This window comes from Symphalangus syndactylus, chromosome 7 (genome assembly GCF_028878055.3).
Source record: "Symphalangus syndactylus isolate Jambi chromosome 7, NHGRI_mSymSyn1-v2.1_pri, whole genome shotgun sequence".
Classification (NCBI taxonomy): Eukaryota; Metazoa; Chordata; class Mammalia; order Primates; family Hylobatidae; genus Symphalangus; species Symphalangus syndactylus.
This window is the reverse complement of record NC_072429.2, coordinates 22468809-23622241: the sequence shown is the minus strand read 5'-3', so window position 1 is coordinate 23622241 and position 1153433 is coordinate 22468809. Positions and strand designations below refer to the sequence as shown.

Here is a 1153433-nt window from a genome sequence, read left to right as displayed (position 1 = left end):
TTGTCACTTGCAAATATTATACATTGAAATTACATCCAGTAAGCTAAAACAAATGCTATGATTCCTTGATATTCCTTATAGTATGGGACAGTTCAGTCAATCCTCTACCAATTTCAACTCATGAGCTGAAGATTTGGGAACTGAGCTGAATAAAAGAGACAAGTGAGGCAAGAGTCTTTAAAGATAAACTAAAAACATAAGTCCCAATATATGGTATATAATAATAAGATCAAGATGACACACAGATACTATATTTTATATTATTTCATATAAATAATGTGTAAGGTAGATGATACTTAGATTAAATCATACATGTTGATGTCTCGTCATCATCTATATTACCATGAGAGATACCTAATAACCAAAAATAATCTTAAAAAACAGTTCTAAGGGCAGAAAAATTAAATATGCACACTATGTATTTTTCTTTCAGTCATAACCAAGAGACTGATAAACTGTGAAGTTTTTGAAATCATTGTTTTCCCACATCAAGTGCTACAAAAATCCTTTTCCCACAATCACAATAACTTTACCTTTGTTTTTTTTAAGATGAGTAAGTTTTTTTTCTTCTTTCTGAAGATTGGCTAACACTGAAGAAAGTATGTTTTTCTTATACCCTACATGCATTCAAAGAAAATTATATTTTTTTAAATTTATTGATACTGGTGTAACAACCACAAAACTTAAAATATTATTATAGTAGACACTGGGGAGTCTAGAATGCTTGGAAACTACAGCCTAACTGGCAGGGTTGTAGATCACAGAGTTTCAATAAGAGCAAAGGTTCCCTAAAAATCACAGAGTGTCAATAAGAAAAAGGTTCCCAAACATCAAAAAGCTAGTGAAAACTGTCTCCTCATTAGTAACTTCAGTTGCTTATGGGATATGGGTTGTTACGGAAACTGGAGTAAGAATGAGAAAAAAATTGGGAGACAGAAAAATATTGTCATAATGGGCAGGGGCTCATCTATAAACTCTTTTTTTTTTTTTTTTTCTGAGACAGAGTCTGACTCTTGCCCAGGCTGGAGTGCAGTGGCAGGATCCCAGCTCACTGCAACCTCCATCTCCCGGGTTCAAGCGATTCTCCTGCCTCAGCCCCCCAAGTAGCTATATTACAGGCATGAGCCATCACAGCCCAGCTAATTTTTGTATTTTCAGTAGAGACAGGGTTTCACCATGTTGGACAGAATTGGCTTGAACTTTGGACCTCAAGCGATCTGCCCGCTGCGCCTCCCAAAGTACTGAGATTACAGGTGTGAGCCACCGCACCTGGGCTTCTATAAACTCTTTATAAAATCTTTCTTCTTTGAGTTATCAAGGTGCCATGTTATCTCATGTTATCATCAAATTCAAAATGTCTTTCAAGGTTGTAGGAGTGAGTCCGATCTCTAGCTTTACCTTTGTCTCTCCAGAATTCTTAAGAGCCTGAGTTACAGGGTATTGGGGCAAGTTTTATGGTATTAGTAACAGATTGATCTTATTTAACAAGTTTAGGGGATTACAAAGATCTTGCTGTACATGCTAGTACATACATCGCGTGTCTCATAAGCCTCTTAATTCTCTACCCAAGGGTGTCTTTTACTATTATAATGAGCATAAGTCAGCCCAAAGACACTAATCATGGGTTTCTGCACTTGCATGAATTTAGGGATTCTCCCTTCTGCTCTTTTACCTCCTTGCTGCAAAGTGTTCAACCATGAGCCCAGAATGCAGTTCATACACTGCAGAGCGGATTGTTATCTCCATTTATTTGGCAGGTTTGCTCCCCTTTAAGAGACACCGTGACCACCTTATCTAACCTACTTTAAGAGGAGGCATCTCTCACAGAAACCTTGTATCTCTCAATAAGCGTGTCTCCTCTCATTAAAGGTAAAGAAGTGCAAGCCTCTGTGTTCACTGAGTGTTCATCTAAATTACATCTAGTCTGCATTTTCATGACATCAAAAATGACTTACTTGTTTTTCACTACCGCATATTACCTCCTGGTGTTTTCAGATGTCACTGTTACTGTTATTGTCATTTTTGAGTGGCTGTTTTTCAAATCATGAAGGTAGTTGTAAGATAACTACCTTATAAGCCATAAAGCATTTGCATTTATTTCAATCTTTTTGGCTACCTAGGAAAAACAATACTTTAGTCCAAAAAGCTTTGAAGTCGATAGACTTAAATAGGAATCTAGACGTTGTCACTAACCAGCTATGAACGAACATTGGGCAATTTCCTTAACCTGAGACTTTACCCTGAGACTGTTAACTACAAAATCTTTGACAAAAATTCTGGAAGAAAAAAAAAACTCCATAGATTATAAATAAAATTAAGGCCAAGTATTTAAAAAAATAAAAGAAAATTCTGGAAGAACATAGCGTAGTTGTGGCCCCATGACATTTCTTAGAAATCTTACATTTTGAGTAGTGGGAAGATGAAAGTAAAAATAAGCCTTTTTTAACAGATTTGCCCCTGAAGTTATCAATAGTCAGGTAATTTGTAGAACAAGTTTATTACTAAGTGGACTTGTTACTTGAGTGACATTCAGGTATCAAAAAGTCACAGAAATGTTATCTCATGGGCACTAAGAGTCATTTTTCATGTGTGTCTGTTTTTAAAGTTTAAACAATTAACAGTACTCAAGTGACAGAGACTCATGAAAGATGACAGTCTATCAGCACTTCTCAACAAGGATTCCAGGAGAGCATTAAGCCCTGATGGCCCAAGACATCCATCATATTTAATGAATTAACCTATCTCCTGTGTATATAGAATATTACTAGCATACCATACTTGGGAAAACTGAGAAAAGAATAGCCCAGTCATGGCTTAATTTCCTCACAGAACACCAGTAAATGAAAGCTGATAGCTACGGGGTTGAAGGACCTAGGATTTAGTCACATTTTCCTGACAAGGCCTATTATAAGTGCTCTACTCTCTCTCTCAAGGATCATCTTGATGTCTACGATAGATAATAAACAAGGTCATACATACCTTACTAGTCAATTTTGGCTTTTCACGAACATTTTATTCTTTAAAAGATTTAGACTAACAGAGTTATTTAGCGTTTCGAGTTGTGTGTTTTATTTAGCAAGTGAGTAAAAATATTGGAGTATTGAAGTATTTGCATAAAAAAGGAAATGGTATTGTTTTGTAATCTGTTTTATTTCCTATTAAAGTTTTATATGTAAAAAAAAGTCTATGGAGTGTGAATTAGAGACAGACTAGGACGAGGCTATAAGGAAACCACAGAATCGTCACAGCTCTAGAGTCAGACACCTACTAGCTATGAAATTTGGGACAACGATTTAATTTTCTGAGTTTTAGTTTATGTGTAAAATGAGTATAAGTAATAACTTCTTCGTAAGGCTGATGAAAGGATTAAATGCAAAAACCCTGGTTAAGTTTTTAAATTTAAAAGAAACTCTAAATTAAACAACAGTAGATATGATTTCTTCTTACTATTACATATAATTCTCAAAGTCTTCCAGAAGAAAGAACTATCCTGCTTTAAATGCAGCATACCTACCAATCAGAGCCCCAGTAAGTAGGATATCTAGAAGATAGGAATTGGCTTGCAAATGGAGAAAGTAATTGGGAATATCTTTTGGCTTTTCAGTAAGCCACAGAATCAAATAATTCAAAGATTTAAAATGATTAAGAGTCACTGCTCTTATCATCCCTTGCTGGAAAAATAATGTGATTTAATAATGCATGAATTTCTAAAATAATGATTCAAATCTAAGTACAAAAACTGGAGGATATGGGTTTCCAGAGAATAAAGAATTGGATGTTCAAGAAAATTGCATTGGTAATTAGGGAAATGCAAATAAAGTAACATTAAGATATGATTTTTTACACATCAGTTGGTAAAAAGTAAAAATAAGTAATAAATGTCTATATTCGACAATGGTATGGAGAACAAAACTGTCACGTTGGTGGAAGTAGAAATTGGTGCAGCCTTTTTTGAGGGTAATTTGGCATCTATTCTATATGTGCATGTATTTTTACTCAGAATTCCACTTCTATGAATCTACACTAAGGATTCTGACATGTTCAAAGATAAACATTCTAAAATATTGTTGTTTCTTTTTGTAATTAAAATGAAACAAAAATTTTACCAATAGGAAAATATGTATATTAATCATGATTATGCTATGCTACAGATGCAATGCAACCATTTTAAATCATGAAACAATTTCTATATGCTGATTTGGATAGTCATCCCAGATATATCACTAATTGAAAAAGAAAAGAAAAAAAGCAAGTTCCAGAACAATCTTCAGAGTATGATATTATTTATTTATATACATATATGTATATATAGCATTGGGAATCATGTGTGTGCACATGTGTGTACAAATGCACCCTATCCACATGAATGATTTACACACCCTATCCACATGAATGATTTAAATATGTGAAATAGTAGAATGTAAAAATTATTAACTCCCCTTTTATGACCTTCTCTCAATCCTTTCCCTTCTCCAAAGAGAATCACTATCATCTGTTTGGCATATATCTTGCTCTTTCTCTCTCTCCCTCTGTGTGTGTGTGTGTGTGTGTGTGTGTGTGTGTGTGTGTGTGTGTGGTGTGTGTGTGTGTATATATATACATATATATGGCATTCCCAATGCTATATATATATACGTAAGTGTGTGTGTGTGTGTATATATATATATATATATATATATGGCATTCCCAATGCTATATCTATAGCATATGTATATGCTATATTATAATATATAATATGTATATGCTCTACATAAATTGCTTCCACTAAACTGAGAACTCCTTGAGGCCAGAGGCTATACGTATTTTAATATTCTCTCAATACCAGGCAACTCACACTGATTTACACACTGATAGTATTAAGTCTGTTTGTTCATGATTTAAATTTGTTGAATTTAAACTGAGGACATTCATTTTGTATATATAAATATTATATATATGCTAGATTCCCAATGCTATTAATAATTTTTACACTCTAGTATTTCACATATTTAAATTTCCCATCAAACGCACATTACTGTTGTGATTACAAGTATTTTAAATCGCCAAACATGGTGGCTGTTGCCTGTCATCCCAACGTTTTAGGATGCTGAGGTGGGAAGATTGCTTGAGCCCAGGAGTTCAAGACCAACCTGGGTAACATAGAGAGACTCCATCTCTACAAAAAAATAAAATTTTATCCAGGCAGGTTGGTGCATGCCTGTAGCTACTGGGAAGGCTGAGGCAGAAGGATCGCTATAGCCTGGGAAGCCAAAGCTGCAGCAAGCCATGATTACACCACTGCACTCCAGCCTGGGCAATAAAGAGAGATTTTATCTGTCTCCAAAAAAACAAAAAGAAGTATTTTAAACAATTGCTAAGGAATTTAATATCTGTCTTTCTCATCTGGTCCAGGAACAGCCCTGGAAGTTTGATCTAATAATCAAAACTTCTTCTTGATTAATCCTCTACTATAATCAGGTAGCAAAAATAGAGCTAAAGCAAAAAACAATAGAAATGTTAGGAGAGTTATAAAAACTACAAAATGAATGTCCTTAATTTAAAATCAACACATTTAAATCGTGAACAAACAGACTTAATACTAGCAGTGTGTAAATCAGTGTGAGTTGCCTGGCACTGAGAGAATATTGAAATACGGATAGCCTCTAGCCTCAAGGAGTTCTCAGTTTAGTGGAAGCAATTTCTGTATAGGCAGATCATTTCAATATCCTGACATAAATTCAGTGCTTAAGGGTACTCTCCTAAGTTTTAAAAACAATAAGAAGGAGTCCCAGAAAGGAAGTCTGGATAATGTTTGCTCCTAGACTCTAAGGATTATTCTTTAAGAACTGAGGCTCTTATCCATCTGACTGCAAATAAGTCAAATTGAAATAAGTAAATAAATAGGCAATGACTCCTTAATAACTGTCCTATATATTTCAATTTATTGTTTTCCTTAAGAAGTTAAAAAATTAGGTATCTATGCAAATACTATATTATATTTTAGCTATGAACAAATTAGAAGATTTCGGATTGCATCATTTATTTATTTATTGCTGGATTCCCACCAACAATAGCCACAGACAATTATTTAGTCATGTATAGTATACAGAGTACCTATGTGTACATCATTTCATCTTTACAACTTTAGTGTTAGGCAGGAAGAATTTTCCCCATTGTACACATTAGGAAATAGAGATTCAGAGATATTAAAATAGACTGTTCTTAGCCAGTGCAATTATGCCATAAATGGGGCATTTTTCTCTATCCTGAAGAAGATTCCAGATTTACAAATACCATATTTAACAATTAGGCAAAATATAACAAAGTGTTCCTGTTTTCTCCGCTATTAACTGCAGGACCTTTTTAGACCATACTGATATGATTACAGTAATTATCATGGTAACAAGAATAGAATATATTGTAAGATAAGGGGAAAATATCGACCTAAACTTTACTTAGAACTCCTAGAAGTGCTAGGCCGGGCGCGGTGGCTCACGCTTGTAATCCTAGCACTTTGGGAGGCCGAGGCGGGCGGATCACGAGGTCAGGAGATCGAGACCACGGTGAAACCCCGTCTCTACTAAAAATACAAAAAAATTAGCCGGGCGTGGTGGTGGGCACCTGTAGTCCCAGCTACTCGGAGAGGCTGAGGCAGGAGAATGGCGTGAACCCGGGAGGGGGAGCTTGCAGTGAGCCGAGATTGCGCCACTGCACTCCAGCCTGGGCGACAGAGCGAGACTCCGTCTCAAAAAAAAAAAAAAAAAGAACTCCTAGAAGTGCTCAAAATGGCACCTTAGACTTTTCAGATCAGAGTTCTCTTCATGTAGTTGCTTTCTCCATCCAAAGCACTTTTAGTAATTTAATTTTTCATGTCCATGACTTAGTTCAGTAAGATACTGCTTCAGCAATGAAACTTTCAGGAAATTCAGCACAAACAGCTTATTTTTAAAAAGGAACTTATTGAAATCATACAATTGAAACTCCAAGAATATGTTTGCTTCAGGTATGTCTTGATCCAGGAGTTCAATAATGACATAAAGACCTAGACTCCCTTCATCTACTGGTTCCACTCTCCCAGAGTGCAAAATGGTTACCAGCAGTTCCAGACCACAGGCTTGCACGTTCAAATCCAGAAGGCAAAGTCCACGTATCTCTTTCCTTAGCTGCTTGCATAAGTTTTGTTGCTTTATTGGCTCTTATTGAGTGACATACTTATTTCTGAACTTTGGAAGAGTTCAGGAGAAAAGCGATACTTTGAGTGGTTAGGTCTAAATCTCAAGTCAATCTTTAGAGCTGGGAATAAGTATATGTCATGCAAAGCACACAAAATAAGGGAAAAAGGAGTGGATCGCAGAGGAAAATTAGTATACCCTTACCAGAGAAAGCTTAATAAATTCTGGATGACTAAAACAAGTCATTTATGACAATTTCTTATAGATCTGATATTAATACTCCAAGTACAATTTTATATTGACTGAAGGCTGAGAATTTGTTTTGTGGCATAAAATTATATAAGGGTAAGGAAAGGTTCTATTTATTAAGTTTCCTGGAGAACAGACTCTGAAATGGAAATTTGCAGGCATGAAGTTCATTAGGAAGTGATTTCAGTATCAACATTTGTAAGAGAGTGAAAGAAGAATAAGTGAGCAGTGGGAAAAGTTGAACTCTGAGAAAGTTGGCCGCAGCCAGTCCCCTGGAGGTCTCTGAAACCAGCCTACTCTTCTAATCTTCTAGTCTTCTACATTGTCCTGAATTGAGGCAAGGGGAACAGGCCCTTACACTCTTGCTTTGTAATTGGATGTAGGTTACTCTTGAAGAGCAAATGTAAACTTGGGTGAGGCAAAGGCCTCTTGCTGAGGGCATTTTGGGGGAGGGACTCAGCGGTGCCCTCTCAGCAGTTAACGCTTCCAGAGCTGGGGGAATGAGTGCCTTGATACTGATGTGAGTGATCAGGGCAGCACTCCACCACATTCATGGGTCTACCCCTTGTTCCACCCAGATCCATCAGTAGTAATTAAGTCCACCTCATCTGGGAATACTTCCTCCAGGATTTGGTCATTCTCTTCCTGGGGACACATACAAGTGAAAGGTTAGTGAGATAAATGACAATCCCTCCACCACTGCAGCTCTTCTGAGTGTCTCAACTGATATTCATCATCTCTTTCCTCTGTCACTAATTCTAGATTTCCCCCACACTCAGCACCTCTGCCAGTCTAAGCCCCAGGATGTAAGCCCCTGCCTACCACAACTTTTTTATACTATAGTTACTGCACTTGTCGATTGATGATCACAAGTGGGCGGAGGTGTACCAAGAAACACCTAGTGGATCCTCTGGTGTTCACTGGAGGACAGCAGTCCTACCCTCTTCTGATGATGAGGGTCAATTGTCACTGCTATGTGCCTCCTTTACTTGCCTTCTGACTTCTTGGCAAAAAGATTCTAATGTGTTTAAAACCTCAGCCACAAAATTTAATAGGATCTTTTCTGTGTCTCCTGGTGAAAGAACTCTCCCTCTGGGAGCCATAATCTCTAGACCCATACAGCCCAAAGTTGTGGGGATAAGAAAGACAAATTCTGTAACAGAATCATTGAAAGTGATAGTAAACTGGTCAATTCCTTCTATCACTTCTTTGGTTCCCAGACTTATGTAGTCTAGAATATTTATTAGGGATATAGCACATTATAATGGTTATTGATTAGGAACATATAAAATGTTCTATGCCCTTACTAAGCTGCTCATTTATCACTCTGCCACTCTGGTAGGCCAGTATTTTCTGGATGGTGTGGTATAAGATAGAACAGTGGATATCATAGCTACGTGCTCAAAGTTACACTTTGTTTGCTGTAAAGTGGATTCCTTTTTCTGATGATGCATTATGTTAAATTCTATATCCAGGGACCAAACACTTCTAACCCCATGGATAGTGGAGCTAGCCTCAGTCCTATGAACAGGAAAACCTATATCATACCCAAAATCAATTCCAATCCAGTCTACATGAATCTCTTCTCATTCCAGGGTGAGAGGTGTCCAATATAATCAAATGGCTAGTTAGCCTTGAGGAATGGTGTCATATTAAGAGCTCAGCATTTGTCTATTGCTGGCAGGTTACACCTAAATAGTATCATACCTGGATTAGCATAGGTGAGTTGAAGCCCAAGCTGTGGGCTCATGAATAGCCTTCATCTTTGCCAACATGGCTATTTCCAGCACCAGAGTGGCTAATTTGACATCAGCTATTCAAAGTACAATTGTCTATTTAGTTGTTTAGTGCCACTGCTGCACAGGCTCTTTCTGGTGTATATTCATATATAAAACAAAGGACTTCTAATTTCAGTCAAGATAAAGTCTGAGACTGAATTTCTACTCCCACCTGAAACAACCAAAAAAAAAAAAATGGAACAGAAAAATAGGAGAACACTACAGTAAGGCTTTTACACTATTTTCACTATAAATAGAATGGTATAAAAGCACTTAAGTGTTAACCATGATAACTTAAAACATTTGTATTTTAAATTCTAAATCAATCCCTAAAATAGCAAAGAATTACAGAATCATAAAAAATACAATTAATCCAAATGAAAGCAGAAAAAGGGGAAAATGAAACAAAGAACACATGGGCACATAGAAGATAAACAGCAAGAGAAAAGATTTAAATCTAAGCATATCAATAATCACATCAAATGTAAATGATCTAAAGTCTTCATTAAATGGTAGAGATTGTAAATTAGAGAAAAAAGGAAGATGTAACTATTTGCACCTTACAAGAAATTCACTTTAAATATATAAACAAAAATTGGTTAAAAAGTAAATGGATGAAAAAAGATATGTCTTGCCAACACTAACCAAAAGAAAGTTGATTAGGTATTTTAATTTTGGCATCATCTTTGAGTAATGTGTTTTGCTAGCTTTTAATGGGATGGAATGAGCTACTTCTTTTTTTTTTTTTTTTTTTGAGATGGAGTTTTGCTCTTGTTGCCCAGGCTGGAGTGTAATGGCACAATCTCCACTCACTGCAACCTCTGCCTCCTGGGTTCAAGGGATTCTCCCGTATGAGCCTCCACAGTAGCTGGGATTATAGGCATGCACCACCATGCTCAGCTAGTTTTTGTATTATTAGTAGAGACGGGGTTTTACCAAGTTGGCCAGGCCGGTCTCGAACTTCCGACCTCAGGTGAACCACCTGCCTCGGCCTCCCAAAGTGCTGCTGGGATTACAGGTGTGAGCCACCATGCACAGCCAGAAATCAGAAGTTTTAAGTTGCAGGTACCTTGACTCAAATGTCCCCAGCCCAAATTCAGCATTCCATTCCTTCTCAACCAAGATTCTTACCTTGAATGGCAGAATTGCTGGCCTTGAGAACTCAAATTCTCAGCTGTCAGGAAGCCCACTTCAGGTCCTGATATTCAGCACTTCTTTTTCTCTCGCTTTGAGAAATTAGAATTTCTTTATATCTTACTACTGAGGTCCTTTGGCTTTCACAGATAAGTCACTGATCAATCACCCTCAGCCTTTTGTTGTCTTTCTCCACTGTATCAAGGCCACTCAGCAAGAGACATTCAATTCCACAGACCTTATGATTACTATTTCCCCAAAAGCTGTTAAATACCAGAAATATTGAATCTTCTAGCTTATTTCCTTCCACCAGCATCTGATCTTGGTTTACTACCAATAGAAGTTTGAATAACTAGACTGCTACATCATGCCACAGGCTATTTATATTCCACATACCACCAGCAATGGTGTCCTTATTGCCAGCTGCCTTGCACGTAACCATCTCCAAGATCTCATTTAAGAGTACAACTGTCATTTAGAATTTGCTGATACCAACTGTCCTAGGTCAGGTTTCCTAGTAAACAGACTCTAAGATTAAGGTTTTCAGGTGGTTTATTAAGAAATACTTTCAAAATAAAATCCAAGAGCAGTGATGGGAAAGATAGAGTACTGGACAAAATGAGAACTTCAACTGTGATGCAGTTGTGACAGAGACCTCGGCTGATACCACGATACTATCGCAAGGACAAAAAACCAAACACCGCATGTTCTCACTCATAGGTGGGAATTGAACAATGAGAACTCATGGACACAGGAAGGGGAACATCACACACTGGGGACTGTTGTGGGGTTGGGGGGGTGGGGAGGATAGCATTAGGAGATATACCTAACGCTAAATGACGGGTTAATGGGTGCAGCACACCAGCATGGCACATGGATACATATGTAACAAACCTGCACATTGTGCACATGTACCCTAAAACTTAAAGTATAATAATAATAATAATAAAAAGCTTATGCACCAAAGTAAGTTTTAACAAAGTACATGCTATGAAACCCACATCAACGGAGTACCACATTTTGAAAAAGACTAAAAACAGAAACAATACCTGCCTTTATAATCCAAATAAATAGTGTAGAACTCTGATTCTTGGGTTCCTAACATCAGAGTGGTGAGATAACTAAAACACTCGTAGATGAAAGATTATGTACCCTCTTGGCCAATATTTCAAGGCTGTTTTCAGTATAGCAAATGAATGCATTTTCTGCCTTATTTTACAAGAAATAAAATTGGTGACAAAAATATATTTAGCAACTACTTTTAAACATATTTTAGTGACAATAAGAAACTAGTTACATAACACTTTGTGTGCTACAGTCTAAAATTTCATTTTGTATTTTAATTGGATACTTTATCAGCTAATCTAAATATTTTGCACTATGCAGAAAGCTAAAACATTGAGAAACTGTGGTTAATTAAATTATCTGATTAGCTAAATATTAAGGCAGATGATCTTTTAATTCAACAATTTCTGAATACACTCAATAGATAGCATAATTTAATTTTTCTTAGTGGCTCAGGATCTTACAAGGCTTCAAGAAGACTTTGCTCAGCAATAATATTACACTATAAATGTAGATGGTCCACATTAAGTTGTTTTATTGATATAAAGGAGTAGGCTTATGTATTGTTCATCTTCTAAAAAGAAGACAGAGGAATGATTTTGAGTCCTCCATTAAATGTATATAATACATATTGATAAAGAACATGTAGAAGCCCAGCCAATCAAGGGCTTTAAAATTACCAAGAGAAGCACCCATCTGTTACCTAAAATGACAAGAGCTTGTCACAAATATTCATAATATCATAAAGTAGAAGATGAAATTACTTGCAATAGCATAGTCATGCTGCTTCTATTTTTCCCAGCTACAGAATATCTGTAGACTGTGGTAATAACTGTAAACAGCTGTTTGGTCTCTAAAAAAACAACAACAAATCTGAACTAAAAAGTCTACATTATCTTTCTCTTCCCAGCACTTATACTTTCCAAAAGTGTGGCCATTTAGTATAAGAAGTTTGTATTAAACCACCCACCTCTCAACTCATTTTTAATCCAGAACTAGCTAGGAAATGTCAGATTCCCTTCATATTTATCCTATATATAGTTCTTAGTTCCTTGCCCCATTTATGTCTCCTAGTCCCTTGTCTAGCCATCTGTGTTAATCTAACAACTGTTTCTATCTCCCTAACATAGCATTCATTAAAGATGGCAGGGACTAAGATAGAAAAGTAAACTGTTGGGGTGAATTTCTCAAAAGATGGCTCTGTGTGACGTGGGAATGAGAATATATGCAATTGTTCACAGAAATATTTTGTAAAATTCTAAAATTTGTGTGGAAGCACAAAAGACCCCAAATAGCCAAAGCAATCTTCAACAAAAAGGACAAAACTGGAGGCATCATTTCAAAATCTACTACAAATCTATAGTAACCAAAATAGCCTGGTATTTGCATACAAACAGACACACAAACCAATGGAATAAAATAGCCCAGAAATAAATCCAAATGTGAAGGAACAATTGATTTTCAACAAAGATGTCAAGAACACACAATGGGAAAAGAACAGTCTCTTCAATAAATGGTACTGGGTAAACTGCATATACACATGAAAAAGAATGAAATTAGACTTTCTTCTCACACCACACACAAAAATTGACTCAAAATGATTAAAGAATTAAATGTGAGATCCGAAACTGTAAAACTGCTAGAAGAAAACATAGGGGAAAAAAGCTCCATGGCACTGGCTGGGGCATGATTTTTGTATACGATCTCAAAGGCACAGGCAACAAAAGCAAAAATAGACAAATGAGATTATATTGAACTAACAAGCTTCTGCACAGGCAATGAAACAATCAACAAAGTGAAGAGCTCACATATAGAGTGGGAGACTACATTTGCAAACCATAGATACCATAAGGAGTTAATATCCAAAATATATAAGGATCTCAAACAACTCAATAGTGAGAAAACAATCTGATTTTTTTAATGAGCAAAAGACATGAATACACATTTCTCAAAAGAAGACAAATAAATAGCCAACAAGTATATAAAAAAATGTTCAACATCACTAATTGTCAGGGAAAAAGCAAATTAAAACCACATGAGATACCACCTCACACCTGTTAGAATGGCTGTTATCAAAAAGACAAAAGATAACAAGAATAGGCAAAAATGTGGAAAAAAGCAAATCTTTGTACACTGTTGGTGGGAATGTAAATTAGTATAGCCATTGTAAAAAACACTATGGAGATTCCAGAAAAAATTAGAAATAAAACTACCAAACACATGATCCATAAATCCCACTACTGGGTATATATCCAAAGAATATAAAATCAGAATGTCAAAATGACATCTGCACTACCATGTTCATTGCAGCACTATTCACAATAGCCAAGATATGGAATCAACCTAAGTGTCCATCAACAGATGAATGGAAAAATGTAGTGTGTATACACAATGTAATACTATTCAGCCCTTTAAAAAATGAAGAAATTCCTTCCATTTGCAACAGCCTGAAGGAACCTAGAGGACATTACATTACATTAAATAAGCCAGGACCAAAAAGACAAATACCACATGATCTCATTTACATATGAAATCTAAAACCATGGAACTCATAAAAGCAGAGAGTAAAGTGATGGTTATCAGAGGCTGGTGGAGTGGCAGCCTGGGTTGGGGTCAGGCAGAGTTGGCCACAGGACATCAAATTTCAATTAGACAGGAGGAATAAGTTTGAGGGATCCATTGTACATCATGACAACCATAGCTAATAATATATTTTATACTTAGAAATTGCTAAGAGATATATTTTAAGTATCCTCACTGTAAAAAAAAAAGTATGTGAGATAATGCATATGGTAAATAGCTGCATTTAGCCATTCTTCAATGTATGCATATATCAAAAAATCATGTTTTCCATCATAACTATATACAATTTAACTTGTGAATTAAATGAGTGAATTGTTAAAATAATTGATGTGGTAACATATGACAAATGTTGCTATTAGTAAAATATTAAAAATTTTTTAAAGAATATATGAAGTCTAATAAGTCAGGTTTGGATGTAATGAAGTTAACTCACAGGAATTGACTTGACTGGGTTTCTTAAGTATGAAACCCACAAGAACAACACCCTCTTCCAAAGACCTTTTCCACTAACTCCACTAAACAAAATAGACATAGTCTTTCTCTTTTCCAGAGTCCATTTCTTATGCAGCAGCCAGATTTCTCCCTACACTATTTACAACTCTCCCACCCCAATTTTATTTGATCATCTTATTCTCTGAGCCGGTAATTAGAAAGATTCTAATTACCTTTCATCCTTTTTTGAGGCACGCATTCATCCATTAATCTTCAGTAATAACGTCACTTAGAAAAGTCCTTTTATATTTTATACATCCTAGAGTTCATTTTGAAATTCTTGGCTATTTGCATATATGATTCTTGAGCTGGCTGCTAAAATGTTGGGAGACACAGTGGACAAGATAGAGAAGTACATATTCATATCTGATCCCACTTTCCCCCACTCTGGGATAAGCAGTAGGCTTACAAATTGTTCACTGAAACTGATAGATAAAGACTGTATCAGTAGTATGTGCCCAAAATAATTTCACACACACACACACACACACACACAAATTGATTAACAGTTGTAGTTGGTTGATATTTGTATTAGTTTGGTTTAACTTCAAATGTATGAAATAAATATATTATATATATATATATATATCCTTCCCCAAAGCAAGATGAAGTACAATAGGCAATTAAAGCATGGTCTTAGTTTGGGGGCACTCAACTTTGAATTTTCACACTCTTGTAAATTTGCTGTGCTGAGAACCTTTTTATTCCATTTAACATTCAGCACAAAAGCAATGTACATGTCTATAGGCCTATTTGTCAAGAAATAAAAGTAATAAATGAGAGACACATTTGAATAACAAGAGTGAACTAGACATGAGAAAATAGAACAGGCCTGGGCAGCTTCAATTCTCCATCTTAAAATTACTCACTATTGTTGAGAATAATAGAATATCAAAAGAAGAAATTCAAAACTCAAATTAATTCATCTCCTCCCAGGAGAAGCTGCCTGCCTGATTCTGATCTGTCTTTCATGCGTTGTTCTCACTCAAACTTACAATTTCAAGGGCTAGAGTGTCATTCCAATATGCAAAGAGGCATTGGCATTAATAAGAGTTATATTTAGAAATCCTTCTACTGTGAGATAGAATATAATATTAAACTTGCGAATTTTAAGGTCATGACAAGGACACATTGACTAGCTAAAGTTTCAAAATTATGTAAATTAGCTCCTTTGGTAATCACAGGCTCTACAAATGTTCTGTCCAAATTAAAAGGAAAAGTTTGTTCATTCTTCCTGCAAATAAGGACCATCAGGATGGGCATGTTATATTCTGGTAACAAACCATCCCAAAATCTCAAAGAGACTTTTAAAAACAAAGGTCTATTTCTTTCTCATCCCACATGGCCATGATTTTACTCTTGGTATCAGCTGACAGAGCAGCAACCATCCTAAATATTGCTGATCATTATGACAATGGGAAAAAATATTCTTACAGTGCATTGCATGAGTAATTAACTACTTCTGTCTAGAAGTGACTGTCACTTCTCTCACAACTCATTGGCTGAAACAAACCATGTGACCCCACACAATCGTAATGGGACAAGGAAGTATAATCTCTCTAGGTATCCAAAGGAAAATAAGATGACAACCAGAGCAGTAAACACAACAACAACGGGCTCCTTTTCTCTCTAGCTTCCAGTTAGCATCCACCACTGAGAAACACAGGGGGAAATCAGAGGGAGGCAGAAGAGTGGAGGCCCCACTCCCTTTAGGATGGTGTTGCTGCTGGCTGGCTGTATGCCCCAGCCAGGGTTCAAAGTCCTGTCAGGTAGCCCACACCACATCCATTTCCTGTCTTTCCAGAGTAGTGGTCAAACCCTCTCTAGTTCCTTCAGGTCTAAGAATAACTCCCTAATGTTTCTAGTCCCAGAGTACTGAAGTATCCCCTGTGGTTTTCCTAATTGTTGTGGATTGAATTGTGTCCTCTTAGCATTCCTGTGTTGAAGCCCTACCCCCACAGTGTGATGGTATCAGGAAATGGGGCCTTTGGGGGATAATTAGGTTTAGAAAAGGTCTTGAGGGTAGGATCTTCATTATGGAATTAGTACCCTTAAAAGAAGAAACACCAAGGCCGGGCGCGGTGGCTCACGCCTGTAATCCTAGCACTTTGGGAGGCCGAGGCGGGCGGATTATGAGGTCAGGAGATGGAGACCACGGTGAAACCCCGTCTCTACTAAAAATACAAAAAAAAACTAGCCGGGCGTGGTGGCGGGCGCCTGTAGTCCCAGCTACTTGGGAGGCTGAGGCAGGAGAATGGCGTGAACCCGGGAGGTGGAGCTTGCAGTGAGCCTAGATCGCACCACTGCACTCCAGCCTGGGCGACAGAGCAAGACTCCATCTCAAAAAAAAAATAGAAGAAGAAGAAGAAACACCAGAGCTCTCTCTGTCTCTCTCTCTTCTCTATTCTTTCTCCTCTCTTCTCTTTCACTCTCTCTCCCTTTTTTTCTCTCTCTCTCAACTCTCTGACTCTTGACTCTTTCTCTCATTCTCCTCCTCTCACTTTCTCTCATTCTCTCTCTCTGCCCCCATTTCTCTTCTTGCTGTTTGAGAATATAGTAAGAAGGCAGCCATCTGCAAGTCAGAAGATGGCCCTCATTAAGAATCCAGCCATCCTGGCACCCTGACCTCAGAGTTCCAACTTGCAGAACTGTGAGAAATAAATTTCTTTTGTTTAAGCCATCCAGTCTTTGGCATTTTCTTATGGCAGCCCAGCAGACTAAGACATTGATCCCACCTATACTCTTATAATAATCCCTTTATTAAACTCTTCTCAAATTACCTAATATGAATATGCCATCCATTTGCTGCTGAGATCCTTACTAAAGCAATATGTATTTTTAATTCTCCATTGTTTGCACCTATAATTTATCTCAAACTTGTAATTTCCTATATACATGACAGCTTAATTATGCCTTAGAAAATTAGAACAAACTTCTGTTTAAAAGGGAGAAATGTTTAAGTAAATGTACCATTTATGTTTTATTCAAGGCATTGTAAAGAGGAAGGCACAATACAGCATAATCATTCAGAGAACAGGACTTGGGTTTAGGCAGACCTGGGGTTTAGTCGCATCTCTACACATTGTAGCAAAGTTATTTGGCCACCTTACTTAGCTTCTCTAATGCTCTTATTCCTTACCTGTCAAATAAGAACTACCATTTGCCTTATAACCAAGTTACAGAGTTGTAATGGCCCAAAACCTGGAGCAAAGAAAGCTATTACTATTACTCACTTACCAAAAATGCTTTTTTGGTATTGCTATTTTTTGCGATATTGCTATTACTGGATATTTCTATTACTATTGCTTCTCAAAACCTGAGCATATCTATGGGTGCCAATTCTCACAACCATCACAGCCTATGGGACTTTTACATTAGGGGGAATAGATAAGTACTCATCAACAAGATCCAAAAGCAACATGAGCTAAGGCCAGGAGGCATCCTGCATTTGCCTACAGAACATTATCTTCCATAGCAAAGCTAATCGAAGCTTTATTATCTTTAATGAAGTTCTCATATTAAATACAGGACACTTGATATCATTTATCTTAATCAATTTTTAATGCTTAGAGGAAGTTGTTTGACAAATTATTTGTTCTGCCTGCATTCTCTCTTTATCATTTTTCTTGCCTGCCACTACATTAAACATAGACATGACCTACAGAGCGGAGTGAAAAAAACTAACAAGCATTAAGCTCCTACTTCAGTAACTGACAGGAGACTTATTCACACAAGACATCACGTAATTTTTCTTTAGCAACACAGAGTTTTCCATGGCTCAGTCAATAAGCATCTCACAGGAAAGTCAAACTGGGCTCTGGAGTCTCCATGTATTAATAGCCTTTGCAATGGGAAAAAGAACCTCTCGGCAGGCACATTAAATTGTGAAAGGTCTGAAAACCAACAATTGTGGTCAGGCAACCAGAAATTTTTGCTTCCTAAATCCCATGCCCAAAAATAATTTCTAATAAATTACTACTTACAAATGACCTTGAAAGTACCTAATCAACCCATAATTGCAAGATGAAAGTGTTAGGAAAATGAGTTATATAACCTTAATCAACTTCCTTAACCTCTTTAGTTTTAGACTCCTCATTAAGATGGGGGAAATAATAGTACAAAGGGCAAGGGCTGCTGAAAAGAATGAAATAAAAGAAGGCATGCAAAGTATAGCACCTGATATAGAAGAAAATAAGAACAATTAGGTATTTTATTATTGTAATATCTGATATCCATTCTAGCTATGAAATATTGATCCACTGCCATTTAGAAAATTTGGCCCATCTTGCAATAGAAAGGTTATTCTTTTTTTTTTTTTGAGACAGAGTCTCGCTCTTTCGCCCAGGCCGGAGTGCAGTGGCGCAATCTCGGCTCACTGCAAGCTCCGCCTCCCGGGTTCACGCCATTCTCCTGCCTCAGCCCCCCGAGTAGCTGGGACTACAGGCGCCTGCCACCGCGCCCGGCTAATTTTTTGTATTTTTAGTAGAGACGGGGTTTCACCGTGTTAATCAGGATGATCTCGATCTCCTGACCTCATGATCCGCCCGCCTCGGCCTCCCAAAGTGCTGGGATTACAGGCGTGAGCCCCCGGCCCGACCAGAAAGGTTATTCTTGTTATATAACTACTCTTAGGGTTTAAGGCTTCCCTCTAATCGTATGCATCCCAAAAAGATTTGACAGTTTTCAGTTGTCAAGGCCATCCCATGGGGGTGAAGATAACTAGCTTGTTAAATAATTCCATATCAACAGGCCAAACAGCTTTTTCTGATTTCCAGTTCATTGCACTATGGAATATAATAGAAATAAGATGTGGTTAATACTAGGTGTCAATTTGGTTGGATGGAAGGATGCCTAGATAGCTGGTAAAGTATTGTTTCTGGGTGTGCACCATCCAATTGGCTGCCAGTGTGGCTAGAACAAAGCATGCAGAAGGTGGAAGAAGCTGGCTTGCTGAGTCTCCTGGCTTTCATCTTCCTTCCATGTACATGCTTCTTGTCCATTCCTCCTGCCCTTAGACATCAGACTCCAGGTTCTTTGGCCTTTGGGCTCTTGGACTTACACCAGTGGTTTGCCAGAGGCTCTTGGGCCTTCTGCCAACAGACTGAAGGCTGCACTGTCGGCTTCCCTACTTTTGAGGCTTTTGGACTCAGACCAAGACACTACTGGCTTCTTTCTTCCTTGGCTTACAGATGGTCTATCATGGGACTTCACCTTGTGATCACGTAAGTCAATTCTCCTTAATAAACTCCCTTTCACATATGTCCTGTTAGTTCTGTCCCTCTAGAGAACCCTGACTAATACATAAGGTGACCTTTACCCTAGGTGGCCTTGAGAGCACCACGAGACCAGGTTTTAAATATTAAACTTCAAATATCTACTAATTTGTTTCAAGGGTTCACTTTAACTGTGAATTTATAATCTTAAGAAAAGAAAAAGAAAAAAGGAAACAAGAAAAGAAGTTCTTATTCATGTTTTAAGGTTTCTTAGTTTTCTGATAGGTATCTTTTATAACTCCTTTTATGACTCAAAGTATGCTTTTAAAATGGGGAGGGAGTATTATCTCAAATGTCCTTATTATCATTATCAATTCATCTAGAAATATCTGACCATACAAGGCAATATTCCTAAATGGCATCCGTGCCAGATGGCTGATCATCGTTACTGGGTGAACTAGTCAAAAGGAAGGTATGTTCATGGAGTCAAACATTTCACAATCCGTTGTTTTTTCCCAGTCAGGGCCCAAAATGTAAGAAATTAAGCAAATGGAACTCTACCCCTTTGAAATACTTTTCTGTTTAGTCAATTTCCTTGGAAAGAAGAGAGAGGTCTTACAGCAGGAATAGCCATTTTTACTCAGAAATTGTTGCCATATTAGCTTAAGGGAGTGAAGCCTATCATATAAAAGTGCAATTCAACCAAATTTGGCATGCCACTCCAGATACTCCACTTCTATACTAAAGTCCAAAGCTGGGTAAAATTTGAGCTTTCTTTTTTTTTTTTTTTTTTTTGAGACGACTCACTGCACCTCCGACTCCCTGGTTCAAGTGATTCTCCTGCCTCAGCCTACCGAGTAGCTGGGATTACAGGCACGCACCACCACGCCCAGCTAATTTTTGTATTTTTAGTAGAGACGGGGTTTCACCATGTTGGCCAGGCTGGTCTCAATTTCCTGACCTTGTGATCCGCCCGCCTCGGCCTCCCAAAGTACTGGGATTACAGGCATGAGCCACCACGCACAGCCAATTTGAGCTTTCCTATAGGATTAGAATTTTTTTATTTTAAGATTTTTTTTTTCCAGGATACTGATTTTTTTTTCCAGAATAAATTTTCATAAGACAATCCCACTATTATGGCATGGGCAGATGCCTCCTGCCTTGTATCCATCTCATTTGGAGTTGACAATCAGAGAATCCACAAAGTGACTGCCTACCAAAGACTACAAAATAAAGGGGCCCAATAAAGTGTCTTTTAAAACACCTTCAAAACCTCCTGAATACACGTTGTTCTACAAGGTGACTTTCTTGCACTCTTCGAAAGTGAATGTCATGAAAACCAAAAACAGACATACACCAAAAAAATAAAGCAAGCAAGACAGCAAGAAAGTAAGGAAGAAAAAAAGAAAGAAGAAAGATTGAGGCACAGCCATTATAATGGCTAAATTTTTTAAAAAACATACTTTATCAAGTATGTTGGCAAGAAGGAACTGGAACTCTCTCGCACTGCTGGTGAAAATGTAAAATGCTACAACCACTTTGGAAAACAGCTTTGCAGTTTCTTAAAATGTTAAACATATACCTACTATATGATTCAGCCATTCCAATCTAGAAATACACTCAAGACAAAAAAAGCAAATGTCTATACAAAGACTTGCCCACAAATAGTCACAGCAACTTTCTTTGGAAAAGCCAAATCATGGAAACAACCCAGATGGGCATCAACAGGTAAATCCATAAACACATTGTGATATATCCACAAGATGAAATGCTGTGCAGCAACAAAAGGATGAACTATTGACACATGCAAAAACATGGAGGAATCTCAAAATAGTTACACAGAGGAAATGAAGCCAGACACAAATTAGTACATACTGTATGATTCCCTTTACATGAAAATCCACAAAATTCAAATTATCTCTAGTGACAGAAAGATCAGTGGTTGCCAGAGGATGAAGGAGGAAAGTAGAGTGAGGGCAACAGAGAAAGTTTACAAAGGGGAACCAAGAAGCTTTGGGGGTGACATATACATTCATTGCCTTGATTGTGATGATAGTTTCACGAAGTATACATGTCTAAACTTACCAAATTATACACTTTAAATATATGCAGTTTTATGTCAACTATATCTCACCTTAACATGTAAAAAAAAAGATGGAGGGACTTCTCTAGATTAAAAGAGGTTAAAATTCATCCAAACGTGAACAGTGGACCCTTCTTTTAGAAAAATCACATAAGATAATTGCAGGACAATTGAGGAAACTTACATATGAATTGCATAAGTAATATGGTACTTGGGTTATTTCTTCTAAGATAAAACAACAGTATCGTAGGGAAGTTTTTTCTTTTTCATTCTGTTATAGCAGCCCAAAGTGACTAAGACATCATTCCTATTTTGCAGGCAAAAAATAACACAAAGATTAACTAGCTTGCCCAGAGTTATATAGGATAACTGGAGGAGCAGGTACTTATACCAGGGCAGTCTGAGTCTAGAGTTGGTACTCAAGTCTGAGCTCCCAGTGCCTCTGAAGTCCAGGCAAGAAACATAATGAGCAGGTGGGGCCTGTGACAAACTGGTACATTCAATTCCTGTTCCTCGGCCAACTCCTCACGTGTTTGGACTATTCAAAAAAAAAAAAGCCAGAAATTTGAATTTAAAGGCAAAATTTCTTGGTTGCTTTTGTTTGATTATTTGTTTACACTGGAGAAATTTCATTTTTTAAATATAATACTGATAAGAAGTAGACATTTTGAAAGAGAAATTCTGCCCATAAGCCATCAATTTACAATCTATATCAAAACTATTAAAGCCCTTTGGCACTGCCACATTAAGAAATATATTGAGAATTTCCAAGAAATTCTATCTTTATGGAATCCATGATCCAAGCCAAAAGTTAAAATATCTACCCCTATCCATGAGGCCCTGTTCAATGATTTCTGAAACTAGAAATTTCTATTATGCCAAAACACCAGATGGGTAACAGGTTTTGTGGAATGCACAAGCAGTACACACAGAACTTTGAGCATTCTTTCTCTCTTCACCATTTCACCAGGTCTCTGTGTCTATAGTACACACAGGGGACATAGAACACAGAGAAGACAATGTTAGCAAGGGAATCCTTCTCTAACTTCTGTCCCCAACCAACCTCACCTTGTCAACTTTCAAGAAGAAAAGGCAGATATGACAAAGATAATAGCATCTACTTCCTCTACTCAGTGCCACCAACAGATGCTACAAATGCTGACAGCACCATACTTCATTTAGTTCCCTGTGCAGGATTGGGGGTTTCTGAGAATCTCATTGCCAGCATACTCTTGCTCTGCTGTTTTCTCTTGAGGACCACTTGCCTTTCTTCACCTTATCACTGGGCTCAGGTCCTCACTGATGGGCTTTCATTCTAAGCCTATGGAAAAGGGAAAGAGGGGAGTAAAAGAGCAGAAAAATTCCCCTAGTGTGTGCACAACACACGTAGTCCTCTACAAGCTAACATTTATGTGTTGGCAACCCCAGAGGCAGGTGCAACAAGTTAGTGCCAAGGAGAAATCAAGGTCATAATAATAGTATTATTTAAGCACTTATCATGTACTAGGTATTGGATAAGATACTCTCTAAGCATCATCACTAGAGCTCTGAGGAAGACTCTTAGGGCCATCTCAAAGATGGAGAAACTGAGACTCAGAATAAGTTTACCTGTCTCAGTCTAGGGTTCATGTTTTATAAATGCCACACCAGGGACTCCAATCCAGACCTCATGCTGGTCCCAGAGCTTTTTCCATCATAACATTCTGTCTCTAGGAGCAAAGATTTATGATAAGAAGAAAGAATGGGGTTAGAAAAAAAACGAAAACAACTTCCAAAACAGAAGGGCACACCTCCCTATTGTAAGCTTCAGCCACCAGCTCTCCAAGGCTAGAGCTTTGTTTCTCACCTTCTCACCAACAGAATTACATGGGGGAGTTCACTTAAAATACCAATTCCTGGGTCCTACTCTAGACTTAATGAATCCACATCTCTAGGGTGGGGAATCAGGAATGTGCATTTTTAATTGCAACCCCACAGTGGATTTTAATCAGTGGTTCTTCAACTGAACCACTGAATTTGATGATTCAGAAAAGGAGGAAGGCAGAGTCTAACAATCTCTACCAGATATTCAAAGATGAAAAAACTTTAAAGTAATAACTGAGGAAGGAGCTTTTGCTGCCAGACATACAATTTTTAATTTTTTTGAGGCAAACAATTATTATCAACAAACATCTCAAGGAAATCTAGTCCATTTATTTTACTTGTTTTGACATCTGCAGATAATGAAAAGCTACAGGGAAAAGCAGGTTTCAGGATTGCAGCAATTAATTTGTGGCTGATTATTAAAAAATAATATATGCAGCTCCGTGTTTCTCCAGAGGTGAGAGTTACAGATTACTATGCTTGTTCCTGTTGCCACTGCCACTGTTGATGTTATTGTTTTTAAAGAATTGCAGCCTGCATATGTTTGTGAATATTAATAGTTTGAGGTTTTTCAGGTTGCCATAGCCACCTCAGCTCCCTTCCGCCGACAGGACATGGTGCACTGGCAGTCAGTATTGTGAAGGAATCCACGTATGTAAATGTAACCTGGGAAGCTGCTCAAGCTGGAAACAGCCTCTTTCCTTCCCACAATTCCCAGTTTTAATCGTTAGTAACCAAAATGCACATGCTTCCAGCCCACTAGCCATCTCAAACCCAGCACAGTTATCCTCATACATCCATCCTCCATAGCCCTGGTAACCGATCCTTCACTGTGCTTTTTTGAACCTTTATACACACATTCTGACTCGGTCCTTCCGGCAATACTTCCTCCACCTTCTCTCCTAAACTGAAACATGGCTCTTCCCTGATTATGATGATACTGAACTCTCAAGTATATGCAGATCCTGGTGATCATTTTCTTTTCTAACCCATCCCTCAGCCTACTATCCCATTATCTCAAAAACTACAGGCAGGTGGGTACCAGCCTCAATGTTTCTGATTCCTCCACTGTTTGACCATTCCCTTTCAGGGAATCCTCCTTTTATTAACCTCCCCCATCTAATTTTGCCATGCCTTTCTGATCTCAATCTTTGTCTTCTAACCTCTGTGGGACCCCCAAGCTTTCCTATGGGTCCCATCTCCTATCACCCCCCTTAAGGAACTACACAGAGATTAGACGCCAGCCTTAGCTACTTTACCTCCTCTACTCTAAAGCTGTTGCTTCAGCTCCATCTCTTCTTGATTTAAGTTCTACCTACAGGCCAGATCAAATGCTTCCACCATAGTGATGAGTTTTCCCTCACAGGTACAAGGAGCTTCTTCATCCAAAGCAAAGGAATGAACAAAATGATAACTTCAAAAAGTTCTCCCAAAATAGTGAGAGAACTCTTCCAGCCATTCTCAGAAAACCTCTCATGGCCTGTAGTCCAGATGTGAATAGCTCTTCCCATTCACATGAGAAATGGCTCTTCCCATTCACATTCACAAAGTCCCATTCTTGAACGATTGCCTGGGGCAAGGGAATTCCTTGCACTACTTGGCTCAGACCTGCTCATTCTAGCACAGAGAAAGGGATTACAAATCCTGGAAAGCATCTTTCCATCTATAAACTGCACAGTAGGTATAAGATAAGGAAGAGGAGGCAGTTGGATGTTGGGAGGATGACATAATATTCACAATGGATGGTCAAGTCCTTCACTAATGATGGGAAATTAGTAAACACTCTGCTAAAATCAGCAGCGATTACTACATCATTTTTACCATTGATGACTACTTCTCATTCTTCTTTATATTATCATTTACTGTCAAACACTGCATGTTCTCACTCATTAGTGGTAGCTGAACAATGAGAACACATGGACACAGGAAAGGGAACATCACACACCGGGGCCTGTCACGGGGTGGGGGAGCTAGGGGAAGGATAGTATTAGGAGAAATACCTAATGTAGATGACGGGTTGATGGTTGCAGCAAACCACCATGGCATGTGTATACCTCTGTAACAAATCTGCACATTATGCACATAGATCCCAGAACTTAAAGTATAATGAAAAAAAAAAGTTAAAAAAAAGATTGCTCTCCATACCCTGTGCAAAGATTACTAATCTTTTCACCACTAACATACACTAACATGAACTTTTTACCACTAACGTACACACCCCAAATTCTGTACCTAGCAGTGTCCATATAAGCAACCTACCTTTGATACATGCTTATTGGATAAATGAATAGATTGTAAAAGTGATCCTATCCAATGTGAAAGTTTCTTTCTGGCAAGAATTACAGATCACTTTCGATTATTTTATGCTTTTCAGTACAGAAAAATGTAATACATTTTAAAAAGTCTTTTTTATACCAAATAATATTACTAACCCATCACCATTACACAGGCACAGAGAGCAAGTATGTCTTTGCTATTTTCTGTCTAATCAGTAAACGCTTATCCTTTACTACAATTACATGCAATTTCTTCTTTTATAGCTTTCTTTCACTATTATTTCAGAGGTACATTACTCCATTTGACCAGACTAGATGCATTACGAAGAATAACATGAGACATATAATTTGTTTTGGTCAGTGTACCCTCCTAATAAAAGCTAAAAGATCTTCAAATGAATAAATTCTAAGACCCTATAGTTTTCAAAACCACAAATTATCAGAAAATCTCCAATATTATACAGTGTAAAGAGATCAAATACTTACATAGGAAAAGACTTCCATGTTAAGATTATTCTTTGAAACGTCTCATTTTCCATAAAAAATATTTAATCATCTTATACCAATATAAAGACATATATTCTTTATTCTGCCCAATTTTTTTAATAAATGACATTACTTCTAAACAATTTTATTTTAATGCTTTTGAAAAGTAGATGATATTAGCAATTCTGCAATAATTTAACTAGCAAAGGCATTGCTGTGATTTTTAGATAGATTTGGTAAATGGCTCTATATGGGAGTTGTTTCTTGTTTTTAATTCCTGGTATTTCTTTTAAAGCCTGCGTGATTCCAGACTTTTTTAAAATATAATATTAAACTTGGAAATGTCTTTGAGAGAAGAAAAGTGTGTGTGGGAGACTGCAAAACAGACTGGCCGTCTCAGAGTAAAATGAGAGAAAATGTGGACGCTCTGTCTTTTAACAGAAAGCTGTAGCAGTGCAGAACCTTTGCTTCTTGTCTGTAGAGACCATGCAGTGAATTTTTAAGAGTAGAAACTGATGAAAGAGTAAAACAAGAAATGTTTAGAGAATATAAACTAGTCAGACCATCTGAACTTCATGAAAAAAGCAATACATTTTAAAAGCATAATAATAGCACATGAGCCGAATCTAGGTAACACTACATATAGAAAGCTATATTATACATTATACATCTAATAATCCATATGCATGACCAGTCACATTTTTATTTCTCATGTCTCCTAAAATTGCCACTTTGGTTTATCTCTAGCCACAAGTTTTCACTATCCAATATAAAGCAAAGTCTCAGAAAATAATGAAACAAGATGAAGGAGAGCTCATGCAGTGGACAACAATATATCCCCACAGAATTTGATGCCTGATCCAACTCAATTAAGTAGATATTGTTACCTGAGGCCAAGATGTTAAATAATTTTGTTCTAGGCTTCTGAGTATTGGGAATCGGGTTCCAAAGACACTGACGGTATTGTAATGTGAGATCTAACCAATAAATCTCTTTCCCAAAGCAAAATCCAGCAGAGAAGGTGGGCACCATTGATCTCACACAGCCAACTAAATAGCCAAAAGGTTGAGCAATGTAAGTTATTCTATTACCTCTGTTGAATTTGGGTGATGAGTCACTCGGGGGAAGCTTTTGATATTTCCTCAGTGATCAGACTGCTTGACAGTACAGCCAAAATTCATTTAAATCCATATTCTCTGCAGCCTCCATTCTGGCTTCTTTGGTGACCCTAAGTACAAAAACAGAGATACAACCAGTACAATGGAAGGGCCTTCTTGATAATGATTATAAAACCACTTATTTCCAGGAGATGCACATGCAAATAGGCTTACGAAGAGATGCTCAATCTCACTCATTATTCAAGAATAATAAATTAAGGCAAAAATTAAATGCTATTTTTACCCCAAAATTTAAACAATATGAGAATTTGGGAAAAAATTTCTCACCTATGGGAGGATATATTGATGCACTCTTGTTGTTGAATCTAAATTTTAAACATGCACACATTTTGAAACAGTAATTCCCATTTTTATAAATTTAAACCTAGATAAGTGTTCAGAGATGCATACAGATGATATTACAGTGTTGAATAAGGAAGTAGCTAAATTAATTATAGTAAATCCATGCAGTAGAATGTCGTGAGGATCTAGCAAGAATGAGGTAAATCTATATATACCGATATGGAAATTATCCCAATGATATTGCAAAGTGAAGAAAAGTAGTTTGAATAGCAATAGCTATCACATGATTTCCATTTCCATGCTATGATTCTCATTTGTGAAAACAGCATATACATATTTTTTTCCCTGTGTACATAGAAATTTCTGGAAGTATAAAATACCAATAAGTCTGTGGAGGGGAACACTAAGGTAGCAGGGGCAGGGGTGAAGTCAGTGTGGATACAATAGGACCTTAACTTCCCACCTATTCTTTCTTTATTTGACAAAAATGTTTATATGAGAGGGGCACGAGATTCTCTTCTCTCTTATCTTGCCTGTGTGAAGGCGAAATTGGATGGTTAAGTGTACAGTATAAAGAGCCTGTCAGACACCAGTGAATATTGGGTCCCCTATTAAAACATGACTGAGTGTGCACAAACACACACACACATACACAACCCACTCCCTTCCACCAGCTTCTAAAACCTGATATCCTAGTATGCCTTCCATCAGGGAATGTGTTCATTTCTTCAAGGTATTCTTATTTCACAGGAGGATTGGAGAGAGGGATTAGGACAAGAGTTAATTTGGCCATTGTTGTCACTTGATAGCTAGTTTATATTTTTCAAAAGAGAAAGAATCTCATGTTTTATTTTATGTTTCTAAAACAGAAATAAAATCTTCCCAGGTGCTATCTGCGACTTAGGCAAATGCCGCATCCTGCTCCCCACTTCAATCAACCTTGAGAGAACAACTGGGGTGGGAACATTTAAAATATACCTCTGCTGTGATTGAAAACTGCAAGAATAATGAAACTTTAAGCATAATAATGTTGAAACAACACACAGTGAACTGTGGGGATTCTGACAGTCAGTGAGATTTCCAACGCCTTGTCTCTCTCTCAAATCACAAGTTAAAAAAAAAAAAAAAAACTACCTTCAGTCAGTGGTCTCCAAAACAGATGTTGCTCTCACACACCAGCAATAAAGAAATTTTGAGCAAGCAGTCACAAAGTCACATACATCCCACCATTTTACTAATATTACCAAATATAAACATAAAAATTAAAGCAGATGACATTTAAAATATAAAGAAAATCAAATTTCTAGTATTTTTTCCCACATCCAATGGCCTTCTGTTCCAAATAACTCACTAAGAAGTAACTATCATGCTCTCTCTTACACAATTATAAAAGTTACACCCCTAAAATATTACAACTTCATCTACTCAACCAGCGAAATCTTTTGAGACAACTTTTACTGCTAAAATGCCTCCTTAGATAGCGTAGCAACATAAAATTAATTTGAGGAAATGTATTATTGTTCTTTCAATTTGGAGGGGGTAGATACTATCATGAGTGCTCTGTAGGTGCCAAGCATTGTCAAGAGTCTTAAAACATTTGACTTTTAATTTTTCCAACCACTCTGGATAGTAAACTTTATTCCCATCTTACAGTTACAGAAACTGAGGATTAAAGCAGCCAAGATTAACTAGTTAGAAACTGGTAAGATATCATATCAGAATCTTACTTTGACTGATTCCAAATCCAAACACTTAATCAGTCTATTTACTGCTTAGAAAAGGAAAACACTGGGTGTAAAAAAAATGTGTAATGTGGTTACAGAATCTGAAATGATGAAATAATTATGTAGTCAAAAAGATAAGAAGCAGTTTGAGAGCTGGGTCTTCTCTGGGTCTATATCTGTGAGCTTTATCACTTAAAGCTCACAGATATAGCTACACAGAAAGACTTTTCTGTAGCTAACAATAAAACAGGACCCCACCTGTATTTATCACCAGATACACTACACCTTAAGAACTTTGGTAGGAAAGGTTTGCAAGCTTGTTCAACCCACAGCCTGTGGGCTGCATGTGGCACAGGACAGCTTTGAATGCAACCCAATACAAATTGGTAAAGTTTCTTAAAACATTATAAGATTGTTTGTGATTGTTAATGTTAGTGTATTTTATGTGTGGCCAAAGACAATTCTTCTTCCAATGTGGCCCAGGGAAGCAAAAGATTGGACACACTTGGTTTAGGAAAAACATTTTCCACAAATTTAAAGTTGTCTCTTTATAACTTTCTATTACTTTATTTAAAGTGAAAATAAAACCCACATAGATTTTTTTAAATTAAATCTGTGCATATGATTTGTGTGAGAAATTCTTTTTTAAATAATTTACTCTGTGGCAGTGGTTCTCAATGGGGGAAGATTTTGGCTTCCAAGGACATTTGGCAATGTCTTGAGACAGTTTTGGCTGTCACCACCAGGGTAGGGATGCTTCTGGCATCTAGTGGGTAGAGGCCAGGAATGTTGCTAAACGCTCTACAGTGCACAAGACGATCCCCTACAACAAATAATTATCCTTCCCCAAATGCCAATAGTGCCAGGTTGAGAAACATCACTCTAAGGAAATAGTCAATGATATTGTCAAAAATAACTATCCAAATGTGTTCCTCACAGCACTATTTGTGATTGTTTAATAATGAGATGTTAAATTACAGTACATTTATTCGTTAGAACACTGTAGCCATTTAAAATGATGTTGGCCGGGCACGGTGGCTCATCCCTGTAATCCCAGCACTTTGTGATGCCTAGGCAGGCAGATCACGAGGGCAAGAGATCGAGACTATCCTGGCCAACATGGTGAAACCCCGTGTCTACTAAAAGTATCAAAAATTAGCTGGGGATGATGGCACGCACTGAGGCAGGAGAATCACTTGAACCCAGGAGGTGGAGGTTGCAGTGACCTAAAGTAATGCCACTGCAATCCAGCCTTGGTGACAGGGTGAGACATCATCTCAATAAAAATAAAAATAAAAATAAAATAAAATAAAATGATGTTGCAGGAGAATATTTAACAACATGAATAAGTGTACATCAATTTACATGTCCTAAATTAGTATGTTTGGTGTGGTTTCAGTATTATAAAAGTATATATATACTTACATACAGCATGGAAAATATTTTGAAAGAGTATTGACCAAAATATTAATAACATCTGTTGCTGAAAGGAGATCCTTTAAAATAATATCCATGACCAACGTCATTAAAAATATTGACACACTTATCCTGAGGAGGAAAAGCACAGTTGATCTAAGCTATCATCTCAAAATCAAAGCCTTCTCAACATAGAACATTTTGCAACCTCTCTTTTCGGAACATGTCAGTGGAAGAGTTTTATTTCCTGACATCAAGTTCCTTAATGATAGAAAAGGGGAGCAGCAGGTGTTTCTCACCAGGTGCCTTCATGATGGAAGCAGATAGAGTTCACTGGAATATTTTTGTTCAGAGCCAAAATAGCACCTACTATTCTCGTGCCTTGTCTTTAAAAGCCTTCTTTGTTACACTATGATTCAAAAGTAAAATTACCCTCTTGCACCCACTCCAAGAACAGTATGATCATGACACTCTGCAAACTGAATAAATGTTTGAAACATCATGAACATCACATATCCCCATATCAGAATGTTGTATGAGTAGGAGGCATTATGATATCATCTGCTGTGCAGCCTCTTAACTTCCTATTGCAATCCAGAAATATCATTGGTGTCCCTCCAGAAACACATCCTTTATTTTAGTGACCAGTAGCCTCATTGTGAATAAGCCAAAAAATAAAATAAAATGAAATGGCAATAAGTCTCCACAAATACTACAATGTTTATATAAACCAGAAAAAAAACTGATAAGAGAAAGTTTGCTCACCAATATACTTGAACTTCTTATCTGCACCAGCCAGAGAAAGGAAACAGGAAGAGGTGAAGGAGAAAGGGAGAGAGGAAAAGAGGACTATCTATTATTTACAAAGGAGCAAAGATTATATAAAATAAAATGTCCTTGCTTATATTCATCTAAAAGAGGTCCAAATAGCTTACAGTTACCCATGGTACAAAGACCATTTCTTCTATTCTGAAATATTAAGTAAGAACAATATTTTCTTAATGGCTCCAGAAAAGAGAAAGTACTTTTGTTATTGTTGTTCATCCATTACATTACATATCATGTAAAATCGTTGAAAGCACATTAACTCTCTGACTCAAGATCATAAAATAATCACATGTACATGCCTTTATTTCCTTCTTAAAATCTTAGGGAAATACCAAAAAACACATATTTTTTTAAACACTGACAAACTCTGGAAAATAGAAAATCATTTCATCAGTGAGCCAAACTTTGAAGAAATTTCTGAAAAGCAGAGAGCAAATAGAATAAGATTGACAGAAGAGTGCAAGTAAGAGAGACAACCAAAGAGAAACAAAAGAGAGGGGCACTACAGAGCCACTTTTCCCAGTGGTGATACAACAAAACTCCAAGTTTAGAGTCAACAAGAACTGGACGGAGCAGCAGGACATGGAACAGCCCTCAGGGTAATTAACAAGTGGGCCAGTTTCCAGCCAACATCCGTATGTACAGACAGGCTGATTGCAACATGCATCCCAGATAGAGCACAGTGAAAAACAGTTCTCTAAACCTATGCTGTCCAATATGGTAACACACGAGTGGATAGTGGCTTCAGTATTGGACAGAACAGCCACAGAACATTTCTATTATAGCAGAAAATTTGATTACATGCCACTACTCTAAACAAAGTGGGAGGTCTGATGGTAGTAGCAAGAGTAGAGAAGGACATACAGGAAAGGAATTGAAAAAGGAATTTTCCTGTCATAAGCGCAGGGCCTAGAAATGAAGCAGAAATGAGCTAAGATAAGTGCAGACATACAGAGAGGAAAAGGCAGCTCTGTGCAAAACTGAAATGAATTTTTTTTTCCTCTTCAAGTAAAAGGCAGCAAGAATTACAGTGGTTAAGAAGATGGTCTCTGGAGCCTGAATGACTAGTGTTGTTCATATTTATAGCTATACAGCCTTAACATATTAAATGCATAAGGTAGAATAAGTGAATTAAAGCCCTTGGTACATATTTTCTCATCTGTTATATCAAATAATACAATAGTGTCTACCTCACAGAATTATGGGAGTATTAGTTAATTTATATAAAACTCTCAACAAGTGTTTGCTCTTGCAATTGTTATATTATTACCACAATAAATTATTCTATGCTCAGAGCAAAGCCATCCTTAATTTGACAGAAGTAGAGAGTGTGAGATTTGTACCCACCCTCCATGCATCCTAAGAAGACAACCTATCCCCTGTACACATTATTTACGAAGAGTCAGCTGGTAGTTAGTCCTCCCGATCCTGTGACAGTCCTGTTTCTTAAACAAGCAAACAAAACTGTGGAGGACTCACGTGCCATCTATTCTTTTAATCAACTTTGTCTTTTATGTATAAATTTGAAAAAAAAAATCAAACTCCAGACATCTGAGGACAACAAGAACATGAAAGAGAAAGATGAAAACAAACATTAAAACTGACTTCAGAGGAAATAGACATTATATAAGCAACATTAGATAATTTTTTTAGAAAAACAGACTTTGACACTTAAGATATTTTATAAGTAAAACAAGAAAGTACTATCTTAAAAGGTAATCAATATTGTACTGGAAATTGAAAAAACATGATTAAAAAAAAAGAAAAAAATGCAGAATGCCAAGAGAAGAAAAGTAGCAGAATACTTATATCTTGTTTTTAGAAAGATATAAGTATTAATCACTTTCAGTTTTTTTAGAAAACTAGGTTAAAATGTATTCATTAAAATTTAAGAGGAATTACTAAAATTAATGTGATCTAAAACAATAAAATAACAAGAAAATAAAGAAAAAATTTACTTAAGAAAATATAAGACAAAGGAAATATAGGTAAACAGAAACATTAAATATGAAGGAAATAATAACCCTATTTGTGTCAGCAATCGCTATATATGTAACCAAATTATATTCTTCTAATGAGAAAATATATATATAATTAAGTTTTATATAGCTATATGCTATATAAAAGAAAAAAAAAGGTTGACTACAAGGTATGAACAAAGGTATACCTGTAAGTGCAAACAAAATGAAAGCAAGTATGGTAAAACAAATATTAGATATAGAATTCAAGGCAGACGGTATTAAATGAACTAGAGCAAGCTGTTTCATTTTAGTAGAAATTACATTACACCCAAAAGCGAACAAACAGGAAAAAGAAAATTTATGCTCCTAATAACACAAAGTAAAGATATATAAATGAATAACCACTAAAAATGTAAGAACTCATAAACATTATAATAATGTTGCGATTTTACATACTTAATTAAAATGACATATCAAGTAATCAAATATTGCAAAGGGTCATAAAATACTTGAGTAACAATAAGTTTCTTACATCTAAGAAATAGAGCATGTGTAATCTTTTTGAATGTCCTTAAAACATTTACAAAAATTAATTGTAGTTTTGAACCCCTACTGAAGCCATAATTTGCAAGAAGTAGAGATCATTTTGCCATTACCTTATAATAGAATAGAAATTAATAATTTTTTAATATTTGGTAAAGGAAAAATAAATTTTCCATAAAAGAACTAGATCTCCCATACAGAATTTCAAATAACTTATGCAGACCTTGCCCCATTAAGGAGCTTAACTCTCCACCATTTAAGTGTAGGCTGCACTTAGTGACTTACTTATAAAGAATAGAGTATGGAAAGGAAGAAGAGGTAAATTTACACTGGAGACTCTGACAAGCACTACCTCAGCCAGATCTTAATATGATATAACAAGAATGGCACTTCATCTCTGTGATCTTCTTTCCTTCTTTAATGTTAATCATGGAAAAAAATACTTCAAACCCAAAATAAGGGATATGCTACAAACAACAACAACAAAAACTGACCTCAAAGCTATTGAAGTTATTAAAAACTAAGAGACTGAGAAATGCTCACAAACCAGACGGAGCCAAAGAGACATATAAAGTAGTATCTTGGATGGGATCCTGGAACAGACAAAGGACGTTATTTTTAAAAACTATCAAAATTCAAATAAAGTATAGAAATTTGTTAACAGTAATGTACTGATGTTGGTTCCTTAGTTGTAACAAATGTACCACAGTAATGTAAAATGTTAACAATAGAAAAAACTAGGTGAAGTGTATATGAGAACTCTCTGTATTATCTTTGCAATATTTCTGTAAATCTAAAAGTATTTTGAAATAAAAAGTTTATTTAAATAAAAATTAATTTTAAAATACAGCAAAAAAATCAGTTCAAGAAAGAAACACCTATTTGATTTCATTCATATGAAATTCTAGCAGATGCAAAGCTATAGAGCTAAAAAATCAGAACAATGCTTGCCTCTGGAAATGTAAAGGATTGAGTGGGACAGGGCATGAGGAAACGTTAGGGGATCATGATAATATTCCATATCTTGATTTGGATTTGGATTACACAGCAATACGCATTTGTCAAAATTCAGTGAAGATACACTTAAGACTTGGGCATTTCATTGTATATAATTTTTAAATCGTGGCCAAGCATGGTGGCTCATGCCTATAATCCCAGCACTTTGGAAGGCTGAGATAGGTGGATCACTTGAGGTCAGGAGTTCAAGACCAGCCTGGCCTACATGGCAAAACCCCATTTCTACTAAAAGTAAAAAAATTAACTGGGCATGGTAGCATACACCTGTAATCCCAGCTACTAGGGAGGCTGAGGCCAAAGAATTGCTTGAACCCAGCGGGCAGAGGTTGCAGTGAGTCGAAATCATGCCACTGCACTCTGGCCTGGGCCACAGAGAGAGATTCCATCTCAAAAAATAAATAAACATGTAAATGAATATTGAACTGTAGTTAATGATATGCATTATGAAATACGTAGAAAGAAATATACTGAAATAGGCAATTTACTTTGACATTTATCCAAAAAAGAATATGATGGCTTAATGCATAGAGCGAGCAATGGGTAGGCAAATAGCTATGTGGTAAGCAAGTAGAATAAAATGTTAATGGTAGAATTTAGGTGATGGGAATATGTGCATTTATTCGCAAATATTTTCAAAATCATAGTGTATTCATAATAAAATATAAAAACACAAATTAAGGAAATTTTAGAATTAAACTATGCTAACCTTCAAAAACTATGCTGGTAAATAAAGGAAAAAGATCATTAAAAGTTCAAGGAATTAACAGACCAGATGTTGAAGGATAGCAACTGGATTTGCCAAGCATGATAATAGGCATTGAAATCATAAGAAAGACAATGCAATAAGGTAGGGACATTATGGGGAAAAAGAGATTATGCATTTCCAGAAGGAGCAGGGGTTTTTATAAGACAGGGTTCTGGTCTAGAAGAGGTAATAGAGAATGAGTATATAAATCCTAGCCTCTACTTGAGGTACATGGAGCAGGAGGGAAGAGGAAAATACAGCCTTTTTTAAAGAGGATTGAACCCACAGAATACACAGATTTTGATCACAATAAGAAAAGAACATGATGCAAAGAGGAGAGGAGACACAGGACACTTTACTGATCAACAGCGCAGGTCCCAGAGGATACAGGAAGCTGTGGGATTCTAACAACGAGGGGTTGGCGATGTACAGATTGCTGTACAGATGACAAAAATGGGGGTGATAATGAAAGTCCAGGAAGATTTTGCCTTCTAGAGATTACTAAAGTAAATACAGATGTGTGGCATCGTGAAATTAATCCTCAGTCTCGTAGAAGAAAGAGAGTGATCAGATACAGTACTATGGACTGAAATTCTCAAGGAAAAAATTCAAAACTCACTCCTGTCTCAGACAGCATCTAGGGATACAGCTAAAAAGAAGCTGAAGAGGCTGGGCGCGGTGGCTCACGCCTGTAATCCCAGCATTTTGGGAGGCCGAGGTGGGCGAATCATGAGGTCAGGAGTTCGAGACCAGCCTGGCCAATATGATGAAACCCTGTCTCTACTAAAAATACAAAAATGAGCCGGGCATGGTGGCAGGCGCCTGTAGTCCCAGCTACTCGGGAGGCTGAGGCAGGAGAATGGCTTGAACCCAGGAGGTAGAGGTTGCAGTGAGCCAAGATCACACCACTGCGCTCCAGCCTGGGCAACAGTGAGACTCCCTCTCAAATAAATAAATAAATAAATAAATAAATAAATAAATAAATAGAAGCTGAAGAAAGGAGAATGGGATGCATGGGATGCATTTTTTAAAATCAGAAAATAATAGAAAACTAATCAAATTTTGAAAATGTAGACTAACAAAACAGAAGCCTGGTTCTCTGTAAAAATTAATAAAACAGACTTATTTACTTCTGGAAAGCATTATCAAAAAATGAAAAAAGAAAACATCAAATAGCCAATATTAATCATTAAAAAGAAAACATAACTGGAAATTCAAAGTATTTCTGGTTTTCATTTGTGAAAAATGTCAAATACGTACAAAGATAGAAAGAATAGAACAATCAAACTTAATGTACCCATTAACCAGCTTCAGTAATTACTATGGCTTATTTTGTTTCATTGCTATCCACCATCCACTCCCTGCAGCCTATATTATTTTGAAGCATATGTCAGATATCAAACCATTTCAACTGTAAATATTCAGTGTGTATCACTAAAAAGTAGTATCTCTCTTTAAAAACAGCACTATATCATCATCACAGATTCCGTGTTCATATTTAAGTTTTCATATTTTTTAGTTCTTATAATTTTCTTGGTTGGTTTGTTTAAACCAGAATCCAAATAACATCCATACATTACAATTGGTTGATATTCTTCTAGGTCTCTTCTAATGTATAGGTTTCCCTTCTCTCTTTAGCTTTTGCTTTTCCCCTATAAATGTTGTTGTTGTTGTTGTTGTTGTTGTTGTTGTTGTTGTTGTTGTTGAAGAAATGGTGTCTTTTATCCTGTGGTTTGCTTACAGTCTGGATTTTGTTGATTATATCCTGCAGTGCTCTTTAATATATTCTTATATATTCTTCATTTGCTGAATATTGGCAGTTAAATCTAGATGCTTCATAAGATTCAAATTCCATTATTTGATAAGACAACTTCATAGATGACATTGTGAACCTCCATCAAGATCTGACCGTTTCTGTTTTTGTGATGTAGCAGCCACTGGTAATCATTGCCTAGCCAATTAATTCATTGGGGCGAAAAAATGATATTTTATTTATATTATCAAAAAAATTATCAGAAAACATTCTGTACAGCCTCATGCCAATAAATCAAAAACTCTAAATAAAATAAAAACTTCTCTTGGAACATGTTTTAGGAATATTGAATCTGTAATCAGTAAGAAACTTTAACAAACTACTTACCATACAAAGAATTAAAAAGATAATTATGAAACACTCATGCTTTAGAGACACATTTTCCCAAACCTTCAAGGAACAGATAATTCCTTTGTTATAAACTGTTTCAGACCATAGAAAAAGATGAAAAACTTCACAGTTCATTTTATGAAGCAATACTAATTTTGATATGAAACCCAATAAGAGTACAATAAAAAGGAAGTTATAAATCAGTCTCATTTGTGAAGATTTAAAAAATCGTTAGCAAAATGAATCCAGAAATATATTAAAATAATTTAACATAATAACCAACTGGAGTAGAACCAGAAGTGCAGACATGGTTGAACATTAGAAAACAATTTCTATAAAACAAAAACAGACGACAATTCTCCCTCATTTCAATTATTTGACATTGTTCCAGAGGTTCCAATTAGCACAAATAAAGATGTAAAGTTGTTTAGTATTTGAAGATGATATGATTGTATGTAAGAAAAATCCAAGATTCCAAGTGAAAAACTTGTTACCAAAAAAAGCAAATACAACCAAGTAGGCCGGATATAAAATTAATATACAAAAATTGATGGTTTTAATATCTAAAAACAATAACTACTTCTAATGAATAATGGAATAAAGTACCAAAAAATCAATAGCAATAAAAAACAAATCTCCAAGAATAAATATTGTAAGTAAATAATTGACAAGATCTAAATAACAACCAGATTTAAATGCTCTTGAGGGATCTAAAATGATAAAAAAATCAAAGTATAACATATTCTTAGATAGGAAGACTCAACATTAATAGAAATGTTATTTCTCCTTAATCTATAAATGTAGGGAAATCTCAACTATGAGATTTAAATGACATAATAAACAAATGAGAGTAGCTAGGAAAAAAAACATCTGGGTAAAAAAAATTCAGAGTATAATAGGGATGAGCCCAAAGAGGAATTAAACATTATAAAGCCAAATTAACTAAAGCAGTGTGGCAACAGCACATGAAGAGATAATCAATGGACTATAATAGAAAATGCAAGAATGAACCCAAAAGCACACAGAAATTTATATTATGGGCACCTCAAAGCAGCAAGGAAAAGGTGACTGATGCAATAAGGAGGGCTGGCACAACTGGATAGCCATTTGGAAAATTGCTTCTGTCTTACACCTAGATAAATTCCAAAAAGATTAAAGATTTCCTGAAATATAAACGTGTTTGAAAAAGCCATTTGCAAATCTTTTCAAAATTTCAAACTGGGAAAGATGTGTTCATGAAACATTACCTAAAAGAAAAACCAGATAAAAAACAATCTAGGTGAAGATGTTTGCAACTAATGATACACATAATGCTTAAATATCTCTCAAATGTGTGAAATGTATAGATCCCATGCATACTCAGCATGACAGTACCTCTTCTGCAGCGCCTTTGTCAAAACAATGTGTTAATTATTTTCACTACGCTCATAAGTCAAAACTAATATTTCAACGTTGTTTAAATTCATGCTATTTACTTTTAATTAAGACTGCTTTCACTTCGGGGAAAAAAAAGACTATTTTCCATATTTTATGTTGCAAGTGTACACAAAGCTTTGATTACAGTAGCAATACTCCCCAAAATGGAGTTAGACTAAGCTGGGTCCAGAACCCAGCCCTATCGCTTCTTCAATATGTGTCTTTGCAGAAATTAATGTCACTGACCTCGGGCATCTTTATCTATAAAAGAGTACTAGTAATATCTACTTCACAGGGTTTTTGTTGGAAAGAAAATGAGACAGCAATTGCGAAGTTCTGGGCACACAGAGCAGGGACTTCATGTGTGTTAATGTTTTTTACCTCTTTTCTTCCCTTGCCCTCATACCTGGAGCATGGACGGTTCCATTCTTTCAAAGAGCAAGCTTATCTGGATAGCTAAGAGAACCCACTCATTTTACAAATGGTGAAACTGAGGCAATGCAGAGACATTTCCAGAGAAACATCCCAAACAGACATGGACAATGACAGTTTCCTCTCGTCCCCCCGAAGTAGCCAAAACCACGAGTCACTGGAAAAACCTCCAACTCCAAACCTCAACAGGGTTTTTGGTTGATTTCCCATGTCCTGTGAAATCCCATCTATCCACAAGATATCCAAGGTGATAATACAAGAGTTAAAAAACAGCCACCATTTTTTTTTTTTTTTTCTGGACTATGTCCTTTTGAGAACTGCAGAACATAAAACAAACTGTATAAGCAAGTTTGGAAGAGTTAATGCTGAGAATGTCTCTTGGACACAGCACAAGGGCTCCACCTTCAGCTTTAGAGTGAAGAGGAATTTTTCAAAAATTCCACTGTCAGAGTCCTAAGAAAGCAGACCTGAAATATAATCTCTTCTCATAAAATTTAAACTACACAACCTTTCACTTTAAAATATTTCAGTCCTGAATATTTATCTACTGCCCACAGGTGAAATGAAGAGTCTTATAATGTGCAATATTGATATTATAGTGACAAAATTTAAAAATGTATTACATTTTCTTTAAATTCTTCAGAACGTACATTTTCACGTCATTTTCTTTATAGTTGCAGCAAAGCCTGATTAGCTCTTTCATTCTAATTCTCCTATGGTTTCACTCAATTGGACTTAAGTTCTTCTAATAAAGAAAAAGGTTAATTCTTGCCCAGTAGATTTATTTATAAATTACCAGTAGGTTTTGAATATTCCAGTAAATACACTGCAGTTTTTGGAAGAGCATTTTTATATTGACAAAGGGAAGCAAAATTCAGTTCTATTCAAGGATGTTGATTGGACCTTGAACATTAAAATCTACCAGTGGGCAGTGGTAAGGAATACCGCATCTAAAAATAAACTTCCAAGAGAGTCCCATAATCTCACAGAATGAAACTCACAAATCTAAGTTGAATTCTAAAGCGATTTATATAATTGCATTACAGAGTGGAAGATAACCTTTTTTAAGCTACATATTTTACAGTAATATATTTTTTAAAGGGTGACAAAGTGCCAATTGCTGTACAAACTGTGGCATATAGGAGGGAAATTAGTCATTTTTCTACATTAAAATCAGTAGATATGGATTATAAGCAAATGTAAATACAGACAGACACAGATTGAATCTTTCAAATCCTTATCGTAAGTGTAAATAAACTTTTTGCTAATTTTCTCCATCTTTTTTCCTCTATCATGCTCTCAGATTTCTAAGTCTTAGTGAAAGGTCATAAATATTCAGGTTATAGAACTGTGTCTCAGTAAAGAAAATTGGAAAATTAAACTTACGTCTTAAACCTCAGAAAGTTTGTACATGCCTTCTGATGGTTTCTTGAATTCTTATGTTTTTTTTTCCCATTGGACTGCTTACAAAACTGGAGTCAGAAGTTGCCACAGAGAAACGTGATTTTTTGGTGTCCCAAAGACACTGAAATGAGATTACTGCCTCACCAAAGCAAGGATTGAAACCAAGCCCCAACTTCTGTTTTTTTCAACACTCAGATTTCAAAGTCTTTGCCCATCTAAAGTTTCTTTTATAATGGTGGGGAGTTAAAATGTGTAGTGTAATTTCTATCCACTTAGCACCATGATAAGTATTCTTAAAATGTATTCTAATCCTCATAATGACCCAATGCCAGTTGTTTTAAGATTTCTCATTTTATCATTAAGTAACCAAAGCACAAAGAAAGTAAATAAGCCCGAAGTTGTGTTGGTGCACCAGTAGGCCCAAACTCTTACTCCACATCCTCTCTACGTATATCAACCACCACAACCCGCACATTAACCCCGTATGTAGGTGATTATCAAAACAAATACTTTTTGAGGCCAGCTGTGGTGGCTTAGCACTTAGGGAGGCCAAGGTGGGTGGATCACCTGAGATCAGGAGTTCCAGACCAGCCTGGCCAACATGGTGAAACCCCATCTTTACTAAAAATACAAAAATTAGCTGGGCATGCTGGTGTGTGCCTATAATTCCAGCTACTAGGGAGGCTGAGGCAGGAGAATCACTTGAACCCGGGAGGTGGAGGTTGCAGTGAGCCGAGATCATGCCACTGCACTTCAGCCTGAGTGACAGAGCAAGACTCCATCTCAAAAAAAAAGAAAAGAAAAAAGCAAATACTTTTTGAGCAATTTCTATTTGATAGACATTATGCCTTATGAAAATGAAGCACAGAAATGTTAAGCTGCCTAAGATATCAGAGCAACTTCACAAAAGTTGGAACTAGAAGTCATCTGCTGAATATCGACCCTAAAGAGCAAGCAGAGAGATTCAAAGTGAACAGGCTCTGGAATCAGAAATGTCTGCATTCAAATCCCAGCTCCACCACAGCCAGCTGTGTTACCTAGGTCGAGTTACCCAACATTACTATTCCTCAATTTTCTCTTCAGTTAGTTGAAAAGAATAATAGCATGCCAAATTTTTATGAGTATTCGAGCTACCATATAAAAAGAATCTAGTACAAAGTATGGATGCACACAAGTTCTTTATCATTTCAGAAGAACTAGGATCTCTTAGGCATTTTCCTCACGGTGAACAATTATTATAGGCATCTCAACTTTATTGACCTTGGCTTTTCCACTTGCCCAAACATAACAAATGTATTACCCTAAAAGAATTAGCTTTGACCATGCCTGTCCCCAAGTATCTAATGAAAATATTGGTGTAGGTACAAAATAAATGCTCTTGTTCTTTTCTCTCTTCCACCTCCTCTCTCTCACTCTGTCTCTCTCTCTCTCCCTCTCTCACACACATACACACACACACACACACACATACACACACACAGTGTCTTAGTGCAAGTAGAACCATCAATAAGATTAAAATGTTCACTTGATGGAAACAAAAGAAAAAATACAAACTCTAAAGAAAGATGCTGAATTGCTATCTTTCTAATGATAGAAGAATACCTCATAATGACAAATTGTTATGCTAATTATTTTAATTTTTAAAAACTGAAAAATCATGATATTAATGCCTTTTAAAGCTTTCTCCTCTCTAACTTCATGCCTAATGTGAAATACAGCCACATCATACATAGGCCTTTTTTAAAAATAAGAAAAGAAGTCCAGAAGTTATTAGTAAGATATTCATTACTGAACTAATATAAAGGAAAGGTTATTCACCTCCTGAAATACCTTATCAAGACCATTCTTTAGGAGAAAAGTCCTAAACTATGTAAACAATTGAATTTTCCCCTACATCACGGCTCATCCAATTAATGCAGGATCCTTCTTCTCAGTCATGTTGCAAGCCGGGGACCCCCTAGACAGCAACACCCCATCTGGGCCTCACTCAGCCACACTGGCATGCCCCAGCTCACCTGTGTTATAGCTTGTACCCATGCTCAGCAGTTCCTGAGCTCTTGTACCATGCCCAAGAAGAATGAGGATACATGGGACATTGAAGGGAGAAGAGGGAAGAGAAGAATTTTATTGAGTAATGAAAATGGCTTTCAGCAGAGAGGGAATGCAGGGGTGCGGGGGTATGGTTCCCCTGTGTGGCTGGCTCTGGGGCCCTTTATGGACTCAGAATCTGGAGTGCATGCTGATTTGTCTGTGAGTATGCAAAAAAGTTTAAAGCAAAGACACCATCCAAAGGTGAGCACAACTGTGTAGAAAACCATTTAGGAAAGGGTAGGTATATGTAAAATAGTTGAAAGGTGGGGACCAATCAGAGGAAAGCACACCAAAGAGGAAGACGAGTTCTCAATCTGGTCTGAGGAATTAACTTGTAGCTTGGCTTTCAGGCTTTAAACTCTTTGGCTTGGGGGTCCTCTCAAGGCTCTCTTTTGCCTTGACCTTAGATCTAACAACCATGTCATTTGTTACTTAATTCAAAGACGTGGACCTTGATACAAAACCGCTACTCTCTGCTAAGGTGCTCAGTCCAGCAAGTGGGAATCAGTTGCACGTAAACCCTTCCCTTGATTTCCACAGAGTACGTGGGACCACTCACTCTAGCCTTTGTTGCTCTATAACCAAACCTTCAAATATACCCTGAGGCAAGCTTGGAGGCATGAATTTGTGATCCCTGTCTCACAGTCAGTGTCCCCCTGGCCTCCCTCATGTCACACTATGCTTTTCCTTACCAGTAAATACTAATTCTTTCTAGATGGTTATCCAGAAGGTTTTCTTCATTACCATTTAGAGTAGTACCATGAAATTCCCAGGAGGGCCACGTGAAGCTAAGTCCTATCTCTGCCATCATGACATCTGCCCGAGGTTTAGCAGGGATTAATTATGAACTGTAGAGAAAATAAACATCTGAATTTCTCAGAGAGCTTGAAGTCCTTTCTAGGAATATTTTTAAATTTTTTTCATTTAAAAAAATTTATACAAATATTTATTAGTCTTCCAAACCTTCAAGCAATAAAGACAATGAAAAGCATCCTTGTTCCCATAACAGCCCAATCTCCAATCTCCTTAGAGGATTACTTTCAGAAGAAAAATTAAGACTATAAAAAAATCAAATGAAAATTTGAAAACTGAAAAATACACTATTTTAAATCAGAAAAATTTAGTGGATAGGCTTAATAGCAGAATGGAGATGAAAGAAGAAAAAGACAGGGAAACTGAAAATGCAGCAATAGAACTTTATGTGTCTTGCTATATAGTGATTCTGTGCATTATTTATTAACAAATAAATAAACATAAAGGGAATTTTCTATAGGTATAATGTTCCGTAACCCACTTGTTACTCAGACATAAATTGTAGATACTATCTTTTTCTCTGAGTAGACATAGGTGTCATGTTCTTTTTAATGGCTATATATAAGTTTATTGTATGGAACTATGGTAGTATGTTAAACTATCACCATGTTGATGAGTTTCTTTCCAATTTTCACATAATGATGCAACAATTAACCTATATACACTTACTTGATGCATTGGTGTGTTTCCATAGAATATATTCCTGAAATTTGAACTTTTAGGTCAAAGGAAATGCACACATTTTAAATTTATCAAGATCTCCATATTGATTGTGAAAAAGTCCACTATCTAAGTGGAGACTGCCTATTTTCCCATATATGCACCCAAATTGGTTATCATTTTCATGTTTGAATATCTGATCACTGAAAAATGATTACATCATTATAATGTTTACTGAAAAATCATGGTATTTCTCACAATACTTATTCATTTTAAAATTAAAAAATACATTAATTTGCTCAGCAGCAATAGAAAAACATTAATTAAAAAAATTTTTAAACTTCATATTTACCCCTGCATGTAGCTTACATTAATGGAAGAAGATTAAGAAAATAAACACTTCAGGAAAAATGGAATATCAGGGTACATGTGGTGCCAGCCAAATGGAGAACTTGATACAGGTTATTTCTCTACTGTTACAACTAAAATCTCTGAACAGATTGCAAAATGCACTATTTGTGAACTCTGAAAAGTAAATAATAGCAAATGAATTGAGGACTAAAGTCAAAATTTAAATGTTGGCCAGCAAAGTAAGACTCTAGTCACTAGGAAATTCATAATGACAGTGAAAGCTAAAAGTCTGAGAGAAATACATCTTTCTGGCCAAGGGTATAAGGAAAACTAACCACTGGAAGCTCAAGAGTATGAAAGAAATCCCAAAGAGGAAAGAACCGGAGAAGGGGATCCTGTGTATGAAGTGACATAAGTCCTGGGCTTACCTCCAAGCTGTGCATGTACAGAACAGACTCAAAGAAATCAACAAAGGCTTTAAGAAGTGAATTGCCATATAAACCACTGGTCCAGTTGAAGACAAACCCCTAAGATGCACATGTGCCAAGCAGACTCAAAAAGCATAAGACAGGCCTGGAAAACTGAAATGACATTGGAACCATCACCCTAAGAAGGAGAATCAGAACTTGTGGTCTGAACCTACCTAGCCAATTACATGCTTAAACAATAAAGAAATAAATAACATTCTGCAGAGGATTTAATAGGACCTAGAATCTATCAACATGATATTAAAAATATTCTGGATACAAACCAAAAGCATTCAACATACAAAGAACCAAAGTTATCTAACCAATATCTAAGAAAATAGATACTCAGCAGATACCAAGCCTGAGATAACCCAGACGTTGGGATTATCAAAGACCTTAAAGTAGCTATTATAAGAATCATCCATTAGATAAAGATAAACAAATTGAAATGAATGGATATATAAAAGTTTTCAGAAGCAAAATTAAAACTATAAAAAAGAATCAAATGGAAATTTGAGAACTGAAAAGGCAGAAAAATTTACTGGATGGGCAAAATAGCATAATGGAGATGAAAGAGAAAAGAGCCAGTGAAATTGAAGATGGAGCAATAGAAATTATGCAATTTAAAGAACAGAGAGGAAAAGACCGCAAAAACTAAAAAAGCCTCCAACCTGTGCAACCATATCTAAGGATCTAACATGTTACTGGAGTCGAAGAAAGAATAAATTGGTGTAGAAAAATGTTGAGGAAGAGCATCAGGATAAATAGCTAATGCATGCAGAGCTTACTACCTAAGTGATGGGTTGATAGGTGCAGCAAACCACCATGGCACACATTTACCTAAGTAAGAAATCTGCATGTCCTGCACATGTATCCTGGAACTTAAAATTAAATTAAAAACAACAAAAAGAAAAAAAAGTTATCAAGAATCCTGTCATCCAGAGATAATCAATTTTAGTATTTGATATAAACATTTCAAGGCTTTTCTTCATATACATAAGTGCACGTGCAAGCACGCGCACACACACACACACACACACACTCATATATCCTGGGATACTAGAATATCTGCCACTGGTAAATTGCTTTTTTCTTTAATAATATATTGTGAATGCTTTTCTATGTTAATAAATGTGCATCTTGTACAGTAATTTTAATGGCTGGTCAGTAGCTCATTGTATAATGTAGCCATAGTATTTTATTTATTTATTTATTTATTTATTTATTTATTTATTTATTTGAGAAGGAGTCTTGCTGTGTCACCCAGGCTGGAGTGCAGTGGCATGATCTCAGCTCATTGCAACCTCCTCTCCTGGGTTCAAACGATTCTCCTGCCTCAGCATCCTGATAGCCATAATATTTTAAATTCAATAACCTACCTTTGCTTAGCTCCCTTCCCTTTTTCTAGCCATTATAAAAATTCTGCACTCAGTCTCATTCCTAAATCATTTCACATTTCACACCATTATTATTTTCTTCAATCATATTCCTAAAAATAAAATTGCTGTGTGATACGATTTGGATATTTGTTCCCTCCAAATCTCCTGTTAAAATGTAATGCCCAATGTTGGAGGTGGGAGATGGGAGGTGTTGGATCATAGGGGCAGATCTCTCACAGATGGTATTGCACCATTCTTGCAGTAATGAGCAAGTCCTTACTCTGAATTCATGAGATCTGGTTGTTTAAAAGAGTGTGGCACCTCCACCTGCTTTCTCTTGCTCCCACTCTCCCCATGTGATATGCCAGCTCCCCCTTCACCTTCCACTATAATTGAAAACTTCCTGAGACCTCACCAGAAGCAAGGTAGATGCCAGCGCCATGCTTCCTATACTGCTTGCAGAACCGTGAGTGAATTAAATCTCTTGTCTTTATTACTTACCCAGTCTCAGGTCAAAGATTTACTCTGTGTAAGAGAGTATTCATTTAACCAGTATTTATCCAACAAATATTTATTTAGCATTTAATATAAATTTTATTTACTTAAATAATGGAAGTGTCTTTTAGCAGCTACAAGATTGGCTCATATCAGAACTACTCATTTTTCTCTCAGTCAGCACAAAGGTGACCTATATACACTGACAGCCCCAATGGTCAGATCAGTGCTACAATCATCTCTGTATAATTGGCTATAATTATTGAATCATTTCTACCAAATAACCACTTTTACAAATTTTAAGATTGCTTTCTGAATATTTTATTAAAGGTTATTGACTATATATTATGATTGCCTGAATGCTGATTCCCAAGAAGTTAATCCATTATTCCATATCCTTTTAAGAATTAATCTTTGTGAAGATAAACTGGGCATGGCAGAAAAGCATGGAATACATTATCAGTGTAAGATATTCTTATTTCCTAATTGGAAAAGCAATCCTCAATTATTTTGTGGTCACTCCCTCCTGTGTGACCTTACTTTTTCATGAATATACTACTAGTATAGTATGTTAAACAATTGTAGAATTATACTCTTTGAAGTCTGTCTTCCCTGGTATACATTGAAATGCCTTTGAGGGCATGAAATTGAGTCATACTCATTTTATTCTGTTAGTTAACTCAGAAAAATGCTAGATACAGGTATGCTGTTTTTTGTTTTGGTTTGTTTTAACATATTTTGGTATTCTTCTTCACTATGAATGCAGAAGATATCCCACTTAAAAACAAAGCAAATTCGGCCAGGCGCGGTGGCTCACGCCTATAATCCTGGCACTTTGGGAGGCCGAGGTGGGCGGATCACGAGGTCAGGAGATCCAGACCATCCTGGCTAACATGATGAAACCCCATCTCTACTAAAAATACAAAATATTAGCCAGGCGTGGTGGCGGGCGCCTGTAGTCCCAGCTACTCAGGAGGCTAAGGCAGGAGAATGGCGTGAATTCAGGAGGCGGAGCTTGCAGTGAGCCGAGATAGTGCCACTGCACTCCAGCCTGGGCCACAGAGCAAGACTCCGTCTCAAAAAAAAAAAAAGAAAGAAAAAAGCAAATTAAAACAACCTCTAGTTGTTGCCAGATAAAATACAGAACACCCAGTTAAATTTGAATTTCAGAAAACAAATTTTTTTAGTATAGGTATGTCCCAAATATCACGTTTATCTGAAATTCAAATTTAACAGGGCATTCATATTTTTATTTGCTAAATCTGGCAACCCAAAAATGAATGTACTAGAAATAACTAGAGATTTCCTAGAATATCCCTAAAACCAGAACAAAAGTTTCTCCCCGGCCTAGGAAGTAAGACACCCCAAAATCTTCGTAAAATGGAATGTGGGAATTCTGAGCTAAGAACTCACTAGAGAGATGTAAAGTGGGGCTAGATAGCCACTTTATCAGAAATGCTGTACAATAAGTGCCTGCATTGCTTAAAATATTGGACAATATCACTTTTAAGTCTTGATCTTTTTGTGTATTTTACTTTTGCTTTAATTTCAGGAGTCCTTTTTGCTATCAGAGTTAGAAAATCTTGAACTTTTTAATTGATTTGTCTCCACTAGTGAACTTGGAACCATGCATCTGTCTTTCATGAGTCAGGTTCCATCCATTGCTCTGGAACACCACCCTAGTGGGTATTCCCAGAAAAGCACCTTTGCGAGAAAGACCAGGTGTGGAGGTCACAGTATTTACATCAGTGTACAACAGCCAGACTCCATTTCAGATGCTATTTTGTGAACACAGATTTATTCACCACCAGATCATTCTTACTCAATTACTTTTCCCAAACTCTCAACTGCTGCCAAGGTTAATGCAGGCTCTGACTCTGCCTGTTGATTCATATTAATTAAGCCAATCTATGATCTTGTATCATACAGTGTCTGTTTTTAATATAACCTATTTGATGAGGCTGTATTAATTTAGGAGAAATGTGCACTGGCATTCTGGCCTGCACTCTTCCTAATTATCTTACAGCCCCCATTCAGCAGCATTGAAATTAGACTGTGGTTATCATAGTTAATGGAAGCCCTTAGCTCCTAGCTAAGTGATCTCCATCAGTCACCCGATCTTTTCTTGCTCTCAGCTGCATAAACATGATTGTGCTATCTATGCAGTCCCTGATGAACGCATAATTTGAGCCAGGGTGTGAATGTTTTAACAAAATCTGCTGCTTAGATCCTCAGGGCAATAAGATGGCACTCCATTCTGGTACCTTTCTCTAAGTGGTAGGATAACAAGATTGGAATGACAAGCCTATGAAAAGAAAAGTTACACAATAACAGGGGCTAGGTAAGGTGAAGCTGGCTCTGAGAATATGCAGAAAACTTGAAACGTGACCTTGCAATTGTGCGTTAAAGATCAGATGGGGCCGGCTGCGGTGGCTCATGCCTGTAATCCCAGCACTTTGGGAGGCTGAGGAGGGCGGATCACGAGGTCAGGAGATCGAGACCATCCTGGCTACGGTGAAACCCCATCTCTACTAAACAAAATACAAAAAAACTAGCCGGGCGTAGTGGGGGGCACCTGTAGTCCTAGCTACTGGGGAGGCTGAGGCAGGAGAATGGCGTGAACCCAGGAGGCGGAGCTTGCAGTGAGCCAAGATCGCACCACTGCACTCCAGCCTGGGCGACAGAGCGAGACTCCGTCTGAAAAAATAAAAAATAAAAGATCAAATGGTAGATTCTCCACAGAAGGCAGATAAGGGCATCAAAATCCTCCATGTGTTTCCTCATGCTGCTTTTGAGCGCCACGAATTCAATTCCACATTGTCCACCTTTCTCTTAAAAACTTGATGGAAGGCTGGGTGCGGTGCCTCATGCCTATAATCCCAGCACTTTGGGGAGGCCGAGGCGGGTGGATTAGTTGAGCTCAGGAGTTAGAGACTAGCCTGGGTAACATGGCTAAACCTTGTTCCTACAAAAAATACAAAAATTACCTGGTTGTGGTGGCACACCCCTGTAGTTCCAGCTACTTGGGAGGCTGAGGTGGGAGGATTACTTGCGACTAGGAGGTTGAGGTTGAATGAGCCGAGATCATGCCACTGCACTCCAGCCTGGGTGACAGAGTGAGACCCTGTCTCAAAAATAAAATAAAATAAACAATAATAATAAATAAAATTATAATTTAAGAAACTTGGAGTTTCTAGTCAAAACTACTAATTCCTGCTCTGTTTCCATTCAGTATGTTCATTCATTCATTCATTCATTCATTCATTCAATAAATACCTACTAGATCTCAGACACTGTGAAATGCACTGGGGAAAAACCTGTGAATAAAACAGAAATAGTCACTTTCTTCATGGAACTTCAGTCTAGTCAATGAGACAGGTAATTAAACAAGTTAATTAAAATCAATAATTATAAATTGTGAAAATGCTGAGAATAATACAATAGGGTGCTCTTACAGATAATGACAACGAGGAACCAATTTTTGAAAGGGTGTTTTGGGAAGGCCTCCCCAAGGAGATGACATCTCAGGTGAGACCTGACTGACCAGAAGGAACCAGCATATAAGAACTGAGACAGCACAATCCAGCAAAGAAATAGCATACGTAAAGGTCCTGAGGCAGGAATAAGCTTGGTGTTTCTGAAACCAAATGTAGGCTAGAGTATCTGGAGTTAAAGCTAGAAGAGAAGACGAGCTGAGAATGTGACCCTCTATAAAGCCCTTCTACCACTGGAATCTGGGATGTTAGTGGTTGTCTGCATCTCTTTCCTCTTTTTCCACCGAATAATACCCAATTTAAGAGCAGAAATGATGTAATGTTCATTTTTAATTACCAACAGTGTCTGTTATGACGCCTTGTGTAACATAGGTGACCAAGAAATGGTGGTTAAACTTGTATTGATTTAAATGTACTATGAATTCCAATTGTATCTGTAAAAAGAGAAAGCTGCTTAGTCTCTGAAAAACTTGCTAATTATAATAGTTAATATTTAATAAACCATTATTATTTACTGGGTGTTATTCTAAGCTACTTATACATATTCATTTCCTTATCATGTGCAAAAACTCTATGAGTAAATATTATGTTTGCTTTCATTGCAAAGGTGAGAAACTCAGGAGCTGAGAGGTCAATCAACTAAAAAAGTGAGAGTATAATTAGTGTCTGAGCCAGGATATGAATCCAGAGAGTTAGTCTCCACAATACATGTCCCTAAACATGACGGTAATGCTCCTAGCAGCCTGAATATGAAAACTAAGCCATTGAGGTACATCAGTACTTAATGCTCTGGGATTTATGTCAGGTTCATGACATGTTATGGAAGGTACATACTTAACCTGAATATATATTACTCAGGTTATATGAAATATACCTTTAATACATTTCCATCTCTCTGTATTTTTGGTTATAAGAAAGGATTATCTATTCACGCTTCAAAAGGTTTGAGTGTTGCTATAGAAACTGCTTTTCCTTACATTTTCGAGATGGCTCTCAGTTCGTAAGACACTCAGCTATAGAAATAGTAGAACATTTCTCAGTCCTACCAACCATACCAGCCCCAAGGGGAATTGTCAATTTTTCTCAATATTCTCCATCTTCTTTTTTCCCTCTTTCCCCAAACTAACTCAAATATAGAATCTAAATAAAATTAGTGTGCCTGCTGTGCAATATAGTTTTAGGACAAATTTTCTAGTCCCCTCCCCAGCTACCGGCTTGCTTCCCCTGAAATGCTTTTAAATGAAGCTCTGGTGCATCCCCTGCCCGTTGATGATGTGGGAGAGACCCATTGCTGAGAAGACTCCTGTTCTTTGATTATTGCCTTCTTTGGGGACTTTTGCATAGGATATAAGGTGAGGGCAAATGGAAAACATATGAATGGTATTTAGAAAAGTAAGAATGTCAAGTTTTCTGGAAAGGAATGAGAAGAATGTACTGATGTTTTGATAAAGCAATTCATCTGTCCTAGAAACTCAAGCCTCCATCATTCCTTTATTCATAGCACTTAGCACAGCTCCTGGTAACCACTAAGTGCCCAGTAAATGCTGGATAAATGTATGACATCTCTGGTCCTTTGAGAGGTAAATGTATGAGAGTAAGATGGTAGAAAATGTATAGAAATGTCATAAGACTATTTCCCCAATGACTCCCAAACACAGCTATCTCTAAATCCTTTTGTATATTCTACTAAATCAACCCAATCAGCATCCAAGATTATCTTTGCAGTTGTTTTGAAATTGTCTAATTTTGTGATCAAGCCTGTTAACCATGCACTGATATATATGTGTGTATATTTATACACACACACACACATATATATACATATATACATATATATATATATAAAATTTCGATTTATGTACCGTCTCCCCAAGTAGATTTTAAATCATTGTGGTATTATTTCTCTTTTCATTGCCTGTTACATACATATCCTTTTACGAATACAGTATTGGGCAGAGTGAAGAGGCTCAATAATACTCACGTGTTAGGATAGAATCTGAAATGATGGAGAGCTCCCTGAGCAGTCTTTTTCTTGGAGTGTATACCATTTTGTCACTCAAATTGGGAGAGTTCCACAGAAATCTCCCATTTAGGCCAGGCACAGTAGCTCATCCCTTTAATCCCAGCACTTTGGGAGGCCGAGGCGGTTGGATCACGAGGTCAGGAGTTCAAGACCAGCCTGGCCACCATGGTGAAACCCCATCTCTACTAAAAATACAAAAATTAACTGGGCATGGTGGCGAATGCCTGTAGTCCCAGCTACTTGGGAGGATGAGGCAGGAGAATTGCTTGAATCTGGGAGGCAGAGGTTGTAGTGAGGCGAGATCACACCACTGCACTCCTGCCTGGGTGACACAGCGAGACTCTGTCTCAAAAAAAAAAAAAAAAATCTTCCATTTAATCTCACTCAATAAATATTTAAAAGGAAGGAAGAAAAAAGGAAAGGGAGGAAGGGATAAAGGGAGGTGGAAGTGGGGAGAGGAAGGGAGAAAGAATTTGGAAGAAGCTTTTAGTTTGAGAGAAAGAATTTAGAAAGAGCTTTCAGTTTAGTGGGACTGAAAGAACATGGGTTTTGGAGTACGATCATCTGAGATCTAATAATGTGAGAACTTTGGCAAATAATTGAGCTGTGTCTCTTTCCCTAAATTATGAACATTAATATGTTTCTTAGAAAATGTATATAATGCTGTGAATTTTAAAGAAATAGAACTCTTTTAGTTTCAAGTGGGAGGAATACATCCAGAACTAGCTGAAGCTTAAAGAGGAATACTGGGGTGCTCACAGAATGCAAGGGGCTGGCTGAAGGATCAGGGATGGTACAGAGCCCTCAGAGTCTTCTAAAGGTTGAGAATGGTGAAGACAGAAAAACCACAGACTCAACATTTTAAAACAATGATTAATATTATCCATGCAGGGATAAAAGGAAAGAGGGCAACAAAGACCACAGGTGGACAGTTTCATTGTAATTTGAAGTAGAACTAGGCTAATTACCTAAAGAAGTCATTATGTGTGTTTTTCCAAGAGCCACCTTTTTCTATAGTTAGAATGTTCTTATAAAACAGGGCAGTAGTGGGCAAGCCAACCTTGTGACACAGGGAAGACCGAATGGGTCCAAGTGAATCTTCTCTGATGTCTTGCTAACCCTTGGCCAACGACCACCCTAGGGCCACCCAGATGTCATCCTCAGATCCCTGCTGTGTGGGCCTTTCTGCAACATGACAGTTGGCTTCTTCAAGGAAAGCAGAAGAATTTCTTTCATTCTTCAAATTTCTCCTTTTAGAAAAATCATGCTTATTTCTCCATCTATCTTTTGGCCTCTGCCCCCACAGTTACCTGAATATTCATACAAGGCTTGAATCTAAACTCTAAAAGAAAAGATCTGATTAATCTCATGACTTGTCAGTGGGCAAGACTTTTCCATTAGGATAATACTACTTGGTCTACAGGCCCCTTGGAACTACCACATAGAAAACAGGTTATCTTGTGAATTGCTAAGAATCAGGTGTTCATTTCAAATCCAATTTCTTATGGTCAGGGTGGTTGGGTGATAGAGATTTGTGTAAAAGAAACCACTTTGGAAATGGAATGTAACAAGCTTGGATTAATGAGTACACTGCTCTAACCAAAGGATAATTTCATAATGTGGTACTTAGTGTTTTTCTTATACAAAAGGTTTTGCATTTATTGTTTCATTTTATTTTAATATTTACAAAATTCTCATATTTGTATAAAGAAGGTATTCTAATCTTCATTTTTAAGTAGGGAAACTTAAGTCCAGCAAAACTAAATCATTAACCCAAAGTATAGTTAGAAAGCCTAGTCCATATTCTGTGACTCAGAATTATTAGATTTTTGCTTTTTTTTACTACATTGCATGGTTATCGTTGTCCTCCATTGCCTTCTTTATGTATTGTACTTAAAAAACAAACCTTTTGCTTTTATCATCTCAAAGAGAACATTGGCCAGAGAAGATAAAGATAGCAAAAAAGGAAGAGAGAATGCTGCTGCTGTCTCAAGGCCTGTGGAAGGAAGGAGAATCTTATAATCAGGTCATAAGCCAATTAGGATCAATTGGTAGGGGATTCCTGAAGCTCCATGTTGAGAATTTCAAAAGCATATCTGGGCTGGGCGCAGTGGCTCACGCCTGTAATCCTAGCACTTTGGGAGGCTGAGGCGGGCAGATCACAAGGTCAGGAGTTCGAGACCTGCCTGACAAACATGGTGAAACCCCATCTCTACTAAAAATACAAAAATTAGCCAGGCGTGCTGGCAGGTGCCTGTAGTCCCAGCTACTTAGGAGGCTGAGGCAGGAGAATCGCTTTAACCTGGTGAAGAGAGGTTGCAGTGAGCCGAGATCATGCTACTGCACTCCAGCCTGGGCGACAGAGCGAGACTCCATCTCAAAAGAAAAAAAAAAGTACATCTGGGTTCTCCTGGGTGGAGGGAAAGCTTTCTGGTTAGATTAATGATATCTAGGTGGAGAAGATGTTTTATGATTGCTTGATGATGTCCTCTATGGCCTCTAGAAATATCAGCGGAAAAGAAAGAAAGATTATTTAGCATGCCAGGCTTCAGCTTTATTATGTCAACATTGCCCACCTGAAATTATGGCACCAAATATATTATTCTGCTGCTTCTAGTGAAATGAGGGGAAACAGCTGTTGAGAATGGATCTGTCTGGGAGCTAAATGTATTTAGGGTGCTTTCTTTTTTTGTTTTTTGTTTGTTTTTAGTTTTTATTTTAAGTTCAGGGGTATATGTGCCAGTTTGTTATATAGGTAAACTCATGTCACAGGAGTTTGTTGTACAGATTATTTTGTCACTCAGGTACTAAGCCTAATACCCAATAGTTTTCATCATTTAGCTCCCACTTATACGTGAGAACATACAGTATTTGGTTTTCTGTTCCTGCATTAGTTCACTTAGGATAACGGTCTCCAGCTCCATCCATGTTCCCACAAAAGACATGATCTCATTATTGTTTATGGCTGCATAGTATTCTACGGTACATATGTACCACATTTTCTTTATGCAGTCTGTCATTGATGGGCATTTAGGTTGATTCCCTGTCTTTGCTGTTGTGAGTAGTGCTGCAATGAAAATTCGCATGCATGTGTCTTCATGGTAAGATGATTTATATTCCTTTGGGCATATATCCATAAATGGGATTGCTGGATCAATTGGTAACTCTGTTTTTAACTCTTTCTGTATGTTCAAATTAAGTTAAAGAATGGAACTTTACTTTTCTTGTAAAGAGAAATTATGTATTGAGAATTTAGGGATGATAATCCTTAACAATGGCTGGCTTTGGTTAAAAGTATAATACTGATGACAATGATGATGATGGTAATAAAGACAGCAACAATATTAACATCACAATACCTAAATATAAACTCTCTACAGAGAAGGAAGTGGATGAGGGAGAACTGACCTGAAAGATTCGCACACAGGCTGTCCAATATATAAAATATTTTCAAACTTATGAAAAAATAATACTTTGCAACTTGTTTTTACCTCTGTAGAAGTGTTGAAGGGCCATAGGGAAATTAAAACATCATCCAATTTTCTTTAATTGAAAAATCCTTAACCAAGATAAATAACTGTCCTTGCACAGAAAGAGCATTGCAGATGCAAACATTTTTTCATTGTTTTAAATTATGATTTCTAATTTGGGAAGGCGTTTGCTATTTTTGTCTTATTTTGTGGCTGTTTATTAATATTATTATTATTATTATTATCCAGCATCATCTCTGAATGTTTCTGCTTTGGGAAACAAATTGAAATAAAACCTCATTTCAAATTATCAGTTTGAAAGTCATAGAAAAAACAAGGAAGTATAACCAGTGATTTAGAAAGCTTTTCCTGCACCCAGATCACCATGAGCCCAGACATAAGACAGGGTTAAGAAAGTCTGGAAAAGCAGACAGCAATGTTCTGAACACTCCATGGCAGAAAACGAACCTGAAGACCACATAGCAAAGACAACTATTTTGCCTGTGAAAGGAAAAAAAATAGGTACGCTTATTTTTAATTTCAGATAAACTGGAAAACTATTTCAAAAAACATTAAAATGCAGAAAAATAAACTGACAGTAAATCAAACTTGTGCATCATGGAAGAATTCCATGGGGATCGACTCAAGACACTTAACATCTCATATTAAAAAACTTTATACACATACACACACAGACACACTCACAGTCACATTAAGAATATATATATTCTGGGATATACATAGATACATTCTGGGATATATATATTCTAGGATATATATATAAATTCATATAAATGTAAATATATACATATATATTTTAAGAAGACTCTATGTAAAATGGAAGCACGAGCAGGCACGTATACTCATATGTCTTATTAAAACAACATGGGACATTTAAAATTGGGCTTGCCATTTTTCTGGCAGGAAAAGAAATTTAGCCAATTTAAGACTGAAAATTAAATGGCACTACACATATATATCAAGCAGAAAGTAAAAGAGAAACGAAGTAACTGAGTCCAGGAATTTCAAATGGTGCTCACTTAAAAAAGAAAGGGAGAAAAGAGAGGCCAGAAGCAAGAGTCTAAGCACACGAGTGGTAACAAATGTGTAATAAGTGCAGAATAATAGCCTCTGTCCGGAGGTTAGGTCTGACTCTGGGTTGGAGGCAGAGTGGGTGAGGGTGGTCTACAAGGCACAATATGTGTCAGACAGACCACAGACACACATTCTTGTCAATGCCTATGCTTCAGGCCCTTTTTCTAGATCACAACCCTGAGATTCTAACAACCTCTGGATCTCTCTGAACAGAACCTCTAACAGATCCCTATTCCACTGGATCCTGGTCTCCTGGCCTAGGCTTTGTGTCTCATTCACCCAATGCACTAGACCCTGTATTTCATCTCTGTAGATTCAGGGCAAAGTGTGTTTCTCCTTGTCTTAGCAGGCTTTTCCAGTCTCAACATTCTTCTTACTCATTCAGGGTTATCATGCCTGCTTGATCCTCCCCCAGCCATTGGTTACCGCTCTATAACTCACTAGCTGTCTGCTGTGGCCACAATATCTATCAATGAAATGCTATGAAATGTGTGACAAGGTGGAAGGAAGTTTTAGAGTCAGATCTGGGTCCATGCCTGCTTCTCCACAGACTGTAGTGTGAGCCTTCTCAAGGTCCTTTGCCTCCGTGAGTTTCAAGTTTATCCTTGCAGAGTTATCGTCTGGATTTACAATAATTTTTAAAACCTGACTCACTGGTACATCACATACGTTCCAAATTGTAGTTACTATTACCCAATTACTAGTTTGACATTTCATTCCATCCTATTATTTTCTCCTTTCTGATCCTTTGCAAAACTAAACTAAAACACCTGTCTTACTTTTCATTGATTCATTCACTCCAACATTATTTTGCTGTATGCCTACCAGAATAATGAGGCTCTGTAGTAGGCGCTGGAGACTCATCAAGAAGCAACAGAGAGATACAAACACAGTGTCTACCCTCATCGATCTTTTAGTCAAGTCAAAAAGAAAAACAACAAAAGCATAATTATATGTGTTGCTAATTGCTACGGTAATAAGTGCATGAAGAAAACCTACAGAGGATCCTAACCTACTCTAGGAAAGGGGTGGTCTGAGACAATCCTAAGAAAAACTCCTCTTCTTAGGACCTAAACTACGAGTAAACTGAGTTACTCAAAACAAAGAGAGCAGAAAGCATGCTCAAGTGTAGAGGACAATGTATGTGAAGCCCAGCAGTGGGAGGGATTTGGCACATTCAAAGAACAGGAACCAGTGTGACAAAAGTTCAGTATTTGGGTGACAAAGATGGTCACTATTAAATATATAAATAGCAAATGGGTCAAACCTGAGCCATAGAAGGAGTGTAAAAAGAAACAATTCTCAAGCCTTTGAATTACCCGATGAGCCAACGAAAAAAAGCATCACGGAATCTCTGAGATGCCTCAGTAGTAACAGGTTCCTTGCATAGAATTGAGCTGTAGGTGGTAAATGTCACAGCAACACTGGGAACACAATTGTGTCCCAGAGAGTCCCCGCCTTGTAAATATATCTCAACTAATTTTAGGGATGTTTTAAGCTAGCAATTGACAACTAAATAACTCTTAGCTACCAAGTGTCAGGCAATATCATAATGTTCTAGCTACAAATCCTTCCCACTGCGTGCCCCCATAGAAACATCTTTCTAACATTTCACAAACTTGACTGTAAATAACCACTCATTTATGTGTGTTCTTATGTAAACTGAAACTGTGTTATCTCCAGTGCCTAGAACACAGGGGCACAAATTATATGCTCAATAAAAAATATATTCATATGTTTTCTCCCATGCTTGGAATATCCTTTCCCTCTCACTTCCTTTTATGACGAATAACTTATCTTTTGCAAATACAGATGGCCTTTCTGTATTTTCATAAAACTTCACTCATCACTGCACCTACCCACCTGTACTGTCATTCTCTCTTTGTTTTCTCTCTACCCTACCAGATAGAAACCTTCATAAAAGCTGACATCTATTCTATTGTAGTCACTATGGCCCTAGGACCAGTATAAGATGCTTAATAAATACGGGTTGAATTAACGTGTTGAATTCATGAAAAATGAACTTGCTCACAAGGCTTATTAGTATAATATGTTCATTTTATAGACAACAAGATCTGCCCAGTCAGCAAATTCAGGGCAGCACTAGATTCAGAACACACCAATCCTGAGTTATTACTATGGAACTCATCCTGTTGAATTTGGCTAACTTCCTATGACAGACATTAAGGATTGGCATTTAGATTTTGTTTGTTTGTGTTGTTTTGTTGTGTGGAAGGAAATGTTTTGGTATTAGTATCAGCTATTTCAAAAAAAGGAAAGGAAAGGAAAAACATAAAGGCATAGTATCCTAAGCACTTAGAAAAAGGTCATCAAGCAAGAGACAGAGCAAGACCTATTCACGGAGAACAGAAAACAGCAAATTAATTCTAAGGCTCTCTGGAGGCTCAACATAAGTGAATGAAGGTTAGCAATGCTACAACATATTCAATGGCCATGAGTGTGAATTTGTTCTTCTAACAGAAAGATTCATATAATACTATCTGAGCAGCATTCACCTAAGTGCCCTCCATGGAACATTATCTGTGACAATGCTATGGTCAAGTAGGTTTAGGCTCCATCAGCAGTTAACACATGTAATGGTGAAAAACTGGTTACACATTGTTTAATCTCATGCTTTCCAAATGAAATTAACTTGAAAAACCTTTTTACTCCACCCTTCAACACTAATTAATACTTAGAGAAAGCAATATTTCACAAAACACCCTTTGGAAAACACTCGCATATGTAGTAGAAGACCGGAAATGGACAGAAGGGAAAATCGCTCCCAAGAGTATGTACATACCAGTAGGTCTCTAACGGCATGTAAATACAACAGCTTTTGTGATGGAGCATTCTCTCATTACTATCTTCAGTTCTTCTACTTGAAATAGTTCTGTGCCTCCTAAAATCAAGACAAATTCAACCAAAAGGAGGACTTTAGGAGCTGATAGTCCCCCAAAACTGAAATAAAGCTTGTTTGATTAAAAAAAAAAAAATTAGAAGTTCCAACTTTAAAATATGTTTCCATTGTTAATCACAACTTTTAATAGATGCATAGCCTTCAGCAACCTCATAGTCTATTTTTTGAATGCTTTGTACAAAATGTGCTGAGAATTTATTTTTCTCCCTCACTGCTCTAACTTGCTGTGGCATTGCCTTGTCAAACACACAGCAAATGACATTTCTGGGGATTTAGAGGTAGGACATACAGAAAGGTCTACAGGAAAACTGACAGTCATCAAGTCCAGAGGACATGAACTGTGTAGGTAACAGACATGGTTTCCCATGATTGCACTGCAACTTTAAAAACTTAGTAAAGTAATCCAAAAATGTATGAACAGGGAAGAAAAAAGGAGTTGTAAAACATCATTTTTGAGATGACTTTTAGCATTTTCAAAAAAGTTTTGAATTTATAATGCATCAGTAATAGAGTTCTTTTAATGGCAAGTTTCAGGAATTTTTTCAAGATATACTGAATATTTATTAAGCATTTTTGATGTCACAAAATATGCTACAGATGCAAAAATGCAAGGAACTGTTCTATGGAAGTTCACAGTCAAACGGTGGAAATAAACTTAGAGTCAAATAACTGAAATACCATGTAATGCATGTCCTAATAAGATAAGCTCACAAAGATTAGCATAAGCGGACAAAGCGATTTACAAAGCTTGGCACAATAGGGTAAGGCTATGGTCACAGAGAAGATGCTGGAGTTAGGTTCTGAAGGCTTAACAGGAGTTTGCTGGGTGCACATATTGGAGAAGGGCTTTTTTTTTTTTCTTTTTTTTTTTTTTTTTTTTGAGATGGAGTCTTGCTCTGTCGCCCAGGCTGGATGGAGTGCAGTGGTGCGATCTTGGCTCACTGCAAGCTCCACCTCCCCGGTTCGCGCCATTCTCCTGCCTCAGCCTCCCAAGTAGCTGGGACTACAGCCACCTGCCACCACGCCCAGCTAATTTTTTGTATTTTTAGTAAAGACAGCGTTTCACCGTGTTAACCAGGATGGTCTCAATCTCCTGACCTCATGATCCACCTGCCTTGGCCTCCCAAAGTGCTGGGATGACAGGCGTGAGCCACCGCACCCGGCAGGAGAAGGGCATTTTAAGCAAGGGAAATCACATGAGATACATGAAAAAACCCAGCCAATTCAAGAAACAGAGGCAATGAATGTTGCTTATTACTTTATTTTTTTCTTTTTTTGAGACAGGGTATTGCTGTGTTGCTCAGGCTGGAGTGCAGTGGCATGATCTCAGCTCACTGCAACCTCCACCTCTTGGGCTCAGGTGATCCTCCTGCCTCAGCCTCCGGAGTAGCTGGGACTACAGGCCCCTGCCACCAGGCCTGGCTAATTTTTGTATTTTTAGTAAAGAAAGGGTTTCGCCATGTTGTCCAGGCTGGTCTCAAACTCCTGATTTTAAGTGATTTCTCCGCCTTGGCTTCTCAAAGTGCTGGGATTACAAGCATAAGCCACAACTCCTGGCAAAATGTTGCTTATTATTAAGAGGCAAGTATGGAGAAAGAAGGAAGCAGGGGATGATATAGGTCTACTTGTGCTCTCCAAAGATGTAATAATAGTTTTAACCATTCTAGAAAATATTTGCAAACCTTGCATCTGACAAAGGACTAATATCTAGATTCTACAAGGAACTCAAACAAATCAGCAAGAAAAAAATAAAATAATCCCATTAAAAAGTGGCCAAAAGACATGAGTAGACATTTCTCAAAAGAAGACACACAAATGGCCAACAAACATATGTAAAAAAGTTCACCAGGCACGGTGGCTCACATCTGTAATCCCAGCACTTTGGGAGGCCGAGGTGGGCAGATCGCTTGAGGTCAGGGTTTGAAACCAGCCTGGCCAACAAAGTGAAACCCCATCTCTACTAAAAATACAAAAATTAGCTGGACGTGGCACACACCTATAATTCTAGCTACTGGGGAGGCTGAGGCACAAGAATCGCTTGAACCCGGGAGGCAGAGGTTGCAGTGAGCCGAGATCCTGCCACTGCACTCCAGCCTGGGCAACAGAGTGAGACTCCATCTCAAAAAAAAAGCTCAATATCGCTAATCATCAGGGAAATGCAAATTAAAACCACAATGAGATACCAGAATGGCCGTTATAAAAAAGTGGAATAATAATACATGTTGATACTGATATAGTAAAAAGGGAATGCTTATACACTGCTGGTGGGAAAGTAAATTATTACAACCTCTACAGAAAACAATATAGAGATTCCTTATAAAACTAAAAGCAGATCTACCATTCGATACAGCAATTGCACTACTGGGTATTTATCCAAAGGAAAAGAAGTTATTATATAAAAAAGACACCTGCACACTTATGTTTATCACAGCGCAATTCAAAATTGTGAGGAGGGTGGGAGGAACGTGAGGGATGGAAAACTACATTTTGGAAACAATGTACACTACTTGGGTGACCAGTACACTAAAATCCTAGACTTCATCACCATACAATTCATCCATGTAACCAAAAGCCATGCTACCGCTAAAGTTATTGAGATTAAAAAAAATTTAAATAATAATTTTAGCCAGTTTATATATCTGTATATAAACTGGTATATATGTCATATCATATAAATATATATATCTTATATATAGTATCATGTATATCTTACATATATATATATATATATATATGTCTGTCAAGTAAGACATTTTGTTGGTTTTTTTGAGATAGAGTTCTGCTCTTGTTGCCCAGGCTGGAGTGCAATGGCGCTATCTCAGCTCACTGCAACCTCCACCTCCTGGGTTCAAGCAATTCTCCTGCCTCAGCCTCCCGAGTAGCTGGGATTACAGGCGTCCACCACCATACCTGGCTAATTTTGTATTTTTAGTAGAGACGGAGTTTCACTATGTTGGTAAGGCTGGTCTCGAACTCCTGACCTAAGGTGATCCACCCACCTCAGCCTCCCAAAGAGCTGGGATTACAGGCATGAGCCACCATGTCTGTCCTCAAGTAAGACTATTTTTTTTTTTATTTGAAAGATAAATGTGTTAAGCAGAGCCTAACAGAGTTTTTATAATAGCGAGCTAATACCAGAACCTGACTCTTTTGTGTTTTGCCTGTTTCTCACTACTGGACACCATGAGCTTCTGAGTGAAACCAGAATTCATTTCTACCAAAAATTCATCTCTACCGAAAAAAATTTACTTTTTTGACACAAAGTGGCAGATGCATGCATGGAAGAAAAAGAAAGCAACAGGCCCAAAACTCTGTTACACCTTTCCCGCAAGCTGTGAACCCTAGTCATGGTGTTACAAGCTCAACTGTTGGAGGCTCCCAACACCACTAAGCCAGTCTCATGAAAAAGGAACAGTTGTCAGTAATTCTGTTAAAGTTCTTTGGTTGCAAGGAAAATAAATAGAATCTGGTTCTCTTAAGGCAGAAAGGAATGCATGGGAGGAACAAGGGAGAGCCTACAGAAAAGCCAACACCCCAGGCTTATGAGAAGGCCCAAGAAGAGCAGTTTCAGTAATCACGGTTCATTGCAAAAACCGTCAGTCTCCACCAGACACTTCTATCAGGATAAAAAAACCCTGCAACTATTTTAGATCTTTATCATCCCCCTCAAGATTCAAACTCCAGGAACAGAGCATGTGATCAGGCTGGCTTCTGTCTCATATCTACCCATTCGCCAAGGAAATGCAGAGCACCAAGACAAACATGATGAGGGAAGGATAGTTTCCCCAAGCAAAATTGGGATGTGGATACCAAAATAAGAGAGAGGAGATGCTGAACACACAAAATCAATACACGCCCACCACAGTCCACACAGCATCACACATCTGGAAACTTATAAATAATCAGCCAACTCATTCACTGAACTTTACATCTTCTACACTTCTCCATCAGATCTGAGATGGAGGAGGTGTTACAAGAAGCATAGAGAGAGTTGTTAAGAATAAGGTCTAGGGAGGCAGTTCGAAGAGTTGAAGCTCAGGTCCACCATTCACTAGTGGTGAGAACCCCAGCCAAGTTTCTTAACTTCTCTGTGCCTCAAGTTTTTCTTTTCTTTTTAAGAGATAAGGTCTCACTCTGATGCCTAGGCTGGGGTACAGTGGCGCCATCATTGCTCACTGCAGACTCCAACTCCTAGGCTCGAGTGATCCTCCCACCTCAGCCCCCCAAGTAGCTGGGATTACAGGCATGTGCTGCCATGCCTGGCTTATTTACTTATTTATTTAGAGATAGGATCTTGCTATGTTGCCCAGACTGGTCTCAAACTCTTAACTTCAAGCGATCCTCCCACCTCGACCTCCTAAAGTGCTGGGAGTTTTTTCATCTGTAAAACTGGTATGATAATATTAGGTGGGGGTCCTACAAGGATGAGAGACTGGGAGGAAACAGAGGTGAAGCATGGAATGCATTTATTTAGTGCTCTTCTGGCTTCTGATAAGCACTCAAGAAACATTAGTTACTGTCATCTAGCTGTCTGGCACTGTGACTTGCATAGATAATTCTCTTCCCCCTTTTAAAGTGTCTTGTTTTGATTATTGAGTTTCCTCTAGATGCTCCTATATAACATCACAATATCACAATAGAAATTCAGAGTGAGAAGCATCTTTGTTTTTCTTCCCTGCCTTGTTTCTCTCCTACCTGAAAAGAATAGTCAAGACTTCATTTAGATTTCAAACTGATGTTCTGTGACAATTGTTCAGCATGAGTAGCATTCAAAATATAATTCCAGTGATTATTGTTCTTCTTTTCCAAAAGGCATACAGCTAAGGTTAATAGAGGTGCCACTTTCAAAATATATCTGCCCTGAGCAACATAAAAGGATTATTTAAAAGGGCACAGTGCATAGGACACACCCTGGTATTAAAGGCCTAGCAACTAAAATTAATTTTACAAGCTCCTACACACACCAATTTTCATTAACTCTGAATCTTCTAAATTATACTTTCCCATTGTTTAGGGAGGTCTATGAAAATAAGTAAAAAGAAGAAAAATCTTTTCATTTGCAAGCCAATGCAGAAACAGCACCTGCACCTTTTGAACATTTAAAGATAAATGATTTTGTCCTTTTGTTGTTTCTTTCTTCTTTGTTTTTCTCTGCAGAGTTGATTGACAGCAGTAACATTACAAAAATAAAACACTGATTTCCCCTCATCAAGTCTCACAGCTTTTTAAATTATCTTGGATAGTCTTCATTTGTAAATACCTTATCTTTGAGAACAGATGCCTTTAAATTTCCTCTAGTATAGCTTTTACTGCATTTTAATCAAAAAACGTATCTTCAACATAAGTAAAATAAAGAAAGACTTCTGATTTTTTTTTTAAAGAAAACCCTTTTGTTATGGACCTAACAGGATTCTTTTTTAACTTGTTCAAAGTTTAAAATAGAGCATAAAGGTCTAAATTAGACTAACCATTTTTCCTTCAATTACACTCCTGGGATAGACATTTTAAATAAATTTCAAGCTAACTAATTATTGCTCAAGATGCTCTCAAAAAGTATTTCAAAGTCCAAGATTATGTCTTCATTCTCTTACACTTGTTTAGAAGCTTACCTCCATTAAATCCTTTGAATTATTATTCAAAAGCAGCCACATTCGTTTACTCTTAATTCTGTTGGCTTAGTACTTCAGTGCATAGTTTTACTTTTAAAGTTCTTTAAAGTGACTTCATGCTATTTACATATTACATAATTCAAGGACTAACAAATCAAGATATTACAAAAGGGAAAATGTTCAGTTCTATAACTTGTTAATTAAGACTGCAGTACCTATGTAAAGACAGCTCTAGATAATCTAGATGTCTCTAGAAATAGGAAAATTGTCCCATATTATAGGGGAAAGGGAGAAGAAAGCTGACAGATTTTTAGAGTAAATCCCAATATGACCTGATGTCTAACTTGGTGCCCATTTTGCCCTTATTCCCTAAACCTCCTTCACTTATACCTACAATTTAAAAGATAGAAAAAAAATAGGGGAATTTAAAGAGGTATCTTTGGTGCAGATCCTCCTAACTTCTAACAAAAAGTCTCATGAATATTCACACATAATAACAACTGAAAAAGAGCTTAAAATAAAGTTGAACAGATACACTATTGCCAAAATCTGGGAGGAATTTCTCACAACTCTATGGCTTATGAAACTGGATAAAGAAAAAAAAAATTCCTTACCCATGCATGGGTTCATCAAAAGGAACAACCCAGAGAGAAGGTAGGAAGACATTTTATTCCTCTTTCACTCTAGTCTCATGCCTGAGAGATCCAGGATCTGTACCAATAAGAAAACTAGGTGAGCAGTCATCTAGTTCGAGAGTACCACTTTGGGATGTGCGGTGAATAATGTCTCCTTATACACTCTCCCAACTGGACCTTGGGATTTCTACAGTTGTCCATCATTACCCACCTCCTTTGCAATTTCAAAGGAATCCCCAATTGTGTATCATATTCATTTCTTAGGGCTGCAATAATATATGAAAACAAACCAAATGGCTTAGAACAACAGAAATTTATTTTCTCGAAGTATTGGAGGCTAGAAGTCTGAAGTGAAGGTGTCAGCAGGGCCATGGTCCTTCAGAGGGCTTTAGGGGAAGATCCTTCCTTGGCTCTTCCCAGCTTTTGATGGTTGGCGGCAATCCTTCATGTTCTGTTCCTTGGCTTGCAGCTGCAGCCCCCGAGTCTCTACCTCCGTCATGTTTTGGTCTTCTCCCCTTGTATGCCAGTGTCCAAATTTCCTCCTTCTCATAAAGACATCAGGCATTGAATTAGGGCCTACCCTAATGATCTCATCTTAACGTGATTATATCTGACCCCATTTTTAAATAAGGTCATCTTTCCAGGTATTTGGGGTTAGGACTTCAACATTTCTTTTTGGAGGACACAACTGGACCCACAATTTGAGTATTCTGGTGTGAGATAACACCCTTCTGCCCTGTTTTTCAGAGAAAGGAGTCCTGTTGTCCCACTTTCCAACCCAGGCACATGACCTAATTCCAGCCCACTTGATGCGTCCACTCCATATATTAATAAAGTTAGATTAAGTGACACAAAGGTAAAAGACTTACATTTCATTCCCAACTGCAGTGGTAATGCCCCCTCTACCATCTCAATACTTGTACAATGTCCTCACTTCTTGCAAAGTATTAAATCCTTTCTGGCTTAAGACAACCAGAGACAGTACTTGGTATTTGGGAATGACAACTTTCAAAAATATATAAATGGGTGACACAGAATGAGGGGCTGCAGAGGTGCATCTCTCCTAGAAAAGAATGTATTCTTAGAAAAGCTAAAAAAGAAAGAGCCTGAAAGAAGTATATGCAAGGGTTATAATTTTTATATTTAAAATCTGCTCGAATGTGAAGTTTCCAGGCAGGAGGATTTAAGAACCTCAGTATTGAAATTTGTAAGGCATTGGGAAATGAGCTACTTTTTTGTGATTGATTTGATACAAGAATTTAGTAAACAGTGAGAAGCACCATAAGAAAAACACACAACCCTGCTGGTAAACATTATCTGAAAAAAGATCTCCTAATTTGAGGATGGATAGAGATAAAGAAAGGCAGAGATTTCCTCAAAGAATGATATATGCAAAACATTAAGAAGAGAATATCACACTGAAGAATTAAAAGAGCATTACTCTGACAGTCATATACTCATAGAAATAGAGGAAAAATCATTACTAATTTTATAACACCCCTGAAAAGGATGTCAGAATACCTAACTTCTATGAAATAAGAGCAGAAAATCAAATGTAAACTAAGAAAGGAAAAACAGCATAATGATGTGGAGATACAATTTATTAAAATTTTAAAAATGGGCCGGGCACGAGGGCTCATGCCTGTAATCCCAGCACTTTGGTAGGCTGAGGTAGGTGGATCACCTGAGGTCGGGAGTTCGAGACCAGCCTGGCCAACATGGCAAAACCCTGTCTCTATTAAAAATACAAAAATTAGCCGGGCATGGTGGTGCATGCCTGTAATCCCAGATACTTGGGAGGCTGAAGCAGGAGAACCACTTGAACCTGAGAGGCGGAGGTTGCAGTGAGCTGAAATTGTGCCATTGCACTCCAGCCTGGGCAACAAGAGCAAAACTCCATCTCAAAAAATAAAATAAAATAAAACAAAATAAAAAGTAAAATTTAAAAATGAAATTTAAAGATTAAAAGAATCAATGGAGACATTAAAAATAGGATTGACGATATTGTGAAAGTTAGGCAGAGAGTTATTTTAGATTTTGTTTTGTTTGGCTTGTTTTTCCATCCAACTAAAGGGAAACACCTACCTGACAAAACACAAATAAAACAAAACAAGGATGGAATAGTGAGTAGAGTTGGTGACTCTTAAATCCTGTATTTACCATGCACCTCTTCATAGACTTATACAAGTAAGGTAAGAATCGTCAGAAATAAAATTTCTTTCTTTCCTGAAACACTAAAAACTGTTGTATAAACTGCCAGTTTGTTTGCCATATTTGTCTGATACTTTAAATAGCATAGAGCGTTAGATCTAAATGGTTCAACAGATCAATTTGGAGAGATGAGCCTAGCTTAACGCATATTTCCATGGAAATAGATAAACTACACTTCAGCATACTGTGAAAAGATACAACACACTAAAGGTATCCTGGAAACCTCTTCTTCTTACACCACCCCTCTACCCCTAATGCATTCTCACCTTGTCCCATAAAATAGAAACTTTAATCAAAACTTCTACTCTCACTAGGAAGAACTTGACAAAAAAAAACTTCCACACTTCTCTTCACCCCTTATTGGAGTCTTTCCACAACAAGAGAGGCTATAAACGATTGAGGAGTTTTGTGATAGTCTGAAATCCATACACCTACTTTCCCGTATTGAAGTTTTCAACTAGGGGCAATTTTGACTGCCAGGGGCATTTGGAAACGTCTCAAGAAATGTTTTACTCTCGTGTTTCAGGATAGGTAAGAGCCAAGGATGCTGCTAAGCACCCTATAACACAGAGGACAGTCTGCCACAACAAGGAATTATCTAGTTGTCCAGGCATGGTGGCTCCTGTCTGTAATCCCAGCACTTTGGGAGGCCAAGGCAAGTGGAACACTTGAGGTCAAGAGTTCGAGACCAGCCTGGACAACATGGTGAAATCCCATCTCCACTAAAAATACAAAAATTAGCCGGCCGTGGTGGCAGGTGCCTGTAATCCCAGCTGCTTGGGAAGCTGAGGCAGGAGAATCACTTGAACCCAGGAGGCAGGGGTTGCAGTGAGCTGAGATCATGCCACTGTACTCCAGCTCCAGCCTGGGCACCAGAGCAAGACTCAGTCTCAAAAAAAAAGAAAAGGAAGAATCCTCTAGTTCAAAATGTCCATAGTGTGGAGGTTGCTACACCAGATGGAGTTCTCTGCTTCTGCCTGACCCAGTTTCATGTTCTTTCTTCTTATATTGCCTACTTCTACTTTCCATCTCATGAAATTTACAAAATAAAAATAATTTAAATTAAAAAAAAAAAAACAAGCAGGATCTTCTTAAATTGTTCACCTTCACCTGGCTTGGTAAGTTCATCTGCCTGAGAAGCAGAAGACTCTGCTTGCATGAGTCTTCAGGTTTGGGAAACAATCTCTCTTTTGCTTTAGCTAGTTTGAGTTGAGTCTCTATCCATCTACTCACTTCAAGGTCTGGCCATACTCTCTAAAACTGACTTCTCTGTGATTCTCCTCAATTTTTCACCACAAATTCCTGACGTACATTTGAATAGATCTGTTTTCCTTGCAATTAAGCATGCCCTAAGACACATACACACTACATGTAGTTTAAAATAGCTCACACCTGTAATCCTAGCACTCTGAGAGGCTGAGATGGTAAGATTGCTTGAGCTCAGGGGTTGGAGGCTGCAGTGAGCTATGATGGCACCACTGCACTCCAGCCTGGCCTACAGAGTGAGATCTTGTCTCTAAAATAAAATAAATCAAAATATTAAAAAATCAAAAAATTATACTTTTTTGTGTGAACAACCTCAACATTTCACATCACCACACATAATTTGATCTTTCCTGAATGACTTGGAAGGCCCTTCAGAATAATGCAATGCCTCAGAAATATATTCTCCAACACCAAGTATCATTAGAAGTTAGATATTTTCCATTTGGCATACTATGAGTGGGGAGAATTTTAATGGCATTAGTCAAAAACAAAACAAAACAAAACAAAACATGACACTCTTCCCTTAGGAATCTAAACTGTGCTTATACTCTGGTTTTCTCTGGTCTTTTGCCTGATTTAACTTCGGTAAAATACTATAAGAAAACACACATTACTAATATAGGTGTTATAAAACGCTAGTTAGAAATTACTTGTGTCCTCTACTAAACTATTGTTCACAAAACACTTATTAAAGTGTTGCTAATATACACTGATCCAGCACAAATCTAGGGAATAAATATATTATAACTGACCTTGTTAAAAATCTGACATTTTCATTTAAAACCTTACTGACATCTGTGTATATGTCTTTCTAAATTATGGTTCCAACATGCTGCAGTTGATCTTTGACCTCTAAAAGGTCATTTCTTTCATAAAGATTTCAACCCCATTCAGTTATAACAGAGACTGAATCCTGAGTCCCCTGCCCACGTCTCCTCTGTCACACACATTCATGGGTGTTTGGGACATTAAACTATTGCTGGAACTACAATAGTTTCACTTCTTAAAGAGAAATCAATGTGAACAAATGGATCATGAAGAATTCTGGGTATTTAGTGTAAAAAAATTATACGAACTATTCAGAATAATACTGATATGTGTCAATTAGATAGATAATGTACAATGAGATAAAAGGCTACTGGGAAAACTGTGATGATGGATAGGTTTTGTGCTTGATTTTTTTAATACGACATCACACACTGACAGGAGTCCTTGTCTCTTCGCATTTTGTAGCTAGAGAAGAATCTTCAGAGGAAATGAATTTTTTTTTTTCCACCTCCCCACAATCCTCTGAGCTTCTGGAGAAGCAATGTCAATTATACCATCATTAATGCAAATGACATTTTAAAGGGTTTGTAAGGCAAACGGAGAATGTTAGTGCCACTCAGAAGTGCCAATGTGCACTGCAAATTTCCCCCTAAAGTCTACAGCCCATCACATGTCTTTATTCACTCAGATCTAATCCTATCAACTGAGGGCACAGGCCACTGGCCTGCTCTCTGCCTTTGTCACTCAAACTCACCCATTAAAAACAATCCATTTTCTAAAGCTGGACAGTGTGGAATACAGGTTTGGCAGCCAAAAGACAAAAATTCCTATATGCAGAGCATGATAATAAGGAGCCTGCTGTCTTTTTTGCTCCATGAGTTATTCTTATTAAGATGAAATGTGTTCCAAAGTGACTCAGAAACATGAAAATCAGCTAGTTCATAAAAAGTTATATGGGAGCTTAGGCTTTCAAATTAAGAAAACAAACATGATAAACATAATCCAAAACTCAGTATAAAAGTGTCTGCTGCCACTAGAATGTCCTTCTATTGTATTTTCTCGTGTTTTAATATTACAAAGAACCTTCTAATTGCGCTATCATGAGATTTTAGACGGCTTCACAGTTGAATCTTATCCATTAATCTTTTGTGTAACAAAACCTGAATTTGTAGCAACAAAGCTTAGAAGTCAATAATTTACCTTCTGATGATGAAGTATCTACCAGGTAGAGGGCACTGTGCTAGGTAATGAAGGACATCAAAAAAGGGAAGATGGAACATGGAACACCCAGGTCTTACTCACAAGAAGTAATGGTGTATTAGAGAAGATACAATAAATAGAATGCAAGAAAAGATGTAAAAGCTGAAATGTCACAACAAAGCAATTCTGTATACATAGTCATTTTATAAAACTCAAAAAGCATTACAGACTCAAAAACAGCCCATATTGAGGCTAGTTGAGATCAGCTGATGAACCTTAAATCTTAGGATATTTACTTTATTCTCTAGGCAATGAAGGTCTAAAGAAACTTTGAGAAGAGGGGTAACATGGTGGAGCAACAAAGGAAGATAATACTGTCAATGGTACACCTATTGCACTGATGGCACATGAATGTGGGTGGTGTGTGAACATGAGGTTGTATAATGTTGAATTGCACAGTGAAAAATATATTCTATTTTAACTTTCTTTTTAAAAAAAATACTTAAAGGAAAAAGTCTTTGATTTGGTACTAATATGATATTAACATCTCTCCAATACTTGTTACTATTCAACAAAGAGAGCAGGCAATCACATCCACTTTGAATTCAATAATATTGTTTTTATTAAATTTGCACTTACTTTTACAGTTACCATCTATTTATGGTGATACTTATTTCCTCTTTATATACATATTGAACAAATAAAAGCTTCTATAAAATAAAATTAAAATTAGCCAATTTAATGGAAAAATCATTCAGTATGTGCAACTGAGTTAAATTTAGAAAACACATACCTAGGCTAGGAACCACTAAGCATTTTGTTTTTTTCTTTCAGAGACAAAGCCCTGCTCTGTTGCCCAGTTTGCAGTGCAGTGGTGAGATCATTGCTCCCAGCAGCCTAGAACTCCTGGGCTCAAGGGATACTTCTTCCTTAACCTTCTGACTAGCCAGGTATGATTGCAGGCTCTCGCCACCACACCCAGCTCTGTGTGTGTGTGTGTGTGTGTGTGTGTGTGTGTGTGTAGATATGGCCTTGCTATGTTGCCCAGGCTGATCTCAAATTTCTGGCCTCAAGCAATCTTCATGCCTTGGCTTCCCAAAGCACAGGGATTACACGCACAAACCACTACAGCCAGCCAATATTTTCTTAAAGAAATACTTGTATATGTGCAAAAGAATGTTCAAATATGTTCACCACAGCATTGTTATAATAGAGCAGGGGGTCGCCAACCTTTTTGGCACCAGGGACTAGTTTAATAGAAGACATGTTTTTTCATGGACTAGGGGTGGGAGATGGTTTCAGGATGATTCAAGCATAATACATTTATTGTGCACTTTATTTCTATTATTAGTACATTGTAACATATAATGAAATAATTATACAGCTCACCATAACGTAGAATCAGTGGGAGCCCTGAGCTTGTTTTCCCGCAACTTGACAGTCCCATCTGGGAGTGATGGGAGATGGTGACAGGTCACCAGGCATTAGATTCTCATAAGGAGCATGCAACCTGGATCCCTCACATGTGCAGTTCACAATAGAGTTGACACTCCTATGAAAGTCTAATGCTGCACTGATATGACAGGAGGTGGAGCTCAGGTGATAATGCAAGCAATGGGGAGAGGCTATATATACAGATGAAGCTTCATTCAATTGCCCTCTGCTCACCTCCTCCTATGCAGCCCTGTTCCTAAAAGGCCACAGACCATGGTCCTGGGGTTGGGGACCCCTGTAATAGAGGAAACATGAAAACAAATTGAATGTTCCTAAATAGAGAAAAGGACAAATAAAGCATAGTACCAATATTCTAGAATACTAGACAGCTGTTCAAAGGCTGGGAAGTATCTACATGTATTTATATGGAAAGATTACCAATCTAAAAAACGAGCAAACAGAAACAAACAACTCATAAAGCCATATATTTGGCATGATCCCAATTATTTTTTGAAATGTATACATATATAAGCAAGTGTGTGCAAATGCACAGGAAAAGTAGTGGAAAAATAATTATCAAATAGTTAAAATTGTTCATCTCAGAAGAGGTAAAATATGGAATTGAAGGGGAGGGGAAAGACAGTCACATTTTCTTTCCTATAATGATAAATTGCTTGAATCTTAAATTCATGTCATGTCATATATTGTCATGTATTTTTGAATGACTGGTGTAATTTTTAAAATAATTAGGAAAACAAGAGAGACCTTCAGGTAAATTTCTATTTAGTTTACTCTTTCCCAAAACTACACTAAAACATCAGAAAAGAACTTTTTAAAGGGCATAGAATCATAAGGACAAACAAAAAAGAGACAACGGCAGCAAAATTTTGAAAGCTGGATGAGTGGTAACTGACTAAGGGGTTCAAAGAAAGCTCAATCCTAAACCAGCAGTGGAAGAAGCCAAGAAAAAAACAAATATGCTTTGCAGAATCTACAAAGTAAGTAAAATTAAAAAGAGAATTGTTTGAAAGACCGTTAAAGAAGTAGTAAGAGAATTCTGAGAAACAGTTACATCCCTGATTCCTTTCCTATTTCATTCAGCCAGTCTGTGCATCTTACCTGCCCCAACAGGACAGAGGAGGCTAATCCTCTAGAGCAAATAAGAAAAGCTTACTTTTTTGTTAAGGAAAATAAAAGGCATAGGTAAGGGTAGAGACAATATATGGAAAAGAGGGATTCTCCATCAGGAATTCCCTCAATGAAAAGACTCTTTGAGATCAGTCCAGAAACTCTACACATACCCTCAGGAGATTCCTGTCTGCTGTTTATTGCCCCACTTTTGAGGGATCACCAACGTCCAAAAAAAAAAAAAAAAAAAAATGCTGGAACATGAAAGACAGGGTTTGAAAGGAATAAAAGTGACTTGGAGGCAACAGTCTTTACAGAGAGAATAAAACCTTAAATAAACTATCCTTGCTATATATTTTAAAGATTAGACAAGCTATAATATACGTAAATACAACAGTGTACTATTAATAAAAGAAGAAAGAGGGAGAAGTAAGAAGAAAAAAGAACACAACAAAAAAGAACTACTGAGAACAATTACATATATATATACACACACATTTATGTTTATAGATGTATACGGATGTGTGCATGTGTGTGTGTGTGTGTGTGTATAACTCGTTGGAATAGTTGAATCATTAAGGTGAGAAAATCTCCCAGAAACTGAACAAAAAGACCTCAGAGAATAGTTGTGCCTGTATCTATCACGTACATGTGCTTTTTCCCAGAGTGGTCTGCTTGCAGCTTAGTGCAGTATATCCCATTTGTTCATCTTGATATTCCAGTTTCGCAGTTTCCTCTAACACTTGGCTTTCCACTATCACCTCAAGGGCTGATTCCTTCCATAGAGAAGTTCCAGTTTGGGTTCCTCATTTTGGTTTTAAGTCCAATTTCCCAATCTAACAAATGTTAAAATGTAAATATCTTACTTCCCTGCTTTTGGCCCCAGAAGAGGGGGAAGTCAACTCCTATTAAAGGAAGAAAAGAAAGAAACTAGTGTTATTTCTGTCAGTCTCTTCCTCTTGAGTGTAAGCTGCATGACTCAAGGACTCTGCCTAGAATAGTACTGAAGGCAATAGAAGAGTATAAAAAAATATTTTGGAATGAATGAATGAACAAACAAATATAAGCAAGAAACATACGGCTTTTAGAAGTGCCATTGTAACCTAGAAAAAGAATGGAAAAAGTAATTTGAAAAACAAAACAAAACAGGAAGGCTCTGATAAGCACAGATTTTCTCTTTACACTTATTTGGAAAAAATTTCAAGGAAGGTGTCTGTAGAGTTAACTCCATTTCCCCAAGTCTAGCTCTAATCAGTCAATCTCTGTGAAGGCTTTCTTTACATGCATACCTGTGGACCTGGGATTCCCATCTATTATGTTATACCCTTGGAAATGTCCCCTACATGATCTTAGATCCCCGACTCTTGCCTCATTGTAAGCATTTTATTTCCTTCTTGCTAGAAGCAGATGGTTTAACAGGCTGTGAGTTATTCTTTTTTATTTAATGTTTTCTTAATTTTAGTAAAGTAATACATCCATGTAACTTTAAAGTCACAATCAGATGGTGGGGTAGGGACTGGGCCATTTGGTTGGGGAGCACCCAACTGTCAGCGTGTGTGGGTCCCTCCTCCTGGGCATAAAAGGCCTGGCTGTCAGTATTCTGAAAGCATGTCAGAAGAATAGGAATGAGGTATCTCACCATCCAAGTTACAGATATTCAGCATCTCACCAGTACCCTAGCTGTACAAACCTCTCCAATGTGAAGCTCCCATTATCTACCAGGATGGACAAGGGGCAGGTTCCAGGCTAGGAGGATTGAGAGAGATGATCTGGGAGTCTAAATGCTCATTACACGAAGGTTTAATAAATCCCTTGATTTTTACTTCTTTTCATGCCCCATTTTTAAAGGTGCCTGGTATCTCCAATTGCTGAGCCTTTCTTGATTCTAGAACATCCTTTTTTTCTCTTATTGGCTTCATTCACTGCAGACTTTAGTTTCAGATTTTTCAAATTGGTTAACTCAGCTTCCATCTGCTTTCAATTTCCAAAATGTTGTTAACTTCTTTCCTGTGTTGTCATCTTTTCTTCTGTTTCATTTTTTTAAATGAGTACATACTTTTTATTTATTTTGGGAGGTTTAGGAGAGTACAAAGATAAATGCATGCGTTCAGTCCTCCATATTTAACTGAAAGTTCTTATTCAATTTCCTTAAGCCAGTGGCTATGTGCCTTTCTAAGAGACAAGTTGTATGTCTGTACTGAAAAAAGAAAATTTATACTATCCTTAAATCTCTTCTTAAAGGACTTTTTATTTAGAAATCGTGTGTCTGCTTCTTAGGATTTTATAAAACAACAGTGATACAAATGAGGAAAAGGAATGTGATGAGTGAGTGTCACCAAAGGCCCAAAATTTCTCTTTTAAGGAAAATAATGAAGGAAATGGAAAATTCCCTCCTCATAACATACACACATGCCTCCAAGATAGCCCTCTTTCCAAAACTGTAGCAGATTTGGTGTAGTGCTGGAAATCCATCATCCTTTGTTTATTGATGTACATGACTTGGTGCCACATCAGCTAAGGGGCAGAGACTTTTCAAAAAGTTGAAGAATCCCATATTTAGCAACTTGCAGATGGCATGCGGGTAATATCTGGGAGGTGACTTGGTACTGTTGCAGACAGGAAGTAGATAGAAAATGAAGCCATCTGACAAGTCTCTGTCTCTTACAAATGCAAATGTCCTTCAATTTGCATTTCACTCAGGAACAAAGGATCCAAGTAAGACCTTCCCCACTGAAACAACAGCCTTGACCCCACATAAGGGACAGATTGGAGGGGCTTGCTGAATGTCAGTTTTGGTGCATTGATCCTGATCCTATCACATTTCTTGAAGTTAATTACTATGATATTCTACTAAGGACACTGACCACTTCGTCTAGCATCCTGGTTCCTGGTTCTTATTTCTGATATCGCAGGTGGTAATGGTTAATATTGGGTGCCAACTTGATTGGATAAAGGATGCTAAGTATTCTTTCTGGGTGTGTCTGTGAAGGTGTCACCAAAAGAGATCAACATTTGAGCCAGTGAACTGGGAGATGCAGACCTACCCTCAATCTGGGTAGGCACAATCTAATCAGCTCCCAGCATGGCTAGAATAAAAGCAGGCAGAAGAACATGGAAAGACTAGACTGGCTAAGTCTTCTGTTTCATTTTACTCCACCTGTTTTCTTCCTCCTGGCTGGATGCTTTTTATCTTTCTCCTGTGCTGGATGCTTCCTGCCCTGGAACATCAGACTCTAAGTTCTTCAGCTTTTGGATCCATGGACTTACACCAGTAATTTGCCAGGAGCTCTCGGGCCTTTGGCCACAGACTGAAGGCTGCACTATCAGCTTCCCTACTTTTGAGGTTTGGGGTTTCAGACTGGCTTCCTGGCTCCTCAGCTTATAAATGGCCTATTGTGGGGTTTCACCTTGTGATCGCGTAAGTCAATTCTCCTAATAAACTCTCCTTCATACATATATAATCTATCCTATTAGTTCTGTCCCTCTAGAAAACCCTGACTAATATCCAGGTCTCCCTATTTCTACCTTGACTTCCTGACGTAAAGACCTCAGGACGTTTCTGCGCACTGATATATCTGATGGCTCACCCTGCCCTCGCTGGCTTTCTTTCCTCTCCTTTTTCTGATTCATACCTAAGAAGTGTTCGCCTGCTGCCAGCCATATGTGTGACAGTATCACTCATGCTCCTACTTGAGTCCCTTAGTAATCATAGTTAAAATTCATTTTTATGTTCCCACCGCCCTAAAAAATTTAAAAATCTCATTGTACTCAGCATGCAACATAAAGCCACTCACAAACTATCTTTACCTAAAAAGTACCCAAATGATGGTACTGTAGCAGGATGAGCTGCAGACAAAACCTCTCAGACACCGAGTTGTAGAAGGAAGGGCTTTATTCAGCTGGGAGCATCGGCAAGCTACTGTCTCAAAATCTGAGCTCCGCAAATGCACAATTTCTGTCCCTTTTAAGGGCTCACAACACTAAAGATTTCACATGAAAGGGTCGTGATTGATTTGAGCAAGCAGGTGGTACATGACAGGGGCTGCATGCACTGGTGGTCAGAGAGAAACAGAACAGGGCAGGGAGTTACATAATGTTCTTCTATACGATGTCTGGAATGTATGAATAACATCAGTTTCTAAGTTATGAGTTGATTTTTAACTACTGGGTTTAGGCCAGGCAGGCCCAGGCCTGGTTTCGGGCCTGGCACCGGGCTGCCTGTCTTTGGTTTTACTTCCTTGTTGTTTTTTCTTAAAACAGGTACTGAGTATAAAACAATATAAAACAATATGAGAGGGTCTCTCTCTTCCCTCAGTACCACTCCTTAACCAGCACCTTTTCTAACAGGTGTCTTCTCTAGGCCTGGTTAGTCCTCTGCATCCATAAAGGGCTCGATCACATGTTACCCTTTCTAAAAGTCTCACCTCATATTTTGAGTTTACTTTCATCTTTCCTTTCCACTTCTCTCAGCTTTAATGAGATAGTGCCTCACATTGTGATCAACTGTTGCTGATTAAGTAAAAAAAAAAACAAGAAGATGAGTTTGATGAGAGAGAAAATGATAGATATAGAGAAAAGAAAACAGTGAGCCAAGCGAGGAATTAGAAATATTCCCAAGCAACAAAACAGAGCAATTGGGACAAACACAATTATCAATGTATATTTCTACAGTGATATAAGCTTGTGATACTATGCAGTGAAGTAATGTTTATAATTCTTTCCAGCTTATTTACAGTGAAAGATATGGACACTATGAAATCATAATAGTTTAAAATCTAGATTTCCTTTTACTCTTTCTGTTGATTTTAAATATTGCTAACCAATTCTTTTACCCACACACCCATAATTTTTTTGGCCCTAGCAACCTAGATTTCCTTCTTGCATTAAGGTTATACCACTTGGATGTTTTGAAGTAAGAGACCTATCTGGGATTACAAAATTGTGAGCAAAGCACTCAGGTACTGTTCGCCATGTAGACAACAAAAACTAGGAGCCAAAAACAAAAATAGCCGCTTCTTACCGCTGAAGTAAAGGTGTTTTTATAATCCATACAGACTTGGTTTAAAAGTACTATTTTCGGCCGGGCGCGGTGGCTCACGCCTGTAATCCCAGCACTTTGGGAGGCCGAGGCGGGCAGATCACGAGGTCAGGAGATCGAGACCATCTTGGATAACACGGTGAAACCCCGTCTCTACTAAAAATACAAAAAATTAGCCAGGCGCGGTGGCGGGCGCTTGTAGTCCCAGCTACTCAGGAGGCTGAGGCAGGAGCATGTCATGAACCCGGGAGGTGGAGCTTGCAGTGAGCCGAGATAGCACCACTGCAGTCCGGCCTGGGCAAAACAGCGAGACTCTGACTCAAAAAAAAAAAAAAAAAAAAGTACTATTTTCAAGCATCACATTGTCTCATGATACGGACAATAGAATATCCTTGGGTTACAAAGAATTAATTTACCGTCTTTTTTAGGTAAACTTAGTACCTATAAAAGACCACAAGGGAAAATTTCTGATGCTAAAACATAACGAATTAAAGAAATAATCCAAAAAAAAAATTTCCTTGTTAAAAAAAAAATTGTAATAAAGCCTGAGAATGAAGTCTGAATGCATTCACCACATTCCATGAGAAACCAATAGAGGCCCATATCAAAGTACACCATGATGAATATTTGGTTTACTGGGATAAAGAAAACATTTTAAAAGCACCAGGAGGAGCAAGAAAACAGGCTACCTACAAATAATAAAAACTGGACTGGCCCAATATTTAACAACCAATTGTATTCTGAAAGGAAAATTCAGTGAGCTAATAATTTGGCATCCTAATCACTTGTCTCTCATGCATAAAGGCAACATAAAGATATGCTCAGATTCATAAAACCGAAGAGTCTTACCTGAGGATACATCAAGCCAATTGAAAGAAAAATCAAAGTGAGGAACTAAATTGAGAAAGACATGAAATAAAATTGATTTCCACACTTAATTTGTATCCAACTTTTGGAATCCAGTTTGATTAAGGACTACATTAAAGAATGAAACGTCACCTTACAGTGCCTCCCTCAAATGTTTCTCTTCTGTTTTTCTCTCTTCATTCCAGAAAATATGTTTATTCAGCCTTCTCAAAAATGCAGGGAAAAAGGCCGGAAATTATAAATCATCTTCCCCAAAATTGTACAGCAATTCACAGCAAAGAGAACAACATTAAACACTTAAATAATTTGCTAACCTAATGAACTTATTATCCTCCAAAAGGAAATAGAAACCACAATTCTAGCACCAAGAATTTTTTTAAAAATATAAATAATGTAAAAGTTAGAAATGTAATGGAAAATCACTAATTATTATCCAAAGCAGAAATTATAGGGCCTGGAAGAAATGTGTTATATCCCTTGAAACCTCTAATATTCATTTACATATCCATTTAAGCAGGAAAAAGATCTATTACCAAAATTATTGAACTTCGGATGCTGGCCACAAGCACTCAATTTGGGAACTTCTGTTGTTATTCAACATGAAGCTACCCAATATAATTGGAAAGCATTGTAGTATAGAAAATACTTCTCATTTGTGGGGAAAAATAGAATTTATTTGCAATTATACTGTTCTTTTCATTAATTTTAAGGAGGGAAAACACAATTTGGATTAACCAGACAGATGGGGTCACATCACTCCTCAAGCTATTTATCAAAGTTTTGTGGCAGGAAAAATTTGTATTTAAGAAGCAAATTATTTGTAAATGAGTGTTTTCTTTTCTTTTTTCTTATATTTTAGGTTTTAGGGTACATGTGCACAATGTGCAGGTTTGTTACATATGTATCCATGTGCCATGTTGGTGTGCTGCACCCATTAACTCGTCTTTTGTTTTGTTTTTGCACATGCCAAAGCCATATATGTAACTCTTGAGAAGAGCCCTTTTTCTTCTTCTAAAAGATTACTCTCTATCTATGACTCTCTCTTGCCTTTTTTTTTTTTTTTTTGAGACAGAGTCTCACTCTGTCGCCCAGGCTGGAGCGCAGCGGTGCGATCTTGGCTCACTGCAAGCTCCGCCTCCTGGGTTCACGCTATCTCCTCCCTCACCCTCCCGAGTAGCTGGGACTACAGGCTCCCGCCACCACGCCCGGCTAATTTTTTCTATTTTTTAGTAGAGACGGGGTTTCACAGTGTTAGCCAGGATGGTCTCGATCTCCTGACCTCGTGATCCGCCTGCCTTAGCCTCCCAAAGTGCTGGAATTACAGGCGTGAGCCACCGCGCCCGGCCTCTCTTGCCCTTTTAAGAAAGGTACTGCCTGGTACAATAATGCCCATGATGAGAAGAGTAAGAAGATTGAATTATCTTGAAACCCCCTCAACAAGGGAGAGGAATCCAAGCACCTCCTTGCACTGCTCACAGGGACCAAGAATCATATAGAAAGGACCAACAAAAGAGGCTGTAGCTGTCCCAATGAATAGACAACTACAACAACGAAGAGTACTTACAGAGAAAATCTGTTCTGCTCCAGAGCCAAGACTTTAAAGCCTAACTACACTTTTATCAAAAACTTAATGGAAAAATTCACATAATATGGCAAAATGTAAGCTTTAGAATTAGAAAGACCTGAATTTAAATCCTCAATATCTATGCCTGGTATATAATTTGGGCAAATTATCTTTTACCTATTACCCTGTTTGCTCATTGGCAAAATGAAGATAATAATACCTGCCTTATAGAGTGCTTGTAAAGCTTTGAGTAAATACAGGTAAACCATGTGGTTATTCTATGAATAATATTAATGATGTCCTCAGATTCACTTAGAAAGAAGAAGAAATTAAGGGGCTTATTATCTGAAGTACATAATAATATAAACCAGTAAACATTTATTAAAGACCTGCTACATGTCCTTCAAGATTTTGGATGCCACAGAGTATGTGAATGTTATATTTGCCACATTAATCAAATAATACATTTCTTTTTTTTTTTTTTTTGAGACAGACTCTCACTCCATCACCCAGGCTGGAATGCAGTGGTGTGATCTCAGCTCGCTGCAGCCTCCACCTCCCAGGTTCAACTGATTCTCATGCCTCAGTCTCCCAAGTAGCTGGGATTACAGGCCTGCGCCACCATGCCTGGCTAATTTTTGTATTTTTAGTAGAGACTGGGTTTCACCATGTTGGCCAGGCTGGTCTCAAACTCCTGGGCTCAAGCAATCCGCCTCCCTCAGCCTCCTAAAGTGCTAGGATTAATGGCATGAGCCACCATACCCAGCCAAATAAAACATTTCTGAGGATGATAAACTAAACTACAAGCACTAGAAAAAGTGAAAAGGTGAGATCTCTATAGAAGGCAGGGGCAAGATGTAAAAAATGGGAGCCGAGCCTTAACGAATGAGCAGATGGGAGAAAAAGGCAAGAGAGGATAGAGCAATACACAGAGGGAATCAGGAGTGTAGGGTGTGTATGGATGTGAGAGATACAGAGAGAGAAAAAGGATCATATCTTGGGTTCCCAATGAGTGCCAGTACTGAATTAATTGCTTCACATAGTAATCTCATTTAATCATCAGAATAACTGCAAGGTATTATTCCATTTTACAGAGAAGGAAACTAAAGATCGGAGAAGTTAGAATGCAGAGCTTTTAGTGACATAGTCGGGATTTGAAAGGAGGTCTGCCTAATCCGATACTTTAATTCTTTTCAATACCGTGTTTGTCAAAGTGAAGATAAACATGATCAGACTGGAGTGCAGTGATTCTGTTGAGGAAGAAGTGCTTTTATGTTCAGAAGCCTCTGAATGTCCATTTTGTGACAAGATTGTGAAATTTCTTTAATTCCAAAATTGAGGTAAATGTCCCATTGCCCACTCTCTTTAATGTGTAGGAATTTAGCTCTTTTCCCTATAGGCAAAACTTGCAAAACTTTCAGGAACCCCTGGAAAGCCTACAATTCCTGTCACATACAAAATTCCCTTCCCACCTACCTCCAAACCCCAGTAAATGCTATTTCTCACTCCAGGAGGAATTGATTTTCATTGGTATTCATTTGAAGTAGGGAAGGTCATGATTTAGAATACTGAAAATGTGTTGTCTGAAGAGCACAGTTTGTATCTTGCTTCAGAGAGGAGATCTTTAAAGATGCCTTGGCTTAGCTGACTTTTCTTACCCTCCTGGTCCAAGAAACATCCTCCAGGGAGAAAGTCAGTTTCAAATCTGCACACTGCAGAGGCTATGGGGCAGTCAATTGCAGAATGCAGATCAGCCTGTGTCTTCTCTTTTGAGATAAACAGAATCTGGGAAGAGTGTTGAAGTAAAAGTTTTTGAGCAATCCTCATAGCAAGGGTGTCAGGTTTTAGAGAGATTTCTTTATTGTGTGGCAAATACAGAATTTACTAACTTGACTGTACCATTCTATTATGCAACCAGGAAACAAGGCTCCATGCGAGTCTAAAAAACCAGCATGTTTCCACTTGAAAGCCAGCCTGACTGTAGCCTAGATCCCCACTAACAGAATGTATTTTTTAGTTCCCAGGTGCTCCCCAAGCTTTGAATGTGATATGTAAACATTCTCAATTAGTCTATTCATTAAACAGTTTTTTATTGCAAAAGTGTGTCCATGACAGGAGGTTTGTTTTTTAAATGATGTGTATGGAGAAATTAATTATTCTGCAGTTTCCTGAGAAAGAATTCAGTAGAATCTGGACGTGTTTAAAGTATACTTAATTACTCAGACACAGATATTATCAAAGCACACAATGGCTCCATATATCCCCTCCTAACATCTCAAAAAGCATCAACTCTAACTTTCCATTTTATAATGTAATTTTTTTATATTTTACTTATTTATTTATTTTTATTTTTATTTTATTTTATTATTTTGTTGAGAAGAGTCTCACTCTGCCACCCAGGCTGGAGTGCAGTGGCGCTATCTCAGCTCACTGCAACCCCCGCCTCCCAAGTTCAAGTGATTCTCCAGCCTCGGCCTCCCCAGTAGCTGGGATTACTAATTTTTGTATTTTTAGTAGAGATGGGGTTTCGCCATGTTGGCCAGGCTGATCTTGAACTCCTGACCTCAGGTGATCCACCCGCCTCAGCCTCCCAAAGTGCTGGGATTACAGGTATGAGCCACCGTGCCCGGCCCTATAATATAAATATTTTTATATAAAATTGTCTGAAGATAAAAAAGACGATACTCGAGGGAGCAAATGTTAGGCCAACCTTTGCTGTCACTAATGCTGGCCAGGACCATGAATATTCATGCAGAATACTTTTCCAAAAATCACATGGAGTGAATAGCACTTCTTTTTCCTTTCCCCAACATTTTCCCACTCTGACTAGAATAATTCAAAACTTTGAGCTGGGCATCAACAAGATTACAGACATTTGTATGTTTCTATTGAAATAAGTGGCCAAGTTTGAAGCTTACAGGACCTCCTTTCTAAGTAAAGGTGCTGGAGAAGGAAGAAGCTTTCCTGACCTGAGCTCCACTCAAGTGGTGAACAAATAAAGGTGATCCAAGAAGTGAAAGACCAAAAGCCATAGATCAAAGACACTAAAAGAAGAATAAACCTCTATCCTTGGAAAAACAGTGCTATTTATTAAACACATGTACCAGGCATATTTGTTTTGCAAACATTAGTTTAATCTTCACAACTACATGAGGGTAGCATCATTATCATCCATCTTTCATAATTGAGGAAAATGAGGCACAGTTAGTAAGTAGTAGAGCCAGGGTTTGCACCAGGCAGTCTTGACTCCAGAGACTGCATTCTTAGCCACTATGCAAGCTGTGTTACTCATGGTTCTCCAGAAACACAACCAATCGGTTATATACTGGTATATGAAATACATTTACTATGAGGGATTGGTGATTATGGATGATTATGATTATGTGATTATGGATTTACATGACTATGGAGACTGAGAAATCCCATGATCTGCAAGCTGGAGGCCCAGGAAAGCCAGTGGTACAGTTTCAGTTCAAGCCCAAAGTCCTGCAAGCCAGTAGAGGCAATGGCATAAGTCCTGGTCCAAGTCCAAAGGCTTGAGAACCAGGTGTGCTAATGTCCAAGGGCAGGAAAATAGGGAGGGCCCAGCTAAGCGTTCACCCTTCTTCTGTCTTTTTGTTCTTTTCAGCTCCTCAACAGGTCAAATGATACCCAACCACACTGGTGAGAGTACTCTTTACTCAGTCCAATGATTGAAATGCTAATCTCTTCCAGAAACACCCTCACAGACACACCCAGAAATAATGTTTTGCGAACTATCTGGCATCACTTAGCCCAGCCAAGTTGAAACATAAAATGAACTTTCACTCGAGCTCATCTCTTTCTATTGCTTTCTAGACTCTAGGCCCCATGAGATCAAAGACTTTATGCCTTTTCTTCATTTGTGTGTCTCCAAAATCCTAGAACAGTGTCTGGCAAATATTAGGTGCCCAATGAATGTTTCATTATTTAATTATAAAAGTATGTGATGAAAACATGAATAAATGGAATTCCCAGTCTAGCTTTTCCCCCTTGATCTTCAAATATATTGGGTATAGAAAACAGGCCATTTTTAGGTGCATGAAAGGCACTATCAAGTGAAAAATCCCTGCCCTAGCTGTTTCTCTGATGTGGACCCAGACAATGGACATATACAATAGAAATGCCCTCCTCAACTCACCCTCATGGACATTTTTTTCTGTTTTATATATAACCCTGACTAGCCTCTAATGTGTAATTTCCTGACATCATTTTTTTCTAGCATTTAACTAAATTGAATTTTAGGGCAATGAAAAGATAATAATTTTGCCTCTTCACATTTATCCATTGTCTCTCAGTGCGAGGTCCATGGAAATTCTGCTTCAGAACCAACTGAGGTGCCTGCTGGAGATGGTATTTCAGGATCCTATTTCAGACCTTCTGCATCAGAATCTCAGAGCTTGGGGCCCAGGAATATGAATGTTTAACCAGCTTTCTTTTTTTTTTCCTTTTTTCAGACAAAGTCTCACAAAGTCACCCAAGCTGGAGTGCAGTGGCGTGATCACAGCTCACGGCAGCCTCAATCTCCCAAGTTCAAGCAATCCTCCCACTGCAGCCTCCCAAGTAGCTGGGACTAAAGGCATGCAGGCACCACCATTCTCAGTGAAGTTTTTTAATTTTTTTGGCAGAGATGAGGTGTCATTATGTTGCCCAGGCTGATCTCGAACTCCTGAGCTCAAGCAATCCTCTTACTTCAGCCTCCCAAAGCATTAAGATTACAGGCATGAGCCAATGCACCCAGCCTTAACCAGCTTTCTATGTGATTATTATACAGACTTGGTTTTGGCAAACACAAGAAGAGATTATCAAATCTCTTCCTCCACAGAAGAGGTTATAAACTCCTTTTTTAAAGAGCCCCTAACACTGGGCACCAGTATTTCAGAGATTAGCCTGTTTCCCCTGATGCTGAACCTGTTTACTCTCTCCCAACGTCTGATGTCTCCAGTTTCTACCCTGCTGCCCCCCACTTGTTTTCAAATTCTGCCCAACTCCCTTAGGGTAATTCTTTGGTTGAACTGTGTGTCTGACTTGACTTCAGCTTCTCTCCTAGATGCTTGCTGTGTGGCCTTCACTGGTGGTCCTTGAGCAGTACTGTCCCATACCGTACCTGGCTTTGGCTCATGGAACCACAGGCCTATCCAACTCCTGGCCCCCACTTCTAGGGTAAGAATTTGAACATCAGTGAACTAATCCATATCACTTGGGAAGCATCCCTTCTCCTAAATATTGTTATTCAAAAGAAAGATATCACAGGGCTTAAGAATACAGATTCTAAAGTCAGAATCTACATCTCAGCTTGACTGCTTAGTAGCTGTGACATTGAGCAAGTTATTTTTCTTCTCTGCTCCCAGTTTCTCCATTCACAATAGTATCTCCTTCATTGGGTGGTTGTAAGGATCAAATACACACTTGTAGAGCACTGCAACAGTGTCTGGCCCACAGTAAATGCTCAATAGGGGTTAGTTGCTGCTGCTTCTGTTGCTGTTATTTATGTGAAATATGATTCCAGGAGCATCCAAGGACAGACTTAGAGTTGGGAAACATATACCATGAATATGAACTCTAAGGGGAAATCAATGAAAAAAGAGTTCTATCTCCCTGCCTTGCTGCATGTGCTATGTGAATAAGGGCAGATTTATACATATAAAAATGATCTTCTTTTCTCCCAAAGATGTTAGCAGCAGAATTTTCTTCCTCTTTAACTCCTTATATACAAAAGCTACATCCTAAAGACTTTATATCCCCCTTTAAGACGTGAAGGGGTCCAGAATAAGTTTCTATGGCATCAAAATTACTTTGAACTGAAGGCATTTGAGTTCCTGAAATCCTTTATCTGCCTAAAAGCGGATCTTCTCAAAAGAACTACAAAGAACTTTATTGTCGTAAGTCCCCTCCCTGGAACCCTAATCTCCTCTTCTTGGAGAGATATGTCAGCACCACACCCAGACATTGTCAGAAGTTATTACATCTTCCTTTCTCTCTCTCTCTCTATTGCTTATACACACACACACACACACACACACACACGCATACACACACACACACGCACGCATACACACACACACACACATATATTTTTAAATGCATGCAATATTCATAAACAAATGCAGCCGGGCGCAGTGGCTCGTGCCTGTAATCCTAGCACTTTGTGAGGCCGAGGTGGGCGGATCACTTGAGGTCAGTAGTTCTAAACCAGCCTGCCCAACATGGTGAAACCCCATCTCTACTAAATATACAAAAAAAAAAAAAAAAAATGCATAAGAACACAGCAAGAGTGCTGTCTCCTAGGAAGGAAAGGAAGATGGGGTGGGGAGAGAAAGACTTACCTTTTATGGATATCCTTCTGAATCTTTTTAATTTTGAAGCAGGTACCCATTCAAAAGGTATATAAATATTAAAGCAAAATGTTTAATTCATAGTAATTCCCATAATAGAAACAATAAATATAACATTATAATATGTAAGAACACAATGAATATGTTTTGTACATTTAACATACATAAAGCAAGCAACTGCAATTCTGATGAGATTAAAGCAAAAAAGCTTCATTACTATGATAACTGAGAATTTCTTCAAAATCATACAGGAAGAGGAGAAATGGTAACTAAAAAAGCCATTGGTAATTGTTGAAGCTGGTGATGGGAACATAGCGTTCCTTATACTTCATAAGGTACATAAGGGTTCTGTCTACTTTTGAAAATAACTAAAATTTTCCATAAGAAAAAGGTTTTTTTTTAAGTTTCATTAAGAGTCTATAATTAAGTAGTCAGGTTATTTATAGGGCTCTAAAGTAGATCAAATTGATCCCAGGATATGAAGCTTGTGAGGGCAGAGTAAAGGGGAAAAAAGCACTTCATTAGTATTTGGTACAAGAAGCAATGGCTTACAGGCAGCCACAGGATTTAGACTAGGCTGGAGGTGGAGGCCTCACCGAGACAGAAGGCAGGTAGCACTGTCAGAAGTAACCGTCTCACATCTTTCTAAACAAAGACCACCATTCCAGTAAGGTTATCAAGCTTCAGCAACAGTAAATAAGCCTCTTATTTTTAATTGGATCTTTCTCAGAACTTCTACGTTGATGTTCGCCTCCTGCATATTTTCAAAGACTAAGAAAAAGCTGTAGAATGATTTTCAATTGATCTCAACATTTTCATATCTTGAACTAATCTAGATATTCTAATATTGTAACTGCCCAACAGATTCTTCCTGCCTGTCACACAAAGACCATGACATTGCAGTAAAGAAAGAGTTTAATTGATGTGAGGTTGGCCACACCATGCAGGGGAAAGAGTTATTACTCAAATTAGTCTCATGAAAGGCCCAGAGGCTAGGGGATTTTCAAAGATAGTCTCAGGGAATGGGTGGGGTGGCTAGGCAATGGGCGCTTGCTACTGATTGGTTGGCAGTACAATCATCGGGGTGTGTGAAATGATTCTCCTGCACTGAGTGGCTTCTGGGTGGGGCCACAGGAGAAGTTGGTAGGTCCAGATAGAGTCATCACTGGTGTCAGACATACAAAAAAATCTAAAAAGATATCACAAAAGCTCACTCCTGTAATCCCAGCACTGTGGGAGAATGAGGTGGGTGGATCACCTGAGGTCAGGGGTTCGAGACCAGTCTGGCCAACATGGTAAAACCCCATCTCTACTACAAATACAAAAAATGTTCCAGGCATGGTCATGGGCACCTGTAATCTCAGCTACTTGGGAGGCTGAGGCAAGAGAATCGCTTGAACCCAGGAGGCAGAGGTCGCAGTGAGCCAAGATTGCACCATTGCACTCCAGCCTGGGCAACAAGAGTGAAACTCTGTCTCAAAAAAAAAGGTATCTCACAAGGTCAATCTTAGGTTCCGCAATAGTGATGTTATCTGCAGGAGTAACTGAAGAAGTTGCATATCCTGTGACCTCTGGAATAATGGCTGGCAGAATTCAGGCTCCTCCATCCTCCTAGGCTCCTGGCCTCTCATTAGCTTTTCAAAGGCAGTTGAGTTTGGGGGAAGGGCTATTATCATTTAAACTATAAACTAAATGTCTTCCAAAGTCAGCTTGGCTTCAGCCCAGTAATAATTAAGGCAGCTTGAAGGATAAGGACAAGAGGGAGGGTTAGTCAGATCAGATCTCTCCCACTGCCATAATTCTCTCACTGACATAATTTTTGCACAGGTGGTGTTAGGAATAACGCTCAAAATCCTAAGGAAATTGAACACTCGAACAAAGGATTCTTAGCAAAGCAATTTTACTTCTGCGCAGAGGCGTGCCTCCCTGGCCAGTTGCCATGAGAACACACCTGAACAAAGGGGCACGAGAGCCTTTATTCCTGATGCAAGTCCTGCCCCTGTACCCTTTCCCCATTGGGCGGGGGCAGGTCGTACAATCTAAACTAATCCCAGTTGGCTAAATATTTGATGTTTTTAGATAGGGTGGGCACATAAAAGAAAGTGGAAGGAAAGGGGAAGGGGTGTCTCTAATGAGCCAGAAAGTTAGTCCTCTTTCCAAATAAGGAAAGGAATGTGAGCTGGTACTGATAACGATTGGTACTGTCATGTGTCTGGGCATTTAACAAAGGCAAGAAGGAAAGAAGGAGAAAAATGGGGGATACTATGAATTAAAGAATAAAAGATTGATCAGATTATTTGAAGAGAAATCTCATCATATCCCACAGTGGTTTCAAAAATTTTAAAGAATATAACATAAAAATACTATTTCTATTTTAAATTCAAGGTGCTCAAGAGTTCAACACATCCATTTCCTATAACCAACTCACTCAGTTTCTCATTATGTTGCAGTTGGATTTCTGAGATACCAGGATGAACCAGGTAAGCCTATACAAAGCTTATTTGACACTGATACTTCCAGGACCTAGAACCTCTTATTAGCATAGTTGAAGCAACAGAGAGGACTTCAGATGTTGCCGCTAAGTTTTTAAAATTATCCTTCATTGCTTATTGCTCTCTAAATTGTGGTTCCTTTAAAAACATAGCATTTTCAGATATAGCATTTCCTCTGGAAAGAATTAGGCATACTCCACCATTTCATTTACATGCAAAAAGTTAAAACCAAGTATAGGCCCAGTTAGAGAGAGGAGGTTAGATAAATGTGTATTGGATGTTTTGTTCTTCTGTTACTTCTTCCTCCCCCTTTTATGTGTTTCAGATGAAAGAGCACTGGCTTGGGTTCTGCAGACCTCATTTCAAGCCCTGGCTTCTGTGACTCCATATTTCTGTGCCTTGAAATGTTGAGTAATGAACTGACTTTCTATTTCCTTATCAATAAAATGGGGATAAAAGATCTATCCCACTAACTTTATACAGGTCTTGGAAATAAAAATAAAAACTCTTGCAAAATGATCGTGTGTTACATGCTGCCACATGCTGGTTCCATGCTGCTTAGGAGATACTTGGTGCCTCCTTCACCTTCTATACCTACTCCTTCTACACCTACTTCCTTCATACCTTTCTCCCCATTAAGATTTTCCTCACTTTTCTCACCTCTCAAACCACTGAGCACAGACCAGCCTCCATCTTCAGGCTATGCTAAAACTGTCCAGGCCAAGGTCACCAGTGACCTCCATGCTGTAACAATCTATTGGACATTTTCAGTCATTATCTTTTTAGACATCTCAACATAACTGACCTCTTTCATTAAAGTCTCTTCATTACAGTCTGCTCTTCATGCTCCCCGTTTTTTTTACCAGCCTTTCTGGCAGCTTCTTCTCAACCCTCTTTGCTGGCTTCTCTGTCTGTTAATTTATATGTTTTTAAGTGTCTCAAATGTTCTGTTTAAAAAAGAAATTAGTAAAGATATAAAGTTTTTTTAATGTAACCTTCCTTCATGCAGAAGAAGGTTCCTTTTTTTGTTTACCAGAGAAAATTCACAAGTATTTATACTTTTTAAAAAAGCAAAAATGTACATTTAAATATTATTTCCAAGACAACACATTATTATGCAAAACTAATGAGATTTGCAGAGATTCTAGAGGTTAAAGGTTATTTTCATAGGACTTAACAATATGTGAAGTCCTAGTGTGTCTTATAAGAAGTTCTGATGTAAAATAGAATCTGCTTTTCTGTAGCTACAAGAAAAGGTGGGAAATTTTCTACTTGTGTCACTAAGATTTCTTGCACCAGCAATTACAGGCACCTATGGGTTGAAGACTGATGCTGGAATTCTGTCAGTTAGCTCAATAAACAAAAGAAGCATGACTAAAAATGTGGAACTTAAAATGTGAGGGATAGGGGAGAAGAGAACGGAATAAAATTTTTAACAAATGAAATTTTTTTTGTTGTTTTTTTTTTTGAGACGGAGTCTCGCTTTGTCGCCCAGGCTGGAGTGCAGTGGCGCGATCTCGGCTCACTGCAAGCTCTGCCTCCCAGGTTCATGCCATTCTCCTGCCTCAGCCTCCCGAGTAGCTGGGACTACAGGCGCCTGCCACCACGCCCGGCTAATTTTTTTGTATTTTTAGTAGAGACGGGGTTTCACTGTGTTAGCCAGGATGTTCTCGATCTCCTGACCTCGTGATCCACCTGCCTTGGCCTCCCAAAGTGCTGGGATTACAGGCGTGAGCCACCGCACCTGGCCAACAAATGAAATGTTATCATTCAATGCACTGTATTTCTTTGGGCCAGATCTCTAAATATTTCAGTCACTCTGTGCTCAGTACCAGACCCCCTATAGACTGTTCTTTCTCTGTACCCCTTCTCAGATGATTCCATCAATTCCCATGACCTTAATTAACTTTTCTTTGCAAGTTACTTCCAGATTACACCTGTAACCTGACTTTTCTGGACTTCTGACAGGTATTCTACAACTGATTGCTTGGAATCTCCTATTAGAAGACTCACAAGCACCTCAAAATTACTATATCTGAAACAGAACTCTTTCATTTTTGTGCCCTGTCTCCTTTCTCTTTCCTTGTCATTGACATCTAACTATGGCACCCTCATTCATCTACCAAGTCTTTCAAAGCAGAAATCTAAGAGTCACCTTTGATATTTCTCTTTCCTTCATGTTCCTCCAAATTTACCCACTTCACGTTTTATCGATTATCCATCTAACTTATGTCTCCCCTAGATCATCTTTTCTTCAGCTCTGCAGCCATTACCCAAGTCCAGGCCATAATCATCTCTTGCATGGGCTATTGCAATAACCTTCAAACTGGCCTCTTGCTTTTGCTCTTGCCCTCATTCAATTCCTTTTTCCTATATCAGTCAACATGATCTCTTTTAAAAGCATAAATAAGAACGTGTCCCCTACTGAAATCCTTTCAATGATATTGCCTTACATTTACAAAACCATCCAGGTTTGTTCCCACACTTCCAAGAACTCACATGCTCTGGTGGCTGCCTATCTCTTTTATCTCTTTAACTTCATTCCACCTTTCTCTCCCTTTCACTGACAACACTCCAGTCACAATAGATTTTTTTAAGTTCCTCTGACACAGCAAGTTCTTTCGCATCTTGGAGCTTGTAAACACATTAGAACATCTTGCTACTCATGTTTTAAAACGCTAGCACCAACTCACCCCTTAAAGTCTCAACAACCCCTTAAAGTCTCAACACAACAGTCACCTCTTCAGAGAGGCTTCCTTGAGCATTGTCTCCAAGGAGAATCTCCCTGTTAACCTCCCTTTGTGGCTCCCTGTTGTTTTACCTCATGACATTTAAGTTGTAATGTATATTTCCTCTTGTATTTTTATGTCACTGTTTGACTCATCCACAAGACTGAACGGTGTGAAGAAAAAGACTATACCTAATTGGTTCTTCAACACATACCAGCACTGAGCACTGAGCCTGGAATGGAAAAGGACATCCATAATTCACTCATAAAAATCCTGTTTCCAAACAAGTTTACAAATCTTAGGAGTATGTAAAGCAGAGAACACAGGTAGATATTTTCTCTAATTTTTTAATGGTAAAAGGAGGAAAATCTTCAATTAATTTTATGGTCATAATAATTCTTTGACATAGAAGAAGGGCTGGGTCAGGTTGGGGACCATCTTGTGCATTGTAAGATGTTTAGCTTCCTTTTTGGCCTTTATCCACCAGATGCCAGTTACATCACCTCCCTTTGTTTGTGACAACCCAAAATGTCTCCAGACATTGCCAAATGTCTGCGGGAAGGGGGTGGGGGCGGGGGGAGAACCAGTTGAAAACCATTTATCTACAGAGTAAACATCTTTTTTTTTTTGAGACAGAGTCTCGCTGTGTCACCCAGGTTGGAGTGCAGTGGCACAATCTCAGCTCACTGCAACCCCTGCCTCCAGGGTTCAAGCAATTCTCCTGTCTTAGCCTCCCGAGTAGCTGCGACTACCCACGCACGCTACCACGCTATCAGGCCTCTGAGCCCAAGCCTGCACGTATACATCCAGATGGTCTGAGGCAACTGAAGAATCACAAAAGAAGTGACAATGGCTGGTTTCTGCCTTAACTGATGACATTATCTCATGAAATTCCTTCTCCTGGAAAATGAGTATTAGAAGCTTCCTGCCGAGCACCTTGTGACCCCTGCCCCTGCCCGCCACAGAACAACCCCTTTGACTGTAATTTTCCACTACCTACACAAATCCTATAAAATTGCCCCACCCCTATCTCCCTTCACTGACTTTCTTTTCAGACTAAGCCCGCCTGCGCCCAGGTGATTAAAAAGCTTTACTGCTCACACAAAGCCTGTTTGGTGGTCTCTTCACATGGATGCATGTGACATTTGGTGCCATGACTCGGATCGGGGGACCTCCCTTGGGAGATCAATCCCCTGTCCTCCTGCTCTTTGTTCCATGAGAAAGATCCACCTACGACCTCAGATCCTCAGACCAACCAGCCCAAGGAACATCTCACCATTTTTAAACTGGGTAAGCAGCCTCTTTTTACTCTCTTCTCCAACCTCTCTCACTGTCCCTCAACCTGATTCTCCTGAATTTCGGCACCACCCTTCAATATCTCCCGTCCCTTAATTTCAGTTCCTTTCCTTTTCTGGTAGAGACGGAGGACACACATTTGATCCATGAACCCAAAAGTCCGGCACCAGTCATGGACTCGGGAAGACAGTCTTCCCTTGGTGTTTAATCACTGCAGGGATGCCCGCCTGATGATTCACCCACATTTCAGAGGTGTCTGATCACTGCAGGGATGCCTGCCTTGATTCTTCACCTTGGTGGCAAGCACTACCTCCCCTGGGGGCAAGTACCCACCCCCTCCCGTGTCTCCACCCTCTCTTTTCTCTGGGCTTGCCTCTTCACTATGGGCAATCTTCCACCCTCCATTCCTCCTTCTTCTCCCTTAGCCTGTGTTCTCAAGAACTTAAAACCTCTTCAACTCATACCTGCCCTAAAACCTAAATGCCTTATTTTCTTCTGTATTACCACTTGACCCCAATACAAACTTGACAATGGTTTCAAATAGCCAGAAAATGGCACTTTCAATTTCTCCATCCTACAAGATCTAGATCATTCTGGTCGTAAAATGGACAAATGGTCTGAGGTGCCTGACATCCAGGTATTCTTTTACACATTGGTCCCTCCCTAGTCTCTGCTCCCAATGCAACTCGTCCCAGATATTTCTTCTTTCTCTCCTGTCTGTTCCTTCAGTCTCCACCCCAAGCTGTGAGTCCTTTGAATCCTCCTTTTCTACAGACCCATCTGACCTCTCCCCTCCTCCCCAGGCTGCTTCTTGCCAGGCCGAGCCAGGTCCTAATTCTTCCTCAGCCTCCACTCCCCCACCCTATAATCCTTCTATCACTCCCTTCCTCACACCCAGTCCAGCTTACAGTTTCATTCCGCAACTAGTCCTCCCCCACCTGCCCAACAATTTCCTCTTAAAGAGGTGGCTGGAGCTGAAGGCATAGTCAAGGTTAATGCTCCTTTTTCTTTATCCTACCTCTCCCAAATCAGTTAGTGTTTAGGCTCTTTTTCACCAAATATAAAAGCCCAGTCCAGTTCATGGCCCATTTGGCAACAACCCTTAGACGCTTTACCGCCCTAGACCCAGAGAGGCCAGAAGGCCATCTTATTCTCAATATACATTTTATTGCCCAATCTGCTCCCGACATTACAAAAAGCTCCAAAAATCAGATTCCGGCCCTCAAACCCCACAACAGGACTTAATTAACCTCGCCTTCAAGGTGTACAATAATAGAGAAGAGTTGCAATTACTTGTCTCCGCTGTGAGACAAACCCCAGCCACATCTCCAGCATACAAGAACTTCAAAACGCCTAAACCACAGTGGTCAGGCATTCCTCCAGGACCTCCTCCCCCAGGATCTTGCTTCAAGTGTGGAAAATCTGGCCACTGGGCCAAGGAATCCCCACAGCCCAGGATTCCTCCTAAGCCATGTCCCATCTGTGTGGGACCCCAATGGAAATCAGACTGTCTAACTTGCCCAGCAGCCACTCCCAGAGCCCCTGGAACTCTGGCCCAAGGCTCTCTGACTGACTCCTTCCGAGATCTCCTCGGCTTAGCGGCTGAAAACGGACACTGACCAATCGCCTTGGAAGCCTCCTGGACCATCACAGATGCTTTGGGTAACTCTTACAGTGAAGGGTAAGTCCGTCCTCTTCTTAATCAATATGGAGGCCACCCACTCCACATTATCTTCTTTTCAAGGGCCTGTTTCCCTTGCCTCCATAACTGTTGTGGGTATTGATGGCCAGGCTTCTAAACCTCTTAAAACTCCCCCACTCTGGTGCCAACTTGGACAACATTCTTTTATGCACTCTGTTTTAGTTATCCCCACCTGCCCAGTTCCCTTATTAGGCCGATATATTTTAACCAAATTATCTGCTTCCCTGACTATTCCTGGACTACAGCCACATCTCATCGCCACCTTTCTTCCCAACCCAAAGCCTCCTTCACGTCTTCCTCTTGTACCTCCCACCTTAACCCACATGTATGGGACACCTCTACTCCCTCCCTGGCAACTGATCACATGCCCATTACTATCCCATTAAAACCTAATCACCCTTACCCAGCTCAATGCCAGTATCCCATCCCACAACAGGCTATAAGGGGATTGAAGGCCTGTTATCACTTGCCTGCTACAGCATGGCCTTTTAAAGCCTATAAACTCTCCTTACAATTCCCCCACTTTACCTGTCCAAAAGCCGGACAAGTCTTACAGGTTAGTTCAAGATCTGTGCCTTATCAACAAAATTGTCTTGCCTATCCACCCCACGGTGCCAAACCCATATACTCTCCTGTCCTCGATACCTCCCTCTACAACCCACTATTCTGTTCTGGATCTCAGAGACACTTTCTTTACTATTCCTTTACACCCTTCATCCCAGCCTCTCTTCACTTTCACTTGGACTGACCCTGACACCCATCAGTCTCAGCAGCTTACCTGGGCTTACTATCACAAGGCTTCATGGACATCCCCCATTACTTCAGTCAAACCCTTTTTCATGATTTACTTTCTTTCCATCCATCTACTTCTCATCTTAGTGAATATTTTGATGACCTTCTACTTTATAGCCCCTCCTACAAATCTTCCCAACAGGACACCCTCCTGCTCCTCCAACACCTATTCGCGCATCCCCCTCCAAAGCCCAAATTTCTTCCTCATCCGTTACCTATCTCGACATAATTCTTCATGAAAACACATGTGCTCTCCCTGCTGATCATGTATGGCTAATCTCACAAACCCCAACCCCTTCTACAAAGCAACAACTCCTTTCCTTCCTAGGCATGGTTAGATACTTTCGCCTTTGGATACCTGGTATTGCCATCCTAACTAAACCATTCATTCTCCCCATTTCCCCATATTTCCCTCTTTCCTGTTCCCCACCCAGACCACACTTAGTTTATTGATGATAGTTCTTCCAGGCCCAATCACCAATCACTGGCAAAGGCAGGCTATGCTATAGTATCTTCCACATCTATCATTGAGGCTACCACTCTGCCCCACTCCACTGCCTCTCAGAAAGCCAAACTCATTGCCTTAACTCGAGCCCTCACTGTTGCAAAAAGACTGCATGTCAATATTTATACTGATTCTAAATATGCCTTCCATATCCTGCACCACCATGCTGTTATATAGACTAAAAGAGGTTTCCTCACTACACAAGGGTCCTCCATCATTAATGCCTCCTTAATAAAAAACTCTTCTTAAAGCTGCGCTACTCCCAAAAAAGCTAAGGTCATTCACTGCAAAGGCCATCAAAAGGCATCAGACCCCACTGCTCAAGGCAACAATTATGCTGGTAAGACAGCTAAACAAGCAGCCAATATTCCTACTTCTGTCCCTCATGGCCAGTTTTTCTCCTACTCATCAGTCACTCCTATTTACTCTCCCACTGAAGTTTCCACCTATCAATCCCTCCCCACTCAAGGGACATGGTTATTAGACCAAAAAAAATCTCCTTCCAGCCTCATAGGTCCATTATATTCTGTTGTCATTTCATAACCTCTTCCATGTAAGTTACAAGCCGCTAGCCTGCCTCTTAAAACCTCTCATTTCCTTTCCATGGTAAAAATCTATCCTCAAAAAATCACTTCTCAGTGTTCCATCTGCTATTCTACTTCTCCTCAGGGATTTCTCAGGCCTCCTCCCTTCTCTACACATTAAGCTTGAGGATTTGCCCCTGCCCAGGACTGGCAAATTGATTTTACTCACATGCCCCGAGTCAGCAAACTAAAATACTTCTTGGTCTGGAAAGACACTTTCACTGGATAGGTAGAGGCCTTTCCCACAGGGTCTGAGAAGGCCACCATGGTCATTTCTTTCCTTCTGTCAGACATAATTCACTTTCTTGCCCCAACCTCGTCCCAGACACCAGCCCTCTAAGTGACTCTCTTCTAGTCCTCCAGCAGGCTAGACAGGAAATTTGCCAAGCTGCTAATCTTCTCTTGCCTACTCCAGATTCCCAGCCATATGAAGACATCCTAGCTGGACGATCAGTTCTTGTTAAGAATCTGACCCCTCAAACTCTACAGCCTCAATGGACCAGATGCTACTTAGTCATCTATAGTACCCCAACAGCCATCCACCTGCAGGACCCGCCCCATTAGGTTCACAATTCAAGAATAAAGCTGTATCCATCAGCCAGCCAGCCTGATCTCTCCTCTTCCTCCTGGAAGTCGCAGATACTCTCCCCTACTTTCCTTAAACTCACTGGCATTTCTGAAGAGCAGTAATAACCCTTATGAGCCTAATACATCCCTTCATTCTATTAGGTCTATTAGTCCTTACCCTACTTTTTGCAACAGGGCTTTACGCAGTCACCCCCACTACTTGGACTGCACACCAAATACTTGTCATCCCTACTATCTTCTGTCTAGTCATACTCCTATTCACCATTCTCAACTACCCTGCCCCTGTTTACATTGCTGGTTTACACGTTTCCTCCAAACCATCGTAGAGGATATCTCCTGATACTATCCCCAATCCACCACTCTTGACTCCCTCTTGGAGTGGATAGATGATCTTTGCTGACAGGGCATCCTCCAATACTTTGACCCTGATGAAGTTCTATTCTTTTCTTTTATACTCACTCTTATTCTCCACCCTTTACCTCTCCCCGGCTACCTCCACCACACTATCAATCTCACTCACTACCCTAGCCGTTTCTAATCCTTCTTTAACAAACAGTTGCTGGCTTTGCATTTCTCTTTCCTCCAAAACCGCTGAGGCCTCGACTTACTCAATGCTGAAAAAGAAAGACTCTGTATATTTTTAAATGAAGAGTGTTGTTTTTACCTAAATCAACCTGGCCTGGTATAAGTCAACATAAAAAAACAAAAACAAAACAAAACAAAAAACCCAAGGATAGAGCCCAAAAAGTCACCAACCAAGCAAGTAATTACGCTGAACCCCTTTGGGCACTCTCTAATTGAATGTCCTGGGTCCTCCCAATTCTTTGTCCTTTAATACCTGTTTTTCTCCTTCTCTTATTCGGACCTTGTGTCTTCCGTTTAGTTTCTCAATTGATACAAAACTGCATCCAGGCGATCACCAATCATTCTATGACAAATGCTGCTTCTAACAACCCCACAATATCACCCCTTACCCAAAAATATTTCTTCAGTTTAATCTCTCCCACTTTAGGTTCCCAGGCCACCCCTAATCCCGCTCGAAGCAGCCCTGAGAAACATCACCCATCATCTCTTCATACCACCCCCAGAAATTTTTGCCGCCCCAACACTTCACCACTATTTTGTTTTATTTTTCTTGTTAATATAAGAAGACAGGGATGTCAGGCCTCTGAGCCCAACCCTGCACGTACACATCCAGATGGCCTAAGGCAACTGAAGAATCACAAAAGAAGTGAAAATGGCCAATTCCTGCCTTAACTGATGACATTATCCTGTCAAATTCCTTCTCCTGGACATTGAGTATCAGAAGCTCCTCTCCAAGCACCTTGTGAACTCCGCCCCTGCCCGCCAGAGAACAACCCCTTTGACCGTAGTTTTCCACTACCACACAAATCCTATAAAAGTACCCCACCCCTATCTCCCTTCGCTGCCTCTCTTTTCAGACTCAGCCCACCAGCACCCAGGTGAATAAAAAGTTAAATCATGCTGCTATAAAGACACATGCACACGTATGTTTATTGCGGCACTATTCACAATAGCAAAGACTTGGAACCAACCCAAATGTCCAATAGTGATAGACTGGATTAAGAAAATGTGGCACATATACACCATGGAATACTATGCAGCCATAAAAAATGATGAGTTCATGTCCTTTGTAGGGACATGGATGAAACTGGAAACCATCATTCTCAGCAAACTATCACAAGGACAAAAAACCAAACACTGCATGTTCTCACTCATAGGTGGGAATTGAACAATGAGAACACATGGACGCAGGAAGGGGAACATCACACACCGGGGCCTGTTGTGGGGTGGGGAGAGTGGGGAGGGATAGCATTAGGAGATATACCTAATGCTAAATGATGAGTTAATGGATGCAGCACACCAACATGGCACATGTATACATATGTAACAAACCTGCACTTTGTGCACATGTACCCTAAAACTTAAAGTATAATAATAATAAAATTTTTAAAAAAGCTTTATTGCTCACGCAAAGCCTGTTTGGTGGTCTCTTCACCTGGACGCACATGACACATGCCCAGCTGATTTTTGTATTTTTAGTAGAGATGGGATTTCACCATATTGGTCAGGCTGGTCTTGAACTTCTGACCTCAGGTGATCCACCCAAGGTGATGGTATTGCAGGCATTAGCCACCATGTCCAGCCCAGAGTAAACATTTAATATGTCATTTTATCTTTCTGCCATCCCCCCAAAATAAAAGTAATAAATGAGAAAGTTATACATAAGAGCACAAGTGACCTGTTTAAGACTGCAGATAATTAGGAGCGGAAAGGAGAGCAAAACCCACTAGCAGACCTCCCATTTAATGCTGAAGCAAACTCATGGTTCATAAACACCTGGTTGATCTGCTTTTCTGGAAATGAATATATTCACTTAGGTAGATAACAGTAATCATATTCCCATCAAAGTTAACATTAATTATTGTCAATAAATTGGAAAGACAGTTACAATGAATTTATATAAATTCTTTGAGGCATGAAATTATTCTTCCTATCTTCAGGAAACCTTATGTAAATGATTTTTACATAAAGCAGAAAGACAGCTGGCATTAAGGGAAATTTGGTAGCTGGGAGAGATGTAACATATCAATAGACAAGTTTTATATAAGGTACATTTTTATATGAGGTACCATACTGGTACATCTTTTAGGAAAAAAAGATTTTAAATTATAAGTTTATATTTTATAGTTATCTTTTTTCAGTAAAAGTATACTAATCACAAACATTCCAGATTTGAGTTGCTTTTTAATAATTCATACAATGTACAACCCTATCAGACTTCAACGGGTGCATAAAACACTCTAAATTTGAGTCATTTTCTCATATTTTATGTACTAGCTTGTCTTAATCAAATTCATTTGTTTTCTGGACCATGTACACCTTTGGGTTGTCCTCAAATATAGAGTTGTGTTTAGAAAATATTAAGGTATTATCATTAAGCCCACATAAGCAGATGGGAAAGCTTTATCATAGGATAGTATCTATCTATCATTAATTGGTCTTCTGCTATGAAGCTGGTGCTGTACTGAGTGCTTTACACTTAGGTATTAAGAATATAAAGCACTTAGTACTTAGGCTTTATAATAGCCCTTTGATGTAGGGACTATTACGCCCATTTCACAGATGAAGTAACAGAGAAATAAGTAACTCACCTAATCTATTATGTGAACTCGGGTGCAAACCCAGGTCTCTTTGACCCCAAAGACCAAATTATTAACAACCAAATGATATGTTCTCTGTTGGGCCAAGAATCAATACATATTGCATGTCTCCCATGGCCATTTTGATCATGATACCTGGACACCGATTGGTTTTTCTGAAGCAACTTGAGGCTTAAGAGAAGCCTCACCTCTCATCCCAGAGAAGCCACAAAGTAGAGGCGATCTAAATCGGTTCCACACTTGTCCATATACCTTGAATTGAACCAGATATGGCATGTAGGAAGTTGAGAAGGGATGCTGTTTACTCTTACTGTCCTCTCTGAATTCATCCACATGGGCTAGGGTGACCAACTACGCTGTTACACCTAGGATCATCTCAGTTTTACCACTGAAAGTCCTGAATCCAAGGAAACCTGCCTATTGATGTGTTACCTCTCTCCCAGCTACCAAATTTCCTTCATGCCAGCTGCCCTTCTGCATCTCTAAATGTCACTTTTTTTTTTAAGGAAACATTAAGACTTTACTATATGATAAGCACTATACTAGGTACAAAGGATATCAAGGCAAAAAACAAAAAAAAAATCCAAATTTTCCCACAGGTACTATCTGCCTGCCTGCTATAACATTCTTTCAAACAAATACCCATCCTTTCAAAAACTAGCCAAGATTAAGACCTGCCCCCTGCCACTATACTCACTATATAAATACGAGGTCCCATCTGCCTGGTTCTTCCTCTGGTTGCTCCAGCGACTGCCTTAGGTCCAACTGCCATCCCCACATAGTCTAGTCTAGTCACCCACTGGTCAAACATCCTACACTGACCATGGTTTCAGTACCCCTTTTTGGGATATATTCATCATTTCTTATTTCAGCATGAAATGTTTTGGATGACTTTAGGTTATGTAATCATTTTCTTTATAATGCTGATGGGTCCTTGATCCTCATTATTCTGAGGTGAATTAAATTTTAAAATGGTTTCCCACAAATTGATATAGGCACTGCTTATGAAAGAGAGCAAGAATGTTTGAAAAGAAAAAAACAAAGGAAAATGGATTCAAAAAAAGAAGCCACGTGTCTAACTAGCCCACCTCGGTAAGCGAGAAGCTGGAAGTGGCTAAAGGCAAAGAACATGCCTCAGGGCTGTTGAGTTAATGGTGTCAGTGATTTCCCAAACTCTAGACTATGGATCCTCAAGTAAAACACCAGAACAATAGTTGTCAGAAGATCTCCCTTCTAAAAGACAACTGTGCTTTCTAGAAATCTGGTTTTGCAGCCAAGTGCGGTGTCTCACACTTGTAATCCCAGCACCTTGGGAGGCGAAAGCAGGAGGATCACTTGAGCCCAGGAGTTCAAAACCAGCCTGGGGAATGTGGTGAAATACTGTCTCTACAAAGAAAAAGAAAGCAAAAATTGGCCAGGCGTGGTGGCATGCTCCTGTAATCCCAGCTACTCTAGAGGCTGGAATGGGAGGATGGATTGAGCCCAGGAGGTCAAGGCTGCAGTCAGCTATGGTCACACCACCGCATTCTAGCCTGTGTGACAGAACAAGACCCAGTCTCAAAAAATAAAAAAGCAATATCATTTTTCCTTTCTCAGTATTTTTGTCTATGCTTGTGCATTTTCTCCTACTTAATGCCACATCCAGGTTGAACATTGAGGCCCTTCTACATACTTCCCACATCTTCTTTTCATAAAAATATATTGATGGGTCAGGCACGGTGGCTCATGCCTGCAATCCCAGCACTTTGGGAGGCCAAGGCAGGTGGATCACCTAAGGTCAGGAGTTCGAGAACAGCCTGGCCAACATGGTGAAACCTCGTCTCTACTAAAAACACAAAAAAAGAAAAAAAATTAGCTGGGCATGGTGGTGCACACCTGTAGTCCCAGCTACTCTGGAGGCTGAGGCAGGAGAATCGCTTGAACCCAGGAGGTGGAGGTTGCAGTGAGCCAAGATGGTGAAACTGTGCTCCAGCCTGGACGACAGAGTGAGACTCCATCTCAAAAAAATAACAATAATAACAATATATTGATGAATATATTAGTACCAATTTGGCCACTTATTACCTCAGGTACCTTGATGAAGTCACAGCATCTTTTGGACCCCACTTTCTATAAAATGAATGGATGGATAATATCCTAATATAATGAGTAACAATTATTGACTGATGTGTCACGAATAGCTAACGGTTTTACCTACTCAATATCCCTTTATCTTCTTTCTAGTAACAGAACCCATCTTATAAATAAGAAAACCATTACGAGTCATCTGCACTGAGTCTGTGCTAGCACAATACCGTTCTCCCCAGCATTTGCTTCCCTTTCCCCCACCAAATAATTCTGATTTTCTTTCTTGAGTACTCATCTCCCTGTTCTTAGTCATGTTCCAAGGTGAATGAATGAATTACATTTGGCTTAATACAGTTTCTGTATCCCATCCTCCAGACCCCAGAGATGGGTTCAAGGGGAGGCATGTGACCCAATGCCAGCCAGTCAAAGAGAGAGAGAGTGAAATGCCAGAAATGATGTGGAGCACTCAAAGAGAGCTCCTCTGTTAATAGAGATCATATGGTGTAAGATGTGAAATCATTCTGACCCTGTCAAGGGAGAACCTCAGTAGCCAGGGCCATGTATGGAACCTAACAACGAGGCAATGACACAGGACAAAGAGTGAAGAGACAGGAAGAAATCCGATGCTTGATGACACAGTTTGTAGACTCATCTTCATTCGAAATCCAATCTATCATGAGGATATATATTTTCTTTCTTGTTTCAAACAGTCTGAATTTGTTTTTTCTGTTCCTTGCAAGCAAAAGAAATTCAAACCAATGTGAGATGGAGGCCTGGCCAAGCACAACACATTTATCCTTCAACTTACTTTCTATGGTTCACGATCATGGAGGGGCCAAGTCAGGGCCTCCTTAGCCCTCTTCAGCCAGCGTTCTTAGAGGAAAAGGTTTATTTCCTTTCCCAGGATTGCTAAGCAATCTTTCCTTGCCCCCTGCAGGGAGATAACCTGTCCAGAAATGAATGTGTCTCTCTAATCATATTCTTTAAATTATGGAACTTAGAAGTACTAAACCTAGGTCTAGTCTTTGATGTTTAGTTTCATTCCTTTTACTTAACTAGTTTGGATTGTGTTTCTGCTATTTGTAACTGAAAAGGTCTTGATGGGCCCCTATGTGCTAGATACCGAGGTAAGATTTTTGTGTACGTGAGAAACTATAATTATCTTCATTTTATAGATGGAGAAAGTGTGGCTCAGAGAAGTTCAGTGATTTATCCAAGGTCATACAACAAATAATTGAGAGTTCCTGAACAAAACTTTGGTCCTAATCATTGTGTGAGACAGCTTCTAGATGATTTCCAGAGGTTGTTCACAATTCTCCGATTCTGATTTGGCAGCTAAGCTCTACGGGAGAAAACGGAATGGAGCAGCCCTGATGGATGACCTCACTGGCATGTCCTCCGAAAAGATTTCATCAAAGGTTTAGCTTGCTAACTCCTCAACAAAGCTCCTAACAGCTGTGGGTTCTGTTTGTCATTGTCAAACTCAAGTGGTTCAGCATTATTCCTTGTCCTCCAAAACCAAGCATGCCTCCAGGTGGATATTTATCACCTACTTTAAAAGAATGCATAATATTGGTGCCCAAAAGCAGGGTCAGCAACTCTCTATCTTCCGCGGCTCACAAACAAAATGAAAAGTAGGCAGCTTAAGGATGACAGACGGCCACAGCATCTTGTGCTAAAATCGGGGGTCTGGGTGGTAGTATCTTGAAAACAGACATTTAAATCCAAACAAAAAGAATTATACTGTCGTAGGCCATTTGTAGTGCTATAAGGAAACACCTGAGGCTGGGTAATTTATTTAACAAAAAAAAAAGATTTAATTAACTCACTGTTCTGCAAACAGTACAAGAAGTGTGGTGCCCACATCTGCTTCTGTTGAGGGCTTCTGAGAAAACTTACCATCGTGGCAGAAGGTGAAGGGGGAGCAGGCGTCTCATCTGGTGAGAGTGGAGCGAGAGAGAGAAGAGGAGGTGCTACACGTTTTTTTTTTTTCCTTGAGACGGAGTCTCGCTCCGTCCCCCAGGCTGGAGTGCAGTGGCGCTATCTCGGCTCACTGCAAGCTCCGCCTCCCGGGTTCGCGCCATTAGAAGCCTCAGCCTCCCCAGTAGCTGGGACTACAGGCGCACGCTACCGCGCCCAGGTAATTTTGTTTTTGTATTTTTAGTAGAGACGGGATTTCACCGTGTTAGCCAGGATGGTCTCGATCTCCTGACCTCGTGATCCGCCCGCCTCAGCCTCCCAAAGTGCTGGGATTACAGGCGTCAGCCACCGCGCCCGGCCAGTACTACACATTTTTTAAACAGCCAGGTCTCTGGAGAACTCACTCACTATCACAAGGACAGCACCAAGCCTTTCGTGAGGGATCCACTCCCATGCCCCAAACACCTCCCATCCCGCCCTACCTCCAACACTGGGGATTACATTTCAACATGAGATTTAGGGGAACAAAATACCCAAACTACATCATCTACTAAGGGTCGAAAACAGACACAACAAAATAAAGAACTACCTTCATTAAAGCCCTCAAACAGTAAGCCCATCTCATTCCATGGTACATTATGAATCACATCTTGTCCCATCAGCTTTCCCCCACTTTGTCAAAATAAAAAAAAAACTTCAGTGGATTGAGGGTATGATTGCAGTTTTCTCCTGTACTGCCCACTTATTACTGCCTAGACACTAGACAGCATTTAGAGGTGGCTCTAGTTTCTTCACTCCTTTCAGATGGATTCATCCCTTGTAGCTCCAAAAGGCAAGAGTAAGGGTTTAGTATAAGCAATCTGACCCAGTCCTGCTCCTCAGGCCATGAAAGTGTGTATATCCAACAGAACTCTTAGAGTACTAGTTACCTATTGCTGTTATTTAAAAAAAAATTACAAACTCAGCAGCTTAAAATAACACAAATTTATTCTCTTATACTTTGGAGACCAGAGGTCAACATGTGTTTTAAGGGGCTAAAATCAAGATGTTGGCAAGGCTATCCTTCCAAACGCTCCAGAGGCACATCTGTTTACTGCCTCTTCCAGCTTGTAACAGCTGAAGCATTCCTGAACTCCTGGCAGCATCGCTTCAATATCCACTTCCATGATCACACAGCCTTCTCCTGTCTTTGACCTTCTTGCCTGCCTTTTATAAGGGCCATTAGGGTTATCTTCAAGGTCCACTGAATGATGTAGGATAATTCCATCTTATGACTCTTAACCACATTCTGCAAACTTTCTGCAACATCTGCAACATTTGTGATACTCATGGTTTCCGGGGACTAGGATGTAGGCATCCTTGGAGAACCCTAATTCTGTCTACCATCATGAGGAAGGCCAAATTCCCACTGGACACTTGGCTGGAGAAGAGTATTTAAAATATAGATTTAAAAATAATAAGCTAGACAGTTTTTTAGGTGGACGGGAACAGGTATGTTTGAAAAACAGACATGCATTGTCATTTGTAGCAACAAGCAAATTTGCAACACGGTGCAATTAAGCCAAACACAAGAAAACAAGGCCTGAAATCAGAAAAAAAAAAAAAAAAAAAAAAATAGGCTATAGTCCTCATTCTGCCACTAATCAGCTCTGTGAGAGCTTATATGAATTATTCAACCTTTCTAAACCTGCTATACTGTCTATAAAGTGGGAGACTTGCTCTCCTGACAGTGCTATTTTGAATACAGAAATAAAATTCATGTAAAACAATTAAGCCCAATGCTTGGAATATAATAACCTATAAATGTTAACCATTTATATGATAGTAATGATAATAACAATAATAATTTCTGATTGTTAAACTTGTGAAATAAGTAACAATATTGGCCAGGGAGGTTTGAAATTTCTTAGGTTTTTGTTGTTTTGTTTTTAGTTTTGTTTTTAAAGCAAGACTAGAAAACTATTTTTCTCAGAGACTGCCATAATTTTTGGACGTAGAAGAGATCATTTTTGCCTGAGGTCTATCTCTAGCAAACAAGAAGAAATTATTGATCCCCAACTTGTTATGCAACCCTGCACTCTTCATAGCAGGAGCTTAAAAAGACTAAGATGTGTTTTCCATCCTCAGGAGCCTTGCACTATGGTTAACGCTGACGAAGGCAACATTTAAAACACAGAGCAAAATGAGAGACAAGATTGAGTTGAGTCTAAATTATATAGAATGTTTTATAAGTAAAATAAAATTCCAGGAGTAAAACAGATTCATATGGGCTAGAGGAGTCAGGCAAGAGCACGGGCATAAACTAGGACTTGAAGAATGAATAATATTTAGATATACAAGAAGAGGGTAGTAGAAGACTTAGAAACCGGGATGGGCAGAGGCAAAGGCTAGTGGGCAAAGACAGTAACCATATTAGCCTGGAACCACGCATGGGTATGTCAGAGACCAAAGAAGGAGACAAGTGCTAGAATTTAAAAGAAAAAAAATAGCATAGCAAAGGTTAAGCATAGAGACTTCTGGAGTCAGAATATTTGGATCTAGGTCAAGTCCTCGCCCTTTGCTAGCTTTGTGACCTTGGACAATTCATTAAACTTCTCTGATCCTCAGCTTTGTAGCCTATAAAATCAGGTTGATAATGTCTACCTCACTGTATTGCTGTAAAAACTGAAGGACATAATGAATGGGAAGCATTCATTAATATCCCTTGCAGATATTAATAGTGTAATAAATGTCATTTACAGTAGCAGTAGTATTAGTACTAATAGTAGTAGAATAATAATTCCAGATTTTGGAATCATAGATATTCCAATATTAAAAGGGTCACAGAGATTCTTATTCATTCCCCTCAGTTAATAAAGAAGACAGCTGATGTCCACGCAGACTTTCACCAACAGACTCAGAAGCCGCTGTTGCTTCCACCACACCTGTCAGATTCAGCAGTTCTACTCCAAAATATCTAGTTGTTGGTGCACTTGAATATGCTGAATTCGTGCTGATTTAGGAATCCTTTTTAAAGGACTGCTGAGTTTTAGTTGCCTCTAGTCAGAGAAAGGATATGAGAAAGCCAAATTCTACAAATAGTTTTCACTCTGCATTAACCATTCCACCAAGAGCAGATGAAACGGGACAAAGGTCAGTATGGGCTTAAATTCATGTGCCTGGTCTTCCTCCAGCCTACCTTTCGTCCAAACTTTCAGCTTAAAAAAAAAAAAAAAAAAAAAAAATCCACTTTGGTCTTCAGGAGTACAAACCAAGTCCATTAAAAAACTCTCATATATGTTGGGTCTTTTTTTTTTTCAGAGTGCTCGGAAATTTCTCAGCCCTGGAAATATATGTAAAAATAATTTCACAAAACACTTGGTGTGATTCCTAATATAAACACTCTGAAATGCAGATTCTTAAATGAGTTGGTGCAGTAAGGGATGAGCAAACCATGTTCTTATACTGCCCCCTTCCGGCAAACAGCTGAAAGAGACAGCCTGCATATTTTGTGTTGAAGAAACTAGTTCAATTTCATTTAAAATAAAACTTCTTTTGTAATCTCTTTGCCCCAGCCCTGCTGATAGGCAGCTGTAGGTAATTTATTTTGTTGCTTGAAAATGTTGCAAAAGATGAAAAAAATAATAATGTTAAAGTAAAGACATCTTTGGTGCTGTAGAAGGGCAAGAAGTAGGGAAAAATTACTCAGCTGTATTTGTATCAAGCAGGCACATGGAAGCTGGGAAAAAAAAAAACAGAACTCCCTCCTTGGTTTATGAGAATTGATGGTGTGAAATTTCCTCAGATCCCAAATTTAGCTAAAGCACAGGAGGACCATTAAATATAAGGTAAACAGAAGGAATACCCATCCTAGCTTTCTTTCTTAGAAAGACAGAAAGAAAGGCCAATTTCTACAATATTGTTGCTAAATAGTGATCAATTTGTGAAATGAATCCTGGCCTCTGAAAGCTTTTCCTTCCTGAAGCATGAAAAAACAAGGCTTAAGAGATTACTTAGGCCGGCATAATCCCTCTTCATCCAGATAAAGCCTGTTAGCTATGATAAGATAGGCTATACTGTAGCAACAAGCAGCCATAAAATCTCAGTGGCTTACACCAAGAAAAGTTTATTTCTCACACACATAAAATCACATGACCAGCCGGCGTGGTGGCTCACGCCTGTAATCCTAGCACTTTGGGAGGCCGAGGCAGGCGGATCATGAGGTCAGGAGATCGAGACCATCCTGGCTAACACGGTGAAAACCCGTCTCTACTAAAAATACAAAAAAATTAGCCAGGCGTGGTGGTGGGCACCTGTAGTCCCAGCTGCTCGGGAGCCTGAGACAGGAGAATGGCATGAACCCAGGAGGCGGAGCTTGCAGTGAGCCGAGATCGCACCACTGCACTCCAGCCTGGGTGACACAGCGAGACTCTGTCTCAAAAAAAACAAAATAAAAAGAAAATCACATGACCAAGGCTCATGATCCTCATCACGCTGTATTCTAATTGCCTACCTATTTGTTTTCACAGCAGAAACCATGATATTCTTTGGGTAGGAACTACATCTGTTCGGTTCTCTGTTGTGTCCCCAATACTTAGCACAACACCAGGCAAATAGAAGCTCAAAGAATATTTGTTCGATAAATGAAATAATAAAGGATAGATAAAGAAGTGAAGCAAACTAAATACCTCTGGGCATCATTTCCAGGAGCTCTGACTTCTCCCTTTCTAAATTTTAGGTGCGGTCCGCCTAGCAAATGTCCATTTTACACTGGGGTTCATCCATCTGTTCCCCTAGGCCTCTGGCCATGGTGTCATGTCCATGTAACTTGTGTGATCTCTTTAAAGCTCTTCTTAGTGAGCCCTCGAAAAACCAATGATGTGAATCAACAATGGTTGTAGGTAAATATTCTTAGCCACCAGGCTTTGTGGTGCTTGCATTAGGGAGAGGATGATAGATGTAGAATACTGCCCACTGGGGCACTTAGGGATGGCTCCTCGGAGAACCACTTCACAAAATGGTACCAGTGCCAAGCACCAGAAATCAAAATGGAAATGCAAGACCCAGTGAGATCACAGGGGAGAAAGAAAAAGGGAAAACTTTTCCAGTTAGGGTTTAAAAAGAAAAAGAAATTTTGGCTCTTTGTAGTCCTGAATCCTACATGCAATTATCAAAGGGCTTATGGATTATTACTTTTCACCTAAAGCAGATGAGGAGATGTGCTGTGGCATCGCAAATGCTAGGACATAAACATTCTGAACCCTAAACCTTGCAGTTTAACATTTATTGTACCAAGTACAATACCGAGTTTATCTATGTATAAGGTTTCAGAAAAGGAGCAATTCTATGTACTTGGAGATTAAAGATTGGTTTACAATTTGTATTAAAACAAAGAGCTGCTGGTCCCAAATCCTTTCTCCTTCCTGGCCCCAATAAATCTGATTCTTGCCTCCAACAGAGGATTGCCTTCCCTGCCCCTACCCTGTGGTTAGAGAGAGAACTGCACTGTCACGGGGCTTATATTTGCCTGATCTTTTGCATACTCACATTAGGCAATGATGACTATTTCAGGACTGCAGAATACTAAGTGAAGAACAGATAGATTATATAGTGTGCCTCCTAAGTGGCCTGTTGCTATGGTTTCCCACTGAAAGAACAGAATTCTTGCCATTAGGTTATCTGAAATCTGCAGGACTGCACCAAAATGTTTCTGCAGAGAAGAGGACTGTCCGTTAAACACAGCTCCATCTGATCAAATCCAGTCTCAGATCAGCAGGGAGCATAATAAGTTTTTGGAAGCATGACTTCAGCAGTAGGATTTGCAGGACATTTGTGGGACTGAAACTGAGGCATTGCCCTCTGTTGATGAGTGACCTTTCCTATATTTGTTATCTATGTCCTCTATGCCAAAAAGTTATTGAATCTGAACCACCTGGGCATGAAAATGGGAACACAGTGCTCCTGTACTTAAAACCCTCCAAAGGCTTTCCATTGCTCTTAAGATAAAAATCCAAATCCTCTTGAGTGCCTTGCAGTTCTTTGCATGGTCAGACCCCAACTGCTTCTTTATCCTCATCTCACCCCACTCCATTTACGCCTTCTGACAGACTCTCCATTTTCGTTTTATAGCACTTATCGACATTTGAAATTAACTGTAGGATTTTGTGCTTCTTTAATGTATATCTACCCCATTAAAATAGAACTTTAAAGTCATGGGCTATGTCTTTGTTATCTTTGCTATATCCCCAACACCTACTATAAAACTTGGCACATTCTATGCTCATTTAATTAGCAATTAGAGGACTGAATGTCTACTTATTCATTGAACAAGTAATAAACTGAAAAAAAATTTAAAAGAAGCCTTGCCCTCAGATAGCTTATGAATACAGTACAAGGAAATATGTCTGGGCAAACAAATAGCTATATACCAATGAAACAGCAATTTCTTGTTATCTCCTGGAGACCCTGTGCTGACCATGATGGGTAAGTAATGCCCATGCATTTAACACAGGTGTGCTAGACACATGTCTGAAGGACATGCTAAAAGGTAACTCAACCAGTCTAGTAGTAACTCTTAGCTCATTAAAAACCTTCAACCACAATAAAAGAAGCCCAGAGATTCTATAAGGAAGACAGAAAATACTTTTGAAGGGTATTTATAGGGATAGAGTGACATTTATCCCCTCTCTCTCCTCAAGTCACCTGAAAGGTTGGCAAGAGAATTCCTTAGGGAGATGGGAGGAGAGAAACGCGGAGTGTGTGGAGAAAAGAGGAGGTAGGTACTCACATAGAAAGGTAGCTGGACCAGAGTCCTCTTAAAAAGACTCTTGCTCTAGGATGAAGGGAAGCCAGCAGTGTACTGCCAATAGGCAGGAGCTAAGGGAAAGTCAAGAGCCTAAGAGGGCAGAATGTGCTACTTATTGGGTACTTAAAGAGTTCTTATAAGTGCCCTATGTCAGGAAGAGCCAAAAGGTTGCCTTGTCATGAAAGAAACCACTGGCAATCAAATAAACCAGCATCAGGCAAATAATACTTGCCCTTTCTTTGTAAATTTAGCACACATACTTCATATACACATATACATGCTCTCTCGTGCACGCTCTTTCTCATTCTCTCTCTCTTTCTGTCTCTCTCTCACACACACATGCTCAATGTTTTACTCTAGAGGAGCCAGAGCACAGATGAATTGGGGAGAAGAGGCGGAGAAGGCAGAGCAGAGAATGAGTCCGTGGCCCTTCCCCACTGGTGGACTGAGGAATCGGTGGCAGGCCTAGGAGGAAGGTTGGCCAGACAGAAACGTTGACTTGAATGAGAGATTAGAGTTTTGATCAAGGTTGAACTGAAATCCTTAACACTTGAATGATGAGACTGTACTAATACCTGAAGGCATAGAAGATTTGCCTAAGAAATCTTTTGCCACAGGGAAGGAGAACCCAGAGAATGTAGGTGAAGGTAGTGCTTAGAAAATAATGAAGCTAGAGACAGAAACTAGATAAGTGATTGCCTGGAGCCAGAGTGTAGGAGAGAGGATGGGGGGAGGACAGAAATGAGAAACGACTACTCATGGTTATTGAGTTCCTTTTCTAGCTAATGAAAGTGTTCTAAAATCGATTGTGCTGATAGTTGTACAATTCTGTGAACATACTAAGCACCACAGAATTGCACACTTTAAATGGGTGAATTGTATGATACCTGACTTGTATTTCAATAAAGCTGTTTTAAAAAAATAACAATGAAGCTGACTCCTGATTGCACCTTCTCACATCCAGTCTGTACAATAAACTAACTTCATAAAATAGAAAATAATAAGTTTAATGAGAAGAGTAAAAGTAAAGTACAATAGGATTTCCAAGTTGAAGTAATCAGCTAAAAACCTCTGCTTAGGAAATTACTTGATTTACCAACCAATGTTCTAGGAATATTTGGAATAATAGAATCATGCTTGTACTTATTAAATATGCAAGATGCATTCCTATTTTTCTCCTCCTTTAGCAAAAATTATTCATGAAAAAGATAAATTTCTCATCAACTCCCAGGAGAATTGTGTATCCTGCAACCGTAGATAATTCAGTAAGTCTTGTGACTATAAAAGGATGATATCTTATATCTGAATATATTATTGCATGCAAAGAACTTTTCAAGGACAAGTGTTTCTCATTCAATCATAACCACACTGAAGGATTGGTAGAGGAATTATATCTGCATTTTACACACAAGGAATGGAAGACTAAAACAGGAGTCTGCAAATTATGGCCCACTGGCCAAATTCACTCTGTCACCTGTATTTGCATAGCCCATGAGATAAGAATAATTTTTACATGTTTAAGTCATTGAAAAAAAAATCAAAAGAAACATAGTATCTCATGAATACTGAAAATAATATGAAATTCAAATTTCAGTATTCATAAACTTTTATCAAAACACAGCAAATGCTCATTTATTCATATATTGTGTCATGCTTTCATGCTGCAATGACAAAGATGAGTTTTTGTATGACAGAGATTGTATAGCTGGCAATGCCTAAAATATTTAGTATTTGTCTTTTAAGAAAAAGTTTGCTGACTTCTTCTCTAAAAGGTTGAATGACCTCTCATTTCACATGCTTAGTTAGCTGTAGAAAGAGGCATAAGATCACTAATTAAGGTCATAAATCATAGTATACTATTCCCTATACAATAACAATAATATTTGTAGTATTTATATGTTCATTTCCCTCTTCTGTTGGGCCACCAAACTTTCTTTTGGAAATGAAATCTTACAAAACTATTATCATCATCATCATTATTATTAATACTATTATTATTATTAAGACAGAGTCTCACTCTGTCACCCAGGCTGGAGTGCAGTGGCGCAATCTTGGCTCACTGCAACTTCCATCTCCCAGGTTCAAGAGATTCTCCTGCCACAGCCTCCCGAGTAGCTGGGATTACAGGCACCTGTCACCATGCCTGGCCAATTTTTGTATTTTTAGTAGAGATGGGGTTTCACCATGTTGGCCAGGCTGGTCTCAAGCTCCTGGCCTCAAGTGATCCGCCTGCCTCAGTCTCCCACAGTGCTGGGATTACAGACATGAGCCACCGCACCTGGCCTGAAAGGCCCTTCCCCCACTTCTGACTTTCTTAACTCTTAAAAATCCCCTATGTCTCAAATTACAATACCACATCTTCAGATATCCATCATGTTAATCTAAAATAAGTTCTGTAGTCATCCAACAGTTTTTTTCTGCCTGCTGCACAGGCAAAAACCAATTCGCTGAGACCACAATATTGTAGTAAAGAAAAAAATTAATGTGAGGCCAGCCACTTGGGAGTTCTGGAGTTTTCATGCAAATCAGTCTCATGGAGGCTCAGAGGTTAGGGTTTTTCAAGAATAGTTTGCTGGGCAGGGTGCTAGGGAATGGGAAATGTTGATTAGTTGGGGATGAAATCATAGGGATATGTAAAACAGTTCTTGTGCTCTGAGCCAGCCTCTGGGTGGGAACCACAAGACTGGTTGAGTCATGAGTTGTGGGTCTGAGTAGAGTCAGTTGGTCATCAGAAAGGCAAAAGTCTGAAAACCATCTCAAATGGCCATTCTTAGGTTCTTTAATACTGATGTTATCTATATGAACAATTATAAATTTTGTGACCCTGGAACAATGGCCAGTTATCACTTAACCATGCCCACGTCTTAGCAGAAGTCAGCCCCCTCTCATATTCCTAACCTTGTGGGCTTTCATTAGTTTTTACAAAAGGGGTTTAGTTTGGGGAAGGGTTATTATCATTCTTGCCTTAAGGGTAAATTGTAAACTAAATTCTTCCCCAAGTTAGCGTGGCCTATAGCCAGGAATGACCAAGGACAGCTTGGAGGTTAGAAGCAAGATACAGTCAACTATGTCAGATTCTCTTACTGTCATAATTTTGCAAAGGCAGTTTCAGTTCCATTTTATACTCTCTGACAGGACCCTGCAGTCAACTATAGAGTGCTATGAACCAGGAAGAACCTTAATAACCATATAATTCAGGAGTCGGCGAACTTTTTCTGTAAGGGCCAAATTGTGAATATTTTAGCTTTGCAGGCCATACTGTCTCCGCAATAACCATTCAATTCTGTCATCATAGCACAAAAGCAACTATAGATAATACCTAAATGAATGTCATTCCAATAAACCCTTATTTAGAAAAACAGACAGATGGCTGGATTTGGCCCATGAACTGTAGTTTGCCAACCCCTGATGTAGCCTATACCCTTATCTTACATGTTGTGAAACTGAGTATTAAGAGAGTACAATAGCATGAATGTTTATGTCCCCTCAAATTCATATGTTAAAATCCTAACCCCCAATGTAATGATATTAGGATGTGGAGCCTTGGAAGGTAATTAGGTCATGTGTGTGGAATCTTCATGATTGGGATTAGTACCCTTATAAAAGGGACCATAGAGAGATCCCCACATACCTTTCCACCATGTGACCTCACTGTGAAAGGACAGCTATCTATGAGGAAGCAGGTCCTCACCAGACACTGAATCTGCTGGCTCCTTGGTCTGGAACTTCCCAATCTCCAGAATTGTAAAAAATAAGTTTTTGTTGTTGATAAACCACTCAGTCTATGGTATTTTGCTATACAGACCAAATAGACTAAGACAGAAGGAAAGTGACTTGAAAATTAGAATCCATCTTCCTGACCCACAGCCTAGTACAATGTGTTGCTATTGAGAGGTGACAGCGTGCTGGCAGCCCTCGCAGCCCTCGCTTGCTCTTGGCGCCTCCACTGCCTGGGCACCCACTCTGGCCACACTTGAGGAGCCCTTCAGCCTGCCGTTGCACTGTGGGAGCCCCTTCCTGGGCTGGCTGAGGCCAGAGCCAGCTCCCTCAGCTTGCGGGGAGGTGTGGAGAGTTGCTGGCGGGAACCGGGGCTGCACACAGTGCTTGCGGGCCAGCATGAGTTCTGGGTGGGTGTGGGCTCGGCAGGCCCCACACTTGGAGTGGCCAGCCGGCTCCGCTGGCCCTGGGCAGTGAGGGGCTTAGCACCTGGGCCAGCAGCTGCTGTGCTCAACTTCTCACCGTGCCTTAGCTGCCTCTCCACGGGGCAGGGCTCAGGACCGCTGCCTGTGGGCTCCTGCGCGGCCCGAGCCTCCATGATGAGGACCGCCCCCTGCTCCACGGCGCCCAGTCCTATCGACCACCCAAGGGCTGAGGAGTGCGGGCGCATGGCACAGGACTGGCAGGCAGCTCCACCTGCGGCCCCTGTGCAGGATCCACTGGGTGAAGCCAGCTGGGCTCCTGAGTCTGGTGAGGACTTGGAGAATCTTTATGTCTAGCTAAGGGATTGTAAATACACCAATCAGCACTCTGTATCTAGCTCAAGGTTTGTAAACACACCAATCAGCACCCTGTGTCTAGCTCAGGGTTTGTGAATGCACCAATCCACACTCTGCATCTAGCTACTCTGGTGGGGACTTGGAGAACCTTTGTATCGACACTCTGTATCTACCTAATCTAGTGGGGACGTGGAGAACTTTTGTGTCTAGCTCAGGGATTGTAAATGCACCAATCAGCACCCTGTCAAAATGGACCAATCAGCTCTCTGTAAAACAGACCAATTGGCTCTCTGTAAAATGGACCAATCAGCAGGATGTGGGTGGGGCCAGATAAGGGAATAAAAGCAGGCTGCCCGAGCTAGCAGTGGCAACCTGCTCAGGTCCCCTTCCACACCATGGAAGCTTTGTTCTTTCACTCCTTGCAAAAAATCTTGCTGCTGGTCACTCTTTGGGTCCACATTGCCTTTATGAGCTGTAACACTCACCACGAAGGTCTGCAGCTTCACTCCTGAAGCCAGCGAGACCATGAACCCACCGGGAGGAATGAACAACTCCAAACGCACTGCCTTAAGAGCTGTAACACTCACCGCGACGGTCTGCAGCTTCACTCCTGAGCCAGTGAGACCACGAACCCACCAGAAGGAAGAAACTCCAAACACATCCAAACATCAGAAGGAACAAACTCCGGACATGCCTCCTTTAAGAACTGTAACCCTCACCATGAGGGTCTGCGGCTTCATTCTTAAAGTCAGTGAGACCAAGAACCCACCAATTCTGGACACACTACAACCTGACATTGTCCTAAAAAAGGCTTAGACTGACGAATCTAAGATACTCAAAAACCCAAAGAAATTAATGGAGCCTCTAAATCTTTGGAAATTAGAAGGGGACATAATTTCATTTCTTTTTTGAAACATGCAGGAATAGGTAAGAATAAATACTGCTTTTGCAAAGCCAACCTTCCTTGCAAATAGCACAAATGTTACTATCTTGAGCATAGCTTTCCTATGAAACTGAACACCAGGATAAATATTGAAAAGAGCTTGTCTTCTCCAAGAAATTTTTGTGGTACACATGATTTTGAAGACAAATGTATTTTAAAATACCAGATCAATTAAAAATGCAATCAATTGCATTTGTTGAGCACCCACCATGTCAAAACACAATGCCTGAAACTTCTTCATACCTAAAAAGACTGCCCCTCAACAAGTAAAATTCACCACTTGTTCCTGCAATTCCATTCCCTTTTCATCACATTAAAGATAACTTTATTGCAAGGTGTTATAGGTTGAATTGTGTCCCCCTAAAATTAAAATGTTGAGGTTCTAAACTCCAGTCCTTGAGAATGTGACCTTTCTTGGAAATAGAATAGTTGTGTATGTAATTAGTTAAGATAGTCATTAGGGCAGGTCCTAACGCAATATTACTAGTCTCTTTTGAAAGGAGGGCATTTAGACAGAGACATACACAGAGAAAGAATACCACGTGAAGATGAAGTTTGAGATACAGGTGATGCTTCTCCAACCAAAGAATACCAAAGATGGCCAGAAAACCACAAGAAGCTAGGAAACACAAATTAAATGGATTCTATTTCAGAGCCCTCAGAAAGAACCAACCCTGACAACATCCTGATCTCAGACTTCTAGTTTCAAAACTGTGAGACAATACATTTTTGTTGGCTAAGACACCCAGTTTTCAGTACCTTGTTACAACAGCCCTAGAAAATGGATACAAAAAGGTTTACACGTCTATATCTAGCCCATACATTAGAGGTCCCCAACCCCCAGGTCATGGCCTGTTAGGAACCTGGCCGCACAGCAGGAGGTGAGTGGTGGGTGAGCGAGCAAAGCTTCATCTGTATTTATAGCCACTGCCCATTGCTTACATTACCACCTGAGCGCCACTTCTTTTCAGATCAGCGGTGGCATCAGAGTCTGATAGGAGCGTGAACCCTATTGTGAACTGCACATGCAAGGGATCTATGTTGCATGCTCCTTATAATAATCTAATCCCTGATGATCTGTCACTGCCTCCTGTCACCTCTAAATGGGAATGTCCAGTTGCAAGAAAATAAGCTTAGGGCTCCCACTGATTCTACATTATGGTGAGTTGTGTAATTATTTCATTATATATTACAATGTAATAATAATAGAGAAAAAGTGCACGATAAACACAATGTGCTTGAATTATCCCGAAAATATCCCCCACTGTCACCTTGTCCATGGAAAAATTATCTTCCATGAAACCAGTCCCTGGAGCCAAAAAGGCTAGAGACCGCTGCCCTAGAATATAAGCGCTTTAGAACAGATATGTTCTTTTTATTTATTCATCCATTTGTTCCAAAACACTTTTTACTAAATGCCAGATTCTGTGATTATTCATTGTTTTTATGTCCCAGAACTTATCACAAAATCTGACTTACTGCAGACATTTGATAAATGTTTGATGGATAAATGAATAAAGGTAGATGATAAGGTTTGGCTGTGTCTCCACCCAAATCTCATCTTGAATTGTAGTTCCCACAATCCCCATGTGTTCTGGGAGCGACCTGGTGGAAGGTAATTGAATCATAGGGGCAGGTACCTTCATACTGTTCTTGTGATAGAGAGTTCTCACGAGCTCTGATGGTTTTATAAGTGCCTTCCCCCCTCCCCCACTTTTGCTTGACACTTCTTCTTGCTACCACCATATCAAGAAGGACATGTTTGCTTCTCCTTCTGCCATAATTGGAAGTTTCCTGAGGCCTTCCCAACAATGCTGAACTGTGAGTCAATTAAATAGCTTTCCTTTATAAATTACCTGGTCCTTGTCCTTTTAGCAGCATAAGAGCAAAGTAATACAGTATACCGGTACCAGGAGTGGGGCACTGCTGTAAAGATACCTGAAAATGTGTAAGTGACTTAGGAACTGGGTAATAGGCAGAGGCTGGAACAGTTTGGAAGGCTCAGAAGAAGAAAGGAAAATGTGGGAAAGTTTGCAACTTCCTAGAGATTTGGAGGGCTCAGAAAACAGGAAAATGTGGGAAAGTTTGGAACTTCCTAAAGACTTGTTTAACGGCTTTGACCAAAATGCTGATAGTCATAATGGACAATGACATCCAGGCTAAGGTAGTCTCAGATGGAGATGAGGAACTTGTTGGGAACTGGAGTGAAGGTTACTCTTTCTATGCAAAAAGACTGGCAGCATATTGCCCCTGCCCCAGAGATCTGTGGAACTTTGAACTTAAGAGAGATGATTTAGGTTATCTGATGGCAGAAATTTCTAAGTGGAAAGCATTAAAGAGGAAGCAGAGCATAAAAGTTTGGAAAATTTCGAGCCTGATGATGCAAAAGAAAAGAAAAGCCTATTTTCTGGGGAGAAATTCAGGCTTGTTGCAGAAATTTCGATAAGTAACAAGGAGCTGAATGTTAATAACCAAGAAAATGGGGAACATGTCTCCAGGACATGTAACAGACCTTCATGACAGCTCCTCCCATCACAGACCTGGAGGCCTAGGAAGGATAGTGGTCTCCTGGGCTGAGTTCAGGGCCCTCCTTGCTGTGTGCAGCCTTGCAACCTGGTGCCCTACAACCTAGCCACTCCAGCCATGGCTAAAAGGAGCCAAAGTATAGCTCAGGCCATTGCTTCAGAGGGTGCAAGCCCCAAGCCTTGGCAGCTTCCACGTGGTGTTGGGCCTGAAGGTGTGCAGAAGTCAAGAAGTGAGGTTTGAGAACCTCTGCCTAGGTTTCAGAGGATGTATGGAAACACCTGGATGTCCAGGCAAAAGATTGCTGCAGGGGTGGAGCCTCATGGAGAACCTCTGCTAGAGCAGTGCAGAAAGAAAATGTGGAGTTGAGATCCCACACAGAGTCCCTACTGGGACACTGCCTAGTGGAGCTATGAGAAGAGGACTGCCATCCTCTAGACCCCAGAATGCTACATTCACCAAAAGTTTGCACCATGTGCCTGGAAAAGCCACAGACAACACCACCCCATGAAAGCAGCCAGGATGGGGGCTATGCCCTGCAAAGCCAAAGGGCAGAGCTGCCGAAGGCCATGGGAGGCTAGCTCATGCATCAGCGTGACCTGGATGTGAGACATAGAGTCAAAAGAGATCATTTTGGAACTTTAAGGCATAATGACTGCCATAGTAGATTTCATACTTGCATGGGGCTTGTAGCACCTTTGTTTTCGCCAATTTCTCCCATTTGGAACAGGTGTATTTACCCAACGTCTGCACCCCCATTGTATCTAGGAAGTAACTAACTTGCTTTTGATTTTACAGACTCATAGGTGGAAGGGACTTGCCTTGTCTCAGATGAGACTTCGGACTTGGACATTTGAGTTAATGCTGGAATGAGTTAAGACTTTGGGGCACTGTTGGGTAGGCATGACTGTGTTTTGAAATTTTTGAAATTTTGGAGGGGCCAGGGGGTAGAACGATATGGTTTGACTGTGTCTCCACCCAAATCTCATCTTGTAATTCCCATAATCTCCACATGTCATAGGAGGGACCTGGTGAGAGGTAATTGAATCATGGGGACAGTTACCTCCATGCTGTTCTCATAAGATCTGATAGTGAGTGAGTTCTCACAAGATCTGATGGTTTTATAAGGGACTTTTTCCCCTTTTGCTCAGCACTTCTCCTTGCTGCTGCTTGGCACAGAAGGACATGTTTTCTTCCCTTTCTGCAATGATTGTAAGTTTCCTGAGTTCTCCCCAGCCATACTGAACTGTGAGTCAATTAAACCTGTTTCCTTTATAAATCACCCAGTCTCATGTATGTCCTTATAGCAGCATAAAAAGGAACTAATACAGCAGACAAAAAGGAAGGGAGAAATGGAAAAAGGAAAAAATACAAGTGAATGTACTCAAAGTTCTTTTCTTGAAAGTGCTCAAAGTAGTGTTAGGGAGACAAACCTTAGACATGTGAAGATGTCTTATATTACAAAGCAGTATAGAATAAATGGCCCAGATATTGAGTACTATCTGAACTCAGGAGACATCATAGGTAAAGTCAGATGTGAGGTGTGTATTAAAGTTTTTTGTTTGTTTCTGTTTTGGGGTGTTTTATTTAGCAGCATTAATCAAATTTGAATTTGATGAAGAGACTCATCACATATGCATAAAAATCACTGTTTTTTAAAAAGCACATTGATCTTCTTATAAAACAAGAAATGCTTAAGTAATGCATATAACCATTATCTAGTCATTGTTACTTCTAGGATTTTTTAATGTTAGGTTTTCTTAATTCATGGCATATTTTTATTTGAAGCAACAAAATTCCAAAGTAGGATTTTGCTTAGGCCAGTGGTTTTCAAATTTTAGAGTGCCCAAGAATTACATGGAGAAATATGAAGCATGATGGAAGTCCTGGGCCCCACACTAGTCCATCTCAACTAGCATCTCTAGGGCAGAACCAGAGAATTTGCCTCTTAAATATTCATCCCTCATGTAATTTCTCTACAAGTGGTGTGTGGAGAACATGGCCTTAGGCCTTTGTTGTCATGAAAACTGAACTTCTGTTTAATGGTAAAGACATTATAATTTTATTTAAAAATACTTTGCCAGGAGCAGTGGCTCACGACTGTAAACCCAGCACTTTGGGAGGCCCACGTGGGCAGATGGCCTGAGCTCAGGAGTTTGAGAGCACCCTGGACAATGGTAAAACCCTGTCTCTACAAAAAATACAAAAACTAGCTTGGCATGGTGGCAGTCACCCGTACTCCCAGCTACTTGCAGGGATGAGGTAGGAGGATTGCTTGGGCCTAAGAGGTTGAGGCTGCAGTGAGTCAAGGTTGCACCACTGCACTCCAGCCTGGGCAACAGAGTGAGACCCTGTATCCACAAAACAAACAAATCTCTATAGTAGAGAGTAAATAAATGTAAATATCTCAAAAACCATTGATTGTGGCTTGGGATGTTTTGTTTTTGTTTTCATTCTGAGTTTGGGTTCATTGTTTTGGGGGGTTTTTTGCCGATTTTTCCAAGTCTGTATTTTTTCCAGTATCTTCCAGATACTAATCACCTTCCAAGATTGCAAGATTTTGTCTTCAACTGACAATTAATTCATTAATTTAAGGGAGAACTATGGCTTGGTTAGTATCATCTGCCTTTTTTTTTTATTTCTCAATGCATTAACTATGCCTCTAAAAATTAGAAAGCTTAAACATACACCAAATTCTATGAAGTTGCAGAAAGGTTGAATGTTTTGTTTTGAAGCCAATTTTATAATCTTGAAAAAATCAAACTACTTCTTAAATACACATAGTATCATAAATTCAAAACGTCTCCCTGATCTGTATTTGGTACCCCAAGTTGATGACAGGGTCCACTGACCATTATTATCAATGAGTGTGTGCCAGCCATCAATAGACAGCACAGTATTTAAAACCTTAAAAATTTTCATTCTTCCTACTCTCTGAGAAAATGTTTCCTATAGAAGGACATTTACAATCATCAGGCTAGCAAGTCTTGATCACTGGACTGAACTATTAGCATATATAAAGTCAAATATGCCTTTGCAGATGCTTATAACAAAATATCTATTCCTTTGCCCTCCCCCCTAAAAAAACACCATTTTTATATTCTTATGTGAAAAGATTTGGAGCCATGCTGATAAAAGCTAATTAACTGAGCACTTACTATTTACCAGGCACTATGATAAGCACATCAAATTCAAATATCAATTTATCAACATGACAGCCTGTGATAGAAGTTTCATTATCATTCTCATTTTACAATTTAGAAAACTGGTGATTAACTGGCTGAGATCTAACAGTTATTAAGTAACAGAGATGAGGTTTGAATTTGTGGTCATCTGACTTCAACTCCTGTGCTACAAGTTTTCCTCCAAATTATCAGATTTTGGTGAAGTAGAATGAGAACTGGGCTGAGATCCAAGAGATAAAAATGTTCTTCTCTCAGCTGTGATACAAAGTAACTGGGTAGTTTTGACCATGATATTTACCCTCTTTGGGTTTCCGTTTCCTCTTCTATAAAGAGTGGTAATTGGACTACTAGATGAATAATAAAATTGCTTCCAACACTAATATACCATGATTTAAGAGCAGCCACTTTGCACAAAATGAGGAATAGAAAGACAATGGGAGCCATCTGGATGTGAAAATGATGAATGGCAAAAGCTTTTGGAGGGGATAGTCTCGGATTAGCATTCAGTGCCTTGGGGCCCACACACCACATTGCCAGTCTCCTGCAAATTGCCTGCAGCTGCACTAACCTAGCCTCTTAGACTGCAGAACCCTTGACAAATTTTTCAAGGTATTTAGCCTTGGGTTTCCCTAAGAACTCATCTAACCCATAAAAATTAGAGGTCTTGTAATTTTGCCAATTTTGCTGTTAGAAGTGTAACAAAGCTTTTTTGTCAGAATTAAATTATCCCTTCATTCCAGATAGCAAGAATGCCTTTGCAAGTTCTTTCTTGAGTAGCTGATAGTAGAGGATTTTCACATCAGTAAAAAAATGAAAACCATCTAAAAAAACAATCATAATGATATCATGATGGAAGAAAAGCTGTGTTAATCTCAGGAGCTGTGTGTCTGTATCCACTTTTATAGGGCCATGCCTCAAAAATTCACAACCTCAATCCATAATGCCCAAGATTTCTACAGAATTTTAGGGATTTATATTCTCATTATTACTACTTACTCTTATTTAGAAATCCTTCTTAAGTTTCAGTCTCACTCATGCTAGCCTCCCATTATTTTCTTTCTACCCTACATGAACCCAAATGTCTTCCAAATTATGATTCCCACAAGGCAGTGCTGGTGATGACAAAAGAGGATCTCTTCACAGCATACAGAGCAAACAGTCCTAAATCTAATATTACAAATCCCTGTTCCTACAAATTTCAAAGCCATCTTTGCCATTGGGAATTTTTAAATGGCTATATTTTGTCTTGAAGTCCTGGCATCTCTCATCAGGTTGCTTGGCCCTCTCTTCATCTCCCTGGACCCTTGGGATACTCTCTCAAAGTCATATGTCCAAAATGTTTTTATGCAGAAATGCTGGCTACTTCTCTTGCATTATGCTTCCAGACCATGTCTAGTGCCTATTTATTCATACCCAAAAAGTATTCTACTACTGGCATGCCAATTTACAGTAAATTACTTTTAACTACATTGTCTGCTACCCAATCTTTGTACAATTATGTTATTGGAATATAAGTGGGATCTTTATGGCCCAGTCTCACCACAGTGTATTATTCAAACAAACAAAAAGGAATTCTGATTCTGACTCTTCAAGATAACTAAGATTTGATTTAAAACAAAATAATACTTCACTGCTTCACACTGATAGTGGCAGGAGGCAGACAAATGCCTAGGCAGATAGGGGTGGGTCCTCGGTGAAACCCCACCTTCAAACCAAAGACAGTTTAAAGCCTGAAAGCCAAGCTACAAGTCTTGAATAAATCCGTGGACCAGATTAAGAGCCTCTCTTCCCATCTTGCATGCTTTCCTGTCATTGATCCCTACCCCTTCATCTATTTACATATACTTACCCTTCCCTAATTGTTTTTTAACACTGTTGTATCCATCTTTGAGTGGTGCCTTTGTTTTAGCCTTTTTTTTGCATACTCACAAACCAATCAGCATGCACTCACCCATTCTGAGCCAATAAAAGCCCTGGGCTCAGCCACACTTAGAGACTGCTCACCTTTGGGTACCCGACTTCAGAGAGGAGGCTGCCCTCTTGGATCCCCTCCCCACTGAGAGCTGTCACTCATTAAAACTCCCTTCACACTTCAGTTGTCAGTGTACCCTCATTATTCTTGGATGTGGGACAAGAACTCGGGACCTGCTGAATGTGGGTACAAAGGAAGACTGGAACACTGTAGCCCTCTGCCCTTCACTGGCAGAGGGCAGCTGCCCCACATGATGGGAAGCAGTGGTGAGGTGGAAGCAGTAGCAGGGCCAGTCCCCAGAGCCACAAGCCTGAGTGGGACAATGGGACTAAAAGAGCTATTGGCATGCTGTAACAGCCCCATAGGGATTTGGGGTCACTGGCATCCCTGTTCAGGTGCCACTGTGTTCTCCTCATCCAGACACCACTGCCCAAGGCAAAAACAGGTCATGTACACCCAGCCCAACTGCAGGTTGAGTGCAGATCCTGCAGCAAGCATTAGATACGGGCAGGAGCGCAAGTCAAGTGCTTCCTGCTGGGCCAAATAGGTGGGATACCTCCTGCGGCAAGCCTGGGCCAGAGCAAGGCCTGGGCAGGGGTGTCACCAGCCACAGAGGTCTCCAGCTGGAAAAGCAGCTCTGAAAGAAATCCTGTGCCAACACCTTAAAATTCTTCTTCTCCCATTTCTCTCCACTGCCAACTTTCATGTTAACTGCCCAAAATTGTTCTCCCCATTCTTCACTCTTCATTTTTGAAAAAAAAAAATTACCCAATATGCTTATCTTCACAGACACTCCTATTTTCTCATTCCCCTCTAGAACCCCCTTTTGTAGTGGCATAACACTTTTTGTTAATTTTTTTGCATTTTTAAATTTTGCAATACCTCTCAGCCCATTTTGAAATAAACCACTCCTCATTCTTAGTTCATTCACTGATCTAATCAACATAACAGGTAAACGGAGAGATAGCATGGGTAGGAACAACATTTTCATCAAGTAGTGGAAAAGAAAAGGGCAGTGTGAGTACTTATGCATTTTTATTTTTGTCCCTTTTACAAATAAATTAACATTTTTGAATGAATGGAAAAACCAAAACAAATGAATTGCAGTAGACTCATGCAGTGACAATTGTCATGTCTGGAGTTCTTAGGATTTACAGAGATAACATGGCAGAAATAAATTAAAGTTCTTTTTGACATAATAAAAGGCACCTTGAAAAGAGGTTTAACTTGAGAACTGTACCTGGAAAATGACAGCTGTGAATTAATTTGAATGCAGCAACATATATTAAAGGAAACCAAAAACAACTATTTACTACACATACAAAAGAATCTTCTGTAGATCTAGGCAACATTCAGGCAACAGAACAAAACAGAACCCAGTATAAAGAAGTCCAGCCCAACAGAGTATTGACATCAAAATCCATATGCAAGAGGCCAGGCGTGGTGGCTCATGCCTGTAATCCCAGCACTTTGGGAGGCTGAGGCGGGCGGATCACAAGGTCAAGAGATCGAGATTGTCCTGGCTAACATGGTGAAACCCCGTCTCTATTAAAAATACAAAAAATTAGCCGGGCGTTTTGCAGGCACCTGTAGTCCCAGCTACTAGGGAGGCTGAGGCAGAAGAATGGTCTGAACCTGGGAGGCGGAGCTTGCAGTGAGCCGAGATCATGCCACTGCACTCCAGCCTAGGCAACAGAGCAAGACTGCATCTCAAAAAAAAAAAAAAAAAAAAATCCATTTGCAAGAAAGCTCCTTAACCTGTTAAAGTTTATTGATTGCAAACAAAATAAATGATCCTGACTAATTTAAACAGAATAGAATATCATTATAAAAAATATGAAGGAATGCAAAGAATAGAGAGAAAGGTTTAAATCTGGCTATCTCCCCTGGTGGAAATGCTTAAATAAATTTCCTCTAACTGTAATTAAGATCAAGACCAAACCATCAACACTGCCTACAAATTGTGGATGACCTGGCTCCTTCTTCCCACTCCAGCAGTTTATTCTACCTCTCTCTCCATGTTGCACTCACACTGGCCACTTTGTGGTTCCTTATCTATCATTGTCCCCTAGCCACAGGGCCTTTGCACATGTCCTTCCCTCTCTCTAGATGCTCTTCCCTCCCACCTCCCCCACTTCAACTAGTTCTCATCTACTCATCCTACAGGCAAAAGATAAAGCTGCACTTCTCAGGTTAATGAGTTTGGATGTTGATATCTACATAAAAGTCTAAATAAAACAACAAAACAAAATTATTAACTCCAACAGGGAACAAAAAGTGTAATAAAAGAAAAACAATTATTGTATACCACATGCCTAAGGCATGAATAGTGTTTACAGACATCAGTCATATTGCTGAACACTGAATTTTCTGACCAAAATTATGATATAACTCTATTGGGTGTGAAGTGTTGGTGCAGGAGAACAGGACAGTAATTACAAGTATTATTGGACTACTAGATGAATAATAAAATTGCTTTTATTTTAGGGGGAAACAGGGAGGGGGTGGTCAGGAAGTGGAGGGGGAGAAAGCTAAATCTCTTCTTCTACAATGGAAAGGTCTCAAAAGTGTGCCCTAAACTGAAAAAATAGCTGTAAGAGTTCAGTCTTTGCAGCTGGAGGATCACAGACGGGGGAAAGTAGAAAATAGAGTATAAAGATGCTGCTGTCTTTAAAATAAATCTTAAGAAATTATTGATTCTTAAAGCCAGGTATATATATACTTTTATTTTTAAAATGATACTATTTTCTAAAAGCTAAAGGGAAATTTAAATAGGAAAGAAACAAGAAAGGTAGGTGAGAGACTAATGCATGTTGTCATGCTAGAGATGGGCCAACAATTTGTCTAATAATGTATTTTCTGAGAAAACTTTTAGGCAAAACTTATTATCAAAGAAATAGAAATCTTGGCTGTGCGTGGTGGCTCATGCCTGTACCAGCACTTTGGGAGGCCAATGAGGGCAGATCACTTGAGGCCAGGAGTTCGAGACCAGCCTGGCCAACATGGTGAGACTCTATCTCTAATAAAATACAAAAATTAGCAAGGCATGGTGGTTCATGCCTGTAATCCACGCCACTCTGGAGCCTGAGGTAGGAGGATTGCTTGAGCTCAGGAGGCGGAGGTTGCAGTGAGCCAAGATCGCACCACTCTACTCCAGTCTGGGTGACAGAGCCAGACCCTGTCTGGAAAAAAAAAAAAGAAAAGAAAAGAAATATAAATCTCTATGATTGCAATTAGCACCTTGTGTCCAATAATGTGTTCTCATTTGAAATTGTTTATTGACAAACTACTGGTAGAGTTTCCACAAGTGGTAGGTCTCCGGGGAAGGCTTACCTAGAAGAATTTCTTCCCCTAAATGCATCAGGACCACAAGTGACATTTTTTTCAAGATGAAAAATTATGTTTAATGGCCCACATATGTTGTAAGACAATTATTTCTGATATGGAAAATAACAAGAAAGTCATGTGAGAAGCAAAGAAACCATATGCTCAGGAATTAGGAGAATTGAACTTTGGATTTTTCTATAGTTTGGATGTTTGACCCCTCCAAACCTCATATTAAAACTTGATCTCCAATGTTGGAGGTGGATCCTCATGGGAAGTATTTAGGTCAACACTCATGTGTTGACACCCTCCCATGGGGGTGAGTGAGTTCTCTCTCCATTAGTTCCCCCAGAGCTGGTTGTTAAAAAGAGCCTGGCACCTCTCCTCTCTCTTGCTTCTTCTCTTGTCATGTGACCTCTGTGATCTTTGCACACACGGGCTCCCTTTCAGCTTCTACCATGAGTGGAAGCAGACTGAGGCCCTCAACAGAAGCAGATGTCTGCGCCATGCTTCTTGTATAGCCTGAAGAACTGTAAGCCAAATAAACCTCTTTTCTTTATCAATTGCCCAGCCCCAGATATTCCTTTATAGCAACATTATATGACCAAAATAGACCTGTATTGTCCAAAACAGTAGTCATTTGTCACATGTGGCTATTGAGTATCTGCAATGTTGTTAGTCCAAATTAAAATGTGCTGTAAACATGAAATATACAAAGGGTTACTAGAAAATTTAAAATCACATCTGTGGTTTGTATATTTCTGTTGGACAATACTGCTTATTCTGAGTTCTGTCATTAGTGGTTGCATGGTAGTGATATGAATGTGAGTCATTTAACTTCATTGGCCCTTGATTTTCTTAAATAGAAAATTGGTTGGGGGAGGTGGTTAGAAAGATGGCCTCCAAAGCCCCTTTTCATTCAGAAATGTTACAAAGAATCCCAAGGCGTGACACAAATTAATGACTTGAAAAGCCAGCAGATCGTTCCTTCAAATGGCTCAACTCCACCATGGTGAGCTTCCCTCCCTGCCCCTGTCAACCCCAGCCAGACATCTTTACCAAATGCTGTTCTCAACAGTCACTACTCTATGTCCTGTGCTGAATGCTTTACAAGTATTTCATCACATACTTATCCCTGCACTATGAAATCAGTAGTATTACACTGTTTCACAGATGAGGAAACTGAAACCTGAAAATGTTAGCTGACTTTGAAAGGCTTCAGAGCCAGGATTTGGAGGAGTCAGGATCCCTATTCCTCTGAATCCAAAACCTGAGCTCCTTATCAGTGTGCTCTGCTTTTCTTTACAGAAGCCAAATTGGTTTTCCTCTGGAACCTAAACTATATTACCAACTTTTTGAGTCAGTACAACTTTTTTGTCTTGTTTTTCATCCCTGGATCCTCAGCACATAAAAAGGATGATTAATAAGCAGTACAGTATGATTAATACAGGATGATTAATAAATAGGACCATAATATTCTGAATTTCTGTGTCAGTTGGTTTAGAATTAAGATTACATTTAAGGTATGCCTGTAAAATAATGTGACATTGTTGGGTTCTTAAGAATATATATACAGGCTGGGCGCGGTGGCTCACGCTTGTAATCCCAGCACTTTGGGAGGCCGAGGCGGGCGGATCACAAGGTCAGGAGATCGAGACCACGGTGAAACCCCGTCTCCACTAAAAATACAAAAAATTAGCCGGGCGTGGTGGCGGGCACCTGTAGTCCCAGCTACTCAGAGAGGCTGAGGCAGGAGAATGGCGTGAACCCGGGAGGCAGAGCTTGCAGTGAGCCGAGATCGCGCCACTGCACTCCAGCCTGGGAAAAAGAGCGAGACTCCGTCTCAAAAAAAAAAAAAAAAAAAAAAAAGAATGTATATACATATCAGCCATATCTAGAATGTAGTACATAAATGACCATCATCTACTTCACAAGAGAAACTTTGAACAGTTATTTCAACATTGTTTACTTAGTGTTTTTTAATCCTTTTTATACATTGTCTTCAGAGCCCAGAATATATTTTCTTTGAATGTCTGAGGCACAAATTTTCTCTCTTCTTTCATGTATTATTTATGTTAGGCCAGAGAACAAGATATCAAAAGTACTTGAGAGCCAACTTGGAAAGTCTCCTAATGGCCTACGATGGGACAAATTTGAGCATCAAAAAACAATAATAATAGTATCTGATTGAAATATAGCAGATAATTTTTAAAACATTTTTAAAAACCTATTGGTTGTCACCAGAATTTGCTGTGTCATCAACCCATTATTATAAAAAATGACAAATATATTGAATGTATTGAGCATTTAATTCCACTTTTCTGCATAGGTTATATTTCAGTATAACCAATTGTTGCTGAGGAAAAGGTCTTATGCAGAACATTTCTAGCAAATAAATGCAAAAACAATGATAAAATAAGAAAATCACCATTTGCAACCCCTAATAAAATAATGGGTCAAGGCAATAATCATCACAGATGCTAAAACCATTAGTTAAAATTTGATGAGAAACTTTAAAAGGAAGAAATCATTCTGACTGCATTTGAAAGTGGAACATCCAAAATTATGCTTCACCTCATGTGATGCAATAAAAAGTACAAAGCATTTGCTTTTTAAAAAAGAAAGAAAGCTGAATCTAATCAAGACTTCAGAGTTCTAACTTCCCATTTACAAGAAGTATAAAGGCTAGAAAAAAAGTTAAAACAACACAACACTAGAAGAAACCAATCAGCCATATCTAGGATGCAGCACATCCTGCAGGACAATAAGCTTGGTGTATTCAATAAATGGATGATGTTCTTTAAGAAAAATTTTAAAAGGGTGAGAGTGGCATCAGCAAGATAGCAGAAAGGAGTTCTCTGGCTCCACTCCCTCCTCCACAGATGCCCAACTTGCAACTATCCAAGGGCAAAAATACCTTCATGAATATCCCAGAACTCCAGAGTGAAGCTGAGACATCCCCTTCAACTGCACAACTGAGAAAACCCAAGATAAAAGGTCCTCCCCAAGTCAGGAGGCAACTATAGGTTAGCATTTACCTGCAGAAGGAGCATCTGGTCCCTCTGAACCCCAGCAGCTAAGAGGTGATCCAACTAAGACCAGGACAGGAGGCAAATGCAGGTTAGTGAGTACCCACTTGGCCTTGCCCAACTTCAAATGCAAGTCTCAGTGCTCTGCTAAAGCCTGTCCTAGGCCAGGAGGCAAGCCTACATATATGTATATCTGTGGAGCATAGCCTCTGGCCCTACCCAACTCAAGTGGCCAAGCAGCAGCCTCAGAGACCTCAACCAGCCTGGGAACCCAGCATCTAAACCTGCCCAACTAGATTCAAAACAACAATACTGTCCAACCAGGGAAGAAACCTGTAATCCTGCCTGACCAGAGATGATTGCAAAGCTCTGCCTGATGGCAGCATCCATCCAGTGGTCTCACCAGACCATGGAGCACAGCCAGCACTACCCATCTGGCCACAGAGAGCAGGAAGGCACCTAGCCCATCTAGACAGCCTGATACCAAAACCTGCCTTTCCGGGTTTGCTACCAGCTTGCCCATCCAGGATTCTAGGCCAGACTAAATAGTAAAGATCTACCACCATCAAAGTATGCCTGCAAAGGCTGGAAGAAGTAGCTATCTCCTCAAATGTATACGCATCAATGTAAGAACACAAAGATTATTATAAATCAAGGAAATATGATACCACCAAAAGAAACTAATAAACTTCAATAATTGACCCAGAAGAAAAGGAAAGCTATATCATGATTGACAAAGAATTTAGAATAATCCTTTTAAAGTTCAGAGAACTCCAAAAATATTAATAGAAAATTAAATGAAATTTGGAAAATTCAATACATAAAAAATGAGTCTGACAAAGAACTATAATAAAAAATAGAAAACCTAGAGATAAAAAATACAATAACTAAATGGAAAATTTTCAGTAGAAACCTTCAACAGCAGAGTGATCAAATGGAAGAAACAATCAGTGAACTAAAAAATAGGACATCTGAAATCATTCAACTAGAAGAGCAAAAAGAAAAAAGAATGAAAAAAATAAAGAGGGCCCATGGTAATCAGGAGACACCATTAAGGGAACTAACTTTCACATAATAGAAATTGAGGATAAGAAGAGAGAGAGAGAAAAAAAAACCTACAAACCATATTTAAGTAAATAATGGCTGAAATTTTCCCAAATCTGGGGCAAGACAGCAACATCCAGGTACAGGGAGCTCAGAATCACCAACCAAATTCAAACTTAAGAGGAGTTCACCAAAGCACATTGTAATCAAATTATTAAAAATTTAAGACAAAGAATACAGAAAGCAGCAAAAGATAAGAAGCACATCATATTCAAAAAGCTCTAATACACCTTTCAGCAGATTTCTCAGCAGAAACTTTGCAGGCCAGAGAAGAATGGAATGATATATTCAAAGTGCTGGGGAAAACAACTGCCAATCAAGGATATTTTAACCAGCAAAACTGTCCTTCAGAAATGAGTGAGAAATAAAAACTTTCCCAGGAAAACAAAACCTAAAAGAGTTCATCATCATCAGGCCTATGCTATAGGAATTGCTATAATACATTTTTAGACTGAAATAAAAGCTAATTAATAACAAAAAGACACACAAAAGTGAAAAACTTAATAATACAAGTAATACATAGTCATGCCCAGCATTCTCAAATACTGTTACAGTGATGTGGAAAGCATTTGTATCACTACTATGTGAGTTAAAAGACAAAACTATTAAAAACAACTGTATCTACAATAAATTATTAAATTATAATTATATATAAAATTATATATATAATTATAAATTATTAAAGAATACAAACTACCAAACAAAGGTAAATCTTGACATCAAAATTATAAAAAGTGGGAGGGGAGCGTGTAAGTGTAGAGTTTCTGTATGTGAGTAAAGTTAAGTTGTTATCAGCCTAAAGTAGCATGTTATAAAGATAAGATGTTTTATGTAAACATAAACATGGTAGCCACAAAGCAAAAACCTATAGTATTTGTGCAATATACAAAAAGAAAGGATTGAAAGCATACCAACGCAGAAAACCATAAAACTGTTCCTGAACCAAACTGAGGGTCAGGCTTCTATTCTCATGGCCCAATAATGAGATACAGATGAACTGGGGAGGAAGATAGCTTTTATTTCTGTAACTGGTTATAGGGACAAGGCCTGGAAAACATCACCAGACCAACTCAAAATTACAAAGTCTTCCAGAGCTTATATAACTTCTAAGCTATATGTCGACATGTAAGTGTGCATTCATCTAAAGACATAAGTGATTAACTTCTTTTAATGTATAACTAAGATCTGAGTCCTGAACACCTTCCTCTGGAACCTCAGTAAATTACCTGATGGGTAAGTTTACTCAGTATATTTACTAAATGGGTCCGAGTGCTGAAGTGATTACCCTTATCTTGTCTCCTGCTAAATCATGGAGGTTTGGGGAGTTTCTACAGACCCCCAATAAAACTTGTTTAATCTTAAACAGATCCTGTTAAGAATTGCTTTATTTTTTCATCCTTTAAGACCCAGAAAAGACCTAGGCAAAACTCTTAGTGAGCTTTTATTACATTCCAGCCTTTGTATAAGGGCACTGTCCCTTTCAGCTTTTAATATTTAACTTAAGCACTCAGTCAGTACTGAAACAGTTGTTACAGAGTTCTGTGTTATAGTGAGACCCCGCCTGTCACAAAACCACAAAGAAAGACAGCAAGAGAGGAAGAAAGAAACAAAAGACATGCAAAACTGTCAAACACATTACTCACAATAGCCAAGACAGGGAATCAACCTAAGTGTCCATTAACAAATGAATGGATACAGCAAATCTGGTATATGTACACAATGGAATACTGTTCGGCCTTAAAAAAAGAAAATTCTGTTATCTGTGACAACATGAATGAATCCAGGGGACATTAAGCTAAGTGAAATAAACTAGGCACAGAAAACAGGTATCACATGATCAACTTAGATGGGGAATCTTAAAAAGCTGAACTCATAGAAGCACAGAGTAGAATGATGCTTACCAAAGGCTGGCAGAGGGTGAAAGGGGGCAAGGGAAGGGGGGGCAACAAGTCAGTGAGGGAGCAAATGGAGAATTGTTGATCAAAGGGTACAAACTTTTAGATAGGGAGGAGAAATAGGTTGCGAGATCTGTTGCACAGCAGAGTAACTATAGTCAATAATAACGTATTATATATTTCAAAATTACTAAGAGTACATTTCAAATGTCTCACCATAAAAAAGATAGGTAAACAAGGTGATGAATATGTTGATTAGCTTGATTTAATCATGCCACATTGCATACAGATATCATAACATCACACTGCACCTTATAAATGTATACAATAGATTTGTCAATCAATAATATTGACAAAATAAATGAGAAAAGGTAACAAAATTAAAAGAGACTATTATAGATTAAAAGGTTAAGAATATAAATGCCAAATGCAATGTGAACACCTTGTTTGGACACTGATTCAAACAAACTAACTTTAAAAAAGTGTTTTTGAAGTAATCAAGGAAATGGAATATGAACTGGGTATAAAATAATGTTAAGAAAGTATTGTTCATTTCGTTAGTATGATAACGGTAGTGTGATTGTTTTTTTTTAAATGTCCTTCTACGTCACGGATGCATAATAAACTAGTAACATAAGTTAGATGACATGATATTAGGGACTCTAAAATATAAAATATACCAGCAAAATTTAATACTACCACCAGCAATAGTAGCAATGGTAGTTGTAGTGGAGATGAAAAATAAAGTGAACAAAATATTTATAATGTGGAAACTGTAAAATATGTATATCAAGGTTCACTTTCTTTTTCTCTCTACTTCTGTAGTGTTTGAAAATTTCCATAATAACAAATAATTTAAGCCTCAAATAATTTGGAAGCATGTCTCATGAATTAGGTGGTGATTAAAATGTGTTATTCTATTTTGGTCAAAAACAATGCCTGTCTCTACTATAATAAGCAGTTTTCCTGTGTGTTATTGAAGGCAATTTCAGAAGAGAACTGGGTTTGAATTAGCATTCTGGGTGATCTTGTGTGCAGAGATCTGTGTCTCTGCATACCTTGTTTTCCTTATAGGTTAACTAAGGAAGTTAAATTATTGGATCACCAAAGTCTTTTCCAGCACATTTCTAGAGCTGTTTTACTTAGTGACAGATTATTAAATAAGGGAATAGCTTTTTACGGCCATAATAATCCTTTGAATATGTAAGTATTCATTTTCAAAATAATTTTTAAAAACAGCTTCATTGCCTGTAATAATGACTATTTAATATTTGACCACAGCAATTGTACAAGGTCAGAAATATTCAAAACCAATTAATTCCATGAACAATAGCATACGAGAAAACTGCTTCAATTTATTGTATTCCAGTCAGAGTGAACCTATAATCCCTGGAAATTCTTACCTGCTAATAGTTATCTAATTCTGATTGTCTGCATGGCTCAGGTCACCAGAAAACAGCTTAATTTACTATACTGAATAGACTGCTTACCCTGTTACATCTCAAAGATTCTCCAAAACAAATATCTGGTACTGAATAAATTAAAAGAAACAATTTGGAGGTTTTCTACTCTTCAAACAGTTATACTGATGATGTATAGTGTACTTAACCTTGTGAATCAGATATTTGACAGTAAATTAAACTAGCCATTATACCCCACTTTCTAAACACACAGAGGTGAAGTGAAGCTATCGGGATAATCCATTATTGGGTTTGGTTTTTTATATGGTTTGGCTGTGTCCCCATTCAAATCTCATCTTGAATTGTAGTTCCCATAATTCCCACATGTTGTGGGAGGGACTTGGTGGGAGGCAGTTGAATCATGGGGGCAGTTTCTTCCATATTGTTCTCCTGGTAGTAAATAAATCTCACGAGATCTGATGGTTTTATAAGGGGAAACCCCTTTCACTTGGTTCTCATTCTGTTCTGCCTGCTGCCATGTAAGACGTACCTTGCACCTTCCACCATGATTGTGAGGCCTCCCCAGCCATGTGGAACTGTGAGTCCATTAAACCTCTTTTTCCTTATACATTACCAAGTCTCAGGTATGTCTTTAACAGCAAACAAACTAATGTAGTTTTTTTGTTTTGTTTTGTTGTTTGTTTTGTTTTTCATTCTTTGCCACCCTTTTTTCCACAATTCCATTCTATACTTCATCAGTTCCTAGGAACTTTTCCAATGTAGTCAAACAAATCACTCCTTAAGAGTAATGTTTCTATACCCTTTCTTTGATAATTTTACTTAATTCAATTGCTAAAATACCACTGGCATAATTTTATTCTTAAACTATTTTTATAATGCACAGCTATTGTTAGTATCTGGTGTTGTCCCTTTTCACTTAAGCTGATTATAAAACTAGAAGTCACTGTTTTTTAACATGGGAGGAAATATAACTTGCAAACACTAAAGTAATTAAATATTTGTATTGGGACGCGGCAGATGTAATTAACCTCAACTCTAAATAGATTTAAACCTAAAATATTTGTGTAATGACTAATTACCTTAAAAAATAAAATTGCAATTATCTGACTCAATTACTCAATATGAGTACTTTTCCCGCTTAATTGCAAGTAATGAACTAACCTGTCAATAATTGTATGTATTAAAAGATGTCAGATCTGGAGGAGAGTAGAATTTGATACTGAAACTTTTAACTTTTTAGAAGTATCTCTGTTTTCTTGCTCCAACTTAGGAAGAACATAATCACATTCAGATTTAGAATTTTGAGAAAGTTTAGGCAATTGCCTTTTGTTTAAGCCTTTTCAAGGTAAAACTATTTATTGCGTTGAGGAAATTAGAGGTCTGATGAATTTGAAACAAAGCATTGCTTTTGAATTCCTTCATGAATTTCATATCAGAGTATAAAATTCCTACTAGATAATCCTGCATTTAAACGTGTAAACTTTCCTTGAAATAAACTTCCCAATACAAGCTATTGTTATCACTTTCAAAAGCCCTTTAGGACACAGCTTGAAATTTTTGTATGCTTGAATTGCTCAACCAAAAAAATATATACTTCAGCCTCCAGCGGGCCACCATATTGCCTATCTTCAAGCAACATCATGGCATTCAGCACCTAGAAATGATGTTCCTAGGGCTGTGCTGCATGGCTGTGTGCAGTGCCCCTCACTTCAGGCAAACGCATGCTCCATTTAATCAGAATGCTCTACCAAGAAGCAACACTCAACAGATATTTGTTAATTCACTAGTAGTGCCTATAGCAGTAGGTTATTTGAATATTGGTGGAATATTAGAAGACTTAGATACCAGAATTTCTTAACAATAAAGTATGAAGTGAGTAGATACTTGACAATCTTTGAATTCATTTCTTAGGGAAAGATTACCAAACGAGATTTGTAATTCAAATCCACAGTGTGATAGTAGGCATTGATCACGCAAATACAATAAATACCAAAATTCTGTTTTGCTCTTGGAGAAAGACCTAATTAATAACCACTTCAATGCCTAGCACAAAAGAAAGCTTTCTGCAAGTGCCTTCCTCTTAACGAAATATTGTCATAGACATCTTAATCTTTTCTTTCTCCTTTTACAATAATTTGGTATTATTATCAATTATTGTTATTTTTATGATGATTATACATTGGATTTGGAGACATCCAATAGCTTGACCAGGTCACAGCAAGTGGTAGCCCCAAAACTGATATCCATGCCTTCTAATTCCAAGACGAGCACATTCTATCCCAAACCTCAAATTCCATTTGAGTCAGCCTTTAATTCTATAACCTGATTTCTAGTCACTTGAAAGTAAGAGCAGAATGAAAAGAGAACTAGGTTACTTAAAACAATTGTGATAAAGAAAACTGCCAAAAAGAAAGATATGCAAGTCTTTTTTCCCACCTACTGATTTGAAATTTTATAAAACGAAGGGCATGAAACAAGGAACCTACAGGTTGGCCTTTCTCATTAACAAACTTTTTCCCCTTCAGTGACTGGCAACAGTTTGTGGAGAAATAGAATAGTAGAACTGGAAGCATTCTTTAGAGTTGAAACTTATTCCAAAAACCTGAGTTCTCACCTCTGGGTCCCCCTTAAACTCCTCTACCCTTCACCTTCTCAGATCTCCTCCTGGGCCGAGATTCCCATGCCACAGCCTTCCCTAAGGAGGGGCTGTAGCACGTGAGAGCTCAGAGACACTGCGGGCAGGAAGAAGGCACAGGGCTGTGGCCGGATGTGCCAGCAGGTTGGTGTTTAGGAAAAGAGGAGGCTGAGGGAAAGCACTGTTTTCCCAGGGAGCAGGCGCCAGCCCTGCTTCCTAGATTCCTCTTCCCTAAGTCCCTCCTGGCAACCCTTCAGTTTAGCACCCTCTTTATTCTCAGATCCTCCCACGCTCTAGATTTCATCCCTTCCATCCCTGGGCCCAAACTCTTTTTCAAAAGAAGTGCCAGAAAGCCCAGCTCTGTCTGCCTCTCCCCTGTTCCCACAAACTCTTTCCCTCTATTTTCCTGAACCCCCAGCCTGAGAACCGCATCCTCTGCCCTGCCCTCTCCACAGGCAGCACCTTATTCTCTCCTGGCCATTGCCTTCACCACTGACATGCATTCCTCATATACTTACCTCAGTTAAAAGGAAAGAGAGAGAGAGCCTTTTAAAAAAATATTAGCTTAGAAATAAACAAATATTATGCCACATCTATAATAATGGGATATGACCAAACAATGAAAGATATGCACATAACTGAAGTCAGGAAACATTGAACTAATCTGTCTTCTTTGGAAATGAGAAAACTTAAAATCTAGTGATGCTACAGGAATTGCTCAAAGTCACAAAAGGGATTAGTACCAGAGGCTAAGCTATCCTTAGCATTTTTGCAGTGTGTCTCTGAAAGCAGGGATGCATTCAGAATAGCTGTGTTTATTCAACACAAAAAGACACAGCATGCCTATTATAAAGAGGCCCAGTTTCCCACTCATTTGGACATAATTTAATGTCCTTTGTTTAAAGACTTCCTAGCTTCTTCTATTCCCCCATTTTCAATCGCAGCTTCAAACTGTAGAAAAGCTATTTGTTAAAATTTGGGGAAAGACCCCAGGGACACAGGCAGGTGAACAACACATACTAGGGCCTGTCACGGGGTGCAGTGAGAGAGAGAGCATCAGGAAAAATAGCTAATGCATGCTGGGCTTAATACCTAGGTGATCAGTTGACAGATGCAGCAAACCTCTGTGGCACACGTTTACCTATGTAACTAACTTGCACGTCATGTACATGTACCCCAGAATTTAAAATAAAATTAAATTAAATTTTAAAAAAGGATTTGGGGAAAGAAATGTGGCTAGCAAAATATTACCTTCAGTAGGCCCTATTAGTATCTTTTGAATTTATTGGTATAAACACACACAACACACATACACAATAGCACACACACACAACTCACACACACACACACGACTCAGAGAGTTACCTCATTGATAGATTTAAGTAAGAAAAGAAAACTGCGTCTTTTTTCTTGTGGTGAGAAAGAATTGAAATGGGGACTAAATCATAATGGGGCTCTTCAAAAATGCCGAACAACAATATTTGAAATTTTTATGCAGACCTCCAAATGCTGCAATCATTCCACTGTAAAAACTTAGTCAATTTTTTTTTTTTTTAAGAAAGAAAGTAAAGATAATAAAGACCTGTTACCTAATTCTGAGCTGAGGCTGAGTCACTGTGTAAACACACTTCAACTACCGGCCTGCTTTCTCAAGGGTGAATCAATTGCTTTGAACAATGAATGTACTGAGTTCTTTCCAATTTGATCCTGCAGAATAGTACCACTCATCATTGTTCTGTGAAAGCATGAATATAAAGAGTCAATATCTTCTGGGTTTGTTGGCTATCTTCTGTTTTGGAATTTGAATTTGTCCAGGAGGCCTACAAAAATGAGCAACAAAGAGAAAAGGAGAGTTCACATGGTGGCATGAATCCACAAACGACAAAAGACTCGGAGACCTGGATTCCTTCTGTGGCCAAAACCACATAAAATCCCAAAGGCCATGGAAAAAGAAAATTTACCAACTTATTCACATACACAAAAAAGCAAAGAACTGGCCGGGCATGGTGGCTCATGCCTGTAATCCCAGCACTTTGGGAGGCCAAGGCAGGGGGATCACCTGAGGTCAGGAGTTCGAGACAAGCCTGGCCAACATGGTGAAACCCCGTCCCTACTAAAAATACAAAAATTCGCTGGGCATGGTGGCAAGCGCCTATAATCTCAGCTACTCAGGAGGCTGAGGCAGGAGGATCGCTTGAACCCAGGAGGCGAAGTTTGAAGTGAGCCAAGATGGTGTCATTGCTCTCCAGCCTTGGTGACAGAGCGAGACCCCATCCATCAGGACATAGGCATGGGCAAGAACTTCATGTCTAAAACCACCAAAAGCAATGGCAACAAAAGCCAAAATTGACAAATGGGATCTAATTAAACTAAAGAGCTTCTGCACAGCAAAAGAAACTACCATCAGAGTGAACAGGCAACCTACAGAATGGGAGAACATTTTTGCAATCTACTCATCTGACAAAGGGCTAATATCCAGAATCCACAATGAACTCCAACAAATTTACAAGAAAAAAACAAACAACCCCATCAACAAGTGGGCAAAGGATATGAACAGACACTTCTCAAAAGAAGACATTTATGCAGCCAAAACACACATGAAAAAATGCTCATCATCACTGGCCATCAGAGAAATGCAAATCAAAACCACAATGAGATACCATCTCACACCAGTTAGGGTGGCAATCATTAAAAAGTCAGGAAACAACAGGTGCTGAAGAGGATGTGGAGAAATAGGAACACTTTTACACTGTTGGTGGGACTGTAAACTAGTTCAACCATTGTGGAAGTCAGTGTGGCGATTCCTCAAGGATCCAGAACTAGAAATACCATTTGACCCAGCCATCCCATTACTGGGTATATACCCAAAGGATTATAAATCATGCTGCTATAAAGACACATGCACACGTATGTTTATTGCGGCACTATTCACAATAGCAAAGACTTGGAACCGACCCAAATGTCCAACAACGATAGACTGGATTAAGAAAATGTGGCACATATACACCACGGAATACTATGGCCATAAAAAATGATGAGTTCATGTCCTTTGTAGGGACATGGATGAAGCTGGAAACCATCATTCTCAGCAAACTATCGCAAGGACAAAAAACCAAACACCACATGTTCTCACTCATAGGTGGGAACTGAACAATGAGAACACATGGACACAGGAAGGGGAACATCACACACTGGGGCCTGTTGTGTGGTGGGGGGAGGAGGGAGGGATAGCATTTGGAGATATACCTAATGTTAAATGACGAGTTACTGGGTGCAGCACACCAACATGGCACATGTATACATATGTAACTAACCTGCACGTTGTGCACATGTACCCTAAAACTTAAAGTATAATAAAAAAAAAAGCAATGTACTAATTTCACAGCCTTTCTTTTTCAACAAAACTCTGCTTTCAGGAAAAAACTAGAGCACTACTGTTCCACTGTCCCATCAATCACTTAGTAACCAGCCTTAGGCAACTCATTTAAGCTTTATCAACTGCATCTTCCACCCATGCACCTGTAAAATAAGATTGTGCTACTCTTACCTACTGTTCATATGAGAATTAGATGAGATAATACACCTAAAGCATTTAGCAATATGCCTGGCATGAAGTAAGAGCTCAAAAAATGACATCTATTATTTTGAGTATATGACAATGATGTGTTGCTGAAAGATAGCTTGAAAATTAAATCACCTTATGTGTGGTGAAGCATAAAGGGAAAGGTAAAAGGCTTTTAAAAAAAAAAAAAAAAAAAAAAACAGGGAACAACATTCCCCTTTCTTTAGGATTTTGCTGAAGAATGATTCCAGGTTTAGAAATAGTCCGTAGCTAAGGCCAAAGGGTGTTTTCTTAACTATTTTCATAAAACTCAATCATTCCTCATACTCATGAACCCTTTATTGAACTAAGTAGACTAGAGTTACCAACTTTGGCAAATAAATATTCTGGAGGCCCAATTAAATTTGAATTTCAGGTAAACAATTTTTTTTAGTACAAGTACAGTATTCCATTAAATAGCTGAAACATATCTTTACTAAAAAATTATTAGTTATATGTCTGAAAATGCAAATAAAATTGGGAATCTTGTATTTTATCTGAGAATCCCAATGAACACCTGGACTCCAAAAACCAGGAAAATCTACCCTCAAAGACTACACGCGTGAGCCTGGGGGCTGATGAGAATATTTTTTTCAATTAGAATATCACATATACCTGCACTGGCTTGAGTGAGTTTTTTTCTTTGGAATCGAAAGGCTTGACCGCCAAAACACGTGTCTGTTTCAGTTTTTCTGTCTTAAAAGATGGAGGCGTAATACTCACCAGGCTCTTGTAAAGAGAAAATAGAAACTAAATATGAAAGTACTTTATAAACTAGGTTTTGGGGACTTCCGGGTAAAAATACTAGATTGAACACATGCTCCCTCCAGAAACCTTGCTAAAATAACAGGATAGAAATTGTTTAAGGCATGAACCCAAAAGGAAAGAGAACAAAACCCAAAAGGACAGAGAGGATACACCAGCAACAGCACTCCTCCCAAGGAGCCAGGCAGGTGAGTGAAGCTGTCTTGGACCTTTTAGACCAGACCAGCTAAATACCACTGAGTGACCATAAAACAACAGGTGAAGAGGAGCAAGCCCCCAGCTAAGTTCTATTCAAACCTTTAACCAAGAAGATGATGAAATAATAAAATAGTACTTGTCTTAATCCATTAATTGTGGGTGAATTATTACACAACACTGGAACACACAATAGAAGGCAGAATGGAATTGATGTCATTAAGACATCAGGACACAGGTGGAGACCCTTTGTTAACTAAACAAATTAGAGAAGAGTTCACAAAGATAGTGGTATCTCAGCTGGTCTTAAAGGATAAATAGGCCAGGCGCAGTGGTTCACGCCTGTAATCCCAACACTTTTGGAGGCCGAGGCGGGAGGATCACTTGAGGTCAGGAGTTCGGGACCAGCCTGATCAATATAGTGAAACCCCATCTCTACTAAAAAGTACAAAAATTATCTGGGTGTGGTGGTGGGCACCTGTAGTCCCAGCTACTCAGGAGGCTAAGACAGGAGAATTGCTTGAACCCAGGAGGCAAAGGTTGCAGTGAGCCGAGATTGCACCACTGCACTCCAGCCTGGGCAATAAGAGCAAAACTCTGTCTCAAAAAAAAAAAAAAAAGAAGAAAAGAAAAGTGAAAGTTTTGCCAGGTGCAGTGGCTCACGCCTATAATTCCAGTACTTTGAGAGGCCAAATTGGGCAGATCACCCGAGGTCAGGAGTTCAAGACAAGCTTGGCCAACATGGCGAAACCCCGTCTCTACTAAAAATACAGAAATTAGCTAGATGCGGTGGCGTGCGCCTATAGTCCCAGCTACTTGGGAGGCTGAGACTGGAGAATCACTTGAACCCGGGAGGTGGAGGTTGCAGTGAGCCGAGATCACACCACTGCACTCCAGCCTGGGCAACAAGAGTGAGACTCCATCTAAAAACAGAAAGAAAGAAAAGAAAAGGAAGGAAGGAGGGAAGGAAGGAAGGAAGGAAGGGAGGGAGGGAGGGGGGGGGAGGGAGGGGAGGGAGGAGAGGGAGGAAGGGAGGGAGAAGGAAGGAAGGAAGGAAGGAAGGAAGGAAGGAAGGAAGGAAGGAAGGAAGGAAGTTAGGAAGGGAGAAAGTTTCTTTCCCCCATCCCTCCTTATTAGTATTTAAAATTCCAGGGAAAGCCTCTGACTGGCTAACTTGTCCATGTCCCCTCCCTTAGACCAATCATTGTTACCAGCTGATAGAGTAATATTATTGGCCAGTGCCCAAAAACTGAGTTAATATAATCTACAGTCCCAACAGAATCACTTGTTATGAAGGAATGACAGTTCCTACTAACGATGAAGGAACAGTGCTGTAAATCAGAATCAGGATAAAGTATTATAGGGCCAATTAAAAATAAAACGAAACAGGCCAGGCGCAGTGACTCCTGCCTGTAACCTCAACACTCTGGGAAGCCAGGGCAGGAGGACTGCTTGAGGCCAGAAGTTCACGACCAGCCTGCTCAAGATAGCAAGACCCCTCTCTACAAAAAATGAAAAATTAGCCGGGCATGGTGGTGCACATCTGTAGTCCTAGCTACTTGGGTGGCTGAGGTGGGAGGATCACTTGATCCCAGAAGTTCAAGGTTGTAGTGAGCTATGACTGTGCCACAGCTCTCTAGCCTGGGCAACAGAGCTACAATCTGCCTTAAAAAAAAAAAAAAAAAATGTCCAGCATATGGATATAATGACTGACTTTGTTTGCAGATTTACAGTGTGTACAATGGACCCTCACACTTTTAAGGGCTGCATAAGTATTCATTCCTCATGCCCTCCTTTCCCCATTCTATCCCAGTTGAGGCCAATGGACTCTAAACTTAAGAAATCATAATCCTGAAGGAGTTAAACAACTTTCCTATCATGTAAAGGTCAATGAATAGAACTTGCAACAGAATTCACCAATTCTGCATTCCTGACATGTGCAGCAAAGGCAAAACATTCAAGCACGGATACATACTTCTTGAGAATGCAAAATAAAAATATAGGCAACAAAAATAATGTGGAAAGTGGATAAATTTTCCACTCCTGCACAGCAGATTTTATTTCCAAACATCTCATTCCCTCCCAAAAAACTGCAGTGCAGATTTTGCAAACACGATGGGTTACATAAGTAGGATTATGTACTCTTCATGCAAACTCTGAAGCCAGCTGTCCATCCAGTTCTATTTCCCAGATAGGAAAAAGCATTACAACCCAGTTTCAACACAAAGCTGGACAGATATTGATAAATTCTGACTCTCTCAATTCGAGTTAGAAAAAGGAAAATATATTTTAAAAACTTACCCACATAGACTCTTTTAATGAAGTCAATGGCATTTAGACTATAGGACTATGGTTTTATAATTATATATTCAGTATGAATATCAGGAATCCATACAATACATTCAAGTGTTATACGTTTGTTTCCTAAAAAATTCATATGTTCAAGTCTTAACCCCCTGTACTGCAGGACATGACCTTATTTGGAGAAAGGGCCCTTACAGAGGTAATCAAGTTAAGATAAAGTCATTACGGTAGGCTCTAATCTAATATGACTGATGTTCTTATAAAAAGTGTAAATTTTGAGACAGCAAGACACAGAGCGAATGCTACATGAAAATTCAGGCAGAGAGCAATGTGATGATTCTACAAGTCAAGGAACAGCAAACATTGCCAACAAACCACCAGAAGCCAGGTGAGAGTCTCCCTCTCAAGCCTCAGAGGGAATCAACTCTGCCAAAAATGTGATCGTGGATTTCCAACCTCCGGAACTGTGAGACAATACATGTCTGTTGCATAAGCCACTCAGTGTACAGTACTTTGCTATGGCAGCCCAAGGAAACTAATGCATTAAGCAAGAAACATCAGGTAAGAAATGAAAGAGGGAATACATTCCCTCTGAAAACAACTTTAATCTTTTATTCCTACATTTACTCTAACAAAGAGTTTAGTCTATTCTCTCCAGACCAAATAATCAGAAATTGAAGGTACTGTCTTCACAACACAGGCCCAAAATTCCACTATGTTTTATAAGTAAAGTTAGATTCCTTCCTGGTCCCTAAATTTGCAGTCTCGACCCTCAGTTTTGGCTAGTCATTGGGAAGTAAGCCTGAGTTCAAGTAGAGGAGTTTAGACCACCTTTCACCAAAAAAGACTACACTTCCATTTCATTCTGTTTGCTGGTCCACAGAGAAGAGACCAGAAAAAGCCTAGGTTTTCCCCTGCTAACCTGTGACTGCCTGCTAATCAAATCAGCCCGAGATTTATTGTCTGCCCTAATCCTCCTGCTCAGTTCTATGAGGGTTCATGTTCCTTCTTATGCAAGTGCTGGGGGGTAGGGAAGGGAAGATCGTGTTGGAAATGCAAGAGCAGCAATCCTTACTATCTGTAATAGTATATATATCAGGTAGGGTTGGGATCCAGTACCTGCCTAGGAGACTAAGGTTTTTCAACTTTTCTGTTTCAGATGCATTAGCCTCCCACCTAGCCAAGAAAATAAATCAGAACTTTAGTGAAGAGTTATAAATCTGATATCCCTGACACTATGACTCCAATCAGCTTTTTCCATAGGTCAGTATACAGTTTTGGCAGAATTATATGGTCCCTAGCTACTTATTCATTGGCCAATCTGATCATGAAATTCAATTGTTTCTCCAATAGGTAGCAAGAAAGCAGGATGCAGTGAAGGCAGTTATCTATTGGCCCTCAGCCTGGAAAGTCTAGACTTTGTTGCCATTCCAACCTCCTTGGGAGTCACTAACAGGCACAGAAATAAAACTGGGTTCAGGGTTATTGCATCATTCAAAAAACAAGGGTTCTAGGAGAAGCCTATGGTCCTGTTCTTGTCTCTGTTATCTTTTTGTTACAAAATGACAAAATGTGGCTGTTAGTCAATTGCAGAAGCTCACTGAAGAATGCAAAGAGCATGGTACATGTGCCAACCTATGCATTCAAAATGGCAAATGCCAAATTGTATTGTATAGGTAGATGGTATGGAGAGCATTTGGAAAAGGCATTGAGGTGCATGTGTTCTCAGCAGAAATAAAAGTTCAAAGCTTCCAGGAATCTTTTATATTTCAGCCCCTCTACTCTCCCAAATCTGCCCAATCCATCTGGCTGACATTCCTTTCACTTCAGGTTTCACTATTGCCTCTTTGCATGCCCCCCATTCCTTTGAGATTTGACTCTTCACACATATCCCTTTTTTTTTTTTTTTTTTGGTTTGGTTTGGTTTGTTCTTGGGTCCAATCCTTTATTTTACATGTAGAAGCTGAGACCAAAAAGAAACTTTGGGTAGTCTGCTCCAGGTCAAACATCCATGTCAGGAATTCTGATTCCCATGACAACGACCTGTCAACAACATACTTTTGAGCCACTGGAATTTTATTTAACTAATTGTGCTGCATTTAATTGTGTTTGTTATTTAAGGTATTCACAGTTACATTAGTTTAGATGTCAGTTTGAACTCAACAATTGTAGACACACTTTAATAGTCCATATATGTTAAAACAAACGAACACTTGAGCTAACAGCAAAATAGTGTCCAGTGGAAATTATATGAACTTTAAGGAGTCAAGTGTCCTCCTTACTTTAAGGAGTAAAGTTTCATTTACAACTACAAATATATTGCATCGAGTGATATTACATTTAAACGTCACAGGAGAGCCAGGCACCGTGGCATGTACCTGTGGTCCCAGCTACTTGGGAGGGTGAGGCAGGGGTATCAGTTGAGCCCAGGAGTTCAAGTACAGCTTGGGCAACAAAGGGAGACCCTGTCTCAAAGAAGAATGGCAGTCATCCAACATTTTTAATTTTTTATTTTCCTTTATATTCCTGAGATCACATTAAAGTAATACATTCTGAAATAATTTGCTTTATGGTCCTGAGAGTCACATAGAAGTAAAACATTCTTACTTATTGATTTTGAAATCACTTCCACTAACTTTCTCTATTCATACTACCTCCCCACTCCTACTTCAGCTCTACTCCTGTAGCTGAGAATCTTGTGTCTCATTCCTACAGCACAGCACCAGGTCACCAGCCAGGTCAGTCAAAGCCTTGATTTATTGTTTTTGAGGAGTGGGGGTACGGGGACTTAAAACAACAGGAATTATTCTCTCACAATTCTGGAGGCTAGAAGTCCAAATTCAAGGTTAGTAGGGACCATAAGCTCTAGGAAAGAAACATTTCCATGATTTGTTCAGCTTTTAAATCCCCAAGTTTTCCTTGCGGCATCTTAACTCCAATTCTGCCTTTATCTTGACATGGTGTATTAGTCCCTTCTCATGCTGCTAATAAAGACATACCCAAGACTGGGCAATTTATAAAGGAAGGCAGTTTAATTGACTCATAGTTCAGCATGGCTGGGGGAGGCCTCAGGGGACTTAGGAGACTTATAATCATGGTGAAAGGGGAAGCAAACATGTCCTTCTTGACATGGTAGCAGTAAGGAGAAGTGCCCAGCAAAAAAGGGGAAAAGCTACTTATGAAACCACCAGATGTTGTGAGAACTCACTCACTATCACGGGCACAGCATGAGGGTAACCACCCCCATGATTCAATTACCTTGCACTAGGTCTCTCCCACAACATGCGGAGATTATGGGAACTACAATTCAAGATGGGATTTGAGTGGGGACACAGCCAAACCTTATCTTTCCGCCCTTGACTCCTCCCAAATCTCATGTCCTCACATTTCAAAACACAATCATGCCTTTCCTACAGTCCCCCAAAGTCTTAACTCATTCCAGCATTAACTCAAAAGTCCAAGTCCAAAGTCTCATCTGAGACAAGGCAAGTCTCTTCTGCCTATGAGCCTGCAAAATCGAAAGCAAGTTACTTACTTCCTAGACACAATGGGGGTACAGGCATTGGCTAAATGCTCCCATTCCAAATGGGAGAAATTGGCCAAAACAAAGGGGTTACAGGCCCCATGCAAGTCCAAAATACAATAGGGCAGTCATTAAACCTTAAAGTTCCAAAATGATCTTCTTTGACTCCATGTCTCACATCCAGGTCATGCTCACTGATGCCAGAAGTGGGCTTCTACAGCCTTGGCCACATGGCCTTCTTCCTCCTTACGTGTCTGTGTCCTCTACCTCATCCTCTTCTTTTTTCTAATTATTACATAATGAGTGTAAATAATTCTGCTACTCATGTGATATTTTGATACATATATAAAATATATAATAATCACAGCAAGATATTTAGGATATCCTTCAACTCCAACATTTATCATTTATTTGTGTTGGGAACATTTCAAATCTTTTCTTGCTATTTTGAAATTCGAAAAATTATTGTTAAAACTATAGTCATCCTACTGAGATATTAAATACGAGAACGTATTCCTTCTATCTAACTGTATATTTATACCCATTAACCAACCTATCTTTCCACCATGCTTTGCAGTCTGTGGTAATTACCACTCTATTCTCTGCTCCATGACAGTCACTTTTATAGCTTCCACACGAGTAAGAACGTGCAATATTTGTCTTCCTGTGCCTGGCTTATTTCACTTAGCATAATGACCTCTAGTTCGATCCATGTGGCTGCAAATGAGATGATTTTATTACTTTTGATGGCCAAATAATATTACATTTTGTATATATACCACATTTTCTTTATCCATTGAATTGCGGATGGAACTGTTGATTCCACATCTTGGCTACTGTGAATAGTGCTGCAATAAATATAGGAATATATGTACCCCTTTAATATATTGGCTTCTTCTCCTTTGGATAAATACTCAATAGTGGGATTGCTAGATCCTGTAGTGGTTCTATTTTTAGTTTTTTAAGAACTCACCATACTGTTTTCCATAATGACTGTACTAATTGACATTCCCACCAACAGTGTGTAAGCATTTCCTTTTCTTCACATCTTGGCCAGCATTTGGTATTTTTTGTCTTTTTCGTAATAGCCAATCTGACTGGGGTAAGATGGTTTCTCCATGTGGTTTTGATTTGCATTTCTCTGATAATTAGTGATGTTGAGCAATTTTTTTATATGCCTGTTGGTCATTTATATGTCTTCTTTGGAGAAATGTCTATTTAGATTTTTTGCCCACTTTTTAATGGGATTATCTGTATTTTTGCTGTTCAGTTGTTTGAGTTCCTCATACATTCTGGATATGATTCTTTTGTTGATAAATAGTTTGCAAGTATTTCGTCTCATTTTGTAAGTTGTCTCTTTACTCTGTTGATTGATTCCTTTGCTATGTAGAAGCTTTTTAATTTAATATAGTCCCATTTGTCTATTTTTCGTTTTGCTGTCTGTGCTTTTGAGGTCTTGCCTCAAAATCTTTACCTAGACCAACATCCTGGAGTATTTTCCTGTTTTCTTCTAGTAATTTTATAAATTTAGGTTTTATATTTCTTTCATACATTTTGAGGATTTGTTTAATATCATGAGAAATAGAAGTCTAGTTTCTTTTTTTATAGATACTCTATGTATACTCTACATATTTTTACATATATACTATATATATAACATATACTTTATATATACTTTTTAATATATATAATATAAAAGTATTTTATACTTTTACTTTAAATTCAGGGGTACATGTGCAGGTTTGTTACTTAAATAAGCATGTTTCATGGGGGTTTGTTGTATAGGTTATTTTATCACCTAGGTATTAAACCTACTACCTATTAGTTATTTTTTCCTGATCCTCTTCCTCCACATATCCTCCAAACTCTGATAGGAAGTCTAGTTTCATTCTTCTGTAAATGGATATTCAGTTTTCCTGGCACCACTTATTGAAGAGAGTGTCCTTTTCCTGTAGCATGCCCTTGGTGCCTTTGTTGAAACTCATTTGGCTGTAAATAAGTGGATTTATTTCCAGGTTCTCTGTTTTTGTTCCATTGGTCTATGTGTCTGTTTTTATATCAATACCATGCTGTTTTGGTTATGATACCTTTGTAGTATATTTTGAAGTCAGATAGGGTGATGCCTTCAGCTTTGTTCTTTTTACTCAGTATTTTTTGGTGCCTTTTTTTTAACATATTCACATTTTATTGCAGTTTTCTTTTAAAATTCAAAAATAAGAACATTATTTTTTCAAAGCCAAGTAAACAGAAGAGTATATAAAAAAGTCAATTTTGTACATATATTTTTACATTTCTTTCTATGCTCATATAAAACATACATGGCTTATGCAATTATACACATATGCTACTGATCTCATCTGTATTAAATTTTTTTTAATTATACTTTAAGTTCTGGGACACAGGTGCAAAACATGCAGGTATGCTGCATAGTTATACATGTGCCATGGTGGTTTACCGCACACATCAACTTGTCATTTACATTAGATATTTCTCCTAATGCTATTCCTCCCTAGCCCCCCATCCCCCGACATGCCCCAGTGTGTGATGTTCCCCTCCCTGTGTCCACATGTTCCATTGTTCAACTCCCACTTGTGAGTGAGAACATGCAATGTTTGATTTTCTGTTCCTGTGTTAGTTTGCTGAGAATGATGGTTTCAAGCTTCATCCATGTCCCTGCAAAGGACATGAACTCATCCTTTTGTATGGCTGCATAGTATTCCATGGTGCATATGTGCCACATTTTCTTTATCCAGTCTATCATTGGTGGACATTTGGGTTGGTTCCAAGACTTTGCTATTGTGAACAGTGCTGCAATAAACATACATGTGCATGTGTCTTTATAGCAGAATGATTTATAACCCTTTGGGTAAATACCCAGTAATGGGATTGCTGGGTCAAATAGTACTTCTAGTTCTAGATCCTCAAGGATTCGCCACACTGTCTTTCACAACGGTTGAACTAATTTACATTCCAACCCACAGTGTAAAAGCATTCCTATTTCTCCACATCCTCTCCACCATCTGTTGTTTCCTCACTTTTTAATGATCACCATTCTACCTGGCATGAGATGGTATCTCATTCCTTTGACAAACTTGACAAAAACAAGCAATGGGGAAAAGATTCCCTATTTAATAAATGGTGTTGGGAAAAGTGGCTAGCCATATGCAGAAAACTGAAACTGGACCCCTTCCTTACACCTTATACAAAAATTAACTCAAGATGGATTAAAGACTTAACATAAGACCTAAAACCATAAAAACCCCAGAAGAAAACCTAGGCAATACCATTCAGGACACATGCATGGGTAAAGACTTCATGACTAAAACACCAAAAGCAATGGCAACAAAAGCCAAAATTGACAAATGGGATCTAATTAAACTAAAGAAACCTAGGTAATACTATTCAGGACACAGGCATGGGTAAAGACTTCATGACTAAAACACCAAAAGCAATGGCAACAAAAGCCAAAATTGACAAATGGGATCTAATTAAACTAAAGAACTTCTGCACAGCAAAGGAAACTATCATCAGAGTGAACAGACAACCTACAGAATGGGAGAAAATGTTTGCAATCTATTTATCTGACAAAGGGCTAACATCCAGAATCTACAAAGAACTTAAACAAATTTACAAGAAAAAAAACAACAACCCCATCAAAAAGTGGGCAAAAAATATGAACAGACAAAAGAAGACATTTATAAGGCCAATAAACATATGAAAAAGGCCTCATCATCACTGATCATTAGAGAAATGCAAATTACTCAGTATTGTTTTGGCTATTCTTTTTTTTTCGTGATTTCATATAAATTGAAGGATTTTTTTTCTATTTTTGTATTTTAAAAACAGCATTGGTACTTTGATAGGAATTGCATTGAATCTATAGACAGTGTTGGGTAGTGTGGTCATCTTAACTATATTAATTCTGATCCAAAAGCATGGGAGGTGTTTCCATTTGTGTCCTCCTCAATTTCTTTCATCAGTGTTTTATACAGTTTTTCTTGTAGAGTTCTTTCACCTTCTTAGTTAAATTCATTCCTAGGTTTATTTTATTTTCTTTTATTTGTTTGTTTGTTTGTTTTGGTAGCAATTGTCAATGGGATTGCTTTCTTGGTTTCTTTTTCAGCTAATTCATTATCAGTGTATAGACATGCTACCAATCATTTCTATATACCAATAACATTGAAGGTGAAAGCCAAATCAACAACACAATCCCATTTACAATAGCCACAGACACACATGAAAAAAGTACCTAGGAAATACATCTAATCAAAGAGATGAAAGATCTCTACAAGGAGAACTACAAAACACTGCTAAAAGAAATCAGACATGACCCAATCAAATCGAAAAATATTCCATGTTCATAGATTAGAAGAGTTAATATTGTAAAGATGGCCAACCTGCCCAAAGCAATCTATACATTCAGTGCTATTCCTATCAAACTGCCAACATCATTTTTAACAGAATTAGAAAAAAGTCTTCTAAGATTCATATGGAACCAAAAATGGGCCAAAATAGCCAAAGCAATCCTAAACAAAACACACACACACACACAAATACACATACACAAAGCCGGAGGCATCACATTACCCAATTTTAAAACTATACTACAAGGCTACAATAACAAAAACAGCATGATACTTGCACAAAAACAGACACATAGATTAACAGAACAGAACAGAGAACCCAGAAATAAAGCTGCACACTTGCAGCCATCTAATCTTTGACAAAGTTGACAAAAATAAGGAATTGAGAAAGGACTTCCTATTTAATAAAAGGAAAAACTGAATATCTATATGCAGAAGAATAAAACTAAACCCCTACCTTTCACTGGATACAAAAATTAACTCAAGACGGATTAAAGATTTAAATGTCTAACACCTCAAACTATAAAAATCCCAGAATAAAATCTAGGAAATGCCATTCTCGACACTGGCCTCAGCAAAGAATTTATTACCAAGTCCTGAAAAGCAATTGCAGCAAAAAGAAAAATTGCCAAGTGGGACCTAATTAAACAATAGAGTTTTTGAAAATAAAATACTTAGGAATATACTTATGCAAGCAGGTGAAAGACTTCTGCAAGAAGAACTGCAAAACACTGCTGAAATAACTCATAGGCAACACAAACAAATGGAAACACATCCCATGCTCATGGGTAGGTAGAATCAATATTGTCAAAATGGCCATACTACCAAGAGGGATCTACAAATTTAATGCAATTTCCATCAAAATACCATCATCATTTTTCTCAGAACTAGAAAAAAAAATTTTTTAATTCATATGAAACCAAAAAAGACCCTGCATAGCCAAAGCAAGACTAAGCAAAAAGAACAAATCTAGAGGCATCACATTACCTGAATTCAAACTATAGTATAAGGCTATAGTCACTAAAACAGCATGGTACTGGTATAAGAATAGGCACATATACCAATGGATCAGAATAGAGAACCCAGAAATAAAGCCAAAAACTTACAGCCAACTTATCGTCAACAAAGCAAACAAAAACATAAAATGGGAAAAGAACACCCTATTCAACAAATGGTGCTGGGATAATTGGCAAGCCACACGTAGAAGAATGAAACTGGATCTTCATCTCTTACCTTATACAAAAATCAACTCAAGATGGATCAAAGACTTAAATCTAAGACCTGAAACCATAAAAAATCTAGAAGATAACATCAGAAAAACCCTTCTAGACATTGGCTTAGGCAAAGACTTCATGACCAAGAACCCAAAAGCAAATGCAACCAAGACAAAGATAAATAGACGGGACTTAATTATACTAAAAAGCTTCTGCACTGCAAAAGAAATAATCAGCAGAGTTAACAGAAAACCCACATAGTGGGAAAAAATTTTGCAAACTATGCATCCAACAAAGAACTAATATCCAGAATCTATGAGGAATTCAAACAAATCAGCGAGAAAAAAAACAAATAATCCTATTAAAAAGTGGGCTAAGGACATGAATACACAATTCTCAAAAGATATATAAATGGCCAACAAACATATGAAAAATGCTTAACATTACTAATTATCAGGGAAATGCAAATCAAAACCACAATGTGATACCACCTTACTCCTGCAAGAATAGCCACAATTTAACAATAAAAAATAATAGATGTTGGTGTGGGTGTGGTGAAAAGGGAATACTTTTACACTATTGGTGGGAATGCAAACTAGTGCAACTACTGTGGAAAACAGTATGGAGATTCCTTAAAAAACTAAAAGTAGATCTACCATGTGACGTAGCAATCCCATTACTGTGGATCTACCCAAAGGAAAATAAGTCACAATATGAAAAAGACACTTGCACCCGCACAATTCACACTGGCAAAATATGGAAACAAAATAATGGCATTTGCAGCAACCTGGATGGAGTTGCAGACCATTATTCTAAGTTAAGTAACCCAGGAATGGAAAACCAAACATCGTATTTCTCACTTTTAAGTGAGAGCTAAGCTATGAAGACACAAAGGCATAAGAATGATACAATGGACTTTGGGAACTAGGCGGAAGGGGTGGGAAGAGGGTGAAGGATAAAAGATTACACAGTGGGTACAGTATACACTGCTCAGGTGATGAGTGCACCAAAATCTCAGAAATCACCACTAAGGAACTTATCCATGTAACCAAACACCACCTGTTCCCCAAAAACCTATTGAAATAAAAAAGAAAGAGTTTTGTACAGCAAAAGAAACTATCAACAGAGTAAACAGACAACCTACAGAATGAAAGAAAATACTTGCAAACTATGCATCTGACAAAGGTCTAATATCCAGAACCTTTAAGGAACTTAAACAACTGAATGAACAAAAAACAAATATCCCCATTAAAAATGGGCAAAATACATGAACAGATGCCTGTCAAAAGAAGACATACAAGCAGCCAATAAACATATGAAAAAATACTCAACATTACTAATAATCAGAGAAATACAAATTAAAACCACAATTCCATAGCATCTCACACCAGTCAGAATGACTATTATTAAAAAGACAAAAAATAACAGATCCTGACAAGACTACAGAGAAAAGGGAACACTGAAATGTTATTGGTGGGAATATAAATTAGTTCAGCACTGTGGAAAGCAGTTTGGAAATCTCTCAAGGAACTAAAAACAGAGCTACCACTCAATCCAGCAATCCCATTACTAGGTATACACGCAAAGGAAACATAAATCATTCTACCAAAAAGAACATGCACACGTATGTACAGCACAGCAGTATTTGCAATAGAAAACACATGAAATCAGCCTAGGTGCCCATAAATAGTGGATTCGATACAGAAAATGTGGTACATATACACTATGGAATAGCGTGCAGCCGTAATAAGGAATAAAATGGTGACTTTTGCAGCAACATTGATGGAGCTGAAGGACATCATTCTACGTAAATTAATGCAGAACAGAAAATCAAATGCCACATGTTCTCACTTACAAGTGGGAGTTAAACACTGGGCCCTTATAGATATAAAGGTGGGAACTATAGACAAAGGGGACTACCAGAGGGTAGACAAGGGGCAAGCAGCAAGGGTTAAAAAAGTACCCTTTGTGTACTGTGCTCACTACCTGGGTAACAAGATCATTCATTCCCCAAACCTCAGCATCACACAATATGCCCATATAGCAAACCTCCACATGTACCACCACTGAATCTAAAATAAAAATTGAAATTATTTCTTTAAAAAGAAGAAGAAAATGCTACTAATTACTCCCAGCCCAACTGATTTCTCCTGAGGAAGCTACTGATGTTTTTTATGTTGATTTTATACGCTGCGACTTTACTGAATTTATCAGTTCTAAGAGATTTTTGGTGAAGTCTTTGGTAGAAATCTTTTCTTTTCTTTCTTTCTTTTTTTTTTTTTGTTTGTTTGTTTGTTTTGAGATGGAGTCTCACTATGTTGCCCAGGCTGGAGTGCAGTGGCGCCATCTCATCTCACCATAACCTCTGCCTCCCAGGTCCAAGCAATTCTCCTGCCTCAGCCTCCTGACTAGGTGGAACTATGGGTGTGCACCACCATGCCCACCTAATTTTTGTATTTTTAGTAGAGACAGGGTTCCACTATGTTGGCCAGGCTGGTCTCGAACGCCTGACCTTGTGATCCACCTGCCTCGGCCTCCCAAAGTGCTGGAATTACAGCCATGAGCCACCATGCCCAGCTGGTAGAAATCTTCAGGTTTTTCTATATATTAAGATCATGTCATCTGAAAAGAGGAACAATTGGACTTCCTTTTTTCTAGTTTGTATGCCTTTTCTTTCTTCCTCTTGCCTGATTGATCTGGCTAGGACTTCCAATACTATGTTGAGAAAGAGTGGCGAAAGTAAGCATCCTTGTTTTATTCCATTGTTGTTGTTGTTTTAAGCTTGCTCTATATTAAGAAGAATATGTGATTTTGTCCCCATTGCCATTCATTATTAACTGATAGATGCTGTTCAGGTCTTAACGTTAATAATTATTCTGAGATCTTAGTGGAAAAGGGTATCACAGAAATCTCAGCCATAGTAACTGAAAAGAGGAATGGAAAAACAACTGATACACATTTGCCAACCATCCTCTGTATTACTAAACCCTATGCTTTGGTTTAATTATTTCCTCAAATACACACATACACCTCCTTTTAAAAGAGTTATTACAGTCATGTGTTCCTACCTCTGATAGTTGCCATGTGATCCAGGCAATTCTATCCATGTGGTAGCCACCTGGCGTTGCAAGCTCAGACATTCAAAAATGGGGTTTGCAAATTTAATTCGTAAAAAGAAAATGGTAAGCTGAAAAAGTATAAATATTAACACACACACATACACACACTTGTTTATTAACCACATTGCTTCAAAAGATTCTGAATAAACAGAGTACCAAATAAATCATCTCGATAAACCAAAAGTGGGGAGAGATAAGATCTAAAACATGAAGGTAGGGTCTGGAAGTTTAAGCCTAGTAGAATGGAAGGTCTTTGACAGACCAGGCTTAAGAACATGGAAGAGACTCTGAAAACAACAGAAAAAGGAAAAAACACCAAAATCAAGCCTCTTTCTTTCAGGATTTCTGAAGGTAGAAGCTGACTCTAAGGAACATCTTGTGAATGAGATGGTGTTAGACTCTGTCCCAAAATGAATAACCCTGAAACTGAAATCCACAAAGAGAAAAATCACATGAATTAGAGCTTCCGTAGTCTATCTTTAAACAGAATTTTTGGGGGAAAATCTATTTAAAACAAGCATTTAGAAAAACATCCTTTTCCTGGCATGATTATTATGTGCTTCATGTTGGCAGGAAGACTTCATTTCCAGTGATATTTTCCAATTGTTAAAATAAAAAAGTTCCTGCTGCTTTCTTTGCAATCCATAATTTTGTATTTTTAATTTAGATAACTCAAGTGTCTCAAAGCAGAAATAAGCTGCATATTCATGAGCCCTGATTTGCTGTAATCATTATTTCTGAAGCTCTGCATCAGTGAAGACTCCAAGTATTTGAGTCCTTGTTCTTAAGCAATTATAACAGATTGGCCTGGAATTGAGGGAGTTGGGAGACCCCACTTCTTCATTTTTCTCTTTGACGGGCTCTATTGGTCTATCTGAGGTCAACTTTCTCTGCTCCCAAACAGGGCTGATAATTAGTTGCTTCAACATTGGCAGGAGTGATAAAAGTCTATTTAATATGTTAATTAGAGAATTGTTAACCTTTCATCAATCAGCCTTTGGTCATAAACAGCAAACGGAAAACCAGAGGAAAAGACGGATATATTAAAATGATCTAAGCAAAAAGTAAAGGAAATTTGGAAATATATGCCAATACACAGATAGGCAAACAATGTATGATCTCAGTTAAAAACAGAAAGTAGAACGTTGGTTATCAGAGTCTGCTGGAAAAAGCGAGGAAGGGGGAAAGGGAAGATGTTGATCAAAGAGGACAAAGTTTCAGCTAGACAGGAGGAATATGTTTTAGTGATCTATTGTACTGCGCAGCTTAAAATAATGTATTGTGTATTTCAAAATTACTAAAAAATAGATTTTTAACATTCTCTTCACCACAAAGTGATAAGTTGGTGAGTTGATGGATATGTTAATTAACTTGATTGAACCTTTTTATATCGTATACATAGATCAACGCATCACATTATACCCCATAAACATACACAGTTATTATTTGTTAATTAAAAATAAAAGAGGCCAGGTGCGGTGGCTCATGCCTGTAATTCCAGTACTTTGGGAGGCTGAGGCAGGTGGATCACCTGAGGTCAGGAGTTCAAGACCAGACTGGCCAACATGGTGAAACCCCATCTCTACTAAAAAAAAAAAAACAAAAATGAAACAGGCATGGTGGCACACACCTGTAATCCCAGCTACTTGGGAGGCTGAGGCAGGGAGAATTGCTTGAACCCAGAAGGCAGAGGTTGCAGTGAGCCGAGATTGTGCCACTGCACTACAGCCTGGGTGACAGAGTGAGACTCCATCTCAAATAAATAAAAAAATAAATAATAACAAATAAAAATAAATGAAAAAATAAAAAGGATTTTTAACTTCAAAAGAAGCAAACACACCAATAATGTTTCGTATATGTGAAAAATGTGGATGTAGGGATAAAAAAATTAAAACATGGCCAAAGAGTAAAGCCAAAAATAGTAGGAATTACAAAAACATCTAGAAATCATCTATCTTCCCATCTAAAACTTGGTTTCTCTTCATGGAAATAGCCCACATTTGTGATTCTAAGAAATGGGAGTTTCAATGTCACCTGTGCTACTTACCAGCTATCTGCCTAAGGACAAGTTCCTTAACCTCCTTATGTTTTGCTTTCTTCATCAGAACTGATACCTTCATCTGTGAAAGGGAATGATCACACTTTCCTCTTAAAGCTTGTTGGGAAAATTGAATGAGATGTAAGTAAAGAATACAGTATTGGGTCAGGCATAGTGGCCCACACCTGTTAATCCCAGCAATTTGGGAGGCTGAGGCAGGCAGATCGCTTGAGCCCAGGAGTTCAAGACTAGCCTGGGTAACATGGCAAAACCCCATTTCTACAAAAAATACAAAAATTAGCTGGGCATGGTGGTGTGTGCCTGTAGTCCCAGCTACGTGGGAGGCTGAGGCACAAGAATCGCTTGAACCCGGGAGGCAGAGGTTGCAATAAGCCAAGATCCTACCACCTCACTCCAGCCTGAGGGACAGAGCAAAACGTTATCTCAAAAACAAAGAATATAGCGTTGAATCAGCAGAAAGTACACACTCAATTAATGTTAGTATCTTGCCTTGCTTGATTTCTCCTTTTTACCCTCTGGCTAAATAGCTTTTGTGTTTTAAAGGCCTCAGAGCTCCCCTTATCAGCAATTCCAGACTATAAGTATCCCACTTAGGTTTTTCTTCAAAAAGATAGTACCAGAAGAAATCTCTAGTAAACCGTATAAAGCGCTTACCCCAGTAGGTGGACAAAGTAGTAGATCAACAAATTTTTATTACTGTATGTCTATTCATCTATTCTAATCTTTCCATTTTCCCCAAGAAAATGTCAGCAAGAAGAAACAGAGTACATTTGGAAACTGTGTCCTTTTTTTTTTTTTTTGGTAATTATTTGGCAACAGTTACGTGGACACATCATTCAGTTCCCGAATCAATTTGAATCAACAGCTAGGTTCCACACAAAACCTTCATTTTTCAGATGATGTATTTGAAGCACAGAAATGTAAAAGCTCCCTTCCAGAGGTTACAAAACAGTGGAAATCTGAGATTTTTAAGACCATGAGATCAAAAAGAATTACGGATTTTAGGGCAACTGCTCAGCTTCTTCATATGGCTATATCTTATCTTTAAAAAACTGTATCTTTAAAAATCTAATCATTTCTGTCTTAAAAACGATTTTTTTCTGTTTATTAGGCAAATTTAATTTGAGATATATGGCCAGGTGCGGTGGCTCATGCCTGTAATCCTAGCAGTTTGGGAAGCCGAGATGGGTGGACCACCTGAGGTCAAAATTTCCAGACTAGCCTGGCCAACATGGCGAAACCCCATCTCCACTAAAAATACAATAATTAGGCCTTGTTGCTCATGCCTGTAATCCCAGCTACTCGGGAAGCTGAGGCAGGAGAATCGCGTGAACCCAGGAGGCAGAGGTTGCATGAGCTGAGATCCTATCACTGCATTCCAGCCTGGGTGACAGGGTGAGACTCCGTCTTAAAAAAAAGAAAAAAATGAGATATATGTTATCCGCATACATAATGCTACAGTATATCCATTGATTTATAGAATTAATCTATACTAATGAAATAATAATCTTTTTCTGTTATTGAGGGCAAGGATTACATCTTAATCTTCTTTCTATCCCTGAAAGTGCTTAATACAATGCCTCCTAAAAAGTATTTGCAAAATAAATAAATAGAGAATTGTGTTTTTTTGTTTGTTTCCCTACTCTTCCTGACTCTTTACTTACTGTACCATTCATCAAAGACAGAGCTGCTCTTTCCTACTCAATATTTGCACCTGCTGTTCCCCTCCCTGGAATGCTCTTCCTCATTTCTTCAATTGACTGGCTTATTCTCATCCTTCAGCTATCGGCTTATGAGTCACTTCCTCAGCAGGGGCATCCTGGATCATCCACCGTGAACCCAAGCAACTTATTATCTTACACTCTGGTGGCTCATTTACTTGTGCCCATCACAGTGTGAATGACTAGTGCTGTGTTCTACATAAGCTAAATAAGACAAGGAAGCTTAACTAACTGATTCACTGCTATGCCAAGCATTGTGCCAGCAACTTAAAAAAGGCTTAACAAATATTTATTGAAAAAACGAGCAAAAGAGGCTAAAGCAGAGACCCAGAAAGAATTTTTTACCTAGTATTAGAAATAAAGGAGCTGACTCTTACTTGTCTTATGTTAGAATTAGAAAATATGGACTCAGTGCACTTGATTTGCTTTCTTCGTTATTACAAAATGAATCAATTAATTAAATTCATTGCAGTGTGCAAGTTTAGTACATTGGTGGCTTCTAAAATCTTCGCTCCCCAATCTGAAGCATTGGCTTGATTCTAGGCAACTATTAGATCCTCTAAAATTAAAACTGGTTATTACATTGGAGATTTTGTGTTTCCTTTGATAATTGAGCTCCACTGGCTATTCAAGAAATCAGCACTTATGCTTCAGTTTTTTCTGGTTTGGTTACAGAGAAACAGCATGTCGATTCTCAGGACAATGATTAAAACGGCATTTCCCCCTCACCTCTACTATCTTTCTATGTAAGTGGATCAGAGCTGACAGGCCATTATAGCAGTACAGTACCCAGCTGACATTATTGACCGAAAAGCAACTATCTTGCTTATTTTCTGTTGACTTAATGATGGGACAGGCACAAATAGAGCTTGGTGTCTTTGCTTTTAGCCCTTAATCCCATCGTGGTGCTCAACCACTACCATATTGGTCACGTAGAAAGAAATATCCAGCTAAACATAAAAACCAGCCCAGGGATTTTTTGAGATGATCACAATCACTCTTACATCTACAGTTTTCCCCCTTTCATCATATCAATCATAGGAAAATGCATCTCAAATCCCTCATTAAAGATAATTTTGGCTGTAATAACATAGTCCCAGCTACTCGGAGGCTGAGGCAGGAGAATGGCGTGAACCCGGGAGGCGGAGCTTGCAGTGAGCCGAGATTGCGCCACTGCACTCCAGCCCGGGCGACAGAGCGAGACTCTGCCTCAAAAAAAAAAAAAAAAAAATTTATAATTTTTATTTGTTAAATTATTTGACTCTTAAGTAATATATTATACTTCATTTATACAAGCAATCATCCCAAATACTTAGAAATGCTTAGAAGGAAAGAAAATTAATCTAAAAAAGATTTTAAATTGAATAGAATTCTTATGACTAATATATTAAAGAATCATTATAAATGACAAAATATGTTTTATGAGTATTTGATTTAATATTCATTTTTTTGTGTGCGTTTTTCTTGTATTTTTAAGCCACTTAAAACAATTTTTTTTCAGGTCTCAAACACAATTCTTATAAAGCTTCTAAAACCCTAATCTGTCTGCCAGTAGTGCCTAAGCAGAAAAATCAGCCTTACACTTGACTAATTCCTGCAAAAGTCAGAGTTAGAACTGATCACTTTCAATAATCATTCTCTATATGAAAACTGCTGGTATATTATCCTGAAAACTTGTAGTAAAGTAAAATAAATAATTTTCATCAAGTAGAGAAATGAATAGGCTCTTAATCTCTTTCAGAAATATTTTTGACAGCCATAAATATGAGGTCTATAAAATAGTAAGCCCTCAAATATTTTTACTCATATGAGTTTCATTAGAATGGCTCAGAAATATCATCAGTTTTTCCCCCTAAATCAAATACCTACATGTCTTCACCTGGTGGTAGAAGTGATTATATTAAAATATTTTACCCTGAACTTGTATTTCTTTGTGTTTAACTGTTTAGAAACTTCTGAGATGCTTGAATCTCTCTGCAAAAGTTGTCGTAATCAGTTTCAAAGAGATAGTTTACATACAAAACATTTTTTCCCATATCACGAAAAGAACTTCTAGTCACCAATATTTTTTAAGAAAGTGTATGTGGGGTGCAAATGAGAAGATAAAATAATCCAGGGCATGACATATTCATATTCTTATTCCCTAACCATTCAGTTTTAGCACTTGGTGTAATTTGAAGCAACCTTTCAGATTGTATTGTTGATTAGGTAATTTTCCTCTGCAGCTATCCAATTTTTCTGAAGCTCATCTTGAATTGAGTGCATTAATATTAAAGTCTGCAAAATAGCAACCTTGGAAAAAATGTGCACTCTGACTTTTCCCCATACAGAAGTGACTTCATCAGTGGCTCTAGCTCTCTGATGCCCAATCAGCTGCATAATGATGATGATAATTACTATTTATTGAGCACTTGCAATACGCCAGCGCTGCCAAGCACTCTACATGCATTACTTCATTTAATTTCTACAACAATATGAGACAGATATTATTATCTCCATTCTATAGATGAGGGAGCTGAGGCTCAGAAAATTTAAGTAAACTACAAAATCTCAAGAAAATGTGGCACATATACACCATGGAATACTATGCAGCCATAAAAAAGGATGAGTTCGTGTCCTTTGTAGGGACATGGATGAAACTGGAAAACATCATTCTCAGTAAACTATCGCAAGGACAAAAAACCAAACACCGCATGTTCTCACTCATAGGTGGGAATTGAACAATGAGAACTCATGGACACAGGAAGGGGAACATCACACTCCGGGGACTGTTGTGGGGTGGGGGGAGGGGGGAGGGACAGCATTAGGAGATATACCTAATGCTAAATGACGAGTTACTGGGTGCAGGAAATCAACATGGCACATGGATACATATGTAACAAACCTGCACATTGTGCACATGTACCCTAAAACCTGAAGTATAATAAAAAAAAAAAAAGTAAAAAAAAAAAATCTCACCAATGAGACACAGTATAACTGGAATTCAAAGCCATGCTGTGTGACCCAAAAGTTCACACTCCTAACTAGTTTTTTATTAAGTGGATGGTTTAATCCAACTAGTTGTTTAATAAGGACAAGCAAAATTCTAAAAGATGATTTTTTTTTTAACTAGTCCAACAATTTTGACATTGTGATGACAAAAACACTACAGCCCGATCTCCCAACAACTGAGCTGATTATTTCTTATCATCAATTATTGAAAACGATTTAACTGGCAGTAAATACAGATAAAAGCTTTCTGAATGTGGTGTGGAGGGCTCAGGTATTCTCATTTCAGTGGCATCAGCCTAAAATATGTACTCGAAGAAAGTTAGAGCTTTTCATCTTCAAAGTAAATATTGATTGACCTGTTTTTTTTTCCTCTAACTTTTGAGAAAGATGTGGAAAGAGAATAAAAGGGTAAGCTCAGCTAAGAACATGATCAAGGAGAGGATCAAAAAATATAAATCCAATGTTCTGTGCTCTTTGGCTTTTAATTTTTCCAACGAACTAATAATCTATTCTGATATCTATTTGAATAACTCCACTGGACTTGAGTGATTTGTCAGAGCAATTGATAGCCATAGAACTACGAATATCCTTTTCCACTTGTGAAAATCTGCATTGTCTTTTTGAAGCTTCCTTCTGTGTGATCTTTATTAATCATAGGCAAGGGAAGCACAAAATTCACCAGAATTCAATGAAGCTTCTCATTTACTTTCTTATGTTATCCCTCTTTCTCTCCCTCCCTCTCTCCCCCCTCCCTCCTTACACACACACACACACACGCGCGCGCGCGCACGCACACACACACACAAAACGAAATGACCTTTACTTACTTCACCGTTGCGTGCACACCTCAGCTACTTATGGGCTTTTATGACTCTAATGTTATTTATTTCTGTATGCTTTCATCAAAGATTTATTGAGTACTGCTATGTCCCAGGCACTATGAACAACATCAAGTACAGAAGATGAATGATCTATAACTGCCACTGAATTTTGAAAGATCTTTAGTTTAAAAGAGTCATTTTAGAAAAAAAAAGAGCTAACATTTTTCCAAGCATTTATATGCCAAGCCAAGTGATCTTCATTTATTCTCTGCCTTAGTCATCACAAGAGCCTCAGGAGGTAGGTACAATTATTTTCTTTCATTTGTCAACTGAGATAACTGAAGCTTACATAAGCCAAGTAATTTACAGAGGATCACAGAGTTAGTGACAGAACTATTGCTGCCGTTACTATAATAGTAGAATCTCACTTATATTAAGCATCTACTATGTACCATGAATTGTTCTAAGCACCTGATACAGTTTAGCTTACTACTTCTATTACCCACCATTACTGATGAAACAGTAGTACAGAGATGTTAAATAAGTTCTCCAAAGTTACCAGTAGAACTGGGATACCAGTTGTCCTTTTATTTATTTATTTTTTATTTTTTCATTTTTTTTTTTTTTTGATGGAGTCTCCCTCTGTTGCCCAGGCTGGAGTGCAGTGCAGTGGCGCAATCTCGGCTCACTGCAACCTCCACCTCCCAGGTTCAAGGGATTCTTCTGCCTCAGCCTCCTGAGTAGCTGGGATTACAGGCACGTGCCACCATGCCCGCCTAATTATTTTTGGATTTTTAGTAGAGACAGGGTTTCACTGTTAGCCAAGATGGTCTTGATCTCCTGACCTCGTGATCCACCCACGTCGGCCTCCCAAAGTGCTGGAAATACAGGCGTGAGCCACCACACCAGGCCCCAGTTGTTCTTAATAACTCACAGACTCAAGTCTGGCTGGGCCAAAACTCATGCTTGTAATCACTATGAAACTGAAAGATAATGTATGGTCTTCAGGATTAGGACAATACTCCAATCTGCCTGGTCAAAGGATACTAATGAAAGAGAAGATCTTGAAGAACATGGTTTATTCAACAGATCAAACATAAGACTTTGTGATCTCAATCTACAAATTGTTTTCTGAAGTTACAAAATTCAGCAGAGACATGGGGGCCATGAAAGTCCAATTCCATGGCTCAAGTTTGCCATATTTTCCTTATCTACAACAAAGGAGTAAGTGACTAAGGGTCATCTATTACCTAAACTTTCCAGCTAAGAGTTATCTATTATATAATAATACTTTCCAGCTTTGAGCAGGGTGTTCCACAAGTATCAGGAAAGCAGAAATCAGGTACATTTTAACTTCATGTTTTGTTTCAAAGCCCGATCATAGTGACTGGTGCACAGTAGCCACTCAATAAATTGTTGTTAGATAAATGTTGGAAAAAAGCTTTCTGAACAAGCACTTTGTAGTATTTGCAGGGCCGGGCCTAGGGCGAAGCAAATGAGGCTCCTGTCTTGGCACAGAATTTAAGGGGCATCAAAAAATTCCTTTGGCTTCGGGCTCCAATATGGTTCAGCACAGCGTTATTACTGATCCTGTTCTTATGAAAATTGTAGATGTTTCACTCATCATAAATTATTTTGCACCAGTTTTGCCCCAGCCCTGATTACACACACTCTTCCTGATAACTTCCTGCCACTTACTAGCTGTTTTATCACATGTAAGTTACTGAAAGTTTTCTGAGACTCAGTTTCCTCATTGGTCAAATGGGAATAAGAATTTTTAATTTATCATACTGTTGTAAGGAGCGAATCAGGTGGCATGTGTGCAATCTCTGACTCAGTGCACAGCATAAAATTGGAGCTCAATAAACATTACTTCCCTTGCCTGACAAGAGAAGTGTCTGTTAAATCTTTTCTTTGCATGGTTAATTATTTTATTTAATTTTTCTTCCCCAAGAAGATCAACCAATTCTTACAGGATCTCTCATTCAAACGGGTTATTTCTCCCAACAAGTTGCCTCTCGGGCAGATTGTCTGAGCTCAGGGGTTCGAGACCAGCCTGGGCAATGTGGCAAAACCCTGTCTCTACTAAAAATACAAAAAATTAGCCGGGCGTGGTGGCACACTCCTGTAATCCCAGCTACTCAGGAGACTGAGGCAGGAGAATCACTTAAGCCTGGGAGGAGGAGGTTGCAGTGAGTCAAGTTCGTGCTACTGCACTCCAGCCTGGGCAACACAGCAAAACTCTGTCTCAAAAAAAAAAAAAAAAAAAACAAAAAACAAAAACACTCACACACACAAAGGTGCCTCTATATGATGCCGAGATATCAGTTGATTCAGAAAAGTCAGATAGATAAAACGGCAGCCAAATGTTGCTTTATTATTGTGATGGACTAATACCATTCATGGTTTCCACCTTGTGGCTTTGTCATCCTATCTGATAGACACAATCCAGATACAGTAGAAACTCTCTTACTAGACTCAGTAGATTAATGCAAATTCTTGATCACCTCTGCAAAACCTACTGACTAGTGGCCAGGGCAGGCTGAATGTTTGAGGCTTGTACATGACTTCCTGGAATGCCCACACACTTCTGCTGCCTCCAGCTGTGTTGCACGCTTACTAAGAGTGTGTTTGTAATTAGTAAAATTTAATACATAAGGCAAAGAAAACTTAGTGCAAAAAGGGAGAAAAATTGCTATTTCTATGAGAACTAAGTTGAATGCTTTGGGGAAACAATCAATAAAGGCAACATAAGCCAACAATATTAAAAAATGACTCAGGCAAGGAGCCTGTCTTCCTGGATTCACAAGGAAGTACAGGATTTTAGGTACTGATGCAATTTTAATACAAAGTAGAAAATGATGCCTGCTATAAGAAAATCACACCTAAATTTCTATGCAAATAGATTACAGTTTGGAGCTTAGGGGTTAAAATTCTAACATTCAGTTAGAATCAGAGATTTAATTTCAAAATCCTAATTAAACCTGATTTATTTCCAGCCGAGAACGGTGGCTCACACCTGTAATCCCAGCACTCTGGGAGACCGAGGCGGGGGGGATCACTTGAGGTCAGGAGTTCAAGACCTGCCTAGTTAACATGGCAAAACCCTGTCTCTACTAAAAATACAAAAATTAGCCAGGCGTGCTGGTGGGTGCCTGTAATCCCAGCTACTCGGGAGGCTGAGGCAGGAGAATCGCTTGCACCGGGAGGCGGGAGTTGCTGTGCGCCGAAATCGCGCCTCTGCACCACTCCAGCCTGGGCGACATCATGAGAATCTGTCTCAAAAAACATAAAAATAAACTGACTTATTTTCTTTAATAAATCTAGAAAAGGCTAACATGACATCCTGCAAATAAAACCAGTGGAACTTATAATGTTGCAATACTGAGAATATATTTTTCTAAAAAAAACTTGTGTATAATTCTTATTTCATCATAAAACCTGGAATTGAATCTAGCTGTACTTTCCTAAGATTGCGATAAATCTACTAATTGCAATGACGATTCCTCAAGAATTTAATGAGCGTGGTTTACTGGCAAATACATTTCTACCTTTCAGCTGGGTGGTCTTGGGCTCTTGCTAAGCCTCTCTGACCGTCAGTTTTCTCCTATGTAAAACTGTGGATAACAACACTTATTTCATGAGGATGCTGTCAGAATGAAATGAAACAATTTATGTAAGCGCTGGCACATGGTAGTTACCCTTCTCTGCCGCAAGGCAGTGCCCCCACGGGTTTAATTAAAGCTTTGGCTCTTTGCCTCTCAGTGAACAAAAAACTTTGAGTGTCATAATTAATGGATGAAGTCCAAAAAAATAGAATGTTAAAACCACGCGCAGGATAAAAACGAATGAGCTGGCATCCTTTTCAAATTCCTAGGCTCATTTCCCCCCCTAAATTTAGACAGGGCTGGCTGCTTGAAAAATGGCGTGAGACTGCCATCTAGTGGCTACATGCAGGAACACCAAACCCCTTGTGTTCAGGAACCAGAGCTAGAGAATCTTTGCAAAAGGCACCTCTAATTTTAAAAACACCCCCTCAACACAAGACTTGATTGGCAGCAACGTGCCAACTTCCTTAATCACAGCAATGAAACTACTAACACATTCTTCGAGTTCTCCTCCACTGTGTGCCCCACATTCCCAGCCAAGGCCTTGCTGTTCTGTGGTCTCACAGGCTTTCACCCTGTCAAAACCAGCTGTCAGCCAGCTGTTACGTTAAAAAGAATCTGATTCATTTACATTGTAATCTTCTTAAAAATAATTCCCACTGCAAAGTATCCCCATGGGGATTTGCATTTTAATTTGATTTCATTTAGATACATTTGACTTTGCATTGGGTTTTACTACGTATTTAGCTAAGGATGCAATTGGCTAAGGCAGTAGAAGTCTCTCCAGCTGCATCAAAGTGCGTCAGAATATTCTGGAGGGCTTTTTAAAGCTCAGAATATGGGGGCCCCATCACTACACTTTCTGAAAGTGTGACTTTCTAATGAGTTCCCAGATACTATTGAAGGAAATCAAAATATTTTACCCCAAAGTATATTTACTTGACGTATTTTGGGAGATGGTTGTCAAGAGCCCACACACAGAAATGGCCCTGCAAGGCTGTCTTTTGTGGGGAAGATTTGCATCTGTAGAGAATCTGCATTAATGCAGCTAGGTCCTCCCTTGTCCAGACGTAGGAAAGATTACCTGAGAGTCTGACACCTTTAAACATCAGAAAGAAACATTTACCACCTATCTCTGTGAAGGTTGCTACTTTGTTACCTAACAAGACCGCCTTTCCTAAACAAGCCTCTTCTTCTCCCCGTCCCATAACCTGTCTTGCCACTATAACCTGACTGACCCCCATAACCTGGTTTCGGCCATGCAGTGAGCCTTCATGATTTCTGTAAGCTCAAGATGCATTCCATTACGGGGTTGGGCAGTCACACTGGAGTCCTTCCCACGTACACGTTAATAAATTTTGTATGCCTTTTCTCTAATTAATCTGCCTTTTGTGAGTTCATTTTTCAGCAAACCTTCAGAGGGCAAAGAGGAAGTTTTTCCCTTGACCCCTAGAATATGATATTGTTTATCTGGGGACCACTGTTTGGGAATGATGGACCAGCTTCTAATGACACAATTTCATAATGAGACACAGCTAATGAGCAAGACCATTTTTAAAAGGCATTTCTGCAGGCTGAGACAAGAAATTAACATGTGAACAATACAAATTATTTTAAATTACCAGGCCCAGAGAGACATTAAAATGAGACCAGCATCATGCCCTTTGAACTATGTATTCATCTCTTGAAACTGCTTACTGTTGCTATAAGTAGCTATAAGTTATCTAACAATGCAACAATGGACACCATAATCCACACTCTATAACTTAACAATGTGTAGCCAATCATTAATCAACGTTATTTCTATAAACCAATGAGAATTCCTGACAATTTTATATCAGCCGCTCCCTGTCCCCCTTTCTTTGCCTTTAAAAACCTCCCTGCAGCTGGGCGCTGTGGGTCACGCCTGTAATCCCAGCACTTTGGGAGGCCAAGGCGGTGGATCACCTGAGGTCAGGAGTTCGAGACCAGCCTGACCAACACAACAAAACCCTGTCTCTACTAAAAATACAAAAATTAGCTGGGCATGATGGCACGCGCCTGTAGTTCCAGCTACTCGGAAGGCTGAGGCAGGAGAATCGCTTGAACCCAGGAGGCAGATGTTCAGTGAGCCAAGATCACACACTGCACTCCAGCCTGGGTGACAGAGCGAGACTCTGTCTTAAAAAAAACAAAAACAAAAACAAACAAAAAAACAACCTTTCCTATGTTACCACCTACATTTCTGAAATTCTCCACTACCACCACTGCACTTGAGGTGACCACCCCCTCTCTCCAAGTCTCCGTATTTATGTCACTTCCTCCAGGATAATCTCCCTGACCACTAGTCTAGGTTCGGGGCCTGTCTGAGGACTTTCACAGCACCCTACACTTCCTTCCACACTCAGGCCATGGCCACGATAAATGTAAATTGAGTGTTCACTTGTTCCAATCCCAGCCCAGATGCAGAGGGTTTTGCCATACACACATTGTATCTCAAATGCCTGGGGCAGGGCCTGGCTCAGAATAGGTGTTCAGCGTTTCTTAAACGGATGAACAAACGAATGAATAAAAATGAGTACATGAGTAGCTGCTCTCTCCACTTGGACCCTTCTATAAGACATAAAAAAGATGGGTGGCTCTGAGTAAAGTGTTTTCCAGTTCAGGGATGTCTGCCTTGGTAGGAGCGTGCTGACTTCCCAGAGCATCCTGAGTGGCTGTGATCGGAATAATATAGCACTGCTGAGTGTGAGCCAGGCTTACACCCAGGACATGACGCAAGCGATGCTTTGCTTAAGTTCAACAAACACATTGAAGCCTTATGGTACATCAGGCATTGTGCTAGAGACACCGAGTATAAAGATCTGCTGATCACTCCTGTGAGACAGGCGCACAAACAGAATAGTACTGCAGGATCCCAGAGGAGGGAGAAGCAGTGTGGGCCAATCAGGAAAAATGAATTAGGCCTTTGTAATGAGTTGCATAGTGGCCCCTGAAAGATGTATCCAGGCCCCAGCCTCAGTATCTGCGAACATGACGTTATTTGGAGAAAATGGCTTTGCAGATGTAATTAAGTAAAGAATCTTGTGATGAGATCATCCAGATTTAGGAAGGCCCTGTGTTCAATGACTAGCATCCTTCTAAGAGAAAAGAGAGGGAGATTTGAGAAAAGGAGAAATATGGAGATGGCTATGGGAAGCTGGAGGTAGAGACTGGAGTGACAGGCCAAGGAATGCCAAAGATTGCCTCGTAGGTATTTATTATTTCCCACTCACTACAGGATTTTTTTCCTTTACTTTTTCCTTTTACCTAAAATCAGCCACTTTATAACTAGAACACACTGTGTATCCATACGGTTGAATTCCAGCAGTTGGAACGCCTTTTGTTGTTGGTAAGAGACTCCCTGTCTTCTTCCACAGATCCTGTAAACTACTTAACTGTGCAATGCTGTTTACTCAAAGCACTTTTTTTTAAAATGGAGTTTCACTCCTGTCACCCAGGCTGGAGTGCAATGGTGCAATCTCAGCTCACTGCAACCTCCGCCTCCCAGGTTCAAGCAATTCTCCTGCCTCAGCTTCCCGAGTAGCTGAGATTACAGGCATGCACACCACGCCTGGCTAATTTTTGTATTTTTAGTACACGGGGATTCACCATGTTGGTCAGACTGTTCTCAAACTCCTGACCTCAGGCGATCCACCCACCTTGGCCTCCCAAAGTGCTGGGATTACAGGCAGAAGCCACCACGCCCAGCCACTCATAGCATCTCTTAACAGAGAACCCTGTAAAATAAGATATTGAAAATGAAAATAAGATAAATACGTATTTTTAACCCAAACAACATCTTGTCAAGCTACTAACTTTGAAACACATGATCTTCTTCAGCACTTGCCCCTAATGGCAGTAGTCTTAGTAAAGATTTAATTTTATAGGAAACATGTTCCTTCTCAGCCCCCAAGCCAAATGTCCTCATCATCCTACCCTCAGAAACTCTATCCACACTTTGCCCAAGCCCCCAGAACTCACCAGTCTGGATTTGATCCATCTCCAAGACCAAGCAGGGTGATGCTCACACACCCCTGATCCTCCATCTGTGAGGGCAGAGACCAGAGAAGCACTTGATCTACCTAAGACATCAGAGGCGAGTTCAGTGGGCGCTCTCTGAGCCAGTTCCTAAAAGTAGAGCCTGGGCTTCTGGTCCAATCTAGGGAGAGAGTACATGGTCCTCCAGACTTTGCTGACCTTATACTGGTCTATACGATCTCGGTTCATCAAAGTGTTGCTTTTGCCCCCTCTTCCAGTTGTGCTGTTTAAACTTCTATTTCCCCATCTTCATCACTATCATGTCTCCTTGGGTTTGGAATCTCAAGGAGCCAACATATTGAAACGTTCATAGCAATAAATGGTCTCCATAATCTTTGCAGTGAATAAATCAACTCTATTTTGCATCCCAATAAGCTTTTAAATATCCTAGTTTCGTATGAATTTACATCAGGCCATAATGAGGCAATGGGACAACATTTAAACCACATATAGACTAAGTGGCGTTTAACTCACCAACTCAAGTGTGGAGGAAATTTCACATTATTTCCTTTAAACCTACTTTTCTCATTATGTCCTTCTGCAGAGTTCCATGGGAATCTGGGGAGCTTATAAATACTTGAAAAAGTCAACAAAAGTTATTTAATCTTCAGCCCATTGTGATTGCTGCCACTATCCTCATTGTCTGATTCTGCAGGGCCCCTTGAAGTGGGGGGCTCCACCGCAGCCAGGACACTGGGGTGCAGGGCACGTTGCCAAGCCGCCATAGGTTTCAGGCTCCTGGAGTTGAGCACTCCATTGGCAGTTTCTTCTGCAGCTTTGCCATTCTCCAGGTAAGGGCTACGGCTGCTGCCAAGATTCCATCACGTCATGTTGCTATTGTATCATGGCCTCTTACCACTCTAGGAGAGGGGCTGGAGCGTCCCTAATTACGCAGCTGAAAGTCCCTCTCAGGCAGTCTGAAGTCTGGCTTTGCTAGAACTCTGCGCTGGCCTAGAATAAACAGGCCAAAGGTGCCCACGTGCCTGCTGCCCCTACAGTCTGAATTTTCTCCAGTGAACACTGCTGTTTCAGGCCTGATTATGTGTGCCCCCTGGTCATTGGCCCTTATTTGTACATCAGATGCCCTATCCCAGAAAAGGAGATGATGAATCTCTGGAATATGAATCACTTCATTATTTTATATCATTTTTTAAAAATTATCTGATACTCTAAAGCCACGCAAAAAGATTAAGGGCATATTTGAACTACCTTTTAACAAGGCATGCTGAATATATGGTTGATTGTCACACAGTTCAATAAAAATTCACTAAAGCAATAGTGAAATAAATGTAAAAAGTCTAAATTCAAAATGTAAATAGAATGGGAGAGGAGACAATGAAGAAGAAATTAACATGTTTTTTTGAGATTGAAAGTTGATATAGGAATGGTAACTGATTTACCAGAGCTGAGAAAGCTTAAAACATGACTTCAGGAAACAGGTTTCCAAAAAAGAAATTCTATTCAGGAAAGAAAGAAAAAAAGGAAGGGAGGAAGGAAGGGAGGGAGGAAGGAAGGGAGGAAGGAAGGAACGAAGGGAGGGAGGAAGGGAGGGAGGGAGGAAGGAAGGGAGGGAGGAAGGGAGGAAGGGAGGGAGGAAGGGAGGAAGGGAGGGAGGAAGGGAGGAAGGGAGGGAGGAAGGGAGGAAGGGAGGGAGGAAGGGAGGGAGAAAGGGAGGGAGGGAGGGAGGGAGGAAGGGAGGAAGGAAGGGAGGGAGGAAGGGAGGAAGGAAGGGAGGAAGGAGGGGAGGAAGGAAGGGAGGAAGGGAGGGAGGGAGGGAGGAAGGGAGGGAGGAAGGGAGGAAAGAAGGGAGGAAGGAGGGGAGGAAGGAAGGGAGGAAGGGAGGGAGGAAGGGAGGAAGGGAGGGAGGAATGGAGGAAGGAAGGGAGGGAGGAAGGAAGGGAGGAAGGAAGGGAGAGAGGAAGGAAGGGAGGAAGGAAGGGAGGAATGGAAGAAGGAAGGGAGGAAGGAAGGGAGGAAGGAAGGGAGGAATGGAGGAAGGGAGGGAGGAAGGGAGGAAGGAAGGGAGGAAGGAAGGGAGGAAGGGAGGAAGGAAGGGAGGAAGGGAGGAAGAAAGGGAGGATGGGAGGAAGAGGAAGGGAGGAAGGAAGGGAGAAAGGGAGGGAGGAAGGGAGGAAGGAAACAAGGGAGGAAGGGAAGGAGGGAGGGAAGGAGAGTGAGGGAAGGAAGGAAGGTTGGAAGGGAGGAAGGAAGGAAGGGAGGGAGGGAGGGAGGAAGGGAGGAAGGAAGGGAGGAAGGGAGGAAGAGGAAGGGAGGAAGGGAGGGAGGAAGGAAGGGAGGAAGGAAGGGAGGAAGAGGAAGGGAGGAAGGAAGGGAGGAAGGGAGGGAGGAAGGGAGGAAGGAAACAAGGGAGGAAGGGAAGGAGGGAGGGAAGGAGGGTGAGGGAAGGAAGGAAGGTTGGAAGGGAGGAAGGAAGGGAGGGAGGGAGGGAGGGAGGGAGGGAGGGATAACTTTGGGTTTCCCTAACCTTTAACCTACAACTCATGGGAGTAAACAGGGAGTGACAACAACAGACTGTAACAGCCATCAAAACCCCGCCTCTAGTAAATATACAAAAATTAGCTGGGCGTGGTGGTGCCTCCCTGTAATCCCAGCTACTCGGGAGGCTGAGGCAGGAGAATCACTTGAACCAGGGAGTCAGAAGTTGCATTGAGCCGAGATCCTGCCACTGCACTCCAGCCTGGCGACAGAGAGAGACTCCGTCTTAAAAAAAAAAAAAAAAAAAAAAAAAAAAAGAGTATGAAGAAACAATCTCTTTCTTTCTTCTCAAATCAGAATCATAACTAACTCTCACAACCCAATATTCACTTAGTGCTCTATTCCAGTAATTTTCAGTATTCGGTGCCAGTAATTAGACTGGTATTTGCATAAAAGTGTAAAATGTGCCCATTTCTAGAACTTTCTGATTGGCAAAGGGACAAATAAAAAAACTTTTGGAGTAGTTCTTTTCTCCACCAGCTATGGAACTTTTTCAATGGACACGTATTGACCATGGAAATTATCAGGACTGGCTATAGAAATGTCAATCACTTTTAGCCTTTAAGTTCAAAAACAGCATGAAGAAGGCACTGCTGATATTCTTGGCACTCAGTTGCAACAGAATCATTCTTTCTTTGTAGAATTTTAGATGACTTTCAAGTCCATTTCCTTTTCCGACTTTCCTTGAGACATTACTTTTTTTGACATTCATCTTACAAACTGTCTAATCTTTATTAATTTTATAATTAGGTGGTTTCAGAGTTTTGAAAGAGAACCTACGCTGATAATATTTTGATCATTTTGGATGGCAATATTTCTGTACAAGTTGAAGCAGCAGTGACAACAGGCTTCTTAGAACACTCTCTTCATATATTGAAATTAGTAAATTTACAAAAATAAATCCTACTTTGTATGGAAAGCTGGGCTCACTTGGTCCTTAGAAAAGTTGATTGTTTCAGCCAGGCGCAGTGGCTCAAGCCTGTAATCCCAGCACTTTGGGAGGCCAAGGTGAGCAGATCACGAGGTCAAGAGATCAAGACCGTCCTGGCCAACACGGTGAAACCCTGTCTCTACCAAAAATACAAAAAAATAGCCGGGTGTGGTGGCGGGCACCTGTAGTCCCAGCTACTCGGGAGGCTGAGGCAGGAGAATGATGTGAGCCCGGGAGGCGGAGCTTGCAGTAAGCTGAGATCACTGCACTCCAGCCTGGGAGACAGAGTGAGACTCTGTCTCAAAAAAATAAAAAGAAAAAGAAAAGAAAAGCTGATTGTTTCTTTACAGAACTGGCCCATCTATTGTAGAATATGCAGTTGCCTCCATAGTATTTGAAAGTTATTGAACATGCTGCCTAAATATCTCCCCGGGAGGTATGTTTTATTGTCTAAAATTCCCACTTTGACATTCATTCCTTTAGGTCCCAATGTTGCCTAATCAAAATGTGTATACTACCGTTGAGAAATGTGGTAGATTGTATTTCCCAAAAATAGCCACAGCAATATTTCTGCTTTCACACACTCTACCAGATCGTTAGCACTCCCCATCAAGATTTGGAGCCTCTTTTCATTTTCCTTGAATTGAGGTAGGCTGTTTGGACGGCCTTGACCAACGAGAAAACAAAAGAACAGATGCTGCATGACTTTTGTGACTAGTTCATAAAAGACAACACAACTTCTGCCTGGCATGCTCTCTCTCTCTGTCTCTCTCTTTCTCTATCTTTATCTCTCTATCTCTGTGCTCATCCTTGGAACCCAGATACCATGCAAGGAAGCCAAGTAGCCACACTGAAAGGCCACATGTAAGTATTCTGGCCATACCAAAGTTGAAGTTCCAGCTCACAGCCAGCATTAAAGCCACATAGGTAAGCAAGTGAAGCCTTCAGAAGATTCTGGTACCCAGCCTCCAAGCCACTTGAGCTGCCTCTGGCTGAGTGTAGCAGAAATGAGCTGTCCACATGTCTTCCCAAATTACAGAATTGATGATAAGGCAAATGACATCATATCTTTAAGTCACTTCATTTTGGAGCTTCTTTTTTTTCTATTTTTGGTGTTTTGTTTTGTTTTTATGTAGCCATAGATAATCAAAACAGGACTAACACATTAATATTGGTACAAGTTAGTTTTTTAGATTAGCTATTTTGTAGCAGTTACAAAAACCATGGGGATGATAGCATGGTACAGACAAGACAATGAAGAGAAAAGGGAAGAAGGGAACTACTATATCTAAAGCAAGCCTTTTTCTACTTATGGTGAGTCAACCTGGCAGGGATGGGAAGCGGGGGAGAGAAGAGAGATGGCAGGATGGCAGAAGGAGAATGTAAGTAAGAATTTCCAAAAACAAGTTATTTGGATGGGGAGTATATATTAGCATTTCATATTTTAGAGCAATAAGACTTTTTAAAAATAAACATGCAATGCATAGTTATACTTACCATTATCAGTAATTTTCAAGATGAATTTTTCATTCCCTGTTTTATGAGGTAGCCAAGACTCCAAACTATCTACAGCAGAGTTTTCTATACCACTTCCACACATAACAAGCATTTCAGAGGAAAACAACCTTCTACAACCCCTTTCCTCTACACCAGGAAAGCTCAAGTTATCCACAGACTTCGACACATATGACTTACTGTTCTCAGGAAACTGTTGTGACTTCTTTCTATGTAATACACATACACACACACACACACACTTTGGTATATAACTATATATATAAAAATAATCCCATACACACATATTTTTAACCTCAGTGATGATAGAATACAATAAAGTGTTGCAAAATAATAAACAAATGGATATAGCAAATGATTTACCTTACTAATTGCAATTTAGTTTAATACTGTCATTATGGCATAATTTCCCTGGAGATAAATCAGTTATAAAATGCAGGGGTTTCGAAATCCATCCAAAAAAAATCATAACAAGAAAAAAAAATGCGTGAAAAGTTACTATAGAGAAATTTAAAATGATCTAAAAAATACATGAAGCAAAAACTCACGGAATTGAAAGGTAAAATAGACAATTCCACAATAAAAGCTGGATACTTTATACTTTGCTTTCAATGATGAATAAAACAATTATGCAGAAGATTTAGCAGGAAACCGAAGACTTGAACAACACCATAAGTGAATTAGACCTACCATACATCTATAGAATACTCCACCCAACAACAGCAAAATACACATTCTTCTTCTTATTATTATTATTATTATATTTTTTTAATAGAGATGTGGTCTTGCTATGCTGCTCAGCTGGTCTTGAACTCTTGTCCTCAAGTGATTCTCTGCCATGGCCTCTCAAAATGCTAGGATTATAAGTGTGACCCACTGTACCCGGCCAGTGCACATTCTTCTAAGGCACAAATAGAACATTTTTCAGAATAAACCATAGACTAGGTCATAAGCCAGGTCTCAGTAAATGTAAAGGAATTAAGATCATACAAAATATATTCTCCAACTACAAAGAAATAAAATTAGAAAATAACAATGAAAGAAAGTTTGAGACATCTACAAAATAATTGAAAATTAAACAAGAGACTCTCAACCAATGGGACAGAGAAAAAATTTAAATTTGAAAATACCATGTGATGAATGAAAATAAAAACAACATACTAAAGCTTATAGATGCAACTAAAGAAGTGCTCAGAGGGAAAGTTATAGCTTTAAATGCTTTTTTTAAAAAAACTCCACTCAACAATGTCAACTTCCACTTAAAAAACTAGAAAAAGAAGAGCAAACTAAAATCAAAGCGAGACCAAGGATGGAAATAATAAGGTTAAAATGAAAATAAATAAAGTAGAGAAGAGAAAAACACTGAGCAAACTTTTTTAAAAACACAAAAATTGTTTGCAAAGATGAACTAAAATGACAAACCTTGGCTGGGAACGGTGGCTCACACCTGTAATCCCAGCACTTTGGGAAGCCAAGGCAGTAGGATCACCTGAGGTCAGGAGTTTGAAATCAGTCTGCCCAACATGGTGAAACCCCATTTCTACTAAAAAATACAAAAATTAGCTTGTCATGGTGGTGCACACCTGTAATCCCAGCTACTTGGGAGGCTGAGGCACAAGAATCGCTTGAACCTGGGAGGTGGAGGTTGCAGTGAGCCGAGATCATGCCACTGCACTCCAGCATGGGCAACAGAGTGAGACTCCATCAAAAAAAAAAAAACCCACAAACTTAACTAAATAGGTCAGAAAAAAATGAAATTCAAATTACAAAAATCAGGAATGAAAGAGGGATATCACAACCAACCTCAATAAAATAAAAAGAATTACAAAGAAATAATATTCACAACTATACACTAACAAGTTATATAACTTGGATGAAATAGAAAAATTTCTAGAAATATACAAACTTTCAAAACTAACTCAAAAAGAAATATAAAATCTGAATAACCTTACAATAATTACATACAATAAGTTTAGTAATTTTAAAACTTTCCACAAGAAAAGTCCATGTCGAGATGGCATCACTGGTGAATTTTATCAAGCATTTAAAAAAGAATCAATACCAAGGTGGTTCATTATGCAAAAATCAGTGTAATACACCACATTAACAGAATGAAGGGGAAAAAATTGTATGATCATCTCAATTGAGGCAGAAAGAGCATTTGACAAATCTGAACACTCATGATGAAATCACTCAACAAACTAGGAATTAAAAAAATTACTTTCCCATAACAAACCATAAATGAAAAGCCCACAGCTGACATCATATTCAGTGGTTGAAAGACTAAAAGTTTATCCTCTAATATCAGGAAAAATTGCCTGCTTTCAATATTCCACATAGTCCTAGCAAGAACAATTAGACAAGAAAAATAAATAAAAGGCATTTGTGATGGTCAATTTAATGTGTCGACTTGACTGAGCGAAGGAATACAAAGATAGCTGATAAAATATTATTTCTGGTATGTCTGTGAGGGTGTTTCTGGAAGAGATTAGCATTTGAATCGGTAGACTTAGTAAAGAAGATCTGCCCTTACCAGTGTAGGTAGGCATCATCTAAACTGTTGAGGGACTGAACTGAACAAAAAGGCAGAAGGGGCAATTCTCTCTTTCTTCTTGAGGTGGGACATCCATTTTGCTCTTGCCCTCAAATATCAAAGCTCCTGGTTCTCAGGTCTTTGGATGGTAGCCTTACACCAGTTTTCCTCCCATCTTTGGTTCTCAGGCCTTCAGACTCAGATGGAGATACACCATTAACTTCCCTCTTTCTCAGACCTTCAGATATGAACTGAATTACAACACTGGCTTTCCTGTATCTCCAGCTTGCAGACTGCTTATCTGCAAGATCATGGGACTTTTCAGCCTCCATAATCATATGAACCAATTCTCATTTTACATATATATATATATATATATATATATATATATATATATATATATATATAATTAGTACTGTTTCTCTAAAGAACCCTGATTAACACAGCATTCAAATCAGAAATAAAGGCCAGGTGCAGTGGCTCATGCCTGTAATCCCAGCACTTTGGGAGGCCAAGGTGGGCGGGTCACCTGAGGTCGGGAATTTGAGACCAGCCTGGCCAACATGGCAAAACCCCATCTCTACTAAAAATACAAAAATTAGCCAGGCGTGGTGGTGCATGTCTGTAATCCCAGCTACTCAGGAGGCTGAGGCGGAGGCTGCAGTGAGTTGAAATCGCACCACTGCACTCCAGCCTGGGCAACACTCAGTCTCAAAAACAAACAAACAAATAAACAAACTGGAAATTAATAAGTAAAATTATCTTAGTTTTATGATTTTATACATAGAAAACTCTAAAGATGCCATGAAAATATTATAATTAAGGGGCTTGGCACAGTGGCTCATGCCTGTAATCCCAGCAGTTTGGGAAGCCGAGGCAGGCAGATCACTTGAGGACAGGAGTTGAAGACCAGCCTGGCCAACATGGTGAAACCCTATCTCTACTAAAAATACAAAAATTTAGCCAGGCATGGTGGCACATACCTGTAGTCCCCGCCACTCGGGAGGCTGAGGCAGGAGAATCACTTGAACCAGGTAGGCAGAGGTTGCAGTGAGCTGATATCATACCACTGTACTCCAGCCTGGGCGACAGAGTGAGACCCTATCTCAAAAAATTAATAAATAAAATAAGATAAGATAAAAAGAACATATGCAAGTCAATAAATGTGATACACCACATAAACAGAATGAAAAACAAAAATTACATGATCATCTCAATAGATGCAGAAAAAGCATATGACAAAATCCAGCATCCCTTCATGATTAAAACTCTCAGCAAAATCAGTATACAAGGGACATACTTCAATGTAATAAAAGCCATTTATGACAAACCCACAGATAACATAATACTGTAATACTGAATGGGGAGAAGTTGAAAGCATTCCTTCTGAGACTGGGAACAAGACAAGGACGCCCACTCTCACCACTCCTCTTCAACATAGTACTGGAAGTCCTAGCCAGGACATTCAGACAACAGAAAGAAATAAAGGGCATCCAAATCAGTAAAGAGGAAGTCAAACTGTCACTGTTTCCTGACGATATGACTGTTTACTTTGAAAACCCTAAAGACTACTCCAGAAAGCTGCTAGAACTGATAAAAGAATTCAGCAAAGTTTCCAGATACAAGATTAATGTACACAAATTAGTAGCTCTTCTATACACCAACAGCTACCAAGCTGAGAATCAAATCAAGAACTCAACCCCTTTTACAATAGCTGCAAAAAAAATTAAATACTTAGGAATATACCTAACCAAAGAGTCAAAAAACCTCTACAAGGAAAACTACACAACACTGCTGAAAGAAATCATAGACGACACAAACAAATGGAAACTCATCCCATGCTCCTGGATGGGTAGAATCAATATTGTGAAAATGACCATACTGCCAAAAGCAATCTATAAATTCAATGCAATCCCCATCAAAATACCACCATAATTCTTCACAGAATTAGAAAAAACAATTCTAAAATTAAAATGGAAACAAAAAAAGAGCATGCATAGCCAAAGCAAGACTAAGCAAAAAGAACAAATCTGAAGGCATCACACTACCTGATTTCAAACTACATCATAAGGCCATAGTCACCAAAACAGTGTGGTACTGGTATAAAATAGGCACATATACCAATGGAACAGAATAGAGAACCCAGAAACCCAAATACAGCCAACTGATCATTGACAAAGCAGACAAAAACATAAAGTGGGGAAAGGACACCCTTTTCAACAAATGATGCTGCGATAACTGGCTAGCCACATGTAAGAGAATGAAACTGGATCCTCATCTCTCACCTCATACAAAAATCAACTCAAGATGGATCAAAGACTTAAACCTAAGACCTGAAGCTATAAAAATTCTGAAGATAACATTGGAAAAATCCTTCTAGACTTTGGCTTAGGCAAGGATTTCATGACCAAGAACCCAAGCACAAATGCAATAAAAACAATGATAAATAGCTGGGACCTAATTAAACTAAAGAGCTTTTGCACGGCAAAAGGAACAGTCAGCAGAGTAAACAGACAACCCACAGAGTGGGAGAAAATCTTCACAATCTACACATCTGACAAACGACAAATATCCAGAATCTACAATGAACTCAAACAAATCAGTAAGAAAAAAACAATCTCATCAAAAAGTGGGCTAAGGACATGAATAGACAATTCTCAAAATAAGATATACAAATGGCCAACAAACACATGAAAAAGAAAAAATGCATAACATCACTAATGATCAGGGAAATGCAAATCAAAACCACAATGCAATACCACCTTACTCCTGCAAGAATGACCATAATCAAAAAATCAAAAAACAGTAGATGTTGGCATGGATGTGGTTATCAGGGAACGCTTCTACAGTGTTGGTGGGAATGTAAACTAGTATAGCCACTATGGAAAACAGTGTGGAGATTCCTTAAAGAACTAAAGGTAGAACTACCATTTGATCCAGCAATCCCACTACTGGGTATCTACCCAGAGGAAAAGAAGTCCTTATTCGAAAAAGGTACTTGCACACACGTTTATGGCAGCAAAATTCACAACTGCAAAACCGTGGAACCAACCCAAATGGCCAAAAGTCAATGAGTGGATAAAGAAACTGTGATATATACATGTATTTACACAATGGAATACTACTCAGCCATAAAAAGGAATGAATTAACAGCATTTGCAGTGACCTGGATGAGACTGCAGATTATTATTCCAAGTGAGGTAACTCAGGAATGGAAAACCAAATATTGTATGTCTTCACTGATATGTGGGAGCTAAGCTATCAGGACACAAAGGCATAAGAATGATACAATGATAGAATGGACTCTGGGGACTTGGGGGGAAGAGTGTGAGATGGGTGAGGGATAAAAGACTACAAATATGGTGCAGTGTATACTGCTTAGGTGATGGGTGCACCAAAATCTCACAAATCACCATGAAAGAATGAAAGAACTTACTCATGTAATCAAATACCACCTGTACCCCAATAACTTATGGAAAAACAAAAAATAAAAATAAAATTTTGGTTTTGTTTTTGGATAGCGAAAAAAAAATTTTATGAGTTTTACTGATGGAGACTTCATACTCTCTGCTCATTTTAACTGTCATTACCACGCTGTATATTAGATTCCCTGAACAATAGAAAGGTGATTGTTAGGGCTGGGAGTGGGGGAAATGGGGAGATATTAATCAAAGCATACAAACTTTCAGTGATAAGATGAATAATGCAACATTTTTGAGCCTTGAGGGAGAGAGATGAATTAGAGGGCTGCTCCTCATGAACTGGGGGTTGGTGGAGGGCAGAGAAACTGAGACTGTCTGTTCCACAGTAGACATTTTATTTGTTCTGATATTTACAAGATGTCCTTAGGAGTTCCACTGTTTTTTAAAAAAAAAAAAGAAAGAAATTTTGAAACTGCAGCAATAGTTAATTATTGGCCCAAGAGGGCTTTTTAATATCATATCCTTCACCAGAAACTTCATAATAGGCCCTTTTCCTTTTTAAAATGCTTATTGTTAAGGGACTTACATGCTAGTGAGTATTTGAACAAGTTAGCCCTTAATTACTCAAAATAGTTCAAAATTTATTGTGAAATGATTGTATAAAAATTAATAGTTGTCAGGCATGGTGGCTCATACCTGTAATCCCAGTGCTTTGAGAGGCCGAAGTGGGAGGATCACTTGAGCCCAAGAGTTCAAGACCAGCCTGGGCAACACAGTGAGACCCTGTATCTACAAAATAAAATAAAACAAAAATTAGCCAGGCATGATGGTGCATGCCTGTAGTCCTAGCTACTGAGGAGGCTGAGGCAGAAGGATCACAAGGAGTATGAGGTTACAGTGAGTTAATGATTGTTCTACTGTACTCCAGCCTGGATGACAGAGCAAGACCCTGTCTCAAAAAGAGTATATATTATATATACATACATATATAATATATATATATACACACATACATATATAATATATATATACACATACATATATTTTATATATATATATATATATCAATAGTGAAGTCTAAGAGTGAATTCAGTTGAACAGAGCAAAGTGCAACTAAGCAATAAAATTCCGAGCTTAGTTTTCATAGGTAGATAAAATAGCATTTCTTTGTTCATGAACTTGAAATCATTTCATAAACACATGCCATTAAGAAAACATTTCTGGAGAAGTAATTCCAGAAGGGAATGTGAGACGTGCAATGGGAAACAATAGGAGAATGAAAAGTCTTGAGCTTAGTCCTAACTCATGATCCACAAGCCAAGTGACCTTGAGTAAATTATTGAACCTCTTTGGCTTTATTGTTCTCTCCCAAAAAAATATGGATCACAATCTGTTATAGACTGAATTGTATCCCCCTAAAATTCATATGTTGAAGCCCTGACTTCCAATGTGACTCTATTTGAAACTAGGGCCTTTAAACACATAATTGAGATAAATCCCATATAACTGGCATCCTTACAAGAAGAGACACCCACAGACCATGTGAAGACAGAGTAAGAAGGTGGCCATCTGCAAGCCACTTAATGACACCTTGGTCTTGGTCTTCCTGCCTCCAGATCTGCAACAAAATAAATTTCTGTTGCTTAAGCCACTCAGTCTATGGAATTTTGTTTGGCAACCCTAGCAAACTAATACATAAACCCTGTCCTGAAAATCTGGTGAGGATTCTGGAAAGATTGCATGACAAAATAAAGGTGAAAGTCCTTCGTAAAGTATGAAATTTACCAAAAAGAGAAGGTACCATTATCTCTCATGGGGTCATCATTTGCCTTCACGTATAAGGGACAATCCACTTAAGGAAAACAGAAGACCAAAGAAAAAACAAAAATATTGGCTTATGTTTATTAGCTGATTTGTATTAGGTCAACTTCTCCCAGTTTATGTGGTCTTAGGAGATGAAGTCCAATTTATGGTCAGAACAAGGGGAAGACTAATGTTATTGTAAGGACAAAGACCCTGATAAAATTGCCCAGTTATTGATGTCAGCAGTGCCATGGGTTGTAATTTATTTGTCTCTTGGAAGATGACTTATTTCTACAGAAAATAATAATATCTAACATTTGTTGAGCACTTACATCTACTTTTTTCCATCTATTAGCTCAATTAATCCTTACAACAATATTTTGGGTAGTATTGTTATTCAAAATATGAAGATCTTGAGGCTGAAAGCTTATAAGTAGAGAAGCTGGGACCCAGACTGTAGTCGGTCCCTTAGCGCCTCAGCCAAATCACTGCTATTAGTTATTAAAAGTTCTTCTATAAGGCCAGGAATTACAGAAAATTTCATACAAAAATCTACACCAATGTGATTTGGCACTATTATCACCTCCAAGTATTTTCGCACCCACACATACTGTGTTTATCATTACATGATGTAAATATATATTTCCATTAAAAATAGAAACATTCATAATGTACCTAAAGATTTTATTCTATTTGACCTAAATCTATGCATGGGTGACTTCCAACAAAAGCTAGATATTTTAAGAAGGCTTGCACAAACTGATGTGCTGTTCCATCATATTTTCACTACATAAGGGTACATAAAATTCATGTTTTTATTTATTACTCTTACTTCAATACTGATGTAAAGCTCCTAAACTTGACAAGTGAGAATATTTTAAATCAGGAAGAGATCTTTGAATAATTTGAAACTAAAAATCAGGCATATAAAATCGCTACAGAAGACACAAACATTTATAAAACATTCTGTGATCATTCTCAACATCTACCCAGAGAATTTTAAGCATGCTAAATACATAGAATTTCTACTCTTTTGTGTTGTTTGCTTCCATCGTAGTCTGTATTTGAATAGAAGCGTCTATAACAATACAGCTGACTGAGTGTAAATTGACTAGTGTCAATTAAATTGACCAGTGTCATATGAGGCTTCAGATTGTTCCAGCAGTCAGATACATCTTTACCCTGCTGGTTCCTTCCTGACATCATTTAAACAGGCACATATCTAGCTCATCTTTGAAAAGCAAACTGTCTTTCTCATCACCATGTCCACCCTCTGGCCATTGCCTCTACCCCTTACAGTCAAGTTTATTGCAAGAATGGTTTATATACTCATTGGTTTCATATTATCTCCTTCTTGTTCATACTATGTTTTATCCTCTCTGCAGCATCAGATACTGGTGCTCACTCTCTCCTTGAAACACTTTCTCCTGATTCCTGTAACACCCTCTCTTCTTATTTCCCTCTTCCCTCTCTCTCTTCTCTTAGATTCCCTTTGGAGACACCTTTTCCCTAGATTCTCTCTTCAGATTTATCATCTTCAACTCTCCTGAACTGATCTATTTCCATGACTCAAATCACTCCCTATTTCTGATGAGTCCCAAAGATACCTGCAGCAACAAATGTTTCTCTAGCTGCCTTTTCAACACCTCCCCCTGGAAGTCCCTCAGACATCTTGAACTTAAAGTTTTCCTCCAGCAAACCTGGCCTTTTTTCTGTATTATCTGGTAAATACATGAATAGAACCCCAATTCAAACTTTTGCTAAAGTTCAGTGCAACCTTCTGTTTTTTCCTAGGTTAAGGCAATGACCTTTAAACTGTTCTTCCTGCCTCCAGTCTTGGCCCGTCTCTCCAATCTTCACCCTGATGCCAAGTGATCATCACAAATCACATACCCAATTGTGGTGTTCTTTTTAAATTCCATGGTTGGTTCCCCAAAGTCTGCAAAGTCCAACATTTCAAGAATGGTATACATGGTATACATGGCCCCTCAACATGAGCAACTGCTTCTCTCCCCAGTTTCACTGCTAAACCACCTCCCTCCACAGCCTCTGTACTTTAGCCAGAGTAATCTCTATTTCATTTGCAGAAATCAGTTTATTCTCTCTTTCTACTGTGCCTTTCTTTGCACATACTGTTGATTTTGTCTGCAATGCCCTTTGCACCAGCCTCTTCACTTGGCTAAATCCCTAAAAAACTCAGATCAGGAGTCACAGTATCTTGGAAGACTTCTACAAAGATCCCTTCCCTTCGCTCCTTCTCTGACCCCCCTGATTTTGTTTAAGTCTTCTTGTGTGTTCCCCTCATACCCTATGCATGGCTCTGTCATAGCACTTATTTTTATGGTTATTCATACATTTCCCTGGAAAGTTTTTTATTTGTTTTGCTTTGTTTTGTTTGATTTGAAGACAAACTGTAATGTGGAATATATTATCCTAACTTGGGTGTTTTTCCTCCACACTCACCCACCAACCTTGGAATGCCAAGGGAGGGCTCCTCACTGCCCTCTACCAGGCAGAGAACCTGACAGCCACGGAGAGTCTCTGACCCTACCAACAGTAGAGGCAGTGAAAAACAACCTTGGGATGTACTAATTATTAGAAAACTGAGGTCTGGGGAGAGGAAAGAGAAAAGGGTTGGCAAAATCAGAGAGGGGGATAAAAGAATTCAACGGCTAGAAAGGTAAGGAAAGTAGTAACCTGAAAAAGGAAGGTTACTGAAGTCCAATTCTCAACTCCGCCAAAACGTTTTGTGTACATGGTGTGTGTGTGTGTGTGTGTGTGTGTGTGTGTGTTTCTGCTTTTGGGGGAGGAAGGTTAGCAACCTAGGCAGAAATCTGGATAAGAAAGGAAGTTGTTCTCCCCTTCCCATTCCTTCTCCTTCCAAAGCAGGAGACAACAGAGACACCTGCAGTGCTGGCTTCTGACTGGAGGACAATGACCCAGCTGATCCTTCTGACCTCTTACGTTCACAGAGAACAGCAGCCAACACATCCTGTGGCTCAAAAGCTGTAGCAGCATTTTTTATCTGGGATTACAAAATACAATGGTCTGGCACTTACAAAGCTCTCAAGAAATACTTGTTGATGGACAAACAAACTAAACAGTCAACATGGGCAAAATGTTGATTACTGAAGCTTGGTAATGAGTTTGAAATGTTCTGAAATAGAAACATTTTTAAAAACTGCAGAAAAATCCAAATTCAAGTTTTGTGCATATTTAGTAAATAGTAAACAGTTACTAAACATGAGATATATACAATATCCCACATTTCTGAAGAGAATAAAAATATCAGAGTTGTCAAAGGCAAGTGTGTTTAAATTCAGCACGATGACCTGGCACATGAGAAATATATAATAAATGCAAACCCTATATAGTATGTTTTTGGCTGGTCTTGGCTTTGAGCTTTGTGCCCAAAAGAGTCTAAAGCCATTAGAGAACAGAGGATCCCCCTCTAATGTGACCCAGTGCCTTTATATAGCAGTGGTTACTTGATAAGTCAAAAATTTAGTTTTTCATGAAATATATAGTAAAACCTCAATTAATTGGAAGGGGTTACTTTATCTGAGTATGGAAGTGGTAGCTAGAACCTCTGAGTAGAAGGATATTCATGGAATTATTAATCTATGTTTTTTATGTATCCTTCTCTCTCTCTCTCCTCCCAACCATATTTAATTTCACTGGTGTCCCAGGAACTAAAAAAGAATCAAAGAAGCCACTGACAAGCAAGTTATCTTCAAATGAATAAGATAGACTAGATGCACTAGAGAACAGCTAGAGAAGTGGAGGAGGCTGTAATGCGTAGTTACAAGAAGGATCAGAAAGCAGAAGGGAACTCAGCTGAGATCTTTTTGACCCTCACTTCCTTGGCCCTTACCACAGTTGGACAAGGCTACACACAAAAGTACCAGACATTTATCAGGGAGCCTGAAAAGAGGGTAAGGTGATTGGACATTGTGTGCAGGAGGGAAGGCACAGACTCCCACATCTCCAAGATGGAAACAAACAAAGCCAACTGGGAATTTCCCTGTGAGTCAGGGCAGTATTTGACACACCGCCACTGTTTTATACCTGCTTGTTATAATCTTTGTTGTTGAAAGGCACGTCTACAGCCTACCATGCGGAGAATATGATTAAATCTTCCCGTTACTGCCTGGATTCTTGCCCAGCCTCAAGGCCATTATTCGGACCATTAGTTCTTGTTGTACTTAATTGTTAACAGAGAAGAAAGTATGAGGATAGGAATTGAATACATCATTGAGCCTAGAATATACCCCCAGAAGTCAGTCATTTAACGAATTTTTAATAGGAATTCATGATTAAATCCACACTTCTTTAAAAATAAAATCATAGTTAATGAAGGGCTCATTATCTTTATTTTACAAGAGTGGATAATTGAGTACTACATTTCCACATTTTGCTAATTAGGTCTTTTCAGTTATTTAAATGATGGTCTATATTCTAACATTTTGAAATGAAAATGGCAGAGGGGTTAAGGGAGGAAGAAAAGTAAAGAATATCAATTTGACTTGATTTATATTTAATTAATGTCTCTCCAGTACTAGTGAAATATTTTTATGTGAGAGATTTTAATAAAAAGTAAAAATATTCTAATGTACGAGAAAATATTTTATTATATGAACAATGATATATTACCTAAAAGCCCTCAAGTGAAATTTTCAAGTATAAAAATGTATAGAAATTAATACATGCAATTTAGATATTTTTCTGTATTAAATAAACAATTCTAATGCTCTGATTATCCTTCTAGGCTGAAAACAGAGGACTAGTCTGATAACAGAGAAAACACATCAAAGTGTGTTTAAGCAAGACATTTAAAAAGAAATAGTAGTTTAATACTAAGGGCTACCATTTATCAAGAAATCTACTGTGATCTGGGAATAGTGACTACCACTTTATGTACTTTCTATTATTTAATCCTCTTCATAACCCCATGAATAATGTATTTTTTACTTCTTATTGTTGAGAAAAGAAAATGTGATTAAATAACTTGCTGAAAGTCACATAACAAGTTATGAGCTATTCCTGGATATGAATATAAGTTTATTTTATTCTAAAGTCTATGTGTTTATATTGCCCACAGGTTACCTGTTCTACAAGGAAGGGTACCAGTCTAATTTGTTCTCCACTGGCCTATGCTATGTGTTCAATAAATATTAGTTAATTTATTCATGCTTTTGATTGCTATAAAGAATTTTTTTTTTTTTTTTTTTTAGACCAAGTCTTGCTCTGTTGCCCAGGCTGAAGTTAAATGGCACGATCTCGGCTCACTGCAACCTCTGCCTCCCAGGTTCAAGCGATTCTCCTGCCTCAGCCTCCCGAGTAGCTGGGATTACAGGCACGTGCCACCATGCCCGGCTAATTTTTGTATTTTCAGTAGAGACGGGGTTTCACCATGTTGGCCAGGTTGGTCTCAAACTCCTGACCTCAGGTAATCCACCTGCCTCGGCCTCCCAAAGTGCTGGGATCATAGGTGTGGGCCACCGTGCCCAGCCTGCCATAAAGATTTTATGATTTTTTAGCCATTTTTTTAAAATTGTGCATATACATTCCTAATTTTAGGAATTAGGAATAATAGGAACTAAAAGCCAAAAGGAGAAACTACATTTATAAACTCACACATTACAGCAAAAAGTATTTTTAAATAAAATCACTTGTTAAAGGTTATAAACTGCTAATTTATATTCACTAGGTAAGCTTTTATTTTCAAAAGGAACAAAGGCCTCTTCCCCATTTGAGCCCCAGTTTCTTAAACTGACCTGATTATGTGGCTAAGGTATTATTGTGAGGCATTAACGTTTTCTCTTGTTTTTCCTTCCCCTTCCTCCCCACCCTTTTTCCGCCTTTCCAGAGTTTTGTTCTGTGGCATTGCCTTAGCTAAGTACACGGCAGGGCAAATAGCAGAGTGACAGCAAATCTTCCAGATTTTCATTTTTTCAAAGTAAGAGAGACTGAACTGGGGCCATGAGAACAGAGACATCCAACTACTGTGTAATTCATAAGAGTTTAGAACTGACTCCTTGTGCACCCTTTTTCAGGCCCTTTTACTAATGGACTTTTCTCACTTGTGATGATCTGGGAGAGTGAGAGTGAGAGTGAGGAGAGTCTAAGAAGAGTTCAGGCTAATTATTTTCCCACTAATCTAGCATAGGAGAGGCTCATAGAGATTAAATTCATTATGGTAAATAAAAAGAGTAATACTGCTTTACACTCGGGTCTGTAGACTGAGATTCACATTCACCACAATTATTCCTGTTAACAGTCTGCCACATACCTTTCATTTTAAGCGACTGAAAAATTGTACCAACTTTTCTCTTTAAACTTGCTTTAAAAGCAAATTCAGAAAATTGGTAGAGGGTCAAGAAATTACACAGTCCAACTCCATTATTTGATAAATTGTACGAAAAGCAAACTAAGGCAAGAATCAACTGACTTCCAAAGTTCACGAAGAGAGCACTCTGGAAGTTGATAAACCACCACACCATATAAATTCCACCACCTCTTTATCTGTAATTAAAAATCAAAGGTTGACTTTTTTTTTTTTTAACTACTCACTGTATTTTTAGAAAGATGGGGCAGAACCACTGTAGAACTCCTAAACCCCACAGAACACACAGTACATTCTGGAATGATACGCTGGCCAATCTGGCTGGCAGCCGAATGACCTGACCCAGGCAAGGGTTGGTGCACAGAGTATTTAGTTCGGCCCCCCACTGAATGAAGACACTTTGTTAGATTCTCCAATGAAAGACGCTTAGAGGTAGGGGCGTGGAAGGGGGCCGGGGAATTTGACGCCAGATAACGGGAAGTGTGAGCCGATTGGCCGGGCTTCTCACTCCACGGCCCAGCCGTTTACGGATCGCGGAGGCCATCCATCAAAAGAATTACACCAATCAGCGGCGAAAATGCCCCCTTCTCGCGAGAAAGCCCCGCCCTCCAATATATTCCTCCGTAGGGCAGGCGCGGCCCCTTCGGCTCCGAGCTGATCCTGCTCAGGGCCGGGTCGTCTCGGCGGCGCTGCCAAGACCTCCACCCAGGACAGCCCCCACCTCCCCGGGCCTCCCTCCTCTTGCCTACGAGTCCCCTCTCCTCGTAGGCCTCTTGGATCTGATATCGTGGAGTGAGGTGAGCAGGCCCGGGGAGGGTGGTTACCGCTGAGGAGCTGCAGTCGCTGTCAAGGTGAGTGGGACTGCGCGGGAGTTGACCGCCAGGTGCGGGTGGGGAGCGGCGTTGGGGGCGCGGGGCGAGGAGTAGGTCTGACCCGCGCCCTTTTCCTCACTAAACTCTACGGCTGCTGTGAGCACAAGCCCAGGCTAGTCCGAGGCTGGAGGGGCGGAGCCGGATCCGGCCTCCTGAGGTGCCTTAGTGTCTGGCGGCCGGGTCCCAGGGACTAGCCTGGGGAGGAAGAATGGAACCCCTGCAGTTAGAGGTTCCTCCCATGACCAGCTCTGAAGACCTCCTGCCTTCCTGTCTTTAGGTTGGTGTGGGAGGGACCTTCCATGTATCCAGGGCTTAGCTTGTGCCCGGGACATGGTTGTGTTATGCACACTTAAATCAATGGAATTCCCAGGTTCATCTTTCAGACTAGGTGAGCAACAACGCACCCCACCCCCCCGCCCCAATACGTGCTCCTAATGTCACCTTTTAAGTTTCCCTTCCTAACGACAATAAAAGTTAACTAATATTGAGTATTGTGTGCCAAGCATTGTGCTATACTCTTTAAGTGGTGAATCATCTTGTTCAGTCTTCACATTCAGCGACAGATATTGTTACCCTCATTTTATAAATCTAGAAATAAGCTCAAGCTCATTATTATTGTTCAGTGTTTTTTAAGCGTCTACTATATGTGCTAAGCTCTACGTGATTTCATTTAACTCACACAAATCTGTGAGGTAGGTCATAAACCTTATCCCTACTTTATAAATGAGGAACTAAGTACAATTAAGTAACTTGAACAGTTCATGTTGTTAATATGTGGCAGAATACTTAACTACCATCTGCTTTTCACTTTCGGTGTCCTGTCTTACGGTGTTTATTCGTGGTTGTCTATTGACAATGAATAACTTGAACAAGTATTTCTTGAAGATTTGCATTTTATTTTTCTAAAAAGCACGGTTCCGGCCTTGCCTGGTGGCTTATGCCTGTAATCCCGGCACTTTGGGAGGCCGAGGCGGGCAGATCACAAGGCCAGGAGATCGAGACCATCCTGGCCAACATGGTGAAACCTCGTCTCTACTAAGAATACAAAAATTAGCTGGGCGTGGTGGCGCGTGCCTGTAATCCCAGCTACTCGGGAGGCTGAGGCAGGAGAATCTCTTGAACCAGGGAGTCGGAGGTTGCAGTGAGCCAAGATCGTGCCCCACTGCACTCCAGCCTGGCAACAGAGCGAGACTCCGTCTCAAAAAAAAAAAAAAAAAAAAAAGCATGGTTCCTTCCCTCTAGGAACTCAATTTAGGATGTGACCAACTTGTAGAAGGGAAATAAATAACAGATGGCACTTTGCAATGACTTAGATGCACTAGCCGCATTGGGGGATGGGAGACTTATAAATCATTTCTTGGCCCAGTGCAAAGATGGCCAAGGAAAGCAGGAAGGACTACTCTTACACTCCTTTCTGGTCTTTTTTTCTATATATAGATGATAGAGGTACTGACAACAACTGACTCTCAGAAACTGCTACACCAGCTGAATGCCCTGTTGGAACAGGAGTCTAGATGTCAGCCAAAGGTCTGTGGTTTGAGACTAATTGAGTCTGCACACGATAATGGCCTCAGAATGACTGCAAGACTAAGGGACTTTGAAGTAAAAGATCTTCTTAGTCTAACTCAGTTCTTTGGCTTCGACACAGAGACATTTTCTCTAGCTGTGAATTTACTGGACAGATTCCTGTCTAAAATGAAGGTATGTTTGAAGCTAGATTCTCGTAATTTTGCTCAGTGTGTTTTGGAGATGGAATTGTTACCTTTTGGCTAGTATTCATAAACTTGACCTTTTTTATTTTCAGCACGTAGCCAAAACATTAATTTTGTCTACTACGGCATTAATATGTCTTATCATAATCAAGAGTAATACATCAGATATTAGACTTAAATTCTGAAATGAAAAATAGTGTAATACCAAGTAACTAATTGCAGTTTCCTAGTAAGAAAATTGGCTATTTTTAAAAAACCCTTCTTGATAGGTTGGATTTGTCCATTTATTTACTATTTTTAGATATAAACAAATTTATTAGTGGCAGAAATTTATTAGAGGCTACATTGTGGCTAAGAATTGAGATATATTTGTTAATCACTACCCATATATAAAGTTGTAAATGTTTTAGCCTTAGACCTAGTCAAGACTTGCTTATGCTTGGCATTTCCAGTTTCAGTGTACATGCAGTAGGGAGGAGAGTGTATCTGAAGGAGGATCAACTATTTTCCTATACTAGATAAACAAGACTGTCACTTTCAGAGCTTAACTGTTACAAATGCATCTGCCTTTCCTGTACACCCATGGTCACTGGAGGAAAATAAGATGATGTGACAATTGGAAGGAAACTCATATTTTAGTCCTCGGTATCTAACACAGTGCATCATAAAAAAGGACTTCAATATTTGTTGAAGATTCAAGAAATTTGCTTCAATAGACTAAACTCTTTAGACATTTCACGTATAGTCACTACCTTTGAATCTGTAAATGTTGCACAAATGAATAATATACAGCTGTCCCTCAGGTATAATTCAGTCTTATGTGAGAATAAGATCGTTGCTCTTATGTATAAGTCATAATAAGAAAAATAACTACATTATGCCTTTAAAGAGGCATAAGTGTACTGCTGAAGAGGTAACAAGAAGAAAGAGAGCACAGAGATATTAATACTGGTAAAAGCTTAGTTTCATGTGAGCTGGAAGTAAACAACTGGATAAAGTTTTGACTCTGCCTCATACGGCAGACATTCAGAAAATTAAATGATAAAGATTAGTAGTGGATAGAACTCTTAGAGGCAGAGTAAACAGTATATGCCATAGTATTTTAAAACTGTTTTATATGTGTTCCCACAAAGACAAGAGCCTGGAAAAAATACAACATCCTGGAAAGAAATGGCTTATTTTGTAAATAAGCCATAAAGAATTTCAGTCCTCATATATCTTTGACTAGTTAACTTATTTGATCAAACTAGAACAATGTTTACTTATAGGTCTACAGTGATTAATAAAAACACAATTTTTCTATGCTGAGCCAAACATTATACTGAAACTCAGTCCAGTTACTCAAAAATTGGTTCTAAGTGGGGTCCATAGTGTTGACAGGCTATAGTTTAGGTATGAGTGGATCGTGTTAAGTCCATCATAAATAAACCTCAAATATACATTTTCAAAATGTTGGGTCTGAGTTCTAGATTATCCTTTGTGTTTTAATTGAAATAAGGTAGAGTCATGGGCTTACTGGTTTTGTTTTTGATTTTTTAGGTACAGCCGAAGCACCTTGGGTGTGTTGGACTGAGCTGCTTCTATTTGGCTGTAAAATCAATAGAAGAGGAAAGGAATGTCCCTTTGGCAACTGACTTGATCCGAATAAGTCAATATAGATTTACGGTTTCCGACTTGATGAGAATGGAAAAGATTGTATTGGAGAAGGTGTGTTGGAAAGTCAAAGCTACTACTGCCTTTCAATTTCTGCAGCTGTATTATTCACTCCTTCAAGAGAACTTGCCACTTGAAAGGTAAGTGACTTTTGTTTTGAACAAGAGAGATTTGGAAATCAGAATGGTATTGTATGGATATTGCATAAAATCAGTATCCTCATAGAATTCTAATAAAAATAAGTAAAATGACAGCTGTGGCTCCTTGAACTTCAATGTCCATCATAAGTGAGAAAATGTTCCATTGTCAATAGCTTCATTGAAGCTAATTCTTGGGATTAAAGTATATTTTGACTTTGTAGAACCTAGTGGGAAAGCATCTCACACAAATTTATGGAAAAAAAGGACCTTCAGTAGATGTTGAAATATTTATTAAAACTAAAAGAAAATAAATCTTGATATTTGTGGCATAGTACTATTCATTTTAATTTTTTGGCCCAAATCATCTAAAACTCCCATATGGTGCCTTTAGAAGTTAGTATCTCTGATGGAAGGGGAATTCCTTTCAATAGTTCACTTGCTATGATAAATGTGCATAAGCTTCACTTTAAAAATTGACTTCAATGTTTTTCTAAAAACATCTTTTGACTAGATGTAGTATTACCTAATAAAAGTAATACCATTTTCTTTTTAAAGGAGAAATAGCATTAATTTTGAAAGACTAGAAGCTCAACTTAAGGCATGTCATTGCAGGATCATATTTTCTAAAGCAAAGGTAAATATTTTATAAAGATTACGCCTATTTATATGATCTGTTTTTATATTTGGCATTTACTTTACATTTATCTTTTTCAGCCTTCTGTGTTGGCATTGTCTATCATCGCATTAGAGATCCAAGCACAGAAGTGTGTAGAGTTAACAGAAGGAATAGAATGTCTTCAGAAACATTCCAAGGTATGTCAAGGACATAGCCTAAATCCTATTAACAGCTGTAAAAGAAACTAAACCCCTTCTATCTCCTGAAGTAAAATGAGATGTCATATGTTTATCTGAAACTTAAGTAGCTATCCTCAAATGTTTTTAATGAGCAAAGACACATGTTCATAGGATTGCATTTATTAATGTAGTTAAATAAGGTGGGACTTACTTTGAGTAATAATTTTTTAAAATTTATGTACAGATAAATGGCAGAGATTTGACCTTCTGGCAAGAGCTTGTATCCAAGTGTTTAACTGAATATTCATCAAATAAGTGTTCCAAACCAAATGTTCAGAAGTTGAAATGGATTGTTTCCGGGCGTACTGCACGGCAATTGAAGCATAGCTACTACAGAATAACTCACCTTCCAACAATTCCTGAAATGGTCCCTTAACTGGTAAATTTGGTCCATTATTATTCTCCAGATAGAGAACGTTTTCCAATGCCATAATTTTCAACTAAAGAAGAGTAATTATCTTCAAAATAAACAAAATGGAGTTGGAATAGTAAAGGGGGAGATGACATCACTGATCTAGTCAGCTAATATTTGAAGGCCTTTACTATATACAAGGTACAACATCTTAGGAGTAAGGAATTATCCAACCTCTGATACATACGTTAGCCATTTCATTAAATTTTCAGCTTAGAGAACAGCATCCTCCTTGTAGCACTAAAATCATGCTTTTTTTTAATTGCACATGATCTTGCTGTATGTATCTGACTCATTTAAAATTACGTAAGCTGGGCAGGACAACAGCACCAGAAGTCTGAACCAAGTATGAACTAATTTGAGACTGTTAGCTTATAAGTAAAATCAATATGAACTTCGATATTGTACTTAAAAGAAAAAAGTAGGCCAGGCGCGGTGGCTCACGCCTGTAATCCCAGCACTTTGGGAGGCCAAGGCGGGCGGATCACGAAGTCAGGAAATCGAGACCATCCTGGCTAACACGATGAAACCCCATCTCTACTAAAAAATACAAAAAAAGTTAGCCAGGCTCTGTGGCAGGCACCTGTAGTCCCAGCTACTCGGGAGGCTGAGGCAGCAGAATGGCGGGAACCCGGGAGGTGGAGTTTGCAGTGAGCCAAGATTGCGCCACTGCACTCCAGCCTGGGCAACAGAGCAAGACTCTGCCACAAAAAAAAAAAAAAAAAAAGAAAGTAGGATATGATAGATGGTCTCTGCATTGGGTATCTGGAAACTGCCAGAGTGTGTCAACACTATAGTAACCTATCATTGCTATAGCAGCTGGACTACTGAAAAGTAGTTATATGCATAAAAAATGTAAACTTGCTTTCTGCATATGTGATATACATTCTTGCCATCTAAATTTCCTAACTCAGTGATGATTTATTCTACTCAAAACTAAATGTTAACATTTAATACATCTACATATGATTATGAATATTAGACACGAACATTTCAATTTTCTTAGTAGTATTTAGGCAGACTGGCTTCTGTTAAGTTGGATTTTGTTTTCTTTATTTAAATAGGATTATTACAGCACCAAAAAACTTCTCTGAAGCCTTTCTCCACAACCTTGTTCTATGGATTCCATAATGTTACAATGGATTTAAGCTATGAAGCCTCAAAACATCACGAGATAAGCATGATGGTCTCAGACTTGAGAAAACTGCCTAATATTATGCTGTAGTGGAATTGTGTTTAGATTTGAATTCATCTGTGAAGCATTCAAATCAAAGCTAAAAGCCTAAATGTGAAATGCTAATGACAAGCCTGAGAAGGTAAACTGTGAATCTTCATTTCTATCATTGATCTAACTTTAGATATTGGATCAATATATTTAGGTGGTATTGAAAATGCTATTGGAGGAGTCACACTATTACTATCAACTATCAGTCTTCCCACAGCTTCAATCACTCTCATTATTCTAATCCTACTCCTACTTAAATATTAAATTTTAAGTTATGAGGTTTATATCAAAAGCAACATGTCACAAATGTACTTTTAAGGCATAATAAGGGTTAACATCCTAGGCAGTATAAACACACCCCATAATGCAGGTAATAGGTAATCTAGAGATGTGGACTTTATTGCTATATGGGAATTACATTTAAATTTGAGGGCATTTTATATGAAGACATACAGACCTATAAAGTTTGGCATATTCATTAAGTTATCTTTTAATATTTTTTTCTAGAAAACAGGTGACATTTGTATCTACGATAAAAATTTTTATACAGAACCTACTGCCTCAAACTGAATCCCATCAAGAAAACTAGTTTCTATTGTATTAGTAACTCAAAATAAATTATCACTTCGAAAACTTGCTTTCCCACACTAAGGTAAGTTCAGGCTAGATTCAACACTCCAGAAGTTTTTTTTTACTAAAGACTGTTTTTAAGTTAGAAGTGATGGCAATTTTATAAATAGAGAATATACTTCCACTGATGCCCTTACTGTGCCAAAACAAAAATCTTAAGAAAAGCAAGTAGACACCTTCATAACTATGAATGAAGCTGCTGAGGTGTAGTCTTTAGGATCCTCCATGTCAGTTAGTGAGTTAGTGAATGTAAGAAGTACAGTTACTCGGTGCAATGTATAGCCTGAGTCCATCCATGATGGCTATAACCAATTTGACATCACGTTATGGATCAATACGCAATGAAAAACCAAAGAACCACAGTATATCTTATTCTTAACTTTTGTAAACCATGTTTTATGGGTAACTTTTTAGTTTTCCCAAAAGGCTGATAAATTTCAATATTTTGAATACATCATTGTTAATTCTGAGTTGGCAGAGGTAAAGTAACCAACTACATTATGTTTTAGTACTAAGGGATATACCTTTCAATAAAGTTAATGAAATTCAATCCTTTGCTGGGTGGCTTTTTTCTCCTCTGATTTAATTAACTCTTTTAGCAATGTGGTAACAACATTATAAAAAGCTATCTCTACTGAGTATATTTAAATTTAGTACTAAAGTTAGATGAGTAGTACCAGAAACAATAAAATCCCTATTAATAGTATGACTATTAGCTGACATTTTGTTTTTTCTGAGACACTATAAAAAGCTATCTCTACTCAGTATATTTAAATTTAGTACTAAAGTTAGATGCATAGTACCAGAAACAATAAAATCCCTATTAATAGTATGACTATTAGCTGACACTTTACTTTTTGTTTTTTCTGAGACAGGGTCACTCTTGTCACCCAGGCTGGAGTGCTGTGGCACGATCTCGGCTCATTGCAGCCTTGGCAGCCCAGGCTCAAGAGATCCTCCCACCTTAGCTTCCAAAATAGCTAGGATTATAGGCACATGCCACCACACCCAGCTAATTTTTTTTTTTTTTTTTTTGTAGAGACAGTGTTGTCACTGTGTTGCCCAGGCTGATCTCAAACTCTTGGGCTCAAGTGATCTGCCCACCTCGTTCTCGCAAAGTGCTGAGATTACAGGCATAAGCCACCGCGCCTAGCCTCTAATGTTTTTTTAATAGACATAGAATGATGACAAATAATTGTTTAATGTGCATTAAAAGTTGCTGTTTATGCATTATTAATCCCTTTTATCACTTAGATTCATCACTGCTATGGATGCTATCCTTAATACATATTTACTCTTAGTTTCAGCCCACTTGAAGTTTTGTGCCAGCCTTCTTACCTAATTAAACAGCACTTCAGCAGCGTGGTTGCTAATGCCAGGTAACCACCATGTGTTATGTTAGCCTGCTTGGATCAATTGTAATTATTACTGGAATTGAAGCAATTAATATGATTTTGAACTGTTCGTGTTCAAACTAACATCCTGTAAAGTAGACACGGCAAGGAGTTACTGATGAAAGAAAAGTTGTTCATAAAAGCAGCCTCCTTTTATAATTGACTTGCCTTAGACTTATTTAATAATTTTTCATAGTATTTTTTAAAAAGGTATCTGAACCTCGTACATATTTACAATTATGAGACATCCTATCTAAAAATATATATTTTCGATTTAACATTTGTGGCTGGCAGCAATAATTTTTACTGTCTAGTACTATGAATCATCTCATTAAAATCCTCTCAACTGAATGACATTATCCCAATGTGCAAATGAAAGAGAGACAGAGAACCTAATGATTTGCCCCTGGTCTATACCTGGTACTTGGAAGTAGGATTCAAAGCCAAGCAGTTCTGACTCCAGAGGCTGTGCTCTTAACCACTCTATACATTACCTCTCAAAATAGAAGATTAATTGGACTCAAGTGAAATTGCTTGTATAATTTTTAATCAAAACTATATTCTGGCCACATTAACTTCTGTGCTGTCATCATGATCATAGAACAATAACAACACTTAATTTATTTCTCTATACTAATAGAATAACTTTGATAAAATGTTATTTATTAAACCTATTTTTCAGAAACCAAAAAACAGTAAACATGAGTCAAGATGAATTAAAAGATAAGCCAATTTTTAAGGCCGAGTGCAGTGGCTCACACCTGTAATCCCAGCATTTTGGGAGGCCAAGGTGGACGGATCACTTGAGGCCAGGAGTTCAAGACCAGCATGGCCAACATGGTGAAACTCCCATCTCTACTAAAAATACAAAAATCAGCTGGGTGTGGTGGCGCATGCCTGTAGTCCCAGTTACTCCAGAGGCTGAGGCAGGAGAATTGCTTGAACCTGTGAGGCAGTGAGACAAGATCACACCACTGCTCTCCAACCTGGGCAACAGAGTGAGGCTCTTGTCTCAAAAAATAAATTAAAAAGCCACTTTTATATTCATCAAAGTAGAGTTAGGAACAACCAAAATTGCCAAGGATAATTAGGGACATTATATAATGATAAAATTCACCAAGACAGTGCTAAAAGTGTAAGCACTTATTATCAGATCTTAAAAATACATGAAGAGACCAGGTGCAGAGGCTCATTCATGCCTGTAATTCCAGTGCTTTGGGAAGCCAAGGTGGGAGGATTGCTTGAGGCCAAGAGTTTAAGACCAGCCTGCTCAACATAGGGAGACCGTATCTCTACAAAATTAAAAATTAGCTAGGCATAGTGATGTACACCTGTAGTCCTAGGTACTGAGGAGCCTGAGGTGGGAAGACTGTCTGAGCCCAGGAGTTTGAGGCTGCAGTGAAGCATGACAGTCACTATGCTCCAGCCTGAGTGACAGGGTAAGACTCAAAAAAAAAAAAAAAGAAAAGAAAACATGAAGCAAAAAGTAGCATTAAAAGGAGGACTGGACAAATCTTCATTTACAGTTGGAAACTTAAACATTCCTCTCTCAGTAGTCCATAGAATACAAAATTAGCAAAGATGTAGAAAAATGGAATAATACTAATAACCAGCTAGATTTAATTGACATAAAACCCTTCTACCTAAAACAGCAGAATAAGCATTCTTTTCAAGTACACATGGAACACTCACCAAGATAAACCACATCATGGGTTTTAAACCTTAACAAATTTAAAAGAGATGAAATCATATAAAGTATGTTTTTTGACCATAATCTAGAAATCAGTAACAGCAAGAAAATCTCCAAACACTTGGAAATTAAACAACACATTTCTAAATAATTCATGATTCTACAGGGAAGTCTTAAAACATATTTTAAAGTAAATGAAAATATCACCATGCTTGGAATGCAGCCATGCTGGTGCTGCAATTTATAACAATTGACTGCTTTTTACTAAACAAGAAAAAGTTCTCAAATTAATACTCTAAGCTCCCACTTTAAGAAAGCAGGAAAATCTAACTGGGTGTGGTGGCACACCACTATAGTCCCAGCCACTCAGAAGGCTGAGGTAGGAGGATCATGACCCCACGAGTCTGAGGCTGCAGTGAACTATGATCATAACACTACTCCAGTCTGGGTGATGAAGTGAGACCTGTCTACAAAAAAAAAGAAGCCCAAACTAAACCTAAAGCAAGCAGAAAGAAGAAAAAAAAAAGGCAGAAAATAAATGCAATTGTAAACAAATTAATAGAAAACAATCAAAACAAAAAACTAATTTTTGAAAAGAGCAGTAAAATTGATAAACCTCTGGCAAGACTGACAAAAAAAAGAGAAGCTGCCAATCTTAGGAATCAAAGAAAAGATAACAGTATAGATCCTCATTAGAACGACACAAAGAAAATACCATGAACAACTCTATGCACATAGGATTAGATGAAATGAACCAATTCCTTGAAAGGCATACAGTATCAAAACTTAACTAAAATAAACCTCAATAAGTTCTCTATTTTTAAAAATTGAACCATTGTTTAAAACCTTACTAGCAAATTCATAAAACATTTAAAGCTGTAACAAATTCTACAAATCTCTTCCAGAAAGAATAATCACTTTGCAATTCATTTTACAAGACCAGAATTAACATGATACCATACCAAGATAAAGATAATACAAGGAAAAAACAAAAACAATTGCACAATATCCAAAATGAACACAGAGATAAAAATCCTCAAAAAATAAAAATCTAGATACATAAGCTGAATAATGTACCATGACCAAGTTTGGGGTTGGGAGGAAATATAAGCTGTTTCAAAATTCTGGAATCAATAAAATCCATGATTTTAACAGTCTAAAGAAAAAAATGACCAAACTAATACAGAAAGAGCATAGAAAATTCAACGTCCACTCATGAAACTCTGCTAACAACAAATTAATAGATGGGAGCTTGCTCAACATGACAAAAGGAATTTATGAAAAGCCTACAGCTTGCATACATAATGGTCAAAAACAATGCTTTCAAAATCCTAAGATCCAGAACAAGACTGAGATGGCCGCTTTCTCCACGTTACTGTTCTGGCCACTGCAATCAGGCAAGAAAAATCAAAGGCCCATAGACAAAAGGATAAAATAAAACTTCCTATTTGTAGTTTATGTAGAAAACTTAACAAGTTAACAACAAAATAACTCCCAAAACTAATGAAGTTTAGCAAGGTCACAGGATACAAGGTCAACAAACAAAAATCAAACACATTTGTACATACTAGCAATGTGCAATTGGAAACCCATGTTTCAAAAATAATACAACTTACAATAGTTCCCCCAAAATGAACACTGTGGAATATATGCTGAAAAATGACATAAAATGCTGATAACTGAAATCAAAGAGGTCCTAAATAGATACCTCATGTTCATGGATTGGAAGACACAAAACTGCATTCAAAACCCCAGTAGGATTTTTTTGTAGATACAGAGTAGCTAATTCTAAAATTCATATGGAAGGCAAAGAAACTAAATTAGCCAAAACAATTTTGAAAAAGAATAAAGTTGAAGGAATCATGCTGCCCAGTTTTAAGACTTACTATAAAGCTATGATAATCAAGGCAATCTGGTATTTATGAAAGGATAAACACATAGATCAATGGAATAAAGTCCAAAACCAGACTCACATAAATAGCAATTGATTTCTGACAAAGGTGAAAAAACTCAATGGGGAATGGACAGTTTTTCAACAGATGATTTTAAAACAACTGAACATCCATATGCAAAAAAATAAACCTACCTAAATTTCACAGCTTATACAAAAATTAACCTAAAATGGATCACGGATCTAAATGTAGAACTAAATTTATAAAATTTTTAGAAGAAAAAAATCCATAGGCCAGGCACGGTGGCTCATGCCTGTAATCCCAGCACTTTGGAGGCTGAGGCGGGCAGATCCCTTGAGGTCAGGAGTTCAAGACCAGCCTACCCTATATGGCGAAATCCCATCTCTACTAAAAATATTTAAAAAAAAAGGGGGGGGGGCTGGGAGTGGTGGTGCACACCTGTAGTCCCAGCTACTTGGGAGGCTGAAGCACAAGAATCACTTGAACCCAGCAGGCAGAGGTTGCAGTGAGTGGAGATTGTGCCACTGCACTCCAGCCTGGGCAACAGAGTGAAAATCTGAGTCAAAAAAAAAAAAAAAAAAAAGAAAAATTCTTCATGACCTAGGGTTAAGGTTCCTAGACATGACACCAAAACTATGATCCACCAATTGCATGATGGATAAGACTTCATCAAAATTAAGTCTGTGCTTCAAAAGACACTCTCAACAAAGTAAAAGGAGAGTAGGAGAAATTACAAATCATATACCTGGTAAGGGACTTGTACCCAGAATATATAAAGACTTACTACCCAATAAGACAACTAAAAAATGGGTAAAGAATTTGAATAAACACTGCTTTAAGGAAGATACACAGATAGCCAATAAGCACAAGAAAGAACGCTCAACATAGTCATCAGAGAATAGCAAACCAAAACAGATAGAGATCCCATTTCATATCCACTAGAATGACTAAAATCAAAATGTCAGGTAAACAAGTATTGGCAAGGACGCAGAGAAATTGGAAGCTGTGTACACTGCTGGTGGGAAAGTAAAAAGATGTAGCTGCTTTGGGAAACAATGACAGCTCCTCAAATGATTAACATAGTTATCATATAACCTAAAAATTCTACTCCTAGGCAAGAAATGAAAACACATGCATATACAGACTTGTACACGTTTATAGCAGCTTTAGTCAGGACAGCCAAAGGGTGGAAATACCCAAAATGTCCAACTTACAAATGTATAAACAAAGTGATACAGCCATACAATGAAGTATTATTCAGACATACTAATGAATGTGCTGATACATGCTAGAATATAGATGAACCTCTTAAGACATGTTAAGTGAAAGAAGCCAGTAATCAAAGACCACATATTATGATTCCACGTACATGAAATTCCAGAATAAGGAAATCTGTGAGATGAAAAGAGGTAGTATGGATGGGGGGGATGACAGGAGAAGGATAAAAGCTAAATTATACAAGGTTTCTATCTGAGATGATGAAAACATTCTAAAATTGATTATTGGAATGGTTGCATTTATCTGTGTATATACTAAAAGCTACTGAATTACACACTTTAAATGGGTGAAATGTATGTTGTTACAATAAAGCATTTTTCTTAATTATATATGATCCCATTTATAACATGCTTGAAGACAAAAATATGGAGACGGGGATTAGATCAGTGGTTTCCAAGGTTTAGGGGCTGGGAGTAGGGTGTGACTATAAAGAGAGCACGAGAGTTTTTACGGTGATTGAACTCTTCAATACTCTGACTGTGGAGGTGTTTACACATATCTATACTTAAAATTCACCAAACTATACACCAAAAAAGTTAATTTTACTTTACTCAAAATAAAAAATTGTTAAATGTCAAAAAGAATAAAATTAAAAGAAAAATAGCCTCTTCCCCGACAATTCATTCCTAAAATGAGCAAGATAGGAATCATAGGGTGAACGGACTGCCATGGCCTGAAGTGAGGTATTAGGGCCCAGGCAGGGTAAGGAGGACATTCCTGCTCAGCACAGGATGCGAAGTGTAAGCAGGGTGAGGAAGACATTCATGTGGAGAGATGACCTACAATAGAGAATCAGGCCAGGTGCAGTGGCTCACGCCTGTAATCCCAGCAATTTGGGAGGCCCAGGCGGGCGGATCACCTGATGTCGGGAGTTCGAGACCAGCCTGACCAACATGGAGAAACCCCATCTCTACTAAAAATTAAAAATTAGCCAGGTGTGGCAGCACATGCCTGTAATCCCAGCTACTTGGGAGGCTGAGGCAGGAGAAACGCTTGAACCCAGGAGGCAGAGGTTGCAGTAAGCCGAGATCGCGCGACTGCACTCCAGTCTGGGCAACAAGAGCAAAACTCCATCTCAAAAAAAAAAAAAACCCACAAATAATCAAATAGGAATCAGGTTTCTCACTGGTACTGAAAAGGGTTATAAAAATGGAGAAGGAAAAAATGAAAACAAAGCCCATGGGATTAGAATTTATATGTGAATTCATGGTTTTCAATATACATAGATGCAGAAATATAGATGTAAAGACATGCATTATATATACACACCAACAGCAATTGCACACTAGCATAGATCTTGGCTTTTAAATATTACCCACTAAAGAGAACCCAGGCTCTACGGAAAAATGGCTGATTCTTGGGTTAGGTCAAGGACAGCATGAGAAGCCTGGTATATCTTATGCCAGAGAGTAATTGATTGAATAATGATGGGAACATGTCAGAAGGACACAGAAGCCACCCAGAATGGACTTCTACCAGCCAAATGTACAATAATTTTGAGCATCAATGTAATGATAATAGGTTTTTTAACCCGCTGAATAGAAAATAATGAGTTTATAGAGATACAATAAATTTAAAGTCTGATGAGAAACAAGGTAGTATTTTGCAACTATCTTCTCAAAAAATAATTATAAAAGTAACTACAGTGGAGAAGTCTGGCAGACACTACCTTAATCAGTCATCTAAGAAACACCATCAGAAATGAGACAAACTAAAATTATTAAACCATGACAGGATGCACTTCTATCACATTCCTGCCAAAGATGAATAACCTCAATCTAATCATGAAGTATCAGACGGAACTCAAAATAAGGGATGTTTTACAAAACTAGCCCATAATTGTCAAAAGTACTAAGTTGTAAAAGGAAACAAATGAGAATTTGTTCCAGAATGAAGTAAACTAAAGACAGCTGACATCTAAATGAAAGGCATGATTCTGACTGGATCCTCTTGCTATATGATATTGGGACATTCTGTTTTTGGGACAATCAGTTCAATTTGAATGAAGTGAAGATCTGAGGATTAGAGGGTAGTAATGTGTCAACGTAAATTTCCTGATTCTAATAGTTGCATTGTAGTCATGTAAGATAATTCGAAGCAAATAGTAATCACTAATGAGGAATCATGTCTTCAACTAAATCATAAATGGTTCAGAAAGAAAAAAATTATCTGTAACTTTTCTATGCATGAGATTTAAATTTTTTTCAAGAGTCAAAAAGGGCAAAAAATAAAAAGGACATAAATAGGATATTGAATAAAATGTCTACAGACAATTACTACCTATATGCCTAAATCACTTACGATCAAAACGATGCCACTGATACACAATTAGTGACCTTACTTCACTTTCTGCCACAAAGGACTCACCTAATTACCATGATCACACTTCTCTTCTGTGTTAATCCACTTCTACTGTTAGGCTTTTAACTATTTTTAAACTTCTTGACAAAGTAATCCCTCAAGTAATAATATTCTAATTAAGAAATTTTCATTAACTCTTAATTTACTTAAAATACATTTATGGACTTTTTCCTTTATTAAAATTGTTTTCAGTACTATAATTTTATGTGAATTGTTATACTTAGACAAAGGGGTACACAATTCCTATTTAGAAAACTTTATTGAATATCATACTTATCAAAAGAAAAAGTTAATTTTCCCCAAAGGCACCCTTCATTTCACATGATCTATACTCTAATGTTCTTTTCTATTAAAAATATGGTTAAATATGGAATTAGTAAAATGCAGCATATAAAACTTCATGCTGAGCAAAACAAGTCCAAAACAACTTTACCATATATCCATAGACTAGTTCCCACAGTACATTTCCTATGTAAATTATGTATGAATGCAATTCTTAGAACCATTTTAAAATACATTTTGCAATCTGCTAACTGTAGGCTTCCACATTTTTCTTCCATTACATAATCTGTTTATCTGATTAAGTTGGCAATATCTGCTAGGATCCACAGAATGCAGGAAAAAAAGCAGTTATTTCTCAAGGTTTGAGAAATCTGGTCCACCTTTAGTGTAGTTTCCTGAGATTTCTGCTCCACTGAAGTCAAAACCAGGATTCTAAAAGATATAAAAATATATATAATGAAATAAAACTTAAAAGGAAAAATACAAGTACAAACTGGCAATTGATAAAAAAGGATATATAAATGACCAATAAATACATGAAAATATAACAGACTTCACTGTTATCACCAAAGTAATATTTAAAATTATGAGGCATTTTTCAACTCTCCCAGTTACAAATATTTAGACATCATATGTATACTACAATGTTGGCAAGTGTATGGGGAAACATATACTTCAATAAAAGTCTGTAGTTAGATTTAATAGCTAGCATTTTTATTTTATTTATTTTTTTATTTTTTGAGACGGAGTTTCACTCTTGTTGCCCAGGCGGGAGTGCAATGGTGTGACCTCAGCTCACCATAATCTCTGCCTCCCAGGTTCAAGCGATTCTCCTGCCTCAGCCTCCCAAGTAGCTGGGATTACAGGCATGCACCACCACGCCCGGCTAATTTTGTATTTTTGGTAGACATGGGGTTTCTCCATGTTGGTCAGGCTCGTCTTGAACTCCCAACCTCAGGTGATCCGCCTGCCTCAGCCTCCCAAAGTGCTGGGATTACAGGCGTGAGCCATGGCGCCTGGCCTATAGCTAGCATTTTTTGAGAGCTTTCTATATGCCACACAAATTTCTAAGAGCTATACATATATAAGATATTTAACCCTCACAACAATCCTGTGCAGTACTATGTCAAGCCTTAGTCTTTTTGGTGGGCTATTTCATTTATCCAACAAACATTTGTTGAGCTCCTACTGTTTGGAAGACCATTAGAGGTATGTAGAATTCAAGAGCGAAAAAAAACAAAAATCCCTGCTCTAGGGGAACTTAACATTCTAGCAGGAGGAGACAAACTATAAATCAACCAGTACAGGGGCTGGCAGACTTTTTAAAGAACTAGGTAGTAAATATGTTAGGCTTTGCAGTCCACATAGTCTCTGTCACAAATACTCAACTGTCTGAAAGACAATATACAAACAAATGAGCATATATGTATTCTAGAAAAGCTATAAAACAGGTAGTGGGCCAAATTTGGCCCAAGGGCTGTAGTTTGCCAACCCCTGATCTAGTGTTAAAAGTTGGTAAGTGACACAGAAAAAAAAAAAAAACAGGATAAGGGAAATAAAATTATATTTAAATGTGATGATCAAAGTATGCTTCATTGAGCAATGATATGAAAACAAAAGTTAGCCAAACTGTGGTAAAAGAGCACTGCAGTCAGAAGGATAGCAAACGGACGGGCTGACATGTTCTTTAAGGAACAGCAAACAGGCCAGTATGGCAAAAGCAGAATCACTAAGAGGGATAGCGGTAAGGGAGGAGGTAATCAGGGAGATAATGGAATAACTGATCATATACGGCCCTTTAAGAGATAGAGAAATGACTTGCAGAGTTCTGAGAAGTGGCATGATGTGACTTGTATTTTAAAAGAACTGCTCTAACTGGCCGGGCGCAGTGGTTCACATCTGTAATCCCAGCACTTTGGGAGGCCAAGATGGGTGGATCACGAGGTCAAGAGATCGAGACCATCCTGGCCAACACGGTGAAACCCCACCTCTACTAAAAATACAAAAAAATTAGCCGTGCGTGGTGGCGGGAGCCTACAGTCCCAGCTACTCGGGAGGCTGAGGCAGGAGACTGGCGGGAACCCGGGAGGCGGAGCTTGCAGTGAGCAGAGATCGCACCACGGTGCTCCAGCCAGTGAGACTCTGTCTCAGAAAAAAAAAAAGAACTGCTCTAACTGCTATTTTGAGAAGACTATGGCAAGGGTGAAAGTGAGAAGACCAATTAGAACGTTATTAGAGTAATCCAGGCAAGACATTAGAAGTGGTCCAGATCAGAATGGTGGTAGAGTTGGTGGTGAGAAGTGGCCAAATTCTAAATATATTTGGAAGGTAGCATCAGTAAGATTTCCTAATACACTGGATAGGGTATGAGAAAGATGTAAGAATCAAAGATGAGTCCCAATTTTTTTTGACCTGAACTACTAGTTTTCATCAACTGAGATGAGAAGGCTACAGGTAAAAACAAATATGGAAGGATGTTAGGGTATTCAACTTGGACATGTTGAGCTTAATATACATTAGATAGCCAGGTGGAGATGTTGAATAGGCAACCAGGTATGTAGGTCCTAAATTCAGAAAAAAAGTCTAGGCTAGAGATATACATTATCATAAAGACGTACATTATCAAGTGCTGCAATCTAGTAATTCCTCTCCTAGATATTTATCTTAAAGATATCTTGGAACACTTGAGTAGTTTCACAGAGATGAAAGCACAGCTTTGTTTAAAATAGAGAAAAATGAAGAAATCTAAATCATATCAAAGGCAAACAGCTAAATAATGATGACACATCCAAACTACAGAATCCTCTGAAGCAGTTAAAAAGAATGAGTTTTATACCTACGTATTAGTAGGGAAAGAGACCCACAGCATATTATTAAATAAAAAAGCAACAAGAAGAAGAATACACATAGTGTGATCCTCCATTTATGCTAAAAAACAAAACAAAACAAGCAATAGCCAACATATGACATGAAAATGAGATAGATGCATGGAATGGGGAGAATGGTGGTGAAGGGGCCTTTCACTTTTTACACTAGGTAAGTCTATATTGATTCAACTATAGTAAGAGTTTATTCATGCATTACTGATGTACATAAAAGTAAGCTTGAACTCACAAATCACAGCAATACAAATAAATTCCTCTCAAGAAAATCTTTCGAAAAATCAAATCCATACAAGAAAGGCCATTTTTCTAACAATTCACTTTAAAAATTCTTCTAGAAAATGTTTGTAACTTTTCATAATGACATTTGAGTTTTAATTTCAAATAATATTTATTTGATGATTTTTATATATTTAATTACACATACTCATACACTTCATCTGACTTACTTCTTTTTGGAATCTCTCTAATGTAAGCTTTCTCTGCATTTGGTCTTGCACCCAAGGATCCGCTGCATATTCAGATTCTAGTAGAGAAGTCCAACAATTTGCTGCATCTCTCTTTGTCTTTGTAAGAACAATACGAACCATTTTTCTATCCTCTAAAAAAAAAAAACACACACACACACAAATAAATTGGAGTTCTTCATCAAGTTGTGTTTTTGTTTTTTTTTTTTTTTTTTGAGACAGTATCACTCTCACCCAGGCTGGAGCGCGGCGGCGCGATCTCGGCTCACTGCAACCTCCACCCCCTGGGTTCAAGTGATTCTCCTGCCTTAGCCTCCCGACTAGCTGGGAATACAGGCATGTGCCACCATGCCAGGCTAACTTTTGTATTTTTAGTAGAAACGGGGTTTTGCCATGTTGGCCAGGGTGGTCTCAAGAAGTTCTTCATTAAATTTTATATTTCCAAAAACAACTAACTAATCTTTTCTCCCCGCACTAGGTAACTTTGACATACAACGGTTTTCAACACATTTCTATTGCTTTATCTTTCAAAGCTGCAAAGACAAAAAAGACCTAATACAAAAGGGGAAAAGATATCAAGACAAAATTAATTTTAACTTGATGAATTAGTAATTACCCTTACCCAAAGTCCATGTTCCTTCATCAGCTATTGTAGAATCAAAGAGTTTGCCCTGAAAAATAAACATATAACATGCTAAAAATACAGAATTTAATTTTTATAAAGTTTTCATGATTAAGATTTACCTACTTTCCTACCTAATCCACATCTTATACCACCACTTCACCATGACATTTATAGGTGCACAACCCTAAATTTTCTCCCAGCAGGTAAAATGGAAACTAGTTTACACTGCAAGGGATATGTACTATGGCAAAGAACACACAGCTCTCTAAAGAAAGATCAGGGCTCCTTAATTTTTAGAAGATACAGTAATACTGACCACTGGCCAAATGTGAAATTAGTATCTGAAATGCTTTAATTCTACCAATTTAAATTAACCATAAGAAAGGATCTCCTGCTAAAATTAAATTTTTTTTTTTTTTTTTTGAGACAGAGTTTTGCTCTGTCGCCCAGGCTGGAGTGCAGTGGCGTGATCTGGCTTACTGCAACCTCCACCTCCAGGGTTCAAGCGATTCTCCTGCCTCAACCTCCCGAGTAGCTAGGACTACAGGTGCCCGCCACCACGCCCAGCTAATTTTTGTATTTTTAGTAGAGATGGGGGTCCCCGTGTTAGCCAGGCTGGTCTTGAACTCCCGACCTTGTGATCCGCCCGCCTAGACCTTCCAAAGTGCCAGGATTACAGGCATGAGCTACTGCACCCGGCAAAATGTTGTTTTTAAAGTAGACTTTTAAAAACGTTTTAATCTTTTTGTTGGGCAATCGGCATTTAAAAAACTTTAAAGTATGTATTCCAGATTTGATAGATTAGTTGTGACTAACTGTTCACAAACTCATGTTTTTTAAAAAAATAAACAAAATATAAATTTAAGAGACTGCACCAGGCCCAGTGGCTCAGGCCTGTAATCCCAGCACTTTGGAGGCCAATGTGGACTGCTTGACCCCATGGGTTCGAGGCTGCTGTGAGCTACAATCTCACCCCTGCACTCCAGCATCGGACACAGGGACCCTGTCTCAATAAATAAATAAATATATTTTTTTAAAAAAGAGAGAATGCCTAGGCTCAAATCCATTTTAATTTGTTGCCAAATTTAATTTATAGAAAGTGAAATTAAATGTCACTAGGAAAAGCCCACATTTTAAAATACGTCAAAATTAGTGGGAAAAAAATCCCACTGGTCTATATGTACATCAGAAATCCCAAATTCAGCACTTACTGCTAAATTCCGAAAGTTACTGGATTTACTAAAGTAAATTTAAATCATAATCTAAAACCATTGTTGAGGAAACTATGAATTGTACAATTCAAAAAGTAACTGCGATCCAAGCTGACATAAATTAATGTCCTTCACACTAATCTTGAGGCACTCGAAGCACCTCCATATACTGTATTATATATAATAGCTAACATATTGTATGAACTTATTACATACCAGTGAATACTCCAAGCTCTTCAAACACATGAATACCATGTTATGCTCAAAACAATCCTATGAGAAGGGTACTGTAACTACCTTATCTTGTGGATAAGGAAGGTATAGAGACACTGAACAATCTCTTGCCCAAGTTTACAAAACTAGGAAACAAGTAGTCTCTCTTCACCCCATTACACTGCCATCAAACATCTTGGGCATCTACCCTGAGAACAAAATCTGATTTCAACCTGTTAATTTAACTATACACTTAACAAAGAAAAAGCGGGTCCAGATCCAAAGAGTATGGTGTAGAGAAATAAAAGGAGTACTAATTTTATGCACACACCTCTTCACCAACTGCTTGACCACTCCACAAACATGCAGGATTTTCAAGCTTTTAGATGAGAAAACTAATCACCTGACATCATCTCTAAATTCTCTGCCCGTTATTCTATCCCTGTTTTCTTTGTTGTCCTTTCCTATATTTTTATCTGTTTATTACGCCTCCATAGAGGAGCTCAACCTCCCCACTGCAGGGACATTATCTGTTGTTTTCCTGCCTGTCTTCGGTGAACGGAAGAAATGTTTGTTCCTTTAGCAACCTAGTTAATCTGTTCCCAGCTGAAGCCCCTCAGAGAAGCAGAAGCAGCAGTCTGACTTGGTTTGAAAACTACACAGGAAAATGGGCTCCTCAAATTTCCACAACTCATCACCTGCCCTGAGGACTGGGGGACTCTGACCAGACCCAAACCTGGTCAATGTTATCCTCTTTCTCCTTCTGCCAGCCACAGGAGCCGTCGGGACACCCAACAGTCGTTCAGGGAAACGGGGCTGGGGGCAGCTGGGAAGATGAAACTGAACACAAGCCCCGAGCTGCCGCTACCTTGAGGATCTCGCGGCCGCCCACCGACAGCGCCACATGCCGGCTCTGGAGGCCGCACTGGATATCCTGGGCGCGCGTGCCTGGCGGCACCTGAACTTCAATGAACACCTCCTCCAGGGTCTGGTACCACTGGCCCCACGGGGTCCCGCACGGTACCACCCCACTCCGCTCCTCAAACGGGGCCGACATAGTCCAGTCGCCTCCCGGCCGCAGCCGCACCAGGCGGAGCCGAGCGCACGCGCGGAATCCCACGCTTAGGCTACGTCACGGCCCCTCCGCTCGGGTCACTGCACATGCGCAGGAACGCAAGCTGGCGTCTTCGTGCGCGTGTTCGTTTTTCCCTTTGGCCATTTACGGCACCGACAGGACCCGGATGAAAGAAATGAAATCCAGAAAAGTTCACATGCAACGAACAATGGGACAGAATTGGAACCAGTGAAGCCGGAACTCACTACACCGTCACCTAAGTGATGCCAAAATGCACTTTCTAACGTCTCCGGAGTGAAGTGCGCTTGCGCAAATGCTAGGTTACAATTGAGTAACTCCGGGAATGACTGAGTGGGTGGGTGGGGCGGGGAACAGTAACGGTCTCCTATTGGCTGGCAGCCTAAACTCACAGGCCAGCTAATTGGACGCAATCAGAACCCAGCATTCTTTCTTCGTGTTCCTGTGCGGGATTGGTGTGCCCCGGGGTTTGGCTTTCCAATTGGCTAACGCCGGGGTGGGTGGGGAATGTGGGGAGATTTGAATTTGAAGCCGGTAGGCAGTGATAATCCGCATTCAGTTGTGGAGGAGTGCCAGTCACCTTCAGTTTCTGGAGCTGGCCGTCAACATGTCCTTTCCTAAGGCGCCCCTGAAACGATTCAATGACCCTTCTGGTGCGTAAGGGGGAAGGAGCTGGGGGACGGGGGACGCCCTAACGCCCTTTGCCTCTTTCGGCTCCCTTCTTGGGAGGCAAGCAGGAGGCGATTTTAGGGTCGGGCTGGGGCTCATTCAATTGATTGATTTTTCTCAAATATGCTCTAAGCATCTGTTACATGCCAAGCACTAATCAGGATGCTAAGGATGCCGCAGTGAGTGAAACAGTCCCCGCCCCGTGGCGCTTACATTCAGGCGGGGAATACTGTCAATAAACAGCGGTAATGGAGAAACCACAGCAGGGCAAAGGGAATGGAGCCGAGGCGTTGGTAGCTATTTGATTTTCAAGTCCGAGAGGGCCTCAGTGATAAGAACACTGGAGTATTACTTTTAGTGTGAACTTGTGCATTTCTTTTGTGTATTCCATTTGGGCATAAAAGAAGGAAGATGAGTAAAGGCAGTTTATGGGTGTAAAATTAGAGCAGTAGCACTTATTGAAAACATAAACATTGAAGTTATCATGGCTGATATCGACCACTTATACCTCAAGCACCATACTAAGGCTTTACATCGATTATTAGTTATATTAATTTCCCAGCAACTCTAAGGGGTAATCCTATTACTATTTTATTGATAAAAAGACTGAGACTTAAATTTGCTCACTGCTACACTACCAAAGTGGCCGGACTGGAATATGAACCCAGCCCCCATCGTGTGCTCTTAACACCGCAATGCATAGCACAGTAACCAGGAAGCCTTAGATGGGTTTGGTAGGCACTCATCATTTAAGATGCTGTATGCTGGGACTCTGCTACTAGATCTTGTTTATTCCTTCCAAAAGCCAAGTGAGGAAGGTACTGATATTGACCTCATTTTACAGATGAGAAAACAGAGGTTTTGTGACTTGCATAATCAGTAAGTGGTAGAGCTAAATATTAAAGCTCATGATTTATTCACTATCATACACTATTTCATGGTTACTCATTACATCTCTAATTTCTGTCAGCCAACGTGTGAATGAAAATATTCACAACAACTCACAAAGGAAGGCCAAATGAGCAAGTGAATCAGCACAAACTTATTTTCTTAGTTAAAAGATTCAAGGACCGTATAATTTCCCGAGTAATCAAAGGACCTACTCTTAAGTTTTGTCAGCAGTGTGGCTTCAAGGTTTTTTTGTTTTTGTTGTTGTTTGCATTATAGTAGGTTAAACTGGCTTTATCAAAGATATAGTATTTCAGGCTTACAGTTACAGGAATAATACCAATTATTCATTTGATGCTTAATTGTGTATGAGGCACTGTGGTGATTTTTCATATTCCAGTCCTCCCGCCTGGGCGACAGAGTGAGACTCTGTCTCAAAAAAAAAAAAAAAAAAAAAGCCAAAAAAAACGCCAAAATTTATATTTCAACCTAAGATGTATTTTTATATCTCTACACATACATATGAAAGAAAAGTTTCACAAAACAATGCTTAACTTTGCAGCATATGAGTCATGCTGACTTTTTGTATTGTTTTTACTTTTTAAAAAATGCTAATCAAGATCTACTCATGGGGCTGGGCCTGGTGGTTCACACCTGTAATCCCAGCACTTTGGGAGGCCGAGGCAGACAGATCAACTGAGGTCAGGAGTTCAAGACCAGCCTGGACAACATGGTGAAACCCTGTCTCTACTAAAAATAGAAAAAACTAGCTGGGCGTGGTAGTGGGAGCCTGTAATCCCAACTACTCGGGAGGCTGAGGCAGGAGAATCGCTTGAACCCAGGAGGCAAAGGTTGCAGTGAGCCAAGATGGCGCCACTACACTCCAGCCTAGACAACAGAGCAAGACTCCGTCTCAAAAAAAAAAAGTAAAAAAAATAATGAGTCCCTGTCTACCATTTGACAAAGGTTTAGGGGACAGCAGTAGTTGCCTGGGAATGGTCCAAGCTCCTTGCTCTTCCTATTTATTTGCATGAGACTCTAGACTGAAGTAAATAGCTTTTCAGAGAATAGTATTAATCTATTTGTTCCCAATCAGCTAAAGCTTTAGGCTAATAGTATTTTAATTATTTTAAGTCCTAAAGGCCCCATCTCAAGTCTGCTGTGTGTATTTACTCAGAAATGCCTTCAAATTTGGGACTTTAGTTAAGTGAAATTATGCAATATAAACTTCTGGAACATACAAATATAGTCTAGTACAATTTTTACTTTGCATAACGTTGGTTTTTTGGATTTCCTAAGCCTCACATTCTTTATCTATAAATTATCACATAGGATTCTTGTGAGGATTAAATAAAATAACATCTATAAAATGCTTAGCATAATGCCTGGCATTTAGTAAGTGTTCAAAAAATTCTAGTTGCTCTAGTGTGGTTGCTTTTCTTCCGTGTGTTTTAATTGCAGTTGACATCTTCAATAGGTCTGATGTATTGATATTAGCCAGAGATGGATTATCACTATAAATTTTTATTCTAGGCTAAACATTGGGGGATAGACAGTTTTAATTACTTTATTTCTAGAAACCGATAGTAGTTACCTTTGTGACTCTCTTTGAGTAGAGTTGACACCAAGTAACTTATTTGCTATATTCAATCCTTAGAAAGCCATATATTACCTGTAATACATGATGTTCATCTCAAAACTGTCGTTTGCTCAGTTGCCTGTGTTCCTTTGACCCAGTTGATATAAAGGGCAAGATGATATTGTTCTTCATAGAGAGGCCTTTATAATATCAAATGGATGCAGTTTTTTACATTTAAAAAAAAGAAGCAGTTTGTTAATGACATTTTTACATTTATATTCACTTTATTATGACATGTTTTAACTTAAGATCATAAGTAACGTTAGATAATATATTAATGTTTTCTATTTCCTCTAGGTTGTGCACCATCTCCAGGTGCTTATGATGTTAAAACTTTAGAAGTATTGAAAGGACCAGTATCCTTTCAGAAATCACAAAGATTTAAACAACAAAAAGGTAATACATCACCAAAGAACAATGGTTATGTGATCTTATAAGTTTTAAAGTTATGAATAACAATATTTAAAGATGTTATAGCATTTTTTAAAATGTGAAGCTAGAGCTATATTTAAATTTTATTTAATGAATTTATGAAAGGGTCAAGTACGGAATAATGCTGTCATTACATTGTTATATAACCAGGAAAATTAAGCAAGATACTCATATTGATATGTAGCTTCCCTTTTGGTAGTTACCTTGACCTGTCAGGGAATATTAAGAAAATCAGAAAGGTGTTAGATGTGTAAAAAAATTGTATGAGTAATTATTTGAAAATGTACAACTAAGGAAAGAATATATCGTTTCATCAAAAGTTGTAATTAGAAATTTGGGGCCAGGCAAGGTGGCTCGTGCTCGTAATCCTGGCACTCTGTGAGGACAAGGTGGGTGGATCACGTGAGTTCAGGAGTTCGAGACAAGCCTGGCCAACATGGTGAAACTGCATCTCTCCTAAAAATACAGAAATTAGCCGGGTGTGATGGAGTGCGCCTGTGGTTCCAGCTACTAGGGAGGGAAGTGAGAGAATTGCTTGAAACTGGAAGGCAGAGGTTGCAGTGGGCTGAGATCACAGCACTGCAGTCCAGGCTGGGTGACAGTGAGACTGTCTCAAAAAACAAAAGCAAAAAGAGAAAAAAAAAATTTGGAAATTGTGTTTTGTGTGTAGTTAAACACATTAACATCAACCGTGATCTGTACAATTCATTTTTCTGCAGAATCTAAACAAAATCTTAATGTTGACAAAGATACTACCTTGCCTGCTTCAGCTAGAAAAGTTAAGTCTTCCGAATCAAAGGTGAGGAGCTTTTATATGCCAGCTCATTTATCAACTGTATCATCAAAAACATCTGAAAGTATTGTATTTTATTAGAATGGGTTAAGTGTATGAATCAATGTTATAAGTAAATCTGTAAATTAATGAAATGAGTTATCATTAGAACTCTAGCAAGTTTTACATTTCTGCGTAGGTCATTATGTTTAAATGTGCCCTTAGTTCACAATTATAATGGTCTTCAATTCTCAGTCACTTCTACGTTTAAATTGTTTATTACCTAGTAAACATTTCAAAATTATGTGATGCTTTGATATATTAAGTACCACCATTTGAGTTGTTTTGTCTTTGTGTATTTGTTTGTGGGGAAGGGTGAGTGTTTTTGAAGAAAAGGGGGAAAAATGCCAATATTTAAGAGAGGTTTGCTACTGAGAAACTGTTAAGGAGTGGTGAGAGATTAAATTCTTATTAGTCTTGTGGCTTGTGCAAGAGCTATTACTATTTTCATAAGTTTATAATCAGGCAAGCTGCATAATACTTTTTCTTTTTTTTTTTTTTTTTTGAGATGGAGTCTCACTCTGTCACCCACACTGGAGTGCAGTGGCACCATCTCAGCTTACAGCAGCCCCTGTCCCCACAGGCTCAAGCAATTCTCCTGCCTCAGCCTCCCCAGTAGCTGGAATTACAGGCATGCCCCACCACGCCCGGTTAATTTTTGTATTTTTACTAAAGACGAGGCTTAACTATATTGGCCAGTTGGCCAGGCTGGTCTCGAATTCCTGACCACAGGTGATCAGCCCACCTTCGCCTCCCAAAGTGCAGGGATTACAGGTGTTGGCCACCACACCCAGCCGCCATATAAGACTTTTTAAAAGACAGCTGTGGGGGGCTCAATGGTTCACGCTTGTAATCCCAGCACTTTGGGAGGCGAGGCAGGCGGATCACTTGACCTCACTCAAGTGAGGTCAGGAGTTCGAGACCAGCCTGGCTAACATATAGTGAAACCCCATCTCTACTAAAAAATACAAAAATTTGCTGGATGTGGTGTCACGCGCCTGTAGTCCCACCTACTTGGGAAGCTGAGGAAGGAGAATTGCTTGAACCTGGGAGGCAGAGGTTGTAGTGAGCCAAGATGGCGCCACCGTACTCCAGCCTGGGCAAGAGAGCGAGACTGAGTCTCTCCAAAAAAAAAAAAAAAGACAGCTGGGCACAGTGGCTTACACCTGTAATCCCAGCACTTTGGGAGGCTGAAGCAGGTGGATTGCTTGAGGTCAAGAGTTTGAGACCAGCCTAACCCACATGGTGAAACCCTGTCTCTACTAAAAATACAAGAAAATTAGCCGTGTGTGGTGGCACGTGCCTGTAATCCCACCTACTCGGGAGGCTGAGGCAGAAGAATTGCTTGAACCTAGGGAGGCAGAGGTTGCAGTGAGCCAAGATTGCACCACTGCACTCCATCCTGGGCAGCAGAGCGAAACCTACCTCAAAGATAAAAATAAAGTAAAAAAGTTGTACAAATTAATAGGTTTTTTGATGTGAAAAATATCCAGAGTTGGAAAAAGGCTTAGGTTGTTCATTCATTTGGCAGTTGCCTAAGCCTCATATTCTGTAATATGGAGCTGTGTTGTTCAGTATGGAAGCATAGCCACATATGTCTGTTGAGCAACTGAAATGTGGCTAGTGCTATTAAAGAACAAAATGTTTAATATTTAATTTTAATTAATACTTATTTAAAGACATACTTGATTTTGTTAGTGGAACACTTTTAAATATTTTTGGAACAACTTGAGTATGTGAATTTACTTTCTCCTCTCTTATGTTTTGTGAAATTAAATATACGTAAATGTTTCTGACGAAAATTTAGCATTGAATTAAGATGGGCTGTAAGTGTAGAATACAAAGAAAACTTTAAAGACTTAGTACAAAAATATAAAACATCTCATTGATAATTTTATACTAATGACATGCTGTAAAAATATATTTGATATATTGGGTTAAGTAAAATATATTAAGATTTTTACTTTTTAAATACACTACTAGAAAAATTTAAATGCATAGGTGGCTTACATTATTTTTATTGGGCAGGACTGTTATAGACACTCTTTTCTTAGAAATTGATGTAAGTGGTTTGACTTAAATTTCTCGAAGAAAGTGTTCTGTAATTTTGTAATTTATAAAGCCCCTTAGAAAACTAAATTACATACAAGTTTGTATGGAGCCCCAAAATAATAGTCCTTCCCCATAAAAAATTTCATGGAGTGTGAAATTAATAAACATGACACTGATGTCACCCCCACCTCCTGCCCCACTTAGAAACATCTAAAACAGATTTCATTCAAGATGTTGATGCCTTTCTTCCATTTTTAGATGGAAAAGATATTCTTTTTCTAGCCATTGTGTCAGAAAGTCTGTTGGATATAAAAAGATATAGTGTGAAAATTATATGTCTTATTTAGAATAAAGCCAATGAGAAAATTAGAATCAGAGCTTATGCTATTTCAGTTTTTATTTCTTTGCATCTGTATATTTTCCCCTTTGGGTATCAAAGTTTAAGTTGATTTCTCTTTGTAAGATTCTTTCTGAGATAGCATAATTAAATATTCAAGATGTGTTGCTGTTTAACATTAGAGGGAGGCAGGCAGTAGCTTTATTCATAAAGTTCCACCTGTTCTTTTCACTGGGCTGATTAGGAAAATCCTGATTTATTGGGTTGAAAACTTTTAAACCTAAAATGTCTCGAGATTTTTAGAATCTTTTATTTGTCAGATGAGTGACCTACAAAATTTTTAACAGACTCAGTGTAATGTTTAAAATAGAAACTAACTGTTTGGATCCCTTCATCTTTTCTGGTAACTGAAAAACAAATCTGGCTGTGATATTTGTGACATCTAAATTTGCTTATAAGTTTTCTTTGGCTTTTAAACAGAAGGAATCTCAAAAGAATGATAAAGATTTGAAGATATTAGAGAAAGAGGTAAGCAGTGCTTTCAACTTATTGAAAAGTACATATGATAGGAAGAGAGTTACACAGATTTAAGAGATAAGAATTCTGTTGCAGTGTGAGAAGTCCTGTAGTGAGGCAAACATGCCATCCAGAACACTGCCTACAGGAAAACAGTTCTTACAATATTTCACAGATATATCCAGGCTATGTTAATGTGATATGCTGGCAACGCCAAGATTAAAGATAGCCCACTTAATGAAAAACTGATAACTGAAAATCATTATGTCAGTTGATTACAATTATACATGTGGATCAAATATTTATATCCATCATTCACACTCTTCCTCTATTCTAACTTATGTTAAGACAACATAGCTAGAGGATTTCTTAGTGAGCATGCAATCCTAGCTGGTTAGACTGTGATGAAGGTAGGCTAACTCGATGCATTGCTCTGCACAGTGGGTATAGGCCTTCCTCCTGGGTGAAATAACATAGAGCTATGCTGTTCGATATGGTAGCTACTCACCACATGTGACGAGCTGAATTAAATAAGATAAAATTAAGAACTGAGTTCCTCAGTTGCAATAATCACATTTCAGGTGCTCTTAGCCACATGTGATTAGCAGCTACCATACTGGACAGGGCATTTCCACCATGACAGAAATTTCTATTGAACAGTACTAACCTAAAGAACCCATTTACTTTCCTAGCAATGCTAAGCAGCTCACTGTGAACTTTGCTTCTCTGCGGTCTTTTTTTTCTGTTTCCATTGCTGACCAACGCTTTTTCTCATGGATATTTTCTTTCGATATATTAAAATCTTTCATTTGATTACAGTCGAATGTTGGCTTTTGACCCAGAGTATGTCAGAGTAACTGTAAATGTCTGCTCAGTTGCTCTGATTCTTTTGTATTTATTCTAATAATTTTAGCTATCATTTTATTGAGGATACATGTAGGAGTTGATACTTACAGGAACAATCACTGAATGTCAGTGAGATACCTGGTAAGTGAGTGGTAGAGCCAGGATTAGAACTATTAATTTATACCAGTGACTTCATTGGGTATAGAATTTTAGGGTGGCAGGTTCCCCCCCATTATATTAAAAATATCATTTCATTGCCTTTGGCTTCCACATTTTCTGTTGACAAATATTGGTTTGGGTTTTTTTTTTTTTAATCTGGTAATAGCAGCAAGAATGATGGCTTGCCAATGCCTAATACATTCTCCTCAGAAGCCCAGCTCTGCCTTCTTGAAATAAAAAACATTTATCATTTTAATCTAATTTGAATTTGTGTAATTGAAGCTAGAGAAAATAACTATTATAGGTGGAAATACCTTAAAAGTGAATAAATAGCAGCTGGGTGTGGTGGCTCACGCCTGTAATCCCAGCACTTTGGGAGGCTGAGGCAGGTGGATCACGAGGTCAGGAGATCAAGACCATCCTCGCTAACATGGTGAAACCCCGTCTCTATTAAAAATACAAAAAATTAGCCAGGTGTGGTGGCCCATGCCTGTAGTCCCAGCTACTCGGGAGGCTGAGGCAGGAGAATCGCTTGAACCCAGGAGGCGGAGCTTGCAGTGAGCCGAGATCGCGCCACTGCACTCCAGCCTGGGCAACAGAGCACAGAGCAAGACTCCATCTCAAAAAAAAAAAAAAGTGAATAGATAGTTTAATTGTACTTGGAATTTATGGCAACTAAAGCTCTTCTGTTCTTAAAATGCATTAAGACTTTTATGCATTAAGACTTTTAAGATGTATCATAAGTAAATATGATTATTCAAATAGTAACATTAGAATATCTACAAGCATAATGTCAAAATCAGAGATTTTTCCAGAAACTTTAGGGGTGATTATTGTTAGCATCTCCTTATGTTGGCATTCTGTCAGTGAATCATTTATTATCACCTTGTTTTTGTCCAGATTCGTGTTCTTCTACAGGAACGTGGTGCCCAGGACAGGCAGATCCAGGATCTGGAAACTGAGTTGGAAAAGATGGAAGCAAGGCTAAATGCTGCACTCAGGGAAAAAACGTCTCTCTCTGCAAATAATGCTACACTGGAAAAACAACTTATTGAATTGACCAGGACTAATGAACTACTAAAATCTAAGGTATCTGAGCCTTATGATAACGTTTACAATTGAATAAATATAAACATGTTTTTTCAGGCCGGGCACGGTGGCTCACGCCTGTAATCCCAGCATTTTGGGAGGCCAAGGCGGGCGGATCACCTGAGGTCGGGAGTTCGAGACCAGCCTGACCAACATGGAGAAACCCTGTCTCTACTAAAAATACAAAAATTAGCTAGGCGTATTGGCGGGCGCCTGTAATCTCAGCTACTTGGGAGGCTGAGGCAGAAGAATCGCTTGAACCCAGGAGGTGGAGTTTGCAGTGAGCTGAGATGGTGCCATTGCACTCCAGCCTAGGCAAGAGAGTGAGACTCCGTCTCAAAAAAAAAAAAAAGATTAATACATTTATAATTTTAAAGTCAGCTTGCCTAGTATCTATTATGGTAGAGTAGGCACATCAAATAGCTTTTGCAAACCAAAAATAATTTTTTGATTTATTTTTTATAAAAATAAACCAGCAAGTCACATTAAGGAAAAGAGGGATAAGAACAGTGGACTGGTGCAGTGGCTCATGCCTGTATTTCCAGCATTTTGGAAGGCAGAGGGCTGGAGAATTGCTTGAGGCCAGGAGTTTGAGACCAGCCTGGGCAACATATCAAGACCCCATCTCTATAAACAAATTGAAAAATTAGCTAGGCATGGTGGTGGTGCACACCGGTAATCCCAGCTACTCAGGAAGATGAGGCAGGAGGATTGATTGAGCCCAGGAGTTTGAGATTATAGTGAGTTGTGATCATGCCACTCTACTCTAGCCTGGACAGTGGAATGAGACTTGATCTCTTGAAAAGAAAAAAAAATTAAATCAATCAGTAATTATGGTGTAGGTCAAAGACTGTTCTCTCTACCAAAGTATATTAAAGTCAAAAACATAGCCCCCAGTGATAGGTAGAAAAATCAATATTTGTGTATTTTAAATATGTCTTAGCGGAAAATATTTCTGCATTTTTTACGTGTTTGTTGTATTTAGTTTTCTGAAAATGGTAACCAGAAGAATTTGAGAATTCTAAGCTTGGAGTTGATGAAACTTAGAAACAAAAGAGAAACAAAGATGAGGGTGAGTGCTGCCTTTGGCAGGTTTGCTGTGTCTGGATCTGGGGATCAGTACAATTTTCTCATTTCCTAAAACAGGTATCTTTGTTGTGTAGGGTATGATGGCTAAGCAAGAAGGCATGGAGATGAAGCTGCAGGTCACCCAAAGGAGTCTCGAAGAGTCTCAGGGGAAAATAGCCCAACTGGAGGGAAAACTGTAAGTGACTGAATGTGAAGAGAAATTGTTAAGTGGAAGCAGTTCTTGATTTGACTCTCTTTACAAATTATTGTTTACTGAGACTTCAACCTTCTCTTAGTACTTATCTCATTGCCTCCCTCCAGTTGCCCTATTTCTCTTTTTAAACTAGAATGAGCCCTAATCATTCTCAAACATGTTATGCTAGGAAGTTGTATGAGTGCATTACTTTTGTACATCTTCTGTATTAATGATGAGGAAAGGTTTCATGATCTTATGAAAGTGGTCATTAGATTGAAATTGAGAAACACTGGTATAGGAAGTTGTGATTTATGCACAATCCTAGCCTTTGATTTGAGCTTTAATTTACATATAATAAAATGTGTGGATAGTAAGTATTCAGTTTGGTGACTTTAGCAATTGTATACACCTATGTAACCATTACCAAACAAGATAGAGAACATTTTCATCCCTTCAGAAAGTTCCTTCATACCCCTTCTTGTCCCCCTGCTACTGCCTATGTCAGGTCCCCATCCCCACAACTACTTTCTCACTTACATCATCATAAATTAGCTTTGCCTTTTTTAATTTATTATTATCTTTTTTTTTTTTTTTTTTTTAGAGATGGGGCATTGCTATGTTACTCAGGCTGGTCTCAAACTCCTGGACTCAAGTGATACCACCCTGACCTTACTGAGTGCTGGAGTTATAGACATGGGCCCCTATACCTGGCCAGTTTTGCCTTTTTTTAAGACATGCAAGAGAGAAAGAGCATGTGTGTGTGTTGCTTCTTTTGTTTGATGTAATTTTTCAAGATTCATCCAAACCGTTCTGTGTACTGTAATTTTTCCCATTTTATTTCTGAGTAGTGGTTCACCTTATGAATATACCTCCATCTCTTCACTCTTCTCCTTTTGATCATTATTTGGGCTGTTGCCAGTTTCTGCCATTAAAAAGACTGCTGTGAACATGTTTTATGTTTTTTTATGGACACGTTTTTATTTCTCAGAGAAATTTCTAGGAGTAGAATTCTTGGGTAATAGGGTAGTGTATATATAACATTTTTTTAAAACTCAAAAGTGTTTTTGCCATTTTTATACACCCCCTGGCAATGTATGATAGTTTCAGTTGTTCCAAATTCTCACCAACATTTAATGTTGTCAGTCTGTTTGACTTTAGCCTTTCTACTAGGTAGGAAGTGGTATCTCCTTTGTGATTTTAATTTGTTACCATGAATGTTGACCATATTTTTATGTGCTTATTGACCATTTTATGTGCGTGTCACCTTTTGCAAGGTGTCTCTTGAAGTCTTTTGTCCATTTCTTGCATTGGACAGTTTGGTGGAGGTAAACAGATAAGTAATTGAATACCAGGTAGTCTGGGACAAAAGCTTTATGGGCACACAAAATGCTATTTAGTTTGTTGGGTAGGTGGGGAAACCAGGAAGACCACAAAAAAATATTATTTCTAACACTTGGGATACTGTAATGATGGTTCTCGTCATCATAGGTTTTTTGTCAGTATATATTGAGAAAACTTCCTCACTTAAATAAAAATTTTAGTCTTCTATTTTGATATAAATTGTGAATTTGAGAAATCACACAAAATAATAGTTGAGAGTTAGGACTCTGGAGTCAGCCTGCCTGATAAAGCAGTATCTGGTACATAAGCATTATGTATGATTATTAAATAACGAAACTAGAATGTATTAACATATGCAATTTTTGTTTTAGTGTTTCAATAGAGAAAGAAAAGATTGATGAAAAATCTGAAACAGAAAAACTCTTAGAATACATCGAAGAAATTAGGTAATATGAGCAGTAGCTTTAAATTGAACCTTATTTTTTTAATACTGAGTCATTTTCATCATTTTTCTGTTATTTTTCCCTGTGCCTAAATAGATGTGCTTTTTAAGATAATTTGTTTTAACGCAGTTGTGCTTCGGATCAAGTGGAAAAATACAAGCTAGATATTGCTCAGTTAGAAGAAAATTTGAAAGAGAAGAATGATGAAATTTTAAGCCTTAAGCAGTCTCTTGAAGAGAATATTATTATATTATCTAAACAAGTAGAAGATCTAAATGCAAAATGTCAGCTGCTTGAAAAAGAAAAAGGTATTACAGTGTTTTATAGTTACTTTCTTTAGATAAGTGTGACATACAACATTGAGGAAAAATACTGCTATGCTAAAACAACCTTTTAAATATAATTAGCTATACTAACATTTTAAATATAATTAGCTATATAGCTATATAACAGCAAAAACCTGTACTGCATTTTAGAATATTTTACTTTTATAATGTTTGTTTTGTGTTTATTTCAATACAGCATATTACCTGTCTTGATTGAAATATATACAGTCACATAATTCTTGACTTTTGCACTAGATGGCTATTTAAAAATCAGTAGATATACAGAACAAGATTTATGGATTTTATTATTTAGTACATAATATATATTATATGGAGTAATGATACAAAGTTCACAGTTTTGTTTTTTTCTCTGGAAATACCATGCTAAAAGCAGTATAATGGAATATTATGGGAGTCCAGGTTTCTCAATGTTAATGTTCTTATCTAATTCCAGTATTCTTGATGTTTTGCACTTTCTAGAAGACCATGTCAACAGGAATAGAGAACACAATGAAAATCTAAATGCTGAGATGCAAAACTTAAAACAGAAGTTTATTCTTGAACAACAGGAACGTGAAAAGCTTCAACAAAAAGAACTACAGGTTGATTCACTTCTGCAACAAGAGAAAGTAATTTACTACCATATTTTTTTAAACTTTATTTTGTGTCATAATTTCCCTATGTCTCTGAACACCTTTAAATTGTGTATATCCTTTAATCTAACAATTCTATCTTTAGTCTTATCCTGAGGACATAATCATGGATATGCTGAGGATTTAGCTACGTATTTTCACTACATGTTCACCCTAGGGTTATGAATAATGTGGGTTAAAATGACAACAGATACAGCAACATAGGGAAATAATTTTTTAAAAATTTTCTGGCTCATTCTTGTGTTATTTAGGCTATATAAACATTTATAGAACATTTTACATATCAGTGAGAAGAAAGAAAGTCCACTGAAAAATTATGGGCATAGGATAGAAACAGAGAAGGAGAAGTTCTGATGGCCTGTAAATATAGAAAGATACTCCACCTTAGTAGTAACCAAGGAAGTAGAAATAATATTTTTTTCACTTACAAAATTGGCACAAATTAAAACATTTGATAATATAAAATACTGGTGAAAGTTAAGCCAACAGGCACTTACATGCACTGATGTGAAATATTATAGTGTTGGACAACCTACAACAGCTAAAGGAATTGAGTAGATCTATATACACTGACCTGGAAAGATTTCAGCAACAGAGTACATATCATTTATATCCCTCCCCAAATGTATATGTATCTATAAGTGTAAAGAAAAATACCAAAAGGCATATATATTCCAAACTAGTAGCTATCTCTGCAATGGGAAAACTAAAATTGGGGGGGAAGTTGTCAAAGATAATATTAACATCATTTGTAATGTTAGAATTATTTCACAATGGTGATGTATTTGTATATTGTATAGCGTAAAAAATAATTTTATATAATATGGAAATCACCACACACTTTTTACATATGTGAAAAATATTAATATCAAAGCCAGTTGTAAAGCAGATATATATGTATAAAATATAATTTTAATTTAAGAAGTTTGTGCATGTGCATTGCATAGAAAAAAGCCTAAGATGATATTTGCCACAATGTTAACAAGGTATAGGAAATAATCTATGAAAACAAATGTGCTATTTCTATATTGTTTTAAGTTTCCTTGAGTCTCTTGAATTTAGATTTCATCCTTCTTTATCTGTACTTTTTTTTGTCTCCTAGTACAACCTCACGATGCCATTCCAAATTATTTTGGTGGTTTTCTGTTTGAATATAGGAATTATCTTCTAGTCTTCATCAGAAGCTCTGTTCTTTTCAAGAGGAAATGGTTAAAGAGAAGAATCTCTTTGAGGAAGAATTAAAGCAAGCACTGGATGAGCTTGATAAATTACAGCAAAAGGAGGAGCAAGCTGAAAGGCTGGTCAAGCAATTGGAAGAGGAGGCAAAATCTAGAGCTGAAGAATTAAAACTCCTAGAAGAAAAGCTGAAAGGGTTTGTATTAATAGGATCTCATGTTTATATATAACTTTAGATGTATTTATTTTATGTACTTTTTTTTAGTATTCTCATATCAATCATTTGAGCATGTGAGGTTGGAATTATTTTACAATTAAGTAGTAATTATTAATTATTTTACAAGTAAGTAGTAGACACAGAATGTGTACACAAAACATACATGCAAACAAGTAAGACAGCCCCCTTTTTTAAGTTAAAAGTTAAAGGTATTACCCCCTTTTTTTTAAGGCCAAAGAGAGTTTTAATAAACAAATGACAAAAGTTTTGCACTTCTTTACTACTCTGATAATTTCTGAAATTTATTGGATATCAGCATTAGAACAATAATGAACTCGGGGCTGGATGTGGTGGCTCATGCCTGCAATTCCCGTACTTTGGGATGCCAAGGTGGGAGGATTGCTTGAGCTCAGGAGTATGAGAGCAGCCTGTGCAATATAGTGAGACCTCGTCTCTACTAAAAATTAAAACAAAAACTAGCTGGGCACGGTGGTGTGTGCCTGTAGTCCCAGCTACTTAGAAAGTTGTGGGAGGAGAATCACTTGAGCCCAGGAGATCAAGGCTGCAGTGAGCTGTGATCATGTCACTGCACTCCAGCCTGAGCAACAGAGCGAGACTCTGTCTCAAAAACAAACAAAACACAATAATGAACTTGGGGGAAAAATAAAGAATCCCTCCCATTAATAAATAGCATTCCCATTTTTGCCTATGCATTTACATGGTGTAAGTTATACCTTTAATTATATTTTTCAGGAAGCACAAACACTTCAGAAATAGCAATCGAAATGCAAAGCAGGCTGGCACAATGGCACATGCCTAAAGTCCCAGCTACTCAGGAGGCTGAGATGGGAGGATCTTTAGAGCCCAGGATTTTGAGGCTGTAATGCTCAATGATTGTGCCTATTAATAGCCATGGCACTCTAGCCTGGGCAACAAGATGCCACCTCAATCAATAACTGATAAAAAGCAAATGAGAAAAAATAATTATAACTGGGAAACATTCAAAAGTAAGAAATCTCGTATTTACAGTAGAAAGACTGAAATCTTGGCTGGATGCGGTGGCTCACACCTGTAATCCCACCACTTTGGGAGGCCGAGGTGGGCAGATCACAAGGTCAGGAGTTCGAGACCAGCCTGGCCAATATGGTAAAACCCCATCTCTACTAAAAATACATAGTAAATTATCTGGGCGTGGTGGCACACGCCTGTAATCCCAGCTATTCAGGAGGCTGAGGCAGGCTGACATCGGCCATTGCACTCCAGCCTGGGCAACAGAAGGAGACTCCATCTCAAAAACAGAAGAAAGACTGAAATCTCACTTTTTTCCTGATCTCTATTTCCTTACAATTTCTGCCACATTGTGTTTCCTTCTCCCATACATTTATTTATTTCATTTTGTTTTGTTTTGTTTTGTCCATAGTAATTGCTAATTTTTTATTTATTAAGAGAAACTATTCCTTAGCCTACATATTCATATTTCATAGTTCAGGAACACAGGTCAATGACAAACACTACTACATTTATTTAAATTAAAAAGTCTGGTTTGATTCTTGAGTTCAAATTGCAGATATTTAAATCCTTGGGATCTCATCATTAAAACAGTTGTCAAAGGACTATGGGCTAGATATGAGTTTGTGTTATTGTAATATATCTCACACCTGTGTATCTGTCTCAGTGGATACTTCTGTTATTAACCTTTTCTGTTTTCTTATGATTAGTGATGCAAATGACCAGCAAGGTTTTTCATATCCCTGCTTTTGGGGGAACAATACACAATTGTAATTAGGGGTGGTGTTCTATACTACAGCCAATTTCAGGGAACAGGAATCTTGGGAAAATAAGATAATGTCATTTTCAGAGAGGAAAGAAAATTGAGATAATTTTTTATTCCAACTCAAAAAACTGTGGTCCAGTGGTCAAGAGATAAGGATTTTTATTACTAATTCTGTTAGCTAGCTGGTTGATTCTGAGCAAAACAATCTTAGTTTCTCTCATTTTCTACTTCATTAGATATAAAAGAGTTTTATGAGATGATCTCTAAGATCCCTTCTAGCCTGGAAATTTCAAGCTTAAGAGACAAACCAACTAAGAATTGAAAATAATTCCTCTAGAGGACAGGGAAGAAAATATTTTTATTATAAACTCTTTAGTCATATTTAATTGCTCTTGCTGTGGTGTGTATATTTTTGAAATCCCACACTTGTTACAGAATGAATTTGATCAGCTGTTATTCTTATCTCAGTGTCCAACTTAGTCTATAAGTACACAATGCTTATTTACAATTTTCAATTCTGTATATTCTTTAAAAGATCTCTCATAAGCTCATATGCATATGAAAAATTTTATCACCACTTTGGAAATATATTATTTCCAAAATATCCCTGAGATTTAATAGCATATGTTTATAAAGATAAAACCCATTCTGTCTATGCAAAATAATCCATTAAAGAACTTATTGAATCTTTCAGTAATAGAGTATTATGTGGTTATTCATATAATCAAAATAAATCCACAGAGTCTTGTAACTCTTTCTGTAATTTAAAATGAAGTGGCTTTAATTGTTCGTAGTATTTCTCAAGTATCTAAATGGAGAGAATGAAACTTTATTCAATCCAGATGGTTTTTTTTTTTTGAGACGGAGTCTCGTTGTTGCCCAGGCTGGAGTGCAGTGGCGCGATTTCGGCTCACTGCAGGCTCTGCGCCCTGGGGTTCACGCCATTCTCCTGCCTCAGCCTCCCGAGTAGCTGGGACTACAGGCGCCCACCACCTCGCCCGGCTAATTTTTTGTATTTTTAGTAGAGACGGGGTTTCACCGTGTTAGCCAGGATGGTCCCGATCTCCTGACCTTGTGATCCGCCCACCTTGGCCTCCCAGATGTTTTTTAACTGCTAATCTTTTGCAGTCTTTAGTCCTGGCTAATATCTTAAGATTTTGTTTTATAGTCTTTTATATCCTACCACCTTCTTCACCCAAATTTTTAAAGTAAAATAAGCAGGAAAGATAAGTTGAAGCTAGTAGAAAAATGCATGAAAAACATGCTTTTCGAGGTAAGTCATAAATTAGGATCTGAGCTATTTAGCAGGTAATGCAGTGGTGAAGATATGAGCTATATGATTCATAGTTTCAAAGGTAAATACTATTTTCTTTCTTAGGGTAATAATTTTAGGTGGCATTTTATCTTTTAATTATTTCTTTTTCTTAGGAAGGAGGCTGAACTGGAGAAAAGTAATGCTGCTCATACCCAGGCCACCCTGCTTTTGCAGGAAAAGTGTAACAGTACAGTGCAAAGGCTTGAAGATGTTACTGCTCAATTTGAAAGGTATTTTTCTTGGGAGCCTGCACTCTTAAATATAATGTGAGCAGAAAGGGGTGTCTACCCAGGGAAATATGTGAACAAAGTAGTCACACAAAGGATGATTCGTATTAGTTTAAATTCCATAATCACCAAGCATAAATGGGCATTTAGCATTATCTGGTAATCTTATTATATTTATATAATTCCCCTTTATAATTTATAGAAATCCCCTTTCTCACCATCCACTTCAACTTTTATGCACTGAGCCAGGTGCGGCAGCATATGCCTGTAGTCGTAGCCACTACATAAGCTGAGGTGGGAGGATCAAGCCATGCACTTAGAAGCATTTGGTGCATCTGCCCTACTCTCTTGATGTTATCATTTTCATAAGGAATTCAGAAGTTTTTATCTCCTTGCTAAACCTATAAAGAGACCCACATTTATACTCATCCTATCTTCCCACCTATTACAGATTAAATGTCCTAGTCTTTTAATCTTCAGTGACCTCATTCTATCATTTTGTTATCTCATAATTTGAAACCTTTTTACTGGAATTTTTCCAATCAATATTAAAACATGTTAATGTACATCTATCTCTAAAATATATTAATTAGCTGGCCACTGTGGCTCATACCAGTAATCCCAGTGCTTTGGGAGGCCAAGGCAGGAGGATTGCTTGAGGCCAGGAGTTTGAGACCAGCCTGAGCAATAGAGTAAGACCTTGTTTCCACAAAAAAAAAATTATAAGAATTAGCCAGGCATTGTGGCACATGCTACTTGGGAGGCTGCAGGCAGGAGGATCACCTGAGCCCAGGAGTTCCAGGCTGCACTAAGCTAAGATCACACCACTGCACTCCAGCCTGGGTGACAGAGCAAGACTGTCTCAAAAACAAATGAAAAATAAATAAAATACATAAATTGTTTTAAATACTCCTCTGACCTTAACTTCCTTTTGCAGCTGTCTAACACCACCAGTCATTCCCTTCTTAACCCCAAATTCTACTCCTTTTCAGTCATTTTCCTTCTCCTTTTTCTTCTCTTGACAGAGAAGATTGTCTCTGTATCCACTTCCTCACCTCCCATGCCTTCTACTTATTTTCTCCTTAAACAAAAACTTTATTTTGGGTGGAACTACAAATTACAAAGGCCAATATAATGAATACCTATATATTAATGTTAACATTGTTATTTATCACATTTACTTTAGCTCATTTTGGGGGAGAGTTTCCTTTTATTTAGTAAATACAAAAGAATGCATAACATGTACATAAACTATAGAGCTTGAAGATAAAACTGACATGCATGAACCTATAAAAGACAACTAGTAAGCCAAAAGATTTTCAACAACTTAGTATCCATATGTAAGTTCCTCTACCATCCCAAGTAAATGGGACAGATAACACTGTCCCGGTCTACATTAATTATTTCCTTGCTTTTTTTCCCCCTGTGTATTATAATTTTATGACACGTATATCCATACAAATAATGCATTATGTAATTTTCCTTCTCCTTGAACTTTACCAAAAAATGTCATCATAGTATATGCCGTTTCCTGGGACTTATTATTTCATTCTGCATTATGTGTGTTTTCAGGATTGAATCATGTTGTCTGAGGCTATGGTTTGTTGATAGTCACTGCTATGAGTATTTTATTGTATGAATATACCACAACTTATTTATTCATTCTTTGGACTTTGGGTTGTTTCCCATTTGGTTAGTTATTATTAGTTATTTGGTGACTATAAGTATACATGTATGTAAGAATTTCTCTAAAGCCAAAGGTATATGAATGTTCAACTCTAAAACTTAATACCAAATCACTTTCCAATGTGGGAGTAAGAATCTACACTCCCACTAGTGTTGTTTAAGTTTCCATTTATCTTCTTTGCCAAAGCTTGTTAGACTTCTTAAACTTTGCCAGTGTACTTAGTGTAAAATGGCTTCTTATTGTGGATAATTCATCTTTCCTTTTCCATAAAAGGCTTGTTTATGACTTGTTTATTTGTCTATAAGGTTATCATCTTTTCCTCATTGATTTGTAGAGGTTTTCTTTATCAGCCATATGGGTTACAGGTATCTTCTGCCAGTTTAGCTTATTTTTTTATTTTCTTTTTGGTTTCTTCTGATGAGTGAAAATTCTTGATTTCAATATGGTTAAAATATTTATCTGTATGTGGGTACTTTTGCTTCTCATTTAAGAACTTCTTTCTATCTCAAGGTGTAAAGGTATTCAACTAGTTTTCTTCTAAAAGTCTTAAAATTTCACTTTACGTTTTTCCACCTAGAACTGATTTCTGTGTGTGTAGCAATATAGGGATCAAATTCATTTTTTGTTTTCCCTATGGACAACCGATTGCCTAGTTTAATTTAATTCATTAAATTGTACCTTGTTTCCCCAGTGATCTGTTTCCACATGTGATACATTATGACAGATACATAGATAAATAATTTGTATGTGTATATGTTTTATTTATAATTTTTATTGTATCAGAACATATAAATTATATAAATATATGTAAATTATATATATATATTTATTGCTAATATCAATCCCGTAAAGGAATTTCCCTTCTCGTTAGTTTGAAGAATAGTGCTTCAGGAGGTTTTTATCTATTCTGTGATTTCACTCACTATCCATATAGTCGTGGCATTAAAATTTATTTCATCAAACCAGACCTTTCTTTACAGCTCCATATTCACATATCCAGTTACCCACTTGACATCTTCAAGTAGATATCGCAATGTCTTTTAATATTAACCTGTCCAAACCAACTCTTGATCTTTCCATTGCTTTCTACCCCAGTCTCTCGTTGTTTTTTATTGTAATCAGTGACATCATCTTCCCAGCTTTTCATTCTATAAATCTTAGAGTCATCCTTCATCATCCTCTCTTCCTTACCCCCAACATTCAATCTATCTGTTGAATTTTTCTACTCTGCTTCCAAAAGAGATCTTGTGTCTTTGCCAGCTCCTTAGTCTAAGCCTCCTTTATCACTCACCTGGTCTGATAAATAATTGTTTTCAAGTTGATCCTTCAATATTCCATTCTTTCCCCTGCCCTAATCCGTCCTCCTCATAGCTCTAGAGTGAGCTACACATTTAATTACACACCTATTTATTTATTTATTTATTTTGAGTCGGAGTTTCGCTCTTGTTGCCCAGGCTGGAGTGCAGTGGCACTATCTCAGGTCACTGCAACCTCCCCCTCCCAGATTCAAGTGATTCTCCTGCCTCAGCCTCCCGAGTAGCTGAGATTACAGGCGTCTGCCACCACGCTCGGCTATTTTTTTTGTTTTTAATAGTGACGGGGTTTCACCATGTTGGTCATGCTGGTCTCGAACTCCTGACCTCAGGTGATCCACCCATCTGGGCCTCCCAGAGTGCTGGGATTACAGGCATGAGCCACCATGCCTGGCCTACTTGGACACCTTTAATGGTTCCCATCTATCCCCTAGGTAAGCCCACTGTGCCCTGCGGTGATGACCCTCATGCCACCAGCTTCTGCTCCAGCCTTTCTTACTCATTAGGCTCTAGTCTCACTTCTTATTTTTTGATAGTAATGTTTGGTATTTGATTTCTTTTCCATCTTTGTATGCATACTTCCTGCACCTAGTAGGCACTTGATTTTTTTTTTCTTTGAATACACAGCAGATGCCATGTAAACTCATTAGTACTTACCTCGGAACACTGAATTCCTACGTGTGTTAAATGCATGAATACATTAAAAACTTCAGTTTTACTTAGAAGTATATAAAGTGTAAACTGATCAGTTACGATTGTCATACGCAATAGTTAGAAAACTACTTTGACTTTTTTTTCTTTTTAATAAGCTATAAAGCATTAACAGCCCGTGAGATAGAAGATCTTAAGCTGGAGAACTCATCATTACAGGAAAAAGTGGCCAAGGCTGGAAAAAATGCAGAAGATGTTCAGCATCAGATTTTGGCAACCGAGAGCTCAAATCAAGAATATGTCAGGTATATAGAGCAAATAATGGCCTTAGAACCATGAAGACAATTGAATGTTGAAAGCCAGCTAGTAACTGTCCTTGGCTTGCTTTTGGCCATCTTATATTGCAAATTAAGAATTTACTCAGTTAAAAAAATTACACTTCTTGAAGAGTTCCTTGAGGTTTAAGAAAAAAAAAAGGAAAAATTAATGAAAGTGGCTATAAAATGTTTAGTGACCTCTTCTCTCTCAAACCAAAGGATGCTTCTAGATCTGCAGAGCAAGTCAGCACTAAAAGAAACAGAAATTAAAGAAATCACAGTTTCTTTTCTTCAAAAAATAACTGATTTGCAGAACCAACTCAAGCAACAAGAGGAAGACTTTAGAAAACAGCTGGAAGATGAAGAAGGAAGGTAATCTATGATTAGAACCTGAGTGCCTTGTTAACTCAGTTAAGATGTTATTTTTTAAATAGCTATGTTTTTCTCAATTTAATTTTTCCATGCAGAAAAGCTGGAAAAGAAAATACAACAGCAGAATTAACTGAAGAAATTAACAAGTGGCGTCTCCTCTATGAAGAAATATATAATAAAACAAAACCTTTTCAGGTTTGTCAGTTAGAAGTAAACTTACTTGTGTTTATTTTAGGGATTCACTTTGTTCCCTATTATAGTGAGGACAGTGACTCAGGTTTTCTGCAAGATCATTTTGCTCTGCACTTACAGTGCCAATTTAGCTCACTTTTAAAGGTTTATACATTTTATTAAATTATTATGCATAATTTTTTCCCACATTATTGAAGTATAATTGACAAATTTAATTGACATAATTTTTTCAATGGACCCTTTGTGGTTTAAAAAAAAAACTTTGTAATGAGGAACTTAAAAGTTTGGCTCAGAGGGCTTGCCTGGTATGAGCTTTTGATAATTAACCTATTTTAATTTGTGATATGACTTATTGCAAATACTCATTGTTTCTCAATATACTGATCTTTTAAAAAAGAATAAATGCTGATTTTGGAACTTAGATAGAAGTACAGTATTGGTTATAATGTGATCTAACTGATACAGATAAAACTGGCCAGCTGGCTTTTTTACCTTGTTTCTTTTCCTCTGTTTTAATGATATTTAAAATGAAAAATACAAAGTTTAAAAGATTTTCGTAGAGAATCTATGGAGAGCCCTGAGAATACGTAAACATATCTTGTTTTTATTTGTGTTTTTAATTTTCTTTAGTGTTTATGGTTTATATGAAACTAGTAAGATCAAACTGTTTTAAGTCTTAACTTTATTTAAAAAATCTTTTTCAGCTACAACTAGATGCTTTTGAAGCAGAAAAACAGGCATTGTTGAATGAACATGGTGCAGCTCAGGAACAGCTAAATAAAATAAGAGATTCATATGCTAAATTATTGGGTCATCAGAATTTGAAACAAAAAATCAAGCATGTTGTGAAGTTGAAAGATGAAAATAGCCAACTCAAATCGGTTTGTAAAATGACTTTTCATTTTATTAAAGATATTGGAGTGGGGGTTATTCTACCTATAATACTTAAATAAAATGAAAATCTTTGGTATCAGAAAAAAATAACAGTTTATAGAGGAAAATTGAGCGTAAGTGATTTAGTGGATTTATATTAGAGTATTGACCAGATGGGCATTCAATGTTCTAAAGTTTTCTAGCTACCTTCTTAATATATTGAAAATTACTAGAGTAATTGGATGAATTCATTAAACTTTACATATCTATTTCCATTTGCAAAACTGCAAACTCCTTGATGTAAAACCATAAAGAGAAGCAGTGTTAAAAAATATGTGGGCATTTAAATTTTTTAACATATGTATTGAGATATAATTGACATCCCATACAATCCACCCATTGAAAGTGGACAATTCAGTGTTTTTTAGTATACTCACAGATATGTGCAACCATCACCATAGTCAATTTTAGGACATTTTCATCACCTCAAAATGAAACCCTGTTATCCTTTTCCTAACACTCTCCTATCTCCTCACTCCACCCCACCCTTCAGCCCTAAGCAACCACTAATATACTTTCTGTCTCTGTTGATTTCCCTGTTGTAGACCTGACGTATTCATGGATTCAAATAATATGTGGCCTTTTGTTACTGGCTTCTTTCAGTCAATTAGCATAATATTTTCAAGATTCACTTGTGTTGTAGCATGGAGAGTACTTTATTTTTTTAATAGCCTAATAATTCATTATGTGGGTATACCACATTTTATTTATTCGTTTGTCAGTTGATAAACACTTGTTTGCACATTTTTGGCTATTATGAATAATTATACCATAAACATTCATGTACAAGTTTTTGTATGGACATTTGTTTTTATTTCCCTGGGAAATAATAGGAGAGAAATTGCCAGATCATTTGATAACTCTACTTTTAATCATTTCAGGAAGTATCAGACTATATTCAGATGAAATCGGGTGCGTTCAGGGTGGTATGCCATAGAAAGGTCAGACTGTATTCAAAAGTGGCTCATACCAATCTATATTCTACAGGCAGTGTACGAGGGTTCCAATTTCTCCACATCCTTACCAAGGATGTTATTATCTGACGACTTCTTTATCCTAGCCATTGTAGTGGGTATGAGGTGGTATCTCATTGTGGCTTAACTTGCATTTTCTTAATTGGTAATGATGTTGGTCATCTTTTCATGTGCTTACTGGCCATTTGTATATCTTCATGAAAGAAATGTCTGTTCATACTCTGCTCGTTGTTAAATTGGATTATTAGTCTTTTTATTATTGTGAGAATTCTTCATCTATTCTGGACACAAGTCTCTTATGTATTATTTGCAAATATCTTCTCCCATTCTGTGCATTGCCTTTTCACTTTCTTGATGATGTCCTTTGACCCAAAAAACTTTTATGAAGTCCAGTGTGTCTATTTTTTTGTTTGTTTGTTCCTTGGTATCTATCTCTTCTGCCAAATTCAAGGTCAGGAAGATTTACCCCTCTGTTTTCTTCTAAGAGGTTTATAGTTTTAGCTCTTACATTTAGATTATTGATTGATTTTGAGTTAATTTTTGTATGTGGTGTGAGGGAAGGGTCCAGCTTCATTCTTTAGCATGTAGACATGCAATAGTCCCCACACCATTTTTTAAAGAGAATATTCTTGCCTCCAGTTAATGGAGTTAGCATCCAATTAAAAAATCATTTAGACTGTACATGTATGGATTTATTTATAGACTCTCAACTGTCTTCCATTGATGTATACATCTATCCTTGTGCCACCACACTGTCTTGATTACTGTTGTTTTGTAGTAAGTTTTGAAATCAGGAACCATGAGTCCTCTTTGTATTTTTCAATATGGTTTTGTCTATTCTGGACCTCTTGCAATTCTATATTAATTTTGGAATCAGTTTTTCTACAAACAAACCAGCGGGATTCTGATGGGAATTGCATTGAATCTATAGATCAATTTGGGACATATTATTATTATCTTCACTAGGTTAAGTCTTCTAATATATGAATGTGGGATATTTTTCCAATTATTTAGATCTCATTTAATTTCTTTCAACAATCTTTTATAGTTTTCAGAGTGTAAGTTTTCCACTTCTTTTGTTAAATTTATTACTATTTTATTCTTTTTGATGTTTTGTAAATGAAATTGTTAATTTCATTTTTGGATTGTTCATTGCAAGTGTATAGAAATGCAATTGATTTTAATATATTTATCTTGTATCCTGCACCCTTGCCAAACTCATTTTAGTTCTAATAGTTTTTTAGTGGATTCCTTAGGATGTTCTTATGGATCATGTCTTTTGCAAATAGAGATAGTTTTACTTATTTTCCAGTCTGGAGGCCTTTTATTTCTTTTTCTTGTCTAATATCTCTGGCTAAAACCTGTAGTATAATACAATGTTGAATTTAGAAGTAATGAAAGTGGATGGACAGCCTTGCTTTGTTCCTGATCTAGGGGGAAAGTATTCAGTCTTTCTCCATGATATATGATGTTAGCTATATGATGTATGTAGTGTGACATTATTAGATGTTGATTTGTCGACCAGCCATGGTGGCTTACGCCTGTAATCCCCACACTCTGGGAGGCCAAGGCAGGTAGATCACCTGAGGTCAGGAGTTTGAGACCAGCCTGGCCAACATGGTGAAACCTCATCTCTACTAAAAATACAAAAGTTAGCTAGGTGTGGTGGTGGGCGCCTGTAATCCCAGCTACTTGGGTAGGAGAATCGCTTGAACCTAGAAGACAGAGGTTGCAGTGAACCGAGATGGAGCCATTGAGCCTGGGAGACAACAGCAAAACTCCATCTCAAAAAAACAAAGATGTTGATTTGTCATAGATGCTCTTTATCAAGTTGAGGAAGTTCCCTTCTGTTTCCTAGTTTTTTGAGCATTTTTATATGAAAGGGTGATGAATTATATCAAGTGCTTCTTCTATTTCTATTGAGATTATCATGTAATTTGTTTTTTATTCTGTTGATATGATGTATTTTATTAATTGATTTTTCAATGTTAATCTAACCTTCTGAGATAAATCCCACTTGGTTATGGCATATAATTATTTTTATATGTTGCTGAGGGGGTTTTTTTCGGTCATATTCCTAAGAGATACTGGTCTATAGGTTTTCTTTGCTTTGTTTTTGTTTTTTTAATGTCTCTGTCTCATTTTGGTATCAGGATAATGGTAACATCATAAAATGAGTTGAGAAATGTTCCCTCTTTTCTATATAGAATGGTTTTTGAATAATTGGTATTAATTCTTCATTGAATGTGTGGTAGAATTTATTGGTGAAGCCATCCGGACCTTGGCTTTTCTTGTGAATATTTTTTGATTACTAATTCAATATCATTACTTGATATAGGCTTATTCAGATTATCTCTTCTTGAGTCGATTTTCTTCTTGAGTAGTTTGTCTTTCTATAAATGTGTCTAATTTGTTGGTATATAATTGTTCATAGTATTCTTTTATAATCTTTTTTTTTTATTTCTGTAAGGTCAATAGTAATGGCTCCTCTTTATTTCTGATTCTAGTAATTTGAGTCTGTTTTTTGTAAGTTTCTTTCTTTTTTTAAATTTTTAGTAGAGAAAGAACTTCATTTTTTTGTTTGGTTTTTGGATTTTTTAGGGACAGGATCTCACTCTGTCACCAGGCTGGAGTGCAGTGATGCAATCACGGCTCACTGCAGCCTCAACCTCCGTGGGCTCAGGTGATCCTCCCACCTCAGCCTCCCAAGTAGCTGGGACTACAGTCATGCACCACCACACCTGGCTAATTTTTCTACTTTTTGTAGAGACGGAGTTTTGCCACATTGCCCAGGCTTGTCTGGAGCTCCTGGATTCAAGGAATCTACCAGCTTTGACCTCTCAAAGTGCTGGGATTATAGGCTTGAGCCACTGCACCTGGCCAAGAACTTTTCTTTTTTGTAATTTCATCTTCTATTTTAGATGTGGGGGTACATATGCAGATTTGTTATATGGGTGCATTGCATGATACTGAGGTTTAGGGTATGACAGGTCCCATCACCCACGTAGTAAGGATAGTACTCAATAGGTGGTTTTTCATACCTTGTTTAATGGCTGAAAAATCCAACATCCGATTACTCTCAGACATTTTTTCTCCTTTTGTCCAAATGTATAGGTTATACTTTTCTGTTTATTGGCATACCTTGTAATTTTTCACTGGAAAGTAAATTTTTAGATCATATATTGTAGCATTTCTAGGTACAGCTCCCCCTCCTTTTGGGGTTTTTTATTTGCTTGTTTGCTTAATGAGTGGCTCAATTATTTTAGTGAAACCTGTCCCACTACCTCCCCAAATCCCAACAGTGTTGTGCCTCTGATGTTGCTGTTCAGGGAGGTACAGTTTTAGTATGCCCACAATTACCCTGGGATGACACTTGCTTTGGTAGGGCTGACTTCCCCTCTTTCCGTGAACATAGTGGCTGTAAACTCCAGTAGATGCTGGCTCCTTGGTTTATTATTTGCAACAGTGCCTTAGAGCATAAATTGCTCTATAAACTAATCCAATCAAATTCTGGCTCCTTTGTAGGGATTGCATCTGAGAGCAGTGCTGGGTATTTATTCTGACTACAGAAGGGCTCGTCCCAGCTGTCTTATTCCCTAGTTTTCTCCTGCAAATGAACTAGTCTACTGTTCAGCCTATATCTTAAATCTCCTCCCAATTCTCTCTCACTATAACCACCACTGTTCTTTAGTGGTTCCCCAACCTTTTTGGCACCAGAGACCAATTTTGTGGAAGGCAGTTTTTCCACAGACTGGATCACCCAGCTCGTGATGGGTTGATGTGGATGGTTTCAGGATTAAAGTGTTCCACTTCAGATCATGAGGCATTAGATTCCTATAAGGAGCATGCAACCTAGATCCCTCACATGTGCAGTTCACAATAGGGTTCACACTGCTGTAAGAATCTAATGCCACAGCTGATCTGACAAGACGGGGAGCTCAGTGGGTAATGCTTATGCTTCCTGGCTCACCATTTACCTCCTGCTCTGCAGCCGGGTTCCTAACAGGCCATGGATGGGTATCGGTCTGTAGCCCGGAGGTTGGGGACCCCTGCTTTAGAGCACCCTTAGGCTTCAGCTTCTCCAAGCTCTGTTGCAGGTGAAGTCAGTTCCTTTGAAAAGAAATGAGGAGCTACCTGTTCTATGGCCTTCTTGTCTTTTCCACCCTCCTTTCCCCCTCCTCCGTCAATATCCCTGAGCCAGGACTAGAGCTGAAATTGGGGACAATGGCAGTTTTCTCTCTGAGTGACATCCTCTGCCCTAGGAGCTGAGTTTTCAGTGGACTTTTGGGGAGGAGATGAGGAATAGCCTCAGGCCCTCTTGACTCACCTCCTGGTGTACAACCATCCCCCTCATGAGCCAGAGAAAGAGTAATCGGGGCCCAGCATTTTCAACACACTGTGCCCAAGGTGAGCCCCTGTCCCATGAATGGGGCTGAGTGGAGGAAGGGATCCCCCACCTCACAGTTCCATTTGTCCAGGATATAACGGCAGCCACAGGGAGCTGGGGACAAGATGAGAAACTGATGTCCTGGTGCTCCTGGGAGGGAAGCTTCTGACTTGAAGTTGGGGGAAAAGAGGGCCCTGTGCTTTTGGCTGTAGCCGTCTGGCATGGGCTTTGCCTTGCTAAGCTGGGAGTGGGAAGAGGGGAAGGAGTTTTGGCTTAAATACTGCAGACTCTCATCTTTTTCACCAAATTTTTGCAGATTTTCTTGAATAGATGTTTCTTCATTTGCTGTTTTTCCCTTAGGTCAATTTTCAGAGGCTTTAACTGGTTAACATTTTATAACTTTTAGTTTCACTAGGGAGCAGGTCAGCAGAGCTTTCATGCTGTCATGCCAGAAGTCCATCTCAGCAATTACTTTTGAGTTGAACTTTTATCAGAAAAATAGCTTTGTAGCTGTAGAGGGGCAAGGACATTTAAAAGACTGTATCTCCTTTGTCACAGCTGTTTCAAGTCATTTTGTAATTCAGTCTTAAAGCCTGTCTAGTAGTGATTTTTGCCGTTGAGTGTGATAATACAAAAACAACTTTGGAATTTGCCCACAACATTGGTAACACATTTCACTGACATAATCTTTAATAATTGTTTATTACCTATTATTATTTTTTTTACCTAGGAAGTATCAAAACTCCGCTGTCAGCTTGCTAAAAAAAAACAAAGTGAGACAAAACTTCAAGAGGAATTGAATAAAGTCCTAGGTATCAAACACTTTGATCCTTCAAAGGCTTTTCATCATGAAAGTAAAGAAAATTTTGCCCTGAAAACCCCATTAAAAGAAGGTAAGACATGAATAAATGTATAAAAGTGTCCTCTTCCTTTGGATTTGCTTTTACAGCATTTAGCAAGTCATCCATTTTATGAACTGTGAAAATTTGTTGACACCTTCTGATAAAAGCAATTCTTACTGAGATTGTTGTGTACAATGACTGTTTTTTTCCTCCTCCTGTACTTTCTTTTCTGTATACCTGGATTCTGCCTGTTCTTCAAGGCTGGATCAAATTATATCTTCCTTGAAGCTTTGCATGACTATTTTGTCCCTGTCCAAACACCCCAAATTACTCCCTCTATGATACCCTTAGCATTTTAACCTAAATGTCTCTTAGGTCCTTAATCATTTTCTAATTTGTAGTTTTAGAGAAGTAAATTTCTTATTTCTTGACTGTGAATGTTTGTCTTTCACAATAAATTAAAATTGGTTGAAATGATACATCTAAAAATTATCTTACAGAATATATTGCTTCATCTGCCTTAGAGAAGATACGAGGCCTGTTTTTAGTTTATAATGATTGATAAATTCGTTTTAATCTAGATTACTAATACTTCTTTTCAATAATTCTTCTAGGCAATACAAACTGTTACCGAACTCCTATGGAGTGTCAAGAATCATGGAAGTAAACATCCGAAAAACCTGTTGAAGATTATTTCATTGGTATTGTTGTTATTGATGTTGTTGTTACTATGTTTGACATGGGTATTTTATAATGTTATATTTCATTTTAACTGCCAATCCTTAAATATGTGAAAGGAACATTTGTTACCAAAGTGTCTTTTGACGTTTTATTTTTTCTTGCAAATACCTCCTCCCTAATGCTCACCTTTATCACCTCATTCTGAACCCTTTCGCTAGCTTTCCATCCTACAATGCATCTCATCAACTCAATCTTCCTTTAAAAGTCAGTATCATATTATTATCCTCCTGTTCTGAAACCTTAGTTTCAATAGTCTAATCCCCAGATTTTTCAGCTTGATCCTGGAGGTCTTTTCTAGTCTGAGCTTCTTTAGCTAGGCTAAAACACCTTGGCTTATTATTGCCTCTACTTTGATTCTGATAATGCTCACTTGGTCCTACCTATTATCCTTCTACTTGTCCAGTTCAAATAAGAAATAAGGACAAGCCTAACTTCATAGAAACCTCTCTATTTTTAATCAGTTGTTTAATAATTTACAGGTTCTTAGGCTTCATCCTATTTGTATGAAATTATAATCTGTGGATTGGCCTTTAAGCCTGCATTCTTAACAAACCCTTCAGTTAATTCTTAGATACACTAAAAATCTGAGAAACTCTGCATGCAACTATTTCTTTAGAGTTTGTCATATACTGCTTGTCATCTGCATGTCTACTCAGCATTTGATTAACATTTGTGTAATATGAAATAAAATTACACAGTAAGTCATTTAACCAATTAATTTTTCAGCTTGTATTTTATGAAGTTATATTCATGCTTCTATGTAAGATGTATTTATCATCTCTACCCTACCCACACCACCTTGTCCCCAGAATCACAAAAGATACTGTTTAGAAAGTGGTAAATCTCTCTCTAAAATGCCTGTTTTGCACATATCATTTGTAAGATATTTATAAGCTACCTTTTTTATAATGTGTTCTCACTGATGGCCCAACAGGGACTATCAGTCAGAATTGATTTTTATAATTATTTTATTAGATCTTAATACATGCTTGATTTTAAAATACAGTTTTTTAAATTAAGTTCAGAAGAAATGTAGAAATTAGAAAAATTATCTAATAAAATAAAATGGTTTAATGGGCTGGGACCAGTGGCTCGTGCCTGTAATCCCAACACTTTGGGAGGCTGAGGCGGGAGGAATTCAAGACCAGCCTGAGCAACATAGTGATACCTCATCTCTAAAACATATATAAATAAATAATAAAATGCTTCAGGACTTCTACTTTTAGCCAAGATGGGGTAAGAAGATGAACAACCAGGTGCACTGCCCGAAGTTCTGCCCACTGGGAGGATTTCTCTTTACCACTATCCTTCAGGGATGTCCCAGAGAAGGGCTGGCGTACTGTAGCTATCCACTTTCAGGTGATGCCTACATATCACACTGAACCATCTATAAACTAGGCCCATGTTGTTTCTTCCTGTCAACTCATCATAGGGAACTCTCCATGAGCTTGGGAGAAAAAAGGCAAGGTAGCAGGAACAGGGACCATGGGCATTTGGGTCACTTCTTCATGTAACTTGCTTTTGCCTTCAGGTACTGCCTGGGCCCAGTCACACACATAACTTGTTCTTTGATGATGTACTCCTGCTGTCCACACCCAGCGGCGTTATGGCTTGTGGGTCAGATAACACCCAGCTCATGATGGGCAGCTCAGGTTGCATGGTAACTTAATTGACCATGGTAAGCATTCAGTCCCTTACTGAAGCCCAGCAGTAGGCCCAGAGCTGTTTCTCAAAAGAGTAGTTATCTGCATGGGATAACAGGTCTTTCTTCAAAATATTAAGGATCTGCACTGAGATTCATCTATATGGGCCTGCCAAAGGTTCCAACAGCATCTCTATCTGCCACTGACACTTCAAATACCATTGGATCTGCAAGTTCATATGTCCCAAGCAACAAAGCAGCTTACATAATAGCCTGGACCTATTGTAGAACCTTTTCCTATTCTGAGTCCTACTCCAACCTAGCAGTCCTACTCCAAACTAGCAGCTTTTCAAGTCACTCAGTAAATGGGCTGGAGTAACAAACTCAAATGAGGAAACGTCTCCAAAATCCAGAGGCCTGCCACATGTCATGCATCTTCTGGCTGTAGGAGGGGGCAGATGCAAAAACTTACCTTAGAAGAGGTATCTCAACATGCCTCATACCACTGGACCCCTAGAAATTTTACTGAGACATGAGAAAGCCTTTGAATTTTTGTTGGATTTACTTCCCACTTCTGACATGCAAATGTCTTACCAATAGGTCTGGAGTAGTTGCTACGTCTCACTCATTAGGTCCAGTGAGCATAATGTCATCAATGTAATGGGCCAATGTGATGTGGAAAGAAAAGGCAATCAAGATTCCTGTGAACAAAATTAGGACAGGGCTGGTGAGTTGATATACCCTGAGGTAGGACATGAAGGTGCATTTCTAGCCTTGCCAGCTAAAAGCAAACAGCTACTGGTTGGCCTTATAGACAGGGATGGAGAAAAAGGCATTTGCCAGATCATACCAGGTAGCTGCATACCAGGAACCAGAGGTTGTGTTAATTTGCTCAAGCAATACATCTGGTACAGCAGCTGCAATTGGAGTCACCACCTAGTTCAGTGTGTGATAATCCACTGTTTTTCTCCAAGATCCATCTGTCTTCTGCTCAGGCTAAACAGGCGAGTTGAATGGAGATCTGGTAGGAATCACCACCCTGCCTTCCTTCAAGTACTTATGGTGGCACTAATCTCTTCAGTCCCTATAGGAATTGAGCATTACTTTTGGTTTACTATTTTCCTAAGTACAGATAGTTCTAGTGGCTTCTACTTGGCCTTTTCCACCATAATAGCCCTCACTCCATAGGTAAGGAAACCAATGTGTGGATTCTGTCAGCTGCTGACTGTATTCTAATTATACATTCTAGAACTGGGGGATAACCACAGGATAGGTTCAGGAATTCACTGGGCCCATTGTGAGTTGGAACTAAGCTAAAACTCTGTTGATCACCTGACCTCCATAAGCTGCTACCCTGACAGTAGCACTTTGGATCTCCTGAAATTAGTGTCACTTCAGAGAGCCAGTGTCTACTAGTTCACAAAAGATCTGATTATTCCCTTTTTTTAATGCACAGATACGTTGGTAAAAGGCTGTACGTCCCTTTGCGGAGGACTAGGAGAAAGACTAACAGTATAAACATTTGGTTATGAACCAGGGTCCCCTTGAGGTCCTCCCCTTTAATCGAAGGGTTTTGGGCTCTATAAAGTGGCTCAAGTCTGGGAATTAAGGGACCACAATTCTGTTTTTATGATTCAAGTTCAACTTTTGTCACTTGACTTAGAAGTTTTCTGCTTATACAGGTCAAGTAAGACTTTAGTAGTTTCCTATCTATTTCACTTCTAGGAAAACCATGATCAACTAGCCAAAGCATAGGTCTACACAAGTCAGATTATTCTGATTGTTCCTTTGGCTCTGTCATTATGATAACCACTTCACCTTGCCTTTGGTGGTTGAGTCCCATTACTTGACCCTTGCCACCCTGGGATCCTTTACTTCCATTATATTTAGGTTTTCCAGTTCAGTGACTGCAGTGAGCTCTGGCCTACAGAGAAGAGCCACTAGAGTTCTGAAAAACATGCTGGAGCTCTCCTCGCAAATTTATTTCTCATAGTATTGGTGAAAGGTATGCTTTCTTGACCTTCCCAGTGTGGATGAGTAGTTCTTGAGTGAAAAATCTACTCTAATTTCCCAATATTCCTAAACCTTTTAATCCCATCCTTTAGATGAAACCAAGGCATGTCCAGCACTTCCAATTCATCTTTTCCATGTTTCAGTAAGCCAATCAAACTGTGAGCACCCTTTCTAACTCCCCAAGCTGCAATGTTAAATGCAGAATCTTTGCTTAGTGAGCCCATGTCAATAAATTTGACCTGATCCAACTTTATGTTCCTTCCATCATTTTCCGACACCTTTATTATCCATTCCGACATATGTTCCCAGATTTTTGTCTGTATAAATTAGAGACTTTCAGTGACTCTTTGGAGTATAGCACATCTCTTCATGGGTAACACTTTGTTCTTGTCTAGTTTCAGGTCTAGAAGCAAAGAAGGGTGGTGCAAGTGGGTCTGAAGGAGAATCGACATTGCCTTGCATATCAACTGCCTCAAAGGAGGCCATTACAATTTCCTCAGGCAATGCGGTGTTAATCATCACAGACAGGTTGGAGGATGCTATCACGGGAAATAGAGAAGCTGCTTCCACTGGGGTTGAGAAGCCTCTTCACTAGCAAAGAAGACTCATCAGAATTTAGGGGCTTAGTGTCCCCAGCTTCATCAAAGTCTTCCCCTATGTCCCAATCCTAATTTACAGAATCCCATTTTTTTTCAGTAAGTGCCCTCATTTTAACAATAGTCACTGCAATGCTGGAATTCTAATTTGTGTTGTAATTCAGCCAGTTACAGGATGAGGTGCTGTGTTTCATTTTCAACAGTCTCAGCTCTGGGGCTACAGGAGATAGGGATTTCTTCAGGGTGCACATAGAAGCTTTCAGATTATTTATGGAGCACTTGAGCTAGGAATAAAAATCCCTACACTCACCTTTTTTTGCACCACTTTATCCAGTGACATTAGAAATAGCCAACTGTCCTCATTATACTCATTATGAAGCAGAATAGGTAGTCAAGGAAGTAAACATGCCCTTGGTATGCAGCAACTGTGGCTTACTGCACCACACACTTCAACAAAATAAGCCCCAGCATTCACACTGTAGTCAAGCTAATTCAAGCAAAGCTATCTTCAGTAGGAAATTTCCCCATAGACAGCATATACATTTTGATTTTACCTATCCTCAGCCTGACCCTTTGCTCATTACAATAGTAAAAAACCCACCACTGGGTGGAGATTTAAGATGCTAATGAGACATGCGATATATGAACAAGCATGTACAGCCACTGCTCTTGTGCACCCAGAGGACCACCCAGAACATGCTTACTAGTAACACCTCTTCCCACCCCCTTATGATTAATCACGTAAGACTCCCAGAAAGGGAGTCTCCCTAGTGCCAGTCTTTGTGATGTCATCCTTACCAGCGGCCTGTACTGAAGCCTCTCTCTAAGGATGTACTATCTATTGTGCATTTAACTTTCAAAATATTCTTTCTCCTTTGCAATGAATTGCTTAATGCTGCAACGTCTTCACTCTGCCTCTTAAGTTCTTTTAGACTAAGAAGACAAGAACAAAGGTTTCATAACAGCCATCAACAATTAGTTTTCCAAAAATCCAAAAAAAAAAAACAAATCATATACATAGTTAGCCAGCTCCTTGCCTCTTATAACTGGTTGATTAGAAGGGGCCAATGCAATTATTTTGTGTATTTCTATTGCCAGATCATGCTATGCACTCAGTGCTCACTTTACTAACTGGAAAGAATCATTAACATATTTAATAAGATCAGAGTACCAATTCCAAAAACGCTGGAACCATCAGGAAACTCATCCTTAACATTCTGTCCCTCTAGAACAACTCTTGGTACCAAAATCTGTATTAGTCACAGTTCTCCAGAGAAACAGAACCAGTAAGAGATACATAGGAAAGTTGATTTACTATGAGGAATTGGCTGACATGATTATGAAGGCTGAGAAGGCTTGCATCCTGCCATCTGCAGGCTGGAGACCCAGGAAAGCAGGTGTTGTTCAGTACAAGCTTGAAAGCCTGAGAACCATCATAGCAGAGGGTGTAAGTCTCAGTCCAAAGTCAGCAAAAGACTGATGTTCCAGCTCAAACAGTCAGGAAGAAGGGATTAATTCTCCCTTCCTTTGTTTTTTGTTCTACTCAGCCCTCAATGGACCCCCAATCAGCTTTAGCGCATCCACTAATTCAAATATTAACCTCATTCAGAAACACCCTCACAGACAGCCCCTGAAGCAGTGCCCATGGTCAACCTATGATCTAGTCAAGTTGACGTATAAAATTAAACATCACAATTAAACATCACTGGGTTTGGGAACTGAACACCCTGTCTAGTCTAACTCATGCCCTATTTATCTACAATAACTTTTAACCTTGAATGCTTGTTTGTGTTTCACACTGTTGACAAGAGAGGACAGAGGTCAGGATGCCCTGCCTCCTTCCTCAGTATCATTCTTTCAGATTCTCTGCTTGCTGCTTTTCATGACTTCTATGTGAACACCCCCTAAAACAGGATGAGAAGGATGACAGAGGTGGTGAAAATATGAAACTAGGCCCCAGAACCTATTTGTGGGTGAAGCTGGACCCCAAGACATCTATCCTTATGAAGGTTTTACTTGAGACTCCAACTCTAGCTTATTCATTAGTCCTTTAAATTAGGAGTCATCTAAGCTCCCATCACAAGGCAAATTTTGACAAATAGATTTTCCAGAAACTGTTACAACAAAGAGGGTGGGGTCAATACCTTGTCTCTTCATCTCTAGCCACAGTAACATTCATCCATTTTCCAATCTGTTGTCTCTTCATCCATTAGGACTTTCTAGTTTTCAAGAAAAAGAGTGAAAGCCAACCTAATTGTCTTTAACAAGTGAATAATTATATATACATAGCCCACTGATTTGAATTGTTTAAAATCAATTCTCTTTTCTGGGAGAAACAATTTTAAAAAGTATTATCTTCATGTATTTACACACTTAAGAATTTAGTGGTCTGAGGATAAAATAAATTCACCTATAAGTCATGCTTTTGATATTGATTATACTGCATTTCATTTATTCATTCATTTATATATTCAAAAATATTTATGAAATATCCTGTGCCAGGGACTGAATTTGGTGCTGATACACAGAGGAGAACCAGACTTTGCCCCTTACGTTTTTAAGTGAAAGGTGATAGATGTGAAGTAAATAATGGTCACACACACTTTTTTAATGCTAAAAAATAAAGGTATAGGATACTGTGAGAGAGGAAAACATGAGGGTCTAATTAAGATTGGGGTGTATACTATTTGAGGAGAAGGGCGGACAAGGAAGGTAGAGTCAAAGATGCAGCAGAGATCCTGCAGGGCCTTGTAGATGGGAAGTTACTGAAAGGTTGTAAGCAAGTGGTAAAATAACCTGATCTGTCTTTAAAGGATTATTCAGCCTGTGGTAGTGCAGGCAGATGTCTGGATATGCCCAAAGTGAAAGCCAAAGTAAGTCTTTCCAGTGGCCCTAATGGTCCTAACAGATCTACAATCTCACACTTCCACTCACTTCCCTCTTTGGCTTTTTTCCTTCTCCTTCTCCTTTTATTTATTATTTATTTATTTATTTATTTGAGACAGGGTCTTGCTCTGTCACCCAGACTGAAGTGCAGTGGTACACTTCTCGGCTCACTGCAGCCTCAATATCCCAAGCTCAAGTGATCCTCCCACTTCAGCCTCCCAAGCAGCTGGGACTACAGCTATGTGCCACTATGCTCGGCTAATTTTTTTGCATTTTTTTTTTTTATAAAAATGGGGTTTCATCATGTTGCCCAGGCTGGTCTCAATCTCCCGGGCTCAAGCAATCTACATGCCTCAGCCTCCCAAAGTGTTGGGATTACAGGTGTGAGCCACCTGGCCCAGCTTTCCCTATTTTATTCTTTTTAGCCACACTGGACTCCTTGCAGATGCTTGAGCACATCAGGCTGAGTAGGCCTATCTTCTGTGCACTTGATTCATCTGCCTGTAATGTTCTCTTATCATATATTCTTGAAACCACTGAAGGGAGGAAGCTCCTTGGACCTGCTCTCTGGGAAACTGTGTGATGCAGAGATCTGGCTGACTTCTCTGATGTATAGCCTGAGTGGGAAGTAAAAACTTTCTAAGGTTGATCACGGTCTTGGATTTGTTACCTTAGTGTAAAACTAGCCTATCTTGACTAATAAATACCATAGTTAACAAATACTGATTTTTAATAAAATATTAATTTTTAATAAAAAGCTTTAGTCTTTAGATATTTTTGAATCTGTTAATTTAAAATATTGTCAAGTTTAATTTTCATTTTCTTGACTACTGGTAAGTTCCAGCATGCTGTCCTATGTGTTTTTGCCTTTTGACTTTTATTAACAATGAACTGCTTTTTACATTTGATCTTATTTTCCTTCAGTTTGTCTTTTGGCTTTGTTAATTATCATTATTGCTGTTGTGCAGCTTTTTACAAAAATCTATGCAGTTTAATTTATTGATATTTTCCCTTTTGGTTTCTAAATGGCATAATATGGTTATAAAAGATTTCCTCACGTCAAGATTATTTTATACTCTTCTAATGCTTTTGTTCCACTTTTTTAGTTCAACTTTTTTTAACCATGATAAATGAAACAATAATAGTTCAACTTTTTAAATTTGTAAATTACTTATTCTAGTATGAGTGAATTAGAATCCAGCCTTATTTTTTTTCAGTTTCCACAGAAAGCATTGACAGCCTTATTTTTTTAATAATCCGTTTTAAATTTACTACCTTTAAGCCCTAATAAATTTTCATATGCATATTTGAATCTAGCTGAGTTAATTAGTGTAATAGTATCTTTCAGACAAACCTGGGAGGTTAAGAGGAAGATTAGGTTTGGGAGACAAGATGACGATAAATTAATTTAATCTATTTTAGAATTTCACATCAGTAAAATCATACTCTTTTGTATCTAGTTTCTTTTACTCATCATAATGACTTTGAGATTCATTTACATAGTTCATTTCTTTGTATAGCTAAGTAATATTCCACAGTATAGATACACTACTATTTGTTTACCCATTCATCTGCTGATGGATGTTTATGTTTCCAGTTTTTATCTGTTTTGAATTAAGCTGCTATGAATATTCTTATGTGAGTCTTTATAAATATATGTTTTATTTCTCTTGGGTAAGCATCTAGAAGTAGAATTACTGGGTCATGGAATAATGGAATAGGTGTTTTTTTTTTTTTTTTTTTGAGATGGAGTCTCTCTCTGTCACCCAGGCTCGATTGCAGTGGCACGATCTCGGCTCACTGCAACCTACGCCTCCCGGGTTCAAGTGATTCTCCTGCCTCAGCCTCCTGAGATTACAGGCGCACGCCACCACACCCACTAATTTTTGTATTTTTTTCAGTAGAGACGGGGTTTCTCCATGTTGGTCAGGCTGGTCTCGCACTCCTGACCTCGTGATCCACCTGTCCCGGCCTCCCTCGTGATCCACCTGTCCCGGCCTCCCAAAGTGCCGGGATTACAGGCGTGAGCCACTGCGCCTGGCCAGAATAGGTGTATGTTTAACTTTATTTTATTTTATTTTCTTCCTTCTTTTTTCTTATTGTTCTTATTTCACTGAGGCATACATATAACTTTATAAAAACTGCCAAACAGTTTTCTAAAGTGGTTGTATCATTTTATACTCCCTCTAGCAATAAAAGAGCATTCTAGTTATTCAAAATGCTTGTTAGTGAAGGAGTTGAGAATATACTCCCCCAAAATATGCCACACTGGCATTTTGACTATTTTAAGTTAAAGACACTTAAAAAACAGCAGGCACAAGAAGATCACTGTGACCTTTCTTCTGTTTCTTAAAAGCAGATGAAATTCCCACATGAATGATGCCCTCCTATACTAAAAGTAAAGTAACATTCCTATCACCAAAGACAAGAAGTTAATGCCAAGATAATTCTGTACCAACCTTATTAAAATAACTGATCTTCTAGCCTCAAAAATTTACTTTTTCACTATTTAGGATTTTGTCTAATTTGGTATTTAATTGCAACTCTAACTCCATCTTTGGGTCTTCACTTCTTTGGAAGGGCCCATGCCACATAAAGTTTGTATAAAATAAACTTGTATGTTGATCTACCTTAATTTAATTCTTAAGTCTAGCCAGAAAACCCTGAAAAGATAGAAGTAAAATTTGCCTCCCTTATATTATCATTTGATGCTTTCAGTCTTTAACTTTGGCCATTCTGTTAGGTATGTAATGGTATCTTGCTGTGGTTTTAATTTGCTTTTCTAATGTTGAGCATCTTTTTATGTGCTTATCGGCTATTCTTATATCTTCCTTTTTAAAGTGTTGTCTCAGCTGGGCGCTGTGGCTCATGCCTATAATCCCAGCACCTTGGGAGGCTGAGGCAGGCGGATCACTTGAGGTCAGGAGTTCGAGACCAGCCTGACCAACATGGTGAAACCCCGTCTCTACTAAAAATACGAAAATTAGCCAGGCGTGATGGCATACACTTGTAATCCTAGCTACTCAGGAGGCTGAGGCAGGAGAATGGCTTGAACCTGGGAGGCGGAGGTTGCAGTGAGCCGAGATCATGTCACTGCATTCCAGCCTGGGCAGCAGAGTGAGAGTCCGTCTTAAAAATAATCAATCAATCAATCAGTCAAACAATAGTGTTGTATGGCAGATGCACCTGGCAGCAATAACTTTAAGCATACCCCGAGAATACCCTGTGGTCTAAGAAGAATGTGTGCTTGGAGCTAAGGAATCCGGGAATGGCCAAGGCAAATATTCACTTCTATCTATGGAGGACATCTAAAGAATGTGTGCTTGGAGTCTGGAGCTAAGGAATCCAGGAATGGCCAAGGCGAGTATTAACTCCTTATCTATGGAGCTGCTGGGGAGGCTGAGGCTGTAGAATTAGGTGCGGCCCAGGAGTTCGAGGCTGCAATGAGCTGTGATGGCACCACTGCTCTCCAACCTGGGTGACAGAGGGAGACCCTGTCTTGAAATAATAAAAATAAATAAATTACGCCCAGTTAGCCACTTGGGATCCATCTTGAAGGACTGGCTTTTTCAGGTTCACATTTGTTCACAAATGCAAACACACACACAATTCTTCATAATTTATATTAAGAGATTTCTCTGAATGCCTCTTAGAGTTTACCATGCGCTGTGTGCTCTAAATGAATATAACATTAAAAGTTAGATGATTTTTTTAGTTCAATTCGAATGGCAATTTTTGATGTTCTTAAATTGGTACAGAGCCATTAATTCAGAATAGCGGTGCAAAGCTCACTGAGCACATTCATCACCCTGGAAAGTCTTCGAAAACAGATTACTGGGCTTCGCTCCCAGAGAATGATTTTGTTCCTTAGGTTCTGTGGTGCAGGCAGGTTTGGAAATCACTTATCTAGAAGTCCTTAATGCTTTGTGAAACTTAAGGCCACTCACTCCATCTACCATTTTCTCAGAGGGCAGCATAATATTAATGGAAATGACCCGTTGCATTTTACTTCTTGCGTGCTGTTACCACCACTGCCTTTTACTCTCCTTTGAAATAATTAAAAGCACTGGGAAGGGAAAGCACTGGAGAATTTTACTAAACATAATCTGTTGTAATAAGGTGTAACTAAATAAAATGATAGAAAACTGTGCCTTTTAGAACAGGAATCAACTGCACGATCTGTGTGCTTTCCAAAAGTGTGGCTCACTCTTCTGCAAGAGAAAACTATAAGGAGTCTTGACAGGAAGTTGTTGGGTTTTTGTTTTTGTTTTTGTTAAGTAGTTAGTTCTACCAAATAGTTTTGCAAATAGACCCAGGCTTGACTGGCAATTAAACATGAAACTTCTCATTGGGTATTTTCGAGACTACCACGGGGAATCAGCTACCAGCTTACTGCCATGTGGAAAACTGCACGAGATTCCGGGATTGGAATCAAAATGCTAATTTAAAAGGTCAAGTGAAGCTGCGCCTCACGTTTTGGCGTGCCTGCGCTCTCTGCAGGCAGAAGCGAACAAAGACCCAGCAAGAGAAGGCAGAGGCTAAGACCCATCCCGTATCTGCTCTCCTGAAATAATTCTGGAGTCATGCCTGAAATGCCAGAGGACATGGAGCAGGTAAGAACTAGCAATTCAAGAAATGAAGAATTCTAGAGTAAGAGATGCTTTAAAAGCATTCCAGTGAACGCCTGCTAAAAACAGAATTGTTGTGTAAAGAAAATAGAAACGGGTGTCATTCATTTCCTTAAAACATAACCTCGGGACATGGAAGAATAAGCCAACTTTAGTTACTGACCTGGAGAACCAGGTTATGAAGGGCTCAGCTCAGTCTCATTAGCTGACAATAAAATGCAAGACAGAATTGCAGTTTCATTTACCATTTTAAATGCAATTATGTATATAAAGTTTCTACATAAATAAGGATTTTATCTGTAGTTGTGTGTTCCAGATGTTCTTTGTCTTTGTGTGAATTGAATCTGCTAACATAACTTTTAGTTTCAGGCTGCTCTCTTTAAATGTATAGACTTAGCCACCACACCAAGTTGTATATTGTCTATGTTAAGAATGGCGTTTGATTCGCATAGACCCTACCATCATTAAAGAAAATGATCAAAAATCATATCCAAACATATGCCCCTAGAACTGTACCCAACTTTTACGGGTAAGTATCAAGTCAGATTCTCAAAAGTAGCCGAGTTAAACTCTTTCTGTTCCTCAAGACCAGGCTGCTCTGAGAATCAGAATGCTAATTGCATATGCTTGCCCTTAAACCTTCTTCACGTTGAAGAATGAAGAATTAATTTTCTTTTCTCCCACAGAAAGCTAAGATTACGTCACGTGTTGCGACTAGAAACTTTAAACCGAATTCCCAGTTTTTAAGAGAGGAGTAGTAACATGATCTTGGCTGCTCCCCCGGCCCTCTTCCCGCCCTCTGCTTTGTTGTCCCGATTGTTTGTTTAGCGCTGGGGCAGTCCTCAAGGATTCCCTAAATGATGCCAAACTGATGAACAGTAATAGCCTGTGTTTAAAAAAAAAAAATCAACATAAGAAACCTCAGGCTGTCTTCGATTACTGTTCTAGAGAAACTTTATGTTTACACGAATAAGGAAATGAGTTTTTGTTGGAGGTTGGGGAGGAAGGAAGGTCACGGTGTTCTGACGTGGAAAACTTCTTTAAAAGGCTGCTTAGTCTTTAGTTTGAAAATAAACCAAAAAGGATTAGGAGTTGGGGAAAGGCCCTAGGAAAAACCAAGCAGTGGTCACGTTTGTGGGCGACGTTTAGAGCTTGCTATCCTGGGCACACAAGAACCCTTGGAATGTTCGGTGCAAAGTTGGCAAATCCTACACGGCCTGTGCCAGGGTTTACTTTCTGCATAAATTTCACAGGCGTCCGGCCCGGCTGAGGACTTTTTGCGGTTTTTAACTGGAAGGGAAATAAGTCGGCATCAGCACTTAGGGCTGATTAACTTTTAAAAGGTGGTAGAACGCCCAGCCTTACATGCTGCTGCTTAAATTCTCGGTGCTTACCAAGGCTGGGCTCGTGTGGCCCAATCCTGCAATCCCCGAGGCGGTGTTTCTTAAAGGGTGGGCTTGATTCTGGTTAAACCCATTAAGTAGTCGGACCCCGGGCTTGTTTCTTGTTCTGTAATTATGGGTAAAGTCCAAGGATCTGCGTTTTGAAGAGGTACCTAAGTAGTTCATCTTCCTTCCCGCCACAACTTTTTATTTTTAATTAGTTAAAAATAGTTTTACATTTTTGAAATCTCACACATAGGTTTTTTCTTTTTTTAAGCATCCCAGGAAGACAAATGGCTCAGACGCCAACCCTTTTATTTTTATTCCTTGTCTTTTTCTAAATCCTTCAAAACCCCCACCTAGGGCTCTAGAGATGTGTCCATTATGCTCTACACACCTCCGCCCCTGCCCCCCATGACTTTAAAATGCTTTTTATTCTACTTTTTATATTGCTCAGTCGATCTTCATGCACTGCGCAGTCTGCAAACTTGAAACTCAAGGCGATCCAGTTCAATCTTTTCCCGAGTCAAGAAAAAAAGTAGAATAAAAAGCACACAAATAAAACCTCCGAAACAAAACCTGAATTCACTGCCTAAGGTCAGGGCCTTTCTTTTGTGTGTCGCTTTAAGCATCGGCGCGTGGGCTGGGGGCGGACCGCGCGCACCCGCCCTCTTTCTGGGGCGTCGGCGGAGCGTGGCCAATCAACGGGCGCGGCTATGGCAGCGGAAGCCGGAAGCGGCGAGCGGGGTCGATCTGGGCCTAGGGGAGGCGGGCCGAGGGCGTTAGAGCTGAGGCCCGCGTCGATCCTGGGTTGGAGGCGGTGGCGGCCGCTGAGGCTGCGGCGTGAAGACGGCGGGCATGGTGGGGCGGGAGAAAGAGCTCTCTATACACTTTGTTCCCGGGAGCTGCCGGCTGGTGGAGGTGAGGGAGTCGGCCTGGGCGTCTCCGGTGGGAGCGGGGGCGCCGAGGGGGACGAGCCGCCGGGGCTCGGGCGGCTTTCTATGCGTATTCCGCCCGGGTCAGAGCCTCCGGCCGGGAGTGGTCTCACCGCCACCCTCCCAGCCCCGGATCCGAGGGGGGCGCCACCGAGTTTGTTTATCTCAGCGCACACGGGTCAGTGTTTTTTTCTTCCAGCCACTGCGGCAGGAAGCAAGTAGGTGGAGGTTTTACTTTCGAGTTCTGTCTCTGCTTCTGAGGACGAAGAGGTTTTTCAGAATTGTTTGTTTTGATTTTGTTTTTCCCCGTGTATTCATCTTTGGTTCGTATTCCTCGATCTTACAAGTTCGTAGGTTTGAGAAAGAACAGGAAAAGGTGACTTCTCACAAATAACAGTGCTGGAAATGACAACTTATCGAACTCTTAAGTTCTCAGCACTATGTTATGCACTTGACGGGCATTACTTTAATCCTCCACTGTGAGATACTGTTATTGCCTCATTTTGTAGATGAGAAAACAGGCATAGAGGGTGAGACATTGGCCCACGTTCTTTCCGTAAGGTTGGAGCCTGGAATTCAGATACGGGTTTGTGTGACTGTCTCGGGCTTTGAACCACTACGGAGTTTCCCTGAAGGAAGATTATGATGATGACTGGAAAATCCATCTCTGGTGCCCCTCGCACCCCCGCCCTATCCTGCTCCGTTCCACTTAAGGGCCTCCAGCCTTAATCTGTCCACAGAACATATCCAACCCTGGGGATAAGAACACTGCTAATGCCCAGACCATGTCTTTTGAAGAGAAGAGAGAATATAGGAGATGGCTGTCTCTGTTAATGCAAAGTTTTCATGCTTCCAAATTTACTTAGGGTTTTCGAATCACTTTGGTTCTTTGAGGGTAAAGTTAGGATAAATGGTCTATTAACCTCTGTGTTCCTTGGTCCTCCAGACGGTGCTGAGTGCATGTTACATATTGTACGTTTACATTTATATGTATGCATTTGTATGTGTACATGTGCATATAAAGCTTAATCTACTTTCACAAAAAGTTCTGTATAAAAATGAAAATAGCTTTTCGTGTTTTCCTTAATTAAAAATGAAACAACGAAGAGCCTGGCACAGACTTACTGCTGTCAAAACCTGTAGAATTAAAGCTTACTGACTCATGAGAACGAGAACTGTCTCATAGTTAATGTTAGAGAAGCAGCCTGGAGTGGTTCTTGTTAGTAATACTGTCTGTGGAGCACAGTAGCGTCGCAGTAGGAGTTAGACCAATCCCACCTAAGTAATCAGAGAATCTTAAAAAGTAAAGCCCAGTCATGTTTACTTAAAGGTCTGTTTCTGGGGAATTAAAAAATAAACATGAAACCGTGCCAAGTTTTAAAGTTTCTAAAAACGACAAGGTATTTACCACTGAAATTTAGGAAAACCACATACTAGTAATTTTCCATTATTTACTTTTCTAGAACATTTTTAGTAGACATTAACGCAGGTGTGCTAAAGTAGAGATCACTGTCCCAGAGTACTGTGTTGGACCATTTGGAAAGAGCCATATATCTCCCATTACCTATACAATTTGGTATCATTCGATTAGATAGGATAATAAGAACATTTATTTATATGTACTTAACTTTTCAAGAAATGTTTTTTTGGTGTCCATAAATCTGGTCCCTTGGAGTGATTGAATTCCGTACTTCAAAGTTTAGACAATAAGAGGCAGATACGTTTAGAGTAACTTAAACTGATATTAGATCTACTTTCCCCCATATAATAAAAATTGAGAAAGTAGACTTCAGGCAAAGTATTATCAACTCCTTATTGTGCCTTGAGTGAACTAGAGAGCATTTTATTCTTTCATTCTGATTTTCTTAAAGTGTTTAGACATTTTTTCCTTGTGCACAACTAAAATAATTTATGGAGTGCAGGTCCAAAGTAGTTTTTAGAGAGATATTTCTTTTTCTAAAGAACGAACCAAAAATCCCCAACAAAACAGTGTAAAAGGCAGAAGAGTACTGTTTATATAGAAGCTCAAAAATAGAGATATTTGTTTGGCATATTTTAAATTTCGGAGTAATGCATATTCAGAGGAAAAGTTACCTTATTTAAGTAAACGAAATATTCGGACTCCTTGTGGTAGGGATAATATGGAAAATGTTAGAAATGTAGAACTTTAAAGCTGAAAGAGCCTTAGGCATTTTGTCTAAATGCCTCCCCCATTTACCAATGAGGAATTAGATCAGTAGAGATAGAATAACTTATAAACACAACACCAATTTGTGGCAGAACAGATAAAACTTTAATCATTCATGAAACCAAATATTAGTTCACAGGATTGAGACAAAATGCAGTGTATTTGACTTGACCAGAGAAGCAAGAAGACTCAGGTTCTGGTTCCAGCTTTTTCTCTTTTACTGTAGACAAAACCTTTAACACTGGACTTCTTGTTACTCGCTTTGGAAATAGTATCTCTTCTAACCAGCTGCTGGTTTTGTTTTTTTTTTTTTTTCGTTTTTTTTCTTCTTGCCCTTTCACCAGTCTGAAGTGCAGTGGCTCAAACTCTTTTCACTGCAACCTCTGCCTCCAGGGTTCAAGCGATTCTCCTGCCTCAGCTTCCCAATAGCTGAGATTATAGGCGCCCACCGCCATGCCCGACTAGTTTTTCTATTTTTGGTAGAGACAGCGTTTTACCATGTTGGCCAGGCTGGTTTTGAACCCCTGACCTCAGGTGGTCGGTCCACCTTGGCCTCCCAAAGTGCTGGGATTACAGGCGTGAGCCATGGCACTCGGCCTCAAACTGCTGTTATTAAAAAAACAAAAACAACTATGATTATATACTTATATAACATGTTTTCTTCTTTTTGATTTTTTGTTTGTTTGTTTTTTTGAGATGAAGTCTAGCTTTTGTCCCCCAGGCTGGAGTGCAATTGCGCGATCTCAGCTCACTGCAACCTCCGCCTCCTGGGTTCGAACGATTCTCCTGCCTCAGCCTTCCGAGTAGCTGAGATCACCTAAAATTACCTGGAAAAAAATATGAAACAGTGTACAGAACCCAGCGGTCAGATGTCAGTACTCAAGATTTTTGTTAAGAGTGAGGATCTGAAGTGCAAGCATTTATTGAAATGGAAGTGATACTGCACAACATTCTGTTTGAAAATTAACATGTTATAGGCCGGGGCGTACTGGAGGCCTTACATAGTAACCCAGGGGTATAAGGATATAAAGTTGCTTTTTCTCATACAACCCCACTTCCTTTTTTACGTTAAGCCTATTATATTCCCTAAAGAGCCTTGTTCTTCTCTATACTTAATACTGCATCAACTCCAAGAAGCTCTTAATTATAAGAAGATCATCTGGGCTCTTATTTAAGTTGCACTAAGTTAGCAAAAAATACTGCTAAACTGTGACAATTCATAAGATTTTTTTTTTTATTCATTTAACATGTTAAAATGAAGAAACAAGTGTACTTCACAGAATCAGTGAAGTACACAGATCTTAATTCACTGTTTAGTAACTTTTGTGGATTGTATAATGCTTTGGCTTCTATTTCAAGTTTTCTTTTTTAAGGGGGAAAGATACTGTTGTCATTTTGAGAAAGGTAGATGGCACTTTTTGTTTTGCTTGTGTAAGAGAAACGGATTTTTATGAAAGCTTTGAACTTTCCTGGAGTGCGAGAGTACACTGGTCCTCACAAGTGCAGTCTCCAAATCACGATGATCAGCATCACTTGTTGGAACTTGTTCGGAATGCAAATTATCAAGTCCCACCCCAGACCTTTGTGATCTAAAAGCCCTCCAGGTGATTCTGATCCACACTGAAGCATGAGAACCACTGACCTTAGGAACTGTTACCTGTTCCTTTGCTTCCCTAGAGTGAAGTAAAAAGTGAGAAACTTGGAAGAAACCAAATTATCTCTTTTAGGGTATTTTTTCAGGAATCTTTACCGTATTTATCCTGTGTAAATTGTTTTCTCTGATTGTACTAGACTTGGCATGTTTTCTCCTCTTTACAGTTCAATCTTTGTAGAGCTGTTTTCTTGCCAAATTTCAGAGAAAATATTTTGTTGGCTGAAATCCTTGTTTTCATAGATCAATTGGTTTAGAGCCAAGTTTTGCAACACAGCCTGAATGAAATTGCTTTCAACTTTTAAAATGTCTTGAAATTGGTTGAACTAAGGAAAAATAATCCTAAGAATTTACCTTTATACTATCTTTCCCTGTTAGTCTTTTCATTTTAGGTTTTTGATTGCTAGAAATACTTGCTTTTGGTGTCTTTTTTTTTAAAAAATGTATGTATTCAGCTGAATAATTGAGCTAAGGGCTTTAAAAGGTCTTTGGTTATTGTATATGTATTTAAAGTTTTTGACAGCTCAGAATTAGGTGACTATAACAACTCGAGATAAAATAACTGGTTTGTTTTTAATAGTAAAAGTTGACTTTATTCAAGATCCTGGTTGGAAACTTGGCGTTACCCATCTTGGGAAGAAGGGACATTTTTGGAACTATGCTTGGAAACAGAATTTAAATTGTTTCCCAAATAGTGGTTCTTTTTCATTTCTGTGTGTAAGAATTTGTTTCACAGTAGCAACACAGATCAGGTTAAAATGTTTTTTCTTATCCTTTGTGTTTATTTTAGCTTTTTTTTTTTTTTTTTTTTTTTTGAGATGGAGTCTCGCTCTTGTTACCCAGGCTGGAGTGCAGTGGTGCCATCTTGGCCCATTGCAGCCTCCACCTCCTGGGTTCAAGCAATTCTCCTGCCTCAGCCTCCCGAGTAGCTGGGATTACAGGCGCCCGCAACCACGCCTGGCTAATTTTTTTGTATTTTTAGAAGAGATGGGGTTTCACCATGTTGGCCAGGCTGGTCTTGAACTCCTGACCTCAGGTGATCTGCCCAGCTCGGGCTCCCAAAGTGCTACGATTACAGGCATGAGCCACTGCGCCAGGCCAATTTTAACTATTCTATGTAGGTAAATTTTTGGTTAACTAAGGAACATTTACCAACTTGGTTAAACTTAGAAAGCATTTAAGTGTTGTAAGGACCAAGTTTTTTTTCCTCCTCATATATTCCTTTGAAATGTTGATTAATTCTCTACATTGGGTCCATCAAAATATGATAAATCATTGAGACTTGAAACAACATTTGGGATTAAAATCTGAAGACCAGAAACATCAGCTTGTAAATATATTGGCAGATTTGACCCAAATACTAATCAGGCCTTAAAATAGGTAAACTTAAAACACATTTCTCTCTAGAGACTCAAAGAGCACCTTCAGTCGTATCTATAGGAGCAAGACAAATTGTAAAGTCTTATAAACTGAAGAATGTAATGTTGTTATTTACTATTTAGGTACTTGGAGCAAAAGTATAAAAAAAGTTGCTGTTTACTAACTCATTTGGGTATTATCAATCATAAAAATAGGATTTTCTGTTAACATAGGAAATATAAATCTACATAATTCCTTGCATATCATCTTGTGTTCTTTTCCTTGGGTAAGATTATTATAACTTTTTTAATTAAAAAAAATTTTTTTTTTGAGACAGGGTCTCACTCTGTCCCCCAGACTGGAGTTCATGTCATGATCTCTGCTTATTACAGCCTTGACCTCCCAGGCTCAAGCGATCCTCCCACCCCAGCCTCCCAAGTAGCTAGGACTACAGGCATGCACCACCTGTAGCTCAGCTAATTTTTGCTTTTTTTATTTTTTTTTATTTTTTTGTAAGGACGGGGTTTCACCATGTTGCCTAGGCTGGTCTCGAACTCCTGGGCTCAAGTGATCCACCTGCCTTGCCCTCCCATAGTGCTGGGATTAAAGGCATGAGCCACCATGCCTGGCAAAAGCTTTTTCTTAAGTGATACAGTTTTTTATATGGTTTGATTAATCATTGTTCTAACTTTATTTATTACATTTTTAAGTTGTGTTTTCTGCTTTTTTATTTTAAAAATTTATTTATTTTTATAAATACAAAGTATATGTTTACTTTTTTATTTTTTGTATTGAGATGGGTCTCACTGTGTTACCCAGGCTGGTCTCAAACTCCTGGGCTCAGCGGATCTGCCTGCCTCGCATTCCCAAAGTGTTGGAATTACAGGCGTGAGCCTGGTGCCCGGCCCTAACTTAACTTCAGAATTGGCTTGCAGATATGGGACATGAGTCAAAATACATAGAATTAAGACAGTTAGGGAACAACTATGGTGACTAATTTATTTGAGAGAACTCTTTTCAAAGTTAGTAACTCTTTCTTTCCACCTTCACCTTCTAGGAGGAAGTTAACATCCCTAATAGGAGGGTTCTGGTTACTGGTGCCACTGGGCTTCTTGGCAGAGCTGTACACAAAGAATTTCAGCAGAATAATTGGCATGCTGTTGGCTGTGGTTTTAGAAGAGCAAGACCAAAATTTGAACAGGTTAATCTATTGGATTCTAATGCAGTTCATCACGTCATTCATGATTTTCAGGTATGATTTAGGTTATTTTAACATATACATGAACAATATTAAGAATTGTCCGGATGATACTGAAACTATCCTTGCTCTCAAGGAAATTACTATGCTTGAAAGCTCTGAAGCTGTATTATGCAGTAGCATTTTTTTCATTTGGCATGACATGGTATATGTAAACCTTACATTTTGACACGTTGACAAAGACAAATATGAAGCATTTTATAAAATGCTTATGTTTATAAAGTGCCTTCTAAGTAATACTTTCTCTGCAAATGGTTTTCAAATGTTACTGTAAACCTCACCACACTGCAAAATAGTTATTTTCATCTTAGAGCTGAGGAAGCAGGCTCAGAGAGGTTTTTGGTATCATTGATACTATTCTCCCTTTGACATGGATATATTAGATATTTAAATCATGTTAATTGCATAAATGATAGCTCTTTCCTCTTGTCCAAATTCGGGGATAAAACTTGTTTTGATTTAGAAACACTTCTGTTTTGTTCTTGTTTTTGAGACGTGATCTTGCTTTGTTGCCCAGACTGGAGTGCGGTGGTGCAGTTGAGTTCACTGCAGCCTCCACCCCCCAGGGTTCAAGCAATTCTCCTGCCTCAGCTTCTCGAGTACCTGAGATTACAGGCGTGCGCAACCGCACCTAACTAATTGTTGTATTTCTAGTAGAGATGGGGTTTCACCATGTTGGCCAGGCTGGTCTTGAACTCCTGACCTCAAGTGATCCGCCCACCTCAGCCTTCCCAAGTGCTAGGATTACAGATTTGAGCCACCGCGCCCAGCCTAAAAACATGGTTGTTTTATTTTCAGACAGGGTCTCACTCTGTAGCCCAGGGTGAAGTACGGTAGATTGATCACAGCCCACTGTAGCCTTGAGTTCGTTGGCTCAAGTGATCCTTCTGCCTCGGCCTCCACAACAGTTAGAACTACAGGCTCATGCCACCACGACTGGCTAATTTTTAAATTTTTTTGTAGAGATTGAGTACCACTATGTTTCCCAGTCTTATCTTGAACTCCTGGCCTCAAGCAGTCTCTCACCTCAGCCTCCCAAAGTGTTGGGATTACATGCATGAACCATCACACCAGAATAGGAATACAGTTGACAGTTTTTTTCCTGGTTTGTGTCTACATATTATGAAATACTCTTTTCAGTGCCTATAAATATTTTAAGTCTGAACCTTGCGGGGAAAAGCAGCAGCATGACAAAACTACATTAGAAATTACAATGATTTATTCTTAGTTGAAAGAATGTTGACTTACTGCACATTTTCTCTGAATTAACTTTAAGAAGGCTGTAATACCTCTTTCATTTTATTTTGAGTTAAAAATACGTCAATGCTTAACTTCCAGCCCCATGTTATAGTACATTGTGCAGCAGAGAGAAGACCAGATGTTGTAGAAAATCAGCCAGATGCTGCCTCTCAACTTAATGTGGATGCTTCTGGGAATTTAGCAAAGGAAGCAGGTAATGATGACTTTATAAAATTTTCATAAAATATTAAGTGATCGCTGAGTTTTTAGAAATTAAGGTTTTGTAGATGGTTGTTTTTATTTATCATGAAAAACCATTCTAAATTCCATGAAAGAGTAATGTCATGTAAAAATTTAGTAGATTTGTCTTCTTTTTTTGTAGCTGCTGTTGGAGCATTTCTCATCTACATTAGCTCAGATTATGTATTTGATGGAACAAATCCACCTTACAGAGAGGAAGACATACCAGCTCCCCTAAATTTGTATGGCAAAACAAAATTAGATGGAGAAAAGGCTGTCCTGGAGAACAATCTAGGTAAGACATAATCTCTTTAGCCCTTGATTGTTTTTGAAGACTTTAAAAATCATTTATACATATACATATACATGTTTTTAAATTTAAAAAGTCAATGAATATGAATCAGAGAAAAATTAGAATATAGTTAATAAAGAAAATAAAAAATTCTAAGAGATAACTGCTTTGTGAATCCTTCAAGACAGTTTCCACTATCAGTGTTTACATATTCATCTTTACACATAGAAAACAAGTCAGGTAATGCAAGCTTTTGTAACTTATTTTCAAAAAAACAGGGCAGTATAATTTCTCTTAGAGTGAGATACTCTGTTTATGTATTCTGTTATATGTATTTTGTTTTTGTGTATTCTGTTATATGTATGTTGTATATATTAACATTCTATGTATGGTGTTTCTTTTTTCCTATATGTGAGTTTGTGTATAATACACATCTCCATATATAAAAAGCATACACTCCTTAGAAAAAATGTAAAATTACTAAGAACAAAAGTTCTCATAAATGCTGCCTCAGGGAGATAAACACCAAATGTGGTTAAGTGTGGAAGCATTTTTATGTATTTTCAAAAAATGTATGCATGTTGTTTCATAACCTGGTTTTTTTTCCCTCAACATCTTTTCATTTCAGTACAAGTGGAACCTGCTCTGGGATATCTTACTCCTATCAGTGGCTGCATAGTGCTTAATTTAATGGTCCCCTGCACTAAAACTACTGCCTTAGACTATACTATGGCAGCCCTAGTATAGAATACTTTACTAATGGACATTTAGGTTTTTAAAAAGTTTTCTCGTATTGTGTATTATACTGTTGAAATCATCCTTGAATAAATTTGTCTTAGTTTATTTCGTGCTGCTATAACAGAATACCAACAACTCAGTAATTTATAAAGAACAGAAATTTATTTCACACAGTTCTAGAGGCTGAGAAGTCCAAGATCAAGGTGAGGGTCTTTCTGGTCCTCTAGAGGGGAGGAATGCTGTGTTCTCACATGGCAGAAGAGCAGAAAGGGATGTGCTCCTTCCTTCAAGCCCTTTTATAGTGGCATTAATCCATTCATAAGAGCAGAGTGCTGATGACCACCTAAACACCTGCCAAAATGCCCCACCTCCCAATACTGTTGCTTCGTGGATTAAGTTTCAACATGATTTTTGGAGAGGACAAAAACATTCAAACCTTAGCAGTATCTAAGTTCTCTTGTCATATGATTTAAAAGAAAATGTTTGATTTGCAGTTACTGTATACCATCAGCAGGGACCATTATAAAATCTAAATATTAATGAGTGGTTGTAAAACTAATGCGAACACTCATACACCCTTCACATAGATTCACAAATTGTTAATGTTTTGTCACATTTGTTTTACACGTTTGCTTTTGCCAGACCCATTGATAATTAGTTGAATTTCATCTCCAAATACTTCACTTTTTATCTTCTAACAACAAGAATGTTCTTCACATAATTACAATGCAGTTATCATACATTGGAAACTTAACATTAATATGGTACTGTAATCAAATACAAATCTATTTAGGAATTTTCTCATTTATGCCAAAAATGTCCTTTATTGCTCTTATTTTTTAATCTAGCATCCAGTCAAAGACTATTCATTGCATTTAGTTGTCATGATAGGTTTTATTTTTAATGATCATATTAATGTAGGATTTATATATATAAAAAAACTAGTCCAAATGACAGAAGATACTTAACAAATGTGGTTTTGCCTTTTTTTTTTTTTTTTTTGAGACAGGGTCTCAGTCGCCTGGGCTGGAGTGCAGTGGGGTGAACACAGCTCACTGTAGCCTTGACCTCCTTGGCTTAAGCGATCCTCCCACCACGAACAGCTAATTTTTTTACATTTTGTAGAGACGAGATCTCACTGTGTTGCCCACACTGGTCTCGAACTCCTGGGCTCAAGTAGTCCTCCTGCCTTGGCCTCCCAAGTGCTGGAATTACAGGCATGAGCCCCACCACACTCAGCCTTTGACTGTTTTTAATTTTATTTTTGAGGCAGGGTCTCACTCTGTTGCCCAGGCTGGAGTACAGTGGTGCAGTCATAGCTCATTGCAACCTCAAACTTCCAGGCTCAAGAGATCCTTTTGCCTTACTCAGCCTCCCAAGTAGCTGGGACTACAGGCATGTGCCACCATGCCCAGCTAATTTTCATTTTAATTTTTTGTAGAGACGGAGTTTTGCTATGATGCCCAGGCTGATCTTGAACTCCTGGCTTCAAGCGATCCTTCTGCCTTGGCCTCCCAAAGTGCTAGCATTATAGGCATGAGCCACTGTGCCTGGCCTTGACTGTTTTTACATTGCATTGTCACAAGTGAGCTGTGTCATTTTGGTATATTTTAATTAAAAGGCAAGGTTTCTACTTTGATATTATTTAAATCCACACCCTTGTATCTTACATCAAAATTTAAGAACCAGTCAGCTTTAAATTATTTGCTTTTATTCTTCTCTAGGAGCTGCTGTTTTGAGGATTCCTATTTTGTATGGGGAAGTTGAAAAGCTCGAAGAAAGTGCTGTGACTGTTATGTTTGATAAAGTGCAGTTCAGCAACAAGTCAGCAAACATGGATCACTGGCAGCAGAGGTTCCCCACACATGTCAAAGATGTGGCCACCGTGTGCCGGCAGCTAGCAGAGAAGAGAATGCTGGTAAGAAGGATTCCTGAGTCCTATCTTAGCGAAGGTCCGCTTTGTTTTCTCCATGCTTGAACTTTGATAGCTATACTTGGAGTGTTACTGAGTGAAAGCCAAAAGTGCTTTTTTAAAACTAGGCTACCAAACAAAAGTAGTTTACATATAGACTATATTCATGAAGAATAAAAATATGCTCTTCTGTTTGAATTTATTTCTTATGTACTATAGATCCCATCATTTCTTTTATTGCAAAGTGTTAGGAAACTTCAAAATAATCATCTAAGGTCTTTTAAGAAGGTACTCTTTGGGGGCTGGGCATGGTGGCTAACACCTGTAATCCCAGCACATTTGAAAAAGTTGGTATTAAATATAATATCCATACAAAGAAAGATGAGACTGATTTAGTTTAGAATATTAATAGGATGACTATAGTTTTTTAATATATGGGAATTATATTTTGTAATATATAACATGACAATATTTAAGAAAGTTTATCTCAACTTGAAAAATGGTTCTATTAAGTTTTTGTTTTAGCTTAGGATAATTAAAAATGCTCATTAAATTGGACTGTTTTCATAAAAATGTGTAATGATTTTTTATATTCCTGCTAACTAAGTAAAATTGGAGCCTTTTTTTGATTTTAAAAATTCTTAAGGTTTAATTTCTAGAAATTGCTCTTTTGTGTTTTGCTAAGAGTATTAGTAAGAATTTGATTTTAGATATCTTGTGGAGAGCTTTCCAGAAAAAGAGGATTGCCTTTTAGTTCCTGGACCTTATTTTAAGTAAGCTTTTTTGTCAAACCTATTATTCTACTCAGCTCAAAAAGTGGAAACTATTGAATTTATTGTGTCATCGTTCTTAGGATCCATCAATTAAGGGAACCTTTCACTGGTCTGGCAATGAACAGATGACTAAGTATGAAATGGCATGTGCAATTGCAGATGCCTTCAACCTCCCCAGCAGTCACTTAAGACCTGTAAGTACATGGCTGTAAAAACCTTCTTTAGATCCATTGCTATGGTATATATTATTGCTGTGTTGGGTAACTTCATTTCTCAGTACTAATCAAAGTGAACTTTGCTTGTATGCTGGCTGTTCATAGTTCTACTTTTCTCTAAATTATCATCTGTAGAGAAGATCATGAGTATTGAAGTTTGTAGAAAATGTATTATGGTCTTGATCGTGACAGGCATTTGGTTTATTTTTCCAGGGATGATCAAATCAGATTTCTTACACTAAGAGCAAAAATAAGTAGCAAATATAAAACCTCAAAATGGCCAGGCACAATGGCTCATGCCTGTAATCCCAACACTTTGGGAGGCTGAGGCAGGAGGATCCCTTGAGCCCGGGAATTTGAGACTAGCCTGGGCAGTGGAAGGAGATCTCATCTCCGTTTAAAAATATATACATATAAAAAAAAAAAAGGTCAGGGTGAACAAAGCCCTCAAAATATAGCCTTTCACTTACTTTTGATTTTTTTGTGTTTATCTTTCTTTAAAGATTACTGACAGCCCTGTCCTAGGAGCACAACGTCCAAGAAATGCTCAGCTTGACTGCTCCAAATTGGAGACCTTGGGCATTGGCCAACGAACACCATTTCGAATTGGAATCAAAGAATCCCTTTGGCCTTTCCTCATTGACAAGAGATGGAGACAAACGGTCTTTCATTAGTTTATTTGTGTTGGGTTGTTTTTTTTTTTTTTTTAATGAAAAGTATAGTATGTGGCACTTTTTAAAGAACAAAGGAAATAGTTTTGTATGAGTACTTTAATTGTGACTCTTAGGATCTTTCAGGTAAATGATGCTCTTGCACTAGCAAAATTGTCTAAAGAAACTAAAGGGCAGTCATGCCCTGTTTGCAGTAATTTTTCTTTTTATCATTTTGTTTGTCCTGGCTAAACTTGGAGTTTGAGTATAGTAAATTATGATCCTTAAATATTTGAGAGTCAGGATGAAGCAGATCTGCTGTAGACTTTTCAGATGAAATTGTTCATTCTCGTAACCTCCATATTTTCAGGATTTTTGAAGCTGTTGACCTTTTCATGTTGATTATTTTAAATTGTGTGAAATTGTATAAAAATCATTGGTGTTCATTATTTGCTTTGCCTGAGCTCAGATCAAAATGTTTGAAGAAAGGAACTTTATTTTTGCAAGTTACGTACAGTTTTTATGCTTGAGATATTTCAACATGTTATGTATATTGGAACTTCTACAGCTTGATGCCTCCTGCTTTTATAGCAGTTTATGGGGAGCACTTGAAAGAGCGTGTGTGTACATGTATTTTTTTTCTAGGCAAACATTGAATGCAAACGTGTATTTTTTTAATATAAATATATAACTGTCCTTTTCATCCCATGTTGCCGCTAAGTGATATTTCATATGTATGGTTATACTCATAATAATGGGCCTTGTAAGTCTTTTCACCATTCATGAATAATAATAAATATGTACTGCTGGCATGTAATGCTTAGTTTTCTTGTATTCTCTTTTTAAATGTAAGGACCAAACTTCTAAACTAATTGTTCTTTTGTTGCTTTAATTTTTAAAAATTACATTCTTCTGATGTAACATCTGATACATACAAAAGAATATAGTTTAATATGTATTGAAATAAAACACAATAAAATTAATACTTGATCCAGAATGTGAACTTACCACCCCATCCTAGAATGTTACAGATACTGTATCTATTTGTGCGAACTGATTTGTTTTTAACTAAAAATTAATAGCTATATAATCTTGTTACATTATACAGTTGACCCTTGAACAGCGTGGGTTTGGGGTATCAACCTTGCACAGTCTAAAATCCACTATAACTCTTGACTCCCCAAATACTTAATTAGTAAAAACCTACTGTTGACCAGAAGCCCTACTGATAAACAGTCATTTAACATATTTCCATCTTCTGTGTATTATATATACTGTATTCTTAAAGTAACCTAGAGAAAATAAAATGTTGTTAAGAAAATCTCAAGGAAGGGAAAATATATTTACTATTCATTAAGTGGAAGTAGATTATCATAAAGTTCTTTTTTTTTTTTTTTTTAAGACAAGGTCTTGCTCTGTCGCATAGGCTGGAATACAGTGGTGCATTCTCAGCTCACTGCAACCTCCACCTCCTGGGTTCAAGCAATTCTCCCTCAGCCACTCGCGTAGCTGGGATTACAGGCACCCACCAACACGCCCAGCTGAGTTTTGTACTTTTAGTAGAGATGAGATTTTGCCATGTTGGCTAGGCTGATCTCGAAGTCCTGCCCTCAAGCAGTCCACCCTCCTCGGCCTCCCAAAGTGCTGGCACTACAGGCGTGAGCCACCTCACCTGGCCTGGATCATAATAGAGTTCTTTATTCTTATCTTCATGTTGAGTAGGCTGAGGAAATTAACTGGGGAAATTTTACTGATACCCGAGTCCTACCCTGGGCTTACTGAAATAAATTTTGGGAATTGAGGCCTATTAATTTATTTTTAAATGTTTCCCAGGTGGTTCTAAGGTTGTCAGTCTGGCATTGCATTTGGCAACCACTAAATTGAAGCATTTTGTTTTATATTTTAAGTTACTACATTTCATATAGTGGAGAATTAAGTTTCAGAGAGTAAAAAGTGTTATTCTCTAGCCACCCATTTTTCAACTGTGGAAGAAATTGATGTAGATCAGTTCCTTGCATATGTTTCTAGAGGCATTCCGCATATAGAAGAATATAATCACAAAACACACGTGTCCATACTCTGACCATCCGCCCTCACAAAGAATAACATACAATTCTCTGAACTTCTTTTTTTCATTTGGAATTTGGTATATAAAGAATGTCGTCGTTTTTTTTTTTTTTTTTGAGAGGGACTCTTGCTCTCTGTCGCCAGGCTGGAGTGCAGTGGTGCGATCTCAGCTCACTGCAACCTCCGACTCCCTGGTTCAAGCGATTCTCCTGCCTCAGCCTCCCAAGTAGCTAGGATTACAGGCACGCACCACTACACCCAGCTAATTTTTGTATGTTTAGTAGAGATGGGGTTTCACCATGTTGGCCAGGATGGTCTCAATCTCCTGACCTTGTGAGCCACCCACCTTGGTCTCCCAAAGTGCTGGGATTACAGGCATGAGCCACCGTGCCCAGCCAAAAATGTCCTTTTTTAAAAACTTCATTTAAAAATTTCAATATTTGCCATGATAGCATAAAGAATGTATTTCCCTTTCTAGATTACCCAGTTGTCAGCGTTTAGCACATTTACCCTATCTTTTTTTTTTTTTTTTTTTTGAGACGGAGTCTTGCTCTGTCACCCAGGCTGGAGTGCAGTGGCGCAATCTCGGCTCACTGCAAGCTCCGCCTCCCGGGTTCATGCCATTCTCCTGCCTCAGCCTCTCCGAGTAGCTGGGACTACAGGCGCCCACCACCATGCCTGGCTAATTTTTTGTATTTTTAGTAGAGACGGGGTTTCACCGTGGTCTCGATCTCCTGACCTCGTGATCCGCCCGCCTCGGCCTCCCAAAGTGCTGGGATTACAAGCATGAGCCACCGCGCCCGGCCTTACCCTATCATTTTCATGCACACTACGTATGTATACTATTTTTATTTCCTGAACTATTGAAGAGTAGGTTGAAGATACCGTGCTTCATCACCCACTTAGTATATAAACCTCAGTGTATATTTTCTAAAAATAAGGATACATGTCTACATACCCTGTAATGTAATCATAATCAAGAAATTACCATTCAATTTCATAAGATCCCATTCAGATTTCATCAGTTGTTCCAGTTGTCCTTTATAGGTCTATGCAGTCCAAGATTACTCGTGTGTGTCGCCATGTTGCTTTAGCTTCAATATGGAACAGTTCCTCAGTGTTTCTCTTTCATGAGCTTGACATTTTTGACGTTTCTCTGCATAAGAAACCATAAGTTGACATCGATAGCTCCAGTTACAGTCTTGTTCCACAGGGTTTATTTTGGCTCTTCCCATGTTTGTGGCACCTTTCTCTGACAGCAACCTAGTTCTCAATTCTTTTTTTTTGAGACAGGGTGTCACTCTCACCCAGGCTGGAGTGCAGTGGCACAATCTCAGCTCACTGCAGCCTCCACCTCCCGGGTTCAAGTGATTCTCCCACCTCAGCCTCCTGAGTAGCTGGGACTACAGGCATGTGCCACCATACCCAGCTAATTTTTGTGTTTTTAGTTTCGTTATGTTGCCCAGGCTGCTCTCAAACTCTTGAGCTCAAGCGATCCACTCACCTTGGTCTCCCAAAGTGCTGGGACTACAGACGTGAGCCACAGTGCTCAGCCCTCATTATTCTTTTTTTTTTTTTTTTTTTTTTTTTTTTTTGAGATGGAGTCTCGCTCTGTCACCCAGGCTGGAGGTGCAGTGGCGTGATAGCGGCTCACTGCAAGCTCCGCCTCCCAGGTTCATATTCTCCTGCCTCAGCCTCCCAAGTAGCTGGGACCACAGGTGCCCGCCACCCCGCCCTGCTAACTTTTTTTTTTTTTTTTTGTATTTTTAGTAGAGATGAGGTTTCACCGTGCTAGCCAGGATGATCTCGATCTCCTGACCTCGTGATCAGTCTGCCTCGGCCTCCCAAAGTGCTGGGATTACAGGCGTGAGCCACTACGCCTGGCCTCGGCCCTCGTTGTTCTTAATATTTATTCCTTTGCTTCATTCATCCATAAGAATCATTCTGATGAGACTAGCCAAGCCCTCCTCTGCTCCCCACTTTACATAGGCCTCCAAGCCAGATGAGCATTCCCAGACCCACTGATGCCAGTGATTGCAGGGACCACTGTACCTGATCAAGGATCCTCCCGACCCATGGAGCTCTGCACCAAGAATCACAGGTGCCACTATGCACCAGCAGAGCACCAAAGAGAAGGAACTAGTTCTTTTTTTGGCTGCACTTATTCCATTGTATCAATGAGGGAATCACAATTTATTGGTGTATAGATGGTCCTGTCTTAAAACGGTTCAGCAGGATTTTTTGACTGCAGTGGTGTGAAAGTAATCACATTCAATAGAAACCATACTTCAAGTACCCATACAACCATTCCATTTTTCACTTTCAGTATAGTATTTCATAAATTACATGAGATATTTAACACTTTGCTATAAGATAGGCTTTGTGTTAGATGTTGCCCAACTGTAGGCTAATGTAAGTGTTCTGAGCATATTTAAGGTAGGCTAGGCTAAGCTGTGATATTCAGTAGGTTTATGTGTATTAAATGCATTTTTGACTTAGGATATTTTAAATTTACGAAGGATTCATCAGGAGGTAACCCCATTGTAAGTTAGGTATCTGTATTGGAATATAAGCTAATTATACCCCTTTGGCAGCCAAATCATCTCATCAACGTTAAATATAGCAGTAGGATTTTTTGTAATGTTTTTTGTGCAGTAGGTTTTAATTCAAGGGTAGGCTAGTCAAGACAATTTTTTTACTTGAAGGAAGTATTATGTATAGTGCAAAGAAACAACTCTAGATTCAAATGTGATTTTTCCACATGCTAGTAGCAAGTTGCTTTTCCTTTCGGAGCTTGAAGTAGTTTTTAGGGTTAAATGAAAGGAATACCACCTATTTCACAGGTCTGTAGTGGAAATACTTGGAACAGAAATACTAGCACATGTAGCTGTGGACTTAACAAATGCCTACGGGTTGGGGTATGGGGGAGAAATGGTGGTCTTGTAATATTACCTTCACTTTCAGCTGTAAGATATTAGGAGTTTTCTCTCATAAATAGATTAACAGTGGTTTTTCTTTGTGATTTTTAAGTATTTTCTAGACTTATTTTTAGTATTTTGTAAATGCATTTTAAAATATTTCAAAGAAAATTATTTTTGTAACTTGTTTTACCTAAGGACTTCTGAAAGTTCTTTTCTGTATTTTGCTACAGAAATAGCCAGAATACTTGAATTTGTATACATATAACTGTATCTCTGGAAATTGAATACATTCACTCCATATATTTACTTGCAAGTGATTTACATTGAAAGATGGCCATGAAATTTCCCAGCTGTGTCTACAGTTACTTTGTTTTCCATAGTCCCCATTTCAATTCTAATTTTTGACATATATACATGCTACATATTATTGAACAATTTCAATTTCCCCCCAGTTTGTTGTAGATTTAAAAAATGTTCCCTTTGAAATGAAAAATTGATATAGAGGCTTTAAAATGTTTTAATGTGAGATGCTAAAAATTATTCAGGGTAAGTCAAACACTTTGGCATATAGGAGGGCTGGAAATAATTTTTTATTTTCCTTATACAGTGTCACCCCCAGGCTTTATGTGCTTAGAACACATAAGGTCCTTGGAAAGTTGAAAGAGGGATGATGGTTCTGGCCTTCAACAGTGTTCGTCTATAGTTAGAATTCACCCTGAAACTAGAGGTCAAGAAAGGAGGAGGAAAAAATAGATGCCATATGATATGACACCAAATAAGATGACACCAGTATCTATGTAGTTGGATAACATTTCTCTCAGCAGCATGAGGGACAGTCATCTTTCATAATGTTAACCCCAAAACATTTCTGAATTTTTCTTAATGACCCATTACAGATCTATGATCTATGAGCCACTTAAGTCTGCCAAACCAATTTAACACACTGTCTGCCTACAGACACTGTTATCAGACCCAGATTATTTATTTTATTTAAAATCTTGAAGACTTGTGAAAAAGATGTGAACTTTGGTGAATAGACTGGTTGCATCCCAACCTTAGATTTTTTAAAAAATGTTTTTGTGAAAAGAATAACGCATACAACAAAGTACATTAAATGTATGTACAGTTTAAAGAATAATGATAAACTCCTGTGTACCTGCCACTCAGGTTAAGAACATTGCAAGTATATTAGAAGCGCTGCAAATGCTTTCCCCCATTGTTTCTGTATTAGGCATAATTTTTTCTCTAGAGAAAAGAAACAATAGGATGTGTGTGTGTGTGTGTGTGTGTGTGTGTCTGTTATATTTTTCTTTTTTAAGAGATGGGGGTCTTGGTATGTTGCCCAGGCTCAAGTGCAGTGGCTATTCACAGGTGCAGTCATAGCCACTACATCCTGGAACACCTAGCCTCAAGCAACCTTCTCATCTCAACCTCTTAAGTAGATAGGACTACAGGCATCCACCACTGTGCTCAGCAGCTTGTGGCCGTCAGACTGAAGACCCAGGAGAGCCAATGTTCCAGTTTGAGTTGAAAGGCAATCTGCTGCAGAACCAGGAAGAGTTGATGTTGCAGGTGAAGTCTGAAGACTGCTAGAGAATTCTCTCTTGCTTGGGGAAGATCAATCTTTTTATTCTACTCAGGCATTCAACTGATTAGATGAGGCCCACTGACATTATGGAAGATGTATTAGTCCATTCTAATGGACTCATACCCAGTCTTGGGTAATTTATAAAGAAAAGAGGTTTAATTGACTCATAGTTCAGCATGGCAGGGGAGGTCTCAGGAAACTTACAATCATGGCAGAAGGGGAAGCAAATATGTTCTTCTTCACATGGTGGCAGGAAGGAGAAACGGTGAGCAAAGGGGAAAAGCCCCTTATAAAACCATCAGATGTCATGAGAACTCACTATCATGAAAACAGCATGAGGGTAACCACCCCCAAGATTCAATTACCTCCTACTGGGTCACTCCAATGACACATGGAGATTATGGGAACTACAAGATGAGATGTGGGTGGGGACACAAACCATATCAGAGGGCAATATGCTTTACGCAAAATTCACCAATTTAAGTATGAATCATATCCAAAACATCTTCACAGACACCCAGAATAATTGACCAAATATCTCGGCAGCCCATGGCCCAGCCAAGTTAATACATAACATTAACCATCATAGTATCAGTTTTTCCCCAGAGGTAACCATTATCCTGACTTTTTTTTACTTTAAAAAAATTGTAGTAAAATATACATATCATAAACTTTACCACCTTAACCACGTCGAAGCATACGGTTCAGTAGCATTAAGTACATTCACATTATTATGCATCCCATTTCCAGAACTCTTCATCTTGCAAAATTAAAACTTTGTAGCCATTAACAACTGCCCCTTTTCTCTCCCCCTGCACCTGCTAACTAGCATTCTTCTCTGTGAATTTGACTACTCTGCATAACTCATTCGAGTGGAATCATACAGTATTTCATACAGTATTTGACTTGTGACTGGTTTATTTCAATTAGCAGTAACGTTCTTAAGGTTCATCTATATTGTAGCATATGTCGGATTTTTTTTAAGGCTAAACAGTATTCCATTGTGTGTAGATACCACATTTTGCTTATCCATTCATCTGTAGATGGACATTTGGTTTGCTTTCACCTCTTGGCTATTGTGAATAATGCTGCAATGAACATGGGTGGCAAATCTCTCTTCGAGAGATTCTGCTTTTAGTGCTTTTGGATATATACCCAGAAGTGGAATTGTTGGATCACATGGTAATTCTATTTTTGATCTATTTTTCTGATAGTAGCCATCCTAATGGGTGTGATGTGGTTTTTTTTTTTTTGAGATGGAGGCTCACCCAGGCTGAAGTGCAGTGGCATTATCTTGGCTCACTGCAACCTCCGCCTCATGGGTTCAAGCAATTCTCCTGCCTCAGCCTTCTGAGTAGCCGAGACTACAGGTGTGCACCACCACGCCTGGCTAATTTTTGTATTTTTAGTAGAGAAGGGGTTTCACCATGTTGGCCAGGCTGGTCTTGAACTCCTGACCTCAGGTGATCCACCCATCTCAGCCTCTCAAAGTGCTGGCATTACAGGCGTAAGCCACCGCCCCTGGCCGGTATCCTAACTTTTGTTATCAGATTCTTTTTTTTTATTTTTTATTTTTATTTTTATTTTTTATTTTTTTATTTATTTATTTTTTTTTTGAGACGGAGTCTCGCTCTGTCGCCCAGGCTGGAGTGCAGTGGCGCAGTCTCGGCTCACTGCAAGCTCCGCCTCCCGGGTTCACGCCATTCTCCCGTCTCAGCCTCTCCGAGTAGCTGGGACTACAGGCGCCCACCACCACGCCCGGCTAATTTTTTGTAGTTTTAGTAGAGACGGGGTTTCACCGTGGTCTCGATCTCCTGACCTCGTGATCCGCCCGCCTCGGCCTCCTGTTATCAGATTCTTAATTATCCTTATGGTTATTTACAATCTGTGCATGTACCTCCTATACATTATTTAGTCTGAAGAATAGGTACAAGCACACATCTATCTAGGGGAAAAGCACACTATTTCTACTGCTAAGTGACAATTCCCAGGAGATGATTAACTGAATGTCTTTGGCTTCAGTTTTCCAGAGAGTTTACAGACCTCCTTAGGATCCAGTGGGCAAAGGCATGAGTAAGTCTTGGGAAAATTAGATCTACCACAGATGGTACTTTGAGCCAGGGACGGGGTGGTCAGTAAGAAAGTGGTAAGGGGAACGCAGTTACCCAGTATTTTTGGTTTCTGAGCTAATCATCCCCACGTTTGACTCTCAGGCTTATGCTTGGAAGGTAAAATAAGGATGTATTCCTCATGTATTCCAGTCATCACAGCATGGAGAGCAGAGAAGGAAAAAATAAGAAGCTGGTCCAGGCTCATCCTGGCATTCTAAGACTTAAGGAAAAAGGCTGGTACAATTGCAGAAGCCCACTTAGTGATAACAGCCCTTAACTTACTCTTGTAAGTCATTTTGCCTTTCTGAACCTCTTGCCTTATATTTCCCATCTCTCTTCACTATTGTTCCAGAATTTCCTTTGTCTCTTCTGTGTTGGGTCTCCTGTTACCTGTGTTTCATTTCTTTCACTTTGTTGTGCTTTCTAGTTTTGGCTGCACATCTTTCAGTAGCTTCCTGAGAAAGGTTCCATAACAGATACAAATGTGAAGGCTCGATTGTGAGTGCCTGGTTATATCATTTTAGCTGGGAAATCATTTTTCCCTGGAATTTTGAATGCATTGTTCCATTGTGTTTGTGCTTCCACTGTTGATTTTGTGAAGTCCAAAGACATTATGATTCCTTGTGCTTTGTATGTTTTCCTCTCTTCTCTGGAAGCTTGTCAGATCTTCTCTGTGTCTCTAGTATTCTGAAATTTTACAGTGGTGTCCCTTGTTGTAGTTCTCTTTTCATTCATTTTGCCTTGTACTTGGTAGGTTCCTTCAATCTTTAAACTTAAATCCTTCACTATTTCACTGCTATTTTTCTCCTATTTTCTTTCTCATTCTACTTTATAGATATCACATCTCCTATTCTGACTGTAGTAGGCTGAATAATGACCCCCTTCCCTTCCCCAAGATGTCCATGTCCAAATCCCTAGAACCTGTGACTCTTACGGCATGTGATTAAATTTAAAAATCTTGAGATGAGGAGGTTATCTTGGTGTGTCCAATGTAACAACAGTCCTTTTAAGAGGGAGGCAGGAATTCAAAGAAGTAGGAAATGTGATGATGGAAGCAAGAGGTCAGAGTGATGCAAGGTAGCAGTCACAAGCCAAGGAATTTGGGCCTCTTCTAGAAGCTAGAAAGGCAAGAAAACGGATTCACCCCTAGATCCTCTGGAGAGGGCATGACCCCAGCAACACCTTGAGTTTGGCCCAGTGAAACCCATTTCAGGCTAATGACCTCCAGAACAGTAAGACAGTAAACTCATGTTATTTACACAATATGTGATAGCATCAATAAGAAACAAATACAAGGATTCTTTGATTTTCATATTTTCTTCCCAATTTTTCAGCTCTTTGTCTTTTTATATTCTGAGAGGTTGCTTTGACTTTTTTTTTTCTTTGAGATGGAGTCTCGCTTGGTCGCCCAGGATGGAGTGCGGTGGCACGATCTCAGTTCACTGCAACCTCCGCTTCCCAGGTTCAAGCAATTCTCTTGCCTCAGCCTCCCGAGCAGCTGGGACTATAGGCGCGTGCCACCATGCCCAGCTAATTTTTGTATTTTTAGTAGAGACGGGGTTTCATGATATTGGCCAGGCTGGTCTTGAAGTCCTGACCTCGTGATCCACCTGCCTTGGCCTCCCAAAGTGCTGGGATTACAGGAGTGAGCCACCCCGCCCGGCTGCTTTGACTTTTTAATACCCCTACAAATTCTTCTACTAAATTCTTTTTTGCTACCATCTTCTTAATTCCTAATAGCTTTTCTTTGTTCTCTGTATGCTTCCTTTTTTAAAAAAAAAAATTGCATCATTATCATGTTTCATAGATGTATGGGTTCTCATGTATCTCAGAAATATCAGTGGTAATTTTGTTTTTGTTATGTGAAGTTTTTGTTGTTTTTTATTTTTGTCTTCAGGGTGTCTGTTTCCTCCATACTGCTTTGTTTTTGGTCTGTTTTTTCACCCCAGTGGAAAACCACTATTCTGGTACTAATGTAAGTGGTTTCCTTTAGTTGGGAAACCCCTATTGTCATTATTTTTAGGTTTTTCCTCCTGGGAAATTAGACTTCTCCGGCTTCTTCCAGTCTCCTGAGTGGAGGGCAAAGGTCTGGCTGCCCATAGCCTGGTAAGTGCATGGAAGAAGCAGCCTGAGATCCCTACTGTTAAGCTATTAAATGAGAGTGCATCAGGGTGAACTTTTTTTTTTTTTTGAGATGAAGTTTCACTTGGTCACTTAGGCTGGAGTGCAATGGCACGATCTCAGCTCACCACAACCTCCGCCTTCTGGGTTCAATCAATTCTCCTGCTTCAGCCTCCGAAGTAGCTGAGATTACAGGTGCCTGCCACCATGCCCAGCTAATTTTTGTATTTTTAAGTAGAGATGAGGTTTTACCATATTGGCCAGGCTGGTCTCAAACTCCTGACCTCAGATGATCCACCTGCCTCGGCATCCCAAAGTGCTGGGGCTACAGGCATGAGCCACCACCCCCAGATATGTGAAAGTTTTATCACATAGAAGTGATGCTTGGGGAAAGAGAGAAATCACACATCACTATCATGTCTTTAAGCCACCTGAGCTAGCACCCAGTGCTCCTCTCATGCCATCCACTTCTTACTTAGGGTGATCACATAATTAGTAATGTAGAGGCTCATGGTTAGAATCAAGCTTACCTGTTACAAAACAGGCTTTCTTAACAGTGTGATATTCATCCAGTAGAGGCCTAGTCCCATGATAACAGGGCAAACAATTTTGAACTCCTTGCTAGATTATATTAGAGTTCGCACACAGTTTGAAGTTGCTGCAATTAGCATTCAGCCTTCATATGTTCACTTAATCCTCCTATTTTCAGCATAGTACCTGCCCATTTACTCCCCAACACACACAGTCTAGAACCCACCTCTCTCCAGGCTCAGTGGCTCACATCTGTAATCTGAGCATTTTTGGAGGCTGAGGCAGGAGGATCACTTGAGCCCAGGAGATTGAAACTAACCTAGGCAACATAGTGAGATGCTGTCTCTACAAAAAAATTAAAAATTAGCCAAGCGCGGTGGTGCTATGTAGTCCCAGCTACTCAGGAAGCTGAAGTGGGGAGGATCGCCTGAGCCTGGGAGGTCAAGGTCGAGGCTGCAGTGAGCGAAGATGGCAGCACTGCATTCCAGCCTGGGCAACAGACCAAGACCCTGTCTGGGAAAAAAAAAAAAGAGGGGCAGGGAGGGGAGAAAGTAGAACCTATCTGTGTTGGTCTCTCCAGGGAATAGATGTCCAGTCATCAGGAGCTGTTGGGGAGGGTGTCTGGGAATCTAACTTCACTTTTTCTTCTTTACTCTGTCCCTTCCCCTTTACCCAAGATTTCAGAGGTATCTGATCCCAAGCCTTTGAGGATTTTCAGAGTAAGTTAGTTTAGTTGTCAATCCACTTCTAGCCAAAATTCAGCTCTTTTGGGTAGGTTAAATCTCTTACCATTAGCTCCCTTGCTTTTCAGCTTCCAAAATTTTGTTCTGTTGTCTCCTTTCTTGTTCTCTCTGTCCTTGTTGTGTTAGGTCTTTTTTAAAAAAGATTTTTTCCTTGGGATTTTGAGAGGAAAACAAAATTTGATACATGTATTCAATGCCGTATCGTATTACGGAACACCATACCATTATTGATTTTACAGGCTTGGATCTGGAACCTCCTAACCCACTTTATGAGCTGACACTCTCAGTTTTCTTTAGTTTGACACCTTACCTAGAAGTGTGTGATCCTCTGGCTCATTTGAATTGCTGCTCTTTGCCATTATGTCTTTGGGAAAGTTAATTAACTACAACTGGAACACAAGTATCTTAGATACGGTCATCATTTAACACAAATGAAGCACTAAACTAGCCATTTCATTTTTGGCTACTAATACTGTCTGCCTTCACCTGAAAAAAATGATGCTGTTATTAGTAATAATTCCTATCATTTTTGGAGTAGCTTTTAGTTGAAAAGATCTAAATATTCTTTGAACTCCTGTGGACTTCTTATTACAGACTCTCAAGGCTAAGCTTTAAAATTGAGAAAAATCAATTTTCTGATTCCTGCCAAAAGCAATTCTTGGGAGATGATTAAGGGTCAGCATGGCATATTAACATTGTTGATCTAAAACAAAGCTAATAATTTTCATCCTTTACCCAATGTTCCAATCAGCGTTCTTAAGTTAATAATGTTAGCTTCCTGAAGTGAGCCTACAGTCTTTATATTTTCCATTTGTAAGATATAGTTTAATTGGATTTTAGCAAGCAGTATTTGAATTTCCATTCCGTAAGGTAGTGCTGACTAAATGCTAAGTGTAGTAAAATTGGTATTAAATCTCTTGTATTTGGGCACTTTAAGGATGATCTGGGCATGAAAATAGGACATTATGATGTAGACAGTGTATTAATTTTTTATGTGGCTTTAATAAATTGCCACAAATGGAGTGGTTTAAACAACTCAAATATCTTACAGTTCTGTAGGTCAGTAAGTGTAAGGGGGTAGATGCAGTTAATATTTACAAAAGGGTTAAAGTACAATCTTTATTAATTTGTAAATAAAGATTGAAATCTGACACAGGTCTTAGTGGGCTAAAATCAAGGTATCTGTAGGCTGCACTTCTTTCTAGAGCATCTAGGGGAGCCTAAGTTTTCAGCTCATTTGGATTGTTGGTGGAATTCAGTTCCTTGAGTCTGTGGGACTGAGGTCATTGTTTTCGTGCAGATTATAAACTGAAGGCTCTTCCCACCTTTTGGAGGTAATCACCTTCCTTGGCTTGTGGCCCTGTCCTCAACCTTAAAAGCCAGCAGCAGCAGGTCGGATCCTTACATCAAATCTCTCCAACTCTTCTATCCCACACCGCTCTGGAAACAGCGTGGATATAGTCTGTAATCTTAAGGATGCTTGTGATTAGATTGGGTACTTCCTGATAATCCAGAACAATCTCCCTATTTCAAGGTCCATTACCTTAATCACATCTACAAAGTCCATTTTGCCATGAAAGGTTCTGGGGATTAGAGTATGAACATCTGTGGGGGAACATCATCCTGCCTACATGTGCAGTAAATGCAGTTTGTTCTGTAACTAAAAAATGAAGTTATTTAGAATTGGCAGCTTGAAAATTCAAGGTAAAAGCATTCTCCCAAAATGAATACGTATTATTTGCTTAAATCTGTTAAAGGAAGATAGCAGAAACACAACTGGCTTTTTATAGTACACCTTCTCCTCCAAAAATTGGGTTATTTTAGCTTTGGCTTTATCTTTACTTACTTAATCTTTGGTTAAGATTATTCAAAATAATAAAGATTATACTTTAATCCTTTTGTAAATATTGACTGCATCTACCCCCAAGGTGACAGCCATTACAATAGGGCAGATAAAAATGGAGCAACTTCTTTTTGCTATTCGTAGACACTGACAAAGTCGTTCAAATGAAAAGCAAATTAAAATGGAGCTACTGAATAGTTTAAAAGGCAAATGTTGCCTTTCTTTGCTATCTCTTCCCCAAAAACTTCAGCGTATGATCCGAAGACAGACTGGCAATATTGTCTACTGTCTTTTATAATGCTCCAAAAAGCAGTTGATTATCTTGGAAGGGCTTCAAAAGCAATTAAGAAAATCCCTTATGTCAAGTTACATTTCAGACAGGACAAATTAGATGTATGGGAAAATGTCCTGATAAAGTACTCAAGAAATAATGAATCTGTGTACAATTTGTAATTGCTCCTGCAAAAAATTTACAACATAAAAGGGCCTGTTAACCTGAGACTGGAAGCTCACTGATGGATTTTTTTTTTTCATTACAAATGCAAATGCCTTTTGAAATTGAGCCCAGAGCATTTTTAACTGTCCGAAATGTAATTCAAAACATTGTTTATTACATTTCTGTCTGGGCTCTTCACTACATCACAAGCTGCTTTGTAAATGCTGATTTTTCAGCCAGCAGGTCTGCAATGAAAAATGGCCGATTTGGCTGGCTGATGTAGAGTGTGTCCTAAAGGGCATCTCTGCGCCAGGATGAAGGGTAAGGGTTAGCACAAATGCCACAAAAAGATGGTGATGGATGGTAATTGGAAAGACATTCTAGTTGTTAACTGTCACTGAGAGTGTTGCGTTTGTTTCTACTTTATGCATTAAAGATAGACAGATAACCTTCTATCTGCATAACCCCATCCCTGTAACTGCAGAACAATGCAGGCTCCATGGATCACAGATAATAAGTTTCTCAGGGCAGGGGTTGGTGGATTGGGTGCTGGAGGCTAGAGATACTTAGTCAGAACGAGGTATCATCTAGATAGAGTACTTTTATTACATTGCTGGAAAGTTCAAATGCAATTTCCTTCCCTTATGAACTACTATTCCCCTGTGAGTAAACTGATTTCAACTCTTCTAAACTACTTGGATTTTTTTCCTCAATTTCCTAATTTTTGAAGTATGGATGTGCTCATTGCTAATTTTCTCCCCCATGATAAACATTAGCAAGTGGGAAGTTATTATAGGGTTATTATACAATATTTATAGACCACTTTTTATTTGTGAAGTGTTTGAAGGTCTCTTCAATATGAACTGTTTCCAAATAACCTTGGGCTCATTTTTTATCTTGATCCAAATCCCATGGAAGCAAACCAATCATGAAGCTCTCTTAAAAGTCACTGGGAGCCCCAGGCTCAGAACCCAGCTGTGCAGCATGAACTATTAGGCCCAGTGCTGCAGGAAGCTTTGAGTAACTGAACCACCGGGACTGATGCTCATTTAGGAATCAAAGCTGGTGCTTTGTTTCCTGAAGCCTTTGCCTGAGCTGAGGAAGGTGGAATAAATCCCTCACAGGAGTTCAAATTGTATAGACTTTACTTTAAACACAAATTCTCAAAACAATTCCTTTTGAGACAGTTTAACAAAGTGATGTCTTTTCTGTTTAAAGACTAGGGAACAACAACAACAACAAAGCCAATAAACAAGCAAACTTGGGAGTATTCCTATCCACAGGATGACTCCGATTATTTATTCATTTTTTTTGCAGTTTGCAAGATTTAATAGAGTGAAATAGAGCGAAAACGGAGCGCCCACACAAAGGGAGAGGGCCCAAAGGGGGTTGCTGTTGCCGGCTCGAATGCCTGGGTTTATATCCTGATCCTTGTCCCTCCCGCTGTGCTCTCAGGCAATAGATGATTGGCTATTTCTTTACCTCCTGTTTTTGCCTAATTAGCATTTTAGTGAGCGCTCTGATTGGTCGGGTGTGAGCTAAGTTGCAAGCCCCGTGTTTAAAGGTGGAAGCGGTCACCTTCCCAGCTAGGTTTAGGGATTTTTAGTTGGCCTAGGAAATCCGGCTAGTCCTGTCTCTCAGTCCCCGCTCTCAACAGGAAAACCCAAATGCTGTTGGGGAGGTTGGCCAACGACTGCTCTCACTGCTTCCTGCTGAGTTGGGGTGTAGTAGGGGTTGTGCAGTTGTGATTTCCTCAGGAGGGGTGCCTTCGATGGATGACTCCGATTTCTAAGCTTGTCTTCATTAATGTTGTCTTCCACTTTCATCAGTCCGTGTTCTCTCTTGGCCAGCTATTTCCAATTTCCATCCACAAATATCATCACAGGTACATGCCCTGAAACTTCCCGATTATTTCTGTTATGTCCATCTACCTTCCTCTGCTTTATAACTTGATCACATTCCTTTTTATCTCTCACCAAAGTATGTTTTTCTTGGTTTGCTCACTTATCATTTGACATAATAATAATGGTGCCTACTAAGTACATTTCTAAGTGCTTTACTTGTATAAATTGTGATACATTTGTGATAAAAATAACCCTATTGCATATTATTACTGTGCCCATTTCACAGGTGGAAGACATGAGACAGTGATGATAAGTGTTTGGCTTCTTGCTGTCAGGTGGTGGAGTCAGGTTTCATGCCCAGGTGACCTGGCTCCAGAGTTCACACTGCTTACCCGAGTTTTTCACTGGCTCTTGTAATTGGGAGAGTATCAGCTTTAAGGTCCGAGAGACCTGAGTTTGAATGCAAATCCTGACATTTACATATAAACACCCTGGGAGTTTGACCTTGGGCAAGTTTAGCAACTTGACTAAACTTTAGTTTCCTCAACAGTAAAACAGAGATATTTGTGTGAAGAAAACTGAGATAACTCCTGTCAAAGTCCATGACCATGGTAGGTGCTTGACAAAATTTAAAATGTCAGCTAAGGCAGGGTGTGGTAACTTACACCTGTAATCCCAGCACTTTTGGAGGCTAAGTTTGACACCAGCCTTGGCAACAAAGCGAGACTCGGTCTCTACAAAATAATTGGCCTGCCAACTGTCATTGTACTCTAGCCTGTCTCTAAAAGAAGAAAAAAGTGTCAGGTAATTCTTTCTCTCCCTCAATGTTCTCAGCTTCATAATTTGCAAATGAAATTAATTTTTGTGTGTTGAAGAAGAAGAGATTTAATATGTTGCTTCTAAGGTAACCTCAGATATCGTGACTTTTCAGGTTGGTGGAGTTTTCAATACTACAGTCCACCTAGGAAGAGTTACAGCTCTGAAATTGGACCAAGTCACATGTTCTTGGGTGTACTTATTTTTGATCTGAATCTTTTATATTTCACTTACATATTCTTGTAAGTGAAATGATCTTCAGGAAATGTTTTGAATGAAGAAATGAAGTGGAGCAGCAACCACCTGCTTGTGGGTTTGTATCATATCACGAAGAGCTGATAGGGCAGTCTGGTGCTCCAAGAATGGCAATGACCCATGGCAAATGCCTCGGCAGTGGCAGCAGTAGAATCCTCCCTGGCCATGGGGCCAGCTGTTTCTGACTGCACACCATGTAGTGAGAAGTTCCCTTTCCAACCTGGACCTTTTCTAGTAACCACACGGGCTGTTAATTTTACAATGGCAAATATAACTGCAGATGGCTGTGTGCAAGATTGGGCTGCAGGATAAATATGATGAGGTACCCACTTTCTGGGGACAAAATGGAAAGCTTTATCTTTTCTGTTACACTTATCTCAACAGCAATTAGAATCACAAGCTATTGCCAAGTTTCAGGTACACTTACTGGTATGTGATGAGAAGGATATGAAAAGTTTGTTGTATTCAGCAAATGAGCCCTTCCTCGAATAAGCCCTCACACCATTTTTATCATCAGCTTGGACTAATATTTTGCTCTACACCCCCTACTTGACTTTTCCCCATGTAAATTTGGGCATGTTAATCCACAGGCATTTATTTATTATCTATTCTGTGTGCTTTCCTGTGCATTTGGAAATATCAAGAAAAAATCAAGTCCGATCTTCATCCTTAAGGATCTTGAAATCGAATAAGGGCTAAGAATAAAACATATACAAATGCTATACAAACATATTAATATTTTTGGAATGGCTATTTGCAAACTACCAGTCATTTAGTTTTTTTATAGATATAGTCTATGCATAAATTAAGCATATATTTATGTACATACTCCATTTAAAAAATACAGTTGAAAGGATGTTGTACATACTGTTGTATTCCTTGCCTTTTTCATTGAATAGTATGTTTTGTAGGTCATTTTATAGCTGTACATATGTATCTGCTCCATTATTATTTTAGCTCTGGGATACATGTGCAGGATGTGCAGGTTTGTTACATATGTATCTGCTCCATTATTATTTTATTTTAGCTCTGGGATACATGTACAGGATGTGCAAGTTTGTTACATAGGTAAACATGTGTCATGGTGGTTTGCTGCACCTATCAACCCATCACCCAAGTATTAAGCCCAGCATGCATTAGCTCTTTATCCTGACGCTCTCCCTCCCCCTGCCACACCTCCCCCACCCCCCATAGGCCCTAGTATGTGTTGTTCGTCTTCCTGTGTCCATATATTCTCATTGTTCAGCTCCTACTTATAAGTGGAAACATGGTATTTGGTTTTCTGTTCCTGTGTTAGTTTGTTGAGGGTAATGGCTCCAGCTCCATCTATGTTCCTGCAAAGGACATGATCTTGTTCCTTTTTATGGCTGCATAGTATTCCATGGTGTATATGTACCACATTTGTCTTTATCCAGTCTATCATTGATGGACATTTGGGTTGATTCTATGTCTTTGCTATTGTGAAGAGTGTTATGATGAACGTACATGTGCATGTATCTTTATAGTAGAATATTTATATTCCTTTGAGTATATACCCAATAATGGGATTGCTGGGTCAAATGATATTTCTGTTTCTAGGTCTTTGAGAAATCGCCACACTGTCTTCGACCATGGTTGAGCTAATTTACATTCCCACCAACAACGTAAAAACATTTCTATTTCTCCAAAGTCTTGCCAGCCATCTGTTGTTTCTTGACTTTTTGATAATCACCATTCTGACTGGTGTGAGGTGTTACCTCATTGTGGTTTTGATTTGCATTTCTGATCAGTGATGAGCTTTTTTTTTTATATGTCTGTTGGCTGCATAAATGTCTTTTTTTGAGGAGTGTATGATCATGTCCTTTGCTCACTATTTAATGGTTTTTTTTTCTTGTAAATTATCTCCCATTCTGTAGGTTGTCTGTTCGCTCCGATGATAGTTTCTTTTGCTGTGCAGAAGCTCTTTAGTTTAGTTAGATCCCATTTGTCAATTTTGGCTTTTGTTGCAATTGCTTTTGGTGTTTTAGTCATGAAATCTTTGCCCGTGCCTATGTCCTGAATGGTATTACCTAGATTTCTTCCCAGGTTTTTTTTTTTTTTTTTTTTTTTTTTTTTTTTTTTTTTTTTTTGAGACAGAGTTGCTCTGTTGCCCAGGCTGGAGTGCCGCAGTGCGATCTTGGCTCACTGAAACCTCTGCCTCCTGGGTTCAAGTGATTCTCCTGCCTCAAGTAGCTAGAACTACAGATGTGTGTCACCTCAGCCAGCTAATTTTTGTATTTTTGTAGAGAAGGGGTTTTGCCACGTTGCTCTGGCTGGTCTCGAACTCCTGACCTCAAATGATCTGCCTGCCTCAGCCTCCCCAAGTGATGGGATTATAGGTGTGAGCCACTGCACCCAACCTTTAATCCATGAGTTAATTTTTGTATAAGGTGTAAGGAAGGAGTCCAGTTTCAATTTTCTGCATATAGCTAGTCAGTCCTCCCAGCACCATTTATTAAATAAGAAATCCTTTCCTCATTGCTTGTTTTTGTCAGCTTTGTCAAAGATCAGATGGATGTAGATGTGCAGTTTTATTTCCGAGTTCTCTACTCTGTTCCATTTGTCTATGTGTCTGTTTTTGTTCCAGTACCATGCTGTTTTGGTTACTGTAGCCTTGTAGTATAGAGTGAAGTTGGGTAGTGTGTTGCCTAAAGCTTTGTTCTTTTTGCTTAGGATTGTCTTGGCTATACGGGCTCTTTTTTGGTTCCATATGAATTTTAAAGTAGTTTTTATCTAATTCTGTGAAGAATGTCAATGGTAGTTTAATGGGAATAGCATTGAATCTATAAATTGCTTTGGGCAGTATGGCCATTTTCACAATATTGATTCTTCCTATCCAAGAGCATGGAATGTTTTTGCTCCATTATTTTTAATAGCCTCATAGTATGTCATGTGAAAATCAGTTATTTTCTTTTATTATTACCTTATTGTTGTCACCCCAAACAGGTACATTGAATCTGATCATTCACCTTCTCAATCTTGACTTAAATGAATTTTAATTGATTAAAAAAATTGCTCTTAAGGGAGAAAGTGTTAGTAACTTTCTCTAGATGTTTGGGATATCATTGAAACAAATATAGGTCTTTTCTCTGTGACTATTTTGAAGGAGATGACATTTAGTTGGATTTATATTCTGGCTTATTTATTTTAAAAAGCAGCCTTATGAAGTCACAGTCATAACAACATAAACAAGTGCTAAGAAAGCACTGAAAGTGTTCTGAGTATGGAGCAATCGTGGGAGTGATTTTTAATAAAGTGGTGCCCTTTCGTGTCATGGCTGCCATAACAGTAGATATAATCCCTGCCCCACTGCTCCCTTCACATGTGAAACTGGGGCTTTGGCTTCGTTAGTCTACTTGCTGATTTTGTTTTATTTTATTGTGGTAAGAATACTTGGCACGAAGTCTAACCTCTTCATAAATTCTGAGTGTACAATTCAGTATTATTAATTATAGGGATAACGTACAGCAGATATCTAGAACTTATTCATCCTGTATAACAGACTTTATGGCCATTGATAAGCAACTCCTATTTCCCCTTCCTTCTAGCCACTGGCAGCTGTCATTCTACTCTCTCTTATATGAGTTTCACTATTTGAGATTGCTCTTATAAATGGAATCATGCAGATTTGTTTTTCTGTGACTGGCTTATTTCACTTAGCATAATGTCCTCAGGATCTATCCATGTTATCTCATATTGCAGGATTTCTTCTTTTTTACGCTGAATAATAATTGACTGTATGTATATACCACATTTTCTTTATCCATTCTTCTGTTGATGGACAGTTAGATCATTTCCATGGCTTGACTATTGTGAATAGTGCTGCAATGAACATGGGAGTGCTAATATCTATTTGAGATCCTGATTTCAATTCTTTTGGATAAATATCCAAAGTTGAATTGCTGGATCATATGGTAGTTTTATTTTTAATTCTTTGAGGAATCTCTATTCTGTTTTTCATGGTGATTGCATCATTTTGCTTTCTTGCTAATAACGTACAAGGGTTCCAATTTTTCCACATCTTATCCAACATTAGTTGTCTTTTGTTTTTTGAGCCTAGCTATTCTAATAGGTGTGAGGTGATAGCTCATGATGGGTTTCCTTTGTATTTCCCTGATGATTAGTGATCTTGAGCATCTTTTCATATACCTACTGGCCATTTGCATGTCTTATATGGAGAACTATCTATTCAAGTTTTAAACCCATCTAAAAACCATGACTAGTTTTTCTTTCTTTTTTTTTTTTTTGCTGTCAACTTAACAATAATTCTTTGTATTATTAATTTTGGAAATTAACCCCTTATCTGATATATGCTTTACAAATATTTTCTCCCATTCTGTAATTTCCTTTTCAGTCTGTTGGTTTTTTCCTTTTCTTCACTCTTGTTTTTACTGTTGTTATTGTTTCTTTGCTTGTAAGTTTAAAAGCATCATAAAAAAGAAAATAACATGCTCAGCAAATTTTAACTGGTAATTTCCATTTTTAATACCATAAGAGCTGATGCTTATAATGCTGTTTTAGAAATTCTGAGATGCCTGAATTATTGTTGAAGAAAAACAAAATCCATGCTAGTTTAGGTACCTGTATTTTATTCTAAAAATTTTTAATGCATTTAACTATGGTGCCAAGTGCTATCTATGCATTATGTCATTGAATCCTCATGTACGTGAGGTAGATATTCTATATTTCACTAGTGAAACAAACTCAGGGAAACTAAATAACACTCTAGTTACACAGTAAGTAGCAAAGATGGAACTGAGATCTGGTTGTATCCAAAGCCGATATTATTTTTGTTCTGCCACACTACCTCTAAGTCTTTGAAAACTGTGGATCTGAATGTTATACATATGCATGCACACATATACGTGCACATCCACCCACATACAATTACTAGAATAGTAGTTCTGGGACATTTGAGGTAAACTTTTGTTGTAGATAGGGGTTTAGACACCCACACTATAATGCTATACTGGTCTTTTTACTTCAGAAACCTTTTGGCAGCATTGCCAACAAGTAACCAATTTCACTTATATGAATTTTATTTCACCCTTGTATTGTCTGCCTTGGGTTGGTGGCGATGTGATGAGTAGGTGGAAAAGTCATTGCTTAGTGTTCACTATGTGCTATACTAAGCAAAGAACTTTGTAAGATATACATGTGGAAGCCCACCTATATCATATCAAAGCCCACTTTTCTTGAGGAAAACCTGTGCCATGTGGTTCCTATAGACTGAACTCCTCTTCCGTGCCCTGTCCAAGGGTGGTCATATTATACTCACCTAGGGGCAGAATACCCAAGTTTCCTGGCCAAAATAATTGGATCAGGACAGGCATATGACCCAAGTAGTGTAAATTTGACTTTTCCATGAGACTTTTGCAAAAGGAAAGGCATTTTCTCTTTATTTGCTTAGGAAAAATAGTAGTAAGGGCAACGATTAGCTGCCATCTTAGCCACCATATGCAGGCTTTTGCCTAAGAATGAAGCTGAGACAAGCAGAGTCAAGAGTTTGAGAAAAAGATTTGAACTCTTAATGAAATCACTTGATCCCTTTGATTCACTGCCTTGAACTTTCCAATCACATGAGTCTTCTTGGAGAAAGGGCTCATTCCAGGGCTGGAGTTACAAGATGAGCATAGGTGCCAGAGAATGAGGAAGTATTCAAAAAATAATGGGGGCGTGTCAAAGGGACACAGGAATTAACTTGAAGGATCTCCCAATGGCCAAATCTGGAACAAGTTTAGTAAAAAATAGATAATGATAATAATGGATTATAGTACATAGAATAAATATGTGTGAGTCCATAGTGATATAGACACATAATTGAACAAATCAGAGAGATGGGACAGCTCTTCCTTATGGTAGAATTCCAGTAAATACATGTAGGATGCATGGTGGAAATAGAAACTCACCATTTGCTAAACACCACAGTAATAATTATTGCAGGCAATAATTATTGATAGACGCTACAATTAGTGGGTGGAAGTATGATGAGAAATAGCATATTTGCATGGTTTCAATATATCACCCCACAAAATACTATTTACAAAGGAAAAGTAATTCTTCAGTGGAGAAACCTTGTAAATATCACCTTGACTGAGTGATCAAAGCTAACGTCCCAAGCAATGAGACATATTGACATGTGTCTATTGATATAATGCACTGAGAATGCAACATAACTTCCATGGTATTCTTCCTAAAAATGAATAACCTCAATCTTTATCATGAGAAAATGTCAGACAAACTCAAATTGAGATACTTCTACACAATAGCTGGTTAGTATTCTTCAAGCATCTCAAGGTTAAGAAACATAAAGACTGAGGAACTTTTCCAGATTGAAAAAGACTAAAGAGATACTAAGCCTAAATGCAATGTAGAATTCTGCACTAGAAAAAAAGACACTGTTGGCTGGGCACAGTGGCTCATGCCTATAATCCTAGCACTTTGGGAGGCTGAGGCAGGTGGATCGCTTGAGTCTGGGAGTTCAAGACCAGCCTGGGCAATATGGCAGAACCCCATCCCTACAGAAAATACAAACATTAGCCAAGCATGGTGGCACATGTCTGTAGTCCCAGCTACTTGGGATTCTGAGGCAGGAGGATCATTTGAGCCCGGGATGTGGAGGTTGCAGTAAGCTGAGATTGCATCATTGCACTCCAGCCTGGGCAACAGAGGGAGACCCTGTATCAAAAAAATAAATAAACAAAATAAATAAATAAAAGTAAAAAGACATTATTAGGACAATTGCCAAAATCTGAATCAGGTCTGTAGATTAAGAGTATTTTATCAATGTTAATTCCTTGGCTTTAATCATTTTATGACACTTACCAAGTTGATTATATTTGGGAAATCTGGATGAAGGGTATTAAAATTCTGTATGATATTTTTGCAGTTTTTCTGAGATCTAAAATTATTCCAAATATAAAGTTATTTCCCTGTCTTGTCATTTTTAGTTATTTTAGGTTGGATTTCTCTCATCTGACACAAAAAAAAGCCCTAATTTAATAAACACACTTACCTTGTTATTTTACAACAATGCTATAGTGTCAGGCATGAAACTAAGTCTTAGGTAGCTTAAATAACTTTTCCAAGATCACACAATCAATAAAAGAGCAAGGATTTGAACGAATATCTGCATGACTTCAAAATCTTATGCATACTGTAAAAATAAACAACTGGATAAGTAATCCTTATTTTGAAATTTACCATATTTTCAAATCTTTACCTTGTTCTGGAGAAGACTTGAGGCAGAATACTCGAAAGCTGGGTCCAGACTAGGAGAAATAATGGCACAATATTAGGAAATGTTTCAGTATTTGTGTTTTATAAGCATACAAGTAGGACTCAGTAATTATATGATACAGCAGGGCACGCCAATTAGCCTCAATATGCACTTCCTGTAAAAATAATTAACATTTGACAGACAGTATGATCAAATAAACCAGATAACAGAGGCATTTTTCCAAGGGGATATATACTTGGTTTAAATCTTTGATGAACTGTTTTTCTATATTGAAGTAGTTTAAATTTAAGGAAAAGCAAACAGTAGGGCATGTTAAAATATCCATTAACTAAACATCATGAAATAGTATAAAATGCCTCCAGCTGCAAAAAACCAATTAGGCTGCAAATATGCCTTTGGTTACCTAACCACACATTCCCTAAACATTTAGTTCTAATTAATTTTCTTCATTACACAACAATGCCTCTCCTAATTACACTAGAGAAATTCTATAAACCTACTAGCTATTCGAAGTCTTTATTGCACAAATTATTCTGGCAGGTCCCTATTCTAAGCAAATCCTCACTCTCTAATTTATATGTACCTCATCTCAGCAGACATGGTCTACTTAGTAAACCCTTGACAACCAGGCAAACTAATCCTGTATGTGACCGTATTTCAAATTAGTAATTTTAGTGAGATGTACCATCAATGATGAATAATTGAAAACATACCAAGGTAAAGGTGAAAAGTACAAGCTCAGAAACCATGTAGCATCTGAATTCATACACATGTTGTCAAGGCTGGTGATCCCTGGACTTGCAATTGAGGCTGATTCAAAGAAACAAAATGGTTCTTTTACTGAACTCACAAAGGGTAAGCAGTCTTAAGGCACCAGAAGCAATACAGCAAATATAATAATGGAAAGGACTGAATGGGTCCTAGAACCACAGACTTTTAGGGAGAGGCACAAACCATCACTCAATAAATAAGGAAATCAAACCCAGTGAACTGATATGATGTGAGATGCTCAAGGTTTGACATTCCAGTTGGCAGAGCTGTGAGTACAAGTAGGACTCCCTAATTCCCGACCAGAGCTGTCTACACAAGACAGTGCCACTCTAGAGACAGTTTAGTTCAATTTATCAGAGCCTGGTAGCTGGCTGGTAACAATGTTTCTAAGTTGGGCAAAAGACAGAGATCAATCCCTGCTAAGCCATTTTTTATTTCCTTTCCCAGCCACATAAAAGTTTGTGATCTTAGTTATCAGAGTTTTGGAGGATGGCACGTGAGACAATCAGTACAAATGCGTCCTTAGTATTCAAAGCTCAAAGCCAATGGCTGGTATTTTAGCAGCTTCACTTTCTATGCCTAGAGCATGCTGATTAGCCAACTATTTTGGCCCAGGCTGGCGGATTGGCTTTGTCGCCTTCTTGTTTTAAAAATATGAATATTTGCTCATAGCATTAGGTAAAAAATAACCTAGAGTTTTGGTACTTAAAGTGTGGTCTGTGAATCAGCAGCATCAATATCACTTGGGAGATATTTGCTCCCCAAACCTATAGGAACAGAATTTGCATTTAAACAAGATCCCCAGGTAATTCATATGTGCACAGAAGTTTGAGCAGCATGGGTCTTAAGCAGTGGTCCTTGGTCCTCAAATTTTAGTATGCGTCCTTGAATTCATCTGGCGGGTACCTCATCCCCAGAGTTTCTGGTTCTGTAGGTCTGAGCTGGGGTCGAGAATTTGCATGTCTACAAGTATCTCCAGAGGCTTCCGAAACAAAATCTTCAATGCTTCTGGCATTGGCTCTGCTTTATCTAGGATTTTGGGGGTGTTGGAAATTCAATTGCTGGAAGTTTTGGTAGCTAAGGACTCTACCAGACTTGTTGTTCACAGAGTGTGGACTTGTGCAGTTTCTAAAGATGATTCTGGAAATTCTGCGTATTTGAGGATAGCGATAAGTCAGTAGTTCCCAGTTTTAGAGAGAGGTTGTTAACACTACAGATTCCTAGTTAGTATCACCACTGAAAAAGAGAGAAAGAAAAGAAAGAAAGGAAAGAAAGGAGGGAGGGAGGGAAGGAAGAAAGGGAGGGAGGGAAGGAAGAAGTAAGGGAGGAAGGAAGGGAGGAAAGAAAAAGGAAAGAAAGAAAGAGAGAGATAAAGAAAATAAAGACCCACTAACCTCAAGTTAGTGGGGTCCTGAATGAGGTCCAGAAATCTGCATTTTTAATAAACATGCAGATGATTCTGAGACAGGTGGTCAATAGACACACTCTGAGAAACTTGATTCAGGTGATGGACATCATAGGCAAAGAGCAGCATCTGAGCCCTCTCAGCAGCTGAGTGCCAACATTCTCCCAATGCTGTGGCAAGTGCTTTTCATAATTTAGCAACTGAAGCAGTTCTAAGACATCAGTCGACCGGGCCTGTTCCTCACTGATGTCCCAATAGAACTTGTTCACTCCCCTTTCTTAATTATGTTTGGCCAGCAGTGGAGCACTAAGGCCGCCTGCTCTTTAATCTATTTATCCATCTTAGAACTCCAATTAACCAGGTGCAGCCATCCATCTGGTTAATATGAGGACAAGCTGTTAATCTGTGAATGAAAAAAGAGATACGCAGACAACAAGCAAACTAGCAAGGGCCTCTGTAAGACAACATTGACTCCAATCTTTGCAAAGCAAGGTGGGGGAACAGGGAAAATTATTTTAATGAAAGAAGGAATTGCTGTTTGTTAGAGGGAGGGGCTACAGAATTGAGGCAGCTCTTGGTACTCACATGATTTGCCCTAGGTCATCTCAGAATTTAGTAACTTTAGCTGTGAAATAGAAAGATAACAGTAATTAATCTTCATCTCAGGGAAGTTAGGAGATGCCATGACATCAAATGAGACAAAACACCTTGTAAAAGGCAACATATGGTCAGTTGTGGTGGCTCACGCCTGTAATTCCAGCACTTTGGGAGGCTGAGGCAGGCAGAGCATTTGAGGTCCGGAGTTCGAGACCAGCCTGGCCAACATGGTGAAACCCTGTCTCTATTAAAAATACAAAAATTAGCTGGGCATGGTGGCATGTGCCTGTAATCCCAGCTACTCGGGAAGCTGAGGCAGAAGAATCGCTTGAACCTGGGAGGTGGAGGTTGTAGTGAGCCGAGATCTCGCCACTGCACTCCAGCCTGGGCAACAGAGGGAGACTGTCTCAAAAAAATAAAAATAAAAAAAAAAAATAAGGCAACATACATATTTTTGTTAGTTTTTGGGCAGCATTTCTATTTTATGCAAATATATAGGGGAACCTGTTTATGTTTCATGCATACTTGACATTTTACAATAAGTATTTTCTAGCAAGCAGGTTGGACACTTTACTGCTTGATAGTTTTCAAGTATGTTTTTTTCCAGATTCTAAAATCCATACTAGAACAGATTCCCCTGTGGCCTCAATCCATTCTTAAACTTTAGTGTGCAATGGAGTCACCTGGAACTTGTTAAAACCCTTCTCGCTGGCCTCTTCCTCAGAGTTCCTCATGCAATAGGTCCAAGAGAGGCCTGAGAATTTGCATTTTTGACAAGGTGACTTTCTTAATTATGCTGGTTGTGGACCACACGTTGAGAACTACTGCATTAAAACAACACTTCCCCTGATAATAAAATATAAGCTTCCTTACTTGAAAAGTTCATATCCTCCAGCTGAAATTCCTACTCCTGGCGACCAATGTAGGAAGAGTCATATTCTAGGTTTAGAGCTGAGTGAGGCAGTAGAAAATATTCACCTGTGACCTTGGATGCACTTGTATAAAAAAACACTGTGCTAAGCACAATTCTTTCCATGTGTTTGAAAAAATATTTAAAGCCTTCCAACTACCCCAGGAGTTTATGATCAAGCTGCTGAGACCAAATAGACCCTATAAAACACTTTGTGAATAATTACTGAGCAAAATAAACTATAAATGCAAAACAGCATTGCCTAAAGTTCCCAGGTGGGAATGCAGTCACATTCCTAAAAGAAGAAATCGGGATTTAAATTCCAAGTGCTCAGAAAATCTACTTTATCCCTTCATTTTTTTTTTTTTTTAACAGCCAGCTAGAGGCAAACCTCCTGACTTCAGTTCAACCAGAGATGGGGTGAAGCTTAGACCTCAGTGTCTGCACTGTGTAATTAGATAAAGTTTGAAAACTGTATTCTCAGGGTGTGATCTGTGAACCATCTGCAGCAGAATTGCCTTAGAAATCTATTCAATGAGCATATTAAAAATGGCCTACTGAAATAGAAACTTGGGAGCAAGGTCTTGGAAACTTCTCATTCAGCCAGCTCTGCAGATAAATCTTATGTTTGTTTAGTTTGAGAGGACATGCTCCAGAAGCTTCTCCCCAACCCCACCCAGCACATCAAAGTTTGAGATGACCACACTGTCCTTGAGGTAACCCTGTGTATCATGCATTAATAAGTGGCAGCTGTCCAGAGATGTTTAATTTTCAGTTTGAGCCTCAGTTTCTGGGTAGCTCCAAGGTCCTAACAGGGACTTTATCCTACCCGTGATAGGAGCCTTCCTTTTGCAGCTGCGAGGAGCACAGAGCTCCATGCTGGACGGATGGGAGCCAGGGAAGAAAGACTCTGCTACATGCAAAAGAGGAGAGGAATCCAAAGGGAGAGAAAATGATCAGGGTCTGAGGATGAAAAGCCAGGCTGCTTTTGGTTGGTTCCTAGGGAGCTTGACAGTCTATGTTAAGAGGTAAACTTGCTTTTTGTTCTGTGTGTGTGACACAGAGTCTCGCTCTGTCGCCCAGGCTGGAGTGCAGTGGCACTATCTCTGCTCACTGCAACCTCTACATCTACCTCCTAGGTTCAAGCGATTCTCCTGCCTCAGCCTCCCTAGTGACTGGGATTACAGTCGCCCGCCACCATACCTGGCTAATTTTTGTATTTTTAGTAGACCCAGGGTTTCACCGTGTTGACCAGGTTGGTCTTGAACTCCTGACCTCAGGTGATCCACCCACCTCGGCCTCCCAAAGTGCTGGGATTACAGGCATGAGCCACTGCACCCGGCCTGAATTAATCTCTCTTTTTCTTCTTGTTGTTGTTGTTTTTAGATGGAGTCTCGCTCTGTTGCCCAGGCTGGAGTGCAGTGGTATGATCTCCGCTCACTGCAACCTCTGCTTCCTGGGTTCAAGTAATTATCTTGCTTCAGCCTCCGGAGTAGCTGGGATTACAGGAATGCGCTATCACACCCAGCTAATTTTTTTAGTTTTAGTAGAGATGGGGTTTCACCATGTTGGTCAGGCTGGTCTCGAACTCCTGACCTCAAGTGATCCGCCCACCTTGGCCTCCCAAAGTGCTGGGATTATAAGTGTGAGCCACCTTGCCCAGACGTTTGTTTTTTTTTTTTTTTGGATGGCGTCTCGCTCTGTCACCAGGCTGGAGTGTGGTGGTGCAGTCTCGGCTCACTGCAACCTCTGCCTCCCAGGTTCAAGCGATTCTCCTGCCTCAGCCTCCCAAGTAGCTGGGACTACCTGTGTGTGCCACCACACCCAGTTAATTTTTGTATTTTTAGTAGAGGCAGGGTTTCACCTCGTTGGCCAGGATGGTCTTGATCTCTTGACCTCGTGATCTGCCTGCCTTAGCCTCCCAAAGTGTTGGGATTACAGGCGTGAGCCACTGTGCCCGGCCAGACTTGTTTTTTTAAAGAATCTGTTTTCTAAAAATAATTACTCTTATATTTACTCTTACTGTATCTAAAGGGTAGGTGACACAAATATGGGCAGTAAATGTAGTCCTGTGGCCCAATTGTGAGCTTCAGGGTGGGGCAGTCTTTTTTCTAGAACTTCATTGAGCTTCTTTCTAGTTATGAAATTAATACATATCTAATGCAGACACCTCTAAAATCACCACTAAGTGCAAAGACATGTAATCACACCAAATTAATCTGATGATAGTTACTGAGTATATATCAGTGTGGGATTTCAGATTATTAAATAAATAGAACCAAACTCCGCATTTTCTACCTGCCATGTTCACCTAATACACAGTCACTATTTTTCTACCTTAAACTATATTCTGTGATCTCATTTTTTAAAATGACAATAGCTTCTTATTATATTGATGTTATGCTTTATATCTGTGGTCACTGATGATAGAATGTAGTATCCTTTGATGGTTTCCAACAAGATTTCTTTATCTTATACCAGATGGCATTTCCTAGCTCTTGCCTGACAATTAAGGGATAATGTTCTGATTATAGTAGTTGTTACATTTTCCTCCCTCCAGACCAATTAAGTTCTCATTTCATATTTAGGGGCTCGCTGAAAGCAAATACAGCAATCCCAACCCCTTGTATTCTATTCGTTAATTCTTGTCTTTGGCAAATATTGAAGAAATGGAGGTGATTGAGACACAAACCTTTTCTTCCATGGGTTTTATTCTGATGGAGCCCATGGGCAATATACAACTAAAAATGAATATATAACACAATAGCAAGTGGAAATAAGAGTCAGTTAAATAGGTCTAGACTTATTACTATTAACTGGAAGGATATTTGTTATATTACAAACGTTGTTATAATTGTCAGCAAAGTCTGGGTCACAGGCTGAGGTCACTCATGGTAGACCAAGGGGAGGAGCTTGAGGGCCCCTCTTCACCTTCAGTATCTACACGCATCTTGATCAGTCACTGATGGTCTTTCTGGTTTCCTCTTTTATCTACCACATAAAAAGACTATCTGATTATAACTTGATGCCTGATAATTTCTAAGTTAGGTGGAGAACATCCGGCTTCCTTTCTAAAGGAGTCATTTTGTTTGCAGTGGCCCTGCCTTTGACTTGGTGCTGACCGTTTTTGTGGTTTTTCTTTTGTTGTAATCTTATCCTTTTCCTTTCCTTTTTTTTTTTTTTAATCGATGAAGGGTTTATATCGGGATGGGCAGTGTTGAGTATGTAGTTTCTTTTTTCGAATTGAGCACAATGGTTTTTATTACGCATTTCTGGGGTCAAGCAAATCAATAAAGGAGGCCAGCAAAAGCCCGCCCTTCCAGAGGCTCGGGTTCACTGAATGTGTGTGGCAAAAGCTGGGATTTTATCTCTTAAGAAAAACGGATGGATCCCAGTGCTATCTGACTGCTCTGTCAGAAAACAGATGAAGAGAAACCCCTCCAAAAAGTTGTTATGGTTTCTCAATGGACTTTCAGATGTGTCTTCATAGATGAGCTTCTAATTAGCCAGAAATCTGTCTCCCACGAGGTCAATAAAAATCTGACACTTTTTCAGAAGTACATTTTGGAGTGACTTTCTGGTCATTTTAGAGAGCATTGAAACATAAAAGCATTTCGCTTTCCAATGGAAGTTCTTTTCTGTTAGTGCCAAAGATGAAATCTCCATGATCCTTTATATGTTTCTAAGCAGCATAGCTAAACATCTCAAAGAATTTTCTCATTATTTTTCTGTAATTCAAACCTATGCAAGCTTAAAGGGAACAATAATGATACCTAGGATTGGCTTGTGTAGACCCAGATGGCTTTTGCATATTTTCTTTTTTTGAGGCGGAGTCTCGCTCTGTCGCCCAGGCTGGAGTGCAGTGGCGCAATCTCAGCTCACTGCAAGCTCCGCCTCCCGGGTTCACGCCATTCTCCTGCCTCAGCCTCTCCCAGTAGCTGGGACTACAGGCGCCCGCCACCACGCCCGGCTAATTTTTTTTGTATTTTTAGTAGAGACGGGGTTTCACCGTGGTCTCGATCTCCTGACCTCGTGATCCGCCCGCCTCGGCCTCCCAAAGTGCTGGGATTACAAGCGTGAGCCACCGCGCCCGGCCTGCATATTTTCATTACACATTTATTTAGTAATCTGAAGAAGTTATTTTGATTCTTATATAACCAGTTCCTCAGCCAAAGTCAGAATAAAGTGAACTATCAGGTGTTATGAATATACCCATATTAGAGGAAAATATCCTTTCAGCCCTATCTTTATGGAAAAGGACTTAGAAAGTGCAAGTTCAAAACTTGGTAAGTCTGACCACTGTAGAATTTATTTCCTTAATGTGGCATGTTTAAATTTTTTGTGGGTTAAAAAAAAAAGATTGGATCAATTCTGAGGGATTTTGTGTGTGGAGTCTTTCCGGAAGAGGTCTTTGCAAGTATAAAAATCTTTCCAGGTAATGTCCTTGAAATGGGTAAGGAGGGAAATGATAAACTGAGATGAGACCTTTCAGAAGTGCCAACAGAGCCTCAGACCTGACCATCCATATTAAAACAGGACCGTGGTCTCCACTCAGGAGCTTTTTGATACTTTTCGATCTAGATATGTGAGATGTCTGGAGTCAAACCTGGAGGCTTTCCACAGGATAGTGTGGCTGTTTGGGTTCCCAGAAGCTTCCTTTAGCAGGTTAAGCAAAAGTATATTCTTTAACAACCAAACCTCCTTTTCCTCAGCGTTAATCCCCAGCCATGTTAAACACGTGTTTCCGAACTTTGTGTTTAATGCATATCTAAAGACCAGTTTTGTCAAGGATTTACTCTGTCTTCCTTGTGCGCTTTGAGAAACTTAGGCAAGTCCACACATATTTTTTATAACCTGCCTCACTCTTTACTATATATGTCAAGCGTTTCAGCCTTCAGAAGGGAACAACCGTGCTCTCTCTGGATATAAATGTTACTGCTGTCAGTGAACTCAAGTCTATTTGTTCAGTTACAGAATTTTCTCTGAGGTTGCTCACACCTGTAATGCCAACACTTTGGGAAGCTGAGGCAGGAGGATCACTTGAGCCCAGGAGTTCGAGATCAGCCTGGCTGATATAGGGAGACCTTTTCTCTACAAAAATTAAAAGAATTAGTTGGATATGGTGGCAGGAGGATCCCCTGAGCCAAGGCCAAGGAGGTTGAGGCTGCAGTGAGCTATGATTGTGCCACTGTGCTTTAGCCTGGGCGACAGAGACCTTGTCTCAAAAATAGAAAAAAAAGAAAAAAAAGAAAAAAGAAAAAAAAAAAGAAGGAAAAGAAAGAACTCTCTCTGGATGCCTAGAATGTAATATTTGTGTCCAGTCACTTATTGTTCCTTTAGCTTCCAGGTGAAACTAATAGGGGCAGGAGATAAAAATTTAGTTTTTCCTAATAATAATAATAATCTCATGGATACTCACTGTAGAAAACAGGAAAAAAATTAAAAAGCAAATCACACACACATCTCACACACACACACACACACAAACTCATGATGTTATCATGCAGAAATAGTCTTTATTAACATTTTGGCTTACTTTCCTCTGGTCTTTGTTTTAGGAATGGTATCGATAGAGCATCTGCCGTGTACTGAGTACTTTGCATCCATTGAGAGATAGGTATTGTTATCCTAAGTTCCTGGAAACCACTATGTCACATACAGACTAGAGGGCAATATACATTACGTTCTTGCACATCTACACACCATAACCAATAGACACATCTACAAACGTGCATGCATATTGTGTTCCTGTGTATTGGTCTCTCTGTAACTTCTTTTACTCAACATGCTGTCATAAACATTTAACCATGAAAATAGATAATCTTTGAACACACCTTTTGTTAAGGCATACTGTTTCAAGCTGTGGATATATCACAATGTACTTAGTCACTTCCCAGTTGTTTGCTTTTTGGATTGTTGCTGCTGTTTTCAACACACTTGTTTATTCTACCAAATCAGAACCAAAATCTCTATTTTCTGAGGCTTGACTATTTCCAATAAGGGTTAAGCCCATTTCTTTGACTGCCTGCAAACTGCCTCTTATATGAGGTTACAAACAGTTTATAAATAAACAGACTTTGAATATGAACACTTCTAGAAAGAGGAAAGGGGGATTAGAACAACTCTAACGGGTTGAAAGCCCATCTTAGAATCCAGAACCAAGTCACACCACAACCCTTTCTTGCTCTTGACACCTCCATTAATTCCATACACAAGTTTTTTCAGGCGTGGGTAACTTTATTTTGATAAAATTATAAGCTTTGAAAATACTTGCAGGATATTGCACTGTATTTATTTGTCATGTATCTTTATTCTTTAATCTGATCAGCTACTTTTCTATATCTTTCTTGGTATCAACATGAAGAGCATAGGCCATTATTTTGTAGAATGTCCTTCAGTTTGGGTTTCTCCAGTGCTTCCTCAAAATTAGATTCAGGTTATTCATTTTTGGCAGGAATACCAGTTGGTGTTTGCCCTTTATGTGTATCGTATCTGGAGACCCATGCTATCCATTGGTTCCATTACTGATGATGTTAACTTTGATCCCTTAGTTAAAGTTGAGGGTGTGTCTGCCAAGTTTCTCTACTGTAAAGTTATTATTTTGCCCTTTGTAATTGATGATTTGTCAGGCAGTGTTTGAGAATACGTATCTATCCTATTCCTCCTTGACCTCCTACCCACTAGTTTTAGCATCTCCTATTGCTTGGACAGCTGCAGAATGGTGATTTTCTAACTTCATAATTCATACCCATTTATTAGCTGGCATTCTACTATAAGAAAAAGCTTTTCATTTTCCTTTATTTAACAAAATTCTGGCACCAAAGCCCTCATTCCTGGGACCTTCATTTAATCACTCACCTATAAGCATTTATTAATATTGGTATACGCTCATGGATTCTTATTTTATTTGCTGGTTTATAATCCATTACTATCACTTTTTTTTTTTTTTGATGCTCAAATTGTGCCCAGATTTGGCCAGTAGGAATCCACCAGGCTGGCTGCTGTGTTTTCTTGGCAGGTCGCCAACATGTTGTAAGTACTTCTACATGTTGTAAGTTCTTGTGGAGTTTACATTTTGGTAGAAAGTCAGAGGGGCCTTTGGTATAGTTCTATTTTTATTCATCGTGCTTGGTATTTCATGAGCTCTTCCATCTGGAAACTGAAGTCCTTTTGTTCTGAAAAATATTAAAATAATTTTCAGTTTTCACTTGAATGGGCTTTCTAATTTTCTTATCTTCACTTTATTTTCATTTCTTTGTCTTTTTTCTCTGATTTCTGAGAGATTGCCTCAACTCTTTCAGTTCTACTGTTTAGATTTTTATTTCTCCTGTCATGTTCTTAACAGCCTTATCTATTAACTTTAAATTAAAAACGATGTCCTGCTTGTGCTTCATTCCCATTAGCTTGCTGAAGATATTAATGAAACTGTTTCATTTGAAATTTTCATTTTCAATGTCGTCTTTTTCATGTTGCATATGTGTGTGTGCACATTGTGAGTGTGTTTTGTTTGTCTGCTTATTTTCTTCTTGTTAGATTTCCTCAAATATCTGGTGATCCTTGGCTTTCTGTTCATTTTTAAAAAATAGATTATTTTTTAGAGCAGTTCCAAGTTCATAGCAAAATGGAGCAGAAAGTACAAGGATATCCACCCCCTCCATTCACACACAGCCTCCCCTACTATTGACAGGCAGCAGGGTGGTACATTTGTTACAGCTGATGAACTTACATTGAAACATCAGTGTCACACAAAGTTTACATTAGGATTCACTCTTGATATTGTACAATTTTGTAAAATGCATAATGACATACATCCACTATCATAGTATCATAAAGAATTGCCAGGTGCGGTGGCTCATGCCTGTAATCCCAGCACTTTGGGAGGTTGAGGTGGGCAGATCACTTGAGGTCAGGAGTTCAAGACCAGTCGACCCAACATGGTGAAACCCCATCTCTACTAAAAACACAAAAATTAGCTGGGCATGGTGGTGGGTGCCTGTAATCCCAGCAACTCAGGAGGCTGAGGTAGGAGAATTGCTTGAACCTGGGACGCGGAGGTTGCAGCGAGCCAAGATTGCACCACTGCACTCCAGCCTGGGTGACAGAGTGAGACCCCTGTCTCAAAAACAACAGCAAGAAAAAAGAATGGGTTCCCTGCTCTCAAACTCCTCCATGCTCCATGCGTTATCCATCCCTTCTCCCGGCCCCCGGTGACCATTGATCTTTTTACTGTCTGTCTGTATGATTTTGCCTTTTCCAGAATGTTACATGGCTGGAATCATACAAGTCTGCTCATTTTCAAGTACACGGCATAAAAGATTAGAAACAGAGAGAGAGAGGGTATTGTCAAGTGTGAGTATCACTCCAGGGTGACTTCATCAGCAATCTTATTAGGGTACCTCAAATATCAGTATTGTTGGGTTTTTCAGCTTTGGCTAGTCAGAGAAGTCTTTTGCCATGTTCTACCCAGAGGATATAATTTGGGGTGTCAACATTCTGGGGTCAGGCAGGGAAGAAAGGCTGGGTATCTTAAGTTTTGGTATGTAAGCTTTCTCTGAATTCCCCTGTTTTTGGTTGAGGATCACTGCCTTAGACTATGTTTTGTCTTCTCTAGCCCTCTGTGCAGAGTGGAGAAGGGAATCTGTATATCTACTTATGAAATAGGCTCTATCACTTTTCTAGTTTTCTCTTTTCTTTTCTTTTTTTTTTTTTTTTTTTGAGACAGGGTCTTGCACTGTTGCCTAGGCTGGAGTGCAGTGGTGCAATCTTGGCTCACTGTAACCTTCGCCTCCTGGGTTGAAATGATTCTCATATCTCAGCCTCCCTAGTAGCTGGGACTAAAGGTGTGCGCCACCACACCTGGCTAATTTACTTTTCTAGTTTTTTAGTCTCATTATTACTCTATGTTCCATGAGGTATCAAATGCCACAGGCTCCTGTGCATTTTGGCTTCTGATGTGTCAATGCATTTCTTCTTTAATTTCACTACTGCCAGTTTAGAAAATTCTGTTTTCTAGGTCTGCTAAATCAATTTCCACTTAATCTGTTTTCCAGATCCCAAAATTTTATTTTCATTTTCTCTTCTGTTCTTTTTCCTGATGAGTTTATACCTTTTTCTTTTTCAATTCCTTTACTATTGATATATGAGATTTTAGGAGAGGAGATAATGTGTGGGTTCTATGTGCTGAATTTTATTGAAAGTTTCCTGACACTTTTTTAGTGTTATGTTTTTATTCTTATGATAATGAAGCACACTCTTGACCAAGAAACCCTCTAGTTCATCTTCCTGCATCATTCATGCAATTATAGGGTCAGAAGGGACACAGATTTCTGTTCAAACAACTGCTCAGCCAGTACTACCTTTGTGAACCTGGTCAAGTCACTTCATCCTTCAAGCTTTAATTTCCTCTCTTGTAAAATGAAGATTAAACTGGTACTTGTGTCATATGAATGTTTTAAGAATTATCTGAGACAACAGGTGCTAATGTGCCATCATGGTGGCTGCCATAAAGCAGGTTCTTGGGAAATGGCTGCCCTTCACCTCCTGCTCATCCTCCAGCCAGTTTAAGATGTGGACACAAAATGGTCAAATAGTTGTGACATTTTCAGGAATTGAGCCTGTTTCTGAAATGCTGATTTTTGTGAGATGGAATCTATAGGTGTCACCTGGACATGGCCTTTTGACATTCAAAGTAGAGTGATCCAATCCACAGGTGAGGGGCATAGCAGTCTTGGTGCATTTATTCTCTCATTCATTCACTCATGCAGTAATGAGTGCCCATTGTATGGGGTATTTCAAAGTAAATATTATATATCCTGTCAGCAAATAACTGAATACTTCAGGATCTCAAAAAGGGACATTCTTTCATAGCAAGACTTTGTAGAATTGACATGTTCTAGCCAGGCGTGGTGGCTCATGCCTGTAATCTCAGCAGTTTGGGAGGCTGAGGTGGGTGGATCACCTGACATCAGGAGTTCAAGGAGTACCAGCAGGGCCAACATGGTGAAACCTCGTCTCTACTAAAAATGCAAAAAGTTAGTTGGGCTTGGTGATGTGTGCCTGTAATCCCAGCTACTCGGGAGGCTGAGGCAGGAGAATCGCTTGAACCTGGAGGGCAGAGGTTGCAGTGAGCCTAGGTCGTGCCATTGCACTCCAGCCTGGGCAGCAAGAGCAAGACTCCATCTCAAAAAAGAAAAAAAAGAATTAACATGTTCTTCGTATTATCTAATATTCAATGTATATTGAAATTGTTTTCATTATTACACATTTTTTTCTAAATAATTCCTCTGTTTATTGACTTGGTTTCCAGATGTGATCTATTTATTGTTTTTTGATTCTGAAATCTCAATTTTCTTTTAGTTTTTTTTACCCCTAGATCACTCCCTCTTCCTTTTTTTCCTCTGTGTATTTGCTTATTGAAGAAACAAGGTAATTATCCCATAGAAAAGTCTTACGTTCTAAACTTGGTCAGTGCTTCCTCAAGGTGAGGATTGACTTGTTCTTTTAGTTCCAGTAGTCTTTGCAAGCAAGAAGGTAGAACTAAAGGCACATTAGTTTCTGCGTCATTTCATTTTTTGTTTTTAGAGAAAATATAGTGTGCCATGTAGTTTATGTTTCATCACATCATGTAATATGGAATGTTTCACTGTTAAGCTTTTTGTAATCGTAATATCAATCAGGATTCAGGTGGTGATGTTCTTATCCTTTCAGTGTAAAGTTTCCCATCAACATTTTATTTATTTATTTTTATCATCTCTTGATGACTGGATGATTGTTATGAGTTGAATTGTGTCCCCTCTAAATAGATAGGTTGAAATTCTAAACCCTGGTAACTGAGAATGTAATTTTACTTAGAGATAAGATTGTTGCATATATAATCAAGTTAAGATGAAGTCATTATGGTGGGCCTAAATCTAATATAACTTCCTTATAAGAAGAGGGAAACACCAGGTGGAGATGGAAACACATGGGGAGAGGATCACATGATGACAGAGGCAGGGCTAGGATGACACAGACAAAAGCCAAGGAATACCAAGGATTGATGGGACCATTGACAGCGGCGAGAGAGACAAGACGGGATTCTATCTAGAGTCTCAGAAGGAGCACAGCCCTGCTGACACCTTGATTTTGGACATCCAGCCTCCAGAGCTGTGACAGAATGCATCTGTGTTGTTTTAAGCCACCCAGTTTGTGTTGGTTTGTTATAGCAGTCCCAGGAAACAAATACAGTGGCCATTGCCTGGTTTGGTTATTTTATTAAAGGTTGAGAAATAGTGATTTTTGTATTCTATCAATTTTTTTCCTCCATTTATTAGCTGGAATTCCTCTGAATGTAAATGTTTCTATCCTTCACTAAGGTTATTTTCATTGCCTTGAAGTTTATTTACCCTAGATAGGCATAGTATATGCTGACTGTTTTTTTTCTTTTTATTATAAAATTTCAGAGTAATAAGTTGGTGCTGTAGCAACCTTCAGGGATGTCCACTGAATTTATTTGTTTTTCCTGTCTTTCCTTTCTTTCCCTTTTGAATATATGATGGACTTACAAAGGAAATAAGATATTTCCTTATTTAAAGGAAATGTCATCAATAAATTATTCTGGGCCCCTGGGCACAGTTGTAAATGAAATGTAGGGTTTATATATTTCCCTTGAGTAAAATATATGCAAGGAAAATGACGTTGTTAGGATGTCTAAGAAAATGCCTTCTGGTGCCTCAGTGAGTGTCTATCTAAGTTCCAATAAGGTCAAAGTTGAGTTCGGTTGAGGTAATTCTCTGAATACCAGTATAATATTGGGTATAATTATTTTACTATTTATTCTTCAGTTGGATAAATTTTATATCTCCTTGGAACTGTGACCATTTTACCTGGAAGAGAATTAAACTTAGATGTATTGTCAGAAATTCTTCCTATCTCAAAACCGTTATGAACTCTGAATAGAATCCTTCTTTTCATGGGGCCAATGAGCAGCAGGATAAAGAATTGCGTAGTAGCAACTGGATGGAGATTTGTGATTATTGCAAGTTTGTCTTCAAAAACAAAAACTTGGGTATGAGAATTAGTGTATCTGAGGGAAAAGGACAGATTACTTAAAATTGTAACTATCTTGGAAAATCCAGTTGTATCCTCTTAGCTATGTTTCATCTCTCCTCACTAAATTCAATCTCCTCTAGAACAAGGCGGTGTCTAACTTATCATTATATCCCCCAAACACTCAGTTTAATGTTTTCACAGAGTAGGTGCTCAATAAATAAATGAATTTAATTGGAATTCAATGCAGTTAAAGTTCCTCAAAAGACCAATATACTTTAGACAAATTTAGAGCAATGAACATCATGTGAGAAGATAGAACGGATCCAATTACCATAAAAAGGATATAATAACTGCATTCAAAATTATGTGGAAGTACAATGATAAAGATGCTTACAATATAAAAAGGTTATGTTATAACATAGTATCCCATTAGATAAAGAAAAATGGTAGGTAATATTTCAATATGAATTTAAAAAGAAGAATGTTTTGCGTGAGGGAGTGTGTGTGTGTGTGTGTGTGTATGTGTGATGGGCTTTATCAGTCAGGATGCAATTAAGCAAAAAGAAACCGTATAAAAATCTCAATGTGAGGAATCTAACATGGAGAAATGCTTACAAGGTTAGATTGCTGAAAAAGCAAGAAGGGAATACTGAGGTATCACAGAGACAGTAACTATGGGACACAGCTACTTTGCCTAAGAACTAGAAGCAAAGGATGTGGCCAGGGGTCATCAGTGCCTCAGAGGAGGGCTCAGCCCTTTGAGGAGAGAGCATTGCCTAGTTTTGGCTGGTACCTCTCGAAGGAGCTCCACAGAAATGGTTCTGCGAGTCCTTAAAAAACCTGGAGGCTGGAAGTGAAAGTAACTGCACTTCTCAGGCTCAGTGCCATTGCTGGGGTGATACTGACAGAAACAGCAAGCAAACTGCAGGTGAAATGTTCCTCTCCCTTCCTGTCCTCCAATCTCCCTCTAGTCAGAAATGGGAGGGATAACCGACACAAAGAGGGGAGCAATAGACACTGGAGCTTATTTGAGGGTGGAGGGTAAGAGGAGCATGAAGACTGAAAAACTACCTATCAGGTACTGTGCTCACTACCTGGGTGACGAAATCATTTGCACACCAAACTCTAGCAACACACAAGTTACCCATGTAACAAACCTGCACATGTACCCCCTGAACCTAAAATAAAAGTTGGGGAAAAAAAAAACAAAAAAGAAATGTGAGGTGTGAAGTCCCAGTCAAAGCATCACAAAGAAGAATGTGCAAGAGTAGCTTTGAAGTCGGGAGACAAGAGCTTAATCATGGTTGTATCAGGGAAAGAGATACAGACACCTGCTCTCACCCTTTACGTACTTCTGCGTTGTTTGAACTGGGTCTGCGGTGACCAAGCCTTACTTGTTTTTTGTGGAGATATGATTCATATACCCTTTTAAAGTATACAATCCAGTGGTTTTTTAGTATAGTCACAAAGTTGTGCAGTTACAACCACTATCTCATTCCAGAGTATTTTTCTCAGCCCAAAGAGAAATTCCACGCCCTTTAGCTATCACCTCCTACCCTCCTACACCACCTACCCTCTGGCCCTAGGCAATCATTAACCTACTTTCTGCATGTGTTGATTTACCTATTTTGGACATTTTATACAAATTGAATCATATAATATGTGGCCGCCTTTTGCTTAAAAAATAGTTTTTAAGGTTCATCCATGTTGAGGCATGTGTAGGTACTTTATCACTTTTTTTTGGGCGGGGGCAGAGTCTCACTGTGTTGCCCAGGCTGGAGTGCAATGGTGCATGATCTCGGCTTACTGCTACCTCCACCACCTGGGTTCAAGAGATTCTCTTGTCTCTACCTCCCAAGTAGCTGGGATTACAGGTGCCCACCAACTTGCCCGGCTATTTTTTGTATTTTTAGTAGAGACAGAGTTTTGCTACGTTGGCCAGGCTGGTCTTGAACCCCTGACCTCAGGTGATCCACCCACCTTGGCCTCCCAAAGTGCTGGGATTACAGGCGTGAGCCACCATGCCTGGCTGGTACTTTGTTACTTTTTATGGCTGAATAATATTCCATTATATGGACATATAGCATTTTCTTTATCCATTTACCTGTTGATGGATGATTGGGTTATTTCTCCACTTTGACTATTATGAATAATGCTTTTATAAACTTTTATATACAAAATTTTGTGTGACCATATGTTTTCAATTCTATTTGTTATCTGCTAAGCAGTGGAATTGCTGGGTCATATGGTAGCTCTATATTTAACATTTTCAGAAACTACTGAACTGTTTTCCACAGCAGCTGCACCATTTTCCATCCCTAGCAGCAACGTATGAAGGTTCCAATTCTGTGCGTCCTCACCAAGACTTGTTATTGTCTGTCTTTGTGATCATTGCCATCCTCATGCATGTGAAGTGATAACTCTTTAGGATTTCTCTCTATAAAATGAAATTATACATTATTAGTGACCCTAGCATCTTTTCATGTGTTTCTTGACCATTTGTATATATTATTTACAGAAATGTGTATTCAAGTCTTTTGCTCTTTTTTTTCTGCAACAGGGCTTTGCTTTGTTGCCCAGGCTGGAGTGCAATGGTGTTATCATGGCTCACTGCAGCTTTGACCTCTCTGGCTCAAATGATCCTCCCCACTCAGCCTCCCAAGTGGTCAGGACTATAGGTATGTGCCACTGTGCCTGAATAATTTTAAAATATTTTGTAGAGATGGGATCTCACCATGTTACTATTGTTCATTTTTAAATTTAGTTGTTTGTCTTTATGTTGTTGAGTTGTAAGAGTTCTTTATGTATTTTAGATACCAGATTCTCCTCAGATACATGATTTAAAAATACATTCTAACATTCTGTAGGTTGTCTTTTCACTTTCTTGATAATGTTCTTTGATGCACAGAAGTTTTAAATTATAATGAAGCCTAATTTATCTGTTTCTTTTCTTTTGTTGCTTGTGTTTTTGGTGTCATAGCTCAGAATCCATTGCCTAATCCAAGCATAAAGATTTATATCTGCTTTCTTGTGTTTTACAATTTTAACTCTTACATTTAGGACTTTGATACAGTTTGAGTTAATTTCTGCATGTGGATATACAGTTGTCTCAGTATTATTTGTTGAAAAGACTATTCTTTTCCGATTGAATTACCTTGGCACACTTGTTGAAAATAAATGGATTTCTGAGCTCTAAATTCTATTCCATTGATATATATCCCTGTCTTTATGCTAGCACCATACAGTCTTGCTTAGCGTAACTTTGTAGTAAGTTTTAAAATTGAAAAATTTGAGTGCTGCAACTTTGTTCTTTTTCGAAGTGTTTTGGCTATTTGGAGTGCCTTGCATTTCCATATGAATTCTAGGATCAGCTTGTCAATATCTGCAAAAAAAGGCAGCTGAGATTTTGATAGCAGTTGCATTGAATTCTATGCTTTACTTTGAGGAAAAACACTGTTGGCATTTTGACCAGAAAAATCTATGTTTTTCAAGATGCTAGCTCTCTTGGTAATAGGCATTTATTGTGAGCTGTATTAAATAAGCTCAGATTAAAATAAAGATTTTGTCTCTTTTTAGAGCATATAACATTGATAACTTCAAATTTATTTGGGTGCAATAAATATTTGTGTAATTTTGTGAAGACAGGAACTATGTCTAGTGCTGATCACTGTGTACCCAGGCTAAGCCTGGCAGCCTCTACATAGAGTTTGCTCAAAGAATTGTCAAGAAATGGGGACATCTTCTTTAACAGGCCAGGGAACAGGAGCAGAAGGGTATGTGGTCTGACGCTGTCCAAGGTCCCAGGATATATTTAAAAAACCCCTCAGTTTGACCAGAAACAAACGTATGCACGGTTTACGATTTCATTTATATGAATTGTTCAAAAATCTGGGGGTGAGAATACGGAGTGACTGTGATTGGCATGAGGTTTCTTTTTAGGTTGATAGAAATATTCTAAAATTGGATTGCGGTGATGATTGTTCTCTGTAATGGTACTATAATTCATTCAATTGTACACTTAAAAACAAATTTTATGGTATGTAAATTATATCACAATAAAGCTTTCTAAAAAAGAACTCCAGCTTGAAACTGAGGCCTTAACCCATTTTTAATTTTTATCGAGGAAAACAATACAGACAAGGCAGGCCAAAGGGGGCGATATTTCACTGGCAAAAAAAAAATGTGGAGGTGGAATGATTGAAAGGAATAGTGGAGCTGTACAAAGCAGTTGGGACTGAAGCTCACAAAAAAGGTGATGAGGGATCAAGGGCCAAGATTCCTGTAGGGAATAGGTCTATAAAAGGGCTTGGAATACAAAGTAGAGAAAGCACATGAGGTTGAAGAGAGACTTGGGACTGAAAGCTTAACCCCTCCGCCCAGTTCTTGACAGTGAAGAAACAAAGAAGGTCATGGTCTTGCTTTCCAGCGGCACTAGGGGGAACCACATTTGAAATGCTCCAGGGCAGGGCTGGTCACCCTGGTGTGAAAAGACTACAGCAACTGCCAGAGAAACGTGACAGTGTGAAAACCTCCCATTTAGGAGTCATCACTTCGCCATTCACCCTTGTCAGCCCAGCTGCTGGGATGGCTCAGAAGGAAAAGAAATGATCGATAGTGGCCCCTGACAGGGTACAAGGGAGAAAGTAAATGTTCGACAAATGACTGCAGGTCATATTGGCCAGGCTGTCTGACTCCCAGTCCTCCTCTTGAACTTTATGATGGAGAGTGTGCCTCCCTCACAGTCTCTTCAGTCTAAATCACTTGCACAGCCTGAGCAACATAGGGAGACCATGTCTTTACAAATAATTAAAAAATTAGCCAGAAGTGGTGGCTCGCATCTGTGGTCCCAGCTACCAGAAGGGCTGAGGTAGGAGGAATGCCTGAATGGGGGAGATGGAGGCTGCAGTGAGCTGTGATTGTGCCACTGCACTCCAGCCTGCGCAATGGAGTGATACCTTGTTTCGACGAATAAATAAATAAATAAAAGCAAAATAAATCACAAGTGAAGGTCTTCTGCTTTGATACTTTTGTTCACTTGAAGCTAAAATGGACTTGGCCTTCAAATGTAGTTTTGTTTATTTACAATGTCAGCTCTCCCAGCGTTCTTTAACATGATTGATTGCCAGGAACTATGCTAAGATCTTGCCAAGCGTCCTCACACCGAGTTGAAGAGTGAGGGACTGTTAGCCCCACTTTACAGATGAAGATATAATCTCAAACATGGATTAACTTGCTGAGATCACACAAGTAATAAGTAGCAGAGGTGGGGGCTTCAACTTGGGTGTGTCTGAAGCCAAAGGCTGTTTTCTAGGACACCTTCCGTTCCCCTCTTTCCAAATATCTACCTATAATGTGAATCCTTACACAGAAAAGTGGACCAGCAATTTTGCCCTCTGCCTACCAGTTGAGTAGTAGGGAATGCCAGTTGATTCTGTGGCAAGGGCTGGCATGGTGCTGGGAGTTGCCGCTGGGCCTTGTCACAGCAGTCTGCAGCCCTCAGTTGCTCTGGGTCCAGCTGGTTAGTACCAGCCAGTCAGACAGCATTTTCTAACACTGATTGCAGCTGTGTAGACCTGGCAGCTATGTCAGGCTCCCAAAATAAAAGCTTAAGGGTCTTTTATTTTGTTACCAACTGGCCTGGTTTTGACACTTACTGGGAACAACTAGGCATTCAAGTACTGGGTTATACGAGCTCAAGTTACCCACTGTGTTTTCAGATTATCACTTAAACAATCACATGCATGAAATTTAAATCTAGCACTTGCACCTAAATTCAAACTAGAGTGTTATGTTAAAAACCTACAGGCTTTGTTCAATCTTGGAGAGACTTTAATTCCCAAGGAAAAAAAAAAGTCCTATTGCACCTCAATCCTCCCTAGGGTGATGGTAAGGATTAAATAGATGGCATCATTTCCATTTTACAGATAAGTTGGATCAGGAGGGTTTCTATCTTGAGTGTGCCTGGCACCTTGTTTTACATCTGTATATACTCCACTGAAAATCATTGTTTATTGGTTGAGTCACCCTATAGTCAGGAAATGGGAAAAGGAAATAAAGGTATGATTTATGTAGTTTTAGGTGTACTGTTGTTTCCATTCTGTCTGGTTCACCATCCTGGGGGAAGTTTTCCTTTCTACTCTGTGTCCAAATGTTGAATTCCCCCTACTCTGTGAGAGGATGACTACCCAGAAATGACCTCTGGGGTTATCTTGGACTTGAATGGTGCAGAGGTACCAGCTGATGGTATGGAGCGTACAAATGAATGTGAAAAGCAACAGGTCTCCCCCCGCCAGCCTCCCTTGCAGCAACCCCGCAGGAAGGCAGTGAGATGAAAGGCCAGGTATGGACCCTTGTGGCAGGGAAGTGTCCAATGTCATCATTAGGTCAGAGAATTGCACCTCCTTGCTATTCAGCTATTTTAATGACATTTTTCCCACTTGATTTCTTCTCCTTGCTATAAGATAATTCAGTGTGGAATGAAACTCAGAGACCGGAATCTGATTTGAACGGAGGTTTTATTATAAGTGGTATTTGTGTTCTTTATTCTCTTTATTTTTATTTTATTGTTTTTAATTTATGTTTACAGTCAACACAATAAGCCCAATTTTTGTGTTCTTTAAAGTGTAAGTTTTTTCATATATTGTTCAATGTTGTAAATGTTTTATATTTATGAAAACTACATTTTTTAGTCATAACCTTTCAAGCCTCCTTGGGAAAACAGCTGCACTATTGTTTTAGACCACACGAGGGCAATGGTGTCACATGCAAAAGATGCTCGCCTGCTGCATTCTGAACAGATGGCACATTTGTTAGACTTCATTGGATGTGTTTTTCCTTTATTGAAGCACAGGGGAATTTCGCATTTGCAGGTAGAATGGGGAAAGACAGTTAAAATTTTATACCGTATTTTTATCTCTGTTTATGCTGATAAAGGTAGCAAAGGCAGTTGATTTATTCTCTTTTTTGCTGTTTTGAGGGATTGGTGTGCTAACAAGCTGAGGTCAGCATTCATTACCACAGTGACCCTGGCAGAAGATGCTCTGTTGATTTTGCATTTCATTGAAAATGTCACAGAGATAATACATAAACCCATCTTTCCCCCCAAACCCTCCAATACCCTTTCGATATGATTCTAATCCTGTTGTTCCTATTGGATTATCTTTGTGATTAATGTTTCTCCACACCTATTAAGTAGGGAGACTACAGCCAGCTTTCTCTGAGGATACCTTGTGTGACCTTACTTACTCCGCGGTCACAGAAACTCTGAAGCGTTCCTTTCACGGATGGGCTTAGTCCTGCTGGGTTCCTAATGTCCTCCAGTCTCTCTGGGTTCTGGAGGTCTTCACTCAGAGCTAACCAGCTCACTCTTCCTAAGGCAGAATAATGCAGAGGTTCCACCCAAAGGTAGACAGTACTAGCATCTTTTCTATGGGAATATTTGGTTTGCCGTGTTATATTGGCCTGTCCATTTTTAAAAAATTAGTTTTCAACGCTTAAATGCAAAGACATCTCATTAAAGATCTAGGTTTCTTGCTTTTCTTGAAACATCGGACAGCATAGTATTAGCCTGAACAGCCCCTGGTGACAATCAGCAGAGCCACCTTTGTGGCTTTATGCAGTCACTGCACACACAGATCTTCCCTTTTGTTTTCCTGACACTAAGGGAGGTGCCCTTTGTAATCACGTTTGTACTGTTTTCGTTACAATAAAAAGGAAAACGAGAATTTAATACCCATGCCCGTCTCAAAGGAAAAAAAATAGAAAGGTATAGTAGGAGAGCCACATGTCTCAAGAAAAAAAAAATGATCCTAAATCTAGACCTCCCTGCTGTAGCACTTAGAGTAATTGCCAGGCCTTGCGGGCATTCGATTTTCAGCACCTGGGAGAGCTTCGTCTTTAAAAGTGGGCTGGACTGGGGTTGTCCTTGGTTAAACCCCAAGGACACTTGAGAGTCCAGTGATCTTTTATCCTGATGATTCAATGGGGACAACCTCATTTAATCTTACAACAGCCTGCGAGGTAGTCACTGTCCTATATGGGTACACTGCTTAGCGCCATACCCGGCACGCATCCAGAGGTCGACCACGCCCTGACTTTTCCTTAGCTTTATTTTGGAAGCAGTGGGTTTTAAGGCTAGTGCTCCTCGGAGCCTCCTAACCATCACTCGTTTGGCAAGTTGCAGATACACTGCCTGACTAAGCTGGGAGAAAGAAAGGGTTAAAGAAGGAGAGCGGGAGGGGAAAACCCTTTGGATCGTGGGCTCTGACCCAGACGGGTCTCCATGCCCGCTCTGCAGCCTCGCGGTGGCAGCTGAGCTGCACGTAGCTGGAGAAGGCTGCAGGAACAGACAGGAAATCCGTTCTTGTTCTGCAGATACGTCGGCAAAACGCTCAAAGCAAACAGCAAAGGAAGTTTGCTTTAGTGGAGACAAACTCACAACTTTGCTCTTTCAAAGCCTCTGTTTACAAGTCAAAGCCCAGGCTCAGTCGGGCTTTCTTCCCACACTCACCTCCAGAGGTGCTGCCTGCGGGCCTTTCGCTACCAAAGACCCGCAGCGCCGTGGCGGGTCCGGGATAAGCCGGTGGCTGCGGCTCCAATGCGGAACCGGTTCTCTAGCCGCTAAGGAGCCAGGGCTGCTCACCCCAGGCCTCCTGAGGTTAAAATTTGGGAAACGGAGAGATGGGGCGCGGGGGAAGCCCTTAGATCTAGTGAGCCCTAGAGTTGAGCATCACGTGCAGAATGAGGTAATTCAAAAAGGAAATTGGCAGGTGCTGGCCTTGGGTAATTTCCCAGTGCCCAAAAGTGCTAAACCACGCTGCTCAAAGAATAGAAGGCACCAAAATATCTGAGTGGTGGTGCTGGCTCTGTCACCTGAACTGTGTCCAATGTTATACCTGAATTGGGTGTATCTGTTAGCTTAAAATACCTACTGTAATAGCTAGAGTCTGGAATAAAAATATGTTACCTAACGGTGAAGTTTGGTGAATTTTTCAAAACAATAGCACAGATATTATGTAACTTTATATTCCAATAAAATCTTTCCTGTGGGGGAAGTGAGTAAGATGGTGCATTCAGCTGATTAATAGGAGAACAGGCCCAGGGGTACCAGGCAGACAGAGAACGTGGAGATTGGGTGAGTGGCTGGCTCTCCTGCCCTTGAGGAGCTGAAAGCAAAAAGATCTCAGAAAAGGTGGAATACTGTGGTCAAAGCCAACGGTTCTGGGGGCAGCTGCATTTGGTTTTGAATCCTGGCTGTGATGCTTTCTAGATGAGGATGTTGGGAAAATCACATACTCTCTTTAAAACTTAGTTTTCCATTGCTGAAAAGGGGGTGGAGAGAGGGGTTAAGCACTTCCTCAAGGTTACACAGGGGGCAAATGACAATGCTAACATTCAAACAGAAATGTCTGATTTCAGAGCCTGCACTTTTCACTGCATATACTTCGACTGATTGAAAACCACAGCCCACCTCCCCAACCCTTGGAGCCCACCCTCCTTTAGATTTGATCTCAATGCAGATCTCGAGCTCTTAGATCTGGGGCATCTTTGCTGCTTATGTTATGATTGCTCAGTTCAGGAACCTCCCCTCTTTCTGTCTATTCAGGCTTTCCAAGTCCTTTGTAATCTGGCCCCAGTGTTTTCCCAACTGAATCTTCACCTCTTCTCAACCATCATTCCTGGTTAATCTTTGTGCCTTTTCATGCCTTTTTCTCGGGCCATCCGCACTTTCTGTGATACCCTTCTTTTTTTCGGTAAAAGTTGGTGTGGTTCTCTGCCCCTGCATTTCTCTAAACTATTTATTTCTAGAGTGTGCCCTGTGGTGTTCAGTGGTCAAATAAGCTTGGAGAATGATTGTTTTTTTCAAATGGAGTTTTAAGCTAATGTGTATTATAAGTTCCTCAAAAGATGCGATTGCATGCAGGGTTTCTCAAACAATTTAAACCTAGGAATTTACAACTCACTCTTCCTCCCTCTGTCTTCTATTCTTTCTTCCTCCCTTCCTCCTTCTCTTCCTTCCTCCTCCCATCCTTTTTGTTTTCTTTTAAAATATTTCATGGGACTACAATGCCATACTACGTGTTTTGGAGGATACAGCTCTATTATAGTTATGGTTACTGAATTCCTAAGTAATGAGCCTAAGGCCAGACTTGAGGACTAATTCTATTCCTAGGCAGGGTATGATGAGGGCATCAATTAGCCCTGATGATACTCTGCTGAGAATTCATATTTTGCATCTAGAACTATACTCTTTCCGGCTTGCCTAGTAACCAAAAGCCTGTTTTATAAGGCATTCCAGTAAGTGCATTCCCACTTTGGGCTCCTGTACATTTTCTAATTCCTTTGCCCTGATTTGTCATTCCAAGGTCTGGCATCCTACCCAGACTCCAAACTGGACTCTGTATTGCAGGTTTCCCTTCATGACATGGCTTACGTTGCTACCTGTGTTCTCTCAATTTGCCTTTCCTGGTGGCCTCTTTCAGTGTCCCAATCTTCATTATTGGCTCTACGCCTTTCTGATTCATCCTAGCTCTTTGTCAAGTATTTGGTCTGGTTTGGTTGTTGAAGAGTTTAGGCTCTTGGGCCAAACAGTTCCAATTGCAGTTCCACGATCTGATAATTGTAAACTCTGGAGTAAGTTACTTCACTTTGGACCTCAGCTTTCTCATCTGTTAATAGAGTAACTCCCTCATACAGTCCGTATTAGGATTAAATGATAAACTGCAGGTGATGTGCTGCTAATATCATGTGGCACAGAACAAGAGGGCAATAACTATCAGTTGTAATATTACCTAAGTCTCAAAGGCTTCTTCCATCAGTTTAGCCCACACTGAGCCCTCTGGTCTCTAAATATTTTGTGCTTCGTATCTCATACTTAGCACTCAATGCTGTATGTGACTTAGTTATAGTGTCCCAAGCTAGATTTGGACTTAGTTTTTTTTTTCAAAATTATGGATAATTTCATACATACCCATTAGTAGAGAGAATAGTAGCATGGATCCTCCTGCAGTTGTCATTGGATTGAGATTTTTGGGACAGTTCTTTTTTACCTTGCTCTACTGTTTTTTTTTTTTTTTTTTTTTTTTGAGACGGAGTCTTGCTCTGTCACCCAGGCTGGAGTGCAGTGGTGCGATCTCGGCTCACTGCAAGCTCCGCCTCCCGGGTTCACGCCATTCTCCTGCCTCAGCCTCTCCGAGTAGCTGGGACTACAGGCGCCCGCCACCACGCCCGGCTAACTTTTTGTATTTCTGGTAGAGACGGGGTTTCACCGTGGTCTCGATCTCCTGACCTCGTGATCCGCCCGCCTCGGCCTCCCAAAGTGCTGGGATTACAAGCGTGAGCCACCGCGCCCGGCCAAACCTTGCTCTACTGTTAAATGTATTATTGGTCCATACACAGGTGACAGGGAATTGGCCCTGACCGAGCAAGAGCTACCCACTGTGTGTTAGGCTTCATATAAAGAAGCTTCTGCTCAGCCTCTCTTGGAATATGGGACCACCACAAAGTCTCTGTTTTTTTTTTTAAAGAATGGGGAGATGGAAAAATGGCACCCTCCCATATGGCTCCTGGAGAATCCACTTCACTTTCCAAAACTTTATTCTCCTGTCTCCTCTTGTCAGTTCTTCAAGGCTTGAATTGTGTTCAATTCATTTTTGTATCCCCAGTCCCTAACAGAACTTGGTGCAAAATAATCTTTGAATGATTGTCTTTCCATTTTTGCTAATGTTTTATTAGAACTGTTTTCTACTATCAGATTTGAATCCCAGTTCTAGATCTAGAGGCTTAAGGCTGCAGACTAAAGAAGACAGATCTCAGAGCTAAATCCCTCTCTTCTTCTCTCTCCCTTTTTTGTACTGGGTGATTGACATCTGAGGACACAGCATATTGACTTCTTTTAAGATGTTGAAACAAATAAAAACTATGTGCAGGAGGAAACACGATCCTACATTTATTTATGAGGCATCAGACAATGTCTCAGGAAACAGATGTTTTGTGCTGTAATTCCTCTTGATGGCACTGGAGCCTTAAATATCATCGCGAGTCCAGCCTTTCACGTTCTAAATCCTATTATCTAGGTTAGCTCATCTGTATTCAAAAGATCAATGTTGCATTATTACAAAGATCCTTTCAAGTGTAAAAAGGATGGCACTTCATTACAGAAAGTAAAAGAAACTAATCAAACTTTCTTGGTGAAATCATTGACTTTTTTAAGTAAAGGGCAAATTTAAGAATTTGAAAGTCCAAGATGCGAGAGAACCCAGTGGTTTAGGCTCACTCTGGCATGTGCCTGGTTGTAGCATGTGGGTCTTGGGTAACCCAAAGAAGAAAGAAGATTTCTTAAAAAAAGTATCAGTGCTCCTAGCTGTTCTCATTTCTTCTGTCACCGCTTGATTGTGTATCTTGTAAAAAAATGTACTTCTGGTGGGAAGACACAAGGAGAGAATCTGTGCTGTGTGGTATACTGGCAATATTTGTACTGACCTGGTTAATATAAATTGTTAAGAAAACATTGGTAAATATTATTTATTCATAGTGTTAACTATTCTTTCAATAGGCAGTTCTTGTTTCTTTCTTTTTTTTTTTTTCATTGCAGTTGGTGTTCTCTGGGTTGTGTATTCACATACAGGATGTTTACTGGAGAGTGCTTTTGGGATTGGCACCAGTGGAAGGGAGGGGAAGAAAACAGAATGGGGTAGAGGGAGAAGTGGAGTATGGTGCATGCCCAAGGATATATATACACAAGGACCAGGAACTCTGGAGCCGGAATGGCCTTTCAGAACTCTCTTCCCCGAGGAGCAGACTGCCTGCCCGAGAGTCATTGTGTTGTAAGTGAACCACCTTGGAAAAGGAGTTTGATGTCAGCAAGGCGTTGCTCTTTAGCTGGGGCAATCCCCAAAGGAAGAGGGTAGCTAAGGACTATTTGCTAGCAGCACTCCTAGCAGCCTGGGTAAAATTCCTTTTATTTCTCAAAGAAGAATCTGGGAAGCACATCGCAGTGTCCACTGCTCTTAATATCTTAAAAGAAAATGCTCATTGATCACCTTCAGTGTAGTAGGACTGTAGTAGGTACTGGGGCTTATTGTGGTGAATAAGAAACAGTCCTTGCCTTCAAGGTATTTATCATCAGCCTCTTCTTGCTAAGATTTGTTGATTATTATGATATTCTAGGCACAGTTCCAAAGAGTCTACTTGTATGAACTGTTTTAACCCACTAAGCCATATGAGATACTTAGAGCTCTTATCCTCATTTTATAGATGGAGAAACTGAGGCACATGGGGGAGAAATTTGGGGAAGGCTCTTTTCAGAGTCCTGATAGCCTGCTTCTATATTGCTTCACAAATGTTGCCATTTCTGTAACATCAAAACCATTCTTTGTATTCTGGTCACTTGTATCTGAGTTAACTATAAAATTTGCTTACTGACATATATTTAGCGTGGCTATTATGGTAAAGCTGCCCTGTCCAATAATAGTAGCCACTAGCCACATAAATCCATAGAGCATTGAAAATGCAAACAGTCCAAACTGAGATGTGCTCTTAAGTGTAAAACACACACAGGATTTCAAAGACGTACTGTGGAAAAAAAAAATGTAAAACAGCTCATCATTTTTTTTTACATTGATTGCATGTTGAAACAATAATATTTTGGATATATTCAGTTAAATAAAAGTCTATTTTAAAATTAATTTTAACCTGTTTTTAATGTTTGAATGTTGCCACTTGGAAATGTAAAATTACATACATGGCTTGCATTTGTGGTTTGCAGTTTATTTCTATCAGACAACAGTGCTTTAGAGTACCTGAGATTTTTCCAAATGGGATTATTTTGCTCATAAATGCAGAGAAAGTCCTTATTTACTATGGTATTGGGATCAGGTTCTTTTGATATGCTTCATTTAATTTGTATTTATTAATAAGGATTCTATCCATTGGATAGCCACTACTTGCTGGTTGTTTAGTGATTGTTGAAAACTAGTTAGAGGCAGGCTGAGTGAGATGAATTAAAGTTCTATTGTTGCAGGGGAACAAGGTCATCAACTTGAGATTAATCAACGGATTTCAAATCACCAGGAAGGGATATTTTACCCTCAGCTTTACAGTTTCAGCATGTAAATTGCTGTTTAGAGGAGAGCCTGTAAAATCAATCCAGCCTTTCTCCTTTCAGAAATTAAAAGCAATTTATTTTTGTTTTTGGCAAATCCTGGAAAGCCGTTCTTACATCCAGCTCCTTCTCCCTGACACCACCTGTGTTGCCTGTTTTTTAGGCCTTTGAATAGGGAGGTGAGAAATTCAGTGGTTTTTGGGTCCCACAAGATTTGGAGGAAACCCCTCTGGTCCCTGTTGGGGAGCCCATCTGTCCCCACCTGGTACATTTTACTTCAAATGAGTCAGAAACTCCAAAGCTAAACTTGGCCAAAGTAGCACATGTCATGTGGACTCCACCCAGAGCCATATAAATCATCCCCGGATCACACCAAACTTGGCCTCCAAACTGGGCACAGATTTTCCAATCTGGTCCTAGAGTTTGCCAGAAGGCAGGAGGACCACAGGGATGTGTGGGATGCATCTGGCTTTTATCCCAACTTCTGTGGTTAGTGAAGCTTGTCTGATCTGGGATGGGGTATAAACACAGCCGTGTACTTGAAAGACACCAAACCACCTTGAAGGGTCATTTCATCCAAAGTCCTGCAGAAAACACCTCTATACATAGCTGTGTAAGCAACTACTCAAGTTCAAGAGATGATCTGTAAATATATATATATATATATATACATATATATACACATATATATATATATACATATATATATGTATATATCGGGCATCCCAATTGATTGCCATCTCAGTACTTTTTAATATCAGTATTTTGATGATAAACCCAAGCTGAATGAACTTTCACTTCTTTTTGAATAGATATATAGAGGCTGCCGTATTAGATAAACTGACTCCTGAATACACCAACACTGTGTTTTGTTTATCTGATTTTTAGGACAGGCTCTTTTTAAAGTTTTGTTGTTGTTTTTAATGGAGAAGAACAATAATGATTAACTTTATCACATCTTGTTGTCCTTGGGTCAACGCAATTTATTTTCCAGTTTTCAAGGAGGTGCACTCTGCTATATGGTATTTGTCTGATTTGTGAAATAACCTGTCTTTGCGGGGAGAAGACTGGGAAGGGTTGTTGGTATTTTTTTTCTCAAGCCGTACCTGGACCTCCTCCCTGCTCCTCCTACCAAACAAACTGCCACCTCTACCTGAGAGGAACAGCACTCTCATTCTATTCTCCTTTCTGCTCTTCCTAACACCACAAATTAGTAATTCATCTGAAAATCAAATAAAAGCATTTATGGTAAAACCAAGGAACAGAGCTTCCCAGGAGCTTCTTAGTAAAATCAAAATCACTGCTCTGAGTAAGAAGCATTCTTCAGTCTGCCCAGGCAGCAAGGCAGCTGAGTAGGGGTTCAGGATTTATTGGCTGTGCCTTTGGGATGGTTACTTAACCTCTCTGTGCCTTGGTTTCTTCATCTGTGAAAAAGGAATAAGACCGTATGTTATAGGGTTTTATGTGGCATAAATGAGAGAATACTGTGGAATGATGAGCGCAGTTTCTGGACTGTAGTGAGTTATCAAACGTGAGAAAGTAGGCAGCAAGGTGGTAGTGAAGGGTCATCTCTACCAGTCTTTTTTTTTTCCTCTGGGTTGAATGAATTTAGTTGAATCTTAAGTTTTAAAAATTGATATATAATAGTTGTACATATTTTCGGGGTACATGTGATAGTCTGATGCCTGATTACAATGTGTGATGATCAAATCAGGGTCATTGAGATATCTAGCACCTCAAACATTTATCTTTTCTTCCTTTAGTTTTAAAGCTTTTCCACAGAGTTATTTGTTTAAGGCTGGGCATGGTGGCTCACACCTGTAATCTCAGCACTTTGGGAGGCCAAGGCAGGTGGATCACCCGAGGTCAGGAGTTCAAGACCAGTCTGGGCAACATGGTGAAACCCCATCTTTACTAAAAATACAAAAATTAGCCAGGTGTGGTGGCGGGCATCTGTAATCCCAGCTACTCGGGAGGCTGAGGCAGGAGAATCACTTGAATCTGGGGGGCGCTGAGATCGTGCCGCTTTACTCCAGCCTGGGCAACAGAGCAAGACTCTGTCTCAAAAAAAAAAAAAAAAAAAGTAGCTACAGCCTCTAATAGCTTGAGACAGGCTGGGCATCTACCTTTCCATGAGGCCTCTGCATGTGGCTAGGTTGACTTTTTCAGTACTCCAAGATGAAAGAAGTGAAGGTCACCAGTACCTTAAAGTCTGGGCCCAGAAACTGTCACAGAGCCAGCTATATCCTATTGATCAAGCAGTCATAGAGCCCACTCAGATGCAAGGGGAAGGGATATAGGTTGTTGTTTTTTTAAAAAAAAATTTAAATTAGGACCTTGCTTTGTCACCCAGGCTGGAGTGCAGTGGCGTGATCAGAGCTCACTGCAGCTTCAACTTCCTGAGCTCAAAGTTATCCTTCTGCCTCACCCTCCCAAGGAGCTGGAATTATAGGTACATGCCACCATGTCTGGTTAATTTTTTCTGTTTTTTTTTTTTTTTTTTTTTTGTGGACACACGGTCTCACTTTGCTGCCTGGATTGCTCTTGAACTCCTAGGCTCAAGCCATCCTCCCGCCTCGGTCTCCCAAAGTGCTGGGATTATACACTCATGAGCCAACATGCCCAGGGCACGCTTGCTTGCTTGCTTGCTTGCTTGCTTGCTTGCTTGCTTTCTTTCTTTCTTTCTTTCTTTCTTTCTTTCTTTCTTTCTTTCTTTCTTTCTTTCTTTCTTTCCTTCCTTTCCTTTCCTTTCTCTCTCTCTCTCTCTCTCTATCTCCCTCCCTCTCTCCCTCCCTTCCTCCCCTCCTTCCTTCCTCCCTTCCCTTTCCTTCTTCTTCCTTCCTTCCTCCCTTCTCTTTCTTCCTTCCTTCCTTCCTTCCTTCCTTCCTTCCTTCCTTCCTTCCTCTCTTTCTTTTTTTCCAATCAGCCTACATCATGCTTTGAGGACACAGGTTTTAATGCATAGAAGCATCAGGACAATTTATGGCCATCTGCCCCTCCACTGTTGGCTCTGCTGATGCTAATGTTTAAAGTCACCTCTTAAAACATGGCTAAAAGTGTTCAAAACAGGAAACAGGACATAACAGCCTACAAGGCTATTAGAGAGGCCAGGAGATTTCCTTTTTCTTCTGGTGGTTGTTATTGCAATTTATAATCTCCTAATAGCTTTCCTAATAGCTGTCACCCACTGTGGGCCCCTCATAAACTTATCATCCACTGGACTCTTCACATCTTTATTTCATCAACTGTTATTAGGCTGCTGTTTCATATTTGTATAAATTCCTTTTTGAATCGAAAGGCAGAATTTGTTTTTGTTAATAGAATTTTCATCCTGTTGGTTTAAGCTGGTTATTGTTTTGAAAGCCGTTGCCTTTAGGATGCTTGAAAAATGTATTCATAGCTCAGATGGAGTTTGTGGCTTTGTTTGCTCTCGCCAATTCACTGCAGCAAGAGTAAACTTCCAGAAACTCAAATATGGCTATTGACCTCTGCATCAAACCCTTCAGAGGTCCAAGGTGTTGTCCTCAGCAAAAAATCTGACTTTTTTGCAAAAATTATAGCCTCCTAACTATACTGTCATTTTCACTTTTTATTGTGGAGGGAGCAGCAACACGATTCCTTTTATAATTTTCTCATTGTTGATGTAATGGAACACAATAAAAAATGAATCTTATATCGAACATCTTTTCTAATTCTTTTTCTTTGTTCTAGCAATTTTTCCACAAAACAGTCCGGAGTTTTTATGGGCACAATGCCGTTGCCCATGAGTAATAAGTTATTTTTTTTCCTATCTAATATTTTGCAGTTTATTTTTCATTGAGTTGTCTGCCCTTGAGTTCAATATTGAAAAGAAGTAGTGGTTGAACAACCTTGGCTTGTTTCTAATTTGAAAGGAAACACTTCTGACTTTTCATCATTAAGTATTCTGTTTGTTGTAGGTTTTCGTTTGAAGATACTATTTATCAGATTAAAGCAGTGTCTTTCTTTTTCCTAGTTTGTTACTTTAGTTTTAATGCCTGAGTGGATATTGACTTTTAGAAAGTGTTTTTTTTTCTGAATTAATTGAAGATCATAATTCTTTTCTTTCTTTTAATTGGTAATGTGGTCAATTACAAGCATACATTTCTATAGTTAAATCCATTCTTTATTCCTTTTTATTCCTGAGTAGTATTCCATTTATAGATTTATCACAATTTGCTTATCCACTTATTTGTTCATGGACATTTGAATTGTTTGCAGTTTTTGGCTATTAAAAATAAACTGTAGGAATATTTATGTACACATCTTTTTATGGACATATGTTTTCCTTTTTCTTGGGTGAATGCTGAGGAGTAGAATGTCTGGATCACATATGGTAGGTGCATGTTTAGTATGTTAAAAAAAACTGCCAAACTATTTTCTCAAGTAGTTGTACTGTTTTGTGTTTCTATCATAGTATATGAGAATTCTGGTTGCTCCACATCCTTGTCTTTAATTTGTATGATTCCCTTTTAAATTTTAGCTATTCTTTTGTGTAATGATATCTCATTATGATATTAATTCACATTTTCCTAATGACTAATGCTGTTTTCCATACTTTCATGTGCTTATCGGCTATTTGTATATCTTCTTTTGTAAAGTGTTTATTCAAAGTTTCTGCTTATTTTAAACATTGGATTGTTTGTCTTCTTTTCTTTTCTTAAATTTTTTTTTAAAGACCATCCATTTGGCTCAGAAGGTTGTTTGTCTTCTTATTATCAAGTTGTAGCATTCTTTATATACATTCTGGTATAGGCTGCAAGTCCTTTATCTATGTTTTTGGAATTTTTTTTTCTAGTCTGTGACTTCTTTTTTTGTTTTTAAAAATAGTGTCCGGGCTGAGCGTGGTGGTTCATGCCTGTAATTCCAACACTTTGGGAGGCTGAGGCGGGCAGATCATGAGGTCAAGAGATCAAGATCATCCTGGCCAATATGGTGAAGCGCTGTCTCTACTAAAAATACAAAAATTGGCTGGGCGTGGTGGCAGGTGCCTATAGTCCCAAATACACAGGAGGCTGAGGCAGGAGAATCACTTGAACCCAGGAGGAGGCAGAGGTTGCAGTGAGCCGAGATCGCGCCACTGCACTCAAGCCTGGCGACAGAGTAAGACTCCATCTCAAAAAAAAAAAAAAAAAATGGTGTCCTTTAAAACCAAAATTGTTTAATTTTGAAGTTCAATTTGTCATTTTTTTAATGCCTTATGTCTTTTGTGTCTTACCTATCTAAAAACTTTGATCTATTCCAAGATTGCTAAGATTGTCTCCTATTTTCTTCTAGAAGTTTTATTATGTAGATCTATGATCCATTTTGAATATTTGTGTATGATGTGAGATAGCAGGTTAATGTTGTTGGATTTAGTTTTTCAATTCTTTGTAAAAATTATTTTTATACCGATGCTCAGAAAAGTTGATCTTTTCCGTTTTCATACATTCTTTATTTGTTTCTTGGGTAAGGTTGTTGTAGCCTAATAAAATGAACTGGATAGCTTGCTGCCCTTTTCAATTCTCTGAAATAGTTTGCATGAGATTAAGATTATTCCATAACATTTAGAAAAAATTACCCTTTAAACAGCGTTGGCCTGGTGATTCTGTGTGTATATATAACAAGTGATTTAATCTTTTAAATGCTATAATTCTATTTATATTTTCTATATCTTCTTGAGTCATTTTCAGGATGTAGTTTTGCAGGAAATTGCTCATTTATATCTGTTTTAATAGCTCAGGAGTTCGAGACCAGCCTGGCCAACATGGTGAAACCCTGTCTCTACTAAAAATACAAAAAATTAGCTGGGCATAGTGGTGGGTGCCTGTAATCTCAGCTTACAGGCCTCAGGAGGCTGAGGCATGAGAATCGCTTGAACCAAAAGGCAGAGGTTGCAGTGAGCCTAGATCGCGCCCAGGTGACAGAGTGAGACTCTGTCTCAAAAAAAAAAAAAAGCATAAAGGCAATCTGCTTTAGATTTCTTTTTATTAATGTGATGACTGCTACTAGTTGAGAGCTCATTTAGAATTGTGACCAAATCTTATTTTTCACTATAGTTTCTGGACAAACACCAAAACTGAGGCTTCAGATAAATTGGGGAAACTGGAATTCAGTCCAACGGCACATGTGATTTGCTCTATCCGCAAGATCTATCCAGGCGTGTCTTACTGTCTCCTCTGCTATCCTCTGACTCTAGTCAAAGCTTCATCATATCTTGTCTGGACTTGTTTGAAGATACTATTTATCATATTAAAGCAGTGTCTTTCTTTTTCCTAGTTTGTTACTTTAGTTTTCATGCCTGAGTGGATATTGAATTTTAGATAGTCTCTGGGTTTCCCTGTTATCACTCTTGCCCACTCCCACCCACCAGTTTTCATCTATTTTTCACAAAACTCTCAGAAAAATCCTTTAAAAACTTACAATAGATCATGTCACTCCCCTGCTCGAAACTTTTAAGTGTTTTTCCATTATACTTAGAATACATTACAAATGGAGTAGGAAAGTAGAATTGACCAAAGGTATCTTCTGAATCCCAAAGCTTTCTGTTTAGTATACAGAAACTAACTCTTATAACATCCCCCATAGGTACCAAAGGTTCTTCCCCTGTATTGTAACTCCAACCCACACCCAAATCCCTCCAGTATATTGGCTGAGAGCTACAGAATTTAGGGGAAGGTCTTTCTGCTGCTTGATAGAGATGTTTTCCTCCAAAGGAAGGTACCAAGACCTCTCAGGGACACAATGCTAGAGACCTTCCTATTGTGGCTAATTCATTAGTTCAAAGCGATACCACAGTGCCTTTGCTCACATAACTACAAATATATCCAAGTGACTAGAGGGATTCTATTTTCATTTGGTAATCTCTTTTTCTTTTCTAGATATTCGGAAGATTGAATTGGTTATTTCATAGGAGTTTTTTTACAGTCCCAGTTCTATATGTATTTATGTCTATTTGTAATTATTTATTTTGCCTGATTTCACAAAGGACTTGGGGCAATTTACAAGATTGTTTACTATCACATGAAAATACGCAAAAAGATATCAAGGCTATAGAAGATATAAATTATACTTGGAGATAAATACAATTAGCTCCAACACAATTACTCAAGTTAAAAGAACTTTTGGTTTCTGAGCTTCCTAGCAAGCACATTCAAAGAGGAAGTAATGTCAGTTCAATTATTTACATAAATAAACAAACATAGCCATTCTTTGGGAGAGGGAAATCTTTTGTTGGTACCTAGCATATCTTTTTTTAATTGCATGATTTCCTCTCCCTGTTAGGAAGAGGGTTGGATGATACCAAAACATCCTAAAGCTAAAGAATGGCTTCCTGTTGGGGGTTTTCCCTGCTGGCGGCATTGCTTAATGACAGCAACTCAGTGAAATGACTTTGGAGGCATCCCAGGCAAAACGTTGCTTTCTGATGGTCCATCTTAGTTCCAGGATATAATTTAGAATGTCCAGCATAAACTTTGATTTTCAGAAGAATGACATGATTCTTCACAAATAATTGTGGATTCCTAAACTCTATCATACACTTACTACCTTGAATAGCTGGGGATGAGGTACATGAGCTTCGCATTTTTTTTTTGAGGTGGATTCTCACTGTGTTGCCCAGACTGCAGTGCAGTGGCGTGATCTCGGCTCACTGCAACCTCCACCTCCTGGATTCAAGTGTTTCTCCTGCCTCAGCCTCCCAAGTAGCTGGGACAACAGGTGCTCACCACCACACCTGGCTAATTTTTGTATTTTTAGTAGAGACAAGGTTTCACCATATTGGTCAAGCTGGTATCAAACTCCTGACCTCGGGTGATCCACCCACCTTCCAAAGTGCTGGGATTATAGGTGTGAGCCACTGTGCGCAGCCATGAGCTGTGGTTTTTAAATATTTTTACTTTTAACATATTTCTTGAGGTATAATTTATACACTATTCAATAATCCATTGAAAGTGTACATTTCAATTTTTTTTTTTTTTAGTAATTTGTACAGTTGTCCCATTTTCACTACAATCTAGGGAAAACTACATTTTTTAAACTTTTACTTTAGGTTCAGGGGTATATGTGCAGGTTTGTTATATAGGTAAACTGCATGTCATGAGGGTTTGTGTACAGATTATTTTGTCACGCAGGTAATAAGCATAGTCACCCGATAGTTATTTTTTGATCCTCTCCCTCCTCCCACCCTCCACCCTCAAGTAGGCCCTGGCATCTGTTGTTCCCCATGTGTCCGTGTGTTCTCGTTTTCTAGCTACCACTTATAAGTGAGAACATGTGGTATTTGGTTGTCTGTTCCTGTATTAGTTAGCTTAGGATAATGCCCTCCAGCTCCATCTATGTTGCTGCAGTGGTCACGGTGTCATTCTTGCTGATGGCTGCATAGTATTCTATGATGTATATGTACCACATTTTCTTTATCCAATCTACCATTGATGGGCATTTAGGTTAATTCCATGTATTTGCTATTGTGAATAGTGCTGCAATGAACATACGTGTCTTTATAGTAGAATGATTTTTTTATTTTATTTTTATTTTTGGCCCTAATATCTGTGGGGAGCAGAAAAATTTATATTCCTTTGGGCACATACCCAATAATGAGATTGCTGGGTAGAATGGTAATTCTGTTTTAAGTTTTTTTGAGGAATTGCCACACTGCGTTTGACAGTGGCTTAAACTAAATTACAGTCCCATCAACAGTGTGTAAGCATTCCCTTTTCTCTGCAACCTTGCCAGCATCTGTTACTTTTTGACTTTTTAATAGTAGTCGTTCTGACTGGTGTGAGATAGTAACTCGTTGTGGTTTTGATTTGCATTTCTCAAATGATTAGTATGTTGGACATTTTTTCATATGAAAGCTGCATTATTATTTTTTTTTGAAAGCTGCATTTTTAACAGGGGGCTTTCGGTAGCGTGAGCTGGGCTGTCAAGTTGAGAAACCTGGCTAGAAGGGATCAGGTGGATTACATGAGCCTCATCCATTTTGGTTTGAGCTTTAGCGTTGGTAAATAGGTCTTCGGAAGTAGAACGTTCACTCTTGTTTTATAAAACCTCGGCAATGATATATTTAACGTTGTTGCTTTTAGTATCCTCAGGTGATGGTAAGAGTCAGTCATGCATGAACATTTACTTTGGCTGAGGTACAGATTTGAACTCTGCTCTCTGGGTCACTGGCGGTAAGACTGAGTCCTTCAGCTAGTTGGTGAGTCTTGGCAATTCTCCAGCATCCATATCTCAAAACAGGTTTCTTGTGTTTTACTTACAGGCACAATAGCTAGTTGTCTTAGAACTGAGGAATTATGCTCCCAACAAAGCTGTGATGATCATTACTGGAAATGGGGGACCTTATTTCAGTACCGAAAATAGATGTCTTTTATTTCTAGGCAGAAAATAGAAATTTTGGATGCATTTAAAAAGTGTGCATGTTAGGGAGAGGGTGTGTGTGTGTAATAAAATATTAAAGAATCTGCATTAGCAATACAAGGATTCAGGAAATATGAGGCATTAGAAATGACAAGGGATACTTACAAGGTTCTTCTCCAGTATTTCTCAAAATATGCAAATCAGCATGTTCCTAGATATAATGTAAAGAATGGGTTTTGTGATTAAATAACTCACAGACCCCTGAGTTATCATCCACCTTATTTCTGCAGGGTGTTTCAGGGCCATTGTATGTTATGAATCTCTACTGGGGTCATGGATTTTATAATGAAATTTACATTTTTCTGTAGAATATATTTGCAGGAATCTGGGTCTATTATTATTTTTCAGTTTTAATATCCAATTTATCTTATTTTAATTGTGTAATATTGAGTAAGTTAAAACTCAGAAAGGTAAGTAGTTGCAAATGGTGACAGTGTTTAGAAACAGATTGTTTTGCTATGTAAAGATACTAAACTCAGCAAACAGGAGCAGTGGGACATTCTTGTTTAAATTGTCTGTTTTTCAATCGCTGCTGGATATGACCTATATGTTTTTAATTTTATTATTTTATTTTTGAGACAGAATTTTGCTCTGTTGCCCAGGCTGGAATACAGTGGCTCAATCTCAACTCACTGTAACCTCTGCCTCCCAGCCTCAAGCCTCAGTCTCCTGAGTAGCTGGGTCTACGGGTGCACACCACCACACCAGGCTAATTTTTTGTAGAGATGGGGTTTCACCATGTTGCGCAGGCTGGTTACAAATTCCTGAGCTCAAGTGATCCTCCTGTCTCCGCCTTCCAAAGTGCTGGGATTATAGGCATAAGCCACCGTGCCTGGCCTGGAGCTATATGATTTTTAACCAGTGCTACCCAAAGTATGATCTGTGGACCAGCACTGTTTGTTATGGTCTAGGTTAAGAAAAGAACAGAAATGGAGAATTAGTATTTAGAAACTTTTACAGTTACTTGTCAGTGCTGTGACATCCAAGCAAGCGATCGGTGGACTCTTCTTGTTCATCAGCGTCCCGTCAGATTGGGTGATGTCAATCCACGTGGTGGGTTACATGTAGTTCAGCCACTTACTGTTATCATCTGCAGTAGAACAGAAGTTGATAAACAAAAGCAGACTTTTTAAAATCTTTTTTGTAACCACAGATCATTTAAGAAACACTGCATTGAAGGACAATTAAGCTGTTGGTTATGTGTAATTATATACTCTCTCTCTATATATATGTATCTATATCTATCTATCTATCTATCTATCTATCTATCTATCTATCAAGAGAGATGTTGCCTTAAATATATATATATTTTAAAGGAAGGGATCAGGTTGTTGCTATACCTATGACATTGTAAACTATTACACCTCTGAAAAGTCTTCTGTACAGCTGTTTGAAACTTGTTGATTTTCTAGAATCTTCCACCAGACAAAACCTAATTTTCTATTCTAGAGAGGGACAGCTTCTGTTTTGCTGGGGATATTCTTCTCCTAGGATATCAGAGACACCATGGAGCTTGGTCTACCTGCATTCAATTAGCTATTCACCCTCTCACCATGATTTAATATGGTCCTTTGGCATTTTCTTGATTTATAAATTCTGTGAAAATAGAGCTCAATACCCTTGCTTGCATAGAAATTCTGGAGCAGCTATGACGTACAGATTTTAGATTTTAGTGATTTTCTTTTTCTGTCTCTTTCTGGCTAACACTTTCAGAACTAGCACTGTAATGATTCCTAGTAAGAGCTCAGTACATATTAAACATTACTAAAATTATTCTCTGGTTCCTGTATGTGAAGAAAGACAATGCAAGCATTTTTATAAGAAGAATGGTGAAACTGACTCCTTACCTGGTTATTTTAGAGGACCATCATAGATGATAATCACTTAGGAACTATTTGGTGGCTCAGATCTGATTATTAAAAATATTATACCTGAATGCTTGTGTGTTTTGCCTTATGCACTGATGCATTTTTGAATTTTAAGAAACAAGAGCCCTTTACCTTCTTAATTTTCGTCTTTCTTACTCAGAAGCATCCTTTTTCTAACCATTTGTGTGACTGATATAAAACATTATGCCTTGTATTCTAATTTTACTTTATTTCTTAATGATATAGCTTGATCTTTCCATGTACATACAACGTAAGTTCATCTCATTCTTACATGGCAATTGAGTTTTCTGTTGAATGGATGTACAGTTTTGGGTTCTGTCACCCTTGTGTTGGTGGACACTTAGGTTTACTGGCTGACCTGATCATGACTATATAGACTAGTCAAGTTGTAGAATATTAATGTAGATAAAATGTTTTACATTTGTGCAAATTGCCATGTGCTAAAGGGACTAAAGTAGACCAGTGTGGCCCTAAAGGAAAAAAAAAGGCAGCAATTTCAAAGGCATTTGAACAACAACACTAAAATAAAATTAATTAACTTCCCTTTAAACAACTTCTTTTAAGTTTTCATGGCAATTTGTGCTTGTGAAAAATTCTTGGCATGTCTTCTACAGGGAAGACACTCACTCTCTGTAAACCCTAAAGATAGCAGGAAAAAGAGATAACTCCAAGTAGAAAGGGAAGGCTCTGTTAACCCCGGACAGGGCAGAAAAATGTTTTAGTTGCATGATTTTCTGCTAACAGGCCCCTTGAAGCAATCTGAAACTCTGCAATGTTAATTTCATAGTAAAATTTTTCTCACAGAATATTAAAACATAGTCTGGATATGAGACAGTCTCTAGTTGGTTTCCAGTCACATTGCAGGTGCTCAAATATTTGTGGAATGAATGTGGCTGTGAGGTGAATGGATGTGGCTGAGGACTCATGGTGAGTTCATCACTGCTTGGATCATCAGCTCCAAAGAATGATCAACAGCACGCTGAGTCTTCCTGAAGGGCTGAAAAGGCACCCCAAAATTCAAGTAAATTTCAAGATCTGGAGTTGGGAAACAGAAAAATTTCTTCAACCAGGCTTCAATGTCTTCTACGGGGAAGACACTTACTCTTTGAAAACCCTAAAGATAGGAGGGTTTTACCAGCCTGGCAGAAGTTGGGAGAGGCTCCCACTGTGGAAGAGCCTTTCTATAAAGCACACATAAGACTCTTACAAAGTTGAAAGATGATTATTAAAAGCAAATGATACTCTTATAAATCATGTCAATCCCCTATAGAGATAATTTAAAAGGTTGCCATGTTACTTATTTATTTATTGAGAAGAGGTCTTACTGTATCACCCAGGCTAGAGTGCAGTGGTGTGATCACCACTCACTGCAGCCTCAATCCCCCCAGGCTCAAGCGATCCTCCCACCTCAGCCTCCCAAGTAGCTGGAACCACAGGCAGGCACTACCATACCCAGCTAATTTTTAATTTTTTTGTAGAGGTGGGATCTCACTATGTTGTCCAGGCTGGTCTTGAACTTCTAGGCTCAATCGATCCTCCTGCCTTGGCCTCCCAAAGTACAGAGATTACAGGTGTGAGGCACCATGCCCAGCTGCCATATGTTTTTAATTGGAGATATTACTTTCAAAGAAATCTGTGGCCATAGATTAGGGCTTCAAAGTTAGACATACACAGAGAAGAAAACCACAGACCCATAAACTCCCCTCAAAATTTGACTCTACCTCCTTCAAATTGATGTGGAAAGCTATGATTTGGTGTTGCGTGACAGAAGATGATTTCCTGGAAACGGAAATTGTAGCCTTGGGAATAAAGTAGTGTGATGCAATGGACCAAGCATTAGAAGATCTGGGGTCTGGTTCTTGTTTTTGTTCTTTAATGACTTTTGTATCAAGAAACTTATCCTGACTAGGCTTAATCATCAGAAAGTTTGGAATAAAAATACCAGTCCCGCTTGTTTTATAAGGTTGTTGCAAGGATGAAGTGAAACAAGTGAATATGAAAACATTTTATAAACTGCTGTTATACAACTATAAAGTCTCATTACTTACTGAGGATTACAATGTTCTCAAACTTTGCTGTGTTGGTAAGAATCATTTGTGGTGCTTGCTAAGAATGCAGTTTGGAGAACTTCTATTTCCAGCAATCCATGAGGCAACACAGCCAGAAAAACTCCCCCACTACACAACTCCTAGAAATGCTGGATAAAGTACAGCCAACATCGTTATAAATATGTAAATGAGTTTGTGATCAAGAAAGGAAAATTCCTGGGGTCAGAAACTGAGCTTGCGATCAAGAAAGGAAAATTCCTAGGGTCAGAGACTGGAGGCGGAGCAGCAACTTGAAGGCGTAATTAGGTGCTAAAACCACATTACCCTGAGGGGCAATAACCTAGATTCCTGCATCTCAGGACAGAGGGGGACAGAAGAGAAAGTCTGAGACTCACTCACAGTGGAGAATGGGAATTGTGACCTCCCATTTCCCACTGGGAGTGCTCTTTTTCCTCATGAAAAAGGGCAAGCTAAAAGAAAAATCTATCGCTGGCAAAAGGAAGTGACAAGGAGATAACCCTCTTTGCCTGAGTTCCAAGCAGAGGTGGGAATGCACTCTTCCCTCTGGATTATTCCATAGGCTTGCCCTTCCGAACCTTCACACCCCTTGCCCGATCCACAAAAACCTAAACTCTGAAACTAACTCTGAATTCCTGGGTTGCTGGAATCAAGGCAAGGAGGGCAGAAACCAGAGCACTTTTTCCTTGCAGAGATGCTGCCTCTCTGCCCAGGTGTCTCTGGGTTCCAGGTATCAAGCACAATTTAATATTAGCTCCAGTTCCCAAACCTGTAAGACCCAACAGAAATATAGATTCTCAAGGACTTCAGCCATTGGATCTAAGATACAGACTGCCAAGCATGTTTAAAATATTTAGAAAGTACAGATTCCTAGGTCCCACCTTAGTCTTAATAAATCAATAGCTGGGGTAGGCCCAGGTATCTGCAATGAAAATAAGCATCCCAAAGGAGTAAGATGCAGAGAGCTCTCAGAGGACCCACTGGAGAATATAGCTTTGCCAATTTCCCAAAATGTATCCAATCATCTACTTGAAATACTAGAATTATTCAGAATTGGTTCCACCGCTCCATCAGTGGGTGAAACTGACACCTATTGATGACAAATTTCGTTTTCTCCCTCACGGCTATTTAGACTTTAACGGTTTTCTCAACCGAGTTGAAAATTGAGAATCCTGAATTTTTCTCTACTGGACTGAAAAACAAGCGTGCAGAACAAAACAAAAACAACCCCCTCACATCACCACCAGAAAACAATGATAACTGAACCAACACGGAGAATAAATCGCAGTAACATCCTTTCCCCGCCTTCGGCCATCTGCTTCCCTGGCCTCCCTTGTGCATTGCTGCTGAATCTGGCTAGACTGGAGATTCCCCCTCGTCTTGTTATGACTTATGGAGGTTAAAATGGTGCATAATGGACCATTGAGGCAGATGGTAGCTTTCTTTACTGTTTATGTTTTTTCCATATTGAAAGCTTGTAGTTGCTGCAGATGCATTTTGCCCCTCAGAGGAGGGGTGGGGAAGGGCTCGAGGAAGGGTTAGTTGAAGGTCTCAAGAGAACAGCTAGGAGGAAATTTTAGTCCCAGTTTTCCATCTTCTCATTCTTTGTTGCCTTTTTATCTACTGAACTCAACATGAGAGGGGTATGCTTTTGAAAGGTCTATGCAGGGAAGAGTTGTTTTTCCTATCTTTGAGCTGTTCAGCCATCTGTCCCAATTTCTTCCTGGTTTCCTGTTATTTTCATTCTGCCTTTTATAAAGATTAACATGCGGTGCAACCACATATTCTATTAAGCTTGTCTCCTCTCTACTTTATCTCATTAACTGCTTGATCACTGTGAATAAAAATAATCTTCCATTAAGTCACAACTTCAAACGTCTCTGAGACTTTAGATCAAGCAAACCTTCAACAGCTTAAAAAAATTGCTTCAAATCCAAGAGGTTCACTTCAAAGGAAAACCTATGGGTGTTCTCAGCCCAACTGACAGGTAAATAGTCATTTGTAACTAAATATATGCAAGTGAGAAAACACGGCTTACTCTGGAGTTTGTAGTTTCTGTTAACTTCTTCTCTAGTTGGGGCAACTTAGAGCTGACCCTAGGGTGGGGTTGGCTTGATCACACAATGGCCTATACATGGAGTTGGGGCAGTATCAGGAGGCAAATCTGCAGTTTTCTGTTCTAGTCACAATTCACTTTTCTATTTACAAAGTTAATTTAAAAAATAAAACAGGAAAAAGGGGAGGAGATGCGTAGAATATCACCCCAACCACAGATAGCCACTGTTAACATTTTGTTAATAGTCCTTAAGTTCTTAAATTTGTGTGTGTGTGTAAAACACATACGCATTACATTTATAAAAGTAGCATACAGTTCATATGCTTTTTTTTTTTTTTTTTTTTTTTTTTTTTTGAGACGGAGTCTCGCTCTGCCGCCCAGGCTGGAGTGCAGTGGCGCAATCTCGGCTCACTGCAAGCTCCGCCTCCCGGGTTCACGCCATTCTCCTGCCTCAGCCTCTCCGAGTAGCTGGGACTACAGGCGCCCGCCACCACGCCCGGCTGATTTTTTTTTTATTTTTTTAATTTTTAGTAGAGACAGGGTTTCACCGTGGTCTCGATCTCCTGACCTCGTGATCCGCCCGCCTCGGCCTCCCAAAGTGCTGGGATTACAAGCGTGAGCCACCGCGCCCGGCCCAGTTCATATGCTTTTGTAGTCATCTTTATACTTTCTTTGTCAACATATATGGGTGGTCAAAGAATAAAATAGCTTTTGTGTGTGTTGACCCTTTTACCTAGGCTGCCCTTTTTTTACTCTTAAGAGACTTTTCTGATCTCCCTGATTTGTCTGTTTCCCATTGGAAGCTCTCATTGCTTAGTGGATTTCTCCTTCTGGGCACTAATAACAATTAGAACTTTTTACTTCTGTGTGATTTTTGATTGTCTCTCTCTAGAGACTATGCTGTGAGCTACATACAGATAGGGACTAAGTATTCCCAAGGCCTAGCACAGTGCCTGACACACAATAGGTTAAACTTTGGTTTAGATGGATCAGTGATAAGTTTTCAGATCTACAAATTATTCCACTGCACGCATAAAAGGTTGCTTGTCCCGCTATAGTTTAAATTTGAGGTTGCTTATTGGCTATTATAAATAGGATAATAAGAAACTTTATATAAAACAGCCTTGCCTACATCCTTAGTTATTTAGAAAAATTTCTAGGAGTTGGATTCATAGACTAGAGGGTAGAGCACACTTTAATGCTTTAGATATGTATTGCTAAGTTGTCTTCCACAAAGGTACTAATTATTAGTAGTCTCTAGTAGTAGATCAGGGTGCATGTTTCCCTGCATCATTGCCAAAATGGTCATACTTAAAAAAATTTTTTCTGCCAATTCATATGTTTTTTTTTCTGCGGGTTGGCTATTCCTAATTGTTATTTATTTATTTTTACCTGGACATCTATCTTTTTGTGTTTATAACAAAGCAAATTAAGTTTTTTGGTCATCTAAGACATATATTTCTAGTCTGTTCACTGACTTAAAATCTTTTTTACATATTAATTGATATATAGGTGTGTGTTTGTACAGATGCAAAACCCTCCATCTCTTTCCTTTATTGTTTTTTGTCTTTTATACTTATGCAGCTTTTTCCACAGTAAGGTTACAGAAATAATAGCTCAGAAAACAATCTAAGGGTGTATATGTGAGTATATAGGTAGAAAAGACTGGATTAATCTCTAAATGATGCTGGTGAATTGATCAGTTTTATAGAGGGGAAAAAGGTATTCTCATCTAACACCTTACATCACAATATGCTCCAGATGGATTTAAAACAAATTTTAAAAACTGTAAAAGAATGGAAAGAAAATCTGGGTGAATATATGGTTTCACTTATCTTTCTTTACTGAATTCTCAAATTTCGGAGTCTAAGAATTACTTATTTTCCTATTTTAGAGGCAAGGTCTTGCTTTGTCACCCAGGCTGGAGGGCAGTAGCACTATCATAGCTTACTGCATTCTGGAACGCCTAGGCTCAGTTGAGCCTCCTGCCTCAGTCACCCGAGTAGCTAGGACTACAGGCCTTCACCATTGCACCTGGCTAATTATTTTTTTAAATTTAATTTTTGCAGACGTAGTAGTCTCCTTATGTTGCCCAGGCTGATCTTGAACTCCTGGTCTCAAGAGATTATCCAGCCTCAGCCACTCTAGTGGTTGGGATTATAGGTGAGACCAATTGTGTCTGGCAAGAACTACTTTAGATTAAAAAAAAAAATTCTTATTGTAAAAGTCTGGTGGGCCCTGGTGTGGTGGCTCATGCCTGTAATCCCAACACTTTGGGAGGCTGAGATGGATGGATTGCTTGAACTCAGGAGTTTGAGACCAGCCTGGGGAACATGGCGAAACTCCGTCTCTACTAAAAATACAAAAATTAGCCAGGCACGGTGGCGGGCACCTGTAATCCCAGCTACTTGGGAGGCTGAGTCAGGAGAATCGCTTGAGGCCAGGAGGTGGAGGTTGCAGTGAGCCAAGATCACACCACTGCACTCCTGCCTGGGCAACAGAGCAAGACTCTGTCTCAAAAAAAAAAAAGAGTTTTGGTTAGAAATTTTGATCAGAAATTTCCTAAGTAGTTCCATGTTGAGAGGGAGATTTTAACTCCAGATCTCTGAATTTCAAGTATCTTTTCCTGAACCCCATAATGATGCTTCGCCTACTTAAATTAAGCCAGGGCAGGTAACTAGTATGGAGAAAGGGAACAGACACAAGACTTGGGAGCTGGAAGACGTAGTGTCTAGTACAGGCTTCATTTCATTACTCATCACATATTTTTAGTTAGGTCATCTTGGGAAGACTTTCTCTTAGATATTTTCCTTGTCTATAAAGTGGACTAACAAAAATCTCTGCATGGTTTACTTCACAGAATTGTTGGAAGACCAAATCAGATAGTTTAAATAAATTGTATTCATTACTGAAAAGTGGTGTGTTCATAAGAATAGCACAATCTTCTTTATATTGTGCTATTTATGTTCCTGTCTATCTCTCCTACAGAACCATTTTTTTAAATCTTGTTTTTTATTATACTTTAAGTTTTAGGGTACATGTGCACAATGTGCAGGTTTGTTACATATGTATACATATGCCATGTTGGTGTGCTGCACCCATTAACTCGTCATTTACATTAGGTATATCTCCTAATGCTATCCCTCCCCCCTCCCCCCACGCCACAACAGGCCGCAGTGTGTGATGTTCCCCTTCCTGTGTCCATGTGTTCTCATTGTTCAATTCCCACCTATGAGTGAGAATATGCGGTGTTTGGTTTTTTGTCCTTGCGATAGTTTGCTGAGAATGATGGTTTCTAGCTTCATCCATGTCCCTACAAAGGACATGAACTCATTCTTTTTAATGGCTGCGTAGTATTCCATGGTGTATATGTGCCACATTTTCTTAATCCAGTCTATCCTTGTACATTTGGGTTGGTTCCAAGTCTTCGCTATTGTGAATAGCGCCATAATAAACATCCGTGTGCATGTGTCTTTATAGCCGCATGATTTATAATCCTTTGGGTATATACCCAGTAATGGGATGGCTGGGTCAAATGGTATTTCTAGTTCTAGATCCCTGAGGAATCGCCACACTGACTTCCACAATGGTTGAACTAGTTTACTATCCCGCCAACAGTGTAAAAGTGTTCCTATTTCTCCACACCCTCTCCAGCACCTGTTGTTTCCTGACTTTTTAATGATCACCATCCTAACTGGTGTGAGATGGTATCTCATTGTGGTTTAGATTTGCATTTCTCTGACGACCAGTGATTATGAGCATTTTTTCATGTGTTTTATGGCTGCATAAATGTCTTCTTTTGAGAAATGTCTGTTCATATCCTTTGCCCACTTTTTGATGGGGTTGTTTTTTTTTTTCTTGTAAATTTGTTTGAGTTCTTTCTAGATTCTGGATATTAGCCCTTTGTCAGATCAGTAGGTTGCAAAAATTTTCTCCCATTCTGTAGGTTGCCTGTTCACTCTGATGGTAGTTTCTTTTGCTGTGCTCTTTAGTTTAATTAGATCCCATTTGTCAATTCTGGCTTTTGTTGCCATTGCTTTTGGTGTTTTAGACATGAAGTTCTTGCCCATGCCTATGTCCTGAATGGTATTGCCTAGGTTTTCTTCTAAGGTTTTTATGGTTTTAGGTCTAACATTTAAGTCTTTAATCCATCTTGAATTAATTTTTGTATAAGGTGTAAGGAAGGGGTCCAGTTTCAGCTTCCTACATATGGCTAGCCAGTTTTCCCAGCACCATTTATTAAATAGGGAATCCTTTCCCCATTTCTTGTTTTTGTCAGGTTTGTCAAAGATCAGATAGTTGTAGATATGTGGCATTATTTCTGAGGGCTCTGTTCTGTTCCATTGGTCTATATCTCTGTTTTGATACCAGTACCATGCTGTTTTTGTTACTATGGCCTTGTAGTATAGTTTGAAGTCAGTTAGCGTGATGCCTCCAGCTTTGTTCTTTTGGCTTAAGATTGACTTGGCGATGCGGGCTCTTTTTTGGTTCCACATGAACTTTAAAGCAGTTTTTTCCAATTCTGTGAAGAAAGTCATGGGTAGCTTGATGGGGATGGCATTGAATCTATAAATTACCTTGGGCAGTATGGCCATTTTCATGATATTGATTCTTCCCACCCATGTGCATGGAATGCAGAACCATTTTTAAGAGCAGTTTTGTTCTCCCCAAAAATGCTTGGCATAAAGGCTTTGCTGAGTAGGTTATATTTTGCAATGACTAAGAGCTCTGACTCTGAAGTCCGAATGAGTTTTGTTTGAACCAAGGTCTTGTCATTTGTGTTGGTGTGACCTTGGGAAAGTTGTTTAAGTTTCAGTTTTCCCATCTTTGAAAGAGGAAATAATAGGATCCATCTTGGTAAGTCAGGATGCTTGGGTTATGTGAATAATCCATATCTAGGTTGTGGAAATGGAAAAGAGAGTGTAGTAGTTAATGTATCTATATCTGTATCTATATATAAACATATTCTGCAGGCGTGCTTGGTGAAAGTATGATCCAGGGACTCAAATTATGATCTTGTTCTCCTCTTTTGATTTGCTTTTCTCTTAGTCTCTATTTTGCAAACAGGATTTGTCCACTTAGTAGAGAAGATGATGTTTCAGCCCTTGCTTGACATATCAAGTTCTCTAACTCAGGATTTAAACGATTTACCAATATAAAAAAATTGTGATGAACTAGTCCACTTGATTCTACTTGGTCATATTCTCACCCTGGATCAATAGCATGGTGTGATGAATGGGGTGCTTTTATTATTTAGACCTGGTCTTCTTGCCCACTCTAGTGGTGGTGGCCATGGGGTACTAGAGTTGGCAGTCCCACCACTATCATATGATTAGAGAATGGGAGGAGTCGTCTTCTAATGGGATGTGGTGGTACTGTAGGCTATGTTAACAGATAAAAGCAGCCAGTCTGCTACATTCCTTATAGGACTGTTATGAGAATTCAATGATAGAATTTTTTGTATCCCGGTCTGGAATATAGCAAGTTCTTACTAATATGATTATTTATTGGAAGGATGTTTGTGTCTAGTCATTTTGCAGAAAGTAGTCACTTTGTGAATTGTTTAAACCTCTGAATGAGTTTATTCTAAACATGTAAGAACGAGTTCTAGGAGGTCATATGGTAAGAGACAAAAGGCAAAGGAGCCATCCTTACTCTTCGTAGGAATTAGACTAGAAAAGGGCACTGGGGGTTAGAAAAGGAAGTCTATCTTTTCCAACTTGGGATTCCTCATAATAAGTAGTTATTTTTGGTGGCAGTCATAGGAGTATTCAGCCTTGGGTCTCTGCTGCCATTCCTGACTTCGCTTCAGAGTCAGAAGGTCAGTCTGAAACAGGATTAAAGTGACAGGAGACACTGTCTCCTCCCTGGTATCTTTTCTTCCTGTTGTTCAGGCTGAGACCCCTAGACTTTTGTCCTTTTGTCTCTCCAGGCTTGGATTTTTCTTAGTTTTGACTTTTTCTTGTAGTCTGACTCAGATCGTGTTAAGCTGGAGCCCAGTGTTAATACTTAATGAGAAATGTAATTTAGTTCAGCCTCTTTGTATGTCGCGCATTGTTGAGACTAAAAAACTGAAGAAAAAAGAAAAGAAAAAGAAATCCAGGTTGAACCTTTTTGACTTGGAACCATGGAAACACTCTTCTTGTTTAAGCACCATCAACTTAAAGATGAGACTTCCAACTGGCATCCATCATCACAGCAAGCAGGCAAATCTATTGAAATAAACCCAATTACTTTTTTCTTAAAGACAGACATCAGGAGACATAACAAATCATATGCAACAGGATGTATTTTTGTGGTAATTTTCCTTAATTATAAACAATATTTTGATATACTTGTCTCTAAGGCATCTATGAGAAAGAGTTCAAGTGAATAAATAGTTTCTGCATTTTATGATGTAATTTTAGTTCCTTTACCTTGGCTGCTTAAGGATGACGGATTAATCTGATATTCCTGAAAATAAGAAATATCTATATTTCCGTGATCACTGAAAGTTCACATTGGATTATAAACTCAGATAGAACTGACCTGAGGCTTATCAGAACTGAAGCAAAGGAAGCGCATGAGAACAGAGAAGATTTAATCAGAAATAAAATTCTGCTTCAGAAACGGTCTTTGCCCCACCAAAGTCTTTTTAGTTTAGGAGGAAGGAGGACAGGGGATGAGAAACAGAAATAAGGACCGTTTCAAATGTTATTTAAAAAATAGCACCCCCTCCGCAACTTCTCTTTCCAGTTAGGTTCAATAAAAAGTAATCCTGCACATTCCTCGGACATCTCCTGTTTATGTTCTTGAAGCAGGTGGACTAATGGAGACGTCCCCCTCCACTGGGTAATAATGCCCAACAATGACATTGCATGTTTTATTTGCTATGCTTTTGCAGCTGACTTGCTTTCCCCGGCTCTGTAACTTAGCTTCTTTATTTATGGATGTAATTTTTATCTCCTCTTTTCCTAATGGGGATGTTTGGAGAACTGAGGGAACAGTTATGAAAACAACTCTGTAGGGCAAATAACCAAGCCTGTGGCAGTGCAGTGCTATCCTGAACTCACAACCCATTTTGGAGTTGATGTGCTACTGGGGCCGAAGGACATGCCCATCGCCCTGTTCTGATACTATTCAGGGCAGACAGATGTGGGCATAGAAGCTGTTGCTATTGGAGGATTTTTCTGCTCAAGCAGAATGATGCACTGTAGCTTTAATTTTAGCAAGAAAGATGATGGTTACTGCTCTAATGCCTCTGATTAAGGTCAGCAGCAACACTGCTTGAGAACAATTAAGATTGCTTTAAAAAATCTATTTTTTTCTATTTTGAAAGTTGGGGGATACCAGAAGGAAATGTGTTATGTCTGTACAGATTGTATCAGGTATCTATTGCTGTGTGGCATACCATCCCAAAACATAGTGGCTGAAAACAACAACCGCTTATTTACTTAACGCTTTTGCAATTTGGGCAGGGCTGACCTGGGAGGCCCATCTCTGCTGCAGGTGATATTGGCTGGATGCACATATGTGTTTGTGGCCAGCTGGCTGGTTCTGGTGGTCTCAGAAATTGGGGCTGTCAGCCAAGGTAGCTTGGTTCTTTTCCTCATGGTTCCCCAACAGGATAGCCTGGGATTCTTAGATTGCATTTGCAGCTCTCCAACTATGTAAAACTGAACCCCCTTGCCTTGACCATTTTGTGAACTTCCAGGGGATGTGTCACAAATGTTCTCAGATAAGATTCTTCTGTTGAAACTGTGCTTCTCTGCCTGCTGTTGCAATTTCTGCCTGCCCCTGCCTGTCTCCCAGCATGGCAGAGTTGCCATTGCAGCTGTCTCTTGCTGCAACAGAGCATTGGACCCACGTGTTCCCAAAGCAGTGTGGCTCTCTGGGGCAAGGTGGGAGCACTGCTCCTCCTCCTTTGGACCGTGCTGTGTTGGAGGGGGGCACCAGGACTGCTTGCATCCTCATTTTGTTTACCTTTCTCCACGCTTTAAAGCACCATACTGAACTTAATCCAATGACATTTTATTCAGTTGAGCCCATCATGCCACATTCTCTCTATTTTTAGGGTGAATTCTCCCAAGAATCCTGATTTGCTAGACAGGCCTAGATATAACTGATCCTCATTTAGCTCTTCAGCCAGGACCCCTCCTTCCCTCATCATCCCTCTCTTGAACCAGCACTGTTATCAAGCAAAGTTTCTTTCGTTTCGAAGGTGAAGAAACTAAGTTAAGGAAATGGGAAATTGAACTTCTTGATTTATGCAGTGGCTGCAGGTTAGTAAGATTCCAGGGCTCTTATTTAGTCCATCCCTCTGTTGGCTAATCCTCCTTATCCTAAGGAATCAAAGATATCCTGTGGGGGTAGCAACGAGAGACTCCATATGGTGTTCTGCTCTTTCTCACCCTTTTTAATTTGGCTCATTGTTCAATCTTAATTTGCAATTGTCACAGCTGCGATTACATTTCTGACGTTCCACCAACTCCAAAAACCCTGGAATCTGAACCTTTGGTGGTTTTAATTTTATTTTTGTTGAGAAAGGTTATGTTGTCACAATGGATAAAGCTAGCACTTCAGCAAGGGAAAACATTTTTTTTGGGGGGATAAATATAATTCTAATTTAGTATTAAGCCTTAGAATGGGCTGCAACTGTGGAACCTCAAGTGCAGGGGAGTTGACAACTCAGCCATAATCAAGCTAACTGAATTGGACAGAGCAATGTGAGACATAATTAGCAATTCCGTTCAGCGAGCTGTCTCCTGAAAAACTTAAAATACCTTCCCTGCCTCATGCATATTCAGTGCCTCATTTGCTATTGTTTTTATCCAACAGGTTGAAATTCAAAAGGGAAAAATTCTGAGTTGTCTGTCTCACTTTCATCCTCCACATTCTCCTCTTTTCAGCGACCCCCTCCCTCAAGCCAGGCCCGTTTCAATACAGCAGGTCACTCCAATGCCAACTGCACATTGACAACTACAAAATATTCTGAGTGCAGTTTTTTTCTCATGTTTGTATCTTTTTCAACACTTCTACTCATTTAGATAAACAGAACAAGTATGCTTGCCCTGGAGAATTAGAGCCACTTGATTGTGTGATCAGGCTTCCGAAGGCACATTGTTAGAGTCAGGAATCCTTTCCTTCACATGATTGCTGGGTCTTGGGTAGGTTTGTGATGAACTGGAGATTGATTGATGATCCCAGGCTTTTCCTCCTGATCTCTGTTCACCTTGATGGGTTCGCTTTCACTCTTCTTGATGTTCCAGGCAAGTTGGGCGTTTGTCTGTAGATGTGCAGTGAAATCTCAGAGGCAGTGAGAGGGGAGGAAAGAAAAATCAAATATATTACCCTGCGTTCATTGCATCCCCTGGTTAGCTGAGCCTAGAAGTTCTACATTAGAAGCCTGTCTGCTTGGTGCCCAAAATGTGGTGGGTGTGACCACTCTGGAAGGACTTTCCAGGAATTACTAGTTGTTTGGAGAGGCAGTGCTATAGAGTGAAAAGCAACAGTGAGTTGGAACTGGTGTCAAATCCTAGTTTTGTGCTTACTAGCTGTATGATAACTGTCTTAGACTGTTTGAGCTGCTATCATAAATTACTACAGACTGGGTGGCTTAAACAAAATAAATTTATTTCTTACGGTTCTAGAGGCTGGCAAGTTCCAGATCAAGGTGCAGGTAGATCTGGTGTCTCATGAGGGTCTGCTTTCTGGTTTGCAGATGGTCATCTTTTCATCGTGTCCTCATGTGGTAGAGAGCAGAGAGAGGGAGCAAGCTCTAGTGTTTCTTCTTCTAAGGGCAATAATCCCATTCATGAGGGTTCTACCCTCACGACCTAATTATCTTCCAGAGTCTCCACCTCCTAATACTATCACATTGAAGGGTAAGAGTTCAACACAGGAATTTTAATTTAATTTTAAGACATAAACGTTTAGTCTGTAACATTGACCAAATAAAACTTTACCTCCCTAATCATCAAGTGCTTCATCTGTAAAATGGAAATAATAACAATACCATGTGTGAATATTATTGAGGCTTAAATAAGATAATGTATAGGGAAAACCTAGCTGAGTGGCTGGCATATTGTTGGTGCTCTACAATCATGCTCTTCCTTTTAAAAATTCCTCAGCTTCCTCATCTTAGTCTTTCTTTTCCTTTTGTTTCTTTTTAAAACTATATTTTGCAATATTATTTTAGGAAATATAAAATATGCTACAAATTCGCAAAATTACTCAGGACTTTCAATCTCTTTTTCTACAAACCTCCTTTTCAAAAGACACATTCTAGCAATTAGTAAATGCTGATTTAAGTTGTATCATCTTTCCCTTTTCCTATTAATGTCTGCTAGAGGCGACTGGCCAAAGGCGTAAAGTTGAGTTAAATGAGAAATTAAATATTTTTTCTCATCCTAAATTCCTGGAAGCATCACCATATTTCCTCACTTCAAAATAGCCTCCCTCAGATTTTAGCTTTTTCATTTAGGGAGCATTAGGATAAGAAAAAATTATGTTAAAATTTTCAGTTTGCTGACTTAGCTTGGATGCCAAAGGTTTGATTTTTGCATGATTTTAAAAAGTGGAAAGTAAGATGTTAAGGCATACTCAGTCTTGTAAATATTTTAGAGGAAGCATATACTCTGAAAGAATTCCTGTATCAAATATGATGATAGTTATGCTAGAGACTTTCAAGAGGAAATACTAGAAGGAGAAGGGTCTCTAGTATTATACTTTAGAGGAAGGGAGTTGGGAACTTGGTCCTTTTCAACATTAAATTTGCTATAGTACGTTGACATCTGAATGAGTTCACAAGACAAGAAACAAATGCAAGGACTGAATTAAGTAGAAGAATTCCACCCCTGACTCCCTCCTGAAAGCCAATAGATCTTATTATATGTATCATACCATTTGGCAGGTTATTTAGCACTTCATTGATTACCATCGCACACTGTGCTCTAATTGTTTCCCAAGTAAAAGTCTTGCTTCTTTCAAAATATTGTAAAATACTCGAAAGAAAAGGTCATATCACATACTTATTTTATGTGGCTTCCCACAGGTCCTAGCCCATTCTACACATGCATTAAGCGAAAAAGAAATTCTTGCAAATTGGAGACAAAATGAGAAAAAATGAATCTATGAAACTTCCTTCTATTTACAATATCCATTCATTTTTGTGAATGAGCCAAGACTGTGACCCACCATGCTCACAAATAGAAAGGGATGTACAGGAGGTTAGAAGAGAGGAAGGCCAGAAGAAAAGCCTTTGAAATGAATATGTTGAACTCCATCAATGGAAAGAGATGGAGTATGGGGTGATGATGGAGAGATAGGGAAAGGTAGAAGAGAATCGGTGGTTGCTCAGCTTCCATGGAGAGAATTAAGACCATAATCAAGTTCCAAAACAGTTTCTATTTCCTAAGGGTGGGGAACAAGATAGGGAATATTCTAGAAATCATGACTCCCTTGATGGAACAACATTAGTTAGGTCTTCTGGATACCCTCCTGTGTCTCTTATGCAGGAGCTTGACCAGAAATTCCTAGTGGAGAACTGAGGAAGCCAGTACTGTGAAGAATGGGGACAAAATAGCATCTGGATGTTTGAAGCTTAGGGCTTGCACGCTATTAACAGTGAAAAACACCATCCTTTGCCTCCTTGAGCAAAAATCCCTAGAGTTTAGAAAGTAATTAATCTGGTGTTTTTACTTTAACCCCAGTAGAAGCCTAAATCCTGAAAAGTCTCTGCAAAAAGTATATTTTGTTGACAGATTATTGTGTAGGGTATAACCTCCCACAAAAATCTTGTCTAAATCCACCAGAATGGCTACAATGAATGATACTGTATCAAAGTCGTGGCTATATTTGCTGCATTGGCTTCGATTTTTTTTTTGCTTCTTTCCCTCTCACACTTTTTTTCTAAAGCAGCGAGTCTATTGAGAAATCTTATTAAAAATCACAAACTGAACAGCACGCTTTTTTTTTTTTTTTTTTGCGAGCCAGGAACAGATTTTAAATGACAAAAAAAAACTCCTTTAATCTTTTTGTAACATCTTGACAGTTGTGCCAGAAGATGTCTGCTTCTGCCTTCAAACTATAATTGCTTTTGGTCTGAAATAATTCATTTCCCACTCTTTTTCCTCTTCTAGAAAACCTTGCCCTTTCAGCTGGATGTTTTTCCTTAATTTTGTGGCTACTTTTTTTGGAGGGCAATGGGAAGGGTTAGGGAGCCAGGAGGCTAAGGAGACCAGAATGAATGTCATAACACACACATTTTGTGAAGGTATAATGTAGAATAAAGAGAGGATCCGTGAGCCAAGGAATGAAAAAATAACACATTTTGTCATAACAATGAGGTTAACCATCACAGTTTTTGAATATCTAGTGTCATCAAAGGTATTTGACCTTTTAAAATCCATCAGAGCATGCTTCTATTTGCTTTGTTTTCAATAACTCAAGTGCTCAAGTATGATAGTTGAAATCTTTTTTAGAAGCCAGTATCTTAAAGATCCCAAATCTTGCGTGTTCTCCAAAGAATTATTTTAAAAACATTGGAATAAAAGCATCATCAAATTTCCATAAAATCTGCATTTGTGGATTCTTTAGCATAGAACACTTCTGTCTATAGTATACACTTTATGGGAACTAGAAATAGATGATCTCAGCAACAGGGAGAACTTCGTGAGATAGGAGTTTAGGCATCCATGAGAATCCACAACTGCAAAGTAGCATGGTACATCCTTCTAACCTCTAGGCTCAAGTCTTGAATCACGAAGAATAGGAAAGGAAAGATATGACAGGAAAAAAGAGGATGTGAAAGAGAGACAGGTTGATCATCATGCAATGCATGATGTACAGATCATATGGACTTCTTGTAGGGCAGTGTACATATTCCCCACCTATTTCTGTAATTTTCCCAAACCAGTTTTTGTGAAGGTAAGTGTAGTGAACTCTTTTATGACTCAGTTTTATGAGTGATTTTGGTTTGTTTGCATCCATCATCATTAGAGCCCAGAAGAGGACCATGACAATGCATGTTGGTGGTGGTGGTGGTTGGATGGGGGCTGGAGGGGGATGATGAAATTTGCTGAATGTGAATGGAGATTTTTCTAGCAGAACATCTACTTTCCTTTTCTAACTGCTTGAGAAAATAGGAAATGCATGAATAAAAAGAGAAAAAAGGGAAACTCAAGACTCTGTTGCAGTACTTCTTGGAAACTGGATTAGGCACACTGTTGCTAATCTAGTTTCCAACAAGTACTGTGACAGAGGTTTGAGATTCCTACTTTCCCTGGATGCTACTTAGCTATTGAGGCCCAGAATGGAAATGGTGCATTGCTCTGTAGGCAGGAACTAAGGTGCATTTGGAGAAGCAAGGTTTCTTCTTTTTAAGGGAAAGAGAGGTTAAAAATTAACATGCATTAAGTACTTACTATGAGCCAGGCATAGTGCTTGATGCTCCCTGTAGCATGTGGCTAGGCTTCTGTCCCAGTCCTCAGGAAGGCTAGGTCGAGAGAATCAATTATCTTAAAAGCAAATTCAAAGTTTATGTTGTATATTTTTATGGTGTCTTAGGAGTTTCCCAGTGGATGAGAACAAAAATTCAATCTTTGCTAGCTGGGTCTCAGACGGACAAGTACAACAATTTTTTTTCTTTTGGTTTTTTTTTCCTTAGGTCATATCTATGATAGGCATCACAACCATTACTCATTGCCTAGGAGTAGACTTTTTGTTTCTGTCTCCTCAATTCAGGACCTGAGATGTCTTTTTCATTTCTCCTAAGTTGTTATTTAATGTTATCTGTCCTTCTTGGAATATGGGGTCTGTTTAGTCTTCATAGTCTCATTTCCAGGACTCTCACGACACTATGTTATTTCTTTTTCTTTTTCTTTTCTTTTCTTTCTTATTTATTTTTATTTTTTTAATTGAGACAGGGTCTCGCTCTGTTACCCAGGCTGCAGTGCAGTGGTGCGATCTCGGCTCACTGCAGCCTCGATCTCCTGGGCTCAAGGCATCCTATCAATGTTATTTCTAATTCCATTCTTCCTTCTTAGGAGCATGCCTCAGATCTATTCCAATCTTCTAGGATTCAAGCAGTTTTGTGAAAAACTAATGATCTTTTTGTTATTAAGAGGTCTGGTGTTCCTGGGGGATCGGTTTCCTCTTAAGACCATCTTATTTCTTTTTCTTTTATTATTATTATTATTATTATACTTTAAGTTTAGGGTACATGTGCACAAAGTGCAGGTTTGTTACATATGTATCCATGTGCCATGTTGGTGTGCTGCACCCATTAACTCGCCATTTAGCATTAGGTATATCTCCTAATGCTGTCCCTCCCCCCTCCCCCCACCGCACAAAAGTCCCTCCCCCTCCCCCCACCCCACAACAGTGTGATGTTCGCCTTCCTGTGTCCATGTGTTCTCATTGTTCAATTCTCACCTATGAGTGAGAACATGCGGTGTTTGGTTTTTTGTCCTTGCGATAGTTTGCTAAGAATGATGGTTTCCAGTTTCATCCATGTCCCTACAAAGGACATGAACTCATCATTTTTTATGGCCACATAGTATTCCATGGTGTATATGTGGCACATTTTCTTAATCCAGTCTATCGTTGTTGGACATTTGGGTTGGATCCAAGTCTTTCCTATTGTGAATAGTGCCGCAATAAACATACGTGTGCATGTGTCTTTATAGCAGCATGATTTAGAGTCCTTTGGGTATATACCCAGTAATGGGATGGCTGGGTCAAATGGTATTTCTAGTTCGAGATCCCTGAGGAATCGCCACACTGACTTCCACAGTGGTTGAACTAGTTTACCATCCCACCAACAGTGTGAAAGTGTTCCTATTTCTCCACATCCTCTCCAGTACCTGTTGTTTCCTGACTTTTTAATGATGGCCATTCTAACTGGTGTGAGATGGTATCTCATTGTGGTTTTGATTTGCATTTCTCTGACGACCAGTGATAATGAGCATTTTTTCATGTGTTTTTTGGCTGCATAAATGTCTTCTTTTGAGAAGTGCCTGTTTATGTCCTTTGCCCACTTTTTGATGGGGTTGTGTGTTTTTTTCTTGTAAATTTGTTTGAGTTCATTGTAGATTCTGGACATTAGCCCTTTGTCAGATGAGTAGATCACAAAAATTTCCTCCCATTTTGTAGGTTGCCTGTTCACTCTGATGGTAGTTTCTTTTGCTGTGCAGAAGCTCTTTAGTTTAATTAGATCCCATTTGTCAATTCTGGCTTTTGTTGCCATTGCTTTTGATGTTTTAGACATGAAGTCCTTGCCCATTCCTATGTCCTGAATGGTATTACCTAGGTTTTCTTCTAGGGTTTTTATGGTTTTAGGTATGACATGTAAGTCTTTAATCCATCTTGAATTAATTTGTGTATAAGGTGTAAGGAAGGGATCCAGTTTCAGCTTTCTACATATGGCTAGCCAGTTTTCCCAGCACCATTTATTAAATAGGGAATCCTTTCCCCATCGCTTGTTTTTGTCAGGTTTGTCAAAGATCAGATAGTTGTAGATATGCGACATTATTTCTGAGGGCTCTGTTCTGTTCCATTGATCTGTATCTCTGTTTTGGTACCAGTACCATGCTGTTTTGGTTACTGTAGCCTTGTAGTATAGTTTGAAGTCAGGTAGCGTAATGCCTCCAGCTTTGTTCTTTTGGCTTAGGATTGACTTGGTGATGCAGGCTCTTTTTTGGTTCCATATGAACTTTAAAGTAGTTTTTTCCAATTCTGTGAAGAAAGTCATTGGTAACTTGATGGGGATGGCATTGAATCTATAAATTACGTTGGGCAGTATGGCCATTTTCACGATATTGATTCTTCCAACCCATGAGCATGGAATGTTCTTCCATTTGTTTATATCCTCTTTTATTTCATTGAGTTGTGGTTTGAAGTTCTCCTTGAAGAGGTCCTTCACATCCCTTGTAAGTTGGATTCCTAGGTATTTTATTCTCTTTGAAGCAATTGTGAATGGGAGTTCACTCATGATTTGGCCCTCTGTTTGTCTGTTATTGGTGTACAAGAATGCTTGTGATTTTTGTACATTGATTTTGTATCCTGAGACTTTGCTGAAGTTGCTTATCAGCTTGAGGAGATTTTGGGCTGAGACAATGGGGTTTTCTAGATATACAATCATGTCATCTGCAAACAGGGACAATTTGACTTCCTCTTTTCCGAATTGAATGCCCTTTATTTCCTTCTCCTGCCTGATTGCCCTGGCCAGAACTTCCAACACTATGTTGAACAGGAGTGGTGAGAGAGGACATCCCTGTCTTGTGCCAGTTTTCAAAGGGAATGCTTCCAGTTTTTGCCCATTCAGTATGATATTGGCTGTGGGTTTGTCATAGATAGCTCTTATTATTTTGAGATATGTCCCATTAATACCTAATTTATTGAGAGTTTTTAGCATGAAGGGTTGTTGAATTTTGCGGAAGGCCTTTTCTGCATCTATTGAGATAATCTGGTGGTATTTGTCTTTGGTTCTGTTTATATGCTGGATTACATTTATTGATTTGCGTATGTTGAACCAGCCTTGCGTCCCAAGGATGAAGCCCACTTGATCATGGTGGATAAGCTTTTTGATGTGCTACTGGATTCGGTTTGCCAGTATTTTATTGAGGACTTTTGCATCAATGTTCATCAAGGATGTTGGTCTGAAATTCTCTTTTTTGGTTGTGTCTCTGCCAGGCTTTGGTATCAGGATGATGCTGGCCTCGTAAAATGTGTGAGGGAGCATTCCCTCTTTTTCTATTGATTGAAATAGTTTCAGAAGGTATGGTACCAGTTCCTCCTTGTACCTCTGGTAGAATTCAGCTGTGAATCCATCAGGTCCTGGACTCTTTTTGGTTGGTAAGCTATTGATTATTGCCACAATTTCAGAGCCTGTTATTGGTCTATTCAGAGATTCAACTTCTTCCTGGTTTAGTCTTGGGAGGGTGTATGTGTTGAGGAATTTATCCATTTCTTCTATATTTTCTGGTTTATTTGTGTACAGGTGTTTGTAGTATTCTCTGACGGTAGATTGTATTTCTCTGGGATCGGTGGTGATACCCTTTTATCATTTTTTATTGGGTCTATTTGATTCTTATCTCTTTTCTTCTTTATTAGTCTTCCTAGCAGTCTATCAATTTTATTGATCTTTTCAAAAAACCAGCTCCTGGATTCATTAATTTTTTGAAGGGTTTTTTGTGTCTCTATTTCCTTCAGTTCTGCTCTGATTCTAGTTATTTTTTGCCTTCTGCTAGCTTTTGAATGTGTTTGCTCTTGCTTTTCTAGTTCTTTTAATTGTGATGTTTGGGTGTCAATTTTGGATCTTTCCTGCTTTCTCTTGTGGGCATTTAGTGCTATAAATTTCCCTCTACACACTGCTTTGAATGTGTCCCAGAGATTCTGGTATGTTGTGTCTTTGTTCTCGTTGGTTTCAAAGAACATTTTTATTTCTGCCTTCATTTCGTTATGTACCCAATAGTCATTCAGGAGCAGGTTGTTCAGTTTCCATGTAGTTGAGCGGTTTTGAGTGAGTTGCTTAATCCTGAGTTCTAGTTTGATTGCACTGTGGTCTGAGAGACAGTTTGTTATAATTTCTGTTCTTTTACATTTGTTGAGGAGAGCTTTACTTCCAACTATGTGGTCAATTTTGGAATAGGTGTGGTGTGGTGCTGAAAAAGTTGATTTGGGGTGGAGAGTTCTGTAGATGTCTATTAGATCCACTTGGTGCAGAGCTGAGTTCAATTCCTGGATATCCTTGTTAACTTTCTGTCTCATCGATCTGTCTAATGTTGTCACTGGGGTGTTAAAGTCTCCCATTATTATTATGTGGGAGTCTAAGTCTCTTTGTAGGTCACTCAGGACTTGCTTTATGAATCTGGGTGCTCCTGTATTGGGTGCATATCTATTTAGGATAGGTAGCTCTTCTTGTTGAATTGATCCCTTTACCATTATGTAATGGCCTTCTTTGTCTCTTTTGATCTTTGTTGGTTTAAAGTCTATTTTATCAGAGACTAGGATTGCAACCCCTGCCTTTTTTGTTTTCCATTTGCTTGTTAGATCTTCCTCCATCCCTTTATTTTGAGCCTATGTGTGTCTCTGTACGTGAGATGGGTTTCCTGAATACAGCACATTCATGGATCTTGACTCCTTATCCAATTTGCCAGTCTGTGTCTTTTAATTGGAGCATTTAGCCCATTTACATTTAAAGTTAATATTGTTATGTGTGAATCTGATCCTGTCATTATGTTAGCTGGTTATTTTGCTCGTTAGTTCATGCAGTTTCTTCCTAGCCTCGATGGTCTTTACAATTTGGCATGTTTTTGCAGCGGCTGGTAGCGGTTGTTCCTTTCCATGTTTAGTGCTTCCTTCAGGAGCTCTTTTAGGGCAGGCCTGGTGGTGACAAAATCACTCATCATTTGCTTGTCTGTAAAGGATTTTATTTTTCCTTCACTTATGAAGCTTAGTTTGGCTGGATATGAAATTCTGGGTTGAAAAGTCTTTTCTTTAAGAATGTTGAATATCGGCCCCCACTCTCTTCTGGCTTGTAGAGTTTCTGCCAAGAGATCAGCTGTTAGTCTGATGGGCTTCCTTTTGTGGGTAACCCGACCCTTCTCTCTGGCTGCCCTTAACATTTTTTCCTTCATTTCAACTTTGGTGAATGTGACAATTATGTGTCTTGGAGTTGCTCTTCTCGAAGAGTATCTTTGTGATGTTCTCTTTATTTCCTGAATCTGAATGTTGGCCTGCCTTGCTAGATTGGGGAAGTTCTCCTGGATAATATCTTGCAGAGTGTTTTCCAACTTGGTTCCATTCTCCTCGTCACTTTCAGGTACACCAATCAGACGTAGATTTGGTCTTTCCACGTAGTCCCATATTTCTTGGAGGCTTTGTTCATTTCTTTTTATTCTTTTTTCTCTAAACTTCCCTTCTCACTTCATTTCATTCATTTCATTTTCTGTCACTGATACCCTTTCTTCCAGTTGATCGCATCAGCTACTGAGGCTTCTGCAGTCTTCACGTAGTTCTTGAAACTTGGCTTTCAGCTGCATCAGCTCCTTTAAGCACTTCTCTGCATTCGTTATTTTAGTTAAATATTCGTCTAATTTTTTTTCAAAGTTTTTAACTTCTTTGCCATTGGTTTGAATTTCCTCCTGTAGCTGGGAGTAGTTTGATCGTCTGAAGCCTTCTTCTCTTAACTCGTCAAAGTCATTCTCCGTCCAGCTTTGTTCTGTTGCTGGTGAGGAACTTTGTTCCTTTGGAGGAGGAGAGGAGCTCTGCTTTTTAGAGTTTCCAGTTTTTCTGCTCTGTTTTCTCCCCATCTTTGTAGTTTTTTCTACTTTTGGTCTTTGATGATGGTGATGTACAGATGGGTTTTTGGTGTGGATGTCCTTTCTGTTTGTTAGTTTTCCTTCTACCAGACAGGACCCTCAGCTGCAGGTCTGTTGGAGTTTGCTAGAGGTCCACTCCAGACACTGTTTGGCTGGGTGATAGCAGCGGTGGCTGCAGAACAATGGATTTTCGTGAACCACAATTTCAGCTGTCTGATCGTTCCTCTGGAGGTTTTGTTTCAGAGGAGTATCCGGCCGAGTGAGGTGTCAGTCTGTCCCTACTGGGAGTGCCTCCCAGTTAGGCTGCTTGGGGGTCAGGGTCCCACTTTAGGAGGCAGTCTGCCCATTCTCAGATCTCCAGCTGCGTGCTGGGAGAAACACTACTCTCTTCAAAGCTGTCAGACAGGGACATTTAAGTCTGCAGAGGTTACTGCTGACTTTTTGTTTGTCTTTGCCCTGCCCCCAGAGGTGGAGCCTGCAGAGGCAAGCAGGCCTCCTTGAGCTTTGGTGGGCTCCACCCAGTTGGAGCTTCCTGGCTGCTTTGTTTACTTAAGCTAGCCTGGGCAATGGCAGGCGCCCCTCCCCTAGCCTCCCTACTGCCTTGCAGTTTGATCTCAGACTGCTGTGCTAGCAATCAGCAAGACTCCATGGGCGTAGGGCCCTCCGAGCCAGGTGCGGGACACAATCTCCTGGTGTGCCGTTTTCCAAGCCCGTTGGAAAAGCACAGTATTAGGGTGGGAGTGACCCGATTTTCCAGGTGCCGTCTGTCACCCCTTTCTTTGACTTGGAAAGGGAACTCTCTGGCCCCTTGTGCTTCCCGAGTGAGGCAATGCCTCGCCCTGCCTGGGCTCATGCACAGTGCGCTGCACAGACTGTCCTGCACCCACTGTTTGGCACTCCCTAGTGAGGTGAACCCAGTGTCTTAAATGGAAATGCAGAAATTACCTGTCTTCTGCATCGCTCATGCTGGCAGCTGTAGACCGGAGCTGTTCCTATTCAGCCATCTTGGCTCCACCCCTCCAAGATCATCTTATTTTATCCTCATAATAGCTTTGTGGCTAGGCACAGTGGCTTATGCATATAATCCCAGCACTTTGGAAGGCCAAGAGGGGAGGATTGCTTGAGGCCAGGATAACAGTAAGAGCTGGGTAACATAGTGAGACCCTGTCCTACAAAAACAACATAGTGAGGCCCTGTCTCTACAAAAATAAAAAATAGGCTGGGCATGTTGGGGCATGCCTATAGTCCTAGCTACTCAGGTAGCTGAGGTGGAGGGATTATTTGAGCCCAGGAGTTTGAGGCGGAAGTGAGCTTTGATAGCGCCATTGCATTCCATCCTGAATAACAGCAAGACCCTGTCTCAAAAAAAAAAAAAGCTTTGCAAGGTAGGTAATACCGTCTTTATTTTACAAATGAGGAAACTAAGATCCAGAAAGCTAGATAACTTGCTTAAATCACATCATTAGTAAATGGTAGAGCCAGAAGTTAAACGCTGTTATGTTCAAATCTGATAGATCTATGTTTCTGCTGCACAGGATCTCTTAAAGAGTAACATTTATTGAATGCCTACTAATGGGTCCAGTACTATGCCAAGGCTTCTGTGCTAAGAAATTCTAAAAGGGATTTGGCATAAAAGTTGAAGACGATTGGCTTCCTGAAATACTATGATGAGAGAGATTCTGTGGTCCTATCTACACTCAAGAGGGAAGGATGCTGGGATTGATTATTAATGTCTCTTATGGGAACATGATAGGGTGGCCTTGCCAATTTTTCATAGTAGTTAACTATGACTTACAGAGTTACCCAATAACAGAGGCAGAATGACATGGTATTTAAAAGCTAGATTTTGGATATCTATAGACCTGATTCAAGTCTTGAATCCACGGTATACTTAACTGTGGTGTACTCAAGCTGAGTCTCTGTTATTTCCTTCTATAAATGAGGATGATAATAGTATCTACTTCACAGTTATTGTGAAACTTAAATGAGACAATTCACTTAAAAGCACATAATGCAATGCTTGGCATATTGGGTCTTCAGGAAATGTTACCTATTAGAAATAAAAGTCATGAGAATGGAAGTTTACCTTGTTAGACCATTTACTATTTTTTATTTTTGTTTCTCTAATCTTAGAGTGGTTAACTCTCTAAGAATATCTAGTTGACATATTTTTCACAGTGACATAAAAGAGTAATTATTTTCTCGTTTGTTTCCCTGACAGCTTTCTCTTCACTTCCTTAAGATTAGAAGTTCTAATTTGGCTAATTGATTCAGTTAATAATGAGCACCAAATTCTGAATAGGAGATCAGTAAGAAGGGTTCTATAAAACCACTGATAAAGGTGTGATGCATTAAAAACATCAGAATAGGTGTAATAATTTTAAGGGGCTGTGGTGGGATGCAGGGGTATAGAAAATCCTAATATCTGTGTTTTGAATAAAGATGATATTTCTTTTGCACAATTTCTCCGTCTGTGTTTCAGTCTTGTGAGATAAGAGGAATATGAAGGGGATTGAAGAGGGGCTGAATCTGAGAAGTGTAGCCACAAACCACTGTTTCTTGTCCCAGTTCCATTAGCACCATATAGTCAAGTGCGTTGGTACTGTGAGTGTACTTCGGTAGCTTGTAATTGCCCTGTGCTTCAGTCAAGAGATGGGTAATTGCTCCTATGGGCCATGGATTTCCTGCTAGCAGCATCTGATTGAAACAAGCCATTTATTGTGGTTAAAAACCCCAGACTTGCTGCAGTGTTTACAGATAAACCTTCTGTGCAACAGTCATTTATTCTACTCAGCCATCCATATATCAAAAATATTACACACTACCCCCCTCCTTTTTTCTTGAAGACAGATCAACTGTTCTTTTCAGTTTGATTAAATTTCAGTATGTAGTGTTGACGTGCAAACTCTTTTATCTTGTAGCTTATGTTTTAAATAAAGTTGCATTTCTTTAGACTTAAGTTCTATTCTATTTTGGGGACAGTTGTTAATAGCCACACTCCACACTACTGTAGTTGTAGTCAGGTACTTTTGCAAAATTGTCTTTTCTTTTTTCTGTTCCTCCAGTAAGACAAATACATATATTGTAATACTCATGTGCCTGTTGATGCCCTCATGACTTGGATAGTAGCAAAGGTAAGCCATTTATTCCTTAGCAATTATGAGCCTTTAGGTTTCTGGTAAGATGAAAGAGAACTGTGTGTTTTCTAATTTTAATGACAACTGCGTTTGCAATGTATACAATCTATGATCCTCCATAATAACATAAGGTAGATGACACTCTGCCCATATTCAATTTTTGTCGAGGTTCTTATTCATCCACTTCTACATTTCCATTAAAATTAGGTTTTGGCCAGGCGCAGTGGCTCACGCCTGTAATCTCAGCACTTTGGGAGGCTGAGGTGGGCGGATCACGAGGTCAAGAGATTGAGACCATCCTGGCAACATGGTGAAACCATGTCTCTACTAAAAATACAAAAATCAGCTGGGTGTGGTGGCACATGCCTGTAGTCCCAGCTACTCAGGAGGTTGAGGCAGGAGAATCACTTGAACCTGGGAGAAGGAGGTTGCAGTGAGCTGAGATCATAACACTGCACTCCAGCCTGGTGACAGAGCAAGATTCCGTCTCAGAAAAAAAAAAAAAAAAAAAGAAATTAGGTTTTAGGGGCTGAATGAGCAGTTCGATGTCTACATACGATTCAAACCTGTCCAGTTGATCTTGAGATTTGGTTGAATTTAATTTAATTTCTCTGTTTTTGAATAGTAACATTGATAACCATCTTTCACTTGCTTCCTTCATTCTTGTGTCAAGAACAAAGGAATGGTTAGAGATAAACTGGTTAGGGATAAACGTTCAGGGATAAACTGGGAATTCCCTGGACTTGGGAAATCAGAAACTTGGTCATTTCCCACCACATCCCCCTTTTAAACTTCCCTGCCAAACCTTTATACTTGGTTGGAGTTTGTGAGTAATGTATGTTCTTTCTATAAGAATGAGTAGGATTGTCTGGTAACGTTAACATTTCCGTGTAAGTTCTATAGGTTGATTGGTAGGAAATATGGTTAATTCACTTTTTTTAAATTGAATAACTGTGAAGGATTTCTATTGTTATAGTCAGACCTAGTCAAACAAAAGAGATGAGGTTCATCTTATTTATTTATTTATTATTTTTTTGAGATGGAGTCTCACTCTGTCGTCCAGGCTGGAGTGCAATGGCATGATCTCGGCTCACTGCAACCTCCGCCTCCTGGGTTGAAGCAATTCTCCCACCTCAGTCTGCTGAGTAGCTGGGACTACAGGTGTGCAGAACCACGCCTGGCTAGTTTTTGTATTTTTAGTAGAGACAGGGTTTCAACACATTGACCAGACTGCTCTCAAACTGCTGACCTCAAGTGATCCGCCTGCCTCGGCCTCCCAAATTGCTGGGATTATAGGCGTGAGCCACCGCGCCTGGCTAAGGATCATCTTTAGTGTTTTCTTTAGCACCCTATGCTCTGTTTGCAGCCCTATCTTCCTGAAATATGTGGAGCTGGTCAGTTTATTTATAATGCAGTGTCCAAGAATATATTAATTAGGATTCACACAGCTCTATTCAAGCTTGGGTTCCTCAGACAATGATTCCTAATTTACTCTCCAAATTCTGAGGTTGAAATTAACGGTTTGAGCAAAAGCAATATACAATAGTTGAATTAATGGAAAGAATACTTGTCCATAGTACACAAATCAATAAATGTGGTCCCCTGGCAGATGGAAGATGAGCTGTGTGTGTCTGAGTGCTTAAGAGCATGGGCACAGGACAAGAAAATAAAAACTCAGCCCCTATGGTGGTACAGGTGTATGAAGCATTTTAGCAGATCCAAATTTCGCATAAAGATTCATAGAGTAAGAATTACATTTACAAAAGTAATTCTTCATAAATTAACACTTTCTTATAGGCTCAGGTAGTTGGCTTATATATTTGCCTTGTTTACCTTATGAGGTAAGGTATTCTCACCTTACTTAAAGATGAAGATGCAAAGGCTCTCGAAGGTTGAATAACTTGATCTAGGTCATGGAATTGGGAAGAGGAACAGCTGGTGTTCTAACTCAGATAAGCCTGACTCCCAAATCCACGTGCTTTTCACGATTTCATTTGGTTCTTTAATTTTTCTTATGATTTCTCTGAATAATAAATTTCCTTAGTGCAGTTAAATATGATTTGATTGATTGGTATTTGGTTTTTGCTTGGCTTTTAAAGAACTCCTTCAATTATTGATTCATTCCGCTAATATTTATTTTTGTATCTCCCATGTGTCAGGCACTGGTAGCCACTGAGAATACAAAGATGAATGCAATGTGGTTCCTGTTCTTTAGAAGCTTTCAGAGAGGGAACAGATATGCAAAAAATATTTATGATTCAGTATGAGAGCCATATTAGAAGTATGTCCAAGTTTCAGGAGTGGGACAAAATGTAAGAAAGCATTTTGAGGAAGGAAGTTGTATTTGGCAAAGGGGTCTTACAAAAAAAGGAGTTTTAACAGAGGTCTTAGACGATAGTGATGATGATAATAATGATAATTAGATAATAGCTACTAGTTTCTGAACACTTAGAATGTTCCAAAAAGCTGATTAATGTCTTATATTGTTTAAAACTCTCAACATCTTTAGGTGTTCTTTTCACATCTCATTGATGAGAAAACAGAAGTTCTGGGAAGTTAAACAACTAACTACCAGATGATGGAACCAGGATGCAAAGTCAAGTAGCTGGTTTCAAAAAGTCAGCCCCATTTTGTGGATCTGTTTTACTGAAGCTGTAGTGAGTGAGGATTTGCCTGGAAGATTGTGGGCTTGGGATGAAGGGACAATTGAAGACTGCAGACGGGTTTGACTGGCCAGGTGACCAGCATGTGCAAAGACAGGGAGAAGAGAAACAATGGGGTATAAATTGTGGAGTTCTATGTTGCAACATCTGGCTGAATTGTACCTTATACGTTGAATGTTGTTAAGGAAGAAAGCCCTGAGATTGTGTTCGGATCAAGAAGGACCCATTTGGACATGAGAAGGAGTTTGGACTAGGTGTCATTGGAGGACTGTAAGTAGAGGAATGAAATGATCCCATTAGTTTTCATCAGTGAGGTATGCACAGGTAATTAGAAGACATTCTAGGTTTCAGGGATATGAGTTAAAGCCCTCAAAAAATGTTAATAAGCAGCAATTTAATAGCCTTAACTTTCTATCATCATGCTTTCTTTCTAGTCAGAGCACTTCTAACAAAGAGGTTAGGTAAGTCCTTGAAACTGAAATCTGCAAATATCATTCCCATTTATCTGGGTTGCAGATAGAACTGAAAGAACCTTGATCACTCTTTTTTGTTGTTGTTTTTTGAGACAGAGTCTTGCTCTGTCGCCCAGGCTGGAGCGTAGTGTTGTGATCTTGGCTCACTTCAACCTCTGCCTCCCAGGTTCAAACGATTCTTGTGCCTCAGCCACCCAAGTAGCCGGGACTACAGGTGTGCACCACCACGCCCGGCTAAGTTTTGTATTTTTAGTAGAGATGAGGTTTTGTCATGTTGGCCAGGTTGGTCTTGAACTCCTGGCCTCAAGTGATCCACCCGCCTTGGCTTCCCAAAGTACTGGGATTACAGACATGAGCCACCACACCTGGCCTTTGTCACTCTTTATGTCACCTGAGACAGAGATTTATTCTGGACCAGCACTTTGGATCAAATTGCTTTCTCCCCAGGGAGGGCCTCATATGGAGGATTTGTGAGTCACAGATTTAGGTCTTTCTCCCCACCCTGCCTCTCCTGCCCCAGCAGAATGCATTCTAACATTTTATAGGCTATATAACCCAAACCCCAGGCTTCCAACCCATAAAATGGATACTGACAACCCATTTGGGGGAAGGAGAGCTGTGGTTGAAAGGGCCACTGGGTTCCTGATCTTGATTGCTGTCTTTCTTGGTATGGCAGCTATCAGACGGAATGTACCACCTGAAGATGTAAAGCCAGCAGCAGTCTTAATCTCTCCTGATATTATCCTCCTTAGATTGGCTCAAGCATTGCCTGACACTGGCAGCTATTTTCCCTGACTTTCTTTGCTGTTATATGATGACCTTTCCTTTGTTTATTGTTTTATTTGAACTTTCTGAGAGTTTATATAATTGATGGGCCTGTGTACCACAGTATGTCGGGAAATCTGCTAGTGAAGTACTACAATATCTGTATGCATGTTTTTTCCTTTCCTTCCATCCCTACCCTCACTTCTGATGTCAGATAGTCAACATTCCAACTAGTGAGCTGATGTGGTAATAGAGGAATTTCCTTATCTTGTAAGCAAAAGATTTGGGTCAATCAGAGTCACCTAGGGTCAGCCTACATTAGAAATTTCAACTTTTTGCTGACGGCTTCTTGGGCTTTGATATAATACCCAAGTTATAGGTTTTGATATATTTCTGAACAGAGATCCATCTCTACTTACTTTACCTCAGCTTGACAGGGGTGTTGAAAAATACGAATCATGATATTGTTCATTACTTAAGAAAAATATGCAGTAAATGATTGTCAATATAGGTTTGCTAGCTAATCATGTAATGTTTTTGTCTGATTTAACAAACCCACAGGAGTTAGAAAAATACACAAGAAATGAAAAAAAGCAGGTTACAAAACAGAATGTATAGAATCCCATTTTTGAGCTAAATTATATATGATATCAGATTAAAGATGTGGAGGAAAAACATCAGAAAGTTAGTTGTGATACCCTTTGGGCCACAGGATTTTTTATGTCCTTTATTCCTGTATTAGTGTGTGATTTCTTATATTTAGAAAAGTTTAAAAAGACAGACATTAAGCACTGGCATAACTCAAAAGCCTCTCATGTGTAACAAGTTAGAACAATTAGCAAATACATAAAATATTTTGTATGTTTCAAATAAAGAAGTTAATTGTTCAGTTGACATGGTTAAGCCTAAAGTTTCCTAGTTGTCATTTTAAATTGAACTGTGCCTGGGTTTTGTGAGAATGATTGAGTCTCTGATATTTTGACCGTAAGGAATTAGGCTTGGTAAGTTATTACTTTCATATTCTTAGAGCCTGTGATCAAGGTAAGCATTAAAAACACTTCCACTAGTGTTAGCAATTGATACGCAAATAGATGCATTTGCAGATAGCTCTTGCTCATGTTTGGTGCTAGCCATGGTCATATATATACATATATGTCTATATGTATACATATTTTAGTACATTCTCTGTCAGTCAGTCATGCCTAATATCCATTGGGAGTAAATGGTATGCCAAACATCATAATGGGTGTTCAGAATAAGAAATACATGATGCCTGTCCTCAGGGGGCTCATGGTTGCTTTGAGAAGGAATTCAGCATAAATATTGAATTTCATTGCTTAGATGTGTTTTCGTTTATAGAGGGAGATGGATTCTAAAATTGTTATGCTTCGCCATCCCTTCTGAGAGGTGTTCTAAAACAAGGCGTCACTGCAGGCAATGTTGTGACTGAATATTTTCTCAAGGGGATATAGTTAATCATTAAACATCTAGTTTGGTGCTGATTTAGCAAAAATTCTTCATGAATGTTCACAATTGTGATTTTCCTTGAGTTGCTTAGGGTAGATTTGGAAACCTGAGGGTGAGAGCTGAAGTGTCTGGTTTGGCTCAAGGGCCTGATGTGAGGGGGAGTTTTTAGAGTCTTTTCAGGATCCTGTAAAGTTAGTCCTGTGTCCCCTGCTCATGGAATAATGCTGTAAAAGAGGTGCTTAGAAGAGAAGAAAACTAACTACTAAGTAATGGAGTTGGCAAGAGAAATTTTAAATCCAGAGGGCATTCATCAAGGTTGATCAGGCACTCAGATTGTCTGGGTTGGCTCTTTGTGATCATGGAAAACCAGCAGGGGGTGGGGTGCAGGAAGACATGATACCCAGGGTTGCCTCTTATTTCTGTCAGCAAATATGTCTGTTAGAGGGTATTGTGTCTTGATACACAAGATATCAAAATTAAAAATTAAAAACATTCCAAAACAAATGCATTGAGAGAAATTTATGCCAGAAAACTTTCAAATATAGAGAAAAATGCTATCCCTTTAATATTATTATTTGAGAGAAGGTATTCTGATTTTTGAATGAATTTAATATTTTTCATATTTGTGTTTATATATGGATTTGATCTATCCATCCAGATTTGACCTACATACATATATGAATTCATTCCAGTCATTTTCTGAGCCTAATTTCCTCTTTTATAAAATGAGGACACTGATGCCTTCCTGGCACGTGACAGACACTAAGATCAGTTTGTGGAGCTAAATTTAAAGTGCTTAGCACAGTTCTTGGCAAAAAGTAAGGCATTCAACAAATGTTGTACCCCTTCCTCACCTTTATGTTGGGATACGAAGATGAGTGAGACATAGTGTCTGTCTTTGAGAACCTTCTGGTTTAGTAGGAAAGAAAACCAGGTTAATAAATAGAACCCATGAGACCTCCTATGGAAGGTGTTTTGAGCCTGAGAAGGCAATGACTAAGGACCTCTGTGTTTTCACCACACCAGAATTGTCCAAGTCAGCCATGTTATTTGCATAGGATGGAATTGAATGTCCACGCAAAAGCCTTGAAGTCATTGGCAACCTGTAAGAAAATGTTGTAATGGTGAAAGAACTTAATGTGTACACGAGTAGAGAATGATTTTTAGCAGAGGGCCTGCATTAGTTTCCCAGGCTGCCAAAACAAAGTACTGCAAACGGGGTGGCTTAAGTATCAGAAGTTTATTGCCTCGCTGTTCTGGAGGCTCAAACTCTGAGGTAAAGGTATGGACAGGGTTAGTTTCTTCTGAGGGCTGTGAATCTGATCCATGCCACTTTCGTAGCTTCCAGTGGTTTGCTGGAATCTTTTGTGTTCCTTGGCTTCTGCTCTATCACTGCCTTCATCTTCACGTGGTGTTCTCCTGTGTGTATGTCTGTCCCGAATGTCCCCTCCTTATATGGACACTAGTCATTTTAGATTAGGAGCCTACCATACTCCACTGTGACCTCATCTTAACTAAGTACATCTGCATTGACTCTGTTTCCAAATAAAGTCAAGTTCTACGATACTGAAGCTTAGGACTTCTACATAGGAATTTTGGGGAACATAATTCAACCCATGATAGCACCCTTTTTGATATAAGAAGTAAGTGTTTCTGTATATTTTTTAAGGTACAAGGAGGAACAACAAATTAGCTTTTCTGCCAAATGCAATAGGCATTAGAAAGGCACACATTTTATCTGGATGAACACAACAAAAGAGAATAGATACTGAGAGAGAAAGAAAGGAGCTAGCTTCCATTGGATGCTTTCTATTGTCTAGACACTCTTAGATTCTTTGTCCAAGTTATTTCATTAAAATAATTTAGTTCTCATTAAGACATACTTATAGGGACATTTTCACTTTGTAGATGTACAAACTGAGGCTCACAGGCATGGAATAACTACCCAGAGTTTGGAGCCACAAAGGGGTGGGGATTTGAAAAGTAATTTGATGGGTACCCGAAAACATGTTTCTCCCTTCTAGCATGATGTCATCCCAAGAAAAAAAAAAAGCTGTAGTGATACATGAAAGATTGTGGAAGTCAAAGACCCTAGAACATTGTTCTATAAAGAGTGGCTCTTGTCAACTGGAATAGCATTATCAGTCAGGGTCTTAGTCATATTTTAAAAGTTTATAATGGAAACAGATACCCCAAGGTTCTTTCATTCTTGCAAAGATCCTATTACAGGCGAACATAAAAACCATCAATCCAAACCTCAGTTCAAAAAATTTACAATTTTCTACATTTTCTTAACCTACTCATCAGCTTGTTCACCACTGTAGGAAAAACTGAGTCCACAATTGGATCATAAGAAGAGGCTCTTCTGGTGGTACACATGGAAACTTTGGCCACTTAAAATCTGACTTTCCTCTGTTTAGCATTCAACATATTCAATCCTCCACAGCCTCCGCACCCCCATCCCCCGCACCCCGCCACCATTTCCCTTTCTTCTTCTCTATTCTTGTCCTACCACATCCGTGTCATGGAAATGGCTACTGAAATAAATTAGTTTAATTTGTGAAATCACATTATGGTTCTCTCTGCTCATGCCAGTTTGCCCAGATTAGCCCAAGCAGATGGCTCTGGAGTTTCATCACTGGTGAGAAAAGGGGCCTTTTCCAGAGATGAAATACTAGTGTGGGAGAAATGTTGTGGATGCCAAAAAGCTGTGTGCTTGAGTTTTTGGGCTAGCAAAAGCAGAGCTTCACATCAGGTCGACTCTGCCTTCCGAAGAGAGGGCTCTCGGAGAGCTAGAAGCAGCTGGTTCTGGAGAAAAGATGGCTTGAAAAGAATCAGAGGCATTATGAGTCTTAAATTATTTAAGTTCCTCCTGTGGCAGCGAACTGTAATTGCTTCCTATTTCTGTAAATATTAGCAGCTGTGAGCCTTTCAAGTAAGAAGCTAAAACAGCACTCAGTGTATCATACTTAACTCCGGAATATTGTTAAATATCTGACCTTGGGCTGTCAAAGCGCACTCATTACCCACACTAGCCCTTCTGCTAAGGAGTTGTTGACACTCTGAACTGGTGCTTTATTTTCAGCCTGGGCTGTAATAGCCTCGATGGATGAAGAATCAGCAAAGGGAATTGCAAGTCACCAAGTAGCAACGTCTTGATCCATTTCCTCAGAGGAGGTCGCTTTTGCGTTTGCTGCCTTTTAGTTGTTTTCACACCTGTGACTCCACCTACAGCTGGCATGACAGCTCCTTCATCCAACAGCAAAAACTTGAAATCAGCTGCTACTCTTCCCAAACTACTTTGTATGCCAGCTCTTACCTCTTTATTCTCCGCTGATCTCTCTGCCTCATGTTCCATGCTATAGTCATACTCATTTTTTTTTTTCAGTCTTTAGATCCTCATATTCTCCCTTGTCTCTTGGAGTTGGTCCATGCTGAGCCCTCTATTTGGAACACACTCTGCTCATCCCATTGCGCCTCTATGCTAGCTTCCACTTATTTTTACCGATGACACCTGCTTTTATTAAGAGACGCCTTCCCTGACCATCCAAATCTTGGCTAGTTATGTCTTACTTATTTCCCCATATTTCCGGGCATTTTCCCCATAAGAACACACACCATACTAGATTGTAAAAACTTATTTTGTGGTCTTTGTCTAGTGAGCTCCCTGAGGGTAAATGTCAGTCCTATTTGTGGTTTTAGTTGCAGGGTCTGTTTGGAGACTGGCACATAGCAAGTGCTTCATAAACATTTGTTGAATTCATACTTCTATGTCTAGCAATACCAGAGGGCTTATCTTAGTCTTGAGGAATAGAGCTGCCAAGCAATCAGTGTATGTGGCAGAATCTCATAGATGTCTTCAAATAGCCAGTTCCTCTTCTTCCTTGTTAATACATTTGTTTGGACTAGAATGTGACCAGCTCGGTAGGTAAATCATGAATGGCCTAAGCCAATTATTAAAATCCCATTTCTTTTCGCCATTGATTGGTTCAGCAGTGGGCATGTGGGCCAGTTCTGGCCAATGCGACATAAAGGGGAGTATGTTGAAGGTTCCTGGAAAGATATTGCTTTTTGTTATTAGAGTTTTGTGAGAAGGAAGCCGGTTTTATCCTTGTCCATTCCTTTCTACTTACGTGCTTTCATAGAAGATAAAAAGAGGTGCTACAAACATTTAGCAACCATGAGGAAATAGACCCGAAAATGAAGGTTACACATGAGGACGGGCAAGTGGAAAGATGGAAGTTTCTTAGGTCCTTGATGATGTTGCTGAGTTGCCAAAATCAACCTTGGGACAATTTACCTCTGGATGTTTATAAAGCAAACAATAAATCATCATCTGGTTTTAATTACTTTTTTGTTACCTACAGCTAAAATTATTCTAACTGATATAGACACCAGGAAAAGAAAGGTGGGTGCATGGATTTTGGGGCTCATTTAAAAAAACTGAAGAGACACCGTGACATAATGAGAGAAGACAGCATAGAAAATGCATTGGATTTGAGGCTGAGACATCTTAGTTCTATCCACAACTGTCCTGAATCTTTTCTGTGTGATCTTGGACAAGCCGTTCATCTGCCTTATTCTCTAGTCAGGCAATAATTTATTCAACAGGCAACAAAAAATGCATTTGATTGCCAATCGTGTGTTATACACTATATTAAGTGTTTGTTTAGGAACACAAGGTTAAACTAGATGATGATCTCTAAGTTCCTTTATTTATAAAACTGATTCATCTTTTATTTTTATGTCTTTGAAAAGAGTTTTAGAAACTGTGAGTCCATAAAAATCCTGTACAACTTCCCCAGAAAATCTGCCTTGATTCCAAGCGTGTTTACCATTGGCCTTTCTCCTCATCCAAATTTTTTGCAGATCCCGTCTGATAGAATTAAAAAAAACCCCACAAACCCACCAGCATCTGTCTCTGGCAAGCATGCTCGTGAGTCACATCTCCTCCTCTGCAAAGCAAAGTCTCATGAAACTAACTGATTAAAAGGAGAACATAAAGAGGGGGTAGTCTGTTGGATTTATTTTAGGTTTAGCCTTCTAATTTCCATTCCACTTGCACTTATTTATTCAGTCACAAGGTCTTGGTGCTTGCAATATATTTAGGTGACCCTGCTCTGGCTCCCCTCCCTAGTTTCCTGGTGGGGAATAAAGGTTATGGCGTTGTCATCAATGGCATTACATTATAGCCACAGCTGACCACACTCAGTGGGTGATTTCTCACCAGTTCATAATCATCTCACTTTGTTTGAGACAGTGCTTTTGATTCAAACTCCCACAATCCTGCAAGTTGTTTATAGGTAGTAACCCCTGTTCTTGGTGGTGGTGCCATGCTGTTAGATCGGGAATCATTCTCCTTAGCTGGGGGCACTGGGCAGGGGCTGGGCTGCAGATAGTCATCATTCCAAATGAGATAGAGGATGGTGAAGAGCGGACCAGTAGCAGCTGCTGGTTGTAAGTTTTAAGATATTGGCTTGATTGCCAAGTGTAAGTAGTCTAAAGCTTATACAGTGCTTCATGGTGTGCGGACTTAACAAATTCTGTGTTGTTGCTCTTCTATTGTTAGCATGTGACTTCTTTCTCTGGGTCTATGATGGGTGCTTTAGTTCCCATCACTGGGTCTGAATTTCAACAAGGGGGAAGAAAGGAAGAATAATAGGATTGCATGTGTGTTTTTTTTTTTGGATGTGACCCAGAAAGATGCACGAGTAACTTCTGCTCATAACCTTCATTGGCTAGCACCTGGTCACATAGCCACATCTAGCTTTAAGGAAGGTTAGAAAATGCAGTATTTAACTTGGCAGCCATGCACACAGATACTTCTATTATAATAGAAAAATTGACATGGGGTAGAAGGCTAGAAATCTCAGGCACAGTAATCTTCAAGGGATGGTAACAGGAGTAGTAACTTGGTGAGTTTCAGCATCTATGCAGCTGTGAATTCTATTTTTTTTTTTTTTTTTTTTGAGACAGGGTCGCATTCTGTCACCCAGGCTGGAGTGCAGTGGTATGATCTCGGTTCACCACAAACTCTGCCTCCCAGGCTCAAACGATTCTCCTGCCTCAGCCTCCTGAGTAGCTGGGATTACAGCTGTGTGCCACTACCACCTGGCTAACTTTTGTATTTTTAGTAGAGATGGGGTTTTACCATGTTGGCCAGGCTGGTCTTGAACTCTTGACCACAAATGATCCACCCGCCTCGGCCTCCCAAAGTGCTGGCATTGCAGGCATAAGCCACTGTGCCCGGCCACAGCTCTGAATTCTTTATGGAATAATTCTAACTTGAGCAACACCTCATAGTTTCCCTCTTGTATTCTCTTATTTGTGTTCTTATTTCTTCTCCCAGCTACTTTCCACTTTCTGGGAGTGGAAAAACCTGTCCTATAACAGGATCCTCCTGTACTAGGATTAGGTCAGTGGCGCTTTTTGTGATTTAAATCATATTTGTGCATTTGCTTCCATTTTTACAGGCTGGAGAAGCAGATTGCCTAAACATATACTTCAAAATAGAGTTTTGCCCCTTCCTTTCCGCCAACGTGTTAGCAGAGCCCTTTGCCTCTAAAGGGGAGAGCAGAACCCCAGTACCAGCTGCGATGCGTAAAAGAGAGACATTTAGTGAGGCAGTATTTTTTGCCTGGTGAGGGTTTGCTCTCTAGAGATGCTTGTATCTTTTTAAGGAAAGCCAACCAAGCTGCTATGGTCTCTGTTTAAAATGTGTAAAAGACAGCAGCAGGTAACTTGCTCATTGTACATTCTCCGGACATTTTCACTCTCTCCCAGAGCTAAGGAGAAATGACATATTATCTGTTTCTTGACAACTGATCTAGGAATATTCCTCCAAAGAACAACTCTTGATTTGTACTTTATTTCATCCTTTTAAGAGATACACTACCAGCGAATTTAAAAGTTGTAATGTTTCATACGTGAGGGATTTAGGTTCTATCTGTCCGTTATTTTGGCTGTGAATTGGTGACATTTGCTCATCCCCAAATGAAGCTCCAATATGTCCTTAATAAAACTCTGCGAACAGAGAGATCTATGCTCTGGTTTCTACAGTGAATGAAGGAATCTGTAGCAGTCGTCCTACGGTGTTCTATATATAACTAATAGTTTAGAAAGTGAACTGTTTACTGTGGTGACTTATGGTTGTTTAGAAAAAGGAGGCCATTGGTGGAACTTTATTTTCTTATTGCATGGTAAAATTCACAAGGCCTTTCCTTGTAGAAACATGAGGAGAATTAGGACTAAGATGCTGTTAGGTAGGAAATGAGCAGCGGAGAACACCTGGGCCCTTTTCCCTTCCAGTGCTCTCCTCTTTTTTGGTCTTGAGCTGCTTGGGAAATGTGACTTTGGTCCCACATGTCAGCATCCCCTGTTCTAGAGATGCACCAAGCTCTTGATCTCTACATCCTTTGCTGTGTGGATAAGGCTTGAGTCCTATATTTCACATCTTCAGAGGCTGGTTCTCCGCTAGGTAAAGGGCTGGCCAATCTAATTTGTTTACTTTAAGAAGATTTTGAATGATGGAAACACCAGGCATTAGGTAGGTGGAAAGGGGAGATATTTTAGGGCAGATTTAGTTTTTTGTTTTTTTTTTATATTCCTTAGAAGCCCATTCCTTCCTGATTTCAGAGCTATGGACTCTCTTAGGAAAAAATAACCCAAAGATTAAATATTTTCTTATGAATGAGGAACTGAAAGAATGTTGAAGGCCAGATTCTTGAGGGTGAGAAAGAAAATTGGAAAATGAAAAGAAAGCAGCAAATGAAGTGGGTTGGAATAATCTGTGGGTTTTTTTTTTTTGCATTTCTCCTTTTTGTCTGGTTTTAAAAGAATCTACGTATCTATTTCCTTCCTTCCTTCCTTCCTTCCCTCCCTCTCCCTCCCTCACTCCCTCCCTTTTCTTTCTTTCTTTCTTTCTTTCTTTCTTTCTTTCTTTCTTTCTTTCTTTCTTTCTTTCTTTCTTTCTCTTTCTTTTCTTTCTGGCTCTCTCCTTCCTTCCTTCCTTCCTTCTCTCTTTCTTCTTTCCTTCCTTCCTTCTTTTCTTCCTTCTTTCCTTCTCTCTCCCTTCCTTCCTTCCTTCTTCCCTCCCTCCCTCCCTCCCTCTCACATATCTAGAGGGAGGATTTCTCTGAGTATGGATAGTGTCAAAAACTTGTGCTTTACTATTTAAGTGAAGATAAGGGCAGCAGGTGGAGGGAGAGATTTGATAGCTAAAATGGCGTTGATGTCAGTTGCACATTTATTGATCTATTTTGTTCTTGTATGACTAGTGATCTTTGCAGAAATTCAGCATTTTTGCAACAGAAATCTGAAGACTACCTTGTTCAACTACTTTATTTTACATATGATGGAAACTTGGAGGTCCAGACAAAAGTGACTTGCATAAAGCCTTCCAAATAAATTGCTGTTATTTATTTTAAAAAGTAAACTGTTTATTGAAAAATTATATACATTCAGAAAAGTGCAAAAAACTTTCCAAAGTGACTAGATCAGTGTAACTAGCTTCTAGACCAAGCCATGGAACATTACCAAGCACCCCAGAAATCTCCCTCATGACCACCTCTGTCACCACCAAGCTCTCCAATCCCAAAGGTAACCACTATTCTACTTAAAACACAGCATAATTTCTCCCGTTTTGGTGAATTTTATGTAAATAGAATCACATAGAATCTGTTCTTTTTTATATGGCCTTTTTCACTTAACATAATATTTATAAAATTAATCGATGCGCATGTCATAATAGTCTGTCCATTTGCATGGCAATACTTTATTCTCATGTGTGAATGTAACTCTATTTACTTTCCTGTTGGTTTGCTTTTAGTGACTGGAGATTCCTCGTGCTCATTTTTATGTTTATCCTAATTATCTTGTTCAGGACAGGAATATTTTCTCTAAATCAAACTACAAGGTCATTGTTTGAGGTTGAATCCTTAAGTACAACAACCAGGAAACAAGAGTATGTATCACCACTGATTATCTGCTGCAGCAACTCCTTTTTTCTTTGGCCCTACTTTCTCTGACTATTGAGAAACTAGTTGAACAAGAGTCAGATAACATTTCCCCTCTTCCTTTTTCTTCTTCATTATGGAATTTTGCTATGAAGAATGGATTTACCATTTGGGTTTTGGATGATTCCTGCTGAAGTGGTTCGTCTGGAGCAGTGACTTTCCATGTTCATTCTTCCCAGATCCTCTGGGAGAATCCAGATGGTTCTTGCATTTTTAGTGAATGAACACTTGGCATCTTGCATAATCTAATTGTCTAAAACTGCACACATGCTTACCATCTGAAGTGGTGCTGTCTGCCAAAGGTGTCAGGTTATCTTTCAGATGACTTTAAGAAAGAAGGTATTTTAGCCCAAAATCATGGCATCAAAACGTGTCTCTCCTGGTTAGCTAAAATTGACAGTTTTTAAACCTCTTTATTAAAAATACAATTCATCAGTCTGAAAAAGAGAATCTAATTATTTAACTGTCAGCAGTTTTCCCCATGGAAAATAAACCTTAAGTGTTTACATGTAACTTAGCTAGATTTTAACCAATTTACTTATTTAACCAAGTATTAAAAAAAATCTATACCATACCTTGTAAGTTCTTCTAAACTCTTTTTATTTCCATTGATTTTGATTAAACAGGTAATTGGCCGTTGATCAATAGGCACAATTCTGATGAGCTGGTTTGGCTGAACCTTCTGTGTGACAGAGCTCCGGGAAGAGGGAAGCCAGAGGTTTGCTGACACTCCAATCTATCTTCGATGAATGCAAGCTGGCTAATAAATATTTAATGGGCAGTTGTTTGCAGTTTAATAGAATTAGATAATTCTATTAGAATCCTGTTTGGAGACCTACAGGTATCATATATCACAGTTGAAGACGTGGTTAATAATTTAAGCTAAGTGACTAGTAATTAGAGAGACAGATTAAGCAGGAACTTTTGGTTTTAAGCCACTTGGGAATTGGTGTGTGTGTGTGTGTGTGTGTGTGTGTGTGTGTGTGTGTGTGTGTAAGAGAGAATGCAACAGAGTATGTGTCTGTGAGAGCAAAAGAGAGCAAGAGAGTACAAGTGAGAGCGAGAGTGAGTGAACCAGAAAGAGAAACTAGATAGGATTTTAGCCTATAAACCATTACCCGGATTAGCTAATGCAGCAAGTTTGGGCCAAGCCTTAAACGTGATAACAAAGCATGAAGCCCCTGGGGTTTATTTAATAGCTCATCCCCTCAGTTAATGAGATGGAAAATAGTTCACTGTTTATCTACAGTAGATTGAGCAGATGTTGCCAATTCCATTTTATGGCATGTAATCTTAGTGAGATTGTCTTCTGCCCGTTACCTTTTCCTGGCCTCAGTCTCTCCTGTACTCTTCTTGTTTGGGGGATTGCAGATACCCTCTTGGCCATGGACTAGATGGAAAAACTTCCAAGGAAGGGCTTAATGGCCTTTTCAAGTTCTAAACAGTCACTTCTAATAGGGTGAAGCTGGTTGGTTGACAAAGATTTGCAAACAGCTTCAAAAATGTGAAGACTGTTGACTCTAAGGACTCCCCTCAAATTACTGTTTATGAAACTCTTCCAGTTTGGGATTTCATTTCATTGGTTTCATTTGCCTCTTTTATATTTCATTATTCTACAAATATAATTAGAGCATTGCGTCTAAGAAACGTAGTATGATTCTCATTTTAGTAAACCATTTCAATTAACCAGAACCATTAGGAAATTCGTATTTTCCTAACTTGTGATATCAGGAGAAAATGGCTAATTTACAAACAACAAGATAGTAGAGATACAGTTTAAGGAAGGAAATAAGCCAGCTTAGGAAATGGCCTGTAGATTTGATAGGATTTACCTTTGCCTATAAGCTTTATAGGACTTACCTTAGCCTACAGCAGAAAGCTGGGCTTATAATGGGCATAAATATATAAAGGCTTGTTTTCTATCATGCACAAATGTCTAGGGGTATGGGGTATGTGGTATTTGATATTACATCAGCGGTGCAAGGATGACAGGGTTGAAGCCTCTGTGATTCTCTTGACTTTTTTTCTTTATGTCTTAAGATGGCTGCTGTTATTCCAGCCATCCTGTTTGCATTCCAGGCAGGAACTTGCAGAAAGGGATAATGTTTCCCAGAAATTCTCAAGAGACATCTGCTTATTTCTCATTGACCCTTAGTTACAAGGGTCTCAGAAAATTCTATTTTTATCTATCTAGTCTCTATAAGAGAGGAAGGAGAGGGAAAGAAAACTGGAAGAAGTGTTGAGTGAGCCAACCTACAATATTTGCCATGTTCTTTAAGGAAATTTTCTTATTTTGTAGTAAGTATTGACTTAAGTCTCTCTTACCAGAATGTAAGCCCCTTATGATTTGTTTAGGCTCAGTATTCTAAATGGTAATTAGAAACCCTTGCACTATGGCATATAGAAGTACTTGACAAATCATGCTACAGTCTTGAGAGGAGGCCATAGAAAAGGGAAGAATTGCTCAGAGAGGAGGAAGTCAGAGACAAAATGTTATGTAAAAACACATATAGGCGGGGCATGGTGGCTCACACCTATAATCTCAGCACTTTGGGAGGCCGAGGCAGGTGGATTACCTGAGGTCAGGAGTTCAAGACCAGCCTGGCCAACATGGTGAAACTCCATCTCTACTAAAAATACAAAAATTAGCCGGGCATGGTGGCACACCCCTGTAATCCCAGCTACTTGGGAGGCTGAGGCAGGAGAATTGCTTGAGCCCAGGAGGCAGAGGTTGCAGTGAGCCAAGATCGTGCCACTGCACTCCAGCCTGGCGGACAGAGTGAGACTCTGTCTCAAAAAAAAAAAAACGAAAAAGAAAAAAACAAGAAAAACCTCATGTATACACATAAACACACACATATTGACAATCAAATCATAAATAAATATTAGCAATGAAATCTCTCCCTCCACCCCCTGCCATTCACTTAAATAGTAAAACACAAGTTTTTTGATATATATATGTGTATGTGTATGTTTATGTGTGACTGGTATTATTCTATCTTATGGCTGGTGTTATTCTCTCTTGTCCTCAACAGATTTGTAGGAAACAGTAAGAGAAATTTCCAGAAATGCTTGTGGCCATCCTAACAGCCCAGACAATAACAATTTAAGGTTTGCTGTATGATTTGTTCTTTTTAGGTTTTTTGAATAGTACAAAGAAAGTTCAGATTCACCTAATGTTTATTGAGATCATCATGCTTAGCACATGTACAAACATTAACTCAATTAGCATTCAAAATAATCTGTGTGAGGGTGGTCATATTCTCTAAATAGCATCACCCTTAGCGTCTTTTTGTTGTCTCTCACATCTACTTACCAAATCATTCTGGCTCTACCTTTGAAATACATCTGAGTCTGATCACTTCCTAGTTCCACCACCAGTACCTTAGCCTAAATCACTGTCATTATTTGCATAGACTGCTTCAAGTGCCTACTGCATTATCTTTTTGCTTTCCTTCTGCACCTACCCCCTACCAAGTTCATAATCATTGTCCTACAGAGAAGACAGGGTGAAAACATGTGATGCAGTTAGTATATGAACATATTTTGTGGCTCCTGGGATCAAATGTATGTAGATAGTGAAGGAGGAAGAAGGTTTGGAAGAAAAGTACCCATTGTGACAGCTCTCTTGGAGAACATGGTCATATGGGGGCAGGGGTCCACGTGGTGTTCCTAAAGATCTTAGAGAAACCTAGTAGTCATAGGACAAAGAAAACACCACAGGCCCCCCAGCCCCATAAAGAAAAAAAGCATGGAGGGAGATTGAAAAGGACTGGAGAATTTAGCCAGTAGCCAGCCGCCTCCTTTGCAAGTTGTACACACTCCTCAATACAATGTGTTGACTTTGTACAAGGAGGCTGAGGTGCTGCTATCCATTCAGAAGACGCTGGTGTGCAATGAAAGCAGAACAGCAGGAGCTGTACAGTGGAGAGGACTCTTTTGATTTGTAGCTCCTTTTGTTGCATTCCTTTTGAGTTTTCTTGGTTCTGTGGTTTGGACCTCCACAGACCTAGAAAAGTTCAGAAACTTGAAAGGGAAAAAAGCCTTTCCTCCCCAGGGCTGGCTCCTCCACTTTCATCTGTGTCAGGTATTCATGCCTCACAAAGATGGTGCTAAATGGAACTCTCTGCAACCTCTGGGTAGCTGGGAGTCCTTGTGAGATGTTATGTTCTGGGAATAATGGAGTCTTGTTACTACAGGCTGTTAACATACACCCTTCCATTGTTGAGAACGACATCCAGGCAGCCACAAAGCACATGGCTTCCAGTGGAATCCTAGGCTCGAGGATCTCTTGGGGAGTTTGGTTCTGTGAAAGGAACATAGAAACCCCAGGCCATTACTTCTAAGAGCTGTTTTTCTCTCTCTCTCTTTTTTTTTTTCCTAAGTTGTTTAATTTTATCTTTATGTTTGGCAATACAAAGAGTTTAAAGTATCTGGTTGTAACAAACCGCCAAGTACAAGCGATTTCAGGGAATTTGCTTTGTAATATGGTTATGTTATCTTCTTTGAAGGAATGATAAATATTTTTATCTACACAATAGGTAGATATCTTGCTTTCTGGAATTTTCTATGATATCATTCTACCTTGACTCTCATGGAGAATAAATATAGGGAATATGTTCTAATATGCCACTATCACCTGTGTATGTAGGCATTGTTCTTCAGTCATGACATTCTTTCCTGCTAAGCCTTGATGTGGCTGCCAAAACATTGTCAAAGAGGGTTCTAGGGAGTCACTCGATTGAGATTTGTGCTTCAATGAAAAGATTGTCTAGGGGCAAAAAGTTCCCTTCAGGTGATTCTAAGATCATTTTAGCAAAGACTTCTCTTAAAGGCCAGACACTCATTTGCTTACTTCCAAGATAAGAAAAGCAAATATGAAGTTTCATAAAAAGTTTTAAATAGGCATGGGATAAGAGGTCTGGTGAATTTGGAAGAGAGAGATGTGTTTAATTTATATTAGGTGTTTTTGTCTGCTAGGCTGATTATATAAAAAAAGCTACTTTAGCAAATCAATTATAGTTAGAATGACAGGGTACAATGGTAATAGTTGAGACAAGCTTCATTAGGCATTTGTGAGTGTGGCTTTTTTCTTCTCAAAGGTCTGCCTGGGTCACTGGAATAACTGTGAATTTGGGTCAAGGACCTGAGTAAGGAGGGGAAGGCTCATTTATCATCAGAGAAGGGCAAGACAACTGTCATCACTCCATTTGACTCCAGCTGTGAAGTGAACAGCTTATTTTGTTTTGATGATGATTTGAGAGACTCATCAATAAAATCACCAATACTCTTTTCAGCGCTGCAATCTGTCTGTATGTCAGTGTGTGTGTGTGTGTGTGTGTGTGTGTGTGTGTGTGTACATGTACATACATGTGCTTATTTCAAGGAAAAAGGGAGAAAGCAGGAAACAGCTTTACCTTTACCTATATATATATATATTTACACACGATTTCCCATTCTCCATTCACTGATGGTGGGGACGCATCTCAGAATCTCCAGCTGGTCCATCATTGTCCCTGATGGTTAGCATATTGAGCTTGTTTTGCAGCTTTATTGCTCAAATGTGCCGCGGTTGCCTACTGTGCTACTCATATAACTAAGCCCAGAGGATTCTTTGGAGGAAACAGTGATTAACTGGAAGAAATGGACTGAGTAGACTGTCATCAATCTCTTTCCTTTATTTTCAAGAGTTCATTTCTTGAAACTTAATCATTTCGAAGACTCTAAGGTCCTTCTAATGATTTCCTGGGTACTTACTAAGCTAATACACACTCAGCACTTAACGATGTTTGAGGCACTGTGCTAAGCTTCTCTCTTTCATGGATTCATTTAATCCCCACAACTACACAACCCCACGCTATGGGGAAAGTCTAACAGGTTTTTGGTGATCTGCTAGCCATCTTTGCCCTAGTCTGTCCTTCTGGCTACCAAATTGCTAAGAGCACTTTTCTTCTCATATTATTTTCTAAGAAAGGCAATCTAGATTTCCATTAGTTATCGTATCCAGGTCAAGGCTCTCTGGGTAATGCACTGCCCTACATCAAGTGTGGATAGATGTGATGCCTTGTGTCTTGCAACAAATGACCTGAAAGCTGAGTTATTTTCCTTCCTCTCACCATACACCCAATAAATAATGACATTATGACAACACACGTAGAAGCTCCATCCTGGAGAATGAAAGCATGGGAAACCCACAGCTATCACCACTGATCTATAACAATGACAAATCATTTCTAGCTTAGTATACGGTGAACGTTTCAAAAAAAGCCTTATGGACATTTGAATAGAATGCATCTTCTCTGTTTGATACATATATATATACACATATATGTATAAAATATATATTTTGTATATTGAATTCATGTGTATATATAATATAATTGTATCCCTATAAATGTAATATTCACACATACATATATGAAGAGAGAACACATAATAATGAATGTATGATGAATCTTATTATTCAAATTATATCTTTAATTTTTTAAAAGTTAAAAAAATTTTAAATTTTTTTTGTAGTGATAGGGTCTCACTCTGTTGGCCAGGCTGGTCTCAAACTCCTGGGCTCATATAATTCTCCTGCCTTAGCCTCCCAAATTGTTGGGATACAGATGTGAGTCATGACGCTCACCTTTTAATACATTTTAAAACTTTTTCTTACCTGAAATAAAAAAGTCTTTAAAACATATATACAACTTAACATAGTAATAAAGTAACCATCAATACAATCATCATGTAGATCAAGAAACAACCTTCTCAGCAAGGTGGAAATCCCCTAGCCCCATTACATCCTTATGACAACTTGTTCTATTACTGCTTAAAGTAACTATTGTCTTGACTTCATGGAATTCAAATCTCAATTTTTCTATGTAGTTTTACCACCTAAGCATGCATTCTTTTTTTTTTTTGAGACAGAGTCCCACTCTGTCGCCGGGCTGCAGTGCAGTGGCGTGATCTCGGCTCACTGCAACCTCCACCTCCTGGGTTCAAGCAACTCTCCTGCCTCAGCCTCCCGAGTAGTTAGGACTACAGGCGTATGTCACCACGCCCAGCTAATTTTTGTATTTTTAGTAGAGACGGGGTTTCACCATGTTGGCCAGTTGGTCTCGATTTCTTGACCTTGTGATCTGCCCGCCTCAGCCTCCCAAAGTGCTGGGATTACAGACGTGAGCCACCGCGCCCAGCCGCATTCTTAATATACATATTTTTAATCTGTCTGTTTTTGAATTTTATGTGAATGGACTCATACCGTGTGCATTTTTGGTGTCTTTTCTCATTAAACACTGTAGTATTTGTTGAATAGTGCTGTAGTTTACTTATTTTCATTTATGATTTGGAAGTGCTTATCTCTTATTCTAGCTGGTTACATTTTTAAGCCGTACGTTTTCAGGAAATATATTTCATCCTATGGTCTGCCACTTTGCCAAAAATTAATCGACAATGATTATTCTGTATTAACTACAAGACATTTTGATTTTTTTCACTTACCTCTGCTTTTTTTAGTTTTAGAGTCATAACTTTAGATGATCTTGAGAGATCATCTCCACTCCAACCACTGTCAAGGTGAAAAGAATATAGATAGAGTACTATCTGGGAGGTTTTTATGTGGCAGACCTGGAAGTTGCAGTCATCAATTTTGTTCACATTTGTCGCATGGCTGCCACGAATGGTAAGGGTAACTGGGAAATGTAGTCCCTGGCTGGCCAGCAACTTCCCTGAGACTTTCCCTGGGGAAAGTCTAACAGGTTTTTGGTGAACTTGCATACAATAAAATACACAAATTTTAAGTGCATATTTCAGCGAATTCTTACAAATATATGTTCCTGCATAACCTTCCCAGTCAATACCCACCTTCCACAGATATTTACTGTTCTGATTTCTATTATTATAAATTAACTTTCCCTGTTCTTGAGCTATACATAAACGAAATCACATAGTACATTCTTTTTGTGTTTGTCTTTTACTTATCAATATATTTTGGATGTAACAGGATTTTTTTTTATCGCTGTGCAATTTTTCATTGTATGCATATATCACAACTGGTTTACTCATTCTGCATTATAATGAATAAAACTGCTATGAACAGTCTTGAACATGTCTCTTTATGGCTATATATACTTATTTATCTTGGAAATATGCAAATACATGGAATGCCTGGCTAACAGGGCAACTGTATATTTAACTTTATCAGAACTGTCAGAGAGTTTTGAAAAGTGCTTGTAACAATTCACACTCTAAGTGGCAATGCCTAAGAATTCCAGTTGCTTCATTCATATAATCACCAACACGTAGTATTGTCAGTCTTCAAAAAATTTAAATCAGGGGTGACTAACTTTTTTGTGGCTGGACAGATAGTAAATATTATAGGCTTTATGGGCCATAAGCCTGATGCAACTAATCAACTCTACCATTGTAGTACAAAAAGCAGCCTCTGACAATACACAAACAAGTGTGCACAGTTGTGTTTGCCAACCACTGGTCTAAAACATCTATTCCATCACTTCTGTATACTAGCCCACGGATAAAGGAGAGGGAACTTGGACCATATTCTTTTCTTAAACATCATGGCCCGCAAGTTACAAATACTACTTCAATCCACACCCCGTTGGTGAAAATTTTGTCACATGGCCAATTTGCAAGAGAGGATGGGAAATTATTCTTTTGCTGTGTCCTCTGGGATCAGCTAAAACTCTCAGAGGTTCTATCACAAGGTCAGGAGATCAAGACCAACTTTGCTAACATGGTGAAACACCGTCTCTACTAAAAATACAAAAAAAAATTAGCCACGCGTGGTGGTGGGCGCCTCTAGTCCCAGCTACTTGGGAGGCTGAGGCAGGAGAATGGCATGAACCTGGGAGGCGGAGCTTGCAATGAGCTGAGATTGTGCCACTGCACTCCAGTCTTGGTGACAGAGTGAGACTCCGTCTCAAAAAAAAAAAGAAAGAATGGATATTTGTGGGCAACTAGCTGTCCTTTCCACAGCAAGCCTTGTCTTGTGGCAAATTTCTTCAAGTAAAGGAAAACTTATTTTTATTTCTTTCATTATATTCCTTCTGTATGCTTTTCATCCATTTCTTCTGGAACTCATGGTAGACAGATACTGGCTCTCAAAGATCTATCTTCCATGACTATTGTTACTTCTCTTATAATTTCTACCTCTTAGTCCATTTGATAGATTTCCGACTTGTTAATTCCGTTTTAGTTGATGTCTATTTTGGTATTCAGTTGATTTATTTGTTGCTCTTTTTTTTTTGAAATGGAGTCTCACTCTATCGCCCAGGCTGGAGAGCAGTGGCGTGATCTCGGCTCACTGCAACCTCTGACGCCTGGGTTCAAGCAATTCTCCTGCCTCAGCCTCCCGAGTAGCTGGGATTACAGGTGCCTGCCACCACACTTGGCTAATTTTTTGTATTTTTAGTAGAGACGGGGTTTCACCATCTTGGCCAGGCTGATCTTGAACTCCTGACCTTGTGATCCACCTGCCTTGACTTCCCAAAGTGCTGGGATTACAGGCATGAGCCACCACGCCTGGCCTTATTTGTTGCTCTTTTAAAAAATTCTAGCAGTTGTACTTTTAATTTTCAGATTATGGTTACTGCTTTTCACAGTACCTACTGTTTTGTAGCTGTAAAGTCTATCAAGTATTTAAATTTCAATATTGTTCATCAGCTCTGTGTACAAGCATTGAATATTTTCTTTTTGGCCTAAGGTCTCTTTAATATTGTTAGTTTTTTCTCATAAGTTTTGTTATTTTGGGGCTTTTGCTTATATTTGTAAATTTGCATCTGGAATAAGTACTAGTACTTGGAAGTGATTTCTTTAGCACAAGTGAATGTTGATGTTCTTTTTTTTTTTTTTTTGAGACGGAGTCTTGCTCTGTCGCCCAGGCTGGAGTGCAGTGGCGCGATCTCGGCTCACTGCCAGCACCGCTTTCTGGGTTCACACCATTCTCCTGCCTCAGCCTCCCAAGTAGCTGGGACTACAGGCGCCCGCCACCACGCCTGGCTAATTTTTTGTATTTTTAGTAGAGATGGTGTTTCACCATGTTAGCCAGGATGGTCTCGATCTCCTGACCTTGTGATCCGCCCACCTCGGCCTCCCAAAGCGCTGGGATTACAGGCGTGAGCCACTGTGCCCAGCCGATGTTCTTTAGATAGATAATTCAGTTATGATTACAAGACCTCTGGCTCTATAGCTATGCAGGGCAGAGGAACAGAGAAGCATTTAGTTGTGTAGCTTTTTCTTTAGGTGCATGAGTGGCTTGACTGTGGGATGCTAGGAGTTTCATGCAACATATCCAGTGTTCCAATGCTCACTTGAGTTGTCTTTTGGGGGCATATCTTCCAGTTTATTTGGTGGTGTATTTGAAGTTTGTCCTTCAAAACGTATTGAAGTCAATTTGAAAGCAGGGACCAATATAGTTATTCTCCAGCCCTTTAATGAATTTTCTCACTGATGATCATGCAATTTGGGGTCTCTTCCAGGGCTTGTTCACTCTTCCTGATTTTCTTATTTGGAGATTATTTTGTAGTTTTGTTGGTCTTCTTTTTTGACGGCATGAAGTTGTATGTTCCTCAGTTCTTTAGGAGTTCACTGTCAATCTTTTTTTTTGTTTTTCTTTTTTTTTTTTTTTTTTTTTGAGACAGAGTCTTGTGCTGTTGCCTAGGCTGAAGTGCAGTGGTGCGATCTTGGCTCACTGCAACCTCCTCCTCCCAGGCTCAAGGGATTGTCATGCCTCAGTTTCCCAAGTAGCTAGGATTATAGGCATGCACCACCACATCTGGCTAACTTTTGTAGTGTTAGTAGAGACGGAGTTTCGTCATGTTGGCCAGGCTTGTCTTGCACTCCCGGCCTCAAGTGATCCACCTGCCTCAGCCTCCCAAAGTGCTGGGATTACAGGTGTGAGCCACCACGCCCAGCCCACTGTCAATCTTATGTCACGTGTTTTTCATCTTCCCGAAGTTTCTTAATGATTGGGTTGGCTAATGCATCCTCAGTGTTACCTATCCTGAAGTAGGATCACCTCTATCAGCTGAATCTTGTGTCAAGGCTGTTGGTGAATGAGCCAAGAATCTCAACAGGGTTCTTGGAACATACTAAAACTTTGAAAGCAAGGTCCTTTTTATGTTTCAATAACTTGTTTAAAAATCTTCCAGCAAAATGTTTCATTTGGCTGGAACATTTCAGAAGGATAGTTTTCTGGTAAACTTGGGAGGTATATATCTAGAGTCTGGTACAGGAGGCATCATCAGACTGCCAAAGGAGCCAGTTCCATGCCAGCTAATGCCTGGAGAAACAGAATCAAATAACCAAGTGGGAGATGGAGGAGGTTTTGTATTTGAATTTATTACATTGTATTGTGTTTTGTTTGCTTTTATTTAAAATTAAACTCATCAACTGATTTTTAAGTTGACTTTTGGCATTTTAAAAATATGTAGAGGAACAAAGTTGGGAATCTAACTATTGTTTGGATTCATTAAGAATTACTCTATTAAAGCCATTATTTCATTTGAAGTTTTCAAAATTAGGTTTATTGTTAAAAATAGGTTTGTTTTTCTTATTACAAAAATAATATATGCCCGTGGTAAAAATGTTTGGAAAATGCAGGTAAATAAAAATAATTTAATCCACCTATCCAGAGATAACTACTGATAACTTTAAAAAAGATATATTTTTAGCCCTTTTCTCCCACATGTGAATTAGGCTTAATAGAAATTGGGTAACTTACTGTCACGTGGTAAATGGTGAAGCCATGCTATAAAACAAGGCACCCTTACTCCAGAACCTTTGCTTTTAAACACTGCAGTGTATACTTGGCCTTATGGATCAATTCCTGGCCCTAGGAAGTCCTGGAAGATGTAGGATTATAGCAGTTGGTAGCCATCAGCAAGAAGCGGAGTGAGGAGGTTGATGACCGTGAAGCATTCTGTTAGATCCCAAGGGGAGGGTTGCTCTTCGGGGGGTTTGTTTCTGTTAGTTTCCCCAAAGGCCTGCTCTTGTTGATGACTCATATCTTATTGGCTCTGAAATTCTACTCTCTTCCAGGTATCCTACAGAGCAGATTCATTTTGTTTAGTTGTTTTATTTTTTTGATAGAAACTCTGCACTGTTGAAGTCTATAGCAAAACAAAAAAACTCACATGGATTCTAATCTTGTAATTATCAATTTGGGTGCAGTTTTCTCCTTGAGATTGGGCAAAGGTAGAGGAAGCATGGTGCATGCCGCAACCTTCTTCATTATCCTTGAATTTACTCATCTTTTTGGCAGGCTCATAGAAGTTAGCAAGGAGCCAGAGAACTGAGTTGCCATAACATCTCTCTAAGACCTGCTTCAGGCAGTGCATTTCAGCAAGGAGCAGACCATGGAGGATCACAGGGATCTGAATTTGCAGGTGATGGTCCAAATTTTTGGCTCCAAGTATAAAATACTGATTTCCCAACTCCTCTACCCAGGGCTTTCTTGCTCTGAGGCCAGGCTGGCACTGTTTGCATAAAGCACTGTTCCATTTCAAAACAGCTGTGCCTAGAAGCAGATGAGAGTCGACGAAGTAGGGATCATAAGTCAGCAGAACTGTGCTACAAAGGCATTTTCTGTTGCTGCTTTTGGTGGATGCTGACTAGGAAATCAGACACTCCATAATCAACAGAACTTTACATTGTGCATTTTAGAAGCTAAAAATCCTAGATAAGAGATCCTTAATGGTTTACTCCCCAGGACAAAAGCTGAAGCTCATAGATTCTGTGTCTTCTGGCATTAATGTTATGATCTCACTGAAATGAACATTATCAGAACTCCTTTTAAATAGTCTTTTTGAAGTTTGCTAAGTTATGGTTATAAGATGTGCCTTTTCCCTCCCTGATGGATGTCAGTTGGTATCATCTTCCCTACTTGACTGACATAAGCTTTCTTAACCTGCTGTCCTTGAGATAAATCTTTGAGGGGAACTTAGTTATACTCAGCTACAAAAGAGACACCATCATTTTGATGTGTTATGGAACTGAGGAGTGATAGTTCCTATCACTGGGCTGGTCAACACTCTCCTGCTTCCTTTATGGTAGTTGTTATAAATGATGTGTTTGGGGGGTTTCATTTCAGTTTATTTTTACATTTATGAGTCTGTAGTCTTTCCCACAACAAAGTCCAGCCATTCCTGCATGCCTCATCACTCCTAAGTGTGGTATAACAGAATTTGAATAAGAAATTTAAGGCAAACAAGAGTTTGTGATTTTATTAGAAATGCTGGATAAGAATTTTTTTTTTTTTTTTTTTTTTTTTTTTTTTTTTTTGAGACTGAGTCTCATTCTGTTGCCCAGGCTGGAGTGCAGTGGTGCAATCTCGGCTCACTGCAACCTCCACCTCTCAGGTTAAAGCAATTCTCCTGCCTCAGCCTCCCCAGTAGCTGGGATCACAGGCACCTGCCACCATGCTGGGCTAATTTTTTGTGATTTTAGTAGAGACAGCATTTCACCATGTTAGCCAGGCTGGTCTCGAACTCCTGACCTCAAGTAATCCTCCCACCTCGACCTCCCAAAGTGCTGGGATTACAGATGTGAGCCACTGCACCCAGCCTGTATGAGGCATTCTTAATATATCTCTTTTTCTCATGTATCATCTGATGATTATCTTTGACTGTCATCTATACTCCTCTTCCACAGTTAACACAGTCATGAGTTATGGCCCCAAGTTTGACCTGAGCAAGAATCAATTCTTGATGCTGTTGACAAAGCTGCTTTTGGACTCACATCATGATCCTCATTTCCGAGACAGAGTCAGACACGATAACCAGCCTATCATTGCATTGGATATAAAGTTTGGAAGCAGAGCCACCAAAAAGTGAAGACAAATCAATAATTTCTTATTCTTCAATAGTAAAGCAATTGTATCCTATTTCTGATCCTAATAGTACCCTTGGAGGCATCTTTATTGTCTGATCAGATCACCTCCAATATCGCTCTTACTCCCCAAAACAAACTCAGGATGACAACCATATGAAATTACTATGAGGATGTGGGAAGACGTGGATTAGTCACTAAGTGACCTTGTTGGTATTTGTATTTTGAGTTTCAATAGCCCGGATGATGTTTCATCCAGATGCTAACACCCAGACACCCTACCAATTGACGTACTTATTTAAGTCAAGCCACACGATCCTATTTATTCCTTTGCCATTTTATTTGCTAGGATTTAAAATGAAATGTCCTCCTTTGTCTGAACATGTACTATCAAAGTTCTTCATCTAACAATAGCAACAGAAAATGCAACGAACAAACCTATTTCTTTTAGATCTATTTTTGTATGTCTCATATTCTCAGAGTCATTTTGTTCTGCCCTCCCACACCTAAGTGGTCATCTGGCCTTCTCTAATACACTTCTTTGATTTCATCGAGAACAGCCGTTTGTCAGATTTAGGTGGCATATGTGCTAATAATGGTTTAATTGGTCTCTTCTGTTCTGTGATAGTACAGATGTGATGCAAATAAAACCTATATGTGCAATGGAGGTGATTGGAATTACGGTCAACTGACAGGAGGCATCAACCTCTCAGTGCTTGAATAGCCAGTTTATTGGATCAGACAGGACAATTACCGCAAATGGCCTGTCAGAATGGTTAGAGCTCCCTACAGGCTTTGAGGCAGGTGTTTGTGCCTTCAGTTTAATCTCTTCCTTTCTAGTTCCAGGTTACATGCAGCCCTTGGCACCAGCAGAAGCATTAATACAGAAATGTGGGTCACCTGCATGCCCAGACCAGTGGATCTGGACTCACTGCCAAATGAGGCATTAGTTCCCTGTGATGCAAGCTGGATTTCTCCAGGGAAAAACTAGACTGACTTGCAATCCTTTATGGATCATCTGAGTGTTTGATTTAGTAGAATTATGGATATTTAGAATGCTTTTTCCTGAGTTCCAGTGGAGCCTCTAGAGACTACAACATTCATATCTCTCATTTTATGATTGAGGATTTGGAGTTTCAGAGACGTTAAGCAAGTGCCCACGGCTCAGCTAGTCAGTGGTAGAGTCAGGGCGAGGTTTCAGATCTTTGGACAGTGCTGATTACTGGACCCACAGCTGCCATCTGAGTGTCCTTTCCTGACACCTGACAGTTTCTGTCTGTGGAAGGTACTGAAGCCTTAACAGCTTCTAGAGATTGGATAAGCAAAACATATACCTCTATAAAGAAAAGCTACAGACAATTGTTTTCTTCAACTTCTCTCTTCTGCATGATTTTTTGTATCTCACTACAATCAAAGTAGTAGTTATTCTGTGGTGGTGCTTCTCCTTTTGAGTGTTAAAGTTGTTTGAAATCTGTGACAATTCTGTTATATAGCTAGGCTCTATTTCATACATTATGGTTGGTCACCAAAGTTTGATTACATAGAAGACGTGTGTTAGATGTATAACTACTTTAGATGTGCAGAAACTGGGCTTCGGGAATGTTTAATAACTTTCCTAAGATCAGCTGAACAGTAAGGCTGGACCTGGGAGTTGAACTTGAGACTAGTTTCCCTGAAACCTGTGTTGTTGACCTTGTGGCACACGGTTTCTCAGAACACTGAGCCCTTCCATAGTCATTTAGCTTACTCCTAAGAGTGAATGCAGCCTTGGGAAAATTTGTTTCACAAGGTTGAGGCATTTCTGAAAACTCCTCTTTCAGGATCAAAATTTGGATGGTAATTTTCCTCTTCTCAGATTATGCCTAGTCAGAAAATTGTTTCAATGATCAAACTTGTATCAAACTTGGGGTTAAGGAAATGGGCCTATGCAGTGGTCGGGGTGATGGTCCTGCCTTTCAGAGAAACCCCTGTCAAGGAAGCCACTGCTAAGTGTATTAGATGTCAATTCATTCTTCTCTGAAAGTAACTTAGTTTATTCTTTCTTGGGAATACAATGGTCCTATATTTTTATGTATTTTTCACATTCCTTATAGAAATATAGGCCTTGCTACTTAGGCCATTTCTATTAAAACTCAATAATTTCTAGACTAGTAAAAAATTTGAGCATTGCTGTTTCATAGACAGTTATAAAGCTGTCAGCTTTCTAGATGGCACTTTTTTAATTTGTGGATTTTTCTCAGAAAACCCCGTGACTTGGAAAGCCACTCTTTTTTTTTTTAAATTTTATTAACAGTTTGTTACACATCTTGTACCTCCTTCATATCCCTTGTGATCATGTACAATTCATCCAGTTTCTGTTATTCTCATTATAAAGGACAAAAGTAATAAAGGTGGTAGAATGGCTTGTTAAGAAAAGCCAAGTTCTGGGAGAAATTGGCAGGCACCACTCTGTTATTGGTTTAGGAAAAGCGCTTCTAAATCCTTGCTTGGATGGCAGGACTGAATGTGAAATTTGGGAGGCATTGTGATCCAGATGGTTTTCTTGTTCCCTTGTAAGTCTACATTTTCCTTTTTTTGGAGGATAAAGATAGGAAAAATGAAAGATAGCAAAACTCAGTTTTTAGTTAGCTTCATGTTGAGCAATTAATCTAGTCAACCCATGTTTTGCATGTACTGCTTTTCATAATTACCAGTTAGAATATTTGAATATACAAATGAGCACTGTCACCTAGATAAAAACATGACCAATTTCAAAGCTTGGGGGAGATGCACAAAGAATGATTGCCCTATGTAGAGGTATTCAAGGCTGAAGGTGACCTTGACTACCTTGTCTTTTCTGCCAGGAAGTGATTCAATGCCTATCTGCCTACTTCCCATGTCTTCCCAGGTCATTTATTTTTCTTTATTTCTCTCCGTTTCTTCAGTATTTATCTAATTTTCAGATATTATCATAAATTGAAAGGGTTTGTAATTGCATCATTAGGAGGATGAACAGAGGGTTCAGACACTCACCCAAAATCTGCCTGTACCCTTTGATACAAGAGTTTTGGATTTTTAGTTTGAATGGGAGTTTGGTTTGAATTTTCAGTTTGAAGTTTTTTGGAGTTTAGTTTGAATTTTAGTTTAAATTGGAGTTTAGCTTGAATTTTTAGCTTCAAGGTTTTTTTGAGTATTGTTTGATTTTATTTTGAAGTGGAGCTTAGTTTGAATTGAATACAAAACAGGATTCAAGGAGGATGAGAGACAAACATGAGGAAGGTATTGTTTTATCTTTCTTCCTTGTACAATGAAATGAGTTTGAGTTTATTGGTTAATGGGGTGATGGCCAGAAGTTGTGGGGTTTACAAATTTTTGAATAAGAGAGTTCAGGAACTCACTGCCTTAGCAGTGGTGCTTCAGTGTCCAGGTGTCAGAGTATACACAGAATTGAAGAAGGGGAATTATTTAGGCACAGTTTGGCGTCTTTGGAAATGGCATCTTGAAGAATTATCTGGAGACCATGCTCTTGCCTAGACACTGGCATTAACAGGATGAAGGTGATCAGCAGTTGCTGGAGGGAGGCTGACAACATTTGTGGAGGCACTTGGAGCAGGAGAGGGAGAACATGTCAGTTTTATATGAGGACTATAGCTGACACATTAGTTTATAGGCATGTGTGAGGCATCCCCTTGGCAATGACAGTGACTAGGGAATATTTTAAGTACCTCTTAGAACCAGTGAAATTCAGGAATCAAGCAATTTTTCATTCATATGAAGGAAGAGCTTATTATATTCAAGTTAATTTGTTAAGTCTGGTGGGTGCACAAAACCGTGAAGGTCTGAAATGTTATCCTAGTTGCAAGCTAACAAGTCAGCCTACTACAGTTTCACGGGTGCTGGCGGAAGGCATGAGACTCCTGGTAGGAGACAAATAACTTTATTATGCATAGCTTTGAGGCAGCACGAGCTTCATGTTTGAATTTGTTCTTTCTGTCCCCCATGTTCCATACAATTATGCAGGGGAGGACCTTGCTGAATGCTGCACATTCAGTGGATTTGTGTCCCCATGGAAGAACCCACACCTAGGAAACCCTAAATTTTTAAAAGGATTGTTAGCAAACCTGACCAACGTTTGCCTTAAAGGGAGATGCTATCTTTCTTAAACTGGTCGGGAAACAAATCTGCCCTTTGCTCCAGAAGGAGACACTACCTCTGTCTTCCAAGGCTGTTGGACGTTCAAACATCTTTGATGAGATAGTCTAGAAAAAAAACTGTCAATGTATCTGCTCAAAAGCCCTTTGCAAAAATGTGAGAGACTCATGAAGAGTTGTCTCCCAACAGTACATCCCAAAGACTCATATTTTTATAATTATTGTAGATGGATAAACCTGGAGTCATTAGAGTGATACCAGTAGAGGTAAAATAGGAGGATTATTCTGAGGGTGTGAGGGTCTTTTTATGTTTACGGACTTATACCCACTAAGGCTTTTCCTTCTCTGGTCTATAAATTGGATAAATTTTTCCAGGGTGTTGTCTTGTCTTTCTTGTTATTTAGACTCATCTGGCACAAATGCTTAGGCTAGGTCTACAGTTCTGATAGGTTTTGCCTTTGGTATGCAAAGGAAAGGCTTCAGACTAAATATTTCAGTGCCCATTAAAGAGTAGGGACAGAACCCAGAAATCTTATCATATCCTGTCATTGTGTAATATGCTGGATTGCTTCAGCAGATTAACTAGATAATAAGGAAAAATCTACGTGAAAGTGAGTGAGTATATGTGAAGTGTGTGTGTGTGTGTGTATGTGAGAGAGAGAGAGAGAGAGAGAGAGAGATCAATGGCATTCTGTATTCAGAAAGAGCCTGCATTCTTTTGTACTTTTAACACTGTTGGTCATTTGTTTTTTTCTTGTACATTTGTTTGAGTTCAACAAGTGGGCAAAGGATATGAACAGACACTTCTCAAAAGAAGGCATTTATGCAGCCAACAGACACATGAAAAAATGCTCATCATCACTGGCCATCAGAGAAATGCAAATCAAAACCACAATGAGATACCATCTCACACCAGTTAGAATGGCCATCATTAAAAAGTCAGGAAACAACAGGTGCTGGAGAGGATGTGGAGAAATAGGAACACTTTTACACTGTTGGTTTGGACTGTAAACTAGTTCAACCATTGTGGAAGACAGTGTGGCGATTCCTCAGGGATCTCGAACTAGAAATACCATTTGACCCAGCCATCCCATTATTGGGTATATACCCAAAGGATTATAAATAATGCTGTTATAAAGACACATGCACACATATGTTTATTGTGACACTATTCACAATAGCAAAGACTTGGAACCAACCCAAATGTCCACTAATGATAGACTGGATTAAGAAAATGTGGCACATATACACCATGGAATACTATGCAGCCATAAAAAAGGATGAGTTCATGTCCTTTGTAGGGACATGGATGAAGCTGGAAACAATCATTCTCAGCAAACTATCGCAAGGACAGAAAACCAAACACCACATGTTCTCACTCATAGGTGGGAATTGAACAATGAGAACACTTGGACACAGGAAGGGGAACATCACACACGGGGGCCTGTCGTGGGTTAGGGGGACAGGGGAGGGATAGCATTAGGAGATATACCTAATGTAAATGACGAGTTAATGGGTACAGCACACCAACATGGCACATGTATACATATGTAACAAACCTGCACGTTGTGCACCTGTACCCTAGAACTTAAAGTATAATAAAAAATATATATACATATTAAAAAAACAAAAAAAAAAAACCCATAGTTGGTCTAGTGTTGCTCACTTGAAAGGCATTTTAAAGCTCTTAGATGTGCTCTCTCATACTTTCAAGACCTGCAAATGATAACCTAAGATTTTTGATGATGATGATATTTGGTAAGCATGAAATTACCTTCAGAAACATCACTTCTTAATTCAGATGCTGCTTAACTCAAAGGCTCAGTATTACAAAGTCGTGAAGATTTTGTAGGTAGGAGGAGAAAACTAAATCAGTATTTTTAACTAAGTATTTAAAAAGAAAGTGAAAAGAGGAGAATCGTATGTTTTACAGGTAGAGTGTCTTAGGCCTTTTCATAGCTAATCTGTTTGGGATTCTCTGACTAGGGTGGAATAAATGTATTATATGAGAGGCTCTATTGAGCACAGTGTGATGGTCGCTTAGTCTGACTGTGGCTGTGTCTCACATATCACTGTACCCAGTCAATACTCTATTATTGCAACTTAAGTGGTTTGCTACAGTGTTCCACGCACTGGGTATTAGAAGCTGTGTTCCCTAATTTCCTAAGCAATAATGGTATAAGCAGTATGCATTTTTTATTATAAAAACTAACAATTGCCTCCTCAGAGCTAATGGTTTTTTATGTACTATTGGTACCCAGGAGATTTAGTCATAAATCAGAGCAAAATTAAATATGAAATGTGCTAAATTTTGGCAGAATTAGATTTTCTTTGTAAAGGTCGAAGTCTTCAGTTTTTCTTGAAATCAAACTTTGGTTTTCTTCCTGGTGTCTTTATTTCTATTTTACTTAAATGGGTGTGTTGTTTCCTGATTAAAATTGACTGAGAATAATTATAACAATAATAGTTCATAGCATGGGCCTGGGTGGTATTCTTTATAGCTCCTGGAGGCTGTCTCCATCCAGCCTTTCTGTCATCAGTTTTTTAAATGCGAACCATATTTGAGATGCAGAAGGAGTGAATGGTTATGAACTACATGACAAAGATTGTCACGTGAAAGATCATTTCTGTCTTCAAATGACTGCTGTCGTCACAGGTCAGGGGCTCTGTGTTCAAGAAAGAATTCACTTGGTGAATTGCCTATCTACTGATTTTACCATAAATGGAAGGTAAGAAAGGGCAATAGTTTCTCTCATGAATAGACGTAATTAAGGGTTGCTAGTGTCCAGGTAGCCAAAGCCCCAGTTCCAAATCAAGGTAGAGTTAGAGCTGCCCTGGGGTGATAGGAACTGGAAGTTCAAAGTCAGCATAGTCAAACTTACATTCTTCTCTCTTTTAGGAGGTCTCTTTTTTTCTCCTTTTTGCTCATCTCTGCACATTCACTTCATTTTTCTTTCTTTCTTTCTGGACTTTTTCTGCTTCTTTATACATGGCAGAATATGGTAGCATCACAGGATCCATCCCAGGTTGCATATTTTCAATCCCAGTGACCAGTCCCAGCCACCAGGCCAGAGTCAGCCTGGAGACCTTCAGGAGTGGGGCCACATTTAAATTAATAGGGAGTGAAGGGGATGAGTGCTGTGGCTCACACCTGTAACCCCAGCACTTTGGGAGGCTGAGGCAGGTGGATCACTTGAGGTCAGGAGTTTGAGACCAGCCTGGCCAACATGGTGAAACCCCATCTCTACTAAAAATCCAAAAATTAGCCTGTAATCCCAGCTACTCGGGAGGCAGGAGAATTGCTTGAACCCAGGAGGTGGAGGTTGCAGTGAGCCGAGATTGCACCACTGCACTTCAGCCTGGGTGACAGAGCCAGACTCCATCTCAAAAAAAAAAAAAAAAAAACAAAGGGAGTAAAGGGACAGTGACAATAGATGGGGTGTGTTTCTTGATTAAAAGTATTGAAATTGACCAATATTTATGATAAAACCAATTACAGCCACAGTCTGCAGGCCAACTATAGGCTGGAGGCTCCCTGTTTAAGATCCATCAACAAGTTTTTCTTGGACCACTCTCCAAATTCAAGGGACACCTAGCGTCATCCACAGGGCTAGAATTGGGATGATGCAAGGGAAGCTCTTGTCTCAGGTGCAACATTTAAGAGGATCCATGAAAATATCAATAATCTAGATAAATAATGCTTCTATGTAATATTAAAAAATGAAACTAGTGTAAAAATTCCATGATGAAAAATTAGAAAATTTTAAAGAAGGCAGGATGATTATTACTGATTTTCCTTTTCCTTCAGGCTCCAATATGGCTTAGCACAGCATGTTTGGCCAGGTGTTGACCTATAGGCCAGTCAGTTGAGGGCTGGGGAGTGAGTCCCATCAATAACCTGAGGGGTCAGTTCTCAGCAGTAGGGACGTGGGCCAGGCAAGTACACCTCAAAAAGTATCTGCTAAAGGATGTGTGTTGAAGCATTATACTTTCTTCTGAAATATGGCCCCTGGATGAGTCAGTTCAGGTTGCCATAACAAAATACTATAGAATGGGTAGCTGAAACAATAGAAATGTATTTTCTCACAGTTTTGGGGGCTGGAAATCTGAGATCAGGGTGCCAGCATGGTTAAGTTCTAGTGTAGGCTTTCTTCCTAAGCTTCTAGATGGTCGCCTTCTCACCATATGCTCACATGACCTTTCATCCACGCGTGAAGGGAAAGAAATAGAGAAAGAGGGAGGGAGGGAGAGGGGAGAGAGAGTGAGAGAGATGCGAGGAGAGAGAAAGAGAGAGTGAGGGCATGAGCAAAGAGAGAGCAAACTCTCGGGTGTCTCTTCTTCTAAGGACACACGTCCCATCATGAGGGCTCCACTGTCATGACCTCATCTAACCCTAGTTACCTCCCAAAGGCCCCATCTCCAAATATGTCACAGTCACTGTGAGGTTAGGGCTTCAGTGTGTGCATTTGGTGGGGGAGTGGGAAACAAACATTCAGTCCATAATGGACCCCAAGGATTAGAAATACACTTCAAACTTTTTAACTCTTCTTTAATGGTCTTTCTTGGATTTCTCATGTGTAAATTTTTGCTTTTCTTTGTTTAAATTTAGTTATCTTTAGACAGTGTTGTCAAAATATAAGCCCAACAAATTAAGTTTAGATTTTGTCATTGACTTCTTATTTCAAGTAAGTTGCCAGAAGAGTAACTTTTTGTAAAGCTGACTGACTCAAAGATTTAACTAGAACATGAGGCTTGGGTGTTTAACCATTTCTGAAACCCCCAGGACCTGAACAATAATTACTCTTCCAATCCACAATAAGACAGAAACATTTAGCATATGGTTTTTCTTTCTCGTCTAGAATCAATCAGAATGTGTCACTTTGTAGCTTGCTATGGTCAAAGTGTTGTGCCTAGTTCTTCTAAATGTAAATCTCCTAAAGACATTTTTCAGAAAAGACTGTCAAATTATTAAGTGATAGGAATGTTGGTAGAGAAACTAAATTCCTTTAGACATTTTATAGGTACTGAAAAGTTAGGAAATGCTTTTTTTTTTTTTTTTTAATCTCCTCAAGGGATGTTTTGGTTTTGATTTCAAACACCATATTGGAAAACATTTTAACTGTGAATATAATTCTGAAAACACTTCGAGCCCTGACAATATCTGTCCTGGGCAGCTTCGTATCAAGCTGGCAAAACAGATCCTGAAAAAAATAGGGGAGTATTTTTGTTTTCAGAATGCTTTATATGCAATTCCCCAGAAACAGCTCAAAAAGATAGATACTCTTTTCTAAAAGGTTGCTGGTTTAGCACTTCCCAACTTATAAAGGTTGGAATTTCCCACTGGCTCAGTGGAGAGATTTGTATCAGTTATTTTAGATTCACTTAATAGCACATTTGTGTTTGAGATGAAGCGTGAGTCCCACCAGACAAAGTAAGATTGTTCTTAAAAATTGGCCTCCTTCTCCCTCCCCCGCATGTATACTCGGATCTAAAATTGCGTCTTCTGAATGTTATTCCACAGCTAGATATGACATCCCATCTTAAACCAGCAGCAGTAACTGCTGTTTCTCTTTGTAGAGAACATGGCTGGATGTACAGCACACAGATTTGTGAAGGCTGGAGTTTTTCAGTTCCTTAAGTGAAGCCCTCACTATAGTTCCCCCCACCTTCATGCCCATGTGTTAGTGTAGATCAGAGTGAGGGTGAAGAAAGCAGGTGACACTTGGAAAAGTACCGTGAAGGCTTATACAAAACACAGAAACACAGACGGTGATACTTGCCTCACCACCAGTGATTTCAGGGCATTCAGTACATTTTATTTTCCTTTTTGCAGGGACATTCATCATGCTCTGTCTTGTTTAGTTCTTCCCTACCAAGCTTCCATGCTTCTTAAAGGCCGGGCATCCTTGCAACCTGGTATCCTTCACCACCCCTGGTACTGCATGAAGGTCACTCAGAAGTGTGCTGAATAGTGTGCTGAATGCTTGAAATGCGGAGTGTGTTTGAATTGGTCAAAAGTTCACTTAGGGGAAGAGAAGACTATTATTTATTGAGTGTTTATGCCAAACATTTGACATAAATGAATTTTTCTGTGAATCCTCACAATAGTCTTACGAGAAAGACAAAATTATTCCCATTTTGCCAAAAATGGAGAAACTGAGGCTTTAAATAGTAAATTGCTCTGCATCAGTGGAGTCAGCTGGACCCAGGGTTCTAAACAAGTCTATCTGATGTCATCAGGCTGGGCTGCATCTGTAATTAGAACCAAGGTCCCAGATTCAGATGCCTGTGGGGTGCGGAATACAGGGAAGGAGCGGTAGGAGCCCTGTGGTGAAGGAGAACCCCTGCCTATAGACCTTGTCCAAAGCGGGTGGCCTCTTAGTTTCAGCCAACTTTACAACATTAAGAGAGAGAGGGAGAGAGAGAGAATCCATACATTTGCGTTTTTTAGGGATTTTTCAAAGTCTTCCAATTTTTATATTGTAGCAACAAATTTGATGATAATACTTGTAAAAGTTAAAAACAGTTCAGTGGGCCAGATTGAGGCTGCAATCTGAAAGTTTTTAGCTGTTAAAGAATAGTTTTAAAGAATTGCAACTGTTTCCCTCAAGCAGGCACAATCGTCCCTTGGTATCTGAGGGGGGTTGGTCCATGGATGCTCAAGGCCCTTATATAAAATGGCATAATATTTGCGTATAACATATGCACATTCTGTCATATATTCTAGATTGCTTATAATACCTACTACAGTGTAAATGCTATGAGGCAGTGGTTATACTGTCTTATTTTAATTTGTTTTTTTCTTTTCTACATCCCCGAGAAACAGATGTATTAAAATTTGTATTCTTCTTCTTCTTCTTTTTTTTTTTTTTTTTTAAGGACTTTTCATCCATGGCTGGTTGAATTTGCAGATGCAGAACCCGTGGATACAGAGGGCTGACTGTATTGTAATCCTGACTGATGTAAAGTGCTACCTGCCTAGGAGAACTTAGAGAACTAACTGTAATTACTAGTTTGCTGTTTTATCAGTATATGAAATATTTATGGATAATACTTTCAGAAGTGCTTTCCTATCTACTCGATGTGGAATGAGGACAGTGAATGTACCTGCTTACTTGTTTTACTTACCCTACTTGATGTGACGTTCTGACTTGGAACTTCATGAAAACAGCACAGTTATTTATTTATTTAAGACGGAGTCTCACTCTGTCACCCAGGCTGGAGTGCAGTGGCATGATCTCTCTGCTCACTGCAACCTCTGCCTCCAGGGTTCAAGTGATTCTCCTCCCTCAGCCTCCTGAGTAGCTGGGATTACAGGCACGTGCCACCATGCCCGGCTAATTTTTTGTATTTTTAGTTGAGATGGGGCTTCACCGTGTTAGCTAGGATGGTCTCGACCTCCTAACCTCATGATCCGCCTGCCTCGGCCTCCCAAAACACAGTCATTTATGAAGCAGTGAAGTGATGCCACATCCTGAACTGTATACAGTTTTCTAAGTGTTTCATACAAGTATATGCACTCTCCTAGTGATAGTGACAGGAGGCAGCCAAATGCCCAGGCAGATGGGGCGGGTCCCCAGGGAAACCCCACCTCCAAGCTGAAGACAGTTTAAAGCCTGAAAGCCAAGCTACAAGTTAAATCCTCAGACCAGACTGAGAACTTGTCTTCCTGTTTTGCATGCTTTCCTCTGATTGGTCCCCATTTTTCACCCTTTTCACCTATTTTACATAGGCTTACCCTTTCCTAATCGGTTTTCTACACTGTCATGCCCTCCTTTGAGCGGTGTTTTCACTTTAACCTTTTTTGTATACTCACAAACCAATCAGCATGCACTCCCCATTCTGAATCCGTAAAAGGCCCCGGACCCAGCCACATGGGAGAACTTTCCTGCTTTCTGGTAGGGGAACCAACTGTATATCCCCTCCACTGAAAGCCATTTATATTGTTAAATAAAATTATTCTCTGCTCTCCTCACCCTTCAATGTCCAACATATCCTCATTCTTCTTGGTCACAGTATAAGAGCTCAGGAACTGCTAAACGTGGGTACAAGCTATAACACAGGCAAGCTGGGGCATGCCAGTGTGGCTGTGTGAGGTCTGGGTGGGGCGTCACCAGCCAGGGTTCTCCAGCTTGCAAAGTGACTGAGAAGAAAAATCCTACATCAACAGGACATTATGAATGACATGCATATGTAACCACGTGTAGTTTTGGCATTAATTGCTAGTTGCTCATTACGAGATGTTGATGATGCCCCTTGTCAGAGGCAGACAGGGTAGTTAGTCTCTTGTTCTTGATCTTGGTCCTTTTTATCTATTGTTATCCTGGCTCAGGTCATCAGCTTCTATTGTCATCCTCTTCACTGTCCCAGAGTGTGCCAGTCTCTTTCTTGACATATGTGTTGATATGATAATTACAGCAAAGTGTGTCTCTTAGCTCCATTTCCTGACATTTGCATCTGCACAGAGTTCAACTGAATTACTATTGCTTTAGCAATTTCTGTTCCTAACAGCTATTTCAGGAAGCAATATAGTGAGGTGATGCCCTTCACTGTCAATGTTTGAATGCCTGTGAATATCCCCATTCAGTACTCCCTTGGTAAGATGACTTTGATGAGCTTCCATGATTTCTATGTAGAAAAAAGAATACCTTCTAAGATGTTGCTAAGGTTCAAATGTCTGTTCTTCAATGATTGTCCCCTGCATTTCATTGTAAATATGTCTACTTCCCTACTGCAAGGATATAACCTGTCCCTGGATTTTTCAGATTTCCTTGCCTTTTTTAAGTGGTATCTTGTCCTTTCTTCTACTTTTGCCCTGTTTCCTCTCTTTTTTTCCTCCCTATTTTGTCATCCCAGAGAAACCACTTTTAATTATTTTTAACTTATAATTTGGGAATTTAACATCGTGTCTGTAAACAACATGCTTTTATTGCTACCACTTGATTTTTCAATTACAGGTGTTGTTTCTGAAACTTCACATATGGAAGGTAAAGATTTAGCTCCATTTCTCTCCTGATTCCTCCCATAAAATGACCACCTTTCTATTTCCCATTTTTTTCTAATAGAATTAGTTGAAATTTGTTAGACTGGTATTCTATATTCAATGTCTGTATTATTATGGCTTCATAAGCACTATAAACAATCAAGCCAAGACATGCACTAAGGGACTCTCCTTCCCCCAACTTGGGGTTAATAATTGTCATATTTTTCCTGTCGCTTAGTTTTTTAATGTACTTACTTAGTTGAACCTGAAACATTCCAATAATTATCTCAGTCTGTTTTTAGTATATTCAGATATGTCAGGTAGTATAAATGTTACCTTTTTGGAGCAATTTCTCTTGGAGTCATCTGACCTGCTATAATCTCTTTTTTTTTTTTTTTGAGATGGAGTCTCACTCTGTTGCCCAGGCTGGAGTGCAGTGGCACGATGTTGGCTCACTGCAAACTCCACCTCCTGGGTTCAAGCGTTTCTCCTGTCTTAGCCTCCCAAGCAGTTGGGACTACAGGCAGGAGCCACCACGCCCAGCTAATTTTTTTGTATTTTTAGTAGAGACAGGGTTTCACCATGGTGACCAGGCTGATCTCGAACTCCTAACCTCAGGTGATTCACCTGCCTCAGCCTCCCAAAATGCTAGGACTACAGGCTTGGGCCACTGCACCTGGCCTGACCTGCTATAATCTTGATCATCTGTACTTCATGTCTACTGCACAACAGTCTTCCTATGATCTTCCTTTAATATTATCCTGGTGATTCCTTTAGTCTCTCCCCTGTTTCATTCAGAACCACACCTTCTTTTTTCTTGGTTTACAGCCTTCTTTGGAGGGGCACATGTGCTGGTAGTGTCCAGTGAAAGGGTGCATGAGAGATCAATATTTTGAGATATTATATAATTGTAAACATTTCTAATCTTTCTTCACACTGAGTTGATAAGCAGCTGCTGATAATTTACCTTCAGAATTTTAAAATTATTACTTCATTGTCTTTTGGGTTCCAGAGTTGTTGTTGAGAAGTCTCAGTCCATTCTCCTTCCTAGTCTTTTGTATGTCACTTCTACTTTTAACCCCTTTGGAAACTTACAGAATATTATTTTTTTATTGTCCCAAAATTTCACATTGACATGCTTTGGTAGACATTTACTTTCATCCATTCTGTTGGTTACTCAATATGCCTTTTAAATTTGATTTCTTTTATCCTTCAGTTCTGGAAATTTTCTTGAATAATAATAATAGTTATTCTTTGAATGTTTCATTAACCTCCATTTCCTCTGTTCTCTATCCTATTCAGAAGTTAGACCTCTTAGACTGCTCTTCTAATTTTCTTATCTTTGCTTTCCTGTTTTTAATTTGTGTCTTTATGTTCTGACTTTCTGAAAAGTCCCTCTCTTGCCCTTCCTTGTTTTCCATTTTTTTCTTTCTTGAAATTTATCACTACTACATGTGAAAGGCGTTTACCAAGAAAAAACTAGAATGAAGGATGTTGATGTGGGGAAGGCTATACTTTCTTAAAAATGAATTTATTGAGATGTAATTAATACCACAAATTTCATCCTCTTAATGTATACAATTTAGTGGTTTTAAGCGTATTCATAATATTATACAACCATCACATCTGCCTCCCATCAACTGTAGTATGTTCTGTTTTTGTTTGCATTCCCATTGATATATTTTCTCATTTTTCCTGTGATTTCTTCTTTGACCCATTGATTATTTAGGGTTCCGTTGTGTAATTTCCACATGCTCATGAATTTCCCAAATGTCTCTCTATTACTGATTTATAATTTCATTTCATTGTGACTGGAGAACATATTTTGTATGATATAAATCTTATATATATTGAAACTTGTTTTATGTCCTAGGATATGTTGATTCTGGAGAATGTTCCATATGCACTTGATAAGAATGTATATTTCTCTGTTATTGGTTGGAGCATTCTATAGATTTTAGCTAGGTCTAGTTGGTTTATAGTGTTGTTCAGTGCTTCTATTTCTTTGTTGATCTTTTGTTTAGTAGTTCTACCTATTATTGAAGGTGGGATTTTGAAATCTCCAATTATTTTTTGAATTGTATATTTCTCCCTTTAATTATGTCAGTTTTTATTCCATTTATTTTGCAGTTTTGTTGTTAGCTTAGTATATGTTTATAAGTACTATGTATTCCTGATTGACCCTTTTAACATTATAAAATGTCTTTCTCTGTCTCTAGTAACAATTTTGTTTTAAAGTTGATTTTGTGTGATATAAATTTAGCCACTCCAGCTTCTTTTGGTTATTGTTTATGTTGTATGTCTTTTAGTGTTATTTTACTTTCCACCTATGTCTTTGAATCGAAAGTGTGTCTCTTACAGACAGGAGATAGTTAAATAATTTTTTGTTTGTTTTTTTGTTACTGTTGCTTTTAAATTATGTATTTATTTACTATTTTTAAATTAATACATATTAAATGTACATATTTTGGGGGTACATTTGATAATTTGGTACATTCAGATAATAATATCAGCGTAATTGGGATATCCATCACTTTAAATATTTATCTTTCTTTTTTTTTACTCTAGGAACATTTAAATTGTTCTCTTCTATTTGGAAATATATAATTGATTAATGTTAACTATAATCACTCTACTAAGCTATCAAATACCAGGTCGTATTTCTTTTACTTAAGTGTATATTTGTACCTATCAATCAACCTGTCTTTACCTCCCCTTTCCCCTACTATTCCCAGCCTCTGGTTATTGCCAGTCTTCTCTATCTTCATGAGATCTACTTTTCATCTGCCGCTCTGTCTTTTGATTGGAGTATTTAATCCATTTACATTTAATGCAATTACTGCTAAGTAGAATTACATTTCATGCAATTACTCCTAAGCAGGAATTAAGTCTGCAAGTTTGTTATTTATATCCATATGTCTTTTGCCCTTTCTGTTTCTCTATTTCTCCATTGCTGTTATCTTTGTATTAATTAGATATTTTCTAATATGCCATTTGAAGTCCCTAAGACTGCTGGTTTCCACAGCTCCTTTGATTTTTATACTCAAGGCTACTGTAGAGCTAGATAGTGATGGGAATAGGCCAAGACAGAACACCACAAACCTCATTGTCCTTATGAGATTCAGATGTTTTCCTCGAATAATCACTTTTTGGATTGCTTTATGCCATTAGTTAATTTCAGATTTATGAATAAGTTGATTTTGACAATTTTTGCTGGTGTTCCTATTGCTTTTAAGGAAGAGTAGATTTTCAAATGTCTGTTCTCCACCATTCCAGGAGTGCTCTGGGAATTCCTTGAAATCAACTTTCCATTCTTTCTTTTGACTATATTTATTCTCTGAGTATTACTTTTTGGAAAAATAAATTTCTGTTCTTGTTTTCCACACCAAGTAGCCAGGATATTTTATTTCTCTGCAGATATTAAAAGTTAAAATATTTTTTCCCCTGTAGTCTCCATTTCCTCTTATTTGCTTCAGCCTCTTTGTTTTGCCTCTCTATGTTAGAATTTTATTCATACAAAATGGCATCTATAATAGCAACCATTTATTGAAGAGTTACTATGTGCCTCCTCACTGACTCTACTAAGTGCCTTTTGCATATTAACTTATTTCATCTTCACATTAGCTCTTAGAGGTCAGTGCTATAATTTCTCCAATTTTTTTAAATAGTAGAGCTGAGACATAAGAAATAACTCGTCTAAAGTTATGTGGCATTAAATTGCAGAGTTGAAATTCAGGTCCAATCTGACACCTATATCCTCTTTATCAGATACCAGCTCATCCTTGGGTTATCTGCTTACATTTACCAGTGGGATTTAAATACCTTGAGCATATGGGTGGGCCCTGTTGACAGTTGCGTGTCTGGTGCAATCTGTAGGGTAAGTGTGGAGCTTCTTGAGCTTTCTTATTGCTATTTGGAATTAAACTTATTCTTTTCTGCTAGTCAATTATCACTTGTCTATCAGCTCTTCATCCTCTAAAATTTTATTTGTTTATGTTCTCTTTTTCTTGCATTTGTGAATTTATGCCTTGGGAGAGAAAGGTTTACTATCATTTTGATAGGCCTTTGAAAAGAATTAGAATTATATGCATGTTTTCAATACATTGCCTTTTTAATTATTTTAAGCATACTTAAAAAATAATCTCTGGCTGTTTCGTTATCTGAAGTTCTTGGGGGGGTCTATCCTTCTGTTTATTTTATCTGCTGATTTATCAGAATACTAGATTTTCCTTTTGAGCTCTATAATTTTATCTTGCAAGAGCATCCTCGGTGGGGCTTTATCCATGGGATCTCTGTGTGGTTTGGGCTGAGTCTTTCTCCATCTAGATAAGTTTCTCATTTTCTTTTGCCAGGTGCTCCAGGACCACTTTTTATGTTAATTTCTTGCCTCAGGAATACGGGACTTTGCAAGGACAGAATACAATAAAACCCAAAGTCATGAGAAGGAAGCCTTCTGGCTAAAAATTTTCAGGGGAGGTTTTTCCTCACTACGCATGCCTGGAATGTGGAACCAGACCAGCCTCCTTTTTACCTCCCTGTTCCAGTGGGCATTTGAAAAACCATTTCACTGAGAATGCAGCCTTCTCAGGGGCCTGAATTAAGGATGAGAGTCTCATTTTCAAATCTCTGTTGCTCATAGGTTCAAGGTCTTATCTCCTATGTGTGCAGCTATTAAAAGAGAAGCCCCTGGGCTGACTAAGACCAGACTAACCCATTTCCCAGGCACCAAACCGGGGCGATGTGGCACATCTGTCTGAGTACCTTCCATATTCATTTTTGACCCCTAGGGATCTTCATTATTTTCTTGTGAGCTCAGATATACATTTAAAATAATCCTTGTGGTATTTTAAACAGAGTAGCTATGTTTTTTATAGCAAGATAATTTTTACATTATCTGATTTATTTGCTTGATGTCCTAAAATTAACCGTTTTTGAATTATTTTGTGTATACTCAATGGATTTTATCCTTACATTGAAAGTATGTATAATTTTTCTTTTATAGCTGCTCAAAGAATGTATTTTTAAGGCCGTCTAATGGGATTTAGGACCAGGTCAATAGAGATCAATAAAGGTCGTAATCGTTTATTTGTGTTCTGTGCTGGCTAGCCTAACTGGAACACGGCATTTTGTTCTGGATGCTGTGTTTTCCAGAATATTAATAGACATTTGGTATGTTATGACAGGGAGTTAGGATGGTGAGGCATCAGGATATTATGTCAGTTGAAGAATGGTTTAAAACACTGAGAAATTTACCTTGGAGAAGAAATAAACGTGAGAGGATGTGATAAAATCTTTCGTGGAAGACCAATTAGATTTATTCTCTGTGTCTTTAGAAGGCTTCACAACAGATGGAAGTTACAGAAGAAGATCAACTTGGGATTGATAGCAGGAAAACCTCTTTCTAAATACAGGCATCTGCACATAAAAAGACAGCCCACCTTACAGGTAGGTGATGACTTTGTCCTTTCCCCGTCATCTGCAGGACAATCATAGATATTATCTTATCTATAGTTCTTAAGATCACAGACTTTGGAATCAGATTACTTGGATTCGAACACTAGTTTTACAAGGTATTAGTTTTATGACCGTGGGAAGTTATTTAACTTCTCTGAGCTTCTGTTTGTCTATCTGCAAAATGATGTACTCGCAGTAACCTATGTCATAGGGTCATTGTAAAATTTAAATGGGGTAATACACATAAAGCTGTTAGAATATTGTATGGCATATGGTAAGCCCTGAAAAAGTGTTTACCAATATTATTATCATTATCATCTGTCAAGGATGTAAAAGAATGTGTAGAATCAAAATCTCACAGAACACTGGAGTTGTGAGTGACTGCATGAGTTTCCCTATAGCGGCTGTAACAAACGATCACAAACTTGGCGGCTTAAAACAACAGCAATGTCTCTTGACCTCGTGCTCTACCTGCCTTGGCCTCCCAGAGAGCTGGGATTATAGGCATGAGCCTCTGAACTCGGCCTGGCCAACATGGTGAAACCTGTCTCTACTAAAAATACAAAAATTAGCTGGGTGTGGTGGCGTGTGCCTGTATTCCCAGCTACTTGGCAGGCTGAGGCAGCAGAATCACTTGAACCTGGGAGGCAGAGGTTGCAGTGAGCTAAGATCGCACCACTGCAGTCCAGCCTGGCGACAGAGGAAGACTCCATCTCAAACAACAACAACAACAACAACAACAACAACAACAACAACAACAACAACAACAACAACGATGTATTCTCTCACAGTTCTGGAGGCCAGAAGTCTGATATGAGTTTTGAAGGGTCAAAATCAACATATCAGCTGGGCCGTGTTTCCTCTGGAGGCTCTGGGAAAATCTGTTTCTTGCCTCTTCCAGCTTTTTGTGGCTGCCAGCATTCCTTGCTTCGTGGCCACATTAATCTCTACCTCTATATCCCATTGTCTTCTGTCTGGAGTCAAATCTCCTTCTATCCCGCTCTTATAAGGGCACTTGTGATTGGATTTAGGACCCACCTGAATAATTCAGGATAACCGCTCCATCTCAAGATTTTTAACGTGATGATATTCACAATGTACTTTTTTTTTCTTTTTTGCCGTATGAGTTAACTTTCACAGATTGCATGGATTAGAATGTGGATATCTTTCAAGGTTTATTTTTCAGCCTACCACAATGACCCTTATGGACATCAGACTAATATATTCGCTATTTGAAGACATCTTGAGCAAGTTTCACAGCCTCCTCTTTAGTAATATCAGTGTTGGGGAACTAATAGGTTGTGCTATAATAACCTTTACACACTTTTCCTATTCTCAAGAATCTATAGTTTTGGAATTATTGTTTTTAAAATTTCTTTTGCAGTCTGGTTTACATTTGCTTACATTCCATTTGTATAATCTATCTCTATATTAAAAAATGTGCCAAACTCAGGTAAATTTATCCCAATCCATGCCTGAATAGTTACTGAGGTTTTTACAGTGACCTATCACATTTGAAATAAGGGAGGTATATTAATCAACATTTTATATTTGCACGTGTCAAAAAATAAGTGACTTAAGAATTAATGGAAATGTATTGGTTCACATAACAAAGAAATCTGGGAACAATTATAGCTTCAGTCAGATTCTGGTACTTAAACCATGGCTTGGTTGCACCAGACTTGATCTCTCCATCCTGAGTGCTGGTTCTTTTTGATTGATTTTATTCAGCTGGTTAATACTAAGACGGCAAGGTGATCACTGGCAGATCCAGGCAACTATGCTATCTTCTAAGAGCCTCAGTGGAAAGAGCTGAATATTTTCAGTGATTTCTAGAATTTGCATTCATTAGGCTGACCAAGTCACAAAGCCAACCCTGGATAGAGCCAGCTCCATCCAAACTGCAGGGACATAGAGTAAGGAGTAATAATTCTCTTTTTAAAAAAGATTAAAAAGCCATTATCAGAAGGAAGGAAAATATTTGCTGGTCAGGCCACAATAACAGATGTGATATGCAAAGCACAACATGTAATATACAAAACATCACATATGCTATATATTATCATAGTTTCAACTCTAAGTTTTGCCTGAGGCTTATGGAGTCAATCCCATTGCTCTATAGTCATGTGTCAGGCTCTGTGTACACTTGTGTTTGTTTATATTGTAGATAAAATTTACCAGATGGGAAAAATCCATTGGTGCTGCCTAGCCAGTAAGCTGGCCTGGTGGAAGTGATCAGAGGATGTGGGTAAATTTATCTTTGAACAAATGAATTAAATATGCACAGTAAATGGTTTAATGCTCAGCAAGAGAGTGCCGCCTAATCATTGGGGAAGAAAGCAGAGCCAGCAGAGCAGCAAGCCTCACGCGGTCATTCCTACAGTGGGGTCTGAGAGGTGGCCATAGCCAGGAGGCTAGCAGAGTGCTTTGTGGCACAGCGCTTGCCCGAGTGTGCAATATGTTAACTACAGCTGGGTCTGGCATAATCATCCCTGACTAATGGGTGGAGAGAGGAGGGGGTGCAAAGTGCTGAATAAATAAATTACTTAATTACATATTATCGGAGAGAAGAACAGATGGTCAGTTTAGCCCATCTCCCAATGCCTTCGGCTTCTGAATGGAGAGTGGATCCTCAGAGGTTGGGCTCTTGATTCTGTTTATCTTCTGGTCCTACTTGAGGCCCCTGGTCTTCAAGGACAAACAGGCCTCCTTTCCCCAAGGCTGGAAGGCACTGGGTGCTCTAGTGCCCACTCTAAGCTGAATTAGGACAGGCCTAAGCTGGTCAGCATTTTCCACTTTGTTAATTTTGGCACCAGATGGAGGTGAAAATGGATTTTGTTTCCTGTAAAATGGTTGAAAAGTGATTTTCAATTGAGGATCTAATCAAATGTGAAAGGGGTAGTTGAGCATTTACTTAATGTGCTCAGGATCATCTCCTATCATTGTAGACCGTATGCTTGTTTTCCTCTGCTTTGGATGTCCCCATAGAGAGACCACTTCTTTTTCTGAGTGTGGGTTGCTGTCGTGTTAAAGGGAAGGGTAGCGGGGGTTGTATTCTGGGAGCATCCTGTTTGTTTTCAAATGCTTCAGTTTGGCATGGTAGAGGCTGCAGAGCAGTGGCTCCCAAATGCTCATCCGGGGATGCTTGCTAGGTTGGCTGCATCAGAATCACCTGAGTTCTTTGTTAAAGTTACACATTCCTTACCTCCACGCATGGGGATTCTGATTCATTAGGTCTTGGCTAGGATCTGGAAATCTATTTTTCTAAAAACTTCGCAAGTGATTATAAAGCAAGTTTGGACCTAACTGTGTTTCAGCTGGGGAACAGGAAACAGATGGTAAACCAAAAAGTGTTATGAAAAAGACTTTAACAATGGCCTGTTTACAAAGGTGTGGGCAAGTTTAAGGGAAAATCTTCAGGGATGGTGAGGTTCCCCAGGCCAGCAATGGTGGGAAACAGGTACAAGGGGAGGGAGTGGTTATGAGAACCTGGTGAGACTTGTAGGTGTTAAGAGAGGACCCCTGGACAGGAACTGTGGACAGCCACTGTCATCCTGTGGTCCAGCAGGGAGGAAAATGAGAACAAATGCCCCAAACTGTCTCTCTTTTGACTTTTAATCTCTTCTTGGTGCTTTTTGGTGGCCAAATCCAAAGGGCCAGGGAGCCCAGTTGAGGTAGTCTATAAAGGTCAGACTCCTGAGACAGAAAGCAGGATGGAGAAGGTTGGAGGGTGGACCTAGAAGGGCAAATACAGAATATCTAGCACACAGAGTATAGATAACATGTTGTAGCTATACATTTGTGTGCCAATTTGTGGATGACAAATATGCCAATATGTTTTGTTCTATAGACATGCTTCTTTTCTCGGTGTAAATTGCCTCCACAGTTTCATCACAGAGACTGTAAACTCTTAAAGAGCAAGGGTGACATCTGATAGAATTACCTTCCTGTGTTGTGCTTACAGTTCAGCCAGTTCATATGCTGCTTCTGGCAAGGGCTGCAAGGAGAATATTTTGGAAAATCGTAATTGTCTGCCTGGCTGTCAACTTTAAATTTAGTGACATATTGGTAGGATATTCTATTCTTTCTTACTAAGTAATTATGGATCTATCATTCTATATCTTTGAATTTACTTATTTATACTTTCCAGGGAGCTATTTATATTTGTAACCAATATGGTCTTCATGTTGGTTATTCTCAACATGTTTCCTTATAAAACCATATATATATCCTTAAAGAAACCACATTGCTTTTACTTCCTAAAAGATTACATTCACTTGTGTTGCTTTGTTTTGGTTTTATTTTATGTATTTTTTTCATTGTATTTAAAGCACACTTTTAATGACCAATTATAATTGTAACTCCATATCAGAAGGTTTGGATTAATTTTGATTTTAGTATGCTGTGCATGATGATTTAAGAAATTATTGATGTTTAGAGTCCCTCTTCATGCTAGACACTAACAGGTCAAAGACAGAGTCTCCTATATCAGCTATTCACGAGGCAACCACTTGTGCTTGGTAGGGAGGCCCAAATCCTGGGTTTCATATGAGGCAGCCTGCAGTAGTGGTTAAGAGCAGGGACCCTGCAGAAGCATCACCAGGGTTATTGTGAAATGTGAAATACAAAATGGCGTCACTCTGGTTCAGAGTTCTAAAATTGAGTTGGGAAGCCAGACTCAGAAGGACCACATGCATGGCCTGGAGCCTTGACAGAAAAAACCCAGGAACTTGCCTTGATCCTTTCAACAGGGCCAAATTGCCCTGACCATAACCTCCTGAAACTTCAGCTGAATTTTGCTAGTGCTGCAGCTCCTGAACAGCAACAGCTGATGAACTATGGACTCATAAACTAATCCAGCCACCTCCACCAATGATAATTCTTACAAATCAACTTGTGTCAGCACACTTAGCTTCCTTTAAAAAAAAATCCCTGCTTCCCTCCCTCTCTTTAGAACACAGTTAGCTTCTAGCTAAAACAGGATCTCCCAAATTGCAATTCCTAAGACCCCAATAAATGCCTTCTCTTACCAAATTGCAGTCTGATTTTTCTCTTCTTCTTGGCTGACAGTCTGAATTCTCACTCCACCACTTACTGATGGTGTGACTTTTGGCATGCTATTTAACGTCTTTGTGACTTAGTTTTTACTTATGCAAAAAGGAGCAGAATTATAGTTCTATCTCATCAACATGTTGTGAAGAGCAAATAAGAATGCAAACAGGGGCTGGGTGTGGTGGCTCACACCTGTAATCCCAGCACTTTGGAAGGCTGAGGAGGGCAGATGCTTGAGCCCAGGAGTTTGAGACCAGCCTGGGCAACATGACGAAACCCCGTCTCTACAAAAAAATATAAAAATTAGCTGGATGTGGTGGTGTGTGCCTGTAGTCCCACCTACTTGGGAGGCTGAGGTGGGAAGATTGCTTAAATCTGGGAGGTCAAGGCTGCAGTGAGCTTTGATCCCACCACTGCACTTCACTCCAGCCTGAGTGACAGAGTGAGGCCCTGTCTCAAGAAAAAGAATAAAAGAATGCAAACAAAGCACATGGTATCTGGAGAGAGAGCTACTGTTACTCGCTGTTCTAATTCGTAAGTGGAGAACATAAGAGCTAAGGAAATTGTGATTTGGGTCAGGTCATGACAAATTGGAAAGCAAAAAGTGGTTACACTATAATTTTCCTTCAGGTTTCCCTTTCCATTTTGAATAAGCCTCCTTCCTTTATAGAAAGAAACTACATCGTAGTAATCGATAGATCATTGGCAGAGTTCCGTAGAAGCTGATGTTTGTTTCTGAGGCTCTTTTCTCACTCCTTTCTAATTTCTGTGATGCACTAGAGCAGAGCTGTGACCAGAACTTGCTCTTCATTCAGTCCACTGGCTTTGAATCTCCACTCCTCCATTTTCTAGCTCTTTAATTTTGGACAAAGCATTTTTACCTCTTTGTGCTTCAGTTTCCTTATATGTAAAGTGGAGATGAAAGTGGAACCTACTTTATGGGATTGTTGTGAAGATTAAATGTGTGTGTTTATATGTGCATAAAGTTCTTCAAGTAGTTCTGGCAGGAAGCTAAGAGGTCTGTGCATGTTTGCTTAACTTACTCTCTGCTTCAAATTGCTCATTATTGGTTACCCATCCCTTTATCCTGCACTCCTGTGTCCTCAAGGTGTTTATACAAAAACACCTTGAGAATCTTTTGTTCATACTTTCTTCCCTTTACAGAATGTCCAAGCTCCCCGGGATTCTGACACTTCCAGTACTACTTAGGACTGACAGGTCTCATGTGCCCCATTCCACATTTGTTCTTACCCAAGGCACCTTCATCTTAGTAAATGACATCATATTTCATCCAGGTGCTTTTACTTCTCTCTTTACCGCATTGGATTCATCAGCAAGTCAGTTTTATTCAACATCTAAAATATTTCCCTAAGTTCTTCCACTTCTTTCTGCCTCACTGCCACCATCCTAATTCCAGCCACCTTCTTTCACCTGGGACTAAAATAGTTCTTTCTTGCATCAGGGCCTTTGCATCTGTTCTGTTCTTTGCCTAGAACGCTACTTCCTCATCACTTTCCAAAGATGTATCTTCTTCACCATTTATATCTCAGCCCCAAAACACCCTAAAATATCTCCTCAGAGGTCTTGATTATCCACTCTGTGTGTGATAGCCACCCCTACCCCAAACCCTATAACGCATTGCCATGTTTATTTCCCGTAAGACGTTTTCAAACGTTTGAAAGCATTTTATTTTATGTTTTATGTTTTTGTCTTCTCCCATGATTTTCATAAGGCGAGGGTTCTCTCCCGTTCTATCTCTGGAAAATAGCAGTAGGAAAGTAGGATAGACACACAAAAGAATGTGGAATCGAATAGATAAAATTTTTGATAAATTTATTCAGTAGAAGGTAGGGAGCTTGGGTAGGTCTGTATGAGCTAGGGAAAGATAAAGAAATGTATATACATTGGTTTCTTCAGTGGGGCAGAGATGGTGTAGGAGAGATGATTATTAGTTTTGCCTTTATGCAGTTTATAACAAATTACATTTAAATAAAGAAAATTAGAAAAAATGTTGTATGGTGCTTAAAAACTCAGGCTTTGCATAAAAAGAATGAAATCATGTCTTTTGCAGCAATAGCAATGTAACTGTAGGCCATTATCTTAAGTGAAATAACTCAGAAACAAAAAGTCAAATACAGCATGTTCTCACTTATAAGTGGGAGCCAAGCTGTAGGTACACATAGACATACAGAGTGGAATAATAAACATTGGAGACTCCAAAAGGTGGGAGGATAGGAGAGGGTGAGGGGTGAAAAACTACCTACTGAGTACAATGTTCACTATTTGGGTGATGGGTACACTAAAAGCCCAGACTTCATCACAATGCAATATATATGTAACTAAACTGCCTGTGATCCCCCTAAATCTATAACAAAATTTAAAAAGGCAAATATAAGCACGCTTTCTTTTTTAAAAAAAGTGAATGTCTTTTTAAAAATTGATTGACTGTGGCCAGGCGCGGTGGCTTACGCCTGTAATCCCAGCACTTTGGGAGGCAGAGGCGGGCGGATCACGAGGTCAGGAGATCAAGACCATCCTGGCTAACATGGTGAAACCCCATCTCCACTAAAAACACACACACACGAAATTAGCCGGGCGTGGTGGCAGGTGCCTGTAGTCGCAGCTACTCGGGAGGCTGAGGCAGGAGAATGGCGTGAACCCGTGAGGCGGAGCTTGCAGTGAGCTAAGATTGTGCCACTGCACTCCAGCCTGGGCGACAGAGCGAGACTCCTTCTCAAAAAAAAAAAAAAAGAAAAAGAAAAAATTGATTGACTGTTATAGGTGTCAAGCCAGCTCTGCTTGTAATAAACAGATGGCAACTGCAAAAAGCAAAACAAAAAACACCTCAGTCTTTGGAGCCTGATATGGTTTGGCTGTGTCCCCACCCATATCTCATCTTGAACTGTAGCTCCCATAATCCCTACGTGTCATGGGAGGTAATTGAAGCATGAGGGCGATTTGTGATAGTGAGTTCTCATGAGATCTGATGGTTTTATAAGTCTGGCATTTCCTCTGCTGGCACTCATTATCTTACCTGCCGCCCAGTGAAGAGGTGCCTTCCATCATGATTGTAAGTTTCCTGAGGCCTCCCCAGGCATGCAGAACTGTGAGTCAATTAAACCTCTTTTCTTTACAAATTACCCAGTCTTGGGTATTTCTTCATAACAGCGTGAGAGCGGACTAATACAGAGCCAGAGAGACTTGGATTCAAATTCTCACTCCTCTATTTCTTAGACATGTGACCATGGGCTGCATACATTTTTTTCTGTTCCTCAAATACAAAAACCTTTCCCCCTGCATTTGGGCATTTAAGCTTGCTGCTGCTTCTCCCTGGAATGCTCTTCTTTTATATATTCTCATGGCTGGCTTTATCTCATCTGTCAGGTCTTGCTCTGTTCAAATGGCCCTCCTCAGATGGGATGTTCTTAATCACCCTGTGTAAAGTTTCTGCACTGCCAACTTGCTCTTGTGACTGTCCACTATGTCACCTTGTTTATTTCCTTACAGTACTTATGACTTTATAGAATTATCTTATTAATTTATTTATTTATTGTTCATTTCACTCAAAGGAACATAAGGTCTAAGAAAACAATTACCTTGTCATTCTTGTTCACCTAACACCTAGTAAAGTATTGCCTGTGATATAGGCACTCAAATGTTTATCAATAAAAAGAAAAAAATATTTCCACCTGTGCCTCAGTGAACTCAACCACAAAATGAAAGTGGCTAGCACACGGGGACATTATAAAGTTCATATATGGTGAAGAAAAGTACTTAACACTCAGCCTGGCACAGTAAACATGGAATTCATAATAACTATGGTTCTTACACTGTCCTAGATAATGGATTTGCATTTTATTAATACTTGTATCATTTTCCACACTACAAGAATACAGGTTAAATATCCCTTGTCCAAAATGCTTGGGACAAGAAGTATTTTGGATTTCAATGTTTTTGGAATATTTGTATATTTATAATGAGGTATATTGGGGATGGGACCAAGGTGTAAACATTTATTTATGTTTTATATATACCTTATACACCTAGACTTTAGGCTATAAATTTATTTTTCCCTTGGGGTTGCTGAATAAACTGTGTATTGTGCACCTACATTTTGACTGTGACCTGTCACATGAGGTCAGGTGTGGAATTTTTCACTTGTCATGTCATGTCCATGCTCAAAAAGTTTCAGACTTTGGAGCATGTTGGATTTTGTATTTTTGGATTAGGAATGTTCAGGCTGAAATATGCATACTAGTTGCTAGATCTTGAGCACCTACTAAGTCCCAGGCACTTTACATTCAACTTAGTTCTTCCAGTTGTTTGGGCAGAAAACTTGAAGTCATATTTGATTCTTTTTTTCCACACTCAACATAAACCTATATGTAACTCCTGTAGCCTCTACCTTTAAAATATATCCAGAATCTGACAACTTCTTTTTTTTAAATTAATTTAATTTAATTTTAAGTTCCGGGATACTTGTGCAGGATGTGCAGGTTTGTTACATAGGTGAACGTGTGCTATGGTGGTTTGCTGCACCTATCAATCCATTACTTAGGTATTAAGCCAAGCATGCATTAGCTATTTTTCCTGATGCTCTCCCTCTCCCCACCCCCCATGACAGGCCCCAGTATATGTTGTTCCCCTCCCTGTGTTCATGTGTTCTCATTGTTCGGCTCCCATTTGTAAGTGAGAACACGTGGTGTTTGGTTTTCTGTTCCTGTGTTAGTTTGCTAAGGATAATGGCTTCTATCTTCATCCATGTGCCTGCAAAGGACATAATCTCATTCCTTTTCATGGATTCATAGTATTCCATGGTGTATATGTACCACATTTTCTTGATCCAGTATATCATTGATGGGCATTTAGATTGATTTCATGTTTTTGCTATTGTGAATAGTGCTGCAGTGAACACATGTGTGCATGTCTCATTATAATGAAATGATTTATATTGCTTTGGGTATATACCCAGTAATGGGATTGCTGGGTCAAATGGTATTTCTGGTTCTAGATCTTTGAGGAATTGCCACACTGTCTTCCACAATGGTTGAACTGATTTACATTCCCACCAATAGTGTAAAAGTATTCCTATTTCTCTACAACCTTGCCAGCCTCTATTGTTTCTTGACTTTTTAATAATCGCCGTCTGACTGGCATGAGATGGTTTTGTGGTTTTGATTTGCATTTCTCTAATGAACGGTGACATTGAGCCTTTTTTCCTATGTTTGTTGGATGGGTGAATGTCTTTTTTCGAAAAGTGTCTGTTCACGTTCTTTGCCCACTTTTTAATGGTGTTGTTTTTTTCTTGTAAATTTGTTTAAGTTCCTCGTAGATTCTGGATATTAGACCTTTGTCAGATGGATAGATAGCAAAAATTTTCTCCTATTCTGTAGGTTGTCTGTTCACTCTCATGATAGCTATTTTTTTTTCTATGCAGAAGCTCTTTAGTTTAGTTAGATCTCATTTGTCAATTTTTGCTTTTGTTGCAATTGCTTTTGATGTTTTTGTCACAAAATCTTTGCCTGTTCCTATGTCCTGAATGGTATTGCCTAGATTTTCTCCTAAGGTTATATCGTTTTGGGTTTTACATTTAAGTCTTTAATCCATCTTGAGTTAATTTTTGTATCCAGTTTCAATTTTCTGCATATGGCTAGCCAGTTATCCCAGGACCACTTATTAAATAAAGAGTCCTTTCCCTATTGCTTGTTTTTATCAAGTTTGTTGAAGATCAGATGATTGAAAGTAATGGCAAAAACTGCAACTACTTTTGCACCAACATAATAGATGTGCGGCAGAATCTGACTACTTCTTCCCACCTGTGCTGCAGTACTTGGGTTCCGGTCACCATCATCTCACCCTTGGATTAATGTAGTCACCTCTTAACTGCTCTGCTTGCTTCTCCCCTTCTCCCATCTCTTCTCCACAGTGTAGCCAGAGAAAACCCTACAAAAGGTCAAATCATGGCACTCCTCTGTTCAGAATTCTCCAATGGCTCCCATCTGAGAGTGAAAGTCAAACCATTATCAAAGCTTATCAGGCTAAGCATTATCTTTTCCTCTGCCCTCTCTCTGTCCTTAACTCCTTGTAGTCTCCCCTTCTCTCATTATATTCCAGCTACAGCACATTCCTACCTCCAAGCCTTTGCACACGCCGCCTAGAAGCCTCCTCCCTCAGTTATATGCCTGGCTTACTCTCTCATTTCATTCAGATCTTTGTGAAAACATGACCCTAATAAAGAAAATGTGGTATATATACACAATGGAATACTATTTGATCATAAAAGAGAATGAAATCCTGTTACTTGCAACAACACAGGTAAAACTAGATAGAGGTCATTATGTTAAGTGAAATAAGTCAGCACAGAAAAGGCAAACATTGCATGTTCTCACTCGTATGTGGGAGCTAAAAGAATTGATCTCATGAAGGTAGAAAGTGCAATGATAGTTACCAAAGGCTGGGAAGGGTGTGTGTGTGGAGGTCGGATGAGAGAGATAGGTTAATGGATACAAACATAAAATTAGATAGAAGAAATAGGATCTAATGTTCAATTGCAGAGTAAGGTGACTATAGTTAAGAACAGTGTATTTTATATTTCAAAATAGCTAGAAGAGAGGACTTATGTTCTCAACACATAGAAATTGTGGTAATTGATATCCTAAACACCCTGACTTGATCACTGCATATCCTATGCATGTAACAAATTATTACATGTACCCTATAAATATGTACAAATATGTATCAATAAAAACAAAACAAAAGGTAAATCTAAAACATGATTCTATAAGACAGGTTATATATATGGTTATATATAATATATATATTTAATTCTCCTCATCACTCTTTACTGCATCCTGTTATTTTTCTCATAGCACACATATCACCATCTGACATATTTATCTGCTTGTCTCTTACCCACAAGAATGAAAGCTTGTCAAAGGCTGAGGCTGTTTATTTTGTTGCTGTATCTCTGGCACCTATCTCGCTAACTGGCACATAGTGGTGCTCATCAAATATTGGTTGAATGAATGAATTAATTAATTAATGAGTGAATCACCTGTTCTTAAGAAGCATATTGTCTACTGTTTCACAAAAATAACCCAGAATTTTTCCACTTAAATTAATATTTTAGTGAGTACTTATTTGGTACATTGCTAAGTATTTTTTTCAACCTTATCACCAATGAGGGATTTTTTTGATTCACAGTATTCACAATACGCTTCTTAAGAACAGGTGATTCACTCATTAATCCATTCATTCATTCAGCCAATATTTGATGAGCACTGTTATGTGCCAATTAGTGAGATAGGTGCCAGAGATACAGCAATAAACTAAACATGGAGGGGGGTATACGTATCATACACATAGAGATACATGCATATATGCATACATATATGTAGGTGCATGCACATGTATATTTGAACAGATGTGAGTATGGATAAATATATGTTTGTATGTGTATACATGTATGTATGAGTGTGTGTGCACAGATTTTCTTGGCTCAAGAAAAAGATGGCTTCTTACTGAATGTCTCACTGAAAAATCTCCATCTTCTGCCCTAGGAAATGGTGCCAGAAGCAGGACATGGAAGGAGATAGTAGAGACCTACACACCAATGAAGCAACCTGACCATGGAGGCCAATACTTTTTCCCATGGAGGTCATTAATAATTTCCCAAAACCCAGGGAGGGTTTGGGAAATTATTAAGGGGTTGCACAGTTTTTCTCACGGTCTTTGTGAAAACATGGAGTTACTAAATGCCAGCGGAATATATCACAACAAACATAATGACCTTTAGTGGGAGTTTAGTTCTCCCTCTCTACCTTAGAAAGCAGCAGCTCTAATAAACCGAGGTGATCAACATTTATGGTATGCCTGTTTCTCTCTTCCAGGACCCTTTGAAATGTATACATTTTTCGAATTTAGTTTTGTCTGAAAAATCTGCATCCAATTTGAATGAAATTGAATATGTTTCAGGGCACAAGCAGCATGTCTTCCATCTGAAGCAAAATGGAGATGAATTTCAATTAGATGTTCCCATTATAATCTGTCTCCACCTGTAGTTTTCATCAAAATTGCTAGGAAGTGTGATATAATGTATGATGGGGATTTGCCCACTGGCAGCAGTGTCCAATTATCTTAGTAAAAAAGCACAAAATAATTAGTCTGATGCATATAGACAGTGGCTTCTTACAGCAAGTGACTTTAATTGTGGTGAGTAATATATATGGAGTTTGAAATCTTATATATTTCCCTCCCAAGAAGACACCAGTTACTAATTCAGATGACAAAGTAACAATGTTTCAGAAGATTTAATGGAAACTGAACGTCCTAGTCAATAGCTACTGTAAAATGTCCATTTTATGGACTTTTTTTGCCTGAGCTTAATTTATGGTAATTTGGTGGTTGCATATAGCCTGAAAGTATGCTGTTGGCTTGAGAGTTAGTACTTGGATGTTGCATAAATCATGGCTGAATGTGTTGGCTTCATCTAATGCTCTTCTTTCTCCTACAGTTGGAGTCCTTTTCATCTTGTCATTTTCCCAGCTTCTTTCCTGCTTTCAATTCATGGGGCTCTGAGAGCTTAGTATTTAGGAGATCTTCATAATATGGCATCTTCCCAATGCTAGGTAGAGTGTTCCTGGGTTTCACAGGGAGGGAATTCAGCAAATCTTTTTGTGGGATAGAGATGGTAACAGTATTTATGTTGCACTAGCCCACGTTAAGCGCTTTAAAAGAAAATACAATCCACTTTTCCTATCTTCCTATCTGCCTCTAAATTCCATGTTAATATAAAATATGAAATTTAAAAGTATATAATCTGCTAATTTCTTTTCAGAAGAGATTTATAGTAGTTATGTTTTGATTAAATTTGAGATGTAGTCACATGTATACATATGAAACAAACCTGCACGTTGTGCACATGTACCCTAGAACTTAAAGTATAATAATAATAATAATAAAAAAAGAAATGTAGGACAAGTAAACCAGCATGTTCCAAGCCCACATGTAATCTACTTGGGGAACTAAATAATATGAATGAATTAACTGTACTATGGGATTCAGTTTAAGTGACTGGTCTTCTAAGAACTATACTGGATGCTTCAGAAATAATGAAATCATTGCCTACCTTCCACCATTCTTTGATTTTGAATGTTTATTAGTAATTAGTGATTTTCAGAACTGATTAAAATTTCTAAATAAATAAAAGTCATATGTCTAATTGTGGGCAATCTTGCTCTAAACGTTGTGAGAAAACATGTTTTAAAATTTAGGTTCCTCTAAATTCCCCAAGTGACAATATAAATGTTGCCATTTATTTATTGCTAGAAAACTCTTATATTTTTCTTTTTTAAGTATACAACTGTCTTCCTTTGCTTATCTGTAATTATAATGCTAACATTTGTATAAATTACACAGTATTTTTATGTGCATTATCACTTTTAGTCCATATATCAGCCTCATGTTATAAAATTTATTATACATTTAAATTAATTTAAATGCAGAAACAAGCAAATTTAAAATTAAAATGATATTTAAAATTTTATTATAACATTTTTCTAATTATAAAATAACAAATGTTTATTGTAGACAACCTGAAAAGTGCCAAAAGTACACAGATACTGCTTAATAAGAACTGACTAAAAATGGAAAAAAAGACACAGATTACCAATATCAGGAATAAATAAATGGGTATCATTACAGACTTTGCAGACATTAAAAAGATAATAAAGAAATTAGACAAACCACTCTTGGCACATAAATCCAGTAACATAAAATGTACTAATTCCTTGAAAAATACAAATTACTAAAACTCACTGAAGATGAAATAGGTAACTTAAATAGCCCTATTGTTATTAAAAAATAAATTTATAGTTAAAAACCTTATGTAAAAGAAATCTACAGGTCCAGGCGGTTTCAGTGGTGAATTCTTGCAAGCATTTAAACAAGAATAAACACAAATTCTGCACAATTTCATCAAGAAAATAAATGAGGAAGGAATACTTCCCAATTCATTTTATGAAGCCAGAATTATTCCGATATTAAAAACCAGACAGGCCAGGAATAGTGGCTGATGCCTGTAATCCTAGCACTTTGAAAGGCTGAGGAGAGCAGATTGCTTGAGCTTAGGAGTTCGAGAACAGCCTGGGCAACATGGTGAAACCCTGTTTCTACAAAAAATATGAACATTAGCTGGGTGTGATGGCACATACCTGTAGTCCCAGCTATGTTGGGGGCTGAGGCGGAAGAATTGCTTGAGTCCAGGAGGTTGAGGCTGCAGTGAACCATGATCGCACCACTGCCCTTCAGCCTGGGTGACAGAGTGATACCCTGTCTCAAACAAACAAAACACCAAAAACATTACAAGAAAAGAAAACTTCAAAACAATAGAACATCAATGCAAAAAGACTTCATAAAATTTTATCAAATTGAATCTATAATGTATAGGAAGAATAATGTAATATGACTATGAGAAATTTATCCTGGGGATAAGGCTGGTTTAATATTTAAAAACAAATTAAGATAATCCACTGAATCAATACTTTAAAGAAAACCCACATGGACATACAGATGATGCAACAAAAGTATTTGCTTTTCCTGAATTCAACATCCGTTCATAATAATAACTCTCAAAAAACTAAGAATAGAAGAGAATTTCCTTAGGCTAATAAAAATAATCCATTTAAAAAATCCTATATCACAAATCGTATTTATTATCACATAGCCTTGTTCCCCCTAAAAATCAGGAACAAGGAAAGGATGTCCTACCTCACCACTCCAGTTCAGCATTGTATTAGAAGGCCTAGCCAGTCTCAGAGGCAATACAAAGAAATAAAAGACATGGATTAAAAAGAAGAAACCAAACTATCCCTATTTGCAGACAACGTAATTATTTACACAGGACATCCAAATTCCAAGGCATTTACAAACAACAACTCAAACCAAGCAGAAACTCCTAAAACTTATAAGTGAGTTTTGCAAGGTCACAGAATACTAGATCAATACCCAAAAATCAAAATCAATCACATTTCTTAATACTAGCAACATGCAATTGGCAAACAAATATTTATACGGTGATATCTATATCTACATCTATCTATTTATATATGCCACTGAAAATATCTTCCAAAGTGAAATACTTAGGGAAAAGCTAATAGAATTTGTTCAGAAGCTGTATGCTGAAAGCAAATGTTGCTGAAAAAAGCCCTAAGACAACTTAAGTAAATGGAGAGACATACAGTATTCATAGATGGGAAGACTCAATATAATAAAGATTTAAATTCTCCCCAAATTTATCTCCAGATTTGAAACAACTCCAATAAAAAATCTCAGCAGGAAGAATTTTTATAAATATACACAAGCTGGTCTTAAACTTTATACAGAAAGGCAAAGAAACTAAAATAGCTGAAGTGATTTTGAGAATGAAGAATAAAGTTAGATAAATCAGACTAATTTTAAAACTTACTATAAAGCTATAGTAATCAAGACAGTGTGGTATTGCCAAAGGGACAAACACATAGATCAATGTAACAGAAATAGAGTCCAGAAATAAATGAACACAAATAGGACCACTTTATTTTATTTGCACTTAAATAATTTTATTTATGTTAAAAATAAACTTTTAAGAACAATTTTAGATTTACAGAAAAACTGAGAAGAAAATAAGATAATTCTCATTATACCTTGCACCCAATTTCTTCTATTATTAACATATTAATATGATGCTTATATTAAAATTAATCAGTATTAATACATTATTATTAACTAACATCCATACTTTTTGCAGATTTTTTAAAGCATTTTCCTAATGTTCTTTTTCTGTTCTAGGATTCCAGTAGGATACATTGCAAATTTAGTTGTCATATCTCCTTAGGCTTCTCTTTGCTGTGACAGTATCTCAGATCTTCTGTGTTTGTGACGACCTTGACAGTTTTAAGAGTACTGGTTGTGTATTTTGTAGAATGACCCTCGACTGGGATTTTTGTGATGTTTTTATTATGATTAGATCTACATTATGGTTTTCTGGAAGGAAGACTATAGAGGTAAAAGGTCATTTTTATCACATCAAGGGCACATACTATCAACATGTCTTATCGCTGTTGGTGACTTTGATTACCTGCCTGTACTAGTGTTTGTCACGTTTCGCCACTGTAAAGTGATGCATTTTTCCCCCTTCCCCCACTTGGCTCTTTAGAGAAAAGTCATTATGTACTCCCATTTTTTAAAGGTGGATTGTGCAAAAAATATTTGAAATTCTTCATCATAAAAGTTTTTTCTCTTATCCTTATTTGTTTATTAACTAATTTATTTCTGTAAGTATAGATATTTTATAATTTAGGTTATGACCCAATATTATTTTAGTTTTTTGCTCAAATTGTTCTAACTTTGGACACTGGGGGCTCTTTTAGTCAGCTCCTGTTTCTCTTTCATATACTCTCCTTACTTATTTCAGCAGTTTCTTGCTTTCTGGCAATAGAAGATACTGTAGGCCTATATTGTATATTTCCTAGTGCAGTCCTGGAATCACCCATTTCTCCAAGGATCTCTGATTCTATATCTTGGATATGGTATTAGAAGCCAAGACCTAAGCATTAGGTATGGTCATTGCTACTGCTTCTAGGCCCTCTTAGCTGATGGATTAAGAAAATACATGTGTATATGCTAACCTGTGTGTATGTGTGTATGTGTGTGTGTGTGTATGTCTATAAGTGTTTCCACTTATAAGCATATATACCTATGTTAAGCTAAACATGAGTTGACACTGAGGTCTCCAACTCTAATTCTGTTACCATATGGATTACTCTAGCTCCTTCCCTAGCTTATCTATATAAACTCCTGCTCCAACAGTGAGCAATGTGGCTTCGATCACACACCATCTCTTTCCTTGTTTAATTTCAGTATGTGTAGCTGAATTGTTATCTCGTACTCATGTGGAAAATAACTTTTTTGACTAGAGCATAGGTCTTACATAGAATTTCATTTACCTTTAATTTTACAGCCTGCACTGATTTCCAAAGGTACTCAGGTTAGCACATTTTCCCACACCCCTTCAGAGAAGTTGTTTCATATGTCTGTAGTACAGTTAGATTCCTTTGTTACATACTGCATTCCATTCAGGAATCCTATGACCTACCAAATAAACTTTTAAAACTTGCATATATAACTACACTGTAAAGTGCTGTAAAGTTCATGGGTTTTGATAGATGCATAGTGTTCTGTATCAACAATTATGTATCACACAGAATAGTTTTACCACCCTAAAATCTGTGCTGTACAAAACAAGTCAACCCCTCCTTGCTGAACCCCTGGTAACCACTGATCACTGTAGTTTTGCCTTTTCCAGAATGCCATATGATTGGAATCAGACTGATGTAACATTTTTAGATTGGCTTCTTTTACTTAGAAATATGCATTTAAGATTATTCATGTTGTTTCATTGCTTGATAGATCATTTCTTTTCATTGCTAAATAATATTCCATTGTGTGGGTGCCATTTGGTTTTTACAAAGATGCATAAGTAACTCAATGGAGAAAGTATAGTCATATCAACAGTGTTGGAACTATCGGATATCCATTTGTAAAAAATGAACCTCTGTGAATGATCTGTGAATGAATCATAGATCTAATTTCACAATTTTACAATTAAATCTATGTTTTATATATATGAGGATGATATTGAGGTTCATCTATGATTTATTCAGAATTAATCATAGATCTAATTGTAAAATTATAAAACTTTTAGAAGAAAACCTTCATGACCTGGGGTTAAACAAAGAGTTCTTAGATGAAACTCTGAAAACATGGTCCATAAAAAAAGTTGATAAATTAGACTTCATTAAAATTAAAAACCTTTGCTTCACAGTAGACACTATTTACAGAATGAAAAGATAAACTACAGACTGGTAGTATATATTTGCAAACCAGATGTCCAACAAAGGACTTGTATCCAAAATATATAAAGAACTCAAAACTCAACAGTAGAGAAAACAAACTAATTATAAAAGTGGCAAAGACTTGACAGATATTTCTGCAGAGTGTATACAACTGGCACAAGAAAAGATATTCAACAACATTAACCAAGAGGGAAATGCAAATATACCATCTAGGGCCAGGCATGGTGGCTCATGCCTGTAATCCCAGCACTTTGGGAGGTGGAGGCAGGAGGATCGCTTGAGCCCAGGAGTTTGAGACCAGCCTGGTCAACATAGAGAGACCCTGTCTCTCTCTCTAAAAAATAAAAAATAAATAAAAAATATGAACTGGCTCCTTTGTACTTTTCCGAATTTCTTTCTTCACTTCACATCAGCCACACACATATCTTTACAGTTTTTGGAATATAACAGATACAATCTTGACCTCTACCTGAAAAGTACTTCCCCCAAATATTTACATAGCCAGCTATCTCACATCTTTCAAACTTTACTCAAATGTCACCTTCCTAACGAGGCCCACTAGCTCCATCTGTTTAGATTACAGTCTCCTATCCCTGTACTCATAATGCCTCTTTCCATTTTCTTTTTCATAGCATTTATCATTTTCTAACAAATTATATAGTGTATTAATTACAATTATTTCTTATTGGTATCTTTACCTATTAATATCTAAATTTTGTGGAAGCAGAGGTCTTAGGCCTTTTTAAATGGTGGATCCCAGTATCTGAAATACAGTAGATGATCCATAAATATTTGCTGCCTGTATGAAAGAAATAATGTTGTTGCCCACCATTTAACAGAATTTTAATATTGTGATGTCTGAATATCAAATATTTATCATTTTTATGTGCTTTAAGTTCTTGTCAATTTAGTAGTTAGTTGTAGGGGTAGTTTATGTATATAAATAGGGTTACATTTTCCTGTATCTATATTAGAATAACATAATTTTTGCACAGAATCCCTAGTTCAAAGACTCAATTTCTCCTCTTTTTCAATGTTGTTTTATATTTCTATCTTTCTGTCTTTCTCCTCTTCCTGCTTGTTACATTTCATGGGAATTTATAATCGAGCTAGATTAGTGACACTCTTCTTTTTCCTCAAGTATACATAAATGCTTTTTTTTAAAAAAAGCTCAGGAGTTTAAGCTAGTCTTATTAAAGTCTCATGGAAATTGTTTGTTTTTGAAAGGAAGAGATGACGTTGTAATAGACAAGGCTTTGTCTTTTTATGCCACTGAAAATATGGAATTGGATTGTGCATGGTGGTTTTTGCCTGTAATCCCAGCCGCTCAGGAGGCCTAGGCAGGAGAATTGCTTGAGGCCAAGAGTTCAAGACCAGCTTGGATAACAAAGCAAGACTCCATCTCTAACAAAAATAAAAAATAAAAAATTAGTTGGGCATGGTGGCATGTGCCTGTAGTCCCAAGCTACTTGGGAGGCTAAGGTGGGAGAATTCCTCAAACCCAGGAGTTTGAGGCTGCGGTGAACTATGATCTCACCACTTCACTATAGTATGGGTGACAGGGCAAGACTGCTTCTGGAATTGGGACACAGGAATACAGGTAGGACCTATCAGAAGTAAGCAAGTAAATGTTCACTTTCACTGAACAAATTGCATAAGATCAGATAAGCAGAAGGTTGGCCAGTTTCATTTTTACCTTGCTGCTTACGTTCAAAATTGAGGTTTTTGGATATACCTTCAATGAGAAGAAAAAAATAGAAAGTCTTCAGTTTTGTAAAGTGTTACTCAAAACATGTATTATGGATGCCTCAGCTCTTAGTTCTTGGCTCAAACTCATGTTGGAAAATATGGATGTTGTTATTTCTGTTATATAAAATGAATTGAGTGGCATAGACTTTAGAAGCAGTCTTTATATTGACAGCCTTTTAGATTTAAATGGTCATTTATTCTTTGACAAATATGTTCAGAAAGCAGTGGAATGATCATTAGTTTTGGAACCACAAAGCACTGGGTTTCAAGTGGGGAGAAAAGCAAACACAATCTTTGGCTTCCTAGGGAATACAGCCTAGTGGAGGGAGGTAGGTTTTTAAAATGATCATGGTGACATGTAATTACAGAGACTTCAAAATTAAAATAGAAAGAGCAATATAGTAGACTAGAAAGTGGTGGAATAGTCTGAGGAGCACTGGGAAGATACCCCCGAAAAAGTGTTGAGTTGGGATATGAAGAGTGATAGTTTAGTTAGTGAAGTGAGATGAGATTGAGAAGAATTTCCAGTTGGTGGTAACAGTATTTAAAACAAAAAACAAAACGAAACAAAACCTAAGCTGGATTGCAGTATGTTGGGGGAAAAGAAAATAGAGACCAATAGGACTCTTAGTATAGAGAGCAAATGAGAGAGTGCTGCTAGGTATGAGGTAGGCAAAGTCTAGATCATGAGTTGCCTTAAGTGTGCCAAAAGGAATCTTGATCTATCGCTAATGGATAATCTCTAACAGCTTTGAAACGCCAAAGAAAGGTTTTAGACAAAACTCAGATGCTCAGAATTTGGTTTCAAAAATGTCCCTCCATGTGCCCAAATGTGGAAAATCAACTGGGGGAAGAGGAGCTGGAAAAGAAATAGACAAGTTAGGAGCCTACTTTATATTAGTAATAATCAGGCAAGTAATGGTTGTGACTAAGATGGTTTGGACTAGATGAGTTAGGAGGCAATTGTGATAATCCTGATAATCCAGGCAAGAGATGAGGGTGGTTTGTTCTAGAGCAGTGATAGAGGAGATGGAGAAAAATAAATGTGTTGTTCATAGCTATCTCCTTTCTATGTCATATGGACCAGAATAGGTCATCTATGTAATCCATGCAATGTATTAGCTGCCTAATGCCAGCTGATACGAAGTTTGCAAGCAAGGCTATGGTCTAATGGATCCCAATTTAAAGATCAAATAATAGTGCAGTTCTTTAAAGGACTGAGATCTCCAACAGGCTCTTCCTGCACTTTTCAGAAAGATGGCATGATGTTTTTGGGAACGGTGGTGCAGATAATCACTCAAAGCTCAAAGCAAGCACCAGAAGAGGAGGACCCTTGAGTCAGGAGCTGCTGCAATTCCTGGCAGCTAGCCTAGCAGCAGGAGGTAGGCAGGTGACATATAGGCAAGGCAGATGTTCTGTTGAGCTACTCCATCTGGATGGGGGCTTTTAGTTCCACTGCTCTTTCCCAGTCTTACAGGAAGCAAGTGGCAATGATGCATCTTCATTAGGATGAACAGGACCTTGTGTAGTGGAAAAGCACTTGCCAATTACCAAATGCTCAGGGTCAATGGGAACCCAGATACTGCACTGACAGCGTTGTGGGAGATTGATGGGGCCTCTTCAACAAGTGTTTCTCTGAAAGAGTACTTGTTGACTGTATTAAGGGAAACCATTGAATCCCAATCTGTTTTGATACAGGGATAAAATGTGTTAATAATAGACTCCTCATTGAATAGTCTGTGCCAGGCTTTTCGTGATTTGCCTCCACTCCTTTCCTCTTACTTCTCAGATCTCATTTCCCTCTGCCCTCCCACATTAGCCAGGACAACTCCTCATGGTATCTTGAAGACCCCAGGCATATTGCTAGCTCACACACTTTGAATTCTCTGTCTAGAATTTTCTTCTTCCAGATATGTGCATGTTTGCTCTGTTACTTTAATAAGTCTCCATTCAAATTAATGTCCCAAATGAGGCCTTCCTTGACCGCCTTACTCCTCAATTGCACTTGTTTCCCTCTGGCCTTTCACCCAGTTTTCTCTCCTTGCAGGATTCTCTGCACTGCTGAACTATGAAGTACACATATGTTTGTTTCTGTTTGTCTCCACAGTAATAATGCAAGCTCCATGATGTGGAGATTTTGTCAGCCTTCCTCACTGTGTCATCCTCAGCATCTAGAAAAGTCTGCACAGAGTAGGCGCTCAAGAAGTATAACAGTGATTGATCAAATGGATCTCATTTAATATTCAAAGCACAACTTGAGAAGTATTATTGCTATCCAATTTGACAGAGGAGGAAATGAGATTATACATTTTATATAAAATCAAACCCACATTGATTTCAGAGTCTAATCGTTTTACTTAGGGTATTCTGTCCCATTTTAATCTTTGATTTTCTCTGTATCATATAAACTGAAGAGAAAAAACAGAAAATACTACTTATCCTTGTTATCAAAACTGTCCTTTGCTAAGCCCATGGACATAATAGCAAGATAGAGCAATGGTGTGGCTACTGTCTAGGTACAAGAAAACCTTTTTGAGATTGAAGGTAGAAACAGATGGGAAAATATTCTCTGAGCACTTATGATCAAGGTTGCCTCTACTTCGATTATAAGAGAGAATTTATATGTGTATATGTCTCAAAGCAGCAACTTGGCATGATGCTTCCCCTGAGGAGCAGACAATGACCTTTTTTGGACAAAAGACGAGTGAGAGAAACTGAAGACAAATGTCTAAGAGATTCTCAGCCTCTTTCCAAGAAAGAAAACTGTAGCCTCCCAGTCTCCTGAAGATGAAGCTCCAAAATCCCATTTCTTTCTTTAAGCATTTTGTGCAGCCAGAGGCAGAGAGTGGCGGCAGTGATAAGGATTTAATGATGTGAGGTGCTATTTGTGTAAATAAGTGTGAGAAAATCTCAAATCTTACAAGTGGTAATGACCATAAACTCCAGCTCCCTAAAGCCAGGTTGGCAGTGTAATCTGTTCATGCATAACCTAGTCTACCGTGTGTTAAATGCATTTGGTGGGTGGCCATTATATTAAATTTACTTCCCTATTTCTCAGTTCTGGGTTTGCTTGTACAGAAAACCAGATGCTTTCCCCACAAAAAGATCTAAGCTGTTGACTCTTTGGGAATTTTTATTGTGAGTATGTCCTTGAGTGATTATTTTTTTGTATTACTACTTGCAGAAATATTTCTTTCTTAACAAGCACATTGCCAAATTACATGCATTTCAAATGATTTTGCCAGCATAAAAAATTAGAACTATAGGTGTGGTAAACAATATATCAAACAGGAAATCAGGACTTAGTGATAGAACTTTGATAAACTCGAATGCTGGAAGACTAGAGTATCATACATAATAATTTTTTTGTATATGAGCTGAGGGTTAGGCATTCTCTTCCTTTTTTTATTCAACTCTGAAAATCTTTAATAATGTCTAAGTTCACTCTCCTGCCATTGAAAACAATATATTAAACCTAAGAAGATCAACTTTTAATTAAAAATCTTAAAGTGTATCAAGGAAATCTTTCTAATTTATCAATTTTCATTGATTGTAATAGAAAGAAAATTGGCCTAAATGTTACTTGATTATAAACCTAGAATTTTAAAAATTTTCCTTTACAAATACTCTAAATTTTAGCCAAATGAGAAAATCCTATTTAGATGAAAGTGATGTCAATTTGAATTTCAAAGCTCTACTGCATTTTTATATGTTCTCTATAAAATATTGATATTTCTTAGTTCCCTTCTTTTCTTTTTAAATATCAATTTAATACCCTCACAGTCTAATATTTCTTTTATTATACTGCTATCTCTATCTCTAAACTTCTAATAATGTACTAAAACCTCAATTTTATTTGTTCTTAGATTGACTCACTTGATTTAAGGAACTTTAAAATAATAATTGCAACTGGGTTTTCCTCTTCTTTTTGAATATAATAAAGAGAAAAATAAAACACTGGTTGAGAACAAAAATGAATGAAATATGTAGTTTACCAAACTTGAATTCGTATATTTGTCGGCATACATACACATTTCATCCAAAATATATTTTATCTAAATAAAACAAATAACAGCTTACATAATTTATTATCATGATTTTAAATGTGTATTACTATATTCATGTTATTTAACAAATCTTTATGTAGAGCTCACCATGTTCCAGGCATTATTCCAAGAGCTTGATAGGTATTAAGTCTCTTCATTAATCACTATGACCACCCCTCTGGGGTAGGTACTATTATCCCCAATTTGCACATTAGGAAAAGAGACACAGAGAGGTTACATGATTTTTCCAGTGTTTTACTACTAACAGATGAAAGAGCTGTGATTTGAAACCTCCAGAATATGTGTTTTTAACTACTGTGCTATGCTGTCAGTCCTGGTTGCTTAAAAGATGAAAGTGTTGAAAATGTCAGCTTTCAGTGCCCATCATTATTTGGGACTATTAATATCTGGAAAGAGATGAATTGTATGACCTCTTTTACCTCAGGAAAATACAATGAATATTTTATAAGCATATACATTTATGCATGTTATATATAGGCACCTACTACAATAAGAATAGTTATGACTACATTATAGTTCTGGCATTTCCTTATGATTTGTCCTCTCCAAGGATTTAGACATTTCTAGATAATTCTAGAAGAGGCTAATGGAAATGTCCGAGTGCAGATCAATTTGTAGCTCTTATTCCTTTGGATCCCCTTCACCTTTGGGGGCCGATTATCTCTTTGTATTCCATGCTTTTCCACGTTCAGTATGAAACCACAATGTACTCATGATTAACATAGATTGTGGATAATTTTTTACAGAATTATCAGTTAGCCTGCACTCAAAATTCTCTCCATGAAATAGTATCAGAAGAGCTAGAATTCTTATTATGACTTAGATTGAATAAGCATGTTGCTTTCTAATATGGTTTGGCTCTGTGTTCCCACCCAAATCTCATCTTGTAGCTCCCATAATTACCCCATGTTATGGGAGGGACCCAGTGGGAGATGATTGAATCATGGGGTGGGTCTTTCCCATGCTATTCTCATGAGAGTGAATGGGAAGATCTGATAATGTTATAAACAGGAGTTTCTCTGCACAAGCTCTCTTTTTGTCTGCTGCCTTCCATGTAAAATGGGACTTGCTCCTTGTCTTCCACCATGATTGTGCAGCCTCCCCAGCCATGTGAAACTGTAAGTCCAATAAATGTCTTTCTTTTGTAAATTGCCCAGTCTCGAGTATGTCTTTATTAGCAGCATGAAAACAGGCTACTATACTTTCTTTATTTCCCAAAACTAATTTCATATTGCTCCCATACTTTTGTTTTACCTATTTCTTCTAGTGGAAGAAAAAAGAAGTAAAACTTTCTAGTTATGTTTAAACTCTAGTTTAAAATTATCTCTTGTAGGTACAAATACAGTCAGTTCAGAGTTGACACTCACTTTCAAGGATGTTTTGTCCTGGCTGATTCCGATGGTGTGTGAATTGCTGGTTTGGATCCCGGGTATGGCAGCACCTGCTGCAGATCACTGCAGACCCTGTCCTTTTCTTGTGAGGTCCTTACTCTCTGAGGTCTCATTGTCCTAAGCACTTCTCCAGTCCCCTGCTCCTATTAGCATCTATCACAGAATGTTGCTGTAAAAAATTTCAAAGGCAAAAATATGTAACTGATGCACCTTAACCAAGATTAAAATGCAGCTGATTTGGGGGAGAAGAATTCTTCGATCAAATCAATGTGGTGGAAAGGGGTCAGAATACTGAGAGGAGAGGATTTGGGGGAAGACTTTCTTTAGAAAATGTGGTGCTAAACCTGTGAACCAGGGTTCTCCAGAGAAACAGGACCAATAGGATCTATGTGTGTATAAAGATATTTATTTTAAGAAATTGGCTCATGTGACTGTAGATAGTGGAGTGAGTCCAAAATTTGGTGGGGGAGGCCAACAAGCTGGAGACTCAGGAAGGAGTTGTAGTTCAATTCCAAAATCAATTCCTGGAAAACCAGGAAGAGCCAATGTTGCAGATGAGGTCCAAGTCAGTCATATGGAGAATTTTCTCTTGCGGGAGGTCAGATATTTTTTCTATTCAGGCCTTCATCTAACTGGATGGGGCCCACCCACATTATGGAGGGCAATTTGCTTTACTTAGGGTCCACTAATTTAAATGTTATTCTCATTCAAAAACACCTTTACAGAAACATCCAGAAGAATATTTGATCCAATAAGTGGGTACCATGGCAAGTGCCAGCATAACCTCTCCCCTTGTTTACCTGGCACCCATATGTATCTTTTTAAATCATACTTAGCTCCCAAAGACAATTACAAGGTCATACTTCCACCTAACATTGTACAACTGTCCTGAGTACAATAAAAATTCACTAACCATTTCCAAATAAGATGATGCAAAGTCCTTTAATGATGTTTACTCTTCTTGATATTCCATAACTTGAATACTATGATGTAAAGTTAACAATAATTACATTCTATGATATAAAGTCAATATGTCTATGTTATGTGATAAGGGGATAAGAAGAGAGGGGAGATACACACATGCATATACACATATTCATAACAAATTAAGGAAGAAGTATTCATGACATTATGATAATTATAGGTCCTTATCTTTGTAACTGGTCATGTGGCTGTAGGAGGTATTTGTAACTACCTTCTTCCACGGCTCATTCCGTATTCTCTTTGCCCTCAGCAAGTATCTTAGCTGGTCATACTTCCTTACCTGGTTGGGTGTTCTAAATCTTAATTCCTGAAGGGTCTGGGCCATTAGGAGTCCTGCCTGGATTGAATTGTTATAGTTTTCCATTGGTATAATCCAGGATGTGGTAACACTAACAGACACTCTGAGAGATCTTGTGTATTCTAGATATATTCTTCTTTCTTACCTGCGTCGTAGCAGGGCAGTCCAATTTCTCCCTAGTCCTCCAAGCACTTTGGGCAAGGAATTCTCTACTTCTGGCTTTAGGCCTAATTAAGAGTTGGGGCCTGCATGGAACTTCTAGGAGAGCTTACAGCTGGTGCTACTGTGAATTGTGGGGCTTCACTTATGTCAGAGAGAATTAAAGAAACCTGAATAAAGATGAAGAGCGTTGCTAGAAAACTGCATTTAGGAAACAACTACATGTCCACAATAGCCCAGTGGATAATGCACATTTTCCATGGACCAAATGTGGGCCACATTAAGGTTAGACTTGTCCCTGAATTATTTTAGGTTCTACTGAAGAGAAAGTGAAGAGCTTCCAGTAGTGACAGCCTGTGCAGAGTGGGCCACTGGAGAACCAAGCTGAGGAAGACTTGTCCATGTCATTGGAGCTGTTCCTGGCAAGCTCAGAGAGGAGGGAAGCTCTGAAATCCTCACAAAGTACCCGGGTGAAATATCTGCCAGGCCCAGAAAGCATGGTGCTGCTCTATCACTTTCATGCCATGTGGGATATGATGCCACACTGAACACTTGAGCTTCTCTGAGATGCTCCCAGCCTCTGGGATACACTCAGGAAAATGGGGTACCCACTCACAATGGCCTCAGATTCCTATGAAACTATCTGGGTGTTTCTGTGCCTTTTTCTCCCACGGAGGTGGTGGATTGCCACGATGCTTCTATCCTGATCTTTTTTTTCTTTTATTCCTTCATTTCTTCCCAGTGCTGGAAAGGTTCTCTACTTCATACTTCTCTCTGGCAGAAACTTTTGCCTTATGTTATGGCTGATTATTTTTCTACTTCTTCCTAGTGACGAAATCCTAATGCAAGAAAGGATGCAGGGGACTAATGTATTTTTAGCAAAAACAAAAAACACTTTGGGAGTAAACTTTTGATGTTTCTTCAGAGAAGCTTCTCTCCTTTGTGTTGCTAAGATCAGTGGAATTTTATGGGCTTGCCTTGCTTAAGGTAGGGATGTTTGGGTAGAATTCCCACTGCATTAAAAACCTTAACTCATGGTTACTTCTTGCATTACACGATTAATTTATCTCCCTTTGTCCAGTTATGGATCTCTTTTGTTCCTTTTTGTTTTTTCTATTTAATAATCATAAGGTTATTTATCCAGCCTGGGTTAGAGAAGAATTATAATAACCTTATTTAAATGCTTTACTCTCTTTCTTATAAGTTGTTTTTAGAAGCCAGATCAATCATTAGATTCAAAAGAATGGATAAGTTGGACAATAATTATGTTAAACTCTTTGAGAAGACACATGCAGGAGTAAAATTCTAGATTTTTCCTAGACAAAAAAGATAATCGAATATTCAATGACAGTGATAGCTAATAACTTTAGCATTTTATCTCAATAGATAGTGATTTTTTTCTAGTGGAGTGGATAGAGGTGTATTTTCAGTAGAGATTTTAATTGTGTAATTTGACTTCTAAAAAATTGGATGCTAGATGGAATGTCTGTATGTGCATTTTCATTAAACATTCTTTTTAATCAGATATATTTAAAGATTCTTGTTTGGGTTAAGTCAGATTTGTCAGCTCTTCAATCAGTTTGTAGTACATTGTAAAAGAATATACTCAAAACAGAGCTAAGCTGTCAAGCTGTGACAACTTGGAATGAGGAAGATTTTCAAAAATTATGAGTGAGATATTTTAAATGTCTCCTTGACATCCACAGCGCTATTCAAAATACTTCATCAGAGGCATGCGCTTTCAAAATGTACTTGAAAATTAATGTAAGGAGTGTAATTTGTCAGTCTTTGTCTTAGCAAACGAGGCACTGACAGTCACAGAGCATTCTCAGTAATATAGCGCTGACTCTCCCCACCTGGCACTGCCAGGCTGTGGGAGAGATGGAGTGACCTCTTCAAGGGGCAGTGAGAAGGGCCTTAAGCAAAGCAGAAACATAAGAGGCTTGATTCCAAGCCCTGCTGGTACCTGTTTGAGCTGATGGCGAATGGCAAACTCCATTTGTCCTTTGCCGAGAGAATTGTGTGATTTAGTGATTCCTCGAAGGAGCCATTTCATCCTTAGCTGTATGTTGGGGACATGAGCTATTTGCCCGACCTCAGCTCATAATAGGGAAGGCTGTGGCAAAGAGACAAAGCCCTGACTATTTATTTTAAATAAGTCCCTTATGGGGTGAAGGAATATCTCAGGCCAGAGGCAGTCCTAAGTTAGCTTCCTCTAAATTCAAGGAAACCTTTCCAACACTTGACCTGGGAGAAACCTCCAGGGAGGCCACTTAATTGGAGAAGGGGCTACGAATGAATCATATTGAGCCATGAACTTTCACATTTCTTTTCACTGCTTCTCCCTGCCCAGTAAATGCATGTCTTGTGTGCTCGTCTGCGACCAACGTTTAAGAAATCAAAGCGGGAAAGGTACCCGATGCTGGATATTGACGAAAGAGATGTAAAATTGATTTTAAGGTGGTTCGGCCTTTCATGTGCATAGAGTTTCTAATGTTTTAAGGTGCACCAAAGGGAAATTCACAGTAGGGACTCATGACAGTGACCCAGAACCCAAAAGTCAGGAAGGCTGGAAACCAGGTTCTAAGAGCCAGGCAGCTACTGTGTATCAGACCATGGTGGCTTCTTTTCTGTAAATGTGTCTGCCTTTCTCTCTGTGTACAGAGGAAGGAGATGTTTCAAGAAGCGAGGAATGGCCAACATCTTCGATGCTGCGGCAGCATCACGCTAGAACAATGGAGTCTGTGGAAACAGCCTTTGGGCTGAGTGATGAGAATTAACTCAAGGAGGGATGTTTCAGTGGGGTTGGGAAAGCAACAAAATTGTGCGGGAGTGAGTTGAGAAGTGTAAGACAAAAGAATATGGTGGTGAGACAGCTTTTTGGTTATTTTTATTTTTCTCTATTTTTATTTTTATTATTCCCTAGGTAACCACTTAGGAAAAGGGGCTTTGGAAAGGAGATAGATGTCAAAGTATACAAAATAGCATATATGTAGGATGAAAAAATGTAGAGATCTAATATACAATATGAGGACTAAAGCTCATAAAATTGTATTGTCCTAGGGATTTTTGTTAAATAAGTAGATTTTAGCCACTCTTGTCATACACACAAAAAGGAACTGTGGGAGATGGCAGATATGTTAATCTGCTTCACCACTATAACCATTTTGCTATCTATAAGTACCCCATAATACCTTGTTATAAGCCACAAATAGACACAATCAAATTTATCTAAATAAATAAAAGAAAGGTTTGATACTTGGCCTGAAATTATACTTCTGGTGAGCGGAGCAGACGTAGGATTCAAACATATGAATATCTTCCCTGAGGGACAGGGCTCTTAGCTGTGATTAATTTTTCCACTGATTTCATCAGGGCTGTGAAGATTGGTCACTTACAGAATCGAGAGCCTTCTTGGTCCCAGGGTATGCTAAGTCACACAGGTAATATACAGTAGAGGTAGCTTCCATGGTTTGCTTAGTCTCACAGAAAAATAACATAGCTCAGGGAATGAATTTTTATTCTTAATCCAGTTATTTAGCTGGACTCACCACAGACATAATTGTCTCATTTGCCCTAGCCCTCCCATACCACTTGAAGTAAATATACTATTTGAGTGGCCTACTTTTCCGTATCAGGGAAGGTATAATGATAGAGTATTTTGCTATTTGACTTGTACACTCTATCTGTAGCTTCTAGAATAAAAGAATAATAGAGACAATTAGTTCTGCTAAATGCATCTTGGAGCCATGTGTTAGCTTATCTATGGATTTTCTCCTTAGACGTTTAAATATTCCCCCTGCAATTTAGGTTTCATCAAACAAAGGAGATCTGATTTAAGATAATTCTCTTGGTAAGAAAGCAATTGCTGCTGCAATCTGCCATTCACCCAGAGCCATTGATCCCAGGATAAACATTCATTTATCAGAGAATTCAAAATAAAACACAACATATGCTGTCGTTTATAGCAAATTGATGAGCAGAATTCTGCATTCTTCCTAGGTTCTCCTATCTAACCATTATTTCATTTACTTTGGTGAAAATTATTGTAAAATATTAGTTGCATCTCCTTTTACTATTATTCTTAATTCAAACTACAAAGCTGGTTAACATTGTATAAAGTCAGTGTATTATTTTAACCTCATTGTACAGTTTTATTTATCTAAAATAGTCTTTTCAAAATATTAATAGATGTTTGAAAATGGTCTCTTTTATAAGCCACTCCATCCTTCGAAGCCATTCATTCTGCAATGTGTTAGTTAGGTGCTTGGGAGGAATTCAGGCATTTGGATTGTGACTTTGGCCTTGTGTGGTGACCTTCTTGCAGCAATCATATAATCATCTTCTGAAAGCTATAGTTCAGGTATAAAAGGGTTGTGGCCATGAAGAAATGCTTTTCATTAGAGTTGTCATTGGATTTTGCAATCTGCACGTAGCAAGCAAAATGACCATGAGATGATAATTAAGTGGTCTCTTTATTATTTCAGAGAGGAAAAAAGTTCACAATTCTGGGGACTGCAAAGCCTCTGAATTGGAGATAAAAAAATACAACATAAAACACTTGTGTGAGCATAGATTCACTCCTTTCATTTTTTAAATGTAGAGATATTTTTTCTTGAATAATGACTGTCTTGTAGGACAAGAGGCTCTTGACTGAAGGTTGGCATTAAAATACTCGCTGTCTAACAACAGTATAAGCAGATTGTACAAAGGAGGCTAATGTTTAATCACCGAAGTTCAAAACCAAGGTTTCTCTCTACAAGGGGTGTGTGGAGCCTTTAAAAGATGCAACAGATGGGTACCTCAAATTTAAATTCTTTTGATAATGATTAAGGATTTTCTGCTTAAAAATGATGAAAATAAACTTTCACTGATAGTCTTTGAAGATAACAGGAGAAGATCCATCAGAAAATTATAAATTTTTTGTGGGATTCATTTTAAAGTAAGTGGTTGTTGCTTCTCTGTACTATGTGATGCTACTTTTCTGCATTTTAATATACGTTTTCACTCGAGCTCACATAAAACTCGGAACGAAGCTGTAGTTATACATAAGAGTGTGTGCATTATTTCTCATACTTTACTAAATTGAAAACCTGATTTTTTTAAATCTCTGGTGAAAAAAAAATAGAGATGGTCCCAACAGAAATGTTAAATCATTTATCTTTCCTCTCTCAGCTGTTGATTCACCACCTCAAGCAAACGAAACTTACCAATGACCCACAAGACACGGTGGTTGCGTTCATATCTCTGTCTGCTAGTTTTCTCATCTGTAATCTGGATGAGATTATGTGAAATTTCATAAACATCAATTATGAACATTTTTAAAAATTCCTAATAAATTCTTTTTTTTTTTTGAGACGAAGTCTCGCTCTTGTCCCCGAGTCTGGATTGTAATGGCACAATCTTGGCTCACTGCAACCTCCGCCTCCCGGGTTCAAGCGATTCTCCTGCCTCAGACCCCCGAGTAGGTGGGATTACAGGTGCGCACCACCATGCCCGGCTAATTTTTTTGTATTTTAAGTAGAGACGGGGTTTCACCATGTTGGCCAGGCTGGTCTCGAACTCCTGACCTCAGGTGATCTGCCCGCCTCGGCCTCCCAAAGTGCTGGGATTACAGGTGTGAGCCACCACACCCAGCCAAAATTGCTAATAAATTCTTAAGTTGCTTTCCCCATTTCATTGAAGAGTTGTTTTGAAAACTTCTTTCCACTGCAGTAGGTCCTTAAAGCATTTCCAGAAGGTTGCCACTCAGGGTTTTACTACCAGAGAAAGGCTTTCTTGAACACATTCACCTTTGATTATGCTTAATGCGTTTATTAACAAGAAGTACATTATGTCTCCTTATAAAATTTGTTATTTTGGTTGTATACCAATGCTTTGCTAATTCAGTAACCACATATCTAATAAATTAATTCTTTATCTTTATTGAATCTCAAAAAGCACACCGTGTAAAATGCTTGCTTAGTATCTGCAGGATAACTTTTTATATTATAAACTATCAATAATTATTGATTGGACTAGAGAAAGCTGTGAAATTCTAGAGGGGTAAATTTGTACTAAGTATAAATGAAACATCACATAACATCATGGAAGACTTTTTAGGCTCCAGAAGAGCTTTAAAAAAAATCATCAGTGTATTTTGTAGTTTGGATGGCATACTAAATATGGATGAAAAAAATCGATATTAAATGCATTTTATTTGAATTAAAAAATATACATCATATCCAAATGCAATAGCACAATGGTTGCACTAGAACCATCTAAAAGTTGTTAATTCCACAGCATGAAGCCCTATATATGCAAAATGAGACGAAATCTAGTATGTGCCAGTGCTCCAGATTGCTGGCTGCCTTTGCCTTCTGATATATGCGAAAGCTCAGTAAAGAAGTCAGTGAATTTATATTATTATTTCTAGTAGAACAAACTGCATTACTTTGTTTATAAAAAACTTTAGAGGTCCATTGTTTGCTTTTCTCCTATTTTTATTTTAGATTATAAATTCCTCCCAGAATTTGGAGCAGTTTTAAAAAAATCATTACCTTTAAGGAAGTAGTCATAAATCTACATATATTAGCCTTCTTAAAGCTGTATTTGCATAACTGATTTGAAAGTAACATTTGTTATAAGCTTAAGTCTCGATGCTATTATCCCATGGCAGTTAATTTCAACCACTGTGAAATGTCAAGGGTGACCTGTTTATAGTGACTCTCGTTCTTTTCCCTTGCCAAAGCAGAAGGCGCTAGATAAGCACCTAGATTCTAGGAAGTTGAGGAACAGACACCTGATACCCTTGATGATTGATTAATCTCCTTCTCCCCCAAATTGAATCAAAGGCATCCACAGCTGTTGGGTGGTCCCACTCTTTATTCCCTTTGACACTTCCTATTGGCTGCTACTAGAGTTAAATCCTAAAATAGACATCTAATAATGGACTTCCACTGCCCTCAAACCTTTCAAGTGTCTTTCTTAGATGGTACCTTGAAATCCTACCCATTTTGTCCAAAGCCCAAGATGCTTCTAAAAGGCAATTGATTAGAGGTGCCCACAGCACCTCTAATCTCATTATCCAAGTTGGAATTAATTATTCTTTCCTTCATATTTTTATGACACTTGGCTTTTCTATGTTATAAGGACAACCTCACATTAGTTGCTATACATGTACTTTTTTTGAATTGATGCTCACTTGGGACACTAGAGTGTGAGGGATTAAGTGAGCAGGGATTTTGTTTATTCTATGATATCCCCCAGTGTCTAGCACAGTGTTTCCACACCTAATAGGTGCTTAATAAATATTTGTGGAATGGTTGAATGAATCCAATGGGCTTTCAAAGTTGTTTTTCTTGTGGTAAGCTTTAAGGAATATCATTGCCTTGTTCACCTCAATATTCCCAGTACAGAGGGCACTTAGCACCTTGCAGAAACAAAAGACTTTATGACTATTTGTTCCATAAATAGATGGTTGGCTGAATAAATGAATAGAGCTGTTTTCTCCAAAGCCCAAGATGCTTCTAAAAGACAACTGATCTTTGAAAGGTATAATCCTGAGTATTTAAAGAAATTTTGTCATAAATTGAGTAATTAAAGTAGTAATATACCCACAGCACTAAATAAATAGCTGAAAACAAGACAAAACAAAATGTTCTATAACTTAAAGTGATCCCACATGAACAGACAGTTTTCAAAAGAAGACTACATGTAGCCAACAGTTATATGAAGAAAAGCTCAACATCACTGATCATTAGAGAAATGCAAATCAAAACCACAATGAGACACCATCTCCCATCAGTCAGAATGGTTATTATTAAAAAGTCAAAAAACAACAGATGCTGACGAGGTTGTGGAAGGAAAGAAATGCTTTTTACACTGTTGGTGGGAGGGTAAATTACTTCAACCATTGTGAAAAACAGTGTGGCAATTCCTCAAAGACCTCAAGACAGAAATACCACTTGACCCAGCAATCCCATTACTGGGTATATACCCAAAGGAATATAAATTATTCTGTTATAGAGAAACATGCACACGTATGTATATTGCAGCACTATTAACAATTGCCAAGACATGGAATCAGTCTAAATGCCCATCAATGATAGACTGGATAAACAAAATCTGTGTGTGTATATATCTGTGTATATATATTTCACATTTTATTTGTATACATAAAATGTGTATATATATGTATCTATATATGTGTGTATATATATATATATGTTTTCATTTGTGTGTGTGTGTGTATATACACACACACACACCATAGAATGCTATGCAGCCATAAAAAAGAATGAGATAATGTCCTTTGCCGGGACATGGATGGAGCTAGAGGCCGTTATCCTCAGCAAACTAATACGGGAACAGAAAACCAAATACTGCATATTCTTACATATAAGAGGGAGCTAAATTATGAGAACACATGGACACATAGAGGGGAACAATGCAAACATTGGGCCTATCAAAGGGTAGAGTGAGAGGAGGGAGAGGATCAGGAAAAATAACAAATGGATACTAAGCTTACTGCTTGGGTGATGAAATAATCTGTATCACAAACTCCATGACACAAGTTTGTCTGTGTAACAAACCTGCACATGTACCCCGAACTTAAAATAAAAGTAAAAAAAAAATTCCTAGTTTTTGGATGATGATGTACCAGACACTGGAGATTTATGCTTTTAGTTTTTATTCATGATCCGTTTGGAGAGGTCTTCCCTAGCCATCCTATCCACAGCTGTACCTGTTATCAGAATGTACTTCTTTAATTGGTTTATTTTGTTTCATAACATTTATCCTTACCTCACATAATATTATATTAGTATATATATATATTTTTGTTGTTGTTGTTTTTTTCTTTTTTTTTTGAGACGCAGTCTCACTCTGTCACCCAGGCACCCAGGCTGGAGTGCAGTGGCGCGATCTCGGCTCACTGCAAGCTCCGCCTCTTGGGTTCATGCCATTCTCCTGCATCAGCCTCTCTGAGTAGCTGGGACTACAGGCGCTTGCCACCACGCCCGGCTAATTTTTTGTATTTTTAGTAGAGACGGGGTTTCACCGTGGTCTCCATCTCCTGACCTCGTAATCCACCCGCCTCGGCCTCCCAAAGTGCTGGGATTACAAGCGTGAGCCACCGCACCCGGCAGTATATTGTTTTTACACAGTAAAATTTCTACAGTTCTTCTGCTGGAATATAACCTCCATGAGGGCAGACAGGCCTTGTTTCCTGCCTGGGGAATTGTATTAATACCTGGTATATAGCAGGCACTCAAACTTTTTTTTAGCAAATGAAAACATTTTCTTTAAAAACAAATTGTATCTCAATATTGCCTCCTGCAGTCCTGTGGCTCTACTATTTGACCATGGGAGTATACGTTATCTCTCCTTATTTATTATCCCCATTTGAAAAATAGAAGTCTTCCTCTTTGGAGATTGAGTGTCATGTTTATTTTATGCTTGAAGATCCCTTGGTTAAGGATGTATTCATGAGAAATAATCAGTAGAAATGACAATATTTATGTTAAGCTCTTTTTTTCTATGAAATTATTCTTTAGAAATTTTGCTGCCACTAATCTTTCCAATCTGCCATAAGATTATCCGTGAAATTGCTACAAGATTTGCCAGTGGTCTCAGGGTATAGGGGCTGCAGCATGAAAATTACACTACAGTATTTTGAAAAAGTACATCAGAATTAATTTGTTGTTGTTTTTCTTCTGATCTATACGCAGTTTAAATTCATACTGGCCTCTGCTGTGTGTGGGAGAGATCCATAGATAATTTGTGCCTTTAATGATAGAAGTTCTCACAATTCTGTACATGAATGTCCTGACAGGGAAGACAAAATTGCCTTTTTGCCACTTAGAAATGCAGGACAAAGCAGCTGACAAATGTCATCTGGAATTTTATATCATACAAACACATATTCCCTGTGTCAGCAAGGGTACGCCTATATGATTTTAGACGTTTCCTTCTAATTTCTCTAGAAATAATGGGTTAGTTCACACAAGACAGTGTGGAGATTATTGATATAATCACAAATTGAAATGGGGCCCTGAGCTCTCTGTTCACAGAAAAGCTCGCCTGGCTTTTTCTGTATTTGAAGTGATTAACGATGGTGCAGCATTGTGGGAAAATGGTATGTCTATAATTATATGAAGCCACAGGAGGGAGAAACCCTTTCTGAACCTGGTCTTTGAAGACACCCAAGTTATTTGAGTCTAAGCCATTAGGGGGAAAAACAGGAAGAAAAAAGCAAGAAAACTATAAAAAAATCAGAATATGTAGTAGTGACACTGGTCTAGGGAGAGACTGTGTGAGACAGAAACAAAACGGTTGGGGACATGAAAAGGTAACAGACAGCAGGAGATACTGGTTTAGCAGTTAAACAAGAGACTGTGCAAAGCCAGAGCCCTCATCCTGTTAGCTGACTGGCATCTCCCTGTCATCCCTATCACTCCATCCTCCTTTCTAACCTGTAATATGGAGACAATATTTCTCACCATCTTTTGTGGGACACAGTGACACAGACAGACTGCTAAAAATAGAAAAGACGATGTCAATATTATAAACAATGATGTAGAATAGGTTGGTCTTCATTGCAACCTCTCTCTTTCTCTCTCTCATATTTGTTAACGTACAGGCCTTCTTAAAATGTAGAAAGATTTAGGACTTATGTGCATTTCAGAATCACCTTTAAGGTGCAAGGGGCGTCTGGGACACTGCTTTCTCCCCAGCAGTTTTGGTACCCTGCTCGCAGGAGATGGACTGTATTCTCCGGCTGCCCAGGGGCAGAGTTGGGGCTGGCCAGAGGATGCGAATACAAACCGGCAGCTTATTTCCATTCCTGACCACTTGGTGCCACTCTAGCTTTAGAAACTGCTCAGCTACAACAAAACCCTGGCATACAGCTTCCTTCTAGGTTGGCTTCTGTGGTTTCAAAGACAGTCATTGTTTTGAAGAAGGTCATTTGGAGAGTTCGGTGGCTGATGTGATTAGAATGTGTACAGCGAATCGCATTCCAGGTGCTTTGTGTGCTAACACTTAGGTGTTATTACCAGCATTAATTATCCAAGGGACATGTAACAAACACAGGTGGGCCCTTGTTGGTTCATTTAAAAGGCAAGGCTCTGCAGAATGCAAACCTCCAGGTAGCCACGCTGGCCTTTAATTTGGAGTTTAATTTAGGGGTAGCTGGAGCACATCAGACCTCGTCTATTCATAGATTGGATGTTATAAAAAGAAAATTATTTCAATATTAGTTCCTCTCCAATCTATGCTACACACACACACTTACCCCTAGAGTAAAAACAGTCAGCAAGAACTTGAAAATGTTGTTGTTAAATATGCTTCTTTGCATGTGACAGTTTAGGTTTTTTTCCTACCCTCATCCTCTTTACTTGCATAACTTTTTATTCATTAGCAAAAATGACATTTTTCTTCACAGAAAGAACCATCTATCAGATGAGTTAACTACCCCCAGGTTGCAAAACACATCACCCAAAATGACACATCTTCATCTTCATCTTGTTCTCTACCTCCCTTTTTCTTCTGGGACCAAAAAGGATTCGAGGAAGAAATTTGTACATTTTTTTTTTTTTTTTTTTTTTTTTACCGCATCAAGATGACTTTCTAAAATGGAGGCCATTTCAGTATTTAGGTGAAGGTCCTTGTGTTCTGTTTTAATGGGAGCCCAGGAGTGGGATTTGCCCACTTGTAAAGATGCTAGTGAGAGCTGTGCTTTTCTGACTCATTAATTTGGAAAGACAAGAGGAGGCTGCCATTAAGAAATGTCTTTGCAATTAATTGCATGTAAAACCAAGTTTTTTTCTGACACATTTGTAGAAATTGCTTTACCTTATTTATGCTGATACGCTTCTGCTGGCCTTAGCATGAGTGGAACTGGCCCTAGGCAAAATTGAGATGCTGGCAAAATCTGTTTCTAAGCCCCTTCTGATTTTGTTGCTCACCTTTTCCTTCTCTGAATCCAGAACTTCTTTTTTATTTCCCCTTAAACCTTATTAGTTTTGAGTTCAACTGCCTCTGGCATTCCACTTACGAACCATGGGCTGTCCTTGGGTTTGGGGGTCAGCAAGCTCTGGTAGGACCCTGACTCTGCCATTTTCTTGCTGTGTAAGTTTAGGGAAATGATTTAATTTTCCCATTTTGAATAATCAGTGAAACACGTTATGTGAAGCTTGGTGTCTGGCTTCAGAAGAGTGGAACACACAAAGTGCTTGTTAAAAATGAAGTGTTCTAAATCTTATTGTAGACAACTGACTCAGAATTTTAAGGAAAGACTCAGGAATCTGCACTTTTAAAAGTGCTCTAAGAAATTCTTAACACTTACCTAAGTCTGTGAACTCCTGGCTTAAGAAATAAATCTTCCAAGGGGTAACTGTCTTTGTAAAAGGATCAGGAAAAATAGCATCACCAAAAGGAGGGGATGAGTAATGGGGGAGGGGGGTTACTTAGATATCATAGTTTTTTTTTGTAGGGGAGAGATTTGTGAGCAAAACAGGATGTGATTTGATCAATCTGCTGTCCTGAATCCCATCTAGACAGGAAAATTTGGGCATTTGATTCAGTATATTGTTTAGGCAAAGTACACAGTACCTCCTTTCTAAAGTGGAGATGCTAAAGCCACTGATTTTATTCCTTCAATGTCATTTTTTCCAACTTTTTAAAAGTTGTTTTCTGTATTAGATCATTCCTCCCACCTTTGCTGATTCGTAGAGTCTTTTGCTGGACTGTAAGCTCCACGAGGGTGGAGACCATGATTTTGTGCTCCTTTGGGATTTCAGGTTCTAGCACAGCACAAGCATGTGTGGTAGGTATCTGGTCGATGAATACCCGAGGTGGGTAGAAAAATTTTCTTAACCTCTAACATGTACTGATCAATCTTCTCTTTTCCTCGTTCCATTCACCTTTGTGTATACTTAAGGCCTGAACAGATTCAGATTCAGTGAGCAATAGAACTGTTTCAGGGGAGGCTGATGCTCTGGATGAAGCTGGGTTGCATGTATTGAAAATCAGGGATGGCTGGATTTATGGAAGGCAGATTTTGAGGGAAATTAATTCAGTATTGGCTTGTGCCTGGGCCATCTTTCTAGTTCAGATCATCTAGGAGATTAAAGATCCACTAACCCAATACCAGTCTGATTTGCAGAGTGTATTGACCATTTGGAAAATTGAGCGATGGACAAATTACTCCCTGCCGGGCTTTGATGTTGACCCAGACACTTAGTGCCTAGTGAGAAGATTTTAAGGAGTAACAATAGTGAGGATTGTTTTGAACATGGTTAGTATTTCCCTGAGGCAGTAACAACTATCTAATTCTTCTCAGAATTGAATGTACATAGGGGAAATGCAGATTCCTGGGGGCCCTATTCTAGATCAAACCCATATATTGCAAACCATAGGCCTGGAGGAGAGCAGAAGAGAAGCCCGAGAGATTTAATTGCACTTAGTCTGGAAGAGGATTTTCACAGGGTACAGATCATCCCAAGTCTCCCACTCTCTTCCCCTCATCAGGGGCACTAACGGGAGCAATATCTGACATGTGTAATTTATTCACTGCTCTCTACATGGGAAGTTCTGGAGTAGGAGTTAGCAGTATACTTGGTCTATATATATTTGACTCCAGGCCTCATCCTTGTCACTGGTTCTTTTTTTTTTTTGTATGTGTGTTTTTTTGTTGTTTTTTTTTGTTTTTGTTTTTTTGAGATGGAGGCTCGCTCTGTTGCCCAGCCTGGAGTGCAGTGGTGCGATCTTGGTTCACTGCAACCCTCACCTTCCGGGTTTAAGCCATTCTCCTGCCTCAGCCTCCCAAGTAGCTGGGAATACAGGTGCCCACCACCTCATCCGGCTTTTTTTTTTTGTATTTTTAGTAGAGATGGGGTTTCACCATGTTGGCCAGGCTGGTCTCAGACTCCTGACCTCTGGTGATCCACCCACCTTGGCCTTCCAAAGTGCTGGGATTACAGGTGTGAGCCACTGTGCCCAGCCTGGTTCTATAACCAAGAACCACATAACTTTTTGAATCTCATTTGTTTCGCCTGTAAAATGGTTTAAGCAAGCAAACTTCTCTCATGTGCTCTGGCTATCCCTGTGCCCATATTTTAAGTGGGTTACAAGAAGAGTTTTGTAGATTTTTCTTATGGTTGACTTTGAATTCTTAATATTAGATGGGTTAGAAGCCCAGTTTCTTTTATTTTTAACAGTTGAGGGCAGTGATTCTCAAAATGTGGTTCCTGATCTAGTAGTGTCAGAATCCCTGGGGAACTTGTTAGAAATGAACATTCTGAGAGCCCACCCCAGACCTACTGATAAAATGTTGGTGTGGAGCCCAGCAAGCTGTGTTGTAATAAAACCATCCAGACTGTTCTAATGCTGCTTTCATTTAAGAATGACTGAACTTTAGGGAATGTTCCTCATTGGAATAAAATTTTAATGAACACCAATGTGGCTGAATAGATAATCCTTCATATAGCAGAATTTTAGGAGAACAGATAAAGGCCAGTCAGGGACTGTATGGTAAGAGGAGAGTAAGACAGTATCTTGGATCAGCTGCATCACAGTTACCTTAATTGTTTTTGCTAGGGCTGACCTTATGCTTATATTAGAGAAGTTATTTAAGCTCTGAGTTTTGTGGTTCTCGCTTGTAAATTTGGGGGAATAATAGGAATCCTACTTCACTTGGCTGCTGTGGGGTTAAATGAGGATGCATTAAAGTGCCTCATGCAGTCTGGTGTGCCAGGTGTTGGGTGAATGGTGCCTTGTGTACCCTCACTGAGTGATGTGTGATTCCACTGGACTGCAAGCCCAAGGAGGGGGCAAGGCCTGCATCTCTTTTGCTCATTGTTACAGCTGTGAGAGTGAAGACAGTTCCTGACCTAGACATCGTTCAATAAATATTGGTTGTATGAACAAATGAATGAATGAATGAAAAAAGTAAATGGATGAATGACTACACCAGTTTTGTTTGGATATATTGGCTGATACAGTATATGTATGATGAAAAGTTTACTTTTTGAGGTAGTTTTAACCCATAATAAAAAATTTAAGGGACATACAAGTACTTCCATATCATTAAGTATAAGGGAATAGGGTTCTTGCACTAAATGGTGAAATTAAATTAATACGGGTATTTACTGATTCTGTGTAAGTGATTACATGAAAATTTTCAAAATTTCAAGTTATGAAATACTGCAGAGATCTATCACTGAAAATATTTAGACAGACTGAAATTTAGGGTAGATCAGCTTTGCAAACACATTTTTTTCCCTTTGGTTTCCTTATGAATCATTTGTTTTTGACCCTCAACAAATAAAGGTTGCCAGGAAAAAAGAAAGTCTCCAATGAATTTCTGCCTTTACTTTAATTCATTCCCTTCCTCTTTTTCTTCTCTGTCTTCATTTTCATAACCATTTTTTTTTCTTATTTGGGTTCCGACTATTTGCCAGTGATGTTAAACACCCTATAGGATTTATTTATTTATTTTATTTATTTATTTATTTATTTATTTATTTATTTATTTTTGAGACGGAGTCTCGCTCTGTCGCCCAGGCTGGAGTTCAGTGGCGCAATCTCGGCTCACTGCAAGCTCCGCCTCCTGGGTTGACGCCATTCTCCTGCCTCAGTCTCTCCGAGTAGCTGGGACTACAGGCGCCCGCCACCACACCCGGCTAATTTTTTGTATTTTTTTTTTAGTAGAGACGGGGTTTCACCGTGGTATTGATCTTCTGACCTCGTGATCCGCCCGCCTCGGCCTCCCACAGTGCTGGGATTACAAGCGTGAGCCACCGTGCCCGGCCAGGATTTATTTTTTTTCTAAATTAATTTTTTACCAACCATATTATAACCACTCCATTTTACAGATGGAAAGACTGTGACTCTGAAATGTAAGTAATGTAAGCAAAACAGGACTGGAACTTAGGTCCGATTTCCCATCCACTCCATGAGAGCATCTCATCTCATGCTCTTTTCACTGTAGCACTTGGAACAGAGAAACATCTTCATTGCTTTTTGGCTAGATGTGGTTACCTATTACTCTCATACTTAGGAAGGGTAGATGGGCTTTCCGATTCTTAGAAGACCTGCAGGTGAAAAGGAATAGACTGAAAGTAGCCAGATCATGAGCCATAGGAGGAGGGAGGATGGCATTTCTTTTTGTCTAAGAAGTGAGTGTTCAAACATCAGAATGGAGAAAACTTAAAAGGGAAAGGCTTTGGCGACCTTGGATTTGGGCCAAGGAACACTCTCAATCCTCTTTACTGTTTACTCACAACCCCTTGATTGCACCTATTCCAAGTTCTATGATTTGAACTTACTTTTTTGTGGGCCTTTGACACTGATTGTCTGTGCTCTCTCCTGCTTCCCGTTCATTCATGGAAACTTGAAGCTTCTGTCAATGTATGCCTGACAAGTCTAGGTAGAAGTGATCTCTCCATTGCATTCGTGACTCTATTTGACATTCATTTGGCACTCAGTTACATATTGCCTTTTGATACCAATAAATTAGCTAAATAAGAACCATTTAATGTTGAATAAGTAGTGTATTGTTTTCCAGACACAACTGTGTTGTAAAGGTTCCATAAAAATAGACAGCACTTAAAATAATCATATGAATGAAATAATAACTAATTTTCATTAAAAAACCAGTGTATCAATTTCATCTATTCCTCATATGAATTTGTGTTGATATAGCTGGAAAATGTAGTCCAAAAGGAAAAATAAAAATCAACATAATTCCAGCATCCAAAGATAACTACTCTTAAATTTTAAATAGATTGAGGACAGAGACTATTTTTTATAATCCTGAAATGTTTAACAAGGTTCTAGTCACATAAGGAATACTCAGGGTACATTAAAAAATTTTATTTCAATAGTTTTGGGGTACAGTGGTATTTTTTTGTTACATGGAAGAATTATATAGTGGTGAATTCTGAGATTCTAGTGCACCTATCACCCCAGTAGTGTACATTGTACCTAATGTGTAGTTCTTTTTTAAAATCTCCACCCTCCTCCTTCCTTCACCCTTCTGAGTCTCTAAAGTCCATTTTACCACTCTATGCTTTTGCATCCTCATAGCTTAGCTCCACCTTATAGGTGAGAACACATGGTTTTTTGGTTTTCCATTCTTGAGTTGCTTCACTTAGTATAATAGCCTCCAGCTCCATCTAAGTTGCTGCAAAAGACATTATTTTGTTCTCAGGATACATATATTGAATAATCCAGCATGTTCCACAAAACGTAGTTGATTAAACGTAATTGATGAAGCTTACGAGAGAGCTGAATCATATTTTCTTGACTTGACTATTGACTTTCCCTCCTTCTTTTCTTTTTACACAGCTGACTGTACAGTATGACTTCTGTCCAATGTGACTTCTACGCAATGATGTCAGAGACTGTTGTTATGTGGAACTTCTAGTCATAGGAAAAATCACACTTCCCTTGGCCAACACTTTACTTTTTGTTTTAAGAAACTAGAAAGGCTATGTTCTAATGTTTTCTTAAGTAAAACTTCCAGGCCCTAACAAGTTGCATTTTTAGAAAAATCTTACTCAACTTAACTCCCTGTGGTTCTGTAATGTCATCTATAGAAAAATATCTTGAAATAGCTGTGCCTCTTTTTGTCTGAAAGATTGCTCTTTCCTTGGTCCATGAAGATTTATAATTAGGTTGATTTTAAAAAACCCTCCAGCTTTGACCATATTTCCCCCTCCCGTTGAATTCTTGATCTTTTATGATGAAAAGATACATGCTTTTTTCTGGATCCTTCTCTTTCTTTTTTTCTCACCCTTTCTTCAAAATGGGATGTTTTGCCAATAGCTTTACTGGTAGTACTATAAAAAGTCATGGCTGATAGCCTAAGATTTTGGAGTTTCAAGTCCTTACTTCATCATTGTTTAGCACTGTGATCCGGGGCAAGTTACTTAACTGCCTCAGTTTTCACATATGGACAATTGCAACAATAATATTAACTACATCACAGAAACATTCTAACGTTTATAAAAGACATTATATGATAAGAGGCTTAGCATGCTGCCTGATTGGTGCCTCAACATAAGAAAAACTGTCTTTTCCCCAAAATATCATCCTCCAGAAGATGGGGTGGCTTTTACTAAAAAGTTATTATGGAATCTCTCATAAGATATGTGCTGTAAAATAGCACATAAAACCACATAAACCCTAAGGACCTCAGTGAATGCGAGTTTTCCATACCTAAAGCGATCATCTGCCATGATAGATTCAGAAAAGAAGCCTCCCAAGTTAAGAAATAATTAGTAAATGTTCCTGGAGATTTCACATTATGACTTCAAGTATTGCATGTCACTGTGAACAAAATCTTTAAAGAGTCTTTAAAAAGGAAAATTCTGTGTGTTTGGGTTGTGGAGATTAGGTATCTACTTCTATAGGATGAAGAGAAAATGCCCCAATGTAATGCTGATGAGTACTTGAGGCAGGAGGTAATATTGCTACCAGTCGCATCATGCACAATTTCAAACAACTGAGATGGAAGAGAATATAATGAGTGCTAGAAGACTGTTAGACATCTCAAAATATGCATCCAGAGATGATAATGACATGATGATGAAGACGCATGTGAAGAATTCCAAGAAAGTTATTCCAAGTATCGTGAGGATAGTAAAGAATAATATATCTGAACTGTGTCTAAATTAATGTACTTCATACAATATGTGATTTTAAATACATTTGCATATAGAAATTGCATCTCTTTTGCTCATTGTTACAGCTGTGAGAGTGAAGACAGTTCCTGACCTAGACATCGTTCAATAAATATTGGTTGTATGAACAAATGAATGAATGAATGAAAAAAGTAAATGGATGAATGACTACACCAGTTTTGTTTGGATATATTGGCTGATACAGTATATGTATGATGAAAAGTTTACTTTTTGAGGTAGTTTTAACCCATAATAAAAAATTTAAGGGACATACAAGTACTTCCATATCATTAAGTATAAGGGAATAGGGTTCTTGCACTAAATGGTGAAATTAAATTAATACGGGTATTTACTGATTCTGTGTAAGTGATTACATGAAAATTTTCAAAATTTCAAGTTATGAAATACTGCAGAGATCTATCACTGAAAATATTTAGACAGACTGAAATTTAGGGTAGATCAGCTTTGCAAACACATTTTTTTCCCTTTGGTTTCCTTATGAATCATTTGTTTTTGACCCTCAACAAATAAAGGTTGCCAGGAAAAAAGAAAGTCTCCAATGAATTTCTGCCTTTACTTTAATTCATTCCCTTCCTCTTTTTCTTCTCTGTCTTCATTTTCATAACCATTTTTTTTTCTTATTTGGGTTCCGACTATTTGCCAGTGATGTTAAACACCCTATAGGATTTATTTATTTATTTTATTTATTTATTTATTTATTTATTTATTTTTGAGACGGAGTCTCGCTCTGTCGCCCAGGCTGGAGTTCAGTGGCGCAATCTCGGCTCACTGCAAGCTCCGCCTCCTGGGTTGACGCCATTCTCCTGCCTCAGTCTCTCCGAGTAGCTGGGACTACAGGCGCCCGCCACCACACCCGGCTAATTTTTTGTATTTTTTTTTTAGTAGAGACGGGGTTTCACCGTGGTATTGATCTTCTGACCTCGTGATCCGCCCGCCTCGGCCTCCCACAGTGCTGGGATTACAAGCGTGAGCCACCGTGCCCGGCCAGGATTTATTTTTTTTCTAAATTAATTTTTTACCAACCATATTATAACCACTCCATTTTACAGATGGAAAGACTGTGACTCTGAAATGTAAGTAATGTAAGCAAAACAGGACTGGAACTTAGGTCCGATTTCCCATCCACTCCATGAGAGCATCTCATCTCATGCTCTTTTCACTGTAGCACTTGGAACAGAGAAACATCTTCATTGCTTTTTGGCTAGATGTGGTTACCTATTACTCTCATACTTAGGAAGGGTAGATGGGCTTTCCGATTCTTAGAAGACCTGCAGGTGAAAAGGAATAGACTGAAAGTAGCCAGATCATGAGCCATAGGAGGAGGGAGGATGGCATTTCTTTTTGTCTAAGAAGTGAGTGTTCAAACATCAGAATGGAGAAAACTTAAAAGGGAAAGGCTTTGGCGACCTTGGATTTGGGCCAAGGAACACTCTCAATCCTCTTTACTGTTTACTCACAACCCCTTGATTGCACCTATTCCAAGTTCTATGATTTGAACTTACTTTTTTGTGGGCCTTTGACACTGATTGTCTGTGCTCTCTCCTGCTTCCCGTTCATTCATGGAAACTTGAAGCTTCTGTCAATGTATGCCTGACAAGTCTAGGTAGAAGTGATCTCTCCATTGCATTCGTGACTCTATTTGACATTCATTTGGCACTCAGTTACATATTGCCTTTTGATACCAATAAATTAGCTAAATAAGAACCATTTAATGTTGAATAAGTAGTGTATTGTTTTCCAGACACAACTGTGTTGTAAAGGTTCCATAAAAATAGACAGCACTTAAAATAATCATATGAATGAAATAATAACTAATTTTCATTAAAAAACCAGTGTATCAATTTCATCTATTCCTCATATGAATTTGTGTTGATATAGCTGGAAAATGTAGTCCAAAAGGAAAAATAAAAATCAACATAATTCCAGCATCCAAAGATAACTACTCTTAAATTTTAAATAGATTGAGGACAGAGACTATTTTTTATAATCCTGAAATGTTTAACAAGGTTCTAGTCACATAAGGAATACTCAGGGTACATTAAAAAATTTTATTTCAATAGTTTTGGGGTACAGTGGTATTTTTTTGTTACATGGAAGAATTATATAGTGGTGAATTCTGAGATTCTAGTGCACCTATCACCCCAGTAGTGTACATTGTACCTAATGTGTAGTTCTTTTTTAAAATCTCCACCCTCCTCCTTCCTTCACCCTTCTGAGTCTCTAAAGTCCATTTTACCACTCTATGCTTTTGCATCCTCATAGCTTAGCTCCACCTTATAGGTGAGAACACATGGTTTTTTGGTTTTCCATTCTTGAGTTGCTTCACTTAGTATAATAGCCTCCAGCTCCATCTAAGTTGCTGCAAAAGACATTATTTTGTTCTCAGGATACATATATTGAATAATCCAGCATGTTCCACAAAACGTAGTTGATTAAACGTAATTGATGAAGCTTACGAGAGAGCTGAATCATATTTTCTTGACTTGACTATTGACTTTCCCTCCTTCTTTTCTTTTTACACAGCTGACTGTACAGTATGACTTCTGTCCAATGTGACTTCTACGCAATGATGTCAGAGACTGTTGTTATGTGGAACTTCTAGTCATAGGAAAAATCACACTTCCCTTGGCCAACACTTTACTTTTTGTTTTAAGAAACTAGAAAGGCTATGTTCTAATGTTTTCTTAAGTAAAACTTCCAGGCCCTAACAAGTTGCATTTTTAGAAAAATCTTACTCAACTTAACTCCCTGTGGTTCTGTAATGTCATCTATAGAAAAATATCTTGAAATAGCTGTGCCTCTTTTTGTCTGAAAGATTGCTCTTTCCTTGGTCCATGAAGATTTATAATTAGGTTGATTTTAAAAAACCCTCCAGCTTTGACCATATTTCCCCCTCCCGTTGAATTCTTGATCTTTTATGATGAAAAGATACATGCTTTTTTCTGGATCCTTCTCTTTCTTTTTTTCTCACCCTTTCTTCAAAATGGGATGTTTTGCCAATAGCTTTACTGGTAGTACTATAAAAAGTCATGGCTGATAGCCTAAGATTTTGGAGTTTCAAGTCCTTACTTCATCATTGTTTAGCACTGTGATCCGGGGCAAGTTACTTAACTGCCTCAGTTTTCACATATGGACAATTGCAACAATAATATTAACTACATCACAGAAACATTCTAACGTTTATAAAAGACATTATATGATAAGAGGCTTAGCATGCTGCCTGATTGGTGCCTCAACATAAGAAAAACTGTCTTTTCCCCAAAATATCATCCTCCAGAAGATGGGGTGGCTTTTACTAAAAAGTTATTATGGAATCTCTCATAAGATATGTGCTGTAAAATAGCACATAAAACCACATAAACCCTAAGGACCTCAGTGAATGCGAGTTTTCCATACCTAAAGCGATCATCTGCCATGATAGATTCAGAAAAGAAGCCTCCCAAGTTAAGAAATAATTAGTAAATGTTCCTGGAGATTTCACATTATGACTTCAAGTATTGCATGTCACTGTGAACAAAATCTTTAAAGAGTCTTTAAAAAGGAAAATTCTGTGTGTTTGGGTTGTGGAGATTAGGTATCTACTTCTATAGGATGAAGAGAAAATGCCCCAATGTAATGCTGATGAGTACTTGAGGCAGGAGGTAATATTGCTACCAGTCGCATCATGCACAATTTCAAACAACTGAGATGGAAGAGAATATAATGAGTGCTAGAAGACTGTTAGACATCTCAAAATATGCATCCAGAGATGATAATGACATGATGATGAAGACGCATGTGAAGAATTCCAAGAAAGTTATTCCAAGTATCGTGAGGATAGTAAAGAATAATATATCTGAACTGTGTCTAAATTAATGTACTTCATACAATATGTGATTTTAAATACATTTGCATATAGAAATGTACAAAAAATAAACCTTAGAGGAAAATATTTAACTTTTTGTCTCTAAGTTGAAGTTAATATACTGAAGTTGGCTAAAAAACATTTTGGGAATCTTCATATTGAGAAAATGCAGGACTCATATTCTGGGCCACCGTCTGTTCTAGCATATATGGTAAAGAGTACTAAAAGATTAGCCCCAATCATAGCAGCAACATTTCAGAAAAGATCAAGTCTCTTTAAAAAGTAATCAGTCTGATATTTTGAACTGGAATATGCATATCTTTTGTCATGGGGATTCCTTTTTTTTGAAAAAATTCAACATTATCTCATTCTATTGATCTTTGAAGCTATCAAATTATGCTTCCTCGATTACCATTTTTCTCCTGTCTCAGCCCACCAACTTTGCACACGTTCCCTAACCACACACATGTTTTTTTCATGCTATAAAAATAAATCACTCTATAACTTTTATGTTGGTATATTTCATGGTAGAGTATTATTCATAACATTCCTGTTTAGTGTATTCTATGTGCCAGTCACTGTTTTAAGAACCTTATGATCATCCTGTTTAATCCTCACAACCACTTTCTCAGATAGACACTACTCTTATCCCATTTGAAACAAGAATAACTGAGGCACAAAGAAGTAAAGCAATTTTCTCTAGGTCACATAGCCAGTAAGCAGTAGAGCCAGTATTTGAATTTAGAGTCTGACTTCAAAATCTCAGGCCTTAACCACAATCCTATATCCCTCCACTGGCTAGGCAGTCTTGTTTACATTTATTTAATAATGACAACTTTTTAATTACAAAAATTGCACATGTCAAATGTTAAAAAGCAATAGTAAAATTGCTAAATTTTTAAAACCTCAAACAATGGTAAAACACAAGTTGAGAATGAAAGTCTCTCCTCTACTTACCAATTTTCATAGAGATGACTATTATTAAAAGTTTGTGTTTAGCCAGGGGTGGTGGTATGCACCTACAGTCCCAGCTACTCAGGACGCTCAGGAAGATCACTTGAGCTCAGGAGTTTGAAACCAGCCTGGCAAACAGAGAGAGATCCTGTCTTAATTTTAAAAAAGTTTGTTGAATATTATTTCTAATTATGTAGATATAGATATAAAATATATATTAATAACATCACAGTGAACATATTCTGTAACTCATGACTAATTCATTTATATGTCATGCATGTCTTTCCATGAAAGGATGTGTGGTTCTGCCTTAATTTATTGGTTCCATAGTATGGATGTAGCATCATTTCTGTAGTCATTCCACAATTCATGGCCATTTAGATTATATTCACAGGAATATAGGAAACTATATGAAAATGAATATCCTAGACTTTATCATGTCTGTGAATGTCAGTTCCATTTTTCTCCAGTTCAGGCTTAATCTTGATATTGCTCTTGATGCCTCTTTTTCTCTAATACCCACATAAAATCCATCAGCATATTCCACTGATTCTACTTTTAAATATATGCAGACATTGGTCATTTTGGTCATTTCTAATCACCTCTTCTCACTATCATCCAATCCATTACCTCTTATCTGAACTATTGTCATTACCTTGTAACTTGTTTTTCTACTTGCCAATAGCAGCCAAGAGTGATCTTTTTAAAACTCAATCAGTTAAAAATCGCTCTACTCAAAGACTCTCCATCTAAGTCACTAACATTCAAAGTGCATGCCATGGTCTTTAAGACCCTACCTGAGCCAGTATCCTACTACTTTTCCAACCTTGACTTCTACCGCATTCCTGTGTATTCACGTTATACCAGTCACATTAAAACATCTGCTATTTCTTAAATATAATAAGCACAATTTCTCCTTAAGATCTTTGCGTTTGTTGTTCCCACTGCCTACAATCCTTTGAACCATTCTTCCCCCATATTTGCTTGACTTCTTCATTTCTCTTTTAGGTCTCTGTTCAAATGCTATCACACCTTATTTGTTGAATGAGTGTTGAGTGAATGAACATATCTTTACCCAATTGAATAAATATTTCTGGAGAATAAATTTCTAGAAGTGAAACTGCTTACTTATTTTTCTTTTTCAAATCCTTCGTTATTCCAGTACTCCATCTTATATCCTTGCCTATTTTATTTTAGTATTCTCATGCCCCTCTTCAAAATGCTTCTGTGTTCCTGTCTGCTGTTTATACTGCAGAAGGCTGGCTGGCTTTCTCTCTCTCCTGGGAGCTCTGGAAGAAAAGGAGACACTAGGCAGCCAGTCCGAGTCTCGTGGGCCACTTTGCAAGGCTGTGATTTCAAGAGTGACCTTGGGGTGTCACTGAGTTGTCATTAAACAATTTAATAGATGAAATAATCCCTTCTTCATACTTCAGCCACACTTACTTCTTTCCAAATATCTGGCACCATGTTGTAAACACTCAACACTGTAAAGAAAATATTTTTTTAAAAATCAGTCTTATCGTATTGGTTTAAAATATAGAAGATGTATATTGAAATTAGAACAAATCAGATAAATCCTGGGGTTTTAGTCATGAAATAAAACTTTTGTCCCTATGTATCTTTAAAATATTATGGCATTTTTGTTCACCCTTACCACATTCCATTTGAGAAAATCATATGATTACTGTTAATGACAAAGCAATTTATGATTTCCATGATTTCCTGGATAACTAGGATAAGAATGAGTAATTAGAATAAAAAAATTATGGAATTTTTGAACTAGGAGAGCTCATTTGTTTATTCCCCTCATTTTCTGCAGAAAAGGAAACAGACTACTGTAGAGGTTGGGTGACCCATTCAAGGTCACACAGCTAGTAAATGGTACAGGTGGGTCCTCTGACTCCAGAAATAGTGCTCAGTAGCATCCATGGAACAGTGTCTGTGAACCAAATCTTTTGCTAAGTGAAGTTCTACCTGATAGATAATTCCTGTTCCTTCCAATTGTCCTGACACCCTGCAGTTTAGTTAGATTACGTGATTTGGCCTCATATTTCTTCTGGAGCTAGCTGGATAAGGATCACCCTATTAGGGTGCTTAATTTTGTGCTAATGATCCTTCTTTCTGTCTGAAGTCTTCAGGTTACAGTTTTTTCAAAGAAACTCTGTGCTGCTTGTCCTTTTCTGCTTGCTGCATGATGTGCACATCAGTGCCTCCTGCAGCCTTCCACTTGTTAATTGCCTCTCCTTCCTAATGAAGCCTGTATCAGCTCCAGTGCTAATTGAACTTCGTCCTTCATTCAGACTGTGTTATTAAACAAATAGTCACAGTGTTTGGTCTCACTTTAATAGGAGCATTGATGTTTGCTTAACGTCAAAAACTTATTAGTAATCCATTGAAAAGGCAATTAATGGAGGACATGTGGGTAAGGAAATTGAACTAGTCTGTACCACAGGACAAAGAATGGCAAAAACATTCTGGTTTTCTAAGGTTTAACTGTCTGTATCCTGGTAGTTGCAAATTGATTGTTAGATTCTTGACTCTTAACCCAAATCAATGAATTTATCATTTATGTAAAGTAGCACTTATGTGTCTAATATCGAAGCGAAGGATAAGCTGGCTTATCTGTCTCTGAAGTTTTCAATCATTCTCCATCTCTCTTTACAACATTTTCCCCAAGCTTTTTAGCAGGACTTATCTTTGTGGTTACAGAAAACATGAACAGGTGAAAAGAAGGTAATGCATCACTTGCAGTCTTCCCACCTATAGCTAACCACTGATAAGCTTTGGTGTGTATTATTTGTTCTTTGGTGCTGCATTCTAACACACACACAGAGGCACAAAATTGGATTACATACCATATTGACCTGTTGTTTATTTTTTAATTGGTCATATGTTCTAAGTATCTGTCCTGGACAATAGAGACCTATGTCATCATAGTCAATGGCTTTGATATAATCTCTTGGTTGGATAGGCTGTAATTTATTTCATCATGTTGTTAGAAGCTTAGAAACAAGTGTCTCTTACTTAATTGTTTATGTAGCCTTAAGTTGACTTTATTATTTGAATGAGTAATAGTAATATTAGAAAATAGTAACACTAGAAAAAGAAAATTGATAGACTACTCTGTTATAAAATAATTGTCCTCTGTTTTGTGAAATATGCAATGTTTGGTATTATCAAGGTACAAATTTATAGGCTACGTAACAACTTTTTTGAGTATCAAATATTCTTTACTTGCAATTTCACCAAAAAATTATTAAGAAATAACAGGAGGTTGATCAAGAACTATTTTTAAGATAATGGCTTAAGGTGTGGATTTTTCTCTACCTGTATACTCATGAGGATAAATAATACCTGGGTTCGAAGGAGAAACAAACTAAAAATATGAATCTAATGGCATCTGGCAGTGGAGTAAAGGAGAGCAGATCGAATTCTCTTTACAATCCACATTAAATAGATATGAAAGGAGAAGAAACAATAACGGGTCACTCCATTTGTTCCACGGACCTGGGATATAATGCGAAACTTCCATCTGTGTTAATGAGTCATGCGTGGCTGGGTCCCCAGGCAATATTTAGTAAATGAATAGCAATAGCCTGGCAGGGACCCTTTTAGAAAGTGCTGTTGTTGCATGAACCTAAATATATATATACATATATATATATATATATATATATATATATATATATATGTATGTATGTATTCTGGTTTAGCTAGGATTATGATGCATAAAATGTTGGTAATAGGTTTAAAAGATTAGCATAGACCAGCTTTCCATGAGATTGTTCTTTATATAAAAAAGTTAAATGCTATTTCTAATGTCATCATAAAAGTCAGGCTGGAGGACTATCGATTTTTTGGAGGCTTTTACTAGATAGCTTGATAATTGACTCTCTCAAGTTTTAACACTTGGCCCTGGGTTTGCTGTTTACCTTGCTCAAGCAATTTGGTGTAATTAATTTTTATAGCTGTGTTTGCTTTTAGGGTTTATACTTTGGTGGAAAGCTATCTCCAGTCAAAACCTCATAGAATTACTTTTTTCTTTGAATTAAAACATGCAATTGTTTAAAATAAGAGTCTCATCTATAAAATTAAATAGAGAGTAAAATGTAAAATCTTTTAACATCTTTACAACTACATCATATAGACATGTCTGTGGATAAGGATTGAAAAGAAACAAAACTGAACGCAGTTAATGTGTTAGGTAGTAGAATTGATCCATATTTTTAGTAAAGAATAAGTAAAAATAAGGGAAAAAGAGGCATGAGGTGAGTTGTTGTTGTTGTTGTTGTTGTTGTTTGGCTGGTAACGTCAGTTTTGTCAATTTTATTCGGTTGGGGCCGCAACTGTAGCTTGGCTGCGGGCATGGCCGTCCTCACAGGTTGCTGAGTTCCAGCAGGGTCTGGTCCAAGGTCTGATGAATCTCCACGTTCTCCTCCTTGGCACTGGCCAACGTCTCTTCTAGGTCATCAGTGGTTTTCTCTAACTTTGCCACAGACCTTTCGACAAACTCTGCTCTGGTCTCAGCCTCCTTCAGCTTCTCCTCCAGCAGTTTCATCTCCTTTTCATATTTATCTTCTTTGGTGGAATACTCCTCCTCTGAGGCCGTCAGGGACTTGAGGGTCTGGTCTGTGGTTTGAAGTTTCTCCTTCAGCTGTCTGGCTTGGCTCTCGGCCACCTCAGCTGTCTCTTCTGAGCGCTCCAGGTCTCCCTCCAGGATCAGCAGCTTCCTGGCCACCTCCTTGTATTTGCCGTCTGAATCCTCAGCGATGCGCTTGGCCTCCTTCAGCTGCACCTCCTCCGGCTCCATCTTCTCCTTGTCCTTCATGGCCGGGTTTTTATGACCTTCATTCCTCTCTCGCTCTCATCGGCTGCCTTCTCGGTCTCCTCTAGCTTTTGCAGGGTTGTAGCCAGACGCTCTTGTGCCCGGTCCGGCTCCTCCTCTACCTGTTGAATGTGGCGGTCAAGGGAGGCCACATCTGCCTCAGCATTGGTGGCCTTCTCGGCCCGCTCCAGTTTCTCCTGGGCCTCCTTCATGGATTCAGAATACTTTTCCACCTCTGTCCTCTTCAGCTTCTTCTGCTCCCCTTCCAGCTGCTTGCAGTGGTCCTCAGCTTGCTTCTTGTTGGCTTTGGCCTCCTCCAGGCGGTCGATGGCGTTCTTGTTGTCCAGCTTTAGCATCTGCATCTTCCTGATGGCGTCCCTGGCCGGCGGGCAGGCGGTGAAGACTGGGTGGATCCGGCTGGCTGCGCGGACTCAGCGCACTGGTGGCAGGCGAGGAGGGCCGATCTGGACCGATAATTTTTTTTGTTTTTTTTGAGACGGAGTTTCGCTCTTGTTAACCAGGCTGGAGTGCAGTGGCGCGAGATCTCGGCTCACTGTAAGCTCCGCCTCCCGGGTTCAAGCGATTCTCCTGCCTCAGCCTCCGGAGTAGCTGGGACGGCAGGCGCGTGCTACCACGCCCAGCTAATTTTTGGATTTTTAGTAGAGACGGGGTTTCACCAGGTTGGCCAGGATGGTCTCGATCTCCTGGCTGCATGATCCGCCTGGTTCTGCCTCCAAAAATGCTGGGATTACAGGCGTGAGGGAGTCACCGCGCCCGGGCTGGGACCGAGATTGTTTTAATGCTTGTAAAAAAAAACTTTGAGTTGATGCTTATCTGTAGAAAGATTTGGCTTTAAAAATAATCATTGATCATGCTGACTGTTAAACGTAATCGGTCAGAAATCACACATACACCATAGACTTATAAGAAGAAAGGAAAAACAAAACAAAACAATGGGTGAAGATTATAAAAAGAGAAGTTCTCCAGCCTGGAGAAGCATTCTTCCTCTTTTTCTTCCTCCTTTTTTTTTAATCCACAAACTTGTTGGTAGTTGGCCTTTTGGGGGTGTGTTTTTCACCACACGTTACGGGAACTCTCAATATCTCTCAGGCTGAAACCCTATTCTTTCTAATCTGATCAGACAAAACATTTTAAAAAGAAAATAGTTTTGATTAGATGACTCTATTTTGCGTTGTTAAAATTTTTTTCTTAAATATTTTTAAATTGATTTGTAATGTGATACAAGATGATTGCACAAAGTTAGAAATACAAAGTAAAAAGAGGAAAACAAGGAAAATTGATAATTCCTCCATTCAGATTCATCATGGTGTTAAATGGTTTTATTTCATTCATTCCAGTCTTCTTTTTTTTTCCTTCAGTATGGGTACCTGTTTATATATATTTTTGCTAGTATAATAGAATAATGTGATAAACCTTTGTGTATACACATTTTGTGTACAGTTCTATTTCCTTAGGATCAACTTAAACCCTAAGTTTTAATACCCTGAAGGCTTAGAGTTACTGTGGGGCTTTGGGCTGGAGAGAGGGATTGGTGGTACTGAAGCTGTTGATTACAGGAGAGAAAGAACCGTGCTCTTGAAGTATTCCCTTCACCCCCACTTATAGTGATCCCTCCTGGCGTTGTAGAGATAGCATGGAATTGTTTCTGGCTAGATTATAATTCTGAGGACTCCGGGTTGATTCTTACAGTATGTAAGAAGAAAAAGTTAGAAAAGGTTTTAATGCACGTAAGTCACTCCTAAAAAGTTGTGTAGAAAAATGAAAGCTTATTTGAGATTATTATGTGCTATAAATATTCTGATCTGTAAGTTCGATTTTTTTTTTTCCATTGGGGAAAATATAAATCAGAGTATCTTGAGTATTCTTTCTTTAAAAGAGAACATGGGTTCAATAATGGAGACTCACAAATAGAGGAATAAGAGAAATACGAAGTTTTGCTTTTGCAAACATACTGAAGTGGAAAATAGAAAAGCTGAAATCAACAATAACAACAACAAAAACGCCACATCCATTTGGACTAAAATACATGTATATATAACACAACTTTCCAAGCATAAAACGAAAACTCTCACCGAGGGAATGAAAAAAATACTTTTTGAAAAACTGCTGAAATAGGCCTGTTGTTGAAATAGTTTTATTTCCCCTTTAGAAGGTCTATTTACTACAATTCTGGGAGTGAGAGGGATGATTTTGAATAAAGAATAGAGCCATTTAAGATGTTGTGCAGAGTACCAGAATTTATGATGACTGGTTTGAATTAAAACTAAATGTCACCAGCAAATAGGAGGCAACAGAAATGTACATTTCATTTATTGTATTGGGAGCTAGGGAGGGCAGCAGGGATGAGCGTACACTTAACAGGACTCTCTTTTATATGGCACTAATTTTTATGTGGAGAACTTAGACCTTACAAAAGCATGTGTTTCTCTCAAATCTTAGCTGTTCAGATTAATTCATTAATTGACAAGAGTTGAAATCATACCTCCTACTTGGGTATAGTACAAGAGGAAAAAAATTAAAATATTTAATGCATTTATTCATTCAGCAAATTTGTATTCAGCAGCTGCTCTTTGCTGGGTGTCATTCCCGTCACTGTGAGGACACTGGCAAACCAAAGATAGGTCCTTGTCTTTGGGACCCCTAGAGTTGAGGACAGATAATGCATAGGAAGAAACAGGTGAGTTATCTTTCAACAATTAAAATAGAATGATTGGGAGATGCTGGGGGAACACTTCAGGTTGGGCGGTCAGGGAAGCCCACTGTGTCACACCCGAGAGCTCTCCAAGATGATTGCAGAAGTCCATCCCTTTCTCTTTTCAATTTATCGTATCTGTCTTTCCTCCTCCTGTGGCCTTTACCTTCTTGTAAAGCACTTACTATTATTATTTGCTTTGACGGAGGAACTGTAAAACTGAAATAAAGATGCAGTTAAAAAAAAAAAAAGCCTGAAATGCATTTGTTATAAATCAGAGGCTCAGGTGCACCATCCTTTTTTCAACTCCAAGAAAATCATAAATTATTTTATTAGAGGGAATTACCACAGCTCTAGATCTTCATGATTGCTGAACAGGAGGCTTTTTTCTTTTCTAAACATCAAGTTAGCTGCCAGTTTTAATTTTCTTTTGGAATTTACACATTAAAGACATTGTTTTAGCTGTTCAACAAAACTGTCTCTTATATCCAAGGGATGGTGCCAGATTATGAAATGTGCATCTTGGTTTGATTTCTTCCCCTCCAGCCTGATTCACGAGTAAAAGCCAGCCTTGTGTTTTATGACTGGAGGGCTAGTATTCAGTACTAATAACTATGGAAAAAAAAAACAAATTCCAATTTTACTCTTTAATATCTTCATGCCCAGAAGTTTTATATTCAGGCGTCTGAGAGTGGGTCGACCACATTTCCGGTATCTTTACTTGATGGTGCTGCGAAGTTCTTTCGCGTAGATGATTAATGCAATAATTCTGGCACTTGGGATTTCAAAGATCAGTACAATGGCAAAAAAAATTTAACACATATTTATTCAGTGTTTGTTATATGTCAGACACTGGTCTGGGGTATGGAGAAATAGCAGTGAACAACAACAAAAAGAAACTGGCAAAAATGATTGCCCTCTTGTAGAGTATATTCAAATAAGGGGGGGAGAAAGTAAATGTATAGACAAGTAATGCCTCATGGTGATAAGTACTCAGAAGAAAGATTGCAGAGAAGGGATAAAGGGATAAGCAAGGTGGAAGTGAGGCGTGCAATTTTAGACAGGAAAAAGATAAGCTTGGGAAGTTCTTCCTGAGTTGGTCACTTTAAGGATAGATGGGAAGGGGGCCAGGCAGCAAGCCCATGTGAATATCTAGGGAAGTTAGGAACAGCAAGTGCAAAGGCCCTGAGGCAAATGCATGCCTAATTCCATCTAGGGCCAGTAGGGATGCCAGTGTGGCTAGAGGGTGGGAAGAGGAAGGAGGAGTTGTAGGAGATGAGCTCAGAGATGAAGGGTGAGATCACGTAGGTTCTTATCAGCCCTTAGAAAGACTCTTTGGGTTTTGGTCAGAGTGAAGTGGAAAATCATTTCAGGATTGTGAGCACTAGAATGTCACGATTTGATTTTCTACCAATACACTAAAAGAGAGGAAAGGAAGAAGTAGAGAGACCAATTGGAGACTATTTCAATAATCCAGGCAAGAGGAGATGGTGGGTTGGATTAGAGTAGTAGCAGTAAAGGTGGTGAGAAGTCGGATTTTGGATACATTTTGAAAATAAAGCCAACACGTTTTACTGCCAGTTTGGATGAGGGATGTAAGATAAACAGAAGAGTTAACAATGAGTCCAAGGTTTTAGGCTGGAGCAAATGGAAGGATAGAGTTGCTATTTACAGAGAACAAGAGGATTGGGGGCTCTTTTAGAGGAAAGATCCGGGAGCTTGATTTTGGACATACTGAATTTGAGGTGCTCATTATTACCAAAATGGAGACAATAAGCAGGATGCTGGGAATGAGCGGTTGAGATTGGAGGTATACATTTGGGAGCAGTTAGCACTGGTGTGCATGCTCTACACTGATGTGCACACTGGCTTTTATGTTGTCCTGTCTGTGACTTGCATAAAAATAGTCTTTGTGGCACCCTCAAATTGTAACCCAGTTCCAAGCCAGGTATCTCAGATTGTATCTCTGGCTTAACTCTGGATTGGGGGTGATTTGATTTATTTTTGTCAATATTCATTTTCCCCTCTGTTCAGTCACAACCATGCAGCTACGTATTATTCCTATTTCCTGAGGGGTGTAGGTAATGGGTCTGTTACTGATTTATAAGCCACAGCAAATTCAGCCCCTTTTGATACTGCTCTGAAGGGAGGCTCTCTTTGAGAAAGTTTTTGTTACCTTTCCAATTAATCCATCTTAGAGCTGATTATAGTTTTAAGCTTCATGATGCAATAATCTATAACATTTATATAGTGCCATTATCTCTTTCCAAGTACTTTATGAACATTTGCCGCATTACCCCACGAGGCAGGTAAAGTCCCATTTGCATTCATTGTAAGAGTTTCCTGACAGTGGGGGTTTGAGCCGTGAAGTGACTACGCATCAAACACCTGGCCAGTTAGGGATAGAGGGATCAATAAGCAAGTAATGATGATGGCTTCATCTTCATTAATTAATATTATTTTAGTACCTCCAGCATTCCCTCATAAAAGTCAGAACCCCAAATGAAAATGGTGTTTTCTTTCCCTAGAGACTGTAACGGATGCGATCAACTCGAATAGATGGGAGATATTAAGCACCGAGAGGTGAATGAGGAGGTGGGCCCAAACTGCCCTCACCATTCTCATTATGAAAACAGAATTGTTACCCCAGAGGACTTTAAAGCGGTACTTAGTAATCTGGTAGAGTGAGAGTAGAAGCATTTGGCTGACTGGCTAATTACAAAACTTCATTTTTGCTTACAGTGTTCGAGATCTCAGGCAAAAAATGTTTTCTTTCATTTATTAAAATTCACTCATTGACTGATTTGTTGATACCTCCTATATGATAGGCACTTTATAGGCCCAAAGGCAGATAGCAATATATAAAAAAGACTAACATCTCTGCCTTCATGGAAATTTCTAGAGGGGGAATAATGATAATTAACATTTCAGTACTTACCATGTGCCAGACACTTTCTGTCACTACATTTAACAAATCATTTGATTACAACAAGAGTCCTATCATGACCAATATTATACAGAGAAGAAAACTGAGACATAGAGAGAATAAATTACTTGCTCAAATGCATAGTTAATACATCATGGGGCTTTAGTCCAAAGAGAACCACTATGCTTTAGTTTAGTTTTATTTTCTGCATGAAGTGTTATAGTTGAAGGAGATGATTGGTTTGAAGAATTCACCTTAGCTATTTACAATGATAAATGTCAACATATTGATCTTAAATTCTTAGGAGCCAAAATGCATGCATGCAGAATTATGTCACAGGTCAAAGGAAACAATTGGTCTTACATTGTTTTTCTCCAAGTTTTTGCCTTGAGCAAGTAGAACTTGGGTATTCCATTCTCACATCTTCTCTTTCCTGTTCATCTGTATTTAATGAAGACTGCTGGCTCTTTCAGATAAGCTTTATGTCTAGGATATTTGGAAATGATAATTCAGGGCTGGCCTTGAGCAAAATGGTAAAGTAGGTTGAGTTAGCAATCTTAGATGCTCCCAGTTTCTCACCATTTTCCCACCCTCTTTTTACTCACTCACTTATACACCTTTTCTGTTCCTTTCTACAAATGAAATGAATAAAAATAGCTTAAATTTAACTCTCTCCCAAGTCAATTACTTTACTTTTATAGATTTTATAGATTTACTTTTCATGAAGAAATTTCATGCAAGCATTAGAGCCTGGGCAAGTCTTGGGAGGACTTCTCAAAATGCCTTTTTAGTACTGGTGAAGAATGACACAGGGAAAAGAGTAGGAACTTGCAGGTTGGATAGAATGAGTTTTACTTCTGACCCAATCCTTTACGAATTGTGGGGCACTGGAAAGAATATTAAAATCATTGGAGTCTCATTTTCCTAATCTAACTAGGATTCAATAATTTCTAATGTATGTGAATTGAGCTTCTCTGTGTCTAGTTACTTGATAGGTGCTTAATAAATAGTTGCTGTTTGTTAATGTTCATTCAACAGGTGTTTGAATTCTTGTTATGTAGGGGCTAGGTTCTGGGGAGATAAATCATGGTGCAATGCAAATACCATGAGTGCTAATGAAAAAGACAATAAAAATGGTCTTCATTCCAAGCCTCAAACAATAGAGTAGGTGTCCCCTCTTCCATCTCTTCTCCATTTTTTCCTTTGCTTTGATAAGAACAGTAATCACTAAAACACTTTTCTTAGTGTCTTTTATAATCTCCTATTTTAGTAAGAATTGACTCCACTGATCATCTTGCCCTTTGTGTGTTCTAAGCTTCAAGAAATTGGCCATGAATATTGTTCCTTCTGTTCCTGTGGTTTCCTCATCACTGCTTTCCCCTGCTCTGGTCCTCTGTAAGATATGGAGCCTGGGCATTCTGAGTGCAGTTCCTACATTATTAATGTCTGCGCTGCACTGCCTCCCTGAAATAGTGATGAACTGAATTAGGCTGTCTTTGGAATAAAGTAGAGGAGTGGATTCTAAACCTAAGTATAAATGGGAAGCAAAGGAGAGGAAGCTGTTTCACAGAGTTCAAACCTGCAAGGATGGCAGCACCATTAACCAAAACCATGAACACTTCTAATGTGTGAGGGAAAGGGTGATAGGCCATGAAAGAGACTAGAATTTGGGGTGAAGATTTGGGCTGAGAAGAGAGATGAGGTATGTATCAGGGAGCCTTCTACATAGTGATGATATTTAATTTCATGAGGCTGGATTAACATACCAAGAATACCAAGGGAGTAGGTAGAGAAATACAAAGAGTAGAGAGGAGGATCAAGGTACTGCTGTGGGGAAACTCACATTTAGTGAAGGAGCAGCAAGAGGACCTGAGTTAGAGCAGACACCTAGGAAAATAATGGTCCTATGGGAAAAGGGAGTTCTGGAAGATAAATTGACAAGACTGTGAATGGTTACATAGGGAATTAGAAGAATGAGAACTGAAAAATAGCTCTAGAATTTTGTGGTGAAGTGCCCATTAGGAATCTTCAAAGAAAGAGGTGGGCATGGTAGTTTGAACAGATTACTGTGGAATAAGAGTGAGTGAGCAATCTAAGGGAAGGAGCTAAGTATGAGCTACTCTTTCAAGATCTTGAATGGCAGAGAGAGGGAGGGAAGCAGAGAGACAGAAAGCCAAAGAAGACTTGAGAGTGATGGGACCTCAGGGTAGGTAGATTAGGAGACAACTTTAGGTGGAGGAAAAGGTTCCAGTAGACAGAGGGTAAATACAATCTTAAGTCTCTTCTTAGAGAAGAAGAGTGGGGCCGGGCGCAGTGGCTCACGCCTGTAATGCCAGTACTTTGGGAGAGCAAGGGAGGTGGATCACCTGAGGTCAGGAGTTCGAGACCAGCCTGACCAACATGGTGGAACACCATCTCTACTAAAAATACAAAAATTAGCCGGATGTGGTGGCATGCAACTGTAGTCCCAACTACTTTTGCATGGAGACTGAGACAGGAGAATCGCTTGAACCTAGGAGGCAGAGGTTGCAGTGAGCTCAGGTCATGCCACTGCACTCCAGATTGGGCAAAAGAGTGAGACTCTGTCTCAGAAAAAAAAAAAAAAAAGAAGAAGAAGAGTGGTAGTTCTTTGTTTTTGGACTAGTGGAAAGAAAATAGATTAGATACAGGACAATCTACTGAGGAAGATGAAGTAATGATAGAATTTAAGGAGAGAGTAAGAACTTAATATAGGCATTTTGTTATCTTTATAGTTGTTTTGGTTAGTTTTATTTTTGAACAATAATTATTCCAGATGAGATGGATAGTAGATATTTATATTGGAACACATCACCCATTTCACTGTTTTCTTTTCTTTTATTATTATTATACTTTAAGTTTTAGGGTACATGTGCACACTGTGCAGTTTTTTGTTTTTTTTTTTGAGACAGAGTCTCGCTGTGTTGCCCAGGCTGGAGTGCAGTGGCTCAATCTCGGCTCACTGCAAGCTCCGCCTCCTGGGTTCACGCCATTCTCCTGCCTCAGTCTCCGGAGTAGCTGGGACTACAGGCACCCACCACCAGGCCTGCTAATTTTTTGTATTTTTAGGAGAGACGGGGTTTCACCATGTTAGCCAGGATGATCTCGATCTCCTGACCTCGTTATCCACCCATCTCGGCCTCCCAAAGTGCTGGGATTACAGGCATGAGCCACCGCACCCAGCCAGGTCTGTTACATATGCATACATGTGCCATGTTGGTGTGCTGCACCCATTAACTCGTCATTTAGCATTAGGTATATCTCCTAAAGCTATCCCTCCCCTCAACCCCACCCCACAACAGTCCCCGGAGTGTGATGTTCCCCTTCCTGTGTCCATGTGTTCTCATTGTTCAATTCCCACCTATGAGTGAGAACATGCGGTGTTTGGTTTTTTGTCCTTGTGATAGTTTACTGAGAATGATGATTTCCAGTTCCATCTATGTCCCTACAAAGGACATGAACTCATCATTTTTTATGGCTGCATAGTATTCCATGATGTATATGTGCCACATTTTCTTAATCCAGTCTATTGTTGTTGGACATTTGGGTTGGTTCCAAGTCTTTGCTATTGTGAATAGTGCCTCAATAAACATACGTGTGCGTGTGTCTTTATAGCAGCATGATTTATAGTCCTTTGGGTACATAACCAGTAATGGGATGGCTGGGTCAAATGATATTTCTAGTTCTAGATCCCTGAGGAATCGCCACCCTGACTTCCACAATGGTTGAACTAGTTTACGGTCCCACCAACAGTGTAAAAGTGTTCCTATTTCTCCACATCCTCTCCAGCACCTGTTGTTTCCTGACTTTTTAGTGATGGCCATTGTAACTGATGTGAGATGGTATCTCATTGTGGTTTTGATTTGCATTTCTCTGATGGCCAGTGATGATGAGCATTTTTCATGTTTTTTGGCTGCATAAATGTCTTCTTTTGAGAAGTGTCTGTTCATGTCCTTCGCCCACTTTTTGATGGGGTTGTTTTTTTCTTGTAAATTTGTTTGAGTTCATTGTAGATTCTGGATATTAGCCCTTTGTCAGATGAGTAGGTTGTGAAAATTTTCTCCCATTTTTTAGGTTGCCTGTTTGCTCTGATGATAGTTTCTTTTGGTGTGCAGAAGATCTTCAGTTTGCCAGTATTTTACTGAGGATTTTTGCATTGATGTTCATCAGGGATATGGGTCTAAAATGCTCTTTTTTTGTGTGTGTCTCTGCCAGGCTTTGGTATCAGGATGATGCAGGCCTCATAAAATGAGTTAGGGAGGATTCCCTCTTTTGCTATTGATTGGAATAGTTTCAGAAGGAATGGTAACAGTTCCTCCTTGTACCTCTGATAGAATTCGGCTGTGAATCCATCAGATCTTGGACTCTTTTTGGTTGGTAAGCTATTGATTATTGACACAATTTCAGAGCCTGTTATTGGTCTATTCAGAGATTCAGCTTCTTCCTGGTTTGGTCGTGGGAGGGTGTATGTGTCGAGGAATTTAGCCATTTCTTCTAGATTTTCTGTTTTATTTGCGTAGAGGTGTTTGTAGTGTTCTCTGATGGTAGTTTGTATTTCTGTGGGATCGGTGGTGATATCCCCTTTATCATTTTTTATTGCATCTATTTGATTCTTCTCTCTTTTCTTCTTTATTAGTCTTGCTAGCGGTCTATCAATTTTGTTGATCTTTTCAAAAAATCAGCTCCTGGATTCATTAATTTTTTGAAGGGTTTTTTGTGTCTCTATTTCCTTCAGTTCTGCTCTGATTTTAGTTATTTCTAGCCTTCTGCTAGCTTTTGAATGTGTTTGCTCTTGCTTTTGCAGTTCTTTTAATTGTGATGTTAGGGTGTCAATTTTGGATCTTTCCTGCTTTCTCTTGTGGGCATTTAGTGCTATAAATTTCCCTCTACACACTGCTTTGAATGTGTCCCAGAGATTCTGGTATGTTGTGTCTTTGTTCTTGTTGGTTTCAAAGAACATCTTTATTTCTGCCTTCATTTCGTTATGTACCCAGTAGTCATTCAGGAGCAGGTTGTTCAGTTTCCATGTAGTTGAGTGGTTTTGAGTGAGTTTCTTAATCCTGAGTTCTAGTTTGATTGCACTGTGGTCTGAGAGACAGTTTGTTATAATTTCTGTTCTTTTACATTTGCTGAGGAGAGCTTTACTTCCAACTATGTGGTCAATTTTGGAATAGGTGTGGTGTGGTGCTGAAAAAAATGTATATTCTGGTGATTTGGGGTGGAGAGTTCTGTAGATGTCTATTAGGTCCACTTGGTGCAGAGCTGAGTTCAATTCCTGGATATCCTTGTTAACTTTCTGTCTCATTGATCTGTCTAATGTTGATGGTGGGGTGTTAAAGTATCCCATTATTATTGTGTGGGAGCCTAAGTCTCTTTGTAGGTCACTCAGGACTTGCTTTATGAATCTGGGTGCTCCTGTATTGGGTGCATATATATTTCGGATAGTTAGCTCTTCTTGTTGAATTGATCCCTTTACCATCATGTAATGGCCTTCTTTGTCTCTTTTGATCTTTGTTGGTTTAAAGTCTGTTTTATCAGAGACTAGGATTGCAACCCCTGCCTTTTTTTGTTTTCCATTTGCTTGGTAGATCTTCCTCCATCCCTTTATTTTGAGTCTATGTGTGTCTCTGCACGTGAGATGGGTTTCCTGAATACAGCATACTGTTGGGTCTTGACTCTTTATCCAATTTGCCAGTCTGTGTCTTTTAATTGGCGCATTTAGTCCATTTACATTTAAAGTTAATATTGTTATGTGTGAATTTGATCCTGTCATTATGATGTTAGCTGGTTATTTTGCTCATTAGTTGATGCAGTTTCTTCCTAGCCTCGATGGTCTTTAAAATTTGGTATGTTTTTGCAGTGGCTGGTACCGGTTGTTCCTTTCCATGTTTAGTGCTTCCTTCAGGTGCTCTTTTAGGGCAGGCATGGTGGTGACAGAATCTCTCAGCATTTGCTTGTCTATAAAGTATTTTATTTCTCCTTCACTTATGAAGCTTAGTTTGGCGGGATAGGAAATTCTGGGTTGAAAATTCTTTTCTTTAAGAATGTGGAATATTGGCCCCCACTCTCTTCTGGCTTGTAGAGTTTCTGCCAAGAGATCCTCTGTTAGTCTGATGGGCTTCCCTTTGTGGGTAACCCGACCTTTTTCTCTGGCTGCTCTTAACATTTTTTCCTTCATTTCAACTTTAGTGAATCTGACAGTTATGTGTCTTGCAGTTGCTCTTCTCGAGGAGTATCTTTGTGGCATTCTCTGTATTTCCTGAATCTGAATGTTGGCCTGCCTTTTTAGATTGGGGAAGTTCTCCTGGATAGTATCCCGCAGAGTGTTTTCTGCTTGGTTCCATTCTCCCTGTCACTTTCAGGTACACCAATCAGATGTAGATTTGGTCTTTTCACATAGTCCCATATTTCTTGGAGGCGTTGTTCGTTTGTTTTTATTCTTTTTTCTCTAAACTACCCTTCTCACTTCATTTCATTCATTTCATCTTCCGTCACTGATACTATTTCTTCCAGTTGATCGCGTCGGCTCCTGAGGCTTCTGCATTCTTCACGTAGTTCTCAAACCTTGGTTTTCAGCTCCATCAGCTCCTTTAAGCACTTCTCTGTATTGATTATTCTAGTTATACATTTGTCTAATTTTTTTCAAAGTTTTTAACTTCTTTGCCATTGGTTGGAATTTCCTCCTGTAGCTCGGAGTAGTTTGATCGTCTGAAGACTTCTTCTCTCAACTCGTCAAAGCCATTCTCTGTCCAGCTTTGTTCTGTTGCTGGTGAGGAACTGCTTTCCTTTGGAGGAGGAGAGGCACTCTGCTTTTTAGAGTTTCCAGTTTTTCTGCTCTGTTTTCTCCCCATCTTTGTGGTTTTATCTACTTTTGTTCTTTGATGATGGTGATGTACATATGGGTTTTTGGTGTGGATGTCCTTTCTGTTTGTTAGTTTTCCTTCTACCAGACAGGACCCTCAGCTGCAGGTCTGTTGGAGTTTGCTAGAGGTCCACTCCAGACCCTGTTTGCCTGGGTATCTGCAGAACAGCGGATTTTCATGAACCGCGAATGATGCTGCCTGATCGTTCCTCTGGAAGTTTTGTCTCAGAGGAGTACCCGGCCGTGTGCAGTGTCAGTCTGCCCCTACTGGGGGGTGCCTCCCAGTTAGGCTGCTTGGGGGTCGGGGTCAGGGACCCACTTGAGGAGGCAGTCTGCCCGTTCTCAGATCTTCAGCTGTGTGCTGGGAGAACCACTACTCTCTTCAAAGCTGTCAGACAGGGACATTTAAGTCCGAAGAGGTTACTGCTATCTTTTTGCCTGTGCCCTGCCCCCAGAGGTGGAGCCTACAGAGGCAGGCAGGCCTCCTTGAGCTGTGGTGGGCTCCACCCAGTTTGAGCTTCCTGGCTGCTTTGTTTACCTAAGCAAGCCTGGTCAATGGTGGGTGCCCCTCCCCCAGCCTCACTGCCACCTTGCAGTTTGATCTCAGACTGCCGTGCTAGCAATCAGCGAGACTCTGTGGGCATAGGACCCTCGGAGCCAGGTGCAGGATATAATCTCCTGGTGTGCCATTTTTTAAGCCCGTGAGAAAAGCGTAGTATTAGGATGGGACTGACCCGGTTTTCCAGGTGCCATCTGTCACCCCTTTCTTTGACTAGGAAAGGGAACTGAACTCCCTGACCCCTTGCACTTCCCAAGTGAGGCAATGCCTCTCCCTGCTTTGGCTGGCACATGGTGCGCTGCACCCACTGTCCTGCGCCCAGTGTCTGGCACTCCCTAGTGAGATGAACCCGGTACCTCAGATGGAAATGCAGAAATCACCTGTCTTCTGCGTTGCTCACGCTGGGAGCTATAGACTGGAGCTGTTCCTATTCGGCCATCTTGGCTCCAACAGCCACAGTTTTCATTAGTAATGCTTGGAGGCATATATGTGCTTTAACATTAAACTTTTACCAGTTTAATTAATAACAGGACTATCAATGTAGAAATTTGTGACTTTACTTTTGAATTTTTCATTATTATCACCTTGAGTACATATAATTGCTTTTCTATTTTCTATTTCTATTCACGCATTCATTGAAATCGTATTTATGATAAAGAATGGTGTAGGTTTTAAGAATTGAAATTATCTAAGGGATCATACAGTCTAAGCCATAGATTAATTTCAACTTATTAGCAACCAATAGTTTTGTGTCGCTTGTGTTTTACTGAAGACATGGCCTTCCTTAGAGTGATGGAATAATCCTATTTCCACAGCTGTGTCTCTAGAGAGACAGGTAGAGAGCTGAGATTTTGAACAGCCCAGTTATTATTCATGTGGCTTCGGTATATTCTCATGTCACAGTGTATGCTAATATCTGTCTCATTCAGTTCTTGAAGCAAATATGAGAAATTATACTTTTTAAAGCCTTTGAATAGTTAAAATGTACAAAGCTTCATATTTAATGTTACTTACAGGCCTTGGAGAAACCCATTGGCTTATTTTGGTGATCATTATTTTACAAGTTTTGAATTCTGTTAATTATAAGATGTGATATATTAGTTTAAAAATAAAAATTTTAGGCTGGGCATGGTGGCTCATGCCTGTAGTCCCAGCACTTTGGGAGGCCAAGAAAGGCAGATCGCTTGAGGTCAGGAGTTTGAGACCAGCCTGGCCAACATGCCAAAACCCTGTCTTTACTAAAAAATACAAAAATTAGCCTGGCATGGTGGCGCGTGCCTGTAATCCCAGCTACTTGGAAGGCTGAGGTAGGAGAATGGCTTGAACCCAGGAGGCGGAGGTTGCAGTGAGCTGATATCACGCCAGTGTATTCCAGCCTGGGCAACAGAGTGAGACTCTATCTCAAAACAAAACAAACAAACAAACAAACAAACAACAAGAAACAAACACCAAAAAAAACCCAAACAAAAACAACAAAAAAGATTTTAATTTTATTAATTTAGTATCCAATGTTTTTATTTAAGCACTCAACATAAGTTTAACATTCTGTGTTTACCATGTTACCCACTTCCAAGATAGGTGATAAAAAGTATTAGATTCAAAGACAAGTGTTTTCAAATACCTACTATATGCCTAGCATTTTATGCAGTGTTTGGTGGTGTGGAATCTTATTTGAGAATAAAATTAAATATAAAATTGTCCTTTTTAATACTGAATAAAGATGGCTAACTAGATGTAGCCAGGAGAAGCATCTGCCACTAAAGGAGCAGGGCATCAGGAAAACTGGCATACTCCAAGAAGATCATTGGAGGGAAGGCATTGAGAATGGATAAAGGGAGGACACAGATGCTTGGCTGAAGGGGGAGGAAGCTGGGAACCCTGCACAGGGCTACTGTGTCATGCACAGGGGCTCATTCCTGGCTCAGTGACTCCTGGGGAAAGAGTAAGTTGAACAGGCAAGCAGTGACATGCTCTCACCACGGATCTCTGGAATCCTGGTAGCAGGAGACCCCACCACTCCCATGGACAGTTGAGCTGGAAGGGAGAGCTTCTTAGAGGTAGTAAGGGCATGACTCCAGCATCTGTGGAGCCCTGAGGGTTTGGTACAGGAATTTCTGCAATGGAGCATGGCCAGGAACGCCCATTCCTCAGGCTCATTATGCTTCCCTAGGAGACATTAGCCTTAAGGGAGCTGTTAGACCGGAACAGAGCAGGGTGATCTTGCCTGTGAAATCAGGCTATTCCAAACTGAGTGCACTCCTGTCTTCTGGCCTCTCTCAGCGACCCAGCCTGGCTGAGCTTGTTCGTGGTGCAGCCCCAGATGCCCAGTTGGGCCACATCATAGCTCCTTTGCTGGTAGACTGTGCCTGACCATCAAAGAACTCCATTAGAGTAGCCCCCACTGACACACACCCTTCCTTATACCATATGCAAAAATAAACTCAAGATGGATTAAAGACTTGAACTGAAAACCTAAAATTATAAAAACCCTTCAAGATAACCTAGGAAATAACATTCTGGACATAGGACCTGGCAAAGATTTCATGAGGAAACTGCCAAATACCATTGCAAGAAAAAGAAAACTTGACAAATGGGACCTAATTAAATGAAAGAGCTTCTTCAGAGTGAAAGACACTATCAGCAGAGTAAATAGACAAGCTACAGAATAGGATAAAATATTTGCATTCTATGCAATATCTGGAATCTATAAGAAACTTAAATTAACAAGCAAAAAACCAACAACTCCATTAAAAAGTGGTCAAAGGACATGAACAGACAATTTTAGAAGGAAGACATACATGCACCCAACAAGCATATGGAAGAATGATCAACATCACTAATTACTAGAAAAATGCAAATGGAAACCACAATGTGATACTGTAATATCTCATACCAGTCAGAATGGCTATTACTACAAAGTCAAAAAACAACAGATGCTGTTGATGTTGCAGAGAGAAAGTAATGCTTATACAGTGCTTCTGGGAATGTAATTTAGTTCAGTTATTGTGGCGAGCAGTTTAATGATTTTTCAAAGAACTCAAAACAGAATTACCGCTTGTCCCACCAATCCCACCATTGGGTATATACCCAAAGGAATATTAATCATTCTACCGTAAAGACACATGCCTGTGTATGTTCATCGCAACACTATTTACAATAGCAAAGACATGGAATCAACCTAAATGTCCATCAGTAGTAGACTGGATAAAGAAAGTGTGGTACGTATACACCATGGAATACTGTATAGCCATAAAAAAGAAAAAAATCAAATGTTTTTGCAGCAACATGGATGGAGCTGGAGGCCATTATCCTAAGTGAACAAACACAGGAACAGAAAACCAAATACTGCATGTTCTCGCTTATAAGTGGCAGCTAAACCTTGAATCCACATGGACCCAAAGAAAGGGACAACAGACACCATCGCCTACTTGGAGGTGGAGGGTGGGAGGAGAGTGAGGATCAAAAACCTACCTACTGGGTACTATAATTATTACCTGGGCGATGAAATAATCTGTACACCAAACCACCATGACATACAATTTACCCATATAACAAACCTGCATATGTACCGCTGAACCTAACATAAATGTTAAAAAGTTAAATATAAAATTGCCAAAATGCAAATGTTGACAGCTGATATCTATACTGTATGGTTGAAGAACAGGGAAAATCATTATGCGGTGTTGTAGTTTGAGACAACTCCATTACAAAGGAGGCTCAATATAGATTCTGATGATGGGGAGAATTTGAGGTAAGTGGAAAGGTGAATAGGCAGTTTCAACTAGCACCAGCCTACAGTATTTCATTTTAGCTTATAATCATAGATTGTTTTTAGCAATTTCTGTCTGTACACTTAGACATGAATATAAAAATCTCAAACATCTTAAATTTTAATTATTAGTTGTCTTAGCAACATCAGCACTCAAACACAGGACTCTGCACACAGACAAGTTCATAGCTGGTAAAGTGTTGGAAAGTTCAGTGGGAGACAACTCTCGTTAGACATGACAGGGAGCCAGCTTCTGCCATAGTTTTGGGGAAATGGTGCAGGAAAGTTCCTTTTATTTCTTCAAATAGTAAAAAGTGCTTATGTATCACTGAGGGGCTACAATGAACTATTTACTTATTTTCAGTAAAAACAAACAAATGATCAATTGATTGGACAAAGCTCCTGAATAATAAAAAAGCATTATTAGAAGGTTTAATTTACACATAGTATTAACCCGTTTATGCCTGCGGTTGCAATTTTTTGAATTTTTTGCAATCAGACCTTGGCAATGACCTTGAACAGTAAGATGCAAATAACTCCCACATTCTTAGTGTTCCAATAATGGAACACTAGGCATAAATATTAAGGGCCAGGGCATGAATTCAGTGGGAGAGAAACAAATTTCCCCAAAGTGTGTTGTTTCCAGAAGAGGGAGGGACACTAGGAACACAGAGCAGCAAACATCCGCCCTTATATAGTTGAAGTCTGTGTCCATTGTAGTATCTGATATTCCCTTCGTAATACTGTAAGTGGAAAATTTCCCTGAGTTTGGTACTTGTAAAAATGCTTTGCTTTGAGAATTGAGTCATAGTATGCCCAAATCTAACAGCATTGTCTGTTGGATTAATGCAAGTACAGGAAGCCTGCTTTGACAGCTCACTATTGCAACAGAACCCGGGTGCTTTATGTCTTTTTCCCTCCTCCATTCTCTCTATAATTCTCCTGTTCCCTCTCTAGGTTTCTTACTTCCTGGTCACAAGATGGCTGCCAAAGTCCATAAGCTAAATCCTAATGTGAGTGAACATGATCAAGATAGGAAACAGAAGATCTGTCAGGGTTACAAAAAGGACAGATTTTAGGTTCTTTTATCTTTTTGTAAGGCACAAAAAATCCCAGGAAAACTCCAGCAGTTTGTTTTATTTTAAAAAATCAGTTTCATTGAGGTATAATTTATAGTAACATTCACCAAGGTTAAGGATGCAAATTAAGCTTTCAGATGCATGTGTACAGTCATGCAACCCATACCACAATAATTCAGAAAGTCAAGATACAGTACCATTTCTTTAACTGACTATCTTAAAAATTCTTCTGTCCATAATGATATTTTTATAGAGCTGATCCTTAGATGTTAATGAAAGCTGACATTTCAATAATAGCTAATCTTTATTAAGTGCTTTCTGTGTGCTAGTCACTACACTAATATTTGCCATGCTTTACCTCCTTTTTTATTTTTGAAGTTTGATAATGTTCGGACTTGATATTTATCAATATATAATAGTTGCACATATTTTCGAGGTACATGTGATATTTCAATACATGTTTATAATATGTAATGATCGTATCAGGGTAATTGAGATATTCATCACCTGAAACCTGTATCTTTTATTCATGCTAGGAACATTCATTCTTTTCTTCTAGCTATTTTGAAATATACAATAAGTTATTATTAATTATAATCTCCCTAATATCAAATATTAGAACTTATTCCTTCTATCTAATAGTATTTTTGTATCCATTAACCAACTTCTCTTCATTCCCCACTCCTCCTTTCCTTCCCAGCCTTTGGTAACCATCAATCCACTCTTTTTTTTATTTTTAAAACAACAGGGTAGAATAGGTTTTATTAACAGAGCTGTGACTAGGATATATGGTGCATTTGTGTGAAATAGCAAAAGGTAGCCCCTCTGCTTGGATGCAGGAAACAAGGCCGTCTAAGTAGACCAGGGGTAGAGTTTGGCTTTCTCTTTCCTCCTAGACATCTTTGTGGAGTACATAAAATTTTGGATGAGAAAGGCTACTCAACTGTTCCTATTTTACAATACAAAATCTTCAACTTTAGAGGAGTGAATCAGCCCATTCTAGGTTATGCAGCATGGGGCATATCTTGGCTTTTGATGATGGGATTTTATTCACTGGTGTCATTGTTAGGTCTATGGAGAAATCTCTTTGGCTAAACAATTCCTTGAATTTCTTTGTAAGATTTTGCCTTCTTCTTATTCAGTATTTACCAACTCTCATATATTTATTCAGGCTTATCTCTTTCCTCATTGATTTAATGGCATGAAATCATTTTCTTTGTTATGACACTATTAACTATTACTGCAATTACTATTTGTTCATAGAACCTCATATAATTTTATCTTTTTAGTGGAAATTAGATATAGCTGATAATTGTTACAATAATTTTAAATTGACTAGTAACTAGAATTTCATGTAAATTTGTTTGCATGAGACACATGATTTCACGAGACACATGAAAAACTCATATGTATTAAGTTTCCTATTTTTGATAAAATTATTCTTGCTAAAAAACTCAAACCTCTTTGAATATACATGTATTTTCTTTTATTAGTCATAGATGGTTATTAGGTTCTAATGAAATTGCTTGATGATGCCATAACATAAAATGAAAAATCTGGTCAAACATTATATGCCTGGAACAATTTTTGTATAATTTTATGATTTTAAAGCTGTCATGGATAGTCCCGGGGAAATATCTTTGGGAATTGCAAAACAATTGTGTTTGAAATGAATTGTTTAGAGTTTGTTAGTCTATACTATATTTTCAAATATAAATTGTACTGGAATTTTCTTATTTTTCTTGAGGTTGAGAGAAAGTAAATTAAAATTAGATGTTCATTTCTTGCTATTTAAGTCCATGGTTTACCCATCTTGTCTTCTGAAAAATAGGTATAATTAGATCTCTTGCACAATTTACTCACTATTCTATAAAAAGCAATGTACGGATTATTGAGAAACTAGAAATGATGGCAGAAAAGTCTGCCAATTAGAAAATGATTAATTTGTTGCAGTTGATAAAATATGAGTGTCTATTTTCAGATTCTAGGACTATAAAGTAAATAACTTAACCTGTAGCATGTATTGTGACTTAAAATCAAAGAGGCTGTCAATTACTTTGAGGCACACTCCTTTATGGGGTAAACTTATTTTATTTTTTTTTCTGTTTTGTGTTTGTTTCTCAGCAACAATATTTCTCCTTGAAATTTCACAGCAGATCTCTTAAGCAAAAGAAGATTTTTTTTTACTACACTTTTATATGTGGGACTGCACATTACTCTAGAGCTGTAGATCTTAAAGTGTGGGTTTACTTTCAGCTTTCAGTAGCATTAGCATCACCAAGGATCTTTTTTTTTTTTTTTTTTTTTTGAGGCAGAGTCTCGGTCGCCCAGGCTGGAGTGCAGTGGCGCGATCTCGGCTCACTGCAGGCTCCGCCCCCCGGCGTTCACGCCATTCTCCTGCCTCAGCCTCCCTAGTAGCTGGGACTACAGGCGCCCGCCACCTCGCCCGGCTAATTTTTTGTATTTTTAGTAGAGACGGGGTTTCACTGTGTTAGCCAGGATGGTCTCGATCTCCTGACCTCCTGATCCACCCGCCTCGGCCTCCCAAAGTGCTGGGATTACAGGCGTGAGCCACCGCACCCGGCCCAAGGATCTTGTTAGAAATGCCAGTCCAGGCCAGGCGCGGTGGCTCACGCTTGTAATCCCAGCACTTTGGGAGGCCGGGGCGGGCGGATCACGAGGTCAGGAGATTGAGACCACAGTGAAACCCCGTCTCTACTAAAAATACAAAAAGTTAGCCGGGCGTGGTGGCGGGCACCTGTAGTCCCAGCTACTCGGAGAGGCTGACGCAGGAGAATGGCGTGAACCCGGGAGGCGGAGCTTGCAGTGAGCTGAGATTGCACCACTGCACTCCAGCCTGGGCGACAGAGCAAGACTCCGTCTCAAAAAAAAAAAAAAAAAAAAAAAAAATGCCAGTCCTAGGGGAGCATCCCAGAGCTGTCCGATCAGAAACTGGGATGGGCCCAGGGATCTGTGTTTCAATAAATTCTTCCGGGGATGATGATGCATGCGAAAGTTTGAGAACTACTGTTCTAAAGGAACTTAATACATCCAAATTAACTATGTTGCTATTAATTATTTGCAATATTTTAGTCTTAGGTAGAATTGCTAAGTCACAGGATATGAACATATTCAACTATACCAGGTAATGCTAAATAGTTTTATAAGTACCTTTTCCAATTTAGAGTTCTACCAGTAGTAAATAAAAATCTTACTGTCTTATCCCTAACTTTGTCAGATATTTTAATTTTTATAGATCTGGTGGGTGTGAAATGGTATCAAGTTATGGTTTGAATTTGAATATACTTAATGACTTTTAGCATCTTTTCATGTGTTTATATGTTTGTTGGTCAGTTACATTTATTTACACTTAAGTAAATTGCTTATTTTTATCTTATCAGTTCTCAATTGGGTTTTCTTTTTTGATTCATAGGAGTTTTAAAAATATTCTGGTTACTAATCCTTTATCATTTTGTGTTTCATATCTTTTCCCTGGTTATGATTTTTACTATCACTTTTCCTGATGTATTGTTGAAGAAGTTCACAATTTTAATGTAGTCAAATCTATTTGTCTTAATTTATAATTTTTGTTCCTATGATTTGTTTAAAAACTTACTCTTTATGCAGAAAACAGAGAACTATTCTGATTTGTTTTTCTAGAAGATGTTTAAGGATTTGTCTTTAACATTTAAGTTTTTATTATATATAAGTATCATATATGTACCTATATATAAAATTATATATGTATACACACATTTTATTGAGGTTTAATTCAATATAATAAAATATATACCCATTTGAACTGTATAGTTTGGGTTTTGACAAATGCATACACTCGTAACCCTACCACAAGCAAGAGGTCGAATATTTGCATCACCTCAAAAAGCTCCCTTTACAGGCTGTTGCTCCCAAGTCACCTGGCCCCGACCAACCACTTATCTGTTGAATAACCAGAGATTAGTTTTGTCTTTTCTAAGAATTTCATATAAACGGAACCTTACAGTATGTATTATTTTGCGTCTGGCTTCTTTCACTCAGCATAATGTAATTGAGGTTTATCCGTGTCGTTGTATGTAGCAGTAGTTGTTTTCTTCTTACTTTCTATTTGCCGAGTCTCATTCCATTCTATTGTGGGATAGTCCACAATTTGTGCATCTATTTACCTGTTAATAAACTGTTTCCAGTTTTTAAAAAAATATTTTGAAAAAAGTTGTCATGAATATTTGTATTCAAGTTGTTGTATGAACATATGTTTATATATCTTGAAAAAATAGCCAGGAATAATAAGTTAATATTAAACTTTATAAAAAACTACCAAAATGTTTCAAAAGTAGTCCTATTTTGTATTCCCAGCAGCCATGTATGAGAATTCTAGTTTCTTCACATTCTCTCCCACACTTGGTATTGATAGTCATTAATTTTAGGCATTTGAATGTATGTTTAGTAATATCTCATTGTGGCTTCTGTTTGCATGAAATTGGTTTTTGTGATGTATGGGAGGGATTCAATTTCATTCTTTTTTTTCATCTGATCAACCAATTGTCTCCGTACCATTTAGTATATAATACAAAATTCCTCATCGATATGCAATGATAGTTCTATCACATCCTGAGATGGTACACTAAAACTGTAAAAACTGCTATGAAAATGGGCACTCTCCTTTTAATAGAGCTTGGAGTAAAATGTAAAAATTTAACAGGCATATTTAATTTCACGCTCTAAGTTAATCAATGTTTTAATAAGCTTCCTTTAGAAATTAGAATGCTTGTTAGTAAAGTCATCACTTATTCAACCCTAACTTACTCTCTTCTTGCTCAGTGTCTTATCTATTTTTTTCTCTTTTAAAAAATTCTTAGCCTTGAAGCTTTAGATGTGTTTTTTAAAAATCCTATATTTTGTCTATAATTTTCAGTGGTCTATACTTGATCTGTACTCCAGATATGTGGTTAACAATATTGCTGGTCGTGAACGTCCTCTTCATTTTAAGATTTATTCTTCCTCTGAGTAAAAGAAAAGTAGGTATCCTAGAGAGAGAATTTGAAAAATATGAAAAATAATTAAAGTATGATGGTGAAAACTAAAAATCACCTATAATCTTTCCTCCCAGATATAATCATAATCTGCATTTTTTGTTTCCATTTATTTATCAAAATTAGACATGGAAATGTTAAAGAAAAAGTAATTTGGAATCATTTAGTGTTCAAAGTTAGTCTTTAGCACTTTCTCCTCAATTATATTCTTTAGTGTATGCTTTAACATTCTTTAAGTATGTAGTTTGTTCTAGAAGCATTATTAAGACTTCTGCATTTGACTACTGTTAAATTGTAAAATTAAAACCTAATGAAAAGTATTTACAGAATTGTGACTGTATATTTGGAAATTTTAATATAAATAAAATTATTTTAAGACATAAGGCCAATAATAAAATATATGTAGCTATAATCACAATTGAGAAAATACGTTGTAAAATACATCAAGTTTGCAATATTATTTGAGTTAAGAACTATGTTTGGTCTATTTCTGAGTCAAGAATGTTAAATTGTGCTAATGTTTAGTTTTATATCACATTTTTTATAGAAACCCTATAGTGCAGTAGTGTAAATTGAATTAATTTGTTTTTATGTTTCCATGACAAAATTTATACTTTCATCTTCAAAGTAGATGCTTCAAATTTATTTTCTAATATTTAAATTCCCTAGTTAAGAGTGGAGACAAGAAGATTTAAAATGTCTAATCTCTTAGGGTTTAGAAATACAAGCAATTATTGTGTGTTGGATTTATTACTTTTGTAGATTAAAATCAATGGGATTTTTGCAATTAATGACAAAATTGCATATAATGGTCTTTTGGTATTAATAGACTTAGTAAGCCATCTGTAGCAGTTTTCAATTGTCAACATAATTGCATAGAGTAGTTTGTTTTCCAAGGAAAAATCTCTAGACAAACTATGCCTCATTTTACTCCTATTTTAAGCTAATCCCCTGACTGAATCTTAGATCTATGAGTTACTCTTCTTTGGAGACTTGGGAGTTTGCAGAAGTGTGGAGATAATAAAATCATGCTTTGATAAGTTACATACTGTTCAGGGATGGCAGGTTCTTCCTATACCAATATCAGTGTTTTATTATTTCTGTATGTGTGTGGGTGGGGTAGGGGAAAGGTGAAGATAACATTCTCTCCTTCCATTTTGGTGTGCAAGTTTCTCATTTAGACTTAAGAACGTGTCATCTATCTAGAAATCAGTTGGGTGAAATGGAATCTGTGAATTGACATTTAGTTATGTGACACAGATGGTCATTTTTCTCCTAACACATCAATGTGTGCCTGTGAATGAAATCCAAAGACCCTTTTGTTTTTCCTAGTGTGAACTTCAGGTACGAGAGTTGAGTTGTTCTTACTCAATTCATAGTAATCTCATTGTTATATTTTGGTTGTTTGACTCTCCAAATCTCATGTTGAAATTTAATCTCTAATGTCAGATGTGGGGCCTAATAGGAGGTGATTGGGTCATGGGTGCAGATCCCTCATGAAAGTCTTGGTGCCATCTTCGCTGCAGTGAGTGAGTTCTTGCTCTCTTACTTCCCAGAGAGCTGGTTGTTAAAAAGAGCCTGGCACCTCCCTCCTCTCTCTTACTTCCTCTCTTGCCGTGTGATTTCTGCACAGACCTGCTCGCTTTCATTTTCCCTGAGTGGAAAAGCCTGAAGCTTTCACGAGATGCCCAGTCTTCTGGCCAGCAGAATTGTGAGCCGAAATAGACCATTTTGCTTTATTAAGTTACCCAGTCTCAGGTATTTCTGCATGGCAACACAAACTGAATTAAGACACTTATCATTGCTTTACCTTTTATCTTCTATGGTGTTTTTTTTCTTTTATCTTCTACCCTGATTCTAACCTATGTATAGGCATCATTTTCATTGAATTTAACATAAAATATACCATGTTATATGTTGTTCATATGTTCATTTAGGTATATGTCTGTAACACACATGCTGCTTTTTTTGGGGTGTCTTCAGTTTATGTAGATGATGTTATGCTACAAAATACACTCCTAATATTTTCTCTCAACATTAAAAATATTTATTATTAAATATTATTTGTTATTTTATGTTTCCATTGTATGTATTTATTATATTTTACTTACCCATTCATTTAGTGATCAAAACCTTGTAGGCCTCCAGCATCTTGGTATGAGAAAAAATGCTTTAACTATCATCTTCATATGTGGCCCACTCTTTAAGGACAATTGTTGAGTGCTGGGATGTTCTCACACTCAATGTTCTTCCACCAGTAGTTCACGAGGCTTTCAGTAGTTGATGCTGTCTGACCTTTTACATTTTGCCATTCTAATGTATGTAAAGTGGCATCTCCTTTTAATTTGCATTTCTCTGATTACCAATAAGGCTAAACATCATATTCTTTTAAACCATTTAAGGTTTTCATTTTTGTAAATTGCCTATTCAGAGCCTTGCTCATTTTACTTATAGATTTCCATTTTTTTCTTGATGATTTATGAGAATTCCCTTTATATTTTTGTACTTATTCCCTTGACTGTCTTAAATATTGTGAATGTCTTCCATCAGTCTGTCATTCATATTTTGTTTATGACATGCTTCACTCAACATGAATCTTTCATGAAATTTGATTGCATTAAAATTAATTTTTCCCTTTATGGTATCTATTTTGACTATTTTAAAAACTGATTTCCTAATCTACCCCCAAGGTCTCAAATATATTCTTTTATATTTTTTATTTAGCTTTATAGTTTTGTATATACTGTGTTTTTCCCTTTATATAGAGAATTTACTTCATAATGCATCCTATTCCTACTGATTTATGATGCCTCTTTATTACAAAACTAATATATTGTTTCCCACTGGCATAATAGTCTATTCTTGCACCAATTACTACCTATTTACTGATCAATCTCTATCTGTTTATCTATCCATCTGTCTATTCCATCAACTATCTTTAATTGTTTGGCTTCGTAATATCTGCTAAAGCAAGTTATTCATTTTCTTTTTCTAAACTGTCCTGCTGACTGATTCTATGTTCTTACATATAATTGTGGGAAGAGCCTATCAAATTGCAAATTTTAGTCAATTCTTTTTTTGGAATGACATGATATAAATAGAGTAGTCTGAGTGACAGTTGATGTGTTTTAACCATTTAATGGTTTCATCCTTGAACATAGTATAACTTTCTACTCAGTTTTAAAAATCTTTAATAGAGTTATTTTTCCTGCACTTGTTAGGAAGACATTTTATTTATTTGTTTTTCAACTTTTAAGTTCAAGGGTACGTGTGCAGATTTGTTATATAGGTACACTTGTGTTTTGGGGGTTTGTTGTATAAATTATTTCATCACCCAGGTGTTAACCCTAGTACCCATTAATTATTTTTCCTGATCCTCTCCCTCTTCCCTCTCTCCACCCTCTTATAGGCCCCAGTGTGTGTTGTTCCCCTCTATATGTCCATGTTTTCTCATCATTAAGTTCCCATTTATAAGTGAGAACATGTGGCATTTGGTTTTCTATTCCTGTATTAGTTTGCTGAGGATAACGGTTCCATCCGTGTCCGTGCAAGGACATGATCTCATTCTTTTTTTATAGCTGCATAATATTCCATGGTGTATATGTACCACATTTCTTTACTCAGTCTAACACTAATGGGCATTCCATATCCTTGCTATTGTGAATAGTGTTGCAGTGAACATATGCATGCCTGTGTCTTTATAACAGAAAGATTTATATTCTGTTGGGTATATACCCTGTAATAGGATTGCTAGGTCAAATGATAGCTCTGTTTTTAAGTCTTTGAGGAATCACTACACTGAAGAAAACATTTTATTTAGGGTGATTCCTAGATATTTATTTGATATTTTGCTGTGGCAGTGACTAATATTTTGTTTTCTATCATATAATTTAGTTAGTTGTATTGGTAAAGATATATCTATGGATATTTTTGTTAATAGTTTACTTACAAGCTTTCATAAGCTTATTAGTAAAAGTATCCACTTTCTTCAATGTTCTGTGTAAGAAATAGTATAATCTAAAAATTACAATTTCACCTTCTTCAAAATCTTCATACTTCTAACCTATTTTCTTTGTTTTGTGGCATTAATCAAGTCTTCTAGTACTACATTAAATTGTGGCAGTATTTCTGATATTGTCCTATTGATTATGTATTTGCTGTAGAATTTTGGGCAGATATTTATCAAGTTAGGGGAGCCTTCTATTGTTTCAGCTTTTCTCAGTTTTTTGTTGCTTTGTTTTGTTATTTGGTTTTCTTTAAATAATCCTGTAAGGTATTGAGATTTTTCAGATGCCTCCCTGCATCCATTGGAATGATCGTATATTTTTTTCTGCTTTAGACCATTAATATGGGGCATTATGATGACTAGATTTTCTTATGTTACAGTTGCTGCATTCCTGGGATAAAATCTGTTTGACTGTGATACAGACATTTTAATATAGCATTAGAACAGTAAGTGTATATCTTATTTAGGATTTTGGGATCTATGTTCACATATTGAAATGATCCTATAATGTTATTTTCTTATATCCAGACTTTGGTTTGAGGTTAATAATCAGCTTTGTGATATAATCAGAAGCTTACATTCTTTTTCTACTTACTAGAATTTTTTGAATAAGATAGGGATCATCATTGCCTTCATAGCATCTGATAATGAGCCTAGGGTTCATTCACAGGGAAGTTATTGACAGCTTTATGTCTATCACCATGTGATAGACACACACAGTGGTAAATACTTAACAACCACCTTTCCAGGGTTTGTGTTGGGGGTGGGGAGTAGGGAAAATTCCTGATTTAAGTGTTTTCCAGTTTTTTTAGTGTAAATATTGCTACTACACCCTATTTCAAGCTATCAATGTGAGTTGCTGAATGTGAAGTTGCAGAGATATGCACAGTCAGCTCCTGTGACCTGGAACAGGCTGGCCCCAGCCAACCACCTGTCTGTCAACCCAGAGACTATGGCAACCTCTAGAGAGGAATGGCAGCTCCTTCATTTTCACCTACCTCGTCTTTAGCACATTCCTTTTTTGGCCAGCTCTAACTCAGAAGAGGGTTCTAGGAATCTTATTTCTGGTTTAACAAGTTATTTTTGGCTTCATGGAGAACAAACTGCCGTTATTAGTACTTTTAATTTATTTGGTGGTTATTGCCCTCATCAGCTTTACTATTTGGACATTTTACATGTTTCCAAACATGTATCCTTTTTATCTAGGTTTCAAATTTGCTGGCATATAGTTTTCCACAGCATTTTTATATTTTTAATACTTACTATAATTATTTACCCACTTTAATTATAATATATACATTTTTAATTCTTTTTCTTGATATGTCTTGCCAAAAGTTTGCAGTTGTATTAAAACACTTTTCATTTAATCATCTCTGTTTTACTGATTTCTATCCTTATCTCTATTTTCCTTCTTTCATTTGCATTACATTTTTCTTGTTCTGATTTTTGCTCCTTTAACCTGTTTATAATATCCCTTTTTGTTCATTATGATGTTTTTCTCCCAAAAGTTTGTGTTATCTGATATCAATTTGTTTCCCTGACTTTATTTAGCATTATAGTTACTTGGTATATCTCATTTATTCCTTTTGACAGGATTCATGACAACTACCCCAAAATACGGCACCTTTGCCTGTGTGGAAACAACAGAAGCAGGAAGATTACTCTCATTTTCCTCTGACCTTTTTCCCTTGAAGCAGACCATAAAGAAGAAACTGACCTTCCTCTGAAGGAAACCTTCATTCCAGACATACCCTCCCTATATCCAAAGAATATCTTTATCTTTAAAGACACAGAGATGCCAAGAAGAATCTGAACAAACAGGCCTTGCCAGATCCCCTTGTTTACTAATATTGGACCATACTCTTTTGTTCTTCAATCATACTTCTGTATGATGTCCATAAAAATACACAGTTTTCCCCATTCCTTTGGGTATTTATTCCCGAAAGCTTCTGTGTCATGTGTCATGTAAAACTTATATTAAATAAATTTGTATGCTTTTGCTTGTGTGCTTTTCCCTTGTGTCTTTTGTTATAAGGGTTTTGGCCATGCTCTTAGCGATGGGTGAACAAAGAAATCTTCTTTTCTCCTTTATACTTTATTTTCTTTTTGTAAGAATTCATGGCTGGGCACGGTGGCTCACGCCCATAATCCCAGCACTTTGGGAGGCCGAGGCAGGTGGATCACGAGGTCAGGAGATCGAGACCATTCTAGCTAACATGGTGAAACCCCGTCTCTACTAAAAAGACAAAAAAATTAGCCGGGCGTGTTGGTGGGCACCTGTAGTACCAGCTACACAGGAGGCTGAGGCAGGAGAATGGTGTGAACCTGGGAGGCAGAGCTCACAGTGAGCAGAGGTGGCGCCACTGCACTCCCGCCAGGGCGACAGAGCGAGACTCCGTCTCAAAAAAAAAAAAAAAAAAGAATTCATTTACATTTATTATGAATTTCAGTAAGTTTGGATTTATTTCTACGACTTCATTTGACAATTAAATCTGTCATTTGTTCAAACATTATTAGGATTTGAAGACACTTCAACATATACTGCTCACTCCCAACTAATATACTCTTGTTATCAAATATTTTACTTGTTTTGTTTTTCTAACCATGCAAATTAGATGACTTCATAGTCATCATCACTATATCCTAGAGTGAATTTTTATCCACATTTATCATTTCTTTTTATTCAATATTCCTTCTTGCATTTTAGACCTTTCTTCAGCAATAGTTTCCCTACTTCCTGATGTATATTTTTTCAAATAACTTTAATGAGTATATGTTGGTTGTAAAGTTTTTGTCTAAAAAATGTTTATTTGGGCTGGCGTGGTGGCTCACACCTGTAATCCCAGCACTTTGGGAGGCTGAGGTGGGCGGATCATGAGGTCAAGAGATAGAGACCATCCTGGCCAACATGGTGAAACCTCACTCTACCAAAAATACAAAAATTAGCTGGGCATGGTGGCGGGTTCCTGTAGTTCCAGCTACTCAGGAGGCTGAGGCAGGAAAATCGCTTGAACTTGGGAGGCAGAGGTTGCAGTGAGCTGAGATTGTGCCACTGCACTCCAGTCTGGTGACAGAGTGAGACTCTCAGAAACAAACAAAAGTTTATTTGCCATTTCTTCATGAAAATTAGTTTTGTTAAATTTACACTTATGGACTAACATTTTCTTTTTTTTCTAAAAACTTTGTGAAGATTTTATTACTCTGATTTCTGGCTTTCCTTGTTACTGGAGTTAAGTTGGCCACGGCTTTGTCTTTTCCCTTTGGCTGCTTTTAAGATTTTCTCTTTGTCTTTGTTACACTTCAGTTGTGATTACTGTGTGTCTTTTTGATGTTTATTTTTATTCATGCTGCAGATTGTTTACAAAGCCAAAGTGTTACTGTCCAAAAGTAATGTTAAATGTTTAAATGTTCTTACCTAAGTATTTTTTTCCGCTATTTTTTCCCCAATATTTCTGGAACTCCAATTGAAGTGTGTTAAATATTTTTATATCTTAACTCCTTTCTTCTTTTTTCCTTATTGTGTTTCTTTTCGACTCCTGTACTGAATTCTGAGTTATTTCTTTAGATCTTTTAGTTCATTAATCATCTCTTCAGAGGTGCCTAATTTTTTGTTTAACCCATCCAATATATATTTAATTTTATCCATTGTATTTTCTAGTTCTAAAACCTCTCTTTCTTTTCCAAAGTTGCTGACAATTTCTAATAGTCGGTTCCCTCACCCTTTCATGTTTTCAACTTCTTTTTTCAATTTCTTGATCATGTTAAATATTTTTTTCTTAATTTGTATTCTAAATCTTTTAATTCTAGTGTTTGCATCCTTCAAAGATAGACTTTCACTTAAACTTCATATAATTATGTCAGTTTGTAACTTATTATTTCTATTTTGAGATAAGGAAAACTGAAGCTAGGAATGCTAAATAATTTACCCATGTCAAAAATTTAATAAATGTCCGGGCTAGTATTTTAACTCTGATTTGCTTGACCTCAGAAATGCTATTGGTGTGATCATACTTGAGTCTTCCAGTCACTATCGATTGAGCAACTAATACATGTACCAGTAGATCTCAAACTAGACTCTGAGTGTGTTGAGTTTGGGAATAATGCTATATTTAATACTATATCCCATGCATTTGCTAAAAAGCATAGAAAACTGGAGACACTTAAAGTTTACAAGGTTACATGGCCAATCATGGTCATAGGATCTTGCTACTGGATCTCCTATTATTGCCGTTTAAGTACATTTATAGGATCAGTTAATATTTGGCTCATTAACCCCAGACTGCCTCTGTAGTAGGATGTGAGGGCTAATCTTATGGACAATTATGGAATATCTTTGGTGTCTTCATTTATATTTAGTTCCAACCTACTACTTTCAGGTTGTGGTATTTGTTGGGTCTTTCTTTACCTTTGCCTATTTGGGCTTTTGTGGTAGTTCATTCACTAATGTTAATATCTTTTTTTTCACCAGTCCATCCTGGATGCTACTGCTGCATTATTCTCTCCAAAGTGTAGCTTTTATTGTAAAGCTCCTTGACTCAAAAACTTTCAGTATTATCTCTCTATTGCTTATATTACAATGTCTAAATTATTGCCACTGGCATTCATACCAGTCTTTAGTATAGTTCCAGTTTTTTATTTCAAGCTTAATTCTCCCTACTCCCTACATAATGAAAACAGCTAACACTTATTTTGCACTTTGCCTGTGTGTGGCACCATCTTGGGATCTTGGTATGTATCATGTCATTTAATATTTGCAACAAATCTAGAGATATGTACAATTATCCTTGTTTTGCACATGAGGACCCTAAGGCTTAGAGAACTTAGATAATTTGCACAAGTTCACACAGCTAATAAGTGCTCAAGATGAAATTTGAATCCAGACAGTCTCACTCCAGAGCTGATGCTATAAATTACCCACTGAACATTGCTTACTTATATCCTATTGCCCTATTCTAAAACCAAAAGGGATCATTCATTGTGTCCCAAACTTACATTATACATTTTTTTGCTCATATTTTGTTTTTGTCATGACACGACAAAATCTAACACATACCCAGTTTAAATTTTATTTCTTGCAAATCTTCCCTCATTTTTCAACTCTTAAAATACTACATGTGCCTCTTCTTGTCACAGAAACATTTATTTCAGTTATCTTTGCATGTGCCTTTCCTCCCTGGTTGTGGTTTAGGGATCAGTGTTTCCAGGATAGCTGATGACTTTAGTTGACTTTCAGCAGCTAGCATGTTGTATTACTCCATTTTCACGCTGCTATAAAGATACTACCTGAGACTGGGTAATTTATAAAGAAAGGAGTTTAATTGACTCACAGTTCTGCATGGCTGGGGAGACCTCAGGAAACTTACAATCATAGCATGTGGCAAAGGGAAGCAGGCAACGTCTTCAAAAGGCAGCAGGAGAGATAGAGTTTGCAGGAAAAACTGCCACTTTTAAATGATCACATCTCACGAGAACTCTCCCACTATCACGAAAACAGCATAGGGGAAACAGCCCCCATGATCCAATCACCTCCCACCAGGCACTCCCTCCACATGTGGGGATTACAATTCGGGAAGAGATTTGGGTGGGGACACAGAGCCAAACCATATCACTAGGGATCTGAATCAGCAGAAAGAAGTTTGGACGCTGCTTTTGCCACTTTGTAGGTGGACCATTTTGAGAAAGCTGCTCTGAACCCTCTCCAAGTTTCTTTCTGTTGCAGGACTCTTCCTTAATTCAGCTAAAGATGGGGTTCTTGTCCGTCCCACGGCCACGAAAATTTAGGCTTGCAGATGGCTTAAAGGGAGAGTAAAGCAGGGTTTTATTCAGAGAAAAGGGAAACAAGGGGGAAACAAGGACTCTGGCCCTCCATGAGAGCACTTCCCACTAGGCAGTTTGAATCCCAGGTTCCACACAGGAAGAGGTGGGGCCAGGATGTGAACTTCCCTTGGCTCCATACAGCAAGAGGCCTTGAAAAGGGCGCGAACTTCCTGAGGCTCCACCTCAGTGGGCAGGTTGCTTGGAGTTTCTCTAGGGACCTCCTCCCATTTGGCTGTCTCATTTCCTCACCTATGAAATGAAGAGGCTGAGCTACCTCACAGGGCTGTAATGAGAGGGCAACAAGGTAATGCAGGTAAATCTGATGGCAGGTAAGTGGTGTGTACCCAGTGCTACCTTTTGTTCTAGTCCCACTTAGTTCAAGCGCAGGTCCTTGTTTATATTGGGTATGGAGTAAACAAATTGTAAGAGTGAATGTATCTCCATTGAGTCTCTCGTTGACAAACTCCATGAGTGTGTTCTGCTACTGCAGTTTTTGCATGAGATTTTCCTGATGTTTGCTCCTTTGCTCAGATAAAAACTACCAACCTTGTGGCACGTTTTTAAGGCTACCTTACTTTTTCTAGGTGATAGTGGCTCTAATTCGTTCAAGAGATAAGCTAATCCTTTCTCTTAAATTAGTTGTCTGATGATTCTTTCTCTGAGGGCAAGTAAGTCTTAATCCATTTCGATGTAGAGACTCCTATAATGAATCATTTGTGGGAGTTCTCTGTCAGGTTTAAAGGAATTTAATTTGGATACATTGTATTGGCTTTTTTAAAGGACTCTTTAAGAGGGATATTTTTCTCATACATATAACTAACACTATTTCCATTTTTTTTTTTTTTTTTTTTTTTGAGACAGAGGCTCGCTCTGTCTCCCAGGCTGGAGTGCAGTGGCGCGATCTCGGCTCACTGCAAGCTCCGCCTCCTGGGTTCCCGCCATTCTCCTGCCTCAGCCTCTCCGAGTAGCTGAGGCTACAGGCGCCCGCCACCACGCCCGGCTAATTTTTTTGTATTTTTAGTAGAGACGGGGTTTCACCGTGGTCTCGATCTGCTGACCTCGTGATCAGCCCGCCTCGGCCGCCCAAAGTGCTGGGATTACAAGCGTGAGCCACCGCGCCCGGCCTATTTCCATTTTTATTCTTGTCCTCATGAGCAAATGGCATAGAGTTTGTTGTTTGGATAACTGGAGAGTTGAGAATAGAATTCATCATTACTGAGATTACTTTCTTTTTCTTTTTTTTTTTTTTTTTTTGAGACAGAGTCTCGCTCTGTCGCCCAGGCTGGAGTGCAGTGGCGCAATCTCGGCTCACTGCAAGCTCCGCCTCCCGGGTTCACGCCATTCTCCTGTCTCAGCCTCTCCGAGTAGCTGGGACTACAGGCGCCCGCCACCACGCCCGGCTAATTTTTTTGTATTTTCAGTAGAGACGGGGTTTCACCGTGGTCTCGATCTCCTGACCTCGTGATCCGCCCGCCTCGGCCTCCCAAAGTGCTGGGATTACAAGCGTGAGCCACCGCGCCCGGCAGATGAGAAGTAAAAACCTCTCGCGTCTGTGGGTACCATGTAAAGTGGTTACAATCAGCAGGTCACAACGGGTCCTGCCACAACTATATATGGAATTCTCTCTTTCAGGTCTGTATCCCTGTCTGTCTTCCTTCTGAGCAAGATTTAGGAAACTTCTCTTGGAGCTGTCAGCTTTTGAGTCAAATTCAGAGTTCTACATGATGTTTTTCTCATTCTTCCATCTCTAGTTTCATGGAGAAGATGAGAAACAGCTTTTTTGGAGTCCATATCTGGTCTCCAAAATAGTGTTTTAAAAAGGTCATTGTAATAGATAGTCTATAAAGTCTTAGTTTTATTTACATATTAATTTTCTGATACTCTTTATTTATTTGACTCTGTTTTAACTGTAAGAACAGCTCTTAGGAATACCTCGAAGAAAGAACATGAAATTGTCCTTTTGGGTACTTTATTATAGCTACAAAGTGTCTACTCTCTCTGCAAATGTAATCAAGTGAAGCAATTTTTCATACAAAGTAAAATAGAGCTGTTGCTGTAATCACTGTGAAGACACGAAACAAAACAAGGCTAATCACTAGAGGAGAAGACACAGAATGAATTTTGTAAGAAATAGGCCATCTTCCTCACTAGGCAGGTGTGTGTGCGTGTGCGTGCGTGCGTGCGTGTGTGTGTGTGTGTGTGTGTAGTTCCCACCACTCTGGAGAATAGGAATTTTGGTGACATTAACAGAGCTTATTAATGATCATTGTAACAAACTCCATCCACCTAATTAAATCATCAGCTACAACTGGTAACAGGGGAGTGTAATTTAAATGGAACTATTCTGACAAAGTAGTTTGCACTACATTCCTAAATATTTAATACTCCTTATGGCTGGATTAATTGGAATATTTAAGGAGCTATTCAGCCAGGTCTTTCAAAGGTGATGAACAGACATGTTCTATGCTTTTAAAAAAAGACAAATTAATTATAAATAAACTTCTACTTAAAATCTTCTGTCATTGGGCATAATGTAGACTGGGAAATTATAATTAAAACCATTTTCTTTTATTTCATTGATAAGTCATATACGCCCCTAAAGGAGAATCTATTTATTTTAAGCAATTTATTAAGACTAGAAAGTAGAATAAAAGCAGAGTAGAATATATACATAATGCATGCACACATACACACACACACACACAGGCACTCACTTGCATTAAACCATGCCAAAAACTAAGTAAGAGACACAAATAGTGTATCATTCAGGAAGTTTGTTTACTGAGCATCTACTATGTAATAATACTACCATAGATGGTGAGGATATGGTTAACAAAATAGAAAAATATGGTATTATATTAGGGGATGTGGATATTACACACATAATTACAAGTGCAATAAGTGCTGCAAAGAAGAAAAGGGGGCCGGGCGCGGGGGCTCACGCCTGTAATCCCAGCACTTTGGGAGGCCGAGGTGGGCGGATCACGAGGTCAGGAGATCGAGACCATCCTGGCTAACATGGTGAAACCCCGCCTCTACTAAAAATACAAAAAAATTAGCCGGGCGTGGTAGCAGGTGCCTGTAGTCCCAGCTACTCAGGAGGCTGAGGCAGGAGAATGGCGTGAACCCAGGAGGCGGAGCTTGCAGTGAGCCAAGATCGCACCACTACACTCCAGCCTGGAAGACAGTGAGATTCCGTCTCACAAAAAAAAAAAAAAAAGAAAAGGGAACTGACAAAATCTTCAACACGGCATTGCTATCCATTCTAGGTCCTCACAGGAGAAAGAGCCATGTAAAATGATGCCCACCTCCCTAACACCTGCCTCGCTTTTTCTAATCAGTCCATTTGCTAAGTGATTGGATACAATCTTAGTAATTTTTTGTTTGTTTGTTTTCATCCCTTTAGAGAAGCTTAGATTATATTTCCTCTATGGGCTTGTGGGAAACAAAAGTATTGCTATCTCCTGGCACTTAGACAAGAAAAGGGTATGCAGATTTGCAGCACCTGCTGTCTGCAATTCTCCTTATTTGTTATTGGGATCAGGTTTATAGTTCCTGCAGACCAGGAAGCTCCCACCTCAAATACACCCTGGTTTCTCATTTACTGGTTATTTCCATTCCTTCTCTGGTTGCAAGCTGGAGCAAAGGAGTTTATTAGGGCAGCTTTTAGGCTCCAGATGGCAGGGAAAGCCTGGGTGTCCTTGTAAGAAAGACAGAGGAGAGAACAGAAAGTTAACATTTCCTAACACTAAAGACCCCTTGTCTTTTGTTGAGAAAATTACCTACTATGTCTCTGTATTATGAACCGGATGTTTTTCTGCTGATTCCTACCAAGGTCAAAGAAAAATAGGCTATACCGCTGTGGTCCTTCACGATGGCTTTTGCGTATGTATGGCTAAGCATTTGAAATAGGTCTTGTGGATTACTTCAGACAGAAAAGAAAGTTTCAGGCAGATGAAAAGAGGGGAGCGTTTTTCTGGCAGAACAGCATGTTTAAAATTCTTAGGAAATATCATCCTTAAAGTTTGGAGAGATGTCCAAAATGGTTAGCAAGGAGAAAGAGTTGTTTGAGATGAGCCTGAGGAAATAAGAAGGATAAGCTTTATTTTTTCGTTAGACTGCGTAGAGATTATGGATTTGTGGTTGTCAAAAAAATATCATCCCTGTTGGATTTTTAAAAGTAAACTTGCACTTTTTTTTTTTTTTTTTTGAGATGGAGTCTTTCTCTGTCGCCCAGGCTGGAGTGCGGTGGTATCTCAGCTCACTGCAACCTCCGCTGCCCGGGTTCAAGCAATTCTCCTGTCTCAACCTCCTGAGTAGCTGGGAGTACAGGCATATGCCACCATGCCCAGTTAATTTTTGTATTTATAGTAGAGATGGGGTTTCACCATATTGGTCAGGCTGGTCTCCGACTCCTGACCTCAGGTGATCCATCAACTTCGGCCTCCCAAAGTGCTGGGATTACAGGCATGAGCCACTGCACCCGGCCAACTTGCACATTTTAAAATACTTTTAAATTTACAGGAAAGTTGCAAGATGGTGGAAAGTTCTGCACCACACCCAGGTTCCCCTACTATTAACATACTACATTAGAATGGTTCATTTTTCACAATTAATGAACCAATATTAATACATTATTGTGAATTAATGACATACTTTGTTTAGATTTTCTTAGTTTTTACCTGAATGTCTCTTTTTTCTGTTCCAGGATCCCATCAGGATGGCACATTACGTTTGGTTGTCATGTCTCTTTATGCTCCCGTCCGTTCTGGCAATCTCCTTGTTTTTGATGACTTTGAGGGTTTTGAGGAGTACTGATCAGGTATTTTATAGATTGTCCCTCAACTGGGATTTGTGTGATGCTTGTCTCATGATTGGACTAGGGTTATGAGTTTTGGGGAGGAAGAGTAGTACAGAGGTAAACTGCCATTCTCATCACACTAAATCAAGGGCACATCCTATCAACAGGACTCATCTATGTTGATATTAACTGAACATCTGGCTGAAATTGTGTTTGTTAGAATTCTCTACTGTGAAGCTCCTCTTGTTTTGGTCCCTTTCCAAACTGTACCCTTTGGAATGAAGTCTTTATGAACAACCTACATTTAAGAAGTGGGAGTTATGATCCACTTTGAGGGCAAAGTGTCTAATTAAATTATTTGTAATTCTTTGCATAGAAAATTTGCCTCTTCTCTCCTTTTTTTTTTTTCAACTTTATTTTCTTGCTCAGATTGCTTTGGCCATTGGGAGCTCTTTCAGTTGGAGTCTGTTTCCCCTTGATGTTACCATTGTGTGTGCGTTTATTTTAATTTTGTTTGTTTGTTTGTTTTTAGCACTTCTTTACCTCCTGGCATTGTAGAATACTTCAGGCTCATCTTGTATCTTCCCTCCCCCAGCCCCAGAATCTGTAATTTCTAAGAGGAGCTCTGGTTTCTCTTAATGAAAAATGATGTTAGAAACAAAGATTAGGGCTTTAGATTTGCTCATTGCTACGGGGCTGTCATTGCTTCTAGGCCTTCTCAGCTGATAGATTAAGGAAATACATGTGTGTGCAGTAACTATGTGTATACACACATCTGTAAATGTTCCCACATGTGTCCATCTGCATCAACATCAAGCTAAACATGGTTAATACTGATGCCTCCAACTCAAATCCATTACCCATGATCATTCTAGTGTCTGTTCCATGTTTGAAACCTCTCACTCCAACAGTGAGAAACCTGGCTCCCACCATCTGCTGTCCATTTACTTAATTGTTCAATTCCAATAGATATACACAGTGGTTTCAGAATCATCCCTGCTGTTCTTTCCCTCCTGTTTTCTGATCTAGAAGGCATGCATTTGACAATGGTCTGAGTTGAAGCTCCAAATGCCTGCCTCCCTTCTTTCCATCTGTCTGTCTCTGTCCATATATCTATCCATCCCCTTTTCCATTTATCCAGTGAATACTCATTTTTAGAGCTGAGTGAGCTCATTGACTTTTAGAATAGGGTTATCACTGGTAGATTTGAGTGGATGAACTAGTACTATTTATTATAGCAGACTCTGTTAACTAAATTCTATTAACCAATATGCCATGTTAACCCATGTTTTCTATTCCCCTTGCGAAATGCACTGTTGGTTGCTTTTGGCAGATTGAAGCCTTTTGGTGAGCCAGCTACTCTTTATCACGCTCATGTTTATAAACTGTTCTCACCACGTGAGGTTTGCACAAAATGAGAGATAGTTGTATTTATTTCTAAACCTGTTTGACATTTTCTTCATTTTATTTTAGTTATGTGATTTAATTAAATATTACACAAACTAATGAAATTAACCAGTACAAATTCAGAACTCTGTTGAATACTTTGGAAACTCTCAAAACAGAGTAAAGATGGCTGTTGATTTGGGGTGGGAAAGATAGTTGTAAGACATTGGAATTTTTTTTTTTAACCCAGAAAGGTTGTTTGCCAATAATGCTTCTCAAGTGTATTTAAGGTCTCATACAACTTTAAAAAAACTAGTGAAGGAAAACTATGGTAATGTGCTAAGGAAGCCATTTATGAAGGAGGGAAAATGTGCAACTTTTATTGGTGGTAGACTCACATCAAAGAAAATGCCTTGGACTTTTACCAAAGACTCACAATTCATGTGCATTTAAAAATTGACAGCCAGGCCAGGCACGGTGGCTCACGCCTGTAATCCTAGCACTTTGGGAGGCCGAGGTGGGCGGATCACCTGAGGTCAAGGGTTTGAGACCAGCTTGGCTAACATGGCGAAACCCTGTCTCTACTACAAATACAAAAATAGCCCGGCGTGGTGGTGAGAGCCTGTAATCCTAGCTACACAGGAGGCCGAGGCAGGAGAATCGCTTGAACCTAGGAGGCTGAGGTTGCAATAAGCTGAGATTGTGCCACTGCACTCCAGCCTGGGCTACAGAGGGAGACTGTCTAAAAAAAAAAAAAAAAAATGAACAACCAAGCATGGTGGCTCACACCTGTAATCCCAGCACTTTGCGAGGCCAAGGTGGGTGGATCATTTTAGGTTAGGAGTTTGAGACCAGCCTGGTCAACATGGTGAAATCCCGCTTCTATTAAAAATACAAAAAATTAGCTGAACATGGTGGTGGATGCCTGTATTCCCAGCTACTTGGGAGGCTGAAGCAAGAGAATCACTTGAACCTGGGAGCTGGAGGTTGCAGTGAGCTGAGATCACGCTACTGCACTCCAGCCTGGGTGACAGAGCAAGACTTTCTCAAAAACAAACAAACAAAAAATTAACATAAAAAACTTACCACTTTGAACTGGGCACAGTGGCACATGCCTGAAGCTGAGGCAGGAGGATCACTTGAGCCCAAGCATTCCAGTCTCTAGTGTGCCAGGATCGTGTCTATGAATTGCCACTGCACTCCAATCTGGGCAGCATAGAGAGATCTTGTTTCTAAAAAACAAAAAGCAAACAACAACAAAAAGGCACTCTCACTTTGATTGATTTTTCTGTGATAAATCATTTATCCTATCTGCTTTGGAGAAGTGGATTTCTACTGCATTTCTATTCTTGATGTGTATTATGACTTTAATAGACTTTCATAGCTTAGTTTGGAAAACTAATCATGACTAAAAATTTGTGTTCAGAGTTCTAAACAACAGTGGTAAACATTTAAGTTAGCACCCCTGGAGCTCGTGCTGGACATCTTACACCTGCCCCTCCCAATCTATTTTCCTTTTTTCAATTTTTTTTTTTCTTCCTTCGAATTCACTTTCTATCTTTCCCTCCTCTCGGTGCCCAGGAAGCTGACCTGTAGAAGTTATGTCAGTGGTGATCCCTTGCCTTCTGGCTTTTAGCTGGATTAGCCTAATGTTGTGTCCCTCTAGGAGACTGGAGAGCTGATGAAAAGTGAGGCGTGAAGAGTGTTTCTTCCAATTTTCTTGTTGCAAGGTCACCTATAGCTAAGTATGTCTTTCCAACAAAATCACTCTTCCTCTCAAGGCAGATTCCTTTATGTGAACCTCCTTTCTTCTAGATTCTGGCAATTGCTTCCTCTGTTCATTCTTTGACCTAGTAATGGTAACTGCTCCACTGCTTTTAGATTCAGATTACTGCACTATCCCTTTTTCATCTTCACACTCACATTCTGTGGGTCAGCCATTTATGGAGAAATACTCTTCCAATTATTCTGAACACATTCACAATACATACACTGTAGTCTGTCTGAAATATAATCTACTGGCCGGGCGCGGTGGCTCACACTTGTAATCCCAGCACTTTGGGAGGCCAAGGCAGGCGGATCACGAGGTCAAGAGATCGAGACCACGGTGAAACCCCGTCTCTACTAAAAATACAAAAAAATTAGCCAGGCGTGGTGGCAGGCGCCTGTAGTCCCAGCTACTCGGAGAGGCTGAGGCAGGAGAATGGCGTGAACCCAGGAGGCGGAGCTTGCAGTGAGCCGAGATTGCGCCACTGCACTCTAGCCTGGGCGACACAGCCAGACTCCGTCTCAGAAAAAAAAAAAAAAAAAGAAAAGAAATACAATCTAATGAAAGATAACTAGGTTGGAGGGTGGAGGTTGAAAGAACAAGCTTTTTTTTGTCCAAATGACATCATTACTTATAGGGTGACCTCTGATAAATTTCTTAAGTTTTTTGAATCTTAATTTCTTCCTATATGAATTCACTAGCCTACCAAACGATTGGAGAGAAGCGTTCTCATACATGTGAAAGAGGATAAGCAACTATCCCCCTCCTAGCTCTACATTCAGGTAGGGAAGTAAAAGGGAACCAGGGTTTGTTGAGCAGATGCCAGGCATTCTCGCATCAGACTCACAGCTACTCCATGATATATGGTGTTATTCCCATTTCATCAGTCATGAAACTGAGGCTAAGAGCTCCTAGGTTGGTCACACAGCTAAACTGTCAGTTTCTTTATCAGACCAGTTGCTGGTTCTATCCCCAGTATCCAGCATGTTTAGCAGAGGTAGGTGCTTATGAACGTTTGCAGGAAGAATGGATATGGGAGGAAAGAAAAGGAGGCAGGATTTGGATCCAATTCTGAATGACTCCAAAACCCATCCTAGTGTGGTTAACAAAACATAATTCCTAATATTAAGTAGATGAAACAAACTCTTTTCGATTTTGTTGTGGACTAAATTATGATCTCTTCTTGTATGTTTACTATTATATCTATTTGACTTAGATTTAATGAGTTAATATTTATCAGGAAAACTCATACTGATAGATGGGATGGCACAAAGGTATACATAGATATTGCTGGAATTTATGATATCATAATCCTCCCAGGCTAGAATGCTGTTGCCTGTAAAGCACAGAGAATATTGCTGGACCTACTTAGCTATCTTCACTGCTAACAACCTTAAATAATAGGCATATTCCAATTTTCCTTAGAGACTTATCAACCTATTTTTGTTTAAGACATTTGTGTCTTTTTGCTGAGGGCTGAGGTTGGGAAGTAGGTATGACTATTATACCTTATGTGAAATAATGCTTTCATTTGTCATATATATTTAACCCATTTGTATTTCAAAAGCATTTTTGCTTTAGCATTTTGGAATTTAAATGAATTTGTTACCTTGCACATGTCATAGATTTTATAAATTTTGCTAATGAACCTTTACTGCCTTACAAAGCAAGTCTAATTTTGCAGGCTGTCCTCTTATGACAATCTCTTCATCTGCCTAGATGATCATGATATGGAGAAGTAAGCTGAGGATCAGATTGTTTGCTGCTGATGGCACTTCAAGTGGATAGCCTCTATGATTTGGCTGTTGTTGCTTGTGTAAACACATGGAAGTATTATCATGTAAAAGTGTCATTTTCTCTTAGATATTTATGCACCTGCAAGAATACGTATATATGCACATATGTGTACACATGTATGTTGTGTGTGTATTTCTTCCTGTTACTCATATTTTATAATTTTATCTTTTATTCTTGATTCAGAGGGTACATGTAAAAGTTTGTTACATGGGTATATTGCATGATGCTAGGGTTTGGAATCCAAATGATCCTGTCACCCGGATAGTGAACATAGTCCCCAACAGGTTTTCAACTCCTCCCCAGCTCCCTTCTACCCACTTCTATCAGTCTCCAGTCTATTGGTGCCATCTCTTTTTTTTTTTTTTCTTTTGTCCTCGAGGCAGGGTCTTTCTTTGTTACCCAGGTGGGAGTTCAGTGGCATGATCACAGCTCATTGCTGCCTCAACCTTCTGGGATCAAGCAATCCTCCCACCTCGGCTTCCCAAAATGCTGGGATTACAGGTGTACGCCACCATGCCTGGTGTGTTGATGCCATCTTTATATCCATGAGTACACAATGCTTAGCTCCCACTTATAAGTGAGAACATGTGGCATTTGGTTTTCTGTTTCTGTGTTAATTCACTTAGGATAATGGCTTCCAGCTGCATCCATGTTGCAGCAAAGGATATGATTTTGTTCTTTTATATGGTTGCATATTTCATGGTGTATATGTACCACATTTTCTTTATCCAGTCCACCATTGATGGACATGTTTTTGCTATTATTAATAGTGCTGTGATGAACATACGAGTACATGTGTCTTTTTGGTACAGTGATCTATTTTCGTTTGGATATATACGTGGTAATGGAATTGTTGGGTTCAATAGTAGCTCTAAGTTCTTAGGGAAATCACCAAACTGCCCTCCACCATGGCTGAACTATTTACGTTCTCACCAACAGTGTATAAGTGTTGCCTTTTCTCTGCAACCTTGTCAGCATCTTCTGCTGTTTTTTGATTTGTTTCTTTTTTGACAGAGTCTCACTCTCTTACCCAGGTTGTAGTGCAGGGGTGCGATCTCAGCTCACTGTAACCTCTGTCTCCAGAGTGCAAGTGATTCTCATGTCTCAGCCTCCCAAGTGGCTGGGATTACAGGTGTGTGCTACTACACCCTGCTAATTTGTGTAGTTTTAGTAGAGATGTGGTTTTGCCATGTTGACCAGGCTGGTCTCGAATTCCTGGCTTCAAGTGATCCCTCTGTCTTTGGCTCCCAAAGTCTTGGGATTACAGGCAAGAGCCACCATGCTGGCCTGTTTTTTTCACTTTTTAGTAATAGCCATTCTGACTGGTGAAAGAGGATATCTCATTGTTTTGATTTGCATTTCTCTGATGATTAGTGATGTTGATTGAGCATTTTTTTCATATGATCGTTGGCCACTTGTACATTTTCTTTTGTAAAGTGTCTGTTCATGTCCTTTCCCCATTTTTTGATAGGGTTATTTATTTTTTGTTTGGTGTATTGTTTAATTTCCCTATACATTCTAGATATTAGACTTCTGTCAGATGCATAGTTTGCAAATATTTTCTTCCATTCTGTAGGTTGTCTGATTACTCTGTTCATAGTTTCTTTTGCTGTGCAGAAGCTTAATTATGTCCCATTTGTCAATTTTCATTTTTGTAACAATTGCTTTTGAAGACTTAGTCATAAATTATTTCTGAGGACCAATGTCCAGAATGATGTTTCCTAGGTTGTCTTCTAGGATTCTTATAATTTGAGGTCTTACATTTAAGTCTTTAATCCATTTTGAGTTAATTTTTTTATATAGTGAAATGTAAGGGTCCAGTTTTATTCTTTTGCATGTAGGTAGCCAGCTATTCCAGCATCATTTATTGAAAAGGCAGTCCTATCCCCATTGCTTAATTTTGTTGACTTTGTTGAAGATCAGATGGTTGTAGGTGTGTAGCTTTATTTTTGGGTTCTCTATTCTGTTCCACTGGTCTTTTTCTGCTTCTGTACCAGTCCCATGCTGTTTTAGTTACTTTAGCCTTATAGTATAGTTTGAAGTCAAGTAATGTGACACCTCTAGATTTGTTCTTTTTGCTTAAGATTGCTTAGCTATTTGGGATCTTTTTTGGTTCCATATGAATTTTAGAATAGTTTTTTTCTAATTCTGTGAGAAATGACATTGGTGGTTTGATAGAAATAGTGTTGAATCTGTAGATTGCTTTGGGCAGTGTGGCTATTTTAATGATATTGTTCTTCCAATTCATGAGCATGGAATGCTTTTTCATTTGTGTCATCTATGATTTTTTTCCTCAGTGTTTTGTAGTTCTCCTTGTAGAGATCTTTCACCTCCTTGGTTACATGTCTTCCTAGCCATTTTCAAATGGCTATTATAAATGGGATTGCATTCTTGATTTGCCTCTTACCTTGAATGTTATTACTGTATAGAAATGCTACTGGTTTCTGCACATCAATTTTGTATCCTGGAATTTTACTGAAGTCATTTATCAGTTCCAGTAGCCTTTTGGCAGAGTGTTTAGGGTTTTCTATGTATAGGATCATATCACCAGTGAAGACAGATAGTTTGACTTCTTTTCCTATTTGGATGTCTTTTATTTCTTTCTCTTGTCTGATTGCTCTGGCAAGGACTTCCAGTACTATGTTGAATAGGAGTGGTGAGAGTGGGCATCCTTGTCTTGTTCCAGTTTTCACATGTTGCTATTTTTCAGTTATTTGCTGAAAGGTAACTTCATCTCTTTTGTGTAGGAACTGTAGCCAAAGTAACGATAGTTCATTGCTATCTTGAATGCTCTTCAAGTGAATGTTAAAATGTAATGGCTCATCACTAATGACTACCCTTTTTTGTTCACAGTTTTGCTTAGGCTAAGAACTTGAGAGTTCAGCAATGGTTAGAAACTTCAAACAGATCTTGCAAGTATTGGGTCTGTAGAGAAGTTCTAAGGAAAACACCAAAAAATTTGACAAATCTTCCTGTTAGTTCTGTTGCATTTACATGATGGGTTGTCAAATAAGAGGGCATGAATATGATAGTTTAGTTTCATATTAATCAAATCCTGCTTTATTGCCATCACAAAACCTTCTCAGGTCGTGATCCAGCCGGTCTGTTTCTTAAATATGGTTTTATAATGTCTGTGTGGGGTAATTAATATTAATTGTGGCTTCCCTTGGTGTTATATTATCCACTGCTGTTTGTCATTTGCTGTAAATTCTGTGGTTGGAATTCGCTGTGTTTCTGAAGTGTGTTCTAATGCACACTCTTGAGTTACAGTCTACCATCTTGAGAGACATAGTGGCCATTTGGCCTCTGGGCAGTAGTCCAGGAACAAAAATGTTCAGTGATCTTATAATGTAATTTAAAAATTTGTGGCCATAAACTTTTCTCTGTGGGGATTTGTTGGATTCTTTTTTTTTTTAATCCCTAAGGCTTAGTTTCTTTCTAAAAATTGGAGGAAATACTGGTACCTACCTCACAGAGTTGTTGCAAAGATTAAATATGCTAATGAATGTAAGATAATGAGCCTGATGTGTGGCATTTAGTAAGTGCTAAGTAAATGCCATCCACTAAAGCCATTAGTACTCTCAGAATAAGGTAATATGCTGTAGCAAAACTCACACTCATTTTAATTTGCCAATGTGAGCATTTGTGTTTCCCTACCTTAAAATTTTTTTCCCCCTGAACAATGCCTAGCCCCAGACCTTAGCGTCGAGTAATAAGTAGCAAGCTCTGAAAGGTCCATTAATTTTTAGAGGCCACTAATGCATCATTGAGTAAACTGGCTCACTCAGCTCCCTGAATGATATCCTAGAAGAGTTAACAGTTTTCCAAGAGGAAAAAGTAGTTCAATCCCTTCTCACTAGTATTTTCAGACCCATTAAGCTCTAAGTAATGGTAAAGCTTCCCTGACAGCTTGAGCAATACACTATATTTTTTATTCTTTCTCCAAAGGGCCTATTATGGCTGTATCATTGAGTTGTTTGTTCTTTGGTTTCCATTAAAGACAGTAATTCCAGTAAAGGCTAAAAAAGGGCCTCTTTCTCTGTCTCATATTGCCTTTCTATTATCTGACTCAATATTTACTGATTATGAAAAAGTTAACTAATCAAAAAGTTTAATAAAAGAGTTAAATAAAGGCATGAAATAAAATGAAAAGCATAGCATCTGTCAAAGGCTTAAAGGACATTGTGGTCCTATTTATTTATTTATTTTTCTGTCATTATATACAGCTAAAAAAAAGGACTGATTATCACAGTAACTCCTGGATTGTAATTGAGAAGGAGAAGAAAAGAAAGAGAAGAGGACTGTTCTTCAGTTGAAACAAATTTCTAGGGTATCCATTCTGCCATATTGCTGGAAATGAAATTTATGAAATCAAAAAGGAAAGTTGCTTATGAATTAGTAACTTTTGAAGATTCAGTACCAAATATGAGCTGTAGTACGTTTGCCTGTTTATTGGAATGAGTGATCGTTATTTCTTTCTCACTTCATCTTACTTCACCTGTGAAATAGTAAAAGATTATTTCTACAAATCCGCAGCTCCTTAGAAAGAGGGCTTTGTAGATTGCAGCTATCAAAAGCTAAGCATTTAGCATTTCACCTTGGCTTCATTTGTGTTGGTCACTGTTTTTCACATAAGTGGACAATTGCCTGATAGGCAATTAACTCACATCTAGATTTCTAGGTAAAACTTTACCAATGATAATCATCTCAGAGCTCTTTTGTACAAAAACTTCAAGATTAATATGATTCATCTAGTTCCATCCTGGTTGAGAGAGGGACTTACTTTGTGGTTTACTAGATTAAAACCCCAGGACTTATGAATTATATTGGAGGAAGCTAGTCTTCAGTGCTGATTATAGTTTTAATTTATAGTAAAACTTGCTAAATGTTGGAGGACCCAACCCCTTGAGGACTGCTGTAAGGAGAGAATATTGTGACATGTCTGCAGAAGGTTCTGCCCAAGGTCCTACGTTACTCTGGGAAGTGCTTACTTTATTTTATTCTGGTCTTTTCCAGTTACACCTGATCTCAGTAAGGTTTCTTTTTCTTTGCTCTTGGCCAGACTACCATGCTCTACATCATTAACCCTAAACTCTGGGGAACTGATCCCCTGACAGCATCTTTGATATTAGATTAGATCCCTTCCAGGCTGCATTTAATTGACTAAGTTCCGAGGGGGAATAACTGCTCCTGTTCCCCGTCTCTATTTTACCAGGCCACTCTTCTTTAGTAGCTGGCTTGCAAATTCACTGTGTCTCCATGAAGAAGGAAGTGCAACAAATAAAACAAATGTTTATGATTCTGAATCTCTTTTTTTTCATTCTAATAACATCACTACAGTCACACCTGTCAATGAGCTCCTTTGTTCTTTCTGAATCCTCCTCCTCCAAGTAATAAGATAGTGGCCACTTTCCTCTTATGTCCTTCACGTTGCACCTTATGTATTTTTTTGAAAGTGAAAGACAAGAGAATACCGGTAATTGAAATACCACTTCTTTTTCCTTGGCTTTAATGTCTTCACTTCCGTTTTTAATCTTTTAAATCATTTATTTTTAAATAAATTTATATTCTGAATTTTTTTTTTTTTTTTTCGAGGCAGAGTCTCGCTCTGTCACCCAGGCTGGAGTGCAGTGGCACGATTTCGGCTCACTGCAAGCTCTGCCTCCCGGGTTCACGCCATTCTCCTGCCTCAGCCTCTCCGAGTAGCTGGGACTACAGGCGCCCACCACCACGTCCGGCTAATTTTTTGTATTTTTAGTAGAGACGGGGTTTCACTGTGGTCTCAATCTCCTGACCTTGTGATCCACCCACCTCGGCCTCCCAAAGTGCTGGGATTACAAGCGTGAGCCACTGCGCCTGGCCTATTCTGAATATTTTTGTTTATCTTTCTTTTCTTGCAAAGATAAAAAAACCACCTTGTTTTGCCCCAAATATAGAAGATATGCTCAATGTGAAAACTTCAAACATAGAAATATATAATATGGAGAGTGAAGGATAACCGTAATAATAATCTTTCTCCTCCCCCTGCAAAAAGTTAATCTTTATTTTTTGGTGGGTAGTCCTTCTGATTTTTCTACGTGTATGATGTCAATTTTTGATGGTAACATTGCTCTTCAACAATTAAAAAATAAGTTTGGTAGGTAGTTGTTAAAATTCATTCCTATTCCTTCCCTAAGACATATCCAGAGGCTCTTAGGCAAACATGCGGGTTCACAATCGTAGATTTGTAATTGCTTGAAATGTTAAAATCAGATTTGGTCAAGTCACTGAAATCCCTCCTTCTAAGGTCCTTCTGTGTCCAGAATAGGTTCTTTCCGGTGGGTTCTTTGTCTAGCTGACTTCAAGAATGAAGCCGTGGACCCTTGCGGTTTGAGTGTTACAGTTCTTAAAGATGGTGTGCCCAGAGTTTCTTCCTTCAGATGTTAAGATGTGTCCAGAGTTTCTTCCTTCTGGAGGATTCGTGGTTTTGCTGACTTCAGGAGTGAAGCTGCATACCTTCGTGGTGAGTGTTACAGCTCTTAAAGGTGGAGCATCTGGAGTTGTTTGTTCCTCCCAGTGGGTTTGTGATCTCGCTGGCTTCAGGAGTGAAGCTGCAGACCTTTGCAGTGAGTGTTACAGCTGATAAAGGTAGTGTGGACCCAAAGAGTGAGCAGCAGCAAGATTTATTGCAAAGAGCGAAAGAATAAAGCTCCCACAGCGTGGAAGGAGACCTGAGTGGGTTGCCGCTGCTGGCTCGGGTGGCCAGCTTTTATTCCCTTATTTGGCCCCACCCACATCCTGCTGATTGGTCCATTTTACAGAGTGCTGATTGGTCCATTTTACAGAGTGCTGATTGGTGCATTTTTACAGAGTGCTAATTGGTGCGTTTACAAACCTTTAGCTAGACACTGAGCGCTGATTGGTGTGTTTTTTCAGAGTACTGATTGATGCATTTACAAACCCTTAGCTAGACACAGAGCGCTGATTGATGTGTTTACAATCCTCTAGCTAGACAGAAAAGTTCTCCAAGTCCCCACCCGACCCAGAAGCCCAGCTGGCCTCACCTCTAGCTTCCATTGCCGCAATGGAGCTCTGAGATGTTACATGAGTTCTCTGATGTCACAAGCTTCTGATCCCAGCTTCTTTGTTTCTTGCCCTTGGCCTTAGTTCTTCTTGATGTGTCTTCCCTTGAAATGATAGCTCAGGGCTAAGATCACACAGACCTGTTGAGTTTGCGCTTTGCTATTTACTACCTGCGCTATATACTACATGTCCTCCTCTTCAAAACGGTAAGAATGCTGATTACTGTGGTTGCTAATTCCTGAGTTTCCTTTTGTGTCTGAATAATCATAATTAAGTGATTATGAGAGACCCACCTGCAAAGCATTAGTTCCCTTTCTCCTTCAGGAAGAAATAGGGTTCTGAGGTGTAGGTAAGCCAGGCAATTGAAAGGTGCATCTCCCAACTCCATGCAAACTGTGCCTCACCCAGAGCCAAAGGATTGGCCTCATGCTCTGTGCTATGAGAACTTTAATCTTTTAGAGTTTAGTTTTTTCTGCTGATATAAGGAAATGAATTAGTCATACTGTAGGCCCAGGGCTTTTACATATTTTTAAAAATTTTTGTTTACTATTAAATTGACAAAAGTTGCATATATTTATTGTATACAACATGTTTTGAAGTATGTAAACATTGAAGAATGGCTAATTGCAGCCAAGCTAATTAGCATATGTGTTACCTCACATACTTATCACTTTTTTTTTGTGGTGGGAACACAAAATCTACTCTCATAGCAATTTTCAGATTTACAATAAATAAATTGCTATTAACTATAGTCAGAATGTTGTACGATAGATCCGTTGAATTTATTTCTTCCATCTTACTAAAATTTTCTTTCATTTGACTAACATTTCACCTACCTATCCCCTAGCCCCCATCTCAGCCTTTGGTAATCACTTTCTACTCTCCACTTCTATTAGTTTAACTTTTTAAGATTCCATATGTAAGATCAATCACATGGTATTTGTCTTTCTGTGCCTGGATTATTTCACTTAACATAATGTCCTCTAGGTACGTCTACATTGTTGCAAATGACAGAATTTTCTTCTTTTTAAACTCTAAGTAGTATTCCATTGTGTGTATACATTTCCTTTATCCATTCATCCACTGACAGCCAAGATATGGTTAATTCCAAGATATGGAATTAACCATAGACATGGTTATGCGAATGGAATGAACCAAGATATGGTTCATTCCATATCTTGGCTGTCAGTGGATGAATGGATAAAGGAAATGTATCAACCACATCTGAGTAAGTGCCTATTGTGAATAATGCTTCAATAAACAGGGGAGTGCAGATATCGCTTCAAAATACTAATTTCGTTTCCTTTGGATATCTACCCAGTAGTGGGATAGCTGGATCATATAGTGGTTCTATTTTTAGGTTTTTGAGGAACCACCATACTGTTTCCCACAATGGCTACACTAATTTATATTTCCACCAACAGTGTACAACTTGTTCTTCTTTTCTCCACATCCTAACACTTGTTGTCTTTTGTCTTTTTGATAATAGCCATCCTACCAGGTGTTTCATCATATTTCATTGTAGTTTTAATTTGCATTTCTCTGGTGATTAGTGATGTTGACATCATTTACATGTCTTTTTTTTTGAGAAATATCTATTCAGGCCCTCTGTTCATTTTTTAGCTGGATTATTTGTTTTCTTATTATGGAATTGTGTGGGTTTTTTATGTATTTTCGGTATTAACCCTTTATCAGATACGTTGTTTGCAAATATTTTCTCCCATTCTTTAGGTTGTCTCCTTACTCTGTTGTTTGTTTCCTTGGCTGTGTAGAGGCGTTTTAATTTGATGTAACCCCACTTGTTTATTTTTGTTTGTTTGTGCTTTGAGGTTCATATCCAAAAAAGTATTTGTCCAGATCAGTGTCATGGAGCTTTTCTTCTATGTTTTTTTTTCAGTTGTTTTACAGTTTCAGTTATTACATTTAAGTCTTTAATACACATTGAGTTGATTTTTGTATTTGGTGTGAGATAAGTGTATATTTCATTTTTCCACATGGGGGTTTTCAGTTGTTCCAAGACCATTTATTAAAGATACTGTCCTTTCCCAAAGGTCCAGTGTATGTGTCCTTGGCACTTTTGTCAAAAACCAACCGGCCATAAATGTGTGGATTTGTTTCTGAGCTCTGTGTTCCATTGATCAGTGTATCTTTTTTATGCCAATACCATGCTGTCTTGATCATTATAGATGTGTAGTATATTTTGAACTCGGGTAGTGTGATACCTAAAGTTTTGTTCTTTTTGCTCAAGATTGCTTTGACTATTTGGGGTTTTTTATAGTTTCATACAAATTTTAGAATTGTCTTTTCTATTTCTGTGAAGAATGTCATTGGAATTTTGATAGGGATTGCTTTGAATCTGTAGATTACTTTGGGTAACAGTGACATTTTAACAATATAATTTTTTCAAACCATGACCATGAAAAATGTTTCCATTTATCTGTGTATCCTTTGATTTATTCCACCAGGTTTTAGTGTACAGTTTTCAGTGTACAGGTCTTTCACCTCCTTGGTTAAATTTGTTCCTAAGCATTTTTTTTGTGGCTGTTGTAAATGAGGCTGTTTTCTTGATTTATTTTTTTGGATTGCTTATTACTAGTGTATAGAAATGCCTCTGGTTTTTGTATATTGATTTTATATCCTAAAACTTTGTTGACTTATTTTATTAGTTCTTACAGGTGTTTTGGTGGAGTATTTATGGTTTTCTATATAGAAGATCATGTTGTCTGCAAACAGGGACAATTTAACATCTTTCTTTCCAATTTGGATGTCTTTAATCTCTTTCTTTTGTCTAATTGCTCTGGCTAGGACTTCCAGTACTATGTTAAATACAAGTGGTATGTGTGGACATCCTTGTCTTGTTCCTAATCTTAGAGGTCCAGGACTTTTGATGGTGACTTGGCAGGTACGCCAATGAATTAAAAAAGATTTTTGTGCCAGCCTAATGAACACTGCCAGAGTAATGCTATCATGTATTAACTTTGTTTGCTGATTCTCTAAAGAAGATAAAGTAGTTGACCCAATTATATCAGCTTCTATTTTTTCTCTTGGGTCTTAGGATAAAATAACCCCTTGAAAAATCTTTCCTGCCCTTCTTTCTGGCATGTTATCCTTAGAGGAGAGGCGCCAAGGAGAAACTGGTTCTGCTCAGGTGGACAGAAGTTGGGAGAAACCCTTTAAACTCTGAGCTCTAATTTGGAATCTGGAGATGTAAAAGTTTTATTAAATCGGTAACTGAGCAGCTTAGTGGCTTAGCCTCGAACTACATTTTAAAACTCTTTTTTTCTTTCCGCTCTTCTCCTCCCCACTGCCCAGTCTCTAGTTATAACTTTGAGATAAACTGCATGTGTGTTATCTTTCATCTTGAAATGCAACCTCAGAATGTGCTGTGAAGCTCCACTCCCTATTTTTTCCCATTCTGTACTCCCATGCCTTATGCACATTTATTTACCTAGATGCTTGTTAAGCACACACCATGCTCACTTATCTGGTCATATATTTCCTTAGAAGCTTCAGGGGTTGGATCCTGATAGGGACCAGCCACTTCTTTCTAACAAAAGATTACTTCAAGGCTGGAACCCACTCCCAGCTAAACAGTGACTACAAGATTGACTGCAATTAATTTATAACCTGGTAGGATCCATGATGACATCCTCCCCTTCACCAAATGGAACAATAATTCAGTATGAGCCACTGGAGCAAGTCATGCCACCTGGTACCTATTCTGCCTTGCCTCTTCTGCATTCCAAACCCTTTCTTTAAAAACCCCTACACTCCCTCAACAAACTGGAGAGTGGAACTGCTTTCTACTCTTCCCTTTGCTAGCACCAATAATAAAGAAATCTCGCTCTTTTTAAAATCACAACTCACTATTATTTTAACTTCTTTCTACAAGCGGCCAGCAGCCAGACCCTTTTGCCAGTTACACCTCCACTACATCAAGACAAAACTTCAAGACCCTACTCAAGTCCTTTAGCTCCTCCCAGGATGGGGAGGATGTTTCTAGAAAAATCATAACATCAGGTCAAAGGCAAGCTACATCCATCCCAAAGCATGACATGCCCAATTATTGAAACTGACAGTGGAAGAATATGAAGGTGAAGTAGATCTGGAGATTGGTGATATTATTATGTTTTATTTTTTGTTTTAATGCACCAAATAAATGAGATCTCCTCTCTTTTGTGTCCAGTTTAGAAGCTGCTTAATTTGCTTAAGCCATATGGGTGAGGTAGGGAAAGTTAATGGAAGTGGGAAATGATTGCACTGAGCCCACTTGACCCATTCTGCAACACCTGCAGCACCTGGTACCTGTAAGCATTTGGGAAATGATTGCTGTCTTCATGCTGGATGGTCCTGGCACCTTTCAGGGGCTGCTTGTTGCCTTATTCGTTTCTTTTCCTAAACCTCAAATGATTCTTGTCATTCCTCTGAAACTAAAGTTATCCCTTTGTTGTCATCTCTCCTGTCTTTATCTATGGTGACTTGGTTATTCCTAAAGCCAATGATGTTGAGTCCCCTGAAGTGGGGATAAGAGGAATATTCTGTTCACAAGTATTAATAATTTTTAATTAGCCTCCTCAATGGGTACCCTTTATGTTGCAACTTTTGACTTTCTTTTCTAATTTTTTAATTATCCCTAACCTTGAAAAAGTCAAGAATGATTCTTCTAGGGGCTCTGTTGGAGAGTACCTCAAATAGCATCATCCAATTTCATCTTTAAAAATTCCTTCTCCGTTTAACCTAATCAGTTTTGAGATTGGATTAAATTAAATTAAATACTTTCAGTCCTTTTCTACTTTTGGATGACTGTGATTTATTCACATATATTTATTTCATGTCTATTGTATGCCAAGCATTCTTTTCATATTGAGAAAAAAAACTTTTCCAGCCCTAACGAGGTACTTAAAATAGTAGGGGAAATAGGATGATCAGAGGAGGTGATATTTGACCACAAAAAACTTGTATGAAATGAAGGATCACTCCATGTGAAAGCCCTAGGTAAAGAGAGCTTCAGGAAGGAAACAAAGAGCAAGAGTAAGCCAGGAATGAGCATACTGTATTCACACCACAGCCTAGGAGGCCAGGGAGACTGGATTGAGTGAGAGGAGGGCATGGTGGCCCAGAAGAGTCTGGAGTGGGAGCCGCAGACAGACTGTACAGGACTCTGTAGGCCATGGCCAAGAGTTTGTATCTTAAACCTATTAAGGACCATTCCCACTTATTTAAGAATTTTTATTCCAAAGTTGTCAGCAGAATTTGCCTCACTGTCTTTTCTCCCTGGAGATCCATCAGTGTTTCTCATATGATGCCATATCTCACTGATTCTGAGATAAAATGATAAAAGATGAACTCTTTTTCCATTTTTATATCTCTAAATTTGGGATATGAGCTGCAGCTGAGAATGCCTTGGCATAGGGCCATAGTTTGACCTCACTTGTCTTTCTTAGCGGTAAAGAAAATAATGGGGCATCTTGTAACTGATGATGTCTTAGTTTGGGTGAAATACGGTATGTCCAAAATGGTTCACAATTGACATCTCTCACATCTCCCCGGCTACATGGTGACTTGGTAGAACAGAACCACGGTTAGAAGCTGGTAAACATTAAGGTAATTTCTTACAATGCCTCCCAATCATTTGGACTCAGGTATCAGTTATACTTCTAATTATGAATTTTCAAGATAATACTGATGAGAAACAGGAATGTAATGACAACTCTGAGACTGTGGTGTTATATATATATCTTTTTTTTCCTTCTTTTGCTCTGTTGCCCAGGCTGGAGTGCAGTAGCATGATCTTGGCTTACTGCAGCTTCCCTGTCCCGGGTTCAAGCAATTCTCCTGTCTCAGCCTCCCAAGTAGCTGGGACTACAGGAGCAAGCCAGCAAGCCCAGCTAATTTTTGTATTTTTAGTAGAGATGGGGTTTCACTATGTTGGCCAGGATGGTCTTGATCTGCTGACCTTGTGATCTGCCCGCCTTGGCCTCCCAAAGTGTTGGGATTACAGGCTTGAGCCACCATGCCTGGCTTATATATGTTTTTGTCCATGGCTCCATTAAACTTACATAGTTCTTGTTTTAATGTTACGTGGTTTAGGCCTCAGGGAACAAAATCTCACTTCTGTCCTTTCACTTGCCCCAAGACAGGACTCCCATCTTCCCCCCACCTCTCTGATGGCAGGTTTTAAGACTCTTCCAGAGAGGGTCCCACCTGTGGGAAGGAGGAAGGAATGCTGACATCATGAAGTTTCCAGAAAAACTCAAGAGGACCAGGTTTGGGGTGCTTCTGGGTAGCTGAACATGTGGCGGTTCCTGGAGGTTGGTGCACCCAGAGAAGACATGGAAGCTTCCAGCCCTTTCCCCATACTTCACCCTATACATCTCTTCATCTGTATCCTTTGTAATATTCTTAAATCAGTAAACATAAGTGTTTCTCTGAGTTCTATGAGCCACTCCACCTCATCTGAAGAGGGAGTTGTGGTAACCTCAACTTGAAGCAGTTGGTCAGAAGTTCTGGAGGCCTGGACTTGTAACTGGTGTCTGGGGGTGTGAGAGGCAGTCTCCCCACGAAGCCCCCAGTCTGTGGAATCTGACACTTTTTCCAGGTAGATGGTGACGGAATTAAATTCGAGGATACCCAGCTGGTGTCTGCTGCTTGGTGTGTGGGAGAAAAAGGCTCACACATTTCCTCAAAGTCTTCTGTGTTGATGATTGTTGCTGTGGTGGTGTGACAGTTGGGGAAAAATATGGTTTGAGATTTTTTTCCCTACACAGAACATAATGTGCCTATGTACCAAGCTAACTGGGCCACAAAGGAAATGAACATGCTACCCTGACCTTATTGTTAGTCTTCACTAACCAACTAAGCTAACTAGATGATGAAACATCTGTGGGTTTGGCACATTTTTCTAGTTTTTGACAACTTTGGTGATGCCTGTCTTCTCTCCTGAGGTCTTAAGACCATGCAGAGCAGTCTCTACCTTTTAAGTGAACCTTTGGAGTGCCCATGTTAAAATGATTGTTTGCTTCCTATATTGCAGCTGCAGAGCTCCTTGAGGGCAGGGACTGCGTCATTCATTTCTGTATTTTTAATGCCTGCCAGAAATGCCTTGCTCATGGTAGACATTCAATAAAAATTGATTAAGTAGATGTCAAGAGTTCATCATCTCAAGGAGCTTATGTTCCAAAGAAAAGCTTGTTCTTAACATATTGAAAACTTGCACAGATTCCTTGTTTACTAGGACCAAAAATGTGTTTTTCTACAACTCAGACATAAAAGTCAAGTGGCTATCTATGATTTTTGTAAGTGACTTCATCTTGTTCTTGGATTCTCATTTAAGCAGGCAACAGAGAGCATTTAAACTTTACATTTAAAGTTAATTCAAACTCTTCAGGTATAAAAACAATCTTCTTTGGATAAATATTGAATTCAAAATTTGGCAACTTGTCAATTTTCTCTTCTTGGGCAGCTTTTTCTATTTTTCTCTTCTTGAGCAGCTTCCTTCCTTCTGCCATGACGACATCATGTGGAGAGTGACCTTGGTTCAAATGACATACTATTTCCTGGCTGGCGCCAATGAAATGTTAGTTCATCAATTCACTGGGTGCTCTTGGCAAGTGATACTAAGACATGGCATGTTGCACCCGATATTTTGGGGGATTGTATATTGGTCCCAAGCTGCCAGGGTGTGAGAAAACCCGGGCCCAGCAGAGAGTCCATACCTATGTATTCCAGTTGACACTAGCCTCAGCTAAGGTGTCTGGTACAAAGCCAGCACTGACTGCCAGACATCTGAATGAGTGAGCCTTCTGATGCTTCCAGACTTCAGCTCTGACATCTTCCAGCAGAGGTTCCAGACAGCAGAGAGCAGGGACAAGCCATTCCTACTGTGCCCTGTTCAGATTTCTGAGCCACAGAATCCATGAACATAACGAATGGTTGTTTTATGCCACTAAATTTTGAAATAATTTGTTATTCAAACTTTTCCCCCCTCTTTTCTCTGCCTCCGCTTCTTTCCTTCAAAAAATTATTTTAAAGACTTGGAATATTTGGAGGGCAGTCTTAAAAATAGGACCATTTCTTCAAAACCATACTAATTAGTATTTTAATCATGGGGTCCTTTGAAAATGTGTTAGAAAAAAGCATACACTTATTTTAAAAAGGGGTTTTTGTTATAGCCAAATTATATAAAAGAGATTTTTTTTTTTTAACTTAGGACAATTCCACCAGCTTCACCTAAGGCCAAAAGCTATTTTCATTAGAGAAAAAAATGTTTTTCATTTCCTCAAATGGTAATATGTGCACCCAAGTAAGTACAAAGTTGAAAGTCAAAAGTTGTGATACAGCTGGCTGCATCACTTGATCTCTATCTGAATGTTAGTGGCATGATTATTGGAGTTCGCTGTCACAGCAGGGTGGGGGGACAACGTGGCAGCATCAAAAGGAAATTACATTTGCTAAAAAATATGGGTGAAAATGTCTTCAGCAATTACCATAGGTCATCTATGCTGCACACAGCAAATGGCAGAGAAAAAGGGCTTCATGTGGGAGGAGCAGAGAGGAGGGTTAGAACGGTGCTGTTGTGATGTGTGGAATCAAAATGGACCCCCCATCATGCAGGCTTGCAGCAAACAGCAGTATTAGTATAATGGCCTGTAATAAATTACCAGTAGTTTTTAAGATTTCCTTTTTGTTGTTTCAGGTCAGCAAAAATGCCATAATCTTTCCTTGCTTTGTGTTGTCTGCACTCCCTTTTTAGATCCAGATGACTCCCATTCTATTCCAGCTGGCTGCCTTTAGATTTTTGAATTAGCACTCAATATATTTTAATTCAATTTAGGAACTAATGGATGCCTGAACTTATTTAGCCCATCCATTCAAGCATCTTGAAGTGCGATTTTGATTGAGGCAATTTTTCCAATTACAATTTTAATTCTTCATTTTTCTTTATGTCTCTCAAAAATTAAACTCTGCTTCATTGATGACTGGGAAATTCTAGGTAAGCAGTCTAGGAAAGTAAAATATAAATGGCTCTTCCAAATATTTTTTCCCAGTATGGTGGAAAAGATAAATATTAAATAATGTTGGATTTTTGTAGATTATAACAGCCTTGTGTACAACTCACCTTATTTATAACCAGATTTTATGGGTAGTCTGGGGGTCAAATTGTGTTTTCTCTAACCAGGAAAACGACAACAACACAGGAAATAAAGACCCAACTTATCACGGTTAACCTATCAGACAGGGGTTTCTCTTGTTACGTTGCTCCCAAGGGTTTTAAAAGGGTTCATATAGTTGCATTTAAGGACAAGCTCAGTAGCTTTCCAGTTCAATAAGCTAAGTATATATTCCCTATGTCGTTTTGCTTTGCTTTTTGAAAGGGTCTTCCTTCACATTGGGAGAGAGATGCTTGATGCCAAAACAGAAATCAAGATACCACTCTCTCCACAACGAGAAGGAAGGATTATTTTCCTGTTACCAAGAGCAAAATGTGTGGACAGGCTTTCCATTAACAGCCATGTTTAATCACCTAGAGTGGATAGTGGTGGCTCTTTCTTGGTCATCTCAGCAAACTTTCTCATCTCTCCTTTCTTGATAATGCACTAAGGACCCTGAATACAGGAATGGCCAGAGTTGGGGTAAGGCCTTGGTTCTGTTATCTATCTCTCTAGCAATAGAAATAGAAAAGCCTGGGCTCATGACCTACGCAAAGACAAGTAGACTTCTTAAGTGATGTCAGCTTATAGACACTGAGAGAATGAGGCTTGCACCTTCTGATGAGAGTATTTGTTTTGGCTAAGGTCCTTATGTTTCCTGTCATTCTGACTAACCAATTTCAGTTAGCGGACATGACGCGTAAGTGCAAGGAGAAACAGTGTTGCAATGATGAAAGATGGATGCGGGGAGAGCATTTGTGTCCCAACAGCATGAAGTCACTCATTCTTCTTCTCTAGGTCCTAGATTTTTTCAACCTCCCCATCAAATCTATACCCTACTCCAGTATTCCACCACATTACCAAGACATTTCTGTTTAGTAAAGTTTAGGCTGAGTTGGATTTCTATGACTTGTAATTAAGTCATGTTACATTGGACTGCACAGGTAGGGAAATGTGTTTAGGTATTTCTTTTTCCATCGTAAGAGATACAAGGGGCTGGCCATCCCTATTACCCTTTTTTCAGTACCTTCTCCTCTTTCTATAAATTAATTCATAGAGATATTTATTAACAACCTACTATGTGCTGACTATTGAGGTTGCAAAAACCAATAAGAAATGAACCTATTTCCAGGAAGACTCTCTGGGACATGTAGATAACCACATAATAAGTCACATTTCCCAAAATATTTGGAAGAACACAAGTTATTTGGTGAAGAAAGGGATTCCTGGTTTCAAAAATTTTATGACTGTATAAAATTGGGAGAAATGCATCAAACCATAATCCCTTAAGTTTCATAGTGCATATTAGCATATTAAAATATGCAGAAATGCTACATCTTTAGCCAAATATTTCACAATTTATAGAAAATGAAAACTGTAGTTCCCTGTATAACCTATTGACATTCCATGAAACTAGTGCTCTTTGGAAAGTATTTAAATAAAGATAGACAACTATGAAAGAATGGAAATGAGAGAATTGTGTCACTTTTGGAGGGGATAGAAATGACTTCACAGAGGAGGTAAGAACTTGCATTGAGCATTAATGAGTGAGTTTATCAGCTCAGGAAAGAGAAAAGTATCCCAGAAAAAGTTACAAGATGTAAAAAGGGAGAGATATAAGAATACAACTAAGGTTTACCTGGGAATATTTCGTATTTTGTGGGACTAGAAATGGTGGCAAAAAGAAGAAGAATAAAGAGATTTTTTAAGAAGCCAGGATGGAAAGATATGAAGAGTCAGCTAAAGACATTTGGGTTTCCCTTTATAGTGAGAACCACTAGATATTACTTTCTCCCATAAGGTATGTATTTTATTTCAATCACAACATAGCACTTAATGTTTTGGAAACAAATATTTTAAAATATTTATCTAAGGTCTCTTTTCCTAACTGAAGTTTGAAAAATTTTGCTGATTGGAAGAATAAACGGGCTAAAATGGAGGGGTTTCATTTAGAAATAATGAGTTTTGTTTTCTTTCACCCCCAAAAGTTTATTCCCTCTGACATTCTCTCTTATTTACATAGTGCCTGGCTTTAAATTGGAACAAACTCGGTGACAAACAATATCTTTGAGTGTTAACCACAAGGATATTTGCATTTTAGTAAGCTCCATTGTTTATCAAAAATTATTGGAAAGTCTCCCTCCATTCCATTTTACCTGTTTACACTCCTCTAAATCTGATTTGGAACTCCATCTCTTTCCTAACTTCTCTTCCAGAAACTCCAACCTACTCATTCATTTAATATGCATTTTCTGAGTACTTAATGTCTGCTAGAATCTTTGCGAGGCACTGGAAATCTACTACAATGCAGGAACTGCAGGTATCAGTGAACTTTGAGTCTAGCGGAGAGTCAGAGATGCAAACAGAAATTCAAATATGGTATCTTGATTAGGGTAAATACAAGATGCTGGAGGAGTATCCAGGTGGAATAGCTGTTAAGTGTATGTGTGGGATCTATCTCTCTGTCTGTCTTGTGAAGGGTCAGAGAGTCCTTCCCAGAGGAAATGACATCTAAAACTAAATTAAAAAGAATAAACAGTAATAATCCAGACATAAGAAAATGAGTGAGGTTAAGGTCATTCTGGGCAGTGAGAAGACAGCTTGCCAAAGGCCAGAGACGGGAGACCTTGGTATTCATTCTGGCCTTCAATATGAAGAAGAATGTTGGGAGATAAAGCTGCAGAGAATGAAGAACTCTTGTATCATTTAATGTAGTTTTGATTTTATCTGACATCTGTGGGGCATCCTCAAAGTGGTTTAAGCATTGAAGGTGATTTAATTAAGTTTGCATTTTAAAAACACTAATCAGAGTTCAGTATGGGAGCAGAAAGGCTGGAGTCTGCAAAGGCTGCTGAAATGGTCAAGGCTAGCGATGCTGGTGACCAGAACAAGGGAGGAGCAGTGGTGATGGTAAGAATAGGTTGGGGAGAGACAGGGAGGAGGGAGAGAAGATGAGATATGGTGAATGATTGGATATGGATATGAAGGGAAGGGAGGAGAAGAGTTTTGAATGAATTCTCCACCCTATAACTTCTGTAACTATTGAGTTTATCAAGTGTCAGATGACTAAAAATATTCTATCTCATGTAGTTATTCACCTGCCCTTTTCATTTGTCTTCTTTCCCCGTCTAAGCATAAGTCTCACAAGGAACAGGGACATGTTTGTGTTATATGCAGCCCATGGAAAGCATATAGTAAGTGCTAAAAAGAAAAATAGTGAATCCTTTTTTTTTTTTTTTTCTGAAAAAAAAAAAAAAAAAAAAAGAGTCACATTTTGCTTTCATCTTTTTTTTTGTTTGAGAAAAAGCAGTGAGTACTATTTGCCACACTGGGTTTTGAGAAGTTCAGTTTTTCTTTTCTCTTTCTCTCTCTCTTTTTTTTTTTAACTTAAATACAAACTAATAGCATCTAACCAGATTCATAAATGTCTCTATTACTTTATCTGGATGTTTTAAACATAATTTTGGTTGTTCTATTTTCTCTTCCAGTTGCCCTTTAATGTCAGCTGAAAAGTCCTTTTTCCCTTCTCTCGCTAATCATGGTCATCATATCTCTAGCAAACTTATCATGGTAGTCGCATTTTATAGTTCTTGGTCAACCCTGTCCTATGGGAGCAAACTAGGTGTGGAGTGTCTGATCTGGGACTTCTAATATATAAATCAGGGAAGGGAGGAATGCATTTGCTATATCAAAACACTCCAGCCCGAGTTCCACTGAGCATTGTAGATTCTTCATTAATCAGAACGGGAAGTCCCAGAGACCTCACTACTGGCTGCTCCCAAAGTATGTACTCCGTTCAGAAAGTCGCGATGAGCAGAGAGCCTGGGGGGCAGGAAGAGATGGAAAAGAAAGACCTGCCATTTGTTTTTGCTTGCTATGGGGCCATTCACTATGCCAAACCCCAGGGGAGTAGATATTTATTCCCACTTTACAAATGGGCAGACTAATGCATAAAAGTTTAATCAATGTGCTCAAACCTATGCACAGGACAAGAGAAACAAGTGGAATGAACACCTGACAGCAAAGCTTTGGTCTATCCATCACCACTTGCAGCCTTTGTTCTTTGTGGTTGGCTGGCGATAAAAACATGACGCAGATGTTTGTAGCACTGAGCATGCATAAGGAGCACCAGCATAAAGAGGGGGACCCAGGAGAAGACTGGATTGTTTTTTATGCTGTCATGGACATTTGGAGACCTTTGTTCTGGTTCTGGTTCTGTTACTTTTAAGGCCTCTGGTTTTGAGCAATTTATTAAATCAACTTGGTCTTTAGTCAGGGTTGCTGTGTCTGGTTGTGCAGTTGGTGCACCGCACAAAAGCACTAGGCTAAGAGAAACCAGCCTGAAACAAGGCTGCATTTGCCCAGAGGAGCCACACAGGCTAACATTGGCCTTGACTTTAGTTTTCGTATCTTCAGACTAGGTAAAGTCCTCAATGAGGAAGAGTATTATTATTATTCAAATAAGTGGAAAAACCAGTCCTTTTCTGTGTAACATTTTATAATGAATACTCTTACCAATTTTTTGGACCAATGTTATTTGTGAAGAAATATCTCTCAAGATATTACGGCAGTAGGAATGAGAATTACATCTTTGAAGTTTATATGAGGCATTTATTCCTGGCTCTAACACTTGCTAATTTTGTGAATTCTGATATCTGTAAAATGGGGATAACGATAATGCCTACTTCACAGGATTGTGAAATTTCTGTGAATTAATACAAGTAAAGGTTTTAGAGCAGCACCCGACAGGGCTTACCTTTATGGAGTACTTATTACTGTAACTATTATTTTCCATTTATATCTATGTGTCTCCCCTCTAAAGGCTCTGGAGCTTCCCTCACAAACAGTGAATAAGTTGTCAATTTTGACTTTTCATCCTTGAATATAGTTGCTGATTTCTCTGTAATACTTTTTCTGTTAGCAGGACTTACATTTTTTTTTTAATCACCCACCTCAAATTGACTTAAAACAACAACAGCAACAACTAGGATTGACAATACAAGCGGCTAGATCCAGAGGTTCAAATAATGCCAGGGCATGGAGGACTTTCCTTCCATCAGGTAACTGTTCTCATCTGTTTCAGCTTCATGAGTAAATGGAGTTGTCTACTCCGTAGGCTGAGCAGCTCCTTGCTTGTCTCTTTTTTATTCGAGTCTAGCAGAAACTTTTTTCCTCTGTCCAAGGAATCAAGTCAAAGTCCCTGAATGTAGTCTGTATGTCTTTTTGGAACATGTGTTTATCCCTGAATCAGATAATCTGGCCACAGCAGAGATGCTCTGATTGGCCAGATTAGGGGCGTCTGCCAGGACTGGAGGAAGGTATGGGGTCAAACAACATTTAATATGGGGACAGACAGCTTGTTCCTCAAAGGAGATGAGGGTGCTGTTGGCAGTAGAAGACAGAATATATATTGGGAAGGCAAAAAATGACAGATGTCTACTATATTCCTCTTGCCCTTTTATGCTGCTATTGTCTTTTGAAATCTACATTTGAAAATGGACCATGTACAATAGTACTCCTTTAAGCTATATGGAAAAAGCGTTTTACACTGCAACTCAGACCATGTACATAAAGTGGTGGGGAAAACCGTGGTTTGGGATTTTTCTTATTGTACATCTGCCTCAAATGAGTTGCGAAACCATTGAAAAGCATTGCTCTGTACATTGAGGAGGCTGTACTGTGTCTTTATGCTTTCAACTCTAATGTTCTGTGATGGTCGTGAAATCATGCCCATTATTGGCAATCACTGGTAACTTCGGGTTTTTTTTTTTTTTTCCGTCTCAAAGTGGAGAATGGTGCATGTATCCCTTGCAGACTTTGGACTGTCATAAAATCTATAATCTGTCACTTTCAAAAAACAGAAAAAGAGCACCGATACAAGATACCCGCTTCTCTCTAGATTGCCTTAGAGTAATACCTCCAGATTCTGAACAGAAAAGGTTATGTTAGGAGAAAGGCACATTTTATCTTTTACTTCCTTCTTTCCCCTCCAGCACCTTTGCCTCCACAAGGAAGGAATAATAGAGAGGAGGTAATATGTGACTGGGACAGAGGTGACCCCCTGGTTCCCTTGGAAGTTATATACTGGAAATAGAGCTTCTTACCCTGCTTTCCTGAATGACTGAAATGTAGGGCAGGTGAGACCCAAATTGGGGCTTAGCTGGGGAAGGTTCTTGGCTTCGCTCAGGAAAGAATTGGAAAGCAAGCCAGTGGTAGAAGAAAACAGCTTTACTGAGGCAGCTCCATGACTGTGTCTGCAGAGCAGGGCTACCCCCAGGCGGCGTGTGGAGAGTAGCAGCTCAGTGACAGTTCTGCAGTCATGTTTATACCCACTTTTGATTATATGCAAATTAAAGGGTGGATTATGTAGAAAAAGTATATTTCTGGGTCGTTAGGCCATTGCCATGGAAAGGGGCAATGACTTCTGGGTGCTGCCATAGATAAACTGTCATGGCACTAGTGGGCATGTCTTACAGAGAGGTGCTTTTGCTTCTTGCCTGTTTTTGCTAGTCTTCAACCTGGTCTGAGTCTAAGCTCTATGTCCAGAGTCTGCTTCCTACTTCAACTGTAGGCAGCAGGCCCTCCCTCACTTCCCCTGCATCTTCTGTCAACTGATTTGGAATTACCAAGAACTGTTATGTGAGCAAGAAACAGTCTTCTGTGTGTTTAGCCACTGCACACTATGTTTATTTTATTTTGATTGAATTGGTTGCCAATTGATTTTATTTAATATCCAGATTTCCAACTTCTCTTAAAAAATTAGAACTTGGCAATTCTTTGGCAAAATTAGAAGAATTGGCAATATTGCGATTTTACTCATCATGAAGGCAATTTACTGGAGCTCGGTAGCAGTTCTGTGCATGCGGCCCATGTTCTCAAGTTGTCCACAGTTCCCATCATTGCCTGTAACACTCCTGGATGTTTCTGGCTTCACTCACTTATTTTTCTGACTTCTGTAGGTGTTTTAGTTTACACCCCTTATCTAAAGGGCAAACCATCAACTGCTCAGAGGCAGCCGCTGAAACAGCAGCCACCATGAGTACAAAAGTTCAGGAACTTACCTAGCTCAGGAATAAATTTGACTGCAGTATTTTAAAAATTGTGTATGTAAAATACAGTGCTAAGAAAAGTTTTAGTGCTTAGAAGAAATGACATTTAAAAATTTGGCATGAGTCCTTTTCCAGAACTTACTATGTCAGAAAATGGGATGTGCATGTCATTGTTTAAAAGTTTAACAAGCTAAATCTGAGTTTGCTTCACACTGCAGGCAGGGCAGAAGTCTGGGTGTGCAGAGGGTCTTTACTGAGAGGGAATTCCCATCGGTGTGATTATTCAGTAAGGACAAGTGCCAAGCAGCATCCACTAACTTCTGTGTTTTCCTGTGTGAAGGAAAATAACACTCTTTCCTGCTGATCTTGGCATACTGAGCTTCTGTTCTTCTTAATTTAAATTCCCTTACATGTTTGGAGAAAACACTGGAAAACACCCAATCATTTGCCATCAAGGACATGAAGATGACATCGAAGACTAGAAGGAGAATGATCCCTTGGGTGCACCACCTTCCTACCCAATTACCTGCAAGAAGCATTGACTTTTTCTCAAGCTGGGGATCATCTAAATAGTAGTGGTCATGAAGTGTTATTCAGAAGAGGCAGACAGAAGAAAATAGCCCAGTGTGTGTTCTATCATGTTTTAGATAGAACGTCCTGGTCAGAAAGCTTTTGTAATGCCAGAGAGCACTCACAGTTCCACCTGCCCCCAGCCTCTCTCTCACCTGTCTTCTTGTGTGGACCGCTCATTGGCACAACTCCTGAGTCCTGGTCTTTCTGGTTTGGCTGTGGGGCTGTTCCCTTGTGCTGTACCGCCAAGTCTCCTGCCAAACCTGCGCTGTTGGCATTCCCACTGCAGGTTGTGCTTATGTGTGCTTCTCACTTATTACATCTCTTAAATTCAATTAGTGCCCTCATGCTGTGGGAGGCCAGGGCGCTCTCAGAGCAGGGTAAAAACAACAACAAAAACCAGAGCTTTTCTGTGGCCCTGTCTAGGTGTTTTCATAAAGCCCTTACCTCATCACAATTTAAATTCAGTCCACATCAAAGATCACAAATCAGTGGTTGTTGGAATGTATTATGAAGAAATAAACATTTATCAAATTGTTTTTCGAGGAGGTGAATAATTTAGCAAAAGAAAAAAATTACCACCACCGTCACCGCAAAATTGTGCTGCTGACTGACAATTTATTTTATTCCCATGAGAGGTGAGGAGCTGGCGTATGCTGAGTGCATATTGATCAGCTGGATGTGGAGAAATGGAATTTTTACATTCTTCGGTTACTAACTTGTTGCCAATTAAGAACCAAAAGACATTTAAATGCCCCGATAGTATTAGTAAAGACCCGAGGGTTTGCTGCTGACTAAGGTTGCCGGTTTGTTATTGTCAAGTTATTGCTTAATTATGAGTTATGGCAGGAGTACTGGAGAGAAGCCTTACTTCTTGGTCTATCCGTGTAAAGTTGTATTTCTTCCTAGAGAATATTTTTCTGAACATCTGTTGATTTCATCTTTTCTAATATGTATTAAGCACTTACATTGTGTTAGGCACTATACCATCTCTTTTTATATAACTCATCTAATTTATTTCCAACAACCCTGTGTGATAGGTCCTGTTATTTTAATTTTACCCATGGGGATATGAATGCTGAGAGAGGTATATTCACTTTCCCCAAGGTCACACAGCTTGTGACTTTCAAAGCAAAAGTTTGTGTCCAGCGCAGTCTAATTCTAAGGGCTTTGCTCATAAACACAACTGTATCCCGTATTATTTCAGACACAAGCCCCCTATGACTGACTTCAAGTCATCCTCCATGGATATTCATGATTTTGGGAGTCAATGATGCCATCTTCCTTTTCAACAAATGGAGTAATAAATAGGAGTTTTTCTAAGCTTAAAATCAACAGCCCCTGGAAACTCACATAGGGAGCCCTTCACCTGTGAACAGAACCAGGGCTGCTTGACTGGTATTTCCTCCAGCTCACTGGTAACACATTAAGCACCTACTGTGTGTTCCTGGGTGAGGAGGAAGACAAAACAGAGCAGTGAGAGCGTATTTATAGGCACTGGATTGGACTCGATTGTGTGGCACTGGATTGGATTGGAGGGCAATGAGAGATTATGGGCAATAGAATCCATTACACAGTGTTGAAATTGGAATGCAGAATTGGTCCTGCATTAGTCTGCTTTTACCTTGCCATAAAGACATACCTAAGACTGGGTAATTTATAAAGAAAAAAGATTTAATTAACCCATAGCTCTGCACCCTGTACAGGAAGCATGATGCTGGCATCTGCTTGGCTTCTGGGGAGGCCTCAGGAAACTTAACAATCATGGTGGAAAATGAAGGGGGAGCAGGCATGTCACTTGGCCAGAGCAGGAGCAAGAGAGAGAGGTGCCACACGTAAACAGCCAGATCTCACATGAAGTCACTCACTATTGCAAGGACAGCACCAAGGGGATGGTGCTAAACCATTCATGAGAAATGCACTCCCATGATCCAGTCACCTTCCACCAGGCTGCAATCCTATACTGGGGAGTACAATTCAACATGAGATTTGAGGGGCAGGGTGGGGGAAACACATGTGAACTATATCAGGTTTTTTAAATTAGATATCTAACTTTTGGTAAGTATGTCATGTTTCAGCCTAAGTTCCTTGAACTAATAAATGAGGCTAATGGTACTTCATGTGTAGGATATTTGTCTCTTTGCCTTCAGAGTCAGTCTTAACCCTTCCTCAGCTCTGAACTGAATCACAGTGGGGTCTGACACCTGCAAGCTCCCTTCTTAATTGGCTTATCCTGGGTTTGGCCCACAGAAGGCACTGGTGGGAGAGTAAAAGGTGAAGAAAGCGAAAAGTGAGAGTATTTCTCCCTCTGTGGGCTCTGTGCAGCCCCTCTGGCAGCAGCTGCCTTTCCTCCACTGTTCCAGCTCCCACAGGACAAGGTGACTACAGCTGCAGCTTCCCTCACAGATGGGTATGGTGACATGCCTTCTCCCTGGTCTCTCCAGCCCTGAGCTAAGAGCTTATATTCTGGGTAGCCTTGCCATTCCCGTTAGGCTTCTCAGCTCTCCCATACCCAGTGTATTGGATTTCATACATTCGGTTTCTTCTGTTTGAAATATCTAGAGTGGTTTCTGTTTTTCTAATGAGTATGACTGATAAATGATACCTTCAGGTGTGCTAGGATTAAGTGGAGAAATGCATTTACAGCGCCTAGCATAGAAGAGGTGCCCAGTAAACCTAAAAATGCTTTAGGATACAGGAATAGTGAGGAAGATAAAAATCTAAAGAATAATGATAAAGTAGATTGTAACTGAGGTAGTAGAAAGTGCTTCAGGTGTCTGAAACCTCGTGTTTAATTTCTGGCTCTCAGTTTAGCCATCTATGAGAAATTAAGTGAATACCTTAGGTGCAAATGGACTCAGTTTACTTACCTGTTAAGACATTTGGAAAATAAAGTCTTCCTCAGCTACAAAGAGATACATATTAATTTGGTTTAGAATAAATGGTGGTGCTCAGGGAGAACTTCATTAAGAGGAAAAATTTGGCTGAGAAATGATTTAACCTAGAGGCTATAAATGTCACAGCCAGACTGGACAGCTGGTCAGGGTATGAACATTCTAGATAAGGGCACTGGAAAAGATTATGTCAGAAAGCCAGGCAGCTCTCTACAAGGCCCAGGGAAAACCAAGTCTGTTGCAGATATTTAGGGGTCTTCAATCAGGAGAAAAGCAATACGATTTGATATTCCCAAATTCCTCCCGCTCTTTATTTTATCCTTCTCTTGCCACAAACCCTAATCTTAGAAATCCTGCTGAGAAATAACAATGAAGACTTCTAGCAAGTTCTGATATTCTATTTCTTAGTGAGAAATTTTGCCCTGTACTTCTGCCTCTTAATCGGATAATTTGGGATCCAAACGATTTCTCAAGAGAGATCATCCTTTATATCCTAAAACAAATAGGGGTGTCAGTGGGGTATCTGCTACTCAGAGTTTGATAGTTTTTGACACCTGAATGTAACCTATGATACAGCCTCTGCAGAAACTCCAGAAGCTTTCCTTTCCTAGGTAAGTAAAGAACTGTAAGCAGATAAGTCAGGATTCCTGAGACAAGGACCTTGCTACAGTGTTGTGATTTATTTTAATGTCCTGAGATATATTTGAATAAAGCCCTCCAAACAGCTCAATAGTTGGAGATTGGTCTAGGACAATTTGGAAAACTCTCCCTTTAGAATTTTGGATGCCTTAAACATTTTGGCATTTTCAGCGGCTAGAGGCTAAGAAAATATTTATTGGGCGCAGAACATCTTTTCATCTGGGAGTGAAACCTGTCCGTTTTTTGTAGTTAGTGTTTTCTCCTGCGGGCTTTCTCACATGATGTTAATGAGGAAGTTAAGTAGTTAAGTTGGAGTGAGTGGGACGGAAGGAACGGGAATATACATTTACAAAGAACTGTTGCACTTTTCTATCGGAGTCTCTACTGCCAGATAACTTGGCAGGCACCAGAAACAGCTATTGCAGGACTAGAAAGTTACATGAATACCAGAGGGAAAAAACTGATTTGCTCACTAGGAGGCTCTATTAAGTGAACATCTGTTAACTGTAAAAATCCCATGCACCAAATGGGAAAATATAATGAAATTCAGAGCTTTCGAGCAAATTAAAATCATAAAATACCAGTGGGCAGGAATCGCTGTGTGTTTCACCATTCTGAAATTTACACGGAAGCTTGGAGCCAGGCAAAACAAAGCAGAAACACTTAAGCTTATTTACTCTAGGTGTGGAATAGAGCTATCCTGTGCTTTGGAAGAAAGCTAGGAGTTGGGGGAAAATGGGCTCAGTTAGGAAGTTCACGTGTAAAGCTCCCCAGCTGATAAATATTGATACAATGAAAGATCGTGGCTCTGCAGGAGGAGGGCTCTAGTCAGAACAAGAAATGTCTGGAACGTGGCTCTATGCTTTGAAGAGTTGGGGACTGTTAAAGATTTGTGCTGTCCAGATGCTACTGGATTCCTAAAGGAGAGAAGGAAGAATCAGAGAATGTGTGGTTTTTCCATATGGTGTGTGCATAAGAAGAATGCCTTAGCAATGTGGTGTGTGGAGGGAATTGTGTTTAAAATGCTCATCCCATTTGGCGCGTTGAATACAAAGGACAATGCCAGATTGGGATTTATGCATGCTCACAGTTGTGGAAATTCCATTAGCTGTTTCCTTGGTTGTTTTGAATTGTAACCATCTTAGACTGGGCAACAAGAGGAAAACACAGGTTAACTAGGAAGAACAGATCTATGTCGAAGATAAGGTGAGGTCAGTTTAATTTCAATACTACATAAATCCCTGTGGCTCTGTGGGCATTTGTTATATTAATGGCTTTGAACATTTTAGCAGTGGCATTAGAGTTATTTAATCTTGTGATTATCTGCACTGATTTCCTATGGGAGCAAAGGAGGGGTGGAGAGTTAACAAGGGAATGTGAAGCATAACGAAGGGGTCAAAGGTACCTAGCACACGAGAAAAATTTTGATTATTGTCAGGTGCATATAAATGGAAGGGGCTTCTGAAAAGATGTGCTCTGCCCCATGTTTTGCTGAGCTTTAATTGGAGACCTAGCTTCCCTAATTGTGTGGTGAGGTCTAGCTACTGTAGTTAAGAGGGAAGCAGTATATCAGGGGGCAGAGGGTAAAGCTTTTAAATAAGGCTTCTTTCCCAAATGCCTAAGCAAGAAATTGGAACAGAAATATACTGTAGAGCTAAAAAGTCTTAAAGTGCCTCTTAAATCTTTACTACAATTACCATAATGTAGAATAATAGAGCCGATACTATTTTTAAAAGCTTTTGAAGGTTGCAAGTAGCAGCCATAAATTGTGGGTTGCAGAAAATCTGTAACTGTAGTTTTTCAGAGGCTTTTTATTTTAATGAAAGAGAAAAGGTTTTAATAAAACCAGAGAGAACTAATACGGGACATTATGAGGTAATGGGAATGTCTCCTTAGCTCTAGAAGTGCAGAGGAGTCTAAATGATTGGTCAGTGTGTGCTTATTAAAAAAAGAATCAGACTCTCCTTCCTGGCCACATTTGGGGACATTCAGGTAAGTTTGATTTATTAAGTCAACAGCATGAAGGTAGCCAAGCATGACAGCGACAGCGAAAAGTAATCTGACACTGGCCAAGATGTAAATCTTTTGGAGAAAATGAAATAGATATTCTGTCTTCCTTTGTGAAAAACAACAACAAAAACAACAAAATGCCATTAGGATACCCTTGATGTAAAGAGAAACTCAGTACCAATGACCCGATTGCCTTGGTGAAAATTGTTCTCATGTCTATTGAGATTTGTTGTGGGTGGAGTTCTGAAAGAGAAACGTCCGGTCCGGAAGGGATGCTTACAGATGGCTTCCCTCCCCTACCTCTCTGTCCTCCTCCCCTGCACATTCTTTCAAATAGAAGAAAAGCAAATCTGTTTTCAGCATCTACAGTTAGATACTAATCAAGGACACCATTCTCATTCCCATTTGAGATCAGTGATTAATACATCATGTATCCACAAAAAGTCAATAATGATTTAATAGTTGACAGGAATGTTGTTATTAACAGCAAGTGGGTCTGGCAGGAAGGTTTAGCAGATGGAATCTCGAGTGTTTTCAACTACAAAACTCTTCGCAGCTCTACGGGCTATGATGATGACTAGGCCAATAATGCAGAGGCAGAACTGCATGTTGCATGAGAAGGATTTTTTCTTTATGTCCCCCTTTCCTTCTTTTACTCCCTTCTTCCCCACATGTTGAGCAAAAGCTCTTTGAAGGTGAGGACCGTCATGGGATCAGGGAGGAAACACATAAGGCAGTCACAGTGTAACGTGAAACAGCAGTGACAGTGGTGATGGGGCGCGATGGTGGGTGCACACACCCCCAAAGCACCAGGGAGGGTGGCCGAAGGGAGTAATTGGCCTGAAAATGTGTCCTTCAAAAGGAGCTTTGATGGAAGAGTTGGATGGGGATGAAAGGCAGGTGGGAGAGAGGAGTGAGGAATGAACAACAATAGAAGACTAACACATTGCCCGTGTGCTAGGGGCAACAACTGTTTGAGGTGGACAGGTGAACAGAGCTAGGGTCACAATGGTGATGGACATGGTGCTTGGTGCTCAGGATCTTTTAATAAACATTTACTGGAAAAAATTTATGAATATCTGACCAGTTGTTGGCTTTTCGTTAGTAATCGTTGTAATTATAAGCCTCTGATTCCATCTAGTCAATTTCTGCCTTTTTCATTTTTAGTGACGATGCCAAAGTATGTGTATGTCTACTTTTTTTTTACTCAGGTGATTCTTTGCCCATGTATTTTTTACCAGCCATTTTCCAAAACAATGCCAACGCTGTCTTCTCCACAGAGTTTTTCCTCTGTGATCTGTGGGATGTAAATATTCTTTACTCTTCCATGATGGACTTTTGTACCACTTATGCCTCCATTTCTCCTATTATGTTATTGCAGTTATTTATGAATCTCTCTTTTTTCTTACGTGATTCTGATCTTCTTGGGGGCAGTTAATATGATTTTTGTTTTGTTTTTCATTTCTTTTACTACCTAACACAAGATTGAAACTTTATTTAAATAAATGAACAATGGATTATTTCTCATCAAAATGTCTTCTGGTGTAAAGAGAATCTTTGTTTTAATACTGTTTTCTCTAGTTTCTGTTAATTTTATACTTTTTTTTTGACAGCACTTTAGTAACTCCTCCGATAATCTTGTCATTAACACTGCTGCTGTGTGTCAGTGCTGAGATACAAAGGAGAATAAGATGTCTGTAAGATTTTACATTTAGACAAGAGTGAGAGGCACTTAAAAATGATAGTATAACGGCATAGATAAGCACTAGAAAAAGAGACATATACCATGTACTTTCAGAAAACAAGGAAGGAAAGGACCAAATGTGCCTCAGGAAGATATCATAGCAGATGTGTAGGTATTGTGACTCACTATTTTTAAATTATCACTTTATTCATGAACTCCAAAGTAAAGGACAGACTTAATATTCTACTTTATAAGTTTGATTTTGGATACGTTTGTTTTTGTATTTTAAATAATTTATAGTTTTTGTAATTTGTATTTTAAATAATTTATAGTTTTTTTTATTATAGTCATAAATCATGTGGAAAACTTAAAAAGAGAAATTTTTCGTGAAGTTAAAAATTACTCATAATTCTATTGCTTAGAAATAATTCCAGCTAACATTTTTACATGCTTGCTTGTTTCCGCCTCTCCCTTCTCTCCCTCTCTCATTTATATGTATATGAAAATAGAACAATACATTTAAAAACTAATTGGGATTATGCTATGTAGATTTTTATATCCTTATTCCCCTTCCTCCCATTTCAATTCTATAGCACTAAAAAAACACATCTGTACATACAGAGAATATACATTTCATTCCATAAGCTTACAAAAATAAAAACTATACTTTTTTAGTTTAATTTTCTTAATTTTTTTGTTCTGTAAATGTATCAATAAGAGTAGAGAGAAATGAACCCCTTATATGCACTTTACCCAGCTATAGTAAAAAATAAACAAATGGCCACCCTGGTTCCATTTATACCTTTACATATTCTTCACCTTCTCCCCAAACACATTTGCAAATACCATAAATATTTCATTATGGATCTCTGATTCCCTAATATTATCAAATACCCAGTTAGTGCAACTTTTAAAAAATTACAGCCTGTTAAAATTAGAATAGAAATAAAATCTACACATTGAATTTAACTGCTATATTTCTTAAGTTTCTTTTTATTCTTCTAACAATTTATTTGGTTAAGAAACAATGTAACCTACATTGTTTGTTCTATAGTCTTTCCCTTATTCTGAAGTTTGCTGATTGTGACCACTTGTTATTTAATACGCTCCTCTATACCCTGTATTTTTTCTTTTTTTTTTTTTTTTTGAGACCGAGTCTCACTCTCACCCAGGCTGGAGTGCAGTGGCGTTATCTTGGCTCACTGCAACCTCTGCCTCCTGGGTTCAAGCGATTCCTCTGACTCAGCCTCACAAGTAGCTGGGATTACAGGCATCCACCACCATGCCTGGCTAATTTTTGTATTTTTAGTAGAGATGGGGTTTTGCCATGTTGGCCAGGCTGATCTCAAACTCCTGACCTCAGGTGATCCAGCTTCCTCGGCCTCCCAAATTGCTGGGATTACAGGCATGAGCCACTCACTGTGCACAGCTTACCCTGTATTTCTTATAAACTCATTTTTTTGCATCTAGAGGTTTGATCTGATTCACGTTATTTTATTTTATTATTTTTGGTCAAAATACGTATGAGGTTATTTTGTATTCTTTCATTAGGAGACAAATGATGTAAATCGTCTGTTTTGTGATGTTAACAGACTAGATGTTCATTGCCTAGATCTATTATTTAGGGCAAATTATGGGTTTACTAAATGATATTTTTTATATATATATATATTTATTTAAGTTCTAGGGTACATGTGCACAACGTGCAGGTTTGTTTCATATGTATGCATGTGCCTTGTTGGTGTGCTGCACCCATTAACTCGTCATTTACATTAGGTATGTCTCCTAATGCTATCCCTCCCCCTGCCCCTACCCCACAACAGCCCCCAGTGTGTGATGTTCCTCTTCCTGTGTCCATGTGTTCTCATTGTTCAATTCCCACCTATGGGTGAGAACATACGGTGTTTGGTTTTGTGTCTTTGTGATAGTTTGCTGAGAATGATGGTTTCCGGCTTCATCCATGTCCCTACAAAGGACATGAACTCATCATTTTTTATGGCTGCATAGTATTCCATGGTGTATATGTGCCACATTTTCTGAATCCAGTCTATTGTTGTTGGACATTTGGGTTGGTTCCAAGTCTTTGCTATTGTCAGTAGTGTCACAGTAAACATATGTGTGCATGTGTCTTTATAGCAGCATGATTTATATTCCTTTGGGTATATACCCAGTAATGGGATGGCTGGGTCAAATGGTATTTCTGGTTCTAGATCCCTGAGGAATTGCCACACTGTCTTCCACAATGGTTGAACTAGTTTACAGTCCCACCAACAGTGTAAAAGTGTTCCTATTTCTCCACATCCTCTCCAGCACCTGTGGTTTCCTGGCTTTTTAATGATGGCCATTCTAACTGGTGTGGGATGGTATCTCATTGTGGTTTTGATTTGCATTTCTCTGATGGCCAGTGATGATGAGCATTTTTTCATGTGTCTGTTGGCCGCATAAATGTATTCTTTTGAGAAGTGTCTGTTCATATCCTTCGCCCACTTTTTGATGGGGTTGTTTGTTTTTTTCTTGTGAATTTGTTTGAGTTCATTGTAGATTCTGGATATTAGCCCTTTGTCAGATGAGTAGATTGCAAAAATTTTCTCCCATTCTGTAAGTTGCCTGTTCACTCTGATGGTAGTTTCTTTTGCTGTGCAGAAGCTCTTTAGTTTAATTAGGTCCCATTTTTCAATTTTGGCTTTTGTTGCCATTGTTTTTAGTGTTTTAGGCATGAAGTCCTTGCCCATGCCTATGTCCTGAATGGTATTGCCTAGGTTTTCTTCTAGGGTTTTTATGGTTTTAGGTCTAACATTAATCTAACAATTAAACCATCTTGAATTAATTTTTGTATAAGGTGTAAGGAGGGGATCCAGTTTCAGCTTTCTACATATGGCTAGCCAGTTTTCCCAGCACCATTTGTTAAATAGGGAATCCTTTCCCCATTTCTTGTTTTTGTCAGGTTTGTCAAAGATCAGATAGTTGCAGATGTGTGGAATTATTTCTGAGGGCTCTCTTCTGTTCCATTGGTCTGTATCTCTGTTTTGGTACCAGTACCATGCTGTTTTGGTTACTGTAGCCTTGTAGTATAGTTTGAAGTCAGTTAGCGTGATGCCTCCAGCTTTGTTCTTTTGGCTTAGGATTGTCTTGGCAATGCAGGCTCTTTTTTGGTTCCATATGAACTTTAAAGTAGTTTTTTCCAATTCTGTGAAGAAAATCATTGGTAGCTTGATGGGGATGGCATTGAATCTATAAATTACCTTGGGCATTATGGCCATTTTCACGATATTGATTATTCCTATCCATGAGCGTGGAATGTTCTTCCATTTGTTTGTGTCCTCTTATTTCATTGAGCAGTGGTTTGTAGTTCTCCTTGAAGAGGTCCTTCACATCCCTTGTGAGTTGGATTCCTAGGTATTTTATTCTCTTTGAAGCAATTGTGAATGGGAGTTCACTCATGATATGGCTCTCTGTTTGTCTGTTATTGGTGTATAAGAATGCTTGTGATTTTTGCCCATTGATTTTGTATCCTGAGACTTTGCAGAAGTTGCTTATCAGCCTAAGGAGATTTTGGGCTGAGACAATGGGGTTTTCTACATATAGAATCATGTCATCTGCAAACAGGGACAACCTGACTTCCTCTTTTCCTCATTGAATACCCTTTATTTCTTTATCTGCTTGATTGCCCTGGCCAGAACTTCCAACACTATGTTGAATAGGAGTGGTGAGAGAGGGCATCCCTGTCTTGTGCCAGTTTTCAAAGGGAATGCTTCCAGTTTTTGCCCATTCAGTATGATATTGGCTGTGGGTTTGTCATAGATAGCTCTTATTATTTTGAGATACGTCCCATCAATACCTAATTTATTGAGAGTTTTTAGCATGAAGGGTTGTTGAATTTTGTCAGAGGCCTTTTCTGCATCTATTGAGATAATCTTGTGGTTTTTGTCTCTGGTTCTGTTTATATGCTGGATTACATTTATTGATTTGCGTATATTGAACCAGCCTTGCATCCCAGGGATGAAGCCCACTTGATCGTGGTGGATATGCTTTTTGATGTGCTGCTGGATTCGGTTTGCCAGTATTTTATTGAGGATTTTTGCATCAATGTTCATTAAGGATATTGGTCTGAAATTCTCTTTTTTTGTTGTGTCTCTGCCACGCTTTGGTATCAGGATGATGCTGGCCTCATAAAATGAGTTATGGAGCATTCCCTCTTTTTCTATTGATTGGAATATTTTCAGAAGGAATGGTACCAGTTCCTCCTTGTACTTCTGGTAGAATTCGGCTGTGAATCCATCAGGTCCTGGACTCTATTTCGTTGGTAAGCTATTGATTATTGCCACAATTTCAGAGTCTGTTATTGGTCTATTCAGAGATTCAACTTCTTCCTGGTTTAGTCTTGGGAGGGTGTATGTGTTGAGGAATTTATCCATTTCTTCTAGATTTTCTAGTTTATTTGCATAGAGGTGTTTGTAGTATTCTCTGATGGTAGATTATATTTCTGTGGGATCGGTGGTGATATCCCCTTTATCATTTTTTATTACGTCTTTTTGAGTCTTCTCTCTTTTCTTCTTTATTAGTCTTGCTAGTGGTCTATCAATTTTGTTAATCTTTTCAAAAAACCAGCTCCTGGATTCATTAATTTTTTGAAGGGTTTTTTGTGTCTCTATTTCCTTCAGTTCTGCTCTGATTTTAGTTATTTCTTGCCTTCTGCTAGCTTTTGAATGTGTTTTCTCTTGCTTTTCTAGTTCTTTTAATTGTGATGTTAGGGTGTCAATTTTGGATCTTTCCTGCTTTCTCTTGTGGGCATTTAGTGCTATAAATTTCCCTCTACACACTGCTTTGAATGTGTCCCAGAGATTCTGGTATGTTGTGTCTTTGTTCTCATTGGTTTCAAAGAACATCTTTATTTCTGCCTTCATTCCATTATGTACCCAATAGTCATTCAGGAGCAGGTTGTTCAGTTTCCATGTATCTGAGCAGTTTTGAGTGAGTTTCTTAATCCTGAGTTCTAGTTTGATTGCACTGTGTTCTGAGAGACAGTTTGTTATAATTTCTGTAGTTTTACATTTGCTGAGGAGTGCTTTACTTCCAACTATGTGGTCAATTTTGGAATAGGTGTGGTGTGGTGCTGAGAAGAATGTATATTCTGTTGATTTGGGGTGGAGAGTTCTGTAGATGTCTATTAGGTCCACTTGGTGCAGAGCTGAGTTCAATTCCTGGGTATCCTTGTTTACTTTCTGTCTCATTGATCTGTCTAATGTTGACAGTGGGGTGTCAAAATCTCCCATGATTTTTGTGTGGGAGTCTAAGTCTCTTTGTAGGTTTCTAAGGACTTGCTTTATGAATCTGGGTGCTCCTGTATTGGGTGCATATATATTTAGGATAGTTAGTTCATTTTGTTGAATTGATCCCTTTGCCGTTATGTAATGGCCTTCTTTGTCTCTTTTGATCTTTGTTGGTTTAAAGTCTATTTTATCCAAGACTTGGATTGCAACCCCTGCCGTTTTTGCTTTTCTGTTTGCTTGGTAGATCTTCCTCCATCCCGTTATCTTGAGCCTATGTGTGTCTCTGCACGTGAGATGGGTTTCCTGAATACAGCACACTGATGGGTCTTGACTCTTTATCCAATTTGCCAGTCTGTGTCTTTTAATTGGAGCATGTGGCCCATTTACATTCAAGATCAATACTGTTATGTGTGAATTTGATCCTGTTATTATGATGTTAGCTTGTTATTTTGCTCCTTAGTTGATACAGTTTCTTCCTGGCTTCGATGATCTTTACAATTTGGCATGTTTTTGCAGTGGGTGGTACCGGTTGTTCCTTTGGCATGAGCCGAAGCAGCACAAGGCATCGCCTCATCCGGGAAGCACGAGGGGTCAGGGAATTGCCTTTCATAGCCAAGCAAAGCTGTGACAGATGGCACCTGGAAAATCGGGTCACTCCTACCCTAATACTGCGCTTTTCCAATGGTCTTAGCAAATGGCACACCAGGAGATTATATCCCACACCTGGCTTGGAGGGTCCTACGTCCACGGAGCCTCGCTCATTGCTAGCCCAGCAGTCTGAGATTGAACTGCAACACAGCAGCGAGGCTAGGGGAGGGGTGCCCACCATTGACGAGGCTTGAGTAGGTCAACAAAGTGGCTGGGAATCTCGAACTGGGTGGAACCTACCGCAGCTCAAGGAGGCCTGCCTGCCTCTATACACTCCACCTCTGGGGGCAGGGCATAGCCAAACAAAAGGCAGTGGAAACCTCTGCAGACTTAAATGTCCCTGTCTGACAGCTTTGAAGAGAGTAGTGGTTCTCCCAGCATGGAGTTTGAGATCTGAGAACAGACAGACTGCCTCCTCAAGTGGGTCCCTGATCCCAAGTAGCCTATCTGGGAGGCACCCCCCAGTAGGGGCAGACTGACACCTCACACGGCCGGGTACCCCTCTGAGACAAAACCTCCAGAGGAATGATCAGGCAGCAACATTTTCTGTTCAGCAATATTTGCTGTTCTGCAGCCCCCGCTGCTGATACCCAGGCAAACAGTGTCTGGAGTGGACCTCCAGTAAACTCCAACAGACCTGCAGCTGAGGGTCCTGACTGTTAAAAGGAAAACTAACAAACAGAAAGGACATCCACACCAAAACCCCATCTGTATGTCACCATCATCAAAGACCAAAGGTAGGTAAAACCACAAAGATAGAGAAAAAACAGAGCAGAAAAACTGAAAATTCTAAAAATCAGAGCATCTCTCCTCCTCCAAAGAACGCAGCTCCTCACCAGCAATGGAACAAAGGTGGACGGAGAATGACTTTGACGAGTTGAGAGAAGAAGGCCTCAGATGATCAAACTTCTCCACGCTAAAAGAGAAAGTTTGAACCCATTGCAAATAAGTTAAAAACCTTGAAAAAAAGATTAGACAAATGGCTAACTAGAATAACCAATGCAGAGAAGTCCTTAAAGGACCTGATGGAGCTGAAAACCATGGCATGAGAACTACGTGACTCATGCACAAGCCTCAGTAGCCGATTTGATCAACTGGAAGAAAGGGGTATCAGTGATTGAAGATCAAATGAGTGAAATGAAGCAAGAAGAGAAGTTTAGAGAAAAAAAGAATAAAAAGAAATGAATGCCTCCAAGAAATATGGGACTATGTGAAAAGACCAAATCTACGTCTGATTGGTGTACCTGAAAGCGATGGAGAGAATGGAACGAAGTTGAAAAACACTCTGCAGGATATTATCCAGGAGAACTTCCCCAACCTAGCAAGGCAGGCCAACATTGAAATTCAGGAAATACAGAGAACACCACAAAGATACTCCTCGAGAAGAGCAGCTCCAAGACACATAATTGTCAGATTCACCAAAGTTGAAATGAAGAAAAAAATATTAAGGGCAGCCAGAGAGAAAGGTCTGGTTACCCACAAGGGGAAGCCCATCAGACTAACAGCTCATCTCTCGGCAGAAACTCTATAAGCCAGAAGAGAGCGGGGGCCAATATTCAACATTCTTAAAGAAAAGAATTTTCAACCCAGAATTTCATATCCAGCCAAACTAAGCTTCATAAGTGAAGGAGAAATAAAATACTTTATAGACAAGCAAATGCTGAGAGATTTTGTCACCACCAGGCCTGCCCTAAAAGAGCTCCTGAAGGAAGCACTAAACAGGGAAAGGATATATTTTATTTTTCTTAAATATGTCATTCCATTGTCTTTCACATGGCATAGTTTCTGATGAGAAGTCTTTGAAAATGCGTACGTTTTTCTCTTCTATATATGTAACTTGGATTATTTTTCTCTGGCTGCTTTAAATATTTTCTCTTTATCACTGTTTTTCAGCAGTTTGATTATCATATGCATTGATATAGTTTTATTTGTGTTTTCCTTGAGGTTTCTGGACCTTTTTCGGTCTGTGGGTTCCGAGTTTTCATCAAATTTGGCCCAAGTTTGACCATTGTTTCTTCAAATACTTTTTCTGTCCCTGACACCATTCTTCTGCTTAATAGTTTCCTATAGTCTATTGTGACTGTTTATGTTATTACTTTTTCCTCTGTGCTTTATTTTGATGTATTTTTTGCTGTATTTTCAAGTTCACTTTGTTTTGCAAAGTGAATCTGCTGTTAAGTCTTTCCAATGAATTTTTCACTTTAGATATTTTATTTTTCATGTTAAAACTTCCATTTGACCTTATATCATCTGTGTCTCTTCTCATTATGTTTATGGCTTCCTTTAACTATTTGAACATAGTTATACTAGCTGACAAATATGTGTCTACTAGCTCCATTATCTGTGTCACTGCTGAAAGTTTTTTTTTTTTTTCTTGCCTGATTTTTCTCCTAGTTTTGGGTAACATCATTGCTGGGGCAGAATGAGCTGCTTATTTTATTTTATTTTTGATAGCGATATAAGCTCCATGAGATAGGGCCTTATCTTTCTTATTCCCTGCTAAATCCCCAGCTCCTGGAATAGGGATTAACTAAGTTTATCTGCCATGTCAGTGGCAGAGCTGGAGCTGAAAATCCAGCTAGCGTTCTGTGGATGGTTAAAACCTGAGATGTGCATATATTAACCAAGGACTCACTCTGGTCTGAGAAAATATCTCTTACTTATTTGCCTTTGATTTTTTCCTCTCTGTCCCTTCCCATGCCCACCATTATGTCTTCTATGATCTATCATTTATAGAAAAAACTCTAGATGTGCCTCTTTTGTTTTTTGTCCTAGAAAATAAGTTGAAGAAGCAAACAACAGTTTGGCCACTACCTTGTTACTTGGGGAGGGTGAGGAAATACGGAAAGAACAAATCAAATGAACGTTTGTAGAAATTATTGTGATTTATACACACATACATATGTCTGGTTAGTTCTATAATATAGAGTCCTAGAAGTGGGATTATAGGATCTTGCCAAAGTGCTATCTAGTATATAGAGAATATTTGGGTTGAACATTAGCCAGATTTTCCAGATAAGAAGTAAAATGGAGAGTTCTACAACACAGTGATGGTTTGATTTGGTTCCCTCCTTAAGTCTATACTCATTCAACAGCAAGTGCTCTGTCAGCATCTAAAAACCCTAGGTGTTGCCCTATTATCTAATCCAAAGTTGCACTTGTTTATTGAGTTCCAGTAGCATCCAGTCTTCACCAACCCTCTGATCAGTCCATGGTTGGAGGAGTAGTTCAAAAGACATGACATGAAGAGTAGAAAAAAGGAATCTGTTGTACATTTATTAGACTTATCCATTTCATCCCTCTTAGTAATTTCTTGTTTCTATTCCAAAGCAATATCTTGATATGAGTGCATTAGATTTAGGTGCAGAAGTATTTTGTCACTTACAGAAATACGATACATCATAGGCAGGAGAAAAACAAAACCCAAGACAAAAGCAATGAAAAGATGTTAGCTCTGTGTTTTTTCCCACGACACTAAAATTATATTTATTATGGGTTTCAGTGTACAATAGCATTTGATCACTGGTCAAGCATGTGCTTTCTTTCTTTTACATCTTTCCCAATTTTAATAATTAATATTTAATTGCAAAAGTCCCAGCTACTCGGAGAGGCTGAGGCAGGAGAATGGTGTGAACCCGGGAGGCGGAGCTTGCAGTGAGCCAAGATTGTGCCACTGCACTCCAGCCTGGGCAACAGAGCGAGACTCCATCTCAAAAAAAAAAAAAAGTTTACTATGATGTTACTTATTGAAAGTTTCACTGAAGTGGTGAACTTTTTGAATTATAATTGATTAAAATGTATTAAGGATATTGCTATGGACTAAATGTGTCCCCCCAGAATTTATATGCTGAAACTCTGACCCCTATTGCAATAGTATTAGGGGATAGGGCCTTTTGGAAGTAATTAAGTTTCTATGAGGTAATGTATTCGTGAATTTTCATACTTCTCGTAAAGACTTACCTGGGACTGAGAAAAAGAGGTTTAATGGGACTTACAGTTCCACATGGCTGGCGAGGCCTCAGAACCGTGGCAGGAGTTGAAAGGCACTTCTTACATGGTGGCGGCAAGAGAAAATGAGGAAGAAGCAAAAGCAGAAACCCCTGATAAACCCATCAGATCTCATAAGACTTACTCACTATAAAAAGAACAGTATGGGAGAAATTACCCCCATGATTCAAATTATCTCCCATTGGATCCCTCCCACAACATGTGGGAATTATGGGAGTACAATTCAAGATGAGATTTGGGTGGGGACATAGAGCCAAACCATATCATCCCACCCCAGCCCCTCCAAATCTCATGTCCTCACATCACAAAATGAATCATGCCTTCCCAACAGTCCCCCAAAGTCTTAAGTCATTTCAGCATTAACCCAAAAGTCCACAATCCAAAGTCCTGTCTGAAACAAGGCAAGTCCCTTCTGCCTATGAGCCTGTAGACTCAAAAGCAAGCTAGTTATTTCCTAGACACAATGAGGGTACAGGTATTGGGTAAATACACCCATTCCAAATGGGAGAAATTGGCCAAAACAAAGGGGTTACAGTGCCCATGAAAGTCCAAAATCCAGTGGGACAGTCAAATTTTAAAGCTCCAAAATGTTCTCCTTTGACTCCATGTCTCACATCTAGGTCATGCTAATGGAAGAGGTAGGTTCCCATAGTCTTGGGCAGTTCCACCCCTGTGGCTTTGCAGGGTATAGCCCCCTTCCTGTCTACTTTCATAGGCTGGCATTGAGTGTCTGCGGCTCTTCTAGGTATGCAGTGCAAGCTGTCGGTGGGTCTACTATTCTGGGGTCTGGAGGACTGTGGTCCTCATCTCACAGCTCCACTAGGCAGTGCTCCAATAGGGTCTCTGTGTGGGGGCTCCAATGCCACATTTCCTTTCTGCACAACCCTAGCAGAGGTCCTCCATAAGGGCCCTGCCCCTGCAGCAAACTTTTGCCTGGGCATCCATGCGTTTCCATACGTATCTGAAATCTAGGGGGAGGTTCCCAAACCTCAATTCTTGACTTTTTGCACCCGTAGGCTCAACACCACATGGAAGCTGGCAAGGACTGGGGCTTCCACCCTCTGAAGCCATAGCCCAAGCTGTACATTGGCCTCTTTCAGCCATGGCTGGAGCAGCCTGGACAGAGGGCACCAAGTCCTTAGGCTGCATATAGCATGGGGACAGTGGGCCCAGCCCAGAAAACCACTTTTTCCTTCTGGGCCTCCGGGCCTGTGATGGCAGGGGCTGCCATGAAGGTCTCTGAGAAGCCCTGGAGGCATTTTCCCCATGGTCTTGGGGATTAACATTAGGCTCCTTGCTACTTATGTAAATTTCTGTAGCTGGCTTGAATTTCTTCTTAAAAAATGGGTTTTCCTTTTCCACTGCATCGTCAGACTGCAAATTTTCTGAACTTTTATGTTCTGTTTCCCTTTTAAAATGAAAAGCTTTTAACAGCGCCCAAGTCACATTTTGAATGCTTTACTGCTTAGAAATTTCTTCTCCAGATGCCTTAAATCATCTCTCTCGAGTTCAAAGTTCCACAAATCTCTAGGGCAGGGGTAAAATGCCACCAGCCTCTTTGCCAAAACATAAGAAGAGTCACCTTTGCTCCAGTTCCCAACAAGTTCCTCATCTCCATCTGAGACCGTCTCAGCCTGGACCTTATTGTCCATATCACTATCAGCATTTTTGTCAAAGCCATTCAACAAATCTCTAGGAAGTTCCAAACCTTCCCACATTTTCCTGTCTTCTTCTGATCCCTCCAAACTGTTCCAACCTTTGCCTGTTACCCAGTTCCAATGTCACTTCCACATTTTCGGGTATCTGTTCAGCAATGCCCCACTCTACTGGTACCAAATTACTATATTAGTCCATTTTCACACTGCTGATAAAGACATACCTAAGACTGGGAAGAAAAAGAAGTTTAATTGGACTTATAGTTCCACATGGCTGGGGAGGCCTCAGAATCATGGCAGGAGGTGAAAGGCACTTCTTACATGGTGGCAGCAAGAGAAAATGAGGAAGAAGCAAAAGTGGAAACCCCTGATAAACCCATCAGATCTCATGAGACTTATTCACTATCAGAAGAACAGTATAGAGGAAACTGCCCCTATGATTCAAATTATCTTCCTCCGGGTCCCTCCCACAATACGTGGGAATTATGGAAGTACAATTCAAGATGACATTTGGGTGGGAACGTAGAGCCAAACCATATCAGGTAATGAGAGTGCTGCCTTCATGATGGGATTAGTGTCTTTAGAAAAAGACAGACTAGAGCTTCCTCTCTGTCTGCTTTGGAAGATAGAATGAGATGATGGCATCTGCATAACAGGAAGAACACCCTCATTCTAGACACCAGATCTGTCAGCACCTTGATCTTCGACTTCCCAGCCCCCAGAACTATGAGAAATAAACATTGGTTGTTCAAGTCACCTAGTCTGTACTCTTTTGTTAGAGTAGCCCAATCTAAGACACGTATAACATAGAGCTAGGTGGTTTTACAATGTTATTTTTAGCATTCTGCGTACATCTGTTTCTTCTCCTTTCTTCCCTGATTATATAATTGTTAAATCCACTCCTTAATCTCCTAAGCTTTAAAACTCTAAGTCATATTCAGTTTTTCACTCTTCCCTCTAATTGCTATGCATTGTGTTTCTTCCATAATATCTATATTAATTTTCTATTGCTATGATAACAAATTACTATAAACCTGGTGGCTCAATACAGTGCAAATTTATTGTCCTGTAGTTCTGGAGGTCATAAGTCCAAAATGGGTTTCGCTGAAATAAAATCAAGGTGTTGCTGGGGCTACATTTCTTCTTGAAGCTCTGAAAGAATTCCTTTCCTTGCCTGTTTTCTCTCCTAGAAGTTACCTGCATTCCTTGGCTCATGGCCCCCATCTTCAAAGCCAGCAATGCGAGATTGAATCTTTCTCACCTTACGTCACTGTACCACAGACCCTTCTGCCTTCCTCTTCCACATTTAAGGAGTCCTGTCATTACACTGGGCCCATCAAGAAAATCCAGGATAATTTCTTTATTTTAATGTCATCTTATTAGCAACCTTAATTTCATCTGCAACACTCTCTCTTCACAGATTCCAGGATTTAGGACATGGATCCCTTTGGAGGACCATTATTCTGCTTACCACAATACCTATCATATGTATTTCTTCTTTTATTATAACTATGTCACTCTTTTATTTCAGGCCCACTTAGTAAGATCATCACAGTAACTTTTGACTTTCTTCTCTGCCTTTAGTTTCTTATCTCTCTGACATTCTAATCTCTGGTGGCGAACTCCATAAAGGCACGTATAGATTGTTAAATCTCTTCTCAGAAAGCTTCATTAGCAGCCTCTTCGCAAGGACAAAAATTTTAATCTCTTAATATCTTGTTTACATATGTAACTAACCTGCACGTTGTGCACATGTACCCTAAAACTTAAAGTATAATAAAAAAAGATTAAAATTTTTAAATTTATAATTCAATTAATATTTTCCATGATAGTATCATGAAGTTATACTTGATTATATTATAAAAATCCTAGCTTAACATTTTGATTTAATAAATTGAATATTTTGGAGTTAAGTCCAAATTATTTGCTGTGTTATAATTTTAGAAGTTCCCTCAGAAAATACATATGAGAGAATATATTGTTACTGCAACAAATCATGACACTCAATTTTGAATGTTTTGCCAGTTATGTGAAAATTTTTTCTTTTTTGGCTGAAATTTGACACCTAAATTTCTGCCTTCCTTAATATTAACAGGTTTTCTTGCAAATTAATTATTCAAGTGTTACATATTAATAAACACTTCAAACCATCTGAAACTCTTCATTTAGAAGAGTTCTATAGACTAGAAAAATTCATTTCTAAATTTAAGTGTGACTTTTTTTGAATACATCATATACTTAAGTCATTTTTAGTAACAATTTTTTTTTAAAAATGGAAGGAGTTTTCCAAACACTGATATTCTAAATATTCTCTCCGTAGCTTTTTTTCTATCCCAAGAGCTGTACTTTCTTTTCTTTTTTTTTTTTTTTTTTTACTTTCTTAGGTATGAAAATATTTATATTTACCAGGAAGAGGCAGAAAAGGCATATGTGAGAATAATCTATTGTTATCCTAGAAAATACTTGCAAATTTGAAATATATTTTCTATAAAAGTAAAACATATAACTCATCTTTAATTTGACAACTGTATAACTCCTTTAAGTATGCTCCTTTCAGATAACCAACAAACATCTGGGTGATACGTAAGATGTTCTTGATGAGTCTTCATCTTATTATTTAAAGTATGTAAGAATGCTACTAATTAAAATTACCCATATCAATAACTTCTGAAGGTGGCTATGTAAGGGCTGAAAGTGAAAGCCAAGTTCAGAGAAATGGCCCTCTCTCTCAAGATTCCTTATATGTATCTGTTGGTGATTCATGTCCATCTGAAATATATATCAAATAAAAAGCCATTTCAATTTTTATATTTCAAAAACTTAGGTAATGAAATACTGTCATTTTCAGCAACATGGATGAAATTGGATGTTACTAGGTTAAGAGAAATAATCCAGGCACAGAAGAGCAAATATTGCATGTTCTCACTCATATACAGGAGCTGAAAGAATTGATCTCATGAAGTAGGGAGTAGAATGATAATTACCAGAGTCTGGGAAGCGCTGGGGGATAAGGGGATTGAAGGAGAGGTTGGTTAATGGATACAAACATTCAGTTAGATAGAAGGAATTAGGTCTAGTGTTTGGCAGTACAGTAAGATGACTAGAGTTAACAATATATTACATATTTCAAAATAGCTAGAAGATGTGAAACATTTAAAACACAAATGGTAAATGTTCAAGATGACAGATGTCTTAAATACCCTGATTTGACCATTACACATGCATGCGTGTATCAAAATATCACATGTAACCCCAAAATATGTACTAATATTATATGTCAATGAAAAAAGAACAATGAAACTAGATGCTTTTGACATGTTCTTTCTATGTCGATACATTGGTTGCTTTTTAAACCCCAATTTTTAGAACTCTGTGCTAGGATATAAAACTCATGCTGTTGTAATAGAATTCAGATCTCATTTCAGTTTGATGACTCACCTGTGATTTTTCTACCCTGTACATTTCCTTATGTTACTCACTCTACATAGACTACCATTCTCTCTTTTTTCTTTAATTTTACTTTATCTGGTTCTCAAAATTCATGTATCTTTCAAGCCACAGGACCTGACTTATTGCAGCTGCACAGCAAATGCTGGCCGAATCAAAGGCCTTCTGTTTGTCTTTTCGTGTACTTTTCCTAACTTGTAATTACATAGCCATTTATTTGCTGACCTGCTTGTTTGTCTCACTGACAAAAATTCACAAAGATATATAGGGACTGTGGCAGCTTTACTAACCATCAAATAAATATTTGCACCTTAGTCAGTTACTTGTACAAAGTAGGTGCTTTTTAACTACCTATCAGTGAATAAAGGTTATATAATTATGAAGGCTTCACTGATATTTCATATCAACTATCCATAATTAATGTTTTCCTTTTCTGTTTTTTAGGATTTGTACTTTGTATAAGCTAGATACTCAATAACTACTGAGTTAGAAAAAGATGCAATAAGTGACTCAGGCTTTTTTATTGTTTGCTTTTTGTTTTGTGGTTAGATCCGACCCAGCAGTAAAGGTACAAGTGGAGTGTTGATTGCTAGAGTGCTATATAGTTGAGATGGAAAGTTATTTGGAAGGGTGCCTAATGCTGAACATCAAACCTTTAGTTGTTCAGTTACCGAAGTCATGTCTGTATATGGCATTTCACAGCATTGTGCAAATTGCTTATGACTGTACCCAGTAGAAGGATATTCAACCCGAGCTCAATTGCAGCAGTTTAAAAACAAACTCCAGAGCCTAATATCACAACTGTTTTCTTCCTTTTTGATCTTACCTCATTAGGGGGACAGGGTAAGGGTGGTATAATGTGCTGAAATCTGTCAATACTTTGTGTTTCTCATTCATTAAAACCTTCAGATCTATTTTCCTAGAGGCTCCATTTACCAGGGAGGGCGAGGAGAAAAACACTAAACAGGTGTTCTTGACTTGAAAAACAGCAATTTCAAGCAACTCACAAGGGGAGAAGTTGGAAATTTTCAGATTCAGAAGTTGTCACAGGGAGATAAATTTGGGTTACATATTCGTCTCTTGTAAACAGACTTTCTTTAACATAAATTTGTGCAGTGCATGAGACACCTGATTTCTCTGGGGGCAGACATGCTTCATGGAACAATTGTGCTGCAGAGAGATAGTGAATATTTCCCAGCCTTCTTCCAAATGCACAAATATGAGCTCAAAGAGTAGTATGCTGAGCTGGTAATATGGAATGCCAGCTTCCCCTAGGAATAAAAATATCTATAGGAAAAAAACATCTATGGTAAATAATGGGTTTGATTGATGGGAAGTGCCTGAATTTTGAGTAGTCTAAATCAACTTTAAATGTTTCTATGATGCCATCAGATTATTTGTCATATAAACAACCTAGTACATTAAGTATCTTATACAAAAGGACTGGGCAGTACTGTGTTCTTCTCTGAAGCAGCATCTATCTGAGGCAAGGGGAAAGTTCGAAGAGCTATTTTCTATAAAAGTTTTTCTCAAAAGGTGATCCACAGGGCAGTAACTTTAGTGTCACTTAGTAGCTTGTTAGAAATGCATATCCTTGGGCTCTGGGGTGGGCTCCACCCCAGAAGTACTGAATCAGAATCTCTGAGAGTGGGGTCCAGCAATCAATGGTTTTGCAAGTACTCCAGGTGATTCTGATGTATGCTAAAGTGGGAAAACCATCGTTCTACAGAAATTCAATTCATTACTTCATTCAACAAATATTTACTGAGTATCCAATAAGTTTTAGGCACTGATAATACAGCAATATGAACAATATGAACAAACTCTTCCTCTCTTAAAACTTACATTCTCTTGGACAATGTGGAAAAGTCAAAGGAAATAAGAAATTAATTGGCTGGAATATACGATATTTGGCCCTGCAAGATGTTCTTTTCAGTTACCATGATGTTAGTGGTAGGCCCTTGTCAAAAGTTTCAAGGTATGCCTTTTGTAACTGAACCAGATTTATTTCTTTTGAAAATGTAAATTACGTTTCCTGTCATGGCCATCTCTCCTGGGACTATTTTCAACATTTCTATTTGATACTCATACACAAATGGGTAGTTGATCTACATATACTTGTTCTCCAGAATAATTTGTCATCTTTCTGTGCTTGACACTGTAGGCATTAGAAATGCACTGATTGACATGATCCTTGGTATCTGGGCTCTTATTCTGTGAAGGAGTATCATTGAACCACATGATATCAAGGACATACAACTAACAGTCAACAACAGATGGCTCAGATTATTAAATAAGTGTAAATAAACATTCTTGTAAGGCATTGGAGGAAGAGTGGGTCCTGAACATTGGGTATTAGGTAGGCTGGAATCAATAGGAAATAACCATCTTTCTTCTAGCGAGTCATTTATAGAAATGCTATTTTTTCCAACTTTGAAAATATTCATAATAAAACATGTGAATAGGCCGGGCGTGGTGGCTCATGCTTGTAATCCCAGCACTTTGGAAGGCTGACGCAGATGGATAATGAGGTTAGGAGTTTGAGACCAGCCTGGCCAAAATAGTGAAACCCCATCTCTACTAAAAAAATACAAAAAATAGGCTGGGTGTGGTGGCAGGTGCCTGTAATCCCAGCTACTTGGGAGGCTGAGGCAGGAGAATCGCTTGAACCTGGGAGTTGGAGGTTGCAGTGAGCCTGGATTGCGCCACTGCACTCCAGCCTGGGCAACAGTGCGAGACTCCGTCTCAAAAACAAACAAACAAAAAACAGAAAAAATGCGAATAAGTCAGAAGGCAAGTACAGTAAACACCATATAATTTTTCCTTTTTCTCTCTCTCTTTAAACACACACACAAATGCACACACACATTATTTTCTAGTCCATTTGAAAGCTTAAGTTGCAGATGTTAATAATTCAGCATAGATCTCTTAAGAATAAGGACATTTGCCTAAATTACCACAATGCCATTATGATTTCTAAGAAAATAACAGTAATTCTAGGAACCATAAAATATCCAAATTCTTCTCAAATATCTGCATTTTTCTTAAGTATGTGTTTTTCCCTCCATGTGCAGTAGTCAAGGATTCATACCAATCATTTTGTTTTTCTGTTTCTTTGGTTTCTTTTAATCTAGAATAGTTATTCTACTTTGTTTTCTCCATAATGTTGACGTTTTAAGTATTTCAGGTCAGTTATCATGTAGGATCACTCACATTCTTCATTGGCCTGATTATTTTCTTTTGGTGTCACTTAATGTGTACCTCTATGCTTTGAATTTACTGTACACTGGAATGTAGGTATAGAGGCTTGATTGGATTTCATTCAATAAATGTTTGACTACCTATAATGTGCCAGATACAGTGTGGTAAGCAAAATGGACAAAGCCTTACTCTCATGAAGTTCAACCATTTTTGGGAAAAACACACTTTAAATAAACATAAACCTATAGAAAGACAAATTCTTCTACGGTGAGTGCTATAATTAAAATTAAACAAGATGATGTGACAGTGAGTTAGTGACAGTTAATGGTGTAGGAGATGACCAAGCAAGACCTCATTGTGGAAATGATACTTGAGGTTTGACCTGGATGGAAATGGCAGGAATTGGGTGTTAGAGATGAAGAAAATCAATTTGCTAAACCCATTGACTAATGCAAACACTTTTTAGAAGTTGTTGAATTTCATGAGTTATTTGAATGAAAGAAGGGAGAGCTTGGGAAGTACTAACTTAGAAATTTTAGGAGAATCATCATATGAGCCATCAGACGGGTTGGTTGGGAACAGTTTTGACCAATTAGGTAAGAATTCTCACTTAGGTAAGAATTCCAGTGAGTTGTGAAGCTATTCCCTTTGGCTACTCACTGTACACATATCCATCTACATACAAAGTACACATCTAATAGGATGGATCTGGTCCATGAGTAATTTCTCAGCCAACATTTGACATATCCCATGGGAGAGGTTTTGACACCTGTCAGAAAGATCTGGGTGGGTGTAGTGCCATCAACACAATGGATAAAAAGGAGAAATTTTCAAAAAGTAACCAAGAGTATAGTTAGAAATTTACCCAGTATAATTGATCACCTTTATCCTCATAAGTTGTTAAAATGCCGTACAGAACTTTTTTGGGTGTTGCCTGCCAGAAACATCCAGTCTCCCATTGTGGGAAGTTGGGGAAGTGGAATTAATCTCAGTTCTTCTGCCATATTTATCATCTTTCTTATATCTTCAAAATACATGGCCTCCTATTCAGGTATATTTTTATGAGTTGCAGGAATTCACTTTGGATGCATGTATGGATGTGACATTCTTAAGCACATGCAAATAAAAATCAGTAGTAAACGTGTTGTGAACAGAGAGGGGAACTGAAGATTTCTTTTAAAAGAATGTTCATTTGGTTCCTTGGCAGAAAAAAAATAAAAACTGGATATTCGAGGGCACTTGTATGCTATAATACTGTGGTGGATAATTGTGACAGATGAAATACCCACCTACATGCATAGTACACATTTAATAGGAGGTATCTAGTCCATGGGTAATTTCTCAGCCAGCATTTGACATAGTCTTTGGGAGAAGTTTTAGACACCTGTCAGAAATATCAGAGGAAATGCTGTTTCTGGAAGTTGACGGTGAGGAAGACGACTGAATTCTGGCCATTGAGAAGAGCATACTCGGGGAGAGAAATACACTGGGGCACCTGACGTTCCTCATAACTGTTTTCCATAACTGCTCTTCACATTAGGCCTCAGTCTGTCCATCTGTGAAACCCATCTGTGAAATGTGTTTATTGAAAATGCTTGACATGTTGGTGTGTCAAGAAAGACAACTCAAAAAGGAGACTTTTACCAGTTATGTAGTATTTCTAGGGATTTGTAATCAATTATTATGGTTCTGTGCAGGTTGGTTTCTGTTTTTCATTTATATATTTCATGGTAAAATGGTGTGCGTGTGTGTCTGTGTGTGTGTGTACACATGCACTTTGCTTACTCAAGAAGTAAAAAGGATAAATCAATTTTTTCATTATAGTACAAACACATTTCAGGGAAATTAGTAGTTAATTTGCATACTTTCAAAAGGCTGTGGTCCAGAGCAATGCTGTCTATCAGAACTTTCTGAGATCAGAGAAATATGCTAACTCTGCATTATCCAATATGATAGCCACTGGCCATGTGTGGCTATGGAGCTCATGGAATGTAGCTGGCATGAATGAGGAAGTGAATTTTTATTTAATTTAATTTAGCTTAATTTAATTAATATTAATTTAAACTCAGACATACGTGGCTGGTGGCTACCATTTTGGGTACAGCAGGTTTAAAGAGATGTTGAAAAATAATTTTTTAAAAAAGTCAACATCTAGCTATGCAATCTACAAATTAGGTTATTTTAGTCTTAGATTCTGATTATTCGTTTATTTTCATTATTCTCATGCCTGAATTACATTCTCAAATGTAATCAATGTATTCCATGGAGCTCATATTTGCTGGTGCTCATGTCTTCCTTCTTCTTCATTGTCTAGTAGTATTTGCAATGTTATCTGCCCCTGTTTTAAAATGGCACATTAGCCACCTTAATGCTGCAGCATCCTGACTTTCTTCCTCATTCTCTCCTTGGTCTTTTCTTCTTCTTTCCAGTTTCCCTCAATGTTATGGATATTCACTACAACTCAGACTTACTCTTTTGGATTCAGCACAAAGCTCTGACTCATGTGTTCCATGAGAAGATATGTCTAATTCTGATCTTCCAGTGGTCTATCTTAGCATCTCACATTTTCTCCTTGAAATTTCCTATTTGATGCTCAAAAATCTAAGTTTAAAATTAAAATCTAACTCATAATTTCTCTCCCAAAATTAAGTCCCCATGCAATGTTGAAAAGACACTGCTATATTTTCTGTTATCTAAACTATTATTTTCTGTTATCTATACTTGAAGGCTTGGCCATCCTTGAATTTTCACACTTCTTTGCAGTCTCTCTCAACTCAGTCAATACATCCTAGCTGTTTTTCTTCTTCTTCTTTTTTTTTTTTAAATGGACACTCCATGAATTCATATGTCCTCCTGGTGCAAGGGCTATGCTAATCTCTGCATCATTCTAATTTTAATATATGTGCTGTCAAAGTGAGAACAGTTCTTTCTTTTTACTAGGTATTAGGTCATAATTTGTTTCCTTTTCATCTGTCCATACCCAGGCTTAGATCTTCTTTAGTTGACATGCATTATTTTCAGTCCCCAAATTGGTGTTATTACCTTCAGTCTCAATTGGGGTTGTACTACCCACTTCATTTCTCTCTCATCCAACTTTTCTTCATGCATCTTATCCTTCAGGTACATTGGACTGCCCATTCTTGCTGACTCAGTCTTGCTTTTCCAACCATGTGCTTTTACTTAAAACAGCTAGCTCTGACAGAATTGAGTTGCCTTAATTGTATATTCAAATCCTACTTGCCCAAGTCTTGAAGGTTTATTCTGTTATCCACATATTATTCATCAACTACTTAGTGAGTGTATGCTCTATGCAGGCATTGAGCTGAGTACTAAAGACAAAGTGGGAACAGGATCTCTGCTTTCAAGGAACTGACATTTTAGTGGAAGAATCTGACAAGTAAATAGGCAGTTATGATAGAGTGTAATAAACTTTGTATGTTCTCATGCATAAGTGGGAGCTAAGCTACAAAGACAAAAAGACACAAGAATGATACAATGGACTTTGGGGACTAAAATGTCTCATCATCTTCTGGAAACCATCCCAAGCCATGTTGGCTCCTCAGAACTAAGATATTACTGTTAATTATACTTAATTATATTACTAATTTTATCTGTTTCCCTATCACCGATACATTTTAATTTGTTAATCTTATTTACTTGATTAGACTATAAACTCATTAAGGGCAGAAAGTAAATTTTGTATAGCTGAATATACCTCATAGCCCCTAGCCCACAATATTTTAAATAAAACTACATATTCAATATCCAGCAATTTGTAAGAGAACTATTTTTTTAACCTTTGGAATCTTGCCTATACACTGCATAATCATTTCTCTGCCCATATAAAATAGAAGAATATAGTGAGAGAAAGTGAGGTTTGTTCATATTCAGTTTATATTGAATGCCATTGTTTTCCAATTCTGCTGTTGAGCCCATCCACTGGGTTTTTTATTTTTTTATTTCCATAGGTTTTTGGGGAACAGGTGGTGTTTTGTTACATGAATAAGTTCTTTAGTGGTGGTTTCTAAGATTTTGGTGCAGCCATCACTCAAGCAGTGTTCACTGTACCCAATGTGTAGTCTTAGCCCTCACCCCCCATCCCACTCTTTCTCCTAAGTCCCCAAAGTCCATTGTATCATTCTTAAGTCTTTTTGTCTTTGTAGCTTAGCTCCCACTTATGTGTGAGAACATAAAATGTTTAGTTTTCCATTCCTGAGTTACTTCACTTAGAATAATGGTCTCCAATTCCATCCAGGTTGCTCCAAATGCCATTATTTTATTCCTTTTTATGGCTGTGTAGTATTCCATAGTGTGTGTATATGTATATCACATATATATATCATATACATATATATACTGCATATATACACCATATATGTGTGTGTGTGTGTGTGTGTGTATACATACATATATATATATATATATATATATATATATATATATATATTCCACATTTTCTTTACCCACTCATTGATTGATGCATATTTGGGCTAGTTCCATATTTTTGCAATTGCCAATTGTGCTGCTGTAAACATGCTTGTGCAAGTATCTTTTTCATATGACTTCTTTTCCTGTAGGTAGATACCCAGAAGTGAGATTGCTGGATCAAATGGTAATCTATTTTTAGCTCTTTAAGGAATCTCCATACTGTTTTTCATAGTGATTGTACTAGTTTACATTCCCACCAACAGTGTAAAAGTATTCCCTTCTTACCACATCCATGTCAACATCTATTATTTCTTGATTTTTAAATTATGGCCATTTTGCAGGAATGAGGTGATATTGCATTGTGGTTTTGATTTGCATTTCCCTGACAAGTAGTTATGTTGAGTATTTTTTCATGTTTGTTGGCCATTTGTATACCTTCTTTTGAAAATTGTCTATTCATGTCCTTAGCCCCACTAAGAATCCTAGTTTTTGATGGGATTTTTTTTCTTGCTGATTTGTTTGAGTTCTTTGTAGATTTTGGATATTAGTTCTTTGTTGGATATATAGATTGCTAAGATTTTCTCCCACGCTGTGTGTTGTCTGTTTACTCTGCTGATTATTTCTTTTGCTGGGCAGAAATTTTTTGGTTTAATTAAGTCCCATCTGTTTATCTTTATTTTTGTTGTTTTTGCTTTTGGGTTCTTGGTCATGAAGTATTTGCCTAAACCAATGTCTAGAAGGGATTTTGCAATGTTGTCTTCTAACATTTTTATGGTTTCAGGTCTTAGACATAAGTCTTTGATCCATCTTGAGTTGATTTTTGTATAACGTGAGGGATGAGGATCCGGTTTCATACTGAATGCCAATTTTAAACGTGAATTGAATTGTTTATATTATTTAAAGTATCATAAGTATTACAAAATGTTAGATGCTTAAGCTTCAGATCGCCCTTATTCAAAATCCTCAATAAATCTTAAAAATGCAGAACATAAATTGGAATTGTAACTACAAACTACTATGAAATTTATGAAATTTATGCTAATAATAAGCCAATAATAAAATAATTTTAAGGTTTTGTAAACAGATGTTGAAATTTTTTCAAAGTGCATCTTTTATTAATATAGTTGAACATATGAAGCCCCAATTGGAAGAAGCAGATTTTTTAAATAGAGTAATTTTTAAAAGTAAGTATAAATGCGCACTAGGCATCTGAGCAAAAAAATGAGAATGATTCTAATTCCTTATAAACTTATTTCTCTTTGCTTTTGTTTTAATTTTTTAAAAACAGTTTATTAAGGTATAGTTGTTTATAAAATAAACTACACATATTTACAGTGTAAAATTTGATATATTTTGACATTTGTATGGGCCAGTGAAGCTATCACCACAATCAAGATGATGAAAATTTCCATCGCTCTAAAACATTTCCTCATTTTGTTTGTAATTCTTCCCAACACCCCTTCTTATCTCCCATGTCAAAGGCAATCACTCATCTCTTCTGTCAGTATAGATTTGTATTTTTTTATAATTTTATGTAAATGGAATCATACACTTTCTCGTCTGTCTTCTTTCACTTAATATAATTGTTTTGAGGTTCATCCACATTATAGCATTTAACATTACTTCACTGCTTTTTCATTGCTGAGCAGTATTCTGTTGTGTGTGTATACAACAGATTTTCTATTTACTAGTTGCTGGACATTTGTATTGTTTCCAGTTTGGGGCTATTACAAATGCATGTACATATGCTTTAGTCTATTGTAGATAAATATCTAGGACTGGAAGGACTAGGTTGTGTAATAAGATGTTAGAAAGCCATTTTTCTAAGTTGTTGTGCCATTTTACATTTCCAGTCATAGTGTATGAAAATTCCAGTTGTTACACATCCTTGCCTACACTTGATATTATCACCCTTAAAATTTGGGCTGTTCTAATGCATATGTAGTTACATTGAGTTATGATTTTAATTCGTGTTTTCCCAATGACTAACAGTGTTGAGCACCTTTTTTATGTGTTTTTCAGCCAATTAAATATTTTTGTGACTATCTGTTCAAATGTATTGCTTGTTTTTTTTTGTTTTTCTTCTTACTGAGTTATAAGAGATATACTCTGGCTACAAGTTCTTTATCTGATATGTTTTGTTACTATTTTCTCTGAGTTTGTCATTTGCCTTTTTTTAATCTTTGAAAAGAAAGACAATTAAATATAATGATGTCTAATTTATTTTAAAAATTTTGTGACTTATATTTTATATATTCTACCAAAAAAAAACTTTGCCTCCCTCAAAGTTGCAAAGATTTTCTTGTTTTTCTTTTAGAAGTTTTGTGGTTTCAGGTATTGCATTTAGGCTTATTTTCATTTGGTACGAATTTCATATATGGTGTAAAATATGATTTAAAATTCATTTTTTGGCATAGATGTTTTAGCACCGTTTGTAAAAAAGATGAACCTTTCTCCATAGAATTACCTTCATGATTTTGATGCCTTAAACAATCATTAATCTACTTTCTGTCTTTGTAGACTTGCCTGTTCTGGTTATTTTATATACATGGAATAATAAAATATGTGATATTTTGTGACTGGCTCATTTCAGTTAGAATACTATTTACATGTTGTAGCATATATTAGTGCTTTATTCATTTTTATCATTGAAAAAATTTCATTGTATGGATCTTCTATGTTTTATTTATCTATTCATCATTTGATGAATATTTGGGTTATTTTCAGTTTTTACTATTATGAGTAATGCTGCTTATGGACTTTTATGCACAAGATTTTGTCTGGACATATGTTTTTATTTATTTTGAGTATTTACCTAAGAATGGAGTTGCTGGGTTATATTTTAACGATGCCTCACTTTTGGGAAACAAAGTGTTCTCTAGTGGCCACACCATTTTACATTCCCACAAGTGATGTATATTGGTTCCCATTCACCAACACTTGTTATTTATTGTCTGTTGTAAGTACGTGTGAAGTGTTATCTCATTGTAGTTTTGATTTGCATTTCCCTAGTGGCTAATGGTGTTGAGCATCTTTGTATGTACATATTGGCCATTTGTATATCGTTTTTAAATAAATGACTATTCAAATTGTTTGCCCATTTTTACATTCGGTTTTAGTCTTTTTATTGATGCAATATAAGAATTCTTCATATATTCTAATGCAAGTCACTTATTAGATCCATAATAGTCAAATATTTTCTCCCATTGTGTGGACTGTCTTTTCACATTTTCATGTTTTCATTGTCTCTGTTATTTTAAAGATTGCTTTAGGAATTACGGCATTCGTTTTTAATTTATCACAGTCTACCTTCAGGTGATAGTGTGTTATTTCACATATTGTATAGAAACCTAGGAAATTTACAATAGTGTATTTTCATTTCCTTACTCCTGGCCTTTGTGATATTGTTGTCATACTTTTAAGTACGCTATGGATCCCACATTACCTTGATAATTATTATTTTTGTTTAAACAATCAATTATCTTTTATGTAGATTTAAGTAATAGAAAATTTATGGTATTTTAGATTTATTTCTATAAATCTGTATTTTTATCTGGTAGCACTTACCAATATTTCTACCTGAATAATTTTTTTTCAACATTTCTTTTAGTTAAAATTAACTGATGATGAATTCTTTCAACTACTGTATGTCTGAGAAAGCCTTTATTTTAATACTAATTTTGAAAGGTATTTTTGCTGGGTATAGAATTCTAGGTAAAGAGTTTTAGTTTTTTCCTTACTTCAATATTTAAATGTGTTACTTCACTGTTTTCCTGCTTATTTTGATTGTTTCTGATGAGCAATCTGCTGTTATTCTGGTACATAAAATGTCTTTTTTCTCTGATTGCTATTACAGTTTTCTCTCTGTCATTGATTTAAAAAATATTTATTATGATGTTCCCTAATGTAATTTTTAAAATACTTCTTGGATTTGTGGGATTATAGTTTTTTTTTTTTTTTTTTTTTTTTTTTTGAGATGGTGTCTCATTGTCACCCAGGCTGGAGTACAGTGGCATGATCATGGCTCACTGTGGTCTTGACCTCCCCAGGCTCAGGTGATCCTCCCACCTCAGCCTCCCAGGTAGCTGGGACTACAGGCATGCTCCACCACACCTGCCTAATTTTTTGTATTTTTGTAGAGTCAGGGTTTCTCCATGTTGCCCAGGCTGGTGTTGGATTCCTGGACTCAAGCAATCCACCTATCTCGGCCTCCCAAAGTGCTAGGATAACAGGCATATTTTTAGCATATTTTTGTTTATTATTGCTTCAAATATGTTTTTTTCTCCCCATTTTGGGGACTCCAGTTACATTTATGCTTAAAGTTATTCCATGACTCACTGATACTCTGTTCTTATGTTATTATTCTTTTCTTTCTTTATGTTTCATTTTGGATAGATTTTTCTTTTTTTGAGATGGAGTCTCGCTCTTTTGCCCAGGCTGCAGTGCGGTGGTGAGATCTCTGCTCACTGCAAGCTCCGCCTCCTGGGTTCACACCATTCTCCTGCCTCAGCCTCCCAAGTAGCTGGGACTACAGGCACCCGCCACCACACCTGGCTAATTTTTTGTATTTTTTAGCAGAGATGTAGTTTCACCATGTTTGCCAGGATGATCTCAATCTCCTGACCTCATGATCCGCCCGCCTCGGCCTCCCAAAGAGGTGGGATTACGGGCGTGAGCCACTGTGCCTGGCCTCATTTTGGATAGATTCTAATGGTATGTGTTCAATTTCAGTAATATTTTCTTCTGTAACATCTTGTCTGCTGTTAAGTTATAACAATTATTTAAATATCCTTGGTTGTATTCTCACATCCATGTCAATTTTGGTTTAGTTTCTGATTATGGGTGATACTTTTCTGCTTTCTTGTATATCTGGTAATTTTTAATAAAATGGCAGACATTATGAATTTTATCTTACTAGGTGCTGGATGTTTTTGTATTCTTGCAAATGTTATTAAGTTTTCTTTCTGGGATGTAATTACATTATTGGAAACATGTTGATCCTATTGTGTCTTTCTTTAAAGACATTATTGAGAGCGAGGGGATGTTAATCTAAGACTAATTGCTCTCCACTCCTCAGGCAAGGTATTTCTGATCACTCTATCAGGTATCCCATAATTATAATGTTTTTAAGTCAGGTTGGTTAGAGTATGCATCATTCCTGGTCTTACGTGATTACTGAACACCTTTTGCCTTTTGTGTTGTTCTTTTTCCTTGGCCTTAGTTTCCTCACGTGCATGTGATGATCAGCCCTCTGTTGAATATTTGAGAAGAACCGTCTGCATATCTTTGGAGTTTGCATTTTGTGCAGCTTTCTCTTCCTTAATACTGTGTCATTCAAGTTCTACTCTTCTTGTTTCCCTGGAAGCTCAGCTTCATCTTCTTATCTTAAAGAGTGGGATAAGAGTGGGGCCTCTCTAAGCAGTGGCCTGGAAATTCTTTCAAGGCTATACATTGGGAAAGTTGTAGGACTCACTTTGTTTTCTCTCTCAGAGATTATTCTTTGTTTTCAGATGTCCAGTGCCTTGAAAATCATTGTTTCATATTTTGTCCGTTAATTTGGCTAATTTAGGCAGCAGGGCAAATCTAGTCCCTGTTACTATGGAGGCTGTGTAAGGCAGAAGTTTAAAAATGACCTTGCAACATTTGTCATCCTAATTCCCAAGACTGTAAATATGGTAGGATATTAAGCCTGTGAATATGTTACATTACGTTTCAGAAGCATTTTTGCTAATGTAGTTAAAGTCACCAGTCAACTGATTTGAAGATGGGGAGATTATCCTAGATTATTGAAATGGACTTAACTAATCCCATGAACCCTTTAAAAGCAATAGTTTTTGCTAACCGGCAGCAGAAGAGGATGTTCCAGGTGTGAGAGATTCCAGGTGTAGGAAGGATTTGTTGTATCATTTACACTCATCTTTAAAAAAAGTAGACGGCTACCTGAGAAGGAATGCTCGTGGCCTATAATAACAGAAAGAAGCTCCCAGTTGACATACAGCAAGGAAATAGGGTCCTTAGACCTAAAGCCACAGTGAAGTGGATTCTTCCAATACCCTGAATATGCTTGGAAGTGAGTCTTCCCCAAAGCCTCCACACAAGAGCTCAGTCCAGCTGACACCTTCATTTTGGTCTAATGAGACCTTCTGCTGAGTTCTCAGCTGACCTACAGAACTGTAGTATGATAAATGGATCTTGTTTGAAACTACTACTAAGTTGATAATTATTTGTACACAGCAGTATAACGCTAATACAGAAATACATAGTCTTTACATTTTCCCTGATACCAGAAGGTCTGGCTACTTTGTATAAGCTCCATGTATTAGCCCAGACTTGTGCTTGGTACCTCTCTAGTCTACTACTAGTATAATCCTCCTGCTTTACTGGAATTCTAATTCTACCTTTTTTTTTCCCCATTTTCCTAGTGGTCACTTTTCACTTCTAGCTCAGTGCTGTGTTGCTACTCTGGGCTTCTCCATCATTTATCCTGGTAATGAGAAGTACCCTCTGTTTAGCTGCCATTCTCTCTCTGTTTCTCTCTCTCTTTTTTTTTTTTTTTTTTTTTTTTGAGACAGAGTCTTGCTCTGTCGCCCAGGCTGGAGTGCAGTGTTGTGATCTGGGCTCACTGCAACCTCCACCCACTGGACTCAAGGGGTTCTCTCACCTCAGCCTCCCAAGTAGCTGGGATTACAGGTGTGTACCACCACGCCCAGCAAATTTCATATTTTTAGTAGAGAAAGGGTTTCACCATGTTGGCCAGGCTGGTCTAGAACTCCTGATCTCAGGTGATCGTCCTGCCTTGCCCTCCCAAAGTGCTGAGAGTACAAGTGTGAGCCACTGTGCCTGGCTCAATCTCTCTGGTATTATTTGCTACATAAAGGTTTAGTAGCCTCTGTCTTTATTCCCATAGACTCACTTAAAAGGCTGCCTGAAGGAAACTGGAATGTAGAAAATGAGTAAAATGTAACTGTTCTTCATGTTCACAGGCTGTGCTCGTTACAGGAGATGCCTCAACTTGCACCCTTGATCTGTGTTGTCCCATCCTAGCCTGCTACCTCAATGATGGGGCCCACTCTCTTGATCATCTTACTGTCTCATTTCCAATGTTGATATTTATTAAATACTATTTAATGCTATTGTTAGGATTAATTCATCTTCCCTCTGAATTATAGACTGAAATTTTTGAACTATAAGATGCGTACTTTTTAAAAAATGCCTGTAATAACTAAGTACAATTACCATGGCTTAAAAAGTCAATTTGTTTTAATTTTATTTTGACTTTTTATTTTAATTTTTTTAATTTAGTTTTATTTTGACTTTTTGGTACTTTCACAGTTCATCAGCATATTGGAGATGAGAAATAATTTTGGTTAAATGCATCTTTTGGTTTCCTTAAGAAATATTACTATGACTATGCATTTATTAATGTTTTAAAATCCCTGAAATATGTTTATTCTATTTGCCTAATTTGCCTATATTTGCCAAATAAAGATCTCTTCTTCTGAAAAACTAAATAAATGTATCAAGTATCAAACATTAGGTTGTACCAAATTCATTTTTACTGAACTAGACTTCTTAATGTAAAGCCTGAGTAATATGGCTTTAGTTATTGCATACAATACAATGTGATGATTATCATTCAGGCTAATTTTACTAGTTATTCTAAATATTCAGATAGCAGGAATTACGTGGTAACAGCGGCAGAAAGTTTTGAGAGTACATCACTGTATATATAGGATAAAGTAGTATATATGTAGGATAAAGTTTTGACAGTAGATGTATATATAGGATAAAGTTTTGAGAGTAGACCAGTGTATATATAGGATAAAGTAGTGTATATATAGGATAAAATTTTGAGAGTAGATCAGTGTATATATAAAATATAGGAGAAATTCTGTAGGCTGACATCATAGAATGTAAAGCTGGATAAAATGGTAGTAGAGAAGGTCATCACCTAGGTAGAAACTGTAGCCATAGCATATAGAGTTGATAATCATCTTACTTTCCATTATTATAAGTCTTCAGGTGTCTGAATAAGTCTATGGAAAAATCCAGATTTTACCACCTGTTACCTCTGATGGTTAGGATTGATTACTAATGATTTTTATCATTTTATTGCTTTGCTGTACTTGTCTACAATGTACATTTAGTTTTTGTGAAGGTCTTTGAAAACGTTAATTTAAAAACCTCTTTGGCATACCATAGTCTTTTTTCTAAATTTGTAATTGATAAATTAGAATCACTCAACTGACTTCATAGACTTTTGCATTAGAAAATTTTAAATGCAACTATTTTCTAAATCAGAGGATTATTTGGGTGAAGTTAGTATGTGAGGGAAATGGATAGAAATGTAAACATGGAATACTTTGAAAATTACTAGCTATGGCATTCTTGTCTTTGGCATCCCCAATAGTTACTGTATGGGGTACTTTGGATTGCCCAAGGGAATTAGTTTCTATAGGGCTAAATATCAAGGGCTTGGTGACAGTAGTTTATTTTGCCGTCAGCAAGATTAGTATCTCAGCATTCTAGACCCCAGAGAAATCCTATAGCCATTTCAGAAGGCTGACTATATTGATATCTGACCACTTGGTAATTACAGCCTTAGCATGAGAAGTCACTGTCCAAGGTGAATGGTATTTCTTACGCATTCTAAATATCAGGAATACCAGGATTACCAGGGCTGAGCCAGAGTGTCTGTCAAATTCTCCAGACTGCTGACATCTGACCATTGATCAGTAGCTTCATTTAGCATTTTCACTGTATCCCAAACTTTAAAAATCCTGAAACTGGACAGGTAGCCTGGGGTTTGGGGAAAAGGCTTACTACATCTTATTGCTAAATCTGAAATTAAGAGTGGTTTAAAAATTATTGCTGTATGAAAGAAAATTGTCCGTTTTTCTGATTCTATGATCCTTGTCCCCAAGAAAATTGAATAAAGGAAAGCTCTTGTTAAATTCATACAAGGGTATATTTCTGTCCTTTTTTCCTATAAACATTGGGAGTGACTAATTGGAGTTTTCCCATCATATTCTACAAAGTCAAAAAAGTAAAGGAGGGCTGATCACTTATTAGCTTAGAATATAATTATCTAATGGAATGGAAAATTCCTTGGGCAATATTTGACAACATTGAGATGAATGGCTTCAGGATGTATACTAATTGTAATTTATAATCATGGCTTTGAATGCTGTTATACACATCTCATGTATTGAGGAGTCACAACAGATGTGTTTATGTAAATAAAGGCAGGATTTGATTTCGTTAATATTGTCTTAGGGATAAAAACTAAGGTCAGTGAATGAAAGTTACAGGAACAGAAGGAAGAATTTACCAGAAAATGGGGTTATCTTAAAATATGGAGTGAGCTTTCACTGTAGGTGGTGAATTCCTTTTTTCTGAACAGGCCAGTTAGTACTGGGACAGGTAGCCTCTGATGTTACTCCTTTACTGAATTTTTGCTATGTATTGACATTGTAGACATAAAGGCCTCTCAGTACAGATAAACTCAGTTTCATTCAAATGGAGAGTGGAGCCTATGGCAAATTGAAGAGAATGCCTGCTCTGCCTAAAGTAATTTAAATTCAAATAATAAATAAACTCCATCGTGCTGGCTAAATAAAGTTTATTATCTGACTAACCATCAGATCCACAGTGGTAGGCATATTCATATGCAAGATTTTTGTCTTGCCATTAAAATCTATATTATTCTGATTTTACCCATAAAGAATATGAGATAAAGGAAACCGGGCAATTTGTCTAAGGTCAAATAGCTATTCAGTGGAAGAGCTAGGATCAAACTCCAAGTACATTATATCATTTAATCTTCCTGATAACACAGACATTGAAAAGTTAAATCACTTATCTAATATACCCAACCTGTTTTTTAAAAAAGCCCCAAACTGGTATATTTGCTACTTTATTCTAAGTCAGTTTGAGTTCTTTCATTGACATCTGTTGGTGGTGATGCTATTTTATAGATGACATCATGGGTCCTTGGGAAGGGTGATCCACATTGAATTTCAGGCGTGGTGCCATATGGAAAATGAGAGAGGGATACACAGACAGAGTCAGAGCTTTATTTAAACAAAATAGTTGACCACAAATAAGATATGGTGAGCGTAGCGAGCTGAAATCATGTCTCTCTTCCAAATTTGTGTCCAGCCAGAACCTCAGAATGTGTTTGGATGTGGAAATAGGGTATGTGTGGAGGGATTTAATTAAGGATCGAGAGATGAAATCATCTCAGAATTTAGGTGGGCCCTAAATTCATGTCTTGTGTCCTTTTAATAGAAGAAACAGAGAGACCAACTAGCAAAGAAGAGCCAGCAACACAGAGGAGAAGGCCATGTGGAGGCAGAGGCAGATATTGGAGTTAAGTGTTGCCACAGCCAAGTAATGTCGAGGATTGCCAGCAACCATTAGAAACTAGGATAGAGGCAAGGAACAGATTTTTCCTTAAAGTCTCCAGAAGGAACCAACCTTGTTGACACCTTGATTTCAGGCTTCTAGCCTTCATAACTGTGAAAGAATAAATTTCTGTTGTTTTAAGCCAGACCATTTTTGGTACTTTGTTATAGCGTCCTCAGCAAACTAATATGGTGAGAAATTCTAAAAATTTACCCACCCTTCATCCACGTCTTCCCTCCCACCCATCCATATGCATATATACTTTTTAGCTTTGTGCCCTTGAAGATGTCACCAATAGAATTCTATTAAAGCATATTCTTAATAGACTTTTATAAAAATAAAAATATGGTACCTGGGAAGAGTAACACATCAAGCTATTAAGTATTAATATAATAGCAGGTTTCTTTAAAAAATGATGATTGTTTCTAAAATCCCACTATAGAAGCTCTTATGCTGATTCAAACAGTATTTTAACTGGATTTGAGTGAGAATATTTGAAGGTAAAAGTCAAGTGCTTCTGGCTATTAGTTTCTGAGAGTTGCAATTATTATAAATCATGAATATATCTTTAAAGCATAATTTATATCGTATTAATGTACTAAAACTCATGGTGATATAGAATACATGATTATAGTTTGCAGTTCAAGGAAAGTATTTTTAAAGCAGTAGATTTAAATTTAGTATTAAACTTGTTCTCTATTTTTCAAGTATAGTAGGACTACAAATTCAGGTGGTAGCTGAAAATCTGAGAAGATAATTAAGCCTATATTTCTTACCACTTTAGGTTACTTGGAAGGGTAAATATTTTAATGGGTACCTTTTCTATCTACTTTCTCTTCAGATGCTGTGTGCAGGCTTTATTAAGCATAAAGAAATGAACCCAGACTCAATTTATGACAAGTCTTTTTATTCATAATATAATAAAGCATAATTTTTGCTTCCTCTGCATAAAATACACATACATCTCCCATATAAATTTGAATTATTTTTTATCATTTTCTTAGAGATGATGATTTCTTAAGAAGAATTCTAGTAAAACTTCTGAAATGCTATTGAGAGAAAAACCAGGGGCCAACAATGAATTTAGGTATTATTTCATTCTTTTAAGCTTGTCTTTACAAATTATTCTTTTGTCCTATCAGCAGAATGCTCTGAAATTTCTGGCATATTCTTGTCTCGCCATCATTGGTTTCTGTAAATACTACTTCTGTATCACTGTAGATCAGCATTTCTCAAACTTGTACTATTAACATTTGTGCTGGGTAATTTTTTGGGAGGAGGTGGGCTGTTCTGTGCTTTGCAGCATATCTGATTTTAACCAGGAGATGTCAGTAGCACCTTCTAGTTGTAATAACACACACACACACACACACACACACACACACACACGTCTCCAGACATTGCCAAACATCCCTTCGGGTGCAAAGTCACCCCTGGTTGAGAAGCACTGAAATGTACATGCATTTTCTTCTTGATGTTAAATCTGTTAAAGGACTTACTGAGGATTTTGGGATTGTTACATTCTTTGATTTCCCCCATATCACTGACATTACAGACTGCTGAAGTTTTATAATTAATTTCAAAGCCTTTTACACAACTTTAAATTTTGAGATTCAGAAAGCCTATGACTTATAATTCTCAGCCAGAGAATTGTAAAAATTAGCCTAGACTCTAATACTCTTTTCATTTTATAATTCTTGTTTACCTTCCCCTGATGTAGGACTCATTAATGTTATTTTGCATTTTACTTTTTCCTTATTCTTCCATCTAAAAATCTACTCTCCTCAGTAGTTCCTTCTTCATTGTCTGGAGTTACAATCTCTCTAATCTGCTCCATGAATATTTCTAGTTCTGTACAGTAGAAAAATTTGCATCATGCATTGTTTATTTTTCTTTCCATTTAATCATTTTATTCATCCAGCAAGTACTTATTGAGTGTTTTTCTAGAGTAAGATCCTGTGCAAGATTATGGGCATACAATAATGAATAAGACTGTAGCTATTGAATCAAAGATATGTTTTGACACGAACAAATTAGAAATATTTTTGTAGAGTGTTAATCAGACTTCTCTTGGCTAAATCTTCCATATAGCTCTCATCAGCTGAAATCTGATTATGTAGCCATTAGCAGATGTGGCATTTTTCTCCTTTCTGGCTCTCTAGTTTCATGTGCCTAGAACTTTAATCGTGTTTATCATATGGCCTGTGGAAGCCTCTCCCTTCACCCCCATTGAATATCCAGCTATGATCTTTCTACCACCTCTTCAGAGGATCCACATACTGTTCTCTTCTAAAAAGCACAGTTTTGTTTTCGTCTACCGATCTGGCCTGCTGAGGATTTGCTGGGTTGTCATGGCTGACAATAATACAGTTGTTGTGTGAGTCACTTGGACCACTTTAGCAAATTAATTCTCAATATTCTAGGTTGTTATCATTCTTTCCAAAATCGTAAGGACTTACCCGTGAAGATATATTTGGCGTGCTCCTAGGTTTACCCACCTCCCATCCCTCGAGACTTACCTTTAGGGTTAAAAGACTTTCAAAATGCCTGGCGCAGAAGAGTGATGGACAATAGAAAGATTATGTGAGCCACAGGCCGGGCGTGGTGGCTCACGCCTGTAATCCCAGCACTTTGGGAGGCCGAGGTGGGCGGATCACGAGGTCAGAAGATCGAGACCACGGTGAAACCCCGTGTCTAATAAAAATACAAAAAAAAAAAATTAGCTGGGCACGGTGGCGGGCGCCTGTAGTCCCAGCTACTCGGGAGGCTGAGGCAGGAGGATGGCATGAACCCGGGAGGCGGAGCTTGCAGTGAGCCGAGATCGCGCCACTGCACTCCAGCCTGGGCGACAGAGCGAGACTCCGTCTCAAAAAAAAAAAAAAAAGATTATGTGAGCCACATATATACTTTTAAAATAAATAGTAGCCCTATAACAAAGATAAAATTGTTGAAATTAATTTTAACAATATGTTTTGCTGAATCCTACATATCCTATTACCATTTCAGCTAACAATATAAAAATCATTAATGAGATACTTTACATTCTTTGTGATGTACTAGGTGAAATCCAGTGTTTATTTTACACTTACGGCACATCTCAATTTGGACTAATCATATTGCAAATTTTAATAGTCCCATGTGGCTAGCACATATCCTATTGGATGGCAAAGGTTTAGAATATTAATTTGGCAGGTCCACCACACCCAAGGTACAGAAAGTCCCAGCAAAAGGGTTATGGTGACTTCAAGACTGATGTATCTTCCCAGTCCATAGATTTTTATCTTGTTATTATCTTTAAAATGTTTCATTTTGTAATCGAAAAATCTGTTTGAGTTTGCTTTCCATGGAAATGAAAGGGTTATTCCTGTTGGATTCTTCACCATAGTGAAGGTAATAGTTTGGGGTTTACACTATTATGTCCCTATAAAGCATGCTGTACATCTCCTAACAAGACTGCCATTCATTTTTTCAATAAATCCTGCACAAGGGTATTAGGGTCTGTGAACTGACAATTGATTTACTGCCTGGAAAATTATTCTTTATTGATTTATATTACATGGAGGCGACTGCAAATCTATAGTGTCTCTAATCAGAGAGAAAATACTAAACTTGGTGTCATTCTTACTTAGACAGGCAATTCCAAGTAGGAGAATTGGTTTAGCACCCCCAGGTGACATCTACATATTATTCAATTATGAATTCCAGTAATCCATAAATAGATAAAGCAAGTGAGCACAGGATAATTGATTTAAAAAAAAACCAAGTGTCTTTTGTGCCAACAAGTACTTTAAATGTCAACCCAGCATTCTTTTTTGGTGTGAAATTGGACACCTTGACTTGATTTTTTCCTGAAAATTCTGCATCATATCTGGCTGGTTATTTACACATTGAAAATGCAAAAGTGTTTTTAAGTGAGTAAAATCTTTTAAATAGAAAAGTGCCCATAAGTTGATTAATCAGGTTAGGGAAGGTTTCTAAATACTATGTTAAAATGATTTACTAATTTCTGTGAGCTACTTCAGGAAGTTCTCTAAAACTGGGAAGGGTCTGAGTGAGATCACCTGCTGTCTTCCCTGCCTTTGTAAACTTCCTTTTGCAGCATGTTCTAATCAAGAGGTTTCTATCCAGAAAATAATCTGAATTTAATTGAAATTGAAAGAGAGGAAACATAGCAGCATGTAGATGACTGCTTGGGCAGAAAGCAATGGAAGGTGTAGGATATATATATATATATATATATATATATGATTTGGTTTTGTGTCAAGTAATTTCACTGAGAGGAAACTTGGATACAGTTTGTTATCTTGATCTCTTTTGAACCAAGTGCATTTTAAATGATAAACGCTTTCTTTTGGCAGTTACAGGCTTATTTTGGGACCTGGAGTGACATGCAAATATATATTTCTGTATATATATATGTGTGTGTGTGTGTGTGTGTGTGTATACACACATATACACACACACATATAGAAATCCTACAGCTTCCATTATTTGACAGTCAATATTCCAATTAATTTAACAATATCCAGCTGTAGGATTTTGGGAGGATCTATATCCTCTCTGAAATTGTATGTAAAACATGTACATGTTTAAATGTCCCTTCCCCTGGGGAAAGGGTCTGTATAACAGATTGTTAAATTTATCCATAACCTCAAAAAAAATCGCAGATATACATTGCATTTTCCTATTTGAATCCATAGCACCAAGCGCAGTGCTTAGCAAACAGCAAGTTTTAGTAAATATTTGTTCGATAAATGAATGCTTTCAAGTTGTGTCAGCATGATAAGTGGGTTTCCTAGAATACTACAGTTTGTCCAAAAAATATTTTTCACTTTGCCTAGCTTCTTACAATTCCGATCAAATGTAACCATTGCTCAATCAACGGTATAACTGTATGTATTTACAGGCAAGCAAAAATTGCCATTTGGGGTTTGGAGCTCAAGATTTTGATCTGATTATACCAGGTGGCATTTTTCCGTTTCCTATAGCATTCTTTCCTGCTACTCTCATTGTTTTTTCTTGTTTTCTCTCCCAAAGCTCTTTCTCTTCCTTTGATGTACCCCCAAAATGGGAGAAAAAGTGGAAGCTTGGGAAGGAGTTTTCTACCATAAAAAGTTAATGATGAAAGGTATCATTGTGACATCCATTCAGAGACACTTTTGATTTGATTCAATAAGAAATTAAAATCCATTTGTTTAAGAGTCATACCTTGATTGTGGGCTTGGACCTGGTGAAATACACAGAGACCTTGTCTTTATGGAGCTTACAGTTTAATGTTGAAATAGCAAAATACATATTTTTAGTCAACAGTGCAGCGGTTTGGTTTTTGTATCAAGTAATTTCACTGAAAGGAAACTTGGATGCAGTTTGTTACCTTGATCTCTTTTGAACCAAGTGCATTTTAAATGATAAAAGCTTTCTTTTGGCAGTTTTGTGTTTATTGTGGGACCTAGAGTGACGTGCAAAGTCCTAGGTAGCAAGAACTGTGCAGTTGAGTTTATTCTTGCTGGGTAGGTCCTGCTTTGAGGCTCAGGGTAGTGGGTTAAAGCTTTTTTTGTGTGTGTACATGGTGTGTGTGTGTGTGTCTGTGTGTGTGTGTGTGTGTAAACAAAGGCAGGCTACTCCTCTCTCCCTTTATTTTCCTGTCTTCCAACCTAAGACAGAAATAACAAAAGCACTCTCATTCCTGTAAATAATGTCTAATTCTATACTTCTCTACAAGGAAGCACACATCTAGATCTTGTATTTACCATACAGTGCACCATCAGGTTTAGTATTTTTCCTCATTCGATTACTTTTTGTTAAAAAAATTCAAACCACAGAGATACTGGGTCTTTAAAAACTGAAAACTAGATTTTTTTTTTAGTCATTGTAGACAAGCAGTTTAATGAAAATGCTACTGAAATGCTTTTTCCTCTATGAAAACTAGTAAATCAATTACAAAAGCAATTTCCTTACACAGTATGATTTTATTGTGTTTGACCAGGGCATTTGATAAGTATTAGTTCTTGCTGAGAGCAAAGAGTAAATTTTATTTCAAGCTTTTCTTTCATGCAAACAGTGAGAGAAACCCTGCAAGGACACTTGGATGCAGCCTTACCTTGGTTATATATGCACAGAAGATGAGGGAATCCATGGGCTGGCCCGACTGCTTCGATGTCTATACTAAGAACAGCAGGAGAGAGACTCTTTTCCTAATAAACATGGGGGAAATGATGGCAAATTCTCATTTCTGGGCTTATGGAATACAGAAGCAAGTGTTATGGTATTCTTTCTTTCTTATTTGAGAGATCATTCCCCATTACACAAGCACATGAACAAATTCTAATCAAGCAAAACAATGTATGAAAATACAAATAAAAAATCTAGATTTTATGTGTGAACATATTGGAGTGGAGGATTAGCAGCTATGAATTTCCTTTCTGTTTCTGAGAGTAATGTACAGATTGTCTTTAGGCCTAATGATATAAAAGCAGAAAAAATGCTTGTAATTTTCTGTGTGCCTAGTACTGTCCTAGGATTCATGTGACTCACATACCCCACTTTCTTTGTCCCCAGTATATTTTGTGTCACCCACCAATGACTGAGGCAATACATGCATATTGACTCAGTGTCTCTGTTTCCCAGTTGTAAATTGCTGATCACCATAATATCCATGCCATTCTATCTCATACAGTTGTAATAAGAGTGAAATTAGTTGATGGATGTGCTCAACAAATGTTAGCCACAGAAAGTGCTGGAATGAATGAGACGTGCTATTTTATAACAGGAATATAGACAAATGAGGTATAATATTTTTTTTAATGACTTCTCCCATTCATCTTCCTCCTATGCTCAGTCAGAGGGTGCTCCCTTCTCCCTGCTCCCACACTACCATGTATGTACCTTCTCACATATTAATTATATGAAATTCAAGGCCGGGCACATAGGCTCATGCCTGTAATCCCAGCACTTTGGGAGGCCAAGGCAGGCAGATTACTTGAGGTCAGGAGTTCCAGACCAGCCTGGTCAACATGATGAAACCCTATCTCTACTAAAAATTAGCTGGGCTTGGTGGCGGTGCCTGTAGTCGCAGCTACTCAGGAGGCTGAGGCAGGAGAATCACTTGAACCCAGGAAGCAGAGGTTGCAGCGAGCCGAGATTGCTCCACTGCACTCCAGCCTGGGTGACAGCAAGACTCCATCTCAAAAAAACAAAACAAAAACATATATGTATATATGAAATTGAAATACCAGCCATCCCCAACTTCAGCATGCAGACTCTTACATGGGAGAGTATATTACTTAATTTTGTTTTCTCAGTAACTAGTCCCATTCCTGAAACAGACAGGAATAACTGAAAAAATGTTTGTTTAAAAAGGGGGCAGAAAGCCAAGAACTGAAGTAGTCCTTTGAAGATAGGATAAAAAATGAATTGGAAGAGATGAAGACATCCAAGATTATGGCAACAGAGCAAGCATAGGTCAGAGGAGCAGATAGGAGAGGAAGGCAGTACAGAAGGGTAGATAAGGTGGGAAAATATTTGAAAATAGGCTAAAAATATACAAAATTGATGTTTTGGTAAGAGTGTTGAAGACATTATACATATTTTGTTGATAAGGCCTTCAGTGTCAACTTGAAGAATTTGGTAGGAATTTAGATTTTTGAAATAATAAGAAGCCATGTATTTTATGTATTATGCAAAGTGTGCAGTTTGAATCCTATGTGAGTTTTTAGGTAAATTCCAAAACAACCCTTAACCAATCAGAAGACTTACAGTATCATTTGAGAAGACAAGGCTTGAATTCTGATGGGTATAAGATTAACAGAAGATTAGTAGTAGCTGACTAAAACTTTTTAGTCTGTAATATTAACAATACTCATTCAATAAATATTCAATAATGAACTGCTGTTTTCTAGGCACATGGCTAGGATCTAATTTTTTTTTTTTTTTTTTTTTTTTTTTTTTTTTTTTTTTTTTTTTTGAGACAGAGTCTTGCTGTTGGCCAGGCTGGAGTGCAGTGGCATGATCTCGGCTCACTGCCACCTCTGCCTCTTGGGTTCAGGTGATTCTCCTGCCTCAGCCTCCCAAGTAGCTGGGACTACAGGCATGTGCCACCATGCCTGGCTAATTCTTTGTATTTTTAGTAGAGATGGGGTTTCACAGTGTAGCCAGGATGGTCTTGATCTCTTGACTTCGTGATCCGCCTGCCTCGGCCTCCCAAAGTACTGGGATTACAGGTGTGAACCACTGCGCCTAGCCGAATCTAATGTTTTAATGGCAAGCATAATAAAAGCGGTCCTCGGCTTAAAGGAGCATTCAGTCTGGTAGAGGAGACAGAAAATTAACTAGGCAACGTCACTGTGTGCTTAGAGTTGTGGGATTATATGTATGGGATATCTAACCCAAACCTAAGGGATTAGAAAAGACTTCTCCAGGGATGTGAGGCCTAATCAGGACCTAATCATAGAGGTACTTATAAGCCATATAACAAGAGCAGAATTCTATCTCTGTCTATCTATGTATCTGTCTGTCTATCTTTCTATTGTTCTATCTATCATCTACCAATTATCTATTTTCAATTTATATAGTTTGGAAAATGATGGAGAGGCTAAAGATTGAGAAGCCTTTAGGAGGCTTTTGGTGTATTCCTGAGAGTTGTGGCTTGACTAGAGCAGGGAGAATAAGGGCTTAGAGACAGATGAACATTAAAAAAAACATTTATGGAAAGAGTTGTGGAGTTAGGGAGAGGGAGCAGATTTAAGTTTCATTGGCTTGTGCACCATGCTATTTTGGTTACTATTGCTCTGTAGTATAATTTGAAGTTAAGTATTGTAATTCCTCTAGTTTTCTTCTTTTTGTGTAGGGTAGCTTTGGTTATTCTGAGTCTTCTGTGGTTCCATATAAATTTTAGGATTGTTTTTTCTGTTTCTGGGAGGAATGTCATTGGTATTTGATATGATTTGCATTGAATTAATAGATTGCTTTGGGTAGTATGGACAATTTTGCAATATTGATTCTTTCAATCCATGAACATGGAATATTTTTCCGTTTTTTTGTGCCCTCTTTAATTTCTTTCATTAGTGTTTTATATAAAGTTTTCATTATAGAATTCTTTCATTTATTCCCAGGTATTTAGTTTTGTGTGGCTATTACAAATGGGATTACTATTTTTTGAAAAATTTCTTTTTCACATTGTTCACTATTGGTGCATAGAAATGCTACTGATCTTTGTATGTTGATTTTGTATCCTGCAATTTTTCTGAATTGGTTTATCAGTTCTAAGAATTTTCTTGTGAAGTCTAGGTTTTTCCAAATATGAGATTATATTATCTGCAAACAAGGATAATTTGACTTCTTCCTTTCCAATTTGAATTTTTAAAAATTTCTTTCTATTGTCTGATTGCTCTAGCTAGGACTTCCAGTGCTATGTTGAATAACAGTGGTGACAATGTGCATTCTTGTGTTCCAGATCTTAGAGGAAATGCTTTCAGTTTTTCCCCATTTAGTTTGGTACTAGCTCTGGGTCTGTCATAAATGGCTTTTATTATGTTGAGGTATGTTCCCTCTATCCCCAGTTTTTTGAGGGTTTTTATCATGAAGAGATGTTAAATTTTGTCAAATGCTTTTTCAGAATCAATTGAAACGATCAGATGGTTTTTATTTTTCATTCTGTTGATATGATGTATCACATTGCTTGATTTTCATACTTTGAATTGTCCTTGTATCCCAGGGATAAACTCCACTTGGTCATGATGAATGGTCTTTCTAATGTATTGTTGAATTTGGTTTGCTTGTATTTTGTTGAGGATTTTTACATCAATATATTCATCGGAGATGTTGGCTGGTAGTTTTCTTTTCTTTATGTGTCTTTGATTTTGGTATCAGGGTAACTCTGGCCTAGTAGAATGAGGTTGAAAGTATTCCCTCTTCCTCCATTTTTTGGGTTAGTTTGAGTAGAATTGGTACTAGTTCCTCTTTAAATGTTTGGTAGAATTTGGCAGTGAAGCCATCAGGTTCCAGGCTTTTCTTTACAGGGAGATTTTTTATTATGGCTTCGATCTTGTTACTTCTTGGTCTGTCCAGGTTTTGGATTTCTTCTTGGTTCAATTTTGGTAGGTTGTATGTATCTAGGAATTTGTCTGTTTCTTGGAGATTTTCCAGTTTCTTGGCATATATTTGCTCATAGTAGCTGCTTTGAATTTCTGCAATATCAGTTGTATTGTCTCATTTTTCATTTCTGATTTTATTTGGATCTTCTCTCTTTTTTTCTTAGTTTTGCTAAAAGTTTGTCTATTTTGTTTAACTTTTCAAAATACCAACTTTTTGTTTCACTGATTTTTTTGTATTTTTTATTTTTAAATTTCAATTTCATTATTTCTGCTCTGATTTTTATTATTTCTGCTCTGATTTTTATTATTTCTTTTCTTCTACTAATTTTGGGTTTGGTTTGCCCCTGCTTTTCTAGTTCTTTAAGATACATTGTTAGATTGTTCATTTGAAGTTTTTTTTTTTTTTGAGACGGAGTCTTGCTCTGTCGCCCAGGCTGGAGTGCAGTGGCGTGATCTCGGCTCACTGCAAGCTCCGCCTCCCAGGTTCACGCCATTATCCTGCCTCAGCCTCTCTGAGTAGCTGGGACTACAGGCGCCTGCCCCCACGCCCGGCTAATTTTTTTGTATTTTTAGTAGAGACAGGGTTTCACCGTGGTCTCGATCTCCTGACCTCATGATCCGCCCACTTCGGCCTCCCAAAGTGCTGGGATTACAAGCGTGAGCCACCGCGCCCGGCATCATTTGAAGTTTTTCATCTTTTTTTGATGTAGGCACTTATAGCTATAAACTTCCCTCTTAATAAACATACATGTGCATATGTCTTTATAGCAGCATGATTTATAGTCCTTTGGGTATATACCCAGTAATGGGATGGCTGGGTCAAATGGTATTTCCAGTTCTAGATCCCTGAGGAATTGCCAAACTGACTTCCACAATGGTTGCACTAGTTTACAGTCCCACCAACAGTGTGAAAGTGTTCCTATTTCTCCACATCCTCTCCAGCACCTGTTGTTTCCTGACTTTTTAATGATGGCCATTCTAACTGGTGTGAGATGGTATCTCATTGTGGTTTTGATTTGCATTTCTCTGATGGCCAGTGATAATGAGCATTTTTTCATGTGTTTTTTGGCTGCATAAGTGTCTTCTTTTGGGAAGTGTCTGTTCATGTCCTTTGGCCAGTTTTTGATGGGGTTGTGTGTTTTTTTCTTGTAAATTTGTTTGAGTTCATTGTAGATTCTGGATATTAGCCCTTTGTCAGATGGGTAGGTTGCGAAAATTTTCTGCCATTTTGTAGGTTGCCTGTTCACTCTGATGGTAGTTTCTTTTGCTGTGCAGAAGCTCTTTGGTTTAATTAGATCCCATTTGTCAATTTTAGCTTTTGGTGCCATTGCTTTTGGTGTTTTAGACATGAAGTCCTTGCCCACGCCTATGTCCTGAATGGTAATGCCTAGGTTTTCTTCTAGGGTTTTTATGGTTTTAGGTCTAACATGTAAGTCTTTAATCCATCTTGAATTAATTTTTGTATAAGGTGTAAGAAAGGGATCCAGATTCAGCTTTCTACATATGGCTAGCCAGTTTTCCCAGCACCATTTATTAAATAGGGACTCCTTTCCCCATTTCTTGTTTTCGTCAGGTTTGTCAAAGATCAGATAGTTGTAGATATGTGCCGTTATTTCTGAGGGCTCTGTTCTGTTCCATTGATCTGTATCTCTGTTTTGGTACCAGTAACATGCTGTTTTGGTTACCGTAGCCTTGTAGTACAGTTTGAAGTCAGGTAGCATGATGCCTCCAGCTTTGTTCTTTTGGCTTAGGATTGACTTGGCGATGTGGCTCTTTTTTGGTTCCATATGAACTTTAAAGTAGTTTTTTCTAATTCTGTGAAGAAAGTCATTGGTAGCTTGATGGGAATGGCATTGAATCTGTAAATTACCTTGGGCAGTATGGCCATTTTCACGATATTGATTCTTCCAACCCATGAGCATGGAATGTTCTTCCATTTGTTTGTATCCTCTTTTATTTCATTGAGCAGTGGTTTGTAGTTCTCCTTGAAGAGGTCCTTCACATCCCTTGTAAGTTGGATTCCTAGGTATTTTATTCTCTTTGAAGCAATTGTGAATGGGAGTTAACTCATGATTTGGCTCTCTGTTTGTCTGTTATTGGTGTATAAGAATGCTTGTGATTTTTGTACATTGATTTTGTATCCTGAAACTTTGCTGAAGTTGCTTATTGTGGCACTATTCACAGTAGCAAAGACTTGGAACCAACCCAAATGTCCAACAATGATAGACTGGATTAAGAAAATGTGGAACATATACACCATGGAATACTATGCAGCCATAAAAAATGATGAGTTCATGTCCTTTGTAGGGACATGGATGAAACTGGAAATCATCATTCTCAGTAAACTATCGCAAGGACAAAAAACCAAACACCGCATGTTCTCACTCATAGGTGGGAATTGAACAGTGAGAACACATGGACACAGGAAGGGGAACATCAAACACCGGGGACTATTGTGGGGTGGGGGGAGGGGGGACGGATAGCATTAGGAGATATACCTAATGCTAAATGACGAGTTAATGGGTGCAGCACACCAACATGGCACATGGATACATATGTAACAAACCTGCACGTTGTGCACATGTACCCTAAAACTTAAGTATAAAAAAAAAAAAACAACTTCCCTCTTAGTAATGCTTTGGTAACCATAGGTTTTGGTACGTTGTGTTTCTGTCATCATTTATTTTAATACGTTTTTCAATTTCCTTCTTTTTTTTAGACAGAGTCACTTTGTCGCCCAGGCTGGAGTGCAGTGGCATGATTTCGGCTCACTGCAACGTCCACTCCCTGGGTTCAACTAATTCTCTGCCTTAGCCTCCCGAGTAGCTGGGATTACAGGCACCCACCATCAGGCCTGGCTAATTTTTGTATTTTTAGTAGAGACGGAGTTTCACCATCTTGGCCTGGATGGTCTTGAACTCCTGACCTGATGATCCACCCACCTCAGCCTCCCAAAGTGCTGGGATTACAGGAATGAACCACCGCAATTTCCTTCTTAATTTCTTCATTAACCCACTGTTCATTCAGGAGCATATTGTTCAATTTCTATATTTTATAGTTTCCAAAATTTATCTTTTCATTAATTTCTAGTTTTATTCCATTGTGCTCAGAGAAGATGCTTGATATTATATCAATTTTTTGATTGTTTTAAGACTCGTTTTGTGAACTAATATATGGTCTATGCTTGGGGAAGATTCATGTGCTGAAGAAAAGAATGTGTATTCTGTAGCTTTTGGAAGAAATGTTCTGTAAGTATCTTTTAGACACATTTGGTTTATAGTGCAGATTAATTCTGTTTGTTGGTTTTCTGTCTGGAAGATCTATCCATTGCTGAAAGTGGGGTGTTGCAGTCTCCAGCTATTATTGTATTGGGGCCTATCTTTCTCTTTAGTTCTGGTAATATTTCCTTTATATATCTGGGTCCAGTGTTTGCACATATATATTTGAAATTGTTGTATCTTCTTGTTGAATTTACCCCTTTATCATTATATAGTAACCTTTTTTGTCTTATAGTTTTTGTCTTGAAATCTATTTTTTCTGATATAAGTAGAGTGACTCCTGCTCTTTTGTGGTTTCCATTGGCATGAACTATCTTTTTCCATCCTTTTGTTTTCAGTCAATATGTGTCTTTATAGGTGAAGAATGTTTCTTGTAGGCAACAGGTTAATGGTTCTTGTTCATTCAGCTGGTTTATGTCTTTTGATTGAATAATTTATTCCATTTACATTCAATGTTATTGTTGATAACACTGTTTTTTGTTTTCTGGTTGTTTTGTGATCTTTTCTTCCTTCTTTCCTTCATTCCTGTCTTCCTCTAGTTAGGGTGATTTTCTCTGGTGATATGATTCAGTTTCTTGCTTTTATTTTTTATGTATTCATTGTACGTTTTTTTGGCTTGACTTTACCATGAAGCTTGCAAATACTATCTTATAACCCATTTTTAAAAATCTGATAACAACTTAACACTATTTACATAAACATGCAAGCAAAAAGAAAACCTAATAAAAACTTGCCTTAACTTTGTCCCCCAATTTTTAACTTTTTGTTGTTTCTAATTGTGTTCTATTGTACTAAGTCTTGAAAAGTTGTCGTAGTTATTTTTGTTTATTGATTTATCATTTAGTCCTTCCACTTAAGATAAAAGTAGTTTATGCACCACAGTTACAGTGTTATAATATTCTGTGTTTTTCTACGTACTTACTATTACCAATAAGTTTTGTACCTTCAGGTGTTTATTTGTTGTTCATTAATGTCCTTTTTGATTGAAGTACCCCCTTTAGCATTTCTTATAGAAGGGATCTGATATTGATGAAATCTCTCTGCTTTTGTTTATCTGGGAAATTCTTTATTTATCCTTCATGGTTGAAGGATATTTTTACCAGATATACTATTCTAGGGTAAAAGTATTTTTCCTTCAGCACTTTAAATATGTCATGTCACCCTCTTCTGGCTTGCAAGGTTTCCACTGAAAAGTCGGTTGCCAGATGTGTTGGCGCTGCATTGTACATTATTTGTTTCTTCTCTCTTGCTGTTTTTAGGATTCTTTGTTTATCTTTAACCTTTGGGAGTTTGACTATTAAATGCCACAAGGTAATCTTCTTTGGGTTAAATCTGCTTGGTATTATATAACCTTCTTGTACTTGGATATTTATATCTTTCTCTGGGTTTGGGAAGTTCTCTGTTAACATCCCTTGTATAAATTTTCTACCCCTATCTCTGCTCTGTCACCTCTTTATGGCCAATAACTCTTAGATTTGCCCTTTTGAGACTGTTTTCTAGATCTTTTAGGCATGCTTTATTATTTTTTATTCTTTTTTTGTCTCCTCTCACTGTATTTTCAAATAGCCTGTCTTCAGGCTCACTGATTCTTTCTTCTGCTTGATCCATTCTGCTATTAAAGCACTCTGATGTATTCTTTAGAAGGACAATAGCAGTTTTCAGCTCCAGAATTTCTGCTTGATTATTTAAAATTATTTCCATCTCTTTGTTAAATTTATCTGATAGAATTCTGAATTCCTTCTCTGTGTTATCTTGAATTTCTTTGAGTTTCCTCAACACAGCCATTTCTAAAAGGTCATCTTTCTCTGTTTCTCCAGGATTGGTCCCTGGTGCCTTATTTAGTTCATCTGATGAGGTAATATTTTCCTGGATGGTTTTGATGCTAGTAGATATTGTTTGGTGTCTGGGCATTGAAGAGTTAGATATTTATTGTGGTCTTCACTGTCTGTGCTTATTTGTAGCTTTCCTTCTTGGGAAGGCTTTCCAGATATTTGAAAGGACTGGGATGTTGTGATCTATGCTGTTCCTGCTTTAGGGGGCACCCCAAGCCCAACAATGCTGTGGTTCTTGCAGACTCATAGAGGTACTGTCTTGATAGTCTTGGCTAAGATCTGGGAGAATTCTCTGGATTACCAGCAGGCTTTTGTTCTCTTCCTTTACTTTCTCCCAAACATACAGAGTCTCTCTTTCTCTCTTTCAGAGCCACCTAAAGCTGGAGGTGGAGTGACAAAAGTACCCCTATAGCCACCACCACTATGACTGGGTTGGGTCAGACCTGAAGCCAGCACAGTGCTGGGTCTTGCCTATGGCCTGCTGTAACCACTCTCTGGCTACTGCCTGTGTTTGCTCAAGGCCCTAGGCCTCCACTATCAGCAAGGAGCAAAGCCACTCAGTCCTATGCCCTTCCCTTTAGGTTAGTGAGGTCCCTTCAGGACTGGTTGAGTCCAGAAGTGTTATCCAGGAGTCAGGGACAAGAGTCAAAAACCTTAGAAGTCTACCTGGTATTCTATTGTATTATGGCTGAGCTGGTACTCTAACCATAAGATGCAGTCCTTCCAACTCTTCCCTCCCCTTTCCAAAGGCTGAGGAGCCTCACTCCCATAGCTACCGCCACCCCTGCCCACAAGGAGTACTGCCTGACCACCACTGATGTTTCCTTAAGGCACAGGGTCCCTTAAGTCAGCTTGTGGTGAATGCTGCCTGGCCTGGGACTAACCCTTCAGGGCAGTGGGCTTCCCTCTGGCCCAGGGCAGGTCCGAAAATGCCATCCAATAACCAAGTCCTGGAATTGGGGACCCCAAGAGTCCACCTGGTGCTCTGTCCACCTATGGCATTGTTGGTACCTGAAGCCACCAAGTCTCAGAGGCTCAGTAAAGCCCTTGATGTAGTACCTTGGTATCTCTGCTGGTTATTCAGGGCCCAAAGGCTCTTCAATTAGCAGGTGATCAATGTTGGCAGGACTGGGTCCTTTGCTTCAAGGTAGAGGATTGCTTTCTGGCCCAGGGTGTTTCTATAAATGTGGTCTGGAAGCTAGGGCCTGGAATGGTGGCCTTATGACACTGACTGGTGCCTTACCCTGCTGTGGCTGAGCTGGTATCCAAGATGCATGACAAAGTCCTGCCACTCTTCCTTCTCCTCTCCTCTCCTCAAACTGAAGGAAGGAGTCTCTTGGAGCTGTAAGCTGTGCACCCTGGGGTGAGGGAAGGGGTAATGCCAGCACTCCCTTGGCTGCCCTACCTGGTGTCTGAATATATCACATGCCCCCCTTTCCCAGTCCACTGTCTCTAGGCCTAGTTCAGCCCTAGGACTCACCTAAGGGTTGCAGTCCTTATGGCCTAGACTGCCTTTCGAGTTTACTTAGAGGCCCAGAGCACTTTGTCCCTCAGTGGCGAGGTTTGCAGGCACTCAAATTCAGACTGTTATCTGGGACTGGTTTAAATGCTCCCTCTGTGGGCGGTTGTCAGCTAATTTGGTTTGCTTTTCCTTTCTGCTCTAACAGAACAGCCCTGAGTTCAATGCCTCACAATTGTTGTGTTCTGCCTCCTCCAGTGTCCGGAGATGCTCTCTGAACCACGCTGCTCCTGTTGCCAGGGGTTGGGAAGGGGTGGTATCAGTGATTCAAGACTGCTGTTTCTAACTCTTCAGTGCCTCTTTCAGTGATGTGTTAAACCAGGTACTATGAGTGCTCACCTGTTTCTTGGTTCTTATGAAGGTGTTTTTTTCTGTATAGATAATCGTTAACTTGGTGTCCTTGTTGGGGGAGTGATCAGTGGAGCTTTCTAGTCTGCCATCTTTCTCCATCTCCTATCTAAAATTCCTAGATATTTCTTATATCAGGAAAACTTATAATAAACTTTTGTATGTATATATGCACATAGTTTCCCAGAGAACTTGTTGTTACGCATTTATTCAAACAGTACTGATCACATACATCTCCCCACACAGTTCCCTCACACCCTTTTGCTTCTTGCCTTCATCCGTGGCCCCATATAATTGTTGATCTATTGTCATTGTAGATTATTTTTGCCTGTTCTACAATTTTATATATATTATTATATATATTTCAATATGTTATTTTATATAAATGTAAACATACTCTTTTATATATTGTGTTTTTTTACTGAATATCATGTTTTAAAGATTCATCTGTGTTGTTACAACTATCAGATATATCTGTAGTTGGTTTTATTTTCTGATTGCTGCATAGCATTCTACTGTATGTAGATACCATGATTGCTTTTTCATTCACCTGTTGAAGGACTTTTTTTCTTTAGTTATTGGCTATTATAAATAAAGCTGCTATAAGTTTTTGTACACAAGTTATTTCATGGCTGATATTTATCATTTCTTTTGGAGGAAATACCTAAGAGTAGAATTGCTAGGTCATATGGAACATATGTTTTATGTTCTAAGAAGCTGCTAAACTTTTCCAAAGTGGCTGTATTATTTTACATTCCCCCAGTCTTGTCTGAGAATTCCAGCTACTCCACATCCTCACCAATACTGCATTGTCTTCATCTTCTTAATTTTAACCACTTAAAATGTGTGTATAGGTAATTCATTGTGGTTTAAAACTACTATTTTCGAAGAAGTGAAAAAGTATAGTAAAATATGTGGAATATGGAAGTGAAATCCAAGAGAGGAGTGTTTAAAGAAACAGAGATATGTACAGTGTTACGTGATGCTAAGAGGATAAAAAAGGGAAGAACAGGAAGGTGTCCATTGGATTAAATGGCAGAAAAGTCATTTTTACTTTGGTAGGAGTGATGATGGAGAGAAAATTGAAATCATTCAGTGGAAACTCCCACTATTTTCCACCCTTAAGCCTAGAATTCAGTACTATTCATGTCACGAAGGGTCCACGTATGTTATAAAATTTAGCTTTTTATGTGGCTCAAACCTCACAATTGGACAAGGAAGAATCTCTCTCCTCAAGTAGAATCTTAGGCTGACACTGACCTTTCTCTTGCTAGGACATTTGATGTGCAGATAGACCTAGGAATAAGCTATTCTCATTTGTTTACTTCCAGACTGGAAAATTCCTTTTGGAAATGAATTACTAGAGAGTAAGTAAAACTTTATCCCATTCCCAATGTCCTTCTAACTTGGTGATTTTTTTCCCAAAAGGGGATGATAAATTATCTGAATTGTCCCGATTTGTTCAGTGTCTACAGAATAGGTTTTATTAAGTCAGTGATTATATTAGTGAAATGAGTGAAAGAATGAATGAATAAAGGAGTGAATGAGATATATCATATAAAGTAGGTTCTTGGTTAAAATCCTCTGTTTTCAATTTTCATTCTTTTTTTTTTCTGTAAGCATATACATACGTATATACAGATACATATACACATACGTATATACATACACATACATACACATATGTATATACAGAATTCTGATCATTTCTAACTACCTCTACTACTATTTTCCTGATTCAACAACTGTAGTTTCTCACCTGAATTATTGCAATCACCTCCTAATTGTTCTCCCTGCTAGGCTGACATGGTAACTTCCATTTCCAATTCAGCAGTCAAAATGATTCTTTTAGAACATCTCAAATCACGTCACCTTCCAATAGCTTCCAACAATGTGGCAATATCGGAGCAAAAGAAAATGTTCTTCCGTTACATTGGCTTATAATACCTTTTAATATCTGGCTCTTTCCAATCTCTCATATTGCAACTTTTGCATATGTTTGCATTGCATCCTGTCCTGCAACTTTTCCTTATGCTTTCTAAACTTCAGCATCCTAGCCCTTCTTCAAACATGCCAAGCACCCTTCTACCTCATGGCCCAACCTCAAGTACTCTTCCTCCTGCCTGAAACATTCATTCTCCAATAATCACATGGCTTGTTTTCTCTTATTTATGCTCAAATATTTTTTATTAGAAAGACCATCTTTGACAACCAGAAATAAACTTCACCCTTACCCCTACTGTTTTTCCTTTCTTTGTTTTCTTGCTTTATTTTTCTTAATTCTTATTTGTTACCATATTTTATATTTGTATTTTTGTTTGTTTACCATCTGTCTTCCAGTTAATAAACCTGAAGTTGTAAATTCTAGGCCATTATGGGCTTTGTGTTCTAGTGGCCAGCACAAAGCAAGTGTGTATTGGTAAATTAGCTAATAGGATATCATTTTTTATCTTGGTTTTCGGATTTTGGCTTACAAAATGCTACTCCTAGTTCATCATTGGGTTCAGTGATTTACCTTGCATGCCATTTCCCAATGTTTTCCCATTTGATTAAACAAATAAACAAAAAAGCAAGAAAATAAGCATAGAGGCATATAGAGAATCCTAACAATAAATTTTATTAGAGCGCGGTAAAAATTAAGAAATATTCATGGAATGATAATGGCTTCTGATGATGTTTGAAATTGCTGGAGGTTTGGCTAAGTTGGGGAGATCTGGACAGGCTGCTACAGATGTCTCCAGCACTGGAACTGAAGGCTTGAGGAGCAGGCCAAGTTTGCATAAGTAAGTTGGAATTCATCCAGTCAACATTCTTTGCAGGCATTTTAATTGATTTAAATTGTTGCAATTAGCACTAAAAACCATTATTTATCTATTTCAGCATTTTAATCGGAGTGCCATGTACTCATTAAAATGCACATTTTATATAAAGCTCATGATCAATCTGCCCCTTGGCCTGAAAATTTGGCACTACAACCCCTGTGCCAAGGAAGTGTCCCTTTGCCTTCTGGCAATTGGGGAGGTGGCAACCTCAGTCCAGAACACAGATGGTGATTGAAAACAATGCAATTCAACCTTCTTAACATGACCTTGACTAGGCTGCACAGGTCTCCCTGTGCCCTATAAATTACAGGTGATTACACGGAATAGGAGAGAGGCTCATTCTCTTGAGTCACCAGTGAAGTGCAACTGATTTCACTTAAGGCTGAGCGGCAGTAAAGTATATTAATATCAGCTTAATTTGTGGTAATTGAGGTAGCAATAAAGAATTACCCCTGGAATATTTTATTCCCATGATTATCTGGGTGTTTAAACTATGGGAGTGATTTTATTTTTTTGGTCATAGTATAAAATATCCCATTCTCTCCCGTCAGGAACTTAGTGTAATTATCGTCTGGCAGACAACACTGTGTTCAGCCATTTCCCCTGTCCCTTGGATGCATTTTTATTAGCCGAACCATCAAGTAACCTTATTTATTATTCTAGATAGAAGCATTTTGATCTCATTAACATGGATAATTTTCTCCAAACTTATGTAGTCATACTGCAGCCAAAGCTCCCTTTATGACAATTAAGATATACTGTTTTTTTCATCGGGTGCCCTAATATACAATTAAGATACCATTCAAATCAGTAAATTTATTAGTATATTAACACACTAATTGGATTACAAACACATCCTCTTATTTCTGAAATGTTTATGATTTAATTGACTTGTTTAAACTAATTTTCATCTCCCCGTGCAATTATAGTTTGTTGTTAATTGAACTTATTTACACATGGAATACTGATACCGTATTCTCTTGTACCATGGAAATAGATCTAAAGGTCTCATCAGAGGGCTAAATTTTTGGCTTTATTCTTTGGGCACCTGAAACTGCTACCAGAGATAATAATGATCATGTAATATTCATTTGCTGAAATGTGTAAGAATTAGTTTCAGTAACTTCTAGAAGAAATAAGCATGATTCTATTAGTTTACAATTATTGACTTGTTCATGCACACTATATGTGGAAGAATTATTACTTTAAAAACATTCTTTTCCTCTCTCCCTAATTCAGTTATGGGTCCATAACTGAGATGGCCAAGCCCAGTGTCGCAGAAATAATGGGATATGGTGATGTATTTTGGAACGCTGGCAATCTGCACTGCTGTTTCCATGTCTGGAATGCTCCCTGAATTAAAGATTTTAAAGAGAATCAACGAGACATGCATGCACATTTTTGAAATGTGATTCCAAATGCATTATAATGCCTAATGGTAATGGTTTACTTTCAGGGGTAAATTTCATGGCTTGAGCTTGTATGTTGTCCTAGAGAAAGGTAGCTAAGATGTAAAAAGAATTGCCTGCAATAATTTTGAGGACGTTTAGCACTGTGGTTTTCCTCCTTGCAGCTTCAAATTTCTTCTTTTTTCATTATTTTTGTTGTGAAATATAACCCACATTCAGAGAAGCACATAAAACATAGATGAATACCTGTGTGACCACTCCCTAGGTCAGGAAATAGAATGTTACCTGCATGTCTCAGCTCTCCTTTCTGTCTCCTCTCGGGGCCTCTTAATAAAGGTTACTGACTTCCATGGGAATTACTTTCCTGCTTTTCCTTATAATTGTATACCTAAGTCTCCATTCTTAAACACTATAGTATAGCTTTGTTGGCTTTTAGCTTTATGTGGGCAGGTACACAGTATATATTCTTTTGTGTCAGGGTCTTTTACCTTAATAATGTTTGTGAGTCTGTGTTCAATATCCAAGTTGCCTGTAGCTATAGTTTACTCGTTTTTATTGCTGTATAGTATCGAATTGAATGAACATAACCAAATGTTGTGTCCATTCCATTGTTGATGAACATTCTGGTTGTCTCCATATTGGAACGATGACATATAATGCTACTTTCAGGTATTCGCTGAAGTGAAATTGCCAGACCAAAGTTGCACAATTTACTTCTTCAAAGTAGCTCAGGAGGAGTCCCATTATTTCAGTTTCTTGCTCACCTTTATTGTCAATCTTTTTACCCTGTGCAATGGTATTTAGCTCTGATTTTAGTTGGCATTTTCCTGATGACTAACGATGTCTAGAAACTTTATATTTATATTGGCACTTTGGATAATCCCTTTTGTGCAGTGCCCACTAAAATCGTTTGCCCATTTTTCTATCGAGTTTTTATGAACTTTGTCTTACTATTTTTTGGCAAATTTCATTTATTCTGGATGTAGTCTTTTGGTATATGTATTAGACATATCTTTTCTTATTATGTATCTTGCCTTTTACTTACACATATCTTTCAATGAGCAGAAGGTCTTAGATTTTATTTTTTTGTTTGAAGTCATGATGATATTTGGCTGTATTATTTTCTACAAGTAAGTTACGTTGTCATTTACATTTAAATATATAATTCATTTAGAATTAATCTTAGTGTATGGTGTGAGGTAGGTGTCTGTCTTTTTCTTGTATGGTATGAATTTGGTGAGTTGTATATTTCAAGAAATTTTTCCATTTTTTCTAAGTAGTTGAATTCATTGGCATACAATGTGGATAATTTCTTTTTTGTTTTTAATTGTTAGTAAGAACTGTATTGGTCGCTCTCTTGTGTTCATGATATTGCATATTTGTATTGTTTCTTTTTTTCTTTAGTTCATCAATGCGTTTATTGGTTTTATTGATCTTTACATAAAATGAACTTTGGCTTATTAACTTTCTGAATTGTTTTTTCATTTTAAAATTTCATTTACCTTTGTTCTTCTTATTTCCTTCCTTCTTTTTGCTTTACATTTTATTTTCCTTTTCGATGTTCTTCAGGTACAACCTTAGGTCAGCATTTAAAGCTGAAAGTTAACCATTTCCTCTAAGCACAACTTTGGCTGAATCTAGAGATTTTAATATGTTGTATTTTTATAATCATTTAGTGCATAATATTTTCTAATTTTCTTTGTGAGTTCTTCTTTAACCCAGATTACTTAGAAGTATGTGCTTTAATTTTAAAAAGATGGATCTTTCTGAGTTAAATTGTTACTGATTTTTAAGTTAATCTTATTGTGCTCAGAGAACATACTCTATATTATTTTAAAAATAATAGACTGATTTTTGAGCAATTTTAGGTTTAAAAAAATTTAAACCAAGGATACAGAGAGCTCCTGTATTCCCTCTCAAGCCCTCACACCTGCCAGTTTCCTCCAAGCCCCCTGACACTTACATGCAGTTTCCCCATGATTAACATTTTGTATTAGTGTGATACACTTGGTACAATTAATGAATCGATATTGATACATTCTTGTTAACTGTAGCCTATTCTTTACATTAAGGTTCAATCTTTGTGTTGTATAGTTCTGTGGGTTTTAACAAACACATAATATTTAATATCGTGGACATAGTATTTAATATCGTGTTTCCACCGTTTCAGCTCTACAATGAGGGAGGGTCTTAACCCTGCATCCGTTTCAGGTTGCTCTTCTGAGTGAATCTCTCAGGGTCCTCTTTTTCTACATTTGGGTCAAGGCAGTGTTCTGGCCCTGGTCCCTAGGACCTGAAACTTAGGGATCCTGTGTTCCCCATGACCCAGGTCAATCCTGTCCTCTTAGTGGATGTTGTGACCTTGGGAAGTGGCCAAAATACAAAGATACAAAATATGGATCTCTTCTGTACATATTTTGGGCCTGGGACTCAATGCTCTAAGAAGACAAATTATTTGAGTCAAGGGCATTTCAGTGGCAAAACAATGAGGCTGGGTTGGCAGATCTTCTTCCAGCTGGAGCTTTGACCCTCTTACAAGATGGTCTTTCAGGTATGGTTTGCCAGATCTTTATGTTTCAGCAGGCTCAAAGGTACAGATCATTCTTCAGCACCTGGAGCCCTAGATTGCTCAATTCTCCATTTACATTTTGGGAACTTCTATGGTCACGGGCTCTCTGGAGGTGTCTTGACTTGTTTTGGGAGCAGTGGACTCCATGAACTGTTAAACTGCTCTGATTTGTCCTCACTGCCCTGGAAGGCATGGGGGCTGGGGTGTCCTGCCCAATGCCGAGTAATGGTAAGTTGTTCACAGAATGCAGCTCATAGCCCTGCTCGATTGTTCTGGACATAATCCTTTCTCTTCTCCAACCACATCTGAATGTGCACCCTCTTTTTTGCCCATCTCCAGCTGCTCATGACCAACAGGTTGAAGGTTAAAAAAATATCTAACCACCACATGACAGGTTGCAGCTTAACCCCAGAGAGAGACCAGCAAGTGATGAAAAGAAACACACTCTACATGGAGAACACAGTGTGAGAAGGAGGAGGGACAAACCCCTGCCTGATCCCTGCCTCCAGGAAAAGGCTGTGATGGGCAGACATGAGTCTTCCCGGCCTGCCAATGTGGGGGAAGAAGAGGCCACCCACTGGAACTCTGGAGATGAGCTCCCTGGGACAGTTCCATAGAAAAGGAAGGGGCCAGGCTGAGTCAGCAGGAAGGTGGTCAGTTCCGTGGGGGCAGTGGAGGGTCTGCTGGTGGAGGGTGATTCTGTGAATCTGAGGTTGATGAGTGATTCTGGGCAAGGGCATGGGGGTCAGGTGAGGACATCTTTCCCTTGTCTGCCCTGGACCCTGAAGGACTCAGAGAATGGGACCCAGTTCTCATGCTCTTCTCCTTAGACAAACCTCAGCCCATCATTATTCTTGAATAATGCAACTTTCTACCTGAAATTCACACAACTCTGTGTTTCTTTCCTGTTACTCTTTTTAGGAGAGTAAAAATCATTTTTCATTGTCCCTTTTCGGAAAACTCAAAGTCTTTTTGTGCATGATCTTCTATTGAGATTCTGGTCAGTGTTCCTCTGCCGAGGACAGGTGCGGAATGTCTAGCCCACAGGAGTGTATGTGCCCCATCAGGTAGGACTCTGTTCCCTGAAGACAGAGCTCAGATTTTAGCATATGATCAAAGGCTTCCAGAGACTTGGTTTTGCTCTTCAGATCAGCCCTGAAACAGGAGCTGGGCCCAGAGATACCTGACATGTGACACAGGATGATGAACAATTATTGTGTGACTCTGTGCCCCAGACAAATCCTACACTCTCTTAACAATCTGTTCCAAGGACACAGAGTCACAGTGTTTGAAATTTTACCCTGGAGTCCTCTACCATCCCCAGATTAGTCTATGAGCTTGGACTGAAGGCTTCTGCTGCTGACTCTCTTTTCTTAAAGGAAAATGTCCTGTTTTTTCCTGAGAGAACTCAGCTCAGAAGTCTGTTCAACAGAAGTGATTCAGGAAAGTGAGAGGAGGAACAGAGAACACGAGAGTCTCTCTGTGTTCTGGAGGGGTTGGATCTGGGATCCCTTACCTGATTTCTGTCTCTTTCCCAAATGAATTCATTTGGAGGAAGTACAGAAAAGGAAGGAAGAGCTACACAGCACACAGTAAGAAAAAAACAAATAAAATGGCCCTTGGAGGGTGAGCTCAAGCTACGGCCGTTCAGGAGGTAGGGATCCATCCCTGTCTTCCATGGCACACTCTATCCTCAGGCAGCACTGGGCTCTGGACACTGAGCCTGTGAGCTTTTGCCCACAGATGTAGCATCACTAAGCCAGGGGATGGTCCTGAAGAACCCTCAGGAGGCAAAAGTGGACCCATGCTCTTTACCTTTGTACAACTTTCTTTCAATATGTCTCCAGATATGAACTTGGTCCAACCGTACCTGTTGGCATTCCTTCCTTTGTAGTCACCAGGTCCAAGTTCTGAGTTTCTTGTTTTCCCAGGATTTTTGATTAATTCCCAGGGCTTTATTCTCGTTTACTCCAGTTTCGCCATATAATCTGGCCTCTGTAGAGTAGTTTCAATGCCCTAAAACCCCCCTCTACTCCACTTATTCATTTCTCCCTTCCCGTAACCCCAAGTAACCACTGAACCTTAATTGATTCTGAAAGTTTTGCTTTTTTCTAAAACATATTGCTGGAATCATATGGTCTGTACCTTTTGCAGAATGATTTCTTTCACTTAGGAATGATGAGCTCAGAATTTAAAGTTCTTACCGCCTCTCTCTGCTTATGCAGTACCCCACCTTGCTAATCCATTTCTCTGAGGTCCGCAGACTCCCAACGTAATTTTACCCATAAATATACAGAGTAGTTCTACTTTCCCAAGTATCTATCTCAGCTTGCACAGTTAAACCCATCTGGGTTTGAAGCCTGGGCGAGGCCTTCTGTTCAATAGTAGTTTGAGTTCTATAAAGCAACATATTTCCTTTAAAAAAAAATTTATGCTTGTGGTTACTTACCCTGGGAACGGTTTTCTTTTCTTTTCTTCTTATTTTTTGTTCTTTTTTTTTTTTTTTTTTTTTTTTTACCTTCTATTTCCTGTGTTTTCACCTAAACCACTTTTGGTCTCTCAAAAATTCTCAAAACAAATAATGAGGTTATATACATAAAGTATACAGTGGTCCCTGGGTATTCTTGAGAAATTTGTTCCAGAAACCCCCATATCAAAATCCTCAGATGCTCAAGTCTCTTCTATAAAATGGCATAGCATTTACTTATAAACCATGTACATATCTGGTATACTTCAAATAAAGCTTTTCCAACTCGTGGCCTATGGTTCATATGTGGCCCAGGAGGGGTTTGAATGAGGCCCAACACAAATTCGTAAACTTTCTTAAACCATTATGAGTTTTTTTTGTGATTTTTTTTTCTATTTTTTTTTTTTTTAGGTCATAGCTATCATTAGTGTTAATGAATTTTATGTGTGGCCCAGGACAATTCTTCTTACAGTGTGGCCCAGGGAAGCCAAAAGATTGGACACCCCTGCTTTAAATCATCTCCAGATTACTTATAATATCTAATACAATGTAATGCTATGTAAATAGTTATTGTACTAACTATATTGTTTTATTATTTGTAACATTATTTTATTGTATTGTTATTTTTTGTTTTTTAAGAATATTTTTGTCTGTGGTTGATTAGATCTGCAGATGCTAAACATGAAGATAGGGCCAATTGTATATGAGATTTATCTCCTAAGTCTGGCAGCATTTAACAATGTATAATACTAACTGCTTCATTACTGACAGTCTGTGACTAGGTATTCTCTGAAACAATATGTATTTTCTCTACCATTCTCATCACTTCCTTGTGTCTTCACTGGCAGAGTCATTACCATCCGTATTTCTACCAACACTTTGTTCAAGGCAATATCAGCTTTTTCTATCATGTTCCTCAAATTTCTCTCATCCTATTCCCAATTCCCACTTCTGAAAACAGTTCCACATTTTTCGGTATTTTGTGTAGCATCACATTACGTCCAGGCACCATTATGTGTATTAAGTTTCCCTTTGCTGCTCTAACAAATTAACACAAACTTATTGGCTTAAAAATGCATATGTACACTTTGGGAGGCTGAGGTGGGCGGATCACAAGGTCAGGAGTTCAAGACCAACCTGGGCAATATGGTGAAACCCCATCTCTACTAAAAATCCAAAAAAAATTTAGTTGGGTGTGGTGGCGGGCACCTGTAGTCCCAGCTACTCAGGAGGCTGAGGCAGAAGAATTGCTTGAACCCAGGATGGGGAGGTTGCAGTGAGCCAAGACCGGACCACTGCACTCCAGCCTGGGTGACAGAGCGAGACTCTGTCTCAAAAAAAAAAAAAAAAAAAAAGTATATGTATTATAGTATGCTTCTGAAGGCCAAAAATCTTAAAAGGGTCTCACTTGGTGAAATTCAGGTGTTGACACGGCTGCACTGCCTTCCAGAGGCTCTAGGTGGAAACCTATCTTCTTGCCCTTTCCAGCTTCTAGAGACTGTTCAGCACCCTGGGCCTATGGCCCCTTCCTTTCTAGCATCAGATTTCTCTTACACTCAATATCCTGCCTCTGTCTTTCACTTACAAGGACTCTTGTGATTACACTGGGCCCACCCAGATATTCCAGGATAATCTCTCTTTCTCAAGGTCACCTGATTGGCAACCTTAATTCCACTTGCAGCCTTGACATATAACATAACACATTTCCAGGTTCTAGGGATTAGGAGGTGGACACGTTTGGGGGTATACTACTCCGTCTACCACAATTGTCGTATGGGGAAAGGGTTAGGAAGACATCATGAATCACAAACGCATTCTGGTTTATGAAATCTTTGTCATGAATAAATTTATAACCTTGAACTTATTTATATCTTTGTTGTCAAAGTAGAGAATTGACCTCAATATTGTAAAATTTTGCAGACAAAAACTCTCTTAGGAAAAAATTCATAGGAGAAAGAAACTGAGGGTAAGTTCCTGGTCAAAATAGTTCATTTCAAACCTGGAGTTGACATAGTTTGTTTGGGAAGTTCCTTTTACCCTCAGGCACATCATACGGCTTGAAACAAATCTGTTACACTGCAGACATATTTATCATTTTCACCACTTCGTTCAATTTGCATTATAAGAAATTCATTTGGGAAGGCTGGAGAATACTTCTCAAATTCATGCTGTTGATTAACAGGGCAGAGTAGCTGTGGACCAGAATTGGTAAAGAGTTATACAGAGAGAAAACAGTGGGAATTGATGTGAGTAATGGTGTCTGTCCACGCCTTGAAAAATCCTCTTTAAATTACACTTGTGAGTGGATGGCAGAGCACATTCTCTTGAAGCCACCATCAGTCCTCTGCAGAGGTTATAGTTCTCTTTAATACATCAGCGAGCTTCTCTTTCTTGCAAACCCACTCTTCTGCTGTCTAGAGATGAGAAGCCATCATCTTCACAGTGACAGAAGAACATGAGGGCCATTGATTCAAGAGTGAAATCAAAGGACAGACTATTTAGTCTCAAATCCTCTGGACAATTAAGCTCACCGCCTATGGTGACGGTTTTCTCAATATAAGGTATTTGAAATTGGGCTGAATTGAAATTTTGACTGATTCTTTTTTAAAGGAAGTGTAAGAGTCTGCTGATGAAGAACAAATTAATCAGCTTTCTTTGCTAATTCTTAGAGTATGTTCTGATGTTTTTTAGCTATTGTTTGGGAGTTGTTTGTAATCGAAATGTTTACAACCTAGTTCTCTAGTAGAAGCAATTTAGCCTAGAAGTTAGGAGCATACCATTTGGATAATTTCGATTTGGAATTAAATCTCAGCTCTACCATCAGGGAACTGTGTTGGCTTAGGCAAATTAATCAGTTTCCTTATCTGTGAAATGGGAATAACCATATCTAATAGATTGGATGGTTATTAGTATTAAATGGGACATGTGTACAGCATATAGTGAAGTGCTTCTGTATAATGTCCTGCTATCATCATAATCATCTTTCACCAGACTTCTTAATGTCTTTCAAGAGCCATGGACTTGATGTACCTCTGTTGGAAGCTGAGTGTAAAATATAGTATGTAGGAGAATTGTAAAATATTGGTGGGCAGAGGAACGTAAATTTAAAATTCCCTAAAACACTTGGTGCACCAAATAAAATATGACCATGGAACAACCTTGACCTTCAGTTTACTGGCCTTCTCAGAGACCTTTCACTCACCAATAATCACAAAATCTTGGAGCCTTTGGAGCTAGATACATCAGAATTTTAGGGCCTGGTTCTGCCCCTTCCCTGGCTGTGTGAACCACTTTTAGTTTTAACTAACCTTAAGCTATAAAGTAAGAACATTCATATCTACCTTACAAAGATGCTGTGATGATTAGAGGTAATATCTTTAAGATGTCTAGGAAGAGCTTTGAAACTATAGATGCATAATGTATGATGGAAATGTATTTTCTCAAAAACAGACATGGAACAGGTTTGCATCTTCCACCATACTCATTATAGTTATTTCAGCCTTTCTGGAACCACCTACTTCTGTCTCCTCTATGGTGAAATGATTCTTATTTTGCTCTCTTACTATATCACAAAGCCCCTCATAATCAGCTGTATTCAGGTTTAATAGGGCACGAGGGAAAAGGAAATATATTCCGTTATCCAGCTACATAAATAGAAAATCGATTCCTGCAATGCCAAGTAGAAAAGCTTTGGCATGTATTGTCTCAAAGTAACAACCATACACATTATAGTCAGATTTTGTGTAATAGTATTGGTACTTTTATACAAATGCACTGTACTTTGTGGTTACTTGTAGAACCATAAATATTGTCTATAACATGGTTTCTAGGGGAAAATACTCCAACCAAGCAGCTTATACATGAGATACAACACATTAGAGTGAAAATATAGGTTTGGGAGTTAGAGAGCCCTTCATTTAAGTCCCAGGGTTACTGCCTACAAGCTGAGTCTCTTAATCTTTCTATCCTTGAGTTTCTACATCTGCAAATGGGAATGGCATGCATACATCCCTCATGCAGTGTTTGGAAAAATAAATGAGACATTGTATGTCAAACATTGGGTAAGCATATAGTAAGACATCAGGTATTAGCCGTTTAAAAGTATTGTCACCATAGGTTATGTTTAAAAACTCTTTTTAAAGTGAGCCAATGTATCTATTTAGATTCTTGGAAATGAGAGGGCAATTCAAAAAGGCCATTTGAGATACAAAACATCATTTCCTAAATAAATATTTTATTTTGTGTATTTATGCAGCAGTTAAGAACCCTGTCATAAAAGCATTTGGTGGTCTTAAACTTTATTATTATTATTCCCAACTTAACCGTGAATAAGGCTAAAAGCAGACACAAAGTAGAGAAATCAGAAATGAAAACCTACTGATGATATTAGAATAGTGATAAATGTTTTCTTCTATTATAGTGAAGTTTACTTTAAGGTAAATATATTTTGGAGTCTAATACAGTGTGGCCTTTTCCTAATACTTTCAATAAAATGTATGTAAGAAAATATAATGCCTTCTATTATATTGTAATTGATTGCTCCTATATCTTTACAGGCACAGACACACTGTTGTGTTTTCCCAGCCCCTGTATCTTTTATTAAATGAAATAACATGGACATAATATTAAATAAAAGAACAAGGGTGAAGATAACTCAGGAGGTTCTGTCTGTGGCATTTTCTATTACTTATCCTGGGAGGCACTAAAGCATAGTTTCTGTTGATTCACAGCAGGAAATAAAAGTTAAAGAAGTTGACTGTGTAATCCATCTTTCCATACACAAATTAAATGTTTCTCTCAATGTTTGTATAGTGCTTATTGAAGAATATAGAGGAATATGCCTCAGCACATCATCTAAGCTATTTTATACTTGATATTTAGCAAGATGTTAGACCTATTTTAGAGACTAAAAATAATGCTAACACCCATATAATGAGCAGGGCACACCTGATTTTATTCTACGGTGATTGAATACACTATAATGTAAGAAAGAAAGATATTAGATCAATTTTATTGACTGTGTTTTCTTATTTTCTGTCTTAATGCTCTGGCATATGGGGCCTCACGGCTCGGGGAGAAACTGCCTCTCCCAGGGGTAGCTATTTCCTAGAGATGGCCAACACTTGCTGGTGAGCACACCTTTGATGGGCAAACCAGCCAATCCTGTGTTCATACCTTTCCCTGGCTCCATTTTTCAGACTCCTGAAGTTGGGGACACTATTCCTCTGTGAAAAATCACCCCAGAGCCAAGTACCAGACAACTAGAGACCACTCCTGTATCCCAGGGCTTGACAAAATTATTCACACTATCTGGTGACCTGCTCAGCTGCTTACCCTGCCTTGCCCACTTCTTTTCCCAAAGCCCACAATACAAGCTTTTGCCCTCAATTTCCTCCCTATTTTGCCTCCTGACTGACGCTGGTGCCTCTTCCTGCGGCCCTATGCAACGGTGCATGCCTCATCCTCTTGGGAACAGTTAGTAATAAACCATCTTTTCCGTAGGAATCATCTCCTGATCTCTTGGCTTCACTATAACTGAATAAAACCAAAATCCTGGGTTCATTTTAAGGCATATCTCCAGTATATATATATATATATATATATATATATTTTTTTTTTTTTTTTTTTTTTGAGACAGAGTCTCGCTCTGTCGCCTGGGCTGGAGTGCAGTGGCGCAATCTCGGCTCACTGCAAGCTCCGCCTCCCGGGTTCACGCCATTCTCCTGCCTCAGCCTCCGAGTAGCTGGGACTACAGGCGCCCGCCACCGCGCCCAGCTAATTTTTTGTATTTTTTAGTAGAGACGGGGTTTCACCGTGGTCTCGATCTCCTGACCTCGTGATCCGCCCGCCTCGGCCTCCCAAAGTGCTGGGATTACAAGCGTGAGCCACCGCGCCTGGCCCAGTATATTTTTATAATTAAGATTAGCTTTAGTGTCTTAAGGATGATAGAAGAAACATTTTTTTCCTCTCAAGGAATGGTTCGTAGAGAAAATAGTAACAAAAAGAGTATCTTTCCCCCTCGTTTCATTCCTTATGTTTCCCCTCTCCCAACAGTTACTGGTTATATTTTATGTTAGATGTGACTTTAAGCATGAGGAAATAGCTTTGGGGAGGGAAAATACCCCTCAAAGGAGCCCAATCTCAGGGGAGAACAGACAGGAACATCAGTGAGTTTAACCAGGTGTGCCAAGTGCAAGGATGGAGGCCCATCAAGCTTGGTGAAAAAAAGGAGAAAGGAATGATACACCAGGCTGAAAAGAATGGAGGCAGGGAACATTCCAAAAAGAGAAGTTACTTCAGTCAAGGTTTCCTTCTTCTTCTTCTGTAAAAGTCAGGCTTATTCAGGTAAAATTTACATACAATAAAATTTACCCTATAAAAGTGTTCAGTTCCAGGGCTTTTGCCATTATACAGTTATAGTAATTACTACAACAATCAAGATATAGTATTTGTATCTCCACAGAATGTTATTATTTTGCCCTTTTGCAGTCAATCTTTTCTTCTTACCCCCAATCACTGGCAATCACTGGTCTGTTTTCTGACCCAATAGCCTTGTCTTTTTCAGAATGTCAGATGAATAAATTCATACATTACATACTTTTTTGTTTCTGGCTCCTTTCACTTAGCTTCATGCTTTTGAGATCAAACCCTTGTGTGGCATATACCAATAATTCATTCCTATTCATTGCTTAGTAATACTCCACTGTATGTTTCTACCACCATCTGTTTATCCATCCACCAGCTGAAGGACATATGGATTGTTTCCAGCAATTATAAAAAAGAGTAGCTCTAACCAATTGTGTTCACCTCTTGTTGCGCTTATATGTTTTCACTTTTCTTGGGTAAATACCTGGAATTGGAATTGCTAGGTTATATGCTGGGTCAAACTGTTTTCTTAAGTTGTTGTACCATTTTGCTTTCTCAGCAGCAGTGGATGAGAATGTTATTTCCTCTGCATCCTTACTAGCTGTTGGTATGGTGAATATTTCTTCTCTATCTTGTTCCAGGTTTTAGGCATTCTTCTGGGCATGTAGTGGTATCTCATTGTAGTTTTAATTTGTATTTACCTAATGACTAATGATGTTGAGCTATTTTCCATCTATATATATTCTTTGGCTAAGTGTGTGTTCAAATTCTTTGCCCATTTGTAAAATCTGGTTGTTTCTTTTATTATCGCATTGTAAGAGTTCTTTTTATATTCTGGATAAAGCCTTTTTACCAGATGATTTCTTCATTCCGTTTCTCTGTCTTTTCATCTTTTTTTTTTTTTTTTTACACAACAGAAATTTTCAATTTTGATAATGACTAATTTACCTATTTTTAATTTTATAGTCTATGCTTTTTGTGTCATAGCTAAAAAATATTTGCCTAACTCATGGTCACAAAAATTTTCTCCTACATTTTCTTCTGGAAGTTTTGTAGTCCTAACTCTTGCGTTTAAGTCTATGATTCTTCCACTTTGAATTAGTTTTTATATACAGTGTGAAATAAGACTGGAGCTTCTGTTTAAAGACTATGTTTGATTAACTGAGTTAATCTTCAGCATTCTTACCACCCACACACACAAGGTAACTATGTGAGGTGATGGATATGTTAGCTAGCTTGATTGTGGTAATCATTTAAAAATGCATATATGTATGCCAAAACAGTACATAGCATATTTTGAATATATACAATATTTCTCAATTATACCTCAATAAAGCTGAAAAAATAAAGACTATACATTTTCTATAGAATTTTCTTGACAATTTTGTTGGAAATCATTTGCATATGTGTATGTTTTTCTCTATTCTGTTCCTTGATTTGGTGTCCAGTAAGACACTGTTTTGATTACTGTTGCTTACTAGAATGTCTTGAACGCTATTCTTGTAAGTTCTTCAGCTTTGTTTTTTACTTTCAAAATTGTTTGGATTTCTAAAAGTCCTTTGTCTTTCCATATTAATTTTACAATCAACTCCTCAATTTCTGCAAAGAATCTGCTGACATTCTGATTGAGATTGCAGTGACTCTATATACCCACTTTGAAAGTATTGACGTTTTACCAGTAACGAATTTTCTAATCCATCAACATGGCTTTTTAATGTATTTACTTAGGTCTTCTTTAATATTTATCAGCAATATGTTGTAGATTTCACCGTATAGTTCTTGCATATATTCTGACCAATTTATTCCTAAGTATTTTATGTTTTGATGCTATTGTAAATGCTATTATTTCTTTAATTCCAATTTTCAACTGTTGGGAAAGTGTACCTACTAAGCTTTTGTGGGCATTCACTTTGACCTTCCAGTTTCTGTTACGCAGAGTGATCAGAGTTTCATTTTGTCACATGATTAAATCTTAGAAACAAAGCAAAATAAGACAAAATACTCAGTTATGACCTGTTTTTATGTTTTTATTTTTATTTTTTTATTTGTCTGGTAACAAACACCTCTCAAGAATAGCTAGGGACTGCTAACTCATTTCTTCGTGTTGCCAGGAGAAGTATTCAGTATTCCCCTTACTTGATGGACAGTTGTGCTGTGGCCAGGCCATGGCCTGTAAGACACATGAAGCGGGCAGCTCACCAGCTAGAAGAGTCAGTGGTTAACACGGACAATTATTGATTAAATGTATGTGAAATACATGTAGGAAAGGGAGGATGAGAATATTGTTCCGAACATTATTGCTATAGCGATATTGATATTTATTATATGGAAAAATATACAGATATATATTTTATTGTTTGGCTGTTTATTTTTTCCATGAGAATAGCAATATAGTTAAATTTGAATGCAATGAACTAAAAAACTAACACTGCATGCCTATAATAATTTAGTACTTTATTTCTGCTTTTCTAAAACGTTGATGGAGAACATGCAGCTTACACAAAATATTTGTTTGCAATTACTATGTGCCATGGAGACCACAGTGATATCAGTGGCCACACAGAAACAAAAGACAAACATGCTGAGGAAGCATCAGCATCTACTTATAAGTTAATGGTAATATTAAGAATGTGCCTGATGACTGTGATTTAATTTGCAGCTGCAACTGATATTTTCACATATCACTTTGTGAAGTATCGTTTATCATGTAGATGCAATGACCATTTGTGATGGCTTTAATTCACTTTTTAGTTCCAGATTTTCCTATGCATGTATGAAAACTGAAGCCGTAGCTGTGAATATATTTGCTGCATTCACAGAAGAATATTTCCAATTATCAAGTGATGCCAGGCTTATATTAATATGTTTGGATCCTTCAAACAGAAAACTAGTTAATTCCAAAACTGGATCTATCTTTTTTTCTATCCAGTTTACGAATGCAAAGTAAATGCTTTTGATGTTCGGTCTGTCAAATGTGAAATATCTGATATTATGGTGGATGCTTATAAAATTCAGTTAAAAAGCTTCAAGATTAAAAATAAAATAATGTGGTTCTGCTGTGTTACTACAAATTTGGGTTTTATTTGGTTTTGCGGCATGACCATGAATGGTGGAACGCAGAATCACAGGGAAACAATATAGTTACTAAATTGAGTGACCTTGGAGCGATGTGCTTGGTATTCATTGTGGTGAGCACATAATGTGTTATTGTTTCTATTCTATTAATGGTAATGGAAACAATACTTGTCAAAATTTCTACAGTTTTAAATATGTAACAGTTTTCAGTAACTGAATATAAACTGTTTATATGGGAAGCTTCTTTCAATAGGAGCAAAAAATAGTTTTAGCTGGCAGATGTGCTTTTTCATCTTTGCTGCCCACCATCACTCAGATACTAGAAATGTTGTAGGCTCTGAAGACTTTGGAAACAAATCTAAATGCCCTACCATGATATTGAGTTATTTTTGAAAATGAGTCATCTAAAATTTTTGTTACATTTTATTCCAAATCAGTAGGACATATTTAATCAATGCATTTATGAATGAATGGACTACCAAAACACATTAGCTTTTTTTTTTTTTTTTTTTTTGAGACGGAGTCTTGCTCTGTCGCCCAGGCTGGAGTGCAGTGGCGCAATCTCGGCTCACTGCAAGCTCCGCCTCCTGGGTTCACGCCATTCTCCTGCCTCAGCCTCTCCGAGTAGCTGGGACTACAGGCGCCCGCCACCACGCCCGGCTAATTTTTTGTATTTTTAGTAGAGACGGGGTTTCACCGTGGTCTCGATCTCCTGACCTCGTGATCCGCCTGCCTCGGCCTCCCAAAGTGCTGGGATTACAAGCGTGAGCCACCGCGCCCGGCCAACACATTAGCTTTTAAGGCTTTTAGCAAATTGCAAGTGTTCAAAACAAAACTTATGAAAAGGAAACCGTTGCAGTGCATCTCCATAAAAGCAGGGGATGATTGGAACAAATTAAATATTATTTCTTAAATGGTTTACAATATAGCTGCACTTTAAAATATCTCAAATTAGGCCTGTCATGATGTCTCACACCTGTAATCCCAGCACTTTGGGAGGCTGAGGCAGGAGGATCATTTGAGTCCGGGAGTTTGAGACCAGCCTTGGCAATATAGTGGGACCCCCATCTCTACAAAAAATACAAACAGAAAAAATTAGCTCGTGTGTTGGTGTATGCCTGTGGTCCCAGCTACTCAGGAGGCTGAGGCAGGAGGATCACTTGAGCCCAATTCAAAGTTGCAGTGAGCAGTGATGGTGCTACTGCACTCAGCCTGGGTGACAGAGTAAGATGCTGTTTCAAAAAAAAAAAAAAAAAAAAACTCAAATTGTGGGAGTTTTTTTTGATGGAGCTCCTATTTCCAATTGAATAAATTTATATCCTGTACTGGAAAGGATTGAGTTTGAATAGTTCTATGAGTTTTCAACATTTATATTTGGTGGAAGTTTTATAAAAAATAGAGAAGACATTTGAAGGTTTTTATCTTGTACAAATGCTTGTGAAGAAAGGTGCTTGGAATGGAGACAAAAAGCTAGTCAGTACTTACAAGTATATTGGGCTTAAGTATTTACAAAGTTTGACATGAAAACATTAGAAATGAGGATATTCTCCATGTCACAGGGTTTATTCTACTTACCTTGGAACTTAGAGTGTAATTTTTTATTTAAAAGCATTAAAGTCTACAGAGAAGGGTCAATTAAAATTTTTCACAATTTCATATTTACTCACTGTAAAATGCAAATTTGAAAAAATTACAAGAAAATGTGCTAATAACATTATATAATTATTATATAAATAATATTGTTTCAATGTAATAAAATTTTACTATTATCCTATTATTTCATAAGATTATATTGAAAAATGCACACTTCAGAAAAAGACCCATGGCATGATATGAGAGACATATGAAGTACAAACAATTATTCTTTTTATGCTATTTTAAAATATTCAGGTAATTAACAGAAACAAATGTGCTTAAATGAACATGTGTATCTGTTTTTATTTTTAGAAGATATTTTATTCACTTTTTGAAAGTAGTTTTTGAATATAACTATTTTATAGGTCTAAAAATATGAAACAAACTTGTTAGTCAACAAATACATCTTTCAAAAAGTATATATTTTAATAACGTTGCTTTGCTTTTGCTTCCCCAACTTTCTCAATTTGAATGATAAATTATATGGTCACCCAATCCATCAGTGTAATTCTCCAATAATTGCCATTGGCAAATTATCTCAGCAAATTATCTTTCCAAAGACATGTGTCTATATTTAAGAAAGTAATTCAAATGTAATTCTTCACGACAAGATTCCTCTTTTACTTAACTATTTCAATACTGTCTGCTAGAAGGTTTATATTAATATAATCTTAGCAAAGGAGCACAGGAACAGAAAACCAAATGCTGGATGTTCTCACTTATAAGTGGGAGCTAAATGATGAGAACACATGAACACATAGAGGGGAGCAACACACACTGAGGCCTGTTGGAAGGTGGAGGGTGGGAAGAGGGAGAGGATCAGGAAAACAGCGAATGGGTACTAGGCTTGAATACCTGGGTTCTGAAATAATCTGTACAACAAACCCCCATGACGTAAGTTTAGCTGTATAACATATACATGTATCCTGAACTTAAAAGTTTTTTAAAAAGACAAAAACCGTTACTAATATTTTGTTAAAATATCTCACGTTTATATGATGAATATTCAAAGTATAGAATCTATTTAATATATTAATCCTTGTCCATGCCCCTTCTAGTCTATTTATTCCTGATTTCATTGTGCTTTATAGCATTGTTATAATTATTTATATTATGTTGGGCAGGGGTCAGCAAACTATGGCCTGCATGCCAAATCTGGCCCCTTGCCTATTTTTGTAAATAAAATAAAGTTTCATTAGAACATAGCCACAGTATTTATTTATACAGTGTTTGTGATTACTTTCACAACAGTATATTTTTTAGCCATGATAGAGACCAACAGGCCATAAAGGCAAAATACTTACTCTCTGGATATTTACAGAAAAAGTTTGCCAAGTGTAATATATAGAGAAAATGTATTAAAAATTATTTTAAGGAGACTTTAATCAGTGGAAATACCTTCTGTCTGCTAGAGCTAGGAGAGTCTGGGGCGTGGTGTTGTAGTGTCATCATTTAGCTACATAGTATCACAAGCCAGTAAGAACAAAATCTGTAGCTTTTCCCTCTGGGTATTTCTCAACAGAAAGTAATATGGGTTGGCTTCACCTCAGATTTAGAAGAAATGATAATTCTGCATTGATTATTTAAAAATCTAAGAAAAATTTGTTATTTAGTAAGTTAATATGAGATGCATATAATTAAGCATATATTTTATTTGACTTGAATACTGAATTTTTATTGGCTTATGATCTGTTTTTATGATATTGGCAATTAACATCCGTTAAAAACAAAATAAGGCTGGGTATGGTGGCTCACACCTGTAATTTCAGCATTTTGGGATGCCGAGCCGGGAGGATCACTTGAGGGCAGTTCACGACCAGCCTAACCAACATGGCAAAACCCCATCTCCACTAAAAATACTTAAAAAAATTAGCTGGGTGTGATGGCGCGTGTCCCAGCTGCTCAGGAGGCTGAGGCAGGAGAATCTCTTGTGCCTGGGAGGTGGCGGTTGTAGTGAGCCGAGATTGCGCCACTACACTCCAGCATGAGTGACAGAGTGAGACTGTCTCAAAAACAGAAACAACAACAACAAAACAAAATAAGATTCAGCAATGTGACTGAAGAAGCAGCTTCCAAACATTATTTCAACACAACTCTTCCACATCCCACCACATAGTCTCTCCACAAGTGCACACACTTAATGCACATGCTGGGGACACACATGCTGCTGCTATAGACTGAATGTTTGTATGCTCTCAAAATTAGTAAGTTGGAACCTTAATTCTCAATGTGATCGTATTTGGGGCATTAGGTCATGAGGGCGGGGCCGTCATGATGGGATTAGTGCCCTTATAAGAAGAGACAGGAGCGATCTTGCTTTTTCCCCAACCTTGTCTCCATGTGAAGATACAATGAGAAGATTGCTTTCAGCAAGTCAGGAAGAGTGTACTTGCTAGACCCTGAATCTGCCAGCACCTTGATCTTGAATTTCTCAGCCTCCAGAACTGGGATAAATAAATTTGTGTTTAAGCTACCTACTCCATGGTACACATTTATACAAATACATAAACACTATTGTAAGTATGAGTGCATTAGGCATGTGCTCATTGTCTATAACGTATTGTACATATTATACCACAAGCTGATTTGTTCAATTAATATATTGTGACCAGTTTTTCATAAAAATAAATTCTATAGTCCCAATATTTTTCCACTTTATTCATAAGCCACAGTTAATTTAACCTTTGTCCTAATTTGAGAAACTTTAATTGATTCCATTTTTTACTATTATAAGCATGCTGCAATTACTATCTTATAGTTAATTCATTTCCTGTGTAATTGCTAGAAGTGAAGTTTATGGAACAAAGAATATCCACACAGAATTAATTTATTTTTTATTGCTCAGTAGCATTCCACTGTGGCTAAACCACAATTAGCTTCTCCATTATCTTGTTCCTGGACATTTGGGTTGTTTTAGTGTTGGGCAATTGTGAATCAGGCTACTGTAAACATTCTTGTGTAAATCTTTGTGTAGCCATATGTTTTCATTTCTCTTGAGTAAATACCTGAGAGCAGAAGTGCTGGGTTATAAGGTAGACTTATGTTTAATGTATCAAAAACTGTCAACAGTCCACCAAAATGGTTGTATCATTTACATTATCACCAGCAAAGAAGAAGAGTGCCAGTTGTTCCACATCCCCACCAACATTCAGATTTTTAGCTATTATAGTGTTTGAAGTAGTATCTTGTGCTTTTCATTTGCGTAGTCTTGGTGACTAATGATGTTGAGTATAATTTTTTGTTTCCCTTAGCGAATTAAATACTTTTTTGTTGTCAAGTGTCTGAGTCTTCTATCCTATTTATTTATTTATTTATTTATTTATTTATTGAGATGGAGTTTTGCTCTTGTTACCTAGGCTGGAGTGCAATGGCATGATATTGGCTCACTGCAACCTCCACCTCCCAGGTTCAAGCAATTCTCCTGTGTCAGCCTTCCAAGTAGCTGGGATTACAGGCATGTGCCATGCCTGGTTAATTTTTGTATTTTTAGTAGAGACAGGGTTTCACCCTGTTGGTCAGGCTGGTCTCAAACTCCTAATTTCAGGTGATCCACCTGCCTTGGCCTCCCAAAGTGCTCAGGTTACAGACGTGAGCTGCTGCGCCCAGCCTGTATCCAATTTTTAAACTGTGGATTTGGGAGCTATTTTCTTGGTATTTTGTAGTAGTTCTTTATTCCAAATACAAGTTCTTTGTCAGATATATGTGCTGCTGCAAATATTTTTTCCCACTGTCTGAATTGTTTATTCATTTTCTTGGTGTCTTTTTATGGACAGAAATTTTTTAACTTTGTTGCCATCAAATTCATCTTTTTTGTGTTACTTGTGCTTTTATGTCATTTGAGTCCGATCCTAATATCACAGAAGTATTTTCCTATTTTTTTTCCAGAAACTTTATGTTTTGAAATTTTACATTTTGGTTTTATGCATCGTCAAATTTTTCTATATGGATGGATGTAGGTGTTGTCTACAAAAATTTCTGTTCAGCTTCTTAGTTTCTTAGCCTCTCAGTTAAATTGATTGGCATTTGCCAATGGAAGTAATTGATTAATTGGCACTGAATGTTGAACTCTGGATAATAAATTTATGCAAATTTCTAGTTCTCAGGAGAAAAATTTATCCAAAGCAATGTCATTCAATAGAGCCACAGAAGTTATTCCCCTTTTTTTAATATTTAAGTTTTTCCATATACTCAAATATTATTCTCTTTTCATGGACGTCCAAGATGGCTTCACTGACATATCTTGGTGGGAATAGCTAGAAGGCCAGGCTCAGCTGGAACTGTCAACTAGAGTGCTTACAGGTGGCCCCTAAAGCATTGAACAAAGCAGAAACTGCATGGACTTTCATGAGCTACACTCAAAAGTCACTTAGCATCATGTCTGGTATATTCTATTAGTTGAAGTATTCAGTAGCCTAACTCAGTTCCAGGGGAGAGTACATAGCCTCCACCTCTTAATGAGAGAAATAGTAAAGATTTTGCATCTATGTCTAAAATTACTTCAGTCTGCCTTTGGGACACTTATGTTTACACTTCTCTAACATGCAAAATATATTCACCCTCTCCTAAGACTCAGCTCCTGGAAGCTTCATCCTATTACAGCATCGGTCTCAGGCTGAAGGTTTAGAATCTCATATGAAATCAAGTCCAAGGGCGAATAAACCTCTTTGAGTTCATTTCCTTGGGCACAATTCTACGTATTTCGAAGAATTGTGAACTTCAGAAAGAATGCCTTGCTCCCCCAAGGCACACACATGCATGATACTGTGATGGTACACACTAGACACTCCCGTGGATAAAGAGGGTAAACGGGAGGCATGTGTCAGTCACTAGTAAAGCAATTCTTAAATTCAGCTCTGGGCATATTATCTTTCATGAATGAAACTTGGTCCTGCTGTCTGTCAATAATTCTCTGCAATTCTTGGTTCTGTCCTTTGAGCAATCCTTTCTTTTCCTAAAACATAGCCAATTTTGCAGCTAAGTAACATTATCAGCCTGCTCTATGCCCACAGAAATTTGAGGTTCCCTAAGTCTGTATACATTTTATTGTCCCTGTCCATTTTAGTCAAGGTTGATATACTTTCTTTGGAAAGTTTTGAGATCTCTCATGTATCAGTTTATAAATAAACTCCATTATGCATATGCACACACACTTGTTAAGATAAATCTGTATCTTGGCTCCCTACCCTACGAGGCTGCTATGGGAAGCACCTTTAGTTGTCTTAGAAGTACTACTGTCGGCCGGGCGCGGTGGCTCACGCTTGTAATCCCAGCACTTTGGGAGGCCGAGGCGGGCGGATCACGAGGTCAGGAGATCGAGACCATGGTGAAACCCCGTCTCTACTAAAAATACAATAAATTAGCCGGGCGTGGTGGTGGGCGCCTGCAGTCCCAGCTACTCGGAGAGGCTGAGGCAGGAGAATGGCGTGAACCCGGGAGGCGGAGCTTGCAGTGAGCCGAGATCGCGCCACTGCACTCCAGCCTGGGCGACAGAGCGAGACTCTGTCTCAAAAAAAAAAAAAGAAGTACTACTGTCTACTAAGAGGATCTAAGGTACACTCTTAATGTTCTTAGCTTTCTATATAAATTAAAGTGTGTTTGAGGCTCTGACTTAAATCTGTGTGCCATCTTATGAAAAGATTTTATAGGCAGAGCTTGGATTCCTTCAGCCTGTGTTTCATTTGCAGTGTTCTGAATTTGATCTTTTCAAGGTTATCTCTTTGAAAATATTGTCTTTCTTGGAACGATAGTCCTGAGCCTTTTACATTTCCTCCAAATTTTTTTCAAACATTGAACAGTTTCCTTTTTTTTTTTTGGCTCATTGTGCTCTCTTTTAATTTTATTATAGGTACCTAGTAGAGATCAGATGGCATCTCTAACACTTCCCAGAAAATCTCTTTAGCTAGATTATTTAATTCATTAGGTATATTTCCTATTTTCCCTGTTGTCTTAGGTGACAGTGTTGCCAAACTTTCTTCCAATATGTAACAAGGATCTTTTTTTTTTTTTTTACAGTTTCGTATGTTACTTATGTTACATTAAGCCCTCTGATATCCAATAGTCAGATTGAAGACTGTTATGCTTTCATCCATTGCCTGTTCCCCTCATCCATGCCACATGTTATGCCTTTGATTTTACCACTTCTGTTTTCAAATACTGTTCCAGTTATCTATTGTTACATAACGAACTATCCCAAAACTTAGTGGCTTAAAATATCAGTCATTTTAACATGTCTCTCAATTTCCTGGGTCAAGCATTCACACAGTTTGGCTGTGTGTTTCTTCTGCTCAAGGTGGCTTTGAGGGAGGTGACTCCATGACATTGTCCTGGCAAAAGAGCTGGATGGGATCATTGGCTTCAGTCACATGTCTTGTGTCTACAGGGATGGTTGAAGGCAGAACTCAACTGGAAGTGTGATCCAGACATAGCTTCCTACGCATGGCATTCTTAGGGTAGAAGACTCCTTACATGAAGTCTCAGGGTTCTAGTAGTGAATGTCCTATTGAAGAAGATAAAATGTATGGTCTTTTAGTCATTTTTTAAAACCTTAGAAGACACATTGAGTCACTTTTAAAGTACTGTATTGGTCAAAGCTATCAGAAGCCTACTCTGATTAAAGACATCTCATAGAGTCCCAAATCTCAATGGCAGGAGTGTTAAAGAATTTGCTTGCTACATTTAAACCCTGTTCCATTAGGATCAATGCTGTTTTGTGTCGTTTGTTTGTTTGAACTTACTTGCGTCTCTGTATATGAGATCTGAGGATGTATCCTCCGGGAACTCCTTCAGTTGCTCCCAATTTTAGCATTTTCTTTGCATAATGGAAATTCCAGTCTCTCTTTCTTCCTTCTATTATAGCTTACAGAATTGCCTCAAAATATTGAGCATTCATATGGAAGTTATTTTGTAAAATTCTAGTCATAATACAGATTTAGCTTTCTGCATTTCTTATTAATTTTGAGGAAGTTTAAGGTAAAAAGTGCTGGGAGCCTATGTATGGTCTCATGTTTTCATCTGGAACCCAAAGTACAGGCAAAATTTATAACCCATGTTTAGAAATAAAGAAATTATTTGTAAAAGAGATGTTCAGCTTAAGGTACTTGAGGGATATTCGTAGGAAGACATCTAATTGCTATTTAGAATCATGCGTAGATTTATTTTTTTTAACAAATTGACACTATTGGCAAAGACAAAGTATAATCTTTTTTATGCCAAAAACTAGCCATTTCTGTCATATGAATAAAAGGTGGAATATATACATAATGGGTGAGTATATCTAAATCCTTCCCTATAAGGCCATTAAAAAAGATTAATATTTCAGTAGCCCATTAATCACAGAACAATTAAAGAACTATATAAAAATTAAACAACTACATATTGGAGGAATATGTGAATTTATTTATACATCTAACACACTTTAAAATAAAGAAAATTTTTATTAACTGGCTTAAAAATACTGTTAAACTCATGTACTATTGGTAAAAGGGTACCTACAGACTTCTCACCTCAATGTTTCCTTGAAAAGAAGTGGAAACACGTAATCCAAAAGCTCTTTAAGAATGAGCCACTGATGAAAACACTATGTTTATTATTTTAACATATTCATGTGGTGCCTCTAGCTTTGTTCTTTTTGCTTAGCATTCTCTTGGCTATACAGGCTCTTTTTTGGTTCCATATGAAATTTAAAGTAGTTCTTTCTAATTCTATGAAGAATGTCAATGGTAGCTTGATGGGAATAGTATCGAATCTATAAATTACTTTGGGCAGTATGGCCATTTTCATGATATTGATTCTTCCTGTCCGTGAGCATGGAATGTTTTGCCATTTCTTTGTGTCCTCTCTGATTTCCTTGAGCAGAGATTTGTAGTTCTCCTTGAAGAGGTCCTTCACATCCCTTGTAAGTTGTATTCCTAGGTATTTTATTCTCTGTGTAGCAATTGTGAATAAGAGTTTGCTCATGATTTGGTTCTCCACCTCTTATTAGTATATAGGAATGCTTGTAATTTTTGCATATTGATTTTGTACCTTGAGACTTTGCTGAAGTTGCTTATCAGATAAGGAGTTTTGGGGCTGAGATGAAGGGGTTTTCTAATTATAAAATCGTGTCATCTGCAAACAGAGATAATTTGACTTCCTCTCTATTTGAATACCGCTTATTTCTCTCTCTTGCCTGATTGCCCTGGCCAGAACTTCCAATACTGTGTTGAATAGGAGTGGTGAGAGAGGGATCCCTGTCTTGTGCCAGTTTTCAAAGGGAATGCATCCAGCTTTTGCCCATTCAGTATGATATGACTGTGGGTTTGTCATAAATAGCTTTTATTATTTTGAGATACATTCCATCAATACCTAGTTTATTGAGTGTTTTTAGCATGAAGGGGTGTTGAATTTTATCGAAGACCTTTTCTGCATCTATTGAGGTAATCATGTGTTTTTTGTCATTGGTTCTGTTTATGTGATGGATTACGTTTATTGATTAGCATATGTTGAACCAGCCTTGCATCCCAGGGATGAAGCTGACTTGATTGTGGTGGATAAGCTTTGTAATGTGCTGCTGAATTTTTATTGAGGATTTTTCACATTGATGTTCATCAGGGATATTGGCCTGAAATTTTCTTTTTTTGTTGTGTCTCTGCCAGGTTTTGGTATCAGGATGATGCTGGCCTCATAAAATGAGTTAGGGAGGATTCCCTCTTCTTCTATTGTTTGGAATAGTTTTAGAAGGAGTGGTACCAGCTCCTCTTTGTACCTCTGGTAGAATTCGGCTGTGAATCCATCTGGTCCTGGGCTTTTATTGTTTGGTAGGCTATTACTGCCTTGATTTCAGAACTTGTTATTAGTCTCTTCAGGGATTCAACTTCTTCCTGGTTTAGTCTTGTGTCCAGGAATTTGTCCATTTATTTATCCATTATGTGTCCAGGAATTTATCCATTTCTTCTAGATTTTCTAGTTTATTTGCATAGAGGTGTTTATAGTATTCTCTGATGGTAGTTTGTATTTCTGTGGGATCAGTGGTGATATCCACTTTATCATTTTTTACTGTCCATTTGATTCTTCTCTCTTTGCTTCTTTATTAGTCTGGCTAGTGGTCTGTTTTGTTAATCTTTTCAAAAAACCACCTCCTGGATTCATTGATTTTTTGAAGGGTTTTTCATGTCTCTGTCTCCTTTAGTTCTGCTCTGATGTTAGTTATTTCTTGTCTTCTGGTAGCTTTTGAATCTGTTTGCTCTTGCTTCTCTAGTTCTTTTAATTGTGATGTTAGGGTGTCAATTTTAGATCTTTCCTGCTTTCTCCTGTGGGCATTTAGTGCTATAAATTTCCGTCTAAGCACTGCTTTAGCTGTGTCCCAGAGATTCTGGTACATTGTGTCTTTGTTCTCAATGGTTTCAAAGAACTTATTTATTTCTGCCTTAATTTCATTATTTACCCAGTAGTCATTCAGGAACAGGTTGTTTAGTTTTCCTGTAGTTGTGTGGTTTTGAGTGAGTTTGTTAATCCTGAGTTCTAATTTGATTGCACTGTGGTCTAAGAGACTATTTGTTATGATTTCCCTTCTTTTGCATTTGCTAAGGAGTATTTTACTTCCAATTATGTGGTCAATTTTAGAATAAGTGCTATATATTGCTTAGAAAAATGTATATTCTGCTGCTTTGGGGTGGAGAGCTCTGGAGATGTCTATTAAGTCCGTTTGGTCCAGAGCTTAGTTCAAGTCCTGAATATCCTTGTTAATTGTCTGTCTCGTTGATCTGTCTAATATAAGTAGTGGGGTGTTAAAGTCTCCCACTATTATTGTGTGGGAGTCTAAGTCTCTTCATAGGTCTCTGAGAACTTGCTTTATGAATCTGAGTGCTCCTGTATTGGGTGCATATATATTTAGGATCATTAGCTCTTCTTGTTTGCATTGATCTCTTTGCCATTATGTAATGCCCTTCTTTGCTTTTTTTTTTTTTTATCTTTGTTGGTTTAAAGTCTGTTTAATCAGAGACTAGGATTGCAACCTCTGCTTTTCTTTTGCTTTCTATTTTCTTGGTAGATCTTCCTCTGTCCCTTTATTTTGAGCCTATGTGTATCTTTGCATGTGAGGTGGGTCTCCTGAATACAGCACACCAATGGGTCTTGACGCTTTATCCCATTTGCCAATCATGCTACCCGACCTCAAGCTATAGTACAAGGTTACAGTAACCAAAACACTATGGGACAATAATCAAAATAGCATGGTACAGTAACCAAAAACAGCAAGGCTACTGGTACCAAAACGGATATGTAGAACCAATGGAACAGAACAGAGGCCTCAGAAATAACACCACACATCTACAACCATCTGATTTTTGACACACCTGATAAAAACAAGCAATGAGGAAAGGATTCCCTATTTAATAAATGGTACTGGGAAAACTGGCTAGCCATACGCAGAAAACCAAAACTGGACCCCTTCCTTACACCCTATACAGAAATTAACTCAAGATGGATTCAAGATTTAAACATAATACCTAAAACCATAAAAAACCCAAGAAGAGAACCTAGGCAAAGATTTCATGACTTCAAAACTAAAGCCAAAAGCAATTGCAACAAAAGCCAAAATTGACAAATGGGATCTAATTATACTAAAGAGCTTCTGCATAGCAAAAGAAACTATCATCAGAGTGAACAGGAAACCTACCGAATGGAAGAAAATTTTTGGAATTTATCCATCTGACAAAAGGCTAATATCCAGAATCTACACGGAACTTAAACGAATTTACAAGAAAAAAACCAACAACCCCATCAAAAAGTGGATGAAGGATATGAACAGACACTTTTCAAAAGAAGACATTTATGTGGCCAACAAACATATGAAAAAAGCTTATAATTGCTGGTCATCAGAGAAACACAAATCAAAACCACAATGAGATACTATCTCACGCCAGTTAGAATGGCAATCATTAAAATGTCAGGAAACAACAGATGCTGGAGAGGATGTGGGGAAATAGGAGCGCTTTTACACTGTTCTTGGGAGTGTAAATTAGTTCAACCATTGTGGAATACAGTGTGGTGATTCCTCAAGGATCTAGAACTAGAAATACCATTTGACCCAGCCATCCTATTACTGGATATATACACAAAGGATTATAAATCATTGTGCTATAAAGACACATGCACACATATGTTTATTGCAGCACTATTCACAGTAGCAAAGACGTGGAATCAACCCAAATGCCCATCAATGATAGACTGCATAATATGGCACTTATACACCATGGAATACTATGCAGCTATAAAAAAGGATGAGTTCATGTCCTTTGCAGGGACATGGTTGAAGCTGGAAACCATCATTCTCAGCAAACTAACACAGGAACAGAAAACCAAACACCACATGTTCTCACTCATAAGTGGGAGTTGAACAAGGAGAACCTATGGGCACAGGAAGGGGAACATCGCACATTGGGGCCTGTCAGGGAGTGTGGGGGCAAGGGGAGGGATAGCATTAGGATAAATACCTAATGTAGATGACAGGTTGATGGGTGCAGCAAACCACCATGGCACATATATACCTATGTAACAAACCTGCACATTCTGCACATGTATCCCAGAACGTAAAGTATAAAAAAAACACATGAATTTTTCAATGCATTGTTGAATAATTAATGTGAATCAGGCTTTCCACATTACTTATGTTTATAGGATTTCTTTCCAGCAAGGGTTTTCAAATGACTTTTAAAGTAATTTTTAAAATTCAGAAATTTTCTGTATTTCCCAAACTACTGGGATTTTAATCTCGTGTGCTTTTCTGTATTTATAGGGTCCATCTCCACTGTGCATTTTCATGAGCCTTTGAATGAATATGAGAGAAATAAAGGCATTTCCACATCCCATGCATTAATGTTTTTTTTCTGCAGAATAAGTTATTTTATGTCATCAAATGTAACTGGAATAACTAAAGACCCTATCACATTTTGTGCATTCATTAGGGTTCCCTTCAGTGTGAGTCCTTTCAACATTTCAGAAAGAACTGAAAAACCAGATGGCTTTTCCACATTTTTTACATTCACAGGCTTTTTTTCCAGTTTTATTCCTTTCATGTCTTTGAAGGAAACTGTGAAAATTAAATGCTTTCCACATTCCTTACATTCATAGGATTTCTCCTCGATATGTGATCTTTCATGTATTTGATGGAAAGTGGAACGACTGAAGTCTTTTCCACAATTTTACAATCATAGGGCTTTTCTCTATGAACAGCTTTTTTATATGCTCAAAGGAAACTGAAAAAAGTGAATGCTTTACCACATTTCTTACATGCATAGAGTTTTTCACCAGTGTGTCTTTATATGTTCTTGCAACTTAGCAAGACAATGAAATGCTTCCCCACATTTCTTACATTCACATGGCTTCTCTCCAGTATGAGTTCTTTCATGGTAATGAAGGTTACTAGAACAGCTGAAGGTTTTACTAAATTTCTTATATTCATGAGGTTTCTCTCCAGTATAAGTTTTTTCATAGTAAAGAAGGCTACTGGAGTGACTGAAGAGTTTACCACATTCCTCACATTTATACAGTCTCACTCCAGTATGAGTTCTTTCATTGTCTTAAGGGGAACTGGAATATCTGAAGGCTTTACCACATTTCTTAAATTTACTGGGATTTTCTCCAGAGTGAATGCTTCAGTGTCTTTTAAGAGTACAGGAAAATCTGAATGCTTTTCCACACATTTCTTTCATTCATAGGGTTTCTTTCCACTGTGAGTTCTTTCATGTAAGAGAAAGGAATTGGAAAGACTAAAGGCTTTACCACATTGTTTACATTTATCGGATTTCTCTCTCATGTGACTTCCCTGAAGTATTTGAAGTGAACTGTGAAAATCAAAGACTACCATGTCTCTTTGAACACTTGTAAGATAAATGAAGGCATTCCAACGTTGATTATCATTATATGGTGTCTTTACACGTTACTAATAGTCATATGATTTGCCTCTAGTGTGAGATATAATGTGCTTTAAATTTTTCCAAGAATTCTTTACTGATCTTCAATGTTGACATTCCCCTTTGTTTCCTATAGAAGCCAGGATTATGATGATTTCCTGCATCACATCTCTGTAGAAATTCTGAGAAGGATCCAGCAAAGCCCACTTCTGTTGGGTGAAGGTCACAGCCACATCTTCAAAGGCAACTAAGTCCATATTCCAACTTCCTGGGTGTCTTGGCATCCTCGCCATGCATCTCCCAGTACCTGCAGGTCACAGAGTGATAAAGGCTGTGGCAGAACTCCCTGGGCCTCCTATAGTGAATAAGAAGGAGCAGTGAAGACTGACTGAGCAATGGACACCTGGGCATGAAAGACCTGAGTAGATTTATTTCTTGAAATGTGAGTTTAATATTGTACTAGGCTCAGCTAGTTTTTATGAATGAAAGATGCTAGTTTTTTTATTCTTCTAATTTCTTAATTTCAAAAAATAAATGAGCCCAAAGGAGAGGATACAGAGCTTCTACTTCAACTAGTTCACAGGCTAGTAGAAAATTATTAAGTCAATATGTTATAAATTATTTTTGTAAATGATATAAGAACCCTAAGGGCTTCTAGAAAATTAGAATGTTTATTTGTTTTAAAAATTATTTGCTATTACAGAAAAGATTGGGAAGTCAAGTAATGGAAAGAGGAAGAAAAGAATGCCAAAAGTAGTGGAAATTGAGCCTGTTCTTTTTTTGATGCTTTGATGCTTTTACTCATTCATTGATTTAATCATTTGTGTATCAGTCCATCCATCTGACTAACCTAAGCAGAAAATGAATTTATTTGCAGAAAACCATGCAGTTCATCGAATCAAAGTCCTGAACACAGAAAACAAGGCAGGAAGACATCACCGAGCACGGTCAGGTAGGTTTACCCAAGCTTGTTCATGGTCTTTTTATAACTATGATTGCCAATCATAGTATCCATAAACTCCTAAGAGCACAGATGCCACTGTGAATAAGCTTTGTCTACTATGCTTTGTTTTCTCCCATGTGGATTTATAGTCGAGTAGGAATGTTCCGTTGGCCAATCCTAGATCTCATGCTTATCCTCTAACTTCCAGATGTCAGAAAATGAGCATTTCTAGCCTCAAATGATTTCTGTAATCTTTGACTATTACAAAGACTCATGTACTAGAGGTTTCAGTAAAAGCCAGGATACTATGTGGTTACTGGAGTATTAAAAAATAACATATTTTAACTATGGCCAGTCATTTTTTCAGACTCTGTATTGAATGCTCAAGACATAATAATAAATTTTTTTTCCTCCTTGAAAGAATCTCAGACTATGATAATTAAAGATCTGAAAAATTAGTCATTTATATTATTTTATTACACAGGACATAGCCACTAGACCAGCTGCAGGCACCACTGGGAGACAGGCTAGTTGGTAACGGAAAGCTTCCTGGAGCACTTAAACTTAGGAAGGATTAACAGAAGTTAGCCAATGATGAAAATGTTGAAGACATATGATCTGTGCTAAGGGGTGAGCATGATTGAAGTTTTAGGGGAAGCAGAAAAATTATCTCATTCTGGTAAGTTTAAGATGTTCAGAGCAAATAGTTTTGTAGACAGTAACATGCATTTTTCCTGGAGAGGTACCATACCATGAACAGTGCAGTATGCCATACTAAGATGTTTAGACATTATCTTGAGGGAATGGGAGGAGGAGGACAGAGGGTGGCTTTGAGGGATTTTAATCAGGACAGGGAAGTAATTTTATTTGGTCTTTGGAAAAAAATACTCTGGGTTATTCTAAATATTATGAATTTAAAGCTGGGGGAAGGGGACAAGTTCGGAGGGTGTTCTAGGGAAAAGTCCTTGGAGATGGAAATAAATATGCTGGGTATATTACTTACCTAGAAACTTGAACATTCTCTTGTTGAAAAACTAAAAATATTTTTTTCTTAGTATAATTGAATGCAAAGTTAAGGCACTCTAGGGGATATTTAATCTGGGTTTCATTTCTTATTTCTCAAATTCCCTATCAGATTAGTTTAGTGGAAACATTACTGTTTTCCTTTACCAATTGTGAGTAGCTTTCTGTTCTGCAATTAGTGAAATTTACCAGCATGATTGTAGCTGGCCCATATACAATATTATCTGGCACTGTTTCAGAGCACAAGACCTTATATTAGAGAACAGTGCACTCTCATTTAGTCCTGATCAATTTTGAAAGCTTCAAAAATATTTGCTCCTCCTCGCTTCTCAGCTTCATTAATGAAAATACAACCATTAAGCCAGAAAATTCTCTAAATTCTATATTTAATAAACAGCTCTAATGATAATAATTTCAGTTTTCAAACTTGGTATTTTATGCTACAATTTTGGTATCTGTATTATCCAACTTTAACCACCAATTATTTGAGAAATCTTCTAATATACATTTAGCATTGCATAATAACCTGCAGGAATATTATTAGAAAACAAAGTGCTCGTCATTTTTTTACTGTTAAATGCTAGTTAAATGGATAACACAATTATGAAGCCCTTCGAGGAAGGCATAGTTAAGAACATTGCAGTAACTGATAAATCCAAATGTTCCCTGAACCATTCCTTATATCAATAACCCACACTTTTATTTCATTCTTCTATGCATGAGAACTTTAAAGACAGAGGAAAAATTTCCAAAGTCATTCTGAATTGCTCTTTATTCAAATTATACATAAAGATTTGCTGACATGGTATGTTCTATGATGAGCAGGCCCCTGCAAATCTACCTTCAAAGGCCAAGAGAACTGAGAGACCAAAGAAATAGGGTCTGTGGAACAAATGCCATTATCTTCGGTGGCTGTGAGACAAGATGGTGGATCCTGACACCATTACCCCTAAGACCCAAGGCTTACACAACATAGGGAATCAACATATAAGACAACTGAATTCATCCCCTCAGGGAGAGGCAAGAGTGCTATGTGCATTCACCTAAAGTCAGGATTTATGGTCAAGATGGTTTTGACCTAAGGGAAGGACTTATGGTAACAGTGTATAAAGTAGAAATCCTAGAGGCATTTCCAGAACAGGGGTTAATCAAAAGTCAACATAGTGGATTAGCACCCAAAATGGAGTTGCTTTATTTTTATTGAGCATTCTGGATTATAGGCCCAAAGCATTTCATTTCCTCTTCAGAATTCATGGATTTTCAAAGTTGTATCACAATAATCTAGCCTAAAACTTGAGATAGGACAGATGGCAGCCAGGATTCAGAGGAGGAGTGGTAGCAGAAGGAAAATTCAGATAGTGACTCTATAATGGTGAAGACTCAAATCATTCCATGCTACCAGAAATTCTCACAGTACCTTTCTGTCAAAGATGACCCCTTCTCAAAAAGTTATCATGTGTCACAAGAGACTCTTAACTACAGGCCAAAAGAGTTTTTTGAAAGCAGGCCCCTAATGGCTTACTCAATTTGCTAACGTTGTTATTCGTATTTGTTTCACATCAAGCTGTATAAATAATATTTATAAATTTAAGTCTCAGGACCTGATGTATGGGTGTATCTGCCTGAGACTACTAGAATATTGCCTTTACATTTTTAGTCAATGGTTTTTATTACCACCAAGTGTGACCCTGATTTTTTTTTTCTTTGAGATGGAGTCTTGCTCTTGTCGCCCAGGCTGCAGTGCAGTGGCGCGATCTTGGCTCACTGCAACCTCTGCCTCACGGGTTTGAGCAATTCTCCTGCCTTAACCTCCTGAGTAGCTGGGATTACAGGTGCCCACCAGCACACCTGGCTAATTTTTGTACTTTTAGTAGAGATGAGGTTTTGCCATGTTGGCCAGGCTGGTCTCGAACTCTTGACCTCAGGTGATCCACCTGCCTCAGCCTCCCAAAGTGCTGGGATTACAGGTGTGAGCCACTGAGCCTGGCCAGCCCTGATTTTTTATAGATGTAGATCAGTTCAGCAATTCATATCCTCAAAAGAAAATCTTCTTATAAATTTCTGATACATAAAGATGTGCATCTATGTGTATGTTCACAAACATACATACAGTTTGTAGCCCCAGCTGCTGAGAAGTCTTGATGCAATGATGCCCAGAGAACAACAAACTCACTAGCTTTCCAATCTTGGTGTCTAAAACCTAGAATACTTGGTGTCTAGAGGAGGTTTAAGAACCTCCTCAACCCATGAGAGGAATTTTTGGAGAAATGAGTGCTTCAAATGCTGTGTCTGAGAAAATATAAGATGAACTAGGAACATGTTGAAAGTGGTTCCAGAAAGTAAAGAAGTGCTTAAAAAATTACATGGTCAACTTGAATGGATACAAAAGCAAACCTGAAAGAGTTCCCAGTGGCCAAAGCTGGGATACTCTGGGCAGCAGAATAAGTAATGACAGTATTGGATTATAACTCAGAATAGAGAATTATCCATGAGTTTGTACAGAGCATCTATATCTGTATCATCTGTATCATCTATATCTGTATCTTAAATAAATACATACATGGGGGAAAAAGATAGCTCTCCTTTACTGAAGAATTTCAATTAACAAATGTAAATCAGAATAGACTTGCCTCATCTTTTCTAACACTTAGGATCTCTATATCTTTCCTAGCACCCACCTAATACTCATCTGTACTAGTATCCACCAAATATTTTGGGATGCTTACACATCTCCCAAGCAGCTCCTCTAGCTCCCAATGTTTTCTCCTTTGAAAATGTTTTATGTTTTTCCTCCTACACAGATTAGGTTTCTAGAACTACTTCCCTTAGTTATCTCAGCTTCTCAGGAAAACCAATAGTTCTTCCCACTGTTACCGAGTGATTCTTCTTACTTTCATTCCATATCTCAAAGTTTACTCTTGGTTTTACTTGTTATATTAAAACACTCTTTAAACTACCCATATTCTGGCACTGTACACTTCCAAGAGAAGAGATTACAGGAACAAAAACAACCCCGACTCTGGGCAGATTAGGGAATGACAGATATTCTTCTGGATTCTTCTCTTAATTACATTTGATTGCCTCCCTCTTCCACCTCAAGCGCATACATAGGCTTTGTAAGGATGATCTCTATTGCTATGTCGTGAACTTTATGTGCATGAATGCATTACATTTCCCACCCTACCACGCAGACAATATTATCTTCATTTAAAAAATATAGAAACAGACACTCATAGAGGTTAAATTATTTTCCCAAGGCTGCTTGACTAACAAATAATTCAGTCGGAAATTGAATCCAATGGTGTTTTAAACTTTAAAGCTAATTCAGTTTCTTCAAATTGGGTTACAATTGTTGTATTCCTATTGTAATGCTTTATATCCATAAATGCCTGATTTTTTTTTGTCTGTGGAGTATATTCGGTCATGAAATTTGGTACTTTGGGTTTCTGCCCTATGGATAATAGGAAATGAGTCACTTTTCTTGTATCCCTGCATCTGCAGGACATGCACTCCTCAAAAGTTCATGTGACATCGAGTCCTTGTTTCCTGTGACTGTCACCTCTGCTTTCTGTCCCATAGGGCTTCCTGACTTAGTCAATATCCTTGGAGTTTTGAGAGAGATTTTCCTATTAGTTGATAAAACCAACTCTATACAGTCTTATTTTGTTTTCTTAAGATGAAAGAACAAAAGGAAGGACATAGTTCAGAACCAAAAAAAAAAGAAAAAAAGACTCTTGTCATTGGTTAAAGGAGAGGAGGGAGAGTCAGAGAGAATGTAAAGAAAGCAACAAAATTTGAGGCAGGGCAGGCATGCAGTCTCCTAAAATGAATGGGTGGACAAAGGGGATAGTTTCTGAGTCCAATTTTTAAGTCTGTGTTTTCATGAGAAAAGATGAACATTGTGTTTCCATCTTGGTTACCTTCTCCAATAACTTTCTCTCTCTCTCTCTCACACACACACACACACACACACACACACACACATATATTTTTTTCTGGGAGGGGGGTCTTTCATTTCTTTCAACTGTAGCTTTAAAAAATCAGTGAATTAGGACTGTCTAATTAAAAAGTGAAACCTATATTTGGCACCACATAAGACCATAAAATGGTTTCTCTAATTTTTTCTTTAGAATTTTCTTTAAAAATTTCAGTCACACTGATGTGTATATAGACTCTGGTAATTCTATGCTTAGTTTCCATTGAAAGTAGTTCTACAGGAAGAACTGATTCCGGAGTATCTAAAATCTCTGCTAACATTGATGCAAAGAGAAAATCCATCAAAATCACACTTCCTTTTTGATGGTTCAGGCATACTAGATAAACACAATTTCATCTAATACTCACTTTAATAAGTAAATCCAGGGCATAAAGGACGGGGGGAACAAAAGAATGGAAACATTCCTGAATTGTAATTGATGGGTAGGTCAACGTATAGTATGATCAGACATTAGTTTAAAAAATTGAAATGAATTCAAACAGAGTTTACCCTTTTTATCTAATTGCAGTATTTCAGAGAAAGTACATCAAGTTCGGATTATTGCCTTGGGCTGAAAACCCATATTCTTTATTTTTTACCTATCTTTAATATTGGAAACAATAATTTTCCCATATGACTCAGTTTTTTCAACATATATGTCAATGCACGTAACCGAAGATTTCATTTGTTAGTCATGAGTGAAAAGGAGGCATAAGATCCCACATCATCTCATCATGTTTTCCATAGGAGTTTTCTAAGTAGCAAGATTTATTGATCAAGTAGATTTTCTGATTACCAAACTTGCCAGTGGTATGTTTTTTTTTCCCAATCCAAGTAAATAAACCCTTCAGAAATTATTCTGAATCAAATTATTTGGTATCTGGACTGAGAAAGCTGAGGAAAAATATGCAGTAACTATTTTGTGTTTATTTTGCATCACACATTGTAAAGTGCTAAGAGAAGAGCAAATGCTTTAATTAAAAAGAACAATTTTCTTAGGAAAAACAATCCCTATGTTTGCTAACTGAATCTAATGTGTTGCATAGCCAAACTGGGGCTTTAATATATGCCATCTTTTTAAACGTCAAATCAACCAGCAGTAGTTGTGACTGCATATTTATTCAGTGTAATTGATAGAAATGTTTAATTAAGTATTATGAAGGGTAATTCTCTAGCTTTCTCTATCAGACAAATTGAAACCACCACCAGCTTCTGAGATTATTCTTGTATAATTAAATAAAAACACCCAAAGAACAGAAAAGCAACACTGCCGGAGTTCGAGATGGCTTTGAAACACTTTTGTTTGTAAAAACCCTGCATAAAAATTTCCCCAGTTGTTTTTTCTAATCTCTCTGTCTCCTTCCCTCCTTTCTCTCCTCTTTTGTCTTGCATCTATAATGTAAAATGATTATAGGGCAAAAAATTGAGGACAAGATGGACCTGTCATTAGTTTGTGGACTAGTTGTAAGGGATTGTCTAATAATTAATGCAGATAATAAATATTACGGAGAAGAAGAAAATAAATTGCAATTTCAAATTGAAGGGGAGATTTTTACTTATTCTTTAGAACCCCATTTGAAATTATTCAAATTTAAAAATTTTTCCTGATTAAACAAATATACTTTCTTGTTATATTTTAAACTGTCTTCCTTGCCTGAAAGAGAGTTATATATATATATATATATATATTTATAAAATATAACATATATATAATATATAATTTAGTAATCAAACTTTAAATAGATCCCCTATCACAGTGTGTGTTAACCATAAGTCAAAGCCATATTATTCCAAGGTTAACTATTCATTTCTGCACTTGTGTATTTTAGCCACAAGCATTAAATGGTAAAGGTATGATCCCTTTGAAAAATTATTTTTTTTCAACAAAGTGTCTTACACAAGTGATTAAATATCAAATAAGACTAAATGACATAGTTAAAACAGCTGTCCCCTGCTCCATCCTTCACTGGCCTTCTGCCCCCACATCATTCTCCAGAAAAACTATTTTAAAGTATTCTAGCTGTTTTATCTGAGATTTACCTCCATGTCTTTAAATAACAAGATTATCCTGCATATTTCTTGGTTGAATGGCATAGCTATACCAAGGATGGCAATTTGGAAAGTTTTCTATCATGCACATGTATTTGGCCTATTTTTAGAAAATGATAACTAGGTTTCCTTGGGTGATCTGAAAAATTAATTTATACCTCAGCCTTTTTGAGTAGAGATGTAATATAGTTTTACCACTGAACAGACAACCAATCTTTTCTAGGTGTCAATTTAATTTATAGAAATTATTTGTGCCAAGTAGAAAATTAATGATGTCAGAAGGGCAAATCCTTTACCTTTATTATGTTTGCTCTGTGAAAAACAATAGTGACATGCCAGGAGCTCCTATTTTGCTAAGCAAAGACGCATCTTGAATGTGAATGCTGCTCTCTAGCCAAACTCATATATCCTTACGTGACTGAATCCTATGATGGTATACACCACGGAAATGAACTCCTATTTTATGTGGCATCAAGGCTGAATCCCTTCATTGGGTCTTGCTCTCCATCCTCAACCCATGAGATTCCACTGATCCCAATGATGGATGTGCTGATTAAGTTTATTTTTCTTACATCCCCTAAATAATGCTTGTTTCATCTTTATGGTTTTTTAAATGTGCTTCCTAAACTGTGTTTCATTGTATGTTAGTTCCATAACGTGTTGGCTAGAATTCCATGGTCAAATATATTTGAGAAATACTATAACATATTCCTCTCTAGGAGATTCACAATATGCAATAGCATACTGAAGGCTCTGAAAATTCCTACAGTGTTAAAAAAGGAAGTAAAATAAAAAAGTCTTTTACTCAATTTAAACCAGACTTTCCCCAGCTTGTTTGAGACAGAACACTTGTGCTTTGTAGTACACTTATTAACGGCCTGCAAAATAATGATGAGCAGGAAACTGGTTCTGGGAACATTGTTTTATGCTATTCCTTTATCTGTAATGTTCACTAAATTTTTTTTTCACCACTTTCTTTTAAAATGCCAATCATCCTACAAAAATTGCATTCTGTTTCTATGGAAAGGTGCATTGCATTTGAGTAAGTAGGGAAAGGTGAAGGGCTTTGAGAGTAGGGGAATAACCAAATACGACCACGTTATTCATCACACATTGTCAGTATCTTAGCTTCTTTTATCAACTATATTCTAAGATTCTTGAGAGCAAGGATTGTTTTTTTTTTTTTTTTAAAAATACTTCAAACCAGACTCAGTACAACTTTCCCAATTATCCTGAATACCAGGTGTAATTCCAGCAGTCACACCTCAAAAAGACATAATGCCAATTAAAAAACATCTAGTGAAGGATTGAGGACAAGGAGTTACTAGATGAAGTTAGAGTTAGAAACATTAGTCTAAAGGGAAAATCGACTTTTTGTCTAAATCTGGTAATATCAGTCACTCCAAGGAGATCTTATGTGTGATTTGAGCACAGTAAGTATAGGAAAAAATGAAAGGAAAACACGACAGAATCACTAGCAGATGGGTGAAGCAGAAAACATAAATGAACATAAAGAGATTTTAGATAGGTTTAGAAATAGCATAATGCCTCTTAGGAGAAGCTTAGAATACACTCTTATTTTTTGTTTGTTAAAGAAGAGAACAAGTTTCTTCTATGGGGTAAAAGGACTTCCTAGAATGACAATTTTCCTAACATGTTTCAGACGACTATCGTTTATTGGCTGTGCAACCTTATGCAATTACTTAACTTCTCTGTGCTACAGTTTCTTCATCTGTAGAAAGGAGAATTATAATTGTGCTGATGTCATGGAATGTTATAAAGATTAAGCAGCTCCTGTCTCTTAGAAGGGCATAGTAGATATTTTTCTTATGATTTCTTCTCTATTCCCCATGGTGACTGATAATGATAGTATTAGTGACTATTATTTGGTGAGTTGTTAACATAAATTGTATTACTCACTTACATTATCTATTTAGTTTTCACAACATGGGTAAGTAAGTATTATCTTCTCCATTTTACAGATATAGAAAGAGAAGCTTAGTTGGGTTAAGAAATTTCTCCAAGTCCAGGCAGCTAGTGAATCAAGGTTTGAATCCAGAGTTTAATTCTGAAACCTCTGATTAGCAATCAGGACATGCTCTTCTTTGATTTGCAGCTTCTCATCAGTGGGCTGGGAATGAGTTTCAGGGGTGCTAGGCGTGTTTCAGTTTGTTTCTTTTAGTCCTAGGAGGGAACTTTACTTCAATGCAGGAGTGTTACAACGTGAGACACTTAGAAAGGAGAATGGCTGGTCCTCGAAAAAGGCTAGTGAACTGAAGAAAAACACAACTTTGTTTGAAAGATTTTGATCGGGAAGACTTTTGCATTCCCTTCTCCTGACAGTAGCCACCATTTACTCCAGACTTCAACCCTGCAAAGCAGCCCGTGCATTTTTATGTCTTGACAGATGTTTTTCCTCCATCACAAATGCCCCTCTATATGAGATTCTTTTCTACCTGTCTGGAAACTACTCCTGCTCACGAGGCAGAGTGGGATTTGTGAAATAAGTATTTCACTTAATAGTGACTCTGTTAGACCTGAAGGGTCACTCCCAAGTTCATTTATGCTCCCACACATAGTTTGCACAACTGGATTGTGATTCTTACTACTTTGGCTAAAACTGTCCCTGTGATGGTAAGGTGTGCTACAATGCAGACTTTTGAGAGTGCAGGAAGGACCTTTGCCTGATTAGTTTTGCCTCCATTGCCTAACATATGGTGTAACATCGTAATCACTCAGTCAGTGTCTTGCATTAATGCAACAAAATCTTCAACATATTCAAATTGTTGTCCTTAGTGTAAAATCATTCCCTTGGGTTGTGAAGATGGAACATGGGTTTGGACTTCACCTACAGTACTTTGGTTTGCAACTTCTCTTTTGATGATGGCATTGTGTTTTTGACAGAAGAAAACTGTGAAAAACTTTTTTAAAGCATGAGAGCTAGGAATTAATCAATCTTGTGTATCTGGATCTAGATCTAGGTCTAAATTTTCTTGAGACAATTTTTTAAAAATTGATAACTTGATTTTGTTAATGTTGCTCATATATAGCAAAAAAAAAGAATACAAATGCAAGTGATCTGCAAATGATTTGACAACTTTTCAGCACTATAGAGATTGTATTATTGAAATTCTTCACATTCCAATGGCATCTTACTCAGGCATGGTAAGAAAAACTTACCTAGACGTTAGCTGCAGCAGGTCTGATTAGGGGAGAATGATTTTTTTTACATATTCCAAGACGTCTTAAAATATACAAGGTTATTTATCCAGGAAATGATTGTCTGTGAGTGGGATTCTATTTAATGATTTTGATTTATAATCACTTGAACTTATATAAAAGAGAAGACTATTCCAAGGATACCAAGGTGTCATGAATATGATTTAAAGATTTTTGAACTTAAAAAGTTTTCATTCCAGTAAAAGAATTGTAATCTTGAACTGTCCTGTGGCCTGGTGATATATTTTATCTATGTCTTTGTTATCATTAGCCTTCCTTAAAATGTTTTTCTAAATTATTATAACTCCTGTAATTTTAATATTCTTATCAGTCAGTGGTGCCACACAAAAAGTAGCCAAGCAAAAGGTTAAACTTGCAGCTTCACCATTCGGATGTCTCACTGTATTTACAGGAAGCTTAAAAAAATACAGGTTCTGAGATCTGGCAGATTCAAGGGTAGTTTCTTTCCTCTTTATTTTTTCCTCTACTAATTTAACTTGCCCATGAATTATAGCTATTTATTAATTGAGTAAATTTCCCATTATTGATATATTAGTCATTTTAATGAAATTTATTCGTTGTATGAGACACTTTGATCATAATTCCTGTCACCGTGGTAACCAGTTATTGGTATTAATAGTGCCAGAATCATAGATTTTATGCCCAGAATTGACCCCTTAATATTACACTATCTTAGGCTTTGAAGTACACCCAGGCCAATGCTTCCTATGTGCGTGTTTCACAGAAACCACAAAAGGTATCAAAATGAATTTATTAAATTGATCCTTAGCATTTGCGGTTGAGAGGGCATACCACCCCAGACTTCTCAAAGTGTGGTCTGTGGACCTCTGCTTATGAATCCATCCATGAAATTCTGTTTAAAAGGCAAACTTGGGGACCATAAAGCTGACCTACTGAATTAGATCCTCCAGGAGTCCTAGAAACCGCACATGGTACTAGCAAACCAAGTATAGTCTGCTCTCTGTGGGAGATTAAAAACTAATAGTATCTTCACTTATGGAGGTCAACAGATCATCATTAAATCTATTAGTGACTAAATAGATGATTATTTAATGCTTTATTCAAATCCCAATGGTTTCTTACTCATTCACAGAATAGAGACTTTCCTGGACTTTTATTTTGTATTGTGGTTGAAAAATACATACATGACATCTACCCTCTTAACAATGTTTTAAGTGTATAGTACAGTATTGTTAACTATAAGCACAGTGCTGTATGGTAGATTTCAGGAACTTTTTCATTTTGCATGACCAAAAACCGTACCTATTGAACAGCAACTTTCCATTTGCCCTTCTAGACTTTCTTTCATTCGGTGGAGCATTTGTGATTGAAAAAGAGGAATTCTAGTCATTCAATGGGCACAGTGTCACAAATTCAAATTGTCCTTTCAATTCAATGGTCTTAGGCATAAATAGGCATGTTTGTACTTGTACTTTCCTTGGATCTATTGCTTTTTCACCAATATTATCCAATTGGAAGTTGTGTTTTATGTGGAATAAATCAGAATAAATGACAGAATGTAAAATTTAGTCTAGGAATTAGAAGAGAAACACGTGAGTTGTAAGTTTTTTTTTTTCTATTACATAGCAGAGTAGACAAGTGATAGAGAAAAAGTTTAACACGTAATAGCATCTGATGTTTACATATAGCTTCATCTTTTACTGAGGTCACATTTTCATTGCTTCTTTACACTGGGTAGATGAATGGTTATAATCCCTTTGAGGACAATGTCTACGGTTCATATCAGCTACACATAATTCACTTCATTTCTGTTCAGCCTTTTACAAATGTTACAAATGACATAGCAACAAACAAATATGGAATGATGATTTGTTAAGCATATTCAAGGTACTGCTAGTAAATGAGTAGGTAAAAATAATCTTTACACTGAAGAAACAACAGTATTGAAAGAGATGATGCTTGCTGAGTTATTTCATTTCTTCGGGTAAAATTAGGATCCAGACTCAAGTTTTTCTGAAACCAAAACAAATCTACACTTAGGGGTTGTGTCTTTTGGAAGGAGATGGAGATAGAGATGTAGAGAGAGAGGAAGAGAAAGAACGGGAAGAAAAGAGAGACGGCATCCATTAAGCAGTTCTTTCTGGGACTGAAGTTCAGATACTTTAAAAGGGACATATTGACCTTTCCCTCCTTTTTTCATGCAGATGAGAGCAGGAGGGCAATGAATGAATTATAAATCCAACAAGTATACAGTACGAACATAGATTTTATGAACCTTTTGAAATTGGAGACTTGGGGGGTCATTGCTTTGTCACTTTTCAGTCACGTAGAATAATCTGCTCTTTTCATTTTAATTTCTTTGGAATCCTCAGCTTTAGACAAATGTATGGAGGATTTTGCTAAATTATAAGGGCAGCTCATTTTAAAGGTTAAAGGATGCAATGCAATTAGCCTCTAAATTCAGACCTGATTATTGAAGTCAGATTATCCTTTGGTTTAGAACAATGTAACCAGACATTTTAATGCACAAATGTGTCCACTAGTGGACAATTAGAGTTGTCAGTTTAAGTAGTCAATTGAAGAGACAGGTTAAACTGAAATTGGCAGTGTCTCTGTGACCTTGTGCTTAGAAACATTTCTCTGGAAATAAAATCGTGAGGTTTGAATTGGTGAGGGAAGTAGCAGAGTCTAATCATGGCTAAAGTACCAATGTCTACACTCTTTTCATATATATCACAAACAACTGACCCATGAAAGGACAGATACTGGATGGATATTCTAAAAAGGCAGCAGTAATTGGTACTCAGGTAACCAAGAGGATCAAGCAATTTTTGTAGCCTATAATATGTTTTTGAAATAGAGTTCTGATTGGGGAGAAAGAAGGGTAAAAGAAAACACTGTTTTCTTTACCTTTACCTCTCTCTTATTTTATGTGCAGGCACATGAAATTTGCAAGAATTCTGGTTCTCACATGAGCGTGCAAATAACATCTTCTTACGTGATGGCTAATTAGTCATTTTTAATGATCTTTATTCACTCTGAGACACTTTGTCCAAAGTGCCTGCCACTATGGCAACCAGTTATTTAGAAAGCACATTAGGCTAAAAACAAACATTTGTATGGGGGAGAAACTGCTTTTTCCGTTTAAATTTGTATTTAATTGAGTGAGTGATAATTCGAGGTGAAATGAAAGATAATTAACCCATACTATCAAGAGTTTCTCAGAGTAAAAACCTGAGCGAAGCATTCCTAGTCCAATCGCAGCCTGCAAATAGCAGCTAGGGACATGTGAATTCTAAGACAAGGAAGAGAACAAAGGCAAGGACTTTAAATGGGTGTGGCCAGCTAATTTTGGGAAGAAAAGAACATCAATACTTCCGTCTAGATTCAGTGCTGAACACTGGCTGTAATATATTCTCTTATTCTTGAGTCAGAATTATTCTTAGTAATTAGATGTCATGATATCATTTAATTTTACACTTCGGCTTGTCTGTAAGGAATTTTGTAGGTTTTGAAGAAAGGCAAACATAAAAATGGTTATAAAGGAACAATTGTTAAAAATGAGTAGATTCATTAATTATACTATAAATAGTTGCCACACTAATGCGTGAATTTAGTCTCCTTTCCCTTTTCATAAAATATTTTACTTTGCTCCTTTGCAACCTTTTTTCTGTAACAACTCTTTGCAGAGTATTTCTATTGCCACATATAAAGTTAAGTCCAAAAGAATATTAATGAAGTTAGACTAGATAAAAGCAACTGCTAGCCAGTAACTAATTAAGACTTTGCCTTAATTAAAATGTATAGTATATAGTATCATTTTATCGCTAAACTTGTGAGTATGGGTTAGGTGACATTTTCACTTATTTCTGTCCTCTGCTTTCCCTCCTACATGAGAGCCTAGTAAATGTTTAGTAAGTTGCAAGATATTATTTACTTCAGTTCTTATTTGAAATTAATTTATAGACTAACAACTCAATATGATGAGATGAATGCTATTTTTTTCCATAAATTATTTACTTACCTATAAGGAGATCAGAAATCTATCAGAGGAGAAAATTGACTACCCTTAACCATTTCTCATGACTTAGTCTGTACATGTTAGGTATCATTTTGTCAAAAGATGCAGTTGCATGAAATGAGAAAATAGATACATGAAGCCATGGACTACCAGTTTGTACACTGAGGTGTTCTGATGAAATGATATTGTTATGAAACTTTAACCATCTAGACAAGAAATTTTGAGTGGTTGACTATTACACTTCACTGAAATTGAGTCAGATGGACTTTTCTTTGTTGTTGTTGTTGTTGTTTTTAATTTTGTTGCTGGGGTCTCACATCAAATGTAAATTTTAATTACATTCTTTTGTGAGACTCCTGGGACAATGAATCATAATTCTGAGCAATAATTTTTATTGTATAACGCTAGAGATGTAAATAAATAATAAAGAGGAAGGAGGTAAATATGCTCTGAGCCCTGGACCAGAAATTCCCAAACTCTGTGTCAGCCACACATTCCAGAGGCATGGCTGACTCAATAAACAGTTTGTCTTTCTGAAATATATTCCGTGTTTCCAGTATATGCACATCTCTAATGGATAATGAATTATATATTCATTTGTAAGTGCTACATGTGGTCATGGCATTTTCTTTTTTTTAGAAAACCTAGTTAAAAGTAAACTACTATAACATAGTGAGAAGAACAGGTAGTGGTATTTTAAATTGATGATAAACTAATGTTTAGTGACTGTTAATTACACATTAGATACTTTTCTAAATACTTGTATTTTCTCATTTAAATTCTCGTTGACATTATGGCATAGGTAGTTTCACTTCCATTTTACAATTAGAGAAAATGAGGTAGAGAAATGAATTATCTAGTCCAAGTTCATATAGACAGGTATTGGTAGTTAAGGAGATGTTAAAAAAAATTTCTTCCTGCTAATCAATATCATGAAAATGGCCATATGGCCCAAGGTAATTTATAGATTCAATGCTGTCCCCATCAAGCTACCAATGACTTTCTTTACAGAATTGGAAAAAACTACTTTAAAGTTCATATGGAACCAAAAAAGAGCCCACATTGCCAAGACAATCCTAAGCCAAAAGAACAAAGCTGGAGGCATCACGCTACCTGACTTCACACTACGTTACAAGGCTACATTAACCAAAACAGCATGGTACTGGTACCAAAACAGATATATAGACCAATGGAACAGAACAGAGGCCTCAGAAATAATACCACGCATCTACAACCATCTGATCTTTGACAAACCTGACAAAAACAAGAAATGGGAAAAGGATTCCCTATTTAACAAATGGTTCTGGGAAAACTGGCTAGCCATATGTAGAAAGCTGAAACTAGATCCCTTCCTTAACACCTTATACAAAAATTAATTCAAGATGGATTAAAGACTTACATGTTAGACCTGAAACCATAAAAACCCTAGAAGAAAACCTAGGCAATACCATTCAGGACATAGGCATGGGCAAGGACTTCATGTCTAAAACACCAAAAGCAATGGCAACAAAAGCCAAAATTGACAAATGGGATCTCATTAAACTAAAGAGCTTCTGCACAGCAAAGGAAACTATCATCAGAGTGAACAGGCAACCTACAGAATGGGAGAAAATTTTTGCAACCTACTCATCTGACAAAGGGCTAATATCCAGAATCTACAAAGAACTCAAACACATTTACAAGAAAAAAACAACCCCATCAACAAGTGGGCAAAGGATATGAACAGACACTTCTCAAAAGAAGACATTTATGCAGCCAACAGACACATGAAAAAATGCTCATCATCACTGGTCATCAGAGAAATGCAAATCAAAGCCACAATGAGATACTATCTTACACCAGTTAGAATGGTGATCATTAAAAAGTCAGGAAACAACAGGTGCTGGAGAGGATGTGGAGAAATAGGCATGCTTTTACACTGTTGGTGGGAGTGTAAATTAGTTCAACCATTGTGGAAGTCAGTGTGGCGATCCCTCAAGGATCTGGTACTAGAAATACCATTTGACCCAGCAATCCCTTTACTGGGTATACACCCAAAGGATTATAAGTTATGCTACTATAAAGACACATGCACATGTATGTTTATTGTGGCACTATTCACAATAGCAAAGACTTGAAACCAACCTAAATGTCCATCAATGATAGACTGGATTAAGAAAATATGGCACATATACACCATGGAATACTAAAAGGATGAGTTCATGTCCTTTGCAAGGACATGGATGAAGCTGGAAACCATCATTCTCAGCAAACTATCGCAAAGACAAAAAACCAAACACCGCATGTTCTCACTCATAGATGGGAATTGAACAATGAGATCATTTGGACACAGGGCGGGGAACATCAGACACTGGGGCCTGTCAGCGGGTGGGGGTCTGGGGGAGGGATAGCATTAGGAGAAATACCTAATGTAAATGATGGATTGATGGGTGTAGCAAACCAACATGGCATATGTATACCTATGTATCAAACCTGCACATTGTGCACGTGTACCCTAGAACTTAAAGTATAATAATAATAATAAAAAATCCAACACTCAAAAGAAGAAATTTCCTACTTGAAAAATTTGGGACCCATTTCTCTAGATGACAGCATTAGTGAAAAAAAAAAATCCCTAGGAGACTTTGTTTTGGTCATTTGTCAGCTGCTAATGTTTGAGGAGATAGTAAATCTGGTGGGTAATAAGGAAAAATTGGTCTAAAGTTAGCTGTGGTTTATTCCAAGTTTGAGAGAGGTCTGTTTATTGGTCTGTGATAATCAGAAGATGTATGTCAATGGGCAGTATAGCTGTGTCACAGGGAGTGTGTCTGCTTAGTATTCCTTGAGAATAGCTGCTTTTAGCCTTTTTTGAGGTTTTCAGCACTGTGGCAGCCATAGTCCCTGGGGTCTCTGCAGAATCCAGGCGCTTGTTTGCCAGGTAGACCTGAAATAACTGTTATTTATTTACAGCCTCTGGCACTGTCTGAAACATTCTGCAACACAACTAGGTTAACAACTTCAAGTTAATGTAAACACTCCAAAAATGAAAGCACCAGTGCTGACCTGCAAATATGGCCAGGCAGAGAAGAGGAATGGGAAAAGGTGAAGGCACAGGCCACACACAGACTCCAGAGTCCCTGAGACCTTCTCTTAGGGATGGTTTGCAACAGATGGGCTGTTGGTGACTGTTGGATGCTATGAGGGTGTCCACTGTAGGCTTGTGGCTCTTACCATTTGGATATAGCAATTACAGGTGAAGGCAGTGGGACTAAGAGACAAAATTTTATGACAGAATATTCTACTGAAAATTTTGAGCCACTGCTTAAAATTCTGCACCTCATGCAATGTAAACACCAGTCCTTGCAAATGGCCTTCATCATCAGCTATCATCTGAGCTATACATTCTTTTATTGATTGATTGATTGAGCCAGGATCTCACTCTGTTACCCAGACTGGAGTGCAGTGGCATGATATTGGCTCACCCCAATCTCCGCCTCCCAGGCTCAAGCGATTCTCCTCCCTCAGCCTCTTGAGTTCCTGGGATTACAGGCATGAGTCACTACTGCCCAGATAATTTTTTTTTTGTATTTTTAGTAGAGACAGGGTTTCACCACTCTATTATTTTTATTTTATTTTTTTGAGACAGGGTCTTGCTCTGTCACCCAGGCTGAAGTGCAGTGGCATGATCATAGCTCACTGCAACTTTGAACTCCTAAGCTCATGCAATCCTTCTGCATCAGCCTTCTGAGTAGCTGGGACTACAGGCATACACCATCATGCCAGGCTAATTTTTTAAGTTTTTTGCAGATACCAGGTCTCCCTATGTTGTCCAGGCTGGTGTCCTCAAGCAGTCCTCCTGCCTCAGCCTGCCAAAATCCTAGGATTACAGGATTACAGGCATGAGCAACCATGTCTGGCTGACAATCCATTTTTTTCTTAGGCCATTTCAGCTACAGGACCACTTGATGTTCCTTGAACATGCCTAGCATGTTTTCACCTGGGTGCTTTACTTACTGTCCCCTTTGCCTGATATTGGCATGGCTCACTCCCTTATTTATTTCAGATGTTTGCTCAGATGTCACCTTGTCAAAGAAGTACTTCTAACCACCTGTTCCACTTATCTATTTCTGCATATGAAACTTTTCCCAAACACAGTAGCTTAAAATAACAACCATTTTTATTTTAGATCACAATTTGGGTTAGGGCTTCGCTAGGTGAATTTTTTTTTTTCTTTTTTTTTGAGACGGAGTCTCGCTGTGTCACCCAGGCTGGAGTGCAGTGGCGTGATCTCTGCTCACTGTAGCCTCTGCCTCAGGGGTTTTAGCGACTCTCCTGTCTCAGCCTCCTGAGTAGCTGGGATTACAAGCACATGCCACCATGCCTAATTTTTGTATTTTTTTTTTTTTTTGTATTTCACCATGTTGACCAGGCTGGTCTGAAACTCCTGACCTCAGGTGATCTGCCCATCTCATCCTCCCAAAGTGCTGGGATTACAGGCATGAGCCACCTTGACCAACCTAGGTGAATCTTCTATTGCAAGGCATCGGGCAGCAGGTACTTAGTGTTATTCAGTTGGTGGATGAGCTCCAAGGGAAGCACCACTCCCATGCCTGGCACCATAGCAGGGATGAACGGAAGGCTGGCCACAGCTTTGATTGTCTTACAGTGTATTCATTGTCTGTTGCAAACTACTCCCCCAAATGAGTAGCTTAGTATGACAAAAGTTATTATCTCACAGTTTCTGTTGGTCAAGAATCCAGGTCACTCAGCTAGATCCTCTGGCTCAGCAGCTCTCACAAGGCTGCAATCAAGGTGTTTGCTGAGGTTGCAGTCATCTCAAGTCTTGACTGGGAAAGGACCAACTTCCAAACTTACTCATGTTGCCGTCAGCAGGTCTTATGTCCTTGGTGGTTGTTGGCTGGAGACATTAGTTTCTTGTCACATGGGCCTCTCGATAGGTTTGCCCACAACATGGCATCTTGCATTCCCCAGAGTGAGGGATCTTAGGGAGAAGGAAAGAGAGAGAGAGAGGGACAGAGAGAGGCCAAGCAAGACAGAAAATACAGTTTTTTTGTAGCGTACGCTTGGAAGTGATATTCCAATACATTGGTGTTATTCTCTGCGTTAGAATAAAATCACTAGGTCCAGCCCATACTCAAGCAGAAGAGGCTACACAGTATATGAATATCAGAGAGTGCGGGTCATTGGGAGCCATTTTAGATGCTGCCTATCACAACCAACGTGTCTGTCTACACATGACATCTCCAGCTTGGTGCTCTCGGGGGTCCCAGGGAGAGTATTCCAGAACTTCCTTTAGCAGAAGCTGCAAGAATTCTTATGTTCTAACTTCAGAAGTCTCAGAACATCACTTTCACTGCATCCTACCAGTCAACTTAAAACTCACCAAGAGCAGCCAGATTCAAGGGGAAGGGAATCAGATTCAACCTGTCAATGTAAGGAGTGTCGAAGAGTTTGCCATCATCCTTCATTTACCACACTGTTCTACATAATATCATATGCCTCCCCCGAATACGCACCAATTGTTTCCCTTACATCACCTTTTTATTACAGCCCATATATTCTTAAAAATTTGTTTATATCTAACAACTAGAAAGCGAGTTCCCCGAAGTCAGAAAAATTGGCTCTTTTCTTTTCCTCCCCCGTTCTAATCCCCAGGATTTAGAGCAGTGCCTGACGCAGAATATGTTTTTAATAAATACTTAGTACAATTATTTGGGCTTTTGTCAGGCCTTTCATGATCTAGACCCTGTGGACTTTGCCAACCCTTTTCTCTAGGTCAATATTCTATGGCTCCATTGACCTTTTTTGTTGTCATTCTTCCTAAAACATGTGAAGTTTTTTCCTCATTTAAATTCTCACAGTGTTTGCCTCAGCTGTCCCAATTTTCACTTGATTTTGGAAGGACTGCATGCTTTTTATTACTCAGGTATAAGTTTAAATGGGACACCTCAGGAAGTGCTATATTAGGTGTCTGGCCATTTTCCATCTTTTCTCTAGTTTTATTTTCTTTGTAGCACTTTAACTAATAGTTTCTGGTATATCTGCCCCCTTTGTTTTTGTTTTTTTGCCCCACTGAAAAATAAATTCTGTGAATTTAGGGGCCTTGGCTGTCATATTGAAAGCTCTATCCTTTAGCACCCAAAACAGTGTCTGACTCATTGTAGGCCCTCAATCTGTTTTTGTTGAATGAAACAAATGTATTGATAATCAGCGCTTTAAAATTCTGGCTTTCTTAACATTTCTTTTTCTCATACAATTTAGTTAAAATCCAATGCCTATAAGTCTCCTTTTTGTCATCACCCCTCCCCCATTTATTGCTATAGTCATGAAATCACTGAATGTCATTACACCTCTTATATTAATGACAGTAACATATCTACTCAAGATGAGCTTAATGGCCTGGAAGTAATGGCAAGAGTATGCAAACCAGAGGGCTGCCAGTTGGCCAACAGGGCTGGTATATTATACAGAGAGCCTTATCCCCACAGCAATAAATAAGGTTCTGCACTTGCTTGTAGCCCCGTCATGTGAGTTAAGAATTAAAAGTCGGGAGAGTTTGAAGAAAACACCTGAAGACTAAAATCCTTTTAAAAGGTGTATATGTGAATTGGTGGAAGGTAAAATACAGAGAAACATTTAGTGTACATAGACTACAATTAGACCCTCCCAAATTTTCAAAAGATAGAGACATCTTCTTGATTTAAATTGTTCTAAGAAAACATTTTTGCTATTTTAAGTACGTAAGGGAAGAGAGGAGTGTTTCTAAGTTTTTATAGTTGATGACTTTGTGGTAGCACAAACAAAAAACTCCTTTGTATCTAACTTTTCTCAATCCCCACTTCAGGTGCTTTACTAATGGGAATGATTTCTATATGTTCCCTTGGTACCAAGAGGCACTATGCAAAGTAACGTTATGACACCAAGTTACTTGCTTGCTAAAAAATAAAATAAAATCCATGCCTTTGTTTCTCCCTTTTTATTCCTCAGCTACAAAGCCATTTTTGGGGGGAAGACAATACAGATATCAAAATATTATTCCTTCTGTCACCCCGAGGCATAGGAAAAAGTGATGACATCACCATCTTTGGAAAATTCTTGATTCCCTGGATAAACTTGTTCAAATGACTGTGGGGGGACTGGTCAGGTAAAGGAGATTCAGCAAAGTCTCATGTCTGTTAGTCACTGGGAATGTAGGAAACATGACCACTTTGACTTAGTTTTAGACAGTTATATCCCCTTTGATGGATCCAAATGCCTTTTTTAAGCATACCTCATTTCTAGTACCACCATTAGCCAGAAAACCATGAATGTTGAAAAATAACTGAGTCAGATCTAATTTTTCAAAAAAAGAAAAGATTAAATGATTGAAGAATCTAATGGATCAAAAGAAGATAGTTCATGAATTCCAGCCTCAGATCACTGGGTTCTGTCCAGCTGTCTCCTTTTTCCAGTTGGGATTGTAGAATATTTAATGAGAGAGCTGTCTGAACTAGGAGTTTGTCTAGTGCTACATCTTTACAATGACAAGTAATTATATATATATATATGTGTGTGTGTGTGTATGTATATATATATACATATGCATAATTCATATATATGTATTGATTTATATACATATTTAGAGAAAATCATGTATTTTATTAGCATAATAACCAATATCATAGGGTTTATTGAGTGATGAACATAGCCTTGAACCTTACTGATATGAATATGAAGTTGAACACGTCGGCAGTTCATAGAGGTAAAAATGTTTTGACTTAGGGTATATTTTAGTGGGTAAATAGTGTCAGAACTTATTGACTAGAGTTGCGTTTAGAAGGTAGCCCTGTGCTTTGTTAACAAGAGCTTTTTCATCCTTTTCAAGAAGGTAGTAAATCTTTCACTCTTCTGATCTTTCTCATTTCTAAATTCCAGTCTTCTGCCTAAATGTTCCTTCAAAGTCCGTGTGAAAGTGACAAATTGTAGGATGGCTCTTAGAAGGCACTAAGATTGTGGTAGAAAAATCACTGAACCAGGAGGTGAAAGTCTTTTTTTTTTTTTTTTTTTGGTATGTTTCCCAGCTTTATCTTTTGATGACTTTTGGCAGCTCATTTAAATAATCTTTTTTTCTTGCACATTAATACATTTTAAAAATTACTGTGAGGTTAAAAGTTATATATAATTCCACAGGAAAGTAGGTATTATTATTTTGTCCATGTGTGCTTATGTATGTGTAGTGTCTGCTTATAGATGCAGCTACAAGTGCTCTTGGAGACAGAAATAAGATGCTAAATTTAAAAATACCATCCTTTCCATAATGGAATTTACCATATAACTAACTGTTCCATATGACCCAGTGTTTTAAGTGCTATATTCAAGGTAAAAATAAAACCTTGAAGGGGAGATAGATCAATCCAGGCTGCTTGGAGGTAGTAAAAAATATTTTCTGAGTGGAGTTGGTAGTAAGGAATTATGTTCAGATTAAGGGGGGCAGTGTAAATAATGGAATAATAATGATATTTTACCAGATCATAAACTTGTTAAGGGTCCAAGGTGTAAGGTTGTATTTCAATGTCTGAAAAATAGTAGATGCTTTACAAATGGTTGGGAATGAATGAATGAGAGTGCAATTAAGGAACAATGAATATTTTGATGTATTTAGATAAAGCTGGAAAAGAATATGGGTATGATGTCGTGTCTTCTTAATAATCTAGGCTTCCTTTTCTTCCTCTCTTTTTGATGAAGATATTTTTATAATGCTTGTAATGGTGAACTGATAGTAATAATTCCCACAAACATTTGAAGCATTTTCTATTTTCTCCATTTCACAAGTCAGGGTAATAACAGTTAGGTTAAGTAATTGGCCTGAGGCCATAATGCTAGTAGTGGCGGGGCTTTCATGTAAGAGGAGACACAGGCAGAAGCCTGCAGTAATTCATTCCTGTATGTTACTTTCACTCTGAAGGGCTTTTAGATCTTGTATCTAAGTCTTGCAGGTCATCTTGTGGGGTTATCTATTAAGTGAGTGAACTAATGTATTTAAAAACATTGACAACACAGAATTCCTCTGAATCACAAAAAATGACTACATTTGGAATGTCAGATGTTCAGGGGCTCCAATTTAATATTTATCACTATCCTTCCATTTATATTTTAAGGATAAAGGAAAAAAAGCGTTTCTTGCTGTAATCTTGGACCACCACGTTGTCTTTAATGACCTTACTTTAAAATCTCACAAAATGAGGAGAAGCAAGATGCTCCATGACTGATTAAAATCCCTATTCTTTCAAGCCAGTGGTACATTTTAGAAGAGTAAAGGAAGCATCCCCCTGCTGCTGTCTTATTGATAATCTACAAAAATAGAATGCTGCCAGCATCTGTGTATCTGCTCATTTCATGATCAACACTATCACCTTCATCATAGTCCTAACAAGAGTTTACTTAGGGCTTTATTCTGTAACAGGCACCCTGCTAAGCACTTTAAATGCATTATATGGTTATGTGTGCACAACAGCCTATGAGGTTACAGAATCTGGGAGGAGACTCGGACTTACACAAGCGTGCTCTGTAGGTTAGATTTTGATAGTGAGCTAATTAGTCAGGTGGATGCTGAGAGACAGCAGGACCAGACACAATACATTTTAGCAAAGCTTCCCACATTTCCCAGAGTCCCTAACTGGGGATCTATCTTAATAATGGTCTGTCTAACCAAAGATAAAGAGAATATTTACAAAATAGCTAAGAAAAATTTACACATTACTTTCAGAGGTATAAGAACAAGAGTGATGAATGGATAGTTAGCACAAATGATGGAAGCCAGAAGACATTAAAATATGTCTCTAAAGTGATGACAGGAAATAATACACAACCTCAAAAACTCAACGTGAAGAAGATAACAATATCAGGACTGAAAAAGGAACTCATTGTCAGGAGATTCACAGTAGAAGAAAAATTTAGGGGTATTCTTCAGGCAGAAGGAAAATGATTCCTAATAAAAATATGACATTTAGAAAGTAATGAAGAACAATGAAAGTAAATATGTAGGTAAACGTAAATGTATATTCACTTAAAAATAATAAATATAATGAATTAAAATAAATTAGAATTGTACAAAATTTTGGAGAGGAGTTAATATATTTACAGTGTTCTAAAACCTTTGCATTGTCCTGGTAATTGCAAAAGTACTCACTTATAGTAGAACTTAAGAGTCAACTATGATAGTATAATCTTTAGGGTAACATTTACAAATAATAAAATAAGATATAACTAAGAAGCAAATCATGAGTGAAAATAAAACTAAATAATGTTGGTTACTTCAAAAGACGAAAAGAGAGGAGGCAAAATGAATAAAAAAACAGATGGGGCCTTTAGAAAACAAAAAACAAGGTAGTAGATAAACCGAAAGATATTAATAGTCACATTAAATGTAACTGAACTAAAAAACCCAAGTAAAACAAATATTCTTAGTCTAGATGTAAAAAAAAAAAACCTGAATATATACTTTTTATAAGGGATCTAGCATAAAAATAATAACAGAAATACTGAAAGGATTAAAAATAAGATAGAAGAGGTAAATACTATATCTGACAATACTTACATAGTTATACTAACATCAGGAAAGTAGATCATGAGAAAAAGAATATGGCTGGCTGTGCACAGGCATTTCATAATGATAAATGGATAAATTTACTATGAAAATGTAACAATTTTATTTATATAAAATACCTAATAAACCTAATATTAAAAAATAGTTAACTTTACAAGTTGTAGTTGAAGATTTTAATGAACTTTTCTTACCTGATATAATAGACAAAAAATTAGCAGATGCATAGAAAATTTTAGCAACTAACATGACCTAATTGACACATGCAGAACACTGTATCAACATCTGTATTTCAAATGCACATAAAATAGAAAATACGTTGGATCCTAAAGCAAATCTTTACAAGTTCCAAACATTGGAATCATACAGTGTGTGCTCTCCTCCAGAGTGAAATTAGTGGGAGATCGGTAACAAAAAGCTATCTTTGATAATAAAGCTTACACTTCTAAATAATTCATGGGTCAAAGAAGAAATAAAAGCAAAATTTGGAAAACATTTAAACTAAATCATAAAAATACCATTTACTCAAACATGTGGGGCGTGGCTAAAGTCTTAATTACAGGGAAATGTATTGCCTTAAAATGTGTATATTAAAAAAGAAAAAAACCTAAAAAGGTAATGATTTTATTATCCAATTTAATAGCAAAACTAGAGAAACAAGAAATGATGTGTGTTACACAGAAAACAAAATGTTGTTATGAGAAATTAAAGACTTCAATAAATGGAGGGTTATACCATATTGATGGAATAAAAGATAGTATTGCAAAGATGTCAATTTCCATCAAAATAATTTAGGAGTGCAATGCAATTTCAGTCAAAATATTCATAAGTTATATTTTCTTGTGGAAATTGATAAGTGATTCTTTGGTATATATGGAAATGCAAAAGACTAAAATAGCCAAAGAGTTATTGAATACAAAGAACAAAATTGGAGGATGTATTCCATCAGATATTAAGACTTGTGAAACTACAGTAATTAAGCCATGTGTTATTGACAAAAGGATAGACAAATAGAGTCTAGTAATAGACCCATGCATAAAGCGTCAGTTGAGTTATTAAAAAGATGTCACTGCAGTGCACTGAGGATGAGTGTTCTTTTCAATAAGCAGTGCTGGATCAGTAGGAAGTCTAACTGGAAAATAAGAATTCGAATTCCTCATTGGCACCATATAAAAATAAATTTGGATGGTGGACCCAGTTTGAAAGGCAAAATAATAAAGATTTTAGAAAATAGCACAGTTGACTTTGTGAACTTCAGAGAAGAAAAAAATTCGTAAAGAAAACATAGAACACACTAACCATGCAGAAAAATAAGGAATTATTGATGAACTGGACTTCTTTAAAATTATTAAGAGCTGCTTAAGGACTCAAGAGAGTGAAAAAGCAAACCACAGGCTATAAATAATTTGCGATATGCATATCTCACAAAAAATTTACATCTGCTATGTAAAGAGAGCTCTTTAAATTAAAAAAAACGAAGAAAATGAATAAATTTAATAATGGCCAAATGACTTCAATGGCTATGTCACCAGTGGCCAATAAATATGAAAGTGCATTTAACTTTATTAGTCACCAGGGAAGTACAAAATTATAATTAAAACACAAAACCACTTTATACCCACTAGATTGCTAAAACTGCCCGGTGCTGCAGAGAGTGAGGAGCAATTGGAACCCTCATATATTGCTGGAAAGTATATAAATTGGTGTAACCATTTTGGAAAACTGATCCAGCAATTCCACAACTTGGTATAATCCTATGAGAAATGCATATGCATGTTTACCAAGACATATGTAAAAATGATCATAAAAGCACCCTTGGTAATCTCCTAAACCAGTGGTCTACAACATTTTTGGCACCAGGGACCAGTTTTATGGAAGACAATTTTTCGATGGATGGGGTGAGGTGGGAAGTGGGGGCTGGAAGGGTGGTTTTGGGATGAAACTGTTCCACCTCAGATCACATATGCGTTAGTTATATTCTCATAAGGAGCACACAGCCTAGATCCCTCTCATGCACAGTTCACAATAAGGTTTGCATGCCTATGAGAGTCTGTTGCCACTACAGGAGGCTGAGCACAAGTGGTAATGCTCGCTTGCCTGTCACTCACCTGCTGTGTGTCCAGGTACCGGTCCATGGCCCTGGGGCTGAGGACCCGGTCCTAAATGACAAAGATCCCAAGTGTTCATCAACAGTGAAATAACTTGTGACATACTTATAAAACGTACTTATGTATCACAGTGACAATGAATAAAATACCCTACATGCAGCAGTATAGATGAATATCAAACATAATGTATGAATAAAGCAGTCACAAAAGAGTAAATACTGTATGAGTCTACTTATGTACATTTCAGTAAGATGTATAATAATCTTTGCTGCTAGATTCGGAATAGTGGTTCACTTGCGGGAGGAAATGGGAAGGAGCATGAGGGAGCTTCTGGAGTACCAGCAACTTTTTTATTTTTCAATCTGGGAGGGGGTTATATGGTCATTTTAAAAACATTCTTCAAGCTATACATGTATGATTTGTGTGCTTTTTGTATTTATTATATGTCAATAAAAATCTAAAAGCTGTAAGAATTTTAAAAGTCTTTTGGAGAAAGCTAAAGGAAAAAGCTTAATTAAGAATCAAACTTTCTAAATTGCATAAGATATGATGAGGTTTCCATTTAATAGATGCATTGGTTCAGTGGCCTCCCTGTTTCATTATCGCATAGCCTTTCTGACCCTACCTTGGTGACCCTTGCAGAGGTGACTTAATCTTCTTAAGAAGCAGTTTCTTTAAATACAGATTTTACTTCTATATTTAAATCAACTGTGCTGAACAAAAGAGATGGATTAATTGATGCTTTAAAATCCTATAAAAATGCTAAATCCCAGCAAATGAAATCTACATCTTAAACAATCAATTTTCAAAAGAGAATGTATAAGCTCAGGAAGAAACAGACTGGGAAATTCATCTGGTGTTCTGTATAAATACAATTTTAAAATACCTCCAGTTTCTTCATGCTATGCCATCTGCCGAATGGCTCTTGGAATGGAATTTTAATCTCTAATTGCAAATGCAGGGATTAACAAGGTTACATTCAAAATGTGCTGGGAGACCAACTAACAATTCAGAAAGGGAAAGAAGTCTGTATCTGCAGGTTTTGCTGGCATAGATGTTTTCTGGAAATGATAACCTGACACCAGGTCTTTCACAGTCAGAAGTGGAAAAGGAAAATAACCTGCCTTGATTGGGTCTGAACTGTCTGGACCTTGTTAAACTCCAGCTGCTTTTGACTACGGAATCAGAGCAAGAGTGGACAGCTTCACTCTTTCAATTTCTTAGAAATTAGAGCATCATTTTACCTGTCACTGAAACAATTAAAGCAAAGTTAAAAGCATATGCCATACTTTTTGCTTGGGGGATACCCAGGATAGATTCAGTTAAATGAAGACATTGAAAACAGTCATAATTGGAAATGGTAAATTCTATGTAAAAATATAAAATCTACAAACAAAATTACAAACTGATACCCATGCTTCTAAGTTGAGTAGAAATTTATAAAAAGGTTTTATCTTACTTTTTAGTTGGATGTGTAGACATAGTCATCATGTCTCTTTCCTTCTGAACGTTCTTTCTTCCTGCTCCTTCCCCCAGGCCTTCTGCTCTTCTGTAGATGATACATTAAAATGTGCACACCGTGCTTGTACCCCCTCCTGTGGGTACTTTGCCTGTACTGTATCTCTTACTTGGACTGGCAAGCCAAATCATTTTCTGTGATGTCTTTGACAAGGTGGAGGGTCATTATGGAATAGGATTGTGTATACTTCTGTACTCTTTAACACAGAAACTTGAACTTGATTTTATTGTCCTTCAATTGTTTTACATGTAAATCTTTGGTCTTCTCAACTCCAGATCAGGGCCCATGACTTCTTGTTTAATTTTCTCTAATAAAAGAGAGATTACAGGAGAATTATAAAATAAAGGCCTTTTGAAAATTCTACAAAAAGGCTATTTAAAAATTATAATATATGACATTGTTTTTGTAATATAAAATATTTCTATAATACCTTTTTTTTTTCCCTTTTTTTGAGACGGAGTCTCGCTCTGTCTCCAGGCTGGAGTGCAGTGGGGTGATCTCAGCTCACTGCAACCTCTGCCTCCCATATTCAAGTGATTCTCCTGCCTCAGCCTCCTGAGTAGCTGGGACTACAGGCCTGCGCCACCACGCCCAGCTAATTTTTGTATTTTGAGTAGAAATGGGGTTTCACCATGTTGGCCGGGATGGTCTCTATCTCTTGACCTCACAATCCACCTGCCTCGGCCTCCCAAAGTGCTGGGATTACAGATGTGAGCCACCGTGCCCGGCCTATAATACCTTTTATTCACACATGTTTCAGATGACTTTGAATAGGCCATGCCTGTATATACATAAACAAATAGTTGTCCTATAATGAATTTTGCAGTCTAAAAAAACTCCTAATATTTGTCTTCCTTCATTTCTTCATCTCTAAAATGACCCAGAACACCCAATGAAATTAATGTTAGATATGATCAAACAGCTGAAATGGGAAAATATTTTATCTGCCAGAAGTTCATGCTAGGACAGCTGTGGTGAGTGTACATAATCTTGTCTCTGAATATTGGCTGTGGTATGGATAAGTTACTGAAACTTAACCAAAAATTCTTCTTGCTAATGGAGCAGTGGAGGAAAAATGAGCTTCCAAAGTATGTACAAGGTAAATATTCCCTTAACATATCATTAGCAACTTAAAATAGGGACAGACAATGTAACAATGTAACAATCAAGGATTGAATGCTGTACCCTTGGTGATTCGGAGTTAGTTTTACCCATCCAGAAGAGTAGACTCCTGTTCAGGAATATCATCTCACTAACAATCTAAATATTATTTAAAACTAAATGAAAAATTCTTCTATAAATCTAATTTGAGGCAAGGAAAACAATGTGACAAAGAAGCTGTGAATTCGAGAGTGAGATGATCCACTGCTTTCTTATGTGACTTCGTTTTTTTTTTTTTAAGGCAAAAACTCTCCCCCAAATCCATAACCTCACTCTCTAAGCTTTTCAATCTCCACCCTTTCCAACCTTCATAATTCTGCCATTGTTTATGCTTGAAAGAGAATAAATAAATTAAAAAAGCATTTCAAAACTTGACAGTCTCCAGTCTGACAAGATGGTGACAGAGATGTCACTCGAATTTCAATAAAAGCCCTCGCTCTTCAAAGTAGCATCATTTCTGCAAAATAAAACAAGTCTTAATGATCACCGAGAACATCTGCTTGGGCAAGAGAGACTTCTCAATCCTTGAGATCCTGAACTTACATCTCTTCTGCCTCCAACTAGGTCCCCTGTTCCGCCTTTTGTTCATCTAGCATTTCCTCTGCAGACACCTGTTGCAGGGATATGTTGCCCTCCTTTTCCAGGTCAGTTTTTCTTCATAGACCACAATTTCCTCCTTGGATGACAAAAATATACCCAGGGAGATTACCATATTTTTTGCCAAGATGAATAAACTTAGTTTAATGTAGCACTAAGTTACCAAAATAATCACTGCTTCCTAAAGGATCTTTTGAGTGTCTTACTGTCTCAATTGAAGAGTGTGTAAACTTTATTGTGAGCTGGCTCAAAGGCTGAATGGTGATGAGTGGACAACAGACCCCCAAATTCTATGTCTCCTTGTGTCCATGACAGTCATTTCCTCACATGACCTACCATTTTCTGTTTTCTTAAAACAGACTTCATGAAACCGTAAAACTTTCATGCATAAATCTATAAAAATTGATGACTCACACAAGTCTATAGTCTATATAAAATGTGTTGCAACTAAGATTGTTTCTTTCTCTGTGCTGATTTTATATTGCCAACAATAAAAAATCATTGACTTATCCCTAAATATCTAGTGTGTGCTATTACAGTGTCTTTTGCAGAGTGTATATTAACTTTATTATTATTATTATTTTTTTACCAAAACTGTTATTGGCCTTGGAAGTGCCTAAGAGTCAAATGGCATATTTTGCAAGATACACTTTAACGATATTCCATGAAGCAATTCAGATGGGTTGTGCTGGTCTCCAAGGAAATCACAAAACTTATTAGTGAGTGTGTGATCTGAGAGACCAAAATAGACACCCCTTTATCAACTAAGATGAACTCTAAGGTTAAGGAAACCAAGTGACCTACAGGTCAAGGGTTCAGGGTCCGGCTGGCATGGCACATTTCTAAATTCTTATGGCTAAACTCCCTAACAATAGGAGCTATCAACGCTGATGTACATTCCAGACGATTACTATGATTGGATGGAGAACTGGTGTTGCAAGCATTCTTTTCTAGTAAGCGATTGCAGACCTTAAACTGTGTCAGCCAGCTTACAGAGGCTGCCCACAAACCATCTTTGTGTCCTACAGTTCACCTTTTCATATAAGAAAAATTCCACCACATTTTAATGCTAAAACCCTGCCCCAAAGTGAACATGGAATGTCTGTTACATACGTGTTCACCCAATCCCCATGCACTCAGCTCCCCTCATAAATATGTATGGATTTCCCCCCAAAACCTGCTTAATATGTATGATACCAGCTCTATGAGGCATAAAACCCAACCTGGCCTTCCTTGGAAGAGAGGGCACCTTTGGTGCTCATGGGAGACTTTCTCTTTTCTGATTTGCAAACTGATATTGCCAACAAAGCTCTCGTTTCTACTATTTAGCCATCCTGGTGGCCTTTTGGATGACAAGTATTAAGGCAAAAAGCAAAGCAAAACAAACAAAATATTCCTCCTGCCCTCAAATCCAAAACAAATACAAAGCTCTTAACGGTAGGAAGTAGTACCATTAAAAATAATTGTGTCAGCTGGAATCAAGTAAATGCACCCAGCATTTTATTAGCAATGTGTTTCCTCCTCATCCCAATTGAATCAGTCATGTTAAAGCTTTGCCCTATTATATGATATTGACATCAAAGTGGAACATACTGTCAAAGCCAGCTGTTGGTGTAGAGATAGGGTATGAGATGGAACAAATAAAAGAAATATTCTCAGTGCCCATTGAGCTTTGGAAGAATTTGACTGGACTATGTCATCCTATACTGCCTAAGTGAAAAAACTTTGTAGAAGCCACATGCTCCTGTCTTTCATCAATCTGTTTGTCAATGTGAGAGGAGCTAGGATGCTGAAGAAAAGGCTTCAAAATGATGAGATGCGGGTAGGAGGGAGATAAAAGGCCTTGAATTGGATGTTGCATGCAGAAATGAGGGGAAAATATGAGTGGAGAAGTCAGGAGTGATGAAATATTGAAAGACTGTGTTGAAAGGCTGTGGTTCAAAGAATGCTTTTTAGGGATATCTGGTCATCATTAATGGGTGACTGAAATGTGTAAGGGAGTTTGTGTGGTTAGTAAAAGGGCAAAGATTAAGAATTGAGGAGAAGAATCATTTACATATAGTTTTCAAATCAACTACATCAGTGTGAAATGCCAGCTACCAAGTCACTTGTTCTTTGTATAGGACTGAAATCTGTATCTCCTTCAAAGTTCTGTTATACTCTCTTATAGCCCAAAACACACCAGCCCAGGTATGTATGTACACACATGCTCTAACACACACACACACACACACACACACACATCCCTGGATATTTGGGGGTCTTCATAACTTGAATCGATAAGGAGTGATGATAATGAATTTACTGATTATTGAACTCCTAATTATTGTTCATGTTTCTGTGATATGTGTTTCAAACAAGGGGCAGAGTTTCTTCCTTAAGCCACTTCATTGACAAATCTCCAGAATGCTTGAGGGAGGGTGTTCACTTTGGTGTCTGAGCATAGTATTTGTTATTATAGTTTTCACCCTCTTGGAAAGAAGCTTTTCCACCATCGGAATGGCTGGCATATGTCAATAGAAATCAGGAGAAATGTGCTTGAACTTAATCTGACTTTACTGGCATCTTTGTTGCTAGACATCAAAAGGGCTGGGAATAATGTCCTAGTCTTTGGTTATACAAATGTCTGCGTTTCTTTATTTCCCTAAAGCAAACTTCAGGAGAGATAATGGACCTCCTCTCTAGCACTTCAACAATTCTTCTGACAGATATTTGACAGCTTCTATTTTATGAAATGCATTTGGAAGAGCAAACCTAATTTGCAAGGGGGAGCATATAACTGAAACATAGTTTAAGATTGATGAAAACATATTTGTGGGTAGGTAGGGGTGAGGAGAACCGGCTCAGAGCGTATTCACAGAAGGAAATGACTTATTTGATACATATGGAAAGCAGTATTTTAATGTCCTCCAACCTCGTTCCTTACTGAATACCTCTCACAGTGTCAGACACTGGGCTAGACACTGGGGATGAAAAGGTAAATAAAATGCTAAGTTTGCCCTCAAGTCACTCATGGATTGGATGGCTATTTGATTTTTTTTTTTTTCTTTATGAAAATATGTGAAGGGCATCAGCAGAATAAGAACAAGAGTGCAATTGAAAAAGAAGAAAAAACTCTCAATTGATGTTTTTTTGTTTGTTGGCACGTTTGTTTTCATAGGTAGCTGGGAATAAAACATGAAAATCACAGAACTACTTGTAGGGTTACCAACTGCCATGGTTTCCCCAGGACAAAGGAGTTTCATGGACCATGTGATTTTCAGTCTTAAAACTATAAAATTCTTATGCAAACCTTTGCATTTTGCAAAGAAGGAGCCATTTTTAACTATTTAAGTCTTTTTTGTTTGAGACAGAGTCTAGCTCTGTCATCCCAGGCTGGAGTGCAGTGGCAGGATCTCCGCTCGTGGCAACTTCCACCTCCTGGGTTCAAGCGATTCTCCTGTCACAGCCTCCCACATAGCTGGGATTTCAGGCATGCACCACCATGTCTGGCTAATTTTTGTATTTTTAGTAGAGATGGGATTTCTCCATGTTGGCTAGACTGGTCTCGAACTCCTGACCTCAGGTGATCTGCCCAACTCAGCCTCCCAAAGTGGTGGGATTACAGGTGTGAGCCACTTCACCGGGATCTATTTAAGTCTTTAAATTTCTTATTTTTAAGGAGACTATTTCATAAGAAGTTGATGTATACTCACTTCCTTTGGCAGAACGTACAAAGGGAGTATCTCATGGAGTATTACATTTCTTTTCAATAATATAGCTAAATATAAGGCTAATAATTTGCAGTGAGTCCTTATGGGTAATCCTGCATGGTAAAGTTATTGCAGTAGAGTAAGAAAGACGAGATAGAAAAGAACCTACGAAGGATTACCCTCTCTTCCAGAGTTTTTCAAATTGGTCCTTACTGTAATCCTTTATAAATATAGATTCCTGAGATTACTTCCAAATTAATAGATTCAATTCTTTGGAAGTAAAGTCTAAATACCTGTAGTTTTCATAAGCAATACACATTAACATGAAGAAATGGCTGCCTTATCCTTCTTGTTTTGTTTTGTTTAAATAAATCATGTAATTCAACTCGAAATCTATAGTTTTCATCCTCTCTGTACTCTTTGGGCACTTTTAAATAATACTAGCTTCTGTGCGGAGGCATGCTTGAAGGAATTGAAAGATGCAGAACATTAAATTGTAACCGTGGGTAATATATTCACCACTTCCTTTTGTCTTGCTCTTAATTTAAACATCCTTAGGAATGTTTAAATCCTCTTTTCTTTGTTGTTATTTGTTGTTTTACTTTAGAGGAGAACTGTTTATTGCCCCATAGCTCTTTCATGCCTAATAATGAAACAAAGCCCTCCTGTATTTCTGTAAACATGAGGTCTTTTTGTTGTTATTGTTTATTTATTTGTCTCTGACTTAGTTACAGTTTATTCCTTATTCTTTGAGAAAATGTACCTTGGTTTCTAATGTCATAGGAACATTCACAATTATCTGACAATATGAATATTCAGTTGTAAGAAGTGTAAAATTTACACCTGTATCAAGATTTGATGAAGCAAATATGAAATTTACACATCAATTAAACTTGGCACAGCAATTGAAAATCACTGCATTAGCTGTCAGTAGGAAAGCACCAGTAAATGCTTGCCACTATAAATGAATAAAACACTTATAATTTTTTTTGGCCATAATACTTAGGTGTGCAAGAAAACATATCTTTCCATAATTGAACACAGCCTCTATCTTAAGTACCTACTGGAAGAAAACTTAATCTTACATTTTTGGAGCACACTCATATTTTAATGGTCTCAAAATATCATTTTCACTGAAATGATTTTGTTATAGATATGATAGAGATTTTGATCTATTTTATTCTATTCTGCATATTTACATTTCAGGTGTTTTTATATCTCCCTTATACTTCTAATGAAGCAATAATTTAAGACCCTAATGCTGATAACTAATCAATTTATCTATGGTTTATGAATTTCTAATTCTAATATATTATCTGTGATAATATATTATATATGAAATAGATAATTATGATGATAAATTTTCTATAGTTAATAAATTAACTATAGATTAGGTTAATGATTCTCATAGTGTGGTTCCTAGAACAGCAATATTAGCATCACATAAAACATTGTTAAAAGTAAAATTTCTCATCCCTCATCCCAAACCGCCTGTAAACCAAAAAAAAAAAAAAAAAAAAAAAAAAAAATCCTCAACCATCTCAATGGACCCCTCCTCTTGACCAAGGGCTTTCCAACATTAACCTGAAAAACTAGTTCAGGCCACGTTGGGAAGGGGGAGTCAGACATGCCTAAATATACTCTTTTCCCTGTTGAGATTCCTGATAGGACAGACTCTTTAAGTCTGATAAGAAACATTTACAATCTATTCTCTCCGAAGCCTGCTACCTGAAGGCTTCATCTGCATGAGAAAACATTGGTCTCCACAGCCCCTTATTATAACCCAAAATTTCTTCTATTGATAACTCTTTCAACCAATTGCCAATCAGAAAATCTTTGAATCTGTCTATGACCTGGAAGGTCCCTTCCCTTTCCAGTTGTCCTGCCTTTTCAGACTTAACCAATGTACATCTTGCATATATACTGATTGATATCTTATGTTTCTGTAAAATGTATAAAAACAGGTTGTGGCCTGACCGCCTTAGGCATCTGTTCTCAAGGTCTCTTGAGGGCTGTGTCACGGACCATTGGTCACTCATACTTGGCTCAAAAAAATCTCTTCAAATATTTTACCAAGTTTGACTCTTTTTGTCAACACTACTGAATCAGAAACTTGGGTGGAGCTGAAATTTGAGAAATTCTGGCTTAAGCGTCTTGTGCAATGGTAACATGGTGGACTCAGCAATTCATCATTAAGTGTTTTCTCTCTAGAGAAATCCAGTATGAAAGATACAGAGAAAAGATGACCAAGAAGAACATGTTACCACTCACATAGAAACAATACAATAATTCTCCTCTTTTCCTGAATGCTGTGAATATTTTCTAAAATTTATAATTATAGTAGGCACAGTGAGCTCATCTAAGATATAATATGCCCACTATAACTTAACTTTGAATGACAGATATAAGAAACTTTTAATTTCTATTAAAAGCATTGCAACTTGTAAATGTTTTTTTCCCAGTGAGATATTTTGGGGTTCAAATTAGCTTATGGGACAAGAGAAGATAAATTGTTGTTTTAAATATGCTAGCCAAGTTTTCCTTTAGAGAGTGATAAGGTGTGATACCATCAGCACCCGGTGAACAAACCCAGATAAATGATTTACCGTTTCCAAAAAGGTAAGAGTATAGGGACTACTGGCTTATGGGAGACTGACCTTGAATTCTATCTCTTATTTTCAAAGGGATTTCTGTTTTCCATTCCACTCGACAACTGTGAGCTGCACCTCAGTGCACTCTTTAAAAAGGATTCAATAAAGATGCTTTGCTTTGCATCTGTAAGACACACAGAAGCAGCTATTCTGTTATCTGTCACCTTCCATCTCTTCTAACTATGCTTGGAATCAGCAACAAAGCTAAAGCAAATCAAATTGCTTGTTTGATACAAATCAAACAAGCAATTAAATCGAAAAGTTTTCTTTTTTTCCTTCTCCTTCTAACAGGATAAAATATTTTAGGCATAGTGAAAATAATATCTTGGGTGTTGAGGTAAAGCAAAATGCTTCCTGGAAGTCCTCTGCTCCAATTCTGTAACTGATACTCAGAAAGTCAGAGATTTGGGAAATTTTTTGAAAGCATACAGTGTCGCCTCCATATCAGCAGGAGATATGTTCCAAGACCCCCAGTGAATTCCTGAAACTGTAGATCGTACCAAACCCTGTATATAGTGTGTTTTTTTCCTATACAAACATACCTATGATAAAGCTTATACGTTTGGCACAATAGGCGATTAACAGCAATAACTCATAATAAAATAAAACAACTATAACAATATACCAGCATCACTACTCTTGCACTTGGGGGCTATTATTGAGGAAAATAAGGATTACTTGAACACAAGCACTGTGATACTGTTACAGTCAACCTGATGAACAAGAGGACTACTAAGTGACTAATGGAGTCAGAGAGAATCTACAGCATAGATTTGCTGGACAAAGGGATGATTCACATCCTGGGGAAGATGAAGTGGGATGGTGTAAGGTTTTAACATGCTATGGAGAATAACGTATAATTTATAACTTATGAATTGTTTATTTCTGACATTTTTCATTTTTGGACTGCAGTTGACTGTGGGTAACTGACACCATGGAAAGCAAAACCACAGATAAGGAGGAACTACTATAGTTAGAGTAAAATGATGAATTTTTGTTTCTGAGCTGGAAATAGAGGGTTACATGGTGAATTGCTGCATATATACATAAAATACATTAAAATAGCACAAATCTAAAGATATACAAGATTTGATATGCTAGTTTATTGCACTGTTAGACAATAGTATAACAATATGAGTAATGATAGTATTCACATAAAATAATACAAATACACACACACATAAATATTTTTTTCACACAATTTCAGGTAGATAAAGAATTCTCCACAAAGTTTAGATTTAGTATTTGCTGGAAGCATACCTGTAAAGTTGAAATGATTACCCTATTTATGGGTAATAAATAACACCATACTGTTACTCTTGTTATTTAAAGAAGACTTCTCCCAAGAGTTGAAGCCACCTCTTCCTTTCTTTCTTTCTCTTTGGTCAACCTAATGTTTTATTAATGAGAGTTACTCGAGATAATCATTCTGAGATCTTAGTGGAGATTACAGTGTACTGTGGACTCAAACATTAAGTTACATTGGAAATTGTACCTAACATTTATTATAAACTCATAAATGTGTAAAATGCACATGGTATATTGGCTTACAAAGAATGTGTCTTTGTTCAACTGCTATAAAAGAATACCATAGACTGGGGCCTTGTAAACTGTGGAAATGTATTATAGCTCTGGGGGCTGTAAAGTCCAAGATCTGGTGCCAGCAGATTTAAGTATCTGGTGAGGGCCTGCTTCCTCATAGGCAGCCATCATCTCACTCTAACCTCACAAGGTAGAAGTCAGACAAGTGGTCTCTCTTGGGCCTCTTTGATAAAGACACCAATCCCATTTATGAGGGCTGTGCCCCATGACCCAATCACTTCCCAAGGGCCCTACCTCCTAATACCTTGGTGGTGAAGATTTCAACATATACATTTGGCAGGGAAAGGACATAAACATTCAGATTATGGCAAGATGCATGGCAATTTTTACTTTTTTTTTCCTTGGGGTAGAATGAGAAGAGAAACAATACTTGCAGACATCTCTGTATAGCTCCTTCTTTTCCTCATATGGCCCCAGGGACTGAGAACTAAAATACTTTTACTGAGCTCAATATATCCTGTTAATTTGAAATTACACTTCTGTGAGAGTCAGGCCTCCAGAGCCTTTAAGATTCATGTGTAGAAAGTGAATATTGAATATTTATTTAACACTAATGACCCCTATGCAAAACTTCGTTTGTCAGATGTGTTTTTTCTTGCTTCATTCTATTATACTCCATCATTTTTGTAATCTATAACTATGCAAGTGACATCAAATATGAGAAGGCTTTTGATTTATATTATTTTTCCCTACCTGTTCTATCAGAATTATGGACTTTTAGAATATGTCTGTAGTTCTTGCCTTTGAATACCACCTATTATACAATAGTTATTTCTTATGAACTACATGTCCTGTCAAATTTACTTCTGATTTCACCAATCTTGTAATTTATTTAATACAAACAATTGTGCACATATAGACTGACTTCATATTTATTAACTTGTATTCAAAATAATAGTAATACCAATGAAATTCATGGCAATTAATCATTTATGCAGTATTATTATTATAATATCCAGTACATATACTAGGGGAAAATGAAGTGTGCATGTGTGTGCGTGTGTTTAAAAACAATGGTACCAATAAATCACAAGCCACATTTAACACTTACTTTTAAAATATCAGTCATTACAAAGGTACCAATAAATCACAAGCCACATTAAACATTTACTTTTAAAATACCAGTCATTACAAAAGGTACATGGGAGGGGCATTTTCATGAAGACAGAGTCTTTTCTCTTCCTTTCTCTTTCTTTTTTTTGTCTCTACAATTCACTTTTTACCTGTAGTTATAATCTTCAGCTCATGGCATCAAAGCCTCCTCTACAGTAACTAAATTAATTGTGATACTGTGAGTACAGCATTTTGACTAAAGGTGAAAAATCATCCAAAGTAAGTGAAGTACAGAATAAATACTAAAATTCTGATACTCTAATTATGTAAATATGATCTGATGAAAAATTAAAAAAATTACAAACTAATTAAATGTACATTTGAGTTGTTCATCAAAGACCAGATGATGTAGATAACCACAAATTAGCTCCAGTTTTCCAGAGTACACAACATGTTGATTTGGCTGCCTGGTGTCTATTCACCCACCTTCTAGCTATCTCAATTCTCCTCTGAGCCACCCACCATCACCAGCTCTCTTTCCGAGGGTTTCCAGGAGGGTCGACTTCATTCTTTATTCACTAGTGAATCATATGGCCCGAGCCTTGGCTGTGCACAGTGATTAAATTAGAGGTGATTCCATGACCTAATTAGAATCATTTAGAACTAGTGATACAATGAAACCTTTCTGAAAATTCTGGAAAGCATGTCTCATTCTTTCCTGTGGACTTACAGTTTAGAAGAGAAGATCTGGATTGGATTCACTTATCATAGAAACACAAAAGAAGAGCTGTCTGAGAACAAAGCTAGCACACAGAAGAGAGCAGAGCCAGGGTCAGAAGAGTGTCACTGTAACATCAATCTGTATCTGAAGTGAGCTCTACTGCTCTGATCCTTCCATTCAGAAGAGCTAATAAGTTCTTTTCTGGCATAAAATCATTTGATTTGGGCTTTCTGTAATCTGTAGCTGAGATCAAATAGGCTCTGCCCAGATGAAGAGGACATATAAAGGGTTGGCAACTCTTGAAGTTTCTCCCAATGGGTAAGAGACTAGATTATCATCAGAGATGGGTCATAAATTTACAGCATACGAGCGAATCCTAGGCCTGCAACAACACAAACATTACTGGTAGAAGAAATGAGAAAATGCTGTCATATGCAAAGGCACATCCATGATAAAGAAAGTAGCAGAACAAGAACTGCCGTTATTGTCCATGTTGCCATAGGCACAAACCTAGCTAAAAGCTTTACTAATTTGTGTATGTATGCATAATATCCAAATGTTTGCCTAAATTTTCTGTTACAGGCATATCTCAGTCTACTGCACTTCAATCTAATGAACTTTTCAGACATTTCATTTTTAAAAAACTGAGGGATTGTGACAACGCTGCAGTGAGCAAGTTGTTCGGCACCATTATTCCAACAGCGTGTGTTCATTTTGGTGTCTCAGTGTCACATTTTGATGATTACTGCAATATTTCAAACTTATTTTATATGTACTATGATTATCTGCGATCAGTGACCTTTGATGTTACTATTGTGATTGTTTTGGGGTGCAACAAGCTGCATTCATATGACAGCGAACTTAATTGATAAATGTTGTGTGTGTTCTGACTGCTCTACAGATCAGCTGTTCATCAGCTCTCTCTCTCTCCTCAGGGCTCTCTATTCTCTGAGACACAGAATGTAAAAATTAGGTCAATTAATAACCATACGATGGCTTGTAAGTGTTCAAATAAAAGGAAGACTTTCACATCTTTCGTGTAAATCAAAAGCTAGAAATGATTAAGCTTGGTGAAGAAGGCATGTTGAAAGCTGAGATAGGCTGGAAGCTAGGTCTCTTGCACCAAACAGCCAAACTGTGAACCCAAAGGAAAAGTTATTAAAGGAAGTTAAAAGTTGTACTCTAGTGTACACATGAACAATAAGAAAGCAAAACAGCCTGATAGCTGATAGAGAAAAATTTATGATCTGGATAAAAGATTAAATCTGCCACAATATTCCCTTAAGTCAAAGCCTAATTCAGAGAAGATAACTCTTCAATTCTATGAAGCCAAGAGAGATGAGGAAGTTCTTCATAACCTAAAAGTGCAAGATGTGACTACAAGGGCTGATGGAGAAGCTGCAGGGAGTTATCCAGAAGACCTAGCTAAGATCATTGATGAAGGTGGCTACACTAAACAATAGATTTTCAATGTCATGAAACAACCTTATATTGGAAGAAGATGCCATCTGGGACTTCTGTAGTTAAAGAAGAAAAGTTAATACTTGGCTTCAAAGCTTAAAAGGACAGATTAAGTCTTGTTTGGGGCTAAAGGAGCTGGTGACTTCAAGTTGAAGCCAATACTCATTTACCATTCTGAAAATCCTAGGGCCCTTAGGAATTATGCTAAATCTACTCTGCCTGTGCTCTACAACAAAGCCTGGACGATAGTGCATCTGTTTATAGCATAGTTTGCTGAATAATTTAAACCCACCGTTGAGACCTGCTTTTTCAGAAAAAAAGATTCCTTTCAAAATACTACTGTTCATTGACAATGCACCCAGTTACCCAAGAGTTCTGATGAAGATATACAAAGAGTTTAATGTTGTCTTTATGCTGCTAACACAATCTGTTTTATAGCCCAGGGATAAAAGAGTAATTCTGATTTTCAAATCAGAAAATTAAATGTATTTCTTTAATAGGACTATAGCTGTGATAGTGATTCTTCTGATAGATCTGGGCAAAGTAAATTGAAAACCTTCTGGAAAGAATTTCCCATTCTAAATGCCATTAAGAACATTCATGATTCACGGGAGGACGTCAAAATATCAACATTAATAGGAGTTTGGAAGAAGCTGATTCCAATCTCCATGGATGGCTTTGAGGGGTTCAAGACTTCAGTAGAGGATGTCACTGCAGATGTGATGGAAAGAGCAAGAGAACTAGAGAATTAGAAGTGGAGCCCAAAGATGTGACTGGTTGCTGCAATCTCATGGTAAAACAGATGAGGAGTTGCTTCTTATGAATGAGGAAAGCAAGCGATTTTTTTGAGTTAGAAAATACTCCTGGTGACGATGCTGTGAACATTGTTAAAATGACAACAAAGAATTTATATGGTTATACAAACTTATTTGATATAACAGCAGCATAGTTTGAGGGGATTGACTACAGTTTTGAAAAAAGTTCCACTGAGAGTAAAATGCTATCAAATAAGAGCACATACTACAGAGATTTTTTTTCTGTGAAAAAGAGTTGATCAATATCACAAACTTCACTGTTGCCTTAATTCAAGAAATTGCCACAGCCATCACAAAATTCAGCAACCACCACCCTGATCAGTCAGCAGCCATAAACATTGAGGCAAGTCACTCCAATAATAAAAAGATTACATTCACATTAATAAAGGCCTACTTACTGCAATTCATTTTACCCAGTACATCATGTTTGACTAGCAAGAAAAAATCACAAGACATACAAAAAGACAAAAGACACAGTTTGAAATGACTGAATTACAACCAGACTCAGGTGTAGCAGGGATGTTGGAGTTTACTGTCTGGAAATTTAAAATAGCTGTGATTTAATATGCTAAGGGTTCTAACATAAAGTAGAGAGCAGGTCAGAACAGATGGGGAATATAAACAGAAAAGTAAAAACTCTAAGAAAGAGTAAGAAATGCTTCACTGTAAGAAATGAAGAATGCCTTTGTTGAACTTACTAGACATGACTGAGGAAATAGTTGCAGAGCCTGGTTGGGCATGGTGGCTCATGCCTGTAATCCCAGCACTTTGAGAGGCCAAGGTGGGTGGATCTCCTGAGGTCAGGAGTTCAAGACCAGCCTGGCCAACATGGTGAAACCCCATCTCAAATAAAAATACCAAAAAAAATAGCTTGATGTAGTGTTGGGTGCCTGTAATCCCAGCTACTTCGGGAGGCTGAGGCAAGAGAATTGGTTGAACCCGGGAGGGGGAAGTTGCAGTGAGCTGAGGTTGCACCATTATACTCCAGCCTGGGTGATAAGAACAAAACTCTGTCTTAAAAAAAAAAAAAAAAAGGGTTGCAGATGCTGAAGATAAAACTAAAGAAGCAAGCAAGCAGGCAAGCAAACAAACAAATAAAAAGAATAGAATATACCAAACACTGTAGGAGAACTACAAAAGGTATAATAAATGCATAAGGGGAATATAATAAGGAGAAGAAAGAGACAAAGAAACAAGAAATATATACAACAATAATGACTGAAAATTCCCCTAAATTAATATTTGACATTAATCCAGAAAACTCAAACAACACTGAACAGGAGAATTGCCCAAAAAAGATACCAAGGCCTATAATATTCAAACTGAAAATGTCAAAGAGAAAGAAAAACTTTGAAGGAAGCCAGAGTTTGGTGATCAGGACACCTTACCTATAGAGGAGCAAAGATAAGAATTACATCTGATTTCTCCTTGGAAACTATGCAAGCAAGAAGAGAGTGGAGGGCAATATTTTAAATGTTGAAAGAAAAAACCCACCATGCTGAAATCTGTACCCTGAAAAATTATTTTCAGAAGTGAAAATGAAATAAGGACTTTATCAGATGAATAAAAATTGAGGGAGCTTGTCCATAAATCTGCCTTGTGAGAATTATTAATAGAATTTTATTAGGGAGAAGGAAAGTAATATATGTAGAAACTAGGATCTACATATGGAATGGAAGAAAATCAAGAAAGGAGTAGTGAAGGTAGACTTATTTTTCTTATTCTTAAGTGATGTAACAGATAATTGTTCATTCAAAATAAAATAGTAACAATGTATTTGATTAGACACACACATTCTGCATATTTACATATGTTGACATATAAGTGAAATGCATTACAGCAGTGATATGAGATGAAAGGAAGATATTAATTATAATTATTTTGTAATTTTAAGGTACTCATACTACCCTTGAAGTGGCATAGTGTTATTTGAAATTGAACTTCAGTTTATTGCTAATGAATTTTGTAATATTGCACACCCTGGGCCAACCACAAAAAATGTATTAAAGAAAGAAGTATAATATGCTAAGAAAGAGAGAATAAAAATATGTACAATGCTCAATTAAAACCACAAAAGACAGGGAGAGAGTAAAAAACAAAAATAGGAAGAAAGAACAAAGAACAATGAATAAAAAACAGTAACAAGAATGGTAAGTGTTAATTCAACTATATTAACAATTACTTTAACTGTCAGTGGTCCAAATACACAATTAAAAGTCAGAATCATCAGAGTGGATAAAAAACAAGACCTAACTGTAAATTGCCTACCAGAAACTCATTTGAAATATAAAGAATCATATAGATAGGCCAGGCGCAGTGGCTCATGTCTGTAATCCCAGTACTTTGGGAGGCTGAGGCGGGCAGATCATCTGAGGTCAGGAGTTCAAGACCAGCCTGACCAACATGGAGAAACCCCGTCTCTACTAAAAATACAAAATTAGCTGGGCGTGGTGGCTCATGCCTATAATCCCAGCTACTCAGGAAGGCTGAGGCAGGAGAATCACTTGAACCCAAGAGGCAGAGGTTGCAGTGAGCCAAGATCATGCCATTGCACTCTAGCCGGGGCAACAAGAGGAAAACTATGTTTCAAAAAAAAAAAAATCATATGGATTAAGAGTAAATGGATGGAGAAAGAGATGCCTTGCTAACAATAACCAAAAGAAAGCAGAAGTAGCTATGTTAATTTCTGAAAGAGCAGACTTCAGAGCAAGAAAAGAGCAAGCAAGGAAAATTATCAGGGCTAACAAAGAGGGGCATTACAAAATAATAAGGAACCACTTCTCCAAAACTGTATAACAATTCTTAACAGGTATGTGTGTAAAAACAGTGTCAAGGTATGTGAGGCAAAAACTGATAGATCTGCAAGAAGAAGAAATAAATCAATCAATCCACAATCGCACTTGGAGACCTCAGCACTCTTCTATCAGAAATAGGCATATTCAACTAATTCAGTAAAGTAGTAGAATACAAAATTATCACACAAAAATCAACATCTAGCTCTACAAAAAAGAAATCAAGAAAACAATGCCATTTACAATAGAATAGAAAAAATAGATACTTAGGAATAAATTTAACCAAAAAGGTGAGAGATCCATACACTGGTGACTACAAAATCGTTACTTAAAAAAATTGAAGAAGATACAAATAAATGGGAAGATACTCTATGTTCATGGATTGTGGAATTTAATATTGTTAAAATATTCATAGTACTCAAATCTATAGATTAAATGCAATTCCTATCAAAATTCCAATCACATTTTTAACAGAAATAGAAAAAACACTATCCTAAAATTCGTGTGGACTCTCAGGGCATTCTGAATCATCAAAACAGTTTTGAAAAAGTTTCACACTATCTGATCTTAAATATATTACAAAGCTATAGTAATCAAAATGGCATGGCACCAGAATAAAAACAAACATATAAACCAATGGAACAGAACAGAAAGCCCAGAAATAAGCCAACATGTGTAAGTTTACAAGATCTTTGCCAAGTGTGCCAAGACCACACAATGTGAAAAAGATAGTCTCTTTGAGAAATGGTGCTGGCAAAACTGGGTATCTACATGCAGAAAAATGAAATTATACTCTTTTCTTATGTCATATACAAATATCAACTCAAAATGGATTAAAGTCTTAAACATATGTCCTAAAACTGTAAAACTAGCAGAAGGAGACAGAGGGGGAAAGTTTATTGACATTGGTTTGGGCAATAAGATTTCTTATAAATTATCCAAAGGCGTGGGCAACAGCAGCAAAAATTGACAACTGGGATTGAATCAAACTGAAAATTTTCTGAACAGCAAAGAAAACAATGGAGTGAAGAGAAAACTTACAAAATGGGAGAAAATATTTGCAATCTATACATCTGATAATGAGTTAATATTCAAAACAACAAAAAGGCAAACAACACAATTTTAAAAATCGGCAAAAGAACTTAATAAACGTATCTTAACAAAAGACATACAAATGGCCAAAAAGTCTGTAAAAAAGTGCACAGCATAACTAATTGCCAAGGAAATGCAAATTAAAACCACAATGAAATATCATCTCACACCCATTAGAATGACAATTATCAAAAATTACAAAAGCTAACAGGTGTTGTCAAGACTGTGGAGAAAAGGAAACCCTTTCACACTGTATGTGGGAATGTAAATTAGTACAGTAATTATGGAAAATAGAGGTTTCTAAAAATTAAAAATAGAATTACCGTATGATCCAGCAATTCCACTTGTACGTACATATCCAAAGGAAGGAACCCAAATCGGGATCTCAAAGAGATATATGCATTTTCATGTTCACTGCAACAATACTCACAATAGCAGCCAAGACATGGAAGCAACTTAAATGCCCAGTAATGGATGAAGAGATAAAGAAAATACAGTATATTATGCAGCCTTAAAGAAAGATATTCTACCATTTCTAACAACATAGTTGAACCTGGAGGACATTGTGCAAGAGAAAGAAGCCAGTTACAAGACAAGTCCTGGGATGGCCTTGGCCAGCCCAGCTCTTCTTGTATTATCACTTGTAGTTCTCAATAATAATTATAGAATGTGCTGGGAATGCAGCATCCTGAGATAAAGAGAAACTGGTCAGAACAGCATAGGCTCTCTTACTGTCCTTCCTGGAACAGAATATCCTGTGACACTTCAGGCTAATGACTAAAGTTTCTCCTGGTTATAAGACCTAGGGAAGAGCACATTTGATGTCATTTGGAAAAAAATGACTATAGACTTTATTAGATAGTTTAAATATTAGTTTTATCAAGATTGAATTTTGTGGGTATGATTATGGTATTGTGGTTATGTAGGAGATATTTGCTCAAGTACTTATGAATAAAGTGTTTTAATGTTTGCAACTTACTTTAAGAAGTTTCAACAAGAATATATAAACATGAATTAAGTTATTTTGTCTTCTAATATAAGAAAGGTTAGCAAAAATAATAGTAATAATAATAATACCTGGATATAATGAGACCATGTAAAGGTAAATTCATATACTACTCATTGAAATATAAATTGACATTACTCTATAGGAGGCAATTTTATACAAATTTTAGGAAAGTTTAAAAATATGTGTGTACACATTTACACAGAAATACCACTTCTAAGAATTTATTCTATTGAAATAATCAGAAAATAGTACAATGACATACATAAGAATATTCCTTGTAGACATGTTTATAGTAAAAATGCAAATAGACAACCTAAATTTCCACTGATATTGGGTCGACTTTACTCAGGTTTTCAGGGCTGGGCATGTGTTAGTCTTGGCCAATGAGAGCATTCTATCTTTCCACCTGCAATGATTGGTTGAGGATTAGGAACATGACCCAACCAAAGTAATGTTGTGACTTTTACTGAGGTGTTTAAGAGAAAAACATTTACTTTACGACTCTATTTCAACCCAAAAGAATGTAACTCAACTTGCAGGAGAACACTTTAGATAGAACTTTATTCAAGGAAAAAGCCAGTGCATAGGAAAAAGGATTTAAGTTATGGAGAGAAACTCATTTAAGAATATGGATCCATCCATAGTTGAAATTCTAGACTCTCATTAAATTACTAAGATTGTTGCTACAGTTTGAGTGTATTTGTTCCCTCAAAAATTCATCTATTGAAAATGTAGTCACTCCGCTCGGCACAGTGGCTCATGCTTGTAATCCCAGCACTTTGGGAGGCCGAGGCAGGTAGATCACCTGAGGTCAGGTGTTCAAGACTAGCCTGGCCAACATGGCAAAACCCTGTCTCTACCAAAAATACAAAAATTAGCTGGGTGTGGTGGCATGTGCCTGTAGTCCCAGCTACTTGGGAGGCTCAGGCAGGAGAATTTCTTGAGCTCAGGAGGCAGACGTTGCAGTGAGCTAAGGTCACCCCACTGCACTCCAGCCTGGATGACTGAGTGAGACTCCATCTCAAAAAAAAAAAAAAAAAAAAAAAAAAGAGAGAGAGAGAAAAGAATACTTAGTCACAAATGCAGCAGTGTTTGGTGGTGGGGCCTAATAAGAGGTGGGGCCAAATGCTTGATGGGGCCTAATGGGAAGTAGTGCTGCAGAGCCGTGGTGAATAGATTCATGCCTCTATCAAAAAGGTTTGCAGGAGTGGATTGTCTTTCTTCTGCTCTTCTGCCCTGTGAGGATATAGAGGTTCTTTCCTCTGGAGAACACAGCATAGGCACCATTTTGGAAGAAAAGAGACCAGGTTTTTCACCTGCCAGTGACCTCATCTTGGACTTACCAACCTCCAGAACTGTGAGAAAATGAGTTTATGTTCTTTATAAATTATGCGTCTGTGGTATTCTGTTATAGCAGCACAAAATGGACTAAGTGGATTTTGTAGTTGTTGTGTTTGCTTATGTTTTTGTTTTTGTTTTAGTTATTCCTGTTTTTCTAAATCCAATTTGAGTCGCATTTTCTGTCACTTGAAACGAAAATCATTCTGACCAAAAAGATATTCTTAGACATGAGAATTAAATATTTTCCAACATAATGGATGTGTAAACAGATTTTCAGGGTATAGACCCATGATTTACACTTGCAGAGTGTAAATACACTTTCAGAGTATAGACCCATTATTTACACTTGTAGTCAGAAATGAAAATTGCCATTAAATATAGATTTAAATTGTGTGATCATATAATACTGCTTGTCAGTGTTATTTTTAATCTCTGCTTTTTCTATCATTATTTTTCATTTCGATGTTTAATAAATTATGAAAAAGATTCACAGGATGTTCTTTTTGTTTGTTTGACAGATATCACCAAGCTCATCTCTATCACAGTGATTCCCTCCACTATTCTCTTTTTTTTTAAATTTTATTTTATTATACTTTAGGTTTTAGGGTACATGTGCACAATGTGCAGGTTTGTTACATATGTATACATGTGCTGTGTTGGTTTGCTGCACCCATTAACTCGTCATTTAGCATTAGGTATATCTCCTAATGCTGTCCCTCCCCCCTCCCCCCACCCCACAACAGTCCCCAGAGTGTGATGTTCCCCTTCCTGTGTCCATGAGTTCTCATTGTTCAATTCCCACCTATGAGTGAGAACATGTGGTGTTTGGTTATTTGTCCTTGCCATAGTTTACTGAGAATGATGTTTTCCAGTTTCATCCATGTCCCTACAAAGGACATGAACTCATCATTTTTTATGGCTGCATAGTATTCCATGGTGTATATGTGCCACATTTTCTTAATCTAGTCTATTGTTGTTGGACATTTGGGTTGGTTCCAAGTCTTTGCTATTGTGAATAGTGCCGCAATAAACATACGTGTGCATGTGTCTTTATAGCAGCATGATTTATAGTCCTTTGGGTATATACCCAGTAATGGGATGGCTGGGTCAAATGGTATTTCTAGTTCTAAGTCCCTGAGGAATCGCCACACTGACTTCCACAATGGTTGAACTAGTTTACAGTCCCACCAACAGTGTAAAATTGTTCCTATTTCTCCACATCCTCTCCAGCACCTGTTGTTTCTTAAATTTTTAATGATGGCCATTCTAAGTGGTGTGAGATGCTATCTCATTGTGGTTTTGATTTGCATTTCTCTGATGGCCAGTGATGATGAGCATTTTTTCATGTGTTTTTTGGCTGCATAAATGTCTTCTTTTGAGAAGTGTCTGTTCATGTCCTTTGCCCACTTTTTGATGGGGTTGTTTGTTTTTTTCTTGTAAATTTGTTTGAGTTCATTGTGGATTCTGGATATTAGCCCTTTGTCAGATGAGTAGGTTGCAAAAATTTTCTCCCATTCTGTAGGTTGCCTGTTCACACTGATGATAGTTTCCTTTGCTGTGCAGAAGCTCTTTAGTTTAATTAGATCCCATTTGTCAATTTTGGCTTTTGTTGCCATTGCTTTTGGTGTTTTAGACATGAAGTCCTTGCCCATGCCTATGTCCTGAATGGTATTGCCTAGGTTTTCTTCTAGGGTTTTTATGGTTTCAGGTCTAACATGTAAGTCTTTAATCCATCTTGAATTAATTTTTGTATAAGGTGTAAGGAAGGGATCCAGTTTCAGCTTTCTACATATGGCTAGCCAGTTTTCCCAGCACCATTTATTAAATAGGGAATCCTTTCCCCATTTCTTGTTTTTGTCAGGTTTGTCAAAGATCAGATAGTTGTAGATATGCGGCATTATTTCTGAGGGCTCTGTTCTGTTCCATTGATCTATGTCTCTGTTGTGGTACCAGTACCATACTGTTTTGGTTACCGTAGCCGTGTAGTATAGTTTGAAGTCAGGTAGCACGATGCCTCCAGCTTTGTTCTTTTGGCTTAGGATTGACTTGGCGACGCGGGCTCTTTTTTGGTTCCATATGAACTTTAAAATAGTTTTTTTCCAATTCTGTGAAGAAAGTCATTGGTAGCTTGATGGGGATGGCATTGAATCTATAAATTACCTTGGGCAGTATGGCCATTTTCACTATATTGATTCTTCCAACCAATGAGCATGGAATGTTCTTCCATTTGTTTGTGTCCTCTTTTATTTCATTGAGCAGTGGTTTGTAGTTCTCCTTGAAGAGGTCCTTCACATCCCTTGTAAGTTGGATTCTTAGGTATTTTATTCTCTTTGAAGCAATTGTGAATGGGAGTTCACTCATGATTTGGCTCTCTGTTTGTCTGTGATTGGTGTACAAGAATGCTTGTGATTTTTGTACATTGATTTTGTATCCTGAGACTTTGCTGAAGTTGCTAATCAGCTTAAGGAGATTTTGGGCTGAGACAATGGGGTTTTCTAGATATACAATCATGTCATCTGCAAACAGGGACAATTTGACTTCCTCTTTTCCTAATTGAATACCCTTTATTTCCTTCTCCTGCCTGATTGCCCTGGCCAGAACTTCCAACACTATGTTGAATAGGAGTAGTGAGAAAGGGCATCCCTGTCTTGTGCCAGTTTTCAAAGGGAATGCTTCCAGTTTTTGCCCATTCAGTATGATATTGGCTGTGGGTTTGTCATAGATAGCTCTTATTATTTTGAGATACGTCCCATCAGTACCTAATTTATTGAGAGTTTTTAGCATGAAGGGTTGTTGAATTTTGTCAGAGGCCTTTTCTGCATCTATTGAGATAATCATGTGGTTTTTGTCTTTGCTTCTGTTTATATGCTGGATTACATTTACTGATTTTCGTATGTTGAACCAGCCTTGCATCCCAGGGATGAAGCCCATTTGATCATGGTGGATAAGCTTTTTGATGTGCTGCTGGATTTAGTTTGCCAGTATTTTATTGAGGATTTTTGCATCGATGTTCATCAAGGATATTGGTCTGAAATTCTCTTTTTTGGTTGTATCTCTGCCAGGCTTTGGTATCAGGACGATGCTGGCCTCATAAAATGTGTTAGGGAGCATTCCCTCTTTTTCTATCAATTGGAATAGTTTCAGAAGGAATGGTACCAGTTCCTCCTTGTAATTCTGGTAGAATTAGACTGTGAACCCATCAGGTCCTGGACTCTTTTTGGTTGGTAGCTATTGATTGTTGCCACAATTTCAGAACCTGTTATTGGTCTATTCAGAGATTCAACTTCTTCCTAGTTTAGTCTTGGGAGGGTGTATTTGTGGAGGAATTTATCCAGTTCTTCTAGATTTTCTAGTTTATTTGCGCAGAAGTGTTTGTAGTATTCTCTGATGGTAGATTGTATTTCTGTGGGATCGGTGGTGATATCCCCTTTTTCATTTTTTATTGCATCTATATGATTCTTCTCTCTTTTCTTCTTTATTAGTCTTGCTAGCGGTCAATCAGTTTTGTTGATCTTTTCAAAAAACCAGCTCCTGGATTCATTAATTTTTTGAAGGGTTTTTTGTGTCTCTATTTCCTTCAGTTCTGCTCTGATTTTAGTTATTTCTAGCCTTCTGCTAGCTTTTGAATGTGTTTGCTCTTGCTTTTCTAGTTCTTTTAATTGTGATGTTAGGGTGTCAATTTTGGATCTTTCCTGCTTTCTCTTGTGGGCATTTAGTGCTATAAATTTCCCTCTACACACTGCTTTGAATGTGTCCCAGAGATTCTGGTATGTTGTGTCTTTGTTCTCGTTGGTTTCAAAGAACATCTTTATTTCTGCCTTCATTTCATTATGTACCCAATAGTCTTTCAGGAGCAGGTTGTTCAGTTTCCATGTAGTTGAGCGGTTTTGAGTGAGTTTCTTAATCCTGAGTTCTAGTTTGATTGCACTGTGGTCTGAGAGAGTTTGTTATAATTTCTGTTCTTTTACATTTGCTGAGGAGAGCTTTACTTCCAACTATGTGGTCAATTTTGGAATAGGTGTGGTGTGGTGCTGAAAAAAAAAAAGTATATTCTGTTGATTTGGGGTGGAGAGTTCTGTAGATGTCTATTAGGTCCACTTTGTGCAGAGCTGAATTTTATTCCTGGATATCCTTGTTAAATTTCTGTCTCGTTGATCTGTCTAATGTTGACAGTGGGGTGTTAAAATCTCCCATTATTATTGTGTGGGAGTTTAAGTCCCTTTGTAGGTCATTCAGGACTTGCTTTATGAATCTGGGTGCTCCTGTGTTGGGTGCATATATATTTAGGATAGTTAGCTCTTCTTGTTGAATTGATCCCTTTACCATTATGTAATGGCCTTCTTTGTCTCTTTTGATCTTTGTTGGTTTAAAGTCTATTTTATCAGAGACTAGGATTGCAACCCCTGCCTTTTTTGTTTTCCATTTGCTTGATAGATCTTCCTCCATCCCTTTATTTTGAGTGTATGTGTGTCTCTACACGTGAGATGGGTTTCCTGAATACAGCACACTGATGGGTCTTGACTCCTTATCCAATTTGTCAGTCTGTGTTTTTTAATTGGAGCATTTAGCCCATTTACATTTAAAGTTAATATTGTTATGTGTGAATTTGATCCTGTCATTATGATGTTAGCTGGTTATTTTGCTCGTTAGTTGATGCAGTTTCTTCCTAGCCTCAATGGTCTTTACAATTTGGCATGTTTTTGCAGTGGCTGGTACCGGTTGTTCCTTTCCATGTTTAGTGCTTCCTTCAGGAGCTCTTTTAGGGCAGGCCTGGTGGTGACAAAATCACTCAGCATTTGCTTGTCTGTAAGGTATTGTATTTCTCCTTCACTTATGAAGCTTAGTTTGGCTGGATATGAAATTCTGGGCTGAAAATTCTTTTCTTTAAGAATGTTGAATATCGGCCCCCACTCTCTTCTGGCTTGTAGAGTTTCTGCCAAGAGATCCGCTGTTATTCTGTTGGGCTTCCCTTTGTGGGTAACCCAACCTTTCTCTCTGGCCTCCCTTAACATTTTTTCCTTCATTTCAACTTTGGTGAATCTGACAATTATGTGTCTTGGACTTGCTCTTCTTGAGGAGTATCTTTGTGGCATTCTCTGTATTTCCTGAATCTGAATGTTGGCCTGCCTTGCTAGATTGGGGAAGTTCTCCTGGATAATATCTTGCAGAGTGTTTTCCAACTTGGTTCCATTCTCCCCATCATTTTCAGGTACACCAATCAGACGTAGGTTTGGTCTTTTCACATAGTCCCAAATTTCTTGGAGGCTTTGTTCATTTCTCTTTATTCTTTTTTCTCTAGACTTCCCTTCTTGCTTCATTTCATTCATTTCATCTTCCATCACTGATACCCTTTCTTCCAGTTGATCGCATTGGCTACCGAGTCTTCTGCAGTCTTCACGTAGTTCTTGAAACTTGGCTTTCAGCTCCATCAGCTCCTTTAAGCCCTTCTTTCCATTAGTTATTCTAGTTATCCATTTGTCTAATTTTTTTTTAAAGGTTTTTAACTTCTTTGCTATTGTTTTGAATTTCCTCCCGTAGCTCGGAGTAGTTTGATCATCTGAAGCCTTCTTCTCTCAACTCATCAAAGTCATTCTCTGTCCAGCTTTGTTCCGTTGCTGATGAGGAACTACATTCATTTGGAGGAGAAGAAGTGCTCTGCTTTTTAAAGTTTCCAGTTTTTCTGCTCTGTTTTTTCCCCATCTTTGTGGTTTTATCTACTTTTGTTCTTTGATGATGGTGATGTACAGATGGGTTTTTGGTGTGGATGTCCTTTCTGTTTGTTAGTTTTCCTTCTACCAGACAGGACCCTCAGCTGCAGGTCTGTTGGAATTTCCTAGAGGTCCACTCCAGACCCTCTTTGCCTGGGTGTTGGCAGCGGTGGCTGCAGAACAGTGGATTTTCGTGAGACCACAAATTCAGCTGTCTGATAGTTCCTCTGGAAGTTTTGTCTCAGAGGAGTACCTGACTGAATGAGGTGTCAATCTGTCTCTACTGGGGGGTGCCTCCCAGTTAGGCTGCTTGGGGGTCAGGGACCCACTTTAGGAGGCAGTCTGTCCGTTCTCAGATCTCCACCTGTGTGCTGGGAGAACCACTACTCTCTTCAAAGCTGTCAGACAGGGACATTTAAGTCTGCAGAGGTTCCTGCTGAATTTTTGTTTGTCTGTGTCCTGCCCCCAGAGGTGGAGCCTACAGAGGCAGGCAGGCCTCCTTGAGTTGTGGTGGGCTCCACCCAGTTCGAGCTTCCTGGCTGCTTTGTTTACCTACGCAAGCCTGGGCAATGGCGGGCGCCCCTCCCCCAGCCTTGCTGCTGCCTTGTAGTTTGATCTCAGACTGGTGTGCTAGCAATCAGTGACACTCCGTGGGCATAGGACCCTCTGAGCCAGGTGCGGGACACAATCTCCTGGTGTGCCGTTTTCCAGGCCCATTGGAAAAGCGCAGTATTAGGGTGGGACTGACCCGATTTTCCAGGTGCCGTCTGTTACCCCTTTCTTTGACTAGGAAAGGGAACTCCCTGACCCCTTGCACTTCCCGAGTGAGGCAGTGCCTCGCCCTGCTTCGGCTCGCACACAGTGCACTGCACCGACTGTCCTGCACCCACTGTTTGGCACTCCGTAGTGAGATGAACCCGGTACCTCAAACGGAAATGCAGAAATACCCGTCTTCTGTGTTACTCACGCTGGGAGCTGTAGACCGGAACTGTTCCTATTCGGCCATCTTGGCTCCCAGATGCCCTCTGTTCTCTACTGAGTCACCTTCAGACACGTAGGGCAGCAATCTAAATTGTAATTCACATTGTAAGTGGAGTAAGGATGGCTCTAGTGAAAGCAAGATGAAAATAAGAAACTTTTTATGTGTGGATATAAAGGTTGCTATATGAAGTATTGGGACTCTCAAAATCAGTTTTTCAATGGTTTCAAATCTCTTAAATAGGCTAGTGCTGTGGATATGCAACACATAAAAGTATAAGCTGATTTCTTTTATCTATTTCTCCTTTTTAAAGTCAATGTTTATTATTCTGTGAAATCAGAACAATAAAAATAAAATAAAGTAACATATGCTTTTGAAATTAATGTATTGACTTTCAAACTTGGTTCCTTGAAATGGTGCGTCAGCCATTTCACAATGTTTTACTTCTTTCCTTTGATTTAAAAATGTGTTTTTAGTACTGTAGGGGGTTGAATGCTAACCTGCCTCCACCCAGCTAAAAAATATGTCCAAGTTCTAATCCCTGATAACCTGTGAGTGTGACCTTGTTTGGGAAAAGGTTATTTTGGATGTAATTAAGTTAAGGATCTTGAGATGAAATCATCATATATTAATTGGTTGTGTCCTAAATCCAATGACAAATATTCAGTTAAGGGCCATAAAATAAGGGAAAGCAATTTGGATGGGGGAAGAGATTGGAGTAATAAAAGCCACAAGGAATGCCTGGGGCTACCAGAATCTGGAAGAGGCAGGAAAATTTGTCTTGCTGAAACCTTTGGAGGGAGCACAACGCCTAGCTGACACTGTGATTTTGGACTTTTGGCTTCCAGAACTATGAGAGAATACATTTTTTGTTTCAAGCCCACCAAATGTGTGGCAATTTGTTACAGCAGAAACAGGAAACTAATATAATATAAATACTTCTTAAATATTTAATTAAACTGTGAAATCACACACACATGCTATATATATGTATATGTGTGTATATGTATATACATATTATATATAATACACACTTCGTATATAGATATATATTATTTATGTGTATATATAATATACATATTGTATACATACATAATATATATGTAGCGTGTGTGTGTTTGTGTGTAGATAATGTACCAATACTAAATACACTGGAAACCACTAGTGTATTCTGCCTTTCAGGGGATCCCATTTTTGTGCAGGACTTAGATATCTGGATAAATATTATCTTGACCTTTACCCTTATATTGAAAGTAATATTATTCTAAAAATTCAAGGTAAGCTGTTAAAATATTATTACTTTTCAATTAATTATCTTAGTGAATCTCATTGTTTAGTTAGATAGGGATTTTTCAGATGCAAACAAAAGAGAGACAAACAAAAGGAATTTATTGTTTTATAAAACTTAAACATTCTAAAGTAGTGAGCTTGACTGAGGAACGCATTCTTAGAATAAAATTAAAATTCCTTTTCTTCATATTAAAAGTTCCTACAGTACCTGATTTCTTTCTGTTCACTGACCTCATGTCTTTCCATTCCTCATCTGATCCATGCCAGTTCAGCTTCAGCAAACTTCTCAAAGTTTCTAGAATACATTAAGTCAATGAAGCCTCACAGCTATGTTTGTTTGCCTGGAATGTTCAGTTTGAACATAGTTTCCTCATCCGTAGCATTATAATCTCTGTTCAGATGCTACTTCCTTAGAGAGTAATTGTTATGAGTTCAATGCTTGTGTTCCCCCAAAATTCATATGCTAATGCCCCCAAAGTGATGGTATTTGGAGGTAAAGCTTTTGGGAAGTTATTAAATTTAGATTATATCTTAAGGAGGGATCTTTATAATTATATTAGTGCCCTTATAAGAGATAGAGAGAGAGAGATCTTTCTTTTTCGACATACATGTATCAAGGAAAGGCCATGTGAGCACCCAGCGAGAAGACTGCCATCTGTGAATCAGGAAGTGAACCTTCACCAGGAGCTGAACCTGTTGGCACCTTGTTCGTGGATTTCCTAGCCTCCGGAAACATGAGATATAAATGTTTGCTCTTTAAGCCACCCAGTCGATTGTGTTTTGTTATAGCAGCCTGCATTAACTATGACAGAGCTTCTTTGGCTACTCTCTATAAAATAGACACCTGTCTTTTATTTCTTGTTTTATAACAAACCACCAAAAGTTTAGTGGCTTCAAACAGTGACTTATTTATGATTCTGTGTGTCAGGAATTCAGCAAAGATTCAGTGGGCTGCTTGCCTCTACTCTGTGTGGTGTTGGCTGAGTCGATCAACTAGTGCTGGAGGCCCCAATACACCTTGGTGTTGACCTTTCAGTGTGGCACTTCAGTTCTTCTCCACTTGGCTTCTCCCCTCACACAATCTCTCATCCTGTGGATCTTCTCTTTCCCTGTGGACTCTGTCTCCAGCAGGATAGTCTGGACTTTTCTGTATAGTAGCTGCCTTCTAAGCAAAATCTAAAGCTCTAGACCTGTAAAGGCCTAGGTTTGGAAATCTCAGAATGGCATTTGTATTAGTCTGTTCTCACGCTGTTAATAAAGACATACCTGAGACTGGGTAATTTATAAAGGAAAGAGGGTTAGTGGACTCACAGTTCAGCATGGCTGGGGAGGCCTCACAATCATAGCAGAAGGCAAAGGAGAAGCAAAGGTATGTCTTACATGGCGGTAGCTAAGAGTGTTTGTGTAGGGGAACTCCCCTTTATAAAATCATCAGATCATGTGAGACTTATTCACTATCACAAGAACAGCACGGGAAAGACCTGCCGCTGTGATTCAATTACATCCCACCGGGTCCCTCCCATGACATGTGGGAATTATGGGGGCTTCAATTCAAGATGAGATTTGAGTTAGGTCACAGCCAAACCACATCATCATTTCTACCTTATTCTGTTGTTCAAAACAAGTCACAAGACCACCATAAATTCAAGTGGTGCGAAAATAGACTCCCTCTCCTAGTGGGAGTTGTGATACGTGTGTTGAATGATTGTTGGTGGCCATTTTTTGCAGATAATCTACTGCAGTCCACCTTTGGGCTATGTCCTTTCACATTTGTTCCTATGTGCAAAATATATTCACTCCCTGAAGACCCTCAAATCTTGTCCAATTATAGCATCAGGGTATTTTTTAGAGTTTTATTTTAAATTCAGGAGTACACGTACAGGTTTGTTAGTTTGGTAAACTTGCATCATGGGGTTTTATTTTACAGATTATTTTGTCACCCAGGTATTAGGGCTGGTATTCATTAGTTATTTTTCCTTATCCTCTTCCCCCTACCTTCCAACCTCTGGTAGGCGCCAGTGTCTATCTTCCCCCTCTACGTGTTCATGTATCCTCACCATTTACCTTCCACTTATAAGTGAGAACATGCCATATATAGTTTTCCATTCCCGCATTAGTTTGCTAAGGATAATGCCTCCAATTCCATCTGGTTCTTGCAAAGGACATTATTTTGTTTTTTCTTATGACTGCATAATATTCCATGGTGTATATGTACCACCTTATTTTTTCCGACCTACCTCTGATAGGCATTTAGTTTGATTCCATGACTTTGCTGTGGTGAATAGTGCTGCAGTGAACATACAGGCTCACTTGTCTTTATGATAGAATGAATTATATTCCTTTGGGTATACACCCAGTAATGGGATTGCTGAATCAAATGGTAGTTCTGTTTTTAGCTTTTTGAGGAACCACCGCATTGCTTTCCACAATGGTTGAACTGATTTACATTCCCACCAACAGTGTATAAGTGTTCCTTTTTCTCCACAACCTCAGCAGATCTGTTATTTTTTGACCTTTTAGTAATAGCCGTTCTGACTGGCATGAGATGGTATCTCATTGTGGTTTTAATTTGCATTTCCCTAATGATCAGTAATGTTGAAGCTTTTTTTCATATGCTTCTTAGCTGCATATGAAAAATGTCTTCTTCTGAAAACTGTCTGTTCATGTCCTTTGCCTTTCTAACAAGGTTGTTTTTTTCTTGTAAACATAAGTTTCTTACAGATGCTGGCAATTAGACCTTTGTCAGATATAGCATCAGGTTTAAAATTCAGGGTTTTGTGATCTACATCTGCTCTGGAGAGGATAAGCCTATTTGAATTTAATTTCTCTTGGTCTTGAGATTTGAGAATTAAAAGTCTGGTTATCCTTTTACTACACCAGCATACAGTGGTGAGACAAGGACAGGCGAACTGCAATAGACACTCTCAGTCAGCAATGGGAGAAGGAAGGCCCGTAGTAGTTCCTGGTCTGTAGCAATTCTAAAATCCTTCTCGACATATCATCCACTTCCCCTATTCAATAAAATGTTTCTTCATTAGGGCCTGATTCTTCTACTCCTTGACAGGGGTCCACTAGTCCACTATTTTCCCTCACTCAGGGTTGCAAGCGCTGAAAATTCCTGAGTTTGCGGTTTAGCTGCTTCCTGTCCCTGCTTCCTACTCACAGAAACCTGGAGCTCAGAGGCCTCTTTTTATTTTCCACTATCTCAATTTCATTTAATCCCAGTTGGCAGTGCTTCTGTCACTGTTGCTCTCTTAAAATATTTATGAGGTTTTCAGATATCTGGAACTTTTTGGGTATCTGAATATTTTCAGATATATGTAAATATTGAGACAGATCTCTCTCTACTTTGGGAATGTCAGACTGCTGTGATGCATTGTCTTAAGATTCTTAGATGTGTCTTAACTCAGCCAAAGGTGTAATACACATCACTTTAAATCCACTGAATTCATAACCAAGAGTTTTATGGACATATTCTTGATTTGATCTTTACTTGGAGGCCATTTCTTACTTTCGGAACATTTTTCTCACTGGCAAAATTATCCTGGGTCCTCTATAGTTTCTCTAAATAATGCTTGAAAAAGAAACCCTTTTTCTTTAGTCTCTCTTTCCCTCCTGTAATTAATCATACACAACTATAAGAAATCAATTGGCACTTTTAATCTTATGCTTAAAAATCTTATCCAGATTCACAAATGTTGTTAAATGTACCACTACTATGTAACACAAATCATCCTTTCTCCAGTCTTTTATAGGATTTTGTTCAATGCTTTCCAAACTTCCCTTAAAGGTTCCCCACCTTCCATCAAGCCTCTGCCTGCTACCCAAGCCCAAAGATGATGCTTTGTCTTTCAGGTTTCTGTCACAGCCAACTCTAATTCCGGTACCAACTTCTGTTTTACTTATCTATTACTGCAAAACAAAGCATACTCAAATGTAGTTGCTTAAGGCAGCCATCATTTTATTGCTTATTATTCTGTGAGTCAGGAATTCTCAGTGGGGTTTAGTAGGGACGGTTTATCTCTGCTTCACATGGGAACTATTGGCAGAAGAACCTTGACTGAGGCTAGAGGACCAAATACAGCTCCATTCATGTGTCTGGGGCCTAAGTACTGCCTATGATGCTTTTCTTTCATGCGGCTTTTCTCTCCACATGGTATCACATCCTTCACACTCTCTCTCTAGAATAATAGACTAGACTTCCTTACATGGGGTCTGGTTTGCAAGAGTAAAAGTAAAAGCTACAAATGTCTCTTAATATCTAGGCTTAGAAATCTCGGAATGTTACTTGTACATCATTCTGTTGGCCAAAAATGTTTACAAGCTCAGCCAAGATACAATCTGTGGTGAAATAAACTCTACTTTTTGATGAGATAAGTGACATGCTTGTAGAGGAACAGAAAAAATTCTTGACAACTATTTGGTAGACAGCAAATTTTTTTCTATCAAGGGACAGATAGTAAGAATTTTAGGCATTGATAGCCACATAAGGTGCCTGTGGCATAGTCTACCTCCTCTTTCCCTTGTAACAATGCTTTCAAGATGTACAAACTACATTTAGTCCATCTGTTGTAGTTTGCTGCCCCATGCTTTTGACTATATAGAACACCTACCTAGTCCTTCTTAGTATGTTTTGCCCTATTAGTTTTACATTCTCGTATCACTCTGGAATTATTTAAAAATTTATATTACCATTGTCTCCACTACACATGTCCTGGTCCCTAGTAAATGTTTAATAAACATTTGTTGAATGAATGATTTAATAACTAAATAAATGCATCAGAATTTATTTTCACTTTATCTTGTGGAGCTATCTTTTATTTTGATGGAGTCTTTCTCAGGCCCCATTTAATGTTGGAATGGCTGCCAATAGCTCTAGGCCAAATACTTCCAGGTTCAAACCCAGTGCTTTTTTTCAGTAATTGCAGAAAATTTTCAGGGTGGGACTCTCCCGTGGCTCTTAACTGCATCAGATTCTCTGTTTGAAGTTACTGTAGCCAGGAAAAATGAGAAGGCCTGATTGGCCAAACCTACATCATATGCCAGGGATTGAATCATGAGCCATCCCCAAATGCATGAAATGAAAGTTGGTAGGTGTCTTCCAGAGCAAAATTACTTTACTGGACAAAAGATGAATAGATATTTTCTAGCCAAAATATGTCCAAATTGAAGCCGGTCCTGGTGGCTCACATCTGTAATCACAGTACTTTGGCAGGCAGAGGTGGGTGGATCACCTGAGGTCAGGAGTTTGACACCAGCCTGGTCAACATGGTGAAACCCCATCTCTACTTAAAAAAAAAAAAAAAGTCCAAATCGTAGACTTTTTATTTTTTTTTTTTTACACCAAGCATATTGCTTTAGTGGACAGGAAACATCTCCCCTAAAGCTAGAACTTTCCATCAGACATTTATTTTCTCATAGAAATCTGAAAATCCATATATGATTATTTTTCTACATACTGCTTAAAAGTAGTATATTTTATCTGACATCTTGATTACATTTTTAAAAAATTCAGCTTATAGCAAATCAATTTTTTAAAAAGCAATGAGTGTTTGAGCATATATATCCTACTCTTACCCTAATATCTGAAGCAAAAATAGGTGTAGAAAACATCAGAGTCTTGTCTGTTCCTATAATAGCTCTTACATTCATATAGCTTCAGTTATGACCCATTTCCAGCCTAAATTTTCCAGGCCAGATAAACACAGAATAGATTCCCATATTCCAATTTTTAATCACTTGGCATTGTTTGCCTCCATACTTTGCTAGATTGGTACTTCATTTGTATATTTTGGGTAAGAAGTTTCTTCATTCAACATTACATATTAATTATGCCCTTTCTCAAAGATTGCATGGATAACAATAGGAGACCAAAGATGTGGTTTCCAGTATCATTTAGAAAACATTGATTGCAAGTTTTTACCAAGACTGTTGTAGGTTTTTCTAACAACCAATTTGGAAATGCAGGCAGAGTTGACTAGATGGTACTATTAGCAAACAGTCAAGACTGATGAAATTACTATTTTGAAACATCTCTTTGCAGCCAATTTAGAGTCAAAGCCATATTTCTGAGGAATTGCATAAGTACCAGTTATTCCACGTTATTTTCAAGGCAGTCTGCAATATTTTTACGTGCTTGAACTCCCTCTATAATTTTGTACACAGCAAAACAAGAGAATTTGTTCCTTTTTGGTAAACACTAACATTGATGAAAATAAACAAACAATAATTTCACTCCTACACTCCCCTTGTTTTATCAACCACCCCATCTTTAAGTAAGCATGTGTAGAATTGGGATTATAAACACCCCATCAGAAAATCTTTCTCCCCTTTCCTCATTCCGTGAATTACAGCACAGCAGGTATGTATTTCAAAGTGACATGCACAGAGACTGCTGAATGGTTTTACTCTAAAGCAATGTAATCTATGGATAGCTCACAGTAACTTTATTTTATAGTAAGTTCTTGTTCTCTTTTTGTTTTCCTGTCCCTCTCTTATTTTATGATGAATTCCAAGTCCTCCCTGAGAAGTCACCATAATCACATAAAGACATAAGGAGATGTACATTGTTTTAGTTATCCCAAGAGTTGAAATGAATTAACACTCTATATTGATTATTCTAACTTCTCATTCTTCCCTGAAAGATATTTGATGGTTCCTTCTGGTAGACCCTAATGTGTCATCACTTTTCTGTCAAGCGCTGGTGCAGCTTTGTTTTTTTGTTTGAGCCATCTGATCTAATCCATTCTGTCTTCTTATATTGAAATTAACAAGGCATATACCCTGAGGCATAGGCCTTATCTACAACAGTGAGGCACAAATGAACTTGAACATGAGGTCAATCAAGTGCACAAAATACATCACACAGTTTTTCCAAGGCTCACGCTGTGTCTATAATTGGCCCTTGTTCTGTCATTAGAGCGCCCTTACAAGTCATTATTTTGAGTCAGCAGAGCTACAGGGAGTATTCTTCCTGATGGTTAGTATAAACTTGAATTGATGACATAAATATCTCCCAGCACAAAATACAAGTAGCAGGTATTTAGATTAGATCTAATAAAGTGTGCAGCTGTTCAGTCTCTTTATGAATCTCAGCTAAAACAATAATCACAACTTTCAATATGGGTTCTCCTTCAGTAGCTCTGTGAAAGAGAAGCTATGTTTTTCTAAATGAATGGACATATGCCCTATTAGAATTTGCCTGTCTGCTTTTATCCTAGATTGTTACTGTTTTTATTTGGCCAAGACCAACATTATTCAGATTTCATGGGATTTTTTCCTTAGTCAGCATGGTATAAAAGTTATTCCACTTTAAAGTAGAAGCATCATTTATTCATGTGTTTTGTGGAGGGAGGAGGTATGAGTTTAATGGCAAAATTATATACCAAGTTTGTAGCCTCAAGCACATTTTTAGAAGTATTACCTTTGCTGGGAAAGGAGAATTCAGATGTCCTGCTCAAAAAATGGCAGCTGACAGGGCTCAGATGAGACTGACAGAGAAGAATGCAATATTTTCTTCATGTGGATCTAGCCTCTGGACAAAAACAAAGTAATAGAAAGAATAGGGAGGGAAGGCCCAAGTGATTTGGAAATATTCTTGCACTCAAATGAAGACACTAAGTTGTTTTTTAAAAAGTGACCAAATTAGGTGAATCAACACACCTGAGGTCCAATTACTTGGCTTTGGGAAATATATTTTATCTCTTTGAATGTCTTTTCTTAATTGTAAAATGAAGGGATTAGAATGGAGAATGCAAAATAGTGGCCTGTGGTCTAGATCAGATCCATAGAAATGGTTGTATTTGAGCTATGTCATTAAAAAAAATTAGCTGCTAATTTTTAAAAATTAGATTTCACTTTCTTAGGTTCTTATCTGAATTTCTGTATTAGTTATCTATTACCATGCTAACATTGGGTAACAAACAACCTTCTATAATCTGCTTATTGAGTCTACTGGCCTGGATTAGCTTTTTTTATTGCAAAAGTAAGCATGAAGTTACTGCATAATTACATTGCTTAGATACAGAAAGAGTGGGGAGGGTCACTTTTGTCATCTACCACATTTTATCACATTTCATATGTGGTAACAATGGGTAAGCCTGGGTAGCAGCTACCAGCTTTAGATGATCATAAATTTGCCAATTTGTGATAATACCTACACACTCCTTATTATTTCTCTGAGACTAGGACCAATGATGGTTTGTCATTATCATGGCACTTTTGCTGTAACTTTCCTCAAATTATATTCTGTACCAATGCCTTTATGAAAAGCGGCCACAAGAGGTACAACAAACTAGCCATACCTTTTTCTTTTTTTCTTACATGCAGGTTGCTTCATTCACTTATGCTGTTTGCCTAGATTCTGGCGTCATCTGAGTTTGGGACCCAAATGATTTATAATTTTGAAACAGTCTTCAGGACTTTAGAATAAAAGTAGAACAGAGGCATTGGAAATCTTCACACAGTCTGAACAAACAGAATGTTCATAATGCAATTGTAAAGTTTGTAAAAATATGCCTGTGAAAGCTGGAAAGAGCTGTTAGTTAGAGTGCAAACACACACAATTGATTTGCTCCATAAACGTCAATTTAACTTCTACCATGGATAAATATCCATATCCTACATAGATAATGGATGGGTTTTTAGAAAAAAAGTGCTAATCCAGGACAATAGACTAAAAAAAGTAAACAGATTAAAAACATCCTTTTTGTTTTTTTCCACATTGCCTTGCATTATATCTCTCCGAGAAAAGCTTTTAGGCATGAATTGCCAATATCTACCACAAAACATTTATTTTCTCTCTTCTTACTGTCCTCCGGGCTAAGAGAAAGATGTATTCCCAAGGGTTCTGTAAGTGTGTCTTTATCTCTCATTTCTCGCCCCTTTAGGGCCTCAGTCCATTTATTATACATTCTATTATTCATTCCTCTTCATGCAGCCTTTTGGATATGTATGGATATGTATATAAGTGTATACATACATATATATGCCTATATACAACTTTCTTTTATCACTATGATCACTCTAAGTTGTATCATATTTGCATGTTTTTGTGTGTTAGAGAAGAAGACAGTTTAGGGTAAGATAATTAGTTATGAGGAAGTTAATTTGTTAAAGAGGCAGGCTTGTGGACAGTTAATCGGATCACACGGGGGCTTGGAGGATGAGTGTAAGATTTTATTGAGTGGTGAAGGTAGTGCTCAGTGAGATGGATCGGGAGCGAGAAGGGGGATGGAGTGGGAAGGTGGTCGATCCTGCCCAGTGGCCAAACTCTCCTCCAACTGCCCCTGGCTGAATTCCCCTTGGTGTCCACATTGTTCTGCCATCACTGGCCTGCCAGTGTCTGCTGGTGTGTTCTTCTGCTCCTCTCAATGTCCAGCCACCTGTGTGTGTGCCAGTCCAGGGTTTTTATGGGCACAGGATAAGGGGTGTGGTGGGCCAAAAGGCAACATTTTGGGCACAGAAACAGAAATGCCTGTCCTCATTTAGGTCTGTGGGCACAGACCTGAGGGTGGAGCCCTCACCAGGGATCCCACCCTTCTCTACCCAGCACTTTCCTCCCCTGCATCCTGTATCACTTCTAGAGTGAGGGAGATTGCTCTGTAAACCAGCCTCATTGCTCTCCAGGAAGCTCTTGCCTTGCGGTAAGCTCAAGGTTCCCTTTTGCAGTCAGTTTGAAATATGACAGCCTGGTAAATTCTATGCTTCACTAAGAACATTACATTTCTCCCCAGAGTTGGAGTCATGTGACCCTTGATGGTTTTAGTGCCAATACAGTGCCTTTGTGTGATGGCTTCACCATCACTAGCAAGGCCATATCAACCCTCTCCATGGCATAAACATAGAGAGGGATACATTATTGTTCCTTAGTTGGTGATTTTCAATGAGCAAACATAAGCATCCAGGACAGTTTATGTCCCCTTAGTATGTTACAAAAGACCTCTATTATTACCTAGAGCAGCGTGTGTTCTGCAGATAACCCATTCAGTGGGTTATTTTGCCAACAAAACAAAACAAATCCGTACTCAAATGTATTTGTGAAGTGTTGCAAGTTGCTGTCCTCAGAGTGATTTGATTATAAGCAAAGGAAATCTGGCTACCAAGCCTGAGTGGAATTTTGTGGAAGGATATGGGGTAGCTCAGAGCACTGAAGGAAGCCTGAACCTCTAGGCCCTGGGAAGGAAGGGGAACCACTTAGCAGGAATAAAGTAGTGATGCTTCATGGCCCTAATTTTTACCTCTGTGTCCATCTGCTAAAAGTGGCACATTCCTCAGAGGGAGAACCTGATTTGCCTAGACTGGGTCATTTTGAGACAGGCAGGCTGTCTGGTTTCCTGTTTTGCTGTGGTTTAGAGGAGAAAGAACAAGCCTCTTACCCAAGCTGTAGCTTACCCAACTTCCAGCCAATCAGCAACAAAACACCCAAGAAGCTATTAATCTCAAGTTTCTAGTTTAGCAGGTTAGGGACTGCTCCAGGGTCCCATCTGCGCAGTTCAACTTGAAGTTACTCCTTCCTCATTTTAATGCTAAAGATCATACCCAAGGATGGGGATTTAAAATTTCATTCTGTTACATGAGATGTACGAAGAAACATGTAAGGCCACTATGCAGGCACCAGAGAAGCCCCTCCTTTACATGCCCTGCTGAAACCCTTTCTTTCCCATAGAAAGGCCCTATGAAACTAACCTACATACTACCCTGAGGGAGCAGCCATATCTACTAGTTTGGAAAAGTGTGGTATGAACTGAACGCTCTGATAAAAAAAAATCCCAATGCAAGTAGCATTTTGCTCCCAAAAGGAAAAGTAGGAGTGATGAGGGAGGAACAGACATGTATGTGTCACACACCTCCCTTTTGGAGTGTCACTGCACATTTCCTCTGAATACTCCTGACAGTGAAGAAATCTGTTCGACAACATTTAACTTACCCCTTTTCATATTTTTTGTTTTTGTGTAGTATCTATTACCCTCAGAAGAAACTAGTACACCGTCGTATACCCCCTGGAAATGCTGACATATCTCTTGGACATCACATTTTAATCTTTGATTGGATTCCTCCTATCTCTATATTGCTATTTCTTAATCCTTTGATAGGATTATCTTAACAGTGTCCCATATTTAAAAATAACCACTATGAGTAATATGGGTGTTTGTTTCTTAATCACTTTGAATTTAAAAAGTGTATGTAAAGGTGCTGTTTGGGGGCCATCTGTCTTTCTTTCTTCCTCTGTGCCAGTATCCCGGTCGACGATGCTTCTCCCATTTCTGAAGTCCTTTGGAAAGTCGTTTGTACTCTCTGGCTCATCTTTGCACACTTCATTCTCAGCTTTGAGGCCATACACGAATATGGCTCCTGACAAAACCTTCTTTCTCAGGACTTTCTGTTTTTCTTGTTGTTGTTGACCTTGAACCCTTTCTTGCGTCTCAAGTGGACATATTCTGTAAATACTGCCACTCACAGGGTGGCCCACAGCTGCCCTGTATCTCACTGCTGTCTCATTCTTTTGTGCATGTGTCACTTTACTTATTGATTATTTGATCTTTCTTCCATCCAGGGTACCTTTTTAGATATAGTTTTTCAGGTCGTTTCAGGATTTGACTTGTAATAGCAAATTCTGAATTGACAGCAACTCTGGAAGGAGAGAGAGATGATTCACACAGATTATAACAGTAATAACTGTTTACCAGGTATGAGGCCATGCAGTAGTCTGGGGGATATAACTCAAAACACCAAATTTCAAAATACAGGCAAATGTGTGCATGACTAATGCTTGTTTAATGACTGCTTACTAATTCTATGGTTACTGTCAGGTGATCATCTAACTGGTTAATAAGTGACTATCATCTTTTATGGGGAGGGTTATTTACATCTATCAAGTTGTTTTCATAAGCCTTCCTTTAGGTTTCTTTTTTGTCAGTTTCCCACAGCCCATCTCTCATTCTGCTCATGTATTTCATTTCTTTTGCTTTAAAATTGGAAAGGGACATAAATTGGCTGCAGAAAATGGACACCTGTTTTATTCCCTCTCTCCTCAAGGCCAAGATAGTTTATTACACTCTACCTTTTTATATTTATTTAACAAAACTCCTAGTAGCAATATAAGGAGAAAGAAAGATAAACCCTTCCAACTCTGGTTTTGACAGTTTCTCCGTGACATTCTCTATTTATTATACAGTGACGGATGATAGAATTGAAAGGACTTACTTGAGTCCTGTCCCCTGGCTTTATGCCATGTATCTAATCTTTTCTAATAGACATCCAGGCTTTGTCTGAATCAGATCAGTAGACACAGTGTTTCAATGTCACTGTTGATGTTCCCTCTGTGGATCTTCTAATATGGTTCCTGACTTGAGTTTGGGAGATGGGAGGGGCTGCTGGAAGGTCAGGGCAAACCAAAACTAGGTTTGGAGAACTTGATACTTCTGAGTATTCTTTGTGACCCTTTAAACGAAAGTCATTAATTTCCAATTCTAAATATCAACGATGGCAAACATTTAGTGAGACCTTTCTGGGTTGCAGTCATTGGGCCAAAACCATTACATTTATTTCACATTTAATATTCACAACCAGCAAAATAGGGTAGAAGTGGCAGAGACCACCAGTTGCCCCCACATATAGATTCTGCTCTTTTTCCTTTAATAGAGAATTGTTCCTAGTTATAGCTGGACATGTCACCAACCAGCAATAGACTACCTTTGCCCACGTTCCTTGCAGCTAATATAGACAGATGACTAAATTCTCGCCAATGGCACGAGAGAAGGGATCTGTGCAGATTCTGGGTTACAACCTTAGAAGGAAAATGATCCTTTTCCTTTAATCACTTTCTGCCTAACAAAACACCCCAAAATGTAGTAGTTTATAACAACAATTTATTTTTCACTCATAATTATGCATGTTGGCAACTTGGGCTGGGATCAGCTGACGGATTGTTTTGGCAGTAGCTAAATGTATTGATATGGTTTGACCGTGTCCCCACTCAAATGTCATCTTGAACTGTAGTTCCCGTAATGCCCACATGTCCTGGGAGGGTGCTAGTAGGAGGTAATGAATCATGGTGGTGATTACCCCCATGCTATTCTTGTGATAGTGAATAAGTTCTCATGAGATCTGATGGTTTCATTTTACCCCTCTTCACTCCGGACTTCTCCTTGCTGCTGCCATGTGAAGAAGGATGTGTTTGCTTCCCCTTCTGCCATGAATGTAAGTTTCCTGGGGCAGCCTCCCCAGCCCTGTGGAACTGTGAGTCAATTAAAAGTCTTTCATTTATGAATTACTGAGTCTCAGGTATATCTTTATTAGCAGCATGAGCACAAACTAATACAGTAAATTAGTACCAGGTAGTGGGGAGCTGCTGTAAAGATACCCCAAAATGTGGAAGTGACTTTGGAACTGAGTAAGAGGCAGAGGTGGGAACAGTTGGGAGGGCTCAGAAGAAGATAGGAAAATTTGGAAAAGTTTGGAACTTCCTAGAGACTTGGAGGGCTCAGAAGACAGCAAGATGTGGGAAAGTTTGGAAATTCCTAGAGACGTGTTGAATGGCTTTGACCAAATGCTGATAGTGATATAAACAATAAAGTCCAGGCTGAGGTGGTCTCAGATGAAGATGAGGGACTTGTTGGGAACTGGAGTAAAGATCACTCTTGCTATGCAAAGAGACTGGCGGCATTTCACTCCTGTCCTAGAGATCTGTGGAGCTTTGAACTTGAGAGAGATGATTTAGGGTATCTGGCAGAAGAAATTTCTAAGTGGTAAAGCATTCAAGAGGAAGCAGAGCATAAAAGCTTGGAAAATTTGCAGCCTGGTGATGCAGTAGAAAAGAAAAACCCTTTTTCAGGGCAGAAATTCAAGCCAGCAGCAGAAATTTGCATAAGTAACAAGGAGCCAAAAGCTAATTGCCAGGATCATGGGGAAAATGTCTCCAGGGCATGTCAGAGACCTTTGTGGCAGACCCTCCCATCACAGACCCAGAGGCCTACAAGGGAAAAATGGTTACCTCGGACAGGTCTAGGACCCCCTCCTGTGTGCCCTGCATCCCAGCCACTCCAGCCATGGCTAAAACGAACCAAGGTAGAGCTTGGGCTGTGGCTTCAAGGGGTGCAAGCCCCAAGCCTTGGCAGCTCCCACGTGGTGTTAAGCCTGTGGGTGCACAGAAGTCAAGCATTGAGGTTTGGGAACCTCTGCCTAGATATCAGAGGAAGTATAGAAATGCCTGGATGTCCAGGCAGAAGTTTGCTGCAGGGGCAGAGCCCTCATGGAGAAGCTCTGCTAGGGCAGTATGGAAGGGAAATGTGGGGTCAGAACCCTCACACAGAATCCCCACTGGGGCACTGCCTAGTGGAACTGTGAGAAAACAGTCACTGTCCTCCAGACCCCAAATGGTAGATCCATTGACAGCTTACACCATGTGCCTGGAAAAGCCGCAGACACTCAGTGCCAACCCTTGAAAGCAGCCAGGAGAGGGGCTGTACCCTACAAAGCCACAGGGGTGGAGCTGGCCATGGCTTTGGGAACCTGCCTTATGTATTAGCATAGATGTGAGACATGGAGCCACAGGAGATCATCTTGGAGCTTTAAGATTTGACTGCCCTGCTGGATTTCAGACTTACATGGGGACTATAGCCCTTTAGTTTTGGCCAATTTCTCCCATTAAGAATGGGTGTATTTACCCAATACCTGTACCCACTTTATATCTAGGAAGTAACTAACTTGCTTTTGATTTTACAGGCTCATAGGTGAAAGGAACTTGCCTTGTCTCAGATGAGACTTTGGACTTGGACTTTTGAATTAATGCTGGAATGAGTTAAGACTTTGGGGGACTGTTGGGAAGACATGACTATGTTTTGAAATGTGAGGACATGAGACTTGGGAGGGGTCAGAGGCAGAATGATATGGTTTGACTGTGTCCCCACCCAAATCTCATCTTGAATGATAGTTCCCATAATCCCCACATGTCATGGGAGGGAGCCCATGGTTGGTCATTGAATCACGGGGTTGGTTACCTCCTTGCTGTTCTTGTGATACTGAGTGAGTTCTCATAAGATCTGATGGTTTTTATAAGGGGCTTTGCCCCCTCTTCACTCTGCACTTCTCCTTTCTGCCACCACATGAAGAAGGAAATGTTTGCTTCCCCTTTTTCATGATTGTAAGTTTCCTGAGACCACCCCAGCCATGCTGAACTCTGAGTCATTTAAACCTATTTCTTTTATAAATTATCCAGTCTCAGGTATGTCTATATTAGCAGTGTGAGAACAGACTAATACACGTATGCATCTGTGATCAGCTGTAAGATTGGCTGGGAAGTGAACATTGGCTGGGACAATGACGGTTTGTTACTTAATTGAGAGAACTAACCTGGACTTGTTTACACAATGGCTGTCAAGATACCAAGAGAGCAAGGGGAGGGGTACAAAGGCTCTGGAGGCCTAGATTCAGAGCTCCTCACTTTTGCTGTATTCTCTTAACTAAAATAATCATATGGCAAGGGCTGGGAATGTAAACTATTTATGGGAGTTGCTATAAAGTCACACTGTGAAAGGCCATAGATACAAGGAAGAGTGATGAATGGTGATCATTTTTATAATGTGCCTTATCTTCTCTTCCTTTATTCATTTTCCCACTAGTTGGTATATGTACATAATAATGACAGCAGTTTTTGGCTAAAATATAGAAGTTATATGTTGAGAATGGCAGAGCAACATTCTGGTACCATAGAGCTGTTCTGTTAGAGTATTATACTCAAAGTGTTATTTGAGAAATAAACTTCTATTTTGTCTTAGTCAATATTATTTTATAGTCTATGCTATGGCAGCTCAACTGGAATCAGAATGATTACTATTTTGCAGATGATAAAATTGAGCTTTATAGAGACTAAGAAACATGTCCAAAGTCACACAGCAGCTAGGCAGAGGTGGCTCCTTTTAATATAGGTTTGTCTGATTCCAGAGTCTATGTGTTTTTAAGGGTTCTACACATTTAAATATCATAACACTATTTACTTTTACTTATCTATAGGGAGTATAATTGAAAGATCCATTTTTCATTTTTAGTAGGAGCTTTTGACTTTTATCAGATGGGTACGCTAAATTTAAGGTCTCAATCATTTGTAGTTCAAAACGTATTTGGTCTGTATAATTGAAAACATCTATGTGTACTGGATATATATACACACAAATGCATTAAACGTGTAAATATTAGTTCTTTGACCAGTCTGCTTTTGTACTTCATCCCTTAGGTGTTTATGTGGTATAATCAAGGCCAAACATGAATGGTCAGTGAATCAAAAGAGAAAATATACAAAAGCTTAAATAATATTGAATGCTTTTATAATTTACATCTCAGGCTGAGTATTACAGGAAATGGAAAGGCTCTGCATTGATCTAGTCTTGATACATACACTTAAAAAAGAAAAAAAAAAGAAAATGGCCAAGTGTAGCAATCACACTCAGGTATTAGGATATCCATAGTCAGGGACAACTTAAATATCTGGACCTAAATCATCTCTGGTTTGTGTCTGTAATAGCATATTTCCCTAGTCTAATGAAGTTTAGCACTATATCACTTGCATAGGGATGTGTTGAAATTGATAATGAAAGCGCATTATTTGTTGTGGTATAATTTTTGTCTGGTCACAGGTAAAGGAAATTTGTGATCTAGAGTAACTGTTCACCAGTACTTTGCTTTCTCATACCTTGGGCCATTGTGTTGTTATTTTGGTTTGCTCCAAAGACTCGAAACCAGGTATTTCTGTATTCAAGTGAAGGTTTTCCTATGTCAAGTTATTAGAGAGGGAATAAAAGACTCAATGCTGCCTATGAAGAGAACTGAGAGTCTTCTACAATTTCTTTCAATCCTTTGTGTACATGATGAGCTAGAATAACCTCACTGAACTGAATTATCCTCCCATGGTATGGTTCAGTGAATACCATTATATTTCAGCACAGCTTGAGTGATTTTTAATGCCAAAAACATCAGCAAGAAATACAAATGTTACAAAAATATTGAAACAATACCATAAAAAGCCCAAGATCATAAATACTTTACTTTGCAAGGTCTCAGAGGTCAAAATAGCAATCCCATGGAAAATTAAAATGCTTTCTGCGTGAGAGTCTTCTAGGGGAAAAGACACACACACATACACATGGTAGTGGTTTACTATCAAAATGCACAAAATCACTTTCTGCATCTATTTTAGGCTTGATTAATAAAGAAAAAATAACCATTTTCCAGGAGAAAGAAAAACTTATGAAGTTATTCATCTGCATGTTTCCTTATTTGGTTTTAATTACAATCTTATTAAAGGAGAATTACAGCCTGTGAAAGAGAGAGATGACTTTTATATGAATTATGTCCTTTAGCACACAAAATAATATAGCGTGCAGTTAGAAGTTTGCTGGGGATTTGGATATGGGCAGTTAAACTATCAAAAATTGTTGCTTAAGAACAGAGGCTTTAAATCTGAAAATTTCCTTTCAGTTGAGCACCCTTTGAGAGGCTGTGCTACAGGTGTGTGTAAAATGAGTTAGGAGAGAGGAAAAAAGAAACATCTTGCAAGATCTGTGCATGGAGATGTGCACGTCTTTATTCCTTATTCATCCTGTGGTACTCAGGTGCCTGCTGGCTACTAAGAGATCTGGCCACCATGGGTCAAATCTTTCTGTCCACTGGTTTTCTGGGTAATGTGTCAGCTTCAATTTAAGTCAGGGAATCCACAGAAAAAGAATCTAACTTGATATTTCTAATAAAGAGGAGTGGCCCAGATGCTTGGAAATCCCAGCGTAGCAAAGAAAAATGGCTCTGTGTTATCATCTCGGGCATCTGATAATTTTAGAGACCTCAGTGTTCTGTCAAGTGTCTTTCTGTCTATCTCCTCCAGTATCTATTTGGGCTTCTTATTCTCCATGTATATCTTAGGTAGCTTGCTTCATAGATTTTAAGTACTAGTGAGTTCTATCATTTTCTTAGTCTCATTTTTTAAAAAGTATATCAAGGAGTACCAAAACAGCCCTATCTATATAGCCAATTAATTTTAGACAAAGATGCTAAAGATCAATGGAGAAATAAGTATCTTTTCAAAATATGGTGCTAAAATAATAGGATATCTATGTGCTAAGAAAAACAAAAGCGTGACTCACACCTTGCATCTTACATGCAAATAACTCAAAATAATTCCTAGATATAAACTTAAAACCTAAAACCATAAAACTTTTATAAAGAAAAATAGAAGAAAATCTTTGTGATCTTGGCTTAGGCAAATATTTCTTAGGTATGACATCAAAATACAATAATTAATAAAAGAAAAATGATAAATTGGACTTCATCAAGATTAAAAACTGTCCGTTAAAGACACTAAGAAAACAAAAATCTTTGGGCTGAGAGAAATCATTGCAGAACACAAATCCGATAATGGATTTGTATTAGAAGTATGTGAAGGACTTCCAAAGTGCAATAATAGAAAACAGCCCATTTAAATATATGGGCAGAAGTTTTTAACAGACACTTCACCAAAAAAGAACATATGGATAGAAAACAGGATCTAAAAAGATGTTCAACATCATTAGTCATTAGGGAAATACAAATTAAGACTACAACATGGTAAGTGGTTGCTAAAATGGCTTGATCAAATTTGATAAAACCCAGTAATGATGAGGATGCAGAAAAATTGGAATTCTCACATATTGCTAGTAGAATGAAAAATGGTATAGCCACTTTGGAAAATAGTTTGTCAGTTACTTATACAGTTAAAAACATAGTGTATGGCCCAGCAGTCTCCCTCCAAATTCTTATATAAGAGAAATGAAAACTTAGGTTCACCTTCAAACTTTTATGTAATGTTTATAGTGGCTTTATTAATAATTAACTAAATCTAGTGATGACGCAATGCCTTTAAACTGGTGAATTGATAAATTGTGTGATGCATCAATACGACAGAATACTACTCAGCAATGAAAATCAATGAGGTATTGATACATGCACAATATCGATAAATCTCACATGCATTAAGCTAAATGGAAGAAAACAGATTCAAAAGACGACAAACCGTGATTGCATTTATATTACATTCTGGAAATGCAAGCCTAGAAGACAGAAAATGAACCAGTTGTTGTCACTGGCTAGAGGCTAGGGAAAGGTAGGGAAGGGAGTGATTATAAAGGGACACAAAAAACTGGGGGGAGAGGTGGGACTGTACTATAGTTTGATTGTGTTGGAAGTTATACAACTGTATGTGTTTAGAACTTTACACTAAAAAGATCTAATTTTACTATGTATAAATTATAACCCAATAAAGTATTTCAGGCAATTTGTTGAATCAATAATTAATCTTAATCATCATGATAGTAAAGAGTTCAGTCTATTATAATTTGTATTTTGCCAGATCACTAGTGGATTTTGATTGTTGAATGCCTTATTTGGGTCAAGAACATATTTGCTTATATGTGTCTTGGGAAGAAAGAGTGTCGAGGCATTGAGGGTGGGAAGAGGATATAACCCCAATTTTGTATTCCGTTTTTCCTTCTGTGATTATGTTTTCAATATACACAAAATAGTTAAGGTAGCCATTTTAATTCTCAGGAACTAATATCTAACTTATCCATATTCATATGTGTGTGCATGTACACACACACACACCGTAGAATCTTGAATTCATCTCCAGCATCATCTTCTATTTCTACCACTTGTCCTCTATCAATACTGAATAACTCAAATCCCCTAATGATCCTTACATTCCATGGTCTATAAGTTTTTTTATTTGCTGGAGGTCTGCTTGGAATGCCTTGGCCCCACCATCTGCCTGGTGAGCTCCTCCTTATGTTTCAGGTCCTCACTGGAGCACCCCACCTCCTTGAGGAAGAGCCCCTGCACCTTTCTTCTAGCCTATTGCCTTTCCTCCATGCTTTCACACATCATACTTTCATGTGGCTATTTGATTCCATGTCTCTGTTCTCTAGTAAACCATGGATTACTGGGCAAAACTCCTTGTTTCGTAACATTTTATGTGTCCTCAGCTCCTAGTGCAGTGCATAACATATAGAAAGTGCTCCGTGTATTTTCCTTGTGAACCAATAAACGAAAGCAGACTTTTTTGAAAAAAAAAGTTTGCCAATTGTTTTGAACATTAATATCTTTTAGTGTTTGCTTCCAAATTGAATTGTAAATAAACATACTCAGCCTCATCTTCTCTCACATGCACTCAAGGGATATGGGGGTCTAATTTCTTAAAGATGTATTCTTTAATTTTAAATCCTAATCTTCACATAAAGTGGAAAAGCAAATATTAGTTTTGCTTTAGTTTATGATAATAGGGATGGGGCCATGTTGCTCAGAACTAGCCCTGTTTTTGTGGTGTTAGAACTTGGTTAACAACCTTCTGGAAAATATAAGCAATTGATCAGCATCTTTATTCATTTGTAATTCACAGAGCCTGGAAAAGCAAGAGATATGGTGATTTACATTTCCATGTGAAACATGGAGTTTATTAATCATGGTCATATCATTATACGCTGCTTGTGAACAAAAGAAGTTCAACATCTATTTTTGATGCGTGACCAAGTCTCATGAATGTACAAAAAGGTTGACAGCCCTTGACTGGTGGTTATTACTAATTTAATAAGCAGTCTTCAAAGCTTTTGCAGATACAAAAGAATTTGACGTTACATATGTAATATGCAGCATGTGCAAAATACTTAATTCTAGTCACTTTGAAAGCTAGAGGACAGTCATTAAAATTTTATGGTGCAAATTAAAATTTAAGATTAAAATACAAGATCAAAAGAATCACTTTTTTTCCTCAGCACTATTAAGGATCAGCTTTTTGAATAGAGAGATTCAATGTTCAATGTCATGTCCTTTCCTTCTGGAGAACCAGATTAGAGCTAATCAGAAGCGACGAGAGAAACATATCTTTCTGTATTATTTTTTCAATTGGGAACAATTTTTTATTACTTTTTAATATATATGTAACTGTAGTCACAGGGTAGAAAATGTAAGTCAAATAAGAATGTAGATAATTTTGGAGAAGGAAGTGTGATGTGGGGAAAAATGTTTGCATCATTGACACTGTTAAAACTGTGGAAAAGTGCATCATTTTATTGTAACACCTGTAACGTGAATAAATACAGCCACAAGTTCACCTTCAATCTAGCCTATATAATTTTAAAAAATACACTGATTGTGCTTTTGCATGATCCTTTTATAAATGGTCTAATAACTTGTAAGATGAGTTATGAGGAATGGTTGGAACAATCAACAGCAAACCTCTTTAGTTTGCTGTTGTTTAGTGGTGGTAAGCTTACATCCTGAGACCTGGCCACATCTCATGCTACAGTGGAAGTGTTCCACATGGTCCAGGGCAGAAGGCTACAGGTGAATGAAAAACTTTCATCTCTACTGTACTAGTCTATTCTTGCACTGCCTTACAGAAATACCCGAGACTGGGTAACTTATAAAGAAAACAGCTTTAATTGGCTCATTGGTCTTCAGGTTGTACAGGAAGTATGCTGCTGGATCTGCTTGGCTTCTGGGGAGGCCTCAGGAAACTTACAATCATGGTGGAAAGTGAAGAGAGAGCCAGTATTTCACATGGCCAGAGCAAGATGAAGAGAGAAGGGAAAAGGTACCACACACTTTTAAGTGATCAGATCTCATGAGAACTCACTATAACAAGAACAGCACCAAGGGGGAAATCTGCCCAGAGGATCCAATCATCTCCTACCAGGCCCCACCCCCAACATGGAGGATTATAATTTAAAATGAGATTTGGGCGGGGACACAGACCCAAACCATATCACTTCCCACACTATAATGAAAGTGTTGAACATCGTCCAGGACAGAAGGCCACAGGTGAATGAAAACACTTCCATCTCTACGGAGTTGTCTCTTTGACCACTGTACAGGAAGAAGTCACGTATTTAAATCCCTTGTCTCACATGGGAAATTCTAAGAACAGCATCTAAGTATAGTCAGGGGGCAAAAAGCTTATAAAATTAGCCGTGTTTAAAATTTAATGCTAGTGAATAACTTTTATTTCATTGATGAAAAGAGGCAGTCATAACTAAAGCAACTTTTCCCCATTAATTGTAAAACGTTACTATTCTGAATATTCAAATATTTAGATGTTTTTTACACTGAGGTTTTGAGAAGAGCTCATGATAAAGAAACACACTACTGTGGGCAACTTTTCTTAAACATAAACAGCTTAACTAGCCATAGGCAGAGGATAAATTCTTACCTTCACCATCATTCCTTTACTTGTTAACCAACAAAACAAAGTTTGAGTGCCTACAGTCTACTGGCACTGTACTTGACTATCCTCTTGTGAAAGTAAATGACTGTATAATTTATTGTTTAAACCAAGACACTTTAGAGGGTGAAAGCATGTCTATTAATATGTTGTGCGTAAACCAGTTGTATCCCAACAGGCATAAACCAGTTGTGTCCCAGACCAACCGGAATGTATGGTTTCTCAATGAATAATTATTGCTGTTTAGAAGTGAGCCTAAGGCACTGTTTGATCCTAATATATGTTATATAATTAAAAATGTCACATTAGATTTAGTATGCATTATATTTTAATACATGATAAAGCAGGTTAGCAGAGTGGTAGAGAGTTTGGCTCTGGAATCTTGGTTCAAATTCCAGCTTTTACAAATTATTAGCTGTGAAACCAGGGAGAAGTTGTTAACCCCATCAAGCCCCAGGATCATCATTTGTATTCTGGAGAGGATAAAAGGATAAGAACACACAGACACACACACAGACACACACACACACACACACACACACTCACACACATGTGTGTTGCTATATATAAGAACAAACTGAGAAATTCATGAAGCATGCTTGGCACAAAGTCTGCCACACAGGTAAATGTCCAATAGAAGGCTGCCACTAAGGCAGTATAAATTCAGTACAGATCAGCAAATTGAAATGAGAATTAACTAAACCATTCTCAGGGCAACTATCTATTCAAGCCTGGTGCATGGAAAATAGTAGATACTTAACATGTTCTTGTTGAATAAAAATAAATAAAATGACAAATAAAAATTTAATTGAAATGTTTCATAATTTTTAGCTATTCTAGCAGCATACAAGTTTACTGGATATTTACTTTTCAGTTTAAACGTTCAAAACTGGTTTGAATGTACGAAGCCCACAATAAGAGATGATGACGTAGTGTCATTGCGCTAATTCAGTGGTTCTCAGAACTGGTTGTACATTAAAAATCACCCGGGGTACATTAAGTATTGATGCTAGGACCAAATTCCCTAACTAGTTTAGAAGACTCAAGTGCTGCAACTGCTCCCCAAAGTGTTTCCAAGTAATTTTAATATACAGCTAGAGTTAACAACAACTTCTTTAGTATCTGTGCTAAGTAAATAAAGAATTGCATTTTACATTGGATGCCAAATAAAAAGGCACCTGATATGGTTTGACTGTGTCCCCACCAAAAATCACATCTTGAATTGTAATCCCCGTAATCCCAGTAATCCCCACGTGTCAAGGGAAAGAGCAGGTGGCAGTAATTAAATCATGGGGGCATTTCCCCTATGCTGGTCTTGTGATAGTGAGTGAGTTCTCATGAGATCTGATTGTTTTATAAGTGTTTGGTAGTTCCTCCTGCATTCATTCTCCTCTTTGCTGTTTTGTGAAGAAGGTGCCTTGCTTCCACTTTGCCTTTCGCCATGACTGTAAGTTTTCTCCCCTTTGCGTTTCACCATGATTGTTAGTTTCCTAAGGCCTCCCCATCCATACAGAACTGAGTCAATTAAACCCCAGATCTTTATAGCAGTTCTTTACAGCAGTGTGAAAATGGACTAATACAGCACCCAATACAAAATGCAATTCTTTATTTACTTAGCACAGACCCTACTTAATTCTTTATCTAGGGAATGAAGCTAGCACAAAGGAAAGGGGTTGCATTGACAGAGGATTGAGAAATTATGGCCCAGAAGGAAATTCTTTGAAGAATTCAACAAAAAAACTTAGGATGATAAGAAATTTGTGTCACAAACTCAAAGTCATATAAGATTGAAGTAGGTCAGATGGAAAGTTTATGTTCAAACAAAAGTGGTAAATTTTTTGCATTGTGGGAATACTGTCATGTGGGCCTAGGGTTGCCAGATATTCAGATTTCACAAAAGGAGACAGAAAGAAAGGTTTTCATGTGTCTTTTCTGATTTATAAGTATCAAATTATTTTTAACCACTTGATGGTCTAAATATATATGTGGATTGTCTGGTTGTTGTGTTGTCTGTTGGTTTATGCCAGGAGGCAGGAGACTATGGCCAAAACAGCCTGTCATCTATTTTTGTACAGCCTGCCTGATTGGAATGGTTTTTATGCTTTATCAATGATTTAAAAGAATCAAAAGAAGATTAATATTTCATGATGTAAAAATTATGTGAAATTTAAATTTCAATGTGGGACACAATCATATTTATTCATTTACATCTTATCTGTAGCTGCTTTCATGCTACAAGTCCAGAGCTAACTAGTTGCAAGAAAGGCTCTCTTCTCATCATGCTCCCCACACTACAAGTTGCAATAATGTAGCTATAACTTGACAGCATTTCAAAATGCATATTATTCATTGTCTTCTTTATTTAGGTTTCATTATCAGCACATACCTATTATGTTAAAACGAGAAAAGTGAACTTCAAGTGTGTGGTAGGCTGGATATCTCAAAGGTGTCCATGTCCTAATTTATGGAATCTGTATATTTATATGGCAAAAGGGACTTTGCAGCTATGATCAAATTCAGGATTTTGAGATGGGGAGGATAGTCTGGGTTATCTGGGTATATCTCATATAATTACAAGGGTTCTTGTAAGAGGGACATAGGAAAGTCAGACAGAAAGAGAAGGCAATATGATGATGAAAGCAGAGAGGTTAGTGATGCAAGGCACAGGCCAAGGTATTCCAGCAGCCTCTAGAAGTGGGAAGACATAAAGAACTGATTTACCCTGGAGCCTCCAAAAGAAACTAACCCTGCTGACATCTTGATTTTAGCCCCTGAGACTCATTTCTGACTTCTGACCCAAGAACTGTAGGAAAAAATCTATTTGTGTTGTTTTAATCCACTACGTTTGTGGTAATTCATTATAGCAGCCATAGGAAACTAACACAGAATTCCACAGTTTCAAAACACAGTGGAGTGTGAATGATTTTATTATTGAATTAGAGGCCAAATATTGTGTTTATTATTCAATGACAATACACATGTACTAAAAGACTATAATAAATAATAGCACTACCAGAATAAATGCTCATCATGATATTCCAATGCACAGGAAAGCAACGGTCAAGAAGAATTTTTAAAAACCTAAAAAAAAAATCTCATCTGAACAGAAATTTTCACAACAATGAAAACAAAATGAAGTTGCAAGTAAAATAAAATTTTTAATGAGTCGTTTGTAAACTTAGCAAGAAAAGTCACTTACTGATGGTGAGTTAATTAAATTGTGTTTGGGGAAAATAAATTTGCTTATCACTATAAGTAAGTTTATAGTTTAGAATCATAAACTAGTCAAAAGTTTCTCTCTTTTGGTGAGAACAGTTGCCTAAAGAGTTGAGGATATTTGGAACAATATTGCTATTTAATTAAAAAACAAGATGAACAATATTGAACACATTTCTTTGGTTATTAGCAAGTTGACAGATGTTACCATACTGTTCAGCTATTTATCTGAAAAGTCAATACCAAGTTTTAGAAGACAAGAAATAGTTCGTGTGAACCATTTAAAGGAAAATAATTTTTCCAATAATTTAAGAAAATACTAACTCAGTACAAGCTGAAGTGGAATCTGCTAAGATGTGTTATATATAAATGAAGGCAGCAAAAATAATACATGAAGAAGAAATAGATTTAATTAGACAAATTTACAAAGCTTATGAAAATGACATATTTAAAGGCTATGTTTGCTCATTGTATTATTAATTGGAAGGTATTTTGCAGAAAATATTTTGATTTATCATGTCTTACTGAATTTATACTATCAATGGTGAATGTCACTCTAGTGAACTTAATCATTGTCAACTTTGTGAATAGATGCTGAATACCCTGACTTGTCCTACCACAGCAGTCTGACAACTAACAGTAATAGTTTTCTTGCTATTACTTTATTTAATAACTTTATTACTGTTAAAGTAATAGTAACTTTATTACTATCAAAAGTTTTATGAACAAAAAGAATCATTTTAAACTGTCATTGTGCAACACGGCGTGCTTTGAAAATTGATTTGCAGAGGGGCCAATGGCCAAATAGAAACAGCTCCAGTCTGCAGCTCCCAGCAAGACAAATGCAGAAGGTGGGTGATCTCTGCATTTCCAACTGAGGTACCCAGTTCATCTCATTGGGATTGGTTAGGCAGTGGATACAACCCATGGAGAGTGAGCAGCAGCAGGGTAGGGTGTTGCTTCATCTGGGAAGTACATGGAGCTGGGTGGACCTCCCTCCCCTAGCCAGGGGAAGCGGTGAGAGGCTGTGCTACCCACCCAGGGTACTATGCTTTTCCCATGGATTTTTGCAATTCATGGATCAAGAGATTCCCTAGTGAGCCCATACCACCAGGGCTCTGGGTTTCAAGCACAAAATTGGGCAGCTATTTGGTCAGGCACTGAGCCGCAGGAGTTTTTTCAAACTCCAGCAGTGCCTGTAACTCCAATAAGACAGGAGAACCTTTCACTCTCTGGAAAGGGGGCTGAAGCCAGGGAGCCAAGTGGTTTTGCTCAGTGGGTCTCATTCTCACGGATCCCAGCAAGCTAAGAACCACTGGCTTGAAATTCTCACTGCCAGGACAGCAGTCTGGAGTTGGACTGGGACGATTGAGTTTGGTGCGGGGAGGGGCGACCACCATTACTGCAGCTTAAGTAGGCAGTTTTCCCCTGACAGTGCTAAGGAGACTGAGAGGTTTGGACTGGGTGGAATTCAACACAGTGCAGCAAATTGGCTGTGACCAGACTGCTTCTCTTGATTCCTCCTCATTGGGCAGGACACTTGTGCAGGAAATGAAATAGCAGCTCCAGTCAGGGGCTTATAGACGAAACTCTCATCTCCCTGGGTCAGAGCACCTGAGGGGAGGGGCAGCTGTGGTCCAAGGTTCAGCAGACTTCATCTTTTCTGCCAGCTCTGAAGAGAGCAGCTGATCCTGACAGGGGGGATTCTCCCAGCACAGCTCACCAGCTCTGCTAATGGACAGACTGCCTCCTCAGGCAGGTACCTGACCCCCATGCCTCCTGACTGGGAGAGACCTCCCAACAGGGGTTGACAGACACCTCACACAGGAGAGCTCTGGTTGATTATCAGGCCAGTGCCCCTCTGGTACAAAGCTTCCTGAGAGAGGAGCAGGCAGCAATCTCTGTTGATCTGCAGCCTCCACTGGTGATACCAAGGTGAACAGGGCCTGGAGTGGACCTCCAGCAAACTGCAGCAGACCTGCAGAAGAGGGGCCTGATTGTTAGAAGAAAAATCAACAAACAGAAAGCAACAACAACAATAACATCAAGAAAAAAGGCCTCCCCACAAAAATCCAATCCAAAGGTCATCAGCCTCAAAGATCAAAGGTAGGAAAATCCACGAAGATGAGGAAAAAGCAGTGCAAAAACACTGAAAATTCCAAAATCAGTGCAAAAATGCTAAAAATTCCAAAAGTCTTCTCCAAATGATTGCAACACCTCTCCAGCAAGGCTGCAAAACAGGATGGAGAATGAGATGGACGAATTGACAGAAGTAGACTTCAGAACGTGGATAATAACAAACTCCGCTGAGCTAAAGGAACATGTTCTAACCCAATGCAAGGAAGCTAAGAACCTTGATAAAAGGTGACAGGAACTGCAAACTAGAATAACCAGTTCAGAGAGGAGCATAAATGACCTGACGGAGTTGAAAAACACAGCACAAGAACTTCGTGAAGCATACACAAGCATCAACAACCAAATCAATCAAATAGAAGAAAGGATATCAGAGTTTAAAGACCATCTTGTTGAAATAAGGCATGAAAACAAGATTAGAGAAAAAAGAATGAAAAGGAACAAAGAAAACCTCCAAGAAATATGGGACTATGTAAAAAGACCAAACCTATGATTGACTGGAGTACCTGAAAGAGATGGGGAGAATGGACCAAGTTGAAAAACACACTTCAGGATGTTATCCTGGAGAACTTCCCCAACCTAGCAAGACAGACTAACATTCAAATTTAGGTAATACAGAAAACACCACTAAGATACTCCATGAGAAGATGAACCCCAAGACATATAATCCTCAGATTCTCCAAGGTCGAAATGAAGGAAAAAATGTTAAGGGAAGCCAGAGAGAAAGGTCAGATTACCTACAAGGGGAAACCCATTTGTAGGTAGCAGCAGATCTCAAAGCAGAAACCCTACAAGCCAAAAGAGAGTGGGGGCCAATATTCAACATTCTTAAAGAAAAGAATTTTCGGCCCAGAATTTCATATGCATCCAAACTAAGCTTCATACACAAAGGAGAAATAAAGACCTTTCCAGACAAGCAGATGCTAAGGGATTTCATCACCACCAGACTTACCTTGCAAGAGCTCCTGAAGGAAGCACTAAATATGGAAGGGAAAAACTGGTACCAGCCACTGCAAAAACACACCAAAGTATAAACACCAATGACACTATAAAGAAACTGCAACTAGTGTGCAAAATAATCAGCTAGCATCATGATGACAAGATCAAATTCACACATAAGAATATTAACCTTAAATGTAAATAGGCTAAATGCCCCAATTAAAAGACACAGACCAGCAAATTGGATAGAGTCAAGACCCATCAGTATGCTGTATTTAGGAGACCCATCTCATGTGCAAAGACACACAAGGCTCAAAATAAAGGGATGGAGGAAAATTTCCCAAACAAATGGAAAGCAAAAAACAAACAAACAAAAAAAAACAAAAAGGATTTGCAATCTTAGTCTTTGATAAAATAGACTTTAAACTGAAAAAGATAAAAAAAAAAATAAAGAAGAGCATTACATAATGGTAAAGGGATCAATGCAACAAGAAGAGCTAACTATCTTAAATATATGTGCACCCAATACAGGAGCACCCAGATTCATAAAATAAGTTCTTAGAGACCTACAAAGAGACTTAGACTCCAACACAATAATAGTAGGAGACTTTAACATTCTACTGTCAATATTAGACAAATCAATGCGACACACAATTAACAAGGACATTCAGGATCTGAGCTCCGCTCTGGACCAAGTGTACCTAATAGACATCTTCAGAACTCTCCATCCCAAATCAACAGAATATACACTCATCTCAGTGCCACATGGCACTTATTCTAAAATTGACTGCATAATTGGAAGTAAAATACTCCTCAGCAAATGCAAAATAAGAGAAATCATAACAAACAGTCTCTAAGAGCACAATGCAATCAAATTAGGACTCAGGATTAAGAAACTCACTCAAAACCACAAACTACATGGAAATTGAATAACCTGCTCTTGACTGACACTTGGGTAAATAATGAAATTAAGGCAGACATCAGGAAGGTCTTTGAAACCAATAAGAACAAAGAGACAATGTACCAGAATCTCTGGGACTCAGCTAAAGCAGTGTTAAGAGGGAAATTTATAGTACTAAATGCCCACATCAGGAAGCTGGAAAGTTCTGAAATCGACACCCTAACATCACAATTAAAAGAACTAGATAAGCAAGAGCAAACAAATCCAAAAGCTAGCAGGAGACAAGAAATAACTAAGATCAGAGCAGCATTGAAGGAGATAGAGTCATGAAAAACCCTTCGAAAAATCAATGAATCCAGGAGCTGGTTTTTTGAAAAAAATAACAAAATAGATAGACTGCTACTTATCTAGAAGAAAAGAGAGAAGAATCAAGTAGACACAATAAAAATGATAAAGGGGATATCACCACTGACACCACAGAATTACAAACTACTATCAGAGAATTCTATGAACACCTCTATGCAAATAAACTAGAAAATCTAGAAGAAATGGATAAATTCCTGGACACATACATTGTCCCAAGACTAAACCAGGAAGAAGTCAAATCCCTGAATAGACCAATAACAAGTTCTGAAATTGAGGCAGTAATTAATAGCCTACCAACCAAATAAAGCCCAGGACCAGACAGATTCACAGCTGAATTCTGCCAGAGGTACAAAGAGGAGCTGGTACCATTCCTTCTGAAACTATTCCAAAAAATTGAAAACGAGGGACTCCTCCCTAACTCATTTTATGAGGCCAGCATTATCCTGATACCAAAACCTGGCAGAGACATAACAATAAAAGAAAACTTCAGGACAATATCCCTGATGAACATCCATGCGAAAATCCTCAATAAAATACTGGCAAACCAAATCCAGTAGCACATCAAAAAGCTTATCCACCATGATCAAGTCCGCTTCATCCCTGGGATGCAAGGCTGATTCAACATACGCAAATCAATAAACATAATCACATAAACAGAACCAATGACAAAAACCATATGACTATCTCAATAGATGGAGAAATGACCTTCGATAAAATTCAACATCACTTCACGTTAAAAAACTTTCAACAAACTAGGTATTGATGGAACATATCTCAAAATAAGAAGAGATATTTATGACAAACCTATAGCCAATATCATACTGAATAGGCAAAAGCTGGAAGCATTATCTTTGAAAACCATCACAAGACAAGGATGCCCTCTCTCACCAGTCCTATTCAACATAGTATTGGAAGTTCTGGCCAGGCAATCAGGCAAGGGAAAGAAATAAAGGTACTCAAAAAGGAAGAGGGGAAGTCAAATTGTCTCTGTTTGCAGATGGCATGATTCTATATTTAGAAAACCCCGTTGTCTCAGCCTTAAAACTCCTTAAGCTGATAAGAAACTTCAGAAAAGTCTCAGGATAAAAAAATCAATGTGCAAAAGTCACAAGCATTCCTGTACACCAACAATAGACAAGCAAAGAATCAAATAATGAATGAACTCCCATTTACAATTGCTACAAAGAAAACAAAATATGTAGAAATACAGCCTACAAGGGACGTGAAGGACCTCTTCAAGGAGAACTACAAACCTCTCCTCAAGGAAACGAGAGGATTCAAACAAATGGAAAAATATTCCATCCTCATAGATAGGAAGTATCAATATCGTGAAAATGGCCATACTGCCCAAAGTAGTTTATAGATTCAATGCTATTTCCATCAAACTACCATTTACATTTTTCACAGAATTAGAACAAAACTACCTTAAATTTCATGTGGAACCAGAAAAGTGGGCAAAGGATATGAACAGACACTTCTCAAAAGAAGACATTTATGTAGCCAACAAACATATGAAGAAAAGCTCAACATCACTGATCATTAGAGAAATGCAAATCAAAACCACAATGAGATAACATCTCACACCAGTCAGAATGCTGATTATTAAAAAAACCAAAAAACAATAGATGCTGGCGAGGCTGTGGAGAAATAGGAATGCTTTTACGCTGTTGATGGGAGTGCAAATTAGTTTAACCATCGTGGAAGACAATGTGGTGAGTCCTCAAGGATCTAGAACCAGAAATACCATTTGACCCAGCAATCCCATTACTGGGTATTTACCCAAAGGAATATAAATCATTCTACTATAAAGACACATGCACACATATGTTTGTTGCAGCACTATTTATAATAGCAAGCATATGGAACCAACCCAAATATCCATCAATGATAGACTGTATAAAGAAAATGTTGTACATCTACACCATGGAATACTATGCAGCCATAAGAAAGAATGAGATCATATCCTTTGCTGGAAGATGGACGAAGCTGGAAGCCATCATCCTCAGCAAACTAACACAAGAACAGAAAACCAAACACTGCATGTTCTCACTCATTAGTGGGAGTTGAACAATGAGAACACATGGACACAGGGAGGGGAACAACACACATTGAGGTCTCTCGGGGGTCAGGGCCAAGGGGAGGGAGAGCATTAGGCCAAATACTTAATGCATGCGGGGCTTAAAACCTAGATGACAGGTTGATGGGTGCAGCAAACCACCATGGCACATGTATACCTGTGTAACAAATCTGCATGTTCTGCACATGTATCCCAGAACTTAAAAAAAAAGAAAGAAAATTAATTTTCTTTTGCTGAAGACTTGATAATATATAGTGAACTAAACCAAAAATTACAAAGCAAAACAGTGCTTATATGTGAAATTTATAATGCAGTAAAGATATTTTTATTACTATTATTGTTAAAATGAAAATATTAATATTATTTAATTATAACGTTACTATTTAATAGTACTGTCAAGCTGCTTTATACAGGTCTTCTGCTAAAAGTTAAATGGTTAGCCAGGCGCAGTAGCTCATGCCTCTAATCCCAACACTTTGGGAGGCCAAAGCATGAGAATCACTTGAGCCCAGTTGTTAAACACCAGGGTGGACGACATAAAAAGATCCTGTCTCTACCAAAAATTAAAAAAAAAATTAGCTGGTCATAGTGGTGTGTGCTTGTAGTTGCAGCTACTCCAGGGACTGAGGTGGGAGAATCCCTTAAGCCTGGGAGTTGTGCAATCAGGGCTGCAGTGAGTCCTGATTGCGCCACTGCACTCTGGTCTGGGTGACAGAGATCCTGTCTGTCTCAAAATAAATAAATAAATAAATAGTTAAACGAAGAAAGATCTTCACCACACTAATTTTAGCAGATACATTTTTTAAATGTGGACTATAGTTTTAGCTGCATTTTTCAGACCTCAAAGGGAATTTTCGTATTTCAAAATACGTTTAACTGTACAACTGAGGCACTTCCACCTAACCTTAAATTGGAAGTAATTAATCTACTTTGTAGTGACATGCTGAAGGGCAAATATCAAAGAAAAGAATCTAATAGAATCTACAAATGCCTTCCCAATAATGAATATACTCAATTAAAATTATATGCTGATGAATTAGCATCAGTACTTGGCAATACTTTTCTATGGGAAAAAGACGTTTTTAAAGATGAAAGAGGTAAAGTCTCATTACATATCAGCATTAACAGATGAACATTTATAGCTGGTTTTGATTATAGGGAATACTAACTTTGAACTTTATCCAAGTGAAATGTTATTCTCCTACCTAAAAGAAAAAAAAAGAATTCAATTCTTTTCATTAGTAGACATCTATTATCAAAAACATATTCAATTACTATTATTTTTTGACTTTTTTCTTCATCTTTTTTTGAGACAGAGTCTCACTCTGTCACCCAGGCTAGAGTGTAGTAGTATGATCTTGGATCACCGCAACCTCCGCCTCCCAGGTTCAAGCAGTTCTCCTGCTTCAGCCTCCCGAGTAGCTGGGATTGCAGGCACCCGCCACCATGCCCGGCTAATTTTTGTATTTTTAGTAGAGACGGAGTTTCACCGTGTTGGCCAGGCTGATCTTGAACTCCTGACCTCAGGTGATCCTCCCGCCTCAGCCTCCCAAAGTGCTGAGATTACAGGCATGAGCCACCGTGCCCAGCCTTTGAGTTTTTTCAATAAGAATGTGTGAAAAATTGTTTTTTTCTTCTGTCGTTACATAACTACCTACATAGTGTCCTCAGTTTTGCCTCTTAGTTTACAAAGCCTGAAGTATTTATAGACATACCTCATTTCATTGCATTGCATTTTATTAGCCTTTACAGATACTGCATTTTTATAAATTGAAAGTTTGTGGCAACTGTACATCAAGCAATTCTATTAGTATCATTTTTCCAAAATCTTCTGTATCACATTTTGGTGATTCTCACAATATTTCAAACTTTTTCATCGTTATTATATCTATTATGGTGACTTGTGGTCAGTGATCTTTGATGCTACTATTGTAATTATTTTGAGGTGCTACAAGCCATGCGCATATAGGACAGTGTACTTAATAGACGAATGTTTTGTGTATTCTCACTTCTCCACCAATCAGCTGTTTTGTTGTTGCTCTTCCTGTCCTCGAGGCTTCCTTATTCCATACCGACACATCAATATTGAAATTAGGCACATTAATAGCCCTACAATGGCCTCTAAGTTTTCAAGTGAAAGCAAGGGTCGCATGTCTCTCACTTCAAAAGCTGGAAATAATTCAAGTTAGTGTGGAAAACATGTTAAATGCTGAGATAGCGGTCAACAATAATTTATTGTACATTTTAAAATAGCTAAAAATCGTATCATTGGAATGTTTGTAACACAAAGAAATGATAAATTCTTGGGGTGGTGGATACCCCATTTACCCTGATGTAGTTATTATAACACATATTGTTTGCTTGTATTAAAATATCTCATGTACCTCATAAATATATACACTTACTGTGTACCCATAAAATTAATTTAAAAAAAAGTCGAGATAAGCTGAAAGGTAGGCCTCTTGCACCAAATAGCTAAGTTGTGAATGCAAAGAAAAAGTGCTTAAAGGAAATTAAAGTACTACTCCAGTGAACACAGGAATGATAAGAAAGCAAAACAGCCTGATTGCTGATGTGGAGAAAGTTTGAGTGGTCTGGATAGAACTTCAAACCAGCCACAACATTCCCTTCAGCTAAAGCTTAATCCAGAGCAAGGCCCTAATTCTCTTCAATTCTATGAAGGCTGAGGGAGATGAGCAAACTGCAGAAGAAAATGTGAAGCTAGCAAAGGTTGGTTCGTAAGATTTAAGGAAAGAAGCCATTTCCATAACATAAAGTGTAAGGTGAAGCAGCAAGTGCTAAATGTAGAAGCAGCAGCAAGTTATGCAGAAGACCTAGTTAAGATCACTGATTAAGGTGGTTACAATAAACTACAGATTTTCAAATGTAGATGAAATAGCCTTCTATTCAAGGAAGATGCCATCTAGGGCTTTCAGAGCTAGAGGGGAGAAGTCAATGCGTGGCTTCAGAGCTTCAGAGGATAGACTGACTCTCTTGTTCGGGGCTAATGCAGCTGATGGCTTTAAGTTGAAGTCAGTGTTCACTTACCATTTGGAAAGTTCTTGGGTCGATACAAATTATACTAAATCTACTCTGACTGTGCTCTATAAATGGAACAACAAAGCATGGATGACAGCACATCTATTTATAGTGCATTGTTTACTATTTTAAGCCCACTGTTAAGACCTATTGCTCAGAAAAATGATTCCTTTCACAACATTACTGCTCATTGACAATGCAACCGGTCCCATGAGCTCCGATGGAGATATGTAAGGAGATTAATGTTGTTTCCATGCCTGTTAACACAACATCCATTCTGCAGCCCACGGATCAAGAAATAATTTTTATTTTCAAGTTTTATTATCTGAGAAATACATTTCACAAAGCTGTAGGTACCATATATATTCATTCCTCTGTTGGATGTGGGCAAGTAAATTGAAAATCTTCTGGAAAGAATTCATTATTCTAGATGACATTAACAAGACTTAGGATTCACGGAAGGAAGTAAAATATTAACAGGAGTTTCAAAGAAGTTGATTCCAACTTTCATGGATGGCTTTGAGGAGTTCAAGACTTCAGTGGAGGAAGTCACTGCAGATGTGGTAGAAATACCAAGAGATCTAAAATTAGAAGTGGAACCTGAGGATGTGACTGATTTCTGAAACCTCATGATAAAACTTTAACAGATGAGGAGTTGCTTCTTTTTGATGAGAGAAGCAAGTGGTTTCTTGAGATGGACTCTCCTTCTAGTGAAGTTGCTGTGAACATTGTTACAAGGACAGCAAGGAGTTTAGAATATTACATAAACTTAGTTGAAAAAGCAAAAGTGGGTTTTGAGAGGATTGACTCTAATTTTGAAAGAATTTTTACTGTGGGTAAAATGCTATCAAAAAACAGCATGTGCTACAAAGAAATTTTTCATGAAAGGGTCAGTCAACCCAGTGAGTTAGCAAAACAATGTACTTCCCTTCTCTGTTTCATTTTCCTGCTTCTCTACCAGTGCCTCTGGAATCATCTCCCAAATAAACTACTTGTTCTTGAACCCTTGTGCCAGGGTCTTTGACAGTTCACTTAGATAGTGACCACATAAAATACTCTTTGAAATATTTTTACAAAATAGTAATCTTCTAAAGAAAATTAGGAAAACAATCCTGTTTACAATAGCATCAAAAAGAACGAAATACTTAGAAATAAAATTAACCAAAAAGCAAAAGGCTTGTACACTGAAACTACCCAACATTGCTAAAAGAAATTAAAGACAACTCAGATAAATGGAAAGACATTGCATGTTATGGATTGTAAGCTTAACATTGTTAAAATGTCCATACTGCTCAAAGAAACTTATAGATTTAATGTAATCTTTATCAAAATCTCGATGACTTTTTTGCAGAAATAGAAAAAACTATAATAAAATTTATATGGCATCTCAAGGGACTCTGAATCATCAAACAATATTGAAAGTGAAGAGCAAAGTAGGAAGCACTATAATTTCTGATTTCAAAACATATTACAAAGCAACAGTAATCAAAAGAGTGGTACTGGCATAAATTCAGACATATAGACCAGTAGAAAAGATTAGAAAGTCCAGAAATAAATCCGCACGTATCTGCTGAAATGGTCTTTGACGGATGCCAAGAGTACACAGTAGAGAAAGGAAACTCTCTTTACCAAACGATAATGGGAGAACTGCATTTCCACATACAATATAATGAAGTTTTCCTTTCGTTAGTGATGTTGGGAATATTTTTGTGTGCTTATTAGCCACTTGTGTATTCTTCTTTGAAGAAATATCTATTCAAGTCCTTTGCCTATTTTGTAATGGAATGTACAGTTTTTGTATCGTTGTTGTTTTGAGACATCTTGCTCTGTCACCCACGCTGGAGGGCAGTGGCAACAGTCACAGCTTACTGAAGCTTCTTCAGGCTCAAGGGATGTTCCCACCACAGCCTCCCAAGTAGCTGGGACTACAGGCTTGTGCCACCATGCTTGCCTAGATTTTTATGTTTTTTTTTTTTTTTTTTTTTAAAGGACAGGAACTGCCTGTGTTGCCCAGGCTGGCCTTGAACTCTTGAGTTCAAGTGATCCACTTACCTAAGCCTCTTAAAGTGCTGGGATTATGGATGGGAGCCACAGTGCCCAGCTGGAATGGACAATTTTTAATTGACTGGACACTAATCATTATAGAAATGCAAATCAAAATTACAATGAGATGTCACTTTACATTCCTTAGGATAGCTACTATTTAAAAAAAGAAAATAGCAAATGTTAGCAAGGATGAGGAGAAATTAAAACCCCTGTCCACTGTTGATGGGAATGTAAAATTGTATAGCTGCTATGAAAACAGTACTGAGGTTCCTTAAAATATTTAAATAGAATCTGATCTAATAATCCCACCTCTGGGTATGTATACAAAATAACTGAAAACAGGCTCTCAGAGAGTTACTTGCACACCATGTCCATTGCAGCATTATTCAAATTAGCCAAGAAGTGGAAGCAACCCAAGTGTTCCCCAGGAGATGAATGTTTAAATAAATGTAATATACACATACAATGGAATATTACTCAGACTTAAAAAGGAAGGAAATCTTGTCATGCTACAACATAAATGAATGTTGAGGGCACTATACTAAACAAGATAAGGCAGTCACTAAAAGACAAATACTGTATGAGTCCACTTCTATGAGGTGTCTGGAATAGTCCAGCTCATAGAAACAGAAAGTAGACTGGTGATTGCCAGGGAGAATAGGAAACTGGGAGTTGCTTAGTAGGTATAGAGTTTCAGGTTTACAAAATGAAAAAGTTCTAGAGATCTGTTATGCAACAATATAGACATAGCACAAATTAAATATGTATTTTTAAATGATTACGATAATAAATTTTATGTTATGTGTTTTTATCACAACTAAAATTAACAATTAAAGGAAAAAAAAACTTAGGTTGCACACAGTGGCTCACGCCTATGATCCCATCACCTTTGGAGGCCTAATTGGGAGGATCACATGAACCCAGGAGTTTAAGACCAGCCTGGGCAACATAGTCCGACTCCATCTCTACAAAAATTTTAAAAATTAGCTGGATATGGTGGTGCACACCTCTAGTTCCAGCTACTTAGGAGGCTGAAGTGGGAGGATTTATTCAGTTCAGGAGACTGAGGCTGCAGTGAGCTGTGATTGTGCCACTGTACTCTAGTCTACATGACACAGCTAGACCCTGTCTCAAAAAAAAAAAAAAAAACTTAAAAAAAATGGGAGGTATTATAGGATTATATAATATCCTTGCCCAAAAGCCACTTTTATCATACTTTCAATTAAAAAGTAAAGGCAATATATACTTATAAAGTTAGAAATTTTAATTTATATAAGAAGATTAAAAAAACATAAATCCACATCCCATTCCTTTACCTTACTTACTGAACTACTATTAGTTCATTTATGATTCCTTTTCCAGCAGAGGGACTATATAGGAAACAGGGAATAGGGAACAGGGAATTGATCACTCAGTTTTTGATAAAAAGCTGGCTACTAAATAAGGTGAAATGTTTCTTTAAAGCTTGTACCAAACAATAATTTGATTTCTGCATATCTACAAATAACCACCTGTAATTTATACAGTAATATTTAAATGATGGGATTGTTCCAGTCACTGAATATGCATGTGTTAACTCAGTTAATTTACCAGTAAAGATACAAATGAAGTGTTTTTAAATTGAGAATGGCAACTAGCCATTCTCAATTTAAATGGAAACTATCACCATAGCTCTCGGGAGAATATTTTCATCCCCAGGGTAATCAATAGTTTCACAAATCTGTTCACACTCATGTACTTGAGTTTTTCAATCAGTATTTTCAGTGGTTTATGAGCCATATTTATGAAAGCTTCCCAGTACTGACAATATTAAGAAAAAGGTCTCTGACATTTTAAAGATTTTCTTTCTTTACATTTAAAGCTTTGATTTTACTCATATTTATTTTATGGAAGGAATGAAGTTGAGAACTAAAGTACTTATCTATAGATAGATCCTGCAGCTTTTAGGAATGAGCACAGATTAATGACTAGAGACAGAACATACACAAAATCCCCACACAATATTTTCCAAAAAGAACTGGCCACCAAGACAGAAAGAAACATAGTGCTTCTCACAGTGGCTTCCCTTAGTCTTTACATCTTGAATGATGTCAAGCATCTGGGAATGATTTATTTTTCAAAACAGTAGGATCAGCTAGATCAGGAATATTTAGTTATTACCAATCCACAGCCCTTTTTTACTTTCTGCTTTTATGATCTCTCCAGAAGAAGAAACACACACACATACACACTTCTAGGCATTTTTGTTTGTGAAAATATACAGAAACATCCTGTTACGCTGTGTAAGCTGTATATCCACAGGGCCGTATTGTCACCTAGGGGAGAAAAGTGAGCTCAGCACCTGGGGGGTTTCTGAGCAAAGATCTCAGCCTCCATTTTCCATCATTCTAGAAATCATTTCTTCTCAGCTACCAATTGGCCTCAACAGAAATCATTAACTGAAAAAATCTGCACTAACTATTTGAAACACCTCATGACAAAACTTTTAATTAATCTCTGGACTCTATTTCATTTATCTTTCTGTCTACCCTTGTACTGTTGTCAAAATGCTTGTATAGCTTTATACTTTATACGTATACTTTATGTGGATTTATGCTATTACATTTTCTTTAGCAAGGGCTAGTTTTCCCTCCTAACCCTTATTTTTCAAGTATCTTCTTCATATGGCTGCATAAATATTTTTTTCTATATGGATTGATCTGGGTGTCTTGAGCCAAGGCTTCCTCATTAGAGTTAGAGATTAAGGATATCAAAGTAACAAAATGATATGGTACTTGATTTCCACAGTTCACGATCTAAATAATAAAGCAGTCAGGATAACAGCTCTGGTATACCCTTGCTGAAATGGAAAGATAAATCTGGTATATTGCTTTAATATGTGTATATAAAAATCTCATTATTTACAAATATTATTGAAAAGCAAATAGGAATTCGGGTGGAAACAGGAAGTAGAAAGTCAAAATCAGTAAATCCTTCACAGACTAAGTAATCTCAGGTATTAACACTAAAAAGCAAATATGTTGCACTGTAGAACTCCCACTGCTCTTAAAGAGAAGGCCTCACCTGAGCCCCACGGCCAGATGGGTTTGGTTTGGCAGGTGGGGGCAGGACTTGGGAACGCTGAATTACTCTCTCTCCAATTGTGGCTGAAATTATATTGGTCGGGGAGACCTGAATAAATAGACCAACAAGGCACAGCCTGGGATGAGAGGGAGAAATTTGGGGGATAGGGAGAGTTTTGTAGACAAAATTACTAATTTTAGGTTATTAAATTTTTATCATTATTGAATTATTTACCATGGGGCATGCTAGCATCTCTCTCCCACGTTGTCATCCTTAGAGTATCCTTAATAGAGACCCCATGACTCACTCGTGTGTGTGTGTGTGTGTGTGTGAAAGTAGATTCATTTAAGCAAACTCAAAGAGGGGAGCTGAACTCTATGTTTAACTTGATACAAGACAAGGCTAGATAATATGGGCAACCAGGAGTTGAGACAGTGGAGATTCTGAAAGTGTAGATCCCTGGAAAACAGAAAAAAAAAAAACAGAAACAAACAAACAAACAAAAAAAAAACGGAAAACTTCAAACATTCAGGGCTGTAGAAGTGGAGATTTCAAATAAAGCTGGACCCGGTTCATGTCCGGATATGTGGAATGGTTAGGAAATTACAGATACGTTGTAAATTCAGGGTTGGAAAAGAGCAAGGCCAGGGTAGGGTGAAGGGATTTGGTAGCCCAGGCCGTGCTTTGAGCCTGGATGGTAAGGGAGGGGCAATAGGTTCACTTTCCTCTCCCTGCTCCTCCACTATCCTGAGGATTCTTCATGACTGTCCCCTGGATTAGTGATGCTACTTGGATCTCTGGACCAGACCCTCCAGGCTCAGTGTCCAGGGCCCAGTGCTGCTTGAGGCTGGAGTGTGCCGTGGAAGACAGGGATGGATCTCGACCTCCTGTAGCTTGAGCTCACCCTCCATAGGCCATTTTATTTGTTTTATTCTTACTGTGTGCTGCGTAGCTCTTCCTTCTTTTTCTGTCCTTCCTCCAGATGAATCCATTTGGGAAAGAGACAGAAATCAGTTAAGAGATGCCAGATCCTACCACTCCAGCGCACAGAGGGACTCTTGTGTTCTCTGTTCTTCCTCCCACTTTCCTGAATCACTTCTCTTCACAAACAGACCTTTGAAATGAGCTCTCTCAGGAAAAATTAGAACATTTTCCTTTAAGAAAACAGGATGAGCAGCAGAAGGCTTCAGTCCAAGCTCATAGACTAATCTGGGGATGGTAGAGGGCTCCAGGGTAAAATTTCAAACACTGTGACTCTGTGTTCTTGGAACAGATTAAGAGAGTGTAGGATTTGTCTGGGGGCACACAGTCACACAGTAATTATTCATCATCTTCTGTCATATGTCAGGTGTCTCTGGGCCCAGCCCCTGTTTTAGGGCTGATCTAAAGAGCAAAGTCAAGTTTCTAGAAGCCTCTGATGAGATGCTAAAATCTGAGCTCTGTCTTCAGGGAACAGAGTCCTACCTGATGGGGCACACACAACGCCTGTGGGCTAGACATTCCGCACCTGTCCTCAGCAGAGGAACACTGACCAGAATCTCAATAGAAGATCATGCACAAAAAGCACTTGTCCCTTCCAAAAAGGGACAATTAAATAAATGATTTTGACTTTCCTGAAAACAGTAACAGGAAACACAGAGTTGCATGAGTTTCAGGTAGAAAGCTGCATTATTCAAGAATAATGATGGGCTGAGGTTTGTCTAAGGAGAAGAGCATGAGAACTGGGTCTCAGTCTCTGAGTCCTTCAGGGTCCAGCGCAGACAAAGGAAAGATGTCCTCACCTGACCCCATGCCCTTGCCAAGAATCACTCATCAACCTCAGATCCATAGAATCACCCTCCACCAGCAGACCCTCCACTGCCCCCACGGAACCGACCACCTTCCTGCTGACTCAGCCTGGCCCCTTCCTTTTCTATGGAACTGTCCCGGGGAGCTCATCTCCAGAGTTCCTGTGGGTGGCCTCTTCTGCCCCCATATTCGCAGGCTGGGAAGACTCATGTCTGCCCATCACAATCTTCTCCTGGAGGCAGGGATCGGGCAGGGGTTTGTCCCTCCTCTTTCTCACACTGTGTTCTCCATGTAGAGTGGGTTTCTTTTCATCAATTGCTTGCCTCTCTCTGGGGTTAAGCTGCAACCTGTCATGTGGTGGTTAGACATGTGTTTATCCTTCACCTTGTTGATCAGGAGCACCTGGAATTGAGCAATAAGGAGGCTGCACACCCAGATGTGGTTGGAGAAGAGAAAGGATTCCGTCCAGAACAACCGAGCAGGTCTATGAGCTGCATTCTGTGAACAACTTATCATTACTTGGCATTGGGCAGGACACCCCAGCTCCCACGCCTTCGAGGACAGGACAAATCAGAGCAGTGTAACAGTTCATGGAGAGTCCACTGCTCCCAAGCCATATCAAGACCCCCGTGAGAGCCAGGGTTCATGGAAGTTCCCAACTGTAAGTGGAGAATTGAGCGTTCTAGGGGCACCAGGCACTGAGGAATGACATACACCACCGCACCTTTTGGCAGAACAAGATTTAAAAAACTCAAGTCTGAAAGACCATCTTGGTAGAGGGCCAAAGCTCCAGTTGGAGGAAGAGCTCCGATGGGCTCCTGACTCAGAAAGTTTGTCTTCGAAGGGCCAGTGCATGTGCCCAGAGTGTGTGAAGAGGAGATACAGCCGCTTCTCAGGGTCACTATGTCTACTTTGACGCTGGAGCGAGTGACCTGGGAAGGAATGAGCAAAGGGCCCTGAAGGCCCAGTCCCCATGGATCAGAACCAGGGAACAGCCTTTGACCCAATTTTAGAAAAAAAAAGAAAGGACCCCGAGGCACCACTCAGGAGACCACCAAGAAGAAGTAGAGTTGGTGACTTTTCTTGCCAAAGAGATGTTGACCCACCCTGCCCAGGCAGGGGATCAGCGGAGACCCTAATGTCCCAGTTCTTGCCCAGCAGGGACAGGCTCCTATAAAAGGTGAATGCCAAGTGAGGATGAGCCTCTTGTTAAAGTGTATTGTTCCAAGGAGAAAAGGGAAAAGTCTGCAAGTATCCCTGAAACCCACAAGGCCAGTGTGAGGCTCCCAGCAACTGTGTCCAACGTGTCCTCCTCCATCCCTCCCAGTGAGCCCATGTCTCTCATCAGGACCTATCAGCAGGTGCTATGGGATCAGGTCCCACAGGCTGCCGTAGCCACTGCTCTCTGCTCTCTGCTCCGTATTGTAGAGTTCATCTCCTGAGGGAGCCCTAAGGTCCACCTTTATCCATGTCACGTATTCTTTGAAGAGGATGATCTCACTTTTTCCTACTCCAAATATTTTTTTCTTTAAATAAATATACGTGTGTAGATACATGGGGATGTGATATCCTCTCCTGCAGCGTTTGGGGTCAAGATTCAGGGTATCTCAGTAGCCTGTGCTTGTATAATGGGGTAGCATCAGTGCAGCAATTAGTATGTGCCTGTTTTGGCCTTTTAGAGTTCTTGTTCGTGGAGGGAAGTTGGCAATGGTACTCAATATACACTACCATCAACCTTATTTCATTTTTATTGATTCATGTATTCTGTATTTAAAATATACTTTTTCTTGATTTTATCATTGAAAAAAATAATTTAAAAATTACCATAAAATCTCCAAGGACCCATGAAACTAAGAAAAATCATGGAAGTCCCAAGCTCTGGTCCTGGCTGAAGCAGTCTTTCTGCTTCCTCCCTCATCCTGCTGAATTCCATACAGCTGTAGGGTCCATGAAGCTACATGGGCCTAATAGAGCAGAAATCCCCCATGCAGGATAAAAGACAAGAAACTTCACATATCACTAATTTGAGATTTGAAGTCTGTGGTAGCTAGGCCCTGAGTTTAGAAGGGTGGGGAGAAATCTATGTCCCTCAGTCACTTGGTGGTCAGAGCTATTACCTTCACCCAGACTTTTCTCTTCCTGATGAAGGCTGGGGAGATGGACATTGCCCTCACCTCTTCATTTAGTCCTAATGAAATGGATAGTAGCTTACCCCTTCCCCTTCTCTTCTTATGCATGCTTGAGAATTGAAGGTAACACAGTACTTCCAGGTCTGTTTAGGTGCATGTGCGTGTGTGTGCATGTGCGTGTGTGTGCATGTGCGTGTGTGTGCATGTGCATGTGTGTGTGTGTGCATGTGAGTGTGTGTGTATGTTCCCTTCTGTACCTCAAATGAAAATGTTCATTATTTATATAACCCTTCTCCCTATCTCAAGCCCTCCTCCCTTCCTCATCATTTATATAACCCTCCTCCCTAGTCTGAAGCCCAGACAGGATGCAAACAGCTCTGTGTGAGTGGAACGTAACTGCTCCTGTGTGTGTGGTGACCTTGCACATGATGGACCTAGGTGGGTTGAGAGTGGGACATGAAATAATTAAAACAGTTTCTTTTTTCTGTTCTTTTCTCCAGTGGGAAGGATACCAGAGGGATGAGTGTTTCAAAGGAAGGATTATAGCAAAACTGGAAGGGGAAGGACATATTTACAGGCTTGGGCCAGATATTTCTTCACGAATTCAAGTATCTTTCAGCCACAGGATAGGAAGTGAATTTAAAGGGAGGAACATGAAAACTGACTCCAGGCTTGGGTCAGGTCTCATCACCTCTTTCTCACAAGACAGCTCATCTGTGAGGTGTTTCAGTGATGGGGACATTTGCCTGAAGGTGCTGGTTTTGGTGTTCTATAAATTCACAGTGACAAGCTGTGTGAGCTTTTCTGCATGGAGGGCATATTTTTGTAGGTATTGGTGTGATAGAGCCTGGGATGGGGTAAAGCTGAGGATCAGAGCAGTCGTTTAAGGACGCTGACAGCTGGGGTGCTGATCTAGAATCAAACTATGACCTTGACAGTGATGTCACTCCACTGGAAGGATTCCTTCTGGAAGGAAAGGCCCTCCCCATGGAGTCTGTCCAGTTCCCGGCTGGACGACCTCTTTGACCTCTTTGCAAAAACAGAGATCACCAGTCCTTCATGGTGAGAACGGACACAGTGCAGCTACACAATGCCCTCGGGAAAATTGAGTCAGTGTGAGGAAAAACATGAGTACACTGAGTGGGAAATAAATGGAATAAAGAGGGGAAAGAACTAAATACCTGTTGGAAGAAATGGAAGGTCTCCATTTTCCCTAGTTGAAGCTCCTACCCTGTGATCTTCATGAGTTCATTGGGGCCCTGACAGGTTTCCTTCAGAGATACCCTCAGCTCCTGCACCACAGGTGGGACCTGCAGCTTTCCCGAGGGTACAGGGTTCCTGGACTCTTACTGAGCCCCGCTGAAGCCCAAATGACACATAATGTTTTCTCATCTCCATCCAGGGACACTGGAACAAAGGCACTGAAGGGCTAAATGTAGCAGCTGCTGACAAATATGATTTCAAAAAAGTAAAAGCCATCGAAGAAAGAGGTTTTTTGAGTGGTCCCCATGATTGGTGTGGTGAAAAACCTTCCCGGAGGCTTCTGATTTGCCCCTGCCAGCCCTGGAGGGCAAGAGAGGGAGCGCCATGGCTCTTCCTGGCTCCTGTCCAATACCTTGGCCCTGCCTGAGCTTCTGAACCATAGGTCTAGAAAGGAAATGCTAGCCCTAATAGCTGAGCTTGTTTCTGTTTCTTTTCTCTAAAGCCCCCCAACGTGGTCTAGTTTATGTAAAGAACTAGACCTCTCTAAAGCCCCCCAACGTGGTCTAGTTTATGTTTCCTGAGTTTGAGACCCTGTGTGAGTCCCTCGTCATGTTTTCCATCACAGCCACACCTAAAGATCAACACTTCAAACCAAACCAGAGAAGGATGTGGGGGAATAGTCAAAGCCCATTCCCAATGGGGGAGCCTCAGGGCAGATTGCACAGAGAGAGACCCATGCAGGCAGTGCTCGGGAAAGGCTGAGAGGCTGCATCCGGACCATGGGTGATTTCACTGGTGGTCCAGAGGTACTCCAGGCAAGGGGCATCTCACGGGGAAAAGCACTGAGGCAGGAAGTAAGGCAGCACTTTCCGGAAAAGCCAGGAAGTAGGCCATACTGAACTGGGTAGAATTTCCTCACTAGACATAAGATGATTGCTCCAGGAGCCAGCAAACATTTATTTGAGTTCCTCCTCTGCCACTTACTCGCTCTGAGAACTTGATCCAGTGACCTAACAACCTGAGTCTGTTTCTTCATCTGTGAAATGCTGGTATTGATTGTGGAAACCTCAAAATGTTATTCTTAAATCCCATTCAAATGTAACCCCCAATTGTTTTTCACATGGAGGATAAATATAGATAGGTACCTAATAATACCAAAATCATAGTATTCAGGAGGGATTTTAACACATGGACACAGGAGACAAGAAAAACAAAGTTTATTTATTTCAGTTATGATGTTGTGAGGGTAACAAAAATATATAGAAAGGGGTATATATAATAGATGTGACAAAGACCAGATGGTGACTTATTTCCAAGTGCTGTATTTCATGGAAAGCTGTATTTTCTCATGAGGAATTAGAATACAGAATGAAAGGCCTGGTATTAGCCTATTAATCTTTCTTGCTTCAATATTTCTTATGTTACCAAACTTAGCAATTCTTTCATTCGTCCATTTAATTTTTTGTTTGTTTGTTTTGTTTTTTGAGACAGAGTTTCCCTCTTGTTGCCCAGGCTGGAGTGCAATGGCACAATCTCGGTTCACTGCAACCTCTGCCTCTCAGGTTCAAGCGATTCTCCTGCCTCAGCCTCCCAAGTAGCTGGGATTACAAGCATGCACCACCACACCCAGCTAATTTTTTTGTGTTTTTAGTATCGACGGGGTTTCTCCATGTTAATCAGGCTGGTCTCGAACTTCCAGCCTCAAGTGATCTGCCCACCTCGGCCTCCCAAAGTGCTGAGATTACAGGCGTGAGCCACTGTGCCCAGCCCCATTTAATTTTTTTTTTTTAGTTTCTCCTCATGTATCCTTTTGCTTAACGCCTGGCAACCATCATTGTGTGTTCTGTCTGTATAAATTTATCTATTTTGGATATTTAATATAAATGGAATTATATAATATGTAACCTTTTGTCTAGCTTTTCCCGCTTAGCATGTTTTCAATGTCCATCCTTGTTGTACCATGGATCACTGCTTCATTCTTTAGTATGACTGAATACTGTTTTTTTGCATGGATACAGATACATGTATATACATTTATGTTTTTACTTTTATATAATGTAATACACACAGCTCAACTCAAAAGTTTCCTAATCTGAGTGGCCTTCCCTGACCACCCTCTCTTAAACAGGGCATCCCTTGTCACTGTCTAGCCTAACTATTTTGCTTTATTTTTCCTTATAGTACAAGATACTGAGAAAGAGATGATATATTTTAAAATATTTTAAAATTTATTTTCCCTCTTCCCCTACTAACCTTTGAACTCTTCAAGGGCCTGGACTTTCCCTGAATTTGTTCACTGTTACATCCTTTGTGCCCAGTTGCTGGCAGATAATAGAAGTTCAGTAGATATTCCTTGATTTCCATGGTTTTGGGAGATCCAACTTTATCACGGGTCTTGGCTAAGTACTGGTAACTTAAACATTCAAAATATGTGGCAATAAATTAGAGTGTATGTAAGTTAGCTATTTGTTTCTCCTTGATAAAATTGCCTGTAATTAATGTCTTTAACAATGCTTTTTGGTATCTCCTCATTTCTATACAAGATAAAATAACTTTAAAAATTATTATTAATCATGTGAACATCACAGCCCGGGTCAAGTAGTTTCCTCTCCTTTTCTGAGCTGGTGACTATAAACCGCGTGCTTGCTTATACATTTTTCCACTCCCTTGACCTTTGTTTCGCTTGTATAATTTTATTGTGCTTCTTTGTAGTGTGTCTGAGTATCGTCTGAAATTGTTTTCTTCAGTTTTGCTCAGTTTTCAGACAGAACAAACGATTTTATCTTCATGATTTCTATGGCTTCCTTCTTTTTTCTTTCCCTTTCCCTCTCATTCCACCTACATGTGTTTGCTAGAACTGCGTGCCATCTATATGATTTATATGATGCGGTATAATGATATTCCTTTCCATGACACTATGTATGGCAAGATTTTGAGTGCCTTCTGAATCATCAGTGTATGATATTCTAACAAAATTTTGAAAAGTTATAATCTAAGAGAGTAGTTGTGATAATCCAAAACTAAAATTAGAAGACCAGACTCCATTGTCATGTTGGGTAATAGAATTTGAAGTATGCAAGTTTATTTTTCTTCTGCTTTTCTATGAAAGTTTATTTTTATAGAAAAACTTATTTTAATTTTTATTTTTATAATAAAGTTTATTTTTCTTTCTGCTTTTGATTCTATTGCTGACATATGACCAAATAACTTATTAATTAACCCCTAATGTGGAACTTAGGATAGTGTGTAGAATAACAAAAGTTAGTTTATTATTAGTGATGATAGTAATGATAATTCTAGCTAAAGTTATCGTGCTAGTAGCATCTCAAGTGCTTTAATAAGAACTTTCTCATTTCATTCTTACAACAATTCTGTGAACCAGATATCATCCTATACCTCATTTTACATATGAAGAAATGAAATCCTCCCAGAAGTTTAAAAAAGTTTTGACGATCATATGACTAGAGAGCGGTGAAACTAGAACTTAAAACCAGATGAGTGTGGCACTAACACCTGTAATCCTAACAATCGTTAACATTTTGCCACATTTACTTTATCTGCTCTTTTATTTATCTGTGCTGAACCATTTGCAAGTATGTTGCAGACATCAAACCATTTTGCCCCTAAATATTGTAATATACATAATCCAAAATATACACATTCTCATACATCTAAGAAAACTAGAAGAGATTCTCTAATATGATTGAAATACAGTCCATATTTAAATTTTCTCTTTAGTTTCATTTAATCTGGAATGGTTCCTATACTTTTCTTCTTCTTTTAAATGATACTGACTTGTGAAGAAAGCTGGGCAGCTGTCATGCAAAGTCTCCATTCTGTATTGTCTCACTGTATTTCCATGGTGTAAACTTGTTTTTCTTCAACCTGTCTTAATAGTAAACTGGAAGATAAATCTGAAGGCTTAGTTAGATCATGGCCACAATTTTTGGTGAGAATACTTCACAGGTGATACTATGTACCTCATGTTGCCTTCATCAGAAGACACAGATTGTCTCACTGTTAGTGATGCTTGCTTTGGTCATTTGGTTAAAGTAGTGACCACTATATTTCATATTTGTTAAAGCCCATTTTGTTTTACTTTATTTTTTAATTAACAAATTATCTGTAGGATGATACTTTGACAAAATGGAAAAATTCTGTTCCCTGGCAATGTTTCACTTGGTGAGCTTGATGAAACTTATCTGAATCAATTTATATTAGAGCTGCAAAATTATGATTTCATATTTCATTCTTCACACGCATACTATTAGGGAGGTGCAAAAGTAATTGCGGTTACATTACTAGTAATGGCAGAAACCGGAATTACGTTTGTACCAATCAGATAGCTTATATTCTTCTGTTCTCTGAGGCTCTGGAAGCCATAAAAGACAAAGCTTAATTTTCCTTCTTTCAGCAAAGGCCTTCAGGGCAAAAATGAGCATTAGTGTTCTGCTTATCTGTCTGAGCTACTTTTTTTCAGCTTTTTCCCTGAATATTCCTTACTTTCTTGAAAAATAATTAGTAAAGATATTTTTATATTTCATCTAGAATGTATAGGGTAAATGTAAATGTATTCTTTTAGCTATAATCTATTTATCTTTATTTTCTTAGATTGGGCAAGTTTTCTTTTTTACTTTTCCTTCCTCTCGCCTGTTGGTTGCATATTCAATATATTTAAAAAATTTGACATGTATATTTGCCATAAATCTAAAGTTAATTTACTTCTCTTCCTTCTTCTGAAGAATATAAAGATGAATACCTTTACCTGTTAATTGTTTTATAGTATTCTAATTTTACCTTATTTTTTTCTTCTCATTGAAAACTACTCCTAGTATTATCTTACATAGTGTTATGTACTAAATTATGCCTGCTACAAATTTATATGTGGAAGCCCTAACCCCCAATACGATTCTATTTGGAGCTATATAATTACGGTAATTAAGGTTAAATGAGGTAATAGGGGTGGGGCTGTAATGTAATGGGACTGGTATCTGTATAAGAGGAAGAGGGCCAGGCGCGGTGGCTCACTCCTGTAATCCCAGCACTTTGGGAGGCCGAGGTGGGCGGATCACGAGGTCAGGAGTTCGAGTCCAGCCTGACCAACGTGGTGAAACCCCGTCTCTACTAAAAATACAAAAATTAGTCAGGTATGGTGGTGCACGCCTGTAATCCCAGCTACTCAGGAGGCTGAGGCAGGAGAATCACTTGAACTCAGGAGGCAGAGGTTGCAGTGAGCAGAGATCGTACCACTGCATTCCAGCCTGGGCGACAAGAGAGATACTCCATCTCAATAAATAAATAAACAGGAAGAGACACCAGGGATGTGCATGAACAGGGAAAAGGCCCTGTCAGGTCACAGGGAGAAGACCTCCATCTGCAAGCCAAGGAGAGAGGCCTCATCAGAAACCAGCCCTACTGACACCTTGATCTTGGACTTTCAGACTCCAGAACTGTGAGAAATAAATGTCTGTTGGTTAAGCCACCCAATCTGTGCTATTTTGTTATGGCAGCCCTGGAACACTAAAACCTATATTCAATGCTTCTTTAGACTTAGCAATTCATACACTGCTTTCATTTCTCACTACTCCTTCCTGCTACTCATTCCTTCCTTCTGAGATTAATTTCTTCCATGAAGTGTATCTGTTGGTAGTTCTTATAACAAATGTCCTCTCTCTGTCTCTTTTATTCTTAACTAAAATTTCTTTTATATTATTTCTCACACTGGAATAATTGCTTAATTAGGTAGTGATTCTATAATTATTTTTAATGCCTTAATTTTATTCCAGGGTATTGTAGACTCCATTTTTGCTACTTAAAAATATTAAAGATATAATTGGTTTTTTTTTAAGGTAACCTGTTTCATTTTCTTGGCTACTTTTAAAACCCATTCTTTCTCATTATATTCACTATGTCCAGGTATGGGTTTTATTTTACTTGTCTTCCAGTTCTTTCTCTGCATTTCCTGAGTTTGAGGACTGTTGCGGTAATCTTCAATACATCACCTCCCCCCATTTTTGGGTTCTCTTCTTTGGTGTTTTCTATCAAAGATACCTTTGTCCTTCTCATTATATCCTCAATGTCTTTTGGCTTCTCTTCCAAGTGTCTGATCTATTTATGCGTGCTCACTCCTGGCTAATTTCTTCATATATACAGTTTACTAAATCTCTCTTCAGTGATTTTGTCTTTCTAGATATTTTACTTGGTTATTTCTCAATTTTCAATCTTTTAATAATTTTTGTGATATGCCATTTTTATTGGAAGTCCTCAGATTCCATTGATATTAATATAATCATTTCAAGCATGCTTCATCCGATAGCTTTATTGTTTGAAGTTCTGTGTGCTGGGTCTCCTGGCTTTCTTCACGGTCTGTTGTTTCCTCAAGTATTCTGCAGCTTTGTGTTTTGTGGGCTTTTCTTTAGAAGTCCTTTATCTGTGACAATTCATATTCAAAGGAGGTTTGCACTTGCTTCTGTCAAATCCTATAATGATTATCACTGCCTTTTTAATGTTATTTTTTAAAATTCAGAAGTGTCCACATCGAGCAAGTAGTTTAAACCTGAATCTCAGGTCTATAAATTCATAGAAACGACTTTTGTTTTTCAATCATAGTCCAACCTTAAGTTTTCTTCTCATCTCCTTGTACCAGTTGTTAGATGTTTACTCATTTAATAGCCTTTTACTGACTTAATAATCACTCAAGTGTCCTGCCTTCATCTAAAAACTTATGTGTTGGTTTGGTTTTATTTTGGTAAAGTCCAATTTATCAATTATTTTTATGGTGTGTTCTGTGTTCTTTATAAGAAATCTTTGCACACCTCAAGGTTATGAAGATATTTTCTGTATTTTCTTCTAGGAGTTTTATACTTTTAGTTTCTGTATTCTCTTCTGTAATCTCAGCACCTTTAAATCCTAAGCCCTTTGGTTATGAGAACAGTAATACTCCAAACAGCTTCTATGGAATCAGTTCCTAAACCAGGGCCTCTGGTTTCCAGTTTTCTTTTAGTTTTTTTTTCCTTAGGAGACCCAAAGGCATACACAAAATAAATACATATGGGTATGATTTTAAATGACTGTTTGTTATATTTTTTCTAGGATTTTTATTTGGTAGCAGGACGGCTTGCAGTCAACTATACTATACAAATAAAAGTCCATGGTGGTTGTTATACAAATCCCACATTGAATGGGATACCTTGCAAAAATCAAGTTCACAGTAAAAAGAAATATACACAAAAGGGCAAACAGCCACTTCATTGGGAATATATAGAGGGTTGAGCAGGATAACTTCAGTGCTAAGATTTTTTACAGAAATCTTACTATAAAGTAAGATTATAAAATTCAGGTAAAGAATACATGAGGTTACTGGTGTGCTGTCAAACAAATAAAATCCCTAAAGCCCTATTTGTAGTGCTTGCTAATTTCCATAGTGTCAAAACTCCTGCAAATGACTGACTTCAAACCATCAATGGTTTACCAGCTAACTCACAAAATTTCTGAAAATTTAATCATGGGTTCTTACAAGCTAATATAAGCCAGCTCCCACACATCACTGTATTTCATGCATATTCCTGGATACTTTTTGTGGTAGTTGTAGTACTTTGGTTCTAGTTCTCTATGTATTAGTTTGCTTTTTTCCTGATAAAGGAAAAAGAAATTCTAAGTTTGAATTTCAGACTATGCTTCAAAATGTAGACAAGAAATTTTTTTCTATAAAATACAAATAAGATATTTTAGGTTTTGCTGGCTGCATACAGGATCTCTTGCACGTTTCCCCTCCTTTCTCTCCTTTCCTTCTTCTCTTCCTCCCTCCCTCCTTTCTTTCCCCCTCCTTTCTCCCTCCCTTCCTTCCTTCCTTCCTTGCTTCCTTCTTTCCTTTTTCAACCCTTTGAAAATGTATACATCATTCCGTAATAGGCCCCCAGCTGGATTTGATCCAGGACTGTAGTTTGCTGACTTCTGCCTCTATTCTAGAAGCTTTGTGATTATTACTTCCCTCAAACTTTAGTTGAAATATCTTGATGTTAATAAGATTATCATAGTGTATATTTTGTAGCTTCTGTTCCTATAATTACCAAATCAAGAAGTTTTCTCTGGAATCCCGTGCTCAGACAGTCCATGCTGAGTCCAATTCTTTGGAAATTATTTTTACTGTAAATGAATATGTAAGTTAAGGGAAAAGATTTTATTTCTAGAATTTTTCTTTCAAGGTATCTTTGGGATACTTATTGTTTCCTTTTTTGGCATTTTGAAGGCTTTCCAAGTAAAGCAAAACATTAGAGCATGTGGATTATTTTGCCCTTATCCAAATGCTTGAGGTTATTAATTTTTCTTTGTAAAAATATTTTTACAGTCTTCCAAACAGGACTTAAGCTCACTTCCAGTGGTAAGTAAGGCTTGAAACCCCATGGCTTAACGGCTTTATATTATTTTAAAGACTGTACAAATTGATGGATTATCATCAAGAAAATGAAAACAGTTTTCAGAAATACTTTGCTTAGAGAATTGAGCCTTTCAAAGAATCCCCCCTCCTCAAACACCAAACATTATGTGGTTTAAGCTCCTATTATTTCTGCAAAGAGCTTAAAAGACTGGCTGACCAGCGTGAAAAAGCAATTGAACATTAATTGAACAGATTTGAAATAATTGAGTTCTGCAATTGCTAAGAACATAATAAAGAATGTTATCACAATTTCACCTGTGGATATGCCATGTCCAAAAATGCTTATGAAAATCATAGACTTTGATGCTAACAATGAAAACATATATGCTAAAAAATTCATCATGATACATCCCATAAAAATGAACCCTAGACATTTCTGCCTTATTATAGAAATACCTTCTGACAGGCTGCAGTTATTAGTTTTCAGATTTGTATATCGTTGAACCAAAATTGATGAAAATATAGAGCATTGTAGATTGAATATACAAAACTCCACTCCCTAAAAGAATTCAAAAATAGAAAATGAGAGAAAAAGGGCAACTAGGAGAAAGAAAATGAAAAAGGAAAATGTTTTTCTTTTATCTATAAAGTGAGTCTAGGTGGCAGAATGGAGATGGTTGTCAGTATAAGCAACAAGAAATCAGAATCTAGGCATATTGTGTCTGTTCTTTGTGAATTTGATCAGGCACTAGCTAGAAATAAGTGTGCTAGCTCATTTTAACTCAGAAATGTAATCCTCATAACTTTTCATTTGGGAACTATTTGGTGTAAACCATTGTTTGAATAGTTAAAAAAATTACCTATTTTTTTAAATAAGCAAAAACTTTAAGCAACAAGTTAATACTCTCACAGATCTGACAATTACATTGAATTTGGTTGTCTTTTACAAGCTCATCAAAACCTTTTGCTACTGCTTTGGTGAATGCTGAGAAATAAATACTTTTTTTCAAGGATGATGATGATAATCCACATAACATGTATATTCTAAAACAAAAAGCAATTTCCATATCACTGGTGGCTCCCTGGTAGAAGATTATCTCTAGGTTATCACACATGGATGACTAAATTCCATGGTATATTACTCCCCTTTGTGATATAAGAATGGGCTAGTTTGCTATTTAAACACTATGGCAGATAAGGAAAGTGTTCATCCAGTTTTTCAGCAAATGTTTGATGGCTGCCTCCTTTGTTCCCCGTTCTAGATAGAGCAGTAAATAAAACAAAGTTAGGAAATTACCATTTGTCCATTGTTGTGATGATAATTGATTCAGGCAAGAATTTTTTTTTTTATTATTATGCTTTACGTTCTGGGATACATGTGCAGAACGTGCCAGTTTGTTACATAGGTATACAAGTGCCATGGTGGTTTGCTGCACCCATCAAACCATCATCTACATTAGGTATTTCTCCTAATGCTATCCCTCCCTTAGCCCCCACCCCGCAACAGGCCCCAGTGTGTGATGTTCCCCTACCTGTGTCCATGTGTTCTCATTGTTCAGCTCCCACTTATTTGTGAGAACATGTGGTGTTTGGTTTTCTGTTCTTGTGTTAGTTTACTGAGAATGATGGTTTCCAGCTTCATCCATGTCCCTGCAAAGGACATGATCTCATCCTTTTGTATGGCTGCATGGTATTTCATGGTGTATATGTGCCACATTTTCTTTATCCAGTCCATCACTGATGGACATTTGGATTGGTTCCAAGTCTTTGCTATTGTGAACAGTGCTGCAATCAACATACATGTGCATGTGTCTTTGTAGTAGAATGATTTATAATCCTTTGGGTATGTACCCAGTAGTGGGATTGCTGGGTCAGATGGTATTTCTGGTTCTAGATCCTTGAGGAGTCACCACACTGTCTTCCACAATGGTTGAACTAATTTACACTCCCATCAACAGTGTAAAAGTGTTCCTATTTCTCCACATCCTCTCCAGCATCTGTTGTTTCCTGACTTTTTAATGATTGTCATTCTAACTGGTGTGAGATGGTATCTCATTGTGGTTTTGATTTGCATTTCTCTAATGACCAGTGATGATGAGCTTTTCTTCATATGTTTGTTGGCTGCATAAATGTCTTCTTTTGAGAAGTGTCTGTTCATATCCTTTGTCCATTTTTTGATGGGGTTGTTTTTTTCTTGCAAATTTGTTTAAGTTCCTTGTAGATTCTGGATATTAGCCCTTTGTCAGATGGATAGATTGCAATAATTTTATGCCATTCTGTAGGTGGCCTGTTCACTCTGAAGGTAGTTCCTTTTGCTGTGCAGAAGCTCTTTACTTTAATTAGATCCCGTTTGTTAATTTTGGCCTTTGTTGCCATTGCTTTTGGTGTTTTAGTCATGAATTCTTTGCTCATGCCTATGTCCTGAATGGTATTGCCTAGGTTTTCTCCTGGGGTTTTTATGGTTTTAGGTCTTACATTTAAGTCTTTACTCCATCTTGAGTTAACTTTTGTGTAAGGTGTAAGGAAGGGGTCCAGTTTCAGTTTTCTGCATATTTCTCCCAGTTTTCCCAACACAATTTATTAAATAGGTAATCCATTCCCCATTTCTTGTTTTTGTCAGGTTTGTCAAAGATCAGATGATTGTATATGTGTGGTGTTATTTCTGGGGCCTCTATTATGTTCCATTGGTCTATATATCTGTTTTAATACTTTATTTGGGAAGGAAGTATTCACATATAATTTAAATTTCAATGCAAATCAAAATATAGTCAGTGCTGAATGAAAGTTGCATGCATACATACCATAAAAATTTAGATAATCGAGTTAGACAAAGGAGTAAGAGCCCATGAATAAATTGGAAAGTGACGTTCAACTGTGCTTAATGTGTAGAGTTAGATAAGTTACTTCTCTTTCCTGAGCTTCGGTTTGTCCATTTTTGAAACCGAATCATTATAATACATGCCTCATAGTTTAGTTTTTGCCCCCATCCATCCGCCAGAAATCCCTTTAGAAGGATAAGGCCCATGTCAACACCGTTTCCACATTATAGGCACTTGGTAAATATATGTGGACTGAGTGAATGAAATGATTTTTGTGAATTTGATGTCTTCATAATGAGATTGAAAATTCTGATATAGTCAAGGCATTCTAAGCACAACAACTGGTAGATAGTAAGAAGAATAGCTGTGTGTATTAAAAAGCTGATATCATTAGCATCACCAAATTCTGACACCATCTGTGGGAGGCTTGAAGAAATGGTGACCCTTCTCAATGCAGAAGAGAGGAGTGAACAGGCAGAAAGAATGGTGTGAGCAAAGTTCCTAAGGGAATGTTGACGTCTTGTTCTTGCAGCAATATGTAGAAGAATTTGACTGAGAGGATTTATCCATTGTAGCAGTGGGAGTTAAAGTTAGATAGTTCGGTAGGGTAGACTTGTCAAATCTCCAATTCTAGGAAAGGATATTGGAATCTATTTAGTGTCTAGTAAGGATGCGTTAAAAGGATTTCAAGGAGGAGGTGGTATATCCTAAGCATTAGGAAGATTAATTTAATAATAATATAGTGAAGTTCTCAGAGGTAAGACAACCATCCAGGATATTATTAAAATAACATTTTATTATTTTAATGTAGCTAAGTCTGTCTACTATTAAATATATGTAAAATCTTGATATTTTGCCAATACTAGTTGCTTTTTTAAAAACCATCTTTATTCTACATAATTATCCTTCCAAAGACTGAGGTATATATAATGAAAAGTACTTCGGGCAAAGCTTGATATTGGTTTACCCTAGAGGGTAAGGAGGGTTATACGTAACCCCTGGCACCCTCTTATTTATTTTAATTGCAACCAAGACATTCAGGGCATTTCCATCAAACTATATTAATGACCATCATAGTTATGGTTACCTGGAAGCAAGAGATACGCCCAGGGAAACTTATTACTTTATAAAAAGTTCATAGTGTCTTCTGGACACAGTTAAACATTTAGGATCTTGGCTATGTCTCCAGAGTATAGCAGGGGTATAGTAAATGGACTTAGAAAATGCAAAATTGCTTCATTTCAGATGGTTGCCGTAAGCCATCCGTTACATGCTGACTGCACCCATAAAACACCTCATTTTTGTATATTTCCTTAGGGATTGCCTCTTTTCCACATAAAAAAAAGAGAGAGATTGGTTTGGGAAAGTTATAACAGATGATTGAGCCAGGCAGTATGTGTGAGAAGCGTGCAGAAACCAGGAACTCTCATTCATACAGATGTTTTCTTAGGCTTGCCTACTTAGAGGGCAGGGTCAATGAACTCTAGGCAGAAACTTCTATTTGTTGTTTCTAAAGACCTTGTTGGCTTTCTTTGTGAATGTCTATTTGTACCTAAAATATTCAGTTGGCTCATTTTTCTAAACCCACAAAATTGTGTAAGCCATCTGTGGTATGTTGCCAAGAAATTGCTAGACTGATTATTGGATATTTTTATGGAAATTGTTTAGGCACCAGGTCAGTTGCCCCACATACTGTGAAGAATATGAGGGAAGTTGTTAAAAATGACAACAAAAACCTTAGAAGGGCTATATTTATATCACTGACTGCTTGTATACTTGCTAGTTTTTCTCTACTTCCATATTTGCAAGTAGAGAAAAAAGTTTAGATTCTAGCACTTCTTTCATTTCCACCACCATGTGTATGCAAAAAAGATGTCTGATATATCTCTATTTTCTCAAAGTATATATTTGCCTTGATTTTTTTATTTCACATTGATTATCCAAAAATAGTGTTAGGATTCTATAATTTTAACTAATCTTAATTCATTTTCTACAAAGGAAAACGATTAGCATATAGTAAATCCATATTTTAATATGTATTTTCCCCACATGAGAAAATTCCTATGAATCTAGTTTACAGACTGTAGTGAGTTGTTTTGTGAGATGGGGAAACAAAGTTATTTTCTGTCTATTTTACGGGCCTCCTTCCAGGAAGCCAGCTGCACAGGGCTCAGGTTTCAGGAAGGCTGTGAGGATTCCTGGAAAGCACATTTTTGGCTTGGTAGAGTGACACTCTTGCACAGGACTTAAATCTTGTCTGCAATCGGTGATATTTGACTTAAAAGCCTTAAGGAAGGTGATTTGTCACGGAACGTCAAGAGCAACTCTTCAAAGGGACAAGCAGGTGAAGTGGAAAGAAATCATATCGTGCCATTCTTTGTTCAGAAGGATGCGAAATGAGCAGTTGTTCTGAAACAGAGTTGTGTTGTTAGAACTGGATTTGCCACTTACTTGCAGTCCTGCAGAAACATGCCACAATGGTGATATTTTCATTCCCTGGAAAAAGAAAAATGAGAAAGCTTTTTTGTTTTTGTTTGTTTTTTTTTTCAGGGGTGGTGTTTTAGGAAACTTGATTTTGCCAATGCTGCTATTTTTGCTTCTATCTTCATAAAAGGTGTCATGGTGGCAGATAACCAGATAAAGTGTCACAGTTTGTATCTTGTTGCATATTATATTTATCTTTAAGGTGGTTTAGCACTTTTTATATCTTAAGAAAAAATCAAGATTAAAGGAATAATGGACTTCATTTTCTTCTGTCAATATTCATACTTAGTCATGGGTGTTTATATATTGATAGGTGCATAATACTAATTTATTTTACCTGTCTCATTAAAAGTGTAAAAGAACAAGAGTCTATAATGTGTAAATATCTTTTGATAACTCAATTACGCATTACATTTGTTGATGGAGTAAATGGATGTTCAAATGATATAGTTTAGTTGAGAAGATGTAGAGTTCTTATTGATTACTATATCTTTTTTACTATCATCTTGGGAATACCAGGAGTTCTGCCAGTAGAGGTACATTCATTTGACTTATTCAACATTTTATCAGGTGGTTTCGTAAGATGCAATTAAAGCAATAATAAGCACCAGAACATTTCCTTTAAGGTGAGAGGGGCAGAGGCCGTGCAATGGCATTGACTACAAATTGGATGGTAGGTGAAAGCTGTCAGTGATATGTCATTATTTTGCCAGTATTCCTCACCACACTTGGAATTGTAAAATAATCAAGGTAATCAATAATAAAATTAATATGTAATACATATTATATGTATTTAATATATAATTATATATGTTTATTATATGTAATAATAATATGCATAATTACATGTTATGTGTATTTGATGTATATAATATATATGTACATTTTAGCAGTACCTAAATTTTAAACACATTTTACTTTATGGATACATTTTTGGAGCTCCTTCTGTAGTTCTTTTTTATTGTTATATGTAAGGGATGCAACATGATATTTTTATTTGCAGATACATAGTGAAATGATTACTGTAGTCAAGCCAATTCATGTAATTGTCTTCTCACAGAGTTATCTTTTTTGCATATAGTAAGTGCACCTAAAACCTACTTTCTTAGAAAATTTTCAATATACAGTATATTATTAACTGTATTCCTCGTGTTGTACTTTAGATCTCTAGATGTATTTGTCCTACAAAATTGCAACTTCCTCCTTTATTTTTATTTTATTTTATTATGAGACAAAGTCTCACTCTGTCGCCCAGGCTGGAGTGCATTGCTGTCCTCTTAGCTCACTTCAGACTTGACCTCCAGGGCTCAATTTATCCGCTGGCCTCAGCCTCCCAGGTAGCTGGAACTACAGGCACATGCCACCACACCTGGCTAATTTTTTTTTTTTTTTTTTTTTTTTTTGTATTTTTGTAGAGAAGAGGCTTCGCCATGTTGCCTGGGCTGGTCTTGAACTCCTATTCTCAAGCGATTTGCCCACTTCAGCTCCCAAAGTGCTGAAATTGCAGGTGTGAGCCACTGCACCTGGCTAACTTCCTCTTTCAATTCTTAATGGTTTGGCAATGGCCTCTAGTACTTTTACTTATAAAAAGAACAAATTATTTGATTACATGGGATGTTACGAGAAATATAATTTTCAATACAAAGACATACATTGTTTGCTAAGGGACGCCATACTATGAAGATAAAAAATTAAGGTGTGATTAAAAGAAGCAATATGTGACACAAAGAAATGATTTTTTTTTCTTTTTGCCTGATTTGCGGATTAAGGAAAAAAGAGTAAGGTTCAAAATACAGAGAAGAGAATAAAGTCATTTCTTTTTCACTAAATATTTCTTTAAACAAAAAAGCAATTTAAAGAAAGTGGAAACATAAAATCGTTGAGATTATCTCTTTAAAGTAAATGTTCAGCCAAGTGAAAGGATGAGATGTAGAGTTCGGCATAGATTTTCTAGGATCCTGGGCCAAGTGTTGAGGCTATAAATCATGCAAGTAGCCACATAGCTAAGCAGCATGAAGCCCAGGTATGTTTACAAAGGAATATTCACACCAGGCCCTGGCAACTGGAACCTAATTTCTACTGAGCCCCAAATGACTGATGAAAGATGATTGCTGGAAGGTATTATTTCTTTATCTTTAAAAAATGACATATTGTGCAGCAGCGTAAGACTTTCAAAAGCAGCTATGGGTATGCTCCCAGATCTTACTACACTTTCCAAACTACCTGAAGCTCAGTTCCCCAAGCAGATTGGCCCAGAAGGGCACAAGTCTGATTATGACTAATATAATCTTTGTTTTAAGGGGCTGTGAAAATTGACAAACAATATGGTATAATGGTCATTACTGCAATTTGACTTTATGATTCCCTATTTTTTTCCCTTGCTCTTGAAAAAACCTCAAACCTAGTTCTGTGTGTGTGTGTGTGTGTGTGTGTGGGGTGGGGGGGGGGGTGTTGTGTGTTTTAATGAGTTCTAAACTGCCCAAGCTCTTCCTGTGTTCCAAGTTTTTCCCTTTCTTTTCTTTCCTCTACTTTCTCCTACTTTTCTTTTCTTTTTTTCTTCACCTCCTCATCCTCCTTCTCCCCTACTCACTCTCTTTCTTTCTCTTTTTTTCTTTCTTTTCTTTCTGAGAGAAGAGGAAAAGCAGAAAGGAAAGACACTTTTTCAAGGTAAAGATGGTTAAATAAATATTGCATGGGACACTCACAAAAGAAAATTGATTAACTTTAAAACTGTAACAATTTATCAGGAAAGTAGAAGGTTTTGTTTCTCTTGGCATGAAAATTATTTGCTTTTCTAATCTTTCAATTTAATAACAAATCTCCATCTTGAGCAACATCTTGCTGCCCTCACCCTCCTTATGTTCTTAGATTGCATGTTGAAGAAGATAGTCACATAGTACATCAATTTTATAAATATTTTACACAAGAATAATTACACATAATCATGAAATAAGCTTGTTTTGTTATTCTTGCAGAAGAGAACAGGTTCTGGTAGACTGTTAAAAATATGTAAGTTGAGCAGAATTGCAGGGCATTTATTTTTAGGGATATGTAAATGCTAAAAATGGAAATGAGCCATATGTATTCATAAACATTATCAGTGTTTATAATACTGGCTAGCAAAGACTGTATCAAATTCTTGATTACGTTCATAAGGATATCAGAGGAAAAAGAAAATCGCCTTGTGTTTGAGTTTTATGTTTATGATGATCAGGATTCTCAATCATCATGTAACTTATGGAATAATTTAAAATTCTCTTTTATCTGGGCTCTTATTTATATTTATAAGTGTAGCTTTCCTTTTCCTGTTTCCCTGTCAAAGTAACTTACTGTCTCATTGTAATATAGCAAACAGAACTGCCTTGGAGACAAGTCAGTTTCCCTAATAAGGTATTAAGCAACACAACATAACACATTTTGCAAATTCTTCCAACTGTCAAAACTCTTGTAATGCATATAAAATAAGAAATACACAGCAATTGTGTTATTAATTATGAAGAATAAAATTGCAATTGCTGAAACATAAAATACTTTTACATCTTCAGGAAAAATGTCTCAGGATGAAATGATGATAAATTTCATTTAGAGAATAAATCTCACACTATAAATGTGGTTGTTCTAAAATGGAAATATACATAGCATAACTGCTACTTTATTTAATACAACCATATGTTTGAGTATTTCCCTAGTCGTCTACTGGATAACTGATTTCAGGAGGGTGCTGTTGGTAATAAGGTTGTTGGAACACTGTAGATTTTCTATCCCAGGGCAAAGTTCGGAAATACATTTCTTGATTGTCCATCCAATTGAATTTAATAGTTTTGATAACCGTTGAGTTGAGAGTCACTATGACTTTGAAATAAATCACAGGGGTTAGCGTTAATTCCTGAAGTTCTCCCTTTTCCCTCTGCGTTGATCACTGTCTGGAAAGCTCATATTCAAGTGTGTTATTCTTCTTGGACTGCCCTAACAAAATACCATAGTCCTGGTGGTTTTTCCACTAGAACTTATTTTCTCACAGCTCTGGAGGCTGGAAAGTCTGAGATCAAAGCCCAGAGGCATTCGGTTTCTGGTGAGGGCTCTCCTCCTGGCTTGCAGATGGCCACCTTCTCACTGCATTCTCATTTGATGGGGAGAGAGAGTGATTTCATTCTCTGTCTCTCTTCCTCTTCTTCTATGGCCATAGTCCTATCAGATCAGAGTCCCACCCTTATGACCTCTTTTAACTTTAGTTACCTCCTAAAGACCCTATCTCCAGATATAGTCACATTGGGGGTTAGGATTCAACATATGAATTTTAGGAGGACATTTTAGTCAGTAGTATCAAGAATGAATTGTTTGGTTTCTGTTCTATTTCTATTTATATATTTATGTATTTGTTTACAGGGGAGGTATCAGAACATTCATTAAATAACAAGACCAGCATCAAGTGAAATACAAATCATTTCTTATATATGAAACAAAAATGTTGTCACCATCCTTCAAATTCTATTGTGTAAGTTCCTTTATAATAAGCAGGATTTCTCAACCTTGGTGCTATTAAAAGTTGGGGTAAATAAGATATTTTTGTGGTAGTAGCTGTGCATTGTTTGAAAGCATCCCTGGTCTATACCCACTAGATGCCAGTAGAACCATGCAATTGGGTTAACCAAAAATGTCTCCGGATACTGCCAAATGTCACTGGGGAGGTAAAATTGCCCCCAGCTGAGAACCACTATTTTACAGAAAAGTATCAAAAAATTTAAATTTTGAGGAATTATTTCAAGCAATTACGTTCTTTATATTTTTATAATTAAATTAATTCCTATCAAACATAGGATTAATTAGAGACATTGAGATCAAAAAAATGAAACGTGACCTTTGTTCAGAAACTCTCATGCCTGAAGCCCTGCAGTGGCTACTTATGTCACATAAAATAAAATCCACGCCATTTCAGTGTTGTCTGTTAAGCACAAATATTTTTATGATCTGGCTTCTGTTGACAGATCTCACCTCACCCTCCACCATTCACTCCTTGCTCACTCCAGCCACTATCTTTTCTATCTGGTTCATGAACAACTCAAGCTTTTCCCTGCCTTAGGGTCTTTGCAAAAGCTGTTCTTTCTTCTCACACTATTCTTTTTTTTTATGTTGGGACATTTTTTTTTATTATACTTTAAGTTTTAGGGTGTATGTGCACAACCTGCAGGTTAGTTACATACGTATCCATGTGCCATGTTGGTGTGCTGCACCCAGTAACTCCTCATTTAACATTAGGTATATCTCCAAATGCTATCCCTCCCCCCTCTCCCCATCCCACAACAGGCCCCGGAGTGTGATGTTCCCCTTCCTGTGTCCATGAGTTCTCGTTGTTCAATTCCCACCTATGAGTGAGAACATGCGGTGTTTGGTTTTTTGTCCTTGCGATAGTTTGCTGAGAATGATGGTTTCCAGCTTCATCCATGTCCCTACAAAGGACATGAACTCATCATTTTTTATGGCTGCATAGTATTCCATGGTGTATATGTGCCACATTTTCTTAATCCAGTCTATCGTTGTTGGACATTTGGGTTGGTTCCAACTCTTTGCTATTGTGAATAGTGCCGCAATAAACATGCGAGTGCATGTGTCTTTATAGCAGCATGATTTATAGTCCTTTGGGTATACACCCAGTAATGGGATGGCTGGGTCAAATGGTATTTCTAGTTCTAGATCCCTGAGGAATCGCCACACTGACTTCCACAATTGTTGAACTAGTTTACAGTCCCACCAACAGTGTAAAAGTGTTCCTATTTCTCCACATCCTCTCCAGCACCTGTTGTTTCCTGACTTTTTAATGATTGCCATTCTAACTGGTATGAGATGGTATCTCATCGTGGTTTTGATTTGCATTTCTCTGACGGCCAGTGACCACTGCTCAATGAAATAAAAGAGGATACAAACAAATGGGAGAACATTCCATGCTCATGGGTAGGAAGAATCAATATCGTGAAAATGGCCATACTGCCCAAGGTAATTTATAGATTCAATGCCATCCCCATCAAGCTACCAACAACTCTCTTCACAGAATTGGAAAAAACTACTTTAAAGTTCATACGGAACCAAAAAAGAGCCCGTATTGCCAAGTCAATCCTAAGCCAAAAGAACAAAGCTAGAGGCATCATGCTACCTGACTTCAAACTATATTACAAGGCTACAGTAACCAAAACAGCATGCTACTGGTACCAAAACAGAGATATAGACCAATAGAACAGAACAGAGCCCTCAGAAATAATGCTGCATATCTACAACCATCTGATCTTTGAAAAACCTGACAAAAACAAGGAATGGGGAAAGGATTCCCTATTTAATAAATGGTACTGGGAAAACTAGCTAGCCATATGTAGAAAGCTGAAACTGGATCCCTTCCTTACACCTTATACAAAAATTAATTCAAAATGGATTAAAGACTTACATGTTAGACCTAAAACCATAAAAGCCCTAGAAGAAAACCTAGGCAATACCATTCAGGACATAGGCATGGGAAAGGACTTCATGTCCAAAACACCAAAAGCAGTGGCAACAAAAGCCAAAATTGACAAATGGGATCTAATTAAACTAAAGAGCTTCTGCCCAGCAAAATAAACTACCATCAGAGTGAACAGGCAACCTACAGAATGGAAGAAAATTTTTGCAACCTACTCATCTGACAAAGGGCTAACATCCAGAATCTACAATGAACTCCAACAAATTTACAAGAAAAAAACAACCCCATCAAAAAGTGGGTGAAGGATATGAACAGACACTTCTCAAAAGAAGACATTTATGCAGCCAAAAGACACATGAAAAAATGCTCTTCTCAGACTGTTCTTTACCCAGTTTTTGTACAACCTCCTCCTCGTCATTCAGGTTATAGCTCAAATTTTGCCACATTTGAAAAGACTTTTTGACCACCCTATTTAGATGGCAAATTCCAACTCATGACACCTACTATCTCATCTATTGCTAGATTGTTCCTTGCAGCATTAACACTATCTGAAACTATACTGTTTATTTATTATTTTTCCAATCTTCCCCCTTCTCATAAATCTGTGCTTCTCTAGAATATAATCTAAATGAGGGCAGGAGTCTAGTCTGTCATGCTCACTGTATTATCCCCAGGACCCAGAACGTTCCTGACCTGGACTGATGGTTCCTGCATATTTGTTGATAGGGAATTATTTGAAAAAAAGGCATTCTAGATATGCTTTTAAGGTTTATTATTGCTAAATTCAGTTGCCTTCCTTCTCTTTGAATGCTACCGCTTCCTACCTCAGGCCTTGCTAGGAAGATCAGCAGGCAGAGTACCTCCAAAAATAAAGTGTTGGAAACATATTTGTATCCCCTCATCTCAAACTAGTTATTGAAACCTATGAGAGATACTTAAACACACAATTACTATTCTTTTTCAAAAAAACACATAGTGCCTTTGCAAATGTGTCATCAGAGATTTCAGACTTAAGTGATTAATGATTTTAGCCATTTCCTATTCTTATTTCTTAATATATAAACATTTTAAGAGAGAGTACATCTCCCAACTTGAAAGTGCATTACTGACACCAAAAATACTTGCAGAGTAATAGATAAAAAGTCCACATAATTATATTTTATTTGACAGTCCTGAGGTTTTGCTCAATGACTGCACAAAAGTGTTAAATAGAAATGGCCTAGGGTTAGGCATTGAATCAATACGCACCAGTAAGTTTGCAAAACTAATTTTTTTTTTTTGCTCCTCAGACACAGGAAAATTGATGTAACCGATGCTGTGTAACTCCTATTAATTGCCCACAGTGACAGAAAATTTATCAATTACTTATTGACTTCTTTGAGACCATGGGAAAATGGCAGTAGCTTCAAGGTTAAGTGTGTAATATAGAAGCCTTCCCTAGGCAAATGAAGGTGTAAGTAGAAACCAATCAGATTTTATCAAACTAAATAGCTTTATGTATGTGTACCTCTACATTTGGGTTCACATATACATATTTGTCCCCCATTCATGTCTTGCCTCAGAAACTAGGTGTCTCAGAGGTGTCTATTTGTTAGGGTTTATGAAAGAATCCCTGCTAATAATAGTTGTTAAAATTTACACCCACTTTATGCTAATCAAAAAACACAGGGATGAATGCAATCACTGTCTTCAGATAATGTCAGGAAAAATTACTGGACTGTGCTCTGCCTGCACATTCTGCAAGCAACAGAAAACCTATAAAATAGAGGCTTAACCACTTGAGATTTGGTTTACAGGTATAGTGTCCAGAGTTGATGCATTTGCTACATGATGTCATAAGAAATCTGTTGACCTTTCTACTTTGACATACCTTAGTCACACCCAATATGACTGCTGCTCCTCCAGCCATTGTGTCTACATTCTAGACAAGGAATAAAAGGGAGAAGGTGAAAGAACAAAGGGCGAGAATGGAAAGCCACATGACTCTGCCCCTACTGAGAGCTTTCTTGGAAACCCTACTCAGGAGCTTCTTCTTCCTTCTCCCTGACTACAATAAACCTATGGGAAGTTGAGTATTAATCGGGAACATGAATGTCCCAAATGGATTGAGGTTTATATCTAAGTCCAAAGCAGAGAATGGATATCGAGAAGGCATTTGCCATTAAAACCTAGACAAACTCAGGTAAAGTAACCCAGAATCACATGGCAAATGAAAGGCTGACCCAGGCTTCGGGCTAGGTCTGTCTAACTGCAGAGCACTGCTCTCTTGACTCAACGATCAGAAAATTGAGGAGTATTGATTTTGTTGCTGAACTGCTCTATGAGTTGAAAATGAAGTTGCATGACAAAAAATATAAGAACCATAAAATTCAAGCAGACTTCGAGAAAAACAAATTCACTTTGTTTATTACTGATAAGGATAGAAAAAATGTGCTTAACACAACAGACAAAAAATTAGAAATGTAATTTGTGAATATGACACAGAAACTTGTTTTGCTATAGGTACTCATTTTTTTCACTGTAACGTGCACAGGTATGACAAGTGTAATACATAAATATATTCTTTTTCTGTCTTTAAAAGGACATACTTTTTTGGTGGTGATAGTAATTAAAATCCATCCTTTAAAAAAATTTCAGGTATACGATATAGTATTATTAACTGTAGTCACCATGCTGTACATTAGATCTCCAGAACGTATTCATCGTGAATAACTGGAAAATTATACCCTTTGGCCAATATTTCCCCATTGTGTCCAATCCCCCAGCTCTTGGCAACCACCATTCTATTTTCTGCTTCTATGAGTTAGACTTTTTTAGTTCCACATATAAATGAGGTCATATAATATTTTTCTTTCTGTGTCTGGCTTATTTTTTCTTAGCATTATGTCCTCCAGGTTCTCCTATGTAGTCACAACTGGCAGAATTTCCTTCTTTTCTATGGTATGGCTGAATAATAGTCTTTTATGTAGATATAGATGAATAAATATCCCATTTTCTTTATCCATTCATCTATGAATTATACCTCAATAAAACTGGAGAGAAAGATCAGAAAAGGACATACAGTTTAATGAAATGGCTTAAATTTCATTTCTAAAATTGTTCCCATTTTTTAATTTAAAAGCTACAATTGTCAAAAACATCATTAACAATCTAAATGTTCTAGAATAGAAGATGAGTTGGAACAATTGAAGCTTTTTTTCTATGCAGATGGGAATTAGCTGAGCCAGCGTAGTCTTTGGTTCAGAAAGGCTAAATGTCTACTTTGATGTTATTCAGCTATCAACTAGTAGAGCCAAGAATTGACCTGAGGTTCATTATATCTTTTTCTTTTTGGTTAGATTTGCTTGGGTTTTATCTACTTTATCATTTTCTAAAGCTTATTGTTTTCTTATTGATGTCCTTATTATTTTTATTGATTTTTAGTGTTCAGTATATTCCTTTTGCTTTCCTAGGTGCTTAACTAATGTTTATTGAATAAATAAATGGATAATCACTCTGGTTATTGTTGGCATATAGACCATATATATATGTATATACACATACATATATAGTTGACCCTTGAACAACACAGATTTGAATTGTGTGGGTCCACTTATTCATGGATTTTCTTCTGCCTCTGCCATCCCTGAGAGAGCAAGACCAACCATTCCTCATCCTCCTTTTCAGCCTACTTGACCTGAAGATCATGAAGATGAAGACCTTCATGTTGATCCACTTCCAATCAATGAATAGTAAATATATTTTCTCTTCTTTATTATTTTCTTAATAACATTTTCTTTTCTCTAGCTTACTTTGTAATGAGAATACAGAATAAAACACATATAATACACAAAATATTTGTTAATCAACTGCTTATGTTATCAGGAAGGCTCCCAGTCAACAGTAGGCTATTAGTAGCTAAGTTTGGGGGGACTCAAAAGTTATATGTGGATTTTCAGCTGCATGAGGGTTAGCACCCCAACCCCTGCATTGTTCAAAGCTCGACTGTACGTGTATATATGTATGTGTGTGTATGTGTGTATATGTATGTATATATGTGCATATGTGTACAGATACACACACATATATTCAGTTATCTCATGATACATTACATTGTCTTTTTTAATATAACAATTTAATTGAGATATAAGTCATTGGCCTTACAATTCACTCATTTAAAGTGTAAAATTCAATGGTTTTCAATGTATTAACAGACTTGTACAAGCATCCCTACAGTCAATTTTAGAACATTTTCATCACTCCAAAAAGAAACTCCATATTCATTAGCAGTCATTCTCTAGTCATCCCTGCCCCACCATCATTAAGGAGTGCCTAATTTAATTTCTGTTTCTGTAGATTTACGTATTTTGATATTTCATACAAATTGAATCATACAATGTATAATCTGCCCTGACAGACTTCTTTCACTTAGCGTTATATTTACAAGGTTTATTCCAGTTGTAGCACATTCAGTACTTCATTTATTTTTATGGCCAGATAATATTTCATTGTATGGATATGCCACATTTTATTTATTCATTTATCAGTTTTAGGACATTTGAGTTTTTTTCTACATTTTTAGGTATTGTAATTACTGGTGCACTAATGTACAAGATTTTGGTGGAAATACATGCTTTTATTTCTCCTGAGTATATACCTGGGTTGGAATTGCTGGGTCCTATGGTAAGTTCATATTTAACTTTTTGAGGAGCTACCAGACTGTTTGCCAAAGTGGCTGCCTCGTTTGCCATTTCTACCAGCAATGTAGAGGTTCCGTTTGTCATTGTTTTAATGTTATTTATCATTAAATACGTGCTTTCCTAGCAATGTTGTATAAAGTTTGGAGGAGATTTCCTAATATTCTTAAAGAAAGAAAAGTCATTCTCCTTGGAGGAAATCTAAATTGATCACAGGCTGGTCAGGAGATTTTTGACTAATGAGGTCAACGATCATCAGAAATGACTGGAATCTTTTCCAAAGAGGGCGTGAGAAGAGGGCTGTGAAATGCCCAAAGACATATTTGAATGTTTGAGATCAAGAATTCATGGTTGAAGACCATCTATAGTGTTTTCATGCTTTCCACAGAGTTAGAGTTTGGTTTATCTTACATCAGGGAATTCCCTATGAAAAACACTTAGAAATTTTGTATTTTTTTTTAGCAGCCATCAATAAGTCTATAAATATTATTGATTTGTTCAACAGAGATGGGGTCTACAAATATACGTTTGGTGAAAGACCTCAAATGTGTCCCATAAAATCTCAGCATTTGGATCATTATTGTATGCAGTATTTCCTGGAGAGAATGGCTTAAGATGAAGACTAAAATTCATTTTCGAGATCCTTTGTTGGAAGCTTAACCAATTGGATTAACTTAAACGAGTGGGCTGGGCATGATGACTCACACCTGTAATCCCGGCACTTTGGCAGGCTCAGGAGTGTGGATCACTTGAGGTCAGGAATTTGAGACCAGCCTGGCCAGCATGGTGAAACTCTGTCTCTACTAAAAATACAAAAATTAGCCAGGCATGGTGGCACATGTCTGTAATCCCAGCTACTCGGGAGGCTGAGGTGGGAGAATCGCTTGAACCCGGGAGGCAGAAATTGCTGCGAGCCGAGATTGTGACACTGCACTGCACTGCACTGCAGCCTGAGCGACAGAGTGAGACTGTGTCTCAAAAAAAAAAAAAGAGTGCTGGCCAAAATGACATTTAACAAAATTCAAAATGCAGAACAGAGGCACATTGTTTATTTAGTAAAATCCTACAAGGAAAGAAAACTTTATCACTAGATGATGTGAAATCTGGCAATGACCAAATTGCGTGTGTGGATTCTTTCAAGTTTGATCTTCTAGGAAGACGGTTAATTTTTTTGTCACAAGAAAGAAAAGAGCAACAGAAACAACAAAATAATAAATAACTCAAAAGGATCTCAAAATACTTTTTGTAATAAATGTATAAGCAAATAATATGGGATATTATCTATTTTTATCTGTAAATATTATATTTTGACATAATATGCTAAAGGTAAATTTCTCCCTTAGAAGCTACATCTTTTCAGAGAAGATCTCATTAACAAAGCAAGAGTAGAAATTTTTATTGTTATTTTTGCAAGTCTTGACACCGCTTTTCTTGTTAGACTTCTATAAATTCATGAAGCAAGTTTTGCAATAATGTGTTATTGGGATTAAAAAAGTATCTTTGCCTCTCTGTTGCTGGCTTAAAGTACATTTCCAAATTCTTTTTTTCTTTCATCAGAAGACAGGAAGACATCATTCATAATTTTCTGTCTAGCTAGTTTTCTTGCTTTTATCTATGGCTTCTTTCTAGCACTCCTTTGAGGCACTAAATCCATTTAATACTTTTGCTATGAATGAGCACTAACACCTTGTTAAATAAGATTGAGCTTTTACCATTTGCCAATTTTTCATGCCTTCTGTTATGTATTGGCTAGATTTCACAAACTATTTGAAAAGTAATCCTTAGTAAGATGATTTTAATGGTAACAAATTACATCCGTGACACTTCTGTATAACAGTAAAAATCACCAACTCTTAAGTTTGGGTCCAAAATATATAACATATTCAAAAAGAAATTAAAAACAGGTATTTCAATGTACAGTTCATTGGTGATGAATGAAATGCATAATGTATGTGGAAATCATTGATTGAATTAGCGCTTAAAGGAGAGATGGAGATGGAGTTAAATTTTAGTTACTTAGGGGAAGATCCTTTTACTTAAAAGCCTTGGGAATACAAAATAAATAGCAGCATAAATAATTTTAAAAAGCATCAATAATAAATGCACTGAATAAAAGGAAAATGACCAGATCAAGTCCAATCATGAGATATCTCAAAGTAAAGTTTTATAAGGGGAAAAAAAGGAAATGTGTAGATGTTGCTGATGACTTCAGGGAATCTTTGTGATGTGGATTCTGTTTTGTTTTGTTTTGCTGTCGAAGTGTGTGTGTTGTGTGTGAAATGAATAGGCCACAGAAAGATAAAATTAAACATGTTGAAACAGGAGAATTCCCTGATCCTCCTCACTGAACATGCTACAGGGGTGTGGCTCAGTCTCCCCTGCTGCTGCTCAAACTCCTGAAGGGAGGGGGAGCACGCAGACAGGCAGGTGCAAAAGCCAGGGTGAGTGCTTTGGGCTCCACCTGCGGCCCCAGTGTTACAATGCTCTTTTAGCCTTACCATCCCCAGACTGCTTAAGTGTTAACCAGCTCAGTGGACTCTCTACCTTTTAGCAAGGGCAGAGGGCCAGTGTGACAGCTTTCTGTATACCACACTCTTGCCCAGAGTCCTGGAAGTATCGGGTCACACATGGGCTTGAAGGATGAATGCAGGGTTTTATTGCGTGGTGGAGGTGGCTCTCAGTGGGATAGATGGGGAGCCGGAAGTGGGGTAGAGTGGGAGCCGGAAGTGGGGTAGAGTGGAAGGAGGATCTTCCTCTGGAGCCCGGCCGTCCAGCAGCTGAACCCCTCTCCTACCGCCCCCAGCCGAACTCCTCTTGGCATTGAGACGTTCCTCATCCTCTCTCTCTGCTGCGTTGTTCCCCCGTTCGTCTGCCTGTTTCCTCATTTCCTCATCTGCTTGTCTGCTTCTGGTGCCTGGGGTTCAGGGTTTATATGAGTACAGGATAAGGGGGCGTGGCAGGCCAAAAGGTAGCTTTTGGAGAGGAAGAACAGAAATGCCTGTCTCCATTTAGGACGGTGTATCTCCAAGCTTGAGGGTGGGGCCTTTGCTGGGGAACCACCTTCTTCTGCCCAGTATTTCCCTATCTCCTGTCCATATCAGTGTGATCTTCTCAGAGACATCTTCAAAAAGGTGTTTTTAGATAAGAAATTTTTCCATAGCTCTTGCTGTAATTTTTATTTTTGTTCCATTATTCTCCTAAAATCTTTAGAAATTAATTTTAATAATCTACATAATAAAATTCTAAAGTTACTCTCAAATAAATCACTGCCCATTACCCATAGTAAGAATGAATCACCTAAGATCACTACACAGGGCATGAAATTCTTGGGGGCTCTTCTAATTATATTTTATAGATCGCGACAACTGCTATTATAGTAGGTGATAGCTGTTCTTGATTTTTCATTTCAGAAAATACTACATTTGTTAACTCTTTCATTTGACTTTTACATATAGGATTACCATGTAATTTATCATACAAATTACATAGTTTTTAAAAAGTAAACTGAAGGCGGCACTATTGATAATTATGACAGAAAAATAGGTATAGGCTGGGACTTAAACTGTGATACATGGTTGCCCTATATATGAAGATTTTATTTGTAAAAAATCTCTACTTAGCTTGATTTATCCAAACTGAATACAACCAAAATGTTCTCCCACTATGGAGTGAATAAATATTTATATCATTAAATACTACAGTGGCATATTTGTATTAGGTTGGTACAAAAGTAAGCACGATTTTTGCCATTTAAAATAATGACAAAAACAACACTTACATTTGCACCAACCTAATACAATGGAATATCACAGAGCAAGGAAATCAGAGTAAACTACTGCTATCTGCAACAACGTGAATGAAAATCATAAGCGTATGTTGAGTTGAAGAAGCAAAATTCCATTTATATGTTACTCAAAAATGACAAAAGTAACACATGGTAAAAAGGTGAGAATAAGGATTTTCTTTAATGGATTACTAATGGGCAAGTGGTATAAGGGGTCTTCTGAGGCTCTACATATCTTGATCTGGTTCGTAATCACATATTTATACATGCCTAAAAATTTATTATCTTATGACAGGCACTATACTGAACACGGGTTATACTTCAAATAATTTTAAATAAATGTAGGGATGAAATACTTTTTCTAGTCATATCAGTGAATTCTCATCAGAATAAGATAAATGCCGGTCAGACAAAAATAAAACCAAAATGAAACAAATGTTTTCTTCTGGGACCTCTACCTGGTGAGTTCCCTATAAGATACCTCTCAAAGGCCCCTTTCCAGCTGCTCTTAAACTTTTGTGTGAAAGATGCTCCCTGTTCTTCACTGAATTTAGCTTTGTTCTTCCCCATATTTATCAACTTGCTTGTGCTGAATTCTGTTTCTTAAATACCTTCCCTCAATAACTGCCTGTCAAAATCTTCATTCTTCAAAAATCCAGCCAAAATACTCCTGTATTATTGCTTTCTCATTCACACCTACAGACCTTTTTCCCATGTTTTCATTTTATACCCACCTTTGATCCATCTTTCTTTTCTCCTATTTTTAAATTATTCATTCAATAGACGAGTTGGACCTATGCTTAAAGCAGAGCATACATGGATGTATGAGACCATCTTTGTCCTGAAGGAGCCCATAGTTTCTTAGATAATGGCCCTTTTCCTATTACGCTTTCTACTGTAGGTATTTTGTTCCCCTATTGAAAGTTCCTCTGCTAGATGAAAACTTCTTAAAGGTGTGAAAAGAGGGGGAGTAGCTCTTATTCAGCTGTGCATTCACTGTAATGTTTCAGCAAGAGAAAAAATAGACTCAATAAATACTTGTGAATTGAAATAAATTCATTGGCTGAATTGCTTGAAAATTATCTGTGGGAAAATGTTATAATGAATTCTACAGTTTGTCTAACAATAGGTGGCTGATAAGATTAGTTAAGCACTTTTAATAACTCAGGTTCATTGTACAGAAAATACACTACCTATAATTTAAGCTTTTCCCCAATAGAATGACTTCCCAGGGTTCCAGCAGATACTGTGCAAATACAGTTAGTGTATTGCAAATGATTCTGCTTCCCTCAGTTTTAAACACGGCTCTTTTCACAATTTGGACACAGGGTAGATACGATCTGTCACCTGGACCCTTGTGAAGTGATCTTTTGTGGTCCATACCACTTCATTAACAACATGCCTATGTGTTAATCTGAAGTCGACTGCCCAATTCAGTTTGAATTAGATTCTAGTCAGATAATACATTGGAGAAGCTAATTTGTAAATTTTTTAGTAGAATATTTTCTTCCTGTTCCCCTGTTGTATTACTACTTATCCTCCATTCTTGTGGAGATACACCTTACCTTACCTCTAAGATGATCCATGAGATCACAATGACATTATATTCTACTCTATTGTGTAATTCTTTAAACTTTCTTAATTCTTACAGTCAATGTTACACTTAGAAAGAATCTGAAGTTCTGTATATGTAAAAACTCAAATAGGGATATTTAATATTAAGAATAGATATACACCCACATATTGAATTCAATATATTGTACACATAATTTAATGAGTAAGTTAATAGTCATTGTTTCTATATATTTCTTGTTTTGTGGATTCAACTGTTCAACACTCTTTAGGACAAAATATATTCGTAAAAATGATTCTTATCTGGGAATATGGTGTTCTAAAGTAAGAACACCTTCGAAAAATAGTCCAGAAAAAAAAAATCTTAAAGCAGGTGGATGGGAATTTCAGAAGGGATATTTAATAAATTGTGAAGGCCTTGTCAAACATATTCCAGCAGAGGATGCATAACTATTTGTTAGAGGTGCTGTACAAATAGTTGTTACCTTGGCTAAGAGGTTAGTCTTGATGACCCCTTAGAACATTTGTAATTCCAACTGTCTAAGAAGAAAAGAGATATGTGCCACAGAATTGAGATTTTTAAACAAGAATGGCCTATTTTGATTAGAATAATAATACCAATAAAAGCTCCAATATATTGAGTGCATATTATGTTCCAGTCACTTAGCTAAACGGATTTAAATTGCTCTATGATGATCTTCATAAAATAAACAATACATTTAACATTTTTTCCAAATCCAAATAAACCTAAGTTGATGAGTCCACTTCCAAAATTGACCAGAAGTCCAAAAGTAGCCGTTTTCTAATGGTCTCCTTTCTTCTCCCTTGTGCAGTGCATGCAGAATGTGAAGGGTCTTGTTTGAATCCACACTTGACACTTTGGCAACTGCTTTTTTCCCCCGGCCCAGCTGGTCATTGAAAGGTAGGCTACTCCACTGGTGCACCACTTCCTGTAGGGCAAATAGACCTGAGGGCCTGCACTGAGATGCTGAAATACAGAGCCTGGTCTTCATTGTTACCCACACACATATTCACCCAACATTCTGCCATCTTAAGAATATGGCATTTATTCTGCTACAGTGATTCTCAATGCACAGTATCAAATCCCAGGAAATCCAGCACACCTAGAGTCAATCCTTCAATACTTTCGTCTTTGTTTTCTCAAGTATACGTTCTATTGCTGTGGGTTTAAAGGCCTGTTAGGGTATGACTTCTTGACATTTCAAGAATAATTTTTAAAAATATCCTCTAGGGATAATAAAAACAGTGAAAATTTGGAATTATAGGCCTGAACGTTCTCATGAATGTTGAAAGGGAGCCAGAAGAGGGAGAGAGAGACAGAGAGAGAAGATATTTGAGCATTTGATTTCATTCCTTTTTAGTAAATCTACAGTAGCAAGAAACAACTTATCAACAAGTTGTCCCACTACATTACTTTCTGAAGAAAATTTATGGCTAATAAGTTTCACAAACATTGAATGTAATACTTACAATGGCATTATATTACTGGAATTATTGCCCCACTTCATAGATGAGGAAACTGAGACTCAAGAAAGTGAAGCAACAATCCAAAGTCCACACAGGTAATAAGCAGAGGGAACCCGGATTTAAAATCAGGTCTGTTTCCTTGGGAAGCTGTGTTCATAATCACTACAGCACACTACCTCTATAGTATCAGTATCCTGCTCAGGACACAGTTCATCCACAATATTCCAGACACCTGCATAGGAGGTTCATAAATCTTTTTTCTCATGTGGATGTAAGAGTCAAGGATTTAGTGCATTTGAAATCATATGATATGATTAGATTAGCGTTAGCTCCAAGTTATTCAATTCATAAAAATTGGTGACTGGGAAACTTGTCAGGAGCTGTGAAGAGTCTGAAATTTTACCCTGGTCCAAGGTAACAGGCTAGCCTGCAACAGTTTCAGGGTTGTTGGCAGAAGACAGGAAGGGCAGTATAGATGGGCTCAGTTTGTTAGCTGTTCACAAAGTGGGTTTCTTTCTGAGAGAAACCCTGTCCTGAGAGAATCCAAGTTATTTATTTATTTATTTTTCGATGGTGGTTTATGCTTTTATTTTTATTTATGTAGTTATTTTTATTATACTTTAAGTTCTAGGGTACATGTGCACAATGTGCAGGTTTGTTACATATGTATACATGTGCCATGTTGGTGTGCTGTACCCATTAACTCGTCATTTACATTAGGTGTATCTCCTAATGCTATCTCTCCCCCTCCCCCCACCCCACAACAGGTTCCAGTGTGTGATGTTCCCCTTCCTGTGTCCAAGTGTTCTCATTGTTCGATTCCCACCTATGAGTGAGAACATGCAGTGTCTGGTTTTTTGTCCTTGTGATAGTTTGCTGAGAATGATGGTTTCCAGCTTCATCCATGTCCCTATAAAGGACATGAACTCATCATTTTTTATGGCTGCATAGTATTCCATGGTGTATATGTGTCACATTTTCTTAATCCAGTCTATCATTGATGGACATTTGGGTTGGTTCCAAGACTTTGCTATTGTGAATAGTGCCACAAGAAACATATGTGTGCATGTGTCTTTATAGCAGCATGATTTATATTCCTTTGGGTGTATACCCAGTAATGGGATGTCTGGGTCAAATGGTATTTCTAGTTCTAGATCCCTGAGGAATCGCCACACTGTCTTCCACAATGGTTGAACTAGTTTACAGTCCCACCAACAGTGTAAAAGTGTTCCTATTTCTCCACATCCTCTCCAGCACCTGTTGTTTCTTGACTTTTTAATGATTGCCATAACTGGTGTGAGATGGTGTCTCATTGTGGTTTTGATTTGCATTTCTCTGATGGCCAGTGATGATGAGCATTTTTTGATGTGTCTGTTGGCTGCATAAATGTCTTCTTTTGAGAAGTGTCTGTTCATATCCTTCACCAAGTTTTTTATAATGGACAGTAAACCTGTCTATTTTTTGCTTTGAGAGAGATATTAATACTTTTTCTGTCTTCCAAAGGTGTTTACTATACAAATTTCTTTGAGACAATTATCTGAAACGAAAGGGCAGTCAGTGTCTTGCTCACAGATGTGCAGAGATACAAGAGCTCCATGAAGAATTATCTCTCAACACTGCCACTTAAACTGAATTGATGGGGAAATATGTGTAAATAAGAAGTATTTCGTGAAGCACTTGATTTTGATGTGAAATCTTATTTCTCTACATTGAAATAATGGACTACTTTGGAGTTGTATAGATGCTATCAATTTCTGTCTTTTTAGTAAAACATACACTACATTCATTAGAGCAAAAATTTGCAATTGTACATCTTTAAAAATGTACCCCACCAGTAAGATAAAATGAGCGATGATGCTTAACTGTAAGGCAATTATTAAATGGGCTCAGTGTTGGAGACACAAGCAAGAATGCTGCAGAATGTGGTGAAGAGAAAGTGTGCATTTCATTTAAGAGAGAGGAGTATGGCTGGCACAGTGGTCATGCCTGTAATCCCAGCACTTTGGGAGGCCAAGGCAGCCAGATCACTTGAAGCTAGGAGTTCAAGACCAGTCTGGCCAACATGGTGAAACCCCATCTCAACTAAATACAAAAACTTAGCCAAGTGTGGTTGCCCATGCCAGTAATCACAGCTACTTGGGTGGCTGAGACAAGAGAATCACTTGAACCCGAGAGGCGGAGGTTGGAGTGAGCCGAGATCATGCCACTGCACTATAGCCTGGGCAACAGAGTGACACTCTGTCTCAAAATAATAATTAATAATAATAATAATAATAATAATAATGATAAAGGAAGAGGAGTGATTTAGGTTTGGTTAACTGCTTCCAGATTTTCCAGTTATTTAAGAGAGGTCGGAATGCATTGTGTATGTAGTATCTCCTGATTTTTAAAGTAGACAATTTAGCAATTTCAACAGCCTCAACAAAAATAACAAACTGCATATATATATATATATATATATATATATATATATACACACAGATGTGTGTGTGTGTGTGTGTGTGTGTGTGTGTGTGTTCAGAACAGATCTGGCCTGGGGGCTTCTAGTTTTCTTCCTCTGATTTGGTGCTTTCTAAGAGGAGAAGAGAAAAATTCGAATACAGTTTCTGGATCCCCCAGGTCTGAGAACATTCATATGATTTAATAAGATTATAAATGATTCAACTACATTGAATGCTTACAAAGAAATTCATTTTTATTTCTACTATTCATTAATTTTCATTCTTGTTGAGCAATACTATAAAAAGGACCCATGTGGATATTTTTTTCCTGTAGTGTTTCAATAACTGTGGCTTAAAAAATACTGAATGTATCAGTACTTTTTAAAAGGAAAAAAAAAAGAATGTTTCTTGTTGCCATGCTATTTTTATTTTCTCCATTTTTTTGACAGCCATTAGCTACTTATGTTTTTCATACTGGTCTGCATTTGAGAAGCCAAATTCAAACTGCTGGTAGAAAATGACAAGGCATCTAAAAAAAGAATGGATCAGAATGGATGTTCTAAGTGTTCTTTTTGGAGCTGTCAAGATTAGCGTTCTTGCACTGTGATTTGAAAAGTGCCTGACAGAGTCACCATATATTTTAGGCAAAGAACTTAGGAAGGGGAAGGATGTTGTTCATAACAATAGGGAATATGATGGATGTATTGTCACATGTGTACTAAGAATCCAAATTGTGTGAAGAGAACTCATGTTGTTAAAAGCCTCATATTGTGTGCATTTCTATATCTGTATATCTATATCTAAAATTGCATATACTTTTATTATAAATTATGTATTGTTTAATATTATATATTAAATGTTATATAAATGAACAGGCAAATTAATGTACAGCATGATTCTGGGAAAGGCATAGAATTTTTCTATCAGGGACATACTGGAAAAATGAGGCAGGGTATAAGGTACAGGGGAAAATAAACTATGCTGGGAAGCGAAAGACTTTGCTTATTGTTTCAGTTTTGTTACCAATTTGCCATCTGACCTTGGGAAAGGTATTTAAATTCTTTAGATTTCAGCTTTCCTACGTGTAAAGTGAGTGGGTTGAGCTAAGTGCCAATCTGCTAAGTGGTTAGGTAGTTGCAACCTTCTGCTGTTACGCTGATACATCACAGAATGCGAAGTGAACACAGTTGTTCCTTGGGCATCTACTGAAACACACTAGAAGCCTTACAGCAGAGATTTAAAGTTGCTTATTGACTCCCGAGGGTAGATTTGTCTCAAAAATGGGTTGTTGATCCACATGGGGTATTCGTCTTTAAAATGATTGATAGGATTTTAAAATTAGGAGATTTCCTATTTTAAAAACCCTGAATTCTGAGTCCTTTTTAAAAATGTTGTGGGGTGGGGGGAGGGGGGAGGGACAGCATTAGGAGATACACCTAATGCTAAATGACGAGTTAATGGGTGCAGGAAATCAACATGGCACATGGATACATATGTAACAAAACTGCACATTGTGCACATGTACCCTAAAACCCTGAAGTATAATAAAAAAAAAAGAAAAAAAAAAAAAAAAAAAAATGATCAACACTTTAAAAGTTTCTATGTCCACATTTCTGCCTACTAACTGAAAGAGTCGGACTGATTGGGCTCAAACCAAAGACGCTGGTCGCGCTCAAGAGATTTTATTGGAGGCACCAAGGCGACACCACACGGAGGAGGAGAAGGAAGGAAGAAGGGGCGAGCTGCTTAGGTGCTGGGTTTTTATACTCAGTGGGGCTACGTGGGCATCGGTGATTGGCTTAGGGGTGGGGTTTGAGTAAAAGGCAGGAGGTGTTCTTCCCTGATTGGCCTTCTCTTGGCGGGCTCGCAGGGTGGAGAACCGGGAACCAGGGATGAAGAACCCAGAACCAGCGCCATCTTACTGTGCCCATGTTACCTAACACTAACTATTGGCTAGAGCCAAATAACAACTGCCCTTCTTATATGGGGCACATGCCCACCACTGTGAAATCATGAGAAAAACTGTATGTCTTTGTGGGACACATGCATTTTTCTAGGGAGGAAATCTTTGGTTTTCATCAGAGAAATTTTAATCCAAGCATTGTAAGAACCACTGCTCTAGGCATGATGAACACAGTGCCATGGGAAGTAAATAAAGGACAACAGGCAAAATGGTGTGTAGTGGAAAGAATAAAAAATGTAGATTAGTTGGAAATGTATGATATTAACCACTGTTAATTGAAAAAGGATTAAATTAGAATCATAGGTGAGATGGCATAAGAGTGATTAAAAGGAAGCATGGTATAATTTCAAAGTTGAGGGGCCGTGTTCATCATTCACTAATTTAACAACTGAGGAAACTGAGACTCAGGTTAAGCAAAGTGCTGAGATCACAAGCTGAAAACAAAATGCAGGATTTGAATTCATTTTTACTGACTTCTCATCTAACTCATTTGCATCACTCCTTTTTCCCTCTTTCAATTTAAAGAGACTCACACTCCTGTTGAGGCTACTCATTGATTGCTGGTCTGCTCCAAGTGTCAAATAAATGTTTATAAGCCCTTTTAGGGGTGAGCTCTAGAAGAGATAAGCACTCAAAACTAAGTGGCTGACATATAAATGGTACCCTAGAGACATTTTTTCGACAAAGGAATCATGATTTACCCCGAACAAAGTCCAACATTTCTTTTTAAGCTGGATGGCCCTCCTCTGATTTGTGAAAAAGGCAGAGGAGCCCCATTATATCCTATTTTGAAAGATGTTTATAGTAGTGGAGGGTGGATGGAGGGAGGAGATTCGTATAAGATTATGAGGAAAACCACAATTAATTACATTAAATGGTTGCATTTAACAAGAAGAGATTTTAAATTATAGGATAAATATTCTCCAAGAATTAGGTGGCACAATACTCATTAATTACCCAAACTGTTAAAGTCAGCTTGCTTTCTTCACTATCCATTCTCTATTTTGAAAGAAGGTGTGTGTGTGTGTGTGTGTGTGTGTGTGTGTGTGTGATGGACTAAAGTTTCATAATATTTATGACTACTATAATCATGCACAGTACAGTTTCTGTTGGAAGATAGTAGCTTAATGCTACTGAAACATAAACTTTTATCAATATTTCTAACAGCGTCTTGGAACAACAGTGACCTAAAACCACCTGCTGTTTTATGAAGTTATCACAATTAAGTAACTGCATGGTTGACATTAGTTTTATTAAAAATATAGGATTACTATTTTTAAACAAATGTAATGGCATAAAATGAGCGATTTTATTACACGTCAAGGCATTTAAAAATTAGGTGCTTTTGATATAAACCCAACTTGCAGGATAAAAATTAAGCATACTTGGTTTTACCCTGAAAAAGCCAATGGCTTAATTCATTTGCAGACATTAGATAATTTCTCTCTGGGCAGGGAAGAGGATTTTTCAGATTTACAGATAATAAATAATATCACAGATATGGGAAAAGAATGTATACATGCTGCTTTTGGTACACACTGCCATTGTAGCAATAACCACAATTTAATTGGAGTTGTTGGAATGATCTTTCTGGTTATTATGCATGAAAGAATAGCTACTACCTTGTACATTGTCTGAAAGAAATGTCGCACATATGGAAGAGAACATATTTTATGTATAATTTTAGAGAACATCTTGCACAATATTCTTTCTTGTAATCTTATTTCCAACCTAGGGTAATCGTCATCATCATCATTATCATCATCATCATCATCATGAAAAGCTAATAAGATTCATTATTGCTATTGCTTGCTATTATTAGTTTCATTGCCATTTCCAAGGGTAACAGTTGAAGTATATATTTGAGCAGTAGTTCTCTCATTCATTCATTGGCTCTTGGCTTTGCCAATCTCCTTCTGAAGATAAGAAATCAATCAAGTACTGAATATGTCTTTTTTTGTACTTGTTATTTTGCTTATAGGTGTTTAGTGTGACTCTTTATGAAACTAGAATATCGAGAGGCGAAAATCTTTTAAAATTTAATTTAATGAAAATTAGACTGTAAAACACACAAGCTTAGAATTGGCTCAAGTTTATTTTATAATAATTGAATAGTCACAGTTAGAGGCACCTCTGACCTGAAAATGCTGGTTGAATGGTATTTGCATATTTACAGAGCAGATACCATAGCTAAAGTGTATTTTACCAGCATGATCAAATACTGGATTCAAAGTCTCTTTTAATACATTTCTGATAAAAATATATGCTGATACATTGATGGATAATCTGTTAGGTGAAATCAACCCTAAAATGGTACCAATTACCACATTTGGAAATTCATTTAAACTTTGTTTTGTTTTGATCTTGTAATTTAATGAAAAGATCACATTGCACCTATTCTTTGCTCTTTAAGAATGTCAAAATTTAAATTTATTCCATGTCTCAGAATGTTTCTCTATATAGTATTAATATATAAAATCGAGGTTCTGGGTTGAGTTCAAGATGGTGTGATTAAATTTAAATAAATATTTGTGATTAAAAATTTTTTTTCTTTTAAACATGAGCGGCTTCAGCAAGTCTTACTTTATATGAATTCATTCCTTTTTCTGTCATAATTTTTTTCTCCCTATCCTTTTCCTTTGAAATTTGAACCTATTTTGTTGCAACCACTTTTTTCATAATACGTTTTTATTACCACTGTGCACTCAACTCTCTTGTTCTACTAGAGATTGCATGGCTTTTGTTTATTGTTGCGTTATTTTTCTTCATTATTTTTAGTTTTATTTTTTTCATATTTATAGGTGACTTGCTTTGGTAATTTTACTTTGATATTTCACAGACTGCTTTATCTGTTAGCAATACTACATATGAAATACAGATTGCCTTCAAAGATATAATACATATAAAAGCTAATGGTGACTTCAAATACTAATTACGTATACTAAACTATTGTTTCTTTAGAGAGATTCAGTAATATATCTTTCTCACTTTTTGTTGAAGTATAAATTAGAAAATATACTTACTTCTCATTTTCCTCACATTCATATTTTATTCTGTGCTTTTTCTCACAATTAGAAAATTAAAACAACAAAGAAAGTTAAATGAGAGGAAGAAGAGAACACTTAATTATAAGAGAAAGAATTCGAATATTGACTATTTGAAAGGCCAAGCATGTTTCACATATAATACAAAGATGGGAAGTGATGAAAAATGAGATGCGGAAGAGAGTAGTAAAAAATCTCTATGATTTTGATGAAAACACAAAGAGGAATAAAACGTACATTACTCCTCTTCGATCCTTTGTGACCGTGCACAGGCTTTGGCATAGAGATGTAGTCACTGATTATAATTAGTTGAAGACTTTATTCCCAACTTCCCATCTTTCAAATGCAAATTAATGTTTCTATGACAAAAATAAAAGTCCTTGACACCCTCTTGAAGAAGGACTCAAGTAAAATGAATAATCAGTCGAGATGAACAGCCTAAAGTTATCAAGAAAGGATTCACAGATCCTGCTTTTCCAATAAAACAGAAGGAACTGTTGGAATATAATACTTGCTTCAAAGAACCATTTTATTATGAACAGGTAAAATAATAATATCCAATCAAGGTCTAGCGAAATGAATTGCCTGCGTGAGGATGGACTTGGCTACACAGCTGTATTTGATTATGCATAACTTTACCTTCACACCAAGCATTCATATTTTTATATTTAGAGGTGTATTCCCCAAAAAGTAACTCTTAAAATATCACATTGTCAGAAGAAGTGCTTCCATCATTTCTTTCTAACAGCAGCATATGTTGTTAAAAAAAAAAAAGAAAGAAGAAGACAAAAAGACAAAAACCTTAATTTAATTGCTTCTCTAGGCAGGTAATTCTCTTCTCAGTGCTGTCTAACTTATGTTAGATGCTAATTTGATTGAAATATTTGTGAGATTCTTCCCCCCTTCCCCCACAATTTTTCTCTTTTTATTACATCCGTGGCAGATTAAATTTCTGTAATTTATATTTGTTTACCTTTTCCTCATATATGTGAATATCTTTTTTCACAAATGTTTCAAGTAAGGATGGGGTAACTTCAAATGTTAAGATTTCTTCTGGTAGGACAAGCAGGCATTCTTGGGATGACTGACAAGATTTCTTAAGCTTATTCGAAATGGACTGAAAGCAGATGGAATAATGTAATATCTGAACAGATTTTACTCCTTTAAATGCAAACTACTTTTTTACTGTGTCAGAAATAGTTCCTTTAGGTATTTGTGCACATCTGGCTTTTATGAAGGACAGTAATGAAAATGAAAATATATTAATATTATCATTCCAAAGAGCCACTATTTGTTAAGTACCTATGATGTGTCAGAAACTGTGAAAAAACATTTTATGCATTTTATGTTATTGAATTCCCATGGAGTCCCATGAAATGGTTTATATTATTCCCTTTTAAAAATAAATAAAATTCAGAGGAGTTAATGTTACTTGCCCTAGATCACATAGACAGTTTGTAGCTGTCAGTATGATAGCAAAACCCATTCTAATTTAGTTGAAGTACGATTGTTTTTAAACAAATAACCTTATATAGCAATTACTACTGGAGGAACTTTAGCTACCTACAAAAATATATGTAAATATCTTAAAAAGGCTGAAAAATGTTTGAATGTGAGGCGATCTAGTAGTAGTAGTAGGTTATCTATGGCTGTGTAACTACAGCCCTAAAACTTAGTGGTATAAACAAACATTTACTATCCTTGCAAATTTGTGGATCAGTAGTTCAGGTAGGGCACAGTGGGGATGACTTGTCTCTGTTCCATGATGACTTGGGCTTCAGCTGGGGTGGCTCAGTTGTGGCCATAGGCTTAGTGTTTCAGCATTTGCTATTGGCTGGATTCTTAGTTCTTTTCTATGCCAACTCTACTATGTCTGGAATGTCCAGGATGGCTTTTTCCCTCACCTAACGAGGCTGGAGTGGCTGGAACTCATCTTGCTTCTCAGGGCCTCTCTAGATGGCTAGCCTGGGCATCCTCACAGCATGGCTATCTCAGAGTAACTGAACTTCTCACATGGCAAGTGGCTTCTCCCAGAACAAGCATTCTAGGAGGCTCGGGCAGAAGCTGAATGTCTCTGATGAGCCATCCTTGAAAGACCTGGAGTGTCATTTCTAACTGCATCCTATTGAGCAAGGGCGTGAGAGCCTTCTCTGGCGTGATCAGCAATGTGGATAATGGTGAGACTTGAGTGACTTTGCAAAACTGCACTAAAAGCATCCTCCTGACAGGAGAACGGCTTCTCAGCAAGTCTGGGATGGGCTGCCTTGCTGGGACACTGACAGAGAAAGAAGAATTAAACCAGATGCTCCCATGCCAAAGATTTGTGTAGCTGGGGAGGACACTACACAAATCCACACATTCACGGCATCCTTCACAGATTGCCAGCCAGCTAGCCAGAGGAGAAAACAGTAACAACTAGCTTAAAATCGGACTGTGTTTTTGCTCAGTTAGGGCATGAGATACTGCCCTTGTCCCTAGCTCTGCCTCAATATTCCCTAAAGGTGAGCCAGCCCCTACATGGGGGAGGAGCAAACCATGCTTCAAGATGCCCTATCAAAACTTGGTATGTGATTTACGGATAATCATTTTCAGTTAAAAGGTTAAAGCAGGCCAGGTGGGGTGGCTCACACCTGTAATCTTAGCACTTTGGGAGGCTCAGGCAGGACGATTACTTTAGACCAGAAGTTCAAGACCAGTCTGGGCAACATAGTGAGAGCCTGTCTCTACCATCAATAATAAATAAATAAAAATGAAAACACAAATCATAAATTAGGGGGGTGTGATGGCCCGTACCAGTAGTCCCAGCTACTGAAGAGGCTCGAATGTGTGACAGAGTAAGATCCTGTCTCAAAAAAAAGTTAAAGTGATTAAGAGTATATAATAATATACAATATATAATGAAGGTATATATAATGTATATATAAATACATATATTTATAGTACATATTTTAATTTGTTCAAAATATATATTATGTAAGTATAATTGATATTATATATTACATATATATTCAAATTTGCTACTCTGACTTTTTCAGGTTACTTAACTGAATAAGAGTAAGGTTAAATAAGAGAGTTTAACATCTACTGTAGTTATGAGTCTAGACTTAGGAAATGATACAACCTCTGGAATTACCACTAACTTTTTGGCCAGGTTTTATTTTGTGGGTTGTTAAAGAGGAGGCATATATAGAGAAAGACCCATGTAACAGAAAAAATCAGTGACTTCTAGAAGCAGATACAGGATATATAAGGGAAGGAAGAGAAAATATGCCAGATTGATGTTGAATTTCTGGCTCTTGGTTCTAAGTGTGTATAAAGATCAGGTTTATTTCCTGACTTTGGCTTCCATAAAACAATTATTATCTATAAACAAAGTTCATCTTTTCCCTCAGTTGGACAACAATAATCACAGTTAGAAACGGCATCTTGAACAAGATCTCAGGATGTCTAATAGAAATCTCTTATAAATGTTACTCTAAAGACATGTTTGGTTTGAGACCAACTCATGACCTGTAAGAAACTTTTCAAGAGGGATATGAAGTGGCCAAATTAAGGCTATGTCTAAGATTATATAATATCTGTAAAAATGGAAAATGTCATTTTTCATTTCCAGAACTTATTGTACTTATTAAAAAATGTTCTCCTTTTTTTTTCTTCCTGTGTTAGGCTGTATTACTTAAATAGACCAAAATATATGGAAAAGAAATTCATCTATTTAATATAATTTTGCTAGCCCATCAGAGAATTGGAAAAAACGGAATACATTCTTAATGTAAGAAAATCAATCTCCCAACTTTCTAAGCTATTTTCCTTATTATTTCTTTCCATTTATTCCTATTTATCATTACCTGTTGACTTTTAAGGGCCAGTGCTGATATTTATCTTTGGATGAGGTTACTTTATTTTAGACTCAGAGACTGGAACAAACCATTATTCACTAATAAGTATCATTTATTTTCATTTGGCCTCTTGGATTCTTACTAGGTCGATGATGATTAAATTGAAATGATAAATACACTTGAGGACTGGCATGTTGCAAAACATTTTTTTTCTCGGTGCTCTTGAGATGAGAACATTTATACGATCCTGCAACCCTTGGGTTTGATTTTCCCTACTGCTGCTCACCAGTGACCTTGGGCAATTATCTCTCAGCATGCTGTGACTGTGTGCCAGTTGAACTCCAGAAGCAGCTAGAAGCTTCTGAGGCCTGAAGCTCTATAGAGATCCTTAGACTGAGGCTGTTAACTTTAAGCAATGAAATCTGAATTATGCCTCCATTTAGTGACAACTAGGATTTTGGTATTGTTGACCACTGAGATATTTAAAAACGCATATTCCTTTGATATACTGATTTCTTTTCCTTTGGATAAATACACAGTAGTGAGGTTTCTGGATTGTATAGTCGTTTTCTTTTTAGTTTTGTGTGAAATCTCCGTATTGTTTTCCATAGTGGCTGTGCTAATTTACATTCCCACCACCAGTGATTAATAGTATCCCTTTCTCCACATCCTCAACAGCGTTTGTTATTTTTGTCCTTTTAATAATAGCTATTCTAACTGGGGTAAGATGATATTTCATTGTGGTTTTAATTTGCATTTCCCTGATATTGAGCATTTTTTCATAATACCTGTTGGCCATTTCTACAGAAGTCTTCTCTTGAGAAGTGTCTATTCATGTCCTTTGGCCATTTTTAATGGGATTATTTATCTTTTTACTTTTGAGTTGTTTGAGTTTCTTGTATATTCATAATATTAATTCCTTGTTGGATGAATAGTCATATGTTTATTGCAGCACTATCCACAATAGGAAAGATATGAACTCGACCCAAGTGTCCATCAACAAATGAATGGATAAGGAAAATGTAGTATATATACACAATGAAATACTATTTGGCTATTAAAAAATGAAATCATGCTATTTGCAGCAATGTGGATGGACTTTGAAGTCATTATGTTAAATGAAATAAGCCAGACACAGAAAGGCAAATTTTGTATATTTTCAGTCGTATGAGGGAGCTAAAAAATTTATCTCATGGAGGTGGAGAGTAGAACAATAGATATCAGAGGCTAGGAAGGGTGTATGGGTATGAGTGGGGGATGAAGAAAGGGTGGTCAATGGATACAAATATAAAGTTACATAGAAGGTATAGGTTCTAATGCTCTATAGCAGAGTAGGGTCACTATAGTTAACAACAATGTATTATATGTTTCAAAGTAGCTAGAAGAGAGAAATTAGAATACCCTCAACTTAATCATTATACATTCTATCCATGTAACAGAATACCACATGCACTCCATAAATATTTCAAATATTATGTATAAATAGAAAATGAGAAAAAAGGAAAAGCACATTTGTATGTATTTGGCTGGATTTGAGTTATCTCTTAGGACAGAAACTCAATTTCAAATAAATGTTGTATGTTCTTTATAATATTAAATATAGGCATATTAATGTCAAGTAAATAGAATATGAAAATAAGAGAAATTGGTTAAAGAGCCAATAATTTAGAGTAAGTAAGGGAAAAAAATCAGTACATTCGTTGGATTGGCAGGTATTTGATGGACAAATAACTGATAAAACTTGTGACATCTCAGATAGAGCTTTGGCTTTGGCAGTACACACACACACACACACACACACACACATATATTTATTTATTTATACTTTAAGATCTGGGATCTATGTGCAGAATGTGCAGGTTTGTTACATAGGTATACACAGGCCATGGTGGTTTGCTGCACCCGTCAACCCATAATCTACATTAGTCATTTCTCCTAATGCTATCCCTCAGCTAGCCCCCCGACTCCATGACAGGCCTTGGTGTGTGATGTTCCCCTCCCTGTGTCCATGTGTTCTCATTGTTCAGCTCTCGTTTATGAGTGAGAACATGCGGTGTTTGGTTTTCTGTTCTTGTGTTAGTTTGCTGAGAATGATAGTTTCCAGCTTCATTCATGTCCCTGCAAAGGACATGAACTAATCCTTTTTTATGGCTGCATAGTATTCCATGGTGTGTATATATATGTATGTATTTTATCTTCAGTTTGCCATTTGAAAAATGGGCCTACAATTTGCAAAGATTACAGATGTTTGAAGTCTTCTGAGAAAGTTGTGACATAATTAGAGATCAATAACTCGCTGCCCTTACCCATGCGTATTTCTATTCTAAATAATATAATTAGTGAAAATTAATAGAAAAATAGATTAAGTTTTGAGGTATCTATTTAGCTATCTTCTGCATGCTTAGTTAGTACTCCATTATGTTGAATGGATGTGGATAATAGAAACAGACAATACGGAACTGGAAGTAGTTAACACTCTAAATTTATTAAAATTATGGAAAGTTATAGTTCTATTCTTAATGTTTGCATTATACTAGAACAAGAGTTATAGTTGCATCTTGCAACTTTTAAATGTGGTTAAGTGAGAGGAGAGTCCCCTTCAAATCATTTTATGATCCTGTCTCTCTCTTATTGGTTTGAATTTCAGCTGCCATTTGTAAGCTGAAAATTCCTGAATTGTAATTCTTTCTAGACAGAAGAAAGGAAAGATGTACTTGGAAAATCGGGGTGTTTTTCTACAGTTCCCAAAGTAAGCATGAACAGTAATTATCTTATCCACATAGTGATTGATCTGTTATGACTCAGATAGAAAGCCCTTGATATTTATAGAAAGACTAAAAAAGCCTGAGAGTGAGGCTACAATCCTAAGATACATGTTTTGTTATTTTCATTCCATCTGAGTATCTTTCATGAAAAAGTAAATTCAATCTGTTCCAAATGTGCAGCATCTTAAAGTTGATTCCCAAAATATACCTCTCAAGTAATCTGACTAATCTTCAATACGTTAGCATATACTCTAGTTTACTTGTGACTTAAAATTGTGATCTTGAGCAACTAAGTGAGGAATCAAATTATATCTTCATATTTCATAAACTGATTATTTTATATATGGCTTCATGGTAAATGGGTATTCAGTTTTTTCATTAAAATTTTAAGTTTTGACTGCAAAAATTCTTCATTTAATTGTTCTATCAGCAACTCAATTGCTCCGTTCAAAACTGGAATATTCAATTTTATTTAAACTTGAAGCTCTGAGAATGTTTTATTTTTATTTAAGAACTTGGCTTTCTTCCCTTTGTACCTCTAATTACTATTTCTTTGCATAGAATTCTGTTTACATAGAATGTAAGAAACTGTTGACGAACAAAATTATGAAACCTGGTACAAAACTGTTTCAGAAAGGTTTGAAGCAAGGAAAGAATTTGTTTCTGTGATTTAGAAGGCAAATAAAAGTTATAAACTATATAACTTTATAGTTATACTTTGTATAACTATAAAGTATATGCAGTCTTAGCTGCTGAGTCAGTTTTACAATTTAGTTGGTGAAAACAAAAGTATGAGATGTTAGTACATTTCCCAAAGTATGATCTGTGGAACACCATTCCTGTGAAATGCTTTGAGGAAAAAGATTCAGTGATCACATAAATTTAGGAAATGCTAAGTATCTATCTCCTTTCTGAAGATTTATAAGTCCTCAATCATATTAAATATTCTGAAAAGTTTGCTAAAAATAAAACTATATAAAATTTATTTTCTCAATGTTTTAAAAATAGAACTTTAAAAAATACTATTGACATCTCACAGAACAATTTTTTAAGAATCACTGCCCTAGGGTAAAATAGGAGGGGCAAGTATCAGATAGCTATTTGATTTCCTGACTGACTTTGAAATTAGAGAGAAAGAGAGGGAGAGAGATAGAATGTCTATCTAGAGAATATTGAGTTTCTTTTTAAACAACCCTTAGTAATTTTCTTTTTTTTTTTTTTTTTTTTTTTGAGACGGAGTCTTTCTCTGTCCCCCAGGCTGGAGTGCACTGGCGCGATCTCGGCTCACTGCAAGCTCCGCCTCCCAGATTCACGCCATTCTCCTGGCTCAGCCTCCCGAGTAGCTGGGATTACAGGCGCCCGCCACCACGCCCGGCTAATTTTTTGTATTTTTAGTAGAGACGGGGTTTCACCGTGTTAGCCAGGATGGTTTCGATCTCCTGACCTCGTGATCCGCCCGCCTCGGCCTCCCAAAGTGCTGGGATTACAGGCTTGAGCCACCGCGCCCGGCCAGTAATTTTCTTAAAAGGATGTTGAGACCATGAGATTGTTAGGTTCGTGTTGATATTTAATAATAATAATTGACATGGCTAAAATTAGCATATGTGCCATGCATTGCTGGTGGATGTTTTGAACTCACTAGATCTCATCTCCATTTTATAGATTTGAAGCAAATCAGAGAGATTCAGTACCTTGACCAAAGTCTCTCACTATTAAGGGCAGGGACAGGCTCTGAACCAAGGCTGGCTTTAGTCCACAACCCATGGGTTTTCATCATACCACAGTCCCTTCACCTACTGAGCTGGGTGTTTTATGGAGATAGAGAAGTAGGAGTGATTAGATATAGAGTTGAAGTAAGAATTCAACTGTGAAAGAGCCTTGAGAAAAAAAAAGGAAATTTAAATAAGTGCAGAGTAGTTAAAGGATGTATTAAGACTGTACGAAGAAAAATTTTAGAGAAAGAATAATTGAGGTTTGTTGGAAGGGTCTCTGTAATTACAAGTGATTTTCCCCAGAGCAATTTGACAGAGCACTATGGGTGTCAATGCAGTGTCATTATTGTCAACCAAAGAAAGAGAAGCATCTGTAAAAGCTTCTAATATATGTGTACACACACACATACACGTATATTAGAAAAGTTGAGAAATATTTCATAGCAAATATTATCTGACATTACTACCCTTATAATTAGAAACTCAAAAATTATACTACCAGACTCAGCCAAAGCCTGCATTTCTTAGCCTGGTAGAATTTAATGAATGCACTTTGCTTTCACAATTTTGTATGCTTCATGTTTTAGTGAAAATGCAAGAATATCCAATTTTCTGATGTGTCAAGTCACTGAACTGGGGAGATTATTAGATGGGCATCTAGTCCCTGGTTTTATTTTCCTTCATTTCATTCACATTTGATGGGTCTTATTGTTTCCCCAAATTGTTCTCAGATTGTGTTCTGGAAATTTGAGATTTTGTTTTCTCTTAATGGTTTTCCATGGTAGGCATTGTTGAATAGAATAGGATGAAGCACTGTGAATATATTGCATTTGCTGTTGTGTGATAATTCTCAAAGAAGGAAATTGTGGTCAGAACAAGAACCTCTGATCCCCTGCGCTGCTCAGTAGGAAGTCAGTAACACAGTGTGGATGGCCCGAACAGAGCCCTACTGTCAGGGTGTCTGGATCTAATACAGACTGGATTTTCCAAGTCAGGACAAAAACCAAAAGAGAAATATCTCATTTATAAATTGTATATTAATAAAGTTAAAACTATAACATATTGAATCTTTTGTGCTATATAAAATATATTGTTAAAATTAATCTCACTTGTGTCTTTTGACTTAAAAAAATCTAGTTACTAAAAAATTTTTAATTGTATATGTAGCTTGTATTATATTTCTATTGGAGAATCCTGCTTAGAAATTATTATACTTACTTAATGAATTTAAACAAATATATCATCATTGGGGTTAACTCCAAGGCTTGAACCATTTGGGAGTTAGACTAAAATCTAACATATGATTCGAGAGGAAATTCTAAAGTATGATTAAAAAGAATCCCAGTTTTATCTGTCTGTGGCAACTCAGGAAGTGATCCATATGCCCACCTGTGAAGTTGATATTGCTCTGTCTCGTCTCTTTGTAAGCAGAGTGTGATTCTGTCCAGTGCTTGGCTACACGTTTTCCTTGGTGACTCCCCTACCAAGATGCAGGCCAGGCACAGTGACACATGCATGTAATCCCAGCACTTTGGGAGGCTGAGGCGGATAGGCGATGGATCACCTGAGGTCAGGAGTTCCAGACCAGCCTGGCAAACATGGTGAACCCCCGTCTCTACTAATAATACAATTAAAAAAAAAAAAAGTAGCCAAGAGTGGTGGCGGGCGCCTGTAATCCTAGCTACTCAGGAGGCTGAGGCACGAGAATCGCTTGACACCAGGAGGCAGAGGTTGCAGTGAGCCAAGATCACGCCATTGCCCTCCACCCTGGGCAACAAGAGCGAAACTCTGTCTCAAATAAATTAATAAATAAATAAGTAAAAATACAATGGGCAGAAGTGTTCAAACTTACACTCCTGTTAAGAAGCAACAGATGTCACTTGCTCAACATCAGCATTTTAATAGAATCATTTTTGTAAAACACTTGAGACTTTAAAACATCATCAGTTTGGGTCTCTTGTTACAAGTTAATTAAGCAAGGGTAACTAAACCCTGCTATCCCTGCGTCGTGTTTCTTGTCCTCATATTTCTTTTTCAAGTGGCATGGCCAAACCTAAAAGTGTATCTTGCGATGTCTCCGTTTGAATGCGCTATTATGCTTCTGAAATTGAGTTTCCGAGTGTAAATGACAAGAATCATCGTATTGTATTTGACTAATGTCTACTGTTTGAAATCCCTGAAACATTTTTCGTTGGTATAAAGCTTTAACTTTTCCTAATTGAATTACATTCATGTAAATCGAGGCCATATCTACTTTTTAAAAAAGAAATCACAAGGAAAGGACTATTAATAGCCAGATTATAATGATTTTGAATTTTATTTTAGGTGTACATGCTGAATTGCTATTCTAAAGCATGTAAGTGAATTTTCTTTCTTTTATCATACCCCCACTGATTGTGCTGTTGGATACATATGATGAGCTTGATCTTGTTTACTGAGAATAAACACCGAAGACTACACTTTAAATTCTATAGAACTTCCAAAAAAAAAAAAAAACTCCTTCAAATATAATAATATTTTAATGTAGGTGCATTATTTAAATTGTTGATTATCCAACTATGCACTAGAAGGAAATAATTAAAATAATTTATGTCATTATTAATTTCTTTCTACAATAGAGAAGTGTGAAAAATAGGCCACAGAACTACAACAAAAAGCCCCAAATTACTTCCATTGATGTTATTCTCAAGCCATATGATAGTTTTATACAACACGATTTAGCTTAGCCTGATTGTGCCAGAACAGGTTTTCCTGAAAGACTCACTGTGGCCCAAGTGACCTATTTTGTTTCCTTTATATGTCTAGGGCTTTTCGTTTGAAATACTATACCTTGGAATGTGAAAGTGATTGACATAAATGGACATGACCTAACCTATTTCTCCTCCCTGCTCTAGCCTTGTCACTTTTGACTCCAAACCAGTTTCTTTAGACCTGAAAATTGAGAGAATCTGCTGGGGAGCAAGATTATCACACTCGCTGGCCTCTTCTCTTGCACTTCTGTTTGGCATCCAAATAAGGCCTTCTGAACTCTCAGTGCAGCTTATTATTTATTCTTCAGCACATACTTTCACTGTCAACGAATAAAAAATTGTGCTGAATTTTTTATATGCAGTATTTTATTTTAAAAACCCTCACAAAAACCTTCAGAGGCAAATCACTCATCTAAGGACATGCCAGTGGTAATTAGCTGTATTAGTCAGCACTCTTGGTTGTGAGAAATAGAAACCAAACTTAAATTGGTGAAAGAAAAAATAGGGAGGTGTGATTTACTGACTCATATAATCAGAAACTCAGTGGTTCTTGCTGGCTTCAGATATGGTTTGATTCAAGGAACATAAATGTAGGCTCATTGGTACTTGGTTCCTTTGCATTGCCCGTCACAGCTTCCCGATGCGTTGGCTCCACTGTCGGGCAAACAATTTCCCTCGTGGTGGTATGATGACTGCTGGCAGCCAGACTTAGATGCTTTACCCATCATCTTCAGTGAAAGTGAGAATCTCCGTTCTTAGCAGTTTCCAAAAAGTCCTGGGGCTGGCTCTGATTGGACCAATTACAGTCACATAGCCATCCTTGATGTTCACAGGATAGAATATGCTGAGACGGTCAGGCTTGGGTCACTCACCTACCCTGGAACGGGGTCAGATAAGGCCCTCCCTCCAAACACAGGACTCAGTATAATGGGCTGATTTCCAAAGCAAAGTGGGAAGCTGTTACCAGAAGAATGGAGAGTTCACCCAGGGTGGCAGTAACCACAGATGTGCACTATGGAGGCCAACCAGGATCCACACCCAGGTTGATTATTATTATTATCGTTGTTATTATTATGATATCCAAGTCCATGATGTCAATATTATACTGTGTCCCCTCCAAACTAAAATGCTGCCTTCTCTAGAAGTGTTTGCCCAAATACTTTGACTGACATTGCTTTCTCCTCACTAAAAAGTAGCACATACATAGTCTGAATTATTCCTCTCAGCAAAAATACACATTTTTGCAGTTGATTTCTATTTTTAAATTCACAATAATTTGATGAACATCTCAAAAGCAAGGGTCATCCTTTCCTCCTCTTTGGGATAACCCATATGTATAGTGACCAATGTGAACCACAGCATAAAACCCTACCTATTCACAATGGTCTATATTCTGCTTCTGAATTGGGTAGCTACATCTTGACTTCCAAAGAATAAGAACAGTTTATTTTCTACTAACTCAATGAACAAGCATATTTAATCTTCCTGGGATACCACACTCTGCAAAAAATTGCTCAGATGTTTAATATCACAGAGAAATGTTCTAAAAGTCTAGGTGTTATTCTCAGGAAAATTATGGTGGTTTTTCACTTTCATGAGCAAGTCCCCTATCTTGTACATATTTACTTTTTAAAATATTTGCAACGTTTAAAACAAGGAATACATTACGTTTGGAGTGGGAAGAATAAAGATTTAGATCTAGACAGTCTTGGAATTCAATTTTTTTAGCTATGTGGACTTGGGAAATCTTAATGTCACTGAGTCTCAGTTTTTAAAATTTGAAAAGATGTGGTAGGATTTATAAAATATTATATGTAAGATAAATGCCATGTACATATTAACTATTATTAGTCCTCTTTCTTCCTGAACCTAATCTGTTTTCTACCCCACATCTACTCCTATTATTTTTATATTTTCTTCACAATTTATTCCATACCTATAATATTTCCTTAAATTCAATTCAATTCAATTTTTGCTTAGCTTTATATTAAGCATTTTAGCTATAAAATCATTAATCTTATGTGTTTTCAAATATTTTTATTATGATACATGAAATAAGCATGTAACCTTATGAAAACAGTTGAGAATGTATCATCTCAAAACTCCTCACACACTGTCGGTATTATGGATGCTACATTTGTTGGCAGTTTTGTGCTCTTTGCTTGTAGGTTCAAATCCAGCAAAACCAATCTATTTCCAAATGCAAATGAGGGTATACATGGAGAGGGAGAAAAAGAGAGGCATGCAATAAATGAATCACACTAAGATAAGGATGTTATGCTAACTATAGCTATTGATTACTGAGGCAAACCTATGTTTATCTGGTTTATCTATTTAGAAATAATTTTTACTGTAGAATGACAAGACGCTTTTGGTCCTAAGAACATACAATATGTTTCCATAAAACACAGTTTGTGTATTTAACGCATATATACATGCACATACACATATGTATACATATACAAACACATATATACGTGTGTAGATATGATCACACACATATATGTGCATGTATGTAGATAGAGAAAGCTTTAATGAGGCCATAAAGAAATGCACATAATGAAGAGTTAATGGTGCACTTTTCTTTATAACATTGCTTATTCACACATAAAAAGTTTAATATTTGTGTCTATATGATGAGCTTTTAACAATGGCCCTGAGAGCACTCTCTAATAGTGATAAGGTACAGACTTATCTTCTTAAATAGTACTATGGTATCCCATCTGACCTTAAGAAAATGCCAAGTAATTCTCTAGAAATAGAACTATGAAATGGTGACTTCTTAGAATGATAGCTCTCTCTGTAAAGGGTCTGCTAATCATTTTCATTTCTCAGTAGAAATCAATAACTAACTATTGTTTAATTGGTAAATGCAGTGTGACCTAATCATCTTGATGAGGTTCTCCATCCAGGAGCTTCATCCCTTGGGATAACAGGAAGAAGCCTCAGGAATAAGGAATTAATTGCAGGAAGATAATGAGCAAGGTTTCAATCAGGCTGAGAGAGAGAGAGAAGCAATGGAATAGAGAACTGAAATCTCAAGGTTCCGGTTTACCTACTTTATTATTAATTAGCACAAACCTTTAATTAAGCATGATACCAAACTAGGTGCTGTACAAAAGACACAGACTAAATTTATTAGCAGGGTCAGAAAGAGGCAAACTTAAAACTCAAACCTAGTCTCAGGGCTTTGATTCGGAGTCTGAGCAAGAGCAGTTTCATACAGTGTGTGTGAAGATTGAAGAGGCGGCCAGGCACTGTGGCTCACGCCTGTAATCCTAGCACTTTGGGAGGCAGAGGTGGGTGGATTACCTGAGGTCAGGAGTTTGAAACCAACCTGACCAACATGGCGAAACCCCCATCTCTACTAAAAATACAAAAAGCGGCCGGGCGCGGTGGCTCACGCTTGTAATCCCAGCACTTTGGGAGGCCGAGGCGGGCGGATCACGAGGTCAGGAGATCGAGACCACGGTGAAACCCCGTCTCTACTAAAAATACAAAAAATTAGCTGGGCGCGGTGGCGGGCGCCTGTAGTCCCAGCTACTCGGAGAGGCTGAGGCAGGAGAATGGCGTGAACCCGGGAGGCGGAGCTTGCAGTGAGCCGAGATCGCGCCACTGCACTCTAGCCTGGGCGACAGAGCAAGACTCCGTCTCAAAAAAAAAAAAAAAAAAAAAAAAAATACAAAAAGCTAGCCAGACATGGTGGCAGGTGCCTTTAATCCCAGCTCCTTGGGAGGCGGAGGCAGGAGAATCGCTTGAACCCGGGAGGCGGAGGTTGCGGTGAGCTGAGGTTGCGCCATTGCACTCCAGCCTGGGTGACAGAACAAGACTCCGTCTGTAGTCCCAGCTACTTGGGAGGCTGAGGCAGGAGAATGGCATGAACACGGGAGGCGGAGTTTGCAGTGAGCGGAGATCGTGCCACTGCCCTCCAGCCTGGGCGACAGAGCAAGACTCCATCTCAAAAAAACAAAACAAAACAAAACAAAAAAAGATTGAAGAGGCTTTAAAACTTCTTCCTTCTCACAGACACTACCTTCCTTTCTCCCTTGGCCTGGATGGAGGTTCACACTTTTACTTCAGAAAACAGAGCTGGACATTGTCTTCCCAAAACACTATTACTTTAACTTGCCCTTTTTAAACAAACAAATCAAACAAACTACAACAGAATAAAACCATCCTCTGATGTGAGCCTTTCTTTTATAGCCACGTGGATAAGCACACACAATGCTTGTTGCTTTGATCCAGATCTGGGCACTGCCATTTAATAGCCATGGAATTTTAGGCAAAGTATTAACCTCTCTAGACTTTAGTTTCCTGATAGGAAAATGGTGAGACAAAATGTCTATCTCATAGGGCTGTTTTGATGAAGAAAGGAGATATACAAGAAGTGCCTAGCACAGGGCTCTGCATATGTCACACATTAAAAATGAAACGTGGCTAATAGTAATACTGAAATATTTTGATTGTCCTTTCTGGCCTGCATGTCAATGTTAGGCTATCGATAGTAACAATATGCCCATGACAAGTTCTGGGCAGCCAAGGGCAGTTGACAACACTGCAGTAATATGTTATAAATTTGCCTATACACCCCATAGTCAGGTTCAATAGTAAAATAATAACATTAGACTAACATGGTAATTAGTTTGCTAAATATTTATTGGACATCGACTAAGTTAACAGAGATTCAAAGGGAAATAAGACAAGCTCTCTTTCTTGAATGAGCTTACATTTTAGCAGAAAAGAGACATGATAAGCAAATAACTGATGAGCAATCTAATCAGGTGCCCTGGCCATGCAGGGCAAGAGAGAGGGAGTTGGAGAGCGCTAAAGATCAGGTCCTTGCTGAATAGACACATTGCTGAAGGATATTCTAGGCAGAACAATGTCATTGTAGGGTGGGCTTTTAATGGGTAAGGCTCTGAGTGTGTGCCTTAGGAGTAAATACCTGTGTACATGTAGGAGGTATCTAGAGTTAAGGCCAAATTCAGGCTGGGGAAAGTCTTAATCTTTCCAGGTGACATAATCCAACTTTTGCTTGGAAAGTTAACTCTGATAGAAATAAAGACAATGCATTGTCAAGAGGAGAGATTGGGGTCAGCAGTTGAGATATTTTGGGTACAAAACTGAGCTCCGGACTGGAGAGGAGGCAGGAAGAGGTTTTGAGTCTGGCAAAGAGGGAGCCATTGGCAAGGTTTTCTTGGTAAATGTCGGAGAGGTTGTGTCAATAGCATCCAGAAGATTAAGGAGGTAAGAATGAGCAGTCTGGAAGAATGTGCTCTTCATTTAAGAAGTTTGGTCATCGAAAGAGGCAGAGAGATAGGGATAGTAGGCTTGAAAATGAGGCTGACAGGTGGAAGAAACCTTTTTATTATTATAGGAGAGACCTGTAATATTTATAAACAGAAGAAAAGAGGTGAGAGGGTGTCAGGATGCACAAGATAGAAAATAGCTAAATAATGAAGAAGGTTCCAGGAGAAGTAGAATGAGACCAATGCTACAGGTATCAGAGGTGGTCTTGGGCTGGATTTGAATGAGGTTTTTCTCTAATTAATAAAGGAAGGACAAATCAGTATTAGTAAGAATAATCTTACTGACCTCCTCTCTTCTTTTCTTGCTTCTTTTTTGACTAAATAAATAGGAAGAAACTGTGAACTTTAAACATATAAGGCACTTGGGCTACAACATCGTACAGATATGAATACTACAAATACATATATTTAAGAAATGAGGGAAAGTAAACAACTGGTGTGGATCATAGCTTGTGTTCCTCTTGTATTGTCAACCAGAAACACCAACTCACGTGTCAAGTCCAATTTCAACTCTGTAAGCCCTGGGAGGTAGTATATTTACCTCTTCTACCTCCCCATGGTCCTGAATTCATTTTACATTTTATTCAGGTTATGAGATTTATCTTCTTTATTACAAGGACTTGCAAATCCCTTTCATAAAGTAGTGGATAAAACATGAATAAATACTGAGAATATTTTACAATCGGTCTAAATATGGGAGATATGAGGCCATATCACTGATGACTAAAATGATCAAACCCTAGAAGAGAGACCATAGGATCTCATGTTGAATCTGGGCTTCTTTAAAATACTAACAGGTCTTTAGATTCCAGCAGGCACCAGTCTAAGGGCTGAGGCAGCATGAGAGAGCACAGAGAATTACGTGGCACTCATAACTCTGAGGGCTATTATATGTCATGGTTTGCTTTAGCAATTCAATTAAGTCAAGTTCAGAGTCTTCGAAGACCATTTAACCTCAGCCCTAATTTGTTCCTCTGCTGAAATTACCCATAATGCTAAAAGATAAATCCCCTCTTGATATCATGAATTGACTAAATCCAAAAGTCAACAGAACTGACATGAAGTTTTGCATGGTCCTTTCTGAGAGACTAAGTGCTGGCATAAATCTCTAGACATGAAAAGACACAAGAAAATTATTTTTCAGAGTCTCTGATTAAACACACTAAAAAAGTTAAGCCCTAACACTGAGATTTGTCTTGTAGAAGAGAAGTTTAGCTTTCCGATGAGAGGTTTTTGGAGCCCTTAAGAAAAAAATAAATTGTTATTGGAGAGAACCTTATATTTCAGCAAAGAAAATAGACTACAAGTGTTTATAGTGATATGAGAAGCCGTAAATGCATTTTTGTTTGTTCTGAAACTGTAAGGAGAGAGGTTTTATTTTGCAGGAGGCTCAAGATGACATCCCGAGGGCTGTAGAGAAAGCTTGACCATTATGCGAACAGTAGTACTCTCCAGCCATAGTCCTTCAGACAGGAGCCTGGCCAATTCACAACAGAAGAATCTTATCACACTCTGAATAAAGGATGCATGTAACTTCTTTTGCTTTCAAACATACCTCCACTGACTTACTAAGATTACTAAATGAGAATGGGCATCCCTTCTCCTGCCCTTTTCCTGCCCTTTATTAGTAATATTGAGGTGGTTCTTTGTAGGTCTCTTTGGTGAGGTCTTTAAATGCTCCCCTTCAACACCTAGGCCTTCTATTCTAATAATAATAAAATGGGATGGCGCTCTTGTATTTGCTAACTTTTTATAGGAGCTGAAGTTCTCACTGGGCTATAATTGATAACCAAAACTGAATGCTTAGCAATTAAATCCCTGATGAAAATATATAAATAAAAGCAGAAATATTATGAGCTTTTTTTTTTAAACTAAACTTCTGCCAGGTCTTGCAATGTTTTATGAAGAGATGCTGGCATATTCTATAAATCTCAACTGGCTGTTGTCCAGGATAAATTATCAGCAACTCGTTGAAAGATCTCTGGCTTCTCCTTAGGAGAGATAGGGGAGGAAGAATCATTCTGGTTCATTCTGAGTTGTGCATTATACATTAAATTAAAATATATGTTTCACCCATTTAGCAGTCTGAATAATAAAAGCTGTATACAGCTGCAACATCTCTGCTCTATGCATTTTAATGACTGATTTGTGAATATACTAGAATTATAGCTGCTATTCAAATATTTTCCTATTTTAAGAAGTCACAAATCCCTCCCTTTAAAAATGCACAGACAAACACTTTATAATCTTTTAATAATTTCTGCTAAAGAGTTTTAAAGCTTAGGATATGTGGAAATTATTTGTTTTAGAACCAGTAAATATAATGGGCTTGTCAATATGGTATTCAAATAACTGTCAAAATATTTGGAGTGTCTCCAATGAAGGGAACCTAGCTCGATTTCTGCATTCAAATGAATTCTAAATAGAAAAAAGTGATATACAGTTCAAAAGGAAGCATTAGACTATAAAGCACCTTTCCATTTCTCCTAGGAATTATGATCTACTGCTCAAATAGACTTTTAAATGGTTGCTGAGTTTTCAGATGTTTATACTTAAATCAGTTTGAACTAGTTAAGTAGAGTTACAATTAGAATTGTAATTTCTTTTCTTTCTGTTTTTAACCAATTGTGAAGAAAACTAATAAAACTGGGAAATGAACATCTGCAACCTTTAATATGATAGTTAGGTCTTGGAAGGATGAAACAATGCTTTAGTAACCTCTGGAGTTTATTTTCCCAAACATAATGCCAGTTTAGATTTTGGAGCTCTGTACTTTTTATGTGATGACTCATAAACCATAAACCAGAAGCTTCCTCTGATGGATTCAAAAAACCAGAAGATTTAGATTCAACTCATAAGAAAAAAAAACCTATTATGACCAATGTAGCAATACCTCAATTTCTCATCAAAATTTACAAAAATACCTCTTAGTTAAGCAACGGAAAGTTCAGGATGCTTATGATCTGTGTAAGGAAATTCTCAGTAATTTATCATTAATTCAGATGTCCATTTTTAGGTTGGGAAAGTGTCAGTAAAACATGAGGTTGTGTGGAATCTTAAGCAGAGCAGAGGACCTGAGGTAATCCCATTTATGTTTGTTCATTTCAGCCTCAAATAACCCTCAGTCTCTCAACACTGCCCCTAGGATCTCATTTTACAAAGCACGGTTTCAAAGAAAACAATTTGAAGATTTTTTTAGACGCTAGAAAATAAAGTTTTATTTCTGAATGCATCTGTGGTTTGTAACACTGGTGATCCAAACTTCTTCCTAAGCAGTTTTTTGCATCTGTTAACTGACCTAAATGTCTGTTATGTGGATTAATTTAGGAAAACACATTTCAAATTATTGTTCTAGTGCAGGGGTCAGCAAACATTTTCTGTAAAGGGCCAGATAATAGATAATTCGGACTTTGAGGACCCCTTGGGGATCCTCTCTGTCACAATGAGTCAACCTAGCCATTATAATGCAAAAGGAGCCAAAGACATTATGGAAACATAGATATGTGGCTGGTGGATGTTTTCCCATCGTCTTTAGTTTGCTGACCCTTTCTAGAGCAGTGATTCTCAGTTGATGTTTGTGTGTGGCGAAGAAGGCACTTTGAGAATTTCATTGAGAGAAAAGGTCAAAAGACTTTACCACTATATTACAATCTATGCAACTCACAAAATTACACTTGTACCCTGTAAGTTTATACAAATGAAAAATAAATCAAACAAACAATAAAAACACTGAGAAAATCGAATTAAAAAAAGATAAATAGAATCTCTACTGGAAATTTTCATCATTTTTCCTTTTGAGAGTTATCTACTTTTATTTTTTGGACCCAAATAATACTTTGGCGGGGTGTGTAGTTCAATAAAAATTGCACAAATAATGTAAATGAAGGCCAGTAACTATTTTTACTATTACTACATCATTATATATTAAGACATATAACATATAATAATATTGAACAGAAATATAATTTGAGGCACATATGTAAATTTGAATTTTTCTAGCAGCTGCATTAAAAAGTTTTTTAAGGTAAATTAATTTTTATGTTGTATTTAGCACAATATATCAGAAATATTACCTTTTTACCACATAGTCAATATTAAAAATTATTAATGAGATTTTGACACTCTGTGTTTTGTAGCAACCCTTTGAAAACTGGTGTGCATATTATACTTACAGTATATTTCAACTTGGACTAGTCACATTTCTCATGCTTAGTAGCCACATGTGGCTGGCGACTACCATATTAAATGACATAGTAAAAAATCGAGTAATATGTTGCTTATGCTCAGTGGATTGCATTCTGAGGACAAGTGAAGTAGGGCATAGGACAGCTATCTCTCTCTTGCCCTCTAGAACACTGAAATTGGCAGCAGCCTCAGAAGCTTCATAACACATTTGGGGCAGTTGCCGCCAATCAAGAGACCTGGCGTGTAAGCTGAAACCTCTCTGCCAGTCAATTTAGGGAGTATAACATGAATTCTGCCACATAATTGATCATTTGAAATCTCAGGACTCATTTCGAACGGTTATGTTCTTTTATTTGCCAAACACGGGTCAAAAATTCCAAAGCCAGGAGAGACCAGAAAGATAGAAATGAGAGAATCCAGATGGGTTGAGCACAGTAGAAAATGATGGGACAATTGGTGGCAAATGGCAAATATAGGACCCTCTTCCAAGTAAACACATTCCAAAATTAAACACTGTCGTCAAAGAAGACATATCTGCAAGACCACCACTGGCTGTACAGACCTATTAGTGTACAGTCTCTGGCCACATACATTAAGCCTAAGGATGTGTCAGTATTTCAAAATAATTATCATTGTTGGATTGCAAATCTTCCTTTCTCCTTTCATCTCCTGTTACTCCAGTTCCATTGCTGACTTGACATTCCCTCTGAATATTCTTTCTTCTCTCACCGTACACCATGTTCACTAATCTTCATAATGATATTATGGGTTTGTGCTATTGGTGTTTCCATCTAACAGGCTGGGGAATTGAAGCTCATAGATGTTAAGTAATTTACACAAATTCATATGGATCATTTCTGGCTGTACTAGGATTCACTCACACGTCAGCTGATCTAAAATTTTGCCCATGTACACTTCACATCTTCTTGCCTCTTATTGAACTACTTCATACAATTTCATCACTGTAAGAATAAATTACAATTATTTAAAAAATACTAAAATAACCCATGAAACTTCTTATAATTGAACTTCCTACCTACTGACTCAATGAAGAAACCTGAAGTTAATTGAATATTCTTCTCAGATTCACTAGCACTGTATTTTTGGCCTTTGCATAAAATATTTGCTGTGTGCCTCTGTTCAGCCTGTAAGTTTCTCTTTTAAGGCCAGAGTCTTTTTTCAATCAGTCATATTTATCAGCAAAACACAGTTCATGTCACCAAAATAAAAACTAAATGAAACCAGAGGACAAAGGTTGAGTTAAAAAGTTCTGGGCCAAAGCCCTTTGACCATAAATTAATAGCAGATTGGAAATTTGATTTTTTAAAAGTCATTAATCATAGCAATCCCTAGTAAACAGTAATAAATATTTGTGTGCAACTTCTTTATACATTAAAAATTATCAGATCAACCTAGCACCAATTCATTCTGTTTATTGGAATTTTTTTTAAAGAATATAAACTTTTTTTTTTTTAAATATATTCTGTGAACATTTTGATTGATCGGAAGTTAAAAAGAAGAGCAGGCTTTTTCCTTTCCTTGGGCTTAAGTCCTGTGAGGCTGTCTCCAGAACTTCAAATAAGTCCCTCCAAGGGAGAAAAAAACCCAGCACTTAACAACATGCAACCTTAGTGCCTGGGGACTCCCTGTCACCTCACGTTGGAAAAGTGGCTGGTGAACTATGCAGATCACGAAGATTGGGTAATAAAATCCCACCACCATCAGACCAGGAAAATCTATTACTCACCTCTTCTATTAATAGAGTTAGAACTTCGATTTCACAGTGCAAAAAGCTCAGATTTATTTTGCTTACTTGAATCTCAAAGCTTGAGTGGTCTCTGATTTGGGAAATGTAAATTCTGCTTCCCTTTAAACTAAATAATAGTTCTATTTATAACACTTGTCATAGCCTTTACACTCCTTTTTGCATACAAAATGCTGCAATACATATACCTACTCCAATGTTTCTAGTAGGGGACGTTTAGCACAGTGATTTATTAGAAAATAGGAAAAAAAGAACCACGCTCACCTCTGGGGCAAGGAGGTGGGTGGGGAAACTGTTGCCCGTTCTACCCCTTTATATATGAGAAGTGAAAATCTGTCCTGTTCATTTGTAAATTCACTTTGAACCTTTCTTCTTGTTGAGCTATTTGATAACAGAAACGTGCTGAGATTTTTGTTTCAAGACAATTCCCATTTCTCAGAACTCCCCCTACTTTTTCTGTAACTATCATTCAGGAAAACGGTGAATAGCAGCTTAAACAGTTAATAGTCAGTTCCAGCTCCCATTTTTATGAGTGAAAGACAGTTTCTCTCTTAAGATGGTTAACAGTTAAATGCAGAACTAATCTAACCAGCCATTGGGTGGCACTGTTGCTCCACTGAATTCTTGGTTAAAGAGCATTTCTCTTATACTAAAAAAGGGAAACAAAACCCTGATTGTGCCTTAAGGAAAGTAGCATTGTTTAAATGGGAAAACTGACCTTCCCCTGTTTCTTTGATTCTTTCTATCTAGTAAACATTCTTTGACCCAGAAATGACAACTACTTGTTGAAAATGCAATTTTCAAATGCAAATATCAATTGTTTGATGGGTGCTACCTGGAGTTTTGTGTTGAGAAGGATTCTGAGGCCGCATCCAAGACAATGGAGAGAATGTTCTGGATTGATTAGCAATATCGGCTGTGGATATGGAACACTGGAGTAGTGACATGCTTGTCATTCTTGCTTGAGCCTACATTTTGAACTCCTTATGCTGATGCCCTCAGTATAAATTCTGCACTTTCACTGGGGCTAGAATGTAGAATATGTGGTTAGAACAGAAAGAAAAATGTTAGATTAAGTTAAGTGATATGTTAGACTCAGGATATTACAGCATATTTATTGTTCATCCCTGATAATGTGAACATGACCTGAATTATAAGCGCCCTCTTTTCTTGCCTACTTGATCTAGGCCAGAGTTTTAAGATTATGAGAAAATGATGTCATTACCACAAGAAGGATAATCATTTTGGATTGGCTGTTGACAGAAGGTGAAGGTCAAAACAAATTGTTTTCATGACAACATCAGAAACCTGGAAGCCCAACTGTATATTCGGCACAGAGTTAATGATGCCATGCTTATTTGATGTCAAATCTATTATGGTTTTTAAATTTACCATGAAAGAGCTATATCTACCATGTATGTATGATTTTGCGAGTATATTAAGCTTTCTCCAGCTCTCTAAAAACCTTACGATATTCCTTGACACTGGGTCGTTTATTGAACGTGCTATGCAAAAGAGTTTTCTGTGATAATAAAAACATTCTATATTTGTGCTGCCCAATAAGATAATCACTAGCCATTTGTGGTTACTGAAAACACTTGAAATGTGGCCAGTGTAACTGAGGAACTGGATTTTACGTTTTTATTAATTTACATTTATTTAAATTTAAATGTAAATAGCCAAATGTGTCCACTAACTTCTTTATTGGACAGTAAAGTTCTAGCCACTTCAGAAATTATGAACTCTGGGATTTGGAGGTTGCACAGTCTATCAAACCACATGACCTTCACACAACCACAATCATATCCAATAGAATAGTTAAGGTTTATTGAGCATTCGCTATGTGTACCGCACTGTTCTAAACATTTTATGTAATCTTCCCAACAACATATGTAGAAATACCCTTGTCCCCATTTTACAGATGTGAAAATTTATAACAAAGTGATATCTGCTAAAATGTAGACAGATGTCCAATTGGGATACATTGGTCCTGTGTGCTGGCTGAGGTTTGGTTTCTCTTTCAACTAATATTGTTTAAATGTGTATTCATTGTTTGTTTAGGAAGGAATTTGAGCTCATGGATGGAAAGGCAGAGAAAGATGGCCCTGGCCGTCTCAGGTCCACTCTGCAAAACAAGAATCCTCTTTAGAAGGTAGTGTCATGGCCCTTTGGTTCCTGGGAGATGCCTCTTGAGAGTCTCACCTTCCTCCCTCTTCTCTAAGTAGCTTACCCAGGTATTCCCTCTAACCAAACAGACTTCCGTCTTTGGAGGTTTTCCGGCAAATACAATTTTCTCCAACTTACTACATTTACAGTGTTGTTCTAAAATCTTTTATAGATAACTGCCCTGGGTAACCGCCTGTACCTGGCTTTGAGGGGGCACACAGTTAAGTTTTTGTGGTGGCCAGAGGACAGCAAAGTTTTACAATGGCAGAAAATCAGTGAAGGCTTCTGCTGAAGATAGAATAATGTTACTCCCAACACCTACCCCAAAACACGTGAATATGTTACCTTACATGGCAAAAGGAACTTTTCAGATGTGACAAACGGGTCTTGAGGTGGGGAGAATACCGTGGATTATCGGGGTAGGTCTCACATAATCATGAAACACCTTATAAAAGGCAGCATAAAATCAGAGAGGAGAAAGCAATGTGATAATAGTGGGGAGAGAGAGGGAGAGAGAAAGAAGATGCTGTAATGCTATACTGCTGGCTTTTAACAAGGAAGGAGCCAAGAGACAAGGATTGTATATGGTTTCAGGAAGATGGAGAAGGCAAGGAAACAGATTCTCCCCAAGAAACTACAGAAGGAATGCAGCCCTGCCAGACCCATTTTTGAACTTCTTACCTCCAGAGTTGTAGGATAATAAGCTAGTATTAGGGTAATTTGTTGCAGCAGCAATAAGAAGTCAATACACATTCTTCAAAAGGGAGACTTTTGAACCAATTCACAGGATTGAAGAGCATTGTGAGATAAAGTCTTAGTCCACTAGGGCTCCTGTAACAAAATGCCTTAGACTGGATAATTTGTAAACAACAGAAATTTATTCCTCGCCATTCTGGAGGTTGCAAAGTTCAAGAACAAGGTGCTAACTGATGTAGTGTCAGAAGGCTTGCTCCCTGCATCTAAGATGGTGCCGCCTTCTTGTATTCACATGGGTCAGAAGCTGATAGCGGGCTCTCCCAAGCCTCTTTTATAAAGGCACTAATCCCGTTCATGGGGCCCTCGTGACCTAATTATCTCCCAAAGGCCCCACCTCTTACTATTATTGTATTGGGGGTTTAGGTTTCAACATACGAATTTTGGGGACATACACACATTCAGACCATTGCAGGTAGAGAAGGGAAGGGCATTCCAGCAAATTCAAAAGCATGAAGCTTCAGAAAAACCATTCAGTGCATGGGAGAGTTGTGTATCTCTGGTTGCCTGCAGTTTAGATGTCTTTCAGGGAATTAAGAAGCAGAGCTTTAGTGTCACTCCCAGAAGCACGCTGTGTGGTATAGGAAAAAGGAGGCTTCTAGTTTCATTGTTAATCACTAGTATTATAAGAGCAATACCGGGGCCAGTCTTTCCTCCCCTATAGCACACATATACCTCAGGAGCCTCCCATGGTCTAGCTCCTTGTATTTCCTTTTCCTTACAGATCAAGAGAAAACCCCTAACTATTTGCTATAAGAAAGGATGAAGGATTCAGAGCAAAGGTCACCATTAAAAATAAGAAAGTAACTTGAAAGAGATAAAGCTACTTCTGTTACCTTAGATAGAATTGTTAGCTGCCATTATGAAGCGAATGAGAAGAGAGAAAATTATCAATTTCATATTGGAGAAAGGCTCATAAAGGAATTCTTTTTGACCCTTATCATGTATCTTATGCTTTTATCATATATATATATATGATAGCAGGATGGAGAAAAATAAAATTGGTAAAAGATTTCTTCTTAAGGTAAAGCCTTTTTTCTCCTTTTGAAAACTTTTGTGATAAGCTAGCTGTCTTGGGGGAGAAGCTAAAGTTCTGAAAGGCTGGATACATGAGCCCTAAGCATCAATAACACAGACACTGATTTGTTCAGAATCCCTAGAGATTCGTTGGTAGACAGGGCAGGGGCTAGGCTGAGGTGAGGGAAGAACTTGCTTAGGTTACAACACTTAACAAACATCAAAAACCCAGTCATCAAGATAAATGATATTTAAATATAGTATCTTAAATAAGTTTAAATTAATGTAAAAAAATACAGTTCCATTATGGAGCTTGAAGCAAATGAAAAATCAGTAACACTGAACCGATCTCTAAAGTTTTGATATTTTCATCATTATGGATTTTATATTAATTGTGATTTTTAAAAATGTTGAATTCACCCATTTATCTTGATTTTTCAGTTTTTTGGCACTTTTTATCTTAGATTCTAGTTGGCCAATAGCAAGCTGCAAAATAAAAAGGCCAAGAGATTCAAGAGTGAGAATTCATCATCTAAAAGTTTGCAGGTTTTCTAAAGTTTATTCATCAGCTAAGGCAAGTAGGTACTAATTCTGCTAGCACCATTTGATTAGGGGAACAAGGCACTGTGAGGCAAATGTCTAATGTGCAATTTCAGAGCTTACACAATGTCTTCTGTTTTCAGGTCTGTGTTTTTACCATAGTTCAGGTAATTTCTTGGCTGAGATTTATGGTTTTCTTCTCTCTTTCTTTCTAATGCTTTATCTCCTTGTCTCTTTCAAGGATGGTGCTGCTTTAGTTGTAGAAGGAATTGAGAATATCTTACGTATGTAAATTTGTCACTTTTTTCTTATTTCTTCGTTTGTTCTCATTCATATGTTAAAGCAGAAAAAAATGCTGCAGTATTAATTTGGTTTTAGGAAAATAGTTGTCAGCTACACATATCACAATGTCTAAACAAAAGAGCTGATAGTTTCTGGCAGAAATCATCATTTAAATTTTGGTTGTAGTTACAGTTTAACTAGGATATCTTCCACTGGCATTTTTTTTCTATGTTCTTTTAAATTTATATGAGTAAATATATATGTATAGGTAGATAGAGATATAAAGATGGATTGGGTAGAGAGATAATAAACATAGTTCTTAACCATAATCATAACATTATCTGTTAAATGTCTCAATTTATTTAATTCATATTTAAATGGACAAAAACAATTGTATAAATTTATCATGTACAATATGATATTTTTAAATATGTATACATTATAGAATGGTTCATTTGAGCCAGTCATCATATGCATTATCTCACATGCTTATTTTTTGTGGTAAGAACACTTAAAATCTACTCTCAGAGATTTTCAAAATACAATACAAAATGTCTCAATTTAAACGAGGGTTACATTTTGCTACCAAATGGTGGATTCATTAATTAATTAGGGGCAATTCTTATTATTCATATCTCATATAGTTTTTCACTGGTCTAATTTCTGATGTATGATTCAGAAGAAGAGTAAAAATAAAAAAGAAAAAGAACTTTAATAGAATAGCATATGTGTCAAACTATTTATTATTATTATTTTTTTACATGTAATGAGAATGCTCCAGATGGTTGAACTCATGCTGGACATGTAATAATGAGGAACCTTTGGATTGTACCCATGAAGACACAGACAGCATTTACAGAGACTAATGAGGACAGGCCCTGTCACTGGTACATCATGGCTGTGTTCAGATGGGGACAAAGTGATCATACATCAAGGAACTGCAGAATGGATGTGCCACCCAGGAAGGAGACAGCTGAGAGGACAGGACAAATCCCAAGTAGCTAACTAAAAGGCAGTGAACAGGAAAATTCACCTCTAAAATCTGGCTCCGTATGTAGGACCCTGTGCATAGGGTGAGGGTGGGATGACATTCTTTTCAAAGGGAATCTTTTAACGTATGACCAGATTGCCTTGGATCTAGAAGAAGCAATTTTAAATAGTTATAAAATGTTTATGCTTCTCTTGAAAGTTACAAACTGAGTTTGGTGTCTGGTATAGTTGAGATGTTAGCTCTTTCACCAACTAGTTGTGCCTTTGGCTGATCTACATAACTTCTCTAAAATAGGAATGATGATAGTATTTAAGCTCATAATGTGATGGTTAAAATTTAATGAGGTAAGAGATGTAAAGTACCTCCCCACAGGGCAGCCAGAGCTGTATTTTGAAACATAATCACATTATATCACTTACCTAGGCACAAAAAGCCCTCAAAGATCTGAGACTTGCCGGCTGACCTCATCCGTGACTTCTCTGCCCTTCATTCACTGTCTTGCAGTCACTGAGTTGTTTTTTTTTTTTTTTTCCCTGTTTCTTGTACACACAAATTAATACCTACAGCAAAAACCTGATGCCGACTGTTTCTGCTGTCTGAATGCTCTTCTCTCAGCTGTTTATAGAGGTCTTCCCAGACTATTTAACTAAAATACTGTCCCTGCCACCCCACAATCACCTTCTGTTCCATTACCCTATATTATGTTCTTCACAACACCTGACACTATTTGAAATTGTCTCTTTGATTCTTTTTTAAAATTTTCTGTCACCATCTCCCTTGTCTCAATGAGGATGTAAGTTCTGTGTGAGCTTGGACCTCATGTGGGACCTCAACTTGGCATTCCCCATGTTTATAACAGCACCTGGTAGTAGGCACTCAATTAAAATGCATGGAATGACTGAATGAATGAGCACAAGGCCTGTGGTTCAATCGAAGTTGGCTCCTGTCTGTATCCCTGTTGGTAACACTGCGTACACCAGTGGGATGGGGAATTTGGACCTCGTCAGGGTTGTTCAGTGGTTCTGCTCAGTGTGATTTCTCTCTGAGGTCCGGAGAGTTAAGGAGCCTTTTGTCTTAGGATTAGGGAACTATTTGCTTTTACTACCTGGAATTTGTACTGTCACAGTTGAGCATTTGAACTTTCATGGTATTCAAGTGCTAATGCGGGTATTTGAGATCTTAATAGCAAAAGTAAAAAGAATATGTACATAGTTCATAAACGGACACCCTATGCTTCCGTTTTGCTTTTATAGCACTTCATCACAGTCAAGAGTGGATTCAGTGATGCACTAAGTTTTTATATCATCTCCGACTTGCACCACAGTTAAGTGACCCCCCCGGCTTTAAAGCTTCCTGAAGCAAATTACCTGTTGCCACTGGTACTAAAATGATACTTCTTCCTTAAATCCCAATAAACCCCCCAAATGTTATGCAAATTGAAAAATACCCCTGTCAAAAGACTGTCAGATAACACCTCTCCTTCCCAAAGACTATTTGTAATCATAAAGAAACATCCAGAAGAAGTAATAAATTGTTCTAGTAGGCTGTTCTGGCAGCCATTAATAAATCAATATGAAGGGGAGTTCTGAAGGGCAAAATGTTGCTGTCGGTGGGTGTCCGATTTAATTTTGCTCTAAATTAATATTTCGAATATGATAAGTGAGCTGGCAGGAACAGATTTCATGATTAATTCTATGGAGTCAAAAATGCTTTGATGACACTTTAATAGCTGCTCCACTGATCTAAAAGTGCCTGAAACGGGCTCACGTGGGCAAGCTCACAAATTGCATGATAATGTGGATCCCACCCAAGGAGGAGATTTACTTTTTATTTTCAAATCTCTGGCGTACCTTGGGATAGACATGTTGCATCATGCAAGTAGAGACATTTTTATAGCATTGTGAGCCATGGCTGAGTGATACATGTGGTACGAGTGAGCAGAAAGTGCCGTTAAAACTCGCCTGTGAGTCCTGCCTCCCAGAAGCTGTTGTAAATCAGCTTACAATGAAATCATTTCTCCTTTGAGAATGAGAGTCCCTAGAATGAAAAAAAATATCTATTTCAAAAAGATCAGAAAAATAGATACAACCTGAGCTCATGAATGAGAAACAAGAATGAAGCTCACATGTTTACTGTGGGGTCAACTCTGCCTTTAAGTTGCTGCTAGTGTGATAGGCTTCCATTATGTGAACTGGGAGGTTCCCACTGAATTATGGCATTTATTAGCAGTGTATTGAGTGTGTCAGGTATTTTGTTAAATGTTGAGACATTAAGGAAAAAGGCGACAGAGTGCCTACACTTATAGAGCTTATATTCCTCCTTGTGAGGCAGATATTAGCTGAAGGCACAAGAAGGACTGAATAGAGGATTGAACAAAGGGTCTTAGGGCCATATGAGAAGACAGAATAAGCTCTGTCCAGGGACTTCTATGTTTCATCTCTTTCTTAAAGTATAAGATTTTGATGGGGGTACACAGATATTTTAAGCTGAGAAAATGAAGGGGAAAAGCCTAAAGGTACACATCCTCGGGCAGTGAAAAGTTAGTTATGGGTCCTAAGGGAGGTAGGATCATGATATACACTTTAGGAAGATTACTGTGGAAACTACGTTTATGTTGTGAATTATATTAGAGAAATAGGCATGTCATCATTAACCCAGATTTCTGGCTAGAACAACTCATCAAAGGTCCCCTTACTGAAAGTTTCAGCTAAATTGCATTTTGTGGGCCTGCAGGACATTAAAAGAAGCTTACAATTCATTAGACATGTGGATCTATGGATGTGAGGCTCAGAGATCTTGATTGTAGACATAGATTGGGGATCACAAATTTGAATGAGATCATGTAAGTAGAGTGTTAGAGTGAAAAGAGAAGAGGTCTTAGGTCCAAATCTTGATGAACATCAACAATTAGAGATGAATGGGAGAAGAAAGAAGCCTTTATGAGAATGTGTTAAGTCTCTTCCATGTGAGTGAGTAAAAATAAGAGAGAAATGAGAAATCAATTACTTCACTTAGATTGTTTTGAATACAGGCTGAACATTTGAAGTTGGAGGTATACTAATTGGTCATTCAGATCTCACCAATGCCAAAGCAAACACAAAGGAAAAGCATTCCTGTGTTCTCTGTTCTTGCTAGAAGCCTATGTGATTTTTAAGTTATATGTGGTTGGGTAAATGTCTGTGCAAAAGCAGTCCTGTGACATCTTTTTCTATAGGGAGGAAAAACAAAACTAAGCTTTAATTAGGTCCCTCACACTTACTTTTCTTTCAATCTGCTGACTTATGCTACAATTTTCTTTTTGTTGCCTTTGCTGTTTCAAAGTACACATCAGCGATGCTTAGGATTATTTACTATGCATTGGCATTGTATTTTTGCTATTAATATTCATTAGAACCCTGGAAAATCGATTAGTTAATTAAGTGCAAAAGACTTGCCTGAGAAGCTGTTCATTTATTCTTTTGTTTAATATGCTTCATATACATAGTATCATTCACTCATTTTTTTCAGTCCTCCCTCAAAGACTTCCCAACAAATTATTACTCAACAAGCACACGTATTATTTTGTTTGTTTGTTTCACTGGCACTCTAAGCTGTCTAGTAACAAATCTAATATCTGTGTTTGTAGACTAATGGGTAAGGGGAATGACCATACTTCTTATGAGTGAGTCTTTTTGTTCACTTTAGATTCAGCAAAACTGAAGTTTAAAGATAAAAACGGTTTTGAGGATTAAATATTTATTCAACTTGGTCCTGCCCATTGATAATTATCTGGGATGCAGGTAACATAGGGTATATTTTTACTCTTTAAAGTCACTGTGATGATTAAAATTCCTCCACTGAAGATGAATAAATTCAAATATTGGACTCAAGATGCCAAGCCCAGCCACCTCTATTTGGCCATCGGCCATGCAGAACCCTGCTGTCTTCAGTTTTCCAGAATTACTCATACTTGGAGGCCCTGGCTTTTCCTGGAAAGGGCCATAAGAGACTGAAGTGTCAAACCAGAATTGTTAATTTATTAATTTGCCTGGAGAAATAGGATTGTCAGGAGGCCCAGATTACGTTCTGACTTAGCACATTCTCTCTCTCTAAGCCTTGGGATGATGTGAGGATGGTCTTTACAATCATCCCCAAAAATTGCATGGAAAATTGCTTGTGTGTGTGTGTGTGTGTGTGTGTGTGTCTGCATGCAAACTTTATTTTTTGTTGTGGAGAGGGCCAAAGCTTTCTTTGATTCTCAAAGTCAAGAACTCATGCAATAACCAAACTGCAAGTGAAACCCAATTATTCTTGGAAGATTGCTTGACAAGCATAGAGCTAAAGAAAAGGGAGGTAGTAAGAAAAGGTGAATGGCACTGCCACCATAAGGTGCATCCTCCAAGGAGACAGGATCATTGTGCCTGACAAGGGTATCCTTCTTAGCCAGACAGGTTTGCATGTGTGCTCTGAGTGGTTGCTTTTGGATAAATCCTTCTCTAAGACTTCTGTATCTGATCAAGCTCTCTTCCATTCCAGAGTCTTCCTTGAGGTATGTTGCCATCATCAATCTAGTTAAATTTAACTTTTCCAGGCCTGAGAACTCTTAAAGGTAGTGTTTACTACCTAGTCTGATCTATTCAATATTGATTTTGTTTTTTAAATTTCAGAGGACGATAATTAGTCTTATTTCCACAATTTAATAGAGTCAGGAGAAGGCAGATCCTCATAATCTTGAGGTATAGGCAGCATGAATATCAATAATTTTATTTTTTTGGATTATAAGGCAGTTTCTGTTGAAATTCATATATCCCTGAGAGGAGAAACACAGCTTTAACCCACTTTATTCCTCGTTTTGAATTTATCTATCTGATCCGATTTTTTTTGTGGAATAAACTTGCTGGGCGATTGTTAGTTTGGGCTTTCTATAGTCCTTCTATTTTATGTTTGTTTTCTATCTCACTAACTTCTGATATTTAAAAAACTTCCTTCTTTGGACTTTCATTGGATTTATTATCCTGCTCTTTTCTTTCTTTTAGAAATAATGTTTGGTTTCTTAACACTCAGCCTTTCTTTTCTATTATGTGCATTTAAGGTTTTAAATTTCCTCAACTACAGTTTTATCTGCATGCCATATGTATTGATAAATAGTATGAGTTCAAAATATTTTCTGATCATTATGTTTTTTCTTTGACGTGGATTATTTAGTTAATTTTTAAATTTCCCACATAGGAGAAATTTCCAGTTATCTTCTACTTTATTTCTAGCTGAATTTCATTGTGATTTGAGATTATATTCTGTAGAATTTTAATGCTTTGAAATTTTTTTTCCTTCCAACTTTTGTTTTAGACTCAGGGGTACACATGCAGGTCTGTTACAAGGGTAAATTGTGTATCGTAGGGGTTTGGTGTACAGATAATTTTGTCACCTATGTAATTAGCTTAGTACCCAAGAGGCAATTTTTCAGTCTTCACCCTCTTCCCACCCTCCACCTTTAAGTAGGCCCCAGTGTCTTTTGTCCCCTTTCTGTGTCCATATGTTCTCATCATTTAGCTCCCACTTATAAGATATAACATGCGGTATTTGGTTTTCTATTCCTGTCATTGTTTGCTAAGGATAATGGTGTTCAGTTCCATGCAGTTCCTGCAAAGGACATGATTTTGTTCCCTTTTTATGACTGTGTGGTATTCCATGGTGCATCTGTAACACATTTTCTTTATCCAGTCTACTCTTGATGGGAATCTAGGTTGATTCCATGTCTTTGCCAATGTGAACAGTGCTGTGATGAACATACATGTGACTGTATCCTTATGGTAGAACAATTTATATTACTTTGGGCATACATCCAGTAAGGGGATTGCTGGGTTGAATGGTGGTTCTATTTTAAGTTCTTCTGGCAATCTCCGTACTGCTTTCCACAGTGGCTGACCTAATTTACATTCCCACCAGAAGTCTATAAGTGTTCTATTCTCTCTGCAACCTTACCACATCTCTTATTTTTTTTGTAATAGCCATTCTGACTGGTATAAGATGGTATCTCATTGTGATTTTGCTTTATATTTCTCTAATGATTAGTGATATTGAGCATTTTTCCTTAAGCTTATTGATTGTGTGTATGTCTTCTTTTGAGAAATGTCTGTTCCTGTCCTTTGTCGATATTTAATGGGATTGTTTGTTTTTTTGCTTGTTGGTTTGTTTAACTTCCTTATAGAATATGTGTATTAGACCTTTGTTGGATGCAGATTTTGCAAATATCCCCCTACCATTGTGTAAATTGTCTGTTTACTCTGTTGATAGTTTTCTTAAAGGAAAGCACAGCATTTAGTTTAATTAGGTCCCACTTGCCAATTTTTGTTTTTGTTGCAATTGCTTTTAAAGTCCTCCTTATGAAACCTTTGCTAGGTCTGATGCCCAGAATGGTATTTCCTAGGTTTTCTTTTAGGATTTTTATAGTTTTAGGTTTAAGTTTAGTCTTTAATCCATCTTGAGTTGATTTTTGTATATGGTCTAAGGAAGGGGTCCAGTTTTAATTTCCTGCATGTGGCTAGCCAGTTATCCCAGCACCATTTATTGAATAAGGAGTCCTTTCCCCATTGCTTGTTAGTCAGCTTTGTCAAAGATCAGATGGCTGTAGGTGCCTTGCTTTATTACTCCTTTGAAATGTTTTGAGACCTGTTTTATATTTTAACATGAGTGAGTTTATGAAAATATTGCATGTGTGCTTGAAAACTATTTATATTCTGTAGTTGTTGGGAGCAGTTTATCTGTAGATTGAAAGTATCAATGGTAATCAAATCTTCTCTATTTCTGCTGGTATTCTTTTTCTCCCAATTCTATCAATTTCTGAGTGTGGAATATTACAATATCTTAATGTGATTGTGAATTTTTAAATTTGTAGATCTGTTCATTTTTGCTTTATAAATTCTTCAGATTATGATGTCAAGTGCATATAAGTATAAAATCTGAAATCTTTCAGCTGAATTGAAATTCTGTAATATGTGGGAAAACTCTTCTTTTCTAATTACATTTTATTTTAATATTTTTTCATATTAGTATAGTTATCCCATATTTTTTCCAATTTGTATTTAAATGGTCACTCTTTTTTCTACTATTTTAATTTTCCACTATTTTTCTACTTTATTAGTCAGAATAAATAGTCAGGGTATATCTTCTTTATTTAGTCTACTGATTCAAATGCTAATCTGTTTTAGAAACACCCTTATAGACACACACAGAAATAATGTTTTACCCCCACATAGGCATATCTTAGTCCAGTTACACTGATACATAAAATTAACTATCATATTTATATTTATATAGCCTTATATTTTAATAATAGGTTTGATTTGGACTTTTAAATCTTATTTCACAATTTATCATATAATCAAATATTTATTCATTTAAATTTACTGTAATTAGTAATATTTGTTTATTGGTAATATTTGTTAAACCTAGTAGGCATTGTGTTTCAAATCTATATCTGACAATTATAGTTTCTAAATTATGTCCTGGTCTTTTGTGATATTTATTGTTTCTGCTGGTTTTTGTTCTATGTTTCTCTTTTTCTTTGGACTTAATTATCTTAGACTGCTTGATAGTAATTAATTGCCTTGGAAAGTTATCTGTGGTATCCCTCAAGGCTAATGATGCATCCACATACTTCCAGAATGGCTTTGCTCTACTCTAGCCACAATCATGTGAGGGCTGGGGGTTCCTTGATAATTCAGGCTACGTGTAATCTTGGATACAAATTCCCATGAAACCCCATGTGTGCCCACAGTTCTAAAAGACTACTCTCTATATATTTTTTTCATTTTATCCTGCCTTGCTCAACATCAAAGCAAACATTTTTTAGCTTTTGTTTCAAGAGATGATGGTTGATCCCAATGACCTAGCCTGCCAATATTGGAAGTCAGCCAGTTCTTCTTCATGAATCAACTGTATATGAATAGTTAACAAATAAAATGCCTAGCAGATATATTTAATGGAGGAACATGCAGATATAAAAGTCGAGATCTGAAGCAGGATCTTGATAGTCATGATGGAATTGGTGGTGTAGGAGTGGAATAGTTCAGACTTTTTCATAAAAATAATTCAAGAAAATAGCCAAGGAGGCCAGGCGCGGTGGCTCACGCTTGTAATCCCAGCACTTTGGGAGGCCGAGGTGGGCAGATCATGAGGTCAGGAAATTGCGACCACGGTGAAACCCCGTCTCTACTAAAAATACAAAAAAAAAAAATTAGCCAGGCGTGGTGGCGGGCACCTGTAGTCCCAGCTACTCAGAGAGGCTGAGGCAGGAGAATGGCGTGAACCCGGGAGGCGGAGCTTGCAGTAAGCCGAGATTGCGCCACTGCACTCCAGCCTGGGGACAGAGCAAGACTCCGTCTCAAAAAAAAAAAAAAAAAGAAAAAAAAGAAAATAGCCAAGGAAATGTGCATTAATACTTCTGTTCCCACAGCTCACAGCAGCTCTAATATATTACTTAATCAGCAATGAATATGATCGGAAGGGTAGCAATACCTACTAGGAATACAAATAGCTCCCTGAACCACAGCAATGAGTACTTCCAAAGACTTGAGAAAAGGATGTCTCCCTTTGTACATTTGATATTGGGTGCTGGTTGGGATTTCAGGTGATGGCAGTAAGGAAACGCAGTCACATGGTGATAGAGAGGAAGGAATTCTCAGAGTCATGGGGTGAAAGGAAAAGCAAAACATGAAAGGCAGGTTTTAGAATAAGTGCTTTTCTTCAGATATTCTCAGAAAGAATGAAAGAATAGAAGAGCTGGGAACCAAAGTCAAGATAAATAGCAGACACATTCTCAGTAGTTTTCATCCATTCAAGTTCACTAAGTTCTAAGACAATGCTGTAGAGCTCTTAGTTTCTTTCTTTTCATTTTCCCCACTAGTCTTTTAACGCTTGGGCCAGGAATGAGGAGGGGGAGAGGATGTTATTTAACTTTCCAAGTTACTAATTATTTTCTTCTTTTTTGTTAATAAAACCAGAGTTTCATCAAAATTAAAAGTTATGCATTATGTATTTCATGATTTCTCAACCTCAGCACTGTTGCCATTTTGGACTGGATAATTCATTATTGGGGGGTGCCCTGTGTGGTAGAATATTTGGTACTGTCCTCTACCCACTAGACACCAAAAGCATTCTCCTCTCCTTTTCCAGCTGTGACTACCAAAAAAGTACCTAGACTTTTCCAAATGTCCACTGGGCTGGGGGATGGAGGAATGTGAGCAAAATAGCCACCAGCTGAGAACCAATCTATTCCAATAGCAAATAACTGAGTTTTTGTTGGAGCATGAAGGTTGGTTTTGTCCTTGTCTCAAAAAAAAAAAAAAAAAAAGAAAGAAAGAAAAATGAAAATCACAAGATTCCCTTTTGTGGTCAGAGAGATTGATCCAAGGAACATGTAACCTGGTCTTTTCTTTATTGTTGGATTATTGGATTAATTGGGAGGACCTTAGTTGTACTTCCTGTAAAATGTGATCCTTCCTCAAACGCCAGGCCATGTGATTGATTCATTGATTTAACGAGAATTGACCCATGGATTAGTAAGTGAAGAACACAGTACCAGATGCTGAGCATGCCCAATAGAGCCGAACATTGCATCCAGTGGGTGTGATTTCCATAATCTTCTGTTCTAGGCAAGAGGTTAAGAGAATGAACTGGGTGTCATTCCATCTGGGTTGAAATCCTGGCCTTGCCACTTACTGGCTTTGTGATTGTGACATGTTACATAATTTCTGTGAGCCTTGGTTTCTTCTTTGTAAAGTGGAAATGAGAATAGTTATGTATCTCACAAGCGTGTGCTAACGATTAAGTAAAGGTTTAGTGCTAGTGGCTGCTATATAAATGGTAGCAGCAATATTTAGCACCTCTGCTTTTTAATCTCTTATGTCAGCTGAAATTATTTGTTTTCTGTGTACTTGTAGGAACTTATGATTAAAATAGAAATACTATGATAGTTATAATTGCTTAAATAGTATAATAAATAAAAATTTTGTATAAATCATTTTTATGCTTTAAAATAAATTGTTATAAATTATATCGCAAATATAACATTGGATGGTTTATTAATAAATAGGTAAAATGGGCCAGGCGCAGTGGCTCACACCTGTAATCCCAGCACTTTGGGAGGTTGAAGTGAGCAGATCACCTGAGGTCAGGAGTTCGAGACCAGCCTGGCTGACATGGTGAAACCCCGTCTTTATTAAAAAGACAAAAATTAGCCGGGCGTGGTTGCATGCGCCTGTAGTCCCAGCTACTCAGGAGGCTGAGGCAGGAGAATTGCTTGAACCTGGTAGGCGGAGGTTGCAATGAGCAGAGTTCATGCCACTGCACTCCAGCCTGTGTGACAGAACGACACTCCGTCTCAAAAATAAATAAATAAAAAATAAATAGGTAAAATGTAGGGCTACTTTAAATTATTCCTAGTAATTTTGTTGTAAGATTAAAATTATATCTTGAAATGAAATACTTAGGAATATTTGTAAGTGATATTGATGTTAGCATTCCATGAAAATGCTTCAAGAACTTTATTTCAATTGGCTTATTTTTAAAAATATTAATGTAGCAAAGTTACATAAAAGTCCAGGCAGAGCTTCATAAATATTTTTAAGAGTAAGCTTTTTGAGCTTTTTTTTTTCTTCATAATCTTTTGAAATACTTATTATCTTGGACCATAAAATCAGATAGAAAAAGGTAAATGTTTCTGTGCAGAATCTTCACCTTTTAAAAATTCTCTCTAATCTGAACAGTGTATACCACTGAATAGGGCAAAAGATGAGATAAGCAGATACCCCTTGGGGCCTCATGCTAATTCTACATTCCTAATCTCCTCAAGAGGAAGCTATTTTTTTCTGCTTAAGACTTAAAAAAGACAAACATTTGCACTCTCGCTTCTGGTTTTGACTTATTCAAAAACTGACAGTTTTCAACTTCTTATACAAAAAAATTTGAGATATGTATTATATATATATGTTCATATGTATGTGTATCTATGTATTTGTGTATATACATATTAGGTTTATCTGTAATGAAATGTATGTGTGTATGTGTGTGTGTGTGTATGTATGTGTATATATATATATGTGTAAATTTATCACTAATGAAACCAGAAGTTGAACAATATTTGAGTATTTCAAGAAACATTATCAAATGCAGTAAGCATCAAAGATAGCTGTGGAATCATGATGAGAGAAGATGAAAATGAATACAGAACTTACACAAAGGCAAAGTTCCTCTGAATTAGGAAACACATTCCATAAGGACAAAACCCATAAGAAACAGGAAGAATATAAGATCCTGCCGGTACATTCTGCTGGCATAGAGTTTCAAGATGCTATCTGAGTTTCAACGACAACACAAAGATATACATTTTGCAGGAAGTAGTGTATTAACATCACTGAGTAGTATATCAATGAAGGATTAGGGGAGAAATCTTATATTGGGCCAAGTGGTACACTGCCAGTGTATGATGGCTAGGAAGAGGTAAATATGAAAACAGCTCACAGTACAATATGAGGACATGTGATCTTCTGTTAAGCTACAACATGGCTCTGGCATTCTTTCCTCATAAATTCCCTTTAAGCAGATGCTCCAAGAATTCATTTCACTAAAAGAAACCATAAGAATGACCTATAATATAAATAAAGGTTGTCTGTATTCAGATAATATAAAACTATATGAAGAAAGCAAAAGGAAAATTAATAGGAATGATATGAAGAATGCGCATTACAAAAATGTTGCAATGGGGTATGTAAAAATTGTGAAGAAAAATATTTGTATTTTGAAAATCATGGCATCAATCAATAGTATAAAATAAAAATTCCAAGAAAAGTTTAAAGAATGAAAACAGAATATGTCCAGATAATCGAAGAAGATGAAATGTCAGCTAGCAGACCCCAAGAAATAAAGGGGGAAAAATCACCAAAATGAAGGCAGATTGGATACAGTGTAAAGAAAGATGCTGTTCAAAACTCTAAAGTCCAAAGAGCCTAGAATTGAGGGAAGCAAACAAATGAAATGGAACAGAAAAAAAATAGTTTCTCTTTTTACGATTAGAGAGAAATTTATAGATATTGATCACAGACAAAGAAATGCCAAGATTCCTGTAACTGGCATTCTGGAAGAAGAGAGTAAAAATAATGGGACAGGAAATAAGTATGTATATTAACTGAAAGCTTTCTAGAAATAAAAGAGGGCTTAAATTTACAGTTTGAAAAGGTAAAATATGTATTACAAAGTATCTAGAAAGACTAAGATATTTTGGATTTTAATGAAAAAGAGCAAATCCATTAGTCAACCAGGCAAAAAACATTTTGGGGGATGGGTAGTAAGTGATCAGATATGCCTCATACTCCTTGTCGCAGGTCTTAATTCCAGGAATCAGAAGTGCAGTATCTAAAAACCCACAAGAGTTTGTGTGACCTGATTTTTTTTTGTCTACCTAAAATATCACTCAAGTATAAAGGTTATTAAAAATGTACTTAAATATTCACCAGCTCAGAGACTGTATATTTCATGAGCAGTTAGTAAAACAAAATCTCAATGAAAAACTTAAGCCAAAGACAAAATTAATGAAGAAACTATAGCAAAAGAATTGCTGGTGAGAATTAAACCCATTTATTTCTAGGGTAAGAGTAAATAAGTGTGGGTATTATGACTACAAAATAGAATATAAATGTTGTAAACTCTAACAAGATAAAAAGTTATCTTAACAAAAGTTTACCTTGGGAGGGGATAGTGGAGAAGACAGGGATCAGAATACTAATTTTCTCAATTTTTTTTTTTTTTTTTTTTTTTTTGAGACGGAGTCTCGCTCTGTTGCCCAGGCTGGAGTGCAGTGGCGTGATCTCAGCTCACTGCAAGCTCCGCCTCCCAGGTTTACGCCATTCTCCTGCCTCAGCCTCTCTGAGTAGCTGGGACTACAGGCGCCCGCCACCGTGCCTGGCTAATTTTTTTGTATTTTTAGTAGAGATGGGGTTTCGCCGTGGTATCGATCTCCTGACCTCGTGATCTGCCCTCCTCGGCCTCCCAAAGTGCTGGGATTACAAGCGTGAGCCACCGCGCCTGGCCAATTTTCTCAATTTTTATATAGGAGGCAATAAAGAAAATGGTAGCCAAAAATCACATTTTAAACTTCAATAATTAAAATATGGAGATATACATATATTTAAAGGCATAAAAGTGAAGAAGAAAAAATTTATATACTGAAATTGGGTAGAAGAGAATTTGGAAAAATAGTATATCATTTATTGTTTATATGTAAAAGTAGTAAATATTATCTTTAAAATATATTAAGTATATTATACAAGGCTATTGTAAAAGTAAGCATTAGTATAAAGATATTAATATAAACTAAAAAGCACCAGAAGGAAAACCATAAGAAAAAGATAAAAGTATCCATGAAAACTCAAAGCAGAACAAAATGTTCTATCATATATATCTTACCAATAATACTACAATTGGATCAAATTTAATCTGTAAAACTATACATATATAAATATATATGTGGGTAAATATAAAATCTCAAACCAATTGCCTCAAAAGATTGAAATTTAAACAATTGCCAAAGATATACCAGGTCAAGGAATGTAAAAAATGCAGCATTGTGATATTAATATCAAAGAGCCTGACTTAAGATCTATTCCCCCACTGAAAAAAATCACTGAAAATAGACAAAGAAGGACATCATTCTATGAAACGGGATTTAATCCAAGTAAAGATTTGTCACTTGTGAAGATGTACACATAAAATACCAAAGCGTCAACATTAATATAACAGAAGTTACAAGAAACACAAAGAATGCTCAAAACACATTAAGATTATATCATTTTTTCATTTGCTTGCCATACTTTTTGACATAAGAAGGGAGCAAAAAAATTAGGAAGAATATGAGAGATCTCAATAACATAAGATTTAATAATATTTATGTAATTGCTACTTGTAAGCCTTTATGCCTTGAAAACTAAGAATGTACTATATTTTCAAGTGTCCAAATTAAAAAATAATAAAATTTGATTTTATATTAAGCCTTAAAGAAAATATGGTACACATTCTCTCATCTCAGTGTAATAAAACTAAAGATTAAAAACAAACCAGGAACAAAAACCTACCAGATGAAAATTAAGAAAATTAAAACTCTCTCAATAAACTTTTGAGTCAAAAAAGCAACTGAAGATTGCATGATTATCTAGAAAATAATGGTAATGAGGATTCCACATGAGAAATAGCATAACCATGCTCAGATGAAATCTCACAGCCCCAAGGACATACTAATATAAGAAAAAAATTAAGAGGAATTCAAGTTAAAATACTAACTTAGGAAATAAACAAAATAGATACAGAAAAAGAAAAAAAGGGAGCAATAACCATAAAGGCCAAAATTAATTAGTCAAAAACTATAACATAGAAAAGCCATTAACCAAGACAAAAATAAAACAAATGAGAAAGCAAAATAAGATGTAGAGAAATAACACAAATGCAGGTGAAAGTAATCAAATTATTTTGTTTTAGAAATGTTTTCTCAAATCGAAAGGGCCAAAGAACAGCAACTCAAACTTCTATAGCTTTAAAATACTAAGAACAGATCTAGTAAAGCAGGTAAAATAAAAACACGTAATAAAATAGTTAAGACAATAAAACAGGTTTTAAAAAGTCACTTTTTTGTCTCAGAACTTTTCTCTGCTATAAGATGAAAATAATTTTATGTCATAGCCTTTATAATATTTTCACTTGTTGCTGTCTGAAAATTACAAAGCTAAATTTTAATTCTTTTTTGACACTTTTTGTTTTATGCTTATGAATAAACTGAAATACACACACACACACACACATACCCCCACACCCCAGACAGAAGTGGCCCTTAATACCACCATTTTATGTCTGTGCTCTGCAAGCTCTTGTATTATGCCATTTCTAGGTCTGTTTGACTTCCCATGTCCTGTCAATCACTCCTCAGCATCAATTTAAAAATCACCCTATCTCATAACTTCAGCACCAAACGTATCCATTCAGTATTACATATTATACTTAGTGACCATGAGTAATTATGCTAGGACAACAGGTAAACATAGGGACTGTCCTGGTTTGCTTAGGATAGTCTACATTTACACTTGTTATCCCAGCATAATTATTAATAGCTCCCTCCTTCCATTTTACTTTAAAAATTACATAATCATTCCATGTATTGTGATGCTGCTTGGAATAAAACCACATGCTGATATGCATAAAGCTGGACTTCTAGGACCTTTCAGTCATCTGCTAGGTTGTGAAATGTTTTGCCTATGTGCTACCATCCTCCACTATTCCATGCGTGGCACACATGGTTAGTCAAGCGTGGGACTTTTTCCCACTGATCCTAAATTTACTTTCAAAATCCTATTCAACATACTATTCTTTTTTTTTTTTTTCTTTTTTTTTTTTTATTATACTTTAGGGTTTTAGGGTACATGTGCACCATGTGCAGTTTTGTTACATACGTATCCATGTGCCATGTTGTTTTCCTGCACCCATTAACTCGTCATTTAGCATTAGGTGTATCTCCTAATGCTGTCCCTCCCCCCTCCCCCCACCCCACAACAGTCCCCGGAGTGTGATGTTCCCCTTCCTGTGTCCATGAGTTCTCATTGTTCAATTCCCACCTATGAGTGAGAACATGCGGTGTTTGGTTTTTTGTCCTTGCGATAGTTTACTGAGAATGATGTTTTCCAGTTTCATCCATGTCCCTACAAACGACACGAACTCATCATTTTTTATGGCTGCATAGTATTCCATGGTGTATATGTGCCACATTTTCTTAATCCAGTCTATCGTTGTTGGACATTTGGGTTGGTTCCAACTCTTTGCTATTGTGAATAGTGCCACGATAAACATACGTGTGCATGTGTCTTTATAGCAGCATGATTTATAGTCCTTTGGGTATATACCCAGTAATGGGATGGCTGGGTCAAATGGTATTTCTAGTTCTAGATCCCTGAGGAATCGCCACACTGACTTCCACAATGGTTGAACTAGTTTACAGTCCCACCAACAGTGTAAAAGTGTTCCTATTTCTCCACATCCTCTCCAGCACCTGTTGTTTCCTGATTTTTTAATGATGGCCATTCTAACTGGTGTGAGATGGTATCTCACTGTGGTTTTGATTTGCATTTCTCTGATGGCCAGTGATGAGGAGCATTTCTTCATGTGTTTTTTGGCTGCATAAATGTCTTCTTTTGAGAAGTGTCTGTTCATGTCCTTCGCCCACTTTTTGATGGGGTTGTTTGTTTTTTTCTTGTAAATTTGTTTGAGTTCATTGTAGATTCTGGATATTAGCCCTTTGTCAGATGAGTAGGTTGCAGAAATTTTCTCCCATTCTGTAGGTTGCCTGTTCACTCTGATGGTAGTTTCTTTTGCTGTGCAGAAGCTCTTTAGTTTAATGAGATCCCATTTGTCGATTTTGGCTTTTGTTGCCATTGCTTTTGGTGTTTTAGACATGAAATCCTTGCCCACGCCTATGTCCTGAATGGTATTGCCTAGGTTTTCTTGTAGGATTTTAATGGTTTTAGGTCTAACATATAAGTCTTTAATCCATCTTGAATTAATTTTTGTATAAGGTGTAAGGAAGGGATCCAGTTTCAGCTTTCTACATATGGCTAGCCAGTTTTCCCAGCACCATTTATTAAATAGGGAATCCTTTCCCCATTTCTTGTTTTTGTCAGGTTTGTCAAAGATCAGATAGTTGTAGATATGCGGCATCATTTCTGAGGGCTCTGTTCTGTTCCATTGATCTATGTCTCTGTTGTGGTACCAGTACCATGCTGTTTTGGTTACTGTAGCCTTGTAGTATAGTTTAAAGTCAGGTAGTGTGATGCCTCCAGCTTTGTTCTTTTGGCTTAGGATTGACTTGGCGATGCGGGCTCTTTTTTGGTTCCATATGAACTTTAAAGTAGTTTTTTCCAATTCTGTGAAGAAAGTCATTGGTAGCTTGATGAGGATGGCATTGAATCTATAAATTACCTTGGGCAGTATGGCCATTTTCACGATATTGATTCTTCCAACCCATGAGCATGGAATGTTCTTCCATTTGTTTGTATCCTCTTTTATTTCATTGAGCAGTGGTTTGTAGTTCTCCTTGAAGAGGTCCTTCACATCCCTTGTAAGTTGGATTCCTAGGTATTTTATTGTCTTTGAAGCAATTGTGAATGGGAGTTCACTCATGATTTGGCTCTCTGTTTGTCTGTTATTGGTGTACAAGAATGCTTGTGATTTTTGTACACTAATTTTGTATCCTGAGACTTTGCTGAAGTTGCTAATCAGCTTAAGGGATTTTAGGCTGAGACAATGGGGTTTTCTAGATATACAATCATGTCATCTGCAAACAGGGACAATTTGACTTCCTCTTTTCCTAATTGCATACCCTTTATTTCCTTCTCCTGCCTGATTGCTCTGGCCAGAACTTCCAGCACTATGTTGAATAGGAGCGGTGAGAGAGGGCATCCCTGTCTTGTGCCAGTTTTCAGAGGGAATGCTTCCAGTTTTTGCCCATTCAGTATGATATTGGCTGTGGGTTTGTCGTAGATAGCTCTTATTATTTTGAGATACGTCCCATCAATACCTAATTTATTGAGAGTTTTTAGCATGAAGGGTTGTTGAATTTTGTCAAAGGCCTTTTCTGCATCTATTGAGATAATCATGTGGTTTTTGTCTTTGGTTCTGTTTATATGCTGGATTACATTTATTGATTTGCATATGTTGAACCAGCCTTGCATCCCAGGGATGAAGCCCACTTGATCATGGTGTATAAGCTTTTTGATGTGCTGCTGGATTCGGTTTGCCAGTATTTTATTGAGGATTTTTGCCTCAATGTTCATCAAGGATATTGGTCTGAAATTCTCTTTTTTGGTTAAGTCTCTGCCAGGTTTTGGTATCAGGACGATGCTGGCTTCGTAAAATGTGTTAGGGAGGATTCCCTCTTTTTCTATCGATTGAAATAGTTTCAGAAGGAATGGTACCAGTTCCTCCTTGTACCTCTGGTAGAATTCAGCTGTGAATCCATCAGGTCCTGGACTCTTTTTAGTTGGTAAGCTATTGATTATTGCCACAATTTCAGAACCTGTTATTGGTCTATTCAGAGATTCAACTTCTTCCTGATTTAGTCTTGGGAGGGTGTATTTGTCCAGGAATTTATCCATTTCTTCTAGATTTTCTAGTTTATTTGCATAGAGGTGTTTGTAGTATTCTCTGATGGTAGATTGTATTTCTGTGGGATCGGTGGTGATATCCCCTTTTTCGTTTTTTATTGCATCTATTTGATTCTTCTCTCTTTTCTTCTTTATTAGTCTTGCTAGCGGTCCATCAATTTTGTTGATCTTTTCAAAAAACCAGCTCCTGGATTCATTAATTTTTTGAAGGGTTTTTTGTGTCTCTATTTCCTTCAGTTCTGCTCTGATTTTAGTTATTTCTAGCCTTCTGCTAGCTTTTGAATGTGTTTGCTCTTGCTTTTCTAGTTCTTTTAATTGTGATGTTAGGGTGTCAGTTTTGGATCTTTCCTGCTTTCTCTTGTGGGCATTTAGTGCTATAAATTTCCCTCTACACACTGCTTTGAACGTGTCCCAGAGATTCTGGTATGTTGTGACTTTGTTCTCATTGGTTTCAAAGAACATCTTTATTTCTGCCTACATTTCATTATGTACCCAATAGTCATTCAGGAGCAGGTTGTTCAGTTTCCATGTAGTTGAGCACTTTTGAGTGAGTTTCTTAATCCTGAGTTCTAGTTTGATTGCACTGTGGTCTGAGAGACAGTTTGTTATAATTTCTGTTCTTTTACATTTGCTGAGGAGAGCTTTACTTCCAACTATGTGGTCAATTTTGGAATAGGTGTGGTGTGGTGCTGAAAAAAATGTATATTCTGTTGACTTGGGGTGGAGAGTTCTGTAGATGTCTATTAGGTCCACTTTATGTAGAGCTGAGTTCAATTCCTGGATATCCTTGTTAACTTTCTGTCTCGTTGATCTGTCTAATGTTGACAGTGGGGTGTTAAAATCTCCCATTATTATTGTGTGGGAGTTTAAGTCCCTTTGTAGGTCACTCAGGACTTGCTTTATGAATCTGGGTGCTCCTGTGTTGGGTGCATATATATTTAGGATAGTTAGCTCTTCTTGTTGAATTGATCCCTTTACCATTATGTAATGGCCTTCTTTGTCTCTTTTGATCTTTGTTGGTTTAAAGTCTATTTTATCAGAGACTAGGATTGCCACCCCTGCCTTTTTTTGTTTTCCAGTTGCTTGATAGATCTTCCTCCATCCCTTTATTTTGAGTCTATGTGTGTCTCTGCACGTGAGATGGGTTTCCTGAATACAGCACACTGATGGGTCCTGACTCCTTATCCAGTTTGCCAGTCTGTGTCTTTTGATTGGAGCATTTAGCCCATTTACATTTAACGTTAATATTGTTATGTGTGAATCTGATCCTGTCATTATGATGTTAGTTGGTTATTTTGCTTGTTAGTTGCTATAGGTTCTTCCTAGCCTCAATGGTCTTTACAATTTGGCATGTTTTTGCAGTGGCTGGTACCGGTTGTTCCTTTCCATGTTTAGTGCTTCCTTCAGGAGCTCTTTTAGGGCAGGCCTGGTGGTGACAAAATGACTCAGCGTTTGCTTGTCTGTAAAGTATTTTATTTCTCCTTCACTTATGAAGCTTAGTTTGGCGGGATAGGAAATTCTGGGTTGAAAATTCTTTTCTTTAAGAATGTTGAATATCGGCCCCCACTCTCTTCTGGCTTGTAGAGTTTCTGCTGAGAGATCAGCTGTTAGTCTGATGGGCTTCCCTTTGTGGGTAACCCGACCTTTCTCTCTGGCTGCCCTTAACATTTTTTCCTTCATTTCAACTTTGGTGAATCTGACAATTATGTGTCTTGGAGTTGCCCTTCTCGAGAAGTATCTTTGTGGCGTTCTCTGTATTTCCTGAATCTGAATGCTGGCCTGCCTTGCTAGATTGGGGAAGTTCTCCTGGATAATATCTTGCAGAGTGTTTTCCAACTTGGTTCCATTCTCCCCATCATTTTCAGGTACACCAATCAGACGTAGGTTTGGTCTTTTCACATAGTCCCAAATTTCTTGGAGGCTTTGTTCATTTCTTTTTATTCTTTTTTCTCTAAACTTCCCTTCTCTCTTCATTTCATTCATTTCATCTTCCATCAGCGATACCCTTTCTTCCAGTTGATCGCATCTGCTACTGAGGCTTCTGCAATCTTCACGTAGTTCTCGAAACTTGGCTTTCAGCTCCATCAGCTCCTTTAAGCCCTTCTCTCCATTGGTTATTCTAGTTATCCATTCTTCTAATTTTTTTTCAAAGTTTTTAACTTCTTTACTATTGTTTTGAATTTCCTCTCGTAGCTCAGAGTAGTTTGATCGTCTGAAGCCTTCTTCTCTCAACTCATCAAAGTCATCCTCCATCCAGCTTTGTTCTGTTGCTGGTGAGGAACTGCGTTCCTTTGGAGGAGGAGAGGTGCTCTGTTTTTTAGAGTTTCCAGTTTTTCTGCTCTGTTTTTTCCCCATCTTTGTGGTTTTATCTACTTTTGGTCTTTGATGATGGTGATGTACAGATGGGTTTTTGGTGTGGATGTCCTTTCTGTTTGTTAGTTTTCCTTCTACCAGACAGGACCCTCAGCTGCAGGTCTGTTGGAGTTTACTAGAGGTCCACTCCTGACCCTGTTTGGCTGGGTGTCAGCAGTGGTGGCTGCACAACAGCGGATTTTCGTGAGACCACAACTTCAGCTGTCTGATAGTTCCTCTGAAAGTTTTGTCTCAGAGGAGTACCCGGTTGAATGAGGTGTCAGTCTGTCCCTACTGGGGGGGTGCCTCCCAGTTAGGCTGCTTAGGGGTAAGGGACCCACTTTAGGAGGCAGTCTGTCCGTTCTCAGATCTCCAGCTGCGTGCTGGGAGAACCACTACTCTCTTTAAAGCTGTCAGTCAGACAGGGACATTTAAGTCTGTGGAGGTTCTTGCTGAGTTTTTGTTTGTCTGTGCCCTGCCCCCAGAGGTGGAGCCTACAGAGGCAGGCAGGCCTCCTTGAGCTGTGGTGGGCTCCACCCAGTTCGAGCTTCCTGGCTGCTTTGTTTACCTAAGCAAGCCTGGGCAATGGCGGGCGCCCCTCCCCCAGCCTTGCTGTGGCCTTGCAGCTTGATCTCAGATGCTGTGCTAGCAATCAGGGAGACTCCGTGGGCATAGGACCCTCCGAGCCAGGTGCGGGACACAATCTCCTAGTGTGCCGTTTTCCAGGCCCGTTGGAAAAGCGCAGTATTAGGATGGGACTGACCCGATATTCCAGGTGCCATCTTTTTCCCCTTTCTTTGACTAGGAAAGGGAACTCCCTGACCCCTTGCGCTTCCCGAGTGAGGCAATGCCTCGCCCTGCTTCGGCTCGCGCACAGTGGCTTCACCGACTGTCCTGCACTCACTGTTAGGCACTCCCTAGTGAGATGAAACCGGTACCTCAAGCAGAAATGCAGAAATCACCCGTCTTCTGTGTCGCTGGGGCTGGGAGCTGGAGACTGGAGCTGTTCCTATTCGGCCATCTTGGCTCCACCAGGGGTCAACATACTATTCTAAATAACTACATTTGGTCAAGTATGGAATGAATTTGGAAATTATTTTGTCATCCTGTGTGATATATTAAGCTTTAGTATAGTATCTTTAGTTAAATGGACTTAGAGTATTTAAATCAAATTATTTATTAAGTCAGAACACATTTGAGACTTTAGGCTTTAGGAACCTAATTTTGTTATTGACTTTCGCTTTAGAGTTTTAAAATTAGTTTTAACTTTATCAAAGAATATGCATATGCTTTAAATAAGCCTCCATAAAATTTATCAAGTTTATGCATGTAATTGGTCTACATTTCATAAAAAATAACTGTCCTCATTCCATTCCCCCAATTATTTCCTACTCTTCATGGTAACTCTTTTTTTTTTGAGATGGAGTCTCACTTTGTCACCCAGGCTGGAGTGCAGTGGCACAATCTCAAGTCACTGCAACCTCCACCTCCCAGGTTCAAGCGATTCTCCTGCCTCAATCTCCCAAGTAGCTGGAATTACAGATGCCTGACACCACACCCTGCTAATTTTTGTATTTTTAGAAGAGACGGGGTTTCGTCATGTTGGCCAGGCTGGTCTCAAACTCCTGACCTCAGGTGATCTGCCCGCCTTGGCCTCCCAAAGTGCTGGGATTACAGGCGCGAGCCACCATGCCCAGCCATGGTAACTACTTTTAATCCATTTAGCTCACTCCATATTTCTAAATAATGTATGTATACATTTATGTTTTCATTTTTCAATTTTAAACGTTATGAATTGATGTTCCTCCAAAAAAGATCAGTATTTCTCTTTCTATCTATTTCATCTCCCCTAACCTGCTCTACCATGTTAGATTGTTCTTGTATTACTGTGAAGAAATACCTGACGCTGGATAATTTATGCAGAAAAGAAGTTTAATTGGCTTGTGGTTTTGTAGGCTGTACAAGCATGATGCTGGCATCTGCTCCTGGTGAGGATTCAGGAAGCTTCCAATCATGACAAAAGGTGAATGGAGAGCAGGCGCATCACATGGTGAGAGCAGGAACAAGAGAGCAAGGGGGAAGGTGCCACAAACTTAAACAATTATCTTTCAGGTGAACTAACTGAGCGATAACTTACCCATCACCAAGGGGATGGTGCTAAACCATTCACGAGGGATCTGCCTACCTGATTCAATCACCTCCCACCAGGCCCCACCTCCAGCACTGGGAATCGCATTCCAACATGAAAGTTGGAGGGAACAAACATCCAAACCACATCATCTACCTGTATATGTGCGTGCATCACACACACACACAGACTTCCAGTATTCTTGTTCCCCCAATGCAGTTAACTCATAATTTTCCTTAGATGAATGTTAAGCATTTACTTTATTTGACTATGCAAATGCTATTCTCAGCTGATCTAGGTATCATGATTAATTTTATTTTCTGGCAAATTTTTGTTTCCCTGAAATTAATTTTTATTGCTATTTATTAGCTTAATTATCTGTGAACTCATCACAAACGCAACTGCAAATTCTTCTATCAGTTGGATAAGTCTTCTCTTACTAAGGAAAAAGGCATCAGGTAATCTACCTGTTCCATGATCAAAGCAACTTCTCCTGGGATGTTCAAGCTGGTAGTTCTCCAGGCATCTACTCAGCTGTGCACTGGGTGCTTCATTCATGATTTCCTGGGGACTGATCCCTTTGGTCTCTTTTTGAATTGGAAGAGAAGTATATTTTCTACTTGCTTTAAGAGAATAACCTCATTTGGAGTAGTTTTGTTTTCCTCTTTCTTTTGATATAGCATACGTATATATCTGCAGAAACCATTCTTCTATCTTTACACTAAATTTTAGTTCAGCTAGTTTGACAATTACACTTATGGAATCTTTTTTCTTTCAGAATTTTGAAGGCATTTCTGTCTTTGTTCTATAGCTTCTCAAATGGGTGTCGAAGACTCAGATGCCATTCAGACTCTTCTTTTTGTGTGAAGTCTGTTTATTCTCTCCATAAGAAGGCTTGGAACACCTTCGTTATGTTCCTGGTGTCATAAAATGTCATGAGGATATTATTGTGTGTGTCTGTTGTTAATGTGGGTCCAAAATCATCCATTGTGCTGGTCACTCAGTGGACCTTTTCAATGTCAAAACTAAAGTCCTTTAGTTCTGAAATGTTCTTGAATGATTTGATATCATGCCTTCCTTTCTCTGCTCTTTCTTTGTGGAATTCCAGGTATACAGATATTGGGCCTCTTGTTCTACCTTTCTTATTTTATTATCTTTTCTATTATGATTTCCATCTCTAGCTTTTTGTTCTACTACTATCACTTCTTTTGAATCCTGTATTTCTGTTGTCATAGTAACTTATAAGATATCTCCCTTATTCTATGAATATTCATCTTTTTAAAATAATTGTTTTGCAGTTTTGAAAAAGTGTTCCTCTTTTATAGCAGACTATTCACTTATCTTTCTAAAAATATTAATGATGGTTTTTAATGAAAAAAATCTCTGTGCAATTCTATTTCCTTCATATTGTTTGCTTGCTTGTTGGGCTCTCTGTATTTCACCACAGAAATTTCCTAATAGCTGGTGATCCTTGACTGTGCATATTTTAATAGTAGAAAACAGAAAATGAATTTGGAACTGAGCTTTTGACTGTGATTTGTTAAATGAGTATTTAACTTAGAGTGATCTGGTTGGGCAGTTGTATTGGAGGAGACGAAATGTCAGTATTGTTATGTTTCCTCTTTTTATTGGTTATATTGCTCAGAATAGTCACTTCCTAATCTTCCCTATAATGTAAGCATCCCAAACATTGTGTGTAAGAAGAAAGCTAGGGCATCTAACATTCTGTGTATTAGCATTTACTTAACTTTTCCTCCTTCCACTTTTTTTAGTATTATACCACCACCCCAACTGCATGTACCTAGTATTCTGTAAAAAAAAAAGAAAAAAAAAAATTTCTTCCCTCAGAAGAGAGTAGCTCTCCCATCTTCTGCTGGAGTAGGGACAATTCAGCAGTAAAATGCTGCCTAAGCAGCGTCCTGGTTTTGGTATCACTTTCATCTCCACTTTCAGAAAAATATGGAGCAATGAATTCCTGAGTTTTTGCAGTTGTGAGGTAAAACTTTGGTTGCTTCTTAGATTTCCTCCATAACAGCGTAGTAATTAACTCTGTGTCACTTACCACTCATATACCTGCCTTCTAATCCCTAGAGTTAAGTCTGCTTTCTCCTTTCCTATTATCATTATCTTTATGGTTGTAGGCCTTGAAATCCATTTATTGTCATTCTACTGGGTCTTAGGAAGGGAATAGAGATAAAAATGTGTAGTCAATCTGCCATCTTATCTGTAAATCTGTATATTGGTTTTGAAACTTCTTTTTAAGGGAAGAAATCCCTTCAAAAGTACGGTTATTTAAAAGATTAAACAATAAAACAGATATAAGTAGAGCTGGTCTGTGGGGATGAGGTGTAGGCATATCCTACACCTTTCACAGGTTTATAGCTTAACAACCCCCACTCTTTTCCTTATTATCTCTAAAGGGCTCCATTGTGTTGAATATAATTTATACATTTGAAATCAGTAATTTTCAAAATGAAATTTTGAATTCAAAAATGAGTTAACAGATGACTTATAATCTTAAAGAATTTAAAATTCAGTAGGACTAGTAAAATAAGCACAGACATATTTATAATATATGATAGAGTAGTATCATCTCATCAAAGAGTGAAAAATAAATATGATGATTTAATTCCTGTGACTATTTGATTAATAACAATGACTCACATATCATAAGGGTATTTTAATAATAATGAAAAACCAGCAGCCTATAAAAATATTCTTTATTCCTTGGTAATATATTAGTATATCTATATCTCTCTCTCTATAATATTACATTGTAACATATATTACATATATATGCAATGTATGCTATGTATGTCATATAGTGCTATTGCATATTTGAATCTATATGTAGACATACTAGCATGGTACCAAGGAATAAAGAAACACAGTCAGTAGACACAGGTTTCTTTTTAAGACATTAACCTTAAGTTAATTAAACAAGACTGGAGTTAAGAAACACAACTTTTGGCTATTGTTAGTTGGATATGTACTGACCCCAGATAATACTAGCTTAAGCAGAAAAACCATCTGATCCATTCAATACGTTATCTTCAGTTTCCTCAAGTTTCCTTGGGTAATAATCTACTGCATAACCACTTTCTATACTACTTGTCCAGTAAATATCAAAGTTCTTAGACTATAGTAGCTGTAACATCACATGAAATGAAGGGCATTGTTCAATTTCATATGATAATCTGGTAATTCTTATCTAGTTATTTATACCACAGATGACCAGATAACTTGGTAATATATGAAAAAATAAGCTGCCTGAACATATTAAAAATGGCTTATTTCTCATAGAGATTCATTCTACTTAACCACAAAAGAAAGCCTATTAATTAGACTTTTGAATCCCATTAGGAAAAACAAATACCAATACTTAACTGCTCAAATATGACATGATGGAAAATTGCTAACATAATTAGATTTTTAATAGTGTTAATGACTCTTGTATCTTATTAATAAGAATTAAAACTAATGTAATATTATATGAAGAAAAATTGCCACTGTATGCTCTTCTGCAGGGAAATGTAGCACGATTATGTCTATTTCCACATGAAGAGGTTTTAATTTTTATTCCCTTGCAGTTGTAATATAACTCACATGTTCCTCAGCATAATATATTATCCCTGACATTATGTGACAGAAGGTCCTACAAGTACACCATTTAGGTCTGCAGTCTCATTAGATATCCCAAGTCAAGCATGATGTTGACTCTGACTGTAAAACTACCCATATTAAAGGTTGAAATGTCTTTTTCTTGCCCTCTTTCTCTACCTTTTCACAAATTATCACTCCTTCAAAACCTTGTTTCAACCCTTTTTGATTTTCCTATTTATTAGCTAAATTATATTCACTGTTTATGCCATACAATTTATCATTTCTGGCATACTTTCTCCCTCTTTAGTTATTCTATCAACATAAGAAGCATGTTTTATTGTCCAGTGAGTATGTCTCATCAATTAGTTAATACACTAATACTCATTTAGCATCTTCTATATGTCCATCATGCTGAAGTGTCACCAGAGGCATGATCCTTGTATTCAGAGTGGGTGTTTATTTGTTCAAATGATATGAATGTTTTAGAAAGTTTTCTTTTTTAGAAACTTCAAAGTGTAATATTCATATTTCTGTGAATCACTTCAACTAACTAAATTCACCCTTCTAGCTGCCACAAAGATAAATGGATTCTGGTTTCCAAACCAGGCACCAGGCAAAACATCTGAGAAAATAGCCAATATTTGAGATAGATGGCTTGCCAACTCACTTACAAACTTGCCAGATACATACAGATTATAAAAGACTCAATGGAAAGACTTATGATAAGGCCAAGACTGCCAAACAGCACTAGCGTTACCTAGGAGCCTTCTGGAAGTGCAGAACCTTGGGTGCTATCCTAGAGATTCTGAATCATGATCTGCAGTTTAATGAGATCCCCAATTTAATGAGATCCCCAATTATTTTTATGCACAGTAAAGTCTGAGAAACAATGGACTATGTTTGCTAAAATAACACAGACAATTTTATTACACTAAGACAAGGGGAGGTGTTGGTGGCTGTCTTAGTCTTTTGGGCCTCTGTAACAAAATAACATAGACAGAGTGCCTTACAAACAATGGAAATTTCTTTCTTTTGCTTTTGGAGCTCGGGATGTCCAAGATCAAGGTGCTGGTAGATTTGATGTCTAATGAGGGCCTTCTTCCTCACAGACAGTCAATCTCACTCTATCTTCAGACAGCAGAAGGGGAAAGGGGCTTCTTTTACAAGGGCAGTAATTTCATTCTCTGCCCCCATGACCTTATCACTTCCCAAACACCCCACCTACCAACACCATCACCTTAGAGGTGAAGATTTTCACATATGAAATTTGAGGAAACACAAACATTCATTCCTGAGCAGTGGTCCTGCTCAGGCCACATCAAAAGTACAGTGTGTATCTGAGAGCAGCCATTTAGGCAGTGTTGTTAGAAACAGGTTATTTACGAATAAAGTCATCGACATAATGAAGTAACTTGAAATCATGTAACAGTGGTTCTTAACCCTAGCTGCACATTTAGAATTGCCTACGGAGCTTTAAAACATACTAGTGCTTTGGCCCCACCTCCAGGGATTCTGATTTAATTTTTCTGGTAAGTTTCTTGGGCCTCAGGATTTTAAAAATTTCCCAGAGCATTTTCATGTGTAGCCAGGGTTGAGAACCACCAATAAAATATGAGAAATGCTGGAGAACTTGATTTAATTAGCTTGAAGAAGAGAAACCATCTGTGGTTAGGATGTCTTCAAATACCTATAGGGCAATTGTAAAGATTTATTTTGTGTAGTTCTACAAAACAGGATTGGACAAGAGAGGCACTTAATGATTGAAGATCAACCTAAGAAGAATTTTGGTAATTTGACCTGTATGAAATAAAATGGGCACCCTTGAGGGCACATGGTAAGTTCAGGAAGAGACTTCACAACCAAAGGTTCCCAGCAACACTATATAGAACCCTCATTCATTTAGCATAGGGTATGAGGTCAGTAGGGTATGGGATTGTCAGACTACATTATAATAGAGTAATAATAAATACATTTAATGAGCACTTCCTGTGCAGGGAACTTTACATGAATTACTATGTTTAATCCTAACCACAATTCTATGAGGACAGTTCTTTTGAAATAGAGGCTTGGAAAGTTGAAATAAATTGCTCAAAATTACAGTTAATGAGTAGCAGGAACAGGCTACAAACTGAGATTTGTCCGACCCCAGATTTCTTGATCTTAACCTCATACAGATTCTACAATAATGCTCAAAGAATACTTCCAGCCCTGAGATCCCATGACTCTTAGACATGCCATGCATTAATCACTGTTTTTTGCTTGAAGACCAATTTAATAGCCAGGGTGGCTTATCTAAACAAACTCTCATAAACATTAAAGAATATATTTTTAAAGTCACTCATTCAAAGCTTAGAAAATAGAATGTCACTGAAAGAACAAGTCTGGGTTAAGGGACCTAGGATCTTAATTGAAGTAAATAAATAAATAAATAAGAGAACAAGTAATAAAACCAGGTAATTTGCAACACCAACACATTTTGTTACAATTCCTCCCGCCCACCTACCCCGTTGTAATTGAAAGCATATTTGTTTTTACTCTCTACCTTTTTTAAAAATTGTAATCTATGTTAGTATTGCAAAACTAATTATAAGTCACCCAAGTGTAACCAAGGAGGGCTGAGGGCTCCTGAAACAGGACAAAGGAAATTCATTAAGAAATAATGTTAAGCTTATGGTTTCAGAAGGTCATTAGAAATGCAAAACCAGAGAACACCGTTGTCTGAGCTGATACCAAATCCAATCATTTATCATTCCCAGGGTTCTGAACATGGGGTCATCATCTGGGCTCCTTAGCCCACAAGCAGAATGACAGCTAATTTCTACCTCATGAATCTAGTGTTAGCATGCCATCTTTTATCCAGGATACAGCAGCCTTTTCTTCTGTCTCAAGATATGATGCCCAGAAGTCATCTTCAGAGGCTGGCATTCTAGGGACTTTCCATTTCAGCTCAAGTAGACATAGCTTAGGTCTGAATTGAAGTCATTACCTCCACTCTGTTTTCTCTGTGAAAGGATACTGTGGGCTGGCTTTGGCAACCTCTCATATGAACACTTCTTAATGACAGGGCAGGGTGTAAACATCTGTAATCAAAAGGTAAACATTTTAACGTTGTGTTTCAATAATTCCAGATACTCTTATTCAGAGACATAACATAGACCATCATTACATAGGGTATTTTTTAGGTGTGTGAGGGGGTGGGAGGACATTGGTTTCATCATCATTTTCAGAAAAAATAATTTCTTCTCAACAGTCTGGTACCTCCATCACTAAGCTGCAGAGGCAAAGAAAGTAGCAGATTTTTTTCTGTAAAGAACCAGATGGTAAAGTTTCAGACATTATGGGTCATACAGCCTCCATCTCAGACACTCAACTCTTTTGTTGTAGTGCATAGCAGTTGTAGACAATATGAAAACTAATGGTCATAGCTGTCTTCCAATAAAAATATGTGAATAAATGAATTTTAAATTTCTTATGATTTTTTCATAGCACAAAATAGTCTTCTTTTTGTTTGTTGTTTTTCAACCATTTAAAATGTCAAAGCCATTTCAACTGTTGGGCTATACAAAACCAGGTGACTGGCTGGATTTTTCCCACAGGTCATCATTTGCCTACACCTATTTTGCTCTCCAAAGAACTCTTTAATTTTGAGAAAAGAGGTAGATTTCTGACTCTGTCTCTACATTGATTATCTGATTGATTGATATCAGGCTGCAACCCATATTTCCTCCCAAAAGACTTTAGAGACAAGAATTGGTGGAATGATGCTGACCTCCTGTGAGGGTGATCCTGTTTTGACTCCTGGCCAAAGCAACAGGATATACAATATAGTAAATGGCTTTAAAGTCTGAACGCCTGAGTTTGAGGCACTCCCTAACCATATGACTGCAAAATTTCATTTCTGACTCTTAGATTTCTCATTGACAAAATGGGAATAATGATAATAATAAAATGAGAAGCAAAGAAGATGTTCTCAGTAAAGGTTCTTTGTTATTTCAGGAGTGCTATAGTACCTTGCATTTGCAATAGTAACAATTTATAATTATAGTTCCTCACATAGGCTAGGCATTGATCAACGTTCTTTACAAGTATTGATCCACTTAATCCTCACAATCATCATATGAAAATGGATACTTTTGTTACCACGATTTTAAATATTTGGATACCAGGGTGCAAAGAGATTAAGTCATTTGCCCATGATCTTACTGCTATCAGGTGACAAAGGTAAGGTTTGAACCCTGAATTCTTATTCCTGAGTCCACACTCATCACTATTGCTTATTCTCTTCAATATCTTGATCTAGACATGTGCCATACACCGTGCTACCCATTTCACATACACGACGTAACTGAATGCTCACAAATATCTCATGATGTGAACAGGGCAGCTTACTGAGTGTGTGGGCTCTGGACTTGGGCTTAAATAGTTCAGCTTTCTTCTTCCCTACTCTGTGACTTTGAGCAAGTTACTTAACATTTCTAAATTGCCTTTAATTTACTATCTGGGAATGATCTTAATAATAGGTACCTTTGAGAGCTTTGTGAAGAGCAAATGAAAGAATGCATGGGACATATTTAATATGGTCCTGTTTTACAGTTTTGTGTCTGCTAATTCACTCACTTTTTCATTCATTCATTTATTTCTGTTTCTCCCTTACCCTCACAGAGACAAATTTTTAAGTGTGCTGTTGAATCGTGAAGTTAATTTAAAATTTAATTAATGCAATTACGCATTTTTCCCCAAAGTGTAGCATATAAATATCCGTACGTACATTAACCTGGTGCCACACAATTAAGAACACACTAATCTGGAGATTCAGATTTGAATAGCTAGTTTCATGTTGTGATACATGCCTGAAAACTCAATGACAGCATACATGATACTTAAAAGAGTTTGCTAATTTTGACCTTGACAGATGGAGTATTTGAGTGATGTTTCCCTTGAATCTGAGCACTAAGTGTATAGTAGAAGCTTTCAGTTCTTTTACTTGATGATGCTATTTGAAAAAAAAAATCCTATTATATAATAAGAGTTTTAGCATCATATATTTTGAACAAGGTGTCTGTGACATGACCAATCCTAAAATATATGGGGAAGCTTAAATGTATTCCTCAACATCTTTCCATAGTTTACTTCTTAAAATGCTTAGAGATTACTACCTCTTGGAAAAACATTTGGAAAAGAATATTTGAAAGACAGATATTGGTAGGTAGAGAAGTATTTGCTATGAGACTTAGCTAACACTACAGAACTGTTTTGCAAATTTTCATTTGAATAATAGAATGGGGAGAAAATTTAGAAGGATGTAACTTATATCTATCATTTTACAAACGAAGAACAAAGAAGCATAAGTCAAATAACTTGCCCAAGGTCAAACAGGCAGTTAGAGAAAAAGTAGGACTTGAATCCAAGGATCTCATTTCCTAATCCCTGTTGCTTTCTGCTACTAGGTGCTTTCTTCTGCATTTAATACTTTCATATGTTTGCAAGCCCTCAGTATTTCATATAAAGATCAAGGTAAATGTGTATACCATTAAAATATTATAGATCCCTGATATAAACAGATACATTAGATTTCTTTCTACCACATTTTTAAAAAGCCTTTATAAGGTATAATGCAAGTATCTGCTGTTTTTATGAGCTTCACATTATCAAAGAAATTTAACCCTCTCTTTACTTATATGATTTGCTAATTGATGGGAAAGATGGGCTATTTCAACTATTGTATTTGGCTTCATTAAAAGTGACACACCTAAAGAATACTAATCAAATATTTTTCCTGTATCATCATTTGGCACTTGGCAACTGATTCTGGAGCTGAAATTTTTGATTCTGTTTATGGGAAATAGACTTTTAAGAATCTGAATACCAGCCGCGTGCAGTGGCTCAGGCCCGTAATCCCAACACTTTGGGAGGCTGAGGTGGGCGGATCACCTGAGGTCGGGAGTTCGAGACCAGCCTGGCCAACGTGGTGAAATCCCATCTCTACTAAAAATACAAAACTAGCCGAGCATGGTGGCGCATGCCTGTAATTCCAGCTACTCGGGAGGCTGAGGCAGGAGAATTGCTTGAACCCGAGATGCAGGGGTTGTGGTGAGCCGAGATCACGCCATTACACTTCAGCACTCCAGCCTGGGCAACAAGAGCAAAACTCCATCTCAAACAAACAAACAAACAAACAAACAAACAACAGTTTTACCATCTGACCTCTTTGAGATCAGCTTCTACCAATTGCAGGTCGCCTGTCTAATCACAGTGCTAATGTCAGATTGCATGAAGGAATAACAAGGGCAGGCGTGGAAACAGTGAGAAAGAAAAGTATTTTGCTAAGACAATGGATAGTGAGTGAGAAAAGAGGACCTTAGATAGAAAATTGCAGGCATTTACAGGTTATTCCTCAAGGGAGTAGTGGAAGTTATTGTCAAGGAGAGACAGCAGACTTTGGACAAGATACAAATATTGATCCTTTAACTGAAACAGTGACTGGACCTGTAGTCTTGCTAGTTACAACAGTCACTCTGAGCATTGAGAATTCTGATGCTGTCTCCCATGTTGTAATTTCAGATTCTGAAACTGCAAGAGGAAGCATCATCAGGAAATATAAAATTGAGACAGATTAAAGGGAATTAAATTGGGAGGCTCAAGTCAAAACTAAAAGAATACATAATGCCTCTTTGGCAATATTATCCCTGATTTTTTTCTTTTCAAAAATGTGGTTTTTGGTACGTAGATTTATATAGCTAATTGGTTTAATTTGTTCATCACGGTGCCTCTTTATGCACAACATAAATTGAAGCAGGGTTATTGTCATATTCCCAATTAATTTGGCCAAAATAGATAGCTGCATTAGATGATCATTCAGGCCAGAACAAACCCTTAAAGCTCTAGCTATTTTGTTTGCTGACTGTATAAATAACAATGCAAATAAATTAATATCTTGGAGAATAGACATATCTGTGTTTTTTTGTTGTGTCATCCAATGTGAAAAGACACAGTAGTATTTCTGATTAGCACACATCCATGCCTTCATTTACATAGTACTTATTGGAAGGTTACTATTTATATAGCTCTGAGATGTATTCTATGGAAGGTACAACGATGAACATAATGAGAAATGAGGCAATAGATATAATTCAGTAATTCTGATACAAGTGAAGTATGATAATGACAAATACACTATTATAATCACAAGCAGAGTGAATATTATGTAGTAAAAAGTTCAAATTTCAGTAAAGGAAGCCTTGGCTTGAACCCAGATGCTAGGAATTTCATTTCTACTTTGCTGCTCTCTTTAGTGAAGACACCTCAATTTTCCACATTCTGCACATCTTGTGGTTGGTAGGAGATGCTGACATTCTTTAATTCAACATGTCCACTCTTAAACTGTTTATCCACCTGCTTGAGAAAACCATCTGCGCATGAGACTCCTGCTAACGGACTGGTCTCTTTTCTTATCCTGCGCCTCAAACCTTGTACTTCTGTGAATTGGCTCCTGCCTCAGTCTCCCTTTCTACTCCTACTCTGTCAGCTGCCTCAGGTGCTTCAAACATTTGCATGGCCACCTATTTAAATTTCTAACCTCTCCTCTAATGACCTTCATTTCCATTCCCTTTGACTCTATTCATGGCCAAATCCCTAGGTAGTATAATTGCTCAGAGATGTCTGATCTCTGGAATCTTAAAAGGTAGTGACACATTGTTTCACTATAACCTCTCAGTCTTTCAATTTCCTTAATGCCTTGATGAGACAACTTCTACCCTTTAAATTCATCACAACTTCTAGTTCCTAGGCTCTACCTCCCATTAATTTCTTCTCTAGCCCTTCTAGACCCCATGATGCATCACTTTAGCACCTCCACTGCCTGGACACTCAAATCTCTTTCTCATCTGACCATAGTCTAAACTTTTCCCTACAACTCAACCAAAATTGCCCCTTCTAGGGCCACATTCAGTAGACATGTTAAAGTCCTTATCTAACTTACATTCTCTGCATTATTTAACATTCATGGTATTGCCTATATTCCAAAATTTTCTCTACCAGATTTTTTTTTCTGCTTTTGTCTCTCTTTACTGGCTTTTGTTCCCCCTCAGCCCCTCTCATGGGATCCTTTTTTTTTTTTTTTCATATCTAAGTCACTTTATCTTCTACTTGTACATACTCTCCCAGTCAATCTAGCCAACTGGCACAACTTCAACAGCCTAAAAATTAATTACACATAGATACACATTCTGGCCTTGGTCTCTGCACCCAAGATCATTCCAATCAACTACCATGATATTCTCTATAGGTATGTCAGCTACATCATCGCCCAGAGAGAATTCATCATTTTCCTCACTCCACTCCCAAATGTGTCTTCTTCCTATGTTTTCTATCAGCAGGAGTTACTAAGATCCAAATGTAACTCAGGCTGTGAACATGAAAGTCACCGCAGATTCCTTTTTTTTCTACCTCTCTCCACATTTTCAATGTCAAAAGGCCCTATAGAATCTCCCTGTCCATTTCTCCTGACTTTGTCTACTTCTCAACTCCCACTCACTCAGTTCAAGCTCTTATCTTCTGCTTAAAATATTGTCATAGTTTCTCAAGTTATCTCCCAGCTCTAACATTACTTCTGTCTACTTTACGGGTTTTTATAAAACTAATCCATAGTCATTATAAAATTAATACATAATTACTACATAATTTTGTCTATCCTTTCTGTAAATGCTACCATACCACCATGTAGTCAACAGAATAAAAATCCACACTTGGTATTATCACATATAAAGACCATCTTTTTTCAGACTTTCATTTCTTATTTGTGTCACCTCTTGTAGCTCCTACCCCAAATACAACAGATTCTTAGTCATGAAGAAAAATAGAATGTTCCTAGAAGTGCCATCCCATCTCCAGTATTGCACCAAATGGGCTCTGGAATAAGATTCCCTGAACTATAATCCAACATGTTTGACTTTGGGTTTACCGTTTACCCTTTAGAGAGATAATAATAGTAACATGCCTCATGGTTCATTGGGGGGATTAATGGGGGTGATCTCCTTTAAAGCACGTTGTACAAAGCCTGCCTTGCCATTGTTCTATTAGAGGAAAGACAACAAACAAGGCAATATCTTCGTGTCTTCCTCAAAGGTGTTCTTTTATCATGAAATGTCCTAATTAAAATCAGGAAAACTCAGCGCACATAACTTTTTCTTGAGAAAGTCTTCCATACTCAATCCCTAGCGCCTTAGGTTCTCATTCTTGTGTTCCATATTCACACACACATGTGTGCATGCACACATCCATTATTACTCTTGTCACACTGTAATATAAGTATCGGTTTGGGTCATCACGTAACCCCAACTAGACAGTACTTAAAGTGGAGATTTGCATCCCAATCGTCTAGTACTTCACTAAGCACATTGTAGAAAATTGACTAAATGAGTATCAGCATAAAAAAAAGAATAGCTCTTTCAGATAGTCTAAATCAATCTGTACATATGGGCTACACTTGAATGTAACATCATACTGGGCATGGTGGCTCACACCTGTAATCCCAGCACTTTGGGAGGCCAAGGCAGGAAGATTACTTGAGGTCAGTAGTTCAAGACCAGCCTGGCCAACATGGTGAAACTCCATCTCTACTAAACATACACCACGCCTGGCTAATTTTTGTGCGTGTCATAATACGAAATTACATTAATGAACAATTTGTGTTATTTGATACTCGACCCAATAACTTGCTTGGGTATTTCTCTCTTGGCAGAAGAAAAATACTGCCTGAATGTTTTTTTTTTTTTTTTTGTCTCGATGCTGAGATTTTCTGGGAGGCACAAGAACCAAGGTAGTTGAAAACGGAATGAGGTAGGGGGGAAGAGACACATCTTCAATACCTTTGTGCTCTTGTCTTTACACTGGTCCTTTCTTTATGTAACTTTTCACAGATTGTCTCTAGAAGTGCAGATGTCAACTAAAAGGCAGACTTAGTTTTAATATCCTCTTGTCATTCTATTTTCTTTTGTTAAATTGAGAAGGAAGATGAGAAATCAGGACAGGTTCTCTATCCTCTCATATGGTATATCCGGCAGCTGGACAATAGCAGTGGTTGACAAAATGTTCAGTTAATTGAAGCCATGTAGTGGATATTGATGATCTTTCTACATTTAATGGAGAAATAAATCTGCTGCTAGAGAAAAAAATAAAAATGGCTCTTTGGCTGATATATGTCCACACTATCCTCTTGAGGCAAATGAAAAAATAGTAATCACCTCCCCAGATATAATATGTTAATGCTTAATTGTGCTCTACAGAACATCTCAAGTTTAAGAAAAATAACAGTGTAGTATATTTCTCGATCTTTAACTGTTAGACACAATGAAAACATAGTGAGATGAAAACATTTAATTCACACAGTAGCCTGTTGGTGACAGCAAAGTTACACAAATTTCAGCAGGAAACCATACATTCAAATAAGACTAGGCTTTCAAAATATTGTAAAATAATGGAAAGTATGAGAGATATTTATTAAATGGGGCCATTATAAATACATTTCAAACTCTCTGGTTATTCCTATTTATACATGATTCTGGACCTTTTGAGGCTTCAAACCTCTAATGGTTTGGATAAATAAAAACTGTGGATATTTCTATGAAATTTCCTGTTCCTTTCAAAGAAGGGAAGCATTAGTAGCTCAGAGGTAATTTCATTTGTAAAATAAAATGACTTTTTAATAAAAATAAAATAAATAAATCTGAAAGGCTTAGGCATTAATTGTATTAAGCCCATTACAGTATCTTTTGAAACTCAGAAATTCTCAATATTGTCTTACATTCTTAAAATTTAGCCTATTTGGAAATACTGCTGTACGTTTAACCAATTTGAAAATATTTATTTACCTCTTGTTTCTCATTGAACGAGACTGATCAGTTAGGAAAATTCCTGCCATTATTATACTCTGTATCAAATTCAAACATTAGGCTCTGAGTTGCAGGACTCAATATTATGTGCAAATGTAAATTAATTTGATTGGCTTTAAAATATATGATAGCTAAAAACTCTGTGCATTCTCAACTCCAGTCCGTTCTGCCTATAATGACCTGTTATATTTCCTCTTTATGTAGTTTCTTTCCATTGTTGTCTCCAATATTCCCTGCATTTAGAGATACTTTCCTTCACATTATTCCTTTTTTTCTTTTCTTCCTCAAGAACATCAGACAGTTCTTGTCTTCATGCTCGATTCTTCTTTCCCGTTGTTTAATCCTATGTCTTTATCAATTTTCTGTGTAATAAGAAGCAACATGAATCCTCTATGAAATGATAATAAAGAAATCAAAGGTAGATTTCAACTAAGGTTATAACTCTGATTGTCAGTGGTTTCCTGGATCTCTATGTTGAGAAGGATTCTGCAACCATGCTTAGTCTCTAAGGGAAAGTCCGCTATAATCAACTACCCTATTATGCTCTGCATGTATAGTTTAGGGTGGGATATATTATCCTAATCATAAGGTTGGTCTAAGGCAGTGGTCTTCTAACATTATATCAAAACACCTTGAGGGCTCATGAAAATACAGACTGACAGGCCCCACCTCCTAGGGGGTGTCTGATTCAGTATATCTCGGGCATGATCCAAGAATTGTGTTTTTTACAAGTGTGTAAATTATGCTGTTGCTGGAGGTCCAGGGACCACGTCACACTTTAAAAATTCCTGATCCAGTGCAGTGTTCATCTTCTTTTTTTTCCATTTTCTGTCTCTCTTTCTCCTTCTCTCTCTCTCTCTCTCTGTGTGTGTGTGTGTGTGTGTGTAGTTTTTCTTAACATAACTGAGTATCAGAATACCTTGAGGACTTAAAAAAAACTTATAACTGTGTTACACCCTAGAATTATGATTTTGTATATCTGGGGTTAGGCCTTCGTATAAGCATTTATGCTTTTAAAATTTTCACAGGTAAACCTGCATACCATTGGTTGAGACTTATTTCCCTAAAAGTAGATATACTATCTGTTTACAGTGATATGTACAATGCCACCATGTACAAGAGTTTTATGTTAGAATGATTTGATAATATTAGTATAAGGAAAAAAGCTAAATCAAAACTGCATTTTAAATATCAGCATAGCATCCTAGAAGATGCCATGAAGAGCATTGAAGAAGAGAATGGAGCACAGATTTAGTGAGTGGATAGGTTTTGCCTTGCTCCTTAGAAGAAGTGAGCAACCAGATTAAGAGGAGAGTAAGCGTTTCATGTAGAGAAAGTAGTGTGCTAAGCGAGAAATAGCTTTGTGGCTTACAGAAATTGAAAATGTGGCTGGACCATATTGTTCAAGATAAAAGAAAAAATTTAGGGGGAGTATTGGAAGCCTAAGTCCAGAAATACAAGTTGGGGCTGTGTCGTGTTGGGTCTTGTAGGCTATGTTAAGAAGCCTAGGCTTTATCCTAAGAGCAATAAAGATCCACTTAGGAGTATCATGGCCAAGGAGTATCATAGCTAAAATTTCATTTTAGAAAAAAAAATTCTGACAACAATATAAAAAATAATTTGGAAGCCAACATATTTGGAGAAAATGAGACAAATTATGAGGCTATAGTAATAATTCAGGAAAGGTTATAGAGGCTCCATGAAAGCTCAAATATCTAGTTTGATCATCAGTGTTTTTCCAGAGCTTCTAGCACAGTGCCTGGCATGGAGTGGGCATTCAAAAGAACTTTCTTGAATGAATGTTTGATAGAATTAGAGAAGTAGAAATGGGGCTTGAGAGAACTGGACAGATTCAGAGTCCAACAACATTTATTGAATAGAATTGATCAATCTGTGATTGTGATTTTTTTTTTTTTGAGAAATCAGGAAGAGGAAAGAAGTAACAAAGAGTAAACACATACATATCTCTTCTAGTTGTTAAAAAAGAGCCTGCCCTCCCTAACCCCACCCTCCGCCCCACTTCTCTCTCTCTCGCTCACTTTCTTCCTCTCTCACTATGTAATTTGTGTCCACACCAGCTGTCCTTCACCTTCGGCCATGGGTGGAAGAGCCTGCGGATTTCCCCAGATGCCTAATATTATGGCTAGCAGAAACATGAGCCAAATACACATTTTCTTTTTTTATAAATTACCCAGTCTTGGGTATTACTTTATAGAAACACACAATGGACTAAGACAGATGGATAGGGAAGAAAGATAAAGATGTTGGGTGGAGTTGGCAGAGAGAAGGAGAAGTAAAGGGGTCAAAGACACAGTAGAGCTCAGTGGTGTCAGAATAAGGACATGAATAATTGCTATAGTTGAAGAGAGAAACACAGAGGATAGGACATGGAGACTGGGGAATTTTGAATTTAACAATTTGCATTTGGAGGATATTTTGGGGGAAGATCAAATTATAATTTGTCTACACTTATGTCAACTAAACTCTAAACTCTGAGGGCAAGGGATAGTATTATAGTCAATATTCAATATTTATATCTTGTGTTATTTACCTTGTTCATCTCAATGAAAGCACTTGACGAATTCAACTAGTTTTTCCTCTCTTCAGACCCTGAATCACTCAGCATCTAGAGAAGCCAAAAATATGTGAGCCTTTCTTTGCTCTTTGAAAGGTCATAACAGAATTTTTAAGTGGTTACTTAAAAACCAATCAGGGATGACTAGCCCTGATGATTCTGTCTTCCTGAGTAAATTCTCTATAGGATTTAACACAATACTATGTGTACACAAAAGAGTCTATGTGATAACAAATATTTGTACATTGCATAATACTTTCTGAAGTATTTTCTCATATATTGTGAGACGATTTTCAGAGAAAACTTTGTAGTGGTATGTAAAATATTATTGCTATTCAACGGATAAGGAAAATGAGATACACATTATTCAAGGGTCTTATTCAAATTCTCAAGGTGAGATAATGGCCTAGCAAGGCAAACAAAGCAGACCTCTTAGCTTGTGGTTCGAAGCTTTACCCACAAAGATACTTTTTGACATTATAAAATAAATATCTGCTTTTGCTAGTTCTGAAAGAAGTTTTTCTTTGGTTATTCATGTTCCTGCTTTTGAACTAATTGAAAACTAATTTAAAGCTAACATACTTTCCTTAAGCTGACTTTGCAAGACATTTTACACAAAACCTATGGTTAAATCTAGGTGTCTGGGTTTCTCCCTCCCTTAACAATAATAGATAAATGTATTGCTGTTGTAATTTATTGGTCAGCAACACCAAGTGAAAGTAAGGTAAAGGTGATTTATAATTTGTAATTGTGTTTCTTTCAATTCAGAAAGGAAAGGGATTCTCCAGTCATATAATGTGAGAGGAAAAAAGAATAAACACAGATAGAAAAACCTCTGTCAAAATGCCAGAAATGAGCTGAACTGATTCACTAGCTCTTGAATTACCAGCAAATCCAACCTATCATTTCTCATGCAGTTATGTTGAACCCCATTTCATTCTCTTGTGATGAAACAAGCTAGGAGGTCTGCTTTGTTTGCCTTTTTGTTGAATTGGGAAGTGTTGAAATAAACATTACTGTCACTCAGTTGGATTTCAAGTTATTTAACTATTCTAACAGCAACTGCAGGCAGGTTGCAGGGTAAGTGTCCATGGTTTGCCAGTTCAGTTCAACACGTCTCTGAGAATATCACAAACTAGGCTATGAGACAGATACAGATTTATGATACCCATCCAGATACATGAGGAACCAGAGACTATAGGAAGTGCTTAGTTAGACAGCAAGAAAATTCAGGTGTTTTAAATGTATAAATATTTCTGTGGTTCTCATCTATGATATAAACTCTGCTTGGTCATGAGTTTCATACACCATTAGGATATTAATGTATTTATTCAAATTCATTGGCTAGAAGGTTAAAGTGGGAATTTCCGGGAAAAAAAAACCACAATGATTGGGACCAACAATCTACAGATGCCATTCTTGGCTATGGTGAGACAGCGAGTGAGTGAAATAAGTTATCAGAACATGATTTTATATTCATTCAACAACAAAAATAGCTATTGGACATTTTCCAGATCTCAGAGACCGCAGTATACAGTGGTGATCAAAACAGATAAGATCCTTGTGTTGATAGAAGTTAGTGGCAGTCTCTGGCCATTGGGCCTTTTTAGCTTATCTGAATGATAATACTTAGAAAATAAATTATAAGCACCTTACTACTGGCAAATTTTACCTTTTGGAAAGCATTTATTATTTAATTATAAGACCTAAATTTGACGATTTTTCCCTAGCATTTTAATAGGGATTCAGATGAGTCCAAAACCAGAAAACACAAACTTTGAGATTGTATCATATTATCAGATAGATAATATACATAAATTCAACATTTTGGGATTTCACAGAGAATATGCTTTCACTGATTAGGAAGAGCCACACAAAGCTAACTTCAATGTTAACGACATTCCATAAAATGTAATAGTCGTAGTAGTTTTGCACGTACTATTCTCTCTTTGTCATGACCTTCTTTATTAAGACTCTACTCTGAAATCACCTCTATGAAGTCTTTTCCTATATCTTAGATAGAATTAGTTGTTTCCTGCCCAGACCTTAAATACTGTAAGAATAGTTTTCATTGCAGTGCTTAGTATAGTCCCAGTCTCAGAGCAGCCAGCTGAATGAATAGTATATGTACATATTTTGATATAGCACTGATAACATGGTATTATAATTATTTGCTCACCAGCCTACCCATGACATTAGACAGTCTCTTATGCATAGGCCAAAGAATACTCATTAAAAATATTTATTGATGCACAGTCTATTAAAGTATAATTTACATACAATAATATTGACAAATCTGATGCATTTTGACAAATGAATGCAGTCATGTAACCACAACACAAATATGAGATACAAAGTTTCCATCATCCTGAAGGTCTACACCTTTGCAATAAAATACCCTACTCCCATCCTCATCCTGGCAACCATATACCTTTTTTCTATCACTATACCTTTTAAAAATTTCATACCAATTATATTATATAAAAATATATAACTATATTTAATACATAATGAATTCTATTTATTTATATTCCATTTTATACAAATGGAATGATACTATCTATCATATATCATATACATTTGTGCCTTTATTCTTTTACTTAATATTACACATAAGAGTTTATTCATATTCTTATATATACCAGTAGTTTCTTTCCTTCATTGCTCAATAGTTTCTCATTGTATGGATATGCCACAATTTGTTTATACATTCGTCCATTGATAGACCATTTGTTCTGCTTCCAATTTAAGGGTATCATGAATAGAGCTGCTATGAACCGTTCTGTTCATAGCAGCTGAAGAGAGTGAATACAGATCTTTGGGCAGACATGTTATCACATGGGAAGCATATGATTTACTTTATAAGAAACTACTTGTTTATAAGATGGCTTACCATTTTGCATCACTGCCAGCATTATATTTGAGTTCCCATTGTTTTCCATCATCTCCAACCCTCGCTAATGTCAATGTTATTAATTTTAGCCATTCCTAGTCAGTATGAAGTAATATTAATACATTCTTGTGGCTTGAATTTGAATTTCCCTGAACTAATGATGTTGAGTACCTTTTCATATGCTTATGTGTTGTACATCTTTTTTTGGAGAAAAGTATAATGATTTTTGCCCAATTTTAAAATCAAATTGTTTGTTACCTTACAATTATGTTGTAAAAGTTCTTTATGTAGCCAAGACAGAAGTTCTTTATTAAAGATATACATTTTTTCCACATCCAATCCTGTGTAAGATATATATCTTTTGCAAATATTTTCTCTCAGTATGTGGCTTGCCTTTTCAATTTATTAAAAGCATGTTTAGAAAAGCAAATTTTTTCATTTTGATGAAGTCTGACTTATCAATTTTTTTCATCATACTTTCAAAAATCTTAAATTGTAAACCAAAGTCACAAAGGTCTACATTTTCTATAGTATTAGAGATTACATTTAGGTCTACAGTCCATTTTGAGTTAATTTTTGGGTATGATGTTAAGTAAAGATTAATAATATTTTATATATAAATATTCAGTTGTTCTAGCAAAATTTGTTAAAGACATTATCCTTTCTCCATTCAATTCATTTGCAGTATTTCTTGGAAATATATGTTATCTATTTGTGGGTTTGTTTCTTAACTCTCTCTTATGTTCCATTGAAGTATTAAAAACTTACCTCATTTACCTGAAAGCAGCTGTTTACTTCTCTGTCATTCTGCTGCAGCCATATACTTAGTTCCTTAAGGTTAAGGGTTAGTGCCTTAGTACATTTGAAAGGATGGATGGATAGATGGATGGATGGATGGATGGATGGATGGATGGATGGATGGATGAATGGATGGATGGACTGATTTTTATAAACGTTGCAAAAACCTGATTACATATCTTAGCAGGACTGAACAGTTCTAGTAGTTGTTATATTCATTGCATTTCCTGTGTGTGATGGCATGGATTATCACTATTCTATTTGTTTTCTGTCTGTTGAGAGATCCTAGAAGCAACAGCATCCCATTGATAATAAACACAGCCAGCTTCTAGATCTTAGTTTCTAAAACCATTCCTCAATGAAAGGAACCAACACTCCTTGGAGAAATGGTTGATTTTAGGTCCAGGGGAGTGGATGTTCAAGATAAAACATGGTGCATGCTGTGGAGCCAGAAAGTAGGAAATGCTTAAAAACCAAAATGATGGAACCATGTCAAAGGGATACAGGAACCAACTAGAAGAGCTTCTAATGGCCAAAGCTGGAATAATTTGAACAGAATCTAAATAAATAATATAGTATTAGGTTATAACCCTAAGTGTAAAATAAATGTTCATCTGTTAATATTGACATAACTGAGTGATTGAATAAATAAGTAAATGGGAAAGAGTAGGGAAGTCTCATGCAGAAGAATGACAAATAATTTACATGGATACCTGCCCTTGAGGAGGTGGAATATAAGTCCCTACTTTTTAAGTGCTAGATGCACGCAGTGAATTTTTTTCAAAGAAGTATAGCATGGAAAGCCTGGAAAAGTAGAATTTTATTGTTGAAAAACCTGACAATTATTAACTCAGCCAGTTGATAAAGGTTAACCTCAAAATTGTTAAGTCATGTTGACAGTGTATATCCTTGATATAATGTGATGAGAAAGAAGCTTTACCTCTGTAAGTCTGCTCCCAAACCCATATTCCTGTCTAACCATGAGAAAAACATTAGAGAAACCTCAATGGAAGAACTGTCCTATGAAATACCTGACCAGTATTTATCAAAACTGGTAAGATCATCACAAAAAAGAAAATTTCACCTGGGAAATTCTAGAGAATCCTAAGGTGACATGATGCTTGAATAATGTGGTAGTAATAATATTAGTAATAATAATAATAATTGGTATTCTAGATGGGATTTTGGAGAAGAAAAAGGCTTTTAGGTAAAAAGTAAAGATATCTGAAAAAAAAAAACTTTAGATAATTCTAGATTTGTTCATTAGTTTTGACAAAGGTACCATAGTAATGAAGATGTTAATAATAGGGTAAACAGCATGGGAAAATGGGAAATTCCATAATATCTTTGCAACTTTGCTGTAAAAATGAAACATTAAATGTTAAAAATAAAGACATTTCAAATAAATCAACTAATTATAATGTGTAGACTTAATTTGGATTCTGACTCATAGAAGAGCATACATACGCATATGTGTCTCTATACATGCATTGTGTGTATAAATATAAAATATGCAAAGTATACATAAATGACAAACATACACAAATAACTACATTATTAGACAAAGACAAGCAATAATTAAAAATAATTCCTCAAATCAGTTTTCAAATTTTCTGATCGTGTACACATATACATATACACATGCTATAGTTTGGTTTGTTTCAGCCAACAAATTCTCATATTGGAAATTTGATCCCCAGTATGGTGGAGTTGGGAGGTGGGGCCTAAAGGGAAGGGGAAGGGGCAGATCACTCAGGAATAGACTAAGGATCTCTCTGGGGGTGGGAGGTGAGTGAGTTCTCACTGTATTAGTTCCGGAGAGCAGGTTGTTAGAAAGAGCCTGACACCTCCCTTCTCTCTTTCTCTTGCTTCCTCTTTCAGCATGTGACTTCTGCACACATCAGCTCCCCTTCCACCATGAGGGAAGGAAATAGCCTGAGGTCCTAACCAGATGCCCAATCTGGAACCAAATTAGAATAAACCATATTTAACTGACAAATAACTCATGTTTATAATAAATGAAAGAAATTTTAGAAAACAAGACAGAAAAATAAATCTTTTGTTTAATTGGAAGAAATTTAAGAGACCCTTCACAAATGTAAATATCAAAATAGGCAATAAATATATGAAAGAGGCTGTCTTATTAATCAGTAAATTAACCAGAAAGGAAATTAAAATATCATTATAATACCACCACATGCCTACCTTATTGGTTAAAGGAAAAAGAAATCTGACAGCACCAAGTGTGATGAGAATGTAGAACAATAGGAACACTCACATACTACTTGAAATAGAGTCGACTGGTACTTTGGGAAACAATTTGGTGTATTACCATTTGTAATGGCCAACCCCTGTGCATAACCCAAAGATTTAGCTATAGTAAACAACTATAAAACCTGTGATATGTTTGAATAATAAAATACGAACAGAAATGAAAGAACTATAGCTACCTGCAAAGGCATGGTGTAAATCTTAAAAATATAATTTTGAGCATCATATATTTTGAATGTCAATATATTTTAACATTCAAAAGCAGGAAAAGTTAAAATAGATTGTATAAGCAAACATAATTATATAGACTACTTTTTAAAAGACAAGGAGATAAAGAGCACAAAATCAAGATATTGATTATAGGTGGGAGGGAAATCACTACAATCAAAGGGTATATAAGGGATTCTGGGCTACAGGGAATATTTTCCTAATCCAGGGAATGTTTAGAGGGATGTTTCATGTTTACAACAATTGGCTAAGTTTTAAATTTATTATTTGTGCACTTTTATATGTATGCATTTTATTTCATAATTGTAAAGCAGAAAAATAAGAGTGCTAGAAAGGAATTGGAGCCAGAGAATTTAAGGCAGCTTTCTGCAAAGGAGAATAGAGAAATGCAATGGTAGCTAGAGGAGTCCAGAGAGTAGATATTTTAAGATGTGAGAAACTGTATCATGCTTTACACTGATGAGATTTATTCAGTTTCAAATGAATGTAGCCAGGGAGGTGCCAAGGCTTAGTTTTATACATCCCCTACTAGGTTGCATAAATATGAAAATGACATGACCCTCTGAAGTCGGTGTTGACACAGTCTTCTAAAATGCTGTGACTGTTTACGTGGATATGGTATATTGACATAAATCATCAGTAATATTTTGTTATTCTGTTTCCCCTCCATTGTGTGAGTAACCCAGAAGTATAGACATGTGATGGTTATCTATCTATCTATCGATCAATCGATCGATCGATCTGGTTGTTCTACAGCTGTAGCATGTTGTGTCACTTAAGAGCTGAGTAGATGGAATGGGGCAGTGAACCACGTGGAATTCATTTCCATGGCAGAAAATGTAACCACGTTGCCCATAAATGGATCCTCCACCCCTCAATAAATGCAATGAGAGTTAGTTCTACATGAACTGTTTTCATTTGTTAGCAGGATGACTTAGTAAAATCTTTCAAAATGAAGAGAAAATAAATCATTCCCCTAAGAAAGCAACATATTTTAAGAATGAAAATGTTAGGCCTTCTCATTTCTTCTCAAATTCTTGGTGATGAACAGAGTATCCGCTGTATGTTTCCTTTGTTCTCTCATTCTGCTGTAGCAGCTCATTCTACACAAATATTTATAGGCTTGTAATCCCCTTTTTGCCTGCCTCAGTGTAACCTCCTCCTTATTGTCTTCTCTTTATTTTACTAGTCAAAATTACTTTATTTCTGTCAGCACATCCTCTCCTTCCTCACTACATCGACTCCACATGCATTTAATTCCTTAACAGTTCTTAATAAGTATTGAGTAATACTGAAACATTGCCAAATTTCTAGCACTTTCCAATTTTTACAGTACAAACCTAAATATGAATCTGTAACTGGTATTGGCGAGCCTTTTTAAAGTCTCTTTACTTTAAGGTTTCCTGGACTTAAAAGTGTTTGACTTTCGTTTTAACCTCTGTGTTTTATAATGTTTTTTGTCATATGTGTTCCTCTTGATATAATATTTGGAGAGATACTACATTCTGTCTTTCTTCTCCAATATATCTGCAACACGGCTTCCTTTTTTTGCTAAGAAGATCTCAGTGGCATTAGCAATAAGATGTCTCTTATTTGCAAAGAACCCCCCCCCTTTTTTTTTATTTGGCTTGGTTATGATGACCACAAAGGACAACAAACCTTTATCAGAGTAGCAAAACTATTTTAATCTTAATCAAACGGGCAATTGTGAAGTCATGAAATATGAGGGTTACATTTTTTTAAAGGAACTGTAAATTCTCCAAGAGTGAAATAATTATTCACAAAGATCCTTTAGAATAAGAGTTGATGCCTACAAATAGGCAAAGAGCATTTCCAAAACATTAGCTACCATATACGTTTGATTACACTTTGGCAGCTTTATGTTGTTAGGATGTAAACAGAACAAAACGTGATAACATAGAGAAAATAATGCAACTCAGTAATAATGAATTTGTTAAAAAATCAACAGGTCTTTGCCTGAAAATAGCACAGGGACTGGAAATAGGTAGCAGAATTACCCAGTAATTATCAGAGCAAAGGGGCATATTAGGTTCCCTCTCTTTACATTAATATTGTCTCTTTTTACGAAAGAACTTCAAGCAAGCCCAAGTGAAATAAAGTAGATTTTTTAAAGGATTTCTTCCTTTAACCCTCCTCTTGACTCTCTAGTGAGCTGACTAGTAAAATCTAAGCATTATGATAAATTCCAATGGGGATGAATTGATCCACTACTAACTGAGACTAAAGTCACTTTCACCACTTCAGCAGATTAAATGACTATTTGTTGAATTTGGGGTCACTTCGCAGAAGCTGTTTGACCTCAGGTCTTCTCCATCAGCCTCTCTAGCTGGCTGACAGAATCCCAGAGAAAGCCAGAATGGGAGTTGTTTTTACCTGATGGTTTATACAGGGTAAACCAAGATTGCAATTTTTTAGAAGCCTAGGCTTTAGAATCAGACAGCTGGTTTTAAATCCAGGCCAATTATATCCAACATTATGACCTGAAGCAGTGACATAATCTGCCTAAATCTGTTTTCTCTTTATTAAATTTGAATCTTCTTCATATGAAATATTACATGGAAAACTTCTAACCCAGTGCCTGATGCAATAAGAATAGTTAATTTCCATTGTCTTGTTTTTTTGTTGTTGTTATTGCTCCAATTTCATAATACAAAATGCATATTCTTCCTGTTTCTGAGCTAAACAGTGTCCTTTTCAGTAATAAACATGAATTTTGCTTCCTGTAGTTAATACCCTGATTAGTGAGAAACACAAAATGCTTCCAACATTCAGTCTAAATGTTTATCTTCTTGCCTTAGCCCGAAAGACTAGAATTAAGTCCAACTTCTTCTCCCATCTGCTTCTGGTTCTCTATGCTGTCATAGGTATTGCTATCTGGTGTGTAAGAGCCAGGGTAACACATCCAAATACTCCCCTAAAATAGACCTGACATTACTTCGACTTATCTCTACGTCCCAAAGGAAGAAGTTATTTTCTCCTTAAGGCCTTCTTATGATTTTATTGCCAATTATTCCCCATTACACAATGAGCTTGATCAGCTTCCTGCGTCCCAATCCAGTAATTATTATGGATCAATGCATTAGAAAATGTTCTGACACGCAACAGCCAAATAGCTGCTTATGATGATGTTATCGCCATCTTCAGTTTAATATGGATATTTTTCCATGCACGTTGCAATGTGAAAATATGTAGCCATTCATGTGACCACTACTTTAAGTCCAAAACCAAAATACCACGCAATACATTTATTGCATCCTATTAATGTCAGTACGTCTTCATATGTAAACTGAAACTACGAATTCCCAAGTGATCAGCATGTACTTCCCTTCTTCCCATTTCTATTGAGCTGGAAATGGAAACCATTCCAATAATAATCAGTTGCATAAAAGCACAGCGTATATTCCACAGCTACAAATCAAAGTTATCACCCTCTTCTTCCGATGTCATTTGTTCCAGGCAAATGTAAGTGGGGGTACTTTGCTGACTGTTCCTCATTTTAAGTTCTCTTCCTAGGGATGGATTCTACCATTTGCCCTTCTTCCTATTTAAACTCTCTTGGGATGGGTCTCTTGCAAGGAAAATTGCTCTATTCCTGCTAGAAATAAATAGTTTTAATTTTACCTCTTAGTCTTCATTTTCACTTTCATCTTGAATTTCCCATTTACAAGTATCTGACTAAATTGATTTGATGCTTAATGCTTGCCAAATAAATAATGAGGCTCTGAATGAGTCCATATATAATCAGGCAAGGATTTCATTACTCCCAACATTGCTATAATCAGGCAATGATTAAATTATTTCTAAAATTCTTAATACCAATGTGAAAATTTGCTAAAGACCCTGAACAATTTAAGCCTTCCCACCATGTTTTGTATCATACATTTCTATTTCCAGCAGTTTATCAGGATTTTGCAGGAATTGGCCTGTAAGGGTTTATGCTAATGACAATGGAAAGATCTCATCCGCAGGTGTCCCTCTTTATCTCAGCAACATCTTTAAATTCATTTATAAGTTCCATGGTAACAACCCTAAGGACCACCAGCAGGAATGCTGATTAATACTTACTAGGGAAAAAAAGACTTAAATAATCAAACAATTTGCAAACTGTAGAAACCTAGACATGTTCAACTCATGGTTATTTTGTGGGGCAGGAGGGCGGTGCTCTGTACTGAAGGAGTGTCTGCCTGTTCTTCTTCGTTCTTGGGTAGAGAGAGGTTCAGTTATGTCTTCCAGTCAAGGACACTTAAATCTCTCTCTGGCATAATGGGCATTCCTTCCATTTTGCAGAAATCAGGATGTGCCCATTGCATCCAAGGGAAATGCTTAATTCAGACATCTGAGTTACGTTTGCAGTACATTTGGAGTCTGACAACAACAGAACCCAAGGAATGATTTGCAACTTTAATGCGTGCCTGCAGGATGGTGATATTGATGAGAAATCTGTATTAGAGCACCGTGAATCATCATTAAAAGGCATTTAAAATTGGCTTGTAGAGTATGGTTCTTGCTGCACTCTGTGCACTCTCCTGGAAAGATAAAGTAGTGTATTAAAATGATGATATGGATATTAATAGATATGAAGTCTTGGCTACTCTATTAGATCAGAATGTGGCAAAACAAACCCCTACAGTTTACTCTCAAGGTTAGAGGTTCTGTTTCTATTATGGAATCCATAGGAGGCATTTGACAGTGGTCTGGAGCCAAAATATAACTTTTCTGGCCACGAAGCTAGCCAGTGGTTCAGAACTTTAGTTTAAAAGCACACAATGTTCTACAACTATTTCTGTTGCCTGTAAATTCCATTTGTGGACTTATTATAAGCAGCAAGACTGTTGGATCTGGACAACAAGTAATTTCAGGCTGTCTGAATTCTTAATGTGAAGGCTTTCCAAACACTGAACCCCCCTCAGTTTTTCAGTATAAAACAGCCCAGAAGTGTGGGGTGGGGAGGGCCAGCTTGCGGGAGTAGTGTTACTCTGGTGTTATTCTAGGGGCTATATCTAGTGCATTGAGATATTTATAATTCTCACTGCAGTCATTGTACATCAAGATAATTTGTATTTAGTGATCAACCTAGCATTTAGTATGTAGCATTTATCTTATTAGAGCTACCAATTTAATTATATATGAAAACATTCAAATTAGTAAACATATGAGGGAAAGCTACTTGTGCATGGAAGAACATACGCCTATATTATGGTTAATGTATTTATTCATTAATATAATCATCTTGCAATTTAAGAGAGTTTGGTTCTACCAAAGTATTTTGCTAATGTGGGTTAAAATGCCTGTAAGTTTGGACGAGTTTCTGAGCTTTTTCCTGCTCCATTTACATGGTTTTCAGTATCTAATTCTTCCTTCTCATTCATAGTTGTTTAAGCATTTTCACTTCCTCCAGAGTATCTATTTTGAAATTTTATTCAGCTGGAATGTGTTGCTGATTATCATTAAAATATTTTTTTCTGGATTAAGTGGTATTTTTAATATATGTATTTTGGGGCATACATACATACATAATAGTCTTAAGGGATGCTAGATGTCAACATCTTGTCTAACTAATGTGGCTTCAACAAACAGTTGAGACAAAATCCATGGGGAAGTAGAGACTGGTCACATAACATTTCATATTGTGCTCCCTTCGAATTGTTAAGAGAATGTTTTTCTTACCTTTGATATGGTTTGGATACTTGTCCCCTCCAAATCTCTTGTTGAAATGTGATTGCCATTATTGAAGGTGGGGCCTGGTAGGAGGCGTTAGAGTTATGGGGGAGGATCCCTCCTGAATGGTTTGTGCCCTCTCCATGGCAATGAATGAGTTCTCGCTCTATTAGTTCATGTGAGAGCTGGTGTTTTACAAACCTGGCATCTGTCTTGCTCACTCTCTTGCCATGCGACCCACCTGTTTCCCCTTCACCTCTGTCATAAGTAAAAGCTTCCTGAGGCCTCACCAGAACCCGAGGAAATGTTGGTACTATACTTGTACGGCCTGCAGAATCATGGGCCACATAAACCTCTTTTCTTTATAAATCACCCAGTCTCAGGTATTCCTTTATAGAAATGCAAAATGACTAATACAACCTTACAAGGTACATTGATTCACTTTATCTATCAATTGGCTACTCTTATGTTTTATTCAATGTGTCATTTTAAAAAATCGTTCTCTGACAATGAACTGTATCAAAACCAAAACCTGAATTCTGTCAGAGATACTAGCTTGTTTCTCTTCCATATTGACATTTGTATACACCTTTTTAATAAAGCATCTATTAATTTGTTACTTTAAATCCAGAGTATTTACAGGGGCATTTATTCTTAGTAACATCACACTAGTGAAATAAGAACTGAGTCAGTCAGGAGACCTAATTTATGGAACTGAAGCTTTCTGCAGCACTGGAGACTGTACATTTTCTTTTTTTTTTTTTTTTTTTTTGATGGAGCCTCGCTCTCTCACCCAGGCTGGAGTGCAGTGGCGCGATCTCGGCTCACTGCAAGCTCCACCTCCTGGGTTCACACCATTCTCCTGCCTCAGCCTCTCTGAGTAGCTGGGACTACAGGCGCCCGCCACCACGCCCGGCTAATTTTTTGTATTTTTAGTAGAGACGGGGTTTCACCATGGTCTCGATCTCCTGACTTCGTGATCCACCCGCCTCGGCCTCCCAAAGTGCTGGGATTACAAGCGTGAGCCACCGTGCCTGGCGAGACTGTACATTTTCTTATTTCACTTAATTTTTAAAGTTCTTCTTCCATCTCAGTGAGTGCCCCTCTAGGTGTTCCTTCTCTTCCCTTATAGGACAATGTTCTCAGGATCCTCTCCCAGTCTCTCCTCTTCTCAGTCTGCAGTCACTCCTTACCCACAGGGATAACTGGTGATTCTCTTTTCCTGACTTCTGTTATGAACTGAAGATACTTTTTTTTGTTTTAATTGATTCATACTAGTTGTACATTGCTGTACTTAGAAATCTCAGTGGTTCCCAAATTCAGTGAATCCCTGATTAAATTAACCGTCTCTCTTCTCCGTGACACTGTTTCATCCCTCACTCCTTAGCGCGAAGCCTTGTAATCTGTATCCCCTAACATGTGTAAACCTGTCTCCTGCCAATACCCCATTCTGTTGAACTAGCCTGGGTCTCATCATCTCTTGCTTGGACATGTGCATCAGTTTGATAACTGATTTATGACCTTTATTCTCAATATTTTCTTGGCCCTCAGTCGTATACATCTACAGTTATCTATCTAAAGTGAAATTTTTTAGTCCTTATTTTTGACTCTCTATAGCCCATGATAGGATTGACTTCTTTCTCTTCCTGTTACTCCTTCCTTGGTTCACGTAATAATACTTTCTTTCACTTTTCTTCTTACCTCCCTCCCTGCTCCTGCCAGGACTTTTAATATGTTCCTATGGTTGCCAATTTCATAAATGCTGAAATTGAAATTGATGAATTCAAGCTCCATCTTCATTCCTTATTTCCTTTCATTCTATTTCCTCTATCTTGGGCAATCTCCAAAGGCTTCTGTGAGCCCCTCTTTTTAGTAAATCCCAAATCTATATTTTCTGTCTATATTGAATATCAAGTCCCTCATAAGTATCTGTCTCTGTTAAAGTATTCTGTGGGAACATTCCTTTCAGCTTAACACATTCACAACTGAATTCATCATTTTCTTCCAAAGCAGAGCTCTTTCTTCTGAATTCCTCACCTAATGAAAACATAGTCAGCTACTGGGCTTGCCAAACCAAAAATCTTGGCATTATCCTTAACTCCTTGTTCTTCACTTCTCACATTACCAAGTCCAGTTCCTTCTACTCCCTAAATATCTCTCCAAGCTATACCCACTACCACTATCATAATTAAGATACTCAACCTTTACCAGGATGATTGCAGCAGGCTTCTACAAAGTGGAACTGATTTATCTCTTGTTTTACCCCTCAAGCACTTCTCTCTCTATATGTATGTAGCTAGAGTGGTCTTTCTAAGATGCAAGTAGGATTATGCTGCTTCTCTGCACAGACCCTTTTTAGATACCCATTACCTTCAAAATAAAGTCTAAACTCCAAAACATGTTTTAATGAGCCCTTCACATCACGATTCTCTCTTTCTTTCTCTGCAGCCAAGTGTCTTACTATTTCCGACTTTCCACTGTAAGTCCTTGTCACACTGAACACCTTTTGGTGTTCTGCATTCCACAAGTGTTCTCTCTGCCTTGGTACAATAGGTTTCTATATGCCACTTTCTCTGCCTGGTGCCCTCTTCCACCCACAAGTCCTTAGCATTTTACTATGTTGATCTTTCAAGGCTTAGTTTAGAAAACACTTCTTCTGGAGCTCTTCCTCTGACCTTGCCAAGACTTGGTTAGATGCCTTTTTACTGTTCTCACAAAGCACCTTCGACTTCCCTCTGCAACAGCACTTAATGTATCCAGGTGTGATCACATACTTACCTGCCTGCCCCTTCCCTTGACTCTGATTGTCTTGCGGGTTGGGCTCTGCTTTTCTTCTGGCAAAGCAGCTGCACAAAATGGGTGCTCAGTAGGTGGTTGTGGAAAACACAAGGGGAGGCAGGTTGGAAATATGATTAAGATTTCTAATCATGGCTGGGCACGGTGGCTCACGCCTGTAATCCCAACACTTTGGGAGGCTGAGGCGGGTGGATCACCTGAGGTCAAGAGTTCAAGACCAGCCTGGCCAACATGGTGAAACCCCCTCTCTATTAAAAATACAAAAATTAGCCAGATGTGGTGGCACGTGCCTGTAATCCTAGCTACTCTGGAGGCTGAGGCAGGAGAATCGCTTGAACCTGGAAGGCAGAGGTTGCAGTAAGCCGAGATCACGCCACTGTACTCCAGCCTGGGCAACAAGAGTGAAACTCCATCTCGAAAATAAAATAAAATAAAATAAAGATTTCTAATTATTTGAAGCTTTACAATTGCTCCCCATTATCTTTGAGAGAGGAGCCAAAGTCCTTAGCTTAGCTCTAAGTTGGCTATTGTCAATCTCACCTCCTGTCCCACTATTATGGGTTTCTCGTTCTTCCACATAAAGTGAGCATAGAAGTTTTCATTTATGTTGTGCCCTTTCTTGCACCTTGACTCTTATCTTTCTTTTATTTTTACTTGCCTTTTATGTATGATTCCTGACTCACCTTAAATACCACTTCCCCTGCCTTTGCAAGATGGAGTTGTGTCTACTTCATAATACTTCCCTAATGCCCAGCATAGTCTCTTATTACAATCTTTATTATTTTTTTTTAATAATTGGCTTACATGTCTGTATACCACTATGCCATGAATTTCTAGGACAAAGTACAGAACATAGCACCCTGGAGATGGTGAGTGTTTAATAAATGCTCATTGTATCACTGAATGAGGAGGGTGATATTTTGCTGAGGAGAAGAGTCATTCAATCTAGGTCTAATCTCAAACCACAGGTCTTACCTTTAAAATATAAAATAAAAAAAGATATCTAGGAAGATGCCTGTAAAAATGATAGGATACATTTTCTAGAGAAATGAAACTTTCTGAAACTGAAGACTACTTAATATTTGTGTTAGATTGCTGGCCTTTTAACCTGATCACTTGGGATACCGTTTCTTAAACATTCATGTGCAAGATACTGTGCTAGTAGTTTTAAACAATTAATGTCATTTAATTCTCAAAACTCTAAGATGTAGGCTCAAGCATTATACTTTATTAAGAATAAGAAAAACTAGACCTAGCATGATTGAATACCTTGCCTAAAGTCCATCTGCTATTAGTAGCAGAACTAGGACCCAAATACAGATATGATTATCACTGTAACATAAAAAAAAAATCTTGGCTCAAAAAAGGGTTTTTTTTTTTTTTTTTTTTTTAACCTGAGGAACAGAAAAAATTTCTGGCGAATGGTTTAAAATATGATGCCCTGTGATCTGTCTCCAACTATTATGAATGATTACCTGTTTCTTTTTCTTTTCTTTTTCTTTTTTTTTGTTTTCTTTTGAGATGGAGTCTCACTCTGTCACCGACGTTGGAACGCAGTGGCGCAATTTTGGCTCAGTGCAACCCCTGCCTCCCAGGTTCAAGCAATTCTCGTGCATCAGCCTCCCGAGTAGCCAGGATTACAGGTGCATGCCTGGCTAATTTTTGTGTTTGTAGTAGAGGCAAGGTTTCAGGTTGGTCTCGAACTTCTGACCTCAAGTGACCCACCTGCCTTGGCCTCCCAAAGTGCTGGGATTACAGGCGTGAGGCTCTGCACCTGGCCTATGAATGATGATCTTTAAAACAACCAGTAAAAAGAACTTTCTAAAGTTTGCACGTGCTTCAAAGCCTGGTAAGCAGCAGTGATGATGATAAATACAAGTATAGACCAAGCAAAAGCAAATACTTACCTCCTTTATAGTGCCTAGAATAGTGTGCCATTTCCCCTAACTTTTGTTGAATTAATGAGTAAGTAAATAAATAAAGATCAGACAGTAGAACAAATACTATAAAATATCTCCCCCAGAGAACCATATTTCAAATAGGAAAAAAAAATCAAAAATGAGATAATGGAAAAAATTCAGACAATTGTTATCATATCAAGAGGAGAGTGAACTAGAAATTCTGCCACTGTCAATATAGCAGTCTATGGATTATAGAGAAAACTTCCACAGACCAAAATTGCCCACCAAGTATACCCAGGAGGAGAAAAGGTTTAAATCCACAGCTAAAGCAAGAATATATCAGGCTTTAGAAATTTAAGGTGAATAGGAATGTAGCCCTTCTTCTATAATCACTTTCAGAGCCTTGTGGGCTTTATTGGGCTACACAGCTGCAAAGTCCAAATCAGTTGCTTGGTAGATGGGTACCTCCTATAGCACACAACTGGGGAATTGGCAAATATTTTAATTTTAGGTCATTGTCTAGAAATTACATTTTGTAAAAATCACCTGTCTAGTAACAGAGATACTGCTATCACAGCTCCGAATGTTGTCGGTATGGTAAAACTAGTAGAACTCGGAATAGTAAAAAGCTCTGTATTATAGAAAGTAGATTAGAGATTACTAGGGGTTAGGAGGAGAGGGAAATGGGGAGTACTGTTTAATGGATTTGGAGTTTCTGTTTGGGTGATGAAAAGTTTGGAATATAAGGAGAGAGTTATGGTTGTACAACATTGTGCTATAATTAATGACATTGAATTGTATGTTTTTAGATGGTTAACATGACAAGCTTTTTAATATGTATTTCACCACATTATAAAGAAACCTAATTACATAATATAACCAAAACCATTGAATTGTATAATTTAAATGGAAGAACTGTAGGGATTGAACTATATTTCAATAAAGCTGTTAAAAAATAGCTCTGTATTAATTTCCTAGAGGTGCTATAGCAACTTACCACAAACTAAGTGGCTTAAATCAATGTAAATTAATTCTTTTGAAGTGCTGGAGACTAGACATCTGAAATTAAGATGGTGGCAGAGCTACACTCCCTCTGAGGTTCTAGGGAAGAATCCTTCATTGCCTTTTCATAGCTTCTTGTAGCTCCTGGCTTTCCTTGGCTTGTGGCTGCATTGCTCCAATCTCTACATTCATATTGTCTTCTCTCTCTCTGCCTTATCTTCTGTCTTTGTAAAGACACTTTTTTTTTTTTTTTAATTTAGAGCTTACTTGCTTAATTCAGGATAATCTTATCTTGAGATCCATAATTACATTTTCTAAGACTCTTTTATTCAAAGAGGGTCACATTTGCAGGATCCAGGACATGGTCATATCTTTTAGGGGCCACTGTTCAACCCACTACAAGTGTCCACCCTCAGTGAGGATTTACTGTGTTGCAGGCACTAGTTGTTAAGCATTTCTACTTGGAATATTTAGTTTTCAAAACAACCCTAAGTAATGGGTACTGTTATCATCTATGCTCAACAGATATCGTAACAGAGACTCCGAGAAGTTAAGAAATTTGTTCATGGTCATATAATAACTAGTTGAAATGAAATATAGTTGACGGAACTGCAGAGCCTTCCCTCCCAGCCCAACCATAAATTTCTTTTACTGAGAGAGGTACATTGTGGGGGGCCCAATTTCTGTCTTGTTATTTTTTTCCCATTTTTTATCTCTCTGCAAGGTTCTATAATTATTGTAGCAAATAAAAAGGCCCTCTTTTTCTCTTTTTTGTTAAGGAAAACCTGTTTGCTATAAATTTCTGGTTTTGCGCTAAGAGATAATAGTTTAGATTTGGATTTGTCTAACTTTGATCTTAACCTCTTTCTGAAAATCTCTCTCACAAAATGCTTAAATGTCATAAGATTTGAGATTCACAGAACATGTGCAAACAGCACTAATTACACAATTGGTGGTGTGTCTTTTGTTAGAAAACCCTGGACCAAACGCAAACCTCTCAGTTCTTACTTCAGCTTTAAATGACATAGTAACTCTGCCCTTCTAAAAAAAATGTTCAAATCCAAATATATCTAAGTGAACACTGAAAAAGAAATAAGTGGAATTCAGAATTTTTTTTTTCTAAATCACTTTTATTAAGACAGCTTTTGAAAGCCATTTCTGTTAAAACTTATTACAATGGAGAAACACGATACAACAATTACTGTATATAGAATTCATCTTCCATTCTGAGGATAATAAAGGGCCTGGGACTATCACAATTTGGTTACTCCAAAGTGTCTTGTCACAAAAGATTAATGACAGCTATCGACAGAGCACTTAGAAGCTCAGTTACCACCATGCTAATATCCAAAGGAGTATTCCCTCATACTGTGGTTTTGTATTTCCTCTTGTAAGTTTCATTTCCTTGCTTTTTCAATTTTACTTTCTGACCGTCCAAGTTAATTTTCATCACTTCCGTTGGTCTTCTTCAATTTAAATCTCAATTTTGTGATCTGTCTCATAACACAATCTACTGGAGCATTATTTAGTAACCATTTTTTTTTCCCCTAGTTCATGGCCACAGAACTGGTGACAAAGTACCCTTGTTTTCTTACAGAATACAACATGTTTGCTAAACAATACCTTTCATTTACCTAGTTTTGAAATTCTTTCCTGGACATTGATGTTTTTATCTTTAAACTTAGATGATCATTATTTATGAAGACAATTAAACAAGAAACAAATTTATGTTAGAGTAAAGATAATTGATTAGTTTAATGATTAAGGCATTAGGGATTTTGCTATAGTAAAACTGGGATTTGAAACTTCTCCAGGTAATCCATATGTTACCGATGAGATAATTCTAGCTTCTTACACTGAAAGGCCATTGAAAATATGCCATCTTTTCTCATATTTTACAGGGAACACTGTCTGCAGAAAAAGTTCTCATTTTAGGCTTCCAAAGATTGGTTCAAAATACTTACCTGAATGAGCAAGTTAGCTAACTAATAGTAACAATACCCAGTTTTTATTGTTAGAATATGTCAGACTTACTACGTGTTTTTTATATATTATTTCATTTTTATCCTTCAGGGTAAGTACTATCAATATTGTCTTTTTAATGGGTAAAACAAACAAATGTAAAGTGTTAAGGAGGTAACTTGCCTTAAGTTATTCAGCTGGTAGGTAATGGAGCAGAGATCAGAGCCTTGCTCCGATTCTCAAGTTTAGCTTTTTAAGCATTTATGATTGCCCCTCCTTAGTAGTTTATGTTTCTCCAGATTGCAAACATATTATTTGAATGGCAACAACTAATTGGTTGCAGGTTGCTGGTTACATCCTTATGTGGACTATGTATTCTTTTCCTTGATCCCTGAATGTCTCCTCTTTTATCTCTTTCCAAAATGGACACCCTTGAGCACTGTTGTAGGACAATTCTGTGACACTGTCATATTTGCTAACCTGATACATAGCTTAGTGTTTACAGTGCCATGACTGGCAATCCCATTATTAAGCGACAAAAGCAATGTTCCTGGAAACCCCCTACCCACTCAGGTGCAGCATCCGTTCTTCAGGCCAATCTCCAGTTACTCTCTCAACTACTAAAGTCAAAGGGAATTTTTGCCTGGGTGAGAGTGGTGACACTGGGTCTGATGAGAGTGAAGACTGAGTCTTTGATGATTAAAGCGTCTTGGATCTCAGTAAGATTCTTCATGCAGACCTCAAAAGAGAACTTTGCCTCAAGTAAATGCTTCTCTCTCCAAGTCTCTAAGCTTTAAGAGCTTGGGCTCTAGTTTATGATACTTTAAGTTTTAGAATTTGATTTGCTGGGAATATCAGAAAGATTTTGCTCTGGTCTAATGCTTGGATTTGGCTGACACACAAAGTAAGTAAAAGTCACCTAACAAGAAAATCTGCTTTGAATGGGAACTAAGATGATGAAAACCATGTATAGTGAAAAAAATCTCATAATCCAATCCAGTGACAAGCAAAGAAAGCAGTTCACTGTTTTACTGTAGCTGAAAATGTTCATATTATAGATGGTGTAACTAACTGGTGAAGAGATATTAGTCCCTGTTGCTCTTTGATTTATCTCAAGTTCCTCAAATAAGTGCCTAGTATATGACAAATACTTAAAGAATTTGAAATGAATTAATGTTATTGAGTTTGGGTTTGAGACATTTCTATTTTGGGTTCAAATCCCTCCTCTTTCATTAAGTATCAGTGTGAATGTGGGCAACCTAAATCATCTCGTTTTACTTAGTATCCTAATTTATAAAATAGGAATTATAACACCTTCTTAATAAGGTGGATGTAAAATATGTAAATAATATAAGGCACATTCTTAGTACTATGGAATCCTTTTTTTTTTTTTTTTTTTTGAGACAAGGTCTCATTCTGTCACCCTGGAGTGCAGTGGCAGCGCCGTCTTGGCTCACTGCAACCCCCACCTCCTGGGCTCAAGTGATCCTCCCACCTCAGCCCCCTGAGTAGCTCAGACTACAGGCATGAGCCACCATGCCAGGCTAATTTTTGTATTTTTTGTAGAGTTGGGGTTTCACCATGTTGCCCAGGCTAGTCTCAAACTCCTGAGCTCAGGCAATCCATCTGCCTCGGCTGCCCAAAATGCTAGAATTACAGGCGTGAGCCACAGCGCCCGACCCTATCACTTTTACAGCAGAAAATAACTAGCATCATCATCATGTCCATTATTACTATGGACATTATTATATAGCACTGCCATGCTTGCCTGCCACTTCTATCTTCTAGAAAAAATTAGAACAAGGAAGGTGTGATGTCAATGCCTCATAACCATTGGATTGAATGTGTGGTTTCTTCAAAGTCAAGATGAGGGTTTATTAAGCTATAGTTATTTGGAATGTTCTTAGTGCCTTCCACCTTCTGAAGACTGGGAATATAAAAATCCTCATTGGTGCCCAAATATTGTACATTATAGAAGTTCTGCAAAACTTTAATTATGAGCTCCTGTGCTTGACCAAGAATGAACAGATTTATATAATTCTTGATGTTTATTTGAGAGAGAAAGGGGATCTTGGGATGGAATCAAGAGGATATTCTGAAAGGAAGTGAAGATGTGGCTTCTCCTGAGTAAGACTTAGAGAATGAGGTCTTATCAATTTTTAGGCCTGGGGCCCCAACTCTATCCTTTGCTCAGAGTTTCTCAACATCAGCACTACTGACATTTGAAACCAGATAAACTTTTGTTGGGAGGGATGATTGTCTTATTCCCTGGGGACATTTAGCAGCATGCCTGGCCTCTATTTATCAGATGCTAGTAGCACCCCTACCTCCAACTGTGACAACAAAAATGTCTCCAAACATTGCCAAACGTCCCTGGGGAATCAAAATCACCATAGTGCTAAAGTGGCATGACTTTGATAAGGGTTATTTTCAAGTGTGTGTGTGTATGGAGGTTGGAATTTCAGGAACCCAGGTAAAGATCATTTGACTTTCACAATTAGTAAAGTCCTTTGGTAATTATTGATTACTTCCAACAGTTAGAGGTAAGTAGAAACTAGATGTCTTCACACAGTCCAGCAACACTATGAAGCATCGGGTCTCAATGACAGCCAGTCCCCTGTCAAGCTCCCTGGCACACAAACAGACATTGTTAAGAACTAGGTGCATAAACGGTCATACAGCCTATTCCTTATAGGTAAAGACTCTACTTTCCATCCTTATAGACTCTTTGAAAATCCCACTAACTCTCAGACTATTCCATTTTTTGGGGCAACAGATGCTCACGCCTTCTAGATCTGGAGTACTAACCCACAGACATTAAAGTGTCAAGCTTATCAATAATACTTTTCAACAAAGTGTCTCCAAAAAGTCACTTTTGTCACTTTTTAGCAACAAAAATTCACTTCTAATATCCTTTATTGTAACTAATAAACTCTGGCAAATTCATATAGTAACGTTTGAAGCACTAACAATAGCCTCTGGGGCGTACATGACTGATTGAGAACCTTTAGGAGCTAATGAAAACCCTAGAGGGTAGATTCCTGATTAGGGTTCTTCAGATGTTATTCAACTATCGCTAGTCTAGACAAAAGTTATTTTACACAAATTTTCACTACACAGTTGGTACTGTGCATTGTAAAGAAAATTGGACCCACGCTTGCATGAAAAGAGTAGGGCTGGGCATATTGGGTAAAGACAAGGAGGTCATTCTTTGAATTTTGGTGGGATAAACCCTGAGATTCAAACATGTTTAGATTTTATTCTCAAATTTAGAAGGTGAGATATATTTATATTTGAAACATATATATATTTTTAAAAACCATTTATATAGGAGAAAGATAGGGCATTTCTCATCTCTCTCAGGTGGAATAACCTTACTTATTACATGAGTCTTCTCTGAGTTCAGTTTTAAGTTTAGGTTCTTCTTTTACCTTGACAACCCCCAATTTCATGCTGCCTTTCCTCTATTTATGATAACTATAATCTTTTCACTAGTTTTTAAGTAGGAATTTTAGTCCCAGCTGTAAAAACCTATTTTCATTGCAATGAATAACTTTTAATGATAGAGAATAGGAAAATTTGCCTTGAAGGGCAACAACTGATATGCTCTTATTTATTTCTGTTTGTGATTCTCGTTTTAGCATCCAAAGGTGCATTTGTATATGCCCTCGAAAACCCTATATTTTGGGGCTCTTACATGTCATCTTTCCAGATACCAAGGATCCTAAAGCTACATAATTATCTATTGTAATTATTATAACAATATCTATTATTGCTTACTCCTATTACAATGTATTATGATATATATCATTTATTGGTATGTATTGATATCTATCCATATAAATATATAATGAGAATAAACCTGAGATTCCAAAGCCTATTTTTATTCCAGATTATTAATTCTGAGCTGGATTTGATCATTATTTTTATCTAAGTAGTATTAAAATATGACTTTTCAATTTTGTTTTGGTTTTGGAAATATTTACACATTGGAGTAGAGATCCATCTCAGTGCCTAGCCTGGACTCTAAACACAATACAATGTTTTTTGTTCCCTCAACATGCTATGCTTCTAAGTGTTTTTTCTTTCTTTTTGTTTGCAATAGTTTTTTGTCTACCTGAAATAACCTTCTCTTCTTTTTCCTTTTTCTTTATCTTGTCTTTCTCCTACAGATCGCATTACCCTGTTGTGCCTTTTTTTTTTTCCTTCTCCAGAAGCGGGAGATGCACTGCCTTGTCCTCTCTTCACTGATGATGCTGTCCTGTAGCCATTTGCCATCCTTGCTCTTTTTGAACCTGGCTGCCAGCATTCTGGAGAAGGAAATACGGTGTAGCTATTATTGCATTTGGAGAAACTAGCATAATTTATGACTAAGGAAGAGCATCAATAAATATATCCTGAATTGACTTGAAATTAACATTTCAGCCTTCTTATAATTTACATATCTAATACTTTAGAAGGCACGCTTTTTAATTGACAAAGGAAGACATTTGGAATGGGAAGGGGGGAGTGTCATTCCAAAAGCAGTTGCAGTAGAAGTATTAGAACTACCTCGTCCAGCCAGCCCTGTGTGACAAGGTGGGCAGCATATGGCAGGACAAGCTTTTGAAATGCTGACAGCAGTGGGGTATAGCACGGAATAGAAGATGGGGGCACCATAACAAGACACTATGTTTGATGATCTTCAGTAAAGTTACTAAGCTCATGTATGCTCCAAGGGATGAGATTCCTTAGAAGAACAGAAGGAGGACAGAATCTTGGGTCTGAATCTGACACTTGGGTTCCTGGGAATGTCTATGAAAACAGGCATGGAAATAGGGGCAATGAGAAAGTAAGATGGGAAATTGGTAGAAACTCTGAGTGTGTGTTTGTGTGTGTGTGTGTCTGTGTGTTAGTAAACAGTGGGAACACACAAATTTTAAAATTTAGAGCATTCAGGACCATTTCACTTAAATCTCAGAAGTACAGAAAGGCTCCGAAGAATCATATTACAGATACTTTATTTCCACGATTTCATCTGATTCTCACATTAACATAATGAAATAGACACAAAGTAGTTATTGTTATTATTTCACAGATGAGGAAATGCAACTTAAAGAGGTTAAGTTCATAATAATTTAATTATGTTAAATTATTCATTTAAATGAATACTAAGAGGCAGAATTATGTGCTGAGTATTGTATGCTTCACTTCATTATCTCATTTAATTATCTCAAATACAACAAGAGGTCGCTACTATTATTATACCCCCTTTTCAGCAGAGGAAACTGAGAGGTTAAGCTGGTTCCTCAGTGTCACACAGGAAACCATGAACTGAAAATCATGTCCATCCATTCTAAAGCCTCTATAGTTAGTCACTGTGATTTTACCTTTGCAGCTTATGAATCTTAAAATCCAGTCTTCCTCAACACTACTTTTCTCCTAGTCCGTTACAAACAAACAAGTAAATCAGAAAAATAAAAAAAGGAAACAATCCAGGAGATGATTTCAGCCCGACTTTAACATTTGCTCATTCATTTTAATCGTGCTCTATGACAACAAAGGAGTGTGGGGGTTCCAAGTACAAACAGTAACTTGTTCCATATTCAGAATGGGCCCTCACATCCCATCGCCTAGCCACATGCTCTGCTCATTCCTGTGATCACAGACATAGCCAGCAACCTGTTCCATCACCTCCTGCCTCTTTGCATTTCAAGTGTTTCAGGGTGCCTGCAGACAGGAACTCATTTATCCCTCCATGTGATGATAAAGTCACTGTCCCATTCCTCTCAAATGGTGAGAGTGAGGTACAGGAGGGAGGAGGAGCCCTTTCTAAAGGTCATACTGAGGTGGGAGTGGAGCCCTGGGGACCTGGATACCCCCTCCCACCGGGGCTGCCTTCCTCCTCCTCAGCTGTCCTAGGGATCTAGAAAAGAGATACAATCATCAGGCACAGCAATGATGGGTTGTTAGCATTTGATGATAATGGTTATCACTGGGGGAAACTTTGAATAGAAAATTTTTATCAGCGAACTGATTCAGGACTAAAAATATTTCAGAACGATCGGATATTCTGTGTTTAGTTAGAAATTCTTCCCCACCTCCCTCTTGAAAACTGATCTCTGGGGAAAAAAAACAAAAAGGAAGCTTAAGAAAATTCCTCAGGCCAGGTGTGGCGGCTCACACTTGGAATCCCAGCACTTTGGGGGGCCAAGGTGGGAGGATCACCTGAGGTCAGGAGTTTGAGACCAGCCTGGGCAATGTGGTGAAGCCCTGTCTCTACTAAAAATACAAAAATTAGCCAGGCCTGGTGGCGGATGCCCATAATCCCAGCTACTTGGGAGGTTGAGGCAGGAGAATCGCTTGAACCCAGGAGGTGGAGGTTGCAGTGAGCCGAGATCACGCCATTACATTCCAGCCTGAACAACAAGAGCGAAACTCCATCTCAAAAAACAAACAAGCAAACAAACACCCTCAGTTTAAATTTTTTTGAATTAATAAAATCCTAAATTACACATGGCTAGATTTCCATTTCAAAAGCCAATTTTCTGATAGCCATATAATTAAAACCCTCTTATTAAAAATAATGGAATAAAATCTATGTATTATTAATCCGTGGTTTCCTAAACTTAAATATATTCTTTCCTTCCTAACTTTTGCCATATCCAAATATGGCTTCTTTTGTTATTTTTTAAAGAAACTTAATATTTTTATTTAAATTGATGATTTTTTAAAAAGCTTACTTTCTTTAGTATGTTTCCAATATGCCTCTATAAAAAAGGTACTAATAGCACTACATAAATACATAGCTAATAAAATAAAACCTATTTGTTCATATAACACCTAAAACCATGTCACATACTACCAGCAGCAAGCTTTCTACCTCTTAGATGGCCTTTTCTATTATTGGGCTAAGGCAATAGAGATAATATTCAGGAACTCCAGGAGAAATATATTAAGGATAGGTGGAATGATCTCTGACAGAGGTCGTTTATAAAGTAAATAATATATTGATGTGTGTACATCTCCTTTGATTTCTTGACTTCAGTACTGATTGATTTTAGAGTTAGGCATTGATAGAGTTTGGCTGTGTCCCCATCCAAGTGTCATCTTGAATTGTAATTCCCACGTGTTGAGGGAGGGAGGTGATTGGATCATGGGGGCGGTTTCCCGCATGTTGTTTTCATGATAGTGAGTTCTCATGATAGCTGATGGTTTTATAAGGGGCTCTTCCCTCTTTGCTTTCTCTTTCTTGTGAAGAAAGTGCCTGCCTCCCCTTCACTTTCTCCCATGATTGTAGGTTTCCCGAGGCCACCCTAGCCATGTGGAACTGTGAGTCCACTAAACCTCTTTTATTTATAAATCACCCGGTCTTGGGTAGTATCTTTATAGCAGTGTGAGAACAGACTAATACAGGCATCTTCTTTCAAAGCAGCGAGGTAGGTTTAGCAAATTGGGCAGCAAGTAATGCGTAGCAGCTCTTTTCCCTATCAGCAGTCTTGAACCTGAAAGGAATATTATTTTTCAGCTCAGATATTTTTTCCGCATGTGTTTTTTTTCTGCTAAAGATATAGACGACAATGTAGCTGAAACTTAAGTATACTTTTGTGGGGTCATGTCACTTTATCAACTTAAGACTTACAACATTTGCTCCAAAAAGAGGTGTCCATCTCCTTATTCATACCCTGCTTCTCTCCTGCCCACAATGCTGACATGTTGCATAGTAAACAATTAACCTAACCCAAAAGAGATGGCTGGCCTTTGCCCTTGGCTCCTGGGAGGTGATGTCTAGGCCATGGAAATGTCCGGCCTGAAAAGAGTACCTTTGTTTACCTGGGAAGTTGGGCCACTCTGGACAGCCCAAACACATGATTAATGATAAGGCTTCAGGCCCTGTTGTATCCATTCATCTTCTAGAGGGGCTGTAGACGAAAGGTCAGGCACAGAGGCAGTCAACTCTCTCTATGTGATTGAATTTCAATAAAAACTCTGGATTACCAAGGTCCGGTGAGCTTCCCTAATAGGTAATACTTTGTGCATATTGTCACAAATCATTGCTGGTAGAGGTAATGTCGGGGGCTCCGTTGGGAGAGGGTAACTGGAAGCTCCACATTTGGAACCCTTCCAGACTCTGCCCCACACATCTCTTCTTTTGCATGACTTTAATCTATATCTTTTCACTCTTATAAAACGAAACTATGAGTATAGCAATCATGATATTCAGTGAGTTCTGTGAGTTCTTCTAGTAAAGCATTGACCTCAGGGTGTGTACTGTACCCCCACCATCACACTCGTCATCAGCACTGTGTGAATGACAGGCACCGTAATATCATAACTGAAAAACTTGCAGCCCTATTCCCCATTAAGCAACTCTGTGACCTTGAACAAGTTACTTAGCTTCTCTAAATTTCTGTTCACATAATGGGAATAATACTATCATGTACTTTGTGGAGTTGTGAAAAATCAGTAACATTGCTGTGCTGAGCCATATTAGAACCTGAGACAGAAGGAAAAATTGGTATTGATTTATTCTTTATTTCAATTTCTGACATTTTGTTCATCACAAATATTTAATAATTTTTATTTAAAAAAATTCACTAAAAATTATTTATCTTGACTACCGAGTTTTTGAGAGCCCCTCAACTTTTCCACCTAAGATGAGAGCTTTAATCATCTCACCTTACTCTTGGCTCTAGAGTGAAGATGAACAGTAATAATGAAAATAAATTGCATACAACAGGGTCAGTCGTATAGGGAACACTCTATAACATGTAATTCTTGCAGATATTGTTGTTGTCGTGGTTAACTTAGACATGACTGTGGAAATTTAGTGCTATGTTAATGAGGATTAAAAAGAAACTATAACTAGAGAAGGAAAATGGGCAGTATTTTTAGCATAAAGGAAACATGAAGAGTTTATTTCCAGGTGTTGCCTGTAAAGATTAAGCAGTGCACATAAGTATGAGTGCTGCTGCATGAGTTTTTTAATTTATTATATGAAAAATGGCAAATGAATAGGTTTGAGGCTCTTTATAAATGTTAGCATTTATCAAAAGATGTTAAATTTGTAAAGATTATCTTTTTTTTTGAGACAGGATCTCACTCTGTCACCCAGGCTGGAATGCAGTGGTGCAATGACAGCTCAATGCAGCCCCCACTTCCTGGGCTCAAGAGATCCTCCTGCCTCAGCCCCCTGAGCTAGTACTACAGGTGCATACCACCATGCCCAGCTAAGTTTAAATTTGTTTGTAGAGGCAGGATCTCCTTATGTTACTTAGGCTGGTCTTGAACTCCTGGACTCAAGTAATCCTCCTGCCTTGGCCTCCCAAAATGCTAGGACTGTGGGTGTGCACCACCACTCCACTTTAAACAAATAGTACATTCAACATTTAGTACATTGAAATGCTTAGGAAGTATAATATTCTAGTTAAATAAATGTACCCAGAGAATTTATTTCCAATTCAGCTTCCGCTATTGAAAATTCTCTGTAAGACATCCCTGACTTCCCTACCACAGTAACTGGACTAAATGGAGCACAATAATCTTGTGGCATTCTTGCGGACATTCATGATCCTTGGTTCAATCTATGTTTATAGGTGTTGGAGACAGAGCTGTGACTTTTGAAACTTAATCCCTTACAAAATACACATTTTTCTTCCACGACTTGTATCTTACTTCCTGAGGGAGATAAATAAAAGTAAATTCCTGCTGTGGTATAATACAAAAATAAATATTTGGTTTTTTTTTGTCCCAAGGTTCTGAAAAAGCAACCAAGTAATTAGAGGGTTAGAACTCCTCTCCAGTCCCCGATCTCAGGAGAAAGTGGGGGAGAGGGGGTTTAAGCACAAATGATGAATAATGTAATCAGTCAGGCCTACGGAATGAAACCTTGATGAAACCCTCTAAATGAAGGGGTTTGAGGAGCTCCTGAGTTGGTGAACACATTGAGATGCTGTGAGAGAGCGCATCTGGAGAAGATGTGGAAGCCCTGCTCCTGGCCCTCCCATACCTTGTCCTGTGCAGTGCTGCTTTTTAGCTGTCCCTGAGTTGTATCCTTTCAAAAAAAATCTCAGCAATAAGGAAAGTATTTTCCTGAGTTCTGTAAATCATTCTAGCAATTATAGAACCTGAGGAGGAGGTTGTGGGGACCTCCAAATTTATAGCCAGTGAGACTCGCATGTGATGTGGAGGCAGTCTTGTAGGACTGAGCTCTTAATCCGTGGGATGTGCCCTACTCTGGGAAGTTAGTGTCAGAACTGAATTGTTGGAAACCCAGTTGGTGTCAGAGAATTAGAGAACTTCTAATATAGTTTACATGTATTTATCCTTATAAAAATCTTGCTGGGCTCCTTCAAATCATTTGGGGTTATTCTAGTTTTACAACTGCAGTAAACACATTGGCTATGGCCAAGGGTTCTCTCTGTTTCTTATTATTTCTATTCTCTAAAATGAATTAGCATTTTAGGAAGGCTTTACAATTTAATTAACTGACGAAATTCCTATAAATAGAATATTCACATCTTTTAATGTTGTATAAATAACCAATTTATTGGATAAGTTTTCCATTAGTTATATTGTCATCCTTCATTCCAGGATGAACTATTTCTACTTCTAAGACACAATCTGTTCATGCACAGGTACTTTTGAAAACTAAACTCAGAAGGTAGGAAGGAAAATCGAGAATGGAAAAGGCATCTGAAGTTTACAGCAGTGTGATTCACAATGTGGTGCTTAAACCAGCAGCATTTGTCTTACCTGTAAGCTTGTTAGAAATGCAAATTCATTGGCTCCACATCAACTTATGGAAGTGGGATGGGGCCCAGGACACTGTGTTCAACAAGCTTTTTAGGTGATCCATATGCACAGTAAAGTCTGAGAACCACTGCTCCATATATAGTTTAGTCAAAGGTATGTTCAGGTGAGTAAGTGAGCAGTGATGAGAAGCTCAGATTAAATGGTAGAGTGACAAACTCTTCTAGTTTGTCTGGGGCTGTGAGTGTTCTGGGATGCAGGACTTTCAGGGCTACAATCAGGTAAGTTCCAGGCAAACTGGGACAAGTTGGTGATCACGGTCAAGTGGTTTTGTGCGTATTTGAAAAGCTAGCATGCCTCACATTTAATTTTGTCTCTTTTGGATATCCTTTATTCCCTGAGTGATTTCCCTCAGGCTCTGAGCATGACCAAATTAATATGGCTATCTTCTGGGTCATAGATTTGGGGAATTCAATAAGGTAGTTAGTTAGAGCTGACATTTTGTTCTTGCTGTAACTGCTGGAGTTTGATTACACCAGAGTGTGTGATCCATAACTTGCTTCTCTGCTTAATTCCTTCTCACTTCAATGTTATATGTGCAACAGGGCTCAAAAATGGCAGGAGCTGGGAATGACTAAAGTTCTTTAAAGTCACTTATATTTATTTATTTTATTTTTCTTTGTTGTCTATTTCTGTTTGCTCTAGCCTAGGTTATTATGAATCCCTTTTTTGGTTTCCTATCTGAGCGGAATTCTTCATTAATAGTATAAGTTTGCACTTATGTCAATGAGTCTTATTTTTCAGTAGTTTTTGGGTATTGTTCCAATTTTAGATGTTGCTAAAGTGCTGTAAATGCCACTGAGAGTTGATTAATACAGTTAACAGCTACTAGTAATTATGAGTGTCATTTTTTACTTTAAATGTGGCTTTATTTTAGCATGTACTTTGAAAGCTTAATTCTAAGGAAATAGAGTAGAAATTGTTCCAAAGAAATGTAGTTTATCTTTTGTGGAGTTCAAAGCAGAAACAAAACAAAACAAAACATCTACGAATTTGTCTATCGCTAATGAAATCAAATGAGTTGATGGGTATGTGTTTCTTCAAACATAATAACTCTGTACAAATTATTTGTTTTTAATGTCATAAAAGCCCATATTATATTATTTGGTTTTCTTAAAACTCTTACAATGAGGACTCAATTATGTTGCATTCACAAACAATTAGGTTTGACTATTTGGATGCAAACTATTGTTGCCAACATTTTGCAGCATTTTTTAACTAGTAAAAACATTCTGCTTTGTCTATTAAAATACTCGTTTTGTAAATTGTTTTTCCATGCCATTTAGACTCTAGCACAAATGCTTTTTCTCTCTTTTTGTCGCTAATTTTTCCCCTGTCTATCCACACAATTTGCTGGATAAATCCTATGAATTATCTCTGAAATATGAGCTTGCTTTACTGAACTAAGGACTCAATCTCATGTTTGAGAGAACTTTAGATCCAAGCTAAATGAAAGAGTCATTTCCTAAGGCTTTACTGTACCCATTTAGTAGTTGCTGAGTAACTGCAATCCCCAACATGTGTCAGATTGTATGGTCTCATCCATGAACCTCGGTGGTACACTCTGGCTCAGAAGGCAGAGTTCTTTATTATTCTGGGCCAGGTTTTACAGTCATCACATATGATGAGAATTAGGTGTGTTCAAAAATTAACCACTGAATAACTCTCAGGAAGCTACGCTGGGTACCAACATACTATTGTTGCAGGTACAACACAATCAGTTTTTCTTTTAAGAATGGAAAAGGTTATCTGATTTTGATTGTGCACTAGATGAAATACTTGGATCATATTCTTGTCATTAGAGCAAAACTGTATATCCTCAAACATTAGAATTACACTTAGCATGTGGAGTGGGGCCAAAAATCTAAACACCATATGTATTAGAACCACCTGCGGAAACAAGAAATTCAAGACCTTCATCTCACTCCCACTCCACGCCTGCCTGAATTAAGGGCAATGGCAGGCGGCAGACATGCCTTCAGTTTAAATGTTCATTCTTTCTCTCCCCTTCTCTTTGTGCCTTGATTCCTTTTCCTGTCATTTAGTTTAGTTTCATCATAGGCCTTTATAAATTAGGTTTTGTTTTTATTCCCATTTTACAAAAGTTAGTGACCCTCCCATCAGAGAGAAAGTAGAAAGTAGCAGTGCCAATATTTGAACCTAGGCTTCCTATCACTGAAACTTCTACCTTAGTCCGTGTGCTACATTATTATACAACATACCCATGAGCAGTCTTTGATGACATTGTATAAGAAACAAAAAGCCAAAATGTTAGGTAGCCCAAAACCCTGAAATATACATCCAGTGGGAATGTTGTTGCTGTCTCGTCACTGTTTTTGCAGCGATGGTCTTACAGACATCTGTATAGGCAGTTGCTTGACTACTTTTCATCGTATTTCCTAAACCTCTGGGACTAGGTTTCCAATATCACCTCTTTCCAGTTGTAACCAAGGTTTTGACACAACTAGGGCTCTGATATTGGTAGAAAGAAGTTGAGAGCCCTTCTCCCAAGTTCAAACCAATGATTACATAAAAGTCTTATCTACAGAGTTTTGTTCAGTATAATATACTATAGTCCATTGGTAATTTTGGAACTGGAGGGACTAATTCAGTTGCAGTTTACGTGAAACTTTAGCAAATTGGACTGACCAAGATGCCTATGCTAGCCACAGTAATATTTAAGTGTCCGGTTAATTTTATGAGCACAGAACCCACTGTGAAATTTTCTGTGCCTCAGTTCAGCACGTGTGTCTATTATTCCTCATCTAAGGTCTGCTTTCCAAGTTAGAATCCAAATATAAATGTATCGGGCTATATATATTGGGGTTCACAACATAAGAGATATGAATGCAATGGTCCATGTAATTACAGCAATATAAGCTTCTAAGCCATCAATGAGCTATGAGTGCATTGCAAAAGCTAGTCAAACAAATCAAGCTTTGTGATATACCAGCTTTTTCTTTATTTCAAAATCACTTTAAAAAAAAAAAAAAAAGAAAACGTACTAACCTTTCACTCAACACAAACTAATGATGGACTCCTAGTTCGTTTATATTCAGCTGGGGTAACATATTTATTCAGATGCCAGATGTAGAGTGTTAATGGATTAAAGTATATAGACAAAGTGGGCAATTGTACTGTAAATGTTACTTAAGTGAATTTGGCCTGCAAAGATATTATTGATTTATTTTATCTAATTTGGTTTGTATTGCAATTCAAGCTCAAGATGGAGGGTTGAAGTCATCTGTCTTCTATAGGTAAAATGACTTCAGGTCACAAGGGAACCAAACTAAGTGAATAGGAAGTCTCTTTGTTTGAGGATGCAAAGAGAGGAAATATTTTCCAGTATGAAGAGGGTAGGGAGAGGGAAGTGTTGTGCTTTCAAGGACACTAGAAATCATATTCCACCAGGAAGAAAACATGCAACCACCACTCAGTAAAACATTCTGATTTCCTTGTCAATATTAAAACAATATCCCTTAATGGCTGATAAGTTGATCTTTGGGAAGCTAGGCATGGGGCTTAGGGATGTTACTTATTATCGATCACTTTGTAAATCAGCTGAATAAGAAGAAAGCTACCTTTCTAGGGGATGTACAAAGCACCCTATTGAGTAGGTCATGTTCCTCCCTCAGTTCTCCAAGTGTCCAGGCTTATGAAGAAAAGAGAGAGAAGCTTATGGGCACAGAAGAGCAATGTTCTCTCTCTTAACCCTTTTTCTCTTGAAATTGTTACAAAATTGCTTCATACTAAATTTAGTGTTTAATGATTGAACATGAATGATGAAAAGCAAACTATTTAGTTCCATTAAACTATTGTGAGAATATTATATTATGTGGCTTTAATCCCAGAATTATTATAGCCAAAATTCATGATGATTATAAAGAAAAAGAGAATAATTGGGACTTTAAAAATAGGGTTGTCAGAAAGCAAACTTTGTACAGTTCATTAGTTTAGGTACTCTGACATATCTCCGTGAAACATGGAAATATTCATATTCTTTCCAATTAAGATGGGGAAACTGAGGCCTAGGGAGGCCTGGTGAGCAGTCCAAGGCCACCTGGGGTGACCATAAGACTTTTCAAGGTGGAAAAGTGATTGGCACTGCATGCCAGTGATAGTCTCTTGGCTCCGCTGCTTCTAGAGTTGCAAAGAGATCTATTAAACAGAACAGTCAGCCGGCTCCCTAGGAGTCTTTGGATATGAAGTCTCTAAAGATTTCATGCAAAATGTCCCAGACCTGAAACATCTGTTCTGGAGATACAGTCAAGTTCCACTCCATAGTCCCAAGTTAACAACTTATTTTATTTCCTTGTATTTTATTTTTTTTAAGCACATAGCAGCTGTCCACTTATTTCAGAGGACAGACCTTGGTTTTAAACCTCAGTCAGAGAATGTTACATAGAAAACTCTCCACACTTCACTGTATGTGCTAATTAGAACTTCTTACACAAACACATAAATTCATTTATGCACTGATGAATTTTCATTTGCCAGATAGCTCCAGTATAAAGGCTAGAAAAGTAAAAAATAGTCCAAGGAATTTAACGTTTATTTTTATGCAAGCTTGGATGATTTTTAGAATTGTTTTGTTTTTGGAGGATTGATTTGCATGTGCAATGCATTTGTTTTTTGAGATTTTGAAACATTTCCTGGAAAAGGGAGGCAAATTTTCTTCATAGAGAGGCATCCAGTTAGATACTCTGAAACCCAGGAGAACAGAAGTGAAAGAAATAAATAATCCCTAGGTCACGCATTCACAAGGCCCAAGAGAAAGAATGAAGGGCATCAAGGAAAAGATAAAAGCAGCTTATTACTTCACTGCTGCATGGGGTAAATTCGTCTCCAGTGTGAGCCCTACCGTGAATAAAGAGAAATCACCTAGGTCTCTTTCTGTTGCATCCTTTCAATAAATGACAGTAGGTAAATGTCATAGTCTCATCTCTCCCATAGAAATGCTAATTTATGTGCTGTTTCCTTTTTAAATCATTCCTCACTTTACCCTCATTAAACACACATAAACACACATTCATACGTATTTATTCATCCATCTACCCATCTATCCATCCAATATATACTGAGCAGCTACTATTGGCCTGGCATTCTCTGGGGCCCTGGAACAAGACAGAGAAAGTCACAGCTTTTATCTGCTTCTACAAAGCTCACAGTCTTGCGGGAGACCCATATAATTACAAAGCAAATCAAATCCATAATAAAGATATTTTTGAGTACAAAGAATCGTTAGAAAGATTATAATGATAAATAATTATTTGGAGAAACAGAAGTCCTTTGAGTAAGAAGTTGATCATGAAAAGCCCGCCTCAATAAGATTAAATTATATGAATGATGGAAAAGAACTAACAATGCAGTGTTTTGAGGAAAGAATCTTCCAGAAAAAGAGAAGAAAATTCACAATAGCTTTGAGGCCAGGGCAGATTTTTTTAAATAGAAAGAAGGTCATAAAGTTTAGAGCATAATGATTGTAAGTTGACTTAGTAGAGTGTGGTGTAGGATGAAGCCAGGGAGGTTAACAGGAGCTAAATCATGAAAATATCTTATAGGCTATTAAGAAAAAAAAAAAAACCACTGACATTTCCTTCTTTATTTAAACTTTGATACAATTTTCTACATAACATCTATGGGCTAGGCATTGCGCCAAATACTTTACAGATGCTATTTCATGTCCCTTCATAACAATCCTGTGAGGAATGCAACAATATCCTCATTTTGCAGATAAGAAAGCTAAAACTCAGCTGGGCACGGTGGCTCATGCCTGTAATCCCAGCACTTTGGGAGGCTGAGGCGGGCGGATCACGAGGTCAGGAGATCAAGACCATTCTGGCTAACATGGTGAAACCCCGTCTCTACTAAAAATACAAAGAATTAGCTGAGCGTGGTGGTGGGTGCCTTTAGTCCCAGCTACTTGGGAGGCTGAGGTGTGAACCCAGGCGGTGGAGCTTGCTGTGAGCTGAGATTGCTCCACTGCACTCCAGCCTGGGAAAACAAAACAAAACAAACAAACAAACAAACAAACGAAAACTCATCTGGAGGTTGAATAAATTCCCCAAGGTTATTTAGTTAAGAGGTGGAGGCAAGATTCCAAACCAGATCTATTGCCACCATCTGAGCCCTTGTCTGTTCTCCTCTTTCAGACTGTGTCTCCTTGATCCTATTTCCTGAACTAGCTGACATGTTGTATATATAATGCAGGTGAAGCATACACAGAAACAACCGTCTTCTGAAATAGGAAAGCTGAGATCCTGTTGACCAGAAGAAACTGAGTGTGAAAGAAAGTGTTCCTTAGGTATGACAGTTAATGGTAGTTAGATTCTAAATGATCTCTGCTAAATGACCTCTGTTATTAGAGTTTGAATTCTCCATCACAGATAGATTGAAGATTTTCATGATGCCAAGAAGTCATCTATGTAGATATAAGTATGTAGATTTGTGTGTCTGCATATTTACATATATATTCATATACATGAGTTGTATATGAGTGTGGTGCAGGATGTTCCTATTCATATGTATTCAAATATACTCACATATGAGTTATACATTGAGGAAGACTGAATTTTTTTTAAATTATACTTTAAGTTTTGGGATACATGTGCAGAACGTGCAGGTTTGTTACATAGGTATACACATGCCATGGTGGTTTGCTGCACCCATCAACCCGTCATCTACATTAGGTATTTCTCCTAATGCTATCCCTCCCCCTAGACCCCCACTCCCTGACAGGCCCCAGTGTGTGATGTTTACCTTCCTGTGTCCATGTGTTCTCATCGTTCAACTCTCACTTATGAGTGAGAACATGTGGTGTTTGGTTTTCTGTTCCTTTGTTAATTTACTGAGAATAATGGTTTCCAGCTTCATCCATGTCCCTGCAAAGGACATGATCTCATCCGTTTTTATGGCTGCATAGTATCCCATGGTGTATATGTGCCACATTTTCTTTATGCAGTCTATCAGTGATGGGCATTTAGGTTGGTTCGAAGTCTTTACTATTGTGAATAGTGCTGCCATAAACATATGTGTGCATGTGTCTTTATAGTAGAATGATTTATAATCCTTTGGGCATATACCTAGTAATGGGATTGCTGGGTCAAATGATATTTCAGGTTCTAGATCCTTGAGGAATCGCCACACTGTCTTCCACAATGGTTAAACTAATTTACACTCCCACTAACAGTGTAAAAGCATTCCTATTTCTCCACATCCTCTCCAGCATCTGTTGTTTCCTGACTTTTTAATGATCGCCATTCTAACTGGCATGAGATAGTATCTCATTGTGGTTTTGATCTGCATTTCTCTAATGACCAGTGACGATGAGCCTTTTTTTCATATGTTTGTTGGCTGCATAAATGTCTTCTTTTGAGAAGTGTCTGTTCATATCCTTTGTCTACTTTTTGATGGGGTTGTTTGGTTTTTTTCTTGTAAATTTGTTCCTTACAGATTCTGGATATTAGCCCTTTGTCAGATGGATAGATTGCAAAAATTTTATGCCATTCTGTAGGTTGCCTGTTCACTCTGATGATAGTTCCTTTAGCTGTGCAGAAGTTCCTTAGTTTAATTAGATCCCATTTGTCAATTTTGGCTTTTGTTGCCGTTGCTTTTGGTGTTTTAGTCATGAAGTCTTCGCGCATGCCTATGTCCTGAGTGGTATTGCCTAGGTTTTCTTCTAGGGTTTTTATGGTTTTAGGTCTTACATTTAAGTCTTTAATCCATTGTAAGTTCATTTTTGTATAAGGTGTAAGGAAGGGATCCAGTTTCAGTTTTCGGCATATGGCTAGCCAGTTTTCCCAACACCATTTATTAAATAGGGAATCCTTTCCCCATTGCTTGTTTTTGTCAGGTTTGTCAAAAGTCAGATGGTTCTAGATGTATGGCATTATTTCTGAGTCCTCTGTTCTGTTCCATTGGTCTATATATCTGTTTTGGTACCACTTACCATGCTGTTTTGGTTACTGCTGCCTTGTAGTATAGTTTGAAGTCAGGTAGCATGATGCCTCCAGCTTTGTTCTTTTTGCTTAGGATTGTCTTGGCTATACAGGCTCTTTTTGGTTCCATATGAAATTTAAAGTAGTTTTTTCTAATTCTACGAAGAAGTTTAATGGTAGCTTGATGGGGATAGCATTGAATCTATAAATTACTTTGGGCAGTATGTCCATTTTCATGATATTGATTCTTCCTATCCATGAGCATGGAATGTTTGAAAGTTTTTCCATTTGTTTGTGTCCTCTCTGATTTCCTTGAGCAGTGGTTTGTAGTTCTCCTTGAAGAGGTTCTTCACATCCCTTGTAAGTTGGATTCCTAGGTATTTATTCTCTTTGTAGCAACTGCGAATGGGAGTTCACTCATGATTTGGCTCTCTGTTTGTCTATTATTGGGGTATAGGAAGGCTTGTGAGTTTTGCACATTGATTTTTTATCCTGAGACTTTGCTAAAGTTGCTTGTCAGCTTAAGGAGATTTTGGGCTGGTATGATGGGGTTTTCTAAATATACAATCATGTTATCTGCAAACAGAGACAATTTGACTTCCTCTCTGCCTATTTGAATACACTTTATTTCCTTCTCTGGCCTGATTGCCCTGGCCAGAACTTCCGATACTATGTTGAATAGGAGTGGTGAGAGAGGGCATCCTTGTCTTGTGCCAGTTTTCAAAGGGAATGCTTCCAGTATTTCAAAGGGAATGCTTCCAGTATTTCAAAGGGAATGCCCATTCAGTGTGACATTGCCTGTGGGTTTGTCATAAATAGCTCTTATTATCTTGAGATACTTTCCATCAATACCTAGTTTTTTGAGAGTCAATAAATGGTCTCTCTGTCTGTGTCTCTTTTCTCAGCTTGCCCTTGGAACTTAGCAATCATGTTGTGAGAAAGAAACCCCAGGCCACATGGAAAAGCCATGGTGTTTACTTGTTTTTGCTAACAGCCCCAATTAAACACAGTCTACAGATAACTACCAGAAATGTGAGTAAATAAGCCTTCAGATGATTCCACCTTCCTCCCTTCCAGCCACCCCAAGGGATGCCGAGTAAAACAGAAACAAGCTATTCTCATTAAGTCTTGCCCAAACTGCAGATTTGTAAGTAAAGTGTAAATTTTATCATTGTTTCAAGCACTAATATTTAGGATAACTTGTTATACAACCAAAGCAACTGGAACACACACACACAAACACACACGTACAAAACATTCTTTGAAGATGACATACACACATATACACACACACACATTCTGGCTACTGGTGGCCTTTAACAGCCTAATTAACTGACTTAATGTTCATTTCCTTGGTCTATTAAATGGAGATAATAATGGCTCCTAGTACATAAACTTGTGAAAATAAATAGGACGATGTTTATATATCTCTTAGCACAGTGTCTGGCACACAATAGGTGCTCAGTGACCGTCACCATAAAATAAAATTACTTATTCTCTAAAATAAAATTTAAAGTCATGATTACTGTTATTACTGTGCCATTGGGCATGGGTCCAGTTTACAACTTACGTGTTTTTCCCCTAGAGTTCACTTAAAAAGTTTTCAAATAAAAGTGCCACCCAAGCCGTACTATTATCTAAATAGTTTCTGAAGCATGTAAGAAAATCAGAGCTATGGATAATTAGAGGTCAGCTGATGAGACCAGTAAAAGACGTCTCACCACATCTTAAGGGAGAAATAAAGCAAAAGGCTTAGAAACTAGCAAAGGTTTTTTTTTTTTTTTTTAAGGCAGAATGAATATATATATTTGTGCATGAACTTTACCCAGTTGTGAAATTCAGGATGAAACCTAGACATTTATGTGTTGATGACAGTTGCCACCAATTAAATTTCATCCCAGCACAAATCAGATGGCATAAATCAAGGACTTTGAGGAAAAGGAAGTCATTTTTTCCAAGAAAATGTGTTATTCCCTTTTGTACAAATGCTACCTTTTGGGATCATAATTGTATTTATAACAACAGGGCCCATTGTTGTGCTGTGTCATTGTCTAGCCTTTTTTTGCAGAAGGCTATTATTGTTGATTCCATAGTATTCTTTTCCATGTGCACAGATTTTATTTGTATCATGTCATTTCTTGAAAAAATGAAGGTAAATCCAAGAGGTTCTGGAAATTCTGATTGGTGGGTAGCCTGTTGGGTTGGGTAGACTCCTGAACACATCTAACAGTCGGATCTATCAGTTGCAAGCACAAAATTCCCAAACTAAGAGCTACCAGTCTCTATGAATCTAAGATACTCTCATGTCTTGGCCTTACACAATCGCACACTCATCTCTGGTAAGTCAAATAAAAATTACCCAACTGTTTTTTTTGAATCATTTATACCAATTGACGTCAGCATTTGGTGAAGACAGTTTGATTAGGAACCTCTCCCCATAAAAGAGCAGGAGGGAGCACATGGAAACCTAAAGCACTGTCTTTAACTTAGCTTTAAAATTGCAGGGCTGAACCTGGCACTGTCTATGACTACCTTGTGCAAATCACTGCTGTTGTCCCATGAGACACTTTTGACATCCTGAGCACCTGACACCCAACTTAGAAATTCCAAAAACAGGGAAGTTGATCAAGTCCTCATCAGTGGGTGCAGGAAAAGTCTGAAGTCCAATCAGATGTTGTAACTTTGAGTAGACTTATTTTTTTCAATTAGGAGATGTTTGATATTTGATAGATGCATGATCTTTCTTACTAATGCTCTTGGTAACTCCTCATTCTCCAGGAAACATTTTTTCGCTCCTTCCTTACTAACTTCCTACCCCTACCCCCTTTGAACATAATCTTCAGCCAGGCTAGAAGACTGTGCTGTGAGGAACCGTTGCACCTTCTATTTATCTTTATTATCCTGTTTTCATTGCTATTGTTACCTTTAACTGTCTTCCTTGCTTGATTTTATATTCCACAATGAGAAAGATGGTATCTATCATGGTACCCCCAGTACGCCCTAGTGCACAGACTGGCAAACAGTAAACACAGTAACAATGAGTGTTGGAAAAAACAGTAAATGAGTGAACAAGCTTACCAGATTCACAGGACCTAAACCTCCTAGTAATTGAACTAATCATTTCTATGCTTCAAAATGAAATCACAATTTAATTGAAGAAATAGGGTAAATACACAGGTTGGTATTTAACAAGCTTTTAAAAGCCCATAAAATAATAAAGACTACTAGGTACACTGTTGGTCTCCTTGCCTGTAATCTCTCAGCTTTCTCATTACCCCTGAATACTGCTAAAAGTCCAGTTTCACAGGCATTAAAGGAAATAGTGCAGTCGTCTGAATTACATGAATTTTAATCCCCGTCTTGCTTTACATCAGCAGTGTGCCTTAGTTTGCTCATTGTTAAAGCTGTGTTAATAATTTTACTGTTATTTGAGGATTAGAAATAATACACATAAAGCACCTAGTGCAGGGATGAGAGTGTGACAGTATGCATTATGTAAAACCCTTCTCAGTAGTAGCATTGTATTCTCATTTTTAAACACTTTCAGTGACTCCCCATTGCCGACCTAAAGAATAAAATTAGGTAACACAGTTAATCCCACAATGGGTTCTTTCTTTTCCAGCCTCAAATCCCTCTACATTTCTCCTATTTCAGATTGTCCATCCAAATCGCCCACTCTTTCTTCTTCAACATGCTTGGAACCTTCAAGACTTTGTACCTGTGGTTATACTGTATTATCAGGCTGGATTGTTATTTCTTATCTGCTGAAATTCCTTTTACTATGAGTGGCCATATTGAGCCGTGTTTAAGAACATGGACTAACGGGTCCAGTCTACCTGGGTTCAAATCCTAGCTCCCTCGCATAATACATCTGTGACCTTGGAAAACTTACTTAACATCTCCAGGCCTCAGAGTCAGTGAGGGTACAGTGGGAACAAGAAAACACTTATCTTCCAGGGTTACAAAGATGAAAGGAATTCACATGTGTAAAGTTATAATAATGTACCTATAGCAGTGCATGGAATGAAGTAAGTGCTGCCTGGAATATTAGTTGCTGTCATCCTCATCCTCCTCATCAATATCATCAACAATAGTTTTTTCAAGAATTCTCCATAAATGCTTTCCGCTGTCATTTGTCACTGTCTGCTCTTTCCTTAGTCTTCTGCCAACACTTTTCTGGTAGCTTTATTATAGAACTTAAAAATTACGTTTTATATTATAGTAAATGCTTTGAATGCCTGCCACCACCATAAAATTCTATATTTCTTTAGGGCGAAGGCCGTGATGCCCTCTTCCTCATTTTTTCTATTATAGAAGGATCTTAGAAAAGTGTTTTCATAAATGCTGGACACAGGCTAAGTGTGAAATGAATGGGAAAGCATGTGTCTATTTATTTATTATTTACATGTTCTTTTATCTGTCTTCTTGTATGATAACAAGAACATTGACCTCGTCTGTCACTGCTGTAATTCCAGAGCTTAAAATAGTGCCTGTCACAACACAGGCACTTGGGACTCATTTGTCAAATAAAAGAAGAAATAAATGAATCCATGAATTAATGGAAGAATTGATAAATCAAGGCATCTGCGTTTAAGGTTTTCTGAAACTCTCTCTTTAGTGAATTAGAAAGTGTGTGCTATGGCCCTAAGGTTCCTCATGCATTTCCACACATAAACATGCCTATGTGTATAAAGAATTCAAAATTGAAATTATTTCCAGAAACAGGATATAAATTGGACATGGGGTAAACTACTTGAGTAGGTGGCAGGAAGATATTTGAACAAAAATATCTTGCCTAGAGAAAAGCAGGTGGAATTTGCCTTTTCAACATTTTTGTTCCAAGCTGGATAATTTACTTCTCACCTGGGAACAATTTCCTTCCTGCAGCCATAATGTGAGTTTCACCACAGCTGTGGAGCTAAAGTCAAAGTCAAAGTAGAGATTGCTGCGTCACTTGCTGGGAAATGACTTTTTAGTTTGGGTCTGTGTCCTTGTCTAGCAGCTTTCTTATTTGTGTTTAAAAACATGGATGACAGAGAGGTGCACATCTGTTATAAGTGGAACATAGAAGGGAATATTTTGTGTGTGGCTTTACATTCCTGGATTCTTTGGCTGTCCCAATACGTGCCTTGTAACTTCTGTTTTTACAGCCGGGAAGCCACAGCTCCATCTGGTTGTGTGAATTATACATTTGTGTTAACAGTATTTAACAGAAACATACATTTCTTTTTCGTCTTCTGTATCCACAATTCCAAGACAACTGGGCTTATCAGAATGATGCTGATATCTTTCATCTCCTTTATTACCTCTCTTCTGTAAAATTTTCCATTCTTGGCACCACATAGTGAGACTAGAGAATAAAATAAATTACTCTCAGTACTGCCTTTTCATGTTACCTTTTTTCTTCTAGTATTGCATTTCATGAGAGGAGCAAAATTTTGTAAGCTGGGGTCTTAGTGACAAAGTTCAGGATAGAACTAGACTAGGAGTAGAAGAAGGAATACGGTCTTTCTTTTATCCCAAAGTCAAGAAAAGAATCACTGAAGTTTTCCAGTGTCGAGTCAGAGGCCTTAATAACAGCTTCCCATTTCCAAAAGCAATACAGACTGTGGCATGACAGCACAGGGCAGACACAGAGAAAGATGCCTCGGGCAATTCTGGCTACATTATGCAAGTTCCAGAAACTGAAATAGGATAGAGAAGAAAAGAGTAGAAAGATATTTTCAGGCATTACTTATGAGTAGATAAAGAAAGCTTACAAAGTGTGATTATGTAAGCTTCTGAAATCTCTTGTCCAATTCCTGATATGGTGTATTTAACATACAATTAGAGATGTACTCCTTTGTATATTCAAGACATTCCAATCTTGAGAGTCTCCTTTGGTAAGAAAAATACACTCAAATGTGTAACGACAAATGATATCACCTATTAACTCCTACATAGAAATTAGCAGGAACTGTACCAAGGGATGATCAAATAGGTTATCTGCAGTTGCAGAAACTCTCAGAACAAGAAGACAAGTTGTAGAAGCCTCCAACAATAAATTTCATGTACTGGAAGGAAAGAGCATGAACCTTGAAGACAGAGAAGCATGCTTAGAATCTAGGAGTGCCCTTATCAAACTAGCCGCAGGTCCCTCAAGCGTGAAGGTCAGCGACAAAAAATAAGCTACTACACAATCATATTTGAGATCTTTCTGTCCTCTCCTGATTCCAGAAGTAAATATAAATGGGAGCAGTTCAGACACTGCTTTCATGTACAGAATCTGAGCAGTGAGCATAGCGCAAAGAAAAAATTAACGCACCAAAACCACAACAATTTTAATCTATGGCATGGATTGGCAGTACTTCCTTTTTGTATATAATGTTTTATTAAAACAAAGTCATATGCATTCATGTAAGTATGAACTGTGTTGATTTCTGGCTACAATGGCAAAGTTGAATAAGTGTGACAGAGATCTGTCTCGGAAGTGTAAAATATTTACTATCTGCCCTTGAAAAAGTTTGCAACTCCTGTTTTCAATAATCTAGAGTAGCTATTCAGCCTTACATGATACATTAGCTTTGGGATCTGCAAATTGTAAGCCATAAAGGTCTCCTAGGAATTGTTTTATGACCATATGACGTATGGAAATGCATTTTTGGATTCTTCATTGGCAATAACTCTGAAGTCATATATGGTTTGTAGTTTCCTTTTCTTACAATAATCACCAAATTAAATATTGGTCTACTCTCCTAGACTCAACTAATGCTTCATGAGATCTTTCCTTATATTTTTACTTTATCCATTCCTGTCTGCTGATATTTACCATTTTGTTCATTTACAATTTTCCTGAAAACTCTGAGCTGCTGCAAACTCGTGTTTCAAAATACAATGTGATATTCTGCCTTTTCCATGTTTAGAGGAGCCAACCCTATGAGGTAACTGTTAAGTATTGATACATGGGTCAAAACTATTCACTGAGATATACAATGAAAGGCTAGATTTCATTGGCTGAAAGCAAAAAAAATACTGAAATCATGAAAATAATATACTTTGATAGGCTGTATGTGTGTGTGTGTGAGAGACAGAGGACAAAAGAATTAGAGAAAGATGATTTATGTATTCAGGAGCAGTAATGTTATCTTACTGTAATGAATCGCCAATGCATAGGATACTCCTAATACAATGGGGTAGTAGAGGAAAGCAGGTTTTTGCAGTTTTGCTGAAATTTATCAATGGGATTATCTCTACTATTTCTTGAGGGACCACAGATGTATGTGGTTTTAAATTATTTTGGTTGCCGGGCAAGGATGATTTCGAATATGTTCCATATGCCAACTAGGCAATAAGTCATCATTTTTCATGTTGCCTGTGTGAAATAGGGATAAGGTCTATATCTATAGGATTTTTAGAAGACCAGCTTCAGACAATTTATGTGAAAGTGGTAAGTAAATTCCGATTTTCTTCACAATGTCTGTTATTATCATTACTACATTTACTACATTGTCATGGCTCATGGTCAAAAGGTTTCCAACCTTGTTAACCAGAAGGCTAACATGATGTGATGAGGCCGCGTTTCAATCATCTCCTCAAATAAAAGACAATTGATAGTGTTCTTATCAAAAGTTTTGTCTCCTATAGAGCTGAGACTTGAAAATCACATGCTTTAGGCAAATACAGGGAAAAGAACAGCAGTTCTCATTTCTGACATAACTTCACATTGTCTGTTGAAAATTTAAGCCTGAGGATACATTATGTGCTTTCTTCTTTCACCTGGTCATACACCTTTCAGTAAATGCTTGCTGTTAAAATGATAAATTGATGCTATTAAAACACTTTAATGCATAGTGCACCAAAAGTGCCTACTTAAAGGCTAGTTTCCCTTCAGAATTTTGAGGAAGATGCCTTCTCAGCTTTTCTTTATTGGCACAGTTCTTAAGAGAATGAGAATATATTTGTATGTGCTTGTGTTCCTCTAAGGGTCCACCAGAGATAATGTAATATTACTGTAAAAGCTTCAAGTGGCTTTAATGAGATATTCTTAGTTGGCAAATAGCTCACCTCTTCTTCTTCTTCCTGCCTTTCTGAAGCGTTGTGAGTTTGGCAGGTGATGAAATGATACTTCTGTTTTTGTCTCAAGCTCCTTAGTTTGACTTTTTCTGCCCATTGCCCATTGTTTTTAGAGACGATGTATGTATTTTCTGAATAAAAGATGTCTAGACCAGGCACGGTGGCTCACACCTGTAATCCTAGCACTTTGGAAGGCTGAGGCGGGTGAATCACCTGAGGTCAGGAGTTGGAGAGCAGCCTGGCCAACATGGCTGAAACCTCGTCTCTACTGAAAATACAAAAATTAGCCAGGTGTGGTAGCAGATGCCTGTAATCCCAGCTACTCAGGAGGCTGAGGCAGGAGAATCCCTTGAACCCAGCCAGGGGCAGAGGTTTCAGTGAGCCAAGATCATACCCCGTCACTCCAGCATGGGCAAAAGAGCGAGACTCTGTCTCCAAATAAATAAATAAATAAATAAATAAAAGTGTGTTACATCACAGATATTTTAAACTTTTAAAAGTTTATGTTAGAAAAAACACACATTTTGGGAAGAACTAATAAAGCAAACAAAAAAATCAGTGTACAGCTAAAATCTTCATTGTTTTGAAATTTACACAAGCCCAGTTCTCTCTCTATAATTATATGAAGATTATAAAGACACAGAGAATCTACTTGTATGTTCTTCTTGAAATTGCCTTGCCTCATAGATGCTGTGTGGACTTAAATGTATTTATAATGTCAAGTTATAAGTGAATCCATCAGGTTTTGGAATATTACATAATCATGACTAATTCTGCTTGAAAGGAGAAGCCATGTTTTCCCTTAAATAGCAGAGTAATTTTATCAGTGTTGATTAAATACAATTTTAGAAGCCTCAGATGAGGAAAGCATCATTATTGCTAAGTTACTATGTGAAATATGTACAGCAAATGCTTACTGGAGATAGAACTAGTGTATTGTCTTAATGAGGCATTTAAACCTTTTTGGTGTTTTTGTTGAATATTTGCTCTTAATTTGAATGCTATTTCAGAATTTATCACCATCCTCAGGCTGCAATGATATAATAGTAAGATAAACTGAGTCCGAAGTGATGATTCAGGTATAAAGTATAGATTTATTCACGGAACCAAAAGTTTTTATTTTCATATTTTTTTCATTTGAGTAAGGAAAATATATGAAATATCCCCATAAAAAAGACAACAATGATTTCCCTCACCAAATGCCTGAAATTACTGTTTTTGCTTTCTCTTCAAATTCATATTTCCTGACTTTAATTTTAATTTGGTAGAACAGCAAATAAACTGATTTCTTTACTTGTAACAAGTCATCTCTATGTGCCTAAGTAACACTGTGCTAGCAACAACTTCTTATCTTTCTGACAACTCCCACTGTCAACTGTAGACTAGTTAGAAGTTGGTACAAAGTGAAAATAAATACCTGGTTTCCCACAGGCAGTCCTCTGAAATGCCGTCTATCATTTGTAATATCTCTGACATTATTTGGTGGTTATGATTTTATCACCTTGCCACTGCATTAGTCAGCTGTGAAATCTCTATGACTCAATGGCACATAACAAAAGCAATCAGGAAAGTGACATTTGAATGAAGGGTTGGTGGATGGGTTTGAACAAGATTTCTGTAACATAAAGAACAAAGGCAGAGTAACTTCTCCAACTTTTTGAAATCTTCTCAAGTCAGCATTTCAGTTCTTTCTCTTCATTAGTTAATACCTGTAAACTTGGCAAATAATTACCATCAATTGAAGACAACAACAAATATGGATTTATGGAGGAGTGACAGTATAGATTTATTCTTATTTTGCATTTAACCTTGTTTTTTTTTTTTAAAATTGTTTTCAGAATAGACTTTTCCTAATCTTGCAAATCAATTTCCTACTGCTTTTACATTTCCTTGTTACCCAGCTTTTTCCAAAGTGATAAATTGGTCACAAAATGATTTTATTATTTTAATAAGTATTTATTGAGCCTGGATTCTATGTTAGACATTGTGTAAGATGATGAGTTGAAGGAATGCGCATGACAGACCTGATCCTCTCTCTCAAAGAGATTTCAGTCTGATAAAATGAGTAAAATATGTCACATTTACTTTTCTAGATTAAGGGTCCTCAGCCTTATTGGGAAAATGCTCATTTTCAAGTCTTGAAGAATATTTCATATACAAGAGACTTGGCCATGCTATACTTGAATATTTATTTCAAGCTACAGCTCTCTTCATTTGGAAATGTGGTGCAAAGGTTGGCAAGAATATGACTGACCATTTAGGCATCTGCCCCTCTTAGCTCTATAGATTCTCTATATTGAAAGTTTATATTACTTTCTATTTCCTTGTCTTGCAAACAATATTTAACCTCCTGTGGGTTAAGAAGAGGAGTATTGAGTGAACTTACTAGAAAGTGTCACCACCAGAGCTCAGTTTACTGGTTACAAACATCATCCAACAGCATTAGCCAGGAATTGTGATATGCTTGTCATTGCATCCAAGGGAGATTGGGAAAGAAAAGATAGAGTTTTTAGGTAAAAGTCACTGACAATAATGGAAACATGATTTAATCACAAACTTTAAAAGAAGCTGACCTCCCTGTGAACAAGAACTGTGCGTTATTCATTTTTGATGTTAGCAACAGCTTGGATAATGTCTGAAACAAGTTGGTAACAGTAACAGTATCTGTCCTTTGTTGAAAGCATGCAGAGTGTCAGGCATTGTGCTAAAGGTTGAGTGAGAAGTGCCAGTGCGATGATGAGTTGAGTGAAAAGTACCAATGCGATGATGAGTTGTTATTGTACAGGAGGAGGAGAGAGGCATAAAGATTAGCTGGTAGACCCTGCAGAAGTTAATGTAGTAATTTTGAAAGAAATTATGTTAGCCTTCCAGTCCTCAGGAAGGAAATACGACACAATAGAGATAATACTTTGGAATGGTGTGCATTCTCTCAACTTCTCAATTATAAGAACAAGTATAGCCAAGAACACAGTAAGAATTGGATTACGAAGAACTAGGCACTCGTCTCATGGCCAGACTAAGCATACTCCATTTTTGACTGGCCTGAGAATAGGAAACCACCTTATCTCCACCACAATGAAGATAACAAAGACAGATGAAGTAAATAGTAATTTGGAATGTAGATAGATGTTTCTCTACCTTTAGTTTGGAAGAGAGGTTTAAAAAATGGTCATAAAGAGAAAAATCTTTCTTAGTTACGTAAGTACTAACTTGGGCCTAAACAGTAGAGGAATATCCCTGGTATTGTGCTGTTTCTTCCCCCGTCCTGGTTGAAGTCAGTACGCCATATTAAGTCATGCGACTGTTTTTTCCACATTGCCTCACCCAGTCTGCTCTTTGATTGGGGCTTAGGAGGAAATGCTGGGAAACAGAAACTCAAATTGGGGAGAGCTTGATGGTTTTGCTCTGTGTGTGTGTGTGTGTGTGTGTGTGTGTGTGTGTGTGTGTGTGTGTTGAGATAATGTTTCAGTCAACATAAGTCTCTTGAATCATTCTCTCTGGCATGACGTCAAAGGTCTGGGCCCATCCATATGAGGCACATTGGTTAACTGATACCAAACTTTGCACATGGATGATTTTGTTCAGTCTTCAAATCAATCTTGCTGCGTATAAATTATTCATATTTCCATTTTGCTGACATATGAAATAAAGTTTAAAGAAGTTAGATGATTTATTCAGTGTCATAATGGCTAGATTAGTAGCATCAACTTCATATATGTCAGACCTTATTTTAAGGTGAACCAGGAATAAATGGCTAGAAATAAACAAAGGTCTTGAGAGACTGTGCCTGGTTTCTAAAGGATTCAATTAAACTTTTTATCATATATAAGGAAGGGATAAGAGAGAAGATTGAGGTAGGTTTCTAGATGGCTTTTGCTACATTGAAGTTTTAGCATTAAAAAAAAAGTGATTGAAAAATGAGACAGAAATTGAAGGGAGAAATTCTTGACCACACCAGAGGAACAGACCTGGCTGGTCAAATGGAGCTGCACGATGTTTTGCTTCAGTTCCAGGCAACTGGCTGGAGACTACAAAGAGATCATATCCATAAAATCTTACATGCCAGCTGTGATCTCATCCAATACCTTCGCTGCTAACGATGTCCTGCTAATGTAAACGTAAATGAGCCTGAAGTATTGGCTTCACAAATCGAGCTCCAGATAAATTAACCCGTCTTCCCCTCTACCGTACACTGTCCTCAAGCCCAAGGGTCCATTAACTGAACACATAACCGGAGCTGCACACCCTCAAAATCTGCTCTGCATGCTGTGCACAGATGCTCACAGCGTTCTTCCCCTGTGCCTGCGTGGAAAATCCTCTTGGCATTTAAGATCATCATCTCCCTCAAGCCATCCTGTCAAAAAAAGAAGAGCCTTAAGTGAAATGCTGTAGATCAGTGAGTTGGTAAACCAGCTGTGGAAACAGTGTGTTACAACCCATCAGACCTCTGAAAATATCCCACTTTGAAGATGTAAGAATGAGAGAGACACATCAGAATTAGGTCCCAGAGAAGCATATGGTATGTCGGTGGGTTCAGATGACCTTTTTAAATGATAAGAATTTTTCACTTCTCATTCCAACCTCAGAAACAGCTTTCAAACTGAGTTTCAATAGAGAGGTTATAGATTATAGTCATATAATATTACACAGCCCAAAATTATTGAGTATTTACTATGTGCCTGGCACTGAGCTAAGTGTATGACTACAAGGTATCATTTAGCCCCCTAGAAGCAACTTAACAGGTTGGAATTATTTTTAACCTCATTTTTTTTTTTTCAGATAAGAAAAGAGACCAGAGAGGTAAAGTGCCCTATCACCCTATCTAAGGTTACAGAACTAGTCTTAACTGATTCGATTCAACTGTAGATCCTTAAGCATGTAATGCTTTTGCTCTTCAAATATTAGATCATACTGCTTCAAAACGAAGGCCAGAAACTGACAGAGGAAATGGGTCTAACAGAAGCAAGACTTCTGAGTACCTAATATGTGCTGGGTGCTTTATCAAGAAAAATATTCAAAGCAGTAAGGATATCTTATGTGTTCCCAGGGTCAGTCGAGGACATGCCTTATGGTGGAATACAACTTAATGCAGGAGTCTATGAATGTCTCACAGGTAAGACAGAAGTCTGGGAGGAAGGATCTGATTCTAATTGTTTAGTAGAACTAAAATTTTAACTAGAGAAAAAGCATTAATCAGAAAGATGGAATGGGAACTATTCTGTACAAGAAATGACAGCAGCTGTTTGGAAGAGAAAACTGGGGGATTATGTGTAATCTCTTAATCTCTACTGGGTTTTCAAATCAACTACAAGGCTAAAAGGACTCACAGAATGGATTTGATAGAGAAAAGGATTTTAGATTTTGAAATCAATGAACAATACTGTGTAATAGGGATGTGGATCGGTAGGCTTGCTTGTAGCATCAATATATTGAAGTATTTGTATTATTTAATGGTAGATTGTATTATTTGCTTTTCATAAAAAAACTATAATTGATCTTTGAGAAGTCTGGTGACAGAAAACAGGTATAGACTGACGATTGGCCTTATTAAGTTTAAATATTTGAAAAGTTATAATTCATGCAAATGTTTAGCTTTTATTTCTTTCACTGTGCAAGGGCAAAACCTGCCTTGGCTGGTATTTACTTTTCTAATTAGAAAAGCTTGAGTGATGTGAACAATTAAGATAATACAATACCTTTACAAGATAATGAATCTTTTCTTTGTGATTCATCCTATCACATCCCAAGCTGATAATGTTATTTACCTCCCAGTTAAGGGTATGTTAGAATGTAATTGGAGCCATTTGCTTTGACTATCAGAGGAGAAAAGATCATGCAATTTGCATCTCATATATCTAGAAATTAAAACGGAAGGACTGACCACTTGACACCACAGAAATTCCTGAAACGAAGCCTGCTGAGCTCAATTTGTTGTGGCGACTAAATGATTCTTCTCTCCAATTTGAATGCATGATGAAACTCCTATTAGAACATTGCACTATAATAATTGACAACATAATGAAACTGCCAAAGACGAAATGCAAATGCTTCTCTCCTGACCGTTCAGAACTGCTCTCTAAACTTAGAGTGAAGCAAATGCCTTTGCCTGATGAGTTACATTCCCCTTTATTCCGCCTTCTCTCTATCCATCAGGGGCTACTGCAACATTTTTTGGACACCCATCCCTTTAGAATCAAGCAGTTTAATTAGCATGAACAGTAGGTTTCAGATTTTGAAATGGCCTAACAGGTGTACAGATTTAACTAGAAATAATATATGAAAACAACTACTCCTATCTTCTATGAGTATTATTTTATAAAAGAAATGTATTTCAGCATAAATACAGAATATAATGTAGAAAATATTATCGTTCTATAATAATTTTGTAACATAATTTAGCATCACTAAAACTACAACGTTTTCAGTTTTCTGGGGTTTTCCTCTGATTAGGCACCAGCTCTGGTTTTTTAGAAATCACTAATTTATATACACTAGCTCTACCTTTTGTTGTTGTTTTTAACTAACCTTTAAATCCATTATAATTTGGCCTCTAATCCTTTTAAGATGCCTAACTAGTAACATATTCAGCTGCTGATTCAATGGTCACTGTGTCCTTCATCTGACTGAAGCTCTCATCAGCGTTTAACACTAGTGATCAGTTTTTTCTTGAAGAAAAAAAAAAAAGAAACCTTTTTCTATAGCTTTAACTACTCCATAAACTCTTGCCTTTTCTCTAGAGTCATTCCCTTCCTTTTCTACAATTTCTTCTTTATTGTAGAAAGGTTGGTGTTTTTCAGGATTCTGTCTTAATGCACCTTCCTTTCTTACTCTGCACATTCATCCTGGGTAATCTTTTTTATTCCTATGGCTTTAACTAATCACAAATTTTGATCCAGGTGGAATCTCATTTCTTAGAATCAGATCAATATCTCCAACCATTAGACAATTCCACTTGAATACCATAAAAGCATTTCAAACAAATCCCAAACTGAGCTCATCATTGCTTCCTATGCTTTTGTGATTCCTGACTCTGTATGTAGAATTACTGTTTCTCTATTGTTCAAGCCGCACATGTAGGTATCATCTTGACTCAGTCATCGAGTCCTGTTATTTCTGTCTCCTAATTCAAGACAATATTACTTTTCACTTGAAATCCTTCAATAATTGTGTCCCCGCTGACATTGTCCCTGAACCGTTCTCTTCACTACAACCAGAGAATATTTTTAAAAAACACATCTGATTACGTCACTTGCGGATGATGTTCCAATGGCTTCCCCTGTACCATTTGGAGAAGATCCCCTAGCTATAAAACCTTGCACCACTCCTGAGCTGCTCCTTGCGTATAGTTCCAGCTGATTCTTTAATTATTCTACTAATTTCTTTTAGCACTACTTCCACCTCCATTCAACATTGGAGAAAATCCTTCTTTTTTTCATATAAATTATAATCAACAAAACAGTTTTTAATTCTCTTTACTTAAATATTTTTGGAGACCAAGGATATGCATTATGTAAAATACACAAAATTATAATGAGGCAGTGAAATATATTCATTAACAGCGTGGGCTTTGGAATCACAAATCGTGATATATCTAAATATTATCTCTTCTGATCTCAATCATATTACTAAACTACTTCCATTTTCTAATATGTAATATGGAGGTAATACTACTACATGTTTTTCCGGAATTGACATTTGGTTTACTTGAGATAATACTGGTTCAGTGTTTAATACAATCTGTTTGGAGGTGTTTTGTCATTTTTGTTATCACATATGATATGGTTGGGCTCTGTCTTCCCACCCAAATTTCATGTTGAATTGTAATCTCCACATGTTGAAGGTAGGGCCTGGTGGGGGATGACTGAATCATGGCGGCAAACATCCCCTTTGCTGTTCTTGTGATAGTGAATAAGTTCTCATGAGATCTGGTTGTTTAAAAGTGTGTGGCACTTCCCCCTTGGCTCTCTCCTGCCACCATGAGAAGAAGGTGCTTGCTTCCCCTTTGCCTTCCACCATGATTATAAATTTCCTGAGGCCTCCCAGTCATGCTCCCTATTAAGCCCACTCTACGATGAGTCAATTAAACCTCTTTTCTTTATAAGTTACCCAGTCTCAGGTAGTTCTTTATAGCAGTGTAAGAAGGAACTAATAAAGAAAATTTGTACCAGGAGTGGAGTACTGCTATAAAGATACCTGAAAATGTGGAAGCAACTCGACTCTGGAACTGGGTAACAGGCAGAGGTTGAAACAGTTTGAAGGGCTCAGGAGAAGATAGGAATATGCGGGAAAGTCTGGAACTTCCTCGAGATTTGTTGAATGGTTTTAACCAAAATGCTGATAGTGATACGGAAAATGAAGTCCAGGCTGAGGTAGTCTCAGATGGAGATGAGGCACTTATTGGGAACTGGAGTAAGGGTAACTCTTGCTATGCTTTAGCAAAAAGACTGGTGGCATTTTGCCCTTGCTCTAGAGATCTGTGGAACTTTGAACTTGAGAGAGATGATTTAGGGTAACTGGAGGAAGAAATTTCTAAACAGCAAAGCATTCAAGATGTGACCTGGCTGTTTCTAAAAGTATTTGCTCATATGCATGAATTAAGAGATTATCTGCAACTGGAACTTCTATTTAAAAAAGAAGTGGAGCATAAAAGTTTAGCAAATTTGCAGACTGGCCATGTAGTAGAAAAGAAAAACCTATTTGCTAAGGAGAAATTTAAGCCTGCTGCAGAAATTTGCATAAGTAAAGAGGAGCCAAATGTTAATAGCCAAGACAATAGGGAGAATGTCTCTAGGGCATTTCAGAGACCTTCAAGGCAGACCCTCCCATCACAGGCCCAGAGGCCTAGGAGGGACAGATGGTTTTATGGGCCAAGCTCAGGACCCAGATGCTCTTTGTAGCCTCAGGGCATGGCACCCTGATTCCCTGCCACTCCAACTCCAGCTGTGGCTAAAAGGGTCCAAGATATAGCTTGACCTGTGGCTTCAGAGGGTGTAAGCCCCATGCCTTTGTGGCTTCCACTTGGTGTTGGGCCTGTGGGTGCACAGAAAGCAAGAGTTGAGGCTTGGGAACCTCCACTTGGATTTCAGAGAATGTATGAAAATGGCTGGAGTCCAGGTGGAAGTCTGCTGCAGGGGTGGAGCCCTCATGGAGAACCTTTACTAAGGGAGGGCAGAGGGGAAATGTAGGGTTGAAGCCCCCACACAGAACCCCCACTGGGACGTTGTGTAGTGGAGATGTGAGAAGAGGGTCACTGCACTGTCCTCCAGACCCCAGAATGGTAGAGCCACCTAAAGCTTGCACTATGTGTCTGGAAAAGCCATGGGCACTCAACACCAGCTTGTGAAAGCAGCCACAGGGGTTATACCCTGCAGAGCCACAGGGTCAGAGCTGCCCAAGGCTGTGGAAGCCCATCCCTTGCATCAACATGCCCTGCATATGGGACATGGAGTCAAAGGAGATTTATTTGGAGCTTTAAGATTTAATGACTGACCTGCTGGGTTTCTGAGTTGCATGGGGCCTGTAACCCTTGGGTTTTGGCCAATTTCTCTCATTTGGAATTGTAGCATTTACCCAATGCCTGTACCCCCATTGTACCTCGGAAGTACCTAACTTATTTTTTATTCTACAGGCTCATAGGCAAAAGGAACTTACCTTGTCTCAGATGAGACTTTGAACTGTGGGCTTTTGAGTTAATGCTGTAATGAGTGAAGACTAGGGGACTGTTGAAAAGAATAATTGTATTTTGCAATGTGAGAAGGACATGAGATTTAGGAGGGGCCAGCAGGGAATGATATAGTTTGGATTTGTGTCCCCACCCAAAGCTCATGTCAAATTACTTGAGGGGCCTGCTGGGAGGTGATTGGATCATGGGGTCCAATTTCCCCCTTGCTGTTCTTGTGATAGTGAGTTCTCATGAGATCTGGATGGTTTAAAAGTGTGTGGCGCTACTTGCCCCTTCAGTCTCTTTCCTGCCACCATGTGAAGAAGGTGCTTGCTTCCCCTTCACCTTCCACCATGATTGTAAGTTAGTCCTGAGACCCCCTCAGTTATGCATCCTGTTAACTCTGCAGAACTGTGAGTCAATTAAACCTCTTTTCTTCATAAAGTAACCTGTTTCAGGTAGTCCTTTATATCAGTGTGAGAACAGATTAATACAACATATAAAATGTTTTAACTACTCTCTCTAATATTTAATATTATGTAATTATTTATACTTACTCAATTTAATCTCTCCTTACAAGTGAAAGGAAGCCTTGTCTATTATTGTCTATTCTGGCAAAATTTGGGCCTGAAATATATAATATTAATTACTTCCTATTGGGCTATTGCCCCATCTAGAATGTATTATTCCCTCTCTCTTGACGATTGAAATTCCACTTATTTTATCATCAGGTTAGTTAATTTAGGGTAGTCCTTCTCCACGAAGCCTTCTCAGGTATCTGTTATTCCTTTGATTTTTTTTTTCTCAGAGCTCCTATTATCATTGGTGCTGTAATAGACACATTGTCTTGGAAAGTTCTTAAACTACTTCATACCCATAAAACATTTAGCTCCTCAGTTCTCTCAGCAACATCCTGTGCTTTGCCTTGGCTGAGCTCATGTTTGAACTGAATTTCAGAATGGCCTTTACAATGGTTTACATTTTTTCTATTTGCTTACCTTTAGCAGCTGTTTTCAACTATTATTGATAAATCTTTGTTTTAAATGCTACTCGTTAATAATTTTGAAACTTCTTCATTTTCGAAAAGGCAAAAAAAGAAAAATGACACTTTTTAGTGTGTTGGTTTTCTTTAATATTGAAAATCTAGGTTCTGTAGTTTATCCCAAAGCAAAAAAATTGCACACTGCTTCCTGAACCTTACCCTCTTTGGACATTTTCTAGATTTGTGATTACTTTCTAACTTTCTTTCTTTTTTTTTTTTTTTACTCTGCCTAGATCAATTTTAAAGGTGTCATTCTTTCTCAGGAAGGGTAGCTTTTCATTACTTTACAAGGATGGCAAATGCACAGTTAAAGCAGAACACTGTGTCATTTTATTAAACACATTAAATGTTCCACATCTGCTGCACCCCTTGCTGTGGTGGATGGATACTTTCACCAAGAAAAAATTTAAGGGAGGGCTATAGTAGTGATAAAATATGGGAGAAAATCTTTCCTTCACTATTTTCTCTTAAAATTCTAGCTATAGACAGTAAATCATATCTCTACAGCACAATCTAGGACTCTCATTACCTTTTCTCTTTCTTTACAAGTCAGGCATTATAAATTTCTTATTTCTCTTTCTAAACACCCTCTTTCTGTTCTCTACCATTAAAACTTTCTCTGCAAAAATAGGCTTTCAGGCAGCCTTTTTCCTGTATCAAAACCAGAAATCTAAGCATGGAGTGTCTTAAGAAATCATGCAAATATTCACTTGAAAATAGACATTTGTGTCTTGCTTTTTGCCAGAATTGTTTATGGTTGGTTTCAAAAAAGATTTGAGACCTATCATACTGTGGACTGAAAGTATTTTTTATTTTCTGCCTCTTTCCTTTATGTGGAAAGAATTGGTGTCTTTGAAAATAAAGAAAAGAGATGGGCCTTTGGGTGTGGGTTTTATACAGTTCTAGATTTTTCACTATGTCCAAAATTATAGAGAGTTGTTTTAAAAGTCAGCTTCCGTCTTGGAGAAATGTGTGTGTGTGTGTGCATGGGCACGTGCGTGTGCGTGCAATGAGAGGAATTGGCACGGGGCAGGGGACAGATAGGGGTCTACTTTTCACTCACTGACAGGCAGAGGAATTGAAATTTGTTTCAGTGTACTCTTTTATGTATTGACTCCCTTACAAGATTGTCAAAGAAGAATTCTACAGCAAATGGTTTGAGAAGCCCCAAATAGGAAGAACGATTTCAGTTGATCAAAACAGAATGGGATATATTGTATGTGACTAAGCATTCTTTTGATATGGGTTTCCTAAAAGGGACTTGCATTTTTAATTTGTCAGCCCAAACTGCTTGAAATCTGGACTGAGTATGTTATTTCTATGGGCATTTCCTCTGTAGTTGGTTTAGTGATAACTGTCACTTCATCTTTAATTTTTATCCCTTAATGAGGACATGCAAGTGTGCCTATGGAATTTTCCTATTAACATCAGAGTGATTTAAAACGGATCATAAATGTGAGAGAAAAAAAGTCTGTCTTCCAGACTCAGCTTTTTATTTAATCCTGTGGCTGGTGACAGAGGAGAGGGCCAATTGATAGGGAGATTCAGCTTCTCCTCCAGGCATTTCCTCTGGGGCCTTTGGGGCAGAACCAAGCACAGCCATCTGTAAATCAGCTTGTCCATTCCTGGGCCACCCAGCATAATTGAAAGCACTGACTCTAGGCCATTTCACCCTTGGGTAGGAATGATGAAGTCAGGGCTTCTAATAATTGCATCTGATTATTGCCTCCAGTTTGGAGATAGAGAACGAAGCAGAATGAAGGAGCATCTCCATCCCACATGAGCTCATTTAGAGCAATAATCATGGAGGAAAGGATCTTTGGTTTACTTCAGGATTCTTCTTTAATCTATTTTAAACAAAGCAGGTGAAATGTTTGATTTGCAATGTAGGAAATCATACTTATAGTATGATTGTTATAGTGATCCCATGTACAAACAGTGTAACGGCCAGAAACTACCTAAGAGATGGTCTTTGGGCCATCAGCATTCCCTTCTTGTCATAGGCAAGGCATACCCAATCTTATGTTGATAAATATTAGGAAGAAGATCTCAAAGGAATTGCAGAGCTCAACACAAATGACTACAATGCTCAAGTAAATGTTGTGTTCCATTTGTGTTAAAATGCTCTTTAGCATTCCAAGAGAAAATAGTAGTAAATTTGGGCTTTGGTTTAAACCATTTTGTGAAAATCTGAACTATGTGTAATGGTGATAATTGTCTCCTATTAGCAAAGAGTGAATTGTGTTGAAACAATAATTGCAGACAAATGACATGTAAATCAATATATGAAAAGGCATCAAGCTACGTACATTATCAGTTTCCTGTCATGTTCTTCTCTAAGTTAATGCTCTGAAAATATGATTTATAGTATGATTATAGTATGAGTCATTCTCTGAGATATAATAAAGTTTTATAGAATTTTTTTCAAGTTTTTATTCTAGTAGTACTGAACAACTGTAAAAATGTGACTATGAGATTATCACAACACTGAATGTGTTTTAGAGCAATGATGAAAGATGTATATGTAAGAAGTTTCTAAACATTATCTTTTATTTCAGGAAAAAATATTAATTTGTTGGTTAAAAAGTGATATATTTTATATGAGAAAATAGAAACAATTTTGTTATTTTTACAGATGACTTCAAAATATAAAGCAGGATACATAGGGACTTGGTGTAGATGCTTCAACTCTGCACCAGAGGGAAAGAAAAAAATAATAAGAAATAATGTTTGGTGTGCAAGTCGGGCGACTTCAGTGTGGAATTTGTAGTGATCTGAGCCTACAGACTAATTTATAAAATTCTTGATATAATGAAACCTCTTGTAATCAGGCATAAAGGCTAAGGTTTGTACTAATTGTGACACGGTGGTAGAATACAATATCAAGTAGGGATGAAGGAAATGAACCATGCTTTAGCACCAGATATTAGCAGAAAACTTGTGAAATTCTCAAGCATTAAATTTGTGTGTTTAGAATGTTCTTGAATGATCTTAAAGTCAAGAAGACCCCAGCTGACACCTGTGTTGAGTTAAATTAAAACATATTTATACTTCAGCCTATTAAAAACTATAGACGGAAACATTTTCCTCTCTTGCAACATAAAAATGATTTTTGCCTATTTAAGATGTGCAAATGAATATTCAAAATAAAAATATATCATCTATGTAACTAAGGGTACAAAAAATGGTTAATAGGGATTTACTATCATCTCAGCTATTGATACCTGGTTTATCTGTAATAATTCTAGCCATTAAATGTAGAAAGTAAGTGATGACTTGCCTCAAGAGAAAAAGAGGCCACAGTTACAATCAATTGTTTTATTTTATTTACCATTCTGTTAGGTAACGTACTGATTTTATAAGGCACGTGCCTGTAGGCGGTCTCCCTTACATTGACTAGATCATGTTAATTACATCTTTTCCCTGAAAACAGTTCTAATCTTTCTAGATTTGTGAAATACATGCTATGTATTCAGACTAAGAGGAAGAATGGCAAACCGTGATTAATGAAAGACTCTGCTTATACAATAATAAAACATTAGTTGTTTTTTTTTTTTTTTTTTTTTTGAGATGGAGTTTTGCTCAGTCGCCCAGGCTGGAGTACAGTGGCGTGATCTCGGCTCCCTGCAAGCTCCGCCTCCCGGGTTCACGCCATTCTCCTGCCTCAGCCTCCCGAGTAGCTGGGACTACAGGCGCCTGCCACCACGCCCGGCTAATTTTTTGTACTTTTTTTAGTAGAGACGGGGTTTCACCATGTTAGCCAGGATGGTCTCGATCTCCTGACCACGTGATCTGCCAGCCTCGGCCTCCCAAAGTGCTGGGATTACAGGATTACAGGCGTGAGCCACTGTGCCCGGCCCCTAGTGTTCTTTTAAATCAGGGATAAGAAAAAGATGTCCTCAAATCAATATAGTACTGAGTATGCTAGAAAATAAAATAAGAGATAGAAGAACAGAGAAATTGAAAAGTCAGAGACAAAACAGTGCTTATTTACGGATTATGTGATAACTTACATATCAACACCAAGATAATTTACACATAAACTATTAACATTATTAAGAAGGGTCCACAAGATTGCAAGATCTGTGATTCATGTAAAAAATTATCAATATTCCTACATACCCACAGTAACCAATTAAAAATAATAGTAGAAATGAGATTATATTAGAAAAATAAGTAAAAATATAAAGGAATATATCTAGTAAAATAAATGCAAAAACTGTATAAAGCAAATTATAAATCATTTTGGGAATATAAAAGTAAAACTGCAAGTTGATAATTAAATTCAGTGTGATTTCAGTCAAAATCACAATTTAGTTTTTCCACAAGATATAAACTAATTGTGAATTTCATACAAAAGGAAACAAGGTGGAGATGAATGTCTATTCCTACTACTGAATATAACCAGAACTCTGTAAATTATACATAAATCAAATATGTTATTGTAAACATCGTATGTTTACAATAACATATATGCAAATAATATGTAAATATGCATATATAAATATACATACATATATAAATATATACATATTTACATGTAAATATAATTTACATATTATTTACATATATTTATAATATGTAAACAATAAATTTATAATATGTAAATAATAAATATAGAAAATAATAAACATATATGTAAATAATAAATGCAGAGAGAAGAGGGGCTGGCTAATAATGCCGGAAAATGATGAAACTTAACAGTGGTGTGTTCCTGAGGTTTTCTTTTTTAATCTCACATATCCTGAACTGGGTAATGGAAAATCCTTTAAGCTAGAAATGCCCAATAGGTACAGAACGACGACAACAAAAAGCCCACAAAAGCCTGCTTCCTCCAATCAAATGATTAGGAAAACAGCAGCATAGCACCCCAGAATAAAGCTGCAGTCCTCCTACCCTCATCATCCATCATAAACATGAAAATTAAAAAGACTGCGATCTTGGCTCACTGCAAGCTCTGCTTCCAGGGTTCACGCCATTCTCCTGCCTCAGCCTCCCAAGTAGCTGGGACTACAGGTGCCCACCACCACACCTGGCTAGTTTTTTTTGTATTTTTAGTAGAGACGAGGTTTCACCGTGTTAGCCAGGATGGGTCTTGATCTCCTGACCTCATGATCCGTCCACCTCGGCCTCCCAAAGTGCCGGGATTACAGGCATGAGCCACTGTGCCTGGCCACTCTCAGTTCTTACAGCACTCCTTGCTGCTCCGCCTCTAGAGCCCAGATTAAATTTCACCCCATCACAAGATTTTTTGACCACCATATCTAAATAAGTTCTCTGGTATTCTCTCTTAAGACTCTTTCTTGTTTCTTTTACATACCGTTTTGTTTGTTGAATTATTTTTGTTTTCTGTCATTCTCTTCTTTTGGTGGGTGGGGGTCTTTTACACAAGAATGTCAATTAGATTAGGGACCACAGCTATTCAGTTTATTATTTTTATCCTCAACAACTTGTCCAGTTCCATGCATATAGCAAACCTTAAATGTAAACATCTTTACTGAATGAATTAGTGACTAAAGATAAACTAAGAAATGCAATCAATTTATTATCCAGAAAGGCATTCAAGGATTGATGGATAAAACAGATTTAGATGCTATTTTTATCTGTTCAGATATATTTATATGTCAGTCAGGATAGGTTAGGCTATGCTACAATAACAAACAATTCCCCTGACAAATATCCATGGCCTAAAGCCCAAAGTTTATTTCCTTCTCATGGCAAGCCCATTTTGATTCTGGGCAACTGTCCATGCACTTGTCCTCCATAAACAAGTGTGGCATTAAATATCTATATCGACACATGCTTCCGTGGTTACAATGGCAGAGGAAGAGAGAAGAGGTAGAGCCCCAACAAACTAGTGTTTCTATCTGAAAGTTACACATGCAAATTTTGTTCACATTTTATCGGTCAAAGCATGTCATATTACCACAGTTCCCTTCAGTAGGGTGGGATAGTACAATCCTACCATATGTCCAGGAAAAGACAGAAACTAGTTAGCAGTGGAACGGCAGTAATGTCAGCCACATTAAACAAATTGAATAATATATTCGGCAGAGCTCATTCTTCATTTCATCCTCGGAGAAAATGCTGCTATGTCCTGAGAGATGTAAAGGAAATATAAAGAAGATTTCTTATCCAACTTCTCATATTTTCTGTGGTCACTTGAGAACCATTACAATTCTGCTGAAATAATATCAACTTAAATTCAACAATGCATAATAGTTAAGTGCTATATAAAGTAGTAACAGACTAAGTAGCATTATAAGTAATAGTAAAAGAAGGGGCAGGGGCTCTGTGAAATCAACGGGATATATGAGATTTATACAGATTGGCATTTTCATGAAAAAAAGGGATGACCTATAAATAAGAAAAAAGCCCACATAGCAGGTAAGAAAAATTGCATAAACAAAAGCATGTGTAGGTAGGTATAAACAATAGAAGGGAGGATTATTATTAGTTTGGTGCAGGGGTAAGATTACATAGTAAAGGGCAGGTTATGTGGTGGTGGAACTCAGTAACTGAAAGAACAATTAGAATTGTATTTTGTGATTAGTGAGGAGATGTCACTGAAAGGAAGAATAAACATTGTGCAAAAATACAAAAGTTCAGTAGTGTTCCTCAATTCACTTATCTAGAAATTACAAGAGCTGAAATTTAAATTAGTGAACCTAAGTGCAAACATCTGTGCACTTACTATTACCTTATATTGTGTCTCAGATTGAAGGAGAGGGAAACTAAAGTATGAAGAATGTTCTAGGATTGTCATGATAAGGGGAATGGAGGGTAGCCACAGGAACACACACAGAAAAGGATATCTCAAAGGAATGCACAGCTTGATTATATGTTCATTCATTTCTCAAAATAAAAAAGTTAACAAAGCTCCCTTTAGTAAATAAAAATTTAAAGGAGTTCCCTGAAATGTATCTGTCATTAAGGGCAGGTAATGAATAGCTTGAAAAAACACATTCATTTCTTGCTACACCCACAGGCATTAAGAACTATTTAAAATGTGTTTGCCTTCGAAACACTCTCCACAGACACAATTAAAAACTACCAATGCAATTTCTGCTAGCACCTGGGGCAGAAGCTTTGCAGGTTTCCATAGAAGTAACCCTCAGGAAACAGTTTTTTTCTAGAGACCAAAAATGTCTTACTACCCAAGTAACGAAAGTCTTTCTTTGACTTTACCTTTTTGAGCTCTGGGGTGTGTGTGTATTATGAATATACATTTTTATATATGTACATATATTTGTGTATATTTATTTATAAAGGATTTTGCCCTTGCGTAATGGTTATAATGAAAATAACTAGACACATTTTATTAGAAGAATGAAATGAGCTCAGTAGAAATACAGTTTGTTAGCATTTTAATATTTTAACTTTAAAATTGCAACTTGAATGCTGCTTTCTAAAATTATGTGTTGAGAGTTGGGAGATCTGGGCGTGTGGCTAATTATGTGTCCATTGTCAGACACAAGAAAAGCACTTTGATGGCCTTAGATAACTTGGGAAAACCAGTTGCTGGCAACTGTAAGAGAAAAGTACAGATGAATCTTGATGTTCTCAGATTTTATAATATTTGTGTCTAGATGCCAAATAATAATTGTTAAAACACCATCCAGGCCTACATGGCGAAACCCTGTCTCTACTACAAATAGAAAAATCAGCTGAGCATGGTGATGTGCGCCTGTAATCCCAGCTACTAGGGAGGCTGAGGCATGAGACTTGCTTGAACCCAGGAGGCAGAGGTTGCAGTGAGCCAAGACGGTGCCGTTGCACTCCAGCCTGGGCAACAACAGTGAGATTCTGTCTCAAAAAAATAGTAATAATAATAATACTTGTTAAAACATATATGTGCCAGGCTGTTCTAAGCATTTTACATCAACTGACTCAGCTTATATTTATATCTCATATATAAATATGTAGTTATACATATAATATAAATATATGTGGGAACAATCCATGCTGCCATGGATTCTGCCATAATGTTGCAGAATTTTGCTCCTTTGTTCAGCTAAAACTAGGATCTTGTCACATGACTAGGAAGATTTAGCATGCAGACACATTGAAGGGTGAGTAGAGCAGGATTTTATTGGGCAGAAAGCAGGGGAAAGAAAAAAATAAAGCTCAGGAGAGCGAAATTGAGTCTTGCTGACAGGCCTCCCACCTCACAGATTGATTCCCAGGTCACTATAGGAGGTGGAGAGCAGGTTCCTTCCCTGCAAATGGCGTAAATTCTCTGTGGCTCCACCCACTTCCCCCAGCCCGCAAGTCTGGCTCCAGTTTGCTGTGGGCATGCCCAGACAAGTCCTGGGCAGGTTCCCTCATTTACACAAAAGCCTCTGACGTAAACATTTGAGGGGCGAGTAGGAGATTCTCTGGGGACTCCTTTTTATCTGCCTAGGCATTTGGCTGTCTCAGTAACAAAATATCATAGACAAGGTGCTTAACCAACAGAAATTTATTTTTGATCACTTCTGAAGTCTGGAAGTCTGAGATCATCGTGCCAGTATGGTCGGGTTCTGGGGAGGGCTCTGTTCCTGCGTGGTAGATGTGTGTTCACATGGCTTTTCCTTGTTGTGTGAATGAGGTAGGGAGGAGAGGTAGAGGAAGAGAAATGGAGAGGGAAAGAGAGAGTTTTCTCATGTACTTTCTTATAAGGGAACTAATTTCATCATGAGGTTACTACCCTCATGACCTCATCTAACCTTAAGTAACTCCCAAAAGCTTCATCTCCAAAAACTATCTTATTGGGGTTTGGAGAATCAACATACCAATTTTGGAGGAACACAATTCAGTCCATAGCACCTATGAACCAGATACTATTATTACACACATTTTCAAATTGAGAAACAAAGTCACAAAGAGCTTAAATAACTGAATTGGGGCCACAGAACTTGAAATGGCAGAACTGAGCATAGTTAATGGTCTTTAAAAAATTTCTATGATACTTTTCTGTATCTGCCTAATTTCCAAAACATGTTCTTGATAGAGATATATTAGCTGCTTCCCATTCATATACCTTTCAGAACACCAGCAGGAAAAAATAAATAATGATGAAAATTACAGTCTTACAAATATGAATCAACATAAGAGTAATTTCAAATTGAACAGGGGCAATCCATGTTTTCATACTTACGAAATTATTTTAAAGCATACGTTTACAGTTTTAGAACAAATATTTAAATTTTAAAGAAATTGATATAAAGGACTATAAATAACATATTACCACCTTTGACTAAAATTCTGTTGTATATTTAGAATAATCTGGAATATATAAAAATCATTAGATTTTATTTATTTTTATTATACTTTAAATTCTGGGGTACAAGTGTAGAACATGCAGTTTTGTTACATAGGTATACACAGGCTGTGGTGGTTTGCCGCATCCATCTATCTTTTCACCTACATTAGGTATTTCTCCTAATGCTATCCCTACCCTAGCTCCCTTCCCCACAACAGGCCCCAGTGTGTGATGTTCCACTCACTGTGTCCATGTGTTCTCAGTGTTCAACTCCCACTTGTGAGTGAGAACATGTGGTGTTTGGTTTTCTGTTCCTTTGTTAGTTTGCTGAGAATGATGGTTTCCAGCGTCATCCATGTCCCTGCAAAGAACATGAACTCATTCTTTTTTATGGCTGCATAGTATTCTATGGTATATATGTGCCACATTTTCTTTATTCAGTCTATCATTAATGGACATTTGGGTTGGTTCCAAGTCTTTGCTATTGTGAATACTGCCACAATAAACATACATGACCATGTGTCTGTGTCCGGAGTTGGTGGGTTCTTGGTCTCACTGACTTCAAGAATGAAGCCGTGGACCCTTGCGGTGAGTGTTACAGTTCTAAAGGTGGCGTGTCCGGAGTTTGTTCCTTCTGATGTTCGGATGTGTTTGGAGTTTCTTCCTTCTGGTGGGTTCGTGGTCTCGCTGGCTCAGGAGTGAAGCTGCAGACCTTCGCAGTGAGTGTTACAGCTCTTACGGCAGCACATCTGGAGTTGTTCGTTCCTCCTGGTGGGCTCGTGGTCTCACTGGCTTCAGGAGTGAAGCTGCAGACCTTCGCGGTGAGTGTTACAGCTCATAAAAGCAGCATGGCCCCAAAGAGTGAGCAGTAGGAAGATTTATTGCAAAGAGTGAAAGAACAAAGCTTCCACAGTGTGGAAGGGGACCCGAGTGGGTTGCCACTGCTGGCTCGGGCAGCCTGCTTTTTATTCTCTTATCTGGCGCCACCCACATCCTGCTGATTGGTAGAGTCAAGTGGTCTGTTCGGACAGGGTGCTGATTGGTGCATTTACCGTCCCTGAGCTAGACATAAAGGTTCTCCACGTCCCCATCAGATCAGTTAGATACAGAGTATCAACACAAAGGTTCTCCAAGGCCCCAGCAGAGCAACCAGACACAGAGTGTCGATTGGTTCACTCACAAACCTCGAGCTAGACACAGGGTGCTGATTGGTGTGTTCACAAACCTTGAGCTAGATACAGAGTGCTGATTGGTATATTTACAATCCTTGAGCTAGACATAAAGGTTCTCCAAGGCCCCACCAGAGCAGCTAGATACAGAGTGTCGATTGGTGAACTCACAAACCCTGAGCTAGACACAGGGTGCTGATTGGTGTATTTACAATCCCTGAGCTAGACATAAAGGTTCTCCACATCTCCTCCAGACTCAGGAGCCCAGCTGGCTTCACCCAGTGGATCCTGCACTGGGGCTGCAGGTGGAGCTGCCTGCCAGTCCCACGCCATGTGCTCGCACTCCTCAGCCCTTGGGTGGTCGATGGGACTGGGTGCCGTGTAGCAGGGGGTGGCGCTCGTCGGGAAGGCTCAGGCCACACAGGAACCCATGGAGGGGGTGGGAGGCTCAGGCATGGTGGGCTGCAGGTCCCAAGTCCTGCCCCGCAGGAAGGCAGCTAAGGCCTGGCAAGAAATTGAGCGCAGCGCTGGTGGGCTGGCACTGCTGGGGGACCCAGTACACCCTCTGCAGCCGCTGGCCTAGCTGCTAAGTCCCTCATTGCCCGGGGCATGCAGGGCCAGCCGGCTGCTCTGAGTGCGGGGCCCGCCAAGCCCACGCCCACCCGGAACTCCAGCTGGCCCGCAAGTGCCGCGCGAAGCCCTGGTTCCTGCTTGTGCCTCTCCCTCCACACCTCCCTGCAAGCTGAGGGAGCCAGCTCCCGCCTTGGCCAGCCCAGAAAGGGGCTCCCACAGTGCAGTGGTGGGCTGAGGGGCACCTCAAGTGCCACCAAAGTGGGAGCCCAGGCAGAGGAGGCGCTGAGAGCAAGAGAGGGCTGTGACGACTGCCAGCACACTGTCACCTCTCATGTCTTTATAGTAGAATGATTTATATTCCTTGGGTATATACCTAGTAATGGGATTGCTGGGTCAACTGGTATTTCTGGTTCTATATCCTTGAGGAATCGCCACACTGTCTTCCACAATGGTTGAACTAATTTATACTCCCACCAACAATGTAAAAGTGTTCCTATTTCTCCACATCCTCTCCAGCATCTGTTGTTTCCTGACTTTTTAATGATCGCCATTCTAACTGGCATGTAATGGTATCTCATTGTGGTTTTGATTTGCATTTCTCTAATGACAAGTGATGATGAGCTTTTTTTCATATGTTTGTTGGCTGCATAAGTGTGTTCTTTTGAGAAGTGTCTGTTCATATCCTTTGCCCACTTTTTGATGGGGTTGTTTGTTTTTTTCTTGTAAATTTGTTTAAGTTCTTTGTAGATTCTGGATATTAGCCTCTTGTCAGATGGATAGATTACAAAATTTTTCTCCCGTTCTGTAGGTTGCCTAACAAATTCTGAAATCGAGGCAGTAGTTAATAGCCTACCTACCAAGAAAAGTCCAGGACTAGGCAGATTCATAGCCGAATTCTACCAGAGGTACAAAGAGGAGCTGGTACCATTCCTTCTGAAACTATTCCAAACAATAGGAAAAGAGGGAATCCTCCCTGATTCATCTTATGAGGCCAGCATCATCCTGATACCAAAACCTGGCAGAGACACAACAAAAAAAGAAACTTTCAGGCCAATATTCCTGACGAACGTCAATGCGAAAATCCTAAATAAAATACTGGCAAACCAAATCCAGCAGCACCTCAAAAAGCTTATCCACCATGATCAAATCAGCTTCATCCCTGGGATGCAAGGCTGGTTCAACATAGGCAAATCAGTAAACATAATCCATCACATAAACAGAACCAATGAAAACAACCACATGATTATCTCAATAGATGCAGAAAAGGCCTTCAAGAAAATTCAACACCCTTTCATGCTAAAAACTCTCAATAAACTAGGTATTGAGGGAACATATCTCAAAATAATAAGAGCTATTTATGACAAACCCACAGTCAATGTCATACTGAATGGGCAAAAACTGGAAGCATTCTGTTAGAAAACCAGCACAAGACAAGGATGCCCTCTCTCACCACTCCACCACTCCTATTCAACATAGTATTGGAAGTTCTCGCCAGGGCAATCAGGCAAGAGAAAGAAATAAAGAGTATTCAAACAGGAAAAGAGGAAGTCAAATTGTCTCTGTTTGCAGATGACGTGATTGTATATTATAAAACTCCACCGTCTCAGCCCCAAAACTCCCTTTAAGCTGATAAGCAACTTCAGCAAAGTCTCAGGATACAAAATCAGTGTGCAAAAATCACAAGCATTCGTATACATCTAGAACAGACAAACAGAGAGCCAAATCACAAGTGAACTCCCATTCACAACTGCTACAAAGAGAATAAAATACCTAGGAATACAACCTACAAGCGATGTGAAGGACCCCTTCAAGGAGAACTACAAACCACTGCTCGAGGAAATAAGAGAGGACACAAACAAATGGAAAAACATCCCATGCTCATGGATAGGAAGAATCAATATTGTGAAAATGGACATACTGCCCAAAATAATTTATAGATTCAATGCTATCCCCTTCAAGCTACCGTTGTTTCACAGAATTGGAGAAAACTACTTTAACTTCATATGGAACCAAAAAAGAGCCTGCACAGCCCAGCCAATCCTAAGCAAAAAGAACAAAGCTGGAGGCATCATGCTACCTGACTTCAAACTATACTGCGAGTTTACAGTAACCAAAACAGCATGGTACTGGTACCAAAACAGGTACATAGACCAAAGGAACAGAACAGAGGCCTCATATGCAACACCACACATCTATAACCATCTGATCTTTGACAAACATGACAAAAACAAGCAGTGGGGAAAGGATTTCCTATTTAATAAATGGTGCTGGGAAAACTGGCTAGCTATATGCAGAAAACTGAAACTGGACCCCTTCCTTACATGTTATACAAAAATTAACTCATGATGGATTAAAGACTTAAACGTAAGACCTAAAACCATAAAAATTCTAGATGAAAACCTAGGCTATACCATTCAGGACATAGGCATGGGCAACAACTTTAAGTCTAAAACACCAAAAGCAGTGGCAACCGAAGCCAAAATTGACAAATGGGATCTATTTAGACTAAAGAGCTTCTGCACAGCAAAAGATTTTTTAACTGAATACGTTTTGCTTGGGAATGACTAAAATATCAACAGTTGAACAAGAAGAGCCAGGTTGAAAGCTGAGGGGCATGATAAGAATTTTTTTCAGTGTGATTAAATTGTTCTGTAGTTTGCTATTTTGCAGAAGCTGCAAGGGAACTAATTATATATAATGGTGAAAATATTTTCCTAGGCATTGCCCTTCAAAATAGCTCTTTGTCTTAGTTCATTTGAGCTCCTATAACAAAAATAACATACACTGGGTGACTTATAAACTACTGAAATTTATTTCTCAGTTTCAGAGGTTGTGAAGTCCAAGATCAAAGCCCAGGCAAAATCAGTGTTTGGTGAGGGCCTGCTTCAGGTTCATAGATGTCCTCACATGGCAGAAATAAAAAGGGAGCTCCGTGAGATCTCTTTCTAAAGGCAGTAATTCCATTTATGAGAGCTCCTCCCTCATGATCTAATCACCTCCTAAAGGCCCCAGCTGCAAATCACAGCACACTTGGAGTTAGGATTTAACACGTAAATTTGGGGTAAAGGGCATAAACATTCAGAATTTTAAAAATTAAGATCTGACAGATTTATCAGGCTTTATTTAATCTGATATAATTAAGAAGAATTAAGAATGTCTACCTAAACTAATTATATCAGTGGAACAGACATATTAGTTTATGGGATAAAGTTTTATATGATAAGAAACACCACATCCATCTTTGTAGTTGGGTTTTTTTGTTTTGTTTTGGCTATATATAGGAAACAATTTAACTTGTGACAAAAAGAAGAGCTTCGGCTAATAAGTGTAAGCCTGAACACATTTCTCCATCAATGAGAACCTATTGGGAAGTGGCAATTTCACACTGCTTAACTGATTTCATTGCATTTCTGCAGTTTTTCTTTTCCATTTAACCTCTGCTTCTGTTCCCTAATCCTGAAATAGACCAGTAATAGTCTACTTTAATTTTATCTAGCCAGAGCCAAAATAGCACAAATGTTAGAAATGTTTGTTTACTAGGGTCTCAGACTAGTCTTCTGAAAACATTCTTTTGCCTACTGTAGTTGACAGAAAATAGAAACTAAAATTTATATTTAACAAATATTTTTAAATAACTCAAGTTCCTAAACAGGACATCTAACTATGGTGGTTTTTCCTGAGTATAGTAACAATAATTCATATAATATTCCTAAAACTCATGAGAGAAACCAGGTATTATAAAAAATCACCTAATACCCCCACATTTTTCTCTGGTCAGTGTAGCATGATGAACCTTTAGATGTCTAATTAGAATTTTATTAAGCATTGCTTGGTGTTAAAAAATCATGAGTTATAAGCCTGCTTTTTGTGATGTAAATGGGCTAGATAAGTTTAGATTTCAGCCTTAGTTCTTTGAAGGATTTATAGAAATACCTGGTTTGGCTATAAATTGTTTCTTTGTTTCTAGTTAAATATGTAAGTCAAATGTGAAGAGGAATCAAGGATCTTTATAACCAGGGAATTAATTTATTCAGGTTCTACTGGGTAAGAGCTTCTCTCAGCTAGATGTTCTGTTCATGATAATTCTTTTTGGAAATTCAGTTTCTAAAATAGAAAGCCGTTTTTCAAGGTACAGCTGATAACGTATCTAGAGAACACAGAACAGGCTGTTTCCTTTAAGCATTTATGATTAAAGGATTGAATTCAGGTCTTTTAGTGTATTATATATACTAAGGACAGAGGGCACTACTTAATCATGTACTTGAAGCAAAAAGTAAAGTCTTTATAAAAGATCTCAGAGGGAGGCTGACTGACATTATATATTTGCACATTGATTTTTTTCATCAGAAGAAATGAAATGAACAAACTTTCAGTAATAGGATAATGTAATGAAAAATATTTTGTTGACTATCAGTTGTTCCAAATACTTGCTTATGGGTTTATCTGGAGAATATTAGTAGTGGGTATCAGGAATAAAATATTAAACACAAACTATTTGTTCTGGAAAGCTCTTAGAAAAAATAGGTGTGCATGCATATATGTATGTATACACATCACATATATACATATTCATGTATTTATTCATATATAAATGGATAATCTTAATTTGGAACCTTATATAGAGTGTTTTTTAGTTTCCCAAAAAGCAATAGAAAATAATATAAAACCTGCAGATTATATTTCTTTATTAGTCCATTTTCACACAGCTGATAAAGACATACCTGAGACTGGGAAGAAAAAGAGATTTAATTGGACTCCCAATTCCACATGGCTGGGGAAACCTCAGAATCATGGTGGGAGATGAAAGGCACTTCTTTTGTCACAAGAGAAAATGAGGAAGATGCAAAAGCAAAATCCCTTGATAAAATCATGAGATCTCATGAGACTTATTCACTACCTTGAGAACAATATGGGGGAAACCACCCCCATGATTCAAATTATCTTCCACTGGGCCCATCCTACAATACATAGGAGTTATGGGAATAAAATTCAAGATGATATCTGGGTGGGGGCACAGAGCCAAACCATATCATTCCACCCCTGGCCCCTCCAAATCTCATGTCCTCACATTTCAAAACCAATCATGCATTCCCAACAGTCCCCCAAAGTCTTAACTCATTTCAGCATTAACCCAAAAGTCCACAGTCCAGAATCTCATCTGAGACAAGGCAAGTCCCTTCTGCCTATGGGCCTGTAAAATCAAAAGCAAGCTAGTTACTTCCCAGATACAATGACGGTACAGGTATTGGGTAAATACAGCTGTTCCAAATGGGATGAATTGGCCAAAACAAAGGGGTTACAGGCACCATGCAAGTCCATAATGCAGTGGAGCAGTCAAATTTTAAATCTCCAAAATGATCTCCTTTGAATTCATGTCTCACATCCAGGTCATGCTGATACAAGAGGTAGTTACCCACAGTCTTGGGCAGTTCCACCCCTGTGGCTTTGCAGGGTATAGCCCCCCTCCTGGCTGCTTTCACAGGCTGACATTGAGTGTCTGCAACTTTTCCAGGTGCACAGTGCAAGCTGTTGGTGGATCTACCATTCTGGGGTCAGGAGGACAGTGGTCCTCTTCTCACAGCTCTACTAGGTGGTGCCCCAGTAGGGACTCTGTGTGGAGGCTCCAACCCCACATTTCCCTTTTGCACTGCCCTAGCAGAGGTTCTCCACGAGAACCCTACCCTTGCAGCTAACTTTTGCCTGGGCATCCAGGCATTTCCACACATCTTCTGAAATCTAGGTAGAGGTTCCCAAACCTCAATTCTTTGCTTCTATGTACCCACAGGCCCAACACCACATTGAAGCTGCCAAGGCTTGGAGCTTCCACCCTCTGAAGCCACAGCCAGAGCTTTATGTTGGCCCCTTTCAGCCATGGCTGGAGCAGTGAGACACAGGGCACCAAGTCCCTAGGCTGCACATAGCATGGGGACCCTGGGCCTGCCCCTTGAATCCACCTTTTCCTTCTGGGTCTCCACGCCTGTGATGGGAGGGGCTGCTGTGAAGGTCTCTGACAAGCCCTACAGACACTTTCCCCATTGTCTTGGGGATTAAAATTAGGCTCCTTGCTACTTATGCAAATTTCTGTAGCTGGCTTGAATTTCTCCTTGAAAAATGGGTTTTTCTTTTCTACTGCATTGTCAGGCTGCAAATTTTCTGAACTTTTTCACTCTGTTTCCCTTTTAAAATGGAATACTTTTAACAGCACCCAAAGTCACCTTTTAAATGCTTTGCTGCTTAGAAATTTCTTCTGCCAGGTACCCTAAATCATCCCTTTAAGTTCAAAGTTCCACAAATCTCCAGGGCAGGGGCAAAATGCCACCAATCTCTTTTCTAAAACAAGAGTCACCTTTGCTCCAGTTCCCAATAAGTTCCTCATCTCCATCTGAGACCACCTCAGCCTGGACCTTATTGTTCATAACACTATCAGCATTTTTGTCAAAGCCATTCAGTCTCTAGGAGGTTCCAAACTTTCCCACATTTTCCTGTCTTTTTCTGAGGCTTCCAAGCTCTTCCAACCTCTGCTTGTTACACAGTTCCTAAGTTGATTCCACATTTTCAGGCATCTTTTCAGCAACACCCCACTTCTGGTACCAATTTACTGTATTTGTATGTTTTCACACTGCTGATAAAGAGATACCTGAAACTGTGAAGAAAAAGAGGTTTAACCAGACTTACAGTTCCACGTGTCTGGGGAGGCCTCAGAATCATGACAAGAGGTGAAAGGCCCTTCTTACTTGGTGGCGGCAAGAGAAAACAAGGAAGATGCAAAAGCAAAAATGCTTGAGAAAACCATCAGATCTCGTGAGACTTATTCACTACCAAGAGAACAGTATGGGGGGAACTACCCCATGATTCAAATTATTTCCCACTGGATCCCTCCCACAATATATGGGAGTTATGGGAGTAAAATTCAAAATGAGATTTGGATAGGGACACAGAGCCAAGCCATATCAATTTCTAAAATATTTCAGAGGAAGAGGACATTTCTGGAAGAGACTTATTTAACTGAATTATTTCTTTTGCAAATAGTGATTGACATCTTTTGTAACTGAATACCACTAAAATGGATTAAGTCAAATTAATCCATTTTAGTGGATTAATAATTATGTCCTGTAAAATTGTAACAAAATATTTCTACCAGCACATTTTTCCTTTGTTCAAGTAATATAGTTAGAATATAGTTAGGAAAATGAAGTGTTTGAAATATCACAGCACCAATGTTCTCCCCCAAATATTGATTATTGGGACTGAAGACTAAATAAAATGTCTTGGACCCTACACTTTTAACACCCTGTTATTATAATTTCCAAAGGGAAAAAACTGCATTCAGGGCCAATGAGCAGTTTAGAAGCTGTGTGTTTTCAAATTCTGGGTCTGCTGATTTAGTTGTGCCATCTCAAAGATCTCAGTGAGTTGTGGAGCCCTGGGGAGCTGTCTCAACCTTGGATGTGTTATTAAACCAGATGGCCATGCACAAACAGTACTTCGAGTAAATACTTATCACTTAGTAATGCAAATGCAATTCTAGTAATAAGCTTCACTAAAACCATTCTTGGAATACATTTTAAATAGCAAATGTATTTACAAACACACCATTCCCCTTTGAAATGAGCTGCAGGGAGAGTTTGAAGGAGGAAAGAGAATGGGAGTTCATGACCCAGACAGCAAATGTGCCAAAAAAAAAAAAAAAAAAAGAAAAAAAAGAAAAGAAATACCATATTTAAACAGATCTGCCTTCAGAAATGTGACTAAATACCTACATACTTTTGTTTCTCCTAAAAATAGTTTGGATATATTTTTTAAAATCAAGAATTAATTCATTAAAACCTTAGACCTCTAGCAAGTAAAATTACGGGTGTCAGAATGAATCACAATATATTTTATGAAGGCAAAACAATATTTTTAGAGAGTAGAATATTTCAAAGAGGAAATGTTTATGTATCAAGAAAGATATGGAAATATCCTGTGGTTATTTGGAGGAAGAGGAAAGCCATTAGAAAATAAGAAATATAGAGAGCTAGGGAAACCAAACACTTAGAATAGGAAGATACATGTGATGAAATGTTAAATGTGAAGGTAAAAGTATAGATTACATAATTCTATCTACAAAATTACTGCATATATGGTAATTGACATAAATACATGAAATGGTTGGGAAGAAGATTGACAAAAACATTTATTTGATTAGGTGATTTTATTGTAGATGACTTTTTACCTTAAACTTTTTTAAACGTGTTTTTACAGTAAAATAACACCTTTAAAAAGTTAACATGACATGACCCGTCTGGAATCACTTTGGTAAATGAAGTATAACTAATCCCCTTTGTTATCTGGAAAGTAGTACCAGCAGTTATACACAGAGAAATATACGTATGAAACCCTCCTAACTGTTCCCCTGCTTCCACCCTTGTCACTCCACAGTCCAGTTTATTTGCAGCACGCAGAAAGGTCTTTCTAAAGCACGTGTCATAACATGTCACTCCTTCACTCAAAACACTCTAATGGCTTCCTACCTCTCAGTAAAATCCAAAGCCCTCCATAACCTCTGTGCAGTCTGCAGCCCGCTCCACTTCCAACTTCTTTTGACTTCCTTTCCTATTCCTGACTCATTCTACAGCCACACCGGGCTCTGTTATGTCCTTTCCACACATAAGGAGCATCATTGCCTCCCTCCTTGCATTGGCTGTTCCCTGTGTCTGGATCACCCTGCCTCCAGCTGGCCCCAGGACTTGCTTGCTCCTTTTGTTCAGGTCTCTGCTCATGTCCTATCCTGATGCATACCTTCTTTCCTCCCAATTAGTCCTTATTCTCTTCCTGTTTTTCCCTGATAGTATTTATTCCCAAGTGAGATATCATATCATAGTTGTGTTTATTATCTTTCCCCTTGGCTTGGATTTAAACTCCCTGAGGACAGGAACATTGGGGCATTTTTGCTTTTTTTTTTTTTTTTTTTTTGCCTGCTGTATTCTCAGAGACCAGCACAGGACCTGGACTTAGCTACATATGAGGAATATGTATATTTTCCAACACCAGACATTCTCAGGTCTTAGGTGTAGACTTTGTAACAAACCAAACTTTTGCCATTAGGCTTTTTGTCCTCTTGCTTATCCTTGAATTAGCCTTTTCTACTGGTCCCACACCATTTAAGGAAAGGGTTTTCTCTTCTTTTTATTTTCCCTCTTCTCTTCCTTCCTTCTTCCCTCCCTCCCTCCTTCATCCCCCCTTTTAATTTTTCAGCTACAAAATATATCAATTTGCTTTTACCTCATTACTTTCTCCTATGTGATACACCCTAGAATGAGACTACTTGTCATTTCTGGCAATACAAATACATATATAGATCCCCTGTCTCAAAAAAAAAAAAAGAAAAAGAAAAAGAATAGTGGGATTTTACTATCTACAAATTTAAAACTAACATATATATGTTTGTATATTTATATATGTATATATTTGTTTTAAATGTGTGTGTATGTACAGATATATTTGTATGTTTTAAATTTGTAGATAATAAAATCCCACTAGTCTCTTTTTCTTTTTTATTTTTCCTTTTTTTTTTTTTTTTTTTTTGAGACAGTCTTACTTTTTCATCCAGGCTGGAGTGCAGTGGTGTCGACAATGCTCACTGTAGCCGTGACCTCCAAGGCTCAAGCAATCCTCCCAACACAGCTGCCTGAATAGCTAGGTCTACAGGCATGCATCACCATGCCTGGCTAATTTTTATATTTTTGTAGAGACAAAGTCTCACTACTTTGCCTAGGCTGGTCTTGAACTGCTGAGCTCAAGTGATCTGCCCACCTCAGACTCCCAAAGTGTTGGGATTACAGGCATGAGCCACTAGATGTTTAGCTTCCCTGTAACTTATTTTCTTTAATGTTATTTGGAACTGCATGATCTCAGAGTGTCTTTTTGCTGCCTTTGACCTCCTCCTACGGTCCCCATCAAATAGTAAAAAAGATTATGGATTCACTTATCTACAAAATACAGTTTTACCAGAGATGAGTAATGATATGGTTTGGATATGTGTCCCTGCCCAAATCTTCAAATCTCATGTTGAATTGTAATCCCCAGTGTTGGCAGTGGGGCCTGGTGGGAGATAATTGGATCATGGGGGTGCAGTTCTCATGAATGATTTAGCACCATCCCTTTGGTGCTGTTCTCATGGTAGTGAATGAGTTCTCACAAGATCTGTTTGTTTAAAAGTGTGTAGCACCTCGCCCCTCTCTTTCTTGCTCCTTCTCCAACTGTGTAAAGTGCTTCTCCCTCTTTTGCCCTCACCATGATTGTAAGTTTTCCTGAGGCCTCCCCAAAAGCTGAGCAGATGCCAGCATCATGCTTTTTGTACAGCCTGCAAAACCATGAGTCAATTAAACCTTTTTTAAATATACAAATTATTCAGTCTCAGGTATTTCTTTAAAGCAGTGTAAGAACAAACTAATACTGACAGTTGGTTCTGAGGAATGGGGCATTGCTATAAAGATACCTGAAAATGTGGAAGCAACTCTGGAACTGGGTAACAGGCAGGGGCTGAAGTGATGTGGAGGGCTTAGAAGAAGACAGGAAGATGAAGGGAAATTTGGAACTTCCTAGAGACTTATTGAATTGGTATGACTAAAATGCTTATGGTAATATGGTCAATGAAGTCCAGGCTGAGGAGGTCTCAGATGGAAGTAAAGAACTTATTGGGAACTGGAGTAAAGGTCACTTCTACTCTGTTTTGGCAGAGTCTGGCTGCATTGTGCCCCTGTTCTAGGGATCTCTGGAACTTTGAACTTCAGAGTGGAGATTTAGGGTATCTGGCAAAAGAAATTTCTAAGCATGAAAGCATTCAAGAGATGCCCAGATGCTTCTAACTGCATACATTCATATGTCTGAGCAAAGAAATGACATAAAGCTCAAACTTATATTTAAAAAGTAATCAGAGTGTAAAAGTTTGAAAAATTTGCAGCCTGGCCATATGGTAGAAAACAAAAGCCCATTTTCAGGGGAGGAATTCAAGTAGCCTGCAGAAATTTGCATAAGAAAAAAGGATCCAAGTGCTACTATCCAAGACAGTGGTGAAAAGTCCTCAAAGGCATTCAGAGACCTTTGTGCAGGCCCTCCTATAACAGGCCCAGAAGCCTAGGAGGGAAGAATAGTTTTATGGGCCAAGCCCAGCGCCACACTGTCATGCACAGCTCCAGGACACTGCTCACTGGGTCCCAGCTGCTCCAGCTCTAGCGTCGGCTCAAAGGAGCCTAGGTATAGCTCGGGCCACTGCTTCAGAGGGTACAAGCCATAAGCTTTGGCAGCTTCCATATAGGATTAAGCTTGCAGGTTCACAGAATGTAAGAATTGAGGCTTGAGAGTCTACACCTAGATTTTAGAGAATGTATGGAAAAGTCTGGATGTCTAGGCCGAAGCCTGTTGCAGGGGTGGAGCCCTTATGGAGGTCCTCTGCTAGGGCAGTACAGAGAGGAAGTGTGGTATTGGTGTCCCCACACAGGGTCCCCACTGGGCACTGCCTAGTGGAGCTGTGAGAAGAGGGCCACCATCCTCCAGATCTTAGAAAAGTAGATCTACCAACATCTTGCATCTTATTCCTGGAAAAGCCCCAGGCCGCAGGCACTCATTGTGTGGGGGATGAGCCTTGGAGAGCTACAGAATGGAACTACCCAAGGCTTTGGGAGCCCACCATGTGCTCTGCATGTGAGTGAGACTTGGAGTCATAGGAGATTCTTTGGGCCTTTAAGATTCCATGACAACCCTGCTGGGTTGTACACTGGCGTAGGGCCTGCAGCCTCTTTCTTTTGACCAACGTCTTTCTTTTGGAAAGGGAGTATTTACCTAATGCCTGTACCCCCATTGTATCTTGGAATCAATTAACTTGTTTTTTATTTTACAGGTTCGTAAGCAGAAGGGACTAGGCTTGTCTCAGATGAGACTTTGGACTTTTGAGTTAATACTGGAATAAGTTAAGACTTTTGGGGACTGTTGGGGAGGCATAATTGTATTTTGCAATATGAGAAGGACATGAGATTCAGGAGGGGCTAGGGGAAGAATAATACAGTCTTTATATGTGTCCCTGCCCAAATTGTAATCCCCAGTGTTGGAGGTGAGGCCTGATGGGAGGTGATTGAAACATGGAGGCAGAGTTCTCATGAATGGTTTAGCACCATACCTTTGGTGTTGTTCTTGTGACAGTGAGATCCAGTTGTTTAAAAGTGTGTACCCTCCCCCCACCTTGCTCCTTCTCTGGCCATGTGAAACGCAGCTCCCCATCTTGCCTTTTGCCATGATTGTGAGTTTTGCTGAGACCTCCTAAGAAGCTGAGCAGATGTCAGCATTATGCTTCCTGCACAAGCATGCAGAAGAATGAGCCTGTTAAACCTCTTTCCTTTATAAATTACCCAGTCACAGGTATTTCCTTATAGCAGGGGGAAATGGACTAATACAAATAATTACACTTAGAATCTTTGTATACATTTTCTTTTTATCCTTATAAAGCAGGTGTGGGAATTGTCCTGCTTAGTTGAAAAAGGGAAATTAGGTATTTAGAGAAAAATGGTTATTAAAATTATCTTTTGTAGAGAAGATATGCCACAACTTTATGAATGACTCTTACTAGCAAACTGATGATCCTTCCCTTACTTGATAGTGTACAGCTTCTGCCTGACCTAAGGCTGGAGTTGCAGGCATATTACTAGTAGATAAGGATTTTGCTTTATTTTTCATGCAACACTGCTTCCTTTGGGACTTTGTAAGAAATGTAATTATATAAATTGTTTTACTTTTGATTATGGATATTTTCATTAAATTTAATAGATGTACATTATTTGAAGCCAAATATATTATGACTTCTATTTCTAATAAAGATGGCTTTGACACCCAGACTAACATATAAGAGTGCTGCATAAGATGTAACAATCATATTATAGACCTGGTAAGACAATCAGGAATGGTTTTGATTCTAAACATGAAGCAAATGCAGAAAATAAGAGAACTTTGCACAGTCTTGGTACATTAGAGATGCTCAGTAAATTGAGTGTACATTCAACTTATAAATAAAAAAAAGTATTAATTCTGATGTTTGAAGGATAAGAGCAGATAAAACAGGTATAGATTACATCACTCTCCTAAGAAAGTCAATGAAGTTAAGTTTATACACTCTCTCCTCTTTTCTCTATCTGCCTGATTTTACCCAGACTAAATTTTTATTTTAAAAGTCTCGCATTCTTTCATGTGTACTTTAGGCAAACCTTTTCAGGTAACATGTCTGAAAGTGTTTCCCTCTCCCAGAGATATATGAAATAGAAGATTTCTCCTTGTCATGTAACTCTTACTTGCATATACCATTCAAATATTCATATTCTTTATTACATCAACATAAAAGGCAGTCATTTCTTGCTTGTTTCTGTCCTTGCTCGTACATTTATGACATAAATAGCATCTTCAAATCTAAAACCTCTCTCCTCAGGAAAGCACCACACTTCATAAGAAAAGTGAGTTTCCTTCAATGATAAACAATTGTGTGACTAGTGAAAGAGACAAGGCATGTGAGGCTGAATGGTAAATTCTTATTAGATGCTCTTAAAATTGATCTCATTGTGGAACATATTAATAGAGATTATACTAGAGACTGTAAACTGGAATATTTGCATCTAGTCATGGCAGGGTTTCCTTTGCCTGTTTTCTATAAATATCTACTGTTCAGTGAGATCTGTGAGTTAAAGGTATATCTTTTCATAAACTGAGGTGTATTTATACTATGCACTTTTTAACTGACAGTGACCTATCTGGAAGTCAGAGGTTTGCAGTCCATTTCTGAATTGCTAAAGCTATATTCCCAGAAAGAAGCTAAATATAGCAGTATGGATGATAACTTATCAGAATGGCTGAACATATATATACATACATAGTACATGTACATATACATATATAGTACTCCTATAGTACTATATATACATAAATAGTATTAATATGCATATATAGTACATATACATACATAGTATTCAAATCATTTCTCAATTATATTTAAATGAATCCTATGTCAACCAAAATGATGACAAATCATGAAGCTGTAATTTATGTTCACTAATTTAGAACCATACATTTAAGCAAATTCATTTACAGTGATGGTTCTACATAGTATAATATTCCCCAAAAGGATGATCAGCTAAATCATAATGTGAATAGACGTTACTCCACAGAAGCATTAAGGATTGTTTCATTACTTATAGAAACAGAATTTACAGAGATGGGAAAATGATTACTACTAATAGAATTATTTTATTTCATAAGATTGAGGTACTATTAAACATTATAAATAGTAATTTGCCTGATGCTTTTGTTGGAATAGTTGATTCATTGCTTGTTTTGAACACTGATTCCTATGTCCTTCTAAAGATAAGCACAACTTTTGAAATAGGACATATTGAAGAAATTTTAAAACATGTTTGATAATAACATTTATTTTTATTAACTAATTTTTTCATCGTTTTTGCACATTGAAAAATATTAGGTCACTGTAGGGGTGATGTGTAACTGAAATGAAACTTAAAAAATTAAGATACAAAGTAAAAATTGTTTATAAATTAGGGTTCTTATACATTTTCCAATCCAATGTCTTCTTACTAAAAAAGCAACATTGTTGTAGAAAATAGTTTTGTCACATTAGATTATTGATACCAGTATTTAAAATTTGAAAAACTCTGCCTTTTTACTAAAATAAAAGATTTTTATTAATTTGTATAAAAATGCATGACCTCTATTATAGTTATTTAATCTTTAAGCTAGGAATAATATTAGATGAATCATCCAACCTTCCATGCAATGAACATGTTTTCCACATTACTGCAGTTCACATATCGGTTATATATACATAATATCTATATTTGATTATGAAAAGAAGAATGTTGAATGTTAATTTTTACCATAAAAAAGACATAAAGAGATGGGAGATTTATAAATAGTTTGGTCAATGGTCATTAGAGATTGGTAACTGATTAAAGAAACTGACTTGGGCCAGCCATAGTGGCTCATGCCTGAAATCTTAACACTTTGGGAGGCCAAGGTGGAGGATTGCTTAAGTCCAGGAATTTGAAACCAGCCTGGGCAACGTAGTGAAACTCTGTCTCTACAAAATAAAGAACAAAAAAGAAACTGACTGTAATTGAGAACTTTGTCTTTTCAAGTTTTAGGAGGTATAACAGGCACCTAGGGTGCTTGCTACAAATATGGAAATCTGTGCATCTAAGCTTATTTTCCAAAATGAAAAGTTCCTAATCAAAGTAGGGGGAACAATCCATGATTAAAGCCAGGGTTGGGGTGGAGAGATTGTGAAAAGGTGAACAATCAAAATTTGTGTGTTGACATGAAGAAGTGAAGGATATTAAATTAGGATGGGGCGGGGCTCTGGAACACAACCCTAGACAGCCTACTTCTTCTCCTGGACTCCATTCAAAGGCAAAGGGTGATCAGATCCTGGAAATAGAATGCATACTATTAATGTGTCCCAGGAAAAAGGGATAAGGTGTGGTGGTTGGTGTGTTGGAGATCCCTTAGACCACTCAGGCTCAATGATTCACCAAAAGGAGGATTCAGAAAAGCTGTTATACTCACAGTTACAGTTTACTGTAGTAAAAAAACATACAAATTAAAACCTGGAAAAGAAAAAAGATGCATAGGTGAAGTCCAGAAGAAACCAAGCACAAGCTGAAGCTCACAAGCTTCCTGTTGTCTTCTCCCAAAGAGTTGGCACAGACAGTCTTAAACTCCCAGTAACAATTTGAGACAGTATGTACAAAGTGCTGCTAACCAGGGAAGCTCACCTCTACCTTGGGACCTGAGGCGAAGGGCAGGGGTGGGGGTGGTTGTGTTTGTTTGTTTGTTTGTTTGTTTGAGATGGTCTCACTCTGCCGCTCAGGCTGCAGTGCAGTGGCACTATCTTGGCCCACTGCAACCTCTGCATCCCAGGTTCAAGCAATTCTCCTGACTCAGCCTCCTGAGTAGCTGGGACTACAGGCACCCACCACCACGCCCAGCTAATTTTTGTGCTTTTAGTAGAGACAAGGTTTCACCTCATTGGCCAGGTTGGTCTCGAACTCCTGACTTCAAGTGATCCGCCCGCCTCAGCCTCCCAAAGTGCTGGGATTACAGGCATGAGCCACCACACCTGGCTGGAACTGGGGTTTTTAATGGGGGCAGTCATGTAGGCATGAAGCTCCTACTTGACTGACTGTGGCTACTCAGATTCTAGCCCCCAGAGGTCAAACTGATATGATACAAAGCCTGCTATATATTAAAACACTCTTGTAAGGCAGTAGATTCCAAGGGCTCAGAGATTATCCCCAGGAGCTGGTCAAGGATCAGTCCTTTCTTTGGAAGATCCAGGATTTGAGTAACTAAGGCCCGTTGAGTTAATACTTTACGGCACACATGGTAATGTCCCAAAGAGATGATCATATCATAATTGAGCCTTCCAGGGTTTACCAAACATACTGAAGATCCTACAACTATTTTTCATGTGGCAGTGGTGGATAGGCCAAAAGAAAGCAAGCAAATACATCTATTGCTTCTGAATCACTGGGAAGAAATACTTGAGAATTGAAGTTTCCTAAAGGTCTTTTTATGGTAATTTATTTTTGGAAAAAGGGGAAATATGTGCAAAGCTCATGACACTAACAACATTATGAAAAATGTTTGGCTTTCTGGATACCTTACACTTCCACAATGATGAATTCTGACATGTAACAGAGGATGTCTGAGACTAGATGAATATTTATGATAGGAGGCCAATGGTCAGATCAAAACAACTTTAAACTAAAATGAGAAAAGGTGACTATGTCATGGACAGAAGGAACCGAAATCATTCTTCCATCAAATATCTGTCTGGCTAGCCCTTATCCCATTCAAGTGTTTGCTCAAAGCTTACCTTCTCAATGATGTCTATCTTGACCACTTATATAGGCTGAATGCTATGAATTGCCATTTTCATAAGTCAAAAACACTTTCATATGGTTCAACCTAACACATGACTACAATGTGCAACAATTCTTTCCAACCTGTGTTCCCCAGCATTCTTATTTTTCACTCAGCCTAAAGGATTTTAAATCCTTTTCCCACCGTATTTAACCCCATCTGAAATACCTAAAATTAGAATTTATTGTATTTGTTATTTGCTGTCTATCTCACCTCTGCTACAAAGATACATGGGCATAGAGATTTTTTTTTTTCTTTAATTTACTGATGTATTCTAAACACTTAGAAAAGTGCCTGGTACAAAGTTACAAAATTACTATTTGTTGGAAAGATGAATAAGCACATGTCATAATCTAGGAAGTAATAAAGAAGGCATTCAGTCATCTACTTAATAGTGGGAAAGTGTTTGGAAACAATTATTCGATATTTTACACCAGAATGACCTAATTTCTCAGAACAAAACTTTATAGTCAAATGAAGGTTTTGCATCTCATCTCTGCTCTTAACTAACTCTGTAAGAGTTGGGCATGTTTTGTTTGTTTAATTTCTCTAAACTATAGTTTCCTCATCTTTACAGTAGGAATAATAGCACTTACCTACAGGGCTGTTGCATAAAACCCAATACTTTCTAGTTTACAGATGCATGAGAAATAATTTTTTATAAAAAAAGAAGTTTTGTAGTTAAATATCAATAAAAGTTCACATAATGAGTAGGGGTATAATGGCTGAAATATAGCAGTACGAAATTATATAATTGTTCAAGACTGGTAAGCAATAAGGGCCGAGTGAACATAGAATATGTCAAGGTGGGGATGGACTTGAACAATGCTAAGGATGATTCCATTGAAATTCCAAATGTTTCTTGCAAGTGACAGAAATGCAATAAAGATAAATATGTGAAAATTTTGTCATAGGAATACAAAAATATGCACTTAGCACAACAAAAACTCAGCAAATATAAGATGAAAGTGACCTGATTTATGCATAATTCTGCTGGGGAAGAATATATAATTATAAGACATCTAATGATCTCTATCAATTACAAGTGTCACATATTTTCAACTGTTTTGCCACATCTGCTGAAATAAGATTTCTTTTTATTTTGTATTGTTTTGCTGTATCACATCTCCCTTTTACAAAAGCTCTTTTGTATCTTAGTGGGAGTTAAGCTCACCTCTAGGACTCAGCTGGGAGGCGGAGAAAATATTTAGGCCTGAATCATTGCTCTGGAGGGAATTTTTGAATATTGAACCAGATGTACATGACAGTTTTCTTTATTCTTTTTCATCCTCTAGGCCTGGCTATCAGCCTGCGGCTGATTTTGGGAATCCCCAATATCCCTCTCTATTATTTCTTTTTATTGTTGTTGAAGATAGTTGGCCAGTTTCTATCACTTGCCCATCAACAACTCTGACTACCAGATGTGGCTAATTCTGGATATGGGTCCTGGGCTGAGAGGTTACAAAGATGTGAGACTTAAGCATACCAGTTTGAACTAGACTCAATCCAGATGATACATTTTAAGAACATCATGACTTCCTGAGTCAAGTTACTGATTACACTCAACTTGAATTTCTATCAGTATGATCGAGTAAATAGAAAACCCTCCCACTGTAAGACGTGTGGATAAAATATACCTAGATAAAACATAACAACATTCTTTCAAATGCTGAGCTTGTGAGAATATAAGTGCTATGGTCTGAATGTTTGAGTCCCCCTAAATTCATATGTTGAAATCTTAACCCTTAAAGTGATAGTATTAACAGGTAGGGTTTTTTGGGAAGTAATTTGTCATGAAAGCACAACTTTCATAAATGGGATTAGTGCTCTTATAAAAGGGGGCTCAGAGAGCCGTGTTGCCCCTTTCCCCCATGTAAAGACACAGGGAGAAGTTAATAGTCTACAAGCTGGAAGAGGGCCCTCACCAAAACCTGACTGTGCTGGCACCCTAATCTTGGACTTCTCAGCTTCCAGAACTGTAAGAAATAAATTTCTGTTTTTTATAAGTCACCTAGTTTGTGGTATTTTTTTATAGGAGCTTGAGTGGACTAAGACAGTAAGCAAACTCCACAGTGACCTAAAACAAAAAAGTTTTGACTGGAGTAGTTAACTCCACTAAAGTTATGATTTACCTGGAGGTGTTTTCCAATCTTAGAAACCAAAAGGCTTTTCTTTTAATGGACATTGTTAAAGGTGAATGAGGGGTGGGAAGTCCACATAGGAGCTAAAATGGACAATTCTAGAAGCTTTAAATAGCATAACCTAGTGAAAACATGGAAAGGAAAAGAAAAAAAAAATCAGCTAAACTCCAAAATGAGATCAGATAATTTAGCTACTTTGGCTTGAACTCTGGATGGGAAAAATGCATTTCCTAAAGACTTGTAAACACAAATATGGCCTCATGCTAGCTGTGTGTGGTTTAAATTTATTTCCTTTGTCCTGACAACTTCTAAATTAGTAATTACCATAAAGAAGACGGGTTGGTAAAACATAAGGGTACTTGGCAGAAGTAAAAACAAATTCTCTTTGGAAGGATGCTGTCTCTATCCAGACTGCACAGACTCCCCATGGGTTACTCCTGGAAACCCCCAAAATAAAACCAATAGTATCAGATCCCCAGGATCTTCAGATAATGGGATTATACATTGTATAATTGTACATTGTATAATGTGTAATATTGTATAGTGGAATTATACAAGAATGCTGTAAAATAAATATTCTTAACATGGTAAAATTTAGAATATGAGAATGAACACTACTTATGTTTATAAAACGAGAACAGACATATTTAAGAAAAAAAGAAAAAGACTTGTAAAAATGTGATAAAAATAAATAAGTGCAATGGATAGGTGTAATAGCAGATTAGACAAAGTTAAAGACATGTTTAGCAAACTGAAAGAATACCTAAAGTAATAACTAACTGTCCAACATAGAGATAAAATGCAATGAAAACTATACATGTGAGGAGCAAAGGGTGAAAAGTACTAACGTGTTTAATTAGAATTTAATGGCCAGGTGTTGTGGCTCATGCCTGTAATCCCAACACTTTGGGAGGCTGAGGTGGGTGGATCGCTTAAGCTCAGGAGTTCGAGACCAGCCTGGCCAACGTGGTAAAACCCCATATCTACAAAAACAAACAAAACAAAACAATACAAAAATTAGCTGGGCTTTGGCATGCGCCTAGAGTCCCCAGCTACTTGGGGGTTGAGGTGGGAGCATCACTTGAGCACGGGACATGGAGGCTGCAGTGAGAGGAGATTGTGCCACTGCACTCCAGCCTGGGAAATCGAGCAAGACCCTGTCTCAAAAAAAAAAAAAAAAAAAGATTTTAATGAGAATGCAAAAAGAAGTGTGAAGGAGAAAGGGGCAATATTTGATGAGATAATAGCCGATAATTTTCCAGATTTGTTCAAGATCAAGAATTCTCTGATTCAAAATCACAGTAAACCCTGAGTAGGCTAAATATAAATAAGTCTATAGTGAACTAACTTGCTTCTCTGACTGTTTTAATAATTCTTCATGATCTGCCTTCACCAGACCTAGCTGGTCATATTTCCCACTAGTAATAACTGGTACACATAGTTCTTGTGAAAATTTGCTTATTTTTCAACATATATATCATTGTTAGTAATGCTAAAGTAGTACTGTGATGCAGAGTACTTAAATATTACCTGAGAGTGGCCAGAGAGAGCTATAAGCCTGGTGATGAAGAATGAACCAGTAGTTACAGCAGTAATCTCCACTCTAGGGCAGTAAGTCAATGCCAGGGACAAATTGCCAATACATGACAATTTAAACTCCAATAAGTGAAGTTAACAGAGTTAGACTCATGGGTAGGGCTGGAAGCCATTTTCATCCTGTGTCATCAAGTTGACTGTCTTGTGGGCAATATAAATAGCAACCTGGCAGGGAGTCATGATATCTCTTTTGAAAATAAATGATAAGGATGTATTCAGCTGATGTCTGTACGTTCAACGGAGCAAAAATTAGAAATGTATAAAGTTGATCATCCTTTTGAAGGAAGACACAGCAGGAACTAAAAGAAATTGAGTATTTTTTTTTAAATGAGAAATCTATCTCCTCATCCAAATTATCTTCTCAGTTTTGTAAAGTGGTGAACGTAGTTCCTTCTGAAATCAAACAACTGTTTTCATTCTTTTCTTTGGATAATTGCTCACCATGAAACTAAACACAATCTATCCTTTATTGTCTGTGAAATTTTATGTAATAATTCAAAAAAAGTTTTCCTGTGACAAATAATTGCCAGGTTTTTAGGATATATGCCTAATGTAAATGACGAGTTAATGGGTGCCGCACACCAACATGACACATGTATACATATGTAACAAACCTGCACGTTGCGCACATGTACCCTAGAACTCAAAGTATAATAAAAAAAGTTAAAAAAAAACTAAATATGAGAATCTTTCAACATTCAAAAGTGCTTTATTTAGTACATGTTCGGTATTAAAGAATGCCTTTCCTGGTATGTTGTGTTCATAAGGTAAGCTGGAGCTAAAGGATATTATATTGAGAGATGACGAACTGTATAGTGGCGTACCAATATATATTTCCCAAGAAAATTAACATAGTGTATTTCATTAAAACAGTATTTATTGAGTACATACAAATTCAAGTTTTATATTAAACATGTTCTTTAATTATTCAATACTTACAACAATTAGATAAGAGGTGCTGTTATTATTTACATTTTATAGGTAAGAAACCAATACATAGAAGTTTCAGAAACAAATCTAGAATGTGAATCCTGTAATCTAGAAATGGGTATGTCACATAGAAGCAGAGAATAGAATGGTGGTTATCAGGTGCTAGGAGAGGTGTTGGTGGGAAGAATTGGAGTGATATTGGTCAAATGATACAAAATTTCAGTTAGGAGAAATAAGGTCAAGAGATCTACTGTAGCCAGGCACAGTGGCTCATGCCCGTAATCCCAGCACTTTGGGATTCTGAGGCAGGTGGATTGCTTGAGCCCAGGATTTTGAGACTAGCCTGGGCAATATGGGGAAACCCAATCTCTACAAAAAAAAAGCAAAATTCGCCTGGCGTGGTGGCATGTGCCTGTAGTCGCAGATACTCAGGAGGCTGAGGTGGGAGAATTGCTTGAGCCCAGGAGATGAAGGTTGCAGTGAGCCGAGATTGTGCCACTGCACTCCAGCCTGGGTGAAAGAATGAGACCTTACCTCAAAAACAAAACAAAACACAAAAAGAAAGATTGATTGTACACTATGGTGACTAGAGTTCATGACAAAGTACTTTACACTTAGAGATTTCTGAGAGTAGCTTATAAGTGTTCTTGCCACAAATCAGTATGTGAGGTGATACAAATGTTAATTAGCTCTATTTAGCCATTCCGTGATGTGTATGTATGTATGTATATATATATTTCAAAACATCATGTTGTATGCTGTAAATATATACAATTGTTATTTGTTAATTAAAAGTAGTGAAAAAAAGAATCTAGAACTGATCATTTTAACCAGCACGCTATTTACAATCATAATTCATGCCTCCAAAGAAAGGAACTCCACTTATATTTTCCAGCAAGTTGGATGGCAGACACTATGCTTCTCATTTTTCACCAGTGGGGAAATAAAAAAGATGGTTGAACACTGTTTGTAATCTGTTATGTCCAAAAGACATTATTTTTGTCCAGCTCTTAGGAATGTTCCCTGTAGAATTTGTATTTACCCAGAAGATGTCATATTCACCCTCTTGTTTCTCTGAAATTATTTAGTCCCCATGTTTTTCTGAGTCTGTTGGTCTGCCCATGCCCCTAGCCATAGGTCCTTCTACTAATGAGTCACACCTGCAAGCTTCTCTGAGCAGGTCTCCTGAGCGCTCACTCAAAGTCTCTCTCTAGTATTCAAACTGTAAAATTTCTTACTTTCTACATAACTATTTCTGCCCTAAGCCCCTTTTCTTCTGTAATTGTTTTTCTGACTCTGCATCTCCAAATACATCTAGAATCTAGTTATTGCAAAATCACTGATCTTTATTTTCCAATTTGCCTCTCTCTACCTAAGTTATAATTCTATATTTCTCTCCTTCTCTTTCTCTTTCAGTGAGGGGCTGAGCTGATAAAGGCTTCCTTTTTCCTAGAAAGTAAGTAAGATGATACTGTTCATAGGCAAAGACAGACAGAACACTCTCAATTTCTTATTAAACATTGCTATATTTATTATAATATGCCATTGAATCTTTTGTGATTTTTGGAATATGATCAAATTTTATGAAGATAAGAATAACTTTTTTATTTTCCTTTATGACATTTTATATCTAGCCAATTAATATTGATAACAATTCCTAAAAATCTCATCTATTTTGACGTGGGCATTCTTGGCTTGTTAACGTCTTTACTGAGAATGTTTCTAAATGAGTGTGTGTATTTTTATGTGACTGTGTGTTTAGTTTACTGATTCCCATTTTACTGTAAGTTTTATTAGAATGAATGTTAAATTTTATAAAAGACTATTTTAAATTTTGATAGAGACAAGCATATACCCCTATACTCTTAATATAAACATTTTTCAATATTGAACCATCTTAGCAGCCCAAAGTTGAGTCCTAGTTATAATTATTTTTAAAAGCTTCTAGATTAACTTGACTATTATTTCACTCAGAGTTTTTGTCTTGATAATAAGTGAACTTTGCTCCTATGTAGAAGCTAATAAAGTTGATCTTATAGAAGTAGAGAGGATAGTGATTATAAGAGGCTGGAAAGGATGGGCAGGGGATAGGAAGAGAGGTTGGTCAGTGGGTACAAGGTTACAGTTAGATAGATGAAGTAAGTTCAAATGTTCTGTAGCACTGTAAAGTGACTATAATTAATAAAAATTTATTATATATTTTCAAATGGCTTCAAGAGAGGATTTTGAATGTTCCCAACACAAAAAAAAGAAAATATTTGATGTATAGGTATAAAAATTACATGGATTTGATCATTACACAGTGTATATTTGTATCAAAACATGCTCTGCATCTTATAAATATGTACAATTATTATGTGTCATTTAAAATTACATAATAAATAAAAAGTGAGCTTTGCTTGTATTTTCTTTTACATATTTTTTGGGGGGGCTATCTTTATTATAGTTCAGAATCACAGTTCTCGCTTTGTAAAAAGATCTGGAAAAGCCTTTCTTTTAAACTAGTATTTTAAAAAATTAATGGTGTGGGGCAGCTTAAATAACATAGCAATAGAAATTATCTGCTTCTTAAAGATTTATTACATTTCCCCTGTAAATAGTCACAGCCTTGTAAGTGTTCAAAAGGCAGCTTTTTTACTGCATTTTCAATTCTTTCTTAATATTTTCTGAGATAAATTCAGGAATCTACCTTTCTCTTTAAAATAATCAATTATATTTAGACTTCATGCATTGCAATTTAGCATTTATTTATCTTTAGGCAGCTTGCTGTAATCAGTACGTAAAACATTTACTTCTTTCCTTTATCTTTCCGTTTCACTGAACCATTTCCTGTACACCTATACAGACAGATCTGTGTGGACAAAAAAAAAAGAAGCTTTTATTTCTTTTACCACAATCTCCCTTGATTTAGTTCAAATTTTACTCTAATCTTCATGTTTTGTAGTTGTGGTTTAGGGTTATGATTCTTCCTTAGTTTCACTGAAAATGGGGTTTCCTTCACTACTTCTGTTGCTGTCATTTTTATTTTAATTTGAGAGTAGGAATTGAAATAGAAATGTCTTTCTTCGTTCATTTTTAAGAAAATCCTCACTATCCTATTTTTTTTTACAGCATCATAATTACCTCGGCAAAAAATTAAGTTCAATATTTGCCTTTTCCTTAGCTCCTCCATCTTCATATTATATTAAATTCACTTAATAGTCACTGAAAGTTATCTAAGTTGTGTTTTATTAAATTCTGTGTGGGCATCAACTTTAATACGTCTCACCATCCCTCGCCTCTCAAGTCTCCCACACTCATCAAGAAGTTTATCTTGTAAGTGATCTACGTTGGCACAAATGATGATACAAGGCGACCAAGTGGATGTGCTAGCAATGTCCATAAAGCATGGGAAATGAAGAATGAAAGCAGTAGTGCGAGAATGAGCTTTTCTTTACAAGATGGGTTGGCTGTCAACAGGTGGTACAGACATTCTCATTGATGGGAAGAGCTGGCACAGAGGCTCAAAGATGGGGCAAAGAAGAATATATCTGCAGACTGGCTGGTCACCCAGAGCAACTGCAAGGAAGGGGAAGATGAGGCTGGTGTGGTGATTTAAGGGGTAGTAAAGAAAATCAATCTTTTTTTGAGACAGGTTCTCTCTCTCTGTCACCCAGGCTGGAGACAAATAATCTCGATATAGCCTACTTCTTCAAAAAACTGGGTAGTAGTTCAAAGGACGTAAATTTCACATTCCATCTGTTCCCACATTTGTACTAATCTCTCCTTGAAATATCAAAGCTAGCTATTTTCTTCTCCACTGTTGCTATCACCAAGAAAAACAATAAAAATCATACTAGCATATTTATTGAAGTCTCCTTATGTGCCAGCCGCGAAGCATATATTTTACTTTCAATATCAGACTGATGTCTCATTTGATGTTTCAGAAAAACAACGCTACACAGGAGGTATTTTTAGGCTCATTTTGTGTTTGAGGAAATAAACTGAGGCACAAAAAGGTGGAAGAACTTGATGAAGTTGCATTGGAAGTAAATAGGTTAGCTGTGATATGCTTCTGGGAGTCTGTCTTTAAGTAATATGTTTTTACTGACTACATAATTTTAACTCTACCAAGATGCAAGGCAACTTCTGTTTTAGAATATTGTAAATGTAACTGATACTCATTTGAGAAAATTTAGGAAAACTGAAGAGCATACACATACCAGCAAAACCATTACCCAGCTAATTTTTTGAAGCCTTAAGGTAAAAATTTTCCTTCTTTCCTCTAATCAGCTTTTCATGGCTAACAATTATAAATATCATTTGTAAGCAATATTTTGCTGCAGCATATATTTACACACATAAATACACCCAAGTTATTTTATTGTCCAATAATATGTTATTGATATATTTTCAAGTCAGTAGATTTAGTTTGCTATTTTTTAAATTTCTGAAATACTTTATTTTTGGATCTATAATTCCCCTATCAATGGATATTTAAAATTTTTAAATTTCATTTTTATCTTTTCTTCATTCTTATTGTGATAATAAGCTTTCCTGTGAACATATCTAAATTGTTTATGTATAATTTTTTATATTTATGATTCTACATGAGAGATAGGATTAATGGTTTTAGTGTTGCTGGATTTTCTGGGCTCTAGGCTACATGCATTTATAATATAGATAAGTGGTATCATATTAGACTTTCAGAACCACTGTACCAATTTGTCATCCACCAACTAAATATGAGAGTACATTTTTTTGTAACACACACACTGAATATTTCAATATATTTTATTTTTTTGAAACTGTATAATAGGCATCAAAAGCTATATTACTTTTTTAAAGATTAATATTATATTTTCATGTATCTGCTATTTGTGGTTTTTATCTGGAAATTTATTGTTTACATACTTTGTTCATTTTTCTCTTGGGATAAATGAACTTTTAAGAAGTTGATGTATAGAAGCTCTTTTTATTTTATAAGTATTAATATTTGGCTTGTATGTGTCAAAGTCCTTCTCCCTTTTTAAATTATTTATGTGTTAACTTTGTTTAGTGTAATTTCATAACAGAGAATTAGTACATTGTTATTCAAATCTGCCGTTTTTTTCTTTTGTGGATTGCGAAGTTTTCATCATTTTTCCCAATATTTGGCTAGTACGTTTTTTATAAATGGGTCTTTATTCTTCTTGGTGAGGATACACTATCTACCCTAAGAGTAGATGTGTATAGTATATAATAAAAAAGTCTCTTTCCCTTTAAACATCACTCAAGCATTCACTTACTATTTATTTACTAAATCATATTATCCCAGTGATTTGAAACTCCATCTACATTATATACTTAATGTATGTGACTCTTGCTCTGTCTGACCTTTATTTCACTATCTGTATGCCATTAGCACACTGTTTTAATTATATTAGCCTTTTTATAATATTTTACTATCTTGAGTTCTTCTCTCTTCTTAGTTTTCTGCTGCCTTACCACCTCCTGTGCTTTACAATTGGTTTTGCATTCACTTTCAGTTTCTTTCACCTATAAGTCCGTTCCTTAGGTCTTGTCCTGAGCTTCCTTCTCTGCCTCTACTCGGACTATGTGGAATTTCATCTTCTAACTTAAGAAGAATCCACAAAGGAGCGTCTAAAGCTGCAAATCTCCCATTAACATTGATAAACTTCAAATATTTTCACATAACCCTGTCTCATCGTATCTGCTTTCTTGATATTTCCAACTTGAAACCCCATTGGCGTGTCAAACTCAATGTGTTTAAAGCCAAACCCAACAATCTCAAATCTTTTCACTTTCCGGAGCCGATGCACAATAATATCCTGTTATAACAATATAGGTGTAAATGTTTTAGAACCTGGGTTACTAATTTATATCTGTCAGTATCATCACCATTACGATGAGGATGATAACCAATCTCTGTGCCAGGTTCTGAGCTAAATATTCAGCCGTCTCTCCTTAATCCCTGACTCCTCCCTGTAGATTTTGTAGTATTATCCTCATTTTAGAAACATCTTAACTGAGGAAGAGAGAGGTTAAAAATCTCTGCCAAAAACCTTACCTAATAAGTGGCAAAGCTTATTTATGGTACCTCTATATACCTCTGCAATATGTATTTGCTAGGCAAATCTGTCTTATATTGGTTGTGGTAGGCAGGCTCACAGGACCTTGGATAAAGATGGGATGGGATTAGTTGGTGAGTCGTGGTTTATTATATCAGAATCACCTAGTGGGCTTTAAAAATTATCTGTGTGCCTCAAACTTGTGAGATTCACTAAATAAATGTGTCTTATCACAAGATTTTCTAATATATGTGCTATACTTATATCCTTCAGAAAATATTATCAAGTCTAATCCTCAATAATTAAATACTAAGTGAAATGGCCTTTTTAAACTTATAGTAACTACAGATAACTTCAATCATTTCATTTTTTCACTGTAATGTCATGCCTACGTCAAGTTTTAATATACATAAGATACATATCAAAGACATAATATATCAGACAAGTACAACTCTTCAATTTCTTAACTTTTAAGATACATAATTGCTCACTATGAAGACTTAAATGGAGATCGTCACTTTTCTAATTAATTTTTTTTTGTTTCATCCTTCTTACTAATTGAAAATAGGCTTTCAATATAGAATGCTTGGAAATTGGATGAAGAGACAGAATTGGAAATGAACTTAATTAACTACAAACTGTCCAAATCAATCATAGTTTGACAGTGCCTCAGTAACACATACAGTTCATAATTTATTTGAGATCTGCTGTAATGCACATGCCATAAATTGTACAGAAGCCATGCTCACTGTGCACAAAATTTAGTGCCAGGTTACGAAGTTGCACTGGGAAAAAACTGTCCCTTCAACACAGACTATTTTGGGAAGATATAGTTTTACTTTTTCGTTTAGGCAACTAATGATCTTCTGAAAATAAGTGCTTTGCTTTTTGCCCCAATAAAATTTGACATTGAAAAAAAAAAACCCTTAAAAATGTTTCAGTGTGTTTCCAAGCACTGAAGCATTATAAGGGGCACAGTTAGGTCTGCATGCTTTGTTACAGAGTCTCAGAGTGTCTCTCTTGGAATAAATTAAATATTGTAGGTGATAGAGAAATTTCATGCCTATGAAATTCTATTACCCTCTTCTTAATATTATAAAAATAACTTTGTAGACATTCAAAACATATAATATTGAGTATAAAATTGATTAATCTCACCATCTTATGGATTATCTTATATTTATTATTTTGAAGAAATCTGTGTTTTTTCAACTAAAGAAAATTGAATAAATCTGTGTTTTTTCAACTAAAGAAGATTTATCTATATCAAATTTTCCTTTGTTGAGAAGAATAACTGAGAAAGATTATGGCATATACTTGACTAGGCCATGTTACAGAATATTTTTGGTCAAAGGGATCTCTAATTCTTACTCAATGATCATTTTTCACATGCAGAGATCCTAAGCATATATTTAGTTTCCTATATTCGCCAACTACTTAAGAAACATAAGTAGCCACTACATTATCATTAACTTATTTCAATTCTTGAATATATGTTTAAATAAGAAGGGAAGCAATATTTACTGTGTGCTTCCAATTTGCAAGCCGCAAAAATCCTACAAGGGTTTTGTTATTGCTTTTTATTCCTATGTAAGAAATGCTAGAAATATGCGATGAGTTATGGGGATAATTCAAGAAGAGGAAACTCATCATGTTACATAAATGTCTAGCTCATACCAACGCACACATAATTTCAAGTTTCTGGAAGAAATGGTAGTTGGCTAAAAAAATATTTTATTTTTCATGAGGTGTTCACAGAAATTATGTGGCGGCACCATGTCTCAGATCAAATGATTTTTCAAGCCAGTGCAACAGATGATGGTAATATCATCAATGACCTATCTTTAACCACATGAAAATATGAGCAATTTTAAGTAGGAATGAGTGGTATGTTTGAAATGGTAGGGATTGACTTAGAAAAGCCACAGGAAAGAACAGAGCAGAAAAAATATATACAATTGTGGGAGAAAAAGACATGAAAATCCATCAGGTCTTTTGTAACGAAAAAAAAAGTTATTTTAGTCAAGATACCATTTTCTACTTTGAAAAAATATAAATTCTTCTCCTGACTGAAACTATGATTTACTAATTATCAAGTGCAAAGAAAAATGCACATCAATGCTTGTTTGTTTTGTTTCATTTTTAATAGGATTATGATTAGCTCAATTTTTCTATTATTAAACATAAGAAAAAATTAGGCAAATAAATAGAAAAGGTATCATAATTTTTATTTCTTTTTACAATCTTTTGAAAAAAAAACAACAACAACACTGAATGCTGCTTGAGCTGAACTGAGTCTTAGGATGTAAATTGGAGGTTGATAAACAGGAAACTAACAGATATATCATGATTCCAGAGTCTAAGACATAAGATGTTACTGATTTGGGGGCAAAATGTGCAACCAAAAGTGGGCAAAATGTTTTCTCACAAAGTGCAGTCTATAAAGAACCAAAGGGAAAACTGTAAGCCTAATAAAACCAACTGGAATTGGCTGCTGAAAAGAAAATATTTATTAGCAAATTAATAATAAATGATCACTATCATATAGTAATTTGGGGTCTCATATAACTAAACGAATTTAGGAGTAAGGACACTTTCCGAAGTAGCTTGAATGGGGGTATCCTGGGTGTCACTAAGACATGGCTTCTGGCCTCTTTGTCCCTAGGATTCTTATATGTCTTAATGTCATGGGTACATTATAAATGGTGACAGGATGGAGGTAGCATCCCTAGCCCATATGCTTTCAAGTTCAAAATTAATGGTGGTAATTTCTAACCACAACTTTGTTAAAAAACTGACTAACCTTTAGCTCCGATTGGGTCACATTTCATTCCTGACTAGTAACTGTGGCCACTCTAGAGCTGGGAGTGTATCAGCCCTAACCAGCTGCAAATGTGGAGAAGGCTGGCTGCTCAAAGAAAGTTTGGGGAACTTTTCTACCTGTGGGATGAATGGGTGCTGATTGTCAAAAATAACAGATACCCACTTCTGGGCTACGTAGAAAATATTAGTGGCCTCTCTCCTTGATTGCAGCAAGGTTATTGAATATACTTAGAGGAAAAAACCTTATGGCTATTCATCCAACAGATATTTTTGGAGCACCTGGTATGTTATGGACACAACCCTGATCTCATGAAGGGTATAGTCTGGTGGGGTAAGTGCCACATGGTTCATGTGCACTGTCGTTTTACCTCCTTACCAGTAATGACTCCACTTGTACGAAATATTTCATATTCCTCTGTGTTTGGTAACAGCAGAAATCATGCAACATACAAATAATAAAACAACGTTCTGTGTATGAAGAGACTAATTTGTGTATTTTCAAGTACAATTTTTGAAAATATGAGATATGGATGTAAAAAATGATAAATTACTTTCTGCCTTGTTTCAAAACGAATGCATGTGTATTGTGGCAGATTAAAAATATATAGAAGTGTTATTAAAAACTCAAAACATAACAGATGCTGGTGAGGTTGTGGAGAAAAGGTAACACTTTTATACTGTTGGTGGGAGTGTAAATTGGTTCAACCATTGTGGAAAACAGTGTGGTGATGCCGCTGAAAGCAGAACTACCATTTGACCCAGCAATCCCATTACTGGGTATATACTCAGAGAAATATAAATCATTCTACCATAAAGACACATGCACGTGAATGTCCATTGCAGCACCATTTAGAATAGCAAAGACATGGAATCAACCTAAATGCCCATCAATGACAGATTGGATAAAGAAAATGTAGTACGTATACACCATGGAATACTATACAGCCATAAAAAAGAATGAGATAATGTCTTTTGCAGGAACCTAAATGGAGCTGGTGGCTATTACACTTAGAAAACTAACACAGGAACAGAAAATCAAATACCACATGTTCTCACTTAAAAGCTGGAGCTAAATAATGAGAGCTTATGAACACAAAGAAGGAAACAACAGACACTGGGATCTACTAGAGGGTGGAGGGTGGGAGGAGGGAGAGGAGTAGAAAAGATAACTATTGGGTACTGGGCTTAATTCCTGGGTGATGAAATAATCTGTACAACAAACCCCCATGACATGATTTTACCTATTTAACAAACCTTCTCATGTACCCTTTAAAGACCTAAAATAAAGTAATTAATTAAAACAAGTACATGGAAGTGAAAAAAATAAAACGTAAAAATCTGTACCCCACATCCTCACCCATAACCTCACTCTTTAGATGAGGAGTGAGCCAGCTGTCAGCAGTTTTGTATGTGTTCTTTCAGAACTTAGAATGCTCCAGCAACTAAAGCATCAAGTCTAAGCCCTTCAACATATTAGTTAATGGCTGACCACAGGCCCTGCGCTGCCTTTTCTACTCTCTTTTAACACAATCCCTAAGGTCCTGTTGCTCCAGTTACACTTGACTTCTTGCTGTCTCCATACTGTATCTCCACTTTACCTCTTGGTCCCTTTACTGATGATAGTACTATTACGTAGAGTGCCCTTCTACCCCAAATCTCCATTGGTAAAATAATAATCATCCTTCAAGAAACAGCACGGTTGCTATTATCTTCCGTTAGCATTTGTTATGATTTTATTATATCATTTCATGTTTCTCCCATGTCAAGTGTATTATAATAATAACACTCCCTCTGAACTGTGAGCCATTAATTACACTTTTGTTACTCATTAATCTTCCTGTGCTTCAGAGGTATATGGCAGGGGTTGGCAAAACTATAGCTTGCTGCCAAAATTTGGCTCCTGTGGGTGTAAGGAAAGTTTCATTGTAACTCAGTCATTCCAAGCATTATCTATTGTTTATGGGAGCCTTTGTGCTACAACAGCATCTGATGAGTAGCTGTGAAAGAGTCACATGGCTTACAGTCTAAACTAATCTCTCGTGTTTTACAGAAAAAGTTTGCTGATCCCTGGTGTAAAGTTTTGCACATAATGAATGTACTCGATGAAATGTGCACATGAGTATTCTTTGGATCCTACCCCCCAGAAGTACAGCCCTGAATTTCAATGACTCAGTTATTTTATCACCACAATGCAAAAACCCTGTTGAACCAATGTCTGCCGCATTTGGATGTTTTATTTGATTTTGCGTGAGTAGTCTAGGTCTGGGTAGTGGAGGTGAAGTGGCAGTAAAATAGAGGACAAGATCATTTTTTTCATGTCAGTTTATATTGGCATGAAGTTACCATTCCTTCCACAATCAAATGTTTGTAGGGTGAAAGTTTTATGTACCATTTTATATAGATGCATCAAGAATATTTTACAAGTTGCTGTTACAACAACCAAAAATATGCTTTGAAAAAATTGCTTGTGCTGACAGGAAATATTTCCAGAATGAAAATCTTGGTTATGATCATTTGGGTTACAGAAAGCATTTTGTTTATATCTGGTATACAACTTAAAGTTTCTCAAAATCTTCTAGCTCAGCTTTCAATGAAAAGAATACTTCCTCTTTGAAAGAGATGAAAAAACTACCCATGTAATATTTTAGCTGCCAAGAAGTGGTCAGACTTTAAATCTTGAAACTTTGCTTTTCAAGTTCAACTTTAAGACATGTTTAAGAAAAGTCCCTAATCCCTGAACAAGACAAATTGCTTTGGCTGAAGAAGATTCTAATGAGATGAGTTTTACAGTTGAAGGAGAAGTTTGCAATTTGTCTTCAGAATTTTCAGTTGCAGATAAACCTTACCAAAATCTGACCTCGACACATTTGATTCTTTGGAAAATATGCAACTCTAATGTAATAAAAAGCACATAGGTTTTGAAGACAGATCGCAGTCATGTCAAATCTTCCATTTACTAGTATTTGGTTGTTGTTGACTGACTTTGCCAAGTCATAAACACCTATTACCTCAGTAAAATGTAAAACAGAGATAAAAATACTCATTTCATGCCTTTTTTGAGAGGATTAAATAAGATATAAGTAAAAATGGCTAACATAGCTTGACTATAATAGAAAAATCTATAAACATTGATAGTCTAAAAATTAGAATCTAGTTTAATGGTCTAATAGAAATATTTCAATTTTTTATCTTTTCTGATATAATCCCATTAACAACAAAATAGCCAAACTGTGGCATCTCTATTTGAAGATCTCAAAGTTCCAGAGAGTATTAAACTTTTGGCAATCATCTATTACCAAAAACACCACCAAGACTGGCCTTTTGTAGATAATTAGTTCATAGTCATTGGAAACAGGGCCTCCTATATTAAGTGTTTGATAATAGTTGACCACTGAGAAATGGAGAACCTTCACCAATTTACTCTCCTAGAATCACCCTGCCAGTCTATAAAGGTGACAGCTCCCAGACTGAATCAGAGCTGTAACTTCAAGAAGAAAGAGTGTATTCTTCATTACCAAGCCCTCAAGTTAGTGAGATTCTGTGCCCTCATTTTTCCTTTATGCATTTAATATTATTCATTGGTTTCAACTGAGCTGGCTGGAAAAAGCCCTTTGTTTGGTTCTTAATCATTCCATTTGAAAATGCAAGTTTGCTGTCTGTGCCGGTTTTCTAGAATTATCCCTCAGCACCATAAACTAATTGGATGCTTTAAATTTAAAATGAGAAATCATTAGAATTGCAATAAGGTAAAATTATGAGAAGATCATACCAATACAAGTACCTGAATGTGTCATGCTTCTGGGAAAAACTTAAACAAATTAAGATTTAAACCTTGTCACTAAAGAGAAAATTTAGATTTCAACACTATGCTGCAGAAATCTTGAAGCATTTAAAAAAAATAGGTTGCAGGAAAGACTGTCCATGAAACGAGAGACTTTTCACATATCTCTGTCAGAGGTCAAACATGTCAGTGTTTTTAGATTGTAAATTTGTCATGTTTTGCTAGGTATCGGAAATAGGTTATAAATCTCTATTGAGTTCAACTGAGTAATTTCAGTGAAAAACACATGAATTTCACAGAAGTGAAAGCTAAATTACCTTTCCCTCTTAATCAATGTAGACAACCCGTTGGAAATGTGGTGGCTTTAAAGTTTCTCTTTTTTTTTTTTTTTTGTACTCAACAAAATATTACTGCCTAAACTATCTGGCTAAATGATTTTGCTTCTTCTAATCATAAAAATTCTCTCTTAAATGCAATCTCTTTTTGTCAAGGTAAAAAAAATACTTTGTGTTTTTTTATATTTTTTTAATTTAAATATTTGTAAGTAAATTGTAAATGAATGTTTCTTAGCCAGTATTATGCTAGTTTAAGGGATTTATGTTTATGTAAGCCAAGATTTTGTTTGGACAAGCAAGTTAAGCAAAAATGAAAAACAAATAAACGAGAGTGAACCATACATTGTTCAATCTTCTGGAATAATCTCTGTCTATATAAAAGTGAGTCCTTGTGATTTGGAGATACAGATAGGAACAATTTCCTGAAGGTAAGATTTCAAAGATTGGCAGGACTTTTTAAAAGGCTGAGTAGGAATGTGGGTAAGAAGGAGATGTTTTAAGCATGATCAAAAGAGAGAGACAGCTTTGGAAAAGGAGAAAACTGTCTGGAGTCAAGTGGTCAGGCAGGAAACCAGGAAAAGAAGGTTACCAAGGAAGACAAGGGACACGATAAAAAAGAGCTGAAAAAAGTGGGCAGACCCTTAACATTGTGAGAACAGGGAGCCATTTTGATTATTAATCATGGGAGAGACATACTACTGTGTGTGTTTCAGTTTCTAAGAGGCATTTGAGAGGAGTGGTCAAGTTCACACCCTGGAATCAGACTTCCTGGGTTTAAAACAACATATTCCTCTTGCTGTGTGCTTATGTGCGTGCGCGTGTGTGTTTGTGTGTGTGTGTTTGCCTAAATGTCTGCATCTTAAAATAAAAATAAAAATGATTCTTATATTCTAGGGTTGTAGAGAAGATTAAATCAGTTAATGTACTGAAGGTACTTAGAAACTAGGACATAGTGAGTACTTAAAAAATGCTGGCTACCTGTTTTGTGGAGAGGGAGACTTCATCTGCCAACGACATAGAGGATGGCTTATGTGTTAGTTTTTGTATTGCTCTAAATACTTGAGGCTGTGTAATTTATAAAGTAAAGAGGTTTAATTGGCTCACGGTTCTGCAAACTTTATAGGAAGCATGGCGCTGGCATCTGCTTCTGTTGAGGCCTCAGGAAGCTTACAATCATGGCAGAAGGTGAAGCAAGGGCAGGTGTGCCACATGGTGGCAGCAGGAGCAAGAGAAGAGAGGGAGGGAGGAAATGCCACACACTTTGAAATGACGAGATCTCAAAAGAACTCACTATTGTGAGGCTATCACCAAGTCATTCATAAAGGATCCCCCCCTTATGACCCAAACACCTCTCACCGGGTCCCAACTTCAACACTGGGAATTACATTTCAACATGAGATTTGGAAGAGACAAACATCCAAACTATATCAGCTTGGAAGCAGAAGAACCTGGGACAAAATAAACAATCAAGTCTGGTGCAGTCTTCACTAGACCCCAGGCTCCTTAAAGCCATAGATCCTATTAAATTTAGTCTTACATCTCTCATAGCCAGGAGAGTGCCATGTACATAAAAGATACTCAATACACACTGAATATTATTAGAGAATGAGGTGAAGCAGACATAGATCTATTGTAGCAGTATGTTGAAAAAAAAAAAAAGCACATATGGGCAGTGTTTTAAAGGAAGAACTGTACTGTTGAATGATTTATAGTCCAGTCCCAGTTTCATAACTCAATAGCCCTTTAATATTGATTAGGTCGTTGTATGCTTCTGAGATTTTTTTTCCAATGAGGGCAATGATATTTAGAGTATTATTGTGAGAATTATTGAAGTTTCCTCACATCGTGGTACAGAGAGGGAGGAGAGCACTCACACAGTCCAGCTCTTTCCTATCTCGTCTGAGAAGGTCACTGATCCCATTATGGAACCACCATTCTTATGGCCAAATTACCTCCCCAAAGCCCCATCACAGCGGGGATTAGGGTTTCAACATATGAATTTAGTGGGGACAGAAACATTCATTCTTTAGCAAAAGTAAAAAAGATTCTGAAGTCTGGGAAAGGATGCTCATTTGGAAGACATACTTGGTTAATTTTTTTTTATAAGTTTGAGAAGATAGCTCAACTCTCTTTGCATCAAAATCACTTCAAATTAAAAAAAAAAAGGATTTGTAGGCTACTTTCTCAATGAGCATGTTACTATTCCATAGACTGAAAACATTCGTTAAACTAACGGAAAGAGCAATAATACTTTTTATTTTATTGTATTTTTTGGAGACAGAGTTTCATTCTGTTGTCCAGGCTGAAGTGCAGCAGCATGATCATGGCTCAGTGCTGTCTTGCCCTCCCAGGCTCAGGTGATCCTCCTGCCTCAGCCTCCCAAGTAGCTGTGACCATAAGTGCATGCTGTACTTGGCTAATTTTTTTATTATTTGTAGAGACAGGGGTCTCCCTATGTTGCCTAGGCTGGGCTCAAACTCCTGGGCTCAAGCAATCTTCTTGCCTTAGCCTCCCAAAGTTCTGGGACAACAAGCCATGGGCCACTGTGCCAGGCCAGCAGTACTACCCTTGATGACGTTACTCAAGAGATCATGTGTCATTTGCATGAAAAATAAACAGATGCTTGTTTGTGTGTGTATATATGTTTACATATACATATGTATACAAGTACAAACACATATATACACATATCTATTCACAAAAGCCGTATGCTTTCTGAGGTCCACAGGCCATACTAAGAGACCTCATGCCATATTTTTATATATGTAAATAAAATTACATAATCAGAGTCGTGATAGTTGGGAATAGTAATTGTAGTTGCTCTAGTCCTGGTCTCTATTGTGTAGTGGTATACAGGCTGACATTGTTCTAATCCTGAGCTTAAACAAGTTAGGTTTTCTGAGTCCATTTCTTTTCTTTTCTTTTTTTTTTTTTTTTTTTTTTTTTTTTTTTTTTTTTTTTTTGAGATGGAGTCTCACTCTGTCGCCCAGGCTGGAGTGCAGTGGCGCGATCTCGGCTCACTGTAACCTCAGCCTCCTGGGTTCAAGCAATTCCCTGCCTCGGCCTCCCAAGTAGCTGGGATTACAGGCGCCCACCACCACGCCTGGCTAATTTTTGTATTTTTAGTAGAGATGGGGTTTCAACATGTTGGCCAGGCTGGTCTCAAACTCCTGACCTCAGGTGATCCACCTGCCTTGGCCTCCGAAAGTACTGGGATTACAGGCATGAGCCACTACATCTGGCGTCTGGGTCCATTTCTTATTCATAAAGTGAGCTGAAAATATTTGAGAAATTCTTGGGCATTACCACCATTAATACTAGCTTACCACGATGAATTCTACCATCATAGCTTAATTTTTCTGAAGCTTTTTGGATCATCTATAGTTCCTTCTGAAATTCAAGCATTTCTTTGTGCAGTTGAGTCCTGATAGTGAGTTATCAGCCTCTACATTAACTGACAGCCTGCAGGAAAAAGGTGGGGGTCAGTGCCCGGCAGTGGCTCTAGTATTGAACTATATACATCCTGAGTGTTAGTGAAATAGAACTTGACTAGTTGTTCCCATTTTGGAGGATATTTTTTTTCACAAAAAGTCTTAAATCTAATTTTAAGAATGACACCAAAGGTAAGGCATCTTCAGAATAATTGAGATTTACTTAAACTGTGGAATATGAGCAGATCACATGTTTTACAGGTTTTATCACCTAAGGTCAAATATTCTATTATAACAGTGATGTATTCAGTAATTTAGAAAAGCTTTGCCTTGACTAGGGCTCCTAGTGTGGTACATTGTTTGCAAAGAGCACTAAAATGTTTTTTTCCAATCCACATGCCTTTTTCCAATTACAATTTTCCCTTCCTCCTATCAAGAAGAAAAACCTATGCTCCTTCCCTTCCAACCTGAACAGAGCCTGTGACATGCTTTGAACCATACAATGATACAGAAGTGATTTTGGGGGACTTCCAAGGTTATGCCTTAAGAGATCCTGAAGCTTCTGCTTTTGTCGTCTTGGACCCTTGAGAACAAATCCCTGTTGTCTTATGGCACTGTATTCTAGGATGATTTGTTATGCAGCAAAAGAAAGCTGGCTGGGCGCGGTGGCTCTCGCCTGTAATGTCAGCACTTTGGGAGGCCAAGGCGGGTGGATCACAAGGTCAGGAGATTGAGACCATCCTGGCTAATACGGTGAAACCCCGTCTGTACTAAAAAGCACACAAAAAAATTATCTAGGTGTGGTGGCGGGCGCCTGTAGTCCCAACTACTCTGGAGGCTGAGGCAGGAGAACGGCATGAACCCGGTAGGCGCAGCTTGCGGTGAGCCGAGATCGCGCCACTGCACTCCAGCCTGAGTGGCTGAGCAAGACTCCGTCTCAAAAAATAAAATAAAATAAAATAAAAAGCAACTGTTCCACTGTAACGCATGATCACATGTGAGGCAAGTGTGCAAACATGCATGGACCAATGGATCAATAAACATACACCTAAGTCTTGACTGATTCACATAAAGTTTTCTTTATGAAAAACCCATATTCCCTCATCAATGAATTTATCATCTCTTCATATGCTCATCTCTATGAAAATTTTCCAGCTAGCTTTGCAGTACCTAGAATGCTACATTTAATGGAGGAAATACTGAATATGATTTATTACGCCATAAATCCTATGCCATTTTGCCTTTCTGTGTTAATTATTGTTTTTTTAGATTCTTGAAGATAATTGTAACTATATTCATATCCTGTCACTTTCACCTGGATGTTAATTTCTCAAAGGGAAAATTCTGTCATCTAAATTTCTCCACTGGAGAACAGCAGACTTCCCCTTGTAGTGGGTTCTATGCTACCAGAGATGCATAAGTTCCTTGACTCATATATGTATATGTATGTATATATATGTATGAAGCAAGTTCATAAACATGAATGAACAAATGAATTAGTGACGGGGTCAGTACAGGGTGGACAAAGAGTCATATACATGCAAAGCTACAAATGGTTAGTGCCGCAATTCTTCCTTTCTGCTTGCACAGCTATAGCTTACCCAGAGAGGATTAGGACCCAGGAGGAGAGTAAGGTGTGATGTAAGAGAACATGGTGTCCCTTCCATTGAGGTTCAATTTTCTTTCTAGCTGAAGTTTTCACATCATACATAGCCCAATGCCAATTCATCTGGATATATGAGATTGTCCTGTGTGTATTTTTTTTTTTTTTTGAGATGAGGTCTCCTTCTTGTACCCCAGGCTAGAGTGCAATGGTGTGATCTCGGCTCACTGCAAACTCCACCTCCCCGGGTCAAGTGATTCTCCTGCCTCAGCCTCCCGAGTAGCTGGAATTACAGGTGCCTGCCACAACACCCGGCTAATTTTTGTATTTTCAGAAGAGACGGGGTTTCACCATGTTGGCCAGGCTGGTCTCGAACTCCTGACCTCAGGGGATCCTCCCACCTCGGCCTCCCAAAGTGCTGGGATTACAGGCATGAGCCACCACACCCAGCCTGTCCTGTGGGTATTCTACATGTGTTCTGTTTCTCCTCTTTGATTATAATGTGGTGAATCTTCTATTTCTCTTATAATTGTATACATTGTGTGGCATATGCAATATTCAGCATTTATTTAATAAATGCTCCTAACAAATGGGATGAGTTGTGCTGGAAACTCTGATAAAATAAAATGTTTGGGTGACTTAATCCAAAATTCTAACTGCTAATTTTGAAAGACTCAAAATAGCCATTAAAAGTTTTCAAGTATGCCAGGCACAGTGGCTCACACCTATAATCCCAGTACTTTGGGAGGAAAAGTGGGTCGATCACCTCTAGTCAGGAGTTTGAGACAAGCCTGGCCAACATGGCAAAACCCCATCTCTACTAAAAATACAAAAATTAGCTGAGCATGGTGGCAGGCACCTGTAGTCCCAGCTACTCAGGAGGCTGAGACAGGAGAATCGCTTGAACCAGGGAGGCGGAGGTTGCAGTGAGCCGAGATTGTGCCATTGCACTGCAGTCTGGATGACAAGAGCGCAACTCTGTCTCACAAAAAAAAAAAAAAAGTCTCCAAGTGTAGTGTACAATATGTATTGTTTTTGTCTGTTTTCTAAGCCAAAATAATATAGATTTATGAAAGTCCACTGAAACTGTTCTTTGAAGCATTTAAAAGAAATAATATGGATGAAAAATAATTTTAAAAACCTTTGAGCAACTATATTTAGGTAGAATTACAACTGTTATTTTCTTAGCTAGCATATAATAGGTACAATGGTAAAATATATGCAAGCCTATTAATTTAAAATGACACTATGGGATGGTAACTACAAGCTAAGCTACAATATGTATGGAAAGTAATTATGCAAACTGTGATAAAATAATATTACTCTTCTTGTTACTGGCTTATTTTTATGTGAGAATGCACTACTGAGAAACTTATTACAAGGTTTTATTCAATTCTAATCAAGAGAATATTTATTTTTGGCTTAATCTGCCTATTGAGAGCATACACACTTGCTCTATCACATAATCCCTGAGGTAAAAATAAAACGTGTATGTTTCATCCCTATATAGAGATGCCCTACAATGGGTATGGAGAGGCATTTTATGGCCAGGCTTTACTGTACACATTCTTTACCATCATGGAATCATTTCAGCATGTAGAAAACACCAGAAGTGGTTATGTGGTATAAAAATACCAGCATTTCTCTTATGTGAGAGGAAAGCAGATGCCAGTATCTACTCCATTTTGTCATGGTAAAGCTATCACTCATGGTGCCTGACTCACCTGACCACAGGCTGTAGGACTAGAGTGTCATCCCAACCAAAATTGCCATGGTCACAGATGTTGGGCCTGTGATAGGTCCATAAAATAAGGAGAGTCAGTAAAAAGCTTTCCTGTTATATATGGAATATGAAGAAACAGGCCTCCCCTTTTTTTCAGATCTCAAACTATATGATCTCAAATCATGTAGCTGATTTGGTCATCTTTCATGGCACATGGGAAACCTGCCTAAAATTGAAATCCCTTCACAAAGAGAATGAGCCAAGAGAGAAAGAAATAGTCGAAATGACATTGCTTGATGCATTTAACGTTGCTTGTGTAAAGCCAGCTTCGTCTACCCATGGGCTTCCCATATGTGAAACCCAGTAAATTCTTTATTTGCTTGAACAAGTTTGAATTGGTTTTATATCATTTAAAATCAAGCCCCTATGCTATAGGGCTCAACTCATCAAGACAACAGTTAGTAAAAATCAAATACATTTTTAAAAGTTATTCTTTATCTTTTTACAGTGATTAGAGGGACTAGGTTCTAAATCATTTACCTTGCTTTGGTTAGTCAAGTATCTGGGTATCAGTCCTTGGAAGGCGTGATTTGCAACATTTCTGGGAAGCAATCAGCTAATATGTAAAAAAACTAAGGGCACTCATGAGAATTTTGTAGTCATTTTGACTCCACAATTAAGTAAGTATTAGATATTATAAATTCTTCAATGCAGTCGGTTTTACCTGTTACCAGGGGAGGGCATCCCTGTGTGATTTCGTTAGTGTGTATGTCCATGGGACATCTTTACAAGCATCGTTGTTAAGGTTTACATTTGGATACTTAATTATATGGCACCATTCTATAACAAGGTGAATCTGAAATGTTGATGGTTAAATCCATGAGTGGATAACTCAAACAACATCTTCTAGGAAACTCTGTTTGCAAGTACCAGAGTTACTTCAGGGTTTCGATGTCTGTTTATAATCCGTTGTATGAAAGAAGAACCTCTTTCCTTTGTAAATTACCCAGTCTCACCCAGTCTTGAGTATTTCTTTATAGCAGTGTGAAAATGGACTAATACGAAGTCTTTGCTGTTACCAGTTTTATATTTAAAGGCTTAATTTCTGTGTATGTCATATGCTTTAGTTATTTTTCTATTTTCACAATTTATTGACTATTGGGTTTCTAAACTGCCAGCTACAGGATTTGAGAAGTTACAATTCTCCAGTCCATGTTGGAGATGTGTCAAATTATAGTAACATTAAATGAATGGGATTTCTATTTTATTTTTCGGCATTTAATGGTAGCAAGTTCTAAGCACCGTGTGTCACATAAAGTGTATGACAATAGGGTGGTATCTAGTTACAGAAGCACAAATATGAATAATGGAACTGAAGAATCTATAATAAGTTACTGCAGGTGGTGACTCCAGAGGAAGACAGTTCTGTGTAAAAACAGCACCAATTAATGATAGATGAAAAAAAAAGTAGAGAAAAAATTCCTTTGGCACATCTAACAACCTAAGTCACCAGGGCTATAAAAATCTTGATTATTTTAATATGCATTATGAATTTTAATTTTTAAAACTACCACTAGAATACTTTAAATCAACTTTTTTATGATAAAGAATTTACATGTTATGTAAAATTTTCTTCCATACTTTGAAGGTTAATTCATTTTCATCCAGGATCTTATCCTGAGGCAACATTCAGTGCCATGGAATGAGGGAAAGATAAGTTTGAATTGCCATAGAGTTAAATGCACAATGTGGAAGAAGAAAGCTCCAGGAGTGATCCAGTTTATTTATATGATAAAATATAGCTGTAATGTGTATTTCATGGTTAATAGCCGCAGCTGTGCAGAGTGTACAAGTTTACAATGTCCTATAAAAATGATGGCTACAACACAATTAGTCTCTCTGGATAGAGCTTATGAGCATCACTTATCCTTCAGATTTGAACCCAATCTGAACAACCTTCAGAACACAGAGGCAAGTAAATCTATGGTAATGAGAACCAAACAAACCTCACTGTAGAGAAGGGGAACTTGGGTTACTATCTGATTAGTTATGTATATTGCTTTAATGATTCAGATGAGCGAACCATTATGCTAGCTATCTACCCAGTTTAAAAATAACCGCTAATTCTGATACATTCCTTAAGCTTAATCTTTACAGATACTGAAGAGTTATGAAGAATTGTCTGATAGAATGAATGGCAAAGTTATATCTTTGAATGGCAAGTGCAAGCCTTTGACATTTCAAGACATTCTTGCTCTCTTTGAATCAAGCCCATTATATATTTACCAAGTCTTTCTCAAAGTAAAATAAAACAAAATAAAAAATAGCAACAGCCATCAATGCTTTCCCCTCTTCTCATGTTAACTTTGGCCCAGATGTGATAAACACCACTTCTCCTCACATTCCATTTAATAAAAACTAGTCACAGGTCCCTAAACTTAATTGAGAAGGAGACTGGAAAATGCAGTCAGTCTTTCCATGTGTCCAGAAAGAGGAAATGGAACGACAGCGGTCTAGTCAGATTCTTCAACATTGACTATTAGAGAATGCTTCCATCATTTGGTTACACCAGTATTCTCAGAAATAATAATTTTATTCTCTACAATTTAGAAGGAGCCCTGCTTTTAAGAAACTGAGTGTTTATTGAAGCTCTAAATTGGTGAGTAATTTCACTAGGAAATTTTTGTTTGGTCATTTCTGTTAACACTTATTCAATTGGATAAAGTAACATAATCTCAAACAAAGCATCGTTCTACACATCATTCTACATATGCCTCTGATCTCAGTTGGGCACCAATGTCTCACTGTCTTATGATAGTTTTCTTGGAATCCTTGGAAGACATTATTTGATGCAGGGTCAGTTGACCTCTGTGTCGAAGTTCAAACCTGCCAGACTATCATATTCAAAATACAAGTCAAATAATCCTAAGCAATAATGAACCTTCTCTTTGCTCTTCAGCATATTCACTAAGATATATCTCCTCAAGAATTCTTGAAGAATATTTTGACTTTACTGAAAGTTTTCTTTAAAGGGATATTGTAGAAATTTTACCTATTGCTTCTTATGGAAATTGTATTAGTTCTTTCTCATGCTGCTAATAAAGACATATCCAAAACTGGGTAGTTTATAAAGGAAAGAGGTTTAATTGACTCACAGTTTCACATGGGTGAGGAGGCCTCATAATCATGGCAGAAGGCAAATGAGGAGCAAAGTCACGTCTTATATGGCAACAGGGGAGAGAACTTATGCAAGGGATCTCCCACTTATAAAACCATCAGATCTCGCAAGACTTATTCACTACCAAGAGAACAGTATGGGGGAAACTACCTCCATGATTCAATTATCTCCACCTGGTTCTTTCCTTGACCTGTGGGGATTATTACAATTCAAGGTGAGATTTGGGTGGGGACACAGCTAAACCATATTAGAAATCTTCCTAAAACTGTATTTTCATGTCCTCTGCCCACTTTTTGATGGGGTTGTTTGTTTTTTTCTTGTAAATTTGTTTGAGTTCATTGTAGATTCTGGATATTAGCCCTTTGTCAGATGAGTAGGTTGCAAAAATTTTCTCCCATTGTGTAGGTTGCCTGTTCACTCTGATGATAGTTTCTTTTGCTGTGCAGAAGCTCTTTAGTTTAATGAGATCCCATTTGTCGATTTTGGCTTTTGTTGCCATTGCTTTTGGTGTTTTAGACATGAAGTCCTTGCCCACACCTATGTCCTGAATGGTATTGCCTAGGTTTTCTTGTAGGATTTTAATGGTTTTAGGTCTAACATGTAAGTCTTTAATCCATCTTGAATTAATTTTTGTATAAGGTGTAAGGAAGGGATCCAGTTGCAGCTTTCTACATATGGCTAGCCAGTTTTCCCAGCACCATTTATTAAATAGGGAATCCTTTCCCCATTTCTTGTTTCTGTCAGGTTTGTCAAAGATCAAAGAAGACATTTATGCAGCCAAAAAACACATGAAGAAATGCTCCTCATCACTGGCCATCAGAGAAATGCAAATCAAAACCACAGTGAGATACCATCTCACACCAGTTAGAATGGCCATCATTAAAAAATCAGGAAACAACAGGTGCTGGAGAGGATGTGGAGAAATAGGAACACTTTTACACTGTTGGTGGGACTGTAAACTAGTTCAACCATTGTGGAAGTCAGTGTGGCGATTCCTCAGGGATCTCGAACTAGAAATACCATTTGACCCAGCCATCCCATTACTGGGTATATACCCAAAGGACTATAAATCATGCTGCTATAAAGACACATGCACACGTATGTTTATTGCGGCACTATTCACAATAGCAAAGAGTTGGAACCAACCCAAATGTCCAACAACGATAGACTGGATTAAGAAAATGTGGCACATATACACCATGGAATACTATGCAGCCATAAAAAATGATGAGTTCGTGTCCTTTGTAGGGACATGGATGAAACTGGAAACCATCATTCTCAGTAAACTATCACAAGGACAAAAAACCAAACACCGCATGTTCTCACTCATAGGTGGGAATTGAACAATGAGAACTCATGGACACAGGAAGGGGAACATCACACTCCGGGAACTGTTGGGGGGTGGCGGGAGGGGGGAGGGACAGCATTAGGAGATACACCTAATGCTAAATGACGAGTTAATGGGTGCAGGAAATCAACATGGCACATGGATACATATGTAACAAACCTGCACATTGTGCACATGTACCCTAAAACCCTAAAGTATAATAAAAACAAAAAACAAAAAACAAAAAAAAAACTGTATTTTCATCACATCTTTCTCCAGTTTACCTCACGGCATACATTAAAACTCTCTGCTTCTCTGTGTCTTCAGTCTCTTAACCACCTTGGCTGTCTCCATTTTCACCTCTGCCTTTCCTGCCCTTTCCCCAATAATATTCAAGCACTGTGCTTCTGACAGGTAAACCACCCACACATGTTTCCTTTATCATTAAACAACATTTAATTGACTAATTTTACAGCTATTTGACAAGCTATTAAAGAAAAAAATAGGTTTCCTCTGAAATAAATTGCTTTTGCAAGTAAAATTTCACTGAGCAAGGTGTTAAATGTATTTCACAGACTACACGCTACGTGTAAGATTTGTTTCATCTCTTTTCTCATAACACCATCTTGCAAAAGATGCTGGCAGATACTTTTCTGTGGGTTTCCACGATTCCCCAAGGGCATTCTCATTTTAGCTAGTATCACTGTTTTATGCTGTTGACCTTTCTATAATGCGTATTATAGAGGATTTTCCCCCTAAAATGCAGTTTTAAAACAGCATTTAAATATGCACTTGTGTTTATGTGGGCTTGTTCACTACTGATTTGTACAAGCTAAGTAGTTTTTGTCTTTGCTTTTGCAATCTCTTAGATTACTATTCATACTTGAGAAAAATAGTTTTGTTAATTTTTCAATATTTAAAATATTTTCCTTTCACTGATGATTTATAACTGATTTGAAAAAATGTGTTGTCTTTTTTTCATTTTATTTTTTAACAAGTTTATGAGAGTTTTATCTGAACGGGTATATATTGGTATACTGACTCTTTTTCAATAATAAAATGATAACAGCTTATATTCTATCACACTCCTCTTGAGCTTGTAGAGTTCCTTTCATACAATCAGTAATACATAAATAATACGAATAAATATGTATTTTTTCGAGACAGAGTCTTGCTCTGTTGCCCAAGCTGGAGTGCAGTGACCTGTCCTCAACTTCCCAGGATCTGGGCTCAATCGACTTGCCTGCCTTGGCCACCCAAAGTGCTGGGATTACAGGTGTGATCCAGCACACCCAACCAAGAATATTTTTAATACCATCTTCACTCTGAATATTAGAAATGAAAATTAAAGAAAAAGGATGCACAGTGAGATCAAATTTATGCCTTTTAAAAAATATCCCTGAATTGGACAATTAGAACAGACCCCCCCAAAATGTGCTGTGAGTCACCCAGATTTAGAAATATATGATGACAGCTGACATTTCTACCTGGGGGTTAAATAAGAGGTGCTTATATTAACTGCCTCCTCCTTATCTTATCTACAACTGTATTCTAAAATTTGGTGGGGCACACAGTGGGGTGGGCCTAGGTAACATGAACAGAAATGGAATGAGTAGTGGATAGCTCACTACATAGTAATCTGTGGCATGAAAATCTGGTTTAAAAAGACTTTCAAAAATACACATTTATATAATATTTTAAATAAATATTGTAAGTGTTATAAACACATTAATTATGGACCTTAAAATTCAATTTGCCAAATCTTTGGAATTATTATATAACTTAGACTAAAGCAGACAGTTTTGATTTTTTAACTCTATTACTTTTACAATACCGTTTTTCTTTCTCAACTTTCTGGGATTACTAAACATCTATGGCAACCAAGGGAGGATGAAATAAAAAAGTCCGTTTTGTTATCCTTCCAATTCACCAGCCCTAAACTCAACACCTTGAAAACATCTCTTTTGCAGTGCAAAATTAATTTTAGCAATCAAAACCCACCAGTGAACATGTCAAACACAATCAAGCCTGGCATTTGCGTTATTACAACATCAATATGATACCTCTGTTGTCCTAGAAAACTTAAGCCATCATTGGGATTATCAATACTAGTATTTTTGCTTTATTTAAGAAATTGATTAGTTTAACATTGCTGAATGGAAAAATAAACTTCTTGCCAATCAATAGAACACTATTCTCTCCTGTGTGTTTTCTTTCCCCCCGATAAATGCTTTTGATAAATGCCACTTTTGACTGTTTGCCTAACTAACAGATTCCACATATGAAGTTTGAGCAGCTGTTGCTGACACACTGTTCCATTCTAAATGTCCTATTTCCTTTTCAGCAACTTAGCAACAGTCTGGGTACCCAATCATGTGCTGAAGATATAAAATTATTTTGATAGGAATTAATAGAGAACACTAGCCAGTGGATGATATAAGGCTCTCTGAATCATGCCCACATTTTGTAAAAAAGCAAAAATTCTTCATGGGAATAGTCATCAAAGCTAGGGAAACTGAGCAATGAATATTGCCCCCAATACATTATATCACTTAAAGATGACCTGGTGAATTAGGGTTTCCCACAGGGACAGAACTAATAGGATATATGTATATATATGAAAGGGAGTTTATTAGGGAGAATTGGCTCACACTAAGAAAAGGTGGAGTCCCATTATAGGCCATCTGCAAGCTGGGAAAGAGAAAAGCCAGTAGTGGCTCAGTCTGAGTCCCAAAGCCTCAAAACCAGGGAAGCTGACAGTGCAGTCTTCAGCCTGTGGCCAAAGGCCCAAGAACCGCCATCAAGCCACTGGTGTAAGTCCAAGAGTCTAAAGGCTGAAGAACCTGAAGTCTGATATGCAAGGGCAGGAGGAGCGGGAGGAAGCATCCAGCACAGGGGAAAAAGAAAGAAGCCAGGAGCCCCAGCAAGCAAGCTTATCCCATTTCCTTCCACCTGCTGTGTTCTAGCTGCACTGGCAGCGTATTGGATGGTGCCCACTCACACCAAGGGTGGGTCTCTCTCTCCCAGTCCATCAACTCAAATGTCAGTCTTCTCTGGCAACACCCTCACAGACACGCCCAGAAATAATACTTTACTAGCCATCTAGGCATCCTTCAATCCAATCAAGTTGACACCTAATATTAACCATCACATATGGTAAGAAGTAAAAATTCTAAATTTCAAAAACATTGAGTAGTCAATTCTTAGCTATGACTTGATATGAGCTTACTCCCCTTCCTAGTTCTATCCTCTCTGCATGAGTATACAATGTATATATATGTGAGTACATATTTATTCTGTCAGTGATGTAAAACAAACAATATTTGTTGGCTATAATTTTAATTAATTTAATGGCTTGTACTCTTCTAATGTTGTATTTGTTTTCTCCTACAAAATTCTCAATCCCATGAGATCAAAGATTCTGTAATACATGTGGTCTTAATCAAGTCAAAATGACAGTACATGTTTGCTGAATGAATGATAAGTGAGTAAGTAGATAATGAAGAAAAATCCTCATGGTAGACATTCTAAATGGGGGAGGCAGAGTATAATTCCCTGTCTCTTCTAAAAGTTGACAGCCATTTTGGAGTGCAAAAGTTAATATTGAAATAAAAGTTACATAATTCAAGCCAATGACAATGCTGTAACAAAGCAAAGATTCTATGCCACGAGTGAGTTGCACAGACTGTTTTCAGAACAAAGATTGAATCATCAGAGGCTTGGCTGTTTGAGAAAAGGTTTTCAGAGGACATAGAACTTGAACTCAATCATTCAGAAAATATCATTTGTCTACTGCATGCTGAGCTCTGTAATAAATATTCGATATGCATTGTCTCATTGAAATCTCACATGTCCAGGAAATGAGTGTCTTGATTATCCTATTTTACCTATAGGGAGACTGAGGTATAGGGAGGTTAACAACTTACATAAAACTAGGAAATAGTGAAGTCAGGATTCAAAATCAAGTAGTCAGATGGCAGACACTTTTGTTCCTATCTACTACCCCATGTGCCCTTCCTAACTGAGTCTCAAAAAAAAAAAAGTAAAATATACAGGTGAAGGGGAGAGAAATACAATTAAATGTATGGAAATGGCAATTCACAAGAATACTTCAAATGATTTAAGAAACTGGAGTTAACAAGCCTGATTATCCTAAGGCCACCTTATATTGAAATAATAAAATAGTGATAATGATTATAACCATCTTTTTTGAGTTCTTTCAATGTGTCACACACGGTGCTGAGCACTTTATGTGTAAAGTCCCATGGATGCCCATGATGCCCTCTGTGATCTGGTTAAGAGTCTGAATTCCTTTAAAACCCATTTATACCTTGCCCCTTCCTCTTTTTTTTTTTTTTTTTTTTATTATACTTTAGGGTTTTAGGGTACATGTGCACAATGTGCAGGTTTGTTACATATATATCCATGTGCCATGTTGATTTCCTGCACCCATTAACTCGTCATTTAGCATTAGGTGTATCTCCTAATGCTGTCCCTCCCCCCTCCCCCCACCCCACAACAGTCCCCGGAGTGTGATGTTCCCCTTCCTGTGTCCATGAGTTCTCATTGTTCAATTCCCACCTCACTTTCAATCTTAGGCAAACTTTTTTTAAAAAGCACATTTGTTTTTGGTGCCTGCCCACCTCCATTTCTCCATTTCAGTGTGCCTTTCTCCTACGTTGTTATGCTTCTTTTGTGGTTTGAGTACAAATTTAATAAATTGATTCTGTTACAATATTTACTATTTATAAAATAAAGGCTGTGCACAGTGGCTAATCCCAGCATTTTCAGAGGCCTAGACGGGCAGATTGCTTGAGCCCAGGAGTTTGAGACCAACCTGGGCAACATGGCAAAACCCCGTCTCTATAAAAAATAAAAAAAAAATTAGCTGGGCCTGCTGGCACATGCCTGGTGGTCCCAGCCACTCAGGAGGCTGAGGTGGGAGGATCTCCTGAGCCCAGGAAATCAAGGCTGCAGAGAGCCAAAATCATGCCATTGCACTCCAGCCTGGGCAACAGAGTGAGACCCCGTCTCAGATAAATGAATAAATAAATAAATAAATAAATAATCAAATCTGAAAAAAAAAAAAAAAAAAAGAGTCTGAATTCCAGCAGGTAGTAAAGATACGTAGGGCCAGGTTAAGGTGCTTGTCTTTCATTCTAAATGAAGAGACACTTAAGGTTTTCAAGAAGTGGAATAATACACTAATACTAATGAATATTTCTATGTAAATATTATATACATTTCTAGTGACTATAGTTTGTGAAATCTTATAAAAAAGATACTTTAGCAAGATTAATCTACTGAGATTGGAAAGGACAGATTTCCCATGTATGAGAATGAGTGTGTGCATATGCATGTGTGTTGGACAGAAGAGCCACGTTCTCTGAGAATTTAAGAGCAGGGATTAATTTGGATATCGAGCAATAATGATGATCTGAAATAATGATCTGAAAAGCATTGGCAACATCGTGAATGAAGAATGGGATAGATTGTGTATGTGGAAGGAATTATTAGAACAAAGTAAAAAATTAAATACATTTTGAACATAAGAACATTAGCAAAATCTTTTTGTAGTTTCAAGCTAGGAGAAGAAGAGAGTCCAAATACTTCAGTCAGAAACTGGATGCTGTACCGATGAGTGTCTTTCTACTTACCAACTCTCCATCTGCATCATATGGCTTGAATTTGGGGGTTCTGTGTAGTACTCCAGTTTCTCATAAGACTTCCGTTTGCCCAGGACTTGATATGGGAAATGACTAAACCTTGGCTATCAGAGATGTCTTTGTTTGTTAATTTGTTTGAAACAATTACCTGATCTGAACAAAATCAGTGAATGAAGGTGGATGTGGGTCTGTTTCCTCTATGGCTTCTCAGGATGCATTGTAGCACCCAGAGCAGCTGGCAGGGGGGAGTGGAGCTGCATATATTCTAATATGGTTAACTTATTCTAATGAGCTGCATTCTCTAAAATCAGACTTGCTGATGTTGTCAGGAAATAAATTTAACTCCCCCGCACAAATAGATGTGAAGCTGAATTCTCTGATACGTTTTATTTTCCACAAGGTAATCAAGATTCATAAAACTCCGATTTAGGATCAGGGCATCAGGGAGTCATGTCCTTGAGGGCAAGAAAATCTCGTAATGAGAAATGTGTTTCAATGCTCTTAATCTCATGGGGTCTTATAAATGGAAACAGCAGAGTTGAATCGTACTCTCTTATTTAGCTTCATTGTCCTTTCTGCTCTGTAAGTCATTCACCATCAAGGTAAGGAAATGTGTAAAATGTGCAGTATTTGCCTCTGGATCAGAAAATACTAAATCAAAAGAACAGAACATGAAGTGGGTAGCACATTACATTTTAAGGTTATGAACATCTTCAATATTATGCTAAATTCTTAAATCTCCCCTTAATGGTCAAAAATCAAGGTAACATCTCTTTTTTTCCTCTTTTCCCTGGAATTATTAACTTCAAGGCGGAAGGTGATGAGACCATCCCCAGTCTATGCTTTTCACCTTTCCCACCCCGCCTCCAGCCCCCCAGTGCGTTATCACCAATAGCTCTCCAAGTAACAACCCATTAAGGAGAGATTTGGCAGCAAAATGAGAGCCAGTAGAGTGAGAACTAAGAAGTATGATCACATGTAATTTTTAAAACTTGCTTATTTTAAAAACATGAAATACTTTCAACTGTTGTGTTGTAACTCATAAAAAGCCCCAAGTGCATGGCTGGATTAAGGTACACTCAGAACCTCCAGGGCAAGCATTCCAAGTTGAAAGTCAAGATTGATGATACACAGTATTCTATACCTGATACTTGGAGTCCACTGAAGACAAGTTTTCATCACTAAAATAAAAATAATTAATAGCACACTTAAGTATTTTCTATTAAATGTGGAAAAGAAAATCCACTCAAGGAGTCAATTCACCTTGTTAGACTTCCTGGGTGTGTGACCCTGAAAACCTGAAGGAATCTGCTTCTTGTAACTTTGAAAATGCCAGTGCTGTGTCTGTGATCAGGAAAACACAAGATAATGGGTGAAATGACTTTCAGAGGAAGTAAAAGGGGAAGTAGTAGTTTGACAGACATGTAGAAAATGTGGAAGTAAATTATGAAAGGCAGAATGTATTGATTCAATATTTGGTTGTGGGAAATGTAATTTCTTCAGTTGTGGAATATATAAAGAGTTGACCTAATGAGATGGTGATGTTGGTCAGTGTGTTTTGTAAGGCTTTTATCATCTATTCTTAGATATAAGACAGGAAAAGACACTCAAGGGGAGATATGCTGCCATTACACTTAGAAAGAAATGCAGGATTCATTCCACAGAATCTGTAAATCCTCATGTGAGTGATTCTCCATGTGAGCTATTCTCAGCTGATGCATAGGTATCCCACCCAGGGATTCTGATTGAATTGGTTTCAGGTATAGCCTAGGCAGTGGTAGTTTTAAGGGTTCCCCAGGTGACTCAAATATGATACAAGAATTAATAAACATTACCCCCATGCTAGAACTATTGATTATCTCCAGTAATATTTACCACTCTCACCTTTCTCCCAATCTCCACAATATCCCACCCCCAATGAGCCTACCTGCTGTTAGAAGAGGCCAAGTCCACTTTCACCTGAGGACTTTGTATGTGTTGTTTTTTATTGCAGTGTTCTGACACTGACCACTCCTTTCTTTCACCGTTTTCAGCCCTTGTAGATAGCTGCGGGGATGGCTCATTCAAATGCCACCATTTCAAACAGGTCACTTTTGACCTTATATCTAATCTAAAAAGACTCCTCGTTCACATTAATCCTCAGCAGTTCAAAATCTATTTTATTTGCTTCATGGCATTGATCACTATTGGAAATCCTCCCTCAGCCAGGCCTTTTCTGTTTGCTAGCTGACAGCACTGACTACAAACCAAACTGCATTGTCCTTCTCGTGCTGTTTATTAATGTGGCCTTTGTGCCTAAAACCATGCCTGGCACATAGGGGCATTTGCTAAATATTTACTGAGTAAATGAATGAGTGAGTGAGTGAATGAAATGTCAACTGAAAAAGACAATGCACAGGAAAGTCTTTCTGGACTGTGAATTATTGGTTACTAAATCCCAATGCCTTCCTTATATTACAGAATACATTTAATCTCCTTTCTATGTAGCAGCATTTTTCTTCTCTAGGCCTTTTTTTTTTTTTTTAACTTTCTCAAAGCAATAAGTGAAACAGACTTTGGATCAAAGAATGTGCGGGCACATGTGCCAATAACCAAAACAATTTTCTATCACAAAATTCAATCAGGGCTTCTTTAATCAGGACATAAATCTTTCAGACACACATCACAGACTGTACCACATAAGACCATATCTGCTTTTTTTTTTTTTTTTTTTTTGCTTTTTCCCCCATCCATTTTGCAATTACAACCTATCAGTGGAAGAGGAACAGCACTGAAGTAGCATAGAGAAAGCAATATCCTGAAAAAGCAGTTTTAAACATGATGAACTTGGTACTTTTAGTTTGTCTCAGTCTGCAATTTCAACTCTCATAGGACTCAATGAAATGGAATCAGGCAATGCCGATCAATAATCTGAAATTCTGTTGTAAAGGGTGTAGTATAAAATAAACATTAAGAGCTACAGACTGTTATTCTATCAGCAACACCCTAATTTCTTCTAAGCCTATGGAATTTGAAGAGTGATAGCGAGAACTTTTTACCTGTAAACATTGCACACATTTCCTCTTTTTGTTCAACCCAGTGAGAGCGTTTGATGAGAAAGGCTGGTTTATCCTGAACAATCTTTTCATCAGTTTCATATACTTGTCATAAAATGTGACCATTTGAGTGTTGGCTGTATTTAGCAATCAACATATATAAAAGAATGAAAAAATGCAAAAGAATCTTATCAAATAGTAATTTTTTGGAATAAAATAGGTAAAAGTCTATTACTCAGAGAAATTTTAATGGAAATATTGTTAGTTCATTTAAACTAATCGAAGAGTTAACGATAGACAAATTTATTATATGTTGTTTTTTGAAACTTGGAGTTTGGGATTGCAGTGGTAAGAATCATGAAAGCGGAAGGGCAAGGAAGAAGGATGAGCTGCCCTATTCTCATAAGCTACAGGTTAATAAGCTCAAAAGAGATCTGTATGGTGCCCAAAAGCAATGCATACTTTTCCACAGTGTAACCAAACTGTGGAATTTATGACCAGCAGTATAATATATCTGGGTCAGAAAACATGCATTAAGGTCTAGACTGGATACCAAAGGCATAGAAAAATATTTTTACATGGAATAATGTCTTAATACGAGCATCTCATACAATAGGGGTCCCCAGCCCTTGGGCCATGGACTGGGACCATAGGTCAGTGGCCTGTTAGAAACCAGGATGCCACAGCAGTTGGGGAGCAAGCATTACCACCTGATCTCTGCCCCTTGTCAGATCAGCAGTGACATTAGGTTCTCATAGGAGCATGAACTCTATTGTGATCTGTACATACAAGGATCTAGGTTGTGTGTTCCTTATGAGACTCTAATGCCTGATGATGTGAGGTGGAACAGTTTCATCCTGAAACCATCCCTCCACGAAACTGGTCCCTGGTGACAAAAAGGTTGGGGACTGCTGTAATACAATATAAGAACATTCATAAATGCATTGTTATATGAAATGTAAAAAAAAGATACGTTTTAGTTCTGTGCATATAATTTATTTTACAAAATGGAATTCTAACATTCTATTCTATAGATGGGTTTGAAGAGGTTTTTTTCAGTTAAAACCTAAAGTTTTAATTTTAATGATGTTTCAAATATCCAAAGATGCAAACATTCATCCCCCAAATGTAACAGATATTGTCATTTTCCTATATTTTCTTCAAAGGTATCTCTCATTTTTCAAATAAATCAAAAGTTACAGATACCATTTTATCCCCATCCTCAATAACTCTCCACCATTTCTCAAAGTTAATCATTATCTGGAAATTAGAGTATTATTTTCTTAATTCCCATCAATCTATCTTTTAGGTCTCTTTATTGCTGTTTCATGCTTTGTATCTCTTTGTCTCTGTGGGCAGTGATCTGGGGATTCTTCATTTACTAACTATGTGATTTCAAGCAACGTACCCTCTATATATCAGCTTAATTTGTAAAATGTTGGCAACAATAGTGCTTATGTTATTGGGTTGCTAGAAGATTAAGTGAGTCATTTGTGAAGCACTTAGAAAAGAACCTGGCATACAGTAAGCATATTTAAAAGTTTGTAAATCAAATTCCTCAAAGATATACTTCAATTCATTATTTCTTTCCTTGTCTCCAAACTAGAGTTTATCTCATCCATGGTAATTTTCTTTATCATTTCAATACTATGTCTTCATTGCCAATATTTCTAATTGGTTTTTAACCTCCTATTCTAGTTTTATTTCTGCCTCTGTTTTTTATTCCACACATTTTTGGTCTTTTAAACTGGATATTATCCTTTAATTTACTTTTTTATAGATTTGTTCATAAGGTTCTATGAAATTCATTTATTGAATAAATTCCTATTTGTATTTTTATTTGTTGGCTATCATTTTTGTCAACTCTTTTACTTTACGTATTTCTTTATTTTCTGCTTGACTCTTTCCTCCCCTTTACCCCAAATCAGCTACCTGCCTACAAAGCTTGTATTAGCAATTTGATGTGGCCCTTTCATATTTTGCTTCACACACATACAAACACAGAGAGAGATTTGGAGACATACTTTTATAATATGGCATGTATCAAGGTATATTTTGTAGAATACATGAGAAAAATATTAAAAGATATGATATGAGAAAAGTATCCTGCAATCAAATAGTTTGGGAAACACTGCATCAAATAAAATTGAATAGGTTTCTCTACTGCAAGATTTCTTGATGCATTTATCATAGAAATGTGTGCAAACTGTGTATTCCCCCAAATCTTTTGACAAGATGACACTTTCTTAACAGGTAAATTCATGTATTAGTATTATGAGGAACAGGCTTTGGGAAATACTATCTAATCTTTGCAATGAGAATTATTTAATCTTTAACTGTAAGTTCAGCTTTGATCTATTTAGAGACCAGACATATTCCAAATCAAGGGACTAATAGGCCATTCTGTTAACTCTATTCCATCTTCCTATTTTGCATAGAGAACTTGGATTTTTAACCCCTTACCTGGTAATCAAGGCCCTGACTAATACCTAAGGATCAGAAAAGGGGTATTTGTCCTGGTTTCCTGCCTTGGCCAAGATCTGGGTGGGATCCTGACCCAAAAACCCAAATAGTCTACTCCACAATCCTCCTAATAATTAGCTCCGTCATCACCACGTGAGCCAGCAGACAGGGCTCTATGGCATCCAATTTATTCACTTTTCACTTCTTATCAATACAGAAGGTCAAAAGAAAATACAAAATAGATTATAGAAAAAAAAGCAAAATGTGAAAGGAATGATCATAAAGTATTTTGAACCTGGGTATTTATTGAAGTAAGGCTATAGCATGAATTAAAAGGCTATGTCTTTTTATCATCTCTAGTTTACTTAACGCTAAATTAACATATAACACACATAGCATTATGCTGGCATAGTATAGGCAATAAATGTTAATTCATATTATTCTTACATTGTTCGAGTAAATGCACACAGCCAGGATTTCTTTTTAAAGTGAAGTATATCTAACAAACATAGTGAGACCACATAAAAATATGTGATACTTTTATGGATCAAATTATGTCGAATAAAGCATAATTATATTTAACAGTGACCTAAGGTACCCCCCAAAATCATAAAAACTAGAACCAACATCCACCTCCTGGATCTCATACTATACGTCAAGCACTTCTCTAGGTACCTTACATGCCCATGATGTTTGTTTGTTTGTGCATTTATTTATTTATTTATATTTTTAACTGTTAGGTTCAGGGGTACATGTGAAGGTTTCTTACATAAGTAAACTCATGTCATGAGGGTTTATTGTACAGATTATTTCATCACCCAGGAATTAAGCCCAGTACCCAATAGTTATCTTCTCTGCTCCTCTCCCTCCTCCCACCTTCCACCATCAAGTAGAACCCAGTGCCTGTTGTTTCCTTCTTTGTGTTCATAAGTTCTCATCATTTAGCTCCTGCTTATAAGTGAGAACATGTGGTACCTGGTTTTCCATTCCTCCATTAGTTTGCTGAGGATAATAGCCTCCAGCTCTAACAATGTGCCTATGCTATTTAATAGATAAAAAACTCCTATGAAGTTGCCCAGGATCACATAGCTAGTACATAAATGTGACTGGGGTTCAAACCCTGGCCATTGATAAAAGAGTCCTTATTATATTTCCTCTGCTATACTTTCTTCCTGTTAACTCTCACTTGGCATGGGATATATATTTAACAATAAAAAGTGTGTTAAAATAAATGGAAAACCAAAATTAAGGAGAAAATCATGTCATATTCTAGTCAGGTAGACTATGCTGGTCATCTCATGTGGTCTCCCATCTTTATAAGAGGAACTGAATCAGACATATAGACATTGTCTGTTTGTTTCAACAAAATTTCAATTCTGATTACATCTTAAATTTGGCATTTTGTATGACTAACAATTTTTGGAGAATTTCCACTTAATGAAAAAGAGAGAGATGCTGAAAAATTATCTGAGTAGAAGGCAAACACTTTAAATGTGTTACAGAAATTGGAGCAATAAATACTCAAGAGAGTAATTGCCCAATAAATGAGAGAATGACAAATTCAGTAGGTTTCAAGAAATAAAGGTTGATCAAATACAAAATGTGCACTTTTGCCAACAGTAGAATTTTTCTGACTTCTAAAGATGGGACTCAATGACTCCAAGGGAAAAAGAATATTCAAAAGATAAGTAATAATAAACTAGTAGTGAAAATTAGTACATGGTAAATAATTCACATGCAAAAAGACCAGTACAAATCTTGCCAGTGAGTGAAGGATAATTAGACACAACCTAAGGATGCAGCATTAAGTTTTTGTCATTGTTGTTGAAAAGACTGGAAAGGAAGCTTGAAGGAAAATAAAGACTGAGGCCTTGCATTCTGCGTAGTGGTACAAAGTCATGTATTTGACAAGCTTGTAACTCCCACATGATTATATTCACATATAAATCTAGTTGAGTTGTCTTCAAAATAATCAATAAATCTTACAGAGATGCATTTGCCAATTATTCCTAATCAATGCAAGAAAGAATATGTTTTAGAACAGAGCAAGTAAACAATCAAATTTTATTCTCTTCTGAAAACCATAATCATCTCTAATTTTTCAAAACAATTCTTAAACCTTTACTAGCATCTAATAAGTGCCTTTCATTTTGTTATGCATCAATAAAAAGTTAATATATGTTAAAATCATGATATTTAAAAACTAACAGTTTCCTAAGTAATCATCTGGACTCTAAATTGGAGGCTAACATCCTTGTGAGGATGATATCCTCATTCAGGCTGTGACTCATTGATGCTCATAAATTCAGTTCCTTACTAGGTCATCAGTCAATTTCTTACATTATATTAGACATTAACGTATCATGCAATTTGTTAAGGGTAATCTCTCTCTCTCTGTCCCTCTCGTGGTTCCAAAGGAAATTCAGGAAATAGCTAGACAATAGTTTGGCTCTGTGTCCCCACCCAAATCTTATCTCAAACTGTAATCCCCATGTGTCAAGGGAGGGACCTGGTGGGAGGTGATTGGACCCTGGGGACAGTTTCCCCTATGCTGTTCTCATGATAGTAAGTGAGCTCTCATGAGATCTGAGATCTGATGGTTTTATAAGGGGATCCTCCTCCTTCCTGCTCTCTCTCTCTCTCCTGTTGCCTTGTGAAGAAGGGGCCTGTTCCCCTTTGCCTTCACCACAATTATGTTTCCCAAAGCCTGCCTGGCTATGCAGAACTGTGAGTCATTTAAACCTGTTTCCCTTATAAATTACTCAGTCTTGGGGGGATTTCTTTATAGCAGTGTGAAAAGGGACTTATGCAGGGGTTTATGCTTACAAGTTGCAAATCAGTAAGTCCTTGGCCCTGTGTATTTATCTCATTTTGCTTAGCATAACAATGATAATCTCCTGGCAATATTTGACTTCACCTTTTGACCTATGTTGAATTCCATGTCCACATTTCCTGTAAATATCACTTGATCACTTTTTTCTGTTTTGCTTCAGTTTAGCAGCTAATATATTCTAAACTCATTTTGTAGGCAAACACATTTTCATATATAAATTCCTTTAACTTTAATTATACAATATATTAGAAATTTTTCACATTTCTTTTGTCTTCTGTTTACTTTCTGTGTATCTACACTACCATTCTGCAAGCCACGCATTAAGAAAGGCCTCATTCTCCTTACACTTCCTGAATATGTTTTGGAAAGAATTAGGCACTTATGCATTTGTGTCTATTTGTTGTGCACTAAGACATAGAAAATGAATAATATTTTGCTCATTGGGGTTTGGCTATGTTGTATAATTTAAAAACATAAAGCCTTTTCAATTGCTTAATCCTTTCTTTCTCTTCCTTTCCAATGCCCAATACATAAACAAAACAAAACAAAAAACCAAATAAGTAGAAAATGCTTTGTTGAGATAATAGCAGGACAACTTCATTTCTGTTATTGCCTTCGTATTTAGCTATGTCGTTGTTTCCTATATGGAAGAAGACTAGATTTCCTAGCTTTCCAGTATCTAGTTTTTTTTTTTTTTTTTGCTTTATTTTGAACTCAGTTGGGGAAAACACTGGTTTTCTAGAATTATTTTTTCTTTCTCAGACCCAGCATAAGAAATGAATAAAATGCATATGAATGGTGATGCTGTTTGCAGATATAAAGTTAATAAAGAGAGTTTAAGATGACTTTTTTGCCTAGTCAATGTTATAATAAACGCACAGTTTTCTTATGAGTTTAAGATCACTTAGGTATTGTATATTTAAAGCAACCTGAACAGGGAAGTACTTGGTATCAATAACCACCACAGAAAAGATCATGAAGATTTCTAAAGAAATTTAAAATAGAGCAACCATATGATCCAGCAATCTCTCTTCTGGGCATATATCCAAAGGAAATGAAATTGCCACCTTGTAAAGATACCTGCACTCCCATGTTCATTGCAGCATTATTCACAACAGCCAACATACGGAAACAACCTAAGTGTACATCAACAGGCAAATGGATAAACTGTGATGTGTACATAAAATGGAATATTATCCAGCCCTAGAAGAGAATGAGATCTTGCTATTGACCACAATGTGGATGAGTCTGAAGGACATTATGCCAAGTGAAATAAACCTGACACAGAGAGAGGAATATTGCATGATCTCCTTAGATGCCGACTCTTAAAAAGTAATTCAAATATACAAAGATAGAGAACAAAACAGTGTTTACCAGTTTGGGTTAGGGAGGAAATTAAAGATGTAGGTCATAGAATACAAAGTGTCAGATATATAGAATGAACAAGTCTAGAGATCTAACGTACAATACGGGGACTATAGATAATAAAATTCCACTGTATTTGAGACTCATGCTAAAAGGGTAGAATTTAGCTTCTCTTGCCACAAGAAAGATGGGTAAGTATGTGAGCTGATGCATATGTTCATTTGCTTCACTATGGTAATCTTTTTACTATATATTTACCATAATATCATTTGTGCACCTTAAATATACACAGTAAAATTTATTTTTAAAAAATAAAGCAGTTTGGTCAAATTATGACACCAGGACACAAGTCAAAATTTTCAAATATAAAACCAGTGTTCTTACTTTGTCCTGTAAAGTATGAAAATCGAACTGCAACTTGTTTCTTGTCAGTGCTAAGCAGCCCTTTTATTTATCTCCTGCTGGCTCCTCAGTATGTGCCCAACCTAAGTTGTTTCAGATGTTTTCTCTTCTCTTCTAAGTTTTACTATTCTTTGCCCTTCTCAACAGGTGATCCCACACCCCATGTAACTGGGAAGGTTGAGTTCATGAGCTCGTGCTTTCATCTTTGTCCCAACTCAATGTATCTCTCTGTTTGCACTTACCTTTTCATCTTTCTTCCAGGTTTCAGAAAAAAAAAAAAAAAAAAAAACCCTCATCTTTTCTTTTTATGTCTGAAGTTAGTTCCTCCTTTCTGACCTCAGATTCCATCATGTCCCACCTCCAGAGACACTTCGCTGCCATTCTTACCCCTCTGGTTTTGAGCTCAAGTTGTCCTTTTTAATTGGATCTCTTCTGTCAGCTTCACTCATGCTCACGTTTTCCCTAATGCTCTTCTCATCCTCATTCTCTTATCCCTGTGGCATGTGGACACTCTGTATGACACTATTCCTCTGAAATTAGTTGACAGTGACTTCCTCTTTTATGAACAGTTCGTCTTCCTTCCTTGCACAAAATTCATCTAAGAACTACACGTGGATCCTCTTTTTGCTTTTTATCAAATAGTTACTAGATATCCAATTTATTTTCCCAAATCAGCCTCATCTAAATCTACATGTTTAATTCTTAGTCACTGAAGCTCCAGTTCATATCACCAAATTCCTTCAGACATTTCCATTTTCCATCATTTCCAAATCAACACATGCAATGGTCCTATCATATGAAACACTTAGTTGAATAACTACAGTAGTGAATGAGGAATTTATTTTTACTTGGTATTAATGATATAATTTTAATATGCTAAAGACAAATTAGCCTTGGTTTCTCCCAGGTTTTGAGCTTCTAGGTTTTCTGTAAGTATAATTATCTAAAACAGATGACAAAGTTTTATATTTGATAGTCTTACACTTACTTTAAAAGCAATAAAATGTTGTTGCTGAACATAATGTTTCAGATCCCATTAGCCCTATAATTTAATGATTCCATATTTCTCAGCCCTATGTACTTAGGTTGGATTTATACAATAATTAGATTCCTGTGAAGAAGAGGATTATTCCATAATTCTTTACTCAGAATTCTATATTTTTTTATAATGTATAAAAATGTAGGAGATGCATTCTTGTTAAGTTCATATACATTCTAGTCATATTATTTTTTGAGAAACTATATTAACCAGGAAAATAAATGCTTTGAGGATAGAAAGTTAGACATAAAAGTTTATTCATGAAATAAGAAAACTCCCATTGATTAGCTGGGCACAGTGGCTCACACCTGTAATCCCAGTACTTTAGGAAGCCGAGGTGGGTGGATCACAAGATCAGGAGTTCCAGACTAGCCTGGCCAAGACGGTGAAACCCCGTCTCTACTATGAACACAAAAATTAGCCAGACGTGGTGGTGGGTACCTGTAATCCCAGCTACTTGGGAGGCTGAGGCAGGGAATTGCTTGAACCTGGGAGGCAGAGGTTACAGTGAGCCGAGATCGCACCACTGCACTCCAGCCTGGGCAACATAGTGACACTCCGTCTCAAAAAACAAAACAAAACAAACAAAAACCTCCCATTGATGATTTCTAATAGATCTGGAATTATTAGGCTTATTGTTATATAACTTCATTGTATTTATTTATTTAATACAAACTACTTTTTTTAGTAAGGTGATGTATGAGTCAAAATTCGACCCCAAAGTTCATCGCATTTCAGTTCTTCTTTATATTGGAGGCGTCTGTCAGATGCTTTTCATTCATAATTTCATTAAAAGTTTTCAAAAGGAATGCACTTAGTTCCAGAGTTTACGGAATTCCATCTCAAAGGATATGGACAAGGAAATCTTCATCATGCAGCGAAGAGTCCTAATACTATCATTTGTCTAGTCACCATCTTTTGTGCCTGCCTATCCAGTGAAGATCTCCAAAAGGTCAGCAGCCATTTCAAAACATATTTTTCCAAATAGGTACATATATATTTTTATAAACCATTGATATCTTCATTGCTACATTCATAAAATGCATAAATTAATTGTTAGCATAAATAAACTATACTACGTCTGCTGAATTCTATTTTACAAAAAGATTCTTTTATAAAGGAAAATTTAAACACTAAAGTCTAATCTTAACTTTTATCAATTACTGCTTAATCTTATCCTGTCTTCTCAGCAGGTTGGAATGTGGAATATATTTTAAATTTTAATCATTGTTTCAGATCATTATATCTAGAGTAACATTTACATGGAATTGAGGATTTAAACAAATGTATAAAGTGTTTTATCTCAGTGGGCAAACTATCGTTATTATCTACTTTTATCACTTTTCTCTCTTTTCTCCCTCCTAGAACTGAGTCTTCATTCTTTGCATTTTATTATCTTTCATAATCTGTATCTCGTATTTCAGGACCAAAAAAATGTAAGCTTACATGAATGATAGTTATTTCATAGCTAAGTCAATTTATTCAGTAGAACTAATATATCTAACTTAGGATGGAATTTATCTTGTACCCAGACGTCCCTATAAGAAGGAGTACATTATTGAGTTCACATAATACACTTAAACATATGTAAAGCATCAACCACAGCAGGTAAGTCTACAAATTATCAGCAGATGTATACTTGTACTCCATGGATGTCAAATGCTATGCAAATTTCAATGATATGGGCCACAATGTTTGGTCACAAAGAATGCAGAAATTTGGATTTTATAAAATAAGACCTTCATCTGGCAAAATATGGGGATTTTATTTCCAGGTTGATGTCATAAAGCCAAAAGAAAATAAGTATTTTGTGTCTGTGAACAAGTATAAACATATGTCTTCTTACTTTAAACACATATGAAAATCTCTTTTCATCTCTGTATGGCTTCACAATGCTAGCATTGCCCCATTGTCTGTCCCTGTCCCTGTCCAGGCTCACGGGTATGCTGAACCACTAGAGATTCATGCAGGTCAGTGTGGGAGGGGAGGTGGGAACACATCTGCTGAAAGGAAGCAAAGCAGAAATGAACCAGATGGCAGACGTAATGAGGGTGAAGAGCAGAAAGGAAAATTCCCCTAAGATCTACCAATGGCATTACTACCTGTGCCGAAAGAAAAGAGGACTGAAAAGGGAGCCAGCATGGTTTCTGGACATCTGAATGAGCTGACTCAGTTGGGGACTACTGTGCAGGATTACATTTAGAGCTGGTTAGGAAACAGGGAATGAATGAAATGGGGAAGGGAGGTAAGCACATTTTGCCTGATTTCTTTTTGTGAGAACACTTTTCCAGCTTCAGAAATCACAAATATTTACCAGCAATTAACAGGTTTCTTGTTTGAATCATCATCAGTTCAGTAAAAGAATAATTTCTTCTGGTTCTAATCATCAGTTCTGTAAAAGAGTAATATTTTTTCTTTTTCTTTTTTTGAGACAGTCTCACGGTATCACCCAGGCTGGAGTGCATGACGCAATCTGGGCTCACTGCAACGTCCGCCTCCTGGATTCAAAAGATTCTCATGCCTCAGCCTCCAAAGTAGCTGGGATTACAATGCATGTGCCACCATGCCTAGCTAATTTTTTTTTTTTTTTTTTGGTATTTTTTAGTGGAGACGGGGTTATGCCATGTTGCCCAGGCTGGTCTCAGACTTCTGGCCTCAAGTGATCTGTCCGCCTTGGCCTCCCAGAGTGCTGGGATTACAGGCGTGAGCCATCGCACCTGGCAAGAGTAATTTTCTTTAAAAATACTGGAACAATCCAATACTTCCACGACCAAGAATCTCCTTCCCTCACTGCAGCCTTTTCTAGTGTGCTACTCTTTATGAAAGAGAAAGAAATGGCTTATTTAATTTGCCACAGTCTGCAGAAATAAAACAGAAGACATTTAGAGATTCTAAAGATATTAAAAGATTGCTGGTTTTACATCATTTACTTACAGTAGAATTGACCAAAACCAAACATCCTCTTAGTTATTTCACATATAAAAATTAGGTCACTGAAGTAAAAGGGATCAGAAAGCTTTGTTATAGCAAACTGTTCAGAACATGTATTAGTCAAGCTTCAGTTTATGCAAATATAAGACCTTTTGATTTCCTTTCTCTATCACAAGGAAATTGCTAATACTACCAAGGACCAATGTCATTTCTTCAGAGGACAATAAAATAGTTTGCATATGTATTTTTATATGTCTGTATATATGTGAAAAAGAAGGTGATTCCCAGGAAAAAGAGGAGAGAAAGAAGAGAGAAGCCAAAGCAATAATCTCACTGCTCATTCCTCCCTAAAATTAGGACTGTCACAACTTGGAATGATGCAAACAAAGTTTTATATTTTTTTCTAGATTTTCATTTGATAAGAAAAAAAAGAAATGCTGTTTTACCTTGGAAAAATATGTTACCAAGGAGATTTGGATGAGTATGCATTATTCCAGAAACTACCAAAATTGAAAATGAACAAATTGACTGAGAATTAGAGTAAAAGTTATAGGTCACCACCTGCTCCTTGCATTATATAGAGAAATGGGATTATAGCAGCAATAGTGATTATACTGATGACATACACACACATACACACATACTCACATACATATACATACCAGGTGGCACAAGATCTCTTGAAACCATTTCAAATTAGCTCTGATACAATTTATTTAAAGGCATTTCTTACCTCAAGAACAATCAACAGTGAAATATCATTATTCTGTGATGTCCTGCAATGCTATCCCCTACAGCGGAAAATATATGTTTTAAGAGTTTGTTGTATTTTATCTTAGGGTTTTCTTAGAGTAATACTGACATTTGACATAACCCTAATTTGAAGCAAAGTACAACTTTAAAATATATTTTTTTAGTGCTGAAATTTTCCTAATTCCATGTTGAATAAGGAGACAGTTAATAGAATTTGAAAGAAACTTCTAATAACTCTGATGAAACAATATGTTTTCATGTCCTTAGAGAGTTCCCCCTAAATGTAGGACTATCTTTTTTCTGCCATACTAAAAGTTATCCTACAAAGAGTAAGCTGAATGATCCAGGTGGAAGCAGAGATAATGATACTAGTTAGAAATACAAGTTCCTCATGATAAGAGGACCTGATATTTAATAAGTACTCATGATGTACTAGCCACTACTTTAAAGGCTTTATATGTATGATAGTATTTAATTACACAATTACCCTATAATGAAACTATAATCATTCATATTCTACAGGAGAAAAAATAGATCCAGAAGTGTTAAATAACTTTCTTAGGGTTCACACAGCTAGAAAGTTGCAGAGCTTGACTTGAAGCCAGGAGCCTAGGTTTAACCACAATGTGACCCTACCTTTCATCAGGACAGCCTTAATACTCAGGAAATAACAGGCTAAGTGTGGTGGCTCATGTCTGTAATCTCAGTGCTTTGGGAGGCCAAGGCAGGAGGATTGCTTAAGGCCAGGAATTCAGGAGTTCAAGACCAGCCTGGACAGCATAGTGAGACCCAGTCTCTTCAAAAAATACCAAAAATTAGCTGGGTATGGTGGCACATGCCTGTAGCCCTAGCTACTCAGGAGGCTGAGGCAGGAGGATTGCTTGAGCTTGGGAGTGCAAAACTGTAATGAGCTATGATTTTGCTACTACACTCCAACCTGGGAGACAGAGCGAAACTCTGCCACAAAAAAAAAAAAAAAAAAAGAAGATTGTATTTTCCAATGTTAATGTTAAGAAGTAACATCAACAATTTATATGTTTATTCATTCAGTCAATGTTTATCATAATCACAGCCATATAATAAATGATATCTGCAATAAAAAGTATTCTCAACCACCTGTAAACACACATAAAGACTTAAATTCAAGAAACAGAATACGACATGTGATTGAAAGAGTAGAATTTAGTTTAAGAACCAGTAGCAGAAATATATAAATAGAGAGAACTGTCTTCATTTAGCAAAGCACGTCAGAAAATAACTAGCCTATACACTTGGCTGAAATTGAGGAGTTCTGAAGCAAAGAGACAACAATAACTCAAGTGTACTATGTAATAAACTAAGAGGAGTTTTGCATTTCCCAAGTAAGGCCTTCAGAGCGGAGTAAGGGAGCCAGAAAAAGAGGGAAAGAAATGGAAGGAGAACTCACAGATCTACCTGGAATATAACCACTGAAGAATTCCTGAAGGTAGAAATGGCTGTACACGTTTTTAAAATAAGACATTTATCTTTCAATTTTAAGTTACTTGCATAATAATGCAACCCTCCCCTGACCATGCTGCTTTTTTACTGTAAACAAATGGTCCTCAAAGCAAAGTGTCATCCTCTGACCAACAACCTCAGGGGATGCAAGCCCTGTTAGAAATGCAAATTCTCAGAAGCCTCCCCAGACCTACTGGATGTGGAACTTTGGGGTCTGTATCATCTTAACCAGCCCTCCAGAGGATTATAATGTGTGCTGAAGTTTGAGAACCTCTGACCTAAATCTCAGCAAAAGTCTTCTGTGTCCTCAATCTCGTGTAAGTGGCACTTTGGGAAATGAAAAACTTGGGTCAGTGTCCAGCCGAGATGTCATAAACAAGAAATGAGATGTAAAATAAAGATACGAAATTTACCCAGAAACAGAAAAAAAGAGTAATGAGGTGCAATTTAATGAATACTCACCAATAAACTCTAAATGTTTTAACAGACATTGAGCTTACCAGATTTTGTGGGATAGGAATTTAAGACAAGTCTATAAATCTTAAATGGTAAGGTGATTAATGATAGTAGATCATATGAAGACCTTGGTGTAATTCCTATCTGATAGCCATCCAAGAAATGTATCATTTGGAGAACTCTGTAGAATTATTTATAATTTTAAAAAAATGATCCATTTTTAAAGTTACATTTTAAATATGCATAGCCCACTGGAAGACAGTTTTGACCAATAAGAGTTTTTGAGCTTAGGTATCACTTTGAGAGGTAGCCTATTGTGGTTAGCTTAAATTTGATACAACTTAATAGTTCTAAGATGATCAGTCTTTTTTAAAAAAGATCTATTAACAATGGCATGTTTTGAAATAACTCCAATGGATTCTTCCAATCTGGGAAAAGTGTAAACCCGTTATGGGGTACAGAACCCACTGGGAGGTTAGTCTGTGTGCACCATTTCTAGACTGGTGATAGAGATGTATTCAGAAGCCAGAGTTGTTCTTCAGTGGGTTGCTTGATGGAAAGCATCGCATTGGTCAGAATATTAATAAAGGTAGGAAAGAAGAAGCAGGTAAAGGGCCAAATCAGTGGTAGGATCCATGGAAAGTAAAATATGCTATGTTGCAGAGATATACACTTAATGTGGTCAGAATCCATACTTTCTTCTTTTTTAACAGTCCCTTGTTTTCATCTGAATAATCAAATGATGGAAAATACAATTCAAATTAACATCTGCTCCCTCAATCCACAATCCTCTGGAAGAGCGACACTCCACCCAACTGCCCACTTCTCTGAGAAAAGACTTTCCCCCCCACACGCACTCAGTCCCTCCTGGGTTAGGCTCATGACTCTGGTCTAGACAATTAGATCATCCTGTTCCCCAATGACAGTGTTTAATTCAGGAATTCAGGGGGATAAAAGTGCAATCCAATTACCCAAATGGACTTATGAGAGTCAGGCCCAGGATTTTATTTGAACTACTGGTGGAAATAAAGCTTTCATTGTTGTTCTGGCTGAATCGGAGCTGTGAGTATAATGCTTGGGGCCCTTGGTGGCATTTTAAGTGGACAGTTTATCTGGGAACAGAGCCAAAAGATAGGACGGCAAAGCATGCGGAGTAAATACAATGGGTGCTGAGTGACATTAAGTCCTTGGGTACAGTTACACTTGATGTTAGAACTCTCCCAGCATATTTTAGTTTTTAAATAAAGATATTACTGCTTAAGCCAGTTCAAGCTGCATCTTCTGATATTTGAGAATAAAAGAACCTTAACTGATATTCTAGTTATACCCTACAGTGAGCAAAGTACAGCAAAATTATTGACAGGTAGAATACTGAAACATGTAATATTGGGCTCTAAAAATGTGGGAACAATGCTATTTTACTAAAATAAACCATATGGATGAAAAGCTATGAGGTTTTGAGCACAGAATTCCGTGGGCACCCATTTGAGATTCTTGCATAAACTGCCCACATTGGTATGCCCATTGTTGGGCTAAGTGGGAAATACCAGTGTTCCAGCTCTGTTGTACACATAACTTAAATCAAATTCTCCTAAGAATCAGTAAAAATTATTGATCCTAAGTGAGACCAGTAGTTGACACATTATTCTTTACTCTCAAAACTTAAAAGGCATAGCTGTTGAAAAGTGAATCCTAGTGTTGGTAACTATAGTGAAGCCCTTTGTATCTTACTTATTTCCCTTGGTTTTCACTGTTTCCGTGGACACTGATGGCTCTTTCAGCAAGTACCTGCAGCTCTGTACCTATAGGCTTTCCCTGGCAGCCTCAGCTTAAACACTGGCAAGCCTAAAGTCAGGAGTTAATGACCCCCAGGAAGCAATCCCCAACCAAGGATGGAAGGGAAGAAGAGAATAAATGTCCCCGCTTGCTCACTCTTGGAGTGGGAAAGCTCTGAGGCATGTTCTATAGCATCCACCCTAAGTCCCCAGCAGTCTTCAGTCCAGTTGTCAACAACACAGTAAGCAGCTAGTTAACTCATCCTTTTTGGCTGCTTTCCTTCTAACATCTCAATTTTCCACTCTCCCACTCTTCCTTCCATTTCTCTTGGGATTACCTCCAAAGGGACTTATTGCATTCAAATTCTTTCTTGCTTCTGGGCCTGATTCTGACACTATGTGGGTAACCAAAATAAATGACAATATGTGGAATAATAAAAAGCAACAGGATACATAATAGGGCATAAAAAACAAAGTCTATGATGAGAAAAGCTTGCAAATAACATAATTTAAGTTGGAAAGTTCAGAAGCTGGTCTACACAAAGACATGCTGTGTCTTTAAATGAATGTATCTATCTAAAGAGCTACAGTGAGCAGACACCCAGATACATAATCACACACATTTGAATAAACATTATTTTCCAATCCTGAAAGGAAATACGATTGCATTTCTCCCTATCCAACAAACCTTATTTAAGTATTCTGTGTTTTTCTGTAGTTCTGCAACTTGGCCTCTGTAGGTAATGAGCAGATACTCAATGAAAGAAATTGACAAAGGCAGCTTGTATCTCTGAAAAACCATCCAATAATATATTCTGTAGGAGAACAATGAACTTTTTCCAGTAGACAATAGCAGAAGAGTTACAATAAACTTAGGCAAACTTTGCTCTCAGAAATCTGGAAGGAAACTGTCAAGAAACCTCAGGCTGAAGTTTAATAGCTTGTGAACCATAACTTGTTTCCAGTAACTAGTTCTGCAGGTAATTATCTGCTATAGGACCAAAAAGAACAGAGGCTGCTGAATTCCCATTTTTTAGGAAGTTGGAAAGACAATCCCAGAGGAATAAAAAAGCCCAAAGATATCTATACTTGAAATAAGCAGAGATTGAATACCTGTTCTCAGGAATAGTAGGTTCAATACTGGATGGAAAACATTCACAATGGGATAATAATAGAGCTAGAAACAGACAGAGGAAATGCATCAGACACGAACATATCACCAACAGAAAAAGATAATAACCTTTATTGGGAAGGAGAACATTAACTGGTAAGATGCTCCCCACCCCAAAACACTTTGTTAATATTTTACTTCAATTTGAAGATAAAGACAAACACCATATCTTCTGCCTCCTGAAGAAAGAAATAATAATAAAACAGATTTTAACGGCCGGTGACCATTATACTTTCCACTTTGTAATTCTATTACCTTCATTTTTCTGCTCCCTGCTCTCTCTTTAGGTTGGCATATTGATTTGAAATTCAATGAAAACTTCATTAAAAATATTTTTGGAGGCAATCCAGAGAGCAAGAAGAAGAGAATGACCTGTGTGGTAGTCTAGAATGCTATGCTGATTCACACTCACTGTTTCTGAACAAAGCCTTCCCTGATCTGTAGTTTATGTACATCGTATTTCTGTGACTCAGATGACACATCTGTCCCCTAAAAGAGAAGGGAAAATCTTGAGTTCCCAGAGCTATGTGACCATTTCCTTTAGTGATCAGCAATAAACTCCTAAGACTTGTCATAGTGATTGGCCCCAACCCAAACACGATCCTGGGCAAGGTCCCAAGTTGAAACTCTGCCTTCTTACAATGCCTGCACTGAAAACACAGTATGTGTATTAATAGGTTGCTTGGATCAACCTCATTCCATAGCATGGAATGTGTGTACACATCATAAAAAAAGATGAAAGAACTCCAATCTATGTGGGGAAAAAATAAACACAGAAGATCATATTGAACCTAACTTATATAGGCTCTGTTAGAAAGTAGAAGGTAAATATTTCCTTTTTTTCATTTTCATAAATTGTATTGTTGTACAGCTATGAGATCAGTGCAACATACACACATACACACACACACACACACACAACTGTAAGATTTCAATCCAAAGCTAAATCCATTAACTATTTCTGCCTGTGGTTGCAACTTTCGGATTTTTGCAGTCGGGCCTTGGCGATGACCTTGAGCAGTAGGATATAAATAACTCCCACATGCTTAGTGTTCCAATAATGGAACACTAGTCATAAATGGGCTAAGGGGGAGGAGAAAATATTGCACCGAGGTATAAAAAAATAACTTTTTTGGCTGAAAAGAAAGTATAGGACAATCACAAGCAATTAAAAACTTTTCCTCTCTTCTTTTTTAAGGAACACAAAGCATAGGAAGTTACAGGCAGCCTAATGCATAGTCATGTACCACATGTTTCAGTGAATGGGCTACATATATGATGATGGTCCCATAAGATTTTTTTTTCTCTTTTTTTTTTATTATTATACTTTAGGTTTTAGGGTACATGTGCACAATGTGCAGGTTTGTTACATATGTATCCATGTGCCATGTTGTTTTGCTGCACCCATTAACTCGTCATTTAGCATTAGGTATATCTCCTAATGCTGTCCCTCCCCCTCCCCCCACCCCACAACAGTCCCCGGAGTGTGATGTTCCCCTTCCTGTGTCCATGAGTTCTCATTGTTCAATTCCCACCTATGAGTGAGAACATGCGGTGTTTAGTTTTTTGTCCTTGCGATAGTTTACTGAGAATGATGTTTTCCAGTTTCATCCATGTCCCTGCAAAGGATATGAACTCATCATTTTTTATGGCTGCATAGTATTCCATGGTGTATATGTGCCACATTTTCTTAATCCAGTCTATCGTTGTTGGACATTTGGGTTGGTTCCAACTCTTTGCTATTGTGAATAGTGCCGCAATAAACATACGTGTGCATGTGTCTTTATAGCAGCATGATTTATAGTCCTTTGGGTATATACCCAGTAATGGGATGGCTGGGTCAAATGGTATTTCTAGTTCTAGATCCCTGAGGAATCGCCACACCAACTTCCACAATGGTTGAACTAGTTTACAGCCCCACCAACAGTGTAAAAGTGTTCCTATTTCTCCACATCCTCTCCAGCACCTGTTGTTTCCTGACTTTTTAATGAGGGCCATTCTAACTGGTGTGAGATGGTATCTCACTGTGGTTTTGATTTGCATTTCTCTGTTGGCCAGTGATGATGAGCATTTTTTCATGTGTGTTTTGGCTGCATAAATGTCTTCTTTTGAGAAGTGTCTGTTCATGTCCTTCGCCCACTTTTTGATGGGGTTGTTTGTTTTTTTCTTGTAAATTTGTTTGAGTTCATTGTAGATTCTGGATATTAGCCTCCCATAAGATTATAACACCATATATATTTACTGTATTTTTATGTGTAACTATGTTTAGATACACAAATACCATTCTGTTACAGCTGCCTGTAGTTTTCAGTACAGTAATGTGCAGTACTGGTTTGGAGCCTAGGAGCAGTTGTCTACACCATATACCCTATATGTATAGTAAGTAGGCTATGCCATCTCAATTTGCGTAACTTCACTCTATGATGTTCGCACAGTGACAAAATTACCAAGCAGCACATTTCTCCGAGTGTAGCCCCTTTGGTTAAGTGACGTATGACTGTAGCTTGTTATGATTCAATTTATAATCTTCAGAACTGGGCAATTTATGCTCCAGGAGTGTGCTTTATCTTTTATTCAATAGAGATTGGAATTTCTTTCTCATTTTAGAAATGAAGAAAATGAGTAACAAAAGGTAGTGTTCTCAAACTTATCGGAGAAGATCTCAAAATAAAATTCTTAGCCCCAAAAAAGTAGCATGATATCATAAAAAGCGTGCCTTTTGCAGTGAGGCTGACTTACATCCAAATGATTTTTTTAAACATATCTCGAAACTGTGGGGTAAGATACTATATATCTGAAGATTTGTGAAATTTTTAGCACAAGTTTTGGGGTGAGAAATCTATGTATTATTTTCAGAACAACCAAGTTATCTGACCAAAACAAGATATATCGGGATTCATTCTGGAGATAGAGAAAAAGGAACTTTAAAAAAATTTAATGTCAAGCATATCTTAGTTTATAGCATACTTAATTCAAAACATTTTTAGATTTGCCAATAATTGGAACCTTAGTAATATAATTAATTCTATTACTCCTCACTGAAATGCTATCACAGAATGCTGATTTCCATTTGACCTGCAAATTTTCTCAAAAACAATGACAGGAAGGGTTGTATGAGAAAAATGGTTTTAGGAGGTCACAGTCCTTCAGGTAAATCAAGATTTCCTTTGGTAGAGATCAATGTGAAAATAGTTTCACAAAGTTTATCTCATTTAACTTATATGCTTTCTCTTAATACATCATGTTTCCTTTTAACATGATTGTCAAGATACTCAAAAATGTTAATCTGTTATTGTCTCAGCTTTCTATCATTCTTTTGCATGCTTTTTCCCCCGCTCCCTGCCCCGATGCACATCTTCTATTTTCTCTGTTTTAATGGTGTTCTTAGCTCTTAATATTTTAATATAAAGTATAAAGCCTCTTATCCTCTTGAAATAAATATGAAGTAATTTGCTATTGATAAAGTCATTGATTGCCTACTCATTGTCAATATAATGGAAATATTATACATTCCTTACTGCTCTTTCCTCTTTCTATAGGTTTTTTTTTTTTTTGACAGTCTCACTCTGTTGCCCAGGCTGGAGTGCAGTGACGCGATCTCAGCTCACTGCAGTCTCTGCCTCCCAGGTTCAAGCAATTGTCCTGCCTCAGCCTCCCGAGTAGCTGCGACTACAGGTGTGCACCGCCATACCTGGCTAATTTTTGTATTTTTAGTAGAGACGGGGTTTTACCACATTGGCCAGGATGGTCTTGATCTCCTAACCTCGTGATCCGCCCACCTTGGCCTCCCAAAATGCTGGGATTCCCGGCGTGAGCCACCATTCCCGGCCTTTCTATAGTATTTCAGTCTCTCTTCCTATTCTATCACTGTACTCTCTTCTAGTTCTCCTCTTAACTCTCTAGTTGCTGACCTTCAGTCGCCATAACAACTTTTTTCTATACTTACTTTACATACTGGTATTTCTAAGTGTTCTGACTTCAGCCTTCTTTTCTTCCTAAGCTGTAGGCTGTAGGTGATATTATAACATACCTGTGCTGCTGGTATATATTCTTCCATTTTATAAATGAGAAAAGTGATACATGAAGTGATACAAAAAATATATTATTTATATCCCAGAATCATATATTCAAAAAGAATTGGAGCTTACCTTTTAACAGCTATTATGTTCCTTCTACTACACCACATATGTCTCTGTTGGGCAGGAGATGTGTGGTAACAAAACCCACAACATTTCTGTGGCACAGATAATGTTTATTTCTTGTTTCTGTCGCACGTTGCTGCCTTTTAGTGACGGCTTCTGCTTTAGATTGCTGCATTCTGGGACTCCAACTGACAGAGGCTCCACCATCTGGAAGGTTGCTGGTTTTGATGGTAGGGAGAATTGAGGAGTTGAGCACCAATAATTAAAAATTTAAATAGAGATAAGAAACACACATCACAATGCTCACATATCATTGGCCAAAGCAGCTCTCATAGTCATGATTCCAAAGGATAACCATTTAGGAGAGCCAGGTAATTGTAAATGGAATAATGCCTACCACAATTTCCTTATGAGGTAAAATACTCAACATGTATTTCATGATTGTAGTGGAAACCTTTATTTTATTGACTACCAATTCCGTTACATCCTTCTTTATAGCACCCAATTATTGGTGGGGGATAATTTCCTCTCACCCATTTTGTATGATCTTATAGGATAGATCCTAAAGTATTACTATTACTTCAGCACAGCAAGTAGCCAGGGACAGAACCTAAGCTGAGTCCATCAGAGGATCTCCACAGGACTCAAGGTTTGAGACTTAACACAAAAGCAGATGTAAAGATGGAAGATCATTCATTCTGACGAAGCTAACTGACCCAATCGTGGTTGCTGGGAAGATCATTGCCGTGGTCTCCCTTCTGGAGACTTCCAGAAATCTCTTGTTTCCTGTCCCCAAGCCACTTTCCCCTATTTATTCTGTGAATTCTGTGATTGTCTTTTTTTTTTTTTTTTTTTTTTTTTTTTTGAGATGGAGTCTCGCTCTGTCGCCCAGGCTGGAGTGCAGTGGCGCAATCTCGGCTCACTGCAAGCTCCGCCTCCCGGGTTTCCGCCATTCTCCTGCCTCAGCCTCTCTGAGTAGCTGGGACTACAGGCGCCCGCCACCACGCCTGGCTAATTTTTTTGTATTTTTAGTAGAGACGGGGTTTCACCGTGGTCTCGATCTCCTGACCTCGTGATCCGCCCGCCTCGGCCTCCCAAAGTGCTGGGATTACAAGCGTGAGCCACAGCGCCCAGCCGATTGTCTTTAAATATGTTTCTTTGCATAAGATGGTGGGGTTAGATTCTGTTGCTTACAACCAAATTTATACACACTATTTATTACTATTCTGGAGAGATGCTGGGAGTAATTAGGGTATCCAAATGTAAAGTTGTAGGATATATGTGTCATTAGATAAAATGCATAGGATCATAAATAAACTAATAATGGTGTGATATTAATTTATGTCACTTTTACTAATAACACAGTAAGCAGTGTCAAAAAATAAGAAAGCCAGTGAGGACCTTCTAAGAAAGATGATGACTCCTTTGTTGTAGGATACTTTGACTCAAATTGCTTAGCACCTAGGTTAGAATCAGTTTAGTGATAATAGGATAAGCACTTCACTAATGTAATTGTGAACGAGCAATTTTCATATTAATGGCTTTCTCACTGTATTAATGAAAACACAATTTACCACTATAATGGGGACATCACTTAAATTAGATCAAAATTGCTAACATGATTAGGGCTGTTAATAAAGCCAAGCTATTGTATGTTCTAACGTTTCTCCTATTGTATTAACAATGTCCTTATATCCAAAAATTTGTATTACATCAGGAAAATACTTTGTTATTTTATCGCAGATTTGATAATATCAGTTACTGTATGTACAAGCAGTTGCCATCAAATTACCATTGCATCGATCTGCCAGTAGCTGAGCAGAAGTCAAACAGAAAGGAAAATCCCACAAACGAACAACGAGCATTATATGAGCTAAACGTCCTTATTCTGGGATTGTTGTTATCAGTCCTCTTGTATAGATTATAAACTATTAAAAAGAAAGCAAGTTATTTAAGGAAAAGAGAAGGTTAAGTACTAGAGTTACATATATAATAGAGTGACCCATTTTTCCACTTCTGTATTAGTTTGCTAGGGCTAGCATAACAAAGTGTCACAGACTGGATGTCTTAAGCAACAGACATTTATTTCCTTGCAGATCTAGAAGCTAGGAGTTCCAGATCCACGTGTTGGCAGGGCTAGTTCTTTCTGGGGGCTATGAAGAAGGGATCTCTTCTAGGCTTCTCTCCTTGGCTTCAGTGGCCATCTTCTCTCTACCTCTTCAGATCTTCTTCCTCCTATATGTCTGTGTCCAAATTCCCTCTTTTTTTAAGAACACCAGTCATATTGGAGTAGGGCCCACCTCAGTGACTTCATTTGAACTTAATTGCCTCTGTGAAAACCCTGTCTCCAAATATGTCACATTCTGAGGTCTAGAAGTTAGGGCTTCAACCCATGATTTTGATGGAGGGCATAATTCAGCACCTACCAACCTCCTTAAATTTTCCAGGCATGTATTAACATCCATTCCCAAAACATATACACATAAAATGTAGCATGTGTAAAATTATCAATTTATGTAATAATTTAAAGGGTTTTTATTTATATTGTATATGAGTAGGCTCCACATTAAGCTGGCACATGAAGTAAGATAACAAGTTTTAAAGTACTTAGCTAACTATTTAGCATATGGAAAATGTAATTACAGGTTAGTCGTATAAATGGCAGTTGTACTATGTGTGTAGACAAGAAAAGAAAGTCAAAAAGAGGGAACATATCAATGATAGGTGGGGACATCTCCGTTGGGTTTTTAGATATTCTTATGCCCTGGAATATAACGTTTTATGGGTAAATTTAAAAAAATACCCTCCCAATATTATTTATTGGGAATAAAATATGAGCTTACCACTATTAGCTGAGATGAGGTATGAATTTCCACCAAAACATGATGCCTGTTAGTATGGTGCAGACTCAGCTTCAACTGCTAAAGGAGTAACTTTCCCATGGTAGGGGTTAAGTCTTGTTGACTTGGCTACCACCTATTCATTCATTCAATTACACAAACATTTAATGGGCACTTAGTATGTTCCAGATGCTGTTCTAGGTACTGGCAATGTGAGTCAATAAAACAAAGTTCATTTAGTGAGCCTTTTAAATATTTAAAAATTTATGGGTGTGTTTTTTCATACTGGTAAAATTCAAAAGGATCATCTAGAATTACACAGTTAATTTCAAATATGTTGTCAAGACAGTTGAAAGTTCTTCATAACATTTACTTAATTGTGGTTTAGCAAATGACACCATGTATTAGTCCATTCTCATGCTGCTGTGAAGAAATACCCAAGACTGGGTAATTCATAAAGAAAACAGGTTTAATTGACTCACAGTTCCACATGGCTGGGGAGGCCTCAGGAAACTTACAGTCATGGCAGAACGCACCTCTTCTGCCATGGCAGAAGGGCAGCAGGAGAGAGAATGATTGCCGAGCTAAGGAGGACACCCCTTATAAAACCATCAGCTATCCTGAGAACTCATTCACTACCACGAGAACAGCATGGGGGAAATTGCCCCCACGATTCAGTTATCTCCACCTGGTGCCACCCTTGACGCATAACAATTATTACAATTCAAGGTGATATTTGGGAGGCGGAGGAGACACGAAGCCAAACCATATCACACCATATGATTTAAATACTCTGATACCAAGCATGCTGTTCCATTCTATTCTAATAAGCTTTGAAGTATCTGATAAATCTTAATATGCTGGTTTTCAGTATTTGAAATCTTCTGAACAAAGGTGAAATACCTTAATTTTTGCCTCAGAATGAGTGGTCAAATAGCCATTTATTTTTTCCCAGCATCTTTTTATTCTTAGCCGTGAAAGATGATCACAGTAATTAAAAGATGTGACAATAATTTGTTATAGCTCTTTCACTGCAATGTTTTATGAATTCTAATAAAAGTAACATCTTAAAACAGCTTTTAACATTATTCCTTATCACTTCAGTTTCTTTTTATTTGACATAAACTGGAGATATTATCAAATAATAAAAATGGCACATAGACAACGCCTGGGTGAAGAAAGGAAATGAGAATTTTAGATGATTTATTGACTGAAAATCAGAGCAATCATAATGAATTGATCTTTATAAACATAGGTAAAATAGGTCTTCTTTCTTTTTTTGAGATGGAGTCTCACTCTGTCACCCAGGTTGGAGTGCAGTGGCACGATCTCTGCTCACTGCAACCTCTGCTTCCCAAGTTCAGGCAATTCTCCTGCCTCAGCCTCCCAAGCAGCTGGGACTACAGGTGCACACCACCATGCCCAGCTAATTTTTGTATTTTTAGTAGAGACGGGGTTTCACCATGTTGGCCAAGCTGATCTTGAACTCCTGAACTCAAGTGGTTCACCCACCTCGGCCTCCCAAAGTGCTGGGATTACAGGCTTGAGTCAAATCACCTGGCACATTTTTCTTATAAGTTGTATTTTAAAATAAACCAATAGCCAATATATATATTTTTTAGTAATGAAACTGATTTTTAACAAACTTTTTATCATTAATACCTGTGGAGAATCATTTTAGTGTTTTCATAGTTCAAATGAAAGATCTCACTTATTGTTTTGACTTGGTAACTTGAACCAACTTATATAAAACATTTGTAACTTGAGAGAACTAGATGCAAGCTGTTTAATTGTGAAATGATATAATGTAATATAATCCTCAAAGCATGTATTTGAATATAGTGCATATGTATTTGCATAGTAATGAATCCACAAAATAAAGTATAAGGAATTAGGTGAAAGCTAAAAATGAAATAAGATATTGCCAGCAAGAAAACATGTGGCTGCATCACATTAAATTTAAATGAAAACTCTCCCTTTAAAACTCATTCTAAATGCATTTTTGTACTTAAGGAAAATAGTATTTGGGGAAAATATTTTCTAATCTTAGGGTGTGACAGATTGCATTATATTACATACTATATTATTGACTAGAATAAGAATCAATAAATGTCCCAAATAATAATACTTTTCATTAGTAAAGTTATTCCTTTCGTAAAGCATTTTTACACATAGAAAAACAAAACAAAAGAAATACATATCCTGCACATTTATTAAATGCTAGGAACTGCCTTGGCTTTTTATATGCATTGCTTCATTTAATCTTCACGAAAACTCTGTAAGGTAAAAGCAGCCCTCCATTGTGGTAGTAAATACTAAGGGGAGAAATAAGGCAAAGGAACAAAATACAGATGCAATGGAACATAACCTTGAAATGTTAAATAAAGGCATTAATTCATTTCCTATTGCCATGTAACAATTTACCGTAAACTTACTGGCTTAAAAAAAACACCTGTTAATTATCTCACAGTTTCAGTGTGTAAGGACTCCAGGCATAGTTTAACTGGGTCTTCTGCTCAGGATCTCAATAGTCTGAAACCAAGTTTTTGCCTGGGCTTCAGCATTATCTGAAGGCTTAGCTGGGTAAGAATCCATTTCCAAACTACCTCATATTGTTGCCAAATGATTTTTCTTGCTGCTATAGAATTCACAGTAGCTTACTTCTCCAAAGCCAGCAATGCAGAGAGACAGAGAATCTCTGCTTCTTAGAATCTCTGACTTTAGAGAAAGTCCAGGCTGCATTTTGAAAGAGTCACCTGATTAATTCAGACCCATATAAGATAATCCCCATTTTTGGCTGCTAATAATTCATCTGATTAGGGACCTTAATTACATCCACAAAATCCCTTTACTCTCATTCTATAATATAACAAGATAACAGGAGGGATAATCCATCTCCTTTGCCATATTCTACTGGCTAGAAGCAGATCAGTTTCCACCCACAATCAAGAGAAGGAATTATACAAAGCCATGATCTCCTTGTGCATAACCACCACTCGCAGTTAGGGAAGGTCTCACTGAGAAGATCATATTTGAGCTAATACTTGCATAAGCTGAGGGACTGAGGCATGTGTAAATAAGAAGCAGAAAGATTTATAGGCAGCAGGAACAGTATGGTGCAAAGATCCTGAGGCTGAAGCTTTCCTTGTTTGTTCAAAACAGTAGTGGGCAAAGTGGTTGGATCAGAGTGAGTGTTGTGAAAGATAGAAAAGAAAGAATTCATACTGATAAAGGAGGGCAGAGTGTGAAGGGCCTTTGCAAGGATTTTTGGCTTTTACTGTAAGGCAGACATGAAGCCATTCGAAGCCTCTTAGTGTGGGGTGACAACATCTATTCATCCATTTTAGGAGTACCATTCTGGCTTTTAGAAAAGAATATGTAGTAACAGTCATAGGTAAAAGCAGGGGATCATTTAAAGGCTGTCACCGTAACGTAAGCAAACACCATAAAAGCGGTGGTAAAGGTGACAGTAATTGTCAGGATTTTTTAAGCGACTGGATATAAGGGATAAAACAAATAAACAAGTCAAAGATGATAGCAGGTTTAACATAAACTGTCACAACAATTCTGCTTAATAAATCTCTCTTACAAATTATAGCATCATATGTCCACAGTGGCCCATGTACAAGGTTATTTATTACATACTTTTTAAAAAGAACTTTTTCATTTTGCAATAGTTTTAGATTTATAGAAAATTTAAAAGATTGTGCAAAGGGTTTCTGTATACCCCACAGCCAGTTTTCTCCATTGTTAATATCTTAATATTATTAGAATACATTGGCCACAACCAAGGAAACATTAGTACACTGCCATTAACTAAATACTACACTCTCTTCAGATTTTACTAGTTTAAATGTCATTTTTCTATTTCAGGATCCCATTGAAGATGCCACATTACATGTAATCATCGTGTCTCCTTAGGTTCCTCTTGTACATCATCCTTTCTCTGATTTCCCTTGTTTTTCATGACCTTGGCTGTTTTAAGTTGTGGTCAGGTATTTATAGTAAGACCCTCAGCTTGTGTCAGTTCTCATGGTTAGACTGGGGTAATAGATTTTGTGTTGAACCTTTATGCATAGAACATTTATGATGTTCACTTTGAGCACCAGGCCAAGTTAGTGTTTGCCTCAGTATAAAGCTACTTTCTTCCCCTCCATTCCGTACACTGCTCTTTGGAACCATATCACTAAAATTAGCTCACACTCAAGTAGTAGAAAATATAGCCCCATCTCATCGAGGTACAGAATTCTAAGAGACGTATCTGTATTTTCTTCTTTACAAAAGATGTATCTCTATGCATCTTTTATTTTAAGATGTATCTTAAATATGACTTATTTATTCGTTTATTTTTATTTGTATGATTCATAAATATTTATTGTATAATTTGTATATTTTGCATTATAAACCATATTTTCTGATGTTTTTCTCCTGGTTAGACTCGGGTTATAATTTTGTGTTGAACATTTATGCATAGAACATTTATGATGTTTACTTTGAGTAACTGGCCAAGTTAGTATTTTGCTAGGTTTTATGTTTTATAATCCAACACTACATAATGGTTTTTATTGTTCAATTTGTCACAGTTTTGGCCATTGGGAAATCTTTTAGTTTTACTACCGTGTCCCTTTGATATGACCCCAATTATTTTATTTTTTGAGCACTTTGGACATTACAGATCCCTCTAGCTTATCTTGTGTATTTCTTGCCTCAGTTCTAGAATCAGCCATTTCTTCAAGGAACCCCAGTTTCTCCTATTAGAGGCTGATGTTATTAATGAAGAACCCAGGCCCCAGGTGTTCTTGCTACATGGCCCTGTTTTTAGTAGGACAACATTTAAAAATAGTCTATATGTCCATTTACAGGGGTAATTAAATGCAGTATGAGATAAATCCACATACAATGAAATACGAATTGTAAAAATAAGGAATTATTTTGTAGATGTGAAACAAATTTCAGAATATTGCATTACCTGAAAAGAAAGCATTTGTGTGAATAGCATGTTATCATGTATTTGCATGTAAACTAACACTTATATAAGAGGAAATTAAGGAATACTTTAGTATGTATATGCAAAATATCCCTAGGAAGAGTAAACACAAAATTACTAAATTAGTTGCTATAAAGAGGAACGTTGGTAACTATTGAATGAGTGGAAGAATTTTCATTGTATTTACACTTTTGTACCATTTAAGTTTTCAAAGTATTACTCACTCAAATATATCTTGACATCATGGCATACATATTTTAGATGTGGCTATGTACTATCCAACATCCCATGATATTATGGTAAATGAGAGGTGACAAAATCATGGTCTACCAGGGATCATTCTTGGTTATTGTTATTCTTGCTCCAACTAGGTTGTACATTATTTTATGACACAGTCTGCCTTAATTTGTTTTTCTTCCACATTTCAATTCCCTTTTTTCATATCTCATCTTACGTTGAGTTAGGCAGACTCAATTGTCTTGCTTATAGTAGGCAATATTTTTTCTTTTATTTAACACTAAAAGAAAGCGTGAAGATTATTTACGGAAAATTAGTCCTTTCATTTGTATTATTTGCTACATTAACTGCCCAGAGGATCTTGTCTTGAATAGAAGTATAAGAGAAAATTATAAACACACAGATTTGAGGGTGCCTGAGACATGTAAACTGGTGATGAGGAGAGTCGCATTGGATGCAGGGAGACGAATTATCCACAAGAAATTGTGGCTTGTTGTAATCTAGTTTGAGGCTGGCAGTCAAATATCTGCTAAGAAGGATCTCAGACCCAGGAAAACTTGGCAAGTATTTTAGTTACAGAAGCAACTAAGCCTCCAAGATGAATTACAAGTTGAATGAAAGCCAAGAAAAAAACCCCAAAAACATAAGCTAGAAGGCATCCAGGCTCTCTTCCTGGAAAGCTTCTACTCAACCCCTCAGAATCCAGCCCACCTATCAACTACCTCAAAGTTTTCCCACATCCACTTACAGATGCCTGTGTATTTGTTTACTTGAGCCCTGATTACACAAAATTCTGATTTACCTGTCTATACGGCTGTATCCATACCAAATGTGAACCTCAAGGTCAGTGGCTAGGTTAGATTTGCTGTTACAGATTCAAGGTTTAGAACATAATCTAGAGTACATTGTGAAAACATGTGAATAACAAAGAAATTAACACAGGAGAAAAGAAATACAATACACAATTTTAAACTAAGACATCAGCTTTGGAAAAGAATCTTTGGAGCATGTATATTAATGAGTAAAAACAGATGTCATGCTAAGGGCTACAAGAGATAACAGAAGAAGAAAATAATAATAATAACAATAATAATAGATACAGAGGGCAGGATTAACAGAAAGAAAAACAAAATAACAGTATAAGCAATTCCCAGGCTTAATCTCTCAGCATGCCTACATAACACAGTGCATAATTTAAACAAATGGAACCAAAGATGCCTGAAAAAGGCTTAAAATTCAAATGTATATTCACTGTATTGCAATTCTTGGAAACCTGTATATATTATGAATGAACAAAGGTGTAAATTATAGTTTACAGGCTTTAAATACACCCAGATCTTTGCCTTCTCCTGATATTGCCAAGCATTTTCTCACTCTCTATTTGGGATTTATCTAAATATTTCAGAATGAAAAAATACAGATTTGAGAAAATAAAAAGAAAAAGACAAGAGTAAAAAGAACAAATATAGAAAAAGAAGGAACATTTAAGATGAAACAATATGGAAAAAACACTGGGAAGGAGAAAAAAATGAAAAATGATCATGTGAAAAATCTAAGATGTTATTGCCAATTATTTAACAGTTCTCTTGCTTATTTAAGAATAATCAAATCAGCAAGATAATTAGAATAATAATCACTCAAATTTTTTAGTGCACCTACTACGTAAGAGCTTTACCTGAAACAACATTATTCAATTGTCCAATTCTCACAACAGCCTTTTATGAGAATAAATGTTAATATCTTATTTAACAAATAAAGAAACTACACTCAAGAGGAAGGAGGATTAGTCACACTTCCTCTAAATCTAGTACTCGTCATCCTATATTTTTCTGGAATAAGAGAACATTTGATATTCTTATGTGCAATCAGCACTTAACACAGCTTTCCTGGTCTGATTTCAAATCACGATTCCTTTCCATCTATAGTTTATAATAGTTCCTGTGTGTTGAATGTATACACCCTGGGCAAGGAATGTACCATTTGAGTTTCAGACTCTTCTGCCTGAACATTGTGTCTAAACTTCTTCACTTCACCTTTAAATTTTTTGAATATGTTCTAAACTGACTTCAGGCTAGTTGCATTGGCATAGCCAGTGTCTAGTCTGATGCTTCACTGATCTACTGGAACTTGCCATTATATATTGCATCACCCCAGATCTGGACTGAACAATCTCCCCATTCTTATATCCCTTCACTTGTGAATGCAAACCCTTTTATCTCCTTACTTACCCTTGGTATCTTGTTAACTTATTTTTTTGCTGATGGCACTCCCTGATCTAGAAGGCTGTCCTACTTTTTTTTTTCCCCCATTTATACGTATCTTTCCAGGATTAGTCTCCCACCATCTGTTGTGGATTCAATTGTATCCCCCCAAATTCATATGTTGGATTCCTACCCCTTCTCCTCAAGTATCTCAGAATGTGACCTTATTTGGGAATGTGTAATTAGTTAAGATTAGCTAAGGAATACTGGAGTAAAGTGGGCCCCTAATCCAGTGAGGCTGTTGCCCTTCATAAAATCACAACCTCACACGGGAAGAACACCATGTAAATATCCAAGTTACTCTGCCACAAGCCAAGTAACTACCAGAAGCTAAGAGAGAAGCCTGGAACAGATCTCTTTCTAATATCTCCAGTGGGAGCCTGGCCCTACTGACACCTTGACTTCAGATTTCAGGCCTCTGTAACTGTGAAACAATGCATTTCTGTTGTTCTAAGCCATTCAGTGTGTGACACTTTATTTTGGCAGTCATAGGAAACTAATATATCCATGAAGCCATTTTTTGGCCTCCTCCTTCCTTATGAATCTTGTTCATTGCCCAATGATATTACTAAAAAAAAAAAAAAAACACAAAAATGTCATGCATTCTACTGAATGCCAAACACTGTGCCAAGAGCTTGACACACACATTATTTCATTTTATTCTTATACAGTCCTATGAGACAAGTACTATATTATCCAGATGTTAATTATGAGTAATCAAGGCCCCATAACACTTAAGTAACCTGCCTACATTCACACGGATGGACACAGGACTCAATCCTATATCTCTCTGACCTTACTTTCTATACGTTACTGTCTGTAATTTAAAAAAAAATCATGCTTATCTATATGTCTGTCCTTGTTTTCTATACTCTGTTGTCTGTAATTTTTAAAAATGCTTATTAAAATATAATAAGCATTACTTATATGACCTCTTACATTCTTGTCTACGTATTTCCACGTCTCAAACCCAAATTGAGATGCTTCTCATAAGCCATGCAATCTACATTTACTATTTCTAAATGTAATTCTAAATGTAAATGTAATCCTTACAACAATCCTACATGGGGCTACATACATTCAACTTAACAGGTAAGGAAATTTAGGCACAATATTTTAAAGAGCTAGCCTAAGGTCACACAACCATGGAAGCCAAGGGCCAGAATTGAACCCAGGGGTGTGACCTCACAGAATCTTTTCCTAACTGCTACCCTGCACCAGCTCCCTCGTAGCATCTTTGAAAACAAGGACCATGTTTCATGTTTCAGTTGTTCCCTTCTAATCTACCATAAAGCTGGTAAAAATAGTAAGTTCTAAATAAAAATTTAAGGAAGAACAGAAGTCTAGGGAAAGTGTGACTGAAATTTCCATTGCCTCTTGAAAAATGGTGGGGTTATTCATTACACACAGGCTCCTAAAGGGCACAGATTACCTTTTTTTCTCGTTTCTGAGTCTCCTCTAAATCTGGTGCAATATCCGACATGCGATGTCACTTTGTCAATATTTATGGTTGACAGCCTCTGCAAAAGTGCTTTTGTCAGGTAAATCCTTTTAAACAAACGGGAAATCATACACCTCCAAAATGCATTTGATGCAATCAACAAATTAATCTTTCAAGGAGTTTTTACATTATATCACTAGGATATATGAGAAGATAACATAGATATTTTCTGAAAATAAGCATCTATTAACAATTTTGATATTTGCACAACAAATCGATATTCAAAACTACATAGATGATTATAAATGTCCCTTATTAAAGTATTTGTCTATGCGTGCATATATAAATTTTTAATGGAGTTCTGTAAGTATGCTAGCCCAAAGAGCAGCAAGTGTTAATAAGTGTTATGTAAAAAAACTCAAGGTGAATATTTTTTCATGGTCTTCCCCAAGAAAACTTTGTTTAATTACCATAGATGTGACTCCTGTGTACTCCCTACTTTCATTTTTAAGCCAACGGGAAATATATTTCCTACTGTTGTTATGAAGCCTCCAAAGTTAATTACTGAAGATAGTTGGATTATTTTTTGCTTATCTTTATTCTATTGGGACTGTACACCATTTACATGTAGCCATGTAGGGTGAGTTCACTTCTGATATAGTCAATTATATAAGTCTATCAACAGCTATTTTATTATGGGAACAATGGAGACAGACAGCTCAGACTCTGTGATGAATATAGATTACAGAGAGGTCACCCTGACATACATAATTAGTTTTAGAATGTTAAATTAATAGGTAGAATGCCCCTAAGGCAACCATACATTTAGTCTGAAGCTGCAGGATCTGGAGTCCAGCTCCTGTCTGCTGTTGTCAGCACTGACATGGCCTAATGCACTGCTTATGAAGTGGCATAAGGTATTATTGTAAAACTAAATGGCTGTAAAAAATTTGCATACTATGGCCATACCACATATATTTCCCTTCAGAAACATTTGTGCTGTTAAATTATTATGCAAATTCTTAATAGGGTGTGGGCTAATCAGATAAATCTTTCAGCGCCTTAAATAGAACTTTAACCAAGGGTTCAATAAACAATTCATGGTGATATTTAGAGAAATTCTAAATTTTTTGTTAGTACTTACTATAGCTTAAAATGTGAAGGTGAAATGAATTAGAATTTCCAGTTATAAATGTGTATTTTTTTCATCCAAGTCTAGGTGAAAAATAACAGTATCTGTGGCAGAGCTCGCCTAACAAAGAGGACTGGAAGATGATATCCAGATTTTCCTTTGGTTTTAATCAATGGGCTGATGATAGTTTGCATTCGTAAACCCGTTTGAGTAGAGTCACATGATTTTTGTATAGAACAGATATTAAATTTTCTAGACATTTTTAGAAATAAGATAAACTTGAAGCAATCTACAGGCATATCTGCAATATAGTTTGTGCTATGCATTACACGATTTTATGTCAATAATATGATCTATTTGTTCACATCTTAGCATTTACTATATGACAAGCACTAAACTAGATAATCTATTACGCTATCCACTTTAATATGCAGTCTATATCTATAAAAGGATGTTACTTTCCACACTTTACTGATGAAGTAAATGAGGTGCCTGTTGGCTGTGAATCCCTGATTATACAACCAGATGATGACAAAGCGAGAACTGCTTGAATCTAAAGCCCACGTTATAGTGGCTTTATATACTTTTTTCTCTTTATGTTATTAAGATCCCAAATGATTGATCTAAAACATACATATTTAGGTTGAGATTAAACGATTAATAAGCAAATCATTCATCTCCAGTGCCAAGTTGGACAACTAGATAACCTTGTGGAATATTTTACTTTCTGAATCTATAGCTCAGAGAAGAAAAGTAATTTCTCAAGACCAAATAGCCAGAGTACAAAGGTCATGGTTAACTTTTAAATGTTCATTTTGACGTTATCATAACCTCTGAGAATTCAGTGGAGCTTACCCAATGAAAGCTTCATTGTTTCTTAGGCTTGTGTAAAGATATTAGGTTCATGTTTACATAATTTAGGTAGCTTCAGAGTGTAAATCACAGAACACTCAATAGAGTCAGTGGCTTAAATGATCAGAACGTGTAGATTGCACATATCAACAAGGCCAGAGACAGGGAATTAGGTTGCTTCAGCAGCTCAGAGATGAAAATAAAGACTCAGCTGATTTCCATCTGTCTATCTGAATATTGTCTGTATCTTGGCAGTATTCCACTTGTGGTCACAAGATGGTGACTGCAGTACTGGGTATCATAGGCAGACATCGCCAAATTGAATGATTATTCCATTGCTTGGTAAGATGCTAAAATGTGAAACACTTTTAGGAGAATAAAAGCACCTCAGCACGCTTACCTTGGATTACTTTGCCTGTAATTGAGTCATTTGAATAAGCATGTCCTACCTACAAGGAAAGATGGGAAAGAGAGTAAGTGCAATCATCTTTAGGATGAAGGAGGCTCTGCCAGCAAAGAAGGTGGATGTAGGGGGTAATGACAAAGGACAAGAGTCATCCATGAGACAACGATCACTGTTTGCTCCAGTGTTGTACCTTGATATCTACTTACATAGGTGCAAAATATGCTGATCTCTCAACAATATAGGCAGACCTAATAAGACAGAAGAAAAGGCCATGAAATCTCACCCAGGTGCAAGTTGTCATTCCCCCAACAGACTTAGTTCCAGGCCCACAAAGGAATAAAAACCAAACCGGTCTTTATTTTCCTAGAGATAACAATAGTAGAATGAAATGTCACAGGATAACTATCCCTTGTTGCTAGATAAATGCCAAGGTAAAACCAATTATTTATTTTACAATCATTATTTTATAATTTATTTACTTATTTCAAAAATAAATGAAAAAAATTGAGGTCTTTTCAAAATCTAAAAATTCTAATTGTATGGCAATTCAATATCATAGTGAAACATTATATCTTATACCAAATGATTAAATTTATTTTTGTCTGTAATAGAATGCATCTGAACATTCATACTATTCGTATGTTTATTTCCATTTTCTTTCTGTTTACTAAGTTTTGAGACTAACTCCTAAGTCTCCAAAGTCTTACAGAACTCACAAAATATAAGTGATCCCTAAGTCAACCATATTTTTCTTGGCAGAGATTAATTTTTGTTTCTATTTTCTCCAAGCACAGATATGCAGAAGGATTTCTGCTTGTATTTCAGTGACAGGGAAATTAAACAGCATTTTGGATAACCTGAGTTTTATCCCTAACCCACTAGGTAACACACCACCAAAAGAGCTGACAATCACCACATACACAAATTAAATAAAAAAAGTATGAGTTGTTTCTACAAACACACGTGAAAAATAAAGCACTTGAAATGTTTCCATGTAGGAAATTATATTGTTACCTAGTTTTTAAATTTACCTATACAAATACAGAGGAGTTTTTAGTGAAAAGGGCATAACTAGTACTGATTTTCTTCGTAGCAAATTTCTGAATTCCTTTGTAGACAAACAGTCCTAGAATGCTAGGTCCTGGTTAGATTTCCAATATCAGATTTTGACATAAGGATGGAGGTGTACTAACCTATAACCTGCAGAGCATGAAGCATTATTTTAGCAAGAGTTCCAAAAAAAAAGATTGAATATAGCAGCTAAAGACTTAGAATCTAGAATAAGGCTAGAGAGAAAATATGTGTGGTTGCATGTTGTGCGTGTCCACACACACACACACACACAACTGAGATGACAGATGGGAGACATAATCAAAGGTGGCGTCTAGAGACATGGCTTATGGTACAGACCATAGCCCATTTTATAGACTTCTCATTAAAGACAACAGTGATGATCCAGACATCACTGAAGAAAATTAGTTTTATATAATTTCATATACAATACCTTCTTTTCTATTAACCAGATTGAACCTGCTTCCAACTTTCATACTTGATTTTCTCATTGCTTACAGAACTGGGTTGGGAGCTATGCCAAAAAGTATCCAGCAACTGAGAAGAACAGAGTTAAAGAATATAGTCCCATGGTAATTCAGATCAACAGATGCTCATATTGTGCCTTGCCTTTATCATATTTTGGGGCACCAAAAATATACAGAAGCAAAGTCATTACATACAAGGAAATTTCCAAGAGACAGAGAAATATATATCTAAAACTGTTAAGAAATCATTATGTGAGCAGAGAACCCATTGCTATTGGAGACCTATAGCAATGCCTTAATTGAGGAAGCCACATTCTATAAGAAAATAATTTTTGAGATTAGAATTTGAAGAAGCTGGACAAAGCCTGGTGGCTATTGGACTAAGTGTGGCCCACAGATGGCTGTTTATCCAGTGCCATGTTTAAGTGGGCTTTTATTTGGGTGTCTTCAGTCAGGGAGCATTCTCATTCTCTACAGCTCACCACAGGTGCTACCTGGATGCTTCTCAAGTTTAACAGTCTTGTCACTGAAGATATGTGAGGTTCCCCTCATAATGCAGATATGGGTGCCACTTGTCTTTACAGAGTCAGGGTTCATGGCTTGGTAAGTGGAGCACAGAATGTATTTCAGCTCTAACTCACCCCTTTAGTGTAGTTTATGATCCTCATACCCATACATAACATCCCTCTATATTCTTAAACCAGGAACCACCAGATAAGGGATTTTTGTCAAACTGTTTTCTGCAGTTATGAAAGCAATATATTTCCCCATATAAAGTTGTAACAGTCAGTACATTTTTTCAAACAATACAACACTCTTCTTTATCTGCCATGAAATTCAGATATATTCAATCTCCCCAACCCCATTCACAATCACTAATGTAGAAAGCCCAGTAGGAAGAGAACTCTAAATGTATCAAGTCCTCTTTTCTTGATTTCTACAATTTTTATGTTTTTGCCTTAAAGTAGCTCTTACCATGAGGTGCCATCCTTTTTTTATGATATGTTTAGAGAACATCTGACCCTGTTACTCTTCTTGATAGACCCAAAGGGGCTCACAATAACTGCTCATTTCCTCTTTGGAAAGCCTTCCCTTCCTCCATTAAAGCATCGTGTGTAACTATAACATTTGGTAAAATCTAGTAAATTTAGCACTGTTTACAACATGCAGCTGTGTTTTATTCCTAAATACAGCAAAAGTAATCTTGAACAAGTTTAAACTACAAAGAAAAATTCTTATGACTACTAATAAAATACACCCATTATTCAATAGGAAATAACCAAACTGAGTGTTCTTTTTATTTTTATTTTTCATGACCAAGCTCATTTTCTATTTTATAATTCCAGGAAACAAATGGTAACACTCACAGAGCTGTTTTTTTTTTTTTTTTTCTCTAAAATCTAGATGTCGGTAAGATTCTCATCAAACACGGTAGGTTAATGACAGGTACAAGGAAACGGCAGACATTTAAATGATCCAAATTATAATTGGTAATTAGTTCCCAAATTATTCCTGTCTTTTTCAGTTGGAAGGAAAACACTTTTAACCATTATGTAATTACCATGAAGAAATAGAAATATCTTATTAGAACCTAATATTCTTGTAGAATATAACTTGCAGGAGCTGAAAATGTGTATTACCTCATATACAATAGAAATAGAAATATAAGGCATTTTTTAAAATCCTGAAAGAAAATTTCCTTTTAAAAAATATGCCATTATAAATAAGAGCCTTTAAAAAATTCTGACATCATAAAGTATCATTATAAATTGCATTGTTAAGTTTTATCTAGAACATCTCTGTACTAGGAAAATTTATTTCTTTCCTTCTTCATGAGTTCAACTACTGAGCGTATTTTTCATTTTAGTCACGATGTTCTTCTCATCAAAACTAGCAATATCATCTAGAGAGATCTGGGGAATTAATTAGGTACATCTCATTTCTACTGTGCTAATCTTCTCTATGTCTTTGCTTAGGGAAAAGAAGCCCATCATTGACTGATAAACCAAGGAGATTCTATTTGCTTACAGAAGGATCTACTGAAAGTCTAGCTGTGGTTTATAAATCTTTTAGTCCTATCCCGACATAGTAGCAGCACTTGAATGCTGACCTTGAAATGAAAAGCACTGTGCTCTGTGTGGAATTCAAGTAGAGATATTTCCGTATTACCTGGTGTTACTTATATATTTTGTCTATTTTAACCAGAGAGGAAGAATGAGAGAGAAAGCATTAATAAGAGCTATGTAGAAGAGGTGGCATAGGGCCTGAAAGGACTTGGAAGGATGATTCTAATTGCAAACAGTTCAAATAAAGATATTTTGGCAAATCTATCTGCCTGCTAACTTCAGTGCAATTTAGTTCATGAAAAAGTTTGAAACATAAATCCAGGTTATTAACTTTTCATTTGAAGGAGAAAGTCTGAAAAAAGGACATTTATCACTTCTAGGTGATCAGAAATATTCTAATAATTAAATACATTGCTCTTTCTAAGTCCGATTAAAGAATTAGGAAGTCATGATACAATAAATAGATGACACAAGCTCATCATAGATCCTCAAAATAATAATGGGAGCCGAGTATAATTATTCTCTAGAAGTTTGGATAATTGGTTTTGGTCATCTGGAATCTGACTACATTCCAGGGTACCCCCTAATAATCAACTTAATTCTTTACTACTAAATAAACTTACTTAATCAACTTATACTTGATTATTCGATCAACTTATTTTCAATTATTAAATACTGACTGGTATCTGCTTCCTACTTTTATGCTTTTTGCTCTTAACCAAATTCCATGTCAAATTATATTTGTATGGGGAATATTTACTTTAAAACACTATAAAATAAATGTTTGCAGTTTAAATAAATTACAGTTGTAGAAACAAAAAAGATAGCAATGTTAGAAAAAGTCTATTTCAAAAAAATCAGCTCAAGGGGTTTCTAGTTAATAAGAATGAGCACCATACTACCATTAATTATGCTGAAAAACAGCCAAATGCATTAAAGTTGTTCCTAAATACTTCTCTTAGAAAAACAATGATTTCGATCACTGCTGAATTCAACGTGACGCACACATATTTTGTAATTTGGAGTGAAAGAAGTGGTGTGTGCCACTGGACTGATTACTTAAACATGGTTAAAATGGTTAAATCTATGTTCTGTTTATTTTACCAAAATTTAAAAAATATTTTTTAAAAAGCAAGTGGTGTAATAAATATTCAAGGTGAAGTAGCAATTCGATAAATTATTAGAATCAGTTGTTTATAATGTCTGACATCTGGGAACTGTCCAAACAGTCATCTTTTTATTGTAATATAGATGTCTGTAGAATCCCTATACACTGAAATGGCAAGAATTATCATTATTCAAAACTTATTTTCAAATTTCACTAACTGTAGCAAGTTTTAGAGAACAATTTTCCACATCCCTCTGTTTTTTTGTCACCTCCTACCCTGCCAATACCAAGTATATGATAGTGGTAAACTGAACACAGAGATACTAAAGCACTAACAAGTTCATTGCATGTTTTTGTCTACAGCTATAGTTCCTTAAATCAAATTTCCTACAGAATATAATAAAATTGTGTCTCATATCTCTTACTGAAAATGGGAGTAACTGTGTTACTACCCCTGAGAAATTTGCTTCCCATCTAATACTGGATTGGGTTCACCACTGTCAATGTGAACGACGTCCCAATCTCTAGTCTGATTTTCCTAGAGACCATTTTTCCATTGCCAGAATGAAATGGCCCCAGAGCACTGAATTTATGCCCCCATAATGAATGTGGTTAGTCCACAATCGCATGCCAAGTACATGTTCATATCATCTTTATGACCTACATAATATATCATGGAGCTCCAGGCTGAAAGGAAACTAATTAACCTTTAATGAGATGAGGACACTGTAGGACGGTTGGCACTATGGAAGGGCTGACGTTCCCAGACTGAAACACTCACTTAGGCTTGTCGCCACTGTGCATCCTCTACCTATGTTTGGCACCAGTCTTTTTTTCAGTATTTACTGAATTATTATTATAATACAGCCATCCTCGAAATCTTTTCTAGTTAAAGGAAATTAAACACTTGGTAAGTTCATAACAGATCATTCTGCTTTAAAGGACTTCAACAATACAGGTATGAAATTAAAAGAACAGTCTCGAACCAAACAGTGGCATTAATATGCTCACTCTCATCACCATAGAACATGACACATTTTTCAATACTGTTGGATTCATATTAAATTTCAGTTGAAGATAAAGTTCAGTGAGTTGATCTCTACCCGGTTTCCAGGATTCACGTAATTTATGAAATTGCAGATACAGGATTAGTTGTCTGACAAACGTGCAAAAGAAAAAATGCTCACAAAGTGTTTATTAATGTTCTGAAGGTTGAGAAAGAAATCTCTTCGGAATTGTTTGACCTTCATTCTTATCATATAAGTTGACAGTTATTCCAGAAAGAAAATACAGAGCCTGTAAAACATCTTTCTCTTCATATTGATCTTTCCGTTGAATCCGGACAAACAAATGTTTATCCGGTGGCACATTAACGTAGCAAACACTTAGGCATTTATCTGGGAAGGAGTAATGATGTCATTCAAGCCTCACTACAATCACCTGTTCAATTTTCCACATTCGAAAGAGGACAACTCCATTTCCTTCTCTTAGCTCAAATAGACTGAAGTATGTTATAACTGATTAATTCCCCTCCTTTATTTATTATACTTAAATAAGGCCAATTTTCAACTGTCTTTGTAAAATGTATGCATGTTATACGACAGCATTAAGATGATTAAGTCCTTACGTTTTATAGACTGTTCAATCTACAAAACCATGATGACATGTCACTACTACTGACTTATACTTTTATAGCAAATTTCCTTCTTTTATTAATTCCAGTACCTTCTCAGGTAGTGTTTTGAAGGCTATATAACAAATGTTTTACCCAAAGTAGTCTGCTTTGCTGATAAACAGAATTACTGGCTTCTCTGAAGTTTGTTTAGAAGAATGGAGAAACATGACAGGACTTTTGGTTAATAGTAGAGGAAAACATTCTAGCTATTTTAAACCACTTTGATCAAATCTTTTGTGGCAGCTAAGTTTTGTTTAAGGAAAAATTATGATACCAGGATGCAATAGTTTATAGTTTCAATGTACATGTAGAAGAGTCCATGTGAACTCCCCACCAGCCATCATCACCACATACATACAGAATCATGTTTTTTTCCTGATTAATGAAAAATTGTCTATTGACATAGAGAAAATTACTGCCTCTATGTTGTATCTATTTAAGAATGTGGACTATTGTATGAAAAGGGTTTAAGCAATAATCTGAGTCACTGCTTCTCAAACTTTAGGCCTAAGAATTACCCAAGGAACTAATTCAAAATTAAAATGCACCAGGTCCCACCTCAAGAAAATTAGTGCATCTGGAGTCAGAATCTACTTTTTAAATAAGTCCCCCAGATATTTCTGATGCAAGTGTTCTACCAGTCACTGTTTGAGAACATTAGTCTACCTCCTCATTAACAAATATGGGTTCTGAATCCTAAAACAAATGTGGCATGAGGAAGTGTAGTCTTGGTATTAGGTTGTGGTACACACTTTCTGCTGTGGCTGCCACTGAAGGAGGATGCCGAGGGACAATGCTGATTTTCTGGGAAGAGGTACACAGTTTGCATGAGCCCACTGGCATTTTAGGAAAGGATGGAATTTGAACTTGAGAGAGCCCTACTCTCTGATTCCCACCAAGGCTACATAGCAAGAAGGTCCCAGAGACTCCTGAATTTAAAAATACCTATGATGAGGAGAATGAATGAGCAGTAGGTGCTGGGCATAAAACAAGAATTTCAGCATTTGTAGTAGAGATGTTGGATTTCCTTTAGGGCCCATGTCAGTAGTAATATGATTGAATATTTCTCATTTTGAAGTATGCCTAACCCTCCTCCCCTTTTAGAGGAGGTAAGTTTCCAGGATTGATGGACATTTAGGAAAGTGAAAGGAGACCTAAGCGAGAGAAACCACCTGCTAAATTAAAGCAGATCACAGATCAAATGATTATTAGGAAAAAGAAAATAAATTTGCCTCCAGTTGATAAGCCAGTCGGACAGAGTACAGAAGCTTAAAGAAAAAGAGGAATGAGCCTGAGGTTTATTTTACCTTTCTTTTTCACTTGCTAATTGACCAGCGAAAGAGAATGAGCATTAACTTTATCTGACCTTAGGTCAAGGGGAATTATCTGTATGAATTCTGGAAATATATTCATTTTTAATACTATCTGGTCACCATGGAATAATTATGAATAATTTGTATGTTTGTTGTACAAAAATTTTACTGTCACTTGATTTTGTATCAAAGTTACTATCAAATCAATTTTTTGTAACATTAGATTTTTTTTTCAAATTTAATCCTCTTAAAATACTTTTGCAAAGGCTGATAAAGACTGTCATCATCAACTGATCATTTTTATTTTGTTTTATCCATTCTATTGGTCCAAGAAAGCACAAACACCAGAAGGAATTCTTCCTTCTTTCTTACTGCAAAAACTCTCTTCATCTTACAACTGACTCTTTATCTGTGCCTTTATTTTTCTGCAAGATATGTCTCTACCTGATAATTTGTCTTTCACAAAGAGAAATAGGCTCCCTCAGTTTCTCAAATGTTCTCTAAATTATCCTTCTGCATATTTTACCTCCCTGGTCTTAACCACTGTCTCTGTGACTACGCTCCTTGTATATTTAATGCCTCTTTCAATACCAAGTTGGATTTATTGTCCCTACACACTTATCTAATTACTACTTTGACAGAGTAACAGTAAATTTTCTCTCAAACTTGAAAAGAATGTCAAAATACAGTTTATACATTCATTTATTCAAAAAATATTTAATAAGCAACTACTATGGGCTCCACACATCTCAGTTGCTGTAACAGTACAACAGCTACGTTGCAAAATGTCACCATCATTGGTGATAACACATCAATATCATTTTGATATTGAAATATCAAAATTTTAAAACAGAAAAATAAGTACTATCCATGTGTTATGAAAAGGGTATCAACAAAAATGCAACTTCTAAATGTTAAGCCAATAAAGATTAAAATTGAAATTTCTTTGAAAGCTATTTTTGATGACCTATCATTGTTGTATTAAGTGAATGGCATTAAAAGTAGAGATGCTTTACTTTCAAAAAAGAAAGTCTTCATTGCATTTACTAAATAAATTTTAGCCTTCTCACAAGAGGTTTTGGTGAGAAAAATCTCTTGTATTAGGAAATATCTCTGAGAAAGAAAAATTAGCTAATTTGAATAAGCAGCTGGAATTATTTCCATTTGTATTCTGTAACGTAATATATTTCAGAGTTGTTTATAAACAGGTTTTGTAAAAACAATAGCAGTTTGAAGAAAACTAAGGTACCTAGCCATGATGCACTTACTAGAAATTTATTAAAATATATTGAAAATATTTTTTCTCCACTTCTTTTAGTCTTCTTTACCTTTTAATTATTCCTTAAGACTGACCCTAAAAATATTTTACAACTCTCCCGTTACTCCTGGACCTCAAAAGTGAATGTTATGTTTATTATTAGTTTTACTGTCATTATTATCATTATACTTATTTTACATGTTTTAAGTGTAATCATCTCAAAAATCAGAAACTGTAGGTTTGACCACTGTTTGCATAATTGCTAGTACATAATAGGAGCCCAATAATTCTTTTTGATAAAATTTGCTATAAATATAAACAATTTATAAATTACATATTAATATTCAATATATGTAGTATATAATATATAAATATCAGAATGCTCTCTCAAAATAATTACTGATAATTTGATTATGATATAATCTAAGAATTTTTAGGAGATGACAAGTGCATGGTTTTATAACAAACATAAATGAATGTATAATATATGTTCCTTAAATTATTATCTGTTTTACTAAACTGTACACAGCTCTGAATGTATAATATATGTTCCTTAAGTTATTATCTGTTTTACTAAACTGTACACAGCTCTGATTTATTTTGTTTAATGTTTGCTTGGTATTTCTCTCCTATTGTTCCGATTTCAACCTATCTGTAAAATTATATGTAAAATATGCTCCTTTATGAAGAGAATATAGTTGAGTCTTGCTTTTTTTTATAGTTTAGTCTGACAAACTGTTCCTTTTAATTGAAATGTTTAGTCCATTTACACTTAATGTAATTATTGCTATATTGAATTTAAGTCTAAAACTTGCTATTCATTTTCTATTTACCCTGTCTTCACTTTCTTTTTCTTTTGTATCTTCTGTCATTTTATCTTTGGAACAGTAACAATTTTTTGGCCTTATTTCACTTTATCTCTTCCATTAGTTTTAACATTATACATTTGGTATCTTTCTTTTAATGATCATCCCAACAATATACATCTGTTTCAGGTATGTTTCTTAAAAAAATCAACTGAAAATTGAGTGTGTTGAAACAACAACCATTAAATTTTATCTTTCATAAGAAATTATGTTACTGGTTGAATTGTGTCCCCACAAAATTCATATGTTGAAGTCCTAACTCCAAGTACCTCAGAATGTGACTGTCTTTGGAGGTAGGGCCTTTAAGGAGGTAATTAAGTTAAAATGAAATAACTGGGGTAGGCCTTAATCCAATGTGACTGCTGTTCTCAAAAGAATAGAAGATTAGGATACAGACACATTTACGGAGGGAGGATCATGTGACATAGAGAGAAGACAGCCATCTTTAAGCCAAGGAGAAAGGCTGGTTCCACAGCTTTACAATGCTTTATAAAAGCGTGACTTTTATAATTCACTCACTTCTTTCAGTGGGAATGACTGCTTCAACCTATTACATTTTACTTGGAAGTAGAAATCCCAAATTAAATATAACCCTAACTGTTATAACTTAAGAGCCTGGACAATACAACTTCCAACTTACCTTTTTGCCATTCTTTATTATTGCTCCCCTGCTCACACATTATGCTACAGTAGCATTAGATCTTTAGCATTTTTTAACAACACACCACATTTGCCTGCCTCCGAGTCCCTGCGCATGCTGGTCTAACTACCTTGTGCTCACTGAAATTCTGTGTGTTCTTCAAGTCCTGCTTCAAACACCACCCTTTTATGCAGTCTTTTCTTAAATGCTCAATTGGAAATGATCTCTCTTTGCTTTAATCTTGACTTTCCAGATTTATTTTACCTCCCTGATAATACATCATATTTTGTCTTATCCTCTTCTTTCTAAAAAATTTAATCATCTCATTCCCCTCAATAGTCGGATTATGAATGTCTTACAAGTAAAATGTCGGCAAGTCTTTACAAATCAGGACTGTGGTAACTCACTTTATAGGTTCTTAAATAACTTGCATATAAATGGTTGAGGCGGGACAACTGATCACTTGAGAAGTCCCCATTCTGAAATGACTGCCTCTGCCTCTCTGCCAGGTATAGAAGAGCCATTTTAAGAATAGTCTTACTGAATTATAATTGACTTACAATAAACAGTACACATTTAAGATGTACCACTGACAATTCTTTACGTTAAGTGTATACCCATGACACCGAAAGCACAATCAAGATAAGAACGTATTTATCACTTCAGAGTTTTCTTATTCACCATTGTAATCTCTCCCACCCACCTCCAAACTCACACAATTTCTATTTTCTCTCATTATAGATTAATTTTTGCTTTTCTGAATTTTACATATACAGAATTATACAGTAAGTACACTTTTTGTTTACTTGTTTCATTCAGCATAATTATTTTGAGATTTATACATGTTGCTGCATGTTTATAGACATTTGGATTGTTTTCATATAGTGGCTATTACAAATAAAGCTGTTTTGAACATTCAGGTACAGGTAAGTCTTCATATGGACATACATTTTCATTTCTCTTGATTGAAAATACCTAGGAGTACAATGGCTGGATCATATGATAGGTGCATGTTTAACTATTTAAGATGCTGAAAAACTGTTTCCCCGAGTGGTTTTACCTGTCCAACAGCAGTTTTTGAGTTCCAGTTTCTCCTTATCCTTGACCACGTTGGGTATGGTTAATCTTTTTGAGTTTAACTATCCTGAGCCAGGCATAGTGGCTCATTGCTGTAATCCCAACACTTTGGGTGGCTAAGGTGGATGGATCCCTTGAGCCCAGGAGCTGGAGACCAGCCTGGACAACATGGCGAGACCCTGACTCTACAAAAAATACAAAAAATTAGCCAGGTGTGGTGGCTTGTGCCTGTAGTCCCAACTACTTGGGAGGCTGAGGTCGGAGGATTGCTTGAGCCTGGGAGGTAGGGGTTGCAGTGAGGTGAGATCATGCCACTGCACTCCAGCCTGGATGACAGAGTGAGACCCTGCCTCAAAACAAAAAACAAAACAAAACAAAAAAACCCCACAACCGCGACAACAACAAAACTATCTTAATAGATATGTAGTGATATTTCAGTGTAGTTTAAATTTGTGTTTTCTTAGTGGCAAAGTGATACTTAGTATTTTTTTGTGTGGCATTATTTACCACATATTCATTTTTAATGAGGTACACCCATGCACAAACACACAGAGTTGTTGATTAAAACCTAATTAGTTGCCTGACTAAATATTGGCCAGATACTCTGATTTAGGGACATGTATTTAGAAATGAGAAATAAATTTTATCTCTTTGAGTGAGTGAATATGTAAAATGTTATCAAAGACCCTATGGGCAGCCTCGTATCTTCATTAGACTTGAAGGAAATGCAGTTAATTTTCAGAGAGACTGACAGAGATACAAAGAGACAGCTAGAGAGAGAGAAAGAAGTAGGTGTTTAGAGAGAGGAAGAGATGGGAGAGGAACACAGAATACTGTTTGAAGTCTACACACATTTCTAAATCCCAGTTTCCATCATTCCTGAGTTCCAGCCACTTTCTGACCTCAGCTTTCAGAAACACAACTTTCTTCTTGCAGACGTAACCTAGCTCCAGTTGTCTACTATAATTTGCAAACAAAGGTAATAAAAATGTTTATTTAATTAATTAAAATATCTCCACAGTGTCAACAGTAGGCTTTAAAGGTTGAAGGATTATTTTAGAGTAATTTAAGCATTAATTCTTTAGTGAGGTGCCATATTTAGCAAGTATAATTTCACTGCATGTAAATATACCATTCTTCATTGTTTTCATTTCTAGCTTACAATAATAACCTCTGTATATACTGTTTTCACAGGATTAATGGCTGGTTGGGGTTAATGGCTCTCAGCTATGCCATGGGCCATCAACTCTTCTCAGTTGGCCGTTAATCCCCAGGAAATGCCTTGTACCTCAATCATTATGGCTTAATTAGGTCATTAAGAAGCTGCTGGTTAATTGCCACATTATAGGCATCCAGAGATGGGCAGGTGGCTGCAAAGACCAGAAGAATCATGCAATCACAAAAAGAAAAAAGCATTAATAATTCATATATGTCTATGTATGTATATAGGAGATAATAATTAAAAAGTAAGTGTTCCTATGTTTTTACTTGGTAAGTTTTAATTAAAAATATGTTTATTCAATTAGAAAATATTTTTGAAAATTAAATATGATTTCATTAATAATCTCTCAGGATGCCTGTAATCCCAGTACTTTAGGGGGGCCAAGGTGGGTAGATCATGAAGTCAGGAGATCGAGACCATCCTGGCTAACACGGTTAAACCCTGTCTCTACTAAAAATACAAAAAATTTCCCGGGTGTGGTGGTGGGCGCCTGTAGTCCCAGCTGCTTGGGATGCCGAGGCAGGAGAATCACCTGAACCCAAGAGGCAGAGGTTGCAGTGAGCCAAGATCCTGCCACTGCACTCCAGCCTGGGCAACAGAGTGAGACCTGCCTCAAATAAATAAATAATCTTTCAAGATATCAAGTTTCTCATTTTCCAAAATATGATTGGCCCAAAATTTCCTAAATGCGATTTCATATTAGGATAAAGAATTGGAATAGTCCTAAATCTGGGTATTTCACCAGCCAGTTACTTTGTCTTGGTTAAGCCTTCTGCTTTTTCTGTGCCACAGTTCTCTCATGTATAGATTTGCACAGATATACTAAAATGTGTGGAGCTCTAAGATTCTAAAAATGTACTGAAAAACATATCGAAACTAAGAAATATATTAATTTTGCACAAGAAATGTGAATCGCATTGGACTTTCATTGAATCCTGTTTATCAAACAACCTCAAATTCAAAACATAAAGATTTCACAAGTCACCAATATCAAGAATTTAAGAAAAGTTTTTATTATAGATCCTACAGATATTTTAAAAGGAGAATACTATGTACAAATTTATGTCAATAATTTTAGCAATTGATATGTAACAAACAAATTTCTCGAAAGATACAACTATTGAAGCTCTCTTAAAAATGGATAACTGAGATAGGTTTCCTGTCTATTAAAGAAATTGAATTTGTGATAAAAATTCTTTCCTACAAAGAAACATCTAGAACCAGTTGGCTTTATCGAACATTGAACAAAGACATTATACGTTTTCTACATAAGATTTTCCAAAAATGTATATCTAGGCACTTGTTCTTCTAATTCTCCTCTTCCAGAATACAACTTGTATAAGAAAGAGTCATCAGTTTCAATTTGGTAGGCAAAATACTTTAATTTTGACATTAAGGCTCTGAACTGATGGAGAGTAGCTGTTTCCCTTCGGAAAAAAAGTATTACTAAGTAAAGAGAAACACCCAATATTAATATTAACTGAGGAAAAACTATTCATGCACTTCAGGATACAAACTACTTACATCGTACAACATAAAAAGGGTATAAGAAGGAATATTTATTAGTGAATTAATATGAAGAATTTACTTTACCGTAATATGAAACTACAGAAAATCATTCATGAACTGCTTTTCCAAAAGATATTATAGATAAATAAGTAACTGAGCAAATGTTTAAGGATAAAGTTTATTTATTTATGTAGAAACTAACACATATTAGAGTTAATTCAATTCAAAAACATTCATTAAATGCTCACTATCTGACAGGCACTATAAGAATTTGTGCTAGGGAAACAAGATGAAATCCAATGAATTTTTAAAAACTAGATTGTTTTCTCTGTACACATTTTCTGAATGGTGCAGTTCATCACATTCATATTCATTAAACAGCACTGTTTTTTGGTTGTGTATGTTATACTCGGAAACATTTTGTGCTCATGAGACTACTACTCTACACACGTCTGTAATGCAGATAATAACTGACAATCTCAGGACTGGAGAGAGGGCAAATACATTGGAAGGTTTCTGTTAATTAGTTACCGTGGCCATTAGGGCCAAAGTATATCTGATTTATAAGTTGTTTAAAACTCCAAGGAATACGATTTCTACATTTTTTAGCCTAGAGAAAAGTTCAGCCTGGAAAATGGTTCGGCCTAAAGAACAGATCAACCTAGTTGCAAATCTGTTCTATGATATCAGAAATTTTTCCACAGTACACTATTCTTAATATTGAAATTTTGAGGCCAAAATAACGGTGGTGTTTGGGAGTAAGGAGGAGTGGGAGAGGCCATGACATTTTATTAACTTCCAGTGTATCACACTGAGTTGTTTTTGGCCTCCTGTCCACTAGGTATTCATTCATTCATTTATTCTTCATTCAGCCAATATAATACAGATCCTGTATTATATGACAGGATCTGTTCTAAGACCTAAAAACTCAATAGTGAACAAAGAAGAGTAGATCTCAGCCCTAATAGTGCGTACATTCTAATGGGGGAGGGAGGTAGAATAAATCATCAAGTACACTTTCTAAGAGTTGTAAGTGCCACTCAGTGAAATAAAGCATAGAGGTTAGATGATTTAAATTGGTTGGTCAGGGAAGATCTCTTAAAGGAAGTGCTGTCTGAGCTGAGATTTGAACAGGCAGAAGATGCCAGCTCTGTAAAGATCAGGTGAGAGAACATTCTGAAGGCAGAAGCAATGGCTGGTGCACTTGGCAGTGAAGTGAGACTGAGAAGGCAAGTCATGCTAAAAGGTAGTGGGTGAGAGAGAGAGGAGAGAGTAACAAGATGAGGTCAGATGATGGAGGGCTTTGTAAGAAGCCGAGAAGTTGGGGCTTTAATCAGGGCGCACTTGCAGCCATGTGAGAATCTTGAGCAGTTGGAATTAAGAGTATAAAATCTCAGGACAGGATCAAAGCAGGCAATACATATTTTGGAGTCATTGGCCTATAGATTATATTTAGGATCATGAGACTGAATGAAAATGTGCAAAGCGAAAACAGAACCAGTCCCAAGAGAGGGAACTAGGCTATTCCTATAACGTGATTACCTGCCCCGAAGCTCTAAATGGTGGCTGTGCTTCTTTTACGTTTTTGAAGTGCAGAAAGGGGAGTTCAGAGAAGATGAAGCAGAAAGGTGACTACTGCAGGCTTAGTTAAGAAGGTAGGGTTCAATTTAGGAAGTCTGAGGATTAATGATAGTAGCTCGAGAACAGTATTGAATTGTATACTTCAAGGGCATAGATCATATCCTGTGTCTTTTAGTTCTGCCATCATAGAAACACAACATACATCATTTACTTGGAGCCTGCCACAGTACAAGCATGGAAAAGCCAACCTCCTGCCAGAGACAAAAACCTAAGGGCTCTTCAACCTCAGATTGCTTGCTCCATTTTTGGAGGCCATTGTTTAAGGAGAAATTTGCCATTATCTCTCCTACGGTGTGGTGCCACATTAGCAGCCCTTAAACAATTGATATGCAGATAAATTCTCACTTTTGACGGTTTGTGGAACTTTTACTTTATTCTGGCAGATACCATAATTATATTTACCTTTTTTTGAATGTTTATTTTATTTGTTTTCCTAAATGGTTCTTCTCTAACAATCTTTTTTCTCATTAAATAAGAAATAAAATAGGAGCAAACTCAAGGAAGACGCAGGAGAGGCTGCTATTTAGGAGGCAGCCTCTTCACTTGTGTGGCAGACTTTTCTCCAACTTGCAATATCTTCCATTCTAGTTCCAGCTAGTCCTTCTGCCTTTAAAAATGGCCCTCTGGCTAAGACTGACCTGGCCACCTCTAGAAATGGTAACCATGTCGACTCTGAAAAGTTGTAGGCTAGAAAGCTTCTAAAAGCCATCATTAGCACTGCTCTCTTCCCAAAGGAAACCAAAGCAATAAAACACACACACACACACACACACACCAGAGTTAGGATCTAAACCAGAAAACAGAAACCACTTTTTTTTTTAGAAGTAACTGAACTTAACAGAGGGAATTTGTTATCTATGTGTGGAATGCCTGGGAAGCCAAATGGAGTTTGGGTAACTCCCTGAATACTCCCTTGAATAACTTTAATTTATACACATCCAAGGGCAAAAGGGGGTGGGATAAAGAGAGAGGATAGTGTTACTTGAACCCAGAAGTAGCCTCTGCATTGGCCACTGAGGCCGCCCAAAGCAATGAGAGAGGAGGAGAGATGCTCAGTTTTCTCCTTTTCTGCATCTCTCCAATCAGGCATCAGTGTCTCTCACTGGCCAAACCCAGGTGGAGGCAGCTGGCAGAGGATTCTGGGAAACGTCGGCTGCAGAATCAGCCGGCTGCCATACAGAGGAAGACCAAAGGGCAAGGACTGGTTCTTAGGACCAACATGCCTGGGCAACCACAGCGCATTCTAGATTTTAGGTCAAGAACGACCAAAAACAAAGAAACAAACAAACAAATAAAAATGCCCTAGTATTCTTCTACATTTCATAAGGGTAAATGCAAGCAAAGGATTTGAGCTGTCTCTTTTAATCAGATAGATCCCATTCTAACAAACTAGTGTTAGGGTAAAGTAATCACATCTTTTGGCACCTGTCTTAAAATGTCTACTTTCCAATATCCTAAAAATAATCATTAATAATTTAATATTGCCAAAATTCCTACACATAAGAGTATTGACTATGCACCAAAGTAAGATTGGCAGGTAGAAAACAAAAAGCACATTTGGTGCACACAGTCATTCTCCACAAGGTCTCCTAAAGCTCCTGATTTAACGTGAAATTTTGGTACACATCTATTTTCTTGGCAGAGATATACCAAGTATAGTTTCCCTTTAGTAAGTCTGTTCTTTCTTCCACTTTTTCAATGATTCATAAAAATGGGATAAAACAAACATCTAAACATCTCTGAAAGCCAACTAGTTGAATTTGACTCCTGCATGAAGTGCTAAATTTAATTAACAGGATAAAGAATCCAGCCTGAAAAAGTTTAATCATGAAATTCTTCATGTATTAAAGTGGACTGAGTGTATTTAAGTGCTCCTATCTGCTTGTGTACTTATGAAGGGCAGTTAATGTCACCTGCCCTACGTATGCCAAAAGATTATTGTGAGGGCAAAGGGAAAGTTAGACAATGCTTTGAAAGTGTGTAATTAGGTACAAATGTGAACTAATATTGTCTATGTTAATTTCTTGTTGATTGAGAGGTATTTAATACTTGGCATTTTCTACAGCATACTTACAAGAGGTAAGACTTAATAAACAATATTACTATGTTGCCCCATCATGACACCTAAGATTTGATACTTTAAAAATAATGACTAACAAAAGTTACCAGTAGAAGAAGTTGAAGCTGCAAATTTCCCCATTTGCTGTACATAGTCATTATGGATAACTGGAGTCCAAATGCTAAATAAACAAATAAATAAGTGATGCTCTGCCCAACTAAAAGTTTGTAGCCAAGTAACAGCTGCAATTTTAAAGAAATAAGCTCTTAAATAAATAGCCAAACAAATCATGCTTTATCTTAATTTACTCTTGCTCAAAAGGGAGTTTTACTCGTACACATAATGAATGAAAGTGTTTCCAGGGTCAGATTGATTCCATCACTAAAATTAAAACTCAGGTTACACAGAAATCCATCTGCATTTTGCATCTTTAACTACTCTCAGTAAACTACCTCCTTAACTGCATTTCTCAAGCTCTTATAATCCTTTGTGGGTGGCAGAAAGCAAAGTTTCATATAGGCCAGGCCAACAAAGATGGAAGCTAAAATGGTGAACCACAATTTTCATTTCACAAGATAACTGAGTCCCTGAATTGCTTTCTTAATGTCACTGTAAAGGGGATTAGGAGTCAGCTAAAGGGATAGTAGGAGTCTATGAATGTCATTTTACTTATTTCTCTAGGACTTTGGTTCTCAGTACAGACTTTGCTTAGTACTGAAGTGGTGATTATTTGTTAATCATTCCTCTGACAAATAGTTACTAACTGCCTGCTATGTGCTGGTCCAGTGACTCTCATCTGGCAGAATTTTGCACTGTCTTCAACGGACATTTGGCAATACCCAGAGACTGTTTTTTGTTTTGTTTTCAAAATCAACTTGCTACAACTCTAGTAGATAGAGGAGAGGGATGCTACAGACCTTCAATGCATAGGACAGTTCTCCACCCCACACAACAAAGAATTATTAAGCCTGAAATGTCCACAGTGCTGAGGTTAAGGGGCTCTGTGCTAGCCACAGTGTGAGGGTGCTAGGCTATAATGATGGGGAAAACTAATCATAAAAGCATCATGCTTTTGTGGTACTTACAATTCATTTGAGGAAAAAATATATTTTAGTCTAAAATATATGTTAATATGTAAGGTGTAGTTTTGTCTTTGAAAGAGATGTATATCACCTTATAAGAATACATAAAACTGAAGGATTTCACCTGCTCAGGAAAAGCAGTTATAGATTTTTCTAAGGAAATGAATAATAATAGTTTATGTACTGGAATATTTTAGTGATTTTTTTTCTGAAATTGTAGATTCATGATTATAATTGTGCTCAACTAGCTTTTGAAATATTTTCTTTGGTTAGGGTAATAAGATTTTACATAACCAAAAGCTTATCTTTGCTACGGCCTATAGTTCCATATCCTAAATTTAATATGTAGCAGTGGAGAAAACATTAAAAAATTCTTTAGACATAGGCTGCCTGGTTTTGTGCTCTATCAAAGACTTTCAACATCATAAACATATAAAATATATCTTAAATAAATATATAATATATATCATATAGACACATAAAATATATATAAATATTTAAGAAACATATATGTAACAGCTGTGCATTGTTCTGGCCTAACTTGTTTCAGAGCCTTGTTTTTTTGCCCTTCTATTCTCATACAGAAGACCAGACAAAAGCGGTGATCTTTTGTAAAAGTTAATGGGGTTTTTCCAATATAAAGAAATTATTATTCTTGAAATAATTCATTATTTTTTTACAATCTCCACTCGTTTCTTAAGCCCATAAATTCTGTTTTTCAGCATTTCCATTTCTACTACAGCAATTTTATGCAAGATCTTAATGTTCAGGTTGTATTTAGTTGTCATTCTTCTTAACTGTGGATGAAACCAATTGCTTAGTGAAATTTCCTTAGCACTTAGCTTTCATTATGCCATGTATTCCTTTTCCTTCTACTCCTTAGCCCATTCCTTCCCTATTTTCCTTCCTGGGTGTATTTCCTCTTCCTGCCCTGAAGTGTATTCAGTCTACAGTGCTCAGTTGTCCACAACTTTTCACTTCCTATAGAGAGTTCCCATCATCTCCTTCTTGGGATATTGAAATATATAGGCAATAATAGAATCTGTTTAATCTAAACATTTAAATATCCAGACATTTAATATTGAAATTTCTTAATACACAAATAACCTTGAATGCAGAAGCAATCCAACCTGAACCTATTCACACATTCTTAGATGATCATTATCAAAATCTATGTCTCCAACCTTTATCATCTTCACCCTCTGGATATTTCCAGTGTCTAAAATCCAACATTTCTATCAAAGTCTCAAAACCAACATTTAAAAGTAAAAAAAAACAAAACAAAAAAAAAACAAAGCTTTCCATTTACTGCTCAGGTGGAATTATTCTCTGTCAATTAGACTCATTTTTCCCTTCCCCAAAGCCACTACATGAAGCCAGTCATCTCTGTTCCCACTGTCATGCTCTAGTGGTGGTCTTGAGAGTGACAGGGGGCAGCCAAATGTCTAGATAGATAGAAAGATAAGCTTTTGGTTATGTAAAATCTTATTACCCTAACCAAAGAAAATATTTCAAAAGCCAGTTGAGCACAATTATAATCATGAATCTATAATTTCAGAAAAAAGACAGTTTAAAGCCTGAGAGCCAAGTTACAAGTGAAATCCTCAGAAAGGACTGAAAACTTGTCTTCCCTTTGACACACTTTGCTCTGATTGATCCCCATCATGTGCCTATAAATACCCCAGACTCGGTCAGTAGAGGAGACTGCCTGACTTTGGAGAAGAGACAAACTGACTTTGGGGAAGACAACCTGACCTTCCCATCCCCTTTCTAGCTCCCATCTGTGCTCACAGCCATTTTCATTTCTCAATAAAATTCTCTGCCTTCACCATCCTTCAATCATCCACATAACCTTATTCTTCTTGGGCACTGGACAAAAGCTTGGGACCCACCATGTGTGGGTACCCAGAAAAGGCTGTCACACTGGCCTTTTGCCCTCACAAGCAGAGAGCAGCCACCTCGTGTGACAAGGCCAGAGGCCAAGTGATCTGCTAACACACCACTGTCCGTCTACAAACAGTGGAACTAAAAGCGCATTGTGACACCCTGTCTGTGGCTTCCAGGTCACAGGAACCCTCACCTGAATGCCACTGTATTCCTCTCAAGGAGACACACCTGGTCTGGCCATGGGTCCTGGGCTATCTCACTCACATGCTCCGTCTTGCAAGGGGATGAGCACGACGGGCGGAGTAGAGGGGCAGTGAGTCCAGCAAAGAGCCCAAGAAAAATTCTGCATCAGTCTTATTATTTCATATCTGACTAACTGTGTTATTCTCCTCACTGCATATTTGTACACAGAGTCCTATCTGTACATCACCACACCTTCCTCCCTGTAATTTATTTCACACGTTGACAAAGCAATCTAATACTCCCCAAGCACTACATCAAATGCAATACTTTCTTGCTTAAAAATTATTTAATGTATTCTGTTTTCACAATAAGGTTCATATTTTAAATTCTTTTTTCTACTTATGTTCTCATACACATCCTCACCTTGAAGTCTTCTTGAAGACATCCTTCTTTACACTTCCTTGAAATGTTCCTTCTTGGAAACTTCTAAAAGTTTTTTCTGGTAATTTCATTTGATTGAGGATCACTCCTGTCTCAATATTTGTTATATGCATCATGTAAAGTATTTGAAACTTTATTAAACCCTCTTACACTGTTAATAATCATTGTTCTATTCAACTCATTTCTCCAAAATTAGATTGTAAAAATCCTATAGAGGGGATCCAGGCCTTAAATACCTTAAACATTTTTTTGAAAAATAGTTTCTCTTCATTATCTAACCAAAGCCCCAAGTCTAGTGAGCATAAAGTATACATTTGTTGATTATTTTAATAATCCTTATTATTTGTTACAGGGAAGGACAATATTGCTCTCTATTGTACAGTAATGCAAAGAGAGAAAGAATAACTTTAAAATGTAGAAATATTTTTAGTTCTGGATGAATTTAATAAATATTTCAAAGTGTCAATAGTAGGCAATCTTTACACAGTAGTTTTCAGGATGATCTCTGTTTGTCATGACGTCATAGGTTTCCTTTTTTCTTCAGGAAATGTCTTTCAGACTAAACCTGTTTTAAATATAAGTACAGACTTATTTTATCTCTTTATAGAAAACAACTCCATAGAATGAATTGTAAAAGGAACAAATAGCATTCAAGAGGTTATTGTGTGTATTATTTTTTCTTCACACTCTCTCCTTTGAATTCCAAAACACAGTTTAATTGAGATAGCCATGATTTGGTTACTACATAGCCTGTAATTCTGCCAGTAAAATTTCTATCTATTTTTTGTAAAGCCCCTGAATAGCTAGAATTAATTACTTAAATTCATCAATAAAAACCCAGGGATTAAAAACTTACCCTTATCCAGGTGTGGTGGCTCTTGCGTGTAATCCCAGCACTGTGGGTGGCCAAGGTGGGCAGATGGCTTGAGCTCAGGAGTTCAAGACCAGCCTGGGCAACATGGTGAAACCCCATCTCTACAAAAAAAAAAAAAAAAAAAATACAAAAATTAGCCAGGTGTGGTAGCACATACCTGTAGTCCTAGTTATTCAGGAAGCTGAGGCAGAAGAGTTGCTTGAGCCCTGAAAGTTGAGGTGGCAGTGAGCCATGATCACACCACAACACTACAGAGCAAGACCCTGTCTCAAAAAAAAAAAAAAAAAGCAACAAATCTTAGCCTTAGAAATAAATGCCAAAGTGCTCATTATTAGACCAGCTCTTACATGGCATCGATGCAAGCAATAGTTACTCTGGACAAGTTAATAGGACACAGAACCACCTGAACTGGTTGATACATGTGTTGTAGGAAGAGGAGCTGATGGCTGGCTTTCTTCTTCCCCATAACTCTTCTCTTTAACAGCCAACAGCACATGCACATTATTTATTGGAGTATTTCACTCATGAAATTTCTCACTTTGTTTTGAAGAAATGAAAACTGACATTGCTCTCCCCAAAAATGATAGGAAAAAAATCAATACAATAGTGAAAATATTGCTGATTCTAGGGATATGGAACATCACAATGTCTCTGAACTTCAAGTGATCCTTATAAGGCCTGAATTAAAAAAATTTTAAGTTAATTACTGAGAGCTTTTTGGAGACATTTTTAAAAGTAGATAGTGCCAAAGCACCCTTATGAAATTACAGAAAAATCAACAATGAAATTCTACATATCATTAAGCATCACTATATTGTGTATGAAGTTCAAATTACAGCAAGGAAAAAATTAAGCATTACACAAAATGATTGTGTAATGGCGACAGCAGTATTTATGTCACCAGCTTAAAACTCATCATTGTGATCTTTTGGATCTAGCAAATACCAAAACATAGAAGGAAATTCAAAATAAAAATATTAAAAATTTAAAAATATAAGAGTTGAGTTACATTTTAGAGTGTTATCAATCACTATTTGCTAGCTTAATAATAGTATGTTTTTATTTTATTGCATGGTTTTTGGCAAATAAAATCATCCTTCACAATATTTTTATTACTTCTTCATAAAGAATCTCAGTATACATCACTATGCACTTACTGATATTTAAATTAAGATGTTAAATAATAAGCATCATGAAGACATTAGTGTCTAGCAATAATACTAATCAAATGAAAGGTAATATAGATATTATCAAATTAGCTAGGTTTTAGCACATGTCATGACCTTAGTACTTTCTTAATACATTATTATTTCATTATTATTCATTTATGAATTTCATTAGTTATTTCATTTTTTCACTATCAGTTCATTTTGAGGTGTACTTGCAGAGACTGCTGCAAATAGAAGCATTATCTTTGCTCTCCTTCTCAAGGCTTACCTCATTAGCACATAAATGCATTTATTTCCATGAAACTGTGAGCAGTTTAAGCATAGAACCAGTGTGACCCTCATGTTCTTATTTTTCGAACAGTTCCTGGCACCTGGAAGGCAATGGGTTAATGTTTGCTGAATGATCAAATGTGTATGCTGGAAATTTAAAATAGAAGTTGGCAACAAATATGTTGTGGTAGATAAATTAATTTACAAAATTAAATCTGTTAGTCCAATGGAGTATTTTAAGTAAACATTTTTTTCTGATTTATAACTATGAACTGTGGTTCTAAAATTTAAAATGCAATAATTATTTAATTCTCATTTTTAGTGATTTTATGAATCATTATTTGGAGTGGAAAACGTGTATTTGGGCATACTTATTAAAATGGTTTAATAGTGAAGGGTATACACCAAGATCTAACTACAAAGATGTTTATCACTAAATTTTAACAAAGGACAATTAAAAAAACACAATTCTTGAATGCTACGCAACTGTTTTGATAAAATCCTGCTTAAATATAAAGACATAAAACTATTGCCATAAAGAATATGAAATGGCATGGAAAATATATTTTTATTAGTCAAGAAGGCTGTAATAAGGTTATATTCATGGTATAACCTTGTGTTTATAAAAATAAAATGTTGATATATGTCAAAAGGCATAGAAGAACAAAAGAAGTTTTCTCTGGGTGAGGAAATTGCACATTTTTAAAAATTTTAACCTTGTGCATTTTAGTGTTTTCTATAATTTTATAACAAATGTGTTACATTTTTAAGTGTTATTTGTTAATGGAGAAAAATAATAAATGGTATAATGAAAAAGGTTTAATCCATATGATTACATAATTCACCAAAAAGTGTTCTATACACATTTTCTATATAATTTTAGACAAATTACTTTCTAATTGTCTTTTTTATTCTGTCATTTTACTTCTAAACCAAACTAAATTGGAAGCTAGATATTAAATTTTCTAAAGTAATCTCAAAAACAATGTAAAATTCAATCTGAAAATCAAATCAGTTCAATAAAATATTTTGCTTTGTGCATATTATCCTGTGCACACAAAGACCCCCAAATGACTAAGACATAGCCTGTTTCCTTAAAGACTCACAATTAAGAAAAAAAAAAAAAAGGTGAACTTCCAAGTATACCAGAAAAATAAGAAAAGAGTCATCAGAAAAATATGGCTTTAGATGAGACACTTTAAGGAATTTCTAAATATTTGCCACAAAAATCCTAAAACGAAAAACACATCAGGGAAACTCACAAGCATCAGGAGTGTAATACTATAAAATATTACATTATTTTAAAATATTGCATTATAATGACACCCCCAACTTCTTCCAGGATAATTATAAATAAATAAAATACATTCCATTCCGTTTGTTAGTTTAATGCTTTCCGCAGGTCTACTTCCTTTAATACCATACTCGTGGCTATTAATGGATTATTCTTATCCAGAGCTGTATCAATTAGAGGAGCAAATTGGAAAAAAGCAGGATGTAAATCAATCTTTTTTCAAACATAGAGGACAAGTAGATGAACTAATATGCATCCTTTGAAGTCATACCAGCTAAATAATTTCTGCCTCTGGGAAAAATATTTGAAAAAAAAACAAAACAGCATAGCATGTCATTTTAATAATGTCTTCTGTTTTCTTTAGGTTTTGTTTTCAATAATACACTCTAATGAATTTGATTGGTACAAAATTCACGACAAAAATTTAAGGATATAATGGTCACTTCTGAATGTTTACCCAATTAAACAAATAATAATTATTCATGTAGGTTAAATTTGAGTAATTCATCAAACTTATAATAACTTTACCACCTTCAGAACATATTCGTAGTAACCCCAAAATAAATGTTTAAGTGCAAACAGCTGGGAAGAGCAACCAGAATTGGAAGATATTATTTTCTTTAGAGAATTAACCAGAAAATTAACTAAAAAATTAATTAGAAAATTTTCCTTAGAAAAAATTTGAAGAGACAGAGAGATTTGTCAGAAAACAAATGAATATTAATACTACTTGTTTTTCTCCCAACGTTGTCCTGTTATTCCCTGTATTAATATAAAGCGTGTTCTATTTCCTAGTTGTATCACTGGAAATTATCCAGTTGGATAAAGACCAGAACTAGTTCAATGTGGTATTCATCACCTAGAGCACTGTTAGCCTTCATTCAATGTTAAATATTAATAACAGTAAAAGCTTCCGTAAGCAAAGCCAGACGAAGTACAGGGGAATATGAGCAATCACTCACTCCAACACCAACAACTTTACCCGGACCAGAAAAGATCATCCACAACAGAAGGAGGTCGAATTGTTCATGCTGTTTAGACCCACTCCCTCTCGAGAGAACTACAATGCATTATGACAGCGTTGTGGTTAATCAACAGTATGGTCTAAAAATCCTTCAGGAAATGAATTGAGACCATTTAACATTAGAGCTCTCAAAGTGCCATATTTTAATGATTTTTGTTTGTTTGTTTTTAGAGAGAAAGGTAGATTGTAAGTTTATCTGCAAATGCTACCCTGGCATTTTAATTTTGCACCATTCTCTCCATCACTATAGGAAGAGCAAATGTACAGAGATTAATGATGATTACATAAAAACATTATGAAAAAGTGAAAAAAAAATCACATTCCACAAAGAATTCTATTTCCAGCCTGGCTCTTATATCATGTGTTCTAGGGTTGCCTTCTAACAACATATGGGAAAGACATCAAGTGTTCTCAAACAACCTTGGCAAAACAGTAACTGTCAAATCTCTAACAGAAAATCAAGGGTTGTATTTGGCAACCATTAAATAAATGGGTAGGTTTTGGCAAGATCAATAATTCTATGCTCTTTCTTTACAGCAAAATAAAAGTAGAATCACTTATTTATATAGTCTTAATCTACGTAATAAAATGTAACCTTCCCTGTAATTGAATTGTCATTTTTTTAACATTTATTTTTCCTAATGTTGTCCTTGCTGTTTTCTATTGTTATCCTTCAAAATGATAAACGCAAAACAGAAGTCCTGCACTAATTATTGTGCTACAGTTGTTCACTCAGGTTAACTCACCATGTCGATATCTTGCATCTTAATGGCTAAATTCATTCCACTCCTTGCTTCCTAATTTGTTACAATTCCTATGGAAGTATAATGTGACAACAAAACTCTAGCTTTGAAATCCTATAGTGTGTTAATTAAAGAATGCTGCAGGGAGGTAAAAGATTATTGTAATTGATTAACTGGTTCAATTTTTGGTGATCAACAGACATCAAGGAGTTACAATCCTTCACAGACGACACCCTTGTACACAAGAAACCTGGCACCAACTGATGTGCCAGGTATAAATGAGAGAAAGAAGTCTGACCTAGCAATAGATAACATTCACACACCAAATGCATGTATGGTAGTTAAAATTAGTTGTTCCTCCACACTGGATATATCATACCATACTTACATTTGGACTATCTCAAATACTGAATATGCAACTAGATCTTGTTTAAGAAAATGATTGCATTTAGGTTGCTGTCCCTAGGGTATGGCAAACTGGCATTTCTATCTAGGTCCCATCCTTTGCACAGCATCACATGCTGTTACAGGATCTGGGCAGCTGCTGTGCAGAGACCAAACAGGCGGCATGGAGAGGAAAGGTGGTCTCTCCACCATCTGGTGATCAAAGACCCTTGAGGGGCTCACATTAGGTCATAAGCTTCTGTGCCACCATATGACAGGAACTTGGCCAAACTCTCTTTTTCCATTTCTCACAGGGCTCTTGAGGCACCATGTGGGGTGAGTGGTTATGTCCCTAAGTATGCATATTTGGCCTTTTCCCATCCATTTTCAACAGAGCAGCCAAAATCATCTTTATAAAACATGAATCAGATCAAGTTACACCCTGATTTCCTACTGCACTTAGGACAAAATCCAAATTCCTTTGGTGGCAAGACCCTGCCTAATCTGGCTCCTGCCCAAAATTAATTTTTTTACAACACTTACTCAATTGTTTGTCATGCTCCAGTGCCTTTGACTTCCTTTCTGTTTCTTGAATAAGCAAAGATTTTTACCCACTTGTTAAGACTTTGCAATCCCTTTTACTTATGTCTGGAATTTGCTTCCTCAGTGTTTGAATTGACTACCACTTTCCATTTTCAGGCGTTGACTCAAATATCACCTCTTTTATAAGGCCTTCTGTGGACACATTCCGTGAAGTGCCCTCCTACCATTATTTTTACCGTTCTATATGTGTCTTTTACATACTCACAGTAATTTATAATTATTTTAACATTTAAAAATTTGGGGGGTGTTTCTGGTGTTCCCTGCTATTTCAGGTGCTCCCAGTTGAATGAAGCTTCTTGAGAGCAGCAACCATCCCTTTTTCTTTATAGCTGTATCCTCATGCAGTGGACTGAATGTTTGCATCTCCCCCAAATCCATATGTTTAAACCACTCACAATGTGATGATATTAAGAGGTGGGGCCTTTGGAAATAACTAGGTCATGAGGATGGAGTCCTCAGGAATTGAATTAGTGGCCTCATAAATGGGACCCTAGAAAGCTCTCTCACCTTCTTTCCACCTTGTGAGTACACACAGCAATGACAGCTGTCTATGAACCAGGAAGCAGGCCCTCCACAATCTTCTGGAGCATTGATCTTGGTTTTCCAAGCCTCCAGACTGTGAGTAATAACTTGTTTTTGTTACCCAGTTTATGGTACTTTTGTTGTAGCAATCCTAAAGGACTAAGACACCTTCATTCCTGGCACTTAGTGAAAACTCACCAGATAGCTGTTGTTGAATGATACATGAACGAATAACTTACTGGCTGAATGATTTACTGGAAATTAGGGACAGGTCGTCTTTGGATATTATTCATTCCAAATAGAGTTTTAAATATAATTTATTTCAAGCCCTACTTTCAACCAAGGGATTGTTTATCAAATTAAGTCATTTTTTTCTTTTATATTTACCTTTCCTAGAATCATATATCCCAGTTAAGGAAGGAAAATTATTCATGCTAAGCAACTATACATTAGTTGTTATATCTACACTATTTAGCCATCTCAACCATCATGTATGGAGCCATTCTAGACATGAGGACACAAAATTCAAAAAGTGTTAATAATCAGGATGCTTCTATTAATCATTTAGCTACTACAAATTTATCACTGTGAAGCTCAGATTCAAGCCTAAACCTATTCAACTCCTTGGGCTAATTTTATACTATAAATTGGCTGTTTTTATTGTCAAGGATAAATGACATAGGGTAAAATCTGAAGAAAGACAAATCCACTTTAAAATTTGCTACTAGGTTGAATAAGAGCATGTCCTGACACCAATAAGTCTAGTGAAATGAACAGTGAGAAATAAAACCACTGGGCATATTATGTTATTCTTCAGCATAAGTTTTTGGATTTTTAAATTAGCTCATTGTTATATCAGGCAAACAGAGCTGAAAATAAGTGCTTCCAGAAAAATGAGTTATATAAGCTTAGCTTACTAAACTATACTCCAATAATCATAAAGTATGAATTCACTGCTAAGGGAATATATCACAATTTCAGGGAATGTGTTATTTATTGCAACCATCTACTCAATTATGAAATTTATATTGTTTCTTAGTTTTATAGATTATAATAATGAACAATAACATTTGTCTGTAATTTAATATATTTTGTTATTATTAATGAGAATGAGAGAATTTCCCTGCAGGGAGATAAGTTGGACTAAAATTCTCTATCAGTAAATATTTGTTTTAGTGAGTTATGAAGGCTTGAATTTTTGATAACTTTTTTTAACTGGTCATTCTAAATAAATCAGTTAGAAATACGTCAAGGAAAAAAGCAAGCATATGGTAAAAAATTTGGCATCTTTCCTACATATCTTAAAACCTGAGCCAGAGCACAAGGAAAAGCAGAAAGAGGCAAATTCCCATACAAATTAAAAGATCCAGACTGAGGTTAGACAGAGAGCCCAATATTCTATCATTTTCCAAATGATGGAATATCATTCTCCATTTCTTATCAGTAGTGGTCATAGGAAACAAAGCAATTCTGGGCTGCAGGACCTTCAAAAATTAGCTCCTCCTTAAAAACAATGAGAATACTTGTAAAGTTTTTCCAAGCAAACTTTTTCAGTACTCTGGAAATTAATCAAAGGTTTCAAACGACCCGAGGAGCATTTACTCAAGAAAAAATAATGGCTGAACGTGGTAAGAACTGTAAACTCGGCCGGGCGCGGTGGCTTATGCCTGTAATCCCAGCACTTTGGGAAGCCAAGGCGGGCGGATCACAAGGTTAGGAGATTGAGACCATCCCGGCTAACACGGTGAAACCCGGTCTCTACTAAAAATACAAAAAATTAGCCAGGCGCGGTGGTGGGCGCCTGTAGTCCCAGCTACTCTGGAGGCTGAGGCAAGAGTATGGTGTAAACGCGGGAGATGGAGCTTGCACTGAGCCGAGATTGCACCACTGAACTCCAGCCTGGGCCACAGAGCTAGACTCCATCTAAAAAAAAAAATAACAAAACAAGACAAACAAGACAACAACAACAAAACCGTAAACTCTTGGCATTTTAACTAACTGTTCACATAATTCTTGCCATAGCTCTGTGGTAGCTTTGAAAACTAGCAGCCTTGCAACCAAAGTAGCTGTAAAAAAAAAAAAAAAAAAAAAAAAAAAAGTCGTCTGGAAGCCACTGGAGCTAACAGAATGGCTTTGGAGTCACCCGCCCCCCGCCAAAATCTCATCTGCAAATATTAACAATCCTTTGATCTTTCTGGAAGTAATTTCATTGAAAACCTCATTCAAAGGACTTGTCTTTATTTGACCTAACAGTGAGAAAATCCCAACTCCAGGGCATCACTGAAAAACAATTAGTAGCAATTGCTTAATATTGCAACTGCCTGAGGTTGTGATACAAGTTTGGATAAATACAAGGTCATCCAAAATACATAAAATAAAACTCTAGGAATTAAGATGTTCATAAAGGACTTTGGAAATCTCCATTTTGGGGAGGGGGACTGTGATATAGAACGCCAGACACACGTGCATAGCTGAGTGTGTGCTCAGGAAAGACCTCTTAAGATCTTAATATTGCACCACTTACTGACCTTGAATTCTGTGTAAACGGAAGGCAAAGGCTAAGATAGAGTTGTAAACTCCCGGAACATTGAAAGCGCGATTCAAGCTACATACACAGAGCTCCTCAGCAAATAATGGGAGACAGTTGATTCAAGCATTTAAAGAAATCTCTGTCTAATTACTAGCTGACCACAAATCTACCTGATCAGAGACTTCGGTGGCCACACACGAATACAAACATTACAAAATTAATAAAAATCACAAAACAACTAAGCAATAGCAGCAGCAACAACAATAAGCCCTTGGAGGAGGGATGAGGGGAGTTGAAACATTAATATTTAAAATGTCCAGTTTTTAACAAAATATTATCAAAGAAAGAGGAACATACAATCTAAATACAGGGAAAAAAGGTCAACAGAAACAATCCCTGTGAAAGTCCAGAGAGTGAATTTAATACATGAAAACTTTAAATAAGCTGTTATAAATATATGCAAAGAACTAAAGAAAACCATATATAAGTAAATAAAGTATGGCAATGTTATTTCACCAAATGAAGAATATTAAAACGAACTAAAAGGGCTGGGTGCGGTGGCTCATGCCTGTAATCCTAGTACTTTGGGAGGCTGAGGTGGGCATATCACCTGAGGTCAGGAGATCAAGACCAGCCTGGACAACATTGTGAAATCTCATCTCTAGTAAAAATTTAAAAAACAGCCGGATGTGGTGGCAGGGACCTATAATCCCAGCTACTCAGGAGGCTGAGGGAGGAGATTTGCTTGAACTCAGGAGGCGGAAGTTGCAGTGAGCCAAGATCACGCCACTGCACTCCAGCCTGGGTGACAAGAGTGAAACTCCCATCTCAAAAAAAGAAAGATATAAAATATTTTTAAAAATGAGAATTATATAATTGACAAGTATAATAACTAAAATAAAACATTTACTAAAGAGTCTTAACACAAGATTTTAGCAACAGAAGAATCACCAAATCAAAGTTAGGTCAATTGAAATTATCCAATATGAGGAATGGAACTAGAAAAGAATAAAGAAAAGTAATAGATCCTCAGAGACTTATGGAACACTATGAGACATACCAACATATACATAACAGAAATCCCAGAAGGAGAGGAGAGCAAGGATCAGAAAAATATTTGAAGAAATAATTCACTGAAGCTTCCCAAACTGAATAAAAAGATTAATCTACATATCCAAAAACTTCACCAAACTTCAAGTAGGATAAACTCAAAGAGATCCCCATTTAGGTACACCAAATCAAACTACTGAAAGTAAAAGACAAAGAGAGCATCTTGAAAACAAGATAAAAGCGACCCATACATTCCAGGGATTCTCAGGAAGATTAAGATTTAATTTATCATTTAATAAATGGAGAACAAAAGGCAGTGGGATGACATATTCAAAGTGCTGAAAGAAAAATAATGCAACCAAGAATTATATTTTCAGCAAAACTCTACTTACAGAATGAAGAAAGAATTAACATTCTACAAGATTAAAATTAAAAAAACATACTGGCCAGGCACAGTGGCTCACGCCTGTAATCCCAGCACTTTGGGAGGCTAACGTGGGAGGATCACTTGAGGCCAGGAGTTCAAGACCAGCTAAATAACACAATGAGACCTTGACTCTACAAAAAAATTAAAAAAAATAAAATTTAGGGGTGTGATGACACATACTCTGGAGGCTAGGGTGGGACACTTGTCTGTGCCCAGGAGTTCAAGTCGTGATAGTGCCACTGCACTCCAACCTGGATGACAAAGTAAGACAATGTCTATAGAAATAAATAAAAAACAGTGCCACTGGCAGGTCTGCTGTACAAGAAATAGGAAAGAGAATCCTTTAGGCTAAAATGAAATAACACTAGACAGTAACTTAAATCTATAACATTTTAAAATGTAGGAAAGGTCATTGCATAGTTATAACGTCAAACCAGTATAAATATATTTGTCTGTAACTTTTCTTCTCTTATCTAGAATATAATAGCATAAACTTATATCAATAAAACTGTGTTGAACTTAAAATATATAAATTTTAATTTGTATAGTAATAGCACAAAGGAACAGAAGATATTTTGGAGCAGAGTTTTCTTTACTATTGGAATTTAGTTGGTATCAATCCAAACAAGACATTACCTTTAATTCCCAGAGCAAACACTAAGTAGAAGATAACTTTAAAAATACAGTATAATAAAAAGTAATTAAAACACTACACTAAAATATATCTATTTCACACAGAAGAAGACAATGTGGAGAAATAGATAAACGAAAAAGGCATGACATTTAGAAATCAACTAGAAAAAGGTAAATATAAGTTCTACCATACCAGTCATAACATTAAGCATAATAGTTACATACTCCAATCAAAAGGCAGAGAGCATAAAAACATATAATAACAACAAAACAAAATAGATTGAAAGTAAAAAGATGGGGAACAATGTTTTATGCAAATAATAATCAAAGGAGAACTGGAATGACTATGCTAATATTAGACAAAATAGACTTTAAAGCAAATATTGCTACTAGAGACAAAAAATGACATTTTATAATGATAAAAAATGCATTAAAAAGACTAACAATTATAAATTTATGTGCACCTAACAACAGAGATTCAAATTAAACAAAGCAAAAATCTGACAGTATTAAATGGAGAAATATTTCCATACAAAAGAATAAAGTTGGACTCCTGCCTTACACCACAGACACAAGAAAACATAGGAATAAACCTCCGTGACCACAGAGGCCACGCTTCTCAGATATCACACTAAAAGTATAAGCAAAAAAGAAAAAAAAAAAAAGATGAGCTTTTTTTGTTTCACAGGACAACATTAAGAAAGTTAAAAGATAACCTATGCAATGGTGTAAAATCCTGTATTTTATCGGAGATCTGTATTCAGAATATGTAACGAATACTTCCAATTAAAAGACAAATAACCCCTTTTTTAAAAAGGCAAATTATTTGAATAGACATTTTTCCAAAGAAGATATGCAAATAGCCATTACATAAATGCAAATAGGCTAATTACTAGCCATCAAGGAAATGCAAGTCAAAACCTTAATGAGATACCACTTTATACCCACCAGGTTAACTATAATAAAAAAGATAAAAGGCATTGGCAACTTTGTGGAGAAATTGGAGCCCTCATACATTGCTGGTTAGACTGTGAAGTGGTGCATCCACTTTGGAAAACAGTGTGGCAGCTCCTCAAAAGTTTAAGCATAGAGTTATATAATCCAGGAATTCCATTTTTCAGTATATGACAATGAGAGATGAAAACATATTTCCACACAAAAAAACTTATACATAAATGTTATAACAGTATTATTCACTATATCCAAAATGTAAAAATAATCTAAATGTCCATCAAGTGATGAACAGATCAACAAAATATAGTATCCATAGAGTAGAATGTTGTTCATGAATGGAAGGAATACAATAATGACATATGTAAATGAATGAACCTTGAAGACATTACATTCAGTGAAAGAAGCCAGTCATAAAACATCATATATAGCATGAAATGTCCATAATAGGCAAATGCATAGTGACAGAAAGTAAATTAGTGAGGGCCAGGAACCACGGGGAAGGAGGGAATGTGAAGGAGGGAACTCATGAATGGGTTTGTGAGGTGTGTTTTTTAGACAAGATGAATATATTCTAAAATTAGATAGTGATGATGGTTGCAAAACTCTGTGATATTACTAAAAAACACTGATTTGTACACTTAAAGGTGCATTTTATGGTAAGTAAATCATGTATCAATAAAGCTATTTTATTTTGTTTTGTTTTTGAGGCAAGAGTCTCGCTCTGTCGCCCAGGCTGGAGTGCAGTGGCATGATCTCGGCTCACTGCAAGCTCCACCTCCCAGGTTCACGCCATTCTCCTGCCTCAGCCTCCCTAGTAGCTGGGACTACAGGCATGTGCCACCATGCCTGGCTAATTTTTTCTTTCTTTTCTTTTTTTTTGTATTTTTGGTAGAGACGGGGTTTCACCGTGTTAGCCAAGATGGTCTCGAACTCCTGACCTTGCGATCCGCCTGCCTCGGCCTCCCAAAGTGCTGGGATTACAGGCGTGAGCCATTGCACCTGGCCTCAATAAAGGTATTTTTTAAGTCGTTGTGAAGAATGAGCAGGACATGCCCTTTTCATCTAGCATCAGGCATTGGAAGAAGATATTTAAACTGACATTAGGCACATAAAGAAAGCACTTTGCCATAATATTATCCTGAGGTGCAGTGCCTTCAAGACTATACAGAGCAGTAGCAAGGTAATCCCTACTAAAAATCCCCAAATCAAGGCTGTGATCAAGGAGTGATGATGAATGATCGAAACTCAAAGAATGTTCACCACAATTATTAGCAACTTCCCCAAAGAAATAACCTATGTAGAGTAACTCAACTGATAAATATTTTTTGAACTTATATATGTCCATGTGTACCTATGATATTTCTAACCCTTAATTAAGTGCTGATTTGCATTAGCCTGGAGCAGAAAAAAAAATTTTTATTGAAAGAGTAAAAGAGCTTAAAATTATGGGAGAAAAATAAGCGTTAATCAAGATCTTTGAAAATATCGACAATATAGAGAACTATAGAATTGTATATTCTATTGGAAATCATAATATGAATGGAATATTTGGCATTCTTTTATCTTCAGGAATGAGAAGTGGGGGTGCTATAAATATAGCGAAACTTTTATCTAATAGTGTTATTTTAAGTAAAGGCCAAAACAGTGCATGTGTTCTCTTGGTAACAGAGGCTCCACCTTTAAGTTATAGTATTAAGTGATAATAAAACAGCAAGTAAGCACTTGCAATAAAATTCTCGGTAACTCCTGTCCTTTTAGCTAGCTCTACTTTGGAGAAAGATTTGTGGAAGAATTTGGTTTGGGAGGGAATTGTACCACAGAAGGTTCAATAAAATAAGTTTACAAAGAACAGAATCTTAGTAATGCACATGTAATAATAAGTAGATTTGAGAACAAAAATTGTTTTTGTCATAGAAAAATTTCTCTTGGTGATTTGGTCAAAGTCAGCACTGATAACAAGCAATTTAGTTGTATACATGCATTGTTGTACTGGCTTAACCCACTGCAATGACTCGAAAGCCTAATGCACATGCATAATGGCAAAAACTTATCTCCTTGACAACCTGTGTTAGTTTGGGAATGGAACATCCCAAGCAGGCTGTGTGGAGTAGCCTGTTTGTGGGATGGCTCTCCCTGTTCCAAGGTACTACCAAGGATAAAAGGGCATACTCAAGATAAAACTTGTGAGTCTCCTTGAGATGACCTTCCCTAGAATACTACAGATGTCTGTTTATTTGTATGATCTGTGACTTTATCATCTCTTTTCTACCCATAATGCCCCCACCTAGATATTTACTGAGTAGAAATGACAATCATGTTTATTTTATTCACCTCACTAATCTACAGCTAGAACTTAGCATGTTAGCTAATACATCGTTTCAAGATAAATTTTTATACAATTAATAAAAAGAGAAAATGTAATTTAAAATATGACTCAAATGTATTTTTCCTTCACTTCTATTTTCTATTGCATGTGATTCTGTTGCCTTTAAAACTAGAATTTTATCATTTTATGGATGTTTCAATAAAGAATTTATTTGGCTAAAACCAATCAAACATCAAACACAGATGTTTTAATTGATTGTCACATCCAAATTCTGCTCCCCACCCCCCCCAAAATGCTGATCTACTGACCCCAGATTTCCACCCATGAACAACTGTTCTCCTCCTTGCTGGAAGATGTCATCTTTGTCCACAGTTCTAATGATCACTTTCAATCAACACATTCCCAAATGTTACCCACCTTTAGCCCATATTATGAGCTGCAGGTCTGTATATCCATCTACTTTATCTTCCCTGGATGCCTACAGTCTTCTCAAATACACATTTAAACTCACCATCTTTTCTATAAACTAGTTATCTTAATCTATTCACAACATCTGTGAAGAGCAATGCTTTTTTTCCCAACCACCTAATCCAGAAACCTGAAAATCACCCTGGGTACCTTCATTTTCTAGACTCTCTCCATGCTTACAATCATCACACTGTCTTGTCTATTTCATCTATCCCTTATTTATTGTCTTCACATCTTAGTTCAAAAGATCATCATTTTTGCTTGGATTGTAGCAGTATCCTTGACTCACAGCTTGTCCTTTCAATTCACCTCTGGCTGTGTTGCCAGAATCATTTTGCTAAAAATACAAAACTGATTATGCCACTCCCCTGCTTAAAATATGTCAGCAGTTCAAGACTCCTTGGTAAGGCATAAAATGTTCTTTATGATCTTGCCCTCACCAACCTATCCAGCATCTTCTCTTGCTACACTTCAACATATTCCCCATTATCAAGTTACCTCTTTTGAACATATTTTAACCTCTGCCTCAAATACCAACATCTCACCTCCCAAGCCTACCCCCTGGCCTTTCTATAAATCATAGCAGCTTAACACAACAAGTGTTACACACTGAACTTGACCAGTCGCTGTTTCTAGTCATCATATCCTCTCAGGTGCCCAGGCAGATGGAACTATGTTGAAATCTGTGTTCCCACAGTCTCATCAATAGTGTACGAGTATATAATGAATCACTCACTGGTTCCTAAAATCATTGTCTGGAAGTGGTACACGCACATCAACCTTATTTACATTTCACTGACCAAAGCAGGTCCATGGCCACACCTAATCTCAAAGCAGGAACCAAATCCTTTTGTGTGTCTGAACGACACAGAGTTGGGCTTTTTATTTCTTTTCTTTTTTAATGTTGTTTTTATTTTTATTTCTTGTTTATTTATTTATTTTTTGAGACGGAGTATCACTCTGTCACCTAGGCTGGGGCGCAGTGGTGCAATCTTGGCTCACCGAAACCTCCACCTCCCAGATTTGAGCAACTCTTGTGCCTCAGCCTTCCCAGTAGCTGGGATTACAGAAGCACGCCACCACACCCGGCTAATTTTGTATTTTTAGTAGAGACAGGGTTTTGCCCTGTTGCCCTGGCTGGTCCCTATCTCCTGACCTCAACTGATCCACCCACCTTGGCCTCCCAAAGTGCTGGGATTACAAAAGCATGCCACCACGCCTGGCTAATTTTGTATTTTTAGTAGAGACAGGGTTTCGCCCTGTTGCCCTGGCTTGTCTCTATCTCCTGACCTCAAGTGATCCACCTACCTTGGCCTCCCAAAGTGCCGGGATTATAGGTGTGAGCCACCGCACCGGTCCTCCTTTTTATTGTTTTTAAAACAGTACTACTAACATTTAACTTGCACACTACAGTCATCCTTTAAGATTCAGCTCAGGCATCACCTCAATGAGACATCTTTTTTGTCTATGTGGTTTCAATCTGTACATCTGTCTGAGGGCATGTATCAAGCAATTACAATTGTGCACCTTTTTTTCCTCAGACATTCTCAACTGGCTAGACTCTCTGAGAATTGAGGCTATATATTGCTAACAAATTCCCAGTCCCTATGTTAAGTAAGGTCTGCCTTAGAGCAGTTATAGAAATATTTATTGAGTAAATCAATGAGTGAATGAATGAATAAATTTTGATGGAGAAAAACTGTCCCAACAAGATTCTCTTTCAGAAAGTTCCTCTATTTAATCAAAAGGTAAGCTGACCCAATTTAAATCTAAGGCGAACTTTAACATATTACATCTTATATCTGAAAAAAAATTAAAGCTTTACATATTCTTGCAAATCCTCTGAGATATGATTTCCTCTGAAGCCTGCGGATCTCATTCCACCCGACAATGGGAACACAAAGGAAAGATGATTCTGTGAATCCTAAGCCTTGTAGAAGATTGTGAAACCAATTATACTACAAATAAACATTAAAGACTTTTATCTAGAAGTTTTGTTTCTGGAAAAAATAGGTCAGGACCTAAGAAATTATTTTTGTTTACATCACTGAATTGCAATATTACATATACCTATACTAATTACACTGCATTACAATGATCACACATGCATATACCAATGGTATATGGTAGAAGAAAGAAATAAACCCATTACTTTTTAACTTTTTTTGTGGGTACATAGTAGGTTCATATATTTATGGGATTATATGGGACATTGTGATACAGGCATACAATGTGTAACAATCACATCAGAGTAAATGGGCTATCACCTCAAGCATTTATCCTTTGCATTACAAACACTCCAATTATTCACTTTTAGTTATTTTAAAATGTGTAATTAAATTATTAGTGACTATAATCACCCTGCTGTGCTATCAAGTACTGGATCTTATTCATGCTTTCTATTTTTTTTGTACTCATTAACCATCCCCACTTTCCCCTCACATCCCTACTACCCTTCTCAGCGTCTGATATCCATCATTCTAGTCTCTATCTCCATGAGTTCAATTGTTTTAATTTTAGCTCCCACAGATAAGTAAGAACATGTAAAGTTTATCCATCCATGTATGGTTTATTTCACTTAACAAAACATGAAAATGCACACAATTACTGATTCATAATTTGGGAGTAATTTTTTTCTACGAGTTTGTACTTCCACACATACTGTATATTATACTGGATTTTCATTTTTGAAATAAAACAGAGCATTCTACTTGTTGAAAGGAAACATTGATGAAACAAATACCAGGTGAGCACAACCTAACTAGCTACTGACCTGCAGGAAGGAAGCTTTGAGAATCATGAATCTGTCTACTCAAGGACCTCTTGAGCCCATGAGAGGGCTTGTATTATACTTAGCATCAATGCCCTGGATGACCTGCCATGTACTGTCTTCCTAATGAATTTCACCATAGATTAGATGCTTTAACAATGCATAACTTTCAGAATGAAATGAGTTTTTAAAAGTCTGTGTCAAGTTCTGATTGTCCAGAACTAACAGGTCATCTAAAACATATTCATATAATTTTTCAAGAACTATAAAGTGGCAGTAGCTAAATTTTGAGTGGTTGCTCTGTACTAGGCTCTGTCTAATTGATCTCATTAAATCCTCATTTGGGTACTACTTTTATCCCCACTTTACAGATGAGGAGACCGTGACTTGGAGGGTGTAAATCAACTGTGTAAGAGCTTATGGTCCTGGAACCCTTTAATACTACACCATTCCGCCAGTTCCCATAATATTTCCAGAGGACTTGGATGGTATCTCAAAATTGAAGACGGGTTTTAATTTTCACATCATTTAAATCTCTGCTGCTTCGAACATTAAGTTTGAGGATAATACCCTGGCAAGAGTTCTTGGTTTTTTGGGGCAAATCCAACCCTGACTTACTGTGTTTGATTAGCATAGTATTTAAGGAAACTATTTTTATTGCTTTGATGTTGGGGAGGTATTCTCCAGCCCCATGTAACCATTCCTTACTGTCATATACCCTTGTAAGTCAAACATTATTGTTGTAATAGTCTCTGAAGATATTTGAGTTGATTATGTCTCCCAACAAACACCATCAACAGCATTTCTACCCACAAGATCTCCTTGGTTCCCCTCAATATACTTCTGTTAGTCTTTCAAATAGTCTTAATTTCATTGTCAGGGCCCAAAATCATTTCATCTTTTTAATTCTTTAATAGAAATCTCCTTTACCTCAAACTATGCTAATAGAGTCATAACATGTATTCATTTAATATGACTTTTTTTGTAAGTTATATTGTAATTTTAATGGACAAAGACACAGAAGAAACCAATCTCACAGGGTAGAATTTCAGACTGTCAGGTTAAAGTAAGGTATTTTTCTTTTTTTTCTTTTTTTTTTAAATTATACTTTTAAGTTTTAGGGTACATGTGCACAACGTGAAGGTTTGTTACATATATATATACATGTGCCATGTTGGTGTGCTGCACCCATTAACTTGTCATTTAACATTAGGTATATTTTTCAAGGTGTGGGACGTTTAGGGAGCTTCTGAAATCCTATCTTTCTGGTTTCGATTTCTTTTAAAAAAAAAGCCTAGAAATGCCCACAATCCTACTGCTGACCATTGTCTGTTGGGTTAATTTATTCTATTAATTTAATCATTGATACTTTCTTCAGCTAAATTGGAAACAAGAAATGTTCTTGATAATTTTTCTTCTTATGTTTATAATACAGAAAGGATTCCTGCTTTATTTTTATCTCTTTTAAGGACTTTGTCCATTTCTCAGAAAAGATACTGATTTAAGTAATATATTTGAGAAATAGATTTACCTAGGTAGTAATTAATGTGCTGTAATTTACTTATACATAATTAAACTTTATTACTTATACATAATAAAACATAATTATCAGGGTTCTAAAATTTTCCTGAAAATTTTTCTTTTATAGGTCAAAATTCTATAAAATAATGTCAGAGAAAGTATAATGTTTAATAATGCATGATTTATTTTTTGTTTTCTTTTATGTAAAGCACTAGTTACAGAGAATTTTTTTTCTAATTATTTTAATGGATTTTTTGGAGTATTTTTATAATCTTTAAAAGATATATCTTCCATGCCAGAGAGTAACCATATCACAATGAAAACATTAACCTGTCAATTTCCAACTTTTTAATCTTTTAGAATTTAGATCAAATTCTCTGCTTGAATCGACAGTCCCTACCTAATCCCTCCAAATTCTGGAAGCTTTGCACATTATCATCTTAGCATTTAATGGAATATAACTACATACAGTGTGGACATAATTCCAAATACCTATAATTAAAAAGAATAAACCTATTTTTAGGGATGTGCATTCATAGCTAATACTCTACCCTAACTACTTCAAAAATTTGCTAAAATATAATAAAATGTTTAGCATGCATTTCTTTCTAGCTTCTCTAAATTACCTAAGATGCCCACTTTGGGAGGTGTTTGCATGTGAAATATTTACGTTCCTTGAAATCAGTTATTTAGCTAAGGAAAAAAAATACCTGTAATAAAATAAAGTGTTTAAGAGCTGAATAAGTGTTTCCTACCCTCTTTGGTCAATCTATTGCAAAGAGTGACTTTTAAAAGTTCACCTGACACTATTAATTGAAGTAAGCCAGTCTAAACTTATCTACAGATTATTAATGCAACGTTTCAAGCCAAAAAAGGCTTGATTCATCAGGAAAGCCTGAGATTATTAGTATGAAAAGGCTTTACTCACCAAAAAGATCAGTCATTATTATGTAATATTAATATTGATTGAACTTGGAATATCCTGGATTTTAGTATTAGGAAAGGGTGCTGAGTAATGTAATCAGTGCCCCATAAAATCAATATCTTTTCCACTTCTCAACTGCATTTGTTTACATACAAAAACAGGGGTATTCAACTTTACAGATATGATTTAGGTAATTTAATAATGTGTGAATGAGATTTTAGCTCTGCAGTAGAAACAAACATCTCTTTCAGTCTAGTGCTTGATTTGGGTTTTTGTGCTTTAATTAAACAACAAACTGCCGAACGCAGTGGCTCACGCCTGTAATGCCAGCACTTTGGGAGGCCGAGGCGGGCAGATCACGAGGTCAGGAGATCGAGACCATCCTGGCTAACACGGTGAAACCCCATCTCTACTAAAAATACAAAACAGGCGTGGTGGCGGGCGCCTGTATTCCCAGCTACTCGGGAGGCTGAGGCAGGAGAATGGCGTGAACCCAGGAGGCAGAGCTTGCCGTGAGCTGAGATCACGCCAGTGCACTCCAGCCTGGGCTACAGAGAGAGACCCCGTCTCAAACAAAACAAAACAAAACAAAACAAAACAAAACAAAACAAAACAAAACAAAACATACAAGTCCTCACAATGCTATTTTCTAAATTCCTATTAGATTTTTCAAAGGCTTAGAGAAAATGTAAAATGTTTAGATAAGGTAGCTAAACAGAAATATATTTTGTTAGTTTATATTCTGAAGCTATTTCTCTCTTACATATACTATTTAAATGTTTCCTGATTCTTCATAGACAAAGTGCCCTGATATTTGAAGTGACAAAGTGTGAAAATAGAAAGAAAAAAATACACACACACACACACACATTTGAGCTTTATAAGATGTTTTTATACTACTACTGAAAGGTATTTCTTGAGTATTTCTTTAATATTCTCCAACACTGTAGACAGGAAATACATATAATATATAACTATAGTATAGTATAATAGCTTAATATTGCATTCATAATATTACATATTTAATATAATATATTATATTATAATTGCATATTATAATATGTTAATTATATTACATATGTATATCTTAGTAGAAATTCCCATGCCTGAAAGCTGACAGCAAATTGAACTCTTCTAAAAGCATGAGAATAATAATCAACTTAATTTTCTGAAAGTATTTTAATCATATCCTTTCATTGTTCCCAAACAATTCATGGATTCTGTTTACCTAAGAAAACAAAAGTCAATGGGCATTTAGGTTGATTTCATGTCTTTGCTATTGCAAGTAGTGCAGCAGTAAATATATGCTTGCATGTCTCTTTATGGTAGAATGATTTATATTTTTGGGGGAATATATCCCATGATGGATTGCTGGGTTGAATGGTAGTTCAATCTTAAGATTTTGAGAAATCACAAACTGCTTTTAACAGTGGCTGAACTGATCTACATTCCTACCAGCAGTGTATAAGCATTCCTTTTCTGTGCAACCTTGCCAGCATCTATCATTTTTGGATAAAGAAAATGTGGTACATATACACCATGGAATATAATGCAGCCATAAAAAAGAATGAGATCATGTCGTTTGCAGCAACATGGATGGAGCTGGAGGCCATTATTCTAAGTGAACTAAGACAGGAACAGAAAACCAAATGCTACTTTTTCTCACTTATAATTGAGAGTTAAACACTGAGTACACCTGAGTACAATAAAGGGAACAACAGAAACCAGAGTCTACTTGAGACTGGAGGGTTTGAGGAGGGTGAGGATCAAAAAACTACCTATCAGGTACTATGCCTTACCTGTGTGATGAAATAATCTGTATAACAAACTCCCACGACATGAAATTTACTTATATAACAAACATGCACATGTATCCCTGAAGTGAACATAAAAGTTAAATACAAATAAAATAAAATAAACCAAAAGTTCCATCAACTACTTATCCTGAAATTAAAAGTTCTGACAATACATGCCGAATCTCTGTTGGTGAATACTTTTACTCTGTCATTCTTATGCAATTTACACACCTTGTACAATTTATACGTCTTGTTTCACTGTAACACTTTTTTTCTCACTCCACTTTTCCTTCACTGGTTATTTACTCATGAAATTGTACTTAACATCCAAAGAGCCTGTATAAATGCCACTTTGCCCAGGAAGTCTTCCGTGATTTTATCTGGAGGCATTTATTTCTCAGGCTTCTAAACTTCTAAAGGGCTTTATCTCTGTCCCTCTCAGTATGCTCGTTACTTTTATAAATTTTTCATTGTACTTGTTTTCATATTGGCCACTAATTTCTTTAGGCAAAGCATGATCAACTCTCATATTCTTCACACTGTTGTGCATGGCAGGTGCTCAGTAAATTACTAACTGAAGCAATGCTATCATAGCAGAAAGTCATCATGACAGTAACAGAGTAATATTTTTTTTTGAGACTGACTCTCATTCTATCTCCCAGGCTGCAGTGCAGTGGCAGGATCTCAGCTCACAGCAACGTCCACCTCCCAGGTTTAAGCAATTCTCCTGCCTCAGCCCCACGAGTAGCTGGGATTACAGGCGCCCGCCAAAATGCCCGGCTAATTTTTGTGTTTTTAGTACAGACAGAGTTTCACCATGTTGGCCAGGCTGGTCTTGAACTCCTGACCTCAAGTGATCCATCCGCCTTGCCCTCCCAAAGTGCTGGGATTACACGCGTGAACCACTGTGCCCGGGGCCGACAGAGTAATTTTCAAGTGTAAAACACTGGATTAACCTCCTTATACTCCCCAGGGAAAAACTAAAGACTATAAAGTATGAAAATCAATTTCCTTCAATCTTAATTATTCTGGATATATGTCTCCTCAAAATTACCACTAAATAATGTAGGAATCATCAACAATAGGATGAAAAATATTTCTTTGATTCAAAGTGAGTATGATAACAATGTTTGCTAATTCTATGATAGCTCAAAAACTTAAATGTTCTCTACTTTTTTACGGTTTGGAGAAGATTTTTAAAGCAATTTGTATCTTTAAAGAAAAGATAATCAATTTCTGATGCTGTTCACAACCACAAAGCCTGAGAAGGTGAAGGGAATGCCGTTAAATACCACTGAAGCTTAGAAAAAACGTTTCCGGACCTCATTCATTTCCTCTGTCAGTAAGGAAATACTGTGTTCAGACAATAAGAAAAGAAACCAGTAATAGAAATTGCTGCAAATTCTGTTTGTGTTGATCCTTCAAGTTCAAACCTTTCATTTCATGGGCTGTAGCTGTTAAGAAGAGAGCTGGGGGAGCCAGATTATTCATTTCTATAATTAAAGAGATACCCAGTCATTGAAATATATGCCCTTCTCTGTGACTGACAGCTGCTATGATTGGATGTTAGCAATGGGCCCCATGGAAGATGAATTCAGGTAATCTCCATTTTTTTTCCTTCTTCTCTCAGAAAGGCCTCAAATTGACACTAATTTGATAGTCTCAAATCCCAGAGCCCCTTGGATACTGAGAATGGAATGTAAAGAAATTCTCCTTGGTGTCAGTCAGTAACTTTCCCTTTTCTTCAGGTTACAAAAGGCGATTGACAGGAAGAGAAGGTCTGCTCACTGCTACAACAGAGATGAACTTGAAAACTGATTGACAGACATCTCCTCTAGACTTTATTTTTTTTCTCATTGTGATGATACTAGTGATGATGAAGAATAGATGATAAGAGTTCATAGGAAGATAGATACTTTTAACTGTCATTGTCAAAGTCAAATGGCACAACAGAGACACACCAACCAAAATAAAGCCAGGTCTCACGAACAGATTTTTCCGTTTCCTCTTGTCCGTTCACTTAGAAAATTAAGGACAAGGAGTTACAATACAAAGACCCCTCCCTCGTCTGTATTCTAAGAGCCCAGTCCTTCCCCAGAAAATACAGTATTCCCAACCCTTCACACTACACACGTTGTAAATAAGCAGCAAATATGTGTTCAGTTAAAGAAACTAAAGATACAGAAAATATACTCTCCTTCAAAAACAAAGAAGAGAAATTAACACGAGTTGACTATTTGCAGTATTTTAGGTGCAGTGAATTATATGGATGGCCAGATAGCAGCCACACACATGTGCACACTGTAAGTGCCAGGGACACACAGGTGGCCCCCAGAGAAGAATTAAATGCCACAGGTCTCAGTGCACATGGCTTTGCCCTGCTCAGGTGAGTCTCTCTGCACCTGGCCAGGTCTGGAGCTTGATTTTGTGTTGCCCCACAGTCCATTTAGACTTCTACCATTATCCGGAAAAACTTGCAAAATATGTGTGATATGGTTTGGCTGTGTCCCCACCCAAAATCTCATCTTGAATTGTAATCCATATAATCCCCACGTGTAAAGGAAGAGACCAGGTGTAGGTAATTGAATCACGGGGGTGGTATTCCCCTTGCTGTTCTCGTGATAGTGAGTGAGTTCTCACGAGATCTGACGGTTTTAAAGTGTTTGGTAGTTCCTCTTGCGTTCATTTTCTCTCCTGCCGCCTTGTAAAGAAAGTGTGCCTTGCTTCCTCTTTGCTTTTCGCCGGGACTGTGAGTTTCCTGAGGCCTCCCCAGCCATGCGGAACTGTGAGTCAATTAAAACCTCTTTCCCTTCTAAGTTACCCAGTCTCTGGCAGTTCTTTATAGCAGTGTGATAACGGACTAATACAGCATGCTTCAGGGGATACATCTTCACTATGGGCGGGGCTACCTTCTTACCCAGGGGGAACAGTCAGAGTAAGTGTGCAGACATTACCAATCACTGTGTCCAGCAACCTAGAAAGCAGGTTTCCCCAAATATAGCATTTTTCCAAGGACCAGAAAATCTAAGCAGAAAAATATATTATTAGTAGTTTAAAAGCTCAATTCTTTAGCTAGTAGGTAGGAGCATTGTAGGAGAACACCTGAGTCAGATAAGCTTTGGAATATAAACCATGTGTTCTTCATTGCTCTACCCTCAGCATCCAGAAGACCTCCTAGTACATATCTGGCCTTCAGTTCTTTGTTGAACTAATCAAAATGCAAAAATATTTAGAATGCTGGGCCTTCTCCCAGATGTTGTTTGGGGATCAGATAATCCAAAGTAGCCCAGAAAAAGAAAAACATTCTGGGTGCTTCCAGTTTCATACTGCCTTCCAGTAATCACATTTCCTACTTGATTCTTTCAGAAAATCCAAGTAGGGACTTTTGTTTAATTAGCAGCAAGTATTGCAAGTTGCTAAAAACACAAGTTCAGCTCATGCCCCTGCCCTTTTTGTCTCTACTACCCCATTCAAATTTACTCTTTATGTTCTTTCATTACAAGAGCTGCTGGTTACACCGTCTGAGGAGAGAGGATGCACTGGGAGCTGCGTTTGTCTTGCAGATACCACCCAGGTGCAGTGTGTTAAGAACTTGTGTGTTATTTTCTTCTGTAGAAAATACCCTGTCAAACCTGCTAAGAGAAAGAGTTCAAGGTCAATGATAGATTAATCAGCTTTCCAAAGATACTGTCACCCAGCCCATGGATAGTTTATCTTAGCATAGACAAGAACAAGATATCAGAAGTGCTGAAATGTTGTTCTGCCATCTACCAGGCACACCAGTAGGTGGCCTTGACAAGGGGGGAAAACAGGTGCCCTTCATTCATTCATTTATTCAACAAATACGCATCAAACATTTACCTCATGTAAGGTCTGTGCTATTACCTTGACTAGAGAAGTATTTATACAGTTCCTGCCTTCAAGATGCTTACAGCCTGGGCATAGAGGAATGGAGGTGGTCCGTGATACAACTCCTATTTATGGGACAGAAAATGCCGCCCAAAATTGCCGGACAAAAAAATGTGTCCTCTGCCCCATGTAAACATAACAAACTATGATGATTAATTATTAAGTTAGTCACAGTAATCTGTGCAAACATCACAAAAATCATCAGTAACAAGTATTGCAAGAAATATAGCATGCTATATATACCAAAGTTTCTATTATAACACCTTTTATCCAAAAACTACTCCTCTGCTCTGTTTTAATGTTGCCTTTAAATACCAGTTCTTATTTGTTAAGCATGTCTCAAATGAGGTAATACAATTATGGCTAGATTATACCACTATTAGTCATTCTGCCCCAGAGAAGGTATTGAGAAGGGTGAATTTCTTCATCCTCTTTTGAATTACTCACTTTGTCATATTCCTATGTCACTCTAATCTTTAAAAAAAGGTGGAGAGCCCAGGCCGGGCGCGGTGGCTCAAGCCTGTAATCCCAGCACTTTGGGAGGCCGAGGCGGGCGGATCACGAGGTCAGCAGATCGAGACCATCTTGGCTAACACGGTGAAACCCCGTCTCTACTAAAAATACAAAAAATTAGCCAGGCGTGGTGGCGGGCGCCTGTAGTCCCAGCTACTCCGGAGGCTGAGGCAGGAGAATGGCGTGAACCCGGGAGGCGGAGCTTGCGGTGAGCCGAGATTGCGCCACTGCACTCCAGCCTGGGCGACAGAGCAAGACTCCGTCTCAAAAAAAAAAAAAAAAAGTGGAGAGCCCAAAATTGCTTGCTTAGACTTAAAATTTCTCACTGACAAATGGCTAAAACTTATGAGATTCACCTGAAATGCTGTTTCTTCTCACTCAGAGTAGCTAATAAATAAATCAACGGTAGAAAAACTCTTTGACAAGCTTCCACCTCTCCATGGTCCAGAATTTTGTCTCATTCCTCATTACACATAACTAAAATTAGACCTAACCCAAGGAAGGGAGTCAGCAATTTCTCCAAAATAGCAGCACGTAAGAAAAGAACATCAAAATCCAGTAAACTGAATGCTAGGATTGTTAATATACATGGACCGTGAAAGGGTCCTCAAGTCCACCCTTTTAGAATTCATCTTTCAAGAGAAGGTCATTGCTGGGGTGTACCTTGGATATTGAAAAGGAATTAGCCAGGATAAAGAGAACAACAGTAATAAAAAATTAAAAACTGATAAGGAGAAAGAGCACATGCCGTGTAATAATTAACAGCATTTACGTATGACCCAAAGGGAGGAGAAAGCGTGCCACACTCTGGTGAAGTAGAATGGTGGTAGAGTGGATAGGAAGTTAGAAAACAATGGAGAGAGAAAGATGTTCAATAGGTTTGTAGGTAGGAAGGAAGCAAGGTTGGGCAAGATCATAAAGAATCTTATAAAACTTTCATATGAAATCTGGGCTTGGCCCATTGAATGGTTACTTAGGAATAATTTTAATCCAGTTCTTGAGATCTGCGACTCTCAGAGGTCACTGTGACTGAAGTCTGGAGGAAGGAACAGGGATCTGATAAGGTGCCAAGGCTGGAGAAAGGGGAAAGAATCAGAAGGTTCTAACTTTACTGAAGTTAGGTCTAGAAAGAAGCGATAGTCCCACATATTTAGATGATAGATAAGGTGACTGAAAGAGAGAAATCAAGTATGTGTTCAGGAGGAATGTCAGGTTTTACTGAAGTTTAATAGTCCTCTGTTAGAAAGTGTCTAACTCTAAAAGAAAGTATGTTCTTATAGAATATTACATGAATTTTGCTACACTCACTTCCCAGTAAGGAAGATAAAATAAGCCTCTTTGTAGAATAAAAACTAATAATAATCCAGTTGCACAAAAAAGGAGAAGCAAATTAAACATAACCATATAAAAGAAATTACCTGTTTATTATTTTGCCGTGTTTTGCTATGCATGTTTGTATTTTGTGTGTAATTTAATATAATTTATTAAAGTATAATTTAAATGTAATACAGTATACCCATTTTATGTGTACAGTTTAAAGAGTTTTAATGTACATTCAGGTAAACATCAAAATAAAAATATGGAACATTTCGATTACCTCAAAACATTCTCTATCTTTACAGTCAATTTCACCACCATCCTCAGCCCCACACAATCGTTAATCTGCTTTCTACCAATATAAATTAGTTTTGTCTTTTATAGGATTTCATATAAATACAACTCTACAGTATAGACTCTTCATATCTGAGTTCTTTCATTCAGCATAATGTTTTTGAGATTCATCCGTATTTTTGCTTTGTATCAGTAGTCTGTTCCTTTGCATTACTGAGAAGTACTTTAGAAACATTACCACAGATTATTTATTCTCCTATTGATGAATATTTTGGTTGCTTTCAGTTTTTGACACTGCATAAAGCTGTTAGGAATATTCACGGTTAAGCCTGTTAGTAGAGATATGTTTTAATTTCTGTTAGGTAAATATATAAAACTAGAATTACTGAGTCACGTAAATGTTTAATTTTATTTTTTAAAAACTTGCAAATATTTGTACCCTTTTTCATCGTTACCAGCTATATGAATTCCGTGTGCTCTGTAGCTGTGCTAATATTTAGTGTTCTTCATCTTTTCAATTTTGATTCTGGAAGGATATGGAGTGGTATCTCATTGCAGCTTTAATTTGCATCCACTGATGAATAAAATTTTCATGTGCTCATTGACCATTCCTATATTTCCTTTTGTAAAGGATCAGTTCAAACATTTTGCCCGTTTCTTTTTAAATCTAGTTGTCTTCTTATAATTAAGAGCTATTTATATATTCTGGATACAGTTCTTTTGGAGACATATGGATTATCCATAATTTTACCCTAACTTTTGCTTTCCTTTTTATTTTCTAACAATGCCGTTCAAAAAGAAGTCTAGATTTTTGTAAATCTTTTATCATTTTTTAAAAAAATTTATGGTTAATGCTTTTTGTGTTTGCTGTAAGAAATCTTTGACTAGTCTAAGGTCACAATGACTTTCATGTTTTCCTTTAGGAGCTTTATTATGTGTTTAAATTTAGGTCTGATATGTTTAAATTTACATCTGATCCATTTTAAGTGAATTTTCATGCATGATGTGATGTAAGAGTTGAGATTTATTTTTTTCTTATTTATTGACAGTCGTACAAGCACCATTTGTTAACATCGTCCTTTCCTTTTTGAATTACTTTGGAAACGTCATCATAAATTGCATCCAGTTAGGAATAATCACAGAAATTCGTACTGGCATTTAAGTTTTGGAAATTAGTCATTGTAATTACCATGTTGTCTGAATACAGAAGAAAAGTTACATGATCCTTTAAATATGTCTGTAAATGTCTTTTTAAAAATTCAAAACCATTTATTTTTTAAAACAATCAGAAAAGTACAAATGGAAGAGAATTTCTTCAAACCGATAAAGTACATCTACACATCTCACAGGATGACATTATACTTAATAAATTAGTTATATTAGTTTTGCTCTAGGATTCCCAAAATTATCTAGGTTAATAATTATATAATTTGGGAACAAAGATAAACACGCTATTCCTCTCAAATGTGTATACCTATCTTTTAAAATCGCCTCATTGCACTTGCTGAGAATTCCAGTATAATGTTAAATAGAAGTGGTGAGAGTAGATCCCGTTTTCTTTCCAGTCTTAAAGCAAAAGCATTGCAATTGATTTTTAAATATTAAGCCAGGCATGCATTCTTGAGGTAAATCTTAATTGGAGGTGATGTAATACTGTTTTTTTATATTGCTGGATTCAATATGTTAATATTTGCTCAGGGATGCTTTGTATTTGTGCTCATGATGGATATTTGTCTCGAATTATTTTTGGTAATTGCTTTCAGTAACATAATAATTCTGTTCTCTTGATGGCCATTTTTAAATTGACACTGGACACTTTGAACGTTACACTATTGAGTGTCTGAATTTTGTTGTCTTACTTTAAAAAGAGTTTAGGTTTGGTTTAACTGCAATGAAGTAACCTGAAGATTAGATTGGTCCTATTGAACTTACTGAGGCTTTTTGTTCATTCTTTCTTCCTTCATTTTTTGCTCCCTCTCTTTCTTCCTTCCTTTCTTTCTCCCAGAAAGTCTAGTCATTACTCTAGAACCATTTTTCTTAGCTACTGCTGAGTTAGTCATCTTTCCCTACCTGTGCCCCAGTTTTTCAATAATGTCTCCCAGTTCTGCCAGGATGGAAACAATATCTCCTGGACCACTGTGGGCTCCAGAAATAGTTACCTTTCAGCTCCCTAGTAGTTCTTTGCCCAGCCTCATGGAGATTCACCCTGTACATGCACAGCTTAGTGTTCAGCAGCAGATGCAAAGGAGTCCTGCTGTGTGCTCCTCTTCTGTGGACCTCTTCCCCTCTAGTACTTGGCCTTAGTAATCTCACACATTGCCTTCTCCCTGAAGTCCAGCCTCTATCTTCTCAACCAGCGGAACCACTGGCTTATAGCTTAGATTTCTTTCTCTGAACTATCACCTGGAAGGTTTGTTCAGGCAGAAATCCGGGGCAACTGTAGGCCCAACTCATCCAGTTTGCTTCTCTTTGGTATTATACACTTGTTGGCCATGTGTAAAAAAAGTTTTTCACGTATGTATTTTGGTTTCCTTTGTTTACAGTGAGAGGGCACATCTAGTATCAGTTACTCTAATATGACGATCAGCAGAATTCCATGTGTCTTTGTGTTATGTGAAATACTGTATTAGATGTGAGAATACTAAATGATGTCATACATTTTCAATTGACTTTTGAATTAGCTTCAGCAAATTTTCACTTTGTAACTCCGGTTCTTAATGTCTCTATTTATTAGAAACTGATTATCTAGCAACATAAACAAAATATTCTATTTTTTTAAAGATTTACTCATAGGAAAATGAATCCATTACAGATGCTGAGTTTAAATTTATATAATAAAGTTTATCAAAATATATTTTTCTTAATCTGGTCTTGCAGCAAGTTTACTAATTGATTATCTATGTTAAAGAACCTACGTAGCCGGGCGCGGTGGCTCACGCTTGTAATCCCAGCACTTTGGGAGGCCGAGGCGGGCGGATCACAAGGTCAGGAGATCGAGACCACAGTGAAACCCCGTCTCCACTAAAAATACAAAAAATTAGCCGGGCGTGGTGGCGGGCACCTGTAGTCCCAGCTACTCGGAGAGGCTGAGGCAGGAGAATGGCGTGAACCCTGGAGGCGGAGCTTGCAGTGAGCCGAGATTGCGCCACTGCACTCCAGCCTGGGCGACAGAGCGAGACTCCGTCTCAAAAAAAAAAAAAAAAAAAAAAAAAAAAAAAAACCTACGTAAGAAAATGGGGTTACTAATAGCCGTTGAGATCTGGTTTGTGTGTCAAAGGGAATTGGCAGAATGTCTTGACTGACAACCACCACCAGTGGTGAGATATCTCACAAAGCACACCAATCAAAACATATTTTAACAACCTATTTAAAAAAATTGATAGGAAAGTTACTTTTCTTGTGGATCATATAAACAGGTAAATATTTTTTCAAGTATAATTGAATGGACAAATATTCTTGAACACACAACTCCAGCAATGTAGTTTCCATCCTTCCAGGAGATGATTGTTGGTGGCAATTGAATTACTCTAATGGTAGAATTGGACTAATATAAAGGCTAGGGTGACAGAAAAGCGTGTAAGTGTTAAATGATCTAAAAAAGGTACAAATGGGCCGGGCGAGGTGGCTCACGCTTGTAATCACAGCACTTTGGGAGGCCGAGGCGGGCGGATCACGAGGTCAGGAGATCGAGACCACTGTGAAACCCCGTCTCTACTAAAAATACAAAAAAATTAGCCGGGCGTGGTGGCGGGCGCCTGTAGTCCCAGCTACTCAGAGAGGCTGAGGCAGGAGAATGGCGTGAACCCAGGAGTCGGAGCTTGCAGTGAGCTGAGATTGCGCCACTGCACTCCAGCCTGGGTTGCAGAGCGAGACTCCGTCTCAAAAAAAAAAATAATAATAATAAAAAAAAGGTACAAATGATAAAAATCACTCAGAAAGGGACAGGGAGAAGTAGGGAGAGATAGTAAATTCTTTGATTATCTAATTTTTAACAGCTGGATGTTTAATCAATTTTTAAAAATTATGAAATGAGAAAACATTTATAATAGTAGTAAGCACAAGGGGAAATAAATAATTGAATAAGGTAGTAGAGCAGAGGAAAGAGAAGGAGAAGGAAAAGGAAATACTCCAAATTGTATCATTGCTTTTACAATAAAATAGAAATTGTTGGGAGAAAGAGAAGACTAAGGGTATAAACTTATAGTTACAAAAACAAAACAAAATTATAATTTCCTAGATATTAGAAACAGTATGCACAAAAATATATTTATAAAGACATGATGTGAGACCATAACAATATATAAAAATAAAATATAACATTATGTGACCTAAGGGTAAATATATATTTCATATCAGAAATTATAATGGGCTTTATTCAATTATTATTAGGTAAAATGAGTTTCACATTGAATCAGATAGCAAATCCAACAGCAAAATCCATACACAAAATACAGCCAAAGAATGTAATTCAGATTAGGTAAAAACAAAATGATAGAAAAAGTGTTCAAGGCAAATACAACCAAAAAGGAAACAGGAGTCATGACCTTAATGTCAAAGAAATTGTAATTGAGGCCAAAAACTATGACCGATAAAAATAACAATAGTTTATATTACTAAAATTTGCAATCTATGATGAAGGTATAATAATTATAAATATTCTACAAGTGGCAAAGGATCAGTATTCCATATAGCAGATATTAAAGAAGATACATGGAAAATTAACCAAATACCACTAATAATATCACAATTCCTGAGAACTGCAATGAGGAACACATCTTAAAATATTTCCAAAAAGATAGTAAGTTTAGAAAATATTTTTAACTTAAAAAAATATTTCTCAGCGTTTTGGCTAACATCAAAACACATACACACGAACCAGAACTTTTTTCCTGAAGAAGTCGTTGATTTAGGAAGCCCTATGTAATTGTATCCAAACCATAGTTCATCTTGATTCTTACTGCTTTCTTAATACTTAGCACATATTTTGCACTTATTATTTTTCAGACATATGCATTCATTTACTGTGCTGTCTCATTGTATTTTGACCAACCTCTATAAGGTGGATATTATTTACAATATCAGATTTAAAAACATCAACAATAAAACAAAGTTTATAAACTGTTTGCTCAAACGCACATTGCTCATAAGTGATAGGGCCAGGAGTGAAATGTAGCCATTCTAACTTCTTGTTTACTGTTAATGTCTTCTGATATTACTGGAACTAACCTTTTTCTGAAATCTCATAGCTTCATGGAAAAACAAATATAACTTAAACATATAAGTATATATTTTTATCTATTCTATCACTGTGTTTGTGTATTTTACTTTTCTCCATTTCTCCCACCCTGTGGTTTCAAGAAAAAAAAAAACCCAAACAACTGCATCACATATTTTCTTTGTACTTTTTACTATAGGTGAAATACTGTCACCTACTGTCTCATAACAGACTGAATAAGTAGGCATCATTTAAATCATTTTGGGAAACAAAAGATTTTTGTAGAAATTCTTGCTTTTTATGTGACATTTCTGAAGAAATTCACATCATTGGCATAAAAATCAAAAGACAATATGTACAAATTAAGCATCAAAGTTTGCTTCCACTTGCATTAGATGGCCTGCCTTCCTCCCTCCCTCTCTCCCTCCCTCCCTCCCTCTTTGGTCCCCATTACCCAAGCTTATCTTCCCATATATGGTTTGGATCTGTGTCCCCACCAAAATCTCATGTCAAACTGTAATCCCCATGTTGGAGGTGAGGCCTGGTGGCAGGTGACTGAATCATGGGGATGGAGTTCTCATGAATGGTTTAGTAACATCCCCCCGTGGCAGTGTATAGTGGGTGAGTTCTCATGAGATCTGGTTGTTTAAAAGTGTGTCACAACTTATGCCTCTCTCAGTCCTGCTCCTTCCATGTAAGACGCCTGCTTCCGCTTTGTCTTCCACCATGACTAAAAGCCCCCTGGGGTCTCCCCAGAAGCAGATGCCACCATGCTCCCTCTATAGCCTGCTGAACTGTGAGCCAATGAAACCTCTTTTCCTTATAAATTACGCAGCCTGAGGTATTTCTTTATAGCTGTGTGAGAATGAACTAATACGCCTTTTCATGTAGTGTGTTGAATAAGAATCCTTTGTATTTGTATGTTCTCCTGTAAGATGTTTTTAATTTTGCGTAAATGGAACGTTCTTGCTACATCTGCTTTTTGTTTTCTTTAAATCATTCCTCGCCGTGTTTCTAAGATGTATCTATGTCGCTATGAACATCTTTTTGTGTATTGTTTCTTTTCTAGTGTTGTACAGTGTCTCTCTAGGATTTCGCATTTGACCTATTCACTCTCCTGAAATGGACATCCAGCTTTTTTCCATGTCCTTTTAATCAGGAATATCACTTTGAATAATAACCTCATTCGTGCTCCCTTGTAGACCCAAGAGGGAACTTTCTTGAGACATATACTCAGGACTGAAATGTATGAGTCAGAGGGCACATATAAGAATACTTAATTTAACAAAAGCAGTACCATATTGCTCTAAGAATGGTGTCACCCCACTATATTCTCTCTAGTAGAGGAGGGTTATGATAATCTCACATCCAACTTACCAATGTTTGACAATAAATAGAATATAAAGTGACAACACACTGTTCCATTTCATCCTTTGTAGGATTTTCTCTTCCAGTAGAAAAAAGATCTTTGACATGATTTTTTACATAAGACACAACCCAAAGACTTAACTTAGAAATCCAGGGGAAAAAACATTCTATTGAACATTGATCTATCAGAAACCGACTGTTCTATGGCTAATGAGAGGGATAAACATGGATGTGTCAATATCCCAACAATTTGCTCCTGGTACTGCTACCCTTTAAAAGAACAGAGAATATTCAGCTTGCTCATTCTAATTAGATAGGATGAATCATAGTTCTTTAAATGTAATAAAAAGAGAACAATTTGTCAAACAAAAAAGCCACTTTCTGATAGACTTATAAAATAAGACAGAAAACTCAGCCTAACTTAGAATTTATGAAAAAATTATGAATTCTGTTAATTAAAAATATAAATTAACTACTGTAAAATTAACTATCAAAAGATGGCAAAACACATGAATTTGAAGAGTTTATACCTTTCAATTCTGTCCACACATCATCCATTAATTGCAAATCTTAGAAATTTTTTTAAATAACAAAACTGATACTGAACTAGCAATCTATTTTTCCATATTTTTTCTCATCAATATAATTATATTCCTAAATTATCAATATAAGTTGTAGGTAAATGTATCAAATTATTTTATCATTAATACATATTCAATATTTAAGTAGATAGAATTGATAATGAACCAGAAAAATTACTACTTTTGAATCTCAGTATTTCATAATAATGTATTTTTTCCATCAGTGATGACACTACAGTTATATATGATATAAAAGCAAAATTCTCACAGTATTATTCGTCTCTGCATCTCCTATACTTACAACACAGCTTGGTATTGAGTTGATGCTCAATAAATATTTATTAAAGGAATATATTTTTATACATATTTCTGATATCAGAAATTGTAATGGATTTCAATTGTAATGGAACTAGGATTCATGAGTTTTAGTTCAGAATCATTTATTTACGATGATACTTAAGTAAATAGTGAAATTCTGTGTGATCAACCTACCTTCTGCTGGGCATTCGGCCTATTTCAAAGTTGTCCTGTTTTTATGAGAGAAATGATCTGGCTCCTTTAGTAAGGCATATTTCAAATGAAAGAGACATTCAACAGAAAAGTAACTTCATGAAGGAGTCCCGTACATGGATATCATATGATTTCTTTTGAGAATAATCCTAAGAAATAGGGTAGAGGAAGGGCACCCAAAGGCTCCAGAAAGTAGGTAATGAATGGCTTTGTGAACCCTTGAAATGTATTTGAAGCAAGTTCAGAAATGAGAAGATAATGGCATTTCTCTACCCACAAATATGATAGTTTGAGACTTAAAATGCAGCACCATACTTAAGAGTTTGAGAGATGAAGTTACTGACAAGGTTGAAATTGCAGCTCCATCTCGTCTTGTTTCTGTAATCTTGAGCAAGCCTTTTAACAATTTCCTTGTTTGCAAACTGGAAATAATATCAACTAATTTGGGCTCTTGTGAAGATTAATAAATTAATGCATGTAAATTGCACAGCAAGGTAAAAGCACTCAATAAATATTAACTGTTATTGTTGCAGTGTTATAGCGACATCGTATTTGCCTACCTAGCACATCACAATTTTCTTTCTCTGACAAATTGCCTCTTTCCAAGTTTTGAATGAGCTGCTGACAGATATTTTTCTTTTCCTCTTTGTGATGATAATTTAAGGTTGATTAGATCAACTGTGCAACAGAGGTGATGGGAGGTGGGGGGAAAGGTGGGGGAAGGGCAGAGAGGAAGATAAATATTTGACATAATCTGGACCAGGTTATATGTGTGAACAAATATGAACCTGAAAAAGCTAATCCTTCACGATGGGTTCCGGGTGGCTAACTGGGTTTAGATTTTAAATGGAGCCAAGTGGTTATTTGCTAGCTAGAACTAACACAGGTACTCGAGTTTCCTGAAAGTTCCCATGTCCTGTTTAACTTTGGGACATTCAGAGCTCAATTGAACCACCTAATCAGGGCCCAGCTGAATTGACTAATCAGCAGTCAGCTGTATCAACCAATAAGAACTAAGCAAGTTTCAATTCTTCCTTTGCATAAATGGGCCTGATTGAGAACCTGGGTCCAGACTTTTGCTAAAAAAAACCTTGAACCCTCTCTTTGTTCTCTGGGAAGCACTTTCATTTTATACTGAAAGCTGCATCTTTCTGATTTGTAAACTCTTCGTTAGAATAAAGTCACTTTCCTCCACATTTCTTTTCAGAGAACTTTTGATCACATATCTCTCAGTGATTTGAACTTAATACTGAAAGGAAGTTTCACAGAAATTTTAAGGGTAAGAGGGTGGAATAAAATTCAGATGCTATAAGGGCATCTCTCTATGTGAAAGCGGCTGGGTGCAGTGGCTCACGCTTGTAATCCCAGCACTTTGGGAGGCCGAGGCGGGCGGATCACGAGGTCAGGAGATCGAGACCACGGTGAAACCCCGTCTCTACTAAAAATACAAAAAATTAGCCGGGCGTGGTGGCGGGCGCCTGTAGTCCCAGCTACTCAAGAGAGGCTGAGGCAGGAAAATGGCGTGAACCCGGGAGGCGGAGCTTGCAGTGAGCCGAGATCGCGCCACTGCACTCCAGCCTGGGCGACAGAACGAGACTCCATCTCAAAAAAAAAAAAAAAAAGATTAGCGGTACCATGAGTGAAAGAGATTACTTTAAAAACAAAACAAACAAAAACAGTGAAGAATGAATGATGGTGTCTTCCCCATAGTTTTCTAATTTCTGGCCCTTTAAAATGCAAGTGACCTTAGGTTAAACTAAATGTGTCTTGAGGCTGCTTCTGGACTTTGAATCCCTATATAAAAAATTGCAGTCTAACTTAGTAAAGGAACTCCCTGAAAGTTTAATTTAGAAGTATACTTTTGTAACAAATACTTGAGTGTTGGCCAGTCATAGCAGCTGAGCTTCAGTCAATAGTAGGCTGCCAACTATTCAGACCATGTTCAATTAAGGCAAATGCCCAGCTGTAATCAATCCAGCTGTTTCTGTAGCAGCTGTTTTATGTCCATAAAATGAAAACCTGCCCACTTCGTGAAGCTGAGTTCTAATGAACCTCTTCTGTTTCTTGGGGCTACTAGATTCTCAAGACTTTGCTCAATTAAATTCTGGGAAATATAATTCATGTAAAGTTTTTTAACACCTGTTGCCTGTCTTCTACAGGACATTTAAAACTATATTTCCTTCATAGAATAACTTACATTGGCATCTGTTATTTGCAACCTAAAGAACCTTAAATGAGACATATATTAATATGTACATATTAATAAGAGCTAATATATTTTGACTATTTTTTATCCTGATTCTCAGTATAATGGAATGGAATTTGTATTTTAAAGAAGCAACATAGGAACTGTGTGTGAATGTGTGTTTATAGTTGTCAGTTCATGTATTAAGAAAATCCATGACTCAAGAAAGATTGTAATAAGCTACCTTAAAAGGTACAATTCCCTTGATTTTAGCTGTTCCAAAGGCATTGACTAATTTAAATTGTTTGTACCACCTTTGTCATATTCCATAAACAAAGATCATGCCCTCTGGGTCACTCTGTCTTTTGAAAATTAATGTAATTGAAAATTTAAAGCAATATTTTAAAGGAAAGACCACTAAGATCATGATATATGTATATATATAATTTTCTTATATCTTTTCATAGATTATTTTCAATCTGTCAATACATACAATGTCCAAGAGAGAATTATTTACCTGTTTCTAAAGTCTATTTATGCATTTTTCAGGAACAAGCAAATATCACATTATATTTTATCTTTTCTTTAACCAAATGCTGTCTGACACATCTTCTATTTAAAAATCAAAGGCTCACTAAAGAAACTGCATCATTCCCTTGGGCATGAATATCTGTAACAAATATATAAGTACATTGGTTGCAAAAAGAATTAAGAGTGCATTAGCTAGTTGACAGGCATACTTATGCCTCAAATATAGAACAGAACAGAAACTGTAGCATATAGGCTTTAGAATCAATTCTTTGGTAATTTGACATTGATAGCAAAGATGGAAGCATATTAGGCTTTCTTGAAAAATAGGGCCTCTTTGGTGATATGATTTTTATTTAAGTTATAAGATAACACAAATACCTCAAAAGAAAGCTATATATATCACCACCTTTCTGGAGTAGTATTTAGCAACATGTCTCAACAGACAAATGTCTTCATGATCTCTGACCTAGAGTACAATTTCTACAATTTATCCTAAAAATATCCTTAGACTATACAATTATAATTTTAACAAGAACAAAAAAGTGGAAATATAATTTTTCAACAAGTGAGAACTCATTAAAATTACCATATTAATGCATACTAGAAATTCTACATAATACATTTGTGGAAATACATATTAATACAGAACAAATACAGACAGAAACAGAAACATATGTGTTTGTGTATGTAGACATATTGATTTGCAAAGATGTTTACAACATATTTATAATGCAAATTACCCAGGGTTTTTCACCTTTCTGTGGTATTTTCTTCTTAAACCCACTTACAATGCTTCCAGTCTCCATGTGGCATACCATGGAAAATCAAAGCGCCACCGATTTCATGACACAGGCCATCTTTTCTTGCTCAAGTATTTTGAAAATAGGGAGTTGGTCTCAGTTTTGCTAATGAATTAATTTATACAGTAGCTTTCAAAAATTATTCTATTTTTAAATTGTTCATACATTCATGTACTTAAAAAACTATAAGAACATATACAGAAAAGCCTCCCTTCTCTTCTTTTTTGTTGTTTACTTTAGGACACCCCTGAACAAGCGGAGGTAACAATTGTTTTTTTCAGATTCATTCAGAGTTTCCTTATTCATGAAAAAGTAAATAAAAGTATAGATTCTTACGTTCTTCATAACATAGATAATGTTACACCTTTGTTGGATAACGTATTAAAGATGTCAATTATACTGGTTGGTTTTGTTCAGTTCCTCAATATCATTGCTAATATTCTGTCTAGTAATTCTCCTCAATTACTGATAGTGGTGTGTTAACATCCCAAATATAATCATGGATTTGTCGTTTCTCTTTCTAGTTCTATCAGTTTTTGCTTCATGTACCTTGAAGCTCTGTTTTTTTATGCATACATGTTTAGGACTGATACAACTTCTTAGTAGATTGACTTTTTATCATGATGTAGTATCTGTGTTTTTCTCTAGTAATTTTGTTTGCTCAAAAGTTGACTATCTTATTTTGATGTAGTAACTATATTTTTGGTTAATGGTTGCATTGTCTATCTTTCACATTTGTTTATTACCAACCTACCTTTGTCATATTTAAAATAAATTTCTTGTAGACAGCATATTGTTGAATCATGTTTTTCCGTGCACTCTGCCAGTCTCTGTCTTTTAACTGGCATATTTAGAACATTTATATTTAAGGTAATTATTGATATGTTATGGTTCAAATATTCTATTTTATCATTTTTTCTGCTTGTTTTCTTTGTTTCTTGTTCCTCTGTTTCTCTCATATTATTGTATTGCAGGTTATTTATTCATTATTTAGGATTTCATCTTCATCTCTATATGGTGTTCTAGAGTACAGCATTTTGCATCCTTTTCTTAGAGAATACCTCAGGTATTACAATCTACATACATAACTTATCAAAGCTACCAGTATTGACATTTTACAACTTTGAGTGAAATGTAGAAGCATTACTTCGTTTAGATTATTTTATAGGCCCCCCTTTTAATTATAATTGTCTTATTTCCTCTACATACATTGAGTACTGTATTGCATGATGTTATAGTTTTTGCTTCAGCCATCAAATATGAGTCAAAAAACTCATGAGAAGTGGGTTAATTTCTTATATGTGCCCTGTTTTTACCTATGCCAATTTTTTTTCCTTTTTAAAGTTCCATAACGTTTCTTGTTATCGTCTCCTCTTGTGAAGATAACTTGTTTTATCCATTTTAAGAGTAGGTTTGATAGCAACAAATTATCTTCATTTTCCTTCCCTTAGCAATGTGTTTATTTCTCCTTCTTTCTTGAAGGATATTTTCACAGGATATATAATTTTTACTTGATGGTTATTTTCTTTCAGTATCCCTCACAGAGCATTTTCTTATCCCTTTTTCTAGTCTTCAGGCTCCCCTTCTTATTCACAAAACCTGTCTCTCAATGATTTCAAATTATTGTATTTTTACGCAAATAATGTGTCTCCTTTCTGAAGTTCTTCCTTTAGTGCCATGTCGAGGGAGCCTTGCCTTTGTCAGCAAAAATGCTCATTGGGACTCTTTCCCAAACATGATATCCAGTAGCATCTAGAATTTAAGAAAGTGGAAGCCTGACAACCTACTTTATAGCATTTATTTGCCTGTCATATATGTTACATTTCCATAAAGTTAGAACTATTTTACTATAAAACTACATTTAAATTAATTTTAAAGCATTTGTGGATATACTAGCACATGCACGTAAATAATTTTAAACATAGTTCTTAATTCTTGCGATGTGTTGGAATAATCTGAAGGCCTTTTTAAAAATGCTGATGCTGGGGCTCCATACCTACAAATTCTTACTCAGTTTGCTATGATGGGCTACAAGCTTTGTATTCTCCCATTCATAAAGGTCAAAACCTCAAGTCATTTTGGATTCCTCTCACATCTTCATTTCTTACATAATTAATTCCTGTATATGCTTCTGTGGAATTTTGGTCAATATTTACTTTTGCTTTCTGTATGCCTAATCATTATGCTAATTTACCCTCTCATTAATGTCTACTATTACCATAATAACAGCCTCCTAAATATTCTCTCTAATATTTCTCCTGGCATTAGGGCTGTAATGGAAATGAATAATAGTTACTATTCACTAAGAATTTCCAATGTAAAGGGTATAGTGCTAGATATGCTAAGTCATTTAGACCTGACAATGACCTTGATATACAGATTTTATTTTCTTTCCCATATTACAGAGATGGAAACTGAAGCACTGATAGACTACAGGCCATCGTATCATGCTTAAAAGTGGCAAAACTGTGAGTAAAACCCAAATATATTTAATTTCTAAGTGTTTCCTCTTAAAACATTCTGTCTCTCATTCTCATTCTGTATGAAGTGTGATGTGGTTCGGCTCTGTGTCCCCACCCAAATCTCATATGGAATTGTGATTCCCAGTGTTGGAGGTGAGGCCTGGTGGGAGGTGATTGGGTCATGGGGGTGGTTTCTAATGGTTTAGCACCATCCCCCTAGTGCTATCTCCTGATACAGTTCTCAGGAGATTTATTGTTTGAAAGTGTGTAACACCTCCCACTTCGCATGTGTGTGCGCACTCTCTCTCTCTCGCGCTCGCTCTCTCCCTCCCTCTCTCCCTCTCTCCTGCCAGCCATGTGAATATGTGCTTGCTTTCCCTTCACCTTCTGCCGTGATTGTAAGTTTCCTGAAGCCTCCCCAGAAGCAGAAACCTGTACAGCCCACAGAACTGTGAGCTGATTAAACCTCTTTTCTTTATAAATTAACCAGTCTCTGGTATGTCTTTATGGCATTGTGAGAGTGGACTAATACAAGGTACATTCTTGTGTGACAATTTAATGTTTCTTTATCCTCTCTAGTCTGGTGCATGCTTCCTGAGGGCAGAAATTTTATGTGCTTTTCACACAAAAAATTATAAAGTTGGCAGACTTTATTTAGTAAAAGTTGAATAATAGAATACTTTGCAATACAAGATAAAGTTTGTCAGAAAGTTGCAGCATTTTTTTTGTCTTCTCAGAGATTATATTTTTGTTTTAAGTCAGTAATGATCCCTCACCTTCATATTATTAATTTGTTTTGACTATCCATTATTTAAATACAGTACAAAAATAAATGCCAGCTCCATAATAAAATCTCCATGATTCCAAATTAGTGAATAAAAATATTATGAATAAGATTATTTAGCTACCAAAATTGTCCCTTCAAAACTCATATAATCATTAGATGCCATCAGTACCATCTTAGGCATGTATTACTGTTAAAAGCTTAAAAATGATATTATTTTAAGAAGGAAAATATGATTTTGGCTCTATCATATTATCTCAATTTTATATAAAGTATGCACAGAGAAAAAGACAGACAGGATATTGCACTGAAATATTACCTGTTTGTGAGATGACAAGTGTTTTTTTTTCCTACCTTCTGCCTTCTGTTTTAAATTTTTTAATGGAAAATGATATCTTACACTTGAATGGAAAATAGAAAGTTTATTTTTAAAAAGGAGTATTTTATAAATAACTACAGATTACTGAATAAAATTGAAGGTAAATATTCTAGGAAAACCAAAAGAAGTTTGTGATTTCACATTTTAAGTATCACAACCAACCAAACAAACAAACAATAATGGGGATGAAGTCCAAGTAAATTTTATTATTGACTGAAGAATATTAGGATTTTGGCCATGACACAGAAAGTTTGAAAATATCATAAATATTGAAACAAGGGAATGACAAAAAATGTCAGCGATAAGACCCAAGAAATATCTCTTACTATTTTATATTAACAGAATGTTACTAAAACATTCATAGCCCAAGGCCCTACTGGGCTAATTTTTTTTTTTTTTTTTTTTTTTTGGAAGATGCTACAGCAGCACAAAATCCCACGGGTAAATATCTCTGAATATACTCTATGAGCTGAAGGAGCAATATTTAAAGCATAACAAAGCTATTTTTATATATGTATGTACCATCTAAACATTTACATTATTTACAGATAAATTTATGCCAGCTCCATAATAAAATCTCTGTGATTCCAAATTAGTGAATAAAAGCATTATGAATAAGATTATTTAGCTACCAAAATTGTCCCTTCAAAACTCAAATTATATTATATAATGATGAGATGCCATCAGTACCATCTTAGGCATGCATTACTGTTAAAAGCTTAAAAATGATATTATTTTAAGAAGGAAAATATGATTTTGGCTCCAGTGTCATTATTAACAGAAAAATACTTAGTATAGAATAGATTAAAATGCTGAAAAGAGGTTTTAATGACCAGTTCATTACAATTCCCTAAAGTCTAGCAGTGAAAAATAAACTATGAGGATATGAATTATAAAATGTTCATTAAGTAACTTTTCAAATACTGAGTCCCTAGTGTGAGTTGTAAAGGCACATGTTTCTGGCAGAGGGCAGGGTACCTGCACACACCCAAAAGCAGACATCTTCAAGCTTGTGAATATTTGAAAGATGTGGTACACAGCACGATGAGAAAGGAAAGTTCAGTGAGATAGGATCCTGTAAACCATATTCAGAGAAGAGAGTTACAGGACAGAATTCAAATTTTACACACTGCCTTGTGATAAACAGATATAATTGGTGTGGAGGAGTGGCAGGTGTATCAGTCAGGGTCTAGCAAGAAATAGATGGTACAGTCAAAGGGGACAAAAGGCATTTCATAATCACTTTTTCAAAGGTGGGGTCAGGGTTAAAGAAAGCCAACGCAAGTTGTTGAAAGCTCCGAGGCCTAGCAGCAGCTTAAAGGGGCAAGGAAAGAACTCACAGGAACCTAGGAAAAAACTATAGTTATCAAAGGTGTGGTAATAGAAGCTGTGACTCTAAGATAGGGAAGTCATCATTGTCCAACCACTGCCCATTAAGGGAGCAAAAGGGGACTAAATCCCCTGAGGTCCCATCTCCTGCAGGTGAAATCACATTTGCCCAACCCAGCAAAAGCCCAAGCCTGTGAATGCCATTATGGCGGTTAGCCTCCAGAAGCCTAAAGCAGGATAAAAGGGTAGATGATAGATCTGGAGGTGCAAATGGAACATATCTAGGGTAGGCTGTGCTGAGAGGCAGAAAGAGAAAGGAGTCTGAAGCAGTGGTCAGAGTTAGGAATGATGGTGCTGAGACTAGAGAGATGGTTGGAAGAGAAGAGAAGTCAGAGAATTTGTGGACAGGAATTTTCAGGACAGATATGTCTTTCTAAACCATTCCCTTTTCTAGTTACGTTGTCTTTAAGTTGACAAGAATGATACAGCAGTTGTGAAGTTTTTGATAGATGATGATTATAAGTATCATTAACACATAACTATTTTATCACTACCCTTAGATGTTTAATTTTATTGAGCCCTACCTGCGAAGTATTAAGTAGCTTCATGTTTATTCGTTTTAACATCCATGCAAGAGAGATAAAATTATTTCTATTTAAGATATAATTTTTTTTGAGACAGGGTCTTGCTCTGTCATCCAGGCTGGAGTATAGTGGCACCATCTCAGCTCACTTCAACCTTTTCACTTCCCAGGCTCAAGTGATTCTCCCACCTCATCCTCCCGAGTCACTGGGACCACAGGCACATGCCACCATGCCTGGCTAATATAGTATTTTTTGTAGAGACAGGGTTTTGCCATGTTGCTCAGGCTGGTCTTGAACTCCTGGGCTCAAGGGATCTACCCACCTCAGCCTCCCAAAATGCTGGGATTACAGGCATGAGCCACAGCACCTGGCCAGAAATGGAAGATTAAATCATTTGTTCAAGTCAGAGAGGGAGCCACCATTTGACCACGTGGCCACCATATTATCTTGCCTCACCCATCTGCCAAACTGTTGCTCTGTCTGCTATAAGGGTTTCTAGGTTTGATGCTGTGGACTTGAAAAGTATGTCTAAATCTCAACCTCGACTTTGAATGTGTAATCTCACTGGGGAATGGGACACATATCCAAAGTGATACATGATAGCACACAATTACATAGTAATAACTGAATGGATGGTATGGTTCATTTCAGAGGAGTAAGGATGTCATCACTGAAGGGAGGGGGCAATCTGCATGGAATAAAAATTAGACTCTGTCCTACAGTTTTAGGAAGAGATTTGATTATCACAATTATATGACTGTCCATACCTACATATACAGACACAGAGATATCCAATATAGATATTTATTACAATATCTATTCTGTACTGTCAAGAGACAAATATAGTTCCACCTATAGCATATTTTTAACAATTCAAAATTTTATCTGACCTACTTATATGAGGCTTGTCCCTGCATTCCATTACCAAACTGGCTGAAGACGTCAGACTATATTTATTCCAAAAGCTGTCATTTTTATTCTGCATACCAATTAGAAGGAGAAACAGGGTTATTTGTTGAATAGTACCTCTTATTTTTGGGATGCCTGATGCTATTACTGCAGCAGACTGGTCCGTCCTGGTCTAAGTCGCAATTTTCAACTATGTGCCAATGTCCTTGTTGGTTGTTTCTTGCCTGCGCCAAAGTTGTGTTGCATCCTTGGGAAGCATGATTATAAGTGTCTTGCTTCACAGTTGCAAATTCGGGCATTGTCTTTCAAAGCACTAGTACTTTGCAGGGCTTCTGGGTGCCCAGTGCATGAGACCTGACCTTGAGCAAAAATTCCTGACACTCTTTTTAGTCAAGGTTTCCAGCACAAATTCCCCCACCTTCCTAAGAAGTCTTATTTTGGATATTCTCGTGTGTGTGTGTGTGTGTGTGTGTGTGTGTGTGTGTGTATACACATATATATACTATCTCTTCTTAGGAAACAAGCTCTGTATACTAAGGATATGAGACACTATTTTTTAATCCACTGTGGCAAATAAAGGCCTATTTTTCGGCACTTATAAAGCTAAGTGGGCTGCACCGTTAACTTTTCACAGGTTTTGAAAGTATAATCACTAAAAATTTTTAATTAAAAAATTTAACTCTATACTTAATGTATACCTCAAGATAACTAAAAGAAAAGATTTTAAATGTTCTCACCACAAATAAGTTATAAATATTTGAGATGATGGATATGCTAAGTAGCCATATTTGGTCATCCCAAAATGTACACATGTATGCAAACAGCACATCAATATATACAATTATTTGTCAATAAAAAATGAAACTTTAAAAAACGTAATTTAAAAATTTTGTTATTTTATTTTTTCATAGTAAAAGCTTAAAAAATAAAAAAGTAGGCCGGGTGCGGTGGCTCACACCTGTAATCCCAGTACTTTGGGAGGTCGAGGTTGGCGGATCACAATGTCAAGAGATCGAGACCATCCTGGCCAACATGGTGAAACCCTGTCTCTACTAAAAATACAAAAATTAGCTGGGCGTGGTGGCACGTGCCTGTCGTCCTGGGTACTCAGGAGGCTGAGGGAGGAGAGTCGCTTAAATCCGGGAGGTGGAGGTTGCAGTGAGCCAAGATCATGCCACTGCACTCCAGCCTGGCAACAGAGCAAGGCTCAGTCAAAATAATAAAAAAGTAAAATGTTTATTGAGTGAAAAGAAAAAAAAATATTATATTTCATTAGTACTGGAAACCAAATGTGGGCATTTTGACACTGAGTTACTGAGTTTATTTTTGGAAGTTGGTTGGTGTTGCATATTACAGACAATCCTGAATAAGTTGAGGAGATAGGACTATATCCAAAGATCCAAAGTGTCCTGGATTATCAATTAATTTCACATAAAAATATGCCTTCAGCACTATGAATCCAAACCTAGTATATATGTAGTGGTTTGGACTGGAGAGCAATCATACCAGTAAGTGGGAGAAAATAAGATGTCCATATTCACTTAAGTATTTCATCTGTTTTATAAAGATACTCAGAGGTATTTATATTTGCTGTCTCTTTTTCCTCTTTAATAAGACATTTTTAAAAATTGGCTAATGCTACTTTTCATTCAACTTAAAAGCATAATAGAGATTGGCAAACAGTGAAATTGAGGTGATCTTTATGCTTGGGATGATTTAAAAATCATTATACTAGAGGAGTAGTTTAGTATTGCCTGGCTTGTGATAAATGTTACCAAGCAATAAAAATTCTGAAATTTCTGCATTATCCTTATCTTTATGGGTTCAGTGCATATGGAAATGCAAATATTCAAATTACAAGCAATAGAACTTCAAAGCTCAATTGAACATCTGTGTCTTTGGTAAAACTTGGTGATGGGAAAGAGACAAAACTTTGGTTTTATAAATATCCTTGACTGTCTTCACAATGGAATAATCCCCAAAAAGCAAAACAAGCATATATGCTATATTATTGATATCATATAGAAATTCTGTGACCTGCTGGATGAGCATCTTACACACATTCACATACACACACAAATATACACCCACATACCACTTTTGGGATAATATGTCCTACTCGTTTGTATTTTGGAATCTTCATTTTTTTGGTCATTGTCCTTTTCAGCAGAATTTTTTTAACATTAGCTGCAACTATCACCCATTTTTAGACCACTCTGATTATAGATTTCTCTGGGGGCAGGGTAGGATATAAGAAGAACAACAACAATAGTATTTTAAAGTGAGAATTTAGTATAACACAAAGAGTCTTAACTAGGGCGGAGGCATCAGATTACAAGGCTCTGCCATTAGAAAGCAAACTTGAAAATAAATGCAAGAGAAAGACCATAACACCTGAGACAAATCAAAATGAGCTAGTGAAGAGACATTGAACCATATGTAAAATCAGTCCTGGTTTCTCCTTTATCATTAGGTTACATACCTTAAAACTAGGTATAAAGAGTCTGAATACAGTTCCCTTCAAGTGTTCATTCCATATCTATTAAATATCTAAAACGTCTGAAGCAAGGGAGTAGTGGGTGCAGGAAATAAAAAGAGTTACTTTTATGCAGTAGATAGTCTTGTTGGAAAGACAAGACTTTAAACACATATAACTCACTATGCATTGAAACTATGTGGAAGATAGTAGATGGTTAGGTGCCAAAACAAATATTAGAAAGTGAACAGTAAAGGAGATGAGTGAGAGGAGTTACAAATGTAGATAAGAGAAGACAACAGAATTAGAACAAGATTTTGTAAAATGTGGTTCAGAAGTAGGCATATGATTAGTGCAGGTCTTTCTAAGTAGCAAGTCCAGCAAAGCCATGGTATTAAGGCAGTGACAGTATCCAGGGCACAATATACTTTCGGCTAATATTAAAGAATGGGGCATGTTTGGGAGTTTCAGAAATAAGACAAAACAGAAATACTTATCATTTATTGAGCATTACTATATATCAGACATTTTACATATTGTCTTAGTAACATCGTGGTTTAAATACTATCATCACCATTTTTTTTTTTTTTTTTTGAGACGGAGTCTCGCTCTGTCCCCCACGCTGCAGTGCATATCATCACCATTTTATAGAAAGAAAAACACAAAAAACAAAGAGATAAATTTGAGTCAAACTAAAGAGACTCAGAAAAGCAACAATGCTATATATTCTGTGTGTGTAAGTGAGAGACAATCTGCAGCAGGGAATCCAGAGAGCTAAGAATTGGGAGGTAGGGATAATATACATTTTGTGAATTAAATTTCATTTTTCATGGGCCACTGACCTTTTTTAAAAAAACTAATCTGTAAAGTGAATTAAAGAATATCAGTCCAAGAAAATTCTTAGCTTCAGTGGAATAAATTCACAGTATTAACACTGAATGGTGAGAAAGCAAAATTGCTTCTCTCTGAGGTAATGACAGATCTCATCTGAAACAATTTTTAAAAGATTTCATCTGTCATGAAGATGCAAAATTCTGCTATACAGATTCTGCTATCATTAACTAAATAGGTATTGTACCCAAAAAAGTCACTTAATTATCCTCAGAGATAAAATGAGAGAAGTACAGAGGACAGAAGAACACTTTGACAAACCTTACAGAAGATAAGAAAACTTAGCCATTCTTTTCTTGTTTGCTCTAAGTTTCCAGAGCTCTTGCATCCATCAATTTTCTCTTTCCCTCCCTCCCTCCCACCCGTCCATCCGTCTGTCTGTCCGTCCATCTGTCCTTCCGTCCTTCTTTTTCCTTTATGATGATTTGGATACTGATAAGTATATCATAGAAACTATGAGAACACAATAATCTTTCAGTTATTAAACGTATAAAACCTGATAAGGATCTGAAGCAGATGAAGGTGGATCTTAATCTGAAGAACATGTAATCCATACCTGAGGTTCTAATTTTTTCAATGTATTGTTGAGCAAATGCAAACATTGGGAACAGGGTAGTTTACTTGGCTGTTTAGTGACTAGGGCAAAGAAATAGAAATAACTTTTCTAAAATTTGAATAAGTGATATAGGATCTGTGGTTTTAGGGCACTGTTTTTGAAATCTGTCAAGTTTCACTTACAAGTATGCTGAAGAGATGATTCATGGTGTTACATAAGGACATAAGGTGGAAGAAATTGACAATCTCACATCAGTACATAGATCTTAGAAAAAGTAGGTAGTAGGATGTCAAACTCAAAAAGATTTCTTCTGGATCGTCAACTTCTTTATATAAGTTGTCTGTCATTTGACAGCTGTCAGCAGCATCTTTTGGTCGCTATTAAAATATTTTTAATGTAAAGGCAAAAAGTTTTCTTTCTAGGTTATAGTCGTTTTAATTCGCAAAATATATATTGTCAGTTTCCAAAAGCATCTGTAATATATCAAGGAATACAGGGAAAATAATATTTAGAATATAAAATACAAATTTCTGATTTATCAGCATATCTCCAGAATAATATTGGTAATATGAGATTAACTGAGCAATTTTTATTTTAAATATGCAACATGTTTAGGTTGAGGAATAATAAACTATAGAATTTGAGTTTAAGGGGTTGAATGTGGTGGAGTAGGAAACTTCCACTTCTGATTAAGTTCAACAGGGATCGGATATTCTCTCTTGCCTACATCAATTTTTTAAAAAGAAAAATATTTAAAATAGTAATTTTCAGGACACTGGATATCAGGCAAACAAGAACTGTGATCCTTGGGAGCTGGCAAGCAATTAGTGGAGCCCTGGAGTTACCCCAGCTTACTTCTCTGAGAGAGTTTTCAGTCCATGGTACAGGGAGAACAAACTCAAATAGAGCTTCATGGACTGCCTAAGTTGAGAAGATAGAGATGAGAATCCAGAGAGATTCAGGTAGCTGGAGTTCATGGAATAGGAGAACAAGATGGAGACAGTTGCTGAGAGACTGAACTTTGGAGATCTCTAGAGGGTCTCCCCCAAGTACTCAGCTCAGTACCATGAGAGAATGCTACGCAAGCCGGAAGACAGAACCATCAGAAAGTATGAATGAGAACAGCGTCTGGTGCTTACCTAGGGCTCTAAGCCATGGTTTTCCTATCAGCTACGTTGGAGAACAATGTAATTTGGGGGCACTGGACACAGTGCACAGAATAATCTAAACTTACTAGTAGGGGATCATTAAACTATGGTTGTTCTGTTACAGCTTAATAAATCTCACAATCAAGAACAAAATGGATCAAACAATGTTTAGGTAATTTAACTACATGCTAGAACAAAGCTCAAAAATATATGTGGGAATGGAAAAATATATGGCACCCAACAAAGCAAAATTCAAAATATCTTGTGATATTTGTGTGTGTGTGTCTGTGTGTGATCAAAGCTTATCAGCCATAAAACAAGTCTTATCAAATTAAAAAATTTCAAGTCATATAAAGAATGTTCTCTTACCACAATGGAATAAACTGCAAACTAATTTTTTAAAAAGATATTTGGAATAATCTCAAAATATTTGGAAACTGAATATCATACTTATATATAATCCATGAGTTAAGAAAGAAATGAGAAATTCAAATATAATTTGAATTGAATAAAAAGAAAACCCAACATTTGCATTTGCAGGATGCTGCTAAATAGTTCTCAGAAAGGAATTTGTAGGATAAACCACCTATATGAAAAAAAATTTCATGTCTTAAATAAATGATCTCGCTACCAACATGAAGAAACTAGAAGGAAAAGAAATAAACCGCAAAGGAGAAAAAATCAGTATAGAAAATAATAAAATAGAAACAAAAACAATATTAAAATTAATGAAATCAAAAGCTGTTTATTTGAAATCAACAAAATTGAAAAACTTCTCGCCAGACTGATTAGAAAAAAAAGAGAAGATACAAATGACCAATTTCAGAAATGAGAGATATGACATGACAGATTCAAAAATACTAGATGTATAATAAACATTATGAATACTTGTATGCCTATTAAATGGAAAACTTAGCTGAAACTGACATATTCCTTGAAAGATGCAAACTATAAAAGCTCAATCCAGAAAGAAGAAACCAGAATAAACTTGTCTATTAAAGGAATTGAATTTGTTCTTCCTACAAGACTCCAGGCCCATTTGTTTCACTAGTGTATTCTACCACACATTTAAGAAAGAAGCAATATACATGTATACAAACTTTTCCAGAAAATTAAGGAGGAGGAAATACTTACTAAGTATCTTCCCAAGGTCTGAATAACTTTACACACACACAAAACCACACAGACCAACAGCTTTCCTGTATAAAGACACAAAGATTTTTAAGCAGAATTTTTAGCAAATCCTACCCAAACATGTGAATATGCATAATATAATATGATCAAGTGAGGATTATCACAGGAATACAAAATTGGTTTAACATTCAAAAATCAACCAATTTAATTCACCCAATTATTAATACTAACAAAATTTTAAAAGACCTTATGATCATCTCAAGTCATGCAAAAAACCTACAGAAAATGCTATGCATTTCTCATAAAAATGCACAGCCAACTAGGAATATGAAGGAACTTCCTTCAACTGATAAATTGCATCTCTGCAAAATCTACAGGTATCATTAAATTTAATATTAGATACAATGATGTATGTTCTTTCCCTAATATTGAGAACAAGACAAGAATGTATAGAATCTACTGGAGGCTCTAAACTAGAGGAATAAAGCAAGAAAAATAAAACTTCAGCATGGAAAGGAAGGAATAATATGCCTTTCTCTACAGATAGCATTGTCATCTATGAACAATATTCCAAGGAATCTACAAAAAAAGCTATTACAACTAATAAGTGAATTTTACAAGGTTGTGTGATACAAATTGATAAGCAAAAAGCAAATATGTTTCTAAATATTGGAAGTTGAAATATTAAAAACCAATACCTTTCTTTTGTTTGTTTTTTGAGATGGAGTCTCGCTCTGTTGCCCAGGCTGGAGTGCAGTGGCGAGATCTTGGCTCACTGCAAGCTCTGCCTCCCGGGTTCACGCCATTCTCCTGCCTCAGCCTCCTGAGTAGCTGGGACTACAGGTGCCCGCCACCACGCCCAGCTAATTTTTGTATTTTTAGTAGAGATAGGGTTTCACCGTGTTAGTCAGGATGGTCTCGATCTTCTGACCTCATGATCTGCCCACCTCGGCCTCCCAAAGTGCTGGGATTACAGGCATGAGCCACCGCACCCAGCCAACCAATACCTTTTAAATTTGCGTCAAAATTAGGAAATATTTAAGGGTAAGTATCACAAAAGATGTGAAAAACTTATTCAGTGAAACTACAGCATTTAGGAAGATAAAGAAGGCTTAAATACATCTTGCTCAAGAGTTGGAAGACAATATAGTTACAATGCCATTTCTCCTCAGATAAATCCACAGATTCTTTGAAATCCCAATCAAAATATCAGCAGTCTTTTTTGCAAAAATTAACCAACTGGTTTAAAATTTACATGGAAATTCAAAGTATCTAAAATAATCAAAACATCATTAAAAAAGAATAAACTTAGTTGATTTAGCAAATTCTACTTGATTTGAAGATTTACTGTAAAGCTACAATAATTGAGAAAGTTTAGCATTAGCATAAAGAAAAGCATATAAATCAATGGAAAAAATAGATTCCAGAAATAGTATCAAACATATATAAACATATGCCCTTTCTATATAAAGGGCAAAGGCACTTCAGTGGGGGAAGACAGTATTTTCACCAAAATGGTGCTAGAATAATTGGCTATTCATACACATATGCACTTAAAATTGACTTCGATCCATAGCTCACACCATATATAAAAATTAATTCAGTATGATGCATGAACCTAAACATAAATCCTAAAATTGTGAAACATTTGAAGTAAAGCATAGGTGACCATTTTTGTGATGTAGGCTAAGATTTCTTAGATACAACACCAAAAGTAATATCCATGAAAATAAATAAATGGGATTTCATTAAAATTTAAGATTTCTTGTTATTCAAAACATTCATATGAGAATAAAAAGACAAACCATAGGGTGATAGAAAAATTTATCAAAGCACATGTCTGTTAAAAGACTTATATCAATAACATATTAGAAATTTTCAAAACTCATTGAGAGAGCAATAAAAATACAGAAAATGGACAAAAAATTTGAGCAGACAGCAAACTAAATGATACACGAATGACAAGCACATGAAAAGATGCGCAACATAATCAGTCATTAGGGAAATGCAAATTAAAACTACAATGAGAAACTATTACATACTACTAGAACAGCTAAAATAAAAACACTGAATTATTAACTGTTAAGGATGAGGAAGAGGTGAAACTTTTATACACTTCTGTGTGAACATAAAATGGTATAAGTACTTTGGAAAAAATGGCAGTTTCTTAAAATGTTAAACATACACCTACTCTGTGATCCAAGATTCCATTCCTAGAAATCTATTGCAAGAAAATAAAGCATAGTCCGGATGAAGATTTGGATAGAGATGTTTATTTGTCTTAATCATAATAACCAAAAATTTGAAAAAAACCCTATTGTCTATGACTAAATAAATGAATAAACAAATTGTGATGGATCTATGCAGTGGAATACTGCTCAAGAACACATAGGAGCAAACTATTGATTCACTCAACAACATGTCTGAATATCAAAATAATTATGCTGAATGAAAGAAGCCAACCGACCCCCCGCAAAAAAAAAAAAGGCTACATAATGTGTGATTCTCATTTCTATAAAACTCTAAAAAAAGGCAAATACATCTATAGTGATAAAAAGCAGACCAGTTGCCTGGGGATGCAAGGAGGTTGGACTACATTGTGTTCATGGTAAAAGCTTATCAAATTGTGCACTTCAAATAGGTGTGGTTTGTTGTATGTCAATTATACCTCGATAAATCTGGCAAAATAGAACATTGGCAATTTCATGTGTTAAATCTGTACAAAAGCTTCATTCAATATATTCACAGAAATATCTTGAAGAAATAGGGCAGGATGTGTATTTAGGATATTGCTTTTAAGTTACTTTGTTAAATTTGTATTAATTTGTTCAGTTGTTCCACATATGTTAGTGTCTACCATGTGTCAGGAATTCCACTGTGAAAGCTTTTTTGCATTGTTTATTATTATTTTTTCCTTAATGTAAGTCTATTTTTTAAAAGCTTAGTATGCCACTAGAAGCCCAACTGCCACTATTATGCATGTTAATACCCATTTAACAAACAAGCACAAGTACCCTGTGGGTCTAAAATTTAAAAAAAAGAGACTTAGTATGCAAAAAATGTTTACTTAATTTAGCATTTCAGTTAACTGTAAAGTAGCCAGTCAAAAAATATTTATTTTTTCAAGTTTTTTAAAAATTTAACTTTTTTATTTCAATAGGTTTTTGGGGAACAATTGGCGCTTGGTTACATGAATAGGTTCTTTCGTGGTGATTTCTGATATTTTGGTGCATCCATCACCCAAGCAGTGTACACTGTACCCAATGTGTAGTCTTTTATCCCTTGCCACCCTCCACCTTTTTCCCCGAGTCCCTAAAGTCCAACGTATCATTCTTACACTTTTGCTTCTTCATAGCTTAGCTCCCATATATGAATGAGATCATACAATGGTTGGTTTTTCATTCCTGAGTTACTTCACTTAGACTAATAGTCTCCAATTCCATCCAGGTTGCTTCGAAAGCCATCATTTCATTCCTTTTTATGGCTGAGTAGTAGTCCATGGTGTCTGTATGTATCATTTTCTTTATCTACTCGTTTATGGATGGACATTTAGGCTGGTTCCATATTTTTGCAATTGCAAATTGTGCTGTCATAAACATGCATGTGCAAGTAGCTTTTTCGTATAATGACTTCTTTTCCTCTGTGTAGATACCTAGTAGTGAGATTGCAGGATCGAATGGGGTAGATCTACTTTTAGTACTTTAAGGAGTCTCCAAACTGTTTTCCATTGTCGTTATACCATTCATATCCCACCAACACTGTAAAAGTATTCCCCTTCACTACATCCAGGCCAACATCTGTTATTTTTTGATTTTTTGTTATGGCCATTCTTGCAGGAGTGAGGTGGTATTGCATTGTGGTTTTGATTTCCATTTCCCTGATAATTAGTAATGTTCAGGATTTTTCCATATGCTTGCTGTCCATTTGTATATCTTCTTTGGAGAACTGTCTATTCATGTCCTCAGGCCACTTTTTGATGGGATTGTTTTTTTCTGGCCGATTTGTTTAGGTTCTTTGTAGATTCTGAATATTAGTCCTTTGTTAGATGTATAGATTGTGAAGATTTTCTCCAACTCTGTGGGTTGTCTATTGAGTCTGCTGATTATTTCCTTTGCTGTGCAGAATCTTTTTAGTTTAATTAAGTCCCATCTGTTTATCTTTGTTTTTGTTCCATTTGCTTTTGGGTTTTGGGTCATGAAGTCTTTGTCTAAGCTAACGTCTAGAAGGGTGTTTTTCCATCATTATCTTCTAGTATCTTTATGATTTCAGGCCTTTGATCCATCTTGGGTTGATTTTTGTATAAGGTGAGAGGTGAGGATCCAGTTTCATTCTTGGACATGTGGCTTGCCAATTATCCCAGCAGCATTTGCTGAATAAGTTGTCCTTTCCCCACTTCATGTTTCTGTTTGCTTTGTTGAAGATCAGTTGGCTGTAAGTATTTGGCTTTATTTCTGGGTTTACTATTCTGTTCAATTGGTCTGTGTAACTATTTTTATACCAGTACCATGCTTTTTTGGTGTCTATGGCTTTATAGTATAGTTTGAAGTTGGGTAATGTGATGCCTCTAGATTTATTCTTTTTGCTTAGTCTTGCTTTGGCTGTGCAGGCTCTTTATTGATTCCATATGAGTTTTAGGATTCTTTATTCTAGTTCTGTGAGGAATGATGGTGGTATTTTAATGGGAACTGCATTGAATTTGTAGATTGCTTTTGGCTGTATTGTCATTTTCACAATACTCTACCTATCCGTGAGCATGGATGTGTTTTCATTTGTTTGTGTCACCTATGATTCTTTCAGCAGTGTTTTGTAGTTCTCCTTGCAGAGGTCTTTCCCGTCCTTGGTTAGGCATATTCCTAAGTATTTTATTTTTCATTTTTGCAGCTATTGTAAAAGGGGTTGAGTTCCTGATTTGATTCTCAACTTGGTCACTGTCGGTGTATAGCAGAACTACTGATTTGTGTACATTAATTTGGTATCCTAAAACTTTGCTGAATTCATTTACCAATTCTCAGAGCTTTTTGGATGAGTCTTTGGGGTGTTCTAGGTATACAATCATATCATCAGCAACAGTAACAGTTTGACTTCCTCTTTATTGATTTGAATTACCTGTAGTTATTTCTCTTGTCTGATTGCTCTGGCTAGGACTTCCAGTACTATGTCGAATAGAAGTAGTGAAAGTGGGCACCCTTGTCTTGTTCCAGTTCTCAGGGGGAATGCTTTCAACTTTTCCCCATTCAGTATAATGTTGGCTGTGGGTACTTCATAGATGACTTTTATTACCTTAAGGTATATCCCTTCTATGCTAATTTGGCTGGGAGTTTTAATCATAAAGCGATGATGGATTTTGTCAAATGCTTTTTCTGCATCTATTGGGATGATCATGTAATTTTTGTTTTTAATTGTTTATGTGGTGTATTACATTTATTGACTTATGTATGTAACCATCCCTGAATCTCTGGTATGAAACCCACTTGGTCATGGTGGATTATATTTTTGAAATGCTTCTGGATTTGGTTTACTAGTATTTTGTTGAGGATTTTTGCATCAGGGACACTGGTCTGTAGTTTTCATTTTTGTTATGTCCTTCCCTGGTTTTGGTATTAGGGTGATACTTCATGGAATGATTTAGGGAAGATTCCCTCTTTCTCTATCTTTGGAATAGTGTCAATAAGATTGGTAGTAATTCTTCTTTGAATGTCTGGTAGAATTCAGCTGTGAATCCATCTTGTCCTTGACTTTGGTTTTTTTTTTTTTTTTTTTTTTGGTTGGCAGTTTTTTTTTTTTTTTATTACCATTTCAGTCTTGCTGCTTGTTATTGGTCTGTTCAGAGATTCTATATCTTCCTGGCTTAATCTAGGAGGGTTGTGTATTTCCAGGAACTTATCCATCTTCTCTAGGTTTTCTAGTTTATGCATGCAAATGTGTTCATGGTAGCCTTGAATGATCTTTTGTATTTCTGTGGTATCAGTTGTAATATCTCTCGTTTCATTTCTCATTGAGCTTATCTGGATCTTCTCTCTTTTCTTTGTTAATCTCACTAATCATGTATCAATTTTATTTATCTTTTCAAAGAACCAGCATTATGTTTTATTTATCTTTTGTATTTTTTTTTTTCAATTTCATTTAGTTCTGCTCTGATCTTCATTATTTCTTTTCTTCTGCTGGGTTTAGGTTTGGATTGTTCTTGTTTCTCCAGTTCCGTGAGGTGTGACCTTAGATTGTCTATTTGTGCTCTTTCATACTTTTTGTTGTAGGCATTTAATGCTATGAACTTTCCTCTTAGCACTGCTTTTGCTGTATCCCAGAGGTTTTGATAGGTTCTGTCACTATTATTAATTTAGCATTTTGGTTAATTGTAAAATAGTAAAAAAAAAAAAAATTAGAATAAATAGAAAGATTTAAATAGTGGCCTTTGTAATGATCAGTTTATTCTTTTATTCTCTCAATATCTTCTGTGTGGCACTCCTTGACAAGCTAGAATACAATTTTAAAAAGGTGTGGTTCTATGACAGTTAAGCCACCTAAGACAATATTTGCAAAACTGTATCTGCAAGTCAAGAGAAAGGAATCAGACCAAAGCATTTTGTCCTCTGGCTTAACAAAAGCATTTAACGTTAATTGACTTAAACATTAGAGTCTTTAAGTACATCACTAATATTTAAAGTATTATCAGAAGAGCACATTATATTTGAAAACTTACCGCCCAACCTAATCACCCTCTCCAATGAACTTATATAACAATAGCAACAACAACAACAGCAACAGGAAGTTGTCTAACTTGTTCTCTGTGTTTCTAGGAAATTTTATCAGCTTAATCGTCGATCTTCACCTTCATGAGTCGGAGAAAACCATTCAAAAGCCTTTACATCTAGATAATATCACTCAAGAAACACGCTCAAGTTATCTTAATATTGAAAGTCAGGTGTCTCACAGCAACTAAAGCTAACGAATGTGACATCAGTCACTGTAATAACTTTAGAATGAATTATTAATCAGAACATTTGTAAATATTCAGAAAACAGAGTGATGGTTATTTGGCGGCAGCAGTGTGGTGCCACTAAAACCAAGCAATACAGACTAATTTTGTTTCCTTTCTTAAATTGTCCAGTAGAGGGTAATTAATAAAACATAGAGAACGTCTAGATTTTAGCAAGGTTTTTGTAAATGTCTCAAACCCCATTCACGTTTATAAGATGAAGGAATGAGGTTTTAGTGAAGTAAGGCCATAGTACACAGAACAAACAGGACCTATGAGATGAAATCAGAAAGCGTCTCTCTTTGTCTCTCACTGGGCTTTTTAAACTTGATCCAAGAGAGCAGTATTTTCACAGTGCTAGATGAAAACCTGGGCAGCTCCCTGGCTTTTCTGAGCTGTTTTAGACAGCTAAATATTTCACAGCCACTTTAAGCTACAAATATATTCATTAAAAATTAAATATATGTTCACATAATAATAAAACTTCTATATATGTTTCAAATTAGTTAAATTAATCTTCCTTCACCTCACCAGAGTACTTTAGGTGGAAAACTGAGGAAAGAACATGGTCCTTCTCTCTTCTACTTCATTTTGCAGTTTTGGACATCCTTAAGGTCATAGAAGAAAGAGGAATGATACATCAAAGGGCAAGAAAATTCTTACTTGCCTACTATGTCCTAAGATGGCTTCACAGTCTGGCAGGTGTTGAAAGCTGAGTCTTTTATCAATGCTTGTATGGATTATCTGTAGGCCTGCAATGTAAATAACCATGTGCATTTTTTAGACAATGTTTATTACCTCAGTTGGGCCGATACCCCCTCAGTCTTTGATTTTCTTGTTTGTTTTAAGTACTGCAGTTCACCCAGGGTCTCATTATTGGAAAATTGAGAAATCATTGCACCTTCAGGCATTCTTATTGTGAATGCTTTAAATGGCTCCATGCCTTATGTCTGTCTCTGCCCATTCCCCAGCACCCAGTGTGTCTCTCCAGATACACATCTGGCTATAGGTACACATTCTTTGCTCTGACAAACTATACAGGCAAATTGGCAAATTCTCGACCAATGGTATCCCCTCCTTTGTTTTGCCACCAGGTAAGCAGCACATTTCCAGTCTTCTATATTTCTCAGGCAGCGGACTTCCTAACTGCAGTGACTTCTAACATGCTTAGCCCCGTTAAACCTTTTCTCTTTTGATTTGTTTCATATGACATGGCCCCCTATTCCTGTGAGGAGTGGAATAGACAGCATCATTTTCCCAAAGAAATCTTCATAGAAGATGAAATCTTCAGCCTTACTTTCTGTGACCCACCTTATTTCTTGTCTTGTCCTGTCCTGTCCTGTCCTGTCCTGTCCTGTCTGTCTTGCTCTGTCCCCAGGCTGGAGTACAGTGTTGCGATCTCGGCTGACTGCAAGCTCCGCCTCCCGGGTTCAAGGGATTCTCCTGACTCTGCCTCAGGAGTAGCTGGGGCTACAGGCATGCGCCACCACACCCAGCTATTTTTTTTATTTTTTAGTAGAGACAGGGTTTCACCATGTTGGCCAGGATGGTCTCAATCTCCTGACCTCGTGATCTGCCTGCCTCAGCCTCCCAAAGTGCTGGGATTACAGGCATGAGCCACCGCTCTTGGCTTACTTTCAATATTAAGGTAACTTGAATGTTTTTCTTAAGTGGTATTATCAGGATGTAAAGGCTTTTGAATGGCTTTCTCAAAGATTATTTAAGATGAAAATCAATGATTAAATTGGCAAATTTATCATAGAAATTATCTCTATCTTCTTTTGACCCCTTTTTTACGAATTGAAAGATTTTTAAAAGTTAAATATTTTTAAAATGCCAGACTCTAATTTTATCTCTTCTCTGTCTTTGTGCCTCAGTTGAAACCACCAATTTAACATCCTGATGCAGTATGTAGTCAGCTCTACTACCACAGGCAGAGCCCTCGTCAACAGACCCAGTTTTATCTGGAAGTAGTCTCTGATGGCCTGCCATGGATAACTATCCTTTCAACATTCTAAACGGATAATAGGGATGAAGATTATAAATGCTTATTTAGCAAAAGTTTAGATATTAAACAAAGTTACATAGGATAGCTAATTTCTAAAACTAATGAGATAAAATTTAATAAAAACGTGTATAGTCATACATCTAGGTACAGTAAAACACATTCCCAGGGATAATAGGAGAGGAGATATGTCTGGGGCAGTGAGTCAAGATGAATCTCCAGCATCTCCATCAAAACATAGGGTCTACATTTGACAGGTTACTGTAGGATAATGTCTGGTGTTAGACTCTTCACGTTTCCATTGAAATAAATGTTACTCAAGTGGCATACAAAAGAAAGAGAATTTATGTCTGTAATAACAGAAAAGTCCAAGGACCTGCTCCATTCTCGACTGGATCTAGAAGCTATTAGAGACATGCCTTTGTCTATGGGTCAGCTCTTCTTTCCTTTGTAGTATATCATTTCTTAGATAAAATCAATAGAAAGGCAAAACAGTCGCCAATAACTTTACTTTATATCTGTGGTTTAGCAATATAGATAGAAAGCAAGATTTCTTTCCCCATTAGTTTCCATTTCAGTCTCAGGGGGGCTCAGAAAAGTCCAATTAGAGAGCATGTGCTTGTCTCTCAGCCAATGGTGGGGTTCAACTTCACCTGAGTCATCTGAACTCAACGATGACTTAAAGGAGCAGGAAACAAAAGGAATTCCAGATTTTGTTACCGGGAAAGAATGTTAGGCAGGCAGAAATTCAGTTATCTACTACATCAGGACACAATGTTTTAAAGAATGTTGACAAGATGTACTGAATTCAGTGAACTATGGATAGATAGAATTAGAAAAGATCTGTAAACCATGTCATATAAGAAATTAGGGAAAATTAGTCATGTTTTGCCTGAACAAGAAAAGAATGAGACAAGGGCTAAGGCAGTAAATGACGGTTTATTTTATGCGTTATATGAACCAGGGCACAAAGTAGAGATTGACTGTTCTTATTTGTCTCTAGAAAGCAAAACTTAGACTAGGGGTTGGAATTTGCATCCAAATTGATTTTTATATTAATTGATTTTATAAAAATGTGTGGCAATATCAACCAATTGAAAAAAAGATTTATGGTCTCATAGGCTATGTATCTTCTGTCATTAGTAGTACTCAATATAATACTTGACGTGTTTAGTCCAAGAAGTATAAGACCAAGATTGTAGTAATAATAAACTCACATTTATGTGGGTAGCGTATGAAAAAGAATTGGACCATCCTCCCTGTCCAACTTTTCCTGTCTTAGCTACATTTATGAATAGTAATAATACTACATTTAAATGCAGGAGTATATATTTTCTTGCAGATGTTATTTTTGCACTAAAATTATGTGCATTGCTCTAGCTTTTAATATTTTCTGCCCTATAACAAAAAATATTGAAAATTCAACTTAGCTATTCTGAGGTCAAATTTTCTTAACTTTATAATTTTATAGTTATATTTTTTCCGCACTTAGAAAATAAACAAAAATTCAAGAAGGCATATTAAATAATGAGTTTTTCTTAGTGGTATTAGAAATTAATTTGCTAAGCAGAATTTTGAGTGGGATGAACTATGGTTCACCCTATTCAGTAGGCATGACTAATGTTCACTTATTAGCCTCTCTGTTTTTCTAATTATCTCTTTATGGGTCATCATTCACTAACTTGACTTGTGGAGGAGTTCTGAGTGTAGGAGGCCAGGGATAGGTCTGCAAATACAAACTCAGTATTCTTTAAGAGTCTTAAAAGTTAAAAGCATTCTTGTTTATCTGTGTGCCAAGAATCCTACTCTAACAGAAAAAAAAAAATCTCAAAAATCCATAGTATTTTTCTGTGACAGCTAAGAAAAATAAATTATTTCTCTTTATGTCTGACGACACACAAACACATAAATACACTATTTTTTGAAAGCTAAAAGAAGGGAGTATTTTAATAAAAATAGGATGGGGAAATAAAGGAAGGAAAGAACATGAAGACTTTACCTGGACTAGAACTAGAAAGTCACCAGGATCTGTGCTATCCAGGATGAATATATCTTTTACATGTATATGTTTGTATACATAATATATTAATGTGCATATTTCTTTCACAAGTATTGGCAATGATTTCAGAGGAAACCGAAATTGATATATCATAGTAGATATTGCCAATAATGGCATTTGCCAAACTCATAATCCCATCCAAGGAGCTGTGTGTTTACCATATAAATCTAGTTGCACATGCCACACATTTAATAAATCTAAGGTTAAACCACACACCCAAGAAAAGCAAATCTATAGCTTGCTTTTGACCTATGATGAGGCTATTGTGCATTAGCCCACATTTATTGGATCCATCAAATTTCCTCTTCTGGAAATTTGAACTGGAGAAGAGTAGAAAACCTTAACATGAAAAATATTCTAACGTGGGCTTCATGAGAGATTACATACAGCAAATTGAAGTTATTATAAAGTAGGAAGGATAAGACAAATCAGCGGAAACTCAGAAAATATGAAGTGAAATAAATTTACAGATAAGACAGTAAGAATCATCTATGGTGAGAGTCAAAAAAGCCAGAAAGATACCACGGAGAAAGATAGATTGGGAAGTTCATCCTTGGAATTGTCTGAAATTCTAAGGACATTCTAGTTCCAGTTCAAGCAAATGTCCACCATTTTCTCCTTTCTCCTTTCTCCTTGTCCTATCATTTAACTTAAATTTCTCATTCTTAATACTCAGAAACATTCCTGAACTTAGCAAGAGTCAGCATAAAAAAATGGTTAAGAGAAAAAAAGAGTTTAAAGTGCAGTTCTGTTATTTACTAACTGTGTGATCTCAAGCAAGTTACTTAATGATCGGTGTCTCAGTATCTCTCCTATTTCTTCTTAAGTCAGATGTATTGAGCTATAATTTAAATAAAATAAAATACAGTGCTGGTCATGGTAGCTTACGCCTGTAATCTCGGGCACTTTGGGAGGACCAGGCAGGCAGATCACTTGAGCCCAGGAGTTCAAGACCAGCCTGGGAAACATGGCAAAACCCAGTCTCCACAAAAAATACAAAAATTAGCCAGGCGTGGTGGCACACACATGTAGTCCCAGCTCCTCAGTTGGCTGAGGTGGGAGGAACACCTGAGCCTTGGAGGTTTCCTTGGGAAGTCAAGGCTACACTGAGGGATGATCATGCCACTGCACTTTAGCTTGGGTGACAGATCACAAAACCCTTTCTCAAAAATAAATAAAAATAAAAATAAATAAAGTATGCCTATTTTAAGTGAATAATTAGATGAGTTTGAAGTGTATACATCTATTTTAATCACCACCACAGTCAAGGACTCTCTCAGGTCTCTATTCAGTTCCATTATTCTTTATATCTATATCTACATCTGTACCACACTTTCTTAATTAGTATAGCTTTTAAGTCTTCAAAATAGGTAGGACAAATCCTTTAACTATGTTTTTCCTTTGAAAGATTATTTTAGTTATTCTAGGTCCTTTTTGTTTTCATATATATTTTAAAATAAGTTGGTTTATTTCCCCAAAATCTATCTGCAATTCTAATAGGGTCTGAGTTCACTCTGTAGTTCAGTTTGGGGAGAATTGGCATGTTAACAATATTATAGATTCTTCCAAACAATGAACATGGATTTAGTCTACTTTAACTTCTCTCAGCAATAGTTTGTCAATTTTCAGAGCTTAGGTATTACACGTTTTGTTAAATTTATTTTCATGTATTTCAAGGTTTTGGTGCCATTTTAAGATAAATTATGTCTACATATGTATCTATGCTTTTGTTTTACAATTGTTCACTGGTAGCAATTAACTTTTTTTTTTTTTTGAGACGAAGTCTTGCTTTGTTGCCCAGGCTGGAGTGCAATGATGTGATCTCGGCTCACTGCAACCTCCACCTCCCAGGTTCAAGCAATTCTCCTGCCTCAGCCTCCCAATTAGCTGGGATTACAGGCATGCACCACCATACCTGGATAATTTCTGTATTTTTAGTAGAGATGGGATTTCACCATGTTTGCCAGGCTGGTCTCAATCTCCTGAACTCATGATCCACCCCGCTCAGCCTCCCAAAGTGCTGGGATTACAGGTGTGAGCCACCATGTGTGGCACAATTGACTTCTTTGGTAGATTTACTTGTATTTTTTGATAATGCTAAATTTACTTGTTAATTTTGATACATTTTTACTTTTAATATCCCTTAGTATGTTCTATATACATGACCAATTTTTCTTATCATATTGTAGTTGCTGCAGTTCCAATACAAGGTTGAATGAAACAGGTAAGAACAGACCACGTTTATTATTATGAAAGGGTGTTGAATTTTTCATATATGTTTTCTACAGTTAAGATGATAATGTAACTTTTGTTTTTGATTTGTTAATATGGTAAATTATATTGTTTGCCTTTGTTCATGTTTACTCAAGCTTAAATTCCTGGGTTAAAGCCCTCTTGGTCACAATATATTATTCTTTTTATATATTGCTAGATTTTTTTTGCATTGTTCTGTTCAAGACTTCTGTGTTTTAGTTAATGAAAGATGTTTGTTCATCCTTTACTTTTTTGTGGTATCTTTCCCTTATTTTGGTATCGAGGTAATTCTGACTTCATAAAATTAGCCGAGCAGTGTTTCTTCTCACTCTATTTGCTAAAAGGACTTGTGATGTTTTGGTGTCAATTAGTACATTTTATCCTTAAATATTGAATTGACAAGCATAGTTCTCTGGACCTGGAGTGTTTTGTTTTGTTTGTGGGCAGGTTTTTTATTGTGATGTCAATATCCCTAATAGACGTTTGACTATTTTGATTTCTTCTTGTACCAGTTTTATCTGTGTGTTATGGTTTATCTCCACCAAACTCATGTTGGAATTTGATCCCCAATGGGGTGAAGTTGAAAGATGAGGCCTAAGGGGAGAGGTGTGGGCTCTGGAAATGGATCTCTCATCAGTGACTTGGTGCTGTTCTCTCCGTAGTGAATGAGTCTTGCTCTCAGGAGACTGGGTTAGTTCTCACAGGAATAGAGTGGTTCCTGAGAGACTGGGTTGTTATAAAGCTAGGACGTCCCTCAGGTTTGCCTCTGTTGGCATGCGTCTACATCCCCTTTGACCTTCTTCACCATATTGTACGGCAGTGCAAAAGCCCTCACTGGAGGCGAGGGTCATGCCCTTGAACTTCTCAGCCTTCAGAACCGTGAGCTAAATAAACCTCTTTCTTTATATACCCAGTCTCAGATACTCTTTTACAGCAACACAAAATAGACTAAGATAATGTGTGAATCCGTTTCTCAATTCATAAGTGAATTGAGGTTATAATAATAATATACTCCTCATAAAGCTGTTGTGAAGATCACATGAGTTCATACATTATAAAAACTTAAAGGAGGTTAGGGCATAGGGTAAACACACCCCTGGGCAAATGTTAGCTATTAAAATACAACACTTATTATCACAGACTGAAGTGAGAGAAAGCTAAGCTATACAGCATAGCTTATTATTCTAGTTAGATCCTGAGAAGTAGTGTGTAACAAAAACAAGCTATTTAAATCTATTGAGCTTGTGATATGTCCCTGGCTCAACAACAAATTGGCTTTCTAATAATCCCAATGGAATGTCAATGAAAATTAAATTGTTAGAAACGTTTTAAATAAATAAATTGAAAGTTTGAAAGTTTGGAGTATGTAGAAATTTAATATACCTTTTATATTTCCTATTCTTAATTTAGAAAAATACATATCGCCAAACTGTGGAGTTTCACACATGATATTAGGACTGTGGACAAGGAATTATATACTAAATGCTAAAGAACAGTGTTTCTATGTACATTAAGAATGTTTTGGTTACTAACAGAAAGTCATAACAAAGTGACTTAAAAAGGGATGTAACACATTGGTGCACATAACTAGAAGTTGAGTTCCTGTTGGCTCTGAAGTTGTTTAATCCAAATGCACATTGATTTCTTCAAATTTCTAGCTTCTTTCTTTGTCTCCAAATTGTCATATTCATCTTAAAACTGGATCCTAACTCATTTCTTCATCAGTGAACAATTTGCCCTCCATTCAGTTTCACTGGGCAAGTGTAAGAAAATATGTTGTTCTTGAGCCAGTAACTATCGGCAAGTGAACATCATGCCCTAATTGGCTCAGGTCTGGGTTTATTAACCAATTACTTCCAAGTATGATGCTATTACCATGATAGTCTTAGACTCAACAAGGTATGCTGCACAACATGAAATCAATTCCCTAAATTACATTGTACTTCGCAATGGAATAAAGGTGGAATGGATGCTGTGATTTCACTTACAATATCCATTAATCTTACTATGGCAGACACTATTATTTCCTCCATATTCCCTTGTTTTCTTCTTTTTAAGTAAAAGAATCTTCAGACTTTTAGCCATATACATGGCCATTTCACATAGACACTCTATTTTCAAGTCTTCCAGTCTCATTTGCAGTAAGCTCTGGCCATATGGTTAATTTCTAGTCAAAGACACGTCATGTTCAACTTCCAAGGTATGTCCTTAAATAGGGAACATACTGTCCTCATTCTTCTCTGCTCCTGAAGTTTGAATATCAATTTAGTGGCTAAAGCTTGAGTTACTATCTTGGACTGTGTTGCAAATGGTGGAGCAACAAGGAGCCTAGTCCCTGACATCAAGGAGCTCACATCTAGCCCTGGAACACTTAGCTGCAGACTTCATTTTCATGAGGGATAGAAATAAAGTTATATTTTAGTCTAGCAACTATTTACTTCAGGTGTTTTGGCATTCATGGAAAAGTCTCGTCCTAACTTAATTATTTTACCAAATACTGTTGCCTACATTATATGACTGTGCTTTAAAAGTCTCATCGTTACAGTATACATTGATTAGGACCAATATTTGGGAGTGTGCATCTCAAAGTTCTGTATCCATAGTTTAGTAACCACCTGTAGTTTTGTTAGCATGGAAACAACTTCTGACTCTCTTTATGCAAATACCTGTAGGCCATTATCTGCTAAATCTTTCTTAAATATGTGGTATGTATTAGCCTACGTTTATTTGTCTATTAATACTTGCAAAAGCCACAACAAAACATGATGTATATAAGTAGGATGATTTTCTGTTATCAAAACTGAATGATAGCTATAGGAAACCAGTGAGTACCATTAATTTACTCTGTTCAATTCTTTGCACTTACGTTCTTTCAGACTCGTTCATCAATTTCACTTTAGTTTATCTCAGTTTCTATTTTTGGCACCTGTGAGATATGGATGCTTTTTGTTTGTTTGCTCACCTCTCCCCAACCCTCCCTACTCAGTCCCTCAGGAATACTGAGACTAGAGAAATTCATCTTCCCCTACCATGAAAACATTTATCTGGGGCCTAACATACCTGATCTTTATCTTCTAAAGTTAGAAAATTCAGTTACTTTGGCGACAGCTTGGGAATGAGGTAGGTTCTCCAAGTTTAGCAGAATAGAAAACTATCTAAAATACTTTTGTTCGGGGTGTCCAGACATTTAATAAAACATTTTTTACCCACAGAAAATGTGGTCCCTTAGAGGAGAGGCAAGGTCCTGAGCCAAACTTTATAATGTACGTTCCTAGGAGGGAAAGCGAGGGAAATTCAGTCCACCGCTCTGCCTGCCTGCCTGCCTGCCTGAGGAGTTGCAGTGCAGAGTATCATTGCAGCGCTTTTCCAGGGAGTAACGTGCCGCACTGGTTCAGGGCTTTGTCTTTATTCACAACACACTCATGTGCCTCAGCATGGGGGGAGCTGCGCTGTTGCCTGCCAGCCTGTCCTCTTTGACTGCCGAATGAACCAAAGGATAACTCTCCATTCCTGAGAGAGAGTGAGCTACAGAGGAAGAAAGACCACGCAAAAGGGAGGGGGAGGGGGGGGGAAGAGGATGTTCTCCGGCTCACTCCTACATTAGGTCTCTGTGCAAAGGCAGAGGCTGTGGGAGCAGCATCAAGCAAGCCTTCGGGCAGTGATTCTAACTATTGCCCATGAACACCGTGGCCAGGACGACTTTGACGAGGCAATTTATTACTTATGCATAGAACACTAGCTGTGCTGAAACTGGGAGCGCAAACAGCCCCTTGTTTTCTAATTTAGAGACTTGCATCTTTTCTATACTCAACACTATCAAGACACTCTGCTACTACAGGTAAGACGCAGTTAAGATTTGTCTATTTGTGACATCATTACACTTTAACACACTTTAAACTATGAATACTTTTTAATATTATGCCTGGTCTATGTTGAACTGCCTTTTTCCCTTCATGTTAGTCTCTCTTCAAGTAAATAATTTCACCAAAAAAAAACCTGCTATTAAATGAAGGAACCACTACTAAATCTTTGCTAAGAGGAATCTGCATAATTGTATTTCCATGAGCTCTGAGTTCACAGTTGGGAACTTGAACTTAAACTGGGATCTGGGATGCATTTCATCATATATATATATATATATTTTTTTTTTTTTTTTTTTTCTAAATGTAGTGAAGTATTCACTATCATTTGGATAAGCCAAAATTCTTCTCTTGCGACGGTACTGTGCTGTATATATGTTTAGTGGCTGTTTTTTTTTTTTTTTTAAACCTTATAGTTTGGGGAAACTAATGATGAGGCACATAACTTGTGGAGTTTGATCACATCATTACCATGTGGTGTAATCTACTCAATCAGAAAGATATGCTGTTCTAGCCTTTACTGAGAAGGTGTTATCTTGTGTACATACATATATCATCAATAGGTAGCATGAACATGTGAAATATTTGTAAGACTAAGAGAAAATGCAAGGATGGTGATAATTCACATGCTGTATGATATCACTGAGTCTCGAGTTTGCTTTACATAAAAATTACAGAATTACCTTTGTTTTTATAACTGGTCTCCATCTTCACCTGTCAGTTTTTACAAAATAAAATTAGCTTTCAGGTGAGGTCACTCGGAATTGTTGATATAGCTGGGAAAACTGTAATCACAGAAACATATTAATAATGTGTTGAAAGTCTATAGTGAATATAGGAGTAATATCAACAGGTTTGTACAATTTTCCTCTGCTCTGTTTTGATAAGAGCATCTCATAGTATTAGTCACTTGTAACTTGGATTGCATTCTGCTGTCCCATTCAGGGTCCCAATGACTTGGAAGTATAATTATATTGTTGTCTGTGATCAAAGCTAAAAGCTAGGAAGATTTAATAATAAAGTCTTCTTTCCTTGACATTTTAACTTAAATTTACCCAAACTAATATATGTATTTTTCTATCCATGTGTGTCTGAGATGTGCTTTCTATTAACCGTATTTTATATAAGAGCTGCTCCTATTTGAATTCCTACACGTGAACTATTTAATTGCTGATAATTGGGCATCATTAGATTGACACTTGGATAGCTAATGGCTTTAACTTTGACATACAATAAAATATGTAGCATAAGATTAAAGCAGCTCCTAGCAGAGCACATGTTTAACAGTGAGGTATTGTGAAAATAGAACCATTTGCATTTAAAAATACATAATTCATTGAGAGACTTGCGATTCTTGTTCTTGTGCATGACTTATTTCATTTCCAATTTCACTTACAAAAGGTTTAAGTCCTTGGGGAATGTATGTAAAATATTCATTTGACTGAGGGTGTGAAAATTAAAGGAGGAATGAATTATTACTACAGTTACTTTTTTTTTTAGGACTTTTTGAAAGTTAGTAACTGGCATGAATGTAAAAAATTAATTTGAGAGCCTCTCCTAGGGTACACTAAAAAAAGCAAGAAAATGTTGATGTGAAATATATGTCAATATGTGAAATCACTCAGAAGATGAAAGGGAATGAAAATAGAAAAGATAGAAGTTTTACAGTCTGTAAAAGGAAGAATATTTGCAGTAAACATAAACTCTATACTCTTATGACTGGCAGGAAAACAAGGTATCAAGAATAGTATTTCTCCAGCATGAATGAAATCCCAGTGGCCACATATGAGGTGCAAAAATAAACGTTCTTTTTACTTAGTTAATAAATTTGAATATGCAGTTACTGAAATTATATCTTGCATGAAATATTTATTGAAGTTATAAAGTTAGAAAAGTCACTGACAAACTATTTCAAAGATTATTAATATTCATATTTTTTATTCATATGATTTATATGTTTTCCTTTCTTCCTAAGGAATGCATATACTCAACACAATGGTATATGTGCTTTGTTTTGAAACTTTTCAACATTAGTTTTAAAATTACTTACTAAAAATTGTTCAGACTAGTCATCTTGTTTCTCCAAAAAGAGACATGTTCTAGATTTTCTTCTTGGATATACTACAAAAGCACTAACTTTATATTTACACACATTAAAGCAATATGCATTATTTAATGATTTATAAACATTCAGTATTATGTTTATTTCTCCAAACTTTCTAGTTTTTCCAACTGTCAGAACTTTACAAATGTCTTGTAAGAGTAAATTCATTATTACTATGATTTTCAGGGTCTTGGAGTTGTAAACTGTTTTAGACAGAATCTTTTAAAAATTATTGGAGTAGTCATCTCATTAATAATACTTTTAAGTACTTTTTCAACAATTGCCTGATGTATTTTGGCAGGAATATGTCCCTCCTCTCAATTTCTTTAGAATTTCGACTTTTCTACTAGAGAAAGTTTGGAAGACTTTTCTTTCAATGTCACTTTATGTTTGAACTAGATCAGAAGTTGTAAGCTTATCTGGATCTTTAATAATGTCAGATTAGATAATATAGTTATTGTAACACTCTTTTTGACATGGTGGAGCTTTCATGTGATGCAGAACATATTAGCTAAGATGGAATTTGATTAAGTTAGTTTTGAGGCTTTGGATGATGTAACAAAAGTTAAAAAAATATTTCATTTCCTTGCTATCTGAGGGGATATAAACTCTGTCCTCTGCAAGCATACTACATCAATTATTTATAATTTGTTGAAATAGATTTTGTTTCATTGATGTGGTATTGGTCTAGATCAATGTTTCTTGATTTTCAACAGGAATTTTATTTTTATATTTCTGGGGGTATTACTGAGTCTTTCATTGGAATCACAAACAGTTCCTTTGAAAGTCTCAACAACATAAAAAAAGACTGTAATCCCCAGTCTTTTTTCATGATGATATTAATATTGAAGCATGAGTAGAAATAGCTTCAACTAAAAATTCTGAAATAACAAGCAAGAATAAGTAATGAGAGACCTCCAGCTAGTTTTCTGGCTCAGTTACTTCACTTAAATATCTTCTTAGACTGTGGTGTGGATGCTGGAAATCAAAGCTTCTTGCTGATCTCAGTGACATAGAACTGGCAAGAAACAGCTTCCTCATGCTGCCTGTAGGCACCAGTCAACACTGACCCTTAGGAAGAATTTTTTGGACTGAAATAATTGTTGTATTTTAAGTTATCTACAAGTAAAATACAATAACCTGTTCAAGTAAGTTAAGAATTATCATAATTGTAAAATGCTGATTGGCTGTTTTGAAGTCAGTTGCAGTATGCATTTTAAAGGTCATATTTCAAAAGACTGAAATAACCATAAACTTTGAAGGGCAAAACTATTTGAACTCTGTATTGTTTTTATGAAATAATAGTATTTCAATATACAATTGTACAATCATCTTTTAAAATATAGTAATAGGTGTATCCTACTTCAAGGAGTGCTGAGACAGTAAAACCTGTTTATTCAATAAAATGCTAACTTGAAAAGTTTATTATTAACTTAAGAAGTATTTTTCCCAGAAAGCTAGTCAAAATGGTTTTTAAAGAACAATTTTATTGAAATGCATTAAATACTATTAATTTTACTAAAAACATTGATTCACAACTAGTTAGAAATCTAACCACCAGGCAAAGTGAGGTTTATTTGCAACCACAATTACAGGAGTATATGTGTGAACTTACAAATGGAAACAATCCTAATTTTAAAACATAGCATCCGTTCATTAACTTTCTTAAAATCGTGTAAATGCAAAATGGCAACACCATCTTAGCTTATACATTAATTCTAATGTGATTATAATAGTAGGATACATAACAGCAAAGGCACATGCTCATATGGAGAAAGGTTAAATTGTTAGTTTTGTAGTGTATGAAAAGTCAGAGATTAAAGAGTCTTCCCTTATGTGAACTTTCTTTATTAGATTAAAGGGTTCCTGACATTTCAGAAAAGTTCTGTTCAAATTAGCTTCCAGTGTTTTTGTTTAATCTGCACAGGCAAATACTACATGCTTTAAGGTTGCTCTTAGAAGGTAACAGCATCCAATTAATTAGTTTCTGCTGACAGATATATACATTGTAAATACAAACCATAGGGTTCCAATAAAGAAGTTAATTCAGTTCCTACAAGAGAAGGCTGGGATCTATATTCTCTTTTAAGTATTATTTTAAAAATACTAAACATTAGGCAATTACATAAAGAAGGCAAATTTCTACTTGTGATTAAAAGAGATTATATTAACACCTCGAGAGAGTATGTAATTTTCAATGTGTTTAGTAAACACAAAGTATGAATTTAGGTACTTTCAAATTGATAGCTCAAAGATTCTATTTGCAATATAAATATTCATTAATTTTTCACAGAAAATATTATAAGTTGTCCTATAATTCAGTTTATTGTTTCGTTCAAACAATAATCAGAATATTTAATTGTGTGAAGCAAAGGAAAGAAATATGACAAGCTTTTTAGTAAAACTACTTCAGTCTAAAATAGCATTTTTACAGCCCTATTTGCTGCAATAAATTCTAAATCATATGTTAAGAATACATTTCTTATCATCTGGAGCACCTATAGGATGTCATCACCATATCTTCCCTTTAAAAACCCAGGTCTTCTAAATGATGTTTCAGTTCCAACTGAAAACATGTGGTGAGTCCAGATGTTCAAACACAATCACTCCCCAAAGGCTTACAGTTACAGGTTGATTCAAGAATGGCTATGTATAAATATACACATCAGAACCCTAATTTAAAATTAGAACACAGGCTGTGAAGTGCATAAAAATGGTAAGAGACCACAGTTGGCTGTGTAAATTCCTTGTTCAAATGAAAATGCATTTTCCACCCCATCAATGTAGCACATCTGGTACAGTCAATAAATTCTTACAAAAGTTTTAATGTATATGTGAAAAGATGGATAATAGATATGACAATATTATGTGAATGAGAAATATGGTTTGCTTGGTAACCTTATTTTAAAGAAATTTGGAATGATATCATTGGTCTGGTCTGGAAGTTTTAGGGTTCAAAGTATTTAAAATGATTAATTCCTCTAGTAATTTACAGTGATTAAGGCATAATGAAAAAAAGTTGATTACAGGAATAATAACTTAATTGTTTTGATTTCTTACCAGTTAATTCAAACCTCAAACTAACAAGAACATCAGAAAGAGAACTTTTCTCTAAGGAAAGCAACACTTGCTAACTAAGGATATTTATGATGCTTTGCTGGCTAATTTATCCAGACAGATAAAACAAAAGCAAGTGGTACATGATGGAACAGTGAAAACAGCAGTCAGATTTACGAACCAGAGGCAACTCTCCTGGGACTCCTCCATAATTGAGTTCTTTAAAATCATGCATTTCATGGCTTCATATTTTCCTTTTTCTTTCGATCCTCCTTTTATAAGTCACATTTCCAAGAGTCTGAACAAGGGTAGGAAAACCCATCTTCAGCATTTTCTTACTTCAAAATTTATTACGCATGTTGTAATCAGATCTCCCAAACCACTCAATAACTTTCCGTCTAGTCAAAATACTGTCACCAAGCCAAAACAGTAAGGTTGAAATAATCAAAAGAAACTCCCAGTGTCAGTGAAGAATGCATGCTGTTTGTTTCTACCTGGATGGGAAAGAAAGTATTCTGGTTGCATGAGGGTCATGTCAAAAGAATCAAAACCTTACAGATTGAAAGAGTCCCCTGATTCAAATCCATTTTAGTTCAATCTATGGGCCACTCTACTTGAATTATTGAGGGAATATCTTGCAAATATGGGGATGAGTATAAACACATTTACCACATGTACTGCAAAACTCCATACAGGGTTTAAAGATGTGTGACTAACATAACAGATACAAAATAGTCTTCCTTATTGCTAGCATAATAAATATTAGAGGTAGGGTAGAAGAAGTCAAACATACTTAACTGCTCACTCCCACTTTCAAAACATTGGCGTAGATAGGCCCTCGATCAAAGTGTGATGAGAAAAATATTGCCTGATCAAAGGGAACTTTTGTAACTAATAATTATTCCTACTGTGTCTGGTGTTACTGCTACCAATACTGATTGTTTAACCATATGCTACTCTAGACACTAGATAATACATGTTATCCAATTACAAAAACTGTGTGAAGTCAAAATTAGTATCCGTATTTAAAAATCAGTAAATAGACTTGTTTAGATTAAACATCCTGCTCAAGGGCTCACCTGACTTACAAAAATCAGAGCCAGAATTGAAAGACAGTTCTACGTGTCCCCCAAATCCTATAACCACTGAGATGTAATATCTACTATTTTATTCTAGAAATCTGCATACTACTGAGTGGAAGTTAACAATGCACATAATACCCAGTAGAAAAACAAAAAGGAAGCAATCATAAGAACATAAGATCTAAAGGGTATTAAAAATTTACAACTAAGTTAATCAAGTTCAGTAATTAATCCTTGCTTCCAACTGTGCTCATTTTCTTTTCTCTTTTTCTTGTCTATTTATTTTATAAATTTGCAATATATATAGCCTTGCAAAAATGCTGAAACTGAACTGAGAACAATTTTCCTTATCATTCCCAGAATTTATGAAGTGGTTATTTTCAACCAAATTGTCTAAATCATGGAAATGTCAAAATATCAGTGCATGTCCTGTCATAAAAATGAAAATAGGTTCTACTTCTTGTGGCTTAGTGCCTCTAGCCAAAAACAAAGGATCTGCTTGCTATATTTAAGTCGGCCTGGTTCACTGGCCAAAGAGTTACTGTTCCCTCAAACATAAGCAAGATTTTAAAACTGGTGCCATCTGTGCAATGTATATTGCAACATTGTATTTATCATATTTCTTCAATTAGGGTCAAAGTAATTGAGTCAATGCCAATCATCTTCAACTTAGATATTCCCACTTGAATTTCTTTGGAAATCAAGAATACTGATTATGATGCTATTATTAGCCAAATCACTCCAATTCATTCTATAAGGTCACTTTTAAAACTATAAATATAGAATTTACAGATATGTTAGACATTTAAACTACAATGTCCATCTGTTTGAAATTATATTTAAAATACACTTTTTTATGGTGGACTCTCTAAACACTTGCCTAATTAGTTCCTTGATTTAAATCTGACAATCTATAGTCCACTCTACATAAATAATGGAGGTCAAGCCTTACAAGCCTTCATTTCTCATAAACATTCCTCATTTCTTAGTCTAGAGTTGTGTGCATGTATTTTTTTTTCGGTTTAAATAAATATGTAGATAAACAGATATATAAACAAATATGTCCATATAGAAACTCTAAGACTTACTGACTTACTCAGGTGGAGTCCAAAGGCCATAATAGATATCTACATTTGACAAAATTCAAGGTTTGTCTACTTCTAACAAAATTTAAAATAACAAAAAGAATTATAAAAGGGCACAAAGAAGATTTATGATTTAAAATTAATTCTTTCTTAAATTTGCTGAAACTACATTTAAAGTGAATCAGTACCTAGAACAGTATGAGACACATGCACTAAGTTTTTTTTAATCGTACCATACAACAGTTACTTGTGTATTTCAGGGCTTGCTAAGATCTGGTTAGCAAATCCTTGTGCGTGTTTAGCTTTCTTTGCTCTTTTTTGGGAAGAAAGGTTATATGGTTCTGCTGTTCTTGATCATTATTATAAGAATTCTTTGCTTGTAGAAGGTTTGAAGGGTTTTTAAGCTGGCTGAGTGAACAGCTACTTAACATCTACATTTTGTTTAGCTAAACTAGATGGAGCACTATTACCTGCTAGTACTCGGTGCTGATATTAACAAGGTGACAGCATCCAAAGTTCTCAGTTGTCACTGTGTTAAGAAACAAGAACCAGTTAGTTACCTTTGGATTTCCTGCACTATTACTTTGGTTTAAGGCAATCATGGAGATAAGCAGTTGGAGTTGCAGGTCACACCTGGATTTATCAAATATTCAGATCAATTATAGAAGAATGACGTTTGGCTAAGATTCATGAATGTACATCAATCAACTGAATGATGGCTTAAAATGTGGTTGAAAAATCAATTATAGAGTAATAAAATCAAGCAGCTTCGGAATATAACTTAAAATATAAATAAATATCCATGATTCCATGCTGATATAAATAAATGCTTGAAAAATAAATGGGAGAATAGATGACTCTCCCATGCAAAGATAAAATTGCAGATAATTCATGCAAATACACTGCTCTAACGAAGATGAGGCATAATTCTCCACTCCTTCAGTGTTGGATGCTTTTACCGGCTTCTTTCCATAGGGTTCACTATTAAAAGGGGGCAGGAGGAAGGGGGTTTTATAGTGGCAAAATCTGACAGATGTTACCTCACTCCTGTGGTGACAATCAACATCAAAAGTGTATCCAATAAAAACAAATCTGGACTCGAAGAGAAAGAGAAACTTTATTCAAAAAGACTATTGTAACAGGTAGGTAGCTCTGATCTCAGAAATCTGTAAGTGTCTCAAAATTTAACAGTAAAAGGCTCTTCTTTAATAGAGTAAGAAGGGATAAGCAGTATATAAGAGGAAGTTATGTGCTATGAGCTGAATTGTGCCACTGTATTCATATCTTAAAATCCTCATCCCTGGGACAGTAGTCTCCCTATAACTGTAAGGGATACATTCCAAGACCGACAGTAGATACTTTAAGTAGATACCAGATAGTACAAACCCTATATACATTATGTATTTTCTACTCATACATAACTGTGGTCAAGTTTAATTTATAAATTAGGCACAATAAGAGATTTAGCAACAATAATAGAACAATTATAACATTGTACTGTAACAAAAGTTATGTGAATGTGGTCACTTTCTCTCTCAAAACATGTTATTGTGGGCCAGGCCTGGTGGCTCACACCTGTAATCCCAGCACTTTGGGAGGCCGAGGCGGGCAGATCACTTGAGGTCAGGAGTTCAAGACCAGCCTGGCCAACATGGTGAAACTCCATCTCTACTAAAAATATATAAATTAGTTGGGTGCGGTGGCAGGCGCCTGTCATCCCAGCTACTGGGGAGGCTGAGGCAGAAGAATTGCTTAAGCCCAGGAAATAGAGCTTGCAGTGAGCCGAGATCCTGCCACTGCACTACAGCCTGGCCAACAAGGCGAGACTCTGTCTCAGAACACAACAATAATAACATATGTTATTGTGCTATACCCACTTATTTTTGGACCAAAGTTATCTTGGTAACTAGAACCCCATAAACTGAAACTGTGCATTAGGTGGGACTACAGTACCTAAGAATGTACTGTATTTGGAGATAGGGCCTTTAAAGAGGTAATTAGGTTAAATGAAGGCATAGGGCTGAGCCCTCATCCAGTCTGACTGGCGTTCTTGTGAGAAGAGAAAATGTGGATGCAGAGAGACGCCAGGGATGCACGCATGCAAAGGAAAGACACGGTGAGGACAGTGAAAAGACTGCCACCTGCAAGCCAAGGAGATAGACCTGAGAAGAAACCAAACCCGCCGAACACCTTGATCTTGGACTTCTCCCCGCCAGTACCGTGAGAAGATAAACTTTGTTGTTTAAGTCACCCAGTCTGTGGTGTTTTTGTTATGACAACCCTAGCAAACTAATACATTGGTCAAGCAGAGGAGAAGAGTGACCAGCATGGTAAGACAGGAAATGCCTCTTGCTGTAGTAAGTTGATTCTCAGGATAAACTGATAAGGGAGGCATGTTCTGCAATTAATGTTCGCCCAGGCTTGAAAGAAACAAAGTTCATGGGTCTGTGGAGAGGAGAGAAGTCCTACTAAGGTCTAGTCAAGACAAAGCAGAGGATAAGAAATGGGCACTTATGAACACTTGGTCAAGTGATTAGTCATGTGAGGGGTATGTACTCATGACACAATGTGATCAGCATGACACATTACCTGTGTGGTCCTCCTTCCCACAACCCATAACTTCTGTCTAATTATGAAAAAAAAAATCAGAGAAGTCTCAGTTGAGACTTCTAAAAACATGTGTTTAGCAGTCCTTAATACTGTCAGGGTCATCAAAATCAAGAAAAGTCTGAGAAACGGTCATAGTCAACAGAAGCCTAAGGAGAGATGGCTACTAAATGAGATGTGGTATCTTGGGCAGGGTCCTCGAGTAGAATAAGGCCATTAGGTTAAAACTAAGGAATTCTGATGGATGTTAGCCAATGGTAATGTATTGATATTAGTCACAATTGATATTGTGACAAATGAACCATAGTAACGTAAGATATTAGAAATAGGTGGAATTGGGTGTGGGGTATAGGGGAACTCTCTGTACTAGGTTCACAATTTTACTGTAAATCTAAATCTGTTCTAAAATTAAAAGTTGACTTTAAAATCCATGACAATAAATAAAAACAGTTAATGAATTGCAACAATCGACTATTTCAAATAAGATAGCACAAAGCCGTCATTAAAAAGTTCAAATCAGCCTTGAAATACCACTGTGTGTAATTATAAAACATGATTTAATTGCCACTTTAGAGGATCATGACTTTGGTATAAGGAAAAGTATATCTGCATTTTGAATTCTATGAAATTAATGCCAAATTCTATGAAAGTAATATTTATTTGGTTTATGCAAAGTGGCAATCAACGTGTAGAGATTATAATGCTAAATCATGTGCATTTTCTTCTAGATCATTTTTTTCTCCCAAGTCTCCAAACTTAACTTCATTTTGCCTGAATGGGATCACTAACATCCAGGCCCTTCACAGATTCTTGATAACTATGGTTTTCAGGACCTTTTATAATAGTCCCTTGCTGACCTCAATGCTAAATCTCTCTCCATATTCACCTTACCAATTGGCTTATCTGTTACTTTAATTTAGAAAATAATTATGCATTCTTCCTCTTCCTCTGCATAGAACACTAAATGCAATCCATCTGATAAGTATCTCACCTTTTCCCTATACAAAATTCCAGTACAAACAAGTACAAAGTCTATTCCATACAACTGCTTTTTTTTTTTTTTTTTTTTTTTTTTGTATTTCACTCAGGAAAAAAAAAAGTTACTTTTTTTCTGCCTCTGGTGGTGTTCCCTACATGCGCAAAGAAATGAATGCTGACTCTTTTTTCTAAGTGCCAGGAAGCATTTTCTCATTGCGGTGTTTCCATTGATCAAAATACTTTTATGAACCATTGTCAAGTCAAGCGATCTCCCACTTAAGAAATCATCCTGCAAGGATACTGTAGAAAGAGCTTTTCTGCCTATAGACTTGAAAATGTTATCACAGTCTTCACTGGGCATTCGTATTTAATTCTGTCTTGCTTTGAATTTTTTAAAAAAATTCTGCCTTCTTAAGGATAATCAAAAAGAAGCAGTAAAAAGAAGGCTGAGTTCGCAAAAGATAGTCGTTTGATTTTATTTGCTATTTATCATAGTTGATGCTTGGTTCATCATTAAAATCATCATTGAAATCTGATTTAAAAAAATCTCCCAAGAATAACAATGTTGCTCTTCAGTACACTTTGTTTATTGTTCGGTTTCTGCTGGCAAGTTTGAATAATTACAGTTATAGAATTATATTTTTATTAGGTTTAATAATTAGCCTTTTGGAAAATGAATGTTATATTTTAGTAGCTTGAAAATGTGATCTGTATGTATGTATTGCCTTTACAGTTTAGTCAGGAAACTAATGAGATGTGATTGACAATCTGACTGGTGAGAAACTGGCACAATAAATTTCTATTAGAAGACGTGAGTTTTTTTCTTCCAGCTTTGTATTCATCTAACCTCAAAGTACAAGAATTATTATATCGAACACCTGCCATGCTGGCCTTTGGAAACCGTACTCCTGTAAAAATACCAAACTAATTATAGCTCATATAAGGGAGAGGTGGCAGAATTGACTATTTGTGAGTTTACCTTAGAAGAGTAAACTATGGACAGATTGTGTGACTACTAATTAGATGAAAAAAACTAATAGAAAGTAAAGCTTGATTGATGCATAGAGTAATAGTGTTTATTTAAATGGGGTTCACATTTTTATAAGTGTGTGTAGGGATATATAATATATAGATATATATTTGTAATGTATTATGCAGTATAGCTGGTGTGTGGAAGAGACACATTTCCAGTGTCATTAGTTTGCTTTGAAAATCAGAACTATTTGTCAACTTTCTAGGCAATTTACAAACTTGTTAATGTAATTATTCTCTGACACATATTATTTCTTTTAGTACCAGTGTACTTCTCATGATTTATAGTGAATTCATATTTAAGGCATTTTCCACACTTACCTTCCAACCGTCTGAGTCTCGTTCCCACGAACATCGTAAATTCTAATGATAATCCTATCAAATGCAGAGCTTGAGATGACAGAGTGAATCACAACTTCCTTGGGTTGTTATAAATAAAACCAACATCCTATTGTTAGGTTTCATTTTGGTATTATTCAGCCAAGTTCCATTATTTATTAAAAAAATATATTTTAAATCTAGCAAATATATGGCCTTAAGGTAAATTTTTCATTTTCCTGCTGAAAGTCAGCAATCTTCTTTAGACAGTAAAGCCTGAATCAGAAATACAAGTGAATACATGAGTATTTACTTACTAATGCAATAAGTAATGAAAAGAAATAGTAATAAACACAGCTACGATGTACCAGACATTGGGTTAAGTGGTTTAACATATTGTTTTCCATCCTCTTAATAATTTTGTGAGTTATTCTTGTCACCGCTTTAATAATTAACGTTAGAGGCCAAGAAGTTTAACAACTTGCCCAAAGATACAAATAAAATGAGTGCTGACCTTGAATTTGAACCTAGGTCAGCCTGACTCCAAAGTCATACCTTTTATTACTTTTCTGGACTAAAAATTAATTCCCTGTGAATCAATAATACTTTCCATGTAAAAGAAGAGAAACTAATGAAAAGGGTGTGGAAATTAATTTGAAGTTAAATTAAACTCATCATTAAAAAAACAATGTTGATTAATAGTTTCTGCAATAGATAACCCAATACTGTGATTATTCTATAGTACATTTTTTCCCAAAATGAAAAAGGGGTACATTTCTCCTCTTAAAGTTGACATGGAAAATTTAAATATCATGTATTAGAAAAAAAAGCAGTGGTCAATTTTTTCGATTAGACACTAAATTTTACATATATGTATATATATTTATATAATATATAATATATAAATTGTATACATTGTATATATTATATAAAATTGTATATATAAGTCGTAGCAGTGGTGGAATTTTTTTGTATAGCGGTTGCTTTAGATCACTAGCTATTCAGGATAAGGCAGGCAGATTAGAAGAGGAAGTAGCAGAGAAGTTCAATTAAAGGAAGACTGAACCAACTGAAGATCAATCTACAATGAAGACTAAGAGCTCTGAGTAGATAATGTAAATCAATATAAAATATGATTGGACTGTGAAAGGTGTGATTTTTCAAGCTACTTTTTAGGAAACTGTCTGTTGTATAAATTAATATCCATGAATTTCTTTCTAAGAATTTTGCAGGTGGCATATTCTTGAACCTACTCTGTGCATCTTACCAATTTAAATCCTACATGTCCCAAACGTCATGTTGCATAAACTTTCATAACAAGTTTTCAGGTCCAGCAAACATGTGAGCACCTGTTATGTGCAAAGTAAAAATCCTTTGCACAATATAATAGTGGACAATCATTTAGCACAGTGACTATTAGCCCATGGTCAGTTACATCCATGCATCACCCAGTGTTGAGTAAATTATTGGAAATCTGAAAACACATCATGTCAATACACTGGTGAGTGGTAAAATAGCCCAAATACCAGATGTTATAGAGGCCCTTCCCTACCTAGTCTTTGTGGATGCATGAGGTTAAGTTGTATCTCAGCTATAGTTTGAAAGATGATAGCGCTAAAGCACCCTTCATCTCTAACCTTTGCCTGGTTCTGCAACAGAAATTCATTTCAGACCTAATAGCAGTTATTCAAGACAATCTCTCAAAAATCTTTCAGAAAATGGTCTTGGAGTTCTGGGCTTGACTCACTGTTTAACAATGGGCAGGCTTCAGTTTCTTCATTTTTAATATAGGATTAATAATTGGACTTACCTTATAATTTAAAGTGAGAATTGACTGGGAGTACATGAAATGCTTGCAGCACTCAGTGCCTTGAATATCAATGTCCACAAAACGTATTATTAGGCTGTCTTTGAATAGTGTGACTGGTTTTTAGTGTTTAATTGAACAGACTGATTAATTGATTAGGTCAATGATTCACAAAGACATAAAATTACCTGACCCTTTAACATATAAGAAACACACACACTCATCTTATTTCGAATGTGAAATCTTAAAGATATTAAATGAATTCAAATTCATGAGACCTCAATCTTTGACAAACCTTAGAAAACTGAGATCAGCTTATGTTTCATAAAATATGAAATATGAAAATCTTTCATATTTCAGTCTTTAATAGTATTGTAGAAGGCATTTTCATGTTATTTAATCTGATTCTTGGAAAATTATACAATGTCCATAGTTTCCGTTTGACGATAGTTAAGGCATTTAGTGAAAAAGTAGGGATACATGAACATAACATGTCTATTCCAAATATCAGGATCCTAAAACCATGAGAACACTAAGTAACTAATGAAAAGATATGAAAAGCACGTTTTCCTTCCATTTAAAGTCTGTTTGCGTATACTATGATTTTTATAACTCCAGAAAAAATGTACATGTTTCCATGTTGTCATGCTATTCAAAAGATGAAAATCATAAAAGAATGGGAGTTAGATGCACTCCTCTCTAGTAAGGCATCTTTATCAGGGGCAGATTATTGTTCTGGGTTCTATGGATGAACCAAGGGTCCATATGCTGTTTTAAATTGTATGGATATTTGATGGATTTGTATACATGTGTATTTTGTACTTTTCAGCTTTTACCATGTTTTGAGAGAGTATAACTTTAGCACTTAAGCATAACTGTTATGAAGAATCTTCCTACAATGTAAGTATTGAAAGTAATGGCAAAAACTGCAATTACGTTTGCACCAACCTAATAATTGAGATTGTTTGCCAAAATTCTTTCTCCTGTGATTTCATTTCTTCAGATCCATAATATCCTTCTACAATCCCTTTCAAATTCAAAACTTCTGGATCATTTCACTGTAAGTAATTCACAAATATCTCTCAAGTTTTCTCTCAAGCGTCATCAAGGAGCTAAGCGTTACTAACTGGAGCAGACCCAATTGTTCAAAAACTCAGTAGCTACTCTTGTTTTTCAAACATGCATTCTTCATTGTTATTAATGAAAAAACTAAATGATTCATGGTAGTGTTTCTCACACACTTCTTAAAAGAATTAGTCTTTCTTTAGTTGTGATGATTATCCATTTTTCCCATAATAAAATGGGGGGATGATGGCATAAAGGTGAAGTTTTATTAACAACACTGGAATTTCTTGAAGTAGATTCATTATGTTGAAGGCCAAGTTAAAACAAATTTACTTTTTCAAGTGTATGACTTTTTAAACAAAAGAAATATATATTTGTTACACATTTTTCTGAACAATTCAAGCAATACAGAGATTAAATATGGGTTAGAGCAGACAGAATGGGTTACTTGAATGAAATAGGGATTAGTTCAACTTCTAGTCTGGATGTGCTGTATTAGTTAGCTCTTGCTCTTGCTAGTCACCCAAAACTTGGTGTCCTTTTTTCCCTTCACAATTGTATACATTGGTTGGTTGTTTCTGTGGATCTGCTTGTCATGGCTGAGAAACTTGGGCTTGCTCATTTATCTGTGGTCACTTGGTCGATCAATCAGAAGCTGACTGGTCTCGGATAATGTCAGCAGGGATGACTCTGTTCTGCCCCACACAGTTTCCCATCCTCTAGTAGGCTAACACAGACATGATCTCATGGCAATAGCAGGTATCCCAAAGAAATATAAATATGCAAGAGCCTTGTGAAACCACTGCTGGCATCGGTTCTTTTTATGGCCCAATTGACTGGAGCAATTTACATGGTCAAACTAGTTTCAATGTGGAGAGGTCATTAATTGAAGTCATCAATGCAATTAAATTATACCAATCAAGTTAATGCTATTGCAACCACATTAGCATTAGCAACAATATCAGGGGATTGACCCACACTACAGATATTTATCTCCCTGCTATCATAGTCACTCATGGATACCTGATGAAGGATGCATCTCAATTCAAGACAATACAAGTAACTCTTTTTTTTTTAATGATTGGAAACAAATTTCTCTGTGTGGTTAAATGGATTATGGTTATATATATATATATAATATATATTTCATTGAACACTATGTAGCTATAAAAAGTAATTAGAAAGCGGTGTGCTGACATCCAAATATATGTTGGATATATATTTTTAGGAAGATGCATAAAAGGATGAATATGTTAGTACTGGCATAAGAACAAGGAGGAAGAAGAATACAGACACACATGCATAGTATAGAGGCTTGTGCACAAGTCTCTGAAAATCTTAAGAGAAAAAAAGGAAAAATATTGATATAGATATAACTTGCAAGAAAGCTATTCGAAAAAGAAGTCTTTTCAGAGAATATCTTCTTGTGCTTTTTGAAGTTTGAACCACATATTATTATTGATAAATACATTATTAAATAAATTATTAAAACAACAATAATCACAAAAAGTAAAAACAAAAAGGCATGTAATATTACCAGGTATCTGTACTCTCTTACTGAGCTACCTCTTGCTGGTTGTGAGAACTCCGTCAATTTTAATAAACTACATCAGCTAGGATTTTTCTTTCCAGAAGTTAAGGATAGCAGTACCTCGCCCACATAATTGGCATGCAATTTAAATGGGAAAATCCTTATAGTGCACTTAACTGGTGTTTGACACATAGGAACTGCTTAGTAAGATTTCAGTATTTTTTTTTTTCTGTCAGCACTGTTTCATTATTTAATCATAGGAAACGTACTGCAAAGGAGCTAAGGTACAAGTCAAACTGGATTTCCACTGGAAATGTTTTGCTAGGTCATTTTGTCTTTCCCTTTTTTATTAATGCCTTACTTTTAATGTAATCTTTGCTCTCTTTCTAGCCTCTTCCCATTTTTACATTACTGAAAGGTCAAAATCAACAATTAAAATATGAAATATACAGTAACCATGTAAATATCATGCTAGAAGTCTCAGTTATTCCTTTCATGTGTTAGTTGCATGAAACAAATGAAATTACATCATTGATGAGAAACTTCTCCTGGTAGAAAATCAGTATGATGATGTGTAAGTTCCCCAGTGAAGAGAACTGGTTTTTTTCAAAATGTTTGTTTTAGGCCTTGGTGGTGTCACATGTTACAAATGTTAGATAATATGATCTCCTTCACTGAAGAGACGTTCTTGAGTTTTTATTTAAGCAGACACATCGAGTTTTTATCTTAAAGCCTGTGCTTTGGGGATCTTGTTTAATCTGGAGAAGGTTTTGTTTTTTGTGGTGGTTGTTTTGTTTTAAATAATAGAAATACCTACCTTTTCTCTCCACTCAAACAATTGAACATAGATTGACTACTATTGACATCAAGGAATTAATGTAATATCAGTGTGATATCTAAGAAAATATATTTTTGGAGATATCAAATTTAAATACCAATATATTTTTAGCTTTTCAAAGTTTTATGGGGAAAGGGCAAAAATTCCATGACTAGGATTTGCTTAAATTAATACTATTTCAACTCAGCCACAAACAAAAAATCTCAGAAAAATTAGGGTCTCCATTCAGTGGGCTGCTATGAAGATACTGTTATAGACTAGGTAGCTTATAAACAATAGAAATTTATTTCTCACAGTTCTGAAGTACAGAACGTTCAAGGTCGAGGCTCCAGTGGATTTGGTATCTGTTGAGGGTCGGTTTGCTGGCTCCTAAGTGGTGCCTTCTCATGGTATCCTCATGTGGTGGAAGGGGCAAGGGAGTCTTTTATAAGGGCACTAATCCCAATCATAAAGGCTCTACCCTCATGATCTAATCACAGTCCAAAGGCCCCAATTCCTAATACTATGACCATGGGGGTCAACATTTCAACGTATGAATATTAGAGAGACTCAAACATTATAGGTATGCCAAATTATTGATATTTGTTGAATCCAGGTGACATATATGTTACTTTGTAATTCTGAGATTATTTAAACATTGTCATAATATCTTTTTTTTAAAATCTAGAAGAATTCTATACTCAGATTACTTCACAAATATCATTCTCCCTTGATCTTCAAAAAACTCAACTCTGAAATTTTACCCAGTGTTTTAGGGATGTGATATGTATAAGAAAGCCATCTTTAGAGCACTTATCATATAAGCCCACTGAAAGGAAAAGCTTGGTTCTACATTAGCCGGTTGGCAGAAGAGTGTACATTTATTTACTTCATGTTCAAGTAAAATAGTAAAAAAAAAACAAAAAAAAGGAAACACACAAGCTAAATTCTAGCTTTATTGAACTTATTTCAGTTTTTCAAAAATGCCTTTTCTTTGGCCTCTGTGCCTTTATACACCTTGTACTCTCTGCCAGAATATGTTGGATTTGGCTGGGTCCTATCACAGCTTATTCACACATCCTTCAGCAGAACTTCCCTAACTACACTTTCTATACCCTGAATACAAATATCTCATATATTTGTTCAATAATGGCACTTATATTTTATTATTACCACTCATTAAATCACCAGCACATCTTGTGCTTAACAAATATTTGTTGAATGGATAAATAAGTGAGTTAATGTAGAAATGAATACTTGCCTCTAATGTCTGAGAAACGCAAGGGGCAAGGTTGTATCTTTGTATTCCAATGTTCAATGCTTTCAAGAATACAGAAACATTTAAAAAAAATCGGAGATCAAATCTTGACTTCTAAAACATAACTACCCTCACCTAAAATCAACGAATCAACAAAGCAGCCACATCATAATGGAGTGCTACAGCCATGGTTAGAGCCGTATGCATAGTCTCTAGAAATCTTCAGAGAAAAAAGGAAAAATATTGATACGGATATCACTTGCAAGAAAGCTATTAGAAAAGGAAGTCTTTTCAGAGAATATCTTCTTATGCTTTTTGAAGTTTGAACCACATAGTATTATTATTGATAAATAAATAAGTAAACAAATACTTAAAGCTAATAAACCAATGCTTTAGTTTTGTGCTTGAGCCTGAGTTCTCAAACTTTCTGAAGACTCAAGAGAGTCTTCCACATACAGATCTGCTATACTCACTCGTACGTCCTGGCCTCCAACATTTTTTTTCACGTTGAACTTCCATATCCTACAAAGAACGTCTCTGGGTCAGACAGAATTAATTATTCTGGTTCTTCCTTGTTAGAGTAAACAATGATAAAAAGGCAAATATGGAGGTAATTATCCAGTACTTTCAGCTGAAGACATTTCAAGTATGCTGTTATTTATCTTGTTAAGAGGAGAAGGAACATGGATACAAACAAGGAAAAGAGTTTTAATACTTACTCTTTTAAAAACAACAAGAATGCCACGTGGAGCGTAAACTAAGAAACTTCAATAAATAACCAACAGTGCATATCTGTCAGGGGAGAATTCATTGCTTATTAATCACAAACCGGGTTTTATAATGGTGTATTACTTGTTTCAAAGTTCTATTTTTTCAACCCCCAAGTTAGCAGTGTTTTTTCCTAATTAAATTGGATTTCTTCCAGTATGCCTCAGAATAGTTACCAAGATTTATTCTTCTTTTTTCCATGTGGCAGGAGTAATATAAATAGCAGGTGTAAAGATTTTCCTTCAACCATCCTTAAAATTTTAACTGAAGGGTTCCTGCCTGTATTAATGTATTCCAGCCAGTTGACAAGATAATGCTTCTCTGATGTTGTATATCTAATCTAACCTTTTGTCTTTGTCAGGAAAAGAAAGATTTTTCTTGGAGATAGCCGAGTGCAAAATAATGGAGTTTGTTACTTTAATAGTAGGTCAGGGAGTTGTGGCATGGTATGTGCTATATTTTGGCACAGGCACATGCCATTAAAAATGAAGTGGCTCCTTTATAAAGTAATAAGAACACAAACTAAATCTGTGTTCCTAAATGTGAATTGAGAAAGCAAATAAAAGTTTGAATTCAAACAAAAAGTCCCAACTTACAATGTTGTTAGGTTTTTGACAGTAGTTTGATTGGTTATTTTTCATTAGTCACAGGAAAAATTAAAACTTTCCTGGAATTTTATGTCATCAGTGGTAGAATCAGCTGTCATTTGTCCTTAAGAATGCTTGGCTTGTTCCTCTGATTAGTAATAACGCTCAATATTCTAATCTTATTTATTATTTTAATAGGAAATTACCTAGTTATAATTTCAATTACAACTTCAAGAAAATCACTTTTATTTTTTTTATGTCTCCGGATAAACAGGGAATAACCGCCCTTTAAAACTGAATGAGAATTAGTAGAAAAATCTCTACTCTTTAAAAAAAATTAATTTTGTCAAAGAACAAATACTAAAAGTTTATTATTTTTGCAGAACTATATTTTCCCTCAATCCTGATTCCCCTTAACCTCACTTCAAAATATTTTCTTAAAAAACTGTTGAGTATCAAGCTTAGTACCTGGATGATGAAATAATCTGTACACCAAACCCTAAGTCACAAGTTGACCTATACAACAAACCTGCACACGCACCCCTAAACCTGAAATAAAAGTTGAAATACTTAAAATCACAAGTTAGACAAGAAGTTAAACTATTTAGATTATTATAAATATAGCATCTTAATATCTCTAATTATAAAAAACCAAAATATTGTTCTATTTGTCTTATTTACTTATCAATTCTGTAAAAGTAAAATGCTGTGTTTCATAAATGTAATGTTATTTGAACCGAGTTATCAGAATTTTAAAGAAGTATTTTTCTTAAGTTGTTTAAGAGTACAGTGGAAATTGTATCTTTAAACTAGTGTATCGTTTACTTTTACAGCAATTAGTCATTTTGCAACTGTCATTGAAAATTAAATCACAAGCTATTTTTAACAAGCAGGAAAATCACCTGACGTGGCATCTATCTTTTATTCTAGAAAAGGTCTACATAATTGTAGGGAACATAAATATATATCAATTACTAATAGTTATTCTCTATAGCATACCTAGGTAGGTAATAACACAAAGAATTCTAGTAATTCTAGCTTTGCATTGTACTTGATTTTAAAATGATCATTATTTTACCATAACTTATTTCAGCGGTTAGACTCTCCCACTCCCTTTTCTTTTAATTTTATTGTCACAGATGCTAAAACTTAGCACTAAAAAAAAAATGATTTTATCATTCGAGAAAACAATTAAAATTTTTATTATTCTTTAAGTGATGTAATCATTTAAGAATATTTATAAACTGTTTTCTCCAATGAAAGCATTTATTTTTTTTTGCCAAAGTTAAATGTTTAAATGTTGGTATTAAAAATAAATCACCATCATTGAATCATGTGAAATAACATTTATGAAAACATGATCTAAAGTCTGATTTCTGTCATCATATCATCAGCTTTGGAACATAACGCATCTTGTAATGTTTTAAGTTCTAAAATATAAATATTAGGAATCTCTTTATAATCACCAAATTCCTGCTAACCTGGAATGGAAGAACTGCTCTGTTCATTTGAGTGTTCTCATTAAAACAAAATTATTCTTCTAACTATTAAAATATTATAAAATATAGAATATGCCACATTGACTTTCATCTTTCTTTGATATTTCAAAGTACAATTTTAGGCTTATGTTCTTGAATATTTTTACTCTAAAATTGCTGCTAAGCTTTCCAGTTATTGGTATCCTAGATAAATAGAACATTGCTCATGTGAATAATAATTCCATGGTTATTATGGATATCCAAAGTTGATAAAGCAAATACAGTCTTAGGAAATGGTAGAAACTTTATGAATCATCTAGGCAACTACTACTGTTAAAATGACCCACTTTAAAATATCCTCACTGGTCTGCCAGCCAAAACACTCCAATAACTCAAGTGATAGGGCTCTGTATCCTAAGGCAGCCCAGTATATCATTGCAGCTCAGGTTACTAGAAGTTTCTTTCTAATAACAGGCAAATATCTTTCTCCTTGTGGTTTCCACATGGTCATCCTTCCATATTCTCTTTTTACAGACCACTGCCTGCCTAATCCTTCATGTGCAGGACTTCCTTCATGCCATCTGAGTCATTGTCTCCACCACTGTGACAGGGATGTGTGAGCTTCACCATTCTCCAGAAGGAGATATGGAAAAGCAGAGATGGTAAACTAATGTATCAAACCACACGGACGTGATTATACTCATCAGTTTAATTTCAAATCAAATCTTCTTTTCAAGACACTCGTATGTTTTCTTTTTCTTATTTGAATAGTCTTGAGAACTTCCCCCAAGTTTCTAGATTTAGGACTCAATGGGTTTTATGACATGATTTGGGTTTCCTTACCACCTTGGGCAAATTCCTCTAAGAATTTCTTTTGATCCTGTGCTCACATTTTATCCTCTTCTTTCCTCTCTCCCTCCCTTTTATACATCCCTCCAACCTGCCTATCAGTATTAGTGGGGCACCAACTCTTTGCTAGGTACAAGACATAACATAATGTATAACATTGACATGGCCCACGCCTTCATGGAGCTTACAGTCTAGTGAAGAAGGTAGACACATCTAAAAAATTAATTGTTATAAAGACTATGAAGAAAACAAACCATGCACTAGGAAAAATAGGGACTGTTTACCCATTTGGATGAAGGAGATGTTGGGGAAGGCTTTCTTGAGTAAGTGACATTTCTTCACCCTTCAGCTTCAGTTTAAAATTTCAATGTCAGGTAATCCCTTCCTTAAAATCTCACTTAAAAAATCTCTTCTAGGGTACTTTTCCCTAGCACTCCTTCCCATTGTCCTTATTTTCACGTTTATCCATGCCCCACATGAGTTAGATTGGGTTTAATGTACTGCTTACATTTATGGCAATCTCATCTCTGTGTCATAGCTCTGACAAAAATAAAGTGAAGGTAGATGTTTGCATTTGCTTCCACCACAGTGCAAATTTCATGAAGAGGTCATACTTCTTCTTCATAAATGCACATTTAAATGCAGCATATAGTATGTGTTCAATAAATGCTTTCCTGAACTGAAATAATAATTACACTTAAAATAAGATCTTTCAAATCTATCTAAACAAACCATTTTTTATCTCATATTTGCCATCTTTTCTTTCATTTTCTCTGTCAATGCTTACCATTGGCTATAAGCCAGGTAGGGTAGTTGGCACCAACAAGATAACTGTGGTTCCTGCCACCATTGGACTTATTCTGAGTCTAATATGCATATTCGATTCATATTAGAACTCCTCTATGAGCTAACAGCATTTAGGATACAGTCCCATTTTCATCATATTATTGTTTAATAACTGCTGAAAATACATTGATCAGTGTTTGACAGTTCCTGATTGTATTAGTCCATTCTCATGCTGCTAATAAAAACAGAGACTGGGTAATTTATAAAGAAAAAAGGTTTAATTGAGTCTCAGATCCACATGGCTGGGGAGGCCTCAGGAAACTTACAGTCATGGTAGAAGGTACCTCTTCACAGGGCGGCAGGAAGAAAATGAGTTCCAAGCAAAGGGGGAAGCACCTTAGGAAACCATCAGATCTCAGGAGAACTCACTATCATGAAAACAGCAGCATGGGGGTAACCACCTCCATGATTCAGTTACCTCCCACTGGCTCCCTCCCATGACATGCGGTGATTATGAGAACTACAATTCAAGATGAGATTTGGGTCAAAACACAGCCAAACCATTTCACTAGTTTTGTCCTGGATTTCCTATAGGAACCTTCAATATAGAGCGTGCATATAAATAGTGAGAGGAAAAAGCAGTAAGAGAAAGCAGAAAGAGTATATTTGAGAGTTATGAGAGAAATATATAGTGCATGCGCACACACACACACACGGCTTTGGTCTCATTAAGTATTCCCTCCCGCCAATGCATGTGCTAAACATAACTTTGGAAAATGAATCAAGGATATTTCTTTATTTTTTTTATTTTTTTTATTTTTTTTATTTTATTTATTTTATTTTATTTTTTTTTATTATACTTTAGGGTTTTAGGGTACATGTGCATAATGTGCAGGTTTGTTACATATGTATCCATGTGCCATGTTGATTTCCTGCACCCATTAACTCGTCATTTAGCATTAGGTGTATCTCCTAATGCTGTCCCTCCCCCCCGCCCACCCCACAACAGTCCCCGGAGCGTGATGTTCCCCTTCCTGTGTCCATGAGTTCTCATTGTTCAATTCCCACCTATGAGTGAGAACATGCGGTGTTTGGTTTTTTGTCCTTGTGATAGTTTACTGAGAATGATGTTTTCCAGTTTCATCCATGTCCCTACAAAGGACACGAACTCATCATTTTTTATGGCTGCATAGTATTCCATGGTGTATATGTGCCACATTTTCTTAATCCAGTCTATCGTTGTTGGACATTTGGGTTGGTTCCAACTCTTTGCTATTGTGAATAGTGCCGCAATAAACATATGTGTGCATGTGTCTTTATAGCAGCATGATTTATAGTCCTTTGGGTATATACCCAGTAATGGGATGGCTGGGTCAAATGGTATTTCTAGTTCGAGATCCCTGAGGAATCCCCACACTGACTTCCACAATGGTTGAACTAGTTTACAGTCCCACCAACAGTGTAAAAGTGTTCCTATTTCTCCACATCCTCTCCAGCACCTGTTGTTTCCTGATTTTTTAATGATGGCCATTCTAACTGGTGTGAGATGGTATCTCACTGTGGTTTTGATTTGCATTTCTCTGATGGCCAGTGATGAGGAGCATTTCTTCATGTGTTTTTTGGCTGCATAAATGTCTTCTTTTGAGAAGTGTCTGTTCATGTCCTCTGCCCACTTTTTGATGGGGTTGTTTGTTTTTTTCTTGTAAATTTGTTTGAGTTCATTGTAGATTCTGGATATTAGCCCTTTGTCAGATGAGTAGGTTGCAAAAATTTTCTCCCATTCTGTAGGTTGCCTGTTCACTCTGATGGTAGTTTATTTTGCTGTGCAGAAGCTCTTTAGTTTAATGAGATCCCATTTGTCGATTTTGGCTTTTGTTGCCATTGCTTTTGGTGTTTTAGACATGAAGTCCTTGCCCACGCCTATGTCCTGAATGGTATTGCCTAGGTTTTCTTGTAGGATTTTAATGGTTTTAGGTCTAACATATAAGTCTTTAATCCATCTTGAATTAATTTTTGTATAAGGTGTAAGGAAGGGATCCAGTTGCAGCTTTCTACATATGGCTAGCCAGTTTTCCCAGCACCATTTATTAAATAGGGAATCCTTTCCCCATTTCTTGTTTTTGTCAGGTTTGTCAAAGATCAGATAGTTGTAGCTATGCGGCATCATTTCTGAGGGCTCTTATGTGGAGTTTTAATCAATAGCCAATGTATCAATGAAGTGTCATAGTTGTCATTAGTAATATCAATCTCTCTGGCCTTGCTAAGCTCGGTATCCAAGTTCTGTATTTTGGTTTTATATATCAGGTAATTGTTCTATACTTTGTACATTCTGTGTAACAAACTTTCTTCTCAAATCCCACTTTTAAAAGAAGTGACCCATGGGTTACCATCAAAGATCTGAAACAAATAGTGCAGTAAATGTTAAGTCATTTTTCCCTCTTTATAGCTCAATACTAGGGAGATATTAAAACTAGAGTGATAAGAGTAATAGGTGGTCTGCAAGAGCAAATGTGCCACCATGGAAGTATTTCATGAGAAGTGAAAATCTGATTTTTCATAGAGAAGATCATAGAGTTTCCATTCCATGCAAACCACGTGTTCCTTTATTCACCCAGAACCCAGGTTCTTCTAGCAAATAATCATGTTTAATGAAAAAGCTAAATTATAACCCTCTAAATTCTAAATATGTATTAGGAAACACAAGATTTAAGTGAATTAGCTGATTCCCTAAGAGCAAAAAAATTAAATTTTCTAACAGAAGGTAATGCTTTTTGTTTGTTTTGTTTTGTCTTTATTTTTTTTCTTGGTATATTTGAGAACATTTATCAAATGATCAGCTAAGTAAAAATGTCCAGGGAGGTTTCATGTGATAAATTGGTGAAAATTCATTACTGCTGAATAGAGTTAATGAAAGATTTTCTGAGCAAGTCACTATGGTAGAATCTAATATGTATAAATTAAATCTTCTACTTGGAAACATACTAATAAAAGCAATGAATTAAACATCAGGACCAAGAGATTTGGGCTTATTAATATAGTGTAACTCTATTTAGTAAACCCTAATTTGCTGAACACTGATGTTACCAGTAAAATTAATAAATAGAAAAAAGTGTATCCAGCAATATCCAGATGTATCATATATTAAACTTTAAAATTTAATGAAGATATCATATAATATTAAAAGTTTGAGTAAAAGAAACTTGATAATTTTGAACAAGTGTCATGGCGTGATAGCTCTATGAACCATAGGAAAGCATATTACCAATGTTAAATTGCCAGTCATATTTTGCAGATTTTAATCAGCAAGGATGAGTTCTCAGAAAGGAAAATATCTCATTTATCTCTCAAAATTTCCAAGTCATCTAGGGATACACCATGTACTGGTATTGAATAGCAATAATGTAATGAACATTTTCACAATATATTGAAGATATGAGAGTAATAAAGATGTTTCTTTTTCTCTATTCAGTCATTCTAGTAATCATTCTTTCACTAGAGTTTTAATGAAATACGCAATGGAGTTTTGAATGCCTTTTAAATGTCAGGAATTGTTCTAGGTCCTGGGGATACAAAGGTGACTGAGACAGCCACGGTTCCAGCCATTATGAAACAGGTACTTTAAAAGGAAAAAAAATAAAAAACAAGTACATAAAATCATAAGTAAGACAAAAAATAATTTAAAATGGTTTGATGAAATATAAAATATGCATGGTGGAAGAGGATCTAGATCAGGTCACTTTTCTGTGACCTATAAGTCTATACCAACATAGGAATAAAAAATGCAAACTTTTGTTTATAATAGATTTGCTTACTTCTATTTAATTAGGACTTAAGAAGACCAATTGGGAGGCATTTCCATGTTTCTCCAAATAGAGTATTGATTAATCCAGACATAATGTTCACACATTATAAAACATTCCAAAAGACTAATTTTGGGGAAAACCTAAACCCAGAATAAATGTCCTTGTAGAAATCAATGCCTACATTTTGTTTTCCAGAATGACTCCACTGGAACTTCTTTTTAGAAATCCACTTTGAAGCACTTTTTATTGTCTTTAATAAAATCATTTATCCATTGGCATCTAAACAGACCAAGTGAGAAAATATTATCTCATTTACAAGATATACAAGTCAGAAAGGAGCTATGTTATTTTATTTGCTTTTTGTTCTTGTTGTTGTTAATATTAAAAAAGAGGACGACTTTAGTTTTAAAAATATTGAGTTAGGAATGGAAAAGGACCATTCAACATAGTCGAAAATGTGAGACAGGATAAAGCAAACAGATAATGAGGGTAAAGTTGGAGATTTAATTTTGCAAGTTTCTGTCTCTCCCTACCACCCTGTAGATATGGAAAACTTCATTTCTGTGGACATTGGTAACCATTGAGAAGAGTGTTCTGAGAATGGCAGGTGCCAGATTCCTGGGGAATTAGTCTGAATAAATTACAAGGAGAAGGAGATGGTCCACTGAAATCACTTTCTAGAGAAGTCTCATAGTAAAGGGCACGAATACTATATGGGTTGTGCATAATAACTCAGTGTATTGCACCTGGTTTAGACATACATATTTAAATATTTGTAACGTCACTGATATTGGGATATACTGTAAAATTGATAATGTCTTACAATAATAATATTTATTTTCTTAGCAAAATATAAAATAAGAGTGGCTGTCATATTGATGGTCTTTTAGATTGGAATAATAATTTTTTCCTCCACGGTAAAGAAGAGTAAACTATTTGGGAAGTCTTGGGCAAGATAATTAACCTCCAAGTGCCTGAGAGTCTCTGTTTTTAAAATGGAAATAACGTAAAAGCAACTCATGCGGCTATGGAGGCCAAATAAGATAAATTATGTAAAAGTGCTTTGTAAAATGCAAAGGGTTACAAATATGTAGGGATACAATCATCATCATTATTAGTCTTTGGCTAAAGAGAACTTGCCCTTTGGCTAGAAGGCATAGTATATTCAAATAGGAAAACCTGGATTGGATTGTTCTGAAGTTATATTAAAAGCCTCTATCAGCTACAATTCATCCCATAAGACACAACAGAATGTAGGCACAAAGTGTAACATGCAAGATTTTATCAAAATATAAAGGTGTGTATTGAGATTTTAATGTTAGCTTTTAAATATAACCCACTGTTAATAAAGCATACTAAGTTTGAAGATGCTTAGTCATTTGAATTAATTTGATTGGACACAATTTTCTTTTTAATTTTCAAAGTTAAACTTTTTTTTTGTTATGTACTACTTCCTGCATATTTGCTTGTGAAATAAAATGGAAATTCCACTTTTTTTCCCCATTTTCTTGCACTATGCAAGACAGAGAGCTATCACTTCAAACACAGTCTTGTCACCTGCCAGAATCTCATACTGCCTGAAGATGTAGTATAGGAGATAAAGAATCTGACTCCACAGTTTCCAGCATCAAAATGGACTGAATGATTGCAGGAACAAAAGGCAGAATTAAACGACCTTACCAGGAGACAGCTTTAGCTTGTGACCTTAGGCAATATACTTAATCTCTCTCGCTGTCTATCTCTCTTAGACACTCAATCTGTAAAATAAGATTTATGATTTCTGCCAGCACATGTGGTTATGAAGCGACAATGCATGTATTTTATTGGTCAGAACATAATCTCCATATATATTTGCAAAAAAGATTTAGGATTTGACTAAAATAAAATCACATAAAAGTAAGTTGAATATTTGTTTATTTAACTGTGTTTTCTACAACAATGGACCTGTGATCTGTTGCATATCAAATAATGCCCCATGGACAGAGAAATTGAGGAAGAAATTGAGGCTGAGAACAGACCAAGTAAATGGATGAGAATATATCATGCTGGTAAATACCTTCCTCTGGTGATTGAGGCATATGTGAATAAATAAAAGAAATACAGTGAACACTGAGTATATATAAGCTTAGAAAATTAAAATGTGTTTTTCATTAGGGCCCTCATCTATTTGGAATTAAGGGACATTGTTTTTATAATAGGAGGTGATTTCCTATTTTATGTCTGCTTGCTTGATCTTAAAATTTCAAAATGCTTTTACATTAAACCTGACATTTTGTAATTACTCCCACATCTGAAAAAAGCAAACATGATACTATTTACAGGAAATTCCTAATAAACTTTTCCTTTTGTGGTCATTTCCAATTCTCAGTGTTCCTTTCGCACCCATGACACTTTAGAGATTCCAGTTGTTGCTAATAACAGGTGAAGGTCATTCAATTCCTCACTTACTGCCAGAAAAAGTATTTTACTGCTACTTTCACTATGTAAGATTTCAGCATTCATCTCTTTATATTTCATAGAACACTGAGAAATGTCAAATACAATATATGGCACAGTCTTTTAAAAGAATCCCCCTTTTAAATGACAGGCATTTAAACACATTGATTGTAGAGTTCCTTGAAGGAAACTGTCTCTGTCTAGGGTCATTCTCGTTCAATTCTTCATGGATTTCTCTTTGCCAGAAAGCTTCCGTAAGCTATCAATTCCATTATGCCACTTTCTAGCTCAACAATCTTTCCATGTTACCTATATCTACATAAAATAAACTCAAAATTTATTTCTGTTCTAAGACCCACTGTTACCTCAACCCACACTTTCTTCCCGAGGGCATCTTTTCTGACACCTGCGAAATTAACCCAGGGTTTCAGCCAGATTTGCATGATCATAGAAAGAACAGCCACTTGGGAGGCTGAGTCAGGTGGATCACGAGGTTAAGAGATCGAGACTATCCTGGCCAACATGGTGAAACCCCATCTCTACTAAAAATACAAAAATTAGCCTGCCATGGTGGCACGCACCTGTAATCCCAGCTACTTGGGAGGCTGAGTCAGGAGAATTGCTTGAACCCAGGATGCGGAGGTCACAGTGAGCTGTAATTGCGCCACTACAGTCCAACCTGGGCAACAGAGCGAGCCTCTGTCTCAAAAAAAAAAAAAAAAAAAAAGCCACTATTTTTGGAGCACTAATCTGTACTTACTCCCCACATAACCCTATAAAATTAAGTGTCTCCATTTTAAGATGAAGGAATTGAAGCTCAGAAAAAAGGAAGCAGTTTTTCTAGGTTTATGTAACTCTTAGTTGATAGAACCAAGGATTAAATCCAGATATAATAAATGTGTGTTTCCCTCTACCAGGCTAAGCACAGTCAAAGGAATACTATGTGTCTCTGTCCACGCTTGTGCATGTGAAATGTTGTTTTTCCTCAATGTCTACCACTCACCCAAGTCTTATGTTTCATTTTGATTTTAGTTACAACCATTGTCAGGTAGCCAAGTGAGCCTTTCTGCCCCTAGTGGCCATTTCCTGTAGACCTTGTAGCACAAACTGAAAATGCCACTCATAGGAAACCTCTTCTAATCTTGTGATATCTCTGGTTTTGCCATCTTTGCTTTTCACGGACGTTACTTTCTGTTGGTTTTCCACTTTCCATTCACCCTATTTGTGACATAAATACCATGATTTTTTTCCAAGGAATGAACCCCTACCTGATTTACATCTGTGTGTCAGAAGCACTTGATTTTATCCTGTGGTCTAGATAGGAAGATAAGGGTCAGACCAGTTCAATGAGAGCTTACATTTCCCTGGGTACAATGATTTACTCAGGGATATATATGTGGTATAATTAAAGCCCGAAAAAGGTAATATCACTTTTATTTGTACAGAGGGATTCTTTCTATTCTATTGGGACTGTGAGTGTAGAAGTAATGTGAGCTTGGAACCCTCCTAGATCCCATGACTTGGAACCCACCTAGGTCCCATGGCTATCAGGCCCAGATTTCGTTGGGTGCCAGATATTGGGGGAACCAGCCCCCAATATTTCAACGTAGGTCCTTTCTATTTTCCTTAAGTGTTGGCCGGTCTGAGAAATAAAGAGAAAGAGTACAAAGAGAGAAATTTTAAACCTGGGCCTCCGGGGGTGACATCACATATCGGCAGGTTCCGTGATGCCCCTTGAGCAGCAAAACCAGCAAGTTTTTATTAGGGATTTCAAAAGGGGGTGGGGGTACAAACAGTTAGTAAGTCACAAAGATCGCATGCTTGAAAGGGCAATAAAAGATCACAAGGGCAGAGAGGCAGAGCAAGATCACAAGGTCAGGGCAAAATTAGAATTACTGATGAGGTTCCATGTCCCACTGGGCAGGCATTGTCATTGATAAACATCTTAACAGGAAACAGGGTTCGAGAGCAGACAGCCAGTCTGACTAGAATTTGCCAGCCTGGAATTTCCTAATCCTAGCAACCCTGAGGGCACTGCAGGAGACCAGCACGAATTTCATCCCTTATCTTCAACCACATAAGGCAGACACTCCCAGAGCTGCCATCCATAGACCTCGCCTGGGAATGCATTCCTTCCTCCGGGTTATTCTTTGCTGGGAAAAGAATTCAGTGATATTTCTCCTATTCACTGTCTGCAAGAAGAGAAATATGACTCTGTTCTGCCCGGCCCCACAGTTAGTCAGACCTTATGGTTATCTCCCTTGTTCTCTGAAAATCACTGTTATCCTGTTCTTTTTTAGGATGCCCAGATTTCATATTGTTCAAACACACATATTTTACAAACAATTTGTGTGGTTAACGCAATCATCACAGGGTCCTGAGGCGACATACATCCTTAACTTACAAAGATGACGGATGAAGAGATTAAAAACAGGCATAGGAAATTATAAGAGTATTGACTGGGGAAGTGATAAATGTCCATGAAATCTTCACAATTTATGTTCAGAGACTGCAGTAAAGACAGGCTTAAGAAATTATAAAAGTATTAATTTGGGGAACTAATAAATGTCCATGAAGTCTTCACAATTTATGTTCTGCTGCGGCTTCAGCTGGTCCCTCCCTTTCGGGTCCCTGACTTCTTGCAACACATGGCTGAGATTGGAAATAATGTAGCATATTTATAATATATAAATATATAGTATATACAAATATATAATATAATATATATTATATATTTATATATATATAAAATATATATTATATATTTATATATAATATATATTATATATATATAATATATATTATATATATAAATATATAATATATATTATGTATATAAAAATATATATGTAATTATATATGTTAATATATAAAAATATATGTAAACATATAAATATACATATTTATATATAAAATCTATATATTATATATAAAATCTATATAATATATAATATATAAAATATATATTTACATATAAAATATGTATATTTATATAAAAAATATAAATATGTATATTTATATATGTAAATATATATACATAAATATATATAACATTTAGATATAAAAATATATTTATGTATTTTATATATAATATATAATAGATATTATATATATTTATATAATAGATATATATTTATATATTTATAAATATATATTTTTATATTTGTAAATATATACATTATATATTTATATATATTTGTAAATATGTACATTGTATATATTTATATATTTGTAAATATAATATATATTTTTATATATTTGTAAATATATATATTATATATTTATATAATATATAAATATATATTATATTTTTATTATACTTATATAATATATTATAAATATATAAATATATATTTATAATATATTATATTTACATAAAAATATATATGTAAATATAATATATATTATATATATTATAAATATATAATATATAATAAATATATATATATATATTTTATATATATATATATTTGGTTTTCTTTTCCCAAACAAACTTTTAAGAGATCCCTTAAACATTGTCTTTAAGACAGGAATCAATTTGGGCATTCACCGTGATGTTTTACCCCATTCCCATCCTAATCATAATGCTTGGAATTGTTAATAAAAATTAAATGAATTCAATACATATCTATAAACCTGTGCTTTGCAGTGTTATCTGCATACAGAGGCCAATCTATGAACTCTTTGTAAGTATAGAGTAAGTATAGAATTAAGACAACGCATTTAGAAAGTTTAATAGCAATTTAATCTTGTTTTGTCTTCAGGTGTGTGATCATTTTCTTCCTACTAATTAATTTTATTGAATTTTACAAAAGTATTATTCTGCAATAGAACGGGGAAAATATGTAATTTTTCGACATAGTTTGAGTATCTCTGTGTTCAATGCATGAACTCTAGTTATCCTTGAGTATGTGTGTGTGTGTATATGTATATATATGTGTATATGTGTATATATATATGTATATATACGTGTGTGTGGATAGATAGATATGTATTCTTCCCTAGATTCTGAATTTATTAAGGATAGGATTATATTTTTATTTATCTTTGGAGTTTTAAAGAAGTATATTTTATTGATTTTTGATATTCTTCTAAACATCTACATCAAACTACATGCAAACTTAGTAGGCATTGTATTCTTATTTACTAAAGTGAATAAAATTACAAAGTAGTGTCAAACTGGAGGGAAGGGACTGTGCCTATGTTGTCCTCTTTATTTGGTACACTATTACGAATGGATCGTTGCCTTCCAACACAAGAGGTCCAATTTCTTTTAGGGATTCATTCCTTCTTAAAATAGCCTCACTGTTCGCTTGAAGATCTATGGCTACCCTCACTGATTCACATGGTTTGAGTGGGGCATTATTATCTGTGTCATAATGACCATGACTACCAGCATATTAAATTTCCTTCTCCACAGTGTTTGGTTCAGGTATGGGCTAGTGAATAAGACCTGTGAATTAGAGCTTCTGTTGGGACTGCTTGGACTAAGAATCTGAATTTTTTTAAGTGTTGGATTTGTTGTGTACTTTCTGTGGTACTTGTTGAATCCCAAATGATATGGCCCCAGGAGATGCAGGTGACCTTCCTGTGACTGTGAGGGGAGAGACCGAGGGAATGAGAGAAACACATGGAGGTGAAAAGAGTTTAGCCAGGAGAGTCTGGATCCTGGCAGCAATGTCTAAAGCCCCTGAATAAAGCTCTACCTGAATCCATCCCAGCCACTGTGCTTTCTAACTACACGAGGCAATAAATCCTATTTGTGTGTTTCTTTATCCTCCTTCACCAGTTTCTATTGTGTTTTGTAATGCTCTCAGGGGAGAAGGCCTTGATACGGATAGATAGTGTCATATCACATTCAAACTAGCACTTCCCCATAATTAACTACTTCTACCAAAAGAAAATTCAGTAAGAACTTCAGACTTCAGTCCTTTTCATTTTATTGAGCTGTTAAAAATGAAAGGGTAGAAGTTTCATCTCAGAAAGAAAAATATGTAAAAAATTTTTATAAAACAAAATATGTTAGTGATTAATGTGATCAACACTAGAAGAACAAAAGAATGTCTGAAAAGACCTCGGACAAATGAACACTATCTTAAGTGCTTCTTTTGCTTCTTCCCATCCAGCCACATCTAATTTTGAGAAAAACACTATGGTTAATCTTCTCTATTTTCTGACTTAACTCTTAATCTTGAAAATTCACATTAATGGGTAAAATTAATGACAAGCTATTCTCATTAATTTGGATTGATATTCCATAGAGCTTTAAAGGAACCAAGATTTCTCATTGTAATGATCACAAGCGAACATTTACCAAACCTAATTTTATACTAGCTTATAAACTCTTTCTATACTTATTTGTATGCTATTAAAACACTGATGTACATGTATTCGTAACTGCTTATGGTGCTAAGCACTCTTTTAAGTGTTCTAAGTAGTTACACACAGTATTCATTTATCTATACATCTTTATGTGTATAGACACATCTCATTTAATTCTAATAACAATCCAAAAACTGGGTACATTTATTAGACCTGTATCATAGAGGTGGAAACTAAGGCAAAGAAAAATTAAATAACGAGTGAAATTTTAAGCCCTTTGCCTTTTTACCACATTTGTATTATCGATTTTTTCTTAAGAACCTCATCTTGCCTGTAGCATTTGTATGATACGAATGACACATTTTACTTTCTTAGAAAGTATAGTCAAATTGGTCTTTTTTTCAGGATCAATCCCTTTCTTCCCATCAGGCTGTGCGATTCTACACAACTTAAGAGGGTTACCTTTTCTGACTTCCTCACCAAATTTAATTTACAGTTACTAGAAGACAACAAATTAGTCATGAATATTTTTGTATTCGACATCGTTGGGCTGGATAAGTAGCAGGTATTCAGCAAGTATTTAGAGCTTTATTGGGAATTGCATGGCTTTTTGGGTGTTTTCAATATTATTATAATTTTTATTTTGGTAATAAATAATGAAGTTGCATTTGATTCCCAAATAGGGCGAGTAAGGACACCAAAAGTCAATACAGCTAGCTTTTAGGGATAATAAGTTTCTAATAGCAAACTCTCAAGTCAGAGTACTTTCTGCAAACTCTCTTGTAAATGCAAGGAAATCTGTTCAGTTGAAAAAGTCTCCAAGTGCTTGACAAATGAGTTCTAAGAGTCTCTTGGAAGGTATTGCACAATTACTTGGCTGCTGACATTAAAGATTTGTGTGCATTTGTGTATTAAGGACCACACACACTCACAAAAGATAGCTATTGTTTATATTTCTTTTTGTTTCTGTGCCCCCAGGATATTCACAGATGCATAGAACCAAAACACTATCATCCCATACCATAGTAATCAATGCAAGCAATTCAGTGTCTCTGATGTTGACAAATTGGCTCTTCAAAATAGCCCTGTCAGCAAATTTACCTTCAAACAGGGTGGATGATACAGACTGAGTCTCCTACAGAAATTGGCCCAGTGCCCACAAAGAAAATTGGCAATCTTTTCTAACAATTTCTAACTGTACAGTGGTTTGGGACTTAATATTGTAATTGCACTCTAAGCCTCAATTTGTTTCTAATATGATCCTCAGAAAGGTTGAAATCCTCATCTTACAGGTGTTTATATATTCATCCCAAAGCAAAATTGTTACCACAGCATTATGGCTTAGAATTTGAATCTGCAATAGCCAGAAAACTCAACATCACTGCCCTCAGAGCAATTATAACTTCACCTCTTGCCCCTAAATGGCTTTTTATTTGATTAGATATAATCTAAGCTGGTCTTTTCTCACCATTTACATAAAATAAATTTCTTCAACTAAAAAAAATGTGGCCTATGTTTAATTCGTTTTCATAAGTAATTGCTAAAACTCAGTTGGCCAACGATTTTTAAGCCATATATTTCATGAGGAAAGTATAAGGGGATTTTAAAGTTATAAAATCTGTCTTAAGGAAAGAAGGATGAAGTAGAAGAAAAAGTGGTACCAAATGCATTTTTTACTGGCCCTTAAAATGATTAAGTAACACTCCCATTACTCTACCCTCATAGACACTAGTAGAATCACTCCTGTCTCCAAAAATGTATATTTAGTGTATGTAAAGACAGCCTAAAATGTTAGGGTTTACAAATGTGTGTGTGTGTGTGTGTGTGTGCATATACATATCGAGAGACTAAGAGACTGTTATTTCATTGCTGTCTAAAAATATTCTATGTCAGAAACCATACTTCTAAATTTTCTGAGTTAACATATAGCGTCTATCCATTAATAGTGTTAGGTACTCCTAAAGTCTTCACGCAGTTAAGATTTCTTATTTTTAATAATGGAACTTGTGTGCACAGCTATACAGTTTTTCATATTTTGAAGGGGGGAAATGGGAGATGCTCCAGTGAAATAATTTAGAAATGAGTATTGCTACTTGGATTTTTCTGTTTTAAAAACATACTGTATAGAACAAATTAACTGTATGAATTCTCTCTTGGGAGAAAACATCAAATATCCTTAACTCTGAAGAGCACAATGAAATTTGTGATTAAGTATATCTGTGATTGTCTTGTCCAGAAAAGCCATAGACTTTTCAGAGAAAAGTGATTACTCATGGAGTAAGACTTTTTATGTTTTTTTTTCTTAAAGAATGCAGGTGGTAGAATCATACTAATTGCCAATAGAGAGTTACAGTTTTTGAAAATGAAATTGTACTCTCAGGCATTATACATATTGAACAAGAAAGGCCAAACTGGATATACTCTTTTGAAAATTGCTGTATAAGCTCTACTAGCATTAGAGTTTAGCTGATATGAGCTAAGAGTAGTATTTTGCATAAATATTCCACAATATTGAATGTGTTTTTCCTGCCTGTAATTAGAGCTCTGATTTACTGATAGAAATACTAACTATGGGATAACAGTTAGAATGCATGCCTCATAATTGCTAGAATGTAAATCAGTCTCTTGATTTAAAAGAAAATTAAATAAATACACATGCACACATACACACACACTTTCTTGAAAGAAGGCACAACATATTTTTAGGTAAAATATTAGCTATAAGCATGTAACCTCTACAATTTCATTTTAATGAATGTGAATTAATTTAAGTTTTATATCTGTATATCCAACTACTAGATACAACTTTAGGACAAGCAAACTATATGAAACCCAGATGTTATGTACAAAATTCATGGATGTTTTTGTTTTCATAATGTAAGCCAGCAAAGACCAGATTGATCAGCCCTCCCTGATTTATACAATGAAGTATGGTAACTTGGGCTAACATTTGAATACATTTGTGAGCCTCACAGGAGATACGTTTCTTCTCCTAAAGCATTTGAACAAGTTTTAGATTTTCACCCTGGCATGTACTTGACATATTTTTCCTTTTGGGGCACAGAATGAGCAAATCTAAGAAAAAATTTCGAAGTTAGGCCAATTATAATTTCCTTCAAAGCAAACGGGCATTAATTATTCAGTGGCTTAACATCTAGTCATTTCTGAGAAAAGCAAGATGTGGTGTCAAAGTGCTTTGTGCCCTTGGTCCATGCTGTATTTTCTATGTATCCCCAAAGTAATCCTCATAGGGACAGGGAACCAGAAACTATATTTGATATAGTTTATAAGGCTATATGTAGTGAATTTGAAGGTTGCTGTGATTTCCTTATTTGGAAACCCATCTTTCTGAAATGAGAGTAAGTTAATTTTAGAATTAAATCACCCACTCTAAGTATTGAGAACTTCAAATGTTCAACCCCTTCACCTTGCAAATGCAAAGTTATTCCTCATATTTACATTATTGTCATTGTATAATTTTATAACTATATTCTTCTTTTAATTGTTTTCAGTCATGGCTACCTCTACCAAATATCCTCAATAATTAAGTTAGATAGCACTTTACAGTTTGTGGGGTGTGAAATTAGATCAGTTTAATCTATACAAAATTGGAACAGTTTAGAAAGTACTCTAAAATATATGTGAATGAAAAATTACCCCAATGTCTACCACTAGGCTCATCATCATTTTTAAATGTTTTCTATTTATCACTGCATTGATCTTTTGATTACCCTAACAAGCAGTTATGAAAAGCAAATTTATCTCGAGTTGATAAGTGATAACATGAGATGTACACGATGGTCAAGAACTGTTTAGTTATCAATTTGGTTAAAAAAGAAAAAAAAGTGACTTTTTGGTCTAAATTGTATTCGAGACAGGGCCAGTAGCTTCATTTTGATCAGGTAGATATTTAATTCTGTTTTTGGAGGTTAGATGTTACTGGATGTAATATGTTGCTTTTTGTCACAATAATGAAGACTTTGAATGAAGAAAACAGTGATATATCTGAAAAGTTCTACATAATTTGTAAAACTACAGTTCTAAATCAAATTATCTGATCTGGCAAAGTGGAGAAGGAGGTAGAGGAGAAATAGAGGAGGAATTAAAAAAAGGAGAAGGAGAAATGAAAAAATAATATTGACCAAATAATGATTCTTGAATATTCCACATACTACATTTGACTCATATAGGGTTATTCAAGTTGTGTTTAAACCTTTCTGGAATATATTTTGCTATTATCCCCCAGGAGATTATATGTCTGCTGTGACATAATTCCAGTGAACTTTAAGAATGAGAGCCCTGGAAGTCTCTAAATGATGACTCATTGAAATGTAACGAGATAATATTGTCTTATGACTAACCTGAAAGTACTTTTGCAACATATAAAGTGTCAAAGTCCATTCGAATATTGAAAGAGGGAGAAAAAATACAAGTAGTTTCTTTCTGTATACTTTAGTCAGTGTTGAGAATGAGAATAGTAATTTTTAAAAGGGCAGCAGATTTATTTAAAACTTAAAAGTAACTACTGAAATACTGCTTCAGGTGTCCCACCCTAGTCACAAATTAATTTCAGTCCTCAAATATAGCCAAATTGCCAACATGTCAGTTTACACAATATAACCTGTCATGATGCCCGCTGGGATGAGGAGTGATAGAGCTGGAGACCACGGTGGCTGAACCTCATCATGCTTTGCCAAAAGAAAACAATGAACTGCTCAACCTCAGAGACACAAATGCTCTTTTTGATTTAATTCCAAATCAGCTAAGCTCTTCGGCATTAAATAAACCTTTTCACAGGCATTCTGTAACAACAATCATTTCCCAGGTTTGTTGTAATCATAATTCTCCACAAGACTTCAGCAAGCTTAAAAAGTATTTTCACATCTTTGCTGGAGGAATAGGCTTTTCTGTGTATTCATTCTGGGAAAGAGCATACCTGCACTTGTACTCAGTTTTGCGTTTGAAAGTTGTAAAGATGGGCCTATTTTTTTTTTCCTTTTCTTCTTCTTCAAAACATTCATAAAGCTCATCTTTCTTTCCATAATGTGAAGAATGCAATTGCTTTATTTCTAAAGCTCCTCTCTAAACAAATCCAAATTATGGGATTCTAGAGTTTAAACACCTTTTATATAGTTGGGAAATATGCAAATGAAGGATTGGTGGGCTTGCATTACTATAGGAGTGAAATAAAGTCACCAGCCATGAAAATACAAGATAAAATGTACAACAAAGAGAAGCAGTGGCAGGGCGACAGAGAGAGAAGCCAAGGAAGATTGTGATTATTTACCCTGGCAGAGAGGACAGAACCACGAATAATGGGATGGAATGCTAAAATGAGAGGGGGGAAAGAATCCTGATAGAATGTGGGTAAAAAATGTTCTGACAGAGAGAATTGGATTCAGAAGTACTGTCCTAAGGGAGACGGTGGAAAATCCATTACTCAGTACATGTGTAACGGGACAGGACCCAGTCCTGGAAACCATATTGTAGATAGTGATTCTGTATCAGCTCCCTGGGAAATGGACTAGAGGGTTTTGGAGCTAGCTTATTTCCGTCATTATTTTTGACCAGTTCCAAATAGCTTGACAATTTTTGAGTATATGTGCCTAGAAAAAATGAAGCTTACTGAAATTTCTGATAAAAGCAAAAAGAGAGGGTTATGTTCCCTGCTTTTACCATTGGTAAAATTGATTGGTGGGCCTAGGGACAATTATCAGGAGGAGGCAAGTAGGACACAATAATGACCTGAGTCCCAGTGGACTCAATGCCAGTACCCTGACATCCAAGGATCCAGGGTCTTCCCCAGATGACTCTGATGAGTTTGTCTGCCTCTGCTTGGAAGGCAGTCATCTCTCAAACTGATACTGGCTTTTTCAGTTGGCTGAGGTTGCCCTGTGTATTAGTCCATTCTTGCATTGCTATGAGGAAATACCTGGCAATTTATAAAGAAAAGAAGCTTAATTGGCTCACAGTTCTGCAGGTTGTACAAGAAGCACTGAAGCTTCTCTTTGAGGAGGGAGGCCTCAGGAAGCTTCCAATCATGGTAGAAGGCAAAGGTGGGGCAGGCATCTCAAATGCCAGGAGTAAGAGCAAGGGAGAGGGAGGGGAGGTGCTACACACTTTTAAACAACCAGATTTCATGAGTAGTCACTGTCATGAAGACAGTACCAAGGAGGATAGTGCTAAACCATTCACGAGAAACCCACCCCCATGATCCAGTTACCTCCCATCAGGCCCTACCTCCAACATTGGAGATTAGAATTTGACATGAGATTGGGTGGGGACACAGATCCAAACTATATCATCCTGATAGAGAGGAGATCTTACCATGTGTTATAGGAAATAAAGACCAAGAACCAATTTTCTTCTTACCTCTATTCCCCACAGACTATTAGAGTCGATGTTTCTCTTGAATGATTTTGTCATATTGTAGTAGAATTAATTATGTTAATTAAGGCAACCAGAGTCCCCATTCTGATTTACCTACTATAGCTGCTACGTTTGACAGAATGTGCACCAAAAATGCCTAATCAGATTCCTGTGGTCCAGGGAACAGGAGGCCTGCAGAGGTGAGAACACCACTTATAGCCATGTGACACCCAGCAAGTGTCTTAATTTCTCGGAGTCAGCTTTGTCAACTTTAAAATGGCATTAGTGATTCTGTAAGAGGATTTCTGAAAAGTTTATGTCAATAAATATCTGGCAGTGTGATTAGCATTTAATAGGATCTCACAAACTAAGATTTCTAACTTTAGAAGCTGTCCTCAGAGAGTCACTGTTGGGTTTGTTCGAATGCATTTTGTAAACTGTGTCCTATGAGTGGTTCCTTCTTTCCCTCTCTGATCCTCAGTTTTCTTCATCTGGAAAATAAGGAGTTAGAAAGAGGGAAACTGTAATATCAGTAAAGATCATATTCCTACACTTTTGGTGGCAATGTAAACAAATGTAATAGCTGTGATGGGTAATTTGTTTATGGCCAAAATTAAAATATTAGTGATAAAAATTAAAATGTATATCCCTAACCCCAGAAGCTCTATTTGATGATTACTGATTTTCTTCGAGCCTTTGTATGCCTAATTATACCAGCAGTAAACAAGAAAAGAGGAAATTGGATAACATTCTCCATACCTAGCCTAGCATGGAGCCTTTGTTTTGGCAAAGCACTTCCTGTAACAACTGATCAATGGAACATATTTCGGGAAAAGCTGACCTGGGAAGCAGCAACATTTTTACCCAGAAATAGAGGCAATCACACTTATAAATTAGTTTCTACATGCCAGGCTTCCTGGTAGGTGGAAGAAGACAACAAAATGCATTCAATAAGCACATGATAAATAAATGAGTGAATATTGTCCCATTTGATCCCCATATTAACCTTATGAAGTAGATATTGTCCTATTTTTTTTAAATGGAAGCTTCTGGAGGTTTAGTCTTCATTCCAAAATTAGACAGGTCTGTTTTCCTCTCTCATGTGTGCTCTTCTTCTTATACCGGAGAAGGAGGTCAGATAGGGGCTTTGGGAGGCAGGGAGAGGAAACAACTCCATTCCTGACTACCTAGGGATAGTTAACAGGGGAATTTATAAGATTATAGTGGATTAAAGAGAGTGGACGTAGACACATTCTTTAGCTTTTTGTATTCTTTTGGGGGAACCTGCACCTTAAAGTTTTTTTTTTTATATTGAACTTCCAATACAGGAATTACTTTAATTACCTTAAAGTTTTTTAATGAATGGAGAACAAATGTACATCGCATAACAGTTGATAAACACAGCACAGTCATAAGAAGTTATGCATGCTGGAAAAGTCTAAGTAGAAGAATAAATGTTTCATACTAATGAATTGCATTTAGGTAAATAAATGGGTAATGTTAGGAGTAGTAACTTGCCTGCTTGATCCCAGATACCTTAGCTATATTACAACACTATTCTCAGACTACTCACTAATAAATAGTTGTACCTTTGTTTTATGGATAATTTAACTGAGACACAGAGAAGTTGAGCAGTTTGCCCAGGTTCCTCAATGAATAAGCTGAGATTTGAATCCAGGTCTAATAAGTATATTATCTATGCATTTTATTCTAGTGTGCTGTGATATAGGGGTGGGGAGAAGATCTTCAAAAGTGAAAGTCAAGGAGTGCCATGGTAAAATTACAAATTAGACTTTTGTGCTATGGGCTGATGGACTATGTTTTCTGGGTTTTAAGGATATGTTCTGGGGAATACTGTGTGCATGCTAGGAAGGTATGTTGGTATGTGGAAGAGAAAAAGGGAAGCAGAGGGCAAAAGAGAAGTGAGGAGAGAAGGGGAGGGCAGGGAAAAGTAGGGCAGAGAAGGGAAAAGTAGGGGAGAGAAGAAAAAGCAGGAAGAGGGTTCCATTTATTAAAAGACTATTTATCATACATTGTTAATGTTAGTTTTGAAGGTAGATAACCAATGACCCATGCTGTGAAGGGTAGTAAATTAATGCTGGTGGATTTTCAAAGCTAGAATCTCTCTCTTTTGTAAATGTGCGCATCTCTTTCAGAAGTCCCTCATGCATCTCAGCTCCCACTTTTTAAATTAAATTTCCTTATTACTTTTTAAGTAGCTTGTCATGGATTATTGAGTATTTACTGTATGTTTATACTGTAATTCTCTGAAATGACATACAGTAATTGCTTTAGCTACTGCATCTGATGTCTAATTGCTGTAAATGCATGTAAAGAAGTAATTAAATGGAAAAAAATAAATTTTTCCCCCCTAACTTTGTATTACAGAAAAAGCAGAGGATGTTAGTTCTTTCTCTGATTTTTGGTAAAAGTAAACTCGTGTGCAAGCAGAGTGATGAACAAGTTGCTCATGTGTTCTAGCCTACTTCCACTGGAGATGGCAGAGTGGCCCTGCTTCTGAGCATGAGTTGGGAACTCAAGCTGCCTCCTTCCATGCCCTAAAGTTAAACCACGGCTTTCTCTTTTCAAACATGTTTCTTATACACCTTACAATTCTAATCCAAAATGGAACAGGCTATCTCAAAACATTTTGCATAAAGCAGGCCTCTAGAAGTTTCTCATACAATTGTATATTTGTAAGAAGCTCAAAAAAGTGTCACAAAAACAAAACCCCACAACATTTTGATAAATTTTTAGTTCAATTTTGCAGAGTTTGGTTACTTTTTAAGTGAATGGCAAACAGCAGCCCTTCTAACTGTTTAGGGTTATACAAATGATTGTGAACAAGATGATGATAGAACCTAGTTGTACAAACCTAAACTGGGAGTTTCGGGGATGAGGGTTTACTTTAACATCAAAAACAGTAGCACTCTACTGCTTGGTCAATGCCAAAAGTTGTCAAATAGCATTTTTTTTTCCACAGGAAAAGAAATCACAGCAGGATGGACTTAAAGCAAGATCTGAAATTAAAGACTGCATTATTCCTCTCATCCTTCCAAGGGCAGGTGAACACAGAGGGGCATTTTCTACCACTGAGCTAATAATAAAGGCAGACACAAAGAGCCCATTGCAGTCTTACTGCTGGTAAAGTTTAAGTTGATCCAATCTTTTTCTGACCTTTTGAATTGCCAATTGGAAAAACACACACAAATGGCCTTCAGCTGAGAAGCAGCTCAGTGAGTGTTCTGGACAACCCGTGGTCATCCCCTTGAGCAAGGAGTTTGAAAAGGGACAAGATCTGTATTCTGCCTTTAAGATCTGGAGACCTTCCACTCAGTGGTTTAGTCTGGAAGTGCATCCCTTCCTGCTGTCAGTCTAAACTAGATTCCATTATTTACCTGCCTTTTGAGTGCAATAGAAATACTCTGTTTCTGCCCCCAGGCTGACAAATCTGAAGTTGCAAGAAGCCAATCGTGTGAACTTAGTAATCAATTTGATTAATGTGAATAAAGTTGGCATTTTGCCTCCTTTGTGACTGGGTAAAATTAACGCTAAACATCAGAAGAAGGTGTCCCTCAGCTAAACTAAAGAACTGGAGCAGAACAGGGAAATCCTTGGGATTCTATCACAGTGCTTAGCAAACCTAGATTTATAACCTGTTCGTCTTTTGCAAGATGCTGTACATATGAACATTAAAAACAGCCTGCACACAATGCTTCATATTCTTCTTTCCTATCCTCATTCTTCGATTCCCTGAAGTAACCCTTTGAGGCACATTCTTGGTACCCCAGGGCTTTTTGGAATACAATTTTATTTTATTTATTCATTTATTTGAGATGGAGTTTCGCTCTTGTCGCCCAGGCTGGAGTGCAATGTGATTTCAGCTCACTGCAACCTCTGCCTCCCGGGTTCAAGCCATTCTCCTGCCTCAGCCTCCCGAGTAGCTGGGATTACAGGTGCCTGTCACCACACCCGGCTAATTTTTATATTTTTAGTAGAGATGGGGTTTCACCATGTTGGCCAGGCTGGTCTCGAACTCCTGACCTGAGGTGTTCCACCAACCTTGGCCTCCCAAAGTGCTGGGACTACAGGTGTGAGCTACCGTGCCAGGCCCACAATTTTTAAAATTTCTTTTTTTTTTCCGAGACAGAGTCTTGCTCTGTTGCCCAGAGCTGGAGTGGAATGGTGTGATTTCAGCTCACTGCAACCTTCTCCTCCCAGGTTCCAGTAATTCTCCTGCCTCAGCCTCCCAAGTAGCTGGGATTACAGGCACCCACCACCATGCCCAGCTAATTTTTGTATTTTTAGTAGAGATGAGGTTTCACCATGTTAGCCAGGCTGGTCTCGAACTCCTAACCTTGTGATCTGCCCGCCTCAGCCTTCCAAAGTGCTAGGATTACAGGTGTGAGCCACTGTACCCAGCCTAAAAAGTTATTTTTAGAAGTAATATATTCATTGACTTGTCTGGTAGTATGATTATTTATTTCTTAAATCAAAAGATACTTTTGTGTGCCAAGCAGTACTCATAATTTCTTTAAGGTTCAAGAGTAGCAGCCTACCTCCTCCAAAGACATTGCAAAAACAAAGCTGCCTAGATAATTCAGATGAATAGTCTTGTCCACAAACTTCTCTTCTTCTGCTTATCACAAAATTGAAATATTCAAGTTTAATTTACAGGTTCCATGTCAAAAAGGACCACCAGTGAATATTAGGGCAGTCAACAATCTAGCTCAATGTTATCTATACTTTTTTGAATAATGGATATGTACCTTGAATGTCTTAAAACTCTATGAGTGGAATTTGATGAATTCATCTTCATGGCAAGAAAATCATCATTAGATACAAAATAATGGCAAATATATATTTCTTTTTTTCTTTTATCCTTGACACACAGACACACACACATATATATGTGATGTGTTGACATATATAATATATATATATGTGTGTTATGTGTTGTTGCCATTTATAGGTGAGTAATCTGAAACAGAATGGTTCAACAACTTCTGTAAGATCATACAATTGTAGCAAATGGTAGTGACTGGGTCTGAAAACAGGCAGATTAGCTGCCCTGCCTGGATTCATAACCACCACTCTCTGTTGGATCTGGAGATATGATCCAATAAAGAGTCCAACTCTGCCAAAGCAGCACCAAAACAACTAGATGCTGGCTACAGATGTAAATGAATTTGAGCAGCTAAAAGATACTTTACCCTTCTCTTCTCTAACCATCTCTCCTCCACCAGCCCACACAGATTCACATTAACGTAAAAATCTCCATTTGAACTGAAAGTGAACTTTCATCATTAGAGATTAATTTCTGTGTTTTTGTTGTTGTTGTTCTTGTTTTGTTTTTTTTTTGAGATAGAGTCTCACTCTGTCACCCAGGCTGGAGTGCAGTGGCGGTCTCCGCTCACTGCAAGCTCTAACTCCCGAGTTCACACCATTCTTCTGCCTCAGCCTCCTGAGTAGCTGGGACTACAGGCTCCTGCCACCATGCCTGGCTAATTTTTTGTATTTTTAGTAGAGATGGGGTTTCACCGTGTTAGCCAGGAAGGTCTCGATCTGCTGACCTCACGAGATCTGCTCGCCTCAGCCTCCCAAAGTGCTGGGATTACAGGCATGAACCATCACGCCCGAGCAATTTCTGTGTACTAAGTTGTGATGGGTTGGTGTTAAGAGCAACATGTTATACATTTTAATTTAGGATAAACTGATTTTGAATCATTTTGATCCAATTGTACTAACATTGAGCATATGCTGTATTACAACAACTATGCTAAGATCTGTGTGTGTGTGCAAAAGAGCTTGGGTGCCCCACAGACAATACACACAACAACACAACTTTATCTTTACAATCCAGGCTTTTGAGGATTCCACAGACTCAGAAAGATTTAGATTAAAAGTATACATGATTGAAGGGAAAAAGGGCTCCAAATACAAGCAACGTGCTATTTCGTTTGAACAGGAAGAGTCTCATTTTGCTTGGAGATGATAGTTGATGGGAGTGGTGGTTAGGGGGGTAGGCTTCATAGAGAAGGTGAAATTTGAATTGATCCTTGAAAGGCAGATGCATTTTTGTGAGTTGTGAGGACGTATTATCAGGAGTAGTTAGTTCTAGGAACAAAGGTCAAGGGTAAGGCTGGAATAGCTCTCATTGTTCATTGCTTTTCTGTGTGTCTCATAGTCTTATTTTCATAATGATTTAATGTGCTTTAGTCTGTATCAGTCAGGGGACATTGGCAAATAACAAACCACGTTAGACTGCAAAAGCAAGTTACAGAATGGGCCTCCAAGATTGACTCCCTAACACCACCACAGAGCTGGCCTGCCTGGGGAGCTCTTTCTCCTACTACAACAAAGACACTGGGGAAACATGAAACTGGTGGCCCCACCCTATCTGTGATCTAGGAATCAAAAACCTGCTCCCAAATTTGTTGGATTTAAATTCAGATCTTGGTAGCCACTCTCCACCCAAGCCATTGTGGTTTTCTTCAACGCTGCCTTTTTTCTTCCCATACAATTCAGTTGTGAAATCGTTTCACAGTAGTGAACCTCACTGACAGAACATTATCACATCAGAACCCTCCATGAAAGGGAATCTTGGAGAGGTCGTTTTTACCTTTGTAGCCTCTGCAGTGCAGAGTCACTAAAAGGAAACTGGAATCGAGGTTTAGTAAGCCAATCTACTCTGTCATTGTCCGAGAAGTTATATCAACATATTACCTTCCACTATTTGACAGAGGCCTTTTTTATGGAATCTCTTCTAGAGGGTGGCGTTGGAGGAAAGTGTAAAATAGAGATGTCACATGCCATACCAGACATTGTAAATTGATCCTTTCACTTATACCACTGAGCTGTAGTAAGCAACCTCCAAATATTTGCTCCCAAAATTTGCTCCCAGAGTTGATGCATTAGCTAAAAATCTCTATGGCATTTCTGGCCAAGGACATGGAATAATGTAGAAAGACAAGCCACAGAAAGTCAAAATAAGGCACAGAAATATTGGGCATGCTAAATAAATGAAGGGTTAAGTCATGCCTCATCACAGTTTTGTTTAAGGCTAACCCCAGAAATAAAAGTTTTATTTAAATCACTGCAATTATTTATACTTTCCTCAATCGAGGAACATTATTCCTGAGGTCTTGGCTAGAACTTTATGCAGCCATAGAAAAAGTGGCACAATGACCTAGACAGAGAGAATGCATCTAACTTAACTGTGCCTGCATAATTTCTGGCAGCAAGCTGCATTCCTGCAATTAGGGCTCATCCGTCAGGCTGGCAGCTGCCCAGGACGATACTAGCACACTCCATGGAGCCTGCGGAGAGAGCCAGCGTACAGGAGCTGGGAGACATCATCAGGCTGCTTTCATCTGAGTTACAAGAGGAGCCACGTCTGGACCATGTGGATAATTGTTTGTTTGCTTTTTGTCACATTTGGAATCAATGTAAATAAACCCAATCTGCAAAAGAGAAAGCAAAAGCCCAAAGCACCTGGAGTATTTTGATGGAACTCAGGAAGCTGAAAGCTTGTTGGCAGCCATGAGGGGGAAAATGACAAATGCTACACTAGGGGGAGCAGGGAAATGGATTGAATGGTTACTCCCTGACGGTGTTCCATTTTGCAAATTTCTTGAGAGATTATAAGGACCCATGAATACACAGTCTCTGTAATGGAAGAAAGAGGTGATCTGCATTCAGGATGTGATTTAATTGTTCCATATAAGACATAAAATATCTACCCTTAAAAATGTTGGAATTAAGTAATTTGTTTAAAAAGAGAAATAAATGGAGTGTTTATGTACACATAGAATGCAAATTCATGATAAAGGAAACAAAAATATAAACACCAAACACTTGTAAGACAGGGACAAAGCCTGTGTGGTGCAGAATGGTGTTTCCAGAACTCCTATGCGGGAGGGACTGGGCTCAAAAGCGGGCATCTGCCTAGAGTAGAGTTGAGGGGAGTGATCTAAGAAGAGCACTTGCTGAAAGTTTTAGATAAGATTGGGGTGGGGGAAGCACTCGTCTCTAGTCCCTAATCAAGAAATGGAAAAGAAGAGTATATGTGAGCTACTTTATTTATTTTATTTATTTATTTTTTTAAGACAGAGTCTCACTCTGTCGCCCAGACTGGAGTGCAGTGGCGTGATCTCCGCTCACTGTAACCTCTGCCTCCCAGGTTTAAGGAATTCTTCTCTCAGCCTCCTGAGTAGCTGGGACTACGGGTGCCCACCAACAAGCCTGGCTAATTTTTTTTTTTTTTTTTTTTTGAGACGGAGTCTCACTGTCGCCCAGGCTGGAGTGCAGTGGTGCGATTTCGGCTCACTGCAAGCGCCGCCCCCCGGGGTTCACGCCGTTCTCCTGCCTCAGCCTCCCGAGTAGCTGGGACTACAGGCTAACAGAGACGGGGTTTCACCATATTGGTCAGGCTGGTCTCAAACTCCTGACCTCAGGTGATCTGCCTGCCTTGGCCTCCCAAAGTGCTGGGATTTCAGGGGTGAGCCACCGCACCTGGCCGTGAGCTACTTCTTTCCCCTCCTTCCCCATAGCTCAACATCCTTTTAGCACTGCCACTGTTAGAGAGTTTTTGGTACTACGTAGCTTGAAATGTTCATAAAATTATAGATCATGCCAAGTTTATCCCCGTAAGCCGAGGCCTTCCATTGTGTTAGCTTTTACACTCCCCATAAGAAATTCCATGGCCCCTATGTCCTTCCTCTTCAGAAATAGAGTGACCTCTTATTCCTGCCTTCATCTCTCAGAAAACATGCTGTTTTCTGTAAATAATCAAATATCTCTTCTTTGAAGCTTGTTCTGCATTTTTGACTGCAATGTTTTCCTCCAGGGATATCTTCAGTTACAGGAACTGTAAATTTTAGCATTTTCTACTCTTATCAGTATTACCTGTTCCTTCGTTCTCTTCCACCAATAGTGTTGAACAAACCAGCCATACTCTGAGATTACAGAGCAAGTAAGAGACAGACACTGTCTTCAAGGAGCTCACAGTCTAGTGGGAGAGAAAGGCAAGGCAGAGAAGTTTGCAGTACAGTGTCATAGCTACCAACCACAACTGAGGTTGGAGTGAGGTCTAACAGAGGATAGGGAGGAAACACTGCCTGGGAACATCTTCCGGGAAGTAATGTCTGAACTGGATAGTAGACTGGGATAGTTAAGACTGTGAAGAAGAGAAGGGTGGTTCTGTCTGAAGGAACTTCAGATGAAGAGGTACAGAAGCTGGAAGGCACAGTCACCAGGGTAAACAGTGTGATCACTGAGTGTTTTAAGTTCAGCTACACCCCAGGGCTCCTGTGGAGGCCCAAAGGGTATTTGATAAGGGCTGGGTCAGGAAGTGGTGCATGTGCCTTCCTGAGGAGTTCTGACTTTGTTCTAAATTAGGTCTTGAGAAATTACTGAAGGATTCAGAAGAGGGGAATGAAGGCTATTTACTTCACTCTGCACTGACACTTATGCCTGAAATTGCAACCCTCACAGACTCTTGCTTAAGAGGTAGTGCTGTCTGTGAATGATAGGTGTCACCTGACTAAAATCGCAGGTGCTGTGGCTGGTAACCCACGAGAAACTCTGGATAAAAGTGAAACCAATTTCTTTACTACCTAACTGGTCAGAGCCTTTCTAATGCTCATGCACATGGAATTACTCCTGAAAGGAAAGATTTACAATGAAATGGAATTAGAAAAATTAATTTTCTGAGAAAAACACATTGAAAACCATAATCTCTAGGAGGTCTTTTTAGAAACCTGAATACTTTACCTAGGATTTTTAATTTGGTAACCCCAAGAGAAATGAGAATCCAAAGGGAAATTTTTGCATTTTAAACTTTTAATTTTTCAAGTTTTCACGTGAACCCAAGGAGAGAGAATTAATATAATGAATCTCTGTATACCTATCTCCAGATACAATAACTCAACTTTTTGCTATCCTTTCTTCATTTATCACCCCGTCCTTCACTTTGCTGTGTATTGCTATGTACTTTAAAGCAATTTGCTTCTCAGGAAGCACAAATGTCTGGTAGTCTCACTTTTAGTGATGCAAAGATTGATTCTTGGTTTAGGTGGCTGTTGCCTGATCCCTCTATTGAGGGATCAATCTTTTAGCACGAATATTTCATTGGTTGTTGAAAACAATGATTTTTCTCTTTCTGTCATTTAGCTGAAATTATTGAGGGAAGGCTTTCCTTTATCATCCAGAGTTATTTATTTACTTTTAAAAAATTATACAAAGCAGCTAGGAAAAATGTAACATTCTCTTTACCATTTTTTTACAAAAGTGGTTGTTGCCGTAGGTAGCTACGTCCAATTGTGGAAGAATAAGTTTACATTTGCTAGGATTGTTTGTAGTGTGTTATTACTCTCTCTCTCTCTCTCTCTCTCTCTCTCTCTCTTTGACTACATCATGAACTTATGGATTTTTATAGATATAGTATATTTCATTCCATTTTAGTCATTCTTTTGATGCTTAAATTGACCTATCAAAAGCCACTTTTCTTCTGGTTTCTGTGCACTTTAAACATCACCTCCTTAGTCTCTGAAATGTCTTTGCTTTGTGGCCTCTCAAGATCTCTCAGACTCATCTCAGGCATTCCCTGCCCCAAACTGGATTCAGCCATTTTTTCTAAGGATCCCTGGTTCCAGTTACTGCAGAAGGATATTTTGAGACCTCCTTCTAGGCATAAGAGAGTACTTATTGATTCTAGATGCTCTATGGCTGGTCTCAAACTCCTGACCTGAAGTGATCCGCCCACCTCAGCCTTCAAAAGTGCTGGGATTACAGGTGTGAGCCACCATGTCTGGCCTGCAACCTTTTTAGAAAATTGTTAGGCTGGACGCAGTGGCTCATGCCTACAATCCCAGCACTTTTGGAGGCTGAGGTGGGCAGATCACTTGAGGTCAGGAGTTTGAGACCAACCCTGACCAACATGGTGAAACCTTGTCTCTACTAAAAATATAAGAAAATTAGCCAGGAGTGGTGGTGGGCACCTGTAATCCCACCTACTCAGGAGGCTGAGGCAGAGAATCACTTGAACTCAGGAGGTGGAGGTTGTGGTGAGCCTAGATCGCACCATTGCACTCCAGCCTGGGTGACAAGAGCAAAACTCTGTCTCAAAATATATATATATATATATAATTATTAGCTTTGGGTTTAGGGTTTTGTTTCTTTTGGCAAAAATAAGAAAATATGTATGTACGTTTATATTTTCTGTCTTACACAGAAACAACATGTTATATTCTGTGTTCTACACCTCTCTTTATTAACTTAACAACATAATCCTGATATCATTCCATGTCCATACACAGAGCTCTTCTTCATTCATTTTTACAGTTTGCTAGTAATCTGTTCTGTGGATATGGATAGACCATAATTTATTACTCTCTATGAAAATGTTTGTTATTATTCCTTTCTTTTGCTAATGCTAATAATGCCCCAGGAAATAACCCTGTGTTGTATTGTTTTCTAGTGTAACTTTGGGTAGGATTCCTAGAAAGAGGACTGTGGAGTCCAATGATATCTACATACACAATTTTGCTAGATGTTTCCAGATACCCCTCTTTGGCGATTGTACCATTTTGTAAGTATTTCTCCAGCTACAGTCTCCACAGCAGAATATATTGACAACTGAACAGAAACTTAGTGATCTGATGGGTAAAAAAATGGTAACTCAGTGAAGTGGCTTTTTTTTTTTTTTTTTCTTATTTTGAATGATCTTGGGCATCTTTTGAACTTGTTAAGGGAAAGCTGCATATCTTCCTTCTGAAAAATTGTAAGTTTTGAGAAAGAAGAGTTTAATAGAAGAGAGGAGACAGATAAGTGTGCGAGCATGGCACCTTCAAACTTTCAGCTAACACCACCTGTCCCCATCATTTACATCGGAGAGAAGGAGGAATATCGGACCCTCACTTCAAAGTGGGCTTTTAGTAACCAGGCAACAGATGAAAGTTTCCAAGCCCTGGAGGAGTGCCAAGCTTAACGAAAGAAATCCCCTGGGTCAAATTACCCAATCTCTCCTGATTTTCTTCATCTTAATTATTCTCTCTCTTTCATAAAATCAAAGAATTTTGAAGCAGCATAGGTCCTTTAAATCTTTAAAATCTAATACCTTTATTTTACAGATAGACCACAGTGGTGACCAGATGCTTGTTCTCATGATTAATTTCTTGTCTGTTTCCTAATGCCACACCTTCCTGTCTCCTCCATGACAGGGGTCACTGATGGTAATAACCAGTGTTGCTTAGCTCTCCTTGGCATAAACAAGGAATAGGAAAGATAATCTTATCCTTTTACTGGGAGAGTAATATTTCCCATTCATACCCTGTTACAAGTTCGTACCTCTTAATGTATGCAAATCCTGAAAAGTGCTTCTCCTCCCAATTCTAAGGGCCTAGATATACCTGCAGTCTCCTTGTGTTTCTCTCATCACATAATTTGCCCCTCATTCAAGAGGAGTGAGTCAATGAAATGTAATTATTTTCAATGCGTTATCTCATCCTATTAAATGCCAGGATGTCAGGAAGAACAAAGAACATGTCACGTTCTTTCAGCTTTATGAATATAATAAATATAATAGTAACTATGTAGGAAAACCACAGAACCACATATTTTGGGGAATTAAAAATATTGTTATCTAGGAAATGATTATCTAGTTGGGAACATAAGTTATCCATAGGAAAATTTTTTCAGTGCGTTGCAGAGGATGCCTGTCATGAATTCTGCCAAGTTAATATTAATGCAGAGCAAAATAAGGGACTGCCAGGTGGAGAGTATAGGCTAAAGAGGCTGCATTTGTATTTCAAATGCAGTTGCATGACTTATTTTATCTGCGTGAGACTTCATTTCTCATTTGCAAATGGATATTAAACAGCATAACTAACTCATAGTGTTCTATGAAGCTTCAATAAGAAGAGTTTACAAGTGCCTTGTAGTGAAAGTTCAATAAATGTTAGCCATACTATTATGATGGCTGAGAGAAGTTAAAAAAACATGTGGGATAGGGGACCTGAGAAAAATTGCTGGGTTGAGTCATTAGCAAGTCTCTGGTGACTTTCAAAAGGGCCGTTTCTGCCAACTACAAAAGCAGGAAGGCAAAGTGCAGCAGGTTAAGGGGTAAATAGGCAATAAATACTTGCCATAAAGAAATCAATAGAAGCAGAAATCAATAGAGCTAAGAAAGTTCATCCATTTGAGAGACTGGAAGGTGAAAATGAAATAAGTAAAATAGTAATATGATAAAACATGTTTTTTAATCATTTAAGGAACGAGTAAAGTCACCCTGGAGAGCAGAAGACATTTAACCTACAGGGGTGGAAGAGCAGGGTTTGGTGAGACTGAGAGAGCTTTAGGTTAATGCCACGGGAGTCCTGAGTGAAAGGGGAAAGAGGCCCATTCTTGAGATTGCAGCGCACCGTCAGATTTATATCCCGGTGGATTAAGGGCATTTTCTTACTAGGCAAACTAGCTTTCTATTATATCTAAAGCTAAGGGACCACAGAGAATTATATGACCCTGGCTAAAGGTTACACCAAGCTATGGCATTAATGAATTGAGTCTCAGGAGCTTGAAATGTGTTTAGCTGTCATTTGAACAAATGGTCTTATGTACAGATTAGGCTGCAAGGAATGTAACTGGCATCACTGTATTCATTGAGGATTTCAGTAGGGAAGAACTAAGAACTATGAAAAGTATCAAACGTGACTATGCCAACATAAATAGACATATTAAGTAACTAGAAAAATAATCTGTTTTTTTCTGGCTTTAATGTAAAAACTGACCTCAGATATAAACTCTCATGTTTAATCTTCAGAAACATTTTTCTGTCCTTACAAAGAGATAGAGAAGCTTGAGTGATCATTTTATTTAATGTCAAGGTCCTATTTTAAAAGCAATTATAAAATAGAGTAGCAAGCAGATGTCCATTCTTTCAGTCCGTTGTGATGAATCAAAACAAATCTATCATAACAATTTTATTAAACTATGTAATCTGCTCAGTGAAGCAAGTAAAATAAAACAACATAAACAATATCCAGAAGGTAGTGATTTCAGTAGTTATAATGAACGTATTATAATAGCCTCTCATGGCTAAAAATGTGAGGTCCTTGGAATCATATCAAAGATATAATTCCAGTTTATCAATGAAGACGTTTTCAACTTCTCTGATTCTCAGTTTCCTCATCTCTGATATGTAAATAATAATCTATAAACTCCAGGACTAGTGACAAAAAGAAGATGAATACAAAGTAGCTAACACAGTACACACCACATTACTCCTTAAAAACTGCTATGGATTCTTACGTGTATTTTGCTTACTTGTTCCTTAAATTTTAATCTCAACTCAATCTGAGGATGTGAACTCCATGAAAAGGCATCCAAAACCACTTGTGAAAAATGCTTTATGTTGGTGCATCATTGAGGACAGACATTACCTGCCAGCAAGTCCAAAGCCAGTTTTCTCTCCTGCTTTTGGATGGGTGACTATTCCTCTGGTTAAGTATTAGACGAAGGCTGTGGGCAGTGGCTCATGCCTGTAATCCCAGCACTTTGGGAGGCTGAGGTCGGCAGATCACCTGAGGTCAGGAGTTTAAGACCAGCCTCGCCAACATGTCTCAAAAAAAAAAAAAAAAGAAAAAAATTAGCTGGGCAGGATGATGGGTGTCTATAATCCCAGCTACTCCAGAGGCTGAGGTGGGAGAATCGCTTGGCCTGGGAGGCGGAGGTTTCAGTGAGCCAAGATTGTGCCATTGCACTCCAGCCTCCATCTCAAAAACAAACAAGCAAACAAAAAATTAGACCACCTAGCTGAAGTAGTTGGCTTACATCTAATTTTTTTTAAGCCTTTAAAAAGCCATCATACCCAGGAAGCTTCACTTAGGAACTGAGACTGACAGGGGAGAGGAAGATTTCCATCCCCCTAATTTATTCACACACTAAAGTTAAGCCATTAGCTAACTGGCCTGGGAGTTCACATGCCTGAGAGTGTGGCTTGCCTTTTTCTTGTCTGAGCACACATATTTGAACTGGGCTGTAATTATGAGAAAATACCATCTTTGTTGCCTTGGCTGGCAAAAGAAAAAAAGACAAAAAACAGGATTGGAAACACTCAACAATTGGACTCACACCTAGAAAAGGCACTTTGTATATACCCTTGCTCTAAATAAAAATCATGTTTCAAATGTTATAGACAGATACATCTACTGAAAGATAAAAAAAGAAAAAAGACTTAAAAGTTCTTGTAGGTCCCTTCAAGTATGCCTGAGTGTTTATTCTAAGTCCCTTATGTTATAATTAAAGCCTTACCTTCAAATATTTTCTCTGATTTCCTAAAATGATTTTGCTGTATTTTCCTGCCTCCCTGAGTAGATCTTTGCCTTAGAAAGATAATCTGCCAAAAGACATTCCTGCAGAGATATACTGCCAAGGCAGGAAAAAAAAATAGTAAACATTAGAGGCATTTTTACTGCTAAAGCCCCAGAAGCAACAATCTTATGTCTAAGTCTGTAACGCAAGCACATTAATCTGATTTGCATGTCATCTAAACAGAGAATGGGTTTGGAGAACTCTATCATCTCAAGTGAAAATTAGATTAGCAATGTGGTTTAATGTTGGCCAATAAAAGAGAGGAGAAAGTATGTTTAAATAATTTTAAGTTTAAAAGAGTAAAATAAATGGAAAACGTACAGATCTTTCTTTAAATAAAGAGTAGCTGCTGTTCTATCACAATGATATGATACATTATAAAAGTATACAGCCTAACTTGATAAAGGAATAGAGGTTGAGTCTATTTTTCTGAAACAGAATATAACTTTGGATCTTAAACACTCTCATGGATCTCTAACAGCTATGAAAATTTACTCATTGGTCACTGTACCTAGGGCTTAAAATAAGTCAAGGAAGTGGATGACTGATGAAATCCCTACACATTTTACCTTGTGGTATGCTTTCCTACATGTTTAGTTTATGTAGAGCCCTTTGGGGAATATTGACTGTGTTTGCCAGAGACACATTTTTGAGTTCATCATGTCTTTTATCCATGTTATCACTTAAGAAAGTGGTATTACTGTTATATCAATATTTTATACAAACATAGGTCATTTCTAGTGACGAAAAGGACTTTAGTTACTAAACCTGAGCTTCATTTTGATTTTATTTTTCTGAGAAATGCTTAGTATTACATCGAGTTTCAGTTGGACTTTTTTCACATGTTAACATCTCTCAGAAAGATCATTTTTTATCATGTTCCAGATAAATTTCCACCATCAACACCCTTACCTCTTCCCACTTGAAAATAAAATATGAAATATAACAAGTAAATTGCAATCTACCTTGGTAAATAAAATGAATTTAATGATAAAGAACAAATTGGCTCAGGGCCCCCAATTCACTTGTTCAAAGAGGGAAGACACTAGGGTAAAGTCATACTTCCTTTGATTACATAACTTCAGATGTCATACAGCATCACTTCTGCTTCATTTTATTGCTGAAGACAGCTGTAAAGTTCTGCCCAGCTTGAAGGGAAGAAAAAATAGACTCCACCTTTCAATGAAGGACTGTCAATATAACACTGTAAGAAATGCACCTGGGACAGGTTATATATTCATTCACTCTTTTTTGGAAAATACAATGTCTGACCCCAGGGCTCCCCGCTAGTTGGGTAGAACATAGGCTAAATTTAAGCCCTCACTTCCTTCCTTGGCTATCACCCTTGCACAGTGAACAACCTTCATAATCATACATGGAGGCCTTACTTAATGGGTCAAAAAGACCTTTGATATTACTTATGCCTCTCTTTTCCTATGTGACTTGAGAAAGTTATTTGAGTATTCTTTATCTAAATTTCCAAACTGTGTTGCAGTGAAAATTAAATGAGAAAATACATTTAATGTGAATAACACAATGCTCAATATGAGTTTTCTCTTATTCTTGTATGAACAACTCCATAAGATTTAACTATATAAAACTGCCATATTTGAAAGTAAAAAAAAATGTTTAAATATAGGCAATTTCACTAGATTTCCCAACATAATAAATTTTTATTGATAAATCACAAAAATATTTTCTTCTGGTTAAACCATAAAAGATCCTCAAATTGAATAGAAAGTATGTCTTAAGCTATTTCTGATTTTAAATACAGATAACTTATGGACTTAATACTGGAAAACCAAATAAAACCTGTGATTGGAAGAATTACCCAATTGCCTTTTTTACTATTTGACTTTGGTTCCCCAATTCATTCTTATTATAGGATGATTCAAAAATTCATAACCATATGAAAGCCTCTTCTATTATTGTCATGTTTTTAAGTGGACTAAGATTAATAATTTGCATGTTGGCTGGATAAAGGGATATCATCATATTTACTACTTTTTTTCCTCACATCTTTTTTCCCCTCAAATGTAAGTTTTCAAACAGCCCACTCTTCTTTTACCAAAGCTCATGCCTTCTCTGCATTCTTTTGAGATCTGCTTCTCAATGTCTAAAAAGTCCATTGTTAGTTCAAATTTCCCCCCTCTGGGCATCAATATTAGAACCCGTATCTTCAGCAATGACAGAACAACCCATTAATCTGTTGTATCCCCCTGGCTGTCTGCCCAGTTTTGCACATTCAGAATCATTTACTGTATTGAAATTTTCCACATTATTCGGCATTGGCAATCCATCATGTGAGCAAATTATATATCTCGCCTCCCATCAGTCCAAATGTGTTTAGATAATGAAGCTTCTCCAAAGCTTCAGTCATCCCAAAACTGTGTTATAGAAAGGTGTGTAATCCACAAAGTCATTAGAAATGTATTATAAAGGCAGGAAGTTTCTCCCTCCTGAAAGTTTTTTTTAAGTGCTAGAGAAAGAAAGAAAATGTAAAGTCAATTAAGTTACTTCTTTCAAAAGGAGTAAGAAAAAAATAGAAATGTGGAAAAATGAATAAATAAAAAAGAATTTCATATTTTATTCTTACTTGACATTTTGGCATGTTTCTATTTACATTAAAACCTTATTAATTGCTTAAAGGGTTATCTTTTGTTGTTGCATTGAAACGTGACCAATAGTCAATACACAAAAGAAAATGACAGAAAATGACACTGATGTATTTAGGGACAAACAGATACCACCTGAAAGTTCAGTGTCTATTATGGCCAGTTATTGGTGAGGTTTGTCATCCCTGTGGTTGTCTCTCTCAACACTCTTTCCCACAAAGCATTCTCAATACTTAGATTTTAAAAACTGGACATTCGTGATTTTTGTCAGTTATATTTATAGTGATCCTTTATTCCAGTCTGCTCAGAATGTTGTAGTTTATACCTGCTGTCCTGTAGCCTGTCTGGTTATTGCCTAAGTCCATCTCAAAAGTAGTCTGGTATGGACAATGATATATAAAATCCCTTTCTCTTTAAAAATTATGTGACCCTCTTCTTGCTATGAAGTCCAAAAAAAGAGACAGACCCATTCACAACCAAAATAGATTAGATCCCTCCAATTAAATAGATCTCTCTCTGTATTGTTAGTGGAGAATTATGAAGAACAATAAGTTTGACATAAGTGTAGAGGATTTGTATAATATTTTAACAATTTACTCAAATTTAGTAATGAAGGGGGCAAGAGGTAATGTTTTCATTCCTTTGACACAACTAAGATACAGGAATGAATAATGCAGATCACATTTAAATTAGCCACTGAAGTCGAACCCTTCAGTTATAGTGTTTCCTCTCTTTCAACTGCTGATATGTTGTTTCCATCATGTCTCTAATAACCCCAGCAAGTGACCTCCTACCTCTATTTGAACATTACTCCTCCTATACAAAACTTAAACCACCTCTGAAATTCTCCTAGGCAGGCCTACTGGTTAATATAGAAGCTTCTCAACTTACAACAGAGCCACGTCCTGATAAACCTATTGTAAGTTGAAAATATCCTAAATCAAAAATGGGCATTTAGTAGACATGATGGGATGTGAAAACACAACACACAGTATCCAAAAAAATGCTGGCAACAGAATACACTATAGAATACTAGCTGCATACCCTCCTGATCACAGGGCTGACTGACAGCTGTGGCTTACTGCCACTCCCCAGCATTGCAAGAGAGTATTGTACCACGTATTACTAGCTCAGGAAAAAGATCAGAATTCAAAATTTGAAGTACAGTTTCACTTTCGCATCATCATGGAGTTGAAAAATCCTAAGTCAAGCCATCCTAAGTTGGGGACTGGACTGTCTGTACGTTCTTTCTTGTAGTGAGCAGAAATCTATTTCCACATAACTTCTATTTGTAATTACAGATTGTACATTGTAGTCTCTTTCTTTGTAAAGCAAGGCTTAGAAGTTTGAAGTACTCAGTCATATTCTTCAAGGGTTTCTCTTCCTGCTTAAACATTTCCTTATGACTTTTTTAAAATCTTCCAATTATTTTATTTTTTTTCAGTACCTCCGGATAAGATTCAGTTTGTTAATATTTCATTTATAATGTGGTTCTCAGATGTATAGATTGTTTTATGAAGTTTATGTGATATATTTGTTCCCCCCCATTTAGCAAAGTTGGTGTGACATATACAAATAATAAATATTTATTTAATATTTAACTATATTCTAGCATCTATGCTAAGAATTTCATATTCACTGTTAGTCAACACTAATTCTAAGAAGTAGTTACAGCAATTTTCCTATTATACAAAAGAGGAAATTGAGCTCAGGAAAATTAGGTAAAATGCCAGAGATCACTCATGTAAGAAGGTAAGTAGAATATGGAGTGCAAATCTAGATCTGCCTGATCCCAAAGCCTGCTCTTCACCATCTTAACCTTCTACATGTGTGTTTTTTTCAGACTACATACATTTCCATTAAGTTCTTTATTATTAGAATCATTGGGTTTTGGGGGGGTTTGGTTTTTCAGTCTTGTTGGGATTTTTCAAAGTTAATTCTTTCGTCCTGCATATTGGATATCTCTTGTAACTTTTTATCATCTATGCATATGTTCAATTTACTGACAATACTCCTATCCACATCCTTCATGAGAATATGCAACAGCACAGGGATGGAAAAGGGGGTCAGAGTGAGATCGCTAGAGATTTCCCTGCATACTGGTATTGATAAACACCTTGTGTGTATACCAGCTTGTATTTAATTAAGTTATTGTGGTTTGGTCTATGTATCATCTTATTTATTTTAAATGTATTATTTTAGAAAACTTTAGTAACATACTCATACTGCTATGGTTTGAATATGTCCCCCAGATTTTGTGTGCTGCAGACTTAATCCCCAAATGCATACGTATGTTGATGATGTTTGGAGGTAGAGCCTTTGAGAGGTAACTAGAGTTAGATAAGGTTATCAGGGTGGGGCCCCCATAATTGGACTGCTGGCTTTGAGAAGAAGAAAGGCCTGAACTGACAAGCAACCATTCGTAGGCTCATTGCTCAGAGCCACCTGAGGACTCTGCTCCCTGTATTCTGCTTCAGTGCCCCCCAGATGCCCCACCTCGATAGGCCCCAGGTGTGGCTTAACCTACCACTTAATAAGGTAAAAGCTGTAAACTTTAGCAGCATCTGTGTAGTGCCAATTCTGTAGCCACACAGTATGCAGGAGCTGTGGGGATATGGTTTCCTCCACCTAGATTTCAAAGCATATCACAAACAGCCTGGGCTCTCAGAGACCTGTCACAGGAGTGGATCCACCGCACAGAACTACTAGGGCAATGCAGATGAGAAATATGGGGTCAAAGATGAAGCCACCCAAGCAGCCCGCACTATGACAATGCATAGTAGAGCCGCAGAGGCAAGGCCACCCACACGACTCCAGAACTGTAGAGCTACCTGAGAGAAGTGCACACACAAGACTCCCACCGTGAGAACTGCCACATGGACTGATCTCTGTAATGCCATAGGGGCAGGGCTGCCGAGGCCCTGGGAATCTAACTTTCACCCCAGTGTGTCCAGGAGACAGTACATGGAGTCAAAAATTATTCTCCAGCTTTAAGACTAAATGTGATTATCCTTGTTGGGTTTTGGACTTACCTAAGGCCTGTTACTTGCTCCTCCTCCCTCCTTGCCTACTCCTTTCTTTGGGAATGGAAGTGTCTGTCCTATGCCAGTCTCAGCATTGTATTTTAGCAGTAGATAACTTGTTTTGACTTCACAGACTCACAGCTGGAGGGAACTTGCCATGGGCTGAGTCATGCCTTGAGTCTCACTCATATCTGTTTAGATGAGACTCTGAACTTTAAACTTTTTGAGTTGGTGCTAAAATTAGTCCAGACTGTGTGGCTATTGAGATAGAATGAAAGTATTTTGCATGTGAGAAGGATATAAATTTGAAGGAGCAGAGTGGAATGCTGTAGTTTGAATATGTCACCCAAATTTCACACATTGAAAACTTAATCCTCAAATTTATATGTTGATGATGTTTGGAGCTGAGGACTTTGGAAGGTAATTAGGATTATATGAGGTCATCAAACTGGGGTCCCCTTGATGGGACTAGTGGCTTTAAGAAGAAGAAGAGGCTTGAGCTGACACAAACTCTTACCTTCTTGCTATATTATGCCTTCTGCCTTGTCCTCACCAGATGCCAGCACCATGCTCTTGGACTTCCCAGCTTCCCAAACTGTCAGCAAAATAAACTCTTATTCTTTACAAATTACCTAGTCTGTAGTGTTCAGTTATAGCAACAGAAAACAGATGAAGATAAACCCATTATTTCTTCAGAATTTTGGTGATTAGACCAGTAATAATTATGTTCACTCCTCCATCCATTCATCTATACCCTGTGCAAAACAAACAAACGAACAAATCAGCAAACCAACCAGCAAATAATTGACTACTACTGCTTGGTGAAAAGAGGATAAGATGTCTCTGTTATTTGCTGACTCTTTATTCTTGGGCAAGTTACTGAATCTCCCTAAATCTGAGGTTTCATGTAAAATGGCCATAAGGAAATTTGTGTGGCTGAAATTCAGGGTCTACAGAATGAGAAAAAGATGATGGTGAAATGCTGTTGTCTGTTGGGATCAGGAGTCTGTGCATGTCACTGAATATTTTGACCAAGCAATTTATAACATATGATCTATGTTTTAAAAAAAATCAACTCTATTCCAGTGGTTCTCAAACTTCAGTGTACACCAGAATTATTTAGAGGCTTGTTAAAACAAAAAAGGCTGGTCTCTGTTCCCCAGAGTTTCTGATTCATTTAGTCTGGTATGTAGCCCAATAAGTTTCTGATAAGTTTCTGTCTATTTCCAATACTGCTGGTTGTGGCACTGTGTTTGGAGAACCACTGGGAAGATGTAGAGAAAGGCTGTGAGTAGACCATTTAGGATAGTAAGAGACAATGAATACCTGGACTTAGACAGTCATTGGAAATGGGTTTAAGATATCCACCAAATTGATAACTGATCAGACATACAAGGGCAGAGGGAAAGGAGTCAAAGCTATCTTCAAGGTTTATAAGTGCAATAAAATGAATGTGATGCCAGCAACCAGGAGCAGCAGAGGAACAAGCTTGTAGTTGTAAGACAAGCATAGGTTTGAAAGAGCAGAGGTTCAGAGCTTGCAGGACCACCAGATGGACATCTACAGGATGTAGGTGGCATTGGGGATAATATTGGTTTCATTAAGGACTAACTTTCTAGTTTTAGAAATAGAACTGGAAGTGAGTTCTTTTTTTTTCCCTTCCATCAGTGGGCTTTTATATGCTCTTTACATATGAGTCAAACATAAACAAGCTGTAATGCCCCTGCCTTTCTTTCATAGAGAAGAAAGGATTCCAGTTATTCATATGCCAAACCGAATGGCTGAAACCAATAGTAGAACATAATACAAAGGCAGTGGAAGGTGGAAGTGTGGCCAGATCCTTTTGAGCCCTTCTTTCTTCTGGTCAGGAGAGTAATGGACTCTCTGTGAGTCACAATGAGCACAACTGTTGCATTAGGGTGACAGTATCTCCTACTGCAGCCAACTTCCCTGAATAGAGAACCATTGGATCTTGTCTTTCAGGAAGCCTCTGGATCCAGTCTTATCTCTTAGAGTGGTCAATTTTCCCAGGCACAAATAGCAAACTTGTCTGTTTATAATCTATAGCAAAAAATTCATATTCTCACATTTTAAATGTCGTGTTACCTGTACTATAAAAGATGTTGTATTAGCCAGACTTCAGCTATTTTGGGGTGCAGTATGTTAACCAAAAGAAACAAGTCTCATTTGAAAGGATATTCATTTGAGGAGGGGGGACGTTGGTCTCTAGAGGAAACTAGTGTAATATTTCTATATTAATACAAGGACTGTAGCTCAAGATAAAGATCTGGAAATATATACAATTAATTGGAGCCATAGGAAAGATGGAATAAAGTGGGGCTGGAAGAAAAGAGGGCTGATAGTATAATTCTAAGAAAAAAAAATTAGTAACATGTAGAAGAATTGGACTAATGAGGAAGAAAAAACAGGAGAAAGAAGTTGTCGGAGAAGTTGAAGCATCGAAAAAGGACAACTTATTAGTCAATTTTGACAGGACCTTTTGAGCATTGTTTCCTAAATATTCTCATAGTTTTTTCCTTCCATTTTTTTAAACTAATGAAACAATTTGAAACCTTACATTCCAATGTATGTTTTTTATAATATTTATGCAGGCAGAAATGAATTAATAGAGAATACATTTGAACTCATATGTTAATGTTTTCTTATATTTTCAATATTAGCCACTGGTATTTTTAGTTGTATCTAGCTTTTCTCATTTTAAAAATTAAGTTTTTCAAAATAAATTTGTAATTATAATAACACCCTTATGAAAATATACCCCCCAAAAGGAAAAATAAATGCAAACACAACAAAGAAATAAAATTAATTTTGATAAATTCATATATTTTTAGGGCACTTCCACTGAAATTTCCAGAAAATCTCTTTGGGGTCTAGGGGAAATCTCAGTCATGATAGATTAGGGACAGGTCTGAAATTTCAGTGTCTGAAATCACAGATGATTTTATTGTAAGAAACTTGAGACCCTGATCCAATTATGAGTTCAAATTTTCATTAAAGTTGGGAAACGTTTTGATAAAAACAATATTACATAGAAGTTCAAAGCGATGATTACGTAAATGACTAGCTCTTGCTATGTCCCACAGAGACTGAACTATGAGCCCTGCAGTTAAATGGTGAGTTTCCAATACGCCACAGCTGCAAGTGCTGCTGGCAAAGCAACTTCCTTTGTGTGTAGTTGCATCTACTGGCAATTCTTGAACTGCTGGAAACAAGGGATTACAGCTGAGCAGAGGCCAATGCTTTGGCATGGTGGAGTGATTATGGAAATGGTGCTGCCAATTAAAGTTTGGTAGCACAAACTTCGGATCCTCTGTGGAATGTGGCTTAGGGGAGAGGATTTAAGGATTGAGAAATGGACTGGAAAAAAAGGGAAGGTTTTAAAGTTGTTTCTGTGCCATCCTTTTGTGATGTCCATTCCTTTTTTTCACCTGGGATTCCCACCTGGTGAGAGACCGGAGAGCATTAATCTCTAAAATGAACAGTCTTTACATAGCAGTGGGCTCCACATAAATCACCGAGTCGACTCTTAGAAAACATAAAGTTATTTTCAGAAAGGTCACAGTAGAATGTAGCCATTATCACATGAAGAAAACAATCACATAAGATATTCTAAGCAAACCAAGGGATGTTTATTTGCCTGTAATAATGAATATTTCATTGAGTTGTCACACAACATGGCCAAACCATTAGTTTATTTAGTGAAACAAACTACAGTAGAAGTACCATAAAGGGTAGTTCATGTCATTGTGTCAGAATCATGTTAGTCTGATTTTCATCTGTCACTTACTTTGAACCTTGGTTTATATATCTGTCAAATGACACTAATAATATGGCACACGATTGCTGAGAAAATTAGAAAAAAATTGTATGAAATGCCTAGTAAGTTATGTGGCACATAGGGAGATCCCAATAAATGAGAGGGGTGGTGAAGAAATGAAGAGTGTGTAGAGGAAAAAGAAAAACTTGGGAGATAAGTAGTATCTATGTGACTATGTAATTAGTATACCTAAGAATAATATGATAGTTTTTTTTCTTTTTTTTTTTTTCCCCTTTTCCTCCTCTTCCTCCCACTCCTCCTCCTCCCTCTCCTCTTCTTCAGGACCATAAAAAAATTTGAAGATATAGAAATGTTTTTGAGTAAGTTGTCATGAAGAAGGTACTTTAGATGAAATTTTGATGATTATAATAAGCAGAGATTGGGAGAAAAATATTGCAGATCATGAAAAGAACAAAGCCTATGCACTGAATCAGAAAAATCAAGGTATAGAAGAGAATGAATGGTAAATGTGTAGAGCACAGATGGATAATTAGCATTGAAAGAAGATGACTGGAAACTCAAGAGAAGTCAAAAGATGAAGGAAAGACTTTTGATCTAATTTAGTAAGCAAAATATAAGAAGGCAGAAAAGGTTTTGGGGTAGGAAAACTCCAAATGATACTATAGGGAAAATTTTGTTTGGCCAGAATGTGAATAAAGGATTACAAGAGATTCTGAAAGCAGCCAGGGATATTTATAATAATAAATCATTTCAAGGCCAAAACTCACATCATAATCGTGATGCCTTTGCCAAACCATTGAAATCATATTCATAAAAAAGAAAGGGAAATACAAATATTTATGCTAGCAATTGAAAGTTGATTTTTTGTTTATAAAAAAGCATTTAGACATTAAATGTAAATCTCAATACATTTAATGTCTAAATGCTTTTTTCTAAATGTCCTGGATTTCTATGTATGTGTGTGGGGTTTATTTTGGGTTTGGGGTGTTTTCTGTTTGTTTGTTTCTTGCTTGTTTTTTTGTTTTGTTTTGATTTTTAGGATAAAAAGAAAAGCCGACCTGTCTTCACATAGGTATCCCTTTGTTTTTTTCCTTTAGTTTATTTTGTGACTCTCAAATATTAGGGTGCTTAAAATTACTGTAGAGGGTTGTATATGCAATCCCATGCACATTTTATAGGAGACTTCAGGAGTTTTTCAAGGATGGTTTTGACTATCAGGAGTTTTCAGCACCCTATCTTGATACTGCAACTGAAAATAAGTTTTTTTTATTTTTTTATTCCATATAAGTTGCTACTCTCATGTGACTTGAAAAGAGCTCAAAAAATATTTGAAAATTTTATGTTTACCTTGTTGGATAATTTGTAAGTTATAGACGAGTTTGTATTTGGGATTCTAAGTGTGTTATCCCACTACTCTATAAATGTTAATTAGTTGTTTTATAAAAAGAATCACCTTTTCTTATGTGAATGAGTGATATACATGCAAAGCAGTGCTCTCAGGTTAGAGAAGTGACATGATATAGTAGCTTAGTGTCACCGAAGATGTAGGAATTTAAAAATAATGGATTCACTCTGCCCTAAAAAGAGAAAGAAAAAAATAACTGACATTACAGTCTTGCCACATGTTTTTGGCTGCACAAACATTAGATTTCCTGCTTGATACTGAAACTTACCATTTAACAGAAATGTGTGTTAAAGCAAATTAGTATAGATGAGCATCATTTTTTTTTTTTTTTTTTAAGGAGACTGGCAAAAGACTAATTCTTAGTATAGCAAGTTTGAAAACACTAGCTATTTTGTTACATCCTGTTGTTTTTGTGCAATTCAGTGACAGTTTAGCATTGATACCCACTGCTGGCCTTATGTTCCCACATCTGCTGTGTAAAGAAAACATTTTTCCCTTAAAATAGCATCCACCAACCATACTAATTGTCTTCACTTTTGGTTCATGTTAAGCATTAGATGAGCAATTTGTCTTTCAAGGCATGTAAATGAAATCATTTGACTAAAGCAATGGCTTTCTTTTCAATAGGATTCAAAGAGTTTTTAGCTCTAGGACACTGAGATCACCTTCCATCTGAATACTTGCTTCTATTAAATCTAACCCAAACTGAATTTATACAATGCTAAATGAAGCAGCTGAAATGCAAAATAATCCATCAATTGACTCTTCTGTCTACATGACACCAATGTGACTGTTTAGAATAAAAATTATTTATTGCTCGTTTGTATGTCCTATAGACACCATTATCAAGGCACATCTATGACATTCCCTTAAGCACTTTTATATTTCATTCTCCTGAGAACTATACATTTAGAACACTTCTGAATTATTTTCATTGCCATTTCTCATTTGACTCATAAACTATTTTAAGTGTCTTTTTTCATTTACAAATATGTAAGAATGTTCTCATTATCTTGTTATTGATATCCAGCTTAATTCTGCTATGTTAGGATGCTATATCAAATATGACTCTGGCCTGTAAAATGTTTTGAGACTTTATGAAAGAGAAGACAATCACTTATGGTAGATATCTATATATTTTTGGGTTAAAAATGAATTGTGCAATTATTAGTTACAGTGTTCCATATTTGTACACTAGACCCGAGTTGTTAATTGTGTTGTTTAAATCTTCCATGTTGAAGATTCTAAAAGATCTTCCAAGTCTTTTGTTGTTGCTGTTAACCTGTTTTGTTGGAATAGATGTGCTCTAGATGTGTTCATATCTCTAACCATTTATTTCCTTTTCCTCATCCTCGTGTTTCTGGCTCTTGTTTATATGTATTTCAATTTGCATATCTTAAAGGTAGCAAGATGGTATTATTGTTTTATATAATCAGTATTCATTTAGATTTATGTTTATGTTTACTCTGTCTTTTTTTGTTTTTTACTAATTCTATCATTTCTTTGCTTACATTGGAGATATTTTTCTTTTGCTTAAAGAATTGTTCATAGCTTTTTTTTTTTTTTTTTTTTTGAGACGGAGTCTCGCTCTGTCGCCCAGGCTGGAGTGCAGTGGCGCAATCTCGGCTCACTGCAAGCTCCGCCTCCCGGGTTCACGCCATTCTCCTGCCTCAGCCTCTCGAGTAGCTGGGACTACAGGTGCCCGCCACCACGCCCGGCTAATTTTTTGTATTTTTAGTAGAGACGGGGTTTCACCGTGGTCTCGATCTCCTGACCTCGTGATCCGCCCGTCTCGGCCTCCCAAAGTGCTGGGATTACAAGCGTGAGCCACTGCGCCCGGCCTTTTTGTATTTTTAGTAGAGACGGGGTTTCACCGTGGTCTCGATCTCCTAACCTCGTGATCCGCCCGCCTCGGCCTCCCAAAGTGCTGGGATTACAAGCGTGAGCCACTGCGCCCGGCCTTTTTTTTTTTTTTTTTTTTTTTTTTTTTTTTTTTTTTTTGAGACAGAGTCTGGCTGTGTTGCCCAGGCTGGAGTGCCGTGGCGCAATCTCGGCTCACTGCAAGCTCCACCTCCTGGATTCCCGCCATTCTCGTGCCTCAGCCTCCCGTGTAGCTGGGACCACAGGTGCCCGCCACCACACCCAGCTAATTTTTTGTATTTTTTTAGTAGAGATGGGGTTTCACTTTGTTAGCCAGAATGGTCTCGATCTTCTGACCTTGTGATCTGCCCGCCTCGGCCTCCCAAAGTGCTGGGATCATAGGCGTGAGCCACCGCACCTGGCCCTCATAGCTTTTCTTTTAATGTAGGTTTATGGTTGACAAATTCTCTTTGGTTTTCCTTTTCTAGGAATATCTTAATTTCACCTTAATTATTTGAAAGATATTTTCACATGATGGCAGTTTTCTTTTTGGCATTTTAAATATGTCACTCATTTGTCTTGATATATATTCATTACTGCTGAAAGGGCAGCTGTCACTCATTTGCAGTTTTAATGATAATGTATCTCTTCCTTTGGTTACTTTTAAGATTTCATTTTGTATTCTTTGGTTCTCACAACTTTTTAAATGATGCGGTTAGGTATGGATTTCTTTGTTTTATCCTGCTTTCATTTATAGAGCTTTTGGCATCGTTGACCAAGGGGCTTTCCTCAGTTCAGGAGATTCTTGACTAATATTTCTATTAATATTGCCTTGGTCCTATACTTATAGAATCTAATTATACTGCCTAAGAGTCTTTCACCACGTTCAAATGTCTCATACTCTTTTTTGAATGTTTCAAATTGTTTTCTCTACTCTTCAATCTACAGATCATTTATTGACCTATATTTCATCATTAATCACCTTTTTTGCTTTTTGTAATTCTGCTAGCAAAACTCTCTATCAAGTATATGATTTCAGTTGTCCCATTTTTTTACCTATAATTTTCATTTGATTCTTTTTA

General features: G+C 37.6%; 5 protein-coding genes, 4 long non-coding RNA genes and 1 pseudogene across 19 annotated transcripts; 6 read left to right on the top strand and 4 right to left on the bottom strand.

The window, feature by feature from the left end:
- The first annotated feature begins 193962 nt into the window (after positions 1-193962).
- CCNG1 (cyclin G1) lies at positions 193963-201403 on the top strand. Of its 3 annotated transcripts, none has more exons than XM_055285348.2 (6): positions 193963-194205; positions 195664-195927; positions 197478-197731; positions 198287-198365; positions 198446-198544; positions 200063-201403. In XM_055285348.2, the coding sequence occupies exons 2-6, from the start codon at positions 195664-195666 to the stop codon at positions 200090-200092; spliced, it is 726 nt and encodes a 241-aa protein (XP_055141323.1). In that variant the 5' UTR covers positions 193963-194205; the 3' UTR covers positions 200093-201403. The 3 variants fall into 3 exon arrangements, with proteins under 3 accessions (XP_055141323.1, XP_063499192.1, XP_063499191.1); XM_063643122.1 differs by having other exon boundaries at positions 193971-194205; positions 198290-198365; XM_063643121.1 differs by having other exon boundaries at positions 193971-194205; positions 198771-201403.
- An 8326-nt stretch (positions 201404-209729) lies between these two features.
- Positions 209730-216564, bottom strand: NUDCD2 (NudC domain containing 2). 2 transcript variants are annotated; one of them, XM_055285350.2, is made up of 4 exons: positions 216038-216564; positions 213743-213791; positions 213103-213254; positions 209730-210203 (listed from the first exon to the last, which is right to left on the bottom strand). In XM_055285350.2, exons 1-4 carry the CDS (start codon positions 216224-216226, stop codon positions 210120-210122), a joined length of 474 nt encoding a protein of 157 aa, XP_055141325.1. In that variant the 5' UTR covers positions 216227-216564; the 3' UTR covers positions 209730-210119. The 2 variants fall into 2 exon arrangements, with proteins under 2 accessions (XP_055141325.1, XP_055141326.1); XM_055285351.2 differs by lacking the exon at positions 216038-216564 and adding an exon at positions 215173-215226.
- Positions 216565-216660: 96 nt separating this feature from the next.
- On the top strand, positions 216661-247580 carry HMMR (hyaluronan mediated motility receptor). 6 transcript variants are annotated; one of them, XM_055285342.2, is made up of 18 exons: positions 216683-216915; positions 219756-219854; positions 220610-220689; positions 223592-223639; positions 225533-225721; positions 226707-226793; positions 226885-226985; positions 228698-228772; positions 228899-229077; positions 229576-229724; positions 230906-231120; positions 234344-234460; positions 238267-238413; positions 238645-238797; positions 238893-238992; positions 239694-239870; positions 246014-246176; positions 246740-247580. In XM_055285342.2, exons 1-18 carry the CDS (start codon positions 216870-216872, stop codon positions 246790-246792), a joined length of 2178 nt encoding a protein of 725 aa, XP_055141317.1. In that variant the 5' UTR covers positions 216683-216869; the 3' UTR covers positions 246793-247580. The 6 variants fall into 6 exon arrangements, with proteins under 6 accessions (XP_055141320.1, XP_055141317.1, XP_055141318.1 ...); XM_055285343.2 differs by having other exon boundaries at positions 216696-216915; positions 223595-223639; XM_055285345.2 differs by lacking the exon at positions 234344-234460 and having other exon boundaries at positions 216661-216915.
- On the bottom strand, positions 244874-249737 carry LOC129486057 (uncharacterized). The gene is made up of 3 exons (XR_008658846.1): positions 249359-249737; positions 249103-249209; positions 244874-245006 (listed from the first exon to the last, which is right to left on the bottom strand). It is a non-coding gene; the product is annotated as an uncharacterized lncRNA (long non-coding RNA).
- A 7107-nt stretch (positions 249738-256844) lies between these two features.
- Positions 256845-274460, top strand: MAT2B (methionine adenosyltransferase 2 non-catalytic beta subunit). Of its 2 annotated transcripts, none has more exons than XM_055285341.2 (7): positions 256845-258616; positions 267204-267398; positions 268743-268857; positions 269026-269178; positions 271638-271831; positions 272679-272792; positions 273317-274460. In XM_055285341.2, the coding sequence occupies exons 1-7, from the start codon at positions 258587-258589 to the stop codon at positions 273485-273487; spliced, it is 972 nt and encodes a 323-aa protein (XP_055141316.1). In that variant the 5' UTR covers positions 256845-258586; the 3' UTR covers positions 273488-274460. The 2 variants fall into 2 exon arrangements, with proteins under 2 accessions (XP_055141316.1, XP_055141314.1); XM_055285339.2 differs by lacking the exon at positions 256845-258616 and adding an exon at positions 260726-260934.
- A 137895-nt stretch (positions 274461-412355) lies between these two features.
- LOC129486054 (uncharacterized) lies at positions 412356-497331 on the top strand. Its single transcript, XR_008658845.2, has 3 exons — positions 412356-412450; positions 495706-495771; positions 496919-497331. It is a non-coding gene; the product is annotated as an uncharacterized lncRNA (long non-coding RNA).
- LOC129485711 (tropomyosin beta chain-like) lies at positions 467744-472921 on the bottom strand. The gene is given in 7 exon segments (XM_055284777.1): positions 467744-468368; positions 468371-468784; positions 469867-469927; positions 470290-470401; positions 471155-471295; positions 471798-471851; positions 472836-472921. Coding segments are annotated over 7 exon segments (1323 nt in total). The 3' UTR covers positions 467744-467913.
- A 65669-nt stretch (positions 497332-563000) lies between the features above and the next one.
- LOC129487049 (uncharacterized) lies at positions 563001-563101 on the bottom strand (annotated as a pseudogene).
- A 62414-nt stretch (positions 563102-625515) lies between these two features.
- LOC129486050 (uncharacterized) lies at positions 625516-1127489 on the top strand. Of its 2 annotated transcripts, XR_008658839.2 has the most exons (8): positions 625516-625758; positions 626194-626268; positions 745906-746014; positions 758830-758918; positions 873890-874016; positions 1055742-1055804; positions 1079218-1079252; positions 1127264-1127489. It is a non-coding gene; the product is annotated as an uncharacterized lncRNA (long non-coding RNA). The 2 variants fall into 2 exon arrangements; XR_010121668.1 differs by lacking the exon at positions 745906-746014 and having other exon boundaries at positions 1127264-1127487.
- LOC134737099 (uncharacterized) lies at positions 786336-794978 on the top strand. Its single transcript, XR_010121672.1, has 4 exons — positions 786336-786386; positions 790445-790523; positions 791319-791409; positions 794787-794978. It is a non-coding gene; the product is annotated as an uncharacterized lncRNA (long non-coding RNA).
- Positions 1127490-1153433: the final 25944 nt, after the last annotated feature.

What these genes read in the sequence shown, in the direction of transcription:
- MAT2B (XM_055285339.2), top strand. Translation starts at nt 260,872, where the DNA reads ATGGTGGGGCGGGAGAAAGAGCTCTCTATACACTTTGTTCCCGGGAGC. An exon ending in ACGTCATTCATGATTTTCAG is followed by an intron (nt 267,399 to 268,742) that starts GTATGATTTAGG and finishes CTTAACTTCCAG; the next exon opens with CCCCATGTTATAGTACATTG. An exon ending in GAATTTAGCAAAGGAAGCAG is followed by an intron (nt 268,858 to 269,025) that starts GTAATGATGACT and finishes CTTTTTTTGTAG; the next exon opens with CTGCTGTTGGAGCATTTCTC.
- CCNG1 (XM_063643121.1), top strand. Translation starts at nt 195,664, where the DNA reads ATGATAGAGGTACTGACAACAACTGACTCTCAGAAACTGCTACACCAG. An exon ending in GAGAACTTGCCACTTGAAAG is followed by an intron (nt 197,732 to 198,286) that starts GTAAGTGACTTT and finishes TTCTTTTTAAAG; the next exon opens with GAGAAATAGCATTAATTTTG. An exon ending in GTCTTCAGAAACATTCCAAG is followed by an intron (nt 198,545 to 198,770) that starts GTATGTCAAGGA and finishes ATTTATGTACAG; the next exon opens with ATAAATGGCAGAGATTTGAC.
- HMMR (XM_055285342.2), top strand. Translation starts at nt 216,870, where the DNA reads ATGTCCTTTCCTAAGGCGCCCCTGAAACGATTCAATGACCCTTCTG. An exon ending in GCCCAACTGGAGGGAAAACT is followed by an intron (nt 226,986 to 228,697) that starts GTAAGTGACTGA and finishes TTTTTGTTTTAG; the next exon opens with TGTTTCAATAGAGAAAGAAA. An exon ending in TCAAATCAAGAATATGTCAG is followed by an intron (nt 238,414 to 238,644) that starts GTATATAGAGCA and finishes CTCAAACCAAAG; the next exon opens with GATGCTTCTAGATCTGCAGA.
- NUDCD2 (XM_055285350.2), bottom strand. Translation starts at nt 216,226, where the DNA reads ATGTCGGCCCCGTTTGAGGAGCGGAGTGGGGTGGTACCGTGCGGGACC. An exon ending in TGAAGGAACATGGACTTTGG is followed by an intron (nt 213,255 to 213,742) that starts GTAAGGGTAATT and finishes TTTTTTTTTTAG; the next exon opens with AGGATAGAAAAATGGTTCGT. An exon ending in TAGAGAGATTCCAAAAAGAA is followed by an intron (nt 210,204 to 213,102) that starts GTAAGTCAGATG and finishes TATATCTTTTAG; the next exon opens with AATCCTGGTTTTGACTTCAG.